Below are 1,153,433 nucleotides of genomic sequence, written 5' to 3'. Positions count from 1 at the left end.
CGATAATGTCATCCCGCTGTGGTTGATGCAACTGGAGATGGTGCTATTTGTAAACTTGTATAATCCCAAGACAGAATCTACCTGATTGACTCCTGTGCTTATGTTTCCCAAACTTAACTTCTCTTTTATTTTCTCTTAAATTGAGGAGGCTTGACCTCTCCAATTTTATTCATTTATTTTATTGGGGGTATAGTTGCTTTCCAAAGTTGTGTTAGTTTCTGCTGAACAATGAAGTCAATCAGCTGTATGTATACATACATATATCCCCTCCCTCCAACCCACATTCATCTCATCCCATAGGGTCACAAAAGGGCACCTAGCTGAGCTTCATGCACTATTTACCAGCTTCCCACTAGCTAACTATTTTACACATGGTAGTGAACATATGTCAATCCCATTCTCCTAGTTCATCCCACCCGACTCCATCCCATCCACAAGTTTGTTCTGTGTGCCTGCGTCTCTATTACTGCCTTGCAAATAGGTTCATCAGTACCATTTTTCTAGATTCTACACACTTCTCTTTGCAGGCTATTAGGACCCAGAAAAGCAGATTTTTGCTTAACTGATTACACTGAATAGTAACTCTGATCTGGTTTGCTTTCACATAGTTAACCTTATGACATTTCACTCCAATTCCACATGGCTGTGCACAGTTGCAGCTTTCTACCCATCCCTAAGCTATGGGCCTCCCAGGTGGCACTAGTGATAAAGAATCCACCTGCCAAAGCAGAGACTTGAGATACGAGTTCAGTCCTTGGGTCAGGAAGATCCCCTGGAGGCAGGCATAGGAACCCACTCCAGCATTCTTGCCTGGAGAATCACACAGACAGAGGAGCCTGGTGGGCTACAGTCCATTGGGTCGCAAAGAGTCAAACATGACTGAAGAGACTTAGCACACACACATACACCCATCCCTAAGCTATAGGACAGTTTCACATTTCTCCTGATAAGGTATTTCTCTAGCAGGCCAAAATACAAAGTTCTGAGGTCCTGAAGATTATCCATTGCCCTGTCTTTTTGAACTAGGTGGGGGTAAGTGGTGGTAGAGCAAATTTTCTGAGTGTTTTCTAAGTAACAGGCAATGAATGAGGCTCAGTGCATGTTTTATCTCATTGAATCCTCACAATTGTGCAAAGAATCTATCATTATATCTATTTTATGATAAAATGATTCCTTTATAAGTTATTTCACTTGCCAAAGATTTTACAGCTAGAGAGAACATGCTTATCAGTAAATGTTAAATATTTATGATGTTATCTCAGGATTCTGAATCTAGAAGCAAGGCTAGGGTTGAACAAACCCACAAAGCAAGAACATCCAAACCCAAGAAGTGTGGTGTGTGTTCTTGTTCTTTGGGATTCTAGGCTGCAAACCCACAGTTCTCTAAATATATACTAGTCTATCTAGTTACTGGGGGAAGAAATTTCTTTTACATGTAATCTAGTATTTCAGAAAGCTTATTTGAGTTTATTTGCCATGAGCCAATTTGTGTTTTTCAGGATTCATGACCTTGTGAGTAATTATTATTGAATTTGACTGTATTAAACATCTTACTGTGTATTCCCATTTTTAACTGTCTGTGTGGTGAATATATATTCCCTGAAGGTCAAATTTCTGTGTGGTCCATGTATTCCCCAATGGTCAGACTTTGGACTTTAACATGGCAGCTATCCCACATAGACCTTTCCAAAAATCAAACAAACATAGAAACAAACAAATAAATCTTATATTTTATTGCACTAACTTCTCAGCAGGCTTTTCCATCTGTTTTTTCATGGGCGCCCTACAAATTCTTGAGAGATAAATAGGAGCTCCCAACCAAAAGACAAAAACCTGCCCTGTCCATTTTAAGCTGCAGTTGAATTACAGTTAGGTTGCCATTTATGCAAAACAAACTTGGCACAGAGTTCTAAACACGTATTTTAAGGGGGAAAAAGCCCTGGGTTTCTAATTTCTAAAAGTTCCCAAACTCTCAATTACTGAATTCATCAGAAATCCCAGATCACCCAGTCATGAAATCATGGCATTGGCATGAGAGAAGCTGGACTGTTGTTTAACTGAATGTGTCTTTTCTACATGCTTTTCTCAAATCAAAACTTGACATGGCTTGATTTTCAAAATCATAATTGGCCTTCCTCAAAGGTCCATCTAGTCAAGGCTACAGTTTTTCCAGTGGTCATGTATAGATGTGAGAGTTGGATTATAAAGAAAGCTGAGCAGAGGAATTGATGCTTTTGAACTCTGGTGTTGGAGAAGACTCTACAGAGTCCCTTGGACTGCAAGGAGATCCAACCAGTTCATCCTAAAGGAAATCAGTCCTGGGTGTTCATTAGAAGGACTGATGTTGAGGTTGAAACTCCAATATTTTGGCCACCTGATGCGAAGAGCTGACTCATTTGAAAAGACCCTGATGCTGGGAAAGGTTGAGGGCAGGAGGAGAAGGGGACAACAGGATGAGATGGTTGAATGGCATCACGGACTCCATGGACATGAGTTTGGGTAAAGTCCGGGAGTTGGTGATGGACAGGGAGGCCTGGTGTGCTGCGGTTCATGGGGTTGCAAAGAGTCAGACATGACTGAGTGACTGAACTGAAGTGAACTGAAACCCAGAGCACTCATCTTCTGATGTGTAGCTTTTTAGCAGTGGAAATAATAGTGCTGGTAATACTTCATTCACTCCAATCATCTCAGTGATTTTTCCATACTTCCACAAGTTACTCAATTGCCTGCTTGATAATCATACTAGTAGTTCTCCAAGTGTGACCCAGGGTTACCTGTGGGTCACTGAGATTCTATTAAAACTATTTTCATAACACTAGTAGTATTAAGGCATTATCTGTCTTTAAATTCTTATTTTCTGAAGAGTGTACAGTGGAGTTTTCTACAGACTCCTATAACACCAATAACAACACAGACTGAATATGGAAGCAGATGCAAGAATCTAGCAGTTTTCTATTAAGGAAGACATTAAAGAGATCAGAAAAATGTAAAATAATTCTGTTTTTATTTTGGAATGTCAATTTTTAAAAATAGGATGTTATTTACATTAACATGATAGAAGTTTATTATTATCATTTTAACAAATTAGAAAAATTTTTTAATTTCTTTAGCTTTAATTTCTTTTTTTTTTTTTTTTTTTTTTTTGGCAGATACAAAATTTATGTAATAGAACTTCATTGTTATATCAAAATAGCTTATTTTTTGACATCTCTATTTTTGTTTCATTTATTTATTTTTTAAATAATTCAGTAAACAATCTTGACATTTTAATTTATTAAATCTTTTTTATATGAGTTAACATAAATTGTACCTGTTTTGTCTAGCATTAGTTTTATTTATTTATTTTTTTTTTTAAGAATATGTTAACTACAAATAAACATAATAAACAAAACAAAAACTCTTCTAAAGAGTGCAAACTGAGACCAAAGAGTTTGAGAACCACTGATTTAGACCAAGGTAAATAGGTTCTTTTTAAGGAAGAAGACAAAAACCTGATATGAGTCTGATTAACCTTTTTTTTTCTTTTTTAAAGAAATCGTATTCATGAAGCAGCCAGAACAATGATATCTGGAAAACCTACTCCTGTCCCCACCCCCACCTTCCAAATACTTCCTCTTGAGATTCTGCAAACTGTTTCACACTTTCCTAAACTCCACCCTTGTAAATATACACATTCCTCACTGCTGGAAGTGATTCCTCACTGTTGAAAGAAAGAAATTTCTTTGCACATATACCCACACCCTTATAAATATAATTCTGTGTTTTCCTCCTATTAGTGTTCTGACCACTCAGCTCTGTGAGTCAAGCGTTCATTGTTAGGACTTGATGGGCACCCTTTCCACATACCACTGGAGAAAAGAAGACAAGATTTGAAGGGGTGAAAATAAAAACAGCGCACGGAGGAAGAGATCTGGAACACTACAAAGTCCTTTCATTTTTGCCATTTTCTCCCGTTTGTCTGTTCACACCAACTGGGGATTTGCAGGAGGGCTGGTTTTCTTTGTGGCCCAACAATAATGGCCTGGTCGCTTCTCTTGCCCTCTCCCAGAACCAGGGAGAAAACAATATAGCATTCTGGTGGTGTCGGGTGGCAGCTAGGAGCTTGCCAGCATGCTTGACACCTGAGTCCTCTAGTGATGGATACAGTGACTCCTCCTTTGGAGGTGGCCAACTAGCTGGTGCCCGGAGACATATGGTGACTTCTCCGCTGCCAAAGAAACCAAGCCCCTGTGCCAGGAACTTAGCCGACCAGTGCTGGCTCCTCGGGCCTGCTTTCCCGGGGGAGGATAAGTGAGCACCCGCCGGCACCGTCGTTTGTTCGGCGTCCAGCAGCCGAACCTCTCTAGGTTCCCGGGTATCACTGTGTCAGGCACACACAAAAGGAGAGAATTCGATCAATCGATAGGAGAGACATGATAGAGAGGGCAGCATCCTTCTCTGATCTCTCTGCTGATAGGAAGTGCAACACAGCGGCGCCCACGTTCTGCTCCAGCAAGTCAGTCCAGGCTCAGGAATGGGGGTGTAAAGCAAAGGACCCGCTGCTCGTGGGGTCAGTAACTTCAAGTTTCATTGCTCTGTGCCATAGCGAGAGATTTAAGCCAGCTGGGCTTGATTTTCCCTTGAGTTCCTGAGGACGCTTGGGATCCCTCCTTTTTTTTTTTTCTTTTCTTTTTCTCTTAAGTTTTCTTTTCAGCAAGAAAAATTAAAATCTGCTTACGGTTTTAAAGAAATCAAACAAGTACAGAAAGTTATAAAGTGACTGAAAATATTCTATATTCCAATACCCAGATTTTATTGTTCTACCCCCTGGTAGCTAAAACTAATAATTCTTTGTATCTAGAAAATAACTGTGTGTGTATGTGCACAAGCACGCATGTGTGTACGTGTGTGTGTCTACAACACTGTGATTAACAGCCAACAGTGCAGTTAGGGCTTGTACAGCCTAGTTTTGAATACCGTTTCCATCACTTGCTAAGACCATGGGTAATTGACTTTGCTTTCTGACTCACAGATGGCATATCCTTTAGAGTTGTTTAAGCATGTAAAGTGCTTAAAATAGCACCTGGCACATAGTCATAATTAAATAAGTGCTGGGCATTATTATTTTTTATTATTGATGTAATGAATATAATTATTATTTATGTAGAACTTCTTTTAAAAATTTACACAAACATACTAAACACAGTAATTTTTAACTTTGCTTTATTTTTTCCTCAAGTGAAATAGCTACAAGATCTTTCCGTGTAAACAAAGATCTGCTTTATTCTTTTTAAATAGCTACATGGCATTTTATTGTATGAATGCACATTTTAAAAATTTAATTAGAGTTCTATTGACTGACATGCTGTTTCCAGGTTGTGTGTGTGTTTTTTGTTTTTTTTTTTACAGACAATGTTTGGAAAATTATTAACGTATCTTGGTAAATTTCTATGAGGGGGATCATATGGTCAGAGAATAAATGCACTTTTTAAATGACTTACTCATTTTTGGCATTTGAAACTTTAATCTATTTGGAATTTATTTTTGATAAACTGTGAGGTAGGGATTCAGTCTTATTTACTTCCAGATTGATGACCAATTATGCAAATTGTATTACAGAAAGCATCCCTTTCTCACTGAATTGAAAGTGTCTTTGTTATGTATTAAATTCTGTATTATGTTTAAAAGCTATATGTTTCACCATTATATAGCATTATAATTTGACATCTGTATACACTACAAATCTCATCACAAATCTACTTACCATCTATCACCATACAATTAACCCCTTCACCTGTTTCACCCACACCCCCAACATTTTCCCTCCCTAATCTGATTTTCTGTAAAGTTTATTTTTATTTTATTTTGTTTGTTTTGAGCTTCAAATTCCATATACGAGTGGAATCATAGAGTATTTATTTGTCTTTTCCCTTCTAACTTATTTCACTTAGCATGATACCTTCAAGGTCTATCCATGTAGTTGCAAAAGGCATCATCTCATTATTTTTTATGGTTGAGTTGTATTCCATTATTGTATATATACCGCATCTTCTTTACCCATTCATCCATCCGTGGACACTTAGGATGATTCCATAGTTTAACTATTGTATGTAATGCTGCAATGAGTATATGGATGCAGGTATCTTTTTCAAATCAGTGTTGTGTTCTTCAGATAAATTTGCAGAAGTGAAATATTAATAGCAATGTCATACAAAGAACTTTCTGGGGAATTTCCATACTGTTTTTCATAGTGGTTTTACCAATTTGCACTCCCACCAACAGTGAATGAGTGTTCCCTTTTCTGTACAACCTCTTCAACATTTTTGTGTCTTTTCAATAATAGCCATCCCAACAAGTATTCAATTCAGTTCAGTTCAGTGAAAAAAAGTTAGACTCTTTGTGACCCCATGAATTGCAGCACGCCAGGCCTCCCTGTCCATCACCAACTCCGAGTTCACTTAGACTCACGTCCATCGAGTCAGTGATGCCATCCAGCCATCTCATCCTCTGTTGTCCCCTTCTCCTCCTGATGATGCAAATCATTGTGGTTCTGGTTTACATTTCCTTAAAAATTAGTGATGATGAATATATAGGTCTATTTTTAATCTTTATTCCTGAACAATATAAATCTATATTGTTCTCAATGATCTGTATTGTTATTCTTATACACGATTCTCATCAGATGGTAGCTATATTTAAAATGTTTATAAGTTATGCTGATATATCTTATGGAAATGCTGGATCAATGCACAACTTTCATTTTGACATACATGACCAGGTCTGGACATTATCAATCAAATTTTAATTATTTTTGTGAATATAGTAGTAGGAAAATATTATCTTGTTTCTTTATTTGAATAACTCAAAAGTAGCCTGAACAAATTTTTACATATTTTATATTTGTGTCTTTGTTTCTATCAGGTTGCTATTTTTCAGATTTACTTTAAGGTGTTTTTTATATTTCAGTAAGTTAGCCTTTATTCAGTAATATGTGTTTTAATATTGTTTTTTTTTAAATTATCTTTTCTATATTTTTATTTTTATTTGAATTTTCATATCTGTATTATACTAGTATTTTATATATTGTTTACTATTTTCCTTGATAAGGTCAGTATTTGGATTTCTGCTTCTAAAGATTAATGGCACTCCAATACACACACACACACATTATAGACACATATTATTGTTGCTGTTCAGTCCCTAAGTTGTGTCTGACCCTTTCTGTCCCCATGGACTATAGTACACCAGGCTCCCTTGTCCTTCACTATCTCCTGGAAACTTGCTAAGATTCATGTCCATTGAGTTGGTGATGCTATCTAAGCATCTCATACTCTGCTGCCCCCTTCTCCTATTGGCTTCAATCTTTCCCAGAATTTGGGTCTTTTCCAGTGGCTGTTTGATGATGACTAATAGTCCAATGACTATTGAAAAAATCACAGCTTTGACTACATGGACCTTTGTTGGCAAAATGACATATGTTTGGACATATATATCTCCCCAAACTACCTTTTCAACTTTTTGTGAATTTATTGTTGTATGCACATATTTTTAAATAACTGAAATTTATTCTGGTATTCTTTTTATCATAGACAGTTTTAATGTAAAAAGATACCTGGCATAACAGTCAAGTTTGGTTTTGGAGAACAAAACGAAGCAGGGAAAAGGCTAACAGAGTTTTGTCAAGAGAACGCTCTGGTCGTAGGAAGCAACCTCTTCCAACTACACAAGAGATGACTTTACACATGGACATCACCAGATGGTCAATACTGAAATCAGATTGATTATATTCTTTGCAGCTGAAGATGGAGAAGCTCTGTATAGTCAGCAAAAACAAGACCTGGAGCTGACTCTGGCTCAGATCATGAGCTCCTTATTGCAAAATCCAGGATTAAATTGAATAAAGGAGGGAAAACCACCAGACCATTCAGGTATGACCTAAACCAAATCCCTTATGATTATACAGTTGAGGTGATGAATAGATTCAAGGGCTTAGATCTGGTAGACAGAGTGCCTGAAGAACTATGGACAGGGGTTCATAATATTGTAGAGGAGGAGGTGACCAAAACCTCCCCAAGAAAAAGAAATCCAAGAAGATAAAGTGGTTGTCTGAGGATATTTTACAATTGAGGAAAGAGGAGAAGCAAAAGCCTTCTCCCAAGAAAAGAAATCAAAAAGAAATCCCCAAGAAAAAGAAATCCAAGAAGATTAAGTGGTTGTCTGAGGAGAATTTACAATTGAGAAAAGAGAAGCAAAAGGCAGGGGAGAAAAGGAAAGATAAACTCAACTGAATGCAGAGTTCTGGAGAACAGCAAGGAGAGATAAGAAAGCCTTCTTAAGTGAACAATGCAAAGAAATAGAGGAAATCAATAGAATAGGAAAGACTAGAGATGGTTCAAGAAAACTGAAGATATCAAGGGAAAATTTCATGCAAGATGGGCATGATAAAGGACAGAAATGGCAAAGACATAACAGAAGCAGAAGAGATTAAGAAGGCATGGCAAAAATATACAGAAGAACAATACAAATAAATAAATATATAAAAGATCTTAATGACCTAGATAACCAGAATGGTGTGGTCACTCACCTACAGCCAGACATCCAGAAGTGTGAAGTCAAATTGGCCTTAGGATGTATTACTACAAACAAAGCTAGTGGAGGTGATGGAATTCCAGCTGAGATATTTCACATCCTAAAAGAAGATTCTGTTAAAGTGCTGCACTCAATATGCCAGCAAATTTGGAAAACTCAGCAGTGGCCACAGGACTAGAAAAGGTCAGTTTTCATTCCAATCCCAAAGAAAGGCAATCCCAAACTACCACACAATTGTGCTTATTTCTCATACTAGCAAGGTAATGCTCAATATCCTTCAAGTTAGGCTTCAGCAGTATGTGAACCAAAAACTTCCAGATGTTCAAGCTGGATTTAGGAAAGGCAGGGGAACCAGAGATCAAGTTGGCAACATGTATTGCATCATAAAGAAAGCAAGGGAATTAAAAAAAAAAAAAATCTACTTCTCCTTCATTGACTATGCCAAAGCCTTTGGCTCTGTGGATCACAACAAACTGTGGAAAATTCTTAAAGAAATGGGAATACCAGACCACCTTTCCTGTCTCCTGAGAAACTTGTATATAAGTTAAGAAGCAACAGTTAGAACCAGACATGGAATAACTGACTGGTTCAAAATTGGGAAAGGAGTATGTCAAAACTATATTGTCACCCTGCTTATTTAACTTCTATCCAGAGTACATCATGTGAAATGCCAGGCTGGATGACTCACAGCTGGAATCAAGATTTCCAGGAGAACTATCAACAACCTCAGATATGCAAATGATACCACTCCAATGGCAGAAAGCGAAGAGGAATGAAAGAATCTCTTGATGAGGGTGAAAGAGAAGAGTGAAAAAGAGGGCTTAAAACTCAATATTCAGAAAACGAAGATCATGGCATCTGGTCCCATTACTTCATGGCAAATAGAAGGGGGGAAAATGGAAAGAGTGACAGATTTTCTTTTCTTGGGCTCCAAGATCACTGCAGACATTGACAGCAGCCATGAAATTAAGATGCTTGCTCCTTGGAATGAAAGCTATGACAAACCTTCTGCTGCTGCTGCTAAGTTGCTTCAGTCGTGTCCGACTCTGTGCGACCCCAGAGACAGCAGCCCACCATGCTCTCCCTGTCCCTGGGATTCTCCACGCAAGAACACTGGAGTGGGTTGCCATTTCCTTCTCCAATGCATGAAAGTGAAAAGTGAAAGTGAAGTCACTCAGTTGTGTCCAACTCCTAGCGACCCCATGGACTGCAGCCTACCAAGCTCCTCCATCCATGGGATTTTCTAGGCAAGAGTACTGGAGTGGGGTGCCATTGCCTTCTCCGATGACAAACCTAGACAATGTATTAAAAAGCAGAGACATCACGTTTCCAACAAGAGTCCATATAGTCAAAGCTAAGGTTCTTCCTGTAGTCATGTGTGGATGTGGGAGTTGGCCCATAAAGAAGGCTGAGCCCTGAAGAAGTGATGCTTTAAAATTGTGGTCTGGGGAAGACTCTTGAGAGTCCCTTGAATTGCAAGGAGATCAAACCAGTCAGTCCTAAAGGAAATCAACTCTGAAAATTCATTGGAAGTATTGATGCTGAAAATGAAGCTCCAATACTTTGGCCACCTATTGTGAAGAGCTAAGTCATTGGAAAAGACCCTGATGCTCAGAAAGATTGAAGGTCAAAGGAGACGTGAGCAACAGAGGACGAGATGGTTAAATAGAGTTTGAGTAAACTCCAGGAGCTGGTGAAGGACAAGAAGACGGGTGCACAGCAGTCCATGGGGTCACAGAGTTGGACTCAACTCAGTGACTAAACAACAACTACATAAAACCTCACAAACCTACTTCACAAGTATTTTGTTTGTTTGATATGTCCAGCCTGTTCTTCACATTATTCATTGACTACTTTTTTAATACTGGTTTAGGATTTCAGAATTATCAAATACTGAAATCCACATGTTTATAAGATCTTCAGTATCAAAATATATTAATTATGACAGCTTCATGATATAATTCATACCTGGTTTGATGCATATTACCTTCTTTCTCTTTTCCGTCATAATTTTAGTAACTGTTCTTACACACTGGATTTTTCCAGATGAAGCTTAATATCATTTTCTTAATTTTCCTAGCAGAAAAAAACACACATCAAACTGTGAGTCATTTAAACAAGTCAGATTGTATAGGTTTGGAATTAAGATTACTGACACGTCTGATAGTTATAAAATATAGCCTGAGCATGTCTCTGATCAGAAACTTTCTAGGACCCCCATCTCACTCAGTGCAAGCCAGAGTTGTACCAAGGGACCAAGGGACCTGATGTGGCTCAGTCCTGGCTTTCTCTCTCAACTCATCTCTGGTTACTTTCTCTCTTACTCCACACCAATCACATGGGCCTGCTTGCTGTATTTAAACACCTGAATCCTCTCTCACTTTAAGGACTTTGCACATGACTTGCATCCTTGCTTCCTTTGGTCACGGCTTTAAATATGCCATCGGTTAGTGAGGCCCTCCCTAATCTTCCGGCCATGCTGTTTGAAAGAACACACTTTTAGGCAAATCTTAGCACTCTATCTCTTTGCCCTGCTTTACATTTCTTTTACAGCACTCATAAGATATCACTTATGTTATATTGCCTGTCTCCCCTCACTATATCCCCCTCCATGAGGTCAGGGACTTTCGTCTATTTTGTTTGTTACTCCCCTAGCCCTAGAACAGTGCTTGCTATGCACCAGGTTCTCAACAAATATTTTTTAAGTGAGTGAATGAATAAAGAATGAATCTTTTCAAAATTCAACATCCCTATCCAAGCCATGATATGGTTTAACACTTGAGTTTTCTTTCAAGTCCCTCACATACACATAATTTACATAAAATATATAATTTCTACTTTTCTATTGTAAAGGAAATGCTTTTTCCAATCTATTTTTAATTGGATAGTTTTTGCACATAGAAAGACTACTGGCCTTTTAAGTTTTAATTTTGTAACTAGCTCCTTATTAAATGATATCATTCTTTCTAATTATTTTCAATTCATTCTCTTGTTTTCTAGATATCAATAGTATATTATGTAAATAATGATAAGTTTTGCATCTGCATTGCAATTATTATATCTGATTTATACATGTTCCTTAATTGCTCTATTATTTACATAAAATGTTTAATACAGTAGTTATAGAGGGCATTCCTGTCTTCATTGTTAATGAGAATGCTTCTCGTATTTCATTCTTAACTTGGTGATGGCTTTTCATTGCATGTATTTACACATATACATATAAAAATACACATATACATGTACACACACAGAATGTCACATGAATATCCATTGAGTTCTACATCAAGACTCCTTTTTTTGCTAGCAATTAATGTTGAATTTTATTTAATTATATTTTGACATATTTGAAATAAATATGCTTTTACCTTTTAACTTATTTATATAGAAAAGTATATGATTTATTCTTAAGAAAAACATATTTGATTATGCAGTATTTTTCTTTCAAGTTGCTGTTTCTTTTTGCCAATTTTTTAAGATTCTTAAATTTACATTTATAAATGAAATTGATCCAGAGAATATATTTTCTCTACCATTTGCTGAGTGTTTGATTTCAAACATATCACTTATCTTTATATTAGATAGTATTGATTTCTAAAGTTGTTTTAATTTCATTTTTTTCTGCATTCTTTCATTGATATAAAAAGACTTTTTCCTTGTTCACTAGTTTTCAGTGGTGTCAACTGGGGTCTTGATATTTCTGATTTTTTCAGTTGCTCTGTAATTATTTGATTCTGATCCTGAATTTGTTTCCTTAGCTTTGAAATTGTATTCTATTGTTTTAATGCTTTGTTCTTTTATTTATTTATTTTTGATGTGGACCATTTGTAAAGTATTTATTAAATTTGTTAAAATATTGCTTCTGTTTTATGTTTTGGTTTTTTGGTAGCCAGGCATGTGGGATGTTAGGTCCCCAACCAGGGATCAAACCCACAGCCCCTTCTTTGGAAGGCAAAACTTTACCCACTGGACCACCAGGGAATTCCCTAATGTTTTGTTCTTGATGTCTTTCTTTTAAAAAATTTTTTTTTCTGTTTAAGTTCTTGAAAGAAATATACTCACTGAAGGGAATTTCCATCTATTTCCTGGCTGGTATCTCTTTACAGAAAGCACAGCAGTATCTGTTTTATGCTTGCTTTTCCTTTCCTCCACACTTACTGCAATGGAATTTTACATCAGTGGTATGTGAAGCTGATTCATGAGTGCCAAATCTTTACATCTCTTCTCAACTCCACATTCAGTGATATCACTTTGGCAGGTTGAATTGACAGTAGTTGGAATATTTACATCATGGCAGTTGGCAAAAGTTACAAATTGCTTATTTTTTTCCCCCAGAAAGCCTATTGTTGAAACATTTACCAACATTATCTTAGTTATCATAAGATAGACATTAATTCCATGTAACCAGTTAGCATCATATTTCTTTTCACCTCATTTACTATGAGTAAGTCTATAACGTCTATTAGATCTTTGTTCTGATAACAGGCAGATGAATTCTTCTGGACATTCTGCCGCCTTTTCTTGGCTTTATCTTTAGAGCTTCAGTTTGGAGATGGGATAGTGTATGTTTTCTTGAACCTTACTTCTTTTCTCCAAGAGCTTGGACAGAATAAGGGAAAGCAGTGCTTTTCTGTCTCAAAGAGGCATTGTGCCTGGTGGCCCGATGGTTCTGCCTCCAACAACTTGGTTAAGGGGTTCACGTCACCTGGCCCGGGGCATTTCTTCATCCTGTTTGGCTACCTTGCAGTACAGAAATCTCTTCTTCCACACCCATTCAGGACAGATCCTTAGGAAGTTATGTAATCTACTCCCTGTGTTCCCTTCCCCAGCTTTATCCACAACTCTAAAGCAGCTGTCCCCTTCCCACTCTGAGCAAATTGTCTTGCCCAGCCTTTTGCTTTTGGATCTCATGTGAGTTTTTGGACTGCTAACAAGGGTTTTCTAATATTTCAGAGCTTTCCCTATTTCTTATCATCTCCTGCCCAAGATCCTTCACAATCTCTTTTGTTTAAGTCTCCCTCAACTGGGAGATATTCATGAAGTTTTATTCTGGATTTTTCCAATCCTTTTTCCCAGACTGACTCTGAGCATCATGATTAAGAGTTACATCAATTTCCAAAATTGATTGTCTGTTTTTCTCTTTCCTCATCCGTAACTTTGCAAGGGTTATGATCTAAAGTTGTGCCTTTTTTTCTGTAAGGTTTTGTGTATGTTTGATGCTGTATACCCACTTAGAGTTCATTGTATTACATTTCAGAAAATACATATCATATGATCTTTTTTCTCTTTTCCATATTTTCTGAAATCTCCTCCTTCTGGCCCCATTTTTTATTACACTTGTCAAGAAAAATAAGATATGGTATTAAAAATGTTATTGGGTATATAATATAGAAGTGGATGAGTATTTTCTTACTATTCTCTATTGACTCAAATAGGACTGATCTGAGTGAAAGAAGAAATGTGGCTTCTGACTAAATGCATACTGACTGGCTTTAGTTCAAAAAAGCCTTTCAAGTGACTATGAAATTCAAGTTGGATTGGGATTTTTCTGTGGAGGAAACAAGAGTTCATTAACAGTGTATGATAGGATATTAGGAATTGCATTCAGTTATTTTATATAACATGAAAAACTACCAATCTGGTATCTACTACCTTTGAAATGCACATATATACATCAAGTGATTTTTTGTCAAAAGTTGTTTTTATTGTTGTTCATTCCCTAAATCCTGTCTGACTCTTTGTGACCACATGGACTGCAGCACGGCAGGCTGCCCTTCACTATCTCCAGGAGTTTACTCAAACTCGTCCATTGAGTTGGTGCCGCTATCCAACCACCTCACCCCTGTCACCGCTTTCTCCTCTTGCCTTCAATCGTTCCTACCATCAGGGTCTTTTCCAATGAGTCAGATCTTCACAACATGTGGCCGAAGTATTGGAGCTTCAGCATCAGTCCTTTCAATGAGTACTCAGGGTTGATTTCCTTTAAAACTGACTAATTTTATCTCCTTGCTATCCAGTGTACTCTTCAGTCTTCCCCAGCACTAGAATGCAAAAGCATCGGTTCTTCAGTGCTCAGCCTTCTTAATGGTCCAACTCTCACATTCATACATGACTACTGGAAAAACAATAGCTTTGTCTATGCAGATTTGTCAGCAAAATGATGTCTCTGCTTTTTAATACGCTGTCTAGGTTTGTCACAGCTTTCTTTCCAAGGAGCAAGTATCTTTTAATTTCATGACTGCAGTGATGAAATCATTAACATCATTAACTGTGAATTAAATCATTCACAGTGATTTTGGAGTGCTATAAAAGAAAATCTGTCACTCTTTCCACTTTTCCCCCTTCTATTTGCCATGAAGTGATGAGACCGGATGTCACGATCTTAGTTTTTGAATATTGAGTTTTAAGTCAGCTTTTACACTCTTCTCTTTCACCCTCAGGAAGAGGCTTTTTAGTTCCTCTTAGCTTTTTGCCATTAGAGTGGCAAAAAAAAAAAAAAAAAATTACCTGCCTATCTGAGGTTATTGATATGACAAAAGCACAATTATGTGTTTACACGATGTAAGTAAACACTTGCGACAGTTTCCCCATTCTGTTTCTCTTGAGCAATTTGCAAATTCTTTGAGGAACAGAAAACCTAAAGATGCTAGTTTCTGTTACTATCAAGGCAAGCAAGACCTGCAAGCATTGCCCTGAATAATCCTTGGTACCTAGTGAAATTGGGCAGATCAAACAAATTGTACAACAACAGAAATTTTGTACTGAACTCTTACACTGGAAGAGAATAAAACAATAAGCAAACAGATTTGAAATTAGTCCTCCAATGCTGAGAAGTGTGGTCAAGATGTGTTGTGACCTTCTACATACCTTATCTGGTTTAATTATCATGAAAACTTTGAGATGTAGATTTTATGATCTCCATTTGACAAGTATGGAATTGGAGGCTCAGAGAAGTGGTGCAACTTACTATAGATCACAGAGGCTAACAAGGGATGGAGGCTAAATTCAGATGGTCTAAATCTGAATACTTTCAGTTGTTGCTTAATGCTTCCCCAAGCAGTCAAGAATACTCCATCCTTGGAAACTGCAATTACTGTCAAGAATGAATTACTTGAGGGCTTCCCTGTTGGCTCAGTATTAAAGAATCTGCCTGCCAAAGTAGGAGTCACTGGTTTGATCCTTGATCTGGGAAGATCTTACATGCCACAGGACAACTAAGCCTGTGCACCGCAACTACTGAGCCTGTGCTCTAGAGCCCAAGAGCCACAACTCCTGAGCCCACGTGCCGCAACTCCTGAAGCCTGAATGCTCTAGAGCTTGCACTCCACAGAGAAGCCACCGCAATGAGAAGCCTGTGCACTGCAACTACAGAGTAGCCCCTGTTTGTGGCATCTAAAAAAAAGCCCACTCAGCTACAAAGACCCAGCGCAGTCAAATTAAGGGGAAAAAAAAGAATGAATTACTTGGGGCTTCCCTGATGGTCTAGTGGTTAATACTCTGAGCTTCTACTGCAGAGGGCATGGATTCAGTCCCTGGTTGTGGGACTAAGATTCTGCATGCTGCGTGGCCAAAAATAAATAAGTAAATAAAGAGTGAAGATTATTTTAAAAAGGAGAGTGAATTACTTAGTTCTTGTCCATGTGGCCATAGAGAGCCAGACCTAAGGCCACTATAGTTGGAACATGTTCTTTAGATGCTATCTGGAAGCTATCAGGAGGATTAAAAGCAGTTAGCAGTTGTCCATTTTAATGACAAAGGACAAGGATGATTGACCTCATAATCTTGTTTTCCTAGACTCACAGAATCTTTACAAAGGCCTCAGAAGACAATGGCACCCCACTTCAGTACTCTTGCCTGGAAAATCCTATGGACAGAGGAGCCTGGTAGGTTGCTAGGAATCAGATACGACTGAGCGACTTCCCTTTTACTTTTCACTTTCATGCATTGGAGAAGGAAATGGCAACCCACTCCAGTGTTCTTGCCTGGAGAATCCCCAGGGATGGGGGAGCCTGGTGGGCTGCCGTCTATGGGGTCGCGACTTAGCAGCAGCAGCAGAACTAACCAAAAGAGAAACTTTGTATCATTTGTCAATGCCAAAACATGCCTACTTCTCTGCCATGCACTTAATGTTATGGAAGTTCCCAGAAGAATCCTATGTGACTATTTAGGTCAAGTGCCAGTCTGAAGAAGTGAGTGTAAAAAGAAAAGAAACAAAATTTTAAAATCCTTTCTTGCGTTATTTTATTGCCAACATGGCTGGAACATAGAAAAAGCAAGAGAGTTCCTAAAAAACATCTACTTCTGTTTATTGACTATACCAAAACCTTTCACTGTGTAGATCACAACAAACTATGGAAAATTCTTCAAGAGATGGGAATACCAGACCACCTGACCTGACTCCTGAGAAATCTGTATGCAGGTCAAGAAGCAACAGTTAGAAATGGACATGGAACAACAGACTGGTTCCAATTTGGGAAAGGAGTACATCAAGGCTGTATATTGTCATCCTGCTTATTTAACTTCTATGCAGAGTACATCATGCAAAATGCCAGGCTAGATGAAGCACAAGCTAGAATCAAGATTGCTGGGAAAAATATCAATAACCTCAGATATGCAAATGACATCACCCTTATGGCAGAAAGTGAAGAAGAACTAAAGAGCCTTTGATGAAAGTAAAACAAGAGAGTGAAAAAGCTGGTTTAAAACTCAACATTCAGAAAACTAAGATCATGGCATCTGGTCCCATCATTTCATGGCAAATAGATGGGGAAACAATGGAAACAGTGACAGACTTTATTCCTTGGGCTCCAAAATCACTGCTGATGGTGACTGCAGCCATGAAATTAAAAGACACTTGCTCCTTGAAAGAAAAGCTATGACCAACCTAGACAGCATATTAAAAAGCAGAGACATTACTTTGCCCACAAAGGTCTGTCTAATCAAAGCAATGGTTTTTCCACTAGTCTTGTATGGATGTGAGAGTTGGACCATAAAGAAAGCTGAGTGCCAAAGAATTGATGCTTTTGAACTGTGGTATTGGAGAAGACTCTTGAGAGTCCCTGGGACTCAAGAACATCAGACCACTCAATCCTAAAGGAAATCAATCCTGAATATGCATTGGAAGGACTGATGCTGAAGCTGAAACTCCCATACTTTGGCCACCTGATGCCAAGAACTGACTCATTGGAAAAGACTCTGATTCAGGGAAAGATTGAAGGCAGGAGGAGAAGGGGAAAACAGAGGATGAGATGGTTGGATGGCATCACCAACTCAATGGACATGAGTCTGAGCAAACTCCAGGAGTTGGTGATTGACAGGGAAGCCTGGGGTGCTGCAGTCCATGGGGTCGCAAAGAATCGGACATGACGGAGCAACTGAACTGAACTGAACTCTCTTCATTAGATATAATTGATCTTATTCATAATATCACTACTTTAAAAAACTGAATTATTCAAATGTTAATCAAGTTAAGGTAATTTTGGTCTATTGGTGCAAAAATAAAAGTTGTGTCCATAACAAATATACGTACACCTACCATTGTGCTTGAAACAAAGGGCACAAGGTAAAAATGAAGTTTCACTGTTCTTCAGGATCACCTCTACATGTAAAAAGTTCTTTAATTTGTTGGAAGTGAATTGACGTTTATCTTGCCTCCTCTCTCAAAGGAGAATGCTCAGTCTGTGACAAGGAGAAACAGAAATATCAGTACTCTCTTTGAGAGTGGGTTGCCATGAAAAGTTGGTTTCCAATAACTTGATTAGAGAAACATGGAAGAAAAGCCAGATGTGGAGTCTTGAATACTTAATGGAGAATTCCACTGCTCCCTCTAGTCAGAGAGCAAGTTTGAGCCAGATTTAAAGCCTGTGGGAGAGAACCAGGGGGTCAAGGCATAGGGAGGTCTGGCCCAAGGAGCCTGGAGGATGATGACAGGATGGAGGAAGTATCTGCACAGAACAGATACACCCTAAAGCAGTCATCACACATTTAGCATCTCTATTTGAGATGATCTCTCATTAAAATACTCAGGCTCTCAGGGGAAGCTCATAGACTCAGGAGTGGTATTACTTTGTTCTAGACCAAGCCTGAACTCTTACTTGAGGGTCATTGCCCATACAAGGGTGTCATCTGTTGCAATGTTTTCATAATTTCCCCCCTATGGAAGACTGACCAGGATAAAATCTAGACGGAAAGGTAATGACCCTGTAGTTAAGGGAACAAGTTAGCTATTCCCTTGCTCATTTGTTGGATATAAACAACTGTATCAGTTATTTCTCTCCACAAACATGCCTTCTGATTGAAATTTTCTAAATTTGTTTTCCCCACAATGTCAGTTTATGAAAAATTCACCTCCAAGTTCATCTACGTAGATTTATAAGACCGTTGAATTTTGAAAAAGAGTAGAACAATGACAACTTTATAGTTCTTGACAACAGGAACTTATTCAGCACAAGTTTATTTTGATGAGGATATTTACTTGTAATGAGTGCTAACTATAAAAGAATAAAAAATTCAGACTCACTTGGGTTTTAAAATGTCGTTAAATACAGGCATTTTCTCTCATTTCCTTTAGGTGAGAAGGAGAGAACTATTTTCCTTTAGGTAAAATAATCGCCACTTGCTTTGACCCAGTTGCAATCTCATAGACCAATCACTGATCAGAAAAACATTTCTGGTTCCCTAAATGCCTAATTCTACTTGATTCCAAAGACTATTACAACCCAAGGCTCTAATAAAATGTGCACAATGGTCAGGTTTTAAGAATATTGAATTCTGACAATTCACTAGCCTCAGTGAAGGAGGCATTAACCTGAAGAAAGTCATTATCTTTCCAGTGAAAATATAATCAATCTCTTTGATCATTGACAGAGCAAATAACCAGATATTGATTTCCAGATTTCAACTTATTTGTGGACAGGCCTGAACTTCATTAGAATATTCTTTTAAGGCTGAAGCCCAGAGGGAAATCTTCTGAAAACAAACAGCAAATAACAAACAAATTAATACAGTCTTTGTAATGATAAGAAAATATACAACAAACTTTTTTTTTTCCCCAAGCCTAAGCAAACAGATACGCAGAAGTGTGGTGAGTTTAGAAGTAACCTTATTCAGACTCATGTTGGTTTGAGGTCCTTGGATGATCCTTAGTATGTACAAAGGAAAAACAGAGAGGAAATAAAACTACAGGAGCTGATTGAAGCAACTTTATTTGAAGTTATTACTATTACAATTCAAGATGTCAAATGCCAAAAGACATAAGTTCAACATAAAGTTCATCGATTATAGAATTGTCCCAAATATTAAGAGAAATTGGCTTCTCTCTAAACGAAGAAACGTGAGGACTGTATAGCTTTTCTTGTTTTGTTTTGTTTTATTTTTCTTTTAAAACATTACTGAGCTATATGCACCATAACTTTGGCTTGTGGAACGGAGAGCCAATGTGATCCTTGTTCTGCCTCGAAATGCTTTTTGGATGACTTCCTAACTCCCTCTTTACTCCTATACATTTGGCATTAATTGTGCTTAAGGATTTGGATCAGGCAGGAACCCAGAAGGGACATTAAGCTGTGTCACTCAATAAAGTGTTCTCTGTTCAGCCTGATGCATGGCCCTCTGGATCTTGGTGGGGTCACTGTTAGAATATCAAGGTCCCTGTGCCCTGGGATAGCAGTAGCATGGGAGAGCCAAAATGGAGGCCTTCAAGTACTGGGCTACATGGGCAAAACTGCAACTCTCTTGATTGGGGAAAAATAACTCCAACTTTAAAATTGGCCTGAGGAACAGCAGATCCCCAGTGCATTCTTCGAAGTGCTTTCCACCTTTAATTTAGATATTTCAAGGGAAATTTAATCCATATGTTTTGGATTCATTTGGACTTAACTCATAAATATGCTTCATCAAGTTCTGCCAAGCTCCATGTTCACCAGAATCAAGTAGTTTCATGGGACAACAGTGCAGATGGAGGAAATTTGATATCCAAGGGTCCATCACCCAAACAAGGGAAAGAAACCCTCTGGTTCAGACCACTATCTATAAATAATCTTAGAGGAGTAATTTACCCTCTAACACTGTCATGGTAAAAGAAACTACTTAAGACTGTATGGGACACGTACAAGAATACATACAATAAATATATGCCCTTTCCCAGAGAAATATCACAACATCTGGTCTTGTCTTTCTGATCATAAGTTCCAGATAAGTTAACAACTCTAAGAAGGAAATAGAGGGTTCCACCTATTTTAGCAGCTTTTTCAGTCCGTGCAGACTCTTCTGTCTTCTCCTTTCTGTCTCTTTCTCTGCCATTGCATAATACTGGGACTCCACCAGGCCACAGGCCGAGAATCCTTTTACCTTCTGTGTAATTCTATTTGGTCACATAATTTTAATCAGTTTTTCTTTGTATTATGAAACATTTTCCCCATTATAAAGTGAAATTATATTAATTTTTAATAGTTTTTTGAGAGAGAGTCATGTCACATGCAGAACTTCCCTGACTACAGATTGAAACTGTGGCCCCAGCATTGGCAGCATGGAGTCAACCAGTGGACTACTGGGGAAGCCCGATATTATATTCTTGAATATGATTTTTTCCAAACCTCTCCCTTTCTCTGAGATGATTTATGCCTTCCTAGGGGGCTGTGCCCTACAGGTTAAGAATCCTCCTGTGTTCACTGCTTGGAATATTGCAGAGGAGAGATGCTCAATGAGAAGAATATTATATGAGAATAATATGATAGTCCCTCCCCTTTCATTTTTCTTAAATATTAAAATGTTATAGATTCAAGATGACCAGCTTCTATGTACTTTTAAACAAAAACCATATTTCAGGGCAATATGTGATTTTAATATTCTCTGTGTTTTAACATCTGGAGTTTTTAAAAATAAAGAAAGGGAATTCATGGCCTATTTACAAATACATTCAAATGTCTTGTACCAATAGCACCTAATACCTTGAAGGATCCCAGGGCATCTAATAACCAAATACATTTCAGGTATTAGAGAAGCCTCAGCAAGGTTGTTATCTTCATATTTTCATATTATAGAAACTGAAAGGGAAAAGAATAGCGCAGGGTGATATGTCAGACGGGATTCCCAGATTCACAGATGAATTCTGAATTCTCAGTTTTCAGTGAGGATGGACAGTCGTGCCATGAAGGACAAAGCCCAGCAGTGCCCAGACAAGTGGGCCCAGATTAATGTTATCATAGGCCACATACCCTAGCATTTCGAGAGTGCACCAACAATTATGATGTCTGTTGATTAGAAAATCTGATGATATAGATGAATAATAATCCTATTGGGCAGTCAGATATTAATGTAAATATTATGTAACTGTCTTTTTAAATGCGTAGCATCTTAGGCCAAATGTCCAAAGATTCTTGACTTATAAAGAACAGTGTGTTATTCCCCTTTCACAGGAAAGGACTCTATACATCTTTTTATATTCAAGATGGAGCAAGACTCACAGGTTTCTAAACAACATAGGATCATTTTCTGCAGGCAGGGCTTTGATTAGATGCTGCTCATTTTCCCACACTGTGTACTTTTCCAGCTGTGAATCTAGTAGTGAACCTTGAATGAGCCTTCATGGAAATTACGCTTTGCCTACAATCCTCAATTCATCCTGGTAGGTGTGGGAATTTGCTGAAGTATAACAAGCTAGTGGTAAAGAACCCACCTGCCAATGAAGGAGACACCAGAGACATGGGTTCAATCCCTGGGTGAGGAAGATTCCCTGGAGGAGGACATTGCAACCCATTCCAGTGTTCTTGCCTGGAGAACCTCATGGACAGAGGAGCCTGCTGGGCTATGGTCCATAGGGTCACAAAGAGTGGGACATGACTGAAATGACTCAGCAGGCACACGTGCAGAAAGCTTTTAGGAAAATTAAAGCAGAGACAAAAGATGAAAAGGAGAAGGGAAACCAAGTAAATAAAGAATGTTAACTGGTTTCTTAGCTGGTGAGAGCCACCAAATCCCTCTCGTGGTTTCAATGCAACACAAACAGATTCACAAGGAAGGAATTGTACTGAGCAGTGGACTAAGGCAGTCTTAGCCTGTGCCGTCAAACCCTGTTCAGAATCTTGGCAAACTTACCTGGGTTACTTCACCAGCCCTATCCAGCGCCTTCTCCACCCACAGCCTCGAGGTACTAAACTGCCTCTGAGCAGCTAACCTCAGCCCCACCTGAAGCCGCACAAAGCAGCCTTCTCCGCATCACCATGTCCCTGGTAAGCCCTTGATACTGCGTCAGTATTATCACAGTTGGCAATCACACACCTGTGTCTTTCAAAGGGCAGTTTCAGCTTCCAAAATTTAATTTTCTCATTTTTGCAACATTTCTGTGAGGTGGGGAGATTGAAAGTATTTCCCTCTAGTTGAATTTTTCACATGTTAAAGGTGATTAGAAGTGGTTTCCCCTCAACCTTGCATGGGTTTCCCTTTTTAATCCTCTGAAATGCCCCAGTAGTAATGAGAGGGATGGAATATCTCCTGCTCCACTGAGACTGAATGTCCCTGGAGAGAGGCTCCTGCTAAGGCCAATTACCATTCTAAACTGGGAGGCACCACATTTGATGGAGGCACCACATTTGATGTCAGCTCTACTTCTTTTTTGAGGCTTACCAAAGAAGAGGGACCTTTGTGGAGAATGGTGGAGGTGGGGAAGGAGTGGCAGAAGGAGAAAGGTCTGAGGAGTTCTTAGCTCAGAAAACACAGGGAAGCTGCACCCTCCTCTCTCAACAAGGAAATAGCACTGTCAATCAGAAAGCACAGTGGGAAAGATTTTATAAAACCTGGGAACCAGTGTAACTTCTTCGGTTTTCAGTCCCTTGTGTTTGTATTAGGATCATCGGTTGAGTCTTTGTCCTGCAGAAGACCCCGTCACCAAGTTGGGAAGATGGGGAGACCATACCCCAGCCCACAGCCCTTTGGTGAGCAATAGCACACCAAGGTTCTCCTCAAACTGGACAACTTCTAAGGGGAATGCTAAGTCAGCTCTGAGCCAGAGAAGCAACTCAGGCTAAAAGCAGACTGAGCTATGGGGTTCTAGAACCCTTAGTTTTACAGCGTGGCTGGTGCAGAGTTGCTATCACACCAAAAGGAGGTAAAAGCCCAGTGGGATGGGGAACATGGAGAAACACCATGGTCAGAAAAAACAAATCATTTCAGTTCGACAGTCCTGGGAGGGTTCAAGCCATTTAAGGTTTATGGCAGACACTTGATGGGTATGTCCATCTGGAATCCATCCTTGTTCTTATGGTAATAGCACCTTTATTTTCCCTGTAGAACCTATCCCCTATTCTCAGCCCACCCTACTCACAGTCTCAATGGAGACAGATACCCTAAGCTTCAGTCAGTTAATGCTACTTGGCCACCGTGATTGGTACATGCTTGAGCATGTGAGCAGTTTGTGATCAAAGAGAGAATTGCTTTAGACTGTGTCAGCTGTTGGCAAAGAAAAACTCTGTTCCCCTTGGACTTCTACCTTGTGAGGCTGAAAGTCTGAAGTTTCAGAGACTAGAGCAAGGCAAAACAGAAGCCTCCTGACATCCTTAGGGTTCCTGAATTGACTCTACTCCCGGACTTTCCAGTTAGGTAATCAGAAATAGTTCCTTTTCTGTTTCAGCTGCGTGCACTTTGGTTTTCCATTACTTGTACCTAGAGATGCTAACTAATACAGAATAGCATCAAGTTTAAAAAAGGGGGGGAGGGGGACTAGTACAAAAGCATAAAATTAAAAAATGAGCAAGCAGATTAATTTAACTAGAGTGAGAGTCCATATTGGAGAATAATGAGAAAACCATATGATCATCTCAATAGATGTTGAAAATGACTTGGACAGACTCCAACACCATATGTGATTTTTTTAAAACAAAAGACAAGTAGAAATGGATGGCTACTTCCTTATCATAATCAGGAACATCTATTTTAAACATCATACTTCGTGATGAAACAGCAAAGTCATCTAATTAAAATTTGCCACAAAATGAGGTAGATAGATAGACCAACAATTTATAGATTTGATATCTTCACAAATTCCTGAAATAATTATTTTTCTTCTTTTGTCCTTGGAACTTGACCAAATGGTTTTAAAGTTCATGGAAGAAAAAGCAGATGAGAATAGCTAAGACTTGCTCTAAAAGATATTAAAATATATTTTAGTGCAACAACAATACAAATGGTATATTACTCATATAAAAATTGACCAATGAATCAATGGAATTGTTCAATAAATGTGGTTTATGAAATTGATGATTTGGCAGGAAATTGATTTTTATTTATTAAATATTTAATATTTAACTGAGCTTGGAATGAGTACAAGCTTTCTGTAGTTAAAAGAAATAGAAAAATAGAAAAGATGAGAAGGTATAGAAAGATATTGCAAAGGAAGTGATTATTAAGTTACCTGGTATATATTTAACATATGGAAAACATAGGAGAAGGCAATGGCACCCCACTCCAGTACTTTTGCCTAGAAAATCCCATGGATGGAGGAGCCTGGTAGGCTGCAGTCCATGGGGTCGCTAGAGTCGGACACGACTGAGCGACTTCACTTTCACTTTTCACTTTCATGCATTGGAGAAGGAAATGGCAGCCCACTCCAGTGTTCTTGCCTGGAGAATCCCAGGGATGGGGAAGCCTGATGGGCTGCCATCTATGGGGTTGCACAGTCGGACACGAATGAAGCGACTTAGCAGCAGCAGCAGCAGCAGGAAAACATAAACATCAAACTCAGGAAAAGAAATTGGCAAATATCTGAAGCTTCATATTTTTCACATATAAACATTTTCCCCTAATTCAGTAAAGAAAATACTTATTTATTAACAGAACCTTAACTAAAGGAGATAAGTTGATCATTCTCAGGGCAAGAGATAAATTGCAAATGATCAACACTGGAAACAGGGACTCCTGCAATCTGCTAATGGGAAAGAAAACTGTTTAAACCTTTCTGAAAAACAGTTAGGTCCTGAATGTTAAGAACTATAAAGAGTTCAGCCTTTTTGACCCAACGATTCTGCTCGAGGATACATACTGAGGATGCAATCAAAAGTCTATACACACCAGTAAGAACAAAATAGTTCAGGGTGCCTTCATGTAAAACAGCCAAAGTAGACCCAACTGAATCAATTTTTAATACATATATCTAAATTTTTTTTTAAAAAATCACAAGGATGTTTTCTAACAATTATTGAAAGTTATATAATTTTGAATATTATAAAGATTATTATTTATTCAATATGAATGGCATAATTTTTATTACTTATGAAAGTTTTCTTCAGATTCCACACATAAGTGGGATCATATGGTATTTGTTTTTCTCTGTCTTATTTACTTAGCATAGTGCCCTTAAGGTCCATAAGTATTGCTGCAAATAGCATTGTTTCATTCTTTTTATGGCTGAGTAATATTCCATCGTGGGTTTCCCTGGTAGCTCAGCTGGTAAAGAATTCGCCTACAAAGTGGGAGACCCCTGTTCAACTCCTGGGTCAGGAAGATCCCCTGGAGAAGGGATAGGCTACCCACTTCAATATTCATGGACTTCCCTGGTGGCTCAGAAAGCAAAGAATCCACCTGCAAAGCGAGAGACCTGGGTTCTATCCCTGGGTTGGGAAGTTCCTTTGGAGGAGGGCGTGGCAGCCATTCCAGTATTCTTGCCTGGAGAATCCCCATGGATAGAGGAGCTAGGTGGGCTACAGTCCATAGGGTCACAAAGAGTCATACATGACTGATGGATTAAGCACGGCACAGAATATTCAATTATATATACATATCACATCTTCTTTATCCATTCATTTGTTGATGGGCACTTAGGTTGTTTCCTTATCTTGGCTATTGAAAATAATGCTGCAGCAAACATAAGGGTGCCTATCTCTTTTCTAATTAGTGTTTTCCTTTTCTTTGGATAAAAACCCAGGAGTGGAATTGCTAGATCTTGTTAGTTCTATTTTTAATTTTTCAAAGAATCTCCATACTGTTTTCCACAGTGGCTGCAACAATTTACATTCCTACCAACAGTACATGAGGCTTTCCTTTTCTCTACATCTTCACCAACACTTGATCCTCTGACTTTATTCATTTTATAGCTGAAAATTTGTACCTTTTTACCAACCTTTCTGTATTTCTACAACCTCCCATCCCTGGTAACTATTTTTCTACTCTCTATTTCTAAGTTTGAATTCTTTGCTATTTGTTTTTAGAATTCACATATAAGTCATGGCGTGCAGTATTTGTCTTTTTCTGTTTGGCTTATTTCACTTAGCATAACGCCCTCAAGTTCTATCTGTATGGCAAATGGCAGGATTTCCTCCCTTCTCATGGCTGAATCCACTCCAGTACTTTTGCCTGGAAAATCCCATGGATGGAGGACCCTGGTAGGCTGCCGTCCATGGGGTCATGAAGAGTCAGACACGATGAGTGACTTCACTTTCACTTTTCACTTTCATGCATTGGAGAAGGAAATGGCAACCCACTCCAATGTTCTTGCCTGGAGAATCCCAGGGACGGGGGAGCCTGGTGGGCTGCTGTCTACGGGGTCACATAGAGTTGGACACGACTGAAGCAACTTAGCAGCAGCAGCAGCAGCATGGCTGAATAATATTCCACTTAATGTATATTCTCTCTCACACAAACATTTCTTTATCCATTCATTAGGTTGTTTTATACTGTGAATATTACTGCAATAACATGGGGATGTAGATATCTATTCAATATCCTTTTTTCACTTCCTTTGGATATATACTCAGATGTAAGATTGAGGGATTATATAGTAATTCTACTTTTAATCTTTTGAGGAATCTCCATACTGTTTTCCCTAATGAATGCCCCAATTTACATTTCCACCAATAGAGCACAGGGTTTCCTTTTCTCAATATCCTTTCCAACACTTTTTCTCTCCTGTCTTTTTTATAATATCCATCCTAACATGTGTGAAGTGATATCTCATTGTGGCTTTGATTTGCATTTCACTGATTATTGATGATGCTGGATGCCTTTTCAAGTAACAGTTGGCCATTTATATGTCTTCATTGAAAAAAAAATGTCTACTCATCTTCTCTGCCCATTTTTAAAATGTGTTTTTAGGAGCTTTTTTTTGCAATGTAATTGAGTTGTATGAGTTCCTTATATATTTTGGATATCAATCTCTTATCAGATATTTGCAAATATCCTCTTCTATTCAATAGGATGTCTTTTCATTTTGTTGGTGGTTTTCTTTGCTGTGCAAATGAACAAACAAGACAGAAAGAGACACATGGATACAGGGAACAAAGATGTTTGTTAGAGGAGAGGGGTGGTGGGAGGATGGACAAAATAGGTGAAGAGGATTAAGAGGTACAAACCCCCAGTTATAAAATAAATAAGTCACAGGGATGTAATGTACACACAGGAAATATAGTTGATAAAAACTTTGTATGATGATGGATAGTGTTGCCCAAAACTCGACCTCTGTGCATCAGTACCAAATGGAAACTTGGAGACAGAGTTTTAGGTGAAGCAGAAAATAATAGCTTTATTGCTTTGCCAGGCAAAGGGGTACACTGCAGGCTCCTGCCCAAAAAAAAAAAAAAAAGTGTATTTTGGAACTCAGGAGGATTTGGTGAGGATTTTTATAGCAATGGTTCAAGGATGAGGGTGCTGAAAAGGATTGGGTTGTGCAAGGAGCCTGAATTCCTTTAATCTAGTATCAGGTGGTCTTTTGAAGAGTTTCTCTGGTTCCTTTCAGTTCAGTCAGTCAGTTCAGTCACTCAGTCATGTCCAACTGTTTGTGAACCCATGGACTGTAGCATGCCAGGCATCCCTGTCCATCACCAACTCTCAGAGCTTGCTCAAACTCACATCCATCAAGTTGGTGATGCCATCCAACCATCTCATCCTCTGTCATCCCTTCTCCTCCTGCTTTCAATCTTTCCTAGCATCAGGGTCTTTTCCAGGGAGTTGGTTCTTCGCATCAGATAGCCAAAGTATTGGAGTTTCAGCTTCAGCATTAGTCCTTCCAATGAATATTCAGGACAGATTTCCTTTAGAATGGACTGGTTAGATCTCTTTGCAGTCCAAGGGACTCTCAAGAGTCTTCTCCAACACCACAGTTCAAAAGCATCAATTCATCGGTGCTCAGCTGTCTTTATAGTCCAACTCTCACATCCATACATGGCTAGTGGAAAAACCATAGCTTGGACTAGATGGATCTTTGTCAGCAAAGTAATCTCTGCTTTTTAATTTGCTGTCTAGGTTGGTCATATCTTTTCTTCCAAAGAGCAAGCGTCTTTTAATTTCATGGCTGCAGTCACCATCTACAGTAAGTTTCTCACTGTTGTAATTGTTTCCCCATCTATTTGCCATGAAATGATAGGACCGGATGCCATGATCTTAGTTTTCTGAATGTTGAGTTTTAAACCAGCTTTTTCACTCTCTTGTTTTACTTTCATCAAAGGCTCTTTAGTTCTTCACTTTCTGCCATAAGGATGATTTCATTTGCATATTTAAGGTTATTGATATTTCTCCCAGCAATCTTGATTCCAGGTTGTGCTTCAACCAGCCCAACATTTCACATGATGTACTCTGCATAGAAGTTAAATAAGCAGGATGACGATATACAGCCTTGATGTATTCCTTTCCCAATTTGGAACCAGTCTGTTGTTCCATGTTCAGTTCTAACTGTTGCTTCTTGACCTGCTTCCAGACTTCTCAGGAGGCAGGTCAGGTGGTCTGATATTCCAATCTCTAGAGAATTTTCCCCAGTTTATTGTGATCCACACAGTCAAAGGCTTTGTGATAATCAATAAAGCAGAAGTAGATGTTTTTCTGGTATTCTCTTGCTTTTTATATGACCCAGCAGATGTTAGTAATTTGATCTCTGGTTCCTCTGCCCTTTCTAAATCCAGCTTGAACAGCTAGAAGTTCTCAGTTCAGGTAGTATTTAAGCCTGGCTTGGAGAATTTTGAGCATTACTTTGCTACTGTATGAGATGAGTGCAATTGTGCAGTACTTTGAACATTTTTGGCATTGCCCTTCTTTGGGATTGGAATGAAAACTGACCTTTTCCAGTCCTGTGGCCACTGTTGAGTTTTACAAATTTACTGGCATACTGAGTACAGCATTTTAACAGCATCATCTTTTAGATTTGAAATAGCTCAACTGGAATTCCATCACCTCCACTAGTTTTGTTCGTAGTAAAGCTTCCTAGGGCCCACTTGACTTCACATTCCAGGATGTCTGGCTCCAGATGAGTGATCACACCACCATCATGGTTATCTGCATCATGAAGATCTTTTTTGTATAGTTCTTCTGTGTGTTCTTGCCTCCTCTTCTTAATATCTTCTGCTTCCGTTAGGTCCATACCATTTCTGTCCTTTATTGTGCCCATCTTTGCATGAAATGTTCCCTTGGTATTTCTAATTTTCTTGAAGAGATCTCTAGTCTTTCCCATTCTATTGTTTTCCTCTATTTCTTTGCACTGATTGCTGAGGAAGGCTTTCTTATCTCTCCTTGCTATTCTTTGGAACTCTGCATTCAAATGAGTATATCTTTCCTTTTCTCCTTTGCCTTTAGCTTCTCTTCTTTCCTCAGCTATTTGTAAGGCCTCAGACAACCATTTTGCCTTTTTCATTTCTTTTTCTTAGGGATAGTCTTGAACACTGTCTCCTGTACAATGTCACGAACCTCCATCCATAGTTCTTTGGGCACTTTGGTTCCTCTAATCTGGAATAAAGGATACTGATATCTTCCATTTTGGGGGGATTTTAGTTCTGTAAAAAGCTCAAAGATATTGTTCTATGTATTACTCGAGACAGAACCCAAAACTGCACCACTGTTTCCTGATTGCTTCTCCATTATTTCTGAATCCCCTCCATTCCCTTCTGTGCCCAGGAACCTCACAGGGTCCTACTCAGTTTCAATCATAACTGTTTTTATTAGAGTGATCATTTCATAATGTATAAAAGTATCAAATCACTATTTCATACACCTGAAATTAATGTAATATTGTATGTTGATCATAGCTCAGTTAAAAATAGTTTAGTTTGATTTTTTTTTTGTTAAAAGAAGGTCAGGAAGGAAAATAAAATGTAAAATTATAGTTGGTCATTTTAGATTGTCTCCTATTAATAGAACAACCTAAAAGTGTCAGAATTTTTCATTTCCTTAATCAAGTCATACTTTGAATATACATAAAATGTGTGAATTTTTATGGAATACCTTTTTGCTTTTAATAAATGGGATTTATTAAACATATAGACAGTTGTATTTTTATATATTTTACTTAATGTTAACCTCAAATCAAAAGCATCTTTTTTAGAGACATAATTTGAGGTAGGATCACCAAGGTCAGTTATTCATGAATTGTCTGTGTGGATTATTCCTGCCACCTGAACTATGAAGGAGGGAGGGAAGGAATCACTCTTCTGCCATATGTCTCCTGATAACCATGCATAGACAATATCTTACAGGGGAGGGAAATGAAAGATTCAAAACGTTGAAATTAAATGTCACTCAATTTTTAATTCTCTCAGAATAAGCAGTACCCTATTGGGTGTTCATTCAGTCAATCTGTGGGTGTATGCTATGCTAACGTTTTAACTCTTCTAAGCCTCAGTTTCACCATCTGTATGATGGGGATTATGTGATACTATCTAAGAGAGTGCCTGCTCACAGCAAGCACTGTGGATGTAAGCTCTGTTGACTCTCACTGGCATCCCTGGCCAGCAGCAATGCCACACTACAGGTCAAAGGAATAGAGGAGCATGGTGCCAACTCTGTGGCTGGGCCCTTGTCCCAGATCTTCTCCTTCTGCCCAGGCTGCATTTCATTTCAGGAGAACATGACCTGGACACACCCAGGGCAGAGGCATCTGTCCAAGTGGCTCTTATGGTTAGAAATGTATTCTTTTGTAGGCCTTGTGAACCATTCACTGATAGCAGGAGTAGGAAAGGAATTCCCACACTTGATGCTCAGGTATTGTCTGTCACTCATACACAAGGCTAGTGCATGTGAGGACAACTCACACCCTGCTTGCCTTTGTCAGTCTTTCTTAATATCCCTGAAGTTTAGAAAAATCTAAACTAAGTTTAGATTTATTTTCCTTTTTCTTTTGTTGTTGTTATCTTAGATCTCTTTTCTCTTTTTTATTAATATTAAATTATCATTAAAGTGATAAAAATACTACTTTTTATTGGAGTATAGTTGCCTTACCATGTTGGGTTAATTTCTGCTATACAGCAAAGTGAATCAACTATATATTTACAAATATCCTCTCTTTTTTGGATTTCCTTCCCATTTAGGTGACCACAGAGTACTGAGTAAAGTTCTTGTGCTATACAGTAGGTTTTCATTAGTTATCTATTTTATACATAATAATCTATATCCGGGACTTCCCAGGTGACTCAGTGGTAAAGAATTTGCCTGCCAAGCAGGAGACATCAGTTCAATCCCTGGGTTGGGAAGACCCCTGGAGATGGAAATGGCAACCACTCCAGTGTTCTTGCCTGGGAAATCCCAATAGACAGAGTAGCCTGGTGGGCTACAGTCCATAGAGTTGTTGGACACGACCTAGTGACTAAACAGAACAGAACAGAGTGTATATATCAATCACAATTTCCCAACTGATCCCTCCCTCCTTTCCCCCTTGGTATCCTTACTTTTGTTCTCTGCATCTATGTCTCTATTTCTGCTTTTCAAATATCACCTATATATTTTTTCTAGATTCCACACAACTGATTAGATTTTAAAGAAAGTTTTTGCCAACAATGTTACCTTATATTCCAGAAATGAAGTGCCAGTATTAAGCTAACTTTTAGGCAGGTGTCATTGCCCATGTTGTGTTAATTTTCCTTCAGGTTCCTTTTTAAGATCTCCAAAAGAGGCACTGTTTTCAAGAAGTCAGAAATAAAACCATTTCTGCTGTTAAAATGCAAATACACAAGGGGGGATCAAAAGACGTACTATACCTTGTCTATTGTTCGTGTCTTCCAAAAGATGATTTCTGAGGGCAGGCTTACTAGGGTGAGGAGTGCTGGTCTCTGGACAAGAGGAATATAGCCCACCACTGGTGAGGGACATGGGGAGAAGACTGCAGACCTTGCCTTTCATTCCCTGTGGCTGCCACAGGCTGCATCTTGCAACACAGGTGTAGCCCCCTCTGCCTGCACCCCCTCTCTGGGGCTCCACCCTTTTCATCTCTGTCTCTTCATGACCCACAGCAAGCCCTAGGGATGTTTGTATGTTCCTCCTCATGACTGAAGACATTTTTTTATTTCCTTCGTAAAAGCTAACACTTTTGGTGCCTGCCCAAGATAGAGTTAAGGAAACAAAATAAAAGCTCCCCTGACCCTTTCATCACATCTGGGTTAGAGGCAAAGTAGAGAAGAGTTTAATGAGTTCCAAATATTGGCAAGTCCCATTATTATAGGCATCTCACTTTCTATTTTCTCTAAAATTTATTTAATCTTTTCCAAACTTACCTGCCTAGGCAATCACCTCATGGCTTGACCTTCTGCCACCATATGGGAGGCTGGGAAAGGGCAGTGACTTCCCAGAGAGGAGGCTGCCCTTCAGCCAAGGTCAGATAATGCTGGTAAGCTGTCCAGGAAAAGGCCATTGCAATCGGTGCTTTTTTGCAAGATACCTGATTTGAACTTTCTCATGTGCCATGAGCGTCTTGATACCAGCACAGTTAGGGGCTGTCAAGTATACCTGTTGGATGGGTAACTTATCCCCTTTTTCAAACTGGGAAACTCTTGGCTACCTGCTGTAAACTAAATACTTCTCTCCTTGGAAACCTCAGAATAGATCTGTGTGATATCAAACACCTATGCTGGGAAAAACAGGAGCAAACAAAGCCATAAGGGACTGCCTTTGAAACAGAGCCTGGGAACCCATCAACCACACTGAGTGTTTGTTTGCTTTGCTTGTTTCCCCAGACTGCGCTCACCTGGAGGCAACAGCCTGCACTTTGTCGTTTTTGGGGATGAGGCGGGGCAAGGGAAAGGAGGCACCTTGGCCAGCTTGTCAAAGCATCCCCAGTGGGAGACTTTAAAAAGTCCCTATCTTAAGTAACCCTCAACTTGCTGTTCCTTTCTCTTGGGGCCCTGCCAAGGGCTGAGGCTGACTCAGCTCAGGCCCAATTCTGCTGTCACTACTTAAACCCAAAGTTCCTGGTTCCCTGGCTTTGGTGGGGAGTTTGCCCACATAGAGACATAGAGGATCGGGACAGAACCTTGGCAGGGACTGGCTTTGTGGTAGGTGTGTCTGAGGCTCTCTTTCCTCTATGAGTACTGATTTCTGGCATCAAAGGGATTAAGGAAGCAACCTCTCTTTTCCAGGAGTGGCCTAGTTGAGGACACATAAATCCTACGTTGCTCAAGCATCAGGGTGGGGAAGAGGATACTGATCAGCATTGATAATGGAATAAGAGGCAGGCCTTTTGAATCTTTCAGATGAGGACAGAGGTACTCCAGTTCTTTTGGTTGGAAGCTACTTCTTATAAGGATGCAGAGGGAAGGGACCATTCTTTTCTTTTTTAATTTTTTTAAAGAATTTATATTTATATTAGATCATAGTTGACTCACAACGTTGTGTTAGTCTCAAGTGTACAGCAAAGTGATTCAGTTATATATTTGTACCTACATGCTAAGTTGCTTCAGTTGTTTCTGACTCTTTGTGACCCTATGGACTGTAGCCCATCAAGCTCCTCTGTCTACAGGATTCTCCAGACAAGAATACTGGAGTGGATTGCCATGCCCTCCTCAAGGGGATCTTCCCAAACCAGGAATCGAACCTACATCTCTTATGTCTCCTGCATTGGCAGGCAGGTTCTTTACCGCTAGTGCCACCTGGGAAGACCTCGGTTCTTTTCCTTTATAGGTTATCACAGAGTATTGAGCAGAGTTTCTTATACTAAACAGTAGGTCCTTGCTGGTTGTCTAATTTATATATAGAAGTATGTATCTGCTAATCCCAAACTCCCAATTTATCCCTCCCCACCCCCTTCCTGTTTGGTAACCATAAGTTTGTTTTCTATGTCTGTGAATCTGTTTCTGCTTTGTAAACAAATTCACTTGTATCTATTTTTTAGCTTCTACATGTAAGGGATAACAGGATATTAATCTTTCTCTGACTGACTTCACTTAGTATGATAATCTCTAAGTCCATCGTGTTGCTGCAAATGGCATTACTTCATTCTTTTTCATGACTGAGTAATGTCCCACTGTATAAATGTCTATCAACAGATAAATGAGTAAAGAAGATGTGGAAAGGGACCTTTCTTTATCAGGATTGAAATGCCGTATAGGACAAAACACAGACCTTGTTGCCTGTGATTTTCTCTACCCCAGGGCTCAGCCACTGGGGTGCTCTGTTGCCTCATTGTCTCTGTGGTCAAGTCCTCAAGTTACTGTGTAGCTTGGGTTCAAACTCCCCAAAGAATGATCTGGTTAGTCATCTTCTAACATAGAGTGCCTTGTTGACCAGGGCTTCTCCTCAATCTGCCAGTTTGCTGACCTCTTTCTAGATGGCTGCCTTTGGCCGCAGTGCCCATCCCTGGCCCACAGCTGTGACCAGCTAATGGGACCACATGGTATGCTTCATTTGTACATGAAGGATTGTCATGGCTCATGGCCTTGGATGGGAGCCATGGGTGTGGCCATTCATATCATATTTTGCCCAGTTCTGCAGGGGCAGCTTTTGAGGTGGGAAGTTAGCGTAAGAGTTATGAGTGAAGGTGGTTGATTCTAAACACTGAATAATTTGTGGCACCAAAAGTTTGATTTTGGTTCTCTTATGTTCACTCAAAAGTAAGATGAGGAGCATTTTTTCCAATTCCAGGGAGAGACTCTTAGCATTTTTGGCATATGGGGAATTTACCTGAGAGCTGTGCTTTACAACTTCAGGAATGTCAGCACCTCAAGAAGAATGTGGCCCATATGAGGGATCAGATGGAGTGAAAATTGGAACCCTAGAGGAGCCAAAGCAGGAGATGACTAGGATACTGAATGGTTGAAACTCAAAGAGAATGGACTGTGAAAGTGAAAGTCACTCAGTCGTGTCCAACTCTTTGCAACCCCAGAGACTGCACAGTCCATGGAATTCTCCAGGCCAGAATACTGGAGTGGGTAGCCTTTCCCTTCTCCAGGGCATCTTCCCAACCCAGGGATCAGACCCAGGTCTCCCGCATTGCAGCTGGATTCTTTACCAGCTGAGCCACAGGGGAAGCCCAAATGGACTGAGAATACATGGACATGGTTTAGTGGTTCATGCCACACCTGCCAGTTTAGGGCTGCAGCCTTTTCCAAAAGGCCCCAGTCAAGTCTTAGGGTCATCACAGGGATTCCATGTGAATGGACTGTGAGAACACAATGGAATCCCTGTAATGATCCTAAGACTTGACTGGGGCATTTTGGAAAAGGCTGCAGCCCTAAACTGGCAGGTGTGACAGGAACAACTAGACCATGTGCTATGATAAAGAAAAGGACCAGGAAAAGTCCTGAGGAAAGGAGTAAAGAAAGAAAAATTAATCGAATTAAGGGTCAGAACCTCAGCTTTGTACTGTGTAAGAATCAGCAGGCAATTCTGAGATTTCATTCAGTCAGGAGTTTAGGAAGAGATCCAAAATAAAGCCCCCCACCAAGAGGAATTACTGTCACTTTTAGAACAGTGAAGAGGCCCAAGTGGTCATATATATATCATGCCAAGTGGGGAGACAATGTACATGAAGTTATAAGAAGGTGCTATCAAGTGAAGGCTTGGGGTTAAAAATGGTGAGAGTTTTAGAGTTGAAATTGGCAGAGAACTCAGATTAAAATTTTGTGTCTTGTCAAGCAAACCAAGTTGCCAGCCCAGCTGAAATCATATTCTATTTCACAAGCAGCTGGCCTGCAATGGTACACTGTAGACATTAACATCTTGATTATAATCACCAAGCCAACCTATCTACCGGGCCATGTGTTTACTTGTAAATATACCTGCAAGAGTCCTTAACTTTAGGTCTTCTGACAATAAAAGAAGAGATTCATTGAAAGTGGAAAAACATATTTTGATATACAAGCCAATGCAATTAATATATATTACAAATAAGTTTCTTTAATGGCACTATTATAAATGTGCCATTTTTCTTCATTTAGGAGCTGTTGGGAGCTCAGGCTGGGGATGGTCTGCTGTCAAGCTCTGCTGACTTTCTTCCACCTATGTGGTGCTTCTCTGAACAAGCAGATCTTTTCTCAAGACCCCGTTTTATTTTGTCATGGCTTTTTCTCACAGTTCCTGTTGATGAAGTTGCCCTAAGTTAATGTTAGAAGAGTCTTCATCAGGCATGGCTAATAATTTTTTGCTTCCTGCCAATCCCATCTGGAAATATTGACAATCTATTCTGCCTGGGGCCCAAGGATTAGCATTCACTCCATTTCCCCTCTAGCTCTTCCTCATTCTGTGTGGTTCCAAATCTGGGTTTCCTGCTTTGTATTCTCTGCCCTGGTGGCCATGGAAGAAGTTAAATTCTCCACCTTGGGTTAGGTTAGATCATCCCTTGATACTACACAGAAACAGGAACTTGATGTACCTTTCTGTGTAATGCTGGCAGGAATCCACTCTATAACTGCCACTCAGGAATTGTTTCTGTTGAGCGGCTTCATGTCACCTTTGGTGAACGTGTTGGTTATTTGAGCCATAAAGAGGTCCAAGCTCTTCTACCCACCCATCCCCCCAATACTATATGTAGTTAGTGAAACGTTCCATACTTCCCATGATTAGGGCTATGGCCACGGACCTCACTCCAACCATCATCCTAACACCTTACACTTGTATACTACTTCACAGTTTTCAAGGACTTTCACGATCTTTACCCTGTTTAATCTGCATGACCTCCTATGACCTATTCATAGTACCTGTTATTACTCTTTCTTCAAAGGAAGATTTTGAAGGTTACATGTCATCCCAAGGTCACGACTTGGCCCAAGGGCACAGGGCTAGTAAGAGGCAGAGCCGAGGAAAAGCAGATCCTCAAGGTGTTCATAACGCTCAAGGGCCCTCCTCTTCCCCAGCATGTGTCCAGCTCCAGAGGGAGCTGCTCTCTGAAAGCTGGGAATGATGCAGCTTGGAGAGCATCTGAAAAACTAATTTACATATGCTAATATTCAATGCTGATCAGTTTCAACATGTCACCCCTCTCAAGGACATAATTTTAATGAGCTTCATTCAGTTATATAACATGAAGGAATATTTTCCCAAATATAAAATTGGAGACATCAGTGAGAATTTGGCCAGGGAGGAGGTATTGGTAGAAAATGGGAGCATTCTGACACCCGTCAAATCACATCATGTCCAGGAATTTGATGAACTCCCTATTCCTCAGGATGTCACCTCACCTGAAAGGTGTTGGTTTACACAGCTGCTAGGAGCTGGAATACAGGCTGTGGGCTACATTTCCAGCCATGCATGGGAGGATCACATAAAACTGAACTCTGCCAATAACTGGATGAACAAGGAAATGAGCCCGCCCCTAGAATTTCTGGAAAGAAACTCAGCATTACCAACACCTTGATTTTAACTCAGTAAGTCTGCAGATATGACTTATAGAACTATAAGATAACACATTTGTGTGTGTATTTGGCTGCGAGGCATGCGGGATCTTAGTTCTTCAACCAGGGACCAAAACCCATGTCCCTCACAGGGAAAGTGTCTTGAATGCACACTTAACTCTTCAGATGTGCATCGGCTCTTCTCGTGCATTTCCCCCAGGGCAGTTTTGCTTGAGGACTCATCACCATTGGTGCTATAAGATCTCTGATGGTGAGAAACAGCCTGACAACCCAGACCTTGGACCCATGGCAAGCATCAAGGGTTAACTGGCTTTGCACGAAGCAAGCCTGGCTCAACCCTGAGAATCTCTTTTTCACATTTGCTGCTTATTCATAACCCAAGCCCATCTGCTGCGCAAGGAACGATCAGCCACTCCTGTTTCAGATGTCAACCGCCCCAGCTGTTTCTCTCTCCCTGTAAACACGAAGGGGAAAGCAATTACCACAATATTAATATTCTGGCCTGATTATATCCATGCAGTGAGCTGAGGACTGATGAAATCCCCTCGGGGCCCACCATCACTTCAGCTCCCCATGGTGCTCACCTCTGCAGTGCAGCCCAGTGCATAACCTCCCAGGAAGGCCCAGGGGAACCTCAGAGCTTCGGCTGTGACCCTGGCCACCTGGAAATGCCAAGGTGAACATGGTATGTAAGGGAAAATTGAGAAGTCACTTGGGTCCTGCAGGGCTTTGAGAGCGAAGTCTACATTAAAGTTAGGTCATGAGGCTTAAAGATGCCCCATGTAGCTCCAGATGACTCGTAGGTCTGCCTCGATAGAGACTCTAAGAGGCATCATTTCTTCCATCAGCATTCTTTGGTTTAAAGTGAATGTCAGACAAAAGCTATCATTGAGAATATGTTCCCCTCTCTGGATTTTCATTACCATCCTGAGACAGCAGGAGCTGGAATGATCTGACTCATCAAGAAAGCTTTCTTCATTTTTCCCCTAAATTTGTATTAGGCATCAGCACATGCTCCCTCAGTTGTAAAAAGGCACCAAAGCACCTCATCTGAGGTACTCTGAGACACAAAATTTAATGTGGACCATTTCCTGCCCTCCTCAGACTGCATGCTGCCTGATCCTGGGGGAAGCACTTTAAAACAGAGATTGAATCAGAATCGGTCTGCCTGGCTTCAGCTCCTGGCTCTGTCACTTTCAGTGCACGTGATCTCAAGGTCCATGACTTGTTTGTGCCTCAGTTTCCTCATTTATGAAAGGAGGATAGCACTTATGAGAGAATTAAAGGAGCTGATGGGCGTGACGTGCTTAAAACAGGCCCTGGCCATGCTAAGTGAAATATTGATGTTGCTATTTTTCTACTCCTCTATCTGAAAGGGATTCCATGTGATGAGGTCTGGGTAGAATACCAGGGAAGGAAAGCCCCTAAGATTTACAGGTACGCTATGCCTCGGACACAGGAATTCAAGAGTTGGAGAGAGGCTGGAGGCCACAGAAAGCTCAAGGAAAAAGTAATGAAGGAATAAGAGTTCTCAATGTGTTCCAAGTTAATAAAGTCACCCAGGGAACAGAAGGTGGTGTGCATGATGGCAGGAAAGGGGTTAGAGTGAGCAGGGGAGTTACATTTGAAACAGATTAGAAAAGGCCCTGAATGATAAACTGAGGCATAGAGAGTAAGACAAAATATCAACAACCTTAGAAATGCAGATGACATCACCCTTATGGCAGAAAGCGAAGAAGAGCTAAAGAGCCTCTTGGTGAAAGTAAAACAGGAGAGTGAAAGAGCTGGCTTAAAATTCAACATTAAGAAAACTATGATCATGGCATCCAGCCCCATCACTTCATGGCAAATAGATGGGGAAACAATAGAAACAATGTCAGACTTTATTGTTTTGGGCTCCAAAATCACTGCAGATGGTGACTACAGCCATGAAAAGATACTTGCTCCTTAGAAGAAAAACTAATGACCAACCTAGGCAGCATATTAAAAAGCAAGAGACATTACTTTGCCAACAAAGATCCTTCTAGTCAAAGCGATGGTTTAAAAAAAACAAAACAAAACAAAAAAAGGGCAATGGTTTTTTCAGTAGTTATGTATGGATGTGAGAGTTGTTCTATAAAGACAGCTGAGCACTGAAGAATTGATGCTTTTGAACTGTGGGGTTGGAGAAGACTCTTGAGAATCCCTTGGACAGCAAGGAGATCAAACCAGGCAATCCTAAAGGAAATCAGTCCTGAATATTCATTGCAAGGACTGATGTTGAAGTTGAAACTCTAATACTTTGGCTACCTGATGAACTGACTCCTTGGAAAAGACCATGATGCTGGGAAAGATTGAAGGCAGGAGGAGAAGGGGAAGACAAAGGATGAGATGGTTGGATGGTATCACCAACTCAATGGACATTAGCTTGAGTAAGCTCCAGGAATTGGTGATGGACAGGGAAGCCTGGCATGCTGCAGTCCATGGGATCACGAAGAGTCAACACAATGAGTGACTCAGTGAACTGAACTGATAAACTGAGAATTGAGGATGTGTTTCTATAAGGAGTGGGAAGCCTTGGTAAGTTTCTAAAAAAAATAACCTAAATACATTCATATTTTTAAAAACCTTAGGAGCAGGCAGTTTGGAAGATTGAAATGGCAAAAAGCATAGGGAGACTCCTGTCAGTAAGTCGAGGCAAAGTTTTGACCCATGGCAACAGAGTGCAGATGAGTGAACTGGGCCATTATCAGAGGGCTGCAGGGGTCAGCGAGAAGTTCAAAGGGAAGTGGAAGTGAGGCTCAGGGTCCAGGCACGTGGGAGGAGGGAGACCCCTCTGCTTGCTTAGGGGACACAGCAGGATGAGGAGCAGTGGGACTTCCCTGGGAGCTGACCCCTGTAAGGGACTCCTGAGGAGCTCAAAGACAGGGAGCAGGGCCTTTCCTTTATCTGTACTTGAACAAGCCATGTCTCCCACCAGCAACAGGGATGAGTCCTGAGATTCCATTCACCTACCATGATGGGAATACCAGACCACCTGATCTGCCTCCTGAGAAACATGTATGCAGGTCAAGAAGAAACAGTTAGAACCAGACATCAAACAATGGACTGGTTCCAAATCAGGAAAGGAGTACATCAAGGCTGTATATTGTCACCCTGCTTATTTAACTTATATGCAGAGTACATCATGGCAAATGTCAGGTTGGATGAAGCACAAGTTGGAATCAAGATTGCTGAAAGAAATATCAATAACCTCAGATATGCAGATGACACCACCGTTATGGCAGAAAGTGAAGAGGAACAAAAGAGCCTCTTGATGAAGGTGAAAGAGGAGAGTGAAAAAGTTGGCTTAAAGCTCAACATTCAGAAAATGAAGATCATGGCATCTGGTCCTATCACTTCATGACAAATAGATGGGGAAACAATGGAAACAGTGACAGACTTTATTCTTTGGGCTCCAAAATCACTGCAGATGATGACTGAAGCCATGAAATTAAAAGATGCTTGCTCCTTGGAAGACCTAGACAGCATATAAAAAAAGCAGAGATATTACTTTGCCAACAAAGGTCCGTCTAGTCAAAGCTTTGGTTTTTCGAGTAGTCATGTATGGATGTGCGAGTTGGACTACAGAGACAGCTGAGCACCAAAGAATTGATGCTTTTGAACTGTGGTGTTGGAGAAGACTCTTGAGAGTCCCTTGGACTGCAAGGAGATCCAACCAGTCCATCCTAAAGGAAATCTGTCCTGATTATTCATTGGAAGGACTGATGCTGAAGCTGAAGCTCCAATACTTTGGCCACTTAATGTGAAGAACTGACTCACTGGAAAAGACCCTGATGCTGGGAAAGACTGAAGGCAGGAGTAGAAATGGATGACCAAGGATAAGATGGTTGGATGGCATCACCAACTCGATGGACATGAGTTTGAACAAGCTCCTGGAGATGGTGAAGGACAGGGAAGCCTGGCGTGCTGCAGTCCTTGGGTTTACAAATTTTCGGACATAACTGAGCAACTGAACAACAACCATGGAGCCAATCAAGCCCTGCCTCCTGGAGGGAGGGGATCTCTAGAGGGAGGGGATCCCAGGAGGCACTTTGTGGGCGAGAAGTTTGCTCAGCTTATTCTATCTCACTGTAAAAGTTCTGCATTTTATAATGGAAAGTCTTATTTCATGAAGCAGATAATTATGGCGTATGTGCACATGTGTATACATCTGTGTGTGTGTGCCTGGGCCCACACATGACATGCACGAGCTAGAATATGTGTGTACGTATGGGCATCAGCTCATATGCATGTATTTGTGCCTTTAAGTTTGGGGAGGCAGTGTACCAGTAAGAAGAGTCAAATTTGCAAGATAAGGTGTCTCAGAAATCTAACTCTGTTTGCAAACACCCCTCACCCATCTTGCTACTCTAAAATCTCTTTCATGGTGACCTGACTCTTCCTAGAAAGAAAACTGAACCATACACACCACAGTGGGAAAAGTCAGTGGATGGACTTGCCCCTCAACTAGACGGTTCTGTGACCTTGTGTGGGTTATATACCGGGCTTCCTCACTTGTTAGTAAGGATAATTGCAAGGATTGTAGAAGTATTGTAAGGATTAAATAATACAAGACAGCAAAGCCTCCCACCTACTGAGTGCAAAGTCAACTGTCACTGTGGCACAATGCTGACAAACTGATACTGCTCACAGTCAGGGGTGGAGTCAGACCTGGCACCTTCCTAGCCTAGTCCATGCTGTATGCTGGTGTAGCCTTGGAGTCCCAGTTCCCCCAGTGTGTGACCTGTACCCCTCTGAGCCTGAGCTTCCCTTCGTGCAAAACGAAGACCGATGCTGATCATGCACCTTCTGAACCGAGTTACTGTGCAGATGAAATGAGCTCGTACGTGTAAAGTGGTGATAATCGTGCTTGGCATCTAATAGGTACCATGACAGTTTAGCTGCTGATACTTCTACAGTAGAGGAAAGGCAGAGACTAGGGAGGGAATGCATCTCTGGTCCTGTCATTGAAGACCAGCTTTTCTGATGACCAGGCCTGAGAACACAGCAGGACCACAGCTATCCCTGGAACTGGCAAGCTATGACTATAGGTTTGGTAGGCTGTCCTTCTAGTGGCATTTCAAAACCTGAACTAAGAACAACTTCCATAGTACTGTGCCAGAAATTCTAGGCTATCTCAAAGTGATGACTTTAAGGAGGTGGCACTTGTTTGTATATGTGTGTTTTAGTCACTTAGTCATGCCTGACTCTTTGCGACCTCATGGACTATAGCCTGCCAGGCTCCTCTGTCCATGGGATTTCCCAGGCAAGAATACTGGAGTGGGTTGCCATGTCCCTCTCCAAAGGATCTTCCAGACTCAGGGCTCGAATGTGGGTCTCCTGCCTTGGAGGTGGGTTCTTTATCGTCTGAGCTACCAGGGAAGCCCTCTTATATCTTTATTAAATACTACATTCCTACCCAGCCACCACTTTTTGAAGGGTTAAGAACAAGCTGAGAAAATGAGGAGAGACCCATGAAGCTAGCCCCAGACCTAAGAGTCACTGCCCACCTGCGAACAAGGGGTGTCCCATTCTGAGAAATCCCAGTGCAAATCAATCAAAACCTAGTAAGCCTGTAAAAAACAGAGCGTAGATTTCTGGGAAAGGAGTGAAGAGAATCAATCATTGGCATTATCAAAGGATCCTTTGCTTCAGGGGGAAAAGAAACCACAAAGAAAAAGAAAAAAAAAAACATGTTAAAAAAATTTAAAAGGATTCTCCACATGGTCTGTTTAAATGGCATCCTTTCTTGGTGAATTTCAACCCTGCTTCAATTTGCAAATATTGAATTTATATAACTCTGAGTAAACCATATGTTCCTGAGGAGAATTAAAAATGTGTAAAGTGAGGTAACCCTGTAGGAATGATATTTGGGAGAAATTAAAACAAACCAGAGCAAAGGAGTGCTTTCCTTTATAAAGAAATCCAGTTATTTCACTCAGAGTGTGTGAGCTTAGACATCAGCTGAAAAACAGCTGCTTCTCAGAGGAGGATGAGCCAAAAGAATGAGGTTGGGAGGAAGTTGAGATGAGAGCTGTTTAGTTCTTTAATGCTCCTGTGTGTGGATAAAAGGGTGAGAAGGAGGGGACTGTCTTTGGCCTGAGCAGTGGCTCCAGCAGTTCTAGAAGCTTCTGCCTCCCTGAATACGATCTGCCCACATGGTGGCTGGAGTGGAGGACCAGGGTCACACACATGGTGCAGTGATACAGAGGGGCCAGTGGGTCAGGCACCTGTGAAGCTGCAGCCATAATACATTCTTCAGAAGCTGCTTTTTGACTTAATACAGCACAATTTTCCATCCCATATGTGCAAAGCATTTCATCCATGAGTATCTTCTTGGCTTCTTTGAGCTTCCTTTCCTTCCAGTAAAAAAAAAAAAAATAAGAAAATAAAAATTCTCAAACTCCAACTCATCACACGCAAATATTTTGCTTCTGACATCCATTCCATTTTCTTCTCAACAACTGGCATATGTTAACCTGTAGAGGTTCAACTGCCCTCCTCTGCTTTTGATTAATGCAAGTTCCCTCTTTCCTGGGTTTGAACCCAATCACATTATACAGGGTACTTTGCTAAGTGTTTTGAGGCGTAACAGGGGATCATGAACAGCTGTCTTAAAGGAGCTTACATTTTAATTTAATGTAATTAACTTTAATTTAATTTCCATGTAACTGCCTGTCTGATTTTCTCAATTTCTACTGTAGATTACCCACTCAAAAAAAAAAAAAAAAAAACCCAAATGCTTCTAGAAACTTGCAAACTGACACTTTAGCTCTTGTGAAGTTGATGTGGGGAATACATGTGTCTATGTGCGCACACAAACACACACACAAAGATACTAAGACATCTAAAATAGCCTCAGATTTTATGTTGTAATCATAAAATTTTTCGCTACGGAATGCTGAGCAGCACTTTCCTTGAAATAGTACTTTTCAGTTAACTGAGTGAATGAATAGGTTGTATCTTTTTTTTTCTAATACTCCCTTCTCCTATTTCTCTGAACACACACCAAGCAAACCCCTAACCACTGTTTTCTGTACCTATGAGCTTGAGTTTTGTGTGTGTGCATTTTTTGTGTCTATGTTTTTTAAGGTTTGCTTGTTTTTTTTTTTTTTAAGATTCCAGAAATAACAGAGATCAAATGATATTTGTCTTTCTCTGTCTGACTTATTTCACTTAGCATAATGTACACCAAGTCCATCCACATTATCACAAATGGCAAGATTTTTTTTTCTTTTTATGGCTGAATAATATTCTATCATATATGTATGTGTGTGTGTGTGTGTATATATATATATATATATATATATATATATATATATATATTACTATGGACAGTGACTGCAGCCCTGAAATTATAAGATGTTTGCTCCTTTGAAGGAAAGCTATGACAAACCTAGACTGAGTATCAAAAAGCAGAGACATCACTTTGCCAACAAAAGTCCATATAATCAAATCCCAGTAGTAGTCATATACGGATGTGTGAGTTGGACCATAAAGAAGGCTGAGTGATAAGAATTGGTGCTTTCAAACTGTGGTGCTAGAGAAGACTCCTGGGGTTTCCCAAGTGGCACTACTGGTAAAGAACCCACCTGCCAAAGCAGGAGACATAAGAGACATGGGTTCTATCCCTGGATTGGGAAGATCCCCTGGAAGAAGGCAGGGCAACCCACTCCAGTATTCTTGCCTGGAAAATCCCAATGGATGGAGGAACCTAGCAGGCTACATTCCATGGGGTTGAAAAGAATCAGAAAGCCCAACTGAAGCAACTTAGCATGCACGCACGGAAAAGGGTGCAGCAGAGAATCGAGATGGTTAGATAGCATCACTGATTCAATGGACATGAATTTGAGCAAAGTCTGGAAGATAGGCTTCTCTGGTGGCTCAGATGGTAAAGCATCTGCCTACAATGTGGGAGACCCGGGTCTGATCCCTGGATTGGAAAGATTCCCTGGAGAAGGAAATGGCAACTCACTCCAGTACTCTTGCCTGGAAAATTCCATGGACAGAGGAGCCTGGTAGGCTACAGTCCAAGGGATCGCAAAAAAGTCAAACACAGCTGAGCGACTTCTCTCGGTGGAAGAAAGTAGAAGACAGAGGTACCTGGCATGCTGCAGTCCAGGGACTCGCAGAGAGTCAGAGACAACTTAATGATTGAAAAACATCAATATATGTATATGTGTATACATACACACACACCATATTTTGTTCATCAGTGGATACTTAGGTTGTTTCTATATCTTAGCTATTGTAAATAACGCTGCAATAAACATGGGAGTGTATATTACCATTTCAACTTAGTGTTTTCATTTTCTTTGGATAAATACCCAAAAGTGGAATTGCTAGACCATATAATAGACCTATTTTCAATTTTTGGAGGCACCTTCATACTGTTTTTGATAATGACTGTCCTGTTTTACATTCTCACCAACAGTACATAATGGTTTCCTTTTCTCTACCTCCTAACCAACATTAGTTAATTCTTGTCTTTTTTATAATACCCATTCTAGACAGTATAAGGTAGCATCTCATTGTGATTTTTGTCGAGCATCTTTTCATGTACCTGTTAGCCTTGTGTATGTCTTCTTTGGAGAAAATATATATTCATATCTTCTGTTTTTTATCGGATTTTTTTTTCATCTTTTTGCTACTGAGTTGTACGAATTCTTTGTATATTGGATATTAGCCCCTTAACATATAAATGATTTGAAAACATTTTCTCCCACTCATTATGCTGCATTTTCATTTTGTTGATGGTTACCTTTGCTGTGCAGAAACTTTTTAGTATGATGTGGCCCACTTATTTATTTTTGCTTTTGTTGCTTTCGCTTCTGGTGTCATAGCCAAGATCTATGTCAGGGTGCTTATTGTCTTTTTTTTCTAGGAATTCTATTATTTTAAGTCTTATATTCAAGTCTTTAATACATTTTGAGTTAATTTTGGAGTATGGTGTAAGATAGTGGTCCCATTTTATTTTTTTGCATGTGACTGTCCAGTTTCTCAAAGACCATTCATTGAAAAGAATTTCTTTTTCCCATTATTACTTGGCTCTTTTGCTGTAAATTCATTGGCCATATATTCATGGGTTTATTTCTGGGCTCTTGTTCTGTTGCATTAATCTATGTGTCTACTGGTGTGGCATCTATGCTAATACCAGTCTATGTTGTAATCATGCTTACTTTCAACAATAACATTTTTTGGAATCTAAAATGAAAGAGCCTTTGACCTAAAGACCATATGTAGCCCAGATGTAACTGACCATGGCACAGATAGTTTCCAAAGGGAGAGATACTGGAGGCAGGAAGAGCAGCAAAGGACACTTGCAGTTGTGCAAGGGTGAAATGACAATGAGCTAAACAAGAAAATGACAGTGGGAAGGAAATGGAGTCAAGATATACTCAAAGGTAAATTTGTGGGACTTGGTAGTTCCCTGGACTGGGGAGAATAAGGATAATTTTGAGTCTCCATTCACTCTCTTTTAATTGACAGAATTGTTAGGAAGATGGTATTGATGTTCATGGAAATACAGAACTCATGGAATGGAACAGGTATAGTATGGAAATAGAATGAAAGAAATGTGGGACAAATTACATTTGAGATTACTTTGAGAATTCCAAGTATACAGATCCAGCTAGTCCTGGTATATGTAGAGGAGTCTGAAACTGAAAGAAGGAATCACTGCTGGAAAGCAAAAGAATGACCAGTTAGAGAAGTGGCTAAAATCATGCCAGTCAAATTCAGAGTGCGTAAGGAGGGAGTGAGTGGACAACTATGCAGACCAGTGTGGGTGCCTGTAAAGACAGGGATTGGTACACAGCCACTAGATTTGGCAAAATGGTGGTTCTCACCAGGTAGGCGCTGCAACCCTTTGGGGAAGCGGGCAGCAGAGGAGGGCTTGAGGGTTGGTAGAAGGCTATTAAGCAAACGGCAGTGACTGTAGCCACACAGATTGTCACAGTAATCCTGGTATTTGTTCTGCAACTGCATGGCCTTTAGTTACAAGGGGATTAGAAAAGCTTGGGAGGTTGTGTAGGGACAAATCCATATGAATTCCTCGGAGGTGCACAGAGTACAGAGCATCATTCTAGCCTCCGGTCTCATCCTAAGTCTCAGTCCAAGCCACATGTACATGGCCAGATACGTGCGCTGCCCCAAGAACATGAAAGAACTCAGATTCTTTTCAACATAAAAAGGTGAGAACTTTAAAGATCAATATACATTAATGATCCTACAAACATCAATGCATTTACAAACCTTTCTTACCACCATTCCTGCCTATTGGGTAGCAGGTGGGTAGATAACTAATGCCAGCATTTTCAGCTGACAGATGATGTAACTGGTCAGATATCTGTTATTTACAGTTAAGAGGCATCACAAGTGATGTTCATAGATGGCAAAACTCCAGAGCCTCATGTGTGTGCAAGGGACTTTTCAGGGATTCAACTCAGTTTCTCTACCAAACTCATTTCCTCTGGATCCTTGAATCCTTTAAAATGTAGACTAACAGTTCTGACATATGACAGAATCATAGAGCAACTCTGTATTTAAATGCATCTCTCTGAATAGGCTGACCTTTATATTCAGAGAGTGTATGGTTAGTTCTTCCTGTAACAGTGGTGATGTCTCTGTGTTGATATACCCACGTGCCCTGGCCGGTTCCCTGGACACGTGGCAGACACTGAGAAAATGTGTCTAGTGGTTCATGGAAGGTGTGCATTTGTGAATCCCTGGCTAGGGTGAGGGATAGATCTACACAGCTGTAGATCGATACTTCAGACTTTCTCTGTAACCCCAGATTCTCTCTCTATACCCTGGTCAGGATGACAGCTTCTGATTAGTTCTCCTCCCACCTGAAACCACGCCTGTGTAAGTCTCCTCCACCGATGACTAGAAGAAAGAAGAAAGTGAAGTCGCTCAGTTGTGTCTGACTGTTTGTGACCCCATGGACCGTAGCCTGCCAGGCTCCTCCGTCCATGGAATTTCCCAGGCAAGAATACTGGAGTGGGTTGCCATTTCCTTCTCCAGGAGATCTTCCCAACCCAGGGATCAAACCCGGGTCTCCTGCACTGCAGGCAGACTCTTTGCCATCTGAGCCACCAGGGAAGCCCACCGATGACTAGCAGTAGTCACCAATTTCTGCCCCTCACAGGAAATATTTAAAAGCTGATAAAGCTACAGGTGACTTAATTGTGTATTTCAGTTACTAATGTTGTCTCTTGACCTTGATTTGTTGAGCTTCGGAAACTTTGCCTACCTTTGCAAGATGACCTCTGAACCCTTCTAGGCAGAGGCCGCTCATCCTAGTGGACAAGAATGTAGCCTCTGGCACCGCACTGCATGGGTTAGCTTCTGAGCTCTGCCACTTTCTGTCTTAGTGCTTCTGGCAATTTGTATAACCTCTCTGTGCCTTGATTTCCCCAGATATAAAGTGGGGCTAAAAATAGAACCTTTCATCTAATTATTATGAAGATGAAATTAGTTAATACTTGTCATGAGGCTGGAAGAGTGTCAAGTGTGTGGCAGACAGTAACGAGATGCACTAGTTACAGAGTTATGATTGCTATTACCTACTGGCTTAAGCGTCTTCCGTTCCCTGTTTCTGACCCCATGGAGTGGCCAGCGGAGGAGCTCTGAGGAGCCTGGGACTGAGCATTAGCTGGCCTCTCTGACATCCCTGACAGGACAACACACCCTTTTAGCCACAGGTTCTCGGGCAACTTTCAGTAAAGACAAATGTTTGCTTGGGGCTCAGAATGGCTCTCCTGACTGAAAGGAGGTACAATGAAGAGAAAACTCAAATCATTCTTTCCCTCAAATTACCTTTTACTGTACAGTGTTTGCTGACCTGTGAGTTTTTAAATTACCATCTCCTGACCCACTCAACTTCCAGAGGAAAAAAATTCAGAGATGTTCTAGAACTGAGCAAGAGTAAGACACATAGCAAGAAGACAATGTCCTTCATTTATGAAACTTTCTTCATTTATGAAACTTTCTTCATTTATGAAACCAGTTTCCTAACCCCTCCAATGACTGGCATTACCCATTCTTCAATGAAACTCTTGATTTATTAAACACCTACTATGTGCCAGGCATTACATTTAGTGCTTTATATGCATCATTCCACTTTATCCTCCTAAACTCCTCCTGGCAGATGTTATCCAGCGAGTTAGAGTGATGGCTAAGAAGACAGGTTCTAGGGCGGGATTTCTCAACCTCAACACTGTTGACATTTAGAGCTGGGTAATTCTTGGTTGAGGGGGTTGGGGGTGGGGATCCTGCACATTGTAGGATGTTAAGCAATATCCCTTACTCAACTCTGTAAATACCAGTAACAACCCTCCCCTGTCCCAGTCGTGACAAACAAAAATGTCTCTACACATTGTCCAAGGTCCCCTGGGGAGTAAATTTACCACTGGTGGAGAATCACTGCTCTAGAGTTTCGGGAAAAGCACAGAGAATTCTAGATCCAACTCTTACAATTGCTATGGCTGTGTGCTAGTTTCCTCATGGGCAAATGTACCCACCACATCATGTGTTTTAAAATTTACTGCAGTAATTTCTGTTGTCATGCTTAGAACGGTGCCTGCCCCATAGGAAGTTTCAATACACCTTAACTACTTTAATAACCAGAAGTTTTACCTTAATTGTATCTATTTTTTAAATAGATTAAGAAACTGAGACCCAGAGAAGTTAAATAACTTGTCACATTCTCAGCTGAGGTGTGGCTGAGCCAGGTTCAAATTCAGACCATCTGCCATCAGAGTCACATGCCCTCAACTCGGCTCTCCTGAGAGGAGAGCTCGGAGTCTGCCAGTTTGTGAACTGTCTAGCCAATGACGTGGGGGTTGAGGTCCTAGTGGGACACAAGCCCTGGAGCCTGGTGACTCTGCCAGCAGCTGGGGCGGCCACAGCGATTCCCTGGCATTTGACATTGTTCGTCGGCATCACAAGTGGTCACTATCAAGGATTACTATTTGCGTATCGATGAGTCACGATATGCCAGATTCATCAGAGCCAGATGTCACAGCTGACCCAGAGGAGGCCCTCAGACAGATCCCACGAGTTTCATGTGCCAGGCCTATATCCATTCATAAAACAGCTCCCTCCATTCCCCAAATTCAAGTCTTGAGAAGAAAAAAATTCAAAGTTGGATGTGTATTTCTAAGACTAGTTGCAATTGATTTCCAAACCTCACCCCCGCCTTACCCCTGACCCTGCAAGTATCTTATACTTTTAATTCTGGGTTAATTGTTCCACAGTTCATAGAAGACAGAGACACATGGTATCCATCATTCAAGCACCGAAAAGGAAAGAGGAATTCAAAGACGTATGTAGGTGAGCATAGGATAATATTATTTTGCTGTTGTAAATGTTAAAGTGACAGAAATAGTTTGTGACCAGAATCAGGCAGTTGTGTCACTAACCCCCACCCGACTTTTTCTTTTCTTTTTTTTTAAAGTTTGGTTGGAACTACTTTCTCAGCAGCACAGCTGAAAAACCCTTAAAAACTCATGCACGCATGCACACCAGTCTCAGGGGTTCGAGGTGTCTGGAGTAAGGATTAGAGAGGTTCAAGTCGGCTCCCCCAGTTAAAATCACAGCTGCACCAAAGATGGTACAGAATATCAGCCCAGGGCTCAGCGAGCTCGTCCGGTTCTCAGGAATGAGAAAATGCAGCTGCGCTGGATCAGACAGAAGGTGCAGGGTCAGGCTTCCTTCTCCCTTCACCACAAAGAGAAGTCAGGGAGATGCCCACCACACCAGGCAGCATCTTGGCAGCACTGGTCGAAATAGCATGCCTGTCATTCACGAGCAATCAGAAGATGGGGATGTATTTAAGAAGACAATATATGCACGAAAAATCAACCCGGCATTTAGTATTTCTCACTTTTCATTTTCACTTTTTGTTTTCCTCCAGGGGCTGAAATTTAATCTCTCTTTTAGCAAACTGGAGCTGACTCCCTCACTTCCTCTGGCTTTTTCTCCCCAGGGCGCTCTCAGCGTCTATTGATACGCTCAGCTGATTAGGAAGCCTGTGCCTTGTCACCAAGGCCTGTTGTCACCAAGGAAATGTGTTGGGGCAGGTGCTTTCTACCCATCACCGCCCCCCTCCCTTCAGCTCCAGCCCTGCTGACCTGCTAATCTTCAGGTTCAGCACTTGTCAGGTGCTGACAGCGAAGGAATCCCTTCACAGAATGCACCCACCCCACGGTGTCCGAGTGTGTGAGTGTATGTGCTTGTGCCTGTGTGTCCCACTCTCCTGCAAGATTCCACTGTTTCCCGTGGGTCCTGCTAGGGCAGGAGTTGAAGTGACGTGGCCTTGTGCAGTAGCTGTTCTATGAAACTCCGGCCAAAGGCTAAGCTTGTCCCTCTTCCGAGGATGTCCCTCCCCCCGCCGCCCCCGACATCCCCCTCCGCCCCAGGAGACACTTCTGGTGAGACAACACAAACATCTCTCACCAGCTGCACCCCCACCCCTCCGCTAGATGACCTACGATACTGGCGAGCGCAGAGTCATGTTTTAATTTCACTCACATCCGGTTAGGCACAAAGATATTTTTTAAGGCTACTTGGTGGGGGGTAAGAATGCATCAGGGGGTCACTCCAAATCCATTCCAAATCAGTCTTGCAGGCCAACCCCACAGAGGGCCAGAAGGAGGAAATGACTCACTCTCTGAGCCCATGGCTCTCTGTAAGCCCTTAGACTCCCTCCCAGCACAGAAAGCCAGAGGCCATTGCTGAGGTTTGGCTGCTACTTGAAATCAAATCCTGCCTCTAGCTGCATCCGTGCCCACCACCTGGCACAGGAAGGCCCTACTCTGGGCCATTCTTGGACTGTATGACCAGTGGACAGAAATAGCTTCCCCAGCCACTCATGGTTCCTGATAACCCTTAGAATGTCTGTTGTTGAAATAAGATAGATTTAGTATTAGTAAATCTATAGCAAATGAAAAGCATGTATTTTCCCCAACACATAATGCTTCAGCTCTATTGTTTTCAAGTAAGTGGGCAGATTAAGTTGAAATTGTATAGATGGAAAATACTCTGATGCTGGGAGGGATTGGGGGCAGGAGGAAAAGGGGACGACAGAGGATGAGATGGCTGGATGGCATCACTGACTCAATGGACGTGAGTCTGAGTGAACTCTGAGAGATGGTGATGGACAGGGAGTCCTGGCATGCTGCGATTCATGGGGTCGCAAACAGTCGGACACGACTGAGCGACTGAACTGAACTGAACTGAATATTAGCCTTTATTGGCCAGAACTAAGATGTCTTTACTCCTCTCTCCAACAATCTGTCCATTCATTTGAAGATACGTTAAGCGCAGGATCTGGGGGACATGGTAAGACCCAGGGCACAGACATGAAGAAGACAGTCCCAGTCGCTGATGGGTGGTAGAGAGAGATGGGCAAGCAAACATGCACAGATATGTTGGCACCATGATCTGGGTCTTCTGAAACACAGGGCAGAGACATAGTGCAGATGGTCAGTGCCACCTGCAGGCATCAGGGAGGTTCCCAAGACTGGATGAGCAGGTGTTTCTGGGCACCTGTGTGAGCAAAGGCAAAGCAGGCAGCAGGAGCCCTTGGAGCTGTCTTGCGCCCCTGCCTTTACTCCTGGGTTTTTTTCTGCCTAGAATCCCCGAACCCAGCATTAAGGAAACTTCTGGCACAGAGTAGGCAGCTACTATAGGCCCACTGAGGAAGTTATGAATAAATTAATGAAAACGAGTAGTTAAAGGAAAGAAGCTGGTAAAGATGCAGTAAATCAAAGAAAGTGGAGGCAACTAAAGATAAGCTCAGTGAACATATGGTGTTCACTGTCCCTGAGTCCTTGTCTATGATGGACATCATCAAGGAGTACAGAAGTTTTCTAGTTGTGTTTAGATGGCAAAAGACTCAGTTCTGCACAGCAGAGTGCTTGATGGGCACTCAAACTGAACCTATTTGCCATTTATCTTTGTGGATTATTTATACGGGAAACTTGACAGTGGGGACTTCCCTGGTGATCCAGTGGTTAAGAATCTGCCTTCCAATGCAGGGGACATGGGTTCCATCCCTCATCCAGGAAGATCCCACATGCCATGGGGCATCTAAACCCATGAACCAAAACTACTGAGGCCATGCACCCTAGAGTGTGTGCTTTGAAACAAGAGAAACCACCCCAATGAGAAGCCCACATACTGCTCCACTCTCTTAACCACAAGAGAAAGCCTGCACACAGCAACAAAGACCCAGTGGAGTCAAAAATGAATAAATAAATTAACTAGCTTAAAAAGCTATTAAAAAATCAGAGACTTGATAGTGAAGAGTAAAATGAATAAACAAATAGATATTAGAGATGAGAATATTTTCTCCATACAGCATCTTTGAATGTACCTGGAGAAAGAATATGAGATAGAATGTCTCCATGTCAGTCACATCTTGTATATGATGACAGAAATAAGAGACATATAGTTCTAGAATGACTGTACTTTTTTCAGTGTGTGTTCGTTTCCCCATTGAACAAATGATTTGGATTGTCTATAAGGTGTTGGGCTCTCTGAGGGTGAGGGGAGATTGACGGAGTTGTGAGGATGAAGGACAATAGGAATGCAGAGAGAAGGATGTGAGGCTTCTGACATGAGCATGGAAGACAGCTCCAGAGGGTGTAAAATTGAGCTGTGCTTGAAAACATGGGATATGCTTACACAGGAAGGAATTGGTAGAGAAATGACAGAGGAAAAAGCAACCTGATAAAAAAGGGCTAGAAATAAAAATTTGAAGGGAGAGATATTACAAGGAAGATTTTAGAGTGTCCAGAATATGCTCTATGCTGAGTGCATTCTGGGCATTTATTCACTGAATGGTCTCTTAATCACATGTGGTGTCAATCAGTAGAAGACTCAGCAGACAGTATGCTCCTATCTTCATACTTTAAGACCTTAAGGAAAAATAAATGACATTTTTAGGAAACAGAGGTTATGAGAGTCATGGCCCAAAAGAGTTTCCTCATTACACATCTATTTGGTCCTAGGTGAAAAGCCTGAACCACTGGTTCATCACAAGGCTGTCCTTCCATCCCTGGACAGGAAGAGTACAGACCAGACCTCCCAACCTCAAAGGACTGCTGTGATTAATAGAGTAAAATATATGATAAAATTAAGTGCAAAACCTAGGAGCCCAGTCTGTACTCAGAGCACAGGAATTGTGGATTGTGGATAGTAAGTGTTAGTCACCCTGTCATATCCGACTCTTTGTGACCCCATAAACTGTAGCCTGACAAGCTTTTCTGTCCATGGATTTCTCCAGGCAAGAATACTGGAGTGGATTGCCACTTCTTTCTCCAGTGGACAATAAAGGAGTGTTTTGAACTTTGTTGGTGCATCTGGTTCACCTGGAGGCTTCTTAAAACAGGTTGAAGACCAACATCCAGAGTTTCTGATTCTATAGGTCTGAAGAGGGCCAGGGCATTGGCATCCTTGGGTGATGCTGCCGGTTCAAGGACCCTCAGTGGACCAATCTGCCTTTCTATGTTATGTCACATGACACACACATTCTGAGCCTTCTTTTCCTCCTTCCAGGGACCTCTCAGCAACTTCAGACTCAGAGTAACAGACTTGATAAACTCATCCAGGGAAAAGTTTTAGACAAGCCATTAATTTACTACCCGTTCCTTAATATATGAGCTTCCCTGGTGGCTCAGATGGTAGAGAATCTGCCTGCAGTGCAAGAGACCCAAGTTCCATTCCTGGGTTGGGAATATCCCCTGGAGAAGGAAATGGCAACTCACTCCAGTATTCTCACCTGGAAAATCCCATGGACAGAGGAGCTTAGCAGGCTACAGACCTTGGAATCACAACAGTAGGACATGACTTAGTGACTAAGCAACCACCACCAGAGTTGGACACTTTCACACTTTCTTTCCTTACTATAAATGAGAAAAATCAAATGGAATTTAGAAATTATTTCAGACACTTTAGATCATGAGAGGGAAAGATTTGGAGGAAGAAAGGGTTGATAATGCTTTTGAAATTATACCCCTCCTATAGGTGGTGACTTTCGACGTCTGAGGATTTCTTGACTAATAAGATAAAGTTAGACTCCTACATAGCAAAAAGGTCACTGCCGTCAATTGGGCCATGAACAGTGCAGAATTCAAGTTCTTTTTTCATCTGTCCTCCTTTCTCCCTCCCCACCCTATTACCTAAGAGAGTGCTTCCCTGAGCACCCAGAAACAGCTTCGACTGACATTTTTGCAATAGACAAAGTATCAGTTATTATGACATTCAACCCAGGATGGACAAGCTGTCACTCATGATAGGTCGAACACATTCCTCAAACTCTGAGGCTTCCCTTGAATGTCTACATATTAAGGTTCAAGAACAGAAAACCCTAACCCCAGTCTGCCACTCGAGGATCGTGAGATTGTCTAGTGGAGGTTTAAAAAAGAAGCAGAGATTTTTCTGGGAAACCACTAGTATTCCAGCAAAAGCCACAGCATAGTGAGCATTTCTGAGTAAAACTGGGAAATACCAGTTATGGAAAGAAAAATGACAGTATGTTGACCATGAAAAGTGAAACTGAAAGCTGCTCAGTCGTGTCCAACTCTTTGTGACCCCATGGACTATACAGTCCATGGAATTCTCCAGGCCAGAATAGCAGAGTGGGTAGCGATTCCCTTCTCCAGGAGATCTTCCCATCCCAGGGATTGAATCCAGGTCTCCAACACTGCAGGCGGATTCTTTACCAGTGGAGCCACCAGGGAAGCCCATGCATGCTGACCACATATGTAAGTAATTTCCTGCCCCCACCCCACCTTCATTAATCTTGTAGCTTAGTTGGTAAAGAAGCTGGCTGCGATGCAGCAGACCCCAGTTCTATTCCTGGATGGGGAAAATCTCCTGGAGAAGGGACAGGCTACCTACTCAGTATTCTTGGGCTTCCCTGGTGGCTCAGTTGGTAAAGAATCTGCCTGCAATGCGGGATACCTGAGTTCAATTCCTAGATTTGGAAAATCCCCTGGAGGAGGGTATGGCAACCCATTCCAGTATCCTTGCCTGGAGAATCTCCATGGACAGAGGAGCCTGAGGGGACTATAGTCCACAGGATTGCAAAGAGTCGGACACGACTGAGCGACTTCACTTCACTTCTTCACCCAACCTTCATCTCCAGTGGAAAATATGTATATCTGTGTGTGGCAGTGTCTCCTTGTGAACACTGGTCAGGAGCCAAGGCAGTTAGGAGAGCCCCACAGAAACACTAGAAACACAGCTTCAACACATCACTGGTTTTAGCATCTGGAGTGACATAGGCACCAATCCTTTATCTCAAGTAGAACAGTTGTGAGGAACTGTCTGCAAGGTACATGTATGTCATTGCTTGCTAGCAAGAGACTGTCCATATTTCCTCCATCATCCTCATTTCCAATGGATCCTGACCTGTGCTCATAGATCTCATTTCCAATGGGTCCTCACTGATGTGTGTTTATGAATATTAGGTAAAGGAACCAGTATTTATTGAGCACATTCTATGTACTAAACTTTGTGTTAGGTACCTTACACATAGTGATTTCTTATTTAATTCTCACTCCAGCCTTGTGAGGAAATGTGTGTCCAATGTTCATAGATGAAGAAACAGAGGCTTAACCAAGGTCCAGCCACCTGCTTAACATTAATGATGTGATAGATAGGATTCAGTCCCGGACCTGCTATAGAAGAATGGCATCCAACCATTGCTTTCAGCCAAAGCCCCGATTTTCCATTTGTTTTTTAAAATTGTGATTAAAATACACATAACATAAAATTTACCATCTCTACCATGTTTAAGTGTCCAGTGGTATTAAATACATTCACGTGGTTGGCAATCAACCTCCAGAACTCTTCCAACTTGCAAAACTGAAACTTTCCTCTCATAAACAACTCCCCATTCTCTCTCCCTGACCCCCTGGCATCCACCATTCTACTCTTTGTCTCTGTGACTTTTGACTACTCTAGGAACTTTTTATAAGTGAAATCACATAATCATTGTCTTTTGTGACAGGCTTATTCCACTTAGTATAATGTCCACAAATTTCATCCACATGTTAACATGTATCAGGATTTCTTTCCTTCTTAATGCTGAATGATGTTCTAGCATATGTACATATTACATTGCATTTATCAATTCATCTATCAATGGGCATTCATGTTTCTTCCTTCTTTTGACTATCATGAATAAAGCTGCTGTAGACATTTAAAAGCAAAACGCTCTTCCAGAGATCCAGATCTAAATGTTTTGGGGATATATATCCAAAAGTGGAATTTCTGGATCATTTGATGATTCTATCTTTAAATTTTTTAAGGAACTAAAGTACTGTTTCTCATAGAGGCTACAACATTTCACATTCTCACAGACAGTGCCGAAGTCTCCAATGTATCCATGTCTTTGACAATGCTTGCTATTTCTAATGGTATGAGGTGTTGTCTTCTAGTGGTTTTGATTTGCATTTCCCTAATAAGTAGTGATGCTAAACATCTTTTCCTATTCTTTGGATAAATGTCTATTCAAATCCATTATCCATTTTATAAATCAAGTTATGTGTTTTTTGTTGTTGTTGTTGTTTCATTGTAGAAGTTATTTATATTAATATATTCTGGATATCAATCCCTTATCAAACATACGATTTGGAAATATTTTCTCTCATTCCATAGGCTATTTTCACTCTGGTGATTGTGTCCTTTGGTGCACAGAAATGTTTAATTTTGATGTTTTTACCTATGTAGTCCATTTTACCTATTTTTTTGTTCCTATTGTGCTTTTTTTGCCTTCTATTTACATTTTTTAATTTTATTTTATTTTTAAACTTTACGATATTGTATTAGTTTTGCCAAATATCGAAATGAATCCGCCGCAGGTTTGTATCCAAGAAATCATTGTCAAATCCAATGTCATACAGCTCTTCCCCTATATTTTATTGCTTTAAGTCTTATGTTTAAGTCTTTGATCCATCTTTCAGTTAGTTTTTACATATGGTATAAAGGGTCCAGCTTCATTCTTTTTCGTGTACCCATCCAATTTTCCCAGCACAAGTTGTTGAAATGCCTGTCCTTTCCTTATTGGATGATCTTGGCATTAATATAGAAAATTATTTGACATATATGCAAAGGTTTATTTCTGGGTCTCTATTCTATTCCACTGGTCAACATATCTGTCTTTATTCCAGTACCACACTATTTTTATCACTGTAACTTTGTAATGAGTTTTGAAGTCAGGAAGTGTGAGACTTCCAATTTTGTCTGAAGTGAAGATTGCTTTGTCTATCGAAAGACCTGTTTTGAAGAGATAATAATGCTGCTGCTGCTAAGTCGTTTCAGTCGTGTCCGACTCTGTGCGACCCCATAGACAGCAGCCCACCAGGCTCCCCCGTCCCTGGGATTCTCCAGGCAAGAACACTGGAGTGGGTTGCCATTTCCTTTTCCAATGTATGAAAGTGAAAAGTGAAAGTGAAGTCGCTCAGTCGTGTCTGACTCTTAGCGACCCCATGGACTGCAGCCTACCAGGCTCCTCCGTCCATGGGATTTTCCAGGCAAGAGTACTGGAGTGGGGTGCCACTGCCTTCTCCGAGAGATAATAATAATGACTGTTAAAAGGACAGAAAAGAAATGGAGTTCTTAAACATATAAACTTTTGGGGTTGCTTAGGAGCAATGAATATAGATGCTGGAACAGTTTTCCAAGCTTTATAAGAATTAAAAATTTGGGGAATTCCTCAGAGTTAGGACTCCAAGCTTCCCTTGCAGAGGGCATGGGTTTGAGTCCTCCTTCATAAGTCAGATCAACTGATTGTGGAATTTGCCCTGTATTGTGCCCTGTCTTATCCCCACCCTCCTAGCCATTAAGGGTCCTGACTGAATCTCCTGTTAGTTGAGCTTCTCTAGATAAAAAGTTGTACTATATTCCCAGCCTCAAAATCAAGAGTCCAAGAGCAGTAGTAGCAAAGGAGAACAGTAGTAAACACAATGAGATTTATGGAAGCTCTGAAGATGATTGAAGTCATGCAAAAAAATGAGTTCCCTCTCAAGTTTTCAGTTTAGTGGCAAAGAGTTAAAGTCTGGCAGAACAAAAACACCAAATTCTGTAGGAAATAGCTCTTTCTGTCCAAGGCATTGTGGCTGGATATGTGGAGAGGAGATGGAAACCTTTTTCCCTTCCTTGAAAAGAAAAATACAGTCAACAAGAAATATGAGAAAAGACAATATTGTTAGTGTATTGGAAGAGAGTGATGAGAGGTCCATGGGAGTCTGGAGACCAGTCGTAATGCCAGAGCTGAGGAAACATGAGCAAAAAGACAAGAACACCAGTGATGAGAATAAAAGAAACCCAGGTGGTGACTACAGAGATGTTTTCAGGGTCCCAAAGCTAGCCCTAAGGATTGTCGTGAGGCACCAGCAGGCTTCTGAAGGCAGTCTGAGGAGAATTGTGGGGGAAGGAACACAGTCCTTCTCCCCTCACTCCTCTCTGTAGCTCACATACCCCGTGAAGCTCTCTTCTTCTCTAGTATTTCCTGGTCATCATCACTGTGGTCTCTCCTTCCAAAATATACTTGTTTTCTAAATGAGCCTTCTCTGTCCAACCCCAACTCCCCATATCTCATTTGTATATGCTAAGTCGCTTCGGTCATGTCTGACTCTTTGACTCTTGCAACCTCATGGACTGTAGCCCACCAAGTTCCTCTGTCCATGGGATTCTGCTGGCAAAAACACTGGAGCAGGTCACCATTTCCTCCTCCAGGGGAATCTTCTCCTGACCCAGGGATCGAACCGGAGTCTCATGTCTCTTATGTCTCCTGTGTTGGCAAACTGGTTCTTTACCACTAGCACCAGCTGGGAAGCCCTGTACCTCAACCCTTAACAAACCCTAGAGTGTGTGCAAAACAACATATAAAAACACACACCACACACACACAGGACTGCCTTGAGACTGGGTCTCACAAGCACCTGCTCCCCAGCTGTCCCTCACTCAGAGCGTGCTGAGAGACTGGCTGTCAATGGCAAACCCCTTGGTAGAGAGGTGGCCTCATGATGCCTTCACTTGGACAAGCCTGAGAGGTGCAGGAGGCTTTGAATTAGAATAGGAGTCTTTGGCAGAGAAAGAGTTGCCAACAGAGAAGTGAGCAAAACAATAGAGGTAAAACAAACAAACAAAAAAAAACATATGCAAAAGAAAGCATGCTTTGTATTCCCTGGCTCTTCCTCACATGGGCCCCATGTGCTATGTTGGTTAATTCTGATATCTGCACTGCAAGGCAAATGCTACCATCTTCAGTTTGTTGATGATGAAACTGAAGAGAAGAGAGAGGAGAGAGTCCCATACACTCTCTTTTATGGAAACTCTGAGGTTGGGTCTCAGCAGTGGAGATCTGACCTCCCCTGATTAATCTGTTCTTCTTCTGTGGGAAGAACCAGCTTTGCCAGCGCTCAGTCTGGTTAATGACATGCAGTCACATTGCACAGTGCTCTGCCACTGTTGAGAGAGGCGACTCCTCACCCTCCTCTTTCTGAAACCTTCACTGATCACAGAAGGGGTGGGTCCACATCGAGTGAGTAAAATGTGCCAGCCTGGTCTATTCAGAGTGGTGTCATTCATATCCCAGGTTTGAATAGGCGTGAGGGTGTATCCTGAGGGGTCCAAGAAAAAAGCCTCACCCAGGCTTTTGGCCAAGGTGTCATTTTTGAAAGCTAACTTCTCACGGTTTGCTGAGACCCTGAAGCATGGTAGAGAGAAAGGAAGAGAAAGGGAAAAGCAACATTCAGGAGGCATCAAAGGGAAGTCTGCAGAGAGTCTCCCTCCAACACACACACACATACACACACACACACACCACATACAATCCTGCAGCATCCCTCTGCTTGCACCCCAGACCAACAGAAGAGGCAGGGACGGAATAGAGACGCCTCTCTTTCCTCTTGTCCCAGCAACAGGCAGGCATCCTGGTGACCTGGGCTGTGTAATTCCCAAAGTCTTCTTCCAGCCTTTCCCTGGACCCCTAGTTCAGGATTTCTCCGGAAGAAAAATGCAAGGATAAGGAGAACTGTCTACCTCCTTTGCAGAGTGTGTGTGTCTTAGAAGACCATCCTTTTCTTTTCCTGTGTTCTGAGTGACCCAACAACATTCTTTCATAGCAACTGCACTTTTATGTGGATTAAGAATTAAATGTTGAAAACACAACAGAAAAAGGAATCTTACTGCAGTTTCCAATATTTGACCTGCCAAGAACCAGCAGCTTCAGGGAAGCTAAATCAATTACTTAAGAAGTTTCCATATTTTCAGCTTTTCTCAAGAAAAGTTGGAGAGAGATTCCAACCTACCTTTCCAAAAAAAAAAGTGCACGCACAGCAGTGAACTGATAACGAAGGCATTTCCACCAATTACGCGTTGGATGGGAGGGCTTGACTAGGGATTTGCCAAGAACACCGAAGTCGACTCCAGAAAGTTTCCTGGGGTTGCAGTAGAAATAGCCATTTTGATTAGTGAACTTTTCCAGGTTGGTTAAGGAGTTTGCAGTCCTCCTGTCAGTAAACTCAATTTTCTGGACTTCAACATTTTGAAGCAAAAAAAGACCTAAAGTTGTGGACTTTATTTTCTTCTTTCTAGAATCTTATTGAAAATGTGTACTGTACTGTGTAATTTTTATTTACTTACTTTTTTTTTTTTTGGCTGTGCTGGATGTCCACTGCAGCATAGCTTCCTCTAGTTGTGGCACGTGGGCTTAGTCACCCCAAGGCATGTGGTATTTCAGTTCCCCGAGCAGGGTTTGAACCCACTTGCCCTGCGGATTGGGAGGCAGATTCTTTTTTTTCTTTTTAATTTGTTTATTTATTTATTTTTTTTTACTTTATAATATTGTATTGGTTCTGCCATACATTGACATGAATACGCCACGGGTGTACACGTGTTCCCCATCCTAAACCCCCTCCCACCTCCCTCCCCATCCCATCCCTCTGGGTCGTCCCAGTGCACCAGCCCCAAGCACCCTGTATCATGCATCAAACCTGGACTGGTGATTCGTTTCACATGTGATAATTTACATGTTTCAATGCCATTCTCCCATATCATCCTACCCTTGCCCTCTCCCACAGAGTCCAAAAGACTGTTCTATACATCTGTGTCTCTTTTGCTGTCTCGCATACAGGGTTATCGTTACCATCTTTCTAAATTGCATATATATGCATTAGTATACTGTATCGGTGTTTTTCTTTCTGGCTTACTTCACTCTGTATAATGGGCTCCAGTTTCATCCACTTCAGATTCTTAACCACTGGACCACCAGGGCAGTCCCTGTATAGTGTCATTTTTAAAAAGCTTTGTTCGACTCAATGCAATTCACCTAATGTTTGTTGAAGGTCAAAGTGTTTCTGGTTTGTTGGCTGCCTAATGTGAAAATTCAGAAATTCAGTGCAGATTCAGGAGCTTGCAATTGAGAGGGGAAAACAGGCTGCAAATAGAGATCTGTGGAGGTATGAAATTCATGCTTCAGGGAAGGGGGCATCTATGTGGGAAAAAAATGAGTCTGCTTCAGAGAGTCAGGACCGACTGGAGAAGAAGGATGAAGATGAAAGCCCATGGCTGGCAGGAGGAAGAAGGCAAGTCTTAGCAAAAAGACTTCATTTATGCTCCCAGTTTTACATACTTCACCTCAATTCATCCATATACTTACTGGTGGGCTTCAGGTCTTACAGAATTAGTCTCTCTATATTACAAGTGAGGAAACTGAGACAACAAGAGTCAAAGTTACTTGTCCAGTATGACAAAATGGTAAACCATGGCTTGGTCAGGCATCCAAGTCACAGTCTGTGAGTTAGATCAAAGTGTGCTCCAAATGGAGGCCAATGGGCTTTGTTCAGGGTTGAGAGTAATGACTGCCAAAGAATTGATGCTTTTGAACTGTGGTGTTGGAGAAGACTCTTGGGAGTCCCTTGGACTGCAAGGAGATCAAATCAGTCAATCCTAAAGGAAACCAGTTCTGAATATTCATTGGAACGACTGATGCTGAAGCTGAAACTCCAATACTTTGGCCACCTGATGTGAAGAGCTGACTCATTTGAAAAGACCCTGATGCTGGGAAAGATTGAAGGTGGCAGGATAAGGGGATGACAGAGGATGAGATGGTTGGATGGCATCACTGACTCGATGGACATGAGTTTGAGCAACCTCCGGGAGTTGGCGATGGACAGGGAGGCCTGGCGTGCTGCAGTCCACAGGGTTGCAAAGAGTCAGACACGACTGAGCTTTTGAACTGAACTGAGAGTAATGATTTATGCTCTGAATATGTCAAGCTCTAGGTACATGTGGGAGTAGATTCGCCGGAAATAAGGTCTGGGATTAGAAGAGAGGTAGGGATAAAAGCTGGGGGCCTGGGAAAATTGGTGACAGTTGGGGTATGTGCAAGAGTAGGGAAATTGTCCAGGACAGGCATGTGGTGAGAAAAGCACTGAAGATAGAACCCTAGGGTAACAGGAAGAGTCAGAGGATAAACAAAGAAAGTGGGGGAGCAGCTGAAATGGTCAAAAGAAAGGCAAAGCCATGGACACCAAGACAAAGGAGAGTCTTAAGGAATGAGCAGGGCCAGTAAATGCCATAAATGCTGCCGAGAGCTTACACCAGAGAAGAGCAGCCATTCAACCTGGCAATTGCAAGTTTGTCAGCTACTTAATTTTTTAAATAAGTTTTAAAAAATATTTATTTATTATTTATTTGTTTGTTTGACTGTGTCAGGTCTTCGTTGTGGCATGTGTGATCTAGTTCTCCGACCAGGGATTGAACCTGCGTCCCCTGCACAGGGAGTGTGGCGTCTTCACTGGACGACCAGGGAAATCCTGAAGACTTTAGAGGCAGGACTTTCAGTAGATTACCAAGGGAGGGAAGATGACAGGTGAGGGCCTGGCAAGAAGGAAAGTGGGGACAAGAAAGCAGCGCTCGTCCAGAAAGTTAACTGTGAAAGCAGGGAGAGAGTTAATGGTCCTTGAACTTTTAAGGGATCCAAGAAAGGAAGGCTCTGCTTTATTTGTGAGTCTGTTTCAAGGGGGAGGATTTTTAAGAAAGTTGGCATGAAGAAGGGAGGATATCAGTAAAGAAAAGATTCTGGATAAGGTAGAGGCAGAAGGTTTAAGACGTAACAGAACCCCAAAGGGAATGCCATAGAAGTCAGTCTTAGATATGAGATGAGGCAAGCAAATGCAAAGGGGCACTCAGGGGCATGGGAGCAGCCCTGCTTTTTGTCCTTCACTTCCTCTGTGAAGTAGATGTTGGGAGTCTGTAAAGAGTCTTATAGGATCCATGAGGCATGAAGCTACAGAAGAAGATGGAAAACCAGCAGAAGGGGACTTACAGGAGTGAAGAAATGTGCTAGGAGGCTGTCAGAGGTAGAAGGGACCTAGGAAGAATAACATCTGGTGTCCTGATAGCAGTGGGGAAGACAGTGAACGCCAACACAGAGAAGTCAGTTCAGCATGGGATGTGCCAGTCAGTATGGGATGCTCCCAGTGAAAATATCAAGTAATTAAGTATATTTTACATTATACCCAGTGTCCTCTGTGGCTGAAGACAGGACTGTACATGCTAAGAAAAGAAAACATTTAAGTAGATAATTTTTTCAAGCACTTTCTATGTGCCCCATACCATGCTAATAGTTATATATGTATATATGTGTACTCAGTCGTGAGCACAGTCATGTCTAACTCTGAGACCCTAAGGACTGTAGCCCACCAGGCTTCTCTGTCCATGAGAATTCTCCAGGCAAGAATACTGGAGTCAGTTGCCATGCCCTACTCCAGGGTATCTTCCCAACCTAGGGACTGACCCCTCATCTCCTACATCTCCTGCACTGCAGGCAAATTTTTACCTGCCGAGCCCTCAGGGAAGCCCATCTATGTATATATGGGCTATTTTCATTTTCTCAATATGAATTGTTGTTGGTATTACCTCCAGTTTACAAATGAGGAAACTGAGAATTAGTTAAGAAACTTGTCTAAGACCATCAAACTAGTTTGTCAGAACCAGATTTAGAATGCAGGTCTGTCTGTCTTATTACAGCATCCTCTCAAATATGTTTTTCCTGGTGTAGACAGATTTCTGACATAAATTGTCCCGAAAGCTTTGATATTTATAAAAACTTTCTAGAAAGAGGCCTTACTATGATTACCCTTCTGATGAGATGGACAGGAGCTCTTCCTCCATCACTTGTTCATTCATCCACTCACTCATTCATTCACTTATTCCATAGACCTGTATTTTTTTGAGCATTATAATGAGCCTGGCAGCAGACAAGTCAGCAAAGATTCCCGTGTGAAGGAGACCCGACTCCTCCCTAAAGGATCTTTTAGCCCCGGAACAAATAGGCACTGACAAGACCTGTACTACTCTGTGCCAGGCAGTGCAAGGGAACACCATGCAGACACCCAGAGGCAGCAAGGGCAAAGGTTTGCTCTTCCTGATGGTCATAAAAGATTCGAAGAGGAAGTAGCTGGATCTAGGAGGTGAATGGGAATTGTGTGGGTTCCCCATGGGGCTGGGGCCGAGAGCAGGGCAGGTGGGGCAGTCCTGGAGGCAAGGCTCAAGGCCATGAACAGTGCAGCGTGTGGAACTACAAAAAGCCCAGGTGGCTAGAGTGAGTTCTGGAGTATCAAGAGGTTGCCTCCTTCCTGATTTTTAATATACCAGGATGCACCTGTGCAATTATTTGAGGGATATATTTATCTATACCAACTATTTAAAAATCATCTAGCTTCCAATTTAAAAATCCACAAAATTGCTGTTTTGATCAGTGGTTATTTTTTCCTGAGACATGAAAATAAAAAATATCCATTGGTGTATCTTACAAATCATCTGTCATATGCATAACAAAGTGTGAACCTCCTTTGAGAGCATAGAAGTGAAAGTCCAGATTGGGGTGTCTTAAACTTTCAGGGCTCAGACAGCATTTGGAGAATAATGGGAACTAGGGAACTTCTCTAGGTAACATCCTCACTTGTGGTATTTTATGTGTTATCTAAGAAAAAGGCAGGGGTCGGGGCACTTCCCTGGCCTTTCAGTGGTTAAGACTGCCTTCCAATGCAGGGAGTGCTGGTTCAATCCCTGATGGGGGAACTAAGATCGCACGTGCCTTACAGCCAAGAAACCAACACATAAAACAGAAGCAATATTGTAACAAATTCAGTAGAGAATTTAAAAAATGGTCCACATCAAAAAAAAAAAATCTTAAAAAAAAAAAAAGAAAGGAGTGGGCAGAGAGGACAGAGGCAGAGTGTCCTGGATGAGAGGACAGGGTACCCTGCTGTAGGTGTAGTCAGGATGCAACGTGAATGATCTTGTTAAATCCTAAAAGAATAAAGGTGAATCCACCTGCTATTCGTCTTATTTGGATCCCAGGATGGTTGCACTCAGAGGTATCATTTCAGAAATCTTGTCATCTTAGCTACAGGAAAACAGCAGCCATAGAGGTCCAGGCCAAATGCAAAATCAGCCTTGGCCTGTGTCTATGGGGACTTCAGCCCTCTGCTGGCTGAAGCAAAGACTGAGCCAACCCAGCAGGCAGCTAGTGGCAAAAAAAGAAAGCAAGTCATCAAGGTGCAGAGACAGGGCCACTGCCCCTAGGCAGAAGCCAGGAAGTAGGGACTTAGCTGGCCGGAGCTGAGAGGTTGGGAGGGGGCTGCTGCCACTACCAACCAGGAGCAGAGCCCTGCTATTCAGACTCTCAGCTCCACTGCTGAGCCTAGAGCCTCATTAAGTGATGCCCTCAGCACCCCAGAGAGAGAGCCAGACAACAAGTGATGTTTGTCTTCCACTGGCAGAACAAGCCCACTCACGGGCCACTCTGCCCCCCTTAAAAAGCGGGAAGAAGAACAGATGGAAGGAAGAAAGAAAAGCAGCAAAGAAGCATGGACGGACAGGCAGAAGAATGTGGCTGCTGCTTTAAATGTGGCACTCTTGAAGTTCCAAACATGGTAACCAAGAGCCCCTGCTACATGTGGAGTGAATGAAAAGGTCAACGAGTCCAGGGGCCCAATTACCCTCCGCCTGGTGCACAGGAAGGCCCAATTAATCCTCATTAGCTCAAATTCGGCGTGGCTCTAAGCACTCCGGCTGGCCAGCTCCACCTCGGGTTGCAGTCCTCGGTCCAAACGCCCCACTGTGAACCTTGTTTTCTCACAAAGTTCACATTTGGCTTTAAAACTCTTGCTGGTTTGACCGCCACCCCACCCCCCCACCACAAAAAAAAGAGCCCATAGCCCAGAGGTAATGAACTTTTCTTTCTAAATCTGTCTCATTTCTCTCTAAAATAAGAATTCTCTCAACTGCACAGATGTGACATGAATTGAGACACGCCTCACTCCCCTCTCCCTTGCACACGTTTACACACTCAGTCTCCTGAGTACAAATAATCTAATTCTGAGTGAAAAGTTTGACCAAGTCAACATAGCTGAATTTAAATGCTTTAAGCAAAATGAATAGTATCACTAAATTGCCTACGCCTCCTGTGTTCTATTAGTTTAACACCTACAATAAGAAGTTGGCAGTCATTAAGCCAAGCAAACAATTCAGTACTAACATCCTGGCGCTGACAGGTCCAGACCTCTGTGGAGGTGGACTCGTCTTATGACAACTTCATCCTTTCATTTGGTGTCATTCCCTGTCCTCCTGCCAGTTTTCTATTCCCTTATCCCTTATCGCCAACCTCCACTTTCACCCCTACCCAATCTCAGTTTTATCTTCCTCAAATCTTGTTCTCAGGTGGGGAGCAGCTCACCCACACAGACCCACCTTAGGCCCACCATGGGTCACATTTCCTCAGGTCTGATCCAGGACCATCTGCCACTGAAACATGCTGTGCTTCTTAACAGTTCAAATCCTGGGTTCCACCCACTGAACCGTAATTTCCAGGAGGGGGAGATTGAAATAAGTGTTTTAAATGTTCCCCAGGTTATTTCTATAGCATATACACATAGACACACACACACACTCACAATCACTAAGATACAGTATTTGGCCTCCCCGGGCTATAGGAGAAGTTTGTAAACCATTGAAGACGTGGATGTTCAAGGACAACACTCTGAGAGTTGATCTCAGCTGGGAGACATGTCTGGGTAATATAAACATGCCTGGATAATAGAGATCCTGCTATGTACGTGAGCTTCTCACGTCCGGTTCTCCACAAAAGACCAACAGAGGAGTGAAGAAGTTCAAGTGGCCATACGTCATCACACAAAGGCCAAAAAAGGCAGCTTGTGTGGTAAGAGTGGGAGGCGGAAGGGACACTGGCAAGGGAGATGTCACAGGAAGGGTGGGGTGGGGGAAAGGTTTGTACTTGTTGATCTGATTTCCTATGATTCCTGAACACGTATTAATAAGATGTCCCCACAGTGGTGGGACTAATGGGGCCTGAGGGTTGAGCATTGAATGTCCAAACCTTTGGACTCTCCTACTTTTCTTTGTGCAATAAGCAATAAGCCACGTAAAATAGAAGCTCAAATCTAGGGCTTCCTCCTTCTCCCACCTCCATTCAGATGCATTCACTCCAGGAGCCTGGAGATGAAGGCCTGAGTCATTTAGAAATTAGGTTCTTCATGAAACAAATCAGTCTGCTGTGGCTTAACCAGATTCTTTTCGTTGTTCAATGATACAGCTGCAGGTAGGCACTGCCACATTTTCAAAGTCCAAGGCTCCTTGTCTTTCTGACCTGCCTTCCTTAGACTGCAGCATCTTCTCTACGGTGATTACACCCTCACCTCCCCTCTGTTTTCCAGGCAGAAAGAGGAAAATGGATGCCTTAAGGAGGAAAGGTGACACTTGCATCAGAAAAACTGCGTTTTCCCTGAATCCCTAGGAATTTCTGCTTCTTACTGATGAGAACTGCCTGCAATGGCTGTCTCGGTTGCAAGGGAATGTGATAAAGGTAGCTTTTATTTTTAAAATCTGGAATGCTGTCTCCTTGAACAACATTGGGATGCTTTCATAAGGAAGAAGAGACCCCGGGATACTGGGTAGGTAAGCAGCAGTGTGTGCCTCGGGCCTAGAGACTTGGCTTATCTAGGGAAGATGATTCTCCTGGGATGTGTGCTTACTTGTCCTCATGGCTGTGACCTGAGTGGCAGGGGTATTAAACTCCTTTCCTCTTTACATAGTCTTCCATCTTTTAACATGTGCCTCAGTCTTCTCTAGTCTAATCTTAGGTTCATTCAGTTTGTTCTTTTGTTGAAAACCTACTTGGTGTCAGCTTAAGGCCTCACCCTGTGGGCATGATGGACTGAAGCTGACTTCTGTTCTCATGGAGCTTACATTGCAACGGAGGGAGGGAGACATAAGGTCAGATGAGAACAACATGGAGAGAGTAGTACCATGGCAAGGGCAGTAAATGATGCAGTGAGTACACACTATATCTCGGGGCATCCAGCCCATGGGAGGTGAGGGAGCTGCTCAGAGGGTAGTAAAGAGGGTGATGGAGACAAGAGGGTGGATTATTCTAGGTGGGCTAGCCAGCATCTTCTAAAGAATGTGGGGGATGAATATTGGCCTTCTGGGACTTTTCAAGATCAGAACATTTGAAATAGAGCCTGTAAAAACAAGGGCAGGCAATCAGAGGAGAGGTAGGCAAGGATCAGATCATGATGACCTTGTCAGGGCAGCCCAGGGATCTGATGAAGGGCTTGAAGCAGAAGTCACAGATGGTCACAGAAGGTCACACTGAAATCACTCTCAATTCTGATAGCCAGTCTGGGGAGGACTGCTATCATTGCCTTTAATCAGTAAGTTCAGATAACTCCATTCTAAATGGTTTTCCTCTTATTTGGTAAAGCAACTGGGTAGAGAACAGGCTACTTTATTTTTCAGTCTTTTATGGTAGGTCCATGTAGACACAGCTTCTAAAATTTGTGAATCAGATAGACCAGATCACACTGCTAGTGTGCCCACTGGCCTGTGACATCTAAGGCCACGTCACTGAGCCATCAAGACTTAGCATAAACTGTTGGCATAGAACCTACTGTTGCACTAAGCATCCTCTCCTGGAAGACATCACTGCAGCACTCTCCCACTCCTCCTTCCTGTCCCCTCACCCCAAACTCCCAAGCCCCTCCCTCAATTCAATAGGCAACTAGCTACTTCAGCCCAGTGAAGACTTACCTTGGAATTAACCCAGCTTCTCTTTTCATCATAAATGCAGGGCCCTAACAGAAACGCTGTGTGATACTCAGAAGTTATAATGTGTAGTTGATCTAGGGTAGAAATTGGGGTGGCATTGAAAACCCTCAGATACTGAATGAAAATTCAAGCAGAAGAGCATCTGGAAACCTACTTTTCTGAATTTCTCAGCAGGAGAAAAAATGAAGGGAGAGAAAAACAAATATTATATATTAACACTTATATGTGGAATCTGTACAAGATGGTACAGGTGAACCTATGTGCAAAAAGGAAATAGACACAGACATAGAGACAAACGTATGGACACTACGGGGGGAAGGGATGGCAGGACGAACTGGGACATTGGGATTAACATATATACGCTACTAACACTCCTTCTCGGGAGCATCAATAAGTCCCCTGCAGAATCTGGAGGTGAGCTCTCCCCTCTGACTTGGGGCTCTTCTGACTAACATGTGACTGGAAAGTCTCAAGGAGACATGATCCCATTGTCTGTGCAAACACGTAGCACTATCCTCCTAAGTATAACATTTTGAGTGAGGTGACTCATGCTCACGTCAGAGTCTTCAGATGACTGGATTTTCAGGTCATCACACAGCATGGAGGCTGGCTGGCTGGCTGAGGAGTCCTCACGAGGGCTCCCATGTCTCTGGGGACGCTGGGGGAGGAGAGGAGGAGGAAAAGCTGATGGAACCAGGCTGCAAACAGTCAGAAAAGCTAACTCTTTGATCCATCATCTGAGAGACATGCCAAAAAATGTTATTTGTGATGTCACTGCATCCTCTAAACATAGCTCTTCTCTGGGGACATATTAAACAGAATACAGGCTAACCCTAAAGGCATGAGTGATAACCCAATTTTATAGGTGAGGAGACCTGGGCTTATAAGAGGTGAAGCGATATTCCTAAAACACCTACCTGGGCTCAGAAAGGTGAAGAACATGTCCAAGTTTCCAACCTGGGCTCAGAGAAGTGAAGGGACAGATCTGAGGTGCCCACCTGGACCCCCAGAAGTGAAGGGACAGTCTCCAGCACCAGCCAGAGCCTGCTGTAGGTGCTTGTCTCCAGAGTTGGAGAACTGAGTGGATTAGATACATTGATTTTCAAATTAGTAACCCAGAGTGGCTAGGGATGACTAATTCTCCAAGGGATCATTTAGTGTTCAATGGAAACAGGAAATCCTAATGCTTTTCTCAGAGGCCTTTCTCATACCTCCTCTGCCTCCTTCATTCCCTGCTAGTTCCCACCACACAACCAGACTCTCAGCCTCAGAAGAACTAAAGCATATCTCCTTTCTCTTGGCTTCTAGATCCACTGCTGTAACATGGGCACCCCCACAATGAATCTAAGGACAGGAGATAGGGTTCGAGCACTGGAGGCCCCACCTGACCACCTCGCAGCCTGTGCTTGTAATCATCCACCAAAGGCTTCCCGAGTGTGGGATTCTACACTAAGCATTTTTCATACAGGATCCTGTCTAATCCCCAAAGCCTTAAGATGAAGAGCCCAACATTACCCCCATTTTGCAGGTCTGCAAAGTGAAGCTTACAGAGGTGAATTGCCTTGCATGGGGCAGGAGTTGTGGCAGCATTGAGATGACAGCTGCTCTGTTCCAGACTCTTGAGCCCCGCTTGATATGATGCTATCTATCTACTCAGCATAAGCAGACCAAGGAGGAATTTCAGTCTTTCATATCACAGACTCTCTGCCATCTTCATGTATGCATGCTAAGTCACTTCAGTCATGTCTGACTCTTTATTACCCTATGGACTGCAGCCCACCAGGCTCCTCTGTCCATGGGGGTGCTCCAGGCCAGAATACTGGAGTGGGTGGCCATGCCCTCCTCCAGGGGATCTTCCCAACCCAGGGACTGAACCCAGGTCTCCCACATTGCAGGTGGATTGTTTATCAAATGAGCTCCCAGGGAAGCCCCTGTGGTCTTCACATGACATTAAAAAAATCAAATATGTCCCTGTTATGTCTATTTCCTTCTACTGTTTTCCCAGTGGGAGCTTGAGTCTTCGCCACTGGAGACAACTGGTTTATATTCCCCAGGAGCCTAGTGACATGTCATGAGTGAGGGTGCTCTTGCCTCCTAACCACAGAGCACAGTATGTATAAAATGCAGGGACAAACTTCCTGTATATTTGTCCCCTCCATTCCAGGCATGCTTCTTATTTTTACCACAGAATGTTATGCATATCCAGGAATTAATGAGTCTACAGAAGGGAATTCCCCCTCCCCCAATATAATATAAGCTTAAAACCTAATCAACCACAAGGCACGGTTAACATTTTTCTGCTCACAAACATGACGGAGCCACCAGGAACAGGAGCACCACAGCGCTGGGCCCATCCTCAGCCCTGCCCTGGGAGAGGTCTTCCTTCCAGAACTGGTTCCTCCACTCATGGAGCTCAAAGCTATCCTTTCCTCCTTTCCCTGGGATTCTTGCCTTAAAACTCCCTGAGAAGTCTATGGAACTTAGGTAACAGCTCAGTATGAGGCCTGGAGATTTTAGGATCCAGCCTTTAAGGTCCTAGGTGGAGGGCCTGAACTTCTTTTTCCAGAATTGCCATTCCAAAAGTAGATGTCTCAGTTAATTATCTCTGTCTTAATTTTGGAAATACTATTGATCTTTTATTTTTAAACACATTTTTGAAGTATACAACCTAAGAGTCAGATAATCAGTATCTGTGAAAGCCAGCATTAGGCAGGTGACTGACGTGGATACGGACTATGTAAGACTCTCTGCTGTGTACAATCAGACTGTGTTTACCTACTGCTAACTGCTACTGCTAAGTCACTTCAGTCGTGTCCGACTCTGTGCGACCCCATAGATGGCAACCCACCAGGCTCCCCCGTCCCTGGGATTCTCCAGGCAAGAACACTGGAGTGGGTTGCCATTTCCTTCTCCAATGCATGAAAGTGAAAAGTGAAAGTGACGTCGCTCAGTCGTGTCCGACTCTTAGCGACCCCATGGACTACAGGCTACCAGGCTCCTCCATCCATGGGATTTTCCAGGCAAGAGTACTGGAGTGGGGTGCCATCGCCTTCTCCGTGTTTACCTAAACACAACCCAAATGATCACTTCTGAAATAACATAACTTCATTTCTTATTCCACTTGTCCTTTACATTCTTGTCATTAGTTTCACTGACAATAAATAGAATTTGCATGTCAAAATCAAGTTGAATGTGACCTTTGGCCTCAGATACCAAAGTTTCCCAGAGCTCCTTGGCTGAAGGGCAATCCCACTTTGGACATTCTTTAGTGCTGCAGAGATGGATCCACAAGACCAAAGCTGTAAACCAGAGGCAGCCAGGGCAGAACCCTGCAGAGGCCTGGCAAGTAATATAAATGTGGACGCCACGTGCACATCGTGAGCAGTGCTGACAAGGAGAGATACGAAGGTCTTTCAACAAGGGCTGATGTGTCGGTGCCACGAGCAGGACCAGCTACATGATATGAAGGGCCCAGGGGCTGATGGAAAGGCAGGGCCTTTGTCAAGAAAGCGCCAATGGAGCACGGAACCAAGCACGGGGCTCTTCTGAGTGTGCAAAGGTGTATGGCCATGTAGGTCAGGGGCCCATGAAACCAGCCCCGGGCAGGAGAGGATGTCAGGCCAAGTTGACAACAGCAGCACAGAGACCTGAGCGTGCTCACTTCTTGAGGCCTTTAAACGAGAGCAAGGCCCAGCAGGGGTGTTGTGGGAGGTGGCCTGTCCTGATGAGGGGTCAAGGTTCAAGGACCCTACTTTCTGCTTCCTTTCCTGGGGTCCACCCCTCCACCACCTCCACCTGCTTCCAGACTTACAGATTCAAACCTGTTCAGAGCTCCTGAGCTCAGCTGCACCTGAGTCCCTGATAACCTGGCCCAGAGCTTTTCCAAAAGCTGCAAGCACACGGGTCGACTCAGGGTAGACACCTAACACATCTTCCTTTCTCACCCTTGCATTCTTTTTTTTTTTTTTATAATTTTTTTTATTTTAATTGGAGGCTAATTACTTTACAAGAAACAGAATGGATGTCTTCCTTCCAACTATATTATTAAATTTTGTCACCTTCTTTAATAACTAATTTTATTTAATTTTTTCTTTATGTTATAATTTGTTACTTGTTTTTCATTTTTAACTTTTTGTACCCTGATTCTATTTTAAACATGCAAAGTAATTAATTACATTTCAAGTAGATTGTACAGACATCCAAGTATACCTAAGATTTAATGAATGTTAGCATTTAACATTGGCTTCCCCAGTGGCTCAGCAGTGAAGAATCCACCTGCAATGCAGGAGCCACAGGAGACATGGTTTTGATCCCCTGGAGCAGGGCATGGCAACCCATTCCAGTATTCTTACCTGGAGAATCCCATGGACAGAGGAGCCTGGTGGGTTACGGTCCTTAGGGTCAAAAAGAGTCAGACATGACTGAAGCAATTTAGCAAGCACACATGCAGTATTTAACATATTTCTTTCAGATCCATTTATTCATTTACAGAAAGAAATGTGGCAGATATGTTTGAAATGCTGCATATACTTCTTTCTCTTTTACACAGAATTCACCGGTCTTAAAGTTTTCATAATCTCCTCATCCATTATTTTATGTTGTGACACTTAAGTAAATATGTAGTATTATTTGTTTTTTCTTTTAAATTTACCAAAATTATATAATACACTTGCAACTTGTTTTTTTATTCCCTCAACATAGATCTATGTTGATATCATTGACCAAGGAATATTCACTTTAACTGCTGTTTAATAAGCTACTATCTTAAGTTTAGTTAGCAGCTTCCCCAGTGGTTCTGCCTGCAATGCAGGAGACGCAGGAGATACAGGTTTGATCTCTGGATCCCTGGATCCCTGGAGGCAAAGGCAACCCACTCCAGTATTCTTGCGAGGAAAATCCCATGGACAGAAGAGCCCGGCCAGCTACAGTTCATGAGGTTACAAGAATCAGACAAGACTGAGCAACTAAGCCGGCAAGCGCACAAGCCCCTATAAGACGGATAATTTGTTCATGCCTCATGTATGAGTCTTTCTGTTTCTTTCTGATCTTTTGTTGTTGTAAACAGGGTGAAGTGAAGGTCTTGCTCTCTGGGTCCTGTGGAAGCAAGTACATTTCTCAAGGATCTGTACCTGGTTGTAGAGTCTGAGCTTGTGCAAGTTGGGATCAGCTTGGTGATATCCAACCCGGGGCTGTTTCAATTTACACCCCACAGTAGATCTGAGAGTCCCCAAACCCCACATCCTCATCTGTGCTTATTATGATGAGACTATTTTTGCCCAACTGGTGTGTGTGAAGAAACTTTTCATTGCTGACTGAATCTCCATTTCCTGTCACTGCTGGGATCAATGTGTATTTCCATATGTTTATTGGTCACTAGGGTTTTCTCTTCTGTTCACCACTTATTTATATCCTTTGTCATTTTTTTTTTAAAGTACATTTTTTTTTTTTATATTACTGTGAGGAAGTTCTTTATATATTCTGAATATGGATTCTTTGTTGGTTGCAAGTATAAGCAAATATCTTTTCCTGGTCTGTGGTTTGCTTTTTCACTTTGAATTGCCTTGTGTTATACAAAAGATTTTAATTTTAATGTCACTAAATTTATCGTTCTTTGTTTTTACCATTTGTGGTTTATGTGTCTTGTTTAAGGAATTCTTTTCTAATTCAAATTTATAAAGATAAAGAATATTTATAAAGAAATTAATGTATTCCCTTTTAAAATTTAACTTTATAATTTTATATTGATTATTAAGTCTTTATCTATAAGCATGTATTTTTTCAAAACTTGTGGTAAAGTTCACACAATAGAAAATTTAACATCTCTCCAATATATTCTTTGAAATATTTAAAAATTTTGCTCTCCATATTTATATCTTTAAAAATCCTTCTGGGATGTAATTTTCTGTATTGCAGAAATAGATAATGTTTCTACTAGGTAAAATGTAATATTTCCGAGGTAGTATTTTTAACATGTATTTTTCAAAATGGAGTTATCTCAGGATTATCTGTTTAACAGCCATTCTGTCTTCACTTACTTGTAAGGCTACTTCTGTCATATATCAAGTGCACACATCTGTATGTTGTCTTTCATTGGTCAACTTGTGTTTCTTCAGTAATACCTTGTTGTTTTAATTGTCATAACTTGATCATAATTATTGATAGCAAATAAGGCAAGCTCATCTTTGTATTGTTAGGATGCTTTGGGCTGCACCGACACTGGCCAAAGAAATGGAGTTTTATAAAATACCATATAATAATGGGGCTTCCCTGATAGCTCAGTTAATAAAGAATCTGCCTGCAATGCAGGAGACCCCAGTTCAATTCCTGAGTCAGGAAGATCCGCTGGAGAAGGGATAGGCTACCCACCAGTACTCTTGGGCTTCCCTTGCAGCTCAGCTGGTAAAGAATCCACCTGCAATGTGGGAAACCTGGATTCCATCCCTGGGTTGGGACGATCCCCTGGAGAAGGGAACAGCTACCCACTCCGGTATTCTGGCCTGGAGAATTCCATGGACTGTTTAGTCCATGGGGTCACAAAGAATCAGACACCACTGAGCAAGTTTCATTTGAGGAGGTTTCTCAGGTGGCTCAGTGGTAAAGAATCCGCCTGCCAACAAGAAAATGCGGGTCCAACCCCTGAGTCAGGAAGATCCCCTGGAGAAGGAAATGGCAACTCATTCCAGTATTCTTGCCTGGGAAATCCCATGGACAGAGGAGCCTAGTGGACTAGAGTCCATGGGATCACAAAGAGTCAGAAACGACTTAGTGACTAAACAAGAGCAACAAATATAATTAATGAGCCTGAAGGCTAGTGCTACTTCCAACCATGACTTTCTCATGTAATCCTGTTCAAAGACAGAATAGGGGGTGGAGGCTTAAAAGGCATCCCTTGATTTTCATTAGAAAAAAATTATCCTTTCCCCAGAGCCCTAATAAGGATTGCTTTTTACATGCCATTGCTCAGCTCTTGGTGATGTTGGGAGCCATCCACCATTGCCTGGCAAAGGGAAACAGGACTGCAAGAATTGGCATATTACTGTGGACTTATCCATCTCTCCTTGTAATTCTGTCGCCCTTTTGACTTCATATATCTTGAGGCTATGGCATTAGATGTTTAAAGATTCAGGATGGTTATCTTCCTGGCAGATTTTTCCTTTTATTCTGATACAACAATGTATTTTATACTTTCTCTTTATTTATTTTCCCTTAATAATTCATTGTTGTCTTAAAGAATATTTTACCTAACATTAATATTAATATGCTGGTTTCTTTTGATTAATGTTTTCCTATATCTCTTTTCTCATCTCTCTACTTTCATCTCTTTTACTTTACATTTCATATATTTCTCTCATATATATCAGAGAGGATGAGCTATGTCATGCTGTGATAATAAATAGTTCTAACATTTCAATAGCTTAAAACAAGGAAGATTTCTCTCTCTCTTTCAAGCTGCAAGTCTCTCAAGGCAGCATGGGGAGCTCTGTTCCAGTTTGTCTCTACCCTGTGGTTTAGAGCAATCACTCTCTGCAGCAGAAGGGGGAAAGTTGATACATCTTGCCCTGAATGTGAAGGTTTCCAACCCTGTGTGGCACACATGACTCCAGCTTATGAGTTACCAGTCATAACCAACTGCTACCTCTCATTCCTAGGGGGCAGGCAGGTGAAATCCACTTTTAGATTTATATTATATCTGGAATTCTGGAATCAATCTCTCTATATTTACATATGTATGTACATAATGTATATGTTTCTATTGGGTTGGCCAAAAAGTTCATTTGGGTTTTTCCATAAGATGTTATGGAAAAATTAGAATGAATTTTATGGCCAATCCAATGTAAATCAATAAAAAATAAAAAATAAATATTTAGTGAATAGCATTAATAACTATCATAACTAGTATTAGAATCATTAAAATAAAATTCAGTGTGAGAGGCTGTATGCATTGATAAGTTTATTTATATGGATACTGTGAATGCTAGTATATGGGCTAATTTATGTTTTCTATTTATTTCCCTTGCCTTTATTTTTTTCTTGTACATTTCCTTTCCTCTCATCTATTGGAATAAAAAAAACTACATATTCTATTTCATTTTCACAAATTTATCTTAAAATTTTAGTAAGTATATTTAATGCAGCAAATTCATATTTTTACTTTTGTCCCAAACATTATAAGGAACTCAAAATACAGTAGTTGTATGGAGCATCTCCCATCCTCTATGGTGTCATTTTCTAGCATTTTAGTTCTATCTGCCTTTTAAATCTCTCTCAAAATAGTTTAAAAAATATTTTTAATAGTCAATACTCTTTCGATTTTCCTCTTGTATTAACAATCATTGCTCGCCACAGCTTTTTGTATCTACTCCTCCCTCCAAGGTTAATTTCTTCTAATTTGACCACACACTTAGGTAGTTACCTCATCAGACACTTTAAAGAAATAACTCCCACTCATTATTTGTCTGAAAATGTCATTTTTGTTTATTAGGGTATAGTTGCCTTACAATACTGTTTTAGTTTCAAAGAAACCATAAACAAGACAAAAGACAACCCTCAGAATGGGAGAAAATATTTGGGAATGAAGCAACTGGCAAGGGATTAACCTCCAAAATATGCTAATAGCTCATGTAGTACAATATATAAAAAAAAATTAAAACCCAATCAAAAAAAGAAAAAATGGGTGGAAGACCTAAACAGCCATTTCTCTAAGGAAGGCATACAGATAGCCAAGAGGGACATTAAAAGATGCTCAACATCACTAGCTATTAGAAAAATAAGAATATCTTTGCTTTGCCTTTTCTCTTGAACAGAAGTTTAGCTACTTGTAGAATCCCACCCTGATAGCTGTTTGCAACAAAAAGGGATCCAGCACTTTGAAGATATTATCCCATGGTCTTCAGATCTTTATTTTTGGTAAGAAGAAGTTCATTTTCAGTCAAATTATCATTCTTTTATTTAAAATATCTTTTTTTTATTTCCTAGCTAATATTAATAATACCTTCTCCTTGTTTTTGGTGTCCCATAACTCCACTGTCATGTCTCTAAGTGAGGATTCTGTTTTAATCTATGGGCTTCCCTGTTAGCTCAGATGGTAAAGAACCAGCCTGCAGTGAGGGAGACCTGGGTTCAATCCCTGGGTAGGCAAGATCCCCTGGAGAAGGGAATTGCAACCCATTCCACTATTCTTGCCTGGAGAATCCCATGCACAGAGGAGCCCAGCAGGCTACCATGTCATGGGGTCTTACCATGTCCATGGAGTCTCAAAGAGTTGAACATGACTAAGTGACTAACATATACGTAGGCTCACTGGGAGTCCTACATCTGAGAACTGACATGCATAACCAATTCTGGAAAATCCTCTGCTGTTATCCTTTTAATATTGCCTCTTTTCACTCTACTTTTCCTTTCTGAAATTTTACTTTGATGCATTTTAGACTGCCTAAATCTATTATGCTTCTTGATTAAATTCTCTTTTACCTTTCAGGTAATTCCAGGTGCTACACTGCAGGTAATTCCCCAGATGTTGTATTTTTGTTTATTGATTCTCCCTTCTACCATGTTTCAGTTCAGTTCAGTTCAGTCGCTCAGTTGTGTCTGACTCTTTGCGACCCCATGAATCGCAGCACGCCAGGCCTCCCTGTCCATCACCAACTCCTGGAGTTCACTCAGACTCACGTCCATCGAGTCAGTGATGCCATCCAGCCATCTCACCCTCTGTCGTCCCCTTCTCCTCCTGTCCTCAATCCCTCCCAGCATCAAAGTGTTTTCCAATGAGTCAACTCTTCGCATGAGTTGTCTAGTGTGATCTTTATCCTTTGAATTTTTAATTTCAATTTTTTCATTTGTAAAAATAAACTAAGTTTAGTTATTTTGTTTAATTAGATTATTCTATTACACAGCATCATGTCTTCCATCATGTTTTACATTTCTTTTAAATAAAATACCTAATAATCATGGATAATCTTGCTTTCTAGCATCTTTCAGATTGCTCTATAACTTCTAGTTCTTGGAGGGAGTGGAGAGATTGAGGGTGCATTATTAACTGTGCCTGTTGACTTTCCTGTGGTGAATAATTATTTATCATATGTGCAATGCTTTTCTTGCAAGTACATCTTAACTTTTTTCAGATAGGCTTTTTTTTTTTGCCAAATGGTGATTTCTCACATAGAAGGTTACTCATTGTTCAATTCTAGCTGTATGTAGACCAAAACTATCACAGATTCATTGTCAACTACAAACAAATGAATATGTTGGATAAACTATAACAACATCACAGTTTTAAAAACCTATCTGAAAGGAAAGAATAAAGGGTCTCTCTTTTATTCTCTGTAAGTCCCTTTAGCTCTGAATCCTTAATGGTTTTGTTTTTCCAAAATACCCAAGCATTTCACCTGTGTGAGAGCTGTGTTCGTCTTAATTTCTGAGCTGAGATTCTGTACCAGCTAGAAGTGTTAATTTGACAATTTGACTGTCACTGCCCATGTGGCAGGCTGGAAACTTGTTTCTTTTTCTGCTCTTCCCTGAGCCCTGGGCAGAGAAAGCGTGGTGCCGCTTTTCAAGTTGCTCCTGGTGGCTTATCTATGAAGGTCTTTCACAGAGTGAGTAACCTTCTAGGGTTCAATGCTAGTCTCAATTCAAGCACCATGCCTCATGGGGTCAAAGTCCACATTTCCTCTAAGAGTCGGACACGACTGAACGACTTCACTTTCACTTTTCACTTTCATGCATTGGAAAAGGAAATGGCAACCCACTCCAGTGTTCTTGCCTGGAGAATCCCAGGGACCGGGGAGCCTTATTGGCTGCCGTCTATGGGGTCGCACAGAGTCGGACACGACTGAAGTGACTTAGCAGCGCTAGCAGCAGGTTTTAGAAACTGCTGTGTTGTTATAAACAGTAATAGTGTTAGTCGCTCAGTTGTGTCTGATTCTTTGCAACCCCATGGACTGTAGCCCACCAGGCTCCTCCATCCATGGAATTCTCCAGGCAAGAATACTGGAATGGGTTGCCATTCCCTTCTCCAGGGGATCTTTCTGACCCAGGGATCCAAACTGAGTCTCCTGCATTGCAGGCGGATTCTTTATCTTCTGAGCCACCAGGATTATCTGGAATTCTTAATTCTTATGTTGCGGCAAAATGTGCAATAGTTAAGTGCTCCACATTGCTAGAACCACTTGGTGTTCTATTTTCTGTGTAAGAAATCACCATTCAGGAAAAAAAAAAAAAATCATCCTATCATTACATTTATAGAAGTTTATTAAAACATTAGATTTTTGTAATGAGTAAAACCTGGAAATACATATGTGAGTGCGTCAGATGGCATCTACACCTCTAGGTAAGAGAAGTGTTCTCCATCACATCAATCACTATTTACTTTTTTGTGTGTCTTAGTCCATGGCCACATTGTTTTAAATCTGTGTTTCGATAACGAAACTCTTCAAAATTAACATATGGAACCACACTTTCGCTAAACTATTTACTTCTCATTTCTTGTTTCCAGGTTTAGTTGAATATTATCCTTCACTTCAGCTACCATACTTTGTAGAAAACGCGTTCTCTTGCAGAGCCAAAGAAATGTAAAACAAAAATGACACACACACATGTCCCCAAAGTATCCATCTGTTCATTCACCCTTCTGGAATTTAGGAATTTTTTCATATACTAGTATGGAGACTTTTCCCCTTTAAGACTCATATCTTTGATATCTTGTGGGACCTGGTAAATCCATAACATAGCCTGAGATAAGTTCCAGGGAGTAAGATAACATTTGTTATTTACAATTCATTCAATCCCCTTGACAATTGAGTGTTATTTTCCCTCTACGAGAAACGTAAAATGAATGAGAATGAAAATTAAGTGCTGGGAGTTGGCAAAATAGGACCTTTATGTTGGTGAATATTGAACACAGGGAGAATGACAAGTGACAGCCAGCTAGGAATTATATTTCATGGGAAGGTACTTTATAGCCAAATATAGACAGAGGGGATTGCTGCTCATTGAAATCCTATTTTCAAATATTTCTTAAGATGGTTAAGAAATATGTTTGTTTTCCTATAGCCAAAGGCCCCCAAAACCCCATAGTACTTGTATTCCTTGCACAGTTCAAGACCAGAACATTTCCCAACAATACCCCCTCAGCCGGAAGCTGTATTTACTGAATCAACCCTAATTACAGCATTAGAGGCTGTGAGGTCAAGAGAAGCAGTCACATCTTTCTCAGAAGAAAAATATGACAGAATAGCATTGAAAGGTGTACATTACCGTACATAAAATAGATGACCAGTGCAAGACTGATGCACAAAGCAGGGTATCCAAAGCCAGTGTGCTGGGACAAGGGAGGTGGGTTCAGGATGGGGGGACACATATATTCCTGTGGCCAATTCATGTTGATGTATGGCAAAAACCAACACAATATTGTAAAGTAATTATCCTCCAATTAAAATAAATAAATTCACCTTTTAAAAATATAAAGAAAGGAAACTATGAGGCTAGAAATTTTGATCTGCTTAATTTGTTTCCCCACCCTAAGTATAGGTGATTTATCCAAGACATACAAATAACGGTGCATTTTTGGTTCTCTATTGTAATCCTAAGAACTACAAAAACAACATTAAGGCAGCTTCTAATATATGAACAGGTTGTATTTCTAAAATGCGTTCATAAATATAGAAGCGAGAATGAAGGAAAACACCAGCTCAAAAACTAGGCAACAATTTAGTCCTTTGACAGTCACATGATAAATCAACCCACAAGGGATCAGAGTCAGCAGAGCAAAGTCACCTTAAGATGGCAGAACTTGGAACTTCCCTGGTGGCCCAAAGCTAAGACTCTGTGCTCCCAGTACACAGGGTCTAAGTTCAATCCCTGGTCAAGGAAATAGATCCCACATGCCACGACTAACAATCCTGCATGCTACAACTAACTAATAAATAAAAATTTTTTTAAAGATGGAAAAACTTGAAGGTTCTAATGTTCTGTGACAAGTGTATGCATGAATGAAATGTAAATTGTTGTGATTTGACAATTTATTGACTGTTTTCATCATAATCTAAGCCTTGATCCAGCAACCTTACAAGTTGTTCTAAATAGATTCTTAACTTACACAAAGGGATCATATTATTGCTGCTGATAGAGAAAAGTAAGAAATAACCAATGTTTTGAGATTTGGGGGGTGGGGCGGGGGGGGGCGCCATGCAGCGAAGCATGTAGGATTTTAGTTCCTTGACCAGGCATTGAACCCACAACCCCTGCATTTGGAAGCATAGAGCCTTAACCACTGAATAACCAGGGAAGTTCCCCCAAACAACCAAAATTCTTCAGTTACAGAATTGTTAATACTTGCTTACAATTATTTGTAATTGTTAATAATTTCAAAATCATGTTATGATATAGTTCACACAATCCAGGGAAATTCATCAGTTAACATCTTTGTTTTTGACCACTTCTTCCAACTTCATTAGGCAGGGTGACTTCTCCAGATGGAAACTTAGGGAGCCCCATGTTTTGCTTTGCTTTAACCATTTCAGCAGGCTTTGCAGGTGGCACTAACGGTAAAGAACCCACCTGCAAATGCAGGAGGCATATAAGGGATGTGAGTTCAGTCCCTGAGTTGAGCAAATCCCCCGGAGGAGAGTGTGGTAACCCTCTCCAGTATTCTTGCCTAGAGAATCTCATGGACAGAGGAGCTTGGCAGGCTATAGTCCATGGGGTTGCAAAGAGTCAGACATGACTGAAGCAACTTAGCACACATGCAAACATTCATTTTAGCAGTTAATTCTCAAATTTTAGAACCTGGTTTTAAGATAAAACTTCTCTAAGTCAGACCCTTTGCAGGCACAATGTCTGGAAGGGTTACTGATTCCTCCTCATTCTCTACTCTGTTCCCTCACTGTTCCCCCATTGTCTTGCTTTGTGAACTGTGGTTTCTGACCTGATCAGGGTTCTTGGGGGTGAGGTAGAAGGGACGGGGGCAGGAAAAGTTTTGACTGGTTCTGTAATGAGAGGAGTCTTGATCTTGAAGTTTGTTTGGAGGCCGAAGCTCTCTTTCTCTGGTTAGCCCTCTGCTAACCTCTCCCAAGCCCCCTACTCCACTGGACTCATTTGAATCCATCTCCCAGGACTTTGTCATGTGTTCCTGCCAACCAGTCACCCTCCTCACAGCAGCCCATCGGACAGGAACTCTGTAAGTCCCTGGGCCCCCAGGAAATCCTCTCAGTCTGCATTTAAGATGGTCTGACCAGCTCTCCCTAACTGTAAGGTCACCTCTGGTCCATAAGAAATATGCACCTTCTTTTGCTCTGAGGGCCGGTAGTCTCAGCCTAGTGCGTCTAGCCCAGCTCCACTTTGAAGTTTTATAAGCACAAGTCAGACATCAGCCTATTGTATCTCCCTGATGGAGGAGAACACATATCAGATCAGTTCTGAGTGGTCCTTGAAGCTTTGCTCTTGTAACCAAGCACTTGATGTGGAATGGAAAGCATCCAGTCCCCATACTGAGATGGGAATTCTCACAGCTCACTAACTGCTCTATTCAGTAAAGTCTTTCTTTCTTTTTTTTTAATCTTTACTTATTTCTTTGGCTGCATCAGTCTTAGTTGTAGCACATGTGATCTTCATTGCAGCGTGTGGGATCTTTCACTGTGGCACATGGGCTTCTCTAGCTGAGGCATGTGGACTCAGGATTCTAGTTATGACTCTCAGGCTTAGTTGCCCTGCAGTATGTGGCCTCTTAGTTCCCTGACCAGGGATCGAATCGTGGTCCCCTGCATTGGAAGGTGGATTCTTAACCACTGGACCCCCAGGGAAGTTCCAGTGAAGTTTTTCTCAAGTTTTTCTCAGTCTTAATTCTTGTCTTTTTATGATGTGAGGGAGGGGCCTCAGGACTATGAAACTCAGTTTTGTAGCATTTCCTTTGAAATCCCCACCATGTGGAATGCCTTAGTTTCCCTTCCCTTGACTTCGCCATGCACTGCATCTCTGTATCTCAGTGGAAACTTCACGCCACACCTGGGGATGTGAGTGGTCCTTATCCAATAACTCCAGCCCTCTTGATAATGTTGGTATAGAAGTTTTGGGAAGACTTTTGTGTATAGAAAAGGAATTCCTGAAGTTAAGTTTGTGAGCAAGATCTTTAGACAACTGAATGCTTTGTCAGGGGGTGGGGGGTGGGGGGGAGCGAAGAATATGATTTCTGCTTGCGAGAGGGAGAAAGCAAACACAGATTGGAAGTAGGGGCGAAAGTGCATGGCTGACTAACATAGCTTAAAGACCAAGATCTCTAAGGAAAAATATGTCTAATATTCAAGTGTAATGGCCTTCACATCCTGAACTTGAAGTCGGCTACGCATCAAAAACTCCTTGTTTGGATGATTTGTTGTTACTATCCAATCAAGGAAAGAGCCTTATTTCCACATTTGGGTCTATGGCCAAAGCAAAATAAAGTAACAGCTGTAAGCTGAAGAGTAGCGAATGGAATTCAGAAGAAGCAGGAAGTTAGAGTCACAGGTGATCATTAGAATGTGAGATCCTGGGAAGTTGCCAAAATCCCAAGAAAAGCAATGAAATGAAGGACCAAGGCATCTTATCTAGATAATAAAGAGCAGAGAGACCCAGTTGACATCTGGCTTACGCATGCAAGTATACATATTAAAATGTCTGGAAGATGTTAACCGTGGTTATTGCAGAATGGTGGGATTATAAAAGATCATTATTTTCTTCTTCATTTTCCCCCACTAATATATGTTTTTTAGATTCTTCTACCATGTTTTTGTAATTAGAAAAAAAGCAAATTGGAGTTTAAAGGGCAAAGAAAAGAAAAGAAAAAATAAGAATCAGAACCAGGTGAGTCAAGGTGACAGGAATCCATGGGCTCTACGTCGGCAAGTCCAACCTCAGTGTAATGACCTATAGGCCATTACACTTTTAAATGGAAAACAGTATATTTCCATTTTGTTTGATACATGCATTGCTCTCTGAGATTAGGTAACAGGCATCCACCCTGATCAAATAATAAAAAATGAAAACAATAATTTTCAAAAATGTATTTCCCTTAAGAGCCAAGAAAGCCAAGGAATAAACATCAAACTGTAGTGACTGCAATAAGGCAAATGTTCCCTTATGGGGCCATTGGATAGCAAAACACCACCTTTCCTAAGACATATCTTGGTGGGTGTTGGGAATATTTTGGCCCCTAAGAACAACACTAGGCATCATGATGGGGCTTATCCTCAGGTTCCATCCTGTCAACTGTTCTTTGATTTTCACAGAATCTTCCTCAAATGTCTAGCATTTCCTCAGTGGTAAGTGGCAGTGGGGGAGGGTCGTTGCTTAGAGGGTGGGTCTTCCAATGATCATGGCAGCTGATAGCCAAGGCTGTAGGTGCTAGTGGATGGAGTTGTTTGCAAAGCTAGTGTCGCTTGTCAACAAGAGTGATTACCAAGTAACCACACTTGGAGAGAAGAGGTACATCTTGCCCAGTGTGAGGAAATGCCATACCTTCCACCTCTATCAGAAATATAGACTTTGGAGGGGACATACCAGTGCCCTGACTCCTTCCAGAAAAGGGTTGTGGGTCGGACAAGTAGGGCACACTAACATGGAGAGCAAAAGAAAGGGAAGAGAGAGAGAGGGCAGGAGGAGAATAGTGAAGAGCTGTCACCAGTTCAGTCTAATAATTAAAAAAAAAAAAAAAGTTGATAGACGTGACACCAGATAACACAGTGGTACAAGCTTGGGCTCTACAGCCTGATTGTTTGAATCTGAGTCATGACCTCACGACTTACTGACCAAGAACACGTTTCTTCAGTTCAGTTCAGTTCAGTCACTCAGTTGTGTCCGACTCTTTGCAACCCCATGAATCGCAGCACGCCAGGCCTCCCTGTCCATCACCAACTCTTGGAGTTCACTCAGACTCATGTCCATCGAGTCAGTGAAGCCATCCAGCCATCTCATCCTCTGTCGTCCCCTTCTCCTCCTGCCCCCAATCCCTCCCAGCATCAGAGTCTTTTCCAATGAGTCAACTCTTCGCATGAGGTGGCCAAAGTATTGGAGTTTCAGCTTTAGCATCATTCCTTCCAAAGAAATCCAACCATCCTTATATGTAAAGTAAGGATCATTGGGAGCCTGTCTCAGAGGTTATTGTGAACATTAAATAAGCTTTCTTGGGTAAAGTGCTTACCACACAATAAATGATTGATAGATGTCAGCTCTAAGGACATGTATTAAGGCTTGTGGCTGGGCTGTCAAGGCCCCCACTCCTTTATCCCCCTTCCTAACTGACTTTCCTTCCTAGGCCCCCCCTTGTTAACAACCAGGCACCAGTCTTCCTACTTCTTGTCTGAGATTGGAGTTCTTGGTTTAATGAAAGTCATCAGATTTTGCCTGTTTCATCAACACTAAGCTGCCAGATCACCCAGACACTTTGCACTGGTCTTCACCAGCCAAGAAGAAGGATAATTATGTAGGCTAAGTTTGTCCTTTAATCCACCCAATAAGCTCGCAAAACATGGTTTAGTATTAGCCTATGACTGAAAAAAGACAGCTTCTTTTCCCTTCTTTCTGAATGTGTGAAAGAAGTCAAAGATTATTTAACATCACTTTCGAATGTAATATTATCCAAATGCAGTTAAAGAATCACTAGTTCCGTAAGAGGTTAGTGCATAATAGATAACATAGGGAAAAAGAAAAATGAAAACAAAACAAATTTCCAGGTCAAAACAGTTTGAGAAATGTTGGATTAAACCAAACGAGATAAATCTATTTATCGTGGGAATTCTCAGACTTTTCTACATGCCTGTGTAGATATCCAGGATTGTATTACAGACTACTGTATTTTCCAAATTAATCTGGGAGAACTTTTAAATAAGAAATCTTTTTTTAATGAGAAATATTTCTGTATTAATATTATTCTGAAGTTCTACTCTACTAACTTTTGGTGAAATTTTTAAATATATTTGATAAACTCTGTACAAAACATTTTGAGATGACATGGAAAAGGGGCAAAATATGATGAAAATAAGTTTCTGTGTAAGTTATTGTTAATAACAGAGTTTGTGATTGGAAAAGTCTAAAAGTAGTGATCCCAGTGAAAACCAGGTGAGAGGTTTCCTGAATCGTGTGTGTGTATGTGTGTGTGTACACGTGTGTCTAAGGACATATCTGTGTGTTTTAAAACAGAAATATAAGAGCTTTTAATTTTTTACATTATTTATTGTTTCAGTCCATGGTCTTAGAGGAGCATGAAGCATGGTATTAAGAATTGTTCTTGAGAAATGACCATGTGGAGGTAAGGAAAGGCAAAAGGAACAGGTGTAAGTTAAATAAATTAGTTTAATGGGGAGACCAGAGTAATCATTTCTTAGTAGACAAAGTGGTTTTTCATGGCTCTGGCAGGAAAACAGCTATAGTAGGGTTTCAGGGCACTTCACTTTAAAAAAATTTTTAACCTTTCAAAAAGTTTGAAACAGTTTTAGTTTTATAGAAAAGTTGTGGAAGTGGTACAGAGAGTCCCCACGTGCCCCAAGCCCAGATTCCACTATTATTATCATCTTGCACTACTATGACACACTTTTCACAACTAATGAACAAGTATTGATACCTTGTTATTAATCAGAGTCCCTAGTGTACTCAAATTCCCTTCCTTTCTATTTAAAACCCTTTTTCCTTTCCCAGGACACCACATTATATTTACTTACAGGTTTCTTTGGGCTCTTCTTGGTCATGACAGTTCCTCAGACTTTGTGTCTGATGACTGACTCTGGCAGCTTTGAGGAGTGTACTCAGGCATTCTGTAGACTATTCCTCAGTGGGGACTGGTGTGATGTTTTTCTCATGAGTAGCTGTGGGTTATGGGTGTGGGGGAGGGAAGCCACACAGATAAATATATTCTCATCACATCATATTTTCAAAGCTGTCAAAGAGATGGTGGCAAAGACTGTATGTTCATCAAAGCCTGTTTCTAAGAATATAGCTAGCCTACATGTTGTAGTCTCCCTTGCAGTTAGTGAGGCCATTAACCTGAGTTCTAGTTCCCAAAATCCCTATTCTGTAACCACAACAAACCTCCCTTGGATTTTCCATATTATTTCCTCATTCCTCGCATGCTGGCCTAATGCAAAGACTTGAGTGGATAGTCTGAGACCCTGGAAAGTGGCAAAACAAGAAGAAAGGATGCTGGGTCTCTGAGTAACCCTGTAGAACACAAACCCAAGTGGCCTCCAGTGCATTGAGATGGGAAGAAAAATTTAACCTTGTCAAGCCATTCAGGTTTGGGGCTTATAAGGAATATAAGTTAACCCTCCCTGAATGAGATGGAGACAATCAAGATAAAACTCTGCTGATCACAAGACTGAGAAGAATCCATTTTTGAGTAAAGCCCTTTTCCCTTTGTCAATCTGGCCAGACAGGCTGTTTTCATAAAGAACCAATTTTATGAGCACCCATTCCTTTTAACAACAAGTGCTCACAGTCTGGAGGAATCCCTAAAATACCAGATCTTTGAAGCCAATCTAACTGAATGCAGACATACAGCTGAGAAGGGGGTCTTTCCTGAGGGCGTCCCTCCTGGCACACCCCAACTCCTACTGCTACACAGAGCCTGGGGACCTTTTGTGTCAAGGGAGGAAGCAGGAAAGAGATTTAGGGGGATATGTGTAAGTGGATTCTTGGGTTAAAATAGACAAATCTGGTAATAAAGTCTCTGTGACTATGTTTCCCACACGGTGGAGAGTTCACACCGGGTCTGCTGTTGTCTCCGGAGTTGATTGTCTGGAAGGCTCCATCAGGATCTGCCCATGGACAGTCTTGTTAGCTCAGCGTGGTTGAATAGAAATGGCTAAATGCCAGTGTCACCTGAAGGATGGGAAACTGAAACATCCATTCATTCCTACCTAGTTCTCCAAAGCTGAGTGATATAAAGAATCACCTGGGGATAACTTAAAAATCTAGAATTTAGGGCTCTGCTTTCAAAGATTCTAACTCATGAGGTCTGGAGTCAGGCCTGGGAATCTACACTTTAAAAACACTACAGGCTCTAATGGTCAGCCAAGTTTGAAAGTGTCTGGTCACAGCCATTTCCAGCAATCTGCACTAATTTATTTTACTGCGTCAATTGCTTAAAACCAGCATGTACACCCGCACACGCACACACCCATCCACACACACACACAAGCGTGCACACGCCATCAACCCATGCAAACTAAAAAACCTCCATTCACGCCACTATCAATTAATCGGTCTTCTTTCTGAGACAAGAGCCTATTATTTGAGCTTCATCTTGAATTTATAGTCCATCTTTTCACTCCTGACTCCTTCAATGACCATCAGACTGTTGCGGAGAAAAAGTCTTCTCAATGTTTAGGATCCACAGCAGTATCTCCTGCCTGTAATTCTCTCTCCTTCATTTAAAAGGCTCTGCCTACAATGATACCTTTTTGTTTTTGTGTTTTTTAAAGCAACAATTCTGGGAATTCCCTGACAGGCCAGTGGTTAGGACTCCATGCTTGTACTGCATCAGGCACTGGTTCAATCCCTGGTGGGGCAACAAAGATCCTGCGAACGGTGAGGCCAAAAATGAAAACAAATTTTTTTAGTTTTATAAAAGCACAATTCTTAGGTATGTTATTGGGAAATGAGTAGATTTTCAGGACACTCCATACAGTGACTAATTGTATGTTTTACACTTTCATTTGGTCTTTCCCAATTTCTCCCACCTGCTCTACGGGTCCTGTGAATTCTGTGTTAGACCTCTAATACCTTATGTCTGCCACCTTCCTCCAACTGCCAGTAAAATCAACCTAATAATTAAACCAGAAAGGGAATTCAGAAAGTTGAGGAACAATTTTCTTAGGGAAGCTGTGTAACTCTGCCTTATTTCCTTTTCCCTTGTTGAAAAAATCATCTCCTTAGTCATCCGTTCAAACTGATTCCTGGGATGAAGGCCAACTTCGGTAGCTTTTCTCTTCAGAGATCATCACCTGCAGCCTGGCAGTCACATCTCCAAGTCCTCTCAGTAGCCTGGAAGAACCTGGAACCCACCGAGAGAGGTGGGGCCTCTTTTACGGTCTTCAGATCCATTTTATTAACGCATTTAATGGTTTTCCAGTGTGGACATCACGTGAGTTGACTGAAAAGTAAAATGCCCTTTCTCACTTCTTAAATTTGACATGAGACTGAGGGGATGGTGATGAATGAATTAATAAAAATATCTAAATTTGATGTTTGTTTTTTGTTTTCAAGTAGCTACTATACATGATGATCGAACTTTTATTGAGTCACCAGAAGTTCTACCAGAATGTTTACCATTCCAAATCAATCCATTCACCACATCCTCCACCCCACCCCAACACACACACACAAATGTACTCATATTTACCACTTACAATTTTTTAAAAAATAATTAGGTTCACATGTAGTTGGAAAAATTCACAGAATGATCCCATGTACTCTTCATCCAGTTTGCCTCAATGTCTTCATTTTATGTAACTATATTTCAGTATTAAAACCAGGAAACTGCATTAGCACAATGTTATTATGTACACTTAAAAAAAAAATCTGCTTCTCTAGGCAAAGCCTCCTTCTCAGAAGCCACTGACTTTCACCAAATCAACATCAAGTCACAACAGCCCTCCTGTGTGAGCCCAGGTTAGTAGATTCAGTCAAATGTTTTGGTTTGTCTTTGAGTTGAATTATTTAAAATTTGGTTCCACAAATTTTACAGATCAGCGATTTGGATATGGTTTGAGGGGGCAGTTTATCACTGCCCATCTGGATCACTCCATCTCAGCTGTGGGGGCTCAAACCTGGCTGTACTTGGCTCAGGCGAGGGCAGCATGAGGGTAGGGTGTGGGGTCTTCTGAAAGCTCCCTTGGCCCCACGCAAGTTCACTGCCTCAACCAAGAAGACTCAGAGAACTGGGAGTTGGACCCCTGAGCTTCTCAGGCACAACTCCCTCTGTGATGTGCTGTCTCCTTAGGTTGCCTCCATCATGGCTGCTTCAAGGAGCGTATACTTCTTACCTATCAGCTCAGAGCTCCCAACACATGTGGGAGAGACTAAGAGAGAGAGAAACAGACACTACAAGCTCTTTATGGCCCAGCCTCAGAAGGCACGTAGCCTCAAGTCCACAATATTTTATTTATCGGGGTAGTTACCGAAAGGCACAGTTTCAAAGACAGTGGATTTAAACCCCACCTTTTGTGGAAAGGTTGCAAAGTTTGGGAAGAGTGTGTGAGACAAGAAATATTGCTGTGAGAGATTAGGAAGATAAACCAGTGGAAAAAAACTGAAGGAATGGTTCTCTTTTTTTTCAAAGCTGCTAAAATACATCATGATGAAAATTTTAGTAAGCAGCCCTTTGAAATTCTGTCAGAATATTTGCACTCCTACATTAGCACACCACCACAGCCACACACACATACACTCGTGAAGTCACACATCTGCACATGTGTACAGACAGACAAAGTTCGATGATTTCAGAGCAGATGGAGACCAAGAAGCCACAGCATTGAGTGTGCTCAGTCCAGACAAATGATATTTATATACACATCCAAATTTGAAGAGAAAATTCATTTCTTTAAGTTTCAAACACTGTGATAGATATACAGCAAAAATAAAAACTTTGATCACCTAGAGGTTTGAGATGGGGGAGGTGGGAGGGAGGTTCAAGAGGGAGGAGACATGTATACTCACAGCTGATTCATGCTGTTGTACAACAGAAACAAACACAATATTGTAAAGCAATTATACTACAATTAAAAAAATAAAAACTTGTCTCAAAGTTCTAAAATAATACATGCATATGTACACCTATGCACCCATAGACATCACTTTTTTCTTTATAAATTACTGTTTTTTATTTCTGTCCTCACCCAAAGCATCCTCTCAGAAGTCAAAGTTGAGTAACTGACTGTCCATGAATCCAGCATCGAGACACTATCATCCCCTGATGGAAGCCCAGACTGGTAGGTTCAGCCAAATTGTTTTTGGTTTTGTCTATGAATGGGATTGTGGATCCCAAGAGGAGGAACTGAAATCATCAAACTAATTTCACATCATGTACTAAGAAGAACACAGTACCACATGAAGGAGCTGAGTGATTAGTTTACCAAGCCGTCCGGCCCTATGTAAATGACCTGTGATAAATGGCTGGTCAGCCAAAGGAGCAGAAATCATGCAGTATTTCCGTAGTTTGAAGTGAAATGCCATTTGTGTTTATCATTGTTCTAAAACAGCACAGTCAATTGCGTGGGACAAAACTTTCTGCAATCACAGAAGTGACTTTTTAGTTAAAAAAAAAAAAATCCCAGTATAAGATGTTATCAGACATTCTTTACTTGGACTACCGATGGTAGCTTGCAGATGGCCTTAGTGTGCTGGCAGCCACATAATTCACACAGATATGTAGAAGCTTTCTGAATGTGGAAATACTTAAACAAGGTCAAGTTCTTTTGCCTTTTATTTAGAATTTTTGTCATAGATCCTGAGAGTCCAAAAGTACACCTATAGCTTGATCAGGATACATTTCCTGATTTTTAATACTTTTGCCTTATTTCATTTTTATTTTAATTTCTCTGGGTATAAGATTAGTGTAATTGAATAGACAATCTTCTTACCTAAAACCTGTATAAATCTTAGCATAACCCTGCCTAGAGAGAATTGAAGTAATCACAATGTAAATGAGGCATTTGGATAGACTCATGCTTCTTACAAGTCATGATTATCTAATGAATTTATCATCAAAGTCCCTGGATTGATGTCATTTATCATTTTTTAAGTACTTGCTACATGCAGGTGCCATGCTGAGAACGTTAGGTTACACTGCCTCTTTGATGATGATAAATTTCAAATAATAATAGCAGCTGTGCATATATTATTATTCCCATTCTACAGGTAAGGAATTCGCAGCTCCTGAAGACTGAAGAGCTTGACCAGGGCCACAGAGTCATGGAACAGGGTCAAACCGCTGCCCTAAGTCAGGCTAATGCCCTCCCCTTTACAGAGACTAAAAAACAACACAGAAAGGTAATAAGGAACTTTTGAGGTGATGGGAAGAAACACGGTGGAGTGTGAGCTCAGCAAGTCTGGACCCTCAAGAGGAGTGTAAGTAAACACTTACGAGTGAGGGAAAGTTCACTGGAGCTAATGCAGGAGGGTCCCTAGGCCCTGGAAAGAGGCTGGTTCCGGGAAATTTCCACACTTGAGAAGCTGGGGAATCATTATTTTTCCAGCTGAATGGCAAATAACTACGGTTCTAACTGTCTTGATTTGGCCTCGCCGGTTATTGGTTGACCTGGGGCTGCACTCAAGAAAGAGACCAGAGTGAAGTATGAAGGAAAACAGGGAAAGAACATAAAACATAATTGATGAAAGGAACTGGGTGTAATGCAGGGAAGAGACAGTAGCTCTGAAGTCACGTTGTAAAGAACAAAACTGGCTGATCTGAGGTTGGAAAGAGCAGAAATTCTCCCACCGATGCAATTCCCAGCGACTCGCATTTGTGTACACAAGTGTACGTCTGTGAGTCTGAGTCTCTGTGGTTGGATATATGTGGGTGGGTCTGGAGCAGTTCCCGTAACCTGTCCAAGTTTAATTGGGACCGGGGGGTGGGACCACTTACTCTGCTTCCTGTCCCACGGGGTTACAATTCACTCACTTTCCTCACCTCTCATTTTATCTTATCTAGTTTGCTCCAGATCCTCTAACACAGTGCTTTTCAAACTTTAACATGCTTATGAATCACATGGGGAAGATTGTGAAAGTGCAGATTCTTCTTTAGTAACCCCAGGGTGAGGTCTAAGTCTCCGTATTTCTCACAAGACCCTGGGGGTTGTGGCAGCCCCCACGGGGGGACCACACTTTGAGTCATGGGGTTCTAAACCATAAAGTTGTCTTAGCACAGGAAAACGAGGATGGTAACTGTCTCAAGAAAACAGCCTTCTCTCTGTCTTCCCACTCTTGCTGGGTCATTACACACTGTTTTCTGTAGGTTCTAATTTGTGGTGAAGGCAGAAGAAAGGATGGACAGTAGGTACCACAGTCCTAGGCTCTTCCCGAGGCTGCTTTCTCTCTATTCTTCTCTCTCTGTCTGAGCCCATCTGGATGGCTGGCTTTCCTTAATCTCCAGAGGGAATTCCTCCCCAACAGCTGCTTCCTCCTCCTGCATCTCAACCAGTGCTCTTACAGAACAGTTAGATTCTAGAGCTTGGAATGGAGCATGAGAAATCAGCTGAGCCCAACCTTCCACCCTCAGCTGGGGGATGTCTAAACCATCCAAAGAGAGAGAGATGCCTATTTTTCACCCCCAAACCACCATCTTTCTTTCTTTTTCCTCTTCTTCATATCCATTCATATTTTCAAACATCAGCATGCACCTGGTTCAGTTGGAGACTCAGTCATCAAGATCACATTTGGATTAATTTGGTTCCAGGTCAAACACTCCAACTTCGCACTTTTGTCCCATGATTTCCTAATGCTCATGAATGACACATCGTTTTATTTTTCCCTTTGTTTTTCTCTTTCAACTAATTTATTTAATGGGTCCAAAATGGGTGATTAGACCATAAAAACATGTGGTATCCTAATTGGATTTTGAAAATGTGTAAACATGGCCCTCCAGTGGCCTTCTATTACCATCTGGACTAAAGAGAAACTTCTGACCATTGATTCCAACTCCCCTCCACCTGCCCCACCTCAGTGCCCCTCTCACGTGTTCTTTCTCTCCAGGGTTTCTCTGCTCCAGTGAAGCTGGGCTTCTGATTTTTCAGAACCCATTTCTCAATTTCTGCCTCAAGGCCTCTGCCTGAACACAGATGAGGAGATAGTTTCTACTTTCCATTCTTGACACCTTTCAGAAGTGTTTTCAGATTTCAGCTCAAGGTTGGTACCTCTAGAAATATTTCCAAAATTAACCCCATCCACTCATTAGTCCTCTGTGATCTCCTAGTCCACTTCAGTGTATTCTGATTGTTTTAGCAAAATTTGTGTTTTCAGTCAGGTCAGTCACTCAGTTGTGTCCGACTCTCTGCGACCCCATAAACTGCAGCATGCCAGGCCTCCCTGTCCATCACCAACTCCTGTAGTTCACCCAAACTCATGTCCATTGAGTCAGTGATACCATCCAACCATCTCATCCTCTGTCATCCCCTTCTCCTCCTGCCCTCAATCTTTCCCAGCATCAGGGTCTTTTCAAATGAGTCAGCCACAAGTATTGGAGTTTCAGCTTCAGCATCAGTCCTAACAATGAACACCCAGGACTGATCTCCTTTAGGATGGACTTGTTGAATCTCCATGCAGTTCAAGGGACTCTCAAGAGTCTTTTCCAACACCACAGTTAAAAAGCATCAATTCTTTGGTGCTCAGCTTTCTTTATAGTCCAACTCTCACATCCATACATGACTACTGGAAAAACCATAGCCTTGACTAGATAAACCTTTGTTGACAAAGCAATGTCTCTGGTTTTTAATATGTTGTCTAGGTTGGTCATAACTTTCCTTCCAAGGAGTTAGCGTCTTTTAATTTCATGGCTGCAATCACCATCTGCAGTGATTTTGGAGCCCCCCAAAATAAAGTCATCCACTGTTTCCACTTTTACTCATGTATATTTATGTAGCTTGTTGAGTCAGTAACAAAAGCTAACTGCAGGCTTCTTATATGCTGGGTTCTAATCCAGGTACTGGGATCATAGTGAACGAACAGGCAAGATTCTTAATATCAAGGAATTTACCTTCAAATTTGCAAAGATGGAGAATGAACTGAAAACAAATAAGTAAACAATAATTTCAGAAGGTGAAAAGTCCTTGCTATTAGGCGCTATAAGGAGATCAGACAGGAAGTCAGCTTACTTTTGATTTGAACTCTCTGAACTTAAAAAAAAAAAAAAAAAAAAAAAAGCCTTTCACATACTGAGCAAACACTGGCAGACACACTTTATTTAGATATACACGTTAAAATTTGTATGTGAATAAAACATGTTGGACTAGGTCTCAAGGGAAGGTTCTTCATGAGGTTATTCAGGCCTGGGGAATGTCACTAAGAAGACTAACCACTGATTTCATTGGTAAGCATACCATAGTTTTCAGTGTAGCCCAGAGTTTCACAAACTTGAATTTCTCATTAGTTTCCCAAACTTTAACTGGATTTATCTGTGGTACTTGTTAATACTCCAGATGATTCTGCTGCAACTGACTTTTTAGGACCACATAATTAAACACTGTGCTATAACAGTTTAATTGATAACTATCAAGACACTGTCTTGCCTGGAGAATCCCAGGGATGGGGAGCCTGGTGGGCTGCCATCTCTGAGGTCGCACAGAGTTGGACACGACTGAAGCGACTTAGCAGCAGCAGCATCAAGACACCTGAGATGGACCGATGGATGGGCAGAAGGATGGAGGAAGAATGGATACACAGATGGCCCAGAGGTCTTTAGGCTCTAAGTTAGTAGCTGAATTCACCGACTTCCCTGGTGGCTCAGATGGTAAAGCATCTGTCTACAATGCGGGAGACCTGGGTTCGATCCCTGGGTGGGGAAGATCCCCTGGAGAAGGAAATGGCAATCCACTCTAGTACTATTACCTGGAAAATCCCATAGACAGAGGAGCCTAGTAGGCTACAGTCTATGAGGCCGCAAAGAGTCGGACACAACTGAACGACTTCACTTACACTTTCACAAGAGAATTCTAAACAAGTGGTATGTGATACAATGTATACTCCATGACTCAATCTTGATCTGTCCTGTGGCTCATTGCCTGTGATCTGGGAAACTGAGCTCAACTCGGTCTCCTTCCTCTAATGTTCATGAAGAAAAAGCTCATTCTTTAAGCCCTACATATAAAAGTTATTTCAAGACTGGTGAAAACAGGCTGTATGAAATATAATCTTTCATTCAATTGTCCCTCACTTACCACAGAACTTGCATTTTTTGGAACCGCATTTCCTCTCATAAAAGTCACTTTTAAGTCATGTCCAATTTTGCCAGTATAACAAGATATTTAATACTATTGGAATCAGAGGTATCTTTCTATTCTGACAAGACCCATAAGACGTCATCATACATGAGGACCAGACACTACCCTTTAGGGTGTCTGAAAAGCAGCAGGATGGTCCCACTGCCATCAAGCACTATCCTACCAGGCCCTCCCTCCCCTGCTAGAGAAGAGAGCTTAGTCAGGGCCATGTGGGAAATTCAGTACCCTGGTACCAGTCTACTCTCAAGGAGCCAAGAAGAATGTGTTTCCTCTTCCAAAACACAGTGAGGGGGCTCCAGAAGAATCATTTGTAATGAGTGGAATACTTGCATTAAAGGGAAGTTGGCATCTCATTCTTTAATTGGAGGTCTTCTGAACTCCCAAAGTTGTCAGACCCTCCCTAGGATGTTTCCCTAGAGGGGTGAATGCCAGAGTTCTTAGAACAGCTTGATGCGTTAGCCCTGAGGTGTGGCAAAGCTTGTAGGAATACGCAACCTGTGACCTTCATTCAGTCTAGAAATTTCTGAAGGTATGAGTATCAGAACTTGGAGGGACTATGATAGAAATATCTGGGAAGGGCAGGACGATCTCTAGCCTACCTAGTTTTCTTCCATGCTTGAATGATGTGAAAGAGGACCCCAGCCTTTCACTGGCTCCACCTATGGGAGCCAGATATTAGTGGAGGAGCTGGATGCTGGAGCCAGGGGATTCCTTCAGGAGCCACCAAGTCAGGGTCTGGGATGTGCACAGAGAACTAATGGCAGATGAGGCTGAATTGGGGAGGGTGGGGAAACTTAAAAATCCCCATAGAACACCTATGGGGAAACACCAAGTAGTAGGTGGAATCAGGAAAAATCAGAAAAAAGTCCAGAGGTACCTCCCTTCCAGAAGCAAGTAGACAGTTAAGGAAGGCTTCTAAAGTCCCCTAGCTCTCCTCCAGGCTCCCAAGTAGTGAGGTCTAGAGGAGGAACAGGACAGCATTGATCCAGAGCCAGATCTTGGCCCCAATCCTCTTTCTAAACAGTCAGAGTCACAGCACTAGCTGTAAATTGGATATGCAATTAAGGGTTTAAATTAAGCCACACTAAGTTTTAATTACCAAATGTGACCAGGAAGTTATGGAATACACCCAAGATTTTGTTAAGGGAGGAGAAAATAGTGGCTTCTACATAGCACAATTGAACATAGAGATTTAAAAAAAAAAAAATACATACAGCTATTTCAGTTTTCTTTGGCTTTTCAGTTGTAGTTCCTTCAAGACCCCATTGTCATAGAGGTTTTTACTGAAAGGAATTTTCATGCTCTCTTGGTCAAATAATCCAAGAATGTTAATTTCCCTTTTCTTTTCCTTACGTTTTGCATAGTTCTGGGATTGCATAATGTAGTTTCACTCATTGATCACCCCATATTAAATCTTTCCTTAAAAGTTCAAAGTCAAGTATTTGGTCATTTGCAAGAGAATCTATCTGGCAATGAAGGCTAGGTCTCCAGAGTGAAGAGATTAGATGACATGCCAAAGCATTGCATCTGGTTCCCGGGGTGACAGCCTAAGGCGTGCACATAGCAGGAAGGATGCTTCAGCCAGACTTAAAGCAGCGCATGAGCCTCCATTCTGAGCACATGCTTGAGTTGACCTCTGTTTATATTTAGTCACTCTTGTATATACGCAGCTTTATTCTGGATTAAGGGGGCCTTCACTTGATGTAAAATACTTTTAGAAAACCCTTTTTCAATGAGGGCAATCTCTAGTGATCAGACCAGATTGCACAGACCAATCGGTAGAATAACAGTAAGTCTGGTTAGTGCACAACTCGAGACAGGAGCCTCCCCGCCTTTATTTTTATGTGATGGCTCTTGCACCAAAATCTATTTTTTTGTCACCAAAGTTAAAATGGAAAAGTAAATACGTTTGAAAATGAAATAGTATTTGTTTTTCTGCTCTTTAAGCCTAAATTATGAATCTCTAAGCCTAATATTTTTCCAGATCAGTAAAATAATTTTTTTTTCCAGGAGCCTTCCTAAGGCCCTTCTTCTTTAAATTTATGGCAACAGTCTAACAAATTAATAAAGATTCATGTTAGAATGGATCCCTTCACTCCAGTGGATGACTATGTAACTTTCAGAAATCATTCCACAATCTTAAAATAGTCATTCTTCAAACAGCCAAGATAATCAATAAATGCCATTCCATGTGATCATTCCTATGACTGCCAAACTATGAAATCTTAAAATCTAGGGGGGAAAAAAATTAAAGAGGAAGAAACGTAAATACCCAGGATAAGACCAGAAATTTGGAAGCAGGAGATTTTCAGTAGGCTGGTCAGATTGTACATCAGTCAGTTCAGTTCAGTCTCTCAGTCGTGTCCGACTCTTTGCAATCCCATGAATCACAGCACTCCAGGCCTCCCTGTCCATCACCGACTCCCGGAGTTCACTCAAACTCATGTCCATCGAGTCGGTGATGCCATCCAGCCATCTCATCCTCTGTCGTCCCCTTCTCCTCCTGCCCCCAATCCCTCCCAGCATCAGGGTCTTTTCCAATGAGTCAACTCTTCGCATGAGGTGGCCAAAGTACTAGTTTCAGCTTCAGCATCAGTCTAAGTCCATTCATATCTGGAAGTCTATTTCATTGACTTAAGCCTAGAATCAAAGACCTACCATCATCCCCTTGAGAATCTGAAACCTGAAACAGGCCTATTTCTTTAAGTACCTTTGCAAAAGTGCTTAATTTTCCATGAGAACTCACTGCCTTGACCTGGCTCCTGGAATTCAAGAAAACGAGTGGAAAGTCCAGTCCAATAAGTGAATGACTTTTAGGAACTTCAAACTTTATTGTTTCTAATGGCAACCCAATGCATTTTCCATTGTAAAAAAAAAGTGGGCAGGGTGGAAAGAGTATTTTGCGCTCAAGTAGCTCTTTCTAAGCAGAGAATGAGAGCGTGCAGCCCTCTTTACCCTGGTGAGAGCCTCACATTCTATATCTTGTTGGTTCAGAGCATCTTTGTTTCGAGTCCAGCCCCTGGTTGAGGGTCAGCTAACGAAAGACAGAATGAGGTTCAAATTCTTTAATTAGTTTTGTCAGTGATTCTCTGTGGTTGGCAATAAAAGAAATACTTTCTGGGAGATCAAGTTCTCACACTGGAACTTTGGATAGGATAAAGCACTTTGAAAGGCCAAGATCATTTTCAGCCCATTGTTCTAGCCTGTCTCTGAACTGGGATTTTTGCTAAAGAGCTTTGCAGCCAAAATTTTTATGTCATCCCCACAATCATGATACCAATAAGAATCTCTCTTTCAGACATTAATGCACAGAGACCTGCCATCTTAGAAGGACTTCATGAAACATTGAGCCAGTTGAGAGAAAAACAATTTTTTGTTTGGGAATGTTGTGAATGAGCAGTCTGGGATACAGATTCCCTAAAATGCTCAGAAGTCAAATCCTCCAAAGCAAGAGTGCTTACAGCAAGATGAGAGCGGCTCATTGAGGATGCTGATACTCGTTTAGAAGTCAATGTTGGAGGAAGAGGAAAAAAGAAAAAAAAAACTTTCAAAGAAGCATCTTTGGAATGACCATGCCCTTTCATAGCAGAAATTTCTATTCTCTAAACTCCATGTAGGTCCTCTACAACTGACCACATACTTTGATACAAAAGCAATAAATAACCTTAAAACTATGTAACTTCATTGATATGGCCATGTCCTGAGATGGAAATTCTTCATATGGCATAGGATAAAAACAGGATTCCAGTTTTATCTCAAAAATGGGACATTGCAAATTCGGGCAAAACCCACAAAGGAGAAGTGACCATGTCTTTCCGGCTTATGGAGCAGCTGGAGCTTGTCTGGAAGGAACCACACCCGCTGCCTCCTCACTGAGTCATCGCCCGCCTCCCTCCTTAGGGAATACCCACTTCACTTCCTGACCGGGAGAAGGTTTCATACAGAGGCACCTCTTCTCTGCCCTCTGGTCTACCCTCTACATGGAGGTATGGGGCAGGGAAAAGGTGTCCAGTTTTAGGGTGATAATTAATTTCATTAATGTCTCTCTTGGGCAATCTGACTTTCCTCTAGAGGCCTCTAGCTAACGTTCACATTACACATTCACTTAAGGGGGAAGTGTTTACTTTCTAAAGGTTACCTCCTTTGAACTTGACTGTCTAGGGGATAAAAGATAATTCCTGGACTGAAAAAAAAAAAGGTACAAATGAACTTTGAAAAGAAGTAGAGTCAATAGAGTTACAGATGTAGAAATAAACTTATAGTTACCAGGGGATATAGAGTGGGAGGAATAAGTTGGGAGATAGGACTGACATATACACCCTTCAGTATATAAAATAGATAAAAAAAAAAAAAAAACTACTGTATGTCACAAGGAACTCTACTCAATACTCTGTAATGACCTGTATGGGAAAAGAATCTAAAAAAGAGTGGATATGTATACGTGTAACTGATTTACTTTGCTGTACAGCAGAAACTAACACAACATTGTAAATCAACTATACTCCAATAGAAAAAAAAAAATTCCTTAGGAATATCATTTCTCTGATTTGAGGCGCCAGATGACTCAAAACCATCTTGGGACCATATCATGCTCACCAAATGAGAAATTCAAACATCAAGGCAGAAAACAAGATCAGAGAGAACACAGAGAACAAACGCATTTGTTTACCACTTTTGGAGAAAATGTTCATCAATTTCTGTTTCTCCCACTGGAGATATGTGTTTTATGGGACCATCAAGGCCAAGTCTGCTGATGTCACACACATCTTGTCATGTGTAAGTCCTATTCCCAGCCTGCCATATCTTGGAGCTTTCTTTCCAGTGGAAGATAGCTCAGCCTCTGTACCCTGTTGCCAAATCGAATCTTGGAGACAGAGTTTTGGGTGAAGTAGAAACGAATTATTATTCATTTTATTATTGAAGTGAAGTGAAAGTCACTCATTCGTGTCAGACTCTGCGGCTCCATGGACTGTAGAATTCCAGGCTCCTCTGTCAGTGGAATTTTTCCAGGCAAGAATACTAGAGCAGGTTGCCATTTCCTCCTCCAGGGAATCTTCCAGACCCAGGGATTGAACCCAGGTCTCTTGAATTGCAGGCAGATTCTTTACCATCTGAGCCACCAGGGAACTCCAATAATATTAACTCTATTTTATTATTAGTTAATATTATTTTTTATAAAAGAATTATTATTATTGCTTTGCCAGGCAAAGAGGGACACAGTGGTCTCCCACTCCCAAAAACTCTGCGTCCCAACCCAGTGGAGTCTGGGGAGGAGTTTTATGGCAAGGTTCAAGGTGGGGTTGCTGATGAGACTAGAGTATATGCAGGGCCTGCCCTCCTTTAATCTCACCTTCTGTAATCTTCCTAGTGAGCTTCTCTAGTTCCTTTAGTCTGGCCTCAGGAGTTCTTCTCTGGTGTGGAGAATGCTGACATCCTCCATTTGTTTGATTTTTTTCCTTAGTTCCCTAACTAGGGATTGAACCCGTGTCCCCTGCACTGGAAGACAGATTCTTTTTTTTTTGGCTGAGTCTTCATTGCTTTTTCAAGAGCTTTCTCTAGTTAAGGTGAGCAGGGGCTACGCTTTGTGGTGGTGCACAGGCTCTAGGCACCCGCACAGGCATCAGGAGTTGCAGCTCTCAGCCTTAGTTACCCCGCAGCATGTGGAATCTTCCTGGACCAGGAATTGAACCCATATCGCCTGCCTTGGCAGGCGGATTCTTAACCACTGTGCCACTGGGGAAGTCCCATTTGTTGGGTTTTTAATTCTGTAAAAGGGCTTAAAGGTCTTGTTATGAGTAACCCTTGAGGTGGAACCAGGACCCTGCCCCTGGGCTGTAGGATTGTTTCTTTGCTGCTCCTCCCAGGACGCTGCATGGTCTTCCCTTCCTGGATTAGCAACTCAGGGAAGGTCATGGAGGCTAAGCAGAAAGGTTCCCCAAGTCCAGGAGCCCCTACTGGGTCCTGCTCAGTTTCAAGATCAAGCACTTGATTTATACTCAGAAGCGCATTGAGATGCAAGTGATTTCTTTTCACAAGGGCAATGCACTACACACATAACTTGTGAAATACTCAACTTCGTAGTGACTTTCTGTGTTATTATCTGGCTCTTAATTCAATACAATGGGCAAACATCCCCAGAGGGCAGGGAAGACGAACTTGCAGCTCACTGATGTGCTCTGACAGCTACCCTCTTCCACGGCCTGTCCGCTGGGCATCTCGTTATATCCGCAATGGTTACTTTCTGAACCTAGTGGTATTTGTGACTTTGCCCATGATGTCACCCGTTACTGATGTCTGCACATCAGGCCAGCCTCTTGGCTGCAACAATTACCTCCCTGTGCCCCAGTTCTGCAGCAGGGTTTGAAGTTTTCGTGCTGGGTCTTTTAAATTATTTCTTCTGCGCACCCTGCTTCAGATTGCTCAAAAAAAAAAAAAAAAAAAAAAAAAATAGCAAAGAACAGTAAGCCTGTCTTAAATTTGCCAAAAGACATTGTCTGGGACTTTTCAGAAGCCACATTCAATTTATGAATAAATGAAATGGATCTTCTCGACCAACCATGACAATAAGCACTGGCCTACATATTCAGAGCCTGAAAGAAGTTGAGGCAATGGGCCTAATGAGAAGCAGTCAGCGAATCTAATGAGAATCAGACAGAAGGCCTAATGAGACATTTAACATGCTCTGCCTCTCCCTCCTCTTTTGTTCAGTTTTCATGGGAATCTGTGTTTGGGGAGTTCAGTTGCACTGGCTACAAGCAGATACATATGGCCCTAGTGGGGTGATCCAGGAAACAATAGAAAGGCATGAAGATGGCCAGGGCTGGGGGGAGGGTGAACTTGGAAAATGTACCCACAGACCATGATAATGTGGCAAGGTGGGAGTTTTGGGGTTTAAAAAATTTTTTTTTCTACTTATATTTTAATTGTATGTATACCTTTTCCAGAACATCATAGAGTCATTGAGCTATTGGTGATGATACAGTAAACAGGCAGAGATTTTAATCTCATTACATCACTGTTTGGAGGGAAACAGAGATAAGAAAAGCATGCAGGGCTGTTTCTGTGGCTGGCTGTCGCCATTCAGAGAGAAATGACTGGAATGCAGGTACTGCACAAAGGAAGATGCCCAGAATAATCTCCTGATGAGGCAACACTCCTTGGAACACTAGATGTTTTCATTTGTTGACCTTGGATGGAATTGGCAGCTCCAGAGATGGCTATCAAATGAGAGGCTGGGCGGGACTGAAGGTGGGGGCAGGAGTGCAGGACTTCTGAGTTACAACTCTGCGGGTCAGTTACCTGTGCTGGCGGCACGTGAAGGAAATAAGGACACATCCATGCCACTGTTTGAAATTTTGTCTGACCTGTGGATTAAACAGTTTTGGAGTGTAGCTTGGCTTTGAAAGAATAGGCAAGATTTCTGTCTCATTATTTAGCTTGCAAGCCCAAGAAATTTGCATTGGCCCTGTTGCCTGTCTATCCCATAACAGTCTCTGTGGATACACACACTCTGTTTTATTTGCTGGCCCAAATATATGCAACTCCATCCCTCTCTCTATCTATTCCCTTACTTACAACAACACTTCTTTTGGTTATCAAGGTGCATCTGGGCCCACCTGCATCTGAAGGTAAGTCCAAGACTTGTTCTTTGGTGGCGCCACCTGGTGACCTCCTATGGAGACACAGTCTCAGCAATCAAATGACAGAATTTAGAGTCCGATTAGCCGGGGTGGGAGGGGGCGGAGCAGATGGGCACCAGCATTTATATACTTCAGGTGCTAGGCTCAGAATTCACATATTTCAGCTTTTTTAAACCTACCAAAATTCTATGGAATAGATCATATTCTCTAAATGCTGTTTTTCCTATGCGCAGGGGACTGTGCTGGATGCTTTATACACCATGCCTTGTTTTTCCTAGTAACAACTTCATGATGTGTGAATTATGTGGTCTTTTGAGTCTAATTCCTTGGCTCTGTAATGGACTCCAGCCCCTACTTGCTGTGTGACTTTGAACAATTTACTTAACCTCTCTGTGCCTATAGTAATAGTACATACATCATAAAGGAAGCACTTGTAAAGTGTTTTTAAAAGTGTCTGACACATATTAAGCACTCAATATATATTAACTAGTACTATTATTAATAATAGCAGCCACAGCTACTCTCAGTGCAACTAAATATTGCTGGACAAAACTCCAGCATCATGACTAATCTCATATATTTCACGTCGATAAATCAGATGGACACTCAGTAGTACCAGGCCACCCTACATGTATTTCTTTTTCATGTTCACTTTTAGATTTGCCCAAACAACTCCTTCCTATCCCTCATACGTTGACATCATGATCACGCCCACCCTTGGTTGATGAGCTTGCCTCATTATTGAGAAAACAATTAGCCAGGAGCTTTTTCATCCCTTCCCAACTGTATATGCTGACCTACCTATTCTCCACCCTCTGTCTCTGATAAGGGTGAAGTTCCCTTTCCCATTAAATGTTAATTGTTTGGATAACACATTTGAATCTCCTGCCCTCTAGTCTCTTCAAAGACTTGGTTCCAGTCTTGCTAAATCGTCACAATTTCCCTTTGTCCTGGATCACTGCCATCAGCATACAAACACCCCTCCAGTTAACACCCATTCTCTGCTCCCCATTGTTCTAGGTAGAATGAAGAAAGAAATAACTCATTCTAGTAAGATCTCTATTTCCACCATACTCTTCAGTCTGCCTTGGTCAAGGTCACCCAAATGAGGCTGTGGGCGGCCTTGCTCTCTCCTGGCTTTACTTCTCTACAGGTTTGATGCATTTTCCCTGAGTTGCTGGGACACCAAGCCTGCTATCTTGTTTCAACTTTCCCTCTACCCGCCTCTCTTGAGGAAACTTTACATGTGAATGGGCTCACCTGAGAGTGCCTTCTTGGCCTACTACTATCTATATCTTTAACTTAGAAAATTCATTCAGATCCATCACCTTAAATATCATCTGCATAAAAGTTGAAAAGAGACCTCCCTGGACTTCTCCTGAAACTCCAGATTCAGATATCTCCTCTTGACTTGTCACTCCCATATGGGAATATACTGGTACCTCAAATTGCCACCACAATAATTTTGATACCATTCTCAAACATGGTTCTTGTCCAGTTGTTGTTGTTGTTTTAATCTGTTTTTTGGTCTTTTTTATTGGTAGGTAGCATAACTGTTGACCAGTTTGTCATGTCAAAAGCATAGGAACCTCTAGGAGGAATTTGGATACCTCTTCTCCTTTCTCAGTCTTGAAAATCTGCTCTGCCTCCATGCTTAGCTCTCTGCATGGACATTTCCCACTGATGATTGCACAACCCCATCATTCCTTATGTGGCCACCAAAATGTGTCTCCTAAACTTTCCTAATCTCACACCACACGTCTACAATCCACTGGCCGCACAGCAGCTGCAGGCGTGCATGAAAATGTAACTCAGAGCACTTTCACCACTTCCCTCCTCAAATCCATCCAATGGCATCCTTTCACATTTTAGCCCAGTTTGCTCACCCTGGCTTTTGAAACACCACATAGCATAACATCTTTAAGAAAAATGATATGAAGTTTTTCCTTAATTCTGAGAGTTCTCCAGTAACTTTCCAATAAACTCGTTTTTTTAAAAGCCTAAGTCAAGCAGAGTTTAAGGTAGCTGCTTACAGTCAAAGGACCATAATTATATAGCATAGGGCTAGAATGGCATTTACTGTCTGGATCTTCATAGGAAAATGTTTGGGATGTGGATAAATTAAGGACCTATCAACCAGATTGCAAACTCCTTCCATCAGAGACCAATCGTGTGTGTATGTGTGAAGTATAATGAGAAATTCATAGGCACACACAGACATAATGATAGTTAAGAATTTGAGCTGCTTTGACTTTGACTTATAATTTCTCCATGAAATCTGACTTCTCCCAAAATTCAAAAACAAAACACTCCCATATTGTCCTAGAGAGGAAAAGAACTGCCAAAGTAAAGGCCTTTACTATGAGATCAGAGGACAAGTTCAACTTATCTACAAGGCACAGTGCTTAGGGCTCTTGATACTTTAAGGAGCCACAAAAGTATTTTACATTTTTTTTTTTTAATCAGAAGAAAAGCATAATATAATGATAATGAATACAACTTGTATTATGTCCAACTTTATACGAAAGCTTCCCTGACGGCTTCCCTGATGGCTTCCCTGGTGGCTCAGCTGGTAAAGAATCCACCTGCAATGTGGGGGACCTGAGTTCGATCCCTGGATTGAGAAGATTCCCCTGGAGAAGGGAATGGCTACCCACTCCAGTATTCTGGCCTGGAAAACTCCATGGACTGTATAGTTGATGGGGTCACAGAGAGTCAGACACAACTGAGCAACTTTCACTTCACTTGTACGAAAGCAGTCATAAACTGCAATTTTTATCATTTTCTGTGGAGGAAGGGGTCACTGAAAACAAAAATGCTGAAAAGGCCCCCATAAAGGTTTTACTACAGCCCTGTTCCTGGAAGCCTTGCTCTCTGCAGGAAAGACTGGAGAAGGAGGCTTTGGGATTTCTGGTCCCACTTGAATTTCACTGATTGGGGAAGGAAGGCCAAATGAAACCCAAATGGAGTGACATAGGGAAGCAAAAATAGCAGCTTTCCACTACATTTATTTTGTTTCTGTTTAACAGACACTTATCTAAAGCTCACTGGACTCAAGGCAGTATTCTAATTGCTTTGCAAGCGCTAAGTCATGTAATCTACTGTCTCCTACGTGAATACCAAGTGAGTATCAAACACCTTCACTTAACCTCTGCTAGGTTACTTCCTTCTCAGGGTGGATGTTCTTCTAGGACCCAAAGGAATGCAGCACAGAATTCTGAACTTGTAACTGCAATTTAGCAGACTTGAAATAGCTGAAAAACAACAAGGAAAAAAAAATTTTAAGTTTAAGTTATAGTGCCAGGGGTTGATATACATGATGTTCATCTTGCTTAACATAAATGAAAGAAAGAAAGGGAGAAAGAGAGAAAGAAGGAGAAAGAGAAAGAAAGAAAGGAGAAAGGAGGGAGGGGCAGAGGGAGAAAGAAGTGTGAGCTGTGAGCAATGACAGAGTGTCCTGTGTCTTTCAGACAGCCCCCTCACCCTTGAAGATGTCTTCCAACCTAACTTAATGAAGGCCAGTCTCCAGGCTTTCCCCAAATATGCAATCCAGTTAAAGGGATGTTGCTTCAGCAGGTCACAGGCAATAAAGCCTATCACCCTGCATTCTGTGGAGGTATGCACATAATGTGTTATAGTTGCTTTGGGTCTATATTTACATGTGCCAGTGCCCATCAGTGCTTAAATTAACTGTTACAAAAACATAAATGTGATCCTTTCGCAGTGTTTTTCTCTCAATGAATTCCTCACATAGTGAAATTTCAAGTTGAAGCATCAGTTGAAGTTGTGCTAAAGAGAGATCACCTGGACTTTTGTGAAATCTGCAATAGACCAGTTTTGCTCTGGCTAAAGAATCTGATGGGAAGAAACTCTCTGTAAACCATCCCATCTCAACTGTGGGTACTCAAAAACCCAGGGGGCTTTCTAGAAGATTCTACCCAGATGAACTAAATCTTCGGAATTGTACCTGGGTATCCGTTTTTTTAAAAGTTCCATAGGTTGTGCTGATACGCAGCCAGAATTTAGAAAAATAAAGCACTGATTCCTATTTTGTAAATAAGTTCATTTGTACTTTTTTTTTTTGTATTCCATATATAAGTGATATCATATGATACTTGTCTTTCTTCCTCTGATTTGCTTTACTCAGTATGGTGATCTCTAAGTCCAACCATATTGCTGCAAATGGCATTATTTAATTTTTTGTGGCTAACTAATATTCCCTTGTGTATGTGTGTGCGTGTGTACCACATCTTCTCTGTCCATTCATCTGTCAGTGGGCATTTAGGTTGCTTCCATGTCCTTGCTTTTGTAAACAGTGTTGCAATGAATATTGGGGTACATGTATATTTTTGAATTATGACTTTTTCCAGGTATATGCCCCCAAACAGAAATAGAGTCATAGACATAGAAAACAAACCTATGGTTACCAAGGGGGAAAAGGGGGAAGAAATAAATTTGGAGGTAGCATTGACATACACTGCTATATACAAAACAGATAGCTAATAAGGACCTACTGTAGGGGCTTCCCTGGTGACTCAGAGGATAAAGCATCTGCCTGCAATGCAGGAGACCCGGGTTCAATCCCTGGGTTGGGAAGATCCCCTGGAGAAGGAAATGGCAACCCACTCCAGTATTCTTGCCTAGAGAATCCCATGGACAGAGGAGCCTGGCAGGCTACAGTCCATGGGGTCGCAAAGAGTCGGACACGACTGAGCGGTCAATGGTAATGGTAATGGTATAACACAGGGGAAAAAAACAGGCAAGAATAAAAAACCCACGGGTTTCATACCAAGTGAGTACTAGGACTACTAACATTTCCAGATTAGAGTCCCAGCCCTTTGAATCTATGGAGCTGTGACCTCTTCCATGTAGCCCTACATTTCTCCATCTTTATTCTGGTATGATTTTTTAATTTAAGATGATTATATACTCAGCTCAATAGTCCTAGTTTCAAAGTCTTTTGGGAATTAATTCCTCAATGAAAATCTTTCTTAGAACTGCAGAAAGGCAACTGTGAGGTCAGGGCTGGATCTCAGGGCAACTAGAAGTCCCCTTGGAGTCTGAATTGAAGGGGTCACACACCAAACACCAGTGACAGCATCACCAGAAGACAGTCTGCACCCTTGCCAGGGCAGGAAATAAAATAAGTCGTGGGATCAGTGCCAAGAAAATGGGCCTGAGCAGAAAGTGAGGATGATCATTTGAGCCCAATAAAGAATTCTCGAGGACCTGCTGTATTTTAGATACTGGGCCAGGCATTGTAGGTACCATCCTACTGTCTAGGAGCTGAGAGTGTAAGGAGGAGATGTCATCAAACAATTTCAAAATTACGCGGGAAGTTATGAGCAGAGTGAGAAAGGATATTTGGCCCAAGGTGATGCCTGTGGGTAGACTTCTAGAACATGCAACCTTGTGTAACCATTGAGAAGTAAATGATGGTGAAGCAAGTTAGGGATGTTCAGGAAGTGGACAAAGCAAGGATCAAGGCAGATCATGATCCAGCAGAGTCAATAAACCGTATACTCTCTGGTGTGATCAAAAATTAGAAAGTTAGGCTCAAAAGGGCAAGGCCAGATGCACATGGTAGATCCACAGTGCAACATGGAGAATGGGGTTGAGTGGGGCTGGGGTTGAGAACATGGTCATAAGCGGATGAGCACAAGACCATGTGATGGGCCAGGTAAGAGATGGTGAGAGCAGGACTGGACCAGGGCTTTAGCAGTGAAGGTTGGTGTGAATGAACAGTTAAGTCCAATCAGCAGGACTGGTCGGATGTGTGGGCTGAGGGGAAAAGTGGGAGAGAGTAAATAACAAGAGTCAGACACTGGGAGAACGTTGCCTTGAGGACATGGATTTTGAAATGGGTGGAGATGGGCAATCTAAGATAAAGGCTCTGAACCACATGAGGGTTAGGGGTGCCAGATTTTAGTGGGGTACCAGCCTTGCGGCTCAGGCTGGCGCAGCCGTGAGTGGTTCCGCTGAATCGGGCATCTGCACTGAGAAAGGCGGAAAGATTGCGCTTGTCTCCTTCACTTTGGTTTGTAGTTTACTCATCGCCCTGACAGTTGGGATTAGTCTTTTCCTAATTCAATTGTTTTTGTAAATCCCCATTCATCTGATGATTGATTACAGGTGGCTGTAAACTAAGAAATGATGGAGCATCGCTTAGCCTCCCTTTGCTCCTTCCCTCAGCAAACCAGAGGCCTGGAAAATCTTGGGGTTGCCTCAGGAAACATAACGCACTTTAAAAGAGGAGCTGGAGGAAGGTAGAACATTTAAATTAACCTCCAGTGGAAACCCCAACCCACTTGTTATGGTCATTCTTGGCACCAGAGGCCTCCCTTTTGGCTCAAATCCAGAAATACAAAAATGGTATAAAGTTTCAGGACAGAAAGTTGGCATGGACCCTGTGGTGATTTCCTTGTCCACTGACTCCCCTGCCTTGGAATTCTGTCTAGACTTGGCTTCAAGGCACATTCCTTCAGCTTTCAGTAGGCAGAGGTGTCTGACTCTTGCAATGTGTACATGATTTAAAAAGAACGAAGGACAGGCTCTCAACAAACCACTGCTTTCTAAAGGTCAAATCTCACTGCTCCAAGTGTGACCGGGAAACGCAAATATATTCCAGATCACACAGCCCACAGGTGCAGCCATGTAGCACTGCAAATTTCATGTGCAGACCGGCGGGGTCCTTTTTTTGAGTCTCCAGATGCACAAGGAATGCTTTATGTACAGGAAGACAGAGGCTATATGGGGACAGCTGGGCTTTGGAGAAAAAAAGTATGGACATGTAGTTAACTCTACCACAAATCCACATGTTCGAGCCACCAACATAGGAGGGAAAAAAGAAGCAGGCAGGGGATTTCATCCACACATTCATTCCAAAAATGTGCAGTGTTTACTATATGTCAGACATTTTCCAAAGATACTTTCCTGCCTGTGACGAAATTGCTTATACTAGAGAAATTTGTTTCTTGCCACTTAGAAATCACTATGTAATTCAGGGAGTTAGAAGATCAGCATACCATTTGCTTCTGATTTATGCCATCACCAGGAAAGTGATTTTATGACTTTTTCTTGTACCTAACTAACCTAGTCACTTCTCCTAAATGCCCTGGAGAGAAACATGCCCTGAAAAGTGGGTGTCGCAAAGGAAGCAGCCTGACTGAAGGAGGTTGGGAAATTTACAACTTGAAGTGTAAGTTCAACTCCCTGTGCCCAGTAAATAATTCCCAGGAGGCTTAGCCATGGAGAGCCACAGGTCTTCAAATTTTCCACAAACAGAAATACAATTGTAAGTGATGCTTACTGTGATGGTGATGATGATGATGATTGAACAGGCTAAAGAAAATATTGAAGGAGGCAAGAAGAATGAGGAAAAAGCACAAGACTAAAACGATAAAGTGAAGGCAGTGTTCATGGACATTGATACCAGGGATATTTATTGGGTATATTTATTGGGTATCTATTATTTTCAGGCCATGCTAGGTGGAGGGAATATAATAGGAAACAAAGAAAGCAGACTTTCATGAAACTTTCACTATGATGATGAAAAAGAGAAAACTGAAGAAAACAAAATAAAATGTAGAATGCCGAGTGCTGTGATGGAGGAGGAGGTAAGAGAAAGGCAATATGTGTCTAGGATGTTAATTTTCTTATTGGATGTTGACGAAAGAAACACCAAAAGATAACATTTTGGCAGATTCTAATGGCTAAAGGGAAGAGCCTTTCTTTGAGCAAAGAGAGCTAATTATTTGACTTTCTCATCGTTTCTTTTCCCAGCTGATTGGGTGTACCCTTCACTTTCACGATACTCAGTTTCATAGGAACATCTTCTGATGGAGGGACCTGGTGGACTGAAGCACGGGGGACATTTACAACCAGTGCCTACTTCTGCACCCTCCTCTGGGCACCTCCCTCATCTGCTCTGTATGGTCCACAGTTTCTGAGCTATTTCTGCTTCTTCCTAATACATCAAGAAACCTATACAGGGCTTGTGCACCAATCTCTTCTAAACAAGGGCATGGGGTTTGTTCATTCAAGTCAAGGAGCTGAAAAGAATAATGGTAGGAAGCTGGCAGGTTTCCAGAGTGGGTGTAACTCTTCAGGAGAATTGGGCCGTGAATACTTTCTTTGTTCTTTTCCCTCCTTACATCGGATTTGGGAGGAGGGGCTGTTTTCATTTTAGTATCAATGATATGGAGGAAATAGGACTCCATTCTCTTATTCGAATGTGCCTTGTTAAAGCAGGTAGATGTCTTTACCTTTAAGCTAAATGCATACTCATACCATTTGGAGTCCGGCCTTGGCTGTCCCTGACTAGCAACCCAACCTTGGCAGCAGGAGTGACTACACCATGTGAAAGATGTAGGCACAGGACAGATGAGCACTTATGCATCTTTCTCTCTGCTTTGTCCTTCCTTGGGTTTACTTAGGTCCCACCTAATAGGATTTTAGAGTCCAGGACATAATTCTATAGTCCAGCAATTGGGTAGCTAAGCTGCCTTAGAACCCTTGTCTCTATAATCCTTTATAATTTCATAATGTTTTGTTTTTCTAAGTTCTCCCTTATATTTTTTTCATTTCTTCTTCATAGTGAGGTTGTTAGAAAGCTTGTGCTATTTGATAATCTCTTTTTTATAGATGAAAACTCTGGTCTCAGGAAGGCTAGGTTGCTAGTTCAAGGACATGAACAGGTCATTTGGAAACTCTGTGTGACATTTAGCTCTTCTGACTCCAAATCTGTTGCTCTTCAATTGCATCTCAAATGTGCGGAATCCTGCGATTGGATTCGGGCCACAGGTGAAATTCTTGCCAATGGGAAACAAGTCCCCTTCTTATCTGCCTTCTACTGAGGAGTGATTTGATCTCCCTGAACTCGTGAGGGAAACTGCAGATGAAGCTGTTTCCCGTGCAGTGAGACGTGAACATCCAATAACGATGAGAAGTGGTGACACCAAGAGCCTTTCACTCCCCACCTCCCCTTGCCAGAAGCCCTCCACCCAGGCCTTGGTCCTGATTCCGCCAGTGCTCTCTGATCCAGGAGCTCAGCCCCAGTGGCAAGGGAGTTTCCAATTAAGCTACAAAGGATAAGCAGAGGTGACGGGCCATCTCCTTGGTCTATCATGGATCAGCTTTGTTCTCTATGCTGTGAGCAAGCAGAGCACATAGAATACTGAACACATCCAGGAGTGCCATGTCATGGGTGGTAGGGAGGGCTTCTAGGCAGTGAAAGTAAGGGTGATGAGATCCAGCTTCATCTGTGACCTAAAACCTAGCTATCCAAGTGGCCCACAAACCAGCAGATCAACATCACCAGGAGGTAGGGGCTAGGAAGGCCAAAACACAGGCCTCATCTGAGACCCCTGGAATTAGAATCTGCATTTTAACAATATCCCCAAACTCTGACTCCTCTTTCTGTCCCCTGTATCCCTCACTTTCTCTCTGTCCCCCTGACTCCTCTTTATTCTTGCTGTCTGGTTGTCTCACAACACCCGCATCTCACAACACTCTTGCTTTGGAATGCACTTGTGGAATTCTTGCAACTTGTGGGTACTGTCTTCCCCCTCTTATAGGTAGACAGCACTTTGCTAAGTAAAACTGCCAATAAGTGTGACTATGCCTGTGCGGCTGGCTCCAGAGCCAAAGCCCTTCCCACGATAACCGGAACTCTTCCATACAAGGCCTCTCTGGTCCACTCTTTCCTGGGATGCCTCTTTAGAACAGATGAAAAGCCGCTGTTGCCCGTCCCATAAAGCCCATAGGAGGAAGCCTTTCTCCAGCAGGTCAGGGCTTTTCCGCTATGGTCACAGAATGACTGAGGGAGCTTCATGCTTCACCACTTTACTCCCCATCCAAAGAAAGCAAAGCCCTTTTGATATCTGCTTGTCTTGGTATCCATTATTGCTTATCGGCCCAAATTGTTTCATTCCCATTATTATACTGATCATGTGGCTGAAGGTAGAAACACAGACAGATTTAAACCAATTAAGGGTAAGTGGCTCTTTCCACCCAATCTCAGGACTCAAGAAGTGGAAGGAAACCCTCCAACCTCAGTCCACACTTCAAACCAGACACTGAAGGTGAAGTGAGAATGTATATTGAGGAGGAAACTTAAAATCTAAAAAATTAAAACTGTGCTAAACAGTTTTATGGACAAGGTCACATATCAACTGGAAAAAAAAATTCAGTTGTAAAACAGGATATTCACATTCTTCTGCTTTTTAAAACTATCTATCTATAAAATAAGGGCATATGAAATAATGCTAAGAATGATAGACTTACGGGAGATTTTTATTTTATTCTTGAGAAATAGAGAAATTCTTTTATAGAGAAAAGCTCAGTCTTTCACTTTTCTCTATAAAAAGCATGTGGAATGAATATTTAAAGCATATTTTTAAATATATATTTATTTCTTTAGTATCATTATTATCCTCAATATCAGTATCTATATTTTTGGGCCTATTTAGTTATATCAGTTCAGTTCAGTTCAGTCACTCAGTCGTATCCAACTCTTTGAAACCCCATGAACCGCAGCACACCAGGCCTCCCTGTCCATCACCAACTCCTGGAGTCCACCTAAACCCATGTCCGTTGAGTCGGTGATGCTATCCAACCATCTCATCCTCTGTTGTCCCCTTCTCTTCCTGCCCTCAGTCTTTCCCATCATCAGGGTCTTTTCAAATGAGTCAGCTCTTTGCATCAGGTGGCCAAAGTATTGGAGTTTCAGCTTCAACATCAGTCCTTCCAATAAACACCCAAGACTGATCTCCTTTAGGATGGACTGGTTGAATCTCCTTGTAGTCCAAGGGACTCTCAAGAGTCTTCTCCAACACCACGGTTCAAAAGCATCAATTCTTCAGGGCTCAGCTTTCTTTATAGTCCAACTCTCACATCCACACATGACTACTGGAAAAACCATAGGCTTGACTAGACAGACCTTTGTTGACAAAGTAATGTCTCTGCTTTTTAATATGCTGTCTAGGTTGGTCATAACTTTCCTTCCAAGGAGGAAGCGTCTTTTAATTTCATGGCTGCAATCATCATCTGCAGTGATTTTGAAGCCCAGAAAAATAAAGTCAGCCACTGTTTCCACTGTTTCCCCATCTGTTTCCCATGAAGTGATGGGACACGACTGAGCAACTGAACTGACTGACTGACTGATGGGACCAGATGCCATGATCTTAGTTTTCTGAATGTTGAGCTTGAAGCCAACTTTTTCACTCCCTTCTTTCACTTTCATCAAGAGACTCTTTTTCTCTTTCTGCCATAAGGGTGGTGTCATATGCGTATCTGAGGTTATTGATATTTCTCCCGGCAATCTTGATTCCAGCTTGTGCTTCTTCCAGCCCAGCATTTCTCATGATGTACTCTGCATATAAGTTAAATAAGCAGGGGGACAATATACAGCCTTGACGTACTCCTTTACCTATTTGGAACCAGTCTGTTGTTCCATGTCCAATTCTAACTGTTGCTTCCTGACCTGCATACAAGTTTCTCAAGAGGCAGGTCAGGTGGTCTGGCAGTTATATAGCATAGTATAAAATTAGTTTGGGGGGTTGCATAATTTTATTTATTATTTTGAGTTTTTAAAAAAATATTTATTGGAATAAAGTTGACTTACAAAGTTGCTATACTTACAAAGTATAGTAAAGTGAATCAGTTATACATACACATACATGCACCCTTTTTTAGATTCTTTTGTGATATAGACCATTGCAGAGTAGAGTTCCCTGTGCTATACAGTAGGTCCTTAGTAGTTATCTACTTTGTATATAGCAGTGTGTATATGTCAATCCTAATCTCCCAATTTATCCCTCCCACGGTTACCGTAAGTTTGTTTTCTACATCTGTGACTCTATGTCTGTTTTGAGACATACATTCAGAGAAAATCATAATTCAAAAGGATACATGCACCGCAATGTTCATTGCAGCACAATTTACCGTGGCCAGGACATGGAAGCAACCTAAAGGTCCATCAACAGAGGAATGAATAAAGAAGATGCAGTACATATATATAATGGAATCTTACACAGTCATAAAAAAGAACAAAATTATTGCTGCTAGGTCCATTTGCAGCAACGTGGATGGACCTAGAGAGTCCATCTGAGTGAAGTATGTTAGACAAAGACAAATATCATATCACTTACACGTGGAATGTGAAAAACAGGGTGCTGCACAAATAAAATCAGTTTTGTTGAAACACCGTTTTGTGATATTATTATCTCAGTAGCTTATTCCCTTCTACAGAAGATCCCGTCAAGGAAAGCACAACTTCTTTTAGCAAAATGAACCCCTAAACCTGGTAGCCCTAAAAGGAGAATCTCCTCAGGGGAAAGGGTAATGAGGCAGTAAGTTCCCCTTCCCTTCCCTGGGACTTGCTCTCACTCTAAGCCCAACCATGTGATCCATGGTGCTCTTGGGCTTTTAATACTTCTGATCATGTTCAAACTAAACAACTTCATAAGGTTGCCTCTTTGCATAGCTGAAAACATGTTGGAAATTTTACAAATAAAATAATTTACCAATGAATGAGAAATTACAAAAAAATGAACAAACCCAAAGCACCGTGATTCTATTACACATACCAGGCTCTTCAGGGAGTAGAGATGGAGCTCACACAAATTAAACCATCTAGAAAAACGGCTGTATCCTGCTCCCTGGATCCACCCCAGCTTTCACCAAGCTTCCTTTTCTGTTTTTTAAGTGTATGATTAAGCTTTCAGTTATAGGAATGGCTTCCACATAAGCCCAGGTGATCAACAAAAGTTTTCATTCTATTTTTATTGGCTTCTCTGTGGGGATAAGTAAATATCATTGTTCCTGCTCTAAGAAGCTTACCATTTCCGGTAGAATATCCAACAAATGCCTGGAATTCATATTGGAGTCCCAAGGAAAAGGTGCAGAAATGTTCTCCATTTGTCACTGGGGTCACAGTTGGATGGTCTATCTCCTAGATCACTGCTTCCTCAAATCATACCTGACTCTTACAAACCAGCTGAAATGGCCTTTCTTCCACGAAGCCTTCTCTGATCTCTTCCTCACAAATCATAGAGTTTCTTTTCTTCTGAATCCCACCAACTCCCCCACCCCTGTTTCATATACAGCATTTGTCTTGGGAGACATTTCATAATTTATTGCTGTGATTCCTCACTGGGTGAAGAATAAGGGAAACACACTCTCTGAGGAGCATAAAATTATAGCAATGAGGATAATAAATGCCCTTTATTGAGAACTTATAGCATGGGTAATATAATAAGTCTTTTCGCAGTATCTTATTTAGTTATAACATCTTCTATGCTTCAAAGTGATTATGTAACTTATCAAAATCATGCAGAGAGAACATCCCCTCTGTTTTAACTATGTTTTAACTCATATCTGTTTGATTTATTCCAAAGGCCCTGCTTTGAATCACCAATGCCTCTGGCTAGTTTCCAAACCCCTCCCAGGCCTCCTCTGCTTCCACCCCATGAGCCTGGACTGTGGCCACCACACCATGTTCACACAATCTTGTCAACCAGTGAGTACCAGGGCTTGGTGGCAGGGGGCTACCTCCTTCTTAGGCACTGAGCTGAAACAACACTGAAAACTACTTTTTGATCCTATTCATCTGCTTCATCCCTCCTGCTGGGTCTATACCCCTGCAGGAAAGAAACTTTTTCATCTGTCTGCCACCTCCCACATACACACCCCTGTGGCGTCTAGAATAATGTCTCATTCCTATTATTTCTGTATGAGTTTTTTGAATAACATTTTTGAGTTAGGGAAAGAACATAGAATAAACAGATTACGTAAGTGAAAATAATGTAAAGTACAAGTGATAACGTTTACCAAGGAAAGAAAGTCTTCCTGGAGGAGGTGATGTTTTTCATTTCTTTTGGCTGGGAAGACCTTGGTTTAGCATAGATGAAGGTGAAAGGCAGTCTAGTTGGAGAAGATTGCATAACAGTCTGATGTAAAACACTTCTCAATGTTGATGAGAAATGACGGTGCTGATAGATTTCCTGTGACCATAGAACAGATGAGCAAGAACGTTTAATTCTGGGAATTTCTGTTTTCCATCCCAAGGATTATTCCGTGGGCCATTATCGTTTCAGTGGATGAAGGTACTTGCTAAAAATAGGTTACTAATGTTTTCCTTAGAGTTACAGCACACGTCAGAAGAGACTAATGACCCAACGCTGTACTGTTTTCTTTTCATTTCAGTCAGCCTCAAACAAATAAACCTGATAAATATTATCAGAGTCACATATGCTCATTAAGGGTTATAGTCAGTGGCTATGTTTGTTTTACTGTGTAATAGATGATGAAACCATGGTGATGAGTGGAGTAAGCTGGGATGGTTTTCATATTTTCCCATCTTAACACTGGAGACTAGCTCATTGTTTTTTTCACTGGCTTCTGTTAGAAATAGAACAGCTTTCTAAAACACTTATTCATTTTGACGTGTCTTAAAGCAGTCCACATCTTCCCATCTCATTCAATGCTACATGATAGATGTTTCAAAGTGGTCCTTAAGTATAGCAATGAATGGGAAATAAGTACTTCCAGGGGGTGAACAGCTAATGTAAAAGTTTCAATTAACAAATAGCATTCTTTCATATCTTATTAATTATCCATAACTGAGTATTCTGTTGCTAACCATTTTATGGATCAGAGGATAAAATTTGACACATGTTATATACAATTTATGTTCTAAAAAGTCAAGATATACTATACTGACCTACTGTCTTTTTTTTTTTTTTTTAAGATTTCAGACCTGTAGAAGAAAATAAGCACACTTATTTCCTACTGAAAATGCTACACATTTTCTTATCAGATCCTTTTGGCTGTTATACTTTAAGAGAAACTATGAAAGACAATGAGTCTTCTCATTCTTCCATAAACCCTTACCAAATGGTAAAATCATACCTGTAATCTGGCTTATAAAGTCTCCTAATCCCCATCTTTTTCTATTTGATTCTGTCAACAGAATGGTCTTTCTAAAATACAATCAGCAGTGGGGTCGGGGAGAAGGGAGGTCCAAGGGACTGGATATATGTATACGTATAGTCATGAAATTAAAAGATGCTTGCTCCTTAGAATAAAAGCTATGACAAAATTAGACAGCATATTAAAAAGCAGAGAGATTACTTTGCCAACAAAGGTCCATATGGTCAAAGCTATGGTTTTTCCAGTAGTCATGTATGGATGTGAGAGTTGGACCATAAAGAAGGCTGAGTGTCAAAGAATTGATGCTTTTGAACTGTGTTATTGGGGAAGACTCTTGAGAGTCCCTTGGACAGCAAAGAGATCAAACTAGTCAATCTTAAAGAAAATCAGTCCTGAATATTCATCTGAAGGACTGATGCTGAAGCTGAAACTCCAATACTTTGGCCACATGATGCTAAGAACAGACTCACTGGAAAAGACCCTGATGCTGGTAAAGATTGAAGGCAGGAGGAGAAGGGACTGGCAGAGGACCAGATGGTTATGTGGCATCACCAACTCAATAGACATGAGTTTGAGCAAGCTCTGGAAGATGGTGAAGGACAGAGAAGCCTGGCATGCTGCAGTCCATGGAGTCGCAAAGAGTCAGACATGACTGAGCGACTGAACAATGACATAACTGATTCACTCCATTGTACAGTAAAAACTAATACAGCATTGTAAAGCAATTACACTCCAATAAAACACAAACACAATCTAATCATATCCCTCTCTGGGTGAAAACATTCAATGGTTTCCTATTAACATAATGCAAGCCCCTTTGCAGGACATATACAACTATTCATGTCATGGCCTCTTTTAGCTCCTTTTAAAATTCTCCTTTCATTCTGTTATTACTCCCCTCCTATATAATTCACAGTCATCCTGTACTTTGTATGTTCTAAAACTTGCAGACTTTTGCCCTTCAGCCTACAAATAACCTCTCACTTAATGTTCAGGGTTCAGTTCAGTTCAGTTCAGTTACTCAGTCATGTCCGACTCTTTGCGACCCCATGAATCACAGCACGCCAGGCCTCCCTGTCCATCACCAACTCCCGGAGTTCACCAGACTCACGTCCATCGAGTCAGTGATGCCATCCAGTCATCTCATCCTCTGTCGTCCCCTTCTCCTTTTGCGCCCAATCCCTCCCAGCATCAGAGTCTTTTCCAATGAGTCAACTCTTCGCATGAGGTGGCCAAAGTACTGGAGTTTCAGCTTTAGCATCATTCCTTCCAAAGAACACCCAGGGCTGATCTTCTTCAGAATGGATGGGTTGGATCTCCTTGCAGTCCAAGAGTCGTCTCCAACACCACAGTTCAGAAGCATCAATTCTTGGCACTCAGCTTTCTTCACAGTCCAACTCTCGCATCCATACATGACCACTGGAAAAACCATAGCCTTGACTAAATGGACCTTTGTTGGCAAAGTAATGTCTCTGCTTTTGAATATGCTATCTAGGTTGGTCATAACTTTTCTTCCAAGGAGTAAGCGTCTTTTAATTTCATGTCTGCAATCACCATCTGCAGTGATTTTGGAGCCCAAAAAGATAAAGTCTGACACTGTTTCCACTGTTTCCCCATCTATTTCCCATGAAGTGATGGGACCAGATGCCATGATCTTAGTTTTCTGAATGTTGAGCTTGAAGCCAACTTTTTCACTCTCTTCTTTCACTTTCATCAAGAAGCTTTTAAGTTCCTCTTCACTTTCTGCCATAAGGGTGGTGTCATCTGCATATCTGAGGTTATTGATATTTCTCCCGGCAATCTTGATTCCAGCTTGTGCTTCTTCCAGCCCAGCATTTCTCATGATGTACTCTGCATATAAGTTCAGGGTTAAATTGTTTTAATTACAACCGCACTCAAGTGCAACTTCTATGATTTGTTTTTTTTTTAATTTACCCCCAAACATCTAGTGATTCCCTTCTCTGTGTTCCTCTACTATACTCTCTAGGCATTCAAAACATGACATTTATATCAGCCTGGGCTTCCCTGGTGGCTCCAGTGTTAAAGAACCTGCCTGCCAATGCAGGAGACACAAGAGACATAGGTTCAACCCCTGGGTTAGGAAGATCCCCTGGAGGAGGGCATGGCAACCCACTCCAGTATTCTTGCCTGGAGAATCCCCATGGACAGAGGAGCCTGGCGGGCTATGGTCCATAGGGTTGCAAAGCATCAGACATGGCTGAAGCAACTTAGCAAGCAGGCATCTTCATTATGTTTTAATGTCTACCTGCTCTCACTCACACCTCCACACCCCTTGCTAAGGAGTTTTTCTGTTTTGTAAGTAAGGGCTCAATACAGATACAATTCCTAGCCCCAAGCCGGTGCTTCATAAATGTCCATTTACAGCACAATTGAATGAATCAGAAACAACCCCTCATAAAGGAAGAATACACCCAAAGTGGATGCCTTTTAATGCCCTGGTGCTAGTTGTAATTTCAAATGGGAGTTCCAAATGAAATCAGGAATATGGCTCTGAACAGTGTCCAAGGAGCTTTAGTGTCTAGATAAAACCACATATGCCCGAGATAGCTTCAGGAGTGGTTACGTAAATAAGAGCTCCCCCCTCACTTTGTCCACATGAAAGTGATGTGGACACTTTCTCCTTTGAAAAAGCCCTTTTGATTCTCTTCTGAGATATATTCATTCAGAAGAATAAAAGGTGATTGGCATATCTCTAACCCTACGGCAGAGATTGTATTTTCTGCAGCCACTTCCACAAGGATTCAGGCCTGTGGTTAATTTCCAAACAGATTCCAGGGATCTGATTTGGGAGGGGAGTACAATCATCCAGGGATGGCTACATAAGGCCAAAGAACATGGTGTCATACTTGATGCTGGTTTCACCAACATCATCCTAATCTGTTCTTCAGTTAAACACTCCATGCCATTTCAAAATGGCAGCCATCAGAATACAGTTATAGAAACATAGAAGGGCATGGATGGAAGGAACCTTGTTAATACCCTTTATTAGCCAAATGAGGATGTACTAGCTCTTACAGAACAAGTTCTATTTGCATAACCAACTTGGGAAACAAAGAAAAATTTCAGGTGAAAATAGTACACAGAGGCAGCAGTGTGTTGGAGTGGACAGGCCACCAGTTCTGCGGTCAGACCATTCTAGGTTCATCCCTTGTCACCTGTCTGGCCATAAGAAACTTACTTAGCCTCTTCAAGGCTCGGTTTTTTCAACTGTATAAAGTGCATGCGTGCTCAGTCATGTCCAACTCTTTCTGAGCTCATGGACTGTAGCCTGCCAGGCTCCTCTGCCCAGTGGAATTTTCCAGGCAAGAATACTGAGTGGGTTGCCATTTCCTATTCCAGGGGATCTTCCGGAACCTAGGGATTGAACCCGCCTCTCTGGCGTCTCCTGCATTGGCAGGCAGAGTCTTTCCAACTGCACCACCTGGGAAAAAGTACATCTTGCTAGATACTTTAGAGGGTTGTGGTAAGGACTAGAGATTCTACAACTGAAGCCTCTAGCTCAGTGCCTGAAAAAAACAGATGTCCTCAATAACTGATGGACTGTTGCAGTGGAAAAGGGGAATATGAATCATATTTGGAGTGGACTTTTGTCATAAAGCTACATAACATCCAAATCTTCTTAGTATTTTGGAGGAACCATGGGGGAGAGGAGGAAGGAGGTTCTAAGGGAAGGTCCCTCCCTGCTGGGGGAAGGGAGGAGTGGACACAGGACACATGATAGAACTCAATCAATCAGAACCTCTGCCTGAGGCTCTGAATCTAGAAGTGACCAGCTACAGGGACACCACCCAGCACCCAACCAGGTTCCTGCCCTGCCCACTTTCTGCAGGAGGATCGGCTGCCCAGGCCCCTTTGGTTCCTGCATGTGCTCTGTGTTTGATGTTTCTGGGAGCTCTCTGAACTTTTCCAGCAAATCCTTCATTTGTTTAGGTTAAATCAACTTGATTTCTATTTCTAAATAGTAAGACTTTCATTATCCCTATAATTCCAATAATAGCAGACCAATTCTTTCCAATCTATTCACCGTCCACCCTTAACACGCTTTGTGTTACCTCGTTTCCTCAATTATAATCACAGTTTAATTTTCTGTGTTTGTGGAGAAAGCTTAGTCTACAAAAATGAGAGACTGGGATTGACATATACACACTACTACATACAAACTAGATAACTAGTAAGGACCTACTGTAGCACAGGGACAGCCAGTTACAGAAGAGATGGTCATCTAGCGCAGGCTTCACTTGGTGCTAAGTAACCAGTGATTTTCCGATGTTTTTAAGTGTGAGGGAAATATATGACAGATGTGTTGGCTCTAGAAACAATAAAAACAGCTCCTTAAATCGCCAAAAAGCAGGGGGGGTTGAGGTGGGGGAGGGTAAGAAGGTAACATAATACAGGATAAATCAGGAGGGAGTGGGCAGGACTGTCTGTTATGATTGAGGGTAGCGAGGGGATGATGTGGTCAGTAGCAGTAAACAAGCTAGAGGGGGCAAAGAAGTCTTGGACCACAAGCATCAGCCAAAGCAAAAAACTGCCCTGAACCCCACCCTGAAGGAAAAAGATATACAACTAGAGGAACTCAGGAGGGATAAAATGCTAACAGAAACTCAAATGGGTAATAACATTAAAGCGCATACAAATAAATTTAATGAAACAAAGGCAGGGAAATAATGACTCAGTATCCTGTGCTGAGTTCCCTGGTGGCAGTGATTCTCAGCATCCAGGGTACATCAGAATGATCTGAAGCTCTAGTTAAAAATGCAGATCCCTGGGCCTCTTGCCCAATTGGAGCTGCTCTGGTGCTTTTTGGGGGCCTGGAATATGCATTTTTTTCTTAAAAAAAAAAGTTTATTGGGGTATAGTTGCTTTACAATGTTGTGTTAGTTTCTACTGTACAGCAAAATGAATCAGCCACACGTATACATATATATACGTGTGTGTGTGTGTGTGTGTGTGTGTGCATGTGCTCAATCAAGATAGGCTTTGCAATCCAATGGACTGTAGCCCTCCAGGCTCCTCTGCCCACCTGATTTTCCAGGCAAGAATACTGGAGTGGGTTGCCATTTCCTTCTCCAGGGGATCTTCCTGACCCAGGGATTGAACTTGTGTCTCCTGTCTCCTCCCCTGACCAGTGGATTCTTTACCACTGAGCCACCTGGGAAGTCCACATATATAAAAATCCCCTCTTTTTGGATTTCCTTTCCATTTAGGTCATCACAGAGCATTGCGTTGGGTTCCCTAAGCTATACAGTAGGTTCTCATTAGTTATGTCTTTTATACATAGTTTTAACAGTGTATGTATGTCAATCCCAATTCTTTATTTCTGTTTGCAAATGTGCTTCTAATGCAGGTAGCATTACTTGCTCCATTGCAGATGAGCCCAATGAGGTTGCTTAATTTCAATAGGTACAATGTCACGCCATATTGTCCTGCGGGGGGGGGAAGGCTGGCTCTGTGTCAGTCTCAAAGGTCAGGATGGCCACCCACCCATGCCCTCACAGACTGCCACGTGAATGGGGTTACCCTCCTGATCCACGTAGATGCTGCTTCTCCAGTGGGCTGGGGAGTGAAGCACCAAACCAAAGAGGTCTTGAGATTTAAGATCTGATGGATTGGCCTTGCTGGGTTTTGAACTTGTTTGGGACCTGTCACCCCTTTCTTCATTCTGATTTCTTCCTTTTGAAATGGGAATGTCTAGCTTTTTCCTGTCCCACCCTGTACTGTGGATGCACAGAATTTGTCTGGTTTCACAGGTTCAGACGGCAGAATTTTGTGTCAATATGAATCATGCCTGGCATCTCACCTGTATCTGGTTTAACTGACATTTAGATGAGACTTTGGATATAAGACTTTGAAGTTGACACTGGAACAAGTTAAGGGGGCTATTGAGGTGGAAACAATGTATTTTGCAGGTGAAAGGGGCTATTTTGAGGGGCTGGGACAGAATATCACAGACTGAATGTTTGTGTCCCCCTAAAATTCACATGTTAAAGCCTTTACCCCAATGCGATGGTGTTTGGAGATAAGGTCTTTCGTAGGCAATTAGGGTTATATGAGGTCATGAGGATAAGGCCCTTGTGATGGAATTAGTGCCCTTGCAAGAAGACATGTTACAGCACGTGTTCTCTCTCTCTCTCTCTTTCTTGTGAGCACACAAAGAGAATGCAGCCACCTATAAGCCAGGAAGAAAACCTTCACCAAACCTGTCCACACTGACACCCTGATCTCAGAACTGTGAGAAATACACTGTTGCTGTTTACCATACATTACTATCCATTTTCTTCTTTTTATATATTTTTTCTTTTTAAAAAAATTTTTATTGGGGTATAGTTGCTTTACAATGTTGTGTTAGTTTCTACTGTACAGCAAAGTGAATCAGCTATTTTTGATAAGGCTGCCCCAGCAGACTAAGACACATACCTAGGAAATGATAAGGTTGGAATTTGAACCAAAAAGTCTGATTGGAGGATTTTTCCCTTGACCAACTACACTACACCTTCAATAGCCCTTTTTGCCAAAAGATCTCCAGGAAGCACACCTGTTCCTTTCTTAAAGTATATTTCTGTCTCCAACTTTTCACTTATACCAAGGGATAGAGATAAATGTGACTTGATTGAAGGTTCCAGGTGCTGGAATTTATTCTTCCTTCTGTCTCTAAGTGGCTAGACAGAAATCCCCCACCTTTCCCCGCATGAGGCAGTGTCGACCAGACACCAAGGGAAGGAGCAACTGAATCTCTCACTACAGGACTCGACCATGTCACCAACACCTATGCTGAAATGAGGTTTCACCAGATGCAGCCTGGCCCCCAAGGGGACCACATGGCTGCTGCGAATCCAGTAGGGTCCACTGATGACGCACACTCCAAGCAGCTCATCAGACCACCGTACTCTGACCTTCTGTGGTCTGCTAAGTATGGAGCACTTGGAGAAAACACAAACACATATTTATGTGTAAGGTAAAGGATCTGCAACAGCATTCCTGGTCTTTAGATTAACAGGTACAATAGACCAGGTTCACAGGTATGTGGCAGCCAGATTTGAATCTTGGTAAGGAGTTGGCATATGGTTATAAGATGGTGTGACTGGAGCCACACTTCTTACAACAGGAAAAAAGGGTCCCAAGGAAAAAAGGGTCCCAAGAATGAACATGGGAAGTGCTGAGGGGGAAACCGAGTCAAGAAGGTGCCCATGCAGATGTGGAGTTTAGCATTTTGTGGAGACAGGGGTGAAGGACCATTATGGAAAATGTGTGGCAGGGTGAGGGGTAATGAAGGAAAGGTGTGTGCCACCAGTCAAGGGGCAGGTGTTTATCATGGGGCCAAATCAGGCAGGTAGCACGGCTTCTGGCAACAAGAGATGTCTGTCACACCATCTTCATGAATCCCAAACTGAGTCGCCTCAGTTTCCTGCTTAAAGCCTCTCAGTCTTGCCTCTACTTGAAGACTGTGACTGGAAAGCCTCTGCCTGCCAGCCACACCTGTCTTGTGTGCGTTTCAAGACCCTCATCCCATGACTTCTCTCCTTCTCTAGCTTCATTCCTTCCACACCCTCTCCCGTTGGTTCCTGGAGGGTGTCTACCCTGCCTCGCAGCCTTGACATATATATAATTTTCTTTCTTCCAGGCTGGACTGCTCCTCCTCTTGACCTTGGTTTAGTCATATCCTTCTGGTCTTACTACAAATACCGCAACCCAACTCTCACTTCTTGCTTCTCTCAGCACTGCAGCCATAAATTCCTCTGCATGGGTGCATGGTAAGATCACACTGCGTGTCACCCACCTAGACTCTGAGGTCCATGAGGATCACATTTTTCCTGGTGTCCCCCTGATGCCCGCAGCACCTTATACATGTCTGGCTCTTAGAAGATGTTCATTGAGTACTTGTTAAGTGAATAAATGAGATGAAAATCTCTGTGGCAAGAGCTGAGCTGCCCCTGTTCATGCCAGGATCCAGCAGTCCCCTGATGCCAGAGTCAAAGGAGCCTGGAGAGTGAGCGCAGCCTGGCTTGCCCCGTGGCCAACCCCTCTGTGACACTCTGGCTGGAGGCAAACAGAAAGGTGTTGCTGCCAATCAGAGTCATGCCTGCATCCACGTGCAGTGGAGGGGTGCACCTGGGGCTGAGGACCAGTCTGCATGCCATGTGCCGCCACGTGCCCTGGCTCAACTGCCTCAGTCTGAAGAGGGATGCTGTCTAGTTTGTCTGCCAAGAGCTGGGAGCCTTTGGTAATTCATACAAAGACACAGTAGGGGCCATCCAGGACCTTGTCAATAATGCAAAGGAGTGCAGACCAGCAAGCCAAGGGACAGGCGCAAGGATATGAAAGAAATTGAGGACATGGATGGCTGAGGTTTAAAGGTTAAGTGGCCAGCTCATTAGGCCACAGAGGCAGCCTCTGTATCACAGAAGCGCATCAGCCAACCCTGAAGCCTCCCACAAAGGCGGGAGTCAGTGGCGCTTTGTCGAGATGCACTGGTCACTTTAACGTGATCTGGCCCTATGTAACTTGGAGGGAAAGCATACACCAAGGGAACCAGAGAGACACGACAAAGGAGAATAACCTTTTCCTAGTTGTTGATCAAAAACAGCATCCCCATTGGGAGGAGTGGCCTCTATGTCTGGTCAGAGTAGCACTTTCATAAATTTGGGTCCTCCTCTGCCCTCCCCTTCAACCCTGAGCATCTTGTCACCACAGCATCCCTTGAGAAACACTGATGCCCTCCTTCCCTCATATTACTCTTCCTGTGGGCACAGCTAGACCTGGGAGAAATGAACACATTCACCTTGTGTTATGAATTTGCAAAGACTCAGAACAACCTTTAAATCATCTACCCCAGGGAAAACTAAGAGGATGGAAGCCTTAGCAGGGACATTGCCAGTCTTTCTGATAGTAGAGCTCAGCCTGGTCCCTCCAACCTCAGAGCTTTATCCCCTGGAAGTCAGATCCATGGTTCCCTTCTGCAGATGGTTCTTGCAATTGTTGTTACCAGTGATGTTGTAACCTGTTCTCTCTTCTCTCGCTCCCAGCAGCAGCCAGAGTATCAACCAGTCAGCCCTTGAAAGAGGAAAGCTGTCCCAGGCGTGAGTCTGCGGCGGGTTGTGTGTGTGTCCAGGCCCCCATCTCGCACTCACTCCATCCTAACAGGGGCAGAAGGTGGAAACATTGCTAGACGGTCTGTTTCTGAGAGGGATCAACCTGCTGCTGAAAGATTTATCGTTGGAGAATGGTGAGGCAGGAGAAGGCCTTTACTTGAACCAAAATTGGTCATTCAGAGTTCATTCTGTAACCTGATCATTTATTTATATTTTATATACCTTCTCCCAAGGAGAAGAGGATGCACGTGGGACCATGACCTCATTGAATGTAGTGTGCTCGACTGACTATCTTACTGGACAGCCTCTTAGAGACTTTTGTGTGTAGCTCCTTGGAAAGTTGCTTTAACCCTTTGGGTTCTGTGTGAGCTCCAGTGAGCCGGGAGACATGAGGTTTTACCTTCTCTATTCACATATGTTACAAACAATGAGACCTGGCTCTTGGTTCCAGCAGACGCCTGTTCTGTACACACACTTATCTCTCCCCAACCATTCCTGAAAGAGGACATGGCTGGTGAGGAGTGTACTGTTCTAGAAATCAGAACACCTTCTCTGTCCACAAAGCTTTAGGCTTGTTAGAGTGTGATTATGCTCCATCGTTATTTCCAGGATATAACTTACTTCACAGGGGAGGTAACAGAGATATAAGGAATAATTTGCCCAAAGTCATTGGCCAGAGCTAGGATGTGCATGTGTTTTGGGGTGCTAAGACTAGAGCTCTGTTCTTCAAGGTCCCTAAAACCATCTCAGGAGGCTAATGAGGGCTGACAAGAGGAAATCTTAGAAGAGTCTGCTTGCCGTTCCCATTCAGCCCCTCAAGGTTAGGTAGACCTCCTGGCTTCCTGATTCAACATGACCTTCCTTCTCTGAAAATAGCCATCAGTTCATTGCATAACTCCTCACCCCCACCAATGAACTGTTCCAACCTGACCCTCAGCCAATTGACCTACATTGGGAAGAAGGCCTCATCCTGGATTGGCTATTTAGACTGGAACAAGGTGACACAGACTTGGGCCTCCGTGGAGTTTATTTAAGGCTGAGAAGGGAATGCCCAGAATCTTTGGTTGATGACTCTCAGAAGCCACTCCTATTTCCCTATCTCTCAGCCTTGTCTGGGATTCTCTGAAAGCTCCCTCTTCTTCCTCGAGATGGTGTAGAATACAGGGGAGGTTGGTTCAGTCAACACACTTCCTCCACCAAGTCCTTCCTCGCCTTCCTCTCAGCCTGGTGTCTAAGGGGAGCTGTACACTGGAGTTCTGGCCAAGGGGGTGAACGCACCACTCCCTGGGCTGGATTACGGGATCCAAAATAAAGAGGCAAAGATGTGCTCTTCCAATTCCTCGCTGACTGGAAAGCAGATGTTATGCATGGAAGGGCTAAAACCATCTGGAAAACATTTTTTAAAAAGGCTACAGAGCTAAAAGATCACTGAATTAGGATATCAGCCCTGGACATCCCACCTTAGACTTTGTAACATAGAGAAAGGAAAATACAACTACTGGCTCACTACCCTGTGAGTTGGGCATTCTGATATTGGCAGACAGAAGAAGCAGCTTCTTGAGCTTAGAACTAATGGGAACTTGACTTCTTTTAAGCCTGTGAAACAGACTTAAATGATCTGAACATCTCAACTTTGGCATGGAGCCCAAGGAAGCCATCTATATACTTTATATTTAAGAAGGAACATACTTTATATTTAAGAAGGATGGTCCTTGAGTTGCTACTTCTAAATTTTCATCCCCTTACAGACTGGAACTCGATAAAAGTATCCCAATCAGCTTCTTTAGGTTATTTGAAAAGAAACATATAGAAAACCTTGGGTGAAGAAGGTTACTGCAAGCATAGAAGAAACATGGAATGATCTGGAAAACTGACCAGACGTTATAGTCAAGAGTCATTGGAAAAGACCCTGATGCTGGGAAAGACTGAGAGCAAGAGGAGAAAGGAGTAGCAGGATAAGATGGCAAGATGACATCACAGACTCAACAGATGTGAGTTTGAGCAAACTCTGGGAAATAGTGAAGGAAAGGTAAGCCTGGTGTGGTACCATCCATGGGGTCACAAAGAGTCAGACATGACCGAGCAACTGAACAGCAACATTCCATTTACTACTCATTCATTCATTTGTGGATTTATTCATCTTGCAGCTAATCTTCTTACTGGCCGCAGATAGTCATGCCAGGTGCATGGATTCATGGTAAATGTGATTTATCTGCTTTCAGAAAACTTTGATGTAGAGATCTCAAGGCAGATGATTCAGCAAGTGCTGCCTATAAAATGTGATGAGCATTTGGATTGTTGGGATCTGCACACATTTCATAGAAAGATGGAAAAATACCTCAGCACAGCTAAGAATAAAAAATCCAAGCCCACATCCTCAGCTTTTTTTTTTTTTTTGGTTCTCCTAGCATTTGTGTTCTCCCAAAAAGCAATCTGAAAAGACGGGTTTTAAATCAGTCAGAGTGAAATGCCAGTCTTGGAAAGTGACTGGATTCCCTCCTGCCCAGTCATGGTGGCTGCTTCTGGAGTGCTTACACAGCTTTGTCTATCTGCTTCAGTTGCCATAACAAAATTCCACAGCCTGTGTGGCTTCAATAACGGAAATGTCTTTTCTCACAGTTCTGAATGCTAGAAGTCCAAGATCAAGGTCCGGCAGGTTAGAGTACTGCTGAGAACTTTGTGACAGATGCTTTTCTGCCGTGGCCTCACATGGCGGAGAGAGAAAAGACTGGTATATCCTCTTCTTCTTATGAAGGCGCCAACCTTGTCAGATTAGGGCCCTGCTGTTTGAACTCATTTAACCTTTGTCACCTCTTCTCAGGCCCTGTTTCCAAATCCAGTCACACTGGGAGTTGGGGCTTTCATGTATGAATATTGTGGGGCTGGGAAACATGAACATTGAGACCATAACAATGACTGAATCTTCCTGCCTGCAGGACACTCCTTACAGACATCACAAAATCAGAAGAAAATTAGGGCCAGTCTTCTTCAAACATGGCTCTTTAGGTACTACAGACTTTTCCTTCAAACATCCTAGTAGAAAAGGATGTGCTTCCCTGGTAGGCGGCAAAATTAAACCACCTGGAGGGCACAGCACTCAGGGTCTCCCCCTGCAGAGCACCCAGCTTATCCATATCAAGCAGATCCCACATCTGGCCAATGGGTATTTCAAAGGATGTGCTCCCAACACCAGGATGCACGTGGAAAAAATGGCGAGCCACTGGTTGGGGTAAGGGGTGTGGATAAAGGAGAGAGGCTCCCGTGGGATAGAAAATATGCCTGGGGATCTACTTGGGTCTTACACATGTAAGTAAAATCCAGGGCTTTCCAGGTGGTTCTCTAACTGAGGTCAGCATCAGAGATTTGCATTCTCATTTAACAGAAGGGTGTGAGTGCTCAGTCGTGTCCTACTCTGCGACACCATCAAATGTAAACCACCAGACTCCTCTGTCCATGGGATTTTCCAGGCAAGAATACTGGAGGGGTTTGCCATTTCCTCCTCCAGGGGATCTTCCTGACCTAGGCATTGAACCCGTGTCTCTTGCACTGCAGGTGGATTCTTTACTGCTGAGCCGTCGGGGCATTGTTTAACAGAAGAGGAAACCCAAAAGAAGTGAATACACCAAAAAGTCTGTGATCAAAGCAGAGTTTCAGGGACTTCTCTGGTGGTCCAGTGGCTAAGTTTTGGACTGCCAGTGCAGGGGACACAGTTTCAATCCTTGGCCTGGGAACTAGGATCCCACATGCTGCAGGGCAACTAAGCCCGTGTCCCACAATCACTGAGTCCATGGGCCACAGGTACTGAGGCCCACATGCCTTAGCACCCGTGCTCCACAAGAGAAGCCGCTGCAGTAAGAGCCTCTGCGCCTCAACCAAAAGCAGCCCCTACTTGCTGCAACTTGAGAAAGCCCTCACATGGCAATGAAGACTCAGCACAGCCATGAATAAATGAATAAATCTATTAAAAAAATTAAAAAGAGCTTCCCAAGCCCCAAACCACTGACTCCTGCCACTACCAGGATGCCTGCCCAAGTCCTAGTCCAGGAGAGGACTTGATCCAAGAACCAATCTCCCCTCCTGATTTAAATCTCTGATGGTTCATTCTTGCGCTTAACAGTGTGAGCTACTGCTCAAGGGTCCTCTCCCAGAGTTTTCCAATATATGAAAGACAACACACCTGGAAAAAAAAAGAGAGCCCTGAGGCTTTCAACATCAAAATTCAGATTGGCATAAGCCAAGAGCCCCAGGGAAGGATAGTAAAAAAGTAAGAATTACATATTTCCACATCTGGTTTCAATGAGACTTATGTCAAATAATTTTATTATTTGACAAAAGCAATCCAAAGAAGTATTTTGTTTTTTCAGGATACCTTGAAATGTCATTAAAATTCACCTACAAGCACAGACACAAAGTACCACCTGTCTGTAGTGTGAGATCAAATGAGAAAACAAGGACCTGGGCCTCCAGAAAAGGAAGAGACATGACCTGCTGTAGGTTGGGAGGTTGGGTGGGGAGGCCAGCGGGAAGCGGAGGCCAGGCTGTTGCTTATCTTAGCATTCCTGTTCCCACCAACCTGAGGCAAGCGATCTGTTTTCAGCTTGACACCAATCAGGAAATGGCTCCGCTAAAATACCCTGTTGGCTCAAATGAGACATATCCCCAGAAAAGCAGAGAACACCACCATGGGCCTGCAAGCTCACATGAGAAATGTCATTCCTGAGCCAGCAAAGGAACAACAATGGTCATTTTCTAGAACATAACTGAGAAAGCAAACCTGCAAGAGGAACTTTCTAGACAGTCATCTAGTAACAGGTACAGAATGTCTACAGCAGTATAAACTCTTTGGTTGGGTAACTCCAGTCCTTTCCATTTATCCTAAAGATATTTTTACATTTTTTTTTTCTTTTTGGCCATATGGTTTGTGGGATTTTAGTTCTCCATCAAAGGATTGAGCCCGGGGCCTTCAGCAGTGAAAGCAACGAGTTAAAAACACTTTGCTCCAGGGAATTCCCTCCTAAAGATATTTTCAAATGTATAGGAAAGGATGGTTATTGTTCAGAGATAGTCCTTCATGGTTCTCTTGTATTCCTACACACCTTGCTGGATATGCCAAGAATGCAGCATCCTATTTCTTTACTCAGGCCATGTCTCAGAATAGTGCTTAAAGCAAGTGACCTTGAAGGATGAGGTAATGTCTTCTCCTGGGACAGAGAGGGCTTGCCTACTGCTTACACAGCAGAAGTAGATTCCCAAAGCCCGATATTCATCAGCCGCAATGCCAACCTACTGCATTCACAGCATCCATCTGGGTCCATGGAATTACTTCTTTTCTTGGCATTCCAGAGGGCCAGTAGAACCAGTGGCATGCTGATGCTTCTGCTGTCTCTGGTGATATAGGTAATAAAGTCCCTTGTCTCTGATCCAGGTGTCTTGTGTCTTCTGCCAGCATCCACAACACAGCAACGGGTTTACTTCTGAGCTGGTAAGTGAGTAAAATCAAGTTCCAAACCTGACACTTAAGACAGCATTGTTTAGTAAAAGCTATGAAACTAAATGATCTCCAAGTAGAAAATGATTAGAGTAATTATGGTATACATGTACCCAAAGAATGGTGCAGGCATTTTAAATGACTTCAGGGTGCATATTGATTGACATGAAAATAATAAAACAGTATATTTTTGAGTGAAAAGAGCACTTGAGAGCATTTGTTGTTGTTGTTGTTGTTCAGTCACTAAGTCGTGTCCATCTCTTTGTGACGCCATGGACTGCAGCATGCCAGGTTCCCCTGTCCTTCACTGTCTCCCAGGGTTTGCTCAGATTCATATCCATTGAATCAGTGATGCCATCCAACCATCTTATCCTCTGCTGCCCCCTTCTCCTTTTGCCTTCAATTTTTCCCAGCACTGGATTCTTTTCCAATGAGTTGGCTCTTTGCATCAAGTGGCCAAAGTATTGGAGCTTCAGCTTCAGCATCAGTCCTTCCAATGAGCATTTAGGGTTGATTTCCTTTAGGATTGACAGGTTTGATCTCCTTGCAGTTCTAGGGACTCTCAAGAGTCTTCTCCAGCACCACAATTTGAAAGCATCAATTCCTCAGCACATTATGCTAAGTGAAATAATCCAGACAGGGAAAAGCAAATGCTGCATGATATCACCTGTATGTGGGTTTTTTTAAAAGTCAAACTCATAGAAACAGACAGTATAAAAGTGGTTGCAGGGGCTAGGAGTTTGCAAGAAATAGAGAGAGGCTGGTAAGACTTGAGCTATAGATGAATAAGGTCTGAGGATATCTGGTGGATATCACTGTATCATGTTCTCACACAAAGAAGGAAGTGATGGGTATGTACATTAACTAGATGAGGGGAGCCCTTGCACAATGTATACATGATTCAAATCACAATGTACATATTAAATATCTTATAATTTTATATGTCAATTATACCTCAATAAAGCTGTAATTTAAAAAGATGATCTGCCACTACTATGAGTTGTACCAGAATTCATCCACAAAGTCTGACAGTTAGCCTTCAGTCTCGCCAACTCATGTCTACATGAATCCTTTTTAAATCTCTCGGATGCCCCCCTTCCAGCTTGTCTCCTGCTTTGGCCTGATCTTGGCCCTCCCCAGCATCTTTCTGGAGATTGCACTCATCTTTAAACTGGTCTCTGTCTTCTTTCCACATCTCTGAACCCATATATAACTCTGCTGCCACATTATTTTTTCTAAAAAAAAAAAAAGCCCACAAATCAGAACATGTCACTCTTCTGCTGCAAATACTTTAGAGCCTCTCAAATACCAGCAAAAGGAAGCACCACCAGCTCCTGCAGTGTCACCAAGCTTCTTTGATGTTGTCCCCCTCAACCAGCCCTCCTGATTTGTTCCTTTTGATTCCTTGCCCTTCTTTATGGAATCCATTACCCTAAACCCATCAGGCAAATGCTTATTTCAAGATTCAGCTCTCCAGGAAGTGTGTCAGAACTGCTTCCTCAGAGTCCAATGCCATCGTAGGCAAATTCATCAAAATACTTACCATCCCGTGCTTTTATCTGAGACTTTCTCCCCTAATAGCTTGTGAGTTCTCTGAGGGCAGAAACCACATTTTATATTTGTATCATCCACATCTAGTCTACACTGGGCACAAAAAGAGTACCTACACGAAAAGGAAAAAAAAAAATACAGTTAAAACTTCAGTGCCTGAGTTCACTCATACTATCAAATCTTTTTTTAAAAATAAATTTTTAAAATTTAGTTATTTGGGGCTATGCTGGATTGTCATTGCTGAGTGGGCTTTTCTCTAGTCGCAGTGTTATGCCTTCTCACTGAGGTGACTTCTCTTGTGGCAGAGCATGGGCTCTAGGGCACAGGATCTTCAGTAATTGCAACACCCAGGCTCTGGAACACAGGCTCAATCATTGTGGCCCACGGGCTTAGTTGCTCAGCAGCATGGGGGATCTTCCCGGATCAGGGATTGAACCTGTGTCTCCTGCATTGGCAAGTGGATTCTTTACCACTGAGCCACCAGGGAAGATCCCACTATCAAATCTTAATTCTGAAAAGTTCTAAATTAAGAACCCACCTGACAGACTCAGTGTGTTGCCATCAATACTTTGTTGCCCAGAAAGGAATGAATCAGTTGATTCTTACCTACAAAGGATCATGCTCCAGAAATACTTGTTTCTGTCTGACACAGAGCAGCACCCCTCTGCCACCATTGGAGAGAGAAAGCCTTTAAGTCCATATCCCTGGGACAAAAGCCATCGGGAATAACTAACCCTGAAACAGCATAACTATGCTTTATAATATTATCTTAGGAACTGGGCATACTAAAGTGCTTTAAGCCTTTTCAGTAATTTATTAATGAAAACAATCAAAGACAAAAATCAGTGTTAACTCAGGCAAATCAAAGCAGATGCAGAAAATAAAGCAAACAAAAACCTTTAAACAGAATGACTGATCCAATAAGATGTGGACCTGAAACTAAGCAACAGGTTTAGATTCTACTGAAGATTTATTACTTGGGATTGGATTCTAAAGGGGTTTCCCTGGTGGCTCAGGTGGTAAAGAATCTATCTGCAATGCAGGAGACCCAGGTTTGATTCCTAAGTAGGGAAGATCCCCTGGAGAATGGAATCTTCTAATGGCAACCTACTCCTGTATTTTTGCATGGAAAATTCTATGGACAGAGGAGCCTGGTGGGCTACTGTCCATGGAGTCCCAAAGAGTTGGACATGACTGAGTGACTAACACTTTGCACTTTTATTTATTTCTTTGGGATGATCCCTTATCTGAAGCAGGGCATTGCATTACAGTGTTTCCCAATAGGTTGTTTTCTGCTTTTTAAGTCTTTTTGTTGCTATGTATTTTTTAAAGTTTTTAATTGAAGAATAATTGCTTTATAGAATTTTGTTATTTTCCGCAAAATATCGACATGAATCAGCCATCGGTATACATATGTTAAAACATTGAGACAGATCCTGTGATAAGACTTGATGAACCATTTCTAGCACAAGGGTTTTTGCCAAGAAAGGCTCTGCAACAGCCTAGTACCAGTGGTATTTACAGGGCTTTCTGTTAAGTCAGGAGCAGAACAAGCCATCTTGACACTGGCATTACCCTTAGCTGGCCTCTCAGCTGGTTAGAGCAGGAAGGAAGACATAACGGGGTGCTGCTGGAAGGGGCTGGGTCTCTAGGGGTCACTCAGGACCCACAGGACCAAAAGCAGGCCACTGGAGAGGCTCACGAGGAGGGCTTTAAACTCCCTTAGGCTTTTCAGGTATTGGCGGCTCTCAAAGTGGGAATCTTCCCATGTACTGCAGCGGGTCTATGGCAGACAGCCCTCCAAGATGGAACAGCAGCAGCCTTCTTGTTACTTGAGGTTTTGCTTCTGAGAACACTTTTGCTCACCTTGCTTTGTATTCCTTCATCCTGATTTATCAAACACTGAATCATGCATCCTCTTGCTACATTTAGCCAGCCCAGCCTTTTGTCTTATGATCAGCACTACTTTTCTTCTTCACAAGCCCTGGAGGACTTTGTTCTGTTACTTGATGTCTCTTTTGGCCTCAGGATCTGCCCGTCACCTCTGAGGTGGTCTCGTCAAGGTTGGAAACTAATAAGTCTTGACTCCACACTGGGTCAGTTCCTCAGCTACCCTGAGCCAGAACCACCAGCCGGATCACACATATGGAAGTAGCATGGTTAACTCACGGTAACTAACTGCCATCCTGGTTTGAGCCCAGCCATGGCAACAGCAGGAGACTGATCTTGAAGCACTTCTCACCACTGACTCGGCAAACTCAGTTTCATTGTTTGATCCAAAGTTATGAGCAGATAAAGAGGATGGATCAGTTTGTGACCTAGTCTATGAGTATTATAAATGGTTTGTTGTAGAAGGATTTATTTCATAAATGTCAGAGATATCTATCTTATCCTATTTCATTCATTCTAGTTGCACAGAAATAGGTAAATAAGACTCAAAGATATGGACAGAAAGAAGAATTTGTTCCAGCCCTTATCATGTCCATTGTTCACAGAATAGTGTGTGTTTGGAAATTTCATTAGGTCATGAGAGAGGGAAAAAAAAATGGGTAGGCTATATAGAAATCTACTGAAATTATTTAAACTGCACCCCACAAATTAGAAATAAGGATCATATTTCTTTTTCTTCATTTGATTTCAGTCTTAGCCTCTATATTAGGGAAGAAATAGTTGGGGAGTGACATTTTATAGTTACTTAGTGTATTTCTAGTTGAGAAATCACTGTTATTTCAAGCAATTCTCATCATTTGGGAAAGGATAGTCAAAGCTGCAAAGCCGGAATTTATACATGTATATCATTGACTTCATTTTGATTGAGGGTGGGATTGTATTAATATGAGATTGGGAAGTGGGGAAGAGGTGATTTTATTTTAATTACGTGGGTGTGAGCAGATCTGGTTATCAGTTTCTTATGAGATGCACTCTGCACTCAGGGGTTCTGTGCTTGTCTTAGTCATTCAGTGGAGATTCTGCAATTCTCTCATTTCTTACACATGAACTTGGTGGCTTACAATAACACTTTGTGATCCAAGCTCAACTTGCTGTTTTCCAGCTGTGACAAGGATAACATCCCCACCCCTGGGAGGCCTGGCAGCACATTTTCCCTGCCAATGAGACTGTGCTCTGACCTGTACAGAAGCAGTGGTTACAGGAAAAAAGAGCACAGGACTTGGCAGTAACAGGAGAGATTGCCCAAGGCATGTCCATTCTTACCCCAACTGGGCAACATGTAGATTGTCTGAGTAACTCCTAAGTTGTGCTCTATAGACACTGAGCTTGGAGAAGCAAGTTTTTGGTCGTGTCCAGGATCATGGGATGGTAAACATCAAACTTTCCAAAAGATGGCAGAAGGGAAGAACTACCAAATCTGCTGGATGCACAAGTTCATCTTTCTGGATTATAGATAAGCAGCTACATTAAACGTCTCTAGACAGACTGAAACAGTTTCTAGAATGGTTTCATATGTTTTCTCTCCATTGTTTCTTTCAGAAACTCTTTCACCAAACCATGGATCTCTTTCCAACATCAGTTCTTTTTAAAGGGTCTAATCTATCTTTAAGAAGTAGAATTGACAAATTCCTGAAACAAATCAAATCACAAAAGTATTTTTGAATTTGTTTTCTGTGTTTTAATGTATATATGTATATATAATACTTTAAAAGATACACCATATACAACTCAATTCATAATTAATTCAATAACCAATAAATATGATTTACAGTGTTGTCATTAGAAATTGGCCAATAGTCATGCTGAGGTGAAACAATCTTTACTTTGAAAATTGCTGAACACTGTTCTACTTTTTAATCATTATTTGATGTACCTCCATCTCTTTCTCAGAGTAATTGATGACAGTAGGACTAAAATTCATGAAGGAAAAAGAGAAAGAAAAAAAGGAAAGATGACAAAAGAATGTAAATACACAGGCTTTATGTACTCATACAGCTACACACATAAAAATTAGGCTTTAAGTCCCAAGGTTGCCAAAGCCAAAAATGGGAGGTACAGCTTTATCATTCCATAAGAAGAAAGGCTGGATGAATCACAAGCTGGAATCAAGATTGCCAGAATAAATATCAATAACCTTAGATATGCAGATAATCAACTTATGCTTTACTGATTACACCAAAGCCTTTGACTGTGTAGATCACAACAAAGTGTGGAAAATTCTTAAAAGAGATGGAAATACCAGACCACCTTACCTGCCTCCTGAAAAATCTGTATGCAGGTCAAGAAGCAACAGTTAGAACCAGACATGGAACAACAGACTGGTTCCAAGTTGGGAAAGTAGTACATTAAGGCTGTATATTGTCACCCTGCTTATTTAACTTATATGCAGAGTACATCATGTGAAATGCCGGGCTGGATGAAGCACAAGCTGGATCAAGATTGCCAGTTGAAATATCAATAACCTCAGATATGCAGATGACACCACCCTTATGGCAGAAAGTGAAGAGGAACTAAAGAGCCTCATGATGAAAGTTAAAGAGGAGAGTGAAAAAGCTGGCTTAAAACTCAACATTCAGAAAGCTAAGATCATGGCATCCAGTCCCATCAGTTCATGGTAAATATATGGGGAAACAAAGGAAACAGTAAGAGACTTTATTTTCTTGGGCTCCAGAATCACTGCAGATGGTGACTGCAGCCATGAAATTAAAAGACACTTGCTCCTTGGAAGAAAAGCTATAACCAACCTAGACAGCTTATTAAAAAGCAGAGACAGTACTTTGCCAACAAAGGTCTGTCTAGTCAAAGCTATGATTTTTCCAGTAGTCATGCATGGATGTGAGAGTTGGACCATTAAGAAGGCTGAGTGCCAAAGACTTAATGCTTTTGAACTGTGGTGTTGGAGAAGACTCTTGAGAGTGCCTTGGACTGCAAGGAGATCAAACCAGTCCATCCTAAAGAAAATCAGTCCTGAATATTCATTGGAAGGACTGATGCTGAAGCTGAAACTCCCATACTTTGCCCACCTGATGCAAAGAACTGACTCATTAGAAAAGACCCTGATGCTGGGAAAGATTGAAGGCAGGAGGAGAAGGGGACGACAGAGGACAAGATGGTTGGATGGCATCACTGACTCAATGAGCATGAGTTTAAGCAAGCTCTAGAAGATGGTGAAGGACAGAGAAGCCTGGCATGCTGCAGTCCATGGGGTTGCAAAGGTTGAACATGACTGAGAGGCTGAACAACAAAGAAAAAATGTACTAGTTCTACAGGGAAGCAAATGTATTTTTCTTGTATTAGTTTCTCAAGGCAATCCCACTGGTAGGGTCTTTCTGGGGAACACTGAGTGATGGGAGCTACAGGGAAAGATGCCACACAGAGTCCCCTTAAAAATCAAGGGCACAGCATTAAAACACAATCCAATTTAGGACATTGTTTAAACTCAAGTGTGAAGCTTTCCGTCTTCCCAACTTTAGTGGAAGCACAAATGGAATGCTTACCCTTTAGACACTCTTGCTGAGACTAGGTCACAGGTAGTTTGCAGGAGCCTTTTCAGTGGGGGCCGTGGAGGACCAGGAGTGTGATGAAGTAGTTGAAAGCAGAATCCTGTTCTAGGCCACAAAAATTTAACCGCCTCAGCCAAGCTGCAGGTGGGCAGCTGTTCCACTCCTCAGCCATGGACTCTCCCACTCCCCGTGGAGTTAGGCCCTAGGGGTAAATATGTACACAACTTCTCACTGGAAGTTATTTCCAGTATATAGAGGATTAAGTATGCACCTTCTGCAATCACAGAAGAGTATATTCTTGGGGCCTATGATTTGGGATCATCTCTGTGGGTTTGTAGAGACTGAGATTGGGGTATCTCTGGGGGACAAAGCATGCTCACCCAGTGCTGCTCACTGTTGATAATATTTTACAATGTGAGCTTTGTCATGTGGGGTGGCTGGGTCCCAAGCAGACGAAGACTAGTGCCTATGATAAAGGGTGACTTTCTCAACCCCTCTCCAGAATCTGTGTCTCAGAGCCTGCCCTCTCACTGGTCAGCACAGTCAACCTAGAAGTCCCTACAAAGATTGGCTATATATCTGATTTTAGGATATAATATAATGTTTAAAATTAAGTTTAAATTTTAGCAAGTTTCTTTCTGTTTCCCTTCATTCACTATTCTTTTGACCTAAATGGAACTTTCTTTTCACCCTCAAAGACCTTCCCAACCAAGAATAATCCATATTCATTCAAATATAGTGAGTCAAATCTTTTTCAATTTCTCGATGGTTCAGTGATAGGAAGCAAATAGGAAAGTTAAAAAGACTTTTCATATCTTCACAATGAGAAATACTACATAGAATATGAAAACCTTGCTCAGAATTCCTAATACTCCTTGTTCAATTTGTCATTCAATGAGCTGGGAGACATCACTTCAAGGTTGCTCTCAGCAAGTCCAGTAAATCTCTCCTGGTGCTACCCTTAGGTGAGTATGTCAGTTTCATGTAACTGTGAACTAAATTTATACTTGACATCTCCTCAAAGGGTCAAAATATTGAACACCATAAAATGCTGTTGGGTTTGACCTCACTTATTTTAAACTGCTAACTTGATAATTTGGAACACCTTCTAGATCACCTGGATGCACATATCCTACCAGAATGAAAAGAACCAGTATACACCAAGGATCACAAAGAACCAGAGGAGCTGAACTAAGCTATCAGTATATGCAAGTAATACCTCCCCATATTTATCCTGTAGAGTGCCATTTAACATTATTAAATTTTGTATGTAAATACATTTGGAAAGGAGTGTTCCATTTAATTTAACACAGCCCTCCTTAAGGAGAACAACACAAACAATTTTCCCCAGCACAAATTGGCTCCAGGTAGGCATGAAAGTATATCCTGCTGTTCAGGTTTCTGGAGACATATTCCAGAGACATATCCCTAAAAAGTGAGAAAAAAAATTGACGTCAAAAAGCTATCTAATTAGAGCCTAATATTGGAGTAGACCATGCATTACTTGCATTTGGAAAAGTAAAAATCAATGAGGAACATCTCCGTCTCATAAATCAGAAGCTGATTTGTGAAAGGACACATTTGTGCTCAGTGGGCTGAGCAGCCTGGTGACAGCCTGTACTTGGGCAGCCAACAATATATTTATGTATATCTGCTAAAAACATCTCTTACTTCTGGGTGCACAAACCAAAATACTTGAAAATGAAACGAGTGTGATCATACATGTGGAAATCATTCAAATAATTAAGAATTAGGTACAATTTGAAATGGTACAACTTAGAATAAGGAACTTGTGGAAAATTCCAGCAAAGGTGCCGTGGAGGCTTAAAGTACAACTTCTTTGGTTGGGTCAGTTTCTTCCTGGCCATTATTAGGAGGGGAGGAAGCTGGAAATACACTTACCTCCAGATGATCCCTCTGGAAACCTGCCTAAAAGAGCGACACGTAGATTTGAAAATAAACAGACTGAGGCTGATTAGGGTAGAAAACTTTCCAGGAGCTGATCTGTGGCATTTCTATCTAACAAGCACACTGAACTCTGCCATGTTCCTTATCAAAAGTCAACCTGGAGCCATTGTGTGATCTGCCCAGGAAGGGCCAAGTCACCCACCTATTTCCCATTGAAGAGCATTCTGTTTTCATGACACCGACGATGGACTTTTCAACTTGGAACTCCTCAGCAGCCATGCAAGTTGCTGCCACCCAGGCAAAACTTGCTGTTTTCTTGAGTTTGTTTGTGTTGCGGTGTGTCTGTGTATATCTGTATGTGTGCACGTGTGTGATATGTCTTTGAAGGGGTCCACGAAGTACAGGCTGGGAATTCTTGAGGAGGAAGCTATTGAACTGGGTGTCATTCAACTTGAAAGATCTGGAGACACCAACTGTCCACTGGAGGAAAGGGGACAGCAAGCCCCCAGCTCAGTTCCATCTTAGGTTTGATGGCATTTGAAGCAAATGTAGAAGAGCCAGGGCTTTCTGAGGCCCCCAGTGCCTCTTCAGCAATAAAATGAGGAAATGAAGATTACCATAGCAGAAGACAAGGCCAAGAAATGGGATGACATAACAAGGGAGAAAAGCAAGGGACAGATGACAAGGTTCTGTAGGAATAATGGAGTCCTCAGTGAGGGAGTCCATGGGAAATTTGTAGACAAAAAAGTTTAGCCTTTGAAAAAAGTCACCTCAGACTTGGTAACCTTTACTCTGGTTTGAAGCCATTTGAAACTTTTCTTTTGTGGGGGTTGGGGAGGGCATTCCACATGGCTTGTCGGATCTCACTTCACCCCAGGGATTGAACACAGGCCACAGCAGTAAAATCCTGAAATCCCAACCACTAGTCCACCAGGGAACTTCTGCAATTCCAGATTTTTCAAGAATTTCTAAATGTTTTTTCACTAGGTAATTGAAAGTGACCTGAGTATGGGGGGTGTGAGGAGAATTCATATTCAGTTACAGTAAACCATGAGGTTGCTATTTCCTCGTACCATCTGACTACATAGTATTTTTCCCTTCTTAAGAAAATGTCCCAATCTTCCAAGAATAAACATTCAACTTCAAAAATCCTTAGGGTAGGTTAGTACTTTTTAGATCTGCCAGCTCAGATGACTTGTCATATTGCCGTTGATATGTATATGACTTGTGAATACTCACTCAAATACATATATGTGTTTGTGAACTGATGCATTAAAGCTCTGGAGGAGAAACAATGTGCTAGTATGGAAGGACAAATATATATATACATACAGAATGAAATGTAATACTGAAAATTTCATTTAAGAAAAAATAAGGAAATTCCTTGGTGGTCCAGTGGTTAGGACTCCATGCTTCCACTGCAGAGGGTACAGGTTTGATCCCTAGACTTGGAACTAAGATCCCACAGGCCATGAAGCATTGCCACCCCCCACCCACCAAATTAAAATAAAATAAAAAAAGAGAAAATATCTAGAGCCATGAGGAAGATTAGAAGAAGAACAAGTGGGAAAAGACACTCCAAATTTCAAGTTGATGCACCATATATTTGCAATATTTCTCTTAAAAAAAATGTTTAGTGCCATTAAAGTTCAGTCCTCTGAATTTCCAACATCTCTTAGATTCATGGACACTTGAAAAGTATTTGCAGTATCTGGAATGCTTGTGTATTGTGCAAGACTTTCTCTGGTTTCAAACATTGTCTGGACCTGGAAGCAAAATGGAGCATCCTTTTGATGGCACTAATGGGATCCTCCTTCCAAATACTGATGCCGTTATGTACAATGACTGCTGCAAGAGTAAATTCATACAGGAACAAAAGACTGACATGAACACAAAATCTACATACCTCAAGTCTCAGCTTCCAAAGAAATGGCCAAGATCACTATGAGAAGCAACCTTGGAAGCAAGGAGTGCAGATGAGGTGCTATGCCCTTTTGTGGGTAGTTGTTTTTTCTACCTCATGAATCTAACAGCTTAGAACCTAGTGGTCATCACTAGTGATTGGGCAATGAAGCATCAAAGGTCTCTGGGGGAGCAGAGTGACTGCCAGATTTGACACCAAATCTGTTTGTGGGGTACATTCCAGTGTGAGTGACATGAATCATAGACTGAGGGAGAAAGTTATCTGCTAAATGTTGCATTAGTGACCCATCTTGCAACTACTTTGGAAGGCGATCATGGGTGGCAATTTTTTTAAAGATATAGCCACATGGGTAATTTCCTATGTAGAAGGAATGGCATGACTATAACAAATAGATAAACTATAAAAATTATTTTCTGTTTGGCATTCAGACTTGTGCAATGTCACAGGACCTCCAAGACATCCAGGGGGTTGCTTTGTAGAAGCAAACCATCCTAAGGGTATGTCTGCAGTTTGCCAAACACAGAATAGCAGAACATTAGTCATTTCTTTGAGGTCTTCAAAATGACAATGGAGGCTTCACTGGCTAAAGGACAAGAGTCTGTCCTGCTGTATACTGGTTAGGATAAAAGTTCACATTCCTGCTGCTGTTCTTTATTCCAGCAAAAATCTGCTGTAGAACATGTTGCTCTACATAAGCAAGAAGACACAGCAGTTATAAACACATGTGCACATACAATCAGAGCCTTAGAATACATAAAACAAAAACTAACATAATGAAAGGGAAGAACATACCACTCATCAATAATGGTTGGAGACTTTGATACAACACTTTCAATAATGGTTAAAACAACTGCAAAGAATAATGAGGATATAGAAGATTTCAAAAGCACTAGAAAGTGACTAGATCTAATACACAACTCTAGATGTCACTCAACATGAGCAGAACACATATTATACTCAAGAGTGCATAGAAAATTCTGTAGGATAGATCATGATAGGCAATAAAAGGAGTCACAGAAAATTTAAAAGGATTGAAATCAAATAAAACATAACATCCCATGCAATGAAATGAAATTAGAAATCAGTAATAGAAATACATTTGAAAAATATATAAATATGTGGACATAAAATAGCAGCATCTTAAACATTCAATGGGGCAAAGAAGACATCACCTGGGAAATTAGAAAATACTTCTGAGATAAATGAAAACAAAAATGCAAAAGTTGTCAAGGATGTAGGCAACCATGTTGGGTCAGAGAAAATTGTGGATTGACAGAAGACATTTATGGTCCCAAAGAAGAATCTTGACTGGTCAGTGCTCACGTCTAGGAAAAGGGCAGACTGAGGAGCCTTTGGACTTTCTTCCTCAAGCTAGAAATTATCACAAATATTTTCTTCCTCTTTTGATTAAGTGCAAGTGGTAAAGAATCTGCCTGGCAGTGCAGGAGACCCAAGACATGTGGGTTTGAACCCTAAGTCGAGAAGATCCCTGGAGAAGGAAATGGCAACCCACTCCAGTATTTCTTGCCTGGAAGATTCCATGGTGAGAGGAGCCTGGTGGGCTACAGCCCATGGCGTAGCAGAGAGTCAGACCAAACTGAGCATGCCCGTGTTCATTTTGCTGCAAAGTAAACTACCCATGGTTATCAAAAAGTTGCTCTCTCTTTCTTAAGATTTTTTTTTATTTTAATTTAGACCACATTTAAAGTCTTCATTGAATTTGTTATAATATTGCTTCTCTTTTTTATTTTTTGGCCGCAAGGCCATGGACTCTTATTTCCCCAACCAGGGATCAAACCCACAACCCCTGCATTGGAAAGTGAAGTTTTAACCACTGGGCCACCAGGGAAGTTCCTCGGCCCTTTTCTTTGGACAACATCAGCAGGTTGAAGGCAAGCAGCATCCATTGTTGAACTTTCTAAGGATTCTCATGATCTTCTTGTCTCATTCAGTCACCCTTTGTCCTGCCCACAGCATGCTTTCCTCACATGTGAGGCCACATCAAAGAAAGAAGCATTTGTCACAGCAGGGAATGTGCCAGGTCCAGACACTTATGAATGAAGAGTGACCAAGACATAGTTCCTTCCCCTGAAAAAAATAGTCTACCAGGTGAGCAGGACACATACATCATTTCAATGCCAAACCGTTTTAAGTTGCTGAACTCTGGAATGCCTAGGATACTGTAGTGTCACATACAAGGACCTTTAACCCAGAAAAAGAGTCAAGAGAAGGCAATTGAAAACCAAGCACCAGAGAAGGGGCTCCTAGGCTGAGCTGTATAGCACAAGTAAGGGACATGGTAAGAAAAACTATGGGAGAAGAGAAAAGCAGGAACGAAAGCAATCGGCCAGCAAGGTGTGTTCAAGGGAATTAGAGGTGAACAGAAGGCGTAGAGGGGCTGGCAGAGGAACTGAGGGCGATGAATTCAAAGACTCAAGGAAAGCCAGACTGTGGAGAGGATTCTGGAAGGATAGAATTTTGTGAGTTTGGTCACAAGGAGTCACTGAGAGGTTTTGCATGAGGAAGTGAGATGGTCAACTAGATCCTTATAGCAGGAATCTGGAAAATAAATCTGGGGGTTCAGCTGGTGGTCAAGAACACTGGGACAAGGAGACCTGCCAATCAGTTATTACAGTATTTATGGCTAAGAGGGAATGAAAAGTGATTTAAGAACCCCTAAGGGTGGGGTTATTTATGAGGTAAAATGAATAGGACTTTTTAAGTGTTTAAATGGAAAATGGAAGAGACGGAGGACACAAAAGGAACTCCTGGGTGAGTGACTGAGTGTATGATGGCCCAAGAAATAACATAGAGAAGGTAGATGGAAGCTGATTTTGAGGGAAATAAGGTTGTGTTGGAATTTCCCAGGGAACATCCCAGTGGACATGACTGGTAACACAGGGATATGAGTGTGGGGCTTGAAGGGAAGTCATAGTTACAAAAATAAATGTGTGAGTCATCTATACCTAAGAGGGGGATAAATAAGGGCATGCAATTCGATGACTCACACAGGAATGAGGAGGAGAAGGGGAAAGAAAAATCTCTGGAAAGCCTCCTCAATGAAGTAGATGGCTCTCCATTCCCCTGGCATCAAACAGAATGTTCAGGGCCACTTTTCTCCCATCATCAGTTTTAGTGGGAATTTTTCATCTGTTCAGAACTCCCCAAGCACCAGATCTTTCTGACAATGCAAACATATTTTTGCATCAATGGTGTAAGAGATTAAAAGCACTAACCTTCCTTGTGACATTTAGACTCTAAGGGACTATAGATTGTCGAGTATTTTAACACCATGGAATGAACCACCAAGAATAAAATGTCAGGTTTAAACAGAGATTATTGAAGCCAAGATGGGCAGCAAGGGGTACATTCCCTCTCCTCTCCATTCTTGCCCCATCCTTTTATTCCAACCATCTTCTTCCAGGATTCTGGTCTCATTCAGTGGGTGCTACCCATTTCACCGTGAAGAATGGCAGCAAGGTCTATCAGTGGGAAGTGTCTCTAACACAAGCAAATTATTCCTGTGCTAATTTGGGTCTCCTCTGGTAAGCACAGCCTTGTTGTTAAAATAAGCTAATACAGTTTCTATATTTTTCTCCTTCTTACTAAATATTTCAGGAGAGTGGGGTTATGTGGCGGATGCTATTATTTTTCATCCAATTTCATTCTCTTCTCTTTAGGCTCATGGTTAAGCAACACTTTCGACTTCACTGGGCAATGATCATCTGACTAGTTTCTCTCCAGTGAAGAGTGCCTGCCACTCCTGCATGCAGACCATCTAGGCTGGGGACAGACTTCTTCTGCCCTGCCCCTTCCCCCTACAGGTAGAGCCTGGGCATGGATGCCACTCAGACCCCACCCTGAAGATGGGGCCTTAGTACTACTATGTGCATATGTTTTTTCCTTCTTTGATGTCTCCATGAACATACTCACTCAGTCCCCAGCAAGAGAAACTAAAATCTTATTTGAGGGTTGAAGTCCACTTCAGGTTTGGGGTTATGAGGTGATGGGCATGCCTCACAGCCACACACCCAACATACACAATCTGATAGGGGAGAAAGAACAGAAAAGCAGAGTGGGTGGGAAACACTTGTAGTCACTACATCATTGCACATATAAACTTTGGTTTTATTCACTCATGTAATTTTGTAACATTGGGACACTATAAGTAACAGTGTTTGCTGAATGAATGATTAAATAAATGAATGAATGTGCAGCTGAACAGAAACAGCAAGTAGTAGAAGGAGGACTTGCTCAGCTAGTCAAGCTGCCCCTGTTCTTTCTGAGAATCATTCTGACCCTTTGCTTTTGTGGCCAATTCTCTGCTCTTTGATAGAATCTTCCTGATCTATTGTCCTCTGTGGCCGTATTTTGGAATGCCATTAATGAAAGTGCCCCCATATTAGCCCACTTTTTTGTTGATATTTCTCAGGTCTGAGGGCTTTCTTAGAAACTAAATATTCATAAACAATGGTTCTAGCTCCTCCTTTAGAAATGTTTTATGTTTTATACAAATAGAACTGTGTAGGCTAGTATTCAAAGTCAGCAATCTTATTGGGTCATTCCTTTAAATTGGAATCCTGTAGAAGAATTTCTTTCTCTTTCTTTCTTTTTTTGTGGCCACACCGGTGATGCAGCATGTGGGACCTTAGTTCTCCAATCAGAGATCGAACCCAAGACGTCTGCCTTGGAAGCGTGGAGTCTTAATCACTGGATCACCAGGGAAGCTCCCTGCTAGAGAATTTCTATCTCTCAGGAAATAGGACAGGTATGCTTTCTACCGCTGAAGTCCTCCTTTAGTGATCATCTTTGCACTGTCCCAGAACAGTTTGAAAGAATGACAAGGGAAGAAGGTTCCTCTGGCACCAGATAGCAACCACACAATATGAGTAATCATCCTCTTTGTTGTGTGGGAAGCATATAACAGGAAGAGCTTGGCAATGATATGAAAACCACTTTGCCCCATATTCTAATAATTCCTGATATGGCTTTTCTACCTTTCTGATTTACTTTGCACTACCTTTTGATCCAGGCAGAGAATAAACTTTACTAACCCCACAAAGATCCAGACTACCCAGTTCTCAACTTCTTTTAACATTTATTTTATGTCCTGGAGTATAGTTGATTAACAATGTTGTGTTAGTTTCAGGTGGACAGCAAGGTGATTCAGTTATACATATACATGTGTTTATTCTTTTTCAAGTTCTTTCCCATATTGGGCCAAGCTCCCAATACAGTAGGACCTTGCATAGAGTACAAGTTACCTGAAAGCCAAGGAGCCTTCTGTTGTGAGAACGAAAGCCCACGCTGAAGCATGGTGAAGTCAGCTGTTTTTGTATATGCTTAATGGCCTGAGTGTGTAGTCTTTCAGAACCCGGGTTACTGCGTCATGTAGTAACAAAGCAATTATATTTTCAATTTGGAAATTTTTCAGAACAATTCTCCCAATTAGCCATCTTGACAGTAAAAGCTACAAGTGTGGCCCCATCCAGCATGGGAAACTGCACTGTATCATCCATGATAGATAGAGTTACTTAGTTCTTGTCTCTTGAACATTGGAGATTGTCAACCGAAACACAATTTTCATTTTAGTTTATCTGCTATTAAGCTGCTCTTTTTGATTCTAGCTAAGTCAACAGTTTCAGCTGCTGAAGTTTTCCCACAGAATAATGTTATAATTAGTTGGATAATTGGAAGTTGTGTTCCTGACCAAGGACTCATCAGCAAATAAATCATAGATATGACCAACAATATGTCATACGAGCAAGATACAACAACCAGAAACCTTCAGAATCATTTGAATTAGTAAAATTATGATCTCAGACACATAAAATGGGCAGGAATTTACAAATAACATAAAATACAGGCCTAATGTGTCATAAATTTGGCCAATCTGAAACTAATAGAAAGATAGCTATTGTAAACATGGAATTAAGACTTTTGTAGGATAATGTATATGGCCTGGGTCTTCTAGGAAACAAAAGCAATCTGTCACAGCAAGTTTAACTGATGCATTCTTTATTCCTCAGTAAATTCTGCTGCTGTAAATATGTCAAATAAAAGCCAATATTGTTTCTTGAAATGCAAGACCTTGTAGAAGACTGTTTAGGACAAAACACCAGCAGATCTTAAATTTAAATTGTTGATATGTCCATCTATCTCCATATAAAATTAGCTGACTCCTGGGGTGCATGAGTGTGTGCATATGCATGTGTACCCTCCCCACACCATCACACAAACACGTACACACACCCTCCCTCCTTCATAATTCCTTTAGCATCCGTCTCTAAACACTGCAATATGAGAAACAACATCAAGAAAGCTCATTTTCATGGCTCCTTTACACTAGCAGTTCTTAGTTAACATGAATTCTCTTGATGTTGACTGTATCTGGACACATTTTTGGTTGGCAAAACTGGATGGTTCTATGGGTGTCCAGTTGGTAGAGACCAGGGACACTGCCAAATATCCCACCACATAAGGGCAGTCCCCTACAACAAGGACTTATCTGGCTCTAAATGTCAGTGTGTCAGTGTAGCCAACATTGAAAGACCCTGCTTTACAAATATTCATACTGTAGAAAACAGGTAGATTCAGCCAGTCAGCTTACTTGGATAATTCATGACCTTCTATCTTATTGTTCAGCAGAAAGTGCCACTCATCAGTAGCCTTCTCACAGTAAACCTGCAAAGAAAGCAGGAAACTTATCTTGTTCATCTTAGTGATCTCAGCTTAGCACATTAAGGTGGTTTAATGAATATTTGTTAAGTAAAGGAGTAAATGGATAGAGAAGAAAGGAAGAATGGGAAAAAAAGGAAGTGGATGGTGTTAGGGCCAAAGTTGGCTTGATTTGGGTGAACTTGCTTCCTTTTCCTTTACTATCTTCCAAAAAATCAGTAGGCACAGGTTAATCTAATATTTATTGTTTACTAATTACTGCCATTATTGGCTTATCATATTTAACTGATTGTTATTAGTCATAAAATATCTGTTATTGACAATCACTATACACTGGTTTTTATTGTTGTTGTTTAGTTGTTAAGTCATGTCTGACTCTTTGAGATCCCATGGACTGTAGCCTGCCAGTCCCCTCTGTGCATGGGATTTCTCAGGCAAGAATACTAGAGTGGATTGCCATTTCCTTCTCCAGGGGATCTTCCTGACCCAGGGATCGAATCCATGTCCAGCACTGGCAGGTGGATTCTTTACCACTGAGCCACCACGAACGCACTGGTTCTTGTAGCAACTCACAAATCGGATTTTTAAATATTACATTGACTTTCAACAGTATTCAAAATTTAGATTATTTTCAAAAGAGCAATAAAAAACCTAGGACTTTGTTCAAGTTCATAGCAAGTTGCTCTGCATTGTTTTCCTTTGTTTGTTAGTTATCTTCTTTGGTCTTCTGGTCTCTCCCCAGCCCTAAGCAATATCTTAGGGCAAAAACATTACTCTGGCTATTTTGCTGGATGTCTACAGGAAAAATGGAAAGTTATGCCTGCCAGCCATGGTCACAGGGAAGGGGCTGGAAAGGGCAGGAAGGCACAATGATATATATTAATAAAGCTTGGGCTTATTTTAACACCTATAATAATTTTTTCTTTCTTCTTTCCCTAAATCAAAATCCTGTGTTAGCGCGGTCTCTGTTACAAGAAAACAACCAAAGGCTAATAAACAAAAGCCTATAAGTTTCTCTGTAAAGGCATTTTAACTTTGTTTGGGGTCTACCATAGTTTCCATGTGTAAAAGCCAATCATAAAATAAAGGCTAAAGTAGTGAATGCATTTTGTGTGCCATCTGCTGTACTGGGTACTGGACCCGGAAAGACAAAGGATCCTTCTTGTGAAGGGAAACATGGATTACCATAAATAATGAAGCACTGATCCACAGTTGGAAGAGCAAATGAGCAAAATTACAAGGTGACAGATACAGCACAGGCTGATCAGATTGGTCAAATTCATCAGAAGAATGCCATTCATCAAACAGAACACTAAAACTCTTGATCAACATTAGGCACACAGATAGACATTCTTACTTCCCATCCCTTCTAAATGCCCTTATATCCCCTCTTAGTTTGCATTCCAACAACACATTAAAAACATGAATCAACTGTCAAGTTCATATCTCATTATAAAAATGGTCCATATTTTTACAGGCATCTATAGGCAGGCAACTCAATGTTAAACCCAACACATGATAAGTTAACTCTTTTTCCGTAGATAGAAAATACCAACCTAAGTTTACAATTCTTGCTATCCTCCCGTTAAAGTTCATTCTTCTCAGACTGGGCGTTTTGCCATCTTTCTCATATTTTGACCTAACATCCATCATCCTTGGTCTTAATCTTCTGTCTACAGCTTGAGATATAGTTCTGGTTAAGCCTATGATTACTTCCTGTCTCAGACACTTCATCTACTCAATGGGCCCTGCACAGGCCTTGGAAGAGCATATTCCATGTTGACTATACACAAAAACCCGGAAACAACAACCAACAAAAATCAAAACACCTTAAATCCAGGCTAATACAGGACCAGACAGAATAGGTTGAAACTTTCCAGCTCTGGAGGCTCCGCCTCTTGTCACCAATTTCCAACAGGGAAACTGAAAAGTGAGTTAGGCCCTTGAAACCTGACTTAAAGAGGCAGTTGGTAAAGTGAGCATGTCGCCGGAAGACATCCTGGGGTGGACCCCGTCTAACCAGGTTGCTGTTTTTAGACTCAGACACGTTGGCTCTAAAAGCCGCCACTCCACTCCATTGGAATTTCATACAGACGAAGTCGCTCTTCTGAAAACCTCCCTGATAAAGGTACTAGATGAGTCCAAACTACCTCATAACCTTGGAGCCAGCCTGTCTGGAAGGTGCCAAAATAACCAGACAAGTGGGCTCATCAAAATCTTTCATGAACTATCTGGAAGCAGGTAAAAAGGAGAAAACAGAATTCCAGATGAGGTTATGCAGAAAGTCAAGCCAGGCAAAGGCAACCGTGTGCCAGAAGACTGGATGCTCAGGATAACTCTCCCCGCTGCACTCCCCTCCCTGGGATCTGGTGGGAGAGATCAGCAGCTCACACCTTTGCTGTCTTCATGTTTCATTGCACCCAGTGACCGGCTCTGACTGTCATAAAATAGAACAACACTCAGCAAGTGCACATTGGCCCACCGCCCATGAGCAGAAGCTGAGTGAACCTGGGGTGACACGCAGCTGCCCTATGGGGTAGTAAGTCAGACAGGCAGGTGGAGGGACACCCTGTTTGTCCAAGTCACACTTGGAAACCAAGCCGAGTGTCCAGTGGCCTTTCTCCCAAGTGATCTATGGCTTTCCAGACCTCAGCCCACCCTTGGCAGAGCTCTGGCCCAGGTGACCCGAGGAGGAACTGTTGATTTTGGAAAAGGCTGAGGCTATATTTCTGCCACAACAAAAGATTGGGTCTCCACTCTCTTTTACTTAATAAAAATTTTATTACTCTGCTTGCAGTATATGTTCATTTTAGAAAAAGCAGCGAGAATAAAGAAAAATTAAAAAATAAGTGACCACCTGGAGATAGTTTTTGGGTATTTTAGGCTATCTCATTCCAAAGATTTTCTTCTGCGTATGATATACCAGTGTATATTCTCCAAAAGTGGAACCATACTATCCAGGGTCATTTTTTTAAAGGAAATTAATACTGGGTGTTCATTGGCAGGACTGATGTTGAAGCTGAAACTCCAATACTTTGGCCACTTGATAAGAAGAGCTGACTCATTTGAAAAGACCCTGATGCTGGGAAAGATTGAGGGCAGGAGGAGAAGGGGACAACAGAGGATGAGATGGTTGAATGGCATCACTGACTCAATGGACACGGGTTTGGGTGGACTCTGGGAGTTGGTGATGAACAGGGAGGCCTGGCGTGCTGCAGTTCATGGGGCCGCAAAGAGTCAGACATGATTGAGGGACTGAACTGAAATAGAACATATCTACAGAAAAGTGTACTCCTCAATAAAATCACTATTTATCTTGTAAATTCTCCCTTCTTTAGTAATTCATTGTGGTTTCTGCAGCTACAAAGAATTCACTGGGTTTTAACAGTCACTTGGTATTTAATTGTAAGGATCTTCCAACATTTACCTAACCAACTTCTGGTCCATATTTTTTAAATGACTTTCCCATTTTTCTATTAGATTGAGGCTGAGTGTGATTTTTTTTTTTCTTATTGATTTATATATGTACCTTACCAAAAAAAAAAGTTACTTTTGAGCATTTTGAAAATATAAAGTAATGAAACTAGACTTCTCTTTACTAGTGTTAGGAATTAAAAGTAAGAATTGACTCTCCCTCCTAAGATAAATCAATTAGCAAACTTTCCTTGCTTTACTCTCACTTGTGGTGAGGATAATGCTAGACTTTTGTCTCAGATTATAGCTGTAAAATGCAGAGTGTCTCAGGTATTGTCCACACACCCTCTCATCTCTACATAATTCAGAGTCAAAGATCCCATCCAGAAATAACACTGTGGTGAAGTGAATGGGCTGTGATGTTAAACAAATCTGGATTCAAGCTCTTTGGGCAAACAATTGTGACATTGGCAATATAATGTGCTTCATCTCAGTTTCAGTTGTTTCAGCTGTGAAATGGGAAGAGTAATAACGCCAACTTCACAGGGTCTTTTGCAAGCATTAGATGAGGCAACACACATAAAAATAATAAAAGCTACATGACAGCTTCATTTAGGCACTCTTTTACAGGCATAACTCCTGACATGGAATGACAACTTAATAAGTGGTGGCTATATTACATTAAGATTATTACACCTGTTCTTCACAGGCTGGAACAATTAGAATGAGAAATTCTGAGCCCAGGGAGGTAAGAGAGAGATTTTAAGCACCACCTGCTATAGAACTTTGCCTCAGTGATGTTGATTTCTCTCTGGGAGTACAACACAGAACACCCTGGAAGGAGACCAGCTCAGGGTGCAGAGATTGCAGTTCTGAGCTGAGAAAGAATCTAATCATCAGGGTTCTCAGGAAGGAGCGCAGAAGCCAGGAAAGTTCACGATCACACATCAGAAAACAGAGTCCCCCTGCCACAAGTCTACACTCACACATGCACACACACACACTCACACTCACACTTAGGTCAAATATTTCTCCTGATGAATAAATCCTTACTTCCAACAAAGAGAATATTTAATAATTGTATTCCTGTTAGAAGTTCTTTTTATAACTGAACTTCCGAATTTACCATTTTAAAGGACTGAAGTTGAAAATGATGAAATTATCACACAGAAAAGGACTCTGATCTATGATTTGAAGCACAGAATGCTCAGTGAAATAAGTTAGGCATAGAAAAACAAATACTGTGTGATCTCATTTCTATGTGGAATATTAAAAAAAAAAAAAAAGCTCATAGAAAATTAGTAGATTGCCAGGGGCTGGGGCATAGGGAGAATGGGGAGAGGTTGGTCAAAGGACAAAAACTTCCAGTTATAGGACAAGTAAGTTTTGGGGATCTGATATGTAGCAAGGTGACTACAGTTAATAATATTTGTATCATATGCTTGGAAGTTTCTAAGAGAGTAGATCTTAAATGTTCTCACCACACAAAAAAAAATTGTAATTACATGAATGGATGGATGTGCTAACTAAACTTAATATGGCAATCATTTCACAATTTATACATGCAACAAGTCAAGTTGTACACCTTAAACTTATATGTCCATTATATCTTAATAAAGCTGGAAAACACCAAAATAAAGCTAACTCATACAGATCTAAAACTTATTTCTACCCTTTTTCTTCCTTTCTGTTATGTTGAGCTTTATTTCTAACACATGGTAGGAAGTTATGTTTAATTAATTTTATTTTGAAATTTTTGTTCTTAGATAGCAATCCATGGGCAGAAAGGACTCTTTTAAAAAATAAAAAAAGCAAAGTCTCATTTTTGCTTTCAAATGAATAAACTTAGACTGAAACTTACCCCTTTCTTGCTAGAAGCCAAAAAAAAAAGCCAACAAACCATAGTATCTAAATATCTGGCCAAGTTCCTAAGAGGAAATATCTGAGCACTTATCTGGCTTTGGAATACAGCATGTAAAATTGTTTTTATTTATGGTCAAAATGTTTAGTACTTCTAAATATGTATAATTTTGTTTTTGTCTTTCTTTTTTGAATAAGATCACTGGAAAAAATAAAATCTTAAAAACTAAACTTAAAAATTAAGTTTAGTGATTCTACTTTTATTCCATTTTATATTAAACAATTATCTATCTACCTATATCATTTAACATTGCTCAATTCTACTTAATTACATTTATTTCATTATAAATTTTAAAACAAAGTTAAAATTTAGTTATGGAGTTTTTTGTTTGTTAGTTTAATAATAACCATTATTATGGGCTTCCGTTAATACCAGTGGCTCAGCTGGTAAAGAAACCGCCTGCAATGTGGGAGATCTGGGTTCGATCCCTGGGTTGGGAAGATCCCCTGGAGAAAGGAAAGGCTACTCTGGTCTGGAGAATTCCATGGACTGTATGGTCCATGGGGTTGCAAAGAGTTGGACACAACTGAGCAACTTTCACTTTCAAGAATTATTAAAGGTTGAAATATAAAATAAAAATACCATCTTCCATTGTTACTCAGGCAAATCTGGCTGAAATGATAAACCTAAAATATTTTAATATATTAATCAAAACAGTATATTAAATAATAAGCATTTAATAATGCTTATTACTAAACAAAAATAATAATCATAACTAAATTTTTGAAATCAACCTTGAATATTCATTGGAAAGACTAATGCTGAAGCTGAAGCTCCAATACTTTGGCCACCTGATACAAAGAGCAGACTCACTAGAAAAGACCCTGATGCTGGGAAAGATTAAAAGCAGGAGGAAAAGGGGATGACAGAAGATGAAATGGTTGGATGGCATCCCTGACTCAATGGACAAGAGTGTGAGCAAACTCTGGGAGATGGTGAAGGATAGGGAAGACAGGCATGCTACAGTCCACGGGTTCGCAAAGAGTCGGACATGACTGAGCGATGGAATAACAATACTAAACCTGGATATCAGTGTTATCCAAGACTAGAATAGGAAGCTAAATATTTGTTTTAAGAAAGGGATTGCTATATACATTTTTTCTTCCAATCTGAAATACCTATCCTGTACCTGAAGACAATAATATATGTCTTCAGCTTCCAAAGAATTTTTTATTGTGGTAGAATACATGTAACATGAAATTGATCATTTTCACTTTTTTCTTTCTTGGCCATGCCATACAGCATGTGGGATCTTATTAATAGTTCCCCAATAAGGAATCTTTCATAAGCCTTTTATCCTTATCCATCAGAGGGCAGACAGAATGAAAACCACAATCACAGAAAACAAATCAAACTGATCACATGGACCACAACCTTGTCTAACTCAATGAAACCATGAGCTACGCCATGTAGGGCCACCCAAGACGGACGGGTCATGGTGGAGAGTTCTGACAAAACGTGGTCCACTGGAGAAGGGAATGGCAAACCACTTCAGTATTCCTGCCTTGAGAACCCAATGAACAGTATGAAAAGGCAAAAAGATAGGACACTGAAAGATGAACTCCCCAAGTCGGCAGGTCCCCAATATGCTACTGGAGATCAGTGGAGAAATAACTCTAGAAAGAATAGAGACAGAACCAAAGCAAAAGCAACACCCAGTTGTGAATGTGACGGGTGATAGAAGTAAAGTCCAATACTGTAAAGAACAATATTGCATAGGAACCTGGAATGTTAGGTCCATGAATCAAGGCAAATTGGAAGTGGTCAAACAGGAGATGGCAAGACTGAACATCAACATTTTAGGAATCAGTGAACTAAAGTGGACTGAAATGGGTGAATTTAACTCAGATGACCATTATATCTATTACTGTGAGCAAGAATCCTTTAGAAGAAATGGAGTAGCCCTGATAGTCAACAAAAGAGTCCACAATGCAGTACTTGGATGCAATCGCAAAAATGACAGAATGCTCTCTGTTTGTTTCCAAGGCAAACCATTCAATGCCACAGTAATCCAAGTCTCTGCCATGGCCAGGAAAGCTGAAGAAACTGAAACTGAAGGCTTCTATGAAGACCTACAAGACCTTTCAGAACTAACACCCAAAAAAAGATGTTTTTTTCATTATAGGGGACTGGAATGCAAAAGTAGGAAGTCAAGAGATATCTGGAGTAACAGGCAAATTTGACCATGGGCTATAAAATGAAGCAGGAAAAAGGCTAATAGAGTTTTGCCAAGAGAACACACTGGTCATAGCAAACACCCTCTTCCAACTACACAAAAGAAGACTCTATACATGGACATCACCAGATGGTCAATACCAAAATCAGATTGATTATATTTTTTGCAGCCAAAGATGGAGATGCTCTATACAGTCAGCAAAAACTAGACTGGGAGCTGACTGTGGCTCAAATCATGAACTCCTTATTGCCAAATTCAGACTTAAATTGAAGAAAGTGGGGAACACCACTAGATCATTCAGGTATGACCTAAATCAAATCCTTTATGATTAAACAGTAGAATTAACAAATAGATTCAAGGGATTAGATCTGACAGAGTGCCTGAGGAACTATGGACAGAGGTTTGTGACATTGTACAGGAGGCAGTGATCAAGATCATCCCCAAGAAAAAGAAATGCAAGAGGGCAAAATGATTGTCTGAGGAGGCCTTACAAATAGATGAGAAAAGAAGAGAAGTGAAAGGCAAAGAAGAAAAGGAAAGATATACCCATTTGAATGCAGAGTTCCAAAGAATAGCAAGGAGAGAAAGCCTTCCTCAGTGATCAATGCGAAGAAATAGAGGAAAACAATAGAATGGGAAAAACTAGAGATCTCGTCAAGAAAATTAGAGATACCAAGGGAACATTTCATGCAAAGATGGGCTCGATAAAGGACAGAACTGGCATAGACCTAACAGAAGCAGAAGATATTAAGAAGAGGTGGCAAGAACACACAGAAGAACTGTACGAAAAAGATCTTCACGACCCAGATAATCATGATGGTGTGATCACTCACCTAGAGCCAGACATCCTGGAATGTGAAGTCAAGTGGGCCTTAGGAAGCATCACTACAAACAAAGCTAGCTAAGGGAGGTGATGGAATTCCAGTTGAGCTCTTTCAAATCCTGAAAGATGATGCTGTGAAAGTGTTGCACTCAATATGCCAGAAAATTGGGAAAACTCAACAGTGGCCACAGGACTGGAAAAGGTCAGTTTTCATTCCAGTCCCAAAGAAAGGCAATGCCAAAGAATGCTCAAAGTACCACACAATTGCACTCATCTCACACACTAGTAAAGTAATGGTCAAAATTTTCCAAGCCAGGCTTTAGCAATACGTGAACCGTGAACTTCCAGATGTTCAAGCTGGTTTTAGAAAAGGCAGAGGAACCAGAGATCAAATTCCCAACATTCACTGGGTCATCGAAAAAGCAAGAGAGTTCCAGAAAAACATCTATTTCTGCTTTATTAACTATGCCAAAGCCTTTGACTGTGTGGATTACAATAAAAAAAAAAAAGGAAATCAATCCTGAATACTGAAACTCCAATACTATGCCCACTTCTTGCGAAGCACTGACTCATTGGAAAAGACCCTGATGCTGGGAAAGATTGAAAGCGGGAGAAGGGGATGACAGAGGATGAGATGGTTGGATGGCATCACTGACCTAATGGGCATGAGTTTGAGTAAGCTCCAGGAGTTGGTGATGGACAGAGAAGTCTGGCATGTGTAGTCCATGGGGTCACAAAGAGTTGGACACGACTGAGTGACTGAACTGAACTGAACCAGGAATCAAACACATGCCTCTTGTGTTGGAAGCACAGTCTTAACCACTGAACTACTAGGGAAATCCCATCATTTTAACCATTTTTAAGTTTAGCGGTATTCACATTGTCGTGCAACCATCACCACAATATCCAAACTTTTTTTATCTTTTCAAACTGAAACATTGTACACTTTAAACAGTAACTCCCCATTCATCCTTCCTCTTTATCCTGGCAAATACCATCTACTTCCTGTTTCTATGAATTTGACTATTGTATGTACCTTGTTCAAGTGGAATCATACAATAGCAGTGTTTTAAGATGCAGTGTGATTATCTTAATTTTAGTGCAGTTAATCAAGCAAATTCTTTGTTTTAAACTATAGGATCAACCCATCTTTGGTGTATATACAAAGACCTCACGGTTTGGCAATGGATTCTAAGCCTTGGTCTGATGGGGACCTGCCTTCATCAGGCAAACACAAAGCCCCTTTATTTACCCTATTTAGTTGAACCCTAAGCAGTCTGACTGGCATTCTGGGTTCTGCCTATATACTTTATGTTTCTGATGTGCAAACTCAGTCGTAAAAAATATCTACAGTACTTGCTTTAAAAGTACTTGCTGCCACTTAACTGTAAACAGACTTGTAATTTGGCTGTAAAAATTCACGACTTGCTGAAAGGAGCTATAATAAAGTCATAATGATTGCTGGTGCAAGCACCATCAGAGAGGCCCTGGATGGTTGGCTGGCCAAGAAGCATGGTATGCCTGCTGGAAGCTGGGTGAATCGTGGGTGACAGACACCCAGTATTGCCCTTAGAGAGGTTCACCTTTCCGGTGATCTTCAATGTCCAAACACATCAAGTGCCCAAGAGTTGATGGTCATTGGCCAGATGGGTCAACATCACCAGCCCTATTGGATGGACAGAGGCTCCCTCCAAGACCCTCAAGTCCTTTGAACAATGCTGATCTTTCTCTTTTTGACAAAGGGATGAGGAGCAACATCTGAAATGGAGATGGAGGCCGTTTCATGCCCCCAAACAGCTCGGGTTGGAAGTCTAGATATCCTTCACTTTGTGTGTGATGAAAGAGCACTTTTCCTTTCTCCAGGGATTGATAAAGGAAGGTTTAGCCAAGAAAGGAGGTTATTTATACTCATTCTGAGGTGGGGGGTGAGGCATACAACCAAAGTATGGGTTGTGTCAGAAGAGACTTGAGGACCAGAGTGACCTGGTCACAGTGGGCCTGTATCTGCCATGGGGAACTGATGTCCAAGAAAGTTCTCACATGGAACATCTGGCTCAACAGACCAGAGTCTGATCAGAGCTACAGTCTCACCAAGACTACCCACCTCTCTTCCTTCCCTGAGAACTATCTCTCTCTCACATTCTGTGAGTCTTTATCCAGGGGACAGTGTGGATTTGGGGTCCCCTGCATGGGGAGCTGTTCTTCAGGTGACCTCGTTCTGACTGAGGCCCAGATAGACTTACTTCTCAACCCAAATACAGCTGCACAGCACTTCAGAGGAGGAGAGTTTGACCAGAGAAAGAAGCCGCCTCACCTTGGCTTTGCCAGGGAGTGGTCCAGGCCCCAGGATGACAGAAAGGACCTTGATTTAGAGTCAGGAGCTCTGAACTTTGGAAAATAATTTTACCTGTCTGGGCTTGGCTCTCCCTTGGTAATATGAGGGGATTATATGCATTTTTCTGAGGTCTTTTCTAGCTCTTATAGTTGATTTTTGAGCCAGAGAAGATCTCTTGGAGCCCCTGGTTTGCTACCCTTTCAGGAAGATGAGGCCAAAGAAGAATAGGACACAGGAATGGGAAGCTCCATTCAGCAAGCCCTTAACTTCCAGGACACGTCAGGGATGACTTCTAAACGGATGCACACCAACTGTTCTGTCTAGGATTCTAAAGCAATTTTAATTCTAAACAGTGTGGCTTGTGGAGATTCACGGAATTAAAGGGTTACACCAACTTGAGACAGAGATTCAGGGGCCAGGCTTGTGTAGAACTACCAATAAGATGAAACAAACAGAAAGGGGAGCTTTGCTGGCCAGAGGGGACCAGAGGATCTTGGTGAGGATGCAGGAGACTCAGAATGAGCCAAGCCATCACCTTCTCCCTCACTAGCCATTTCTCACTAGTGACCTTCCCAGTCATTGGTCACTAAGGTCTCTGGGTGACTTTCCCAATTCTTTGTAACCTAGTTTTGCTTACAATTCAAGTCAGAGCTGGAAGTCATTTGTAATACCTACTCTACAATGTACTGCAAGCTTCCCAAAGCTAAATAGAGTATGAATCACAAGATGAAACACCTAATACAGGAAGGTCAGAGTTAGACACCCTCTTCACTCCAACACACACACACACAACACATACACACACCCTGCCAAATGTATTTATTTCTTTATGCCCAATGGGCCAAATATAATCTCTGGACTTGTTATTATATGTATATTTGCTCTCATTTATCTTATATGTTGAATTGCATATGCTTTTGTAAACCACCTAAAATTCTTTGAGAAAAAATCATGCACAGATCAATCACTTCAGAAATGAAAATCAATGAGGTGCCATTTTTATGATGAAGCCCACCCTCACCCCTCTCAGTGTTTCTGACCCTGTTCTGAGTTCTTTCAGCTCCCTCTAGAAGCACAGCTTCTCTGTTGCCCATCGTTTCAAGCACACAGGTAGTTTCCTGAGAGGACTCCCTGATTTTCCTGGGTGAAACCCCTTGTATGCATTTATTCCATTTTTCTCAGTGTCCATTGGCACACATCCAGCCCAGGCCTGGGCCAGGAATATTCCTTTGATACCAAACAAGGGCTGTTGTTTTAGCCACCTAGCTTTGTAGACTGACCTCTGGAGATTAATAGCAGCAAAGATTAGATTTTTTTCACATCTACTAGGCTCATGGTCATGGTTTAAGTAATAGTCATTGAGTGACTAAGTGAGTGTTTTTGAAGAAGGTGGTGCTGAGTGACAGACACTAGCACCAGTTTAGGGAGCCTGCTTCACAAAGGCCACGTTCTCCCCAGAGAAAACAGTGTTCTTTGCAAGGTCCTGGGCCACCAAGGGACTCATTAAGTATGGGAATTCCCAGCTTCCCTCAGGGCCTGATGCAGAAGGCCCTTGCTGGGTTCAGCAGTCTGCAGAGTTTGCAAGCCACCTGCCTGATTCTAAGCCAGGTTTTCCCAGCAACACTGGTGAAGGATAAAGAGAAGCCTGGAACATCCTACCCTCCCAGGAAGATGACATCTCCACCCCAAGCCCGATGCCCTCAGAGCTGAGTAGGAGGCAGGTGCTCTAACCAACTCTATGACCATTACCCAGATGAGCTTGGGTCCCTCAATTCCTCTTCACAGTTTTTAGATGAACAAAGCAGCTGTCCACATTCATCCCCAGCAGGGCACACATATAACCAGACATGGAGAACAATTTACTGAATAATTTCTTCATGAAACCCCCAATCTTTCCTTTACTGTGAAAACACATTACTGAAACCTGGGAAAGATGAAAATACAAACTAGCATTACTTGCTCTAATTTCAGATAGGATACTAACCAAATGCACGCTCAATAGCCTTGTACACCTGATGTTTGCAGGATCCAAATTCCGTCTGCAAATCGCTAAGAGTGGGTAGCAGAGGCTGAGGCTTTGGTGACTGATGGATATGGGTCATCCCCATATTAACACAGACTACCCTTGTTCTTACTTCAGGAATCTTGACAAGTTCACCTCTCAGGAGCCTTGATTTTCTCACCTGCCAAATGGTAAAAATAAAGGCAACCCTCTTGGCAGGAGACAGGAGATACAACCCCAGTATAAGAAAGAAAGGTGATGGGTACCAAGAAAGAAATGCAAATATGTGATGAGCTTTCCCATGGGCTCGGGGCCGTGAAGTCCGGCCCCCTGACTATTGTGTGTATTTCTGTCCTCAGGTGCTTGAACGGATGCCTGGCAAGGAAGGGACTCAGGCAGATGACACTGGCTTAGAACCTCCCATGGGCCACACCCCAGGCTCAGTGTTTCATGGGCACAATCTCACTCATCACACAACTAGCTCACCGTACAGATGAGAAGTGAAATATGTCCTGCCATATCAGTAAACAAGGCTATCACAGTCATCAGCAATTGTAGCCACTGAGCTGGTGAGCCCTGAGGGCACTCAGGAGGGAAAAAATACCTGCCATCTAGCAGCCATCAGACTGCAGCCACTCCCCATGGTGAGCCCTGAGGAAACTCAGGATGTGAGAACACAGGATGCTAGCAGCAGCTAACCAAAATACATATCAAAGGAATGATTTCAGTGAGCCCAGATTCTGGTTATATTCCCATACACAGAAAACTGCTAAATTCCTTTACTTGGGATACTTTACTTGGGATACTTTTCTTTAATTAACAATAATCTTTGGAAGTTCAGACTACATCCCCTACTAAATTTCTAAATAACCTCCTACTCCCCTCATCTCCTTAGAGCAGTTCTCTCAGTGTTACTTGAGATATTGCCTCCTAGGCTTGAAGTCCTAAAAATTACATAATTCTCAACTTTTTCATTGTGAATATTTTTTAAGTCTACACAGACAAGGACACATAAAGAAGCCTAGTAATTTGTCCAACCTGGTGGATCGTGGCCGTGAACTCAGAATTCAAAGTGTGAACTACTGATTTGCACATGGGCAGAGAGGGGCCTGAAAAAAAGAATAAGTCTGGGAGCTTGGAGATGGCTTCACAGATACCATGGTACATGCCCTGGGCCTTGTAGGACAGAAAGATTTGAGATGAGCAGAAAAAGCGGAAGAAATTTAAGGAGATGCACAAGCCAAGTTTGTAGACCTAGAAAGCACAGACTGTCCTGTGTGGGCTCTTTCCTCCTCGTGGAGGCCCAGCAGCAGCTCCCATGTGACAGAGGCTGTGGTCCTCAGGCTTCCTGTATCCCCAGCCCTGGAGGGCAGCTTCAGGCCCTGCCCCTCTGTAGTGGAAGTTCCTCTTTGACTCTCTGCTCTTTGTTTTCAGAATCAAGCTTCATTTCTGCTTTGGGGCAGAACAATGTATAATGAAGGTGCACACAGCCAGGCTCAGGGACGGGGTGGCAGGTTAAAGACTCAATTTCCTGGCTTCTCCACTTTGCGTCACCCTGTTTAATGACATTTCAACATTGAGAGGGTTTCTGTTTTGTTTTTTTTTTTCCCCTCCCTCTTTAAATTAAATGTACAGTAGGTGTTTTGTGTTTAATTTCCTTAAGAAAAAAGTGTATTGTGGGGGTGAAATGTTAAAAAAAAAAAAAAAAGGAGCAGGGAATTGTGGAAGTTTATAAAAACCATGTTCTGTGCTCCAGGGACTGAGGTTACCTCTTTGGAGCCTGTTCATTCTCTCGGGAACACTCAGAATGGAGTCTTAAAGAGTTTTGTTTGTTGTTGCATTTTCTGCCTTCATTTTTTTCTCTCCTTTTCGGTCTGTGCGTGAGTTACCTCCCGAGTCGATTGTCTTTTTATGTGCTTCTCCGAGGTGTGCTGTGACACAATAGCCCCAAGCCAGCAGGCTTTGGAGCCACTTCTGTTCCATCACGTCATTACCTTCACAGGGTGTATTTATAGCAGCCAAGGTGCCAAAACAGGGGTGGAGGGGCTGGAGGGCCTGCCTCCAGGACTGGTAGGGAGGGCCCCGCACAGAACCCTTATCCTGTCCATCAGGCTGGGAGGGCACCAGTCTGTCTGCAGAGGGAAGGGCAACGTGATACAATATCCAGTTCTCCTGCCCAGCCCCTCGGGGCCTGGGGTGGTGTCAGAGTAACTAGGACGTCACTGCTGGGGAGGAGCAGAAGGGGGACCAAGTGGAGGGGCAGGGCCCAGGAAAGCCACCCCACTTTTACTGATTCTTTGTGGGAGTTCTGAATATGAGTTTGAAGAAAGCTTTTTTTTTTTTTTTTCCTTTTAAATTGGGGTATAGTAGCTTTTCAATGTTGTCTTAGCTTCTGCTGTGCAACAGTGTGGATCAGCCATATGTATACATATGTCTCCTCCCTCTTGTCCCTCCCTCCCATCGCACCCATCTAAGTCATCACAGAGCACCAAGCTGAGCTTCCTGTGCTATATAGAAGCTTCCCGTTAGCTATCTATTTTACACATGTAGCATGGCAGTACACATACCTCTTCTTCACTTACCTAAAAGGTTTGTCCCTAATCTATGGGAGCTCTCCTCTCATAACACATGAACCATCTCGGGGTCTCTTAGGGCCAAGTTTGCTCTCTGGCCCTTCCCATACTTGAACTCCTCCAGGCTTTGTCCCTTAGTGAAGGCTCTTGGTGACCCACTGCAATGTTTCACATGGGATTTCTGTTTCTAGGAGACACAAGACACTCTCACCAGTGACTAGAGTGATCATTGGACAACCTGACTTTGATCTAAACTGGGTAAAGCATATCCGTGGCTCACTCACTTCCTAGAAGGTCAAGACCAATCAGATTCAAAACAGACCCAAAGGCCTGCACTCTCTGAGTTGCTCACCTCTCCAGCAACTCTCCTGCCTCCCCATCACCCCTCATATGGCAACCTTTATTGACTCAGTGATTGATAACTATATACTGAACAATTCTCATGACATGCCAAGCATGCTGTCTGTGCTTAATGAGAAATGAAAAAATGCCTGCCCTCATGGAACTGGGCTTCCACAGGAGAGAAGGGGTAGAAATGCAACCACACAAATTTTACAGTTGGCAGGTATTTCACAGAAGGCAAGCTCAGGGAGAAAAGCTGGGCCACTTTGTACAGGTTGTAAGATTAGGACTCTGGGCAGGTAACCTGACAGGGAGCAGAGACCTGACAGGTGAGCAGCTAGGACAGGGTCTGAGGAGTGGTGTTCTGGGGGCCTAGAAGCAGGAGATGAAGCCAGAGAGGTAGGTAGGGTCAGAGCCAGGGTGACAGTTAGGATTTTGTCTGATTGTAAAAGGAAACTATGGGAGATTTTGCGTTCGAACTGTGGTGCTGGAGAAGATGCTTGAGAATCCCTTGGATAGCAAGGAGATCAATCCAGTCAATCTTAAAGGAAATCAACCCTGAATATTCATTGGAAGGACTGATGCTGAAGCTGGACCTCCAATACTTTGGCCACCTGATGCAAAGAGCCGACTCATTGGGAAAGACCCTGACTCTGGGAAAGACTAAGGGCAAGAGGAGAAGGGGGCAGCAGAGGATGAGATGGTTGGATGGCATCATCGACTCAATGAACATTAATTTGAGCAAACTGGGAGATAGTGAAGGACAGGGAAGCCTGGTATGCCACAGACCATGGGGTTGCAAAAAGTCAGACACAACTTAGTGACTGAACAACAACGGAAGCTTTGGAAACAAGTGGAGAGTATGACCTAATTGTCATTTTTTAGGGATACCCTCCTCCCCGCACCCAGATGCTGTGTGGATTGTGGTGATAGAGGAGGATGGGGGAGGGGCTCTCTAGTCCCAGTCCCAGGTCTGTATACCCAGGGGAAGGAACTGCCATCTCCCAGGAGGTGACATGGGAAGGTCCTTCAGAGCCCACCTTTCTTCCTACCTCTGCCCACTGGTGATTTTGGAAGAGAGGAGCTTGGGCTCAGAAATGAATGGGAAGTAAGAATGAGAAGACAGACCTTTTCTGAAGTTTTGCTGAGAAAAAGCCCAGTGAACTAAAACAATGGCCAGCAGGCAAACACAGAGTCAAAGGAGGTCCATTCACTTATTTCATGGTTGCAGGAGATGTTGGTGATGGTGGGATTAACCATGTGAAATGCGGGCTTCCACAGCAAGGGGTCTGAATCTATGAGCAGAGTTCACTTCCCACCCCCAGGGAGTGTGAGGAGGGGGATGTGAGGCCTGGCCATCACTCTGTTTCTGCTTCTGTGGACAGTGAAGGCTCATAGTCAGATAGCGTGAGGACCTCTGAGGGACCCCTTTGTTGGGATGAGGGTGTTTAGAGATGAGACATGAGGCATGAACACTCCACGGCCCATTTCCCAGCCCTCTCCCCTCAGTGGCCCCACAGAGGACACAGACCTCAAGTCTGAAACTAGCTGTCCTCCTAGGGAGCTCTGCAGACCATGTGCTTCCAAACCACCAAGCCCAGCCAGAAGCCACAGGTCAATGTCCCCTGCTTTCCAGAAGTCCCCCTGGGAGCCATGGCAGCCGGTCAACCCACCTATAGGTCAGGCAGGGCCCACATCCTCGCCCGCGGGGCTCTGTACTGGCAGCCAGGCCTGTGGACCTGCCTCAGGGCACAGCTTAACTCCCGATTCCCCCCGGCTCCATCCGTCACAGTCAAGCTCCAGCGCATCTGCGTTTTCCTGGAGCCTTTGTGCCAAAATAAAATCAGTCAAATACAACACAATCATGCAGCATCAGGCCACAGGCTGTTTGTCTCAGCCTAACTGACTCTGACAGCTCTGGGAGGAAAGCAGCAGAGCGTCCCTTAGAGCAGCGCCGAGGCTCAGGGTCTAGGAGCAGAGGGCCACCACCCTGCCCCAGCTGGACACACACACAGGCTGGCTACCCAGGCTCTGCTCCAGCTTCCTCCAGGTACCTTTCCCCATTTCAACCTCCCCAACCCTGGCAGTGAGCAGGCCCGGTGGTGCTGGCAGTACCTTCTCCCCTCCGAGGTCTGAGAATGCACAGGTCACCCCATCCATCCATCCATCGGGTCCCTGCTTGGATGCCCCTGGCTGCCATCCTCAAAGGGGACCTGGCCTTCAACATTCTGTGATTGGCTTTTCAGAAAACCTGTCCCTGCTTTAAAGCACAAGGCTGAGAATGCCATTCATTATTGCTTCCTATGAAAATCAAGCTTTTCTGGATTGTCCAAAAACACTGCTGCAACCCTCGCATGGGGCCTCTCTCTGCTTTGCAGTTCAGTCTTCATGGAAAGCCACGTCCGTCTCTTCCTGGAGTCTCTCAGTCCACACTGGGGGCAGAGTAGGGGAAGATGGCTGCCGTGGGCCAGTACACACGGGTTTAGGAGAGGGGAAGCCCCGGTCAAGTCCAGCTCTGCCACGTCAGGGATCAAATAAGATGTTTGGCACCAAATGCTTGTGCCATGCTTGCCACACTGAGCCTTTAGGGCACCTGGCCCAGGGAGCTGACCTAGCATGCGGCCCCTCCCACTTCTGGGTACCACACTCTGCTGCTTTTCATCAAAACTCTCTGGCTACTTCTTTCCAGTGTCCTTTGCCTCCTCCTCTGAAACACAAAATGTTGGAGGTCCTAGGAGTTAGTCCTGTCACTTTTCTCTCCCTGTGGAAGCTCAGCCTTCCTACTTTTGTGTCTCCAGCACACAGGCTCACGAGACACCAAAAGGTCGTGGATAAACAAATGCCGCCTTGAAACTCTGTTGGAATGTCTCAAAAGCAGAACTCATGATTCTCCTGCCAAAGCAGATCCTCACGCCTGTATATTCCACTTCAGTCAGTTATAATCCTCACAGCCTAATGGCTACAGCTGGAAACTTCACAGATTGTCTTGACTCGCTGTTTTCGCTGCTCTTCTAATCCATTACTGAACTCTGTGGTTCTATACCTAAAATAAATTTGAATCTAGACTCCACATCCTGCCCCCATAACCCCGCCCCAACACCCCTCCCAGCAATTGGGCTGATCACCACCTCTAGTTCCAACCATCGTATTACCTTCCCAGCAGGTTTCTAGCTTCTGGTTCTGTTTCCACCCCAGTCATCTTCCAAATACATGGGGTCTTTCCAACACAAAAGTCAGATCATATCATTCAGTCCCCTGATCACTTCCTCATTTTGCATGGAATTCATTTCAAAATACTCTCCAGGACTCGTGATACTCCATAGCATCCAACCTTTTCTTTGCCCTTGAACTTCACCCCTAAACCACTCTTCCCACCACTGATTATGCCTGACCTCCCTTGGTCCTTTTTCCTACCTCAAGGTCACAATTCAAGCCTACCTCTGCTCAAAGCTATCACATACTGTCTTAGCTGTTGCATTATTTTGCCTCATTTACAAGCATGCCTATCTCTCCCATGTCCTTTAAGACTCATCTTCACATATCCTAGGCTCCAAGGCATATGATACACTGACATTTTTTGGACACTGCACTGTTAATAGGGTGGTTTCTTATTGTGCTTCCGTAAAGTCTTTTAAAAGGAAAAAAAGAAAAGGTGATGGTCCTTCCACACCAGTATTAACATTTTGTGGTAATGAGGAAAAGTTGGGAAATTGATATCTAAATGTTCCCAACACCGACATTAGTTTAAGTTCTCATCCACACCCTTGGCTGAGGTGGGCCACACCAAGACTAGTCAGCCTGCCCTTTGGAGCCCATTCATTAGAGAAGGGAAGTGTTTATGTAGCCTCGTCGCGGGAATGATATAATGATTGCCTTCCCTCCCAGAAGCTCTCACCCTGTCTCAGGAAGACGTCAGGGGTCAGCACCAGGCCAGGCTCTGGGCTGATGAGTCACCCTGGGAGAAGGCCAATCATCACAGGAGGAAGCCTGGCTCCAGGGGATTGAAGAAAGGAAATGGTACCTTTCCCTTGGAGGACTGAGGTTGAATCTGACCTCAGTGTGATGGCATGGAAAACCACCTGGCCTTGTCTGGCTGGGGATCCAGGAAGGGAAATAGGAATCCCCAGAGAGGAAGACTCAAATACAAGTGTTTAGACAGGGTTCTTAGGAAACCTTCACTGCCAGGTCTCCAAGGAGCTCAGGTGAGACAGGTGTGGGAATATTGATCCTTATTTTTTTGCCATGTGTAGGTATGGTTCCATGAAAAAAAGCAGGCAGAAGTGGTGGAAAAGCATATTTTGGAGAAGACTGTAGAGGAGTGAGTCCAACAAACTTCGGTTCTTCTCCAAGCCAGTATATCTGCTATGGCACCCTTGAAGTACCATTGAATCATGTGGTAAAAAATCTAGAGCTTACTCATATTACTGCCTCTTCTTCCACTATCACCATCACCACCACCTCAACACCATCATCACCACCTCCAACCCCACCAGTACAACCATCGTTACCACTAGCTACCCCGTGTTGTGGTGTGTTGTGCATTCAGTCCCTTCAGTTGTGTCTGACTCTCTGTGATCCCATGGACTATAGTCCACCAGGCTCCTCTGTCTATGGGATTTTCTAGGCAAGAACATTGGAGTGGGTTGCCAAGCCCTCCTCTAGGAGATCTTCCTGGCCCAGGGATTGAACCCGAGTCTCCTACACTGCAGGAGGATTCTTTACCACTGAGCCACCAGGGAAGCCCAGCTACCCTATAATGCAACTGAATGATTTGGCTGCTGGACACTCAGGTTGATTTCCTCGTGTGACTTGGACAAACATCGTGTCCCTCCACTTGCCCTTCTGACTTACTACCCCGCAGGTTGGCTGTGTGTCACCTGTTTTTGTTTTTACTTTTTATTTTTTTCACTAAGGTTACAAGAGAGGTGAAGTGAAAGAAAACTCAGTCTGATTTGATGAGCCATAATCATAGTATTCCTCTTTCTGGTACACAGAACTTTTCTGTGACGGAAGTTCCTGGAAACTGAACAGATCGGAGACTGTGTCTGTGGTTGTGTGCGTGTCCTGCTTCCCAAGTAGGGTGCCGGATCAGTAGGACCCTCCCTGGCGTAGGCAAGTGAGGTTTGTCTGTACCTTCAGACTGAGGATGAGCTATTGACATATCAACTGCTTTATAGGAAAACATACAGGAAATTAAGCAGTACTTTGTATTACGATCCCCTTGTGGATCAGATGGTAAAGCATCTGCCCGCAATGCAGGAGACCTAGGTTCAATCACTGAGTCAGGAAGATCCTCTGGAGAAGGGAATGGCTACCCACTCCAGTATTCTTGCCTGGAGAATCCCATGGAAAGAGGAGCCTGGGAGGCTACAGTCCATGGGGTCTCGCAGTTGGACACAACTCTGCAACTAACACTTTCACTCTTCAAGCATTTTGAAACACTGAAACAAGTAAAGTACATCTGGGAAGCCCCATCCTTAACTTCTAGAAGGTCAGTCTTAGACTGTTCATCATAATTATTGCAATTAACTTTTAAGAATACCTTACTCTGTCCTAAGTATTTATACCATCATCTCACTTAAACCTCATGACAATCCTATGAGGTAAACATACATATTATTTCTCTTTTATAGACAAAACTGACACAGAGAGGTTAAGAAACTTTTCTAAGATCACACAGAATATATGTCAGAACAAAGATGTGCCCTTAAGGCAGCTGGAACTTCAGGGCTTATGTGATTAACTTCCATGTGAATGTTACCTACGGGCTTCTTAGGTAGCTCAGTGGTAAAGAATCTGTTTGCCAAAGCAGGGGACACAGGGTCAATCCTTGGGTTGGAAAGATCCCCTGGAAAAGGAAATGGCTACCCATTCCAGTATTCTTACCTGAAAAATTCCATGGGTAGAGGAGGCTGGTGGGCTACAGTCCATGGGGCCGCAAGGAGTCAGAATAAACAACAATAAACAAATGAATAAACAAACAAATAAACAACAAACAATGTTACCTATGGATCAAATAAAAGAAACTGATTCAGTGGAACTGCTGCTCCCACATCCTCAAGGTCCTCAAGTCACACATGGGGTTGATTCGAGGAATAAAAAGCAGCTGAGTGATTGGGTCCAAAGTCCCAAACCACCAAGGCACACTGCTTTGATTCCAAATACACATGGGAAAGGTCTTCACCTCTTGCATCTCATGAGCTGGATGGATACATAATTAACAAGCCTGTGCTATTAACAAGCAAACATAAAACTCCAGTTGGGGACGCCAAGTTCTGATTGCCTTGGTGTAATCTCTTGCTTGCTTGCAGTTAGACAGGACAGCTGAGCCATGAGAAGAGACTTGGAGAGTGAACCGTGAAGATATTTTCACTGGGCACTCTGTTGTCAGAGCTGAGGGCTAGGCAGTAAAAAATCTCTGCTAAGCGGAGAAAATCAAATGATCCACATAACCTAGGAGAGTGGAAAACAGCCAGGGACACGTGGCCCTAAACTGTGGGGAATCTTTCTAAGAAATAGATGAGGGCAAATGAGTGCTTCTAGTATAAATGAAATAAGATGAAACTGGTTTTACTTGCTAAAGTACTAATTCTGATAACTCCTTTTTCTCCTCGTTAAAATTAGACCAAGAAATCAGTGACTTTATTGTTCTGTTTATGCAGCTAAATGGATACAACTTTCAAAAAGGTCAATGTTCCCTTGTAACATCTTTATTACCTTTAAATTAATGTTAACTCAAATTCATTGGGAAGTAGATTTTGGTGTGACCATCCCTCTAAAAGCCTTATTGTTTGTTCTAATACTGAGCACATCTATGTTCTTCTTCTGTTAATGGCACTGGAGATCTTGAGAGCTCACACACACACACACACACCCCCTTGATGTGTGCTACAAATAATAGATATTCTACATTGATCATTGGGTATTGCCTTCCATAGGAAAAAAGAGGATCAATTTGAACTGGAGGAAGTGCCTTGGAGTTAAGATGGTCCTCTCTATAACACAACCATAAAGAAATCCCATCCACTGATGATAGATACAGGGTCCCCTACTCCACAGAACAAGTGGGTCTTTTTGACTACTTTGGATTAGGAGTAAACAGAATTTTATGTAAAATTGTTTCTATTAACCAGACTTTAAGAACTTAAAGTTTAGTGTTTGCCATTTCATAATCTTCATAAATTAATGAGTTCTACTTCCCCACAATTTCAACCTGATGGATCATCCCCTGATGCCTGGAGGGTAACAGGAGAACTTCCTATTGGTGGCAGGTCTAGTCAGCTGCTTTAATCTCTACAAGGATGTTTCATAGCTCCAAGATGTTGTCCAAAAGAAAGCTTGGAATCAAGCAAAGGTGTGAGAAAAATAACTTTTCTCAGAGATTTACACAATAATTAAGAGCCAACATTGGTTTACTTGGCAAATCAAGTGATTCACTTTCTCTGTTGGCTTTTGCATGTACATTTTTTCTATATTAGCTCTTAAATGTTGTCTTAGATTAGGACACTTCCCAAGGCTTGCCGATTCGGTTTTTCCTGCTGCTCCTTCTGCAGTCAGTTTTCCCTGAAGTGACAGCAAGGACCTCAGAATAAACACAATCCTTTAAACAACAAGGTTTCATCTCAGTTTTCTCCAGAACCACCCTATGTGGGAGAAGCCAGTGTCAACTTCCACATGGAAAAGGATGTCTGGAAAAGACGTCTGAGGTTATCTTCCAGCCTGTTGCTTTACTTGGCATGACTGGAGTCATTGCAACTCTCATGTTGAAAAAGGGTCCAACAGTATCCTCTTTCATGTTAGGACACAGGGCCACCTGCACGTCCAAGCAAGAGAAGGAGCATTTGAAGGCAATAAAGTCGGCTGTCATTCAGGTGAGCCAGTCTCCTAAGCACCATAAACAGGTGCCTGAGTCACCAGAGAGGAGGCAGTGGCTTCAGCTGGAGAGGGCTGTTCACTCAACTCTCCGTAAATCATTGTGTGCACAAGAGAATAGCCTTTCTATTCAGGTAATGAAATGGAGCATCAGTGTGGAGGAAGGGAATTCTTCCCACTTTGAAGGAGATCAGAGCAGCCCATCAGGGAGTTCAGAGAATATAGCAGAACTGTGTTCTTCAGGAGTGATTCTTGTAGGTTATGGTTTCAGAACAGCCAAGCCGTTGGGTGATAGGTCATGAGAAGAGGTTAATGATGGATGCTGCCATGTTTCTAAGAACACTGGAGAGCCTGTTATTCCATAAACCACAGGAGTAGTTGCAGGACCCTTTAGAAGAAACTAAAGATCCCATAGTGAATGATGAGGGGAAGAAAAATGGATAAGTTATATTTGTTATGCTTTTTAATCCCAGTTTTATATCTTACATACTTGTACAACTTGACATAAAAATCATTCTGCATGACTTCTAAGAACTGAAGGCTTGAAGGTCATTCTCCCTTGAGTCAACATGAGGCTGTTGCCCAAAGGTACTGTCCATGGCTTCATCAAAATCCAGTCTCCTCCAGAGCAGGAGAATCTAGCCGGCTACCTTTGTGCCATCACAACAGAACCTCTATCAGCTGGACTTCTTTGTTTTGTCATGAAACATTGGTTCAGCACAGGTCGAAGAATCATAAGCCTTTAGAGCTAGAAGGTACCCTAGAGATCCTGGCTCAATGATTTCTAAATTGCTTTCAAAAAAAAAAAAATCAGATGAAATTCTACTTACACTTGGAAATATAAAATAAATATAGAAGCTATAATTCAAAATGGAAGCTTGATCATAACTTTTTAAAAATTCTTATCTAATAACAATGGATTTAATTAAGGGGAAAAAATCACCATTTTACAGTCACCAATGAAGCAATGAATTTGGCAATAATTGGAAATGGATGCTGAAAATGTAAGAGGGAAGGTTGATGGGGAACTTTTCAACAGAAGGATCAGGCTGACACCAACTGAGCCATTGGTCAAATTAACCCTTAGTACAAGTGGTTATTAACTGTATTGTGGCTTCAGAGGTAGTGTGACAGGAAGTAGGTATGTAAATTAGGAAACAGAAGACAATCATTTTAAATGAAGGAAAAACTTTTGGTGAACAGTCTTAGAGATTTGAAACAAAATGACATCCAGAAAACAAGAAGAGGTTTCAATGAAAAAGGGAAAATCAGAGACATAGAAAGTACTGTTAGAAATTAAAATTCCATTCTAACCCTCACTCTGTCCAATCCAAGCAAAGAAGAAAAGATAAAGGAAGATAATGCAGGCTTTACCAGAAAAAAAAAAAAAGAGAAAGAGAGAGAAATAGGATACTCTCCCTCACTGGGAAGGTGAAGGAAGTATAGGGACACACAGAAAAAGAGGAATAAAACTAAACAAATAGAGAGGGGTGGAATAGCCATTTATCTGGGAGAACGAAGGACACCAGAGCTTTGTTTAGATCTTCGGCGTTTCCATCACATCTGGTTTGTCACCATGCATTTTCAGAATATACGGCATACACATGTGTAGAAACAATTTAACATGATGAGCATACTGTAGAAATGTTAAATCAAACAAAAGTCAGTATCATAAAAAGTGAATCCTCGAGTATCTAATAACTCAACCAGGCTTTTATTTCCAGACTCCAAAATCTCCAAGTCTAGCCTCTATGTTAACTGTCAGCACTTGGTGTAGAAAGGTTAAGTTTCAAAAAAAAACCGTAAAATTCTCTTACAGTGAAGCCAATTCCCTAGAAAATTTTCTACGATCTTAGTTTTTAAAGTTTGCCATTTTTGGATGAGAGTTATGCTTGAAATTTTTGTAAAAAGAAAAAGGTTATATATTGAGGAAAACTTTACTCACACCACCACCCCCCACCATGGAGTACACATTCGTGCCTGCAGTATATTATTGAAAATCCACAGAACGTGTAAAAATTGCGTCCACACAGGCTTTGTCTAAAAATGCTTATCAAAATGTTAGAACCCTTTTGGTAATGTTTGGAGAGATAACATCCGATAATGAACCTTGAGACTGCATGTGATTTCCAGTCAACATTTGCACACATGGATATGACACAAAAGATATTTTCCGGAAGTTTTGTTTAATTGTTTATTTAAACAATTTTTATTTAAACAATAAACAATTTAAACAATGTTTATTTAAGGGGCTAGTGCACTGGGACGACCAAGAGGGATGGTATGAGGAGGGGGGACGGAGGAGGGTTCAGGATGGGGAACACATGTATACCTGTGGTGGATTCATTTTGATATTTGGCAAAACTAATACAATTATGTAAAGTTTAAAAATAAAATAAAATTAAAAAAAAAAACATTTTATCTAAAGATTCTTTCAAGTTTTGATGACAAGCCATAACACAAGAGAAACTTCGTTCATCTGAGACCATCCTCTGGCCAAAAGAGGCTTCAAGATGGTTAAAGTGATTAATAACACAAAAGAAAGATATTCTTTGAAAAAAAATCACAAGTAGCCCTTGATTTTAAATGTTTTGGAACTCCATCCAGGGTCTAATTAAAAGGAGTGGGTGGGGTGGGGAGGGGGGAAGAACATGTAATATATTGAAGAAGAGAAAGGTTTTGTATGTTTGAATTCTGGGAAAGGGTACTGTCCAAAAAGGAATGGCTGACCCCGGGGAAGTTAGAAGGCTGATGATGTGGAATATTGGAACAGCTCCAGGCTGCACAGGCCCCTCCAGGAGTGGCACAGACAGTGTCTATTCACAGTGGGGACCTGAGTGCTGAGTGCAGCATTTGTCAAGAGTGGCAGCCTTGGGAGGGATGCATGTTCACAAATTCATCCCTCCCAATGATTCAATAACCCAACCCAAAGGACTTGACCGTCCCAGCAAATGAACTCCACCTTCTGCAGGCCTGAGACACGCTATGTGGAGTTTGCAGAGGAACCTCTGATTTATGGTGGTGAAGCTTTCCTTCCTTCTCAAATAGAGCTCCAGGCTGCTGGGAGGAAAGAAGCCAAATAAAACACTTTCTGTATGCAGACTTCTAAGTCACAGGTGGCATTGGGTGCTTCGTTATGTCTTCAACTTGGTACAGACACATGATCTCTTTCCCTTTAATGTGTTAAAAAAGACTTCCTAGAAATTCAAACATGCCCAGTCTTTACATTTTTCCTTTTTTTTCTTTTTCCCCTGTGGAATAAATTGACAGACAGCTTGACTCTAGCATAATGTTTAAGAGAGTGGGTTCCTGAGTACGAATGACAGCTCCAATGCAAAAATGCTCCATGACTTTTGGAAATTTGCTTCAGGAATCTAATTCTCAGTTTCCTCCCCCGAGAAATGGGGATGAAGGTCGTACCAACCTTAAAGAATTACTATGAGGATTAACTGAGAAAAACTTCATCAAGTTTAAAAATTCCCCTGCCCAGAGGTATTATGGCTGCAAACAACGGAAATAGTAACTCAAACTGGCTAAAACAATAACTAAATGTGTGTTTCATATAGGCTGGAATCCAGAAGAGCAGGCTTCCAGCACAGAATGATTGACAACTTGATGGATTGTCAAAAACCTAGGTTCTTTCCCTCTGCCGTATGCTATTCTTGGCATTGGTTCATCCCAAAGCTGCTTCCTCTCCTGGTCACATTTTGGCTTCCTATGGCAACCAGGACTACATTATTTCTTGTTCATATTCAGTAAGAAAGGATGAGGTTAACCTTCCAGAAGCTTCCAGTAGATTTCTCTCATCCCATTAATGAGAACTGCATCACAAGTCCACCCTAAAATTATCCTTGTAAGAATAGGGTCACCATGAATGGAATAAAGTGATCTTTGGAGGGGAAATGGATGTAGGGAAAGATCATTTAAATACCCAGTAAAGTGTACCTCCTGCTAGCATTATTGTCCACATTATGTTGCCCCTATAGGAAATTTTTCCAAAGATGCAACTGGTTGTTACATCAGTGGTCTTGAAGTGGCAAATGGATTTTATTTTTTGTGTCACTTCAGGTTTATTTCCAGTGGTTGTCTAAAGCAGTGCTTCAGAAAGATTCTGGGACTTCACCTATGCCAGGAAAGGGAAGTAAAAGTCAGTTATAGGAATCAGCCAAGGGTGCAAGCTATGGCTTCATCAATGCCAAGGGTAGAACTGAACAGCTGGGCATGTCCGTTTGCACTCTTCCTCTGTGCCACTTTTTAGCCTTTAGAACACATAGAACTATGTTTTCAAGCCTTTCAGACTAAAACCAGGAGTGCATCTGTACCACTGAAGAATGAGTTTGACAGAATAGCTGGTCTTCCAGATTTCTGAGAGCGCGAGCTTTCTCTACAGACCAATTCAACTACTACTTACTGAACACTAATTCATCTTGCTATTTTGCACCAGAATCCAAAAGAGGTACAAGACACAAACTCTGTCCTTAAGAAACGTCCAGTCTCTCTTGGGAAAGAAAGCATGCGGACAGTCAAGTGTTAAACAGTAGAAGAAGGCAGCCTAGAATTTAGGGTCCCAGGAGACTGCTAGAGCCATTTTAATTGGCCATGACTAAACTGACCAGGGAGAGTCCCATAATTAACTGCAGTGCCATTTTGCAAATTGGCATACGGGCTCAGCCTCAGTCTGTAATAGGGACTGGTACTTTCCACAGAGCAGGCAGACAGATGGCCTCAGAGTTTTTCAGACTTTGTGTCAATGTCTCCCATGCACTAACTGTAACCACAACCATGACTTTGTATAAATACATCTTCTTCCCGAGAAGGTTGAATCTTGAAGCTTGAGGAGGTAGTAAGTTTCTAGAGCTCTGAAAGTGTGGCTGTGGTTTTTCAAGGCTCCATCTTCCAACAAGCCCTCAGGATTGACAGCTTGAATATGATTGATCTAATTTAATAGCTCTGTACCCTTGGCCCTAGAGAATATATTATATAGAGAATATATTGAAGATTCCAAATTCTTACAATTGCCCATTCCAATGCTGTGTGTTTATAACCTATTTGGAGCAGGTAAGTCTGATAAAAATGTACAGAATAATTATAACAATAACATTGATTCATGCATATGCCCTAAGTCGCTTCAGTCGTGTCTGACTCTTGTGCAGCCCTATGGACTGTAACCTGTCAGGCTCTTCTGTCCATGGGATTCTCCAGGCAAGAATACTGGACTGGGTTGCCGTGCTCTCCTCCAGGGAATCTTCTTGACCCAGGGATCAAACCCAGGACTCTGATGTATCCTGCATTGACAGGTGCGTTCTTTACCACTAGCCCCACCTGGGAAGCCCCAACATTGACACATCAACAGACAATGGATTCTGAGCACGAGATAGACAAGGGACATGCTCTAAAATAAGGGAAATGCATTTCTGATTTACAAAGAATTCATAATCTAGTAAAGCTGATAGGACTTAGATGTATGGCACAATATGTATGAAGTAATGTATAAGATGACCATCTCTGGTCCAGCCCCTCATTGACTCACAGCTGCACTGGAACCACTCCTTCTATAATTCCATGTGTTCTATTGCATCCATCAGGGCCATCTTTCCAAAGTACAGCAGTAAGTCAGTCACTTCCTTGCTGAAATATTTATGTGGCACCCAGTGCCCACCAAAAAATTACCCTCTTTACCTTCAAGTACCCTCTAAAATCTGTCCCTCTCTAGTCTTCCCATCTGTTTCCAATAGAGCAGCCCTCTTTCACTAAATCTGTTTACTCAAGAGCTCTGTTTCCAAATTGGTCATGGCTGTCCTGCCTCCCCAGCTTGCTCACCTGTGCCTGTAATACTCTTCCTGCCTCTGCTTATTTAAATCTCATTCTTCTTTGAAGAGGAATGTGTGTTTCCTACATAATTACTTTCCTAAACACACCAGATTACAGAGATCATTCCCTCCCCTGAACTCCAATACCACTGGCATTTCTTACGTAGCACAGTGAGTAAATCTGCATAAATTTTATATAAAGGTCTTGCCTCCCCATCATTTTCTTAGAGTCTTTATTGAATTTGTTACTATATTGTTTCTGTTTTATGTTTTTTTTTTGGCCATGAGGCATGTCAGTTCTTAGCTCCCTGACTGGGGATCGAACCTGCACCCCCTGCATTGGAAGGTGAAGTCTTAACCACTGGACCACGTGGGAAGTCCCTTGTCTTCCCATCTCGATTTCCAGTTCCTGGATGTTGAGCACCTTATTCCAATTCTATCTGTCTAAAACTTAACAAACGCATCTAAAATGATCTTCAGCAATGCAGTTGATGGAAAAATAAAGCCAGTCATTGACTATGGAGCAAAGGAGTAATCAGATACAATCAGAATGGACTAGAATGAATTTTAAAAAGGCTTACTAGGCAGGTGACTTTTTAAACTGGGTTTGGAGGAAAGTACAGGAATGGCAGAAGGGCTAGCAAGAAGGGTGTGGGTTAAAATGGAGACGGTAGACATGAGAAGTAATGGGTGGATCTGGAACCTGACCATGTTCTGATAGTTGAATAAAATCAACAGATTGGTACGGAAGTCTGGTGGCTAAATGCCCTTCCCTTTGCATATCTTCTAGGTGTAACTTGTTTAGGTCCATGGAGTTGACAATTAGGGCCAAGGAAAAGTCATCATCTAGACTTAAATTCTATCTTATGACCTTTAAATGTGCTTCTTCCATTTAATTCTTTGAAATATTATTTCCTTGGGTGAGGTAACTTTTTTCCAATGGGAAGCTCATTGGTGAGTTGTTTGGCCCTCATTTTTACCTTGTCAGAACAATTGGGCAGAATTGCAAATGTAGATTAATGTTTTAAACAAGTACTTACCCTGGTTTTCATGTCCTCAGGTCCCCTTCAAAAACTCCACATTATAGCAAAGATTCTATGATATTCATATCTGTAGGTTTTCAGGGATACTGGGGTGTGTGCTGATTAAGAGATCAGCTGGGTTCTGCTGAGGCTGCAATTGAGATCCAATCTCCTAGCTCTGACCTTAGACCCTTCCCATGCTGGACACTTCAGCCTCAATCACACCTCAACTCTTCCCAGAGTAAACCATCTACTGGGTCCATCCAGCAAAGAATTAGGAAGATGTGCCAAGTGATGTGTGGATTATCCCATTTTTTATTTGTTAACTTTGCTGACTTCTACTGCTCTACAGTTCTGGATCACCAGATACCCAAAGGGGCTACTCTTAATTCCTCATTTAAAGTGTCTTCTCTTCTTTAAACATTATTGTTCAAACCTGTCCATTAGTTTTGTCTATATATATGGCATTCTCTGAGCATCCATAGTATGACCCTAAATAAAAGAATCATTGAATTAAAGAACCTGAAATCTCATAAGGATCTCAGAAATCATTTCATCAAAGCCCCATACTCTTCCGAGTTAACTATGGCCCAGGAGGGGAATGTGGCCTGGCAATTGGTATCTGAATGTGTTATAGTTCTCTGATACTATTAAGAACTAAGATTTTTTTCCCTGCAATTTGATTTGTCTCCTTAATGTAGCTGCTATTGTGAAGAACAACTGAGCTCTCTCCATTAATGAAAATGTTTTGTATCCCTCCACTTTATTTTTATTTTTGGCTTCACTGAGTCTTCGTTGTGGTATACAGGCTTTCTCTAGTTGTGGTGAGCAGGCTCAGCTGCCCTGTGGCATGTGGGATCTTAGTTCCCAGACCATGGATCAAACCCGTGTACCCTGCATTGGAAGGTAGATTCTTAACCACTGGGCTGTTAGGAAACTTCTAGCTCCCTCTACTTTAGAAACACACTTAGTGCAAGAAGTCAAAATAAGGATTTCACATTTCCATTAAAAAAAAAAAAAAAAGATAAAGACTACACGTGTAGGTTTTACCTGCAGATCATATTATAGCTCGGTGAACCCACTTCCCTCCTCCCTAAAAATTACATAATGTAAAAAAAAAAAAAATAAAACTTTTTAAAAGGACACAGAGGTGATGAGTCAGGTACCTGCTCATCTGTCAAGGATCAGCTTCCTCTAGAACTTTTCTCAACAGCATTGCTATGGGTATTTTAGACTGTTCTTTGTTGGGAACTGTCCTGTGCTCATGTTTATCGCCACCCTGGCCTCTACTCTTTCCCTCACCAGAAGCACATGGTCCCCCTTGCTGCCCCTGTTCAGTTCAGTTCACTCCCTCAGTAGTGTCCAACTCTTTGTGACCTCATGTTCTGTCGCATGCCAGGCCTCCCTGTCCATCACCAACTCCCAGAGTTTACTCAGACTCGTGTCCATTGAGTTGGTGAAGCCATCAAATCATCTCATACTCTGTCATCTCCTTCTCCTCCTGCCCTCAATCTTTCCCAGATCAGGGTCTTTTTAAATGAGTCAGTTTGTCACATCAGGTGGCCAAAGGATTGGAATTCAGCTTCAGTATCAGTCCTTCCAATGAATATTCAGGACTGATTTCCTTGAGGATGGACTGGCTGGATCTCCTTGCAGTCCAAGGGACTCTCAAGAGTCTTCTCCAACACCACAGTTCAAAAGCATCAATTCTTCTGTGCTCAGCTTTCTTTATAGTCCAACTCTCATATCCATATGTGACTACTGGAAAAACCATAGCTTTGACTAGATGGACCTTTGTCGGCAAGTAACGTCTCTGCTTTTTAATATGCTGTCTCAGTTCAGTTCAGTCGCTCAGTCATGTCTGACTCTTTGTGACCCCATGAACTGCAGCACACCAGGCCTCCCTGTCCATCACCAACTCCCAGAGTCCACCCAAACCCATGTCCATTGAGTCAGTGATGCCATTCAACCATCTCATCCTCTGTCATCCCCTTCTCCTCCTCTGTCCTCCCCTTCTCCTGCCTTCAATCTTTCTTTCCCAGCATAAGGGTCTTTTCCAATGAGTCAGCTCTTCGCATAAGGTCACCAAAGGATTGGAGTTTCAGCTTCAACATCAGTCTTTCCAATGAACACCCAGGACTGATCTCCTTCAGAATGGACTGGTTGGATCTCCTTGCAGTCCAAGGGACTCTCAAGAGTCTTCTCCAACACCACAGTTCAAAAGCATCAATTCTTCTGTGCTCAGCTTTCTTTATAGTCCATCTCTCACATCCATACATGATTACTGGAAAAACCATAGCCTTGACTAGATAAACCTTGGTTGACAAAGCAATGTATCTGCTTTTTAATATGCTGTCTAGGTTGGTCATAAATTTCCTTCTAAGGAATAAGCATCTTTTAATTTCATGGCTGCAATCACCATCTTCAGTGATTTTGGAGCCCAGAAAAATAAAGCCAGCCACTATTTCCACTGTTTCCCCATCTATTTGCCATGAAGTGATGGGACCAGATGACATCATCTTAGTTTTCTGAATGTTGAATTTTAAGCCAATTTTTCCACTCTCCTCCTTCACTTTCATCAAGAGGTTCTTTAGTTCTTCTTCACTTTCTCCCATAAGGGTGGTGTCATCTGCATATCTGAGGTTATTTATATTTCTCCTGGCAATCTTGATTCCAGCTTGTGCTTCATCCAGTCCAGCATTTCTCATGATGTACTCTGCATATAAGTTAAATAAGTAGGGTGACAATATACAGCCTTGACATACTCATTTTCCTGTCTGGAACCAGTCTGTTGTTCCATGTCCAGATATAACTTTTGCTTCCTGATCTGCATACAGATTTCTCAAGAGGCAGGTCAGGTGCTCTGGTATTCCTGTCTTTTTCAGAATTTTTCACAGCTTTTTGTGATGCACACAGTCAAAGGCTTTGGAATAGTCAATGAAACAGAAATAGATGTTTTTCTGGAACTCTCTTGCTTTTTCAATGATCCAACAGATGTTGGCAATTTGATCTCTGGTTCCTCTGCCTTTTCTAAAACCAGCTTGAACATCTGCAAGTTCAAGGTTCACTGTTGAAGCCTGGCTTGAAAATTTTTGAGCATTACTTTGTGAGCTTGTGAGATGAGTGCAATTGTGCAGTAGTTTGACCATTCTTTGGTATTGCCTTTCTTTGGGATTAGAATGAAAACTGACATTTTCCAGTCCTGTGGCCACTGCTGAGTTTTCCACATTTGTGGGCATATTGAGTGTAGCACTTTTAGCATCATCTTTTAGGATCTGAAATAGCTCCACTAGAATTCCATCACCTCCACTAGCTTTGTTCATAGTGATGCTTCCTAATGCCCACTTGACTTTGCATTCCAGGATGTGTGGCTCTAGGTGAGTGATCATACCATCATGATTATCTGGGTTATGATGATCTTTTTTGTATAGTTCTTCTGTGTATTCTTGCCACCTCTTCTTTTAACTTCTGCTTCTGTTAGGTCCATACCATTTCTGTCCTTTATTGTGCCCATCTTTGCATGAAGTCTTCCCTTGGTTTCTCTAATTTTCTTGAAGAGATCTCTAGTCTTTCCCATTCTATTGTTTTCCTCTATTTCTTTGCATTGATCACTGAGGAAGGCTTTCTTATCTCTCCTTGCTATTCTTTGGAACTCTGCATTCAAGTGGATATATCTTTCCTTTTCTCCTTTGCCTTTCATTTCTCTTATTTTCACAGCTATTTGTAAGGCCTCCTCAGACAACCATTTTGCATTTCTTTTTCTTGCAGATGGTCTTGATCCCTGTCTTCCATACAATGTCAGGAACCTCTGTCCATAGTTGTTCAGGTAGTCTGTTTATCAGATCTAATCCATTGAATCTATTTCTCACTTCTACCGTATAATCAGAAGGGATTTGATTTAGGTCATACCTGAATGGTCTAGTGGTTTTCTGCACTTTCTTCAATTTAAGTCTGAATTTGGCAATAAGGAGTTGATGATTTGAGCAACAATCAGTACCCTGGCTTGTTTTTGCTGACTGTATAGAGCTTTCCCATCTTTGGCTGCAAAAAATAAAATCAATCTGATTTCCGTATTGACCATCTGGTGATGTCCACGTGTAGAGTCTTCTCTTGTGTTGTTGGAAAAGGATGTTTATTATGACCAGTGCGTTCTCTTGGCAAAACTCTATTAACCTTTGCTAATATGTCTCTGGATGTTGCCAAATGTCCCTTCTGGGAAAGACTTCTCCCATCCTTCTTGAGAACCACTGGGTCTAGAACATCCTGTGAATGCAGAGATTACTCTGAGGAGATCTTTGAGAAGTTTCTTATCAGTATTTTTGTTCCACAGGCTCCCACCCACCAACTCTGACATCACTGCCATCATTTCCACCCTAGACTCCTACACAGAGGCCAACACACAGCAAGCAACTCCATTCCTTTCTCTTCATAATGCCTCCACGCAGGGCTGCATCACACTTAACAGTGGGTGTGACTGATGAAAATCACAACGTTGAGGTTGAAAGTCACCTATTGAAAATGACTTTTTGCCATAATATAATGGGGAAATATATTTGTGATCTATTGCTGTGTCATGAATTGCTTCAAAATAAAGCTAACTTAATCCATTAAACATAAAGCTAAAATATCAAAAATGTATTATTTCACACAGTTTCCGAGGGTCAGGAGTCTGGGTAAGCTGCACAGTTCTGAGAGGTCAATAAGCTGTTGGCTAGGGCTACAGTCATTGCCAGGCAGTCCTGAGGCTGGAGAATCTGCTTCTGAAGTCACTTGTGTGATTCTTAGATTCACATCCTCATTGGTTGTTGGCCAGAGCTTTAGTTCTTTGTCATGTGGGCTCCTATGTAGCAATGTCTCATTCCATGGCAATTGGCTTTCCCCAGAGTGAGTGGCAGAGAGACAGAGACAGAGAAAACAGACTCTTTAGTTTTTTTATAACTTAATGTGGGAAGTGATGTACCAGCCACTCTGCTCTATGCTGTTGTGTCCACAGACCAACTTTGGGAAGGAAGACCATAAAGGTGTTAGGCAGGGGTGAGGCTCATGGGGGTGCCAGTTTAGAGGCTGCCTACCCTGGAAACCCCTCAATAACGCAAACTTTTCCTGAACTTAATCTCTTTCCAGATTGAGAACATGATAATTTCTGATTCCTAGTGTCCTCAATTTCATTACAGTGGGAAGGAATTTGCATCTGGTCAGTGCTGTCCCTGGGCACTAAGTTGTCCAGTGGAACCTGTTCCATTTCTTAGGTGACAATAGGAGGCCAGGTCATTACAGAAGAATTTTCAACAAAAGCAGATTTTTGACTGGCATTTTTCAATTGGAAAAAATAATAAGCCACAGCACATATCATTCACTATTTCAGTCAGCCAAGATGCTGTGAGCTCTTTATCAAACTATATTTAATATTGAACTTCTTTTTAAAGTTAGACCTTTGTTGATAATGAACCATCTTACAACAGTGGAATAAAACAATCTTAGTTTATGTGGGTAAGAAATAGGGGTAAGTCTCAGCTGGGTCATTCTGCTCCACTGCGCAGGGGCTGGTGTCACTTAGTCATACTCACAAGGTTGCAGGGGTGGGTTAGAGACTCAGGAAGATTCACTCACATGTCTAGTGTTTTTGTGCTTCTCCAACTGGCTCCTCTCTCTCTCTCTGAAGATAGTAGGCATGAAATATCACAGGATTCCTCCATGGATACCAGTCAGATGTCTTCCACGATGGTTAATTTCCAAAAGCAAAAGAAGATGCTAAGCTTCTTCAAGGCTTGGCATTGAATTGGCACTGTATCACATCTACCCCTTTCTGTTGGTTCAAGTGAGTCACTTTTGAAAAGCTATCTCATGTCAAACCCTCTTTGTGCTTAAAATCTTTGGCCTAATGTCTTTGACCTCTAGACTCAGCCTTAAAGGACTCATGTGATCAGGTCAGCCCCACCCAAATACTAATCTTCCTATTTTAAGTGTTAATTTTCCTATCTTAAGATTGAAAGGGAAAAGTGAAAGTGAGTTGCTCAGTCTTTTGGACTCTTTGCAACCCTGTGGACTGTAGCTCTCCAGGCTTCTCTGTCAATGAGATTCTCCAGGCAAGAATACTGGAGTGGGTTGCCATTTCCTTCTCCAGGGAATTTTCCTGACCCAGGGATTGAACCTAGGTCTCCTGCATTGCAGATTCTTTACCACCTGAGCCATCAAGGAATTTCTTCCTGTCTTAAAGTCACCTGATTTTGGACCTTAATTACAGCTGCAAAATCCTTCCATAGCAGTACTTAGATTAGTGTTTGATTGAATAACTAGGAGAAAGTGAGTGGTACATGAAGGGCTGGAAATCTTGGGGACTACAGAATTCTGCCTACCAATGTGAGACAACTGGTAGAATTTTTTGTATATTAACTGATAATATTGTATCAATGTTAATTTTCTGGCTTAGGTAATTGTACATTGGTTATGCAAAATGTCAACATTCATGGAAACTAGTATATGGGAATTCTAAAGTATTATTTTAATGATGTTTGTAAATATAAAATTATTTAAAATAAAAAGCTTAAAAAAAAAAAAAAAAAAGCAAGATACCAGACCAGTACAGGTTCCAGGAGAAGGAAAACAAAGTGCATCTCTTGATGGAGAGACAGGCATGTGTATAATGGGTGGGAGGTACTGATGGTGGCCATCTTTGAAAACCATTTATCACAGGCTCTATGAGTTTAAAAAAATGAATGTAATCAGTTCATCTCTCATCGAACATGTAATCTGGTGAGTGAGAGAATGTCTATTGGACTAATATTTACGGTGTCTCCTACTGAGTAGGCATCATGGTAATCACAGGAGATGCAAGCGTGACTAAGATACCCACAATATTATAGTTTAATGGGAGACAGCAATGGGTGACCAGTAATTACAACTCAGGGTGTGATAAGTGTTATGGCCAGATAAATACAGAGGACTGAGATAGCAAATGAGATGTAGAGATCACTTCCAATTGTGGAGATCAGAAAATGCATTGTCCATGGGTTAACAGACAAACACCAAGTATTCTCCCTTCCACTCCAATACTTTGAAATTGCTCCCACAAATTGAAAAAAGTGTTCTGTATGGTTTACTACTGTATTTTCTATTTGAGGGGCTTTCATGTTTCATTGAATTTACCTATAGAGTAGATTTTTACACGACTATTTTCCTACTAATAAAAATTGCAACTCCTGCTAGAGTCATATATATTACCCTAGATATCTGTTATACTTCTTTTCTCTCTCCAAGGAGTAGCTGAAATTTCCCTGGAAATGAGTGTCCCTCATTTCCTGACGTTGTTCAGTATCTCTGATAAGCCAGCATTTGTTTCCACTGGATGTCTTTCTCTCTCCATGTCTCGATTTCAGCAGTGTGCTGGTTGTTCTCTAGGACACTAAACGGTGCCTCCCTAAGTGGTTAAGCCCAAGTGTTCAGCCTCTCTCATTTTTCCCAGCTGTGGTCTTTGGGAGAGCTACTTTTAACCTATTTCATCAGCAATCTTATGGCCCCATTCAACCTTTAAAAAGAATTACAAATGGTAAGCTGTATCTATAAATTCATACACAGAAAAATCTTTTGGAGTGGGGTGAGCATTTTAAGGTCCTCTTTGGTAGAAGTATATGTTCTTAGGACATTTAACAGTTGAAAAACTGTGCTATTTCCCTGAGGTGGCAGCCTGAAGAGACTTTCCTGAGGGTTTTGCTGACAGTGTTTGAGTTAAGCTGATCCTCTTATGAATCCTGTTGTTTCTAGAGCATTTGCAAAGGTTGAAATGAATGGATTACGGTCTTTCTGCTCCTGACATGTCTTGCCCTTTATCCTTCTGAACATCCCAAAGTGTCCTAGGGTGCATGAGTTCTAGGGACATGATCTGAAGGTAGTGTCTGTGATAATGAAGGTGGGGGTGTCACTCACACTGGTGGAGCAGAGGACCTGAGTGTGTCCACTGTGACACGCTCAGTGACACACGGTGTGAGTGTGTCATTGTGACATGAAGTGTGTGTGTATCCATTGCTACTCTCGTCAGGCAGTAGCCTTAAGGCTTTCCTAGGCACATCGTGTTAGTACACACATATTGATTAGGACAGTGCTTTATTTATTAATTTATTTTTCCCTTTTGATCATGCTGTGAGGTATGCGGGATTTTACTTAGTCTCCTAATCGTGGATCGAACCTGTGCTCCCTACAGTGGAAGCATGGAGTCTAAACCACTGGACGACCAGGGAAGTCCCAGGACAGCGCTTTATACATAAGACTTTAACAGACACTGTTGCTGGTGTTATTATTATTATAAAGCATCAAATCTAACCCCAGTCATAAAACTCATGAGAAGATCTGCCACCATTGTTGAACTATATCTATTATGCATCCTGAAAGGAAGGGAGAGGGAATATAATAAGAGCTCTTATTTCATGGGATGAGTAGAGAAAATCTACTTCCACTGTGCTCAGGAAATGAAAGATACTAAGTCTGACTACCAGCAGAATCTTCTTCCTCCCCCAGCCAGGCCTGTTCTAGCTCTGACTGTTCATTCTCCCAAGTTCAAAAAACCTTCCCCCAGAGATGTACCCACACAGAGGCTCACCAAGCTACTCATTCCACCTCATGTCACCCGGGTCATACGAGTATAGCTACACAAAAAGGAAGAGTTTCGATCACGTCATCTCTGCGGGCTTTTGTCGGTGACTTCAGCTAAGTGAGTCACTTATCAGGGCCTGAGCACCGCCTCTGCTCGCGTGCTGGGCCCATACCCTTCCACTTAGGTTTTCACTCAAAGCAACGTTGGAGAACCAAACACATGTTCGGGATTCAGAAGATGGGAAACAGAGGCACAGACATAGAAAACAAAGGGGAAGCAGTGGTGGGATGAATTGGGAGATTAGGATTGACATATATACACTATTGATACTATGTCTAAAATAGATAACTAATGAAAACCTACTGTATAGCACAGGGAACTCTACTCAGTGCTCTGTGGTGACCTAAATGGGAAGGAAATTCGACAAAGAGGGGATATATGTATACATAAAGCTGGTTCACTCAGCTGTACAGCAGAAACTAACACAACATTGTAAAGCAACTGTACTCCAGTGAATTAAAAAAAAAAAAAAGATGGGAAACATGGGCCCAGAAAAGGAAATTCTACTAACTGGATATTTCTAACTCTGTCGTATTTTTCCATCTGCACAGTTGAGCAAATCAGGCTGAGAAGATTCAGGGTCCTGTTCACTGGACACTTCTTCCAGAGGTGACCTGTAGATCATTGTATTTCTGTTCTGCCTCCTCATCTGTGTCAATGCCATTTGCAAGCGTGTTTGGCTATCTATAACAATACTGGAAATAGTTTATTTTCTATCCCCTGAAATAGTAAATCTTTAACAGTCCTTCTAAAATGGGTGCTATGATTTTCTTGACCCTCTGCAAAGAAAGAACATACGGATGTTCATTTGTAGTATATTTCAAAGCTTCAGTCAAGAACAGCTAGGAAATTCTTTGTAAAATCTAAAAGCATAAATCCAAATCTATTGGGACGAATATGTGTTGCCATGTCTCCTACCAAGAGATGCTTTGGAATTCCAAATTTTTCTTTAGCGTTCTCCAAGAGGTAAAGGGGTAGAAAGAAAGATATTTCCCTGTGGTCATTTAACATTAGTTTCTCTCCTCTCAGCATCTCGGCTGTGTGTTCTGAAGCTGAGTGTCTTGCTTCACGGGTGGAGCATTTGTGCGTAAGTTCTGGGCCAGAGGAAAGGATGCAGATGTAGACGAGCAGCAGGAAGTACTCCTCCAACCTCTGTGGTCAGGAGACAAAGAAACCAGTGTGAACTGAACAGACTGACATGGGGTTCATTTGCAAAGAAAGGGATGGGGAGAGAAAAGACCTGATGTGTCTGAATGTTTTTCATCTTCTTGAAAGGAGAAAGCAAAGGGAGTTGTGAGGGTCTTTGTGTTCTGTTGACAGATGGCAAAACCAAGGCAGAGGAGAAGGCACTACTCTTCTTTTTACTCTGTTACTTATTTATTTGGCTTCCCGTGGACTTCGTTGCATGCAAGATCTTTAGTCACAGTCTTTGGGATCTAGCTCTCTGGCCAGGGATTGAACCTGGGCCCCCTATATTGGGAGCACAAAATCTCAGCCACTGGACCATCAGGGATGTCCCAATGTACCACTCTTCTGGAGGCCATTTGACTGCAGTTACTAAGAGCAAAATACTAATCTCCTATGAAGGCTGGTAGCCTTGACTTCTCCAAGAAAAAGCAAGAAACACAGGGCCAGGCCAAGTGCTGGAACAAAACTATCGACCGTCAAGCCCTCCCTCCCCTTTCTCTGATGGAAGGTCCATCACAACACCAAGACCTCACTGTCACAGAGTCTAGTCTCTGCTCTCTATTCCACTTTATTGGTGCCTTTTCTTAGCAGTGAGGGCGTGTGACAGGTAAGCCTGAAGGCTCTGCTCCAGCCTGGGATGACACCTGGAACACCCCTTCATTTCTTTCCCTGAGTTTTGAGGGAGAAAAAGAGGCAGCCAGTTATTTAGGGCTCACCCCACCCAGAGATTAAGCCAAAATTGCATGTGAAGCTGAAGTCATGGCCGGAATTACTACTAGTTAGCTTCCAGATCACTGAGCAAGTCGTATTTTTCTTGAGGTCAGTGGCAGCTTTTGGAGTCCACACCTACACAACATGGACAAAAAGAGGAGGAAGAAAGGAAAGGAGATAAAAGGAGAGGGAGGAAATAAACATGGCCACAGAGAAAGGATGGGGGAGAAAATGAAAAGTCAAAAAGGAAGTAGGGATAAAAAAGAGAAAGAAGAAAAAAATGGAACTACAGGGAGGTGTCAATTAGTCACTTTGCAAGACAGTGATTTTCCTGTTGCTTTAGACTTTTAAACTAAGGAAGAACAGCCTCTGTATTTGTGTTCTATTGGTGCTATAACAATATATCACAAATGCCGTGGCTTAAAACAAAACAAATTCATTACCTTACAGTTCTGGAGATCGGAAGTCCAAAATGAGTCCAAAATGGGTCTCACTGGGCTAAAGTCAAGCAAGACTACATTCTTTCCAGGGGCTCTAAGGGAGAGTCCAATTTTCCTGCATTCTTCATCTTCTAGAAAATGCCTACAGCCCTCATTCATTTTCATTTTCAAATCCCGCAATAATCGGGAAAGTCTTTCTCACATCCCATCACTCTGACACTGTCTCTTCCACACTTAAAGGCCTGGTGATTATGTTGGGCCCCCCAGGGCAATCCAGGATAAACTCCTTATTCTAAGGTCAGCTGATCAGCAATCATAATTCCCTTTTGCCATGGAATGTAACATATCCACGGGTTCTGTGGATTAGGACATGGGCTTCTTTGATGAGCCATTATCCTGCCCACCACAGCCTCTTATTAAAAAAAAAAGAAAAAAAAAGATACAAATTAACTTATTTACTAAACAGAAACAGACACACAGTCTTAGAGAACAAATTTATGGTTACCAGGAGTGGAGAGTGGCTGGGAGGGATAGATTGGGAGTTTGGGATTGACATGTGCACACTGCTATATTTAAAATAGATACTTACGGACGCATAGGAGGCAATGAACTGAAAGAGTAGCATTGACATATATCCACTACCGTGTGTAAAACAGATAGCAGGCAGGAAGCCGCTGTATAACACAGAGAGCTCAGCTCAGTGTTCTGTGAAGACCTAGAGGGATGGAATGGGAGTAGGGGTGGGAGGGACACTCAAGAGGGAGGGCATATATATATACATATGGTGCTTCATGTTGTTGTACAGCAGAAACTAACACAACTTTGTAAAGCAGTTATATTCCAATAAAAAACTAGTAAGACTAGCAAAAGCTAGGTTCTCAGAAGCAGTTCAGAACCAGCTTCATTCTTTTCAGCTCAGTATCACTCCCAAATATACAATAAAAAGTCATTGCTATAAAAATAAATAAATGTTTTGTTGTTGTTGTTTTCTCCAACAGATGTTTGAAATAGAATTATGAACCTTTTCCCCCCAAACTTTCTCATCCTCTTTAGCAAAATAATGATCGTACTCCAAAATGGAGAGGGAGAAGAAATGAGCTTGACAGTCTCTCCTTCTAAGGCTCATTGATACTACTCTCAAAATGAATAGCCACTTTTCCCGGCACATTGTGTCTGAAGAAACTCAAGAATTTAGGGACTCATGGCAGTGGATATTCTCCCCCAAAGAGAAGTGAATGCAAGAAGAATCTCTTAATCTTGGAGGATGTGTTTGAAAACAAATAGCCCGGGGTCAGGGAATGGAGGTTGAGGAACGTGCCTTTTTTCCCACCTGTCTCCTTTGCCATATGAGCCATCAGAGCAGACGCAGATGATCTGACCAATCTGCTCAGTTCTGGTGATGTTCTTTCTCAGTGCCTGTTGGTCCAGGACCTGGAGAACGTTTCCTGTTCGTGAAGGTAGCCTTGAGCCAGTCGGGAGAGTAACAAGCAACACTCACACCCATAAAAGTAGACAACACACCAATATCATGGGACCAAAGAGTTGGTGGTAAGACATCAAATTCAGGTGAAATAGAGACTAGTGGGTGTGAATTTCCCTGAAAAAGGCAGAAAACAGGGGTGTTGAAGTCTTATGCAAAAGCACCCCCTCTGTGGGGTTACCTAGGTTATAGCCTAACGAGCTAGGAACTAGTAGTATGAAATAGCCTGTGTGAAACCTCCTTTGCCGTAGTTTTTTTTTTTTTTTTTAATCTTGATTGTGCTTCTAACTCCTAGTAGATGGATTGAACATGGAAAGAACACCAAGTAACCAGAGGAGTCCCACAAAACAATGCTCATTTCTCTTCTTCTGGGGAAACCTTCAGCATATGAGACTGCAAGTTGGAAAATAAGCTCTATTAACCAGAAAACCATGGCAGCAGGAAGTTTAAGCAAAAAAATCAAGGAAAGGAAATTTAGTTGCTCGTGGATACTCTCTCAATTCCATAATGATTAAACCTGGGAGTTGCTAAGAAATTTGAAGAACAACTTCAGACATCAGCCTGTCAGAAGCCAGGCCTTGACACACAGAGAACTGGGAGAATATGGTAATGTATCAATATGTACAGCTTTGGAGATGTACAATACATCCTGATAGTTAAAACAACACATTGTCTATAGGCATAACTTGATCTGGGACATGTTACAAATTTCAGCAAACACAATGTTTCTTCCAGGACTAATTCTCTACCTAAATTTGAGATATATTCTAAATTATTTCTCTCACTAAATCAGTAGAGTAAATAATATCTGTTGAGTGATGAACAGGTTCAAAGTTCTTCTGGATCATTTTGAGTTGTGTAGGCAGAAATCTGAACAGCTACATACACATTTACACTGGAGATAGTCTCCAATGGTGACTCTGCTGTGGACCAAGACTACATTTTTGTTTGATTTTAAGGTTTCTGAGGCATTTTGTGACCCTCTCTGAATGATCAATGTCCTGCTACATATGATGACCCAGATCTTTAGGATTACTGCTTAGGAACCAAGTAATTTGCATTTCAAGACATCAACTTGGATCACTGGGGGAATAATGGTGGAGAAACATCTTTCAGGATATGTGGTTTTGCCAAATCTCTGTCATCCAGCCTTTTACCATTTTCATTACTAATTGTATATACATGGAGGAATTTCATTTAGATGTCTGGCCTGAAGTGAACGTCTCCAAATATCTATCTACGAATTAGCCATTGGGGGAAAAGTACTGCAGAAGGTATCAAATTACCCTTGCATGATGGAATTCTAACTAGTAGGATAACAGCAGGAGTTCTTCAGAACAAGATGTCCACAAAGAGGAAAGCAGAGAAGACAATAACTGTTTCTAGAATTAGTAGGCATTATTCTATAAAATCCCATAAGGGTTTGTAAGCAGACAAATGTCCTAGTTATCTGGAATTCTTAATTCTAGAAACACACTGAGGCTTACAGCATGGATAAATGGCTCAAATCCTTCCAATGAAAAAGAACACAATAAGAAAACTAGCTCTAAATCACAATTTGAAAAATGAACATCTGTAATTTAACTTTCAGTGACCATTTGGCATGTAATGACATGGCTTTAAGATATATGTGCCTAACAGAGAGAATTGTCATCATATCAGGATATAGATCACACGTCATCTAATTCCTTGGTCTGTACCCAGGCTTGAGTGACTGGCAATCTGAGTGACAATTCATCTTGGAACATAGATGCAAATCAGTTACCACCTTCTGGACACAAATGTTTCTATACTTCTAATTCACTGACAAATACTTAAATGCAAATACTTAATACTAAGACATGCTATATTCTTCTACTCAGTGGATACTCAGAATATAAAGAAATATTTTCCTTTCATTTTCCTATTTGTCATTATTTCGACATTATTTGGGGCTTCCCAGGTGGTACAGTTGGTAAAGAATCTGCTTGCCAATGCGGGATACATAAGGGATGTTAATTCAATCCCTATGTCAGAAAGATCCCCTGGAGAATCCACTCCAGTTTTCTTGCCTGGAAAATCCCATGGACAGAGGAGCCTGGTGGGCTACTGTCCACGGGGTTGCAAAGAGTAGGATATGACTGAGCATACACACACAGACATTATTTAATACCTAGATACTCATCTGACATTCATTTAAAAATGTGTTGCATTTGCACTTGGCTCAAAATAAGGTACTAATAAAAGAACCACTCTTCACTCAGGTATCATGCAGATACCTACACATCCCAAAATTCATTGATGGGGGTGATTTTCTGCATGTCTCAGGAAATAGTCAAAGAAACACAACATAAAGCAAATATTTACCCCCACAGGGGAGAATGAAGTTCAGTTTTATAAGGGACATTAACAAATTCCATGGTTTAAATTACAGATTAACAAAGGGTTCATGAGCTCAAATTAAGTTATTCTGTTTAAAATCAATCACCGAGACTGTCATTCTGCTTATTGCTTTGACTTCCTAACAGGTTTAAATGAGGACTTTATGTGCAAGTAAAGAACATCAAGAGATCTGCTCTTTTTCAGACCTGCGTGGGCTGGAGGGGCAAACGTTTAGGCTATTAATGTAATTAGAATGAGGAATGCATTTTTCCAGAAAAAAAAAATCTTCACCCAAAAAAAAAAAAATCTGCAATTAATCTATTATCTGGGGGAAAACAGTGAGGAATGAAAGGTGGGGTACATTTAGAAAGCACTAGATTCACTGATACCAGAGCAATTCTGGAGACGCCAGGCAGGAAATCTGGAATTCCTCTAACTCTTCAGTGGCAGGCACCAGATTTGGGGAGAAGGGTCCAGAAAGGCTGTTTTGTCTTCGCTAGCAAAATGTATTCAGATGTGGTTTTGCAGAAAAGCATTTTTCCTTTGTCACTCAACCTCATGTTGGGTCACCACTCCAGTGCTGAGCAGCTCCCTGATGGCCCTGTCATCGTATCGGAGGACCTCCTTCAGGATGTGCGTCGTGTGCTGCCCGAGAAGGGGAGGCGGCCTGGCCTCTGACATCTTGAACTTACTGTATCTCACAGCTGGGCCTGTCAGAGCGGGAGGAAAGCAGGAAGCCTGTTAATGACTAACCCTCGGAAATTCATTACCCAAGCAGCCTGGGGTGTTTGCAATGAATGCCAAGAATATCACTGCCCGTTACACCCTTGCAGATGGACCATCGTTTCGGAAAGAAATGTATTTGCACATGTGGCTTCCCTTGACTTTGCTTTAGACAACTGTGCAGTGGTCATCCACCATGCTGGGGGCTGCATGGATGTGCCTGGTGTGTGCCAGGCCCGTTGCAAAGACTTGCAGGGGTAAGTCACTCAGCTGAACTGACTTTCTGGGTCCCAGAGAACAGTGACACAGGTACATAGTGTCTCTCTGGAAATCTGACCCCAGGTGAAGGTAACCCAAGTGTTTACCACTCAGCATCCAGTGTAACGTTCCAAGATTTAGTTCGACAGACTGCAGATCAACTAGACCTCACCCAGAGTCTGGGTGAAGCATTTAGGTGGTAGAAGAGGTTACGGGTGCAAGCTTCTTTGTCAGAGAGACTTCTGTTTGGGTATCAGCTCTTTCACTTTCAAGAAGAGCTATCTTGGACAAATTATATAACTTCTCTGAGCTTCGTGTTCCACAACTAAACCGGGTATGATGTTTACCATACATTCTTGATGAAAGGGTTTACATGATGTAATGAACAGAAAGCACAAAGTAAGCATCCCCAAATCCACATAATGCACAAAACCTGCCAGCCACTATGATGACAAAAGCCACCCCATCACCTTGTCTGACAGTTGCAGTGCAGTGGGAAATGGATATGTACTCTCAGCTCTTTGCTGAGCACTGAGCCACCACAAACAGGATAACTAAAGCAAGGATTTCAACAACTGCTGGGAATGGATTTTATCATCCTCATTCATTTTTTTCCCCAAACTTTTTGGCTCCACCATGCAGCATGTGGGATCTTAGTTCCCTGACCAGGGATCGAACTCATGCCCTCTGCAGTGGGAGCTTAGAGACTTAACCACTGGACTACCAGGGAAGGCCTTCATCCTAACTCTTCACATAATGACACTAAAGTCCAAAATGCTAAGGTTTTGTTCAAGGTCATATACTTCACCAGTGGCTCAGCTGGTAAAGAACCAGCTTGCCAATACAGGAAATGCAAGAGATGGTGTTTGATCCCTGGGTCAAGAAGATCCCCTGGAGAAGGAAATGGCAACCTGCTCCAATATTCTTGCCTGGAAAATTCCATGGACAGAGGAGCCTCATGGACTACAGTTCATGACATCACAAAGAAGTGGACACAACTGATCACAGCATGCACACATGCACACATAACTAATAACTAAGAGCAACAAGATGCAAATCCTCATCCACCTGAACCATCTCACACTGAAGGCCATGTACTTTCCAGAACCTTAGCAGCCTCATCTTCTCACTCTTTCATGCACAGGCTTGATGGACACTGAGGAACATACTGTTTCAACAGATTTTACCTTTGCTGCCTCATTCAATAAATGATATTTATGTTGGCTGTCCTTTACATCTCACTTGATGAGCCTTCAGGAAAACAAATTAGAGAGTCACAGGAAGACTACAGAACAGTACGTTTCCATCTCATAAAGATTTTCCCAGTCTCCTCTGGATTTGGGAGCCCATAGGAAGAACAGATAAAACCCAAGTACATGTGGGTAACATAATGTCAGTCCATAAAGCAGAAATGTGCCTTAGGATCTAGGAGAATTCCATTCAGAAAAGATAATGGCGAGGAAGCCATTTGTTGATGGAGAGAGGACACAGACCTCCTAAAACTGTCAAGTGGCACATTTGGGTCACACATACCATCCACACCAGATAAACGGCAATTTCCAACTGATGTCCAAAGCTTTCCTTCTCTGAAGCTCAGGGAAATTCTTTTTTCTTTTTTTCTCCTCATCAGATCAGATCAGATCAGTTGCTCAGTCGTGTCCCAACTCTTTGCGACCCCATACCAGGCCTCCCTGTCCAACACCAACTCCCAGAGTTCACTGAGACTCATGTCCATTGAGTCAGTGATGCCATCCAGCCGTCTCATCCTCTGTCATCCCCTTCTCCTCCTGCCCTCAATCCCTCCCAGCATCAGAGTCTTTTCCAATGAGTCAACTCTTTGCATGAGGTGGCCAAAGTACTGGAGTTTCAGCTTGAGCATCATTCCTTCCAAAGAAATCCCAGGGCTGATCTCCTTCAGAATGGACTGGTTGGATCTCCGTGCAGTCCAAGGGACTCTCAAGAGTCTTCTCCAACACCACAGTTCAAAAGCATCAATTCTTCGGTGCTCAGCCTTCTTCACAGTCCAACTCTCACATCCATACATGACCACAGGAAAAACCATAGCCTTGACTAGACAAACCTTTGTTGGCAAAGTAATGTCTCTGCTTTTGAATATGCTATCTAGGTTGGTCATAACTTTCCTTCCAAGGAGTAAGCGTCTTTTAATTTCATGGCTGCAGTCACCATCTGCAGTGATTTTGGAGCCCAGAAAAATAAAGTCTGACACTGTTTCCACTGTTTCCCCATCTATTTCCCATGAAGTGATGGGACCGGATGCCATGATCTTCGTTTTCTGAATGTTGAGCTTTAAGCCAACTTTTTCACTCTCCACTTTCACTTTCATCAAGAGGCTTTTGAGTTCCTCTTCACTTTCTGCCATAAGGGTAGTGTCATCTGCGTATCTGAGGTTATTGATATTTCTCCCGGCAATCTTGATTCCAGCTTGTGTTTCTTCCAGTCCAGCGTTTCTCATGATGTACTCTGCATATAAGTTAAATAAACAGGGTGACAATATACAGCCTTGATGGACTCCTTTTCCTATTTGGAACCAATCTGTTGTTCCATGTCCAGTTCTAACTGTTCTTCCTGATCTGCATACAAATTTCTCAAGAGGCAGGTTACTTTCAAATGCTCCAGTGCATAACTGTTTTCTTTCATGGGTTGGTCCCTTTTCAAGAAAGAACCATACACATTGGGAGGTGGTGTCACCTATGCTTCTGAGAAAGCTGATAATCCAGTGTTTTAGGGATGTGTGCGATTTTGACATTAACAATAGTTTTCATCTAAAATTTGTCTTTCAAAAGGACTCTGCCAAAAAATACAGGCTGAAGTCAAAGTCACGTGGCTTTTTTCCTAACCAGGAGAAGGCAATGGCACCCCACTCCAGTACTCCTACCTGGAAAATCCCATGGGCGGAGGAGCCTGATAGGCTTCAGTCTATGGGGTCTCGAAGAGTTGGATACGACTGAGCGACTTCACTTTCACTTTTCACTTTCATGCATTGGAGAAGGAAATGGCAACCCACTCCAGTGTTCTTGCCTGGAGAATCCCAGGGACGGGGGAGCCTGGTGGGCTGCCGTCTATGGGGTCGCACAGAGTCGGACACGGCTGAAGCTACTTAGCAGCAGCAGCAGCAAATGACCTGAAGTAAAACAATCAACTGAGAAATAGTCATTTGACTCTTGAAGAATCTGGGATAAAGCAGGGTTACCATTTATCACTACTGCTCCCCGTGGCAGGAGCATTAGCAGTGGTAACTACCGTTTCCTAAGAACCTGGGCTGTGCTGGCCACTGTGCCAAAGGCCACACATCACTTCCTATAAACCCTCATGGCAATCCTGTATGGATACTGATGGAGATTTAAGGTAAAAGGGTTAAAGGTAGGATCCAGGTTAGGACATGAGAAAACTTGCCAAACATCACACAGCTAGGAAGTATCCATTTCCAAGTCCAGGTATGTTAGGTTCAGGAACTTGGACTTAGTTTTAAAAAAAAGAATTAATTGAGGTGACATTCACATAAGATCCACTATTTTCAAGTGAACTGTTCCATGACATTTGTAATGCTGTGCAACCACCACCTCTATCTAATTCCAAAATATTTCCATCGCTCCCACTAAAACCCTCATCCTTTAAGCAGTTTCTCTCAGTTCTCCCCTTTCCACATCCCCTGGCAACCTCTAACTTCTTTCTGTCTCTATGGATTATTCTGGATATTCCATATCAATGAAACCTATAATATGTGGCCTTTACTGTCTGCATCTTTCACTTATTATGTTTTTGAGACTCATCTACTTTGGAGTATTGTGCTATTGGCACCTAGAACTTGGATTTTTACCTCCCAGCAAGGATGCTATGAGGGAATTTTTCAGGTCCAGCCATAGGAAATGGCAGATCAACTTGTGTCCATTACTTGTGTCACTCCTATCCTTCCCTGGGAGCTTCCAGATCCACACTGAACACTATGCTGCCAGTTTAGGATGAAGGGCATGTAACACCTTGCACAAAAATATCTTAAAGAATTTAGGTTGGTGGGATGGTATTACTTGGTAATTTTTAGACTTGCTAGGATAAAGACACCTGGAGGATATGATATATTTGGAAAGCTTAGGCTTCTTTAAACAAATATATGTTACTAAGTAAGCCATATCGCAGTTGACGAAATTGTATATACTTTTCCATATGCCCCTTCAGAAACCAGGTATTTTGCATATGATTGATTTTAGAAAGATTCTGAAGCTGAGATTTGTCCATGTAATAATATCAAAGTGTGGTATAGTTACCTGAATTGTACTGGCAGTTTTCAAATTGCAATTTCTTAAAAATTCCTTAAACACAGTAGCACCCCTTTATCTGCGGAGGATACTTTCCAAGACCCCACTTGGATCCTTAAAACCACAGATGATGCTGAACCCTATGTATAGTGTTTTTTCTTATCCATATATCCCTATGACAAAGTTTATTTCATAAATGAAGCACAGTAAGTGAACCACTATAACTACTACTAACACAGAACATGACATGACAACAATATACTGTAATAAGGTCTCTTCCAAAATATCTTACTATGAATATTTGATGTCTTTTCCAACTTAACTAAGCATCTATGATGCACTGTGGTCTTAACTTTTGTGGACTGAAGTGTCACAGCAAAACTATTAAGAATTTCTTTTTCCTTCACAGTTTCACAGATAGAAGATTTGCTCTTACTATAGGTTTCAGCAGCCTCAGCACACAGTTAATTCTTCTTTCCTTAATAAGCTGAGAACTTTCACCTTCTCACTCAAAAGACGTCTTTACAACTTCTCTCTGGCATACCTACATGGCCAGCATCACTACTCTTGTGCTTTGGTGTCATTACAAGGTAAAAGAAGAGTCACTTTGACACTGACGGACAATCCATCTGATAAACTAGATGGCTACTAAGTGCCTAACGAATGAATACGCTGGACAAAGAGGCAATCCAAGAGACAGAGGGGATGACAGGAGATTTCATCACTCTTCTCAGAACAGCACACAACTGAAAATGTATAAATTATTTATTTCTAGAATTTTCTAATATTTTCAGACCATGGTTGACCACATGTAACTGAAACCTTGGAAAGTGAACCCATGGATAAGGGGGACGGGGGGCTGCTGTTTTGCTTGGCCATGTAGTTTATGAAAAAACAAAAATTTACAGCCCCTTAAAATATACATCTCTATGTGAAACAGGACAAATAAAGTGATATATTCAGATCCCAAAGAAAGCGAAATTTCCCTGAGTCAATTGAAATCTGTTCTTTCAACCCTGTGCAATGATCCTATATACCTGGGACATTCCTCAGTCTAGGCTCTGCACAAAATATATTCTTCAAATGTATTTGTTTCAAGAAGTAGAACATGTTTGACATAATTATTTATATCTAAGGTCCAGAAAGAATGAATAATCTGATTTTCTGTTTAAAAAAAAGATGAGCAGATAAGTCACATGTTCTTAAATTACTTTTTGGCAAAGCAACGTCTACATTCGCATATGCTTTCAAACACTTGAAAGCTGTGTGATCCTGAGAATTCTTAAAAGTTCCTGAGTCTCAGTCCATAGATTTCTAAAATGAGGTTGGCAATACCTATGCAGGATTGGTTTGAACATTTGGGGAATATAATGTGGGTAATACTCAACATCAGTAATAATCAGAGTATGGAGAGGATGAGATACAACTTTGTTTACAAAACTAGTGAATCTTATAGCTATCACAGTATATGTTTAAGAAGTCTGTGACCAGAGGGAGTGGAAAATGGTACAATCCTTCTGGATGGAAAATTTTCAACTTGATATCAAGAGTTTTAAGTATTCACATACTTGAATGGAGAAATCCTGCTTTAATAAAAAAATTTTTTCCTCTATGGATGTAATCAAGAACGTCGACAAATGTGATAGGCAAGGGTCTATACAAATTTCTAAATCTAATATTCAATACCCCTTTTTGTGTGGGATTTTGTATTTAAAAGAAAAGAAAGAAAGAAACTTTTTCATCTGTTCTTAGCTTCCAAAGTGTACCTTATTAGGAGCAGGTGTTTAGCAATCATTCTCTCATGTACTATCCTCATAGGTCTATCCCAAACTCCTTCCTTCCAGATAAAGAGGTCAAATAGTTGTAATATTGATAAAATTAGGAAAATATGCTCCAAACTTGGGCACGTGTGCATGCTAAGTCACTTCAGTAGTGTCTGACTCTGTGTGACCCTATGAACTTCAGCCTGCCAGGCTCCTCTGTCCATGGGATTCTCCAGGCAAGAATACTGGAGTAAGTAGGTTGCCATTTCCTTTTGCGCTGGTCAAATAAATTACAGTACATCTAAATGATGGTAAATGACCATAATTTCAAGTGGTGTATTTTGGGACTTTGAATATATATATTGCCTTCACTCTCCCCTGATAAACCACTGAAGTAAAGGTATAGAAGTTAAGCAAACAAACATAAAATTTTATATGAGTGAAAAGGATGGGAGGGAGCATCACTATTGTATGAGATATTTCAACAAATTTAAGAATGACACCAATGGGATCATGTCGATGGGCAAAGAGGTCAAGAAAGCTGAAGCACAGGATATTCTACAAGGACACTGACAGGAAGTGGATGCCAACTGGTCCATTTCACCTTCCCAAGAGTCTTTTTAGACTCTTTAAATTTTTTTTAATTTATTTATTTTTTTAAATTTTTGACCACACTATAGGCAGCTGTGGGATCTTAGTTCCTCAATCAGGGACCAAACCGAAACTCTTGGCAGTGAAAGCGCCAAGTCTTAACCACTTGACAGCCATCGAATTTCCAAGCCTCTTTTCTTAAAAATCAATGGTTAACAGAGAGACAGATCTTAGAATAGAAGTAGGAAAAAAGCTGAAAGATCAAATGTTGCAATATATACTGCTCTCACTAATTTCTACTAAAAACTAGAAGAAGGTAAAGTTCGCTTTCAAATTTCTAAATGGGAATGATGTTAAACCTAGAATTGTGTGTGTGTGCATGCTAAGCTACTTCAGTTATGTCTACCTCTTTGCGAACTGTAGCCCGCCAGGCTCCTCTGCCAATGAGATTCTCCAGGAGAGAATACTGGAGTGGGTTGCCATGCCCTCCTCCAGGGGATCTTCCTGACCCAGGGATTAAACCAGTGTCTCTTAGTCTCCTGGATTGGCAGGCGGGTTCTCTACCATGAGAGCCACTTGGGAAGCCCCAAACCTAGAATTGTATACCTAGTCAAATGGTTAATCAAATATGAAGGTATTTTCAAACTGCCAAAGATTAAGTTTACTATCTATGTTTCTTCTTCTTCTTCTTTTTAAATATTTATTTTATTTATCTATTTGGCTGTGCTGAGTCTTACTTGCAGCACATGGGCTTAGTTGTTCCGTGGCATGTTGCCCTTAGTTTCCAGACCAGAGATTGAACCCACATCCCCTGCATTGGAAGGCAAAGTTTTAACCACTGGATCACCAGGGAAGTCCCAAAGCTGAGCTATTAATATTAAAACAAAAGCTATTAACATTAAAAGAAAGAAGACTCCAGGCAGTGAGAACAGGCTTGATGTCTAAGAACTGAAAAAAGTTGCAGTGTGGTTAGAATATTATCTGGTAATTTCTAGATGAAATTGGAAAAAGAGGCACAGGGATTTACAGGCTATGGTAGTAAAGTGAATCTTATTCTGAGTTCACTGGGAAGCCACTGGGGCTTTAAGCAGAGCAGTGACAAGACTTCAGTATTCCCGTAGCTGGGCAGAGAAAGCACTAAAATGAGCTTGGAGGCTGTTCTGGGGATATTGGAGGAGATGGCGGTGGCCTACACTAGGGTGGTGCCTACAGAATTTGAAAAAAGTGAATGTATTTGAGAGCTTTTCTCCTGATAGAATGAGAGGGCTTGCTGATGAAGTGCAAGACCCAAGGTAGCTGGGGAGGGAGAAAGATCAAAGGAAAACTTCTGTTTCTGAATTGAATAACTGGTGGGCCATTTACCTGATGAGAAAGGCTGAATGGATTCATGGACAAAGCTGGTTAGAAGCAGAAGTCAAATTCATTTTTTCATTCCTTCCCACCACCCCCCCCCCTTTTTTTTTTGGCTGCCCACTGAGGCATGTGTGATCTTAGTTCCCTGAGCAGGGATTGAACCTGCACCTGCTGCATTGGAAGGCAGAGTCTTAACCACTGGACCAGGCAGCCAGGGAAGTCTCAGAAGTCAAATTTGTTTTTGAAAATGCTGTTTGAGATGCCAATGAGATATCCAAGGAGAGAAGCCTTTAGCTATACAAGTCCATTTCCTACTCCAGGGGAATCTTCCTGACCAGGGATAGAACCTGCTTTGCCTGCATCTCCTGCATTACAGGAGGGTTCTTTACTCACTTAGCCAGGAGGGAAGTGCATTGAAAATGCTGTTTGAGATGCCAATGAGGTATCCAAGGAGAGAAGCCTTTAGCTATGCAAGTCTGGAATTCAGGGAATAATTTGGGCCAGGATATGTAAATTTAGAGGTCATTTCCTTCTAAGTGTCTTCATTTCAAAGCAATATATTTCCAAGGCAGTTGTATTCATTCCAACCTCTCTGATGCTGAGAGTTTCAATCAGTTGTTTAGGCAGGCTTTTCTACTATCTAAGTTCTATATCAAAAATCTATTGCATCAAAATGTTTTATGTCCAAAGGAAACAAATAAAATGAATGAAAAATTAACCTGTATAGTTCATAAGTTTGGAGATAAATGCATTTCTTGCAATGAGGAATTCTTGGCCTTAAACAGTCACATCTCCATTGACCTGAGAGTAGGAATTAGGGCAGTTGTACTTTTAAAAGAAATGTGGACTCTGTGCCCCACAGAAAGAGGCAGAGAATGAAATGCAGAGCTCTCTGAGACTGGGTCAAAGCCATGTAGGGATTAATGAAGGTGTGGATGTTTTTCCTCTGCATTTATAAAGGCAATCAAACTGAAAAAATGCTCAGGAAAAATGCACACTGCAGCAGTCTCCAGAACATCAGTGGTACCAAACCTGGAACCCCAAGTGCTGTCCTTGTGAGGAGCCTACTTACTCTAATAATTGGAGGTCAAAGCCCTTACCAGGAAGGGGACTGGATGGCACAGCTTATGGGTTAGACCCACCTCTCCATGAGGACTGTGTGTGAACCGCCCTTGGTCCTCATGGACAGTATATCTGATTCTAGGAAAGTGACAATGCCTTTGACCTCAACTTCTGCCCCTTCCTGGGAGGCTGAACCGATAAACCAGCCAGAGGCTGAGAAAATGCAGAGTTAGAAGAGGAGGAATCTGCCCCAGGTTCTAGTCATACATGATGACATCTGACATCCACAGCCTCTACTCAGTGAGAACTTTCTGTATGCCAGGCCTGGGGCTATATTTGTTATCTACATGGTATCCTCACAATAACCTTAGATAGGGTTTTTTGGTTGTGTTTTTTTTTTTTTTTTTGCATTTATTACTGCCTTTTATCCTTATATCACAGAAAAGGCACATGGAGCTCAGAGAGGTTATGAAATGTGTAAAGGGCACACAGCAGACACACTTACAGCTGTGCTGACTTCATAATCATTGTTTTCGAGGAGTGACACAGTAGGGAGGTTAAGAGTGAGGCTAGGGAGCCAGAGGGTCTAGGTTGACATCCTTGTTCTGTCATGAACTGAGTTAGTCTCCTTGGGTAATTCATCATCTGTGCCTCAATGCTTCTCTGTGAAATGGGGGTGATAATGGTCCCTACCATCTACAGTTGTGAGGATTTTAAAGCTTCTTAGAACAGGATCAGGCACACAGTAAGCCCTCAGCACACACCACCTGCTGCTGTTACCTCTCCTTCTATGCTGCAGTGCTGACCTCAGCACCCCAGATTCCTCAGCTAGGGGCCTTGTCTCCAGTTCATTTCAGTCCCAAATGTCCCAGGACATGAACAGGTGAACTTCATTTCAGATTCATGACAGCAAGCTGGGGACAAAAGTTTTAACTTCTAAAACTCTTTAACAATCAAGGATAAGATTATTTAAAGGAAAAGGGAGGAACTCTTTTTTTTTTAAAAAAAAAGTTCTATTCTTCATTTTAATTAAGGAGAGTTTTGTTTTCAAATACTAATTCTTTTTGTAATTTTTATTTTATATTGGAGTATAGTTGATTAACAATGTTATGTTAGGTTCAGGTGTACAACAAAGTGAATTAGTCACACATGTACACGTAGCTATTCTTTTTCAAATTCATTTCCCATTTAGGTTATTATAGAACACTGAGCAGAGTTCCCTGTGCTATACGGAAGGAAACTTTTTTTAAGCACATGGGACATAATAAGCACTTTTCAAATAAATAGGTAGGGAGACAAATATGTTTTCCTTTTCCTACAGATAGCAAAAGGGAGGCTAAGGGAGTCTGAACGATTACCAAGTCACCAGATAAGTACATACTCACTATATCCGACAGCATCATAATGTACACCAGAAACTAACTTTTTACTAGATATGTTAAAAGGAACTTTGGAAACATGAGACTTATTTACTTACTCAACAAACACTTCCTATTGCCAAACACTGTCATATGTGCTTTGCACATTTGATTCATTCAGTCCTTAGGATACGGTCAGAAGGTCATGGTCCCCATTTGTAAAATGGGGAAAACCGAGCGACACAGCAGGGAAGTCACTGAGCTAAATGGGTCGCAGAGCTAAAAGGAGCCAGGATTTAAAGCCAGAGAGACTTGCTCCAAATTCTGAACCTTTGCCAACGGGCCATGCTGTTTCCCAGTAAAAAGAAAAAAGCAAAAAAGAGAATTATCTAAGTTGAAAAATAAACTCACGGGTCTTGGAGTGGAACATGCCAAGGACAGTTTCAGATTTCATCTTCTGACAGTCTATGCCCTCTGTCTTTCTAGATCACAGTGCTATCAGATTTCTTATGCAATATGCACTCCTTACTACCTCATCTTTTCACACGAATTTGTCATAGACCGCCTATTTCCTTGTAGGAGGTCCTGGAAACATAGCCCCATGAATATATTCTGATTCCTCATGTTTCTGAGCCAGGCAGTGCTCTCCAAATCTTTCTTCCCTACCCGGCCAGAAAGGAATGAAGCCTTCACTGTGTTCTCTGCGGAAAGTTATCTGGTTGAAGGCACAGGGAAGGCCCAGTTCCTGGTGTGCCAGAAAATTCCTCCAGCTAGCCCTGTGTCGTGTTTTCCATCTGTGGTTTGAGGCCCTTCAGTAATAAGACCCTGACTATTTCATCTCATCTCCTCTTAGAAACCATCCACGACTCTGAGGCTAAAAACGGAATCTACCCATTCCATGCAAACATCACAAGCTACTTTAACTACACACAGCATTCGAGCTACATTTCTACAATCCAGACCAACTTAATAATGTAAACAGTTGCAGGAAACAGAGGTAGCCAAAAACATGTGGGAAACCATAATGAATATTCAAGTAATGGGAACATAATATCACATCATCATGAGGGAAGGGACTTCAACATTCCTTTTTTTTTTTTTTCCAGAACTCAATGCACCTCACATCTCCATGATGTATTTCTAAAGCAATGAAACAACATATTGCTCAACTTCACAGCAAACTGGCCAAGGATCAACACTAAGGGTTAAATTCATTAACAAAGCTGGCCAGTCCAATCATGATGGAAGCAAGAATGAATACAATTAAAACTAAATGTGTAGGTCTTTTCATCTGCTGTGCTTTTTAAATGTCTGATATGGGTGTCAACTTTTTTAAAAAATCAAGAATACTTAAAAGCAAACATCTGTTTTATAATATATGAAATGCTATATCAAAAGTTTTTATTTTGACTTCTTTGGCCCATTGCTAAGATACATGCTGTAGATATCATTTAATCTTCAAGGCTTACTAGTGCAATAAGAAGCCAAATTTCATTTTTCTGAAAATAATGATAGCTCCAGTACCAAGTTATTTCACAATTTCCCCTCCACTGCTTGAACTCATCATCATAACAATAACAATATTTTTTATATGGCGCCTCTCAGCATAGCATCCAAGGCGCCAAATGGAACCATACAGTTAGAACACATTAAACCCATTAGATGTGAGATAAAAACAGATAAAGCCATTTCAACTAGCATGGAATGGTGGAAAAAGGCCATGGAGAATAAAAATGGCTCTGGATATCTTGAACAGAAGGACTCAATCGATGACACTGCTTATGCGGTCAGGCATCCCAGAAACTCCAGGCAACACGTGGTGTGTACCACCAGCTGGACGAGTCACCCGTCTTACCCAGAGATCAGAGGCACCATGGATCACTACTGCTGTAACAGAATTTATTTTGGGACTCTATAAAGATAACTAAAGTCCCGCTACCTATGAAGTAAGATTATGTTTTCAACTGTCTGTGGTTCTGTGGTTGTCATCAATGTTCAGATGTCCAGCTTCCTTGTTCTAGGACCATGATAGTGTGAGATGTCCTGATCTCTTTGATGCTGAGTGAGGTCATGTGTTGGCCAACAAACTGTGAATAGGAGGGATATGTATGCCCCACCTCCAGGTCAGAACACTCAGTTGCTGACATAAGACCACCCGGGTCTCTCTGGTATAACAGCTCGGCAATATGTGAGATAATGACTGCCCGCCAGCCCTTGCGAACCATGATGAACATGGTGTATTAGCAGGGAATCCACTTGAATTACTTTAAACTGGTGTTATTCAGGAATTGTCACTACACTATATGACAGTTATATATGACATAGCCTATGGAGACTGATTCTATGTCTCAATTCTAATACAGAGACTTATTTGCCTGGACCAGAGCAGAGATTCATACATCTAGTCCCTCAGCACTCCTTTCAAAAGTATTCAGTTCAGATTTTCCAAATACTTCTAAATTCTCATTTTGTGTGCAGTCAATTTTGACCAGTGAAATGATGAGAACAGCTATTATTTATTGAGTACTCACATGTGTTAGGCATTTGGTGGAATGCTTTTCATATATTACCTTGTTTGATAGACTGAATGACTTTAAAAAGTAGGATGCTTATTATACCATTTTATCAACAAAGGAAAGTGGGGTTAAGTAACGTTATCAAAATGACACAGCCAGTCAACTAAAGAATTCTGTTAGAATTTAGGCTGGCTAAATACAAAGTGCATGCTCGTTAACACTAGGATATATTTCCTCTCTGCATAATGTGGGAGAAAATCTGTTCTCATATCAGTGGCTGAATAAATACCATTCTTTGGCAGATGGTGTTATAAAGCAGTACTGTATTATAAATACTTATATATTTCATGATTGCTAATCCATTAAGGCATTTATCTTTCATTTGAAAAAGAAACAGGGTAACTTGTATTTGATTTATCTGTCTTGTTCCAACCCACTGAAATGTCATAGTAGATTATCCATTTCCTGCTGGAAAAAATATATGGCCCATAAGGAAATGCTATTCATATTCATTAGCAAACACGCCATCTCCCCTCAAAGTGAGCTACCCAAACTTTAAGCTAAGGTCTCAGAAAAACATCAGGCTTGAAGAAACTCCCCCCGGAATGATTTTTTCCAACATTTGTGTTTGCTTCTAATTATTTTCAACACTTCTGAAAACGCTAGGAAGGGTGAAGAAACACCTTGCTGACAATGTGCTCTTTGCCAAAATAATCAATCCTCCAGCTTCTCTCGCCTTCTAAAATTCTAATATTCAATACAAGCTTTTTGGGCACATGCCCAAGATTTTGTTTGGTTCGACTTCACCATGGAAAACAAAATTGGTTCAGCTGAAGTCTGTAGCCAGAACATTTTAAGCTTCATAGACCTTCAAAGTGGTGACCTTCTCCTCACCTCCCCTGCTTCTGCGCTCCATTAAGGAAAATACCGGAAGAAGTTTCCAGGCAGAGCAGCCAGATTGCATTTCGGTTCAATTTTGAGAGGAGGAACTGAACAGAGCTCAAGCAGGTGGTTATTTGTGGCTCTTCCCTCAAATGAGCTTTGAAAAGTTCTTCTGTAAACCTTGGAAAGTCTTGTAATTTAATAAAAATTGCTTGCGCTTTTTAACCTTTTATCTTAAAGGAATCAGTCATATCAACAATATTCTTGTCTTATCCAAGTCTCTGAGAGCACACAAATCACAATCACAGTCCAAGCAAATAGTGGATCAAGAAAATTACGTCCTCAAATCTGCTGCTGAGAAAACAGGTTGCTCAGGATTCATTGCAAGACTTGATCTGAGCTTTTCTGATTCACTTTCCCTCTGTAGTCCAGATGGGAAGATTTTAGGCGAAGGTCCTTTCCCTCAGTGTCCCTATTTCCATTTTGGTATCACCAGCCTCTCAGGTGGCTCAGTGGTAAAGATCCCGCCTGCCAATGCAGGAGACATGGGTTCATACCCTGGGTCGGGAAGATGCCCTGGAGAAGGGAATGTGTTCTTGCCTGAGAAGTCCCCTGGACAGAGGAGCCTGGTGGGCTACAGCCCATGAGGTCACAAAGAATGGGACACAACTTAGTGACTAACAACAGCCACCCAATAACAACATCCCAATCCTCAGTCTTACCTTTGAGACATTGCTACACCAGCGATCTTGTCTCTGAACTATCCCTCACACCTCTCCACACTTTTGATCTTTTCTGCCACCTCCTTGGTCCAAAGCATTCTGAAATAGAAGGACCACTTGTCCAATCTTTCCCCCTAGATGTTCCCTCTAGGCACCCTGCACTCATTCTGCCCTGGACTGGATGCTGTGTGGGTCCTTGTGCCCACCTAGAATGCATATCGGTTTGGTGACCCTGAAACCCACATTATTCTGAAAATTCTGTTCAGGGTAACTTGATGCTGAGCTTTCCTTCTGTTTTTCACAGTGCAAAGGAACATCTCTATTCTCTGACTCTCTATAACATTTGATTTATTTCTCCTTTATAGTTTATCTCCGTGTCTAATAGTGTTGCCTCTTGGGATCCTTTTTGAGACCAGAATCAATATTTTGCTCAACTTCAACTCCACACTGCACCTACCACACTAATTGTTCAATAAATAGCTACTAGAAGTATTAGACAAAAAAAAAAAAAAAAACCAAACAACAACCAACAACCTAATATGGCTTAGATGGTAAAGAATCTGCCTGCAAAGCAGGAGACCTGGGTTCGATCCCTGGGTCAGAAAGATCCCCTGGAGAAGGGAGTGGCAACCCATTCCAGTATTCTTGCCTGGAGAATTCCATAGACTGAGGAGCCTGATGGGCTATATAGTCCATGGGGTTGCAAAGAGTCAGACACAACTGAATGACTAATACAACAACTCAAGTTGCAAGTATAAAAGAATATGATACAGCAGGAAGTATTAGACAACAAAAAAAAGACCTAATATATTCTTAGATTAGAAAACAAGAATACTAGAAACATGAAATACAGAATGAAGGAGACATGCAAATTAATATATTTTGCCATAGATATCCAAATGGAGTCATCTTGATGCTCCTCTTCCACTGACATCCCATGTCCAACCCATCAACAAATCCTTTTGGTTCTACCCTCAAAATACATACAGAATCCAACACTTTTTACAACCAGCTTAACCTTGGCTACCATCACATCTTGCTTGGATTTCTGTGAGGGCTCCTATCAGCTCTCCCTGCCTGCATAGCTTCCCTGCAATATATTCTCAAACAAGGCAGCTGGAGTCACCCTTTAAAAACATGATTCAGATCAGGCCACTTCTCTGCTCAAAATTCTTCAAAGCTATACCTTTGTAATTTTTGATGGCTCAGAATTTTGTTGAAGGATAGCCACCTCCAGCTCCCTAATAGCAAAAAAAATATTTTCATACTGCTTTTTAATCTCAAAAGGAATAATGAATCCAATTGACTTTTTCATTTCTGCATCACCTATTTCCTTGTAAGCACTTTGGATACACATCAGACTTTAGGACTTGTCTACTTGTGTACCATTTCAAGGGAACTTTGGTGTACAAACATAAAAAAAAAGAAAGAAAGAAAAACTCTACACTCTGCAAAACTTCCCCTCTTTGACTATTGACAATGGGCTGTTAGATTCCTAATAATCCACTAACCTTCGCACTATGAGGTTACCCCTGTGACATCTCCTCCTGCCCTCCTCCCCTTATTTACTCTGCTCCACTGCACTGGTTTTCTTACCCAGGCAGGCTCATCCTTAGGGGACTTCACGCCAGCTCTTCCTTCCGCCTGGAACATTCTTCTTTCTGATATTTACAGAGATCATTTCCTCAAATCCTTCAAGTCTTTCTCAGTGAAGTCCACCCTAAGCACCTTTAACATCTTAACCTGCCATTCTGACCTTGCCACTTCCAGTTCCTCTTACTCTGTTCAACTTTCTCTTTCTTCCGTTGTACTTATCAAATATGTCTACCATTCTTTCACTCCCTCTGCTAGAATGTAAGCTTCACAGAGGCAGGGAGCTGCGTCTGTTTTCCTCAACAAATATTTGTTGAATATGAATGTGTGTATAAATCAGTGATATAGTGTAACAAGGCTTTGAACTCAGTTCTCAAGTTTCTAAAAGAACGAAACTCAAAGTGTTCATACACTCAGACCTCAACACTCTAGAAAAATAAATCTTGTCAAATGGAGCCAAAAGCAAGTTGAAGCAGTATTGTTGACTATGAAACCAACTTGCACTTATGCTCCTCATGAGGACAAACACCTGCAATGTTCTGCAGATGAAAAATTCCAGGAGCTGTGTGTCAGTTTTTAGTACAGAGACTCATAGAGCACGTGAAAACAGGTGTTCAGGAGTATTTTTAAGCTCAATGAGGGCAGGAATCATATCTGTTTTGTTTGCACTTCCTTGTTTAGTTGCTTCAGTTGTGTTGGGGTCCATGAACCCCTTGGACTGTAGCCCACCAAGCTCCTCTGTCCATGGGATTTCCTAGGCAAGAATCCTGGAGTGGGTTACCATTTCCTTCTCCAGGGGATCTTCCCAATCCGGGGACTAAACCTACATCTCCTTCATCAGCAGGCAGTTTCTTTACCACTGAGCCACCAGGGAAGCCCCTTAATGCTCAAAATATATTTGTTACATGAAAATAGGATGGAAGAGAAAGGATTTCTATTATTTTCAGAAATAAATAAAGCAATAAAAAGTAATTTTGTTGTTCACACAAAGGAAGGTTTTACTACCTGGATATTGGTACCATGATGCCAAATTTTACCTTACTTTAATTTGTTTAGAAGTTAATTTTTCATTATGACAATATTATGTGGGACTCTATGAACAGTGTAAAATAGTTCAGAAAACATGGTCAGATGTTAAAAAATTGTTTCTTGTTCCTCTTTGGAAGGACGTCTTTTGGATTTTTAATGACTACTTTTCTATTTGGAAAACAAGTCTTGGTTATTTATATGAGACTATAATTTTTACAAAGGCACATTAATTTAATTTTGTTTTCCATGTTTCTCTTTGCTAGTGGGTGTTGCGAATTTCACATAATAATAGCACAGCTCTATTGTGGTGTACAAAGACTTTCCTATTGATTGTTTCCCCTTTCCCACATTCTCCTTATTAGCTCTTTAGATTTCTACTTACAAAATGTCATGCTGACTCTCAGAAATGAAATCTCTGGTTATGTTTTCCTAGAATCTTCTGAATTACTTAAAAGTATTTAATACACATAGAAAAAAGGAATAACTACTGAATATCTGAAATGTTGTTTTGGCTTTTTATAGTGTCATTGTAAATGTGAAGACAGTTATTTTACCTTTTTAAATATTTATTTATTTATTTGGCTGTGTCAGGCCTTAGTTACAGCATGTAGGATCTTTCATTGCAATGCACTGACTCCCTAGTGGTGGCATGAAGGCTCTCTAGTTGCTCCATGGCATGAGGGATTTTATTTCCTGGACCAGGGATAGAACCTATGTCCCCTGCATTGCAAGGTGGATTCTTAACTACTGGACCACCAGGCAAGTCCCATACTATTTTATATATTAATTAAATACACAAGTAATATTCTTTCCCCTCCTGGAACTCTTTGCAATTTCCAAGAACACAAACTTGGTTCTCTTCTTCCACTAAGGGTGGGATTGGCTAATGTCTGTGAAATATGTTAGGATATCCTCAGTAGCTTTAGCATCATTCCTTCCAAAGAAATCCCAGGGCTGATCTGCTTCAGAATGGACTGGTTGGATCTCCTTGAAGTCCAAGGGACTCTCAAGAGTCTTCTCCAACACCACAGTTCAAAAGCATCAATTCTTCGGCGCTCAGCCTTCTTCACAGTCCAACTCTCACATCCATACATGACCACAGGAAAAACCATAGCCTTGACTAGATGGACCTTTGTTGGCAAAGTAATGTCTCTGCTTTTGAATATGCTATCTAGGTTGGTCATAACTTTCCTTCCAAGGAGTAAGCGTCTTTTAATTTCATGGCTGTAGTCACCATCTGCAGTGATTTTGGAGCCCAAAAAAATAGTCTGATATTGTTTCCACTGTTTCCCCATCTATTTCCCATGAAGTGATGGGACCGGATGCCATGATCTTCGTCTTCTGAATGTTGAGCTTTAAGCCAACTTTTTCATTCTCCACTTTCACTTTCATTAAGAGGCTTTTGAGTTCCTCTTCACTTTCTGCCATAAGGGTGGTGTCATCTGCATATCTGAGGTTATTGATATTTCTCCCGGCAATCTTGATTCCAGCTTGTGCTTCTTCCAGCCCAGTGTTTCTCATTGGAAAAGACTCTGATGCTGGGAGGAATTGGGGGCAGGAGGAGAAGGGGACGACAGAGGATGAGATGGCTGGATGGCATCATTGATTCGATGGAAGTGAGTCTGAGCGAACTCTGGGAGTTGGTGATGGACAGGGAGGCCTGGTGTGCTGCGATTCATGGGGTCGCAAAGAGTCGGACACGACTGAGCGACTGAACTGAACTCAACTAAACTGATCCTCAGTAGATGCTGAATGAGAAGACGTTCTTATCACATTGGAACTTCATTAATTTTGCCTGAGTAACAATCCACCTTAAGTAAATGAAAAATATGAAACATATCAGTTCTTACAAATAAATTAAACTAGGCCAGAGATGTCTTGTAAATCTATAGTAAAAGTACCTTAATAATACACACAAGTGGATTATAATTAGTAAATCGATTCTTCGCCACAAAAAGAACTTCTTCTGTGTGTCAGTGTTTTTATTTTTAGGAGCAGTTGAAAACATTTCCTGTGTAATCATAATTAAGCCAACAATTCATTCATGGATTTTATTTTTTTAAGAAAGCACAAAGATAAACCTCAAAATGATCATCTAAATATCTCAGTGGCCATAGATCCCAATTAATGAGAAACAGATTTAAAACATTACTGTTCTTAAGTCTCTAAGTTCACAAGGTCCATAAAACCAGACCCGGTCCCAGATAATGAGTTGTAGATTATTATGAGTAAGAAAGTCCTTGCTGAGTGGGGATATAGAGATAATTTATCTTCTGTATCCTTTAAAAAAGTAAGAAATACTCCAATGAAAAGGTTCCTATACATGACCCTTGACTCCCATGAAAGAAAAAGTCTAAGGAATAATAAGTATAAGAGTCCTTCCTGGATTAAAATTTCTCTGAACATTTTTATACTTTAAAATTACACTAAGAGGTATAAAACTGTTTATGTAAGGAGAGACTCCTTTTCTTCACTAGAAAAGGATCGAGTGGTTGATACTCTACGTAAGGAATGTTACAGAGTTGAAAACATGCAAATACATAATACATATTTTAAAGATAACCATAATTCTGTTTTCTATGAAACAGAACATTCAGGAAACATTGAAGTGGCCACCCTAAGACTTCCCTGGTGGTCCAATGGCTTAAGACTCTATGTGCCCAATGCAAGAGGCCTGGGTTTGATTCCTGGTCAGGGAACTAGATCCCACACATCACAACTAAGATCTGATGCAGCCAAATAAATAAACAAATTTTTTAAAAATAAATGAATAAAGTGAGTCTGATTGCCCAGCCCAGTGGTATGACAGTGAACGTGCAGCAAACCCCACAGACCATGTTTGAGAAAGTTCTGGGCATCCTTTTGGGCAAAATCCAGGAGAAAGAAACATCTCCAAATCCCTGTTTTCTTTAGAAAGAAGAGGTATGCTTGTTTACTCCATCCTTGTTGGTCAGAGCCATTTTGTCAAAGACAAGACAGATGCCTCCTGACATAAAGGTCTTCCTATGTCAATTTTCCAGCTTGACAAGTCACAGTGCATATTGCTGGGCCTGGCCTTATACCTACTACATCAGAATCTTTGGAAATAGGGCTTGCTATCTAAATTTGAATAAGCATTAAACTTGAATCACTAAATTGGAAAAGTCTTACTACTTCCTGGCTACTTGCCTGGATTTGGGCAAATTACTTAACCACTTTTAGCATCAGTGCCCTCATCCATAACATTGAGAATGATAATAGTATCTAGTTCAAAAGTTAGTTTGGAAAATTAAATGAGAAAATGTTTGCCAAGCATTTAACACAAGACCTGGCAATAATTAACCCTTGCAAAGTGTTAGTTCTTCTAATTTGTCTTGTAATTAACATTGCAGGGTCTGAGGTGCAGGGGCAATGAGAATTGAGCTTCTGCTTCATGATGGCCAACAGGGATTCAAACTCATGTTTAGGATCTAGTCTGAAATCTAGTACAAAAAAACTTTCTGAAGGGAGATTGTTTATTTTACCCTTAAGGAAATGGACAGTGAAAACTTAGAAACTCATTACATAAAAAACAATACCTTAGATTTCCATTTCTATCACTTTCCTCCCAAGTCTTTCCTCTGGCAACTAAAATCTCTGGACATAAGGCAACAAAAAGTACAGAGAAATTCTGATCAGTGGAAACAAGCAGATGACTGCCAAGACCTTGAGACTTGAAGAACAACACCAAGGAGATTCTTCTGGTTTCCCTTATAGCCTCCTATGCATTCTGGACAGGACACTACAGATGCCATCAGTCCCAAACCACTAACAAACACAGACAAAAGAAAAGCCAAGAAAAAGTCTATTCCTCCTAGCCAAAAGACTAGGAAAAGGGTGGCCTGCTGCTGCTGCTCCTGCTAAGTTGCTTCAGTCGTGTCCGACTCTGCGCAACCCCATAGACAGCAGCCCACTAGGCTCCTCTGTCCCTGGGATTCTCCAAGCAAGAATACTGGAGTGTGTTGCCATTTCCTTCTCCAATGCATGAAAGTGAAAAGTGAAAGTGAAGTCGCTCAGTCATGCCTGACTCTTAGCAACCCCATGGACTGCAGCCTACCAGGCTCCTCCGTCCATGGGATTATCCAGGCAGGAGTACTGGAGTGGTTTGCCATTGCCTTCTCTGAAAGTGTGGCCTAATAAAACCTAAATATTGTTGTCAATATCAGAAGTATTCTGGCCAACAGCAATGACAGAGACCCTTCTGTTACCCTGTCTTGTGGTACCGCCATGCTTGGGGCCAGGCTGAGAACTGATCTCTCCTACCACCTTCACCCCAATGCCACAGAAGCAGGCAGTGGCTCTCTGATTTTCCAGCTGTGTAATGTCTCCAAGATCAAGGGTGAACAGATCTATTATTCCTCACTCAGTGGGACAGATGACAATCTAATTTCTCTGCCAGGATAGTGTCATGGAAATCTGGAAGTAAGCTGAGTGGGGTCAGAGAACCCAGTGGGAGCCTGACCATACACACTAACTTGGCCTTCATGCTACACCTCAACAGAAGGATAGCCTGCTTAAGAAAGAGAAGATTGAATAGGAAGCAAAAATCTCATGATATAATGTTCAAAATGTCCTGGATACAATCAAAAACCTTGCATTATAATGACAACCAGTGAAATCATAACTTGAATGAAAGAAGGTAACCACCAGCTGCTAATGACAAGATAAACTAGCTGTTGAAATTATCAGACAAGGATCATAAAATAGACATCATAAAAGTGCTTTATGAATAGTCATGGATTCTCTTAAAACAAATGAAAAATACAAAACTCAGCACAAGTAGAAATCTTTGAAGAGAACCCAATGCCGATTGTAGAACTGGAAGATATAATAATCAAAATAAAAACTTACTGATGGGCTCAACAGCAGAGTGGAGTTCAGAGGACGGAGTCAGTGAACTGGAAACCAGATCAATAGAATTTATCAATCTAACAACAGACAGAGAATGTATTTGACAAAAAAAAAATGAAGAGACAATAAAGACAATAATAAAAGAGTTAACATTTCTATCACTGAAGTCTCAGAAGAGAGGGAAAGTGTGGAACTTTTTGAAAAAGTATTTGAACAAATAATGGACAAAACTTTCCAAATTTGGTGAAAGATACAAATTTATAGCTGTAAGAATTTGAACAAACTCCAAATAGGACAAACTCATAGAAACTCATGCCAAGACAAATCATAATTAAACTTCTGAAAACAAAAGGCAAAGGAAAAATCTTGAAAGCAATCAGAAAAAAAAAAAAAAAAAGCAGATTACCTACAAGGGGAAAACAATTAGAAAGACAGGGGATGTATCATCAGAAACCATGGAGGACAGGAGAAAGTGGTGCTTTTAAAAATTACTGAAAGAAAAGAACTGTCAACTGGGGATTCTATATCTGGCCAAAAAAAAAAAAAAATAGCCTTTAGAAATGAAGGGAAAATCAAGACACTCTCAAATGAAGGAAAGCTTAAAAAAAATGTTAATAACAAACCTATTCTTTAAAAATGATTAAAGGAAATTACTTTAACAGAAAGGAAATAATAATGAAAGAGGATTTCAAGCTTCAAAAAGGAAAACTATCAGAATGAGTAAAAATAGGGATAAATTCACAGTCACCAACTTATTATGGAGTAACTTATGATTTTTCAACTTTACAATGGTGTTAAAGTGAAACATATTAAGTTAAACTGTACTGTGAATTTTGATCTTTTTCATGGCTAGAAATACATGATACAACACTCATTTGTGACGCTGGGTAGTGGCAGCAAGTCACAGCTCCTAGTCAATCACACAATCGTGAAGGTGAGCAATCAAGATACATACAATCATTCTGTAGCCATACAACCATTCTGTTTTTCACTTTCAGTACAGTATTTCATAAATTATATGAAATATTCAACCTTCAGTATAAAGTAAGTATTATGATAAATGACTCTGCCCAACTATAGGCTAATTTAAGTGTTCTGGGTGTGTTTAAGGTAGGTTAAATGTATTAAACATATTTTCAAGTTATGATATTTTCAGTTTATGATGAGTTTATTGAGAAGTAACCCTGTCATAAGTCAAGGAAGATCTGTAATGGACTATCATACTTGTCATGAGTTCTAAAAATTGTATTTGATGATTGAAGCAAAATTATAACACCTAAGCATCTGATGTGGTGCTCAAGGTATGTAGGGAAAATTATATGCATGGATCAGTAAAAGAACCTAAGTGGAGTTAAGGTCTCTATATTTCACTTGAACTGGACAAATGTCAATACCAGTAGACTGTCATAAGTTATGCATGTGTATACACACACACACACACACACACATATATACATAACATAATAACCAAAGCAACCAGTTTAAAAATTCTAAACAAAAATATACACTCTAAATCAATGAAAGTGGAATTCTGAAAATGTTTCAATAACTCACAGAAAGGCAAGAGAAGACAAACAGCAAAAACAGGAAAAATTCTTAAGCGATATCACTTCCCAATTACTGAAATGTAGATAATCTGAACTTGCCAATTAAAAGACAGAGATTGGCAGAAAGCATTAAAAGTAGTTGACTATTAGAAACTCATTTCAAATTTAATAGCAGAAGTTGAAAGTAAAAATTTGTAAAAATATATAGCATGCAAATACTCCTTTACCAAAATCATGTACTTACTGATCTTCTCCTCTGCCTCTTTGGAGCATTTTCTCAGAACTATTTGAGGAGCTGTCTCCCAGGCTGCAGTCTTCATTTTGCCCCAGATAAAACTTAACTTGCAATTCTTATGTTGTGCATTTTTTTAAATCAACAGTAAAGATGTGTCAACTCTCCTTAAACTGATACATGTCTTACGCAATTGCTATCAAAATCCAAGAAAGACATCTTTTTTATAAACACAGTCAACTTTTATAAGGAAAAGTAAAATATCTAGAATAGCTAAAATAATTATGAAAAAGAATGAAGTGAGAAGAACCTATCTATTCTTAAGTACTACAAATAGCTGTAATAATGAAGACAGTGTGGTGTTAGTGGACAGATAGAAACACAAGTCAATGGAAAAAGAGAATCCAGAAATAGATCCATATAAATATGACCAATCGATGTTTGAAAAGGGTGAAAAATCAATTAAATAGGAAAAAGAAAGCCTTTTCAACAAATAATTCTAGAGTAACTGGCCATTTTAGGCAGCCTAACCTCAACCTAAGTCCCACACTCTATAAAAAAATTAAGACACATCACAGAAATAAATGTAAATAATGTAAATAACTACAAAGCTCAAAATAAACACTTGTAAAAAAATTGCTTGAAGCTAAGACTAGGTGAATAGTTCTTCAACTTGACATCAAAAGCAAAATCCATAAAAGGAAAAACAAATAAATTGGACCTCATCATTTTTTTTTCTGTAAAAGACTATGTTAAGAGGATGAAGAGACAAATGATGGACTTGAAGAACATAGTCGAGACTCAAATATTGACAAAGTCAAAAACAAGAAATATCAAACAATTCAATCAGAAAATGAGCAAAACTGAAACAGACATTTCACAGAACAAAACACACAGGTGGCTAATAAGCACATGCAAAGATGTTCAATATAACCAGCTATCATGGAGATGTAAATTAAAACTGCATCTCAATGACTAAAAGAAAGAACAGTGATAGCACCAAATCCTGGTGATGATGCAACAACAAAAAAAAATTGAATCATTCATACACTGCTGGCTGAAATGTAAAGTGTTACAATCACTCTGGAAAAAAGTATGACAGTTTCTTTCAAAACTATATACACTTTACCATATGATCTAGCTATTGTACTATCATACTCCTGTACGTTTATCCCGGAAAAATTACAATTGATGTTCACCCAGGAATCTGTTTGCAAATGTTCAACACAGCTTTATTTGCAATAGCAAAAGCTGGAAACAACCCAAATATCCTTCAACAGGTGAAGAGTTAAACTTTGTCACATTCATATCATGGACTACTATTCAGCAATAAAATCAACTTGGATGGATCTCAAGGAATTTATGCTGAGCAAAAAAAAAAAAAAAAGTGAAAATCCAAAAGTTACATACTGTATACCTCCATTTATAGAACATTCTTGAAAAGGCAAACTTATATAGATGGAGAACTATTAGTGGTTGAGAAGGATTATAGAAGTGAAGAGGGTGGAGAGTAGTAATACCTGTAAGGAGTAGCATGAGGGATCCTGGTGATGAAGCTGTTCTTTGGGGCATGGTTGTGTTAGCACGAATCTACATGTGTGATAAATCTGCATAGAATTGAATACATGCACACACTAACGAGTCGTGTAAACTAGTGAAATCTGAATAAGATCAGTGAATTCTACCAGTGTTAGTTTCCTGTCTATGATTTTGCACTATAGTTATGTAAGGTGTTACTATTGAGGGAAACTGGGTGAAGAAATTATTTCTTGCAATTTCATATAAATAGAATATTATCTCAAAATAAAAACTTTTTTAAAAGCTATAAAGAGACCTCCCTGGTGGTCCAGGGAGTCCTCCTTGCAGTGCAATGCACGGATTTGATTCCTGGTTAGGAAATGAAAATCCTACATCCCACAGAGCAACTAAGCCCGAGTGTCATGACCAAAAAAAGAGTCTGTACACTGCAGCAAAAGACCCCATGTGCCACAACTAAGATTTGACATGACCAAAATAAATAAATAAATAAAATAAAAATAAAAGGGAAGCCAAAAAAAAGCAATAACTTACATTTGATTAGTGATTTTCATTTTTTTTAACTAATCATTTCCTAATAACATCTCATCTGAAGAAAAGGAAAATACAAGTGATTTTTTTTCCCAATAAAAGATATTTAACATTTCTCTAACTTAACTGGATGAATCATGAAATTGGGGCATAGAGAAATAATTTTTCTGGACTAGAAGGCTAATAATAGATTAATGAAGATTTACATCAAACCAAGAATAAACTTTGCTTTGAACCCAAAAAGATGTTTATCTTTTTGAAAATTTTGAAACCAAATGAGAATATACAATACAACTATCAAATATGCTCTTCCGCCAAGTCATTGGCAAGCCTTGGGGGACTGCCTACCATGTCATACAAATCTGTTCACTCCCGGTTGGGGGCAATTAATGCAGGTCCTTTTTTGGAAACACTGTTTCTAGAGCTCTGGCAGGAGAATGTGGGTGCTGTCAGAAGGAAAGTACTAAAAGAACTTAATTTCTACAATCAATATTTCAACATGCAAGAAATGGGGGAATGTGTTTTGAAGCAGAAGATAAAACGAAACTTGAGGAACTTAGGAAATATCCAGAAGTAATCTACAAAATAATATTCCACATTTAGTAGTCTGAAAATTAGATATTAATTATATTACACATTTGCTTTTAAATTTCTCAGTGAATCTGGAAGAGACAAAGGACCAAATCCTAAAGCTGTTAGCAAGGAGAAATGGAAGAAAAGGACAATATTTTAACAAATACTGCCCAGAATCATAACCAGCAGCTCCATGTGGGTATTTAAATTAAATTTAAAATAAAATAAAATTAAACTCCAGTTGCCTATTGGAATGGCAAATTTCTAGGGCTCAGTGGTTACATGTGGCTGGTGGCTAACACACTGGGCAGTACACTAAACATTTTCATCTTCTCAATAAATTACCAGGCAGTCACAATTTAGACTATTAAAGAAAATACTACAAAGTTCCAATTTTTAAAAAAGACACCATTTTATAAAATTACACCCCCAAAAGCATATACATAACTTCCTAGAAGAGAAAGATTAGAAAGGACCCTAATACAATACCATGTCAAAACACCTGTCATATACTTAAATCTTTCTGGTTGTTCAGTTTATATTCCAACATGTTTTTCTATAGTAAATAATTATTATTTTATTCTTTCTTCTTTAAATTAAAAGAAACATTCGTATCCTTTAAAATTATTCTAGGGCTTTAAATCTTTCATCATCCTGGCTCTTCACTGCCGGATTCCAACCTGAATTCATTCGGCTGAATCTTCTGGTGGCTCAGTTGGTAAAGAATCTGCCTGCAATGCAGAAGACTGGGGTTCCAGCTCTGGGTTGGGAAGATCACCTGGAGAAGGAAGTGGCAACCTTCTCCAGTATTCTTGCCTGGGAAAATCCATGGACAAAGAAACCTGGCGGGCTACAGTCCATGGGGATCCCAAGATTCAGATACAACCTAGCAACTAAACCATCACCACGAATCAGATACTTTATATCAAAATCAAATACATGTTTTAGATGCTCAGAATATAAAAGACCTGTCTTTTTCCTTATTCTAGATACTATACCTTTATTTTTACAGATGAAAATCATATGGCACCTTTTACCATCAATCAGTTTGGGCTTCCCTGATGGCTCAGCTGGTAAAGCATCTGCCTGCAATGCAGAAGACGTGGGTTCAATCCCTGGGTTGGGAAGATCGCCTGGAGAAGGGATTGGCTACCAGCAATCAATGCAAAGAAACAGAGGAAAACAACAGAATGGGAAAGACTAGAGATCTCTTCAAGAAAATTAGAGAAACCAAGGGAACATTTCATGCAAAGGTGGGCTCGATAAAGGACAGAAATGGTATGGACCTAACAGAAGCAGAAGATATTAAGAAGAGGTGGCAAGAATACACAGAACTGTACAAAAAAGATCTTCATGATCCAGATAATCACAATGGTGTGATCACTGACCTACAGCCACACATCCTGGAATGTGAAGTCAAGTGGGCCTTAGAAAGCATCACTACAAACAAAGCTAGTAGAGGTGATGGCATTCCAGTTGAGCTATTTCAAATCCTGAAAGATGATGCTGTGAAAGCGCTGCACTCAATATGCCGGCAAATTTGGAAAACTCAGCAGTGGCCACAGGACTGGAAAAGATCAATTTTCATTCCAATCTCAAAGAAAGGCAATGCCAAAGAATGCTCAAACTACCACACAATTGCACTCTTCTCACATGCTAGTAAAGTAATGCTCAAAATTCTCCAGACCAGGCTTCAGCAATACGTGAACCGTGAACTTCCTGATGTTCAAGCTGGTTTTAGAAAAGGCAGAGGAACCAGAGATCAAATTGCCAACATCCGCTGGATCATGGAAAAAGCAAGAGTTCCAGAAAAACATCCATTTCTGCTTTATTGACTATGCCAAAGCCTTTGACTGTGTGGATCACAATCAACTGTGGAAAATTCTGGAAGAGATGAGAATACCAGACCACCTGACCTGCCTCTTGAGAAATCTGTTTTCAGGTCAGGAAGCAACAGTTAGAACTGGACATGGAACAACAGACTGGTTCCAAATAGGAAAAGGAGTATGTCAAGGCTGTATATTGTCACTCTGCTTATTTAACTTCTACGCAGAGTACATCATGAGAAACGCTGGGCTGGATGAAGCACAAGCTGGAATCAAGATTGCCGGGAGAAATATCAATAACCTCAGATACGCAGATGACACCACCCTTATGGCAGAAAGTGAAGAGGAACTCAAAAGCCTCTTGATGAAAGTGAAAGTGGAGAGTGAAAAAGTTGGCTTAAAGCTCAACATTCAGAAAACAAAGATCATGGCATCCGGTCCCATCACTTCATGGGAAATAGATGGGGAAACAGTGGAAACAGTGTCAGACCATTTTTGGGGGCTCCAAAATCACTGCATATGATGATTGCAGCCGTGAAATTAAAAGACGCTTACTCCTTGGAAGGAAAGTTATGACAACCTAGATAGCATATTCAAAAGCAGAGACATTACTTTGCCAACGAAGGTCCGTCTAGTCAAGGCTATGGTTTTTCCTGTGGTCATGTATGGATGTGAGAGTTGGACTGTGAAGAAAGCTGAGTGCTGAAGAATTGATGCTTTTGAACTGTGGTGTTGGAGAAGACTCTTGAGAGTCCCTTGGACTTCAAGGAGATCCAACCAGTCCATTCTGAAGGAGATCAGCCCTGGGATTTCTTTGGAAGAAATGATGCTAAAGCTGAAACTCCAGTACTTTGGCCACCTCATGAGAAAAGTTGACTCATTGGAAAAGACTTTGATGCTGGGAGGGATTGGGGGCAGGAGGAGAAAGGGACTACAGAGGATGAGATGGCTGGATAGCATCACTGACTTGATGGACGTGAGTCTGAGTGAACTCCGGGAGTTGGTGATGTACAGGGATGCCTAGCGTGCTGCGATTCATGGGGTCACAAAGAGTTTGACACAACTGAGTGGCTGAACTGAACTGAACCAGTATTCTGGCCTGGAGAATTCCATGGACTGTATAGTCCATGAGTTCGCAAAGAGTCAGGCAAGACTGAGTGACTTTCACACACACACACATCATCAGTTTATTTGCAATGAGTTTTTAGTCAAAGAAAACCCTGCAATAGGGTTAATATGGCCACTGCTTTAGCTAACTGAAACTTTTTGGTATTCTAATTCTAATAACATCCCCATGAAGTGGACCACATGCATGCTTTTAATACTTAAGGTAGCTAATCAATTAATGTCATTGGTTTTGTAACAGATGCAAATGTATGGCCTCCTACATCTTTCCTGGCATGACTGATAAAAATGTTGACAACAGGTACCAATGATAGATACATCCTTGGAAAACTGTCACCATCACCCACCCCCAAGCCAGAATACTGGAGTGGGTAGCCTTTCCCTTCTCCAGGCAATTTTCCCAACCCAGGAATCGAACCCAAGTCTCCCGTGTTGCAGGCAGATTCCTTACCAGCTGAGCCACAAGTGAAGCTTAATGTAAGATGAATAGGGAGGCTTTTACAGCCCAAAAGACACCTGATCAACCCTGGGTAACAAAGGATGCACTCAGAGTCTTGGCACTTCATGGTGGGCATTTTATGTTCCAAAAATTTCGAGAATAATTTCTATCAATTTCTACTGATTTTCAAACATTAATAAAGGTGAGGTCCTGCTTAACTGAATTCTAAGGAGTTCAATATTTGCCACAGTTCTCCACAAACTCATCTCTTGGAGAAAACTATCTGAATTGGCTTTGGCAGAGAATTTAGTATTTTAAATTCTACCTTCACCAGTGTCCAGCTGGGACGTTTTAGAATCAACCCTCTTATGGACTCATTCGATCTAGAAACAAATAGGGGAAAACTTGTAGCAGCTGATCTCAAAGTCGGTGACTGTACAGTAATGATGGAGCCTGTACCAAGCTCTTGAAAGGCAAGGTTCTAGAGAAACATTGCAGGACACTGTTATTTTTAACATCTCTTCAATGTGAAAATGGTTTGTGTCCACAACTTCAATTTCAAAAGAGCATAATGCAGTGTGGGACTTTAAAACAGAAGGCTAAGTAACTAATAAGTTTATGAACACATGTTGAAAGGGCAAAGCTCTAACTAGGTTGACTTCTCATACAGAGAATAGTCATTTTTAAAAGAAGTCAATCAGGTCAACGTTCACTTTCCACACAGAACTTCGCATCACAAACTAGGAGAGAAATAATTCCACAGGTAGGAAAAAAAATGCTTTCCAAATAGGAAACTTCCTTGAATTGTGTGTCTTGCTATATGTCCAGAGTCTTGAAATACAAACTATTTCAATTTAACATTTCTATATTTGGAGTTTGAATAAAGATTTGTTCTTCCTCCAAGAATCTGCAACTAAAATATGATCTATTTGATAATTATTTGGAGAATTAAAAACAAAAAGGACTATGTGTTAGATTCTCCTCTAGCAGGAAAAAAGAGGGAAAATGCACTGCTGGAAACGTGGATTCTGATAAAAGGAGACCAGGCAGCCAACAGAGCACAGTGTTGCATGATCTGAAGCAGCTGCAAACAGATATGGAGGACCAGGGGCAGGAGCGGCTGGAAATGGAGATGGTCTGAAACAAAATGTGTGTCACGGCCAAAACCTTCCTCATCAGATAATTCTCTATTACTAGGAGTGCTAAAAAAAATAGTGAATGGATGCAAGTTTGCAAATGTCCCTCCCTTAGATGTTTCATGACAGAACACCTAAGAATATCGGAGTACAGTAAGTCCCCTACATATAAACCTTCAAGTTGCAAACTTTCAAAGATGCAAACGTGTGCTCACCTGTCGAGTCACATGCTAGTTCACATGCACGCATCCTCTACAAGTGGCTGTGCCTTTGTGTACTTCACTGCATAGTACGCATAGCATGCATTTCAGCACTGCAGAACAGAACTGCAGGGCTTTTATTTCAAGCCCACGGTGTCCAGAAACAAGTGTAAAAGCAGTGGTGATGTAACTAGAACGTTACACTTCAAGGTACTGTACTGTAATATTAAAAATGTTTTCTTTATTTTTGTGTGTTTTTTTAATGTATTATATAAACCTATTATAATATAGTACTATATAACGGGGGCTTCCCACGTGGTGCTAATGGTAAATAACCTACCTGCCAATGCAGTAGATGTAAGAGACATGGGATTGATCGCTCGATCAGAAAGATCCCCTGGAGGAGGAAATGGCTATCCATGCCAGTATTCTTGCCTAGAAAATTCCACGGACAGAGGAGCCTGCCAGGCTACAGTTCATGGGCCTCAAAGAGTCAGACACAACTGAGCAGCTAAGCACACTGTTTAGCCTATTGTGTTCGTTGGGTACCTAGGCTAACTTTGTCAGACTTACAAACAAGTCGGACTTATGAACGTGCTCTTGGAATGGAACTTGTTTGTAAGTGGAGGACTTACTGTATTGGAGACCATGTGGCCTGTTGTGTCATACCAGATGTGACACTAAGATAGTATTGAATGGGATAGAAAGTGTTTTCACATACATATCAAAAGAAAAGATGCTCACAATGACCCTGTAGAAAGGGATGATTCGTTTTCCCACTTAACATAAAAGGAAAGTAAGGGTCTGAGAGGCTATGTGTTGCCTAGAGTCCTCAATTAAGGAAGCAGAGCAATGACCAGGATCTTCGGATTACTGTTCTGAGGACTTTTTATGACTCTGCATCACCACCCATCTCATCAGAATTCTCCAGAGATGTTAGGGCACACACAGGGAACAGCCCCACATCAGTATGTGCTGCCCATGTGGTGGGCACCTCCCTACTCACTGTTCACATTCTGCCTCAGGTCACCATACCACCTCACAGAAAAGCACTCAACGTGCCCTGGCCCCGAAATTGGAGCCACTACTCTACACAGGTGCTAAGCGCAGCCTACCAACCCACCAGAGGAGCCTGCTCTGGGAAGCTTCCTTTGCTCTCGGAGCCCTTTACTTCCCCCTGGCCACTTCAAATGCCCAGACCTTCCACCCCCCGAAGCCAACAGACAAGCAGCCATTGTTGAATTCCAGCTGGGCTAGGGGGCAGCGGTAAGGAGAATCTCACCCAGAGACAGGAGCACGAGCTGAATGATATGCAGAGAAGCATGCTTGGTGTCCCCATTTGGAACTCAAAAGCCTATTTCCCCACAGAACTGACGTGACGGATGCTAACAGGCTAACGAGCTTCAATAATTCCAATAAATGATTGGACGTTTACATTACACAGAGTTCATGGATGACCCCAAGACCCTATCCATCATTGATAACATTGTTTCCATGGGGAAATGTGTTTCGAGTTTCACATGACTACTCCTCCAAAGAAGTTCTAGCAAATAAACCCATTTGCAAGTCGGGCACCGTCTGTCTTCCAGCACTGGCTGTTCTCCTACTTGTTCCCCTCGACCTAACCTGTTCTCATGTCCAACTCCTGGGTGGCCCACGGAAACTATTGCTCCTTTGAGGCCACAGCAGGCGTAAGCAATGAGTAGAAGGTGAAAGTTCTGGGGAGAGATCTCAGTGGCAGGCGGAGGGGTTGAGGAAAGGGGAGAAGAGAGAGCTGGACGCTTTCACAAGACAGCGACCATCGACTGGCCAGCCTGGGATGTCGACAGGATGCGGGGAGGGCCTTTTATGGGAATTCAAAGGGAACTTTTCGGCAAGTAGGATGGATGTCATTAAGAAAGCACAGGCTGTGGATGAGGCAGGCCCTGGGTATGTTCTGTCACTGAGAATGGTCACTTGAAGCTAAATATTTAACCTCTCAGGAGGTTCAGTTTTCTCATCTCTAAAATGGAGATAATGTTTGTTTCTCAGAATACTCGTGAAGATCATAACAACTTTGTAAATGTGACCAGTGCAAACCCTGGCAGCAGACAGCAGACATGTTGCTTCTTCTCACTTTCCTCTTTTGAGAGAGGCAGTGTGATATGGGGGAAGATTAGAGTGAAAAGGAAAGGGTTTGAATTCTGATTGTGGCATTGGCACCATGAAAGCCCATGGACACCCTCTGAGCATCAGTCCTTTGTCCTGCTTGGGTAGGACTTGCTTAGATAGAGCTATGGTGGCTAGGAAGTGAGTTAATGAACATGTGGACGACTGCCACCAGCTTGTGCTTGAGCAGTAGTATTAATTCAATATTACAAGAACTGTGTGTTGAACTATGGGCCAGACAGTGCTCTAGAAAAATGACTCCAGGCAAGGGGAAAGAAAGCCACAACCTGTTATGTTGGATGGGTGGTTTGGTAAGTTTCTTTGAATAGATAAGATTTGAGCAGAGACCTGAGTGGAGAGTGAGAGAGAGATAAAAAGAAGGAGAGAGAGCCATAAAAATATCTAGGTAAAGGGACTTCCCTGAGGCCCCAGTGGTTAAGACTCCATGCTTCCAATTCTGGGGACAAGGGTTCAATCCCTTGTTGAGGAACTAAGATCCTACATGCCATGCGATGCAGTCAAGAAAGAAAAAAAAGGAAAAAATTAGATTTTTTAAAACTCTAGGTAAAGAGGTATCCAGGCAGAGGTATCCAGCAAGCTATAGCCCCTTGGACATGCATGGGCCTGTTTGAGAAACAGCAAGAAGATTACCATTCCCTCCTCCAGGGGATCTTCTCTACCCAGGGACTGAATCTGTGTCTCATGCATCTCCTGCCTTGGCAGGTGGATTCTTTACCAATAGTGTCACCTGGAAAGTCCAAGGAATGGGTAAATGAAATGTGGTACATATATACACTGGAATACTACTCAGCCATTAAAAATGATGAAATAATGCCATTTGGAGCAATATAGATGGAACACAGAGTCAGACACGACTGAAGTGACTTAGCAGCAGCAGATGGACCTAGAGAATGTCATACTGAATGAATTAAACAGACAGAGAATGAGAAATACCAAATGACATCCCTTTTATGTGGAATCTATAAAGAAATTATACAAATGAGCTTACTTAAAAACAGAGACTCAGACAGAAAATGAACTTATGGTTGCTGGGAGGACAGGATACTTAAGGAGTTTGGGATGGTCATGTACACTCTACTATATTCGAAGTGGATAACCAGCAAGGACTTACCGTATAACACATGGAACTCTGCTCAATGTTATGTGGCAGCCTAGATGGGAGAAGGGTTTAGTGGAGAATGGATACATGTATATGTATGGCTGAGTCCCTTCGTTGTTCACTTGAAATTATCACAACATTGTTAATTGGCTATACCCCAATACAAAATTAAAAGTTAACAAAAAAAATCCAAAAAAAAAATAGAGAGAGAAACAGCTAGAAGGGCTCAGAAGGTCATGGTGACTGTGGAGGAGGGAGAGGGAAAAGATGGGCATTGGAGGCCCTGGTGGCCCAGGGATGTATACTCTGCAGACACAGAAATGACTCTACTTAGTTCTCATCACAAGGGAGCCCTGGGAAGGTTTCAAAGAAGCCATCTGAAGACAAGATGGTGTGGCCTAGAACTGGAAGGTGATGACCGTCAATGGACAAGGTCAGAGATTGCGGTGCTGGAGCAGGGTGGAAGCAGCAGCCCCAGATGTGCTCTGGGTTGAATGTGGATTTTAAAATTAGAGCCAGTAAGACTTGCTAATGAGTTGATTTTGAGAGTGACAGAAAGAAGACAGAATTAAATAGTTGTTTTCACTCTAAAGGTGATGCTATTTACTGTGATGGGGAGACGTAGTTTGGGAGATTGGTGTCCTATTTTAAGCAGGTTGGGTTTGATGTACCCTTTGGGGATCTCTGTGGGGAGCTAACTCAGGCCCTGGAGTGTGGGGAATAGCCCAAGTCTGGAATAGAGGCTGTGGAGGCCTCAGCTGGTTGGTGGTCTGACAGGCAGGGATCAGATAAGGTTGTCAGGATTGGAAATAGAGAAAAGGGAAGAGGACTGAGCCACCCAGGGGCACCATTAAAGGTCTGGGGAGAACACACTTCATCAGTGGATATCAGCAGAAGGGACCCTTTATAACTAAAGGTCTGCATGTTTATTTTGGTTATTGCTTTTGTTTTCTTATTTCAACCAAGAAAAAAAAATTATGAAGCATTTCAAACACACTGAATACCAAAAATACAATGACTGACACTACACCCCAATTTGTAATTTGTCAACGTTGTGCCACTTTGCTCTTTGTGTGTGTGTCTGCTCAGTTGTGTCCAACTCTGCAACCCCATGGACTGTAGCCCCCCAGGGTCCTCTGTCCATTGGATTCTCCAGGCAAGAATACTGGAGTGGGCTGCCATTTCCTCCTCAGGGGATCTTCCCAACCTAGGGATTGAACTCTTATCTCTCAAGTCTCCTGCATTGGCAGGTGGTTTACCACTGTGCCATCTGGGAAGCCCATTGCTATATTCATTTCACATACAGCAAAATTCAGGGTTCCCTCCAGCCCAACCCCTTCCTTTCCTTTCCAGAGGCTTCAGTGAGCCAATGAGTTTGGCAGATGAAAAGTTCTCAGCAATGAAGGTTAGGTACAGTGATGCTGGTGGAGGGTGACTTGGTTGTTACCCTTATAATGATACTGATGTGTATCCTTCTCATGTGTTTTCTAGCTTTTATTACCTAAATATATCTTCATGACAAGGTACAGTACAGTTTGGTGTAGGTTTTGAAATGAACATAAGTGGTGGATTTTTGCACTGTATTCTTTGGTCCCTGGATTTTTTCACTTAATATTGTGTTCTTGAAATGTCTTTTTTGTTTGTGCATTACAGCATGACAGATCTTAGTTCCCAGACTAGGAGTCAAACCCATGCCTGTTGCAATGGAAGCACAGAATCTTAACCACTGGGCCACAGGAAAGTCCCAAGACTACTAAATCTGAGTAGCAGTCTACTAAGTCACACACATTAAATACACATTAAATCTGAGTCAGACACAGGAAATAAGAGCAAGAAGAGGAAGAAACAAACTGCAGAGAGCAACGTGAGGGAGGTTTGGAAATCCTGATGTATGCACCTGCTCCTGGCACCTCTGTCCATCTCTTCATCCTTTTCGTCTCTCCTCAACTATTTCAGGGGAAGGGGATCTCACTCAATGCTGAAAACATATTAAATGCTAGTTTCACAGGCACTCAAGCCAGCAAGGAACATTAAAGACCACATGGTCCATAATCCTCACCCCACTCCACTGCTTGAGCCCCAACAACGAGACATACAGTGGATGAAGGAGTCTTCACCCCAAGCAGTTTCTAGCTCTTGGGCAGCTTCATTTTATTCATGAATTGATGAACACACTCACTTTTACCAGCAAAGTAAACCTGAACATAGATGCTCTCCTTTGTGGTTACCGCTATTTTCCTGTTCTCTCATATTCCAATTATCTGTTTTATTTTTGATTTCAGAATTCTAACAGAAACAAGGAATGTTTGGATTTCAGCTCCAAAGAGATGCGTGGATGAGACAGAGGCCACATTCCACCTAAGGATCCAGGCATGAATTTCCAAGCGGCCATTTGACCCCTGTCATCATGGAGTTTAAGCTGGAGGACAGGACAGGTTTCCAAGACCTTGCTGTCAGCGTGTGTTGAAATGGCAATCTCCGTGTTGGGGGGATCAAAGCCACACTGAGAGACAGTAGGCCCCTCTGTGGCTGGATGGTACTGATGGTGTCAGGGAGTTCTGTTGCTGTTGCTCTTGCGAAGTTGAAGCTCTTGTGGCTTTTTCCCTTTGGTGATCTCAGCTTAGAACCCAAGGAGAGTTCGATGGTAAAGACTCCCTTGAGGGTGGTCAAGGGCCTTGCAGTTCAAGTCTACTGGGCACAGTGAGGAGGAAGGGTCAGGCCTGAAGTTTCAGGCTTGGAAACACCCTGGTGGAGGACTGACCCTTGGGTCAGTATCAGGCCCAAGCTCCCTCTGTCCAAACTTATTAGAAGTGAGAGTTTTTCACATTACAGTTGACTAGACAAGAAGCTGGGGGCCACCAATCAGAATCAGGTTGAAGCTGGTGAGCAGAGAATCAGCACTTTGACCTCTAAATGTGGGCAGCTCCATGGGCCCCTTGCTTCTGATTGTCTCAGCCTCTTTGCTCCCTCCCTCTTCCCCAAGCCACTTAAGACTTCTACGTGTTTCCTGAGGTTCCAATCTTACTGTTTTAATTTTAAAAATTTATTTATTTTTAATTGAAGGATAATTGCTTGACAATATTGGTTTGCTTTCTTGAGGCTCCAGTCTTAAAACAACAGGTGCCTGTCTCCAGTGGGATCTTCCCACAGCAGAGTGTCTCAGAGCTGAGAAGCACCTTCCTCCTACGCACCTTATCACCTTCGGTCCTCTTCCATTCGCTCTTGTGGGTTTCATCTGACCTTGCGCTGACTTAGTTCCAGAATCTGTGTCTTTGTGTTTTTCTTTCCTATGCTTTTCTTTCCCTCCCCAGTGCTCCTGTTTACTGTGGCCCAAGCTCATGGAGCTTCTTCCTTTGTATGAAGCGGGAGTTCCTTTAAGCCACTTGTTGTGTTTTATAATTATGTATGACACAAAGATGTGTCCAAAAGAAAAATAAGAAAACTAAGATAGGACAGTCTAGTGGATTTGGGTTGGGGTGTGAAGGAAAGCAAACTTCCATCCCACTTTTCCAAACCTAAAACATATTTCTTTTCTTGGCCACATTCTCAGTCCCTCACCACTGAGATGTGCCTTAAGGGATAGGCAAAGAAAGACTCCTTCCTGCTCAGCACGTACTTCAGACTTAAAAGAAATACCCTTCCCTTGTCTGGTGATACACTTGTTGCCAGCAGTGCAAAGTCAGGGCACCCAAGAGGCAAACTCTCTAGAAACCTGGGGATGATTCTTCTGAAGATGGACGCCCTGTGAGTGATTCAAAAACAACCCAAGTTGAACCAACTGCATTCCCCACATACTGTTCAAAGGATAATTCTTTCTTGAGCTGTGTGATTTCTGAAAACCGTTTCTCTGGCCCACAGCAGGCCCAGGCTTTGGTTGTGAGGCCCAGAGGTCTAACTTCTTCACCCAAGGCTTGCAAAATGTTTATAGCAAACTCAAATACCTTCCATAGATTACTCTGATTCTCTGTCTGATTTCTCCGCCAGCTGTTCTCTGCCTGATTCATTGTGCAGATTTCTTCCTGGTGTAGTGGATATTCCCTAGTTACCTACGCGTAATACTAGGTCTTACAGGTGTAGAGCGTGTTTGTAATGCTTGTTCATACACTCCTAGGGAAAAAAAATCATAAAATACAATCTTATGTGTAATTTTCCTGACTACTAAGTGCTTTGCCCTAAACTGTAAAAAAGTGTATCAGTTGAAGGATGCCAGGAATGACTTCACCTTGTGTCGTGGACCTGTTATAAATTATATTCATTTTCAAATTAATTTCAAAGCCAGCTGCTATTGTTGCTAAAAGTAATCTTTGGTGGTATGCTTTAGCAACTACCATTTCAAACTTAGAGACAGTTAGTTGAGCAATCTGAGGATTTGCGAATACACAGCATTTGGATTACTTACTATGGTTTTACATTTTGAGCACAAGTTTCCTTCTTAATTATGTGGTTCAGAGCACTTAATAAATGAACTTTTATGGAAAAGAAGGAAATACATATACAAAATATTGGAACTTGTGAGTAGTTTATTTTTCCTTATTATTTCTACCACACTCAATGATTTATCTCTACAGCAATGCTTAAATTGAAAGGCTGGTCTCTCTGCCATGGGAGTTTGCTGTAAGAACTAACTGGCAACATAAGTACCCCTGTAGTCCTAATCCAAGGAGACAGCTCCTTCAGACTGGAAGAGTATCTGTTCTGACCATCAGATAGCTAGGAAGGACAATCTGATAGGACTGAAGGACTATCTGGGGTACCATCCTAGCTTACTCAATGAGCTGAGTCAACGCTGACAGTCAGAGCTGGGAGGAGATATCTCCTTCAAAGTAAACACACATTAAATTTCACACCCCATTTTCCTTTATTCATGGGATGTAATTGGCATGATGAATATATGTAACATGAAAGAAACAAAGAGGGAGGGAGGAAAGGAGGGAAGAGAAAGAAAGATGGGAGGAGGCAAGAAAGAAAAGAAGAAGGAATCTTCAGCTTATGTTATTCACTTCAAATTAGGTTTCCTCAAATCTGAAACTTTAAAAATATTTTTTTCACTCAAGGTGTAGAGATATTTAAATAATAAGTATATAGATTCAAACTCTTCTGCTGCTCCTGCTAAGTCACTTCAGTCCTGTCTGACTCTGTGCGACCCCATAAATGGCAGCCCACCAGGCTCCCCCATCACTGGGACTCTCCAGGCAAGAACACTGGAGTGGGTTGCCATTTCCTTCTCCAGTGCATGAAAGTGAAAAGTGAAAGTGAAGTCGCTCAGTCGTGTCCAACTCTCAGCGACCCCATGGACTGCAGCCCACCAGGCTCCTCCATCCATGGGATTGTCCAGGCAAGAGTACTGGAGTGGGGTACCATTGCCTTCTCCCCAAACTCTTCTAAGTAATCCTAAAAACAAAGCAGTCAGTCCATGACTCTTATCACTACCCATTTTAGCTTGATTAAGAAGGAAATGGCAACCCACTCCAGTATTCTTGCCTGGAGAATTCCATGGATAGAGGAGCCTGGTGGGCTACAATCCATGGGGTCACAAAGAGTCAGACACGACTGAACATGCACACACATGCATGAGCATGTGCACACACACACACAAATAGGTTCACAAGTTAGAGACAATGCCGTATGTTCACCAAAATAATGTATTTTCCTCCTGGACATAAAGAAGACTACATTCCTCAGTTTCTTTTGCATTTAACTTTGGGCCATGAGTCTGAATTCTATCCAATGGGACACAGCTGAGGGTTTTGTACGCCCATTTCCAGACTTGGCTACCACCCTTCCTCCTCTCTGCTCATTTTGCAGTAACCTGAGACTACCTATTGAAGATGGAGGCATTACAAGGTACGAAGAGCCTGGATTCCTGAAAGACTGCATATGATGATGTCCTTTTCCCTCATGATTACACTGGACCTTAACAGGGGCAAACAAGAAATAATTCAAGATGAGGAGTTGTTTGTTATCGTGGCTAGCATCATTACCCAACTGATGCATACCATATTCCATCATCTATGTTCTCTGTGTTGCTTATTCCATCCTCTCCCATAGTCGTCATTTTAAGATTAAAAAAAAAATAGTAAAATTACTTCATCCACACAAGTGCTTCTCCCTACCTGAAGGTTTTCCTCTTTCCTTTTCCTTAGTCCTTACCTCTAAACACACACACACACACACACACACACTTTTCAGTTTTGAATTGGCAATCAGGTTTGTCAGCAAAGACTCCTTGGGCTTTAAGAACATCAATCAGCTTCATAGCTATAGGCAAAGTTCTTTCCTTAGGGAATATTGTTTTAAAGCAAGGAATATATTTTGCTTTCTTCAGTCAGAGCAAAGTTAAAGATGTAGTTAACAACTTGTTATGACCCTGAATACGGGAGAAATGTTCTATCTACAGCTCACTGTCATTTGCTCTTTCTAGTTTCCACTTCCCCAGAACTGTTGATTAATTTCACAATTATCCAATGGTCACTACTGGATAGTGAAGTCTTTTAGGAAAGGAATCAATGTTTATTCCCCTTTTATCCTCAGTGAAAATGTGAAAAGTGAAAGTGTTAGTTGCTCAGTCATGTCCAACTCTTTGCAACCGCATGGACTATAGCCCACCAGGCTCCTCTGTCTATGGAATTCTCCAGACAAAAATTCTGGAGTGGGTAGCCATTTCCTTCTCCAGCAGATCTTCCTGACCCAGGGAAGGAAGCCAGATTTCCTGCATTGGAAGCAGATTCTTTACTCTCTGAGCCACCTACTATATGCTCAATAAATGATGGTTATTATTTAGTGATCAGATTATAAAGAAACAAATCAGTTTGAAGTCTATCAGGAGGAACTGAGACAACTTCATGGGACTAGGACAGCTGTCTGGCTCTTCTCATACTTCAGAGTTATTTGAATCCCAGATCTGAAACTTAAAGGAAATGAAAATTTAAATATAAATACCACTTTTTTTGGCTGCATGGCATGCAGGATGTTAGTTCCCTGACCAGGGATTAAACCCATACCCTCTGCGGTGGATGCATGGAGTCCTAACCACTGGACTGTCAGGGAAGTCCCTCAATATCACTTTTTAATTCACCTTCAAATAACTCTCTTTCTTTTCCTCTCCTTTCAAAAGAAAGAGAAGGAGGAGGAAGAAGATAAGGAGAAAGACAAAGAGAAGAAGGAAGAAGAGGAGGAAAAGAAAGAAAAGGAGGAAACTTCTAAGAAGCTCATATTCTTCTCCAAGCAGAAAATGGAGGTCTCAAACGCTCACAAAATCTACCACTTTCAACTCACATTTATAGTCAGCACTGCAATAGAGCTAGGTGGAGGAAATGAAAAACTACGGCAGTAGAAACTGCGTTTGCTGAGTACAAATGCAAAAGTCCAGTTTCCACCTTCATTCTCCAGTGTTATGCTTTTGAAATCCCCGTAGTAGGAAATCCACTTGAAATATGTTTGCCTTTGAATCTATTTTTAAATGAAAAAAATCTTAGTGCTTCTGGTATATGTATGTACTACAGACAGTCTTAACCTAAGACATTAAGAGAGGAGCCTGGGGGCAATTTATCAATGACAGAGCCCAACACCAGAAGAGAAACTGTAATGGCTTTTTAACAAAGGTTCTATTTTTAAGACCTAATTGACTTATCCACAGGGACTATTTCTGGTATTAAAATTTTTAAAAAGAGATGGTTCCAAGAAATTCAGACAGGATGTATGGTAAAAAATCATCACTAAGGTGATACAACAACAGTAAATACTTATTGATGCAAAATAAGAAGCTCTGGACTACCTGGGGACTTGCCTGCTGTAGTAATGAGTTATGAGAGATATCACAACCAAGGCCTGCTTTTGTTTTTCTTCTTGCAGCCAGAGTAATAAGCACAACCCTGAGAGTCGTCAGAACATCCTCAGGGATTCATAAGGTGTCCCTTGGGGATATTTGGTCAAATTCCTGCCTACAGATTCTTCAGTTTCCTATTTCTCTTCTTTTCCTATTCCCTTTAGTCTTTCTGGCTGCCCACTGGCATGGTATTTCTCCATTCTCTCACTTTTATTTCAGTCCTTCTCCATATCACTCTTAGAATTTCTCCACACCCAGTAATATCTGGCTGCCCACTGGGGCCTGTAAATATGGATCAAGTGAACAATGGTGCTTTGTCAGATTCCCTTCCAGCTCTTTAGGGACCCAGTCTATCAATCATTTCCTCCTCTACGTGTGGACCCTTTACTTCTCTCTATTTTTCCTATTACAAGTATTTTTATCTTAAAAGACAATCTTGTCGTGGAAGCAAATGGTCTGTTAGCTCTGGTGCTGTATCTTCGTACCTTCCTTCCCACAAATACTGGTCCATATTAACTCCTCAATCTACTAAAATCCAAAATCTGGCTTCTGTCTCCACAATTCTATTGAAATGGAATGACAGACCATTCCATTGGGCTCATGGTAGACTAATATTTTCACATTACCAATGTCCATGATACTAAAGAAGAGGACTTAAAACAGGAAGTATCTTTCAGATCCGTGAACTTTTGTGGAAGAAAGCAATTCTTAGTGGCTCTTTATGAAGATGTAGGCACATACATATTACCTTGCCTACTGGCTACAGATAACCTCAGAGGGTCAGGGTATACAAATGACCCAAAGACTACCAATTTATAGACTAAGAGGTCCCTCTCTAAATAGAAACATGGGGTTAACCAGCCCAATTGGATTCTGTCCTTGAAAGCATGGTCTAGAAATGGCAATATGGCAGTGAAGCAAAAGCATACAGATCTCTATAGAGAACCAAGGATTTGGCAGACTAAAGAGAGATCACAGAGCGCCTCCTATACAGAGGGGTCATGGGACAGCCTCTCTGTTCCCATAGTTCCTTCAGGAGGCCACAAGATATCCCAAATGCATGAATTTTGTTGTATCTTGAATGAACTTCTAGTTTCTGAACTGTATTCATACTCTATAAAGCCTGATTTTGCTATAGTTTCTATTCTCCACAAACCTGATTACATAACTAGGGTTCTTATCTACTTTATTTTCTGAGTATGTAGTTACAACAAAGCCATTATTACTTCATGAAACATGAACAGACATAGTCTTTGGTAGCAAAAAGCCCAAATAAGTAAATGGAGACACCCAGCAGACATTATCTTATATCTGTGGTATTTGACTCTGTTGATCACTACCTCATTCTAGAAGTTCTTTTTCTCTTAGCTTATATGATACAATTCTTCTTGGTATTCGAATTATATAGTTCTGTTTTTTCTTTCTTCACTATCTCTACTTCTTTCATTTCAACCCTTAAAAATGGTTATTCCTCACACATGTTGTGATCTACTTTTATCAAATCTATAGACTATCTCTCTAAAGAAGTACACACATCATTCAGCCTTAAAAAAGGAGGACATAATGCCATTTGTATGGATGGACCTAGAGATAATCATACTAAATGAAGTAAGTCAGATAGAGAAAGACAAATACCATATGATGTCACTTATATGTGGGATTGAAAATACGACACAAATGAACTTATTTACAAGACAGAAATAAACTCAAGTAGAAAACAAATTTATGCTTACCAAAGGGTTAGCTGAAGGAGAGGAGATAAATTAGATGTTTGGGATTATCATACACACACTACTATATACAAAATAGATAAACAACAAGGACCTACTGTACAGCACAGGGAACTATATTTAATTACTTGTAATGATCTATAATGGAAATGAACCTGAAAAACAAATATATATGTATATATATTCACACACATATGTGTGTATGTATAACTAAATCACTTTGCTGTACACTTGAAACTAGCACAACAATGTAAATTATAGTTCAATTAAAAAAGATTAAGTAAAACTTGAAAAAAAGAGGGCATACATACACATTCATGGCTTCAGCCTCCATTTAAACCCAAATGACAGTGGTTTGCTGGACAACTTATTTTCATGGCATATCACACAGATCTTCAAATTTTGCATGGAGAAAACCAAACCCACGATGATTTTGCACAAAATAGCTAGTTGTCTTGTATTCCTTCCATTAACAAATGATATCATTGTTATCCTAAGAGCCCTAGCCACTAACACAATTCCAAATACAGGCTCTTTACATTCAGTTACTCGGTGTGTTAATTTCTTTTCATAGATCTTTACCCTTGCCCTCCTCCATTGCTACCTTATTCCAGTTCTCCTCCCCTGAACCCCCTGGGATCAAGGTTTCTCTTTTGTGTTCCCATTGTGCCTTCTTTAAAAGATACCTTCCACAGCATCTAACTGCAACCCTGACAGTTGCTGGCTTTCTCATCTGCCTCTATTAAGAATGCAAGTTCCTTGTAGGTAGAAATCTAGGTTTAGTTACATTTGTATGTCTACCATCTAATACAATGAGGGCTTCCCTCATAGCTCAGTTGGTAAAGAATCTGCCTATAACACAGGAGACCCCAGTTTGATTCCTGGGTCAGGAAGATTCACTGGAGAAGGGATAGGCTACCCACACCAGTATTTTTGGGCTTCCCTTATGGCTCAGCTGGTAAAGAATCTGCCTGTAATAAGGGAGACATGGGTTCAATCCCTGGGTTGGGAAGATCCCCTGGAGAAGGAAAAAGTTACCCACTTCAGTATTCTGACCTGGAGAATTCCATACACTGTATAGTCCATGGGGCCACAAAGAACTGGACATGACTGAGCAACCTTCACTTTCACCTAGCACAATGCCAATAAACTACAGTTCAGTTCAGTTTAGTACAGTCACTCAGTCCTGTCCCACTCTTTGCAACGCCATGGACTGCAGCATGCCAGGCCTCCCTGTCTATCACCAAATCCCAGAGGTTACTCAAACTCATGTCCATTGAATCAGAGATGCCATCCAACCATCTCATCCTCTGTCATCCCCTTCTCCTCTCACCTTCAATCTTCCCCAGCATCAGGGTCTTTTCAAATGAGTCAGTTCTTTGAATCAGGTGGCCAAAGTATTGGAGTTTTAGCTTCAGTATCAGTCCTTCCAACGAATATTCAGAATTGATTTCCTTTAGAATAGACTGGTTGGATCTCCTTGCAGTCCAAGGGACTCTCAAGAGTCTTCTCCAACACCACAGTTCAAAAGTATCAATTCTTCGGCACTTAGATTTCTTTATAGTCCAACTCTCACATCCATACAAGACTACTGAAAAAAAAAATCATAACTTGGACTAGACGGATCTTTGTTGGCAAAGTAATGTCTCTACTTTTTAATATGCTGTCTAGATTGACCATAGCTTTCCTTGCATGGAGCAACTGTCTTTTAATTTTATGGCTACAGTGACCATTTGCAGTGATTTTGGAGCCCAAGAAAATAAAATCTCTCAGTTTCCATTGTTTCCCCATCTATTTGCCATGAAGTGATGTGACCAGATGCCATGATCTTTGTTTTTTGAACACTAAGTTTTAAGCCATCTTTTTCACTCTCCTCTTTCACTTTCATAAAGAGGCTCCTCAGTTCTTCTTCTCTTTCTGCCATAAGGGTGGTGTCATCTGGGTATCTGAGGTTACTGATATTTCTCCCGGCAATCTTGATTCTAGCTTGTGCTTCATCCAACCTGGCATTTCACATGATGTACTCTGAATATAAGTTAAATAAGCAGGGTGACGATATGCAGCCTTGATATATTCCTTTCCCGATTTGGAACTAATCTGTTGTTCCATGTCCAGTTCTAACTGTTGCTTCTTGACCTGCATACAGATTTCTCAGGAGACAGGTCAGGTGGTCTGGTATTCCCATCTCTTTAAGAATTTTCCACAGTTTGTTGGTACATATTAATGGTTTTTGAGTAGATAATAAACAAATGAATAAACAAATGAAAAGTCGGAGTTGCCTGCATTCTGCACAAAAACTTCCCAACTTCTAATTGCATCAAAATCCACTCAACAAAAATAAAAACAGCTCACTCAAGTACACCTGGGAAGTGTAATATTGAACAGAGGAGTTGGTCTGTTGACTGAAAAAAAAAAAGGCACAGCCTAAAAGTTGAGAATTCTGTTTTATTTGGTGGGCTTCCTGAGGACTTTGAGCCTGTGAGGCAGCCTCCAGGACTGCTCTGAGGGGTTACTCTGGAGGACCCAGGATATATGGGAGGTTTTGAAACAAAGCCCAGGTAGTCAGAACATCACACAATTACTATTACAGATAAACAGGTATCTCAAGGAATTTAGTGCTTTTCTATGTATGGGAAGATGCAAGTCTGGGATCACTGAAATCATTCCTTTGACGTTAACCTTAACTATCTAGAGCCAGTATTCTGTCCCTTCCCATTCTGTGTCCCCTCAGAGCCATCGCTGTGGGTGGCTTAGTGACTGAGGGCTTGTATGGTAGATAACACATTTCATCTGCAGTTCATAATCTCCAAACCTCTTTCAAAAGAGCCTCTCTTCACAAAAGATGATACAGCCAAACATTTCTCTCTGACTCCAGTCTCACCTTTTCTCAGACTCCTTCTTTGACTTGTTTGGAAACCCCTACCAATTCATTGGAAAAGACCCTGATGCTGGGAAAGATTGAAAGCAGAAGGAGAAGAGGGCAACAGAGAATGAGATGGTTGGATGGCATCACTGATTCAATGGATATGAACTTGGGCTAACTCCGGGAGATGGTGAGGGACAGAGAGGTCTGGCATGCTGTGGTCCATGGGGTCACGGAAAGTCAGACACAACTTGGTGACTGAACAACAACAAAAACAACCAAACAAGGCCTGGCTGTGAGAGCAATGGCCATAGCTAATGCAGTAAGTAGAGCTGTGATGCCCTCGCTCATCAAGGTTCTGTTCCTTCCATATGCAGGGAGGACCTTTACTTTTGCACTCAGTGGATTTGCTGAGGAATGGCCTTAACAACCTCCTTAGCCTTAAAATTTGACCTGTTGTTTTCATGGGCCATTGGTTCAAAAGGAAGGATTTGTGAAAGAGCTCATGAAACCAAATATTGGTATAATGTCTCTTTACCTGAGTTAAAACTAGATTCTGTTGATGGTGGGAAATTCAGCTACCTTTTTTAGAGTGTGTGTGTGTCTGTGTGTATGCATCTATGTCTATGTGTATGTGTGAGAGAGACACCAAAAGAGAGAGGAAAAAAAAAAAAAAAGAAAGAGAGAAAGAAATGATGAAAAGAATGGAGAGAGAGAGAGAACACCTGTATACACATAAATGTACTTGTATGTGTAGAATAAAATATAGTGTCACTACAGCCCTTTTGATTTGCCCACCCTAATGCAATAGGTTATTAGCATATATGGTAGAGAATAATAGGTTTATATAAAATTATATATGGAAAACTATAGGTGGGAAAAATAATATGAGCTGAAATTTATTTAGCCCTTGCAATACTCAGGCACTGTTAAGAACTTTACAAGGATTATTTTTAAAAATCTGTATAAGATCCTTGCTTAAAGATAAGAATACCTAGGCTTTGATGTAATGGAGTCACTTAGCAAAGTATGAGATTTAAAATAAAGTGGATTCATCATCTTCAAATCATGTTTCACCATCTACAATGTACTGCTGATCAAATTTACCTTATCAAGTCCAACTTTCTAAGTTCCCAAATAGCAAAACTGAGGTCCAAAGGTGTGAAGCAGCTTGCCCAAGGTCATATAGTTGGTCAGGAACAGAGTCAGGATTAGGCATGAACTACCTAGGAGCAGCTTGCCTTCCCACTGAGATATGCAATTCCTGAAGACAGATATCAGTGAATAAGAAAGAAAAATCTGGGAGGTGAGCAAAATACAGTCATATGCTTTCCTCTTCTGCCTAACTTAGGGATGGCTTGCATTCTGTTTCCTATAAAATCTCCAAGAGACAACAATTATATTCGTAAAGGAAAACAGTCTGTTTGAATGACACATACAAGAGAAATTTTTACATAAAAGCAGGAAATTGGGCCACTTACAGCCTCTTAAAGATCAAAAGGCCCTTACAAAAATGTTCTTCCTCACCACCAACTTCTTATCCCAAAACACAGCTGACTGACTTCCTTATTAGGCTTGGACAATGGAAGGGCAAAAAATTTAAACCAACTAGGCTTTGTGAAACTGCAGAAGAGTAAGACTTGGGGAATGGAGGCAATGTCCCCAGGGAGCATGGCTGGAAGTAGACAGTTTGGGCAGTGAGGGAGGAGACAGTGCCCAAGCATGTGGATGCATCTGTATTCAGATGTGGCTGAATACAATCCTTGCACATCTAAGGCTTCCTAGCTTTTCAGATGGCCCCTCCCACTTGTCAAGAGGCCCAGGCTTCTGTCACTGGCTATCTGATGCCCTCCATCTGCAGATGAGGCTGGAGGCCAGTCTTTAAGAAATGGTTGTTGTTGTCCAGTCACTCAGTCATGCCCGACTCTTTGTGACTGCATGGACTGCAGCATGCCAGGATTACCTGTCCTTCACTATCACCCAGAGTTTGCTCAAACTCATATCCATTGAGTTAATGATGCCATCCAACCACCTCACCCTCTTTAAGAAAAGAGTCCTTCAAATGCTACCAGGAATTAAGTGGTTCTCCTGGGTTTGAAATCCACTGCTAAGCGTACTCCAGTGCTTCCCCTTGCTGGCAAACAGGGTAAGGACAAGGTGACCCAAGGACATGTTCCATATAGGTATTATGGCCCTTCTATCAAAACTCAAGCTGCCCCTTAAGTTAGCCTCTTCATGATACTGAGCTTCTGTCTGGCTGACCAGCTTCCTTCTATAGACCCCTTCTCAATGGCTATCATCCTTTCCTAAATCTCAGCTCACTGACTAAGTTTTAGTTTCATGACCTAGTCCTTGGGTAGTCTGCTTATTTCTGCTGAGAAAATGAATAATTTCCTCCAGACTCTACCTGCCTTGACATCATTCTTTCCAGAGTCCTCCTTTACAGTGGTCTTAATTTATTGAAAATCTACCATGTTAGGCCTCACATTAAGATTTACTATTTACAACATTAAGCATCAAATAATATACTTTTGTTCTTTGAAAATGCAAACAGAATGGCCTATGGGTTGTCAATGATTCTCTCTAATTTGTGAGATTCTAAACTGAGTTACTGCAACTAAACTCCCATGACTTCTACTACTCCCATTACTAATTAGCATTCTTTGGGCGATGGGCATTGTGCTAAGTGCTTTATAGGCATGATCTCACTTAACCTTTATAACTTTAAGAGGTTGGTAGTAGATGTCCCTCTTATTTCCATTTGATAGACCAGGAAACTGACATATAGAAAGTTCAAGTGGGTCTTCACAGAGAATAGGTTAGGATTTTTCTGAGCTATTCATCATCTTATCCCTTAAGGCAGCTGGGCCAGATTCTCAGGCCTCTGCCTCAAGCAGCCCCATTCATTTACTCCAGTGTTTTTATCCCAGCATTTGTACAAATAGTATCATTTTAAAATGTATTCCATGACATTAAAAATGTTGTGAAGTCCTAGCTTAAGCAACCTGGTTAAGTGGTAGAGCCAATCTGAATTCAAATCTGTGGGAGTTAGAACATGAGCTCAAGACCAACATTCATAATTTAGTCCTAGCAAAACAAACAAAAGAAGGCAGATTAACAAAACCAGGAGTATATAATACCCCTGGGATGGATATAAGAAAGCAAGATTAATCATAATCACCATAGTTTCAATAATTCTGTAAAATTGAAAGAAAAGACTGACAAAGGCCAGAAAAGACAGGAAAATGAGGTTGGAGAGGGAGGTTACGATGATAATGGTTGAAAAGAGAAGGCTAAACCTGTCATGAATAGAATCTCAGTGCTCAAAGAGTTTCTCAGAGGAAATTATTTTCAACATTCACAGAAGCATGGACAGAGTAAAATAGATTTAAAACAGGGTAGACTTTGGGGTGAATATCAGTAAGTCTTGACCACAAGTCTGATGAAACCCTGAAACCGACTCTTCAGGACCACCTGGAATCCTCTGAGAACAAAACCCTGTCGTCTGTAGGGTTTTGACATCCTTCTTCTTAAAAGCTGAAATTGAGCCCAAAATCTCTAGCCCTAGGTACTTGTAAACTTGAAGTTACTTTAAGCTTTTAGTTTTATTTTATAGATAAAAGATCTCATTAAACCTAACGGTTTTTGCTAGGATACTTGATATTTTTGAGGATTTGGAGGTATATATACCCATTGTTTCTCAGAAGGTTCCCCAGGTGCTTTCCATGATGCATGCACTGTCTCAAGGAGCCTTCGCTCACTGCTCTACACTTCTGGAATTCGTCTCTGAGTCTCCTTAGATGACATTTCACACAGACACACACACACACACATACACTATGATTTCAGACGAAGTCAGACCAACACCCTCATTTTACACTACTACAACAGCTTGATAATACACATGGAACCATTTAATATGTTCAAAAGCAAAGCACTAGCACTTTTATATTAAAAACAACCCCAAAGGAATATGTGCTCTTTTCACAAGGCCATAAAACAAATGACAACTGCCATTAAGTCAACTGCACAGAAAAACTATTGACTCCTGATAGTGGAGGCATTAACAGTTTCCTAGACTGGATTCACATTTGCAGGATACCAAAGTGATTGCACGCCAAATGGTTTCCAAGAACTTGAAGTTTGTAAGAAAATCTTCGAGAAGGCTCAAACCAGTTTCAGTGTCTTTGTCATACCCTCATGGTCACAGGAACTTGCATATACCCCCTCTCTGCGTAAAAACAAGTCACATTGCTTTAAGGTGTGGTCAGCTTGGGTCGAAGTGGAGAATCCCAAACATACTTTGGCTTCCAGAGAGGAAACCAGAAAATGTTTTTTTTTTTTTCCCCCAACTAAACCCAAGAAAGAAAAATGTTCATGTCTGTTTTGATGAATGAGTTATTTAGAAGCAGTGAGTTCATGTCTTCTGACGTCCAGAAATTGGTGAAGGCCCATATAAATAGTAATCAATGCCTTTTTGGCTTTGTGCGCCTACCCAAACAATATATTACATGCAGCCAGCTGTATTCTACCCATTGACACACCAGGATGAGTTCCACTGTGGCCAGTGAAAAGTACAAGAGAATTTCTGAGGGGCAGAGTCCAGCTGGGAAGCTATACACGAGGATCCACAGACTGACAGGGTTTGAGCCCAGAACTTAGCACAATGGGTTGGATGCATGTACCTTTAAAGAAAATGTCATTTTTCTTTGCTGTCTATTAACTAGCATGCTTCATGCAGGCATGGGAAAACTGATCCAGGAGCCAGTGAACCCTAAAACTGTCCAACTGTCTGAAGTCATACTATAAAAAGACAGAGTCATTTTACTTCTGATGTGTGCTTTCGTGTAGACATATTGAAGCTGACCACAAATAAAAGTGAAAACAGATCCAGAATAAGTACAGCAAACAATGGAAAACAAATGAATCCTGGAGTTCAGATAAAAAAATTCATTTGGTATGCCCCCATATTTTGCCTTTTTTCCCCTAAAACAGTTTTCTTAACATTTCTAGCATTATTAATGGAATTAAATTATTCCACATGGGTGCAGAATCAGTTCCTTGCTGCCAACATTTGTTTTCTGCACTCAAGCTGGGAGAAACACTGCACTTGCATGACAAAGGCACTGATCTTTTATTATGGCAATTTAGGACTTGGTGTTTACCCATGGAAAGCTGGGCATCATTCAGAACATATAAATGACAAGGACTTTGTTCCTGAATACCTTATCATGTTTTCTAACAGATGCTTTCACTTAAGATATTCAGTCCTTGAATCATCCACAATGTTGATTTCACAAAGTGTGTTTTTTTTTTGTCTGAGAAGGGCAACTGCCCAGACAGTGATATTCTTAAGATGAATAAGGTAGACAATCCTGCTCTTACCCCTCATAAATAAGAAATAGATACAAGGAAAGGTGCAGAATCACCTGAATTCCTTCTCTTAAAGTTCACATTATCTAAGAAATACTTATTAAGGGTCTTTTATGTTCCATGTACTTTTCTAGATGCTAGAAAGATAGCTGCTGCTGCTAAGTCACTTCAGTCATGTCCGACTCTGTGAAACCCCATGGACTTTGTCCACGGGATTCTCTAGGCAAGAGTACTGGAGTGGGTTGCCATTTTCTTCTCCAGAGAAAGATAGCAAGTAATTAAAAATCATCAAGTGTCTGCTCTCATGGAGTCTGCATTATATTTGGCATGGAGAAAAAAACAAATACATCAATACTTGATTGTTCAATTCAACATTTGCTTAAATTTTTGCTCAGCACCTCTTTTCTAATCTTAAGTCCAATGTTATATTTCTGCACAAGGTGTGTACTGCTGCCAAAATGTGTAACCTTTTTGAAGCAAGATGAGGTCTAAGGTGCCTTTCTTTCCCAGACAATCATCAATTCCTAAATGATTATCATCAGCAAATTTGAAACAATGAATAAAATACTACTGTCTCAAAATCTCATATACCATTTAATCACTCTACTACATGGATTTTTCACATGGAAAGTGAATATATTTCACACAGTGAAGTTGATCTTTCTAAATGACTAGGTATAAAAAGTCATAGAAATCACTCTTTTCTTCATCTTCCAAAAACAAATGTAATCAGCGTATGACCCTTCTCTCTATGGATTGTAATAGTATGCTTTATACTCTCGAATAAAATTAGTATTTAACAAACATCAAATGCTTTGCTGTACACCTGAAACTAACACAACACTGTAAATCAACTATGCTTTAATAATTTTTTTAAATATCAAATGCAATAGCATGAATATACTAAAAATGGCTTTCAATATACCACATGATTTTCTTTAGAACCACTGCTTGATTTCTTTAGGCCACCTAAAATCCATCTCTATTTGCATGATTATATTATGTATGTGACAATCTTAACATCTGGCAAAAATTCATAATAAGTGTCTACTATTTTTAAAAGTTCAAAAATATTATTTTGGAAGATATTCTTATTTCCTGCTTGAGGATGGAATAGGAAGATACAACATTAAGGAAGAGGGGACCACAGGAAATATAATGATTTCATTAAGATTTAAGTGAAAATGTGTCTTTCTGAGGCATATGGCAGGTAGTTAAAGACACAGGCTTTGGAGTCAGAAAAAATTGGCTTGATTCCTGCTATACTAGTTGCATAATTTTAAGCAGTTGAAAGTCTCTAAGACCAATCTTCCAATGGATAAAATGAGAATATTTTCTGTTATAGAATCATTGTGAGGATAAAATGGAACAATACCAAGGAAGGACTTACAGCAATATTTGGCATGTCTATAACTACTTTATATGTACTTGCTTTTTGTTACTACTACCGTGATTATAATTATAATTGTTTCATTTTCCTATTATATGTCAGAAGACCGAGTAGAGAATCTTGCTTAACCTTGACCACAAGCAGCAAGAAGAGAAAGGAAAAGAATGAAGTGTAACAGAAAAGTTTTGCCTTCCAAAAAAAAAAAAAAATTACCATTGAAAATATAAAACTGACATTTTTAATTCTATTTCATTGTGATCAACAGCCTGGACTAAACATATTTTTTAAAGAAACATGAACCAATTTCTACTTTCCCAGAATCAGGGAGTGCAAGTTCACGTGTTTAAATGGAAAGCCATTAGTAATCTTTTATGTTCATTCAAATTTCTTATTGTAGCAAACACAAAATGGAACAAAAAAGTAAATAAAATCCAGTCATTTATATAATTTTTGGTACAAAATGGGCTAAACTCTGAATAAGAAATAGGGGAAATGATTACACTGAATACCCTACTTTGAGCTCCAAATTTGCAAGAAGCTGGCTCTTCAATACTGTGCCTCCTAGACCACCTAGCCATGAAAGCATGTGCTACTCAAGGGATGCCAGGGAGGCTCAGTGATTTTTTTGGTGGCTATTTTAAATGAGTCTGATGAAATGTACAGCTTATGTATATCCACACTTGACAGGACTTGGGTCATCCTCTTGATTCCCCAATGGGTCTCAGAAAGGAAGTGCTACTGCTTGCTCCTTGGAATCACTAGGACATATTGGGGGAAGGTTTTACACCACTTTAAAGATGACAGTAGGAAACTTGGAAGGATTTTATAGTCTGAACAGAAAACCTGATCCTTGATGAAGAAAAGGGGGACTTGAATAGACAGTAAACATAGAGTCAGAAATAGAAAGAGCTTTTGGGGTTTTAAAATGCTATTTTGGTGATGATCAAATTGAAAAGGCAGAAAGGAGACAATCTGAAAGTGAGTAATGGGGTGTGTGTGTGTGTATGGGAGAGAGAGAGAATGAGTGCTGACACCACTGAGGAAATTTCCACAGGGGACAGAAAAAAATTCATTCATCTATTCCCTACAACACTGCCTCTCATAGCGTATCTTCAAGTCATTTGTCTGGTCTAGTTTGAAATGACTAAGTGATGGGGCTTCCAAAATGTTCCCAGAGAGACTATTCCACAGTCTACAAAATTTCACTGTTTCCTCTTATTTAGCTTAATTTTTCTCCACTTCAATTCTTTGTTTCTATTCAAGGGGTCAGGCAGAGTGGCAGGAGTAAGCTTGTTCTTTAAATTCATGTTGTAGGAAATAGTTTCTGTTTTCTTTTCACTTTAATGATTGGGTTTCTCTGAGACTGTGCCTACATTTGCTAGAAGGGATACAAGACTTTTGCTTGTTCAAATGAGCTGTATTGGCTCATGTGTGAGGTCAAGTCCTTAGCGAGGTCAAGTCCTTATCAAGTTCAACTGTGAGGGCATTTTTCATTACATCTATCCTGGATCACAGGGGCTTAAAGAAATCTGATAAACTATATGGTACATAACATCCTTGGAGTTATTTTTTTCCCCCCAATTCCTATGTCCTGAAAAGGAATGGCAACCCAGTCCTGTATTCTTGCCTGGAGAATTCCATGGACAGAGAAGCCTGGTGGGCTTACAATCCATGGGGTTGCAAAGAGTCGGACATGACTGAAGTGCCTTAGAACATTCCCATGTCCAGAGCATATACAATAAAAAAGATTTTAAAGTTCAGCCCAATTTGAAATGTCCATAAGCTTTCATTTCTAAACTTACTTCCTGAGAGGAGCACACTGCCCTCTGCTGTCCCTCCCAGAAGAAGGGGCAATCTCTGCAGAAAAAAGTCTTCATTCTCATGGTTAAGATCTTAGACTATCTTACTATTGTCAACTTCTCCAAACCCCTTCTTCACTGTCCAAGAAAAACCTGCCTAGGAAGATGAATCTGTGTTCTATAGAGTTTCTTATCTAGGACACTCCAACAAGTCATGGGAGATGTTTAGGATGAAATTTAATTTCTTTCCATCCTCCTTGAATTAAACCAAGCCTGTGAGTACAAGGCACAGGTCTCAAATGAAATATATCTCAAACACCCTCAAGATGCTCTGAATTGTTTGAGAGTGCTTACATTAATGCAGATGACTCCAGGATCCAAGACATGCTGAATAAGAAACTTCTGCAAGTGGGGGCAAAATTAATAAATTTGTTTATGCATGTCCAAGTACAAGGACTGATGTGTATGCATGCCCAAGTATGAGGACCAAATGTTTAAATCTTTTTGACTCCATCAAGGAGAGTGTTTAGAAATTTTTGATATTTGTGCACTTCCTTAGATGTGTTGTCTTCCCCTTTTCACCTGTTTATACTCACAACATAAACATCCTCCATGCGGACAGAGGTCTGGTTCATCTGAAATGCATATGACCAGCACCTTGGGACTGCTCTAGATAAGGTAGCAGGGGAGTCCAGAACACAAAGCCAGCTGCCACTCATTGAACCTGAAGCCAGCTTCTACTTACAGGCTATGTTACCTTAGCCAAGCTGTTTAACTACCTCTGTCTCGGTTTCCTCATCTCTTAGGTTGTAGTAATAATGGCATCTACCTCAGGGCTAGTGTAGAGACTATATGATTCACTTAATCAATATTTGTAAAGGGCTTAAAATCATGTTTTAAATACAGTAAAGAATGTTCTATAACTGCAGATTCTGTAAATTTAGGACACTATAGTCTCAACTTCTGTACATAGTATGGCACCCTCTGTATACCTTGTACACATTCTTGGGTAGGAAATAAAGAAATAGAGAAAATTAGACCTAGGGTGAGCAGAGGCAGAAAAAGGAGAAACCTTGGTCTCTGTGGAATCCAGCAGGAACAGCAAAGATCTTACAAAGCCATGAGTGTAATGTCCCCAGACCACAGACACCCTCAGACAAAGCCACCCCTACTGATCAGGACAGGGGACATTAGCAAGAGGTTGTCAGGGAACTCAGCCCCACCATTATGTAAAGGAAAGGAGCAAGTCCTGCTTTTTGGCTGGATAGGCAAGAATGAATCACTCATGACAGTGATTCTTGAATGTTAGAAATTAAAACCAATATTTTCCTGGAGCACCATGTCATTTTCTGGGGCCACAGTGACTACAGCCACCTTCACACATGTGCTAAGAAAGAATGTTCCTTGAGACAAAAAGATTCTGAATAAAATCTTGCTGATTTTCAGGAAGAGAGCCCTTTCTAAATTTGTCACCTGGCTTTGTCTCTGACAGGTTTGTGGTGGTAATCACTTTTTCGCAGCGGGTACTCAGTATTCTGCTTGTTTCACAAACTACCTTTACCACATTTCCCAGGCTAGTGCCAAGGGTAAAGCTTCTCCATGCCAGGTTTTCTGAAAAATTAATAAATCTACTGCCATAATCCTTACTGCTTCAACTGACAAATGTAATAAACGACAGGATACAAAGCCCAGGTTTCCTAATGGGATTGCTTTCCTTTTTTTTTCTTTTTTGGTTTTTGACAAGTTTTACAGAGTAGCACTTCTGAGATGTGGTCAAGTGCTATAAACCTAATCCTTTGCAATTTCCTCCTTAGCTCAAATAACCTAAATATTTTATGAATGGTAAAGGGTTTCACATGTCAACCATCAGCCAACCCACCCTTGTCTATCCCTTTCCCCTATCTTTTCTTCTGGTTGTTTGGATAATTTTCTTTAAGAAAACATGCTTCTGTCAATATTTCAAACAAAGCTCACAGGATATTTTTCATACCCTTTTTTTAGAAGTTTTCAAAAGTAGTGTGCTATTCCTAAGCATATCTATCAAAATATGGCAATAGCCTTGATGCTAGTTAAGATGAAAACATTTTGGTGTGAGTGTGAGGATAAGTCAGAGGACCAGTTCTAGGAGATCCAGAGGGCCTTATGGTGCACAAAGAGAAGGTCGGAGTTCTCCTTACTCCCTGCATGGGAGAGGCAGTTCTGGCAATCTTTTAGGATTTTGGAGATATGATTGAAGATTTGTTTGGGTCTAGGATCCACTATATGCTCATAGGAGTCCCTTTGTCCAAGGTGGCTATGGGTTTCTTCAGCCCACAGTCTTGGCCTCTAGTGGAGCAAAGCCACTCCACTAGAGTGGACACTCTGACATCCACAGAGTTAACGGTCATCTTCCTACAGCAAAGATCTGCAGAGATTTGCAAGATTTGCTAGGTACTTTGTAATAAAGAATGGTAAGCTATTACCCATATATGAACCTAATAGCGTGGGGGTAGATTTCATTTAACAATTTTTTTTTTTTAAACAAAAGAAAGTAGCATCATTTGCTAGTAAGTGCTAACTACGGCAGGCAGGATTTGAGGAACTCAGACATTTTACCTCCTTGGATCTACACGTGATAATTATGATAATTCTGTGAGATAGTTTTCATTTCTCTCACTTTAAGGTAAGAATTAGGGTGCCCAGAGAGATTAAGTAGCATTCACAAGGCATGTAGGATAAAGAGAAAATAAATGATGAGATTATAACCTTATAGCATTAGAGGAAATAATGTATTTTTGTCTAAAATCCAAGACACCAAAACACTTTGAAAAGTTACCCCTTAGTACTAGGAGATAATATTTGCTAACACGGATTAAGATTCATTTCTTATTTTGATTAAAGCTTTGTCAGCAAGCAGTGAATTCTGCCTTTACCTTTTATTATGGTTAACTTAATTTTTTTTCCTATATCTTCTCAGTATCTTAATATTCCACCTTAGCATTCCTAAATAGATTGTTTTCTTTTATTTATTCATTTGTAGAGATCTCAAAATATTTTGCTAAAGGAGGACACCACATAAAAACAACAGAATTTGTATCAAAGGAGCCAGAGTCATTCCCTGTAATTCATTAATATCAGCAAATCTTTCATTCAACATATGCATTTATTGATCCAAGCTTTATGCAAAGAACTTGGGATAAAAGATAAATAAAACATGGGATTCTTGTCCACTGACTCAAGAAAGTCACTGGATAGAGAGGAAGACATAATAGCATGTTATTATTACAACACAATTTGATAAGCACGAGGAAGTATAATGGGTATAAGGCAGCATGGAGAATCTGTGTGCCTGGGGATTCCACCAAAGTTGCTGATGCTTGTATTTTGAAGTAGGGACTCTGAGCAGATGAAATAACATGAAATCAGACATCTGTACAATAATAGCAAATATGTCTGAAGGGCTAATGCGTGCAGCAAGAGTTTGAGAGTGGGGCAAGACAGGCAGGGAGAATGGGTGGGGTCTCGCTTATGAAATCTTTGCATTCCAGGCTATAGGATTTGAATTCTGATCAGTAGGTAAAGGGTATACAGAGGACCAGTCTAATACTGAGAGGTGGAGGATCCTAAAAGTACTTCCCATTTACTTGCATCACCTCTTCTAAGCAAAGCAACCCCTGGCCATTTCTTCTGGGATCCATGCTTTTTATCACGCAATGCTGGAAGCTTAAAAACAATAAACTGGGCTGGGAATCAGCACCTAACCCAAGCAGTGGACATGAGAAAGTCTATTAGCTTACCAGGTAGATAGGATGGGAAATTTAGGGATACAGTTGAAGGGATAAATTTGAGAGGTGTATAGGACTTGGAACTGAGGATCCTGTTGACCAGATGGATGTAGGGCATGAGGGTGAAGAAGCAGCTTAGTGATTGATGCAGCCAGTAATTCAGAGAATAAATATAAAAAGAGGAAAAGACTTCAGAGGATAGATAACCAGCGTAATCTGAGAGATCCTGAGTTAGGAAACTGAAATAACTGAGTTGTGTATTATGAAGAGAGTGGTCATATTTTCCAAATGAAAAATTGGTTTATTAGAACTTGCCCAGGAGTCAGGGCTTTTTTTTTGTGATGAGAAAATAGGTATACATTTCAACTTGGGCTCTTATGATAACCCACTGCTGTGTATTTTAAATACTGATAAGCAAAGGTCAGCTTTATAGTTTACAAAATCAGTTCATGTTGTGTTATTTCATAAAACTAACCTAAAATGCATAAAATTAAATTGTGTATCACCTACTCTGTTCTCTATCCTATCAGACATAGGAAAAGTTATGATAGGACTTAAGGGAGACCCCCTCAGTTTGACCTACAAATTGAAGAAACTTAGTTATGACCAGTAGAAAATGCTTTTTCAGAAATGTCCTGATTCACTTATGATTTTGCTCCTATCTCAGTCCACCCTGGATCTATCCTGACTTGCTCTTTGGAGGTTCAGCTTCCAGGAAGGCCTGAGCTCATCCCCAGGGACTGGTCACAGGCTCATCCATTGCTGCCATCCTTTATCTTAGTACCTACTTCATGCTCAAACTCCAGAGAGTTTCTAGTTGGCTCCAGACTTTCATTGGTTCACTGGTTTTGTTTCACTGTATAAAGTCAAACCCTTTCTCCCAGATGGCAAAGATATAAAAAAACATATAACGTGTAGTCACACCTGATGTAGGAGGTCAATACAGCTTTGTGATGAAGACCAGGGCTGTGGTGTCAGAAAAACGATTGCATTCAAATCTTCAATCTGCATTTATGGTATAAAATTTTGAACATGTTACTCTAGCTTGTTAGCTCTCTCAGCATCATTTATGAAATAGGACAGAATCCGTCTCTCAGCTTTTGAGGAAAAATACAATAATACAATGAATGATACATGCCCAGTGCTTAACTTGGAACCTAACAGAGAATAAAAGTTCAATATTTCTTTCTGTCTTCTTCTTTTGTTTTCTCATTATTATGAATTATTATTATGGAAGCATATCCAGAATATGCTTCCTGTTAATGCAGAAATCTACCAAGTTTCCACATTACAAAATGCCTTCTCAGAAATACTGATGTCATCCTTACCTTTCAGTTAGAAGTTCTCTCCTTAAAATATCTAGAATGCTCTCATTCCATTGGAATATCTTTTATATATCCCCTTGTTTTCATGGGTTTGTGACTAACTGGGACACTAACCAATGGATTCCAAACCCAATACTCAACCCTCATTGTCCTATTTCAATGCCATTAGACATCATTTAGTATTTACTGGACTCAAGTCATCGTCTTTTTTTTTCCCTGAAAGGTATTTTTGGTACACAGACAAACAGAGAAAAGGAAATTCTGAAAGGAAAGAACTTTGAGGTCTAAAATCCAAAGAGGTTATTATAAACAACTGAGAGTGTTAAAAAAAAAAAAAAAAAGAAGAAGAAGAAACATTTAAAAGAGGACGAAAAATTACCTCGACAAGACTCTTTTCATTTCTACTGCTTCAAGTAAAAGATCACATATTCAAAGTGTTCCTATTAATTTTCATAGGCTGCACTCACTCAGAATGCTCGACCATTTCATTTCATAATGTTTTGGCACAAAAATGTAAATAATATTGCACTTCACCTTCCCTAGTTCCCACAGTCCATTTTCTGGGTAATAGAAGGAAGGCTATACTAACAGTCAAGAAAGAAACTGTGCACATTCTACTGGTTGAAATCCAAAAGCAGTTTTTAAAAAAGTTTTCTGTCACAACTTGTTCTTGGGAGTTTGTTTCCTGCCAACTAAAAACTATGATTTTTCAGAAAGCAGAAACTCTCTTAAAAATCAGACAAGATGACAATGTCTCCTCACTGATTTGAATGGAAATACTACGGAAATAACGATTTTCTACTTCAGATCAAGATCTTGAACCCCGCTTTTCTACTTCAGATTTTATTTTCCTTAAAGAACTTCTGGAGCATGACTGTTGAGCTGGTTTTGGGAGACAAGCCAATGTTTCTTTCACTTAGTGAAAGAAGACAGGCTCTAAAAGCATTTCAGTTTGAGGATGGGGCACTACTGGAAATTGTTTCACAAGTAGCTACTTACAGAATGTTCCACTGTCATAAGAAAGAGGAAGGGAGAGTTAGAAAAACTGGGTTCTGATCTTGGTTCTGCTATCAACTACTTCTTGGGTCCTATGGAGGTCATTTTCACTTCAGGCCAGCTTTCCTCAAGTGGCTCAGGAAGTACATCCATTCTATGAATTACCCTATTCTCAAAGAGGCACAAGCATATTACATGCCACACAATTTCTACACCAAGGAAATCTGTGATTCTGCTTAATTCAGTGTTTCTCAAGCTTATTTGACCATATAACTACAAATTCATGTTCTATAGAACTCACTTTGGAAAGTATTATTGTAGGTATATATTTGGGCTTCCCTGCAGGCTCAGTGGTAAAGAATACGCCTGCCAATGCAGGATTGTGGGTTCAATCTCTGGGTTAGGAAGATTCCCTGGAAAAGGAAATGGCAATCCACTTCAGTATTCTCGCTTGGGAAATCCCATGGACAGAGAAGGTTGACAGGCTACAGTCCATTGAGTCACAAAAGAGTCAAGCACAACTTAGTGACTAAATAACAAGGTATATATTTACTCGTCAGTTAAAAAAATAACAACAATAATAAGGGTACTGGAAAAGATATACAGACATACCTCTTTTTATTGCTCTCTGCTCTGCTGCACTTTGAAGATAATGCATTTTTCAGAAATGGAAGTTTATGGTAACCCTGCATTGTCAGATAATGGGTTGCAATTTTTAGCAATAAAGTATTTTTAATTAAACTATTTATAGTTTTTTAAATATAATGCTTTTGCACTTTTAATAGGCTACTGTACAGTGTAAACATAATTTTAACACATACTAATAAACAAAAAAATCCATATGACTTAATTTACTGTGAGATTTGCTTTATTGGAGGGGTCTGGAACTGAACCTGCAGTATCTCCAATGTATGCCCATATATTAAGATTGCTGTAAACTTCTGTATTTCTTGAATGTCTGTAGCACACAGTTGGAGAATGAAAAAAAAGGTTTTAATTAAATTTTAAGAAGAACATGGAACTTCTGTTTATGGAAACAAGATGGATTAACTATCATGTAAAACCATCTCGATAAAAGATATTTTTGGCTGTCTTTTAAAAATAGTTTACACGTGTGGCTGAGTTTGTGTGTGTGTGATCATTCATGTCCAACTCCTTGCAACCCCATGGACTGTAGCCCACCAAGGTCTTCTGTCCATGGGATTTCCCAGGTAAGACTACTGGAGTGGGTAGCCATTCCCTTCTCCAGGATATCTTCCTGAATCAGAGATCAAACCTGGGTCTCACTGCATTGCAGGCAGATTCTTTACTGCCTGAGCCACCAGGGAAGCCCATGGTTGAGTTTACAAGAAAGTAAAAGAAATCCTTTGGCGGGGGAGGGGGACCCAACAAACAGGGAAAATCATAAAAAGTAAATTCGGAAGCCAGCTGCTGCCCCAAGAACATTTACCAATGCTTACTGACCTACAGTTGTGGTAACTCAGTAAATCTGATTATTGTTTTTTAAAAATCAGTAAAAAGAAGCACATTTGAATATCATACAAAGATAGAGTTTAAGGTGGTCATTCCCAAACATGGCTATACAGCAAAACCATCCAGGAAGTGTTTTTTAAAATGTGGCTAGCTGTACTGTACCTGAGATGCTGAATCAGAATCCCATGTACAGGAAGCATACTTTCAACAAACTCTCTACATGATCTTTATACAGACAGGTTTGAAAATCGCTGGTCTAAGGGAATTCCATCTAGACCCAGCCTTGTGCTTCAAAGACCCAGAAAAAGACCCAGATTCCATCCACCTGGTTCTTATCTCTCCATCCCAAGAAAGCAGATACACTCAAAATAAAACTTCCTATACTGAAAGAGACCCCAGGCTGCCACTCCTTAATGTATATAGCTGTCACACAGAGCACAGATATTCATGTTTTCATAATTGAAAACTATGTGTGCATGCTCAGTTGCTTCATGGTGTCCAAGTCTTTGCAACCCTATGGACTATATATAGCCTACCAGGCTCCTCTCATTGCAGGCAGATTTCTTTACCACCCAGCTAGTGAGGAAGCCTATAGCCAACTACATGGAAACATAATTACAAGAAGAGGATTTATCAATTTGCATCAGTAACCACAGTCACACTGACCAAATTGCTATTGCTAAGTCACTTCAGTCGTGTCCGACTGTGTGTGACCCCATAGACTGCAGCCCACCAGGCTTCCCTGTCCCTGGGATTCTCCAGGCAAGAACACTGGAGTGGGTTGCCATTTCCTTCTCCAATGCATGAAAGTGAAAAGTGAAAGTGAAGTCGCTCAGTCATGTCCGACCCTCAGCGACCCCATGGACTGCAGCCTTCCAGGCTCCTCTGTCCATGGGATTTATCAGGCAAGAGTACTGACCAAATGGCTGCCTTAAATCCAGTACATTCTATCAGCATACTTTCTTTGGGTGAATTGACAGGTTGCCGGTGAATTGACAGGTTGCCAGTAAATATGGAATTGGAACAAGAGGAGTTGGGTCAGTTGAAGATTCTTCTTGGAGCATTCTTCTCACTGAAGGGATGGTTTTCAATATAAACTCATAATATACAAGTCTAGTGACAATGACCAGTGTTGAGCACAAGGTCATTGGCCTCAGAGCCTCCTGACAATGAGGTTGACAGATGTGGACAGGATTGGAACAGGCACAGATGATACTGCCTCTGTAAAATTCTTTAGCTAACCACTCTTGCCCTGTTTCAGATGAAAACTTCTTTAATATACATTCAGTTTGGTTCAGTTCAGTCGCTCAGTCTTGTATGACTCTTTGCGACCCCATGAATCACAGCACACCAGGACTCCCCGTCCATCACCAACTCCCGGAGTTCACTCAGACTCACGTCCATCGAGTCAGTGATGCCATCCAGCCATCTCATCCTCTGTTGTCCCCTTCTCCTCCTGCCCCCAATCCCTCCCAGCATCAGGGTCATTCCCAGTGAGTCAACTCTTCGCATGAGGTGGCCAAAGTATTGGAGTTTCAGCTTTAGCATCAGTCCTTCCAATGAACACCCAGGACTGATCTCCTTTAGGATGGACTGGTTGGATCTCCTTGCAGTCCAAGGGACTCTCAAGAGTCTTCTCCAACACCAGAGTTCAAAAGCATCAATTGTTTGGTGCTCAGCTTTCTTCACAGTCCAACTCTCACATCCATACATTACTCCTTTCTATTCTAAGGCACGAGCACATGTTCATATTTCTAGTCGTGATGTGTCTTAAGATAGATATATAGATTTAATATGACTTAAAAAATTAAATCAATACCATTTTGGCCACCTGATAGGAACTCTTTCTTCCATTATATTTGCAAAATTTCTGTGGTAATACCTCATATTTACCCATCTTAGGTCAACACTTAGCCAATCAAGTGTGGCCAGAGGGGCAGGATCAGTTTGGTTTTTTTCAATCTCCAAGTGTGTGGGAGGAATTTTCCCAGAAAAACGAGAGATTAGAACAACAAAAGAGGTAAGTAATATAGAAGAATGTAAGGCCAATTAGGTGCTGTATTCATAGTATTTCTTATTAATTTCAAAGGGAGTAGCTGTCAGAAACAAACCAATTTATTAAAGTAGCATGTTTATAAGAGCAGGGTGGCAGCTAGGTGAGATCTTAAATGTATTTTTAGATTGTTTTAACAGTAAGAATTTGGATAGAGGTAAGATAAAATGTAAATCCAGGAATAATATTTCCATTTTTTATGCTTTCCTGCCTTTATTAAACATTGGCCTTGACTGCAAAAAATTGCCAACATTCTACTGTTTGTTTATATGGGACCTATGGAAACAGTATTAAGAAATTTATTCCTTCAAACCACCATCTTGTTCTTAAAATTCTAACGTGCAACATTATGGTTATTCTTTCGAGCGTACCAAGTTGACCCAGTTAGCAAGCCTTACAGACCGCTGATCACTAAAGTAAATCCAGTCTCTATATTTATGACATGAAACATCTAGCACGAAATGTTAGTTCTTGGAAGCTCAGATCAGTTAGAATATGGTTAAGCAAACTAGTGAGTAAAAACATTCTTTGATTTGTAATTATTTTGTTTCCATCTTTAAGCAAAATACTTTACTTATAGACAGTAAAGAGTTACACAAATAGTTTACAGTAATGGTTATTTGATGAAGACAAACTTATGCTACACTGATTTTAATCCAGTGGTCTTACCTTTATCATAACAACTTTTATTTTCTTAATTGAAAAGGAAAAGGATACATTTTATGTAAACAGCAAATGCATTTTCTGTCAAATATAATTAATGTCTTATAAATAAAGTTTATGAATTTTGTAAGAGAAAAGATTTTTGTTTGGCTTTTGAATGATCTTTGCAAAATAGCTTTCTCTGCTCTTTTGACATCTGTTAGCTCCTCCATATCCTGGAAGCATTAAGTATATTAGGCTTTCAGCTGGAAACAAATAAGAACAAATCTTAGCCACCTCATTTTATAAATCCTTTCAATCATTTGTAATATCCTTTGACTAGCAAATAAAAGGACAGCATCAAATAAGCAGTTTAACTCATTGCTTACAGATGGATGTCATGACCATCAGTCATTGTCTAAGGACAGAATAGAATACTCTATCTAAAATAGATCACATTCAAATATTTATTCAGCACCCTATAAGTTAAAGAGTGTTCCTAAAAAAATCACCAATAACATCTCAAATTTATATTTTTCCAAGGTAAAGCGATCAGAGTCGTGCACATAAGTAAAGACGCAATGACATAATATTCTTCAATTCTTTCATTATTGCATTGAATTTATTTATAATTTTCTTTGTCTGAAAATAATTTAGACTATCTGTTCTTATATTTTATTATCCACTGGAATTGTTCTTTAAATCTGAATCAGAACTTCAGAGAAAAGATATTTTAATAAAATTCTCCACTTTATATGTTGGCTTTCTATTAAGCATTTAGTTTTTTATACTAGTATATACCTAAAAATCACCCAACAGTAATGAAAATTCAGTGATGGAGAAGCCATTCGTAGTACATTAATACATATATACATACAGATAAATCCTATTCGAAGACAGTCTGTGGGATCAACCATTTCTGATCTTGAATTTTACCTCTGGCATTTAGTAATCAAAGGAACTTGAACACTTGCCTAACCTTTCTGAGCCTTGTTCTTTGTTGTTGTTTTGTTACCAAGTCATGTCCAACTCTTTTGTGACCCCATGGACTATATAGCCTGCCAGGCTCTTCTCTCCATGGGAATTCCCAGGCAAGAATACTGGGAGGGTTGCCATTTCCTTCTTCAGAGGATCTTCTTGACCCAGGGATTGAACCTGCATCTCCTGCATTAGCAGGCAGATTCTTTACCACTGAGCCACCAGGGAAGCCCAGCCTTGTTCTTGACTCATTTGTTAAATTTGGAAACTACATTTACCACATTGAGTTTTATGGTGATTAGATGAGCTGATCAGTATAAAACCTAGTGCAGTGCTTTGAAAGAAAAGGTACACGATAAAAATTAGTTTCTATTTATATATTTTAATCAATAGAATTATAATATAAAATAGACTTTTTTTCTCTTTAGAATTCTCTATTTTGGGCAGCTTCTTAAGACACTGGGCTTCCCTGGTGGCTCAACTGGTAAAGAATCCATCTGCAATGTGGGAGACCTGGGTTCGATCCCTGGGTTGGGAAGATCCCCTGGAGAAGGGAAAAGCTACCCATTCCAGTATTCTGGCCTTGAAAACTCCATGGACTAGTCTATGGAGTTGCAAAGAGTTGGACACGACTGAGCAACTTTCATTTCACTCACTTTAAGACACAATTACTAAACACAAAACCTAACTCAACTTCCAATCTGGGCTTTTCTGACACCACCCTATTATGGGTGTGGGCTTTGGAAAGGGTCTCATTTCAGTTGGGTAAGGCAGAACTTTAGAGCCCTCCTCTGTCTTTGCTGACCGGTGAGGGTGGGACTACAGGTGTGTGTGTGTGTGTGTGTGTGTGCACGCACAGTGTTTGAATGAAGTACAGAGATTATTATCGAAAAGTCTAAAATATCTTCTGTCATTCTAATCTGCAACTTTTCAGTTCTTCGGTATGAGAAAATAGGTATTTCTTGGGGCTTTTTTTTTTTTTAAGTCTCAGAAGTTTTAGGTTGCCAGCTTCTTCAACACCCAGTTGAGGATATATGAGGCAAACTGAAATCCCAGGAAACTCACTGCTGTGTCCATCCTTGGGTCCCTAGATCCCTAGCTACTTTCCGCCCTTGAGTCTGCTTATGTTATCTCTAATATTCACTTTTCTCTGAGATTGTGGCCCCTCAATCCAGATCACCTTAAGTATCTCTAAACTCAAACCCAGTAAAGCTGGTGAAAGCTCTAAGCCATCACTTGCTGGTGGACCTCAATGTTGTTCAATTGCTAAACTGTGTCTGACTCTTCCTGACCCCATGGATTACAGCAAGCCAGGCTTCCCTTTCCTGCACTATCTCCCAGAGTCTGCTCAAACTCATGTCCATTGAGTCAGTGATGTCATCTAATCATCTTATCCTCTGTTGCTCCCTTCTCCTTTCACCTCCACTCCTTCCCAGCATCAGGGTCTTTTACAGCAAGTTGGCTCTTCGAATCAGGTGGTCAAAGTATTGCAGTATCAGCTTCAGCATTAGTCCTTCTAATGAATATTCAGGGTTGATTTCCTTTAGGATTGACTGGTTGGATCTCCTTGCAGTCCAAGGGACTCTCAAAAGTCTTCTCCAACACCACAGTTCAAAAGCATCAATGCCCTATTCTGTGCATTAAAAATACTATTGTTCTTAGGTGAGGAAAGTGAAGGAGTACATAGAGCTCTCAGTTTAATACGTTCTCCTTCCCTTTGGGATGCTGACCCTTGAAATCCTAGTTTTCTTCGTAGTTCCTCGGTACTTCAGATAGATTTTTTTTAATTAACAAAAGATTTTTCATTGTTTTTAATTATTCAATGTAGGGCTGGGAAGCTACAAGCTAGTCTTCTCATTACCAGAAACGGAACTCAGGTATCTCCAAAGGGTATATATAGCAATGTACCTGATATTTTCTTTCTTTGTTCACACCTGTCCTGGGCTTATAGATTATTACTGATGGTGAAGGCCACGATCAGGACAGATTCTATTTGGAAAATTTACTGAGAAATTAATAAGATGTTTACTATTGGGTTAGTAGGTATTTCTTATGGCTGACATTCAGCTTGTGTGCACTGGTACACCCATACTGGCTACTAAAATCTCAATATATTAATTACTTAATAATTGCCACTCTCTATACTCTATGCCATCCTTGAGATCCCACTGAAATTTCTAATGATCCAGGTCAGGATGTACCTTCAACACTACTGCTCCAATGTCAAGGACCAGCATCCCACCATTTTTGGTGAGGGTCCAGGCTTAGCTGTTGTTAAGTATCTTAAATACCATTCCTGTGTCCACGAGCCATGTATATTTCAGATTGTTTTTTTCTCTTATTATAGGAATTAATTCTATTTTCCTCTTGGTTATTTTCACACAGAATTGTTTGGCATGGCTTTTTCATTTATTTGAATAATATGCAACAATATAATTGCCAAAATATTCAGAATTGTTTCTGAAAATGAACTCTTTTTATTTCTAGTCTATGAATATATTTTAATAACCAATATAATTGCCAGATTAAGCCAAATAACTTCTGATAAGGCCAACCTCACAGCTGAGACAATATTTTTTTTCTTGTTAATCAAAAATGTTATGCTGAACACATGAAAATAAGAATACTCTATAACATGTCTTTCAGACAATAATCATTGCAAATTCATGAATAGCTGCCATCTTTATGTTTCTGTAATTCACTGTAATTACTTACTTCTCGAACTGTGCTCTCGGCACATTATTGTCATTATGCTTCTGAGATAATGTGCTCAAGTTTCACAAGAACGTATGAGAATTCTGTATTGTGTTTCCTACTAGCCTTAATCAATATTCCACTTATTAACTTTCTATAGGGCAAATCAAGCCATTCATTATGCTAAATTGTTTTTCTTTTAACTAAAATGCAAGCAGAAGCCTAAGTAATGATTTTGCTAAATTGTAACGCAATGGCAAAATCTCTGCTCCCTCTTATTTTTCTCACTGAAATTGACCAATTTAGGAGGCTATTACATGCAATTTTTTAATGCCTTAACTTTTTAAAAATTAATTTTTATTGGAGTATACTTCCTTTACAATGTTGATGGTCTAATTTGCAAAGCAGAGATAGAGACACAGATGTAGAGAACAAACGTATGGATACCAAGGAGAAAAGGAGGGTGTAGGATGGACTGGGATTGACATATGACACTATCGATACTAAATATAAAACAGATAACTAATGAGAACCACCTGTATAGCACTGGGGAACTCTACTCAGTGCTCTGGGGTGACCTAAATGGAAAGGGAATCCAAAAAAGAGGGGATTTATGTAAACATATAGCTGATTTGCTTTGTTGTACAGTAGAATCTAGTGCAACTTTTTATTTTTCTTCATATGTGACTTTGGAAATGGTGCTGTGCACTTTAAGTAAGACACAAAATGTTTATAAGTGTACCACTAGTGCCCAGCTATTGTGTAAAAAGTCTTGGAGGCTCTTCTTGCATCTACCTCAAGTTCCTGGTTACTAATTGGGTGCAAAGAAATCTCAATATCAAATTTATCCTAACTAGAACTAAACTTCTTTGCAACTGACAATCTGAAGCTAGTGTAAGGACTGGGTTACTAGCTATAGGAGGACTACTACCTTGTCAGAATTCATATCATTGAGCTAACTTAGTCATGCTTCCTATCTTTAAAGAACTAGTGAAAAATAGGTAGTCAGACTAAGTTAATCCGAGGACAGCCCTCTTGTCCATGGACAAAGCAGCAGTTTACATTTCCTTACAGACAAAACAGTTCATATCAATTCTGTACACATTCTGGCTCACTTTGAGAGGCAGTTTTCAGTTGATAAAATGTATGTAGAAAAATGAAAAATTTATCAGTTATCAGTATGGTGATGGCAAGGTCACCAGACTAAAACCATCTAGCTGTTGGCCTTGATTAGAATGTGAATGTTCTCTTCTAATTGGTCTCTGCAAGAATACTTTGCTACCAAGATGTAATATGCAATATTACCTTGCCTTTATAGGTCATATAGATAGACATATGTTAATATTATTGATTTCTGACAGTAAGTAAAGTCTCATTTTATTTTTGTTTTTTAACTAATTTTTTGTTTTTGCTTTACAGTAGAGACTTATATAGAGTGAAGTAAAACAGAAAGAGAAAAACAAATATCGTATATTAACTCATATATATGGAATCTGGAAAAATGGTATAAATGATCTTATTTGCAAAACAGAAATAGAGACACAGATGTAGAGAACAAATGTATGGACACCACAGGGGAAAGGGTGGGTGGGATGAATTGGAAGTTTATTTGAGGAAATGGAGGCTCAGCATAATTAGTGACTGGCTCAAGGGAATCAAACGCATAAGTAGGAAAGCCAGATTCTAACTCCTAGTTCAGTGCCCTTTCTATCTGACCATAGTTTAAGACCTGCATATATTCTAATCAAGTCCAATAATGCCATGACAAATAATTAACAAGGAAATTTTAAGTCATGTTAGCATTATATTCATAACGGGTTTAAACTTTTTTTTCCTCAGTCCTTTTTACAGAAAAGGTGAACTAGACAGAGGTCAAAGAAGGGGCACCCTCTGGCCCAAGCGATCAGGAATTCCCAGGGTATTAATAAGGGATTAGTCTATGAGAGTTCCTCCCCAAAGCAAGTGAATCTGGTCCTCTGAATTTAATCTTCAGTATTGTAGGATTTTAATGATATAAAAGTGTTAGAAAATAGCTGTGACAAGAGGATGACCTAAGCAGCTCTGAATGGTCCACTTGAAACACTGAAAATGAGAATGACAAGAATGCTCTTAGCTCTGTCTCAGGGGGATCAGCAGAGGAGCTTAAGTCTCAGATAACTACAAAGATATGCCGATGAGTGGAACAGAAATAATCTTTCACAAGCTTCTGAGATCACTCATCTCCCACGACTGCTCTACACTGCTGCTGCTGCTGCTGCTAAGTCGCTTCAGTCGTGTCGGACTCTCTGCGACCCCATAGACGGCAGCCTACCAGGCTTCCCGTCCCTGGGATTCTCCAGGCAAGAACACTGGAGTGGGTTGCCATTTCCTTCTCCAATGCATGAAAGTGAAAAGTGAAAGTGAAGTCACTCAGTTGTGTCCGACTCTTAGCTCCCACCAGGCTCCTCTGTCCATGGGATTTTCCAGGCAAGAGTACTGGAGTGGGGTGCCATTGCCTTCTCTGTGCTCTAAACCACCTGATTCTATTTGTTTGAAAATAAGGCTCAAGCCATCCTGCCAATATCAACTTGCATACTAGGCTTTATTTATTTACTTCATTGTTTTGTGCCACAGTGGCATTAAGGGATCTTAGTTCCCTGACCAGGGACTGAACTTGCCCTCCCTCCAGCAGAAGTGCAGAATCGTAACCAGAGGACCACCAGGGAAGTCCCTTGTCGTGCTAGGTTTTTAGACTAAGAAGGTTCTAAAGAAATGGATAGATATATCTAGGCATTGTCAAAGGCCTTTCCCACTCAACAATTTAATACATATTCATTTAGTGACCACAGATTGAGTCACACTCCCATGGCTCAGCACTGAGGCATCAAAAATAATTCAGATAACACTGCCCTTTACAAGCTTAGACTCTAACTGGCTTTTTGGTGCAAATTAGTTTTATATGATTTTAAAAGGCATGACTTAATTTTCTCAGGACCCAAAACCTCCTGGGTGAGTAAATCATAGTGATCCAGGTAAGATAATTGAGAAAACTGAGAAGTTCAGAGGTACAAGCAAATCTAGCATCCCAGTCTAAATATACCAACATTCAGTCATATCTACCTCAACATCAGTACATTTTCTCAATAATTGAGCGAGGGCCATTTCTGCTAGAGGCCTTCAGAGATTAGCACTGGACTGAGACTCTCCCACACAGAGCTGGAGTCTTACTCCCCCTCCTGGGCAACCCCTACTGCCTCTTTCCTGCCTTAAAGTTAACATGGACCAATTAGTTTTGCTCATTAGTTTCAGAGGAAATTGACTGAACCTGTCTGAAAAGTTTCCTTCCTCAATATTAAAGAAAAACAAAGGAGAAATAAGAATATTAAACATCCAAAACTTTTATTCTTACCAAGTTCCTTGGAAAATATTTTATTTTTCATTTTTTTGTTTTTATTTATTTTCAGCTTTCTCTCTTTCTTTTTTTAAACTGAAGTACAGTTGATATACGCAGGCAAGCTAATTAGGAAAAGCTTTCTGACCCTGTTAAAGCCAGCTGGCCTATAGGGCCTGAAAGTTCTGTCTCCTTCTATGTGGGATTCCCCAAAAAGTGGAGACTGCAAGACCACAAGGAGTAAAACATGTCCCCTTCCTAGCACCAGCTGGCCTCCACAAGACAAGCTTCAGAATGTTGTCACTATGCAGAGTTTTAATAAAAGTCCCAATTTCCACTTCAGTTTCTGGCTGGAAGTCTAACTAATCAGTGATACCATGATCAAGATGAAATATCCTTAGGGCAGAATCAACCAAACCCCAATATCCTACCACAACCCTGTAACCACATAGCACTCATACAGGAAGAACTACACGTGGGAAGTTGTCCCCTCACGCATTCCTATTCACCGTTTCCCTTTCCCACAAAGGCATGATAGGGAAGGAAAAGGCAATTGGGTGTCAGAAAGATTAAAGGAGTATAGTGAACATTCCTGAGGTTTTGGGTATCCTACAGTAAAGCATCTGTCTACAATGCGGGAGACCCGGGATCGATCCCTGGGTCGGGAAGATCCCCTGGAGAAGGAAATGGCAATCCACTCCAGTACTCTTGCTTGGAAAATCCCATGGACAGAGGAGCCTTGTAGGCTACAGTCCATGGGGTCGCAAAGAGTCAGACACGACTGAACGACTTCACTTCACTTCACTTCACTTCACTTCACTTCAGGCTACTAGGATAAACAGAATCTTCATCATGAAATAACTGTATTCTTCCAGTCTCCTGTTGCTTTTGCTCAACAAGAACATGGCAATTTCATGAGATGGATTTAATCAGGAAAGGGTCAAAGCATGAGACCCACCGCACTGCTTTAAACCTTAACAACAATGAAATTTCTTTCTGGATTCTCCTTCTTATTTTCAGGAACAATGAATTTGTGTGCCAATCCACATACATGTTTCCCTTGAACTTTTCTAGACCTTTTCTAGTCCCTTAGCTTGAAATTAAAGGCAATGATCAAAATTTGGAGGCTCTAGAAGCAGTGCTGATAAAGATTTTGTTTGAAACCTTTGATTAGGAAAATAAGGAAACCTCAAAATCTCATGTATTTACTACCTGTCTTCTTCACAGACCACAGACAATAACCAAATAAGCTAGTGATGATACCTGGAAATTTTGCATATTCTTATCACACTGGACAGTCTGAAAGTGAAAAGAAAGGAAACAAAGTAAAAACATTTACATCGGCAATAAAAGTAGGAGAAAAGTAAAGAAGTAGCAGTTATTGATCAATCAGTGAAGCACATTTAAAAAACATGGATATAAAAAAATTAAAATAAGGATATCAAGGATACACTAGAACTATGTAAAACCCTGATAATGTTTATTGAGAAAAAATAATATTTTAAACTTTCTAGGAAAAACAATGTTCTATTTATCTATACTGTACTTCTAAAAGATAAGGTATATGCCTTTTTATCTTGTTTTCATGGAAATATTTTTATAAATATGAAAAATATTATAATATTGATAATATTTAGAAAAAATGCTAAATAAAATTGAGAAGTTAAAAATTATCCATAATCTTGCTACCAATAAAGAATTGTTATCCTTAACATCATAACATTATTATTATTAATATTTTGATGTATTTTCTTCTGGACATTTTTGGGGAGGAGGCATGCATAAACCTATATCAATTGTGCAAAAGCTTGAACATTACATAACAATCTAAAAATTGAGTTTTTGACAAATAAGCTCTAATGTCTTCATAGGAAAGAGGATAAAAATAAAGTGATAAACTTCCATCCAATTTTGAAAAGTCAGCTAAGGAAGCTGTCTTGCCTGAGAAGCTGGTGGAGTTGCTAATTCAATGGTAGGAAAACAATTGTTAACCCATTATTGTAAGTTTCACTTGACCCACATTACTCCTGAAATTTTAAAGAATTCCATTCATTCTCAGAAAACATTTATTTTTTTGTTTCGGTCTGAACGTAAGTAACTACTGGTATGCCAAAGCCTCAACGCATGCTGTAACTTTACACTCCATTATAATATATATTTGTATATATCCACACACAAATATGTGTGTACCAATGTGTGTATGAGTATGTGTGTTATATGTACATGTAATACATCTATGTACATGTAGTAGGTATACATGTCTAGGTATACGGCGGTGTATGTGTGTGTGTATACCTTGTACTAGAACATTTGCCAGAGTTTGTTTCTTAGTCCTTAATCATCCCTAATGCTGAAGAAGGGCAGAAGCATTTTTTTCTTAGCCTGAAATTTCAGTTGTTACGTAAGTATTATTATGATAACATGGCTATCATTTTATTCTGGAGGCAAGGTTATCAATTCTGGTGACGTCCATTTAATTCCAAGGGAATGTAAAATGGAAATGTATTGTTGGAAGCCCAAGGCTAAGAATATGCAGATAATCAGAAAGCCTTGAGAATATCTTGGTATATATAAACAACACTGCTACATTATGTGCATAACTAAAGAGAAACAGCTAGCTGATAGGAACTTCAAGGAGGAGACTATAACTATACACAGAGAAGGAAACTGACATGAGCTCCTTCAAAACCCCATGTGACACCAAAAATAAGTAACAAAGTCTTCAACATGAGGAACTCAATGCCCCAAGAATGCAGAAAGATAAAATCAGTGACATTGTACTTATTTTCTTCTTTTGGTGCACTTCATCCTTGGAAATATATCCCTTCTTCCATTTTGAAGATTTATAATGTAATTCTTTATGCTTTAATGAACTTCAAGCTGGCCCCTAAAACTGTTTCCTCAAAATGTTTAAAACTCTTCCACATTGGTGTTTTTAAATTTTTTAAAGACAGAAAAAATTTTAAAAAGAAAAGAAAAAACCCACCCTAGGAACTCCAAGTCCTGCCAATTTTTCCTTCCTGCCAAGTCCTATTAGTATAAATGAAGGGTTTATTTTAAGAAATGCCTGATAAATTACTCTACACAATCAGTAATGAGGGTACTGTCAGCAAAAGAGAATCATTTCCAAAATTGACTTGGCATTAAGGAGCTAGAGCCTTCTAAGCTCAAACTGGGTTATGTGGCCCCAGCCTTTGTGGATTCCATAAATCTCTCCCTTCTTCTCAGACAGAGGAGTTCGCTGATATGTGTAATTGCCGAGGTTTCTCTGTGTCAGCTTATGGTTTCTGAAAACTGAAACAAAACATGATCATTTTCAAACTTTCCTGGTCAACAGTTTCTACCACACTTCAGAGTTTCTTTTCTTCTTGAGCTTTGCCCCAGAGAAAAATATGAGAAACTTTAGGTTTTTATAGTAAAATTAAAAATACAGGCCAGGATGAAACAGAAAACAGCATGATGTGAAAAGGAAAAGGTCAGAGTTTCATATTTCCTTCCTTTTATTTTTTTAAACATTTTATTTTACATTGGAGTATAGTTGATCGTGGCGTGCTGCGATTCATGGGGTCGCAAAGAGTCGGACACGACTGAGCGACTGATCTGATCTGATCTGATCTGATAATCGATCGACAATGTTGTGATAGTTTCAGGTAGACAGCAGACAGACTCAGCCATACATGCACATGTACTCACTCTGCCCCCACATTTCTTTTAGGCTATAAAGGTTCACTAGGTGCCCTGTTCATATCCCATGTAACTTTGGAGAAATACAATCATGGTGATGTAGAGATTACAAGTCACTACTCAAACATCAGAGCAAAGAAGGGCCAAAAAGGACCACTTCTGGAAAAAAAGAAGAAAGAAAAATGCATAATTTAAAGATCCTGTGGATAACAAGAACCACAAAAGTTACAATTCCACGTGGAAGATGACACTCATCCTCCTAGTTTGTCCATAATTCCCCCACAGAAGTATGCTTCTCTTTACTCCTCCATCATGTGAAACCTATTGTATTTTTATTAATGAAAATCCTGAACTGAGAGCTCAGGAAAAAGAGACATGCAGTGGTTTCCTCTATCCCTAAACACTGATGGAAAACCCCCTTGTCTTAAAGTTTTATTTTTCTAAACGGAGAAATAGGTGGATGTTCTTTTTGATTAATTGTGGCAGCAAACCCCTACAAAGCTGCTGGAAGATGAAGAGTTTAAAGTTTGGAGTCTGTTATCTGTAAAACTTTTGTGTGCTCTTTAGAGAAATAGCATTATAAAAGTTAATGTGCAAATAAAATAAACAAATACCTCCAGGCCTTGCCCACCCATGAGCAGTGCAGACTGGTTCCCCTCAGTTTTCCCTGGCCCACTTATAAATCCCCCAGTGATGGGCTTCCAGTACTTTTGCTGTTAGACTATTTTCCAGCCACCAACTAAAAGACTTCCACTTACTCTCAGCAGCATCTGTATAATGTTTGCGGTGACCCTGCATCAAAATCTTGTTAGGCCTCCAAGTAGGAGACCAAAGTGTTTCACACAATTTATACTACTCATATTTTGTATTTAATATGTTTAAACACTAGGATTGGAGTTCAGCGTTTGATTCAATGCAGTCTGTACACAAGCTGACTAAATTACAGATGAACAGAAAAGATGCTGCATGCTTCCTCCCCTCTTACAGGGAGAGGAAAGATACCAGCTCTTCTCAGGAAGTATTTACAAGTTCCAAGCATTCTTAGCATCATGAATAAGCAAACTTCACAAAGGTCCTTAGAGGTCATTGAGAGGAATGGATTTCCATTTTGCAGATGAGAAAATTGAGACGCGGAAAGAGGTTGGGCAACTTTTTTCAAAGGCAAGGATAGAAACAGAGACAGACAAGCAGGAACACCCGACAGGATCTCAGACCCCTGAGCCATCCTGCCTGATCTGTTTCTCCAAGGGTGCTGTTCACAGTGATACTTAACCTCTTCTTCTCAAGATGGGGGTGGGAGTGTTGGTCAATGTACATGTTAACATTTCTTAGGAGGCTGGAAGGAGGCCAAAGGGGCTGGATAAATGGTCTCTAATCATGGCTTGACTTGTACTTGGTAAAAGCCATCCAGAAAATAACAATGGAGTGGAAAATCTCCTCCTTATCCAAGACTCTCAGCCCCACATTACCTACCACAGAAGTACATTTCTACACAAAAAATTACTTCACAGCTCTTAGGTCTGATCCCTAGCTACTATTAACATCATATGTCATTAATTTCAAAGGTCAGGGTAAGAAAAACATAAGCTTGGTACCAAGCAGGTGTACAATCTTAACTAATATTCCTTGCCTCCATGCACAGCCTCCATGTCTACGATCCACTCTGATTCTGTAGAGTCCTTTCTTTGTGGTCTTTGCTTCCCTTTGGGTGACAGAGAGAAATCCTAGATCATTAAGTTATGATATAAGCCAATGGTGATACTTAGAGGAAAAATGAGTGCTTCTGAAATCATTCTATCTCAGAGGAAAAAATAGTGAAGATGGATGCAAATTTCCCATGGTCTCAATTTCTACACACAACTTGAAATTCTCTGGAGCCAATTTTGGAAGTGGATCCTGCACTGCTACACTCTTTCCCAGGCAAATCCAGCTTATTCTTACAATTCTAATTCCAGGCTTGATCACTGTATCCTCATACCTATAAGGGCGGTGGGAAAACAGGTCTAAAGAAGAGACTGCCAAGGCAGCCACGATGTATACAATCTGATTCTGCAACCTCTGGCCATAGCTGATTAAACCAAGAAAGCCCTGACTCAAGGGCACCTAACCTCTGGGTCTCCGTCTGTCTGACATTATGATTAATGGATTGACTTGGAAAGATAAGCAGCGCCTAAATCCTCTCTGTGGACTCAAGAAGTGGGGAGTTAAGCCACTGAGCTAGTTAGCGGGGGCTTGCAGCTAACAAGGAGTGGTAGGCAGAGCTGGGGTACCCAGAGTAAGTCAAACACCTGCTGGATTTATGAGCAGGGAGTGACTACGGATCCACAGAGGAAGCCAGGTGGGAAGGGAGAGGAGAGTGAGGCAGTGCGGGATAGTTCAGAGAGACCGAGATGCCAGGGCAGTGACGCTGAGCTTCTGTCCGTGCTGAAGCTGGTCATTCAGCTTCTCCCACGCACGAACTTTCAATAAATCCTGCTTCCCGTGAGGCAACTTAAGTGCACGTCTGTTTCTTGTAACCCAAAGAGCCTTGAGAAGAACAAAGGCCCCCAAGGAAATGATTAAAGACCTTCTGGGATAGTCCAACTAGTGCATCCAGCACCATGCACACACACAACTCTCTCCAGACCCCTGGCAATGTCAGGACTCCTGGAGGAGGGCACCCCCTAGTGCAGCTTCTGGTCACTTAGCATACTGCAAGCCACTTGATTCTTCCTCTCAAGTTAACATCAAGCATCACTAAAACTGGGCTTCCCTGTTAGGTCAGCTGGTAACGGATCTGCCCGCAATGTGGAAGATCTGGGTTTGACCCCTGGGTTGGGAAGATCCCTTAGAGGAGGGCATGGCAATCCACTCTAGTATTCTTGCCTGGAGAATCCCCGAGGATTTTAGCCTAGTGGGCTACAGTCCATGGGTTCGCAGAGTCGGATACAACTGAGCAACTAGGCACAGCACAGCACACATCACTAAAATATGTCACTCATATTTAGATTAAAAGATGACAAAAACAAAATTAAACAGAAAAAAAAGATGACAAAAACAAAACCAACCAATACAAAAAGAAACCCCACCAAGGGAACACAGGGAACACCAATAGGGATATAGCTATTCAGTTTGGATCTGATGTCTTTTTACTCTAACCCTTAACAAAATATTACCTTACCACTTCCTAAAGAGTTATCCTGAGGTTCATGGAAAAAGATAACAGTGTCCCATCTGAGGCTACCTCCATATGTGCCTATGTGCCTTTTGTTCAAGCTAAGGAGAAAAAAAAAATGTAGGAGCTATCCTAAGAGACTAATATCTGGGTCCAGGCACAAGGATATGAGCTCTGCCAGTGTTTGGTGAACATGAATCCAGGCAACCTCTCCAGATGAAGTGTTACAAAAAGCCACCTACAGTGGAAAAGCGAATTCTCTCATCATTGCCTCTGCTAGTGAGATTTTTTTTTTTTAACACAAAACTTCATTTCTTTACAAAGTAGTTTCCATAGATGAGATCCTCATTACAGAATCTGTAAGAATTTTAGGATCTTCTCTATAGGTTCCACTCTACTACACTATACTACAAAGTGTCTTTTCATTAGGGTTGCAGAGTGCTCCCTGAGGATAAATAATTTATGTTTGTTTGGTGTTTATTACACAGGGCGTTGTTTCATGAATGACAAATTGATTTTATCCTGCATGCCCCTTCCAAATGAAGGTTTGAACTTTTTATCAAGAAAGGTTCTTTAAAGTCAAATGACCCGTATGCTTGGTAAGAAAGAACCCAGGGTCGATCAGCAATGTCTGGCACAGGCATGGGATGAAAAAGAGACAGCCGACTAGGGACTGGTCAGCTTTAGTTTACACCTTTAGTATATCGGCAAGTGTTTGATTTAGCACATTGCATTTTTGAGCTAAGTGCAAAACTTTTCTGCTTCAAATATCCCTTCCAGAGAGAAGTGCTAACATTCGAAATTAAAATAATACACAGAAAATAACACTGATATAAAATGTTGCCTCTAAGTTCTAAAAAAGTAACAGTAACTAGTTAACAACTGAAAATTCCAGAAGAATATTAAAACTCAAACCCAGGTAGTAAGGTTTTTCGCATGATTTGGAAGGTCCACATGCCAGTTAAAGAGAAATAATCATAAAAATGAGAAAAATAAAAAGTAATGATGTAATAAACTTGGGCTTAAGTCCTAAAAAAACACAAAAATTCTTTCACACTAAGGTGAAGCTCTCCCTTCAAAATATGTGTGCTCCCCCCGTCTTTTTTCCTTATTTTGATAATTGAGAAACTGAGGCATAGTGAAAAAGAAAAACCAATTCAAAGGCCCCATTGTGAATCAGTAGCAGATTCTAAGCACAGAATATGACTCGATTTGGAGCTGACTTGTTCTAGCTCACAGACACCTGGATGACTCTCACAGCACAGGATGAAGGCTACCGCTGGGCACCTCCTTGCAAACTGCAGTGTGGCTCGGCAGGAGACTGGCAAAGGTTCACGATGGGCAGACCGCAGGTGAGAGGTCAGGAGATTAGCTGACACTGAAGGACAATATATCTCAACCGAATAGTCTTTTAAACAGAAACTTTACAAACAGGAAAAAAAGCGCAATAACAGTTCCACAACCTGAACCATTTCTGAAAGTCTCATCTGTGTTCAAAGCATGTATCAAGGACTTCCCTGGCGGTCCAGTGGTTAAGACTCCGTGCTTCCAATGCAGGAGGCGCAGTTTCTATCCCTGGTCGGGGAGCTAAAATCCCACATCTCCCATGGCCAAAGAATTAATAAATACACAAAAGTTTTAAAAATATGTATCCTGCACCCCCCCGACATTATATGATGACTTGCTTCTATGATGCTACTTCTTTAAAAGAATTGGGAAGACTGTACCTATATTGATTTATTTATATTTTCATGAGAAGGGATGAAGTACAGAAATAATCCACTCACTTTACACTTAAGCTAGACAGTTTAATATTTTGGGCTTGCTCTCTAAAAGAATAAAGTGCATCCATCTAAAATCAGACCAGATTCTCTCCACTGGAGAAGGAAAGCAAAAAGGGGATACAGTGCAGTGACTGTAGAATCAGACTCACATCACTTGGAACACGGGACCTGCATCTCACCTGCTTTGTGACCTTAAAGACATCCTTAATCTGAATCCTGGTTTCCAAATCCCTAAAGCAAAGGAATGAGTATCCACCTTGCGAGATGGAAGAGTATTTTTAAATAGTGTATGTTAGGCACCTGATCCAGGGTCTGACAGAGATAACTCAATGCATAGTAACTATTAGCATATAGTTTACCTTCTAGTGGGCTTCCCAGGCACACTAGTAGTAAAGAACCTGCCTAGCAATGCAGGAGATGTAAGAGACACAGGTTTGATCCCTGGGTCAGGAAGATCCCCTGGAGCAGGGCATGGCAACCCGCTCCAGTATTCTTGCCTAGAGAATCCAATGGACAGAGGAGCCTGGTAGGCTACAGTCCATAGGGTTGCAAAGAGTCGGACACAACTGAAGTGACTTAGCATGTATACCTCTTAGTTAACTGAGAATGCTCTGGATGTTTGCTTTTCTGGAAGACAAACTGGAGACATCATGTCCTGCCAAAGACCTCAGGTATAGTCAGTGGTTGAGTCCAGAAATAAAATACATCTATTGTGGGTCAGCGTATGTAACTGGACCAAGGACACTCACTAAGAGCAGAGCTCATTAGAATGTGCTGGCCCTTAAGACCACCTCCTTTCGCTACAAGTTACATTAATGGTTACAGATGGTAAAGTAGGGCTGTTTTCAAAACCTTCAGAGGTATTGAGGTAACTCTAATGGCTCTCAAATAAATCTGGTTTGTTTTTTTTTTTTAATTTGTTTGTTTTTGCTATCTCTTCTGTGCAGAAACAAACCCCAGTAATACCACAGTTGAAATTGCATGGTATGGTAAGCAGTTACCAAAAATAAGTATCAAATATTACTGTGAAATATGCATTTTCCAAAAACAAGCATTTTATCCGTTTAAAGGGTTTTACTGTTGATTTGCAATTAAAAAGAAGTGACCCATTTCATTTAACTTTTTCCTCCCTTCTTTCTTGAATATTACTAGTGGGAAAACACTTAATGACCATGAAAATTCAAGATACTTTAGATCTTGAAGATCAGGATAAATCTATGGTATTCTTTTTTTTTTTTTTTGCCAAAGTACTTTAGTCATTATATTTCACAGTTGCAGTATTTGGGGTAGCTTGAAAGTATGAAATTTGTGGGAAAAACCAACATAAAATGAAAACCCAGAAGTCTATTCAAGGTTTTACAATCTGTATTTAAATTCCATCAGCAGCAGAAGTAATTTTGTCAGGAAATGTAATTGCATTTGGGCAAGACAGAGTGTCTTAACCTACAGGTTCTATGTGAGCATCTAAAAATCCAAAATACAGCAAACATCCACATGATCAGTGGCTGTCTCTCGATCTCTAAGATGAGAAAATGACAACTCCCTGAAACATTGATAACTGGGAACCTTTTAGGATTAATGTTTAACATCTATTCCTAAAGAACAACAAATATATGTGTACATATATTATTATACTATATATATGTATATAGTATAATAATCTACATAATATTTGTGAATCATTTTACCTAACTTCATATAATACTTTAATATATAAAATATATAATAATAATAGGTTGCTATAACTTATTGAGCTCTCTTTTAAATAAATTAGAGCAAATCTTTCAGTTTTTATTTCGCCTATTATTTTGAAGGCATTATTTTGGCAATAAGAATGCTTGGTCTTTCAGTAGATAAGTTCTTAAAATTACTTTGTAGAATTGCTTATCTTCCCTGTGACTTGTAGAAGGATTGTTTTGTAACCTTTGATAAAACAGAAGGAAAACTGATTTCCAAAACTCTGGAATAATTACAAGCATTAACAATTTTGGTGAGTCTTAAATTAGGGGGAAAAAAAAGAAGTGTAACAAAAGAAAGAGTCAGTTTCCCAGATGAATTAGGCAGTATTGGGAAATCCTAAAATCTAATGCAGTGCATTTGCCCTCACTAAAAGTTGTTCAACACATTTCTGTACAAAACAGATTTATAGCATCCATTTTCACTCTGATTTCCTGTTTCTCTGTCCATTCACTAAGCAAGTATGTGAAAGCCTCAATGGCTATGTGGAGTGTTTTAAGAGTTGACCTAGGAAGTGAGCACCCCTTGGGGAGTAGTTTGATTGGTTAATACTAGTTCTGAGCCCGGTATGTGAAGCTTTATGACCACACAGCTTCAGGAATGAATTACTTGACCTCAACTTTCTCCATAGGGGTGCACACCTCAATTTTCTACACTCATTTTCAAATGGAATTACAAAAACACTTTACTTATCTAGAGGTCAACTATTCTACAAACCCAACTACTTGGAAAACATGCAAAAAGCAAGCAAAAAATTATCTGTGCAGCCAAAAGTGATGTTCATAAAAACCCATAGATTTTCCCCATCAGAGATGCTGATCATTTAGAGCAAGTTTACCTTAATTTTATTAACAATTCTGATCATTATACTGATGTTGTTTTTGAACCTCTAGCAGATAAAAATAAATAGTTCATAAGGGCAAAGGGGGTTTCCCAGGTGGCTCTAGTGGTAAAGAACCTGCCTGCCAATGTAGGAGATGTAAAAGATGAGGGTTCTATCCCTGGGTTGGGGAGATTACCTGCAGGAGGAAATGGCACCCCATTCCAGTGTTCTTACCTGGAGAATTCTATGGACAGAGGAGCCTGGCAGGCTACAGTCCATAGCACTGCACAGAATTGGACATGACTGAAGCGACTTAGCATGTATGCATGCATGCACAAAGGCAAAAGAGGGAGCATTTGAAGCAATAAAGTAAGAACAATATGCTATAAAAAAAAAGACACTAATTCAAAGATTACATAAAAAGGACACACAATCTCCTATGTCTCATAAGTCCATGAAGACATCACTAACTTAAAAAAGAGAATTAGCATTCTTAATGATTATAAAAACAGAAAAGGTTTTGTTTCATTCCAACCATATTAATTAAGAAAGCCAAAAAGCATTTAAGTCAATTTATAAAATTTCATCAAATAAGACAAACACTTCAAAAGGATTATCAAAAATGATAAGCTCTGGTGATTCACCTATATCTATAGATTGACTCAAAAATATACACAAAATATTCACTTCTGTAGAATAACTCATTCCTTCGGGGGGGAGAAAAGATTTTTAAAGGCCAAAAGCTAAATTAACTACAGTAGATTGAATGACTGAATTTGAGAAAGCATATCTATCCAGTGCTGGATGATCTAACAGTAATTTAAAGAAATGATTTTTGTGAACTCAAACATGGGAATCTTAAAAAAAAAAGAAAAGAAGTACATTTTCCTCCAAGAATAAAGGCTTTTATCTATAAACCATAGGAACTTGAAACAATCTGCAAGGTTTGAGAATGGGCTGATATTCAGCAGGTGGTAACAGGAAAATTGGAACCACAGCCAGAAACCAAGCTTTCAAGAAGACTAAGGTGCCCTCTTTCGTAGACTTATATGCATTTGGTGTGCAAAGTGGGGAAGAAGGGAGAAGTGAATGCATCCTGCTGAGGATGAAGGAGCATGCTGTATACGGCAGACTTCAGGGAAGTAGTCGAACACTACTAATAATTATACTGGGACAACAGGCATAGACTGAGACAGTCCTGGGTGAACTAGAACATACAGTCACACTACTTTTAAGGAGCAAGTTGAAAAATACTCTGCTAATTAATTTTTCTTTAACAATTCTTGAGGTAGAGGATGCCACCAGCTAATTCAGGAAAGAATCCCATAGAATATCCTCCAGAAATGGTTTCCCTGATTCTTATTGTCAGTAATTCATTTCCTTAGTTAACCTCAGGTGACAGCTCCTGTAACACATTACCATTTTTAATAAAAGACAAATTCTGCCCCCCTTGATTATAAGTTTTTAAGAGGAAGTATCAAGTATTTTTATTATTATTGTTGTTACATTAATTTTCAAGTCTTGTGTATTTTATTCCTTTAGTAGATGATAAATATCTGTTAATGACCACCACAGTGTCCTTAAGAAAAAAAGACCTACACATTGAAAACAATAATGACATTTTTATTGTCCCATCCAATCTTAAATTAATCTTACTAGGGTCAAACTAGTTGCTTAAACTAAAAGAATGCTATAGGAGTCTGGATTTTCCACACTATAGTACTTATTTTTCTAATATTTGTAGTACCATGGCACTGTTAAAACACATTTCATAAAAGAGGCATATCAGAACAAAAATGGCTAGAAACAAAACTATGTATTTTTTATTACTCAGTAAATTTATTAGTTTACTTCTTAACTGTATAGTGTTATAATTACTTACATACTTCAGTCGCATTAATACAGATTAGTGTCCACATGCAATCTGCTGCATTTTAATGGATTAAACTGACATAAACATCCCTTGGTCACAGTTTTTTCTAAATTTCTAAATTTTCTATCTTTACAGGGAAAATTGAAGTGAGAATGTGAAGGAAATCTAAGTACAGTAGCATTCCTTTATCCGTGGGGGATGAGTTCTAAGAACCCAGTGGATGCCTGAAACCTTGGATAGTACCAAATCCTGTGTATACTAGGTTTTTTCTATGCATACATACCTATGATAAAGTTTAATTTATAAACTGGGCACAATAAGAGATTACCAACAATAATAAAATAGAGTATTATGATATACTGTAATAAAAGTTATGTGAATGTTTTCTCTCTCAAAATATTTTATTGTGCCAATTTAGTAACTTTTCCACCTTAACTAAGCACTTACCATCCACTGCAGCCATGACTTTTGCAGTCTGAGAGACGACAGGAAAACTAGCACAAATTTATTCTTCTACCTTCACAATTTCATGGATAAAACATTCATTCTTACTGTAGATCTCAGCAACCTCAACAAACTTTTCTTATTAATGCCAGAACTTTCAACTTTTTACTTAACAGAAGCATGTTAGAGCTTATCTTTGGCATATCCTAATTGTCAGCAGCACTACTTTTGTGTTTTGGGGCCATTATTAAGTCAAAACAAGGATCACCTGAGCACAAGCACTATCATGCAAGACAGTGGATCCGATCACAAAGACGGCTTCCAAGTATAGGGCAGGATACGCTGGACAAAGGGGCAAGTCACATCCCAGGTGGGATGGAGCAGGATGGAACGAGATTTCATCATGCCACTCAAAATAGCACACAATTTAAAATTTATGAATTGTTTATTTCTAGACTTTCGTATTTAGCATTTTCGTACTTCAGTTGACTGCCGGTAACTAAAACTGTGCAAAATGAAACCACAGATAAAGGAGGATTCTTGTATGTCTTTTCATACACAGAATTTTAACTTTTAGAACCATAAAACATGCACATACACACACAACTACACAGGCTATATATTTGGATGTATACTGTATTAATTGCCTAGGAATTGCCTAGAAACGAAACTATTTTAACAGCACAAAATACAGTACAGCTGACATTAAAATATCTCCTCAAATCTCAAAATTTCTGAAAACTTTTGAGTTAACTTATCTATTCATTCAATATAAATAAATTTTTACAGCTACTTTGCTAGGCAATACAGTGATAAAAACAGAGTTCCTGCCTCAAACGGTTCACATTCCCGAGTGAGAGAGAGCCAGGGTAATAAAGGCATTTGACAGAGTTAGGTAAGGTATTCACAGGATGTCTGGGAGCACAAAGCAGGGACAGCTATCACAGTCGAGGTTAGGAATGTCTTCCCAGAACAGAAACATTATAATTTGAATTTCAAGTGATAGTGTGATGGATATGGCTCATTGTCCATTAATTCTTCCACAGAATTAATAACATCTGATATTTAGTAAAGCCAATGCCACCCCTCACTGCAAGATGAAAACTACATAACCCAGCCTCTTTTCAAGTGACTAAGTACTTGTTAATATATGTGAGCAGAGGTATAATTTGATACATTTCAGGAACCTTCCCCTAGAAGATAAACTGAGATGTGTTCCTTTTCCTGTTTGTGCTTCCCTCCATTTTTCTGTCTGGAACACAGATGTGATGGCTGGAGCTCTAAACACTATCTTGTACTATGAAGACAAAGACATACTCCAGGGGAGGCAGAGCAATGAGCTGGAAGAAACCTGATTTCCTGTGGACATCCCAGAGATGATATACCACACCAGTGCCAAACTGTCGACTTCTGAATTGTCACAGGAAAGAGAATTAAACTTCTATTTAAGAACTTTGTTATTTGGGGTCTCTGATACAGCTAAACATAATCCTGATTCAGTTGAGTAGAAGTTATCCACGAAAGACAGAAAATAAAGGCTGTTCACTCCAGAGGAAACAACACATGCAAAATAATAGAGGCAAAGTAGAACGGTGCTTTAAGGAAACTTGCTAAGTTCAGCATGACAGGGGTTCAGGAAGGAAGTAGATGGGCAAGTAGCAGGCTTGATCAGCATGCTAAGAAGTTTGGATTTAATTACACAAGCAGAAGGGCTTCCTTGGTGGCTCAGCAGTAAAGAATCCACTGGCAATGCTGGAGACGCAGGTTTGATCCCAGGGTCGGGAAGATCCCTGGAGGAGGGAATGGCTACTCACTCCAGTATTCTTGCTTAGAGAACCCCATGGACAGAGGAGCCTGGTGGGCTACAGTCCATAAGGGTCACAAAGAGTCAGGCATGACTGAAGGGACTTAGCATGCAGACATGCATACATAAAAATCATTCCAAAACATATGTAAATTAAAAAGGAAAAATTCCATTATAAAGGAGCAACTTTATATAAGGCTCAATCCAAGAATCTACAACTGGTATTGGGGGAAGGGAGTGGACAACTATATTTCTTTCATTGACTTATTCATTTTGGGCCTTGCCTAGCTTGTTTAGGCTTCAAACAAAATTCCAGACAAAGTCCAGAGAAAGGTTTAGTTTCCTGTTGCCACTGTAACAAATGATCTCAAAGTTAGTGACTTAAAACAACCCAAATTTATTCTATTACATTTCTGGAGGTCAGAAGTCTGAAATGAGCCTCACCAGAATAAAGCTGACTCTTTCCTGAAGCCAAGTTTCAGCTTTTGCTCAAGTTACGAAGAGTAGTTTCTGTCTTCTCCCTGGGGGCTTTGTTCTGTCCTTAAAACCATTTTGACAAACTTGTCTTCACAGAATATGGGAAAAATCAATGATTCCATCTTGTTCTTGCCTTCTTCTTTCTTATGCCAGGATCTGAGTTCTGTTTCTGAATACCAACCCTGTGACTGAGGCCTTGCCAAGCAGAAGGATGTACATGGGATCCACTGCATACTCGTTGTTAGGGTTCTGTGATGTTCCTTGAACCTACCATTTCTATTTGCATTTTCCGTCAGGTCCCCTTGCCATCTCTAGGTAAATGTTGTTGTTGTTTAGTCACTAAGTCATATCCTACTCTTTTGCAATGCTATAGCCCACCAGGTTCCTCTGCCGCAGGATTTGGGGCTCTCAAGATATGGCTTCCCTGAGGGCTCAGATGGTAAAGAATTCCCTGGTGGCTCAGATGGTAAAGAATCTGCCCTCAGTGCAGGAGACCTGGGTTCGATTCCTGGGTCAAGAAGATCCCCTGGAGAAGGGAATGGCTACCCGCTCTGATACTCTTGCTGAGAGAATTCCATGGACAGAGGAGCCTGGTGGGTTGCAGTCCATGGGGTCGCAAAGAGAAGGATATGACTGATCAACTAACACAAACACAGACCGTAGTCCACCAGGTTCCTCTGTCCATAGGATTTCCCAGGCAAGAACACTGAAGTGGACTGCCATTTCCTCCTCCACGGGATCTTCCCAACCCAGGGACTGACCCCGCGTCTCCTGCATTGGCAGGCAGATTCTTAACCGCTGAGTCACACTGTATTTACCAGTCATCATGCCCCTCTTGATGGGTTGGCATCCTCTCCATAGCCCATGCACAGGCTGTGCCCTGCCATTCCTCTGATCCACACCCATGTGTGACGGGTCAAGTCCAGGTTCTTACGTCATTGGGATGCCCCATTCCGCTAAGGCAACCAATCCTGCTAGTCTGCTCAGTAGTTTGATGTAAGATCCAGGGATCAATGAAAGATCTTTTGGACTAATGGCATTTTTAAAATACACCATTAAGATAGTTTTGGGGGTGCTAAGGTTTATGAATAGCATAGTTTTCTTTTTCTTATCATACAATTTACATTCTATAGATATAGCTTGTGTGTATGGAAGTATATAAGGAGGGCTTTTTTTCCAAGTACAATTAATACTATACTTTTTATTATGAGTTCTATGAAGAGACCATCTATGTTATTAAAAAGAAAAAAGTTAGGTTAATCTCTACTAAACTGTTTTTAGTCTTACAGTTTAGGTAAATTTTTCTCTTTGTGAAATACAGACTTGAAGTCTTAAGTCACTGAAACATTTTCAAAAGCATTTAATAAGTAAATAAGGCAGATAAAACATATTCAAACAATTCTCACTTAGAAGTAGAGATATTGCTAATTGTATTATAGAATCATCATAACTAAAATAATGTTTCCCTTAAGTATGGAATCCAGTTCTCAGCCTATACTACTTTATTCAGTCTCTTGCCTCCAGCCAATATCACTGAATTTCCCCCAGCACAAAGTAGACCTCACATATATAAAAATAATAACTGACATTTGTGTAATACTTAAAATATTTTACAAAACATTTTAAAATGGGTCGCATAAATGCTCACACACTTCAAATTGGATATATAAGCCATAAATATAGGATTGGACTACTTATGTTAATAAAAATATGTATATGTATTTTTGTACATCCGCTCAAAATATATGTATCTGCTAAAGTCTAAAACTGACAGATTTTCCAGGCAGAGAAAGAAAAATATCATATGATATTACTTATATATGGAGTCTAAGAAAATGATACAAAGGAATTTATTTACAAAATAGAAACAGACTCACAGACTTTGAAACTAACTATGGCTACCAAACGGAAAAGGTGGAAGGAAGAAAAAGCTAGGAGGTTGGGATTAACATATACACTGCTATATACGTAATATAATCAGCAAGGACCTATTGTATAGTTTGGGAAACTTTATTCAATATTCTGCAATAACCTATATGGGAAAAGTTATACATATGTATATGTATAACGAACTCACTCTGCTGTATACCTGAAACTAACACAACATTATAAATCAAATATACTCCAATATAAAATTTAAAAAATTTAAAAAAAATTTTTCAAGATATAAAAAAGCTGACATACTTTCAAATAATCCAGCAGTCTTAACAGAGTGTTGTAGAATAAAAAAGTATATTTCAAAGGCTTAATTCTCACTAACATACTGAGATTGACATTCTTATTAGAAAACAAAAATAAATTGACATTAGAATTTGCAGGAACGTAGATTTGGGTGGGGGAAGCAACAGGCGTAATACCTATGATATAAAAACACACAAGTGAATTTTGTTGTAACACCAGGATTGGCACCAGGATTTGTCTATGGACAGTATAGATTGCTTTTTAGACTTTTTTTGAGGGGAGGGGAGCAGGTCATGGTTTCAACCACATTTTAGATGTCAACCATATATTCCATTGCAAAAATAAAAAATGGTGTTATAACAGAGTTCCACATGTTTAAGTAGAAGAGCATTGAAATAAACTTTTTTCTTTCTCCCACCTCATGGGAAAGTTTAAATGTTGACATTTCCTTTCATATATGTGAAGTATTTAATAAGCGCAAAGAAGAGTGGTCCAAAGAAAATACATGGCTGAAAACTTAGAGGGTGATGCTTGATATTCAAGAAAAGCACCGGAAGAAGCTGAGTTGTCAGAGCATTTCCCTGTGTACAAGAGAAGCTGCATTGGTTGACAGAAGTGGAAGATTTAAATCTTATCAGAAACTGTTCAAATATATGCACTTATTCTATTTTTTCACCAAAAATTCCAGTTGTTCCCTCTTTATTTGCCTTCCTTTAGTTTTCTTTGTTATTATCCCCATATTCCTTTAAATAAAGACAGTGGAAGCTAATGATAAAGAGAAGTCAAATTTGCTTTTTCTATCAATTCAGAAGCTTCTGATTCTAAAGTTCATTTTTTCTTTAGTCTCAAGTGTTTAAATGAATGATGTGAAGGCCTAAAAGTAAGTTGGTTACTTTTTATTTCAAGGGAAACACACAGTTTTGGGGTTTCTTTTTTTTACAAAAACATCCTGCCCTCAAAAGCATCTGGATCCCAGGCAGAGGGTTTGGGGAATGACTGAATGCAAAGAGCCCAAGAATTATCTTCAAGAATGTTTGGTTCAGTGTTTTGTTGTTGTTGTTTTAGTGAAAAGAATCCAGTGTCATAGAAAATATCTTGTTATTTCAACTAGAATAACTACCTTTGGTTTGGAGTTCTTATAGCTTTAAGACTAATGTGTTTTAAATAACACCTTTTTTTTTTTTTGGCCTTACTAGATAATTTCACAATTCAAGATGTAGGAAAATAGACCAGGAAGAATATTGCTTGTCATTCAGTGCAAATGAAGAGGCATTCATTATTAAAACTGGTTGGATCTCCAATGCCAAATATGGAGTAAGCTGTCATACTTTCTGAAGACTCAGAGATCCTACTGCTATCTGCAGGCAAAAAAAGACTGAGAAACACCTTGGTGCCATTTTGATTATAATTTGAGCTACCATGAGAACAAAGAACTTCTAAAATTCAAATGATATATTTACAAAACAGAAATGGAGTCATACACATAGAAAACACATTTATGTTTACCAAGGGGGAATGGGAAAAGGGATAAATTGTGAGAATAATTGTGAGAATGACATATAAACACACTACTGTATATAAAATATATAGATAACTAATAAGGAATGAGGTTCCTGACATTGTACACCTGACAGGGATCAAAACCATCTCCATGGAAAAGAAATGCAAGAAAGCAAAATGGCTCTCTGGGGAGGCCTTACAAATAGCTGGGAAAAGAAGAGAAGCTAAAAGCAAAGGAGAAAAGGAAAGATATAAGCATCTGAATGCAGAGTCAGAAAAAATAGAAATAAGAGATAAGAAAGCCTTCTTCAGCGATCAATGCAAAGAAATAGAGGAAAAGAACAGAATGGGAAAGACTAGAGATCTCTTCAAGAAAATTAGAGATACCAAGGGAACACTTCATGCAAAGATGGGCTCAATGAAGGACAGAAATGGTATGGACCTAACAGAAGCAGAAGATATTAAGAAGAGGTGGCAAGAATACACAGAAGAACTGTACAAAAAAGATCTTCATGACCCAGATAATCACGATGGTGTGATCACTGACCTAGAGCCAGACATCCTGGAATGTGAAGTCAAGTGGGCCTTAGAAAGCATCACTACGAACAAAGCTAGTGGAAGTGATAGAATTCCAGTTGAGCTCTTTCAAATCCTGAAAGATGATGCTGTGAAAGTGCTGCACTCAATATGCCAGCAAATTTGGAAAACTCAGCAGTGGCCACAGGACTGGAAAAGGTCAGTTTCCATTCCAATCCCAAAGAAAGGCAATGCCAAAGAATGCTCAAACTACTGCACAATTGCACTCATCTCACGTGCTAGTAAAGTAATGCTCAAAATTCTCCAAGCCAGGCTTCAGCAATACGTGAACCATGAACTTCCTGATGTTCAAGCTGGTTTTAGAAAAGGCAGAGGAACCAGAGATCAAATTGCCAACATCCGCTGGATCTTAGAAAAAGCAAGAGTTCCAGAAAAACATCCATTTCTGCTTTATTGACTATGCCAAAGCCTTTGACTGTGTGGATCACAATAAACTGTGGAAAATTCTGAAAGAGATGGGAATACCAGACCACCTGACCTGCCTCTTGAGAAATCTGTATGCAGGTCAGGAAGCAACAGTTAGAACTGGACATGGAACAACAGACTGGTTCCAAATAGGAAAAGGAGTGCGTCACGGCTGTATATTGTCACCCTGTTTATTTAACTTCTATGTAGAGTACCTCATGAGAAACGCTGGGCTAGAAGAACCACAAGCTGGAATCAAGATTGCTGGGAGAAATATCAATAACCTCAGATATGCAGATGACACCACCCTTATGGCAGAAAGTGAAGAGGAACTAAAAAGCCTCTTGATGAAAGTGAAAGTGGAGAGTGAAAAAGTTGGCTTAAAGCTCAACATTCAGAAAACGAAGATCATGGCATCCGGTCCCATCACTTCATGGGAAATAGATGGAGAAACAGTGGAAACAGTGTCAGACTTTATTTTGGGGGGGCTCCAAAATCACTGCAGACGGTGACTGCAGCCATGAAATTAAAAGACGCTTACTCCTTGGAAGGAAAGTTATGACCAACCTAGATAGCATATTCAAAAGCAGAGACATTACTTTGCCAACAAAGCTCCGTCTAGTCAAGGCTATGGTTTTTCCTGTGGTCATGTATGGATGTGAGAGTTGGACTGAGAAGAAGGCTGAGCGCCAAAGAATTGATGCTTTTGAACTGTGGTGTTGGAGAAGACTCTTGAGAGTCCCTTGGACTGCAAGGAGATCCAACCAGTCCATTCTGAAGGAAATCAGCCCTGGGTGTTCTTTGGAAGGAATGATGCTAAAGCTGAAACTCCAGTACTTTGGCCACCTCATGAGAAGAGTTGACTCATTGGAAAAGACTCTGATGCTGGGAGGGATTGAGGGCAGGAGGAAAAGGGGATGAGATGGCTGGATGGCATCACCGACTCGATGGACATGAGTTTGAGTGAACTTGGGGAGATGGTGATGCACAGGGAGGCCTGGCGTGCTGTGATTCATGGGGTCGCAAAGAGTCGGACACGACTGAGCAACTGAACTGAACTGAACTGAATAAGGACCTAATGTATAGCACAGGGAACTCTTCTCAATGTTCTGTAATGATCTACATGGGAAAAGAATCTTAATAGGACTGCACATAAGTATATGTATAATTGATTCACTTTACTGTACAGCTGGCACTAGTGATAAAGAGCCTGCCTGTCAAAGCAAGAGAGGCAAAAGATGCGGTTTGATCTCTGGGTTGGAAAGATCCCCTGGAGAAGGGAATGACAACCCACTCCAGTGTTCTTGCCTGGAAAATCCCAAGGACAGGAGTCTGGTGGGCTACAGTCCAGGGGGTCACAAAGAGTCAGACATGACTGACACAACTTAGCACACAGCACACTGTACACCTGAAACTAACAGCATTGTAAATTAACTACACTCCAATAGTAACTTAAAAACAAATAAAATTGGAACAATAGAGAAAGATGAGCCTGCAGCACCACCAAGGAGAAGTTCTCTCCTCTCAAAGAGCATGCTGCCACAGCCTGCAGTCTGCTCTGGAGAGGTGGGCAAGAGTCCGGGCAGTAGCCATGCTCCTGTCCATGAAACTGGCAGCTCGCCTTGGACTCCAGGCCACAGGGGAAGGAAATAGGCCTGGGGTTGCCTCCACGGGAAGCACTCACGGGGTAGATGCCTTAACAGATTCAATTCAGTGAAACGCCTCCAATTAAATTTCATTTAAAAATACAATATTCAGGATTATATTGTTTTGCTTTTAAAGCCTACTCCACCCTACTCTCTTGAATGATTCCAGAAGAATTGTTTAGGTAACTTACTTTTTTAAAACCTTCCTGTCAGACCTGGTTTTTCCATCAGGCCTAATACACCATTTATATTTTTTTAAGAAAAGAAGAAAGCATTATAAAGATAGCCAAACAAGATGATATATATCATCTCTGCTAAGGTCCTGCTATGGAACTGAATTCCTTAGGTTTGAAATGCGTTCCATGAATGCAAAAGACATAAGCAGTCAGTCCTGATGGCTAAAAAAGGAGAATGAGGTAACAGTAACACTGATGGCTGTTTGTCTCAAATGTCCTATAAATAGGAATGTGAAATTAATTTTTTTTTCAGCCTACATTCTATTGAAGGAAAATACTCTTGTAGTAAGCTGAGGTGAGGTGTTTAATAGAGAAAAAATAACATCTGAATTGTCATTTCCATGCTTGTAATTTCGGAACTTCTTAACTGAAACAAACAGGATACCAAGGTGCATATTTCCTGTAAAACTCCTGAGTGCAGAATGACTCTTTGGTGGGGGGAGCAGATAAATCTACTGGATTTATCTCCCCCTGCTGTATGTGTGCTGCAGGACAGTTGGAAGAGGGCTTACACGAGGCCTGCTATTGTAACAGCTGGTGGCTTTGGCATTTTCATATAAACATGCAAGCCGAAGAGAAATTTCTCCTTTCTAATTGGCCCCGTTTCCCCTTTCCTGGGACATTCCACAATGCCACCAACAATGAAGTGCTCAGAAAGGAGGAATCATTTCTGTTTATGTGAAAATAGATCTAAACTCTGCAAGGCAAGGGAAGAAATAACAAAAAAGCTTCAAAGACAACACAGAGAAGTTATAATCAAATCTGGATGCTGTTTCTGAGATCTGACGGAGCTCCTCCATACACCAGCTCTGCATGTGTGGGAGCTAGGACCAACTACCTTCCAGCCCTGTCTGCTCCATTCCCTGCATAGCCCCGGCCAAGCTGCTTGCTGAAGCTGAGCCACGGCCCTGCCTGGGTTAAGCATGGATAATGCTCCTGTGACTACCTGCTCTCAAACAGAAGCAAACTGTCTCATTCTCAGAGGTGCTTCCTATATACTAAGCCATTGGTCTTAAGTTTATAAAAGTGATGATGAAAAATGCCTTCAGGAGGCAGCATAGCATCGCAATAAGAGGGCATGGATTTTTGAGTCACTCACAGTTGAATGCAAACTCACTGCCACTTACTGGTTGTGTGACCTCGGTCATGTTATTTAATTTCTCTGAGGCTCAGTTTGCTCATCTGTAAAATGGGGATACCAACATCTCTCTGAGTGGCAATAGAAAGATTAGAATCTGTTATATGAAAAGCACTTAAATGCAGAGTCAAAAGTGTTAGCAAGTTTCATCACCTGCTCTTGATGGTAACTATCCTTATTACTCACTGGAAAAGACCCTGATGCTGGGAAAGATTGACGGCAGAAGAAGACGACAGAGGAGGAAATGGTTGCATGGCATCACTGACTCAATGGACATGAGTTTGAGCAAACTCCAGGGGATAGTGAAGGACAGGGAAGCCTGGCATGCTGCACTCCATGGGGTTGAAGTGAGTTGGACACGACTTAGCAACAGAACAACAATCCTTATTACATTTTACATCACAAAGTGTATCTCCACACACAGTGTAACATAATGCATAGATTTTCTGTGATTCTAACCAGCAAGGATAGTGCTATAATTCAGTTTAAGGGAAAACACGTGTAGAGTCTTGAAGCAATCCTAAATGTTGTGACCAGTTCACAACATCCTGGAGCAAATTAAATATTGTGCTCTATTCTTCGATTTCTGCTTCTAAGAAACATGAAAATGTGTGCATCCTTTTTAAAGGAAAAAAAAAAGTTTGGTTGACACCAGGATATAGGAAAGAAAAGTTTCATCCTGAATCTTTACCCAAATAACTCCACTGACTTCCCTTTGATGGCAGTCAAATCATCCTTAGTGGTAAATACTGTTTCCCTAATAGACTTCAAATCCAGCTTTCCTTTTGGTGCTTAAAGCCTGTTTCTTCTCATTTGCCACATTAGGCAATTAATTGGGTATTTATAGGCAGCTATCATATACCCCGCTGTCATCGCTACTCAGTCATACATCTTAAATTCTCCACATCTTGTACTTAAACCCTACCCTTAATCACCTCATCATCTTTGTCACATTTTAAAATTTTCCTTCCACTTAATCAACTCCATTTTCTAAGTGAGAGTATGAACCATTGTGCAGGATTCTACTAATGTAGCTTTCCTGAGGCTCAATGAAGAGAAAGTATTTTCTTCTTAAGCAATTTCCTTAGATCCCAGGATAGTTTCTGCTTCTAGTGCAAGAGCATCACCGTGGGAGCTGTTCTTGATCTGCACTTTGGTGTTGCCCTCAATCCATTTCCATTATTAATGCCTTGGAAAGAGGTGCTCATGAGTGGGAGCTGAGCCAACTTGGAGTAAAGCACTCCCTCCCCAAATACAGCCACTGGCCCACCCAGACACCCACACTCCTGGTGGATTCTCTCCTGCCCAGTGTTCATAGGTGTTCAGATCTCACAGGGAAAAGAAACCCCTCCCGATATTCCTCACGCCTTCCTTGGTCCCTTGAGCTAAGAAACAAGAAAAATTCGTATCCTCAGAAGATGGGCAGCTTTCTATTTTGGCCGTCTCACCCTTTGTTAGTGTCAACTAGCTAATTTTTCTAGTGAATGACCATTACAATTTGTTTCATGTGGCTCCAAGGTACACATGTTCTCAGTGTGGTGACCCACAACATGCTTTTCCATGGGATCTTAATAAGAGTTCTGGAAAGAAAAGGGCTCCATTGTCAAATAAGTTAGGGAAACTTGACATCTCCCTCTTAAAGACTCAAAGCTATCTTAGAATGTTAATGCATCCGAGAAATGTCTAAGTAAAGAAAATCCATAGACCTTTTTTTAAGGCAGCTTCCCAAACTTGTTGGGACAAAAGTCATTTCTTGGTGAGACATCTATGAAGACTTCAAGAAAGTAGTTTCTGCAGAGTGTATTTTGGAAATGCTGCACCATATTGTGGTTTTTCTCTCATTTTCCCTAAACAAGCTGTTACGTTCTTGTCTATGATCTCTGAATCACTGTTTTCACCTGAGTGATCTGTCTAGCACAATGCTGTTTTTGGAGGATGCGCTCACATGGCTGTGGTATCTACTGACTCTGCAGACAACATATTTATCCAAGAGCTCCAAAGCTGGAAGATAAAGGGGCTGGTTTGGCCCAACACACAACTGGCAGTGAGAGTCCCAAGATTTCCGTATTGCCACTGTGACTCACCTGATTGCTCACTGCCAAATGCCTCATTAGACAAGCTCCTTGTCAGTCAGCACTTGGCACAGAGTAGATGGTAGAGAAATGTTTGTTCAGCAAAAGTTGAACAAATCAAAAAACAAATCAAAAAAATGATTTGTTTTACTCTCTCTTTAGAGAATATGCATGATTCTTCCAATGTTCCATGTTTGAAAAATAACTAATCGTGTGGCTTGTTTTATTTTCCCCCAAGAGTCATGGCTACTGTAGATACTGCTCCACTTACTCCCACTCACTGAGCCCTTGGCATGTGTTATTATTTAATTATCGTAAGTGAAGAAGTGCTTGATCTTCATATTACAGAGAAGACAGATGTTATTGAGACAGATTAGGAAGTGTCTAGTATCTCCAACCATTTCTTGTAGAGCTGGGTTTGTACTCAGATTCCCCTGATGAAGCCCAAACACACTCCACTCTATACCACACATGTACAACACATGCAAATGGGAAAAAAGCCTAGAAGTTAGCTAATTTTTTCTAGCAATCCTGTATTTTATTGCAATAATATATGTAACATGAAGTGTATCATTTCCACCTTTTTTCATATGTGTGCAATTCTGTGGCATTAAGTACATTCACACTATTGTAACCATCACCACCATCCATCCCCAGAACTTTCCCATCTTCACCAACCAAGACTCTTTATCCATTAAACCCTAATTTTCCATTCCTCCCCACCTAGTCCTGGGCAACCACCTTTCTCCTTTCTGTCTCTATGAACTTAACTACTCTAAGTCCCTCATATAAGTGGAATCATACAGAATTTGTCACTATTTTTTTTTTTTGGCCTCACCGTGTGGCATGGGGGATCTTGGTTCCCCAAGCAGGGATTGAACCTGTGCTCCATGCAGTGGAAGCATGGAGTCTTATCCACTGGACCATCAGGTGGTGGTGCGGGGGTAGTCACTAAGTTGTGTCTGACTCTTGAGACCCTGCGGACTGTTGCCTGCCAGGCTCCTCTGTCCATACTGGAGTAGGTTGCCATTTCCTTCTCCAGTGGATCTTCCTGACCCAGGGATTGAACCCCAGTTTCCTGCATTGCAGGCAGAACCACCAGGGAAGTCCCTAATTTTTAAATTCTTGCTCTGGCCATAGTATCAACCACTCACTTGAAAACAAATCATGGTAACATTCTTATATCAACACAACACTGTTTGCAGGTTAATTAAAGTTGCTCAAAGGGAATTGGCTTGAACTTGGAAACAAAACCAGCTGCCAGTCAGGAAGAAGAAATTTGCCCATGTAGCAAGGACAGATCACTGCAAAGATGAAAAATCTGGGTAAGTCAAGGTGGCAGCTTAGCACCGTGGGTCTTTTGATAACTGAAATGTGCATATATTTCCCAAACATTTCTCTTTTTCTCCCCCTTTCAAACTGCTTTTCTGTTAATGTGTGAAAATAGCACAACTTGAGGGAAATGTAATCCACATGTTTTGGTGCATTTACACTTATATGCTCTTGAGAATACTGAAATGGCCTAACAATGTATTTGCTAGTGGACCTTTTTTCATAGAAACATAATAATAGACTAAAAAACAAACTTAATCCCTAAAGGAGGGAAGCTCAATCTAAGTTTAAATTACTGAAATTTAAACATTCTTAAATACATTTCCAAGCTCATCTTTAAATGAAACTTGTAAAATATATTAATCAGTCTTTAGACTAGAGACTAAAGTTGTAAGATAAAAAAATTCAATAACTGGTTCAACTTTCTTTTTTGGCTCAACTTTAGGAGACAGTAGGAAATGGGAAAAAAGAGGACAGATTTCAGACATATTCAGACCTGGATTCCAATTGGTGCTGTAACACTTAGTAAATCTCAATTTTCTCATCCCATAAAATGGACATAATAATGTATGGCTCACAGAATTTTTCTAGAGCTTAAATAAATCATATGCATAAACAACTCATCTATATAGTACATATAGACAAGGCATACATTCCTCTGTTTCAAATTTGAATGGTCCACATGCAATGATGTTATTAAAATCTATTCACAAAAGGCATTTATATGCACCAATGTAAATTATATTTTTCTTTTAAACTAAAAGAATGCAAAGATCAATCCCATGAAAGTAAGAAAAGGCACTAAAAGGTGAAGTCAGTTACTTAAGGTCACATATTAACTTGAAGGCCCATCAACAAAGAGAAAGCAGTTCATTACAAGTTTATGGGATGTAAACTGTTGAGGATATTTTTTAAATCTATGTAGGGTTGTATTTCTCTTTCTGTGGCTAAAGCATCTTGGTGCTTTTATTTTACCATATACTCTTCTGAAATATCCCCAGATGTCTTGTACTTTTTCTTAATTTTTAAGTTAATTAAAACTAGGGTTTGTTTTTTTTTTTTGCTTCATTGTTTGAAAAACATGATTTCTAGCAATAAGCTGGAATATAGAGTTCATACGAACAGTTTCAACAGACACAGGGTTCTGAGGAGGTCTAACAGGTCAGCCACTCAGAGCGTTATACAGCCACCGTGACTTACATGATGTTCTGATGAAGGACAAGTTGGAAAGCACTTCAAGGTCCCTCATGCTTCCTCCTCTAGGCAGTGCCCTAATCTCAGTCAAAGGATGAGCCCAGGGACACAGTGATGGCCATGCCATGCCAGATAAAGATATGACTGCTGGGAGATAGGGTTCCATAAAAGTCAGTACACAGTTAACACAGAAGACAGCCTTCACTTCTGCTGAAAAGGAGACAAGCAATGAACCTCACAGACCCAGTTCAATGCCAAATAAATCCATAAAGTTGGAAGGTGATGGCGTAAGTGGGATATTGCAAATGACCCATTGGTTAGGTTTAATTATCTGAAGGGTTTATCTAAGGTGTTTGTTTTTTATTTTGATGTGGACCACTTTTAAAGTGTTTATTGAATTTGTTACAATATTGCTTCTATGTTTTGTTTTTTTGGGCACAAGGCACGTGGGATCTTAGCTCTGGACCAGGAATTGAATTTGCATCCCCTCCATTGGGAGGCAAAAGTCTTAACCACCAGGACCTCCAGGCAAGTCCCCTGAAAGTTCTTATTTAACCCTTTCACTACCATTTCTTTGCCTCCACCAACACTTCTTATTAGTATTTACAGTACAGTGTATGCCTAGTCAAAATTCAACTATAATCTTTTTAAATCAAAAGGTGGTTTACTCTACTGATATTTATTTTTTATGTTTAAGTCTTCTTAACAGAATTAATCTTGACATCTTAAGGAAATGGATTTAAGGAGAACAATTTTCCCATGGCATTCAGCCCAACTGCCATCTTTTCATGGACCATAGAGTTTCTACCTGGCAATGCTGCAGGAGCACCAAGCCTTTCCTCTTTCAGAGAAGACTAAAGTCACCTTCTTCAGTTGGGAATAAACCTGGCAATGAGGTCAAGCAACTTCTCTACCCTGAAGCCCACTTGGAGGCAAAGTTAATGTCACTTCTTAATTATCCAAGTTAACTCCACAACATGGAAGTCCAAACTGAAAGATAATTTCAAGCCTTGTGCATTTAGTTATTACTTAGTGTCTGATTTTACTCCTCCAACCAATGTACACGCGTCACATACATGTCCTGTGCTTAGTCGTTCAGTTGTGCCTGACTCTTAGCGACTCCATGGACTGCAGCCCACAAGGGTCCTCTGTCCATGGGACTTCCCATGCAAGAATACTGGGGTGGGTAGCCATTCCCTTCTCCAGGGTATCTTCCCAATCCATGGACGGAAGCCAGGTCTCCTGCATTGCAGGTGGATTCTTTACCATCTCAGTCACCAGGGAAGCCCAATTCGCATGCCTCAATTCAGTTCAGTTGAGTTGCTCAGTCCTGGCTGACTCTTTGAGACTCATGACTAATTATATTTAATTAATTTATTCTTGAAAGATCTATCATAAATTCAGTATTTAAATTTGATCCAGAAAAAGACTTCTCTGAGTACCCAATGAAAGTTGAAAGTAGCAATTACAGCAAGGACTCAAGAATTGACCCCTGAAAATGTCTGTTCCAACTTTCAAGACAAAGATACCAAAACTTGCTGTACTATCAGTGAAACTTCCACTTTCCCTGTGGTTTTTGATTTATGCCTTTATTTTGCTTTAATTTCTAGATTTGTTTCAACATTCAGTGGTCGACTCAGGTGATGTCAAATACACCTCTAACCTCAAGGATCATTCCATACAGTGACACTTGAGAAAACACCCCAATGTAGAAGTCCAATTAAGTAGGTATCTGGGAAAATTCTTTAGCCATATTTGGAAATATGAATTTCTAATAGTGAAAATAACTGTGCACCCCAGAACTTCATTGATAACTTAGGACTAATTTGTAACATGAATTTCTGGTCCTTTAGACAGATTCACTTATCTTAGTGTCGGGGTTGATGAGGATGGTTGGAGAGTAACAACTGAGATCTTGGCCACTTTCCCGGTTCTGAATAACAGGAACGTAAATTCCCTGAGCATGAAAGTCCAGCTCTCACGAAATATTTCTTCCTCACAGCATAGATAAGCATCGTTGATGGAGATCCCTAAGTTATATCAGCGACAGTAACTTGGCTCTTAGGGCTTCTCCAGTTCCTGATGGAAAGACATTCCTGGGGATGCTATTTCCTCCTCCTGTTTCCTCCCTGCTCTCGTAGGAAGGAAAGTCACTCTAGCTATTCATTTTTCACTGAATGGTAATAATGTCTAAGACCTTGCCTCACTGTATCAGGCCTTCCAGAGAAGGCTGCAGGCACTCAACGTCAAATCATCTGAGAATACGCTGATTTATTTAGCTCTCAGGGCATTGCCATGGGTTAAGAGTTTAATCAAGTTAAAACTAATTGAGGGCTTTGGGAAGTACCATGGCTAGTCTATTTGAAAACCCACTTCCCTGCCAGCTTTCTCTCATTCTGTTAACACACTGTAGAACCTTCTTCTCATCTTTGTCCTCTTTTTTACAGCTTAGCCCTGGTCCCCGAAGGAGTATGTTCTTTCTAGAAGATAGATTATACACTATACACAATGTGAAAACTTTACATACTCTTCCTGTTGTCATCTAAAAGATTTTCCTACCTGGAAGAAATAACTTACCTCACCTTTCACTCTCAGATTGGTTTTACTTAGGATTCCTTATAAGGACCAACATATTTAAACTTTATGGAGGAATATAAGCTGAAACTTTTGTTCCTCTTTGTCTTTTTCCCTAGTAAGATTTGTGACAACTTTTCCCCACGGCTGTTACCCATTATAGTAATTTAACTAAACTTTGAGGATTTGTGATTTCTGAAACATCATCTAATTTTCTATGTAAAGGGAAGATAGAAAGCTAGAAGTAAGTTTTTAAAAAGCAAGCTGAAGCCTTGTATAGCACAGAAGAGGAAGATTTGTAACTGGCAAGATACTAGGTGGTCACTCCAATTAATATATGTACTTCAAACTGGAAACAAACTAAAGACGTAAAATAAATCTCTTTCAGGTAGCTGGCATAGGTAGCCAATCAGTTCGTAAAAAACGCATACTGCTTTAAATTGTCAAAAGTCATTTCAGTTATTTTTCATCTAATAGTTGTTTATCCTAATCATCATCCAGAAAACATCTGTTAAGTACTACCTTGGTATAAAGGGTGTTGGTTAGAGTTAAAACAGTGTCTTTGCCCTTCAGGAGCTTACAAAATAAAGATGTTTCAGATCATCACTTATTAAAAAAAAAAGTCTTGCAAAACATTCAGAAATACAGTATATTAGATCATCAAATAAAGAAGTACATTCACATTCTAAAAAAGTAGCCATAAAATCCAAATGTCAATACTCCGATAATTTGGTTTGAGCTACATTAATTCATAACTCCAAGAGATGGTGAAGGACAGGGAAGTCTGGGGTTCTGCAGTCCATGGAGTCACAGAGAGTCGACACGACTTAGTGACTAAACAACAACAACATTAATTCATAGCAATGACTGTTCTTCTTGCACCCAACGCCCACGAGCTAAAAACTGTTGCAGTTTCCAAATATGAATATTAAAATACTATGAGGGAAAAAAAGTTAAGAAAATTTTATTTAAAAGAACTTGAAGCTGCTTTCTGAAAACAGATCAGGGGACCAGCAGACAAAGGTAAATCAATTTAAAATCATTTTGTAGGATAGAACACTGGTGCCTTCTCACAACCTTGACACACTCACCACTCAAATACTTCCCAGAAGTGCTATTAGAATCAAATAACGACCACGTACATTCACCAGGAGGTATCGGGAACAAGTTATGGTGAGAAACTTTAGAGTTACGCGTCAAATTGTATTTCAGTGACATCCTTTGAAGTTTGGAACTCAGCGCCAAGGCTGTTTTGGCACCTACACAGTACATGGAAGGACAATGTGTTCCTTTTTGGCTAAAAGGCCAGTAGCCAGTGGTAATCACAAGATGAAAATGGAGAATGTGCTCAGTGGAAAGTGGCACTCCTTCTGTATGTGATAACTAATGTAAGATCTTCCCACTAAAGTCACAAATAAGATGATGTTTATATGATGGCCTTTTACTGAGGAAATGTGGTATGAAATTTAATGTCCTTTTTTTCATTTCACTAATTAACAAATGAAATTTTTTTCAATTTCAAAGCTTAAAATTCAGGATATTAGAAGTTTTACAAAAAATTTTGGTGGTCTAGTGGTTGAGACTCCTTGCTTCCACTGCATGGGGCACAGGTTCAATCTTTGGTCAGGGAACTAAGATCCCAGATACCACGCAGTGTGGTCAAAACTTTTAAAAAAAGAAAAAAAAATTTCCATGAAGTTAGAACCATTTTAGAAATCACACCTAAAAGCAGTCAATGAGAGCATCTGCCAAAAATAGGTTTGAGATTCTTCCCAAGCTTTTCCTCCAGGTCTCTCCCACCCTGCCGCCGCCACTACCCCACCCCCACCCTGCCTCCACGCACGGCTCAGGTGGTTGAGATCTGAGACCTCAGCCTAGATCTCCTTTACATTTTGACTTGTCTCTAATGTGATCATTACCTCCTCTTGAGGTCTTATTGTCCTGGCCTCTGGCTACCTCTCCAGGGTCCCCTCTATTCCAGCCCTGTTTCAGTTCCTCCAGCACCTCGCTCAGCATCTCCACACCCCTCCCTCAGCCCACAGCAGTTTGGCCCAGCTGGCAACTGGTCATCAGTCAGATGTCTGTCTACATTCCACTCTCAGGGACAGCTTTCCTCACCTGCACTCTAGGCGAGGTCCCTCTCATCTGAGCTTTCAGATTATTCTGCTGTTGCCTCTGGTTCTCCGTGGAAATGCCTGTCTCATTTTTCTCAATTTATTATTAAAAAACAAAGAATCCCTGGCAAACTGTAAGTTCCATGAGTGACTGGGCCTGTCCTGGGTACAACCTTACTACCAGAATATCATAGAGTGTGTGGAACGTGGTAGGCTTAGTGACTTGAGCTATGTGTGTGAATGTGGGTGTGTTTAAGGTTTTATCACTCAACCAGGGTACCTTAGTTAATTGTGAGCAAATTAGTAACTTGTGCCCAATGTGATGACATGTCTGTCACTAAACTAATGGTGAGCTAAAACTAACGACACTCCACTCACTGGGGACTCGCAGAACACTGGATGACTCACGTTGGGCAAAGAGAGACATGATGCATTTTCTCATCTCTACTCCAATTAATAATCAGTTTTTTCCTCTACTTTTATCTGTAAAATAGACTATAAAGGTCAAATGAGATAGTAGTTTAACAAACAATGTATGGAAAAAGAACACAAGTATTAGCAAAACTACAACTCACATTTACTGATAGTTCATGAGCATTAACTAGTTAGCAAGCTTTAACTCTGACATGCATATACACAAATTAAATTTCCTAATTGTTTACTAGAGATTGGAGGTAGTGGGAAATGATATGAAAAGATAGCATGTTACAATAGATATAAATTAATAAAGGAGACAGTTTGGACTATACTACTTGGTTTATTTTAATATGGATAATGCTTACAAATATTGGAACAATGTATTCAGTGCCGACAATAATTATTTAAGCAGCAAAAAGAAATTTTGAAGAGGTAAATAATTTCCCATCCCTGTAAGTTCCCAACATTGGCGGACTAGTAGTTTTAAGGTTTTACTCAATTAGCGTCTCCTATAGAGGACCTATAGGAGACCTATATTAGACCTACAGATTCTAATATGAGAATCTGAGGGAATGTTGTGGATTATACCTCTCTTTAAAAGGTGCCATAAATATTATTCTCCAAGAAACAAGTTTCTAGTAATGACTAAGACAGACAATCCTTCAAGCAAATAAGTGCAACGTATAGAAAATTCAGTACTGTTCACAAGAGGTTCACTAATAACAAAGGACATATAAATAAATAGTTTTAATTATGATTGTCACTGTAAGTATAAAGATGCAGATATATATGTGAAACTGTAGAGCTACATTTAATGAATTAAAAAATGTGTCTCCACTGGCTAACTAGAAAACAGTGGAGCATAAAATCATTTTTAACTCTACTCACATTACCTGTTTTGGTAATGTGGCATTGAGGCATTATGGGAAAATCTGAGCTATTTCTATGGCATTCATGAGGTCTCCAATGAGGACATCCCTTACAAAGAAATGCAGAACTATCATTGATAAATAAAATCAATGAAAATAACAACCCATAGAAAAAAATTTAATTGTTTACTGATACATTCTCTTTGCATTTAATATCTCTTGTCCTATCTGAGTAGCCTCCCACTGAGACACACTGAATAGTAACTTTTTATCTGATGTCTGTGAGTGGAATTGCCTCTTCCCTTCATGGGGGTCCAGATGTGCTTCTCTCAAAAGACACTCAGATACTAATTCCAAAAATAGTCTAAACACATGCATTCCACCTCAAATCTGGGACCTCTTTTGTTGATAATTCTACAGAGAGAATATAAGGTTAGTCAATAAGATAGACATAGCAAAAAGATGCCTAGGTCCTATCAAAATTAAAGAAAAATAAAATTCTCCAAAAGGAGATTTAAAAGAGATTGCTGTACATCTGAGAATTTTATCAGCACATAATATACGCTCAATTATATAAATGAATAAGTAATTTTCTTAGCTTTTATCAACATGCTGTTTTTTTCACTACTTTTCTATAGCCCATAGCTTGTGTGTGATAGGTGGTGGTGGTGGAGTTGGCTATGAATATAGTGAATATAGTGGAAGTTATAATAATGTAGATGGTTAAGTTTAATAGTGTTATAGTGGGGTTATATGGTAGTACTGCTGTTATCCAGCCCATGTGAGCGATTGATGAGTAGGCTATAATTTTTCGAAGTTGTGTCTGATTTAGTCCTCGTGTTGGTGGTTTAGTTGCTAAGTCATGTCTGACTCTTGCGACCCCACAGACAGTAGCCTGCCAGGCTCCTCTGTCCATGGGATTTCCCAGGCAAGAATACTGTAGTGGGTTGCCATTTCCATCTCCAGAGAATCTTCCTGACCCAGCAATCTAACCCACATCCCCTGCATTGCAGGCGTATTCTTTACCACTGAGCCACCAGGGAAGTCCCATACCCAATAGCATTTCCCTGTTAATATGTGATCTCAATCTCTGATATACTTATACCTACTCTCTATCTTACTTACCTCCCTTAATTCAATATAATGTTCTGTATACTCTTGAATATCAGAATTTCCTCCAATATGCTTTATTCATCATACTTCCCTCCTCTCATTCTTTTCGTTTGGCCAATGGCCATGTCTAATCTGTTCTGAGACATTTTTATCCAGCTGCTCCCAAATCTTATAATTAGATTATACCCCAAAACAACTTAATAATAGCAGTTATTCAACAAATGAGATCTGATACCTATAGAAGTAAACACTTAGGCCATTTGACTGAGGTGACTGAGGGACTTGAGAAATACTCAAATTTCAAGTAAGGCAAACAGGATATAGTTTCAGGAAAACAATAACCAAAGTTATATTCTAACTAATTTTATCATTCTCTGTTAGAATTAAAGAAAAAATAAGGAATGATTTGTGCATAGTTTGGAAAGAAAGGGACTCAGTGGACAAGTACATGGAGGGGCTTTCCAGCAGTGGCCAGAACAGATACAGCAGATCTGAGGAGTAGTAATTTCATGATTACTAGAGAATTATGGTCTGTGGGGGCTGATGAGTTGATTGCAAGCTGTTGCTACAATTTGAATACTCTGAGAGTTAGGCCTGAGGCTTCCGGCTACTGGAAAAACACTCCCTGGACCTGAAAAACTTGTCCATTTACCTTAAGGCCAAAATGTCTTCAGTGAGTCTGTTGGGTATAAGTCAACTTCTACAAATTCAATATATTCTGGACTTACTGAAAGCATTTGGTTTTTTGATCTCAACAAAGCTAAGATCCATACACTAAACCATAGTATGGGAAAAAAAAAAAAAAAATGCCCTGGCCTTGCTTGGACACCGCCTCTATGGTGACTGGCTTGCTTTCTCATTCTCATATGAGCCAAGTACAATTTGATAATATTTTCCACATCTATCGCCATCTATTTGTTGGCAGTGATATACGACACTTACGTGAGTCCATGATTCCACAGAATGGAGTTACGTAACACAAGCACTTTTTGTCACCCAGACAATCAGAGTGAAGACACAAGCCTATAGCCTTAGCAAACATGCTTGTGGGTATGATTCTAGGATTCCCCTTTTATCAAAAATAAAAAATCTGGATAATGTCTTTACAAGCTGTTTGGAGGCTTATAAGTTACATACAGATATCAGCACACGGAATAAATTTATGAAGAAAGGAGTTAAGAAAAATAAAGATTTTCAAACCTGGGACTGATATTTTCCCCACAGTTGGATGCTTCATCTCCATAATGAGGTCATTGTGTAACACCTAAAATGTAAAAAAAGAGAGAAAAATAACTTACAAAGTAAATTTATCTTCAATCTCAAGGGATGTGGAAAGATACCTATTCAATCCATTGAAAAAATGATTACAAAACAGAGATTTTTGAAATATTAATTTGAAAGTATTTGAGGTTAAAATGTTTTCGTTTTATATTAAACCAAGTGAAGCCAAAAAGAATTAGAAGACTCAAGGGCTAGCCAACTTCATTTTTATAGTCTTCTTAGTCTTAAAAATGTTATTTGCTCTTAAATACAGGGTGTGATTCCCCCCTTTCATCTATTTTTGATCCTCTATATATTAAAGCTCAGCCTATTCCTCCATGACCTCAAGCAGGATTGGACCAAGGTCAACTGCAGAAAGACAGAATATGAGAGGACCCAGGACCTGAAACAGAGGAGCCTACTGTAGTACATATGTGCTCCTAGAAATTTCTTCAGTGGAAGGTGTGGGCAGTCAGTCCAGTTTGAAAGGTGAACCAGAATATCCAGGAGGCCCAGGGACTACATAAAGTGGACAAATCAAAGCCACTGTGACAAGCCATGAGCAGAGCCAGCTGATAGGGAGCCCAGGTTAGAGTAGACCCTAGTCAGAGGCCTGAGCAGGAGACTGAAACCAAAGATGTTCTCAGTGGTCACAAGACCTTACTGATAAGACCAGGTTTTATAACTAGGACAAACTGAGAAAACTAGGGCAACTGAGAAAAAAAGCCAGAAACCCCATCCTGGAGGACTGATTCATTCTCATGCACTGGACCAAGATAGGTATTTGGTGTCTCATCAAGAAAGTGGGTCTTCCCAGATGGCACTAGTAGTAAAGCACCCATCTGTCAATGCAGGAGACATAAGAGAAGCAGGGTCAACCCCTGGGTAGGGAAAATCCCCTGGAGGAGGGCATGGCAATCAACTCCAGTATTCTTAACTAGAGAATCCCAAGGACAGAGCCTGGTGGACTACAGTTCATAGGGTTGCAAAGAGTCAGACATGACTGAAGCGACTTAGCACAGCACACATCCAGGAAACAAAGTAGACTTGACCTCAGGGTTAAGAGTCAAGGCAGTTACTAGGACAGGGGTGTTCTATCAGAGCCCAACCAGCAGAAAGGTGGCTTGATGCTGAATCATTTGGCTACTCCCCTTCATGGATCACAGCCTATTGTGGCGAAGGGACTTGCATAATTCAATGAAGCTATGAGCCATGCCCTGCAGGATCATCCAAGACAGACAGGTCAGATCATAGCGAAGAGTTCTGACAAAACCTGGTCCACTGGAGGAGGAAATTGCAAGTATTCTTGCCACAAGAACCCTATGAACAGTATGAAAAGGCAGAAAGATATGACACCAGAAGATGACTCCCCTGGGTTGGAAGGTATCCAATATGCTACTGGGGAATAGCAAAAGGCAATTACATATAGTTCCAGAAAGAATGAAGCAGCTGGACCAAAGTGGAAATAACACTCAGTTGTGGAAGTGTCTGTGGTGAAAGTAAGGTTCAGTGCTGTAAAGAGCAGTATTGCATAGGAACCTGGAATGTTAGGTCCACAAATCAAGGTAAATTGGACATAGTCAAGTAGGAGATGGCAAGATTGAACATCAGCAACTTAGGAATCAGTGAACTAAAATGGACATAAATGGGCTACTTTAATTCAGATGACAGTTATATCTACTACTGTGGTCAAGAATTACTTAGAAGAAATGGAGTAGCCCTCATAGTCAACAAAAGTCTGAAATGCAGTACTCAGGCACAGTCTCAAAAATGACAGAATGATCTCAGTTTGTTTCCAAGGCAAACCATTCAGCATCACAGTAATCCAAGTTTATACCCCAACCACTGATGCCAAAGAAGCTGAAGTTGACTGGTTTCATGAAGGCCTACAACACCTTCTAGAACTAACAGCAAAATTAAAAAAAAAAAAAAAGATATCTTTTTCATCATAGGGGATTGGAATGCAGAAGAAGGAAGTCAAGAGATACCCTGAATAATATGCAAGTTTGGCTTTGGAGTACAAAATGAAGCAGGGCAAAGGCTCACAGTTTTAGCAAACACCCTTTCCCAACAATCCAAGAAATGACTCTACACATGGATATCACCAGATGGTCAAAACCAAAATCAGGTTGATTATGTCCTTTACACCAAAGATGGAAAAGCTCTAAACAGTTAGCAAAAACAAGAGCTGGAGCTGACCATGACTCAGATCATCAGCTCCTTATTGGAAAATTCAGGTTTAAATTTAAGGAAATAGGGAAAACCACTAAGCCATTCAGGTATGACCTAGATCAAATCTATTATGATTATACAGTGAAGGAGACAAATAGATTCAAGGGATTAGATCTGCTAGACAGTGTCTGAAGAACTATGGACAGAAGTTCATAACATTGTACAAGAGGCAGTGACCAAAACCATCCCAAAGAAGAAAGAATGCAAGAAGACAAAGTGGTTTTCTGAAGAGTCTTCACAAATAGCTGAGGGATGAAGAAAGTGAAAGGTAAAGGAGAAAGGGCAAGATATACTCAAAGTAGAGTTCAAGGGAATAGCAAAGAGAGACAAAGCCTTCTTGAATGAAGAATGTGGAAAAAACAGAATGGAAAAGACTAGAGAGCTCTTCAAGAAAAGTGGAGCTATCAAGGGAACATTTCATGCAAGGATGGGCATGATAAAGGACAGGAATGGAAAGGACCTGGCAGAAGAGAAGAGATAAAGAAGAGGTGGCAAGAAAACACAAAAGAAATATACCAAAAAGTCTCAATGACCCAAATAACAACGATGGTGTGGTCAACTCAGAGCCATTCTGGAGGGTAAAGTAAACTGGGTCTTAGGAAGCATTACTACAAACAAAGCTAGTGAAGGTGACAGAATTCCAGTTGAGCTATTTCAAACCCTAAAAGATGCTATAAAAGCACTACATTCAATATGGCAGCAAATTTTGAAAAACATCAGTGGCTACAGGACTGGAAAAGGTCAGTTTTCCAATCTCAAAGAAGGGCAATGCCAAAGAACGTTCAGACTACCAGGTAATTAAATTCATTTCGCATTCTAGCAAGATTCTGCTCAAAATCCTTCAAGCTTGGCTTCAGCAGTACTTGAACCAAAAATTCCAGATGTGCAAGTTGAGTTTAGAAAGGCAGAGGAACCAGAAATCAAATTGCCAATATTCACTGGATCATGGAGAAAGCAAGGGAATTCCAGAAAAACATCTAATTCTGCTTCATTGACTACGATCTTCCAGATGTTCAAGCTGGTTTTAGAAAAGGCAGAGGAACCAGAGATCAAATTGCCAACATCCGCTGGATTATCAAAAAAGCAAGAGAGTTCCAGAAAAAACATCTATTTCTGTTTTATTGACTATGCCAAAGCATTTGACTGTGTGGATCACAATCAACTGTGGAAAATTCTGAAAGAGATGGGAATACCAGACCACCTGACCTGCCTCTTGAGAAACCTATATGCAGGTCAGGAAGCAACAGTTAGAACTGGATATGGAACAACAGACTAGTATCAAATAGGAAAAGGAGTACGTCAAGGCTGTATATTGTCACCCTGCTTATTTAACTTCTATGCAGAGTACCTCATGAGAAACGCTGGGCTGGAAGAAGCACCAGCTGAAATCAAGATTGCCGGGAGAAATATCAATAACCTCAGATATGCAGATGACATCACCCTTATGGCAGAAAGTGAAGAGGAACTAAAGACCCTCTTGATGAAAGTGAAAGTGGAGAGTGAAAACGTTGGCTTAAAGCTCAACATTCAGAAAACGAGGATCATGGCATCTGGTCCCATCACTTCATGGGAAATAGATGGGGAAACAGTGGAAACAGTGTCAGACTTTATCTTTTTGCGTTCCAAAATCACTACAGATGGTGACTGCAGCCATGAAATTAAAAGACGCTTACTCCTTGGAAGGAAAGTTATGACCAACCTAGATAGAATATTCAAAAGCAGAGACATTACTTTGCCAACAAAGGTCCGTCTAGTCAAGGCTATGGTTTTTCCAGTGGTCATCTATGGATGTAAGAGTTGGACTGTGAAGAAGGCTGAGCACCGAAGAATTGATGCTTTTGAACTGTGGTGTTGGAGAAGACTCTTGAGAGTCCCTTGGACTGCAAGGAGATCCACCCAGTCCATTCTAAAGGAGATCTGCCCTGGGTGTTCTTTGGAAGGAATGATGCTAAAGCTGAAACTCCAATGCTTGGCCACCTCATGCGAAGAACTGACTCATTGGAAAAGACTCTGATGCTGGGAGGGATCGGGGGCAGGAGGAAAAGGGGATGACAGAGGATGAGATGGCTAGATGGCATCACTGACTCTATGGACATGAGTTTGAGTGAACTCCGGGAGATGGTGATGGACAGGGAGGCCTGGCGTGCTGCGATTCATGGGGTTGCAAAGAGTCGGACATGACTGAGCAACTGAACTGAACTGAAAGCCTTTGACTCTGTGGATCACAACAAACATGGAAAATTCTTAAAGAGATAGAATGCCAGACTACCTCACCTGTCTCCTAAGAAACCTGTATGCAGGTCAAGAAGCAACAGTTAGAACTTTACATGGAACAATGGACTGTTTCAAAAGTGGGAAAGGAGGAAGAGAAGTCTGTATATTGCCACCCTGCTTACTTAACTTACAGGCAGAGTACAGCATGTGAAACACTGGGCTGGATGAATCACAAACTGGAATCAAGATTGCCAGGAGAAATATCAACAACCTCAGATATGCAGATGATATTACTCTAACGGCAGAAAATGAAGAGGAACTAAAGAGAATCTCAATCAGTGTGAAAGAGAAGAGTGAAAAAACTGGCTTTAAACTTAAAATTAGAAAAACCTAATGTCAAGGCATCCACTCACATCATTTGATGGCAATTAGAAGGGGGAAAAGTGGAAGCAGTGACAAATTTTATTTTCTTGGGCTCCAAAATTACTGTAGATGGTGACTGCAGGCATGAATTTAACTGACACTTGCTCCTTGGCAGAAAAGCTATGACAAACCTTTACAGTGTATTAAAATTCAGAGACATTACTTTGATGACAAAGGACCATACAGTCAAAGCTATCATTTTTCCAGTACATATATAGATGTGAGAGTTGGACCATAAAGAAGACTGAGTGCTGAAGAATTGATGCTTTCAAATTGTGGTGCTAAAGAAGACTTTTGAGAGTCCCTTGGATAGCATGGAGATCAAACCAGTCAATCCTAAAGGAAATGAACTCTGAATATTCATTGGAAGGACTGATGCTGAAGCTAAATTTCCAATACTTTGGCCACCTGATGTGAAGAGCCAACTCACTTGAAAAGGCCCTGATGCTGGGAAAGATTGAAGTCAGGAGGAGAAGGGAACAACAGAAGATGAGATGGTTAGATAGCCAATGAGATGGTTAGATAACCAATTCAATGGACATGAATTTGAGTGAGCTCTGGGAGACAGTGGAGTACAGAGGAGCCTGTCATGCTGCAGTCCATGGAATTGCAAAGAGTCAGACACAACTTAGCGACTGAACAAAAACAATCACACTTGGCTACTAAAACAGAGCTACTTAAATCCTTGGCACAGAGAGGCTGTCATTTTTCCCCCTGAGTGGGCAGGAAAACAAAAGCTGCCAGAGATCAAGTGTCCTCCAGTTGTGGGTAGAAGATGTGATGAGGGCATGGAACTAGATTCTAGAACACAAAAGTTGAATTATATAATTAATTAACTCTTGTTGAGGAAACATATTGTGTCATACACAAATGAAAATGCTACGAAGTTGTTTTTGTAAGTTAGGTCTTTACCAGTTGGCGGCAGCCTGTGTATACTGCATCAAAGAACCCCCAAATTCAGTTTATTATTGCTATCACTGCATCTTATTGAGACACATATGGGTGAATTACATACGGAGTGCTGTCTTCACCTGCACTGTCTACCAGGAGCAGAGCTTCTCTTGTGCTATTCTGTACTTGGATCTAAAGGGCAGATGCTTTGAACTGTGGTGCTGGAGAAGACTCTCGAGAGCCCCTTGGACTGCAAGTAGATCAAACTAGTCAATCCTAAAAGAAATCAATCATGACTATTCATTATAAGGACTGATGCTGAAGCTCCAATACTTTGGCCACCTGATGCAAAGAGCCAACTCATTAGAAAAGACCCTGATGTTGGGGAAGATTGAGGTCAGGGAGGAGAAAGGGACGACAGAGGACAAGATGGTTGGATGGCATCACTGACTCAATGGACATTGAGTCTGAGCAAGCTCCAGGAGATGGTGAAGGATAGGGAAGCCTGGCATGCTGCAGTCCCTGGGATCGCAGAGTCAGACACGACTCGGCAACTGAATGACAACAACAAAAAGGGCAGAAGTATTGCAGTGGCCCAGTGAACTTATGGACCACAATTTCACACTAATATCCTAAAGAGTAGTAGTTGTAATAGTTCTACAGCATTTTGAGCTTCAGGTTAAAGCAAGATTTGCATATCCCTATCTTTATTATGGACTATCTTTCCACAGAGCAAAAAAGCATGAAATAAATAAACTAATAAAAATGTTTTCTGGGACTCCCCTGGTGGTCCAGTGGTTAAGAATCCACCTTCCAATGCAGGAGACTCAGGTTCAATCCCTGGTTGGGGAACTAAGATCCCACATACTTAGAGGCAACCAAGCCTGAGTGCCACAACTAGAGAAGCCCACTCACTGCAATAAGCCCTTGCGCTACACACTTCAACTAGAGAAGCTGCGCGCTGCAACTGGAGAGAAGCCCCCACGCCCTGGGACTAGAGAAAGCCCTGTAATGCAACAAAGCCCCAACAAAGCCAAAAAAGAGTTTTCTCACTTGGAAAACTCAGGGAGAGAGGACAAATTTCCTTAGTTTTATCCGTTTTCAGTGAGCTTACTGGTTGCATTATGGAATAAGCTATCAAGAAGACAACCTCCTGGGTGACTTTTTAAGGTGAGAACTATAACCCTTCTGTGGCTAAATATTCTGGCTTCCAGTGTTTTCTTTGGGAATGGTTGCCACTTTGGTAATGATGCTTTTTAAATGACCATGTCAAACCTCCTCATTAAGGGTGAAGCCAATGCCAGAAGGAGATCCTTTCTAGGAATGCCTTGCCTTTCTTTTGGCATCACCAGCTTTGCAGCCGAGAGCTGGCCAGAGAAAATTCTTGCCAGTGTTAGAACTGTGCTATAATTTCATTCTGGTGAGGCTCATTCTCAGCACCCGCCCAGCACAGCCTCCTCCTTTGTGGGGGTGGGGGCTAAATGCCAACTCGAGGTGCTAAATCTCAGTTCTACTGAGGACAGGAACAAAAATACCATGCTAAATTTCACTTGAAACAATTATCTGCACACTGAATCATTCTTCTCTTCTCGTATCTCTGTTGCCCTCCTGACTACCTCTTTGTAATAATACTGCAGTGCTACTCACAAAAGACAAAAGTGAGTGTTCTTAGCTAAATATAACTTAACTGATAGTGTTAAAATTAATTAACGCTGAATTTTAATCATGTAGCAAACGTGAAGTATCAAACGTGAAAGGGTAGCTGGTAAAGGTCAAGGGACAGATGTCAAAGTTTTGCAAAGCAGAAGCTAGCAGCTGACTGAAGTTTTGCATGAAAGCAGCTTAGGGAGTCTACTCCTTTTAGTTCTTCCCCCACTGATGCCTATATGTGACATTCCCAATATGAAAATTTCTTATCGAACTGGATCAATTCCTTTGCATTGAAAATTGTTCGATTTAAAGCAGAAATACAAATTCTTCTTACGTTTGCAAAGCAAGATAATTCCATTTCTAATTTGCTGGAGTGTTTGTACAATTATGAGGTAAATGGGCTACTCCAAGCCCCCATTTTCAGAAAGAATTGACTTATTCCCCTGCTTGGTGGCCACCTACCTATAAAATGTGAAATCAGAGGTCCAGCGAATTCCATCGACTTGCTTTGTGAATCAGGTCAGGTAATCTCAGAACAACTGAGCCTGGCAGTGCCATCCCTAGAAACTCTGCCTGCTGACTCTGAATGTTAGGAAACTCTCCAGCCTTGTTTGTGAGGCGAGTCCTGCTCTGTTCAATAACATATTTGAGAACCTCAGGATCCAGGCAGCCTGTCTGGATTTTAACAGAACTCTCTGCTGCTGCACTTTAGACTTAGGTCCCAGTAAACTTCACCAGAAATGCAGGAACTGCCACTTGCTACCATTTGTATAACATTTCTTTTGTAATCCTTACTAAATATCTCCTTTTCCTTCTCTCATCCAAAGGCAGCACCCTGATCTCTATTATCTTAACCAAGAAATTCAAATGTAAAGTGTTTTCTTTTCTGACCACTAACAACGTAATGGGAGCCTCAGCCTTAGGGAACTTCAACTGTCATTTTCCTTGAAGGAAATTTCATGCCTGGAACCTCAGTCTGGCCACTCAGGATATTCTTTGTTGCATAATGAGTTATTTTAAACTAAGGTGAAGGACCTTCCTGAGAATTCTGATGTGTACTTTGTCCTTCCTTTAACTTATTTTATCTTCCTTCAATCCTTCATGGTTTGGTAGCTCTTCAAAATTGAATTTCTTCTTTGAAATTTCAAAAGCCTCTTCTTGATAAGAATAGAATTGTAGACAGTGCACCAATCTCTCTCGCAAAGTATCAGGCCTATTTAAAATAAGGTCTCTCATTCTTCCTCAAGAGTTTTACAGATTGACAGCCTAATGATAGAGTCAAATGGTAATGTATTAATGATGGGGGGAAAGAGTAAAATGTATACCTTAAAGCCATGTGGGAAATAAAAGTTTAAGTAATAAAGTCTTTTAATAAAGTCCTATAGTAGGAAGGGCAGAAAAAAGTCTATAATATAGTACTAGCAAGGAAAAAATAGGGGGAAAAAACCATAACACAAAAATCAATATCCACTATATAAGCAGTGTGGAGAAGGGAATGGCAACTCACTCTGGTATTCTTGCCTAGAGAATGCCATGAAAAGAGGAGCCTAGAAGGCTACAGTCCATGGAATCACAACAGCTGGACACGAATGAGTGACCCTGACACATACACATATAAGCAGTGAAAATCTCTAGGAAAAGCAAGGGATCTGAGTCAAGAGTAGAATTAGCAAGCCATATACAAATAAAAAGAGAGAGATAGAGTATTGTTATTAACTGATGAACACAAAGTTCAGTTCAGTTGCTCAGTCGTGTCCGACTCTTTGCAACCCCATGGACTGCAGTATGGCAGGCCTCCCTGTCCATCACCAACTCCCGGAGTTTACCCAAACTTATGTCCATTGAGTTGGTGATGCCATCCAACCATCTCATCCTCTATCATCCCCTTCTCTTCCCACCTTCAATCTTTCCCAGCATCAGGGTCTTTTCAAATGAGTCCATTCTTCACATCAGGTGGCCAAAGTATTGGAGTTTCAGCTTCAGCATTAGCCCTTCCAATGAATATTCAAGACTGATTTCCTTTAGGATGGAGTGGTTGGATCTCTTTGCAGTTCAAGGGACTCTCAAGAGTCTTCTTCAACACCACAGTTCAAAAGCATCAAAGGATGGACACAAAGGATATGTGTAAAAGACCTTATCAAAAATCAATGTAATACCATCAATGACATTAACAAAGATGCCCAAAAGAGAAACAATCTATCCATTCATGAAAGAGCTGAGAGTAAAAGGATTAATGAACTGGCATTCAAAGTGCCTATATTTAGAAGGTAGGCAAAAAGAGACCTAAGCCAATTTTTTACAACACAGTTTCCATTCCATAATGAAGGAGTAATATCCAATGAGCAAAAGTAAGTAACTGTGTATATCTTGGAAGGAAAGGAAAAGATGTAGGTCAAGGAGGTCAGTGAAAGTCACAGAACAAAGATGATATTGAAATAAAGCATAAGGTTAATTACAATGATACATATAACAACAGCAGCTTTTGCTCAACAAAACTCAAGGGTCAGACATTGTGTCAGGAACTAAAGAGTTACCTCCATTTAATCCTCCTAGTGAGAGGATTAATTAACTAGATAAGAATTGCTATTGCCTGCATTTCTACTAATACCATGATGAAAGCCTAAAGTGGTTAAACAAAACACTCCCAAGATTTTATAAATTAATAAGTATCTGACTTTGGATTATAATGTAGGTATGTCTGACCCTAAACTGACTCCATCAGTTGGAGACTTACTAAAAGAAAAAGTAGAAAAGCATCATTTGATTTATCATTAAAATAACTAGCTGATGTGGTCAATTCTGTAAAATAAATTAGTCAATTTATTGGGTGAGGGGGAATCATTCAAATGGATTGCCTGACACCATGCAGCCCAATTAATGAATACACTGAATTGCTCCCTTCTAGGTATCCAAGGATATTCTGGCTCCCATAGAGACAAAGGTTGTGGAAAGAGGAAGCATTGTGGTCTGGGCCTGGCTGAGATTTTGAGGGAGATCACTAACCAAACTGATGACACAAACCACAGCCTTGTCTAGCTCAATGAAACTATGAGCCATACCGTGTAGGGCCCCCCAAGACAGACGGGTCATGGCAGAGAGTTCTGACAAAATGTGGTCCACTGGAGAAGCAAATGGCGAACCACTTCAGTATTCTTGCCTTGAGAACCCCATGAACAGTGTGAAAAGGCAAAAAGGTATGACACTGAAAGATGAACTTCCTCCCCAGGTTGGTAGGTGCTCAATATGCTACTGGAGAAGACTGGAGAAATAACTCCATAAAGAATGAAGAGATGGAATCAAAGCAAAAACACACCCCATTGTGGATGTGACAGGTGATAGAAGTAAACTCTGATGCTGTGAGAGCAATATTGCATAGGAACCAGGAATGTTAGGTCCATGAATCAAGGCAAATTGGAAGTGATCAAACAGGAGATGCCAAGAGTGAATGAACACCAACATTTTAGGAATCAGTGAACTAAAATGGACTGGAATGAGTGAATTTAACTCAGATGACCATTATATCTACTACTGCAGGCAAGAATCCCTTAGAAGAAATAGAGTAGCCATAATAGTCAACAAAAGACTCTGAAATGCAGTATTTGGATGCAATTTCAAAAGTGACAGAATTATCTCTGTTCATTTCCAAGACAAACCATTCAATATCACAGTAATCTAAGTCTATGCCCTGACCAGTAATGCTGAAGAAGCTGAAGTTGAATGGTTCTATGAAGACCTACAAGACCTTCTAGAACTAACACCCCAAAAGATGTCCTTTTCATTATAGGGGACAGGAATGCAAAAGTAGGAAGTCAAGAGCTATCTGGAGTAACGGGCAAATTTGGCCTTGGAGTACAAAACAAAGCTGGTCAAAGGTTAGCAGAGTTTTGCCAAGAGAATGCACTGGTCATAGCAAACACCCTCTTCCAAAAACATAAGAGAAGACTCTACATATGGACATCACCAGATGGTCAATACTGAAATCGGATGGATTATATTCTTTGCAGCCAAAGATGGAGAAGTTCTATACAGTCAGCAAAAACAAGACCAGGAGCTGACTGTGGCTCAGATCATGAACTCCTTATTTCCAAATTCAGACTTAAATTGAAGAAAGTAGGGAAGACCCCTAGACTATTCAGGTATGACCAATATCAAATCCCTTACAATTATACAGTGAAAGTGACAAATAGATACAAGGGATTAGATATGACAGACAGAGTGCCTGAAGAACTATGGATGGAGGTTAGAGACATTGTACAGAAGGCAGTGATCAAGACCATCTGCAAGAAAAAGAAATGCAAAAAGACAAAATGGTTGTCTGAGTAGGCCTTAAAAATAGCTGAGAAAAGAAGATAAGCTAAAGGCAAAGGAGAAAAGGAAAGATATACCCATTTCAATGCAGAGTTCCAAAGAATAGCAAGGGGAGATGAGAAAGCCTTCCTCAGCTATCTGTGCAAAGAAACAGAGGAAAACAATAGAATGGGAAAAACTAGAGATCTCTTCAAGAAAATCAGAGATAGCAAGAGAACATTTCATGCAAAGATGGGCTCGATAAAGGACAGAAATGGTATGGAGCTAACAGAAGCAGAAGATATTAAGAAGAGGTGTCAAGAATACACAGAAGAACTATACAAAAAAGATTTTCATGACCCAGATAACCACGATGCTGTGATCACTCACCTAGAGCCAGACATCCTGGAATGCGAAGTCAAGTGCGCCTTAAAAAGTATCACTATGAACAAAGCTAGTGGAGGTGATGGAATTGCAGTTGAGCTATTTCAAATCCTAAAAGAATGCTGTGAAAGTGATGCACTCAATATGCCAGCAAATTTGGAAAACTCAGTAGTGGCCACAGGACTGGAAAAGGTCAGTTTTCATTCCAATCCCAAAGAAAGACAATGCCAAAGAATGTTCAAACTACCACAAATTACACTCATCTCACACGCTAGCAATGTAATTCTCAAAATTCTCCAAGCCAGGCTTCAACAGTATGTGAACCGTGAACTTCCAGATATTGGAGCTGGATTTAGAAAAAGCAGAGGAACCAGAGATTAAATTGCCAAAATCCACCAGATCCTCAAAAAAGCCAGAGAGTTCCAGAAAAACATCTACTTCTGCTTTATTGACTACACCAAAGCCTTTGACTGTGTGGATCACAACAAACTGTGGAAAATTCTGAAAGAGATGTGAATACCAGACCACCTGACCTACCTCCTAAGAAATCTGTATGCAGGTCAAGAAGCAACAGTTAGAACTGGACATGGAACAACAGACTGGTTCCAAATAGGAAAAGGAGTATGCCAAGGCTGCATATTGTCACCCTGTTTATTTAACTTATATGCAGAGTACATCATGTGAAATGCCGGGCTAGATGAAGCACAAGCTGGAATCAAGATTGCTGGGAAAAATATCAATAACCTCAGATGTTCAGATGACACCATCCTTATGGCAGAAAGCGAAGAAGAACTAAAGAGCCTCTTGATGAAAGTGAAAGAGGAGAGTGAAAAAGTTGGCTTAAAAGTCAACATTCAGAAAACTAAGATCATGGCACCCGGTTCCATCACTTCTTTCAAATAGATGGGGAAACAAAGGAACAGTCAGAGATTTTTGATTTTTTTTTTTTTTTTGGAGGGGAGCTCCAAAATCACTGCAGATGGCAACTGCAGCCATGACATTAAAAGGCTCTTGCTCCTTGGAAGAAAAGCTATGACCAACATATACAGTATATTAAAAAGCAGAGACATTACTTTACCCACAAAGCTAGAGCTGAAGAATTGATGCTTTTGAACTGTGGTGTTGGAAAAGACTCTTGAGAGTCCCTTGGACTGCAAGGAGATCCAACCTGTCATTCCTAAAGGAAATCAGTTCTGAATATTCATTAGAAGGACTGATGCTGAAGCTGAAACTTCAGTATTTTTCCACCTGATGCAAAGAACCAACTGATTGGAAAGATCCTGATGCTGAGAAAGATTGAAGGTAGGAGGAGAAAGGGATGACAGAGGATGAGATGGTTAGATGGCATCACCACCTCGAAGGACATGAGTTTGAGTAGGCTTCAGGAGTTGGTGATGGACAGGAAGCCTGGTGTGTTAAAGTCCATGGGGTCACAAAGAGTCAGACACGATTGAGCGACTGAACTTAACTGATCTAGAGGGTGATCTTGGGCAAGGCACTTAAGTACTCTGAAGCTCAGAACCCTCAGCAGTCAAAACAGGACAACGACATTTGTTTCTCAGGAGTTTGTGAGGATTAAGTGAGTTAAAAAATGCAAAGCAGTGAGCATGTTGTCTTGGACAGAGTAAGCTCAGAATGAAGTGAAGTGAAGTGAAAATCGCTTAGACATGTCCAACTGTTTGTGACTCCATGGACTATACAGTCCATGGAATTCTCCAGGCCAGAATACTGCTAGCCTTTCCCTTCTCCAGGGGATTTTCCCAACCCAGGGATTGAACCAAGGTCTCTCACATTGCAGGCAGATTCTTTACCAGCTAAGCCACAAGGGAAGCCCAAGCTCAGAATAAATGGCATCTGTTTTTCATTATCAATAGACTAGGTTCAAACTCTAGTTCCATTAAGGACCAGCTCACTGCAGATGGTGACTGCAGCCATGAAATTAAAAGACACTTACTCCTTGGAAGGAAAGTTATGACCAACCTAGATACCATATTAAAAAGCAGAGACATTACTTTGCCAACAAAAGTCTGTCTAGTCAAGGCTATGGTTTTTCCTGTGGTCATGTATGGATGTGAGAGTTGGACTGTGAAGAAGGCTGAGCACTGAAGAATTGATGCTTTTGAACTGTGGTGTTGGAGAAGACTCTTGAGAGTCCCTTGGACTGCAAGGAGATCCAACCAGTCCATTCTGAAGATCAGCCCTGGGATTTCTTTGGAAGGAATGATGCTAAAGCTGAAACTCCAGTCCTTTGGCCACCTCATGTGAAGAGTTGACTCATTGGCAAAGACTCTGATGCTGGGAGGGATTGGGGGCAGGAGGAGAAGGGGATGACAGAGGATGAGATGGCTGGATGGCATCACTGACTCGATGGACGTGAGTCTGAGTGAACTCCGGGAGTTGGTGATGGACAGGGAGGCCTGGCGTGCTGCAATTGGTGGGGTCACAAAGAGTCGGACACGACTGAGCGACTGAACTGAACTGACTGATGTGGCTCTGAGGCACATTTGTTCATGCAACAAATGTTAAATGTATTAATGGTAATGAGTAATAATAAGTATTAAGTGCCTACTAATGTTCTGTGATTTGTTAAGTGCTAAGGGAAAACTGGGTCACAGGAAAAAAATAAAGTCCTTGCCCTCAAGAAGCATGTGTATATGTGCTCAGTCCTGTCCAACTCTGCGACTTCATGGACCGTAGCCCACCAGGCTCCTCTGTCCATGGAATTTTCCAGGCAAGAATACTGGAGTGAGTTGCACTGGTCTCTTATTATTACACAATATCTGTTCATTTTTCTGCTACATTTTCAGTACTTTGAACATTATCTGGCACTATCTGGTAGATGTTCAACAGTATTTATAGGCTTCGTTGAGTTAAATATATTAGTTATTAATATTTGCTTATTTAAGTAGTAAGTGGCTCCTTTTGGTTTCATTTTTGTATGGGTAGGGGAGATGGAGGGAGTACTCTTGTTTGAAGCTTTTAATAAATCCCTAAAGTTCTCTTGACCAAAATATACTCATTTTTAAGAATGTAATTATCAAGTTCCATTGTTCTGTTGTAATTCCCTCAGTTTCCTGAAGTTTTCCAGGTGATCTTGAAACTTTCCTAGATATTGCACATTCCAGAGGCCATGCTGAGAAGCTCTGCAAGGATCATAGCCATTAACCATGGAAAAAACCCGAAAAGGGTAACTCTAGGAATTCAGCAAAACAATAGGCATCACATTTACATGTAAAGTGAATCTAGCCACACTTGAAGAAAATAATCATAACATTCTTGAGAAAACCTTAGAAAACCATTTCCAATATTTTTAATATTGAATATTTTTAATATTCACATAGGAAGTTTAAAAAAAGCACTGGAATAATCTCATTTATTGTACTGTACATTTTATCAGTGTAGTCTTTACTCTGGCTCAATAAAAAATATTTGAAAAGTTACATAACTGAAAGCATAACTTAAAATTAACAAGCCAAAAGTTAATTCAACTGTTCCTGAAAACCATGACCACAAAAAAGAGCAAAGATAACATATAAATTCATAAAAACTTGACATGTAATTGCCTAACTTTACTTGCACAACGGAAATCAGATTTAAATGCTGACATTGTTTTTCTTATTTCCTTTGAAACAATTACTGTAACCTAACTTTTTTCTGGTGCTAACAATGCATGTGACACAGACCTTCCCCTCTTTTCTCTAATTAAAAATATTAATATTAATCATCCAAAGAGGTATTATAATATATATCATAGTTTGAGTTCTAATCAAATGACCACCCATGCACCCAGCTTAAGAAACAAAACATTAACAAAATGTTTAAAGTCCTAAGTTTGCCCCAATCCCTCCCTTCTCCATCCCCAAATAATCATTTCCCTGAATTTTTTTATCATTTCCTTTTTTTAAAAAATCTGTACTCCATATTCACATATCTCTTAACAATTTAGTCTTTGCTTTCACCTATTTATATCAGTGAAGTCATGAGTCTGCATCCTTCCTGACTTGCTTTTTCTCTCAGCATTATTAGTGATATTCATCTAATTTTGAAGCTTGTGGCCATGGCCCAATTGTGATGATTCATGTAAAGTATGCCATTACATAAACTTATCATAATTTATTAATTCATTCTACTCTTTTGTTGTTTCCAGTTATTTCACCATGATAAGTAATGCTGCTCTTAACCCATCTCTTCATGCAACATACATTTCAGCTTATTTTTCTAAATGATTTATCAACCATTCTCACCAGCAGTGAATATTATTTTCAGTTGCTTTATATCCTTAGCAAAACTTGATGTCCTCAGAGTTTTTAGATTTTCCCAATCTAATCCCTGTGTGATGTTATCTTGTTGAGGCTTTAGATTTTATTTCCTTGATTGAGTTATCAATCAGTTCAGTTCAGTTTAGTCTCTCAGTCCTGTCCAACTCTTTGTGACCCCATGGACTGCAGCATGCCAGGCCTCCCTGTCCATCACCAACTCCCAGAGCCTACTCAAACTCATGTTCACTGAGTCGGTGATGCCATCCAACCATCTCATCCTCTGTCGCCCCTTCTCCTTCCAGCTTCAATCTTTCCCAGTATTAGGGTCTTTTCAAACTGAATCAGTTCTTCACATCAGGTGGCCAAAGTATTGGAGTTTCAGCTTCAGCATCAGTTTTTCCAATGAATATTCAGGACTCATTTCCTTTAGGATGGACTGGTTTGATCTCCTTGCAGTCCAAGGAACTCTCAAGAGTCTTTTCCAGCACCACAGTTCAAACATATTAATTCTTCAGTGCTCAGCTCTCTTTATAGTCCAACTTTCACATCCATACAAGATTACTGAAAAAAATCATAGCTTGGACTAGATGGATCTTTGTTGGTAAAGTAATGTCTCTGCTTTTTAATATGCTGCCAAGATTGACCATAGCTTTCTTTCCAAGGATCAAGCGTCTTTTAATTTCAGGCTGCAGTCACCATCTGCAGTGATTTTGCAGCCCAAGAAAATAAAATATTTCACTGTTTCCATTGTTTCCCCATCTATTTCCCATGAAGTGATGGGACCAGATGCCATGATCTTCGTTTTTTGAATGCTGAGTTTAAAGATATCTTTTTCACTCTCCTCTTTCACTTTCAACAAGAGGCTGTTCAATTCCTCTTTGCTTTCTGCCATAAGGGTGGTGTCCTCTGGGTATCTGAGGTTACTGATATTCTCCCAGCATCTTGATTCCAGCTTGTGCTTCATCCAACCCAGCATTTCATATGATGTACTCTGAATATAAGTTAAATAAGCAGGGTGACAATATGTAGCCTTGACATACTCCTTTCCCGGTTTGGAACTAGTCTGTTGTTCCATGTCCAGTTCTAACTGGACCTGCATACTTGCTTCTGGACTTGCTTCTTGACCTGCATACAGATTTCTCAGGAGGCAGGTCAGGTGGTCTTGTATTCACATCTCTTTCAGAATTTTCCAGTTTGTGGTGATCCACACAGTCAAAGGCTTTGGTGTAGTCAATAAAGCAGAAGTAGATGTTTTCCTGGAACTCTGGCTTTTTCGATAATCCGCCAGATGTTGGCAATTTGATCTCTGGTTCCTCTGCCTTTTTTAAAACCAGCTTGAACATCTGGAAGTTCACAGTTTACGTATTGTTGAAGTATGGCTTAGAGAATTTTGAGCATTACTTTACTAGTGTGTGAGATGAGTGCAATTGTGTGGTAGTTTGAGCATTCTTTGGCATTGCCTTTCTTTGGGATTGGAATGAAAACTGACCTTTTTCAGTCCTATGGCCACTGCTGAGTCTTTCAAATGTGCAGGCATATTGAGTGCAGCACTTTCACAGCATCATCTTCTCAGATTTGAAATAGCTCAACTGGAATTCCATCACCTCCACTAGCTGTGTTCCTAGTGATGTGTCCTATTACCAATAAGGTTGAGTATACTTCCTCTGCTCAGTAGGTATTTATATGTCTTCAGTGAAATGCTTGTTCAAGTGATTTGCATGTTTTCTATTGGCTTAATTATTTTTTCTCATTGATTCATAGAGTTATTTATATATTCTGGCTTTAAGTCCTTCATTGGAACATAAATTGAAAATATTATGGTTTTATTTTTTCACTCACTTGCTAATAAAGAAATAAAAGGGGACTTATATGAATGGGGAAGCATATTATGTTCTTGGATAGGAAGAATCAACATTGTAAAGATGTCAGTTCTCAAATTTATCTTTGAGGAGGTTCAATGTAACTCTTACTAAAATCCTAGCAAAGTTGTTTGAATCTATAAAAAGCTTATTCTAAAATTTATTTGGAAAGACAAAAGCCCCAGAAGGACTTAAATAAGAATTAAGTGAAAGGGAATCAGTCTATATGACATAAAGTTATACCAATAATTGCTCTATAGTACATCACTGCTAAGAGAGTATGGTATTGGCAGAGGGATAAATACATAAATTGACAAAATAGAGAGCTCAAGACATATATCCATACAGATGTTCCCAAATAATATCTGGCAAAGGTGTAAATGCAGTGGAAGAAGGCTAGACTCAACAAATTATATTGGAGCAACTGGGAAAAAGGGGAAAAAAAAGAATCACAACCTAAGTCTCATCTCATAACTCAAACACAAATTAACTCAAAATGGATCATGGACTTCAATACATAATTTAAAACTATAAAATCTTAGAAATAAATATTTGACATTGCTCTAAAAAGGATCACCTTAAAGGGATGAAAAAGCTAAGACTAGGAGAAATACTTGCAAGCAATATATCTGACAAAGAAACTAGTATCTCATTTATATAAAAAGAACTCTTGCAACTTAACAGTAAAAAAAAAAAAAATCTAATTAGAAGATAGGTCAAAAGACATGCACAGACATTTCATTGAAAAAGATATACTGATGGCAAAGCACATGAAAAGTTGTTACATCATTAGCCATTAGGGAGATGCAAATTAAAAGCACAAGGAAACATTACTAAGTATCTACCAGAATGGCTACAACTCTTAAAGTGACATCAAATATTAGCAAGGGCTTCCCAGGTGGCACAGTGGTAAAGAATCCACCTGCCAATGACAGAGATGCATGAGACGTGGGTTCAGTCCCTGGGTGGGGAAGATCCCCCAGAGGAGGAAGTAGCAGCTAACTCACTACAGTATTTTTGTCTGGAAAATCCCATGGACAGAGAAACTTGGCGGGCTACAGTCCATGGGATCACAAACAGTTGGACATGACTGAGTGACTGAGAACACATGGACTCAAATATTGGTAAAGAGAAATTGGATCACTCATAGATTTCTGATGAGAAAGTAAAATGGTACAGTGATTGCAGAAAACAGCTTGGGAGTTTTTAAAGAAGTAAATGTGCAGCTGCATATGACCCAGTAGTTGCATGCCTGAGCATTTATTCTTGATAAAGTAAAAGTTATGTTCATACAAAAGCCTGCACCTCAATGTTCATAGAGCTTTATTTGTAGCCCCAAACTGGAAACACCACAGATATCCTTCAAACAGTCAATTATTAAGCCAACTGTGCTACATCTATATTAGAAAATACTCCTAGGCAATTAAAAGGAACTGACAATTGATTCATACAACAACCTGTATGAATCTTCAGGGAATTAGGCTCAGTGAAAAAGGCAAGCCCCCAAAGGTTATGTTTATATATGTAACCTATAGAATATGTTACATGTGCTCAGTCACTCAAAGCCCACCAAGTTCCTTTGTCCATGGAATTTCTCAAGCTAGATTGCAGTGGGTTGCCATTTCTTCCTCCAGGGGGATCTCTACGACCCAGGGATCGAACACACGTCTCTTGTGTCTCCTGCTTGTCAGGTTTATTCTTTACCACTGAGACACCTTGGAAGCACAATATGTTACATGGCATTCTTGAAATGATAAAATTCTAGAAATAGAGAACAGATTAGTGGAGGAGGAAAGATGGGAGTGGAGGAGAGGAAGGTGGTGTGGCTTTAAAATGAAAACAAGAGGGATTCTTGTGATGGAACTGTTCTGTATCTTGACTGTGTCAATGTTAATATCCTGGTTGGGACGTTCTAAGACAGCTTTGCAAGATGTTACTCTTCTAGAACTAGGGTAAAATGTTCATAAGATCTCTCTGTAGTACTTTTTACAACTGCATGAGAACCTACAATTATCACAAAATAAAAAGTTTTGTTTTCAGATGTTTTAAATTTGGATTTTCCTTAGTTTGACTTCTTTGGAAAAACTGGAATTTAATTTCCTGTATAATGTGAAAGGGAATTCGATATCATTTTTCCCTTAGAACAATGTTTAAACAGTCCTTTTCCTCATGACTCTGAAATACTAACCCTGTTGTAGATCATTTCTGTGCATGTTGGGCTCTTGGTTCTTTCCTAAGGGTCTGTCTGTTTACCCTACTGCCTATCCCACACTGACTGCATAACATCTCATTTGTTAATGTCCTTGCCCCACCTTGCCCCATGATTTGTCTTCAGGGTTTCCTAGCCTTTTAGTCTTCTTTATAAATTTGAAAGTTAGCCTATTGAATTTCAGGAAAACCCTATTAGGCAGAAATAATATTCTTACAATATTACCTTGCTGCTGCTGCTGCTAAGTCGCTTCAGTTGTGTCCGACTCTGTGCGACCCCATGGTAGCCTGCAGCCTACCAGGCTTCTCTGTCCGTGGGATTCTCCAGGCACGAACACTGGAGTGGGTTGCCATTTGCTTCTCCATTGCATGAAAGTGGAAAGTGAAAGTGAAGTCGCTCAGTCATGTCCGACTCTTCGCGACCCCATGAACTGCAGCCTACCAGGCTCCTCCATCCATGGGATTTTCCAGGCAACAATACTGGAGTGGGGTGCCATTGCCTTCTCCCCAATATTACCTTAGTTCCCATTAAACATTTATTTTAATAATTTCCATTTTATTGTCATTTTTTAGTATTTTTATAAAACTGTTTATAAAGTGTAAGCATTTTTTATACAAGATTTGCACATTTTCATTAGATTTATCCCTAACAAAAACAGTCCATTTTACTTAATATGGTAGAATGAATCTTCTTTTTCATTAAAACTTTTCTATTTCTAGCATATAAAAATGAAATTAACTTTAAAATTTTTATTTTATAACTGAAAAATACTTTTATTAGTAACTCAAGTCATATCATTTCTGAGTAATTATAGGTGCATTTTCCTTTCTAATTCTTAAAACTTTGGTTTGGCTTTCTTATATTGCAAACAAAAATCCCATTTTGCTTTTTTTGAGATTGAGACTGATTCCCCACATTCAATTTTCCCCCACATTTACTTGTTTGGCAGATATACATCTATACTTTCACTATTCTTTTCCTTTAGAAATTTTAACATTCATATTTAATTGAACAAAATAGAAATTTAATCAATATCTATCCATTTATCCTCATGTCCATTTACATGCCAGATGTTCTCAAACTTTCTCAGTTCCTATTATGTGTCTCACTACTTTTTTCACAGTGCTTTTAGGCAAAAAATAAAGAATAATTTGCTTAAGTGATTATGTCAAAACAACTTAACACACATTTGTATCCAAAAAACTTAGTAGCCATTTGACAATCAGATGAGATCAGTCGCTCAGTCGTGTCCGACTCTTTGCGACCCCATCAATCGCAGCACGCCAGGCCTCCCTGTCCATCACCAACCTCGGGAGTTCACTCAGACTCACGTCCATCGAGTCAGTGATGCCATCCAGCCATCTCATCCTCTGTCGTCCCTTCTCCTCCTGCCCCCAATCCCTCCCAGCATCAGAGTCTTTTCCAATGAGTCAACTCTTCACATGAGGTGGCCAAAGGACTGGAGTTTCAGCTTTAGCATCATTCCTTCCAAAGAAATCCCAGGGCTGATCTCCTTCAGAATGGACTGGGTGGATCTCCTTGAAGTCCAAGGGACTCTCAAGAGTCTTCTCCAACACCGCAGTTCAAAAGCATCAATTCTTCGGCGCTTAGCCTTCTTCACAGTCCAACTCTCACATCCATACATGACCACGGGAAAAACCATAGCCTTGACTAGACGAACCTTTGTTGGCAAAGTAATGTCTCTGCTTTTGAATATGCTATCTAGGTTGGTCATAACCTTCCTTCCAAGGAGTAAGCATCTTTTAATTTCATGGCTGCAGTCACCATCTGTAGTGATTTTGGAGCCCAAAAAAATAAAGTCTGGCACTGTTTCTGCTGTTTCCCCATCTATTTCCCATGAAGTGGTGGGACCGGATGCCATGATCTTCGTTTTCTGAATGTTGAGCTTTAAGCCAACTTTTTCACTCTCCTCTTTCACTTTCATCAAGAGGCTTTTGAGTTCCTCTTCACTTTCTGCCATAAGGGTGGTGTCATCTGCATATCTGAGGTTATTGATATTTCTCCCGGCAATCTTGATTCCAGTTTGTGTTTCTTCTAGTCCAGCATTTCTTATGATGTACTCTGCATGTAAGTTAAATAAACAGGGTGACAATATACAGCCTTGACGAACTCCTTTTCCTATTTAGAACCAGTCTGTTATTCCATGTCCAGTTCTAACTGTTGCTTCCGACCTGCATACGAATTTCTCAACAGGCAGATCAGGTGGTCTGGTATTCCTATCTCTTTCAGAATTTTCCACAGTTTATTGTGATCCACACAGTCAAAGGCTTTGGCATAGTCAATAAAGCAGAAATAGATGTTTTTCTGGAACTCTCTTGCTTTTTCTAAGATCCAGCAGATGTTGGCAATTTGATCTCTGGTTCCTCTGCCTTTTCTAAAACCAGCTTGAACATCAGGAAGTTCACAGTTCATATATTGCTGAAGCCTGGCTTGGAGAATTTTGAGCATTACTTTACTAGTGTGGAAAGGAAAAATGATTTTATTTCCTTCTCCAATAACTCAATTACTTTCTTATAGCATATCATGTACTTGTTAGGCATAGCACAACTTCTCAGATCTCAGAATAAAACTGAGTATTATCATTTTCTTGTTTCATATTGATTTTTATCTTGGGTTATTTTTTTTTCACAGAAACATTTATTCAAAATCGAGTTTCAAAAAAAAAATAATAATGTAATCAAAAGGAACAGTACAATTCAAAGCTGAAACCATGAACTGCTCTGAGCTAACAGTCCATGCTGTGTCCAATAGATGCTGCTGTATCTCTTAGAAAATGTCAACATCTTCTGGTGCCTCAGTGCATTCCCTAGATGCCATGGGTGTCTCAGTATACAGATTGGGAATAATAACTATATGCTATTGTCATTCAATATTTTGGTTCTATCTCTTTTTTCATTAAAAATTAGACATTATTAACATTGTTTTCAAAGTCAATGTTTTTAGATTCCTTCATGCCTACCAGAATTTTGCCTTTTTTTTTTTTAAATTATAGGACTTCCTTCCATGGTTGCATTTCCTCTTCATGTAGGATATTTATTAGAATTTCCATAGTTATCTATTCATAGTAAATTCCCTTGGTTTTTATCTTCATATAAGTTATCTTATTTTGCCCTCATTCTGAAAGATAGCTGTATGGTACTGGTTACACATTTCTAAGCTGACAGTTACTTTCTGTTGGCATGCTGATGATATTATTTCACAGCCATGTGCTTTTCACTGTTGTTTTAGGAAGTCATCAATTGGTCTAATTGCCATTCCTTTATATGTACAGATTTTCCTCCACTTATGACACAGTTACGTCCTGATAAAGTCATCATAAGTTGAAAGTGCATTTAATACACCTAACCTGCCAATCATCATAGCTGAACCTAACCTACTTTAAACTTGCTCAGAACACTTATGTCAGCCTACAGTTGGGCAAAATCATCTAATGTGATGCCTATTTTATAATACAGTGTTGAATATGTCATGTAAATTATTGAACTCCGAAAGTGACTGTCTATGTACAGAGAGGTTATAAATGTATCTGTTGCTTACCCTCATGACCATGTGGCTGACTGGGAGCTGCATTTGCTGATGCTGCCCTAGCATCATGAGAGAGTCTACTGCATATTGCTGGTCCAGGAACAATTCGAAGTATGTTTTCCATTGAATACCTATCACTTTCACATCATCATAAATTGAAAAATATTAAGTCAAACCATAATAAGCTGAGCACAAGTCTGGTTTTATTCCCTCTCTCTGGCTGATTGAAAAATCTTCTCTATGTTTTTGCTTTTCTATCATCATTCTAGGTCTCAACTGATTTTTTATTTAATCTCATTTTTATGTAACCAATTTTATATTAACTTCATGAATCTGAGGAATTAGGTCTTCAAAAGCCCTGGAAAATCCTCAACCATAATCAAATACTGCCTCTAGCTATATATTCTCTGTCTTTCCCTGGAAGACCAGGTAGATATATATTAGCTAGATATCAGATGTGATCATTCTATACCTCTCTGCCTCTCTTACACTTGCTCTCTTTGTCTCTCTGGGCTGGAGTTCTAATTATCTCATTCATATGTAGTGTACCAGATCATGAATTCTCTCTTATTCTATGTCTAATCAACTGTTAAATTTGTCTGTTGTACAGTTGTACTTTATCCAGAGATGATTTGCATTTGCTTCATCCAAGTGACACACCAGCAAAACAGGACTATATTACATTAACCTTCATGCTTGTAGATTTCAGTTTAGTTCAGTTGCTCAGTCGTGTCTGACTCTTTGCTACCCCATGGACTGCAGCATGCCAGGCTTCCCTGTCCATCACCAACTCCCGGAGCTTGCTCAAACTCATGTCCATCGAGGTGGTGATGCCATCTCATCCTCTGTCATCCCATTCTCCTACTGCCTTCAATCTTTCCCAGCATCAGAGTCTTTTCAAATGAGTCAGTTCTTCGCATCAGGGTGGCCAAAGTATTGTAGCTTCAGCTTCAGCATCAGTCCTTCCAATGAATATTCAGGACTGATTTCCTTTAGGTTTGACTGGTTTGATCTCTTTGCAGTCCAAGGAACTCTCAAGCATCTTCTCCAACACCACAGTTCAAAAGCATCAATTCTTCAGTGCTCAGCTTTCTTTATAGTCCAAATTTCACATCCATACATGACTAATGGAAAAACCACAAATTTGACTAAATGGACCTTTGTTGGCAAAGTAATGTCTCTGCTTTTTAATATGCTGTATAGGTTGGTCATAGCTTTTCTTTCAAGGAGCAAGTGTCTTTTAATTTCATGGCTGCAGTCACCATCTGCAGTCATTTTGGAGCCCAAGAAAATAAAATCTCTCACTGTTTCCATTGTTTCCCCATCTATTTCCCATGAAGTGATGGGACCAGATGCCATGATCTTCGTTTTTTGAATGCTGAGTTTTAAGCCATCTTTTTAACTCTCCTCTTCACTTTCATCAAGAGGCTCTTCAGTTCCTCTGCTTTCTGCCATAAGGGTGGTGCCATCTGGGTATCTGAGGTTACTGATATTTCTCGCAGCATCTTGATTCCAGTTTGTGCTTCATCCAACCCAGCATTTCACATGATGTACTCTGAATATAAGCCAAATAAGCAGGGTGACATTATGCAGCCTTGATGTACTCCTTTCCCGATTTGGAACTAGTCTGTTGTTCCATATTCAGTTCTAATGTTGCTTCTTGACCTGCATACAGATTTCTCAGGAGGCAGGTCAGGTGGTCTGGTACTCTCATGTCTTTCAGAATTTTCCATAGTTTGTTGTGATCCACACAATCAAAGGCTTAGGCATAGTCAATAAAGCAGAAATAGATGTTTCTCTGGAACTCTCTTGCTTTTTTGATGATCCGGCAGATGCTGGCAATTTGATCTCTGCTTCCTCTGCCTTTTCTAAATCCAGCCTGAACATCTGGAAGCTCTTGGTTCATGTACCATTGAAGCCTGGCTTGGAGAATTTTGAGCATTACATTGCTAGCGTGTGATGAGTGCAATTGTGCGGTAGTTTGAACAGTCTTTGGCATTCTTATTGATTTAGAAGTCTTATAATGGAATTAATTTCTGCCTTATCTGCATGATGGTAGGTATGTGGCTAAGATATCTCATGAGAGAATTTTTTTCTTTCTCTCCTTCAGAAGCCAAAGTCAAAGCCAAAATCCCTACTGTTTCAGTCTTCAGTACAGATTTTAAATTTACTTTTTGTATGTTTTGCTTTTTACCTAGTTCACCCATGGAAAATGCTAGCCTTTAGATGTTCAAGTTTTATTCTGAAGTTGAACCTTCCACCTAGTGTGTGATTCAGGATTTCTGTCCCATACCCATTTCTCTTGGCCCAAGGAGTTAAAGTTCTAAGCCCCTAGGTATTAGCCAGAGTACAGTTTCATGCATCCATGTTTTCTAGCAACTTCTGTACCAGTAGGCTTTCTCTGCTCACATGGTCCCCCATATTGACAGAAACAAAGGTCCTTACAGTATTATCATGTCCTCTTCTAAGCTATACTTTTCAGGCTTAATTTGGTACTCCAAACTTTCCCAATATTAATTATCCCAGGAATAGGAAAATTAGCAACTACTACTAAAGGCAAGATTTTATTTTCTTGGGCTTCAAAAATGACTGCAGACAGTGACTGCAGCAATGAAATTAAAAGATGCTTGCCCCTTTGAAAAAAGGTTATGACAAACCTAGACAGCATATTAAGAGGCAGAGACATTGCTTTGCCAACAAAGGTCCACGTAGTCAAAACTATGATTTTTCCAGTAGTTGTGTACAGATGTGAGTTGGGCCATAAAGAAGGCTGAGCAATGAAGAATTGATGCTTTTGAACTGTGGTGCTGGAGAAGACTCTTTAGAGTCCCTTGGACTGCAAGGAGATCAAACCAGTCAATCCTTAAGGAAATCAACCCTGAATATTCATTGGAAGGACTGATGTTGAAGCTTAAGCTCTAATACTTTGGCCACCTGATACGAAGAGCCAACTTGTTGGAAGAGACTCTGATGCCAGAAAAGATTGAGGGAAAGAGGAGATGGGGTGACAGAAGATGAGATGTTTGGATGGCATCACCAACTCAATGGACATGAATTTGAGCAAACTTCAGGAGATAGTGATGGACAGGGAAACCTGATGTGCTGCAATCTATGGGGTTGCAAAGAGATAGACACAACTTAGTGACTGAACAACAAGGAGAAAATATAATAGAATCCAGTGAAATATAAAGGTGATTTATGAATTTTAAAGTCAGAATATTAGAAGTCCAGACTTAATATCTTTAATTCAATCATCCTTGGCATTGGGACCATTATTGAAATTATTCCAGAATCAGTTGCTACAAACTTTGGTGAAAGCTGAGACAGTATTCTTTTCTCTCCAGCACAGCAGCTTGCAAAGCCATGTGGAAGGAACCATTCCAAGAAGTGGTCGGTAGGATGCTTGTGTTTGCTGTCTTCACTTAGAAAAAACCAAATCATTCCCTCATTTTTAGGAATTATCCAACTGTCCCCTGGGGAAACTGAGTTTTGATTAGTCTAAGAACAGGTCAGGAGGTTGTGATTGTCTCATCTTTCTTACTGGATTTAGTTGTCTGCTCCCCTGATGCTCTGGAGATTCTAAGGCAAAGCCCAGGTGTCCAATCGAAGATGTATAACGCCATCTACTTTATTTAATGAAATAATTCTTGATCCTATTCAGTGTCATAGAAGTAAACACTTTTCTTACTCACGTCCATTTGTTGTTCAAGAAATCATCACTTCAGTGTGAATCACTGCCAACCAGTCTCCTCTTTCAGGGAACAATCGAACAAAAGCAGTGAGAAAGAAAAAAGTCAGTTGGATGAAAATAGAGCATGACCATAAAAAATCATGTGGGCTCTGTGAGAGGGCAGAGTTTTCTAAGTGATGTGTCAAAATTAGACAGTCTAACCAGCACAAATGTAAAGAAAGGAGGGAGATGAGTGTGAGGTGAGCACTGCCCACCACACATGGGGCAATTTGCATGCCCTGTCTCATTTTATCCATACAAAAGTCGAGTGCCATAGGTGTTATTATCTCATAAATATCTCATAGATGAAGAAGCAGACTTAGGGAGCTAAAATCACTTGACTAAGATCACAAATAGAGGGAAAAAGTGGCAGATCCTTCTCTCGGATGACAGAGCCTACACTCTATCACAGTATGCTGTCTCTTTATTCTAGTGTTCCTGACCTGAGTTCAGCACAGACACACGGGGAAAGAGTACTGGGGACACCACATAGTCCAAATGATTCAGAAATTTGTCATTTCTTCTGTTGGCTTGAGTGCTGCCTAGAAGCTTGGGTATGGCAAGATGCAAGTAATAGTTTATTGAGGGCTTTGTTTCTCCCTCCTTGATGGCAATGTGCTGTAAACTCAACTTGGGAGCAAACAACCGTAAGACATCTCCTTATTTGGAGTTGTAAAGCTTTCCCTTCATACATCCACAGGAATATGAAGGCCAGCAGGTTATAACAAAGCACCAGCATCTGCTTCCCTAACCATGTCTTCTTTAATAAAGTCATGCATGCCAAATATGTTTAAGACTGGTTATCGCTCTTGACACAGTATGATAGACGTTTAACCAGGAAAGATTTTCAGCATCCGGAAACCACAGAGGAAATGATGTGGGCACACACGATATCTAAACAGCTGCAAAGCAGAACACCCGTTGATAAATGTAATTATTCAGTCCTCTGCCTGAATGAGAAAGCAAGAGCATATGTTTACTTTATGGCAGCCATTCCAGAGAACCAGAGCCACCCAAGTGGCAAGCAAGTGACAGTCCTTGCCCCAGAGAGATCAGGGACATTGCAATATCACCTCTTCCTTCCACATGGCTCATCACTCACACAATCCACTCAGGTTCAGAAAACGACCATTACGATAACTGGGATATTTCTAAAAAAGGAAGCACTAAGGTGGCCATTGTAAAATTCATTAAATTTTGTGCTTGCATTTTACATTTTGGTTTGGTTTCCACAGGAACTTGTATTGGTGGGGAAATATCTTGCTTGCAGGCAGATGTGTGTGCTCCAGGGCAAGCGATAAGGAAAACTATTTTAGGAAGGAGCCTGGATGATGAGGGGTTGGGGAGATGATATGGATCAGTGTGAGCAGGGTCACTGATAACTTTGTAGTTAACTGATCTTTTGGATACACTAAGATTTTATTGGTCATAAAGGGCTGAGTCATATATACATACATATAATTTTGGCTTGAATTAGCTAGAGCATGGGGTATGACCAATAGGGATGGTCAGACACAGAAACTAAAACAGAAGAGACATGGACTTGTTTGAGAGTTAGGCCTAAGCCCCTTTCAGATACATTTGTTTTCCCAGCTGACTTTCTGCATCCAGTGACTCATAATTTCAATCACATGTTATCAAAATGCCTTACAGGCACATTTTTCAGCCTAGATATTCATAGCACTGTCGTATCTCAATGGAGCAGCAAGAAACGTAGTTCTTGTCTCTGGTTTGCTTAACTTAGTTGATTACCACTGGAGTATAATTGCTTTACAATGTTGTGTTAGTTTCTGCTGCACAATAATGCAAATCAGCTATGTATATGCATATACCCCTTCCCTCTTGAGCTTCCTCCCACCTCCTCCCAATTCCACCTCTCTAGGTCATCACAGAGCACCAAGCTTTGCCATTTTCAATAATCTGGTAGAAAGTTAAAACCAAATCCTTTTTCCACATCAATTTTTTCTTTCTTCTATTTCAGTGATTTGTTTGCTCCAATTGGCTTCCTAGATGGTGCTACTGGTAAAGAACCTGCCTGCCAATGTAGGAGACTTAAGACATACAGGTTTGATCCCTGGATGGGGAAAATCTCCTGGAGAAGGAAATGGCAACCCACTCCAGTAATCTTTCCTGGAGAATCCAATGAGCAGAGGAGTCCAGTGCTCTATGGTCCATAGGATCGCAGAGTCGAACACGACTGAAGTGACTTCGCACAGGTACAGGCTGATACTTTATGGGTGATGTGCACCATATAAACAAAGATGCATGTTATCCTCACTATTTGGGTTCATTTGTAGGATTCAATTATTTGCTGGTAACTCCTAAATATTGACTTTCTCAAGTTTTTCCTTAATGGATGAAGGCATGATTTGAGATGATTATATAAGATATTTATCCCTGGTGGTTCAAATGATAAAGAATCTGTCTGCAATGTGGGACACATAGGTTTGATCCCTGAGTCAGGAAGATCCCCTGTAGAAGGGATGGCTAACCACTCCAGTATTTGCGCCTGGAGAATTCTATGGACAGAGTAGCCTGGTGAGCTACAGTTAATGGGGTCGCAAAGAGTTGGACACGACTAAGGGACTAACACTTTCACTTTCATGAAGTCTTAGACAGCTTTTGGTACACAGTTCAGTTCAGTTCAGTTCAGTCACTCAGTTGTGTCCGACTCTTTGTGACCCCATGAATCGCAGCACGCCAGGCCTCCCTGTCCCTCACCAACTCCCAGAGTTCACTCAGACTCATGTCCATTGAGTCAGTGATGCCATCCAGCCATCTCATCCTCTGTTGTCCCCTTCTCCTCCTGCCCCCAATCCCTCCCAGCATCAGAGTCTTTTCCAATGAGTCAACTCTTTGCATGAGGTGGCCAAAGTACCTGAGTTTCAGCTTTACCATCATTCCTTCCAAAGAAATCCCAGGGCTGATCTCCTTCAGAATGGACACAGTAAGCATTAAATATCCCAGGGATGGGGGAGCCTGGTGGGCTGCCATCTATGGGGTCGCACAGAGTCGGACATGACTGAAGCAACTTAGCAGCAGCAGCAGCAAGCATTAAATATATTTGGCTGTAATTATTATTATTGTTATCATTTTGTTATGTAAAGTCTTCTTCTTTTTTTTTTTTACAAACCCTTGTGTCGAGCGTTCAATAGATCACAGAGAGGGAGCTGCTCGGCTAACTACAAAGCAAAGCTTTCTTAATGAAGATGTCTCTCTTGTGTAACAAACCCATGAATTGCATCTATAGAACAGCATTCTAGTGAGGCAGCTATATTCTGAGGTGTTAGATTTTACTTACATAAGGTTATATATATATATATATATTAAAAGAAGTTGTAAAGCCCCCTTTTCTCCCCATAGGTGAGAACTTAAGGGAACTCCTCTTTTCTTTAAGCACCATTTAGCCCTAAACAAATATACTTAATTGAGAAAAGCCATGGCAGTTAAACATAGTCAAGCAGTAAGACACTATGTGCCCAAAGCAACAATGAAAAACCATATTTTATTTGCAACCTTTGTAAATATGTATATTCTTAAACAGCTTCCCTGATAGCTCAGTTGGTAAAGAATCTGCCTGCAATGCAGGAGACCCCAGTTCAATTCCTGGGTTGGGAAGATCCACTGGAGAAGAGATAGGCTACCCACTCCAGTATTCTTGGGTTTCCCTTGTGGCTCAGCTGGTGAAGAATCTGACTGCAATGTGGGAGACCTGAGTCTGATCCCTGGGTTGGGAAGATCCCCTAGAGAAGGGAAAGGCCACCCACTGCAGGATTCTGGCCTGGAGAAATCCATGGACTCCATAGTCTACGGGGTTGCAAAGAGTCAGACACAACTGAGCAATTTTCACTTCACTACAGTCTTAAACAAGGAGGTACCTTTCAAGGGTGAAAGAAGACACACAATTTTCACCTGGAAGGTAAAGATCTAAATGTATATTTTTTTGAGAAGGATTTAGTCAGTATTTATATATATACTTTTTGAAGACAAAAATGTACCATTTGACCAAATAATCCTAGTTCTGTGCTTCTGTTCTAAAGAAACAGTTTCACTTTATTTATTTATTTATTTTTGGCTGTGCTGGGTCTTCACTGCTGCATGGGCTTTTCTCTAGTTGTGGCAAGTGGGGCTACTCTAGCTGTGGTACTCAGGCTCTCATTGCATTGGTTTCTCTTTTTGTGGAACATGGGCTCAGTGGCATGCAGACTTCACTAGCTGCAGCTCCCAAGCTCTAGAGCAGAGGCGCAACAGTTGTGGTGCACAAGCTTAGTTGCTCCATAGCATGTGGGATTTTCTTGGACCAGGATTAAAACTCATGTCTCCTGCATTGGTAGACAGTCTTTACCACCAAGCCACAAGGAAAGCCCAAGAAACAGTTTTTTTAAAAAAAGGAAAAAGCCTTATCCACATACAAAAATGTTCACCTCACCACATTTGTAGTATTATCAAATTGGTAATAACCTAAATCTTCAAATATAGAATAATAAATAATAATACAAATATATGCGGAGCTGTTAAAATTATGTTAACAAAATTATTTAATGTAACAGGAAAGTTAAAACTGCAGGATACAAATTTCTATGAATAAGAGAGCCCTGAATATTAAAGGAAAATAAACAATGAAAGGAATTACACTTGACTGATTTTGTACATAAGTGTCTAGAACCACAACATTCCTAGGGTATGCAAAATCCTCTGACTATTGTAAATAAATATTTCACCCTTATGATTCATGCAGAGCTAGAGAAAAAGATTAGATTAAATTTATAGTGACATTAGTGCTTCCCTGGTGGCTCAGATGAAAATGAATCTGCCTGCAATGCAGGAGACCCAGGTTCAGTCCCTGGGTTGGGAAGATCTCCTGGAGAAGGATATGGCAACCCACTCTAGTATACTTGCCTGGAGAATCTCATAGAAGGAGGAGTCTGGCAGGCTATGGTCCACGGGGTTGCAAAGAGTCAGATACAACTGAGTTACTAATACACACACACACACACACACACACACACACCCCTGCATGGAAGAATATGGTTTTTCTTACTGAACCCCAGCACAGCTATCAGACATGAAGGGCATAACTGAATGTTTTCAATGGAACAGTCTACATTTGTCAAAGTATAAGTGCAGGATGAAAAAGACCTCTAAAGGCCATGGGGACTCAACTAAATGAAAAATGCTTATGAAAGAGAATGGTCCAGTGGGCCAGATTCTGTTCCTGAAGATGAAGAAGGTTGTCTGCAAAGTAGTTTCCAAAATGTTGCAGCTTTATATCCACTGAGACTTTGCATTCTGGGAACTAGCTTTTGGATTCACAAATGAATTCATATCTCTTGGATAAGCTAAAGAATAACTTCCAGGGGACAACAATAATAAATTTCCTACTAAAGAAATCATGACACATCTTTGTAGATAGCATGGAAAAGTATACTTGAAAAAGGCAAAATAGAAAATCTCAAAGGTCATGAAGTCCTTATATGGAGAGAAAGTTACTGCCTTAGCTAACAGTGAGTGAAGGAGTCACTAACAATAACATGATACCATCCTACTAATATATTATTCAGTATTTGACAGCCCACAGGGTCCTCACCTGTTTCTCCAAACACAATATACGCAGTCAGTGCAGCCTTTCAATCACACACAGTGCTCTGTCTCAAGAGCCTTGCTTAAGTGCCTCATTCATCTTTCACCTGCCATGCAAGTGTTGCACCTTGTTTATATATCATTCTTTGTTTTCTTAGTGCACAGGCTTTTGGCTGCAAGCACAAACCCCTCCCCTGATGATCAAACTTGTTTCTTGCATGGAAATGCCTATTCCAAGCAGCACCTGTGTATCCCATTATAGTGTGCACCATCACAGAGGTGAGGAACCAACCCAATGACAAGATCCTCCAGAACACAGAGCCTAAGCTTCTTTCTATGCATTTTTTTAATTTTAATTTTAATTTTTTTTTGCCATACCATGCAGCACATGGGATCTCAGTTCCCTGATCAGGTATCGAACCTGCAACCCCACATCACTCGACCATAAGGAAAGTGTCATGGAGCCTCAGCTTCTCTTTTATCCTGTTCTCAAGGTAGTCTCACTCCATGAACATATTATGCTGGTATAAGATGTTGACCTTTAAGACATCTAAGAAAAAGTTTAGCAACTGAGGCATGAAGCTTAGTACATATTAGGTAACAATTGCCAGTATTTAATGACTGCTTATTGTGTACCATATGGATTATTTCCTTTCACTGTTGATTAGCCCCATTTTACAAACAAAGAAACTGAGATGCAGAGTCTATGTAATATGTGAAGCCACCCAGTCATTTTAAATGGAGGAGCTAGGATATGAATTGAGACCAGAGTGCCAGAGCCAAAGCAGCCAAAGCTGCCAACAGTTCAACATTATCTTCTACCTGTTGCCTTCCTGACCATAAGGTTACCCATTATACTTATATCTATTACGTGTATGTGCATGCATGCTCAGTCACTAAGTCGTGTCTGACTCTTTGTGACCCGATGGACTGACTGTAGCCCACCATGGTCCTCTGTCCATGGAATTCTCTAGGGAAGAATACTGGAGTGGGTTGCCATTCCCTTCACCAGGGGATCTTCCTGACCCAGGGATCGAACCAGAATCTCCTACACTGGCCGGCAGATTCTTTACCACTAAGTCACCAGGGACCCTGTATTACTATAGAGTTACCTATCATTTTTTACCAAGAGTTGCCTCGCTATGAAGTCCTAAACTCCCCTTACTCCCTCTGGCAAGTTCCTTGTCTAAGAAAACTTATCCTCACAAATCAAGGCTGTCAAAGGGTTTGAGGCAGTAGAAATGGGAGAAAATCCAATTTCTCCGTGGAAGAAGTCTGGAACTTCCATCATGAGCACAACAATTCTGAGAACTGGAGACCTGGATTAAGTCTGCTGAGAAACTGGATTGTAGGTAGGTATAAACAATTAATTACAGAATTCAAGAGGTTATCTCTAGGAGGACATATAAGCCAAGTGCAAGGAGACAAAGTTCTGATAAATTCCAAGAGTTAAAAGAGAGAAAGAAACAAATGGAAAGGTTTGGAAAGGCTGTGGGAAAGGACAGGTCTCTACTGTCCAGCATTTTCCATGATTCTTAGTGTATCACGGGGGCCATGTACTTAATAGGTAGGGTTTTGTCTAGAAGAGAATACTTTTACAACAAAACATCTAAGAGATTCACTCTTAATTATTCTCATCACAAAAAATGAAATGGTAATTATGTGATTTTTAGAGATGTTATCTACAATGGAAATCAGAGCATAATATATAAAAGCATCAAATCCACATGTTGCACACCTTACATAAAAGTTATATGTCAAGTATATTTCAATTAAGAATTAAAATTAAATTTAAAAATAAGATCATTTTTTAAAAAAGGAAAGAAAAAAGTGAGCAGTCAGGAATTCAAAACTCAATTGTTTATAATTAAACAATTAATAATAGGTAAGAATTCTAAGCTGTCCCTTTCTACCAGGGCAGAAAACGCACTGTAACATTTAGATATTAGGATTCTAAAAAGAGAGTTTTAGATAATACATATCTGTAAAAGAATACTCTTTATTCTTTAGATTACCCATTCATTCACTCATCCATTCACTCCTTCATTTATTTAAGCTGACGTGTTCTCTTGGTCAATGCTTCAAAACCTAGCATGCATAAAATCCCCTGGAGAGCTGGGTTAGAAAATTCTTATTTCCAAGACTGCCCTCTTAACAAGCTCCCAGGTGGTGCTGATGCTGCCAGAATACACCTTGAGTAGCAAGACTCTATACAACTGCATGAGAAGACCACCGGATGCACGCATCCTGGGAGGGGAAACAAGACCAAGCTGCAGTGACCAGTGGGAAACTGGACCTGGAAGGAGCCCAGAATAGCTCCCACCTGAGAAGGCCCTGCTCTGGTCAACCATTTCTCTCAACCACTTTGTGTCCTTCTAGAGTTTTAACAGGGCTATAAAAATGGGCTCCTGGCAAATGCAGTCAAAGGCCCCGTTTATGATGGCAAAATAGATGTTTAAAAGGATTTTCCTTTGGTTTCCTCAAACCTTAAATAAAATTAGTTTATTCATGTTTTATCTGTTTCCAATTTGTGTTTTTTGTAAATAAAGATATAGAGTTGATTCCAATAGAAGTTTGGCTTTCATGCATATGAAAGAAACATACATATGTTTGATATGTATAAATTTATATATATATATATAAACATATACATATATATATATGCTGTATAACATGTCAAATGCACAATAAACATAAATATTACACATATAATACATATTCAAATTGCACTGTACTGACTTCAGAGGAGAGATTAATAAACCATTTGCTGTACTTGGATTTCAGAGTCCAGGCCCTTGCATTCAGCCAACTCCAGATCTTATTTTTTTACACTTTTTTTTAAATTAATTTTTAATAGGGTGTATTTGCTTTACAATGTTCTATTAGTTTCCACTGTACAGTAAAGTGAATCAGCTATATGTATACATATACACCCTCTCTTTTGGATTTCCTTCCTATTTAGGTCACTGCAGAGACTGAGTGGAGTTCCCTGAGCCATGCAGAGGGTTTTCATTAGTTACCTATTTTATACGTAGTATCAGTTCTTCTTCTTAATAGGATAAAGGGAGGACCAAGTATACCACATGTGTATGCTAAGTTGCTTCAGCTTTGTCTCACTCTTTGCAACCCTATGGACTGTAGCCCACCAGGTTCCTCTGTCCATGGGATTCTCTAGGCAAGAATACTGGAGTAGGTTCTCCAGGTGACAAGTACACCAGATAGGTACAAATAGGATCAGATGTGGCAACAGTCAATTGTGTTAGGCCCTCCCACTTGCTAGCACTCCTACATGAACAAATCCTCTTTGTATGTTTTGTTTCCTCAGGTTAAGAAAGTAACATAGGAAATCATGTGTTCATTTTTTTGCCTCAACTGAGAGTTTAGTCTAGTACTCAAGAGATCTCATCCTAGGCCCTTGCCCTTGGAATAAATACATTTACATTTTCTTCACATGGTGTCCGGTCTTTTTCTTATCTTAATTTTGTTCTGTATCCCATGTGTTTTGTTACAAACTGCCTTGAATCCTCTAAGGAAATAGACAGGAAATACATAAATATGGATGCATTTGTTGATTCACCAACAGCTGCCAAGTGTCTATAAAGAGATAGTACTGAGAATGAAGCAGGTGACGGTTTTCTATCTTGAAAATGCAAAGAGCAAATAGACAATTGCAATGTGTAGTGGTTAAGGGCTCAATATCTTCAATCTGTGCCTTAAGTAACGGGGTGTAGTATATAAGGTTAGCAACTCTGTTTCCTGGAAAGTCAGGTTTTGTTTTGTTTTGTTTTTTTTCCCAAAAAAAAGTTATTTCTAAAAAAACTAAGCTAGGTAGAGATTTCCTGTGGTTTTGTAATTTAACTGAAAATAAAAATCAGAGACTCCCCTAATGGTTCATTGGTTAAGAATCCACCTGGAGTGGACACAAGTTTGATCCTGGGTCCAGGAACTAGGATGCCACATGCCATGAGGCAACTAAGCCCATGTACCTCAACTACTGAGCCTGCACTCTAGAGCACATGCCACCCAAGAGAAACCACTTCAATGAAAATCCCATGCACTGCTACTAGAGAAAGCCTCTGTGCAGCAACAAAGACCCAGTGAAGCCAAAAATAAACACAAACACATACACAAATGAAAGTCAAAATCAGAAGTAGGAGTCTATGACCAGGAATTAGTATCAGAAACTGTCTCTGTCAAATCAAAGCCAACCTCATCCTCTTTCAGAGAACTGTGACTTCAAGGAAACAAGACATTCCAGAGGGCAAATGATCATCTGCCCAATGATCAGTTGAGATAGCTGTGTTTTTTGTATGCTTCTGCAAATATTGCTAGAAGCAAAAGTAAAAGAAACAGCAGCTCCCATGCCAGCTGGGGAAAGGAGAGACCGCAAGATTCCAGCCCATCTATCTCCTGCTAAATTTGGAGATCTTGTACCCAAGTGCTACCTGAGCACTCAACATCCAGATTCATGGAAATATACCTGATAGGCTTATGAAGTGGTGTGACCCCCATTTTTCTCATAGTACTTCAGGAGCATTTTATTATGTTAGTTAGCTATTAGTTTCAATAGTCCTTAAAACTTTATAGAAATGTATTGATTCCTTCCATGTTCAAACCAAAAGAAAATCTCTCTTACACATGCATGATGTTTAACAATGTATCAGCCATCTCTTACGTATGTGCCCCTGATGTGTCTTTACCAACTCATATTTCCTAGTAATGTGTTTCTAAACCTACCGATTTGTTTATTTATATCCCATATCCTTCTAGGATGTTCAAACCCTTAAGAGCACAACTTGTAAAAGATAAAATTTGGCTATCCCCCCTTCAAAATCTACCCTTGGACAAGATTTACATTATAAGATAATTTAGTGGTACTTCTTCTCTTATTGTCTATAACCTCTCTAATGTCAGGCTATACTCAAATACCAGGAACTCAGCAGACTTCAATTTTGGTAAAAATCAAAATTATCGTCCATAAAAAGAAAATCAGTTACTATATTATTGGTCCAAAGGAACACAATCAAACAAATATAGACTTTCACATGTGAGCTTTTAGGCCAAGCATCTTTTAGAAACACCTACTTTTCTCTGTCTTCATTAGAATGGTAGATCAGAGGGCACCAGTTTTATAAAGTGTACAAAACTATTAAAATGCATATTCTTATGATTTTTGTAGTTTCTTTTCTGAGCCAAGAAATTTAAAAATGTTGACTTTCTAGGAAAGAGGATTAAATTATCTGTTTGGTCTGTTTGCACTGAGTTTCCCAAGTGATAGATGTAAAGTACCTTTCGGGGATTTGTGATTTGTTTTAGGTCAGCTTGAGGAGGGTTTTAAAATGCTAAGAGGATTTGAGGTTGTTTTGTTTTGCTTTGTATGTTGAGTGCCAACCTAATCACAGCTGGTTTAACAAGGCTAACCTAATCACCACTGGTTTAAGTAAAGTTAACAAAAGTCCCTCAGGAACAGACACTAGCTCTCTGTGTCTGCACTCATCTGCCATAAATCTTACACATTTGATTCCCACTTGTTCTCCGGTACCTTGTCCTCATGCCCAGCCCATGAATTCTAGTGGAACGAAAACCTCATGAAGGCTTGGATTCGATTTTTCCTTAACTTCCATTTGTCTCATTCATTGGATGAAGGAATGAATGGATAAATCATGAATCATCATTCATTGACTGTCAATTCAGGAAGAAGCAATTCTAGATGGTTAGATATTAAATGTGATATCGTGAGCCGAGGTATCTTTCCTCTAATGCCACTTGCTGAAATGAAGCCATCATCAGGGTTTATGTACAAAATAAAGGGTTAGATCCATCTAAATATAATTTACTTTCACCGTGTAGTTAATTCCTTATAAGTAGAAACTCTTGCCTTGGTAGGACACTTGCACATAGCCTGCATTCCAGACTCATCAGATAAAGAAGGGGTGAAAGCTGTGTGTACAGGGTTGTGGGGAACAGAAAACTCTCTGGTCCTTTGCCACCACTCCAGCCCAGGACCTCCTCAGCATCCATATTCCAACTGATCAGATTCAAGGGAGCACCCTCTCTGATCCTGCCTCCAGAAGGTTCTGTTTAGAGGACTACAGGCATCATAAGAAAATGTAGATTCATCAGGATCCTCAGGGCCACTATATCTGGAGTGGAGAAACATGTGGTTTTAGAATGATCAGTCCTATCTCTGTCAATATGATTCCAAAACAACCAGTAGAGAAGTGAAAATTTTATTTTCATGCAACTGGTTTGACTGTTTGTTGGAATTGACTATATTTGGTCTAAAGCTGACTGCTTTCTCATTGAATGAGCCAAAATTCCCAAGGAGCATTTACATGAGCTGTGTCATCACAGCATGGGAATGGCTGAGCAATGCACCAAGGTCTGTTTTCACTTGATTATATGTGTATTTATTATACAAAAATAGAGCAAAAATATGATTCTGCCAAGAGACTCTCCTACATTATAGTATGAAAGTGAGCTAGAATTTCTTTAAGTTGAAAAGCTGCATTCTTGTTTTGTTTTCACAGCTCTCAGCCTTCTTTGTTTAATTTTTTCCTCCAATTGGTGTTATTCATCATGGTTAATATTTAGGAGAATTTACTGGTAGCAAAATGTGCTTGTTGGTAACCCAAAAAGAGGAAGTCCTCTACTCTGTCGATCTGTGATGGATGGAATCGTTCAGATAAAATAAAAACTGACTGGGAAAATGGCCCCAAACACAGGCCAGCTTTCTTCGTATTTAAATGGATGGTTTCTTGGTCATAGGCTTCTACAAGGCATGCTTTCATCCTGGAACAGAATTATATATACAGTCCTTCTCTCATGAAAGGGCAGTCTTGACATGCTTCCAACTCCAGAAGTCTCATTGGGAATCATATTTTCTACTTCAAGCTACACAAAGCAAAATTTTCCAAACCTTCCACCCCTTCACAGATTGTACATATATGCAGAAACAGTCATAGAAGAAACTTGATCCCCACTGTAGCAACTGAAAACCAGAAGACACTCCTCCAAGGCAAAGAATGTCCAGGTTATAGGAACGGAATGAAGCCGCTGAAGAAAATGGTCAATTATGGAATGTTCTGTGTGTAAGTATGTCCATTAATTAAGGAATGAACTGAAATTACTAATGGACTTTATAATGGCCACCAACCAGCTGCCAGTTGGCTGTAGCTTGGTGACAGATGGTAGTGACTGATCTGGACTAGATCTGACCTAGAGATAGTCTATCATTTATTAAATTGCAGTCCCAAATAAAATTCCCTGCATTGTAGCATTTCACCATTATGTCTCACAGTGAGATGCACTGATAGCATCCTTTATCTGCCATCCCTGGTGCAGACAGCAAACTATTCAAATGGCCTCCATGTAACACTCAGTAAAGAAAGTCCATAATACCTCTCAAGAGAGGGAAGGAAAAAATGCAGCTTGAATGAGTGCCACTTGAGTGAGGCATAGATTAAATGAAAGCACAGCTCTGTGCTAATCTGGTTTGTTAGCCCCAAACACTGAGATTTACTCCTCAATTTTCTTTTTTTTTTAAATCAAGAGGTTCTCATTTACACAGCAACTGACAGGTAGTGACTGCTTAGGTCCTGCTTTAACCCATCAACACATCCTTAGAGTGAAGAAAGCTGTTGCAGACTGGCTCCAGAACCTGTCTATTTAGGATTCTTGCAGGAACAGTCACTCAAGTGGGTACATCAAAAGCCCCAGTTACTGTCACCAGACTCATTGTTGGAGTATTTGGAAAAATGAACCTTATCTGTGCTTTTGGTAGCTTGAATTCATAAAGACTAGGGGAGGGGGATTCTATTGTTATAAATCCAGGTAGAACCTAAGAAGACATAAAGAAGATATGGGTCTGTTTTAAAATCTTTCATGTAACATGTCATTGAGCTTCTTTTGTGTTGTCAAACACTATGTATTTGTTCTATTTCAAAAGTGATAGGTAAAAGATGAGCTTTAATATAAGATATATGCAGTCAGCAAGCAAAAATGTAATATAGGTAAGTGTATTTGGTTACATTAAGGCTATGTTTTACTTGTTTCAAAGAAAGTAAACACTACTATTAACAAAGTTCATATTTAACTCATTACCCTAATTTTTATCTTAAAAAGAATCTTGTTTAGCTGGAAGGAGCCTGAGTAATAAATACTGTAGTCTCTGCTTTTCACACGTGTCCACTGAAAGGTCCCAAATACTAGACAGGAATAAACAGGGACCCCTCAAAGATTTGGACGAAAAGCCTACAGAGGCCTGACTGTGGATAAAATTTCTTTGTAGTCTCACACTGTACCCTAAAACTGTATTCAAGTTTTGCATCTGACTCTGCAGTATATCCATTTCTCTATGGATTAAAAAAATAATATTTAACATTACCCCAGTATATAAAATCAATACTTGGAGCAGTTGTGATATTTTTATCCTATATCTTTGTGAACCCCTGCCATATCCCCTTGACCCTCTGGATTTTTTTGTGCCAGACTCGGGCAATTACAATCCAATCCAAGTTGCTCAGTTAGGAGAGAATACACAGTCCCCAAGAATTTGTGACTTAACCAAATCATATGACCAAAACCACATGCAATTAAGTGACTTGCCTAAGGTCACATACAGTAGGAGAGAGACTGGAATCTGGATTCATGACCAGCACACCAGCACTGCATGTGCCTTGCATGGTAACTGAAGGCTGCCTCAGACGTTTCACCTGAGCTTGCATGTCCTTGCACTAAAACTCCCTGCCTCCCTATTTCAGCAGTTGACTATCTCTTGCCTTATCCTGCTCATCAGGTTTTCTTATTCATCCCAGTCCTTCTGTGTTCACCCAATTTTCAACCTCATTCTGCTTTTGAGTTTTCTATTGTAGACTTTGGTAACTCTGCCTGACCTGGGTTTTCACTCTGCTGTTCTCAAGTTAGTGGCTGGTAGAGGTCCCAAACATCTCAAGACCCCTTGATGTATGGCTCTCCAGGGCTGACTCCAGTTGGTATGTTACCAAAGGGTCCAAAGAGGGAAGAACAAGGGGAACCAAAATCTCCCAAGGGAGATTACAAATGCAGAAACTGACTGGATGTCAACACCAGACAGCTAGAGCGCAGGAGAGTTCATGATGACCATTGTGATGATCATCATCCCTGGTAGCTCAGTTGGTAAAGAATCTGTCTTCAATGCAGGAGGCCCCAGTTCAATTCCTGGGTAGGGAAGATCCACGAGGAGGGATAGCCTACATACTCTAGTATTCTTGGGTTTCTCTTATGGCTCAGCTGGTAAAGAATCCATCTGCAATGAGGGAGACCTGGGTTCGATCCCTGGGTTGGGAAGAGCCCCTGCAGATGGGAGAGGCTACCCATTCTAATATTCTGGCCTAGAGAATTCCATGGACTGTTTAGTCCATGGGGTCACAAAGAGTCAGACAAGACTGAGCAACTTTCACAATCATGATCATGATGATGGGCAAACAGCATGGAATAGACTGGGATATAGATGACTGGAGAACAGAAAAGGGAAAGAATGACCAGACAACTTCAGGAAAAACAGCATGAGCAAAGGCCCACATGCCAGAGAGCAGAGTATAGCCAGTGCCCTGATGGAAACTCTGTGTGGTAGAAGGTAGAATGGGATGGGCTGGTGAGGGAAGGTGAGCTTAGAAGACTGGCAAGTGCCAGATCATGAATGGCTTTGTAAGTTGTGTTAGGGAAATTGGACTTTATCCTAAGGGTGATGAAAGATATTGAAAGTTTTAAATTAAACATGCAGTAGCATAATGAAATTTGCATTTTAGGAATGCTGCCTAGAAATTCTCCAAATCAACCTTAAAAGCTGAAGGAATCATATTCAATCACCTTTTCAAAGTGGTCTCTTTGAAATCTGTTTCTTAAATTTTTATATTATATAGTCTTTGAGAAGAAGGTTATAAATAAATATTTTTGTAGTCTCTAATATTATAAGAACTTGTTCCCAGAGTTTGTGGCAATAGTGTGGACACTGGCTCAAATACAAGTATGTGGAATCCATTTCAATAAGTATTATTTAAAATATTCCAAATTCTTTCACCAAAAAAAAAAAAGCCACTGCAGAATCACTTAAAAATGTTTATGTATATACCTAAATCTCCAAATGGCTGATAGCAATTTTAAATGGAAGACCAAAAGCTATAATATTATTAACCAGCCAGAAAGCCTAGCAGTTCATTTATCAGAGAAAAAAAGTGTATAAATGCTTGACAGATGAAGGCTATAGCCATAATGTTATGACTTTTTTTGAATTACATTATATAGACAAAAGCATGCCGACCCATCGGCCTCAAGTTACTGCTCTGTTACCTATGGTAACAGTTAGATATTTTCCTCGTTACTTAATAATACCAGATCACAAATAAGTATCGTAACATAAAAAACAGATGTTAAAATGTGACACTTGAGGTCAGGTTACACTGAATACTTGTTAATTTTTAAGTGCCTGGTTACTTCCCAAGAATTTTTGTTTTCTCAAATTTTTCACAAGATTTTGTTGGATTTGGTTGCAGAGGTTAGAGTCTTAAACATCCATAAGACAGAAATAGGAACTTGACTTGCTATTAATCAAAGTAGCAATAAAACAGGGAGAAACTAGTTTTTATGCTAGAATACTCACTACTTTGCACACAATACAATTTTATACAAATGACCACAGTCAAGGACATAGCTTATATTTTTATTTTGATAATTTTCATTTGTATTCTTCCCTAATATTTCAAATAATTTTTAAAATCTATTAAAGACATGACTCTCATTTGAAATACAAAATAATTTTTTTCATTATTGTACAGATTATATGTTTTTTAATTAAAATATATAAATAAAAAGAGAAAAATAGAGTTGTCATTATGGTACCAAACTCAGTAACTCCCTCAAATATCACTCTAGTTTTAGGTTTTTTTCTCTGTGTGTATATATATATATGTGTGTGTATGTATATATATATGTGTGTGTATATATATATATACACTTTTTTTCTTGGAGAAATGGAATAAAAAAGTTGAAGATCTTTCTATGCCGATTAATCTTCATCTTTAGCATCATTTTTAATGACTACAACAGTGCTCTGGTGTAGATACACTATAGTTTGTTTAACTAATCACTGATTTCTGAACACAAATCATTTCAAGGTTTTGGTTTTATAAATATTATGGCAATGAACAAATATGTAGCTTAATCTTTTACACATTCTTGATTATTTCCTCAGCATAAATTTCAAGAAGTAAAATCTGTGGGTCAAAAGGATGCATGTTTTAAAATCTTTGGTACATAAGTACAATATTGCAGCCAGAAAGATTGTACTAAGTTATCTTCCCACTAGAGGTGAGTAGATGACATTTTTCTGTCATGTTGTTTTCATCTAGCTTTCTGTCATACTTGTTGATTCAAAGAGGTACATTTTTACATCCTTAAAAATAAGTCACTTTTTACAGCTGATTGCATACCACACTTGTTATTTTTGTTTTTAATTTTTCCTTTCTAGAGATACTTATAGTGTTGCATCATATTATCAATGTCTTAAGTGCCACAAAATTTAGTATTTGCCTTTATATGTGTGACTATGATTCCCTGGTGGCTCAGACAGTAAAGCATCTGCCTACAATACGGGAGACCTGGGTTCAATCCCTGGGTTGGGAAGATCCCCTGGAGAAGGAAATGGCAACCTACTCCAGTACTCTTGCCTGGAGAATCCCATGGATGGAAGAGCCTGATGGGCTACAGTCCATGGGGTCGCAAAGAGTCAGACACGACTGAGCGACTTCAATTCACTTCATGATTAATAGATACACAGTTTTTATATAATCTAATAGTGTCTACTTTAGCTGCCATGCTCATGCTTTCTCCAATTTATGTAGCAGTCTCCTGTGTTTCCTCCTATTATTATATTTTGCATTTAAATCTTTAATAAACTTGCAAATTACTTTTTCAGAAATGAATTAGTCAATTTTGCTAATATTTATTAACTAAATCATTTTTGCTCATATATCACTGAGCTTATTCTGACTGTTAATAATTCTATTATTTCAGTGTTTCAAACACAAGAACCACTTAATAGACTGTCATTGGTTGATTAATGAAATTTATAGAAATAATATGTAGAAGTTGCTCTAGGTTAAGGTTTTAAAGTCACAGGTTAGGGCTTCTGGAGGGATTCTGCCTTGACTGGTGAAAAACCAATCTACCATCTTGCCTCCCTGATTTTCCACTGCTTCAGTCATTAATATTAGATCAGGAGGGGCGGCGGTGAGGAGATACTGCTCATCCAAGGTAAGGAGCAGCGGCTGCGCTTTGCTGGAGCAGCCATGAAGAGATACCCCAAGCCCAAGGTAAGAGAAACCCAAGTAAGACGGTAGGTGTTGCAAGAGGGCATCAGAGGGCAGGCACACTGAAACCATAATCACAGAAAACTAGTCAATCTCATCACACTAGGACCACAGCTTGTCTAACTCGATGAAACTAAGCCATGCCCTGTGAGGCCACCCAAGACGGGTGGGTCATGGTGGAGAAGTCTGACAGAATCTGGTCCACTGAAAGAGGAACTCCTCAGGTTGGTAGGTGCCCAATATGCTACTGGAGATCACTGGAGAAATAATTCCAGAAAGAATGAAGGGATGGAGCCAAAGCAAAAACAATACCCAGTTGTGGATGTGACTGGCGATAGAAGCAAGGTCCAATGCTGTAAAGAGCAATATTGCATGGGAATCTGGAATATTAGGTCCATGAATCAAGGCAAATTAGAAGTGGTCAAACAGGAGATGGCAAGAGTGAACATCGACATTCTAGGAATCAACGACCTAAAATGGACTGGAATGGGTGAATTTAATTCAGATGACCATTATATCTACTACTGTGGGCAGGAACACCCTAGAAGAAATGGAGTAGACGTCCTGGTCAACAAGAGTCTGAAATGCAGTACTTTTGATGCAATCTCAAAAACGACAGAATGATCTCTGTTCGTTTCCAAGGCAAACCATTCAACATCACAGTAATCCAAGTCCATGCCCCAACCAGTAACGCTGAAGAAGCTGAAGTTGAACGTTTCTATGAAGACCTACAAGACCTTTTAGAACTAACACCCCAAAAAGATGTCCTTTTCATTATAGGGGACTGTAATGCAAAAGTAGGAAGTCAAGAAAAGCCTGGGGTAACAGGCAAATTTGACCTTGGAATACGGAATGAAGCAGGGCAAAGGCTAATAGAGTTTTGCCAGGAGAATGCACTGGTCATAGCAAACACCCTCTTCCAAAAAGAGAAGAGAAGACTCTACACATGGACATCACCAGATGGTCAACAACAAAATCAGGTTGATTATATTCCTTGCAGCCAAAACTGGAGATGCTCTATACAGTCAGCAAAAACAAGACTGGGAGCTGACTGTGGCTCAGATCATGAACTCCTTATTGCCAAATTCAGACTTAAATTGAAGATAGTAGGGAAAACCACTAGACTATTCAGGAATGACCTAAATCAAATCCCTTATGATTATACAGTGGAAGTGAGAAATAGATTTAAGGGACTAGATCTGATAGAGTGCCTGATGAACTATGAATGGAGGTTCGTGACATTGTAGAGGAGACAGGGATTAAGACCATCCCCATGGAAAAGAAATGCAAAAAGACAAAATGGTTGTCTCAGGAGGCCTTACAAATAGCCGTGAAAAGAAGAGAAGCGAAAAGCAAAGGAGAAAAGGAAAGATATAAGCATCTGAATGCAGAGTCCCAAAGAACAGCAAGAAGAGATAAAGCCTTCCTCAGTGATCAATGCAAAGAAATAGAGGAAAACAACAGAATGAGAAAGACTAGAGATTTCTTCAAGAAAATTAGAGATGCCAAGGGAACATTTCATACAAAGATAGGCACAATAAAGGACAGAAATGGTATGGACCTAACAGAAGCAGAAGATATTAAGAAGAGATGGCAAGAATACACAGAAGAACTGTAAAAAAAAGATCTTCACGACCCAGATCATCACAATGGTGTAATCACTCACCTAGAGCCAGACATCCTGGAATGTGAAGTCAAGTAGGCCTTAGAAAGCATCACTATGAACAAAGCTAGTAGAGGTGATGGAATTCCAGTTGAGCTATTTCAAATCCTGAAAGATGATGCTGTGAAAATGCTGCACTCAATATGCCAGCAAATTTGGAAAACTCAGCAGTGGCCACAGGACTGGAAAAGGTCAGTTTTCACTCCAATCCCAAAGAAACGCAATGCCAAAGAATGCTCAAACTACCACACAATTGTACTCATCTCACAAGCTAGTAAAATAATGCTCAAAATTCTCCAAGCCAGGCTTCAGCAATACGTGAACCGTAAACTTCCAGATATTCAAGCTGGTTTTAGAAAAGGCAGAGGAACCAGAGATCAAATTGCCAACATCTGCTGGATCATGGAAAAAGTTCCAGAAAAACATCTATTTCTACTTTATTGACTATGCCAAAGCCTTTGACTGTGTGGATCACAATAAACTGTGGAAAATTCTGAAAGAGATGGGAATACCAGACCACCTGATCTGCCTCTTGAGAAACCTATATGCAGGTCAGGAAGCAACAGTTAGAACAGGACATGGAACAACAGACTGCTTCCAAATAGGAAAAGGAGTATGTCAAGGCTGTATATTGTCACCCTGCTTATTTATTTAACTTCTATGCAGAGTACATCATGAGAAACGCTGGCCTGGAAGAAGCACAAGCTGGAATCAAGATTGCTGGGAGAAATATCAATAACCTCAGATATGCAGATGACACCACCCTTCTGGCAGAAAGTGAAGAGGAACTAAAAAGCCTCTTGATGAAAGTGAAAGAGGAGAGTGAAAAAGTTGGCTTAAAGCTCAACATTCAGAAAACTAAGACCATGGCATCTGGTCCAATCACTTCATGACAACTAGATGGGGAAACAGTGGAAACAGTGTCAGACTTTATTTTTCTGGGCTCCAAAATCACTGCAGATGGTGATTGCAGCCATGAAATTAAAAGATGCTTACTCCTTGGGAGGAAAGTTATGACCAACCTAGATAGCATATTCAAAAGCAGAGACATTACTTTGCCAACAAAGGTCCGTCTAGTCAAGGCTATGGTTTTTCCAATGGTCATGTATGGATGTGAGAGTTGGACTGTGAAGAAAGCTGAGCACCGAAGAATTGATGCTTTTGAACTGTGGTGTTGGAGAAGACTCTTGAGAGTCCCTTGGACTGAAAGGAGAACCAACCAGTCCATTCTAAAGGAGATCGGTCCTGGATGTTCTTTAGAAGGACTGATGCTAAAGCTGAAACTCCAATACTTTGGCCACCTCATGCAAAGAGTTGACTCATTGGAAAAGACTCTGATGCTGGGAGGGATTGGGGGCAGGAGGAGAAGGGGACGACAGAGGATGAGATGGCTGGATGGCATCACCGACTCGATGGACAAGAGTTTTAGTGAACTCCAGGTGATGGTGATGGACAGGGAGGCCTGGCGTGCTGCAAATCACGGGTTCGCAAAGAGTCGGACACGACTGAGAGACTGAACTGAACTGAACTGAATATTACATTACATAATATATAATAGGACCCAGAAAACTGAGAACTAGTGTTCCTCCTTGTTGGTGTCCATTCTTCTGGCCCATTGGAATCAGGGAGAGGGGCTTACTGTGCCAGGCTGGAAAGTCTCTAACTTTCAGTCCTCAACAAAAGTCCACATCAATGTATTGAGCACCCACCAGGGCGACATGCTGAAGTCAGAACACACCCCTCAGCCCACTCAGCAGGCACATTCACAAATTCATCTTTTATAATGCCTGTATCCAAGCAGGGCACTCAATGAGCAGTTGCCCTTGATAAGCAGCTCCAGAATGGAGGCAGGAGGGCATGAAGAAGTATCAGAAGATTCAGAGAAATCTGAAGATATAGAGGTGGGGATATGAGAGCTGGGAATAGCTTGATATGTAGATATGTATCAACGGGCTGTTTGGTTGGGGGAACTGCAAGCAGACCTGTGGGCTTGGGCACTGAAATGACAGTGAGGGTTAGAGTTAGGGTTGTCTGGTGAAACTGAGAAAGAATCATAAAGAAGATATAGTGAAGAGGTAAAGTGACGACTTGACAACTGATTGAATACCGAGAGGTAGGGACATGGAGAAGTCTGGGCAGATTATCCATTTAGTACCTTGTACGTTTGAGAACATGCTTGTACCTATCCACTGAGATAGAAAACACAGGAGGAGGAGCAAAGATAAACTTGGTTTTAGACATGTTGAGTTTAAGCTGCTGTAAGTGGATATATCCTAGTATATATGTCCAGCTCACAGTTGGGTATCTAGAGCTCAGGACAGAGTCAATCACATTCAGCTGTAAATTACTTTATCTCACCTGCTTTCCTAGTGAGACCATCTTCAAGAAATAAGAATTGAACTTTCAAAACAAAAAATGACCTACTCTATAGGACTACCAAGCAGGAACCAGAGGTCACTCAGTCGTGTCCGACTCTTTGTGACCCCATGGACTGTAGCCTACCGGGTTCCTCCATCCATGAGATTTTCCAGGCAAGAATACTGGAGTGGGTCACCATTTCCTTCTCCAGAAGATCTTCCCAACCCAGGGATTGAACCCAGGTCTTCCGCATGGTAGGCAGACACTTTACCGTCTGAGCCACCAGGGAAGTCTTTATAGGACTACAGTGAGAGTTTATTTATTTATTTATTGCCACATCACGTGACATGTGGGATCTTAACTCCCCAACCAGGATTAGAACATGAACTCCCTACATTAAAAGCATAGAGTCTTCACCACTGGGCTGCCAAGGAAGTTGCATGAATTGAGCTTTTTTGTGTCTTTGTTTTGTGAGAAATAAGGAGAGTTCAAGGGTGGAGTTGACATTGGGTTCCCAAAAGGCAGGAGTGGGGAAGTCAGAAAATACGAGAAGGGGCTTTAAGAAGGCAGCAAAAGTCGCTCAAGTGTTCTTTGCAACTGTGCAAATTAGGTCATAGATGCAAAATTTCCCCATCTCACCCCTCATATCATCACCTCTGTTGTGTTTGCTGCGGTGGCCATAAACTACTCATTCTCTGCTGTACAACTGAAATGAATAAATGCTCAAGAATGACCTATTTGTACTAGGTTAGTCTGTTTGAAAAACAAAAGAGAGCTTTTAAAAAAATACTGATTCAATAGTATTAAAAGTGTGACTTTCATAATCCAAGTCATATCCCTGCAATTCTTTTTTGAGACAAACTCAGCTCCTGACAGGTGGAAGGAGGAGCCATCTTCACAGCTCAGTAGGTGTAGAGACTTTGATTTGTGACCCGATTTCTGGAATATGATATAACTCCTCTGTGAATTTGATCTTTTCTCCCATTAAACCAGAGTCAGAAGTAACACTATCCAGGGTGGGAGTTTCGATTGATAAATTGCCTTCATGAAAGGAGGAAAGGATGGATGGGAGCTGTGCAAGTATTAAGTATTTCACATATATATTATTTTTATAGATTATCCTGTGTAGTCTGACTTGTAAAAATTCAAAGAGTTCCTAGCTTCCTCCAGGGTGCAACCATCAGCTTTAAACAGGTCCAGACTTAAATTTGCTTCTGAGAACAAGTGTTGTGTTAATATCACTTAATTGATAACAGCCAATGTGAACCCTATTATTTACGACCTATGAATTATTAAATAGTTTCATTAAATAATGGAGAAGAACTTTAAAAAGAAAAACAAAAGAAAGCCACACAGGCACATGGTTTTCATTTGGGGAGTCAGGGCTGGAGAGAGGCTCAGCTCTGAGGTCGACTTCATGGCTTTGGGCAAAACTGGGAGATTAAACAGAAACTACAGCAGAACTATGGTGCTTGGTTTTTAGAGACACTTAACTTGCTCTATGACGAATCTCAGGAAATCATTTGACTCTTTGGAGTAGGAGGAGAGTGAGTAGTTGTATTTCTTTTTTGTTTTGTTTTCAATGTTAGCTAAATAGCATCACTATGGGAAGTGAAATAAAGTTTAAAATAGTTTTTAGTTTAATAACTTTGGCTAGTTTTCTACTGGCAAAAGGGAGGTAGATGCCAAATTACACCCCCTTATGTGGTCAAAATGCCTCCCTCCCAAAAAAGGAAAGAGACTATGAAGGAAAATACAAAACTTGACATGAGAGGGCTGAGAGAGCCAGGGGTTGGAGAAGGTGAGCCACTGGAATTTGAAAGAATAAGTGATTGAAAGGATAATTCAAATAGTTCTGTACTCAACTGATACTTCCCAAGAAAAGACTCAAACTGACCACCTCTGGATACCAAGCTCCAGAGCAGGAGTCACACGTGCTACAGGATATTAAAACAAAATGTCTTCCACCTCTGTCCTGGTTAGGCCAAACAAAGGTTAAACACAAAATAACAGGTTGCTGTGGTTCTAGACTACCTTTGCAGAACTTGCAGGGAGGTAGCAAAAACTGGCTTTGCAACTCTTAACTCAGTATCCACCTATGAAATGGCAAATGATCACATTTATTATAGTAACACTGTCTGATCATGTAAAAATCTTCCTTCACTCAAGCTTAATACAAGAAGCTTAAATAAGACAACTGAGAAAAGAGGAAAGGTTTATCATACCTCTTGGGTTCAGAGGCTGGGACTAAGGAAATACTAACATTAGGCCAGGTGCAGGGGAGGCACTGTCTGAGCTGAGGGACCTGAGGTCTGATTTGCTGGGTGGGAGACACTCAGAGTAAATTCATAAAAGCACATCAGGAGAGGATAGCTTTGAGTATAATGGGTTAGAGTGGCTAGCACATGGGCTTTCCTGCCTCTTACTAGCTGTGTAATCAAGCCTTATAATATCCTCTCTTCTCATAGTGCTATTATGAGAGGTAAAGGAGATAATGTGTACACAGTGGCATTAAGCACATGGGAGATTTATTTTTTAAATAAATGAATGAAAAATTCATTATAAAAGAGTGTAGCTTTGAGCTGTCTCCAAGTCCAGAAGGTCTACACCAGATCACCCAACACCAGTCAAGTGAGGCTTTTTCTGTCCTACTCTCTCCTTGGGTTCTTGTCCTGGCAGGAATAAGGGTCAAGGCATAAAAGACAGGTGACAAATTGCAACTGAAGCCAGTCATGTACCCCTCTTCTGTCCTCCACTGCAGCAGACTTCTGGATTTTTTTTTCAATGATTTTTTTTTTTTTGGCCACACAGAATGTGGGATCTTAGTTCCCCCACCACGGATCAAAACAGCATTCCCTAAATCCCTGCACTGGTAGTGTGGCATCCTCAGCTGGAGCACCAGGGAAGTCCTACCAGCAGACTTCTGAATCCCAAGCCAGGGCTTGGGAAATATAGGAGCTATCATTTTAAAATAAGTTCAGAGATTTTATGATTCCACTGTAATTGACATAGAAATTACATTTTAGATGAATCTTGTGACTGAAAGTGATATGAGAGACTTTTGTTGTCATATCACTGGAAAAAGGTGATGGGATCTTCCCAAGATCCAATGGCAGGAAAACCCAAGGATTTAAAGAAAAAGATGTGATGTCTGCTCTTAAGTTTAACTCTAGGGAAATGTGAAGCCTGCAAATGCCAACCGCTCCACTGGGGATCTGCCTCCTCAGGTTGGTCACTCCATCTTGTGAATGAGGCACATTTGGAGGGTGAATGTTGAAATTCTGATTCAGTGAAAGACATGACCAGCAGTGCTCAGGTTTCCAAATGATGGAGACACAGCTTGGTGAGGGGGTTGAATAGACAAAGAGGAATGGGCATGGAGATGTTCAATACAGACTTGCAAACTCATGGCTCAATTATAAGATTTCACAACAAAAATCCTGATTTTGAGATTGTATTGTAAACGCACACAGCCTGAGTTTGAGTTACCCCTAGAAGAGGAGGTTCACCCACCCACCCTTGTTCACCACAGAGGGCTCCAGTGTGAGCTTCCTCCACCCTTCCACCTTCCCTGACCAGTGGCCCCTGACTGGCCCTCCTCGGTGCTTGATACTGCTGTACTCTGAGTTAGAAGTGTCACCAAACTTGTTAAATGGTGATCCTAACTTGAGTGAGCATCAACTAACCCATGCAACCACAAGCTACTTCTGAACTCCCTTTCACTAGCAGGAACTCATCTAAAACTTTGAGGGCTGCATTCTGCCCTCCAAATATAGAGAAGCTATAGGCAAAGCTTAAATTTATTTTAGGTGGCATCTTTGCCAATAAAAATTCTTAAGGGAAATGTTCTTAAATTAAGGTCTCAGGGGAAAAGAGAATCAAATGATGATAAAACCTCTGATAAGGACGAGGGCTGAATTTTCAATAAATTGATGATGATTGTCTAGTTTCTCTACTCAAATAAAAGGATCTGGCTTTAGCATCTTTTTCCCCCTGGACTAGGTCTAACTATGACTAGAAAGTTTTTGTTACCTCTTTGTCTTCAAGCATGATTTTAGAAATCTTTCCTAATCTCTCTCTCCATCTCTCTCTCCATGTCTCTGTCTCTTTCTCTCACACACACAGAGGCACATCCTTAAAACCATCCTTCTTATGGAGATCTATAGAAAGGAGGATGGAGGAGGGATGGGGTAGAAGGAAACCTCCAAAGATAAGGACTCTGGAATAAAACATTAAAGCCTTATCCCCTTCAGTGCCTCTTACTAATCTATTAATATAAAATAGAGTATGGGACTGTATCTTACTCTCTGTATAAACTGTGAAATGGATCACAAGTAATTTGTCCTTAAGATCTGTAGAAGAAAAATTTTCGAATAACTTATTTCTATGTAAATAAACAAAAGCAAATTTAAGATTATCTATGTAGCAACATATTTCCATTTGCCATTCTACCACACTTTGCCGAATGAGAAATAGGTGGCCCACCATACAGCTACCATTTAGAGAGTGTTTTATAACCCAGGGAACGTTGGGAGTTTTAGTGAGAAGTAAAACTTTTGAAGGCAGGAACAAATATCTAAAAATTCTTTTATAAGTTTGCTGAACATGGTATAGTGGATGTATACCCCATACCCCTGCCCCTTCTTCCAGAAAATTTCAGTAATGATCCTATGACTTCCAGTGCCTTTTGAAGTATGATTTGTGTTTCTTTCATCTGTGATGATTTCAAGGAAATCTTCAATATGATACATTCTCAAAGCTGTTCCCTCATCCCTGACTTGTATCAGCAAAACCTGGGAACTTCTAAAAATAAAGCTTTGAGCTCCACCTCAGATCTGTAAGAAATTCTGGGAATGAAGTCCAGCAATATGTATGTTAAGTAGTCTTTCAAGTGATTTCGATGTATGCTGACATTGAAAACTACTACTGTAACCTGTAGCACTTCGCCATTACGGAGGAACCATCTGTAGTAGAAGCTGTTGGTGTCCATTGAACAGAGCTGCTCGGCCAGCCAGGGCACCCATCCTTTGACTCCTTTCAGTAATAAAGCTGAGGGTTTACCCCCATGACCTTTTCCAGGGACCTATTAGTGACTGACAGAATAAGGAGAGATAGCTGGAAAACCATCCACCCACCAACCTCCACCCCACCCCACGTTGAGGTCAGCTCTGTTATATTTCATGAAACAACTCCCTGCTTCTTCTTCTTGTGTGGATATTGTGAAGATCCGGGAAGATTTACCAAGGCCAAGTCCTATTCTCTAAACCCACAATGTAAGGAATAATTTATTTCCATCTCATTTTATTCAAAGTACATAAATATTAGTAAGCAATTTCATGAAAAAAGACATTTGATATCATCTGTGCTAAAAATTCAAAATTTCTACTTCAGTTTTTGCTTCTAATAAAATCTACTCTTTGCTAAAATTCTGCTGTCAGTAAGTTTTTAAGGGCATGGAAAAAAGATTTCACTTACAATTTATAACCCAGCAAGTTTTAACATAGGAAGTCAATTCTTTCGAAAGGAACAAAAACCCACCAGAGCTTACTTAGAAACAATATTTAAGGCTTACATCCGTGGAGATTTCTAATACTTCTTTTCTAAGTGGAATTCAATTTTCCCATTTGTAAGTATCCTGGTGTTGGTGGTTGCAGAGTATGTGCCTGTGGTCAGGTGGTTTAGGGAAAATGAGAAGAATAAAGGCGCTGGTTTTAAAATTAAACCTGAATCTCTCACATGCCTTAAGGATCGTGTCCAAAAAGAAATTGCTTTCCTTGGGACCAAAGGTACTATCTCACATTCAAATGCAAAGCGCCAGAAGCTTATTTATACCTTCTCCATGATTTGTTTCCCAGATTTAGCTTTCTACAAGCACTTCCTTCAGGAAAACACACACTTTTCCTTTCTTGAAGCCCAATTTCCTGTAGGAGTGCCTCTTTAGGAAATGAACATCACAGCATCATTCCTGGATTTTATAGTCACAACTCAGAAGCAAAACACTCCTATGCACATAAACAAAACACCTCCCAAAACAAAATGAGAATGAAGCAGAGAAGAAAGGAAAGAAATTCTCTTCTTTTCCCAAATTGCCTCTCTTTTATTTTATTTTTTTTTAATAAAGAGGATCTATTGCAGTAGTTTCATAGCTCATGCTGGGGTTTCAGATCTTCATTTATTTTTTTCAACTGCAAGTCTTTTTTATTACAGCCACTTTTAAAAATTGGAGTATAATTGCTTTACAATACTGTGCTAGTTTCTGCTGTACAACAGTGTGAGTCAGCTACATGTATGCCTATATACGCTCCTTCTTGAGCCTCCCTCCCACGCCCACCCCCATTCCAGCCCTCTAGGTCATCACAGAGCACCAAACTGAGCTCCCTGTGCTATACAGCAGGTTCCCACTAGCTATCTAGTTTCCACATGGTATTGTATAAATGTCAGTGCTGCTCTCTCAGTTCAGCCCACCCTCCCCTTCCCTTGCTGTGTCTATATGCCCATTCTCTAGGTCTCTTTCTTTATTTCTGCCCTGGAAATAGGTTCACCTGTACCTTTTTTCTAGATTCTATATAAATGTGTTAATATATGATATCTTTCTCTTTCTGACTTACTTCACTGTATACTAATCATTTAAGGCAGATTTTTTTCTTTAGTGTGAGATAGATTCATGTAATCTGAGTTAGTATTAGAGGTTTAAAGAAGCTCTGCCGCTGCTGCTGCTGCGTCGCTTCAGTTGTGTCCGACTCTGTGCGACCCCATAGACAGCAGCCCACCAGGCTCCCCCTTCCCTATAATTCTCCAGGCAAGAACACTGGAGTGGGTTGCCATTTCCTTCTCCAATGTGTGAAAGTGAAAATGAAAGTGAAGTCTCTCAGTCGTGTTCAACTCGTAGTGACCCCACGGACTGCAGCCTACCAGGCTCCTCTGTCCACGGGATTTTCTAGGCAAGAAGCTCTACTTGGGCAATTATAGAATACTTAGGGCTACTCCTGGGACAAATGCTGGTGTTTTCCAAGGTGAAGGTGGACGATGAGGGTGAGTAGTTTTCTAGTTGCCAGAGTTGTGTGAAAACCCACAGTCTTTGTAAGGACTTCTTTAAGGAATAGGACTTCTCATCTGACCCAAGTGGGGCTGTAAACACAAAAGGGAGAAGAGGGGGCAGGAGGGTCACACAGCTTAGCTTTCTGAACACAAAGCTTTCATACAAAGCTATCTCGTATACCCTTGACAATATTGTGGTTTCCTCCAAATTAAGCTTATCAAGGTCCCAAGAGACAGCTGCCCACTGGAGGTAGGCAGCTTACAGCAAGGCTAATTTTTTCGTAAGCCAGAGTAGTCTCTATTGCTTAGTCATGTCTGACTCTTTGTGACCCCATGGTCTGTAGACCACAAGGCTCCTCTGTCGATGGAATTTTCCAGGCAAGAATACTGCAGTGGGTTGCCTTTTTCTACTGCAGGGGATCTTCCTGACCCAGGGATGGAATCCATATCTCTTGCATCACCTTCTGCATTAGCAGGTGGATTCTTTACCACTGTGCCACCTGGAAAGCTGCTGAATGGATACTGCTACTAATAGAAGAAGCTACTGCCATGAGAACATCATCCAGGGAGGAAAGAACATGTTTCTGCTTTTAACTTCCATAGACTGAATGCTTGTGTTCTTCTAGATTCATATGTCAAAACCTAATTCCCAAGGGAATGGTATTTAAAGGTGGGGCCTTTGGAAGATGATTAGCTCATGAGGGCAGAGCCCTTAGGAATGGAATTAGTGTCCTTAAAAAAGAGGGCCTATAGAGTTCCCTCTCCCCTTTTGCTCTTTGAGGACATGGTGGAATCATGGTAATCTATGAACCAAGAAGTGGACCCTCACCACACACTGAATCTCTTGGTACCTTGATCTTGGACTTTCTAGCTTCCAGAACTATGAGAAAAAATTTCTGTTATTTATAAGATACCCAGTTCATATTTTTGTTACAACAGCCTAAATGAACTAAGACATTGATCATCAACTTCAAGCTCAAATCTTACAATGACCATATTTCCCTCAATTCTAGGACTCTATTATACTGACCTTTTAAGAAGGAATAGGAAACACCATCATGATTAAAGACAATACTGATACATATATAAATAAAAATATATGTCATAAATAAAGGAAATGTTATATTATTAGAAATGATAATGATCACAAAAACACTAGACTATGTTGAGGCCCTCCTAGGCTATATATTTAAAGTCAATGAAAGAACAAATAAACAAATAGGACTACATCAAACTAAAAAGCTTCTGCACGTAAAGGGAACCATCAACAAAATGAAAAGGCAATCTATACAATGGGAGAAAGTATTTGCAAATCGTGTATCTGATAAGAGGTTAACATCCAAAAGTATATAAAGAGCCCATACAACTCAATAGCAAAACAGAATTTAATTAAAAGATAAGCACAAGATCTGAATAGATAATTTTTCAAAGAAGACATACAGATGGCCAACAGGTACTTGAAAAGACACTCAACATCACTAGTCACCAGGGAAATGCAAATCAAAACCACAGTAAGATATCACTTCATACCTCTTAAAATAGCTATTATCAAAAAAGATAAGAAATAACGAGTGTTGGCAAGGATGTGTAGAAAAGGGAACCCTTGTACACTGTTGGTGAGAATGTAAATTGGTGCAGCCACTATGGAAAACAGTATGAAAGTTCCTTAAAATTTTAAAAATAGAACTACCATATGATCCAGCAATTTCATTTCTGGGCATTTATCCAAAGAAAATGAAAACTAACTTGAAAGGATATGTGCACCCCCAAGTTTGTTGTAGTATTATTTACAATAGCCAAGACATGGAAACAACTTAAGTGTCCATTGATGGATAAATGGATAAAGAAATTGTGGTATATATGTACAATGGAATACATGGAACACTGTGTTAATCACTCAGTTGTGTCTGACTGCTTGCAACCCGATGGACAGTAGCCTACCAGGCTCCTCTGTCCATGGAATTCTCCAGGCAAGAATACTGGAGTGGGTTGCCATTTCCTCCTCAAGGGAATCTTCCCAACCCAAGGATTGAACCTGGGTCTCCTGCATTGCAGTCAGATTCATTACCATCTGAGCCACTAGGGAAGCACCAATAGAATATTCAGTTCAGTTCAGTCGCTCAGTCGTGTCCGATTCTTTGCAACCCCATGAATTGCAGCACGCCAGGCCTCCCTGTCCATCACCAACTCCCGGAGTTCACTCAAATTCACATCCATCGAGTTGGTGATGCCATCCAGCCATCTCATTCTCTGTCGTCCCCTTCTCCTCCTGCCCCCAATTCCTCCCAGCATCAGAGTCTTTTCCAATGAGTCAACTCTTCGCATGAGGTGGCCAAAGTATTGGAGTTTCAGCTTTAGCATCATTCCTTCCAAAGAACACCCAGGACCAATCTCCTTTAGAATGGACTGGATGGATTTCCTTGCAATCCAAGGGACTCTCAAGAGTCCTCTCCAACACCACAGTTCAAAAGCATCAATTCTTCAGCGCTCAGCTTTCTTCAGAGTCCAACTCTCACATCCATACATTACTACTGGGAAAACCATAGCCTTTACTAGATGGACCTTTGTTGGCAAAGTAATGTCTCTGCTTTTTAATATGCTGTCTAGGTTGGTCATAACTTTCCTTCCAAGGAGTAAGCGTCTTCTAATTTCATGGCTGCAATCATCATATGCAGTGATTTTGGAGCCCAGAAAAATAAAGTCTGACACTGTTTCCCCGTCTATTTGCCATGAAGTGATGGGACCGGATGCCATGATCTTCGTTTTCTGAATGTTGAGCTTTAAGCCAACGTTTTCACTCTCCTCTTTCACTTTCATCAAGAGGCTCTTTAGTTTCCCTTCACTTTCTGCCATAGGGTGATGTCATCTGCATATCTGAGGTTATTGATATTTCTCCTGGAAATCTTGATTCCAGCTGGTGCTTCTTCCAGTCCAGCATTTCTCATGATGTACTCTGCATAGAAGTTAAATAAGCAGGGTGACAATGTACAGCCTTGACGTACTCCTTTTCCTATTTGGAACCAGTCTGTTGTTCCATATCCAGTTCTAACTGTTGCTTCCTGACCTGCATATAGGTTTCTCAAGAGGCAGGTCAGGTGGTCTGGTATTCCCATCTCTTGAAGAATTTTCCACAGTTTATTGTGATCCACATAGTCAAAGGCTTTGGCATAGTCAATAAAGCAGAAATAGATGTTTTTCTGGGACTGGAATATTATTTGGCTATAAAAAAGGAAATTCTGCTATTTGTGACAAAATGAGTGGACTTTGAGTATACTATGCTAAGTGTAAGAAGTCAGACAAGACAAATACCATAAGACCTCTCTTACGTGTGGAATCTTAAAAACCAAACAAAAACAAGCTCATAGGTACAGAGAACAGACTGGTGGTTGCTAGAGGTGGTGGTGGGCTGGGAAGAATGGCTAAAGGGAGTCGAAAGTTATAAAGTAAATAAATCATGGGGATGTAATATACAGCATGGTGACTATAGCTAACTGTACTGCGTATTTGGCAGTTTCTAAGAGAGTAAATCTGAAAAGCTTTCATCATAGTGAATGTTAGTCGCTCAGTCATGTCCAACTTTTTGCATTCCCATGGACTATAGCCTGTCAGGCTTCTCTGTCCATGGGATTCTCCAGGCAAGACTACTGGAATGGGTTGCCATTACCTTCTCGAGGGGATCTTCCTGACCCAGAGTTGAAACTGAGTCTTCAACATTGCAGGCAGATTCTTTAGCATCTGAGCCACCAGGGCAGATGTTAACAAGACTTACGATGGTGATCATCTCACAATATATACAATTATCAAATCATTGTGGTGTATACCTAAAACTAATACAATGTTTTATACCATTTGTATTCAATAAAAAAGAATAAAATTAATTACATGTAAATAAATAAAATATATTGCCTCAATTAATCTTATAAAAATTATAACCCTGAAGCAGAGACTATTTTTCTCATTTTACAGATGAGAAAGCTGAAGAAAAATTAAGGAAATTTTTAAAGTGATGAAACTTTGAGTTTTGTGACTCTTAACTCATGACCACTCCCTTCTGAGTTTCTGAGATGTGCTGCCCTGAAAAGGAGGTACTAGTAAGTGCAGCAGGTGGTCCGAGCCGTCCAGGCTGCTTCAAAGAGACTTACAAGTAAATTCAATGAAATAGAAGGCACTAATTTCACAACAGTACAGTTAGATCGTCCAAGACCCTGATGTAAGCTCTGTTATTTCTGATGGCATAAAAATCAAATCCCACTTTTGCCATGACCCAAATTTTAGAAGGTAAGGCAGTAAATTGGAAGAACAACTGCCCTAACCTCTGAAAGATCTGGCGTTTGTCATCGTGCATACTAGAATGTAAGGGTGAAATTTCTAATTAGTGTCAAATGATGATTTGGTTAAAATAAATCATTCTGAGAAAATTAGAAATTAGAAAATAGATTCCCTACTTCTCAATAACACCAAAATACATTCCAGATGAAGCAAAACATTTTGAATAAAAATGAAAGCGTAAAAAGCTTTGTGATGATGGAATAGTTCTGTATCTTGATTGCAGAGATTGCTACATGAATGTACATATGTGATAAATGGCATCGAATTATGCACACACACTGTTCCACTTCCTGATTCTGATAGTGAGCTATAATTTTGTAAAATGTAACCATTAGGGGAAGCTAGATAAATGGTGAACAGGAGTGCTCTATACTATTTTTGAAACTTCCTGTGAAACTTTAATTATCTCAAAATAAAAATTAAAAGTAAACATAAAAGATACAGAATAAGGTAAACTTGAGTAGCTAAACTTCATGTGGGCAAGGATGAATTCATTTTGAATTCATAAATTTTACCATGTAAAAATTGGTAATTTCTGAATGTCCAAAAACTCAAACTTGAAAGGCAAATATTCAGATATTTTCTCCATAACTGACAAATGAGGGTTTAAAAGTATCAACTTAATATCAATTATACAGTGGCTAAAAGTGTGGGCTTTGAAGCCAGACTGCTTTGGTTAAAATCATTACTCTATCACTTGATAGCTGTGTGACTTCAGGAAAGTTACTTCCACTGAACTTTAACTTCACCATTTGTGAAATAGATATAATCCTACTGTTATCCTCCATGAGATGTTGCTGAGGGTTAAATGAATTAATACAATATAAAGTCCTCAGGATAGTATCTGGAACACAGTAACACATGAAGTACTAGCTGACTTAGTTGTTGCTATAATGGTTACAATTCAAAACAAAAGAGAAAGAGAGAAAAAAAAAAGACAAATCCTTTTTTTAGATAAATCCTTTCAAGCTATTGCTAGTTAGGATCTGGCTGGGTAAACGCATTCTGAATAGGCCCGGAAGTATTGTCCTAATATAATGATATCTTCATGCTGAGTCAGACCTGGACATTTATCATGAGAGCTTATGATCTGTTAAGTGACCTGTCCCCTTTGGTCGCCTGAGAGCTGGAACCTTTTTCACTTCAGTGTGTCTTCCTGCATGGTTATACATCCACTTCTCTTCCAGTGCTGTGCTTCTAGTCCACTGTAATTAAGTATCACAAGAGGATAATTGTAAGAGGCCCCTTGTATCAGTAAGCAGTGTTATCAACTCCATATCCCCAAACATTACCTCTGTTAACCCTCACAGTGTCCCTGTCAATAGATACTGCTATCACCATTTAGAGAAAAGATGGTACTCAGAGAAGTCACTGACTTGCCCAAGATCACACAGCCAGCAAGTAGTAACACTTAATCTCAAAACCAGTTGTTCTTGGGAATTCCATGGTGGTCTGGTGGTTAGGATTCTGCACTTTAACTGCCAAGGGCCATGGTTCAATCCCTGGTGGGAGAACTAAGCCATGAAGCATGGCCAAAAACAAAACAAGCAAGCAAGCAAACAAACATAAACCAGTTCTTCTGCATCAAAAGCCTGAAAATGTCCAGAATTGGTGGAAAACCCTCTAGTCCACTTTGTAAACACTGTATCTAAACAAAGATGATTCATAAGGATCTACAGGGCCCACGCTTTTCTAGCATGGGCTTTTAGACAACCTGTTGACTTATGATAGGTTTTACTTTTTTCTTCTTGGTTCTTATCAGTGCTCCAGAAAGTAGTACATGCTATATAAGTCTTGCCTGGACAAGTCAGCTGCTCCTATACTTGGGTCACACTCTATGTGGGAACACATGTTGTTTTCTATGCTCTTAAAAAGGCATTGGCACCCCACTCCAGTACTCTCGCCTGGAAAATCCCATGGACGGAGGAGCCTGGTAGGCTGCAGTCCAGGGGGTCACGAAGAGTCAGACACGACTGAGAGACTTCACTTTCACTTTTCACTTTCATGATTGGAGAAGGAAATGGCAACCCACTCTAGTGTTCTTGCCTGGAGAATCCCAGGGATGGCAGAGCCTGGTGGGCTGCCATCTATGGGTCTCACAGAGTCGAACATGACTGAAGCGACTTAGCAGCAGCAGCAGCAAGATGTTTTAGAGTTCTGTCTCCCCAGATAGACTGGAGGTTCAGAGAATACAGGGACCAGGTGTTGACATTATCTGATACCCCCTCAAAACCATTAGTACCATCACCTATAACTTCAGATCATTGGCCCCCAAATCTGGTACAATGCTTGAAAAAGATGATCGATGTTTTTGTTTGAGAAGCTCTTGAATATATGAATGACCACCTGAGATTATGATTATACAAGTCTGAGTATCAGCCTCATACGAAGAAAGAGGAAGAGTATTTGCTTTATTGCCAGCTCTTGGAGTCAAGAACAAAAGTTTCATAAAATCACTCATTAGTGTGATCTTGAGCAAGTGGATAAACTTTACTGGCTCTCTTTTTCTATAACATAAAATGAATCTATCAATTTTTAGGAAATCTATAAAATGGTACTGCCATTCCTTCCAATCGCCAAAGAAATTTGAGTATCTGTAGAAAGGGAGAAGAGGGCTCAAAAAACACCTTCTGAGGGAATGCTATGGACCAATGGAGAACTTCACCTGTGCTGAGCTCTCCAGGGCAAAATTATTTGAAAAGCCATTTCAATTGGATCCAGGAAACAACCACCAATCATAGAGAAGACAGGCCAACACAGGTATACATATACATATCCTGTCTCTTTCTCTCTCCTGCTCCCTCCTTCCCCACCACCCCACCTACTTTTTTTCTCTCTCTCTCTCTCACACACACACACGTACACAGAGTATATATATTTCTCTTGTTATAAAACTTGAAGTGGATATCAGTTAGAGGCAGATATACTTTCTGCTCTACATTCTACCAGTAAACAAGCCTTTTCCAAATGTAAATTTCTAAGCCCAGGTGAAACAAAGCCAGCTATTTGGAAAGCATCAGCTACTTCCTCCCTAGTTCTGAGGAGCTGGGGGGATGTGAGAGGTGGCCATCTACCAAATCAGCCATCTCTTACAGTAAACAAGGAATTGGTATGTCAACATGTCGGATTCAATGGACATAGTTTGAGCAAACCCTGGGAAATGATGAAGGACAGGGAAGCCTGGCGTGCTGCAGTCCATGGGGTTGCAAAGGGTCGGACTCAACTGAGCAACAACAGTGTGAACGATAAAGGCAGGATTGGCCCCAGACAGCTGGATGCATATGAAAGAAACGGTTTCAGCAAGCTCAGACACTTGCATCTTCCCATATAGAAGATTGCTAAATCTCTTCATGTGAAATAGATTTAGTTTTTTCTTAATTAACAATAATCTTTTCATATTCAGATTACCTGCCCCTTGCTACAGACTTGTATATAGCCTGGTTCCTCCCCTACATTCTTTGAGTCAGCTCTCTAGGGGTCACCTGAGATACTGTCTCCCAGCTCGAGTCCTAACATTGCCACCGAATAAAACCTACTCTCAACTTGTAGATTGTGTATATTTTTTGTTGTTGTTGTTGACACTTGGTATTAAAATAGTGGGGACAGGAATGGTAGAATGGTTATGTGCACAGAACAGAACCAATCTTAGTCAAAATCTTCTTGCACAGCATGTGGGCTGATTTAAGAGTAGCATGGTTTTTGACTGTAAAAAGGATTCCATGTTTGGCTCTGGTTTATAGGTGAGTGCTCCACAGGATGAGAAAGCAGCCCAGAAAAATGCACTTCAGGGATCTTTCATCCAGCTGGAAATCCCTCACTGGCACTCACAGGGTATTAATAAGAACACCTTACCCCACAGTTCTCTCAATCCTGAAAGCATGGAGCAGACTCAATTTGATAAATTACTATGAAACTGAAAGTAGCTTTACAGTAGGTTGACCCTTAAAGTAGAAGGTTAAAGTGAGGTGGACTCAGTGCCTTTAAAATACACATAAATCTACTGTACCAATACCACATGCTCCAGACAACACTGCTGCTCACACAGGGGAGGAAAAGGTAGATGAATGCCCAGTGACCAAGAAGCTGAGAAAAGGTAATTTGAGGCTCTTAGAGGTAATGAATAATGATTTCACTTGGTTTTCTTGACTTTGATGTTTTTACAGAAAATGTTGCAGGAAAATGTATTTTCCACTGGATTATTTTCCTTCTCTGAAACAGTGCCAAGTTTCTTTCACATTAGAAAAAAATATCTCAACAGAATTAAAGGTTAGAAATTTGATTTTAAATTTCTCCTAACTTGTTCTAACAGTCTGCCTGCCATCCAGTACACAGTAAGATGAAAAAGAGACTTATGCAGTCACTGACAAGTATCTCTTTATTGCCACCTAGGTAATCAGAGGAAGACCTGGCTGCCCTGAGTCCTGCAGAGTCCCCAGGCTTTTGGAGGTGGTAATACTTTGGCCACCTGATGCGAAGAACTGACTCATTTGAAAAGACCCTGATGTTGGGAAAGATTGAAAGCGGGAGGAGAAGGGGATGACAGAGGAGGAGATGGTTGGATGGCATCACCGACTCAATGGACATGAGTTTGAGTAAACTCCGGGAGTTGGTGATGGACAGGAAGGCCTGGCCTGCTGCAGTCCATGGGGTCACAAAGCATCAGATACAACTGAGCGGCTGAACTGAACTGAACTGAGGGTTATCTGGGGAGATTAGTCCTTGGCTGTGTTTATAGAAAGTGCTGATGACAGAGAGAGTGGCATTCTGTGATAAGGTAACCTAAGTGGATCTCATGATAATTTTTGCTTTTCTTCTGCATGTCTACTGCTTTACCTTGGCAAGCTGTGTCAGTTAATGGTCAGAACCATGGCCCAGAGGTACACAAGGGGCTCTGAGCCTGAGGCTGACTTTCTAGAACACGTCTCCCACTAACTCACTGTTTGGCTTCAGGCTACACATAAACTCTTTTACAAGTCAATTTTCTCTGCTGCAAGGTAGGGGGATGCCCCCACTTACTTCCTTCAGAGTAAGCTTCCTTACTCCACAGAGCTTCTCAGTGGAGATTTAACAAATCGAGGTGGCAGAGCATGTTACATGTTTAGAATTGCTCTAAAGCCTCACAACAGTTGAAAATAAACAGCCACTAAATGCAGTTTATGACATTAAATGTGTTAGAAAAGAAATCTGGAAATTCACCTTCTACCAGTGCTGTCATGGCTTGTGGACTTTGAACAGTTCCCTTGATTGCTATGTATTTCTCTATTTCCCTAAATAAATTCTGTAATTTTTCCAGATGATCATCAAAAACAGCAGGTAGCAGCTCCTCTCTGAAAAGTGCAGTGTTCGTCTTCGGAGCAGCCTGCCTGCCTGGCTGAAGCAGCTTGTGCCCTCAGGCTGCCCGGCACTGTGCACAGTCGCCCACACCTTTGAACCCTGCAGTGAGCAGTGGGTGAGCTCAGCTTTTAGAAGTGGCTGGAATCGTTGAGATAGGGGTGCTCTGCCACACTTACTTCCTAGGACAAATTCAGCCAAAGCCACATTAAAAGGTGGTTGTTTAATGTTGGCAGGACTTCTCAGGAGGTATCAAATGAGGGTGCGTGGGTTGGGGAGTGGGCAACTGTGTCACAAAAGTGAAGAAGCCAAACGAATGTTTCCTGTCCTCATATTAAAAAAAAAAAAAGAAAATCTCCAAGGGAAGCAGAATCTGGCCTCAGAAGCCTGGGGCTTTCCTGAAGAAACTATAAAAGAAAAGAATGATAAAAACAACCATGCTTTTAGCAGGACTGCTACCAATCAAACCAAAGAGGAGGAAGAGGTTTCCCCCAAATCCCAACCCTTACTTATAATTTTCAGACTGGGTCTGCTACCGGAAGCTCTTTAGAAGGAATGTGAGGTTCGGTTTGGTATCTGGGATGCTTCTTTTCCTTAATAAGTGACTAGAGTGATATCTGGTCTTAGGCTCCCACTACAGATCCATTTAAGAAGCTACGTAAGAATCAACGACTTCTTTTTGCATCACACACCTCCTAGAGACTCTAACGAAATGTCCTGCCTGCTCAGCAAGTCTCCTTTGCTATCTGAATTGAGGAAAAGGTGACTTCCCTGCCAGTCCAGTGGTTAAGATTCTTCACTTTCAATGCAGGGGGTATGAGTCCAGTCCCTGTCAGGGAACGAAGATCCCACATGTCACATGGCCAAAAAAGGGAAGAATTGAGGAAAAGAATTGATTCAAACAGGGGCTATAACTTAGACATAAAACCATAAATATAGGCAATGAATACATTTCTTTCATTTGATTTCTAGGACCAGGGGAAGTCCTGGAGCATTTCCTCTGAGATCTGTCCATTTTCAGTCACAACAAAAATATGAATAATTGATTTGAAGCAGAACAACTGGAAAACTGTCCAGAATACTGAGAGTGATCTGCTTATTTCCTTCAACACTGCAATTTACTCAAACACTAGTCTGTTGGGAAGGTTTCCTGTGATGAATACCCTGATTAGATTCAAAGCTTAGTTTCCCATTTTAAGATCACTTAACTCCTACAAGATTCCATTCAAGTAAGGCTGGAAAAAACCCATTGGTTAAGAAAAAGTCAAATTCTCTTGAATGCTTTAAGAGGCTCCAGCCCTCAGATGGGACTGGATACGTGAGTGCAGGCCAACTTATATACGTACACTGTGTAAGTTAAAATGTAGTGTGAAAGGCAATCTTTCAAGAGGTTCCAAGCACCTTCAGAATCCCAGGAATTGTATTTGACTCACAGAATTTAGAATCATCCACCCACAGTGTCACCTTCTTCCTCGTCCTTATTCCACCCTTCCCTGTAAATCAAGAGATACATGCAGCTGTCTACAGCAATCACAGAGATTTTTCTAATAAAGCAAATCCCAGCAAAAAAGAAAGGAAAAAACTCAGGAAGGCTCTCAGAATTTAGTGGTTCATGGGATAAATCAAATAGCCTGGGTTCCAATTCTGATTCTGCTAAACAATGAAGAGCAGGTAATTCAGTTAAATTCAATCCAGTTGCTCAGTTGTGTCCAACTCTTTGCTACCCCATGGACTGCAGCACGCCAGGCCTCCTTGACCATCACCAACTCCTGATGGTTACTCAAACTCATATCCATTGAGTTGGTGATGCCATCCAACCATCTCATCCTCTTTTGTCCCCTTTTCCTCCCACCTTCAGTCTTTCCCAGCATCAGGGTCTTTTCAAATGAGTCAGTTCTTTGCATCAAGAAGAGCGTGTAAGCACTCAATATATTGATATTTTTAGTTCTATAAGATTAAGCGACATATTTGGATTTCATAACAAACCTCCGAGTGAGAAGGGAAGTCTTTGTCATCCCTATCTGAGAGATGAGCAAGCCACCTCTGGGGTCTGGATAACTTACCTAAGGTCCTTTTTCTAGATAGGCGAGCTATTTTCACACGTAGCCTTCTTGTTTGGTGTCCTTCCTGTGTGACCTGAGCTCCCTGTCTCCCCAGGTCACTATTTCTCTCACCAGCACACACAAACCTACTCACTCAACACCCTCCCCCCGCAGAAGCTGGTCTCACTACACCATGCACGGCCATCTCAGTTATCTGTGTACTTCCCTTGTGTTGTTAACGGTTGGACAAGGGGCCTGTGAGGCCCATCTTGGATGGTCAGAGGCTATGGTACCACATTTTGTATGTAGCAATGTACTCCGTAAATATTTGACAAATTGAACCAAATTTAACCAATCTGATAAAACTTCAAAAGAAGTAAATTTTGTGTATTCCCTATCCAGTAACCTCTTGCTTTCAACCTTCACTCATGTCCATCAAAACCTACTCTCAGATCTTTCCAACACATAAAAATACTGTACGATTGAGAACTTAAAATGCTGTACATCATATAGATAATGAACTTGAATCTAAATGGCTCTCTTAACTTCAGGCATAGGCTGAAAGCCTGGGATAACTTGAGAGTATCAGGCCAAAAATCACATTGAGAATACAGTGGCACTTTAGCCTGTCCCTAAATCAGGCATCTACAGTCACCCACCTTGGTTTTCTTCATCTATTAGTTGAAAACTATGAGTCATAAACTATTGGAAGCATTTTTAACTCACCAATTATTTGGATAGTAAAATGTAATGTTTCAACACTGAATGCTAAGGCTGATCTTAGCCACCAATTAGATAAAACTGACTTTGAAATCAAAGTACAAGTCCAAGCAACAAAGGGCTATTTAAGAGTTGATACCCTGAAATGTTTAACTTAAAGCATCTGTGAATGTTCCACGCAAATCACAGGGTGTAATTGCTTCTTCCTCTTTGATGCGGACCATGTGAGCAGGCCTAGCCCTGAAGGAGGCAGCATCCTCAGCTCCTCCCTAGTCCTGAACTTGGGACAGTTAGAGATGGGCATGCCAAGGCATCTGTATTCCATCTCAGAAGATTCCCAAGACTTGGATCAAGGCAAGCCCAGCCTCTAGCCTCAGCCTTTTCAGTTTACACTTTGAGTTGATCTCTTCCGCTCTTTGATCTGTTCTCCACTTAAAAGAGATCTGGTCTGTTCATCTCCTCTTGCCTCCTTCTCCCTGGCCCCTCTAATAGTTTCGGTTCTGGCCTTCTGAGCCTGCCACTCTCACCTGAGAGGACCACCTTTCCCTCCCCAAAGGCTGCTAAGCACAGGAACCCCAGACACAGCCATGCTGACTGCTGGCAGGCTTCTCACATCTCTCTCTCCATCTCAGAATGTGCTCAGGCTCACCTTGCCTCCAATACCCACCCCAGTAACTCCTACTCCTTCAAGACTCAGTTCACACAACCTGGAAGTCTTTATGAGTCTTCCAGGCTGAGCTGGAATCTCTCCCTCTCTGTTTTCCAGAAATTCTGGACATGCGCCAAGCACAGCATTTATGACACAGACTAGTACTTGCTTCAAACTTCTCTACCTTGTGTTCTCAGAAATCCTGAAAGCGTCAGACATGTTGTAAGAACCAAGGAAAAAACTCATTGGCTGATTCATCAAATGAATTGACAGCAACAAGGTGCAGTCAAGCCACCACCTGGGACCACTGACAAGAAATGGCTGAAAGGTCTTTGAGATATTCCTGTTCCTCAGTGACTAACACAGTGTCTGGTGCACAGTATCTGTTAGTTAAATGAAACTGAACCACATAATTCTCGCCTTGACCAATCTTATTCATTTGACCATCATTATTGATCATATGCTGACAAAGGTCCATCTAGTCAAAGCTATAGTTTTTCCAGTAGTCATGTACAGATGTGAGAGTTGGACCATTAAGAAGGCTGAGCACCGAAGAACTGATGCTTTCAAACTGTGGTGCTGGAGAAGAATCTTAGGCATCCCTTAAACATCAAGGAGGTCAAACCAGTCAATCCTAAAGAAAATCAACCCTGAGTATTCATTGGAAGGACTGATGCTGAAACTGAAGCTCCAATACTTTGGCCACCTGATGTGAAGGGCCAACTCACTGGAAAAGACCCCAATGCTGGGAAACATTGAGGGCAGGAGGAAAAGGGGGCAAGAGGATGAGATGGTTGGATGGCATCACCAAATCAATGTACATGAATCTGAGCAAGCTTTGGGAGATAGTGAAGGACAGGGAAGCCTGGCATGCTGCAGTCCATGGGGTCTCAAAGAGTTGGACATAACTTAGTGACTGAACAACAAGAGTTGATCATTTACTACCTACCTGCTAGGTGCTATGGAAGCAACAGCCAGGTAAGCCAAGGTTCTAGAGGAATAATAGATTCATAAACAGAGAAGTTATAGAGTTGGAAATGAAATGCAAGTGCTCTTTGTAGGGGAAATAAAGGCAGATTTAGCTCCAGAAATGAGTTTTGAAGCAGATCTTAAATGATGAGTTCATAAATATACATTTTTCTGTGCCTCTTAGCTGTGCATGTGTGTGTCTGAGTGTATATATTTTGAATATCTGCTACTATCCACAAAGTACCCTGGTATGAATATTTATGCAAATGTTAATTACACGCTACAATCTGAAACTCCCTTTCATTACTTTCCGCCAACACAACGTCCTTCAGCATGTCTAACATTTTAGCTGTTCTTGGGATGACAGTTGTTTTACATTCCACAGACCCTGGTTCACCATCCCTGATCTGCTTCCTCTCATGAGCCCTGTTAATCTCTCATGTTTATTATAATTGTTTCAGCTGCAGTCATTGTAGACAGCAGTGTTTTCTCCCATAGTAATAAATATTCACATATTTACAAAGTATAAAGAAAATGAAGAGTTAATGTTGTCAGGAGCAAATGAAACATGACATTAGATTGATTAGCATTCTCACACCTTCTTAGAGGCTCAACTGCTTCAGAGAAGAGGTTAAAACATGGAGTTTGGAGGTTCTGATAAAGACTACAGGATGGGAAGAAAAATAAGAGCTATAATTGACTTTGTATGTCATTTCTACTTCACAATAGCACATGGGTAAGAAGCCTTCCCACATTAATTTATCCTTTAGAGACTGGGATGGTCCACTTACTCCAAACATAAGATATAGTCTGAGCAGGGATAACCTGAGTCTTCCTAGGAAATGAGGGGTTGCCTGCAATGGGGCCCCCTAGTTTGAACTCAGACCCATACCTCTGACTTCAGACCTTCACTCAAAGGTACCTACTGGCTCAGAGACTATGATGACACAAGTGTAAGTTTCTGTTTCTGTGATTCCTGTCTGATGGTATGTGACGATTAATGCAGAATGCATTTATGAGTACTTGGAAATACTGCAGTGATGTGGATGAACCTAGAGTCTATTATACAGAGTAAAGTAAGCCAGAAAGAAAAAAGCTAATATCATATATTAACACTTATATGTGGAATCTAGAAAAATGGTATAGATGAACCTATTTTCAGGGCAGAAATAGACACAGACATAGAAAATGGACATGCCGACATGGTGAGGGAAGGGGAGGGTGGGACAAATTGAGAGAGTAACACTGATATATACACTACTGCTGCTGCTGCTGCTGCTTCTGCTGCTAAGTCGCTTCAGTCATGTCTGACTCTGTGCGACCCCATAGACAGTAGCCCACGAGGTTCCCCCACCTCTGGGATTCTCCAGGCAAGAACACTGGAGTGGGTTGCCATTTCCTTCTCCAATGCATGAAAAGTGAAAAGTGAAAGTGAAGATGCTCAGTCACGTCCAACTCTTAGCGACCCCATGGACTGCAGTCTACCAGGCTCCCTGTCCACGGGATTTTCCAGGCAAGAGCACTGGAGTGGGGTGCCATTGTCTTCTCCGGATATATATATATATATATACACTACCATGTGTAAAATAGATAACTAGTGAGAATCTGCCGTATAACACAGGAAGCTCTGTGATGACCTAGAGGGCGGGATGGGGGGGTGTGTGGGAGGGAGGCCTAAGAAGGAGGGGATATATGTGTATATACAGCTGATCCATGCTGTTATACAGCAGAAACTAACACAACATGGTAAAGCAATTACACGCCAATAAAAAATATTGAGTTTTTTTTAAAAGAGTGTTTTGAAATATTAACAGATATGTGTTGAATGTGGTACATGCAGGTGTGCACACATAGTGTACTAAGTAGAAGTGCATTAGACATATGATATTAGAAAAAAAATAATATTGTTTGATGGAATAGCAGTAGAATAGCGTAGTAGATAAATATTTTGTACTCAGAAAAGATTTCTAGTCCTAAATCTGCCACTTACTAGCAAGGTGACCTTGGGAAATCTACTCAACCTCTCCAGGCCTTAGTTTCATCAGCTCCTTAATGCAGTGCTTGCTGTTGTTGTACAGTCATTAGGTCATATCTGACTCTTTGAGACCCTAAGGACTGCAGCACGCTAGGCTTCCCTGTCCTTCATTGTCTCCCAGAGATTGCTAAAATTCATGTCCATTGAGTCAGTGATGCTATCTAACCGTCTCTGGGGGCAATTCTGTGGGGGTCATTTGAGGACAAATGGCAACTTCAACCCTCTTCAGTAATACCTTGTAGGTACTCATCTTAAGATCAGTGTTGATCATAATCTTTACTGAAACCAAGACTTAGATCAGAAAACACAAAGGTCATCAGCATGACCAGGTGGCTCACTAGTGGTGGACTCTCTAACCCCCCAAAATTTCTCTAGGCATAAGATCCAGATTCTTCCTGCTTTTTCTTGAGATATGGTGTTAATTTTATCTTGGGAAGTGCAGCACCATTTCCCACACAGTGATATCTTCTAAAGAGAAGAAATCTTGCCACTGATGCCAAGAATTGTTTTATGTATTCTTTGGTTTGTTTGTTTAACAAGACCAAAGAGAAGAAATTCACATATTTCTCACTGACTTAACCAAGGAAAAAGTTCTAGTTAGGGACCAGCAAGAACAATGTGGAAATTGTTCACTTACAATGTGAATCATTTTCAGACAATTCCCAGAAAATCTGGGATAAGTTAGGTGAAAAAGAGATAGATGACAGTATGTGGAAAACTTTATTTATGAATGTTAATAAAATTTCTATTGCAAAGGAAATACTAGAGACAAAACTGAAAAGCCCTACATTGAGAATGAAGCTTATTCCAGCCTGACTCTGAGATGCAAGCAAGCCAAAGACCGATTCATTAAGTGCCAAGCTCAAAAGAGGGATGGCAGGTTAGAGCCAGAGCTGGAGAAGTTCCCCTCCTCAGGGTTTTGCCAAGAGCCTGATCGCACACTTTGCAAACCATGATAGATATGTCAGAGCAGCCCTGACACCCTCACTGAACTTTCCCCATGTCAGCTCTTTATAGCATGGAAACAAGTTGGTAGGTTTTGGACGAAAGGCAGTCTTCTTCATTCACACTCAAGGTCTCTGACAGAAACTTTCAAAAAAAAAAAAAAAAAAAAGGCAGCCTGTTAAATTCTAGATCTTAATGCTTACAACATCTGGGGATCCCTTTTGAGGGCAAAGGCTAATACAACCAGAATGGAATTGAACTTATATGAATATGCACCCCCAAAAAAATCCAGATGTGTTGATTATACAATGGATATTTACACCTCTAAGGGAATGTTTCCCAAAAGTATGGTAAGAACATGGAGGGATGATGTTTTTGTGAGGGTTTGATACGCTGACTTCTATTTTCCACAGGTTGAAATGAAATCATTTTAAAACAGTAACTGAAAGAAGTACAACTCTTCAATTTGCCAGGTCATGAAAAGAGCAAATATTTTAACTGTCTTCATGTAAACGAGATTTGTGAAGAACTGAAAATCAGTTAAAGTGGCTGTAAAGTTAAAGGAAGATGAAGGCTTCAAAAGTCGAATATTGAGGAATACGCTGAACATCGGATTTGAATTAAAAAAAAAAAAACTAGGCTTCTCTAAGTGGCTAATATTTTTTGTTTTGTTTTTGTGTGGATCATTTTGAAAGTCTTTACTGAATTTGTTACAATATTGCTCCCTTTATGTTTTGTTTGTTTGTTTTGTTTTTTTGGCCATGAAGCATATGGGCTCTTGGCTCCCTGACCAGGGATGGAACCCAGAACACCTGCTTTGGAAGGCCAACTCTCAACCACTAGCCCACCAGGAAGTCTCTAGCTAGCTAAACTTTATTTCAAGATTATATCTTCTAGCAAATGTCCCCAAATGCTCTAACCTCCCTGATAACCAATGAGTATGACCGCTATAGTCCAAAATCCAAGCTCTGATACTTGTGCAACTCTGCGAAACTTATTTCACCTCTTAATGATAGCTCCCTAATATGGCCATGATTTTAAAAAATTAAACGGCGGCACCTGGATGCTTGGGGCTGGTGTACTGGGACGACCCAGAGGGATGGTATGGGGAGGGAGGAGGGAGGAGGGTTCAGGATGGGGAACACATGTATACCTGTGGTGGATTCATTTTGATATTTGGCAAAACCAATACAATATTGTAAAGTTTAAAAATAAAATAAAATTTAAAAAATGAAAAAAAAAATTAAATGGCAGAATGCATGCCAAGCATTTTGAAAGAGCAACACCTGATATATTTCAAGAGTTACATCAATTCTAGTCCTTATTATCTAATTTCATCTTCACATAGACCTCATGAGTAGTATCCATCACTCTCATCTCACAGATGAGGAAGGTGAGGATTTGATAAGTAAATTAAGCTGCTCAAGATCAGACAGCTCTTAAGTAGTAGAGTCAGTTCTTGAAAATTTTCTCCCAAAGCTCAAGCTCATAAGTAGTCACTCTATAATGTATTTGGGAAAACAAATATGAAGAAAAGGGTTGGTCTTGCCTACTAAAGGAAATAATATTTGCTAGGGTAGAGATTGGGAAAAGAGTATGTCAAGGCTATAAATCAGGAAAGGAATACATCAAGGCTGTATATTGTCACGTTGCTTATTTAACTTTTATGCAGAGTACATCATGCGAAATGCCAGGCTGGATGAAGCACAAGCTGGAATCAAGTTTGCCAGGAGAAACATCAGTAACTTCAGATATGCAGATGATACCACCCTTATGGCAGAAATCAAAGAACTAAAGAGCCTCTTGATGAAAATGGAAGAAGAGAGTGAAAAAGTTGGCTTAAAACCCAACATCCAGAAAACTAAGATCATGGCATCTGGTCCCATCACTTCATGGCAAATAGATGGGGAAACAATGGAAACAGTGAGAAGTTTTATTTTGTGGGACTCCAAAACCACTGCAGATGGTGACTGCAGCCATGAAATTAAAGATGAAATTAAAGCTTTTCTTGGAAGAAAAGCTATGACCAACTTCAGTTCAGTCACTCAGTCATGTCCGACTCTTTGTGACCCCATGAATTGCAGCACCTCAGGCCTCCCTGTCCATCACTAACCCCGGAGTTCACTCAAACTCATGTCCATCAAGTCGGTGATGCCATCCAGCCATCTCATCCTCTGTCGTCCCCTTCTCCTCCTGTCCCTAATCCTTCCCAGCATCAGAGTCTTTTCCAATGAGTCAACTCTGCACATGAAGTGGCCAAAGTATTGGAGTTTCAGCTTTAGCATCAGTCCTTCCAAAGAACATCCAGGACTGATCTCCTTTAGAATGAACTGGTTGGATCTCCTTGCAGTCCAAGGGACTCTCAAGAGTCTTCTCCAACACCACAGTTCAAAAGCATCAATTCTTCGGTGCTCAGCTTTCTTCACAGTCCAACTCTCACATCCATACATGACCACTGGAAACACCATAGCCTTGACTAGATGGACCTTTGTTGGCAAAGTAATGTCTCTGCTTTTGAATATGCTATCTAGATTCGTCATAACTTTCCTTCCAAGGAGTAAACATCTTTTAATTTCATGGCTTCACTCACCATCTGCAGTGATTTTGGAGCCCAGAAAAATAGTCTGCCACTGTTTCCCCATCTATTTGCCATGAAGTGATGGGACCAGATGCCATGATCTTCATTTTCTGAATGTTGAGCTTTAAGCCAACTTTTTCACTCTCCTCTTTCACTTTCATCAAGAGGCTTTTTAGTTCCTCTTCACTTTCTGCCATAAGGGTGGTGTCATCTGCATATCTGAGGTTATTGATATAGAGGTCTGACAGAATGTGGTCCACTGGAAAAGGGAATGGCAAACCACTTCAGTATTCTTGCCTTAAGAACCCCATGATGCCAGGAGAAATATCAATCAATGACCAACCTAGACAGCATATTAAAAAGCAGAGACATTACTTTACCAACAAAGGTCTGTCTAGTCAAAACTATGCTTTTTCCAGCAGTCATGTATGGATGTGAGAGTTGCACTATAAAGGAAGTTGAACACTGAAGAATTGATGCTTTTGAACTGTAGTGCTGGAGAAGACTCTTGAGAATCCCTTGGACTGTAAGGAGATCCAACCTGTCCATCCTAAAGGAAATCTGTCCTGAATAAACTTTGGAAGGACTGATGCTGCAGCTGAAACTCCAATACTCTGGGCACCTGATGCAAAGAACTGACTCATTGGAAAAGACCCTGATGCTGGGAAAGATTGAAGGTGGGAGGAGAAAGGGACGACAGAAGATGAGATGGTTGGATGGCATCACCAACTCGATGGACATGAGTTTGAGTAGGCTCCAGGAGTTGGTGATGGACAGGGAAGCCTGGCATGCTGCAGTCCATGGGGTCACAAAGAGTCAGACACGACTAAGCAACTGAACTGAACTGAGGGTAGAGATTAGGATCGTTCTTAGTTCAGGAAGGAGCTCTCCATAATCCTCCAGGAGTATCTACACCTTTCCTCTCTCCAAAGCCCTAATAATAAGAGTGAAAAGGTGTGCTTATAAAGATGAACCATCTCAAAACTCCTTTTCCCTCAGTTTAACGAGGTCATTTCTTAACACTTAGCATATAGCATGAATATCTGAACACCATCCTCCGCCCCTTCCCCAACAAACATCCCTCACCACAATTAAGTCTGTTGTTGGTAGAATTCTGCCAACTGATTCAATTTTGGCTGACTTCTGGGTGAAGGCTACAAGACCTACCATGCTCTAGCAGATTTTTTTTTTTAATTCTTAACCATGGGACCACCAGAAAAGCCCCCCTCTAGCAGAATTTTTAAATGAAGGTTTGTGTTGGTGAGTGAGTTCTGTTTGTACCTGCCCTACTTCTGCAACCTTCTCTCCTATACCACTGTCCCTTCCCCACCTCCACTCTCTGCCCTGACACCACCCCCAGTACAGCTCTGTGAGTTTTTCTTGGGTTAAGGAAAATGTCCATTGTGGTGGCACATTCACATCATTAACAAACTGTTCAGCTCCATATCTCTCTTCCAGTTTCCCCTCAGTGAAGGCTTCCATTCTCAGTACACATTAAAAGAGACTTTGTTCATTTTCAGAGACTGCATCATGGAAGTTCATAAATTAGGAGCTTCAAGTTTTCAAATTTTTTGTTTTTGCAGTTCTTACTTCCTAGACCTGAAATACCATCTTTTTACTACTTCATCTTCCACCTGTTTGCTTTCTTAACCTGGCAAGCTTCTACCCCTGCTCTAAGAGGAAGACAAATGTTGTGCCTTCACTATAGTTTTCTTAGACCACATGATCATCTGTGTCAACTGCAAGGAAAATCGCTACCTTCTTTGTGTTCTTCAATTTCTCTTAATTCTATAGCCATTTAACACACCATTTCATAACCTTCCAATGTTTGGCACCTCGTGTAGTCTTGAGATATAATATACACTCAAAAGGGTTTATTGAAAAAGACCATTAAAGTGTGACTAAGGTAGATTGAGATAGAGTGACATAGTGGAAACAGTATAATTTTTTGACACCAGAGAGATGTAGGTTCTCCCATTTCCTGGCTATGTAATGGCAAGACAACTATGAACCTCTGTTTCTTCATCTATGAAACAGAGTATTGTTTTGAGAATTAGAAAAGAAAAAGATATAAACATTTTTGCTGCATGGTGCACACTTAACAAATTTTTGTGCCTCTCTTGACTTTTACACACATTTTCTTCTTTTCATATTCCCACTCCCATTCCCTGCCCTACACCATTTCTTCATAGAAAAGAGGAATGTGCTTGTTGAAAGTTTGGAGAAAGGGGAATTATAATAGCATATTATAGAAGAGTCCCTCTAAGCAGAGTCTAAAAGATGGAAAGATCCGTTTGACATGGATACCATACCACAAGCCTGGTATCTTAGGATGGCCCTAGTATGAAGATGAATGTAGTATTCTTAAGCCAATGGACTTTAATGATTTCTGGCCCCATTGACAAAATCAAAGTCATCATCTTATGGAGTAGACATAGCAAGATATCTTGGTTTGGCACTCCATTGAATGTTTAATGCATCCAACATGGTTTTTCTGACTCCACATTCACCAGAAATCTGGACCTGCCTTCTGGGGAGAATTATGGATCATGCTGACCTTGACTCTTTCCAGACCCTGTGGCTATATTTCACAATCAGAAAACAGCATGGCTTCTGATTATGATATGGCTGTGAGGAGGAAACCTCTGGTCCTATGTCAATCCTAGAGACAAAAAAAAAGTCTTTCACATAAATTAATCACTTTTCTGGAATCTACCACAGTCTCACACACAATATATCTTAGCATGAGACAATACTGATTGACCTTAAACACAAAAATGACTTCTTGCATGTTCAAGGAGAGTACAGATCACTCTAGGACTACATTAAGCTTTGTTTTATTTCCCCTGTTCCTATGAACTCCATCTGTATTCTTTGACATCCTTAGTTCTCCAACAGTAGACAGCCTGAATCTCTGTTTTTCCTAGATCGTCATATTCTGCCCTCAAGAAGAAAAGTTGGAAAGCCAAATTCAAAAGACCCAAGTATATTTGGTCTTTATGGACTCTGCCATTGAAGGAGAAATAGACCTTATCAGTGACTTTAGGTCACAATTTTTAGGTCCTCCTAAAGATTCCAGCTTAAATGTTTATATGAATGAATCTCTCTTACTAGTTCATTAATGTGACTTATGCAAGACCTATGAAAATGTAGCTTTTCAACAATTAATATATAAAACCTAATGACCATGAGGATAAGTCACACTTAAGAAAGATAATTTTTGATTTATAGAGGATATATAAAGGTGACTGAGTAGAAAGTCTAAAACATTTCCTTGTTCTAAACCCTTTTTTGAACAGAAGTCAACTCATGTCACAAAAATGTTCTTGTTCATACACATAACGATACTGTAAATACAAGTTTTAAAAAGAGCTTTAAGGCAACAGTCGCAGACAACCAAGTTGTAACCATTATATTTACCATGTTGGCCTAAGGCCCAAGCTCCACATGTTTTTTGCATTTTTTTTTGACTTAACAATAAAAGTTCAAATATGAAGCTTTTGTTGCTATTCCAAATGCATAAGAGAACAAATTCATTTACCTAAACACAAATTTGAAACTCTTTGGAGTATGGTGCCCATATGCACCAATCCTTAGAAAATAAAAAGCCAAATATTAATTTCCCTTTCTGTTGGAACACTTGAGGTTTCTGACATGAGGAACTGATCCTATTAAGTGGTAATTTACAGTGGCTACTTATTGCCTAAATGTGGAAAATCCACAGGGTAAATCACGGGAATTAAGGAAGAGAATACCCAGAGTAAAATAATATGCACAGCTAATCCTCATTATTCATTCTTTACCATTCTCCCCCATCCAATTCCCCACCTACTTCTTCACCTTCCAATCTATCCATCCAACTTCCCAACTACTCGATTAAATAAGAAATGCCCAGTGAAGTCTGCCACAAGAATGTGAGTTGCACAAACAGACTCCTATTTGTAAGAAATGAGCCGTCTGCCAAGATCTCACCTCATTCATACCAGGATTCAAAGAAAGTTCCCTGCCTTTGCTATATGATGCCCTTCACATGGTGAGAAGGAAGGAGCTATGGATCAAGGGAAATGTTTGTCTTTATGAAAGTCAGCAGGTCAGTAGCAGAAAGGCTCCATCTGAAATCTGAGAAGACAGCTATTCCACTTAAGTTTGTTAAAGTATCTCATTAGGCAATCACGCATAATAATATTCTTTATCCTTTGAGAGTTACATTCTAAACAAACTATGCTGCTCTCTCTTTGCTTGGAAATATATGATTTTTAAAAAAATCAAATGTAAAAAATAAAATACTGCCTTTGCATTATTTTCATTTTCCCCAGAACTTGGACTCATCAATCGCCATTAATTGGATAGTTCAATCTTCTCTAGAACAAATGAGATATCTGCTCCAACAAAGGCTTCTTTTTAATTACTTAATAGGCTTAAAATGAGTAAACATAGATGGAAAAATGCAGAGCAGTAGAAATTGGAACAAATATTGATCTGTGGCTTTCTGAACAAGTCCTGCTTATGATAAGTTTTCAAAGAAATACCAAATTGGGTCTTTATCTTATGGAATTATGTAAGTTTCTTCCTTTTCTTTATTCATTTGGCAAACTATGCACTCAGGCCTAACAGTCCTACAAGCTAGCCTTTAAATAAATCTATTCCATTTCAGAATTTCATAGTGAAACTTCAGAATGTTTACTCCCTCCAAAGTTTCTTTAAAATATTAATAGAGAATTAAAATACTTAATCTCATCCACAAATATGCTATTTTATTTCTATCTTATAGATCATTATACAATATAATATATATTATATATGTTAATTATTTATATATAAATTGTTTTTAACTCAAAAATAATAAAATTTCTTTATAGGAGATTTGGAAAATACATAAATTTTTTTAAAAAGAGAGAAAAATTACTAGTAATCTCTTTCCCAAACACAAAGAATGTTAACATTTGAGTATTTTTCCTTACACACATTTTTTTTTTTTTTTGCATATTGATTTTACTATAATTGTGGTCAAAATGTGCTAGCAATTTTGTATCTTATTATCTCTTCTTAAATATTGTATAATTTAATAGTTTGATAATCATCTTATTATTTAATACAATTTCTGAGGGAGCTGGAAGCTATTTAATTTTTTTTTTATTATTAATGATATCTTGGAGACAAAAATAATTTCAAGACAAAAGCACCATAGCAACTATTCTAGTGATTGGGAACAATATGTGTTTTTTTATTTATTGGGACAAATCAGAACTCAGAAGTAAAATGGTCAGTAGGCCTTAGAGCATTTCACTTTAGATGACAAGCAGATCCAGCTAAAATTTTGGTTAAAAAAAATAAAAGACTAGGGAGGAGGGTTCAGGATGGGGAACACATGTATACCTGTGGCGGATTCATTTTGATATTTGGCAAAACTAATACAATTATGTAAAGTTTAAAAATAAAATAAAATAAAAAAAAAAAAAAACTAAAGTAACTTGCCCAATGTCACAAGCTACAAGGTTGTAAGGCCAGTTTCACAAATTTTCAATTCAGATCCAAGGCCCATACTTCTAAATCTCTACAACATACTGTCGCAAAATGAAAGTAAAGACAAAATCAAGCAAAAAAGAAAACGGAAAAAACGGAAACAGGAAACAAGAGAGCAGAAGAAAAAGTGTAAATCAACTATAACACATTTACTCAGTTTACTCATTGCATCCATTAAAAAACAAAAGAAAAGAAAACATACCCCCCAAAAAACATGTACTCTCTCATTCAATGAAGAAGAAAATATGGGCTCAATAGATTCAATTGATGAGGTATAAAAATGAATTGTAAAGCTAAAAGACAAAGATGGAAAGCAGGCGGGGAAGCTAAAACAATCTATCTAGAAAAGAAGAACCGTGATGATGAAACTATCAAAGGAATACTATAAGAAAGCTTCTAAATTGAATTAGTTCATGAATATTCAACTAGCATAATGAATGATAAAGTATCACTAACAAGACAACCTACTGAACAGGAGAAAACACTTGCAAATGATACAATTCAGTTCAGTTCAGTTCAGTGGCTCAATCATGTCCGAATCTTTGCGACCCCATGAACTGCAGCACACCAGGCCTCCCTGTCCATCACCAACTCCAAGAGTTCACCCAAACTCATGTGCATTGAGTCGGTGATGCCCTCCAGCCATCTGATCCTCTGTCGTCCCCTTCTCCTCCTTCCCCCAATTCCTCCCAGCATCAGAGTCTTTTCCAATGAGTCAGCTCTTCACATGAGGTGGGCAAAGTATTGGAGTTTCAGCTTTAGCATCAGTCCTTCCAAAGAACACCCAGGACTGATCTCCTTTAAAATGGACTGGTCTCCTTGCGATTTATAAGGGGTTAATATACAAAATATATAAACAGCTCCTTTAATTCATTATCAAAGAAAAAAATAACTTGATTTAAAAATGAGCCGAAGACACGAATAGACATTTTTCCAAAGAAGATATACAAGTGGCCAACAGGCACATGAAAAGATACTCAACATTGCTAATCATCAAAGAAATGCAAATCAAAACCACAATGAGATATACCTCATACTTGTCAGAATGCTGCTGCTGCGTCACTTTAGTCATGTCCGACTCTGTGCGACCCCATAGACGGCAGCCCACTAGGCTCCTCTGTCCCTGGGATTCTCTAGGCAAGAACACTGGAGTGGGTTGCCATTTTCTTCTCCATTGCATGAAAGTGAAAAGTGAAAGTGAAGTTGCTCAGTCGTGTCCGACTCCTAGCGACCCCAGGAACTGCAGCCTACCAGGCTTCTCCATCCATGGGATTTTCTAGGCAAAAGTACTGGATTGGGGTGCCATTGCCTTCTCTGTTGTCAGAATGGCTATTATCCAAATGTCAGCAAATAACAAATGTTGGAGAGGATGTGGAGAAAAGGGGACTCTAGTACACTATAGTTGGGAATGTAAACTGGTGTAGCCACTATGGAAAACAGTTTAGAGTTTCCTCAGAAAACTAAAGACAATGATCATATGATCTAGCAATTCCACTTCTGAGTATATAGCTGAAGAAGATAAAAACATTAACTCAAAAACATATATGTATCCTTTATCATTCATTATGCTACTTAGATATTCATGAACTCATTCAAGCTGGAACGCATGTATCAGTTCAGTTCTGTCGCTCAGTCATGTCTGATTCTTTGCGACCCCATGGACTGCAGCAAGGCAGGCCTCCCTGTCCATCACCAACTCCAAGAGTTTACTCAAATTCATCTCCATTGAATTGGTGATGCCATCCAACCATCTCATCCTCTATCGTCCCCTTCTCTTCCCACCTTCAATCTTTCCCAGCATCAGGGTCTTTTCAAATGAGTCAGCTCTTCACATCAGGTGGCTAAAGTATTAGTTTCAACTTCAACATCAGTCCTTTCAATGAATATTCAGGACTGATTTCCTTTAGGATGGACTGATTGGATCTCCTTGCAGTCCAAGGGACTCTCAAGAGTCTTCTCCAACACCACAGTTCAAAAGCATCAATTCTTTGGTGCTCAGCTTTCTTTATAGTCCAACTCTCACATCCATACATGACTATTGGAAAAACCATAGCTTTGACTAGATGGACCTTTTTTGGTAAAGTAATGTCTCTGCTTTTTAATATGCTATCTAGGTTGGTCGTAACTTCCCTTCCAAGGAGTAAGCATCTTTTAATTTCATGGCTGGAGTCACCATCTGCAGTAATTTTGGAGCCCCAAAAAAAGTCTGCCACTGTTTCTACTGTTTCCATATATCACTGCAGCATTATTTATAATAGCCAAAATACAGAAGCAACCTAAGTGTCCATCAACAAGTAACTGGATTAAGAAGATGTGGTACATATACAATGGAATATTACTCAGTCATAAAAAAATATGAAATTCTGCCTTTGGCAACAATGTGGATGGACATGGAGAGTTAGTGAATTAAGTCAGAGAGAGAAAATACTCTGTTATCCATTTTTGTGGAACTTAAAAAGTGAAACAAACGAATATACATATTTAACAAAACAGAAACAGACTTACAGATATAGAGAACAAACTAGTAAAAGAGGGATGAACAGAGGGGCAGATAGGGGTGTGGGATGAAGAGATACAAATTACTATGTATAAAATAGATAAGAAACAGGGCTCTATTGCATAACATGGGGAAATACAGCCATTGTTTTATAATAATGTTAAGTGGAATATAATTTATAAAAATTCTGAATCACTGTGCTATATACCTGAAACTAATATAATATTGTAAATCAACTATACGTCAACTAAAATAAATAAATGATTAAAGCATTGAAAAAAACATAGGAATGCATATATCTTTTTATATCTTCTTTCATTTTCTTTAAATATATACCCAGAAGTAAAATTGTTGGATCATATAGTAGTGCTATTTTTAAAGGAGCTTCAATACTGTTTTCCATAGTAGCTTCACCTATTTACATTCCAACAACAGCGTACAAGGGTTTCCTTTTCTCCACATCCTTGCCAACACTAGTTATCTCTTGTATTCTTGATGATAGGCATTCTAAGGGGTTGGTGGGGGAGTGATATTTCATCATGGTTTGATTTACAGTTCCCTGATGATTAGTGATATTGAGCATCTTTTCATTCCCTCATAGCTCAGATGGTAAAGAATCCGCCCGGAATCCAGGAGACTCCGGTTCAATTGCTAGGTCAGGAATATCCACTAGAGAAGGGATAGGCTGCCCACTCCAGTGTTCTTGGGCTTACCTTGTGACTCAGCTGGTAAAGAATCCGCCTGCAGTGAGGGAGACCTGGGTTCGATCCCTGGGTTGGGAAGATCCCCTGGAAAAGGGAAAGACTACCCACTCCAGTATTGTTGCCTGGAGAATTCCATGGACTATACAGTCCATGGGGTCACAAAGAGTCGGACACAACTGAGCGACTTTCACTTTCACTTTCCTAACCAGAACATCAAAACCTTTGGAATTTACAGAGAATAACAGGGAAATAGCTTTTATTAAAATTGCCAATAACTGAAAAAGTCCAGGATTTTTATCAAGCAGAAAAGTCATCTAGAGTATATTTTTGAATAATAAACTATAAAGCAAGGAAGGTAAACTGAAAAACTACAAAATGAAAAAGAATCCTGTTTCCATTCCTGACATATTACAAACTCTTAAGATCTATTGAAACAATAGCAATAATAGAAATAGAACTGATCCTTTTGATTTTCACACTACATATTGACTTTTAATTTCCAAATCCTTTCCTTTTAGAAACATCAAAAAACTAGAATGAAATAATATTAATATAATTTAGGTCTACATTTCACAAAATTAACAAGGAATAAAAATATTTCAAGCTAGATAAAAACAAACAAAAATGCTTAACTTTTCCCTTCCTCCTCCCAGGGAGAGTAAAGGGATTTTTCCCCCTCAGTTTTCTATGTAACTTCTTCAAGGTCTCCAGTACGTAGGGTGTACTATAGAGAGGGATGAGGGTGTTTTGAGGTTCACGTCTCAGAAGTCTTCAGTTATCTTTGTTAGTAGAAAGATGAACACACAAAGTTTTGCTTTAAAAAGATGCAAGAACTTTCCTAATGTAAATATGAATGTTACCTCATTTTGAATGGATCATAGTAGTAAACTGGATGTAGTACTTCATCCCATTAGTCATGACTATCTCTAGAGCCTCACTTACTGGAATACGACTTGAGTACAAGACCGTCATTCCCAACTAAAATGACCTTGGCTACCCTGCCATGTATCCCAGATTTGGATCTGGGAACGATGGCCACCATAACCAAAGACCGCATATCAGATATCAAAACACCCTCCAGATCAGGAGTTTACCTATGTTAAATATGGAATTTTTTCCCTATAAAATCTCATGAAACAACATCCTTTGTTGGAGGTGGGGAATATAATTACCTTTGACAATAGTATGTAGCCTGGAACTTTCAAAGCAATATTGTTATGCGTGTTTTTTTTTTTTTTTCTTTTACTTTTTCTGTGAATGTGCAATCCTTTCTTAAACATTTGGTCTACATATGGATAGGCTTGTGCTTTTAAATGGCCTAATGAGCCTCAGACAGACCTTTAAGTAACACTCATGAATGAGCCAAAGAGAGAGACTCAGATGCTAACATTTACTGTACTAAGAATTTTTTTTTTTTCTGTTTGCTGATCTTTCTCCCTTTTAAAAAGTTAACACTTTTTGAACATAATACATCCTGAATCTTTTGCAGGTGTTAAACAGCTGACTCTAATTTTTTAAAGAACCAAATCCATCTACTATCAAACCTAAAAAAATTATCTCTATTTACTTAGGTTATTTTAACAGTAAATCCTTCCTCTCTATTTTGACCTAAGAAAACGATTGCATTTCTCTGTAAAAATAAACTTTCCATGAAGATTAAGACACGAGCTCATGTGGACTTACTCCTTAAAAAGCCGAAAGGTCCAAAATGTGACATTACATTTTCATTTTACTAACCTTTTAATTTAGGATGGAGGGGCACATATTAGTGATACTGGCTTAAAAATGAAATAATATATCTTTCTATAATGGCACAAAATGCTAAGTGGCTTTAAGTTAAGGCATTGTCTAGACTGCTATGAAATCCCCAACATGGGAGAATACTGTCATGCGTAAGAAGGAATCAATCACAGGGTAGCAAATGAGATTTGCAAAAAGGAGGGAAAAATTAAATTTTAATTCATGATGAGTTTGAGCTTGGACTCAGGACTCTATCTTGACATCTGGGGGTTTTATCATAAATTTTTCAATGCTATTATTATTATATTAGCTGGTTATCTTCTACTTCCTATGCCAAAGTGTTCTCTGGCTTCAGTCACCCAAATAAGGGCAGTTAACTATACCAAAATCAATTGTATGTCTATATACTGACAATGAACATTTTGATACCAAGATTTAAAATATGGTACCATTTACAACTTCTCAAAGATAAAAATGCAATACTTAAGTGTAAATCTAACAAAGCATGGATAGGACTTGTATGCTAAAACTACAAATCACTGATGAAGGAATTCAAAGAAGATTTAACTAGATGGAGAGACACATCATGTCCATGGATTGGAAGACGCAACATAGAAAAGATGCCACTTATCTCAATATTGATATAAAGTCAACAATTTGTATTTGTGGGTTTGCAGGGCCAGTTGTACTGTGCCATCTTGTAAAAGGGATTCAAACATCCTTGGATTCTGATGTCTGCAAGGGGTCCTAAAACAAATCCCTCACAGATATTGAGGATGACTGAATAGGCTTAATGCAATTCTTATCAAAATCCCAGCAAGATAGAGACAAACGTCTCCTAAATTTTAAGTTGAAAGGTATAGACTAGCTAAAGCAGTTTTGAAAAAGAATAATACAGTGAGGGGAATTAGTCTACTCAATTTCAAGACTTATGTGGCTTACAGTAATCAAGGCATGTGAGATTGGAAGGGGGACAACATACACCGATGGAACAGAAGAAAGAATCCAGAAATAGACCCCCACAAATATGCCCAATTAATTTTTGATGAAGGTACAAAATCACTTCATAGAAGGAAGATGGGCCTTTTCAGCAAATGGTTCTGGAGAAATTGGACATCCACAGGCAAAGACACAAAGCAAACAAAAATATACCTACCTTATACAGCAATTTAACTCAGAATGTTTCATAGATTTAAATGTAAAATATAAAACTATAAGACTTTTACAAAGCATCAAAATTAAGAACTTTGCAAAGTACCCATGTTAAAAAGGGTAAAAAATAGGCTATAGGATGGGAGAAAATGTTTGAAATCCACATAACTGACAAAGGACTAGTATTCCTACTAACAAGCAAACAACAACAACAAAACCTAAATACCGTAGTAAAAGAAATCTTATTAGAATATGGGCAAAAGACATGAACAAATATTTCATCTAAGATGATATGCAAATAACATGGAAAAATTTAGCTCCTACAACTCAAAAACCAAAATTTGAATAGCTCAATAACCAAATAATAGGCAAGAGACTTGAAAAGACATTTCTCCAAAGAAGACACACAGATGTCAACACTCATATGAAAGATGCTCAACGTCACTAATAAGTTCAGCTCAGTTCAGTCGCTCAGTTGTGTCCGACTCTTGGCGACCCCATGAATTGCAGCATGCCAGGCCTCCCTGTCTGGCACCAACTCTTGGAGTTCACCCAAACTCACGTCCATGGAGTTGGTGATGCCATCCAGCCATCTCATCCTCTGTCATCCCCTTTTCCTCCTGCCTCCAATCCCTCCCAACATTAGAGTCTTTTCCAATGAGTCAACTCTTCACATGAGGTGGCCAAAATATTGAGTTTCAGTTTTAGCATCAGTCCTTCCAAAGAACACCCAGGACTGATCTCCTTTAGAATGGACTGGTTGGATCTCCTTGCAATCCAAGGGATTCTCAGGAGTCTTCTCCAACACCACAGTTCAAAAGCATCAATTCTTCAGCGCTCAGCTTTCTTCACATCACAAAGTCCAACTTTCACATCCATATATGACCACTGGAAAAACCATAGCCTTGACTAGACAGACCTTTGTTGAAAGAGGAGAGTGAAAAAGTTGTCTTCAAGCTCAACATTAAGAAAACTAAGATCATGGCATCTGGTCCCATCACTTCATGGGAAATAGATGGGGAAACAGTGGAAACAGTGTCAGACTTTACTTTTTGGGGCTCCAAAATCACTGCAGATGGTGATTGCAGCCATGAAATTAAAAGATGCTTACTCCTTGGAAGGAAAGTTATGACCAACCTAGATAGCATATTCAAAAGCAGAGACATTAATTTGCCAACTAATAAGTTGGGAAATGCAAATCAAACCCACAATCAGGTATCACCTCATATCCAGTAGAATGGCTATTATTTTTTAAAAAATTAAATAGCTAGTTTTAGTAAGAATCTGAAGAAATTAGATCCCTCATGCACTGTTGGTGGGAATGTAAAATGGTGTAACAGTTATGGAAAAGAGTATGGAAGTGCCTTAAAATATTAAAAATAGAATATTATCCAGCAATCCCACTTCTGGGTATATATTCAAAATAACTGAAAACAGTTATTTCAATCAGATATTTAAAAACACAGATTCATTGCAGTATTAGTAACAATAGTCTTTGAAACAAAATTACCTGTGATTTGGAGCAAATTTTATGTTTCAATGCCAAAAATTGTATGAATTGTGATTTTATTAATCCTATTGGAGATAAATAATTCCTCTTTCAATTTTGCAGGGCTTCCCTGAGTGGCTCAGACGGTAAAGCGTTTTTCTGCAATGCAGGCAACCCGGGTTCGATCCCTTGTTTGGGAAGATCCCCTGGAGAAAGAAATGGCAGCCCACTCCAGTATTCTTGCCTGGAAAATCCCATGGACGGCAGAGTCTGGTAGGCTACCGTTCATGGGATCGCAAAGAGTCAGACACGACTGAGCGACTTCATGCTCACGTTCAATTTTGCAAGGAGTTTTTGCTACCTTAGACGATACTATACATATCTTTCTAGGTATCTCTTCTGCTTCCCAAACTCATTTCCTGCCAAGGTTACTTAAAACAATAAACAACCACAACAGTAACAACAATGAAAATCAGTCACAGATTTTAAACATTCAGAAGTTCTACCAAAATCAGTTTGGAAAGGAAGTGTAGTTTAAAGTTAAACTATACTATCAAGGGAAGAGATGTAAAAGGCTAAAATTTGAGTCTGTTCTTTCTCTTTTTGAAAGAACCAATTTGTTACTAAAGTACTAAATGCTATTTCTTCCTAGGAGTATATTTTCTATTAGGAGTGAATGTGTGAAATGGAAACTCTGACCACAAGAGATAATCTGTGAAAACTTCATTTACCTTGTCCAGCAAGCTCCCTGTTGCTTAATCTGTCACTTCTCTTCCAAGAATTACAGCGGCTTGGTGCCACTTAGCGGAGAAGGCAATGGCACCCCACTCCAGTACTCTTGCCTAGAAAATCCCATGGATGGAGGAGCCTGGTAGGCTGCAGTCCATGGGGTCGCTAGAGTCCGACACGACTGAGTGACTTCACTTTCACTTTTCACTTTCATGCATCGGAGAAGGAAATGGCAACCCACTCCAGTGTTCTTGCCTGGAGAATCCCAGGGACAGGGGAGCCTGGTGGGCTGCCGTCTATGGGGTCGCACAGAGTCGGACACGACTGAAGTGACTTAGCAGCAGCAGCAGTGCCACTTAGGGCTTCCTGAGTAGCTCCCCTGGTAAAGAATCTGCCTGCAAAGCAAGAGACCCCGGTTCAATTCCTGGGCCCGGAAGTTCCCCTCGAGAAGGGATAGGCTGCCCACTGCAGTATTCCCGGACTTCACTCGTGGCTCAGATGCTAAAGAATCTGCGCGCAATGCGGGAGACCTGGGTTTGATCCCTGGGTTGGGAAGATTCCCCTGGAGGAGGGCATGGCAACCCACTCCAGTATTCTTGCCTGGAGAATCCCCAGGGACAGAGGAGCCTGACAGGCTCTAGTCCATGGACTCACAAAAAGCCAGACTCAACTGAGTGATTAAGCCACACACAGCACAGTGTGAACTAAGGCAGAAGGAGACGTGCTTTGAAGGACAGACAGGGCCTTTTGGTTCAAAATAGTGTCATATTCACATTTCATGATGTGACCTTCCTAACTCAAATACTCATGAGGATATAAGAAAAGACAAGCAGTTATGAAAATCAAAAATAACAGTGAACCACTGAACAGCCACAGAAATGTCCATCAACCACAGAAGAAGCTGGATGGAGACCCAAAATTGTGGCCTCTGTGGACATGCTTTAACTTCTGAAAGAGAATAGCTTTTTCCAATGGGAAATTAAAAATCAAGTTTAAAAATAAACAAGGAAAAATTTTGTTTACATGACTAGTTTAAAAACAGATTAAGGGAGATCCAGGTTAATTTTTTTGGGGGGAAAGGCAGTTGATATAGGGATGGTCTTCAAAATACCAAACAGTATTAGAATCCGTATTGGTGATAGTAAGACAAATAGAAAATCATATCAATGACTTATTAGACAATGAAGAGATGGTCTCTCACCCACAGAGTAGAGAATAGGAATGGGGTGCTAAATATTAAGAAAATAAATTTTGATTGAATCTGGTCTACTCAGAGAGTTAAGGAAGGTGATAGAGGACATGAATTAGGCTGGCATAACTATAAAGTTGAAAGGGAATCTATTCTGTTCAATAATTATATTTAATTATATATTTATATATAGAATATTCTCTTGTATCATGACAATGTTTCATAACATATGTATAAAATACACATTGACTACATACACATACATTCTCATGTGTTGCAAAGTTGGTGTATTTTCATGGAGAATGAGTAGTTAAACATACAGGTTTAGTTAGGCCAGGCCCCTGGGTTCTTTGCTGTATCTGTGACGCTAGTAGAGTGTTGTCTGTAATTATACGTGTGGGTAGCACACAGTGTGGGCTCCCCAGGTGGCACAGGGGTAAAGAATCTGCCTGATAAGGCACAAGACGCAAGAGACATGGTTTCGACCACTTGATTTGGGAAGATCCCCTGGAGGAGGACATGGCAACCCATTCCAGTATTCTTGCCTGGAGAATCTCATGGATAGAGCTGTCTGGTGGGCTATAGTCCATAGTGTCTCAAAGAGTCAGCATGACTGAAACCACTTAGTGCAGCACAGAGTTGATTTACAATGGTATGCGTGTCTACTGTATAGCAAAGTGAATTAGCTGCATGTATAAACATGTCCCCTCTTTTTTCAGTTTCCTTCCCATTTAGGTCACCACAGACCACTGAGTAGAGTTTCATGTGCTACACAGTAGGTTCTCATTAGTATTCTATTTTATACATAGTAATGTAGGAGTACACAAGCCTTTTTTTTTTTTTTTTAGGAATGAATGACTTCAACTTTTCCTGAACAACTGGAAGCACAGTGGTGAACATGATTTATATAATACGTTCAAGCCAAGAGAGACACAAACCAATGAGGACTGAAATTTGTAGAAGCACAAAGTGTTTCAGAAGTGATGTCTAAGATGAAAAGTCAGCGAGAGTTCAGACCAGAAGAGTCAGAAAAAGTGCTCCAGGCAGAGGAGGGCACTGGCTGCAAAAGTCTGGGCCTGACAAAGCATAGGTAAGTGGGAGAAATCCAATATGGATAGGATATTGAATGCACAGTAAAAGGAGATTTAAAAAAAAGAGGTGTCAAAATAGGGAGCAATGCTGAGAGTAGAGGCCAGGGTGCAAGGAAAAGGTGAGTGAATTCAGGAATGCAGGCTTGTCCTGTCAAAGAATTTTGACTTAATTTCTTGAAGTGACAATGTGTAAACATGAACAAGTATAGACTTGAGAAAGACATCTGTGGCTGCAGTCAGATTGGAGGAGAGCCAGAGAGACCGGTGAGGAGGTGGAGTCCAGTCATATCAGAGAAGGAGACAACAGTGAGAAATATTCATACTATAGACTTAACTGTAACGGAAACATTAGAAGGCATTAGGGCACAATGATGTGAGCAAAGTCTGCAGCCACACGATGCTGGGCTTATTTTGTCAGCATCCTCAGCTTTCTCATTTGGCAAAAGGACTGTTAAAGAGCTCTGAAGATTGAATAAAATAACACATACAATGTGCTTTAAAACTTAGTATAGGATTGATAAATGGTTACTATTATATTTCTAATATTTCTTATTTTATTATAGAACAAAAAGTGAAATATGTTTCATGAGCTCTTATGCCTGCCAATTTTTATTTCTCATTTATGACTTCTTTCATCTTTGTTTTGAGAGGTTTGCCAATTTTATTAATCTCTTAAAGAACCAGTTCTTGGGCTTCCGTGGTGGTTCACTGGTAAAGAATCTGCCTGCCAATGCAGGAGACATGGATTCCATCCTTGGACCAGGAGGATCCTGTATGCTGTGGAGCAATCAAGCCCATACTCTAGAGCTTGGTAACTGCAACGGCTGAACCCACGCACCACAGCTTCTGAAGCCTGTGCACCCTAGAGCCTGTGCTCCACAACGAGAGAAGCCACAGCAATGAGAAGACTGCACACCACAGCTAGAGAATAGCCCCACCCACTGCAACTAGAGAAAAGCCAAACAAGCACTGAAGACCCAGGACAGCCAAATAACAAATAAATAAATAATAAAAATGCAGTCCTTTAAAAAAAAAAGAGCCAGCTCTTTGTTTCAATGATTTTTCTCTATTGACTTTTCTATTTTTAATTTCATTGATTTCTGTTCTTATCTTTATTAATTCCTTTCTTTTGTATCTCTTTTATTTTGCTTTTTCCTAGCTGCTTGAGTTGGGAGCTTAGCTTATTGTTGAAAGACTTTCATGCTTTCTGATGTTTGCATTTGGTGCTAAAAATTTCCCTCTCGGTGATGCTTTAGCTTCATCCTGCAAATCTTGACACATTGCATTTTAATTTTCATTGTATTCAGTTTTTTGCTTTTTACCTTTCTTGAGATTTCCTCATTTATCCATGGATTATTTACTTATTTACAAGTGTGCTGTTTAGCCTTCCAGACTTGGGAGAGTTTATTTTTTTCCTGCTATTGATTTCTACTTTAACTCCATTGTGGTCAGAGGGTACACTCTATGACTTCAATTCTTTTAAATTTGTTAAGGTTTCCCTTGTGGTCCAGGGAATAGTTTATTTTGGTATATGTTCTGTGAGCACTTGGAAAAAATAGGTATTCTGCTATTGTTGGAAGTCAGTAACATCCTACTGGTGATGGTGCTATTGAGTTTTCTATTTCCTTGCAGATTTTCTGTCCAGTTGTTTTACTGGTTACTAAGAAAGGAGTGTTGGGATCTCCAACTGTAGGGTAATTTTAAATTACCCACTTAAAATTTTCTATCTCTTCTTAATGTATATACCCTTTTCTCATTATATAATACCCTATCTGAAGTTTTGCTCTGAAGTTGACTTTATTTGTATGTTAATATAGTCACTCTTGCCATCTTTTGATTAATGTTTTCAAAATACCTTTTTCCATCTTTTAAATTTCAATCTACCACTTTTATTATATTTGAAGTGAGTTTCTTATAGTCATATTTTTAATCCACTCTGCTAATCTTTATTTTTTAATTGGTTTATTTTAACCATTTACCTTGGCTGCTCTGGTGACTCAGTTGGTAAAGAATTTGACTGCAATGCAGGAGACCCAGGTTCAATCCCTGGGTCAGGAAGATCCCCTGGAGTAGGAAATAGAAACCCACTCCAGTATTTTGGCCTGGAGAATTCCATGGACAGAGAAGCCTGGCAGATACAGTCCATGGAGTTGCAAAGAGTCGGACACAACTGAGCAACTAACACTTCATTATCAACCATTTACCTATAATGTAGGTTTTTGTTTTTTTTTTTAATTTTAGGACTTGAGTCTACCATTTTATTTGTGTTTCCTGTTTTTCTCTTTTTTCCTGCCTTTGTGTGTTACTTGTATATATTTTTAAAAATTCTATTTTAGTTTAGATATAGTGCTTTTTATTGTATCTCTTTGTATAGCTTAGTTGTAGTGTTTCTGAACTGCATCTCCTTATACAGGCTTTTCAGTGGTTCCACTAGACATTATTTATATGTGTTTTTAACTGTCCATAGGTATTGTCATTTTGCCAGTTTAAAACCTAACTACCCTTTGCATCTCTTTATCCATTCTTGTTTATCATTGCTTTAAATAGTTCTCTACATGCATTTAGAACTACATCAGACAGTCTGAATTTTTACTTTAACATTCAAACATAATTTAGAAAATTCAAGAGATGTCTAGTATATTTACCCATATTTTTACTTACCATGTTCTGTCTTCCTTCCTTATGTTCCAAGATCCCTCCTCTACCCCAACTTTCATTTTTATTTACAGAATTTCCTTTAGCCATTATTTGAGGGTAGGTCTGTCAGTGACAAATTCTCTTAGATTTTTTTCATCTGTCTGTCTTTCTTTTCCTTCATTCCAGAAGGATTTATAGGCAGTTCTGGGAAGACAATTCTTTTATTTCAGCAACTGAAAATTATTATGCCAATTCTTTCTTGACTTCTATGATAACTGACGAGAAATATTCTGACATTTGAATTGTTTTTTTCTCTGTAGGTAAGGTGTCATTTTTAATGGTTGCTTTAAAGATTTTTTTTATGTCTTTAGTTTTCCAAAAGTTTTCAGAATTATGATGTGTTTTGGCATGGAATTCTTTGGGGTTTTTTTGTTTTTTTTTTTTAGATCTGCTCAACTTCTTAAATCCTTATATTTATGTCTCTTGTCAAATTTGGGAAGTTTTTAGTTATTAATTCTTCCAGTACTTTTTCAGCCCCACCCTTTTTACTCTGTCCTTTCAGGATGCCAATAACAGGAGTATTAAATCCCACAGGTCCCTGAGGCTCTGTTCCTTTTTTCCCCAGCCTACTTTCTTTGTTGTCCATATGAGGTGATTTCTATCATTCTACCTTAATATTTATTGATTTTTTTTTTCTCTCTCCCCTCCACTCTGTTGTTGAATCCAACTATTGAGTTTTTATAAATTTTTTAAAATTATTTTTGGTTCCAAAATGTCCATTGGATTCTTTTTTATATCTTCTCTGTCTTTACTCAGAGTTTCCATTTCTTTGCTTAGACTTTCTATTGTTTTCATTTGTTTCAAGCACTTCCTAATAATAGCTAGTTCAAGCATTTTAATTACGGCTGCTTTAAAATATTTGTCAGATAATTCCAGCATCTCTGTCATCTCAGTTTTGGCATCTACTGATTTGATATATCCCTAGTTCTTGGTATGATGAGCAATTGAAACCTGCACAATTTGAGTATTATGTTATGAAATTCTGGATCTTATTTAAACCTTCTGTGTTAACTGGCTTTATTTACTTTGTTTTAGCAGAGCCCCTTCCTCCCTCCCTCCCTCTCTTTCTCCCTTCCTTCCTTCTGCCCTTTCTTCCTTCTTTCATTCCTTCCTTTCTTCTTTTCTATTTACTGTATTTAGTGCCACATGGAATATTAAAATGGACTGAATTAAGTCCATGAATTTCACATAATCCTCTCCCATTCTGTAAAAGCCCAGCAGTTTGGAGGGGTATAGACTCACCTTTAGCTTCTGAGATTAGCCTCCTTTAGCCTAAGCCATTTTCAGTTGCCTTTCGCCATCATCAGCATTAATGATTTGAGGATGGGCACATAAGCCAGGCTTAAACTCTTCAGTGCATAGTGACCCTCAGTCCTTAACTACAGTTCACTAGCAATGTTATATGTTGGCCCAGTCACTAAAGCAAAGCACCCTCCCTCTTCTCTGAAGGTAACTAAGGAAGAGTGCAGTCACAATTGCTGCCAGCAGCAGCTCTGTGACCTTGAAGAAAGTCATCAGAGGACAAAACAAACATATGGAGAACATAGATTCAAAGTCCAAGCTCTGATTCACCACACCCAGGGTCCACACTATGCAGGATTTTCAGTTACTTGAGTCAATAAATCAGTAGTTCTCATCCTTGGCTTTCCATCATATTCCTCCGGGAAGCATACTGATACCTGGGACCCATCCCATTTAAGTGTTCTGAGCTAAGCCCCTGGCGTTTGTATTTTTTAAAAGCTCCCCAGATGACTCTAACACTCCTTCAAGGCTGAGAACCACTGCAATCAATCCTCTTTATTGTTGACTGAGTTAGGTTTTCCCTTACTTACTCTTAAAAGCATTCTAACTCCATCTTTCCAAAGTTTAAATGCATAAAAAGTCACTTGATGATTTTGTTAAAATGCAGATTCTGATTCATGGCTCTACAGTGAGTACGAGTTTGCTAGGGCTACTATAACAAAGGACAGCAAGTTGAGTGGCTTTAAAAAAATGTATTCAAATTCTGGTATCTAGAAGTTAAAAATCAAAGTGTTGGCAAGGATGGTTCCTTCTAAGGTCTCTGAGGGAAAGATCTGTTCCAGATTGCTCTACTTGAGGCTTGTAGTTGGCATCATCCCTCTATGCGTGTCTCTCCAGATCCAAATCTCTCCCCTTATTAGGACACCAGTTAAATTAGGATCTACCTCAATCTACCAAATGAGGTATCATTTGGACTTGATTACTTCTGTAAAGACCCTATTCCAAATAAGGTCACAGTCCAAAGTTCTGGGGGTTAGGACTTCATGCATGAATTTTGGTGAGACACAACGGTAATCCAAAATGGGTAGGGATTGATAATTTGCATTTCTAACAAACCTCCAAGTGATATCCGTCCTGCTGGCCCATGGATTACACTTTGAATATTTTCTTTGAATATTTGAACTTTTCTGGTATGTTTCTTCTGCTGAAGACTGAGCAGAATTGAAGCCCTCCTGTTCCAAGATGAATGGCCTTGCACCTACCTGAGGTACAACCAGCTGGTGGACAGAATGCTAAAAAGGGATTACTGGTCACAGTTGTGGTATGGATCAATTTCAGAACACATGTACAAGAAACCACCCCACTCACAGAGGACCTTCCCTAGGACAGACTAGTTGGAGGGAGTAACCAAGTGTGTAAGTAACCAAACACTTATAAATTCATTACACCAAGAGGAGAGAAATAATTTTCTGTTGATGGTTTTAAAAACAATACTTTTATATTACTTTTTTTTAGAAATTTTAAAAATATTTATATATCACATAAATAAGTAAAAAGATGCTATTTTAAAAATAATTATCCTTAATTAAAAATTAAACAAACAAAAGCAGTAACAGTGACCAGTTCCATGTCTTTATGACATAGGGCCCCGATTCTTTGCTATAGTACTGGAGATACACTGGTACACTAACGATTTGCCAGTTTGGGGACATGATGATGAGATTTTAATTTTGTCACTTAAAGTACTAGGATCTTCCTGTTACCTATATATGGAAACCAAGACTACAGCTCATTTGAGACTTTTGGTCATAAATTTGAAGTGATTCCAGTCAGTGATGTATGTTTTTTTTTCTAGCAATATTCAGTTTCAGGTGGGACATAGGTAGACATTTGGGATTTTTACCAGTTGACTACAAAAAAATGAGAGAGGACTAAGAACATAAGGTCACAGGAAATGTCATACTGCTGGGCAAAGGACCCCCAGACAGCAGGCAGAGAAGTGCAGGTACAAGGAACATGGTAACATGATGAGCAGCTGGAAAGATACCCAGCAGAGGTGTGTCTGCTTAATGGAAGAGTTCTTATAAAGGCAGAATTGAGTGAGTGAGTTAGAAACACAGGAGATGATGGTCATGCTGGGTTGTTTCAGGAAATCGAGTTTTCTGAAATGGCACAACCTCTAGGATGTCACTGTTGCCAACAGGCAGTTGTAGAGATCATGGAAGTCAAAGAGGTCACAGAACACAGAACCTTGGGTGTTGTTTGAATTATCTGCTTGGATGTAGAAATTGCTAGAAGTAAAAGGGAAAGTGGTCATGACTGAGACAGTGAGCCAAATTCTGACTTCTTCAGTAGATAAGAGTGGTAGATAATTCAGTAGATAAGGAGGCCAACAAATGACAACAGGAAACAACGAGGGTATCAAAGTCTGATAACAGGCGTGTCAAAGACAGAACAAGGAAAGAAAAGTCAGAAGCAGAAAAGAGATAAAAGTGAAACCTACCTGGACTTCTAGCCCTGATATATGTGGAGGAGGCAGAAATCAGAGTTCTCATTAGAGAGCTCAGTGTGCTCAGGGGACATCCATGTTGGATTATAGTTAGAGCAAGAAAGTGAAGGAACTTTTCCAAGAAAAGGTGGAGGCTGTAGGGAAGTTAAGGATGAGAGATCATGATGAGGAGTCTGGAGAGTGAGGGAGCAGGGTATGGCAAGTGGGACATGATGGAGACAGTTACAGAGCAGCAGGTGCAGTGGGAAGTGGGGAGTTCTCAAGGAGACTGAGGACTTGAGGGCTGATGGGCTCAGACCTGGATGTGTGCACTCAGTGATAGGCAAGCTGAGGAGGCCCTGTGGTTGCTAGAAACTAAAGCCCAGGAAATATCATCCAATATCTGCAGGGAGGCGCTCACTCCGAGAGTACTTGGCTGTGTCTACTCATGTGTGTCCCACTCCTGTGCCATCTTCAATTTGTGAATGCTGTCCTGTGACAAAACTGATTAGCTGTCTAGCCAAGGTTCATACTCTCCTTTCTTATTGCAAAATGAGAAACAGCTTCCCAACCTGGGACTATGTTTCCCATCCACCTCCCCTCACACCCAGCCTGTGGAATTCATGAAAGCATAAATTAGGTATGACTAAGTTTTTGCCAATGAAATGTAACAGGAATGATGTATGTCACTCTGGGCCGGACCCCAAAATCCTTCTTTCCCATGCCTTCAGTCTCATCCCTTCCACTGGATGGATAGAAAGGTGAGGGTGACCCTGCAGACTCATGTTAAATGTGGCAGAGCCTTTCTCAGCCTGAAGGACTATACACAGCAACACTTCCAGTCAGGAGACTTTATGTGAAAACTATATATCATTATTGGAGGGTTTATTTATTACAGCAGCTAATGATACTTTTGGGCTTTCCTAGTAGCTCAGACGGTAAAGCATCTGCCTGCAATGCAGGAGACCAGGGTTCAATCCCTGGGTCAGGAAGATCCCCTGGAGAAGGAAATGGCAACCCATGCCAGTATCCCTGCCTGGAAATTCCCATGGACAGAGGAGCCTGGTGGGCTACAGTCCACGGGGTCACCAAGAGTTGGACACTACTGAGCGACTAACGCACAATGGTACTTTAACCACTATATATCTATCACGGGTCTTATAACTGAACACAGAGACCTCTTCAAAATCTTACTAAGATGTAGAGTCCTTACTGTGCACCAACAATGACCCTACGTCCCTTCCCAAGCTCATGGGAGGAGAGGACTAAGAAGACGTGAGAGGTGAGTGTTGGCTTCATGAGTAGCACGGGGTATCTAGGGAGGAGAGAGAGGTGTCCACCTCACCCAAAGCCAAGAGAGAAAATGATAAATATGGGAGGGGACGGACGTGTGAATTAATTCAGTGGTGGGAATCCTTCCACAATGCATGCATATAGTAAATCATCACATTGTACACTTTAAATATATTAAAATTTTTTGTCACTTATACCTCATTAAAGCTGAAAATAAAGAAAAGAAATCTGTCTCTGCTCTTCCTCCTTCCTGACCCCAATAGATAAGGATCTAAGTCTAGGAGAGGACGGGAAGAAAGTAAGTCTGAGCCAGGTAAAGCACATCCCTCTCCACTCTAAAGGAGACATCTAGGCTTTGGTGGGAGAAAGAGAAGGCTTTAAATTGAGTATGGGGTTAGACCAACATTTTAAAAAACTGGAAATGTTTGGAGTCATTCCAACAGGATGTTAAGAGATGGAAAACCAGGAGAGCAGTCCAATATAACAGTTGGTAAAAATCAAAACAATTTTCTTTTTCCATCTCAATGAGTTGAAACTCTTCAGTATAGAGGTGATCCCATCATATAATCATTCTGACTTGTAACTCTGCAGGGGTTAATAACAGAAATGCCATGTAGAAGGAATACGTAGAAATGAACAGGTTAACTGAAAACTTGATACATACTAACAGAGGAACAATGTGTTTGATTGCCATTTGGGGCTTTGAAGTTTTTAATAGTGTTTGTGTAGTAGGTCATTAGATTTGGTGTCAACAGACCAAGGATCTCAGCTCTATCACTTAAGAGCCACAGGAGCTTCACAAGTCACATATCTTTTTTAATCTTAGGTCCTTCCTCTGTAAAATGGGGATTAAAAAATTTACTTCATGAGATTATTAGATGAGATTACTAATTACTAATCAAAATGTATCACTGAACACTTGATATAGAATATGCTCTCCTGAAAGACATTTAAAGCAGAATCTGATAACTAGAATTTTATGTAAATGGTGTGTACGTGTGTGTGTGTGTGTTCAGTCATGTCTGACTCTTTGTGACCCCATGGACTGTAACTTACCAGGCTCCTCTGTTCATTGACTTCTTCAGGCAAGAATACTGGAGTGGGTTGCCATGCCCTCTCCAGGGGATCTTTCCAACCCAGGGATTGAACCTGCATCTCTTATGTCTCCTGCCTGGGCAGGCAGATCCTTTTCTTTACCACTGTGCCACCTGGGAACCCAATATAAATGGAAAGCTAGTTTTGATTCTGATCTTGTTGTTATTGTCAAATATAGCACAGATATGATACTGACATATTACTGCCATGACCAAATTGTTCCTGCACTGACAACAATAAAAGAAATGATCCCTTCCTGACTCATCAAAGGGGAAAAATAGTATCACACACACACACACAGAGTCTATAATAGTTATATGTATATAACTATCTTCATGGAAATTTGATTTATAGCTTTAAAGAAAAAAAAAAATAGCCTTAAAACCATGTAACCCCTAATGTATCCTTTCCCTAAAGCCATAAACACACCTCTGGTTATCCCGTCCAACAAAAATATACCACAGCAGGTGGAGTCACAAAAAAGTAAGTGGTTTCAAATCTTTTCATTCATTTGAGTCTATTCCCTCAACAAAAACTTCAAACTGCAGGTGCATTCAGCATACTTCTGCAATGACAAGAGCAGTGTATCTTTGTAACCGGGGCTTCACCTAATGATGTGTGAACTAAATGTTAACTGCAGCAAAATGACTCCAAGCCAAGAAAGCCCCAGCCGAGGGTCTGGCCTGGAAGAGGGGCTAAGCCATGGGAACACACCAGAGTGGGACTGGATCTTTGGTCTTTGGGAGATCATCAGTCCTTCCTTCCCTTTGGGTTCTAATGTTTCGAGGGCAGTGTGTGAATTGAAATGGAATTTTCAGTTTGTAGACATTCCTCACTTTAGGGTCCAAATTTTATTTCAGTCTGGAAATGAGCATCTAAATAGTCTGAGAGAGGAGAGGGTTTTAAGAAAGGTCAAACCAGTCAAAGTGAAACACCAATTATTGGAGGAAAGTGGTCTCACATCTGGAATAGGTTATATGTGGAACAGAAGGAAGAGTTTTCTTAGGACAGTGAGTTCAATTATATTTTTAAAACAAGAAAGAATAATAACCTAGGAATCCCAGCTCATCTCACATGCAAACAAATCCCCTCGAGCTAGTGAAGATATTTGTTTCTCATTTCAACTAGAATCATTAGTACTCTATCCATGAGGCTGCTACCAGTTGTTGATTGACTACGGTAAATTTTCAAATGTCCCTTTGAGGTGCATATTTTGTTTGGGAGTTTTTGTGTATTAAGGTCAAATTTAGGTGCTCAAATATCAACATCGTTTCTCTTTTAGAAAAGAAAAGCTGCTGTAAGAAGAAGCATGGTTTTGGCATCAGACTGACCTAGATTTTAATTTACTAGTTGTGTGACTTTGGGAATGTTACTTAATCTTTCTTTATCTTTTCCTTATCTGGGAAATGGGAATAATTCCTATCTTGAAGAGATCTGTGTTCTGGTTATTATATTAAATCATATAACATATGTAAAACACCTAATGATTATGAGACTACATGGCTATAAAAGTTATTCCACAAATATACCTTTCTTGGCTCTCCCTTTCTCTCTTCCTTCTATCCTTCATTAACTATTTTTCTAAAAGCAATACAGTTTTGGCAAACACAATGAGACAGGAGGCTCCATGTACCCTACAACTTAAACCGTCAGTAGCATAGCACAAGAGTATACAAGAAATGAAACATACGCATGGATTGAAAAATATTTTCCTTTGGATATCTCAGAAAAGTTGATCACTCTAGTTAAAGGCATTTCATGAAATGTATCTCCTGACATGTGTTTTTATTACTGTAGTAAATCATACCGTTACACTTTCTCCACTGCCTCTCCCCAACCCTGCCAAAAACTGTCAAGATTGGCATATCATAATCATTTTGATTCACCATAATCATTTTGATTCACCGAAATCAAGACAATCACAGGGTCCTGGGGTTAAAGTACATCTTGGAACTGCCTTTGTAATCCATCTCTTTCTTTCTAACATTTGGGGTTTTAGCAATGGACAAGTCTGCAAAGGAATACTTTGCTCAGTGTGTAGGACAGAATTCTGCTTTGCAATGAAGAAGTGTATCTAAGAGTGATGCTGAAGTGGAATGTTTAACTCCTGAGGAGTGGGTTATGACCTTTCCACTGAAGCTCAGCCAGAACACTTATATCACATTAACACCAGTGAATGGAAAAGAGAAGGGGTGAGGATAAAATCAGATTGGCGAAGGCATTGTGGCACGGGCCTTTTTTCTTGCCTTTCTCTTAAGTTTTACTGAGGTTGATAGTAAATACATTTCATGAGACTAATAGTAATGTGAATCCCTTCTATTTTTCCTGAGTGCAGTCCAGGTGTAGGAGCCATGAGGATGAGCTGGGGAGAGAGAGTGGCCCAGTGCTATCGCTGGGACCGAGATCAGGGCATCGTGTCAAGATGATTTCAAAACACCAAATACTACAGACCCAAAGGGGCAGAAGAATGCATCTGAATTACCAAAAGACAAGAGAGTTGTGTGTCCACATTTTTAAACTCCTAAGGACAGTTCTCAGGCACTTAGATAAGGTCTTTGTGTGTGTGATGCGCAGAGTGCAGGATGAGATGGAGTCGATACTTAAATGACATGCGAGAGAAGGGAGCTGCTTGATGTGGTTGAGCATTTGCTCTCGTTACACTCTGTTCTGTTTATAAACATTCCAGCTATGTGAATAATAAAGAGCCAAGCCCAAGCCTTTGTCATCCCTCCATGATCTTTCTGGTACTGAAGGAGCTCCGGAGGAGGTGTTGAGTTTTTGTGTGCGAAAGCTTGTCAAGGGCACATCAAAATGTAATAACGAAATCAACTACCAGACAGATTGGACGGCAGATTTTGGCAGCTAACAAGGAGGTTTCTCGTTATAGGACGTGCAAGCTTGTGGGCTGTACTGCAATTAGAAATGAATTTTTTTCTTTGCCTGAGCTCTTCATATACTTTTCATCCTCATAAGTGACAACAGCAAAAGACTACTTCTCACTCCTTAATGAACTCTATCCATTTCCCTGTGGCTGAAGTGACTGGTAGCTTAACATCAAATTTTAAAAAATTAAATCAGGGCTCTTTGGTGTTTATGAGATGTAGCTACTTCAAGGAAAAGTCAGGGATATATGACTTAAAAGTAATTTCCTTGAATTTTTTTTTCTGTGGGTGCAAAATATCCTTTTGGTACTTTTTGTAATTGTTGTTGTTGTGGTTTTAACCATATGTCTCCAGTAGGAAAGCAAGATCTTTGTTTCTTAACAGCTGATGTGTACTTGCTACTGTGTCACACAGGAGTCCATAATACTGTTGGTGACAACAAAATCATTTCCACAGAAACTAATTATAGCATTCTGAAAGGGAAAAATAACATTACTTTCCTGCCACTTAATAGTCGGATTTCATATGAAATAACCAAGTGAACCAGGTCAACTTTTTTTTAGAGGTTAAAAGTGAGACACCCAAAGAGGTGAAGAGTTTGCTCAAAGATTTACAGCCTATCTGGGCAAATGTTAGAAATCCATACAACTGATCAGGTGAGTCCCAGGTTATTCTGGTTGTTGAAACCATAAACAATCCAGGAAGGGAGTGGAATATGGACTGAAGGAGTGGGGAAGGAGATAAGGGATTGAATCTAGCCTCTTACATACACTCAAGGAATGTCCATTCAGGAGTTAGTTACCATCTGAAGCCATTGATGCCAATAGGAAGGCTGATAGTAGCCAACTGTCATAGAGAGGAGGTAGTGGGCAATAAAGTCACAATGCAGTTTATGAGTTGTTTTTACATCATAAGAGGTTTCCGTTTTAGTCAAAAATAAGGGACTTCCCTGGTGGGCCAGTGGTTAAAACTCTGTGCTTCCAGTGCAGGGGGCATGGGTTTGATCCCTGCTCAGGGAACTAAGATCCCAGGTACTATGTGGTGTGGTCAAATAAATATAAATACACCTTAAAAATAAATAAGTAAATACCATCCATCCATTTAAACAACAATAACAAAACCTCAAGAATTGGATTATGAATCCTTAAGAGATAGGAAGAACTAGAGAACTAGCCCCCATATGTATCACTCCTTTCATTTTACTAGGAAAGTGAAGGTGAAAGTCAGTTGCATCCAACTCTTTGCAACCCCATAGACTGTACAGTCCATGTAATTCTCCAGGCCAGAATACTGGAGTCGGTAGCCATTCCCTTCTCCAGGGGATCTTCCCAACCCAGGGATTAAACCCAGGTCTCCCACACTGGAGGTGGATCTGCATCACCAGGGAGAGCAAGAGGAAATTTACTTACATATCCAAGAGTTTTTTGAATCAGCAATTATTTTTTAAAGCTTTTAATATGTACTGGACACTGTACCAATTTCTGGGATTACAGAGGTACCTAGAAACCTCCTCTGCCCAGCCATGGGGTACTGAAACCAACTCATGCACAAAGATGAAATTATCAAGTCTCCTCTTTAGGCAGCTGGAGCTGAGTCTTGAACAAGCATTTTTAAGACAGACTTGAATGAAAGGAAATAATAAGCAAGGGAATACCACCAATCAAGGCATACAGGGTTGGAGTAGTGTGAGGAGTGAGGCTGGAGACTTGGGCAGACATGAGATTCTGAAGCAGATCAAATGTTCCATATTAAGGAGTTTGGACAGAAAGAACACTGAGGAACTTTAAGAAGGAGATGACATGATCTATGCCTTTTGTAAAGAGCTTTAGGCAGCACAGTAGCAAACAGATTGAAAAGGCTAGCATTATATCAATACATACTTTTCTTTCAAAACAATGTTTGGTAACAGCCACTAGTGCAATCTCCCTAACTTCTTTCCATGGAAACACACAAAAAAAGTAAAAATACAACTAAAATCAATATTAAGAGACAATCTAAATCTAAGAAAATTGGCAATAATTAAATGATAGTCGAGCTAGAGTGAGATACATATATATCCCTAACATCTCCCCCAAATTTTATCACAGCCAGAGACTGAAAATCAGAAAGCCATGGTAGTAAACATAGTAGGAGAAGGTCTAGAGGTAGAACAGTAAATTTCAGAACATGGGTATAGACACAACTCCGGGATCACAAATGCTACAGAATTTCCTGTATTTAATCAATTCTTAAAACCAGAGGAAGAAGGCAGTTCAGTTCAATTCAGTTGCTCAGTTGTGTCTGACTCTTTGTGACCCTGAGGACTGCAACAAGCCAGGCTTCCCTATCACCAACTCCCAGAGCCTGCTCAAACTCAAGTCCATCGAGTCGGTGATGTCATCCAACCATCTCATTGTCTGTCATCCCCTTCTCCTCCTGCCTTCAATCTTTCCCCGCATCAGGGTCTTTTCAAATTAGTCAGGTGGCCAAAGTATTGGAGTTTCAGCTTCAACATCAGTCCTTCCAATAAATATTCAGGTCTGATTTCCTTTAGGATGGACTGATTTGACTCCTTGCAGTCCAAGGGACTCTCAAGAGCCTTATCTAACACCACGGTTTCAAAGCATCAATTCTTCAGCACCAAGATTTCTTTATAGTCCAACTCTCACATCTACACTACTGGAAAAACCATAGCTTTGTCTACATGGACCTTTGTTGGCAAAGTAATGTCTCTGCTTTTTAATATGCTGTCTAGGTTGGTCATAGCTTTTCTTCAAACAAGTGTCTTTTAATTTCATGGCTGCAGTCATCATCTGCAGTGATTTTGGAGCCCCCCAAAAATAAAATATCTCACAGTTTCCACTGTTTCCCCATCTATTTGCCATGAAGTGATGGGACCAGATGCCATGATCTTAGTTTTCTGAATGTTGAGTTTTAAGCCAACTTTTTCACTCTCCTCTTCCATTTTCATCAAGAGGCTTTTTAGTTCTTCCTCACTTTCTGCCATAAGGGTGGTGTCATCTGCATATCTGAGGTTATTGATATTTCTCTCAAATTGACTGTGTGGATCACAACAAATTGTGGAAAATTCTTCAAGAGATGGGAATACCAGATGACCTAACCTGCTTTCTGAGAAATCTGTATGCAGGTCAAGAAGCAACAGTTAGAACTGGACATGGAACAATAGACTGGTTCCAAATCGGGAAAGGAGTACATCAAGGCTATACATTGTCACCCTGCTTATTTAACTTTTTTGCAGAGTGCATCATACGAAATCCCAGGCTGGACGAAGCACAAGCTGGAATCAAGATTGCCGGGAAGAAGGCAGAGAACAAGCCAATTGTTCCATAGAATAGAGGGTACATTATAATTTTTAAGCCTGTTATCAAATGGTAGACAAATACATAAACTTACCCTTTATGTGCACAACTAAGAAAGCAATTCAGTCTCACAGTATATAAAGGAAATTCTAGTGTCTTGTTGACTGAAAAAATACTGAGTCAGGACACTTGTTTGAAAATAAGTAAGAGGAAAACCAATATGGAGAAAATAGTTTGCAGAAAAAAATAGTATCCAGGAGATAAAGAAGGATAAAATGCTTTGTAACATCTATTTCAGGACTTAGAAGAAATTTCAAGAAGATGTTTGATTTCCTCAATGAAAGATAAGAAGACAACCATGAATGGGCAGAAATAATCTTACGGAAACAACTGGCTGAAGTGAAAAGACAAAAGGACAAACTTAAAAGGGTAACAATAAAAATGAAAAAAAAATTACAATGACACTAAAATCACATTATTAAAATTAAATTTCCATTGAAGGTAGTAGGGCAGAAGCAATGACACAAAAACTCAAATCAATTATGTGGCAGTGGGCATTAAAGTTTTCTTAGAACAACAATTAAAAAAGCAAGCAGAAAGAAGAAAGGGGAAGCTACAGATTATTAAAATTATAAAGCCAAGTTGAGGCTGAAAGGCATTCCTAAAAAAAAGGGTGAAATAGAAGAAAAGTAATGGCAGAGGTAACAGAATAATACCTCCAAGGTTAGATTACAAAAAGATTTGACTTCTTCCTTGGGCACTCATGTTTTCTCCTTCCCCAAGGACTCCTGCTTTCATTTTGTGACCTTTCCACTTGAGAGGACCACTGGCAAGGAACTGAGAGAGGTCACCAGCCAAGAGTCCACAAGAAACTGAGACTCTCAATCCAACAGTTTATGAGTAAAGCAAATGTAACCACAAATCTTGCCCTCCAGTAGTCTTCAGTTTAGAATGCAGCCCTGACATTGCCTATAGACTTGTGGAGGTCCTTGAGCTAGAGACACCAGTCAAACCTTGCTCAGATTCCTGACACAAGAACTGAAATAAGAAATGTTTTTAGTTTTAATTCATATAGTGTTGGGGTAATTTGCTATGCAGCAGTAGATAACCAATATATAACATTAGTACTGAGAAAAGAACAAGGAGATAGAAAGTAAATGTGTGACTGATCACTTGGTTCCCCGAAATTCCTTAGTTTTAAGTAACTGAAAATTAGTCTTGCTCTTGAGACATGAGTCACCTCTGATCTGAGCAAACATTTAATATAAGCCCATCAGGTCTCTGATCATGGGCTACACGGACTTAGAAATCAGCTAATCAATCAACATTGATGAACACATCGATCAACCTATCTTTGATACTAAAATAAAATGTACAATAAGATCTTAAAATAGAAGATATAATTAATGTAGAACTTCACAATCTAAGTCTAATCTGCTGCTGCTGCTGCTGCTAAGTCGCTTCAGTCGTGTCTAACTCTGTGTGACCCCATAGACGGCAGCCCACCAGGCTCCCCCGTCCCTGGGATTCTCCAGGCAAGAACACTGGAGTGGGTTGCCATTTCCTTCTCCAATGCATGAAAGTGAAAAGTGAAAGTGAAGTCATTCAGTCACGTCCGACTCTTCGCGACCCCATGGACTGCAGCCTACCAGGTTCCTCCGTCCATGGGATTTTCTAGGCAAGAGTACTGGAGTGGGGTGCCATCGCCTTCTCTGATGTCTAATCTAGGTCTAAACCTAATTAGGTCTAAAACCCCAGAATTTATTGGAAGGTCTGATAGTACTGTGGTAGAGAACATGGCTCTAGGAATAGAAGACTCTGGAGTGATGGCTCCAGGAAGGATACCTAGTAACCTTGGGAAATGCCATACTCTCTCAACTCTTCAGTCTCATCACCTGTAAAGAACAGAGATGCTATTACATGTAAATACTAGTACTATAGTACGGTACTTAACCAATAAATGTGAGATATTATCAATATTTTAAGGGCTAACAATGGAAAAGAGAGAAAAAGTAAATTTGCTCAACTCCTAATCTCAAGCATTTGTTGTTGTTCAGTTGTTAAGTTGTGTCTGACTCTGTGACCCAAGGGACTGCAGCACTCCAGGCTTCCCTGTCCTGCACTATCTCCCAGAGTTTGCTCAGATTTGTGTCCATTGAGTCAGTGATGCTATCTGACCATTTCATCCTTTGTCGCCCCCTTCTCCTCTTGCCTTCAATATTTCCCAACATCAGGGTCTTTTCCATTGAGATGGCTCTTTGCATCAGGTGGCCAAAGTATTAAAGTTTCAACTTCAGCATAGGTCTTTCCAATGAATATTTCTTTGCATCCCCATGTAGTGCCAGCCCACCAGGCTCCTCTGTCTATGAGATTTTCTAGGCAAGAATACTTGAGTGGGTTGCCATTTTCCCCTCCAGGATATCTTCCCAACCTAGGGATTGAACCTGCATCTCCTGTGTCTTCTGCATCAGCAGGCAGATTCTTTACCACTGAGCCATCTGGGAAGCCCTATCTTAACTCTAGTCTGTCTCTAAAGATCTTATTTCCAAAAGAGGTCACATTCACAGTTACTGGGGGATAGGACTTCAAGATACCTTTTAGGGGACACTGTGCAACCCCAAGAAGCTATATACTATTTACAAAAGGCACATCTAAAATCAATTAGAAACAATTAAAACATGTGACAATAAGGGGACAGTCAAATGAGAATATATCCACATAATGAAATGTATAAAACCTACTAAACATGCAAATGTTTTCTCCCATTCTGTGGGTCGTTTTATTTGCAAAACAGAAACAGACCAGAGACTTAGAGAATGAACTTGTGAATACAAGGGGGTATGGGGGAGGGGGAGGGATAGTTAGGGAGTTTGAGATACACATATACACTGCTGCTGCTAAGTCACTTCAGTCGTGTCCAACTCTGTGCGGCCCCATAGACGGCAGCCCACCAGGCTCCTCCGTCCCTGGGATTCTCCAGGCAAGAACACTGGAGTGGGTTGCCATTTCCTTCTCCAATGCATGAAAGTGAAAAGTGAAAGTGAAGTTGCTTAGTCATGTCCAACTGTTCTCGACCCCATGGACTGCAGCCCACCAGGCTCCTCCGTCCATGGGATTTTCCAGGCAAGAGTACTGGAGTGGGTTGCCATTGCCTTCTCCAACACATACACACACTGCTATATTTAAAATGGATAACCAGCAAGGACTTACTGTGTAGCACGGGGAATTCTGCTCAATTTTATGTAAAAACCAAAATTGGAAAAAGAATTTAAAAAGAATAGATGCTGCAGCTGCCACTGCTAAGTCGCTTCAGTCGTGTCCGACTCTGTGTGACATAATGTTATATGTATAACTGAATCACTTTGTTGTACATCCCAAACCAACACAACATGTTGGTTCTTGACTGAATCAACCATGTTGTTCAGTTGCTAAGTCGTGTCTGACTCTTTGTGACGCTATGGACTGTAGCCCACCAGATTCTTCTGTGTATGGGATTTCCTAAGCAAGAATTCTGGAGTGGGTTGCCATTCCCTTCTCCAGGGGATCATCCCAACCCAGGGATTCAACCCGCATCTCCTGCACTGGCAGATGGATTCTTTACCACCAAGCCACCATACTCCAATATAAAATAAAACATCAACTGTACTCCAATATAAAATTTAGAAATGTACTAAAAATCAGATTATGGAAGAATAATGTGTGAGAAAATGTTAGTGATATAAAGGATACTAAAATACAAATAAGGAGTTAAGTAAAAAGATATAATAACTTCAAAAGTTATTATATATACACATAAAAAGATCTTAGAGGAAATACACAAAAATATTAACAGTAATTAACACTGGTTGGTAGGATGGCAGGGAAATTTTATCTTCATAATTTGCTATATTTTCAATATTTTCTTATAGTTAAGAGTAATTTTTTCAGACTTTCATAATGTTTTTCTTTTTAACAGGAAAAGTAAAGTATATTTTTCATACCCCTCTTCAGATAGTTGTGGATAATCTTGTGTATTTTTTGAAGGAATTTAATTAACTCCCAGGATTGTATGGGATGTGAGGTGCTTGTATATTTACATGGAATGTTAAGATCACACACCAAATAACCTAGAGTTACAGTAGAAAATGGTACTTTGGGGAAGTATGAACTTGGTCAAATAAACTAACCTCTGTGTTTCAGAGTTCTAATCTGTAAACTGAAAATATAATATGACATTATTTGGGACATCAGAACATCATTTTAGCAAAGGTTTTGCTAGTGTATTCAACGAAAATGACAGGTCAGTTGCTTTCTATCTACAGTTTGGTCAACAGTTTTGTCAGGTGTATCTGATAGTATTAGTAGGAATAAAAGTGGGGGTAGTCATATTGTACCATCTTATAATTCTACATGTGGATTCTCATTGAGTGTGTTTCCCTAAAATGCAGTAGGATGACTTCACTGATACCCAAGGCACAGAGGTCCTACAGTGACTGGATAGTTCCTCCTGCCCCTCCCCTGCCAAACACACAGATTAAGTCATATACATTTCCCAGTATTATTTAATATTCTTCAAGCGCCTTGATCTTATGATTTAAGGTTAAGACTTTTGGCTTCTTGTCCAGCCCCTAGTGAAATGGGCCACAGAAGGTGCTTGGAAGCCCTGATATTACCCGTTCCATCTGTTCCTGCCTTGCCCTGTCACATGGCAGGTACTGAAGGCCCGTGGCCTTCAGGTGCACTCAGCCCCACCTGTCCTCTGATCCTTGAGCAGTGTGTGCAGAGCACTCCCCTCCCCCAACCCCAAGGGCAGGTCAGACTGGCGATTGCCTACTGCACTAGCTTTCCTTTCAGAGATATTCAGTTTCTGAGTCAGCATCACCTTCTTCCTCACCCTGACCCACAGCGGGTTAAATAACTCAGTCATGTAACAAATATTCTTCAACTTCAAGGACCTGTACCAGATATTGAACACAATAGCACCTGCCCACCTGGAGCTTAGTGAATGAAAGCGCTAAACGAATACAGAGTCATGCTTTGTGATTTAACAGCAGGAAGGAATAATAGGGTGCAAAGAAGGAGAAAAACAGAAAAAGGTGACCCAGTTAGATTTGGGAAGATGGAAGGCCTCTTGGAAGAAGTGACAATGTGTTTTTAAAAACTCAGTGATAAAAGGAAGAGGCCAGGTGAAGTGTGTTGGGGGAGAGATGAGTGGATACTGGGTTAGGGTTCTGAATGGGAAAGGAACAGACAAGTTCAAATACTAGAAATGAAACGAGGCAAAGGAATGGCAGAGGCTTCATCCTGGAGCTGCAAATTTCACACCAGACAGCACAGTTCTCTGACAGCTTGCAACTGGCAGGCACATCTGCTCATGATGGAACAGAGAAAGGGATCCTGAGATGAAAGTGTCAGGCATGTCTGAGCATGGAACACTGTAGTTCAGCCAATTGCTCTGGTCAACCAGGACTAAATCCCTGCTTTCTGGTGGAGACCATGATCCACCTACAGCAGTTCACCAGGCTGGGAATTAAACTGAACTGTGAGGCAACGTGAGGAAAAGCCAGGTACCAGGACAGAAGAGTGCAATCAGCAATGAGATCGGCTCATAAAGCCAGTGTGTAATCATTGTGCACCAACTGCAGGCACAGCCCAGAATAAGAGAGGTGGTAAGAAGGGAAGAGGCATATAGTAGAGCAGGTTCTTAATCTAGTCACGGAAGCCACTGCTATAACAGGTCAAGAGACTGGGGCGGGGGAAGATGTCCCCTATACTGGGGAAATCTAGAATCAGTAGCCAAGGAATAAAGACTGAGTTGGGCTTCCCAGGTGGCGCAGTGGTAAAGAATCTACCTGACAGTGCAGGAGATGCAGGAGTCACGGGTTCAATCCCTGGGTTAGGAAGATCCCCTGGAGAAGGAAATGATAACCCACTCCAGTATTCTTGCCTGGAAAATTGGACGGAGGAGCCTGAAGGGCTACAGTCCGTGCGGTCCCAAAGTGTTGGATACAACTGAGCACATACATACATGCATAAGGACTGAGTTTGTTACATTTTCTGCAAGAAAACTCCTCCCTCTCTATCACCCCAGCAGTTTCAGAGAAATGGATACAGGGGCACATCAGGATCAATCCATCAACCTCATTACCAGTAAAGCTGGATCGGAAACTGTGGCTGGTACCTAAGGTCACAACCAGGCACCCGACTTCCCCACACCCATCCCAAACTGCAGGTTTCACCCCAAGGCAGAGGCACAGCCTGCCCTTTTCAGTTGCCCCAAGTGACAAAGAACAAACCTAGCTAATAGCAGACTGGGCTGACAGCAAGAAAACCCAGGGGGCCTGAGCCACACAAAGTCAGTGACTCTCCCCCCGCCCCAATTAGGCAGCCAAATAAGCCCCCCTTTCCTCTGGGAGGGGCCTGGAAGGAAGGCTGAAAGTTCCCTCCTCTCCCAGTATTTCCAGCAGGACAGATGTTTCTATTTTATGGCTCTCAGTAGATATGCTTGGAAAAGGAAGAAAATTATTCTCCTTGTATTATACGGCATTTACTGTCAGGTTGTACATTGTGATATTTAGAGGAAAAATTCTAATTCCTCAATGAGTTAGCAGTAGGCCTAAAGGTCATTTGGCCCAGGAGTCTTCGTTTTTTTTTTTTTTTTTTATTTCAGTTGCGGAATGCTTTTTTCAAATATAAAACACAAAAAATAGAGCTACTTTGGCTGAAAAGTAAGAGGTGTGGAAAGCACAGGCTGAACCCATGAGGACATTCCATCCCTCCTCAGCAGCCACTCCAAGATAACTCAGAGGAACCCTAGGACTTCATACTATAGTTTCTAAACCTCTGAAATGGTCTACTGTGTGGGAAATGCTAACTAGAGAAGTTATGTGACTGCCCAAAATTGTGCAGTTGAGTCAATGGTGGAGATGGGGCTAGTAGAATCCACTATGGCATCCTTCATCACCATAAGGGCTTGAAAACAACACAGAGACTTATGACTCGCCTGAAAGGTATCTTTCTGAGTTCTGGTCTCACTTCTTGTTCTACTACCAGGCACCCCATCTAGTAATGTCCATTGGTCTTAGCAGAAGCTGTACTTAGCAGAGGGTTCACAATGAATGCTGCCATTGCTGCTGACAGAGATCCTTATCAAAGGGTAAATAATTATCAATAGGATGATTCAACGGGAGGAAAAAGCACAAATAGAGCTTCCGAGGTGACCTCCAACCCTATAGTTTGAATGTGTCTTTCTGTCTGTCTCTCCTTTCCAGAAGGGAGCATTCAACAAAGAAAACAGATGTTTGTCACAATAGGGAGCTGCTGGTCCCCACTATAACCTTGGACTTCCATGAGAAAGGGGTGGTGTGGGGGTATTTCTAATTCAGAAGGATAAAAACTGTATGGCTAACAAAGGTAGAATTAGTTGAATCATAAAATAAAGTGAAATGAAAACACTGAATCATATGTTTTTATAAATCATAAATGGCTAAACATTGGCTCTTCTATGTATTTCAAACTCTATTTCACTGGCCTGATCCCCAAGCAACTTGGACCTTCCAGTATTCCAGGTAGTGGACTCTGGCCCGTGTTCATCCCTGGTTCTATTAATACTTCTTAACTTAGGGCCAGACCAGAAACAACAGTGTGGCCTTTGATGTTAAGCTGCGTGCGTTTCACCAAGGACACCTGTGTGCCAGAGGCATTATCTCATGCCCTCCTGCTCCCCAACAATGGTTCCTGTTCATTCTCCTCCTTCCCCCAACCCTCAGTTCAAACCCACACAGCTACATCATACAGAGACCACCAACTGATTTCATACTGACCACTAAATGCTTACAATACAGAACAACTTTCACTACTGTCAGAGGTCACAGGAAAGCCAGAGTTGGTATCTCTGCATTTGATCACTTACCCTTCCCAAGAACATTGTCTAAAGTACGTAAAAACATGTCTATTTCTATCATCCCCTCTTAATTATATCCAGGATATAATCCCTGCAAAGTACCTGCAGTTTAAAAAGCCACTCAGTGAACGTCATGGGAAATCATATCATCACATGTTGGCAAGCCAGAATATCACTATTACTAAACTCACTTTACAAAACAAAGTGGGAGTGAAATCCAGGGGAAGGAAAATTTGAACATCAAACAGAATTGATGGGCTTATCATTGTTGCACTATATTACAGGGTGACCTCTGCAGACTGGAAATTGGGTTACATCAACAAACCTTTCACTTTAAAGTGTGAGATGAAAGAGGGCCTCCCCTCACATTTTGCAGTATTATTGGCTCAGGTTTAAAGAAAGTATGCAGCCAGGTACCCAGGTCACATTTCAATTTGTGATATTGACATGGATGTGAAAACCCAAGCCTTTGAAACTGAGCCTTTCATATGTCTAACAAAAACCTGAAATGCACTTTGCTGCAAAGACCTGAAGAAGGGAGAAGGTAAGATGATAAAGCGGAAACCTTTACACATGAAACTTTTCTGAATTCTCCTGCCATGGGCCGTATCAGGTCTGCTAATGTGGAGCTTAGTTCGGATAATTGACATTGGTTTGTTTGGTTTTCCTTGATATCAAGGCTTACCTGCCTTGTAAAGATTCTAAAAAGTCAGTGATGTGTTGCCAAAGTAGGGAAAATTATTTAACAGAATCAGCCCTCCTTAAGATCAATTCAGTGATAGCCCCAAGTGCCACCCCATGCAATAGTACAATCTTGTCATTTACTTTTTAGCTAGCCTGGTTTCTCTATTGCCTCAACAAACACCCAAGCAATTACTTTTTAGCTAGCCTGGTTTCTCTATTGCCTCAACAAACACCCAAGCAAGCAGTGAAGGGCTCATATATTAGATACGAGCTTCACTAACCCTCTGCCAGTGATTTCTGTAATTTTTTCTACAATATTCCAAAAGGAAAACGTCTTTGCCTTGTACTTAAAAGTTTTTAGTAGTATTGTATTTTTTAACCTAGAGGCTAACAGATATCAAGCTATATAGCTCATACTCTGGTCTAATCAATCAGATCAGATCAGTCACTCAGTCGTGTCCGACTCTTTGCGACCCTATGAATCGAAGCACGCCAGGCCTCCCTGTCCATCACCAACTCCCGGAGTTCACTCAGACTCACATCCATCGAGTCAGTGATGCCATCCAGCCATCTCATCCTCTGTCGTCCCCTTCTCTTGCCCCCAATCCCTCCCAGCATCAGAGTCTTTTCCAATGAGTCAACTCTTCGCATGAGGTGGCCAAAGTACTGGAGTTTCAGCTTTAGCATCATTCCTTCCAAAGAAATCCCAGGGCTGATCTCCTTCAGAATGGACTGGTTGGATCTCCTTGCAGTCCAAGGGACTCTCAAGAGTCTTTCCAACACCACAGTTCAAAAGCATCAATTCTTCGGTGCTCAGCCTTCTTCACAGTCCAACTCTCACATCCATACATGACCACAGGAAAAACCATAGCCTTGACTAGACGAACCTTTGTTGGCAAAGTAATGTCTCTGCTTTTGAAAATGCTATCTAGGTTGGTCATAACTTTCCTTCCAAGGAGTAAGCATCTTTTAATTTCATGGCTGCAGTCACCATCTGTAGTGATTTTGGAGCCTAGAAAAATAAAGTCTGACACTGTTTCCCCATCTATTTCCCATGAAGTGATGGGACCGGATGCCATGATCTTCGTTTTCGGAATGTTGAGCTTTACGCCAACTTTTTCACTCTCCACTTTCACTTTCATCAAGAGGCTTTTTAGTTCCTCTTCACTTTCTGCCGTAAGGGTAGTGTCATCTGCATAGGTAGATATATAGGAAACAGAGGAACTACAAACAGAGAATATCTTAACTTCCCATAAATCATTTTAAACAAGATCTTAAATTCTGCCCAGTCATGACCTTCAGATTAAGGTATATGAAGAGTTAAGAATTATATCACAAAAAGCATTTGAACTCCTTGTAAACAAGGATGAAAGGGGATCGGCTAATACATGATGATGCAAAACAACAGCAAAACACAAAAACGCCCAAATATGTTTAAAACTTTGAAAACATCTCCAGCCCCAGGTCCTTCCTTGGCTTCCAGCCAGGCCCTGGTCCCCTTTACCAGGAACAGAACTCCAGGTCGCATTACTCTTCCTACTTCTTCATAGTCTGCTTCATTTGGCAAAGGACCTAAACCTAACCACAACAGTTAAAAATAAAGGCTTACATTCTACTATAAAATATACAAATCATGAAATGTATACAACTAACAAAAACATTCTCAGTACTACTTGATGAGAGGAATTTTGTGTGGGTTTTTTTTTTTTTTTAGTTCAGCATTCCAGTAATGTGAAACCACTGTTTAAGGTAGAAAATCATTTTTCAATCTCAGGAAACATCGTTACTAGCTGCCAAAAGTCGATCCATATAATAAGGACTATTTGCTAATGCTGAACACCTGCATTTTTATACCTAGCCTCTCAGGACAGCTGTAGCTGAGTCTTTGGGTCTACTGATACAGCAGCCAAGCAAAAACACAAAACTGTAGATAAGAATGCTTGCTGAATTAACCATGTACGCATCTCCACTAAGTCTGGTATATTTATTGGTGAACTCTGATAGTCATTAAATACAATAAAGAACATACAAAATACGTCCGGGATAAGGATCCCAGCTGCTAGAAGCTTACATCTTGAGGTGGTAGGATACACAAATCAAAACATACTAAAGGTATAAACATATATCATGCTTATGGAAGCCATGTGTAAATATTTATTTCACTTCCCATGGTTAGCTTTAGCTCTTCTGGTCTCACTGTTTGATTTTCTGACTTACTAGGTTTAATGGAAAAAGACATCCACCGGAAGTTGGAAGGAAGGATTCATTAAGAAGGTCCAAGCATTGCTTTAAATTCTCCTGAATTGAAGTCTTTTTAGCAAGCATCTTAAGGAGAGTTTATACATTCTCACATACTTGTTTAAACACAGTGTTGAATCGTTATAGCTTTTTCACTGCAGTGGTCCCTTATAACCAATCAAGCAAGAATCAGAGAAAGAGGATTTTCATATTATTATTACAAATAATAAAAATACCTACTAAGAGCCAGAAATGGAATAAAGTCCTTTATAACCCTTGTCTTTAATTCTTACAGCATCTATATCAGGCAACTTCTTTTGTCAACAGTTAGCACTGACATTTTGCCAGGTATTGCACTGGAGATGGTGCAGTTAGGAGAATAGATGTGGTCCTGACCTCACAGTGTACAATCTAGTCAGGAAGATACATATAAAAAGAGTATGAGAAATGGAATATTTCTTGCCATATCAGTAAACAAAGACAGTTACAGTCATCAGCAATTGCAGGCACCACTAATGGTGAACTGGTGAGCCCTGAGGGCACTCAGGAAGGAAAGAATACCTGCCATCTAGCAGCCTAACATCATACACATCATACACAGCTAACATCATACACAGCCTAACATATCATTGTCACCTTTAATAAACTAAGGAAGTGAAAAAAAAAAGGTGTCGGACTGCAGCCACCCACTATGGTGAGCCCTAAGGAAATTCAGAATTTGAAAACACAGAATTCTGGCCCCAGATAATGGAGGTTCATATCAAAGGAATGATTCCAGTGAGCTCAGACTCCTGCATCTTCCCACACATAGAAAAGAACTAAATTCCTTAACTTGGGATATATGATTCTCTTTAATTAACAATATTTTGATGTTCAGACTACCTGCCATTTGTTGCAAAATGGCCCTCTCCTCACCTCCTCAGAGCAGTTTTCTCAGGGTTACTTGAGACATTGTGTCCTGTGTTTGAAGTACTAAAAATTTCTGCCGAATAAGAGATAACTCTCAACTTTAAGGTTGCAAATATTTTTTAAGTTGACAAGTACTATCAAGTGAAATTGGGGTTATTACTGAGCAACTGAGTATGCTAGGGAATGCAAGCTAGATTCAGACAAATGGTACAAATTCTGAAGATGGCATCAGAAGATGCAGAAAAAATAGTTTCTGAGTAATCACATTCATCCCCAAAACTTTAAGTCAGCCCACTGTTCACTCAATTCAATCTTTATATCTTGATATTTATTTTTAAAATATTTTTTAAATTTTATTTTTGGTTTATTCCCTAGTAGTGGCAATTGAGGGCTAGTTGTGGTGCACATGTCCTATCTTTATCTCAAAAGCAAGTCATTACTCCCTTTTCCTTCACCCATGTTTATCTCCATGTTTGACATGTTTATCTCCATCACGTTCCCCAATGTTCTTTTACACCCCAGGCACTGCATCCCTACTCCATCCTCTTCCTAATGTGTGCCCCATTTCCCCTTCTCCTTTACTGATCTCTAGAAGACCTTTGCACAGTAGGATTGAACAACTCCTCAAGGCAGAAAGGTCAAATTCACATAATTCTCTGACACTAGGTCCTTTTCTCACTCGAAGCAGAAAAGAACTGCTTTTCTGGAAGCAGTCAAGTGAAGCTTTCATCACATTGGGACATGTATGTGCTTACGTATTTTGGTCTTGAGGTTTTTCAAAAGCAGGCACCAGCAAAGTGCCAAAATTAACACAAAGTGCCAAATTAACCAGAATTTTCTGATACACACATGACTGATGATCAAATAAGAGTGATTCAGTCATAGCTTCTCTTACTCTCTTCCACCAACGGTATTTCAGAATCCAAGTGTGAGTCATATTGCTCAAGGGAAAACCTTGAATCTGCTTTAATTTTTAAAATAAATCACTCTACAATTTCATTTAACTTTTTGTTGTTCAATCACTAAGTTCTGTCCAACTCTTTGCAACACCGTAGACTGAGCATGCCAACCTTTCCTGTCCTTCATTATCTCCCAGAGTTTGCTCAAATTTATGTTCATTGAGTTGGTGATGCTATCTAACCATCTCAACTTCTGTCACCCTCTTCTCCTTTTGCCATCAATCTTTCCCAGCATTGGGGTCTTTTCCAATGAGTCAGCTCTTTCCATCACATGGCCAAAGCATTGGAGCTTCAGCATCAGTCCTTTCAGTGAATATTCAGGGTGATTTCCTTTAGGATCGGTCTCCTTGGTATCCAAGAGACTTGCAAGAGTCTTCTCCAGCAACACAATTCAAAAGCATCAGTTCTTCAGTGCTCAACCTTCTTTACGTTCCAACTCTCAAATTCTTACATGACTACTGGGAAAACCATAGCTTTGACTAGATGGACCTTTGTTGGCAAAGTGATGTCTCTGCTTTTTAAATGCTGTCTAGGTTTGTCATAGCTTTCCTTCCAAGGAGCAAGTGTCTTTTAACTTCGTGGCTCCAGTCATCATCCATAGTGATTTTGGAGCTTAAGAAAATAAAATAAAATCTTATCACGGCTTCTACTCTGTCCCCTTCCATTTGCCATGAACTGATGGGACTGGATGCCATGATCTTAGTTTTTTGAAGGCTTTTTTAATGTTAATTTTTAAGTCAACTTTTTCACTTTCCTCTTTCACCCTCATCGAAAGGCTCTTTATTATCTCTTTGCTTTCTGCCATTAGAGTGGTATCATCTGAGGTTTTTGATATTTCTCCCAGAAGTCTTGATTCCAGCTTGTGATTCACATCATGTACACTGCATCTAAATTAAACAAACAGGGTGACAATATACAGGGTCGTACTTCTTTTCCTATTTTCAACCAATTAGTTGTTCCATGTACAGTTTTAACTGTTGCTTCTTGACTCCCATACAAGTTTCTCAGGAGACAGGCAAGATGGTCTGGTATCACCATCTCTTTACGAACAATTCACAGTTGTAATCTACAGAGTCAAAGGCTTCCATGTAGTCAATAAAGCAGAAGTAGATATTTTTCTGGAATTCCTTTGATTTCTCTACGATCCAAAGAAGGACGGAGATTTGATCTCTGGTTCCTCTGTCTTTTCTAAACTCAGCTTATATATCTGTAAGTTCTCAGTTCACATACTGCTGAAGTCTAGCGTGAAGGATTTTGAGCATTACTTTACTAGCATGTGAAATGAGCACAACTGTCTGGGAGTTTGAACATTCTTTGGCACTGCCCTTCTTTGGGATTGAAATGAAAACTGACTTTTTCCAGTTCTGTGGCTAGTGCTGAGTTTTCCAAATTTGTTGACATATTGGGTGCAGCACTTTCACAGCATCATCTTTTAGGATTTGAAATAGTTCAGCTGGAATTCCATCACCTCCACTAGCTTTGTTTGTAGTCATGCTTCCTAAGGCCCACTTGAATTCATACTTCAGAATGTCTGGCTCTAGGTGAATGACCACACCATTGTGGTTATCTGGGTCATTAAGATCTTTTATGTATAGTTCTCTATATTCTTGCCACCACTTAATATCGTCTGCCTCTGTTAGATCCTTACCATTTCTGTCCCTTATTGTGCCAATCCCTGCATGAAATGTTCCCTTGATATCTCAGTTTTCTGAAAGATATCTTACTCTTTCCCATTTTATTGTTTTCCTCCTCTTATTTGCACTGTTCATTGAAAAAGGCCTTCTTATCTCTCCTTGCTATTCTCTGGAACTCTGCATTTACTTGGGTATGTCTTTCCCTTTCCCTCTTGCTTTTAGCTTCTCTTCTTTCCTCAGCTATTTGCAAAGCCTCCTCAGAAAACCACTTTGCCTTCTTGCATTTCATTTTCTTTGGGATTGTTTTGGTCATTGCCTCCTATGCAACGTTATGAACCTTTGCCCATAGTTTTTCAGGCACTCTGTCTACCAGATCTAATCCCTTGAATCTATTTGTCACCTCCAATGTATAATCATAAGGGATTTGATTTAGGTCATATATAAATGGCCTAGTGGTTTTCCCTAGTATCTTCAATTTAAGTCTGATTTTTGCAATAAGGAACTGATGGGCTAGGCCACAGTCATCTCCAGGTCCTGTTTTTGCTGTATAGTACTTCTCCTTGGAAGAGCAGAAGGCAATTACTAATATCTCCAGAAAGAATGAAGCAGCTGGACCAAAGTGGAAACAATGCTCAGTTGTGGATATGTCTGGTTGTGAAAGTAAAGTCCAATGCTGTAAAGAAAAACATTGCATAGGAATCTGGAACGTCAGGTCCATGTGATGGCAAGAATGAACATCTACATCTTAGCAATCAGTGAATAAAAATGGCTGGGAATGGGTAAATTTAATTCAGATGACTATATTATCAACTACTGTGGGCAAGAATCCCTTGGAAGAAATGGAGTAGCCCTCATACTCAACAAGAGAGTCCAATATGCAGTACTTGGATGCAGTCTCAAAAACGACAGAATGTTCTCAGTCCGTTTTCAAGGCAAACCATTCAACATCACAGTAAAGTCTATGGCCCAACCACTGATGCTGAAGAAGCTGAAGTTGACCAATTCTAGAAGATCTTCTAGAATTTACACCAAAAAAAAGCATCCTTTTCATCATAGGGGATTGGAATGCAAACAAGGAAATCAAGAGATACTTGGAGTAACAGGTAAGTTTGGCCTTAGAGTACAAAATGAAGCAGGGGAAAGGCTAACAGAGTTTTGTTAAGAGAACACATTGGTCATAGCAAACATCCTCTTTCAGCAATACAAGAGATGACTCTACACATGGACATCACCAGATGATCAATACCAAAAGTAGGTTGATTATATTTTTTACCTAACTAGTAGTTAACAATTATCTATGCTTATAAACCACCTTACATCTAACGCATCGTGTTTACAAACCTGCTACCAAAAACTACTGCAAGATGTTTGAAGACAAGGGCTACTTACCTTGCCTCCTAAAGGCAACTGACTCTTATTTTTAATGAAATTTACTATTTGATAGAGGTAAATTACTGAAATAGGGACCAACTTGAGCTTTTGCTGTGGCACATTATTATTTTTTTTAATTTTATTTTATTTTTAAACTTTACATAATTGTATTAGTTTTGCCAAATATCAAAATGAATCCACTCCAGGTATACATGTGTTCCCCATCCTGAACCCTCCTCCCTCCTCCCTCCTCATACCATCCCTCTGGGTCGTCCCAGTGCACTAGCCCCAAGCATCCAGTATCATGTATGAAACGAGATGCCAGTCCAGGTTCAATGCACGATACTGTGGCACATTATTTGAAAGTATGAGTAGGTTTGATAATATGTAATGGATATGTGCAAGTATTTACTCCACATCATTTTCTGAAAAATTCAAGCAGAATCACCACAGGTAACAATGTTATCAAATACTTCCAAACATTCCCAAAAAGTCAGAAGGAGAAACACCATGATACTAAGCCCCAAGTAGGAAGTATCTTTCATGCTGTTAGCATAAGTTAGCAGGGAAATGTTACCACTGTTGTAAAACTAAGAAATCACAGGGGTAAATGGATTAGAACATTTGTTGGGGTCCTCAAACAGTGGCAAAACAGGAAGAAACCAAGCTCTGGCATTCCTAATAAAGGACCATCACACTGAAATGGGGACAACCACTTTTCTAAGGTTAGTGAGCCACGGGCTACAGTAGTTTACTAACTAAGGTCTGACATTAAAGATTTAACAACAAATATACCAAAATTTCTATTTCTGGGAATGGCCCAGAGTCTGGAACCACATAAAATTATCCCAGGGCTGAGTATCCCCCATTCACTATTAAACACTTATTTTTCTATTACCTTTCAGAGATGCTGGTTCCTATGGCTCAGCCACACTTTTTCATACCAGATACTAAATTCAAATGTTTCACTGAAGGTGCCAGATGTGACAAGACTATAAAGGTTCTGGGCCTGCCGCTCAATAGGTGGTCAGTCTTAACACAGTTCTCACTGAGTCCCAGTGCAACTGTGTGAGTCATGGAGGCTATTTGGCTTTTCCTGCTCTTGATGAATAGAAAGAGGAAACTGGGTTTAGAAGTTAAAAATATCCATTATAACTTCCCTTTTAGTGACTTTTCTCTGGAGTGAAACAAAATTTCATTCATCAAATATAAATGGAAATGTGTGCTTCATCAGGCATCCTTACATGTAATAAGTAGCTCCCCTGTTGGGTTGCTCACCAAATAAAATTGGAAATAGCTTGTTTCAAACTTTGCTGGATCTTATAGGCCAGTGCTAACAAGTCAGCACTCCTTTCATTATCAATATCTGCCTTTGTGAAATCCCTGACAGGACAAGGAGGAGTTAGAAGTGCACATCCTTCATGAATACTTTGGAGGCAAGCATGTAGCCATAAAATATGGATATTTAGAATACATTAGGACCAAAAGTCAGGCACTGATTAATTAGAATGAGTGCAGACTATATTATTGTGGTGGTAAAATATATATAATGTAAGATTGACCCTTTTAACCATTTTAAGTGTATAATTCAGTGGCATTAAGTACAGTCACAGTTTTGTGTAACCATCACTATTATCAATTCCAGAACTTTTTCAGCACCTCCCAAAGAAACTCTGTAGCCATTAAACAAAAACTCCTCTTTCTCCCCCACCCCAACCCCTAGTAATGTCTACTTTATTTTATGCCTCTATGAATTTGCCTACTCTATTTACTTCATATAAGGACTATAGGGTTTTAACATCTGTAATTATTCCATACTCCTACTCATCAAAAGGTGAGTCTAATTTCTCTTCTCTTGAATATGAGTCTGTCTTAGTGACTCACTTCCAAATAATAAAATGAGTTTAAAATGGCCTTGAGAAAACTATAATTCAAAAAGATTCAAGCACCCAACTGTTCACAGCAGCTCTATGTACAATAGCCAGGACATAGAAGCAACCTAAAAGTCCAGTGACAGAGGAATGGATAAAGAAGATGTGGTACATACATACAATTGAATGCTACTCAGCCATTAAAAAGGAACAAAACTGGGTCATTTGTAGAGACCTGGATGGACCTAGAGACTGTTATACAGACTCAAGTCAGAAAGAGAAAAAAAAAAATTGCATATTAACATATATATGTGGAATCTGAAGAAACTGGTATGCTGCTACTGCTAAGTCGCTTCAGTCGTGTCCGACTCTGTGCGACCCCATAGACGGCAGCCCACCAGGCCCCGCCGTCCCTGGGATTCTCCAGGCAAGAACTCTGGAGTGGGTTGCCATTTCCTCCTCCAATGCATGAAAGTGAAAAGTGAAAGTGAAGTCGCTCAGTCGTGTTTGACTCTTAGCGACCCCATGGACTGCAGCCTACCAGGCTCCTCCGTCCATGGGATTTTTCCAGGCAAGAGTACTGGAGTGGGTTGCCATTGCCACCTCTGAGAAACTAGTATAAATGATCTTATTTACAAAGCAGAAACAGAGACACAGACATAGAGAACAAATGCATGGATACCAAGGAGGAAAGGGGAAGTGGGATAAATTGGGATATTGGGATTGACATATATACACTACCAATATTAAGTATAAAATAGATGGGCTTCCCTGGAGGCTCATATGGTAAAGAATCTCCCTGCAGTGCTGGAGACACAGGTTTGATCCCTGGGTCGGGAAGATTCCCTGGAAAAGGGAGTAGCTACCCTCTCTAATATTCTTGCCTGGAGAATCCCATGAACAAAGGGGCCTGGTGGGCTACAGTCCATGAGGTTGCAAACAGTCAGACATGACTGAGTAAGTACGCACACACACACACACACACACACACATAAAATAGATAACTAATGAGAACCTACTATATAGCACAGGGGACTCTGCTCAATGCTCTGTGGTGATAAAAACGGGAAGGAAATCCAAAAGTGAGGGTATATATGTATATGTGTAACTGATTCACTTTGCTGTACAATAGAAACTAATGCAACGTTGAAAAGCAACTATATCCCAATAAAAATTAATTTTAAAAAGGTATCATTATCCTGGCTGGAGGTGCAGATGACCTCAACATATACACTGACAACAGACTCCAAATAAACACTTGTATGCCTGTCAGTTCATTCAGAGCAAACTTTAACATGTTCAAAAACATTGAGCTGAGTCTGTCTATTTCAGCGTAGGCCTGCCTTTCTGCAAAGATGTCAGATTCTGCAAATCGGATGTATCATGTATAGAAAGTTTATTATTTTTAAAAAGGAGAGATTCTCTTTTAATCCTTAATATTAAGATTAAATAGATTTGATAGAAAAAGTAAAACTTTTCAAAAGGATGCAAATTTCGATTTTTTTAAAATACGTCTTTACAGGAACTTTACAGAGACAAAGTTACTGAGTACCTTTTCCAGGTAATTCAAAGAATGTGTAAGGCACTCATAATTCTTCCTCTAGCTAATTTTATAATATTTTTAATATAGTTGTTTTATAATATGTGAAGAAACCTGTGTAAATCTGTCTCTCTCTGATTCTCTTTCCGTCTCTCTTTCATGGTTTTTGAAGATATTCTCCTAGAGATACTTTAAAAAATTCCCTTGACTGAAGAAAGTTCCCATGACAATGCAGTCTGTATCCAGACTTACAAAATATACAGGTTACTAACAGTTACTTTAGTGAAATTTAGAAATACTATTGCTCTTAAATTCCAAGAGAACTCATAAAATAGTCATTGTTGTTAAATATTTTTAAGTGAGAGATTCTAAACCTCTTTTATGAAGAGGCAAAGAAACAAGTTATTTTTTCAAAAATTTGTATGTGACATAAAGTTAACACTAAATGTTTTTTGAATTAATTAATATGATTTTACAGAAACTGTGTGCAAGAACCTATATAACTTAATATTTTTCTTCTTGCTTAGGCAGAGGAGGGTAAGAAAGTCAGAAGAAAGGAATTGGTGGCATGGCTCCACATTTCTTTTTCATTTCTGTCCAGTTTCTTTCATGCTGAGGGAGGAAGACTAGGAAGTGAGAAGTGAACTGCAAAGGACAAATGATTGAACAGCAACACCAGTGGCAATCACAGGACAGTTAGCAGAGCACTCAGAGGTAGAAGACTCAGCAGAGAAAGTTTGGCACCTACTCACCGGAAGCTTTATGCCATCTCCCTGCACCCCAAGAAAAAAGAACATAATTCTTCTCTAGCAAAAGGCAAGCAAAGGAGTGTATCAATGCTTCACTAACAGACATTTTACTAAAGAAGACATTCAAATGGCCAAGAAGTACATGAAATGAACTCAGCATCGTTAATCACTGCTGCTGCTGCTAAGTCGCTTCAGTCGTGTCCAACTCTGTGCGACCCCATAGATGGCAGCCCACCAGGCTCCGCAGTCCCTGGGATTCTCCAGGCAAGAACGCTGGCATGGGTTGCCATTTCCTTCTACAATGCATAAAAGTGAAAAGTGAAAATGAAGTCGCTCAGTTGTGTCCGACTCCTAGCGACCCCATGGACTGCAGCCCACCAGGCCCCTCTGTCCATGGGATTTGCCAGGCACAAGGGAGATGCAAATCAACCACAATGAGATATCACCCCACGCCGGTCAGAATGGCCACTATCAGAGAAAGCAAACAAAGACTAAAACAAGAGAAAAATAAATGCTGGCAAAAATGTGGAGAAAAGAGAACCCTTGTGCACTGCTAGTGGGAACGTAAATTGGTACAGCCACTATCAAAAACAGTATGGAGTTTCCACAGAAAATTAAAACTATAACTACCATATCATCTGGCAATTCCACTTTGGGTGTATATCCAAAAGTAACAAAATCACTATCCCAAAGATATCTGCATCTCCACATTCATTGCAGTATTATTTACGACAGCCAAGACATGGACACCACCTGAGCCCACCAATGAAACAATGAATAAAGAAACTGTGAATACTATCCATTCACAAAAAGTAAGAAGTTCTACCATTTGTGACAACGTAGATGGACCTTGAGAACATTATGCTAAGTGAAATAAATCAGACAGAGAAAGATAAACACTGTGATCCCACTTATATGTGGAATTTAAAAAACAAAAGAGATCAGAGTTGTGGCTGTCATTAAGCGGAAGGTGGTGGGTGGGTGAATAGGGTGAAGGTGGCCAAAGGTACAAATGTCCATCGAAAAGAGTACATGTTTGAATGTTGCTAAGATCTTAGTCTTCCCTGGTGGCTCAGATGGTAAAGAATCCGCCTGCAATGCGGGAGACCTGGTTTCGATAGCTGGGTTGGGAAGATCCCATGGAGGAGGACATGGCAACCCACCCCAGTATTCTTGCCTGGCGAATCCCCATGGACAAAGGAGCCTGGCGGGCTACAGTCTATGGTGTCACAAAGAGTCTGACATGACTGAGTGACTAAGCATAGCACAAGATATTAATTGTTCTTATCACAAAGAAAAAATTATATTTATGTGAGGTGATAGATGTTAACTAAACTTGTGGCAATCATTTCACTATATAAACTGGGGAAAACTCAAGGAAAAAAAGTTCAAATCCATGTGGCAATAAGGCAGACCTCTATTTACCTATAAAAAAAGAGAGCCCTGTCCATGAGCAAGGGGATCTCAACTCTCTGGTCACACTCTATCCAGGGTTTTGAGATGGGACAGGACTTAGGTCTTAGAAATGACGAAAAGCTATAGGAAGCATCTCATCCAAGAAATCCATGGTATTACCTTCCTAATTACAAAAAGAGTAAAACCGAATCACTTCATCCTTCACACAGTTACGCAGATCCAATTCAGGCCATGGATCCTATCACAAAAAGGGCTCTTTTGCCCACATGTAGGCCAACTGCTGATCTGGTTCTTTGATGAGTAAAAACAACCTCTTGAATGTTCAGTCTGAATGTTCAGTCTGTAAAATTAAATCACAACAGCTGGTGACAAGGACAAATGTCCCATGGTAATCTGAACTTTCTTCCAGAATGCAAATTATGTTCAAAATCCATAACGTGAATAAACAGACAAAGTTAGAAAGAAAAGGTGTTATTAAATATAAATCAGGAGTGCCTGTTGAAGGCTATATGGTTTCCTGTTACATATAAATAGTGCTGAGAGAAACAGAGAATCAACCAGAGAAAAGCTACACGATATACCTATGTTCCCATACAGTGCTCATGATAGCAAATACTGTTTCCTGTTTTCATACTGTGGTTCTTTTCTACCATCCTGGACCATGGGGTTATGAAGATCAGAGGCAGTGGAGTGAAATAAAATAACTCTGGACTCTGCAGTCAGACAGATTTGGGTATGAATGTCAAGTTAACCACTTACTAGATAACCTAGGTCAAATTACACAACCACTCTGAACCTCAGTTTTCTAATCTATAAAAGAGAGATATTAATGACTGTCTCATAGGTATTTCATATGAAACAAATGAGATTTTCCCTCTCTCTCTGACACACACACCCACATGCACCCACATATCCACACACACACACCCCAAACAGTTAATCAACTCCCATTTTGTTAGCTCAGAATCTTATGTGTACTGTATTATGTAAATTCTTAAATATTTTTTACATATTTACCTTCTCTACTAAACTGAGGGTTCTTTGGGGACAGAGCATATATCTCATTATCTTTCTGTCAAGAGGTTTCAGAAAAGTTTTAGCATAGAGTAGGCAGTCAAAAAATAAAATTTGTTTTTGACTTTGATTTTCTTACATTCCCTGTGTTCATGTCACAAGAGCCCTCTCCTCCATTTAAGATAGGAAATGAGAACAAGAGAAAGACATCAACTAAGCCCCAACATTGTGCAATTGTGCACATGCAAGATCCTTTCACCACAAATGATGTTACAATAAGAGATCTGCTATTTCTAGTTTCTACTTATCCTTGTTTTGTGGTTATGCCTTCCTTCCTAAGAAATAGCATCCTGGTTCTCAGATACTGAGTGAGCCACTGTGAACAGAGAATAGGTGTTCTATCATGTGAACTGAAGAAACAAGAGATAATGAGGAAAAAATTCTCCTCCCCCATTTCCTGAGATCCAGCATGGAGCAAGACAAGGGGTTTCCTTCTTCAGCATGACCTGACACATAGCTGGCATCAGAGAACTCCAGGTTTGGGCTAAGGCCACTGGAGGAGCAAAGGGGAAGAACGGGTGAAGTGAAGGGGTGCAGGCAGAGCAGTTTTCCTTACAGCACAGAGAAGGGGTAGAAGTAGTACTAGGAAGTAGACTGAACTAACTAACTGAGGGGGAGGTAAGGGCCGATCTGTGCCTAAGTGTAGGTTTAAATGGAGAACCGGAAGCCAGAAGTCAGGGGGGTATAGGAAGGCTACCCCTGACATCTGTCTCCTCTGAAGTGCTGGGATTTTATTTCCCTCACTGAAATGTGCCTCAAATATTTAGAGATGGTTTGTCTCAACTCTGTAGCTTCTCATTCTAACTCTGTAGTTCACAAAATGGAGCTCCACTTATGGATTGACATCTTTTAAAGGGTCATAAATATTTTCCTCTTGATATTTTGCATGTAATGTCACATTATATTTGCATAAAATATATAATCCAGATTCACAAGGTTGATATCTCATGATATGTACATAATCTGATAGATGAGGCAGTCTTTAACTCTGATCACCAATGCTAAACAATTTCCAGTTTATTTTCAAATAAAGTTGATTCCCCACTCAGTTTACTACAGACTATGTGACTGCGGACAACACAGTCAAGGTCAAGGTCAATGACAACCCTCTGAAGGTCCTTCAAAACTTACCCCCTTCTCCTGCCACACTCCCATCCCTTAGTCCAGCAACACACGATTCCTGGAGGTCCCCCAAATCATATTCATAGCTGTAGTTTCAGAGTCCCTATACCTCTGGACAAATTGAGTCTACCTGCAAGGCTATCCTCAAAGGTCTTCCTCTGAGCACCCTAAGAACCCTCAGGAAGGCAAGAACAGAGAACCTTCTCTCTGCCTTGGTTTATCACTTACCCTCTATAGGAGGGACTCTCTGATTACAAATGATTGGGTGAATTATTTCAATCTCACACGTCCTGAAGTGTGGCCCACAGGTTCCTTCTTTCTGGATAAATACATAGTTCACTGATTTAAACCACATAAACTGTGCTCAGTAAGCATTAGGTTGTACTTGACTGGACTCACACAGAGATAAAGAAGACCTAATTCCTGATCTTACTGAGATCATCATTTAGCTGAAGATGAGAAAACAGAGGAGCAAATGGGGGCAAGTACTATGGTAGAGAAAAGCCAAGGGTGCTGAGAAATGACAGGGAAGGAACAAGCCCCGAGCACAGAGGTCAGGAGGAAAGGGGGGATTGGCTCTGGAGCAGTATCTTCAGGGTGAGGACCCCTGGGGCAGAAGGAGCAGGGGGTGGCAACGCCTGGGGCACAGATGAGAACACGTGCTCTGAGACCAGATGTTTTTCCATGAGAACATAGCACAGGTGGTAAAAGGAGCAAGATGAGGGTTTTCAGTTTTGTTCTGAAAAACTGAACTCCATTCCATGTAGAACTGGAGATTATCGGGGGTTGTTAGAAGTGGAGAGACCTCTTAGGATGCTGTTGTTATAAAACATGTGAGAAATGAGGAAAGCCTGAATGAAGCAGTGACAGTGAGGAAAGGAGGGTGGATTCAAGGAAACTGTTTTTAAAGTTTCCTCTGGGGATTTCCCTGCAGTCCAGTAGTTAGGACTCAGTGCTTTCACTGACATGGTTCTGGGTTCAATCCCTGGTTCCTGGTCAGGTAACTAAGATCATGTAAGCCACGCAGTGTGGCCAAAGAACAACAACAACAACAACAAAAAGGTCATAATAGTTCTCTCTTTCTCTCTCTCTTTTTTTTTTTTTTGGATGCACAGCATGTGGGATTCTAGTTCCCTGGCCAGGAATTGAACCTGTGCCTCTTATAGTAGAAGTACAGAACCTTAATCACTGGACCACCAGGGAAGTCTCCTCTCTGCATAACTTAACGACAGGTTGAACACGGGGCCAAGTTAAGGGGGACTCTTTGTTTTTGACCTAAATACTTGTTACTATTGAGCTAGAGAAAGAAGGGCAGATTCAGGGGATGAGAGAGGGAAAGATGATGAGTTTAGTTTGGGACATGTTTGAGGTCTTGTGGAGCAACCAAGGAAGAATTTCCTGATGACACATGACTATACATATCTGGCATGTAGTAGGGACTATTGGACTGAAGACTAGAAGACTGGAAATGTTGGCATGTATGTGGCTGCTGAGTGTTGTTTAGAAGCAAAAGAAGGATACATAGAATAAGAAGTAGGTAGTATACATTATGACTATGATGGAAATCTATTACAAGATAATCAGAAGCAGGAATCCTAAACTTTGACTTGCTGCCTTTTTCCCAAGCTCTACTCTTTACCTTTAAACTCCTAGTATGAATTCCTCAAGGAAAGGCAAGCTTAAGGATCAAGAACCAGGCTAACGTGTACTTTTTCTCACTGTAACCCTCTACCACTGTGCCTTCACCAATGTAGAAAGCCCTTGGGTGAGCAAGACTGGACCATCCATGCTCTAAAATCAGAGGCAGATGCAAAGGATGTACAACACATACAGTAAGCTAGTAGGCTGCTCAGGCCATTTGCCCTACACTGAAACACAGGTCATCTGACCACTCTGGTAACAAGGAAAACTGTGTCAAAGGAAAGGCAGACTGAGGCCAACAAGAGGACAAAGCAAGGGGTTTTGCAATGGCCTAGAATAGAGACTTCAGAGGAAGCAATGGCACCCCACTCCAGCACTCTTGCCTGGAAAATCCCATGGATGGAGGAGCCTGGTGGGCTGCAGTCCATGGGGTTGCTAAGAGTCGGACACGACTGAGCGACTTCATTTTCACTTTTCACTTTCATGCGTTGGAGAAGGAAATGGCAACCCACTCCAGTGTTCTTGCCTGGAGAATCCCAGGGACAGGGAGCCTGGTGGGCTTCTGTCTATGGGGTCGCACAGAGTTGGACACGACTGAAGCGACTTAGCAGCAGCAGCAAAATAGAGACTGTTTAATCCAGACACCAAGGTAGTCACAGGACTAAGGTACTTCCCCAGCAATAATGACTCCAAACCCATATTGTTCCCAGTTTCATGGGAGGAAGAGAGGGATTGACTCAGAGTAATAATCAGGAGATAGATAGAGAGTGAGAGAATCCCCTGCACCTGGTTCTAATAAATGTCACTGCCCTTGATCCCACTTAATCATCCCTCTTCCATGGGGATGAAGTTAGGAGTCAGAAGTTACTAAGACTTTCCAAGAGCTCCCATTGAACCCAAAAGGCCAAACAAAGGACCTTGATAAATATCTAAATTTTAGGGACAAAACAAAGGAACTTTTAAGGAGGTGTCTGAAAAAGAAGGAAAGGTAGAAGAGAGAGCACATTTCTAGAAATGATCAAAGGGTAGAATTTAGAAAGGACAAGCAGTTAAGAGTGTAAAATGCAATTGTACATGACAACCGGGGGATCATAAGTGGCCTCAGTGACAATGGTTTTCAGTGGAGTAAAGGACCAGAAACCTCTGACAGTGGCATGTAGGAAGGCACATGATTCTTATATACGCAAAACCTGCATGGGTTAGAGCCTGAACTGAGAATTTCAATTTTACATGACAGCTAGCCACCAGTCCTTGGAACTGGCTAATGGCCAAGTTATAACGGAATTCTCAGCTAAGTTAGAGGGTACCTCGATAACAGAGTCTTTGCTTAGTTAGTGCCCAGATGGCTCACTTGAGTTTCTGACCACCAGATGGTGAAGTATCACAAGAGTGTTCTAGTTTTTGATGAGCTGTGAACCTAGACGTTCTCCTTTCCTGCTCACCATTTGGACAAATGTGGGTTAGTGTTTCTTTCAGAGCTGTAGATGAATAAACTTTTTTATCCTAAGCTTCCTTCTAAACAAAGATGAGAAGATAAAAGAAGGCTTTATGGGACACCAAACTCAACATATTCAAAACTGAACATGCACACACATGCACCAGCAAAGAGACAGAAAGAGACAGAGAAAGAACAAATTACACCATCTGGTATTAGATTAAAATAAAATACCTACACTAAAGTTATACTAGTATTAATTTTGTTGAATGATTGGAGTCCTTGATTCAAGTCCCAGCTGTGCCACTGACCAGCTACAGATCTTGGGCAAGTCACTTACTCTCTTAGTTTCAGCTTCCTTTTTGTTGAAATGGGCTGATAATAATGACACCTAACTCATAGAATTGTAAGAATTCAGTATAAGAACATATACACATAGTATGACTCCTGGTGCAAAGTAAAGGCTCAATAAATGTTATCTACTGTAATTACTATGGGCTTCCCAGGTGGCTCAGTGGGCAAAGAAACCATCTGCAATGCAGGAGATGCAGGTGTGATCCCTGGGTTGGGAAGATCCCCTGAAGGAGGGCATGGCACCCTACTCTAGTATTCTTGCCTGGAGAATCCCATGGACAGAGGAGCCTGGTGGGTTATAGGCCACAGGGTTGCAAAGAGTCAGGTACTACTGAAGCGACTGAGCGTGCACACACTAATTATTATGGAACTTCAGAATCTGGCTGGGCCTCCAGTGGATCATTATGGACCTCCATACTAATTATAGAATATGTACTATTCAAGATCATTCGCATTCACAGAACACATATAACATAAACACCTATACATATGCATATACATATGTGCCTCCAAAAAGGCAGTCTCCACATTATAAAGAGCCTCAATCTAAAAATATATTGATAAGAATGTTCTTTGATCCTAGAAATGTTTTCCTCCTCACAGAAACATGGACTATAATAAAAATATTCACAGAATTCTAGGACCCAAATTAACTTTATAAATGATGATACTTAGGAAAATTTAATATAGTGAAGTGATGCTTCAGGGGAATGAGTGGATGCTGAGAATATACTGGTCCAAGATCTATTCTAGCTCCCTCCTATTTAGCTAGAGGCTGGAGAGTTGAAACTTATGAGGGGGAGGGGTAACCCAAGACACTCTTGTAATTCGGGTTCCAGGCAAGACTTAGTTCTTAGTTTCCACCAATAAGATGAACTTAACAGAAAAATTTTATTTTGAATACAATGGGGAGAGAAGCAGAATCCAGAGCATCCCACTTTCTATGTGGCTCCTGAATTTGGTTGTTCCTGGCTCCGTGTGCTTTCCTTTGGTTCTTCCTGGCTCACTGTTGCTTTCCTGAGGGCTGAGGGCAGCAGCAGAAACAGCCTTCTGGGAGCAATGGCTTCCTTTTTATTGGCTTCTGACAGAGGGATGGTGGCTTCTTTGACTGAGTACAGCAGACGGGCTCTGGAAGCTTGTGTCTAGGTCAGCCTTCTAGTCAAGCTCTTCCAACAGTTTTGAAGCACCTAGACCCCTAAATGAAATCTGTATCCACAGATGTAGAATCTAGAAAAATGGTACAGATGAACCTATTGCAGGGCAGGAATAGAGAGGCAGATGTAGAGAATGGACAGGTAGACATGGGAGGGTGGCGAATTGGGAGAAGGGAGCTGACATATGTGCAGTGCCATGTGTAAAACAGCTAGCTAGTGGGAACCTGCTGTATACTGCAGGGAGTTCAGCTCAGTGGTCCGTGGTGACCTAGGTGAGTGGGATGGGCAGGGGGAGGAGGTGGGAGAGAGGCCCAAGAGGGAGGGGATATATGTATACACATAGCTGATTCACTTCATTGTACAGCAGAAACTGACACATTATAAAGCAACTACAGCCCAATTTTTTAAAAAGTTCTTCATCTACTTAAACTAGATGTTTCTGTCTTCAATGGAACCCTCCTTGAACAAGAGAGATGAGCAACGCAAATACAGCTTTGGACCAGGGTTCAGGCACTGTTCATGCAAATCAGACTTGCTGAGATCCCTGCATTAGAATTACCTGTGCTGATTCCCATTGCTGAACCCTCTTCACTTAAGAACCAATAGAAATCAAGGATATTTGCATAAAAAAACACACATGGGGTTGGGGTGAAGGAATGGAGGAAAAGGTGGAAGAACAGAGATATTCCAGAGATAGAAAAAGAGGTAGTTGTGTGCATTGTGTGTTAGTTTCTCAGTCATGTCTGACTCTCTGCAGCCCCATGGACTGTAGCCTGCCAGGGTCCTCTGTCCATAGGATTTTCCTGGTAAGAACACTGGAGTGGGTTGCCGTTTCCTCCTCCAGGGGATCTTCCCAACCCAAGAACTGAACACAGGTTTCCCACACTGCAAACATATTCTTTACTGTCTGAGCCACCAAAGAAGCTCAGTTGTATGTACTGGTTGCCTGTAATGTAGCTATTTGAAAGATAGATACTACCTGTAATGGAAATATTCAAGAAGCCACTTTGGAAAAGCCAAGCTTTTTGGATTCTACCCCAAATTAACTCAATCAGAACCTATGTGAGGTGACATCTAGGAACCTGGCAACAGTGATGAGTGAGGTTTAAGAATCAATACCATATCACAAGCATGCTTAAACAGAGTCAAAGTTTTTGCAATATTCACTTTCAGAAATAATTGAGAACCTGGAAGGAGAAAGATCACTTTATCTCAGACACATATTTCATTTTAGCTTAGAGTTACTGATGTTAGAAGGAGTAGGACTGGCTGTCAGGTGACATCTCCCCATTCAAGGTGACAGGAACCCTAGTGTGTGCTGGACAGCCTGAGGGCTGTGGATGTCTCACCTGATAGGAATCACTGACTTAAGGAGAAATTAAACAGCATCCTCTGATGATTCAATCCTCTCTGCCTGGTCAGTGGTTCTAAGCACCATGGTAATGTTTTGCATTTATGGTTATTGAGGTAAGATATTTTCCAAGTCGTTGAATTGGTGCTAACCACCTAGCTTCACTCTGCTGAGCACTGACTTTGAATTGGCCCATTTAAACAACAAAGCATAGTAAATGTGGATATATAATCACTCAATATAGTCAACACTGATAACATAAAAATCCAAAATCTAAAAGTCAGCAAACTGCTATATTCAAATGAATACAAGCTACATGTTTTCCCTTTGTGGATGTTAGAACTATGCTCAATCCTTCAAACATTTCAAGAGCTGACCTGCCACCAAACCCCACAGAGGACTTCACCACCTGGAGCTTGAAGTCATCTCCACTTTCTTGTCTATATGCTTTTCAATCATCATTAAAAGCAGGAGCTGGATAACAGGCTTCTTCCTCTTGGCATTTAGAAAGACCTCTGTTTCCATTTCCTTTTTAAAATATATAAATAAATATTTATTTCATTAAAGTACTCCCCAATTTTTTTCCAACTCGAAATGGGCCTTCCTAAGTATGATTTTTTTTAAATTTATTGGAGTATAATTGATTTACAATGTTGTGTTAGTTTCAGGTGTATAATAAAGTGACTCAGTTATACATATACCTGAATCCAGTCTTTCTGATATTATTTTCCCCTGTAGGTCACTACAGAGTGTTGAGTAGAATTCCCTGTGCTATCCAGTAGGTCCAAGCAACAATACACCAAAAACTGGACAAGCTAGAAGAAGTGAACAAATTCCTAGAACGTTACAAAGTTCTAAGACTGAACTAGGAAGAAATAGAAAATATGAACAGATCAATCACAAGTATTGAAACTGAAGCTGTGATTTAAGAACTTCCAAAAAACAGAAGTCCAGGATTAGATGGTTTCACAGGCAAATTCTATCAAATACTTAGAGAAGAGCTAACACCTATCCTTCCTAAACTATTCCAAAAAAATTGCAGAGGAAGGAACATTCTCAAGTTCATTATGCAAGGCTGCTATCACCCTGATACCAAAACCTCACAAAAATATCACAGAAAAAAGAAAATTACAAGCCAGTATCACTGATGAACACAGACACTAAAATCCTCAACAAAATACTAGCAAACAAAATCCAACAACACATGAAAATATACCATGATCAAATGGGACTTATTCCAGGGATGCAAAGATTCTTCAATATACATATATCAAACAATGTGATACACTATATTAACAAACTGAAGAATAAAAACCATATGATCATATCTTTTCTTCTTATAAGAAAAACGTATGTCAAATCTAAGGAAAACTGGAAAAGTAGAAATACTCATCATATTACCTTCCTCCCATTTCCAGTGTTGAAACCATTTGCTATTTTGAACAAATACTAAGAAAATAGGCTGATGGGATAATTTCAACTAGTAATATAAAGGGAAAGAAACTGATATGTTTTGAGCTTTTTCTGAATGCCATGCACTATGGTAGGGAATTGTACATATCACACAGAACAGAATCTAAGGGAAGACCAACAACTTGCCAGGGGACACACGAGATGTCAAATCAGGATTAGGGCCATGCCTCTCTGGACCCTTTTCCCACAAACTTGCTGATTATTGTTTAAAGAAAAAAGAAAAGAATGTTTACTTAGCACACTTCATTTAGAAATACAGATATCCAGGTTCATCCACATATCTATAAATGACTCAATTTCGTTCCTTTTTATAGCTAAGTAATATTCCACTGAAAATATATACCAACCTTCTTTATCCATTCCTCTGTTGATGGATATTTAGGTTGCTTCTATGTCCTGACTACTATAAATAGTGCTGCAATGAATATTGGGGTGCATGTATCTTTTTGAATTATGCACCCAGAGACTGTCATACAGAGTGAAGTAAGTCCACAAGAGAAAAATAAATATTGTATATTAATGTATATATGTGAGACCTGGGAAGATTGTATGCTGCTGCTGCTGCTGCTAAGTTGCTTCAGTCGTGTCCGACTCTGTGTGACCCCATGGACTGCAGCCTACCAGGCTCGTCCATCCATGGGATTTTCCAGGCAAGAGTACTGGAGTGGGGTGCCATTGACTTCTCCGGGGAAGATGGTATTGATGATCTTATTTGCAAAGCAGAATTGGAGACACAGACACAGAGAATAAACATATGGACACCAGGGGGCAAAGGAGGGTGGGATAAATTGGGAGATTGGGATTGACATATATACACTACTATGTATAAGATAAATAATTAATGAGAACCTACTATATTAGGTTTCCTACTGTATTAGGAAACTACTTGGTTTTCTGTGATGACCTCAATGGGAAGAAAATCCAAGACAGAGGGAATATATATATAGCTGATTAACTTTGTTGTATAGTAGAAACTAACACAACATTGTTAAACAACTATACTGCAACAAAAATTAATTTTAAAAATACAAGAAAAAAGAATACAGATATCCAAATACACAGTTAACATGACTTGCAAATTAGCTCTGTTCTTTTTTTTTTAATTTACTTATTTTTAATTGGAGGATAATTGCTTTATAATATTGTATTGGTTTCTCCCATACATCAACACGAATCAGCCACAGATATACATATGTTTCCTTCCTCTTAAACCTCCCTCCCAACCTCCCACCCCGTCTCACCCCATCCCACCCCTCCTCACCCCATCCCACCCCTCCTCACCTCATCCCACCCCTCCTCACCCCATCCCACCCCTCTAGGTTGTCACAGAGCACCAGTTTGAACTCCTGAGTCATACAGCAAATTCCCACTGGCTATCTATTTTACATACGGTAGTGTATATGTTTCCATGCCACCCTCTCAATTAATCTCACCCTCTCCTTCCCCCACTGTGTCCACAAGCCTGTTCTCTACGTCTGTGTCTCCATTCAGTTCAGTTTAGTCACTCAGTCATGTCCAATTCTCTGTGACTCCATGGACTGCAGCATGCCAGGCTTCCTTGTACATCACCAGCTTCTGGAACTTGCTCAAACTCATGTCCATCAAGTTAGTGATGCCATCCAATCATCTCATCTCATCTCATCCTCTGTCGTCCCGTTCTCCTGCCTTCAATCTTTACCAGCATCAGAGTCTTTTCCAATGAGTCAGTTCTTCGCATCAGGTGCCCAAAGTATTGGAGCTTCAGCTTCAGCATCAGTCCTTCCAATGAATATTCAGGACTGATTTCCTTGAGGATTGACTGGTTTGATCTCCTTGCAGCCCAAGGGACTCTCAAGAGTCTTCTCCAACACCACAGTTCAAAAGCATCAATTCTTCAGTGCTCAGGCTTCTTAATGGTCCAACTCTCACATCTGTACATGACTTCTGGAAAAACCATAGATGGACCTTTGTTGGCAAAGTAATATCTCTGCTTTTTAAAATGTTGTCTAGGTTGGTTGTAGCTTTTCTTCCAAGGAGCAAGTGTCTTTTCATTTCATGGCTGCAGTCACCATCTGCAGAGATTTTGGAGCCCAAGAAAATAAAGCCTATCACTATTTCCATTGTTTCCCCATCTATTTGCCATGAAGTGATGGGACTGGACCTAACTAGATGCCATGATCATAGTGTTTTGAAAGTTGAGTTTTAAGCCAGCTCCATTGCTGTCTTAAATGTCTCCATTGCTGCCTTAAATGTCTCCATTGCTGCCTCCATTGCCTCCAATGTCTTCATTTCTGCCTTGCAAATAGGTTCATCAGTATCTGTTCTTTACTGAATACTGGGGGAAAAGAACATATTCCCAGAAGGGAGCTGAAAATAGTTGCATCCCTCAAATTTTATGAGTGTCTTGGGAGGCAAGAAAATGACACAGAACCTAAAGAACTACCCCAATGGAGTAAGGATGCCAGAAAATGGACCGGAACATTTAGGAAGAGAAGTATTCTTTTGACCACTATGTTGAGTGACACAGGGTTGCAGAGAAGAGTCTGAAAGTGTCAGAGCTGGGTCCAAGTAGGCCCCCATGCTTTTAATTCTGTGCCCTTTGGACAAGTTGCTTTACTTCTTTTATTATTTAAAAAAAAGAAGATATTAACATGTACATTACAGAATGTGGACTTTCTTTTATAATTATTTTTTATAGGAGCATAGTTGGTTTACAGTGTCACATTAGCTTCTGCTGTACAGCAGAGTGAATCAGTTATACATACACCTAATATCCACTACCTTTTAGATTCTTTTCCCATATAGGCCATTAAAGAATACAGAGTAGAATTCCCTGTGCTATAGAGTAGGTCCTTGGGGCTTCCCCGATGAGTCAGTGGTAAAGAATCTGCCTGCAATACAGGAGCCATAGAAGATGTGGGGTTGATTCCTGGGTCAGGAAGACATGGCAACCTACTCCAGTATTCTTGCCTGGAGAATCCCATGGACAGAGGAGCTTGGTGAGCTGCCATCCATAGGGTGAGAAAGTGTTGGACACACCCGAAGTGACTCAGCACGTATATGTCAGTCCCGAGCTCCCAATTTATCCCTCACTTCTTTCCCCCTTGGAAACTGTAAGTTTGTTTTTTATACCTATGACTCTTCTCCTGTTTTGGAAATAAGTTCAATTCAAAAAAAAAAAGTGAAGTACTCAGTAAAAGGTGTTTCATCACTCTTAACAGTAAATGTTCATAAAAAAAGACAAATTGTTTACCTATGCTTTACATATGCCCCTGACACTTCTTCAACATGGATAAAAGTTAGCCTCTGGTTTGGACCTGCTATTCAGCCTGGTTCTGTCCAGTAGAGCTATACTGTGTTCAGGTGTGTCTGACTTACAACACAGAACCTAACCTACTCCACTAACTGGAGGGAATTCGTTGCAAGAGCTTGTAGCAGAGTTCCTCCTGGAGAGAAAACTGTCTCTGTTTAGAAGAATACCCTAATAAGTTATTTGGGTAGAAAAGGTGAGATCCTGGGAGACATAGTTAAGAAGCAGGCAGCAAACACAGCCTTAGATGAACAGCTGAGGGATTCTGAATGGAGGGATGATGAGAAGGAAGGGAGGAGGGGAGATGGGAGAGGAGAAGGAGCTGAGAGCGAGAGAGATCTGTGGTGGTAAAGGAATGCAGTCAAGAGGAACTTCCTGGTGGCGAAGTGGCTTAATAATGTTTAAGAACAAGGAGGCCTCCTATTCTTCTTAAGCATTTTACTGGGATATAAAAACTCTCCTGCTTCCTACAGGAAGCACCATTCCATAGGAATGGTGCCATGTGGGAATGAACAGGAATGACTTGGGGATGCTAGTTAAGAAAAAAGGATTGAGTTCTCCTTCAGTGTCAGCATGGAGAAGACAGAACAAGACAGCTGGGGGAGATAAGATGAGGGAGGTCAAGAGTTTACCAGGAAAAACCATCCATGAGAATCAGGTCGAGGTTTGGCAGAAATCTGGGGGATGGCATTGGAACCTTCCAGGAGATATGAAACGGGGGATTGAGACCATTTTAGTTAAATCTCAAAGGACAGGGTGACCTCAGAGACAAGGGTGACCTCAGCTAACATCTGAGTCACATTAGCATTTCCAGATCAGGAGGAGGAAGAGATAAGAAAGCACAATGATAAGTGGGATTCTAGACAGCAGTGATTTTCACAGCTTGTTTGTATTTTACGGAGACACTTTTCCTTCAGATGAAATATTATTTGGAAGTCCAGTGTGAAAACAAAGAAAAAATGATCTGTTCACCTTGATGGTGTGTGTGTGTGCATGCATGTGGTGTGTGTGTGTGAAAAAGACAGAGAAGAAAGTGTGGAGAGACAGAGCCATCTCCACTTGCTTCCTCCTCTCTCTACTTCATGCTCACATATACAGCAGTTCTTCTTGTGGTTGGGGTCTAACCATCATGGTTTTAAAACCACATATAATATAAAGGTACATCTGGCTATTTTTAAAAGAAGAAGCACATTAGGTAAGCACATAGGTCTCAACTCATTGCCTTGACTCCCTGTGTGGGTCTACACAAATAACCTTACCAGTCTTGTTCTTCATCTCAAGACTGGGTATGTAAAAGACCTCCCAGGATGATAATTAAATGCATAATTATACATAAAGTATTCTAAAAAGTGCTTAGCCCATTACTGGTACTGTAATAGTATTCCTTTGCATAGGAATAATAAGCAGATAGTTTATTAAGCAATTTCCAGGTTGGCAATTACCCAAAAGAGATCTTGGTGGAGAGAGGGGAGGATGCTCCACAGCAAAAGGAAGCTACTTGGGAGACATTACAGGAGTGCAGAGTTCTGAGGCAGGCTCAGACCAAGGGGAGAGTGAGGGAGGTTCCAAGGGGAAGGAAGGTTCTCCATCCCAGAAGAGTTGCCACCAACACCACTCCAAGCCAGAGGGTGTCTGACTTACAACACACAACCTAAGTTACTCCACAAACTGGCCAATTTAAGTCTATTGGATTGGTTTACTATGAACCATAGGCTGACTCTTCTGAGCATGTCAAAGGACTTTTAATTACCATTAGCAGAAACAAACTGACTAAAATTTAAAAACCCAGTGTTCAGTGGGACATGGTACCTTGAGACTGAAGGCAGAACAAAATATCAGTAAGAAAAAATATTTATGGCTCTACTGCTCCAGCCTCTTCTAAAATTAGGAAATGGCAATTATCAGGAATTTAAAAGTTCCTTACCAAACATAATTTTCTTCTATGCCACCCCACCAAATTTTTGATTATGTACTGGGATGTGTGTGTGTGTGTGTGTGTGTGTGTGTGTATGCACTCCCAAAACTTAAAAGACACATATTATCTGAGTAAATAATCTAACAAAGTCCAAAAGCTGAAATAGTGCATATTTTCTACCAAAAAAAAAATTCTTGGAATTGTATTGCTTTTAATAAAATTTATTAACTTAATCATTTTCTATAAAAGGAGATGTTAAAAAGTAGAGGGAGTATAAAAATGATTTGTGCTGGCTCATAAAACAATAAATTGTACTTTGTAGAATGCAAAAAATGAGAGAGAAATTTAACTCTCTTCTGTTTACAGTAGCCATGTGAAGTCCAGGGCAGAATCCATGTCTGAACAATTCATACTGCCTGGGCAATTTGATTCTATTGAGTATGTGTTTGGGGACAAAGTTTTGAATGCTGGGGAGGGCTAAGATAGAATAGAACTGCTGTGTTTTTGGAAAGAAAAGCAAGAAAGTACTACCAAGACTTGGGAAAAAAGACTTGTGCTGTCCCTGGCGTGGGGAGGTGGGCAAGTGGAGAAAGAGAGTTAAAAGCCTGAAGGATAATGAAGTGTAGCCTTCCCTTGTGGAACCAAGGAGTGGTTCCATATGTCTTTATTGGCAGGGGGATTTCTAGAAAATCCTGTTATCAAGCATCAGAGACTTTGGACAGAGATCAAATGAATTGCCCAAGGTCACACACTGTGTCAGGGCAGACCCAGAGTTAGAACTCACAGCCCTCAAGTTTCCAATCTATTGCTTGGCTCTCTCAACCACAAATGTTTGTCAAGGAAAAAAGTCTCCCTAGAGTTGAGGCAACACAGCTGGAAAATATTAACCCCAAAGTTTAAAACAGACAGGATTTCACTGGATCACAGATCCATAACCTCCTTTGGTGGATACACGGGGGAAGCTAGAGGGCAAGGGGATGGGTGGTGGTGGGGGGAGGCGGGGTACGGCTGAGAAAACAAGGAAGCGGGAGAAGAAGTGAACGACAGAGGATGAGATGGTTGGATGGCATCACCGACTCAATGGACATGAATTTGAGTAAACTCGGGAGTTGGTGATGGACAGAGAGGCCTGGCGTGCTACAGTCCATGGGGTCACAAAGAGTCGGACATGACTGAGTGACTGAACTGACTGACTGACTGAAAGAAGATGATCAGATCATCCCACATCAGCAAACCATCACCCTTCAAACACACACACATCACTGGTTGACAAAATTGAAAATACTTATCTGAGAGAAGAATCACTGCTTCAGAATAAGTCATTGGTGTGTCTGTAGGAGTGTGTGTGTGTGTGTATGTGTGTGTGTGTTTTCCTTAAACCCAGAAAAGAGCCTATTTAATCAATAATTAGTTCTGATTTTAGAAGATGAAAACAAACAAATCGAAATAAAATATGAGAATAATAAAGTCTAAAACCATTGGAAAAAAGTACTTTTCACCATCTGGATGATTTCCTTGTATCCTTGGCCTCTAGATGCAAAGTCTTGGGTTTGCATCCTTTCTCAGCCATTAACTCCACTGGGAATTTGATTAAAGTTATGGTCCTCTCCCAGGGAATCATTTTTGGATCCATACTCATAAGTTTAATATCAATAACCAGCCAACAAGAACCTACTGTATAGCACAGGGAACTCTGTGCAATGCTATGTGGCAGCAGGCCATGGGGTCACAAAGAGCTGGACACGAATGAGCAACTGAGCTGAATTGAACGGAACTGATGTGGCAGCCTGGATGGGAGGGGAGTTGGAGGGAGAATGGATACATAGGTATGCGTGGCTGAGTCCCTTTGCAGTTCACGTTAAACTATCACAGCATTATTAATCGGCTATAGCCCAACAAAGATAAAAAGTTTAAGAAAAAATTTCAGGAGTTCAAAGATTCCACAAGTCAAAGAGCCCCCATATGAGAAACCCTGTTGTAAGAGGCTTTGCAGTGCTCAAAGGAAGATGTGCATGGCATTGACTGGCCCACTGGTTTCCAAAAACCTGTCTGTAAGCCAGCTGCCTCGTGATCACTTGGGTCACCTGTGAAAAATACAGATATCTGAATATCTTCCAGAGCCTCCTGAATCTGGTTTTGGGGTGGGGGGGCGGTTACAGGGGTGGAGCAGGTGCCCAGGAACCAGTACTCTAACAAATGTTCCAGGTGATTCTGATACACAGACCTGAGAACCACGCTTTGGACAGCTGCTAAATGATGCTGCTAATGACTTGGAAACTGAATGAAATAAAGGTAACAAAAGTTGGAAGAGGAGGGTGTAAGAATAGTAATCATATTTTCCAATCCTAATTTAGGACCTATGGTCTAACAATGGCAAAAATATTTGAAACCCGGCCCATCCTAGGAAATCTGAGACATATGGTCATCATGATATAAGATGAAAAATGTCTGAGAAATCACTGCTTTAAAGATAAGATGACCAGATGGTCTACATTAAGACAGAAAGTTCCGTCATTTGATTTCATATCCTGCATCTCTGATTTTCCCTTGCCTGTTACCTTCTTCTCAAGCTAGTGAAGCACCGTCTTACTTTTATCACCAGATTTCTCCAACTGCTCCATGTGTCAGGAAACCTTACTCTAGCCCCATCTGATCAGCCTCAGGGCTGACTCACAGGTCAAGACCAGCCTCCCGTGGTGACCTCCTTTGCTGTATAAGCAAAAGCCTCAGAGATTTAACCTAGTTCCTTCTCCTTAGGTAGGTACTTCCACCCAATCATCCCTTGACGCCCTGTCCTCTCAAGAGAGGAGCAAAAGAGTAAATAACAGTTAACTCTGTGCCTCACATCAGTTCATTTTAATCACTGATTGTTACAAGGAGGAAGTCAGGAAAAGTGAAAAGCACAAACATGGAAAACTCCCTAGTTTACAGTTATCTTCCTATTGTATTCACCGGGCTCTAATTGCTGACTTCTTTGTGTATCTTCAATTTCTTGCTTCCCATTTATTTCTCAACCTGCCATAATAATAAATATTATAATTATGTAATATATAATATCTTATATAAATAAATATAATAAAAATATCTTAGAAGATAGAGTACATAAAAACACAAGATAAATTGTCAGTGCATACTTTGCTATTGTTGTTTAGTCACTAAGTCATGTCCGACTCTTTTGCGACCCCATGGACTGTAGCCCACCAGGTTCTTCTGTCCATGGGATCTCCCAGACAAGAATGCTGGAAGATTGGGCTGCCGTTTCCTTCTTCAGGGGATATTTCCAACCCAGGGATCAAACCCACATCTCCCACATTGGCAGGTGTTTTCTTTACCACTGGGCATAGTTATAGAATTGTTTTTCTCCCTGTTTCAGAAGCAGCAAAAGGAAATGGACTGAAAAATACAAAACATACTCCTCACTATACTCATTATGGTGGTTTGCCATATGGTATATACTGAAAATAGATGCTGACTTAAACCAAAGAAGTTTAAAGACTAATAAGAGAAAGCGCTCACTATGATTATGCTCACTTAAAATGGACGTTTCTGCCAGTGTTTTATAACCTTATTCCTCTTGCTACTTAGCTAACAGTGAGCAAAGGAGTTCTGTAAATTAACATAAACAATCTATTTGAGTTTGAAGTGATTATTTTATCATTATTATAGCCATTTATTGGTTGGCCAAAATATTCATTCCAGTTTTTCCATAAGATGTTACCAAAATACCCAAATGAACTTTTTGGCCAACTCAATACTATGCTAAATATTGTAATCTAAGCTATCTCATGTAATTTTTTTTTTCAAAAAGTTTGTCAAGTAGGTAGTTTGTCAAGCTTCCCACATTTTACAGAAACAGAAAATGAGACCCAGATAGGTTAAGTATGTTGAGCAAAGTCACACAAATTAAGTGTGCTCAAACCAGTGTTGTGTTGGTAAATGTTAACCAACCAGCTCTTTGGGGTCAAGGGAAGAATCTGGTTTGAAAATTTTGCTGATTCCCATGGTATAAATATTCCCATCAAGGTATTTCAAGCTGCCAAGGTGATGTCACTGAGCCCAGAGTTGGGAAAAGATGCATGTGGGTTCCATCTTGTCAGCTACAACTTCACCTCATCACACTATGGCTTAAATCCAGACCAGCCTCGTTCAAAAAGTGCTAGAGTCATCCATTGCCTCACTCCTGTGATCATACATGATTTTGGAAATTGGACACTGGCCATGTCTCTATCCTGGCAGTATTAAACAATGTGTAGAAGATTTCATTCATTGAAAAGGTAAAATATAGAAGAAAGCCACCAAATTATCCATTGTTACTGCAGAAAGTCAGAATCAAAAGTGAAAACTCTGTGGACAGATTTGAAAGCTGAACTGGAAGTAGTAGAGCAAAGAAGTGAAGTTAAGTGAAAGTCACTCAGTCATGTTCAACTCTTTGCAACTCCATGGACTATACAGTCCATGAAATTCTCCAAGCCAGAATACTGGAGTGGGTAGCCATTCCCTTCTCCAGGGGAATCTTCCCAAACCAGGAATCAAACCCAGGTCTCCCTGGGTTCTGCACTACAGGTGGATTCTTTACCATCTGAGCCACAAGGAAAGCAGTATAGCAAACAAACATCATATAAAGTATGATAAGTCTCCTAATGGGAAATATCAGCATTCTTTGTATTTTTTTCTAAATCAAATGTTATAATCCAATAGAGAAAAATCATACTACGCAGTCCTCAACTGTAACACCCAGGGGTTTTTTGTTTGTTTTTGTTTTTTACCATATTGTCCTAAAATCATTCACATGGCTTTTACTGGTTACTTTCGAAAATACCCTAAGATTCATCTTCTAGGGCAAAAGTTAAAATAAATCCAGTCAGTGTCTACAGTCTTTGTCTGAAAGTGAAAGTGTTAGTCACTCAGTTGTGTCCGACTCTTTGCGACCCCACAGATTGAAGCCCACCAGGCTCCTCTGTCCATGGATTCTCCAGGCAAGAATACTGGAGTGGGCTGCCATTCCCTTCTCCAGGGGATCTTCCCCACCCAGGAATCGAACCTGAGTATCTTATATTTCCTTCATTGCACACAGATTCTTTACCTGCTGAGTCACTGGGGAGCCCAATCTCTGCCTAACTCACAACAATTAATACTAACTAAGAGAAAGGAAAAAGTATATCTACATTTTGAAAAATGAGTCTGAGTCATCATGAAGTGACTTTACTCAAGTGAAAAGAGAGATAGATGAAAAGGCAAATCTCCAACATGTACAGTAAGTTCCCTACATATGAATGAGTTCCATTCCAAGAGCATGTTTGTAAGTCCAACTTGTTTCTAAGTTCAACAAAGTTGGCCTAGGTATCCAACCAACACAATCGACTACATAGTACTGTATTGTAACATATTTATAATGCTTTTCACACAAATAATACACAAAAAACAAACACATTAAAAAACACACAAATACATAAAAAAAAAAAAACAAAAAAAGGGCAATTTTTTAATCTTATAGTACAGTATCTTGAAAAATATAGTAGTACAGTACAACAGCTGGCATACAGGGGCTGGCATGAAGTGTACAGACAAGAAGAGTTACTGACTGGAGGAAAAATAGGAGGTGGAAGATGGTAGAGCTGAAGGATCATCAGCAATAGGAGATGGAGGGCATGCTGCAATTTCACTCACACCTGATGTTAATGGAATGAATGTTCCCATCTTTGAAAAGCTCGAAACCTGAAGGTTCGTATTCAGGGGATGCAGTGTACTTTAAAACTAATCATTACCCTGGTGATACATCATAAATGAATTTGAGAAAAGGGAATTTTTAAAAGGCTTTGCTTGGCTGACAAAATCTATGAGATAAAAGGTAAGAATTACTTTGATTATAAAACTAAAATTTTCATTCTATATTAGATTCTAAAAACCATATTATGAAAATATGTACTCTTATTATATGTTAAAAATTTCAAAACAAAAATCATAAACCTGATAGAAAGACCACTTATGAATGTATAAAGATTGGCAAACACAGAAACAATAAATCATAAAATTGTCAGAAATTATTTCTGTTGAGATTTTAACATAAAATGTTTAAGTACTCTGAGTGAAGAAAAATAAGGAAAATTAAGTTGGAAATGTGAAAAACAGAATTTACTTTGTTAACTGTCAGGAAAGTTCTTTCCTTTGAAATATATTGGCCTACTATAAGATGAAAGAAATCAATACAAATATTAAATATTAAAGAATTAATAGACAAGACAGAAGGGGTTATGACTAATAATTTAGCCATTACAATAATTTAATTAGTAGTAGTTCTATTGAAATGAGAATGCAAGAAGACCCAGCAGGATCTTTGACATATGGGTTCTTATAGAAGCAAACGTGCCCATGGGCCTTTATAAATGACACAATTTCATCTCTGAAGGGATAGGTGGAAGGCATCCCAAAGAGTGACCTCATCAATGTGGAATTTCCACAGTATCCCTGGCCAGGATGAGAGGGGGCAGGGACTTGGGGGAAGTGGGAGGAGACTTGTGTCTACCCCAACAGCAGCCCTGATAAAAAACCTGTCATCTCTGGAACACATTCTAACATCAAGCACAAATTATGGGAGTGTCCATCTCTGTTTAGTGAGAATCTATCAGTTCAGAATGCTAGTCTTAATTATGCCCCATAGAGGACAGAAGAAAAGCAATGAAAAGAGTATAAGATTCAGAAACAGAAAAATCAGATTCAAATTCTGATGTCATCACCATCAGCAAGGTTAGGTCAAACCATTTAGATGCTGCGCCTTGGTTTCCTCACAGTGATAAAAATAGCTACCTAGAAAGATGATGACAATCAAATGAGATAGTTATGAAAACTACTTTATCAACTGTAAGTTGCTGTGTAAATGATAGATCATGTGAATTCCAACATTACTTCTTACTATTTCCATCTATTTGACAGTCCCTAAATTATTTGAAAATAACTACCAAATACCACCAAGGATATGCAATGGAAAACAATTTCATATACAAATCAGAATGTATCAAAATATGCTACCAGCCTAGCTGCCACCTCTTGAGTGTTCCAGTTTGTTAATGATGACAAAGTCATTTATTTGGTCTTGTACAATTCTAAGACAGAAGTATGCCTACCATTTGAGTGATACACATGGTTACAATGGAGGTCTGGTTACATCCTGATATATTTTGGCAGTTAAAGCGTTTTCTGTTGGGTAGAGTGGAGTGTGAGAGAAAGAGTCAGGTATGGTTTTAAGATTTCTGACCTGAGCAACTGGGAACACAGAGTTGTCACTTAACAAAGATGAGGAAGAAAGACTGAATAGAGCAAGTCTAGTCTTTAACTTTGAGAAGTTAGACAACAACAAAGTGATGCTAAGTAGTACTCCAACAAAATAGGAATGAAAAGACCACGAAAGGAAGAGAAAATGGTATATAATGTCGAAGCCAGTTCAAGTGTTCCTTGAAAATAATTCTTGAGATGTTAGCTTGGCAACAGCTCTAGCAAAAAACTGGTCAAAATTAAAACAGGAAATCAGTGGAAATCTCCAAGAACAATGCCTTCTAGAAAAAAAGAATTAAACAGGTTACAAGAAATACACATTTAAAGTAAGGAGCAGCATTATAAAATGTAGAAATTTTTTTTTCTCTAAAGTATATAAAAGGCAACTAAAACCGGGAAGAAAAATATGATCTGAAATAGTCTGATGGAGTCAATATGAAAAACCTGAAGTAAGACATGATTTTGAACAAATGGTATAATGTAAGAAATAATCATTTATTTGGCATTTTTGAATGGCACAGAGGGGATGTCAGTGAAACCAACAAGAACACACATACAATCATAGTTCTCCACTGAAAAATATGTAGTAATTGATTTTCAATATTTAGAATCAATTTACAGGCAAAGATCTAAAGGTTATGAAATTTCTGAGATGTTTTGACTTAAAGTCTTCTGAGATTTTAAAGCTTAACTCTTTAATATAGTACCACTAAGTTTTTTTATACATGGTATTCTTAGGAAGGATCTACAATTAATTTTTTAAGTAGTCATTTCTTTTTTTCCTTGAAGAGCTAGTCAGTTAATAATTTCTTAAAAAAAAAAAAAGAAATCTAAGCAGTTAAATTTATATCTGAATTTTACTGGACATCTGAGCTCTTTTGCCAAGAGAATCAAAACTTCTTTAAAAAATATGTCAAAAGCATACATTTTCAGGGGCAAACTTCAGATAGTACAAAGGTATAAAGCTTCAAGCTTGATAGAAACCTTGGACGAGATCTTATTCAAAGCCCAGGACGAGATGACCTCTCAGAGCTTTCATCTAACCTTGATCATCTAAGAGTTTTCATTACTACCTACATGACAAAGGTGTTCTAGACCTTAAAATGGTGTTCATCCATCTTTTAAAGACAGAAATCCAGTCTTTAGGAATGATTCCTTCAAAATAGTAAGAAGCAGAGGTAATGCCTTTGGAATTTTTTTTCAAATATTAAGCAAGAAGTTTTTAAAAAGTTGAAAAATAAAGTCTGAGTTTAAAAAAAAAAAAGACATAATAATCATTTGCCTTGTAGTATGGTATGAAAAAAGTCATAACTATTCCTGACCTTTAGTCCACCTAAAGATAGGCTTTTCATACTTTACTATCTGGGTTCACTTATATAAAAATGGAAAAATTTTGCCATGATAACCAACATTAATCAAATAAAAATGTGTTGTTCCCAAGTCCACACCATTCAGAATGGAATGTCACCTGAAGCTTTCAGCTCCTCCAAGGTGAAAGGTGGAAAGGGGGAGGGGCACGCCCCACTTCTACTGAAAACCTATGCTCAAGGAGCATAAGAGCCCTCAGCTCATTACTACCTTCGTGGCCTTAGCTCTTTCTATTAATTGCACAGTGACAGTCTACCACATGTTTGAAATGGATTATTTTATTCCTGAAATATTTTTCTTCTTTTCTGAGGATGACTAAGTTTGTATTCCTATTCCATTATTTATCAGCTTTTAGATCTTGCCCATGTCACTTGAATTTTAGTCTTGATTTTCTCAAAACTAGTTTATCATATCTAATTTTTAGATTTCTTTAAAGAATAAAGAAGATAGCATATGTAACTATATAAATGTAGGCATTTAATAAACATCAATTGCATTCTGAAATCATATATTTTTGACATTTTAGACTGTAATCCTGAAATCAAAAGTATACAAAATACATTAACAGTACAAGAAATTGCTCTGGTTTCCAAGAGTTAATTAAGGGCATCAATTAAACTCTAATGATATTAAACAGTTTAAATGGTCTGGATGACTTTCAACAGAGCAAATTCTCCAACAACAATTATTTGCTTCACTGTCTGTGCAGAGAAGGGCCTTACTCTTTAAATGTAAAAGCGTGTCACATACAATCAATAGAACAAAGCATAAGTGGGGAGGAAGGCTTGACTTTTTATAATAAAATTTGTATTAGGCCTTATTATTATACACAGCCATCTAAAAGTTATATTTTCTCCCAAATGATCTTTACTTGTTATCTAAAACAAAGAGCTACAGAAAACTGGAACTTCCCTGGCAGTCCAGTCGTTAAGACTCAGCTTCCACTGCAAGGGACACGGATTTGATCCCTGGTTGGGGAACTAAGATCCCACGTGCCATGCAAACAAAACAAAAAAAAAAAAAAAAAAGAAAGAAAGAAAATTTCTTGAGCCAAATAAAAGTGAAAATATATCAACTTAAATATTTTTTTAAAAGGAACTATAAAACACCATAGAACCCCATTTTCATGCTCTAAGAAACCTAAGAGGTCACATATTCTGTCCAACATCTTCTTTGAACATCTTCTCATCAGAAGTCAAAGCACAAGCAGATGAAGTTCATTCCACAAATATGTGCTGAGTACATGCTCTGTTTCAGGCAGGGTGTCCATCTAGGTCTGAACTTAACAAGGTCACTGAGACCTTCTGATTTCATGTCCAGTATTTTTCTAGCATACTCATATCTTGACAGCAAAGATAAATTTATTCTCACCTTAGAATTAAAGGACACAAATTCAAACACCACAATAAATCATTCTGCTTACTATGCTAGGATTGAAAGATTCTAGGAAAATGATTCTCTGGGTAGATAAAGATGTCCAGAAATATCTTGTCTTAATCTCTATTAGAAAAAAATTATCAGTAATTTATTAATCTATATTGTTCTGCCTTGCATGTGTAAAAAGAAGGAGAAGGAAGAGACAGAAGAGGAGGAAGCATGGGTGGGGAAGGGAGGAAGGGAACATCTTTGAGGCTTGAGAAGTTTATAGCACCTTCAGCAACCTGACTGAAGATAGGGATATCAACTGTTAGATTAGATTTGTGATAGATGCAGAATTCAGTATAGAATTAGAGCATGTTTTTTTTAAATTAATTCTATTTTTTTCTCTTTTTGTCATTTTCCTCTTTTTCTTAAGTTCAATACAGAGGAAAAACAGTCTAATAAGTTTTGAATTTAAGATTTTCTTTTTAATAAGATGTGGGATGATATTTATTTAATCTTTGAAAAATAACAGCACAATTACCATGAAGTTGTGGCACTTTTTTCTTATTTTCCTCTATGAAAATGACTACTGTATAAATTGTGTCTCAAAGCATGCCTTCAAACAGTAACTTAAGATGCTGCAAGAAAGAAGGATGCCAGTCCAATAAACACAGCTTATGATCATCTCCTCTTGGACACTGACATGTTCATTTGGGTTACTAATGGCTCTCCAAAGTCCAGCAAAAGAGCAATTGTGGTTATGTTGCATATGTCAGTGTTTCCTAAACTAATATAAAACAGTGAAGGTTTTTAACAGAGCAAATATTAATATCCTCTAAACTGCCATCATACAAAACGGACTGAGGAAGTAGGCTGTAGTCACGTGGAAACTTGTCTTCTTGAATGTTGAACTCAACAAAATGAAGGGAAAACAAGAAAAATAAAGCAATGTCCCTTAAAGTCAACTGGATAATGGAATGGGTTTTGAAACAAACACTGCCTTGTTTTTACTTATGGTTTTGTTTATCTCTTTCCTTCCTTCCCAGGGTTATTCCCTGAAGGAAACTATAGGCTTTCAGAGAGCATCGACTGTAAAAATCCTAGGCATATGAATAAGCATAGATAAGATATTCAAAACCCAAGAGAAATAAGTCAAAATTAATTAAATCAAGACTATAATCCATAGCATTCACTATGTGCTATTTAGAAATACTGGGTACATGATAATACTGGGAGAGAACAGCAACTGTGCATGTCAGCTGTTGCAAGAAGCCTACATCACTTGGCTTATCTTCCAAGAACAAAAGAATCACAAAAGAAGGAATGGAGGAGAACAAGATGGAGGAGGAGTAGGTGGATGTGGGCTACATCTCTCTCCACAGATACATCAGGAATACACCTTCAGACACAGAAGTGCATGCAAAACACCAGTGAGACTGGACAGGGGTACCTGACCAATGGAAAAGAATATATAGAACCATGTAAAATTCGGTAGGATGAAGGAACTAGGGGGAAAAACAGAAGTGTTAGTAGGACTGGACCTGCCTTCACCAGGTCGGGGAACTGAAGCAGGGGTCTGATCACCACACAGGGGCAACTGTCTGAGTCAGAGAAACATTTAAGGCTGAGAGTGAAATAGCTGATCTGTGACAACCTAAATGGAATGAGAATCAAACAGTCCTTGCCACAGCCATACGTATCCCAGTCAGGAACGCTGGTTTCCTGGAAGGCACAGCGGGTGGGAGCTGGAGCTTAGGAATTGTGCAGCAATCCTAAGGCAAGGGCTGCTGTTGACTGCAGAAAGATGGACTGAGGGGATGTGAAGGAGGAGATCATGTTGAGAAATGCCAGTGGAGGAAAGCCAGGCAGCCACAGAAGCAAGGTGATACTGCTGAGTAACGTGCAGGGGGTGGGGCCATCACCATAGCCTCTCTCTCCCAACACACCAGCATCGGCAGCTGAGCAATAGAGAGGCTGGCCCATCAAACGACTAAGGCACTGAACTACAGAGCAGGACCCTACCCAGGGTGCCCCTTTAAGTGCCTGACCGCCGATCTACAGAGTAGGACCCCAACCAGCGGGGTCCTTTTATGGGTCTGATGCATGGAGCAACAGAGAAGGACCCCAGACAAGGGAGCCCTCTAATTGACTGAACTGGTGGAGCTATGGAGAAAGACTGGCCAGAGGCCTTCTGATTACCAGCTACAAGAGGCCAGAAAAAAGACTCTGATAGGACCATAACTCCTGCAGCCGAGGCAGTCCCTGTCCCTCCACACTTGGCACCACCAGGGTCCCTGCAAGCCAAGCAGCTGTGCCACCTTCACGCTCAACTCTCACTCAGGCAGAGCTGCCACGGGCAAAAAAAAGTCTTGCATCTAGGCATGTAGGGTTGCTTTGGTGGTGTTCAACTCTTTCCGACCCTGTAGACTGTGGCCTGCCAGGCTTCTCTGTCAGAGACGGGGTTCTCCAGGCAAGAATACTGAAGCATATTGGCCAATACTGGTTGCCATACCCTTCTAGAGAACTATATTTCCTGCTGTCTTAGCCACCAACCCCTCTGAGTATCTGGTGTTGCTAGAACCCCTGCAACCCAAGCAAGCAGCCGTACCACCTCCACACCTGGCCCTCACAGGGGCAAACCCAAACCCTCCAGGGCAGCCTCAGTAGCTAAACCCCAGTGGACGAACCACATGTAGAGGTGGAAATAGAACCACAATTGAAACCCAGGGGCAGTGTGGCTAAGGAAGAAGACCCAAAACCTTCCCACCAGCTGTACAAGCTGTAGATTAAATCCACATAATCAACTACACAGATCCGTGTTTATGGAATATATAATAGACCATTGAAAGCTCCCACAAAAGAAAGCACACTAGCTCTGATAGCTGTGGACATTGGAGGCAAGAACACACAGGAATAGAACCAGATTAGAATCTGAGCTGCCCCCACAGCAGGTCCAGAGGTCAGCACAGTGTTGGAGGGCATCCTAGGGAGGTGAGGTGGACTGTGGACTGTGACTCTCAGCAAGAGAAAGGACTCTGACAGTAGTGACTCAAGAAAAACATGTATTATTCTTATTTTTTGACTTGTTCTATAGATTCTTTTGAACTTTTTTCTTTTTTTTTCTTCCTCTTTTCCCCCTCAGTTGTAGTTGTCAATTTTATTGGCACTAAGAAATCTAATTAAGCTTTGAGCTTTCTTTTTTTCTCTCATTCACATTTTTTATTGTTGTCTTAAACCTCTGTCTCTACGTTGGGCTTTTGCAGTCCTGTGGAGTTTCTTTTTTTTTTTTCCTCTTTTTCTTTATTTTTATTTTTTTTTTTAAACCTATTATTCTTTTTTCTACATTTATTCCTTTGTTTGCCTTTCCTACCATTCTTTTCCCCTTGTAGTTAATCTTCAATGTATAGAAATTTTCTTTATCTACCTCTGTTTAACTTTGCATATCTATTCTTTCTCTCTTTCCTTTCTCTCCTTTCCTCTCAACATATTTGTTAGTTTTATTTTCATTGCTTTATTCCCCACTTGGCACCTTGGTTTAGTTTTGTTTTCCAATTTGCGCTTTAATTAGTTTTCTTCTGGTAGATATAATTTTTGGTTTCCTTTGTTTGCCTGGTCAGTCTATTGTACTTTATTTTTGTTGGACTGTTTTGATTTTGATTATGGGTGTATATGTATATGTGTATATGCAGTCACACTTTCTATTGTTCTTATAAACCTCTGACTCTACGTTGGGCTTTTGCAGTTCTGTGGAGTTTTCCTTTTTATTTTTTCTTTCTTCTTCCATTTTTTTTTCTCTTTTTTATATTTTTTAAACCTATTGTTTTTTTATACATTTATTCCTTTGTTTACCTTTCCTACTGTTCTTTTCCCCATGCAGTTAATCTTTAATGTATATAAATTTTCTTCATCTACCTCTATTTAACTTTGCATATCTATTCTTTCTTTTATTTCTTTCCTTTCCTTTCAACATATTTGTTAGTTTTGTTTTCATTGCTTTATTCCCCACTTGGCACCTTGCTTTAGTTTTGTTTTCCAGTTTGTGCTTAAGTTACTTTTGTTCTTAACTGGTAAATACAATTTTTTATTTCCTTTGTCCACTGGATCAATCTACTGTACTTTATTTTTGTTGAACTGTTTTCACTTTGTTCAATGGTGTATATATATATGTGTGTGTGTGTGTGTGTATTCCATTATTTTAATTATTATTTGCCTGATTTTGTGACTGCCATTTGTCTGGGGTTCATCTTTGGTTTCTCATTTTTGGATATCTGTTTTAATCTCACTTAATGCCATAACAAACCACTTGTGGAAACTTTTGTTCCTGACCAGAGATCAAGCCCTGAGCCTTTGGAGTAGGAGCACTGACTCCAACACCCTAGACTACCAGAGAACTAACCCTAAGCAGTATCAAATAGTGAGAACACACACACAGGAAACAACTTGAATACAAGACCCAGCATCACCCAACCACCAGTAGCACCCTGTGCAGGACGCCTCACCTAAACAACAAACAAAACAAAAATACAAACTGTATCATCAGCAGACAGGATTACCACCTCACTCATCCTTCCCCATAAGAGGAAAAACAAACAAATACTCAGCACAAATCTCACCCTATATGAAGCTCACACAAACCACTGGACCAATCTTAGGAGGGAAGAAACCAAAAGGAGGGAAGAACTCAATCTTCTTCAAGGAAAGAATTCAATTTTCCTTGAAACCTGGAAAAAGGAGACCTCAAACATAATAACTTAAAAAAAAATAATGACAAGGCAGAGAAAAACTGCACAAATGAAGGAACAAGCTAGAAACACAGAAGTATAAATAAATGAAGAGGAAATAGGCAAACTATCTGAAAAATAATTCAGAATAATGATAGTAAAGATGGCAGAAACCTTGAAAACAAAATGGAGAAAATGTAAGAATCAATTAACAAAGATCTAGAAGAATTAAAGAATAAACACACATAGACAAACAACACAATTACTGAAATTAAAAATACTCTAGAAGGAATCAATAGCAGAATATCTGAAGCAGAAGAACGAATCAGTGAGCTGGAAGATAAAATGGTGGAAATAACTTCTGAAAAGCAGTATAAAGTAAAAAAATGAAAAGAGCTGAGGACAGTCTCAGAGACTTCTGAGACCATATCAAATGCACCAACATTAGAATTATAGGGGTCCCAGAAGAAGAAGAGGAAAAGAAAGGGTATGAGAAAATTTTTGAAGAGATTATAGTTGAAAATTTCCCCAACATGGAAAAGGAAATAGGCATTGAAGTCCAAGAGGCACAATGAGTCCCATACAAGATAAATCCAAGAAGAAACACACCAAGACACATACTAATCAAACTAAGAAAGACTAAACACAAAGAAAGAATATTAAAAGCAGCAAGGGAGAAGCAACAAGTACCATACAAGGGAGACCCCATATGCTTAACAGCTGATCTTTCAGCAGAAACTCTGCATGTCAAAAGGGAATGGCAGGATATATTTAAAATACTGAAAAGGAAAAATCTAAAACCAAGATTACTGTACCCAGAAAGGATCTCATTCAAATTGATGGAGAAATAAAAAGCTTTTCAGACAAGCAAAAGTTAAGAGAATTCACAACCACCAAACCAGCTTTACAACAAATGTTAAAGGGACTTATATAGTCAAGAAATACAACAGAAGAAAAAAATATCCATAAAAATCAACCCCAAACAATTAAGAAAATGGCAATAGAAACATATATCAATAATCACTTTAAATATAAATGGATTAAATGCTCCAACCAAAAGACACAGACTGGCTGAATGGATACAAAAACAAGACCCATATATATGCTGTCTACAAGAAACCCACTTCAGACCTCAAAAAACATATAGACTGAAAGTGAGAGGATCGAAAAATATATCCCATGCAAATGGGAAGCAAAAGAAAGCTGGAGTAGCAATCCTCATATCAGACAAAACAGACCTTAAAATAAAGAAGATTACAAGAGACAAGGAAGGACACTACATAATGATCAAGGGATTAACCTGAGAAGAAAACGTAACAATTGTAAATACCTATGCATCCAACATAGGAGCACCTCAATACATGAGACAAACACTAACAGACATAAAAGGAGAAATTGGCAGTAACACAATAATAGTAGGAGACTTTAACACCTTACTTACACCAATGGACACAGCATCAAAACAAAAAATTAATAAGGAAATTCAAGTCTTAAATAATACATTAGATGAGATGGATCTCATTGATATTGTTAGGACATTCCATCCAAGTGCAGAAGAATACACCTTCTTCTCAAGTGCACATGGAACATTCTCCAGAATGGACCACATCTTGGGTCACAAATCAAACCTCAGTAAATTTAAGGAAATTTAAATTGTGTCAAGCATCTTCTCTGACCACAATGCTATGAGACTAGATATCAATTACAAGAAAAAAGGTGTAAAAAACACAAACACATGGAGATTAAACAACACATTTCTAAATAACCAACAGGTTATTCAAGAAATTAAAAGGGAAATCGAAAAAATTCTAGAAACAAATGACAATGAAAACACGACAACTCAAAACCTATGGGTTGCAGCAAAAGCAGTTCTAAGAGGGAAGTTTATAGCAATACAATCCTATCTCAAGAACAAGAAAAACATCAAATAGACAACCTAACTTTACATGTAGAGTAATTGGAAAAAGAAGAAGAACAATAACAACAAAAAACAAAACCCAAAATTAGTAGATGGAAAGAAATCATAAAGATCCAAGCAGAAATAAATGAATAAGAAAAAAAAAAAAAGAATAGTAAAGATTAATCAAACTAAAAGCTGGTTCTTTGAGAAAATAAACAAAATAGACAAATGTTTAGCCAGACTCATCAAGGGAAAAAGAGAGAAGAATCAAATCAACAAATTAGAAATGAAAAAGGAGAGTTTACAACAGATAATGCAGAAATACAAAGGATTACAAGAGACTATTATCCTGAAAGATGATGCTGTGAAAGTGCTGCACTCAATATGCCAGCAAATTTGGAAAACTCAGCAGTGGCCACAGGACTGGAAAAGGGCAGTTTTCATTCCAATCCCAAAGAAAGGCACTGCCAAAGAATGCTCAAACTACCGCACAATTGCACTCATCTCACACGCTAGTAAAGTAATGCTCAAAATTCTCCAAGCCAGGCTTCAGCAGTACGTGAACCGTGAACTTCTTGATGTTCAAGCTGGTTTTAGAAAAGGCAGAGGAACCAGAGATCAAATTGCCAACATCCGCTGGATCATAGAAAAAGCAAGAGAGTTCCGGAAAAACATCTATTTCTGCTTTATTGACTATGCCAAAGCCTTTGACTATATGGATCACAATAAACTGTGGAAAATTCTGAAAGAGATGGGAATACCAGACCACCTGATCTGCCTCTTGAGAAATTCGTATGCAGGTCAGGAAGCAACAGTTAGAACTGGACATGGAACAACAGACTGGTTCCAAATAGGAAAAGGAGTTCATCAAGGCTGTAAATTGTCACCCTGTTTATTTAACTTATATGCAGAGTACATCATGAGAAATGCTGGACTGGAAGAAACACAAACTGGAATCAAGATTGCTGGGAGAAATATCAATAACCTCAGATATGTAGATGACACCACCCTTATGGCAGAAAGTGAAGAGGAACTCAAAAGCCTCTTGATGAAAGTGAAAGTGGAGAGTGAAAAAGTTGGCTTAAAGCTCAACATTCAGAAAACAAAGATCACGGCATCCGGTCCCACCACTTCATGGGAAATAGATGGGGAAACAGTGGAAACAGTGGCAGACATTTTTTTTCTGGGCTCCAAAATCACTGCAGATGGTGACTGCAGCCATGAAATTAAAAGACGCTTACTCCTTGGAAGGAAAGTTATGACCAACCTAGATAGCATATTCAAAAGCAGAGACATTACTTTGCCAACAAAGGTTCGTCTAGTCAAGGCTACGGTTTTTCCTGTGGTCATGTATGGATGTGAGAGTTGGACTGTGAAGAAGGCTGAGTGCCGAAGAATTGATGCTTTTGACCTGTGGTGTTGGAGAAGACTCTTGAGAGTCCCTTGGACTGCAAGGAGATCCAACCAGTCTATTCTGAAGGAGATCAGCCCTGGGATTTCTTTGGAAGGAATGATGCTAAAGCTGAAACTCCAGTCCTTTGGCCACCTCATGCGAAGAGTTGACTCATTGGAAAAGACTCTGATGCTGGGAGGGATTGGGGGCAGGAGGAGAAGGGGACGACAGAGGATGAGATGGCTGGATGGCATCACTGACTCAATGGACGTGAGTCTGAGTGAACTCCAGGAGTTGGAGATAGACAGGGAGGCCTGGCGTGCTGCAATTCATGGGGTCGCAAAGAGTCAGACACGACTGAGCGACTGATCTGATCTGAATTGAAGCTATGATAAAAAATCTCCCAAAAAACAAAAGCCCAGGACCAGATGGCTTCACAGGAGAATTCTATCAAACACTTAGAGAAGAGATAATGCCTATTTTTCTAAAACTCTTTCAAAAAAAATTGCAGAGGAAAGAATACTTCCAAACACATTCTATGAGGCCACCATCACCCTAATACCAAAACAAGACAAAGACAACACAAAACAGAAAACTACAGGCCAATATCACTGATGGACATAGATGCAAAACTCCTCAACAAAATTTTAGCTAACAGAATTCAGCAACACATCAAAAAGCTCATACACCATGATCAAGTTGGGCTTATTCCAGGAATGCAGGATTTTTCAATATATGCAAATCAATCAATGTGATACACCTTATTAATAAATTGAAAGATAAAAATCATATGATAATTTCAAGAGATGAAGAAAAAGCCTTTGACAAAATTCAGCATGCACTTATGATTAAAACTCTTCAAAAAATGGGCATAGAAGAAACCTTCCTCAATATAGTAAATGCCATATATGATAAGCCTACATCAAACCATTCTCAATGGTGAAAAACTGAAAGCATTGCCCCTAAGATCAGGAACAAGACAAGAGTGTCCACTTTCACCACTATTATTCAACAGAGTTCTGGAAGTCCTAGCTACAGCAATCAGAGAAGAAAGAGAAAGAAAAGGAATCTAGATTGGAAAAGAAGTAAGACTCTCAGTGTTTGCAGATGACATGATACTGTACATAGAAAAACCCTAAAGATAGTATCAGAAAATTACTAGAGCTAGTCAGTTTCCTAATTAAGGAAAGTTTCAGGATACAAAATCAATACACAGAAATCACTTGCATTTCTATATACTAACAATGAAAAATCAGAAAGAGAAATTAAGGAATCAATCCCATTCACCATTCCAACAAAAATAATTAAATATCTAGGAATAAATCTACCTAAGGAGACAAAGAACTGTACAGAGAAAAGTGTAAGACACTAATGAAATAAATCAAAGACGACATAAACAGATGGAGAGATATTCCATGTTCCTGGGTAGGAAGAACCAATATTATGAAAATGACTATAGTACCAAATGCAATCTACATATTTAATGCAATCCCTATCAAATTACCAATGGCATTTTTCACAGAACTAGAACAAAACATTTCACAATTCATATGGAAACACAAAAGACCCCAAATAACCAAACCAGTCTTGAGAAAGAAAAATGGAGCTGGAGGAATCAACCTTCCTGACTTCAGATTATACTACAAAGCTATAGTCAGCAAGACAGAATGGTACTGGCACAAAAACAGAAATATAGACCAATGAAACAAGAGAGAAAGCCCATAAATAAACCCATGCACCTATGGGTACCTTATTTTTTACAAAGGAGGCAAGAATATACAATGTGGCAAAGACAGCCTCTTCAATAAATGGTGCTGGGAAAACTGGACAACTACATGTAAAAGAATGAAATTAGAACACTTCCTAACACCATACACAAAGATAAAATGGATTAAAGACATAAATGTAACATCAGAAACTATAAAACTCTTCAAGGAAAACACAGGCAGAACACTCGATGACATAAATCAAAGCAAGATCCTCTATGACCCACCTCCTAGAGTAATGGAAATAAAAACAAAAGTAAACAAGTGGGACCTGATTAAACTTAAAAGCTTTTGCACAGCAAAGGAAACTATAAACAAGGTAAAAAGACAACCTTCAGAATGGAAGAAAATGATAGTAAGTGAAACAACTGACAAAGGATTAATTTCCAAAATATACAAGCAGCTTATATAACTCAATGCCAGAAAAACAAACAACCCAATCAAAAAGTGAGAAAAAGACTTGAACAGACATTTCTCCAAAGAAGACATATAGATGGCTAACAAACACATGAAAAGATGCTCAACATCACTCATTATTAGAGAAATGCAAATCAAACTACAATGAGATATCACCTCACACCAGTCAGAATGACCCTCATGAAAAAGTCTACAAACAATAAATGGTGGAGAAAAGGGAATGCTCCTGCATTGTTGGTGGGAATGTAAATCGATACAGCCACTATGGAAGACGGTATGGAGATTCCTTAAAAAGCTAGGAATAAAACCACCGTATGACCCAGGAATCCCACTCCTAGGCATATACTCTGAGGAAACCAAAATTGAAAGAGACTCGTGTATCCTGTTGTTCATTGCATCACTATTTACAATAGCTAGAACATGGAAGCAACCTAGATGTCCATCAACAGATGAATGGATAAAGAAATTGTGGTACATATCCACAATGGAATATTACTCAGCCATAAAAAGGAACACATTTGAGTCAGTTCTAATGAGGAGGATAAACCTAGAACATATTGTACAGAGTGAAGTGAGTCAGAAAGAGAAAGATAAATACCATATTCTAATGCACATATACGGAATCTAGAAAAATAGTAATGAAGAATTTATTTACAGGGCAACAATGGAGAAACAGACATAGAGAATAGACTTATGGACATGGGGAGAGGGGAGGAGAGGGTGAGATGTATGAAAAGAGTAACATGGAAACTTACATTACCACATGTAAAATAGATAGCCAATGGAAATTTGCTGTACAGCTCAGGAAACTCAAACAGGGGCTCTGTATCAACCTAGAGGGGTGGGATGGGGAGGGATATAGGAGGGAGTTTCAAAAGGGAGGGGATTAAGGTATACCTATGGCTGATTCATGTTGAGGTTTGACATAAAACAGAAAAATTCTATAAAGCAATTATCCTTCAATAAAAAATAAATAAATTTTTAAAAAGAAGGGATATATGTATACATATAGCTAATTCCCTTTGCTGTACACTAAAAACTTACACAGCATTATAAATGCTCCAATAAAAATGAATTTTTAAAAAAAAAGAGCCAGAAATGAGAAAGAGATAATGCCAAGATGTCATTATGTGTGCAGGCTCTTTTTTAAATTGATTTTTATAGGAGTATAACTATTTACAATGTTGTGTTGGTTCTGCTGTACAACAAAGTTAATCAGTTTCACACATATCCATGCTTTTTGAGATTCTTTTTCTATATAGTTCATTACAAACTACTGAGTTCCCTGTGTTATACAGCAGGTCCTTATTAGTTATCTATTTTATACATAGTAATGTGTATATGTTAATCCCAATCTCCCAATTTACTGCTCCCTCCTTATCCTCTTTTAACTATAAGTTTGTTTTCTGTGTCTGCAAGTCTATTTCTTTTTTTGGTAAATAAGTCCATTTGTATTTTTTTTTTTTTTTTTTAGATTTCACATATAAGTGATATCATATATTTGTCTTTCTCTAACTTACTTTACTCACTATGACCATTTCACTCAGTAATCCAATATCTAGGTGTGCTCTTTGTCACTGTGTTAATCGTCATTGGGTGTGCTCTTTGTCACTCTCTCTCTTCTCCATCTACCCCAGGTCTAGAAAATAGTCATGATGAAGCTAAGCGAACTCTTGATAGGAATAAACTGCCTAAACACTATTTATAAGGGCCCCAAATAAACATAGCAAACATTCTGGCATTTTCAACTGATGCCCCTAGTCTCTACTCCAGCTAGTGTTCCCCCTAAACCCCTGTGATAATAGCCCACACTCTGACTTTCAATGTAAGACAATCATACTCATAGACTTTCAGAGAATCTGGTATAGCTTCTAGAAGTATTCACTGAATTTGGCCCCCAAGATTTAATCTGTGACTCTAAATTTCAAAGTATACTTGTGAATTATAAACATAATTTTATTTATAATATTCATAATAATATAAGTTAATCTTATTTGAATGCTACCATATGCCCAGCACTATACAAATAGCTTTATATAGGTTTTTCCCCTTTAATCTTCATAACAACCCAATATATAATAGATAATCATCTCCATTGTATGAAGAGAAACCCAAAGCAGAGAGAATTTAGGTAAATTTTCCAAGATTGCACAGCTATCAAGGGACAGGGATGGTGTGCCAATCTAGGCAGGCTAACTCCAAATCGTTTCCTCTAAACCCTGATACTAAACTTCTTCTCATGAGTAAACCAAAAACCTCAATTATTGGGAAATGGAGCAAGTAAAAGCAAAGAAATAATTCATAAAGGTCCTGATTTTTCTTGCTTGTGTGGTACATGAATATGTGCTCTGGAACATGACTGTCTCAGTTCAAAGCCCTGCTCTGCCTCTAAACAGTTATGTGCCTGTGAGCAAGCATTTAACCGCAGTAAAGTCTCAGTCTCCTCGCCTGTAACATATGGATGATAACTAGCCTTTACAGAACACTATGCCTTCCATGTACTTTGCATGTATCTGTTCAGTTCAGTCACTCAGTCATGTCTGACTCTTTGTGACCGCATGAACCGCAGCACGCCAGGCCTCCCTGTCCATCACCAACTGCCAGAATCTACCCAAACCCATGTCCATTGAATCAGTGATGCCATCCAACCATCTCATCCTCTGTCGTCCCCTTCTCCTCCTGCCCTCAATCCTTCCCAGCATCAGGGTCTTTTCAAATGAGTCATCTCTTCACATCAGGTGGCCAAAGTATTGGAGTTTCAGCTTCAACATCAGTCCTTCCAATGAACACCCAGGACTGATCTGCTTTAGGATGGACTGGATGGATCTCCTTGAAGTCCAAGGGACTCTCAAGAGTCTTCTCCAACACCATATATGGATATATTTAATTCTATGAATTAGTAACTGAGTGACTGAACAACAACAAAGTAACTGTTATTATCCTTGTTGTTGTTGTAATTGTTGTTGTTGAGTCGCTAAGTTGTGTCTGACTCTTTGTGACCCCATGGACTGCAGCATGCCAGGCTTCTCTATCCTTTACCATCTCCCTGAGTTTGCTCAAACTTATGTTCATTGAGTCAGTGATGCCATCCAACCATTTTATCCTCTGTCACCCCCTTCTCCTCCTGCCCTCAATTTTTCCCAGCATTAGGTTCTTTTCCAGTGAGTCAGCTCTTCATCTCAGTGGCCAAAGTGTTGGAGCTTCAGCTTCAATCCTAAAGGAAATCAAACCTGAATATTCATTGGAAGGACTGATGCTGAAGCTGAAGTCCAATACTTTGGCCACTTAATGAAAAGACCTGATAGATTACAAAAGACCCTGGGAAAGATTGAAGGCAGAAGGAGAAGTGGGTGACAGAGGACGAGATGTTTAGATAGCATCACCAACTCAATGGACAAGAGTTTGAGCAAGCTCTGGGAGATGGTGAAGGACATGGAAGCCTGGAGTGCTGCAGTCCAAGGAGTGGTGAAGAGTCGGACACAACTGAGTGACTGAACAACAACAATGTTTAATCTCCTTGCAGTCCAAGGAACTCTCAAGAGTCTTCTCCAGCACCACAATTCAAAAGCATCAATTCTTCAGCACTCAGTCTTCTTTATGGTCCAACTCTCTCATCTGTATATGACTACTGGAAAAATCATAGTGTTGACTAAATGGACCTTGGTGGCCAAGTGATGTCTCTGCTTTTTAATACACTAAGTTTGTCACAGCTTTTCTTCCAAAGAGTAAGTGTCTTTTAATTTTATGGCTGCAGGCACCCTCCACAGTGATTTTGGAGCCCAAGAAAATAAAATCTGTCACTCTTTCCACTTTTTCCCCATTTATTTGCCATGAAGTTGTTATCCTTAATGATACTTAAGTAATAGTAGAACTAAATGTTTTAATGCATGTAAAACATGTGTGTGTTTTTTTTGGGGGTCCTTTTCTTTTTTCCAGATAAGGCTTTACTGGAGCTTGTGGTACAGCACTAGGCAGTGAAACAAGTAACAGATTCCCTTGTTTGCTCCATGGGGTGAGGAAGCCAGCTCCTTATATGATTTGAGACTAGGGGAGGGTCCAGTTGTCAGGCCATTGGAGAAGTGCTTAACACATGTAAAGAACTCTGAATGATGACTGACAGGCCATAATCAATAAATGTTAGTCATCAGATATATCACCACATACACTGAAACTTCATAACACATTTTTATAATCATAACCATCATCATAACAGTCTCATTGGGAGGCTGCACCAAATCAGGGGGTAATCTAGCTTCCAACAATGCTTTAGTACAGTAGAAATTTATAAAATAATGACAATAAAAAATGACTAAGAAGGTGGCTCTATGACAGTGGTTAAAGAACAGCTGTGCATACAAGCTGCCCAGGTCGGAAGATCAGCTTTGTTGCTCAGTGGCTGTAATCTTGGACGAATGGCTTAACCTATCTGTGTCTGTTTGCTGCTGCTGCTGCTGCTGCTGCTAAGGTGTTTCAGTCATGTCCAACTCTGTGCAACCCCATAGACGGCAGCCCACCAGGCTCCCCTGTCCCTGAGATTCTCCAGGCAAGAACACTGGAGTGGGTTGCCATTTCCTTCTCCAATACACGAAAGTGAAAAAATAAAGTGAAGTCACTCAGTCGTGTCTGACTCCTAGCGACCCCATGGACTGTAGCTCACCAGGCCCCTCCATCCATGGGATTTTCCAGGCAAGAGTACTGGAGTGGGGTGCCATTGCCTTCTCCGCTGTGTCTGTTTATTCACCTGTAAAGTGAAGACTGCCCTTAAAGAGTTACAAAATGAGGATAATAATAATATTTGCTTTCTAGGATTATGAAGTTCAAATAAGATAATATATAATAATAATAATACATAAGATAATATATATAACATCTTTATTAAAAAGTTTGGCAGATACTGAAAATACAGTTACCGAGCAGTAATAATAGTAGTGCTACTGCGTAACTCAGTATATCTTGTGACTGTTTTCCTCACAGGATTATTGCCCCAAGAGACTCAATGGAGCACATATGACATAGGGATAGCATTTGATTTAAAATAAAACCAACACACTGCATGAAGATCCAATAACTCTATTTCCTGAAGTTTGAAAAAGACATCAAAGACAAAGACATCTTTCAATCACATCTCACCATCAGTGATCTAAAATGGAAAACTTCCTAGAGTATTATCCTTAATAAGTCATTACTAACTACCATGAGACAGCAAAAGGATATAAGTGGCATACTAAAGACAATTGAATCTACTGATAAATTATGGTAACTTGAATGAGAGAATAACTATTTACAGATTCACAGTCTAATAGCTTTTACATTTTTAATGTTGGAAAAGGAATACCTCAAAGCATATGGTTATTCTGGAGTTTCATTACTAAATCTGATATATCTTGATTAAATATAAAAGTAGGAGAGAGAGAAAATGCACAGCAAGTATACATGAAGGTGTCTGTGTGCAGTTAACAGTGGGACATCAAAGCCTTGTGGAGAACCAATCTTGCTCAGGGGAAATGTCAAAAAGGCATGTCCTTCCCCTAAATCTACTTCTTTCCACACCCTTCCCACTTCTGGATCGGGCAGGAGTGTCGATCCAGACGGAAACTCTGACAGGTACTCAGTTGCTTTGAGAATTACCATAATTAATCTTAAACTGACATGGAGCAACACAGAGGCTCATGATGGAATTTGAAGCCATAAGCACGAATAAATTCCCTTGGCACAGGTGGAGCCACACATAATACACTGTTACAGGACTGTTGTCCAAACTAGCACTTGATTCTAAGGGCAGTTCAGAAATTGTGGGGATCTGCTGGTCTCTCCTAAGAATACCCCATTTACAAACACTCAGTTTGGGGATTGCCTAAAAAATTGCATTTTCCAAGAGAGAGCAGATGAAATGTATATTGACCCAGGTTTTTCTTACCCATTAATAGTCAAATGTCTGGCTCATTTGGGAACTTGGTCTCTTCTAACAAAAAGTTTAACTAGAATTATTTATTTATTATATGAATACTCCCCCTTACTCAATAAACTTTATGAAATCACTAATAAAAGACACATTTAAAAATCAGGGCCAAGAAAAATGAGAGACCAGCTAAAATATCACAAGGTGAGACTATAGCTGGATGATAGATTCAGTTTTAAGCTTCCTGATGGTCAATGCAAGGAGAGAAAAAGTCTCTGAGAATTAAGTTAAAGGCACTGCAGATAAACAGCCCAATTTAAATGATTATTCCAAAATCACAAGTCAGACTATTTCAGCAAATGTGCATCTACTTAAGACTCCCAGATGGATGCTACATTGTTTCCTTCACACACATCTTTTTCAGAGCATCATCCTGCTGCCCTCATATAGAAAGACCTCTAGATTACACAGAAGGATGGTCTCTGCAGACAATATTTCAGTTCTTAAAATAGGTCAGTGTTCTTATTTTAAACTGAGGACATAGATTATTACCAAGTAATGGCTACTATAATGCCAATGATGAACTCTTACTTTGCGAAAAATGAAACAAAAAACAAACAAAACCAAAAACTCCCTATTCTGTAAAAGCAGACTTATCAAGATTTCAGAAAGAGATCAATTCTCGTTAGCCCAATGTATTTGCATAGCAAAAATTCAGCAAATTTGTTGAATCAAACTAGGTCCAGTTCTTCAGGTATCAGGTATATTATTATATAAGCCACATCTGTTGCTTTCATGTTATTTATTAATAGTTTTAAGTGCAATTTTAAAAGTATTCATATTTATATAAAGTATATAAAAGAACAAAATCATTATAACACGTATTTTGTAAGGAAGAAGGAAAAGAATTTAACATGGAGTGCGAAACTACCCTGCATCCCATTCTGGTCTATGATACTTATATACATTATCTAATTTAACCTCCACAATACAGGCATACCTTGGAGACTTTATGGGTTCAATTCCAGAACACTACAATAAAGTGAATATTGCAATAAAGTGATTTACAAATCTTTTTGTTTCTCAATGCACAAAAAATTATGTTTTCACTATACTGTAGTCTATTTGTTTTCCTGGTGGCTCAGTGGTAAAGAATCCCCCTGCCAAGCAGGAGATGGGAGTTTGATCCCTGGAGAAGGAAATGGCAGCCCACTCCAGAATTCTTACCTGAGAAATCCCACGGATAGAGGAGCCTGGCAGGCAACAGTCCTTAGGGTCACAAAGAGTAGGACGCAACTTAGCGACTGAGCATGCACGCACATTCATGTAGTCTATTCAATATGCAATAGTATTGTGTCTTTTAAAATGTGCATAGCTTAATTTTAAAATACTTTATTGATAAAAAAAAAAGCTAACCATCATCTGAGCCTTTAATGAGTCATAATCTTTTTGCTGGTGGAGGGTCTTGCTTTGATGTTGATGGCAGATGGAACAGGTGGTTGTTGAAAGAGGTGGTTGGGGTGCCTGTGGCAACTTCTTAAAATGACAGAACAGTGAAGTTGGGCCCATCAGCTGACTCTTCATTTCATGAAAGATTTCTCTGTACATGCAATGCTGTTTGATACTAGCTTACTCACAGAGAACTACTTTCAAAATTGGAACCAATCCTCTAAAACCCTGCCTCTGCCTTATCAACTAAGTTGATACAATATTCTAAATCCCTAATTGTCATTTCAGCTTCCCACGTGGCCAAGGCAGGACACACAAAAGATGCAGGTTCAATCCCTGTGTAAGAAAGATCCCCTAGAGTAGGAAATGGTGACCTGCTCCAGTATTCTTGCCTGGAAAATTCCATGGACAGGGGAGCCTGGAGGCCTACAGTCTGTGGGGCTGCAAAGAGTCATACATGACTAAGTGCATGCACACAATTATCATTTAAACCATCTTCACAACATGCTCATCTGGCGTAGATTCCATCTCAAGAAACTGCTTTCTTTGCTCATCCATAAGAAGCAACTCTTCATCCACTGAAATTTTATCATGAGATCACAGGAATTCATATGCATCTTCAGGCTTCACTTCTAATTCTAGTTCTTTTGCTATTTCCACCACATTTGCAGTTACATCATCCAGTAAAGTCCTGAACTCCTCAAAGTCGTCCATGAAGGTTGGAATCAACTTCTTCCAAACCTGTTAATGTTAATATTTTGACCTTTTCCATGAGTCATCAATGTTCTTACTGGCAGGTAGAACGGTGAATCCTTTTCAGCATGTTTTCAATTGACTTTGCTTGGATCCATCAGAGGAATCACTCTCTATGGAAGCTACTGCCTAATGAAATGTATTCCTTAAATAATAATAATAAGACTTGAAAGTTGAAATTACTCTATGGTTCATAGTTTGGTTATTGTGTGTTAAAGTAGGCATGAAAACAACAATAATCTCATTGTCCATCTCCATCACAGCTCTTGAGTGACCAGACACGTTATCAGTAAGCAGTAATATTTTGAAATGAATCTTCTTTTTCTAAACCATAGGTCTCAACAGAGGGCTTAAAATATTCAATAAAACATGTCATAAACAAATGAGCTGTCATCCAGGGTTTACTGTTCCATTTATACAGCAGAGTGTAGATTTAGCATAATTCTTAAGGACCTTAGGATTTTCAGATGGTAAATAAGCATTGGCTTCAAATTAAAGTCACTAGCTGCATTAGCCCTTAAAAGAGTCAGCCTGTCCTTTGAAGCTTTGAAGCCAGTCATTGACTTCTCCGATCTAGCCATGAAAGTCCTAGATGGCATCTTCTTCCAATGATAAAACATTTTTTTCTACATTGAAAATCCGTTGTTTAGTATGGCCACTTTCATTGGTTATCTCAGGTAGATCTTCTGGATAACTTGCTATAGTTTCTACATCTGTATTTGCTGCTTCACCTTGCATTTTTATGTTATGGACACAGTTGCTTTCCTTCAACCTAATGAACCAACCTCTGCAGCTTCAAACTTTTCTACTGCAGCTTCCTCACCTCTCTTAGCTTTCACAAAGTTGAGGGGAGTTGGACCTTGCTCTGGATTAGACTTTGGGTTAAGGGAATGTTGTGGCTGGTTTGATCAACTATCTGTGCTTAATTGGGCTTCCCTTGTAGCTCAGGGGGTAAAGAATTCACCTGCAATGCAGGAGACCCTGGTTTGATTCCTGAGTCAGGAAGATCTGCTGGAGAAGGGATAGCTACCCACTCCAGTATTCTTGAGTTTCCCTGGTGGCTCAGTCAGACAGTAAAGAATCTGCCTGCAATGGGTGGAGACCTGGGTTCCATCCCTGGGTTGGGAAGATCCCCTGGAGGAGAGCACAGCAACCCACTCCAGTATTCTTGTCTTGAGAACCCCCATGGACAGAGGAGCCTGACAGGTTACAGTCCATGGGGTCACAACTTTCAGCCTATCTAAGCTTTCAATGTGCCTTCCTCACTAAGCTTAATCATTTCTAGTTGTTGATTTAAAATGAGAGACATGAAACTCTTCTATTGAACATCTGAACACCTAGTGGTCACTGTAGGTTAATTGACCTAATTTCAACATTTTTGTGTTCTTGGGAACAGAGAGACCAGAGAAGAGGGAGAGTGACAGAGTACTGGCCAATTTGGTGAAGTAGCCAAAACACACACATTTATCAATTAAGTTCACCATCCTATATGGGTGCTATTCCTGGCACACAGGAACAGTTATAACAGTCACAACAAAGATCACTGATCAAGGACCACCACAACAAATATAATAATACTATAAAGGTTTGAAATATTGTGAGAATCATCAAAATGTGACACAGCAACACTAAGAGAACAAATGCTGTTGGAAAATTGGTGCCAGTAGAATTGTTCAATATACAGTTGCTTCAAACTCGCCTGCAATGCAGGAGACATAAGAGATGCAGTTTTAATCCACGGGTCAGGAAGATCCCCTGGAGAAGGGCATGGCAACCCACTTCAGTATTCTTGCCTGGAGAATCCCATGGGCAGAGGAGCCTGGCGGGCTACAGTCCATAGGGTCGCAAAGAGTTGGACATGACTGAAGTGACTTAGCATGCACAAGTTGCCATAAATCTTCAATTTGTGAAGAACACAATATCCTGAAGCACAACAGAGTCTAGTGCAATGAAAGGAGATGTGCCTATAAGTCAATCATGTAGACACTATCATCATAATTTTTTAACAAATAAGGAAACCAACGCTCAGAGATAACTTAATCAAGATCACAGAGTCAGAAAGAGAAAATGACCCCATGTATGAGTAATTGTAAAGCTCATCTTATTCCTAGCGTTCTCAGAAGAGCTCTCATATAGCAGAGCACATGATGGTAGGCCAATTTTCTAAGGGAGGAAACCAAAAATCAAAGAGTCAAAATGCTTTTCTAGTGTATACTAGAGCCAGAACTTGAATTTAGAGTTTTCTACCACATTACAGTTGATACTACCTAAAAAGAAAAATTTGTAATAGTGTTTCCACTGATAGAAAATCTGTGATATTCCAGAGACCGAGCTTAAGTTAATAAAAATAATATGTTTTCTTCCTTTTCTTTCTTTTTTTTTAACCTTTTTGGCTCATTGGTAAATGGATTTTGTAAGTTTATTTTATTTGTAAATTCAACTATTGTCCTAAAAGTACAAAGGGATATAATTGAGATAAACTAAAAACACAATAAATGAACTAAAAATATATCATTTTCACAAGGGAAACCACAGTTTTCTAGGCTGCATTCCCTAGAGCTAGAGAATATACTTCTAATGAGCTTTCAGTAATCACACAAATTGAAAACCTAACCCTGTAATGCCTGATAGTGATCTAAACTACTTAGCTATGTTTTGCATTATACCACAAAACAGTGGTTTGTTCATGAAATGTAACAAAATATCATGTGTTACTCATACTTTGGCCTTAGGCTTACATGTGTTGAAACCATAATCCCCAACGTATTTCAGAATATGTTTGGACAGCCCAAGTTACTCTATGAAAATGACCCAAAAGGAAAACCCTATTCCATTAAAAACACAAATTGCTAAGAGTTAAATGTTTAAGTATTGCCTAGAGTGTATAAAGAAGACTTAAAATACAGTGCTCAATTTCCCCACTTAAAAAAAAGATTTTAAAGGAATATTCAGAAACCATACAGGAAAGTTGTAAATTAGCTATATCCTCATCTACTTCATATATGTTGCATTATGTAATATGGAAGAAACGAGATACTATATCCCAACAAAGAACAGCTTGAGACCAAGAGCTTCAGATTTAGAGAGAAAGGGGTCATGCTGTCTGCTAAATATGGAAGACTTGTCAAGGCAATATCAAGAATTAACATTAGACATGACAGTTTGAGATTCTGAAGTCAAGATACCTGAAGCCCATCTTGAGAATGTTTGTGGATATTATTTAGGCTGTATATTCTCTAAGAACAGTGCTGTTGTGTTAAGAATGTGAATGATGGGATCAGACAGAAACTATTGGGTTGGCCAAAAATTTCATTCAGGTATGTTTCCATAACATCTTTAATTTATTTTTAATTCGAGGATAATTGTCTTACAATGTTGTGTTGGTTTGTTGGTTTCCTACAATGTATGGTTTCTGCCATACAACAGCATAATCAGCCATAAGTATACATATGTCCCCTCCCTCTTGGACCTCCTTCCCATCCCCCACCCCATCACATCCCACGCCTCTACGTTGTCACAGAGTACTGAGCTGAGCTCCCTGCATTATACAACAACTTCTCAATAGCCATTTATTTTACATATGATAATGTATATGTGTCAATGCTACTCTCAATTCCTCCCACCTTCTCCTTCCCCCACTGTGTCCACAAGTCTGTTCTCTATGTCTCTCTATTCTTACCCTGAAAACAGGTTCATTGGTACCATTTTTTTAGTTTCCAAATATATGTGCTTAGTATATGATATTTGTTCTTCTCTTTCTGACTTACTTCACTCTCTATAACAGGCTCTTGGTTGGCTCACCTCAGTAGAACTGACTCAAATTCATTACTTTTTCCGTAACATTTCATGATATATTTGAATCCCAGTTCTGTAATTCACAAGGTCTATGACCTTAAGAAAATAACTTCAGCCCTCTGAGCCTTAATTTTCTCATTTCTTACATATGCAGTACTCAAATACTACTCACTTTCTTGGCAGGATTGGGAGGATTAAAAGAGATGCCATATGTAAAATACTTAGCAAATTTCTTAGCAGCGAGTGAGCAGCAAGTTTTAGTTACTACTACTACTATGATTATTATTGATATCTAGTGAGTAATCCTTATGTTCCCTATGTTCTTCGGAGAAGGCAATGGCACCCCACTACAGTACTCTTGCTTGGAAAATCCCATGGATGGAGGAGCCTGGTAGGCTGCAGTCCATGGGGTTGCTAAGAGTTGGGCATGACTGAGCAACTTCACTTTCACTTTTCACTTTCATGCATTGGAGAAGGAAATGGCAACCCACTCCAGTGTTCTTGCCTGGAGAATCCCAGGGATGGGGAGCCTGGTGGGCTTCTGTCTATGGGGTCGCACAGAGTCGGACATGACTGAAGCGACTTAGCAGCAGCAGTGAGTAATCCTTATGTTCTTAGGTACCTATCACAATGCCCCAAAATATAAAGGAATCGATAGTGTTCACTAACTAAACTTAGTTTTATGGCTAACAGTTTGAAATTTTACACTACTCCACGTAATTACAAAGCAAACTTTTAAAACACCATTATTCAAACTCAGAAATACTGGGTTAGTCATCATATAAGACTGGGAAATCTAAGTTAAACAAAATCAGTACTTTCTTTCCTGCAGAACTCCTCTGACCCTTTAATGTGACAATGTGAGTTATGAATCCCCTAAAGAGGCATAAGATACAGCCTGCAGTGCTTCTTAAATTTACTGGACAGTTTCCTCATCTATAAAACAGAAGATTTTACAGCATAATCCCTAAATTCCTCCCTCCTCATTAAGAGATTAAAATTTTAGGCATTTTTTTAGAACTAGTTATGCCTATGAATACAGATTTTAAAATGAAGGGATGGGGGAGGAGCCAAGATGGCGGAGGAGTAGGACGGGGAGAACACTTTCTCCCCCACAAATTCATCAAAAGAGCATTTAAACGTCGAGTAAATTCCACAAAACAACTTCTGAATGCCGGCAGAGGACATCAGGCACCCAGAAAAGCAACCCAACTCTTCGAAAGGAGGTAGGAAAAAATATTAAAAACAAACAAAAAAAAGAGACAAAGAGGGAGGGACGGAGTTCCGTCCCGGGAAGGAATCTTAAGAGAAGTTTCCAAACATCGGAAACCTTCTCACTGCGAATCTGTGCCGAGCTTTGGAAGCACAGAGGGCAACATAACAGGGAGAAAAAAATAAATAAACAATTTAAAACTCGCAGATTGCAAGCCCTACGGTAACTCCCCAGCAGAGAAGCAGCGCAGCGCCTGCATCCGCCATTAGCAAACCGGGGCTGGGCAGGGAGGGAGGCGCGGCGTGGGCTGCATCGCTGAGAGTAAGAATCTGGCCTGAACACCCTGAGCACTATCTGAGCGAAATAATTTGGGCTAGCAAACCAGACTGTGGGATATCTACCACGAAAAGCCAGCCCTAACCTAAGACACCGCCAGGCCAGCGCGCGGAACAAAGGACTGAACAGAGATAGCGGCTGCAGACCTTCCCCCCTCTGGTGACAGGCAGCCAGAGCGGAAGGGGGCAATCGCAGCCCCAGAGAGACATTATCTATAAAATTGTAAGCAGGCTTCTTTGCTAACTAAAACTTCTTGGGGTCTGGACGGTCAACATCTGCCTGAGAAGGTGCGCGGTTTTACATCCAGATAACCGAGTGGCGGGAGGCGATAAGTCGCAGCATTGGCGCTCGCCTGGGAAGACAAATTGGCGCTCGGACCTGGGAAGAGCACAAAACGCAGGCCCAACTGAGTCTGCGCCTCTGAGGACTACCCGAGTGCCTGAACCTGAGCGGCTTGGACCTGGGAGGTGCATGCAGCCCAGGGCCAGCCTCGGATTGTTCCCGGCGGAACAACCTAGAGTCCGAGCAGTGTGGACAGGAGGCTACATGCGCCGTGGCGGGGGCAGACCCAGGGTGGCTGAGGCACTGCGAGCCACGCCAGTGTTATTTGTTTGCAGCATCCCTCCCCCTCCATCCCCACAGCGCGACTGAACAAGTAAGCCTAAAAAAAAAAAAAAAAAAAAGTGTCCTCCACCGTGCCCTTTGAGTCAGGGCAGAAACCAGATACTGAAGAGACTAGCAAACGGAAGAAGATATAACAGAGGGAAACGCCTTGGAAGCTACAGGCAATAGATCAAAACCCTGTGGTTACTACGGACTACATAGGAAGGGGCCTATAGACCTTGAGAAATATAAATCTGACCAAGGAACTAGCCAAAATGAACTGAACCCACAACACCCACAAAAAAAAACCCAAAAAAGTCCTAGATATATTTTTATTATTTTTACGATCATTCTTTCTTTTTTTTTTTTTTTAAAAAAAAAAAAAAAAATTTTTAAGTCCTCTATTGTTCCTTTAATTTTCACTTTTATAACCTATTACTTTGCAAAAAAAAAAAAAAAAAGACCCTATTTTTTCTTCTTCAGCAAACTTCATATATATATATTTTATAATTTTTGACCTTGTTTTTTTTTTTTTGTTTTTTTTTTTTTTCTTCTTTTCTTTAACATTGTATTTTTGAAATTCCAAACTCTACTCTAGATTTTTAATTTTCACTTTTTTTGGTATATGTTATCAATTTTGTACCTATAGATTTTTTTATATAATTTCTGTGACTTTTTTTTTTTTTTTTTTTTCTTCTTCTCTGTTTCTTTCTCTTCATCTTTTATATAACATTGTATATCTGAAATTCCAAACTTTACTCTAGATTTTTAATTTATGCTTTTTGGTATTTGATATCAATTTTGTACCTGTATTTTCTTTATAATTTTTGTGACATTGTTCGTATTTGTTTGTTTGTTTTCTCTCTTTATTTTTCTTCTTCTTTTTTTTTTTTTTTAACATTGTATTTTTGAAATTCCAAACTCTACTCTAGATTTTTAATTTTTGCTTTCTGGTATTAGTTATCAATTTTGTACCTGTACTTTCTTTATAATTTTCGCGACCTTGTTTGTTTTTGTTTGTTCGTTTTTTCTCTCTTTCTTTTCCTTCTTCTTTTCTTTAACATCGTATTTTTGAAATTCCAAACTCTACTCTAGATTTTTAATTTTCGCTTTCTGGTATTAGTTATCAATTTTGTACCTGTACTTTCTTTATAATTTTCGCGACCTTGTTTGTTTTTGTTTGTTCGTTCTTTCTCTCTTTCTTTTCCTTCTTCTTTTCTTTAACATCGTATTTTTGAAATTCCAAACTCTACTCTAGATTTTTAATTTTTGCTTTTATGTATTTGTTACCAATTTTGTACCTTTAAGGACCCAATCTTCAGGACCCATTTTTCACTAGGGAGTGAGATTACTGGCTTGACTGCTCTCTCTCCCTTTGGACCCTCCTTTTTCTCCACCAGGTCGCCTGTGTCTCCTCCCTAACCCCTCTCTACTCTACCCAACTCTGTGAATTTCTGTGTGTTCCAGATGGTGGAGAACACTTAGGGAACTGATTACTGGCTGGATCTGTCTCCCTCCTTTTCATTCCCCCCTTTTATCCTTCTGGCCACCTCTGTTACCTTCCTCCTCCTTCTCTTCTCTGTATAACCCGTGAACATCTCTGAGTGGTCCAGTTGGAGTGCACATAAGGAAGTGACTACTGGCTAGCCCCTCTCTCCACTATTGATTCACCTCATCTCATTTGGGTCACCTCTAACTCCCTCCTCCCTCTTCTCTTCTCCATGTAACCCTGTGAACCTCTCTGAGTGACCCTCACTGTAGAGAAACTTATCATCTTTAATGTAGATGTTTTATCAATGGTGCTGTATAGAAGGAGAAGTTTTGAAACTACTGTAAAAATAAGACCGATAATCGGAAGCAGGAGACTTAAGTCCAAACCCTGACTCCAGGGAACTCCTGACTCCAAGGAACATTCATTGACAGGAGCTCATCAAATGCCTCCATACCGACACTGAAACCAAGCACCACACAAGGGCCAATAAGTTCCAGGGCAAGACATACCAAGCAAATTCTCCAGCAACAAAGGAACACAGCCCTGAGCTTCAAGATACAGGCTGCCCAAAGTCACCCCAAAACTATAGACATCTCATAACTCATTACTGGACATTTCATTGCACTCCAGAGAGAAGAAATACAGCTCCACCCACCAGAACACCGACACAAGCTTCCCTAACCAAGAAACCTTGACAAGCCACCTGTACAAACCCACACACAGTGAGGAAACGCCATAATAAAGAGAACTCCACAAACTGCCAGAATACAGAAAGGACACCCCAAACTCAGCAATTTAAACAAGATGAAGAGACAGAGGAATACTCAGCAGATAAAGGAACAGGATAAATGCCCACCAAACCAAACAAAAAGAGGAAGAGATAGGAATCTACCTGATAAAGAATTCCGAATAATGATAGTGAAATTGATCCAAAATCTTGAAACTAAAATGGAATCACAGATAAATAGCCTGGAGACAAGGGTTGAGAAGATGCAAGAAAGGTTTAACAAGGACCTAGAAGAAATAAAAAGAGTCAATATATAATGAATAATGCAATAAGTGAAATTAAAAACACTCTGGAGGCAACAAATAGTAGAATAACAGAGGCAGAAGACAGGATTAGTGAATTAGAAGATAGAATGGTAGAAATAAATGAATCAGAGAGGATAAAAGAAAAACGAATTAAAAGAAATGAGGACAATCTCAGAGACCTCCAGGACAATATTAAACGCTACAACATTGAATCATAGGGTTCCAGAAGAAGAAGACAAAAAGAAAGACCATGAGAAAATACTTGATTAGATAATAGTTGAAAACTTCCCTAAACTGGGGAAGGAAATAATCACCCAAGTCCAAGAAAACCAGAGAGTCCCAAACAGGATAAACCCAAGGAGAAACACCCCAAGACACATATTAATCAAATTAACAAAGATCAAACACAAAGAACAAATATTAAAAGCAGCAAGGGAAAAACAACAAATAACACACAAGGGAATTCCCATAAGGCTAACAGCTGATCTTTCAATAGAAACTCTTCAAGCCAGGAGGGAATGGCAAGACATACTTAAAATGATGAAAGAAAATAACCTACAGCCCAGATTATTGTACCCAGCAAGGATCTCATTCAAGTATGAAGGAGAAATCAAAAGCTTTTCAGACAAGCAAAAGCTGAGAGAATTCTACACCACCAAACCAGCTCTCCAACAAATACTAAAGGATATTCTCTAGACAGGAAACACAAAAATGGTGTATAAACTCAGAACCCAAAACAATAAAGTAAATGGCAGCAGGAACATACTTATCAGTAATTACCTTAAATGTAAATGGGTTGAATACCCCAACCAAAAGACAAAGACTGGCTGAATGGATACAAAAACAAGACCCCTACATATGTTGTCTACAAGAGACCCACCTCAAAACAGGGGACACATACAGACTGAAAGTGAAGGGCTGGAAAAAGATTTTCCATGCAAATAGGGACCAAAAGAAAGCAGGAGTAGCAATACTCATATCAGATAAAATAGACTTTAAAACAAAGGCTGTGAAAAGAGACAAAGAAGGTCACTACATAATGATCAAAGGATCAATCCAAGAAGAAGATATAACAATTATAAATATATATGCACCCAACACAGGAGCACCACAGTACGTAAGACAAATGCTAACAAGTATGAAAGGAGAAATTAACAATAACACAATAATAGTGGGAGACTTTAATACCCCACTTACAAACTAGATCAACTAAACAGAAAATTAACAAGGAAACACAAACTTTAAACGATACAATAGACCAGTTAGACCTAATTGATATCTACAGGACATTTCATCCCAAAACAATGAATTTCACCTTTTTCTCAAGCGCACATGGAACCTTCTCCAGGATAGATCACATCCTGGGCCATAAAGCTAGCCTTGGTAAATTCAAAAAAATAGAAATCATTCCAAGCATCTTTTCTGACCACAATGCAATAAGATTAGATCTCAATTACAGGAGAAAAACTATTAAAAATTCCAACATATGGAGGCTGAACAACACGCTGCTGAATAACCAACAAATCACAGAAGAAATCAAAAAAAGAAATCAAAATTTGCATAGAAACGAATGAAAATGAAAATACAACAACCCAAAACCTGTGGGACACGGTAAAAGCAGTCCTAAGGGAAAGTTCATAGCAATACAGGCACACCTCAAGAAACAAGAAAAAAGTCAAATAAATAACCTAACTCTACACCTAAAGCAACTAGAAAAGGAAGAAATGAAGAACCCCAGGGTTAGTAGAAGGAAAGAAATCTTAAAAATTAGAGCAGAAATAAATGCAAAAGAAACAAAAGAGACCATAGCAAAAATCAACAAAACCAAAAGCTGGTTCTTTGAAAGGATAAATAAAATTGACAAACCATTAGCCAGACTCATCAAGAAACAAAGGGAGAAAAATCAAATCAACAAAATTAGAAACGAAAATGGAGAGATCACAACAGACAACACACAAATACAAAGGATCATAAGAGACTACTATCAACAATTATATGCCAATAAAATGGACAACGTGGAAGAAATGGACAAATTCTTAGAAAAGTACAACTTTCCAAAACTGGACCAGGAAGAAATAGAAAATCTTAACAGACCCATCACAAGCATGGAAATTGAAACTGTAATCAAAAATCTTCCAGCAAACAAAAGCCCAGTCCCAGACGGCTTCACAGCTGAATTCTACCAAAAATTTAGAGAAGAGCTAACACCTATCCTGCTCAAACTCTTCCAGAAAATTGCAGAGGAAGGTAAACTTCCAAACTCATTCTATGAGGCCACCATCACCCTAATACCAAAACCTGACAAAGATCCCACAAAAAAAGAAAACTACAGGCCAATATCACTGATGAACATAGATGCAAAAATCCTTAACAAAATTCTAGCAATCCAAATCCAACAACACATTAAAAAGACCATACACCATGACCAAGTGGGCTTTATCCCAGGGATGCAAGGATTCTTCAATATCCGCAAATCAATCAATGTAATACACCACATTAACAAATTGAAAAATAAAAACCATATGATTATCTCAATAGATGCAGAGAAAGCCTTTGACAAAATTCAACATCCATTTATGATAAAAACTCTCCAGAAAGCAGGAATAGAAGGAACATACCTCAACATAATAAAAGCTATATATGACAAACCCACTGCAAACATTATCCTCAATGGTGAAAAATTGAAAGCATTTCCTCTAAAGTCAGGAACAAGACAAGGGTGCCCACTTTCACCATTACTATTCAACATAGTTTTGGAAGTTTTGGCCACAGCAATCAGAGCAGAAAAGAAATAAAAGGAATCCAAATTGGAAAAGAAGAAGTAAAACTCTCACTATTTGCAGATGACATGATCCTCTACATAGAAAACCTAAAGACTCCACCAGAAAATTACTAGAAATAATCAATGACTACAGTAAAGTTGCAGGATATAAAATCAACACACAGAAATCCCTGGCATTCCTATACACTAATAATGAGAAAACAGAAAGAGAAATTAAGGAAACAATTCCATTCACCATTGCAACGGAAAGAATAAAATACTTAGGAATATATCTACCTAAAGAAACTAAAGACCTATATATAGAAAACTATAAAACACTGGTGAAAGAAATCAAAGAGGACACTAATAGATGGAGAAATATACCATGTTCATGGATTGGAAGAATCAATATAGTGAAAATGAGTATACTACCCAAAGCAATTTATAGATTCAACGCAATCCCTATCAAGCTACCAACAGTATTCTTCACAGAGCTAGAACAAATAATTTCACAATTTGTATGGAAATACAAAAAAAACCTCGAATAGCCAAAGCGATCTTGAGAAAGAAGAATGGAACTGGAGGAATCAACCTACCTGACTTCAGGCTCTACTACAAAGCCACAGTTATCAAGACAGTATGGTACTGGCACAAAGACAGAAATATTGATCAATGGAATAAAATAGAAAGCCCAGAGATAAATCCACGCACATATGGACACCTTATCTTCGACAAAGGAGGCAAGAATATACAATGGATTAAAGACAATCTCTTTAACAAGTGGTGCTGGGAAATCTGGTCAACCACTTGTAAAAAGAATGAAACTGGACCACTTTCTAACACCATACACAAAAATAAACTCAAAATGGATTAAAGATCTAAGCGTAAGACCAGAAACTATAAAACTCCTAGAGGAGAACATAGGCAAAACACTCTCTGACATACATCACAGCAGGATCCTCTATGACCCACCTCCCAGAATATTGGAAATAAAAGCAAAAATAAACAAATGGGACCTAATTAACCTTAAAAGATTCTGCACATCAAAGGAAACTATTAGCAAGGTGAAAAGACAGCCTTCAGAATGGGAGAAAATAATAGCAAATGAAGCAACTGACAAACAACTCATCTCAAAAATATACAAGCAACTCCTACAGCTCAACTCCAGAAAAATAAACGACCCAATCAAAAAATGGGCCAAAGAACTAAATAGACATTTCTCCAAAAAAGACATACAGATGGCTAACAAACACATGAAAAGATGCTCAACATCACTCATTATCAGAGAAATGCAAATCAAAACCACTATGAGGTACCATTTCACACCAGTCAGAATGGCTGCGATCAAAAAGTCTACAAATAATAAATGCTGGAGAGGGTGTGGAGAAAAGGAACCCTCTTACACTGTTGGTGGGAATGCAAACTAGTACAGCCACTATGGAGAACAGTGTGGAGATTCCTTAAAAAACTGGAAATAGAACTGCCTTATGATCCAGCAACCCCACTGCTGGGCATACACACTGAGAAGCCAGAAGGGAAAGAGACACGTGTACCCCAATGTTCATCATAGCACTGTTTATAATAGCCAGGACATGGAAGCAACCTAGATGTCCATCAGCAGATGAATGGATAAGAAAGCTGTGGTACATATACACAATGGAGTATTACTCAGCCATTAAAAGAATACATTTGAATCAGTTCTAATGAGGTGGATGAAACTGGAGCCTATTATACAGAGTGAAGTAAGCCAGAAGAAAAACATAAATACAGTATACTAACGCACATATATGGAATTTAGAAAGATGGTAACAATAACCCGGTGTACGAGACAGCAAAAGAGACACTGATGTATAGAACAGTCTTATGGACTCTGTGGGGAGAGGGAGAGGGTGGGAAGATTTGGGAGAATGGCAATGAAACATGTAAAATATCATGTAGGAAACGAGTTGCCAGTCCAGGTTCGATGCATGATGCTGGATGCTTGGGGCTGGTGCACTGGGGACGGCCCAGAGGGATGGTATGGGGAGAGGAGGAGGAGGAGGGTTCGGGATGGGGAACACATGTATACCTGTGGCGGATTCATTTTGATATTTGCAAAACTAATACAATTATGTAAAGTTTAAAAATAAAATAAAATTGGAAGAATAAAAAATAAATTAAAAAAAATAAAAATACAATATTAAAAAAAAAAAAATCACAAAAATTAAAATAAAATAAAATAAAATAAAATAAAATGAAGGGACTTCCTGGTGGTCCAGTGGCTAAGATTCCACATTCCTCACGCAGGGGGCCGGGTTCAATCCTGGTCAGGGAACTGAACACCACATGACACAACTAAGACCTGGTTCAGGCAAATAAATAAAAATAAATAAATATTTATTAAATAAAAAATAGATCCATTGATTTTTAGAAAATAAATGTTGATTCCCTCAAGATCATAAGAAATTAGATCTTTTTCCATTTTCCCATCCCAAAGGCCACCCAAAATGAACCCAATCTTCTTTTAAATGGAAATGCACAATGTGAACCCAATCTTTGACACTTTATCACATTTATAGCTTAATCAAGGCTTAACCTGTATAGACCACGTTCATGCAGAGTTCATTTTTAAGTCATTTCTGATTTAATGATTTTTTGAAAACATACATTGACATAAATCCAAGATGCTAAAGCTAATGAACTCCACAAAGAAGACTCAAGACTCTATCATGTAGAAGTACATTAAAAAACTAAAATAAAAACTTATTTCTGAATAGGTTTCTCATTAAGAGCCAAAACCCACATCCTTGACAACATTTGATATTTTAAAAGGAGGTATTAAAATAGTCACCTTACTCTACTAAGTAAAATAGAATATGAAATGTTCCAAGTTTGCTTCTATCCCCCTGTCTCTATAAAGACTCTTCATGGCATTCTCACTGGTACCTCAGACTCAAGCTGGTGCGTGCCAAATCTTCCCCATTAGACATTGCCTCTCTTTGAGCTCAAAACCCATCTTTCCATACCCATATACAGTGGGTATCCTTACATACAGTCATCTCAAATTCAAAGTGAAATTCATGGCTGTGAGTCATTTTCTGCTCACCCTGGTATCACTGTTGAATCTACTAGTCAAGCCTTTTTCCTTTCATCCATCTTTTTCATTCTCTATAGCCAATGGGTTTCCACCATCAGTTTTCCAATTAATCCCTTCCCCTGGATCTCCACCCTCATTCCTTTCTCTTTTCTACTGCAACAATTTGTTAAATAGCCTCATGTTGGTATTTTGACATTCCTTTACCCCTTATCCATTTTCTACTGTCTGGAGATATTTCTAAACTGAAGGGTAAGGACTTCCCTGGTTCAGTGGTTAAGAGTTCTCCTGCCACAAAGACAGAAATATAGATCAATGTAACAAAATACAAAGCCCAGAGATAAACCCACACACCTATGGACACCTTATCTTTGACAAAGGAGGCATGGATATACAATGGAGAAAAGACAGTCTCTTTAACAAGTGGTGCTGGGAAAACTGGTTAACCACTTGTAAAAGAATGAAACTAGAACACTTTCTAACACCATACACAAAAATAAACTCAAAATGGATTAATGATCTAAACATACGACCAGAAACTATAAAACTCCTAGAGGAGAACATAGGAAAAACACTGTCCGACATAAATCACAGCAGGATCCTCTATGACCCACCTCCCAGAATATTGGAAATAAAAGCAAAAATAAGCAAATGGGACCTAATTAAAATTAAAAGCTTCTGCACAACAAAGGAAATTTCTAAGCAAGGTGAAAATACAGCCTTCAGAATGGGAGAAAATAATGGCAAATGAAGCAACTGACAAAGAACTAGTCTCAAAAATATACAAGCAACTCCTACAGCTCAATTCCAGAAAAATAAATGACCCAATCAAAAAATGGGCCAAAGAACTAAACAGACATTTCTCCAAAGAAGACGTACAGATGACTAACAAACACATGAAAAGATGCTCAACATCACTCATTACCAGAGAAATGCAAATCAAAACCACAATGAGGTACCATTTCACAGCAGGCAGAATGGCTGCGATCCAAAAGTCTACAAGCAATAAATGCTGGAGAAGATGTGGAGAAAAGGGTACCCTTTTACACTGTTGGTGGGAATGCAAACTAGTATAGCCACTATGGAGAACAGTGTGGAGATTCCTTAAAAAACTGGAAATAGAACTGCTATACGACCCAGCAATCCCATTGCTGGGCATACACACCGAGGAAACCAGAATTGAAAGAGACACGTGTACCCCAATCTTCATTGCAGCATTGTTTATAATAGCCAGGACATGGAAGCAAGCTAGATGTCCATCAGCAGATGAATGGATAAGAAAGCTGTGGTACATATACACAATGGAGTATTACTCAGCCATTAAAAAGAATACATTTGAATCAGTTCTAATGAGGTGGATGAAACTGGAGCCTATTATATAGAGTGAAGTAAGCCAGGAAGAAAAACACCAGTACAGTGTACTAATGCACATATATGGAATTTAGAAAGATGGTAACGATAACCCTGTGTCTGAGACAGCAAAAGAGACACAGATACATAGAACAGAATTTTGGACTCTGTGGGAGAGGGAGAGGGTGGGATGGTTTGGGAGAATGGCATTGAAACATGTAAATATCATATATGAAACAAATCGCCAGTCCAGGTTCAATGCAGGATACAGGATGCTCAGGGCTGGTGCACTGGGATGACCCAGAGGGATGGTACAGGGAGGTATGTGGGAAGGGGGGTTCAGGATGGGGAACACATTGTATACCCATGGCAGATTCATGTTGATGTATGGCAAAACCAATACAATTAAAAATAATAATAATAATAATTCTCCTGCCAATGCAGGGGACACAGCTTCAGTCTCTGACAGGGAAACTAAGATCCCACATGTTTTGGGGCAACTAAGCCCACACTCCCCAAAGAAAGATCCTATGTGATGCAAATAAGACCCAGTGCAGCCAAAAATGAATAAAAATTTTAAATAGAGAGCAGTCATTATAATCTCCCGGTTACAGTGCTCCCATGACTTCCCACCTCCAGCTGAATAAAATCCAATCTGCTTAGCATGTTGGTGAAGGCCCTTCATAAGCTGGCTCAAAACTACCACTCTAGGCTTGCTCCACTCTACACTTAATGGACTTCAGCCTCTCAACAGGCTCTGCTTTCTTGAGTCACACACAGGAACACTCCTTCACTCTCAGTTCAATTCAGTCACTCAGTCGTGTCCGACTCTATGACCCCATAAATCGCAGCACGCCAGGCCTCCCTGTCCAACACCAACTCCTGGAGTTCACTGAGACTCTCGTCCATCGAGTCAGTGATGCCATCCAGCCATCTCATCCTCTGTCGTCCCCTTCTCCTCCTGTCCCCAATCCCTCCCAGCATCAGAGTCTTTTCCAATGAGTCAACTCTTCGTATGAGGTGGCCAAAGGACTGGAGTTTCAGCTTCAGCATCATTCCCTCCAAAGAAATCCCAGGGCTGATCTCCTTCAAAATGGACTGGTTGGATCTCCTTGCAGTCCAAAGGACTCTCAAGAGTCTTCTCCAACACCATAGTTCAAAAGCATCAATTCTTTGTCGCTCAGCCTTCTTCACAGTCCAACTCTCACATCCATACATGACCACAGGAAAAACCATAGCCTTAACTAGACGGACCTTTGTTGGCAAAGTAATGTCTCTGCTTTTCAATATGCTATCTAGGTTGGTCATAACTTTCCTTCCAAGGAGTAAGCGTCTTTTAATTTCATGGCTGCAGTCGCCATCTGCAAAAATAAAGTCTGACACTGTTTCCACTGTTTCCCCATCTATTTCCCATGAAGTGATGGGACAGATGCCATGATCTTCGTTTTCTGAATGTTGAGCTTTAAGCCAACTTTTTCACTCTCCACTTTCACTTTCATCAAGAGGCTTTTTAGTTCCTCTTCACTTTCTCCCATAAGGGTGGTGTCATCTGCATATCTGAGGTTATTGATATTTCTCCTGGCAATCTTGATTCCAGCTTGTGCTTCTTCCAGTCCAGCATTTCTCATGATGTACTGTGCATAAAAGTTAAATAAGCAGGGTGACAATATACAGCCTTGACATACTCCTTTTCCTATTTGGAAGAAGTCTGTTGTTCCATGTCCAGTTCTAACTGTTGCTTCCTGACCTGCATACAAATTTGTCAAGAGGAAGATCAGGTGGTATTCCCATCTCTTTCAGAATTTTCCACAGTTTATTGTGATCCACATAGTCAAGGGCTTTGGCATAGTCAATAAAGCAGAAATAGATGTTTTTCTGGAATTCTCTTCCTTTTTCCATGATCCAGCGGATGTTGGCAATTTGATCTCTGGTTCCTCTGCCTTTTCTAAAACCAGCTTGAACATCAGGAAGTTCACAGTTCACATATTGCTGAAACCTGTCTTGGAGAATTTTGAGCATTACTTTACTAGCATGTGAGATGAGTGCAATTGTGTGGTAGTTTGAGCATTCTTTGGCATTGCCTTTCTTTGGGATTGGAATGAAAACTGCCCTTTTCCAGTCCTGTAGCCACTGCTGAGTTTTCCAAATTTGCTGGCATATTGAGTGCAACACTTTCACAGCATCATCTTTCAGGATATGGAATAGCTCAACTGGATTCCATCACCTCCACTAGCTTTGTTTGTAGTGATGGTTTCTAAGGCCCACTTGACTTCACATTCCAGGATGTCTGGCTCTAGATCAGTGATTACACCATCATGATTATCTGGGTCGTGAAGATCTTTTTTGTACAGTTCTTCTGAGTATTCTTGCCACCTCTTCTTAATATCTTCTGCTTCTGTTAGGTCCATACCATTTCTGTCCTTTATCGAGCTCATCTTTGCATGAAATATTCCCTTGGTATCTCTAATTTTCTTGAAAAGGTCTCTAGTCTTTCCCATTCTGTTGTTTTCCTCTATTTCTTTGCATTCATTGCTGAAGAAGGCTTTCTTATCTCTTCTTGCTATTCTTTGGAACTCTGCATTCAGATGCTTATATCTTTCCTTTTCTCCTTTGCTTTTTGCTTCTCTTCTTTTCACAGCTATTTGTAAGGCCTCCCCAGACAGCCATTTTGCTTTTTTGCATTTCTTTTCCATGGGGATGGTCTTGATCCCTGTCTCCTGTACAATGTCACGAACCTCCATCCATAGTTCATCAGGCACTCTATCTATCAGATCTAGTCCCTTAAGTCTATTTCTTACTTCCACTGTATAATCATAAGGGATTTGATTTAGGTCATACCTCAATGGTCTAGTGGTTTTCCCTACTTTCTTCAATTTAAGTCTGAATTTGGCAATAAGGAGTTCATGATCTGAGCCACAACCAGCTCCTGATCTTGTTTTTGTTGACTGTATAGAGCCTCTCCATCTTTGGCTGCAAAGAATATAATCAGTCTGATTTCGGTGTTGACCATCTGGTGATGTTCATGTGTAGAGTCTTCTCTTGTGTTGTTGGAAGAGGGTGTTTGCTATGACCAGTGCATTTTCTTGGCAAAACTCTATTAGTCTTTCCTCCTTCACTCTACCCCCTACTATCTGCTGTTGACCACTTTGCCCGACAGGCAAACACACAAACATCTCTCAGTATTTACTTTTCTATCCTATGAAGTATATCTTAGCTTCTCTACCTTTATAGCGTTGTTATCCCAACCTCAGTGCTTTCCAAAGAACTTGTCCCTTTTCTTATTAATATTAATGCTCTTTTTCCTCGATTTTTGACTGTGCTGCATGGCATGCAGGGTTTTACCCTGATCAGGGATTGAACCCTGTGCCACCTACAGTGGGGGTTCAGTCCTATCCGCTGGACTGCCAGGGAAGTCCCATTAATGTCCTTTTATATAATGTCTCTCTCTGGACTGAGCTGCTCAATTATCCAAACGTCTCTTTCATCCTCCATCGCCTAGTGCCCTGACAACCCTGCACGGTGCCTGGTATATATAATGTTTGTTGAATCACACAAAAAAATGAGTAAGCACGTAAAATTCAAAAGAAGTTTTAAGCCCTGAAATTGAAATATTAATATTTAAAAAAAACTAGGCTACACATAGGGAAAGTGTTCAAATACGTCAAAAATCTTCTAAGGCAGAGAAAGGAAACAGGTGGGTATGGAGTTGACTCGGGTGGAACGTAAAATGAGTTCTTGTTCGTTTTTTCAGATCAGACATGAAATTATGCTCAACAACCTAACTCTCTGTATTCATGACCATCATCTTGCACCAGCATAGTGTCGCTCCTGAGAAGAAAATCTGCCCCTGAAAACGCATTTCAAAAGCTTGAAATGCGTTAATGTGGTGGCTGCAGGTGTTGCTCGGCCCAGCAGAGGGCGCATAGCCCCCAACACCGAGTAAGGCGGGTCAAGGAAGCCCGCGGGGCGGGGGTGAAGTTGTTCAAGGAACCATAGCCTCCAAATCCAGGTCAACGCACTGACCTCCTGTCCTCGCCTGCTCCCCGGCACTCTGTTCTATTCTTCCCACTCACAATGAGGTGTTAGTGAACTTCCAGATCTCAAGCACACCAGTTTTGCAGCAAATGGGAAGAGGGCAAAGGGGAGGCTGTTCACTGAGGGGTGTGATAATTTCTTGGAAAAGGAAAGTTTAACTCCCTCCTACTGAGCATCATGGCTTACAGAAAGCATCCCAAACTGGTTCTGTCTTACAATCTGATTCCTTTCCTTTGAAAGTGCATAGGGGATTCAGAATGCCCCTCCCTCAACTGGAAGGAAAATGATTTTCTGCCCTTAATGATTTAGCATAGATATTTTAGGCTTCAAAAGGGTTACACTAAGGTCATCAAGCTATTAAAAGGATGAATGGGGGTAAACTCCTTCCCTTGAATATATATTTACATTTTATGAGGGATAACTAGTAGAAGAGGAGGGGAACAATATGCCATCCTCTCACATTCTAAAGACAGATGCTTCTAGTGTCCAACTTCAGAGTAAGGGCCAGTGATCTGGGAAGACAAACTGAAAATTAATAATAAACCAGATTCAAGTCACTCTCAAGGAACCCACAACCATCCCCACTGTGCTTTGTTTGAGGAGAACAGAGTAACATCACAGTCCTTATGGGGAGCTTGTTTGTCTGCTATTAACCCCAATACCTGTTGAGAGGAGGCAGATAGAAAAAGCTACTTGTTAACACCCAGAAAAGGCACACAGAGTATTGTCTTATCCCTTCAAAATACACCTCAGGCAGAGAGGAGACATCTTCGTGGAATCTCGTCCCTGCATTGAGGAGGCCCTGTTCTCTCCTGTGCAAGGGTCTAGGAAGCAGAATGGGGACTGACTGACAGAAGGCTGTGGGTGCTTCCAGCTGCCTGGAGAAGAGAGTAGAGAGCTGGGGAGTGGTGAAGGACCACCATTTGTACAGACTGAAAGTCCTAGAACCGTCTAAACTCAGAAGAAAACCTCAAGTGAACCAGCTTGCAATCCTACTTTTCAGTATAAAAGCCTAGTGTAACTCACTGTAAATCATGCTAAGCAGTGTGATTTTATCTTGATGTCTTAAGCCATTGAAGAATTTCAAACAGGAAGTGACATGATTAGGTTTGCACATTGGGATGATCACGCTAGAAACAGCAGACAATGGAGCCAGCTTATATATATCAAATATGAAATGTTAAATCAGATGTCATGCTTATTAATTAGCACAAGGCATAGCAAGACCATGAGTTGAATTTTGAAAAACAGGACATACTAAACGAGACTGGGATGTTTCTTCCATTTCTAGCCTACTTATCTTGCCCTAGACCCAAGTTCCCCTGCCTTGCACAGGCCTAAGGGCCATCATTTATACAGACTGCAAGTCCTAGAACCATCTAAACTCAGAATAAAATCTCAAGGGAACTGACTTGCAATCCTACTTTTCAATATAGAAATATCATTTGTTATACAGGAGCTTAATTTTAATCTCACAAATATTTTTGGCTTTGCTCATTGTTGAAACCATCACACAAGATTCTGCTAGGAATTCTGAGATGAATAAAATGCAATCTCTGTCTTCTAGAAACTCATAGACTATTTCAAATCAAGTAAAAAAGAAAACACTTTTTTTCTAATGAGTTATCTTGGGCAAATAAAAATACTAAGAAAATTACTTTTTTAATTATGTATTTGGGTGGTGGAGTGGTAAAGAATCTGCTTGCCAATGCAGGAGACCTAAGTGATGTGGGTTCTATCCCTGGGGTGGGAAGATCCCCTAAAGGAGAAAATGGCAACCCACTCCAGTATTCTTGCCTGGGAAATTCCGTGGACAGAGTCACAACTGAGAGGTGGACACAACTGAGTGACTAATACTTTTACACTTTCTGAGTAAATATATACCCATAGCTTAAGGGTAGACCTATAAGTTGACCTGCGATTATCTAAAGGTGAACCCATGCTTAAAATCCTCAGTATTGTGGTATGAAGAGGTCTATGAAATAAATAAACATTTTTAGTTCCAGTGCAAAATTGAAATAGTTTGTTTATAAAAGGCTGAAGGAAGTATTTCTAATTTAATATGCTAGATGTTTTAAATGAAAACTTTTGGGCAAAGGGCAATTCTGGATTTTTAAATACACTTTGAATTTGGACATTTGAATGTTTAGATCTTATTTTGCAGAATATTTTACAGACTTGGGCTTTCTTCAGCAGAGGGGCTGCCATTCAATACTGGAAGGGAAAAGAGTGAGGTTACTGTGATCCTCCACATCATGGAATTTTGTGTTAATGAACCACAATGTGAAGCCAAGGTTTTGTGTGGTTAACATCATTATTTCCATAACAGACTCAAACCCTGCAGAAAAATGCTTCGAAGCAGTATAATTTTGTCACTCAGAAATCCACTGCACTAACACCACAGAGATTTGTGGTGAAGACATACATACTCGGTGGTTACAGTCCACAAGGGCAGCCTGGTGTCCACAGGTCCACAGTTTCTCCCTGTGGTTCCTGATCTAATGAGTTAGGAGCTTCAGTCAGCACAACATAGAAGATAAACTTGAATAACAAGGAAATTTTAGAGTGTACCTCCAGTAGTAACACACTACATATTTCCAGTTTCTGCAATTATTACCCGGAAAGCTATTTGGTTCTTTTCATATCATCCAAGGTCAGGATCCTTCATATGGGCTTGGATTTGTTTGTTTCTCTACTATCATGAGTAGTTCTGAATTTCATGTAAATATGTCACCTAAAAAACACAGCCCCTTTCTCCTCTTCTATACTAGAATTGGCTTCAGATTCATAGAATGTCATGTATGTTGCTATACTAAAATGACAGTGATACATGCTGCTTCAACCAAGAAATACTGGAACAGAGTATTGAACATAAGTCCTAAAAAATGTACTTAAATACTATGAATACCAAACTAAAGATGGATTTCTTTTTTTCAGGTCAAGACAGCACTTTATTCAACCTTTTAAACTGTCTTTAATCAGAGAATTTTGAGCTCCATCCTCATTCCATGGGCATAGCTTTAAACACATGAACACTTATTTAATTGAACCTAATCCACAAAACTTAGGAAGAAAAACATCTCTACCTTGATTCTTTAGAAATTTTGAATGTGTATGTCTCTTGACAAAGAAAAGAAAAGTGAACGTATTTACAAAACAGAAACAGACTCACAGACGTAGAAAACAAAATTACCAAAGGAAAAGTGCTGCGGCTGCTGCTGAGTCGCCTCAGTCGTGTCCGACTCTGCGCGACCCCATAGACGGCAGCCCACCAGGCTCCGCCGTCCCTGGGATTCTCCAGGCAAGAACACTGGAGTGGGTTGCCATTTCCTTCTCCAATGCATGAAAGTGAAAAGTGAAAGGGAAGGGGAGTGTGAGGGAAGAATAAATTAGGAGTTTGACGATAGCAGATACAAACTACTGTATATAAAATAGATAAACAACAAAGTCCTAATAGCACAGGGGACTATATTTAATATCCTGTACTGGAGTTTCAGCTTTAGCATAAGTCCTTCCAATGAACACCCAGGACTGATCTCCTTTAGGATGGACTGGTTGGATCTCCTTGCAGTCCAAGGGACTCTCAAGAGTCTTCTCCAACACCACAGTTCAAAAGCATCAATTCTTCAGCACTCAGCTTTCTTCACAGTCCAACTCTCACATCCATACATGACCACAGGAAAAACCATAGCCTTGACTAGATGGACTTTTGTTGGCAAAGTAATGTCTCTGCTTTTCAATATGCTATCTAGGTTGGTCATAACTTTCCTTCCAAGGAGTAAGCGTCTTTTAATTTCATGGCTGCAATCATCATATGCAGTGATTTTGGAGCCCCCAAAAATAAAGTCTGACACTGTTTCCACTGTTTCCCCATCTATTTCCCATGAAGTGATGGGACCAGATGCCATGATCTTGGTTTTCTGAATGTTGAGCTTTAAGCCAACTTTTTCACTCTCCTCTTTCACTTTCATCAAGAGGCTTTTTAGTTCCTCTTCACTTTCTGCCATAAGGGTGGTGTCGTCTGCATATGTGAGGTTATTGATATTTCTCCTGGCAAACTTGATTCCAGCTTGTACTTCTTCCAGCCCAGCGTTTCTCATGATGTACTCTGCATAGAAGTTAAATAAGCAGGGTGATAATATACAGCCTTGATGTACTCCTTTTCCTATTTGGAACCAGTCTGTTGTTCCATGTCCACTTCTAACTGTTGCTTCCTGACCTGCATATTGGTTCTCAACAGGCAGGTCAGGTGGTCTGGTATTCCCGTCTCTTAAAGAAGTTTCCACAGTTTATTGTGATCCACACAGTCAAAGGCTTTGGCATAGTCAATAAAGCAGAAATAGTTGTTTTTCTGAAACTCTCTTGCTTTTTCCATGATCCAGCAGATGTTGGCAATTTGATCTCTGAGTGTTCATTGGAAGGACTGAGGCTAAAGCTGAAACTCCAATACTTTGGCCACCTCATGCAAAGAGTTGACTCATTGGAAAAGACTCTGATGCTAGGAGGGATTGGGGGCAGGAGGAGAAGGGGACGACGGAGGATGAGATGGCTGGATGGCATCACCGATTCAATGGACATGAGTTTGAGTGAACTCCGGGATTGGTGATGGACAGGGAGGCCTGGCGTGCCGCGATTCAGGGAGTTGCAAAGAGTCGGACACGACTGAGCAACTGAACTGAACTGAATAAACCATAATGGAAAAGAATACAAAAAAGAATATATATATATATATAAGAATCACTTTGCTGTATATCAGAAACTAAAACAACATTATAAATCAACTATACTTCAGTTTAAAAGAAAAGAAAGAAACAAAAAGGACTGCTTAAGAGTGGGACTCTAGAAATCTGGAATTATACTAGTGAACAGAGATATTTTAATCTATTATGTATTATATACAAGCTGGTAAGCTTAGGGAAACTTGACTTTAGAAATGAAAAACAATTGGGTTTTAAGTTTGTTTCTAGAAGGGACAAGACAATCTTGAAATAAAAAATCAGATGGAGAGTTTGGGGGAAGAGAAAGAAGACTTGCAATCAATAAGATTACATGTATTACTTAGAATCATGCTTATACAGGAAATCTTGTAAAACAAACCCATCTGGCAGGGAACTGAGCCTTCTGAGGGGACTAGCTTTGGTGCTGAAGTTAATATGACCCCCAAAGCAAAAGCAAGTAAACCACTGCAATTTGGTGTAAACAGCATAGCTATCATCTAACCTCCCACGCTTCATTTCCTCAACTTTAAATAAAGACATTCCTAAATCTCCAATTTATAGTCAACAATCTAATTTCCTAATTAATGAGAATGCACAAGCTACCCACAAACTTCTCAGAAAATTCCCCTGACGCTGTGGCATCCTGTAACAAGAATAACAAGGGGTGGCAGGCAAATCTTAAGCACCAGCTTCTGAGGCTTCCCTGAAAGTACTGGTTTCAACCTCCTTTTCTTGCATCTGACCACAAACCAGGGCAGCTTCCTGTGGCATCTGAAATGGGGAGCAGGAAACAGAGAGAGCATTTTGTCCAGAAGGAAGTGAGGAGGAAGGTGAGCCAGTTAGGTGTCTCTTACGATTCCATCTCTATAGCCACCATCATGTTTAGAATTGTGGTTGGGAAAGGATACAATCTTAGAGATAATAGAGATGATGATCTCTTTAGAAATCACCACTCCTTTGCTAATATTTTGAAAGTCCAATATGCTCCCTCCCTCCATCTCAGCTTAAAGGAAATAGTTTCAGTTCTATTGGGTTGGCCAAAAAGTTCATTTAGGCTTTTCTGCAACTATCTTATGGAGTGGAAAAACTCAAACAAATTTTTTGGCCAACCCAATGGAAGTCATGGATCACATGTGAAAGGTTTGGAAACTGGTACCCTATATGCAATGATGCTGGGTTTGGCATGGTGGTTGACATCTACTGGACAAAGTTACCATGTTACCTCACTTTTTTTTTTTACCATCTTCTTTTCCAAATAATATCCATATGTATTTCTTACTTTCTGCACATCCCAATAAGCTCCTTTCCAAATAGATGTCTCATCAGATTCCCACTTGCTCTGGCCACTCTGGGTTCGCTATTTCCCTAACACTTTCATGTCTATAAGGACAGCCCCAAAACACTGATCAGAGATTTATTCATGAGATTTATCATTTTTTCCTATATACAATTGTATTGAGCATTTTGTTTCTAACTTTTTAAAATTTTTATTAACTTTGTCATAATATAAACATAATTATGATATAATTTAATAAATGTAAGTAAAATTTCCCTTTAGTTAATCTGCCATTTTACTTGTTGGATGATATTTAATAATGATTTCTTTTGTTTGTGCATATTTATGAGATGAGGAAGAACTTTGTATATCATCATTGGTGAGCTTTAACCAGAATTAGAATTTTAAAACTGAGGACTAAAATATTCTTTACAAATCCTGTCATTCAGTAAGTGAAGAACCGAAAGCCTAAAGCCACACTGTGCATAAGGTATTAGTACCTGAAGTACAGCTAGTCCAAACTGAGATGTGTCTCAGGCTTAAAATACACGTTGAAAAGCATCAGAGCCACTAATGGTGACGTCTGCTTTGGCCACTGAGGAGAGAAATGTACCTGGGAGTAAAAGTGGAGCAGCTTGTCAGACTCAGAAGCCATTCTCGGAGCAGTGTCTGCCAGAGTAATTGTAACCAAGCCGGATCCTGTGGAGACCTCCACCAAGATAATGATTAACTTCTCTGTTTTAACCGTTATTCCTTCTCTTGCTCAAAACTTGTTCTCCTCAGGATGGAGGAGTACCAAAAAATGAGAGGAATTGTAACCAAGCAGGACCTTGTGAGGCCTTTCCAGGACAGGCCATCCCTCATATCTGCTTTAGCTCCTCTTTGAAGTACCTAGATACTAGTATTTAATGTAAATTTTCCTATCATTTTGCAGACGTGCAAACCCTGAAACGAATGGAAGTACTACCTGATGACTAAGAGCACACAGCCCCAGGCCTCCTGGAGCCCAAGGACTGATAATGTTAGTACAGGGACAGGACCCTGATGCCTGTTAACCTGTGACACCACCCTGCTGCCTCACCATCAGCCAGAGAATTGCACACAAGCCCATAACACATCCTGCAAATCATCTTCCCTCACCTGCCCTTTAAAAAGGCATTCCAGAAACCCTTCGATGAGCAAGAGGCTTTTCAGGGCATGAGCCACCTTTTCTCCTTTCATGGTCCTGCAATAATAAACATTTCTCTGCTCCAAACTCAAAAAACTCATCTTAGATGACATAAATCTACGGTATCAATACAGTTAAGTAGTGTAAATGTATTTGCTCTTCCTCATGTATTTTATTTTCTCTAGCTTACTTTATTTTAAAATACAGTATATAATAGGTATAATATAAAAAATATATGTTAATCAGCTAGTTTGTTATTAGTAAGGCTTCCATTCAACAAAAGGCCATTAGTAGTTAAATTTTGGGTGGCGGGATCAAAAGTTACAGGTAGATTTTGGACCTCATGGGATATTGACACCCCTAACACTCATGTAGTTCAAGGTCAACTGTGAGTTCTGTGGTTCAACTACCCTGTCACATTGCTACACTTTGAGAAACAGCTAAGGATATAAGTATGAATTTAAATAGCTGATATCTTGACATTTAGCACTATTTAGACCTATGCAGAGATCTGGACCAGCAAGGGTAGTTTCACTCTAGTGGACAAAAAACCACCTGTCTGTGAGAAACCATGGCAGAGAGAGAGAAAAGGCAGTCGTGGACTGGTAAGACTTCAGTATTTTTTTCTAAGCTTTTTGGATAAAATAAAGAACAGAATTTTGGAGGACTAATTGATGGAGAAGAGAGATGATTATTCTTATCCCAAAGATTAATTGGAAAAATAAGGAAAGTATTTTCATCAGTTAGGATAAGCTAGATTATGCTACAGTCAGTTCAGTCACTCAGTCATGCCTGACTCTTTGCAACCCCATGGACTGCAGCATGCCAGGCTTCCCTGTCCATCACCAACTCTCAGAGCTTACTGAAACTAAGTCCATCGAGTCGGTGATGCCATCCAAACATTTTATCCTCTGTTTTCCCCTTCTCCTCCTGCCTTCAATCTTTCCCATCATCAGGGAACAGAAACAATGGCTTAAAACAACCAAGATTCATTTCTTCCCCAAGCCAAATGACAACTTTGGGTCCATAGTGGACTCTGCTCTGTTTAATCACTCAGGAACTCAAGTTGACAGAGAAGCATCATCTCAAGCATTTACCAGTCCACTGTGCCAAAGAGAATGAGTACTCTGTAGGGTCTCTGACTGGATATTAAATGCTTTGTCCTAAGAATGACATACCCTCTGTTCACATTTTGCCCAGATCAAGTCACATGGTCCCATTCCCACTATAAGAAAGCCAGGAAGTACAGTTCTATCATGTTACCAGGAGGCAGGAAGCTGAGAATATTTGGTAAACAGCACTGCTGACTACCACATGACCTTATTTGCACACCAAGCTTATAAAGTAGATCACACTTGTTATAATAAATTGAATTATATCTGACTGAAACAGATCTGATGAAAAACAGTTTTTTACTGAAACAAGTCTGATAAAGGTTGATTAGAATCACAAAAAGATATGAGATATTTCCTCACATTCTACCTACCTGCTGTTTAACTTAAAACAGTCTCAAAGGTCATGTGCTTCAGTTTTTCTATCCAGAAATGGGTGGCATTAATTCATCCAATTATCAAATATTCATTTAACATCCATTAGATATAGGCACTTGGCCACAGTGGTAATATAGAAATTAAAAGGAAAAACTGCATGATCCTTGACCTCATGAATTTTATAACATATTTATCACTAGCGATAAAAAAGGGATTCTGAATAATGGAACATGGTAATATAGGTATGGATAAACATCATGTGAAAATTACTAAGACTTTCACTAATCTGTTCAATGCACTGGTATATGAGCCCCTAAATTAGGGAGGCAATGGAGAAGGTAACTGATAGAGAAGGCAAGGAAGAGGAGAACTAAATGAACACTTTAATACCTAAATATAATAGACTGAGAAAAGATCTCACCCATCCTTGAATACTGGACCTCAATCAGGCAATGAAATATATGTTCAAGTATTAAAAAACAGGTAAAATTGAAGCTGTCAGCATAGAGTCCATTCACAGAAGTGAAGACTTATGTTTTCTTAACTAGCTGATAGGACCTTAAAACATTCTCCTTTGACTTCCTAAGTATTTGACTTAGAATACTTTGTACATATTTAAATAATCCAATTTCTTAAACAACTATGAAAACTTACATTGGCAGCTACAACATGCAACATGACCAAAATGCTCTCTATACATTCACAAAAGCAGTTGGAGATCTTTGTCTGTGCCTCTGTGGCCCTTTTAACATCAGTAAGATATCAATGTGGCTTCCAAGGATGTGGTAGACTCACAATGCCTATGGTAGTTTTATTTTTTAGCTATTTTTATTGGAAAGTGTGATTAAACTATTAAAAATACAAAGGATCCCTTTAAAGCTATGAAGGAAATGTGCAAAAACCCATGAAAAGGATAAGAAATGATTTCTAAATTGAACAGTTTGTTTTATTAACAATAACAAGTAAGTCACATAGTTCGTAAGTCCTCCCAGATGAGACATCTGTGGGATTCTCTGGTCTGAAAAAGAACTCCACCTTATAAACATGTCAGCCATGTTGTGAATAAAAGGAAGATTTCACACTACATGTGAATGTGACTCTTAGCCCTGAAACATGTCCAGGATTTAGTGTTATTTTAAGCTGTTTTTTCTTCCAAGTATGTGTCCTATTAAGGATATTTTCCCATCAACTTTAGGCAGAGGAAAGGTACCAGTAACTGCTTTTGTTGAATATAAATTGTTTAATCTAGTAAATTTAAGATCATAGGTTATCAACCATTGAAACAAAGTCAGATCCTACCCAGCCCACAAGTATAAACAGTCACAGGTATAAGTAGGTATAAATATTAAAATGTTTCAAACTTTGTTAGTATTCTTGCCTGGAAAATTCCATGGATGGAAGATCCTGATAGGCTACAGTCCATGGGGTTGCAAAGAATTGGACATGACTGAGCAACTTCACTCACTCACTTGTGTTAGTAAAGACTGTCTCTATATCTTGGCTTCCACATTTCATGCTTAATAAGTTGTGGTAGCTGAGTGATTCAGAAGAGAGTGGTGATACAGCTGTAGCTCGTTCAACATTTTCAACATTAAGTTGAAATTTTATTGTATTCTTCTTTTTATGGCAAAAAGAAAAAGTAGAGGGTGTATCTAGCAGCCCACTGAGCTACACAGCATGGAGTTGCTGAAAGTTTCCAAAGTTTCTCTTTTTCCATGTCCCTGTCTGGGAAGTTCTGTGAGGACTTGTCCTCTGCCTTTTTTTTTTTTCCCTTAATTTCTATTGGACTATAGTTGGCTTACAATGTTGTGTTAGTTTCAGGTGTACAGCAAAGTGAATCAGTTAGGCATATACATATATCCACTCTTTTTAAGATTCTTTCCCCATGTAGGTCATTACAGAGTACTAACAGTTCAATGGCACCCCACTCCAGTCCTCTTGCCTGGAAAACCCCATGGGTGGAGGAGCCTGGTGGGCTACAGTCCATGGGGTCGCTAAGAGTCAGACACGACTGAGCGACTTAACTTTCACTTTCCACTTTCATGCATTGGAGAAGGAAATGGCAACCCACTCCAGTGTTCTTGCCTAGAGGGTCCCAGGGATGGGGGAGCCTGGTGGGCTGCCATCTATGGGGCCGCACAGAGTCGGACACGACTGAAGCGACTTAGCAGCAGCAGCAGCAGCAAGAGTTCTCTGTGCTATACAGTAAGTCCTTATCAGTTATCTATTTTACACATAGTAGGGTGCATATGGAGGGCTTCCCAGGTGGTGCTAGTAGTAAAGAACCTGCCTGCCAATCCAGGAAACTTAAGAGACTCAGGATCTTCCCTGTCAGGAAGATCCCCTACAGGAGGGCATGGCAATCCACTCCAGTATTCTTGCCTGGAGAATCCCATGGACAGAGGAGCCTGGTGGGCTATAGTCCATAGGGTCGCAAAGAATTGGACATGGCTGAAGCGACTTAGCATAGCACAGCGCAGGACAATACAGTCTGTGTATGTCTTCTGCCTCTTAAACATTGTCGATCTTACCAGTCTCAACTTGCTCATTAACTACTCCCCTCTTTGTACAAAGTGCTTTTCAAGGCTCACAGCCTCTACTCCACTTACTTCTCTGCTCAAGGCATTAATAGATCATAATACTATATTTTTTGTGACTCTATGGACTGTAGAACCCATGGACAATGGAACCTAGTGGGCTAGGGTCCACCGGGTCACAAAGAGTCAGATACAAGTGAAGTGACTTAGCATGCACAGCACAATAATACATTCTAGCAGAAATTAAAGAAGCATAATACATTTCCTGAAGCTTCCACGGATGGAAAATGGGAATGGAAAGAATGCAGCTTTTAGCATCACATGGTTCATTACCTCAAAACATGACCTAAGCCAAATAACTTCACCTTTTTTAGGCACCCATTTGCATCAACTATAATATGGAAACTAACAGTTTCATCAGAGAGTTGAGGCAGATAATATATGTTTAAAAGCACCTGTCTAGTTCATTGTAAGTCTTAAAATTATGGGTTTCTTTCTCAGAATAGTAAGTATATGAGAACACGTTTTTTTCCCTTATATCTGATAAAAAAAAATTCCTTCCTTTATTTCATTATCAGTGCCAGTGCCAATGGTTTCTCTAAAGCAAAAATGATTCCATAATGAGACAGAAAAAGAAGGCTGTCAATAAACTACTCCTAGGAGAAAAGATACTTTAAAAATGTGATCTTGGGTGGGATGAATTGAGAAATTGGGACTCACATATATACACTATTGATGATACCATGTATAAAATAAATAACTAATGGAATCTAGCATAGGGAACTCTATTCAATGCTCTGTGGTGACCTAAATGGAAAATAAGTCCAAAAAAAGCGGGGTGGATATCTGTATACCTTGCCGTACAGTAGAAATTAACACAACATTGTAAAGCAACTATACTCCAATAAAATTTTTTTTTAAATATGTGATCTTCATTCTAAACCTAGCAGGGTAACCTGGGGAGTGGTTGAGGTGAACTTGGGGAAGCCCAAGCCCATGAGACTTTGGGTTCCTGATCCTACTTTAACCAACACAGCTGTACTTCATTCTATTTTATACTGGTCATGTGTAAACATTGGATTTAGGAGATGCACCAATGATGGCCAACGTAAGATTTTCTTGTTGGTACCACAGAGGACCTGACCATAATCCTGTGAAGAGAGAAGGGGTTTCCCAGAAGGGGACAGTTGTTCTCTGTATGAATAAGCCTGGAAAAGTTTCAGAGTAGGACAAGTAAATCTGGGGCCAAAGTTTTGGCCCAGATTCCCAGCCTGGAGGCCTGAGTGGTTTTGGTGGTGAAGAGCAAGCTACCTGTGCTATGTGGGGGAGGCTGAGAGAGGTCGGCAGCCGGTCTGAAAAGCGTCTGTGCTGTATATGGATTTGTGTTACTACTGAGAGTTATTTTCCTGTGCTGTGTTCTCCCTTTGTCATCTCCAAATCTTTCATATGTCTCGTACAAGTGACAGCGTAAGCGCTGATGATCTGGGGTGATTTAGTTAAGGATTTGTGACTACATTTGGAGAAAAGCAGTACAATGAACTTCTTTGAAAACTAAAGCATGGAGTAGTCATTATCACTGGGAGAAGACATCTAGCCAGCATGTTCTCCCGAGGCAACCATTTGGTGACTTGAAAAGTCTGAGCTAGACAAAGAGAAAACTAAAGGGGATAAATAAAAAATGTTGCCGAGAAACAGTCTTGAGGATACACACACACAAACACACACATTTAAATAATGCTCCAAGATTACTGAACAGAGTGACAAGTCACAATGACACCAAATACTGATTTGGTATCAGTTCAAAAGCAATTTCATTTCTATCATTTTAATTAGATCACTCTCTGAAACTTTGTTATATGTAGATGTTGATATTAAATTATATATTTATTTGTAGTGCAAGAGAATTATTTCCTAAATAGCAAAAATGTCAGACATCAATTTTCTCTGCAAATGTATGCATTGTACTACTCAGGATTCTAGGAAAAAGTGGCAAATAAATGACAGAAAGATAAAATCAAGTAGAATATAGTAACATTTGTTCAGTGCTTTAAGGCCAGCACTGAACATATTCATATTCATCACTTCAGATTCCACATTAGTAAACGCAGTCTACTCTTGAGAAACAAACTTATGGTCGCCAAAGGAGAAAGGTGGAGAAAAGGACAAATTGGGGGTTTGGGACTGGCATATACACAGTACTATATTTAAAATAAATAACCAACAAGGGTCTACTGTATAACACAGGGAACTTGGCTCAATATTCTGTAACACCCTAAATGGGAAAAGAAGTTGAAAAAGAATAGATATAGGTATATGTAAACGGAATCACTTTGCTATACACCTGAAACTAACACAGCACAGCTAATCAATTATACTCCAGTATAAAGTAAAAAAAAAATTTAAACTATTTATATGTTAACAAAAATAAATTAAATTTAAAAAGTATTTATCCAAAAAAGTAAATGCAGTCTATTAAAAAAAATTATACATCCTGTAATTTATGTTTTCCCTAATAAGACTATTTTAAGATTAACTAGGATTATTTATGTATGATTATACATGATGCTAATAAGGCTTGAACCTGGAGAAATGCTAAAGGCAGAACACCAAGATAAATGCTTAAATCATAATCATTCATTAATCTTGTTTATAGCTCTTTATTAAGATTAATCACTGAGCATTACAAATGTGACCATGGGAAAGTTATAAAACTACTCTGTATGTTGCCTCTTCAGTTGTAAAACAGAGATAACCCCTTATCTACTCATAGACAACAGAGCAGCATGTAAAATATTTTGACATCCACTCTGCCTAAAAATTAGATGTATCTAGGATTTTATGAACACACAACAAAACGAGTGAAGACAAAGTCACGTAAGCCTTTTAGATGATTAATTGTGTGACAGTTTTCTTGGAAATATTAAAGAAGAACATTAGTATATGCAAAAAGATATCCATTGTATTACTGTCTTATACAAATGGTTTTATTATACAAACAAGAATTACATTATGCATTGGGAAATTTTAAAGTAAGTTTTCAAAAGGGCCCATGACTTCATATGGTAGTTATTTTTCACTTAAAAGGAAAATGGCGTAAATTATATGACATCTTACCATTCGGGTCTAATTAAAATATATCTTCCTCTTTCACCTCCACCCTCTTTCCCATGCTGATGGCAAATAAACACCAAGTTGAATAAACATGTACTATGTCAACTCATGTCAAATACAAATTTAACTGCTTTAGACAAACAGACACACACACACACACACACATTTAAGAGTCTTCAATTCCTACATCATTTTTCTGTTATATGCGGTTGTATGTGTATATATACATATCATAAATATGAAGATATGTTTAGACACAAAAAATTTAGAATTATTTATTTTTTCAAAATAGCCTGAGAATAACCAACCATATTCCCACCTGCCTTTGTGAAAATAAACTTGGAACTACTTGTAAGCCTTTCTTTTTCAGTCAACTTTACTGAAGTGTTTTTACATATAGGAAAATTTACCATGTACAAGTCACAATTCTGTGAGTTTTGACAAATGCAGAATCATGTAATCAACACTGCAATCAAAGTATAGAATATTTTCATCACCTGCCCCCAAATTCTCTTGTTTAGCTGTAGTCATTTCCTGCCCTTCACCACCAGCTCATGACAGCCACTGATCTGCCTTCTGTCCCTATAAAATTTACCTTTTTAGAACGTCATATAAATAGAATCATACAGTATGCAGCCTTTACATCTGGTTTCTTTTGCTTAGTATTATTCATTTGAGATTCATTCATACTGTTACATTTATTTCTAGTTCTGTTACTTGTTATATTGCTTAGCAGTATCCCATTGATTGCATGTATTCCATCGTTTACCCATTAAGCAGATGAAGGGACATTTGGGCAATTTTCTACTTTTAAGTTTTTCTTAACATGTCAGAGAATGAGACAATATAGTATGTTAAGAGCCTAAGTTTTTAACCTAGACAGACTTTAGTACAAATCTCATGTCTGCCATATATTAATTTGTATCCTTGGTCAAATTATATTTTCTGAGTCATAATATTGTGAAGATTAAATTAACAGGTGACTTGTTGGGCTTCTCTGATAGCTCAGTTGGTAAAGAATCTGCCTGCAATGCAGAAGACTTGGGTTCAATCCATGGGTTAGGAAGATCTCCTAGAGAAGGGATAGGCTACCTACCCTAGTATTCTAGCCTGGAGAATTCCATGGACTGTATAGTCTATGGGGTCACAAAGAGTCAGACACAACTGAGCAACTTTCACTTTCACTGTAGTATAATAAGTGGTAGCTATTATTGCTACTATGATCTCTGGTTCTCAAACTCTGCTTTATTTCAGGTCTTCAAACTTTATTTCACATCCCAAACATAACATCTTTAATCACCTCAGAGCTCCTGCTGTATCACTTCACTTAAAATATACCTCTCCTTCTCTCTGTTTCCCATCTGTATGATCCAAGTGCATCTTCCTTCATGAGAACTTTCCCAATTCACAGTTCACACTTACCATTCCATTCTCCACATTCCTGTAGCATGCATTATTCAGTCTGGTAGCCACTCCACACACTACAGCTTTTTTTAAATCTTAAATTATGGTTAAATTTTTTTTTTTTTACTTTTTATTTTATATTGGGGTATAGTCGATTAACAATGCTGAGATAATCTTAGGTGAACAGAGAAGGAATTCAGCCATACACATACATGTATGCATCCTCCCCCAAACTCCCCTCCTTTCCAAACTCCCCTCTTTTCCACATAACATTGAGCAGAGTTCCATGTGCTATACAGTAGGTCCTTGCTGGTTATCCATTTTAAACATAGCAGTGTGTACATGTCCTTCCCAAACTCCCTATCTCTTCCCCCCATCCTTCCTCTGGCAACCATATGTTCATTCTCTAAGTCTGTGAGTCTCTCTCTGTTTTGTAAGTTCATTTGTATCATTTCTTTTTAAATTCCACATATCAGGGATGTCACATGATATTTCTCTAGTTTTTTATATTTAAATCCAGCTCCTTAGTCACAGTAGCCATATTTCAAGTGCTTAACAGAAAAATGCAGTAAATGCCTGCTATACTGGACAATGAGGAAAAGGAATATTTCAATCCTCACATAAATTTCTATTGGACAACACTACTCAACATTTAAAACTATATGGTTCCATTTAGAACTAGCTTATATGATACAGTTGTATTCTCAGTTTTTCTGTGCACATATTCCACAGAAAACTAGTTAGCAGTCATTGAGCATCTAGCCTATGCAAGACACTGCCAAGGACTGAGGATCTGAAGACCTGCCTTGCAAGAGCTTACCATAATACTAACATTAGGCAACAATGAGTCATCTTTCAGGTGATCCTGAGCCACCTGGACAACAAATGCTAAAGGAATTTAAAAGAAGAAATGATTACCAAGGTCTGGCTGGCTGGTAGAGATGTGGACCATTGAAAGTTCAGGACATACATGAAAAGGAATAGTCCAGGAAGATAGAAGAGTGAGCAGAGCCCTATCTTGTATTATTTCATATTCTTTCCAGAGCATGAAGCACAGTGCTAGATATAGAGAAACACAACTAACACATTGAGATGAGGAAGACTCAAATGATTAGGAGCAGGAATATATTCAGCTAGTCAAGTTACTGAGGGTAACACATGATGGACAGTCATGTGATAAGGATTCAAAAAATAGAGGCTCAGAGCAGATCAAACTAAGGGCAGATTGGCAAAGGTAGGTAAAAAGCAAATCCAGAGGCAGGGGCTAAGGAGCTAAAGTCAAGTTGAGTTGAAAGAAATGAATAGAGAATAGGCAAGAAAAGTGATACTGAGACAAACTCAGGCTCAAGGAGGAAGGCCATGCCCAAAGGTTAGCACAATGCAGCCAGAGATAACTTATCACCAGAAAGAAGAAAGGATGACAGAGAAGGTGCCATATAAGAGGCCAGACTGGGAAATGCAGCCAATTTGGAAATGCAGTTCCAACTATCTTTTATCTCTGATGGTTCCACATGGGATGGATTGTCTTCCTGCCTCAAATGCTTAAATGATATATGGAAGTCATATAAATCTTTTGGATAGGCTGTGCTTATTGGCTGAAGGCAAGATAGCTGAAGTCTACATTAATGTTTTAAAAATAAGCATAAAGGTAAAAATCTGCAAAAAGTGTACTGAAACGTAAGGTAAAAAGTAACATGCTTAGGTTAATTGGCTTACTGCAAGGCCCTGACTGCCTTAATAGTGTTCCTCCACTTTTCCATTTCCTTCAGTTCAGTTCAGTTCATATCAGTCGCTCAGTCGTGTCCGACTCTTTGTGACACCATGAATTGCAGCACGCCAGGCTGCCTTGTCCATCACCAACTCCCAGAGTTCACTCAAACTCATGTTCATCAAGTTGGTGATTCCATCCAGCCATCTCATCCTCTGTCGTCCCCCCTTCTCCTCCTGCCCCCAATCGCTCCCAGCATCAGAGTCTTTTCAAATGAGTCAACTCTTTGCATGAGGTGGCCAAAGTACTGGAGTTTCAGCTTTAGCATCAGTCCTTCCAAAGAATACGCAGGACTGATCTCCTTTAGAATGGACTGGTTGGATCTCTTTGCAGTCCAAGGGAATCTCAAGAGTCTTCTCCAACACCACAGTTCAAAAGCATTGATTCTTCAGCACTCAGCTTTCTTCACAGTCCAATTCTCACATCCATACATGACCACAGGAAAAACCATAGCCTTGACTAGACGGACTTTTGTTGGCAAAGTAATGTCTCTGCTTTTCAATATGCTATCTAGGTTGGTCATAAATTTCCTTCCAAGGAGTAAGTGTCTTTTAATTTCATAGCTGCAATCACCATCTGCAGTGATTTTGGAGCCCCCGAAAAATAAAGTTTGACACCGTTTCCACTGTTTCCCCATCTACTTCCCATGAAGTGATGGGACCGGATGCCATGATCTTCGTTGTATGAATTTTGAGCTTTAAGCCAACTTTTTCATCATCCTCTTTCACTTTCATCAAGAGGCTTTTGAGATCCTCTTTACTTTCTGCCATAAGGGTGGTGTCATCTGCATATCTGAGGTTATTGATATTTCTCCCGGCAATCTTGATTCCAGCTTGTGCTTCTTCCAGCCCAGTGTTTCTCATGATGTACTGTGCATAAAAGTTAAATAAGCAGGGTGACAATTTACAGCCTTGACGAACTCCTTTTCCTATTTGGAACCAGCCTGTTGTTCCATGTCCAGTTCTAACTGTTGCTTCCTGATCTGCATACAGGTTTCTCAAGAGGCAGGTCAGGTGGTCTGGTATTCCCATCTCTTTCAGAATTTTCCACAGTTTATTGTGATCCACATAGTCAAAGGCTTTGGCATAGTCAATAAAGCAGAAATAGATGCTTTTCTGGAACTCTCTTCCTTTTTCCATGATCCAGTGGATGTTGGCAATTTGATCTCTGGTTCCTCTGCCTTTTCTAAAACCAGCTTGAACATCAGGAAGTTCACGGTTCACATATTGCTGAAGCCTGGCTTGGAGAATTTTGAGCATTACTTTACTAGTGTGTGAGATGAGTGAAATTGTGCGGTAGTTTGAGACTTCTTTGGCATTGCCTTTCTTTGGGATTGGAATGAAAACTGACTTTTCTAGTCCTGTGGCCACTGCTAAGTTTCCCAAATTTGCTGGCATATTGAGTGCAGCACTTTCACAGCATCATCTTTCAGGACTTGAAATAGCTCAACTGGAATTTCATCACCTCCACTAGCTTTGTTCGTAGTGATGCTTTCTAAGGCCCACTTAACTTCCCATTCCAGGATGTCTGGCTCTAGGTGAGCAATCGTGCCATCGTGATTATCTGGGTCGTGAAGCTGTTTTTTGTACAGTTCTTCTGTATATTCTTGCCACCTCTTCTTAATATCTTCTGCTTCTGTTAGGTCCATACCATTTCTGTCTTTTATCGAGTCCATCTTTGCATGAAATGTTCCCTTGGTATCTCTAATTTTCTTGAAGAGATCTCTAGTCTTTCCCATTCTGTTGTTTTCCTCTATTTCTTTGCAATGATCGCTGAGGAAGGATTTCTTATCTCTCCTTGTTATTCTTTGGAACTCTGCATTCAGATGCTTATATCTTTCCTTTTCTCCTTTGCTTTTCACTTCTTTTCTTTTCACAGCTATTTGTAAGGCCTTAGTTGGGCTTATATTTGGCTTGAGTGACCTGCTCAAGGAGTTGATTACAGAGACAAGGTTTCAATTGCTGGCTGTCGGATTCTATCACATGTGTTTTGCCAAACAATTGAGAGTCACAAAGTGGAGTTCTTCCTGGCTTTGTCTAAAGTTAAAGGAGTACCAGAGGAAATGTAAACTTTTAAATGTCTAAAACTTGGATAAGAAATTAAATGTGTTTTTAAAGGAAAAGGCAATAAAACACAACAACAAAACTAGGCAGCGAGCACAGTCAGTTCTGAATGACCCTGAACACTGTATGTCTTGAGAATCAATCCACATACTGTATCACCCACTCCTCAGGCACAAGGCCATGACTCCCTGTCTGAAACCACAATGCTTGTGGAATCTTAAGAAGTTCTAGAATAACCATACTTGGTCCAAGTCAGCAGAGGACAGGAAGCTCATTAAGAATTCCCCAATTCTTAATCTACAGCTAAGAGAAGCTACCTGCAACATTGAGACTTGCCTGAATCCAATCACATTGATTCAGGGAGGATTCTGGCAACTGCTTAGAGGCTAATTTGAAAGGCAAACCATCAAAGTCAGCTTAAATGTTTTGAGAGGATTAAGCCACAGTATTATCATTTGCTATGTACTTGGCATTAGAAGACCCTGGTTTTCAAATTTCTCACTTAGGAATACCAGCAGTCCTTCCTAAGAGAGAGAAGAATACTACGTTATCCAAGGAAGCCAGAGTCACTGCTGTTATATCAGACAGAGATCTATAGTGGCATGAGAAATGTATCCAGCATAAAGGACATGCCACAGACTCGACTCATGGTACTGTAAGTAGACCACCAGATTTAGATCAAAATCCATATTCAGATCCTATATCAATCACTTCTTAGCTGAATGACCTTAGTATAATCCCTTAATTTCTCCTGTCATCAGTTTATTCATCTGTAAAATGGAGTAACATATTCCTTAGCTTTGGTGGGTTTTGTGACAAGTAAGATTGTCATCAAAGCTGGGAAAACACTTTGTAATCTGTAGATTGCTATGCACACGGGAGCCATTATCTGGTCTTTTTCCCTAAAATACTGTTCCTTGGAACTCACTTAGCCTGGGGTTTTCCAACTACACTTCTAAAAGAATATTTTTGGAGCTACTCAAATGAAGACTTACAAAATATGAGTATCTGTTTTCTGCTTCTTTTTTCTCTGATCCAAGGAACTTGCTTCCTTTCACAGATTTAGCTCTTTATGTCATTAACTAAATTTAAATCATGCCTAAAGACTTACTTGTTTGGCAGCACAGTTTCATATCCTGTTTGGTTTAATTTTTAAAATTCTTTTGTAAAGCACTCCAAGATGTTTGCATGAAGATCACTCAACAAACGGAAGCCTCTCTTGAATACACACACAAGGACACACCCACATCGATGGGAAGAAACATAATACAGATTTTTGTTAACGTGGTGAAACAAGTCTACAGAAAACAGTTCCTAAAATTACATTTGCTGCAACACTGTATGGCCATTTCTTGGCTGAAATATCCTTAACTCCCTCAAAGCCAAGTGGGAAGGCTAATGTGATCTTCCAGAACCCAAGTCCACCAAGTCATATAGAGAGAAGATTTAAGGGTGCAGGTCAACATAGACATAGTATTTTCCATGAAGCAGGCATCCTGGCAAGAGAATATTCCCTAGTGTTTCACCATTTATCAAGAGACTAACCATCAGGCCCTGAACTGTGTTACATAAGCACAATACCCTTATTGTTAGCAGCTGTTCATTGGTCAGGATTGCACAACTGACCAGGTGCATGGCAGGATGGAGTTTTTGTCTTAATCCAAAGATTCGGAGTAGATGGGCTTGTTCAATGATGGTAAAACATTGGTTCCAAGCCATCAGGATTATTATAGCCTTTTAGGTACTTTGCCAATTTACACATATGTGGTAGAAATTAAAGCATGCTGCAGATACAAAAAGAGCCATTGGTTTAATTTAGAAACATTCTTTTTGATTTTGTATATTTAAGAACTGATTTTAAGCTTAATTGTCTGAAAGTTTAAGTAAAATCATTGATTCAGTATCACTAAAGGTCATTAGACAATTCCAGAGATGATATATTTTGAATTATCAATGGCAAGGAAGTTTGGTTTTTAAATGATTACTTTAAGATAAATATACAATACTAAAATGTATTTATTATAAGAATTAGAGAAAGATCTACTCATGTAGGACAGAATAGTTTTAGAGCCCAAGAAAAATCTATCTCCTTCTGTTGTCAAGAAAAAAATTCTTTTTATTTTTTTAAAATTTATTTATTTTTAATTGAAGGATAATTGCTTTACAATTTTGGGTTGGTTTCTGCCATACATCAACATGAATCAGCCATAGGTACACATATGTCCCCTCCCTCAAGAACCTCCCTCCCACTTCCCACCTCAGCCCACCCCTCTAGGTTGTCACAGAGCACCAGTTTGAGCTCCCTGATAATACAGCAAATTCCCACTGGCTATTTTACATATTCTTTTACTTTAAATTAACTATAAAAGTTCAAACTTTTATATTGTCTTAAGACAGAAATTTTCAGGCTATTTTTTTCACCTTTTTTTTTCTTGACTTGGCTGAGTATTTCAAAGTATATCTTTCTTCACTGACATACCTTCTCATTTAATGAATCTGTTTTCAAAAGTTTCAGATAACCGTTAACCATTATTTGAGGATAATATGTTATAAAGCAAATTATCAGGCTGCCAATTTTTGTATTCAAAAAATGGTATTTTCCTAATAAGTTAGTGTTTTTTTTTTTTTACTGGTTTAGTTTTTCAGTAAGTCATATCTATATATGAAATAGAGCTGTAAGTTGGTCCAGGTACTATGGAAAACAGTATGGAGGTTCCTCAGAAAACTAAAAATAGAATTACCATATCATTCAGCAATCCCACTCCTGAGCGTATATCTGGACAAAACCATAATTCAAAAAGATACATGCACCCCTATGCTCATAGCAACACAATTCACAATAGTCAAGACATGGAAACAACCTAAATGTCCACCGACAATGAATGGATAATGAACATGTGGTACATATGTATACACAATGGAATACGACTCAACCATAAAAAAGAATGAAATAACGCCATTTGCACCAATATGGACGCAACTCGAAATGATCATACTCAGTGAAATAAGTCAGAAAGAGAAAGACAAATACCTTGTAATATCACTTATGGTGGTGGTAGTTTAGTCACTAAGTTAGTTGTGTCCAACTCTTGCAATCCCATGGACCATAGCCACAAGGCTCCTCTGTCCATAGGATTTCCCAGGCAAAAATACTGGAGTGGGTTGCCATTTGCTTCTCCATGATATCACTTGTATATGGAACCTAAAATATGATACAAATGAATCTATCTACAAAACTAAAACAGATTTACAGACATAGAGAACAGACTTGCGGCTGCCAAGGGGGAAGGGCACAGGCAAAGGAAGGATTGGGAGTTTGGGGTTACCAGATGCAAACTATTACATATAGAGGGCTTCCCTAGTAGCTCAGACTGTAAATAATCTGCCTGCAATGCAGGAGACTCAGGTTTGCTCCCTGGATCAGGAAGATCCCCTGGAGGAGGACATGGCAATCCACTCTAGTATTCTTGCCAGGGAATCCCATGGACAGAGGAGTCTGGCAGGCTACAGTCCCTGGGTCACAAAGAGTCAGACAGGATTTAATGACTAAGCACACACACATTACATATAGACTGGATAAACAGCAAGGTACTACTGTATAGCTCAGAGAACTAGATTCAATATCCTAGAATAAACCATAATGGAGAAGAATATGAAAAAGTACCTATATGTGTGTATAATTGAGTCACTTTGCTTTACAGCAGAATTTAACACATTGTAAATAAACTACACTTCAATAAAAAATAAGATAGAGCTAACCTAAGGTTCTTTATGGGGGAAAAATGACAACATCTAGGAAAGATTAATAATGTCAGAATAATTACTGTTACAGAAAATGCCACATATTGGCAACATTAAATCACTGTTCTCCTAACCTTTCTGGATAGAGAGCTAATATATACTGTGCATGTGCTATGTGACAGGCATAGGACTAACAGTGTGCCCAACGCAAGAGCTATTTACTATCAGTCTCTCAATATAGAGATGTGGAAACTCAGGCAAAAGGGTTAGAGAAAGTTGGAGTAACCTAACTCCAGAGCATTTGGTCTTACCCAGTCACCTAATTTTGTGTGTGAAGCAATAACTGGCAGGAGAAGACCAGGCCTTCAATAAAAGGCTTTGCTGTAAGCAGTACAAATGAATTCTATACCAACATTTGGCCAGAGTGGATCTTTCAGTTCAATTCAGCCACTCAGTTGTGTCTGATTCTTTGAAGCCCCATGGACTGCAGTGCACCAGGCCTCCCTGTCCATCACCAACTCCCGGAGCTTACTCAAATTCATGTCCATTGAGTCGGTGATGCCGTCCAACCATCTCATCCACTGTCGTCCCTTTCTCTTCCCACCTTCAAACTTTCCCAGCAACAGGGTCTTTTCAAATGAGTCAGTTCTTCACATAAGGTGGCCAAAGTATTGGAATTTCAGCTTCAGCATCAGCCCTTCCAATAAATATTCAGGACTGATCTCGTTTAGGATGGACTGGTTGGATCTCCTTGCAGTCCAAGGGACTCTCAAAAATCCTCTCCAACACCACAGTTTAAAAGCATCAATTCTTCAGTGCTCAGCTTTCTTTATAGTCCAACTCTCACATCCATACTTGACTACTGGAAAAACCATAGCTTTGACTAGACAGGCTTTTGTTGGCAGAGTAATGTCTCTGCTTTTTAATATGCTGTCTAGGTTGGTCATAGCTTTTCTTCAAGGAGTAAGTGTCTTTTAATTCATGGCTGCAGTCACTATCTGCAGTGATTTGGGAGCCCCCCCAAATAAAGTCTGTCACTGTTTCCATTGTTTCCCCATCTTCTTGCCATGAAGTGATGAGACCAGATGCCATGATCTTTGTTTTTTGAATATTGAATTTTAAACCAAGTTTTTCACTCTCCTCTTTCACTTTCATCAAGAGGCTCTTTAGTTCTTCTTCACTTTCTGCTATAAGGGTGGTGTCATCTGCATATCTGAGGTTATTGATATTTCTCCTGGCAATCTTGATTCCAGCTTGTGCTTCATCCAGCCTAGCATTTTGCATGATGTACTCTGCATATAAGTAAAATAATCTGGGTAACAATGTACAGCCTTGATGTACTCCTTTCACAATTTGGAACCAGTCTGCTGTTCCATGTCCAGTTCTAACTGTTGCTTCTTGACCTGCATATAGATTTCTCAGGAGGATCTTTAGGACAGATGAAAAACTGGTATCCCCCAAAAAGAGGACTATCAAATACTCAAACTATGAATTATGTTTGCAGCACCTTTATTAATGAAAAACACTCTTAAGACCCTGTGACTTGATTATATTGTTTAGTGGCAGATAGTAACTCAATTTTAGTTCTAGTTATGAACTGTAATAATGGAATTCAAATACAATGTGTTGAGAGAGACTAAAACCATTACACACTTTGTTAATATGTCCTCAATCAAGAAATAACTTTTAGATTCTATCAGTGAAGTATATATTTCATGATCCTGCCAGTTGTGGCTGTTTTGACAAGGATGATTCCGTTTTCAGACCAGATTATAGGTGAAAGTTTATAGTCTGTGATGATCTATTTTCCATGTAAGGAAGATAGGGATGTTTTTATGTTTGCTTATTGGTTCTGTAAGCAATCTCAATAAAGTCAGTGAAGAGTGACTTTTCCCTTTTATGCTTATAAAGAACAGTGTATGTTTGTCCATGATTGGAATTTACAGTAAGTTCCATGAGAGAGTGCATGTGTGTTCTTGTTTAATACTTTCAGTACCAAAATATAAAGAGGAAAGATTATGTTTCCTGAAATTTTCCCAGATTAGACATGCAGGAGGAGGAACATTCACTTCTGTGCCTTACGATTTCTTGTCTTTAGTTTCCTGGACTGGTCTTTACAAACACAGAGGTGATCTAGGGCACTTCAAGATTCTCTCTGCTTACTTTCCAGGTGGATATTTCCTTTCCCTGCTGTAAATGGCAGACTGAGCAGAACCTCTCTAAATCAGGTCCTATTTTTATTACATCTTGCAGAAATCATTCAAATATTCTAGCCTGTGGGAGTTCTTGTTTCTTATTTCCTGTGCACATACAGTCTTTACCCGATATTCATCAGGAAAAAGATTATACACACACATATACATACTTCATTTGGGAGGCAGGGTATTACAATGTGGGATAAAATCACAATTTTGAAACAAAAATAAAGTATTCCCCTTTATTTAGGCTTCCTCCACAATCACCATATTTTAGGAGAAAATGTGGGATCCTAGTTCCCCAAACAGGGATGGAGCCCACACTGCCTGCCTTGGAAGCATGGAGTCTTGACCACTGGACCACCAGGGAAGTCCCAGAAAAGTTAATTTCTATATACTTTCTCCAAGAATCCAATAAAACTGAAACAAGTTACTGTCCATTTTCCTCTCCTAGATTCGAAAGTAAAACATGAAGTATAAGAGTTTTGCAGATTTTCTGGACTCTGAAATATAAAGTATCCTGCAGATGGCTAACTCTCTAGGCTAAAATGTCACTTAGCTGTCCCATCCCCCATTTAAATTATATCCCCACATCAGTCTCTCCTACTACCTTTATCAATCAAGTAAGGCCATACCTGTAATTATGAAGTTTTTAATGCCCTGTCTCCTCCACTAATTGTAAACTTAAAAAAAAAAAGTTTAACCATTATATACTCAGTGCCCATCATAGTACTTGGCACATAATAAACATATATTAAATTCATGATTAAATAAACAGCAAAATTAACAACAGGTGTTTTTTGTTTTAATGAAGCTAGTTAAAGAAAAGAGAACCAAACTAATTGCACTATTCTATGCTAGTGCAAGTACATTTTCACACAAATCTACAATTACAAATTCATTAAGAAATGTGCCTTCCTCCTGACCCATCACATTTGAATGCCTTGCTTTTTTTTGCTTTGTGGAATCACAGTGAGCTGATTTCTTACTTAAGCTCTAAACTAAGTGCAAGGCAGGTGTGGATATACCACCTAGGATGTTTTGGGATTCCAGCCTGGCCTTTAACAGTGACTTGGGTATTTACACAACAATTTAAAAGACAATATAATGAGGTAGATGTTATACCTGGAGAAACTACAAGTGTTACAGTATTTTCACTAAAGCATTAATATTTTAAATGCTTTTTTTTGGTGTTTTTTTTTTTTTTTTTTGGCTACACCATGTTGGGATCTTAGCTCCCTGACCAGGGATTTAATCCATGGCCCCTGTAGTGGAAGTGCAGAGTCTTAACTACTGGACCCCAGGGAAGTTGCTAGAGGACTATATTTTTAAGTAGAAAGGCACTACCTCTGGCAAACCAAGAGTTTGTCATCTCATTTATACAGACAAACCAACAGACTATATACACTAAATATTGAAAAATATATCTTGTTCACACTCAGGTTTCAATCAACTAACAAATTTCTCTCTATAAGTTTATATTACAAAACCAAAGCTCTAGACGAAGATTTTCTAATAGCTTAATGATTAAAGAAATAAATCCACATAAGCTAGTCAAAGTTGAGATTATGGAAACAATAACTATGACAGAGTAAGTTACTGCTCTATTTAAGTTATATATAAAAGTTACCCTCTTATCTTGACCCAGATAGTGAATTCTCTGAGGAGGAAAGATAGGGTGAAGAAACACTGACTTCACCTAATCCCCAAGCCATCTTGTTCCAGTACAGGCAGAATCAAGATCAGCAAAAAGTGCCTACTTGCCTTGGCCTTGTGTTTGCTAAAGCCTGTTAGACTTTGCACACGGATCATCATTTGGCCTGCAATGCCCTAGTCTGGATCTCCCAGCTGAGCTTTTCCTTCATTGTAATTTCTACTGTCAAGATTTAGCCACTGTCTCTTGACTAAACCCTCTAGAATCTAGACACTCCATGTGCCAAGGCACCCCCACACCATTTATGTCTGTTTCCATAAAAATGGATGAGTGTACACTTGTTTATGTGTCTACTCTGTGTGTGTTCTTGGGCTCTTTCATATGTCTGTCTGGCTGAATTGAGGGACTACAGAGTACTTCCTGCAGGCCAACCACAGCAGGAAGATTCAGCTCTGGTCTTGGACCACCAGGAGGATCCCACTGAGGACCTGCTGTGTGGGGGAGGACGCCGCACTGTCTCAGGGTTCCTTGGTAGCACTATGCAGCAAGGGAAGACTGAAGAAATTGCAGAGCCCTGAAACCACAGCTCAGACTGTTATAAGGCAGGGTTGAAATGTCATTTCAGTTTCTATAAATCACTGAGTCTATTTAACCATGTAAATGTGTCGCTGATAACTACAATGAAAAGAAGAGATGCCAGATAACTACAATGAAGAGATGCCACTGACATCTTTATGTCATAAAAATTTCCTTTTTAACTACTTTACTTTTCTGAGGTTTTAACAGAATAGAATAAAATGTTAGGGGGGAAAAAAGTAGTTCACTAGACTGTGAGCTTAATGAAGACAGAGAACACTACTTTTGGCAGAGGGAAGGGTATCTGTTGCTATTCTACAGTTATTCATTATTATACAATCCCTGGGTCCTAACACAGTGCTTGGCACATGAAAAGTATAAATTAATATTGATCAAGTGCTTACAAGCTCTAGAATCCATTCTGAGATCTCAGGCAAAGTGATAAACAAGACAAAACTTTGCTTTCATTAAGCTTATATTCTGTTTGGTGGTAAAAAGCACAAAACAAACAGAGAAATAAATCAAGAATAAACTATCAGAAAGTAATATGTCCTATTAGAAAGTGTTAGAGCAGCTAATTTAGTTTGAATGGATAGGACGGATCTTTTCTCCTAAATAACACCCATGAGAAAACATCACAGTACTTCTCAACTTTTCCACCCATGAAAATCATTTGAGTAGTTAAGGAATCAGAGACTGATTTCACTGGGCTTAGGTGGTGGAGCCTGGGCGCTGGGATTGCTTAAATGTTCCCAGCCAACTCAATGCTTGCCTGGTGGATCAGATGGTAAAGAATCTGCTTGTAATGTGGGAGACCCATGTTCGATTTCTGGGTCAGGAAGATTCCCTGGAGGAGGAAAGGGCAAACCACTCAGATATTCTTGCCTGGGAAATCCTATGGACAGAGGACTCTGGTGGACTACAGAGTCCTTGGAGTCCTTGGAGTCACAAAGTCGGACACAACTGAGCAACTAACACACAGTAAGCCGACTCTTAATGGTTAGCCACAAAGGAGAAGCACTGAAGAGGGAAGTACATTCCAGCAAAGAAATAGCTAGTACAAAAGCTTTCCCATAGGAGTTAGACTTGTGGTCAGAGCAATGATTAATAAACCCGTGATCTGATCACACAGGTGACAGCCTTGTCTAACTCAATGAAACTAAGCCATGACATGAGGGGCCACCCAAGACGGACGGGTCATGGTGGAGAGGTCTGACACAATGTGGTCCACTGGAGAAGGGAATAGCAAACCACTTCAGTATTCTTGCCTTGAGAACCCCATGGACAGTATGAAAAGGCAAAATGATAGGATACTGAAAAAGGAACTCCCTGGCTCTGTAGGTGCCCAATACGCTACTGGAGATCAATGGAGAAATAACTCCAGAAAGAATGAAGCGATGGAGCCAAAGCAAAAACAATACCCAGTTGTGGATGTGACTGGTGATAGAAGCAAGGTCAGATGCTGTAAAGAGAAATACTGCATAGGAACCTGGAATGTCAGGTCTATGAATCAAGGCAAATTGGAAGTGGTCAAACAGGAGATGGCAAGAGTGAACGCCGATATTCTAGGAATCAGCAAACTAAAATGGACTGGAATGGGTGAATTTAACTCAGATGACCATTATATCTACTACTGTGGGAAGGAATCCCTTAGAAGAAATGGAGTAGCCATCATGGTCAACAAAAGAGTCCGAAATGCAGTATTTGGATGCAATCTCAAAAATGACAGAATGATCTCTGTTCATTTCCAAGGCAAACCATTCAATATCATGGTAATCCAAGCCTATGACCCAACTAGTAATGCTGAAGAAGCTGAAGTTGAACGGTTCTATGAAGGCCTATAAGACCTTTTAGAACTAACACCCAAAAAAGATGGATGTCCTTTTCATTATACGGGACTGGAATGCATAAGTAGGAAGTCAAGAAACACCTGGAGTAACAGGCAAATTTGGCCTTCGAATATGGAATGAAGCAGGGCAAAGGTTAATAGTTTTGCCAAGAGAACACATTGGTCATAACAAACACTCTCTTCCAACAACACAAGAGAAGACTCTACACATGGACATCACCAGATGGTCAACATCAAAATCAGATTGATTATATTCTTTGCAGCCAAAGATGGAGAGGCTCTATACAGTCAACAAAAACAAGACCAGGAGTGGACTGTGGCTCAGATCATGAACTCCTTATTGCCAGATTGAACTTAAATTGAAGAAAGTAGGGAAAACCACTAGACCATTCAGGTATGACCTAAATCAAATCCCTTATGATTATACAGTGGAAGTGAGAAAAAGATTTAAGGGACTAGATCTGATAGAGCGTCTGATGAACTATGGACAGAGGTTCGTGACATTGTACAGGAGACAGGGATCAAGACCATCCCCATGGAAAAGAAATGCAGAAAAGCAAAATGGCTGTCTGAGGAGGCCTTACAAATAGCTGTGAAAAGAAAAGAAGTGAAAAGCAAAGGAGAAAAGGAAAGATATAAACATCTGAATGCAGAGTTCCAAAGAAGAGCAAGGAGAGATAAGAAAGCCTTCCTCAGCGATCAATGCAAAAAAATAGAGGAAAACAACAGAATGGGAAAGACTAGAGATCTCTTCAAGAAAATTAGAAGCTTTTAAGTTTAATTATGTCTCATTTGTTTATTTTTGCTTTTATTTCCAATATCCTGGGAGGTGGGTCATAGAGAATCCTGCTGTGATGTATGTCGGAGAGTGTTTTGCCTATGTTCTCCTCTAGGAGTTTTATAGTTTCTGGTCTTAAACGTTTAGATCTTTAATCCATTTTGAGTTTATTTTTGTGTATGGTGTTAGAAAGTGTTCTAGTTTCATTCTTTACAAGTGGTTGACCAATTTCCCAGCACCACTTGTTAAAAAGACTGTCTTTAATCCATTGTATATTCTTGCCTCCTTTGTCAAAGATAAGGTGTCCATATGTGCGTGGATTTATCTCTGGGCTTTCTATTTTGTTTCATTGATCTATATTTCTGTCTTTGTGCCAGTACCATACTGTCTTGATGACTGTGGCTTTGTAGTAGAGCCTGAAGTCAGGCAGGTTGATTCCTCCAGTTCCATTCTTCTTTCTCAAGATTGCTTTGGCTATTAGAGGTTTTCTGTATTTCCATACAAATTGTGAAATTATTTATTCTAGCTCTGTGAAGAATACTGTTGGTAGCTTGATAGGGATTGCATTGAATCTATAAATTGCTTTGGGTAGTACACTCATTTTCACTATATTGATTTTTCCAATCCATGAACATGGTATATTTCTCCATCTATTAGTGTCCTCTTTGATTTCTTTCACCAGTGTTTTATAGTTTTCTATATATAGGTCTTTAGTTTCTTTATGTAGATATATTCCTAAGTATTTTATTCTTTTCATTGCAATGGTGAATGGAATTGTTTCCTTAATTTCTCTTTCTATTTTCTCATTATTAGTGTATAGGAATGCAAGATTTTTCTGTGTGTTGATTTTATATCCTGCAACTTTACTATATTCATTGATTAGTTCTAGTAATTTTCTGGTGGAGTCTTTAGGGTTTTCTATGTAGAGGATCATATCATCCTTCAGAATGGGAGAAAATAATGGCAAATGAAGCAACTGACAAACAACTGATCTCAAAAATATACAAGCAACTCCTACAGCTCAATTCCAGAAAAATAAATGACCCAATAAAAAAATGGGCCAAAGAGCTAAATAGACATTTCTCCAAAGAAGACATACAGATGGCTAACAAACACATGAAAAGATGCTCAACATCACTCATTATCAGAGAAATGCAAATCAAAACCACAATGAGGTACCATTTCACACCAGTCAGAATGGCTGCTATCCAAACGTCTACAAGCAATAAATGCTGGAGAGGGTGTGGAGAAAAGGAAACTCTCTTACACTGTTGGTGGGAATGCAAACTAGTACAGCCACTATGGAGAACAGTGTGGAGATTCCTTAAAAAACTGGAAATAGAACTGCCATATGAACCAGCAATCCCACTGCTGGGCATACACACTGAGGAAACCAGAAGGGAAAGAGATACGTGTACCCCAATCTTCATCGCAGCACTGTTTATAATAGCCAGGACATGGAAGCAACCTAGATGTCCATCAGCAGATGAATGGATAAGAAAGCTGTGGTACATATACACAATGGAGTATTACTCAGCCATTAAAAAGAATACATTTGAATCAGTTCTAATGAGGTGGATGAAACTGGAGCCTATTATGTAGAGTGAAGTAAGCCAGAAAGAAAAACACCAATACAGTATACTAACGCATATATATGGAATTTAGAAAGATGGTAACAATAACCCTGTATACAAGACAGCAAAAGAGACACTGATGTATAGAACAGTCTTGTGGACTCTATGGGAGAGGGAGAGGGCGAGGGTGGGATGATTTGGGAGAATGGCATTGAAACATGTATAATCTCATATATGAAACGAGTCGCCAGTCCAGGTTCGATGCACAATACTGGATGCTTGCGGCTGTTTCACTGGGACGACCCAGAGGGATGGTATGGGGAGGGAGGAGGGTTCAGGATGGGGAACACATGTATACCTGTGGCAGATTCATTTTGATATATTGCAAAACCAATACAATATTGTAAAGTTAAAAAAGAAAATAAAAGAAAAGAAAAAAGAAAACTAGAGATACCAAGGGAATATTTCATGCAAAGATGGACTTGATAAAGGACAGAAATGATATGGACCTAACAAAAGCAGAAGATATTAAGAAGAGGTGGCAAGAATACACAGAAGAACTGTACAAAAAAGAGCTTCACAGCTCAGATAATCACGATGGTGTGATCGCTCACCTAGAGCCAGACATCCTAGAATGTGAAGTCAGGTGGGCCTTAGAAAGCATCACTACAAACAAAGCTAGTGGAGGTGATGGAATTCCAGTACAGCTATTTCAAATCCTAAAACATGATGCTGTGAAAGTGCTGCACTCAATATGTCAGCAAATTTGGAAAACTCAGCAGTGGCCACAGGACTAGAAAAGTCAGTTTTCATTCCAATCCCAAAGAAAGGAAATGCCAAAGAATGCTCAAACTACCACATAATAGCACTCATCTCACACACTAGTAAAGTAATGCTCAAAATTCTCCAAGCCAGGCTTCAGCAGTATGTGAACCATGAACTTTCAGATGTTCAAGCTAGTTTTAGAAAAGGCAGAGGAATCAGAGATCAAATTGCCAACATCCACTGGATCATGGAAAAAGGAAGAGAGTTCCGGAAAAACATCTATTTCTGCTTTATTGACTATGCCAAAGCCTTTGACTATGTGGATCACAGTAAACTGTGGAAAATTCTTCAAGACATGGGAATACCAGACCACCTGACCTGCCTCTTCAGAAAGCTGTATGCAGGTCAGGAAGCAACAGTTAGAACTGGACATGGAACAACAGACTGGTTCCAAATAGGGAAAGGAGTATGTCAAGGCTGTAAATTGTCATCCTGCTTATTTAACTTATATGCAGAGTACATCATGAGAAACACTGGGCTGGAAGAAGCACAAGCTGGAATCAAGATTGCCGGGAGAGTTATCAGTAATCTTAGATATGCAGATGACACCACCCTTATGGCAGAAAGTGAAGAGAAACTAAAGAGCCTCTTGATGACAGTGAAAGAGGAGAGTGAAAAAGTTGTCTTAAAGCTCAACATTCAGAAAACTAAGATCATGGCCTCTGGTCTCTTCACTTCATGGCAAATAGATGGAGAAACAGTGGAAACAGTGGCAGACTTTATTTTGGAGAGGCTCTGAAAACACTGCTGATGGTGACTGCAGCCATGAAATTAAGACATTTACTTCTTGGAAGGAAAGTTATGACCAACCTAGACAGTATATTAAAAAGCAGAGACATTACTTTGCCAACAAAGGTCCGTCTAGTCAAGGCTGTGGTTTTTCCAGTAGTCATGTATGGATGTGAGAGTCAGACTATAAAGAAAGCTGAGCACTAAAGAATTGATGTTTTTGAACTGTGGTGTTGAGAAGACTTTTGAGAGTCCATTGGACTGCAAGGAGATCCAACAAGTCCTTCCTAAACGAGATCAGTCCTCGGTGTTCATTGGAAGGACTGATACTGAACTGAAACTCCAATATTTTGGCCACCTGATGTGAAGTACTTACTCATTTGAAAAGACCCTGATGCTAGGAAAGATTGAAGGCAGAAGCAGAAGGGGATGACACAAGATGAGATGGTTGGATGAGATCACCGACTCAATGGATATGAGTTTGAGTAATCTCTGGGAGTTGGTAATGGACAGAGAGGCCTGGCATGCTGCAGTCCACGGAGTCACAAAGAGTCGAACATGACTGAGAGAATCAACTGGACTGAACTGAACTCTTCAGAGGAGTATATCAAAATAGTGTCTCAATAGATCGGTTGACCAGAAAACAATCCAAATTTACTCGATATACACTTCCTCCTCCTACAAATTTTTCCCCCCTCAGGAAAATATAACATTTTTAAGAGAAAAACAAGCAATGAAAATGTCCCAGATATTAGAACTAACATTCTGAAATGTTTCTACTCAATCTTCTTTCCTCTCTCCTTCATTCAGAGTAGATGTGCATGAGTTTGGAAAGCCCTCCCAGCTTTATTCTCTCACAGGTGTTTCCTCTGCTAGAAACCTCGTAAATTCAATCTTATTTTGGTGTCTGCTTCTCTGGGGACCCAGCAATACAACTGGTCTGAGAAATATAAACATCTGAACCAATGCCCTAGTAATGATTCTCAAAATTTGATGGTCTTGACAACTGTAGTTATAAACAGAATGTAGACTGCTAGGCCCCACCCAAGACATTTTGACATTGAATTTGTCTGTCCAATAAGTTTCCCAGTGATCTTGATCCTACTGGGGTCACACTTTGAGAATCACTAGACTGAGTTTCACTCTCCTTGGCCCCAGGGCAATGAGATGATCAGGGAGCTCACCAACCATATTTCCAAATGTGATTGTATGGTTTCCAAACTAGGTCTGGAAGAAATCTGATGTTTCAGAATCTGCTATAAAAGGAAAGATGAAGCTTAGGAGGGCAGGGTCTACCTTCTCCCCTGCATCAACCAAACCAGCTCTTAAAATCAGTTTTCTGTATTGATATTTCATTTAACAAAAGAGTAAAAGGATGAGAAATATATTTGAAAACAATGGCTCTAAGTAAACTCAGCCTAGCCTTTGCATTTAAAATGATGAAAACACTGACATCTCCCTCCTCCTGGTCTAGCTGACTACCTGGACAACACTCCCCAGTAGCTATTTTGAACAGCTTCCTCCTACAAAGCACAAGCTAGAATCAAGATTGCCAGGAGAAATATCAATAACCTCAGACATGCAGATGACACCACCCTTATGGCAGAAAGTGAAGAAGAACTAAAGGGCCTCTTGATGAAAATGAAAGAGGAGAGTGAAAAAGTTGGCTTAAACCTCAGCATTCAAAAAACTAAGATCATGGCATCCAGCCCCATCACTTCATGGCAAATAGATGGGGAAACAATGGAAACAGAGACTTTATTTTGGGGGCTTCAAAATCACTGCAGATGGTGACTGGAGCCATGAAATTAAAAGAAGCTTGCTCTTTGGAAGAAAAGCTATGACCAACCTAGACAGCATATTAAAAAGCAGAGACATTACTTTGCCAACAAAGGTCCGTCTAGTCAAAGCTATGGTTTTTCCATTAGTCATGTATGGATGTGAGAGTTGGACTATAAAGAAAGTTGAGCATTGAAGAATTGATGCTTTCAAACTGTGGTGTTGCAAAAGACTTTTGAGAGTCTCTTGGACTGCAAGGAGATCAAACCAGTCAATCTTAAAGGAGAGTCCTGAATATTTATTGGAAGGACTGATGCTGAAGCTGAAGCTCCAATACTTTGGGCACCTGCTGCAAAGAACTGACTCTTTGGAAAAGAACCTGATGCTGGGAAAGATTAAAGGCAGGAGGAGAAAAGGACAACAGAGGATGAGACGGTTGGATGGTATCACTGACTCAATGAATATGAGTTTGAGCAGACTCCAGGAGTTGTTGATGGACAGGGAGGCCTGGCATGCTGCAGTCCATGGGGTTGCAAAGAGTCGGACAAGACTGAGCAACAAACTGAACTGATAACCTCATTCCAACATTAGCATTCTAGGTCTGCAATAATACTCAGACCTCTAAGGGCCTTCTGAGTTTCCTGATCCGCATGTTTTCTGCTCTCAATGGATTGGAAGTAGCTATCTCAAAAGCTTTTAATCATATCTGAGAAGCATTTTCCTCTGGTGAGGGCATACCCCTTTTTCTAACTTCTTTCTCTCTTGCCTTTTCAAAACCTGCCACTCTTATTTGACAGCTGCAAGACAGAAGACAAAATAGAGTTAATAACCAAAAGCTGCAAAGCTGCTAACATTCAATCTTCAAACTACTGCTCTACCAACAGATGAACACTTTTCATTAATTTCACTTTCTTAAAAACACATTCCTTTTCTGCCATTAGAGCTGCATTGCTCAAAAAGCTAGATGAACTTCATGATCCTTATTTTTTATCTTTTTGCAAATAAAAGGGCCCATCTCTTACTGTTCAGTACTAACACAAAATGCCCAATCCAAGCAACAGCGAATTATAAAAGCTGATTATTCAGCAATACTGTCTAATTTTCACAACCAAAGACAAGCATTACACATGACATAACTATTCAGGTACACATGATTCAATCTGAAGAAACCTAAGAGATTTTTATTTTTTTGAAAAACTTTATTTAAAAAGGAGTAGCTTCCTGGGTGCTAAATCTTTTTTTTTTTAATCAATTTATTTTTTTAATTGAAAGATAATTGCTTTATAGAATTTTATTGGTTTGAAAACAGATAAAGAGATTTTTTATTTCTCTTCCGCTTTACCATTCTATATAGGCCCACTTAAAGAACTGATAGGATGTCTGAGATTAAAAGAAGGGGATAAATGGAGTTGAAGTATATGTTTGATATTAATTAGAAATTCTGACAAATAATTTCGTGGAAAGAAGCAACTAGACAACTTCTTGTTTTGAACTAGCTAGTAAATCAAATGTCATCCATCCTCTTTTCTCTGTGATTCTTGGATAATTAAGAGCTATCTTCCAGGGGTTAGAATATGGAACTCATCCCCATTTTAAAAATAATGATGGTAAGAAGTTAACTAAGATAAGTTATAAACAGAAATAAAAGGCAACAATAACAAAAACTGAAGGAGACTTAGTCCAATTCTTTCAACAGTATAACAGTTTAAACATTTTTTACATCGGTGGCCGTGAATTTGAACAAAACATGTGAGGCACACAATCCAAAGAATTATTCTTAAACTTCTGAAATTTCTCCCAACTCCTCCCCCCACCACAACTACCAACCACTTCCCTATATTGTTGAAGTATAAGACATACCGAAAACAAAAATGCTTAATGAGATAAGGATGAATATAATGGGGGTTGGGGGATCTTGAATATTGATTCCAGTGATTTGGTTTCAATTTCAGATTCAGCCACTTAATAAACCTCGGGCAAGACATGGACTCTGTGTTTCAGTTTCTTTGTCTGTCCATAGAGTAGGACAACCTAATTCCCCAAGACTGTTGTGAGGATTCAGTGGCAAGGTGTCTACAAGAGCAATTCTAGGAGTTATTTGTAATACTAGGTGCTCAATCAGTTCAGTTCAGTTCAGTCGCTCAATCATGTCCAACTCTTTGTGACCCCATGAATCGCAGCACGCCAGGCCTCCTATCCATCACCAGCTCCCGGAGTTCACTCAGACTCACGTCCATCAAGCTCAATAAGTGCCAGTTAATTGAAAGTAAAAACTGATTCACCCATAATCTGTGGGGAGATTGAACTAATAGAATCTCTTTCAAGGTGCCATACTTGTTCAGAAACATAATTAGGAATAAAAGTTAAAGGGGTTTTAAATTATTCAGAAGTTCATCCAATAATTTTATTTTCTATATTACAGAACTAAGGATAAAGAAAAATTAATGAATGAATAAATAAACATAACACAATGTAAAGAGTGCTCATAGCCACAAATGTACAAAGAGTTGCTAGGGTGTAGATAGAGGACAAGCTGCTGGGGGAGAGGGGAGGTTCACCTGTCTAGAGAAGGGTTTACTTGGCACAGAGACTCACAGAGGATTTGAGCCTTGGTTTTCAGTGTGAGTTCATCAGACAGATGGGGTAAGAGGAGTGGGGGGGCGGGGGGTGGGGGCGGGGGTGGTGGTGGGGAGCAGTGAGTATACCACATAGAAATCATATGTTCACATAACATGATTTCAGAATTATATAATTTCATAAATTCACCATGAAAAACAAGAAGGAAGTCTCATATGTGGATAACACATGCCCATTTATAACATGCAATTTTAAGTGGAGAAAAGTAAGAAAAATTAGAATTATAAACCTCTCAGATCACACTCTCCAGGGAAAAAAGCACCAGGAATTCAATGGCCTGGTTCTAGTCAAGCCCTACCAGCTATTACCTATGTGATCTGGAGTAAATCTCTTCAAATTCTGAGCCTCAGGGCTCTCATCTCTGAAAACCAAGGGTTGGCTTAACAGATCATGAAAGTTATCTGTCATCTCTATAAACCCTAGGATACAATGAAAATTGAAGCTCCGTTTTTACATACCTATTAATAAAAGCAGATCAGTAAAACATTTAGCTCTTATTTAAAAAAAAAAAACACTATTTTGAAAACTCACTTTACAGTACAGAAAAATTATATATACATAAATTTTATGTGTGTGTGTTACAGCTTATTACTTAGGGGGGAAATAGACTGGATTAAGTCACACCTGGTTAAGGTGGAAGGGGTGGAAGGGGTGGGTGAGAGAGGGAAGGAAAGGAATTTGAAATGTCTGCAGAGCTCATTAGTGCCCTGATACCAAATGATTCAAGGACATCTTTGGCTTTGATTCAAACAATTGTTCTGTTCCGAGTAACATGAAGACAATCTAAAGATCCACAGCTGGACTCTGGAAAAACTTGTATGATTTTTCTGTAATAAAAGTAACAAATTTGCTGTGTAGGTTGCATGACACAGGATCATTTCAGAATGAATCCTGTCAAAGCCCTGGGCCCAGAGGACCTGCTTTTATGCAATTTTGGTAAAAGATATGATTTGTTTTTAAGTTGCTCTGGTATTAAGAAAGGCTGAGCAAGCAGTTTTGAGAGGTCACAGCTCAAGTTAAAATAAAGAAAGTGAACATTTGTGCTCACACATTGAGATGCATTTTTGTGAGTGTAATCTCCCTCAGTCCAGGGGTTTCTCAGCCAATTCTCCAAACAATGCATATCTCAAGATGAATCACTTATCCACATGGTTTAAATTTTGTCTCCTCTTGTTTCACAGAAGTCTGATGCCACAACGGATGCTGCTAATGACACCTTTGATTTAGAAATAAGGGGACATGCCAGGTCTTTCTCAGACATACCCTTTGTTCTTCATTAATCACAGCATCACTGAAATCTAAAGCCGTTAGGGACCTCACACATCATCAATATTCTTAAGAAAGAGTTAATAGTTTAAACACTACAGTAATATAATGAGAATAAAATCATAAATTTCTTCCAGAAGTGTTAAGGTTTTTTTTTCCCAGATGCCTTTTTTCCACTGCTACTCTTTAAAGATAATCCCCATTAAGTTTAAGCACAGATTCATTCAATAAATAATTTCCACTACTTCCTTGTGATCTTCAAGGATTGTAGTAACACAAATGTATCTGTGATCCTTACAAGCCCTTCACCCCAAATCCTCATCTTCCCTTCACTGACCCCTACAAAACTCTTCAGAATCATCTGACCACTGATGGATGAATGGACCCCAAACCATCTGAGAGCCAGAGATCTCCAAATATTTCTAGGAATGAATTTACTTATTTTCAAATATAGACTATAAACCTTATGGATTTTTCCCTTGGGTTGACAAAAGAAATATTTTTGCTGCTGTCCAACCAATAAATTTTCTGTACCCCTGACACACACCTGAATTTTTAGAGGCAATCTTCTAAACTAAAATTTACACACACAGTGTAAATTTTCGGAAGCTTTCCTCCTGAAAAGCCAATTTCTCATACACCTTGTAACAAACACTGACCACATCCTAACCAAAGCTAAGTACTGTGTAATGCTAAGCAGACCTGGGCCTGCAGGAAATAAGATGCCACATTCAGGACAGCTGTCAGCACTTGTCCAGCACCTGGCCTTCCACTCATCTCTCCCCTGCAATTAGCCAGGAGGGAGGTTTGGAGGTAAGTGGACAACTTCTAATCCCCAAATAAGAAAGAATGTCACTTGATGGCTGTTTTGCAAATACCTTGCTGAGGTTGACCACCGTCTGACTATTTTATTTCTACCTGAGTGTTGCTTACTAACTCTTTTCTCCTAAGACAGTTGAAGACCATCTTACACATTCCTATATAATCCCAGAGCATTCTAGAGTACCACAAATTCACACTTTATTTTTAAGAAACGGGCCTGACAACAGCTTTTCTGAAGACAGAAAAGCAGCTAGATGATGACTTCTGGGGCGGTTAGCAAAGGCTCAAATCCAGATTCAAGCCAGTGGATTTTATTCACTTACGCATTCATTCAATAAACATCTTTCTGATCATCTGATTTGCCCAAAGTACTGTGGCACGTGCAGCAGTTGATATCAGAATAGAAGAAACAGCTTCTCCCCTCAGTTAATAGCTGTGTGTCCATGTACAACTGGACACTCCTGTGTGCAGCAAGTTTAGAGTACAGATTTTTGGAATAGAAAAATACATACATGCATTTAGAAAATGCAGAAATCATTAGGCATGGAGCTCAAAACTGTAATTTTCACTTGAATTCACATTTTCATACAATGTATTTTATACTCAGCAGAAGAAAAGTGTAATAGATGATTTATAATTAAATATTGATCCTCTTTTAGACAAGGATCCTCAACACTTTTTTTAGTTTCTTTTAGTAAATATTAATGCATTGAGAGTACAATTATTTAAAGACATAGTTAACACTTCAAGATAGTTAAGACGTGGCATGCTTAACTATGGAAAGCACAACAAATGTAATTAATTTTTAAAGATCATTTAGAAAACCACTGTAAATCAAATTACTGACTAAAAGGGCACTGATGTGATGTTTTGGTCTCTAGCCAGCTTTTATACAGGAGGAAACTGAGGTCCAGAAGGAAATGGGTCTGTGTATAAAAATGTATAGAGTTTGCCCAGAGGAGACAGCTTATACTCCAAATTCATAGTTTGTTTGTTTTTTTACCCTTAAATTCAACATAATTCTAATTAGTCTGGTTATCTGATTCTTCAACCAACAGAAAGCATATTAGAAAGAAAAGAAGATCAAGTTACCAGAATCAGAGCAATAACTGCTGCCAAGTCAAAGAAGGAACAACAATTGAAGAAAGACAAGGAAATGACGTCAGAACATCACAAAATAAAGACATCACACACATCACAAAATGTACAGCAGGCTCGTGACATCAAATTAAGGACAATAGCTACACGCACATTAAGAGCCTCTCATGTTTATTACTTTATCACTTTCAGTCTCTTGTTTCATTCTCCCCGTCCTTCACTAAGTTCCAATCATTTTGCAAACTTGCCAGGGTCTTTCCCACCCAAGGGCTTCACTCATGCTGTTCTCTCTGCTTAGAAATCTTTTGCCCCATTATTCACATGGTTACATCTTTTTTCCTAAAGCCTGAATTTATACAAGAACTGTCACAGAAAATATTTGTTGAATAAATAGATGAAAAAATAAGTATCAATCTTCTTAACCCCGTGTTTTTCAGAAAAAAACTATCTTTCATATGTTCCATTTAAAAACAGTGAACTAAATACACTATTCCACCAAAAATGTTTGCAATGAATCAGTCTTACAAATAAAAGCAGTAGCAACTCTGGGTAACTAGGAAAATTCTTATTTTATGAAATGTAATATAATCACCACTGAGCCACTATAGTAAGCCCCCTACATACAAATGAGCTCTACTCTGAGAGTGGGTTCAAGTCCAATTTGTTTATGTCTCAAAGTTAGCCGAGGTATCCAAATAACACAATCAGCTATATAGTACTGTACTATAACAGGTTTATAATACTTTACACACAAATAATACATAAAGAACACACAAACAAAAAATTTTTAATTAACCTTACAATATAGTACCTTGAAAAGTACAGTAGTACAGTACAACAGCTGGCATACAGGGGCTGGAATTGAGTGAAGAGGCAAGAAGAGTTACTGACTGGAGGAAGACGAGGTGGGAAATGATATTGCTGAAGGATCATCAACAACTGGAGATGGAGAGCAAGCTGCAATTTCACTCAAATATGATGTTGATGGCATGTACATTCGCATCTTTGAAAGTTTGCAATTGCGACTTGGATGTTTGTATGTAGAAGACTTACTGTATTCCAGTGGAGCCATTTCTCTTAAGACCTACACTTTCCTTACTATACAAGCCAGGTTTGGTAACAGTGTAGTGATGAAGCTTTCATCTTTATGAGGGCAAGCTACATGTCATCAACTCTGGATATCATACTTCACATTTCAGTTGGAGAATAACTACATACATTTCTGCCTATTAATTTTTCCAAATAATTCAATGAAAAACAATATTAACCTTATCATTTAGGTTGTGATTAAAAGTTTACTAAGATTAAAAGTGAAGTGAAAAACTTTTTAATGCCACTTTCTGTTCGGAATAGATCACAGGTCAAAAGGATCAGATGGTCTGATTGTTTTTAATAATATAACTCTAAACTATCAATGAATTAATTCAAGGTTTACTTTTCAATGATCCTTTCACATTCAGATAATTGAGGTCTTACAAGAGATTCAAACCCACATTTGTATCTTCTCAGTGACCTGTCAGTCCAAGTTGCTCAGTTCAAAAGTGTAAGGAAGATTCTTCCCTGCCCCAGCTGTGCCAATTCAACCCAGAATGGGAAACATCAAGTTCTGACACCCTTACAGGCAACCAAGATTTTGTGATGGAAATGAAGCTGACAGTTCTGTCAGAGATGTGAGAATCCAAATCAGATCCAGCTCATTCCTGCAGAGATGTGCTGGCTCTAAGGAGCCAGAGATAATAAAAGCAAGTTTAGTGGGTAAAATGAACAAGTGTAAGTCAAAGACACATGGGAAGAGATATTGAGCCAAAGGCTGATTTTTCACACGTAACTGATCAGGCGAATGGTGACTTTGCCAAAGGTTCTTCAACCACTGGAGGAAAATGAGGATAGGTATCCCTTTAGGATTCTATTGACTTCCTGGTGGCTCAGATGGTAAAGCATCTGCCTACAATGCAGGAGACCTGGGTCCGATCCCTGAGTCGGGAAGATCCTCTGGAGAAGGAAATGGCAACCGACTCCAGTATTCTTGCCTGGAAAATCCCATGGACGGAGGAGCCTAGTAGGTTAGTCCATGGGGTCACATAGAGTCAGACATGACTGAGCGACTTCACTTTCACTTTCACTTTAGGATTCTGCAGCTCCTTTCAGTGTAAACTTCCTGCCCTCTATGTGTCATCTCCCTTACTTGGCATTTCAGGTAATGGAGTTACATGTCCCTGGTACTATAAATGTTCCACGATGATTTTCAGGATCCAAAGTCCTATTCCTTCCATACATTAAACACTCGATTTTTTAAAATCATCTTGGCCAATACGTATATTCCCTTCAATCTTTTAAACATCCTTCAAAATAGTTGCTATTATTTATGTTGTGCAGATAAGAACTAAGGATCATAGAGAAAAGTTAACTTACTCAAGATCACACAGCTAGTAAGTCACAGAGCCAGGATTTAAACCCACATCCTTCAGAATTAGACTACTATCTTCCCTTCTACTGTTGCTGATAGAATTCCCTCACTGAGGAATTTAAGGGTTTTCTGCCAAACGAAGACAATTTCATTTTAGAAAATGTAAACGAAAGAAAATCTCCATATATGTATATAAAACACTTTTGTAATCCTTTTCTTTTTAATATTTATTTATTTACTTGGCTGTGTCAGGTCTTTAGTTGCTATATGCAGGACCTTTAGTTGTGGAATTTAGGATCTAGTTCCCTGACCAGGCATGGAACCTGAGCCCCCTGCATTAGGAGCACAGAGTCTTAGCCACTGGCCCACCAGGAAGTCCCAAGAGATTTTTAAGGTAGAGAGAATACTTTCTAAGAAACTTTATAGATTTCTAGTTTGGGGTTTTGCATTTGCTTTTGCCCCTGGTCTAGAGGTATTTGTGCATGTGTGTATGTGTGTATAAGACTGATAAGATAAATATTATTTACTGATAGATAAGTAGTCTTATTACCTGTATGCTTACTTTGTACCCAGATGACTAATTTAAAAATGAAGAAATGTGGTCCAACATCACAAAATAGTCATTTCATTAACTTTCCACTAAATTAAATGCTTGTTTGTCCATTATATCCAGAGAGATGTGAGCTTTCTGCCTAGTGAAAAAGAATAAATGCAGATTTTAAGGTCCTGCCTCACCACGTAGCCGCTCTCAGAGACTGCGTCATCATCATTTGCGATGTGGGAATCTCTAAAACATCTACTTCAGAAGGTTATATTCAGGCTCAGATGAAATCATTTGTGTGAAGACTTTTGGTAAATGACAAAGTCCAATAGGCCCTCATATGAGAAAGTGTCTTATCTAGTTCAAAACCTATCTTTTGAAACTATCCTAAGAGATTCCTCTTAGCAAAAGTCTCTGTACCTTCAAAAGGTTGTATTGCTGCTGAATTTTATATTTCTTTTAATATTTTCAATTTGGGGATATCTTTTTCCCCAGGAGTTATCACAATTCTAATTTGAAGATGCATAATTTGGAGAAGCCTACTTGCAGTTGTGGTGGCTTCCACGCTACTGCTCAAGGGTGAGAAGCTACCTTGTGATATACAGTAAATCTGCTACGTAGGAACCTTCAAGTTGAGAACTGTCAAAGATGTGAGCATGCGTTGTATGTCCAATCATGTAAGTCACTTCATGCGTCTGGAGTTTTCTGTAAAAGTTGGGTACCTAGGCTAACTTTGTTGGATCTAGGAATAAACTGGACTTACGAACTTGCTCTCAGAATGGAACTCACTCATATGCAGGAAGGCTTTACTGTATTAGAATGTTGGCCAAGAAGGAAGACAGTGCAAGAATAACTTTGAAAGCAAGACAGATAAACTGGATTCATGTTCCCTGAGTTGCTTCCTTCAAGGTTCTCATATTAAGATCAGTTGGACAAAAGGCAGAAGGACTAAGAGGAGGAAGTATGATATCCATATTTAAATGCTCAGAGTGAGAGAGGAAAACCCTATTCATGTTGCATTAATATTTTCAGTAACTGTTCAGATAATATCTAGGCCTGTAATGATTACAGTGTGGTTAGGAAATGAGCAGTAATGAACAGTGTTGAATCATTTCATCTTCTAAGAAAGAAATCAAGAACAAAGTCTAATGATTATCCCCAGCAAGTAAAATATTGCAGACCACAAAACGGTTTGCCATTCTAATCCATTTCAAGCATAAACAAACACATACTTGCATGTATACACACATACCCCTACACGGAAACCATCGTCAAAAGCTGAAAGAGTTAATTTAGGCCTTGGAGACAACTTGCTTTAAGCACTGGTTCAAAAGCTCTTAAATAGCAGAAAAATCAATACACTTTTATCAGACTTCAGTGTTTATAGAAGCAATACAAAACAGGATTTTGTTAAATGTATATATTACGCCAGATCAAACTGTAAGTTAAAACATCTGTGTCCAAGTTAATCTCAGATACAGCATGGAGATTATTTGAATTGTGTGTTTCCTTTTGTGACCTTTTAAGATGTGGCTTTTGGGGGGGACAGATGGGGAATAATTTTCTTAAGCTTTTAGTTGCCTGCAACCATGCCAATAGTTGAATATAACAGCAATATTTTTTTAAGTTACCCAGATGAATAACAAAAAAAGAAAGAAAACCCCTTTAGTAATTTCAAAATAGTGTTGTATAGGGAATCTTAAAAAATAAATTATAGACACATAAATATAGGTATGTGCATCTAAGATTGCTATAGGCTATCCATGACATAAAATTTTCAATTAAAACCATTTTTATGAGCAATAATCACATTCTGAAAGGCATACACAACTTACTTGTGGATTATACTACTTCCCTGATGAAACAAACCTTGAAACACAGGCAAGTACAACGTGCTAAGTTTAACATGCACCGATGTTTTTAACACAATAAAGTCTTATGGAAAATGTCTTGTAGAAAGTCCTTAGTTCTTGTTTGGAGGAGACAAGAAAACAGGAACTGAAGTTGATGGAAGCTTTCTTTTTTTAGATCTGTTTTTAAGGGATCAGACATCTGTAAATCAAATCCAGTTTGATTGAAACAATAAATTTGATTCGATTCTGAAATTTCATTTCAAAAGTGTAAGAGAGAAATTCATGGGACCCCTCAAAGTAAATGACAAGCCTGGTCTCTGAAATATGTCAGGAACACATTAGCACCATGTAAAAATAACAACAGAGCTGAACCAAAGTCACAATGGCCAAATATCTTAAAAACAGGGCTCCAGGAAAGGAACTTCACGGATCTAATATTAGTTGTGTCTTCGGTAAGTAACAGAGACTTCTTATGATTAAATTCCCTGAACAGATAACTTATGGTATAGTAATGCTATTCCTTGTTTATTTGGACAAAAGATACAAACTGAAGATTAAGAAGACTGGATTGTAAATGATCCAAGGGAAGCAGAGTCATTGAACAATCTAAAAATTGATCGAATATATATTATCCCCAGGCTCTTTTAGGTGCTAATAATACAGGGAACAAAATAAAATGCCTGACTTTATGGAGTTTACATTTATATGCTAGCAAAGAGAAAAGCCACACTCAGTATAAATATGTATAATGCCAGCTGATGATGAGTGCTATGAAAATAATGAAGCAAGAAAAGGGAACAGAGAATTAAGGAGTAACACCACATCAAATAAAGCCTTTCTGTTGAGGTGACATTTGAGCAGAGTCCTGAATAAAATAAGGGAATAAGCCCCATGGATATCTCCAGAAAGAGCATTCTAAACAGAAAGAACAGCAAACGCAAGATTCCTAAACATGAGCTTGCTTAGTTGGCTTGAAGAACATCAAGCAGGTCAATGGGGCTGGAGCAGATGCTGGACAGAGGCATGAAATAAGATGAGAGAAGTAACCTGGGGGAGTTCATGTTCAACCTTGGAAACTCTGCTGATTGCAGTGGGGGAGGATCTGAGCAGAGCAGGGGTGTGATGATCCTTGCAAAGACTAGGGCAAGTCACCTCAGCTTCCACCTAAAGCAAAGCCAGTACAGGACTCAAAGAGTGCCTCAAATATAACAGATGTTCAATAAAGATCTGCTGAATGAAAGAAAAAATGAACCAACATAAGATATGAACCAATATAAGATATGATGGTGATGGCCTATGCCCCAATAAAAACTTTTCCACCATTAGACCTTTATTCCTTTAATCAAAACCACATTCCCTTTTTACATTGCAGCATCCACCTAAACAACATCACAATTTAGTCACTTTGAGTCATCAATGTGTTTTGTGAACTAATTCACTAACAGATTCCGCCCAATGTGACTATGAGCAGAGACTAGGTATTGAAAGTGTCTGGATAAAAAAGATCTGAGGGACAAGAACTGTGTATTAGAATTTTAAGAGTGGATGACTAAAATAAAGATTTGGGAGAATACTGCTAAAAGGGGATGTGGGAAGATGATAACAATGAACTATGACTGTTCTTCAACCGCTTTCAAAGCAGCCCTGAAAATATTCCCTGCTTACATCTACAACATATATCCAGTGTTCATCCTACTTCTGCAAAATCCAGTTTTTTCTAGTTGAAGGGCTTGGTCATCCATTCTGGGTCACCATTCTTCCTAGGGAACAGGAAATTAGGCATGGCTTAACTTCTAAGAGAACACAGTCAGCAAGTGCTTTTTATCTAGACCAGAATAAAATTGGGCCTTTTGGAAGTTGGAAAATTATCTTCCTTGTCAGTAGATGAAAAGTCTTGTCTGAATTAATAAATATGTCTCTTGGAGTGTCTGGTTCACTAGCAGAAAGGAAAATTAACCTTTAGGGATATCTGAGTCAATCGATCCTTGGGTACAGAAAGTTAGCCCCAGTCCCTCCTATAGGAGGCCATCCTATAGGAGCCCAGGGCTTAGAAATATTAAGCCTTTTTCACATCATGCAATTATCTTCATTCTCAAGATGCCAACTGGTAGTCTAAGGAAAAGGACATAACTCTAACAAGAAAAGATACTGAGATTTTGATTCATAACTTAAGATGAGTAAATGAAATAAATTGAAATGAATTCTCATATAAAACAATTTCAAGTATGATCCCTTCTCCTACCATACATATTTTTAAAGTGGCATATTTATATATACATACTGTGTATACACTTACACTACTTAACCACTCACCCTACTTATGTAATAATTGATTCCTTGGCTTGTTTCATAAAGGAGTGACCATGCAGTAGACATTTGTTACTGCTTTTAAGTGTCATTCATAGCAAAGAATAGGATCTATGTCTCATAGGCAAATATTCTGATTCATTACATAGATTAGCCTTGGGTTCAATGAGTTTCTTTGTAAAAATCTGTGATATAGATTGACTGCCATTGCCAGAGTGGAAATGTGGTACACCCTATTATCTGTATCAATTCTCTAGGTCAGTGGCCAACAAACTGCAGTCCTTACATCAAATCCAGCTACTGCCTGCTTTTGTTAAGAAAATTTTATTGGAATCCATCATATCCATTCATTTTTACTGTCTATAGATGCTACGTTCTACTACAGCAAAGTTAATTTGCAACAGAATAACTGAAATAGAGACCGTACTGCCTGCAAAGCCTAAAATATTTATAATCTGGCTGACTCTTTACAGAAAAAATTTGCTGACCATATCCCCCTTCCAATCTAATTTGCAGAGAAAAACATGTATGTGTCAAACTACCTCTTCTACTTTTCTGTTGGCTCAAATTGGTTTTGAATTGTCATAATACGAGTTTCCAAACCAATGAGTCCACGTTAAATTATTAATGGTTTAGGAACACACCACAGTTTTGTTTTGTTTTGCATTTTGCTTTATTTACCCTTAGTTGCAAGGTGTCTTCAAGGTATTATAGGTATGAGAAACAGTAGGTAACTACAGCTTAATGGAAATAGTCCTGATCTGAGGAATAATTGAGAAAAGCCTATTAAGTGTAGCCAGATTTCTATTATGAATTTTTGAGTACTGATACCACCAAGTTTATCTCTTTAGCGTCGTAGAAAGACTACTTTTTATTTGATCTAATTACCTGCCAGCAGCTGTCCACAACTCTGTTTTTCATGTTCTAAAATAATTTTCAATGTTTTAGTTGTCAGAATTGATTTCATGATTCCACTTAGGATATAAAAAAGCACAAGAGGTCCTTACCCTCATAAGGAGAAAAAGCCAAAAAAGTTTACAATGATTTTTCTTGAGCACATCTTAGAGCTGAAGTATCAAGACAACCAGAACCAATTTCCAAAGAATTGAAAAGCCCTTCTGAGGAGAAATGAGTCAAAGAAACTATTTTTCCTTTGGCAAAGCAGAGGAAGATGAGGTGAGTGACAGCAGTTAGGAAGAAAACAGCTAAAATTTTAACAAATCTTTATGTGAGCACAGGATGGAAGCCACAGATAAGGACAAGAGCTCCTTCAGTGCCATGTGGATAATGCAAGTGGCGGCAAGCATTAAATCCCACCCACTTTCCTGGACCCATCTCTCATAGAAAGTATTGGGTTGGCCAAAAATTTCTTTTGGGCTTTTCTGTAATATTAGAAAACTCGAAAGAAAGTTTTGGCCAATCCAATAAAAGCCTTAACCCATCAAGAAAAGGGGAGGAAATGCTTGGTTTATCTATCAGAACCAAGGAAAAAACACACTTCCAATACAATCCACTATAACCTTCAATTCATCGTGTCCAAGCCAGACCTCATTTACTTTCTCTCAAATCTCTACTATGTTCCCTAACAACAAATGATGCTACTACCCATTCAATTAGCACACCACAGACTTTGGGATTCACTGGGACTCTCTCGGCCTTCATTCTTTACAGTTAAATTGGTTCTTCTTCCTAAGTCTCTCTCAGACCTAAAAAGGACAGCCTGTTAATTCCCACTGTTATGATTCTGCTTCCCAGGTGGCATAGTTGGTAAAGAATCTGCCTGCCAATGCAGGAGATGCAAGAGACACAGATTTCAGGATCCTTTTCAAGACTGTTAAAATAGCTCCTTGGGACTTCCCTGGCAGTCCAATGGTTATGACTCTGCACTTCTAATGCAGGGGGCACAGGTTTGATCCCTGGTCAAGGAACTAAGATCCCATATGCCATATGGCCAACAAATAAGAAATTAAAAAATAATAAAAGTTGAGATTAAAAATAGCTTAACTAATACTGGTGTCTTCAGTGTCCTCACATTCTGCTCACACAACACTGCTTAATTTCTGTCCCTTCTTGAAATTTTTTTAGCCTTCTGTATCCTACAAGATGAAGTTCAAGGTCCTCAGCAGGGCAGAAAACATCCATCTACTTTACCAAATACATTTTCCTCAGCGCCCATCCTAAGCACCCTGCCTAGCCACACAGAATGAATTACCATCACACTGACATCCTGCAGCCTTTAAACCTCAGTGCCTTATATGGGTCAGTCGCTCATCCTGGAATGTTCTTTCCTGCTTTTCCAACCTGATAACCTTACATTCACCTTTTAAGTTTAAGCACCTATTCCTCTTTGAACTCTTCCCTGAACCCCTCCCCCCAACTATAGTGTGGTAACCGTTATCTCCTCAGCTAAGCTATGATGTTCACAGAGCAGAACCTTTCATGCCATCGTGTCTTATTTCTGTCAGTAACTTTAGCTCCTTGCACAATTACTGGCATATAGTAGATGTTCACTGTTCACTACCAAATCTAAGTTGACTGAACAGTAAGCCTAAAGTGAAGACAGACACACGACAACTCTTTCCACATCTCACTTTCAATAAATGAGTAACTGTTAATGATTAGTACTATCAATGAGAGGAAATTCAGTTCTCTAATATCAGATGAAATATATTCTTCTGTTTCTACTCAGATGTTCTGAAGAAGATTTTAGGAAAAGGGAACTGAACTTTCTCTTTGCATTTAGAGAAGAGAATACCCTCATAAAGGCTTTTATAGATGCTTTTTGCCACTCCAGCCTTTGGCAAAATAAATGTGCTTCATCATGGTGTCATGGCATTACTAGAATTCTGTAGCAAGCTACACTTACTTAGGCAAAAAGGCTTGTAACTAGGTCTTACCCATTTGAGAGTAATTTCTGCAGAAAATGTGTTCAATGATAGCATTCCTCACTGAGTCCAAATAGTGGCAATGCTTTAAAGAAAGGACAATGTGGTGATAATCACCATTTAATTTCAAGTGTTGCATGTTTGTTTCAACAAATTTCAAAACATTTCCCAAGGGATTTTAAAGAAAGTCACCAAGTATGTTTAACAAAACAACATATGGAATGCTAATTTTGTTGTGATGCTATACTCTAATACAGCAAGAAACAGATTTTTCGTAAAATCAGCAGATTTGCAAACACTAATTAAGAAACATTGAAAACTATCAAGGTCAATTTAAAACTCCATTTGAAAACAAATATTCCTCATCTTGTGAGTTCTAGTAATTTCCCACTAGGGATTTCACTGCACATCAACAAACTTCCACTGTGCAAGCTCTTCAATGAAGGTGAATAAATATAAGGTTTACTTCGAATTGTCAATACAAAGTGAGCTTTGGAGAGCTGGGTGGAAATAACTAATTTGTCTCTCTCAGTATAATCTCTAATCAGGAATCTAAGATCCTTGGGGTATAGGATTTCCACTTAACTTAAGATATATCACTCCTAAGAGACTTTCCAGGAGTTCTGTGCCTGCCAGAAGGGAGGATGCTCTGATACTGTTAACTCTTTGTGAGAATGATTCTCTGCCTCCTGTGAAAAGACCAAGAAAACCTAAGAAACCAGTTTTACAACTTATACTTAGATGCTGCCCTTTCCCATGTGGCCATTCTTTTTCCTGTCTCTCTGTTCAGTGGCCATGTCATTGTTTGTAAGGTCCTCCACCCAAAAAGTGGGGGAAATGTATACATAAATACACACAGCCTGTGTGTGTGTGTGTGTGCGTGTACCCTCTCCAAATGCTCACATTTTAGCCAGTGGGTATTGACTAAGTGTTCACATGGTCAGTCTAGCTATACCTACCACTCATGTCTTGCCACTGTTGACTCCATATACAAGGGATGGGCAGATATATTATATTCACACACTACAAGAACAGATCCACCAGTAACATCAACATGTTTTTAACAGTGTAATTTATACCAAACTGCCCTTTCACCTAAGAACCCTAGACCAACAACAGTAGAAAAGGTGGTGTGAATCTAAGTAGCAAATATAATATGACATGTCCAAGGCCTAAAATGTTTTGTATTAAACAATTTGACAGATTATTGTTCTGTCTCTTTCATACCTTATCTTGTTCCAGAAAGGAATTAAAGGAGTTTTGTGTGAAATAAATGTGAGACTGGCTGAAGTTTGGAAAGCTGCTATATGGAATTTGTTCTTTTACCCCCATCATATTCTTTTTAAAGAAATTTGATGTAAAATGTCGTATGTTTGAATGAGTCAGTCCTCTGTCCCCCAGATCCCTCAACACTGCACCGCTCAAATGAATGAGAGGCAAAGGCAAAAATAGGTCAGAATAAACGTTATGGAGACTTGTCAAATGTAAACTGGTTTTCTTGAGGAACACTATCTCACACACAAATGCACCTTCTCTCCTTCCTTTCTTTCATTTCACTTCACTGTGCTTAGTTGCTCAGTCATGTCCGACTCTTTGACCCCAAGGACTGAAGTCTGCCAGGCTCCTCTGTCGATGGAGATTCTCCAGGCAAGAATACTGGAGTGGGTTGCCATGTCCTCCTCCAGGCTATGGGGTGGGAAGGACCATCTTAACCAATGAGTAATTTAATTTATTCTTGTGCGATTTAATTATTCTTACATCTAGGGCTTTTGACTGTAGATACAGAAAGCACAGCAACTAAGACACAGACATTGGAAGTTTTAAAACACTATTTATTGCTAAGTCTAAAACACTCAAACACCACAGCCTAGTGATTGCCAAATCTAAATTAGAGTTTGTGGGCTTTTTTAAAGTTTCTCTTCAGGGGAACATTTCAGCTCTGTGGAGAGGTGTGTGATACATAAGAAGATGGAGTATCTGGCTGGAGACCAATTTGCCTATGAGCCCAAACCAACTGGACCCATATGGATAGCTTTTATAAAATCATAAACGGTAAAGCTGAAAAAAACTCTAGGCGCGGACTGCTTTATGGCATCAATAATTAAACCGGACTCACTGCACTCATGGGGTTATTGCAAATTCTGACTAAACCTAAAGAATTTTCCAATAATCTAATTATTCCCTTATTTATTCATGTTTATCCACAGTGATCTTTTGTTTGTCTGCTTTTAATTGAATGTTTAAAACTTTACAGCTCTTCAGAAACTTTGTTTAAAGGCTCATAGACAACTTACACGGACTTCTTTCATGAGAAAGGAAAGAAACATTAGTGTGACAGATATCAAAGTCCCAGAGACAGAACAGGAACAGCAAACTGGAAGGCAAGAGTTAATGCATTTTTTTTTCACTCTGGTAAAATAGATAGAACATGAGATTTACCATTTTAGCCACTTCTAAGTATACAGCTGCATTAAATAGATGCACAATGTTGTATAAACATCACCACTATATATTTCTAAAAGTTTTTTTTCTAATACTCTAAACAGAAACTTTATATCCATTAAACACTATTCCCCACCTCCCCTTCCCCTCCTAACCTCTATTCTACTTTCTGTCTCTGAATTTGCCTATCCTAGGTACCTCATAAGTGGAATGATACAATATTTGCCCTTTGGTGTCTGACATTTCATTGAGCATAGTGTTTCCAAAGTTCATTCATGCTGTAGCGTGTATTACAATTTCATTCCCTTTTATGGCTGAATAATCTATCATATACAACCTTTTGTTCATACCTTCATCTGTTCATGGACCCTTGGTTGTTTCCACTTTGTGGTTATTGTGAATAATGCTGCTATCCTCATTGGTGTGCAAATATCTGTCTGAGTGTTTTCAATTCCTTGGGATATATAATTAGGAGAGGGATTATTGGAGCAGATGATAATTCTATGTTTGGCTTTTTGAAAAAACTGCTATGTTTTCTTCAGTAGCTGTACCATTTTATATTTCACCACTTAGCATGAGAGTTCCAATTTCTTCACATGTTCACCAAGTTGTTATTTTCTATTTTATTTGTTTATTTCTTTGTTAATAATAGCCATCCTGATGGATATGAAGTGGCATTTCATAGTGGGTTTGATTTCAGTTCGGTTCAGTTCAGTTGCTCAGTCATGTCAGACTCTGCAACCCCATGAACTGCAGCACACCAGGCCTCCCTGTCCATCACCAACTCCCAAAGTTTACTCAGACTTATGTCTTTTGAGACGATGATGCCATCCAACCATCTCATCCTCTGTCGTCCCCTTCTCCTCCTGCCCTCAATCTTTCCCAGCACCAGGGTATTTTCAAATGAGTCAGTTCTTCACATCAGGTGGCCAAAGTATTGGAGTTTCAGCTTCAACATCAGTCCTTCTAATGAGTATTCAGGACTGATTTCCTTTAGGATGGACTGGTTGGATCTCCTTGAAGTCCAAGGGACTCTCAAGAGTCTTCTTGAGACCACATTTCAAAAGCATCAATTCTTCAGTGCTCAGCTTTCTTTATAGTCCAACTCTCACATCCATACATGACGACCGGAAAAACCATAGCCTTGACTAGACAGACCTCTGTTGACAAAGTAATGTCTCTGCTTTTGAATATGCTATCTAGGTTGGTCATAACTCTTTCCAAGGAGTAAGTGTCTTTTAATTTCATGACTGCAATCACCATCTGCAGTGATTTTGGAGCCCCCTAAAATAAAGTCAGCCACTGTTTCCACTGTTTCCCCATCTATTTGCCATGAATTGATGGGACCGGATGCCATGATCTTAGTTTTCTGAATGTTGAGCTTTAAGCCAAATTTTTCACTCTCCTCTTTCACTTGCATCAAGAAGGTCTTTAGTTCCTCTTCACTTTCTGCCATAAGGGTGGTGTCATCTGCATATCTAAGTTTATTGATATTCCTCCTGGCAATCTTGATTCCAGCTTGTGCTTCATCCAGCCCAGAGTTTCTCATGACATACTCTGCATATAAGTTAAATAAGCAGGGTGACAATATACAGGTTTGATTTACTTTTCTCTAATGTATAATAATGTGGAGTATTTTTTCATCTGTTTTTTGATGATTTGTATTATCTTCTTCAGAGAAATGTGTATTCAAGTCCTTCATCCATTTTTTTAATTCAGTTGTTTTTCTGTGGTTGAATTGTAGGAGTTCTTTATGTATTTGGGATATTAATCCTTTATCAGATATATGATTTTCAAATATATTCTCCAGTTCTACAGGTTGTCTGTCACTTGATAGTACTTTTTGATGTATAAGTTTTTCATTTCAATGAAATCCATTTTATCTATTTTTTCTTCTGTTGCCTATGCTGTTGGTATCATAACCAAGGTATTGCTGTCAAATTCAAAGTCATGAAGGTTTCCCCCTATGTTTTCTTCTAAGAGTTTTATACTCTGTCATAACATTAATTTTTTGATCCATTTTGAATTAATTTTATAAGGCATTAGGTAAGGGCCCAACTTAATGCTTTTGCATGTGGATATCCAGAACTTCTGTTGAAAAGATTGTCCTTTCTCTGTTGAATGGTCTTGGCACACTTGTCACCTGATCACATATGTGAGGGTTTATTTCTTGGCTCTCTATTCTATTCCATTGGTGCCAATACCACACTGTTTTGATTACTATAGTTTGGTAGTGAATTTTGAGATTGGGAAGTGTGAATTCTCCAAATTTGTTCTTTTTAAGATTAGTATGGATATTCAAAGTCACTTTAGGATGGGTTTTCTATTTCTGGAAAAAAAAATTGCCAATAGGATTTTGATAGGGATAACATTGAATCTGTAGATCACTTTGGGTAGTATTGTTATCTTAACAATATTGTCTTCCTGTCAATGAACACAGTATGTCTTTCCACTTATTTATGTTTTCTTTACTTTCTTTCAAAATATTCTTTATTTAATTTGTTTTTTTGCTGCTGCTGCTGCTAAGTTGCTTCAGTCGTGTCCGACTCTGTGTGACCCCATAGACGGCAGCCTATCAGGCTCCCCTGTCCCTGGGATTCTCCAGGCAAGAACACTGAAGTGGGTTGCCATTTCCTTCTCCAATGCAGGTAAGTGAAAAGTGAAAGTGAAGTCGCTCGGTCGTGTCCGGCTCTTAGTAACCCCATGGACTGCAGCCTACCAGGCTCCTCGGTCCATGGGATTTTCCAGGCAAGAGTACTGGAGTGGGGTGCCATTGCCTTCTCCGTAATTTGTCTTTTACAAACACTTAATTAACATTTACTCTAAGCTGGGAAACACTCTAAGTGCTTTACAAACATTCATTTATTTAATCCTCATAACAACCTGATGTACCATTTTAATTCCACTTTATGGATAAAGAAACTGAAGTACAAAGAGGCCAAATAACTTGCCCAAGCTCTCAGAGCCAGTAAGTGGTAGAACTCTGACTTAAACCTGGCAGTCTGGCTCCAGGGTTCATGCTTCTAACTATGACAATCTACATCTTTTCTAGCACTCATTCATTCAACAAGCAGTTACACAACACCTTCCAAGTGATTTATTAAGAAAGTGCTCTCAGGAGAAATCCACTAAGGGAGTAAGAAAAGCAGGACAGGGAAGAAGAAGAAGTCAAACACAGGTTTGATTTCAAATGAGGCCCCTGCCTCAGCCCAATCTTGTGAGTGCTGTGGAGCACCCAAGGAAGGGGAGCTGGGCTGTCATATTGTTCCATCAGTCACTTAACTGCAGGTCACTCTGCTGAGGATGTAAACTTCAGACAATTCCAGCTCTCCACATGTCTGAGCGAAATGGCCCTAGTAGTTCAAGTTTGGTCCTCTGAAGAAAGTTACAAGTTCACATTGGTAGGATCAAAGTGTACTGGAGGATGGATACACAGAAGTAATAAAGTGAATTCCAAGGGAATCTGGGTAGGGTACCAACAAAACCTTGGCCTTCAAAGAGTTTATATGTTGGTAGCAAAGCCAAGACATGCACCCTTTATATAGAATTGGCAGTGGTAAGTACTATAAGAGGGAAAATAAATTGCTAAGAAATTGGAGAGAACAGACCGTAAAACAACTGTTCCATGGGCATGCCCTGACTAAGGCAATCATAAAAGATCACTGAAGAGGTTGCATTTGACCTGGGAATCTGAGAAGAGAATTACAAGAATTACAAGATTTGGGAAAATCCTACAAGATCAATCACAATACATGTAAAGCCACACAGAGATATGAAGGTACAGAGCACTTTAACAATCAGATAGTGCTCAGAAATCATGTACTTTCAAATATAATCCATTCTCAAAACAATGTTAGAAATGCAAAATCTCCGGTCCTACCCCAGAAATATTTTATCAGAAAGGGATGAAGTCCATCGGTCTTTTTATTTAATGATCTTTTTCATGTGGACCATTTTTTAAAAATTTTTATTGAATTTGTTACAGTATTGCTTCTGTTTTATGCTTTGTTTTTTGGCCATGAAGTATGTGGGATATTAGGACTAGGCCAGCTCCAGGGGCTCATGAATATCCATTCTACTTCAGAAAATGATACGCTAATAGCTTATGCCAAAGGGAGGAGTATAGGCAGCACCACCAAAATTTGAAGTCATCTATCAAATATCATTTAGGAGACCAGGTCATTCCTATAGACATGAGGAAGTGATTCATTTGAAGTGACCATAATTATGTAATATATAAAAATATATGCTTTATGAAAGAAGAGCACAGTCTAGTGGGATAGGACATACAGAAAGAAGTCATGGAAATATAATTTGGGCGGGGGGGTGGTCAAGATGAGGAACCATTAGGCCTGAGAGTGAAATGAACAAACACTAAGCTTTTAGCTAAGTGTATCTGGAAGGCAGGCAAAATGAATTAAAGAAATCCTGGAAGAAGGAAAATCCCTTAGGAGGCTCAGAAGCAGAACTATGGGAAGGTGGGAAAGTATGTGAGAAACTGAAAAACATTTGGCAAAGGAAAGGACACAGTTTTCTGCAGACTGCAGTTATCAATAAATGTGATACATCTCTTCTACAAAAGTCTGATTTTTTTTATCTGAAATAGAAAATTCAGTTTTACTCTTAAAACAATGGTCATTAAAATCATCCACACAGCAAAACACAGTAATAGAGAGGTTGTAACCCTACAAATGCTGATTAACTCTCATATTTATCATAGAAGAGTTCCAAAACATGGACAAGCTAAATGATTCCAGGTGTCTTTAAGATAAATACATGTAATCACACTTCTAGCTCAAACCTACAAATACACTCATTCCCTCACAAAGTTGGCATGTTATAAATGAATGAAAATGCTATTTGATATGCCACCAGACTCTTCAGATCTGTTGTTAGAGTAAGTTTAGAGAAATCATTCACCCTCAGAGTTAGCCATGGGCTTCCTTTGTAGCTCAGCTGGTAAAGAATCTGCTTGCAATGTGGCAGACCCTGGTTCTTGACCCGGTTTAATTCCTGGGTCAGGAAGATCCCCTGCAGAAGGATAGGCTACCCATTCCAAAATTCTTGGATTTCCCTGGTAGCTCAGATCATAAAGAATCTGCCTGCAGTGCAGAAGACCTGGGTTCAATCCCTGGGTTGGAAAGATCTCCTAGAGGAGAACATGGCAACCCACTCTGGTATTCTTGCCTGGAGAATCTCCATGAACAGAAGAGCCTTGCAGGCTACAGTCCATGGGGTCACAAAGAGCCAGACAGGACTAAGCACAGCACAGCAGCAGACTTAGACATGGTTTTCTTGTTGGTTCATCATAAAAAAGTTAACAACTGCATAGTTTTAGCCTTTAATAATAACAGTGAGTATTTACTGAGTACTTACTATGTGCCAGGCTCTATGCTCTTTACACGCCTTACCTAATTTATTGCTGAAGCACAGAAAATTGAATGCATCGCCCAAGGTTACACGGCTTTTGGGCTTCCCAGGTGGCGCAGTGGTAAAGAGTCCTCCTGCCAATAAAAGAAGATGCAGGAAATGCAGTTTTGATCCCTGGGTCAGGAAGATCCCCTGGAGGAGGAAATGGCAACCAACTCTAGTATTCTTACCTGGGAAATCTCATAGACAGAGGAACCTGGCAGGCTACAGTTCATGGGGTTACAAAGGGTCAGACACAACTGAGCGACCGAACACACACACACACACACACACATACACACACAGCTCTTACATAGAAGAGTCAGGATTCAAACCCACATCTGCTTGACACCAGAGCCAGAGTTCAAAACATTACATCCTTTATACATGATCTCTTTTATTTTAATCTTTCTAAAAGACCCTTTACGATAGTCATTATTATCACCATTTTACAGGTTAGGAAGGTGAGACCCAAAGAAGTCAAGTGTCAAGTTCAACAAGAGTCCACCAGGAAGGTCTAGCCAGAGTTATCTACTCCAAGCACCTTCCTGGGATGGGAATTACTCTGATTGGAGGCATATTCAGTATTTCTAAAACATATCAACATTTTCTGAGAAAGAAAGTAGAACATTTGAAACAGCATAGCTGAGAGCCCTGAAGATGGATGTGCACACACTCAGATAACACGGCAACTGAATAAAGGTAATGGGGGTGGGGGAGGAATCTACACTTTAGCGCTCCACCACCATGAATGGTGCATAGCAGTCTGTGTAAATATAAATAGCTATATGTCTACACATACAAAGGTAAATATATAGATACCTATTTTCAGAAAACAATGAGAAGTCACACGGACAAGCTGTGATTTCTGAAAATCCATTGAGGGATTATCATTTATTATCATAAAACAATTATCTTGATAAAGAAAACATTAAGCATATACAATGGCATTCACCAAGGGCTGTAACATTTGACTTTGACTTTCCTGGTCTTTTTCTCTAAAAGAAAACACCAATATAGAGAACAATCATATAAATTTTTCTAACTAAATAAAAATCTTTTGTGTTATCTGAATGTTATTCTCTAAGAGAATCATTGCTCTTAGTGAATTCCTGCTGCTGCTGCTGCTGCTGCTAAGTCGCTTCAGTCATATCCGACTCTGTGCGACTCCAGAGACAGCAGCCCACAAGGCTCCCCCGTCCCTGGGATTCTCCAGGCAAGAACACTGGAGTGGGTTGCCATTTCCTTCTCCAATGCATGAAAGTGAAAAGTGAAAGTGAAGTCGCTCAGTCATGTCCGACTCCTAGCGACCCAATGGACTGCAGCCTACCAAGCTCCTCCATCCATGGGATTTTCCAGGCAAGAGTACTGGAGTGGGGTGCCATTGCCTTCTCCGTAGTGAATTCCTAGTTATTCCCTAACTCGAGGCCATACCGACAAATTCATATTTCCCTTTCTTTCTTTAAGGCACTAATACTCATTTCTGAAGAGAGTATAATATGACCAAAGTAAACTCAGAACACCACAACGTATTCTTTAAAGTCTGGAATGCAAGTCCAAAGTTATTACCCATCCAATTACTTCCATAAACTATGTTGCCATTCTGAACATTGTTTGTCAATATTATTTTGAACAAAATGCATTCTGGAAGTAAATTATCTCTGCTTGCCAACACAGAGATCATTCATCCTTACTCCCAGAAAAGCCAGAACCCTCTCAAACCCTGAATATGTACAGAATGACAGACATGAGCTCAGGCAGGTACCAAGTCTGTAATCACAGCCACAGCTTCATATAAACAGAAATCAGTCTTTCCCAAGTCCTGTGATTAGGTCAGGAAATCTCAAATCCCTGAACTAATTGATTAATATGACAATGTGGTGGTGGGGGATGGGAACGGTTCAGCATAATAAAGGCTGTACTTAAGCATAATTTGCCCTTTTCCTTCCCTGCCTATGGGAAAAGCATAATGGAAGACATTACCCAGATAGTAGCCTCTGTGTTTGGGCAAAGTTCTAGGTTATCATTTATGAATCCTGCTTGGACTTTGATCTCAGTTATGCTGACAAAGAAAATGAGTGGAGCAAGTCAGACAAACCCTTCAATGCCTGGTAATTGTGCCAGATGAACACGGCGTTGAACTGTTTCATCTGCCCTGGCAGGACAGCGCCAGGCCCCACCATGTGATCAATCTAGTATAAGCCCAGGTGTGGGGACCAGGCTCCAGGCTAGCCTAGCGCAGCCCTAGCTGTGAACCGATGTAAGCATCAGGGAACTTATGAGAAAGCATACAACCTGAATGTCAGTCAGGAAATGGTTACAAATTAGAAAAAGAAAGAGGAATTCAGGACAGAGGGGCCTCATATGCCACAGTAATAAAAGTAACTTCCTCTCTTCCCTCATTTCAGAACCACACAGTAGAATTCTCTCCATATGAAATTCCTTACAAGTCACATGCTCCACTAAACCACGGCCTGTCCCCTTCAATGGACTCACAGGATAGTCACACAGAAACAGATGTTACTGCTTTGCTCTCATGCTGTGAAGGGAAAGTGTAGCTGAGACATGGGGAAAAGCCAATCTATGACCTCTCCAGAACAATTCTCAAGCACCTCAAAGATGCCTTTGTCCTCTGGATAATCTGCACTCTAAAAGTTTGATAAAGCTCTCCAAGAGCCTGAAGCTCAAGTTTAATGATTCCAATAAAGTATTTATCTGAGCTGAAAGTGGCCTCTCACAGCTGGCAGACCAGGAGGTGACGCTGACCTACTAAATAGCAGTCTTTCTATCATTCTCAGACCGGCTAACTGAGCACCACCACAGTGCAGCATCTTCCTGGGCTGGCTCATAATTATTCTCTCTCTTATGTGTGTTCTCAAGATTATCTGTATGTGCCTATATTATGGCATTCATCCTGTTCTATTGTAATCACCCGTATTTACGTTTGTGCTTCCAAGTAGACGATTACCTCTTTTATTATATATATATATATATTTTTTTTTTTGGGGGCCATGCCACATGGCATATGGGATGGGATCTTAGCTCCTGGACCAGGTATCAAACCCACACCTGCTGCAGTGGAAGCATGGAATTTTCACCACTATTTTGCCAGGGAAATCCCCAGACTGTTATTTCTTGTGGATAGAAAGTATGTCTTCTACTGCCTCAAATCCACAGAACCTAGCACATACAGTATCCCATTCATGAATGTTCAGTGAATGAATGAACATATATCAGTCTGAATTGTCAGTATTTATTATGACCTGGCACAACATACATTTATTTCTCTTTCTGTCTGTATTAGATTGTATCCTTCCTTGTGATTTAACTAAACCATTTTTTCTATTTACAAACCTTGTGAGAGAGAGCTTAAATATGTTTTAAAGTTATACGTGAGTATTGGTTACATATGTTTATAGAGATGATAGGATTCCTGGTAGCATTCAGCCTGGAAGTCAATTCTTTCCCTCCCAAGAGAAGGGATATTTAGAGAAAAAATAAATAGGAAATTCAGCAGAAACTGTGGGGAATGGGAGAGCAAGAAAGATGTAACCTATAAAAACAAAAGTGGCCCAAGCAGATAATCAGGAGGGGTCCCAGGAGTGCATATCAACCAGAGAGCATGCCCATTTGAAGGCAGAGGGCCCGAGACAGCAGAGTGGGGGCCTTCAGGGAACTAGTCACTGCAAAGACAAGGACGCTGCAGCCTGAAAGAATAGAGCAGGCTGCCATGGAAGGAAAAAAGTGCACGAGAGGCAATAAAAGGAAACAGGCCAAATGAGTAAAAGAGAAAGCCGGAGGCAGGGAAATGCTTCAGTGAGACATCCTAGGCAGATCAGGAGAACTCTAGTCACATAGTAAATAGGTCCTGAGGAAAAAAGGTGAAATGTATGGGAACCTGGCAAAATGTCTAGCCATTTGACAGGATAGCAGAAGAGCCCATGAGGGTAACAGGAAAAGGGAAAAGAGCTGTAACTCTGGTGGCAGTAGTTCTTTAACAGAGAGAACTTGCTGAGTGAAATGAAACTGGGGACCAAAGAGAAGTATGTTAGTATATATGTATTTTTTTTAATGTTCAAATAGTCACTTTCGCAAATTTAATGTTTTCTCCAGAGGGAAAGGTTACGTGGTTCTCGGATGAATCTTTATTGGTTGTAAGTCTCGGGATATTGTTATAACAAATGCCTCACTGTGAGGGCAACAATAGCCATCCTCCACTCAGGCAGGAAGAAATAGTTCTTGACTGGATCTGCCTCCTCCTCCTTCCATAGCGTGGAATGGAGCAGTTTGTTCCCCAAAGCAAATGCAACCTCATAAAAGACTAGTGATTGAACAGAAGATGAAATCCAGGCTGTTACAGATCAGGAAAACTTAGTATCACTAGCTATAACTAGATCCCCTGGCACAGGGTATGGCAACCGACTCCAGCATTCTTGCCTGGAGAATCCCCATGGACAGAGGAGACTGGCAGGCTACAGGGTTGCATGAGTCAGACATGACTGAGTGACTAAGCACAGAACAGATATACCTACAGTACAAATCCTCCCATCTTATAGAAAGAGATGCAACCAACATCAGGAGAGAAGATATAAGACACTGATATTCCATAAAAGTACTGGATGACCCAAAGTCACAGACACAATCCAGGACAGTTTAAATTCAATTAAAGTGTCTCTTCATCAGACAATAGAGCTACTGTTATAAATACAAATTTTTTCCAGTTTTACTGAGAAATAATAGACATATATTACTGCATAATTAAGATATACAACATGGTTTATATTTACATCTATTTACATGATTTACATCTATTGTGAAATGATTGCCACAATAGATTTAGTAAACATCCACCATCTCATATAGGTACAGTAAGAAGAAAAAATTCTTCCTTGTGACAAGAACTTTTAGGATATACTCTCTTCACAACTTTCTTATATATCATTAAGAAATGCTAACTATAGTCATCAAGTTGTACATTACATCTCTAGTACTTATTTATCTTATAACTGTTAAGTTTGTACCTTTAACCAATGCTCCCTCCCTCTTGCTTTGCCTCTGGTAACTGCAAATCTGATCTGTTTTTAAGTGAGTTTGGTGTCACTGTTTTTTTCTAGGTTCCACATATAAATAAGATCATATAGTATTTATCTCTGTTTGACTTACTTCATTTATCATAATGCCTTCAAGATCCATCCATGTCACAAATGGTAGGAGTTCTTTATTTCTATGGCTGAGTATAGATGGAGAGACAGATAATCTGAACTCCTTTATCCATTTAACCATCAATGGACACTTACATTGTCTCCATGCTTTGGCTATTGTAAATAATGCTTCTATGAACATGGGGGTGCATATATACACTTAAGTTTGTATTTTTGCTTCCTATGTATATATTCCCATAAGTGGAACTGCCACATCATATGGTAGTTCTATTTTTAATTTTTTAAGGAAACCCCATGCTGTTTCTCAAAGTGGCTGTACCAATTTACAATCCTACCAATAGTGGACAAGGGTTCCTTTTTCTCCACATTCACACCAGCATTTGTTATCTCTTGTGTTTTTGAGGATGACCATTCTAACAGGTGTGAATTCATATCTCATTGTGGTTTTAAGCTGCATTTCCCTAATGAGTAGTGATTCTGAGCATCTTTTCATGTACCTGTTGGCCATTCATATGTATTCTCTGAAAAAATGTCTATTCAGGTCCTATTTAATTAGATTATTTTTTGCTATTGAGTTGCATGAGTTCTTTATTTTGGATAGTGCGTGCTAAGTCACTTCAGTTGTGACTGACTCTTTGTGACTTTATGGACTGTAGACCATCAGGCTTCTCTGTCCAAGGGAATTTCCCCTTACCAAATATGTTGGCAAATATTTTTCCCATTCTGTAGGTTGTCTTTTCAACTTATGATTATGGGTAGCCATCCTAAACGATTACTTGGAAAGACTCTCAATTGTTCTCTCACCTCAAGTGTCTAGTTCTTGCGATCTATCTTCTGTGACAAATTCAGAGTAATTATCCTAAGAGATAAAACCAATTGTGCCATCCTCTACTTAAAACCCTCTCCTCACTCCCTGCCAATACCCAATAGAATGAATTCTGAGCTATTCAGGATGGCACAGAACATTTCTCAAAATCAGACTGCAAGCTACTTTTTCAGTTTTATCTTCTACCGCTTTCTTCCTCCCTCATCCATTTCTTTTTACACCAAAGTAGACTTTTCAACATTCCAGGAATAAATAGGTATTTTCAGATATTCATACTGCCCCTTCATCCTATCCCCACAGTTATAATGCTGCAGAATACATCATGAGAAATGCTGGGCTGGATGAAGCACAAGCTGGAATCAAGATTACTGGGAGAAATATCATGCAGATGACACCACCCTTATGGCAGAAAGTGGAGAAGAACTAAAGAGCCTCTTGATGAAAGTGAAAGAGGATAGTGAAAAAGTTGGCTTAAAGCTCAACATTCAGAAAACTAAGATCACGGCTTCCGATCCCATCACTTCTTGGCAAATAGATGGGAAACAGTGGCTGACTTTATTTTCCTGGGCTCCAAAATCACTGCAGATGGTGATTGCAGCCATGAAATTAAAAAGACGCTTACTCCTTGGAAGGGAAGTTATGACCAACCTAGACAGCATATTAAAAAGCAGAGACATTACTTTGTCAACAAAGGTTCGTCTAGTCAAGGCTATGGTTTCTCCAGTGGTCATGTATGGATATGAGAGTTGGACTATAAAGAAAGCTGAGTGTCAAAGAATTGATGCTTTTTAACTATGGTGTTGGAGAAGACTCTTGAGAGTCCCTTGGACTGCAAGGAGATCCAACAAGTCCATCCTAAAGGAGATCAGTCCTGCGTGTTCATTGGTAGGACTGATGTTGAAGCTGAAACTCCAATACTTTGGCCACCTGATGCTAAGAGCTGACTCAATGGAAAAGACCCTGATGCTGGGAAAGATTGAGGGCAGGAGGAGAAGGGGATGACAGAGGATAAGATGGTTGGATGGCATCACTGACTCGATGGACATGGGTTTGGGTGGACTCTGGGAGTTGGTGATGGACAGAGAGGCCTGGTGTGCTGCAATTCATGGGGTCCAAAGAGTCGGACATGACTGAGAAACTGAACCGAACTGAACTGAGACAGCTCACACACCAAAACCCTACCTTTCAAGGGCCTGCTTAAATGTCTTTTACTCAGTTTTCTTAGTCACAATAATTGTTCTTGCCTATATCTTTGAATTCTCTGACAGAGAATGAAATGGTTAGATGGCATCACCGACTCGATGGACATGAGTTTGAGCAAGCTCCGGGAGTTGGTGATGGATAAGGAAGCCTGGCATCCTGCTGTCCATGAGATTGCAAAGAGTCGAACATGACTGAGTGACTGAACTGAACTGATATCTTTGAATCACATTATGTTAATATTTAATTACATCACCATAGGAAACTGACTTACTAGAAAGTTGTGTGTGTCTAAATTTCCAACTGGATTATAAACTCTTTAGGCAGAAATACACTGATGATAACCTTTACATTTTTCTCCTAAATTAGTTTCAGCCAGATGCTTACATTTCTTTAATGTTTGCTCTACTTTCATACTCAATTTAAATTTAGCAATCATTCCAAGTCTTATTAGGCTGCATCCTTAGTTGTTGCAAAAAAAGAGTTACAGTTTTAGAGTGCAATGTTTTCTTTCCACAATTAATTAATCAAGCCTGCAGAAAGTCTAGAACAGGCCAGTATCAAGTAAAAGCCAAAACAATAGAGAGACAGGGAATATCATATTTACAAAGGGCAGAATTTATGTCATTAATTAAAAGGAACAATTTCCTCACAGAATGTCATACCAGGCCAAACAAAAGAGTGCCTCCCAAATTTTATATCTATCATATATGATCTGGATTGTAGCTATATGTTTACATGACAGAAATAGTGTCTCTTATGTTTCATGCCACTTTCCAACATAACCATTGCAATAATCTACACAAAGGAAGTGTTCAAAAACATGTGTCAACTGATAGAAAGATTGAGGATCTACTATTTAAATTGTCTGGTGATCATCAAATTTTCAAAGCTAATAGAAACTATACAAGATAATTTCTTTAGGTTTTAGACTATTGAACTGAAAGTAGTCAACAACCCACAATAAATTTACTAACAACTCAAATCAACTACTATATATTTGCTTATACATATATACACAAACCTCAGTCCATAGTTCATCAGGCACTCTATCAGATCTAGGCCCTTAAATCTATTTCTCACTTCCACTGTATAATCATAAGGGATTTGATTTAGGTCATACCTGAATGGTCTAGTGGTTTTCCTTACTTTCTTCAATTTAAGTCTGAATTTAGCAATAAGGAGTTTATGATCTGAGCCACAGTCAGCTCCTGGTCTTGTTTTTGCTGACTGTATAGAGCTTCTCCATCTTTGGCTGCAAAGAATGTATCAATCTGATTTCGGTGTTGACCATCTGGTGATGTCCATGTGTAGAGTCTTCCCTTGTGTTGTTGGAAGAGGGTGTTTTCTATGACCAGTGCATTCTCTTGGCAAAACTCTATTAGCCTTTGCCCTGCTTCATTCTGTACTCCAAGGCCAAATTTGCCTGTTACTCCAGGTGTTTCTTGACTTCCTACTTTTGCATTCCAGTCCCCTATAATGAAAAGGACATCTTTTTTGGGTGTTAGTTCTAAAAGGTTTTGTAGGTCTTCATAGAACCATCCAACTTCAGCTTCTTCAGCATTACTGGTTGGGGCATAGACTTGGATTCCTATGATATTGAATGGTTTGCCTTGGAAACGAACAGAGATCATTCTGTCGTTTTTGAGATTCCATCCAAGTACTGCATTTAGTACTCTTTTATTGACCATGATGGCTACTCCATTTCTTCTGAGGGATTCCTTCCCGCAATAGTAGATACAATGGTCATCTGAGTGAAATTGTTGGTGATGGACAGGGAGGCCTGGCATGCTGCGATTCACGGGGTCGCAAAGAGTCAGACATGACTGAGCAGCTGAACTGAACTGAACTGAACTGATTTACACAAAAATATAAAATGTAATCCTTCCCCTCAAGTTGCTGACAGCTAACTCGGAGAATTAAAATTCACATATGTGAAAAAGAAAAGAATTCAATACAACACAAAACTGAGATCACTAAATTATATTTGTTTTAGAAAGGTGCAGAAATCATAACTAGGATCAGAAGATGAAAATAAGGCAAAATAGTTTAGAGTTAATGTGATAAAGAAAATAAAAATTCACCTGTAAGAGTTATTTTTCCTAAAAGAATTACTACCCACGTTTGCAAAGCTGCATGTTCAAAGTTTTATCTCAGCATAAAATGGAAATAATCTTGACATCCAGGACTGAATTAGCTAACAAATTATCAGACATCCATAAAACATATAGAATAAACTCTTAAGCAACTCAGCGTTGGGCTGCTACCCACCCATAGTGGGAACTCCACATATAACAACATTATAATCGGCCCTCCATACTTGGGGTTCCACATCCACAGGTTCAACCAGCTATGGATTGTGTAGTACCACAGTACATATTTATTAAAAAAAACTTTACACATGTTGACTTGTGTAGTTCAAACCTGTTATTCAAGAGCCAACTGTATTATGAAAGGATTTTAAATAATCCTTTTCAGTATGCCAGGCAAGAATACTGGAGTGGGTTGCCATTTCCTTCTCCAGGGATCTTCCCCACCCAGGGATCGAACCCGGGTCTCCCGCATTGTAGGCAGATGCTTTTACCATCTGAGCCACCAGGGAAGCCATATATGTGAATGGAAAATGATAATATATCAGAAGGAGCATTATGTATAATATTTTGTAAAATTAATTATATACATCAAAGCCTAAAAAGCTATAAAAGAGGTTTCCTCTGATCCCTGAGCTAAGGAAAATATTTATTTCCTCCTTTTATTTATCTTTATTATCTGCATGTTTATGGTAAACATGTATTTCTTTTATAATAAGAAAAACAAACAGTAATGGGGTTTCCTAGTACCTTGGAGCAATCTGGCATTCAAAGTAAGCATTCCCTCCTCTTTCTGTGTCCAAGAGAAGATCTAGTAAGATTAAGCCCATGAAAGAGTTTTGAAATGAATAAAGTGCTCTACTAAAAAGAAAAAAAAAGAAGAAGATATAACTTTTTAACTTCTTAAGGAAGGTATTTTAGTTTACTTTATGTATTGATGTGACTGGACCACGTAGTGCTCAAATATTTGTTCAAACATTAATCTGAACATGCCTGTGAGGAGGTTTTTGGATGATACTAACATTTGAATCCAAAGAGTGAATAAAACAGATTGCTCTCCAAAATGTAGGTGAGCCTCATCCAATCAGCTGAGACCTGAATAAAACAAAAAGGATAAGTAGGTGGGAAGTTCTTCTGCCTGACAGTCTGAGCTGAGACACTGGTCTTCTCTTGCCCTCAGATTAGACTTAAACTGTTGTCTCTCCTGATTCTCAGTCCTTCAGACTCAGGCTGGAACTACATGATTGGCTTTCGTTGATCTCCAGCTGGCCAACTGCAGCTCTTGGGATGTCTCAGCCTCCATAATCATGTGAACCAATTTCTTATTTTATTGATGTGTTTATTTATATCTATTTACCTATCTCCTACCGTTTCTATTTTTCTGGAGAATCCTGAATAAAGCAGAGAAGGAATCCTTACTCCTAAAATATCTTTAAAGAAGTTAATCTTACAGTTGTGTGCAAGATGGACTAGAGTTGGGAAAGTCCAGAGGCTAAGAATTCAGCTGAAAAGATGCTGTAGAAAGTGGGCAAAAATGATGAGAGGATGAAAGATGGCTGGGAATGAAGCCAATGGAAAAGGGAAGCTTCTGGTGTTCAGAGAACCAATAGGACTGAGTTCTAATTCTAGCTGGCCCTAGAGTAAGTCAATCACTTCCCTTCTCTAAGCCTCTGACTCTTCATGTATAAAATGATTTGTTTAGACCAGAAATCCTCCAGGGTCCTTTTCTGTTCTATAAATCTAAGATTCTATTATGATAGGAAACAATATTTAGATGCTTTTATTCAAACCATGAATACACTGGCTTAATTTTGTTCTTATACTATATTGAATATTCCATTGGTGCTCAATAAATAATACATTAAGCAAGCTCTTTTGGACATCATGGTTTAATGGAAAGGCCTAGAAATGCCCTGCCTTTTGGCAAAGTCTTTGCAATATCAATTACTTTATTAACTTTGCAAACATATAATGGAAAAATAGGCACATTACTTTGAAATAGGCCTGTTTTAATCCAATCCTCTTTCTTAATCATGGAAAAAGCCAATTTATAAGAATAAAACATTCCATATCTGATAATTTATTTATAATGAAACATTAAGTCACTTCAGGACTTGATGAAATTTGAAGTTATCGTGCAGGGCTTCCAGCAGACCAGACAGCGATACCAGTTTGATATATGTGCATTCCCTTCCCACAGGTATACTAGACTTAATGGTCTTCCAGATCTGAGTCTAAGTCTAGGAAGAAAAAACCTTACCTTTACTCCAAATAGAAATCTCCCATCAAAGCTGAGAAGCACTTGAATACTATATCTAAAGATTAACTCCCTCAGATGTTCAAATCCATGTGATCCACATTATATATGAATGTGGATCTCTTTTATAGATCTTCATGGTTAAGCCCATCTGATCAAATTCAACCATCTTACAAACAAATCACAAGGCCACAAAAGATGTAATAAACACATAGAGAGTGCACTGCCTCACCCACATTCACCAACACCATCTTCCTGAGAATAATACAGTTCTCTGGGTAATTCCTGAGTCAGAAGTTTAAATGCACACACCCATGATTCTCCAGTGACTAGCATATTACTTAGTTATTCTCTGTCTGCCTGGAAAATCAACAGAAAAAAAAGAAAGAAGAAAAAAAGGACAGCACACTAAATCTCTTTTCATCCTGTTGTCTGATCTCTTAGAACCTGGACACATGTACCATCTCTTACTTTCATAAAATCCTTTTCCTTCCTTTGCCTTGGGTTCTTTTTTTTTTTCAACTCAACCTGGATCTAACAGCATTTAATGTCCTGAAGCTTTCAGGTAAGGCCATATTTTACATCATATTTTATTTCTGGTCTTGGCAGTAAATGTGGAATTAGCTATTAAATCCGGATTTCTCATCTAGTCAACTCCAGGAAAAAGTACAATAGAGAAAGGAGAAAGAGCCAGAGACCCTGACCAACAGGAACTATATTAAACCAGAAGAAAGGTTTTCCACTTGTGATCCAATAGAAAAGAAAAAAGAAAGGCTCAACATTTCCATCATCGAATGAGAACTTCTTCCAGTGGAGGGGCTCTGTGGTGAACCTTTCCCTGACTTTTCTCCAGGAATACTGAATATGTCATGACTCCTTTCAACTCTGCCTCCTCATTCCATGCTATTAATTGAGGTTTATGAGCTCCAACCTATTATTTCTAAAGAGGGAAAAAAGGAGGATTCCTTCCAAAACTATCTGGTTCTCCATCCCCACCTGCCTTCATTTATAAAACAAGCCATCTAAATCTCTCTGGCTATTTTTCCACCGGCTTGTTTATAATGTGGTAATGATTATGCTAATTCCAGCTGGGAATACATCGATGTGGACCTGCTGTGTGAGTCTGTGAAGTGGGGCAGGGCTTTATAAGTGCATGAGGAGAACAATTCCATAAAATTATAGTACATATGTAGCCCTCTCTCCATATTTACTAGTTTGTTGTAAGCTCCTTCTCAAATGGGAAATAGACCATGTTTCCTTTGCAGAGGGATAGTTATTGAATAACGAAGACCATGTGTTCTGCTACATCTTATTTGTCTGAGCACTCTGCAGCAATTTTCTAAACCAAATTAATAACAGTATACTAAACTTATTTCCCCAGTGAAAACTTCTGGCTACTAACAGTGTCAGTATATGCACCTCACTGTCCCCAAGAGCACAGGTAATCATTCTGCAACCACGTCCATGATGCATCTCAGCGATGCATGCTGCTTATGGTATGTGAGGGGAAACGACACCCTCTAATGAAATGATATTGTTTATAAAAGCAATAGAGTATTACATCACTTTCCCTACAAAGAGAAGAGAATGTGAAATTTCACAAAAGACAGATAGCTATTTAATGCATAACTTGTCACCATGGTCAGCCTCAGCATAATAAAATGCACATGGAAAAATTCCTCACAGCAAGCCCCTTGCATAGCAGATTCTTGCTTCATCTGGGTTCAAGGGTGTGTATGTCTCCGAAGAAAATGATATTTCTCCTTTGCTCACTCACACACACACACACTTGCTGCACAATAAGCTTCAAATAGCATTTCGGAGATGTCTGCTGGATGCTGAGCACACAGAGGCAAGAGGCTGGTAGTGAGCCTCCTCTGTGATTAGAGAAAAAGCAACTATCTCCTTCCTGCAGATCAAGGAAACGCACATCCACATGACACCTAAACACTGGAGAACCCAGTGTATGTAAGAACTGCTCTCTCTATTTTTACCCCTGAGAGCCAAGTAAATTGCAAGCAAACACAATGTAATTCTGGTAGCAAACCAATCACAAAAGGGATTTACATTTTTTTTTTTTTACAACTTTATGCCAAATGACACTACTTCCTTACCCAGTATGATTTTTGCCACACCAGAGTAAAGGCATTTTTCTGCACCCATACTTGGAAGCAAATAGAATCCTGTTGTCTCAACAAAACTTTCAATGAATGTTGCCAGTGACGGAGGTTTTGTAACATCCTTACATTTCAAATAGAGTGCTTTTGGTCCCAACCCAATATATAGGCATATATGCTTATTATTACAATTCACTCTATAAAATCCCGACTGGGGGGATTTTAGTTCCATTTATACATCACAACTCAAACATTCTATTCATTCCACAGCATGTTCTCTCTCTCCAACTAAAAATTCTTTCTGCTTTTCTGATGTAAATGTAAAATATTAATTATAATTCACACATGAGAAATATTTCTAACAGAATCAGAAATAGTAAGAGTTAATGGTTTAGTCCAGCAGATAAACTTTTGCAGGTTTCCATCTGAAAGTCATAACATAACCTTTTATTCTGTGTGTCATTGGTACAGAAGGTTTTTCAAGGCAGAGTTCTTCAAACTGCAAGATGTTAAACAGATGTACTGCAGAGTCTTCCAGGTCCAAACTATGAAGGGTCTGTTTTCAGTCTGTGTGTTGAGTCCTTCATTTGTTTTATTCCTTTATCAAGATCTTCATGTTTGGGTATTTCTTCTCTTAAAATTATGTTGCTGTTACAGTTTCTTAAGCTGCATATTTGTTTAGAACCAGATTTTAAACCATACTCTTTTTGAACTAAATAAGAAATATTCATTTAAATTTTGCTATTTAAAGGCATGTGTTAGCAGGAAAAATCTCTGCTTCTTATAGCAGGTGCTGTAAGCCCAATCCCAGATGTTGTGATGTGTAAATAGCCACTGAAGAATTTGAGAAATGGGTAGAGATGCGAGAAAGAGGAAGGCATAAATAAAAAACAGACATTTTTGAAACCTCAGGTCATATGGCCTATCACTAAAAGTCCTTTCTAAACATTTCAACTTTTGTTTTCCATTGGTGGGCTTCTATACTTAATGGTTTCTCATGTTGCAAATATTACTTTCCAAAATGTGGGAATAGGCATAGTCATGAACCTGGCTATTCATTTCCAAGGAACCAAATTCTATCCCCATATTGACCAGAATGAGATGTGCTACATTCCAGCTCAATAAGCTAAGGCACAGAAGCCTATCTTATAGATGTGGCCATTTCTCCGATCTTAAACCAGATTGAAGTTTGGAGTTTAACAGTAACAAGGCAGCATGATAAATGGGGTTCTCTGGAGCTTAAACCTCAGTCTTTGTAGTTGAAAGGCCAGTTTTGCCCCTTTTGTTCTTACCCACTTGTTACTTGAAGGGATTTCAGAATGTATAGCTCTAACAGGGTTAAAAGGGTGCTTATAAATGTTTTCTCCTTATTTAGTTTGATGTTGGCAGCGCCCCTCCATCATTTCAATGAGAGACACATGAGCAGAAAGGCCTTTATAACATAGGCAGGGCTTTATAATATGGGCAGCTTCCTTCTCGAATATCCTTTTGCTATCATACTAATCAGTAGTAAGGGATAATTAAAGCCATACATAACACAGGGCCAAGCTTTGACTACTTTAACCACTTCACTACCCAACCCCTCTGCATATACACTGACAGAAAAATACAGAGCATGGCCTTGAAAGGGAATCTAGCATGGAGGTTAAGAGCACAGATTTTGGAGTCAAATATACCTGGCTTTTCATCATGACCAGCACTTAGAGGATGTGTGGCTAGAAAGTTACTCTTTAGGCCATGGTTTCCTGTCTGTAAAGAGGATGATGATAATGATGGTTATGAGTAGATTACAGATGTGATAGAATTATTGTGAGGATTAATAGGAAAGGTACATAAATGACTCAGCCAACAGCCTGACAGTACTAAATGTTAGCTATTATTTTATTGCAGCATCTATACCATATATTCCAACTGAAGTGAATACCTCTCTCCTCACTGAACCCTTACCCCTGCCGCTGTATTACCAAGCATTTGCAGATCCTGATCCTTTTCTTTGGAAGGCCCTCTTCATATATCTCTGTATGTACCACCTATACCAGCATGCCATCCTTTGTGTTCTCTGTCCAAATTTACCCAACCTTTGAGACACAGATCAAATGCCATTTCCTCATGAAATATTTCCTGAACTCTTCAAGTTGTGAACTTTTACTTCCTTGAATCCCCAAGGTTTTTATTTTTCCTACTGTAGAGAGTTGAACATTCTACTTGTTTACTCTCACAGACTATCCTCATTGGTTCGTGGATAGTACTTGTGTTATATTTATTTTCCCTTTTATTCCCAATCCTCATTCCTAGACTCCTTCTCCCATAGGAAAACTTTCTAATATGCATTTATATCCTTTTATTCATAATTATTCTTGGAAAATATGTATTAGTTTTATGCACACACATTAATTTACTTAAATGAACACTGTGATAGATGTCAGTCTGCTTCTTTTATTTCTCCATGGTCTTTTGTGATCCTTCTGTGCATTGCTTACATTTTACCTAAAGTTTTGGTTTGGTTTTCTTGGCTGCATCAAGTCTCAGTGGTGACATGTTGGATCTTTCATCATGGCCCACAGGCTCTTCCTTGAGGCTCACAGGGATATTAGTTCCCTGACAAGGAATTAAATCCACATCCCCTGCATTGGAAGGTGGATTCTTAACCATTGGACCAATGCATAAGTCCCTTACCTACACATTTAACATTGAATTCCTGGCCACCAGAAATGAGTATCTTCATACATTCCCCCTCATGGACCTGTTTGGGAATTCTTCTTGGGATATATGCCAAAGAGCAGAATCACAGGATCACAGGAATAAAGAGCAGAATCACAGGATCACAGGAATAAGTAAGCCTATTGACCAAATAATGGCAAATCATTCTCCAAAAGGTCTTCACTGGCAGGAATCTCAACAGAGGTGCATGTTGGCCTCTATATTCCACATCTGTGTCAACACATGGCTCTATCCAGCCAAGTCTTGCTACTTTACTCAGTGTAAACTGATATCTCATCATTGTTTCACTTGCATCTCTCTACTTACTAATGCACTGACTCTTCATGGTTCTGTTTTACTTTGGCCTTTGGCTTATATAGCCCCAAAATTTTTCATCTGAAATGCTTCTCTTTTCTCTTCACCCTCTGCAGAATTACAAATTACTCTAAGGTAGAGGCATATTTATTTTTCTCATTTTTGCACTCACTACAAAGCCTACTATAGTACCTGAAGAAAGACATAAAATATTAATATATAAATAAAAATAAACTAAAAGCATGAGAGTATGTGTGGACAGTGACAGAGAAAAATGATTGCTTTGAAATCTAAAATAAGTGAGATAAGGTTCATCCTCTGATTTCTAAAACCACGATTTCCCTTGGCCAGCTGAACTAAAAATGACAGCACCATTCACTACCTCAAACTCCACATTGAAGGTTAGGAAGAAGTTGCTAATGTGCTGATTCTAAAGTAGAGATTTTACTGTGACATCTACAAACAGTCCCCCTTGATCAGATGCACAAGTAAATTTCTTCACTACTCACTTTAAGGACCTAATGGGCATTATGCTGGCAGCTTCATCTTGGGAAACCCCAAAGCCCTGCTCTTATACACAGATACAAAAAGTGGTAAAGAAAATTCTACTTCTTGCCAACATTAATTTTCCCTAGAGGGTAGATGGGTATTTACCTAGTAGCCTATGCAAATAGCTATACTTTCTGTAACTTTCCTGATAAAGGCAGAGCAACAGTGGTCTCACACTTAATTATGTGTGAGAACATCATGAACACTTGCTTGATTAATATCATGAAAGTTGCCAAGTCACACAGTGTGATGATCAAGAACAAGGTCTTTGGAGTCAAACTGACATGGTTAGAATTCTGACTCTGTCACATACAGCTCTGTTACTTTTTATTTCTTCTGCCATCAGTTTTCGCATCTGCAAAATATGAACAATGAGACTGGCTTTATAGGACTATTGTATCACTAATAACCAAATGAAACAATGGTATGGTACTTGATAAATGGTAGCGATTTTATTATGCCTGTCCTTTCCCCAACCTATTCCACATTATCAAGGTGAAACAATAGATAGAAGTATGCTACTAAAATGTGAATTAAGTCTTAGAAAGAAATGATATATGATTAAGTGAGAGGTTTTCCTTGCAAAATTGAATTTTATTTGCTATAGTGGGGAAAATACATTATTTTAAGAAAGAAAGATTTGGTTTTATTTTGAGTTCCAGCTATACCACTTCAATGCTGTGTGAGCTTAAGCAAGTACCTTGGCCTCAAACCAGTATGCAGACTGCTGTCAATAGGGATAATACTATGTAATCCTCAGACACACTGTAAAAATGTGACATGATAATAAATGGGAGAGTACTTTGGAACCTGCAAAAGAGCATGCATAAAATATGTTCAATATCACTGGTTTCCAAAGTCTGACAGCACCTTAGTTATTACTGGCATTTAGTTGGTGCTCAAAACAATAATCTACTCCATGATTCAAAATGTCAGAAGCATTTTTCTAGGGATTAAGTAATGTTGGTAAGAAATTTTTATTTCACTTTATATGCCCAACTTTCATTTAGTATTTTGGAAATCAGAAGATTCTATACAACATTTGAGACGAAATGAAAGAAACCATCATTTCCCTAACTCTATAAGCATTAACAAGAGAAATGTGTCTCTTTAGTAGAAGAATTTTGCTTCTCTAGAACAACTGTTTATTTTAATCCTATGAAAATCCTAATACTTATATAAGCAATTTAGTTTCCTTCTTTGTGCTGCCTGCTAGAAATCTCAGAATGAAACCGGAGGTCACTTCTGAATGTGCTAGACTACGCAGCATTTCATATTTTGTGTTTTACCTCTTCTCAGACCTATTTTACTATTCTAACACATATTCTTCTTTGCCCAGATTGTCCTACTGGCTGCTTTATCTTCTTGAGCGAGAAAGTCGAAAATAAATAAACAGAATAATCTCAATGCCTAGGGAGAAGTTAGTCTGAACTTCACTTTAGAGCCTTCTAAAGAAGAGCCATCTTTTATCTGTGCATCTTGCTCCTGTCCTTGGACAGCACCAAAGCATCTCAATCAATCTTTCTTCATCTGTATACCCACTAATACAGAGACAGGGCTCTTATGTATTTAGACTTTGCTCAAGAAAATGTCCCTGGTGAAATCTGAATGCTTACTTTTTATCATTCCTTTGTGTCATCAGCACCCAGACTTAATCTTTGCTTTGGTTTGTGTTGAGAAGTATTTCTTGAAAACATTACCCAGCTTATTAGCTTTTGTATTCTAATCTTTAAAATTCTGAACTAAAGCCAAACATACCTTGCCTACATGTGGTGCTTATATAACAATGGTTCTTATTCTGTTTTACAGAGCATCAAACTCTGACTAGAAACTTAAAGGGCAGAATGCCCTGCTGTCAAAAAAAGAAAGAAAGGGGAAAAAAATAAAAGAAAAAAGCAAACAAAAAAACTTGGTGACCATAACTGTAACCTTATCTGGTTATTTTAAGAGGGTGGAAAGAGAATATTTTGATGGTGAAAATCGAGTCATAAGCCTTCATTTTCTATAGTAGGCTATGCACAAACTTTAAACTTTTTATATTGTTTTATATCTTTCATACCAGACCATTTATCTGGTAATCAGTAATAACCCTAATACTTTCATCCTTCAAACTGTTTTCAAACATAGTTTCAAAATCCAAGCATTAAAAATTAATACTAAATGGATGAATATGTTCATTACCTTGACTGTGGTGATGGTTTCCTATGTCAAAAATGTCAATGCTTAATGATGCAAAAATAATAATAGTTATCACTGCCATTAATCATAGTAATAAATTTGAACTACCAAAATACAACATGATGTGCTTCACCTTGGAGGTATTTTCTTACTTGACTTAATATAAGAGCAACATCAATAATAAAATTAAATTGACCGACTACAGATGAATGCCACTAAGGTTGTAAAGTTAAATAAAGTAAAGGAAACAGTATGTTTTGTAGGTATCTCAGTCATTAGTCTAAAAACAGAAAAAAAGAAATTCAAACATATGCAATAGGCCACATTAAATGACTCATAATGATTAATCCCATAAAATATATAAATTGTTTTCTAAGCTTCCCCAAATATAAATCTCCTTGCTCATAGTGGAGTTAGTCTAAAATTACCCTTATGCTACTGTGTTCTGACTTTTTAAAAAGTCTCAAGAAAATTAAATTTGCACTATCTAATAGTTTCCTATTTATATTAAACATTATTATAAAAAGTGTTTAATGGTCCTATGGATTGTACTAAATTCAGAATCTTCAAAATCTCTGTTAAGAGGCCAGTACATTTGAATGTTAAGGAGAACCCATAATGAAGGATTTATAATGCTTTATCTATTCAGGGCTGTATAACCATAAAAATTATTTCTCAAACACATAAATTTAGGCTACATCCACATCTAAGATCTAATGTACATTTGTTTTCTATTGTTTACTCATTCTAAACACCAGAGTTGCACATGGTGTATATTCAGAATTATAATGAAATAATTGGTGACTACTTGGTTTAATAAAGGTAAAGCTTTCATAATTAATCTATTAATTAAAGCCTTAAAAGTACTCAGCTGATTAGCATTATAGACTTTATAGTTTTATCCCAAATTTTAATAAAAATATACAGAATAGGATGTTTTGTTTTATAATGATAAGGCAAATATTTCTCATCATATTCAGTGGCTAGATTTGATAGGGAATGTAGTTTTGCTGCACCTGGGGCTCAGGAGTCTGCCACACTACTTTGGCAAAAGAACATTTTTATTCTCAAAGGGAATACAGGCTCATAGGTACTGCTGGAGTAAAGAGGTTCCTTCCTCAGACTTCTCTGGTGGTCCAGTGGTTAAGACTTCACCTTCCACTGCAGGGGGTGTGGGTTCAATCCCTGGTGGGAGAACTAAGATCCCACATGCTGCAGGGTGAGGCTGAAAATATTAAAAATTTTAAAAGGAGGCTCCTTTCTCAAACATGTAGTAAAACAAAGACCCTGACGATATTATTTGAACCCCTTAATGCAGCCATTCTTGAAACCAGGAGTGACTCCAACATATTGCAATAGTATGAATCTATAGCTTCATTTTTTTTTTGTCTTGACTTTAAATTGGGTTTTGGTCACTAACAACTGAAAGAGTGTGAATGCTTTTTTTTTTTTTTTTTTGATTTTTGTGGTTTATTTTATATTGTTCTGTCAGATATCATTTAGTGAATAACTTACCTTTTTAGAATCTTCTGACTTTACTTGAAAACTGTATCATCTTAAATGCATAAAGTAAAGCTTGTTCAGTTGCTAAGTCATGTCCAACTCTCTGTGACCCCAAGAACTACAGCATGCCAGGCTTTCCTCTCCTTCACTCTCTCCCGGAGTTTGCTCAAATTCATGGCCATTGTGTTGATGATAGTAAAGCTAACCAGGTACATAAAAGGGTCTAAGAAACTCTCCTTTAAGAAAAATTATCAACTTCTCTCTTTTCCCCAGGCTGAGAAAAATGTCTCTACTCTCAGCTCCCAGAGCAGCATCCACATAGTAACTAGTAATTTGTGTGCTCAGTGACTAAGTCATGTCCAACTCTGCAACCCCATTGATTACAGCCCACCAGGCTTCCCTGTCCATGGGATTTTCCAGGCAAGAATACTGATGTGGGTTGCCATTTCCTTCTCCAGGGGATCTTCCTGACCCAGGGGACCAGGACCAGGTCTTTCATATCTGTATCCCCACAGCCTAACCAAATATTTAACATGTAGCATGGCTTTAGGAAATGCTTATTAAAGTAATGGATCTCAGTATCACACAGCTAACTACTTGCTTGGCCTTAGTTAGTGAGCTCCCATCCAATTCTAAGAGTAGCCATTCCAAAACTTCCCATCCTCACATCCCTCATGATTGCCTTGCTTCTAAGCTGATCATTCACAAATAATTTTGCCTACTACTTTATTGAGAAAATGAACAAAGAAGGAATTCCCTCTACTTTCTGTCCCTTCACCTTTAATCCACCATGCTCCTCTCCCACTTCTTCCTGACAGTCTCAGAGCATGAGATACCCTTTCTTATAGGTTTTTCCCATTTCTGTCATGTTCAAGCTCTTACTCGATTTGTTATACTCCTTTTTCTAGACTATGAAACCTCTTCTTCCTCATAGTTAGTTCAGTTCAGTTCAGTCGCTCAGAGGAACTAAAGTGGGTGAAAAAGGAGAGTGAAAAAGCTGGTGGGAAATTCAACATTCAAAAAAAAACTAAGATCATGGCATCTAGTCCCATCACTTCATGGCAAATAGAAGCCACTTTCCAAAAAGTGGCAACAGTGACAGATTTTATTTTCTTGAGCTCAAAAATCACTGTGGATAGTGACTTCAGCTGTGAAATTCAAAGATGCTTGCTCCTCGGAAGGAAAGCATGAGTGAAAGTCGCTCAGTCGTGTCCGACTCTTTGCGACCCCATGGACTGTATAGTCCATGGAATTCTCCAGGCCAGAATACTGGAGTGGGTAGCCTTTCCCTTCTCCAGGGGATCTTCCCAACCCAGGGATCGAACCCAGGTCTCCCGCATTGCAGGCAGATTCTTTACCAGCTGAGCCACAAGGGAAGCCCAAGAATACTGGAGTGGGTAGCCTATCCATTTCTCCACTGACTCTTCCTGGTCCAGGAATCGAATCAGGGTCTCCTGCATTGCAAGCGGATTTTTACCAACTGAGCTATGAGGGAATCCCTTGGAAGGAAAGCTATGACAAATCTAGAGAGCATATTTAAAAGCAAAGACATCACTGTTGACAAAGGTCCGTATACTCAAAGCTACGGCTTTTCCTGGAAAATCCCAAGGACAGGGGAGCCTGGCAGGCTACCGTCCATAGTGTCACACAGAGTTGGACATGACTGAGAGGCTAAGCATAGCATACGGTTTTTACAGCAGTCACATACTGATGTGAGAGTTGGATCATAAAGAAGACTGAGCACCAAAGAATTGATGCTTTCAAATTGTGGTGCTGGAGAACACTCTGGAGAGTCCTTTGGGCTGCAAGAAGATCAAACCAGTCAATCCTAAAGGAAATCAACCCTGAATATTCATTGGAAGAACTGATGCTGAAGCTAAAGCTCCAATACTCTGGCCACATGATGTGAAGAGCCGATTCATTAGAAAAGCCCCTGATGCTGGGAAAGATTGACGGCAAAAGGAAAAAGGGGCAGCAGAGGATTAGATGGTTAGAAAGCATCATCAATTCAACAAACATGAGTTTGAGGAAACTCTGGGAGATAGTGAAAGACAAAGGAGCCTGGTGTGCTGCAGTCCATGGGGTCACAAAGAGTCAGACATGACTTAGTGACTGAACAACAACAACAACAACAAAGTTATAAGAACTCTTTCTAAAGAGATTGAACATAGAATCATAGAATTTTCTTACCCTCAAACAGTAGAAGTGATTCTTCAGCTAAATTTCAAAACAAATTTTTTAAAAGAGTATAAAATATATCAAAGAATATTTTCTGAATGCATAAAAATCAATAAAACTATCTCAGAGAGGATAAAATTCTGGATTTTTCATTTATATATTTTTTCTGTAGCTTTCATAGATAAGTTTTCAAAGAAGAATATTGATATTTAATTACTGTTCTAAAAAACTTAGATTAGATGCAATACTATTAAATTTACATTTTGAGGCCAATAATTTGTGCAAAGTGAAAGAAGCTTCAGAGGCACTCTTTAAAAAGAATAAATACTTAAAAGAACAACTGAGGATGTAGAAAACTTTTAGATTATGCAAACATGATTCCCAGATTTGAATTTTATTGTTCAATGTACTATTAATCAATTTTTTTATGGTTGAATCACTTTCTACACTCTGGCTCTTCATTTAATACAGACTTCATAATGATGCTCCTTGCATTTCATAACTATTAAACTATATTACTTCAGCACCTACAGTTATTTAGTAACTCACATTCTATTTTGAATTACCCCAAAACATTTTTGGAATGGAAGGAAGGGTTTATCAGGAGGCTTAGTAGCCTATCATGAATTTTAAAAAGCAGAAATTGTTAACCTTAACCAACCAAACTGCACTTAAAGACCACAATTTTCTCATTTACATGAGCAGATAGACTAATGACGTAGTATTGATTTAATTTCATTATAATTAAAATACATGTTTAAAATTCACATGTTAAACATTCACATGAAAGCTTTACTGTTCTGGAACTTAATGCTGATACTATTGTTTGGATGACTTGACGGAATCAGTAGGTCACCTTAACATTAAAAAAAAAAATTGTCAAATGTTAATATGAAATGTCTTTTAAAATCTCTTGCACGCTTACTTAAGATGAACTTTGGATAATTCAACACTACAGATTAAAAGTAATCTGAGGCCACCCACAAACACATAAATATACACACAGACTCTCACATTCAGTTTGTGGTGCCACACTTAAAATATTTATTTTTTTTCATGCTTTATTGGATCTCTTTAAGAATATAAGGAGGGAATTCCCTGGTGGTCCAATGGGTAGGGGTCCATACTTTCACAGCCAATGGTCCGGGTTCCATCCCTGGTCAGGGAACCAAGATTTGACAAGTCACATGGCACAGCCAACAAATTTTTAAAAAACAGAAAAGAATATAAGAAATCCTACAGGTTCCCTTCCTCCATTCCAGATAAAGTACACAGACCCATACACCTGGCTAAAGTCTAACATGGACCTCTCCTAAGGAGAGAAAGCCCTCAGTTAACCAATTTTCCCTTAAAAAAAAGACATTTTTTCCATCTGTGGTTCCCAAAGGAACATAAGACATGGCTAAATTTTGTTTTAAGAGTTCTAAAATAAATTCTTTTATGCTTCTGCTGTTGTAAAGTTACTCTAAGGCATTAAATCATCCAGTAGTGTTGGATCCTTATTACTGAACAAATTAAGCAATGATTTTGACCAATCTCATATAAAAATCCACACGAGGCCACCCTTCCAGTCTGACCCACTCCTTAGGCCTGTTCCCTCATCTATTTGGTCTCTCCTCCCAGGCTTCTGGACAAGTGGGCATTCAGAAAGACTAAACTAAATACTGTTCCATGCTTGTGGTAGAAACACATTTTTAAAATATCTAATGTTCAAATAAATAAATAAAATATCTCATGTTCAATACAAACTATAAGGATATAAATGTAGAGGCGGATAGGGACTTCCCACCTGTTATAAGAGCAAGAACTATTACTATTATTAAAACATTTTTGAGTAGTTACCTAAATAACATTGTTCACAACCACAATGTAATTCTAATTCAATAGTTGTGTGTGCTTAATTGTTCAGTTGTGTCCAACTCTCGGTGACCCCTGGCATGACCTTAGCCCACCAGGCTCCTCTGTCCATGGGGATTCTCCAGGCAAGAATACTGGAGTGGATTGCCATGTCATCCTCCAGGGGATCTTCCTGACCCAGGTCTCCCACATTGCAGGCGGATTCTTTGCCGTATGGTCTGAGCCACCAGGGAAGCCCAAGAATACTGGAGTGGGTAGCCTATCCCTTCTCCAAGGGATCTTCCTGACCCAGGAATCGAACTAGGTCTCCCGTGTTGCAGGTGGATTCTTTACTAGCTGAACTACCAGGAAAGCCTCAATTCAATATTTGCTCACATTTTCTGACTGATCATATTTTATGACTAATTGTATTATTAAAACAAAAGTGGCCACTAAGAAACAAGTCCAATAACTCCTCTACGGCGGTAGTGAGAAAAACACTAGATTTGCAGTCAGGAGATATAACTCTGCTGCTTACTGTGTGGCCATAAGCAAGATGTTTAAGCTCCCCAAGTCTGTTTCCTCATCTTTAAAACAGGCATGACACCACCCACCCAACAGAGTTCTTGTGAGGTTAAAATCAGATAGCTTACAATCTGGCTGCCACCCCACTTTTCAATACTTGTATCTCACCACTTTCTCAACATGAGTCTCATGTTCTGGTCACATCAAAGTCTTTGAGGTTCTATAATGGTGAAGAAAGCTGAGCACCGAAGAATTGATGCCTTTGAACTGTGGTGTTGGAGAAGACTCTTGAGAGTCCCTTGGACTGCAAGGAGATCCAACCAGTCCATTCTGAAGGAGATCAGCCCTGGGATTTCATTGGAAGGAATGATGCTGAAGCTGAAACTCCAGTACTTTGGCCACCTGATGCGAAGAGTTGACTCATTGGAAAAGACTCTGATGCTGGGAGAGATTGGGGACAGGAGGAGAAGGGGACGACAGAGGATGAGATGGGTGGATGGCATCACTGACTCGATGGATGTGAGTCTGAGTGAACTCCAGGAGTTGGTGATGGACAGGGAGGCCTGGTGTGCTGCGATTCATGGGGTCGCAAAGAGTCAGACACGACTGAGCGACTGAACTGAACTGAACTGAATGGTGTCACATTCACCCTTCCCCTTTGTTTTGAATGCCTTCTTTGTCTATTTGGATAATACAGACTAACACTCAGGAAATCCTTCCCTGAATACCTCCAAGTGAAATCAGCTCCTTCTCTAGTCTCCAAGAACAACCTATACAAATCTTTATCCTAACGGTTACCTGTTTATTGGTCCAATTGACTGACTACACTATACCCTGCTTGAATTGCTAAACTATGCCTTCCATCTCATCATGTGTACCTAACCTAGCACATGTAACCCATGGAAAAAAAAAAAAAATACTGGATGTTGATTAAATGAATGCATGACATAATACAAAAGCATTGAACTTAAGCTATTTGTGATATAGTAGGAATTCAGTTTATGTTAGCTGAATTTGATATTTAAACCCTTAGAGATGATGGATCCCATGGTTCACCATGATATCACTTCATTTTTGTGATTTAAACTTCTGAACAAAAATCACCAGTGGTTCTAAGATATATTTTATAAAGAAAATGAAAAATATCATCAAATGAATCCTGCATATGGTTAGCACACTCTGTTAAGAATATTTTATCTTGTTTGTATTAAGTTAGCATTAAGGACTTTCAGCTTACAAACCTATGAAACAGGCAAATTGATATATAAGAGTTCAATATACCACAAAGTTAAATTGTAAGCATGCTTTTATCAAGTTTCAGTGTGGTCACTGAATTCGATTGCTTAGCAGTAGTGTTTGAAGGGTTATATATACTTCCTGCCTTGGTCAGCTTGATTCTTTATTAAAACAATTGTATCTTCATGCCAAAAAATATATACTATATTTTGAACACCAATAAAGGCATAGGAAGAAAACTGATTCCAAATAGTCATCTTCTGCAGCTAAAAGTTACAGAACTACTCCCAACTTGCTATGCTATAATTAGAACTGTTCAAAAGGAATGAAATATAGCAAGAAAGCAAGAAACAAATAAACCTTTAGAGTGAATCACAGTACTTCGAGGCATAAACAAATATATCATTGAGGTTCTTGAATTAAGGAAATAGTTGACCAAAGAGGCAGACTACAGGCAGATGATTATGTGGGCAGAAATATGCAGGATAGGATTTAAAGGAAAGAAATTGAAGTCAGGTGAGCAATTAGGTTAAAAATCTCCAGACACTAGAACTCTAGGGGCATGTGGTCCACACTGAAGCTGAACAAACTGCGTATATTTTGCCCCATTTCTAGTTGGAAAACCCAACTTTTCATGTACTTTAGAACACAGAAAGATTATTTTAATTAATACTTTCTGTAGTAGGGATGAAATTTACATTCTTCAACTCACTTTAATTTCTATCTCTGATTGTATTTTCTTTATAAGCCTCATTTTTACTGATGGCAAAACAAACAAAAGGTTTTTTTTTAATAACTTGACAAAAGAAAAACTTTCCTCTTCCTTCTTCCCAAGATGATATTGTCTGTATGAAGAGGAGCAACCAGTTCTTTCTGGCTTCTGTTGAGATGTCCTGCATTCTGCCTAGTCCACGGGGAATTGTCTGCTATTGACACAGATTTCTCTGGCCCACTATTGTGGTATCAGTTTGGCACCCACTGTTGATGACCATGGAGTTTGCCATTGTGCCTGGTGGTGAGGTCTCCACATTCTGCACTGTGCTTTTTGGTCCACTGATCCTCCTGGAAGTGGGATAATGGAGTAGGAACAGGGACGAAGAAGCCTTCAGTTTTCTCTCTGCTGCACTAAGCAGATGCAGGACCCCACCCCACATACCTTCAGCCCTTCCTATCAGCCATTGATCCTCTACCATTCCAACATCATGTTGTACATTTTGCTATGACAGAGATCCTGCAATCTCCAGGGTTTTCCCAAGTGACTGGGAGCATCAACTTTCAATGTTCTTCAATTCAGACAAATCTATTAATATTTTGCTTCTCCCTCTCACTTTCAAGATCTCACCTGAAGGGGGTAGGATGAAGAAGGGAAGATATTCCATCAGCTTTCTGGACCTTATTCCCTTTCAATGACTCTCTCCCCCCACCCCCAACCATGTTGTGGGAACTTCCCATATGTTCTGAGCTGTGTTGTGTTCTGACCCAGGCTCTGTTCAATGATATCCACTCCAATTTTTATTTATAAGAAAATCATAACATACATCTTTTATTTCTTTCTCAAAAAAGAATGCCTTTTCAAACAAAAAGTACTTACTTCAAGATTATCATCTTACTATCAGTTCAGTTCAGTTCAGTCGCTCAGTCGTGTCTGACTCTTTGCGACCCCATGAGTCGCAACACGCCAGGCCTCCCTGTCCATCACAAACTCCTAGAGTTCACTCAGACTCACGTCCATCGAGTCAGTGACGCCATCCACCCATCTCATCCTCTGTCGTCCCCTTCTCCTCCTGCCCCCAATCCCTCCCAGCATCAGAGTCTTTTCCAATGAGTCAACTCTTCGCATCAGGTGGCCAAAGTACTGGAGTTTCAGCATCTTATTATAGACATGATCAATTCTATTTGAAAGTCCAAAGGCAAATGATGACTCTCTTGCTTTCAGCCAGGTCAATCTCTTCCCCCAAAAGTAATGGATATTATTGACTTAATGAGTCAGAAGATTCAAAGAACAAACAGAAATTTGGTATTATAGGTAATCTAGATACATTATTTTAATATCTCCAAAATATCTTCAATGTGCATCTCAAGTCTAAATATCCAGTTCAGAGGAATTACTTTAGGTGAAGTTATATTTAACTTGAGCCAGTCTTAAGTTTCAATATAATTTAAAAATCATCCTTTTTTGTACAAAGTTTTCATTCATCAGAGAAAAGAGTACAAGAGTAAAAATCACAGGTCCTTTCTCACTAAGCAAAAGAATCCAAAATCTACTGGCCTAAAAGAATTTCCTGTTGTTAAAATATGGAGAAATTACTGTAATGGAATGCATTTTCTCATATGTAGAAATATAACCCATGACCAAAATATCACTAATTTACTTTTCATAAACGTGGGCCTGATTTTATAATATTTAAGTCACTTTAAGTCTGAACCATTCCTAGATGATATTCCAAGTAGCAATTTACACTGAAGTTGTCATAATCTTCTCTCTTTGGGGGAAATAGTTGATCAAACTAAAGAAGTCCACTTAAGGTCAGTAATAAAAGCTAAGACTGATTGTGCCTATTATATGCCAGAAACTGTTTTAAGGGCCTTATGTGTATTATTTCATCTCTTTCAAGGTAAGTATACTAATTATCTTATTTTACAAATGAAGAAATAGATGCATAAAAGGCTTCATAGTTTTCTCAACTTTGCTAAATGAATAAATACTCACCTCTAGTCTTTACATCTAACCACTATTCTGTGCTGCTTCACAGGTCAAGACGGTACTGAATTTAAGATGTAAAACTGAAAGAACTAGGCACAACAGACTCTGCTCTTTTTGCAAGGGTAAAAGAAGGGACTGAGATTCCATATTTAGAGTTTCCATGCAAAATAACCCCTAAACCATATGTTTCAAATGACCCAATCATTGGCTCTTTCATTCCTGATCATTTGACATTTTTAAGCATGAATCATCTAATGAAAAAATTACAGGGCTTTCTTTTGAACACATTGTTTATTTGTCACCAAGAGATCTCAGATACACTTTAAACAAATTCCTGCTATAAAGGAAAGACTACATACCCTCATGAATGGCATAATCCAAAAAAAGAAATTATTTAAAACAGCTCTAACACCTTTTCTAAATTTCCTACATTGTGAAATGACAGCAGTGTCTCCCTTTCAACACTGCCTTCTAGTCAATGTAAAAAGAAATAAACCATCCCCACATGCTCATATTTGGTGTTTACTTTTCCATCAGTCATCTAAAATGGGACGCAGGAAAAGGGATGTGTCTGTCTCTGTTAGAGAGAGGAGAAAAGTGAAGGGAAGAAAATCTAACGAAACAAGAGAGTTGCCAGATTTGGAACTGATTGAAAGAGTTTTGTGTCACCAAACATTTTTCAAAGACCTATCAATCTGCAACTCTTTTTATAAACCAACCTGTAATGACTGGTGTTTCCACACATTTTCTTCACACACAGTTGCTTCTGCATTTGGCAGTGCCTTTGATTTGAAAAGAATTTCAAACTTTAGATGATCACACAGAACCTTTTTGGCATCATGGAAAAGAATATTTAGATCATAAAGACTTAAAAGAATGTAAGCTAGAGTTCCAAGTAGTTTAAACTTTCATTACAGAAATGCTGAAAGCCACATTGCTGGGCTTACAAGTATGTTTATAAGTGATGCCATTTGTAACTCTGACTAATTAAATGAGAATTAAAAGGGATGAGAAAAAAAGCACAGATTAAAATTAATATTAAATGAAAAAAATAAATTCTACAATATTTCACAGACCGAACATCCTCAGCATGTTCTTATTCACATCTTCTGGCATCAAGGGAAAAACCACCTTGGAAAAACCAACAAATCCTTAAAATAACAGAAAAGTGCCAGCACTAACAGTTGTATACTTAGTAATCCCTGGGAAAATTCAAAGAAAGTGGAGTAATGAAATTTGTCACCTGCTGACTGGTTTCTGCTGCTCAGAAAACAAAAAGCACAGCAGACTGGAGTTCAGGATGTACAGCCAGAAGAGTATGGAATTCCTAACTGCAAAGAAACTGACGCCATTACAAATCCACACCTCATTCCCCATTCCAGCCCCCAAAACCACTGGTTCTCAAAAATTCAGTCCCCAGCCAGCACCATCAACATCATCTGGGAACATGTCAGGCCCCACCTTAGACTAACCAAATCAAAAACTCTGGGGAGGAGGCCCAGTAACCTGTGTTTTAATAAACTGTGGCGATTATCTTAAAGTACACTAAAGTTTGAGACCACTGCCTTAAACATCACAACTTGATCAGTAAAAAGGAGAGATGCCCTTCTTTGGTCTGCGACTCCTAAGAGTAAAAAAAAAAAAAAAAAAAAGAATAATTATTGGGAGCTTACTATGAGCAAAGTACTCTTCATGACACATTACTTGTATTTACTCATTTAATCTTTATGCAACCCTGTAATTACTATGCCCATGCAACTCATTAGATAGACAGGCACAGTGAAACTAAGTTACTGAGAAAAGACAGGGCTATTATGAGAAGAATGAATTTCTTGAATGTACATTCACCAACAGCAACAGAAGTATAAACACTAGGAGGCCTGAAAAGAAAATTTTTATGTACCTTTAAAGCAACTTTTACTGGTAACAATCTTCATAAAATTTTGCAATTTCTCTTGATAGATGAACAGGTCGAGGTCTAATTTTTTCATGAATCAACTCCTTGAAAAGATTCCAGTCTGATATCCTTCATTATGGTCCAGAATGGGAACTGGACTGAGTCCAGCTAGCCAGATGCACTGAATAGTTTGGTCACAAGTAAAATGGAAGATATTGCAACCAGATTGTCCTCAGGTCTGACCAGCACAAAGTTCAAACACCATCTTTTACATCCCTCCTCTCATCCTCTCAGCCTTATCTAATCAATGGATATTCTCAGTTTCAGTGGACAGGAAATATATAAAGGAGCTCAAGATATAAAACAATTGTGTCTAAGTGTTAAAATGACAGCTAAAGTCAGGAAGTAAACAGCTGCCTCTTTTTTATTTCCTTATTTACTTCTATATTACCTCTTCCAGCAACCCAGGCTTGAAACTTTGCATGTCGCCTTTGAGCACTCCTCTTTCTTCACTGTCTCATCCAAGAAATCACTAAAACGTAACGTTATTTTGTTCAGACTCTTCTATATGTCACTGTCTTTCCATTCCAGCTTCCCCAACTTTATCTCAGACCCTCATCATCTCATCCTAGATTACCACAATGTTCTCATAATCTTTCTCCCTTATATTTATTATGGAGACCACTGTCAAATAAAGCTGCTTTTATCATGATGCTTCCTTGCTCAGAACACATAAGAAATACTCCACTGCTAACAGAATAAAGTCTAAACTCTTTAAACATAAATATAAACATCTTCACAGCCTGACTCCAGCTTTATCTCCAACTGTTTCCTTATGTGAATCCTAAACTCAAATCACAGTTGTATGGTCCCTGTCTCGAAAATACGTCATGAGTATTCCAGCAACTCTTCTCCAGCCCCAGCTTTGGACAAAAGATAAAAGATAGAAAATGCCAAAGTGAAAACAGGCATTAAAGCAGAGAATATAGTCTATTTACTAGGCAGGATTTAATTTAGATCAATGCTTCCAATTTGATTATTCTGTTATATGATATTTAGAAATACTAGGAGACTGGCGTGAAATGGTACCTCATAGTGGTTTTGATTTGCATTTCTCTGATAATGAGTGATGTTGAGCATCTTTTCATGTGTTTGTTAGCCATCTGTATGTCTTCTTTGGAGAAATGTCTATTTAGTCCTTTGGCCCATTTTTTGATTGGGTCTTTTATTTTTCTGGAGTTGAGCTGTAGGAGTTGCTTGTATATTTTTGAGATTGGGGCATACACACTGAGGAAACCAGAAGGGAAAGAGACACGTGTACCCCAATGTTCATCGCAGCACTGTTTATAATAGCCAGGACATGGAAGCAACCTAGATGCCATCAGCAGATGAATGGATAAGAAAGCTGTGGTACATACACACAATGGAGTATTACTCAGTCATTAAAAAGAATACATTTGAATCAGTTCTAATGAGATGGATGAAACTGGAACCTATTATACAGAGTGAAGTAAGCCAGAAAGAAAAACACCAATACAGTATACTAACGCATATATATGGAATTTAGAAAGATGGTAACAATAACCCTGTGTACGAGACAGCAAAAGAGACACGGATGTATAGATCAGTCTTATGGACTCTGTGGGAGAGGGAGAGGGTGGGGAGATTTGGGAGAATGGCACTGAAACATGTATAATATCATGTATGAAACGAGTCGCCAATCCAGGTTCGATGCACTATACTAGATGCTTGGGGCTGGTGCACTGAGACGACCCAGAGGGAGGGTATGGGGAGGGAGGAGGGAGGAGGGTTCAGGATGGGGAACACAGGTATACCTGTGGTGGATTCATTTCGATATTTGGCAAAACTAATACAATATTGTAAAGTTTAAAAATAAAATAAAATTTAAAACTTTTGAAAAAAAATAAATCTTACTTGAAAGCTCAAAAAAAAAAAAAAAAGAAATACTAGGAGAAAATGCATGTGTCTAAGACTTCAATATAAAAAATAAAACTTTAACATAGGTCTTTGGTTAATCTATATAATAGCATTTGGATTAAATATTAAGCAAGTGCTATTCCAGATGCCAAAGATAAACACCTTTATAAAGGAAGAGAGCTTCAGATCCTGAGCTCCTAGAAGCACAAAACTTTAACATAGGTCTTTGGTTAATCTATATAATAGCATTTGGATTAAATATTAAGCAAGTGCTATTCCAGATGCCAAAGATAAACACCTTTATAAAGGAAGAGAGCTTCAGATCCTGAGCTCCTAGAAGCACTCGCCTTTCTTTCTCCATAAAACTGCTAGAGCCACAGATCCTAAGATTTGACCAAATTCACTGCTGAAGGAATAGAAATTCCTTTTGTCCTTGAAAAATAATTCTCCAACTACCAAAAACATTCAACTGAGTCCTTCAAATACAACTACTAAAACACTAACTAGAATCCCAAACATTTAAAGAAAACCAACAGAGTGATAAAAATGTTTCAAACAGATCTAATCTCTAAAAAATAAATCTCTTTAACAAGTGGTGCTGGGAAAACCGGTCAACCACTTGTAAAAGAATGAAACTAGAACACTTTCTAACACCATACACAAAAATAAACTCAAAATGGATTAAAGATCTAAACGTTAAGACCAGAAACTATAAAACCCCTAGAGGAGAACATAGGAAAAACACTGTTGGACATAAATCATGGCAGGATCCTCTATGACCCACCTCCCAGAATATTGAAAATAAAAGCAAAAATAAACAAATGGGACCTAATTAAAATTAAAAGCTTCTGCACAACAAAGGAAACTCTAAGCAAGGTGAAAAGACAGCCTTCAGAATGGGAGAAAATAATAGCAAACGTAGCAACTGACAAAGAATTAATCTCAAAAATATACAAGCAACTCCTGCAGCTCAATTCCAGAAAAATAAACGACCCAATAAAAAAATGGGCCAAAGAGCTAAATAGACATTTCTCCAAAGAAGACATACAGATGGCTAACAAACACATGAAAAGATGCTCAACATCACTCATTATCAGAGAAATGCAAGTCAAAACCACAATGAGGTACCATTTCACGCCAGTCAGAATGACTGCGATCCAAAAGTCTACAAGCAATAAATGCTGGAGAGGGTGTGGAGAAAAGGGAACCCTCTTACACTGTTGGTGGGAATGCAAACTAGTACAGCCACTATGGAGAACAGTGTGGAGATTCCTTAAAAAACTGGAAATAGAAGTGCCTTATGATCCAGCAATCCCACTGCTGGGCATACACACTGAGGAAACCAGAATTGAAAGAGACACGTGTACCCCAATGTTCATCGTAGCACTGTTTATAATAGCCAGGACATGGAAGCAACCTAGATGTCCATCAGCAGATGAATGGATAAGAAAGCTGTGGTACATATACACAATGGAGTATTACTCAGCCATTAAAAAGAATACATTTGAATCAGTTCTAATGAGTTGGATGGAACTGGAGCCTATTAAACAGAGTGAAGTAAGCCAGAAAGAAAAACACCAATACAGTATGCTGCTGCTGCTAAGTCACTTCAGTCGTGTCTGACTCTGTGCGACCCCATAGACGGCAGCCCACCAAGCTCCCCCGTCCCTGGGATTCTCCAGGCAAGAACACTGGAGTGGGTTGCCATTTCCTTCTCCAATCCAATACAGTATACTAACGCATATATATGGAATTTAGAAAGATGGTAACGATAACCCTGTATGTGAGATAGCAAAAGAGACACAGATGTATAGAACAGTCTTTTGAACTCTGTGGGAGAGGGAGAGGGTGGGATGATTTGGGAGAATGGTATTGAAACATGTATAATATCATATAAGAAATGAATCACCAGTCCAGGTTCAATGTATGATATAGGATGCTCGGGGCTGGTGCACTGGGATGACCCAGAGGGATGGTACAGGGAGGGAGGTGGGAGGGGGGTTCAGGATTGGGAACACGTGTACACACATGGCGGATTCATGTTGCTGTATGGCAAAACCAATACAATATTGAAAAGTAATTAGCCTCCAATTAAAATAAATAAATTTAAATTAAAAAAAATAATGAAGAAGGTGATACTTGTTTTTAATACAATTATGTAAAGTTTAAAAAGAAAATAAAATTTAAAAAAAAGAATTTCTGAAATAGAAAGAACTTTTAAAAGTACTATAATTACAAGCAATGACACTAAAGGAAACATTGCATTCTTAAAAAAAAAAAAAAAACTCTTCAGAAGCAGGAATAGAAAGAAGAGGAAGAAAAGGACCAAAGGAAATAATGAGAATTTTTAGAAATTAAAAGCATTGTGACCGAAATAAAACAAATTGATAGATGAGTAAAAGTAAGATAGATATGGATAGGGATAAAGATTCAGTTAGTGATCTGGAATATCATAAGAATTCTTCCAGAGCATAGTAAAAAGGACAAAAAGTAGGTTTTAGCAAATATATTAAATATAAGAACAAGATATAAGGAATCAGCATATAGTGTAAGAAACAATATTAGCATTCTTCACCAACAATCTAATGTCCAGTGAAATATTTAGAAAATTATTAAAATTAATGAGTTTAGTAATCTAGATGGAGACAATATATAAAATCAGCAGCTATCTTATATGCTAGCACAAATTAGAAGATGAAACCCATAAAGATTCCATTCAGAATTCAAATACTCATATGATAACTAAAAGTAATGATAAAGTAAATAAATAAAACATACATGTAGGGAAACTGTCAGTCTTACTAAGGAATATCAGTTCAGTTCAGTTCAGTCGCTCAGTCGTGTCCGACTCTTTGCGACCCCATGAATCGCAGCATGCCAGGCCTCCCTGTCCATCACCAATCCTGGAGTTTACCCAAACTCATGTCCATCGAGTCAGTGATGCCATCCAGCCATCTCATCCTCTGTCATCCCCTTCTCCTCCTGCCCCCAATCCCTCCCAGCATCAGAGTCTTTTCCAATGAGTCAACTCTTCACATCAGGTGGCCAAAGTACTGGAGTTTTAGCTTTAGCATCATTCCCTCCAAAGAAATCCCAGGGCTGATCTCCTTCAGAATGGACTGGTTGGATTTCCTTGCAGTCCAAGGGACTCTCAAGAGTCTTCTCCAACACCACAGTTCAAAAGCATCAATTCTTTGGTGCTCAGCCTTCTTCACAGTCCAACTCTCACATCCATAGATGACCACTGGAAAAACCATAGCCTTGACCAGACGGACCTTTGTTGGCAAAGTAATGTCTCTGCTTTTAAACATGCTATCTAGGTTGGTCATAACTTTTCTTCCAATGAGTAAGCATCTTTTAATTTCATGGCTGCAGTCACCATCTGCAGTGATTTTGGAGCCCCAAAAAATTAAGTCTGACACTGTTTCCACTGTTTCCCCATCTATTTCCCATGAAGTGATGGGACCGGATGCCATGATCTTAGTTTTCTGAATGTTGAGCTTGAAGCCAACTTTCTCAGTCTCCTCTTTCACTTTCATCAAGAGGCTCTTTAGTTCCTCTTCACTTTCTGCCATAGGGCTGGTGTCATCTGCATATCTGAGGTTATTGATATTTCTCCCAGAAATCTTGATTCCAGCTTGTGTTTCTTCCAGCCCAGCATTTCTCATGATGTACTCTGCATATAAGTTAAATAAGCAAGATGACAATATACAGCCTTGACGTACTCCTTTTCCTATTATATTCCTAAGGAATATAATAAGGCTTAAATCTGAGAGAAACACCATGCTGCACCATGCTGCTGGATGGGAAGATTTAATATTGTAAAAGTGTAAATTTGTCCCCAAATTAATCTATAAATTAAAGAAAGTCTCTCATGTCATTCTAAATTCTACATAAAATAGATTGAGATAAGAAAGAACATTTTTTAAAAAGAAAAATTGACCTAAATACTATGCAAGTATGGTAATTAAAAGCCAGCAAGAAACTAATCCAGATATGTATATACTGAACAGTAAACAGAATTAAAAACCCAGAAAAATATCTATGTCTATGTGAAATTTGTCATAATAAGGGTAATATTTCAAACCAGCAAGAAAAGGAAGACTACAACTATAAATGGCACTGGGATATTTGGTTTTTCACTTGAATGAAAAACAAAACAAAAAAACTAAGTTATATTTTGATCTCACAATGTAGACAAAAATTCTTAATGTAATAAAGAGCTAGAGATGAAGCTATAAAAATGTCAAAGAAAAAACAAATATGACTATTTTAATAACTTTGAGACGAAAGATCTTCTTAAACAAAGACAAGAAAAAACTGACTTATATGAGTACATTAAAAACCAAAATGTTCTGTTTGCCAATCAACAAAAAAAAGTATAAATAAAATTATAAGGCAAGCAACACTAGTGGAAAATTTTACTGTTTATAAATAGAAAATGGGTTAAAATCCATAATGAAGTGAAGTGAAATGAAAGTTGTTCAGTAAGTCGTTCAGTCATGTCTGACTCTTTGTGATCCCATGGACTATATGGTCCATGGAATCCTCTAGGCCAGAAAACTGGAGTGGGTAGCTGTTCCCTTCTCCAGGGGATCTTCCCACCCTGGGATCAAACCCAGGTCTCCCGCATTGTAGGCAGATTCGTTACCAGCAGAGAAGACCAAGAACACTGGAATGGGTAGCCTATCCCTTCTCCAGGGGATCTTCCTGACCCAGGAATCCAACTGGGGTCTCCTCATTGCAGGTGGATTCTTTACCAGCTGAGCTATCAGGGAGGCCCTCAAATCCATAATATACAAGCATTAAAATTAAAATCCAATCAAAAAATAGGCAAAGATTTTAGCAGTTAAAACAAACACACATTAAATAATTCTCCTTCTTATTTTCACTCTAGAAAATGAAAGTGTTAGTGCCAGTGTTTATAAAATGCAAATGCCACCTCTTTTTGCCGAGCAGATTAGTGAAAGCTGCAAAGGCTGATAATATCTAGTACTGGTGATGCTAAGGGAAAACAAGTACCACAATTCAGTTTTGATTGGTGTGTAAATAAGCACAGCCTTTTGAGAAACATTTTGGTGGTTCTACTAAAATTTAAATCAAGCTTATCAACTCAGCCAGAAATAATGCTTCAAAGAATTTATTCAAGAAATACCCAAGTAAGCCAAGATAAATATGAACATGTTCATTGTCTTACTATGTGTTATCAGTCAATATTTCAAGTCAGACAAATACCATCTAAATAAATCTGCATTCCCATATCCCAATGTGCAATCTTTGAAAATAATAGATATTTAAATAATTAATAAAACATTATCATAATATATAAGTAATAATTAATTAATGATTATACAACAATTAAAAGCCATTCTCTAAAAATAAGAATTGCTGACCACAGCATTGCCTACAACTGCACAAGACCCTTAGCCACTGCATAATAAATATTTACATGGAAAATTTTTGTCCCTACTTTTAGGTCCAAAATACAACGTACTGTGTCCACTGAGTCAATAATATTTGTTCTGTACTATGGCAACCCACTCCAGTACTCTTGCCTTGAAAATCCCATGGACGGAGGAGCTTGGTGCAGGCTACTATCCATGGGGTCGCAAAGAGTTGGGCACGACTGAGAGACTTCAAATAGACCAGCACAGCAGGCAGAATAATAAACCCTCAAAGATGTCTGCATCCTAATCCCCAGAACCTGTGAATGTGTTATTTCACACAGCAAAGGACTTTCCAAGTGAGATAAGGTCAAGGAGATTAACCTGGATAATCTGGGTATGATCACAAGGGTCCTTATAAGAGGAAAAAGGGAGGCAAGAATCAAAGTGATATAGTATGAGGAAACCCAACTGACCATTTCTAGCTTTAAAGATATAAGGAAGTCATGAGAAGTATGGGCAGTTATAGAAACTGGAAAAAGGAAGGAAATGAATTCTCCTCTAGAGCCCCCAACTGATTTTAGCCCAGTAAGACCTATTTCAGACTTCACACCTCCAGGATTATAAGAAAATATATTTGTATTATTTTAACCCATTATGTGAAAATTTGTTTTAGCAATAATAGAAAACTAATACAATCAGACACTGTATTGTATTAAAAAAAAAAATCTAAGATATCTTTTTGTCTTTGAAATCACAGTTCTTCCAGTGGAGGAAATAGACACAAATTATAATTCTTAAGATAGACATTAAATGTCAAGGTGTAAGATTTTCTGCTTCCTTTAAATTATGTTAAATTTCATTATATCTGCTGATAGTCTCATGTTAGAAATCTGTAGATGTTCCAGATGTCTGTGTGTTAAATAAAATTGATTTTGGAGGTTTGATATTATTGACTGAAAGAAATAAAAATCGCAACTTTGTTCTCAGTATCTCAGTCATTGCTATTAGAACATTCTTCATGTCTTTCTGAATTCTATAGATAATGTTATAAATGACTTATTATTAAAAGAAGGATAAAAGGGACATTTACTTCAATATTTCATTGTCAGCGTCACTTAACAGTTTGGCAGACATTAATTATGACACATTATTGAGTATTTATGCATAAAATGGTTTATGTAAAAGATTTTGAATCCTGAATTTTTTAGAAATTAACTGAAATGTTTGTGTCAGTTGAAGTTTCTTACTGGGATTTAATAAATAAACAACATGGGAATTTACTATGAAGGAAGAGAATTGCTGGCATTGTAGAACCTTACAATAGTAGTGTGAACCCCTAGGCAGCAGAGACAGAAAATGACTTGTAAATATGCAAATAAGAAGAACGTTGGCTTGTAATTTGGAGGTTATTCCTACATTGCCTATAGTAAAAGTGAAAGTGTTAGTTTCTCAGTCTTGTCTGACTCTAAGTGACCCCATGGACTGTCGTCCGCCAGGCTCCTCTGTCCATGGAATTCTACAGCAAGAATACTGGCGTGGGTAACCATTCCCTTCGCCAAGGGCTCTTCCTGACCCAGGGATCGAACCCTGGTCTCCTGCATTGCAGGCAGATTCTTTACTGGCTGAGCTACCAGGAAAACCCACAATGCCTATATGTTGGCCTAAGTAATCAACCAAAACTAAGAGAGAATAGGACAGCTAGTCTAGATATTCCCTTGATGGAAAATGTCAAATATTTATGAGATGTTTTGCTTCATGGTACATTTAATATATATACAAAGTTTTTTCCAAGTTAAATTGTTTTTAGAAAACTTTTAGTATCAATCAGGGTGGAATTGGGGGACAGAAACCATACCATTTCTCTTTTCAGGGACAATCTAATTACAACAATTCTCCAATGAAGTTGTTAGCTGGGAAACTGAGGAGATAAAAAGGGAACTCAAAGGTGTTTCAAAGGTAGCAACTACAGGAAGCAGTTACCACTCCTAGGAGCAGGGGAAGCAATAGTTAGAGACAGTTAGAATTATCAAACTTAGAACCCTAGAGGAAGGGGCCCTGAAGCTAAAACTCAGATTTCTGAGAAGTGTTGGTGAAATACAGCTGATTTACCTGTGACTAGACAATTAATTTTGAAGTTAGTTCTTCAAATGTTGGGAAAACTGCAAGCTTGATTCCGCTGCTGCCACATAAGAAGAACTGCCATTGTCACAGGAAAGGAGTGCTGTTGGGGTGATGATCATGGAAGCCACAAATGAACTGGAGTCCATGGGAAGAAAGCAGAGAAAAACATGAAAGAGAAACACTTTCCCTCCACTTCCTACCTTGCTGACTCCCTCTCATGTCTCCTCTCAGATTGAAACAAGAAGTCAGGTGGCAAAGTAGAAATATGGTTTAGCATCCCAACCCCAGCCTCACCAAGTATAATATAGAAGGGAGGATATTCAGCTGAGAAACAACTTAGTAACTTGTCTACCTGTTTGGCAGCTCCCATCCATGTGTACCCTTCCATAAAAAACAACAACAACACAACTCAGTATTTCCACTTAACAAGCTGCAACTATTCTTAGTGCAAATAAAGACATCGTCTCACCAAACAGTAGAGACAAAAATCTCCAAAGTCATGGTATGCATCCCTGTGCTGCATTATTTCCCAAATTTAGTCAGTCCCATTGAATTTTCTGTTACCTAGCAGTAAACGGAAAATAATCTCTCAAAAGCTGTAAATTAAGAAAGAGGAGATATAAGAAAGTTAACATATACAAATATATATGTATATTCATACAAACATGAACAAGAGGAAAAATATATATAGCTGCTACAGTCTTTATGTGACTGGTCACAAGCCTGTCACTAATGGATCTAACTTCCTTCTGTCACTATCTATTGGACCTGGGACTACTAAGAGACTCGCAAAAGAATGCCCCGAGCTTCAGACATGGTTTTCCTGCCCCCATTACGTAGTTATTATTTAGTCACTAAGTCGTGTCTGACTCTTTTGTGACCCTCTGGACTGTAGCCCTCCAGGCTCCTCTGTCCATGAGATTTCCCAGGCAAGAATAATGGAGGGGGTTGACATTTCTTTCTTCCAGGGATCTTCCAGAGTCAAGGATCAAACCAGTGTCTCCTAGGTCTCCTGCATTGGCAGATGGATTCTTTACCATTGAGCCACCAGGGGAGCCTGTTGTGTAATATTAACCCTATTTTCCCTTGGTAATCAGGGTCAATTACCAGCCAGCAGTAACAGCCTTGGTTCAGTGAAGCCTGTTGTTTCAGTGGCATTCAGAGAATCCCCATATAGTCAAGCGGCAATCTCATCTTCCAGTCAATGAATTATTATGCATCACCTGGTAGAGGTATTCTTTCCTTAGGAAACAAGATCACCAAACTAGCAGAGCTTACAGTTGGAGAGAAAGAAGAAAATATTCTGATAATGTAGATTATTAGATATTATAGTAATTTATAGTGATATCTACTTACAGAACTGCATGGATTATTAAAAGATATGTGAACTCACTCAGCAACAGTGAGTAGTACACAGGAGGCCCTCAACAAACTCCCAGCTGGCACTAGTGGTAAAGAATGTGTCTGCCAGTTCAGGAGACACGAGAGATGCAAGTTTGATCCCTGGGTCGGGAAGATCCCCTGGAGCAGCAAATGACAACCTGCTCCAGTATTTTTGCCTGGGAAATTCTATGGACAAAGGAGCCTGGCGGGCTATAGTCCACGGGGTCACAAAGAGTTGGACACCACTGAGCACTAGGGAGGACTAGTAATGACAATAGTGAAAGTGAAAGTCACTCAGTCATGTCCAATTCTTTGCAACCCCATGTATATACAGTCCATGGCGTTCTCTAGGCCAGAATACTGGACTAGATAGCCTTTCCCTTCTCTGGGGATCTTCCCAACCCAGGGATTGAACCAGGTCTCCCACATTGCAGGAGGATTCTTTACCATCTGAGCCACATGGGAAGGAATGACAATAGTGGCAACTTTAATAAGAACTTACATTTATTGGGCCTTCAGTCAGTCACTCAATCATGTCCGACTCTTTGCAACCCCATGAACTGCAGCACGCCAGGCCTACTTGTCCATCACCAACTCGCGGAGTCCACCCAAACCCATGTCCATTGAGTTGGTGATGCCAGCCAACCATCTCATCCTCTGTCGTCCCCTTCTCCTACTGCCCTCAATCTTTCCCAGCATCAGGGTCTTTTCAAATGAGTCAGCTCTTTGCATCAGGTGGACAAAGTATGTACCAAATACTGGACTCAGCAATATTTACGTTATCTCATTTAATCATCACAACAACCTTTCAATTGCCAATATTATAGTCACCATTTTACAAAGGAGGAAACCAAGGTTTAGAGAAGAGTGACTTGTTCAAGATGACGTAACTAGTGACAGAGACAACCGAAATGGCTCCGATTCCAAAAGCCATGTGCTTGATTAGTAAGGAAAGAGAAAGGAGAAAGGGAGGGAGGGTGAAAGGGAGGAAAGGAGGGTGAAAACAAGGGAAGGAAGTCCTTGAAATTAAATTGTTTAATTGCTCAGTTAATAATGCAATACTTTAGAACTTAAAGACTCTGTAACAATAAATTCATGTGGATCCCCTCCCATTTAATTGTAGACAAGTGAAAAGACATCACTGCTTCTATTTTGACCACTCCCAGTTTTACTTTTATTTTTCATAATCTAGTACTAATTTTCACTAGTATTCTTCAGGACATGATGACTTAACACCACTGAACTGTAAACTTAAAAATGGTTAAGGTGTTAGATTTCATGTTATGTGTATGTTACAATTAAAATTAAAATTGAGAAATCAGAAAAAAAAATCCTTCAGCTATTTTTGCAACAAAATTGTTTACTACCTCTGGGTTGAAATCTTGCTATAAAACCAAAATAGTGGCAATTATACCTGCCAATCTGAAGGATAACTATAAGCAAATGTGTCCCTTTTATACTTTTTTTAAAATTTTAATTAATTTTTATTGTAATATAATTGCTTTATAATGTTGTGTTAGTTTCTGTTGTAGAGCAAAGTGAATCAGCCATATGTATACATATATCTCCTGTGTTGTGGATTTCTTTCCCATTTAGGTCACCACAGAGCACTGAGTAGAGGTCCCTGTGCTACACAGTAGATTCTCATTAGTTATCTGTTTTGTACATAGTACCCATAGTGTATATATGTCAATCTCAATCTCCTAATTCATCCCACCCCTGTCCTTTCCCCCTTGTTGTTCAATTTTATACTTTTCCATCCTTTCTCCTGCCACCTGAATTGTAGCAGTAACACCTCCTTCAGTGACTCTGCAGTGGCACAGGAGTGAACTGCCAACTTCTAAGGGCAAAACAAGACCCTTGATTCAATTTGTTTTACCTGGGCTGCTTTTGTTCACACACAAGAATTACCACAGAAGTGAGAGCACAGACAGGGTGGCAAGTCCCTCATCTCGAATCTGGTTTGTCCAGACCAAGAATTTGTTCTGTTCTCCTCCCTACTGACCAAATGACTTGAAAGAGTGCTAGTTGCTTAAATTTTGTAGCCTTTTCTTAAAAATATAATGGTCTATATTTTATCAAATTCCTTTCCTAACCATTATTTCACTTGATCTCATGATAACCTTGGGAGATCAATATTATTGTCATTTCACACACGTATAACAAAGCTGAGGTATACAGGGTTAAAGCTACTCAAGATTGTAGGACAGAAACCCAGATTTTCTCACCCAAATTTCTTTCAAACCATGAAAGCTCCTAAAAAGTTTAACTTTAATTGACACCAGAATTTCTTCAACCTGTCTCATTTCTAGTCCTTCTAATTATATTCAACACTATATACTGACAATTATAGGCATTTTAGTGTTGTAAGAATATTGTGGGTCTTTTTAGAATTGTCTTTATTCCACACATCTAGGAAACTTGCTATTAGTATCCTCTAAATAGGAATTGAGTGACAATCTTTATTAGGACTTTTCTGTTTCTTCTACCACAATAAAAACTTCCACAGTACCTCCTTTTAATTATTCTTTATATCTATTGTTTATTTCCAAACTTTAAAATCAAAAGGCTTTTCAAAAAATTAGTCTAATTCTAAAGCATCATATTCACATACTATCGGTAACTCTGTCATTTATTTAGCACGTGGAATGAATGAGCAGTTGAATGAGTTTTTCAACAAAGTTGAACTTTGTTGGACATCTTTGCAAATCATCATAGTTCTGCACTAGAGTTTCATCAAATTCACACTGCCTTTGTCTTGGCAATGGAAGGCTCCCCTACTGAAGGAAAATTCATTTGTATTATTAAGCAAAAATAAACTTTGTTTGTTATTATAAGCTAATGAAACTTACCAATAGCTTGTCTTATCATTTATGATTATCACCCCCATTACAACACTTTTTATTATAAATTCTGCTTTTCTAACAATTTATTTCAGAGACTTAATTCAGACATATGCTGTCAGGATTTTTGCAACATTTTCTTACTTTCAGCTCAAAGAATTTTTTTGTATCTGCTGTACATATGCATCTTATGACATCTCCTACACAGCGTCATTTTATTTTTGTCTTTGTTTATTCTATTTATTTGCTTGCTTAAATTATTTATTTTAAGTATTTATTTTATTCATTTTTTTGTTTATTTAAATTATCTACTCTGAAATAATTAGCTCTTCTAATACCAACACTTTACACACCCATGGTACAACTATCAAACCTAAGAAAATAATATTAAGATCCCCTGGAGAAGGAAATGACAACCCACTCCAATATTCTAGCCTGGGAAATTCCATGGACAGAGGAGTCTGATAGGCTACAACCCATGGGGTCATAAAAGAGTCAGACACAGCTTAGTGACTAAATAACAAAATGAAATGAACTATAGACTTTATTCAGATTTCACTAGCTTTTCCACCAATGTCCTTTCCTATGCTAGAATCCAATTCCAAATGACTGACTTACTATTAATCACTACTACTTATTCTTTATTATTAGTGATCTGATGTTGCTCAGACTACGGAGTTGAAGTATGTCTTTGAGTTTTCTCTGCTTTAAGGTTATTACTCCTTCTATTGTAGTTGTTTCCCAGGTGGAACAAGAGGTAAAGAATCCACCTGCCAATGCAGGAGCCACAGGAGACATAGGTTCAATCCCTGGGTTGGGAAGATCCCTTGCAGAAGGAAATGGCAATCCATTCCAGTATTTCTTGCCTGGAGAATCCCATGGACAGAGGGGCCTAGTGGGCCACAGTCCATGTGGTCACAAACAATAGGACATGACTGAAGCAAATGAACCCAGATCTCCCACATTGCAGGCAGATGCTTTACCATCTGAGCCTTGGGGAAGCTAAAAATGAACACACACATATTAGCGAATATTTTTGGGGGGGAGAATGGTGATATATTGCACATATTATGCTTTTCCATAACATTTACCCACTAACTTAAACACTCACTGGTGGATTTTTCTTACAGCAATCTTACAGTGATGTTCTAATGGTTCTTTCTATTTCCTTCATTCTTTCTACATTTATTAACAAAAATACATCTGTAAAGAAGACTTGTCCTTTAACTTCCATTTATTTATTTTATCACCTATTATGCCAATATGAAAAAAAAGATATTTATTTTATTATTTTAGTTGTAATTCAAATAATTCTGATGGTTTTTTTTATTGTCATTTGAATCATTTGTTTTTTAATTTGTTCTAAATTTGGCCACTGGGAATTCTTTCAGCTTAGTTCCTACATCTTTTCAATGTCCCCATACTTTTTTTTCTTTTATTGTTTAGTATTTCCTTATTTTCTGGCATCACCAAATGTCCAAGTTTATCTTGGATTTTTCTACTCAACCTTGGAATCAACTACTACTCCAATAAGCTCTGATACTTTTTAATGGACAATGATATTTAAAAAGCAAGACCTGGAGGCAAAATATGTTCATGACTACTGGGGATTCACTGCTTCTCGGACATCATGTGTATACATATGAACCAAGTCATGTATATATATATATATACACACACACACACAAACATACATACATATATATATATGTACTTCTGTGTCTCTGTTTATATTGAGAACACAAGGGTTAATAGTGGTATTTTCAATCTAGCATCACACGGTTCATTCTATTATTCTTTCTATGATAGGTGATAAATTCTTTTACAACATAGAAAATAAAAAGATGGCTTTCATTATCTACGATATATTCACATATGTTTTCAACCCTAATATACATGTAAAGTAGTTGCAGAATTTCTAACCTATGCCCATTTGAAAAATAAATCTATCAGTTACATAGCGTACATTTGTAGGCATGTTGTAATTTTTGTCTCTATCTTTACAGTAGCAAGTCAAAACATTGTTTCCCAAAGTTGCTTAGCTCAGCTCCTTTCCTCCCTGTCTCTTTCGGGGTAGTTATGTCATTCATTTGTCATACTCTAGATTGCACCTTGGGTTTTCTTGACATGCTGGTTGACTTTTTTGGGACACACATACTCTTTACAGTATAGAGTTGCATGGATTTTGAAGCATAAAGTCCTATATTGACCACCACAGATCAGATCAGTTGCTCAGTCGAGTCAGACTCTTTGTGACCCCATGAATCACAGCACGCCAGGCTTCCCTGTCCATCACCAACTCCCGGAGTTCACTGAGACTCATGTCAATTGAGTCAGTGATGCCATCCAGCCATCTCATCCTCTGTCGTCCCCTACTCCTCTTGCCCCTAATCCCTCCAAGCATCAGAGTCTTTTCCAGTGAGTCAACTCTTTGCATGAGGTGCCCAAAGTACTGGAGTTTCAGCTTTAGCATCATTCCTTCCAAAGAAATCCCAGGGCTGATCTCCTTCAGAATGGACTGGTTGGATCTCCTTGCAGTCCAAGGGACTCTCAAGAGTCTTCTCCAACACCACAGTTCAAAAGCATCAATTCGTTGGCCCTCAGCCTTCTTCACAGTCCAACTCTCACATCCATAGATGACCACAGGAAAAACCATAGCCTTGACTAGACGGACCTTTGTTGGCAAAATAATGTCTCTGCTTTTGAATATGCTATCTAGGTTGGTCATAACTTTCCTTCCAAGGAGTAAGCGTCTTTTAATTTCATGGCTGCAGTCACCATCTGCAGTGATTTTGGAGCCCAGAAAAAAAAAGTCTGCCACTGTTTCCACTGTTTCCCCATCTATTTCCCATGAAGTGATGGGACCGGATGCCATGATCTTCGTTTTCTGAAAGTTGAGCTTTAAGCCAACTTTTTCACTCTCCTCTTTCACTTTCATCAACAGGCTTTTCAGTTCCTCTTCACTGTCTGCCATAAGGGTGGTGTCATCTGCATATCTGAGGTTATTGATATTTCTCCCGGCAATCTTGATTCCAGCTTGTGCTTCTTCCAGCCCAGCGTTTCTCATGATGTACTCTGAATAGAAGTTAAATAAGCAGGGTGACAATATACAGCCTTGACGAACTCCTTTTCCTATTTGGAACCAGTCTGTTGTTCCATGTCCAGTTTTAACTCTTGCTTCCTGACCTGCATACAAGTTTCTCAAGAGGCAGGTCAGGTGGTCTGGTATTCCCATCTCTTTCAGGATTTTCCACAGTTTATTGTGATCCACACAGTCAAAGGCTTTGGCATAGTCAATAAAGCAGAAATAGATATTTTTTTGGATCTCTCTTGCTTTCTCGATGATCCAGCGGATGTTGGCAATTTGATCTCAGGTTCCTCTGCCTTTTCTAAAACCAGCTTGAACATCTGGAAGTTCACAGTTCATGTATTGCTGAAGCCTGGCTTGGAGAATTTTGAGCATTGCTTTACTAGCGTGTGAGATGAGTGCAATTGTGCGGTAGTTTGAACATTCTTTGGCATTGCCTTTCTTTGGGATTGGAATGAAAACTGACCTTTTCCAGTCCTGTGGCCGCTGCTGAATTTCCAAATTTGCTGACATATTGAGTGCAGCACTTTCACAGCATTATGTTTTAGGATTTGAAATAGCTCAACTGGAATTCCATCACTTCCACTAGCTTTGTTCGTAGTGATGCTTTCTAGGGCTCACTTGACTTCACATTCCAGGATGTCTGGCTTTAGGTGAGTGATCACACCATCATGATTATCTTGTTCATGAAGGTCTTTTTTGTACAGTTCTTCTGTGTATTCTTGCCACCTCTTCTTAATATCTCCTGCTTCTGTTAGGTCCATACCATTTCTGTCCCTTATCAAGCCCATCTTTGCATGAAATGTTCCCTTGGAATCTCTAATTTTCTTGAAAAGGTCTCTAGTCTTTCCCATTCTGTTCTTTTCCTCTATTTCTTTGCATGATTTTTGAGGAAGGCTTTCTTATCTCTTCTTGCTATTCTTTGGAACTCTGCATTCAGATGCTTATATCTTTCCTTTTCTCCTTTGCTTTTCGCTTCTCTTCTTTTCACAGCTATTTGTAAGGCCTCCCCAGACAGCCATTTTGCTTTTTTACACATCTTTTCCATGGGGATGGTCTTGATCCCTGTCTCCTGTACAATGTCACGAACCTCCATCCATAGTCATCAGGCACTCTATCAGATCTAGTCCCTTAAATCTATTTCTCACTTCCACTGTATAATCATAAGGGATTTGATTTAGGTCATACCTGAATGGTCTAGTGGTTTTCCCTACTTTCTTCAATTTAAGTCTGAATTTGGCAATAAGCAGCTCATGATCTGAGCCACAGTCAGCTCCTGGTCTTGTTTTTGTTGACTGTATAGAGCTTCTCCATCTTTGGCTGCAAAGAATATAATCAGTCTGATTTCGGTGTTGACCAGCTGGTCATGTCCATGTGTAGAGTCTTCTCTTGTGTTGTTGGAAGAGGGTGTTTGCTATGACTAGTGTGTTCTCTTGGCAAAACTCTATTAGCCTTTTGCCCTGCTTCATTCTATATTCGAAGGCCAAATTTGCCTGTTACTCCAGGTGTTTCTTGACTTCCTACTTTTGCATTCCAGTCCCCCATAATGAAAAGAACATCTTTTTTGTGTGTTAGTTCTAAAAGGTCTTTTAGGTCTTCATAGAACTGTTCAACTTTAGCTTCTTCAGCGTTACTGGTTGGGGCATAGACGTGGATTCCTGTGATACTGAATGATTTGCCTTGGAAACGAACAGAGATCATTCTGTCATTTTGAGATTGCATCCAAGTACTGCATTTCAAACTCTTCTGTTGACCATTATGGCTACTCCATTTCTTCTAAGGGATTCCTGCCTGCATTAGTAGATATAATGGTCATCTGAGTTAAATTCACCCATTCCAGTCCATTTTAGTTCGCCGATTCCTAGAATGTTGACATGCACTCTTGCCATCTCCTGTTTGACCACTTCCAATTTGCCTTGATTCATGCACCTAACATTCCAGGTTCCTATGCGATATTCCTCTTTCAGCATCGGACCTTGCTTCTATCACCAGTCACATCCACAACTGGGTATTGTTTTTGCTTTGGCTCCATCCCTTCATTCTTTCTGAAGTTATTTCTCCACTGATCTCCAGTAGCATATTGGGCACCTGCTGACCTGGGGAGTTCCTCTTTCAGTGTCCCATCATTCTCCCTTTTATACTGTTCATGGGGGTTTCAAGGCAAGAATACTGAAGAAATCTCAGTAAGAACAGACAAGTTCTTTGGCACTTGAACCACAGCTCCAGCAACTCCCATCTCTTAGTGGCTCCTGAGATCAGGAGAAGTTCTAATCTTCATGGTTGCATCCAAGACCATGGGGTTCCTTACCCACACACCCAGCTCCCAACCAAGGGCTAAGGTGTCTCTTCAGAAAATGCATGCTGAGACTTTGTTGGTGGGCCAGTAGTTAAGATTCCATGCTCCCAATACAGGGGGCACAGCTCAATCCCTGGTCACAGAACTGACATCCCACAGGCCATAGCCAGTTTAAAAAAAAATTAGAAAATGCATGCCCACAGCATTTCTCACCCCCTACTCCACCCCCTCGTTCAGTAGTACAGAGTCTCTAGTTCAGACAAGAACTTTATAGAGGTCCAGCACTGTCTTCTTTCACTCAGCAAAGATCCATAGAACAGAGACTCTATCCCAAGTATCACAAGCCAAGGATATTTAGATCCTAGTTACTCTTTTCACAGCTTGATCATAGGACAGAGTTTCCATACTGGGAAAGGCAAACAAAGAAGAACAGAAGTTACCACTGTCAACTACAAATTGGCACTTACCAAGAGCATTGCCAACGACTGAACAACAAAGGCATTTGCCACCTGCCTCTACAGAGATTGAACCCCATCCTGCTATAGCTGTTGACCTTCAGCAACCCCTGAGGGAGTTCAGGGTGGAGTGAGGCACTCTGTGCTCCAGGGAATCTGGTGGGACAGATTTTTAGATAGTTGGATGTTTTTAGGAACAGATTTTATGATCTCAATCCTTGCATCTCCTCATATCTAGAGAAGCACTAAATCCCTTCATGGAGACATCAGATCCTCAAGACTGACAAAAACCTTTTTGTAAAATGAGTGCTTCATGGTATTGAACTCCCCCTTCACCAAAACCTTATACATTGACTTTCCCCCACTGCTGCTTTGGAGCAGTCTCTCAGAGCTATCTGAGATGCTGCACCCTAGGCAGCAATCCTCATTTTGCCCCAGATAAAATTTAACTCACACCTCTCAAGCTGTATATATTTTTTAGTTGACATTACTCCCCTCCCAGGATCCTGTTCACAAAGCAGGGTATCACTCTGAGAGAAGTGGCCACTGTCTCTGCCTCCAACTTCAGAGCAGTGCCTCAGAGATTTCATCCAAAGAGAGAAGACAATAATAAAAGAAAGTTCAGGGCTCTCCCAAAGGAACTGACTATATTTGGAAAGAGCATGGGGAAGTTCATGACTAAGGATGCTCTCAAATTAATAGAGATTTGCTGGTAGGCTAACACAAGGCTAAAAAGAAAAAAAAAAAAAGTAAACTCACAGTTTACTTACCAGTGAGGACCAGGAAAAAAGAAAGCTAAGTAGACCCACCCCCAGGATCAGAACAACACACAAAGACTGGACTCAAAAACTATCCCAGAAAAAGGGGATCAGTTTAGTTCTATCAGACCTTGGAGCTATTTATGCTCAAGGGCACTGCTAAAAACAAAACAGAAACAAGCTAGAAATTAATGGAGCTTAACAGGAGAAGGCAATGGCACCCACTCCAGTACTCTTGCCTGGCAAATCCCATGGACAGAGGAGCCTGGTAGGCTGCAGTCCATGGGGTAGCTAAGGGTCGGACATGACTGAGAGACTTCACTTTCACTTTTCACTTTCATGCATTGGAGAAGGAAATGGCAACCCACTCCAGTGTTCTTGCCTGGAGAATCCCAGGGACAGAGGAGCCTGGTGGGCTGCCGTCTATGGGGTTTCACAGAGTCGGACACGACTGAAGTGACTTAGCAGCAGTAGCAGCAGCAACAGTAGAATAGGGATGTGATATCAACAGAGGCGGACAATTTTGAAGAGCTAAGGGAAAGACAAGAACTTCCTGAGTGGCTCAGATGGTAAAGAATCTGCCTACAATGCAAGAGACCCAGGCTTGATCCCTGGGTTGGGAAGATCCACTGGAAAAAGGGAATGGCAACCCACTCCAGTATTCTTGCCTGGAGAATTCCATGGACAGAGGAGTCTGATGAATTACAGTCCATGGGGTCGCTAAGAGTTGAACACAACTGAGTGACTAACACACACACACAAGCAGAGACAAAGACAGCTCTGCTAAAACCACTGTAATCTCACGGTGACTCTACACATATCTGAGGCTATACCTTCTGGGGGCGAGAAAGATCTCAATATTGAGAAAGATCTCAATAAATCAGTCCACAAAAGGCATTAAACAAATACACAAAATAACAAGAAGCATTGAAAACGAAAATGTCTAGTTTTTAACAAAAATGATGAGACATACTAAGAAACATGAAAATGTGATTCATACACAAGAAAATGACCAGGTAACAGAATCTGCTTGTGAGGGTACCCAATTGTCAGACTTAATAGATAAAGACTTCAAAATAGCCTCATAAGGATATTGAGAAAACTAAAGGAAACCATCCTTAATGAATTACAGGAAAAAATGATGAAAATGTCTTGGAAAATAGGGAATATCAATAAAGAGAAAAATTATTTTAAAAGGATTAAAATAAAATATTCACTAGAGGGGCTAAAAAAAGTAAATTTGAACTGGGAGAAAAAAAGAATCAGCAAACTTGAAGATAGATTGTTAGAAATTATGCAATCTGAGAAACAAAGTTTAAAAATAATTTTTTTAAAAGCAAAAAGTGTGATACTATTAAGTTCACCAACTTAGGCATAATGAGAGTATCAGCAGAGAGTAGAGAAAATAACAAGCACAAAAATATTTAAATAATGGCTGCTGCTGCTAAGTCACTTCAGTTGTGTCCGACTCTGCTACCCCATAGACAGCAGCCCACCAGGCTTCCCCGTCCCTGGGATTCTCCAGGCAAGAACACTGGAGTGGGTTGCCATTTCCTTCTCCAATGCATGAAAGTGAAAAGTGAAAGTGAAGTTGCTCAGTCGTGTCTGACTCTGTGGGACCCCCAGACTGCTGCCTACCAGGCTCCTCCGTCCATGGGATTTTCCAGGCAAGAGTACTGGAGTGGGGTGCCATTGCCTTCTCCAAATAATGGCTAAAATTCCCCAAATTTGACAAAAGCATTAGTCTACACACCCAGGAAGCTCAAAGAGTTCTATGTAGAATAAATGTAAAGAGATCCACCCCAGACACATCCTAAACAAAATATTGAAAGCCAAAAATAAACAAAAACTGTTGAAACTGGGAGAAAACAAACTGAAACACAAAGGAAATACCAATAAGACTGGCAGCTGACTTATCACCAGAAACAACCATATGCTAGAAGGCAGTGGATGCTATACTGAAAGTTTTAAAAAATTTTTAAAGAAAAAAACCATGACTCAAGAATTTTGCATACAGAAAAATTATCTTTAAGAAGTGCATATGAATTGAAGATATTCTCAGATAAACAAAAACTGAGAGAATGTCTTGCTAACACGCCTGCTTTATAATACATATTAAAAGTTCTTTAAGCCCATATGAAAAAAACAAAGAGCACCAGTAAAGACAAATGTGAAAATATAAAAGACATAACAAATATATACTTATTTCTTCTCTTAACTAATTCAAAACATTATACCCATACATATGTGAAGGCAACTCATGAATTTTTAGCTCATTACATGAGGCCAATATTACTGTGAAACTAACACCAGGCAAGACATAACAGGAAAACTACACACAAATAACTCTTAAGAATATAGACAAAACAAATTCTCAACAAAATACTAGCAAACCAAACACACAGCAACACATAAAAAGGATTATATACCATGACTAAGTATAAGTTTGGCTTGAAAGCTGAAAAATCAATTTATGTGATACAATATATCAATAAAAAATGATCAACTGAACAGACACAGAAAACCAATACCTCCTTATGATAAAAGTATTCAACAACAAATTCAAAGTAACTGCCTCATCCTGATAAAAAGGCATCTATGAGACCACAGCAAATGTCATACTAACGGTGAAACACTGAATGCTTTGTCCCTCAGATCAGATCAGCAGACAAGGATGTCCGCTCTTGCTACTCTATCCAACACTGTACTGGATGTTCCATCTATGGAATTCTGGCAAAAATTGAGAAGGAAGCCACTCACATTAGATAGGAAGATGGCATGATCTTGTGTATATAAAAATCCCAAAGACCCCCCCACCATCCTTCCAAATAGAAATGCTATTAAAACTGATAAATGAGTTCAGTAAGACTGAAGGATACAAATTAATGTATAAAAAGTGCATTTTATTTCAATGGGATAGTAATTAATAATATAAAGAAAAATTAACAAACTAATTTCCATTTACCAATTCCATTCCACATCATCAATAAGAATAAAATACTCAGGTAAAATTTAACAAAAAATACAAAACTTGTACAATAAAAACTAAAAAGTATTTTTGAAATAAAGAAGACTAAATGTAAAGACATATTGTCATGAATCAGAAGATTTAATATTAGTAAATGGCAATACTGCCAAACTGATCTGCAAATTCAATACAATTACTTTCTCAATCCCAACTGACTTAGCAGAAACTGGCAAGTTATTCCTAAAATTCATATGAAAATGCAAAAGACCTGGAAAGACAAAAAATTTTTGAAAAATAAAAAGATAGTTGGAGTACTCACACTTCTTCATTTCAAAACAATGACAAAACTACAGTTCAATACAGTATGGTAATGGCAAAAGGATAGATATATAGACCAATGGAACAGAAACAAACCCTCATATTTACTGTGAAATAATTTTCAATAAAGATGCCAGAAAATTCAATGAGAGAAAGAATAATCTTTCAACAATTTGTGCTTTACCACTGGTTATCCATATGCATAGGAAAAGAGTTAGACTCCTATCTCACCCTATATACAAAATTCAACTCAAAATAGATCAGAGAATTAAATATAAAAGGTACATATAAAACTGTTAGAAGAAAATATAATCATATACTTTTAGGTCCTTGAATTAGGCAACAGTTTCTTGGATACGACACCAAAAATAGATAAATGAAACTTCACCCAAATTAAAAGTATTTGTCCTTCAAAGAACACCATTAAGAAAGTAAAAAGACAATTGACAGAATGGAAGAAAATATTTTTAATTCATATATTTGATTAAGAACTTAGATCTAAAGAACTCTTAGAACTCAATAATAATAGACAGATTAACCAATTCCCAAAATGGGCAAAATATTTGGATAGACATTTATCCAAAGTAGATATACAAATGGCCAATAATCATTTTAGAATATTTTCAGTATCATAATCTTTAATGAGATACAAATCAAAACTACAATGAGATACTACTTTATACCCAGTAATATGGCTATAAATAGAAAAAAGAAAGAACGGAAGAGAGGAAGGAAGGAAGACAGGAAGGGGGAAGGGAAAAAAGAAGAGAGCTTGGGAAGCAGGGAGAGGGGCAAGAAAAGAAAGTAGAAATAAATAAGGAAAGATAGATAATAAGTGTTGTCAAGGATGTGGAGAAATTGGAATGTTCATACATCGCTTGTGGGATTATGAAAAAGGGCAGTCACTTTGGAAAAAAGCTTACCCATTCTTCGAAAAGCCAAACATAGAATTACCATATGATCCAGAAGTTCCATTATCCAATAGATATAAAAATATATACCTTCACAAACTTATATATGAATTTGCAATAAAAGCACTATTCATAATAGCCAAATGTGGATATAATCCAAATGACCTTCAATTGATGAATGGATAAGTAAAATGTAGTATATCTATTCAACGGAATACTATTCAGCCATATAAAGCAATGAAACACTGAAACACAGTACAACATGGAGGAACCCTGAAAACTTCATGCTGAGTAAAAACACCACTCACAAAAGGACACAGCAAGTGATTCCATTTACATGAAACATACAGAATATAACAATCCATAGAAACAGAAAATAAAATAAATTAGTGGTTACTAGGGGCTAGGGGAGGGAAAAACAGGGAGTGAACACTAATGTTTCTGCTAAGGATTACAACAATGCTCTCAAATTAGTGGTGATGGTTGCACAATTCTGTGAATGGGCTAAAAAATGAAGGAGTATATACTTTAAAAGAGTAATTTTATAGTATGTGAACAATATCTCAATAAAGCTGTCATTTTTTCAAAGTCACATACTGTAGTATGATTCCATTTATATAACACTATTGAAATGAAAAAATCATAGTGACAGAAGACAAATTAGGAATGAGGCAGCGGTAGATGTGACTATAAAGGGGCAGCTTAACAGAGATCTTGGTGGTTATGGAACAGTTCAATGTCTTGAATGTGTTTGTGGTTACATAACTCTACACATTTGTGTATTAAAATGGCATAGAACTATACACATACACTGTACTAAAGTCAGACTCCTGACCTTGTCATTGTACTATAATTATGCAAAATGCAATCTTGGGAGAAACTAAGTTAGAGGTCCATAGAACTTCTCTGAAACTTCTTTGCAGCTCCCTATGAATCTAACTATTTAAAAATAAAAAGTGAGAAAAAAATTTAACTCCAATTATCTTTAAATCTCATCTTAATCAACAATATCCTAATTATTAACACAGCTCCCTATGAGTTTCTTAATACCCTAAAATTATACCCTAACAAATAGATATAACATATTACAGACTTTGAGGCAAATATGTTTTTCACAGCAAACAAATAACAAGGTACTCATGTTTATTAGTTTTGTATTTGTTTGGAATCAACCAAATACTGCTATTCATTCTCTTCAGTGTTTAGCATACCGCTTTGTACACAGTGGGTACTCATGAAATATCTGATTATGAATGAATTCTGAATCTTTAGGTCTCAGACAACAAACTGAGCTCCATTTCAATACTGAAAAGTCTAGTCTAAGGTAGTATCAATACCGTTTAGGGAATCTTTTTTTCATATTTAAAGATTGCATTTCTTAGAGTAGTTTTAGGCTTATAGTAAAATTGAGAGGAAAATAGAGTTCCCATATACCCCAGCCCTCACACATGCATTCTCTTCCCCTTTAGCAACATTTGCCACCAGAGTCACACTGCTACAACTGAAGAAGTGACAATGACACATCAACGTCTTACCTAAGTCATCTTCCTGTCCAAAGTCCAAGTTTCTCAGACTCTGAAAAAATATTTCTTATCTAATTGTACTTCTACTACAGTTTGCATAAAGATACTTCTTTGAGCTCTATGCTATGCAATCACCACTATTTCTAGTTTAAATAAACAGTTGTACTCATAAACCTTTGGGGGATAAAAGCAACTTTTTCAATGACATGATGCCATTGTATGTGTTGTGTCAGAAGACCCCAGAGTTCAGAACAGCATCATGCTTAGCTTGTGTCTGCCCACTCATATGGGTGTCCCCACAGAGTCAGATCCTGGCTTTCCCTACTTTAGTTACAATTTAAGGATAAGTAATATGGACCTCCACGGGATTAGGACTTGAATTTTATCCTGGAGAAAGCTCTTTAAAACTGGTTTCACAATCCAAGATGGCCAGGAGTAGGGTTTACAATGGCACATGTGAGTTCGGCTGCAGTTCAATAAACACTATTCCCCAACATGCCGACACATATCTATACATTAAAGTATCTGATTTCCTGTAGTTATTCACAGTGCTCATTCATGTGCCATCAGTTCAGTTCAGTCACTCAGTCATGTCTGATTCTTTGCAACCCCATGGACTGCAGCATGCCAGGCTTCCCTGTCCATCACCAACATCCAGAGGTTGCTAAAACTCACATCCATCGAGTCAGTGATGCCAGCCAACCATCTCATCCTCTGTCGTCCCCTTCTCCTCCTGCCTTCAATCTTTCCCAGCATCAGGGTCTTTTCCAGTGAGTCAGTTCTTCACATCAGTATTGGAGTTTCAGCTTCAGCACCAGTTTTTCCAATGACTATTCAGGACTGATTTCCTTTAGGATTGAATGGTTTGATCTCCTTGCACTCCAAGATACTCTCAAGAGTCTTCTCTAAACCACAGTTCAAAGCATCAATTCTTTGGCGCTCGGCTTTCTTTATAGTCCAACTCTAACATCCATATGTGACTGCTGTAAAAACCATAGCAAGTCATCACATGCCATATATAGCTTGATTAATACCAGAATTTGAGTTTATGAGAGGTTCACTCTCAGATTTCTGGCTGACAAAGTATAAAGCAAAGAATGAATAGGTATAATGATTAAGTTCTCGATAACTCTTACAATGCATGTTTTTTGATAGGATGGGTCAAATACAGCTTGGACCTTAGGACTTGTATTTCCTACAATGAATCTTTACCATGGGACTAATAGACACTCAGTTCAGTTCAGTTCAGTCGGTCAGTCGTGTCCGACTCTTTGCGACCCCATGAATCGCAGCATGCCAGGCCTCCCTATCCATCATCACCTCCCAGAGTTCACCCAAACTTATGTCCATCGAGTCAGTGATGTCATCCAGCCATCTCATCCTCTGTCATCCCCTTCTCCTCTTGCCCCCAATCCCTCCCAGCGTCAGAGTCTTTTCCAATGAGTCAACTCTTCGCATGAGGTGGCCAAAGTACTGGAGTTTCAGCTTTAGCATCATTCCTTCCAAAGAAATCCCAGGGCTGATCTCCTTCAGAAAGGACTGGTTGGATCTCCTTGCAGTCCAAGGGACTCTCAAGAGTCTTCTCCAACACCACAGTTCAAAAGCATCAATTCTTCAGCGCTCAGCCTTCTTCACAGTCCAACTCTCACATCCATACATGACTACTGGAAAAACCATAGCCTTGACTAGATGAACCTTTGTTGACAAAGTAATGTCTCTGCTTTTGAATATGCTATCTAGGTTGGTCATAACTTTCCTTCCAAGGAGTAAGCGTCTTTTAATTTCATGGCTGCAGTCACCATCTGCAGTGATTTTGGAGCCCAGAAAAAAAAAGTCTGCCACTGTTTCCACTGTTTCCCCATCTATTTGCCATGAAGTGATGGGACCAGATGCCATGATCTTAGTTTTCTGGATGTTGAGCTTTAAGCCATATACAGGTGTACACAGGCATACTTGCATCCTGCGTTCTCCTAGGCTTCATAGCTACCCGAGATCATCAGAATACATTGCTGTTGGTATGAGTACATCTACTGCACTTCCAGTAGCTGGCATCAGACCACAAGTTCTGACAAAAAATTTGGATACAGATCAAACTTATCAGCATGGCATACCATATTCCATGAAATGACTCTTGGGTTCTCCATCTTCACCTCCTACTGTATCTCATCCACAATCTATAGTCCAGCCATTACACACCACCTGACCTTCTCACATCTCCCCAGGCATTTTCATGCCTCCCATTTCTTTGCTTGTTGTTGTTGTTGTTATTTGGTCAGTCAGTCACATTCAACTCTGGGACCCCATAGACTTCAACATGCCAGGCTTCCCTGTCCTTCATCAACTCTCAGAGTTTGCTCAAACTCATGTGCATTGAGTCAGTGATGCCTGTCCTCTGCTGTCCCCTTCTCCTCCTGCCTTCAATCTTTCCCAGCATCAGGTCTTTTTCAGTGAGTTGGCACTTTGCATCAGGTGGCCAAAGTATTGGAGTTTCAGCTTCAGCATCAATCCTTCCAATGAATATTCAAGGTTGATTTCCTTTAGGATTGACTGGTTTGATGTCCTTGCAGTCCAAGGAACTCTCAAGAGTCTTCTCCAACACCACAGTTTAAAAGCATCACTTTCTTGGCTTGGTTGCTACTTTTGCCTGACGTTCCTTCCCTTCCACTATGGCATTTTCCAGAAAACACCTGATCATCTTAAGAAACTAATCAATAAAAAAGTGCCCTCATTTTAAATACTTTATAGGCACTATCTTATCTCATTGATTTTTTTAAATTAATGAGGTCAAAATCATTAAAACCTCTATTTTACAGAAGAGGAAACAAAGGCATATGAAGGTCAAGAAATGCTCAGAGTCATCCAGTGAGTAAGTGGCAGAGCCCAGATAAAAGTCAGGTTTGTCCCAATTAGAAAGACCGTGTTCATAACTACAAAATTATCTCCTCTCCAAACCATTTTGTGATTCTATAGTAGAATCTTTGATGAATTTTCTAAATATTCAGATATCCTTAACTCCATACTGACCTCTATTATCAGATATCATGTTTCTAGAGCTCCTGGATCTAGATTTTGGAAGAATTCTCTGTGTGACTCTAATATACAACCTGTTTGAGAACCACTGTCTGATGACATAAAAGGGCTTACAACAACTATTGACACTTAGTGTACTACTAAGAAATTGGATAGCTTCTGAAATGAATTTTGAAAATTTAACCATTTTTCATAAAAGTTAAATGAGACATATCTATTTTGCAAAAATGAGAATCTGTGGAGAAGTATTTCCAAGAGTAACTGCATTCTGGTAACATTTTAATTACATTTTATAAATTAGCAAAAATCTGTTTTCTAAAGAAAAATGAATTTAAATTAGCTTTCATTTAAATTCTTGACAAGGGATCAACTACAGTTGTGTGGAAAAGATCTGAAAATTTGATTGAGTGTGTGGCTGTCTCAGAGTCCTCAGGCATCAGAAATAAAATCTCAACTAAAATGCAGAAATATCAATAATAGTTCAGGCTTCATACTACTCAGGATCTCATGTCCCTGGAACAGCAAAGAAAGACATAATCAATTTGAAATATGAGAAAACAAATGAAATGGCATGTAAGAGTCCTCTGATATTTTGCTAAGTGTTTTTAAGTGATGGAAACCTGAGAACCAATAACATTTGAAATTTTATTATGCAGGTTCTATAGGGCACACCTGAAGCAACAGAGCATGCATACACGCACAGAGCACTTTTGCCACTTCATGCTTTAGTTACCTTAATGCAAGGCTCTTTGCCTTTGTATTTATGTAATGTGAGGTATTTGAAATAAAATTTCTGGGTTTCTTACTTTTTATTTTGAAGGACAAAACAGTTGCAAAGCACAGTTTTCAAATATTCATCACCCAGCTTTTGCTATTAACATCTTATCTACCCAGAATAAGATTATCAAAACCAAAAAATTAAAATTGATACAATGTCACTAACTTAACTAGAGACTTGGAAATTTGACAAGTGTCATGCTAATGTGCTTTTCTCCAGAACAGGATCCTGTCTAGGATTCCACATTGCAAATAACTGTCATAATCTCCAATCTTAGTCTTTGTCTTGCATAATCTTGACATTTTTGAAAAACACTGGTCAGGCAATTTATAGAATTTCTCAATTTGAGTTGGTCATATATTTTCCCATGATTAGATTCAAGTTATACATTTGGGGCAAGAAAGTGATTATGCCTCATAACAAAAGATTCACAATGCTGTCAGATCTTATTACTGGTGATACTAACTTGAATCACTTGGTTAAGCTGATGTCAGTAAGAGTTCCCCACTGTGAAGTCAAAAGTTTTGCCTTTGTAACAGAGAGGGTAAAGAGATACATTGTGATTATACAGATATCCTCTTTTTTGTCATAATTTTAGTATGTTTACCTAAAGATAATTTTCAATTTCCTTCATTCCTTTACGTTTATTCATTGAAATTCTACAATCGAAAGAGCTCTTTCCATTCCTCTACACTCACTGATTGATTCAACTATTTATTTATATTAGTATGGAGTCATGGATACTGACTTTATCCTATGGATTATAATCCATTACTATAATTATATTTATTTTGTTACTCAAATTGCCCTAATGTGGCTATTGGGAACTCTTTGAAGTTGCCACCTTTGTACTTTTGCCATGTTCCCATCATTTTGTGGGCACTTCTTCACTTCCTGGCACTACACAAGATGTTGCAGTCTTATATTGTATTTGCCAAGAAAAATTAGATGAATGATTTAGTACTGCTCAGAAACAAGAAAATAGACTCTTTTTATTTATTTATTTTTGTTCAGTCCCCCTGACCATTGCAGGCTCTGATATCTTTCTCCTCTTTCTGAGAATTTTGTTTTCCTTCATATTCCAAAACACTGCATTTGCCAGAGAATGCTAGATAAGTGCTAGGTAATTGTCAAATGACCAACATAGAAAACTGACATTTAAGGAAAGTCGTTTAAGGACAACCTAACCACTCGTTCCCATAGGTCAGAAGACTTTCTTTCTTTCCTTTTAACAGGAAACCCTTTCTTTAATTAGAAAAAAAAAAAAAGTAAACAAATCCCTAACATTGTATTAGTCTAAATACATTCATATAAATGTTTGAACCTACAACATTTACTTGCCTGACAATCAGTATAGAAGTTGGAGTATATTGTAGTTCCATTTATTTATTAATCTCTTCATTCATTTCTATATTTTGGTTTGATTAGACATTTCCTGAAAATTCTAATTTGCATGAAAAAGTAGCTGCAAAGTATATGAACTTTTTGAGTACTACAAATTAACAACTATGTTAAGATTCTTTCAAAGAAAAATGATCTGGAAACTGTTTTTTAAAATATTAAGAAATACTTGCTTTTAAAGTGAAATATTTAGGTTTCAGATACTATGAAGCAGTAAGTATACGCTACACTGCCTCCTCTTGAATGTAGCTATAAAACCTGGACAGAATGAGTGGAGGAGCTCTTAGAGGACCCAAAGTCAACAGCAGCAGATGGATAGGGAAGAATAGAATTCAAATACCATCATACAAGTGGTAAATTTCTCAGTTTTTTAGTGTTGCATCCCCCAGAAACAAAATGAGCACTTAGATGCTGCTATAGATAAATGTTTGTGCACTCCCTACCAAATTCATACTTTGAACTCTAGTCCCTCAGTGGGACAGTATTTGGAGAGGGAGTCCTGGGGAGGAGATTAAGTCAAGAGAATGGAGCCCTCAGGAGTGGGATTAACATCCATATCAAAGAGACCTCAGGGAGGCTGCTGGGGTGCTGGTAATTATTTCTTCATGGTGTTTGCACATATTGTCACCTATAGTGAAAGATCATCAATTCTTATTAAAAATAATAACAAATGATAAAAGAGACTTCAGGGAGCTCCCTTGTCACCCCTTCCACCACGAGAAGATCAAGTGAAAAAAATGACTATGAAACAAAAAGTGGGTTCTAATCACATACAGTTTGAGCTTCCCTAGTGTCTCAGATGGTAAAGAAACCTCCTGCAATGAGGAAGACCTGGGTTCAATCCCTGGGTTGGGAAGACTCCCTGGAGGAGGGCATTTCAACTCACTCCAGTATTCTTGCCTGTAGAATCCCCATGGACAGAGGCGCCTGGAGGGCTATAGTCCATGGGGTCACAAGGAGTCGGACACAACTGAACGGCTAAGCACAATCAGATACTGACTATGCTGGTGCCTTGATCTTGGACTCCCCAGCTCACAGAAATGGGACAAATAAATTTCTGTTGTTTATTTATAACCCCATCAATGATGTTTTTGTTATAGCAGCTCAAACGAACACAGGTGCAAAGAAAGAAAGCTCCAGGAGAAGCCTATTGTTTTAGTTCAAGGAATAATAGGAAAAGAGAACGTATAACTCAGAGAGTATGGAAATCTGGTTTCTGCTTTCTTTTATCCATTCCTCTGTCCCAGCTTTCAGCCAAGGCTTAGGTGACAAGTGGTAGCAGCAACTTTGACTAGAAGAGGCAATGATGGCAGCCAGCTAAAGCCAAAATTTGAAGAAAGGGGAACATTCCTTTAAGTCTGATGAAACTAAAGTTTCAAAAAAAGTGGAGTCAAATCCACTGCTCTTTTTCTCTCTCTGTCCTGCTGCTACCTGGTCCCAAAGACAAGTGCAGTTACGGAAGTACGCAGGAGAACACGGTAACTACAGTCACAGCATTCTGGCCACAAGACCAGAAAGAGGTTCCCTACTGGAAGTTACCAAGGAGATCATAAGAGAGAAACTTGGGAATATGACTGCATAAGGTTGTTTATGAAATCTTGGGCATACATATGCATGCGTCAAATTCAACAAACCACATTTTGAGAACTGAACTAACAGATACAACACCACCCAGATCTAGGTGGTGCATACACAGCACAGATTTGGATACCTCTGCAAAAGTCTGGAAAACTAAAGTGACATTAGAACCACAACCCACAGAAAGTTAGGCAGAACTTGTAGCCTGAGTCCCATCACCTTGAAACCACCAAGTGTGATATTTTGACTAATAAGACATATTAATATATATTTGGTCATCTGAAATACATATTTAGTTATATATATTTCTCTCTCACAGTTCCCCAAACCTTTGGAATTTCCTGAGCAATAAAAGCAATGGGAGAATCTTTTGCCATATTTGGTCTCTCATCCTCAGTTCCTGAAAGAGTTATGAAGGTGAAATAGGTATCTTGTTATTCATAACAAGCCCCTTTTCACCACATCTGAGTTTATGTTAATGAGGTGACTTTTAGGAAACACCTAAAGATGAGTTCTAAGTGCCAGGGGAACCAAACATTAAATAGAAGGCTGGAACTTTTGCTCTACTTCCTGATTTCCGAGGAGGGGAGAAGGGCTGGAGGTTGACTCAATTACCAACAGTCAATTATTTTATCAATCATGCTTTGTAATGAAATCACCATAAAACCCCAAAGGAAAGGGGTTCAGATAGCTTCCAGGTTGGGTAACCAGAATGCTTCCATGTGACACCACACCAGTCCTCAAACTCTACCAGGACAGAAGATCCTTCATTTAGGACTTTATTCTATGCATCTTTCATCTCATTGTTGATTTATATCCTTTAATATCCTTTGTAATACAACAGTAATGTAGTGTGTAAACAAATTTCTTGAGTTCTGTGAGACACCCAAACAAATTAAACAAACCCAACCATTCACCACAGTGCAGTCTGATCCATTAACACAGAACAGCAGAAGTCTCACTGGCATGAGAGTTCAAACAACTTTTGACCAAACACTGACTGGGTATTAAGCTACTCTGACCCAGGGGCAATGTCTAGGAAGCTATCACACTCGTCCCTAGAAGCCTGAGCAATTGCTTCTGAGAAAGCAAAACCAGTCCCAGAGAGAGTCCCCAAGTGACTAGTCCCTGGCTAAAAGTAGGGCAAAATAATGTAAACTCTCTGAACTCATAACAGCCTCTAAGCCATACACACAAACAAGTGTAAAGGATAAAAACCTAACTGGCTGAGAACAATCTTTGACCACTAACTGGATTATGTCTACCCAAGAGCGAGCACTAGGTAAAAGACAAAACAAGTAGAACCAATCCGAGCTGGAACGTTAGGAGCTGTGCAAAAAAGACTTCACAATATCAATGCAGTCAAATCATGTTGTTTGACCTCAGTTCAGTCACTCAGTCACGTCCGACTCTTTGTGACCCCATAGACGGCAGCACGCCAGGCTTCCCTGTCCTTCACCATCTCCCAGAGCTTTCTCAAACTCATTCCATTGAGTTGATGATGCCAGCCAATGATCTCATCCTGTCATCCCCTTCTCCTGCCTTCAATCTTTCCCAGCATCAGAATCTTTTCAAATGAGTCAGTTCTTCACATCAGGTGGCCAAAATATTGGAGCTTCAGCTTCAGCATCAGTCCTTCCAATGACATTCAGGATTAATTTCCTTTAGGATAGACTGATTGGATCTTCTTGCAGTCCAAGGGACTCTCAAGAGTCTTCTCCACACCACAGTTCAAAAGCATCAATTCTTTGGCACTCAGCTTTCTTTTTTTTTAATATTCTTTTTTTTATTTTTATTTTTTATTTTTTAACTTTACAATACGGTGTTGGTTTTTCCTTATGGTCCAGTTCTCACATCATACATGACTACTAGAAACACCAGAGCTTTGACTAGATGGACCCTTGATGGCAAAGCAATCTCTCTGCTTTTTAATATGCTCTAAGTTGGTCAGAGCTTTTCTTCCAATAAGCAAGTGTCTTGTAATTTCATGGCTGCAGTCACCATCTGCAGTGATTTTGGAGCCCAAGAACATAAAGTCTTGTCACTGTTTCCATTGTTTCCTCATCTATTTTCCATGAAGTGATAGGAGCAGATGCCACGATCTTTGCTTTTTGAATACTGAGTTTTAAGCAAGTTTTCTCACTCTCCTCTTTCACTTTTATCAAGAGATTCTTTAGTTCCTATTCACTTTCTGCCATAAGGGTGGTGTCATCTGTATATCTGAGGTTATTGATATTTCTTGGCAATCTTGATTCCAGCTTGTGCTTCATCCAGTCCAACGTTTCACATGATGTTGTTTGACCCAGTAAGCAACAAACAAAGCAACAACTGGGGTAGGGGGATCTAAATTACAAAACATGCAAATAAACAGTAAAGTGCATCCCATACACAGAAAGAAAGAGCTGGCAATAGAAACTGCCTTTGAAGAGGCCCAGACAGTGGACTTAGCAGAAAAAAACTTCAAAGCAGCTATTATAAATATGTTTGAAGTACAAAAGGAAAGCATGCTTAAAGAATTATAGGAAGATGTGAGGATGATGACTCATCAAAGAGACAATATCAATAAAGAGAAATATTCAAATTATTAAAAGGAACCAAATGGAAATTCTTAAGTTGAAAAGTGCAATAACTGAAATGAAAAATTCACTCAAGGGACTCAATTATATATTTGAATTTTCAGAAGAAAGAATCAACAAACTTAGAGATAGACTAATAGGAATTATTCAATCTGAATTTCAGAAAGAAAAACAAATTAAGAAAACTGAACAAAATCTCAGACAAATGTGAAACACTATTTAATGATGAACATACACATAACTGGAGTACCAGAAGAAGAAAAAGATGAAGAATATCAAAGAAATAATGGCTTAAAACTTTACAAATTTTATGGAAAACATTAATCTACACATCCAAGAAGCTCAATGAATTCTAACTGGGATAAATGTAAAGAGATCGATACACACCCAGACACAGCATACTCATAAAGTTCAAAGACAAGGAGAAAATTCTGAAAAGAGCAAAAGAAAAATGACATCACATAAAGCAATCCCAAGAAGATTAACACATAGCATCTCATCAGACACCATGGGAATCAGAAGGCAGTGAAACAACATACTCAAAGTGCTGAAAGTAAAGACTGTCAAACAAGAATATTGTATCCAGCAAAACTACCTTTCACAAATGAAGGCAAACTAAAGATAAACTCAGGTAAACAAAAGCTAAGAGAATATCTTGGTACATAATACACTATAATGAATACCAAAGAAAATTCTTTAGGCTGAAACTACATGATACTATACAGCACTATGAACTCACACACAGACACACATAGAGAATACCAGTAAGATAATCACTTAGCCATTTATAAAAAGCAGTATAACTGCATATTTCTCCTCCTTTAATCTTTTGACATATTTAAAATGATATTGCAATAAACTATATGTAAATAAGTATATTGTTGACCTATAGGATACAGAAATATATTTGACAAAATAGTACAAAGGAGGTGAATAAGGGCAAAGAAAAAATCTCTGTTGGAATAAGGAAAGGACATCAAATCCAACTCAAGTCTATAACTCAAATCCGTAAGAAGAAAACAAAATAGCATAAATAAAATTAATATTAATATTAAAAATTCCCACTCCAGAACTCTTGCCTGGAAAATCCCATAGACGGAGGAGCCTGGTAGGCTGCAGTCCATGGGGTCGCTAAGAGTCGGACACGACTGAGCGACTTCACTTTCACTTTTCACTTTCCTGCATTGGAGAAGGAAATGGCAACCCACTCCAGTGTTCTTGCCTGGAGAATCCCAGGGACAGGGGAGCCTAGTGGGCTGCCGTCTCTGGGGTCGCACAGAGTTGGACACGACTGAAGCGACTTAGCAGCAGCAGCAGCATGCAGAAGATAAAAATACTTATTTTATAGGGGTGTTATCCAATACTTTGGCCACCTCATGCGAAGGGTTGACTCATTGGAAAAGACTCTGATGCTGGGAGGGATTGGGGACAGGAGGAGAAGGGGACGACAGAGGATGAGATGGTTGGATGGCATCACCGACTCGATGGACATGAGTTTGAGTGAACTCCGGGAGTTGGTGATGGACAGGGAGGCCTGGCGTGCTGCGATTTATGGGGTCGCAAAGAGTCCGACACGACTGAGCAACTGAACTGAACTGAACTGATGACAGTGAATGGGACTAATGCTTATATGGCACTGAAAATACTGAAGTCCAATTTCTTTTTACATGTTTTTCCATGATGTGTGTGTATGTGTATGTGTGTTATGTGAAAAACACCTTGTAAAGAAAAATGACAATGTCTACTTTGTTGGCCCAAAAGACAAAGATTAAAGTACTTCTTTCTTTTTTTCAAGCTGTAAGGAAGCATTAACTATCATCTAAGAACAGCAAAGGGTTTTATGTTATTCAGAAACTAATGGAACTACTCTATTTGTTCTTTTATTAGGCCCCAGTAACAGTAATTGAGAAAAATTAATTCTTTGATTCAAGAAAAACTTATTAAGCACCTACTAGGCAATATCCTGGGCTCTGGAGATCTGATTTTATTAAGAAGACATGATTACTGTCCTTGATACAGAGAAGTCTATTAAAGAAATTCTCTCCCATTTCAGAACAATGAAAAAATAAAATGTAATCATGCAAAAAATAAATAAATAAAAATAAAAATTCTATAAATATAGACTATTGTTGTCTGATTGTCTGTTCAGTCACCCAGTTGTGTCTGACTCTTTGGACCCCATGGACTGCAGCCTGCCATGCTTCTCTGTCCCTCATCATCTCCCAAAGTTAGCCCAAGTTCATGTCCATTGCATCGGTGATGCCATCCAGCCATCTCATCCTTTTACATCCTTCTTCTCCTTCTGCCCTCAATTTTTCTCAGCATGAGGGACTGTTCCACTGAGTCAGCTGTTTACATCAGACGACCAAAATACTGGAGCTTCAGGTTCAGCATCAGTCCTTCCAACAAGTATTCACAGGTGATTTTCCCTTAAAATTGACTGGTTTGATCTCCTTGCTATCCATGGGACTCTCAGGAGTCTTCTCCAGCACCACAGTCTGAAGGCATCAATTCTTCAGCACTCCACTTCTTTATACAGTCCAGCGCTCACAACCATACGTGACCATTGGGAAGACCATAGACTTGACTATACGGACTGCTTTTCAAGACACTGTTTAAGTTTGTCATAGCCTTCCTGCCAAGAAGCAAATGTCTTCTGATTTCATGGCTACAGTCACCATCCACAGTGATTTTAGAGCCCAAGAAGAGGAAATCTGTCACTACTTCCACATTTTCCCCTTCTATTTGCCATGAAGTAATGGGGCCAGATGCCATGATTTGGTGCTTCCCTGGCTCAGACGGTAAAGAATTCGCCTGCAATTCAGAAGACCTAGGTTCAATCCCTATTTCTATCTATCTATCTATCTATCTATCTATCCCCAGACTATCTCCTGGAGGAGGGCATGGCAACCCACACAGTATTCTTGCCTGGAGAATCCCCATGACAGAGGAGCCTGGAGGGCTACAGTCATGGGTTGCAAAGAGTTAGACACGACTGATTGACTAAGCACACACACAGTCATGATCTTGGTATTTTTAACATTTAGTTTTAAGCCAGCTCTTTCACTCTCCTCCTTCACGCTCATCAAGAGGCTCTTTAGTGCCTCTTCACTTCCTGCCATTAGAGTGGTTCAGTTCAGTTCAGTCACTCAGTCGTGTCCAACTCTTTGTGACCCCATAAACTGCAGCACGCCAGTCTCCCCCATCCATCACCAATTCTCGGAGTTTACTCAAACTCATGTCCATTGAGTCAGTGATGTAATCTAACTTCTAACCATCTCATCCTCTGTCTTCCCCTTCTTCTCCTGCCTTCAATCTTTCCCAGCACCAGGGCCTTTTCCAATGAGTCAGTTCTTCACATCAGGTGGCCAAAGTATTGGAGTTTCAGCTTCAGTATCAGTCCTTCCAATGAATATTCAGGACTGAATATTCACACACACAATACAAATAATATGTCTGAATTTGTTCATCATCTGAAATGTGTCATATACACTCAAAGATGAACATAAATTCTACTTTTTCATCTCTTGTCTACTAAGAATTATATCCAGACAAACTGTTTTACCTCAGATCTTCATCAACTGCTTTCCAGTTACAGGGAGCATTGTATGTACATATTTCCCAGCAGTATTAGAAACAAGGATATAGTTTTGCTTGATTTGTATAACCCTCTCAGGGCTATGCAACTAATGAATGTCATTCAAAAAGCAATCTTTGGAATACATCAGCGGTGCATGTGTGTATGTGTGTTCATGTGTGCTCATGCATGCCTGTGTGTGTAAGGTAGAAAGGGCTTGAAGAATAGCTCTGTATTTTGGGGAGCTTCTGACACTTACTATACGAATATTGAAGGATTTTTCCCCCAGATGCTCAGATATTTTGCCAAAATGTGCTAAAACAAAATCACTTAGAGACTATGAGCTAACCTAGAGATTAATAAAGCCTCCAACTTCACAGGCTTCCACAAATAATGATATGAAAACAACAGATAATTTTTAAGTGATCAAATATTTCAAGACTTCACTCTGTTTGTTTCTATGACATATTTATCCCATATGAAAGATTGGCTAAAGGAGTTGTAATGGCCTTCTGGGACAGGAAGAATAAGGTTTCTGTAGAAAATGTTAAATTAATTTTGATGGTGATGCAAAGTTAAGGAAGGGTTGTTAAGGGCTGGCTTGCTGCCACAGGGTGGGGTTTTGTTTTGGTATCCTTTTAGGGCCTGCAGGTGTTTGGCACCAGTTAAAATCAGGGCCAGCTGTGATATTTCAGTTCTGATATTCCCTCCCAATAGTTCTCAGAAGTGATGCTTTAGGGTGATGTCTTACACCTGATGTCTTCAACTTGTGTGGTACAAATATGAAGACTCTTTTAAATAACACCAGTTTTGCGACACCCTTTGCCCTTTCTTTCCCACTCACAGGTCATGGCATCAAGGAGAAATAAAAATATTCATCAGAGGTTCAATTATTCATAATATATATATTTTAATTGAGCAGTTCATTCAAAAATGGCCATATACTAGAATCACCAAATATACGGTCTTGAGCAAAATAGAAACAGCAGGATAACAAATTCTCCTTTGATTCTCATAGTAGATAATAATGCTTTTAAATCCTCTCAGTGGCGAGATCCATACCTGTTTTTGCAGGAATTTGAATAGTCTCTATTAAAAGCTACATTTTCTTTTAAGTTTATTTGGGTTGGAAAACCTCAAACCACAATGTAGTTCATGCACATGTCCCCAAGGGCATGTTAAATAGGACCATACTGAGGCCATCTAGTAACCCAAGGGCATGTTAAATAGGACCATACTGAGGCCATCTAGTAAGATTTTTAAGCTTTTTAAGAATTCTTTTAATGTACTGCACAATTTTGGCCTGAGTAAAAGAAGGTATTTTAAGAAAGCACTTGGAAACATGACTATTAAAATCTATATGCAGTTAATCTATATTATACTTCTATAATGCATAGTTTTCCTCAGATAATGTATCTCTGAGGGAGAAAAAAACAATAAAACTCCCACTAAAAGGGTTTTGGATCAAAACTTCTCAGAGCTATCAGTAAATGCAGACCAAAACCCCCTGTAGTATTCTTGATTGACTTAACAGTGGATGCCTGCAGGATCATTTTAACTGTGCAAAGGACTGCAGCATATAATCAGAGGATAAAAGGTAGACAACCTTGCATCTATCCAAGGAAAAAATCATTTGTAGTTTCAATTGAGTCAAATGGCAAGTTTTCTTAGAGCATGAGACTATGAAGACATTATTTTGGTTAGGAATAATTTCAACCATCAAGTAAACTTGTCTACCATGTTCAAACCAGAGATGAAATATAAATGGTCCACTTGATAAGTAGGTTCACAAAAAATTCTCTCCTGCTCTTTGATGCTTCTATTTTTTTTTGTTTTTGGTTAGACATACCCCTTTTCACTTCATCAAAGTTTCACTTCCTGCGCCATGTTCCAGGCCTTGTACTTCACCCAAATCAATTTTCAGTTGTACTAGCAGCTGTGCTGGCCAGGCGCACATGGAGAGCTGGGCCCCGGGCGCCAGTGGCGCAGTCCCACATCCGAACAGAAGTGGCCAGTTCCATGTACCGGGGGCCAAGAAACTCCACAGCTCATCAGGGGAAAAACAAGGGAGGACACCTTGAACGGAAATCATACTTTTATAGAAAATGGAAAACAAAAAGATTTTCAGTAATCAGAAAAATGATGGGCTGAGCACTTCTTGGCACAAAGTTTGCGGATGCATTTCCTTAAAAGGATATTAGTTAGAGCTTGATGTCAAGCTGATGATCCCCATCCTCACAGCTACACTGGATTTGCCTTTATCCACTACATGATGATAAGTAAAAGATATCTTTTAGTAAAATATAACTGTGAAGGGCACCATAACCAGAGCTATTACTTTTTACTGAACATTTACCATTTAACAATCCCTACTATGTGACTTTGATAAACATTATCCCATTTAACTTTACAGTATAGAGAAAAGGTTCTATTTCATTACTTTAGCGTTGAGGAAACTGAAGCCTAGAAATCTTATAAAACTTCTCAACACTTCTGATTCCATGGTCTTGGCTATTGTATTATGCTTAGTCCCTGGAGTTTCAAAGGCTTCTCAGCCAGCTCCACATATAAGAGTCAGTCAGTGCCACACAGCGGGGATAGTAGCCACTTGATTATTTGGAAACCTATACTTTACAAAGTTAACCAACTCACTCATCCCCTGATTCATGCATCAGTGAAATTTTACTGGGTATTTGCTGCTTAAGTCAACTTATAATTTATTTTTCAGAAAGCAAAAGAATTACTAAATTCATGCTAAATCCCTAGCATCTGGTACATAGTAAATGTTGAATACAATAAAAAGGTTTGTTAAATGAACTTTCAGAGTATTTCTCTTTTAGATATTATCTTAAGGCATGTTTTCTTTAATAATTTATTTTATCAAAATTTTTAAAATTTATTTATTTATTTTAATTAGAGACTAATTACTTTACAATATTGTAGCGGTTTTTGCCATACATTGATATGAATCAGCCATGGGTGTACATGTGTTCCCCATCCTGAACGCCTCCCTCCCACCTTCCTCCCCATCCCATCCCTCAGGATCATTCCAGTGCACTAGCCCTGAGCACCCTGTCTCATGCATTGAACCTGGACTGGCGATCCATTTCACATATGGTAATAAACATGTTTCAACGCTATTCTCTCAAATCATCCCACCCTCACCTTCTTCGACAGAGTCCAAAAGTCTGTTCTTTATATCTGTGTCTCTTTTGCTGTCTCCCATATTGGGTCATCATTACCATCTTTCTAAATTCCATATATATGCATTAATGTACTGTCTTGGTATTTTTCTTTCTGACTTACTTCACTCTGTATAATAGGCTCCAGTTTCCTCCACCTCATTAGAACTGATTCAAATGCATTCTTTTTAATAGCTGAGTAATAGTCCATTGTGTATATGTACCACAGCTTTCCTATCCATTTGTCTGCTGACGGACATCTAAGTTGCTTCCATGTCCTGGCTATTGTAAACAGTACTGCGATGAACATTGCGGTACATGTGTCTCTTTCCATTCTGGTTTCCTCAGTGTGTATGCCCAGCATTGGGATTGCTGGGTCATATGGCAGTTCTATTTCCAGTTTTTTAAGGAATCTCCACACTGTTCTCCATAGTGGCTATCCTAGTTTGCATTCCTACCATCAGTCACTCATTATCAGAGAAATGCAAATCAAAACCACAATGAGGTACCATCTCATGCCAGTCAGAATGGCTGCAATCCAAAGTCTACAAGCAATAAATGCTGGAGAGGGTACGGACAAAACTTACACTGTTGGTGGGGATTCAAACTAGTACAGCCACTACGGAGAACAGTATGGAGATTCCTTAAAAAACTGGATATACAAAAATTTTTTAACTCCCTGTTTTTTTCATCTTCTACAGTCCTATCAAAATACCTAATGATAGAGAATCCTTCTAAAATAGCCGAACACTTCCAGGCATGGGAAAAGAGATACCTTTATTTCTTGTGCCAAGCAGTCCTACATACAATTGTCATAGTAATCTTCGCTCATATTTAAAATGTATTAATACTACACTGTTCTCTTGTCTTTCTAAAACTCCAGATACTTTTATACACAGATTTTGGTATTTAAATTCCAAAGAAGAATGAAATCATGTATAAAAGAAACCAACTCTATTCTTGCAACTAGAGTATGACTGTCAATAACCATAACTGTATGATTAAGAACTTTTCATGCTAGGACTGTAACAATTAGAATTTGGTTTTGGTGGATAAGAAGGTATTTTTCAGAGACTTTTGAGGGAGCAGAAAAAATTGGTATCCTGGCTTAGGATATATTATATTCTCCATTTGAAATTTTGTTTCAGTGCTAAAAATAAGCCACAGACCAATGTTACAAATTTCCTGTAGGTCCAAAGGAGTTCCGATCCAAAATTGAAAGTAATTAAACTGATCTACAAGGGAAAATTGAGAATGAAAATCCTATTTACCCAAAATTCAATTTGAGCCAGCCCACAAAGTGAACAGTTTTAAGTGTGGGACCTTAGATCCTTGTTTATCAAAGCCTAAAAAATAAGTAGTCATTGAATATATCTAACAATTTTTAAAATAACATTCCTGCTTTGGAGCCTTTATTCCTAATGAAACACAGGGGGAGCCAACAGAAATGCTGATGGAAGAACTCTCAGGAATCATCTCTACAGAAATGTACCCTTAAATTGAGTTACACAGGAAGCCCTACACACCTCAGTTCTACTTGTAAGCAGGGGAATAATGGTAAAACCCACCCATTCCTCTACAACAGCTTAAAGCCAAAGCTTGGCCTCATTCAAACTTATGAAGTGAGATAACTGCCCCTCTGGTCTGTTATATTCAGGGCATATACACTGCTACCTCATCACAAGGAATCACTGGCATTCACCACCAATGTAGTGTAGTGGGGACCCCTTAACAAAGACTCAGTCCGTATCAGGAGGACTCCCTTTCCTCCAATTCTTATTGACCATTCTTTCACTAGGAAAAAAGCCTTTCCATAATCACCATCTTGGCCAAAAAAATAGCACAGCAGAATTCCTGCATTAATCATCTTTGTTTTTTTTTCCTCCAGTAAATACTGAAATCATTGATTTGAATACATTTCAATTTTCCTTTAAACAGATATTTGTGTAAGACAAAGGTACCAAAGTTAGTTAGGTCAGTTTTTTCCCTTAAAAGGTGTATTCCATTTTCAGCAACTTATTTCAAAGAAAAATCTACCATTATAAGAATGAAAAAAATGAAGAGAAATACTATAATTTTGAAATGTTGCAAGCTGACAAGATACATGAATAATCACAGTGAAAGTTTCCAGAAAAAGGGAGCTCCTCTACATTATGGGATTAATATGTGACTTTGAGCAATGGTAAATTGCTTGCAGTGAGGCTGATTGAATAACATCAAAACTTATTATTCTGACCTTATCTCAAAATAATCATTTGAACAGTGTTATAGAAGAAATATTTTTTCAGATGATCCCAATTTCTGAAACTCAAGGAGTCTGTAAACAATGTACAGCATGAATCTCTATTCAATTTTATTTCTTCTTCATGAATATTGCACATTATTCAAAGCATATAGATGTCTCTAATCAGCAAAATTAATGATGACTTCTCTGTCCATTTTAAAATAGCCATATGGTGAGAGGGGGACTGTGACTCTGAAAATTACGCATTTCTTACTCTTACTTCTTCCTGCAGAGAATGATCTCTGAGTGCCTGATCCCAACTCTCAATTGTTTTTATTCCATTTTTCAGGAAAAAACAAATGCCCTGACCTTGAAAATGTCATGTAGTGACTGCTGGAGAAATATGTTAGATCCAATTGATATAAAGGTATAATTGTAGACAGCCAGTTCCAAATTCTGATTATTTTTTATTTCAGATGCATAATTTAACCTAGAGTAAAAAATCATGTGATATGACTTTTCAAGACCAATGGCTAATGTACATTTATATGAATCAGTCTGGATAGAAAAAAAAGAGGTAAATTCTTGTGTTCTTAACCAAAACATACTAAAAATTTCAAAAAACAAACCTGGGGTTCTGCAAACACATTCCTCATGTTGTTAATCGGGCCATACGGGACGCCACTTCCTTCAAAGAGCTGTAACCACTTGCTGGTCATTTCTTCTTTAAACCTAGGAACAGATTGAAAAACAGATGCACCTTTATACTTAAAGAACACAACCTTTTTTCTCATATAGCCCTCTTTGAAAGCAACTGATAATGACAAAAATATGTTTCTTTAACTTTCCTTGTGCCTAGTTTTGACAGAATGTTGCCAACATGAAACAACTTGAGTTGCCCTGCAAGCTATAAGAACAGTCACTCAGGTCCCCTTGTTTAAAAACCCACCATAGAGTTGAAATTCCTCCTACTTCTTCCTCTATGAACTTTTTGACAGAGAGTCCCTCAGAGAAGAAAGATTAGGTATAAAATGAGCTTTTGTATTAGCCGAGCTTCAAATGTGGTATTGAGCACTTGATGAATTTAATAATGATAATATAATGTTACTACAGTTTTGAGCATAATGTCATTTACAAAGTGGTTTTTTAGATCTCAGGAATAGTATATGAAGTTAAGATAGACACAGATATGCTAAATTATTCCTCAAAACAAAAAATAAACCAGTGAATCTGTTTTAAAAGAAAGCTATATGTTTTATCTACCTTATAGTTAAGGCACATCAGAATTAATAGGCACAACCACTGGCCTAAAAAAAAAAACAAAAAAAAACCTTAACTATTTAGTTACTTGCACTGTGGCTTACTGATCAGAACAAATGGAGACATGCAAAGACTAGTATCTAAATTCATCCAAGCCCTTTACCTCTGTTTGTTTCTACTATAACTTAGAATTGGACTTCTCAGACACAAAAACTTATCTGATGTCCTTTTTCCTCTAATAGGTCTTAAGGGAAGGGGACCTACTTCATTAATGAAATATATTGTCTTTTGGTTTTCTGTTAAGACAGTGAATATGGGAAAAAAACTTGGATCCTCAAAGACAACTCAACACTCATAGTTCATAATATATGAAGAATTTTAGAACTGTTAGCTGTTAAAATAGTAAACTTTTTTTAGTTAAGTAATAATATAGGTTAAAAGGGATTTTTTTAAAGAGTTAGCTGTAGTGAATTATTAGCAGCACATATTGAAGTATTAAAGTATTAATGCTTCATCAATATGGAAGAACTACTGGAAATGTGGAAATATTTAATATTAATGGGCTTCTATTGAGCTCTTTTAGACATAGCTAGAGTTAATCTCAGAGCAGTAGATTCTATGGGAATTTGTCAAAGAAATTGATTTCTTCCACTATTTAAAAAAAGGATAAATACAGTATCAATATTTTAACCATACGTCTTTTATTGCCATCTAACAGATAAAAAGAAAAAGATGGAATTAATGTAGTCTCTGAAAGACAAAATATGAACAATTGTGTTCAATCATAAATTTTTATATAAGGATCTAATAAAATTTTTTAATGAAGGTAGGAGTACATTTCACTAGGAATGTAATTAATCCTATTTATATATCCACTTGTTTTACAACCATCTAAGGAGTTCCTACTATACGCCAGGCATTGATTGTTGTTGTTGTTGTTTTAGTCACTAAATCTGACTCTTTGTTGGACTTTTGTGACCCCGTGGACTGTAGCCCACCAGGCTCCTCTGTCCATGGGTTTTCCCAGGCAAGAATACTGGAGTGGGCTGCCATTTTCTTCTCCAGGGGATCTTCTGACCTAGGTATCAAACCTGCACTTGTCTCCTGCACTTGCAGGCAGATTCTTACCACTGAGCCACATGGAAAGCCCAGGCATTTATTACTGCCTCCAAAAATATTGCCTTCCTTTTCTTCTCCATTATGATAAAGACGTTTCACTACACACATTAATTATGGCCCAATAATGTTAACTATCCCTATTTAATATATAATAAAATTTCTCACTTCTAAGTACTGAAAGATATCCTGTCACGGGAACACTACAACGCAAGATTAAATGTCTTGAATTAGTGGATTCTTCACATCCGTGTTTTCTGCTCAATGACTGTTAAAGTCATCTCCTGGCCAAGATTTCCTAAGATAGATAGATAGATAGACATCACCAAAATGATATATGTTGAAAGAATAGAAGTGGTACTTTGAACCTGGAACCTTTCCAATCAGGGTATCAATTATTTAAGTGTTAATAAACAGAGTGTTACAATGGTTAGTATGGTACATTTTCAAGACAAATGAATTTATCACCATTGAACTCACCCAAGTGGCCTGAAAGATATGCACAGAAAATGCATGTCAATATCTAAACAAACCCGTAGCTGCAGACTTGCCAACAAAAACTCAGGGGAATATTTGAAGTTTTAGTATTTATATAAGCTTTTCACCACTGAGCAAAAGAGAGGGATTTATTTCATGTTATGGAAAACATCGGATGCACTCTGGATGTGAGGTTGGAGAGAAATGCAGCGTCTGGAGCTGAAGTGTGACCACTGTTTGTGTATTTGCGTGGGTGTGGGCGTGGACGTGTTCACAAAAGCCTTAAACTCAATCAGTCAGAGACCAAACATCACTGCATTCCACTGCTCCCAGAGGACATACCCATCATTTTCTTCTGAAAATCTATCTCTTGATCTAAATCTGATGTAGAATCCTTTCCTTTATCTATGCAAAAAAAAAAAAAAAAAAACCTGTAAACACATGTTTTTTTGAACCACAAAAATTTTGCTAAAAAAAAATGGAAAGAGCTGATTTAAATCACTCAGGGCAACACAATCCCGAGCTAAGACAAGAAGGGTGTCCTTGGATCTGGCCCTGAAGCTAGGGGCCTCCTCTGGGAAGTTATCTGGAGACTCATAAAACAATTCAGACTTAATTGTGAACTTAATAAACCAACCCATATATTTAATTCTACATTTCTGTTGAATTCACTTGACGCCAAATGGTTACTGTTAATCAGATTACACCATTTAAGAAGACTTGAGTTTAAATTTCTTAACATCAAAATTTAACCTATAAAACAAACCCGAATTCTTCTCTTTAGAGACTGGACTAAAGTTGCAGCCAAATTCAAGACCACAGAGCAACTAGTAAGAGATCCATGCCACGAAGGTAAGATTTGGAAATAATCAATAAATTATTATTAATAATTGTTATAACAAATGGTGATTATTTCATTAATTAATATTTAATTATTACTCATTAAGGAAATTATTAATAAATGCTGGTCATTAATTGTTTGATCTATATCTTATCGATTTTATCCTCACAAGCACATTATAAGGTAAGTATTACTCTCCTTTGATCAAAAGGAAACTCAGATTCAGAAAAATTAACCTGTTCAAATTCATATAGCTTCCCCCCTCCCAATGTTTTGGAGATATAACTAACAAATAAAAATCACATATATTTGATTTGTATAATAGTTTGTATAATAGGATTTTTTAAGGAGAACAATGTGATGATTTTAAAATACGTATACATTACGAAATGATTACCAAAATCAAGTCAATCAATGGATCCATCACCTCACAGTTATCATTTCTATGTATGTGGTTAGAACACTTATTTGTTTTGAGCATTTGATATAGTATTATTACCTATAATAACCATATTGTATATTAGAGCTCAGAATTTTTCACCTTTTAGCTGACAGTTTATTCCCTTTGACCAGTATCTCCTCATTTCCCCCACACCATATCCCCTGGCAACCAGCATTCTACACTCTGGTTCTATGGGTTCAACTTTTTTTAGATTCCACATATAAGTGAGTGAGATCACATAGTATCTGTATTCCTGTGTCTGGCTTATTTCACTTAGCACTAAGATGCTTCTTCACTTTCATCCAATATGCCTCAAGGCAAATCTCTTTACATGAATACTCATTCATTCCTATGCTTTTCACAGGTTTGTTGTGTGCCAGTCATGGGGATTACAACAATAAAATAGAAAGTCATTGTATCCAGAGACCACATTGTCTAATGGAGAACACAGTTATAAAAATTTATGAATTACAGTGCAGGATGCTGAGACAAAAATATGAATGAATAACTTCCAGCTGAAGCACCAAAGAGGGAGACCTGCACAGGGCCTGGGGGAGTCACAAAGGGTTCAAAAATGAGGTGACACTTGAGCCAGGTGTTGAAGGATGAGTTAGAATTTTCCATGTGAAAGATGGGAATAAGAATCTTCAGGCAGAAAGATCAAGGTGTACAAAGACCCAGTCTGGAAAGAATCTGAAATCTCCTGTATCTTGAGTAGCTGAAGATGAAATGGAAAAGGGAGGTTAGAACCAAAGTATGAGGCACGTCATGAGCTCTGCTAAGGATATTGCATTTACACGGGCAAAGAGGAACCCAGAGAGGTCTTTCATTAGGGGACTGACAAAATCAACATTGATACTGAGAACAGAAGGAGACCGATGAGTTTAGAGAAAAAGAAACTTGACGGAGGCCCCATGCTGTCTACCCCTGATGCTCCTTAAATCTACCTCCTCATCAGTATCCTCCATATTATTGTCAACCAGAAGCAAGTTTTCAATTGGAAAAATAAGTTTTCCAGACATTCTTACACCTTTTTGTTACTATGCTATTTATCTGCTTCCAATCTATCATCACTGCTTGAGCCTCTGAAGTCTGACTTGGTCATCAACACCTTTTGTTACCCAGTCTCCAAGGGTCGACAGTGACCACTTGACAGACCCAATATTCTTTCCACAGTCCTCATCCTGCTTGCTTTCTGTGCAGTATCTGATGCTGTGGATCTATCCTGTATTTAACTCCTATGATACAATACCTTTTTGGATTATTAATAGCTCTTTGGCCATTTCTGTTTCTTTTATTAATTCTTTCACTTTTTCCTTCTAGTCCCAATAGTCTTCATTTTCTTTTATGCACTTAAGGAATCTTGTTATTGCTATGCAGATGATATCCAAATTCATATTTCTAGTCCTGATCTTGCTTCAGTTCTCCTTTTCTGGTTACCACAGAATATTTCCACTCAGCTGCAGTATTACCCCTATAAACACAACTTGCCCATGGATGATTCAACCTCCATTTTCCCCATAAACCTAATATTCCACTTTGCCTGAACTCAAACCCTTGGCTAAATCTGGAACTTTGTCTTCTCATCATTTCTTATAATTTATATATAGTTATACTGAAGAATCAACTTTTCAAAAGTTGACCTTTTTCCTCTATTCCCACTATTACTATCACTATCCAGGCCTTTGATTCATAACACATGGTCTATGGCAATAATTGATTAAAAACTTACTGCCTCCAGGGACTTCCCTGGTGGTTTAGTAGTTAAGAATCTGCCTTCCAGTGCAGGAGACACAGGTTCAATCCTTGGTAGGGGAACTAAGATCCTAAATGCCGCAGGGCTACTGAGCCTACGCACCACAACTAAAGAGTCTGTGCACCACAACTAGAGAAGCCTAAGCACTGCAATGAGAAGCCTGCACATTGCAACTAGAGAGAAGATCCCATGTGCCACAGTGAAAAGCTCATGTACCTCAAGGAAGAGGCAATACAGCCAATTAATTAATTAATTAAACAATAAAACTTACTGCCTCCAATTTCCTCCTTTCCATAAATCACAAATTTTAGATGTCTCAAATCCATCCAACTGCTTTCTTCCCCAAGATCATTACCTCCTTGCATACCAGAAAACCAGACTGCTTCTTGACTGTTATAGCCCCATCACTTAAAATATAGTTGGCACTCAACATTTGCTGAATGAATGAATATATGACTCTTTGGGAATAATAAGAGTTTGTTTATTTGCCTAGTGCACAGCAAGCCAAACACTGAGACAATGAGGTTTGCAGCAGAGAAAGGGCTTCTTCCGAAAGTACCCAAGACAGGAGACAGGGGAAAAGTCTCAGATCTGTCTCCCTGAAGGCCAAGGGGCTGGGGATATTTAAGGGATAAAAACTGAGGCATGGGGAGCAGCATGCTGCTGCTGCTAAGTCACTTCAGTCGTGTCCGACTCTGTGCGACCCCATAGACGGCAGCCCACCAGGCTCCCCTGTCCCTGGATTCTCCAGGCAAGAACACTGGAGTGGGTTGCCATTGCCTTCTCCAATGCATGAAAGTGAAAAGTGAAAGTGAAGTCGCTCAGTCATGTCCGACTCTTAGTGACCCCATGGACTGCAGCCCACCAGGCTCCTCCGTCCATGGGATTTTCCAGGCAAGTGTACTGGAGTGGGGTGCCATTTTGCCTTCTCTGGGGAGAGCATGGGGAAAGGTAATTGCAGATACGAAAAAAGGAAGGTGGTTGTTGTTCTGAGCAGATGCAACCAAGCCACAGGCTTCTTTGTCAGAGACGTGCTCAGAGAATAGCAGCACTAGCCTGCTATGAGGGTGGAGATTCTGGCCCTCAGACATCAAAAGGTCACAGAGCCGATATCTGCACATACCCAGAGAGAGGATCAGAGGTCTTAACTCATCTCAGTGATCTCAAGCTGGAAGTGGACACAGCCGACTCCAAGTTCCTAAAAAACAACTCGGGCAAACATCCTATTGCTCCGGTTATGTGACTCTTGGAGGACATGGAAACTTTTATAAAAAACAATCAAAGCAAGGCTAACCAGTAAGGGCAGGTCACAATTCACCATTTATCTAGGGTTAACTGACAACTACCCAAGGTTTCACCTCAGTCACATTAGCTTGTAATGTTTCGATTTAGGGACTTTCTATGTTATCCAGAGAACCACAAGATTCAAATGTAAGATATGAACATATTAGAATATGGCTTTATGTTACAAAAGCATTCTTTAATTCACACAATGATTTCTTCATATAATTGGAAATATGAATCAACTTACTAAAAATTTTGTATCTTTATGCATAAGTAGAAATGTATACCTGTCTTTTTGCTATACTATCTCTATGATAGAATCATGGACTTACCAACTACAGACTTCTGAAAATAAATTTAGATATTTATACATATGAAACCTAAAATCCATTAATCTTTTACATTTTCACATATTAGTTCCATCCCCTTACACACACACACACATACACACACACAAAATTGGTGGATTTTCCTCTTAGACCATGAAGGTGGCTCTCCAGAATAGTGGAAAGCTCTCTTAGCACACCACCTTCTTGATACACAGATGACTAGACCCAGAAAACTGTGCTTTTAAATTCAAAATAGTTTGGGGGAAAACCTAAAAAGCTAAATAAATATCTTGCAGAGACAACAAAAACATCGGAGAATTACAAAATGCGTTATTTTGTAAGCCGGTGAAAACTGAATACAAAACTTTACAAAGAGCTTCCCCGGTGGCACTGCTGGTAAAGAACCCACCTGCCAATGCAACAGACATAAGAGACAAGGGTTTGGATCCCTGGGTCGGGAAGATTCCCTGGAGGAGGACATGGCAACCCACTCCAGTATTCTTATCTGGTGCATGTGCCTGGTGCCACGTGCAGAGGAGCCTGGAGGACCATAGGGTCACAGAGAGTCAGACACGACTGAAGAGACCCAGCATGCATGCACCAAGCATCCATATAACATAAAAGTTTTTGAATGAGTTTATCTGAATATTATAGCAAAGCTTCCCAAACATGTTTTTAAATTATGGTTGTTTCTGAAGTATTCTTCTCCAAGTACTATTTTCCTCAATGTCCTTTTTTGGGGGGAAGGAGGTGCCACACCGTGTGGCATACAGGATCTTAGTTCCCAACCAGGAATCAAACTCAGGCTCCCTGCAGTGGAAACACAGAGTCCTAACCACTGGACCACCAAGGAATACCCCACAACATCACCAAACATTTTTAAAAGGAAATTTAGGAGTATTATCGACTAGAGTTAGTTTTTAAATTATTAAATTTAGTTTTTGTATTTTACTATTGTGAAATATTTCAAATATGCCCAAAAGTACAGGAGTAGAAAAGTATAGAAAATAACCACAAAAAAAAGAATAGAAAATAAAATAACATAAATATTTATGTGCCCTTACCCACTCACATTTTTAATAACATCTTAGCATATTTGCTTCATATTTTTAAGAAACAAAATCTTACAAACACAAAGCCCCTTTTGTACCTCTCCTTGACTTTATTCCCCTTTTTATTCACATCAGAAGTAACCACCATCCTAGATCTTGTGCATCTCTCTGTTCATGTTACTGCACTCATATTACATATGTGTGTGTATATTTGAACAAATCCACCACAGGCATTATAAACTATCATGTTGTGTATTTTTAACCTGTATACTGCAACTTGATTGAACATTTTAATTTCAAGATCTATACATGTGTGTGCATATAGACTTGGCTCATTCATTTTATCCACTGGGCACCTGCCTATACAAATATTCCACAATTTATCTTTTTTCATATTAATGATCCATTGTATCCAGTTTATCACTATTGTACACAATGCTTCAATAGAACCTTACACATTTCTCTGTTCTTATGGGATGGATTACCTACAATGTATACACAGAGATAGAACTGCTGAGTCATAAAGTAGGCACAAGAAATGCTGAGTCATAAAGTAGGCACATTGTCAGCTGCCTGAGATTTTACTGAATTGCTCTTCAATGTGGTTGATGTCAATTTCTGCTTCTACCATATTCTCACCAATTTTTGTTACTGTCAGATGCAACTTTTGCCAATCACATAGAGGTAGAATGGAATCTCACGGTTACTTTAAGTTGTATTTTTTCCCAACTGGAGAAACTAAGCATCTTTTCATAGACTTTTTTTTTTCTTTTGGTTCTTTCCTCTTCATATCCTTTGTCCTTTTTCAGTCGAACTGCTTTTCTTTCCTTATTGACTTACATGAATATTTGCATAGTCTACATACGAATCTTTTACTAGTTACACTCATTGCAAATTTCTTCTCCTAAACTGTAGCTTGTCTTTTGGCTTCTCAGTATTTATTTTTTCACATAGAAACTATTAACTTTAACATGGACAAATCATAATTCTTGTCATTCAAGGTTTTTGCTTTCTATGTTGGTTTAAGAAGTACTATTTAGCTCATAAATTTGTCATAAGGAATTAGAAGAATTAATACTTTGAAGGTATTCAGAACACTGTAATGGTACAAGTGCTACATAATTGTTAAATAAATAAAACTATACTAACATTTCTGGGAGGCAAACTGTTGGCAGGAAGAAGAGGAAACTAGAATAGATATTATAGGAACAAAAATGTGGTACAGGGCTACAGTCCATAAATGTATTGCCTATAGGAAATACCTCTTTGGACAGATCTGAGTAAACCCAAACCAAACCAGTGGGATTCCATAAGAACCAGGCTGGAGTCTGCAATGCAGTAACTATAAACAGGCCTGTGACACTTCTATAACCCACAGAGAAACAGCTGGAATTTGTTGGTTGCGTTTCTACCGTAAACAGAATCACAGATTTAATATTTCCTGTAATTTCCTTAGACCTTATTTCCTCTTAGGAATTTATCTCTACATATTACTGATAAATTATGGTTTAAGATCTTTTTTTTTTTGTCCTGCTAGCATTCACTAACTCTCTGTCTGCATGTCAATCCACAAGCCACACAAAAGATGGGGAAAGCATCCATCCAGGGACTCCTATTACTGCCTTCTAGTGGAGGGTCATGATGGAATTTTCATAGACCTTGCTCCTAAATACATCAGGTCACTTACTAAGCTGCTCAGGCACTACGTCTTACAAGTCAGATTAATTATTGCCTCATTAATAATTCCTATCCATACTAATGATCACAGTTCCAAAATATGTTCTGCTTCACACAAATTTTAAGTAAAGAGTAAGTCATATATTGAAAAGCAGAGACATTACTTTGCCAACAAAGGTCAGTCTAGTCAAGGCTATTGTTTTTCCTGTGGTCATGTATGGATGTGAGAGTTGGACTGTGAAGAAGCTGAGCACCAAAGAATTGATGCTTTTGAACTGTGGTGTTGGAGAAGACTCTTGAGAGTCCCTTGGACTGAAAGGAGATCCAACCAGTCCATTCTGAAGGAGATCAGCCCTGGGATTTCTTTGGAAGGAATGATGCTAAAGCTGAAACTCCAGTACTTTGGCCACCTCATGCGAAGAGTTGACTCATTGGAAAAGACTCTGATGCTGGGAGGGGTTGGGGGCAGGAGTAGAAGGGGACGACAGAGGATGAGATGGCTGGATGGTATCACTGACTCGATGGACGTGAGTCTGAGTGAACTCTGGGAGTTGGTGATGGACCGGAGGCCTGGCGTGCTACAATTCGTGGGGTCGAAAAGAGTCGGACACGACTGAGTGACTGAACTGAACTGAAGTCATATATTATAATGGTTTGGACAGACAAGCATTGCTGTGACTGTCCCTACAGCCTCAGCAGCATCATTGCAAACATGATATGGGAAAGCTGCCCACGTTGCCAGTGTCCAGTTGTTCACACCAGGGTGGCTGATATCAAAAAATAAGCCTCTTAAATCAAGATCTCTTTGTAAAAAGCTACTAATAAAGCAATATATAATTGTTGTAGAAAATATATAAATGTTAATAGGCACAAAAGAAGAAACAAAATCAACTATAACCTTATTATACAGAAATAATGTGAAAAGGAGTATGTCAAGGCTGTATATTGTCACCTTGCTTATTTAACTTATATGCAGAGTACATGATGAGAAACGCTGGGCTGGAAGAAGCACAAGCTGGAATCAAGATTGCCAGGAGAAGTATCAATAACCTCAGATATGCAGATGACACCACCCTTATGGCAGAAAGTGAAGAAGAACTAAAAAGCCTCTTAATGAAAGTGAAAGAGGAGAGTGAAAAAGTTGGCTTAAAGCTCAACATCCAGAAAACTAAGATCATGGCATCTGGTCCCATCACTTCATGGCAAATAGATGGGGAAACAGTGGAAACAGTGGCAGACTTTATTTTTGGGGGCTCCAAAATCACTGCAGATGGTGACTGCAGCCATGAAATTAAAAGACGCTTACTCCTTGGAAGAAAAGTTACGACCAACCTAGATAGCATATTCAAAAGCAGAGACATTACTTTGCCAACAAAGGTCCGTCTGGTCAAGGCTATGGTTTTCCAGTAGTCATGTATGGATGTGAGAGTTGGACTGTGAAGAAAGCTGAGCACCGAAGAATTGACGCTTTTGAACTGTGGTGTTGGAGAAGACTCTTGAGAGTCCCTTGGAATGCAAGGAGATCTAACCAGTCCATTCTAAAGGAGATCACTCCTGGGTGTTCATTGGAAGGACTTATGCTGAAGCTGAAACTCCAATACTTTGGCCATCTCATACAAAGAATTGACTCATTGGAAAAGACTCTGATGCTGGGAGGGACTGGGGGCAGGAGGAGAAGGGGACAACAAAGGATGAGATAGCTGGATGGCATCACTGACTCGATGGACATGAGTTTGAGTAAACTCTGGGAATTGGTGATGGACAGGGAGGCCTGGCATGCTGTGATTCATGGGGTCACAAAGAGTCGGACATGACTGAACGACTGAACTGAACTGAACTGAACTGAATGTTGATTTATGCATATCATTTAGCATTTTATATGAATATATTTTAAAAAATTTTAAGGGATCACAATTTTTCCCCTTTTTACTTTTTTAAACTACACATAACATAAAATTTACCATCTTAACCATATTAAGTGTACAGTTCAGTGACATTAAATACATTCACATTTTTGTGGGGCCATCACAGCCATCTGTCCCCAAAATTCTTTTCGTCTTGAAAAACTGAAACTCTATACCTATTAAATTATGAATCCCCATTCCTCCCGCTCTCCTAATCTCCTGGCAACAATTACTATACTTTTGGTCTCTACCATTTTGACTGGGCTATGTACCTCTTATAAGTGGAATCATACAGTATTTGCCTTATAATGTCTTCAGGATTCATTCACATTGTAGCATATTTCCTTCCTTTTCAAGACTGTATAAAAATTACAAAACATTGCTGAAAGAAATTAGACACAAATAAATGGAAACATCCCATGTTCATGGATTCAAAGACTTAATATTGTTAAAATGTCAATTACTCAAAGTAACCTACAGATTCAATGCAATCCCTAGTAAAATCCCAGCAATGTTTTTTGCAGAAATAGAAAACCCAGCATAAAATTCATATGCAATCTCAAGAGACCCTAAATAGCCAATTTTAATGTGTTTTTTTTTTCATTTTTATCTGTTTTATAGGCATATCTCTATGGCATGTTTTCACTGCCTATAGAAATATTTTTCTTCTTATTCCATTTTTTAATCTTATAATAACATTGCATAGAATCTGATCTCAGTACTTTTCTCAACTTTTTTTAAGGTAAAATAAGTTTTTCTGAACTTTGAGAAGGCGACTTAGCTCAAATAGCTTCTAATGTCATAGAACTCTCTCCTAGGTTTGTATGTGTTCGTGTGTGTGTGAAAGAAATATGTGGTAGTTTGCTTTCCCAAATTTCCTCGCTCTATTCTCCTCTGTCACTTTTACTTCTGTCTTCTTTGTCTTCATCTCTCTTATCCATAGTTAGTGTGAGTCACTCAGTCATGTCCAACTCTGTAGCCCACCAGGCTCCTCTGTCCATGGAATTCTCCAGGCAAGAATACTGGAGCGGGTTGCAATTCCTTTCTTCAGGGGGTCTTCTTGACCAAGGGATCAAACCTGTGACTCCTGCATTGCAGGTGGTTTCTTTACAGTCTGAGCCACCAGGGAAGCCCCTCTCTTATCCATATCCTGCTCATTTTCCTGTTTCAAAACCCTGTTTTTAATACGTCTACACTGAATTTAATTTAAACTTATTAAACAAAGGAAATTTTCAAATGAAGTATGAAAATCTATTGCTTCAAAAATCTACCCATTTTCTCATCTGGTTTCTTCCATGAATAGCCTTAGGAAAAGGAACATTATTTTTACTATACATAATACACTAACATGACAATGACATAAAGAAAAAGTTATCGGCTATAAAATGGATCTCAGAGGTGGGATGAGTTTTACTGGCAATTTCCTCCAACTCTTAAAACCCAGAAAAGTGGTCATTTAACCTGATTTGGCAGGTATACAGTAGAGAAGATGGTTAGCCAGGGAGGACAGTATTTTCAGAAGCAACTCACCTCACATTTGGAAATCTCTTAATAAGAATTCCAGTGTTCCAATCTTTCTGTTATTTCTCATTCTTCCTAGTTCCACTCACACTAATCTACTTTCCCTGATTCTAAGATTCTTTCCAGGTGAGAACTAGTCCCATAAATTTTAAAGCAAATGTCCAGATACATCCTAGAATTTGCCCCTGGAAACTTCTACCTATTGATCCTTGGCAAATCCTGGGGAGCCTCATGCAATGTTCTTCCCAATAACAGTCCTTCAATATTTTAAAAGAACAGATATGCTTTTCCAGAAAGTCTTCTTATATAAGCTATATACATCTACATCCTTTACCTATCCTCAGTATGGTATATGTAAAGAACTTAAGCAATCCATAGTCCACACATCAACAAGAGAACTATTTCATTCAAAGGGGAAAGATGAAAATAAGTAAACAGAGGGAAGCATGCTCAATCCCCTTAAAATTTAAGAAATATAAGCTAAAATATTTTAGGTATCATTAGCTACTCTAAGAAGCAGCAAAAATTAATGGTTATACACTACTGTGGTATTATAAATTAATTCAAATTTTCTTGAAAACAACTGGTTAAGAAATAATAAAAACTATAAATCTGTTCATTCAGTTTGAATGACTCCATTTGTACAGTAATAACCAAATCAAAGACTTCCAAAGCAGCAAAACATTTTATATATCTTAAATGTCTAGAGAATTGCAAAATACCTTCATATACTGCAGAATATTTATATAACAGATTAGCACATGAGCAATTTAAAGTAAATATATAGCCAATACACACTAAGCACTTTATACAATATACACAAAAAAACTTAAGCAAATGCAAAAACAGAACTCACAATTATATGTGCATATAATTATATCTAATTGTGTATATACATTAACAAAACTGCTGAAACAATTTGGCAAGATATAAATAGAACTAAATGTTCATCATATTCTTTTTCAAGATTTTCAAACCCTTACCAACAATAACAACAACAAAAAGAAACAAGCAGATTTGATTAAAGCCTTTTCATGGCTTCATAGAGCATATGGTGATCTCCACTAACTTTAAGTACTATAGGACAGGAAGTGAGTCTGCCTTACTCTCTGTTGTAGCTTTTTACCAGAACAGAGTCTGACATTTGATAGTTGACATTTATATGACATATATTTTGTGCCAGACACTGTTTTAAGCACTTAACATAGATTACACATTTAATACAACAATCCTACACCATAAATACTATCATTGTTCCCATCTGATAGATGAGGAGCCTGAAGCACAGAGAGGTTTTAGTGACTTGCCAAGATCATACCATTAGTAAGAATTAGAGCCAGGATTAGAACACAAATACTATGAACTCCAAAATCCAAGCTCTTCCCATCTTCCTCCAACACTCTATCACCTTAATAAATAAGGAAGTGAGTAATGAAAGGTGACTGAATGTACACCTATCTGGATGAATGGATGGATGGATTGATACATCAATGGGTAAATGAGTTATTTTCAACCCATTTAAAACAGAGAGTTAAATGACTCTTTTGGAACCTGGGAAAGGAAACTTATATATTGAGTACCTTCTTCACTTTGGCATGTGCTAGGTGCTTCCGTAACTTAACTCACTAAATCATAGTAATGACTTTGTAAGGATGCATGATTGTTGCCCATTTTTTAATATGAGGAAACTGGATTTGGTTCATTTGATGTTGAATCTTGGAAAAGTAACCCTGGGACTCAAAATGTTGCTTGGAAGAATGGGAGCTCCATATATATTTGTTGAATGAAGGACTTTAAAGTACATTTTTTTTTAATACTTACAGGAGGAAGTTATGAGTATTAGATAACCAGTATAGTTTTCCTAGAGGAAAATCATCCCAAGCCAAGCTCATTTTCTTTTTTGATTGGGTTCTAAACAGTGTTGTGAGGGAAATAAAATGGGCAAAGTATTCCTGGATTTCAAAAAAGCTTCCAACAATGTCATTCAAAATATCTTTCTGGATAAGATGGAGAAAATAGCAGATCACATAATGAAATAATTGTGTGAATTGGAAGCCAGTAAAGATATGACAAAAAAGTTCAGTTTCAATCATGGGGAGTAAATGTAGTTACTCTTGTTGAATTTAAATGAGGGCCCAGAGGATGTCATTGATCAGATTTGTGGATAATTAGATACTATCATTATCAGATTTGTGGAAACTTGTAATGACAGTAATCAAGTTGGTTTAAATGGAGCCAATTTTATTTTAAACAAAATTCTTAAAAATTTATAAAAGTCCTAAAATAATAAATGCACAAAGAGAAACAAGGTTTAGTAGCAACCAAGATTTTTTAAAGGTTTTTCTGTGGTTACTTAATATAGGTCAATAGGACACGCTGCCAAATAAGACTGAACACTTAGACTTCATCAATAGAACTCTATTACTCAAAAAAATTAACTACCATCTCACTAACTGCTACCTGGACAGATTACTAAGATGAAACACAAGCTGGAATCAAGATTGCCAGGAGAAATATCAATAATCTCAGATATGCAGACACCACCCTTATGGCAGAAAGTGAAGAAGAACTAAAGGTCCTCTTGATGAAATTGAAAGAGGTAAGTGAAAAAGTTGATGTAAAACTCAACATTCAGTAAACTAAAATCATGGCATCCAGTCCTATCACTTCATGACAAATAGATGGGGAATCAATGGAAACACTGAGAGATTTTTTTTTTAGGGGCTCCAAAATCACTGCAGCAGGTGATAGCAGCCATGAAATTAAAAGACGCTTGCTCCTTGGAAGAAGAGTTATGACCAACCTAGACAGCATATTAAAAAGCAGAGACATTACTTTGCCAACAAAAGTCCATCTAGTCAAAGCTATGGTTTTTCTAGTAGTCACGTATGGATGTGAGAGTTGGACTGTGAAGAAGGCTGAGCGTCAACGAATTGATGCTTTTGAACTGTGGTGTTGGAGAAGACTCTTGAGAATCCCTTGGACTGCAAGGAGATCCAACCAGTTAATCCTGAAGGAAATCAGTCCTGAATCTTCATTGAAAGGACTGATGCTAAAGCTGAAACTCCAAAACGTTTGGAGTTCTTCGCCTCCTAATGCGAAGAACGGACACATTGGAAAAGATCCTGATACTGGGAAAGCCTGAAGGCAGGAGGAGAAGGGGATGACAGAGGAGGAGATGGTTGGATGGCATCACTGATGCAATGGACATGAGTTTGAGTAGTCTCCGGGAGTTGGTGATAGATAGGGAAGCTTGGCGTGCTGCAGTCCATGGGGTCACAAAGAGTTGGACATGACTGAGTGACTGAACTGAACTGAATATTTAACAAGTGTTTGCCATATGCCAGGCAACTGCTGCGGGCCCTACCTACATTTGCTCATTTAAGTCTCTCAACAATTACAGAGGTAAGGATTATTATTAACCCCAATTTACAAATGAAAAAAAAAAAAGAAACATGAAAGCCACAAATTTGCCTAATATCTCACAACTAATAGGATGGAGCAGGTACTGAAAGATAAGAAGTCTAATTGGTGCATCAACTTATCTTAACCATGATTCTATTCAGTCTTTCTTACCCTCTGACAACAACATTTGCAGAGGCTGTAGACACCCACTCAACATGCCCTTAACCAACATGAGTTCTAAAGCAGCTAAGGACAGTTCCAGCCTGCTGATAGCTGCCTACCCCAAATGCTTGTACCTCTTCTTCACATGTGGGCTTTTCCAACACCATGGAAGAAAGCAAAGAGGAATTAAGAGTCTCTTGATGAAGGTGTAGTAAAGTCTCCTGATGAAGGTGTAAGAGGAGAGTGAAAAAGCTGGCTTAAAACTCAACATTCCAAAAATGAAGATCATGGCATCTGGTCCCATCACTTCATGACAAATAGATGGGGAAACAATGGAAACAGTGACAGCCTTTATTTTCTTGGGCTCCAAAATCACCGTGGATGGTGACTGCAGCCATGAAATTAAGAGATATTTGTTCCTTGGAAGAAAAGCTATGACCAACCTAGACAGTGTATTAAAAAGCAGAGACACTACTTTGCCAACAGAGGTCCATATAGTCAAAGCTATGGTTTTTCCACTAGTCACCAATGGATGTGGAAGCTGGACAGTAAAAAAGGCTGAGTGCCAAAGAACTGATGTCTTCAAACTGTCGTACTGGAAAAGGCTCTTTAGAGTCCCTTGGACAGCAAGGAGATTAAACCAGTCAATCCTAAAAGAAATCAACACTGAATATTCACCAGAAGAACTGATGCTGAAGCTGAAGCTCCAATGCTTTGGCCACCTGATGCAAAGAGCCAACTCATTGGAAAAGACCCTGATGCTGGAAAAGACTGAAGGCAGGAGGAGAAGGGGACAACAGAGGATGAGATGGTTGGATGGCATCACCAATGCAATGGACATAAATTTGAGCAAACTCTGGATATGGTGAAGCACAGGGAAGCCTGGCATGCTACAGTTTATGAGGTCACAGAGTTGGACATAACTGAGCAAGTGAACACCACCACCACCACCATGTGAGTTTGCTGGGCTGCACTGTCCTCTGCCTCACTTTCCTCCTTAGTGATTGTGTTTCTTGAGATCATTTCCCTAACAAATTACTTGTACCCAAGTCCCTGGATTACGGTCTGATTTTAGGGAAAGAGTGAAAATCAACATTTTAGGAACCAGCGAGATAAAATGGACTGGAATGGGTAAATTTAACTCAGATGAGCATTATATGTACTACTGTGGGCAAGAATCCCTTAGAAGAGATGGAGTAACCCTCATAGTCAACAAGAGTCCAAAATGCAGTACTTGGGTGCAACCTCAAAAAAAACACACAATGTTCTCTGTTCATTTCCAAGGCAAACCATTCAATATCACAGTAATCCAAGTTTATGCCACAACCAATAAAGCAAAAGAAACTGAAGTTGAACAGTTCTGTGAAGATCTACAAGATCTTCTAGAACTAATGCCAAAAAAAGATGTCCTTTTAATTATAGGGGACTGGAATGCAAAAGTAGTAAGTCAAGAGATACCCGGAGTAACAGGAAACTTTGGCCTTGTAGTACAAAATGAAGCAGGGCAAAAGCTAACAGTTTTGCCAAGAGAATGTACTGGTCTTAACAAACACCCTCTTCCAACAACACAAGAGAAGACTCTACACATGGACATCACCAGATGGTCAATACCAAAATCAGACTGATGATATTCTTTGTAGCCAGAGATGGAGAAGCTCTATACAGTCAGCAAAAACAAGACTGGGAGTTGACTATGGCTCAGATCATGAACTCCTTATTGCCAAATTCAGACTTAAATTGAAGAAAGTAGGGAAAATCACTAGACCATTCAGGTATGACTTAAATCAAATCCCTTACAATTATACAGTAGAAGTGACAAATAGATTCAAGGGATTAGATCTGATAGACAGAGTGCTTGAAAACTATGAATGGAGGTTCCTGACACTCACTGTACAGGAGGCAGTGATCAAGACCATTCCCAAGAAAAAGAAATGCAAAAGGCAAAGTGGTTGTCTGAGGAGGCCTTAGAAATAGCTGTGAAAAGAAGAGAAGTGAAAGGCAAAAGAAAAATTTCAATGCAGAGTTCCAAAGACTAGCAAGGAGAGATAAGAAAGCCTTCCTCAGTGATCAATGCAAAGAAATAAAGGAAAACAACAGAATGGGAAAGACTAGAGATCTCTTCAAGAAAATCAGTGATACCAAGGGGATATTTCATGCAAAGATGGGCACAATAAAGGACAGAAATGGAAGGACCTAACAGAAGCAGAAGATATTAAGAAGAGGTGGTAAGAATACACAGAAGAACTATACAAAAAAGATCTTCATGATCCACATAAGCACGATGGTGTGACACTCACCTAGAGCCAAACATCCTGGAAATCAAGTGGGCCTTAGGAAATACCATCAAGAACAAAGCTAGTGGACATGATGAAATTTCAGTTGAGCTACTACAAATCCTAAAGATGATGCCGTGAAAGTGCTGCACTCAATATGTCAGCAAATTTGGAAAACTCAGCAATGGCCACAGGACTGGAAAAGGTCAGTTTTCATTCCAATCCCAAAGAAAGGTGATGCCAAAGAATGTTCAAACTACTGCACAATTGCACTCATCTCACACTCTAGTAAAGTAATGCTCAATATTCTCCAAGACAGGCTTCAACAGGACATGAACTGTGAACTTCCAGATGTCCAAGCTGGATTTAGAAAAGACAGACAAACCAGAGATCAAATTGCCGACATTCACTGGATCATCGAAAAAGAAAGAGAGTTTCAGAAAAACAACTATTTCTGCTTTATTGACTACGCCAATGCCCTTACTGTATAGATCACAACTGTGGAAAATTCTTCAAGAGATGGGAATACCAGACCACCTGACCTGCCTCTTGAGAAATCTTATGCAGGTCAGGAAGCAACAGTTAGAACTAGACATGGAACAACAGACTGGTTCCAAATAGGAAAAGGAGTACGTCGAGGCTGTATATTGTCACTCTGCTTATTTAACTTCTATGGAGTATACCATGTGAAATGTCAGCTGGATGAAGCACAAACTGGAATGAAGATTCCTGGGAGAAATATCAATAACTTCACATATGCAGATGACACCACCCTTATGGCAGAATTTGAAGAAGAACTAAAGAACCTCTTGAAGAAAGTGAAAGAGGAGAGTGAAAAAGTTGGCTTAAAGCTCAATATTCAGAAAACTAAGATTACGGCATCCAGTCCCATTGTTTCATGGCAAATAGATGGGGAAACAAAGGAAACAGTGACAGATTTTATTTTTCAGATTCCAAAATCACTGCAGATGGTGAGGGCAGCCATGAAATTAAAAGATGCTTGCTCCTTGGAAGAAAAGCTATGACCAACCTAGACAGCATATTAAAAAGTAGAGGCATTACTTTGCCAACAAAGGTACAGCTAGTCAAAGCTGTGGTTTTTCCAGTAGTAGTGTATGGAAGTGACAGTTGGACTATAAAGAAAGCTGAGCACCGAAGAACTGATGCTTTTGAACTGTGGTACTGAAGACTCTTGAGAGTCCCTTGGACTGCAAGAAGATCAAACCAGTCTATCCTAAAGGAAATCAGTCCTGAATCTTCATTGAAAGGACTGATGCTAAAGCTGAAACTCAAAGCGTTTGGAGTTCTTTGGCCACCTGATGAGAAGAACGGACACATTGGAAAGATCCTGATCCTGGGAAAGCCTGAAGGCAGGAGGAGAAGGGGATGACAGAGGAGGAGATGGTTGGATGGCATCACTGATGCAATGGACATGAGTTTGAGTAGTCTCCGGGAGTTGGTGATAGATAGGGAAGCTTGGCGTGCTGCAGTCCATGGGGTCACAAAGAGTTGGACATGACTGAGTGACTGAACTGAACTGAATATTTAACAAGTGTTTGCCATATGCCAGGCAACTGCTATGGGCCCTACCTACATTTGCTCATTTAAGTCTCTCAACAATTACAGAGGTAAGGATTATTATTAACCCCAATTTACAAATGAAAAAAAAAAAGAAACATGAAAGCCACAAATTTGCCTAATATCTCACAACTAATAGGATGGAGCAGGTACTGAAAGATAAGAAGTCTAATTGGTGCATCAACTTATCTTAACCATGATTCTATTCAGTCTTTCTTACCCTCTGACAACAACATTTGCAGAGGCTGTAGACACCCACTCAACATGCCCTTAACCAACATGAGTTCTAAAGCAGCTAAGGACAGTTCCAGCCTGCTGATAGCTGCCTACCCCAAATGCTTGTACCTCTTCTTCACATGTGGGCTTTTCCAACACCATGGAAGAAAGCAAAGAGGAATTAAGAGTCTCTTGATGAAGGTGTAGTAAAGTCTCCTGATGAAGGTGTAAGAGGAGAGTGAAAAAGCTGGCTTAAAACTCAACATTCCAAAAATGAAGATCATGGCATCTGGTCCCATCACTTCATGACAAATAGATGGGGAAACAATGGAAACAGTGACAGCCTTTATTTTCTTGGGCTCCAAAATCACCGTGGATGGTGACTGCAGCCATGAAATTAAGAGATATTTGTTCCTTGGAAGAAAAGCTATGACCAACCTAGACAGTGTATTAAAAAGCAGAGACACTACTTTGCCAACAGAGGTCCATATAGTCAAAGCTATGGTTTTTCCACTAGTCACCAATGGATGTGGAAGCTGGACAGTAAAAAAGGCTGAGTGCCAAAGAACTGATGTCTTCAAACTGTCGTACTGGAAAAGGCTCTTTAGAGTCCCTTGGACAGCAAGGAGATTAAACCAGTCAATCCTAAAAGAAATCAACACTGAATATTCACCAGAAGAACTGATGCTGAAGCTGAAGCTCCAATGCTTTGGCCACCTGATGCAAAGAGCCAACTCATTGGAAAAGACCCTGATGCTGGAAAAGACTGAAGGCAGGAGGAGAAGGGGACAACAGAGGATGAGATGGTTGGATGGCATCACCAATGCAATGGACATAAATTTGAGCAAACTCTGGATATGGTGAAGCACAGGGAAGCCTGGCATGCTACAGTTTATGAGGTCACAGAGTTGGACATAACTGAGCAAGTGAACACCACCACCACCACCATGTGAGTTTGCTGGGCTGCACTGTCCTCTGCCTCACTTTCCTCCTTAGTGATTGTGTTTCTTGAGATCATTTCCCTAACAAATTACTTGTACCCAAGTCCCTGGATTACGGTCTGATTTTAGGGAAAGAGTGAAAATCAACATTTTAGGAACCAGCGAGATAAAATGGACTGGAATGGGTAAATTTAACTCAGATGAGCATTATATGTACTACTGTGGGCAAGAATCCCTTAGAAGAGATGGAGTAACCCTCATAGTCAACAAGAGTCCAAAATGCAGTACTTGGGTGCAACCTCAAAAAAAAAAACACACAATGTTCTCTGTTCATTTCCAAGGCAAACCATTCAATATCACAGTAATCCAAGTTTATGCCACAACCAATAAAGCAAAAGAAACTGAAGTTGAACAGTTCTGTGAAGATCTACAAGATCTTCTAGAACTAATGCCAAAAAGATGTCCTTTTAATTATAGGGGACTGGAATGCAAAAGTAGTAAGTCAAGAGATACCCGAGTAACAGGAAACTTTGGCCTTGTAGTACAAAATGAAGCAGGGCAAAAGCTAACAGTTTTGCCAAGAGAATGTACTGGTCTTAACAAACACCCTCTTCCAACAACACAAGAGAAGACTCTACACATGGACATCACCAGATGGTCAATACCAAAATCAGACTGATGATATTCTTTGTAGCCAGAGATGGAGAAGCTCTATACAGTCAGCAAAAACAAGACTGGGAGTTGACTATGGCTCAGATCATGAACTCCTTATTGCCAAATTCAGACTTAAATTGAAGAAAGTAGGGAAAATCACTAGACCATTCAGGTATGACTTAAATCAAATCCCTTACAATTATACAGTAGAAGTGACAAATAGATTCAAGGGATTAGATCTGATAGACAGAGTGCTTGAAAACTATGAATGGAGGTTCCTGACACTCACTGTACAGGAGGCAGTGATCAAGACCATTCCCAAGAAAAAGAAATGCAAAAAGGCAAAGTGGTTGTCTGAGGAGGCCTTAGAAATAGCTGTGAAAAGAAGAGAAGTGAAAGGCAAAAGAAAAATTTCAATGCAGAGTTCCAAAGACTAGCAAGGAGAGATAAGAAAGCCTTCCTCAGTGATCAATGCAAAGAAATAAAGGAAAACAACAGAATGGGAAAGACTAGAGATCTCTTCAAGAAAATCAGTGATACCAAGGGGATATTTCATGCAAAGATGGGCACAATAAAGGACAGAAATGGAAGGACCTAACAGAAGCAGAAGATATTAAGAAGAGGTGGTAAGAATACACAGAAGAACTATACAAAAAAGATCTTCATGATCCACATAAGCACGATGGTGTGACACTCACCTAGAGCCAAACATCCTGGAAATCAAGTGGGCCTTAGGAAATACCATCAAGAACAAAGCTAGTGGACATGATGAAATTTCAGTTGAGCTACTACAAATCCTAAAGATGATGCCGTGAAAGTGCTGCACTCAATATGTCAGCAAATTTGGAAAACTCAGCAATGGCCACAGGACTGGAAAAGGTCAGTTTTCATTCCAATCCCAAAGAAAGGTGATGCCAAAGAATGTTCAAACTACTGCACAATTGCACTCATCTCACACTCTAGTAAAGTAATGCTCAATATTCTCCAAGACAGGCTTCAACAGGACATGAACTGTGAACTTCCAGATGTCCAAGCTGGATTTAGAAAAGACAGACAAACCAGAGATCAAATTGCCGACATTCACTGGATCATCGAAAAAGAAAGAGAGTTTCAGAAAAACAACTATTTCTGCTTTATTGACTACGCCAATGCCCTTACTGTATAGATCACAACTGTGGAAAATTCTTCAAGAGATGGGAATACCAGACCACCTGACCTGCCTCTTGAGAAATCTTATGCAGGTCAGGAAGCAACAGTTAGAACTAGACATGGAACAACAGACTGGTTCCAAATAGGAAAAGGAGTACGTCGAGGCTGTATATTGTCACTCTGCTTATTTAACTTCTATGCGGAGTATACCATGTGAAATGTCAGCTGGATGAAGCACAAACTGGAATGAAGATTCCTGGGAGAAATATCAATAACTTCACATATGCAGATGACACCACCCTTATGGCAGAATTTGAAGAAGAACTAAAGAACCTCTTGAAGAAAGTGAAAGAGGAGAGTGAAAAAGTTGGCTTAAAGCTCAATATTCAGAAAACTAAGATTACGGCATCCAGTCCCATTGTTTCATGGCAAATAGATGGGGAAACAAAGGAAACAGTGACAGATTTTATTTTTCAGATTCCAAAATCACTGCAGATGGTGAGGGCAGCCATGAAATTAAAAGATGCTTGCTCCTTGGAAGAAAAGCTATGACCAACCTAGACAGCATATTAAAAAGTAGAGGCATTACTTTGCCAACAAAGGTACAGCTAGTCAAAGCTGTGGTTTTTCCAGTAGTAGTGTATGGAAGTGACAGTTGGACTATAAAGAAAGCTGAGCACCGAAGAACTGATGCTTTTGAACTGTGGTACTGAAGACTCTTGAGAGTCCCTTGGACTGCAAGAAGATCAAACCAGTCTATCCTAAAGGAAATCAGTTCTGAATATTCATTGAAAGGACTGATGCTGAAGCTGAATCTCCAATACTTTGGCCACCTGATGAGAAGAACTGACTCATTGGAAAGATCCTGATCCTGGGAAAGATGGAAGGCGGGAGGCGAAGGGGATGACAGAGGATGAGATGGTTGGATGGCATCACCAACTCAATGGACATGAGTTTGAGCAAGCTCCAGGAGTTGGTGATGGACAGGAATGCCTGGCGTGCTATAGTCCATGGGGCCACAAAGAGTTGGACATGACTGAGCCACTGAACTGAACTGAATCTGAACCTAAGATACAACTTAGGTTGAATAAGTGGTTAGTGAATCCTCTAACTTTAAGTATTAATTTAATTGCTTTACAAATTTAAACGGTTTGTATTTTATTTTAAAGCATACCATAGATATCTCTGGCATTAATAATATATTCCTTGTTCTATGTTATGAGCTATACTGGAGCATGACATGAAGGAAAAGAAAAGGTGCTGGCATGACTTTCCTCTAGGCCACAAACCAAACCTAAATGTAGATGAGAAAGAAAAGAAAGGGAAAATAACAAAATATTGGAAGAGGAATATGAAGGAGAGGAATTTTGAATTTAACCATTATAACTCAAGTAAAATTTAGGTCTTATTCACCCCATCACTCACGCATAGACTTCCCAATGCCAAGTTATAAATCTGGCTCATTCTCAAGAATGTTTCTGAGAGGGAAATTCTTTAATTTATTTTGTTTTTCGATATACTCACAGAAAGTTATTGACAGCTAGAAATGTATGAAATGTTCCCTTGGTATCTCTAATTTTCTTGAAGAGATCTCTAGTCTTTCCCATTCTCTTGTTTTCCTCTATTTCTTTGCATTGATCGCTGAGGAAGGCTTTCTTATCTCTCCTTGCTAGTCTTTGGAACTCTGCATTCAAATGGGTATATCTTTCCTTTTCTCCTTTGCTTTCCGCTTCTGTTCTTTTCACAGCTATCTGTAAGGCTTTTGTTACTAAATTTGGATATCATACTCGTAGTCTTCTAATATGAAGAGTGTTTTCAGGAGGTGATGAAAAGTGCCATTGATAAGTCAGTAATGCTAGGGTGCTGCTATCTTAGAGAATGAACAATTTAGACTTAGAAACTCTTTGAAAATGGGAAAAACAAAGGCTACTTAAGGAGGTATCCTAAATGCAATCTTTTTAGCAGTCTTATTACACTGGAAAATAGTATTTTGATAAGCAAATGTCACATTCAACTGCTAGTATTGCATGAGAAAAATGAGGTAACCAATTGTACTGCTCTTCATCCTGTTCATAGCACCAGCTGTATTGCTGTTCACACTGTCCACACTGTTCGTTGAACCCAGGGTAGGCAAGGTGCAAGCTTAGAGGCCAGAAGATGCAAGGAGCCATAGGAAATGCAGACACATTTGTTCTTTTCAGGCTGGCACAGCAGCTGTAGCAGTAGACATAACATAGCACAACGCAACCACACACAGCTTCTCTCCTGGCTCACACAGCAGCCATAGCAATATTCACGCTATATTCTCCCTTCTCGTGGCTGACCCAAAGGACACTGCCCTGCGGCAGCAGTAATTCCTGCCGCTTTATGGATGGAGCTCATACAGGCATACTGCACACAACCCATGACCAAGGAAGTACCTTGTGTAGCACATGCACAGTGCTATAAGTGATCTCAGCTGTTACATAAACCTCAAGATAGGCATGTGCAGTGCTATAAATGATCTCAGCTGTTACAAAGTCATTATTTACCAAATGTGGGGCAAAAGAACCTAAACACATCATCTTGGCTAATTTGCTCTCTCCCCATACCAATTATCATATTATTGACATTTCTCAAATGCACAGCCCTTGTATGTACATGTTGCTTTAAGACGCTTTATATGGTTACAATTAAAATAAGTATGTAAGTTTTCTTGAACAATACAGTAAACAACTTCAAAAGGCATGCGTAAATTGTTAGTAGATTCTGCTACTTAAGGCAGAAGTCATTGGTAGACTGTGCTTTATCAAAACATTCTCTTTCCCACTGAAAAATGAAAAGTTTTGTAGCACACAAACAAAATACATGGTCCTTTTTCTTCTTACCAAGTTTATACTTTCCATCTCCATAAGTAAAAGCAAGGAAAATATACAACTTTTTCAAAGAATGTATAAAGGAGAAACCTACAACTGAAAAAAGTAAAATGTATAAGACATTATAAAAATTTATTAATTTATCCACAATAACATAAAAGCTGAAAAAGTATCAGAAATACCTTTAATTTTGATATCACACAAAATGAAATTAAGAACAGAAACTGATTGACAGGAAGAATTTCATTAAATAGCATAAACTTCTTACATTTCATTTGACCTCTACAGGTCTGTGCTATTCTTGGTCCTTAATGACTTAAAGCTTATAATAAAATCACTGGTATGTCTACCAACTAGGTCAATTTGTTACAATATTGCTTCTATTTTATGTTTTAGTGTTTTGACCACAAGACATGTGGGATCTTAGCTCCCTGACCAGGCATTGAACCTGTACTCCCTGAATTGGAAGGTGAAGTCTTAACCACTGGACCATCAGAGAAATCCTTATTTGTATATATTTAATTGCTGCTGCTGCTGCTGCTAAGTCGCATCAGTCATGTCCGACTCTGTGCAACCCCATAGACGGCAGCCCACCAGGCTCCCCCGTCCCTGGATTCTCCAGGCAAGAACATTGGAGTGGGTTGCCATTTCCTTCTCCAATGTATGAAAGTGAAATGTGAAAGTGAAGTTGCTCAGCCGTGTCTGACTCTTCGCATGGACTGCAGCCTACCAGGCTCCTCCATCCATGGGATTTTCCAGGCAAGAATACTAGAGTAGGGCCAAATACTTTTTATATATTAATTTCACATGAGGATTTCAGCTTTTATGAATTATTTCTTCAAGTTAAACTATTGTAGGCTTTTTACTGATCTGTCTATATTCCTTGTAAAATAACTACCATTATCTGCAGTTATTATTGGAAACTTTTCCCCTACTTTGTTTTTTTTTTTAATTTATTTATAGTGTTTTAACACTTAGAGTTGTTCTAATATATATTAGTGATTATCCTCTCCAGTAACTTTTTAATAATCTATCTAATAAACCTATTCTCAACATAAATTTTAGACTGTATTAAATTCCAAAACTAACCCTCTTGAAATGGTATTTGGAATTTTGTTCAACTATTAGTAATGGGGAAAACTGATAAATTTACAATATTTAGTCTTCCTAGGCAAGAAAATTTTTTTTTCAGGTAAATATCATATATCTCATTACTATTTTTTCCAGGTGTTTTGTATTTTATGTTGCTGCTGTTGACCATATAAGGAATCTCTCCTTCATTACATCTTTGGATTAAATAGGAAAGTACTATTTTCTATACATTGACTTTGTTTTTCATTACATGGTTAACTCTGCTAGTTGTAAATTTTCCTTAAAAATATTATTCCTTCAATACAACAGAAATATAGATCAATGGAACCAAATAGAAAGCCCAGAGATAAATTCACGCACCTATGGAAACCCTATCTTTGACAAAGGAGGCAAAAATATATAACGGAAAAAAGACAATCTCTTTAACAAGTGGTGCTGGGAAAATTGGTCAACCACCTGTAAAAGAACGAAACTAGAACACTTCATAACACCATTCACAAAGATAAACTCAAAATGGATTAAAGATCTAAATGTAAGACCAGAAACTATAAAATTCCTAGAGAAAAACATAGGCAAAACACTCTCTGACATAAACCACAGCAAGATCCTCTATGACCCACCTCCTAGAGTAATGGAAATAAAAGCAAAAATAAACAAATGGGACCTAATTATACTTAAAAGCTTTTGCACAACAAAGGGAACTGTAAGCAAGGTGAAAAGACAGTCTTCAGAATGGGAGAAAATAATAGGAAATGAAGCAACTGACCAAGAATTAATCTCAAAAATATAAAAGCAGCTCATGCAGCTCAATACCAGAAAAATAAACGACCCAATCCAAAAATGGGCCAAAGAACTAAACAGACATTTCTCCAAAGAAAACATACAGATGGCTAACAAAGATATGAAAACATGCTCAACTTCACTCATTATCAGAGAAATGCAAATCAAAACCACAGTGAGGTACCATCTCATGCCGGTCAGAATGGCTGCTATCCAAAAGTCTACAAGCAATAAATGTTGGAGAGGGTGTGGAGAAAAGGGAACCCTCTTACACTGTTGGTGGGAATGCAAACTAGTACAGCCACTATGGAGAACAGTGTGGTGATTCCTTAAAAAACTGGAAATAGAACTGCCATACGACTCGGCAATCCCACTGCTGGGCATACACACTGAGGAAACCAGAATTGAAAGAGATGTGTGTACCCCAATGTTCATCGCAGCACTGTTTACAATAGCCAGGACATGGAAACAACCTAGATGTCCATCAGCAGACAAATGGATAAGAAAGCTGTGGTACATATACACAATGGAATATTACTCAGCTATTAAAAAGAATGCATTTGAATCAGTTCTAATGAGGAGGATGAAACTGGAGCCTATTATACAGAGTAAAGTAAGTCAGAAAGAAAAACATCAATACAGTATATTAATGCATATATATGGAATTTAGAAAGATGGTAGCGACAACCCTATATGCAAGACAGTAAAAGAGACACAGATATAATGAACAGACTTTTGGACTCTGTGGGAGAAGGCGAGGGTGGGATGATTTGAGACAATGGCATTGAAACATATATATTACCATGTGTGAAATAGATGACCAGTCCAAGTTCGATGCCTGAAACAGGGCACTCAAAGCCGATTCACTGGGACAGCCCAGAGGGATGGGATGGGGAGGAAGGTGGGAGGGGGGTTTGGGATGGGGAACACATGTACACCTGTGGCTGATTCATGTCAGTGTATGATAAAAATCACCACGATATTATAAAGTAATTAACCTCCAATTAAAATAAATTAATTAATTTAAAAATTATTCATTTAATATAATATGCAGTACTATTTTTAATACTTTCTTCATAAATCCTTTTAGTAAACAACCTATAGTTAGTAGTACATATTCAGAGACCAGCTTTAATTTTCTCCCAATTTCCAACTCTTTGTCTAAATTTAGTATTTACCAAACCCTGGATAAAATCTGGAAAGGTCCCACAGCCTTTCCAATCTGTCTTAGGTAATTAACACATAATTCTTTTGTTCCAGTATTAAAATAAACCATCCAGCCCAAGAAATACGTACTTTCCACTCTAGTGTAATACAATAGTAAAATTTAGAACTCCTACACAAGTTCAAGTCCTAAATTTTCTAACTTTAATACCCAAGATAAGCTCTACTTAATTGTAGGGTAGTGTAATGTAGTGTGTATTCTTTCAACATAAAATTATATCTGATACCATTTTAGTACCTATTTCTCTAAATTAGATTAGATTATCTGATTTCCCAAGCTGTATTGCAAGGTACACTAGGATCACTTGATGTGTTAATAGGAATTGGAATTAGTGGAGTAAGAAGGTGAAAGAAACTTTTCTTGGCCACATAAGTTTGGAAATCACTGCTTGCTACATTTCTCCAAAGAGATTCATAATACACATTAATAAATTATTTGTCTTCAGCTTGAATGTGAACTGGCCTCATGACTCATTTTTGAATAATTAAATGTGATGGAAGAGACACTGTACAAGTTCTAGAGCCAACACCTCAAGAGGCCTTGTTGCTTCTGCTTTTGCCTTTTTAACTAGTGTTTAAAGATCACCATGTAGGAAAGAAAGCCTCTCTAGCTTGACAGGTTAAAAAGATGAGGACGAGATCCAAGTCCCTCCTTCCAGCCAGCAGCCAACCCCAATCAGTCAAATGAGTGAGGCCATCCTAGTCTTTCTAGCCCAGATAACCATCTAACTGAAAACAACCACATAAATGGGCTCCTCCAAGTCCAGCAGCACCACCCAGTCAACTCTCAGAATTGCAATAATAATAATAATAAATCACTGATGTTTCAAAACAAGGGCTTGAAAACGATGACCAACGGAGCACATTTAGTCCACCTCTTCTTGTACAACCCTTGAGCTAAAAATGAATACCTTACAGAACTAGGAAAAGAAGGACAAACTGAGCCCAAAGTTAGAAGAAGAAAGAAAACAATAAAGGTTTGAACAGAAATAAATGAAGGAGAATAGAAATAAGGAAATTAATCTCACATATAATAGAATCAAAAACAATAAAATATTTAGGAATAAATTGGCATGAAGAGGAGAAAGATCTCCACTATGAAAATTACAAGGTACTGATGAAAGAAAATAATAAAAACACAAATAAAAAAGTATTTCATGTTCATGGATTAGAAGAATTAATATTGTTAAAATGTCAATACCATCAAAAGCCATCTATAAATTCAACTCAAATTCTATCAACACCCCAATGACATGTTGTTACAGAAGTAGAAAAACACTGAAATTTATATGAAACCACAAAAGACCCTGAGTAGCCAAAGAAACCCCGAGAAACAGCAAAACAGGAGGTATCACACTTCTTGATTTCAAGCAATGCTATAAAGCTGTAGTCATCAAAACAATTTGGTACTGGCATTAAAAACAGACCAGTGGAACAGAATGGAGAGCCCAGAAATACACCCGAGTGTATATGGTCAATTAATACTTCAAAGCCGAGCTAAGAATACTCAATGAAAAAGAGAGTTTTAAATAAATGTAACTGGATATTCACATGTAAAGGAATGAAAGTGTGCCTGTATCTTACACCACTCACAAATATTAGTTTAAATGAATTAAATACTTAAATGTAAGATCTGAAACCATGAAAGTTCAAGATGAAAACACAGAGAAATAAAGCTCCTTGACATTGGTGCTGGCAATGATTTTTTGGATATGACACCTAAACTACAAGAAACAATACTGAAATAAACAAGTGGGACTGTATCGAAGTGCTTCTGCACAATGAAAGAAACCATCAACAAAATGAAAAGACAACCTGTGGAATGGGAAAAAAATTTGCAAACTATATACATGAAAATGGGTTAATATTCAAAATATATAAATAATTCATTAAATAGCAAAATCCAAATAACCCAATTTAAAAAAATAGGCAAAGGGCCTGAGTAGATATGTCTCTAAAGAATTCATACAGATGGCCAAAAGACACATGAAAAGATACTTAACATCACTAGTCACCAAGAAAATGCAAATTAAAGCCACAATAAGACATTAACTTATGCTTGTTAGAATGGCATCATCAAAAACAAAGAAATGACAAATGCTGTCATAGCTGTGAAGAAAAGGGAACTCTTTTGGACTGTTGGTGGGCTTGTAAATTGGTAAGCACTATGGAAAATGCTATGGAGGATCCTCAAGAAGTTAAAAATAGAACTATCACATAATCCAGCAATTCCATGTCTGGGGATTCATCCAAAGGAAATGAACACACTAACTTGAGAAGATATTTACATCCCAATGTGCACAGCAGCATTATCTGCTATAGCCAATGCATGGAAACAAACGTCCACAAATAGATAAATGGATAAAGAAATTGTAGTAAATATAGACAATGGAATATTATTCAAACATAAAAAGTGAGCAAGTCTTATGCTAAGTGAAATAAGTTGGACAGAGAAAGACAAATACTGTATGATCTCACTTGGATGTAGTACTTAAAAAAAAAAAAAACTCAGAAAAAAAGACCAGACTTGTGGTAAACAGAAGCAAAGAGTAAAAGGAAGGGAAACTAGAAGAAGGTGTTCAAAAGGTATAAACTTCCAGCTATAAAATAAATAAATACTAGGGATGTAATATGTTACATGTTGACTATAGCTAATGCTGCTATATGATATGGAGGAAAATTGTTGAGAGTAAATTCTTTGTTCTCAATAAAAAATGGATACATTTAAAATGATTGAAAAGAATCAAAAGAATAATATCTCATAATGCATGAAAAACGTATGAAATTCAATTTTCAATGTCCATAGATAAAGTTGTTTTGGAATACAGTCACATTCATTCATTAAAGTATTCTCTACGGTTGCCATCTCACTGCAATAGTAAAGTAACTATGATATAGACGACAAAGTCCACAGAGTCTAAAGTATTTTCTATCTAACTCCATAGAAAAAGTTTTCAGATACATTTTAAAACAGCAAATTTTAGGATGGTTTGCTCTACCATAATAGTTAAATATGATTTTAAAATTTTCATCCCATGTTAAATCTTTTTGCTTACATGCTGTGTTTTACCTATTGAAATTTGGTATTAATTTTTAGAATATTTCATTATGGTTAGTTTTTGAACTAACTTTCTTGAAGTTTACTATTAATAATGTCTTCTTTGTAACCTAGTCTGTAATCAGTGTTTATAAATGCTGCATAGATAGACACTAAAAACGAATATATGTTCTCTGTTAGCAGGCTGTGCAATGTGACCTATGTCTACTATTCCACCTCATGAATATACTAAATAAATCTTTTTATTTTTCTATTTTATAAAATGTACTTTAAATTATTACAAAATGATTATGTTTCTCACAATTTCTGTTTTTAATAGTTCTAAATGTCTATATTTTAGAACATATTTCTATATTTTAATGTGTTTAAAAATAGCTTGGAACCACCAATTACTCTTATTTTCCAAATACAGTATATTATCAGTGACCACCAAAAAGGGCCAATCCCAGAGCCACAAAGATCCAGGCCAGCATTCTGATTTTCCTTTTTTGTTTCCCTTCATTAAATTGAACAGAGTACTGAGACTTAAATAAACTCAGACATTCCAATGTCTGGATTTTTCCTTTTCCAAAGTTAGCAAATGAGAAAAGAAAAACAATTCACAATAGAGGGAAGAAAAATCATTAAGAAAAACACAAATTTATATAAACTGAAAGATTAAAAGTTGTGTGTGTGTGTGTTTGTATGTGTGCACGCGTGCGCCTGGTTGGGGGGTGCAGAATGTTCACTGAGTTTCTTTTCCTAGCCAAGATTATTCTAAACACAAAATTCCTAGTTATAAAAAAATAGAAACGATTGCCCTGTGAGTACTATGGAAAAGGCATTGATAATCAATATATTCCAATTTGAGCCTCACCAGTGAGCCGTGTGATATTGGGAAAAACATATTAAACTAGAACTAAGGTAGGTCTAGTCTGGCTTTGGAAGAAGTGAGCAGCTTGCCAAAACTACCGTGGATGTCCAGGTGAAGACGGCCAGGAGCAGCTGGTCACTAGGGAATGTTCCAGGATGCTGAACAGCTGGTGGAAATCAGAGCTCAGCAGGCATGTCAGCTGTCAGCACTGGGAAGGAGGTGGAGTCAGCTCTTCCTAGAAACATCAGTTGGTGTAAGATCAAAGGACCGAGGAAGGCCTATGCTGCAAAGCTGAAGGTAAGAAGAGATAAGCATAGGACCCAAGTTGGGGGGCAAAGTTATTGCAGAACAGAACTCAGTCTGAGCCAAAGGCAGGCAGGAAATTGGGCAGGGAAGGAATGAGTCTGGGAGTCTGAGTGTCAGGAGACCGAGTCAAACTCCAGATTCTCCATCCAATTCAAAAGTCAAGAGCAAAAGAAGGTCAGCCAACAAAGTCTGGAGAGCTGTGCCTACATCCTTCTAAAAGGAAAGCCTTTCAAGCTTTGTGGAATCTCCCACCAGATTTCAAGGGGTCTCTGGTCATGATGCTGTTAAATTCCAAGTTCTTACACATAGGAAGGGGTTAAGTTCTATGCTATCCCAAGTTCTATCCAGCTCTCCAAGTGTTTAGGATTCTAACATTCTATAAATCTAAAAATATACATTAAGTTCCAATGGAGAGATGAGGGTATTAAATGTTTTATCCAGGGAAACAGAGTTTACTGGATACTCTCCCTCCACCATCATCCACCCGCCCTGCACATACATATAAATATCCCACCCCTACCACCTAATTCTTTCTACTAAAATGCAGTGTGGAATGGTTTATAGCCCTCCTGGAAAAAAGGAGGAGGAAAGTAGGAGTGGGATGACATTCCATTCCACCCTGACTCACTTAAAGACATCATTTGATTCTCAGTCACAAAGAATTCTCTTAACAGGGTGGAAAGAGCCCCGGTCACGAGGAGCTTGTTTGGAGTTGCAGTGGGTCCTTTTGCATTCTGTAAGCCAAAAGGATGCATTCCAGGACTGGGTTTCTTTCATTCTTTCTCCCTCCAGGCTGATTTTATAGTAACAACACATAGCCACTTAAATCTATTTCCAAATAACCAACATTCAGAAAATGTACCACATAAAATATAGACATTTTACAAGAGACCATCTATTAGCTGATAATGGCAGAGCTGCCATGGAATGCATAAGAAAACAAATGTGACCCTCAGCAAACGTCAGATCCATTTATCCAAATCAGCCCTCTGCAGTGCAAGCCAGATAAACCTTCAATGATACAATTTGAAGCTTTATGCAAGGTTGCGGGGGAGGTTACAATAAACTAAAAATGTAGGTTGAGGATATATATAAATCACATAAAATTCAGCATCATAAGATACTATTAGAAGTCAGGGAGTGGGGAAAAGGCTGGCAGAAGAGATTTTAAAGTGGGATCACATGGGAAAGAGAATATTAAACCAACATAAAAGTTTCCGTGGGAGAAAACAATAAGTTTCTCTATGTTGTATTAAAAACATGTAGACATGGGAGAGTCAAAGATTGCCAGGTTTAGAAAGGGGAGGAATTAATCAGGGTTAAAAGAGACTTCAGAACCTCCCAGCCCTGGCAAAAGTGTCAGTGAGGAAACTTAATCTCTGAGGTCCCCGACTGCTCTCAGCCTTCATTCTGCTTTTCACCCACCTTAGGCATCCAGGGCTTTGGTGAATTCTCCACTTTTCCCATATTAAAATCTAGTCTGAAGAAAAGGCCTGGGAAATTTTATTAACTCTAAGGAATAAGACTTTATGCTTTAACTCCTCCTGTGCTGTTTGAAGCTTCAGAGTGAACCAAATTTTAAGTCCCTCAAATCTATAATTGTAGAATTTCTGAAACCAGCAAACTATGTATAAGGAACAGTTATATTCCATGGAATAAAGGTTCCTTCTAGCTCTTCTAAATTATATCATGTAGGCAGCCACTGATAAAACCCTTCCTGTTCTTTAAGCAAACCACTGTTCAATGAAGCCTTCCTGCAAAAAGGTAAAACCCACCTAGGAAGGTGATACATGATATCTCCCTATTATTTAATGGTAAAAGAGTCCAAATTGGAGGAGGAGCCAAGATGGCGGAGGAGTAGGACGGGGAGAACACTTTCTCCCCCACAAATTCATCAAAAGAGCATTTAAACGTCGAGTAAATTCCACAAAACAACTTCTGAATGCCGGCAGAGGACATCAGGCACCCAGAAAAGCAACCCAACTCTTCGAAAGGAGGTAGGAAAAAATATAAAAGACAAAAAAAAAGAGACAAAAGAGGGAGGGATGGAGTTCCGTCCCGGGAAGGGAGTCTTAAAAAGAGAGAAATTTCCAAACACCAGGAAACCTTCTCACTGCCGAATCTGTGCTGAGCTTTGGAAGCACAGAGGGCAACATAACAGGGAGAAAAAATAAACAATTAAAACTCGCAGATTGCGAGCCCTACAGTAACTCCCCCAGCAGAGAAGCAGCGCAGACGCCTGCATCCGCCATTAGCAAGCGGGGGCTGGGCGGGGAGGCGCGGCGCCGGCTGCATCGCTTAGAGTAAAAATCTGGCCTGAATACCCTGAGCGCTATCTGAGCGAAATAATTTGGGCTAGCAAACCAGACTGTGGGATATCTACCACGCGAAAAGCCAGCCCCAACCTAAGACACCGCCAGGCCCGCGCATGGAACAAAGGACTGAACAGAGATAGCCGGCGGCAGACCTTCCCCCTCCGGTGACAGGCAGCCAGAGCCGGAAGGGGGCAATCGCAGCCCCAGAGAGACATTATCTATAAAACTGTAAGCAGGCTTCTTTGCTAACTAAAACTTCTTGGGGGTCTGGACGGTCAACATCTGCCTGACAAGGTGCGCCGGTTTTACACCCAGATAACCAAGTGGCAGGGAGGCGATAAGTCGCAGCATTGGCGTTCACCAAACACCTCATCACCTGAGCTGCTCGAACCTGGGAAGAGCACAAAATGCAGGCCCAACTGAGTCTGCGCCTCTGAGGACTACCCTAGTGCCTGAACCTGAGCGGCTTGGACCTGGGAGGTGCATGCAGCCCAGGGCCGGCCTCGGATTGTTCCCGGCTGAACAACCTAGAGCCCGAGCAGTGTGGGCAGGGAGGCTACATGCGCCGTGAGCGGGGTCAGACCCAGTGTGGCTGAGGCACTGCGAGCGCACGCCAGTGTTATTTGTTTGCAGCATCACTCCCTCCCTCCCTCCCCACAGCGCGACTGAACAAGTGAGCCCCCCCCCGCAAAAAAAAAAAAGTTTCCCACACCGTCCCCTTTGTGTCAGCGCGGAAGCCAGACACTGAAGAGACCAGCAAACAGAAGAAGTTATAACAGAGGGAAACGCCTTGGAAGCTACAGGCAATAGATTAAAACCCCATGGTTACTATGGATTACGTAGGAAGGGGCCTATAGATCTTGAGAAATATAAGTCGGACCAAGGAACTAGCCAAAAATGAACTGAACCCACAATACAACAAAACCAGAGAAAGTCCTAGATATAGTTTTACTATTTTTAAGATCATTCTTTCTTTTTTTTTTAAAAAAAAAAAAAATTTTTAAGTCCTCTATTGTTCCTTTAATTTTCACTTTTATTACCTATTACTTTGCAAAAAAAAAACCCTATTTTTTTCTTCTTCAGCAAACTTCATATATATATATATTTTATAATTTTTTGACCTTTTTTTTCTTCTTCTTCTTTTCTTTAACATCGTATTTTTGAAATTCCAAACTCTACTCTAGATTTTTAATTTTTGCTTTTATGTATTTGTTACCAATTTTGTACCTTTAAGAACCCAATCTTCAGGACCCATTTTTCACTAGGGAGTGAGATTACTGGCTTGACTGCTCTCTCTCCCTGTGGACTCTCCTTTTTCTCCACCAGGTCGCCTGTGTCTCCTCCCTAACCCCTCTCTACTCTACCCAACTCTGTGAGATTATGTGTATTCCAGACGGTGGAGAACACTTAGGGAACTGATTACTGGCTGGATCTGTCTCCCTCCTTTTCATTCCCCCCTTTTATCCCTCTGGCCACCTCTGTCTCCTTCCTCCTTCTTCTCTTCTCTGTATAACTCCGTGAACATCTCTGAGTGGTCCAGTTGTGGAGTGCACATAAGGAAGTGACTACTGGCTACCCCACTCTCTCCACTATTGATTCCACCTCATCTCATTTGGGTCACCTCTAACTCCCTCCTCCCTCTTCTCTTCTCCATGTAAAGCTGTGAACTTCTCTGAGTGACCCTCACAGTAGAGAAACTTTTCATCTTTAACGCAGATGTTTTATCAATGGTGCTGTATAGAAGGAGAAGTTTTGAAACTACTGTAAAAATAAGACCAATAACTGGAAGCAGGAGGCTTAAGTCCAAACCCTGACTCCAGGGAACTCCTGACTCCAAGGAACATTAATTGACAGGAGCTCATCAAACGCCTCCATACCGACACTGAAACCAAGCACCACACAAGGGCCAACAAGTTCCAGGGCAAGACATTCCAAGCAAATTCTCCAGAAACAAAGGAGCACAGCCCTGAGCTTCAAGATACAAGCTGCCCAAAGTCACCCCAAAACCACAGACATCTCATAACTCATTACTGGACATTTCATTGCACTCCAGAGAGAAGAAATACAGCTCCACCCACCAGAACACCGACACAAGCTTCCCTAACCAGGAAACCTTGACAAGCCACCTGTACAAACCCACACACAGCGAGGAAAAGCCACAATAAAGAGAACTCCACAAACTGCCAGAATACAGAAAGGACACCCCAAACTCAGCAATTTAAACAAGATGAAGAGACAGAGGAATACCCAGAAGATAAAGGAACAGGATAAATGCCCACCAAACCAAACAAAAGAGGAAGAGATAGGGAATCTACCTGATAAAGAATTCCGAATAATGATAGTGAAATTGATCCAAAATCTTGAAATTAAAATAGAATCACAGATAAATAGCCTGGAGACAAGGATTGAGAAGATGCAAGAAAGGTTTAACAAGGACCTAGAAGAAATAAAAAAGAGTCAATATATATTGAATAATGCAATAAATGAAATTAAAAACACTCTGGAGGCAACAAATAGTAGAATAACAGAGGCAGAAGATAGGATTAGTGAATTAGAAGATAGAATGGTAGAAATAAATGAATCAGAGGATAAAAGAAAAACGAATTAAAAGAAATGAGGACAATCTCAGAGACCTCCAGGACAATATTAAACGCTACAACATTCGAATCATAGGGGTTCCAGAAGAAGAAGACAAAAAGAAAGACCATGAGAAAATACTTGATTAGATAATAGTTGAAAACTTCCCTAAACTGGGGAAGGAAATAATCACCCAAGTCCAAGAAAACCAGAGAGTCCCAAACAGGATAAACCCAAGGAGAAACACCCCAAGACACATATTAATCAAATTAACAAAGATCAAACACAAAGAACAAATATTAAAAGCAGCAAGGGAAAAACAACAAATAACACACAAGGGAATTCCCATAAGGATAACAGCTGATCTTTCAATAGAAACTCTTCAAGCCAGGAGGGAATGGCAAGACATACTTAAAATGATGAAAGAAAATAACCTACAGCCCAGATTATTGTACCCAGCAAGGATTTCATTCAAGTATGAAGGAGAAATCAAAAGCTTTTCAGACAAGCAAAAGCTGAGAGAATTCTGCACCACCAAACCAGCTCTCCAACAAATACTAAAGGATATTCTCTAGACAGGAAACACAAAAACGGTGTATAAGTTCGAACCCAAAACAATAAAGTAAATGGCAACGGGATCATACTTATCAGTAATTACCTTAAACATAAATGGGTTGAATGCCCCAACCAAAAGACAAAGATTGGCTGAATGGATACAAAAACAAGACCCCTACATATGTTGTCTACAAGAGACCCACCTCAAAACAGGGGACACATACAGACTGAAAGTGAAGGGCTGGAAAAAGATTTTCCATGCAAATAGGAACCAAAAGAAAGCAGGAGTAGCAATACTCATATCAGATAAAATAGACTTTAAAACAAAGGCTGTGAAAAGAGACAAAGAAGGTCACTACATAATGATCAAAGGATCAATCCAAGAAGAAGATATAACAATTATAAATATATATGCACCCAACACGGGAGCACCGCAGTATGTAAGACAAATGCTAACAAGTATGAAAGGAGAAATTAACAATAACACAATAATAGTGGGAGACTTTAATACCCCACTCACACCTATGGATAGATCAACTAAACAGAAAGTTAACAAGGAAACACAAACTTTAAATGATACAATAGTTAGACCTAATTGATATCTATAGGACATTTCATCCCAAAACAATGAATTTCACCTTTTTCTCAAGCGCACATGGAACCTTCTCCAGGATAGATCACATCCTGGGCCATAAAGCTAGCCTTGGTAAATTCAAAAAAATAGAAATCATTCCAAGCATCTTTTCTGACCACAATGCAGTAAGATTAGATCTCAATTACAAGAGAAAAACTATTAAAAATTCCAACATATGGAGGCTGAACAACACGCTGCTGAATAACCAACAAATCACAGAAGAAATCAAAATTTGTATAGAAACGAATGAAAATGAAAACACAACAACCCAAAACCTATGGGACACGGTAAAAGCAGTCCTAAGGGGAAAATTCATAGCAATACAGGCACACCTCAAGAAACAAGAAAAAAGTCAAATAAATAACCTAACTCTACACCTAAAGCAACTAGAAAAGGAAGAAATGAAGAACCCCCAGGTTAGTAGAAGGAAAGAAATCTTAAAAATTAGAGCAGAAATAAATGCAAAAGAAACAAAAGAGACCATAGCAAAAATCAACAAAACCAAAAGCTGGTTCTTTGAAAGGATAAATAAAATTGACAAACCATTAGACAGACTCATCAAGAAACAAAGGGAGAAAAATCAAATCAATAAAATTAGAAATGAAAATGGAGAGATCACAACAGACAACACACAAATACAAAGGATCATAAGAGACTACTATCAACAATTATATGCCAATAAAATGGACAACGTGGAAGAAATGGATAAATTCTTAGAAAAGTACAACTTTCCAAAACTGGACCAGGAAGAAAGAGAAAATCTTAACAGACCCTTCACAAGCACGGAAATTGAAACTGTAATCAAAAATCTTCCAGCAAACAAAAGCCCAGGTCCAGACGGCTTCACAGCTGAATTCTACCAAAAATTTAGAGAAGAGCTAACACCTATCCTGCTCAAACTCTTCCAGAAAATTGCATAGGAAGGTAAACTTCCAAACTCATTCTATGAGGCCACCATCACCCTAATACCAAAACCTGACAAAGATCCCACAAAAAAAGAAAACTACAGGCCAATATCACTGATGAACATAGATGCAAAAATCCTTAACAAAATTCTAGCAATCAGAATCCAACAACACATTAAAAAGATCATACACCATAACCAAGTGGTCTTTATCCCAGGGATGCAAGGATTCTTCAATATCCGCAAATCAATCAATGTAATACACCACATTAACAAATTGAAAAATAAAAACCATATGATTATCTCAATAGATGCAGAGAAAGCCTTTGACAAAATTCAACACCCATTTATGATAAAAACTCTCCAGAAAGCAGGAATAGAAGGAACATACCTCAACATAATAAAGCTATATATGACAAACCCACAGCAAACATTATCCTCAGTGGTGAAAAATTGAAAGCATTTCCTCTAAAGTCAGGAACAAGACAAGGGTGCCCACTTTCACCATTACTATTCAACATAGTTTTGGAAGTTTTGGCCACAGCAATCAGAGCAGAAAAAGAAATAAAAGGAATCCAAATTGGAAAAGAAGAAGTAAAACTCTCACTGTTTGCAGATGACATGATCCTCTACATAGAAAACCCTAAAGACTCCACCAGAAAATTACTAGAAGTAATCAATGACTATAGTAAAGTTGCAGGATATAAAATCAACACACAGAAATCCCTTGCATTCCTATACACTAATAATGAGAAAACAGAAAGAGAAATTAAGGAAACAATTCCATTCACCATTGCGAAGGAAAGAATAAAATACTTAGGAATATATCTACCTAAAGAAACTAAAGACCTATATATAGAAAACTATAAAATACTGGTGAAAGAAATCAAAGAGGACACTAATAGATGGAGAAATATACCATGTTCATGGATTGGAAGAATCAATACAGTGAAAATGAGTATACTACCCAAAGCAATTTACAGATTCAATGCAATCCCTATCAAGCTACCAACAGTATTCTTCACAGAGCTAGAACAAATAATTTCACAATTCGTATGGAAATACAAAAAACCTCGAATAGCCAAAGCAATCTTGAGAAAGAAGAATGGAACTGGAGGAATCAACCTACCTGACTTCAGGCTCTACTACAAAGCCACAGTTATCAAGACAGTATGGTACTGGCACAAAGACAGAAATATAGATGAATGGAACAAAATAGAAAGCCCAGAGATAAATCCACGCACATATGGACACCTTATCTTTGACAAAGGAGGCAAGAATATACAATGGATTAAAGACAATCTCTTTAACAAGTGGTGCTGGGAAATCTGGTCAACCACTTGTAAAAGAATGAAACTAGAACACTTTCTAACACCATACACAAAAATAAACTCAAAATTGATTAAAGATCTAAACATAAGACCAGAAACTATAAAACTCCTAGAGGAGAACATAGGCAAAACACTCTCTGACATTCATCACAGCAGGATCCTCTATGACCCACCTCCCAGAATATTGGAAATAAAAGCAAAAATAAACAAATGGGACCTAATTAACCTTAAAAGCTTCTGCACATCAAAGGAAACTATCAGCAAGGTGAAAAGACAGCCTTCAGAATGGGAGAAAATAATAGCAAATGAAGCAACTGACAAACAACTCATCTCAAAAATATACAAGCAACTCCTACAGCTCAACTCCAGAAAAATAAATGACCCAATCAAAAAATGGGCCAAAGAACTAAATAGACATTTCTCCAAAGAAGACATACAGATGGCTAACAAACACATGAAAAGATGCTCAACATCACTCATTATCAGAGAAATGCAAATCAAGACCACTATGAGGTACCATTTCACAACAGTCAGAATGGCTGCGATCCAAAAGTCTACAAATAATAAATGTTGGAGAGGGTGTGGAGAAAAGGGAACCCTCTTACACTGTTGGTGGGAATGCAAACTAGTACAGCCACTATGGAGAACAGTGTGGAGATTCCTTAAAAAATTGGAAATAGAACTGCCTTATGATCCAGCAATCCCACTGCTGGGCATACACACTGAGGAAACCAGAAGGGAAAGAGACACGTGTACCCCAATGTTCATCGCAGCACTGTTTATAATAGCCAGGACATGGAAGCAACCTAGATGTCCATCAGCAGATGAATGGATAAGAAAGCAGTGGTACATATACACAATGGAGTATTACTCAGCCATTAAAAAGAATTCATTTGAATCAGTTCTAATGAGGTGGATGAAACTGGAGCCTATTATACAGAGTGAAGTAAGCCAGAAAGAAAAACACCAATACAGTATACTAACGCATATATATGGAATTTAGAAAGATGATAACAATAACCCTGTGTATGAGACAGCAAAAGAGACACTGATGTATGGAACAGTCTTATGGACTCTGTGGGAGAGGGAGAGGGTAGGAAGATTTTGGAGAATGGTATTGAAACGTAAAATATCATGTATGAAACAAGATGCCAGTCCAGGTTCGATGCACGATACTGGATGCTTGGGGCTGGTGCACTGGGACGACCCAGAGGGATGGTATGTGGAGGGAGGAGGGAGGAGGGTTCAGGATGGGGAGCACATGTATACCTGTGATGGATTCATTTTTATATTTGGCAAAACTAATACAATTATGTAAAGTTTAAAAATAAAGTAAAATTTTAAAAAAAAGAAGAAAGAAAGAAAAAAAAAAGAATCCAAATTGTGAAAGACAGGATAAGGACAGGAAGATAGGGCCATGGAAGGCAGGTAGAAGGGAGGACTGAAATAAGGATTTAAGACAGGGGTAGGGGAAGAGGCAAGAGATAAAAATATGTGGTGGTTTTATTTTTTTTACTAGAAATTAAAATTAAGGATACTTGAGCTTTCCTGATGGCTCAGACCAGGCACCAGGAAATTCTTTATTGCAGGCAGTAAAGAATCTACCTGCAATGCGGGAGACCTGGGTTCAATCCCTGGGTTGGGAAGATCCCCTGGAGAAGGGCATGGCAACTCACTCCAGTATTCTGGCCTGGAGGATTCCCATGGATAGAGGAGCCTGGAGGGCTACAGACCATGGGGTAGCAAAGAGTCAGACATGACTGAGCAACTAAGCACAAGAACAATACGTTATTTAACAGAAGGTAAAGTCAACAGCTTTCAGGAAAGCCAGAGATACCCATTAAAACTTTGAAAAACTTAACCATAAAAATGACACAGGAAAACTCATGGATACATTTTATTTCAGAGTTCAAAGCCCCTGACTGAAGCTCTTCATAGAGGCTGTTAACACAGCATAGCAACTGAGAAACACACTAAAGTGTTTCATTATTTATGAAGGTACAACCACAAATGTGTGGAATAATTTAAGTGGAATGTTCACAAGTTCCAAATTCACTGCCTACACTGAAACATAGTATTTCTTGAAAGGGAATAGTATATGAGCTATTAAGGCCCACCTTGGGTTTGAAAAAAAGAAAAAAGAAACTGTTATTAAGATCATTGTACAAAATTAAATGTATTCCTGAATCTTGTGAGCTATTTTTAATTTTTTTAAGTTGAACAGAAATAATTTATTTAGCTGCAACAGGGTCATACAGGCCAAGTAGACTGTCATGCTTTATTTCTGTTAAAATTAAATCAAATCAGTACAATAACACTAGTTATACTAATCAGAATCTGATTGGCAGTTAAAAGAAACTTTATTAAATGAAAATTGTGAAAGGTAATTCATATAATAATTATAGTTTGGAAGGGAAAAATCTCTCAAAACATGGCATCTATGAATTAAAAAAAAGATATAGGAGAACTCTGATGGCAAAAAATTAGGATCTTATGATTCTTAAGGATTGAGATTCTCCTACAATACACTGAACACTGTCATATGCCGAGGGTCGTGCTGGCAGCTTTCATGCCTGTTCTGTTTTTTAATTCTCACCATGATGTAGGTATTGTTAGACACACTGTACACAAGAGAACCTGATGCTCAGAGCAATCCGAGGATTTGCTCAAGTCCACAGTCAGTGGAAGACTCTGGTTTTCAGGTCTTTTGACATTCTGTGATCATAACACAGTCCTCCTAGATGCGTTTAGAAAAAGTTGTCATTTCTAGCTACCACTGCTCTCCTCTTTTTACTTTACCTGACATTGGGTCTTTTTCCTTTAGCTGCTTTGCCAAATTTGGATGGCTTTGCCTGCCCCTTATTAATTCATGTGTTCACTAACTCAAAGAACACCTAGTGTCAGGAACCTAAATATGCACTAGAAATAAAAATTTTTAAAATGACATAGTCTCTTATGATGTATCAATGTAGGTGAATCAGTTATAACAACTGTACCATTCTGGTGAGGAATGTTAATAGTGGAGAGGCTGGGGGGAGGCAGGAAACAGGATAGCAGAGGGTATATGGGAACTCTTTGGGCCTCCCTCTCAGTTTTGCTATAACCAATAGAAGCAGAAGATATTAAGAAGAGATGGCAAGAATACACAGAAGAACTGTACAAAAAAGATCTTCACGACCCAGATAATCACGATGGTGTGATCACCGACCTAGAGCCAGACATCCTGGAATGTGAAGAAGTCAAGTGGGCCTTAGAAAGCATCACTACGAACAAAGCTAGTGGAAGTGATGGAATTCCAGTTGAGCTATTCCAAATCCTGAAAGATGATGCTGTGAAAGTGCTGCACTCAATATGCCAGCAAATTTGGAAAACTCAGCAGTGGCCACAGGACTGGAAAAGGTCAGTTTTCATTCCAATCCCAAAGAAAGGCAATGCCAAAGAATGCTCAAACTACTGCACAATTGCACTCATCTCACATGCTAGTAAAGTAATGCTCAAAATTCTCCAAGCCAGGCTTCAGCAATATGTGAACCATGAACTTGCTGATGTTCAAGTTGGTTTTAGGAAAGGCACAGGAACCAGAGATCAAATTGCCAACATCCACTGGATCATGGAAAAAGCAAAGAGAGTTCCAGAAAAGCATCTATTTCTGCTTTATTGGCTATGCCAAAGCCTTTGACTGTGTGGATCACAATAAACTGTGGAAAATTCTGAAAGAGATGGGAATACCAGACCACCTGATTTGCCTCTTGAGAAATTTGTATGCAGGTCAGAAAGCAACAGTTAGAACTGGACATGGAACAACAGACTGGTTCCAAATAGGAAAAGGAGTTCGTCAAGGCTGTATATTGTCACCCTGTTTATTTAACTTCTATGCAGAGTACATCATAAGAAACGCTGGACTGGAAGAAACACAAGCTGGAATCAAGATTGCTGGGAGAAATATCAATAACCTCAGATATGCAGATGACACCACCCTTATGGCAGAAAGTGAAGAGGAACTAAAAAGCCTCTTGATGAAAGTGAAAGTGGAGAGTGAAAAAGTTGGCTTAAAGCTCAACATTCAGAAAACGAAGATCATGGCAGCCGGTCCCATCACTTCATGGGAAATAGATGGGGAAACAGTGGAAACAGTGTCAAACTTTATTTTTCTGGGCTCCACAATCACTGTAGATGGTGATTGCAGCCATGAAATTAAAAGATGCTTACTCGTTGGAAGGGAAAGTTATGACCAACCTAGATAGCATATTCAAAAGCAGAGACATTACTTTGCCAACAAAGGTTCGTCTAGTCAAGGCTATGGTTTTTCCAGTGGTCATGTATGGATGTGAGAGTTGGACTGTGAAGAAGGCTGAGCGCCAACGAATTGATGCTTTTGAACTGTGGAGTTGGAGAAGACTCTTGAGAGTCCCTTGGACTGCAAGGAGATCCAACCAGTCCATTCTGAAGGAGATCAGCCCTGGGATTTCTTTGGAAGGAATGATGCTAAAGCTGAAACTCCAGTACTTTGGCCATGTCATGCAAAGAGATGACTCATTGGAAAAGACTCTGATGCTGGGAGGGATTGGGGGCAAAAGGAGAAGGGGACGACAGAGGATGAGATGGCTCGATGGCATCACTGACTCGATGGACGTGAGTCTCAGTGAACTCTGGGAGTTGGTGATGGACAGGGAGGCCTGGCGTGCTGCGATTCATGGGGTCACAAAGAGTCGGATACAACTGAGCGACTGATCTGTTCTGATCTGATCTGAAAGCTGCTCTAACAGAGAAGCCAGTGGCACCCCACTCTAGTACTCTTGCCTGGAAAATCCCATGGACAGAGGAGCCTGGTAGGCTGCAGTCCATGGGGTCGCTAAGAGCTGGACACGATGCAGCGACTTCACTTTCACTTTTCACTTCATGCATTGGAGAAGGAAATGGCAACCCACTCCAGTGTTCTTGCCTGGGGAATCCCAGGGACGGGGGAGCCTGGTGGGCTGCCGCCTATGGGGTTGCGCAGAGTCGGACACGACTGAAGCGACTTAGCAGCAGCAGCAGCAACAAAGCTGCTCTTAAAAAAAAAAAAAAATCTTTGAAAATCAAAAGCTAGTCTCTGCCTTAAGAAATTTACTGTTTTGTCAAGGAGGACGATGAATGACAGTTGAGTGTAATAGATGCTTTCACATAGCAACATAGGAGGAGCCACTTAAAACAGACAAATGACAGAAAAAGCTCCCAAAATTTGTGCTCATTTTAAAGGACAAAGGAACTTCATCATTTTAGTGAAAAGCGACGAGCATATGTGAAGACACAGCAGATTAAAAGACCAGGCTAAATTATAAGATGGTCTAGGCAAAAGTGGGAGTTGCAATTACATATGTTAAGATAAATAGTTTAAACTATCCTCAAAGCTGTGGGGACTCCATGAAAGATCTAGTCAGGGCAGTGAAATGACCAAATTTGCCTAAAGGAGCCAAGATGTCAGGTTTTAAAAATTAACATTATATTTAGGCATCTTTGAAGTCACAAGCCCTCCATCAACAGCCCCCAAAATGTTCCAGGTCCAACTCTCCAATATTCTGAACAAGTCTATTAAAAATGACCTGACATCAAATTTAAAGAGATGAAGCTCTTTGATAAGTTCTGGATTCAGTACAACAAATATTTGTTTAGTACCTCTGTTTAGAAGGCTCTGAAAGAAGGCATTTAATTTCATGATATATTAATATATAAAAGTCTAAAAATAAGTAGATATTCAATTACTTGACTTAAAACTCAGATCATTCTAAACCGAAAATAATGATTTATTTTACTGAAGGAATTGCCACAGTACTTTAAAAATAAAAGGTAATTTATCTGACACTGTCATTTTATTTATGACAACCTAGGACAACCAACATTTTAGGACTGCCTTCACCAGGACTGTACTGATATACACTTCCTTAATATTTGTGGCATTTTTCAAAAAGCAATTTAAAAGTTGTTATCAGTTTTTCTCCAAGCTACTTTCTTTTCTTCTCCTATGATTAATTTTTTTCTCTGTATAAAATTACATTCAGTTTGATATTTCCTCTTTTGAACTATCTTTTTTCTTTACCTGCCTATTTCTGTTTGTCCTTTAAGACTCATTTCAGGTGACACTGCCTACAGGAAGCCTTCCCTGACTTGCCCAAATTGAGGGAACGGCCCCTTCTCTGAGCCCCTAGCACCCTGGGTGTATGTGCACAGTGGCACTTCACTCGCACTACTTAGTTCATTGCTTTATTTGTTTGTTTTCCTACTTAGACCAAGGGCCCACCACTTCTATCATCTCTGCATCTACAGGACAAGGGCATATAGTCGGTGGCCGCTAGAAATGAAGAGAGGAAGGGGGAGGAATAAAGGGAATTGTATTTCTATTTTCCCCTTCGTTTCTCCTTCCCTTCGTCTTCATTTCATGTCTTCCTACTGTTTCTCCCCAACTACTAATACATCATCTTTATCCTTCTCTTCTTAGCATCAATACACATCGTGATTTTCAGTCTCTCCTGCAAGGTCTGAACTATTGCAAAAATTCTGGTCCTGCATGTGGGTGGCCCAGGACGAGGAGTCTGTTGCTCTTTAGCTTTGCAAAGAAGGGGTTTGTTGTAACAGGCCCTGGATGAGTCTCCATTATATCTCTTCTTTTGTATTTTAGCTGGGGACTGACTTTTAACATGCTTAATGGCAACCCACTCCAGTGTTCTTGCCTGGAGAATCCCAGGGACGGCGGAGCCTGGTGGACTGCATAGTCCAGTCTATGGGGTCACATAGAATTGGACACGACTGAAGCAACTTAGCAGCAGCAGCAGCATCTCGTTTTTGGTCTTAGCAGCTGGGTAAACAGACTTTCTGCAACACCCTGGATAAAATGGCAAGCTCAAGGGGAAAGCCTTCCACCTTCAAATTAAAAAAAAAAAAAGTGCTAGTGGCGACAGTTGAGGAATAGTAACACCTGAGAGCACTTGAGGGGGATTGTGTGTGTGCTGGCTGTGGAAAACCCAGCTGATGACAAAAACATGCAGCTGCCTTCCTGAACGGGCCGGACCATGCTCAGAGAGTAACATCAAACTGAATTTAGCAAGAATAACAGAAAAGTGAGGTAAGTGACTGACATTTCTGGTAGGCACTTTCTAAAGAATTTATGAATTTCAGAGAACTCAAAGAGAATCACCAGATTCTAAAACATTTAAATGAACGTTTGCCATAGGCAGGAAAGTTAATTTGGGAAATTACTCAGGAAATTAATAGAAACTTGGTAAAAATGCTTTGGACGGAAGATTTTGAAACCCATGAGGGGAACTTCATGTGTATTTAGGAGAGCAGGTGCTTCTGTTTCCACTTTTAGATATCAAGTCAGATGAAAGGGGTAAGAAGTTTTTTGTTTTTTTCTTTTTTTAATAAACACTGTGAGTCCATCATAGTAGAGTTTTTTAAGTTGCCTAAAGTGCAAATTCTGGAGAAGGCAATGGCAACCCACTTCAGTACTCTTGCCTGGCAAATCCCATGGACAGAGGAGCATGGTAGGCTGCAGTCCATGGGGTCGCTAAGAGTCGGACACGACTGAGTGACTTCACTTTCACTTTTCACTTTCATGCATTGGAGAAGGAAATGGCAACCCACTCCAGTGTTCTTGCCTGGAAAATCCCAGGGACGGGGAAGCCTGGTGGGCTTCCATCTATGGGGTCGCACAGAGTCAGACACGACTGAAGCGACTTAGCAGCAGTAGCAGCGGCAAAATGCAAATTCACTCTAACAAATCCCTCTACATTTTTATATGTTTTGGAGATTTTCTAAAACAGAAACACAGGCAGAAAAAAGTGTCTATGAGCATCAAGGGAAAGTTTTATGATTCAATATTTAATAGCAGACAAGAAAAAGCGTGGCATTTCACATGGCAACGTAGCTAATGTTACCAAAAAAAAAAAAATGCTCTTCTATAGAAATGATAGGAAAACCACACATATAAAACTTGTAGCATGTGTACTATAACATACTCAAAAAAAAGGACAATAAATAATTAATAATTAACAGGCTGTAGCTGTAATACTTTTATGAAGCAAAATTTACAAAAAGCTTACATGAGAAATATGAACAACTAACTTCTGAGGCATACCAAAACAAATGTTTTTATGGAAGAGGCCCTACAAGTCTTATAGAAAGTCTGCAAGGTTTATTCTAATGAAAATCCAGGAATATAGGAATTTTTATGTTGGTTTTTTAATGCCACTTTCCTAGGGCTCAAAACAGTCACTGGCATATAGTAGGTAGTCAATAAATGGGCTAAATAGATGAGTAAGAGAATGAACAATGAGGAAGCATGTTCCACTGAAACTCTTGAGCCCCTCAAGTCTCTTAATGTGATGAAGAATGTTTTGCTGACTCTAAGTTGCTCGAAAACTTTGAACTCTACCAGCTAGAGTATTCTCTTCAGGACATCTCTTCAGAGTCGTGAAAATAGGTGAAGGTGGTCAAAAGGTACAAACTTCCAGTTACAAGATGAATAGCTCCTGAGGATATAATATACAGCATGGTGACTCTGGGCTTCCCTGGTGGCTCAGCAGTAAAGAATCTGCCTGCAATGCAGGAGACCTGGGTTCTATCCCTGGATCAGGAAGATTCCCTGGGGAAGGAAATGCCAACCCACTCCAGTATTCTTGCCAGGGAAATCCCATGGACAGACCACAAAGAGTCAGACGTGACTTAGCTACTAAACAACAATGGTGACTATAGGTAATAATACTGTATTGTATGTGATGGTTGCTAAGAGAGCAGATCTTAAAAGTTCTCATCACAAGGGAAAAAAAAGATTTGTAACTCTGATATGATAGATGTTAACTAAAACTTATTATCGTCATCATTTCAGAATATATACACATATCAAACCATTATCAGTATGCCTTAAACTAATACAACATTATATATCAATTATATCTCAATAAAATTGGACAGAAAAAGATCTACCATTAGTTTAGACAGAAAATAGAAGTTGTTGATAAGCTAACTCATTTTATGGTCAAATACTTTCCTTTGTTTCTCAAGTTTAAGGAACTCCTTCATCATAAAGTCTATTGGAACTTTTACAGCATGATGTTCCTGCCATCCCCCACCCCCACTCTCTCTCTGAACTCACTTCTCTATACTATTCTTTATACTGAGAAAAAGTAGAAAGGAAAGGTCATGTCAGATTGTGGAAGGCCATAATGTCAGACCAAAACAGCCAGATTTAATCCTCTAATTAATATACAGCCACTAATATTTTGAATATTAGAAAAACATAAAATCATGAAAATGAGATATTTTTAACGTTCACAGAGACTTCTGAAAGCCAGGGCTTCCCTGGTGGCTCAGCTGGTAAAGAATCTGACTGTAGCACAGTAGATTCAAGCCCTGGGTCAGGAAGATCCCATGGAGGAAAAAATGGCAATCCACTCCAGTATTCTCACCTGGAGAATTCCATGGACAGAGAAGCCTGTCAGGCTAGAGTCCCTGGAGTTTCAAAGAGTTGGACATGACTGAGCAACTAACACATACTTATGAAAGCCCAGTAATTAATGGTACTAATGAACCCATGGATATTTGTTCAGAAAAACAAATGAAAAAGTTATCAAAGGGACTAAACCAATATGCTAATCTTCCCTGGTCATTACTATTTGATCCACCATGGAGAAGACGATACTTGAGAAGAAAGTGAAGAACTGCATCCCACAAAGTACCACCAAAATACATCCATACAGCAAATGAAGAGGGCAGGGACTCTGGCCCCCAGGCAACCAAGGGCCTTGCAGTGGTAGTCTGTGTTTTAACTGCAGGCTGTATGATGATGGGACCCGCCTCGATCAAGTTTCCTCTCTTAAGACTACCCTTTAGCCTGTTCTTTACAAGTGTGATTCCTAAAGTCTGAATAAAGACACAAGAACCTATGGGATCTAAAATGCTGAAACTCCCACTTCTGGGTATATAAGAGTAGAAAGAAGAAGGTGTCAGGTTATTTAATTCACCCCAAAGAGAGAAATTAGAAATTAAACTGTTACAGATGATGTTAAAAGTCTGTACAAAGCAGAATTCTATAACAGAATTTAGCAAAGAATACAAGTTTTAGGACATAGGAAACCAATAATTTTGTGGTTCTTGAAGTTATAAAAGTGCTGACAATTCAGAAACAAGAGGACACTTGCATCTGCCTAGGTTTTGTATTTTTCTTGGGTCCACTCTTCTCACAGCATGGATATGATTTGTTTAGACTATCAAAGAGCTTTTGATAAGGTTCTCACAAGTGTCTATTATTGAAACTTGGTAACCGTTGTGTGAAAGGAAAAAGTCGTCGTATTAATGAATTAAAAACTGCATGACAGGCAAAGAGGCAAAAAGCAGAGCTAAATGGCCGATTCTTATTGGGTGAAAGGTTAATGACTGAGGGCTCTCTGACTTTGCAGTAGAATCTGAGTTTTATTTAACTAATGACCAAAGAAGGGGAGCCCAATTCTCATTCCCCTCTTCTATGCATATCAGTCCCACACACAGAGGCCCCATTGATTGAAGAAGGAGATACAGGCAGTGTAGAGAAGTGCTTAAAATCCAGGAAAGACCAAGTAAGTAATGCTGACTCGTGTAGAAATCCCTAAATAAGGGAACAGAAATAAATAAATAAATAAATTAGAAGTGTTTTTCTAAGAAGTTTTGTTTGTTTGTGTGTTTATTTTAATATTTTTTGATGTGGACTATTTTTAAAGTCTTTACTGAATTTGTTACAGTATTGCTTCTATTTTATGTTTTAGTTTTTGATCACAAGGCATTTGGGATCTTAGCTCCCTGAACAGGAATCAAACCTGCAGTCCCTGCATTGGAAGGTGAAGTCTTAATCACTGGATTGCCAGGCAAGTCCCCTTGTTTGTCTTTCTATTTTTTAAGTAGGTCCTGGTTGATTATTACAAAGTATTGGCTATATTCCCCATGTTGTTCAATACATCCGTGTAGCCTATCTTGCACTCAATAGGCTATACCTCCCAGTCCCCAACTCCTATACTGCCCCTCCCCCACATCCTCACTGGTAATCATTAGTTTGTTCTATATATCTGTGAGCCTAAGAGGTTTGATATATCTATGCTACATGGAAACACAAGGGCCTTTTTTAAAAGACAAGACATGGTATCTGAACAAAAGTTCTTAGCTTACTGGTGTGATGAGAGCAAACATTCCACACTGAAGAACAGTACATACGGGTATTTAGATCCACAAAAACCACATTCTGTTCCTTTAGATTCAGAAGTTTAGATGTAAACAAAAGTGAAACTGATAGGAAAGAGTATGAATTATTAACTTCTTCTGGGGCAAACAAAAGCATAACCTGACATGAATGAAATAATTTAGAAATCAAATACTCTAACTGATTAGCACTAATCCTTTATGATCCATAACTTGATTTGCCATTTTAAAAACATCATCATGACAAACTACACAGGAGAGGCTCAGAAAAGCCAACAAACTCTTGACCTAACCTCCCTTGTCTCAGTTTCCTTATCTGTAAAGTAAGAATGATAGAACTTCTCTCACAGGATTATTATAAGGTTTAAATTAGCTTATATAGAGAGAGCATTTCATATAGTAAATGTAAAAAATGATGTTGAATTATTATTGTTCCTATTTATGATCAACTAAAGCCAAACACATACCATAAAGAAGCAACTTAATTCAAGTTATTGTGACTTTCTTATTCATATCATTGTTATGATACAGTACTTTATAAGACATGTAAAATGCTTTCAGACAAAGTAAAACATAGCTTTAAAACATATTTCCACTAACCAATTCTGTGAAATGAAAGATACTTTTAAGTTAATCTAAGTAAGCTGAAGAGAACACCAAAAAATACCGGATAAACGCTAATAACATATTAATTCTTAAATGTACAGAGTAGAGCCAAGCTTACCGTGTTGATAATATTTTAATAAGTTCTTTCCTATTCTGTACCCGAAGGTGGTTAGTTCTATACTTGGAATCATTGATCAGTTCAGGCAAATTCAAGATCTAAAAGGGAAAAATAATTTTAAAGTGTAACTCACAAAATTTTTGTGTACCTGCCTCTGGGTACTAGAGTTCAGGGCCTACCACTCCACCCCCAAGACCATTCCTTGCTAGGCTTTATACCTCTTAACATGGATATATATATACAGAAGGATTATGCAATTAGGATGGGTCATACTGGTGATTGGGTTTGTCATCTTTAAGAAGTTTTTAACTACATTTAAGCAGGTATCTACATATAGGAACACAGGAAAAGTTCTCAGACCTTCATAATATCTTGTACCTATTTATGAGAAGATAGGAAAGGAGTTATTAGATTCTCACAGTAAGTCTTGTCTAGAGGAAACTGGGCTATGGGTACAAAATTGGGTAAAACAGACCTAATTCTAAGAACAAATATCATAAGTGCATGTCTACACTTACATCAAGCCCATAATCAACATATATCTTGTAGGTACATCCCCTTATTTGTTCCACATGTAAATAAAATAATATTATCTGTCCCAGTAGTCCTATCCAGGATGTTGTACAAGGTGCTAAAATCAAGGGGAGGCAAACACACTGACCTCAAATGCTCACCATTAAAACAATGTCAAATTAAAAGATATTCTTCCTATAGAATTGTCACTATTTTTCTTTAATATGACTCCCTGAAGGAATAACAAATAGAAATGCTTTCATATACTTCCTCTTTTGCTCCTCCTCAATAAAGAGAAAATCTATCTTGTAAGTCTCAGTGGACATCTTGCAATTTTAACAAGACCGTAATGAAAGTACCAAGTGGATTTGGAATGGAAAAGAAGTTTTAAAAAGAATGTGTGGAGGCAGTGTTTGGCAATTGTGTTGGAAAGTCAGAAGGAGCATTTACGGGCTGGGGCAGGCCATGTGGCCTACAGAAAGTTTCACTACCTCTATTAATGTATTTGGTTTAAATATAAACACTTAATGGTTTCATTTGTTTCCCACAGTTTAAATAAAATCAAGCCATTAATCATCTTAACAAAGGAGAGAGAAGTGAAGAAGATTCCCTGAAGGAAAGAGAACATCTCAACAGTACAATTTCTCTTTCACATGTTCCACTTATTTATTTCCTTGAGGAATAATAAAGACAGCATTACTCTCCTGGATTTTAAAAAGTGACGCTACATACAGTGCCCTTTCTAAAAATCTCCCTGTCACCACACCTGATCCCAGAATTGGCCTCAAGGCTTATCCAGGAATTGAGACCCACCCTCTTCTGCTATGGAGAAGGCAGTGGCGACCCACTCCAGTACTCTTGCCTGGAAAGTCCCATGGATGGAGGAGCCTGGTAGGCTGCAGTCCATGGGGTTGCGAAGAGTCAGGCATGACTGAGCGACTTCACTTTCACGCATTGGAGAAGGAAATGGCAACCCACTCCAGTGTTCTTGCCTGGAGAATCCCAGGGACATGGGAGCCTGGTGGGCTGCCGTCTATGGGGTTGCACAGAGTTGGACATGACTGAAGCAACTTAGCAGCAGCAGCTCTTCTGCTAAGAGTGAATAAGTCATTTCAAGAAAAAGCAAGTGTCTTCACTAGCCCTCATGTTAAATTTATAAATGTGGTCTCACTCAGAATATACTGTAAGTGTCATAAAAAACTATTCAGTGTTTGCCCTCAATGGTAACTGGGATGCATTCATGTATCCTTCTTAAAATTTGACTTATTAGACTTCCTTTCTCTTTGATAGTTGATGGTAAATAGTGGGTAAAGTAATGATCCTTCTGTCCCACTTTGCTAGCATTCAGAACTTTCTAGAGACTGCTTCAAGTGCTGTAGTCATAACTGTGCTTTAGGAACTTGAAATAGAATGCTGCCTACGACAAAATGAAATAATGCAAGTGAAAGTACTTGACACAGTAAGCATTAAATAAATGTGAACTACTCCAAGTAGGTACTGTTTCTCCCCAAAGAAATAATAAACCATGTGTTTGTTCAAAAAAGAAGGATGAGGGCTTTTCTGGTGGTCCAGTGGTGAAAGTTCTGTGCTTCCAAGGCAGGGGCTGTGGGTTCAATCCCTGTTTGGGGAACTAACATTCCACATGCCACATGTATGAGCAAAAATAAATTTTTTTAAATACAATTTAAAAAAATTTTTTTGAAAAGAAGGATGGGAAAAATGGGGGAAGGTAGGGGAGGTTATCTACTTAACTTTCGTTTCTCAAAGATATCCCCATTAGATATAGAATTCTGTATTGACAGCTCTTTCCTTTCAGCTCTTTAAACATGCTGTGCAACTTCTCTCTAGGTTCTGACAAGAAATTTGTCAAGACAAGAAATCTGACAAGAGTTTCTGACAAGAAATCTGCAATCAATCTAGTCGCGTTCCCCCAAAGGTAATAGGTCAGTTTCTCTAGGTGCTTTCAAATGTTTCTTCTTTAGTTTTCAGCAGTAATATTTTTATGTGCTTGGGCATGGATTTATGTGGATTTCTCTTATTTGGAACTTGCTGAAATTATTAAATCTGTAGGTTTCTATCAATCACTAAATTTTGGAAGTTTCCATTAATTGTTTTTTCAACTATTTTTTCAATATGTTTTTTTCTTCTCTCCTCCTGGGACTACAATGACATAAATGTTAGACTTTTTTGTTATTGTCCCACAGGTCCTGGAAATGTGTTCTTTCTTGCATTTTGGGGAAGGAACTTTTTTCCTCTCTGTTGTTCAGACTGAATAATTTCTTTTGGGTTGACCAGGAAGTTTGTTCAGGTTTCGGGTATGGAAAAACCTGAATGAACTTTTTGGTCAACCTAATATTTATCCTTCTTTAAGTCCCTGACTGTCTCCTCTGTTCCCTCCATTGTGCTACTGCGCTCATTTAGTGAAGTGTTTGTTCTTGTGTTTGGTGGTTTTATTTTTCAGTTCTAAGATGTCCACTTGGTTCTTCTTCTTATCTTCTATTTCTGTGCCAGACATTTCTACTTTTCTAAATATTTATTTCAATAGTGTCTGTAATGCTTATTGGAGTATTTTTATAAATGCTGCTTTAAAATTTTCATGACTGCATCCCCACATCTGTGTCATCTTGGAAATGCCATTGTCTTTTCTCATGCAGGTTCTGGTTCTTCATAATCTGAGTAATCTGGAGTTTAATCCTGGATATTTTGAATATTATGTTATAAGCCTCTGGGTCTTGTTTAAATCCTAAAGAAAACATTTGTTTTGTTGTTTTTAGCAAGAAGTTCTCCTGGTCAGATCCAGACCACAAGTCCCAACTTACCTTCTACTTGCTTTGGTTTTAGTGTTAGTTCAGTTTTCAAAGCCTTTGCAGTGCTTTTGAATCAGTTCCACCTGTGACCCACTAAATGCTCATGCTGCCACCTGAGAAGCTGTCTATTTGTTAACACAGTTCTCAACATCTCTGGTGTCCTGATTAAGATCAGATCAATACATATGCAACTCAGCGGTGAGCACAGGAGTTCACAACTTCACAGATCACTTTCTAAAGCTTTTCCACCTTGGCAACCTTTTTTCAGTTCCCCAGGGCTTCCCTCTAGTTACCCTACTCCTCAGCATAGTTCCAGGGCAGAGGCCAATCAGTGGGAGGACAGAGGAAAAATGCATCAAGGATTCACCTCTGTCTTTTGGAATCACAGCCCAGCAATAAATAGGAAAGGTCCCCTTCCTCAGAGTTCTGGCTCCTGCTCATCTGTTGCTGCCACTACAGGACTGCTTGGAGGCTGGGGTGTGAGGAAATGAGGAAGAGGGAAAAAATGTCTCCCTGACATTAGAGCTCACTTTCATGCTTGTTGCACCAGGAATAAGGGCATCTCCTGGAAGTCAGCTCTGTTCCCCCGTTCCCACATCCAGATTTCAGGCTGTGTTCATGTAAACGAATAATCAGAGGGAAAACTGGTAAAACCTACTGCCAGTTTAGAGCTATTTCAAAATTCTGGTGTTCTTTACTAATTTTCCTGCTACTGATTACTTTTCAAAGTCCTCGTATAGATATTCCATGCATTCTGTACAGGTTTTATCACTGTGTCAAGTGAATGAGACAGGGAGAAATGTGCTAACTCCATTTCACCCGCAACCAGAATCTGCATACTAATTACGTCATACTAGAAAGGTCATTTATTAAGTTTATACTTTGAGCAAGGGACTGTACTGTCTTACTTACCTAATCTCTTCTAGAACCCCAAAAGTTATATACTAGTACAGTTACATGTAATAATCTTCATTGAATCATGAGGACACAGATGCTTAGCAAAAATGACCTTGCCAGACATCACCTGACTGGTTTCAAGACTCACAGAATGCCCTAGAATTATAATATCCTCAGACCACCTGCTAAAAAATCAACTATAGTGCTTATTAAAATTCAAGTTTCCTGCACCCCACCTCACATACTTTGTCAAAATCTCTGGGGAAGGGGCTCAAGGAGATTTCCTATGCATGCAAAAGATGAAAACCAATGATTATTGCCTCCAACAAAAGAAACCTTCAGTCTATGTGACTTTTAAAGGGATGTCAGTGTATTTCAAATAGGAATACCCATTAGTGTTGGCATCAATCAGCTTAAAATAGCTTACATATGCTCACATTCCCTGCTCTTCTGTATCACGTTAAGGGACATAAAATAGGATTTGTTATAAGCCAAGGTTCACTTTATATACAGGAAATTTTCTGAACCCCAATCCCCTGAACCCAAGGCTCTTACTCCCCTCTAATCCCTGACAATAACAGCATTCTAATAGGACCCTCCCCAAGAAGTATTAACCAACCAGTATATCAAATTCTCTTTTCAAAAGAGATCTGGCATAAGTAAATTCTCATTTGTTGCAAACAATATTGCCACATTTCTCCCCAGGAGGTAGAGCTGCCCTATCTTTCATGGTGAACCTTACTTGGTAAAAGAATAATTTTGATAGGGATCAAAATTGTCATCACATTGTATCCTCATATTCTATAAGGCCAGACTGAATTTTAACACCCTCAGTAATAAAAAGAGTTGAATTAAAAAAAAAAAAAAAACTTAGAAAAACTCACTTAGTATAAATGCGATGGGGGAGAATCTTGAATCAAACAAAGAAAGGTGATTTTTTGTTTCCCTTAACAGAAAAGGTTTTTAGGACAAGTTTACATGTAAGGATATAATTATGAAGGTGAAAAAGTCAATCAGATTTCAATGTTTGCTCAAGATCCCTAGTAAATGATGTAGATAACATAAAAATGCTGTACACATAAAACTTTTCTTCTGAGGATCTCAAAGAGTTTTATAGACGCTGCCTTAATGGCTCATAACAGGGATTACCATTCCTACTCACATATGGTAAAAACAAGGTCAAGTATGCCATTCTCCAAGGCCCTCTCTGCTATTCTCTTTTTTAAAAAATGTGTCATAACACACCATAACAATAAGTCATATTTTAGTACTAAAACTTATGGTAAATATTCTGCTTTGAAATAAAAATCTTCTTCCAAAAAAAAAGTTCTTATGGATATTTATGAGGAAGTTCAAAAGTTTCAAACTGATCAGCAGTAATGAATCAAAAATAAAAAGAATTCAGTGCAGTTATTTTCAACAGTGAAGAATATGTCAACCAGTAATTTCTACCCCCTCCCCATCCTGATTCTGGAGAGAGAAAACTCCAAAACATATGGCCCAGGAAAAAAATCTGTCCTCGTTTATAGTGATGAACTGGCTTTTACATCTCTGCAGCCAGAGTACGCAAATGACTTCACAGGCAACAGCTTCCGTATGTTTTATATTTTTAACATTGACCGTTCATAACAAAGGTTCTTTGATCCCAGATCAAATGTTTGAATCAATTTTCTCTACACTTACTCAGAGTCACCATTATAAAAGCTCTCCTCTTTCCCACCTCCAACCCTTCCTGCAATAGGAACTATCCATTTGTCACCTTCTCTGTGATACTTCCCACCCCTTTGCTGTGGTTTTTAGCTGTGCTCATTAACCCCTCATATGAAAGAGGCACAGCAATAAATAATTTTATACATAATAAGTTAACTGCAATAAATAAGACTCCTCTAAGGAATTCACAGCCATCCTTAATAAAACTAAAAGCTCACAGTAGTATGGTTAGTACAAAAACAAAACAAAACAAAACAAAACTTTGCCAACCAGAAAAAAAATCCTCAATAGGTAAGGCCTTTCCCTACATGTAAGAAAAATTAAAATTTACATATATTTTTTTTTAACTAGATTATTGCCTGGGATTAGAACTCTAAAAAATGAACTGAAAACTAAAGCCTTAAATAAAAACAAAAAACCAGAGATTGGATAAATAGTAAAAACATCAAATAAAAACATTAAGCAATACTAAAAATTGAGAATATTTTCAACTTTACTGATTCCAAGACCTTTATTTAGATCTTATGTAGGAGCAACATTTTTAACATGACAATTGCTAAAAAGTTAAAACATGAATTTTGTAGACAGGTACTTATTAAACAAAGGCTACTTTGAAGAACAAATTTTCTAGTGGTAAATACATTTGTAGACCAATTATATTCGGGGCTAATTATATCTTGTGGAGATTAAAACAGAAAAAGAAAGAAGAGAAAAAAATCCTGGTATTAAAAAGTCCTTTTTCCTTCCATATCCTAGCTATCATAAATAATGCTGCAATGAACATAGGAATGCATGTATCTTTTCAAGTTAGTGTTGTCATTTTCTTCAGATATATACCTATAAGTGAAATTGCTGCATCATATGGTAATTCTATTTTTAAATATTTTCCATAGGGGCAATACCAATTTACAATCCCATCCACAGTGCACAAGGGTTCCCTTCTCTCCACATCCTTACCAACATTTGTTTTTTCTTGTTTTGTTTTTTTTTTTTTTTTTTTTTTTTATAATAGCCATTCTGGACAAGTGTGAGGTAAGATCTCGTGGTTTTAATTGGCATTTCCCTGATGAGTCAAGATACTGAACATCTTTTTTTTTTTTTTTTTTTTAACTTACTGCTACTGGTTTATTACAAAGGCCAAGCAGAAGAGATGCACAGAGGTAGGAGAGTGCAGAGCTTCCATGCTCTCCCACCCTCCCGCCACCTTGCTGTCTTCACCAGAAGCTCTCTGAATCTTATAGTTCAAGGGTTTACACACAGCTCAATCTCCAGTCCTCTCTCCTCTTACTGGAGGTTGGTAGGTGGGGCTGAAAGTTCCAACCCTCTGATCAGTTGGTCTTTCTGGTGACCAACCTATCCTGAGACTATCTAGGGGCCCCATCCTAAGTTACCTCAACAGAATAAACTCAGATGTGACTGAACGGGGCTTATTATGAAAAACAAGGGACACTTTCAAAACTCAGGAATTTTTTAGAAATTCTGTGTAAGGAATTGGGGACAACAGATAAACATTTTTGTGTTTTACCACTTCATAGAAGTAGAAATAAAAAAGAAAAACCCACTTTTATCCTGGCATACATGCAAGCATGCTCGGTTGTGTCCCACTCTTTGTGGCCCCATGGACTGTAGCCCGCCAGGCTGCTATGTCCATGGAATTTTCCAGGCAAGAATACTAGAGTGGTTGCCATTTCCTACTCCAGAGGATCTTTCCAACCCAGGGATCAAACCCTGTCTCCTGCACTGGCAGGTAAATCCTTTACCACTAAGCCATATAGTCTGTATTAGCACTATGGAATAATTACAGGCTTTTTGTGAATTTTGAGTACTATGTTTATATTAGTATTGCAAACATTTTATGTTAATATTTATATTGAAAAACCTTATCACTATTGCATTATGAGTATCACTCAGATCTCATTTTGAGGTTATTTCTTCAAAAGAGACTTTCCCCTGACAATCCAGTCACTATTTTAACACAGTAGTCTATTTTAATTCTCTGCATGGCACTTAACCATGGATCATTTTGGAGTTTTATTTATTGTCTCTCTCCCACTGAGCATCTGTATATGCACCTATTAGCCATCTATATGCCTTCTTTGGAAAACGGTCTATTAAGAACTTCTGCCCATTTTTTAATTAGATTATGTGATATTTTTTCCTATTGAGTTATATAAATTCTTACCTATTTTGGATATTAACCTCTTATCAGATATATGATTTACAAATATTTTCTCCCATTCAGTAGGTTGCATTTTCATTTCATTAATGATTTCCCTTGCTGTACAGAATCTCTTTATGTTGATATAGTTCCACTTTTTTATTTGTGTTTTGTTGCCTTTGCTGGGTTTCACTGATCTTTTCTATTGTCTTCTTACTCTATTTCTGCTCTGCTTTTGTTCTTCCCTTCCTTCTACAAATTTTGGGCTTTGCTTATTCTTCTTCTAGTTCCTTGAGTTGTAAATATAGGTTATTTCTTCAAGTTTTTTCTTATTTCTTGAGGTAGCCATTTATCACCATGAACTTCCCTCTTAGAACTGCTTTCGCTGCACTCTATAAGTTTTGGTATGTTGTATTTCCATTTTCATTTGTCTCACGGTATTTTTTATAACTTGAGGTATTTATTTTGGGCTTTCAGGTGGCGCTAGTGGTAAAGAACCTGCCTGCCAACGTAGGAGACGCAAGAGACACGCATTCAATCCCTGGGTGGGGAAGATTCCCTGCAGGAGGAAATGGCAACCCGCTCCAGTATTCTTGGAGAATCCCATGAACAGAGGAGCCTGGCAGGCTACATACAGTCCATAGGGTCACAAAGGGTTGGACATGACTGAAGTGTATTAGCATGTATTTATTTTTGGCTGTGCTGGGTCTTTGTTGCTGCATGAGCTTTTCTCTAGTTGTGATGACTGGGGGCTACTCTCCAGTTGCAGAGTGCAGGCTTCTCATTGCAGTGGCTTCTCCTGTTGCAGAGCATGGGCTCTAGGGCATGCAGCCTTCAGCAGCTGCTGCACATGAGCTCAGTAGTTGTGGCTCCTGGGCCCTAAAACACAGGCTCAATAGTTATGACACACAGGCTTAGTTGCTCCACAGCATGTGGGATCTTCCTGAATCAGGGATTGAACTGTGTCTCCTGCATTGGAAGGCAGATTCTTTACCACTGAGCCACCAAGGAAGCCCTCAAGGGTTTTTTGTTTTTTTGGTTTTTTTTTCTCTTTTTATTTCTTCATTGATACCAGTCATTTTTATAGTAGCATGTTGTTTAATCTCCACATATCTGTGATTTTCCACTTGTCTTCTTATAATTGGTTTCTAGTTTCATAGTACTGTGGTCAGAAAAGATACCTAGTATGATTTGAATATTTTTAAATGTATTAAGACTTGTTTTGTAACCTAACATATGATTTATTCTGAAGTATGTTCCATGGGCACTTGAGAAAGAATGTGTATTCTATTGCTTTTGGATAGACTGTTCTCTATAAATCTGTTTAGTCAATCTGGTCTAATTTAAGACCAGTGTTTCCTTACTGATTATCTGTCTGGATGATCTGTCCTTTGAGGTAAGCAGAGTAGTAAAGTCCCCTATTACTACTGTATTGCTGTCTGGTTCTCCCTTTAGGTCTGTAAATATTTGCTTTATATATTTAGGTGTTCCCATGTGGCCTGGAGAATTCCATGGACTGTATAGGGGTTGCAAAGAGCTGGACACAACTGAGCAACTTCCACCTTCACTTTTTTCATGTTGGGTGCATAAGTATACAAATATTACATACTCTTGTTGGATTGATCCCTTTATCAGTATGCAATGCCCTTCTTTGTCTCTCATCACAGTTTTTGTTTCAAAGTCTCTTTTGTTGGATATAAGTATTGCTACCAAAGCTTTGTTCTGGCTTCTATTTGCGCTAAATATCTTTTTTACATCCCTCCACTTTCAGTCTGTGTATGTCCTTATACCTGAAGTGAGACTCTTGCAGGCCTTTATTTTTAATCAACTTATTTAGTCCATGTCTTTTGATGGTAAACTTAGTCCATTTACATTTAAAGTAATTATTGATAGGTATGTACTTATTGCCATTTTGTTAATTGTTTTCTGGTTGTTTCCTAGTTCTTCTGTTCCTTTCTTCTTCTCAGGAAAAAAAAAAAAATCCTGGTGTTAAAAAACCCTTTTAAAAGTCTTTTTTTCCCTTTTTGTTTGCACTGGTAGGTCAGGTTTTAACATAATTTAAGCTACTATGATTCTTCACTTAAAAATAGTCATATACCTCAATTTTACAAAAAAAAAAAAAAAAAACAGAGTGTTAAGTTGGACTCTGTTCATAACATTGTAAACATAAAAAGGGCATGCTTTAAGGTGCTAACACAGGGAGTCTTGAGTTCAGTATAGATTTAGCAACACTCCTCTAGGCAAAATTGAATTTTCTGGCTTTGCGCAAAATGAATTGTTGTATATATTATCTACCCATTCCAAATAGTCCAAATATTACAGATTACCTTGCACACAGCTGCAAACTGTTGGTTATTTCCTGCTCCAACTACAAGATATCCATCCTTGGTTTTAAAAGCCTAAAATAAATAAATACATACATAAATATATAATTTTACATATTGAGAATACCACAAAAATAGCTTTAATTACTCAAAATGTATATATAAACCTTGTTCTAAAGTAATATTAATTAAATCAATATCAACTAATTAGTATATTTTTCTATTATATTTGTATAGCTGTTATTTGAGGTTCTCAAAGCAATTCCTGTCTCATCCACCAATTGTTATAACATTGGAGGAGGGAGGAAAAATGAGTAACTTAGAATAGTAAAGAAAATACTGGAGGTTTATTATAATTCATAATATTAAATTCTATATTCATTATAGTTTGGATTAATGTTGGATATTCCCAGTTTTGTGTTTTATTTCCAATTTTTCGTGTAGGGCAAAGAAAATGATATAGCACATTGTTTTCTACAAAGTCTAAGAAGAATAGATGGTAAAAAGGAAGGAAATGAGGGAAAGGAGGAGAAAAGAAAGGAGAATGGGGTGGAAGGAAGACGAGTAATGGAGCTATAGTTTGTCTTCGAAAATCTGAGATACAAACTTTTGGGTAATTTTCACTTCCTAGTAAGTGAAAAATGACACATTTAGATCACTGGACCCCATGTGGCTTTATGTACCTGAGAAAGTCTTTTCCTTTTAAGAGACATGTTCATTTGGGAAGCCAGATATATGTAAATAATTGATACTTCTCATAGTTCAAGCCCCTGTTAAGTACTTATCAGAACTCACTTCTACACACCTGATCACAGTGATGATCAGGGGAACCGAACTTTACCCTCAGAAGGCCTTATTCCCATTTTCTTTGAGTAAATGAGTTTCTTTAGTTTCCTTTCTTTCTATGTAAAAATTGCTCTGCATCTTCACCTACTTTTTCTTCACTTATGCCCACCTCTGGGAAAGATAACATCTGTCTTTCCTGTCAGGGCTTATTCCTAGGCTAATGACCTGAGTACTACCTGTACTCACTCACATCCTTCAGAACCCTGCTCAGTCATCTTTTATGTCTTCATTTCCACTGTATCTTTTTCTTCTGCCTACATAGAAGCTCATGCTAATACTAAAAATATTAGAAACAATATAAAATTTGTACCAGTCTTGACATACCTCTCAAGCTTTCTTGAAATTGTTCCCTTCCTCCATCTCTAAATAATATAAAAATGCCACTTCTTCACCAACCACCACATTCCAATGCCCTTTGTCATCAGGATTCCTATCCTATCACTGAAACAATTCTTTCTTATACCACTGTATTAGTTGGTACCATCCCCTCCTTCAGGAAACAGTCTCATCTCTAGGCTCTGTCTGCATTATCTCTAATCTCTCTGATGTTTTTCACATGCCCCCTTTACAGGATTACCTTCTATACTCAACATTACTTAAACATCATCATTACTTAAGTATCTGTATTACTTGTTTCTTACAGTAGCCACTAGCCACACGTAAGTATTAAATTTAAATAAACTAAAATTAAATCAGCCAGTCACAAAAGAATACAAATTGTGATTCCACTTACAGGAAATGACCAAAATCAGCAAATCCATGGAGACTAGAAAGATTAGTGGATGTCTGGGGCTGAAGAAGTTTGGGAAATGTGGAAAGTGACTACACAAGTAACAGCTTTCTTATTTGGGCAATGAAAATATTCTAAAATTGATTATGGTAAAGGCTGTACAACTCTATGAATGTACTAAAAACCAGTGAGTTGTGCAGTTTCAGTGAGTGAATTTTAGTGTATGTGTATTATATGTCAATAAAGCTGTTTTTAATAAAAATTAATAGTTTACTTCTACCAACATTCTAGCTAAACATCAAGCATTCAATAGCCACGTGTGGCTAGTGGCTACCACAGGAGACAGTCCAGATAGAGAACGTTTCTATCATAACAGAAAGTTCTGTTGCACAGTATAAGTAGATTGGAGTTAGTAGACTGTATTTTTTTTTCTTTTATTCTTCCTACTTCATGGTATCTGAAGAATATGAGGCAATTAATAAATGGTTATAAAATGTTAATAAATCACTCAGATGATTGCTTCCATATAATAGGGTTGTGGCTAAAAGGGATCTCGGAACACTATAATCGAGTTTTTTTCTGTTTACATTTTTGCTTGATTTGTAAATCAATGCCACCAAGATATTACATGAACTATTTTAAATGTTTATATTCCCTTATCCACCAGGCAAAAGCAAAATTAGTGCCATACCTAATGCATTAGTGTTTCTTAAATTACAGAAAGAAGTCTGCAACAGAGCTATGAGTGGAGGACAAGGATTTTGAGCAGAGATGTCTCAACAAACCGTTCATAATTATGAAGTTATACAGGTTGTTTGTTTGCCTGCTTTTTTTATGAGGGAAAAGTGAGTTGGGAAGTAGATAAGTAATATGAAGTAACAATGTGTATTAACAAGTATAATGGGAAGTAAGGTTTCCAAAATTTTGGATCAGTGACATGTTCAAGTTTACATATTATAGGAGAGGGTTCATTTTCTTTCAGTTAATAAAGAAATGGCTGTTTCTTCATTAATTCTGAACCATAACATGAAATATATTTTTACCAATACATATATTTTTAATTTTAAGCAGTGATAACTAGTTAATAATCACTGGAAAGTAAATACCAAGTAACAGCTCAGCTGTGTATGCATGCTTGCCTGCTAAGTCTCTTCAGTCATGTCCAACTCTTTGCAACACCACGGACTGTAGCCTGCCAGGCTCCTCTGTCCATGGGATTCTCCAGACAAGAATACTGGAGAAGGTTGCCATGCTCTCCTCCAGGGGATCTTCCCAACCCAGGGATCAAACCCATGTCTCATGTCTCCCTCATTGGCAGGTGGGTTCTTTAGCACTAATGCCACCTGGGAAGCCCTAGCAGCTCAGTCACCAGGATATAATTAGACTAAGGCTCACCAAGTAGATTTATTAGGATGAAGATTGGGAAATGAGTACATCAAGGCTGTATATTGGCAACTTGCTTATTTAACTTCGAGCATCATGTGAAATCCCAGGCTGGATGAATCACAAGCTGGAATCAAGACTGCCAGGAGAAACATCAACAACCTCAGATATGCAAATGATACCACTCTAAAGATGAAAAGGTAAGAAGAACCAAAGAGCCTTTTGATGAGGATTAAAAAAGAGAGTAAAAAAGCTGGCTTATAACTCAACATTCAAAATCCTAAGATCATGGCATCCAGTCCATCACTTTATGGCAAATAGATGGGGTAAAGTGGAAGCAGTGAAATTTTTTATTTTCTTGGGCCCCAAAACCACCACATATGGTGACTGCAGTCATGAAATTTTAAAAAACGCTTGCTCCTTGGAAGAAAAGTTATGACAAAAGTAGACAGCTTAATAAAAAGCAGAGACATCACTTTGCCTACAAAGATCCATACACTCAAAAGCATAGCTTTGACTATACAGATGTGAGAGTTGGACCATAAAGAAGGCTGAGCACTGAAGAATTATTGCTTTCAAATTGTGGGGCTGGTGAAGACTCTTGAGAGTCCTTTGGACAGCAAGGAGATCAAACCAGTCAGTCCTAAAAGAAATCAGTCCTGAATATTCATTGGAAGGACTGATGCTGAAGCTAAGGCTACAACACTTTGGTCACCTAATGCAAACAGCTGACTCATTGGAAAAGATCCTGATGCTGGGAAGATTGAAGGTAGGAGAAGAAGAGAGCAACAGAGGATGAGATGGTTGGATGGCATCACCAACTCAATGCACATGAGTTTGAGCAAACTCTGGGGGATAGTAAAGGACAGGGAAGTCTGGCATGCTGCAGTCTATGGGGTTGCAAAGAAGTAGGACATGACTTAGTGACTGAACAACAACAGCAAGAAGATTATCAATTCTTTAAATAATTATTTGTCCCATGTTATTATTGCTACAGTATTTAATAAATATATTTTAAATAAGAACTTTCAGAAGAATATCTTTTGCTGTAAAATGAATGTTTTCTGGAGAAGGAAATGGCAACCCAATCCAGTATCCTCCTCAAATTTAGTTGTTGAAATCCTAACTCCCCAATGTTGGTATTAGTAATAAGAACACAGCCATTTCTGAAACAGGAAGCAGGCCCTCACAAGACATCTAATATGCCAGCATCTTGATCTTGGATTTCCTAGCCTTGAGAATTATAGTTAAGAAATGCCTGCTGTTTCAGCCACCCTGTCTATGGTATTCTGTTATAGTATCCCAAATGGACTAAGAAATTGGTACTGAGAAGTGGGATACTGCTGTAACAAATATCTAAAAATGGTGACGATGGGGGGAAGTTATGAATAGGGCATATGAGAGGTGTCAGTGGATAAGAAATCCTGATTAAGTCAAGGACTGGCCATAATGTGGTGAGTAGTTGAATGCAAGGTGGAAGACAGGAGACTACGGATAATCAAAATATAAAATGCTTCAGTCAGTGATTACTGGAGCAAAGAAGTTTCAGTGTGAGGTTAGAGTCACAGTGTGAGGTGCATAAAATAATCTCTGATAAAAGGTAAGGACTCAATAAATATCATTATTATTAAATAGCTACTAATAATGCTGGTTGGCATATAAAAAGAACCCCCTGTACATTCTAAGCCTTTGGATCTTGATTTCTGGACTCTTATCTACTTTGCAAACTCTCTCTTCATCCCCTTGGTTGCCTCACTCCCTATACCAGGCAAGATAAATGACCACATACTATGTACACACACCTCCAGCAGATTTTCCACCACAGGAACTAAATAAGAGCAGCAGACTGCGCTGCAAACATTCATGGCTGGGATGTTTCTCTTGTAAAGAATTGAAGCCTCAAACTACCGTATTGATGTGTCAGTATTCTCTCCAATCTAAAAAAGGTACATACAGTTAGTGGTGTGTCTACTTCAAAAACAAGAACACAAACTTCAAACCCTCCTGGAGCTACTTAAGTTTTCACAAGCTTTTCTTCCCGAAAAGGTAACCATTGCAAAATGACTTCATCGTCCACTGGAAAAAGACATTCCATGGAGTTGAACTCATTGCCATGAGAATGTTTTCTGGAATGTCAAGCAGTTACTGACTTTGGGTCTGTGCTAGTACACTGTGACAAATATAGAGCACTATTTCCTACCGCTAACAGTTCAGCTCACCTTATGGCACTGGAGCTGGCTGAGCCAGATGCAAGGAGGCCTCAAATGCTTACAGCTCAAGAACAATGTCCTATGGGATGGAACTCTGCAACAAGTGATAAAGGAGGCCAGAAGCCCCTAATTTCACCTATTACCTATTTGTCTACACATTTTTTTCATGGGAAATAAGCCATTTTGAACACACTCATTTCTACATTGTCTTGAATTCTAGAACCACTTTGAAAGCAATACTACATACTGATTTCCTGCAACCCCAGATCCAGGTCAGGATTTTCCAATTCCATAGGAAGTCTGAATGTTCCTTGAGGTCCTTCAAATCAATTAAATCCTATTTTAAATAAAATAAATTTAGGATTTTCACTCAGTTTCTGATACTAGATATGGAGTCAGGGGCAAGAAAGGAAATGGAAACTGTCATGATTTTTATCTTCACAAATTATCGGTAGATATTATTTTTCTTAGAAGTCCTTTATAGGGAAAGCTTGCTGTTCTTCAGGAAGGCACCCATCATGTATCCTGGACATAATGTACAATGACATGGTGTTATTTTTCCTGGAAGCTATGCATGAGAAACTGATGATTCTGAATCACCTGTGTTATAAAGAATCTCAAGCTAGATTGTTTGGACTAAGCTGCCAAAAGCACCTCCTATTTAATGGAAAGTGGCAAAAAATTCTGGACAAGAATCCATATTGATTTTTCAGGAACACTTCAAGGTAAAAAATTCCTTGACTATGTTGAGCCTTTTTCAAGTACTCTTTGTTTTACCCCAAACATGTTACAACAAATAAAGTTTTGTACTAGTTATGTACCATCCATGAAAATACCGTATCTATCAATGAGCCTACACTTATCTAAGACATGTTAAAAGTCTTATCATAGACTAGAACTTTATTCAGGCTGTCATTATGACATTTCACCTTCAAGCAAAAAAATAAACTAGAGCAGAATATTAACTAAACCTCAATAAGAATATTATTGTAAAGTAGATAACAGTAGATTATCAAAAAGGTTTTCCAAACATACTTTAATTTCATCATATCTCAAGATTTATCAATGACAAAACAGGGCACACAGAAGGTTGGCATTACTGGAAAGACCGATATTAGACCTGCCCACTAGACCTGAAGAGACACTAGGGTATAGATCTAGTTAACAGTGGAATTTCAGCCTAGGATATAGAAAGTTTGGATAAGCATGGCTGAGGGAAACATTCAGCCAGATGAAGTATGGGGGTATAGGTAGGAAATGGAGTAAGACATTTGGACAAATTCTTGAAACAGAGGATGAGGTGGTTGGATGGCATCACAACTTGATGGACCTGAGTTTGAGGAAGCTCCAGGAGTTGATGATGGACAGGAAAGCTGGTGTGCTGCAGTCCATGGGGTTGCAAAGAGTCGGACACTACTAGAAACTGAACTGAACTGAATTCTTGGAAGTCCTTCAGTAGGTAGTCAGTTCCTAAGATTTATAGGCAGAGGCTGCATTTATGGGAATGAGGCTCAGAGACTTGCCTCCAAATTCCCACATGACAAGTTGTGAAAGCAAGTCACAGGGTAGAAGGATAGCACCCTGTTAGTTAACTAGATAAAATCCTCAGAGAATACAGGCAAAAGCAGAAGCCCAAGCCTTTGAACAAAGACACATGAAGCAATGACCGTGACCTCTAAGTGAGCATAGGAGTCTGGCTGGCAGATAAGAACTTAGAACCTGCTGCAGTTACCCCACACACCAAGGACAACATCTGGCATAACAAGAGCTAAACACATTTTGTCAAATCAAGGCTGATGCACTGATTGTCATAATGAGTGATGTAAGAAATACTGTATGATATCGCTTATATGTGGAATCTAAAAAGAAATGATACAAATGAATGTACTAATGAAACAGAAACAGACTCAAGGACTTAGAACAAACATGTTACTGGAAGAGAGGAGTTAGGAGGAGTGGATAGTTAAGAGAGTTTGTGACTGACATGTACCCAGTGCAATATTTAAAATGGATAACCAACAAAGACCTACTGTATTGCATGGGGAACTCAGCTCAATGTTATGTAACAACTTAAATGGGAAAAGAATTTGAAAAGAATAGATATATGTATATGTATAATTAAATCACTTTACTGCCCACCTGAAACTATAACAACATTGTTAATCAACTATACTCTGATAAAAAACAAAGTTTCTAAAAAAGGCTGATGTATTATGTTGGATCAGAGGAAAGTAAGCAATTCAACAAATACTAGAAGCTACACAGAAGGCTTTCTGGCAAAACTGGGAAGCATGAGGTAAGAAAGATGAGAAAGTGTCAGTGACCCAAAAATGAGAACTCTTTTTCACTATATTGATTCTTCTGATCATAAACACAGTATATTTCTCCATCTATTTGTGTCCTCTTTGATTTCTTTCACCAGTGTTTTATAGTTCTGTATATATAGGTCTTTTGTTTCTTTAGGTAGATATATTCCTAAGTATTTTATTCTTTTTGTTGCAATGGTGAACGGAATTATTTCCTTAATTTCTCTTTCTGTTTCCTCATTGTTAGTGTATAGGAATGCAACGGATTTCTCTGTGTTGATTTTATATCCTGCAACTTTACTATATTCATTAATTAGCTCTAGTAATTTTCTGGTGGAGTCTTTAGGGTTTTCTATGTATAAGACCATGTCATCTGCAAACAGTGAGAATTTTCTACCCAAAGCAATATATAGATTCAATGCAATCCCTATCAAGCTACCAAAGGTATTTTTCACAGAACTAGAACAAACAATTTCACAATTTGTATGGAAATACAAAAACCTCAAATAGCCAAAGCAGTCTTGACAAAGAAGAATGGAACTGGAGGAATCAACCTGCCTGACTTCAGCCTCTACTACAAAGCCACAGTCATCAAGACAGTATGGTACTGGCACAAAGACAGAAATGTAGATCAATGGAGCAAAATAGAAACCCCAGAGATAAATCCATGCACCTATGGACATCTTATCTTCGACAAAGGAGGCAAGAATATACAATGGAGAAAAGACAATCTTTTTAACAAGTCATGCTGGGAAAACTGGTCAATGACTTGTAAAAAAAATGAAACTAGAAGACTTTCTAACACCATACACAAAAGTAAATTCAAAATGGATTAAAGATCTAAACATAAGGCTAGAAACTATAAAACTCCTAGAGGAAACAATAGGCAAAACACTCTCTGACATCAATCACAGCAGGATCCTCTATGACCCATCTCTCAGAATATTGGAAATAAAAGCAAAAATAAACAAATGGGACCTAATTAAACTTAAAACCTTTTGCACAACAAAGGAAACTATAAGCAAGGTGAAAAGACAGCCTCCAGAATGGGAGAAAATAATAGCAAACGCAGCAACTGACAAAGAATTAATCTCAAAAATATACAAGCAACTCCTGCAGCTCAATTCCAGAAAAATAAACGACCCAATAAAAAAATGGGCCAAAGAACTAAACAGACATTTCTCCAAAGAAGACGTACAGATGGCTAACAAACACATGAAAAGATGCTCAACATCACTCATTATCAGAGAAATGCAAATCAAAACCACAATGAGGTACCATTTCACACCAGTCAGAATGACTGCGATCCAAAAGTCTACAAGCAACAAATGCTGGAGAGGGTGTGGATAAAAGGGAACCCTCTTACACTGTTACTGGGAATACAAACTAGTACAGCCACTATGGAGAACAGTGTGGAGATTCCTTAAAAAACTGGAAATAGAACTGCCATATGACCCAGCAATCCCACTACTGGGCATACACACTGAGGAAACCAGAGTTGAAAGAGACACATGTACCCCAATGTTCATTGCAGCACTGTTTACAATAGCTAGGACATGGAAGCAACCTAGATGTCCATCAGCAGATGAATGGATAAGAAAGCTGTGGTACATATACACAATGGAATATTACTCATCCATTAAAAAGAATACATTTGAATCAGTTCTAATGAGGAGGATGAAACTGGAGCCTATTATACAGAGTGAAGTAAGCCAGAAAGGAAAACACCAATACAGTATACTAACGCATGTTTTTGGAATTTAGAAAGATGGTAACGATAACCCTGTATGCGAGACAGCAAAAGAGACACAGATGTATAGAACAGTCTTTTGGACTCTGTGGGAGAGGGCGAGGGTGTGATGGTTTGGGAAAATGGCATTGAAACATGTATATTATCATATGTGAAACAGATCGCCAGTCCAGGTTCAATGCATGATACAGGGTTCTCGGGGCTGGTGCACTGGGATGACCCAGAGGGATGGGATGGGGCGGGAGGTGGGAGGGGGGTTCAGGATGGGGAACACATGTACACCCGTGGTGGATTCATGTCAATGTATGACAAAACCAATACAATATTGTAAAGTAATTAGCCTCCAAAAAAATAAATAAATAAATAAAGTGGGGGGGGGGATGAGAACTCACTGAGAATGGCAAACATACTAAGAATTGATTCCCAAAACAAACTTCCTTCTTCACAGTTTACTGCCTAAATTTATGGGTGAAGATAAGTTTAAGGAGAGATGGAGAATATAACTCCAATAATTACATATATATCCTGTAGTTGGAACAATGAAAGGTTTAGTCCTACTAATTAATTACTTACTCATTTTACTATGGTCAAAATTTAGCCTATTCACAAGACAGTCCTTCCATTGCCAGGTCCATTTATTTGTCTGAAAGATGTCTTCCTTTATCTCCTTAATGCTCAAAGCCAAGGGTTTCTTAACCCACTGTGGTATTTGGAGGCAAGGAAGTTGTTGTCCTGTAGGATGATGCAGAGAAATCTCCCAGCATCTCTCCATAGGGCAGGACCATTCAGGATTTACTCACACTTCTACTTTCTCCAACCATCAAATTATCGTCATCACCCTAATCTGGTACCTATGGCAGATGTTGCTATGTAACTCTGGCACTCTGTCTTTAAACATATAGGATCAGCCTTATTATTCTTTTCAGCAAATACCCCAGATAGCTACTACCTAATAGTTGAACATTAACTGCAAGTAACATTTATTTTCCATCCAAGTATAAAATGAGTTCTAGAATCTAAAGAATACAGATTCTCAAAACATCTTTGGGCTTGGCTCAAAGATTATGGGAAGAACTAATGGCTACTCAATTTATTCAGTGAAGAGTAAGCACTTATGATAAGGCCCAGCTGACTCACAGGAGCAAGTGATATGTAGTTCTCATGGGATAAGCAAGTATCTAAAACAAGTCAACTGCAGGGCCAGAAAAAGTTTTAGGGAAGGTTCCATCTTATGTATTTACAGACTTCTCTAAGGCAAGTGATGGAAAAGGTGGTAGGCTGCAAGGGGCTGGTAAGACCCTGGTGAGCTGATTACCTTCCAGGGTCTGAACCCATTCTTTAAAGGACTCCTTCCTTCTCCTGGATGATCAGGACCTAGGAGCCTAACTCGGGCATCTATCATGCCTGTGAGATTAAGGTAGAGACCAGAATGATGAATTGCTACTATACAGTAAGAAATAACTATATCAGAGGCTGGAATCCTTGAAGAATAAATGATCAATGAATTCTCTCCCTGGGAAACTAAAAATCAGAAGGCAAAAATCAGAACTGAGCATGGATTAATTGCTTCTTATCTCAAGTCCTCATGAATCTGGAAATAAAGTGAAGCCTGAATCTTTCATCTTTCCATCGACAGATGGAAAGGTCAGTAGACACTGTCTGCATGTGGATATAAGAAGCAGGGGAAATGAGCCTTAGCCTTCAGCAGAGAGAGTCATGCTGAATTGCAAGAGAATTGAAGTCTCAATACTTCAACTATTTCCATTGCATAACATACTCAGAAGAAAAAAAAAAATGCACTCCGAATATTATTCTGCACATTCTTGTTTCAGTCATTGGTGACCCAAAAGAGTTGGGTTCACTCACATGGGCACATACACCACAACTGAGATCACGGGAGCATTATGCAAGGTTCTTTTGCATCAGAATTTAAACCAATGAGGAAGTTGTCCCTTCCAAAGTAATCTAACACAAGAGCCATTAGGAACATTCTTCCAAAACAACCTGAAAAAAATCTCAGTAGCCCTTCCCGTAGGTCAACAGATGAAGAAAGCAATAATTCTTTTCTCAACTCCATAACCACATAAGAAAAGATACTTGATATTTCTATGACCTCTGCCAACAGGTCATATTAGCTAGAAGGTCAAGGGTAACAGGAGATTCTATTTTATTTTAGAGTTTATTTCTCTGTTTGAATAATTAATTTATTTTAGTTCCTCTGGGATTCATACTCTGCAAATAAAGGTGGGAGCTAGTTAAGAATTTCTAGGCATAATTGAATATGCTGTAAATAATTTATTACTGCCTATGTTCTCAAACACTAAAATTCTTCATCCCAGTGACATTAAATATGTTTAATTTCCACTCCACCTCAAACCCTCCTGAAGAAGTAGCACCATACATGGTGTGACTGACTGTTCCTCGTCCCTAGTTGACTAGAATTATGCAGATATCACTCACAAGCCAGCCAATAGATTCACCAAGCAGGAATCAATTACATCAGCTTAAAAATTCAAAAGCCACGTGGAAGTGCAGCTGGAATAACCATATCAGGCTTAAGTTAAGTAAGAAAGCCTCAGAAAGACTAAAACGTAGACAAAAGACTAGACTAGTCATTACTTTCCCAACAAAGGTTTGTCTAGTCAAAGCTATGGTTTTTCCAGTAGTCGTGTACGGATATGAGAGTTGGACTATAAAGAAGGCTGAGCACTGAAGAATTGATGCTTTTGAACTGTGGTGTTGGAGAAGACTCTTGAGAGTCCCTTGGACTGCAAGGAGATCCAACCAGTGCATCCTGAAGGAAATCAGTCCTGAACATTCACTGGAAGGACTGATGCTGAAGCTGAAACTCCAGAACTGACTCACTAGAAAAGACCCTGATGCTGAAAAAGATTGAAGGCAAGAGGACAAATGGACAATAGAGGATGAGATGGTTGGATGGCATCACTGACTCGATGGACATGAGTTTGAGTAAACTCCAGGAGTTGGTGATGGACAGGGAAGCCTGGCGTGCTGCCGTCCATGCGATCGCAAAGAGTCAGACCTAACTGAGTGACTGAACTGATACAAAAGAAACAGACAGGGCCCAAGTAACTGCCATGTGCCTGATGGCATGCATCTTGATTCTCATAAAATGACACTACACTTGTGTTTCTGCAAAATTTCTGTAGCTTTAGAACAGCCTCCTCTTACCACCCCCATCCTTTTTTTTTTCTTTTTTTTTCCTTTATTTTTAATTGAAGGATAATTGTTTTACAATATTGTGCTGGTTGCTGCCATACATCAACATGAATCAGCCATGGGTATACATACGTGCCCTCCCTCTTGAATCTCCCACCCCTCTAGGTTGTCACAGAGCCCTGGTTTGAGCTCCCTGAGTCATACAGCAAATTCTCACTGGCTATCAATTTTTTGTATGAAAGTGTATATGTTTCCATGCTACTCTCTCCATTCATCCCACCCACTCCTTCACCCCACCCCCATGTCCACAAGTCTGTTCTCTGTGTCTGCATCTCCATTTCTGCCCTGCAAATAGGTTCTTCAGTATTATCTTTCCAGATTTCAGACACGACTGAGCGACTGATCTGATCTGATATACATTAATAAATAATATGTTTTTCTCTTTATGACTTACTTCAATCTGTATAATAGGCTCTAGGGACATCCACATCATTAGAACTGATTCAAATGCACTCCTTTTTATGGCTCAGTGATATTCCTTTTATATATGTACCACAGCTTCTTTATCCATTACCTCTCCATGGACATACAGGTTGCTTTCATGTCCTAGGTATTGTAAATACTGCTGCAATGAACAGTGGAGTACATGTGTGTTTTTCAATTACGGTTCTCTCAGGGTATATGCCCAATAGTGGAATTGTTGGGTCATATGTAAGACCAGAAACTAAATAAAACTCTTAGAGGAAAACAAAGGCAGAACATGCTATAACATAAATCACAGCAAGATCCTTTATGACCCACCTCCTAGAGTATTGGATATATACAATATTTTCTATTTTATATATCCAATATTTTATATTGGATATAAAAACAGAAATAAACAAGTACAAGCTAATTAAACTTAAAAGCTTTTGCATAGCCAAGGAAACTATAAGCAAGGTGAAAAAACAACCCTCAAGATGGGAAAAGATTATAGCAAATGAAACAACTGACAAAAGATTAATTTCCAAAATATAAAAACAGCTCATACAACTCAATACCAGAAAAACAAAAAACCCAATCAATAAATGGGCAGAAGACCTAAACAGGCATTTTTCCAAAAAAGACATACAGGCAGCTAATAAACACATGAAAAGATGCTCAACATCGCTCATTATTAGAGAAATGCAAATCAAAACTACAATGAGATATATCACCTCACACCAGTTAGAATAACCATCATCAAAACACCATCCCTGTTTATCAGTTAGTTTGACTGCATTTCTACTCTATAGAACCAAAAAGATTTAATCCTAGATCTTTTAAACTGTGCTATATGATGCAAGTTCAGGGTCAGTATATGACTAGAGTTTTCTTGCATAGTGGAGTTTGAGGGAAACAGTGAACAAGAATGCCCAGTCCAGGGATTTCCCTGGAGGTCCAGTGGTTGGGAGTTCACCTTCCAATGCAGGGGGTTCAGGTTCAATCCCTGATTAGGGACCTAAGATTCCACATGCCCTGGAGGCCAAAAAATCAAAACATAAAACAGAAGCAATATTGTAACAAATTCAATAAAGACTTTAAAAAAAAAAATGAAGGCTGGGTCTATATCTTGTAGACTTATAATCTATTTGCTTTGCACAGGGCCTGACATATTAGGAGGACCTTAAGAGTCGGACATGACTGAGCAACTGAACTGAACTGATACTTATTTGAAAAAAATTTTTTCTTAAAACTGAAGATTTTAAGCCAGCATTTCCCAAATTAGTTTCACAAAACCCTCCATACTATGGAGTATGTTAATAACAATCTTCCCTCTCTTTTTCTCTCTCTGCACGACACACACAAAACTTCTCTGCATTCAAATAAGTTTGGGAAATGAAAGTTCAACAGCTTTTTTATCCTACTTTTCAAAATCCTTAAAGTACTAGAATATTTATGAAACTCCAAAAGGGACCTGGAATTAAAAAAAAAAAAAAGTTTCCCAAATTAGTTTGATGATGAAATATTTTTTGGTAAGAATACCAATTAATTCCTCACAGAAGACTGTTCCACAGAAAAGTTTGAAGAAAGCAGGGCAAACTGATTGACCTATATAGGAGCAAGAACCCTGCTGACATCCAGAAGAATCTATAGAGTGTGATCTTTCATTTTCTTCAGTGTTAGTATCACTAACACTGCTTTATTAACTGCTTTATTTGAAACCTGATTTAATATTATCCCCTCAAAAATAAACTATGTTTTGCAATTTTATACAAGGCTCTAAATTAAAGTTTTGACTAAACACCAAGAGAATGCCAATTTATTTTACCTTAATCTATATTTTCCATCTAACAAAGCTCTATTTTTTTTAAATATGATAGCTAATCAAACCAGTCCATCCTAAAGGAAATCAGTCCTGAATATTCATTGGAAGGACTGATGCTGAAGCTGAAACTCCAATACTTTGGCCACCTGATGCGAAGAATTGACTCACTAGAAAAGATCCTGATGCTGGGAAAGATTGAAGGCAGGAGGAGAAGGGGATGGCAGAGTATGAGATGGTTGGATGGCATCACCGACTCAATGGACATGAGTTTGAGTAAACTCCAGGAGTTGGTGATGGACAGGGAAGCCTGGCGTGCTGCAGTCCGTGGGGTTGCAAAGAGTCGGACACAATTGAGTGACTGAACTGAACTGAATCTTTAGATAGGGTGTTTTTTTAAAAAAAAAGATCAAGAAATCTTATTTATCAGTTGCTCTGAGCAAAGAATGACATTTGCAAAGACCAAATAATTTAAGTTCTTCAGGAACTTCTCTCTACACACTGTTAAATTAATAATCAGTTTTTAATTACCTAACTGTATATGACAAACTATTTTGCTCTCAGATAGTTGTCCCTCTCTGTTTCCATTCCCTACCATTCATTCATTTCTCCCTTTTATGCCTGGATGACTCCCATTCAGCACTTCATGAAAACTACTCTCAAATGACATCTTAATCACAATATTTTTTTCTCAAAGTCTTTACTTTTTAAAAAATTTTTACATTTTTGCCATACTGTTCAGCATGCAGGATCCTAGTTGCACAAAATGTTCCCCAACCAGGAATGGAACCAGAGTCCCCTGGAGTGGAAGCACAGAGTCTTAACCACTGGACCCTACGGAAGTCCCCTCAAAGTCCTCACTTTTGTTTGATCTCCTTGCCTCGCCCCCAACCACATACTCCTGTTTTACCCTGGAGAGAAATTATACAGTCTTATTTCCTTCCAATCCCAATTCCTCTTACTCTGTGGGATTCCTGTGCCTTTCTCCTCAGTCACCCTCTCCTTCTTCTCCTTCAACTCTGTGACCTAACTCACTCCCAGATATTCAACCATGACTTCTACAGGAATCCTCTCTGTAACACTGACCCACTTCCAAACTTGTCCTGCTGCTGCTAAGTCGCTTCAGTCATGTCCGACTCTGTGCGACCCCAGAGACGGCAGCCCACCAGGCTCCCATGTTCTTGGGATTCTCCAGGCAAGAACACTGGAGTGGGTTGCCATTTCCTTCTCCAATGCATGAAAGTGAAAAGTGAAAGTGAAGTCGCTCAGTCATGTCCGACTCCTAGCGACCCCATGGACTGCAGCCTACCAGGCTCCTCCATCCAAGGGATTTTCCAGGCAAGAGTACTGGAATGGGGTGCCATTGCCTTCTCCAAAACTCGTCCTAAATTTTTCAAAGTTGGTAACACCATCATAAAGTTGGAAAACATAAAAGGCTACTCTATCAGTTAAAGTGTAAATAAGAAAGATCTATTTCATGAGAAAAGATAGGAGAAAAAAAGACTTTTCTGAATAATGTGAACCATGGTTTTTCCCTGCTGCTGCTGCTAAGTCACCTCAGTCATGTCCGACTCTGTGCAACCACATAGATGGCAGCCCACCAGGCTCCTCTGTCCCTGGGATTCTCCAGGCAAGAACACTGGAGTGGGTTGCCATTTTCTTCTCCAATGCATGAAAGTAAAAAGTGAAAGTGAAGTTGCTCAGTCATGTCCGACTCTTAGTGACCCCATGGATCTACTGGGCCCCTCCATCCATGGAATTCTCCAGGCAAGAATACTGGAGTGGGTTGCCATTTACTTCTCCCAGTTTTTCCCTAAAGCAGTTCAAATCTATGGGTAGGGTCTGAATAGCAAAAGCCAAAAAATCACCCCTGCTTTCCATTAGGTCCCTTAGGATGCTATGCAAGAAGTAAATACAAACCCAACTTAGAAGGACTTCCTCAAGTTAAATTGAAAGGGATTTACACTGAGCTAGTCCAATTATCTTTGAGTCTACAATCCAACATACACAATATACAAGAAAATAAGGGATTTACACTGAGCTAGTCCAATTATCTTTGAGTCTACAATCCAACATACACAATATACAAGAAAATAAGTTTCCATGAGCAGAAGTTGGCAGAAACAATAAAGACCAGAATCAGAATCACAAAATATTCAACTAATGGTGTTTCTAGATAAAAAATATAAAATAACCATGGCTAAAATAAGTTTTGAATGAGGGATAGATTCAAACGTGAAAAAAAGTATAACTTACTCTCAAAAAAGGGTACACCTTTTAAAGACCAAGGTATAGTTTTTAAAAGTAAAAATGTTATTAAAATTCAAAACTCAATGAACAGATTATGGGCTCCCCGGCTGGTGCTAGTGGTAAAGAATCTACTTGCCAATGCTGGAAAAGTAAGAGACATGGGTTCAATCCCTGGGTCAGAAAGATCTCCTGGAGGAGGAGATGGCAACCTACTCCGGTTTTCTTGCCAGAGAATCTCAGGGACAAAGGCTATAGTCCATATGGTTACAAAGAGTCAGACACAACTAAGGCAACTTTGTATGCACAGGCAGGTTACAGAGCTTATCTGAAATCTGAAAGGAGAATTGTTGCCTGGAATAGAGGTTTTTAAAAACTAGTTAGAATTAAGCGTATAGAGAAGAGATCAAAAATATAAAAGTGATAGCAAGAGACAAGGAGGTTAAAATTAAAACATCCAAATGGAGTTATAGGTACAAAGAATAGAGAAAATGTGGGAAAAGCTATATATGAAAAAATAATGTCTGAGAAATATCCAGAATTAATTCTGTAAGCTCAATGGATCACAAATGTGATAAATAAGAAGAAATTTACATCTAAATAAACCAGAATAAAACTGAAGGATATCAAAAAAAAAAAAAGTAAGGATATTAAAATCATCCAAGAGGTTATCTGTCATTTTTAACAATGTCATTTATGCTGGTAGCAGAAACCTCTAGAGCAATAATAGAAGTCAGGGGATAGTGCTAAGATACAGAAACTATGTCAACATAGGATTTCATACCTAACTGAAATATTCTTAAAGAATAATCTTGAAATAATGTCATTTTTAGACTAATAAACTCAGACAGTTTATCACCACCAGATCCTCACCAAAGCAATTTATTTAAAAATATGCTTTATAAAGAAGAAAACTAAAACCTAGAAAGAATGAGATACAAAAGGGAATAGTGAGACAAAAAAATATATATGCATGAATCTAAAACACTATTATAAAACACTATTAATATATATGAGTGAGTCTGACACACTGTTATTTATTAATTATAAAGCACTATTATTAATAATAATAATTAATAAAGCAGTGTTAGGGATGAATCACTAAGATCTCATTAGGTGGGATGTCAGATGACATCAACAAGATGGCAGAATAGGAAGCCCCAGACCCTCTTCCCCCAACAACAATGTATAGACCAATTCCCCTTGTAAGAAATCCAGAAAATGGTTAAGAGGCTCCTGAATCCCAGGTCCCCAGGTGAGTGTGAAACCAGCCACATCAAAGCCAATAAGAAAATTTGTGCCACTCATTTTCTACACCCCTCCCCCCATTGCATCATTATTGGGAAAAATCTCCCAGCTGCTGGCTTCCTGCTGCTGCTGCTGCTGCTGCTAAGTCGCTTCAGTCATGTTCGACTCTGTGCGACCCCATAGACGGCAGCCCACCAGGCTCCCCTGTCCCTGGGATTCTCCAGGCAAGAACACTGGAGTGGGTTGCCATTTCCTTCTCCAATGCATGAAAGTGAAAAGTGAAAGTGAAGTCACTCAGTCATGTCCGACTCTTAGCGACCTCATGGACTGCAGCCTACCAGCCTCCTCCATCCATGGGATTTTCCAGGCAAAAGTATTAGAGTGGGGTGCCATTGCCTTCCTGCCAGAGAGCAAAAAAGAAGACCAAAATGTACATCCAATGTGTAGGATTTTCAAGAGGCTGCCTAAGGGACAAGGTTTCCATCTCACTTGTCTCAGAGATACAGTATACAGTATCAGGATACAGTATACTCTGAGGGACGCTGAGGGAAAAAAAGAGAGAGAGAGAGAAAGCTGGGTGATGTGCTATTTGGGTTAGCCAAAAAGTTTGTTCTGGTTTTTCAACAAGATGTTACAGAAAAACCTGAATGAACTTTTTGGTTAACCCAATACTATTCCACAAGATCCACAGGACAGCAAGCAGAAGTCCCTGTCTATTCATTCCAGTTTTTGGATCATCTCTGTGTCTGATTCAGTTGATTATTTTTTATCTTTCTTATCAGTTATTTTTTCCAGCTTTTTCACATATCTACAAATGTATCCACTAAACATTATAAAGCTTACATTTCAAAAGCTCTGGATTATGTTAATTTCCTATAAAATTCTGCAATGTTTCTGTTGAGTTTTGACAGGCACGCTGAATTACTTGAAAGCTCGCCTTGATCTCATCAAGAATCGGCTTTGTTAAGGTTGGTCTATTTCAGTACTGTCCTTACTCCTAGACTTGGGTCCTTATTCAGAGGGTGTGCTTTTTCCAGGTTCCCAAGACAATAATAAAATCAGTGACAAGGCCGCTTTTAGCAGACCATATTATAATTTATAAAGAATTTCATAGATTTTATTTTTTCAAATAGGTACTCTTATGAAGAAAATCAAAAGAACATTCAGCACATGCCACAAAACATCCAAAAGTTAATAAGTTATTGTTTGTCCCAGAATATTTATTCAAGCCACCAACATTCATTCATTCAGTACCTGTCTAACATTCACCTATCATAACTTCTGAATACTATATTAGGCATGGGGAGACAAATATGAATAATATACTCTCAAAAGTCCAACATAAAAGCTTATGATCTTGTGGATAAAGGGAGAAACGAGAGGGCTAATAGAACTGAAACGTCTTCTGTCTTTCGGGAGTTCAAATTATTAAATGGTCTTATTGACACGTGGAGCAGCATTCTAAAACCAAAATGTGAATAAAGCCATAGGCACTCATCGTATCAATTAAAAATTGATTTTGGAACAGCAAAGACAAAAACAACAACAATAAAAAAAAGTCTTTAGAAAATGCCATAGCTAAAAGAAGATGTTTACTAACCATGAGTAAGTTTTAAAGTAGCTAATAACAATAGATACTAACCAGGAGGGAAGGCCACCAATGATCTTTGAATCTAGTCAGGACAGTCAGTGAAATTTGTCTTATACTCTGAATATCCTGCGTCTGAGATGTACCCGGCTCACTTGCAAACACAGGAAAGCACAATATTCCCTATGCTGCATTCCTTAAAAATACTAAATACCCACCTTGTTGTCCTGCTCGGGGAATCTGTTTCTGCCTCAATTTCTCTACTAAGTATCCATTTTATCTTTCAGACTAGAATATTATCCTAAATTGAGAGTGACTTTGATAGGACTCTGAGAACCTACTAACCTAGTAAGTTTTCTAAGCACTTTTGCAAGGGATAGAATTTTCTCCCTGTAACAGATATCACGCTTCAAAGAGCCTGATCACTTGGGATTTTAGTGAAGACTACTCTTTACTGTTTACTACTCACTTTCATCAAGAGGCTCTTTAGTTCTTCTTCACTTTCTGCCATAAGGGTGTTGTCATCTGCATATCTGAGGTTATTAATATTTCTCCCAGCAATCTTGATTCCAGCTTGTGCTTATTCCAGCCCAGCATTTCTCATGATGCACTCTGCATATTAGTTAAATAAGCAGGGTGACAATATTCAGCCTTGATGTACTCCTTTTCTTATTTGGAACCAGTCTGTTGTTCCATGTCCAGTTCTAACTGTTGCTTCCTGACCTGCATATAGGTTTCTCAAGAGGGAGGTCAGGTGGCTTGGTATTCCCATCTCCTTCAGAATTTTACACAGTTTATTGTGATCCACATAGTCAAAGGCTTTGGCATAGTCAATAAAGCAGAAATAGATGTTTTTCTGAAACTCTTTTGCTTTGTCAATGATCCAGCGGATGTTGGCAATTTGATCTCTGGTTCCTCTGCCTTTTCTAAAACCAGCTTGAACATCTGGAATTTCACAGTTCATGTATTGCTGAAGCCTGGCTTGGAGAATTTTGAGCATTACTTTACTAGCCTGTGAGATGAGTGCAGTTGTGTGGTAGTTTGAGCATTCTTTGGCATTGCCTTTCTTGGGACTGGAATGAAAACTGCCCTTTTCCAGTCCTGTGGCCCACTGCTGAATTTTCCAAATTTGCTGACATATTGAGTGCAGCACTTTCACAGCATCATGTTTTAGGATTTGAAATAGCTCAACTGGAATTCCATCACCTCCACTAACTTTGTTCGTAGTGATGCTTCCTAAGGCCCACTTAACTTCACATTCCAGGATGTCTGGCTCTAGGTGAGTCTGAGTGATCACATCACTGTGATTATCTGGGTCATGAAGATCTTTTTTGTACAGTTCTTCTGTGTATTCTTGTCACCTCTTCTTAATGTCTTCTGCTTCTCTTAGGTCCATACCATTTCTGTCCTTTATTAAGCCCATCTTTGCATGAAATGTTCCCTTGGTTTCTCTAATTTTCTTGAAGAAATCTCTAGTCTTTCCCATTCTATTGTTTTCCTCTATTTCTTTGCACTGATTGCTGAGGAAGGCTTTCTTATCTCTCCTTGCTATTCTTTATAACTCTACATTCAAATGGGTATATCTTTCCTTTTCTCCTTTGCTTTTCGCTTCTCTTCTTTTCACAGCCCACTGCTGAGATATTTACCTGATGCTTACCTTTGTGGTTCAACCTGACATCCTTAGATAATACTGCATGCTACATGTGTGCTAAGTCACTTGAGCAGTGTCCGAGTCTTTGTGACCTCATGGATATAGCCCGCCAGGCTTCTCTGACCATGGAATTTTCCAGGCAAGAATGCTGGAGTGGGTTGCCATGCCCTCCTCCAGGGGATCCTCCCAACTCCAGGATCAAACCCATCTATCTTATGTTTCCTGCATTGGCAGGTGTTTTCTTTACCACTAGTACCACATGGAAAGCCCTTAGATAATATTTGTTTGTTTGCTAAGTTGCTTCAGTCGTGTCCGACTCTGCGTGACCCCATAGACGGCAGCCCACCAGGCTACCCCGTCCCTGGGACTCTCCAGGCAAGAACACTGGAGTGGGTTGCCACTTCTTTCTCCAATGCATTAAAGTGAAAAGTGAAAGTGAAGTCGCTCAGTTGTGTCCGACTCTTAGCGACCCCATGGACTGCAGCCTACCAGGCTCCTCCATCCATGGGATTTTCCAGGCAAGAGTACTGGAGTGGGGTGCCATTGCCTTCTCCAGATAATATTACCTGACCATAACTGAGATCATAAGATGCCTTAGAATGTATGGGTCAGCCTCTGCCACCAGATAAGGGTCCCCAGCACCAGCCTTATCCAATCTTTTCTTTCAGCTATATGCTGAATGTCATACACATATGCGGACTACACTTTGTAGGGCCCCAGTACCACCACTCCTAAATAATAAAAGCTTAAATTCTGTCCTGATCCAGTGTCATTTCTCACCCCTGAATGTTGTCTTTGATACAAGAGACCAGAATTCTGCTACTAACTTACTATATGGCCTTAGGCAATCACTTCAACTTGTCAGGTCATAGATCCCTGACAAACAAATTTAGGGTGTTAGACTGATCCCTTCCAGCTATTAAATTCTGTGATTTTAAGATCAAACACGAAATCCTGATAGGAGGATTACAATAAAACAGTGAAAAATAAAGAAAATGGTCTGGTCGAGAAGATTTTGCTTATTTTATTATGAGTGTTTGGGACTAGCTTATATATGTTTACATGCACTTCGAGACATTTAAAACAAGAAAATTTTATAAGGTAAGAAACAAGAAAGCCCTCACACACAAGATATTTAAAATGTGGCTCCAGAGTTCACAACACCCTCATCATGTATAAATAGAACATAGCATTTACAACCACTTTCTCTGCAATATATTTCTTTTGGCTGAGAGGTAATGTCAACTACATGAATTCTGGAGAACACTAACCTTTGTTCTTTATGTTCCTGAGTAAAGTAATGCTACTTTGTTAAGACATAGTGTCCTTAGGCACTCAATCTGATTATGTGTGGGTTTTTTTTTTTTTTTGGTAAATAATTATAATGGCCTCATTCATCAGGCACTCAGTATTGGGTCTGACTCTTTGCATGGTAATTTACATTCATAATATTCTTTCAACAAGCCTGCAAAATATGTATGACTATTCCCACTTTACTTATAAGAAAAATCAAGTCTCAGAGAGTAAACAGCTTTGCTGAACACAAATAAGAAACCAAGACAAGAACCCAAGATTATTTGGCTCTGCTTTGCCACTCTTCTCAAACTAACTTAAATCTTCTTGCTATTTAAATAATAATAATAGTAAAATTTATTGAATTCTTATTATGTAATGACTCTTGTAAGCCTCCCAGCAACCTTTTTAGCTAGATACTACTATTATATTATCTCCATTTTACCAGGATGAAAGCTGAAGCATAGATAGGTAATCTGTCAACAGGTACACAGCTTCAAAACATCAATGCTCTCAACCCCCTTCTTGAAAATTGCCTACAATGTGGTAGAAGCTCTAGGTCTAGAGGAAAAGTACTCATTTCTTCTCAAGATTCACAAATTGATAGGTAAGATGATTAGATCGACAAGACATTTATTATAGTCTCAAATCACAAAATTCTTCCATATTTACTACTGTTCCACACATCTACACCTCTATCAAGTGTGTATAAAAAGAAATTACCTTACAGGCTTGCAGATGTTCCCACACTCCTATCGCCTTGATTCCCTTCTCTATGAAAACTACATAGGCAAGTTTCTCTGACTATGCCATGAGGACAAGGAGGAAGAGATGGATGATAACTATTTTTAATGTGTGTTTGACTTTTTATTGACGTATAGTTGATATACAATGTTTCAGGTATACAATAAAGTGATTCATACATATATGAAAGTGAAAGTCACTCAGTCATGTCTGACTCTTTATACCCCGTGGACTATACAGTCCATGGAATTCTCTGGGCCAGAATACTGGAGTGGGTAGCCTTTCCCTTCTCCAGGGGATCTTCCCAACCCAGGAATCAAACTCAGGTCTCCCACGTTGCAGGTAGATTCTTTACCAGCTGAGCCACAAGGGATACACACACATATATATTGTTTTGTTGTTCAATCATTCAGTCATGTCCGACTCTTTGTGACCCCATGGACTGCAGCATCGCAGGTTCCTTGTTCTTCTCCATCTTCCAGAGTTTGCTCGAACTCATGTCCATTGAGTCGGTGATGCCATCCAACCATCTTGTCCTCTGTTGTCCCCTTCTCCTCCAGCCTTCAATTTTTCCCAGGATCAGGGTCTTTTCCAATGAGTCGGTTTTTGCATCAGGTGGCCAAAGTACTAGAGCTTCAGCTTCAGCATCAGTCCTTCCAATGAATATTCAGGGTTGATTTCCTTTAGGTTTGACTGGTTTGATCTCCTTGCAGTTCAAGGGACTCTCAAGAGTCTTCTCCAACACCACAGTTCAAAAGCATTAATTCTTCAGCACTCAGCATTCTTTATGATCCAACTCTCACATCTGTACATGACTACTGGAAAAACCATAGATTTGACTATACAGACTTTTGTTGGCAAAGTACTGTCTCTGTTTTTTAATACACTGTCTAGGTTTGTTATAGCTTTTCTTCCAAGGAGCAAGCATCTTTTAATTTCATAGCTGCAGTCACCATCCACAGTGATTTTGGAGCCCAAGAAAATAAAGTCTGTCACTGTTTCCATTGTTGCTCCATTTGCCATGAAATGATGGGACCAGATGCCATGATCTTCGTTTTTTGAATGTTGAGTTTTAAGCTGGCTTTTTCACTGTTCTCTAAAATAATGATACAAATGAATGTTTTTACAAAACAGAAATAGACATAAAGAATAAATTTATAGTTACAAAAGGGGAAAGGGTGAGAGGGTTAAATTTGGATTTGGGATTAACATTTCACACTACTATATATAAAATATATGAACAACAAGGACTTACTATATAACACAGAGAACTTTATTCAATATCTTGTAATAAACTTAATGGAAAAGAACATGAAAAAGAACATATACATATATATATATGTATATATAAGTGATATCATGATATTTTTCTCTATCTGACTTACTTCACTTAGTAAGTAATAATAACTTCTAGGTCCATCTGTCTTGCTTCAAATAACATTATTTCATTCTTTTTTATGGCTTAGTAATATTCCATTGTATATGTACACAACATCTTTATTCATTCGTCTATTGATGGACATTTAGGTTACTTTCATGTCTTGGCTATTATAAACAGTGGTGCTATGAACATTGGGGTGCATATATCTTTTCAAATTAGAGCCACATACCCAGGAGTAGGGTTGCTGGATCATATGGTAACTCTATTTTAGCTTTTTAAGAAATTTCCATACTATTCTCCATAGCGTCTGCTGTTATTTGTTCAGTTGCTCAGTCTTGTCCAACTGTTTGTGACCCCATGGACTGCAGCACGCCAGGCTTCCCTGTCCTTCACCATATCCCAGAGTTTGCTCAAACGCATGTCCATTGAGTTGGTGATGCCATCCAACCATCTGGTCCTCTGCCGTCACCTTCTCCTCCTGCCTTCAATCTTTCCCAGCATCAGGGTCTTTTCCAGTGAGTCAGCTCTTCACATCAGACGGCCAAAGTATTGGAGCTTCAGCTTCAGCATCAATTTACATTTCCATAAGCAGTAAGGCTACCTTTCAATGATGATATCTTTTAAATTATTTCATGCTCAGTTATTTCTACCATTTGACACACTATCCCACCATGGCAGAGTACATTTTCAAATTTAATCAGAAAAATGATCTGTAAGGGATAGTGTTATTGATCACCTAAGACTTATTTTTCTTATTGAAGACATTATAAATAGTATGGTACCAGTCCAAGGAGAGACGCATAACAAATATTTTGTCAAAGAAATGAGATAAACTTCAAAATAGGGAGCAGAAATAATATATGGCCAGTTGTAAAATATGTTTTAAATATCATAAAATTTATGATAAACCTTAATTCCAAATAAACTGCTTGATGTTGTAAACATACACTGTGCTAGAGTGTTTAAATATATATACAAAGAATCAAATTCTCCATTGCAACATTAATTTTCCATTACCTTTTCAATAGTATCCTATGAAAACATACACATATAGAAGATGGATACTTTATGATAGCAACACATTGGAGCCAGTGTAATAAGGTTTATGTCAGTGTTTCCATTTAAGCTACTTTTTTTCAGTAGGTTAATGACTGAACTATAAAAATGCAGTTAAATGAAATCTGGCATATGTGTTCTTAGTAACATTTTAAAAAGTGAAAAAAACAGCAACTGTTGACCATTTAGAAGAAGTTTTTAATATTTTTTTTCAATTATTCTGAGGAGAAGGCACTGTAAAGTTCAAGCAAAGCTTTTAGCAGATTTATAAACATATTTTGAAAGTTTGTTTTTAAATAAATTTAGTCCTATTTTTTCTACAAAATAACCTGTGATTTTAGGCACTTTAACATGTACTTTTTTACCAGATATGACATGCATCAGCAGTGACATTAATATTTTTCTACAGTCACTAATCACAATATTTGGGAGTCTAAGTATTCCTAGATGGGTAACATGAAAACGAGTAATAATGAAATTGAATATAAAATGATACTCCATTTACGATTTTATCTGGATTAACTATTGACAGAGTTGGAAATATTGCCAAGCCTCAAAGACATATCAGTTAAGGTGTCAGCTCTGTTGCTTGCTATTTTGTACCACCCAGGCAAGGTATCTAACTTCTTGGTGTCTCAGGCATCCCATTTTTAAAATGATAATAATAGTATCTATCTCATAGGATCCATTCATTAAAAAAATTGAGTACCTAGTGGTGCAAACAGCTATATACTAGACTTCATAGAACCTGCTTTATTCAAACACAATTTAAAATCTTCTTAAATCATGGGAAGTTCTCAAAATAAGTACTAGTGATTCTTAATGATTATATGATTTAGAGAGGATGTTTGTTTCACTCTGGTTAGTTCTTTAAGATGGCAGGATGAAGAGCAATGAACCATCTTAAATCTCATTGATTATTTGGCTGTTACAGAATGTCTTCCTAGCATAAATGAGATGTTAGCAAATCTACCCAAAGCATCTGATGTTTAATATTTGCTGAACATCTACTTTATTTAAGAACAGGGCCAAAAATCATATTCAGTATAGACTGACTGGAGTATCTTGAAGAGATAACAATCACAAGTATGGGATTTTGAAAAGAATGAATTCTAGAGAAAGGAAAAAAATATGCTAATACAATACACAAGATGGCCAGGAATATGTTTGTCACAAGGGTTCAAAGAGCGTGGAAAGTAAGTCTGAATAAGAAACCAAAGTCCAAACTGTGAAAAGCCCAAGGAAGTGTTATATGTGATCAATGAAAGGTGTGTTGACAGTTTTTCCCAAGGTTTAAATTGTTACATGAGGTAATACATATGGTAACTTTTAGCATGGGGCCTGCCACATACTAACTACTAAAAAAATACCAGCAAATAAATAATTTATTTATTAAAATTTTAATTACACACCATTCTTAATACTAACAAAACACTGTCACATGAACCACACAACATATTTCTACTGCTCCTACTTGCCCTTATCATATTGTGTGTATATTGTATATTTAAGACTAAGTTAGATGCTTTTGAATACATTTTAACTGTATTCACTGACATCTAGGAATCAAACGAAAACATACAAAGAGTTCTTAGTTCCTCAGATCACCTAGACTTGGTCTTGATAAAGGAACAAATAACACAAGTGGTAGGTATTAGAATTCAAATATTAGACACTAGATCACCAAAACCTGGTCGAGATTTTAATATCTAAGGAAAAGACCGGGGCAAGACTAAAGGCCCAAGCCTAGAAGAAAAAGCCCTTTTCTAACAACTATTCAGAAAGACCTGCCATATTCTGTGAATTAGTTGCAATTCAGAGCTAGTACACAGTCTTAGGGATGGCGGCATGCCTTGGGGAATTCTCAAAGAAGCATTTCCTGACCTCCTTAGAAAGCAGAGTCATATCTACTGTTTGGCCCAGCACTAAGTCTCCAGTGCCCAGCAGACAGTAGGTAATCAGTAAATATTTGTTGAAGGACAGATGACAAAGCATATCAGCAGGCACAAGGCATTAGGGTCAATCATCCTTCCAGACTGGAGGCAGAGGAATGGTGAGCCTGAATTCCGGTAAAGTGTCCAAGCAGCTGATCTGGTCAAGATCGATAAAGGAAATACTGAAGCTACAGTCAGAAAAAAAAAATGGCTTTGATCCTTTAACAGCTTCCAGGTTCAGGAAGCTGGGTTTTAATGAATAAACTTTACAGAGCTTGTGTAACTCATGAGCAGGAGAGAGACCTGATCAAACCTCTTCTTTGAGGTTCAAGAGAGTATATACTGGAGTGGGGTAACTGGAAAGAGGAAAGGGTGTGCTTGTATAATGGTCCAGGCAAGTGAAAATAAGATAACAAAGTAGGGTTGTGTCCATGAAAGTGGTGATGCAAATCACAGCAGCACAAACAGCCAGTAAAAGAATTTCCCCGACTGTACTTAGAGAATTCAGATGAAACATACAGACATGATCCTTTTTTTTTTTTTTTCAATTTAACTGGAGTATAGCTGATTTCCAATGTTGTGTGTTTCAGGTATACAGCATAGTGATTCAGTTATATAAGTACATGAATTCATTATTTTTCAGATTATTTTCCCATATATGTTATTACAGGATAGTGAGTAGAGCTCCCTGTGCTATACAGTAGGTCCCTCTTGGTTATCTATTTTATATATGGTAGTGTGTGTGTGTGTGTGTGTGTGTGTGTGTGTGCACACGCACATGTGTATGTGTGTATACTAATCCCAAGCTAATTTATCCCTCTCCTAGAATGCATTTCAATTGACTTATCTGTTCTCAACTGGGAAAGTGAAACACTGACCTTAGATTCAAAATCAGTTACTCTGGGCATCTGTCTGTCTTAATTGCCTTTTTTTTTTTTAATGTTTTTATCCATCTAGTCAAGGCTATGGTTTTTCCTGTGGTCATGTATGGATGTAAGAGTTGGACTGTGAAGAAAGCTAAGCACCGAAGAATTGATGCTTTTGAACTATGGTGTTGGAGAAGACTCTTGAGAGTCCCTTGGACTGCAAGGAGATCCAATCAGTCCATTCTGAAGGAGATCAGCCCTGGGTGTTCTTTGGAAGGAATGATGCTAAAGCTGAAACTCCAGTACTTTGGCCACCTCATGCAAAGAGTTGACTCATTGGAAAAGACTTTGATGTTGGGAGGGATTGGGGGCAGGAGGAAAAGGGGACGACAGAGGATGAGATGGCTGGATGGCATCACCGACTCAATGGACGTGAGTTTGTGTGAACCCCGGGAGATGGTAATGGACAGGGAGGCCTGGTGTGCTGCGATTCATGGGGTCGCAGAGTCGGACAAGACTGAGCGACTGAACTGAACTGAACTGAACTGAATTGTGGTAAAAGTCACATAATATAAAACATACTATTTTAACAATATTTAACTGTGCATTAAGTACATTCACATTACTGTACAACACTCACCATCATCTATCTCCTGAATTTCTCACCTTCCTAAACTGAAACTCTGTCCCCATTAAACACTAAGTCCCATTCCTCCCTCTCCCACTCCCGCCTGACCCCTGGCATCCACCAATGAACTTTATAAATCTATGAATTTGTTTACTCTAGTAGACTTGCATAAGTGGGATCAAACAGTATTTTTATGCACCTAAAGTATATATTGGATTGTACTTTTAAGGTTAACGTAATGGATGTCCTACAGAGTGCACCTTCTTTTCTTTCCCTGTGCTCTACAGTAGGTTTTCACTATTTATCTATTTTATACATAGCAATGTATGTAAGATGTAATCTTTGGAAAAAGCAGTTGACATAATCTGTTGACTTTTATTCCTTCATTTTTCATCTCAAGAAACCTCAAGAAAGGTCTCAAGAAACCTTCATCACAGTTAGGAGCAGCAATTCACCCCATCTAGTTACCTACCCTGGAGAAAGCAATGGCACCCCACTCCAGTACTCTTGCCTGGAAAATCCCATGGATAGAGGAGCCTGGTAGGCTGCAGTCCATGGGGTCGCTAGGAGTTGGACATGACTGAACGACTTCACTTTCACTTTTCACTTTCATGCATTGGAGAAGGAAATGGCAACCCACTCCAGTGTTCTTGCCTGGAGAATCCCAGGGACAAGGGAGCCTGGTGGGCTGCTGTCTCTGGGGTCACACAGAGTCAGACACGACTGAAGCGACTTAGCAGCAGCAGCAGTTACCCACCCACACAACTTCACAGAACACTATTATTTGTCAACAGAATACCCTTTCCCTACCCTCTTGATTTATTAACTCTTTCTCATGTTTCAAAATTCATCTCAGCATCTGATTTCCCTAAAGTTCTTTGATCTCCCTGCAGACCATATATGCCCATAGCAGCCTTCTACAACTTTATCATGGTACCTGTGCTGTGCTGAGCCGCTGAATATGTCCAATTCATTGAGACCCTACGGACTGTAGCCCTCCAGGCTCCTCTGTCCATGGGGATTCTCCAGGCAAAAATACTGGAGTGGGTTGCCATGCCCTCCTCTAGGGGACCTTCCCAACCCAAGAATCAAACTGGGGTCTCCTGCATTATAGGAAGATTCTTTACCTTCTGAGCCACCAGAAAAGCCCAGGAATACTGGAACAGGTAGCCTATCCCTTCTCCAGGGGAATGTCCCTACCCAGGAATCAAACTGTGGTCTCCTGCGTTGCAGGCTGATTCTTTACCTTCTGAGCCACCAGGGAAGCCCATGCTGCAAGAAGTATATGGAACAATAACTGGAAACTGATTAATGAAGCCACTGGCATGGAAATGGTATTAAATAATACAGCTCTTTCATTAACTCTTTTTGCACACTGCAGATTAAACAATGAAGCAGACCAGGCTACTCGTCCGAGATGACCACCAAAGACAATGAGTAGACAGATCTAAGATCTCAGTCCCTCAACTCCTCTCCTTCCCCATATGCCTCTTGGCAGCAGACCTCAACAGTGGCTCCAGACTGTAAATTGACAAGGAGACATCCAAGCTCTTGAATCAATTCCTCCTTTCCTCCTACAGATATCAGAAAAGGAAAAATGTGAAGTGAGAGCTACCCAAAATACAAACTGAACTTAGTATATCTTTGAGGCCAGAAAAAAATCAGGGGAAAGTAGATCTTTACTGACTAAAAATTATAACTCTCCTCACTTCTCTTTAAATTCAGGCCAAAATTATATTTTCCCTTTCTGTAATAAATCAGGGGATTCATGAGTATATTGGGGATTCTGTCTATAGGCTTAGAGTTGGCTAGCAATATACAAAAGTGGATAATTAGGTAAACAAAAAAAAAATTAAATTCCTGCTATCAGATCTCTCTTTGCATTAGTTTTTAGTACCTTTGTCATCAGCCAAAGAAATTCAATCAACAAAATCCATGAAGAACTATCCATTTATGATATCCATTTGCAATAGTAAACATGAACTTTGCCTTCTGTTCCATGTAACAGGAACTCACTGCTCCATAAATGAACACATTCCTTTATGATTCTGCTGCATCTTATTACACCAAAAAACTTAGTTAACATACTTTACACTGATATTCTTCTTTAAAATTACATCTCTCGTCATAATAACTTCCAAATATGTTTCTAGCACTCTACTGTAGGCAGGGAGCAAGACAAAGAATAAAGCATTATTTCAAGACCCTGGTGAATATTAAAATTCTGGTTAGAAAAGTATTACACTTTATGGGTTCCAATGCATAATAAGGCATTGTAATTTCTTTTCACTACCTCAGGGTTAAGTTATCCAACACTCAGAGAGCAAATGTAAAAATGTCCCTTCCTCTGTTTCACAAATGAGAAAATGAAAAAAGATGATGCTTTTCATTTAAAGAACTTCTTGGTTATTGACAGATAATATTTAATAATGCTGTCACTGCCTAACCAGATCACAGCTCACTTACTACAATCTGCTTGCTTATAACCCCTGTCCCTTAAGTGTCCTAGTCCTCTAGGACATGGTCCCCCTCTTAACCATAGTTGGGGGGAGTTAGAAAGTGACACTTGACCAGAACAGATCATCCAGAGGCCAGCCAGTGGCCTATGCCTGACCAAAACTTTCAACTGTTCCAATCTCATTAGTCTTCCAAACACATCATATTAGGAAAAGAAGAGAATGGACCACTTAAGAAGCTAGTAGTAAAAATATGCAATAAAAGTGAGTCAGGAACATGGCAAGGCAATAATACATGCACTCCAAAATAAGAATGGAGCTAAAACAATATTGAGTGGCTGGTAACATTCAAATGACTTTTGGGGAAAAGTACAAGAGCAATTCAATGGTGGAATAATAGTAGCTCATTTAGCAAAGGTACAACTAGATATCCATAGGTCAAAAAATAGAAAGAAAGAAACTCACACTTTATATAAAAATTAACTCAAAATGGATCACAGACTAAAATATAAAAACAAAACTTATAAAAAATAGCAGAACATAAACCTTTCAGATCTAGGACTTGGCACCAAAATTAGAATCTATAAAATATTGATAAAATTACCTCAAAATTAAAAGCTTTTGCTTTAAGAAAGACCCTGCTTAAAGAATAAAAAGGCATATTGGAAAAAAAAAAAGAAAAAAAGGCAAACTAAAAAGTATGAGAAAACATTTGCAAACTACATATCTAGCAAAGGCTTAGTATGCAGCATATATAAAGAACTCTCAAAAGTCAACAATAAAAAAGAAAAAAAAAAGTTAATTCACACAATCCAACAAGAAAATGAGCAAAGGACATTACAGGAGATCTACATATGGCAAACAAACATATGAAAAGATGACCAACATCATTAGTGACTACAGAAGTGATAATTAAAACCACAATGAGTTATCTATCAGAAAAGCTAAAATTTTTAAATTGATGCTAACACCAAACGCTGGGAAGAAGGCAGGGATTCTAGGTCACTCATACCATTGTTTGTAGGAAAGTAAAATGATACAGTCACTCTGGAAAATAGTTTGGCCATTTCTTACAAAACCAGGCATACCATTACAAAACAACCTAACAACTGAACTTCTGGATATTTACCCCTAAGAAACAACACTCAAGTTCACAAAGAAATCTGTACAAATGCTTCTTATCAGCTTTACTGATAATAGCCAAAAACTAGAAGCAACACAAATGTCCTTCAATGGGTGAATGGTTTAAAAAGAATTGTGGTGTACTCACTCCATGGAATACTACTCAGAAATAAAAAGGAATAAAGTATAGATAGGTACAGGAACTTGAATCAATCACTAAGATATTATGTATAATGAAAAAGGCAATTCTGGAAGCTACATACTATATGATTCTATTTACATAAAATTCTTATAACACAGCATTGTAAAGCAATAATATTCCACACAAAAGCAAAAATTTTTTTAAATAAAATTATTGAAATGACAAAATGAAGATTAAAAAGTAAATATCATAATAGATATTTAGTCAAATATCTATTCAAAGTATCATTTAGTCAAAATGATATTTAGTCATATATTTTATACCCAGAAAATTCAAAAGACCCTAAAAATAAAGCTACTACAACTCAGGTTAATTTGATAAGGTGACTAGATATGCTACACACAGAACCAACATTTTATACCAAACAAGCACCATTCAGATATTAAAACAAAAAAAAAACTTCTATTCACAAAAGGAAAAAAACCTATGTAGTTACAAATTTTACTCTTAAGTACAAAAGATTTGAACTAATAGGTAGGCAAATGATATCCTTAGAAAGATTTTATTATACTATAATAAAATCTATAAAATCAAATACTATAAAAGTATACACTTTGAAAACAATCTGTTTGAATTAAAATAATTTTAAATTAGGTTGAATGTTTTGATATTCATATGGAAAATAAATGTATAAGAAGAGAAAAAATATGAAAATAGTTATATGCTCAGGACTTACTTAACCATCTATTCAAACTTACTAAAACATCATCTTAATTAAACAAAAAATACACAAATAATTTAGTGTAATGAAAGAGAGTCAGTAGTAGTTTCCAATATATATAAGAAGCTGATTAACACAGAATTTTATTCAGTTTAAAAAAAAACCTATTCAAAATGTTGTCAAACTATCTATTTGTAAGCAAATTAAGTTGGACATTAGTTCTCATCATATAGAGAAACATATTTCATATGGACTAAAGGTAGAATTGTAGAAATAAAAATAGAATAAAATTTAGGAAAATAAATGTTAGGGAGACCTTTTAATCAGGGCCTTTTTAATCAAAGGTAGAAAACTCAAAAAGTCTAGAAGAAAAATCAGACACACTTGACTGTATAAAAAATAAAAACATAGTTAAAGATGAAAAATGGATTGGAAAAATATTATTCACTGAAGAGGTTTTACATATTGATAAAGAAAATATAGGGGCTAATAAAAAGTATATGCATAGTAAAAGAAAATATCCAAGAAACATATAAAAAGAGAGTCAAACTCAGCAAGTGTGAGAGGGCTATTAAAATAGCATTTCTTGGAATATTACTCAGCCTTTAAAAAGAATGAAATAATGCAATTTGCAGCAATATGGGTGGAACCAGAGATTGTCATACTGAGTGAAGTAAGTCAGACAGAGAAGGAGAAATATTGTATGACATCCCTTAAATGTGAAATCTAAAAAGAAATCATACAAATGAGCTTACTTACAAAACAGAAAGAGATTCAAAGACTTAGACAACAAACTTATGGTTGCTAGGGGGAAGAATGGGGGAAAGGGATAGTTGGGGAATTTGGAATGGACATGTACACACTGATAAATTTAAAATGGATATAGTGGGAATTTGCTGTACATAGGACATAGGAAGCTTAAACACAGTGCTCTGTGACAACCTAGAGAGGTGGGATGGGAATCAGCCATGGGATGGGGTAGCTGGGACGTTCAAGAGGCAGAGGACATATGTATATTTATAGTTGATTTATGTTGATGTATGGCAGAAACCAACACAGTTGTAAACCAATTATTTGCAGTTAAAAAAAATTTTTTTAATGGATAACCAACAAGGATAACCAACTGTATACCACAAGAAACTCTGCTCAATGTGGAAGCCTAGTTGGAGGCGAGTTTGGGAGAGAATGGATACATGTATACATATGACTAAATCCCATGGCTGTTCACCTGGAATAGTTACAACACTGTTCAATTCAGTTGAGTTCAGTTCAGTCGCTCAATCGTGTCCGACTCTTTGCGACCCCGTGAATCGCAGCACGCCAGGCCTCCCTGTCCATCACCAACTCCCGGAGTTCACTCAGACTCACGTCCATCGAGTCAGTGATGCCATCCAGCCATCTCATCCTCTGCGGTCCCCTTCTCCTCCTGCCCCCAATCCCTCCCAGCATCAGAGTCTTTTCTAATAAGTCAGCTCTTCGCATGAGGTGGCCAAAGTACTGGAGTTTCAGCTTCAGCATCATTCCCTCCAAAGAAATTCCAGGGCTGATCTTCTGTTAGTTATGGCAATTCTGAAGCTTCCCTCATAGTTCACTTGGTAAAGAATCCACCTGCAATCCAGGAGACCCCAGTTCAATTCCTCAGTCAGGAAGATCCCCTGGAGAAGGGATAAGCTACCCACTCCAGTATTCTTGAAATTCCCTTCTGGCTCAGCTGGTAAAGAATCTGCCTGCAATGCCAGAAGACTGGGTTCAGTCCCTGGTCTAGGAACAATCCCACAGAGAAGGGAAAGGCTACCCACTCCAGTTTTCCAGCCTGGAGAATTCATGGACTGTATAGTCCACGGGGTCACAAAGAGTCATACACGACTCAGTGACTCTCACGTTCACATTTCATTTTCACATCCTGTAGATATAATAGCTACAGTTTATTCACATATAAAAGAATGTTTATGGCAGCATTTATTATAGTGGCAAAAAATGAAACAATATACTATCCATGGACAGGGAGATAAATCAGGTTACATCCAAACCATGAATTATTATTCAATGATTAAAAAGAATGTATTTGAAAGAGAAATTTCCATAATGTACCAAATCAGTATAAATATATTTTATTACATTTATCAATATAATAAAGAAAATTAAATTTGTTGCTGTGATTTACATCTATTTGATTATTAATGACATTGAATGTCTCTTTCATGTTCTTAGCTATTTGTACTTTCTTCTTTAAGAACTGTCTTTTGAAGATATTAAGAAGAGGTGGCAAGAATATACAGAAGAACTGTACAAAAAAGATCTTGACAACCCAGATAATCATGATGGTGTGATCACTCACCTAGAGCCAGACATCCTGGAATGTGAAGTCAGGTGGACCTTAGGAAGCATCACTACAAACAAAGCTAGTGGAGGTGATGGAATTCCAGTTGAGCTATTTCAAATCCTAAAACATGATGCTGTGAAAGTGCTGCACTCAATATGTCAGCAAATTTGGAAAACTCAGCAGTGGCCACAGGACTGGAAATGGTCAGTTTTCATTCCAATCCCTAAGAAAGGCAATGCCAAAAAATTCTCAAACTACTGCACAATTGCACATATCTCACACACTAGCAAACTACTTCTCAAAATTCTACAAGCCGGGCTTCAACAATTCGTAAACTGTGAACTTCCAGATGTTCAAGCTGGTTTTAGAAAAGGCAGAGGAACCAGAGATCAAATTGCCAACATCCGCTGGATCATGGAAAAAGCAAGAGAGTTCCAGAAAAACATCTATTTCTGCTTTATTGACTATGCCAAAGCCTTTGACTATGTGGATCACAATAAACTGTGGAAAATTCTTTAAAAGATGGGAATGCCAGACCACCTGACCTGCTTCTTGAGAAATCTGTATGCAAGTCAGGAAGCAACAGTTAGAACTGGATATGGAACAACAGACTGGTTCCAAACAGGAAAAGGAGTACGTCAAGGCTGAATATTGTCACCCTGCTTATTTAACTTATATGCAGAGTACATCATGAGAAATCCTGAGCTGGATGAAGCACAAGCTGGAATCAAGACTGCCAGGAGAAATAATAACCTCAGATATGCAGATGACACCACCCTTATGGCAGAAAGTGAAGAAGAACTAAAGAGCCTCTTGATGAAAGTGAAAGAGAAGAGTGAAAATGTTGGCTTAAAGCTCAACATTCAGAAAACTAAATCCCATCAATTCATGGCAAATAGATGGAGAAACAGGGGAAACAGTCGCAGACTTTATTTTTGGGGGCTCCAAATCACTGCAGATGGTGACTTCAGCCATGATATAAAAAGACGCTTATTCCTTGGAAGAAAAGTTATGAACAACATAGACAGGATATTAAAAAGCAGAGATATTACTTTGCCAACAAAAGTCTGTCTACTCAAGGCTATGGTTTTTCCAGTGGTCATGTATGGATGTGAGAGTTGGACTATAACGAAAGCTCAGTGCCAAAGAATTGATGCTTTTGAACTGTGGTGTTGGAGAAGACTCTTGAGAGTCCCTTGGACTGCAGCGAGATCCAACCAGTCCATCCTAAAGGAAATCAGTCCTGAATACTCATTGGAAGGACTGATGTTGGAGCTGAAACTCCAATACTTTGGCCACCTGATGCAAAGAACTGACTCATTTGAGAAGACCCTGATGCTGGGAAAGATTGAGGGCAGGAGGAGAAGGGGACGACAGAGAATGAAATGGTTGGATGGCATCACCAACTCAATGGACATGAGTTTGAGTAAACTCTGGCAGTTGGTGATGGACAGGGAGGCCTGTCATGCCCCAGTCCATGGGGTCGCAAAGAGTCAGACAAGACTGAGCGACTGAATTGAACTCAACTTTGAAGTGAAAGTGAAAGCCACTCAGTCGTGTCTGACTCTTTGTGATCCCATGGGCTAAACGGTCCATGGAATTCTCTAGACCAGAATACTGGAGTAGGTATCCTTTCCCTTCTCCAGGGGATTTTCCCAACAAAGGGATCGAACCCAGGTTTCCGGCATTACAGGCAGATTCTTTACCAGCTGAGCCACAAGGGAAGCCCAAAACTGTCTTTTAATGTTGTGCGGTTTTCTATTAGAATTTTCACATTTTTCTTATTAATTTGCAAAAATTCTTCATACATAAGGATTCGTGCTTTGACAATCAAATCATGTTATAAATATTTTTATTTGCCATAAATAGTGTATATGGAGCGAGCTTCCTCATATACTGATGTTATACATTTTTAAATAGTTAAATCTATCAGTAATTTAATTTGCCCCTGTATTGGACTTAAAATGTACACTGCTACCCAAAGTGTACATAAATATTTTACCATATTTTTTCAAGTAATAATAGTTTTATAATTTTTTACATGTAAATCTTTAATCCATCTGGAGTTTATTTTGGTAGATGAAATGAGTTAGGAACCTGACTCTCCCATTGAAGTAGGGGATTTGCCTGAAACAGCAGGCAGGAGCTACAGGAAGGAGGTCTGACAGAGCCAAACAGTATTTCTGAGGGGAAGCCAGGGGGTAAAGAAACTGGTTACAGTAAGCTCATCCACAGCAGAGCAGTTTCCCCATGAACAGAGAATAAACCATGCAGAGGAAACTTTCTGGCTTTAGGTGTCCCATTCCTCCAACTTCTTCCAAACTGCTGGGTCACTGATATAAATTTACCCTACCCACCATTCAACCACAGCTTTTAGAAAAGGATCCTAACATCTTAAAAGAATATTAAAAAAAACCAAAAAGCTATTTACTGCCAAATACAAGATCAGAATAAATTTTTTTCATTTAAGAATGTATAATTATAAAAAAGAATATACAATAATAAAGATGAAATGATACCCATAAAGATATTATATCCTACATAGGGAAATAAATACAGCATGTAAGAGGTAAAGAGAATATTTTAATGTTACTATGGCAAGAAACATAAGTAAATTTTAGACAACATTAATCTATGTTCTCTAAGAAATTAAATAAAACACTTTGCACTCTCTGAACAAAATGGGTAAAGATGAACTAAGATAAAAAAATTACACTAAAAAAAAGATAATTGATGGACTCACTAAAATAATGTAGGGAGGAAATAAAGAATGACAATAGAATTTAAAATTGCACTAAAATTTATAACTGTCAGACCCTAAACTGCAGAAAATCTAGTAAGTCATGCAAAAGACAAACTTATAAACCTAGCCAAGATCAAAGAAGAAAAGGATAAAAGTATTAAAATGGTCAAAATGATACAAGTATGGAATATATAATATACAGATAATATATTTTATTAAAGAAGAAATCTAAACAAATGATATGAAATTATCTAATACTGTATGAAAAGCTTCCCTTAAAATAAGTTATTTTTATTTTTTAATCTTATGTTGGAAGAATGATGAAAGAACAAGCATCAGCTAATTTTACAAAATAATACTCTGATCAGTAACAAGAATTTTGCCTTGATCAGCACATTAGGCCGCTAAATGATTTTAGTTCCTACTTAAACTTTGTCTTCTTAACAAGATAAAACAGACAACAAATAAGAATTAAGCACTTTATTACTAATCAAACTTAGGAGGAAAAAATGTCAGTAGGAAAGGGGTGGTTTCTGATGTGACAGCCGTGAGGACTCTGGACACCTAGCAAAGTCTCTGGTCTAATGGACAAGATTTTGTGGGCTGAGAACACTATAAAGGAATGACCAGACATGAAACCCTTCTGATGCCCTCTGTCTTCCACTTTTGCACAAGAAATCATTTATATCATATTAGAAAAAGACAAGGTTTCAAAATACAAAAAGGAAAAGGAACAGAAGAAAAGATTTTCATAAATCAAATCACGTTTGTTAGTACAAAATATATCAAAATATGCAAATAAGTGTTCAAAGGGAAAAAATACATTTTAAAAGACAAATCTAAATTAAAATTTAGATAATAATGTAAAGAACTGACTCATTTTTAAAAGACCCTGATGCTGGGGAAGATTGAAGGCAGGAGGAGAAGGGGATGACAGAGGATGAAATGGTTGGATGTCATCACCGACACAATGGACATGAGTTTGAGTGAACTCCGAGAGTTGGTGATGGACAGGGAGGCCTGGCGTGCTGCAGCCCATGGGGTCACAAAGAGTCGGACACAACTGAGCGACTGAACTGAACTAACTAAAATTGAAATTATTCCCAAAATTTTGAAATAAGAATAATAACAATACCAGCAAATACTTGTATAGTGCTTAGTACGCTCTGAAGTGAAAGTAGCTCAGTCATGTCCAGCTCTTTGCAACCCCATGGACTATACAGTCCATGGAATTCTCTAGGCCAGAATACTGGAGTGGGTAGCCTTTCCCTTCTCCAGGGGATCGTCCCAACCCAGTGATTGAACCCCAGTCTCTGGCATTGCAGGCAGATTCTTTACCAGCTGAGCCACAAGGGAAGCCCAAGAATACTGAAGTGGGTAGCCTGATCCCTTCTCCATCAGATTTTCCCGACCCCGGAATCAAACCCAAGTGTCCTGCATTGCAGGTGGACTCTTTACCAACTGAGCTATCAGGGAAGCCTAGTATGCTCTAGGCACTACCAAAGGCATTTTATATTGTTATTCATTTAAATCCTCAAAACATCCCCATTTTATAGATTACAAAACTGAGGCATAAATCAGTTAATCAACTTGCCTATAAAAGTGTATTAAGTGCCACCATCATGATCAAGCCCAGCCCATACATGGTATCTGAACATGTAAGTTTGATTAGGCTGCCTCTCAGACAGGGGTGATACACTCTCTTAGCACTTGAAGATCTATCATGTTTATCTGTTGTCTTCATTTTTGGACAAAGATGCACCAGACAAATAAAATAATGTCAGGGAAACAAAAAATATTAAAGAATTCAGGAAAAAAAATATTAAATTGAGTTAAAAAGAATAATTTAAAAAAGAAAAAGAAAAAATTGGAGAATATCATTATATAGCCCAAGAAATGAATTAGAATTAACTAGAAATAATGAAGCATTTTGGTGACATTGCCACTTATGAGCCATATATAACATAAGGAGTTACCATTGGGGAAACATAATGGGAAATGATCCCATATACCACAGCTCCCAAAACATGTTAAACATCTAGAAATAGATGAGAAATAAAGTGTATGATCTCTATGAAGAAATCCACAAAACTTAGCTCAGGGATATAAGATTTGACTAGTATCATTTATCTATTTGGTGTCATTTACCTGGATAAAAAGACTCAATTATGGTTAACAGGTAAATGCTAACCAATTAATTTTTATATTTAAAGCAATGCCAATCAAAATCTGAAAGGATATTTTTAACTTGAGGTGTTTTTTTTGTAGACAATTGTTTTTAACTTTTTATTTTGTATTGGGATATAGCCGATTACGGAGAAGGCAATGGCACCCCACTCCAGTACTCTTGCCTGGAAAATCTCATGGACGGAGGAGCCTGGTAGGCTGCAGTCCATGGGGTCGCTAAGAGTCGGACACGACTGAGCGACTTCACTTTCACTTTTCACTTTTCACTTTCATGCCTTGGAGAAGGAAATGGCAACCCACTCCAGTGTTCTTGCCTGGAGAATCCCAGGGACAGGGGAGCCTGGTGGGCTGCCATCTTTGGGGTCGCACAGAGTCGGACACGACTGAAGCAACTTAGCAGCAGCATAGCCGATTAACAACATTGTGATAGTTTGAACAGGTGAACTCAGTCATACATATTTAACTTGATATTTTTGAATCAAAAATTTCTCTTACATAACACAGATAATAGACAAGAAAATATTGAAAGAGAAGAATGTTAGAGAGCTTATAAAAATCGAAGTCAAAACTTGTTATACAGGCTTCCCACGTAGCTTAGCAGAGGAGACAGGGGTTCGACCCCTGTGTCAGGTAGCTGCCCCAAAGGAGGCCATGGCAACCCACTCAATATTCTGGTCTGGAGAATCCTATGGACTGAGGACCCTGGCAGGCTACAGTTCACAGTGCCACAAGAGTTGGACACAACTGAAGCAATTGAGCACCAAACTTGTTTCATAGCTAAAATAATGGTAACAGAATGTAGCTGAGGGGACAAGAGACAACAGAACAGAATATAAAATCCAAAGCCATCTGAACCTGTGTGTATATATTTATAAAATAAGTTCATATCATTGAGGGAATATTAATAAGTAGTTATAATTTAATGGTATAATTATTTGAAGGACCTACCCAAAATAGGGTACTTATATAGTAAAACTTCAAATAATTTTTATTTTATTTCCTTTCAGTTTGTTTTGTCTTTCCTCAGGCTTGTGGTATTTTCCTGATCTCCAAATGCCCAACACTAAGGATGTTTTATTGTTACTAAAACTCAACATTCAGAAAACGAAGATCATGGCATCCGGTCCCATCACTTCATGGGAAACAGATGGGGAAACAGTGGAAACAGTGGCAGACTTTATTTTTGGGGGCTCCAAAATCACTGCAGATGGTGACTGAAGCCATGAAATTAAAAGATGCTTACTCCTTGGAAGGAAAGTTATGACCAACCTAGATAGCATATTGAAAAGCAGAGACATTACTTTGCCAACAAAGGTCCATCTAGTCAAGGCTATGGTTTTTCCTGTGGTCATGTATGGATGTGAGAGTTGGACTGTGAAGAAAGCTGAGCGCTGAAGAATTGATACTTTTGAACTGTGGTGTTGGAGAAGACTCTTGTGAGTCCCTTGGACTGCAAGGGGAGCCAACCAGTCCATTCTAAAGGAGATCAGCCCTGGGATTTCTTTGGAAGGAATGATGCTAAAGCTGAAACTCCAGTACTTTGGCCACCTCACGCGAAGAGTTGACTCATTGGAAAAGACTCTGATGATGGGAGGGATTGGGGGCAGGAGGAAAAAGGGACGACAGAGGATGAGATGGCTGGATGGCATCACCGACTCGATGGATGTGAGTTTGAGTGAACTCCGGGAGTTGGTGATGGACAGGGAGGCCTGGCGTGCTGCGATTTGTGGGGTCGCAAAGAGTCGGACAGGACTGAGTGACTGAACTGAACTGAACTGAACTGTGGTATTTTCCTGATCTCCAAATGCCCAACACTGAGAATGTTTTATTGTTATAATTAGAAAAAGTTCAAAAATGTTATTTTAATGATGTGGGTTCAATTAAAGTTGTAATTAGAAAAAAAAAAACGATATCTCATTTCAATTCTACAAACTTGAGATTCCTTTTACAGCAAAAGGAAACTGAGAAAAAAATTGCTTTTGTAACAAACTATAACCTAGTAAACTATAGAGGTGAAAGAAAAGAGGGTGAAAAAATCATATTAAAGATTTGGGTTCTGCCTTGCAAGAAGAGAACTTGGTAAAAGTATACAGTGGGGAAATCAGTCAGAAAGATGTTATTCAAAGTTACCTTTCACAGGTAGCAAAGGAAGGCATCCTAAGAGGGACAGGACTAATCATAGAAATTCAGCCTTCTCTGTTTATATAAGCCTGTTTCTAGTATGGTTTCTAGAGCAAAAATATTCAAATAAAAGTGACTAGTTTTCTAAATGACTACTAATTTAGATGATCATCTCTAGAAAAATCACTAGAGAAAATACTGTCAATAATAGCTCCAACATCTATGATATACAGAATTTGCAAGTACATGCATTATACACTGATAAACAGGAGCATATGTCACTTAAAAGAAGTGAGTAGTAAAATTATTTAAAAATAACTGTATTTAAAAGAAATTGAAAAAGGCAAAATGGTTGTCTGAGGAAGCCTTACAAATAGCTGAGAAAAGAAGAGACGCTAAAGGCAAAGGACAAAAAGAAAGACGAGCAAGGAGAGATAAGAAAGCCTTCCTCAGTGATCAATGCAAAGAAATAGAGGAAAACAATAGAATAGGAAAGACTAGAGATCTCTTCAAGAAAATTAGAGATACCAAGGGTACATTTCATGCAAAGATGGGCTCGATAAAGGACAGAAATGGTATGGACCTACCTAACAGAAGTAGAAGATAATAAGAAGAGGTGGCAAGAATACACAGAAGAACTATACAAAAAAGATCTTCATGACCCAGATAACCACAATGGTGTGATCACTCACCTAGAGCCAGACATCCTGGAGTGTGAAGTCAAGCGAGCCTTAGGAAGCATCACTATGAACAAAGCTAGTGGAGGTGATGGAATCCCAGTTGAGGTATTTCAAAATTCTATGATGCTGTGAAAGTGCTGCACTCAATATGCCAGCAAATTGGGAAAACTCAGCAGTGACCACAGGACTGGAAAGTGTCAGTTTTCATTCCAGTCCCAAAGAAAGGCAATGCCAAAGAACGTTCAAACTATCACACAATTGCACTCATCTCACACACTAGCAAGTAATGCTCAAAATTCTCCAAATTAGGCTTCAACAGTATGTGAACCATGAACTTCCAGATGTTCAAGCTGGACTTAGAAAAGACAGAGGAACCAGAGATCAAGTTGCCAACATCTACTGGATCATAGCAAAAGCAAGAGAATTCCAGAAAAACAGCTACTTTTGCCTCATTGACTACTCCAAAGTCTTTGACTGTATGGATCACAACAAACAGTGGAAAATTCTTAAAGAGAAAGGAATATGAGACCACCTTACCTTCCTCCTGAGAAAACTGTATGAAGGTCAAGAAGCAACAGTTAGAACCCGACATGGAACAATGGACTGGTTCCAAATTGGGAAAGGAGTATGTCTAGTCTGTATATTATAACCATGCTTATTTAACTTATATGCAGAGTACATCATATGAAATGCTGGGCTGGATGAAGCATAAGCTGGAATCAAGATTGCTGGAAGAAATATCAAGAACCTCAGATATGCAGATGATACCACCCTTATGGCAGAAAGTGAAGAGGAACTAAAGAGCCTCTTGATGTTAAAGTGAAAGAGGAGAGTGAAAAAGCTGGCTTAAAACTCAACATTCAGAAAACTAAGATCATGGCATCTGGTCCCATCGCTTCATGGCAAATAGATGGAGAAACAATGGAAACAGTGACAGACTTTATTTTCTTGGGCTCCAAAATCACTGCAGATGGTGCAGCCATGAAATTAAAAGATGCTTGTTCCTTGGAAGAAAAGCTATGACCAACCTAGACAACATATTAAAAAGCAGAGACATTACTTTGCCAACAAAGGTCCGTATGGTCAAAGCTATGTTTTTTCCCACAGTCATGTATGGATGTAAGAATTGGACCATAAGGAAGGCTAAGCACCAAAGAATTGATGCTTTTGAACTGTGGTATTGGAGAAGACTCCTGAGAGTCCTTTGGACTGCAAGAGATGAAACCAGACAATCCTAAAGGAAATCAGTCCTGAATATTCACTGGAAGGACTGATGCTGAAGTTTCAGTACTTTGGCCACCTGATGCAAAGAACTGATTCATTAGAAAAAATACTGATGCTGGGAAAGATTGAAGGCAGGAGGAGAAGGGGACAACAGAGGATGAGACGGTTGGATGGCATCACCGACTCGATGGACATGAGTTTGAGCAGGCTCCAGGAGTTGGTGATGGACATGGAAGCCTGGCATGCTTCAGTCCACGGGATTACAAATAGTCATACATGACTGAGTGACTGAACTGAACTGTATTTAAAAGAAATTGTAAAGGGAAAGTTACTTTCAAATCACAGGACTGCTCTAGAAATATTGTTTTAAAAGAAAGACATTACCTTTAATTTACCTCTTAAATTATTTTTTACATAATGACCACCAAAATATGACAGAAAAGTACATTTGGCATGAATGACTTTAAAAAGCTTCCTGGCATCGAAATCAACAAACCATTGGTATCCTTCCAAGGAAAATAGGTAAAACAGGACTAAAGAAAACATCTGAACTCAGGGGTATGTTAGTAAGTTAATGGTAATAGAAAACTATCCCAGTCTCACTAGGGAATTAATCAGATGACTCTTATTTCAGAGAAAGTGCCCTCTTTCAAGGTAATACAGACTAGTTCGGAAGAAATTATAAATGAAAATGTTCTTCTAGTCTCTGTTGCCAATTCTTCTGTGTGCACTGAGAAATAAACTGGGGATGGGGGAGGAGGAGGAGTGAAAAAAAAGAGTATTCTTATTTATCTGTATTCCTTTAAAAGCCTTCTAAAAGCTCAGACCTACCAAATTCTTTTGCTAAAGACTGCCAAAATTGAATGAGGAAAGATCAAAATATGTCAATGTTTTTCATTTTTTAATACTTAGAGACTGAGATCAATATAACTTTTTAATTCTTTTTTTTTTTTTTTTGGCATGATCTTCTTAAGTTCTGAAGTTGTTTCTATCCTTTTATGACTTAAATTGAACCACTTTTAAAATACATATCAGAAAATAAATAATGACATTTATTTTGTTTTTTAATTTTTGCCATGGTTTCAGGACACACAAAATTTTATATCTTCATCAACTTAAAAGACATATGATTAAAAGAATCGTTTACCTTAATTGCAGATATTACACTGACAAATAGTTTCTGACTTTTATTGTTTTAATAAAACAAAATAACTGGAATACTTTTTAAACTTTAAAAGCCACTTCATCCAGCTCTTGAAATAGCTACATTTATTATATTTTTACTCAGAGCCAAGTAAGTCAGGAAAAAATTTGACTTGAATCAACAAAGAGATGTTGACAACAAAATGTTATTTTATGACAATAAGGTAAATTGTAAGTACTTTTCTATAAGCTTTTGCATTTGAATCCTCATTTTCATTCATATTTTCTGTCTTCTTGTCATCTTTTAAAAGAAGCTGTTAAAGCTCCTTTTGTTCTTTCCGTTTTTCAAAAAAATTTAAGTTTTTATTTTTGTGAGGTAGACTTTATTTCAACATTTGTTTTAAACCAAGAACCTAGACTATCACTACATTTCCAAGTTTTCTGTCCATATGTATAATTTAAAGCTCAGCAAAAATAGCAAATGAAAAAGAGAGGGATCCTTTGTTTCTACTCTCCAGCCAAATGATCATTGTAAAAATTCAGAATTCTCTGTCATTGAATATGAATGAGTACCTAAAAATCAGTACATTTTGCTATATTATTTACTGTTTAAAAAAGTTTTCAAAAGACTAGGACATATTTTTGGCATATTTACCTCTGAGTTACATTTTTATGACCAAGTTACAATATTCTGAATAAAAGATATTTGTATAAATTAACTCAGAATTGAACATACCCTAATCAGATTAGTGCTCTAGTGAACCTAAATAAACCACTTTACTTTACTAATGCCATCACAATTAAAATTTGCTAGGAGAGCATAACAGGATTTCATAAATTATAAAAGATAGTTTCTGATTGTTAAAATTTTATAAATTTTATAAAATTTTATAAAATATTTCCTAGAACCTGACACATCAGTATTATAAGAGGAGAAGTAAAAGTGCTCTGTAATACTTAAAACATTACGTATCCAAATCCTAATTTTAAAGCAGGAAACATATTATCTTAATGGCAATGAAAAAGGAAAAGATATTTCTTCTTTATAGAAATGGAGAAACCCTGAGGTCCAAATTCATATAACACATCTCCTATCATCCTTATATCATTTTAGAACCAGTGTAAGACCCTGAAAGTGCTGTGTGTACCTAGGGATGCAGTCACTGCATCTTCACAGTTGGGACTCTCTTACTCCTTACCACTCTGTGACTAGGTATCACAGACTGATGCCATAGCCTTGTCTAAACAGCCCAGGAGGAGACCCTTCTATTTCAGATCTTCTGTTGCTGGGGACGGGGAGTGAGGGGTTCTGATCTCCTGGGGACAGCTCTAATCTCTTTGACTTCCTACACAGATTATAGGAAGGGAATGAGGTTTAGTTTGGGGTTTTAGGAGATAAAGAGGCTTAGAAATTAAACTACATAGCCCAGCTCAGCACATCAGAGAGCTTTGCTGTGATGTTTTAGACTCAAGCCCAGCCAATCTATAAAGATACCAGAATTAGGAATAGGTTCCACTTAGTCCCCACACTGCTCAGGAACATTCATCTGTCAGCAGGACAGATCTGGCAGAGCATGGGATAAGCTGAAGAGCCTCTGTGTAGAAAGTATTTTTCTCCCCAAGAAGCTATATTATCAAGACACCAGCACATTAGAATCTCCTTTACATGCAAAGATAGAGCTGCAAATGCAACTAGAGGCCTCTCCCAAAGGAATGTCTTCTTTAGACCAAGGAGGACAAACAACAACAAAGGTCACTACCTAGGTATCCACTCCTGTACAAGGTGCCAAGAGCCGTGCCTGGCTCCTAAAGAGTCAGACCAACGTGACTTTCCCTCTTTTACTTAGACTCACTGAATAAGAGCTCTGTAAGTAACTTCATTGACTCTAATTCTTCCTTTCTTGGATAAGAAAACTCAATTCTGGTGAAGTTCAGCAACTTGACCAAGGTTATTGAGTCAGAGGTAGAGCTTCCTGGGACTCAGGCAGGGGCTCACCGGCCGCACAGAGCAGTGATCCTTTGTCAGTCTCAGCTCCGAAGTGACCTGGAGTCATGCACTTGGCATTGGGCATGAATGAAGCCAGTGCAGCTCCTCTCCTGATCCCTGCCTTATCTCCTTTTCATGTGTTGCTAAAACCTGAAAAAGACAACTCACAAAAGAGAAATAAGTAGCCAAGACCAGTATGCATAATTCCCATCTAGATTGATTACCCTTCATCAGTCAGAAAGCTAGTCAAAAATAATCTCCAGGAGCAGATGCTGCTTCCAAAATTAATCTTTAAACAGATTAAAAGGGCATGCTTACACTGCAAACTCAACCTGTTTGCCATATAGACAAAGAAAACATGAAAACATGCTTCACGTCAAACTGCGTCAAATGAGTTCCATTCCCCTATGAAGAAACTGAGTAGAAATAACTTATGAATCATCTAAGCACATCAAAACCAGAGGCCAGAGCAAGACTCAAATAGAGATTAAACATTTTAGCCACTTTGAGCTGTGTTCAGGACATAATGATCTGTTTGGTTTGTTTATACATTGATCCTGAATTTTAGAATGGCTCCTCCATTTTTATGACTGTGTAACTTTTCCCTTTTTGCCCAACATACTAACAGTTTGAAATACAGTTAATGTTCCCTTTTTGCAAATGCTGTTACTCTGTCCCTTTAGGTTTGCAGTACCTCTGGCAAAAGTCAATGTTCTTGAAAGTGTTATCACTGTTTTTAATACAATGAGATAAATAAATTGTACCATATCCAAATACGTGGTGGATAAAACACTATTCAGTTTCATTCAGTATGACAAGTCTTGTCTTATTCATTAGTGAATGAGACTTGTGTGGGACTCTATTTATTCACAGAAGGATTTTTATGTTATTTGGCTTATTTACTTCCTTATTTTGATGCCAGTTCAGCAGCAAATGCACTTGCATTTTTGTGTAAAACCTAATAAAATATGGAAAATAACAGTAAAAAGACAACTGTTCTGTTTAACATACAGTTTACAGTCATCTACTTCCCAAAGGAAAAAAAAAAGAAAGTGGAAAAATACATGTAAGAATGAACGTAGGTTAAGAGGAATTAGGTTACAGTTTAAAATGTAAAAAGCAAACAGATATAGAGACCAGATAATATCTCTATACATACAGTCATACCTCTAACGTCTAGGAATTGAAGTGAAATGCAAAGTGAATTTTCCGGTGAAAAGTCTCGGTGTTCCCACCTAAATCCATGGACGGCTTCACTAAAACCACACATAAATCGGCAAGTTGGCAGTATTCAGTCTGGAGACGATGAGGCTTAGGCTGTTTGGAGACTGAACTCCCTCTCACCCTAAGGAGGGTGGATCCCACCAGATCAGGATGAAGCAATAAAATAAAACTTTTTAAAAGCTTAGACAACAGAGATGTACCAGGGAGAAACAGGGGGTAAGGGATAAATTGGGAGATTAGGATTGACATATACACACTACTATATATAAAATGGATAACTAATAAGAACCTAGTGTACAGCATAGGGAACTCTACTCAGTATTCTGTAATGACCTATATGGTAACAGAATTTTTAAAACAGCAGATATATGTATATGTATAATTGACTCGCTTTCCTGTACAGCAGAAACTAACACAACATTGTAAATCAACTATACTTCAATAAAAATTAATAAGCAAAAAAACCAAAAAGCTTAGAAGACAGAGACAAATAGACATTTTACATCCAGAACCATTTAAAGTAGCTCTTCATGAAATGTGTATATGGATTCCCAATGCAATGAATTCATGCCAAATATAGAAAAGCTAGATACATTTGCAAAAGAGGATTTTTAGGAGAAAACAGAAAGAAAGTAGATGTTAATATCTAGAAAACACAGAAAAATTTCACTGTCTTTGTATTAGTATATTCTCACTGGCCTTATTTTTCTACCTTATCATCAGTTTTACTCCAGGGAAGTTTATTAAAAGAAAAAAGTAAGTCAGAAAGAGAAAAACAAATATATGTTAAGTTGTATATGTGGAATCTAGAAGAACGGTACAGATGGACTTTTTTCAGGACAGGAACAGAGATGCAGACACAGAGAACAGATGTGTAGACACAGGTGGAGGGAGAGGGGAGTGGGATGAATTGGGAGACTGGGATTGACATATATACACTGCCATGTGTAAAATAGTGGAAACCTGCTGAAGGTCACAGGGAGATCAGCTCAGTGCTCTGTGATGACCTAGATGGGTAGGATGGAAGGAGGCGTCTAAGAGGGGGGGTTATATGTATACATACGGCTGATTCACTTCATTGTACTGCAGAGACTAACACAACATGGTAAAGCAATTATATTCCAATAAAGAAGAATAAAGAAAAGTCTGCTTCTCATAACAAAAGTTGCTGGCCTTAATTGAAGCAGTTGGTTTCCAGGCCATAGTGAGTCAGAAAGCACAATAAGAGCTAGCTTCTTGATTTACTAGGTCAGTCCTGAACTGAGCTCTCTCTTCACTTATCCTAAAAACAAAAAACAGATTATACCAAATCATCTCTAATGGCTCAACCAGCTCAAAAGAAAGACTGAGGCAGAATCACAGAAAGCTTCATAGCACAGGCTCTAGACCCAGCCTTCCTAACCACGAGACCTTGGGTAAGATGTTAATTTCCACATGCTTCAGCTTCTTTATTTGAAGAAAAAAAAGGGTGGGATAATAAAATTTTTTTCATACCATGAGTGTAAGGAGCAAAGAGGATAATCCACATGAAACATTTAAAATAGTACTTAGTACATAGAAAATGCTCAATTAATATTAGCTATTATTGTTATGAGTGCTTACTAAAATGTATTTTTATGAAGCAATTTGGAATATTTGATTAAAAAAAAAAAAAAAAAGCTGTTGCAACCAAAAATGTTAAAGGGAGCAACTTGGAACATTTTTGAAAAAGCAGCAGAAAGAACAGGTTCATGGTTAAGGAGTGAGGCACCCTCACTAAATTAGAGTACTCTAACAGTTGGGGTAGGCTTGTCCCTAGGGATACTATTCTATCCAAATACTATATATTCACCAAGTTGCTTTCTGGTCTTGATTTATAGCTCTTGTTATTTCTTGTCTTAAGTAAACTTCCCTTCTAGGAAGAAGGATTTGCTATTTTAGGATATTAAACTAGTTTCTAGCTAAAATCAGAATTGAGTCACCGTCAGTCCACTTTCCCAAGGGCTTAATCACTCCTTAGATTAACTGAATGGCCAACTCCCAGACTGCAAGATTGGGAGAACAAACCCCAGAGAATAAAGAATCCTTAACCTACCTTTCCAGAACAAGTTTAATTGACCATTCATTCTTTGCTCGGGCCCTAACCATATCCTGCTTAAGTTAACAGCTTCTCACATTCCATTACACTTCAATGTTTCCTTGTCTGGTCCTCACTGCCCACCACTTCCATTTTACAGAGTTGTAGAGCTCCCAGACGGAGAAGGCAATGGCACCCCACTCCAGTACTCTTGCCTGGAAAATCCCATGGATGGAGGAGCCTGGTAGGCTGCAGTCCATGGGGTCGCTAAGAGTCAGACACGACTGAGCGACTTCACTTTCACTTTTCACTTTCATGCATTGGAGAAGGAAATGGCAACCCACTCCAGTGTTCTTGCCTGGAGAATCCCAGGGACGGGGGAGCCTGGTGGGCTGCCGTCTATGGGGTCGCAAAGAGTCGGACACGACTGAAGTAACGCAGCAGCAGCAGCAGAGCTCCCAGAAAGGAGAACCCTCATCTAGATCATCTCATGGTCTAGCCCTCTTGCTACGTAGTGCATAGCAGACTCTAAAAATGTTGAAGTAAATTGAGCAAGATACTAGTGTATCCTATACTGATATATAATGATTTCTTAGATTAAGAGCAATAAAAGTCCAAGTAGGTTTTTTGACCAGCTGGTAATGAGGAAACAAAAAAATCTCCTTTTTATGATCAGACATTGTAATTTTATAAAATCTTTCTAAGGATACTGGCTAGTCCAGAAGGGAAAAAAATCAGCCAGTTATCTTCCCTTAATTTCAGAATTTAAGAAAAATAATTCAAGATTGACAAGAGCAAATCATGGTTAAAGATTAACATTAAGATGAAGGGTGTAGAACAAGAATACTTTAGCAACTTCAAATGGATGAATTAGGTTGTTGTTTTCTTTCTTTTTTTTTTTTTTTGCCATGCCACACAGCTTGTGGGATCTAGTTCCCCAATGAGGGATGGAACCCAGGCCCTAGAGTTGACAGTGCCAAATCCTAACTACTGGTGTGTATGTGTGTCAGTCACTCAGTTGTGTCTGATCTTTGTGATCCCATGGATTGTAGCCTGCCAGACTCCTCTGTCCATGGAATTCTCCAGGCAAAAATACTGGAGTGGTTTGCTATTCCCTTCTCCAGGGGATCTTCCTGACCCAGGGATCGGGCCCAGGTCTCCTGCACTACAGGCGGATTCTTTACCTGAGTCAGGTAAAGGACTGCCAGGGAATTCCCTGGGCTGCTTTTCTGATGCGTCTCTGAATTGGAGAGTTCCATTTGGCTCTGTTCAAACCCATCCAACTACCTCTTCACCCCAGCACTGCCCTGGGGTACAGGTTCATACCTTTCATCTCTGGGGATTGAGTTGGTATGTGGTATGAGAGCAAAGGACACTGAAAAGTGAGTTGCCACTTAGGCAAGTAGAGTAGGAAGTAAGCAAAATATGGAGGCACAGAAATGTATCATATGGGGACTTCGCTGGTGCTCCATTGGTTAAGACTCTGACCTTCCAATACAAGAAGCATGGATTCCATCTCTGGTCAGAGGACTACAATCCCTCATGTCATGCAGTGTGGCCAAAAGTCTATTAAAAAAACAACAATAAAAAATGCATCACATGACACCAGCTGAAAGTCAGCATGCTGGCAGGAGGTTAAGTCCTCATCAAATGCCAATTTGAAGAGCAATTCATGCAAAGTCCTTGTCACAGCCAACACATTAATAAATTCTGTTCAGATACTCAAATTGGCTCCCAACAGATTTCCATGAGAATGGGTGCTGGCCAGCCTCTAGATACAAACTCTGCTCCTGTTTTTGACCCCTCATTTAGAGCTCTATCTCCTCATTCCACCCGTCTCCATTTCTCCCACCAACTCAGGGAATCTTATCTACTCTTAGTGATGAGAAATCTTGTTCTAGCTTCCATTCTTCTTTTTGCAGCAACAGTACCTCAATTTTTTCAGGGGAACCAATCTTTTCCCAATGTCAATTCATGCACTTGGGTAAAACTGATTCTATTCCTTGAGAATTAAAGCAAGATCATGAATTAAAATAAGTTTACCTTCCTACACAAACTCTTTTCAAAAAAATAGAGGAAGAGGCACTATTTCCCAACTAATTTTATGAGGTCAACTTTACCCTGATACCAAAACCAGATAAATATATTATGTGAAATATGTAAACAACCAATATCACTCAAGAACATGGACATCAAAATTAATCACACACATTAAATTCAGAAACTTATAAAACATATCCAATACATCATGACCTTATAGTGTTTATGCCAGGAATGAAAGTAAAGTTCACTAATGTAATTCACCATATGAATAGAATAAAGAACAAAATCCACATAATATCTTCACTAATGCACAAAAAAATCATTTACAAAAATTCAACACCAAATCATGATTTTCGAAAAAATTCTCAGCAATAGAAGGGGACATCCTCAATCTGATAGAGGAAATCTACAAAAAAACTTACAGCTAACACCATACTTTATGGTGAGACATTAAACTGTTTTTCTCAGTCATCAGGAAAATGCTGGGATACCTGCTCTTTCTATTCAGCATTGTCCTAGAGGACCTTGTCAGTGCAGCAAGTCAAGAAAAAGAAACTACTCACATACAGACTGGAATGCAGAAAGTAAAATAAGTTAATGTGCTTACTTATGTTTGGAAATGGACATGTGAGCCATACCAGGTCAATGAGGTCCAACTGATTTTGCGCGTACCTCTCTTTCAGCTGTGCTGTCTTTTACTGAGGTGAAGAGACCCTGAAACTTCTGAAGCCCACGATACAGTATAAGAATAGAACTACCCCATGAAGTGCAAGGCCTAAAAAGGATCCTAGGGATGTTGAAGCCATGAATCAAGCTGGTCTGAGAGCAGCTCTATCACTGGGCTATTCTGTTATGTGAAATAATAAATTCTCTTTTTGGCTTAAGCCAATGTGAGTTATCACCTAAGAGCCCTAATTTTTCTCGTATCTTCTTTCATACCTTAAATCCCTTCAGGGGGTGGACTTTTGAATTCTCTTTCTGCTTTGTTTTTTCTTTCCTGAAAGTTGACTGTAAATCTAAGAAAATAGTATATATAAATATTATCCTGACACTTGTGTGATAAATAAATGTAATTGGTAAAAAAAAAAATTAGATCACAACCAGTCCTCTGTAAACTTCTTCACCAATGTAAAAGAGTGACAGTGTAGATTCATCAGTTATACTGCTTCTAGCTTCACTTTCCATATTGCAATAGCAGTGGAATGACAACTGGACATGGCAACTTGTGCAATGTAGACATATAAAACATGTGTTTTATTTACACTGATTATGGTCAAATTCATCAAGAAATATGAGAAGCATGCAGAACAGTACATATTACATTTCAAGCATGCAAGCTCAAAATAATTACTTTTATCTACAACTCAAGGTTATCTCTTTATAAGTCCATTCCTTGTTCATTGCACAAATTCTTCCTGGACCCCTCCAAAAATCCTTCTCCAAAATGATACTAACTAAACTACATTTTTCCCACTGTGATTACACTATGCTTATTTTATCTATGATTGAAGGCAAAAAGAGAAGGGGGGCAGCAGAGAATAAGATGGTTAGATAACATCACCAACTCAATGGACATGAATTTGAGCAAACTCCAAGAGATAGGGGAGGACAGAGGAGTGTGCCATAGTCTATGGGGTTGCAGAGTCAGACAAGGCTTAGTGACTGAACAATGACTCTCATTATAAAACTACAAATGTGAAGACTGAACTTCATAATTGAGGTAATGTATTCTTTGCTAAGACCTTAACTCTACTTGATCAGACTGTCTTAGGATGGACTAGTTCAAAGGAAGACCCTATTTGTTACATGATCTGAGAAAGCACAAATGAGGGAGAAATAAAAGTAAGACTGGGAAGGGAGAAAAGCAAATAAATAATATGTCACTGAACAGGTTATTGCTGTGGCCAACTGAGACTCAATCCCACCAGGGACTTTCTGACAAATCACATACAGTATACCTCAGCATTACCGTACTGAGGAACCAAGAAGGTGGAATATTTAACCACTGACTGTCATCCCTCACTGTTGAGGGCTGCCCACAGGCTCCTAAACTCCCTGCTATTTCTTGTAAGTTAAGCAAACATCTTAAGTTGCCTTGTGTAAGTTGAGCAAATGTCTATGTCATGGAAGTAACGCCTGAGGCAAAAATTCAGACACACAGATGCTTGATGTGGGAAGCTGTCAGTGATGACACAGAACTCAGGAGTAGATGGAAGAATGGGATGTCAACAGCATCAGTTAACAGTCCAAGTGGGCTTTTAAGAGACTTCATCCTTGTGACCACAAAAATCCAACATACTCTATCTCCTCCTCCTTTTATCTTGTCGACTTCTCTACAGTCTCTACACATCTCTTCATTCACCTACTTAACATATTATATTTCTACTGCTAACTCACATACAATTTCCTTATTAAATAGGATATATTCCCCTTTGATCAATATTCTCCAAAATTAAAAGAAACTACTTGGTCTAAGCTGTCCCTTTTTTAACCTGTCTACCTTTAGTCCTTGCAAGAAATCTTCTTGAGGAAATAGGAGCTCTAGCTTTCAAGAGTTTCAAGAATAAAGAAGACATAGTCCCTGCTCTCCAGCTGCCTTGCAAAGGAAAGAAGTCAAGGTCACAAATAACTAAAACATAAGGCAGAATGAGCTAAGTGCCATAAGAGAGGTACATACAAAGTGCTTTGAGGGCTCAACGGAGATAAATATCATATTCAGTTGGCAGGATCAGGAAGGATATGTGAATGAGGGGGCTTGTGAGCTGAGCTCTGAAGGATGGATGGGATTTTGTCAGTGAAAGGTGGCTATGGGGCTTTCTAAATATAGAGAACATTATAAGCAAAGTTCCAACCACAGAAAAATGCATGCTCCTTTGAGAAACAGTCTGGTTTTGGCTGAAACATAATGTATACATCACAGAAGTGTACCGAGAGATATGGCTGGAAAAGTCTACTCTGCATGTATTTTTAACCCTTTCAGGAATCTATCATCAGAGCTTTTAACTCCTAAAAGTGGCATGACATTAATACTTCTGGTGGTAAGGTCTATCAGCTGCATAGTGTCTTTTCATACCAGGTTACAGTTCCTATTTTAAAATTTCTACAAGGTCAAACTTGTTGAAAGGGAATGTAGGAAGTCACAAAAGGATCATTCCCTTATGGTCATATAAGGATAGCACTAAAGTTTAAGAGACTATGATCTTTTTCATCTTTGTCCAAATACTGCTTAAAGGACAAAGTGATATAGCTTGTATTTTACAAAAGTGGTGAAATGAGGTAATAAAAAAAAGATGAATAAAATAAGTCAGTGTTTAATGTTCTCCTCAACAGGTGCCTAAATCTACACATATACATGAGTTTAAAAGGAAATTAGCCAAAGTAAATAACGTGGGAAATCAATGTTAAACACATTTATATGCATGTGGTTTTTCTCCACATCCTGAGGGAATTAATGTTTCAGAGTTGCTACAGTTCCATTATTAATCTTATTCTTACCAGAGTCAAATGGGAAGTAAATCTGTTTAAGTACAATAACTGAAGCTAAAGGGAAATTATTTCTTTCTTACATAATGAATACTTTGGTTCAGCTTGAGAATTCTTGTAAACAGTCCTAACAGTTGCTTTGTCAACCCATAAACACACGTCTAAGTCTAGCTCTTTATGAACACACAATAGCCTAGGTTAATCTACATCACAATAACAATTCGTACTTTTCATAGCACACTGCTGCTGCTGCTGCTGCTGCGAAGTCACTTCAGTCGTGTCCGACTCTGTGCGACCCCATAGACGGAAGCCCACCAGGCTCCCCTGTCTCTGGGATTCCCCAGGCAAGAACACTGGAGTGGGTTGCCATTTCCTTCTTCAATGCAATGAAAGTGAAAAGTGAAAGTGAAGTCGCTCAGTCGTCATAGCACACTACCATATATTTAATCTTTAGAATAATTCTGGGAAGAAAATTGGTCTCAAAAACGTGATGCTCATTTTGATTAAAAAAGCAAGGTTTAAAAAAAGTTAATTGGTTTCCTCACATCCAAGTTGTAATATGGTGGGTTGAGTCCCACTTTAATATTCTTTCCAACTTACCTGAGTTTTAGAAGCAAGTATTTGCTAAGTAATTCATTTTTCTAATCTGTGCAATGTAAAAATGGTAGGGGTCACTTCTTTTAGTAATGGGCTCATTGTGAATGTATGAGCTAGTTTTTAGTTGTTTACTATTCTTTCATGGTTTCCATGACTTTTCTCCCACAAAGCTAAGCTAAGATGACCTCTTAGACAGTCTTGGTTGTAATTCTCTAATGTCTCAAAAAAGTCCTCATTAGAGGCTGTTGAATAAATTCAAGATGTTTCTTAGAAAAGTTTGGTCCTGCCTCTAAGAACCACAATTTTGCTGTTCTGTATGAAGACAGATTCTCTGTATATGTGCTAGAATATAAATTAAACCCTTCCTTTTAATAACAGAATGTCAACTTTCCACTTGTGTCTATAAGACCTAAAACCATTCTATCTGAATTGTTAAACAATTCAGAACACCTGGATGACAGCTTCTTAGCACAGAGTTCTCCTTAAATGCTCTCTAACCTCCATTAAAAGGTCACTGAAACAACTAGAGGGATGAAGAGGCTGCCCTGTTTCCTGAGCTGAGTGGGAATGAGACAGTACAGGCTAGAGCAGATTAATGATTTTCAAACTTGAAGCTGCAAATCATTTACTTTAGAATCTTATTAAAATGTGGATTCTGCCTCAGCAGAACTCACTCCAGGCTCAGAATTCTGCATTTCTAACTCCCTTTGAGGAATTGGTTGGTTCAGGACCTACACTCTCAGCAGCAAAGGTCTAACGTGGGGATCTGCAAACTGCAACCTACACCTATATGACCCAAGAGCTAATGTTCTTCACATTTTTTTTAATTTTGGGGGAAAAAATAAAAAGAAAAATAATCTTCCATGACATGTGAAAAAGATGTGGAGTTCACATTTCAGCATCCACAAATAAAGTTTTATTGGTACATACCCATGCTCTAATTATGTATTATCTAGGCTCCTGTTTTTGACTTATGACAGAGATGAGTCGTTCTAATAGAGACAGTATAGCCCACAAAGCCTAAAATATTTCCCATGTCACCCTTTATGAAAACATTATCTGACCATTGGTCTAGAGAAGTGGTTCTTAACTCTGGCTGTACAGTCAAATCACCCAAGAGCTTTAAAAAATATTTATGACTTTCTACCACATGAAATCAGCAATTTAAAAGCTCACAGGGTAACCTTGGCATCATTTTTTAAAAGCTCTCCAAGTGTCTCCTATAAGCAGTCATGTTTGAAAACCACCAGTCTGAAGGAAATATCCTGTCTACCTGCCTCTCAGCACCTATAGAAAAAGTCACCAAAGTCGAAGTTTAAAGTCTAAATCCTCAACTAGTCCCAGCTTCTTCCTGCCCAATCCCTATGAACTAAGATACAGTCCCTAGCACAATTCCTTGGAGATTTTTTAAATTAATTTTTATTCGAGCATAGTTGCCTTACAATGTTGTTAGTTTCTACTGTACAGCAAAGTGAGTCACCTCACTTTGTGAGGTGGATACAAATCCCTCTTTTTTGGATTTCCTCCCCATTTAGGTCACCATAGTGCATTGAGTAGACTTCCCTGAATTATACAGTAGGTTCTCATTAGTTATCTAGTTTATACATAGTGTCAATAGAGTATATATGTCAATCCCAATCTACCAGTTCATCCCACCCATCCCCTAGACTCCCTGCCCCGAGAGTCAATTGGTTTCTTGTCTACGTCTATGTCCCTATTTCTGTTTTGCAAATAAGATCATCTATATCATATTTTTAGATTCCACACGTATGCATTAATATATGATATTTGTTCTTCTTTTTCTGATTGCACTCTGTATGACAGTCCATCCACATCTCTGCAAATGGCACAATTTCATTCCTTTTTATGACTAATTTCCATTGTGTATATGGACCACATCTTCTTTATCCATCCCTCTGTTGATGGACTCTTCAGGGATTTTTAATTACTCTTAACTTCAGCACTTCAAAGCTAGTAAGAACCTTGACTACTCTCTTCATTGCTCATCACATTTATTTGCCTCCTTCCTCCTCTGCATGGCTGAAACCAGCAGCAGTGTTATCACTGGACTGTTTAATACAAGTGACCTACACTGTGTAATACAAGTGATCTATTACAAGTATACTCATCATGATTCCTTTCTTTCTGTAAAGGAATGACTCTGTAAATTCATGTATGTCCATGTCTCTTTGGGGCCTAAGGCCTCTCTGGGACCTGCACAGTGGCCATAACTTCTCCTGTATCTTCAACCTCCCCTCTCAGTGGCCTCTTTTCCCACATCCTTCTGCTGCTGCTAAGTCGCTTCAGTCGTGTCCGACTCTGTGCGACACCATAGACAGCAGCCCACCAGGCTCCACCGTCCCTGGGATTCTCCAGGCAAGAACACTAGAGTTGCCATTTTCTTCTCCAATGCATGAAAGTGAAAAGTGAAAGTGAAGTCACTCAGTCGTGTCCGACCCTCGGCGACCCCATGGACTGCAGCCTTCCAGGCTCCTCTGTCCATAGGATTTTCCAGGGAAGAGTACTGGAGTGGGGTGCCATTGCCTTCTCTGTCCCACATCCTAGAAGAATGATAATTCTATTGCCACCCCCTCAGTTCAGTCAGTTAAGTCACTCAGTCATGTCCAGCTCTTTGTGAACCCATGAACCACGGACAGGCACACCAGGCCTCCCTGTCCATCACCATTTGCTGGAGTCTACGCAAACCCATGTCCTTTGACAGGCCACCCCCTCAACACACACACAAACACACAAATACTCACCTTTAGCTACTACTCAATCTTTTCCCTTTATCAACCAAAATACTTGAAAGAGAATTCCTTACCTGCCATCTCAATTCCAAGCCTAACATTTACTTTCAAACCCAATGGATCATGGTTTCTGTCAACAGCATTCTACTAGATCTATTCTTGCAAAAATCAAGTTATCCATGTGGCTTAATTTAGTGGACATTTTTTGACCCTTATCTCATGGGGTCACAAAAAGTTGGACACATTTGAGCAACTGAACAACAACAGCACCACAACTCGTTTATCATTTTCCCGAAATGCTCTGTGTCTCTGATACTACATACTGTTGGTTCACTCTGTCTCTGATTACCTTTGTTCTATCTCCTTAGTAGGCTCCCTTTCTTCACCCAACCCAGGGAGCCCAGTGGTCCATATATAGCCCACTATGCTCACTTGCACCATGATTTCAGTCACTCTGAAAGTTGCACCTACCACAAAAGGCTTATGATTCCTAAGCCTGACTCCACCTCAAATCCCTGCAGAAAGAATATCAGATTCATATCATCAGTTTCTACTGATAATCACCACTTTGGGCTTCCCTGGTAGCTCAGCTGAAGACTGCAGAAGACTCCAGTTCAATTACTGGGTCAGGAAGATCCCCTGGAGAAAGGATATAGTACCCACTCCAGCATTCTTGGGCTTCCCTTGTGGCTCAGCTGGTAAAGAATCCGCCTGCAATTCGAGAGACCTGGGTTTGAATCCTGGGTTGGGAAGATCCCCTGGAGGAGGGCATGGCAACCTACTCCAGTATTCTTGCCTGGAGAATCCCCATGGACAGAGGAACCTGGCAGGCTACAGTCCATGGGGTCACAAAGAGTTGGATATAACTGAGTGACTAAGCACAGCTCACCATCACCACTGACTGTACCAAACCCAATGTGCCCTCAAACTAAACTCATTTTATTCTCCGCCTGCCCCTCTTTCTGTATTTCTCTTAGCTGCTGACTCTACAATCTACTCAGTTATATAGGCTGAAAATCTGATACTTACTGCCTACCCCTCCATCTCCTCATCACCCAGAGCTAAGCATCATTAGATCCTGCAAATTTATTTAACTACACTTAGATGGGTTCCCTACTATCATGGACCTAAAGTCTTCATCTTTCACATGGAAGACTGAAACTGGCCCCCTTACCACCAGTTTTGTCTCCAAAAACCATCTCCTTACTTATTCAAAAGGGATTTATCTTCAGCACGAATATAATTATGTAAGTTATATGGCTGAAACCTATATGATACTGTCTCCATCATATAAAACCATGCTTAAGCTCTTCAACATAGAGTCTCCAAAATCTGGATCTTAACACTATGGCATCATGCCCATCACACTTAGTACTCTTAGTACACTGCAAATAACAGCAATAGAATCCCCTATTTGCAGAACCCTCTATGCCGCACAGGAGCGGCGGCTGTGTGGTGCAGGAGCAGCTGAGAGGAGCTACCCCACGTCCAAGGTCAGAAGCGGTGGCCAAGAGGCATTCCCCCACGTCCAACGTCAGGAGCAGAAGCTGTGAGGATATATCCCACGTCCAAGATAAGGAGCAGCGGTTGCACTTTGCTGGAGCAGCTATGAAGAGATACCCCACATTCAAGGTAAGAGAAACCCAAGTAAGATGGTAGACACATAGAGAGGGCATCAGAGAGCAGAGAGACTGAAACCACAATCACAGACAACAAGCCAGTCTGATCACATGGACCACAGCCTTATCTAACTCAATGAAACTAAGCCATGCCGTGTGGGCTCACCCAAAATGCATGGGTCATGGTGGAGAGGTCTGACAGAATGCAGTCCACTGGAGAAGGGAATGGCAAACCACATCAGTATTCTTGCCTTGAGAACCCCATGCTGCTGCTGCTGCTGCTAAGTCATGTCAGTTGTTTCCGACTCTGTGTGACCCCATACATGGCAGCCCACAAGGCTCCTCTGTCCATGGGATTTTCCAGGAAAGAGTACTGGAGTGGGTTGCCATTGCCTTCTCTGAGAACCCCATGAACAATATGAAAAGGCAAAAAGATAGGACACTGAAAGATGAACTCACCAGGTTGGTAGGTGCCCAATAAGCTACTGGAGATCACTGGAGAAATAACTCCAGAAAGAATGAAGGGATGGAGCCAAAGCAAAAACAACACCCAGTTGTGGATGTGACTGGTGATAAAAGCAAGGTCCAATGCTATAAGAACAATATTGCATAGGAAACTGGAATGTTAGATCCATGAATCAAGGAAAATTGGAAGTGGTCAAACAGGAGATGGTAAGGGTAAATGTCGACATTCTGCTGCTGGGCTGCTAAGTCGCTTCAGTCGTGTCTGTGCAACCCCATAGACTCGACATTCTAGGAATCAGCAAACTAAAATGGACTGGAATGGGTGAATTTAACTCAGATGACCATTATATCTACTACTGTGTGCGGGAATCCCTTAGAAGAAATGGAGTAGCCATCATAGTCAACAAGAGTCTGAAATATAGTACTTGGATGCAATCTCAAAAGTGACAGAATCTCTGTTCATTTCCAAGGCAAACCATTCAATATCACGGTAATCAAAGTCTATGCCCCAACCAATAATGCTGAAGAAGCTGAAGTTGAATGGTTCTATGAAGACCTACAAGACCTTTTAGAACTAACACCCAAAAAAGATGTCCTTTTCTTCATAGGGGACTGGAATGCAAAAGCAGGAAGTCAAGAAACAACCGGGAGTAACAGGCAAATTTGGTCTTGGAGGACAGAATGAAGCAGGGCAAAGGCTAATAGAGTTTTGCCAGGAGAATGCACTGTTCAGACAAAACACCCTCTTCCAACAACACAAGAGAAGACTCTACACATGGACATCACCAGATGGCCAACACCAAAATCAGATTGATGATATTCTTTGCAGCCAAAGATGGAGAAGCTCTATACAGTCAGCAAAAACAAGACCAGGAGCTGACTGTGGCTCAGATCACGAACTCCTTATTGCCAAATTCAGAATGAAATTGAAGAAAGTGGAGAAAACCACTCATTCAGACCATTCAGATATGACCTAAATCAAATCCATTATGATTATACAGTGGAAGTGAGAAATGGATTTAAGGGACTAGATCTGACAGATAGAGTGCCTAATGAACTATGGATGGACATTGTACAAGAGACAGGGATCAAAACCATCTCCAAGAAAAAGAAATGCAAAAAGGCAAAATGGCTGTCTGAGGAGGCCTTACAATAGCTGTGAAAAGAAGAGAAGTGCAAAGCAAAGGAGAAAAGGAAAGATATAAGCATCTGAATGCAGAGTTCCAAAGAATAGCAAGGAGAGATAGAAACCTTCCTCAGCAATCAATGCAAAGAAATAGAGGAAAACAAGACTAGAGATATCTTAATGAAAATTAGAGATACCAAGGGAATATTTCATGCAAAGATGGGCTCAATAAAGGACAGAAATGTTAGGGACTTAACAGAAGAAGATATTAAGAAGAGGTGGAAAGAAAATACAGAAGAACTATACAAAAAAGATCTTCATGACCCAGATAATCACGATGGGGTGATCACTCACCTAGAGCCAGACATCCTAGAATGTGAAGTCAAGTGGGCCTTAGGAAGCATCACTACAAACAAAGCTAGTGGAGGTAATGGAATTCTAGCTGAGCTATTTCAAATCCTAAAAGATGATGCTGTGAAAGTGCTGCACTCAATATGTCACCAAATTTGGAAAACTCAGCAGTGGCCACAGGACTGGAAAGGTCAGTTTTCATCCCAATCCCTAAGAAAGGCAGTGCCAAAGAATGCTCAAACTACTGCACAATTGTGATCATCTCACACGCTAGTAAAGTAATGCTCAAAATTGTCCAAGCCAAGTTTCAGCAATATGTGAATTGTGAAGTTCTAGATGTTCATGCTCGTTTTAGAAAAGGCAAAGAACCAGAGATCAAATTGCCAACATCCGCTGGATCATTGAAAAAGCAGAGGGTTCCAGAAAAACACCTATTTCTGCTTTATTGACTATGCCAAATCTTTGACTGTGTGGATCACAATAAACTGTGGAAAATTCTGAAAGAGATGGGAATACCAGACCACCTGATCTACCTCTTGAGAAACCTGTATGCAGATCAGGAAGCAACACTTAGAACTGGACATAGAACAACAGATTGGTTCCAAATAGGAAAAGGAATACGTCAAGACTGAATATTGTCACTCTGCTTATTTAACTTATATCCAGAGTATATCATGAGAAATGCTGGGCTGGATGAAGCACAAGCTGGAATCAAGATTGCCAGGACAAATATCAATAACCTTAGATATGCAGATGACACCACCTTTATGGCAGAAAGTAAAGAAGAACTAAAGAGCCTCTTGATGAAAGTGAAAGAGGAGAGGAAAAAAGTTGGCTTAAAGCTCAACATTCAGAAAACTAAAATCATGGCATCAGGTCCCATCACTTCATGGCAACTAGATGGGGAAATAGTGGAAACCGTGGCTGACTTTATTTTCTTGGGCTCCAAAATCACTGCAGATGGTGATTGCAGCCATGAAATTAAAAGACGCTTACTCCTTGGAAGGAAAGTTATGAGCAACCTAGACAGCATATTAAAAAGCAGAGATATTACTTTGTCAACAAAGGTCCATCTAGTCAAGGCTATGGTTTTCCCAGTAGTCATGTAAGGATATGAGAGTTGGACTATAAAGAAATCTGAGTGCCAAAGAATTGATGCTTTTGAACTGTGGTGTTGAAGAAGACTCTTGAAAGTCCTTTGGACTGCAAGGAGATCCAACCAGTCCATTCTGAAGGAGATCAGTCCTGGGTGTTCATTGGAAGGACTGATGCTGAAGCTGAAGCTCCAAACTTTGGCCACCGGATGCGAAGAGTTGACTCATTTGAAAAGACCCTAATGGTGGGAAAGATTGAGGGCAGGAGTAGAAGGGAACAACAGAGGATGAGATGGTTGGATGGCATCACCACCTCAATGGACATAGGTTGGTGATGGACAGGGAGGCCTGGCGAGCTGCGGTTCATGGGGTCGCGAAGATTCGGACATGACTGAACCACTGAACTGAACTGAACTACCTGGAATTCATTTCTCTTCTCTCCTACACTCCTTACCCCCTTCACAAACACTTTTAGCTGATTCATACACTTAAATACTCAAGTCTTCCAGGTTTGACTAAGTGGCCACAATAACCTGTGCATGTCTATATTTTTCATAGCATAATGCAGTAGCTATGAGAACTGGGTAGTGACAGTGATCTGGATTCAAACCACTGCTCCATCATTTGCCAACATTCGTACCTGAGAAAATCATATAACTTCTTTAACACCTTATTTCGTCATGTGTAAAATATTCACCTTACTGCTTTGTCATTAAGAATTAGTGAGATAAAATCCTTAGGATATAAACTTGCACAAAGTAAGAACCCAATAAACTAGAATTTTAGTTGTTTTATCAATGTTCTTTGTTGATTTTAAAGTCAGAATATGAAACTATGATGTATGTGTTCAGTAATTCTACCAAAGTCTTACTTTTGCAAAAGAATATTTGCAAAATATTTTGATATTTTGTTAATTTAAGTTAGTCTTATTCCTTACAAATATCTCTTCCTTATAAAAGGAAATAATCCTGACACATATTAAAACAATAAAAACAAGGTAAGTCTGGCAATGACTTGCCAGTGAAAAGATAGGGGAGTAGTATTTCTCACAATAAATGAACTCTAAACATTGTAAAATTCTTACTTGGTAAAAACACAAATATTAGGAACTATGGATGCCTTTTTTCTGGGGAAAAAATGACTCCTCTTACTAAATTATTATGAGTTATCCACACATGAAATAGATTCTGCTTTTAATTTACTTCGGAGCATGATACTGTGAAAATATAAAATGTGAAGTTCTAGAAAAACATCTGTTAATTTTAAAAATGTTAAAATGTTCTGAATTTTGTTTTTCCAGTGATTTGTGTTAAAACAGAGTTCAATTGCAAAACCAAATTTTTTTCATTATATCATAAGCCTGTTCATTACCCTAAGGAAAATAAAATGCAATCTATTACCAAAGTGCCCACCTGCCTGCTTCACTAAATAATGCCTGTAATTACCATATATTTTACAGGAGTTTGTGTAAGGTGAACCCAACAAATGTATTCCAGGTGTGGACTCTGTATTCAACAAGCAACCAGATTCATTTTTATTTCAGTCTTTCTGTAATTTTGATTAGATTTCTACTTCATTTTTCTACTTTCAATCAAAAGCAGTGTGCAGGCATGGAGGGCACAAAATTCAGCACAATACTGACTGAGACTTTTACAATAAGATAAGCCCAAACCCCTCTCTGCTCTACATTTGGGAAGAGGAATCTCTTACTATGTGTGCATGTGTGAAGTCGCTTCAGCCTATCTGATTTTTTGTGACCCCATGGACTGTAGCACGCCCAATTCTTCTGTCCATGGGATTCTCCAGGCAAGAATCCTGGAGTGGATTGCCATGCCCTTCTCGAGAGGATTGTCCTGACTCAGGAATTGAACCTGCAACTCTTACATCTCCTGCATTGACAGGCAGGTTCTTTACCACTAGCACCACCTGGGGAAGCCCTCTTCTTTCTGTACCTGCTACCAATTCCAATTCATCAACTGACATGCTGTATTTCCTTAGGCAATTAAAACAACAACACTCTTTAAGTCTCATATTTCTCTGCTTTGAAATGGGGATGATAATATCTATCACAGAAAGGTTTAGGAGAGCATAAATGAGAATGCACAAAGATGTATCGATAGTGCCTGGACACATTATCATGATCCCCTTACAAAGCACTTTTGCAAGCAGCGTTCTAGGCACTGTGCATACATTAATTCCTCTAATCCTTTAACAGCCCCATGTGATATAGTCCTATTATCATGCTCCTGGAGAAGAGAAGAAGCCATCTGTAAATCATAGTTCTGATGATTTCACAAGACAACAGGACCAAATAAACAGGGATTAGCACAAACCACTCCCGGGGGTTCAGTTAGGAAAATAAAACCTAATGCCCTACAACATCCACTGCATGGAATGAATTAACTTCCCTTCTATCAAACTGAACTTCCCTTGTGGCTCAGCTGGTAAAGAATCTACCTGCAATACGGGAGACCTGGGTTCGATCCCTGGGTCGGGAAGATCCCCTGGAGAAGGGAAAGGCTACCCACCCCAGTATTCTGGCCTGGAGAGTTCCATGAACTGTATAGTCCATGAAGTCATGAAGAGTCGGACACGACTGAGTGATTTTCACATTTCTATCAAACTGGAAAATACTATCCATGGGAGAATTGAGAAAAGTAGTAGCTCAAATAGTTTTTTGTGTTCTGTTGCTTAGTTGAGGAACTAAGAAAAAAAGCAGTACAACCCTTTACCCTGTCAAATTATTCCCTGCCTTTGCCTCAGTGTTACCACTAGCCATGTATCCTATTTGCCCAAATTAAAGACCTCTGATTTCCTGTGGGAAAAGAAATCAGAACCTCAGAAGTAGGGTGGGAACATTTATTTTGAAGGAAATGTGATGAAATGTGATGAAAAATCTGTTTAGGGTCATGGTAAGATATTTTGTTGATGTGTTGTTGTTGTTCAGTCACTCAGCTGTATTCGACTCTTTGCAACCCCATGGACTGCAGCATGCCAGGATTCCCTGGCCTTCACAATTCCTGGAGCCTGCTCAAATTCATGCCCATTGAGTCGGTAATGCCATCCAACCATCTGTTCTCTGTCCTTCCCTTCTTCTCCTGCCTTCAATCTTTCCCAGCATCAGGGTCTTTTCTACTGAGTTAGCTCTTTGCATCAGGTGGCCAAAGTATTTGAGGTTCAGCTTCATCATCAGTCCTTCCAGTGAATATTCAGGGTTGATTTTCTTTAGGATTGACTGGTTGGATCTTCTTGTTGTCCAAAGGGGCTTTCGAATCACAGTTCAAAAGCATCAATTCTTTGGCACTCAGCCTTCTTTATGGTCCAGCTTTCACATCCATGTATGACTACTGGAAAAACCATAGCTTTGACCAGACGGACATTTGTCAGCAAAGTAACGTCTCTGCTTTTTAATATGCTGTCTAGGTTGGTCATAGCTTTTCTTCCAAGGAGCAAGCATCTTAATTTCATGGCTGCAGTCATCATCTGCAGTGATTTTGGAGCTCAAGAAAATTAAGTCTGTCACTGTTTTCATTGTTTCCCCATCTATTTGCCATAAAGTAATGAGACTGGATGCCATGATCTTAGTTTTCTGAATATTGAGTTTTAAGCCAACTTTTTCACTCTCCTCTTTCACTTTCATCAAGAGGCTCTTTAGTTCCTCTATGCCTTCTGCCATAAGGGTGGTGTCATCTGCATATCTGAGGTTATTGATATTTCTCCCAGCAATCTTGATTCCAGCTATGCTTCATCTAGCCTGGCATTTTGCATGATTTACTCTGCATATCAATTAAAGAAGGAGAGTGACAATATACAGCCTTGATGTACTCCTTTCCCAATTTGGAACCAGTCTATTGTTTCATGTCTGGTTCTAACTGTTGCTTCTTGAACTTCATACAGGTTTCTCAGGGGGCAGGTAAGGTTGAGATGTTAATTAGCTTTTTTGATTTTGCTGCTAACCCAAGAGGGAAACAACACTGAGTGGTTTGTATTTTCTGTTTCTCCTTGCACTCCACCCCTACCTTCTAAGAAGATGGCCAGGGCTCCTTCACTCCCTTGCCACAGGGAAGGCTGCAAGGCTAAACCAGAAGTGGCCAGAAGAGAACCTCTCTTCCTGACCAGAGTTTTCCAAGTCTTAGGCTATGGAGGAAACATAAGAGAAGTCACTGAGTTTGGTGTGAGACTAGAGGATGAAGGTGCAGACAGGTGTACAGAGCTGCCAGAGGAAGAAAATGATTGCCCCCAGCTTAAGGGAGCATTGAGCTCTGTGGAACCTCCAGAAAAAGAGACCCACAGCTTCCCTCTTGCAGACTTCAGGAGGTTTTGTCTCCACAGAAAACAACAGCCAAGTGGTCCTACAAGCAAGGCACTGTTCAGGGCACTTGAGCCAACCTAGGCCCCCACATACTAGGTAACATGATCCGCCCAACACAGTCAGATTTCAAGGGGCTGGCTGGGAAGATAAAAGTAGATCTATTATGGGGCTAACTAAAGGGGCTTTGGAAAGTCAGGAGAAGCTTCCTTCAGTGTCATAATGCGTGAGAATCATGGATGCTAAAAACACTGCAATGTAGAGGACAGTCCTGCACCACAAAAACTGTTCTACTCAGATGCCCCACATCCTGTCAGCAAAAACCAGTACATGATGGGCATCAGAGAGGAACCTAATTGGACTGAAAGCAGAACACAATACCAAGGAGTGGCTATATTTTTTTAAAGGGACTTCCCTGGCAGTTCAGTGATTAAGACTCTATACTCCCATGTAGGGTGTGCAGGTTCAATTCCTGGTTAGGGAACTAAGATCCCACATTCCACAAGGTGCAGATAAAAAATAAATTAATTAACTTAAAGCATAAAATAAAAAAGCAAGGATTGCCCTCAAACACTGTTCTGTGTAACACCCCCATGATCTTGCCCCTACAACTTTGTGAATAAGAGAGGGACTCCCTTTAAGACCGAGGCTGAACTCCCTTCAAGAGATGGGATGGAAGTTCAGAGATGGATTTAGGTTGATTGAAAAAAGAAAAAAAGAAGTAACATGGCCTTTTTACACACTGGGGCTTATTCAGTAGATGGATATGTCCTATATATGTTTCGTTTTTAAGAATACAGTGTCAGGGGCTTTCTGAAAGCATAATAGGATCCCGCTCATCCTGTCTCCTGCAGGAATGTGCACTCCTGAAGACGCATTGCGTTTTGTACTGTTAACGGCTCTGAACGTGACTCTCCAGACTGCATCTGTGTCCTAGTGCAGTGAAGAAATATCCAAGCCATCCTTCTGTCCCTAAGAGAACACCCATATTTCTTTATTCTGAATTTTTTATGAAAATGGCAGCAGTAATTATATTTTTAATTTTTTATTTTTAAACTATTTTATTTATAATCAAGAAAATATGGTTAAGCATCTGTATACACATCCGTCCCACCTCATAATTGTTACATGTCAGGAGAAGATTTGCAAGAAAGGACTTTGGCAATGCTATATAAAGTGACACAAAATATTACTTCAGGAGAAATGTCCACACATCACCTTAAAAGTGAAGTAAACAGCCACATGCATCTTTTAAAAAATAGAAAGAGATGTGAAGCATTTTCAATTTTTGTAGAAAAATTAGTTGGAGGAAAGGAATAAAACATCACTTACGTAGCACCTACTCTGAAAGTGAAGAAAACCTTTACAGGATGTAATTAATCTTGACACCTGTTTGTTAAAAAGAAAGAAGCGGCAACATGATCCCTTTTGGGAGAAGCAGCACAAATTCAGATCACTTGCCTCAGGCAGTGATTGGTGGAGATGGGGTTAAAGTCCTACATGAAGACTAAGACACCTGTTATATCCTAGTCTCTTACAAGCACTATGCCATTTTAAAAGCTATCACTCATTGAAAAGTATGTACAAGGAACTATGCTTTAAATACTCTTCTTACTTAAATCTTGCTACAACCCAATGAGGTGGATGTAATTTTCCTCATTGTACAATTGAAGAAACTAAGAGCAGTGGTATCAAGAAGCTTATATAAGAGCACCCAGCAAATAAGTACTGACTGAATTCCAACAAGGACTGCTGTTGGACTCAAAGCCCATGCTTCCAGTCATGAGACCTCTTTTTCTCTGTATCCCCTTACACACAGTGAAGAGATGGTATGCATTTCAGAATTAATATGGATCATTCCTGGTAGCCATCAAGGACTCTGGCAGTGACAAAGTATGAACTGATAGGACTATTTCCAATTCACTTGAAATGTTATGATCATGGAAAGGAATCCTGGCTTTATCTTCCATGCTACTCATACTCCTCCCCTATCATTAATATTAACATTAATCTTACCTTATTTTAAGGTATTACTTTTTTAACATGTCTTTCCTGCCAGACTATAAGACTCTTGAGAACAGAAAAAGGGTCTATCTTCATTTACCACTAATCTCAACACCTCAGCACAATGCCTGGCACATAGTGCTGCTGCTGCTAAGTTGCTTCAGTCGTGTCGGACTCTGTGCGACCCCATAGACAGCAGCCCATCAGGCCCCGCTGTCCCCGGGATTCTCCAGGCAATAACACTGGAGTGGGTTGCCATTTCCTTCTCCAATGCATGAAAGTGAAAAGTGAAAGTGAAGTCTCTCAGTCGTGTCCAACTCTTAGCGACCCCGTGGACTGCAGCCTACCAGGCTCCTCCGCCCATGGAATTTTCCAGGCAAGAGTACTGGAGTGGGTTGCCATTGCCTTCTCTGCTGGCACGTAGTAGGCTCTCAATAAAACTTGGTTGAAGGAACGATTGAAGGGGCCATGGCAGCCTTATGAGCTACGGGAAGAACGGCAAACAGGTGGCACCTGGCTAAGTAACACTTCATTGTCAACTGCTGGATCATGATTACTTGTAGAGAACCTACGGTCAAAGGAAATCAAGCAGGAGCAGAGAGCAATAGTAGGTAAAGCCCCACTGCCCTACAAAGCCTTTGCAAATTCTTCCCCAATGGTTATCCCCCCAACCAAGGCACGAAATTCTCACACTTGACTTTCTCCATGTTTTGAACACCACACTTACTCCCATCTCTAGGATGCACATATTTATCTTTGTGTCACCAGCACACCATAAAGCACCTACACATTCAACCTCTCTCTATCTTCTACCCAATGCACTTAGCATTGACCTATGGCCACTATGAGTTTATGCTCCTTTTTATAATGGCTTTCCTGTATCCATAGTATTTATCCACAATCAAGCTGCAACTCTTATTCCAAACTTATTTCCCACTATCCCTCTCTCCACCCATTTTGGTGTCATGTAAAGAGAACAACCTGCTGATGCCCTGACAACTTTCTTGCCTTTGCTCACACAGTACATTTTGCACCAGATGCCCTTCATTTTCACACTTGAGTTCAGTTCAATTATCTTGTCTACCAGGAAGTCTTCACAAATTCATTGGAAATGGACATAACCCTTTCCTCGTCTCAATTCCCTCATTTGATCTATAGTTTTTTGACAGACACAACTTGACTCTGTAAATTCAGTTGTTTTATATTCCCAACTAGACGATAAGCTCCCTAAAGGCAAAGCCCACACATCATTTACTTCTTTATCTTCTACATCAGACAGTGCAGGGCCTTCTACATAGTGTCTGCTTTATAAGTTAAGTGAATGAATGAATGAATAAAAAAGTGAAAAGAATTTTTTATTTGATTATTCTTATTCTTGAATCTGGCTTAATGAAAATTGCATTACTCATCCATACATCATAAATCCTGATTCAGTTTTTCTCATAAGCTAGCTATGAAATTCAGGCAAGTTACTCCATGGGTTCAAGTTTCCTCATCTGAAAAAAAGATGAACTACAGCTGATCTCTCAGGTCATTACAGAAATGTAAAAACATGACATAGTATAAAATATGTGGGTAATTCCAGAAAGAGGAAACACAATTCCCCTTACCTATGTCTAGTAACTTTCAGTCTTTCTTCAGAGCTCAACTCATCATCACTTTCACAGCAAAATTTCCCTGATGACCAGGGCTACATCAAATCCCTCCACATAATGTTCTTACGGCACCATAAACCTCCACTTTGCAGGATTTACCGTACTTATTTTTGTTTCTTTGTTTATTTAAAGTCTATTCCTACTTATCCCATGTATATTCAATAAAATGAATGAATGCGTGTAATCTTAGAATATATGGCTTTACAAAGCAAAACTATTTTTTTTCAGCAGCTCTCTTTGTAGTTAAGTAATCACATATGTTTCAGCATTTAAATATTTTCTAAAGATGATGGACAAAGCTGGGTGATCACAACTTCAAAGAGGTAAAACAGTTCTCAAGAACCTAGGTGTCATTTCAATCAGTTTATATGTTCAAAGAATATTGTCTCTGATAGACTTATTTTTTGGCCATGCCAAGCAGCACGTGGAATTCTTAGTTTCCTGACCAGGGATTGAACCCACATCCCCTGCATTGGGAGTTCAGTCTTAACCACTGAACCACGAGGGAAATTCCTCTGACAGACTTATTTCTAAATATGAAATCTCTTTTATTTAAGCTCATTCTTATTTTTATTTGTACTTTTTTTCTCCATTCTAAAGAAATTTATCTATTAAACAACTCATCACATGTGTTTTCTTGGATCATTAGTTAGGTAAAAATATCTATTTAGAGATTCTTTCTATGATGTAGAAAGTAAACATCTTAGTATGAGCAGGAAAAACAAGAATGTTTCTTTGTAAACAGACATAATTTAGTATTTGATTTTTTTAATTAACAAACAAATTTAAAAGGTTTAATAATTAATATCAATGACATATGTCATCTTTTATTATTGCAAATATTCAATGTGAATAATAAAAAAAGTCTAAAAGTTATCTTAATGATAGAACTAATCCAAGCAGTAGGAAATAAAATCTGAAATGCTTCATTTGACATAAAGTTTTCAAACTTACTGGTTTCTTTTTCTTTGTCCTATGAATACTCTTAAATTTATACAAATATGTTTGATTTAATAAGCTAAAACTTTTTATAACTGTCTAAGTCCACATAAACCATTATAGTTAGCACTATAATTATGAGTTAAAGGTATGATCTTAGATGCAAAGCCAAAGCTCTCTATCTTCTTTCATGTGCTCCTTTCTGTACACTTGGGGAGTATTCCTTTCCATAAAAAGGAGAAACTGACTGAAGCTGGTGACCCATGACCTCTTCCAATCCAATAAAGGAGAGTGCCAAATCCTTGAAAGTGATGGTCTCTCACGGGATGACACAGTATAAGCTAAGCTCACTTCCACCTTAAAATAGCTTTTCACTTTTTTAATCACATGTATAAACATGTGAAGGGTAAACCTACAGGCAATAAAATTCAACTTCTGACAACATAATTCTGAAATCCACTAGATCCTGCAGGATTCTGAAAAAAACATATTCATTCTATCCAAAAAGCCACCTCATCCTGAAACAGGATACATAGAGACACAAGAAAAAAAAAAAACAAAAAAACACTAAAGATCAGTGCTTACTTTTTCAAATATCTTAGGTGTTTTCTGAAAAATAAAAATAGCAATATTACATAAGAATAGATGCACTATTAAATAATTATCACACTCAAGAAATTTTTCAAGTTATATATAGACATCCTTCCCACCTTGATGGTAGGAACTGTAATTATACCAGTTCTGTGTAATCAGCAACACTTGGCATAATGTATTATAAGTTCATAAACTCCTTCTAAAATAACTGTCCAATGAAACAAATATAAAATACATATAGAGCACAAATGATTGACATGAAAAAGACCTGACATTTTTCCAGATGTAGTTATTTGGTTTGATAGGATTGTTGTGTGTCCACTTGCTTCTGACTTTTAATGATTAGAATTTTTAGTATAGTGGGAGAGATGGGGGTGGACGATATGACATGTACTTTTCAATATATTCCTTATCAAAGTATTAAATTTTACTACATCCATACTAGCTAGGATGGGTCTAGAATGTCTCCTGAGACATAGAAACAATCTCATCCACATTGATTTGGAAATTACTGAATTTTGTATTTTTTCTGAACAACCAGTCAACAAACGTAGGTTTTCTTACTTTTTTTACAAAAGCAAAAATGGCAAAGTTTTACAGACCATTTTTAAAACAATTGGAGCTTTGAAAAAGCTTTAAAGGTTTCATAATCATATTTTAATATTTTACCAATGTGAACAAAAGATCAAAGTATTATAAGACCTGGGGGAAAAAGTCTAAATAATACAACTCTCTTATCCCTGCGTAAATGAGCTAAAAATGCAATTCAGTTCAGTTCAGTTCAGTTCAGTCGCTCAGTCGTGTCCGACTCTTCGAGACCCCGTGAATCGCAGCACGCCAGGCCTACCTGTCCATCACAAACTCCCGGAGTTCACTCAGACTCATGTCCATCGAGTCAGTGATGCCATCCAGCCATCTCATACTCTGTTGTCCCCTTCTCCTCCTGCCCCCAATCCCTCCCAGCATCAGAGTCTTTTCTAATGAGTCAACTCTTCGCATGAGGTGGCCAAAGTACTGGAGTTTCAGCTTCAGCATCATTCCCTCCAAAGAAATCCCAGAGCTGATCTCCTTCAGAATGGACTGGTTGGATCTCCTTGCAGTCCAAGGGACTCTCAAGAGTCTTCTCCAACACCACAGTTCAAAAGCATCAATTCTTCGGTGCTCAGCCTTCTTCACAGTCCAACTCTCACATCCACACATGACCACAGGAAAAACCATAGCCTTGATTAGATGGACCTTTGTTGGCAAAGTAATGTCTCTGCTTTTCAATATGCTATCTAGGTTGGTCATAACTTTCCTTCCAAGGACTAAGCATCTTTTAATTTCATGGCTTCAGTCACCATCTGCAGTGATTTTGGAGCCCCCCAAAATAAAGTCTGACACTGTTTCCACTGTTTCCCCATCTATTTCCCATGAAGTGATGGGACCAGACGCCATGATCTTTGTTTTCTGAATGTTGAGCTTTAAGCCAACTTTTTCACTCTCCACTTTCACTTTCATCAAGAGGCTTTTTAGTTCCTGTTCACTCTCTGCCATAAAGGTGGTGTCATCTGCATATCTGAGGTTATTGATATTTCTCCCGGCAATCTTGATTCCAGCTTGTGTTTCTTCCAGTCCAGCGTTTCTCATGATGTACTCTGCATAGAAGTTAAATAAACAGGGTGATAATATACAGCCTTGATGTAATCCTTTTCCTATTTGGAACCAGTCTATTGTTCCATGTCCAGTTCTAAGTGTTGCTTCCTGACCTGCATACAGGTTTCTCAAGAGGCAGGTCAGGTGGTCTGGTATTCCCATCTCTTTCAGAATTTTCCACAGTTTATTGTGATCCACACAGTCAAAGGCTTTGGCATAGTCAATAAAGCAGAAATAGATGTTTTTCTGGAACTCTCTTGCTTTTTCCATGATCCAGCAGATGTTGGCAATTTGATCTCAGGTTCCTCTGCCTTTTCTAAAACCAGCTTGAACATCAGGAAGTTCACGGTTCATGTATTGCTGAAGCCTGGCTTGGAGAATTTTGAGCATGACTTTACTAGCGTGTGAGATGAGTGCAATTATGCGGTAGTTTGAGCATTCTTTGGCATTGCCTTTCTTTGGGACTGGAATGAAAACTGTCCTTTTCCAGTCCTGTGACCACTGCTGAGTTTCCCAAATTTGCTGACTTATTGAGTGCAGCACTTTCACAGCATCATCTTTCAGGATTTGAATAGCTCAACTGGAATTCCATCACCTCCACTAGCTTTGTTCGTAGTGATGCTTTCTAAGGCCCACTTGACTTCACATTCCAGGATGTCTGGCTCTAGGTCAGTGATCACACCATCGTGATTATCTGGGTCGTGAAGATCTTTTTTGTACAGTTCTTCTGTGTATTTTTGCCACCTCTTCTTAATATCTTCTGCTTCTGTTCGGTCCATACCATTTCTGTCCTTTATCGAGCCCATCTTTTCATGAAATGTCCCCTTGGTATCTCTCATTTTCCTGAAGTGCTCTCTAGTCTTTCCCATTCTGTATTATCAAAAGTTTCTACTATTACCACTACTATCACTACTACTATTCTAGCCAGCCACATTCAAGTGCACAGAGACCTATAGCTTAAAACTATCATAAAAATCAAATTGACTCTTTTAGAACCAAAGATTCAATGAACTAAAAGAAGTAAAAGAAAGTGGATTCTATCTCTCATTCTTCTCAATGCATTCTACCATACTCTACCTATTGTGAATAGATATTAATACATCTTTTTGCAGATAGCATTGTTTCATTAGCACAAACTAAGTGTGATCACAGTAAGCAACTGGCCTTACTATTGCAAGCCAGAAAAGAAAGGCTACATACTGATTTCCCCAAAGCCAAAATTCTCATTTTATGGACATTTACTATTTATTTTAAAGTAAATAATTCTATGTCATTTTAGGAGAAAACAGTAAAAAGAAAGATGTGAGGTCATAAAACCTCTACCCTTCCAAACCTAATAAAATAAATACAAAAAGGAAAGAGTTAAAAAAGAGGGAGAAAATGAAGTTGTAGACACAAAGTTTTGTATAATATTGAAATTGTGTGCTCAGTCACTCAGTCATGTTTGACTCTTTGCAACCCCATGGACTGTTGCCTATCAGGCTCCTCTGTCCATGAATTTTCCAGGCAAAAATACTGCAGTGGGTTGCCATTTCCTTTTCCAGGGAATCTACCCCACCCAGGGACTGAACCCACGTCTCCTGTGTCTCCTGCATTGCCAGGTGGATTCTTTACCTCTGTGTCACCTGGGAACCCCAATATTGAAATTAAGTTAGTATTAACATGAAGTAAAATTTTAAATTAATTTTTATTGGAGTATATAGTTGCTTTACAATATTGTGTTAGCTTCTACTGTACAGCAAAATGAATCTCATATGTGTATTAATACATATATCCCCTCCCTTTCGAATTTCCTTCCCATTCAGGTCACTACAGTGCATTAAACAGAGTAATATGAACTAGATTTTTATAAGTTAAAATATTAATTGCAGTCCCCAGGATAACCACCTAAAAAATAACTCAAAAGAATATAACTTTTTTTTAAGGAATTAAAATGGCACACTAGAAAATACTTATTTAATAAAAGCCATATGTTTAGAAAATACTCTTCAACCTAATTGTTCAAATTCAGACTTTTAAAAAATACTGTACTTATCATGCCATACTCATCTGCAGGCTGAATTCAGTTCACAGACCACTCATTCGGTTTGAGATATCCCTGGTTCTGCACATCTAGATTTTGCCTTTCCTTTAAGGCTTTCAAGTACTACTTCTCCCATTAAAATTGTGATGATCTCCTCAATGTGGATTAATAATACTTTGCCTCTGTCTCCACTTGATGGAAAGATAAGAATATGGAACCAGAAGCTCTGGGATAAGTCCATTTGTTCATCTATGATTTAAGGAAATTAATATATCTGGACCTTAGTGTCATCTATAAAATGAAGATAACACCTACTTCACAAGGTCATTTTGAATGTTGACTCAGAAAATACAACTAAAAAGAATTATATGAATATTAATTCAGACTATAAGTGTTGATTTTCCTAATCCTCATTCCAGAAAGTGGCTCTTGCTCATGAGCTAAATTAATATTCCTATCTCAGTCCTTTGTATGAGCACTTGCCCAGCAAAGTGCCTAACAACACTTTATTAATATTTTGCCTTATGAGTTTATATATCCCTAAGTATGGTGCAGTGTAACTTGGTTGCTTCACTAAGAATTCCAAGTCTTACTTCACAAAAAAAAAAAAAAAAAAATACATATATATATATATATATAAAAGTCAAAAAATCTTTATATTTGACAAGATAGAGAAGAGGTCCTAGTTATATATGCCAATAAACTGCAGACATAAAACGATTTATATAAGTATCTTTCACCTACTTGTATGAACTCCTTATGATAATTAATTGAACTTGGAAATACTTTTTATCTACAGAATGTGTGAAACATCCTCATAGATTTCTATTACTCCTGTCATTGAGTCATTTCTATTAAAAACTGAGTTGTCAAAACCCCTGAAAATATACTTTCCAAAAGTAACGTGCCACAAACAGAATGAGTCAAAGACAAATCACCTGCTTATCTCTGCTCTTATTTACAAAAATAAACTGGCACTCAACTTCCAAAATCAAGGACAATCAGAAATACGCACATATAGACAAAAGTAAGTCCTCAGTATCTTCCAAATTTGAATTGAAGGACTTTCTTGTATTATATCCCTTCTTTAGGAATACACTCTCCTGCTGAAAATTCTCATATATCAAAATGAGTATCCTCAAATTATGAGGGCATTATTAACTTAAAAGTAATTTTTAAATCTCATAATTCTCTTCAGGATAAAATCTATAAAGCTTTAGGATTATTTTTCACAGATCTAAATTTACTATAAATTTTATTCTATTATAACAAAGTGGAAAACTATAGAATTAAATATCTGTATTTCTAGAATCTTCAATTTCTCCACACAAAGTAAAAGAAGAAAAAAATCTTTCTAATTTTAAATCACATCATCTAGGAATTTATAGTATCACAGTTTTATTCCTTTGGATTTGACTGTTACTAATTTTCATTTATGAATTATCTGAAATTATTTATTAATAGCAGTAATTATTACTATGATACACAGTCAAGTCACATGATATGTTGTTTACATGCAGTATAAACCTTGATTCCTAGATTTTGCTCCTGCAAACTAATAATCCTCTGTGTGTACATATTTATGCTACGACTTCTTTTGTGACAATCGATGTGGATTTGAGATTATGAATTCTTAGAGCACAGTATATCTAGATTACTTGCATTGAAAATGTTAAGGTTATTTGATCAAGTACATATCTGTTTCTCACCATCACATTTGTTCCTGGGTTTTAGCCAAATATTAACTTTTCTTGTAAATAAGAGTTTTTCATAGAATAGTCCCTTCTCTTAGACAGCATTCTCTGTGACCTTTAGGTATTTCTTTAAAGGTTTATATAGATGTATGGTTTATTTGTCCAAATAATATTACAGATTTTTCCAAAATATTAAAAAATTAATTCTATTAAGAACTAAAATAACACTAAAATGGTGTTTTCCAGATGAGAAATATATATGTACCAGGAAAACAGAAGAAGTAAAACTATGGAGGATATCCCTATACAAAAGTTAAATAATGCACAAAGATACATGTGCATGTATAGCTTATTCATATTACTGTACAGCAGAAACTAACACAACATTGTAAAGCAACTATACTCCAACAAAAATGTTTTTTAAAAAAGAGCTCACAAGAAAAAAGTGCTTAAGACAAGCCATGGCAGAATTTTAAAAGTCAGATTAATGCACTTAGTGTGGAAATAAGAGAAAAATACAAAAAGAGTTCATCATTCAGCATGTTTCAACAGCCAGTTTTACTCATCAATTGCAAAGTGCTTTCTGAACATTAATTAATTAAAGATGTAGTGTCTAAAATGTGCAGGATGTTTTGTAATGGCCTCGATTGTCTTCAAAATTTCAGATGACTAAGGGAGACACCTGACAGATGATGTTACAAAGAATGTCTCCACGTGAATTTGTCAGCGCTTTAACTCTTATTTCATTATGGGACTTGTAAGAAAACAGGAAGAGCATCAGAAAAATAAAACCCCAAAATAAAACTGTAAATAAAAACCTCAAGTCAGTAAGACCACGTCAAAAATATAAACACAGCCTCAGGTCTTATTTGAAGGATATGTTGCATAATCTTGATTTTTTTAAAAAAAGCACATTGTACTTCTTAATTATACTAATTTTAACATACATATATACACATCCTCAAGCAAATAATTGTTTCCTGTTTACTTAAAAGAGTTATGAAGAATTTCCTGTGAACATGATTTTTAAATTAGGGAGGAGAAGATCAGAAGATTTTCTTCTTATACCTCAGGAAATAAAATGGACTTTTTAAAATAATCTTTTCAAATATCAGCACAATATTGAATGCTCTCTCTAAGCAGTGACAAGTAAAATGCTAAGGAAACAATACCAACAGCCTTTAATGACTGAAAACATCTTTTTAAAAATATTAAATTTAATGAATCTCTGGTACATAGCTGAGATTTCTCTATAACATTTTTAAACAATGTTTAAAATGGCAAGTTCCCAAAGCCATTCATTTAGCTGGAGTAGAGAAAACAAAATGTAACAAATTTGTCTTCTCTATATTTTAAATAACTCTTAGAAAGTTAAAGTATAGGGGAAATCATGCTTTGCCTTATCTGACTTCACAGCTGCATTCCTTAAAATCCATTACTGATTTTCTTTTGTGCAGTAACCTTTCCAACTCTCCCCTCACCTGGCTTCACCACTATCTATGTGCTAACCAGCTGCAGGAGAAATCAAAATAACAAATCAAATAAAGCACTGAATGCAAAGCTTTAATACAGAAAGAGAGAGAGTTCCTGTCTCTTCCTATGTATTTAACTTCTGTAGTCAATGAAAGTAACCAATCAACATTTACTGAGCAGTTATGATTTGCAGCAATAAACCCTGTTCAAGTAATAAAAAGAAAGTGACAGTCAGGAAGACATGGAGAGAATGCAAATTGAATAAGTCACAGCTGAGAACTGGTCAAATGGAATCTTCTTTTCTGGTTAATTTTTTCTAGATGTTCTTAATAATGGAAATAATTAGCAGAAAATAAAAGTCCATGGTCTTTTGAGTTGGGACTGTTTAGTTTCGGGCCATTTGTTCCACTAGTCCCTGAGCAAATCATGGAACTTCTCTGAACATCAGTTTCTCACCCTGTAAAGTAACAATAATACATCTTGCACAATGTGACTGAGAGTTCATTAAGATGAATGTTTAACACACTATGTGCAGTAAATTAACACTAAGCTTGTTATTGTTAGTTTAAAGCATGTAGAGCTCACATTTTTTACATGAGTGCAAATTGTAGCTGAGGTACTGTATAAAAATATTTTTCTTATTAAAAACTAATATACTTAAATTATTGAAATATTTAGAAAATCTCAAGAAGCTAAAAGAAGAGAAATGAAAATTATCCTAAATCTTAAAACTGAGCTGAGCACAGTTAACACCTAGGTGCCTCTACACTGTGTACTTCTCTGGCTCTCTCTCTCCATCTCTATCACACTGTTTCCATTTTTTCCACTCCTCTCCCACCTCCTTCTTCTCCTTCTCCCCTTTCTCCTCGCTCCTCCTCCTCCTCCTCCTTTTTCTTTCTTCCTTCATTTCTTTTTTCTTTCTTTCTCAGTGTTCCCTTCACTCCCACCCTAAGCATAGTGAAAAGAACCTCTGCAGGTGATGATCCCTTGGTGTCGCTCTTCCTGCAGCCTCTGCTATACATAAAGCAATCACTTTCATATACAGAGACCCAGCAATTATCTCTCATGGAGGGAAACACTTCTGATCCTCCAGGTTGAGTAAAGTTTGGGGAATATGTGCACAGAGAGGAGCACCTCTCATGATCCCGCAAATCTCCCCTGAAGACTCATTCCGCCCTCAGGGATTTCTCACAATTATCAGCACTACAGATTCCAGGGGCATCACTCTGTACACAGTTTTGCAACTTGCTTTATGTGTTTCAATATGGACATGCTTTTTAAAGTTAGCACTGAAATGCAAAAAGAATTAAGCATGAATTTACATTAAATAAGAAAGCAAGATATGCAAAGAAAATAGCATTCCCAAAAGCAGAGAGGCCGGAGGGAAGATGGTATTTTCAAGACATTAAATTTGTCCTATATGGCTCCTCTGCTACAGAGAAGGGGTTACGGAAAAAGGGAGCCTAGAAAGGAGGAAAGGGCAGGTAGTAGAAGAACTCATCTGCCATGCTGAGGCTTTTAGATCTCATAACCTGTTGGTTAGGGGCATGAACTCTGGCACCAAATTGAGCTGAGTTCTAGTTCCAGGTACATCACTAACTGGACTTTGGGAAAATCACTTAACTTCCTTAAGTTTTGGTTTACCATATTTGTAAAACAGGGATGATAGCATGTGTAAAAGAATTTCATCACTGTACAGTCAATTCTTATTTGCAGTAAGTTATATTCTATAAAGTTGCAGCGAGCACTAAATTACAAAATAACTGTTCTCCTGGGTGAAATACAGGGCTAGATTCCTAAGAGCTTCTGGTCACAATATTTTTATCACTACAGTGATACATAGCCTTGTTTTATGTGCATTTCTGTTTAAAGACACCTTATTTAAAATGCATTACCAATTCATTAGTATTGAACTCACAGTCAACAGCACTATCAGTCATGCATGAACGAAGCTTATCTAACACATGTATTTTCTCTGTTAAGTCACAAGCTTCTTGTACTTTGGAACACAGTAACACCACACAGCACTTTAGCACTATACTTGGGGTCCTTGTTTTTAAACAGCAAAGTCACGAGAAAGAACACAAATGTGAAAACCACAATAATAAATAGACCACTGGACGAACACTAGGTTACATATGAGAGCTAACACAAGAAGGGAGAGCATCACTGGGTTTGTCCTCAGCTGGGAACGTGCCTGACAGGTGGCAAGTCTTCTTCTGCTCTGTGCACAAGTGACCATGAAAGCAAGAAAGTGTTGACTGAGGAATTACAAACACATTTTAGCAAGTAGGCAAATTCACAGTATAGAGTCCATGAATAATGAGGGTTGGCTGCATACAGAAACACTAAGAAATATTCCATAAATATTTATCTTATCTGTCAGAAGGAAATGCTGAAGCCTTCTGAGCTGGATAGTGACACTCATATTTTTGGTATAGAAGGAAAACTTTGAGGAACCAGAGGAGGCAGAGAACAGCTAAGGGCAGGAGAGAAGAGAGAGATTTCACAGAATTTCAGTGGTACAATCAATACCTGGTAAGGATAGGGGAAGTGGAGGAAGAGAATTCAAGACTGACCACAATGTTTCTGGTTGGGGCAACTCAGCAAACAAAGTAAAAAAAATTCAGAGAAAGAACCAAAAGGAAACTGGGTCTTTAAAACTGATCCTTCCCTGACTTTTGCAAAAACTATTATTATTTTCTTCTTCCCTTTCTACCTACCTCTTCTAGGTACCCTTTTCTAATTAAGCTGAAGGGAAAGAAGGCAAGTGTGATGGGACAGCTTTCTACTATTCAGCTCTGCTGTGCCTGTGAGAATCAACCCCAGAAGTTGATCAGAAGATCAGTTGATCAAAAGATCAGAAGCTCCATTCCCACTAATGGGCAGAGTTGGATATTTGCAGACTGCTCTAAATTCAGGATGCAAGGTGCCCAGGGTGTGTTACCTTCCCTGCTCCCAGTTTAGCTGCAGTATCCTGTGTTTGAATAATGTCATGTGTTGCAGGAACCACGTGTCCCTGAACTGAATTTCTGTCACCTGTCCAAAATATCACAGTCCAGCGCCCCACTGGGACATATAGCCTGGCCATGAACCATCTTAAAGCAGCCATCAAGCTGAAATACTACTAGATATCTCCAGTTTCTTTTGTCCTTTCAACAAACTTCACCAGTTCCCAACATGAATAACTCACACAATTCACAGGAGCCTAGGGGTCTATTGCAAAGAACTGACTCATTAGAAAAGTCCCTGGTGCTGGGAAATACTGAGGGCTGGAGAAGGAGGCGGCGACAAAGGATGAGATAGTTGGATAGCATCAACTCAATGGACATGAGTTTGAGCAAACTCCGGGAGATAGTGATGGACAGGGAAGCCTGGCATGCTGCAGCCCATGAGGTCACAAAGAGTCAGACACAACTGAGTAATTGAACAATAGCAAGGGTCTATTGCAACTGATCCTTGAAGTCATAATCCTTAGGGCCACTTGAATCCCTGCTGACCTCCATCCAATACTCCTCCTCCATCTACTGCCACTTCCTGCCCACTATAATTGGACAGATATTAAACTCAGATTGGATTTAACTTTTCTATCTCTCTTAAATAATATGATGGAAGCTGATGTCTGTCCATCCCCCTTCTTAGAAACCAGAACTGCTGCAGAATCATTTCTTGGAACAGCCCTACCTCATCTCAACTTCCTTCTCTCTGTGGCTGATTGTAGCATTCCATGAGTGGCCAGATGAAAATGTATATAAAATAGTAAGACAGTTCAGGCCAAACTGTTGCAGTATGGACATATGAAGTCAGGACTAGAATAGACTGACAGTGTAAAATAGGGAAGAAGTGATAGAGAGATTGTTACATGTGTAAATGGGAGTTAGTTTCTTCAGGAAGCACTCAACTGAGAAGCTGTTTTCTTTCCACAAAAGCCAAAGAAATATAATAGTCTGTTTGTTACCGAAATGCAAGTTCGTGTGCCTGACACAGAGTGAGGCCAAATAATACCAAAGTGTCAGAGTTTGGAGCAGAGAAAGGTTTATTGAGGGTCATGCAAGCAGACAGGTGACTCATGCCTTAAAAACCTCGAACTCCTTGAAAGCTTTAGGCAAAGCCCTTTTCTAGAAAAGGTGAGGGACGGGCATGGTGAGTTGTTGCACACTTCTTCGTACTTGATGTCAGGTCACGGTCAGGTAATGATGTTCATATAAATCTCCACCAAACAAATGCTACTCTCTGTTCTGACAAGAAAGGGCAAGGTCCCCAAGCTCACTTCCACCCTCTGAGATCCAGGTTCTGGCTAAGAGGAGACAGATCTCAGTTGGTGGCTCCTTCAGAGCCAGGTTTCCAGACCCTGCCCAGCTGTCATCACTGAGGGAGCCAATTGCCCAGGACCCATCTAGCCCTCAGTCTCCTCAGGCTGCCCAAACAGCTGGGGCCAAGTCCTTTAGACTGTGACTTAGCCTGGTTGTCCCTTCCATTAGGTCGCAGGGGTAGGGATAGGGTAGAGTTTCACCATCACCTCAAGGCCTGGGCCCAGTCAGTGGACAGCCTTGTTGAGGGCTCTGGAGCTCTGCAGGACACAGCCCCCAGCCTATTCCCTGGGCCCCTCCCTCAGCTCACCCACTGGTCCAAGGCCAGATGAGCTGGAGGACCCCAGGTAGAAGGCCGGGATCCAACTCTTACCTTACTCTCAGCCTGACAACCGCCATTCCACCAACCATCGGTTGAATCTCCCTACTAACGGTTGCTCACTGACAGTTGGCTGCTTGTAGGCGGGGCCCACTGCAGCTCTGACCAATGGCTAAGCAGGACCATTAACCGCTGTTCATTGACAGTTGGTTGCTTGGGGGAGGGGCTCACTGAAGTGCCAACAAATGGTCGAGGAGGACCAGTAACGGTCCTGTAGTAAACACTGCCTGGTAACAGAGGTGTGGAGTGGGGTTTAATGGGTCACAGCAACAGCATCCTCACCAAGGTCTGCACTCAACCATGCTCTGTTACACACTCTCTCCTCACCCTCCACCCCATCTCCAAAACAAAGAGGGAAAACAGTTACAAAAAGCATTTTGCCAAGTTTTCCAAAGAATTGGTTCCCAAATACCACTCTGCAGTGCAGTGTTAATATTACTGAATATGAACTACCTGGAGAACTCATTAAGAATACAGACACTCAGGCCCCAACCAAAAGTTCTAATTCAGTAAGCCTAAAACCCAGGAATTTTCATTTTGAAAAGGTCTCCAGATGATTTTGAAAATCAGCCAAATTGGAAAAATAGACTTCAATTCTGTGGTTGCCTAGTTTTGAGTAGTGGTAATCGATACTAGCTTCAGCTATTGATACGTGGCCAGTGAAGAGAAGGTCTGAACTTGAGGCAACTGCAGATAATCATCATATTGGTCCCAGTATAAGATAAACATTCCAATCAGATAGAACAAGAAAGAATATGGAATTCAGAACACAACCAATCAAGGACAGTGGGTCCATTTGCTTACTCATTCATTTATTTTTTTCAAGAAAATATGTGCTAAGAACCCACTGTATACCAGACTCTACTATATGTGGGGGATACAAGAATAAACAAAACAGGTCCAGCTCTTGTTCTTGTTAATTTATAATCTATTGACACAGATCGTGAACATGAAACAAATAATCTCAAAAATAAACACATAAATATAGACTGAACTTGTACAATGGAAGATTTGACTCAGTAGGGAAGGGCAGGAAGCATGGAATTGAGGTCAGGGAAGACTTCCTGAGGAGGTGACAGTACAGTCTGAAGGGCAAGTAGGAGTTTACTGGATGAAGAGAGGCAGCAGAGTGTGTTCCAGGGAGGTGAGAAAAAGGCAGGAACAAAGGCTTAGAGGCTGAAAGAAATTTATCTAAAGTGCAATAAGGAGGAAGAGAATAATGGGAGATAAAGATGGGCAAGGAAGCAAAGATAGGTCATGCAAGACAGGAAAGCCAAGTTCAAGAACAGGTCTTTGATGCTTGGGATGCACGAAAGGAAGAAGGGAGATGAGAACCTGCAGTATTCTGAGAGGTAATGGACCAGAGGGCAGCAGCAGTGATGGAGGTAAGTGAACATAAGAGGGGAGATTTGAGAGGTATTAAAGTGAAAGAGGAGAGTGAAAAAGTTGGCTTAAAGCTCAACATTCAGAAAACGAAGATCATGGCATCTGGTCCCATCACTTCATGAGAAATAGATGAGGAAACAGTAGAAACAGTGTCAGACTTTATTTTTCTGGGCTCCAAAATCACTGCAGATGGTGACTGCAGCCATGAAATTAAAAGATGATTACTCCTTGGAAGGAAAGTTATGACCAACCTAGATAGCATATTCAAAAGCAGAGACATTACTTTGCCAACAAAGGTCTGTCTAGTCAAGGCTATGGTTTTTCCAGTGATCATGTATGGATGTGAGAGTTGGACTATGAAGAAAGCTGAGTGCCGAAGAATTGATGCTTTTGAACTGTGGTGTTGGAGAAGACTCTTAAGAGTCCCTTGGACTGCAAGGAGACCCAACCAGTCCATTCTAAAGGAGATCAGCCCTGGGTGTTCTTTGGAAGGAATGATGCTAAAGCTGAAACTCCAATACTTTGGCCACCTCATGCGAAGAGTTGACTCATTGGAAAAGACTCTGATGCTGGGAGGGATTGAGGGCAGGAGGAGAAGGGGACGACAGAGGATGAGATGGCTGGATGGCATCACTGACTCAATGGACATGAGTCTGAGTGAACTCTGGGAGTTGGTGATGGACAGGGAGGCCTGGCATGCTGCAGTTCACGGGGTCGCAAAGAGTCGGACACGACTGAGCAACTGAACTGAACTGAACTGAACTGAAGGAGAAATATCTTTGCCTTACTTAAATTTACATTATTAATTTCCATTATATTTATTTTGATTCTTACCTACTATTAACGGCAAATGATGCTGGTTCTCACTGTATGGAAGTAAAATAACATTTTTAAATGTAATTCTTTAAATATTTAATTAATTTATTTATTTGGCTGCACCAGGTCTTAGTTGCCACGTGTGGGATCTCAGTTCCCCGAACAGGGATCAAGCCCCCTGCACTAGGAGCAAGGTCTTAGCACTAGAGAACAAAATAAAATTTTTAAAAAGAGTGGTGAGTTTTTTTATGTTATTTAGTGGGTTTATTTACTATTAGTAATGGAGAAGGCAATGGCACCCCACTCCAGTACTCTTGCCTGGAAAATCCCATGGACGGAGGAGCCTGGTAGGCTGCAGTCCATGGGGGCGCTAAGAGTCAGACACGACTGAGCAACTTCACTTTCACTTTTCCCTTTCATGCATTGGAGAAGGAAATGGCAACCCACTCCAGTGTTCTTGCCTGGAGAATCCCAGGGACGGGGAAGCCTAGGGGGCTGCCGTCTATGGGGTTGCACAGAGTCGGACACGACTGAAGCGACTTAGCAGCAGCAGTAGCAGTTACTATTAGTAAATATCTTAGTGCCAGAGTTGTTTTAATAGACTAGGGTTTTTTTACATTTTTGCTTCGTATTTTTTAAAACTGAAACTGTTTTCATATACTATTAGACTAAATTATATTTTACAAATAGAATGACTAAAAGCAAATTCTCATCCTACCACACAAGTCAAAATTACAATTTTTTCTGGAATTAGGTAGTACTGATAATTATATAACCTTGTGAATACACTAAAAACTACTGAATTATACATTTTTAAAGAATGGATTTTATGGCATATGAATTTTATATAAATTTTTTTAAACTACATTGTTGCTTCCAGGCTCAAGTTTCTACTTTCAGCATTTCTCCTATGTTTAATATGATCACTGTTAATACTAATAGCTATATGCTATACACTCTACTACAGCCACTATACTATAATAAAGATAAATATATTTATGGATGGAGAGAGAGAGCAGATACATATATCAATACCTTTCCCAAGCTACCTTCTCTGGCATGCAAATTTAGTACCAGAATCTTTAACCATAGCAGTCATTTTCATCCTTATACATCCCAGGAGGAGCACTTTAGTTGGTAGCGATGGAGACTTTGGAGATCTATGATGATTGGTTGGTTGGTTGGTTCCTGAACTTCTGTTATCTGAAACAAGCATACATGATGCAGGTAGATCTGACGTGCCTGGAGAGCAGTTTCCTTGAACTCCATGGCAGCCCAGCTGTCTTAACTTTCCTCTTTGGCCTGATCCTTAAATGTTGTGGTCTTCCATATTCTTTACTGGGATCTCTTCTCTCTCTAAGCCAATGTCAACCTATAGCAATTCAGTCAGAATTTCTGGTGGTGGTTCTTAAGCATTAGGATTTTTTTTTAATGTCTCCAAATTCTAATGTGCAGTTGGGAAATAAAATTATGCTCTTCATCCCACCACCCCCTCAATAATCTCATTCACTTAGTTATTTTAATTATCATCCTTATTCCAATAACTCACAAATCTGTATCTCTAGTTCCCACCACCTTCAGGAGCCAGAGATAAAACAACCACTAAACCACAAGATAAACTTTTATTTAACTGACACAAAATTTTAAAATATGTTAAAGTTTAAATCATTTCTTCCTAGATTTTTCTAATTTTCTTTCTCTTTTTTGAGGAGTGAAGAACCTGTGCTTTGTTCATATCGCAAAAAACTGATAATACTGCCTCCTGAGAAATGGAACATATGTAAGCACGTCTTTTCTAAACTACAGACACTGGGTGTTTGTGGGGGGGGCCTCAATTTAAAGGTCTCAAAAGCACTAAAGAAAAAAAAATATATATATATATATATGCCTGCTAAAGAATTCATCATTTCCCCATGTACCCAGACTAAATCTGCTCTTCCTCTCACTAAATGGCCCTAACACCCACCCAGTGGCTAAATTAAAAAAACTGGGGAATTATGATTTAATTTTCCATCTTTCACATCCTCATCCTCATGATTGGCTAAGTAACATCAATTCTAACCGTTAAAGAGATCATAAATCTGTTTACTTGCTCTTCATCCCCATGGCCACCATGTTCTCTTGCCTGGAGTACCATGGCAGCCTCTTAACTGGTCTCCTTGCCCACAAATCCTTACTTGGTCTGCACTACCAAAACTATATTTCTAAACACAAATGTTTTGTGTGTACTTAAAATCTTTCAGAGGCTCCTTCCTGCCCTGAGGATAGTGTTTGCATTTGGTTTACAAGGCCCTTACAAGCCGCTCCAGATGCTTTCACTGCTCCCTCTGTGGCTGGTCCAATCCCCTCATCATCCCTTTATCTCACTTTAACAGAAATTTCTTTCTTTGGAAAAATATTCTCTAGTCTCCCAAACCAGGTGTCCCTTCCGTTCATGGCCATATCACCACGCACTTACTCTACTTAGTGCATCAATCACTAACTTGACTATTCCCCGCTACGACTGAGTGCCTCAGGAGCAGAGACAATTCTTCATGATTGCCCATGCTTGCCACATGTAAGTGTTCAGTATTTGTTGAAATAAACAATGAATGATGAATGAATAATAGCCCTTGTAGTCCTCACAAATCTCATTAACGAAACTTGCTTTAACCCTCTTTAAGCAAAGTTAGGATACAAGAAAAATAGTTGTTAAAAAGAAATCTTGCACACACATGCACAGCAGACCCATGGTCTACCCTGTGGATATGAAAGGGCTGGAGTTCATTTCAGCCAACATTTGTAAGTAGTTACTGTTCACTCTGTCCATAATGAACTTGGATTATGCAGTGTCAACAGTCACCTAGTCATCTTAAATTAAGAAATATTAAAGTATGAAATTTGTCTCTTAATATAAATAGCAGCCACTATTACCATCCTCCAAGCACTGCGCTCAGCAGTTGACACGTATTGTCTCATTTAATCTCCACAATCAAGCTCTCAAACAGATCATATTACAACTGCTCAGAGGAAGAAACCAAGGCTAGGGAAGGGTAAGCACAGACTACAATAGTACAGTTAGGATGTGAAAAAGCCAGTATCCCACCTTTACAGCAGAAAAATAAACCGAACACAAAACTTATACTTAATATTGCCATGTCACATCCAATCTTGCCCTAATAAGTGACAGAATACAAGGTTAAGGCTGCTGGACTGAGAAATGCCTTCAAGTCAATAAAATGGTGCATATTCATGGAACACAGCCCATGCCAAAGAGGATACTTAAAATCTTACCAAGTTCTTTATCTGAGTGCAGCCTAAATGAGTTCGAAAATGTACTACAAAATGTACCTCTGCTTAACAATCGTATGTCCCACTGTCCCTGGAGCAAACCAGGGAGCTTGTCAGGTGGCTCACCAGTAAAGAATCAGTCTGCAATGTCAAAGACACACAGGAGATGGGTGTTCAATCACTGGGCCAGGAAGATCCCCTGGAGGAGGAAATGGCAACCCTCTTCAGGATTTTTGCCTGGAAAATCCCATCGACAAAGGAGCCTGGCGGGCTACAGTCCACAGGGTCACAAAGAGTCAGACACAACTGAAGCAACTTAGCATGCACGCACGCAGATACAAACCAGATTCTTGGAAGTATATATTCATTGGGGAGGGGGAACTTTAGTTAAATAGTCTAGCATATTAAAATAACTAAAATGCACTGAGTTCACCCTTCTGAAAAATGCAATAGCTACTAGCTTCTTGGCTTAAAAATCTTGCCTTATCAAAAACTTTTTCATTTTTTTCTGCACAACTTTTTTAAAGAATTTAATTCCTCCCTCACGCCTGAATTAACCAAAATAATATGCTCTTCAGTTATTATTACATAAATTAGTAACCTAACCAAAATGATCCCCAGCTACTAAACACTTCATGCTCCTCGGGGCTGGCCTCTCTATTTTAACATCTCTAAGATTAAACAATTCATTTTAATCTCACTATCTTTAGATAAGATATACAGTAATCACTGATTAATTTCACTCATCTAATAGACCTTCATAGGCTTATTATAGGCCAGAAATTGTCTATCATGTACTTACTAAAAAAAAATACTTACTGAGCAACTACGTGCTGGGGATTTGATGGTAAACAATATAACCAGGGTTTCTGAACTTTATTTGCCCATTCTTAAGGCAGGACCTAAATGTCTGTATTTTTCAGTGTCTCTGAGATACTACTGGGTTGGCCAAAAAGTTCATTTGAGTTTTTCCATAAGCTGTTATGGAACTTTTTGGCCAATGCAATACTAATTACCACCCAATACAGGAGACGTAGGAGATGCAGGTTAGATCCCTTGGTCAGAAAGATTCCCTGGAGATGGGAATGGCAACTCACTCTTGTATTCTTGCCTGGAGAATCCCATGGATAAAGGAGCCTGGCAGGCTACACTCCATGGGGTTGCAAAGAGTTGGACATGACTGAGCAACTGAGAATCATACTAATTACCATAGATCATACACAATAGCCTGAAAGCCAAATCCAACTGCTGCCCATTATCATATGACCACAAAGAAGCATTATCTTTACATATTAAACAGTTTTTAACATCAAAAGAAAAATAACATTTCATAATAGATGAAAATTATATGAAATTCAAATTTCAGTATATATACATGAAGTTTTTTTAGAACACAGACAAGCTCATCTGATTACATCTATGTCTGCTTTTGCACTACAAAAGTTTGGTGGTTTTCTAAGTGTCCATCAACAGATGAATGGATAAAGAAGATGTGGTATGTGTGTATATATATATATAAAATGTATATAATGGAATGCTATTCACCCATGAAAAAGAATGAAACAATGCCATTTGCAGCAAATGGATGGACCTAGAAATTGTCATACTAAGTGAAGTCAGTCAAAGACAAATACCATGTGATATCACTTATATGTGGAATCTAAAATATGATACAAATCTACTTATTTACAAAACAGAAATAGATTCACAATCATAGGAAACAAACTTACGGTTACCAAAGAGGAAAGGGTGTGAAGAAGGATAAATTAGGAGTCTGGGATTATAGATGCAAACTACTATGTCTAAAAATAAATGATATGGTCCTACTGTATAGCAGAGGGAAATATATTTGATAACTTGTAATAAGCCATAATGGAAAAGAATTTATATATATACATATATATATAAAGACTATATTGATATTGCTGATATTTGGATATATACATATATCTGAATCACTTTGCTGTTCCCCAGAAACTAACACAACGTTGTAAATCAACTATACTTCAATAAAAATATAAAAAATTTTAAAAAAGTTTATTGGTGTGATAGAGGCCACACTCTCACTGCTTTGCACACCTGTTTGGTGTACTATGAATCACAGTGGCTCAGTCATAATGGCATTTCAAATGTCATGTGAATTACCTTACCATGATCTTTTTTATTACCAGTGGATACCCATCATGCTAAAATAAGAAGAGAAGTGTGCCAAACTTTCAGAACACACTGGAAGATGGACCTTGTTGTTACTGAATTAGATGACAAAGCACTTTGTATATCAATGATACTATATCTGGGCTAAAAGAATATACTTAATTCCAGATTAAGCACTCATCACAGTATTCCCAACTCACAGGAAATTCAATGGTCAGAAAATATTACAAAATGAAAACAGACTATCTCATCACAGAATTTCTTCACAGATATAAAAAAAAAAAAAAAAATGAAAATGAGCCTGCAACCAAAGTGAGGTTGTAAGTGGTTCATTTGTTAGCTAAGCAAGGAAAGTCATTTACCAATGCTAACTTAATTAAGTTGTGTTTGATTGCAGCAACTGAAGCAATGTGTCCAGAGAAAATAAACTTGTGTAGGACTATGTATTAGTCTTGGTAAGAACAATAAAGACATTGGGAACAGTATCAATATAGTCAATTCAAAAATGAGGCTAATTATTTTGAGTGGTTTTCCTTGGTTTTAATGAGTTGACAGATGTCATGGATACTACCCAGTTGCTCAGCATACCAAGAGTCAATGTCGATTTTGAAGTGACTGAAGAATTAGCCTGTAGAGGCTGCGTGAAACCACTACAAACAAGAATATCCACATGAGTAGGAAAAAGTAATAATCCAATACAACTTAAGTGGAATCTGCTAAAATATGTAACTACTTAGGGTGGTTAAAAATTACATGCGGAGCAAAGAGACTTGGTTGAAAAAAAATAAAGAGCTTGTAAAAATGCAAGATTATTCATTTTATTATTTATCAGGAGGAACACTGAGGAAAATATTTGAATTTTATCATGTGGATGTTAATAGTAGTAGTTAATAGTGATCTTCATTTGCTCTAGTGGCTTAACCATTGTTAGTCCCATGAAGTTTTCTCAGAAAATATAAGCTGAATATCCTGACTCATTCCACCACACAAAAGTTTTATGGATTAACAGTGTAAAGTTTTACTATGATTTTTTTTTTTAACTCAGAGTCCAAAACAAGTCTTTTCTGAAAAAAAAAAAAAAAACCCCACCCCCAATCACTAACACTGAACACTGAATAGCTTTGGAAATCAGCTTTTCTTATGAATTTGAGAATGTTTTTCAATGAATTCTACTTAAATTTCCATGACAAAACAGCACATACATGCCAAAATTTTATAACAATAAAGTCATTTCAACAACAACTAATGTCTGAATCACAAATGATGTCAGGCTATTTTACATACTTCCCATGCTCACAAAGGTTAAAATAAAAAGTAGGATTTCATTCCCACATAGATGGAGAGAATATATATTTTGTGAGCTCAAACTATAGCAATGTTTTTCAAAATTCAATGCAAGTGAAAAGGAAATTTCCAAATTTCAAAATTCTTTTAACTGGGTGCAATTAAGGAGCTTCCCACCTAACTTTCTATTATAAGTAATTAATCTGAAATATAATGACATGTAAAAGGAAAATAATCAGGATAAAAATCTAGTAAATTCTATAAATGCCTTCTAGGCTATGAACATGCTCAATTAAAATCAGATACTTTTGGACTGATGCTACTATTTGGCAGTATCATACCAGGAAAGACTGAAGGCAGGAGAAGGGGACAACAGAGGATGAGATGGTTGGATGGCATCACCGACTCAATGAACATGAGTCTGAGCAAGTTCCGGGAGTTGGCGATGGACAGGGAAGCCTGGTGTGCTGCAGTCCATGGGTTTGCAAAGAATCGGACATGACTGAGCAACTGAACTGAACTATTGGATGAAAAGACATTTTCAAAGATGAAATATATAAATTCTTATTACAGATCAGCATTAAGAGATAAATATTTGCAGTCAATTCTGATGATGGGAAACCATAACTTTGCACCCCAATTAAGTGAAATTTTATCCTCCTTCAAAATACTTCCATTCTTCTCATTAGCAAATCTATATTACCAAAAAATTGCTTTGCAATTATTTTTATTTTAATTTAATCAATCAAAATTTTGTGGAAATGTGTTTTTTCTCTTATCAAATAAGTACTTATATAGTATCTTCAACTTTGCCTTCTGACCTCCAAAGCCTAAATTTTCCCCTTCTCAAAAAAAGGGAAACAACCCTTGCTCGAAAGAGTTGATGGTAAAATGGGGCATCTCACAATCTCTAAGAAGTAGGAATGGTTTATGTTTTCCAAGGGAAAATAGGTTACAAAAATGTAAATTAAAAAATTGTCACACCCTCTCCAGCATTTATTATTCCACACTGTTGGTGGGAATGCAAATTAGTGCAGCCACTATGGAGAACAGTGTGGAGATTCCTTAAAAAACTGGAAATAGAACTGCCTTATGATCCAGCAATCCCACTGCTGGGCATACACACTGAGGAAACCAGAAGGGAAAGAGACACGTGTACCCCAATGTTCATCGCAGCACTGTTTATAATAGCCAGGACATGGAAGCAACCTAGATGTCCATCAGCAGATGAATGGATAAGAAAGCTGTGGTACATATACACAATGGAGTATTACTCAGCCATTAAAAAGAATACATTTGAATCAGTTCTAATGAGGTGGATGAAACTGGAGACTATTATACAGAGTGAAGTAAGCCAGAAGGAAAAACATAAATACAGTATACTAATGCATGTATATGGAATTTAGAAAGATGGTAACGATAACCCTGTGTGCGAGACAGCAAAAGAGACACTGATGTATAGAACAGTCTTATGGACTCTGTGGGAGAGGGTGGGAAGATTTGGGAGAATGTCATTGAAACATGTGAAATGTCATGTATGAAACGAGATGCCAGTCCAGGTTCAGTGCACGATGCTGGATGCTTGGGGCTGGTGCGCTGGGAAGGCCCAGGGGATGGTATGGGGAGGTTGGGAGGAGGAGGGTTCAGGATGGGAGCATGTGATTTTTTTTAAAAATATTTAATAAACTTAATAAAAAAAAAAAATAAATAAATAAATAAATAAAAAAAGAAAATATAAACAGGCAGTGAAAGCTCACCACACATTGGATTAAATCACCTGTAATTTGAAAGAAAAAGTCAAGATTTTTAAAAAATTCTGAATGTGACACAAAGATAATTTAAGATATAGGGGGAAAGTTAAGATATAAAACTCTATTTAGGATGCCTGGAGAAATGTAAGATTTGATGACCGTAGAACAAGAGTTATTTTGTGATAAATGAATATAAGGAAAATACGAGCTCTGGGAAGTTATAAGTGATAAAATTAACAGAGCAATTGGGAGGGTAAAGTTAGGAAAATCTCAAAATTAAAAACTTTAGAAATAAAAGGAAATATGAGAAAAAACTTTAAAATCTTAGAGAACTTATCTATGATGTTTGATATCCTTTAAGTAGGAGGTCTAGAAGGATAGAACAGAGATACCAGAAGGGAGGAAACTTAAAAATAGAAGTAAACATTTCCAGTGATAATGATAAATAAAAGCTTTTAAATTAAATTGCTTAGCAAGCATCAGTGAGATTTTTAAAAAAGCTTAAATCTGTCTGTGCTTTTTTAAACAATAAGAATTAAAGAATATCATAAAAAGCTTCCAGGCAGAAAAAATAAGTCTTGTACGATAAGACAACAGAAGTTTGATTTCTCTCCTTCCCCAAAAAAAAAAAAAAAATTGTCACAGATTATAATAGCCAGGACATGCAAGCAATCTAAATGTCCATCAACAGAGGAATGAATAAGGAAGATGTGGCATATATATACAATGGAATATTACTTAGCCATAAAAATGAAAGACACTGTGTCATGCAGAGATGTAGATGGGCCCAGAGACTGTCATATAGTGCAGTAAGTCAGAAAGAGAAAAACAAATATCTCATATCAATGCATATATATGGAAAATCTATAAAAATGATACAGATGAACCTATTTGCAAAGCAAAAATAAAGACACAGAGAACAAACATACAGACACCAAAGGAGAAAAGGGGAGTGGGATGAATTGGGAGATTGGGATTGACATATATACACTGCTATTTATAAAACAGACAACTAATGATAACAGACTGTGTAGCACAGGGAATTCTACTCAGTGCTCTACGGTGACCTAAATGGGAAGGAAATCCAAAAAGAGAGGGTGTGTGTGTGTGTGTGTGTGTGTGTCTATATATATATATATATACCTGATACACTTTGCTGTACAACAGAAACTAACACAACATTGAAAAGTGACTATACTCCAATAAAAATGAAAAACTCTTAAGTATAACCTTGTCTAAAAGGGGAACAAGAGACAATATACCTCCTATGAGTCTCACCAAAAGCTTCCATTCTGACATAGATTATGACTCTAGGAAAGATAAAGAAAGACCCCATTAAGAGAGTTCAACAGGGCTGACAGCCTCCACAAAGACCAGGATCCCACTCAAAGCTGAAAATCCAGGGATTCCAAGAAACAAAGAGAAGGTAAGCAGAATCTAGAGGCCTGGAAATTAGGGTCCTCCCCATTTACATGGCACCATGCTTAATCTCCTGGATTTATATGCAACTCCATGGAGAGGGCAGGCACCAAAATAGTGAGTGAAATACAATTTACCAAATGCAGTAAAGGTTCACAGTCAAATCTGGGTTAACATAAAAAAAATTACATACATATTTTTGGACAAGAGTTATATCTGCTACCTGATATGGCCAATTTCATAACTATATGATGATTGAATGGAATAAATTATGTAAAGTATTTAACCAAGCACCCATCACCCATCACCGACTTGACAGACATGAGTTGAGCAAGCTCCAGGAGTTGGTGATGGACAGGGAAGCCTGGCATGCTGCAGTCCATGGGGTCGCAAAAAGTCGGACATGACTGAGCAACTGAACTGAATTGAGTAGAGCACAATGCAAAGTGTCTACAAAAGCACGTTGTGATGTATATATTTCGTAATTATCTCTTTTGCTGTTGATGATATAGCAACCATTTGCAAAATATTCCAGATAACTCTATAGTTCTGAAGCAGAAGTCTAATCTTTTTCTCACTTCTGATTTCTGATCCCTTTCTCACTTTCTCGTTTCAGCTTAATTCATACTGCCCTTTGTACAGAAGAAGGGAAAAGATATGGGCCTGCCTTACTGAGAGCCAAACAGCCCAAAGACTCCATTTTAGGAAACTTCATTGCTCTGTAAAAAATACCCACCAAACTAGAAAAGTGATTCCAGGAGTTAGCTGGAGGAAAAACTATTATTCAGGTTTTCAGGTTTTGGGTATATTTTGGCAAAAATTGACTAGACAAAATTAAGATGAGACCTCTGAGGCCAAAGCTTTATACCAGCTCTACCCTATCTTTTAGAACTAACACCCAGAAAAGATGTCCTTTTCATTATAGGGGACTGGAATGCAAAAGTAGGAAGTCAAGAAACACCTGGAGTAACAGGCAACTTTGGCCTTGGAATACGGAATGAAGCAGGGCAAAGACTAATAGAGTTTTGCCAAGAAAATGCACTGGTCATAGCAAACACCCTCTGCCAGCAACACAAGAGAAGACTCTACACATGGACATCACCAGATGGTCAACACCAAAATCAGAATGATTATATTCTTTGCAGACAAAGATGGAGGAGCTCTATACAGTCAACAAAAACAAGACCAGGAGCTGACTGTGGCTCAGATCATGGACTCCTTATTACCAAATTCAGACTTAAATTGAAGAAAGTAGAGAAAACCACTAGACCATTCAGGTATGACCTAAATCAAATCCCTTATGATTATACAGTGGAAGTGAGAAATAGATTTAAGGCCCTAGATCTGATAGATAGACTGCCTGATGAACTATGGAATGAGGTTCGTGACATTGTACAGGAGACAGGGATCAAGACCATCCCCATGGAAAAGAAATGCAAAAAAGCAAAATGGCTATTTGGGGAAGCCTTACAAATAGCTGTGAAAAGAAGAGAAGCAAAAAACAAAGGAGAAAAGGAAAGATATAAACATCTGAATGCAGAGTTCCAAAGAATAGCAAGGAGAGATAAGAAAGCCTTCCTCAGCAATCAATGCAAAGAAATAGAGGAACACAACAGAACGGGAAAGACTAGAGATCTCTTCAAGAAAATTAGAGATACCAAGGGGACATTTCATGCAAAGATGGGCTCAATAAAGGACAGAAGTGGTATGGACCTAACAGAAGCAGAAGATATTAAGAAGAGGTGGCAAGAATACACAGAAAAACTATACAAAAACATCTTCACGACCCTTCACTGTCCCTTCACTGTGGCAAGAATACACAGAAAAACTATACAAAAACATCTTCACGACCCTTCACTGACCCTTCACTGTCAGATAATCATGACAGTGTGATCACTCATCTAGAGTCAGACGTCCTAGAATGTGAAGTCAAGTGGGCCTTAGAAAGCATCACTACGAACAAAGCTAGTGGAAATGATGGAATTCCTGTTGAGCTATTTCAAATCCTGAAAGATGATGCTGTGAAAGTGCTGCACTCAATATGCCAGCAAATTTGGAAAACCCAGCAGTGGCCACAGGACTGGAAAAGGACAGTTTTCATTCCAATCCCAAAGAAAGGCAATGCCAAAGAATGCTCAAACTACCGCATAATTGCACTCATCTCAAGTGCTAGTAAAGTAATGCTCAAAATTCTCCAAGCCACGCTTCAGCAATACGTGAACCGTGAACTTCCTGATGTTCAAGCTGGTTTTAGAAAAGGCAGAGGAACCTGAGATCAAATTGCCAACATCCGCTGGGTCTTCGAAAAAGCAAGAGACTTCCAGAAAAACATCTATTTCTGCTTTGTTGACTATGCCAAAGCCTTTGACTGTGTGGATCACAATAAACTCTGGAAAATTCTGAAAGAGATGGGAATACGAGACCACCTGACCGGCCTCTTGAGAAACCTATATGCAGGTCAGGAAGCAACAGTTAGAACTGGACGTGGAACAACAGACTGGTTCCAAATAGGAAAAGGAGTACGTCAAGGCTGAATATTGTCACCTCGCTTATTTAACTTCTATGCAGAGTACATCACGAGAAATGCTGGGCTGGAAGAAGCACAAGCTGGAATCAAGATTGCCGGGAGAAATATCAATAACCTCAGATATGCAGATGACACCACCCTTATGGCAGAAAGTGAAGAGGAACTAAAAAGCCTCTTGATAAAAGTGAAAGTGGAGAGTGAAAAAGTTGGCTTAAAGCTCAACATTCAGAAAACGAAGATCATGGCATCTGGTCCTATCACTCCATGGGAAATAGATGTGGAAACAGTGGAAACAGTGTCAGACTTTATTTTGGGGGGCTCCAAAATCACTGCAGATGGTGACTGAAGCCATGAAATTAAAAGACACTTACTCCTTGGAAGGAAAGTTATGACCAACCTAGATAGCATATTCAAAAGCAGAGACATTACTTTGCCAACAAAAGTCCGTCTAGTCAAGGCTATGGTTTTTCCAGTGGTCATGTATGGATGTGAGAGTTGGACTGTGAAGAAGGCTGAGCGCCGAAGAATTGATGCTTTTGAACTGTGGTGTTGGAGAAGACTTTTGAGAGTCCCTTGGACTGCAAGGAGATCCAACCAGTCCATTCTAAAGGAGATCGGCCCTGGGATTTCTTTGGAGGGAATGATGCTGAGGCTGAAACTCCAGTACTTTGGCCACCTCATGGGAAGAGTTGACTCATTGGAAAATACTCTGATGCTGCGAGGGATTGGGGGCAGGAGGAGAAGGGGACGACAGAGTATGAGATGGCTGGATGGCATCACTGACTCGATGGACGTGAGTCTGTCTGGGTGAACTCCGGGAGTTGGTGATGGACAGGGAGGCCTGGCGTGCTGCGATTCATGGGGTTGCGAAGAGTCGGACACGACTGAGCGACTGAACTGAGCTGACCCTATTCCCAACCACTAACAGAATGGGTCATGTGCAGGGGACTTCCCTGGTGGTCCAGTGGCTGAGACTCCGTGCTCCCAATACAGGGTGTGGGGATCCATCCCTGGTCAGGGAACTAGATCCTACATGATGTGACTAAAGATCCCACGGGCCACAACTGAAAAAAAAAATCCTGCATGCCGCAACAAAGATAGACCCCAAGGGCTGCAACTAAGACCTGGTGGAGCCAAATAAATAAATATTTTAAAAGATATATGGGATTTCCCAGGTGGTGCTAGTGGTAAAGAATGTGCCTGACAATGCAGAAGACTTAAGAGATGGGGGTTCAGTCCTTGGGTTGGAAAGATCCCCTGGAGGAGGGCATGGCAACCACTCCAGTATTCTTATCTGGAGAATCTCATGGACAGAGGAGCCTGGCGGGCTACAGTCAATTATCTGTTTTTTTTTTTTTTTTCCTAATTTTATTTTATTTTTAAACTTTACATAATTGTATTAGTTTTGCCAAATATCAAAATGAATCTGTTGCACAGAGATAGACATGACTAAGCAACTTAGCACACAATCACAAAAGATATATACAAGGATATAATGTAATGCAAGGATAAAAGTATTCATGAAATTGATAACACCAGATTTAGGATGGTTTTCATCCCTCTCCCAGCAAATGAAACAGAATGAAAGGTCGCTTGGCTGCACTCTTCCATCCATGCCTCGTACACAAGATTTAGATCAAATTCCACTTCCTATGGGGAGCCTTTTCTGACTCCTCTGGTTACTTGCTCTTCTGGGCTTCCACAGTTCTGTATACAAACCACAATTAAAACACTGATCACATAATTATTTGTATATCAAAATCTTGTCTTCCCCACTGTGGCTCCTTAAATGAAATCTAAAAGACCCAACTTAAAGAATTTCAATTAAAGTCAGCAAATACCTCATTGGAGCCAAGTACCTCATGTCTAATCCTTGGCTTAATGCTATGTTGCTAAACACAGTATATGGTTCCTGTCTTCAAAAATATTACATTTACAAAAAAGAAGGAGAAAAAAGACAAAACAATATATATAAAACTATTGATATGAGAGAACTATGCAATCAGTCAAATGCTTAATTGGGTCATGAAGGAAGTGGAATCCAAGCTGGAACTCTAAGAAAGGAAAAGATCCATGGGGAACATGGAGTGATGCTGACTGGGTCTTTGCAGACACTTTACAACAAGGGTCAGCCAACTTTTTCTGTAAAGGGCTCATTGTAAATATTTTCAGCTTTGTGGGCCATAGTCTCTGCCCAGACTCTTCTGTTGTCAATAGCAGATGCAAAGAATACATAACCAAATGAGCATGACTAAGATTCAATAAAACTTCACTTATGAACACTAAAATTTAAGCTTCATATAATTTTCATGCATTACAAAATATTATTCTTCATTTGATTTCTCTTACCCCTTTTCAAAATGTAAAAGCTATTCTCACCTCACATGCCACAAAAGAATCAGACACCTAAGGGATTTGGCCCATAGTACGTGATTTGCCCTAGCAGCTACAATACAGAAAATGAAATAAATCAGCCTGAGAGTGGGATACATATTAAAAACTGGTAATGAATGCTAAACAAGGGGAGCTCAAGATAGGTCTGCATAGTAAGGGCCTTCTAAATATCCATGTAAAATAAACACACTAATAAGTAATGCAAACAGAAATATCAATGAGACAAAGTTTTATGAATTCATATGCATGGAAACACATCCCAAGCTGGCAATTTAAATTTATAATTTCCCAAGTTTTAGGAAGAAAGAAAATAAAATGCCATCATTGAACCAGAGTGTACCTCACCCAAGGAGCTACCATAGCTGCCATGGGGCTAATACACTGGGTATCCACCACTTGGTCACCTGGCCCTGGGATTTGCATGGAAGGTGGGAAGGAAAAGGAGATAAGACTTCCTACTAATAGAAATGTTTAGGGAAGGAAGGGGCCAGAGGTGGTGGGGAGGAAAAAAAAAAAAAAAATTTCAAGTTGGAGGATCAGTCCAACAGATTCCACTCTTTTGATAAAGTTTGTGAAATGTCAACTACATAGGTGTCTATGTTCCCTTTTCCTTTTTTCAGACAGAGTCCATGTCTGAAACCCTGGCATAGCTTCAAAAGGGTTGGTTTCTGATTCCCTGGCTTTGTAAAGTTCTGGATTCAAGTCCTAAGTCTGTCTAATTTACTCTGTGAGTGGGGTTGGCACATTCTGTGATATGGCATGCTGGTAATTAGTATAGATGAATAAAATAACATGAATTAATAGTAATGTACATCATGCAAGTAATTATAGTAGCTGTAAGTTAATGAGACAATATTCATTTCTAACAGCTATAACAATAATCATCTTAGGGACTGAACAGATGAATTAGGATCAAATTTTGAGATAAATCTGAGAGTGACAGTGGATGTAGATAAATACACTGGAGTATAACCATGGATCTTACTTCTTAACTTAGCCTTGAGACTTATCAAATACATATATAAGTAAATAAATATTATTTACTTATTTATAAATAATCAAGAAAGCAAAGATGTTTATCAACAGTACTTACTTCACATAGAAAGTTTCCTATATGTCACACATATTTCAATATTTGAAATTTGCTAGGAGAGTAGACCTTAAAAGTTCTCATCACAGGAAAAAAATTTTTGTAACTATATGAGGTGATCGATACTAACTAAACTTAATGTGGTGACCATTTCACAATATATACATATATCAAAATTATGTTTTACACTGGAAACTAATACAGTGTTTTATGTCAATTAAAGTGAAAGTGGTGGTCACTCAGTCATGTCGAATTCTTCGTGACCGCATGGACTGTAGCCTACCAGGCTCCTCTGTCCATAGGGATTCTCCAGGCAAGAATACTGGAATGGGTTATCATTCCCTTCTCCAGGGGATCTTTCCAACCCAGGGATAGAACCCGGGTCTCCTGCATTGTGGGCAGATTCTTTATCATCTGAGCCACCCAGGAAGTCCCTACATGTCAATAAAATACAAATGTGAGAAAAATAAAACAAAAACAAGATATTTAAGACTAGATTCTTTCAAGGTTTAGGAAGAGTATTAAAATCTTGGAACCTTCTATTGACTTCCAGTATGCTTGGATTGGAAAGTGTTGATATGGGTGACAAGTCTCTCAGGAATTTTTTTAAAGACTCTCAAAAATGGAAAAAATGGAATACAAGTACTCCCCACACTCTGTAAAGAGCCTACCCTTAAGTTAAACATCTAGTAACTATGAACTAAACAGAGGTGTGTACTTTCATGTGTACAGAACTTTATGACTGAGTACCCTGCTAACAGAAGCTCAGAGTTCACAAATCAGCAATTCACCCCCATTTGCTTTCCTGAGAAATGATTTCACCTTATATTCCTCCATAAAATAAAAGGTTTTGTCTGCATGATCTCTCAAGTCCCCTTTCTTCTCTGTTACTCTGTTGCCTATAAATCACAAGAAAGGTAGCTTTCAGCTAAGAATAAAGTCTTAGTGACAATCAGAGCTGTGCAAAAATGAAATTGTCTCCCTTGTAAGAAGTAAGCTACTCGTTGCTGAGTTAGAAAGAAATTAGATCAGCATCTTCCTACACCTGGTAAGAGCTTGAATAATTTGTTCCAGTCAGGAGAGCCTAATTTCATCACGTCCCTCTGATACTACTTTCAAAGATTGCCATGGACCACCTTACTAGGCAATTTCACATACATTTAATTTGGTCCTCATAACAATCCTTTGAAGACTAAGTCAGGATTTAACACCAGGTCTTTCTCATACCTCTCTTCGAGATATAAAAAAAAAAACCTGAAAGAATGCACAGGCACAATGGTTTTGCTTCACGTGGGCCTTTGGTTTCTGAACTTTTTGAAATTCAATGGTCTATTCAGAAGGATGCAACTACAATGCCTCTAAATTCCTTTCCTGGTCCCTAAATGAAAGCAGGTTTCTAAATAATTCAGAGCCCACAATTTTACACACTTGGTCTGATTTCTTTTTCCCTAAATGGGTAGTACTTCTTGCAGTACTGAGCCTTCCTGCTACTTTCCCATCCACTTAAACTATCTTTCAAAAGCTTATTCCTGTTGATTCCTAATTTCACTAGCCAAAAAAGCTTAGTCCCGCACCTTAGGAAACTTCATAGTGTACTTACTCTTTTAGGTTATCTATGTTGAATAAAAAGGACCAGTAGAAATTTCTGGAACGGCCTCGCTGTTTACACATCTTCATCAACAGCAGGCTCATACACCCTACTTTTTGTTTCCTTTATTAATACCTATGTGTGATAAAATGTTCCTCCTAATACCATGGTAACACAATTCAGAATAGCTTTCTTGTGAAACTTTGTCACTGATTCCTTAAAAGTCTAGACAAATTACATTTGCTTTCTTTTTTTTTTCCTGGTGCTTATTTACCTCTTTAGACAATCCACCCTGTCCCAGAAGAAAACAGGCTATTTTCCTCCATTCACTATACTAAGTAATCAACCATCCTACCACTTTTGAAGTCCACCCATATGAATTGAGACTCACTGATAGATTGTAGGGTGCCCTCGTTAGAATGGAAGCCAGAATGGAATTCACTCACACTAAAGAGTAAGTGCAGTGAGTTGTTTTGCGTTTTGGTCAATTTATTCCCTTGAGTTTCTTTAGACTCTTCTAATGGATGACAGAATGTTTCAGCAATTTACTTATATCCAGCATGTCAATCAAGTAGAACATCATGTTCCCCAACCACTATTTGATCTAATACTACATCTCTCACCTCTTTGCTTCAAAAGACATGATGACAGAGGAAATATCTATGTTTCAACAAAGAGCAAAGCAAAGAGTTCATTGAGCCTCTAGATCTCCTTTCTTCCTTGTGAGCACGTCTTTTGCACCCTGATCATCAAGCAGTCCCGTTGAGTTTCCAAGTGACATTCTGCCTTTCATGTATAAAAAGCTTTTATTTCTGGATTGCAGTCCTTTTGTGCTGTTTCTTTAATTCCTTTATAGTCTGACTGACTTCTTATTTACACCTGACCTGTCACACTTTGAGGCTTTCCCTATTCTCACTTGAATAATCTTTTGCCTACTTTTTCCCCTTATATTTGCTTCTTTTACTTTATGAGACGGATGCCAAAGTTTTTGTAGGAGTTCCTAATCTCTGTTATGTGACATATTTTCCTGCCTTTCCATGAACGTGTTTAAAGCAGTTCCAGGGTTCCTACAAGTTACAAACTTTTTAAAATATTACTTTCAGTTTTAACTTCATGCACACATTGATCTGATCAGAGTTCCATTTTCTAAAACTGAATAACAATGTGATGGAATTTTGTTTCTTTCACTCCCTTTAGAAGATTGAGTGTAACTGAGTTGTGAGCATTATTACAATAGTCACAGATAACTTCCTGCACCAATCCCTGTCTAGTCCTAGGCCCAAATTCAGTATAAGTCCATTCTATCCTTAATTCTAAAAACTTCAAACCCTGTGAAGCAGACATTTGTGTGAGATCTGCCAGCCTCAGGATGTGATTTCCCTCCTAATTACTATTTGGTCTAGATTTTTTGTGTTATTGATAGAATTTCAATAGCCTAACCCTATTCAGCTGGTCTTCAGTGGGAAAACAGGGATGAATCTCAAGAGGTCTGAGAAGCTCCCAAAATTATAGGCAAAATCATGCATGTATATGGGTACATGGACTTTTCTAAGAAAGGATTCCAAGCTTTCGTCAGCCTCTCAAAGTAATTATGAGCCAAAAGAAAGAAAGAAAAAATAAAATACTTCAGAGCCACTAGTCCATAGCGTCCCTAAATTTAATCTTATTAGTGAGCATGAATTTCTCATCCACAGAGAATTTATTTGTCCAGAATCCGTTTATACATTTTTGTTTACTGTTTTTATTATACTCATTCTGTTTTCATCATTTTATATGTAAAATGTAATAATCTCAACAGCTCATCCATCCTTAAGATTTCCATGTGTGTGCACAGTCGCTCAGTCATGTCTGACTTTTTGCGATGCTGTGGACTGTAGCCCGCCAGGCTTCTCTGTCCATGGGATTCTCCAGGCAAGAATACTGGAATGAGTTGCCATGCCCTCCCCCAGGGGATCCTCCCAACCCAGGGATCGAATCCAAGTCTCCCACGTTGCAGGCAGATTCTTTACTGTCTGAGCTACCAGGGAAGCTTCCTAAAGTTGTGGTACCAGTTTTCACTAGTGTCTACATTTTATCTTTCTATTAAGCCTATGAAAAGAAAATGGAATTGGGATCCTTGCATGCATGCATGCTAAGTTGCTTCAGTCATGTCCAACTCTTCGTGACCCTATGGACTGTAACCTGCCAGGCTCCTCTGTCCATGGGATTCTACAGGCAAACTACTGAAGTGGGTTGCCGTGCCCTCCTCCAGGGGATCTTCCCAACCCAGGGGCAGGTGGGTTCTTTACCACTAGTGCCACCTGTGAAGCCCTAGAGTCTACATGCATTTAAATACTTGGGGCTTTGCTTTTTTATAAAGACTGTTAATTTTCTGTGTATACACATGGAGAATTTTGCCATCCACACCTTCACCCAGTACTCCACAGAATCCCCTTCTCACTTTCCTCCTCCTTCCACCCACCACCACGGTCGCCCTCCCAGTCTGTGTCAGATTGGGTCTCATGCTTCCTCGGCACTTATCAACTTTCTCCCAATTTTTCGGTTAAACCGTAAACTGCCGCTTAACAGATTCACTATACACAGAGCTCATTTTCTGGCCCCCCACATTAACACAACACCTCAATGCACCATTATATTTGCTGAACAAACCTCAGATTATTTGGCAATCTACACAGTAACACCATTATAAGTTTTGTTCCCTAACCACCCTCCCCTTCGCCAGCTTCTTTGAACTGGGACTGACCTTACTGATTTGACTCCTTGCAATTGAAACAAGAATTACATGGTAAGGAAAAAAGAACAATCCATACCCCTTTTAAGGTTTTTTTGGAGAGCCTTTCAAACAATTATCAAAAATATATATATATATATATATATATATATAGTGTGTAAAAACAAAAAATAATTCCAATGCAGACTCCAAAAGTCTAGCAAAAAACCCTTAATTAATTGTTTAATATGTTATATCCTCTTCTATGTGAGGCAGCACACTAATACAATTGCTATTACACCAAAATCTCCATTGTTCTTCATCAACAGAATATCGTCATGTCAAATCATAAGGTAACTTATATTGAAACTGCAAAGATTCCTACAAGGGTGCTTTCAGGATAAAAGATCTCTTGAAACTTCTTCACAGTAGCTTTCTGATGCTGCTGCTAACTAGGTGATGTTCCAGGGACCCCTGAGATAGAAGTTGCTGCTACTCAAAGCCTAGGGGTCCTCTCCGAATCAAAAAGGTCATTCCAAAGCAGTAAAGATTATAAAGAACAAGCGATCCAGAACTTATACTGCAAAAATTCATTTGAGATTTCAGTTTTGCATCTCCAAGTTTGTTTCTCTTGAGAAATAGGTGAATAAGACCCTGGGCCAGCCTGTGATATGGCTGTACCAAACATACTAACCATGCTAACTAGTCTCCATTCTGCTGAACTTGACCACCACTGTATGACACTCTGGGGAATTTTCCCTGAGGATTTCAGTGTGGGTTGTAAAGAGAACTTCTCTCCTTGCTGCAATGCTAGGATCAATAGCCTCCCTACCACTGGGCATTGAACTGATCTGCTCACTGGCCACCCATCTACACACACACACAAACACACACACACACACTTGCCAGGTAGAGGGAAATGACAGCTCTTTGACTTGGAGCTGTCATCTGGTGGAGGAAAAGTGTAGGAACAAGGGCTCCTGCCACAGTTGGTGGACTGTATTTTAACAACTGAAAGATAAGGACAAGAGCTAGAGGAGTAGGAATAATAACTGGGATAATATATACCTATGGTGTATGTGCAATGGCACCCCACTCCAGTACTCTTGCCTGGAAAATCCCCTGGATGGAGGAGCCTGGTGGGCTGCAGTCCATGGGGTCGCCAAGAGTCGGACACAACTGAGCGACTTCACTTTCACTTTTCACTTTCATGCATTGGAGAAGGAAATGGCAACCCACTCCAGTGTTCTTGCCTGGAGAACCCCAGGGACAGGGGAGCCTGGTGGGCTGCCATCTGTGGGGTCGCACAGAGTCGGACACGACTGAAGTGACTTAGCAGCATGGTGTATGATCTGCTGAACACACAGCATGTGTCTGATTCTAGGCTACATACTTTATCTGTACTGTCTGCTTAAATCATCACCACCACTCATGAGACAGGGAAGATTACAAATGAAGAAACTGAGGCTTGGTGAAATGAAGCAATTTGCCCAAGGTCTGTCTGAATCCAAGGCCCATGCTTTCAAATAATACATCAAAAATATGCTGCTATCTCTGGTAGCATCTGCAACTTCAGCAGCAACAGTTAAAAAGGAAATTTAACAGTGATGGGGATGGTGGTGTAAAATCCCATCAACTGCAGAAGTAGAAATTTAGACCCTGGCTAGGGATGGAAAATGAGCCTTTTAGGCTTGTTTTCCATAATTTAGATATCATTTTTAAAAATGAAACTGATTCTTGGTAACATTCTTAAAAAGTTAATTCTGCACTGGGTCATCAGGAATCACATAATAACAAAACATTGCAAAAGGACTCTAAGAGTCAAAGTAAATACTATGGCCACCTTAATTATTTTGAACAAAAGGAAGTTATATTTAAGCTATAACCATGTTGTTTTCACATCAATATTTGCTCGGCTGAAATCAAATTAAACATTTTTTTTACTCATTTAGTGATATTATAGATTATAAATGCCCCTCCCACACACCAAGAAGAGGAAGTACACACAAAAACACAAAACACACCGAAGTCCACACAAACACACACACACACACACACACACACACACACACACCTGCTACTCTACTACTTGTCTGCTACCCTTGTTAACTGAAACAGATAAAACACACACACATCAGACTCAAAGGGAGAAGAATTTTGCAAGGGTTGATTTATTTCAAGAAGTAACTTTTCTCAAACTGGGCATCCAGCAAAAAATTGGATCCTCTAAAGCGTAGTCCTTAGCCCTTTCACCCCTCATTCCTAATATTCGGACCTAACCAGCTGTTAACAGGACCTGTCCCAGGGGCCTCATATGTCTCTGAAATACAGGTTCTCCCTCTAGATCTTACTATACCTGTAAATGTCCTTTATATTCATCTTCATGACTGAAACTAACACCCTCCAAGATTATACTTGGGACACTTCTTTCTAAGCAGAAGTAGATTTCTTTGTAAAACCACCGCTGAGATACTCCCAAGAATTCGAAAAGGTCTGCCCTTCCTCCAACAATCACACAGAGGTGGATGATAATTTCAGAATACAGCCTTGCTTTCTTTCTGCTCTCAATCATTTCTACAGAGATCAAACCTGTCCATTTAGTCTGTGTCACTGTGTTGAGCAGGCCAAGATGCTGTTCTCTAAGTGAACCAGTCAGTCAGAGCAGCTGGCAGAATAGGCTATGCTAAGGTTATATAATGACAGCACTCACCCAAGCAACAGGAGGCTTAAAGGAAGGAAAAATGGAAGGCATGAGTGCTAATTCCACAAAATGAAAATCATTCCTAGGAATCTCTCTCCAGGACTGTGAACCAGCAAGAAGAGTCGTTTTACCTTACATAATCAACATGTGTATCAGTAGCTCTATGGATGGGGAGGAAATCACCTAATAACATGTTCATATTCACAGATTCTTCCAAGTTCCCACTTTGCAGGGAGGGTGGAGGGGGCCTTCCCATTACCAGGTTACAAGAATGACATCTAGTGGACTCATAGTGCAATGACCAAAAGAATTTCTCATACACTTGAGAGCTGACTTCTTAAAATCTAACATGAAAATACATCACCTGGAGATCTTCTTAAAGCTCAGATTCTAGTTCAGTAGAATAAACAAGAATCTAACATTTCTAACAAGCTTCCAGGTAATTCCGATGCCACTGCTCCATGAAGTGACAAAGACCTGGCATTTCACACCTGCTTTCAAACGTAAGAAAGAGAAGAGGCAAGTCACACCGAAAATACTTTCCCAGTTAAAATTAGGAGAATGAAGACTAGGATTGACATATACACACTAATATCACTTCATGGGAAATGGATGGGGAAACAGTGGAAACAGTGCCAGACTTTATTTTTCTGGGCTCCAAAATCACTGCAGATGGTGACTGCAGCCATGAAATTAAAAGACGTTTACTCCTTGGAAGGAAAGTTATGACCAACCTAGATAGCATATTCAAAAGCAGAGACATTACTTTGCCAACAAAGGTCCGTCTAGTCAAGGCTATTGTTTTTCCAGTGGTCATGTATGGATGTGAGAGTTGGACTGTGAAGAAGGCTGAGCGCCAACGAATTGATGCTTTTGAACTGTGGTGTTGGAGAAGACTCTTGAGAGTCCCTTGGACTGCAAGGACATCCAACCAGTCCATTCTGAAGGAGATCAGCCCTGGGATTTCTTTGGAAGGAATGATGCTAAAGCTGAAACTCCAGTACTTTGGCCACCTCATGCAAAGAGTTGACTCATTGGAAAAAACTGATCCTGGGAGGGATTGGGGGCAAGAGGAGAAGGGGACGACAGAGGATGAGATGGCTGGATGGCATCACTGACTCGATGGACGTGAGTCTCAGTGAACTCCAGGAGTTGGTGATGGACAGGGAGGCCTGGCGTGCTTCGACTCATGGGATTGCAAAGAGTCGGACACAACCGAGTGACTGATCTCATCTGATCTGATCTGATGATCTCATCTGATCTGATCTGATGTATAAAGTGGACTTCCCAAGTGAATCAATGGATAAAGAATCCACCTACAGTGCAGGATACATAGGAAATGCAGGTTCAATCCCTGGGTTGGGAAGATTCCCTGGAGGAGGGCATGGCAACCCACTCCAGTATTCTTGCCTGGAGAATCTCATGGGTAGAGGAAATTGGCATGCTGCCGTGCACAGGGTCGCAAAGAGTCAGACACAACTGAAGTGACTGAGCACGAGCATGTATAAAATAACCAATAAGGACCTGCTGTATAGCACAGGGGACTTTACTCAGCGCTCTGTAATGGCCTATATGGGAAAAGAATCTAAAAAAGAGTGCATGTGTGTATATGTATAACTGATTCACTTTACTATATACCTAAAACTAACACAACATAAATCAACCATAACCCGGTAAAAAAAAAACCTTTAATAATAATAAAATAAAATTAGGTCAAATAAATTATTAACATAATTTTTGAAAAACCTAAGATCATGGCATCTGATCCCATCACTTCATGGGAAATAGATGGGGAAACAGTGGAAACAGTGGCAGACTTTATTTTGGGGCTCCAAAATCACTGCAGATGATGACTGCAGCCATGAAATTAAAAGACACTTGCTCCTTGGAAGAAAAGCTATGACCAACCTAGATAGCATATTCAAAAGCAGAGACATTACTTTGCCAACAAAGGTCCGTCTACTCAAGACTATGGTTTTTCCAGTGGTCATGTATGGATGTGAGAGTTGGACTGTGAAGAAAGCTGAGCACCGAAGAATTGATGCTTTTGAACTGTGGTGTTGGAGAAGACTCTTGAGAGTCCCTTGGACTGCAAGGAGATCCAACCAGTCCATTCTAAAGGAAATCAGTCCTGGGTGTCCATTGGAAGGACTGATGCTAAAGCTGAAACTCCAATACTTTGGCCACCTCATGTGAAGAGTTGACTCATTGGAAAAGACCCTGATGCTGGGAGGGATTGGGGGCAGGAGGAGAAGGGGACAACAGGGGATGAGATGGCTGGACGGCATCACCGACTCAATGGGCATGAGTTTGAGTGAACTCCGGGAGTTAGTGATGGACAGGGAGGCCTGGCGTGCTGCGATTCATGAGGTTGCAAAGAGTAGGAATATGACTGAGCGACTGAACTGAACTGAACTGAGCCTCACTCAGCTTGCACACATAACAACTCCTCTGTGAGCAGAGTCCCTGCAGCAGAACCCCTTCCCCTAAATGCCAGAAACAGAACTAGGAGGGGAAAGAGCATACTTCACAGCCACATTTATATATGTGGACATGATGTGCTCGAGTCTCCAACATACGCTCACTTCAGAACTTAATATCATATAGCTTTTCTTTCACTGTATGCTTTTGGGCCCAATACTGAGTTATATTATAAGAGTAATTTGTACCACATCAGAACACAGTTCTTTCCCCCCAAGTAAACTGCACTTGAGCAGGGAGCCATCAGAGTATTGTATCAGTGCTAAGCACACCTACTCAGGATTTCAACAGCATTTGCCCTGGACATCCCCCGGTCCAGCTGTTTCTGGAATCCAGTTTCACATGATTTACCCGAGCCAAAGAGCCTTGCTTTTCAACCACTAACTCATATCCGACTCCTTGTGACCCCATGGACTGCAGCCCACCAAGCTTCCCTGCCCTTCATGGACATGAGTTTGCCCTTGCTCAAACTCATGTCCATTGAATCAGTGATGCTATCTAACCATCTCATCCTCTGCTGCCCCAATCTCCTCTTGCCCTCATTCCTTCCCAGCACCAGGTTCTTTTCCAATGAATCAGCTGTTTGCATCAGGTGGCCAAATTATTGGAGCTTCAGCATCAGTCCTTCCAATGAAAATTCAGGGTTGATTTCCTTTAGGACTGACTGGTTTGATCTCCTTACTGTCCAAGGGAATCTCAAGAGTCTTCTCCAGCACCACAACTTGAAAGCAAAGAGCCTTGACCTCTGCACAGAGACACCGGGCTAGACTCTCAGCTGGGAGGTAACGTGTGTGGTCCTCCACAGAGGGGCTCTGCGAGGCCTCATACAAACTCCTGCCAAAACCTCCATCTCAGCTGGATTAGACCCTTTACTGATTCTAGGAACCACCAACAAGAAGGAAACACACACAGAGATGTGTAAAAAACCCACTTTTTGGTCCTGTGGGACCTTCAGTACAGGTCGACTGTTCCATGACAAATAATCATTGTTAAGTGATGGACCCTGTTTTTCAAATAAACAAAAAGTGGAGCTGCTCTGATTGAAATGGGGTTGGAGCACTTGGAGATCTGCCTACCTGGCTTCTGCCCTACCCCTTGCCCCTTCTCTCCTCCCCACGTTCACTTCTTCCCACCCCAATTCCTGCCAAAGCCTCCAAAACTCACAGAAATACCACTTGAAAACCAGAAACCATAAGCCTCACAATAGCTAAGGCCCTCTCAAGCTCCTCTACTGCTCAAGGACAGTACTGTTCCCATGACATAGATGGAGCAGGAGATGGCTGTTCCACTATAACTTGATTTTAAATCTACTACAAATTTAGCATAGGCAATCAGAGGATTTCTTTTAAAGATGTACAACCTGATTTCCCAAATGAAATTTGCTATTAAGGCATAATTAAGGATTCTGGTAAGGAGTAAACAACAGAATTATTGATACCTCTTCAATTGCTCTTGGCAGTCCTAAAGGGGAAATTACGTAGAAGAAAATGTCACATAATTCTTCCTTAAAAGTGGGATGAAGATAGACAATGAAACTACACATATCAGTTGAAGTAAGTAGCATCACATCATCTGCCTATATATCAGCTAGAGAAGGAAATGGCAACCCACTCCAGTGTGCTTGCCTGGAGAATCCCATGGACAGAGGGACTTGGCAGGCTACAGTCCACAGGGTCACAAAAGTCGGACACGACTTAGTGACTAACCACCTACCTTGGTTTGAATCCCAGCTACACACTTACGTGTTACCTTGAGCAAGTTACCTAACCTCTCAGGCCTCAGTTTCTTCATCTGACAGTGAGGATGGTAGCTATATCTAATCCACAGTGCTGCTGTGAGGATAGAATTAATATACGTAAAGTACTGATACTTAATAACAGACACAGCAATCATTTAATAAATGTTACTGATGGTGATGACACTGATTATTATAATACAATATTATTTAGTCAATAATATTATTACTTAGCTGAATATTCAAAATGGCATTTGATTATTTAGCCAATCATTTTAGCCAAATTTGATAAGCATAAGGCAACATACAGTCCCATTAATTCTGCACGTATATTGAGAAGAATATTGAGATTGCAACAGAAACTGGTAAGATTCTAAATGAATTTCAGATTTATTCCATGTGAAACAATGCCTTTCCTTGTGCCTCTTTTTACTTTTATTGTTGTTGTTCAGCCATTAAGTTGTGTCCGACTCTTTGGGAACGCATGGACTGCAGCATGCCAGGTTCCTCTGTACTCCACTGTCTCCTGTGGTTTGCTCAAATTCATGTCCATCAAGTCAGTAATGCTATCTAACTATCTCATCCTCTGCTGCCCCCTTCTTCTTTTGTCTTCAATCTTTCCCAACATCAGGGTCTTTTCCGATGAGTCAGCTCTTCACATCAGGTAGCCAAAGTATCAGAGCTTCAGCTTCAGCATCAGTCCTTCCAATGAATATTCAGGGTTGATTTCCTTTAGGATTGACTGGTTTGATCTTCTTGCAATCCAAGGGACTCTCAAGAGTCTTCTCCAGCACCACAATTCAAACGCATTAACTCTTCAGTGCTCAGCCTTCTTTATGGTCCAACTTTCTATTTTACCTCTTAGTGAAATGTATTAAAGAGACCATATTTATCAGTTAAAGGCAATACTGATTTTTAAAAATGACAATAGTTTTTGAACAGTCATATACATGTTTATTATTTGTGCAACATGCTCTCCTTAAACATCATATTGCCTAATTTATTAATGTTTTAAATTTAGGGATTTTATTTTAAATTAGAGAAAGGTGAAGATTTTCTAAGGAGAACCTGAAAGGGTGGCAGCCATATTGCTGGTAGCTGAAATGTCTGCCCTAATTTTATCTTCCTGTTGGACTGCCCAGTTACTAATGTTCTTAAGACTGTGGCAGAATCCTAGCCAAGTGGTTTCAAAGTAACTAAGATCTTCAAATAAATGATTTTGTTTTGTTTTAAAAAGAATCCCAGATTCATAAGGATTAATACAAAAATAAAATTTAAGGCAAATAATCAAAAGTTACCTGCAGAAAACCTTTAGAACAAAAGGGATAGGGGAAATTCAGACAATTCGTACCTTAAATTAAAAAGAAAAAAAAAAAAAAAACACTTTTGAATATTCTAACTTGTCAGTGCTAAGTTCCAAAAGTTTGCAGAAACCTCTGAAACATAACCTATTTGCTATCACTTGCACCTCTGTTCCCAATAAAAAATCTTACAGCATTTTTTACTGGGTAGAGATTATCAAAGTTCACTGTAATCTTAAGGTTACAAGAACAAATATTCAGAATATTCTGTCATTCTCTCACTTTTTAAAACAGGAGAAATCTCCACAATTTTTGCTTCTCAAAGAGGTAGGTATGTATCTTTTATAGAAATAGGCTCCCTTGTGGGCTCCTCAGAGATTACTTTTGAAAATCATTTTTGTCATGTTTTTGTCATGTTTCATTTCATTACTCTGTACCCCACAGACGGCAGCCCACCAGGCTGCGTCCCTGAGATTCTCCAGGCTGAACACTAGTGGGTTGCCATTTCCTTCTCCAATGCTTGAAAGTGAAAAGTGAGAGTGAAGTCGCTCAGTCGTGTCCAACTCTTGGTGACCCCATGGACTGCAGCCCACCAGGCTCCCCCGTCCCTGAGATTCTCCAGGCAGGAACACTGGAGTGGGTTGCCATTTCCTTCTCCAATGCTTGAAAGTGAAAAGTGAGAGTGAAGTCGCTCAGTTGTGTCCAACTCTTGGTGACCCCATGGACTGCAGCCCACCAGGCTCCTCTGTCCATGGGATTTTCCAGGCAAGAGTACTGGAGTGGGTGCCATTGCCTTCTCCATCATTCAGTATGAATTTATACTAAATCTTAATTAACTAAACACTTCAGTAAGCTAGAAGCCCTATTCCCTTTGACATTTGAGTGGTGGTGCTATATATGATTCTCTTCAAACTTCCTTTCTTTCAATAATGCTATATTTGGGCAATGGCTCGATACCACAGTTTCTAAAAAAGACCTGAGGATAGCTTTTTTTTAACAGAAAAGTACCACAGAACATCGTCCTCCTTTTTATTTTCAAAAGAAAAAAAAAAGAAGAAGAAGAAATTAAAGTGGAAATTCCATTAAGAAAGTAAATAAGCTATGTATGTTTATTTACTCTGCCCCTAAGCTGTCATGGGTCATATTCATAGGGAACTATTTCATAGTTTCCTAGAAACTGTTTTACAAAGGTATAATTATCATTTCACCAACAGAAATAGTAACAGGCCATCCTTTCATCAAATACTTATTAGAGTCAAGTACCACACAAAACTCTGAGCATGCAGTATATCTCATTTAAACACATCAGTGAAAATGGAAACAACTATCACCCTCACCTTTTTTGCATAGGAGCTGCTAACACCAGGGATATAAAAGACTTGTCCAAGATTTCACAGACATTAAGTGGCAAAGTCAAATTAGGAGCCCATGTCTATCTGACTCCAAAGCTCAAATCCTCTCATCTGCACTTGCTATATTGCCTCTGAGTTCTCTGAAATCAAGTGCCTGGTTCTTCCTTATTTGGAAGGCTTCCTGAACTATTAATAAAACAGTATTCCATAGGGGGCTCAAGAAACTACGGTTTATTTATCAGGAGTCATTTGAAAGTATGAATGAAAACACAGTAGATGGGAGCCTACAACTGGCACATATTCAGAGATGCCCAGCCTACAACTGGCACATAGCTCAGAGGCACATGGCTAAGAATTCAAATATCCTTCTATAGCCAGGTCACTAATTAGATTTGAGACCCTCTAAACTCATAATAAACAGGGTGTTTGTCAAAGAGGGGCTTCACAGATGGCTGAAGTGGTAAAGAATCTGCCTGCGACTGAGGCTGAACCTGAGATGTGGGTTCAACCCCTGGGTCAGTTGGGAAGATCCCCTAGAGAAGGAAATGGCAACCCACTCCAGTATTCTTGCCTGGAGAATTCCATGGACAGAGGAGCCTGGTGGACTATAGTCCATGGGGTCACAAAGAGTCAAACACGACTGAGCATGCTCACATGCACCTTGTCACAGAAACGATAGAAACAGCTCAGAAGAATTCTATCTGCAGAAGAACCTAAGACAGGTAGCCACACTGTGAGGAGCATCAAAAGAACCACAGTTTGGATACAGTGAGAAAGGAAACAAGTTTTGAAAACTGAAAATCATAGTTCCAACCCAGGCCCTTTGACTTTCCCAGCTACAGCTTTATCTCTCTAAATGTCCATTTCATCCATGTAAAATGAGAAAGAAAAAAATGCATATATATATATCCCAGTTACATGGTATGTGTTCAGTGAAAGCCAGCATGATTATTATTACTGTCATTATCAATCTATCAATTAAATAAGATACACATTACAATCATATGCTTGCTTCAATTGTACTTTCAAACTTCAGTGAATGAATGTTTTAGTGCAACTATGGTACAAAAAAAATCATACAAGAAGAAACAGATATGTGTCATTCACATTTTGGCTTTTTAAAAACTCTTAAACATGGGTTAAAAAAAAAAAGATTCCCAAGGTTATCTAATCTGCTATGATTTAACATCATTTTGACATTTTTCTAAGGAATGATAGTAAAGTGCTGCATCTCTTCAAACTTGGAATTTACTGCCTAAGTTTCTGCTTATGTCAAATTAAATATACAGTATAATGTCCCTACCAGAAATAACACAGCACTGCTTCTTGCTCTACTCCTTGGTTGAGTGAGCTCATACTGAAGAAAGGGAGACATGATTTTATTTAATTATCTGAATAACTGTTTTCTTCACTCTCATGAATTGGAAGTTTTGGGGGGCTATATTTAAAAGAAATCACTATGTGAATTAACAGGTCATTTAACAGGAAAAATTCTCTTTGAAGGCCCTACATTTGAAACGTTCAGGATAAAGAGTAAGACTCTTCTTATGAATGAACTATCCAGAAAGTCAGCTTCCCCTAGCTAGTCCACAGCACCCAGACTCCTGAGGTTTGAGGGTGCTGTAAGAGCTCTTTACCTGTGAGGCACAAATAGCACTACAGAACACAAGCTGCAGTGCTTCCTTCCAGTGGAAACCACCCAACACTGTTGAAGAGCAGTGTGATATAATTAAGAGAAAGAAGAAATATGGAGGTAAAGGGAGTAAGACATGCCCTGGAGTTCGAGGATTAGGGTTTAGGGGAAGGTGGTGTCCAAGGCCAGGTTTTTTTTTAAGGTAAAGGATGTAATCATATATTTATCTACTGATGGATAACACAGGGAATGGAAGATTTCAAGTGCACAAGCAATGCCTTTCAGTTCAATTCCGTTCAGTCACTCAGTCATGTCTGACTCTTTGTGACCCATGAATGGCAGCACACCAGGCCTCCCTGTCTATCACCAACTCCCTGAGTTAACTCAAACTCATGTCCGTCGAGTCAGTGATGCCTTCAAGCCGTCTCATCCTCTGTCGTCCGCTTCTCCTCCTGCCCCCATCCCTTCCAGCATCAGGGTCTTTTCCAATAAGTCAACTCTGCACATGAGGTGGCCAAAGAATTGAGATTCAGCTTTAGCATCACTCCTTCCAATGAACACCCAGGACTGATCTCCTTTAGGATGGACTGGTTGGATCTCCTTGCAGTCCAAGGGACTTTCAAGAGTCTTCTCCAACACCACAGTTCAAAAGCATCAATTCTTCGGTGCTCAGCTTTCTTCACAGTTCAACTATCACATCCATACATGACCACTGGAAAAACTATAGCCTTGACTAGACAGACATTTGTTGGCAAAGTAATGCCTCTGTTTTTTAATATGCTGTCTACACTGATCATAACTTTCCTTCCAAGAAGTAAGCATGTTTTAATTTCATGGCTGCAATCATCAGCTGCAGTGACTTTGGAGCCCAAAAAAATAAAGTCTGACACTATTTCCACTTTTTCCCATCTATTTCCCATGAAGTGATGGGACCAGATGCCATGATCTTCATTTTCTGAATGTTTACCTTTTTCACTCTCCTCTTTCACTTTCATCAAGAGGCTTTTTAGATCCTCTTCACTTTCTGCCATAAGGGTGGTGTCATCTGCATATATGAGGTTATTGATATTTCTCCCAGTGATCTTAATTTCAGCTTTTGCTTCTTCCAGCCCAGCATTTCTCATGATGTACTCTGCACAGAAGTTAAATAAGCAGGGTGAAAATATCCAGCCTTGATGTACTCCTTTTCCTATTTGGAACCAGTCTATTGTTCCATGTCCACTTCTAACTGTTGCTTCCTGACCTGCATACAGGTTTCTCAAGAGGCTGGTCAGGTGGTCTGATATTCCTATCTCTTTCAGAATTTTCCAGAGTTTATTGTGATCCACATAGTCAAAGGCTTTGGCATAGTCAACAAAGCAGAAATAGATGTTTTTCTGGAACTCTCTTGCTTTTTTGATGACCCAGCAGATGTTGGCAATTGGATCTCTGGTTCCTCTGCCTTTTCTAAAACCAGCTTGAACATCAGGAAGCTCATGGTTCACTTATTGCTGAAGCCTGGCTTGGAGAATTTTGAGCATTACTTTACTAGCGTGTGAGATGAGTACAATTGTAAGGTGGTTTGAGCATTCTTTGCATTGCCTTTCTTTGGGATTGGAATGAAAACTGACCTTTTTCAGTCCTGTCGCCACTGCTGAGTTTTCCAAATTTGCTGACTTATTGAGTGCAGCACTTTCCCAGCATCATCTTTCAGGATTTGAAATAGCTCAACTGGAATTCCATCACCTCCACCAGCTTTGTTCATAGTGATGCTTTCTAAGGCCCACTTGACTTCACATTCCAGGATGTCTGGCTCTAGGTCAGTGATCACACCATCGTGATTATCTTTGTCATGAAGATCTTTTTTGTACAGTTCTTCTGTGTATTCTTGCCACCTCTTCTTAATATCTTCTGCTTCTCTTAGGTCCATACCATTTCTGTCCTTTATCGAGCCCATCTTTGCATGAAATGTTCCTTTGGTATCTCTAATTTTCTCAAAGAGATCTCTAGTCTTTCCCATTCTGTTGTTTTCCTCTCTTTCTTTGCATTGATCACTGAGGAAGGTTTTCTTATCTCTCCTTGCTATTCTTTGGAACTCTGCATTCAGATGTTTATATCTTTCCTTTTCTCCTTTGCTTTTCGCTTCTCTTCTTTTCACAATTTGTGAGGCCTCCTCAGACAGCCATTTTGCTTTTTTGCATTTCTTTTCCATGGGGATGGTCTTGATCCCTACCTGCTGTACAATGTCACAAACCTCCATCCATAGTTCATCAGGCACTCTGTCTATCAGATCTAGTCCCTTAAATCTATTTCCCACTCCCACTGTATAATCATAAGGGATTTGGTTTAGGTCATACCTGAATGGTCTAGTGGTTTTCCCTACTTTCTTCAAGGTAAGTGTGAATTTAGCAATAGGGAGTTCATGATCTGAGCCACAGTCAGCTCCCGGTCTTGTTTTTGCTGACTGTTTAGAGCTTCTCCATCTTTGGCTACAAAGAATATAATCAATCTGATTTTGGTGTTGACAACCTGGGGATGTCCATGTGTAGAGTCTTTCTTGTGTTGTCAGAAGAGGGTGTTTTCTATGACCAGTGAGTTCTCTTGGCAAAACTCTATTAGCCTTTGCTATGCTTCATTCCGTACTCCAAGGCCAAATTTGCCTGTTACTCCAGGTGTTTCTTGACTTCCTACTTTTGCATTCCAGTCCCCTAAAATGAAAAGGACATCTTTTTTGGGAGATGCCTCCCAATGCCTTTAGGGAACTAAAACATGAAAAGGGGGTTCATCCACTGTGATAGGAGGCAATGATGTCTTGAGAACAAAAAGGAGGCAATTCTCTTCTGGTCACATCAATTTTTAGTGTCATATGAGACAAAGTCTTTGGCTAAGGATGAGGAGAGAAGAGGAAAATGTCAAGAGAGAGGTGTGAAATAGTCACCTCCGAGAGAGACGATAAATATGTAGGTGAATATAGCTAGATTGCTAAGACAGAGAGATAGCCATGAATTAAGAGTGAGAACATAACATGGTAGTTATGTTTTTTCCAGCCATATTCACCACTTCAGCACAGGCCCAGAATAGATGGACTATTATATCCAATTAGCATTGGGATTTGCCAGCAGAATATAAATGAGATGGTGTAGTCATCAATAATAGCCAAGTCTAGATCTACAATCTTATCATTGTGATGGGCAACATCAACATTGCTTGGATACTGAATCACCATCTTAACAGGACTTCCAAATGATTCGTGTTCACCTTTAAGAGAAATAAATGTCTGGGATCCATGCAAATCAACAGGTAAAGATCATTAAGAGCAACAGGAGGCTATGAGAAGCCAGGCTGTTGCTTTGGTTTGCTACGTGGATCCTAGACCACCAAGACCGATGACAGAAGAAATGACTGGGTCAAAGGTGAACAGAGCCATTTCAGAGTCATTGTCCAGGTGATAACAGATGGCCTGGAAGGCTCAGAGTCCTGGTAATGACGGAGGCAAATGTGTAAGGAACAACAGAATCATTCTGGCAGTCTTGTAAGAGAAGGATCTTGTGGCTGTGGTCTCATTCTCCAGGTTGGTTTCTTGGGCAGTTTATACTGATCGTGGAGGCAACAGTGTAGCTGAAAGAACACATGTAATTCGGTGAGCTCCCTCAAGTCCTGCAGCAGGTAATATGGACTGGGGGAGAGGGAGTCTTCTCGGGAATACAGAGATGGCTCAGTATACTTCTATTAGAGGTGAGAGTCCTAATGGAGATTGTATAACTTTCATCCATAAAAGAACTCCATTTTTTTTCAAAATATTCAGTATAATCTCCTAGGCTTTTAGTGTACTTGTGAATGGATCTTCTATAATACTGGAGAGGATAATTATAGTTAGTGGAGATCAGTATGGATCATGAGCCCAGAAAATAGAGGAGAACGTGCAAACAGAGGCTCCCAGGATATTGAAGAGCTCTGGGAGACAGTTTGGGATATATATGTGCTATTAAATTAAGGGATTATCATGGTAGTCCCTTGGACTGAAAGCAGATAAAACCAGTCAGTCCTAAAGGAAATCAGTCCTGAATGTTCATTGGAAGGACTGATGCTGAAGCTGAGGCTCCAAAACTTTAGCCACCTGACATGTAGAGCCGATTCATTAGAAAAGACCCTGATGTTGGGAAAGACTGAAGGCAGGAGACGAAGGGAACGAGAGAGGATTAGATGGTTGGATGGCATAGTGATTCAACGGACATGAGTCTGAGCAAGCTCTGGGAGATGGTGAAGGACAAGGAAGTCTGGCGTGCTGCAGTCCATCAGGTCACAAAGAGTCCGACACAACTTAGTGACTGAACAACAACAACAATCATGGTAGTCATATATCAAAAGAGGAGTGGACCCATTGATAACTGTGTTGTTGTTTAGTCGCTGAGTGTGTGACTCTTTGTGACCGCATGGACTGTAGCCCGCCAGGCTCTGTCCATGGAATTTCCAGGTAACAATATTAGAGAAGGTTGCCATCTCCTTCTCCAGAGGATCTTCCCCGCCCAGGGACTGAACCTGTGTCTCCCGCATTGGCAGGTGGATTCTTTACCACTGAGCCACCTGGGAAACTTTGTTTAATCTACTCATAGTCAACAAAAAGTGAAAGTCGCTCAGTTGTGTCCTACTCTTCATGACCCCATGGACTATCCAGTCCATGGAATTATCCAGGCCAGAATACTGGAGTGGGAGGCCTTTGCCTTCTCCAGGGGATCTTGCCAACCCAGGGACCAAACCCAGGTCTCCCACATTGCAGGCAGATTCTTTACCAAGTGAGCTACCAAGGAAGCCCCATTTTCTACAAGGTGGCAGACAAAAAACAGGGAGGAAAGAGCTCAAGTGGATGATCAATCTAAGGCATCAAGAACTACATGTATACAAAATAATACACAAATCAAAGAGCATTACTTCTCAAAAATTTCTATTTCGCTCATTTGAGGTCCCTGATGCCACAGATGGGGTTCAATCAAAAGTGAGGGGAATGAAGTGGATGCGTAAACTATTCCTGAGACCATCAGCATCTTCCATTATAGACTTTCAGCTCAAAACTCAGACAACACAAATGAGATACAAAGCTGCAATTATTATAGAAAACTGAATCATAATTACCCTGTAATTCACCCATAAAAATATTTCCCAAATCTATTTTAAAAATTGAAAACAGACCAGTTTCTACAAGCATATCAAGGATCCATCTTGGTAGGCTAGTTTCATTCAAGCTAAATTTGCATTTATTCCTTAATCACAGTGTTGAACTCATTCTCCACCAAGAGGAAACAAATTAATTCTGGGCTTCTGAGGAAAGACTAGTCAATCTTCTCTTATTTCTTATAGATTATAAAGCTGCAATCAACTGATCAAATAAGCACAGTATCCCATTTTATGTGACTGGGACAATTCAAGAAGGAAAAGTACATGTTCTGTCTTCCAAGAATAGAAATACACACACACACACACACACACAGTCTCCCATATCTCTTACCTATAATAATAAAAGCCAAGAATTCTAAATTTTTTTTTCACCTCAAAGTGAAATAATTGAGAAGCACACCAAAGAACCAGAGCTCTGAATATAAACACCCAGGAGGGATACTGAGGTGTACATTAAGCATTTGTTAAAGACATTCTAACTTTTAAAATAAGCAAAAAATAGACTATACACCTTAAACTTGAATATGGTGAACACCTCCTTATATCCTCTGATATGAAATTTTACTGGAAAACCTTGCAACTCAAAGATACTTTTTCCATATGTATCAAAAACTGCAGCCTGAATGCCCATCATTTGAAATGAATTACCCTGGTTTCCAACACTGTCCTCTGTTAAGAGGCTGAAGACGAGTTTTTGTTTTTATTTTTGAAAGATCATGGTTTCTTCACATATTCATTCACACTAGCCAAAGTCAAGAATTTCTGAGGACAAGTTTAGACACTTAATAAAGAACAGCAGTTCCTGAACCATCTGCTTTGCTCAAAAACTGAAGATCTGTCACCCGCAAATATTCGTCTTTCTCCATGCCTGTGAGAATATTACTGTCAGCTGGGGTAGGTAACATTTGGTTTTTAATTGACATGACAAACAGGCCAGGCTTTATAAAATGGCTATAATCAGTGCCTCTTTTTGGTGAAAAACAAAAGCAAACCATCATATGAATCCAAAAGTCACTCACTTTCAGCAAGTTCTTTTGATCCATTTAAGTGTCCTGTTACTAATCTGCTGATGAAGAAATGTGCAAAACACAGAATTTGAAGTGAACAACAGAACCTTATTAGAGTCAAAGATATATGACAGAATACACTGGAAGTTTGTTTTTTTTTTTTTTAAGAGGGAATCATTTCTCAAACTCATGTCATACAAAACTGCAGATTCCAGTAGCCTGATCCTATATTGTTGTCTTCTTACCTGGTAAGGAACAATACTGCCATGAGCTGTGCCCCACCTTTGTGCTTCCTTTTGGCCAATAAGATAATTAGCAGCTACCTGGGTCAAACATGCCACCTACCAGAAAGAAAAAAAGAAGAAGAAGACGCTTGTTTATTTCCACTCATAAATAAAAGGTCATAATAGGAAGATTCTCAATTGATTTCACTTCATGTCATTGTAAAAGGAAAAAAAGAGAAAGAGAAAACTGTTCTGCTTGGTTAGAAAATATGCAGGCAACCACACTTTCATCACACAAAGAAAAACAGAGCAGTATTACATTACTGCGTGAGACTAAGTCCTGAGTAACGGTCAATTGAGAAATATAAATACAGAAACACCCGCTCCTGAAAAGATCATCTGAAGGCAGAAGTTGACCCAGTGGATGGAACCCTGGTCCAGCCTTTAGCATCAAAGTCATTGCAAAATACATCAGCAACTAGTATATTACTTTACCCTTTTTCTTTCCATCAAGATGACACACAAAGAGCCTATATCGTCATTGAGCAAATGAACTGATCAGGTGCCACATTCCTCTAAACTTCTCATAACATGAAAAAATAATAAACAACCTCTACTTTGTTAAGTCAGTTCGGTCAAGCTTTCTGTTCCTTTTGCCCAAAGCATTGTTCCTGGCACAGAGGATCAAGATTATTTAACTTTTTAAATTAATTAACTAATCGTTCTCAAATAAAAATTACTAGACTTCTTTCAAAATGACCCTAAGCCCATATCCTCATTATAATACTTGTTTCAGCTTTCAAGAACTACAGATCTATTAAAGGGTCATCAAAACTGTAGGGTCAACCTCTGACTCTTGCAGTATTTCATATACAGAAAATGAAAACCTGTAATTATTGAAGACCAGGAGCTGACTGTGGCTCAGATCATGAACTCCTTATTGCCAGATTCAGACTTAAATTGAAGAAAGTAGGGAAAACCATTAGACCATTCAGGTATGACCTAAATCAAATCCCTTATGATTATACAGTGGAAGTGAGAAATAGATTTAAGGGACTAGATAGCAGTGGCACCCCACTCCAGTACTCTTGCCTGGAAAATCCCATGGGCGGAGGAGCCTGGTAGGCTGCAGTCCATGGGATCGTGAATAGTCGGACATGAATGAGAGACTTCACTTTCACTTTTCACTTTCACGCATTGGAGAAGGAAATGGCCACCCACTCCATGTTCTTGCCTGGAGAATCCCAGGGATGGCAGAGCCTGGTGGGCTGCCGTCTATGGGGTCGCACAGAGTTGGACACGACTAAAGCGACTTAGCAGCAGCAGCAGCAGATCTGATAGACTGCCTGATGAACTATGGATGGAGGTTCATGACATTGTACAGGAGACAGGGATCAAAACCATCCCCATGGAAAAAAAAATGCAAAAAAGCAAAATGGTTGTCTGGGGAGGCCTTACAAATAGCTGAGAAAAGAAGAGAAGCAAAAAGCAAAGGAGAAAAGGAAAGATATAAACATCTGAATGCAGAGTTCCAAAGAATAGCAAGAAGAGATAAGAAAGCCTTCCTCAGCGATCAATGCAAAGAAATAGAGGAAAACAACAGAATGGAAAAGACTAGAGATCTCTTCGAGAAAATTAGAGATACCAAGGGAACATTTCATGCAAAGATGGGCTTGATAAAGGACAGAAACGGTATGGACCTAACAGAAGCAGAAGATACTAAGAAGAGGTGACAAGAATACACAGAAAAACTGTACAAAAAAGATCTTCATGACAAAGATAATCACCATGGTGTGATCACTGACCTAGAGCCAGACATCCTGGAATGTGAAGTTAAGTGGGCCTTAGAGAGCATCACTACGAACAAAGCTGGTGGAGGTGATGGAATTCCAGTGGAGCTATTTCAAATCCTGAAAGATGATGCTGTGAAAGTGCTGCACTCAATAAGTCAGCAAATTTGGAAAACTCAGCAGTGGCCACAGGACTGGGAAAGGTCAGTTTTCATTCCAATCCCAAAGAACAGCAATGCAAAGAATGTTCAAACTACCACACAATTGCATTCATCTCACACGCTAGTAAAGTAATGCTCAAAATTCTCCAAGCCACGCTTCAGCAATACGTGAACCGTGAACTTCCTGATGTTCAAGCTGGTTTTAGAAAAGGCAGAGGAACCTGAGATCAAATTGCCAACATCCGCTGGGTCATCGAAAAAGCAAGAGACTTCCAGAAAAACATCTATTTCTGCTTTGTTGACTATGCCAAAGCCTTTGACTGTGTGGATCACAATAAACTCTGGAAAATTCTGAAAGAGATGGGAATACCAGACCACCTGACCAGCCTCTTAAGAAACCTATATGCAGGTCAGGAAGCAACATTAGAACTGGACGTGGAACAACAGACTGGTTCCAAATAGGAAAAGGAGTACGTCAAGGCTGAATATTGTCACCTCACTTATTTAACTTCTATGCAGAGTACATCATGAGAAATGCTGGGCTGGAAGAAGCACAAGCTGGAATCAAGATCACTGAGAGAAATACCAATAACTTCAGATATGCAGATGACACCATCCTTATGGCAAAAAGTGAAGAGGAACTAAAAAGCCTCTTGATGAAAGTGAAAGAGGATGGTGAAAAAGTTGACTTAAAGCTCAACATTCAGAAAACGAAGATCATGGCATCTGGTCCCATCACTTCATGGGAAATAGATGGGGAAACAGTGGAAACAGTGTCAGACTTTATTTTGGGGGGCTCCAAAATCACTGCAGATAGTGACTGAAGCCATGAAATTAAAAGACACTTACTCCTTGGAAGGAAAGTTATGACCAACCTATATAGCATATTAAAAAACAGAGGCATTACTTTGCCATCAAAGGTCCGTCTAGTCAAGGCTATGGTTTTTCCTGTGGTCATGTATGGATGTTAGAGTTGGACTGTGAAGAAAGCTGAGTGCCAAAGAATTGATGCTTTTGAACTGTGGTGTTGGAGAAGACTCTTGAGAGTCCCTTGGACTGCAAGGAGATCCAACCCATCCATTCTAAAGGAGATCAGTCCTGGGTGTTCTTTGGCAGGAATGATGCTAAAGCTGAAACTCCAGTACTTTGGCCACCTCATGCGAAGAGTTGACTCATTGGAAAAGACTCTGATGCTGGGAGGGATTGGGGGCAGGAGGAGAAAGGGACAACAGAGGATGAGATGGCTGGATGGCATCACTGACTCCATGGACGTGAGTCTGTCTGGGTGAACTCCGGGAGTTGGTGATGGACAGGGAGGCCTGGTGTGCTGCAATTCATGGGGTTGCAAAGAGTCGGACACGACTGAGCAACTGAACTGAACTGAACTGAATTATTGAATTCCATATGAGGATAATGACTTGATTCAGTGATCTGCCACACAGGGCTTATGTTCCAATGATTATCCATGGCTTCAAGGGCCCAGAACTATGGAAAGGAGGTGACCAAATAACAACTTTCCATAGTTTGCAGGACAAAAAGCTTCTGGCCTAATAGCACCATCATGATTTGCATAGGCTGGCTTTTCTTATTCTATTATCATCAGATGTGATAAGGAATCTACCAAGCCAACGAAAGAGACAACCCAAATTGAGACTGGCTTGTGGAGCAACTCAAGGGGTGGTTTTTTTCAGGGCTTGGTTCTACAACCTGTCCTTGCCCTCTACCTGGCTTGGGAGCTGTGTGTCCTACAAGAGTTATAAATGGAGCTCAGCCTGGATGAATCTCCTTGCAACAGCAGCAGTCATTCTCCTTTACTTTACTTTTTTCTTGGGATTTACACTCACTTTTATGTTCATTTACTGCTCTGCTGAAATTGGAACTGCCTTGTGGCAGCTGGTTTGGCTGTACTGCCCAGGTGGCAAAACTAATAAACTTTGAGTCATCCACTTCTGGACCTCCATCTGGTCTTGGGCATTTGAACCATGGAGCATTCCAGAGCTGCCTGGGGCTGCCTGGTGCTAATCACCATTTCACAGATCACTTCTGTGTCTTTCAAAATGGAAAATCAAATCAACATTTTGTAGTAAAAAATGTACTGGATGGGAAGTCCAGATTCATGGTTCCTAATTTCTGTCAACTCTAGGTATATAATTTAACCTCATTGACCTTTAGACACTTTCTCTATAAAATATTGGGCATTTGACCTAAACTAATTAGTTTCAAAACTTTTTTTATTTAAAAAAAGGGTATAATTCCTGTATCAAACTAAATAATGTATAAATAATACATAAGCAGCTAATACCCTGCCATGGACTGGCTGTAATACAGGCGACCTTACAATGCCACCCTAGGAAATGTGAACATAGAACACAATTTGCAAATTAGTAAATGGTCTAAATTTGTTCTCAAGGTCTATACCTCTGGCTATATTATATTTCTTAACAATGTAGCAGAAGAAAAGATAGCAGGGATGCAACAGAAGTCATTTTCCCATGAAGGCTCTTCCTGAAACTGGGGACAGTTTCTCAAGTTTGAAGTTTTACCGTAAGAAAGGTGCCTCTTTGATAATAGCTATGTTGGGGAGTGGAGGTGCTGTTCCTTTCAAAACGTCTAGTGAAAGTCACTCTCTAAGGAGCTCAGGTGCTACTGAAGGTCAAGAATGCACATTAATAAAGGTGATGCCCTGCAAGCAAAAAGTCCCATGGGGCTTGCTAGTTTCACTTTTCTAATTCAAAGTCAAGTGATAATCAATAGACCAACAACAGAGAGGACTGCATCAACTTGTGGGCTTACTGGATGGTCACAGGTTTTTGTTTGTTATTGCTGTTGTTGTTATTTTTAATTGGAGGATAATTGCTTTACAATGTTGTGTTAGGTTCTGCTATTCAACCACGCGAATCAGCTGTAAGTATACGCATATCCCCTTCCTCTTGAGCCTCCCTCCCATCCACCCCCATCCCACTCATTTAGGTCATCACAGAGCACCCAGCTGAGCTCCCCGTGCTACACAGCATCTCCCATTTGTACATGACAGTGTACAAATGTTAGTGCTACTTTCCCAATTCATCCCACCCTCTCCTTCCCCTGCTGTGTGCACAAGTCCACTCTCTACGTCTGCCTCTCTATTCCTGATCAGAAAATAGGTTCATCAGTACTGTTGGTCACAGGTTAATGTGAAGCTCTTAGATTGTTCTGAGACAGTTGCCAGGGATAACCATGGGCTGGATGCCAGGCTAGAGGTCAGCCTAGCTTCCTCATTTCTTGCCTTACTACCTCATTCTTTCTTCTCAATTTTGACTTCTGTGTTTGTTTTTGACAACTGTAGAGTGAGCTTGAATGAAGGGTCAGACTTCATCTCACAGACTGTTTCCAAGTGGAAGATCATATCCATTTTCTCCACACAACGATAGCTCATAAAAACAAGAAGCAATTTCAAAACTAGCAGGTTCCCACCAGGGAGGAAGGTTAAATAAGATTTTACACAAGCTGCCATCAAAAAACAAAGTATGATTTGTCAGTGACAACTCAGAGGTGAAGTCTGGGTGGGGGGGTGGAATTCTATTTTAAAAACAGAGCAACAGGGCTAAACTTAGCAACCCAATGTTTAAAAGGGGCATTCCAGATCTGAAAGTAATCTACTATTTACAAAGACATATTTTAAAGCAGGAGAAAGGGGAGAGAGTCAACAGCTATGACGTGATTATGTATGAAAAAATCAGAGGCTTCCTGGCAATTAATGACAAATTTTCCACAGATCAAAAGAATACAGGATGTGACTTTTAGGTTAATAACTACATACTGTATACCCATTCTAAATATTGCATTAGATCATTATTTTCATCCCCTAAACTTAGGCTCATTATTTCATCATGTGGATGCCATATAATTTACTCAGAATGTTGCCTTTATATGGTTTCATCTAAACAAAACAGCCAACTTTGGCTTAATAATAATCATTCTGACAATAAAATTATTATTTTAGATAAAATAATGGGTCCTGATATTCTTTGCATTTAACCAGAAAACTAATGGGGTGGTCAATGTGGATTTCAAAGGACACAGCCCCAGAAGGTTTGAGAAAGAATATGTCCATTCCCCAAAGCAGCCCCATGATGTCCATCACTTCGTTTTACTTCTACCAAAATGAAGATAAAATGCAACAATATAATCTTTCATCTCCAAAAGGACAACCAAACATCACAAGTAAAAGAGGAAAAACAAGATTAGAATCGTACCCCCACTGCATCAAAAGGGATAATTTTTTCCTTTCTGCTGGTACCAAGCTCACTCTGTTAATTGCATGGCAGGCCAATAAGTCTACAGATGATGTGTTGAGACAAGGAACTCAAACTCTATTAGGAAAGCCGGAGAATTGAGAACATGGCAGACTAATTTCTCAAAATAAGCACCTTATTGAGGTCTGGATGCCCATTTCTTTTATATAAGAGGGTGAGGAAATAAAGTTAAAAGGTCATTTATCTTGCAAAATAGGAGGAAATGTGTTCATTTCTTCTTTTCTGCAGCCATTCATAGGTAGGCAGGGAGAAGGAAATGGCAACCCACTTCAGTATTCTTGCCTGGAAAATTCCATGGACAGAAGGAGCCTGGCGATCTACAGTCCATGGGGTCGCAAAAGTGTGGGACATGACCCAGCAACTAAACAACAACAAAGAGATTGCCTCCCTGTGAGCTGAACAAAGCCATTTTAGTTTAACATTCAGGCAGAGGTGCAGGGTCCCCTGAGGCAGGCAATTACGTGGGATGATAATAACAAAAGCAATGAAAAGCAATGGTTAAAGTCAAAGAAACAGATCCAATATGGAGTCAAAATTGACTCTTCCCTGTTACACTGCTTCCTTGCATATATTCTGGCCTCTGACTAAGCTAGACTACAAACCAATCATGCACCACTTCTGCATCTACCGAAATCTGCATTCACTCTTCAAAGTCCATTTCAACAACACCATTTCATTAAGTTCCCACGTGCTGCATGCATGCTAAGACGCTTCAGTCATGTCTGATTCTTTTTAACCCTATGGACTATAGCCCGCCAGGCTCCTCAGTCCGTGGGATTCTCTGGGCAAGGATACTGGAGTGGGTTGCCATGCCCTCTTCCACGGGCTCTTTCTGACTCAGGAATTCAGGAGATCTCTTACATCCCCTGCGTCGGCAGGCGAGTTCTTTACCACTAGTGCCACCTGGAAAGTCCTAAGTTCCCACATCACCCAAGTGCCACCTGGAAAGCCCTAAGCTCCCACATCACCCAAGCCAAAAAAGAAAGCCTCTGAGCAAATACAACACCTTAATTTGCCTGACTCCTGATGTGCTTTCATAGTCTGCCACATATTACAATTAAAACTATGAGATGATAAAGCTAGATATTCCTAAATCAGTAGTCCCTAAACCTAGCGGTGCATCACAATCACCTGGGGAATTCCACAACTCCAGCCAGACTTAAAGAACCAAAATGGAGCCTGGAAGAAAAGATTCAACCAACATATCATTAACTGTACACATATCTGAGATCCAAAGCTTTAAGAAACTCTAATCAAACCTCTGTATATTATAGATAGATAAAGGAACAGAGAAGGTAAATAATTTATCGGAGGTCACGTAGGTAAGTGGTAGAACTTTTCTCCAATGATAACATCCTTCTCCATACTACAACATTATTAATCACTTCTTTTAAATTGGAAACTATTTCAGAGTAAGAATTATGTATTATAAACCTTTTGTATGTACTCATAGCACCTAAAATAGAACTTGAACACTAATATTTTTAAAGCATGAATGAAAACAATAATTACTGTTTATTTATTCAATACATACTGAGTGTTGGTTTGTGTGAGTCATTATGCTAGGTACTGGTTATACATAAGGAAATGAAAAAGACCTTGTCCTGCCCTCTTTGGACTTAAGAATAATGAAGAAGACAACTAAACAAACAGTCATAGGAACTGCCGTGGGGAGAGAAAATGGAGGAGAACTTTAAAAACAAATAAAATAACATGAGAAAGCCCTAAGGTAGGAAAGAGACTGGCATACAGGAAGAAAACAAAAACTGAAGGTGACCACTATAACCAAAGCATGAAAAGAAAGAGAAAAGGAATGAAATTGAAGAGGTTTAGAGAAGCCAGACAATGCCAGTCCTTGCAGATCAGGGTAAGGAGTTGTTATTTCCACATCTTTCAGACGATCATTTTAAAATCACAAATCATATCATGCCATTCCTCTTCTTAAAACTCATCAGGCTTCCCACTACATTTGTAATTAAACCCAAAGAATGACATGAAAAAAAGGAAAGAAAGGGGACCAGTTAATGCAGGGGTCTAACATGAGTTGCTGATAGTTCAGACCAGGTTGGTAGCAATGGAAATGAAAACAGTGAATTTAAGACATGTTTTAGGATCTGAAGGGACAGAACATGTGAAAAAGTATATGGGAAGGGGATAGCAGATAGAATGGTAAGGTAGGAGCCAGCTGTAACTCCCAGATTTCTGGCTGAATATCTGGGTAGGCTCTGAAGGCGTTCACAGAAATAAGGAAGTTGGACAGATGAACAAATTGAAGGCAAAGAAAATAAGAGTCTGTCTTTAAATATGTTTAATTGGAGATTCCTGTGAGACAATCACTCGGGCTGGAATCACCAGCACATAGATAGTATTTAAAGTCATACCCCCCATATATGTAAACGTTTAACTGATTCACTTTGCTGTACAGTAGAAACCGATACAACATTGCAATGGCAACCCACGACAGTTTTCTTGCCTGTGGAATCCCATGGATAGAGGAGCCTGACAGGCTACAATCCACCGGGTCATATAGAGTTGGATATGACTGAGTGGCTAAAACAACAAATACTTTAATAAAAATTAATAAAAGTAAATTAAAGTCATCCCCCAAGAGTATAAAATATAGAGAAAAACTTAGAGAAGAAATCATAAATAAAATAAAACAAAAGAAGACAAGCCTCCATATCAAAAGAACCCTTCCTCTAATCACAGGTATAGTCAAAGATGTGGGTATAAACTACTAGCTACAGTTGAAACACCACCAAATCAGAGATAGGTTTAATAAACTATGACATCCATATGTGATGGAACACAAAGTAGGAACTTAAAATGATGAAACAGAAGGATACAGCACCATGTAAGAAAATGTTCACAAAATTTTTAAACTATTTTAGAAGAGTTTTAGATTTATAGAAAAAATACCAAGATAGCAGAAGAGTTTCGATATACAACACACTCAGCTCCCCTGTTATTAACGTCTCTGGAGCTGGAACATGGTAAGTAAAAGAGGCAATAGTGGAAGGTGAGGTCAGGGAGGTATGCCAGGGTCAGATCATAAGGGTCCTTACAGGCCTGGTAAGGATCTGCAGTAGTATTCTAAGGGTTATGGGAAGCCATTGATTTATAGAATTAGATAATCTGGTTCTTACATGGAGTATACAGAGGCAATCAGTGAAACCAAATGATCTCACATGAGGTAGGTATCACAATGTCCATTTTTACAGCTCAGAAAACTAAGCCTAGGGAGCTTAAATATGTTGTCTAGATGTCACAGCTGGTGAAGAGCAAAACTACAACTCACACTCAAATTCCCTAGTCTCTAAGCCATCCCTATACCACCACCTCCTCTCTGTTTAACCTCTCTGCTCCCAGCCCCTCCCACTCTAGCAGGCCTTAGTGTTACAGCTCTGTCCTGCATATATATCCTTGGTTTCACATTTAATATTCTCTGCTGCTGCTAAGTCACTTCAGTCGTGTCCGACTCTGTGCGACCCCATAGACGGCAGCCCACCAGGCTCCCCCGTCCATGGGATTCTCCAGGCAAGAACACTGGAGTGGGTTGCCATTTCCTTCTCCAAGGCATGAAAGTGAAAAGTGAAAGTGAAGTCACTCAGTCGCGTCCGACTCTTCGAGACCCCATGGACTGCAGCCTACCAAGCTCCTCTGTCCATGGAATTTTCCAGGCAAGAGTACTGGAGTGGGGTGCCATCGCCTTCTCCAATATTCCCTGCAAAGCCCCCCAAATCGCTGGAGTAGACTAGAAGCCCCACAATCACTCTGCTGTCCTCTGCATTTGCTAAGGTTGCACATCCTTAACTGAATCGATTAATTCTCTTCATGTTCTTCTGCTCAGCCTTACTCATTAACTAACTGTAAAAGTTAGTTAATGGGAGAAATATGTTAAAAGAGAAATTAAGAAGCTAACATTCATGGAGAACACATTATTCAGGAAGAAAACTTCTTCCAAAAAAGCCCTCATCAGAAAGAGATCCTGACATCGCTCTTTTTCATCCTAATGCCGTTCTCTTATATGACAAACTTTCTACACAATTTAACCCGCTTTGCTTTGTCCCTCATATTTTAAAGAAGACTAATTTCTTCAGGACCACTAAGGACCAAGGAGGAAAAACATTTGGAAGTAGAGAAAGTATTTTGACTATCTCAGGTTGAAAGAAGAAAAAGAATTCTACTTATTCATGCTACATTTATCATTTTACATTTCTAGTATTTATTCATGATAAAAGCTAATACTTATTGAACACTAATTGTGCACTGTTCTAATCATTTTATATGAAATACTTCTTTTAATCCTCACAGCAACGATATAAGTGAGATGTTTTGTTTGGTTTTTTATTTATTTTTGGCCACGCCAAGTGGCTTACAGGATCTCATTTCCCCGACCAAGGATTGAACCCAAGTCATGAAGATGAAAGCCTGGAATCCTAACCATTAGGCCACCAGGGAACTCTTACGTGTGAGATGTTCTGATGAACCCATTTTACGAATGAGAAAACTGAAGCATGGAGTAGGTTAATAATCTTCCCTAGTTTGTGTACTTAATAAACACATAAGCCAGGACCTGAACTCAACTGCTCTGGATTCTGGCATTCTATACTAAATTACATACAGAATCAGGCTCCTTAAGATTTCTGAGAGGCCTTGATCTTAAAAAGTTTTATCTTACTGTTTTACCTGTCTAAAAAAAAAAAAAAAAAAACAAAACAGTGATTAAACATCCTTTTCAATTAAGTAAACATCTACAGCTAAGTCTAAATTTTATTATAGAATACTTGAAGTAGTACTCATTCTAAGTTTTCTGCCCTGCTGAAACTATGTCTTGACTTCTATTCCAATGTAATTAGAAATAAACTTCAACCTATAAACATTTTACCTGTAAACACCAAAAACCAGTGGAGCTGTTATATAAATTTTAAATCTCTACTTTTATTTACTTAGCAAAGAAAAACACATTATCATATCCTTCTCTTCATGGCAACTATTTAACTTAATGAAAGGAACACACACATTTCACATTTCTCTGAATTATCACTAACGATAGTTAAATCATATTGATGTTTACTTTATATTCTGAACTCAAAAGAAAAACATATTTGCATTATACTCAGAATAATTTTGCCAATCCATCTGAATGAAAATCAGACATATGAGGAAACTGGATATTGAGTGCCAGAAGGTAAGACCAGACAGCAAAGAGAGGCAGAATTTCAAAAGCCTGTTTAGGATAATACATCAAACATATTTCTTACCATGAACCACTGACCCAGTCAATCATTTGACTCAAAAAGTGGTTATGAACCTCTAAAAAAATGTGAAGAGTAAGTGAAAATGTAGAAAAGTAACATTTAGTGACATGATTTACGTATTTATCCCTGTGATGGCACGTCTTCAGTTTCAAACATCTTCTTCAAACATGAGTCGACATTTTAAATGACTTAGTTCTTTAAAATATGTCTGTCTTTAGAATAAAATAATACATTATTCTGAAACACTAGTTTTTGAAAGAAGTTCTAAGAATGAAATTACTTTTGATTTTTGCTTCCTTCAGGCTTGTAGCAAATATCTAACAAGCACTTACTACATGCAAACCACTTTCAGGTTCAGTGGAAGACCCCAAAGTCAATTAAAAAGTTTCATCTCTCAAGAAGGTTAAAAACTATAATTCACAAGAGAAATAATCTGTTCTACAGGAGACTTTATTTTTAAAATATCAAGTAGGGATAAAAGGTGATGTTTGAGCTGACCCTTCAACAATTTAGCTATGCAAACATGAGGAAAAGGACCTTCCATATGAAAGAAATACTGTGAGCAAAGTCACAGCCTAGATAGAAAAGTACTGGGATTTTTTAATTAATTAATTAATGGAAATAAAAAATGAAACAAGGTATTAAATTTGATTACCAGGAAATCACAAATGCTTATTAAGACGCAGTATCAATAAAGCAGTGGGTGGGGGGGGAAGCCAGATTAAAAAGGGTTAAGGAATGAACGAAAAGAATGTGGAAGGTGAAAGAATATTTTCGAAGCTTGCATAAAGGGTGAAGGAGACTCAATCGTAGCTCAAGCAGGTGAGCAGGAAGACAGAGGTTTTATTTTTGAAGATGGGGGAAAACCCTGCAATTCATTCAAATATGCAAGAAAAAAATAATTGGAGGTGTGAAGTCTTAAGCAAGATGTAAGAGGACAAGAAAGAAAATACAAGTTAAGGGATTATGGTTTAAAAATCCCATCTCTCAGTGAAGTCTTCCCTAACTCATTCAGAAGAGGTCATTTCCCCTCTATCTCTGTCCATTAGTAGCATGGAAGGTTGTGGAAGGAAAGAACTTGTCCAATTTGTTCAGTGCTCTCTCCCTAGGAGCAGGAACATCATCTGAGACATACTATAGACACTCAGTCATTAATAGTTTAATCGGGAAATAAAGGAAGTTTTCCTCTAATTTGGGAGGAGAATCTTAATGAAGAAGAAGAAATCTTTAAGTGAAAAAGAAGAAAGTTGGATGCAACCTCCCCAGAGAAGCAGGACAATAGCAGGCATCTTCTTAGGATGAGGAGAACAGGCTGATGTTTGCTGCTTCCCTAAATCCTGCCTCTGCATACTAAAGTCACACAGAGCACACATGCATGCGTGCATGCGTGCCTGCTCAGAACTTTCAGTCATTCTGACTCTTTGCAACCCTATTTACCATTCATCAAGTGGATAAACACAGAGGCTGTTAGATAGCAATCTCAAGGCCTGAGGCCTCATGTTCAGGGTGAGGAAAGCCACAAAGGTGGCATAGTAACAACAATGGAGGCTTCAGAGGTCAAGACCTTATTGAGCTAAAAATGAGTATATGATTATGCAAAAGATCCATGGATGAGTAGAGACACAAAATAACTTCTCCCTTAAGTCAGAATCGACCTAGGAATGGGTATAGGGTGAGTTTGTAATAAGGGGATGGGGGTGGAGCCAGTAAGTTCTAAGAGGAACGCTGCTGCTGCTGCTGCTGCTAAGTCGCATCAGTCGTGTCCGACTCTGTGCGACCCCAGAGACGGCAGCCCACCAGGCTCCCCCGTCCCTGGGATTCTCCAGGCAAGAACACTGGAGCGGGTTGCCATTTCCTCCTCCAATGCGTGGAAGTGAAAAGTGAAAGTGAAGTCGCTCAGTCGTGTCCGACCCTTAGTGACCCCATGGACTGCAGCCTACCAGGCTCCTCTAGGCAGTTCAGTTCAGAGGTTAAAATGTTGAAGAAAGGTTGACTCCTACTGACCCTGGACATATCCTTCATTGTTCCCTGGAGCCCAAGAGCTTTCCTCTACAGAATGTGGTGTCTTATTTTGGGAAGAGCTCCACACACTTTATTTAGTTGTGTTAGTTCAGGGTACCTTCTCCAGCTGGGCCTCCCAGGTGGCACAGTGGTAAAGAATCTGCCTGCCAATGCAGGAGATGCAAGAGAAACAGGTTCAATTCTTGGGTTGGGAAGATCCCCTGAAGGAAGAAATGGCAACCCACTCCAGTATTCTTGCCAGAAAACTTCCATGGATAGAGGGGCCTGGCAGGCTACAATCCATGGGATCTCAAAGAGTCAGACATGACTGAGCACACATACTCCCCTTCTCCAATTTTCTATTTTGTCACTTTTTTCCTCTAGTTCTGATAACCTCTGCTTTTATGTCCTAATAATCTTTTGTCCCTGGAACCTGGAGGGTATTCAGTTCAGTTCAGTCGCTCAGTCATGTCCGACTCTTTGCGACCCTATGAAGCACAGCATGCCAGGCCTCCCTGTCCACCACCAACTCCCGGAGTTCACTCAAACTCACATCCATCGAGTAGGTGATGCCATCCAGCCATCTCATCCTCTGTCGTCCCCTTTTCCTCCTGCCCCCAATCCCTCCCAGCATCAGAGTCTTTTCCATTGAGTCAACTCTTCTCATGAGGTGGCCAAAATACTGGAGTTTCAGCTTTAGCATCATTCCTTCCAAAGAACACCCAGGACTGATCTCCTTTAGAATGGACTGGTTGGATCTCCTTGCAGTCCAAGGGTCTCACAAGAGTCTTCTCCAACACCACAGTTCAAAAGCATCAATTCCTCAGTGCTCAGCTTTCTTCACAGTCCAACTCTCACATCCATCCATGGCCACTGGAAAAACCATAGCCTTGACTAGACGGACCTTTGTTGTCAAAGTAATGTCTCTGCTTTTGAATATGCTATCTAGGTTGGTCATAACTTTCCTTCCAAGGAGTAAGAATCTTTTAATTTCATGGCTGCAATCACTATCTGCAGTGATTTTGGAGCCCAGAAAAATAAAGTCAGCCACTGTTTCCACTGGTAACCACTAATTTGTTCTCTACATATCTGTATGTTTCTTTTTTGTTAAATGCACTAGTTTTTTCTTAGATTCCACATATAAGTAATAACATATAGTGTTTCCTTTCTCTGTCTGACTTATTTCACTAAGCCTAATACCCTCCATTTCTTTGCATTGATCGCTAAGGAAGGCTTTCTTATCTCTTCTTGCTATTCTTTGGAACTCTGCATTCAGATGCTTATATCTTTTCTTTTCTCCTTTGCTTTTCGCTTCTCTTCTTTTCACAGCTATTTGTAAGGCCTCCCCAGACAGCCATTTTGCTTTTTTGTAAAAAAAATAAGTTCCTCTTAGAACTTATTGGCTCCCCCCCAATACAAACTCCCCCTCCCCCCCCATTACAAACTCACCCTATACCCATTCCTAGGTCAATTCACTTCATGGGAAATAGATGGGAAACAGTGGAAACAGTGTTAGACTTCATCTTTCTGGGCTCCAAAATCACTGCAGATGGTGACTGCAGCCATGAAATTAAAAGACGCTTACTCCTTGGAAGGAAAGTTATGACCAACCTAGATAGCATATTCAAAAGCAGAGACATTACTTTGCCGACAAAGGTCCGTCTAGTCAAGGCTATGGTTTTTCCAGTGGTCATGGATGGATGTAGAGTTGGACTGTGAAGAAAGCTGAGCACTGAGGAATTGATGCTTTTGAACTGTGGTGTTGGAGAAGACTCTTGAGAGTCCCTTGGACTGCAAGGAGACCCAACTAGTCCATCCTAATGGAGATCAGTCCTGGGTGTTCATTGGAAGGACTGATGTTGAAGCTGAAACTCCAATACCTTGGCCACCTGATGCAAATAGCTGACTCATTTTAAAAGCCCCTGATGCTGGGAAAGATTGAGGGCAGGAGGAGAAGGGGACGACAGAGGATGAGACAGTTGGATGGCATCGCCGACTCGATGGACGTGGGTTTGGGTGGACTCCCGGAGTTGGTGATGGACAGGGAAGCCTGGCAGTGCTGCAGTTCATGGGGTCGCTAAGAGTAGAACACGACTGAGTGACTGAACTGAACTGAATGAGGAGAGGGAAAGGGTGACAGGCAAGATAAGTGTGGAGATAAAGAAGAACAAACTACTAAATACAAAATAAATAAGCTACAGGATATAGTATACAGCAATATTTTATGATAACTATAAATGGAATATAATCTATAAAAATTTTGAATCACTAAGCTATACACCTGAAACTAATATTGTAAATAAACTACACCTCAATTTTTTTAAAAGCCTTCCTCATCTCAATTTTAAAAGACAAACCTTTTGCATTTTCTTCTAAATAGAGATTTTTCTCATATCCAGCAAATGCAAAGGACTACATACCCTTGGGACTATACTTACTTTTATATCCTGATTTTTACACTTAACAAGAATTTTCTCATATTTTTATATACTCCCTAGAACTTAATTTTAAAAGTAAACAAAAAAAGGAAATGAGCCATTAAAGGCAGTATCAGTAGAGGAAGGGGAGAAGACAGTGAAATGCAAAGGGTTAAGAAAATTAGGATAGGAAGCAAAACCTCAAATACAAATAATACGTTGTTTGGCAATGAAAAAAAGGAAAGAGATGAACAATAGCTGGAATGCATAGCCAAATCACCAAAAATGGTGTCAAATGAAGACTGTTTATGATGCCACCTTTTCTGGGGTATATTGACTTTTATAGAAAATTAATCAAGGATCAAAAGCCTTGGCACTAAAGAATGAATCTCTCTTGGTGGAATTTCAGGCATTTTCCAAAGTTCATGGGAGAAAGATTTTATAATCAAGGGAGGCATTTTCCTAGAAACTTTAAGTCACAGAACTACATAAAACAACCCTGAATATAACAACAGCTTATAAACCAAGTGCCGGCATGAGAACAAAATTAACTAACTTATAAACTCTGCCTACATCTGATCATTCTAAGTGACTAAAATCCAAGCCTGTAAAGGTGAATGTGGTGATGATTTCTGTCTGGCCATGTCATATTACATTGCTTTCCTGAGCTCCTGTGGAATGGTTCCCAGAATAACAGGGGAGGGGGGTACTCTCTAGAATGCAGTACATAATTAAGTTCTTTACTGGTGACTCGTCTGAAAGTGACCTCATGGGAGTTCTGGGGAAAGGCGCAAAGCCAGGTGTGGATTAGGACAAGAAATCATGTCAGTGATCAGATGACTCAGCAGGTAAAATATGTATTATGTCACTGCACTTCAAGCAAAAAATTCAGGCAATGAATACAGGTACACAGTGCCAAAGACTGCCATGTTCATTAACAAAACCAACTCAGTGATGAAAAAACAACTCTAAGAATAGCCAAATAAAGAAAACACATTCTAGGCTTTATATACTAATTCTGTTTTATTTGAAAGGTTGTATTTATATTGTATTTTTTCATCCAGCAAATATTTATTGAGTGATTACTTTGTTTAGGCAGTGTGCAAGGTGCTGGGAATATATTGGTGAAAAGAGATGGATTCTCTGCCTTCATGGAACAGGGTCTAGTGAGAAGACACACGGTGAACACACTTTCCAGTGATGCGAGGCGTTTAGGGGCGGCAATGTGATTGGAAACAGGCCTAGGGGACTTAGCTCAAAGTGGAGTTTGCATGACAAGCACATACTTTTCACACTTTCTCGCCCCCTCCTCCCACCAACACACACAAATGTTTTGGCAAATATAACAGTCATCTTTACTAATTTGGGAGTCACTTCACAGGAACAGAAACAATGAGAATATTTCACTATATTTACACAAACACTTGGCCAATTTCTCCACTGTTCTAATACATCTCACCAGAGAGTAAAATCAAGTCAACTGATTTCAGAACCTCACTAGTTTATGTCACAGTCAGAACTTATCAACGATGCGCCACATGGCACAGGCTGGATGGCTTTTAAGATCTAAGCTGCAAATTGTAGACGAGTTTGGGCTTTTCAACATCACCTCTAAAAGACCTCAAAGATATACCGACAGAAGCAGCCTTTGATGACATACTGTATCATGTATCCATATTCTCATATGTCCCTAATTCAGCACATTTGCATATGATCTGCATTCTAACATATCCACAAATATGTTTTTATATGCTAGAAGACTGTAATATGATAGAGCCCTTAAGGAGTCACTCTGCTTTGTTGTGTCAATTCTCATATTCATCAGACAGTGATCATTCTACTAGCCACATCCTCCACCTACTCCTTAACCACAATTGGAGGGCTAGACAGTTGTGAAGAGGGCATACTCTTGGATCTTTTTGACATCCTCAGCAGTCTGGTAGAAAGAAATTTGGATCTTGAGTCAACAGGCCTGAGTCTCAGTCTCAGCTTAGCCCCTTACTGCAAAGCTCTCAGTCAAGTTTGCGAGACATCACTAACCTCCTCGTAGCCCTGTTTGTGACTTCAGAACAATATTGTGAGAGTGCTTTGAATACACTCAAAGGCAGGAATAATGAAAATTATTTAAAGAAACATATTATCCATGAAAATATAGGCTAAACAGCAAACTTGGGGTTTTATGACAATTTAGTAATTTCAATTAATTAATGTTTTTCATAGTTTACTGATATAAATAATATATCTAGGAAAAGCTTCTCCCACAAATGGCAAACCAGGTCAGTCAGCTTTAGAAATTCCAAGTATATTTATTGTTTTTATTAATCAAAGAAGAATTTCTAAACTGCAAATTTTTTACCTTTCTACAAATTTTAAACACACATGAAAACTCTATTGGTTTAGAACACCAAAAAAGCATCTGTGGTTTGACTCTAGAGTAGCAAAATTTCTGACACGCTGAGGGGGCTTTAATGTAGATGTCACGCCAGTGTATGCTCCTCGGTTTTTGTCTCATCATTTCTAATAAGATTTCTAAGACAAGTATTATCAGTTTACCTCCAGAGTTTGTAGGTTGGCAGTTCAATGAGCATGATTCATTGCATTAATGTGTTTTGCTTGGTTTACATAGTATTGGGTTGGCTGAAAAGTTCATTTGGGAACTTTTAGGCCAACCCAATATTTCAAAAATTGAAAGTTGTATATAAAAATTCAGATTTCTTACTTCAAAAAAATGCAAATTTGGCTACTCTGGGCTAGCTGTGTGATAGAGAAGGCTTATCCTGGCTCATGAGAGCCATCTTTCAAACCTGCTCAGTAATGATCACATTAGAGACTTCAAATGAGCTATGTAGGAATATTTACACTATTAAAATTGGCAAATTCTATAGATCACAGCTTTTTTTAATTTTTCTAGTTGGAGTATAACTGCTTTACAGTGTTGTGTTTCTGCTGTACAACAATGTGAATCAGGTATAAGTATACATATATCTTCTCTCTTAAGGCCCTGCTACCCACCACCCACGTGCCACACACCCCCCACCTCCCCCCGCTAAAATCCCATCCCTCTAGGTCATCACAGAGCTGAGAAATCCGGTTAAACATTACAAGCACACTCTATACTTGGGACCACAATCTCACATGACAGCAACTGGCTGGACTGAGTAGTGATTATGCCCTCAGATAGGAGGTGGGCTCTTTAGTCCATATCTACCACTATTCCTTATTGTCTTTTGTTTGGCTTAGTTCACTTATTTTAATTATCTTGCTGGCATATTTCAGCATTTGATTTTGCAACTCTTGGTTTACAGTCATACTCTTCTCAAAAAAAAAAACAAAAAAAACTCTTAGGATAGCAAAGAAAAAAAGCCAAGCCACTGTGCTCGCTTGATAATTAAAAACAAAGAGCAGGCATAAATTGAACACTGTTGAACAAACTGAAATACCGTCTTTAGGTTCCTTTTATTCCCTTTTCTAATCATTGTGTTATTTAAGTAAAAAAGAACACTAACAGATTTCAAGTCATAAATTGAGCAGTTAGCAAAATGAATATTTTTAAAAGATAAGAATATTATTTAATTGCATATTCTCAAGAAACAAAATATGAAAAACTGAGAATTTTTATTTCTAGAGGTAAAAATCATCATTGTCAAAAGTATGAAGGCTTTTTGATCTGTCTGAAGACCTTATATGGATATTTGACGGAAATCTTGAAAACCTGGGCAGAAAAAATCTTACACAAGACAAACCACTGATTAAATGACTCTATCAATAAGAATGTCTGAACACGAAACCAGATATAATAGCGGTCAAGAAAATTCCCTTTCATGTCACATTACGTGGGTTCATACACAGATGACTGTTGCTTAGCCTGCCCTAATATGTAGGTCTGTGCTTCCAAAGACAATAATTGCTTTCATTATCACTCCCTTCCCTTGGGGCATAAGTATGACAGTCCTACCCGCTCGAAGAAAAGCATTTTCTCAAAACCACTTTCCAAGGTCTCAAAAACAAAAATAAAAGACAAAATTAGGGAAAGAACACAGACCAATGGAAGTTCCTGAAACAGTTCCCATCAACAGCTTTTGTATTTCTGGACGGTCTCCTAACAGTAATCACCACCAGGAGAAAGGGGCAATGTGAGCATTTGTCAGGAGTCTCTGTCTCAACACACTGCCTCTAAAATTCTCTTTCCTCTCCTATCTACCACTAAATTTGTTTTCAGTCTCAGACCCAGACCTACTTTAGCTTGCTTACTGATTTTGCCTTTTTTTCAAAATGCTCAAAATGAACAAGTGTTTGGCCTTCTATGCTAGCCCCCAAATTATAATAAGATCATTTTTATAGCAGCAAGAAAACAAGGAAATTAAATAAATAGAAAAAACAGAAAGAAGGATGGGAGAGAGGGAGAAAGGAAAGAAAAGAAAAACTAAAAGGACATAAAGCATGTTTCGAGGCAACATCAGAGAAAGGAATGAAGTTTCTAAAAAAGAGAACGAGGAAAGCAACTGTCCCAAGTCCTTTTAGATTGCTCTTCATATAAATTTTGGGGTAGAATCCAAATACTGTTACTATTGATCCTCTTGATAAAAATTTGCCTCCATACACTCTGATACACATGAGACATTCAAGAGTGAACACAGGAAAGTTAAGGAAATGATCCAAATAAAGTCAAGAAGAGTTTGTGGTAGTACCAAAAAAAAAAAAAAACAAAGGAAAACAACAGCAAAAAGAACAAGAGTTTTACCTTCATTTAGTAAAGCACCAGCTGCATTGACTTATGTCGAGCTTTGTTTCAGTGTATTAATTTTTACCAATTTAAAGCTAAAAGCCTCTACTTCATTTACCTCACAAAAAACTGAGTTCTTTTGTGAGAACTGAAATTTTCAGGTTTGTAATACAGTTGACTAGCAAAGAAGTAAATTTCCCGGACTTATAACAAGCTATATCAGTTCTTCTCCTAGTCTAAAGCAGCAGCCAGCATCCTAGAGCCTTACTCCCACATTTAGGCTCAATGGTAAAAGAATCCATCCTGCAATGCAGGAGATGCGGGAGATGCAGGTTCGATCCTTGGGTTGGGAAAATCCCCTGAAGGAGGAAATAGCAACCCACTGCAGTATTCTTGCCTGGAAAATCTCACGAACAGAGAAGACTGGCAGCCCACAATCCATAGGGTTGCAAAGAGTTGGACACAACTGAGTGACTGAAAACACAATATAATGTCATCGGTGGGGCTTCCTAGGTGGCTCAGTGGGTAAAGAATCTGCCAACAATGCAGGAGACACAGGAGATGCAGTTTCGATCCCTGGGTCAGGAAGATTCCCTAGAGGAGGGCATGGCAACCCACTCCAGTATTCTTGCTAGAAGAATCCCATGGACAGAGGAGCCCAACAGGCTACACAGTCCAAGGAATCACAAAGAGTTAAACACCAACTGAAGCGACTGAACGTGCACTCACAATGTCATCAGTACTTTTATCTTAATTTTGGTTGAAGCACTTTAACATGCACATTCCTTCCACTTAGAATCTGAAAAAGAATGAATATGTGCATAGGTATGACTGAATCACTTGCTGTACACCTGAAACTAACACAACATTGTAAATCAACTGTATTGTAATGTAAAATAAAAATTAAATTAAAAACATCAAGAAAAGCAGTAGCTAAGTAAGACCTTTATTTTTTAATGTTTACGTTCTAAATAACTGCAAGAGGTCATCAAAAGTAAAGACTTTGGGCAAAAAAAAAATCATTCCTGAGGCAACCAATACACTTCTCTGTCAGTATATAAAGGGTTAAGGGATGTAGTATTGATAAAAAGTAAGAGTGTACTGAAGAGACTGGACTTCCCAGGTGGCTCTTGTGGTACTGAACCCACCTGCCAATGCAGGAGATGTAAGAGACTCGGATTCAATCCCTGGGTCGGGAAGATCCCCTGGAGGAGGGCATGGCAATCCACTCCAGTATTCTTGCCTGAAGAACCCCATGGACAGAGAAGCCTGGAGGGCTACAGTCCATAGGGTCACCCAGGGTCAGACATGACTGAAGTGACTTAGCATGCACGGAGACAATGGTAATAATAATAATAAAAGCTAACACTTATTAGTGCTGACTATGTAGTGAGGACTGCTGTCAACACTGTATATATATAAACACATTTTAATCTCCATAGCAATTCAGGAGGCAAACATTGCTGTTGTCCCCATTTAATGAAGAAGGGAACTAAGGCGAGACCCTGTTTTAAGACTTGCTCAAAGACCTCAGCTACTTAGTGGCATACTGAGGACTTAAACCCAGGAGTCTGGCTCAAGCCTATGTTCCTAACCACCACTCCAGAGGCCTGAAAAGGAAGGTTACCAAATGGAAAGAAATTAATTCAACAATAAGGTTAAAATTAAGTTTTAAAAAAATTGAGGTTCTATCTTATAGAGAAACATATATATTTTGCATGCAGATTAAAATGTCCTACCTAATAAACACAATATAAATTTTAATGTGTACTTGGCAACAGATAACAAATACAATTACAAACATTAGGATGAATATAAAAAGCCTTCTTCAGAAAGACATGAGGACAATATTTGAACCACCCAAGACGTCCTGCTTTTAGTGCATCTCACGAGCCCATAGTGCCATCCAGTGACAGGAGAGGTGAACCACGTGTGTATCCTCTTCTGCAAGTTTTCATTATCTTTTCTATAACAAATACAGAATTTTCACATAAAAAAGCAAACTTAGATTAGTAATAATCTTTAATTTTTACTATAACTTTTCCCAAATTACCCTTACATTTAAATGTCCTCTCCATTATTTCTTAATGAAACATATGACTTAGAAAAGATAATCCCAAACTATTAACTTGAGGGTAAGAAAGCTTGCTTGCTGAAAATTTAGTATTTCATTTTCCCCAAACAATCATTCAAAATGTTTCGTGAATACCATTTAAATCACCCAGTGAGGACATAACATTGGCGCCATATAGGGTACTTCAGTGTTTCCTAATATAATCTTTCAGTTAGTGGAGCTTGGAGTTCAGAAGTAGCCAGTATTGTTGTTCAGTCGCTCAGTTGTGTCCGACTCTTTGCAACCCCATGAATTGCAACATGCCAGGCTTCTCTGTCCATCACTATCTCCAAGTTTCCTCAAATTCATGTCCATTGAGTCAGTGATGCCATCCACCCAAGTTATTGGCAAGTATTATTCATAATACCAAAATAAACTGGAAAATTCTGAAAGAGATGGGCATACCAGACCACCTGACCTGCCTATTGAGAAACCTATATGCAGGTCAGGAGGCAACAGTTAGAACTGGACATGGAACAACAGACTGGTTCCAAATAGGAAAAGGAGTACGTCAAGGCTGTATATTGCACTCTGCTTATTTAACTTATATGCAGAGTACATCATGAGAAATACTGGGCTGGAAGAAGCACAAGCTGGAATCAAGATTGCCAGGAGAAATATCAATAACCTCAGATATGCAGATGACACCACGGTTATGGCAGAAAGTGAAGAGGAACTAAAGAGCCTCTTGATGAAAGTGAGAGAAGAGTGAAAAAGTTGGCTTAAAGCTCAACATTCAGAAAATGAAGATCATGGCATCTGGTCCCATCACTTCATGGGAAGTAGATGGGAAACAGTGGAAACAGTGTCAAACTTTATTTTTTGGAGCTCCAAAATCACTGCAGATGGTGACTGCAGCCATGAAATTAAAAGATGGTTGCTCCTTGGAAGGAAAGTTATGACCAACCTAGATAGCATACTGAAAAGCAGAGACATTACTTTGACAACAAAGGTCCGTCCAGTCAAGGCTATGGTTTTTCCTGTGGTCATGTATGGATGTGAGAGTTGGACTGTGAAGAAGGCTGAGCACCAAAGAACTGATGCTTTTGAACTGTGGTGTTGGAGAAGACTCTTGAGAGTCCCTTGGACTGCAAGGACATCCAACCAGTCCATTCTGAAGGAGATCAGCCCTGGGATTTCTTTGGAAGGAATGATGCTAAAGCTGAAACTCCAGTACTTTGGCCACCTCATGCGAAGAGTTGACTCATTGGAAAAGACTCTGATGCTGGGAGGGATTGGGGACAGGAGGAAAAGGGGACGACAGAGGATGAGATAGCTGGATGGCATCGCCGACTCGATGGACCTGAGTTTGAGTGAACTCCAGGAGTTGGTGATGGACAGGGAGGCCTGATGTGCTGTGATTCATGGGGTCGCAAAGAGTCGGACACGACTGAGAGACTGAACTGAACTGAACTGACTCATACTACTGTCTAAACGTTTTAATTACTTCTTTTTGCAAATTGATGCTTTTTTGTGTGTGTGCTCCCTGAATGCTTTCCTTCATTATATTTATCTTTTGAAATACTGACTTTCATTCTGTTGATATTTTGAGTCTTTTGATATTTGCTCTTTCTCTTCTTTTATGGAATAGTAAACACAGCTCAATTAATTTTTAGCTGTTCCTCTATTACAAGAATTTAGTTATAAATTTTCCTGTAAAGCCTGGTTTGGTTGCATTGCACAAGTTTTATTTCTGTAAATAGCTTCATTGAGGTATATTTTACATACGGAATTTTCCCATTTCAAGGGTAAAGATTTTTGGTAAATGTACCAAAATGAGCCATTATGACCAGTTTTAGAATATTTTCTTCATTCTAACAGGTACCTTTGTGATCATTTACAGTTAATTTGCATTCCCACTGGCCAGGCAATCATTAATCTACTTCTGTCTTCATAAATTTGCCTTTTTTAGGCATCTCCTAGAAGGCAATGGCACCCCATTCCAGTACTCTTGCCTGGAAAATCCCATGGATGGAGGAGCTTGGTAGGCTGCAGTCCATGGGGTTGCTAAGAGTCAGACACGACTGAGCGACTTCACTTTCACTTTTCACTTTCATGCATTAGAGAAGGAAATGGCAACCCACTCCAGTGTTCTTGCCTGGAGAATCCCAGGGATGGGGGAGCCTGGTGGGCTGCCATCTATGGGGTCGCACAGAGTCGGACACGACTGAAGCGACTTAGCAGTAGCAGCAGCAGCAGCAGAAATGAAATATGTGAAGTGTCTCAAGTCTGGCTTCTTTCATTAACATGTTTTGAAGTTCATCCATGTTGTATGTTTCAGTTCACTTCTTTTTTATTAGTGGTGGTTTACCACTCTATAACATTTTTGTCTATCCACTGAGCAGTTAAAAGACATTTAGAATGTTTCTAGTTTGGGGCTATAATTAATGAACATTTGCGTGCATGTTTTGGTGTGAACATGTATTTTTCTCTTGGGAAGAAATGAACGGATGGAGTTGCTGGGGCATAGTTAATTTACTTTTACAAAGTTGTCAAGTTTTCTAAAGTGTCTGCACCTTTGTACATTAATTGATATCAATGTATGAGGGCTCCAATTTCTCCATATTCTCACCAATATTTGTTATTTGTGAATAAATTAGGAAGTCTTAATTACACTTTTTCTGATGAGTGTGAAGTGATATCTCAATTGTTTTTATCCCTAATGACTAATGATGTTGATCTTTTCACGTACTTATTAGCTATTTGTGTATCTTCTTTAGTGAAATGTCTATTCACATCTTCTGCCCATGTTCTAACTGGGTTATCTTACTGAATGATTAGAGTTCTTTTAAAATCTGGATACAAGTCCCTTATTAGATATGTGATGCAATCTTCTAGTCTATCTTTTTTCATTTAATTCTGTCCTTTGAAGCACGAAAGCTTTGAATTCTAATGAGGTCCAGTTTGTCAACTTAAAAATTTGATGTACCATTCTTCTGGTATTATTTACAAAATCTTGACCTAACCCACAGTCTCAAAGGAGTTCTGTGTTTTCTTCTTAAAGTTGTTTGATACATTTTTACTGAATTTTTGTGTATGATGGGAGGTAAGCACCTCAGTTCACCCTTTTACACATGGACATCACTTTCCCAACACCATTTATTGAACAATTCTTCCCTTAATGAATTGCCTCGCTACTTTTTGTTGACTATAAATATAAGGATTTATTTCTGGACTCTCAATTCTGTTCAGTGGGTAGCCAGAGAGGAGGTCTGAAAACACCTGCTCCAAATAGCAAAGGAAATTGCAGGCAGATCCCTGACCAGCAGTACCTGCACTATGGAACCTCCAAAAAGAGACAGATGCAGCAATGAGGCACAGGTGGAGAAGGAAAGTGGGCGTGAGAGGAGGGAAGCCAAGCAAGCACAATGTCTACATTATGAAAACTGATTTCTTAAGTCTAGTTTTCATCCCAAACCATATTATGTTGATTATACCATTAAGACAAAATAATTATATATAAAAAAAGTCTCATCAGTGAGTTGTTTGTTGTCGCTGCTGTTTGTATGGGGGGTGTTGTTTTTTGTTTTTACCAGACTCTATTTTTTGGAGTAGTCTTGGGTTCACAGGAATATTGAGCAGAGGGTACAGAGATTTCCCATGTATGTCCTACCCCACATTATACACAGCCTCCCCAACTAAAGATTCCCCTACCAGAGTAGTGCATTTGTTACAACTGATGAACCTACACTGACACATCAAATAAGTTCTTCTATTTTTTTCTGAAATATTCACCAAACATTGAATCATAGTTATTGCTAAGGAGTGGAATGACCAAAAAAGTTTTAGTTCAAAGTTATACATTTGTGTATCTTTGGCATTTTCTCCCCCAGACATGCATTTCTTTTGTTAAAAGTATAGAAAAGTCCTGTGCTCCACTCAACTATAATCATCAGGAAGAAACAATGAACAATAAGATGTTTGTCTCTATTTATATATTTCAATCGTGTGATTGATATTTTTACACAAAGAAAACACAGCTTTTGCTTAAATTAATAAATACCTTCACAGAACTACTTAAAATCTAATTGTTTTGTAAAGTATATTTTCCAATTAGCAGCTAAGCCAACTTTTAAATTCTTTCATTTTTAAAATGCCATGATTAACAACATGTCTGTGGGAGTAAGCATGATTAAAAAGACAAATATGTTAACTCTGATCACCAGTATGTGAGAAATGGAGTCTTGAGGTTCACGTCTGTGGCCCTTTGAAACATCCCTCTTCTGCAGCTGTTTCCCTTCAAAGGTTCAGGATGGGGAGTTCACACAGTCTTAGGGACTGCAAGTCCACCGTCAAACCAGCTGCTGATCTGCAGTTAGTCCATATCATCATTGTTAAAGCTGTGCTCAATGGGCCATAAAGTCATTTAAAGCTATAAGGTTCTTTCTAAACCATTCTTTGCTCTGTTGGTTTCCTGACAAGCTAAAGGCCCCTTGAGAGTTCACAGAACTAAAACTTCAAGTACAGTGACATCCATAACCAAACCCACAGGAACCAGCCAGGAAAGTTGCTTCAAATATGACTTGAGTCTTGAAAAAAAACTTGGGGGGAACTTTAATGCCATTTAACTTTAAGAGTATCAAGATGATATGTGACAGAGATACAGGTTTACTCTAAAACACACCTTCTTTTCAAATGTGACCCACGGGTTCTACTACATCAGAGTCACCTGGGATGCTGCTTCAAACTGTCAGGCTCTTGAATCCTGCCCCAGATCGCTGGATCTGAACAACTGAATGTGAGATCCAGAAATCTGTTCTTTTACAAAGCTCCCTGGACACTTACACACCTATTAGAATTGCCAAAAAACAGAACACAGACAATTCCAATTGCTGGTGATCATGTGGAACAACAGGAACTCTCATTCATTGCTGGCTGGAATATAAAACGGTACAGTCATTTGGAAGACAGTTCAGTGGTTTCTTACAATACTAAATAGAATCTTACCACATGATCTGGCAATTGCACTACTGGTATTTACCCAAAAGAAGTTGAAAACTAGGCCATTCAAAAACCTACACATGGATATTTATAGTAGCTTTTTTTTCATAGTTGTGAAAACTTGGTACATACAGGCAATGGAATATTATACAGCACTAAAAAGCAAAGCATTATCAAGTCATGAAAAGACATGGAGGAAATTTAAATGCATATCAATAAGTGAAAGAAGCCAATTTTAAAAGGCTACATATTGTATGATTCTAATTATGTGACATTCTGGAAAAGGCAAAACTTTGGAGACAATAAAAAGATCACTGATTGCCAGAGTGGGGAGACAGGAAATTAACTGATAAGCACAGAGAATTTTTAGGGCATTGAAAATATTCTGCATGATTCTATAATGATGGGTATATGTCATTACATTTTTATGCAAACCCATAGAAGGCACTACACAAGGAGTGAACCCTAAGGTAAACTACGGGCTTTACCCTAAGGTAAACTATGGGGGATTAAGATGTGTCAGTGTAGGTTAACTCTTGGTTTAAAATAAGTACCATTCTGGTGAATGATGTTGATACACTCTGGTGGATGTAGGCTCTTCACGTGTGGGGCAGGGGATATATGACAAATCTCTGTACATTCCTCTCAATGCTGTTGTAAACCTAAAACTGCTCTAAAAAATATGTTTAAAAAAAAGCTGCCTGGTGACTTTCCTATACCGTAAGTTTGGATTTCATTTTATGGAACAGCAATTCTCAGACTCATCTGCACACTAGCATGACCTGGAGAGCTTTTTAAAATCCCAGTGCCCAGGCCATGCCTCATACTAATTAAACCAGAATCTCTTAGGGTGGACAAAGGCAGTAGTTTTTGAAACTTTCCAGATGATTCCAATGTACAGCCAAGTCGAAGCATCAGTGTTATAAACTAAAGCCTCAACATGCAGCTTGGTGCTGGTGGTGGTTTAGTCACTGAGTTGTGTCTGACTCTTGTGACCCCATGGACTGTAGCTTGCCAGGCTTCTCTGTCTGTGGCATTTTCAAATTCAGTCTTTATGAGTGTCAAACACTACTCAAGTTGAAATTTTTAACAAGAATAAGAACAACAACACCAAAAATGTTTAATACCCTGTTAGTTATTGTGGCAACAAAAAAGACTTCATATGCTGCCATAAAAAATAATGTTAAGTATGAGTTAAACACAGAAAAGTCCTCATTACCAATATGAAACAGATGAAAAAGAGGAGGAAGTTTTTCAATAATTAATGTGAGTCAAACAAGGATGCTTATTAAGTCCAGGCTTCATTGACAGAAAACTTATGCTCTAAATATTACAAATCAGTTTTATTACATAATATGATGGAGGCAGTGACCAATATTGTGCAACTATTTCATACTATTACAAATCAATCTGCAACAATTTAAGGATATTTAGAAGATATGAAGGAGATTTTCAATAAGGTATCAATGTCAGAGAAATAAAATGATTCAGCAAGCTACTTTCTCAAGTCAAGGCCTTCTGTAGTTAAAAGACTGAACGATGCACTTTGTTTTCCCTCAGTGGCTTATAAGAGAGTAACATATCTTAGTACAGTGGACTTGAAACTACAGTTACAGAATTTTAAAAGCATGTATTTACTCAAAGAATTACAAATTTCAGACTCAAACTGCACTTATAGAGTGAACAAAAGGCCAAAGGAGAATGTACTCATTTAACTATTGCAGCCTGGCTTGAGGTCAATAGAATCAAAAATATAAAAGAATTACAGAGCAATTTAGTGGAAAGGAAGTCATCATTTCAGAAAAGAGTCAATGGTTTACATGTTTTCAAACCATGCTTTGTTTCTGCAGCTTCCTTGAGATAAAACCTCAGAATGTATCTGTTTGATCACCCACCCTGTAAGTGTGGTTCAGCTTCAGGAGGAATGGATTGAACCAAAAACAAACTATCCCACCAAGAAGAAGAGTATTCTTGTAATTTTAGAGATAAATATATGGATTCTAGAGCAACACCAAAATTTCTGGCAGTTGTCCCTCAGCAATGTTTAATCCTCTGCCCCTATGAAAATCCACCAAAAAACTAAAATTGCTGAATTAATCATTGATGTAAAACTTGAATCAGAATTAATATAGCCCCTCATTCATATAGAACTCAAGATTTTTTTAATATTAACTAAAATTTATATATAAAACCATAACTTTCTGTAGCCACATCTACCTGCTAAAGCGGTGAACTGGTTTCCTATTGCTACTGTTACAAATGACCCCAAGCAACATTCCACCACTTACTGCCATTGTCAGATCTTAAACTACTAACTCTGATCTTTCTGCCTCCCTCTTATTAAAAAAACCTTGTAATTACATTGGGCCAAGGGAGATAATCCAAGATAATCTCCCCATCTCAAAACTCATTTTTTTAAGATTTTTTTTTTTTAATGTGGACCATTCTTAAAGTCTTGATTAAATTTGTTACAATATTGTTTCTGCTTTATGTTTTGGTTTTTTGGCCTCAAGGCATATGGGATCTTAGTTCCCAAACCACCCCCTGCATTGGAAGGCAAAGTCTTAACCACTGGAACACCAAGGAAGTGCCTCAAAAGTCTTAACTTAATCATATCTATGATGTTCCTTTAACCATGTAAGGTAACATAATCACAGGTCCCAGGGATAAGGACATGGGCATCTTTCTTGGCCATCGTTTGGTCTACCACAGGTAATAATAGGGAAAGAGTAGAAAGTGGACAAAGGTTATGGTTAAATACCACTTTTTACTGTCAAACAAGTGGGAAAGGAATAAAGGAAATACTGGACTCTCTATGCATGTTCCCATTCTTCTGCATTCTGAGACTGTTCTGGCCATTGCAATAGCCATTAACTAACTATATGTGGCTATTAAGCCTTTGATGAGGATATTTCAAATTAAGATGAGCCATAAGTATAAAGTACATTTCAAATGTGAAAGACAGTACAGAAAAAAATGTAAACTATCTTCTCATTAGTTTTATATCAATTTTCCATTTTGAAATAAAAAATTGGGGGCCTATTAAATGAAATATGTAATTTAAATTAATTACATTTGTTTTTACTTTCTTTTATGTGGTCATTGGCTTCCCAGGTGGCACAGTGGTAAAGAATCCACTTGCCACTGCAGGAGACGCAGAAGATTTGGGTTTGATTTCTGGGTCAGGAAGATCCCTGAGTAAGAAATGGCAACCCACTCCAGTATTCTTGCCTGGGAAATCCCATGGATAGAGGAGGCTGACAGGCTACAAAGAGTCACAAAGAGTTAGACATGACAGCGACTGAGCATGCGTGCACGTGTGTGTTCGATCACACACACACATACACACACATAATGTGGCCATTAGAAAAACTTAAATTACATATGTAGGGAGGTAGCACTTGAGACTGTTAATTTTATGTGTCAACTTCTCTGGGCTGAAGTCCTAACCCTAGCACCTCAGAAAGTGGCCAGATTTGGACATAAGGTTTTTTAAGATGTAACTAAGTTTAAATGAGGTCACTTGGATGTATCCTAATCCAAAATGACTGATGTCTTTATAAGAAGAGAAAATCTGGACACAGACATACATGTGCAGAAGGAAAATGATGTGAAAACACAGGGAATGATAGCCATCGACAAGCTAAGGAGAAAGGCCTGGAATAGATCCTCCCCTCACGGCCCTCAGAAGAAATTAATCCTGACAACACCTTGACCATAGAGTTCAATCCTCCAGAACTGTGAGAAAACAAATACTTGGTTGCTTAAGACACCAGTCTATGGCACTTTGTTACGGCAGCCCTAGCAAATAATACATCATGAAAAGGGTAACCAAAAACAGACTGAGTATATAAGAACATCAGACAAATAGACTTTGAGACAAAAATTGTTACTAGAGGCAAAACAAACTGCATTGTAGAATGATAAAATGCTCAATTTAGCAATAAGACATAACAATTATAAACATACATTTATTAATGAGAGCCTCCAAAACATGAAGCAAAAACTGATAAAACTGAAGGAAGCAAAAGACAATCAGACAGTAACAGAGACTTAAAAATACCACTTTCAATAATAGATATTAATATAACAACTAGGCAGAAAATCAACACAGAAATAGAAGACCTGAAATGCAAAAATGCAGATCAAAACCACTTCACACCCATCTCAAAAGCTAAAGTAAAAATTATGGAGAATGGTGAGTGTTGACAGGAATGTGGAAAAACTATAAACCTCATAAATTGCTGGTGAGAATACAAAAATAATACAGCTGTTTCGGAAAAAAAAAAAAAACTTAATAGCCCCTCAAGTGTTACACGAAACTTTCCCATGTATACCAATTAGACCTGACAAACATCTATACAACACTCCATAACAACAGCAGAATACACATTCTTCTCAAACACACATGAAACGTGTTCTGTGCATGCATGTAGGCTCAGTCGTGTCCGGCTTTCCAACCCTATGAACTATAACCTGCCAGTTTCCTCTGTCCCTAGGGTTTCCCAGGCAAGAATACTGGAGTGGGTTGCCATTTCCTCCTCCAGGAGATCTTCCTGACCCAAGGATTGAACGTATGTCTCTTGTGTCTCCTGCATTGGCAGGCGGATTTTTTGCCACTGAGCCACAGAACATCTTCCAAGATAAACCAAAAAACAAGCCTCAGCAAATTTAAAAGGCTTAAAACTCCATAATGAATGTTCTCCAACTACAATGGAATGAAGCAAGAAATCGGTAACAGAAAGGTATTTGGGAAACTTACAAACAGGTGGAAATTAAACAAAACATTCTTAAAAACTAACAAATCAAAGAAGAAATCTCAAAGGAAATTAGAAAGTAACTTGAGATGACTAAAAGCAAAACACGACACACCATAACTTATGATATGAAGCTAAAACAGTTCTTAGAGGGAAATTTATAACTGAAAACACCTATATTAAAAAAGAGAAAGACTTCAAATCAATAACCTAACATTCTGCCTTAAGACACCTCAAAAAGAAAAGCAAACTAAACCCAAAAGTAGTGAAAGGAAGAAACTACTAAAGATAAAAGTAAAATTAATGAAATATAGAATATAGGAAACCAGTAGAGAAAACCAATGAAATCCAAAGTTGGTTTACTGAAAAGATCAACAAAATTAACAAACCTTAAACTAGACTGACCAAGAAAAAAGAAAGAAGACTCAAGTTATTAAAATCATGAATAAAAGAGGGAATATTTGTACTTAATTTATAGGAAAAAAGTATTATATAAGACTACTATTAATAATTATTTGCCAATAAATTAAATAAGCTAAATGAAATAGAAAAATTCTACAATGAATCAAATTATTGACACTGACTAAATAATAAATAGAAAAACTGAATAGACATACAATACCCAGATTAACAGTCATAAAATTTATCCCAAAAAAGAAGCAGTTCAGGCTTTTTTACCTTCACTGATGAGTTCTAACAAACAATTAAATAAAAAGTACCAATTCTTCACAAATTCTTCCAAAACCTAGAAGAGGAGAAAACAACTCATTCTATGAAATATCACCCTGATACTTAAAACTGGTAAAAAACAAAACAAAAAAAAAATCACAGTAAAAAGAAAACTACAGGGCAATTCTCCTTTTTGAATATAGACCTTAAAATCCTTAGCAACATACTAGCAAACTAAATATAGCAACTATACCAAGATTCACACAACAAGATCAACTGAGATTTTCCCCCAGGAATGCAAAATTGATTCAATAAATAAAAATCAATGTCAGTTGCTAATCAATCAATAATCAAATAACATATTAACAGGATAGGTGATACAAACCAGTTAATGATCTCAATAGTCACAGAAATAGCATTTGCCAAAATCCAACACTCTTTCATGATAAAAATATTCAGCAAACAAAAAATAAAAGAAATTTCCTCAATCTGATAAAGAGCATCAGTGTAAAAAGCCACAACTAATAGCATACTGGTGAAAAACTGGATTTTTGGCCCTGAAATCATGAAAAGAAAAGAATGTCTATTCTTGGCACTTCTATTCAACATTGTACTGGTGTTCTTTCTACTTAGGGCAATAAGCAAGAAAAGGAAATAAAAGGCATCTATATCAGAAGAAGTAAAACTACCTGTATTAATAGATGACATGACTTTATATACAGAAAATCTTATTATCCACTAAAATAACTGTTAGAACTAAAAACACAAGCCCAGCAAGACTTCCCTGGTGGCTCAGATGGTAAAGAATCCACCTACAATGCAGGAGATACGGGTTTGATCCCTGAGTTGGGATAATCCCCTTGAGGAGGAAATGGCAACCCACTCCAGTATTCTTGCCTAAAGAATTTCATGGACTAAGGAGCTTGGCGAGCTATACAGTTCATGGGGTTACAAAGAGTCAGATATGACTTAGGGACTAACACACAGCAACATTGCAAGATACAAGATCAATGTACAATCCTTATGGTAAGTTCTACTGCTCAGTGCTAACCATATTACTTACCAAAATTGCTCTCCCAAAAGATAGGCCAAGATTTCTTATATTTGTATACCTCTCTTAAAAGCTAAAATATATTCCCCAGTCAACTTATTCATCGTAACATTTCCAGGAATAATAGCATGCTTGGCACTAAGAACTCAATAAACATTTAAGTAAATAAATAAATGAATGAATGAATACTGGGTGGGCCTTATACTCTTAAGGAGAGTAGAAGTATAGCACAGTCTCTGTGCAGATTGAGTTCAGGTCCCAACTCTGCTATTTATTTGTCTGTGTGACACAAGGCAAGTTACAATGCTCTTCTATGTTTCTGCTATCTCTTCAGTAAAATAGGGATAACAGAACTATTGGGGAAATAAATTAGTTAATATATACAATGTACTTAGAACAACATTTAGCATAAAGTAAATATAAGTTTTATTATGTTTTTAATTCAACTTTGGAAAACATAAACAGTCTATACAATACACCGTCTACTCCAAAGTCAGCAAGTGTATAGCACTTCTCACAATGTTGCACCTTATATTATTATGTTAAGAATCACAGCACTCCTTTTCCAGAACCTGTCTTGACCTTCTCAATACCAGTCTCCAGTAAGCCCAAATAGGAGAAAAAATTTAACACTGTTTGCAATGCTGTGTTGATTTCACTGTCATTCTACAAAAACAGCACCAGAACGCAACATTTGCTCTACAGGCTTGATCTAGTATCCTGCCAATAAATTCTCTCCCCACAAGAATGAACAGTCTGTTACTGACTTCCAACTTCTAATGGGCCTACTAACCACAGAATATTGGATTATTATTTAGATTAGATGTCACCTCCCATTTATTTAGATGACTATTTAGCCAGATTTAGTGTTAATGTCAACTTCTAAGGGATGTCTTTCATTGGGCGATTTGTCGCTGAAGAACTGATGCTTTTGAACTGTGGTATTGGAGAAGACTCGAGAGTCCCTTGGACTGCAAGGAGATCCAACCAGTCCATTCTGAAGGAGATCAGCCCTGGGATTTCTTTGGAAGGAATGATGCTAAAGCTGAAACTCCAGTACTTTGGCCACCTCATGAGAAGAGTTGACTCAATGGAAAAGATTCTGATGCTGGGAGGGATTAGGGGCAGGAGGAAAAGGGGACGATAGAGGATGAGATGGCTGGATGGCATCACTGACTCAATGGACGTGAGTCTGAGTGAACTCCGGGAGTTGGTGATGGACAGGGAGGCCTGGCGAGCTGCAATTCATGGGGTCGCAAAGAGTGAGACATGACTGAGTGACTGAACTGAACTGAGGACGTGCCAAGTTTTGTCCTGTTTCAGGCTTTTGTATTAATTGTTCCCTCCATCTGGAATAACCTTGCCCTGGCTAACAGAACTGTCCCTGTTATCTTTATCAAACTGTTTATTTCCTCATGCAAATTTATGACTTATCACTTGTTTATTGTCTATATATCCAACTACAATGTAAATTTCATGGGGGCAGGAAACTGGCTGGTTTATTTATCACTTATATAATTTGGCATAAGAAAAAAGTGTGGATAAATGGAAAGATGAATAATGGATGGATGAATTTGTTACTTCAGATTCAACTTAATTTCTTAGTACCTAAAATGAGTAAAGACCAAAATTATAACGTTTAAAGTGAAAATATATTTAGTATACAGTATTTACCATAATAGAAAAGTAAACTAAGCATTTTAGAAGATTTTTCTATAAAAATGGTTGAAATCAAAACAGTTTTCTTTTTGCTCTCAGTTATCTAGAAAATAAAAATAACCAGAAAATCAAAATTTCTAAGCACTTTAGCTAATCAGCTGCTGGTAATTGCTGGTATATAACAACTCTAGGCTACAAAAAAAAATTGAAAAAAGCATTTGTCCTTATACCTCATATACATATTCTGTGAAGAACCAAAGTGATTTTCCTAGAAATTAAATGTTTTATCTATTAGCTGCAATGATGACATAAGACTTGGGATCAAATAGCTATGTTCCACCAGGAACCAGTTGGACCATAACTCAGAGCAGGTAAAGAGCCACCATCAATGAGACAATACAGAAGGATGTAATACTATATTTTAGTCTACCAGTATAAAATTTTCTGACCCTAGAAACCACAAAGATGAAGGTGGAATTGATTAACTTCACAACAAAAACAAATTGTTCTAACTCTAGTAAGAGAATAGAACTGATTCTAAGATTGGGAAGCTTACATTTAGGAACAATCGATTAGGTTCACTATTCTACAAGATCCTGCAAAGACAAAATTTAAATTCAGGGAATATTTGTCAAGACCAATGACTCTTTCTCCTATTTCTTTTATATTTTTATCTTAACTATCTTGCTAATTTTCAGAACATTTTGAAAGCACCAAATTGTTTTAAAGTATCTAATGGGAGAATTAAATTACATCACAATGAAATCTGTCTTCCTGTTTTATTCTTTTCTCCTTTGAGACATTCTCCCAATTACCAATCAGCACAAGTTAAAAGCCCTGGTTTCCCTCACTATGGCCCACGTCATATAAAAATATGACATGTCCATGAATATAAGTAAATTTCATCTGTACAAAATCAGAGCATCCTCAACTATACACTTGCATCTTGCCTAAACTTCTTTTAAAAAAAAATAGTGAACGATGTTCTTTAATGCAGTCAACTTGCATTTAATTGAACCAATAGTAAAAAATAATAACATAAAATAATTATATAAAATTCTTCGTAGTTTCCTTTGGAAGTCATCTGATTTCTCATTTTTTGGTGTGTCTTTACCTTCTTACTTACTCATCCTAATATTAGTTAAATGTTCATATTCATTTATCCCCTAAATATAAACTCAGAGAGAAATGGGAACTCTTAGCAAGTTACAGAACAGAAATTAGATGGGGATTAAAAATTGGCCACAAGAATCAAGGAGACACAAGAGATGCAGTTTCATCCCTGGGTTGGGAAGATCCCATGGAGGAGGGCATGGCAACCCACTCCAGTATTCTTGCCTGCAGAATCCCATGGACAGAGGAGCATGGCAGGCTATGGTCCATGGGGTTGCAAAGAGTCAGACACGACTGAAGTGACTGAGTGCACACACATGAACAGCCAAGGATTGGCAAGCTGGCAAAAGCCTTCAAGGCAGGAATGCATTAGGCTTCTTGGGGAGATTCAAGCGCAAACCTGTAGTGCCCAAACACTTGAACTTTGTGATAATATACTTTTTTTTTTCTCTCTCTCTCTCTCCCGACTCCAGTCTCTCAAATTCTTTGGTCACAGACTGCTGCTTCTCCATCTTTCCATCCTCTATTCACCCTTCAGCATAATCTCAACTTTCAGCTTCCACTTCCTTCCTGGATGCAGGATAGTCTCTCTTCACAGATTTGGCACATTTTAGGCTGTTCTCAAGGAAATTCTTCCAGAGCTGACTTATTAATTAGGTACAAATTGCCAACATCTGTTGGATCATAGAAAAAACACAGGAGTTTCAGAAAAACGTCTATTTCTGCTTTACTGACTATGCCAAAGCCTTTGACTGTGTGGATCACAACAAACTGGAAAATTCTTAAAGAGATAGGAATATCAGATCACTTTACCTGCCTCCTGAGAAATCTGTATGCAGGTCAAGAAACAACAGTTAGAACTGGACATGGAACAACAGACTGGTTCCAAATCGGGAAAAGAGTACGTCAAGGCTGTACATTATCACCCTGTTTGTTTAACTAATATGCAGAGTACATTAAGAGAAACGCTGGACTGGATGAAGTACAAGATGGAATCAAGATCACCGGGAAAAATATCAGTAACCTCAGATACATAGATGGCAACCCACTCCAGTACTCTTGCCTAGAAAATTTCAAGGATGGAGGAGCCTGGTGGGCTATAGTCCATGCAGTCACAAAGAGTAAGACATGATTGAGCGACTTCATGACCTTTATGGCAGAAAGCGAAGACTAAAGAGCCTCTTGATGAAAGTGAAAGAGGAGAGTCAAAAAGCTGACTTAAAAGTCAACATTCAGAAAACTAAGATCATGGCATCTGGTCCCATCACTTCATGGGAAATAGACAGGGAAACAGTGGAAACAGAGAGAGACTTTATTTTGGGGGCTCCAAAATCACTGCAGATGGTGACTGCAGCCATGAAATTAAAAGACCCTTGCTCCTTGGAAGAAAAGCTATGACCAACCTAGACAGCGTATTAAAAAGCAGAGACATTACTTTGCCAACAAAGGTCCATCTAGTCAAAGCTATGGTTTTTCCAGAAGCCATGTATGAAAGTAAGAGTTGGACTATAAAGAAAGCTGAGTGCTGAAGAATTGATACTTTTGAACTGTGGTGTTGGAGAAGACTCTTGAGAGTCCCTTAGACTGCAAGGAGATCCAACCAGTCCATCCTAAAGGAAATGAGTCCTGGGTGTTCATTGGAAGGACTTATGTTGAAGCTGAAACTCCAATACTTCGGCCACTTGATGCAAAGAACTGACTCATTTGAAAAGACCCTGATGCTGGGAAAGATTGAAGGCAGGAGGAAAAGGGGATGACAGACGATGAGATGGTTGGATGGCATCACTGACTCAACGGACATGACTTTGAGTAAATTCCAGGGGTTGGCGATGGACAGGGAAGCCTGGCATGCTGCAGTCCATGGGGTCACAAAGAGTCAGACACGACTGAGCAACTGAACGGAACTAAACTGATAGTGCCTAAGACCAACAATGCTTTAGGGGTACACATAAATGCTTTAATTTTAATTTTTTTTTAAATCAGAAGAAAAAATGGACATAATAACTAATTACATTCAACTGGACATGGAAAAACAGACTGGTTCCAAAAAGGAAAAGGAGTACGTCAAGGATGTATATTGTCACCCTGCTTATTTCACTTCTATGCAGAGTACATCATGAGAAACGCTGGGCTGGAAGAAGCACAAGCTGGAATCAAGATTGCCGGGAGAAATATCAATAACCTCAGATATGCAGATGACACCACCCTTATGGCAGAAAGTGAAGAGGAACTAAAAAGCTTCTTGATGAAAGTGAAAGAGGAGAGTGAAAAAGGTGGCTTAAAGCTCAACATTCAGAAAACTAAGATCATGGCATCTGGTCCCATCACTTCATGGCAAATAGATGGGGAAACAGTGGAAACAGTGTCAGACCTTATTTTGGGGGGCTCCAAAATCACTGCAGATGGTGATTGCAGCCATGAAATTAAAAGACGCTTACTCCTTGGAAGAAAAGTTATGACCAACCTAGATAGCATATTCAAAAGCAGAGACATTACTTTGTCAACAAAAGTCCATCTAGTCAAGGCTATGGTTTTTCCAGTGGTCATGTATGGATGTGAGAGTTGGACTGTGAAGAAAGCTGAGCGCCAAAGAATTGATGCTTTTGAACTGTGGTGTTGGAGAAGACTCTTGAGAGTCCCTTGGACTGCAAGGACATCCAACCAGTCCATTCTAAAGGAGATCAGCCCTGGGTGTTCTTTGGAAGGAATGATGCTAAGGCTGAAACTCCAGTACTTTGGCCACCTCATGCAAAGAGTTGACTCATTGGAAAAGACTCTGATGCTGGGAGGGGACAGGAGGAGAAGGGGACGACAGAGGATGATGAGATGGCTGGATGGCATCACCGACTCGATGGATGTGAGTTTGAGTGAACTCTGGGAGATGGTGATGGACAGGGAGGCCTGGCGTGCTGCAATTCATGGGGTCGCAAAGAGTTGGACATGACTGAGCGACTGAACTGAACTGAACTGAACTTACACCAGTGCAATTATAAATATATAATTCAAATATGTTTATGGAAGAAAGGATGCATAAAGGCAAAATTTTCTTGGGCCCACAGAAGTCATAATAGTCCTTGAATTCTTCTGCGTCAGCACAACCCTACATCCTCCTCCATCAGAACTTGTCCATTCCAGCAAAAGAGACACTGATGTATAGATCAGTCTTATGGACTCTGTGGGAGAGGGAGAGGGTGGGGAGATTTCGGAGAATGGCAGTGAAACATGTATAATATCATGTATGAAATGAGATGCCGGTCCAGGTTCGATGCACGATACTGGATGCTTGGGGCTGGTGCACTGGGACGACCCAGAGGGAGGGTATGGGGAGGGAGGAGGGAGGAGGGTTCAGGATGGGGAACACAGGTATACCTGTGGTGGATTCATTTCGATATTTGGCAAAACTAATACAATATTGTAAAGTTTAAAAAAAAAAAAAAAAAGAACTGGTCCATTCTACCTGGATAGGTAATACCCAGACCAGAGGTGACTATAGATTATTTATTCCAAACATGATTTATGGTGATAGTTGCATAACTCACTAAATCTACTAAAAACTATTAAATGGTCACCCTTAATATAGGATGAATTTTATGATATGTAAAATATACCTCAATAAAAAAATTTAAAGATATAGATTAAATAGGAAAAGTAGAAATACAAGTGTATCTAGAGGTACAAAAAGATGAATTTCAGATTATTATGCTTGCTTGAATTCAAAAGTTTATCCATAAAAATGTGCTGCAATAAGGAGAGTTAAAATTTTATCTATCTTAAATATGAACATCTTAAAAGATGATGCTGTTAAAGTACTGCACTCAGTATGTCAGCAAATTTGGAAAACTCAGCAGTGACCACAGGACTGGAAAAGGCCAGTTTTTATTCCAGTACCAAAGAAAGGTAATGCCAAAGCATGTTCAAACTACCACATAATTGCGCTCATTTCACATGCTAACAAAGTAATGCTCAAAAGTCTCCAAGTCAGGCTTCAGCAGAACATGAACCAAGAATTTCCAGATGTACAAGCTAGATTTAGAAAAGGCAGAGGAACTAGAGATCAAATTGCCAACATCTGTTGGATCACAGAAAAAGCAAGGGAATTTCAAAAAGCATCTATTTCTGCTTCATTGACTAAACTATAGCCTTTGACTGTGTGGTTCAAAACAAACCATGGAAATTTTTCAGAGATGGGAATACCATACCACCTTATCTGCCTCCTGAAAAACTTGTATGCAGGACAACAAGCAACAGTTAGAATCAGACATCGAACAATGGACTGGTTCCACATTGGGAAAGGAGTACGTCAAGGCTGTATGTTGTCACCCTGCTTATTTAACTTATATGTAGAGTACATCAGTTGAAATGCCGAGCTGGATAAATCACAAGCTGGATAAATCACAAGCTGCCAGAAAAAATATCAACAATCTCATATATGCAGATGATAGCACTCTAATGGCAGAAATGAAGAGGAAATAAAGAGCCTCTTGATGAGGGTAAAACAGGAGAGTGAAACAGCTGGCTTAAAACTCAACATTCAAAAAACTAAGACCATGGCATCTTGTCCCATCTCTTTATGGCAAATAGATCAGGAAAAAGTGGGAATAGTGGAAGGTTTTATTTTCTTGGGCTCCAAAATCACTGCGAATGGTGACGGCAGCCACGAGATTAAAAGATTCTTGCTCCTTGGAAGAAAAGCTATGATAAGCCTAGACAGTGTATTCAAAGGCAGAGACATCACTTTTCCAACAAAGGTCCATATAGTCAAAGCTACAGTTTTTCCAGTCACCATGTACGGATGTGAGAGCTGGACCAAGAAGAAAGCTGAGCACTGAAGAACTGATAATTTCAAATTATGGTGCTGGAAAAGTCTTGAGAGTCTCTTTGACAGCAAGGAGATTAAACTAGTCAATCCTAAAGGAAATCAACCCTGAATATTCATTGGAAGGGCTGATGCTGGAACTGAACCTCCAACACTGTGGCCATCTGATCGAGGAGCTAACTCATTGGAAAAGACCCTGATACTGGGAAAGATTGAAGGCAAGAGGAGAAGGGGGCAACAGGAATGAGATGGTTAGATGGCATCACTGATTCAATGGACATGAGTTTGAGCAAACTCTGGGAGATAGTGAAGGACAAGGAAGGCTGGAGTGCTGTGGTCCATGGGGTCACAAAGAGTCGGACACGACTTAGTGAATGAACAACAGAATATGAACAATATACAAACAAGGATGAAAAAGTGAATCAAAAATGCCACAACATTCTATATGTGAAAATAATTACAGAAGTTTGGTGATAAAAAAAAACTCATTGTAGTAGTAATTAGGGGAGCCTGGTTGCAATTAAGTACAGGAAGGATATTAAAACTTCCAAAAGATATTTCTCTAAGCCACAACAGAAGAATAAGAGCAACAGAATAATTGGAACCACATCCAAACCCACTTCCTTGTTATTTACCAATATCATCTAAAGAATACTGTCTAGATGCTGGCATTAGACAATCTTCAGTTGACAACTTTAAATCACATTAAAACTAAAAAAAAAAAATCAAAGAATTTTATGACATGGGTTAAAAGTTTATAGCCTTGAAACTACAAAAAAATTTGTGCCCACTACAAACCACATCCCGGCAACTGTCATGTCTCTGCAGTGAAATGGTTTTGTTGTGGTTGAGGCAATCATCTCTGAGTTAATTATTAGCTACTATTCAAATCAAGTGTAATTTGTCTATTGTACATTAGATCACTTTTAAGAGAAGGGTACAAAATTTCATTTTTAGCAACTGATATTGAATGTTATAATCATTCATTTGTCATCCTATGTAATGCAATCAAAATGAGTAGAAAACTATGTTTTTTATGACTGCATGAAATGGCAGTCATTTTTCAGGCAGCTGAAATTAAGTTCAAATGTTATCTGCTTAATGACAGTGAACATTTATATAAAAAGAGAAAATGAATACTTTTTTTAAAATGTACTTTCCTGCTATGTTATTTTGAAAAGTATCTAGAACTAGCACTTCCCATTTACATAAAGCAGATTTTAATCATTTTGTGGTTTGGTTTGGGGATCTAAAACAAATCAATGTTATCTTAAATTGAAAGACTAAGTGAAGTTAGTCAAGATTTCTCTATTATGAAAAGATATAATAATTATGATAAAATAATGTCAATAGCCATCTTTTTAATCTCAGCATATTTTTAACACTGGAAATACTTTTTCAATAGCCTAATAAAATTAATATTACTCATCAGCAGAATACTTTCGTATATACAAAGAATTTTTCATATTCTTTTTTGCACTAGAACCTCAAAACAACCCAGTATGTTAGCATGGTGAATAGTTTTTGATGAGCTGCCCATCATCCTACTCTTGCATTCCAGTCCCCTATAATGAAAAGGACATCTTTTTTGGATGTTAGTTCTAAAAGGTCTTGTAGGTCTTCATAGAACTGTTCAGCTTCAACTTCTTCAGCTTTACTGGTTGGGCATAGGCTTGGATCACCGTGATATTGAATGGTTTGCCTTGGAAATGAATAGAGATCATTCTGTCATTTTTGAAATTGCATCCAAGTACTGCATTTTGAACTCTTTTGTTGACCATGATGGCTACTTCATTTCTTTTATAGGATTCCTGTCCACAGTAGTAGATATAATGATCATCTGAGTTAAATTCATCAATTCCAGTCCATTTTAGTTCGCTGATTCCTGGAATATCGACATTCACTCTTGCCATCTCCTGTTTGATCACTTCCAATTTGCCTTGATTCATGGACCTAACATTCCAGGTTTCTATGCAATATTGCTTTTACAGCATCGGACCTTACTTCTATCACCGGTCACATCCACAACTGGGTATTGTTTTTGCTTTGGCTCCATCCCTTCATTCTTTCTGGAGTTATTTCTCCACTGATCTCCGGTAGCATACTGAGCACCTACCAACCTGGGGAGTTTCTCTTTCAGTATCCTATCATTTTGCCTTTACATACTGTTCACGGGGTTAGAAAACTAAGATCATGGCATCTGGTCCCATCACTTCATGGCAAATAGATGGGGAAGCAGTGGAAACAGTGTCAGACCTTATTTTGGGGGGCTCCAAAATCACTGCAGATGGTGACTACAGCCATGAAATTAAAAGATGCTTACTCTTTGGAAGGAAAGTTATGACCAACCTAGATAGCATATTCAAAAGTAGAGACATTACTTTGCCAACAAAGGTCTGTCTAGTCAAGGCTATGGTTTTTCCAGTGGTCATGTATGGATGTAAGAGTTGGACTGTGAAGAAAGCTGAGTGCCGAAGAATTGATGCTTTTGAACTGTGGTGTTGGAGAAGACTCTTGAGAGTCCCTTGGACTGCAAGGAAATCCAACCAGTCCATTCTGAAGGAGATCAGCCCTGGGATTTCTTTGGAAGGAATGATGCTGTGGCTGAAACTGCAGTACTTTGGCCACCTCATGCGAAGAGTCGACTCATTGGAAAAGACTCTGATGCTGGGAGGGATTGGGGACAGGAGAAGGGGACAACATAGGATGAGATGGCTGGATGGCATCACCGACTCGATGCACATGAGTTTGGGTGAACTCCGGGAGTTGATGATGGACAGGGAGGCCTGGCGTGCTGCGATTCATGGCGTCACAAAGAGTCGGACATGACTGAGCGACTGAACTGAACTGCCAGTCATCCTTTTCCTCTTCCTCTGGCCAAAAAATAACCCCACTATTCTTTAAGGAAATCACCTCTCTCCAGTCACAGCAGTATAGTTTGGGTGGAGTTAACCCCATCCATTGTACCAGAAATGGCTTAAGCCAATTAGTATTCTTTATCTTTCGGTCTCATTAATTGGTTCAGGAATAGTCACTTAACTCAGTCACTTAATGGTCACTGTCTTGTGTTCTAGGACTTCTAGGCAAGGGCACTTCTTTTTTGTTCCATGGGAACTAATGAAAGATTCTGAAACTTTCCTGAGTAGTACAGTGGAAGGATGTAAGATCTGGAAACAGAACTGCTAACAACTTTTTTTTAAAAGATATGGACCATTTTTAAAGTTTTTATTGAACTTGTTACAATGGTGCTTCTGTTTTATGTTTTGCTTTTTTGGCCATGAGACACGTGGAATCTTAGCTCCCTGAACAAGGTCAACCTGCACCCCCTACATGCTAAGGCAAGGTCTTAACCACTGAACCACCAGGGAAGTCCTGACAACTGCTAACAACTTAAGTGCCACACAATGAAAGATGGAGAAAAAGGGAGGGAAAAGGAGAAAGGCTGAGAGCACAGAATGAAAGCAGGAAAGTGAAGAAAGACAAGAAAAAAACAGAGAAAAGAGATCCCTAAGTCAGAAGAAGCCCTTATCAGAAGAAAAGAGAGAGTCCAGAGCCAAAGAATTAGGGTAGAGGCACAGCATCCAAAAAAAGAGAGCTTAGGCTGTAGTGGGTTCAGAGAATGAACAGGCTCTTATCACCCACTGCACAACACTTCAGGAAGGCTTCCGCATAAATTATTACCTGCATGTCACCACCTTCAGAAACTCTCTGATACTGCTCACAGCTCAGAGGTTATTCTGAAGTGGCAACAGCAGCAAGGATTCAAGCAAACATGGTCATTGGTTGAAAAGACCTAACAGAATTTACAGAGAGATAAACAGAAGTCTTAAAAGTTAAAATCCAAATTCTGAAGCATGACATATAAGGTCCAGCCACATTCTATAACCCTGTCAGGGCACCACAGCAAACTATCTATACCTCCAACTTTTCCATCCAACTTGGTTGCCTCTTCTAGTAAACCCTGAACAGCAGCATTGCCTTCCACTCCAACCTTTGGAGCACAGAGCCTGGGACACAGTGACTGTTCAGTGAACTACAGCTGAAACAAAAAAATCCCATCATCCCATGACTCTAAATGCTATTTTTCTCAAGATTCTCATATCTCAACAAAAGCACTTATCTGTAACATTAAATTCCATGACAGTTTTCACTCACAGATCTAAACATGATTAGATATTGATCCAGAAGGGCCTACTTGGTTGCACTGTCTTACTGCAGCTCTTGGCAGGCTTTGGGGAAGTAGGGGCAGTCTCACTATTTGTTTCCTTACTACTGAGTGTTCTTCTGCTTCCCCTGCCTCTTACTCAATTTGCCTTCTCTTTAGCTTCACCAAAGGAAAACTGAAGCTTGCCTGTCTCTCAATGCCAAAGCTTTTCCTTCATTAAGCAGGGACAAGAGAACCAGTCAGGATGTCAGAAACCAGAGGTCTTGCTGTGACTCAGCTGCTCAAACAGGTCAACCTCTCTTAGCCTCAGTTTTCTTGTAAGTGAAATGAAAATAGAAATTCCTCATCTACCTCTCTCCCTCAAATGATGATTATGAGGGTTAAATAAAATAGTATGTGTGCAAGTGCAAAGCCCTAGAATAAGGCATAATAGATTTTTATCATTAAAGGGTAGTCAATGACATTGGCCAAGTTATGAAAACAAAATAAGTGTCCATCAATGAATCTCACTTATATCTGGAATCTAAATTTTTTTTTATTTTTATTAAAAAAATCAAGTTCATATATATATATATAAATATATATATAGATGGTTGAAGTGAGGGACAGGGGTGTGCAAAATGGGTGAAGGCAGTCAAAAGGCATAAACTTGCAATAATAAAATTTAAAAGTTAAGGAGACATAAAGTACATCATGGTGACTCTATATTGCACATTTGAAAGTTGCTAAAAGAGTATATCTTAAAAGCTATCACAAGAAAAATATATTTGTAACTTTATATAGTGATGGAAGCTAACTAGGCTTATTATGACGACCTTTTCACAATATATACAAATACCAGATCATCATGTTTACACTGCAACTAATATAATGTTCTATGTCAATTATTAAAAGAGATCTAATGAGTCTTAAATACACTAGTGATTTTAGCAACCTTTGACTGGGTTACCTGTAACATAATAGGCTAAATCACTGCTACTGTGTTCACCAAAAGCAAATCATTTCATCATTAGTTGTTTATCAAGTTCTTATCCTAAGTCAATCGTTCACTACTTTTTTCAAATTTTCCCTAGCAAATCTAAGGGATATAAGGCATATCCACTGGTAACAGTGGTTCTCTGACTTATCTCCAAAGATTGGTAGACCTGCTATTTGACAAATACTTGGGCTTTGAAAAGGCTACAGACATAAATAAAAATGAACATTATTCCTGCACACATGGAACTTACAGCCTCAGGGAGCAACGCAAACAACAGATTTAGACACACACTCTAAGTATGCGTGAGTCTGTACTTAGTGTACTCTCGCTTTGAAACAGCCCCACCTGTGACTTCACCCACCTTCATTCCCACCCCCAGGGAAGCACACACCTCCAGATTGTGAATCACTGTGTTAGGTGTCAGAAGAGAATTAAACTCTATAATACTCTACAAGAAATTTTTTTCCCAGGTTAAGAATTGATATACTATAAGAAAAGCAGTCCAGGTAGAGATCAGGAGACCTAAGTAGAACCTCAAATACAGAACGAGCTGCTTAATTTGTGAGTACTGAGGCAAAATGAAAAATGTAGGGCCTCTCATTCAAAAACTATTACAGATAGAACAGTCTTATGGACTCTGTGGGAGAGGGAGAGGGTGGGAAGATTTGGGAGAATGGCATTGAAACATGTAAAATATCATGTATGAAACGAGCTGCCAGTCCAGGTTCGATGCATGATACTGGATGCTTGGGGCTAGTGCACTGGGATGACCCAGAGGGATGGTATGGGGTGTGAGGAGGGAGGAGGGTTCAGGATGGGGAACACATGTATACCTGTGGCGGATTCATTTTGATATTTGGCAAAACTAATACAATTATGTAAAGTTTAAAAATAAAATAAAATTAAAAAAAATAAAAAAAACAAAAACTATTACAGATAGCTAGTGGGAAGCTGCTGTATAGCACAGGGAGCTCAGCTCAGTGTTCTGTGATGACCTAAGTTGGGGGCTGGTGGGAGGCTCAAGAGGGAGAGGATATGTGTGTGTATATATATATACACACATATATAGCTGATTCATTGTATAGCAGAAACTAACACAACATTATGAAGCAATTATATTCCAATTTTTAAAATTATTAAGAATTTCAAGGCAGTGACAGCAGAGCATTTAAACTAAGCCCAGTGCCTTCTGTGACTGCATAAGTCACAAACCCATGAAACCTTCATGGATTCCATATTTACTGGGTGTGCAATTTTTATGTAGTGACTTAACCTATTTCAGGTTCCTTGCAGCTATAAAATTAAGGGAGGGAAGAAAAGACTTTCAACTTCACTCCATACCTAACCTCTGCCTCTCTGCTAAGGAGATAGATCATTCATTTGGAGAGAGTTCTTTCACTCTTTTATATAACCATTAAAACTCTGACTGTAACTCAAAGCTAGTAATGAAAACCCATTAATAGTATTTATCTTCAACCATACTAATGTTTCTTGCCTCTATATACCACCTTAATTTTGTCTAAAAGAAAACAAAAAGTCTCCAAAGGAGAGTTCCAAGTTTACTATTTTCCCATGAATGCCATTTAAATCTGAAATTCCCAACTGAGGTTTCTATGAAGTATTTTTTCCCTTACTAAAATGTCTCCTTGAACAAATTAGATATTTTCTTTTTTTCCTCTCCCTGAAAAATTATTCAGAAGCAACCTTCACATACAGTACAACATCTAGGTCTCATCCAGTGAAAAGTAGGCAAAATGTCAATTTGAGAGTGAGTTCAATAATCCTTTTATTCTACCTGCTTAGCGCTTAGCGCTTGGCATAACATAACTGACAGCAATACAGACCAAGTGTTTTTAATCTGGAGCTTATGGAAAGAATTTTGGGAAGTAATTAACTTGAATGGAAAAAAATATATACCTTTATTTTCATTAACCTCTAAATTAAATTTAGCATTTTATTCCATTATGAACGTAAGCAACAAACCACAGGAGTATGTTGTTGTTGTTCAATTGCTCAGTCATGTCCAACTCTTCGTGACCCCATGGACTGCAGCACGCCAGGCTTTCCTGTCCTTCACCATCTCCCAGAGCTTGCTCCAACTCATGTCCATTGAGTCAGTGATGCCATCCAACCAACTTATCCTCTGTCATCCCTTTCTCCTCCTGCCTTCACTCTTTCCCAGCATCAGGGTGTTTTCTAATGGGTCAGGTCTTCATATCCGGTGGCCAAAGTGTTGGAGCTTCAGCTTCAGCATCAGTCCTTCCAATGAATAGTCAGGATTGATTTCCTTTAGGATTAACTAGTTTGATCTCCTTGCAATGCAAGGGACTCTCAGGGGTCTTTTCCAACACCACAATTCAAAAGCATCAATTCTTTGGCGCTCAACCTTCTTTAGGGTCCAACTTTCACATCCATACATGACAACTGGAAAAACCACAGCTTTGAATATATGAACCTTTGTTGGTAAATTTAGCATTTTGTTCCATTATGAACACGGGCAACAAACCACAGGAGTATGAGCAGTGCCTAAGTATGACTTGATTACCAGTAAATACTAAGCACATTTTCTTATCATATTATAGTTACTTCAGTCACTACTTTAAAATTGCAATGGTTATTGAATCCTCTAATAGATAATTCTATTTTAATGTATTAATGAAAAATCATACGTACTATTATAACACAATTTGGCTTTTACATTGAAAGAACTGCAGTTCAATATAATTGGCTTCCTTTGTAATTCTAAATATCTCATTCTATGCATTCAAAAACATAATTCTGAGGAAAGGTCTATAGACTTCACCAGACTACCCAAATGGTCTATGGCACAAAAAAGATGACAACTGCATTTCTGTCTCAAAAATAGTAACAGACCTAATAAAAACAGTCTTTAGAATTCTGGTTCCACAGCAATATTCACATTAAAACAAAATTTTTGTGGTCCACTGATTTTAATATTACAACATCAAGGACACAAAAACAGAACAGCTTTTGCTGTTGTTGGGTTTTTTTTTGGGGAGGAGGAGCAGTTCCTCTTGTTTTGTTTTTTGTTTTTGCACATGACCACAGGATTTAATATGAAAACATATAACACAGATATAGGTTTTTCCTCCATTATCTGAAATGTTATTTGGATTGGTACCTGGGATGACAGTAGGTTACAATCAATGAACAGTCCTTTTCCGGTTTTATATCTTTGTATCAATCCAGTCATAATGGCTCCGTAGGCATAAAGGCCAGTGGCAAGATCAGTCATGGCCACTCCTGGACGAACTGGATCTCCATCCTGATTTGAGGGTTGGGTGAAGGAAAACACAAATTGAAAATTAAAACCATCATATAAATTCACAAATATTCTAAGGTCAAATAAAAGAAAGAATTGTATATCATGTGCACATACACACAAAAGAAATACAACAAACTGCTATTGTGGATATCTGTTGGTGGCAAGAATGTATTTATATTTACTATATATTTATCATATTTCTCAACCCACCCACCCCCTACCAACCAAACTAAACAAAACCAAATGAAATAAAAGCTTCCCACTGTAAAATATATTAAGAGGGAACTTCAGACATGTTTTTGAAAATATTTTATTGCATTTGGTTTTGTTTAGTTTGGTTGGTAGAGGGTGGGTTCAGAAATATGATAAATATACTGTAAATATATTACTTATAATTTCAAAGAGTCAAGCAATCAAAAGGCACAGGAGAAGCAGAAGCAGCTTCTAGACATTGAGAGAAGCCCTCACAATGACAAAATATTTAAGTAAAGTTTTAATACTAATTAACATCTTCAATTTATGTCAGTCTTAGTTGACAATCCAATCCTTGACCTTGAATCAGAATCCTTGAATTCTGATATGTAAAGATATCAGAATAGTACCAGGCAAAAGACACTTGCTCTGTAGAAGAAAAGCTATGATAATCATGAAAGTGAAAGTCGCTCAGCTGTGTCCGACTCTTTGCTACCCCATGGTTTATACAGTCCAGGGAATTCGCCAGGCCAGAATACTGGAGTGGATAGTTATTCCCCTCTCCAGGGGATCTTCCCAACACAGGGATCAAACCCAGGTCTCCTGAATTGCAGGTGGATTCTTTACCAGCTGAGCCAACAGGGAAGCCCTAGGGAGCACATTAAAAAGCAGACACTACTTTGACAACAAAGGTCCATCTAGTCAAAGCTATGGCTTTTCCAGTAGTCATGTATGGGTGTGAGAAAAGTGAAAGTAAAAATGGCTCAGTCGTATCCGACCCTTTGCTACCCTATGGACTATTCAGTCCACGGATGTAAGTGCTGAACAATAAAGAAGACTGAACGCCAAAAAATTAATGCTCTTGAGCTGTGGTGTTGGAGAAGACCCTTGAAAGTCCCTTGGACTGCAAGGAGATCCAACCAGTCAATCCTAAAGGAAATCAACCCTGACTATTCATTGGAAGGACTGATGCTGAATCTCCAGTACTTTGACCACCTGATGCAAAGACCTGACCCATCAGAAAGGACCCTGATGCTGGGAAAGATTGAAGGCAGGAGGAGAAGGGGATGACAGAGGATGAGATGGTTGGATGGCATCACTGACTCAATGGACAGGAGTTTGAGCAAACACCGGGAGATGGTGAAGGACAGGGAAGCCTAGCATGCTGCAGTCCATGGGTTCGCAAAGAGTTGGACATGACTGAGTGACTGAACAAGGCAAACAAAAAGTATCCATAAAAATTAGCTATCAAATTTTTTATCAACATTATTATTAATCATTATTGAGTCAGTTTCTATTTTTTACTACCTTGAATTATGCTAAGTCTTTCATTGCACATAATGCCTATAAAACCTACATTTCACAGTTCACCTGGTTGACATATTAATTCATTCACCTCCTTATTCATTAATTCCAGCTGTTGTTCAGTCATTTTCAGAAGCTAATTTTTCCTTTTCTGAAATCTATACACAAACTATGCTAATCATCTTACAATACAGCTGAATAGGTCAAAAGCAAGTAAGTGAGACCCACTCCAGTATTCTTGCTTGGGAAATCCCATGGACAGAGGAGCCTGATGGACTACAGTGTATGGGGTTGCAAGAGTCAGACACAACTTAGTGAATAAACAATTTTTTCCCCCTGCTTGTCAACACAATTTCAAGGAAGATAGTGCTACAAAAACTGGAAATTTCTGGGAATCTTCTATTATTACTGGCAAAACTTTTAATGGCATGAATCCATAAATTTAAAATTAATACCATCATTTGGATTTAAGACTTTAATATATTAAAAGTGAGAGGCGAGTTCAAACTTAAGTTTATAGACATCACCTGCTTTCTCACTATAATATTAATATAATCACATTTTCTCTGCCATACTTTTCAGACAAATAGGGACAAATAAGATAATAAATCCTTTATATTATATTTTAAATTTCCTGAAAAGCAGAGACTATACCTAATATTCTAAAAACATCATTACATTATCCAGCATAATAGTGAGATGTTTGACTATTAAATAAACATTGTCATCCATATATTAGAAACAAAATTGCCACTGCTGAAAAACGACAATTTCTGCCACGTGAAATACTAATTTAAAGAGGCTTGCTCTCTGTGAAGAAGACCTAGGGTGGTGGGATGGAGGGGAGGGAGGTTCAAGTAGGAGGGGATATATGTATACATACAGCTGATTCACATTGTTGTCCAGCAGAAACTAAAACAACATTGTAAAGCAATTATAATCCAATTTTTTTTAAAAGAGTTTTGTTTTCAGGTAAAGAAACTTGCTGACACTTTTTAGATTCAAAGATATGAATAGGCTGAAAATAAAAGCATGGGAATGAATATATCATGCAAACAGCACACATAAGAATGTTGGAGTGACTATATGAATATCAGACTAAATAGGCTTAAAAGAAACAAAAAGAAAGCTACCAGAGAAAAACAGAGAGATTTTATAACAAAAAAAGAATCAATGCACGAGGAAGTATAACAAAAGCATACAGGCACCCAAAAATTGAACCACCAAAATACCAAAAGCAAAAGTGACAGGTCGGAAGAGAGAAATAAACCCTGCAGGAACACTAGTAGGGATGTCAAACCTGAAACGTGAATAGTGGACAATGCAACTAGACAGAGGATTAGAAAGAGAAATAAAAAGTTTAAACAACACTATAAACCAAGTATATCTAACAGATATAAAATGCACATTCCCAAGTGCACATGGAACATTCTCTAGGACAGACCATATCCTAGACCATCAGACAAGCTGAAATAAATTTTAAGTGAGTGACTTCATACAAAATATGTTCTCAGATCACAATGAAATGAATTTCGAGTAAATAACATGCATATTGGAGAAACTCAAAACTATGTGGACAGTAAACAGTGTACTCCCAAAACACCAGTAACAGAGGGAATCATATAATTAGAAAATACTTCAAGATAATAAAAATAAAGGCACAACATACCAGTATTTATGGATGCAGCTAAAGCAGTATTTGAAGGTAATTTAGAATTGTAAATACCAATTTAAAAAAGAAGAAGAATTGTAAATACCAACTTAAAAAAGAAGAAAGATCTCAAATCAGTTACCTAGTTTTCTACTTTAAGATATCAGAAAAAGAAGAGCAAACTGAACTAAAGCAAGCAAAAGGAAGGAAATAATACACATTAGAACAAAACTAATGAAATGCAGAATAGAATCCCAACAGAGAAAATCAACAAAATGAACAGTTGGCTCTTTGAAAAGATCAGTAAGACTGATGAACTTTTAGCTGAATCATCCAAGAAAAAAGGAGACTATTCAAATTACTAACATCAGGAATGAAAGTTGGACATCACTAACAACTTGCATAAATAAAAAGTATTATATGGAAATAAAATGAAGAATTATACACTGACAATTTTGATAACCTAGATGAAATGGACAAACTCCTAAAAAGATACAAACTACTGAAACTGACTAAAGAATAAATAGAAAAAAAGGAAATCAATCCTGAATATTCACTGGAAGGACTGATGCTGAAGCTGCAGCCCCAATACTTTGGCCACCTGATGTGAAGAGCCAACTCATAGGAAAAGATCCTGATGCTGGGAAAAACTGAAGGCAAAAGGAGAATGAGGCAGCAGTGGATGAGATGGTTAGATAGTATCACTGACTCAATGGACATGAATCTGAGCAAACTCAGGGATATGGTGAAGGACAGGGAAGCCTGGGATGTTTGCAGTCAACAGGGTCGCAAAGAGGTGGACACAACTTAGCGACTGAACTACAACAGTCAAGATAAACATAAGATAAAACCCTTCATGATAAAATATTCAACACCAACACACTAGGAATAGAAGAAGATTCTTCAAGCCCTTAAAGGGTAAATGTGAAGAAAAGTTAAAATCATAGTTAAAGGTGAAAGACCGAATGTTTTTCCTCATTAGGAACAAGACAAGGATGTCTGCTCTCATCACTTCAATTAAACATTATGCTGTAGGTTTTAACCAGTGCAGTTAGGGAAGAAAAAAAAGACTGGAAATAAAGAAATGAAACTAACTTTATTTGCAGGTGACATACTTATTTATACAGAAAATACAAAGGAAGCCACTAAGAAAATTCTTAGAACAAATAAGTGAGTTTAGAAAGTTTGCAAGATATAAGGCACCATAGAGAAATTAATATTTTTTCTACACAGTAAAGAATAAATAAACCAAAAATGAAATTAATAAGCAATTTCATTTACAATAGCATCAAGAAAACTAAAATATGAATACATTTAACAAAAAAAATACAAACATATTCTGAAAGCTACAAAATATGGTTGAAAGAAATTAAAGAAGATCTAAATAAATGGAAAGACACCTCACTGTCATGTTTCAAAAGATTCAAATTTTTTAATATTGCAATACTTCTCAAATTGATCTACAGATTTAGTGCAATTTCACCTATCAAAATCCTAGGTGTCTTAGAAAGTAATTAATATGGAAATTTCAGGGACAAAGAATAGCCAAAACAATCTAGAAAAAGAACAAAGTTGGAGGACACATACTTCCCATTTTAAAACTTACTACAAAGCTATTGTAAACAAGACCGCGTGGATAGCCCAGGTAGAAACACAGACAATGGAAATTCTCACCTTCAGTTTTGACAAGCATACCAAGTATAATTCAGAAACGGTCCTCAAAAAGTGCTTAAAAGAATGAAGTTGGACTCCCTCCTCACACTACATATAAAGTGAAAGCTGCTCAGTCGTGTCCAGCTCTTTGCGACCCCATGAACTATACAGCCCATGGAATTCTCCAGGCCAGAATACTAGAGTGGGTAGCCTTTCCCTTCTCCAGGGGATCTTGCCAACCCAGGGATCGAACCCAGGTCTCCTGCAGTGCAGGCGGATTCTTTACCAACTGAGCTATTAGGAAAGCCCCACTATATATAAAATTAATTCTAAATGGACAATAGACTTAAACATATAGGCTAAAACTATTTTTTAAAAAAGAATATAGGAGTAAATCCTCACGATCTTCAATTTGGCACTGATTTTTTAGATATATTTGGTTCCACTGGTAAAGAATCCGCCTGCAATGCGGGAGACCTGGGTTTGATCGCTGGGTTGGAAGATCCCCTGGAGAAGGAAATGGCAACCCACTCCAGTATTCTTGCCTGGAAAATCCCATGGACAGAGAATCTTGGCGGGCTACAGTCCACGGGGTCGCAAAGAGTTAGACACGACTGAGCGACTAACACACACACAAAAAGACATATGTTCCCCCAAGAAACGTGCACAAATTTTCATAGCAGCATTATTCACAGTAACCTAAGAGTGGGAATAACCCAAATATCCATCAACTGAAAAATGTATAAATAAAGTGTGGTATAGCTATATGATAGGATATTTTAGGCAATAAAAAGAAATGAAGAACTAATACATACTACAACATGGAAGAATTTTGAAAACATTAAGCTAAGAAAAAGAAAACAGTCACAAAATGTCACACATTATATATCATTTTTATGAAACATCCATAATAGGCAAATCCATAGAGAGAAAAAGTAGAACCTGGGGCTGAGAGCAAGACGGAATAGGGAGTACTGTTAATGGGCCTAGAGTTTCTTCTGGGGATGATAAAAATGTCCTAAAATTGATTGCACAACTCTGTGAATATACTAGAAAACATTGGATTGCACACTTTAAATGGATAAATTGTATGGTACATGAATTATGTCTCCATAAAGCTGTTTCATTGTTTAAATATTAATACCATCATGATGCTGGTAATTAAAACAGAAAAATAAACATAAACAAAAATAAAATTAATTTTAAAAATCTTTTTAAAGGCCTGCTAAAGAACTAGTCTCTTGTATTGAAGAAAAAGAGGGCATCAGAGGATGAGACGGCTGCATGGCATCACCGATGCAATGGACATGAACTTGGACAAACATCGGGAGATGGTGAGGGACAGGGAGCCCTGGTGTGCTACAGTCCATGGGGTCACAAGAAGTCAGACACGACTGGGCAACTGAACAACAACAACAAAAGAACATATATTTAGTGGAACTCTAGAAGTTATATTTCATGCAAGGCTGTTTCAATTCATTTCAGTCGCTCAGTCATGTCCGACTCTTTGCGACCCCATGAATCGCAGCACGCCAGGCCTCCCTGTCCATCACCATCTCCCAGAGTTCACTCAAACTCACGTCCATCGAGTCGGTGATGCCATCCAGCCATCTCATCCTCTGTCGTCCCCTTCTCCTCCTGCCCCCAATCCCTCCCAGCATCAGAGTCTTTTCCAATGAGTCAACTCTTCTCATGAGGTGGCCAAAGTACTGGAGTTTCAGCTTCAGCATCATTCCTTCCAAAGAACACCCAGGACTGATCTCCTTTAGAATGGACTGGTTGGATCTCCTTGCAGTCCAAGGGACTCTCAAGAGTCTTCTCCAACACCACAGTTCAAATGCATCAATTCTTCAGTGCTCAGCTTTCTTCACAGTCCAACTCTCTCATCCATACATGACCACTGGAAAAACCATAGCCTTGACTAGACGGGCCTTTGTTGGCAAAGTAATGTCTCTGCTTTTCAATATGCTATCTAGGTTGGTCATAACCTTTCTTCCAAGGAGCAACCGTCTTAATTTCACGGCTGCAGTCACCATCTGCAGTGATTTTGGAGCCCAGAAAAATAAAGTCAGCCACTGTTTCCACTGTTTCCCCATCTATTTCCCATGAAGTGATGGGACTGGATGCCATGATCTTTGTTTTCTGAATGTTGAGCTTTAAGCCAACTTTTTCACTCTCCACTTTCACTTTCATCAAGAGGCTTTTGAGTTCCTCTTCACTTTCTGCCATAAGGGTGGTGTCATTTGCATATCTGATTTGGTAACAATAATTAAAGAGGACATACCTGTTCGTATTCTAGTATAATTCAGAGATGACTATGCTCATACACTGGAAATCCTTCATAATCACATTCCTGTCATCTAAGAATTGTCAGCATGCCAGAGGAATAAGGAAGTAAAAATAAATCACCATTTAGCAGGCAGGAAACCCCACAGAGAACCACACTGCGGCTGTCAAATGACTAAGTATTCCCAGGTGCAATCAGGCAGAATCAGAGAAGGGGCTGTGTATACGCTTGAAATGGAGCTCTATATCTGGAGCCCCATTGAAACCCTAATGCTGTGACAGTGCAAGCCAGTGCATCTCTTCTCCTCAAGTCTAAGAAAAATGGAGTGGTACTTTGGCCACCTGATGCAAAGAGCTGACTCACTGGAAAACACCCTATGCTGGGGAAGATTGAGGACAGGAGGAGAAGGGGGCAACAGAGAATGAGATGTTTGTATGGCATCACTGACTCAATAAACTATGAATTTGAGCAAACTCTGAGAGATATGAAGGACAGGAAGCCTATAGTGCTGCAGTTCCTGGGGTCACAAAGAGTCAGACACGATTTAGTGATTGAACAATTTTTTATGTCAATGGGTATAGGAATTCATCCCTCACAATCCTTAATAAATGTATTTGAGGATAAATGGGTAATTCAGGCACAGCCAGTTACTACATGGGTTGTATATGCATCAAAATATTTTGTCTATATATTTTGTCTTGTATCTATAGACACAAGTCTATTTAACTTGTGTGCTTTTTAATATAAAAAGTAGAAATACAACATAAAAAAATGGGTCATCACTGACCTTGTTAAGCAATATGTCCTAGAATCTCATTATAATTTGTTGGAAGAAGTGGGTTTAAACTGATATGTAGACTTCTGGAAATCAAGCAATATTTTTATTTTACTAAATTTTAACTCTAATAATCAACAGTAGAATGATTTTTTTCATGGTCACTTAGGAACTGCTTTGTATATTAAGTTAATGTAGCCTTTGTAAGAACAATTTGTGATGATTTTCCTAAATAGCTAAAACGAGTATGCCTATCATCAACAAAGGTACAAGAAGAAGATTCTACTTAAGAGTTAAGACATACAGTTATAGTTAGAGGACAAAGTACAATATAAAAAATATTAAGAGTCCTCCCAGTTACTCACTTTACATATTCATTTGTGTATTTCTCCATTCTCACTGTTTCAATGTTATTTTCTTTTGCCAACTCATACCACATGTATTAAAAACTCATTATAAGTAAAACCTGAACATTAGTGGAAAAATTAGGTAGATCTGAATGAAATGTGCAGTTAATAGTATCATTGTTATTGTTGTTATTTGGTCACTAAGTTGTGGCCAACTCTTTTGCCACCCCACAGATTGAACTCTGCCAGGCTCCTCTGTCCATGGGATTTCCCAGCAAGAACACTGGAGTGGGTTGCCATTTCCCTCCCAAAGAGATTTTCCCCACCCAGGGATTGAACTGTGAGGAGTCCGTCAAGGCTGTCACCCTGCTTATTTAATTTACATGCAGAATGAATGCATGTGTGCTCAGTCATTTCAGTCGTGTTCAACTTTATGCAACCCCATGGGCTGTAGGCCACCGGTCTCCTCTGCCCACGGGATTCTCCAGGCAAGAATACTGGAGTGAGTTGCCATGCCCTCTTCCAGGGGATCTTTCTGACCCAGGGATTGAACTTGCATCTCTATGTCTCCAGTATTGGCAGGTGCGTTCTTTATCACTAGTGCCACCTGGGAAGCCTCTATATGCAGAGTACATCATGTGAAATGCTGGGCTGGAAGACTCACAAACTAGAATCAAGATTGCCAGGAGAAATATCAACAACCTCAGATATGCAGATGATACGACTTTAATGGCAGAAAGTGAAGAGGAACTAAAGAGTCTCTTGATGAGGGTGGAAGAGGAGAGTGAAAATGCTGGCTTAAAAATCAACATTCAAAAAACAAAGATCATGGCATCTAGTCCTATCACTTCACAGCAAATAGATGGGGAAACTATAGAAAGTGACAGATTTCATTTTCTTGGGCTCCAAAATTACTGCGGATGTTGACTGCAGACAGAAAATTAACAGGCTTGCTCCTTGGAAGAAAGCAATGACAAACCTACATAGTGTATTAAAATCCAGAGATATCACTTTGCCAATAAAGGTTCTTTTAGTCAAAGCTCTAGTTTTTCCATCAGTCAAAGCTCTAGTAGTCATGTATGGATGTGACAGCTGGACCATAAAGAAAGCTGAGCACCAAAGAACTGATGTTTCGAACTGTGGTGCTGGAGAAGACTCTTGAGAGTCCCTTGGACAGCAAGGAGATCAAACCAGTCGATCCTTAATGAAATCAACCCTGAATATTCATTAGAAGGACTGATGCTGAAGCTGAAGCTTCAGTACTTTGGCCACCTGATGCAAACAGCCAACTCACTGGAAAAGACTTTGATGCTGGGAAAGATTCAGGGCCAGGGGAGATGGGGGGCAACAGAGGATGAGTTGGTTAGATGGCACCAGTGACTCAGTGAACATGAATTTGAGCAAGCTCAGGGAGATAGTGAAGGAAAGGGAAGCCTAGCATGCCGCAGTTCATGGGGCTGCAAAGAGTTGGACACAACTGAGCAACTGAACAACATCTACTATATTAGCAGGTGCATTCTTTACTGCTGAGCCACCAGGGAAACCCTAATAGTATCATACCACTGTTAATTTTTAGTTTTGATCATTGTATTGGGTTGGCAAAAATGTTTGTTCAGATTTTTCCATAAAACGGTACAGAAAACCTGAACAAACTTTTTTGGCCAACCCAATACTATGATTTTGTAAAGCATTAACATTAGAGGAAACCAGATGAAGGGTATAGGAACTTTCTGTACTATGCTTGCAACTTTTCTCTAAGTATAAAATTGCCTTTAAATTTTAAACTTGAAACATAAAATCTGAATTATTTCTTTAAAAAATAAAATTTGACAGTTTCAAAATGGCAGAAATGTTTGTGGTTTTTACTGATAAAATTTTAGAAAATTATTCAGTCTAGAGAAGAAGGCAGTAAAAAAAACTATTCACCTGTAAAGGTGTTCATTTGTTTCCTTTACAGCACAATCTCTTTAATTAAAAAATTAAGAATATAAAAAAGATTATTTCCCAGATACAATTTAAGAGTGTTGAACATTTTGTATTTCCCCATATCTATCCTCACTACTTTCAGAGTTTGCCAAATGAAATAGATTTTTTAAAGGAAAGAAAGGAGAGAAGGGAAAAGGAAAAATGATGTTTTTCTAAGTTACTTGTTAAAACTTTGGTTAAAAAGTGCATAAGAAACTCTAAATCAGTGCTGGCAGATAGTTAATAAACAGGCATAAATTTGAAAGGTCACCAAGCATTTTTCTCCTTAGTCTATTACTCAACCTAATTACTTCATAAAACAAAAACATTAAAACTTCTTAAAAGAAGTTGGTTTCATTTCCAAAATAAAAAGTTATTCTTAAATACATCCATGTCTCTATGTCATATTTTTTATTTCACAATGAGTCATTCATTATACAAATGCAACCTACAGAAAATTTTGTTGTTACTCTGGGGCACATGAGTTTTTTCAATGATCTATTTTCTGAAATATGAATTTGACCATTTACTAACTGCATAAGCTTTGGGAAGTTCTGAGCCTTTGTTAGTTTTTTCTCAATTATAAAATGTTGGTAATAAAATATACTTCATCAATTGGCATGAAAATTAAAGAAAAGTTGTATAAAAAAGCACTTTATGAGTATAAAAGACTGTATAAATGTGACTTTTTAAAGAAACTTGGGGTGGTGATAGAAGACCCTCCAGAAAGATTTGAAATGGCTCAGGGGAGAGAGACAATATGGGAACCTCAATCAAGATAGAGGAAAGAGGGAATGTATGTATTCAAAAGATCCTTAGAAATTTGAATTCACAGACTTTGATTACTGACTGGTAAAGGAGGGATTAAAATTAAGTCAATTTGGGGAAAAATCAACAGGAAATTAAGTTTCTTAATATGATGGTAATATTTTGATTATGAAAGCAACTGTAAGTATGACTTGCAGCCCTAGTTAGGAAAAGAATCTTTAAGTAGAAATAGAGCAGTACAGAGAACATAAAATGGTATATTCAGGTCACACAAGGGTTTTAATGAATAGGAAGAACACGGTCACCACGGTCCCTGCCTTCACACTTCATGAGTACAGAGTCTGGAACTACAGTGTCTGAACCTCCTGTTCCAAATAAGTAATCTACTCGAACCATTCATCGATGCTAAAAAAAAAAAAAAAATGCTTATAATGACAATCGCAAGTCTTCACAGAGTAACACTTCCTCTACATGAAGAAAATTCTGTTTAATGGCTGAAACATGAAACTCAAAGCTGTAGATTTACCTGTAAGCACCTTCACTTTTTCACCTATAAATGGGCATTAAAAAAATCTATCACCTGTGTGACTTAGTGACTGAGTCCTCCAACCAAAATCACCTCTTCTTAGAATTTGAAAAGATTCTATAGTTAATTCCTCTTATCAGTGGAGGCAGAGAAGCAGCAAAGCATACAGGTGTTAAAAGATCAGCCTCTGCTACTTATTGGCAAAGAGATCCCTGGCGAGACAAAGAAAAGAGAGTTAGCATTGTAATGCACTACAGCAACAAGAGCAAGTTTTTAGATGTTCCACCTAGAGCCTGGAACATTTTTATTAATCACATCCTAAAAGGTTCAAAGTTCTAATCTATCTCTCACTCACACTTCCTTCTCAACACCAACAAAGCACAGGTCAGAAGCCAAAAACATAATAAAGTGGGATGCCAGGAGGAGGGAAGTAAAGAAAGATTTAAGACTCTTTTCTAAGAGTCCATTCTCCTGATTCACTTGCACATCAGGCAACTTATGGGAAAATGTAACAAACTGACTTGTGCCATTCTCTGGATTCCATGTGGATGCTTGCTTACCTAACACTAAGAATTTCTTCCTAATAATAAAGCTTTCTGCCCTTCCAAATTTTAAAGGTAACAACTTAGAGATATCAGCCTTACAGAATGCAACATCCTATACTACACTTTAAAATCAGTGTCTAACTAACTTTTTGCACAACCCTTAGGAGGAAGCAATCCTTGTTACAGATGAGAAACTAAGGAACAGCTAGGTTAAGTAAATAGTATAAGATGTAATAAGCATTTAGAAGCTACATTGGGAGGAGACTCCAAATCAGCTGACCCTCAATCCACTGCCTCCAGCACATTACTGGATTCAACTGCCTTTTCTTAAGCCTTCATGACCAGGTTTGGATTCTTAACTATTTTGTATTTAGTAAGCCAGTAATAAACTACCTTCAGGTCTCCTGTATGTTCATAATGTCATGTACGTACAACTTTTCAAAGTGCCTGAACATATGTGGTTACATTTAACTCTCAGTGATAATTCTGTAAGTACCGATCAGTGCTATCAGTGCTTCCCTGATAGCTCAGTTGGTAAAGAATCCGCCTGCAATGCAGGAGACGCCAGTTTGATTCTTGGGTCAGGAAGGTCCGCTGGAGAATGGATAGGCTACCCACTTCAGTATTCTTGGGCTTCCTTTGTGGCTCAGCTAGTAAAGAATCTGCCTGCAATGCAGGAGACCTGGGTTCGATCCCTGGGTTGGGAAGATCCCCTGGAGAAGGGACAGGCTACCCACTCCAGTATTCTGACCTGGAGAATTCCATGGACCGTATAGTCCATGGGGTCGCAAAGACTTGGGTGTGAATGAGTGACTTTTACTTTCACAAGAACCAACAGTATCCCCATTTTAGTGGATAAATTAACTTGTCAAAGTCATAGAGACCAAAAGATACAACTAGAACTAGAACTCAGGAATCCTGACCCCAAAGCTTCTGTTCTTTTCACTACCATCTTGCCTCCATATATTATCCTAATTCCAATGTTCATCATCACTCCTCTTCAGACAATCCCTAGAAAGCAAAATTTTTTATTTGTTTATATTTCTTGTCCATTCTGCACAGCATGGGGGGATCTTAGTTCCCTAACCAGGGATCAAATCTGCACCCCTTGCATTGGAAATGCAGAGTCTCAACCACTAGACCACCAGGAAAGTCCAAAAGCAAAATTTTTAAATGCGTGAGTTGGTTTGTCATTTGTACTACATTGTTAGTAAGAAATAATCAGTTCTGATGTAGGAGAGTTTGTTCTACAAAATGTAAGTGAGTGGCAAGTAATTGAATGCATCTACAGAGAAACATACTTTAACCACTCTGGAAAATGTAAACCAAAACTTCTTCAAAGAATAACTAGAAGAATCCATTCACTGAGAGCCTGCTAAATTAAAAAGTAGACAAAACTACAAATTTTCAAAGATACGTTAACACACAAAACACCCTATTTTTTTGTCTAGTGATTAAATACCATCTAAATCATTCTGAGTTGGCTCCCACAGTGAGATGCCCAAAATATCATCCGGCCTGGCTGTCCTCTTGAGTTTAAACAGGGTTAGACTGAGAGAAAATGGAATGGATGGTTGGGGAATTGGGATATTTTAAGGAATGGCCTAAGAAACAATTTGAAAAGTAATTTTGCTTCATGTTGTTCTTCAAGAAAAAGTTTCCCAGTTATAGTTTCTGCACTATAGCTTCTGAGCTAATGGATCAGAGAAACAAATCTAAACGAAACATCAATGACTCTAATTTCTGAGATGAAACATCTTTCACATCCACTAAGATCAGCATATAAACAATCCTATATTTAACAGGCCCCCTCTGAAGTCAATCTTATATAACTCAGTCAAGAGTTATCTATATCTGGAATGATTTAGGTAAGTCATACCTAGAAGAAACAAAACAGAGGAACTCGTGAGGACTTTCTCTACCCTATAAGTTTACCTATTTCATTTAATTTTCATTTCTTATCAATAAATGATGTCTCAAAGAACTACACTATGGACTTTGTTTTTTTTTTTTTTTTTAGTGTGTTATATATATTTTTTTAACCTTACAATATTGTATTGGTTTTGCCACATATCAACATGAATCTGCCACAGGTATACACGTGTTCCCCATTCTGTACCCTCCTCCCTCCTCCCTCCCCCATTACTATGGACTTTGAATGAAATTATTTGTGATGAAAAATCTGTCCACACGAGAACTATAGGTTATCCAATACAATTCTTCCTGAACCCTCCAAGATAAACTGGTTACAAATATTTTATGCAGTTGTGATAACCACATGCATGGAGTTGCCAGAATAAGCCACATAAACCCAACAGATAATCTGGTTTAAAAAATTATTTTAGCCTTATTGAGTTATGACAAAAATTAGATAGAACCAGTGGCTTATTAAGACCAGCCTTTGAACATGATAACAAACCATCAGCATGCAGAACACTTAACATTCTGCTGTCTATGGCAGTGTATTCATTTAATCTACATGGATTATCAAGTCATTAAAATACACATTTGAAAAGGTAGGAATAGGGTGCTCCCCTGGTGTTTAAAACTTCACCTTCCAGTGCAGGGCGTGCAAGTTCGATCCCTGATCTGGAAGTTAAGATCTCACATGCCTTGTGGACAAAAAACCAAAACATAAGGCAGAAGCATTATTGTAACAAATTATATAAAGATTTTCAAAATGATTCACATCAAAAAAAAATCTTTTAAAAAAAGGTGGGTTAGTGCACTGGGACGACCCAGACGGATGGTATGGGGAGGTAGGAGGGAGGAGGGTTCAGGATGGGGAACACATGTATACCTGTGGTGGATTCATTTCAATATATGGCAAAACCAATACAATATTATAAAGTTAAAAAATAAAAATAAAATTAAAAAAAAGGTGGGAATAAATAGTGAAAGCATCCTTTTTTATTTGCTCTGAATTGCTATCTAATGTATCAAGAGATAGCTGTTCTGTTTCATTCACTCTGGTTCTATCTTTGATAATTAGTTTCAGACACTAAAATTATGTCCATACTGAGATCATAAAATTTAATCCATAACCAATTTTTGCAAAGTCAAGAAAAGAGTGATTAAAGCTACAAAAGTCCACTGATTTCTCCACAAAGTGGAAGGATTATTCCTAAATCCTACCTGCTCTTTGTAGCATGTTGAGAGACTGTGACAGATTGCATTTTCCAGAGATGGCTGTAATATCTCCCATTCCACACGTCCCTTTTAGTATCTTGAAACTGCCTACTCCAGCAACAGAAGGAGTCTAATTTCTTTCTCCTTGAATCTGGGTGGTCTTGTGACATGCTTGTAATCAATAAAATTTTGCATAAGGGTTACAGTATGACTTTCACAACTGTGTCATAGAACATGTATATCAGTGACTTTGCCTTTTTTACCAGAACACTTGTGTTGGTAGAGCCTTAAGCCCAATATAAACAGTCTGACTGCTCTGAGGTCACCTACTGTTAGGAAACCCAAAGTAACCCAAGCACAGAGACCACATGGAAAAGCCCTGAGATTACATGGAGAGATGACTGGCAGCCCCAAGCTGCCCCAGAGCCGTTGCTTGCAAAACTCCAAGAACCACCCAGCTGAGCCCTCCCCAAACTCCTGACCCATGGAAGCTGTGAAAGTTAATAAAATGATTGCCCTTGTTTTAAGTCATTAAGTTTCAAGGTGACTTGTTACATAATAATTGTTAGCAGAACAGAGATCAAGGCTACCAAACAATCAAGAAAATTGGCATACAATGTAGAAAGAATGCCTGGGAAACAAAAGGACATAAACAGAAGTTTGAGTTTCCATATTTGGGTTAATAGTTCTTGTCCCAGTTTTAAGTGTTCCAAGATCCCTCTGAAACTATATGCAAAAATTCTGTATGTTAATTTTCTAGAAAAGGTTCAATAACCTTCATCACATTCTCAGAGAAATCTATGAACCTTTTAAAACATATTTAAAATTTATTTATAATTTTGGAGAAGAGTTTGCAAGTAGTTTGGATGACTGAAGCAAAGAATGAATGTGAGGGCATGATAAGAAATGAAGCTGGACCACAACCAAAGACAAATTATGGAGGCCTGATATCACACATGTAGCAAGGTTAGGTTTATTTATTTGTTTCCCTTACTAGGATAGGGAGTAATTTAAAGCTTTCCAGAAAAAAACGCCAAGCTCAGTTGTAGTGAATACAAATTAAAATAATCACTGGCATCACTGTGTAGATTAAACGGGAGTAATAATCATAAAGTTTGAGATCTAAAGCAGGGAATCAAGCTGGAAATTACTGCAATTCTTCATGAAAAAGATCAGGGACCAAACTAAGTCAACAGCAGTAGGAATAAAATGACAGAACAAATAGTCACAGAGTTAAAACACACAACCAATCAGACTTAGTACATGTTTGGACAGAAGTTTAAGCTTCTGGGTTTGGGTTAGTACTTCAATTAAGATAAAATAAAGGGAAAGAGAAGTTTGATGAATTGTTTGCTTATTCAGTTTAAGTAATATATTCAATCAAGAGTTGAATATGCAAACCTAAAACCCAAAGGAAAAAGATCTGGGTGGAAGATACAAATTTGACACCCAAACATTATATATGGTAGTTGAAACCATGGTAGGTTTGAGACATTATCTAGGAAGAACATATTGAACACTAATAGAAACATAATGTGAGCAAATAAAAATTACATATGTAATTTTCAAAATTTTATTAGCCACACTAAAGAAATAAAAGGAAATCAGTATAATTAACTTTAATAATGTATTTCATTTAACTGAATATATCTGAAATACTATCATTTCCAAATGCAATCCATTTTTTAAATTACTAATGAGAAATTTTACAAGGTTTTGTTGATATGTCTTTGAAATGTACTTTTTACACTTAATAGCACATCTCAATTCAAACTCACCACATTTCAAATGCTTAACAGTCCCATGTGGCTGATGACTGCAGTATTAGAGAGTATAAAAGAGTGAAAAGAATAGATGAGGCCAAAGTACAGAATTCTGGGTGCAATCATTTCAAAAGGAGGCTGAGGAAGAGGAGGCCGTGAAGAAAATTGAGGAGAGAACAGACATGTGGGAGGAAAACCAGGAAAGATTGATATCATGGGAGACAAGGAGGAAAAAGAACATTAAGGAGGGGTAGGTAGCCAACACCTGTCTTCTGTCACTAACGTGAAATAAGAAAAGTGAAGTAAGTCAGACGCAGGAAGACAAATAAATGATATTGCTTACATGTGGAATCTGAAAGAAGACTCACAGATTTAGAGAATGAATTTATGGTTACCAGCAGGGAGGAGAGGGAGAATAGACTGGGAGCTTGGGATTGACATGTACACACTACTATATTTAAAATAGATAACTGGGACTTTCCTTGTGATCCAGTGGTTGGGACTTTGCCTTCCAATTCAGGGGTTGCATTGTAACACTGCTTATTTAACTTATATGCAGAGTACATCATGAGAAACGCCGGGCTGGATAAAGCACAAGCTGCAATCAAGACTGCCACGAGAAAATATCAATAACCTCAGATATGCAGATGACACCACCCTTATGGCAGAAAGTGAAGAAGAACTAAAGAGCCTCTTGATGAAAGTGAAAGAGGAGAGTGAAAAAGTTGGCTTAAAGCTCAACATTCAGAAAATCAAGATCATGGCATCTGATCCCATCACTTCATGAGAAATAGATGGGAAAACCGTGGAAACAGTGGCAGACTTTATTCTTTTGGGCTCCAAAATCACTGCAGATGGTGATTGCAGTCATGAAATTAAAATATGCTTACTCCTTGGAAGAAAAGTTATGATCAACATAGGCAGCATATTAAAAAGCAGAGACATTACTTTGTCAACAAAGGTCTGTATAGTCAAGGCTATAGTTTTTCCATTAGTCATGTATGGATGTGAGAGTTGGACTATAAGGAAAGCTGAGCACCAAAGAATTGATGGTTTTGAACTGTGGTGTTGGAGAAGACTCTTGAGAGTCCCTTGGGCTGCAAGGAGATCCAACCAGTCCATCCTAAAGGAGATCAGTCCTGGGTGCTCATTGGAAGGACTGATGTTGAAGCTGAAACTCCAATACTTTGGCCACTTGATGCAAAGCGTTGACTCATTTGAAAAGACCCTGATGCTGTCAAAGACTGAAGGTGGGAGAAGGGGACGACAGAGGATGAAATGATTGGATGGCATCACCGACTCAATGGACAGGAGTTTGAATAAACTCCAGGTGTTGGTAATAGACAGGGAGGCCTGGCGTGCTGCAGTCCATGGGGTCACAAAGAGTCGGACACGACTGAGCAACTGAACTGAACTGAACTCAGGGGGTGCAGGTTCAATCCCTGGTTGGGAAGCTGGGATCCCACAAGCCTCATAGCCAAAAAAAAACAAAACATAAAACACAGGCAATGTTGCAGCAAATTCAATAGAGACTTTTAAAATGGTCCACATCAAAAAACAAAAAATCTTTAAAAAAATAAATTAAATATAATAGACAGGGACTTCCCTGATGGTCGAGTGGCTAAGACTCCACACTCCCAGTGCAGGGGGCCCAGGTTTGATTCCTGGGCAAGGAACTAGATCCCACATGCTGCAACTAAGTCTTCACATGCTGCAACTAAGACCCAGTACAACCAGATAAATAAATAAATAGTTAAATATTCTTTAAAAATAGATAACCAAGAAAAACTAACTGTAAATTCATATTATATATATATATATATATATATATATATACACACACACACACACACACACATATATATGCATGCTGTGCCACTTCAGTTGTGTCCAACTCTTTATGACCCTATGTACTGTAGCCTGCCAGGCTCCTCTGTCCATGGGATTCACCAGGCAAGAATACTGGAGGGGGTTGCCATGCCTTCCTACAGGGGATCTTCCCGACCCAGGGATTGAACCAACACTCTTATGTCTCCCGCACTGGCAGGCAGGTTCTTTACCACTAGTGCCACGTGGGAAGACTCTCTCTCTATATAGATAGATAGATAGATATACACATACACAAAAAAATAAAAGTATCCACTGTAGTTTTGAATTAAGAGGTCACTGGATAAGGGGAACCCTCTTATACTATTGGTGGGAATGCATACTAGGACAGCCACTATGGAGAACAGTGTGGAGATTTCTTAAAAAAAAATGAAAATCAAACTGCCATATGACCTAGCAATCGCACTGCTGGGCATTCACACCAAGGAAACCAGACATGAAACAGACATGTGTATCCCATGTACCCCAAACAACGCAGCACTGTTTACAACAGCTAGGACATGGAAGCAACCTAGGTGTCTATCAGCAGAAGAATGGATTAGAAAGTTGTGGTACATATATACAGTGGAATATTATTCACCTATTAAAAAGAACGCATTTGAATCAGTTCTAATGAGGTGGATGAAACTGGAGCCTATTATACAAAGTGAAGTAAGTCAGAAAGAAAAACACCAATACAGTATATTAACACATATATATGGAATTTAGAAAGATGGGGATGACGACCCTACATGTGACACAGCAAAAGAGACACAGATATAAAGAACAGACTTTTGGACTCTGTGGGAGAAGGTGAGGGTGGGATGATTTGAGAGAATAGCATTGAAACATGTATATTACCATATGTGAAATAGATGGCCAATGCAAGTTTGATGCATGAAGCGGGGCACTCAAAGCTGGTGCACTGGGAATACCCAGAGGGATGGGGTAGGGAGGGAGGTAGGAGGGGGGTTCAGGATGGGGGACACATGTACACCTGTGGCTGATTCATGTCAATGTATGGCAAAAGCCACAACAATATTATAAAGTAATTAGCCTCCAATTAAAATAAATCAATTAATTTTTTTAAAAAAAGAGGTCACTGGTAATCTTCCCAAGTACAATTTCATTGGTGAGGTGCCTATGGAGGCCAGAATTCAACAGATTGAGGAAAGAAACAGAAATAGTATCTCTCGTTACTTAAACGAGTGATTCCGAAACGTAGTGGATCATCAGAACCACTCAGAAGGCTTTCTAAGAATAAAAATATACAAGTAACACCACCTCAGGTTTCTGTTTCATTGGGTCTAAGACATGGGAATATATGTATTAGAGTTCTCCAAGCAATTCTAAAGATTTCAAGTATACAGAAAAATAAGAATCAGTAGACCCAAATCTGAAAATCCTTAATTCAATCAGGCTGTGTAAATCTTGTAGAATTGCATCTCATAGAACTGTAATGAAAAGTTTCTCAACATTTCTTACCCCTCAGGACAGGAATTATGACCTACTAGCATAAATATAAGCTTTATTACAAGTTCAAAGTTCTTTTCCCGTGACTATGACTGTAGGCCATAGACTGTAGTATTTATTATTTTTGCACTTGCTTATCCTCAATATATGGGTTTCCCCGGTGGCTCAGATGGAAAAGAATCTGCCTGCAATGCAGGAGATGTGGATTCAATCCCTGAGTCAGGAAGATCCTCTGGAGAGGGGAAAGGCTACCCACTTTAGTATTCTTGCCTGGAAAATTCCATGGACAGAGTAGTCTGGAGGGCTACAGTCCATGGGTTTGCAAAGAGTTGGACACGACTGAGCAACTAACACTTTTCACTTTCAAATTCTCAATATATAAAAGGAATGTCTAAAGATGACTAAAAGTACATTTGACTCTACTTAAAGGCATTCTTTTACACAGACTTATTAATCCTTGTAATATTTCAGAGCTCTTCATGCTTAATGTTCAGATGTCTTCTCTTTGACTATGCAGTTAAAGACAGAAATTAAACTTTTTTTTTCTCAAAAGTCAATGTGGAAACTATTCTTCAGTTACAACTAAACAGGGTTATGGTTCTACACTGCCAGTCCAGGGGGTAACATGAGTGAGAAGAAGGTGCTTCAGAACAAAAACTGACTGAGCTAAGCTTATTTTCCTTTATTTCCTCAAAGCTGCATGTTGCCATTTAGGGATCTCTTTATGTTCCTCCTTTATAGGCAGTTCAGTTCAGTTCAGTTGCTCAGTCATTTCCGACTCTTTGTGACCCCATGGACTGCAGCACTCCAGGCCTCCCTGTCCATCACCAACTCCAAGAGATTACTCAACCTCATGTCCATTGAGCCAGTGATGTCATCCAACCATCTCATCCTCTGTTGTCACCTTCTCCTCCCTCCCTCAATCTTTCCCAGCATCAGACTCTTCTCAAATCGGTCAGTTCTTCACATCAGGTGGCCAAAATACTGGAGTTTCAGCTTCAGCATCAATCCTTCCAATGAACACTCAGGACTGATTCCTTTACGATGGTATGGTTGAATGTCCTTGCAGTCCAAGGGACTCTCAAGAGTCTTCTCCAACACCTCAGTTCAAAAGCATCAATTCTTCAGTACTCAGCATTCTTTACAGTCCAACTCTCACATTCATACATGACCACTGGAAACACCATAGCTGTGACTAAATGGACATTTGTTGCCAAAATAATGTCTCTGCTTTTTAATATGCTGTCTAGGTTGGTCATAATTATTCTTCCAAGGAGCAAGCGTCTTTTACTTTCATGGCTGCAGTCACCATCTGCAGTGATTTTGGAGCCCAAAAAAATAGTGTCTCACTGTTTCTATTGTTTCCCCATCTATTTCCCATGAAGTGATAAGACCAGATGCCACACTCTTAGTTTTTTGAATGTTGAGTTTTAAGCCATCTTTTTCACTCTCCTCTTTCACTTTCATCAAGAGGCTTTTTAGTTCTTCACTTTCTGCCATAAGGGTGGTGTCATCTGCATATCTGAGGTTATTGATATTTCTCATGGCAATCTTGATTCCAGCTTGTGCTTCCTCCAGCCCTGCATTTCTCATGATGTACTCTGCATATAAATTAAATAACCAGGGTTACAATATACAGCCTTGACACATTCCATTTCCGATTTGGAAACATTCTGTTGTTCCATGTCCAACTCTAACTGTTTCTTCCTGACCTGTATACAAATTTCTCAGGAGGCAGGTCAAGTGGTCTGGTATTCCTGTTTCTTGAAGAATTTTCCACAGTCTCTTGTGATCCACACAGTCAAAGGCTTTGGCATAGTCAATAAAGCAGAAGTAGATGTTTTTCTGGAACTCTCTTGCTTTTTCGATGATCCAATGGATGTTTGCACTTTGACCTCTGGTTCCTCTGCCTTTTCTAAAACCAGCTTGGACATCTGGAAGTTCACGGTTCACATACTATTGAAGCTTGGCTTGGAGAATTTTGAGCATTACTTTACTAGTGTGTGAGATGAGTGTAATTGTGCAGTAGTTTGAACATTCTTTGGCATTGCCTTTCTTTGGGATTGGAATGAAAACTGACCTTTTCCAGTCCTGTGGCCACTGCTGAGTTTTCCAAATTTGCTGGCATATTGAGTGCAGCACTTTCACAGCATCATCTTTCAGGATTTGAAATAGCTCAACTGGAATTCCATCACCTCCACTAGCTTTGTTCATAGTGATGTTTCCTAAGGCCCACTTGACTTCGCATTCCATGATGTCTGGCTCTAAGTGAGTGATCAGATCATCATGATTATCTGGGTCGTGAAGATCTTTTTTGTACGGTTCTTCTGTGTATTCTTGCCACCTCTTCTTAATATCTTCTGCTTCTGTTAGGTCCATACTATCTCTGCCCTTTATCGAGCCCATCTTTGCATGAAATGTTCCTTGGTATCTCTAATTTTCTTGAAGAGATCTCTAGTCTTTCCTATTCTATTGTTTTCCTCTATTTCTTTGCATTGATCACTGAGGAAGGCTTTCTTATCTCTCCTTGCTATTCTTTGGAACTCTGCATTCAGATGCTTCTATCTTTCCTTTTCTCTTTTGCCTTTCACTTCTCTTCTTTTCACAGCTATTTGTAAGGCCTCTGCAGACAACCACTTTGCCTTTTTGCATTTCTTTTTCTTGGGGATGGTCTTGATCCCTGCCTCCTGTACAATGTCATGAACCTCCATCCATAGTTCTTCAGGCACTCGGTCTATCAGATCTAATCCCTTTAATCTATTTCTCACTTCCACTGTATAATGGTAAGGGATTTGATTTAGGTCATACCTGAATGGTCTAGCGGTTTTCCCTACTTTCTTTAAGTCTGAATTTGGCAAAAAGAAGTTCATGATCTGAGCCACAGTCAGCTCATAGTCACTTTACCCTAATTTTACTTAGATAAAAATGCTTGAGTGCAGAGTATTCACTGTGATTTGTCATGCAGTCCAATCTCCTAGGAAAGATACTAACTCAGAATTTAAGCTCCCAATAACTTGCCATCAAAATTCTCTATAATACAAATAGTCATTCAAGACACTTTGCATCTTTCTTTTTACTATGTAAATATTACAGTATGAATCAAACACTATATCCTTGACTACCCAATCTTTCCTACAAAAGAACTTTAGAAAAAGAAAGAAAAAAATTCTACTGTATTAGTTTCCAAAGTAAACAGTACATAAAGACCCCAAAAGCTGAAAAATTCTCAAAGGATCATTTGGTCCAACTTCCTGCCTTTAGGCAGGAAAATTACTAAGTCATCCAGGAAGATGCTTATCCCTCTCTCCTTAAAAATCTCCAGAGGAAACAGAGCAGTTGTTGAGTATCTGATACATGCCAGGCATGCACCAGACAGGGAAAAGGAGGTAGCATTATTTCCCAGGTGTTTGCCTACATATTATCTCATTGAATCTGAGTACCTTTTCCAGGATGTGTGTTAGTACTCTCATTTTTACAAATGAAAAAAAATAGGCTCAGAAGTGTTAAATGGAACTAGGATTTCAAGCCAGGAGAAGATCTTTCCATTCCACCATGCTAATAGAAACTGCATAACCAGTTTGCTTACACATGACAATGTTCAATACCCTAATGGTCATAAAGCTCTTCATTCAGCTAACTAAAATGTCTTCTCTGATATGAGCTCATTTTCTCTTATTCCTTGTTCTGTAAATAATAATTATTCCACATCCTCCAAAATATCAATAGCTGAAAACAGTACTCAAATCATTTATTTGCCTTATCTATGGCAAACAAATCCAGCTCTCCACACATTCTCCCTGAACAATTATTTTTCACTCCTGAGATAATTTTGGCCATTCTTTTTAGGATTTTCTCTGATTATAAAACTTTTTCAAAGCATGATGACTCAAAATGAACACAATGCTCTCAAAAGTAACCACTTACAAAGATTTAAAAATCTTTCTTAAGATTCAGAAAGCAAAAACATTAGGAAGAAACTTGTTTTATATGCTTTTTAATCATGTCAAGTAGAGGGGTTTTCCAAGTATTTTCACCACATTTTTCCAGTCACAACCCAAAAGTTCTCTATTCATATTTTTTGAGTATGAGGCTTGTATGAAGTGCTCTACTTGATAGAAAAGACTCCTTTTTCATTCAAGTATATCCCTTCAGTTCAGTTCAGTCGCTCAGTCGTGTCCGACTCTTTGTGACCCCATGAACCGCAGCACACCAGGCCTCCCTGTCCATCACCAACTCCCAGAGTTTACCCAAACTCATGTCCGTTGAGTCAGTAATGCCATCTAACCATCTCATCCTCTGTCGTCCCCTTCTCCTCCTGCCTTTAATCTTTCCCAACACCAGGGTCTTTTCAAATGAGTCAGCTCTTTACATCAGGTGGCCAAAGTACTGGAGTTTCAGCTTCAACATCAGTCCTTCCAATGAACACCCAGGACTGATCTCCTTTAGGATGGACTGGTTGGATCTCCTTGCAGTCCAAGGGACTCTCAAGAGTCTTCTCCAACACCACAGTTCAAAAGCATCAATTCTTCGGTGCTCAGCTTCCTTTATAATCCAACTCTCACATCCATATGTGGCCACTGGAAAAACCATAGCCTTGACTAGATGGACTTTTGTTGACAAAGTAATGTCTCTGCTTTTTAATATGCTATCTAGCTTGGTCATAAGTTTCCTTCCAAGGAGTAAGCGTCTTTTAATTTCATGGCTGCAATCACCATCTGCAGTGATTTTGGAGCCCCCAAAAATAAAGTCTGACACTGTTTCCACGGTTTCCCCATCTATTTCCCATGGAGTGATGGGACCAGATGCCATGATGCCATGATCTTAGTTTTCTGAATGTTGAGCTTTAAGCCAACTTTTTCACTCTCCACTTTCACTTTCATCAAGAGGCTCTTTAGTTCTTCTTCACTTTCTGCCATAAGGGTGGTGTCATCTGCATATCTGAGGTTATTGATATTTCTCCTGGCAATCTTGATTCCAGCTTGTGCCTCATCCAGCCCAGCATTTCTCATGATGTACTCTGCATATAAGTTAAATAAGCAGGGTGACAATATCCCTTAAAGGACTCCAACCAGAATGCCATGGTTGTTGCTACACGTATCAACCTCTTACTATCAAACTGAAGTTGAATCTTTAAAGATTCCAAATTCATATATAACAAATAATCAATAAGCACCAACTCTGTAGTGATCTGTGTTATACCCTAGGAATACAAAAAAATATCAATAAGCAGCAACCAAACCAAATCAAACCAAAAGAATAAATCAATAAGTACCAAGTCTGTATTATCTGTGTTATACTCCAGGGATACAAAAGTAAGCATCTCAAAGACACTCTCCCTGAATTAAGGCACTTACATTCTAAAGTCAGACAGACAGACAGATATACAATTAGCAACAGAATGAAAATTACATAGGACCATCAAGAAAGAGGCTAAGAGTAAGTATCTTCCAGCTGAGAAAATCTGAAAGAAGCAAATATGCATGGACAATATTTCAAAACAATGATCCCAATCTATACTCCCTTTCTGTGTTGGTATTCACACATACATAAATGTCCTTTTTGTCCTACAACATTTAAATAAACTGTTTATATTTATTTTTCTCTTTCTAGTTTTTTAAAAATAAAGTTTTTTTTCACATTTCTCTGGAATGTTTCCAATTTGTTGACATTTCTATGGCATCTTTGGTGCTTATAAACCAACTCAGTATTATAGTTCCAAGCATACCAGTGCTATATATAGATGAGCTATAATAATCTTCTTGCTCTGCCATGTGAAACAAGAAGGGTCCCAGTTCAACACGATACTGACAATATCAAGAGAATTGACAGAAAGAAACAAGTTGATTAAATAAAATGTTAAACAAAAATAATTTACTCCTATTTTGATTGCATTTACTGGACAGTTTTAAAAGATAGGAATAATAACAGCCTCTATAACAAGGACTATTGACCATTAAGAATCCTTACTCCCAACCAGACATAAGTGCTGAGCTTCCTTACCCTGATAAAGGGAAGACACCTGCCTCCTCATTCCTTAGTCCCTGTAATCCCAACAAGAAATCTTCTAGATGAGAAAATCTTCTCAGACTGTCATGATCAAAAGAAAACATCAGAGGAAAATGAGACTGCAAAAAAGAAAAAATGCACAAACCTATAGATTGTAAACAGATAATTCAGCCTGGTATTTTTTAACTGTTTCATGGAGTCAAGCAAAAATAAATTGCTTCTTACCTAATCCTCCCTCTATTGTTCTTTTCAATTTGTAGATGAATTCAAACTGAAGGACATGTCTATTGCTATTCTGTTTCAGACTTTAAAGTAACAGTTGATTTTTATCATATGAAAGCTCATCAATCACTAAACATAAATGTGTTAAATTTCTGAAGAACTTTCTAGAAAAAAAGAGAAGATAAATTTTTCCAGGTCATCTGAATTACAAAAACACAGACAGAGATAGAGAATAAAACTGACATCTTAAATAATATGAGATTACATGACCCCTTACAGAATAAAGAAATTTTTAGCAAACACTAGATAATTCAGAATAAGATATAATACTTCTAAAATGAATGCTTTCTCTAAAAGAAAAAAAATTTTTTTAAATAGGGGAGGTTTCGCCTCTCACAAGAAATATAGGTTATTTCTTGAAAAATTGGTATTGTTAGTATGGGGGCAGAAAGACATGTGTGTGAAATCTCTTACTAGAACACTGCTTTAGAAAAAAAAAGTTTTAGAGAAATTTGAGGATTTTTGCATTCTTATATAAATTTCACAGAGAAATTTCTTTCTCTGGATTTCCTTCCATTTGGGGGCCAAATGTGAGAAAAGCAAAGTAGAATTACACTGTGATATAAGTTCTATGGAATAATAGCTGAACATTCAAATAAGCTTCAATAATAACTATCAGCAGTATTAATATCAGTCACTGGAATTGAGTTTCTTTTCCATTTTGGAAAACTGGTACATTTTTGGAAAATAGGCAGTATTAATAAAGTTAAATATACACCTAACCTGTAACCCATCTGTTCCACTATGAGGTATATATACCCAAGGGAAATAAGTGTGTATTCAAAATAGACAAAAACTGGAAACAGCTCAAATATTCATTTTCAGAACAATGGATACACTGTGGTATAGTCATACAACAGAATGTTACACCATCACTGATACACACAACAATCTAACGAACCTCAAAAAATCTGTGTTGGACAAGATAAGCCAGACACTAAAACGCATATACTACAGGATTCTATCTGCACAAGTCCAAAATAGGTAAAACTAGTCTACACCAGTAGAAGTCAAAATAGTGTTTACCTCTAGGAGGAGGTGGTATTGTTTGGGAAGAGGTATGAGGGAACTCTCTGGAGTGATAGAAATATGCTGTATCTTGAACTGGGTGGTATTTATCCTGGTGTATATATTTGTAAAACATCACTGAACCATACCTTTAAGATTTTTCATTTTGTTATATGTAAGGTATACTTCACTTTTTATGAGATTTAAAAACCATTAAAGATGGGCTACTACTTGGCCACAAAAAGAATGAAAAGCCATTTGCAGCAATATGGATGGACCCAGAGATTATTGTATTAAGACAGAGGAAGACAAATGTCATATGATATCACCTATATATGGAATCTTAAAAAAAATGATACAAATGAACTTATTTACAAAACAGAAATAGACTCAAAGACATAGAAAACAAACTTATGGTTATGAAAGAAGATAACTGGGGGAAGATAAATTAGGAGATTGGAATAAACATACACACACTAATATATATATAATAGGTAAACAAGTTACTATTATAGTACAGGGAACTATATTCAATATCTTGTAATAACCTATAATGGAAAAGAATCCAAAAATTATATATATATATATACAGCTCAGACAGTAAAGAATTCACCTGCAAGGCAGGAGACCCAGGTCCAATCCCTGGGTTGGGAAGATCCCCTGGAGAAGGAAATAGCAACCCATTCCAGTAGTCTTGCCTGGAGAATTTCATGGCAGAGAACCCTGGTGGGCTACAATCCATGGGGTCAAAAAGAGTCGGACATGACTGAGTGACTAACACTTTCTTTCATTTGTCACTTTACTATACAGCTGAAATTAACACAACATTGTAAATTAACTATACTTCAATTTTTTAAAATGGTAAAATTTTAAACGACTGAGCAAGTGCTTTTACACCTAGAGAGTATTATTCTAAATGAAAAAAGTCAGATAGAGAAAGACAAATACTGTAGGACTTCACTCAATTGTGAAAACTAAAAAACAAAACAAATGAAGGAACATAGTTAAACAGAAACAAGAGTTATAAGGAACAAACAAGTTGATTGCCAGAGAGAAGGAGGCTGGGTAGAGGAGAGAAATAGATGAGGAAGATTAAGAGGTACAAACTTCGAGTTACAAAATAAATGAGTCATAGGTATGAAGTGTACCATGTGGGGAATATAGTTAATAATTATATAATACTGCTGTTTTGTAACAGATAACAACTAGATTTAACAAGGGGATTATTTTGAAATGTATACAAATACTGATTCTTTATGGTGCGCCCCAGAAACTAACATAGTGTTGTAAGTCAATCATACTTCAAAAACAAAGTCATAGAAAAAGAGATCACATTGTAGACACCAGAGACAGCGGGTGTGAATAGTGGGAGCTGGATGAAGGCAGTCTAAAGGTAGAAACTTTCAGTTATAAGATACATATGTACTAGGGATGTAACATACAACATGATAGAGATAATTAACACTGTTGTACCATATATACGAATGTTGTTAAGACAATAAATCCTAAGAGTACTCATACCACAGGAAAAAAAAATTTTCTATTTCTTTAATGCTGTATCTGTATGAGACAATAGTTCACTAAATCTATTGTGGTCATCATTTCATCATATATTTAAGTCAAATCATTATGCTGTACACCTTAGAGTTAAACACTGCTATATGTTAATTCGGAGAAGGCAATGGCACCCCACTCCAGTACTCTTTCTTGGAGAATACCATGGACGGAGGAGCCTGGTAGGCTGCAGTCCATGGGGTCACTAAGAGTCGGACACAACTGAGGGACTTCACTTTCACTTTTTACTTTCATGCATTGGAGAAGGAAATGGCAACCCACTCCAGTGTTCTTGCCTGGAGAATCCCAGGGACGGGGGAGCCTGGTGGGCTGCCGTCTATGGGGTCACGCAGAGTCGTACACGACTAAAGTGACTTAGCAGTAGCAGTAGCAGCAGTATGTCAATTATATCTGCAAAACCTGGGAGAAAATTTGAGAAAGTACACTATCAACTGTGTATTTTAAAAGATGGGAGACTACTGTGTTTGTTTTTGAATGGAACACCTCTGAAAGCGTGCAAAAGAAAAGTGATAGCATTGATTCTCTCCAAGGAGAAGCAGGGGAATTAAGGACAGAGGGAAGGAGATTTACATTGTAGACTCAGATACAGGGTGACAAAGACAAGTCACAGTGCTACATAATGTTCCACTTGAAAGTGAAGGTGTTAGTAACACAGTCATGCCCGACTGTTTGCGACCCCATGGACTGTAGCCTGCCAGGCTCCTCTGTCCATGGAATTCTCTAGGCAACAATACTGGAGTGGGTAGACATACCTTCTCCAGGGGATCCTCCCAGCTTAATTTTATGTAATTTTCTTTCATTTTTTAACTTTTCCATGAGTATATGTCTAATCTGGTCAACCAAACTGTTACTTATAGGGTAACATTAAATTATTTCTGGTATCTAAAACAACACTACAAACAGATGGTCAATACATCTTTTTCATTGATTGATATAATTCTTGATGTTTAAATGTATCATAATATATAGGTGAATTATTACTTAGAAAATGTATTGTGTGAAAGTTACTCAGTCATGTTCGACTCTTTGTGACCCCATGGACTGCCAGGGGTCCTCTGTCCATGGAATTCTCCAGGCCAGAATACTGGAGTGGGTAGCCATTCCCTTCTCCAGGGCATCTTTCCAACCCAGGGATCAAACCCATGTCTCCTGCAGGCGGATTCTTTACCGTCTAAGCCACCAGGGAACATGTACTACCTATGTCTTTAGTATTTTTACTCAGTGTGTTCACACTTTTTCCTTTTTTTTACTTTATTTAATGGCATGTTTAGTTTTCCCCAGGAGTCCATTTTCTTTGATCGAACTATCCACATTTTGGTCATCTATATACTTTAGAGGAACTTCCCAACCCATCATCACGGAGAAGAGTGTTATACAGTCAAATAATTCTTTCACATCAGAATCAATGCATATAACAATCAGACACAACTACACCCAAGGCGTTAAGTAACATAGTTGAAAATAAACAACCATTTACAATATTCCAGAGGGAAGAAGAAACCCTCCACTATGTATATAGGTCAAAGCAAAGTCGTTGTTTTTCAGTCGCTCTGCTGCTGGTGCTGCTAAGTCGCTTCAGTCGTGTCCGACTCTGTGCGACCCCAGAGACGGCAGCCCACCAGGCTCTGCCATCCCTGGGATTCTCCAGGCAAGAACGCTGGAGTGGGTTGCCATTTCCTTCTCCAATGCATGAAAGTGAAAAGTGAAAGTGAAGTCGCTCAGTCGTGTCAGACTTTAGCGACCACATGGACTGCAGCCTACCAGGCTCCTCCGTCCATGGAATTTTCTAGGCAAAAGTACTGGAGTAGGGTGCCATTGCCTTCTCCAGTTATGTCCAACTCTTTGTGACCCCAGGGAGTATAGCACACCAGGCTCCTCTGTCCCCTTGGACATCCGCAGACTAGTCTAGTCAGCCATTCTATTTCACACAGGAATATTCCAAGGTCACACAAAAGTGCCTTTACTAAGCTTGAGTAATATAATGCATATGGAAAATGTGTTCACCACTTGATCTATTGCTTCTTGCTAATAAGACTGTTATTTCCCATGGGGCCATATTGACATTTAGCATCAAGCACATTCAACACTTCCATTTTTAAAGGCATTCACTTTCCATGGTTTCTTTCTAAAATTGACTCATGTTTAAGCCTATGGGGTCAGCGAAGAGGAAAAATTCTTTGGAATAAATGGGGGGAAATTATGACTATTCTAAAGAAAGATACTTACCTCAGGTCCTGTGATATGCATTAGACCAGAAACAGCAGAGGCAACAGCATCGTAACCAGCTCGCTGAGACAGTGGACCTGTCTGACCATACCCTAAGACAACAAGAATAGATATATATTCAGCACCACCCAGGGAGAGCAATACTATAATGTGTGCTGTGCTGTCACTTCAGTCGTGTCCAACTCTGTACGATCCTATGGACTGTAGCCCGCCAGGGTCCTCTGTTCATGGGATTCTCCAGGCAAGAATACTGGAGTGGGTTGCAATGCCCTCCTCCAGGGGACCTTGCCAAACCAGGGATCAAACACGCATCTCTTATGTCCCCTGCATTGGCAGGCAAGTTGTTTACCACTAGCGCCACCTGGAAGTCCAATAGTATAACAGCGTGTTAAAAGCATTTGTATCCAGAAATTCTGCAGCATTTTGTTGTATTAAACCTACACCATCCTTTGAAAGTGAAAGTGAAGTCACTCAGTCATGTCTGACTCTTTGTAACCCCATGGACTATAGCCTACCAGGCTCCTCCGTCTATGGGATTTTCCAGGCAAGAATACTGGAGTGGATTGCCATTTCCTTCTCCAGATCTTCCTGACCCAGGGATTGAACCCGGGTCTCCTGCACTGTAGACAGACGCTTTACCGTCTGAGCCACCAGGGAAGTTCCTTTGAAGGAGGCAGTAAAAATTTAATTATGGTGTTACACCACAAACGTTGCAAACTTGTAACTTGTGGGCCAGATTCTCCATGTATGAATGTTTTATCTGGACTTAAGAGTGTTTTGAAAAGTTTTTACTTAGTTTCCAACGTTTAAAGATCAGGAAATAGCACATAAAATAGGCTTTACCTGAAAAAAAAAAAAAAACAGAACATACGCTCAAACCTAGGCTCACATCCTCACATGGCAATAACCAATAAGCCACGTTCTTCCCTTTGCATAGGGCATAAATTCTCCAATTTGCCCCAATTTCCACCCCTCCTTAATCCTTTATGGTTTAGTCTGATTCAGTCATTAACCAATAGGTATTTGCTGCTGCTGCTGCTAAGTCACTTCAGTCGTGTCCGACTCTGTGCAACCCCATAGACGGCAGCCCACTAGGCTCCCCCATCCCCGGGATTCTCCAGGCAAGAACACTGGAGTAGGTTGCCATTTCCTTCTCCGATGCACGATAGTAAAAAGTGAAAGTGAAGTCACTCAGTCGTGTCCGACCCTCAGCGATTCCATGGACTGCAGCCTACCAGGCTCCTCCATCCATGGGATTTTCCAGGCAGGAGTACTGGAGTGGGGTGCCACCGCCTTCTGCAAGAATACTAAAGTGGGTAGCCTTTCCCTTCTCCAGGGGATCTTCCCGACACAGGGATCGAACCCAGGTCTCTCACACTGCAGGCAGATTCTTTACTGTCTGAGCCACTGCTTGTAATGTGGGAGACCTGGGTTCTATCCCTGGATTAGGAAGATCCCCTGGAGGTGGGTTTCCATGCCCTGAAATTTGAACAAAAAGAGAATTAATATATCTCCTGACAGTGCTTTTTAGGATTACAAACAGAAGGGAAAGCTATCACCTTTTCTTTGCCATCAGCAAAAATTAGAAGAACAGAAACATGTTTTATCCTGCTCTCCTCCGTCCTAGGCTTACCGTTGGATAATATGAGGAGCTACATGAATCTGTCTCCAAATTCCATATATTTTGCTTGCTCCTCCAGCAACCTGGAACACTCTCCCTCTATTTCATTCTATATATCTACATACCTCACATCCTCCAACCCTAAACTGGAATGTGTCCTTACCAGAGAGGTCTTCTCTGGAGAACTTTTATGAGAGATCACTCTTACTTCTCACTCTTAATCCCCCTTTCATGAATGTATTTGACTTTATACCTCTCATCACCACAAGATACATAATAAAGTTTATTTATTTTCTGTATCCTCCCTACTCAAAGGTAAGCTCAAGAGATTTTTTTTTCAATTTAATTCACTGCAGTATTGCCAACATCTAGAATAGAATTCAGTAATGGTTACCAAATGAATAAATGAATGAATATTGGTTACAAAAAAAAGTTATCTTTTAAGAAAGAAACAAATTAATTACTACAGAAACTAAAGAGGCTTTTTCCTCTGTTTTGTTTTGGACTAAAATGATGACGTAGAAGGCATTTTCCTCCTTCCGTGCACAGAGTGGATGTACAGCTCCACACAGAGCACTTCCCTCTGAGAGGAATTTGGGAATTGAGAAACTAGAGAAATTGACTAGAATGACTCCTACACATTGGGTAACACAGAAAAGATCCATAAAGGCTGAGACAGTCTCACCATTAACCTTGCTCCAGGCGCAGCACCATACGATTAGGCAGAAACTCCAAACTCCCAGCGTCTCCCTAAGGAACAAACAGTACAGGCGGCACAGCAAGTGTCCCGGCTTTTAAGGCTCCTCCCTGAGGAACGGTCCCCTAAAACTCCTATCTCTGACAGCCAGAATTCATGAGTCCTACGGGACTATGGCAAACAAAGAAGCTAATTACAGGCTCATGAACATTAACCACAGCTATCCCCCACAGGTCTCAAGACTGGAGGAGCAGCAAAAATGGCCATCTCCCAGTCCTCCCCCAGAAAGGCTTTAACTGGATACTCTACAAGCTGCTGCCTAAGGATCCTGACACTAATTGAAATCTAAATGACCCTACCTAATTGACATCTAACTGAAACCTGAAGGAATCAGTGGGCACTTGCCCACCTTCTCTATGCAGCTCACTCCCACAATAAAATCAGGTCACCATCATCTCTCTAGAAGGAGTTTTTAGAGAGATGGGGCACATGTCTTGTGCCCCAACTTTTGCAGATACTGCCTGGGAGATGGGCCCCCATATCACCTGGTTCCGACTACCAACAGTGCCTGCAGTTAATAAGTCAAACTGGATTATGGCAAAGAAATAAGCAGATTTTTAATGGGCTCAGGAATACCCTCCCCCCAACACACACACACAGCTATCTACCCAGATTCAGTGCAAAGCAAGAAGACAAATATACCAATCTCCCAGTTTCTCCCCAGAAACTGCTTGACAGCATACATTCCCAGCTGTTGCCTGAGGGTCTGGCTTCTAATCTGCCTGTATCTAGGCCTCACAACAGTCTTTCCCTTTGGAACATTGACGGGTCTTCACATACCCTAAACTACTAAAAGGCATGAAATAAAAAGACAGTGGCTTGGATAATCACAAAGGTTTGTGAGGCAACCACGAATCCAGGCTGGGTTAATACACAGGATTTATCTCCTATGCAAGACTAATCTGCCAAGACTGAGAGAGGTGCTGTTTTAGCTAATGCATGAAAACCAATACAAGCATTCAAGGAAAATGAAGAAACATGGGAATATGTTCCAAACAAGAGAACAAGTAAAGTCTCCAAAAACCAATCTTAATGAAACAGACAAAAGTCATTTATCTCACAAAGAGTTCAACATAATGCTCAGAAGGATGCTCACAGAGGTCAGGAAAGCAGTGCATAAGCAAAGAAAGATTTTTCAACAGAGATTAATGATATTATAAAGTACCAAACAGATAGTATAGAGATAAAGAATAAAATAACTATACTGAAAAATTCGATAGAAAGGACCAACAGCAGACCAGATCAAATGATAATATCAGTGAATTAGGAGACAGAGCAGTGGAATACAACCAAGCAATGAAGCAAAAAGAAAAAAAAAAAAAAGACTAAAAAAGAAGTGAAGATAGCTTAAGAGATTTATAAGGCACTGAAAATGGGTCAATATACACATTATAAAAATCCTAGAAGGGGAGTCAGTTCAGTCATGCAGTCATGTCTGACTCTTTTTGACCCCACAGACTGCAGCACGCCAGGCCTCCCTGTCCATCACCAACTCCCAGAGCTTGCTCAAACTCCTGTCCATCAAGTCGGTGATGCTATCCAACCATCTCATCCTCTGTCGTCCCTTAGAAGAAGAGGAGGGCTTTATCAAAGAAAAATGTAGAAAGGGAGGGCTTTATTCAAAGAAATAATAGGAAAGATTGAGGGTAAGACGAGAAGGCGGAGACAGAGGATGAGATGGTTGGATGGCATCACTAACTCAATGGACATGAGTTTGAGCAAACTGTGGGAGATAGTGAAGGACACGGAAGCCTGAGTGCTGCAGTTCATGGGGTCACAAAGAGTCGGACACGACTTAGCAACTCAGCAACAATGACTGAACACTTCCCTAACCTTTGCGGGGGGTGGGGGGGCACAAAACATCCAAATCTAGGCAGTCCAGGGAGTACCAAGTATAACTAAATTGTCAAAAGTTGAAGACAAAGAACCATAAAAACAACAACAGAAAAGCAACCTGGTACTTACAAGGGAACCCTCATAAGATTATCAGTGGATTCTACCTTGCAGGTCAGAAGGCAGTGGGATGAGATATTCAAAGTACTGAAAGAAAAAAAAAGGATTGCCAAACAAGAATACTCAATAAAAGTCCTTCAGACATGAAGAGAGATAAAGAATTTCCAGATAAATAAAAGCTGAAGGAATTTATCACCACTAGACTGTTCTTACAAGGTATGTTAAAGGGATTTCTTCAATTTGAAACAAAAGGATGCTAAGTAGCAACATTAAAACATGAAAGTCTAAAACTCACTGATAAAAGTAAATATATGGTTAAATTCAGAATGCTGTAATATTATAATAATGGTGAGTAAATCACTTATAACTGGTATAAAGATTAAAACTAAAAGTATTAAGCCCACCTATAACTACAAGAATTTGTTAATGATACATAAGATTTAAAAAGATGTAAATCGTGACATCAAAACATTAAGTGCTGGAGAAGAGTGAAAATGTAAAACCTTTTTATACATTTGAAGTCAAGTTGCTATCAGCTTAAAATAGATTATTATAGCTTTCAGATGTTTTATGTAAGCCTCATGGTAACACAATGCAAAATTCCATTGTAGGTACACAAAAGAGTAATCTAAGCATATAACTACAGAAAATCATCAAATCACAAAGGAAGGAAACAAGAGTGAAAGAAAGGAACAAAGAAATTATAAAACAACCAGAAAACAATTAACAAAATGGTAATGGTAAGGCCATTGTTGTTGGTTAGTCGCTAAACTGTGTCTGACTCTTTTGCAACCCCATGGACTATAGCCTGCCTGGCTCCTCTGTCTCTGGTATTTCCCAGGCAAGAATACTGGAGTGGATTGCCATTTCCTTCTCCAAGGAATCTTTGCAACCCAGAGATCAAACCTGCATTTCCTGCATTGAAGGCAGATTCTTTACCTCTGAGCCACCAGGGCTTCCCAATGGAAGCTATAACTATCAAAAATTACTTTAAATGTACATGGGATAAATTTTGCAGTCAAAAAACACAAGAGTGGCTGAATGGATAAAATGAACAAAACTCAACTATATGCTGCTTACAATACAGCTTTACACAGACTGAAAGTGAAGGCATGGGAAAAGGCACTCTATGCAAATAAAAATCAGAAGAAAGTAACGTATCTACAGTTATCAGCTAAGGTAGGCTAAAGGACAAAGACAAGAGAAAAAAAGGTTATTTTATAGTGACAGAGGGTCAGTCCAACAAGAGGATATAATATATGTAAATATTTATGCACCCAACATACAAGCACCTAGACATTTAAAGCAAATATTAATAGACCTGAAGGGAGAAATAGACAGCAAAGAAATGCAAAAAGATAAAATGGTTGTCTGAGGAGGCCTTACAAATAGCTGAGAAAAGAAGAGAAGCAAAAAGCAAAGGAGAAAAGGAAAGATATACCCATCTGAACGCAGAGTTCCAGAGAATAGCAAGAAGAGACAAGAAAGCTTTTTTAAGTGAACAATGCAAAGAAATAGAGGAAAACAGTACAATGGGAAAGATCAGATATCTCTTCAAGAAAATTAGAGATATCAAGGGAACTTTTCATGCAAAGATAGGCACAATAAAGGACAGAAATGGTATGGACTTAACAGAAGCAAAAGATATTAAGAAGAGGTGGAAAGAATACACAGAACTATACAAAAAAGATCTTAAAGACCCAGATAATCATGATAGTATGATCACTCACATAGAGCCAGACATCCTGGAATGTGAAGTCAAGTGGGCCTTAGGAAGCATCACTACAAACAAAGCTAGTGGAGGTGATGGAATTCCAGTTGAGCTATTGAAAATCCTAAAATATGATGCTGCGAAAGTACTGCACTCAATATGCCAGCAAATTTGGAAAACTCAGCAGTGGCCACAGGACTGAAAAGTCAGTTTTCATTTCAATCCCAAAGAAAGGCAATGCCAAAGAATGTTCAAACTACTGCACAATTGCATTCATTTCACATGCTAGCAAGGTGATGCTCAAAATCCTTCAAGCTAGGCTTCAATAGTATATGAACTGAGAAATTCCAGATGTACAAGCTGGATTTAGAAAAGACAGAGAAACCAGAAATTAAATTGTCAACATCTGTTGGGTCATAGAACAAGCTAGAGAATTCCAAAAAACATCTACTGCTCCATTGACTACACTAAAGCTTTTAACTGTGTAGATCACAACAAACTGTGGAAAATTCTGAAAGAGATGGGAATACCAGACCAACTTACCTGCCTCTTGAGAAATCTGTATGCAGGTCAAGAAGCAACAATTAGAACCAGACACGGAACAACGGACTGGTTCCAAATTGGGAAAGAAGTACATCAAGGCTGTACACTGTCACCCTTCTTATTTAATTTATACGCAGAGTACATCATGAAAAACGCCAGGCTGATGAAGTACAAGCTGGAATCAAGATTGTGGGGGGAAATATCTACAACATCAGACATGCGGATGATACCACCCTTATGACAGTAAGTGAGGAGGAACTGAAGAGCCTCTTGATGAGGGTGAAAAAGGAGAGTGAAAACCTGGCTTAAAACTCAATATTCAAAAAACGAATATCATGATATCTGGTCCCATCACTTCATGGCAAATAGATGAGGAAAAAATGGAAACAGGGACAGACTTTATTTTCTTGTGCTCCAAAATCACTGTGGACAGTGACTCCAGCCATGAAATTAAAAGACACTTGCTGCTTGGAAAAAAAGCAATGACAAACCTAGACAGCATATTAAAAAGCAGAGACATTACTTTGCCTACAAAAGTCCATCTAGTCAAAGCTGTGGTTTTTCCAGTAGTCACGTATGGAGGTGAGAGCTGGACAACAAAAAAGGCTGAGTGCCAAAGAACTGATGCCTTCAAACTGTGGTGCTGGAGAAGACGCTTGAGAGTCCCTTGGACGGCAAGGAGATCAAACAAGTAAATCCAAAAGGAAATCAGTCCCAAATATTCACTGGAAGGACTCATGCTGAAACTGAAGTTCCAATACTTTGGCCACCTGATGTGAAGAGTGACTCGTTGGAAAAGACCCGGATGCTGGGAAAGACTGAAGGCAGAAGGAGAAGGCGATGACAGAGGACAAGATGGTGGACAGCATCACAGACTCAGTGCACATGAGTTTGAGCAAACTCTGAGAGATGGTGAACGACAGGGAAGCCTGATGTGCTGCAATCCCTGGGATCGCAGAGTTGGACATGACTGAGCCATTGAACAACAACAGTAACAGTGCGTGACGCGTGCTAAGTCGCTTCAGTCGTGTCTGACTCTTTGCAACCCCAAGGACTGTCGCCCACCAGGCTCCTCTGTCCATGGGATTCTCAAGCCAAGAATACTGGAATGGGTTGCTATGTCCTCTTCCAGGGGATCTTCCTGACCCAGGGAGAGAACTGGTGTCTCAGGTCTCCTGCATTGGCAAGCAGGTTCTTTGCCACTAGCACCACCCGGGAAGCCCCACAGTAACAGTGGGGTACTTTACTGCACCACTTTCAACAGTAGCTTAATCATCTAAACAGAAAATACTCAACTTAAACTACATATTAAACCTAATGGAATTTACAGACATTTACATCATTTTCATCCATCAGCAGTAAAATACACATTTTTCTCAAGCACACAGGGAAATTTCTCAGAATAAATCATATGTAGGCAACAAAACAAGGCTTAAACTTTAAGAAGACAGAAGTCATATAAAACATATTTTCTGACCACAGTGACAGAAAACTAGAAATCAATTACAAGAAGAAAAATAGAAAATTCACAAATAGATATAGATTAAACCTATTACCCGGAGAAGGCAATGGCACCCCACTCCAGTACTCTTGCCTGGAAAATCCCATGGACAGAGGAGCCTGGAAGGCTGCAGTCTGTGGGGTCGCTAAGAGTCGGACAAGACTGAGAGACTTCACTTTCATGCATTGGAGAAGGAAATGGCAACCCACTCCAGTGTTCTTGCCTGGAGAATCCCAGGGACTGGGGAGCCTGGTAGGCTGCCGTCTATGGGGTCACACAGAGTCGGACACAACTGAAGCGACTCAGCAGCAGCAGCAGCAAACCTATTACCACACAATGTGTCAAAGAATAAATCAAAACATAAATCAAAAAATTCTCTGAGACAAAAAAAATAATGGAAATACAACCTACCAAAATTTTGGGATGCAGCAAACACAGTTCTAAAGGTAAAGTTCACCTGGTAAATTCCTACATAAAGAAACAAGAATGGTCTCAAAGAGAAACAAGAATGATCTCAAATAAACAACCTAACTTCAAACATCAAGTAACCAGAAAAACAGTATCAAATGAAGCTCTAAGTTAGAAGATGGAAGAAAATATCAACGAACAGTGAAGAAATAAATCTAAGAGGGACTAAAAGAGACAATAGAAAAGATCAGTAAAACTAAGAGCTGGTTCTTTGAAAAGATAAATAAAATTGACAAACTTTTAGACTCACCAAAAAAAATAGAGTAAGAATTCAAATAAATAAAATCAGAAAGGAGAGAGGAGATGTCACAGCTGACACCACAGAAATGCAAAGAGTCATAAGAGACTACTATGGAAAGGTGTATACCAACAAATTGGACAACCTAGGAGAAAAGGATAGATTTCTAGAAACTTCAGGACTGAATCATGAAGAAACAGAAAATCTGAATAGACCAATTACTGGTAAGGAGATGAAATCAGTAAACCAAACCCTCCCAACAAACAAATATCCAAGACCAGAGGTTTCAATGGTGAATTCTACCAAACGTTTAAAGAACTGATAGTCCAGGGCAGCTAGTTGACAGCTGTAAAGGGCATCCTAAACCAGACCTGGACACAGTGGTTTTCCAACCACCAGCATCCCCAGCATAAAGCAGGCCTCCAGGAGCAGAGAGAAGCTCCACGTAAGGCAGGAACACTCTGTGCTGGTGAACCACCTGTTCTCTCAGCAGGAAGTCAAGAGAAGGAATTGATTTCAGTCCACTCTGGGTAGGGAGTATCAGCAGCCAGGAACCCCAGTGCCTCAAATGGGACAAAAAGAAGGCTCTCATCATCAGCACAACTCTAAATGAAGTCTTCTAAATAAGGCCTGCAGGAAAACATGCTCAGAGAAACAGTTTGCTAAGTAAAAGGCACCATAATACTTGCCTTGTGATACAAATTCTCTTGTTCAGCTTACAACAAGGAGGAGGCACAAATATCCTAATTACTTTAAATTACAACTTCCAGACATTTCTATTAAAGAGAAATATAAATAGTTACTCTCACAGAAGCAGCATGGCATAGTGAATAAGAGGATGAGTTCCAGGACTGAAAAAAGTCTGGATTCCAACCAAGGCTCTGCGAAGTACTGAATCCTCAACAATTCATGTAATCCCCCTGAGTTTCAGTTTCCACAGTATTCGCACTTATCTCATAGAAATATTGTGCAAGTGTACATGCTAAGTCGCTTCAGTCATATCTGACTCTCTGTGACCCCATGGACTGTAGCCCACCAGGCGCCCCTGTCCATGGGATTCTCCAGGTAAGAATACTAGAGTGGGCTGCCATGCTCTCCTCCTGGGAATCTTCCCAACTCAGGGATCGAACCCACATTTCTTACATCTCCTGCATTGGCAGGCAGGTTCTTTACCACTAGCGCCCCTGGGAAGCCCCCAAAGATATAATTATGAGGGTTCAATTTGATAAAACATCAGAAGCAAAGTACATTTTACATTGATAGCTAAATGTATTTAGTTAATAAATATGCATTGATTAATATAGTAATAATATAGTAGTTTTCCCTTTCCACAAGATATTCAGAATAACAAGAACTGCCTTGAGGTATGTTGAAATGATGAGAATAAATATTCTAGGCATTGCAATTTTGTTGTTTAAGAACCCATTAAACTCGAAAGTTTATGTACTTGGAAACTAGCACGTGGCCATTTTAGAAAAGAAACTTGACAATAACAAAATATATTTTTGTTGTAATGAGTCAAAACTTATTCTACCTTTCACCTTATACTTGCCTTAAGTACTTAAATACTGACAACTAGTAACATCAACAAATACTTATGACAATAAATAAAAAATTTTACCACAGGAAACTGATATTATCAAAATGGCATTTTGCAAAGATTACTCTGTGGGCAATGTGAAGATTGAATTATTAATTAATAATTTAACAAAGCTGAAAAAATGGTAAGCATGGGATCCAGATAGTTCTTTTTAAATTTTATTTTTAGCTCTACAATTCCAAAAACGATCCTGATCAAATCCAAAATAAAGAGGACAAATTTAAGCATGTTACTTATATTTTATATTCAAGTACAGGAGGTAAGGAAAACTAAGGCAATTACGAAAAATCAGAGAGGAACATCTTTTCCTCTGCTGTTTACTCCCCAGAGCCCTTACTCACTTACCTTCATTTTATGGAGCAATGGCGCCATCTTGTGGCTCTTACGAACACTGACTATAAAGCAAAATGAACTTTCAGACATGAGTAAAATTGCAAGGGAAGGGAACTAGAGGGAAAAGATTTCCTTCCTATCTTTTAATGTTTGCCCTGAATACTCATTTTTCTTCTTAGTCGTGCCTTAACTTTTTGTTTCCTTCTTCTCCTTAACCAAAATAGGAGTATGTTTAAAGTCAGTATCATTCCAGCAGCTATAAAAACTCCAAAAACAGGTTGCTTACTTGAAAAAACAGAAGCAATAAAATATTCTACAATAAATAAGGGAATCCTTTAAAATGTGTACAAATGTCTAGACTTCCTTTCTTTGCCCATTTTCTGGTGTGTAAATTATTTCTGAATTAAAAGATTATACACTCGATGTATTTTATTTTTAAAAAAATATTTATTTTCTTATCTGTGCACTGAAACACTGAAAAGGCCTAGAAGCAAAGACTAACCCAGTAGCAAAGAGCATCCCTAGTATCTAGACTGTGGTCTCTAAATGCCATTTTCCACTAAAAGAAATTAAGATTCTCGGGGAAATGGTTGATTCCAAGACAGGGCAGGAAAAGTACAAAGTTCACCTATAATATCTTATTATGTTGTTGTTTAGTCACTAACTCATGTCTAACTCTTCTGAGACCACGTGGACTGTAGCCCACCTGGCTCCTCTATCCATGGGATTTCCCAGGCAAGAATACTGGAGTAGCCTACCATTTCCTCCTTCAGGGGATCTTCCCAATCCAGGGATTGAACCTGTATCTTCTGCACTGGCAGTCTGTGCCACCAGGGAAGCCCATATCTTATTATATTAGAAATCAAAGAAGTTATCAGACTACTACTCATGTCAAAAGTATGCACAAGCCAACTTAAAAAGGCCCCCACTGACCAAAGATGAGATCATTTTGAGAATCAATAAGGATAAGAGCTGCAGTGGACTGAAACGCATCAAATATGTTAAATTCTGTGAGTTCATAATGATATTTTTTTAATCATCAGTCACCCTTGGAAGATTCTAAGGCATAAATTCATTATTATGATAATTGGTAAATAGAATTTACAGCCATCCTGCCTTTACTTAGTGATCTCTATCTCAGGATAATCAAACAGTTGATGAGGGGAACATTATTTTTATGAAAGTACTCCAATCAATATACAAAGAAGGAACAGCAGGATTAGGATATCATCCTTTTGTAACTCCCAAGGGGCTTTCCCTGTGGCAAAATGGTAAAGAATCTGCCTATAGGAGACTCAAGAGACGCAGGTTCCATCCTTGGGTTGGGAAGATCCCCTGGTGTAGGAAATGGCAACCTACTCCAGTATTCTTGCCTGGGAAATTCCATGGACAGACAAGCCTGGTGGGCTACAGTCCATGGAGTCACAAAGAGTCAGACACACACACAATAGACCTAGGCAATCATCACCAGTGGCTGCTGATACCACAAAAAAGAGCCAGGGCCAACCCATATGTGCCTCCGAGTGGAACTACACATCACCTTCTACGACATATTGCAATCCAAAAAAAAAAACCCAAAATGTGAGCAAACCTATAGATATGTCAATTTGGAAATAACAAGAAAAATTAAACAACATAGGAGTGCAATCAGCAAAATTCAATCTACCAACAGAAAAAAATAAACTGGATTTTTTAAAACAAACAAACGGTAAGAAACAAGAGACTGAGAAAGAACTATAAATTAAAGGAGATGTAGGGGACATATCAATGAACCGCAATGGTTAGACTTTTATTTGTATCCCAATTCAAATTAACAAACAGTAAAACAGAGAGACAGAACTGGGAAAACCTGAACACCAGTTGAATATCTTGGTGTCATTAAGTAATTATAGTTAGTTAGCATTAGTCACTCAGTCATGTCCGACTCTTTGTGACCCCATGGACTGTAGTCACCAGGCCCCTCTGTTTGTGGGATTATCCAGGCAAGTATACTGGAGTAGGTTGCCATTCCTTTCTCTAGGGGATCTTTCCAACCCAGGGATTGAACCCAGGTCTCCCACACTGTAGGCAGATTCTTTACTGTCTGAACCACCAGGGAAGCCCATTAAGTAATTATAGGGTTGGTTTAATTTACATGTGATGACATTGGGTGTTTATGCTTTAAAAGCAGTCCTTTTATTTTAGGCATGTTTTGAAATATTTAGAAATAAAATAATTTAACATCTGAGATTTGCTTTTAAGTGATCAGGGGAAGAGAGAATAGGTAGGATTGTAGACAAAATAAGATTGGCTGTGACTTGATCACTATTAACCCGGTTAATATGCACTTCAAGAGCCATTATAATAGTTTCTCTACTTTTACGTAACTTTAAGATTTTCCACAATAAAATGCCAAAAAGAAATAAGTTTAAGAATTACATGCAAATTTCATTTCATAAAAGTACACCAAGGTATATTAGAGTTGAATGAAACGGGCAAAAACTCTTGCTTTATAGATAAGAAAACTGAAGTTCTGAGAGGTTAAGTGACTTATCTAAAGTCATAAAGCCAACCAACGGCACACAAGAATTAACACTCAGATTTTCAGTTTCCCCATCAGGTTGTTTTTTTTTTTTAATTTTATTAACTTTTTAATTGAAGGATAAATGCTTTACAGAATTTTGTTGCTTTCTGTCAAACCTCAACATGAATCAGCCATAGGTATACATATATCCTCTCCCTTTTGAACTCCGTCCCATCTCCCTTCCCATCCCACCCCTCTAGGTTGATAGAGCCCCTGTTTGAGTTTCCTGAGCCACACAGCAAATTCCCACAGCCTATCCATTTTATATATGGTAATGTAAGTTTCCATGTTACTCTCTCCATACATCTCACCCTCTCCTCCCCTCTCCGCATGTCCATAAGTTTATTCTCTATGTCTGTTTCTCCATTGCTGCTCTGCAAATAAATTCTTCAGTACCATTTTTCCAGATTCCGTATATATGTGTTAGTATGCAATATTTACTATCTGGAAAGGGAACGGCAAACCACTTCACTATTATTGCCTTAAGAACTCCAAGAACAGTATGAAAAGGTGAAAAGATATGACACTGAAAGATGAACTCCCCAGGTTGGTAGGTGCCTAATATGCTATTGGAGATTAGTGGAGAAATAACTCCAGAAAGAATGAAGAGACGAAACCAAAGCAAAAAAAACACCCAGTTGTGGATGTGATGGGTGATAGAAGTCAAATCTGATACTGTAAAGAACAAGATTGCATAGGAACCTGGAATGTTAGGTCCATGAATCAAGGCAAAGAGGAAATGGTCAAACAGGAGATGGCAAGAGTGAACATCAACATTTTAGGAATCCACAAACTAAAATGGACTGGAATGGGTGAATTTAACTCAGATGCCATTATATCTACTACTGTGGGCAAGAATACCTTAGAAGAACTGGAGTAGCCATCATAGTCAACAAGAGTCCGAACTGCAGTACTTGGATGCAATCTCAAAAACAACAGAATGATCTCTGTTCGTTTCCAAGGCAAACCATTCAGTATCACAGCAATCCAAGTCTATGCCCCGACCAGTAATGATGAAGAAACTGAAGTTGAACGATTCTATGAAGACCTACAAGACCTTCTAGAACTAACACCCAACAAAAGATATTCTCTTCATTATAGGGGACAGAAATGCAAGAGTAGGAAGTCAAGAAATACCTGGAGTAACAGGTAACTTTGGCCTTGGACCACAGAATGAAGCAGGGTAAAGGCTAATACAGTTTTACCAAGAGAACGCACTGGTCATAGCAAACACCCTCTTCCAACAATACAAGAGAAGACTCTACACATGGACATCACCAGATGGTCAACACCAAAATCAGATTGATTATATTCTTTGCAGCCAAAGATGGAGAAGCTCTATACAGTCAGCAAAAACTAGACCGGGAGCTGACTGTGACACAGATCATAAACTCCCTATTGCCAAATTCAGAATTAACTTGAAGAAAGTAGGGAAAACCACCAGACCATTCAGGTATGACCTAAATCAAATCCCTTACCATTATACAGTAGAAGTGAGAAATAGATTCAAGGGATAAGATCTGATAGACAGAGTGTCTGAAGAACTATGCACAGAAGTTTCTGACATTGTACAGGAGACAGGGATCAAGACCACCCCAAGAAAAAGAAATGCAAAAAAGGCAAAATGGTTGTCTGAGGACGCCTTACAAATAGCTGTGAAAAGAGAAGTGAAAGGCAAAGGAGAAAAGGAAAGATATATCCATTTGAATGCAGAGTTCCAAAGAATAGCAAGGAGAGTTAAGAACGCCTTCCTCAGCAATTAATGCAAAGTAATAGAGGGAAATAATAGAATGGGAAAGAGTAGATTTCTCCAGGAAAATTAGAGATACCAAGGGAACATTTCATGCAAAGATGAGCACATTAAAGGACAGAAATGGTATGGACCTAAGAGAAGCAGAAGATATTAAGAAGAGGTGGCAAGAATACACAGAACTATACAAAAAGATCTTCACAACCCAGATAATCACGATGGTGTGATCCTCACCTAGAGCCAGACATCCTCGAATGTGAAGTCAAATGGGCCTTAGGAAGCATCACTATGAACAAAGCTAGTAAAGGTGATGGAATTCCAGTTGAACTATCAAATCCTAAAAGATGATGCTGTGAAAGTGCTGCACTCAATATGCCAGAAAATTTGGAAAGCTCAGCAGTGGCCACAGGACTGGAAAAGGTCAGTTTTCATTTCAATCCCAAAGAAAGGCAATGCCAAAGAATGCTCAAAGTACTGCACAATTGCACTCATCTTTCATCCTAGTAAAGTAATGCTCAAAATTCTACAAGCCAGGCTTCAACAGTACCTGAACCGTGAACTTCCAGATGTCCAAGCTGGATTTAGAACAGGCAGAAGAACTAGAGATCAAATTGCCAACATCCGCTGGATCATCGAAAAAGGAAGAGAGTTCCAGAAAAACATCTACTTCTGCTTTATTGACTATGCCAAAGACTTTCACTGTGTAGACCACAACAAACTCTGGAAAATTCTTAAAGAGATGGGAATATCAGACCACCTGACCTGCCACTTGAGAAATCTGTATGCAGGTCAGGAAGCAACAGTTAGAACTGGACATGGAACAACAGACTGGTTCCTAATCGGGAAAGGAGTACATCAAGGCTGTATATTGTCACCCCGCTTATTTAACTTATATGCAGAGTACATCATGAGAAATGCAGGGCTGGAGGAAGCACAAGCTGGAATCAAGATTGCTGGGAGAAATATTAATAACCTCAGATATGCAGATGACACCACCGTTATGGCAGAATGCAAAGAAGAACTGAAGAGTTTCTTGATGAAAGTGAAAGAGGAGAGTGAAAAGTTGACTTAAAACTCAGCATTCAGAAAACTAACATCATTGCATCCAGTCCCATCACTTCATGGTAAATAGATGGGGAAACATTGACAGGCTTTATTTTGGGGGGGCTCCAAAATCAGCACAGATGGTGACTACAGCCAAGAAATTAAAAGACGCTGGCTCCTTGGAAGAAAAGTTATGACCAACCTAGACAGCATATTACAAAGGAGAGACATTACTTTGCCAACAAAGGTCCGTCTAGTCAAACCTATGGTTTTCCCAGTAGTCATGTATGGATGTAAGAGTCGGACTACAAAGAAAGCTGAGCACCAAAAAGTTGATGCTTTTGAACTGTTTGTTGAAGACTCTTGAGAGTCCCTTGGACTGCACGGATATCCAACCAGTCCATCCTAAAGGAGATCAGTCCTGAGTATTCATTGGAAGGACTGATGTTGAAGCTGAAACTCCAATACTTTGGCCACCTGATGCAAAGAGCTGACTCATTAGAAAAGACCATGATGCTGGGAAAGATTGAATGCAGGAGGAAAAGGCGATGACAAAGGATAAGATGGTTGGATGGCATCACCGACTCAATGGACATGAGTTCAAGTAAACTCCAGGAGTTGGCAATGGACAGGGAGGCCTGGCGTGCTACAGTCCATGGGGTCACAGAGATTCAGACACGAAAGAGCGACTGACTGAACTGAACTGATATGATATTTATCTTTTCTCTCTGACCTACCTCACTCTGTATAATAGCCTTAGGTTCATTCCCCTCATTAGATCTGATTCAAATGCATTCCTTTTTATGACTGAGTAATATTCCATTGTGCATGTGTACCACAACTTTTTTATCCCTTCATCTGTCGATGGACACCTAGTTTGTTTCCATGTTCTCGCTATGACCCAAGCAGCTGCACCACCTCCACACCTGCCCCATTGGGTTTTCTTTCATCTAAACAAGATGTCTGAAGACTCTAGTTAGCCACTTTCTAAATTCAACTTCATAGGATTGATTCAGAAAAAACTCCAGAGCCAGTCTCAATGTTTTTGTTTTTGTTTATTAGTTTCTGTGCTTTGCTTTTTGGACATCTTCCTTGTCATACATTTTTCCTCCACTGTGAGAATTAAATGAGGCATTTAGTAAATGGGCCAAAGTTTTATATTCTTATGGATTTCACTCAACTTTTCTCAGTTCAGGTCAGTCGCTCAGTCATGTCTGACTCTTTGCAACCCCATGAATCGAAGCACGCCAGGCCTCCCTGTCCATCACCAACTCCCGGAGTTCACTCAGACTCACGTCCATCGAGTCAGTGATGCCTACTGGCATTTAAAAAAAAAAAATCTTCCTATTAATTTGAAAGATTTCCCATTATTATACCTTCCACTTAATAGAGTTTGTCCTTCTGTCACATGCATAACAATTTAGATTCTCCACGGTTACACCATTTTGGTGGATTTTTTTTCTTTTTCCCTTAGGTTATGATACAGAATTTTTGACTATAAGATATGTACCTTTCTACATGCAAGATTACAAAACTAACCTCAGCTGGATTCTACTGAGATTCCTGTAAATCTCAATAGAGCAAGAGACTTCCCTGCAAATACGCCAACCAATCAAGACTAATACTTAACCAAGGACTCCATAAAGCAACAGTGGTAATTTAGGGTGGTGACAATAATAATAATAATAGTTAACATGTATAGAATACTTGCTATGTTCCAGGAATTGTGCTGGTACTTTGTATGTGTCATCTGATTTAAGTCTTTGAAGAATTACATGAGGTAAATTGTATTATCCTATTTGAATTACTACCTAGAAAAATGAGGTTTTGAGAGATTAAGTACCTTACCCAAGGTCACAGAGGTACTCGCTATGATTTTATAGGTATTGAAATCTTGACACTTGTTACTATGTAACCACTTTTACAAAATATTTCCATGAGTATTAACAGCTCATACATTTTCAAAGACCAAAAATTCGATTAATACAGTTTGTTACCTCAATTTCAGATAACCTATGAAATTTAGATCCCTTAATGTCTACCACTGAGAGGCAGCAAAATTGGTTGATTAATTGTATAGCAACTAAAACATCTGAAATACTAATAAGTATATGTTCCTAGTCAGAAAAGGCAAATAAATTTGTAAATTAAGCAGCATTACTATAATGCAGGAAAAAAAGCACACTAAGCAAAAAAGTTTTTACTGATGATAGTGATAGCCGTCTTTACTACAGAATTACCACTTTTATGATAGTCAATTTGATGATACTCATATATATAAATATATTTTGATGATTGCTTCTTATACATAGATTTCATTTTCCCCAACTAGTTAATATAACACTAAGCAGACAGTAGAAACTTAATAAACACTCACTTGACTGATACATATTTTTGTATTTTATATTATTTCATGCATGCCTATGATATTCTTCACATAAACCATCAAAACCAATGTTTTTTATAAGACAGACAAGGGTTAGGGGTAACTGGGTGTCAAGATACTATATTGCCTACAATATAGAGTATGTTTTTAATGGAAAAGAAGTAAAAGGTCTTCAAACTTTCATCATCCAAATAAAGTCTACAACTGCAAAAGCTTTGATGATCATGCAAATACAATCTGTTAAAAGTGACTTTAACTACACCCACAATCATGTAAGTCATAAACACACACACACACACACACACACACACAGATTATCCTAAATCTCAGAAGACTTATTCAAATAGGGAGGGGAAAAAACTATTAAGAATCACTGATATAATGAAAATAAATTGCAGAATCTGTCCTCAGATTAAGAATTCGAATATATTTTCATGGAATCTATTCAAAAGAAACTACCAAGAGTTATATCTATATCCCAAGACTCAATATTTGTATAAGAGGAAGGCAGCTCACGTTCTGACAGATGCCCCATAAAATTACTAAAGAATAAAGAGAATTATCGTTTTTATATACTTTTCATTTTTAGGAGAAAAATCAAATTTTAAATGACTGAAACATAAAACATGAGTATATAAAACATGAGGAGAAAAGAAAATAAAAGCCCAGCCAGGCTCTCATATAAACCAATTCCCTATAGCTAGATTCCCACACTCCAAATAGCAGCACTACGTCAGCCTGAGAAGGGACATTTTAGGCAAAGAACACAAAAACGTCCAGTACTGACCTCTTTACAGAGACTAAACATCAACTCAAATCAAACCCAGATAAACGGATAACTCAAGTGAGTAACAAATTAACAAGAATCACCTTTAGCCTTGTTCCACTGCCAAGAGAAAAGTACTCAGTTAAATACAGTCCACATCTTTATTTCATAGAGATCAATGAAACAAACAAAAAAATAAAAGGAATCCAAGTAAAAAAGATATCAAACAAAACCCAGTTATCTTTGAACTCCCCAAAGTTGGGAACAATTAAAGTCTTCCCAAAAAGGCAGACTTGTGATTAAGCAATGCTTCCTGAGTGAGCAAATACACATAGTTAACACCAAGGCCAAAAGCAAAGAAATAAATAACATGAAGTCAGGAAAAAATAGTATAACATGTAACGACGCTAGTTAAAATAATCACTTGCAGAATAAACTAATGGGTTTTAAAAGTTTGCAATTATGACCAAAATCCAGTGCTCAGATCTTGGTTCTTAAATATCATTCTCCACTCAATGGAACCAGGGCTCCTTGGAAAAACAGTTAAAATCGGCCTGTGGGCACGGGTAGTGCAGGTGCCGTGGGGGCGCGGAGGAGGGTTGGGGGGGTTGATGGCAGGGGGAGAACGTGAACAAATGTTGATTATCTTGTGCTAAAAATTAAGAAAGTGCTCAAAGGGTGACGAGGACATATAAAAAAATATACAGGAGATATTTTGAAACTGTTCCCACCAGCCAAATATGGATAGTTCAGTTCAGTTGCTCAGTCATGTCCGACTGTTTGCAACCCCATGAAGCACAGCACGCCAGGCCTCCCTGTCCATCACCAACTCCCGGAGTTCACCCAGACTCACGTCCATCGAGTCAGTGATACCATCCAGCCATCTCATCCTCTGTCGTCCCCTTCTCCTCCTGCCCCTAATCCCTCCCAGCATCAGAGTCTTTTCCAATGAGTCAACTCTTCGCATGAGGTGGCCAAAGCACTGGAGTTTCAGCTTTAGCCACATTCCTTCCAAAGAAATCCCAGGGCCGATCTCCTTCAGAATGGACTGGCTGGATCTCCTTGCAGTCCAAGGGACTCTCAAGAGTCTTCTCCAACACCACAGTTCAAAAGCATCAATTCTTCGGCACTCAGCCTTCTTCACAGTCCAACTCTCACATCCATACATGACCACAGGAAAAACCATAGCCTTGACTAGACAAACCTTTCTTGGCAAAGTAATGTCTCTGCTTTTGAATATGCTATCTAGGTTGGTCATAACTTTCCTTCCAAGGAGTAAGCGTCTTTTAATTTCATGGCTGAAGTCACCATCTGCAGTGATTTTGGAGCCCAGAAAAATAAAGTCTGACACTGTTTCCACTGTTTCCCCATCTATTCCCCATGAAGTGATGGGACCGGATGCCATGATCTTTGTTTTCTGAATGTTGAGCTTTAAGCCAACTTTTTCACTCTCCACTTTCACTTTCATTAAGAGGCTTTTTAGTTCCTCTTCACTTTCTGCCATAAGGGTGGTGTCATCTGCATATCTGAGGTTATTGATATTTCTCCCAGCAATCTTGATTCCAGTTTGTGTTTCTTCCAGTCCAGTGTTTCTCATGATGTACTCTGCATATAAGTTAAATAAGCAGGGTGACAATATACAGGCTCGACGTACTCCTTTTCCTATTTGGAACCAGCCTGTTGTTCCATGTCCAGTTCTAACTGTTGCTTCCTGACCTGCATACAAATTTCTCAAGAGGCAGATCAGGTGGTCTGGTATTCCCATCTCTTGAAGAATTTTCCACAGTTTATTGTGATCCACACAGTCAAAGGCTTTGGCATAGTCAATAAAGCAGAAATAGATGTTTTTCTGGAACTCTCTTGCTTTTTCCATGATCCAGCGGATGTTGGCAATTTGATCTCTGGTTCCTCTGCCTTTTCTAAAACCAGCTTGAACATCAGGAAGTTCACGATTCACATATTGCTGAAGCCTGGCTTGGAGAATTTTGAGCATTACTTTACTAGCATGTGAGATGAGTGCAATTGTGCGGTAGTGTGAACATTCTTTGGCATTGCCTTTCTTTGGGATTGGAATGAAAACTGACCTTTTCCAGTCCTGTGGCCACTGCTGAGTTTTCCAAATTTGCTGGCATATTGAGTGCAGCACTTTCACAGCATCATCTTTTAGGATTTGAAATAGCTCAACTGGAATTTCATCACCTCCACTAGCTTTGTTCATAGTGAGGCTTTCTAAGGTCCACTTGACTTCACATTCCAGGATGTCTGGCTCTAGGTCAGTGATCACACCATCGGGATTATCTGGGTCGTGAAGATCTTTTTTGTACAGTTCTTCTGTGTATTCTTGCCATCTCTTCTAAATATCTTCGGCTTCTGTTAAGTCCATACAATTTCTGTCCTTTATCTTTGCACGAAATGTTCCCTTGGTAGCTCTAATTTTCTTGAAGAGATCTCTAGTCTTTCTCATTCTGTTGTTTTCCTCTATTTCCTTGCATTGATCACTGAAGAAGGCTTTCTTACGTCTTCTTGCTATTCTTTGGAACTCTGCATTCAGATGCTTATATCTTTCCTTTTCTCCTTTGCTTTTCGCCTCTCTTCTTTTCACAGCTATTTGTAAGGCCTCCCCAGACAGCCATTTTGCTTTTTTGCATTTCTTTTCCATGGGGATGGTCTTGATCCCTGTCTCCTGTACAATGTCACGAACCTCATTCCACAGTTCATCAGGCACTCTATCTATCAGATCTAGGCCCTTAAATCTATTTCTCACTTCCACTGTATAATCATAAGGGATTTGATTTAGGTCATACCTGTATGGTCTAGTAATTTGAACATAAAAAAATAAATCATGATAATAAAGGACTGTAACTGATTGAATAAAATATGAATTTAAGAGTCCACATTGATACAAATCAGTAAAGGAAATGGAGAGCTACCTTCATAGTAAAAAGCCATAAATGTAAATAATAAATGTAAAGAAATTCATAAATATAAAGAAATGATGGAATTAGAAAATCACTATTTAACAACATCCTAACAATAGTAAGCTCAGGCAAGAATCATCAATGTGTGATAAAAACAGTGGATGATAGGCTAGGCAAATGAGAATATTTACACAGTCTCAAAGTATAGCACCCCACCACCACCACCCCTCACCAACAACATATTCCTTTTTTGTGACATGACAATCGGATACAAAGCAGAGTAGTTTGGGTTTTCGTGACAAGACAATCAGATACAATGCAGAGTAGTTTCGGTTTTCTTTTGCTATTAAGGACATTATTGAAACAACTGACAAATTATCAATAAGGTCTGTGAATTATATAATAATATTGCTTCAATGTTAATTTCCTGATTTGGGTTAATTGTACTCTGGTTACATAATAGAATTACGTGTTTGTAAAATGCAAATTGAAAAATGCGGGGGTAAAGAGACATCACCTGCCTGTCTTATTTTTATATGGTTCATAAAAAATGTAAGTAGATTAGACAGATGATACAGATTATAGAAAGATGACAGGAAGGTAGGTGGATGGATACATAGAAACACAGATAGATACACAGAGGCAGAAAGAAGGATGAAGCAAAATTGTATATCCACAACCATAGAATAATTGACTATAGTAATAAGTTCTAAGAGGAACCTGAAAACCATTCGGCTTGCCCCCATATTTGAGAAAAGAAGAGGAAGAGGAGGAGGAAGAAGCAGCAGCAGCAAAGAAGGACAGCCAACCCTTCCTCAATATTTCATAAATGCCAATCGATTCACATACATTATCTCATTTAATCCTTACAATAGACACTGGAATTTGCAGATGAGGTGGCTGCACCTGGGAGGCTCAGTAACTTATCCAAAGTCGTCTAAGTTGCAAATGGCAGGGCCGGTATTTCAGCTGGTCTATAGGGGAAAATGCTCCTTCCTCCTCTCTGCCCTGTCTGAATCTCAGCAGTTCCACCTTTATCTGTGTTGGGCCACTAGGTAAGATATTTGAAGAAAAGGCTTGATAATCTTTGAACACTAGATTACACTATTATCCTTCACCATGTTCCTGGCCACACTGACAGCAGCACTTAAGACACAAGACTAAGGTTATAAAGAGGTCAGGAAAGCTAATTAAAGTTGCTTACCAACTAGTGCCTTAACATTCAACTTGAGGAATGAAAAGAACACTCACCACTGTGCTCAAATCCAAAGTAGGAACCTGGAGAGTCATTTCATTTTTAATAATTTTTGTAACTAAAAGTAAAGAAGTATAACACAGTATTCCACTAATACTGATGTGATAAATATCTACTATGTGGCAACAGTACTTTCAAGAAAATCAGTAGCACTTGGGAAAAATCATCAATGTCCAATAGGAACAGAATCCAAATCTCTGTAGCTTCTCCATTTGCTCAGCACAGTTTCTAATGCCTCCATGGTTGGCCAGAATTAGAGGGGTGTGAGGAGAAGAGGTCTGTTCAGCAAGAAAGCTCTCACTTAATTGGTCCCATCATGGTGAGCTATTTTTGTCCCTCTCTGGGCCTGGCAGAGGTTGAAACTCTTCTTGTCACATGGGGGACTTTACTGGGTTCTTCAAAGACCTCCCCTATCCGATCAGTGGGGATTGCTTTACATTTGAATCTATCTTTTTTCCAGGTGATCACTTGTGAGTCCTTCCTCTGCCCCAGGTGTCGTCAGCACCATCAGCTTCCTTCTGCCTCCTGGACAGGATCTTAAACAACCAAACACTGTTTTCCTCTTGCTTACCCTGTTCCACAGGACAGCAGTGACTTTCCAAACTACAGTCCTCCACACATCCACTGGCTCTCTAAATATCTCAGGCATGAATCACATATAAATCCACTTATCTACCAAGCTCTTGGGAACAAATTCTCTGACTTGAGATTATAAATTGTATAGAACTATTTCTTTTGAAACTATAAATGTCTGATAAAAATTATTAATTTAAAAATGACTATGGAAGGACTTCCCCAGTGGTCCAGTGGTTTGCCTTCTGATGCAGGGAGGTGCGGGTTTGATCCCTGGTCAGGGAGCTAAGATTTCACATGCCTTGCAACCAAAAAACAAAACATAAAAACAGAAGTGATATTATAACAAATTCAAAGTAAGTCAAAAAGAGAAAAATAAATATCATAAATTAACACATATATATGGAATCTAGAAAAATGGTACTGATGAAACTATTTGCAGGTCAGGAATAGAGATGCAGATATACAAAATAGACTTTGGACACAGCAGGGAAAGGTGAGGGTGGGAAGAATTGAGAGAGTAGCAATGAAACATACATATTACCATATGTAAAATGGATAGATAATTGGAAGTTGCTGTCTAGCACAAGGGGCTCAACGCAGAACTCTGTGACAACCTAGAGTGGGGGATGGAATGGGGAGTGGGGGTCTAGGTTCAAGAGGAAGGGGATATATATATATTTATGGCTGATCTTGATGTTGTCAAATTGCTAGCATCCAGAGATCAAATGGCCAACATCCGTTAGATCATAGAAAAAGCAAAAGAATTCCAGAAAAACATCTACTTCTACTTTATTGACTACACCAAAGCCTTTGACTGTGTGGATCACAGCAAACTGTGGAAAATTCTGAAAGAGATGGGAATACGAGACCAGCTTACCTGCCTCTTGAGAAATCTGTATGCAGGTCAAGAAGCAACAATTAGAACCAGACATGGAACAACGGACTGATTCAAAATTGGGAAAGGAGTACGTCAAGGCTGTATATTGTCCCGTGTTTATTTAACTTACATACAGAGTACATCACGCAAAATGCAGGGCTGGATGAAGCATAAGCCGGAATCAAGATTGCCGGGAGAAATATCAATAACCTCAAATATGCAGATGACACCACCCTTATGGCAGAAAGTGAAAAGGAACTAAAGAGCCTCTTGATGAAAGTGAAAGAAGAGAGTGAAAAAGTTGACATAAAGCTCAACATTCAAAAAACGAAGAACATGGCATCTGGTCCCATCATTTCATGGCAAATAGATAGGGAAACAAAGGAAACAGTAACAGACTTTATTTTGTTGGGCTCTAAAATCACTGCAGATGGTGACTGTAGCCATGAAATTAAAAGACACTTACTCCTTGGAAGAAAAGCTATGACAAACCCAGACAGCATATTAAAAAGCAGAGACATTACTTTGTCAACAAAGGTCTGTCTAGTCAAAGCTATGGTTTTTCCAGTAGTCATGGATGGATGTGAGGGCTGGACCATAAAGAAGACTGAGCTCCAAAGAATTGATGCTTTTGAATTGTGGTGTTGGAGAAGACTCTTGAGAGTCCCTGGCACTGCAAGGAGATCCAACCAATCAATACTAAAAGAAATCAGTCCTGAATATTCATTGGAAGGACTGATGCTAAAGCTGAAGCTCCAATACTTTGGCCACCTGATGTAAAGATTTGACTCATTAGAAAATACCCTGATTTGGGGAAAGATTGAAGGCAGGAGGGGAAGGGGATGACAGAGGTTGAGATGGTTGGATGGCATCACCGACTCAATGGACATGAGTTTAAGCAAGCTCCAGGAGATGGTGAAGGACAGGGAAGCCTGGCATGCTGCAGTCCATGGGGTTGAAAAGAATAGGACATGACTGAGCGACTGAACGAAATAACATGAGATGCTATTGCAGAAATAGTAACTGTTGCAGCCCTATATTAAATGGGCTTAAAGTGATTTGACTCAGAAGTGATTAAAGACTGAGATTTTGTCATCTCCACATGCAACTTAGATTAAGCAGCATGCTCCTCCATCATCACTCAGGGACTATCACTTGGCCTGATGATCTGATAGCCTGAAAGTACTTGGTAACAGACTTACCACAAAGTCATGAACCAACACTAAGTTTCCTCCTGATATACTCAAGTTCCAAAGCCAACTATATGTTTTTAATTAACACTAACTTCACACCAGATGTAAATAAATATCTGGAACACTCTGGAGATATCATTAGAGCCAGATGAAATAGCAGGGAATATATCAAAAGTGGTTCTTCTAACTTCTGTGTTAACATGAGAGCAGACAGCCATGGCAGTATGCTTTCTCTCAATATTCCATCAAAATACCTATGAAGAGATAAAATAAATATCAAAACTGGAGGGAAAAATGGGAAGGGGGGACCTTTAAAGGGAAGATAACATCACATACCTTCTTTAGTGGAGAATTTCCACTAAAAGCATCATTGATGCATAGGGTTTAGAAGCACATTCCTGAATAACAAATCATATGTGTCCCTCTTCTAAACCAGAATCATACAGGCCAACTTCAAATGTATAAGAAAAAAAGGGTTTGTTTTTTTCCATATATTCCATTTTTCAGTCGCTAAGTTGTGTCCCACTCATTGCAACCTCATGGAATGAAGCACACCAGGCTTTCCTGTCCTTCATGATCTCCCAGAGTTTGTTCAGACTTATGTCTATTGAGTTGGTGATGCCATCTAACCATTCTCAGTGGCCCCTGTCTCCTCATGCCCTCAATCTTTCCCAGAATCAGTGTCTTATCCAACGAGTCAGCTCTTCACATCACATGGCCAAAGTACTGGAGCCTCAGTTTCAGCATCAGCCCTTCCAGTGAATATTCAGGGTTGATTTCCTTTAGGATTGACTGGTTTAATCTCCATGCTGTCCAAAAGACTCTCATGAGTCTTCTCCAGGACCACAATTTGAAAGCATCAATTTTTCAGAGCTCAGCCTTCTTTATGTTCCAACTCTCACAACTGTACATGACTACCAGAAAAACCATAGCTTTGCCTATACGGACCTTTGTCAGCAAAGTGACATCTCTGCTTTTTAATATGATGTCTAGGTTTGTCAGAATTTTCCACAGTTTATTGTGATCCACACAGTCAAAGGCTTTGGCATAGTCAATAAAGTAGAAATAGATGTTTTTCTGGAACTCTCTTGCTTTTTCCATGATCCAGTGGATGTTGGCAATTTGACCTTTGGTTCCTCTGCCTTTTCTGAAACCAGCTTGAACATCTGGAAGTTGATAGTTCACATATCGCTGAAGCCTGGCTTGGAGAATTTTAAGAATGACTTTACTAGCATGAGAGATGAGTGCAATTATGCGGTAGTTTGAACATTTTTTGGCATTGCCTTTCTTTGGGATTGGAATGAAAACTGACCTTTTCCAGTCCTGTGGCCACTGCCGAGTTTTCCAAATTTGCTAGCATATTGAATGCAGCACTTTCACAGCATCATCTCTTAGGATTTGAAATAGCTCAACTGGAATTCCATCACCTCTACTAGCTTTGTTCATAGTGATGCTTCCTAAGGCCCACCTGACTTCACATTCCAGGATGTCTGGCTCTAGGTGAGTGATCACACCATTATGATTATCTGGGTCGTGAAGATCTTTTTACAGTTCTTCTGTGTATTCTTGCCACCTCTTCTTAATATCTTCGGCTTCTGTTAAGTCCATACAATTTTTGTCCTTTATTGAGCCCATCCTTGCATGAGATGTTCCCTTGGTATCTCTAATTTTCTTGAAGAGATCTCTAGTCTTTCCCATTCTGTTGTTTTCCTCTATTTATTTGCATTAATTGCTGAGGAAGGCTTTATTATCTCTCCTTGCTATTCTTTGGAACTCTGCATTCAAATGGGTATACCTTTCCTTTTCTCCTTTGCTTTTCACTTCCCTTATTTTCACAGCTATTTGTAAGGCTTCCTCAGACAGCCATTTTGCTTTTTTGCATTTCTTTTTCTTGGGGGTGGTCTTTATTCCTGTCTCCTGTACAGTGTTACTAACCTCCATCCATAGTTCATCAGGCACTCTGTCTATCAGATCTAGTCCCTTAAATCTATTTCTCACTTTCACTGTATAGTCATAAGGGATTTGACTTAGGTCATATCTGAATGGCCTAGTGGTGTTCTCCACTTTCTTCAATTTCAGTCTGAATTTGGCAATAAGGAATTCATGATCTGTGCCACAGTCAGCTCCCAGTCTTGTTTTTGCTGACTGTATAGAGCTTCTCCACCTTTGGCTGTAAAGAAGATAATCAATCTGATTTCATAATCAATCTGTGTCGACCATCTGGTGAGGCCATATGTGATGGGAATACCAGACCACCTGACTTGCCTCTTGAGAAACCTGTATGTAGGTCAGGAAGCAACAATTGGAACTGGACATGGAACAACAGACTGGTTCCAAATAGGAAAAAGAGCACATCAAGGCTCTATATTGTCACCCTGCTTATTTAACTTGTATGCAGAGTACATCATGAGAAATGCTAGGCTAGAGTAAGCACAAGCAGGAATCAAGATTGCCATGAGAAATATCAATAACCTCAGATACGCAGATGACACCACCCTTATGGCAGAAAGTGAAAAAGAACTAAAGAGACTCTTGATGAAAGTGAAAAAGGAGAGTGAAAAAGTTGGCTTAAACCTCAACATTCAGAAAACAAAGATCATGGCATCTGGTCCCATCACTTCATGGCAAATAGATGGGGAAACAGTGGCTGACTTTATTTTTCTGGGCTCCAAAATCACTGCAGATGGTGATTGTAGCCATGAAATTAAAAGACGCTTACTCCTTGGAAGGAAAGTTATGACCAATCCAGATAGCATATTCAAAAGCAGAGACATTACTTTGTCAACAAAGGTCTGTCTAGTCAAGGCTATGGTTTTTCCAGTGGCCATGTATAGATGTGAGAGTTGGACTATAAAGAAAGCTGAGCGCCGAAGAATTGATGCTTTTGAACTGTGGTGTTGGAGAAGACTCTTGAGAGTCCCTTGGACTTCAAGGAGATCCAACCAGTCCACCGTAAAGGAGATCAGTCCTGGGTATTCATTGGAAGGACTGATGTTGAACCTGAAACTCCAATACTTTGGCCACCTGATGCAAAGAGCTGACTTATTGGAAAAGACCGTGATGCTGGAAGAGATTGAGGGCAGGAGGAGAAGGGGATGACAGAGGATAAGATGGTCAGATGGCATCACCAACCAATGGACATGGGTTTGGGTGGACTCTGGGAGTTGGTGATGGACAGGGAGGCCAGGCGTGCTGTGGTTCATGGGGTCACAAAGAGTCCGACACGACTGAGCAACTGAACTGAACTGAACTAGTTTTGTCATAGCTTTTCTTCCAAGGTGTAAGTGTCTTCTAATTTCATGGCTAGTCACTATCCACAGTGATTTTGGAGCCCAAGAAAATAAAATCTGCCACTGTTTCCATTGTTTCCCCATCTATTTGCCATGAAGTGATGGGACCAGACGCTATGATCTTCTTTTTTTGAATGCTGAGTTTAAGTCAGTTTTTTCAGCTCTCCTTTTTCATTCTCCTCAAGAGGCTCTTTAGTTTTCCTCTTCGCTTTCTGCCATTAGGGTAACATCATCTGCTTATCTGAGGTTGTTGATATTTCTCCTGGCAATCTTGATTCCAGCTTGGGATTCATCCAGCCCAGCATTTACCTTGTACTCTGCATAAGTAAGTAAGCAGGGTGATAATATACAGTCATGATGTACTGTTTTTCCAAGTTTTGAACCAGTGTGTTGTTCCATGCCCAGTTCTAACTGTTGCTTCTTGACCTGCTTACAGGTTTTCAGGAGGCAGGTGAGATGGTCTGTACTCCCATCTCTTGAATCTTTCCGTCAGTTGTGATCCACACAGTGAAAAGCTTTAACACAGTCAATGAAGCAGAAGCAGATGTTTTTCTGGAATTCCCTTGCTTTCTCTATGATCCAACAGACGTATTCTAGCCTCCTCTTCTTAATCTCTTCTGCTTATGTTAGGTCCTGGAGAAGGCAATGGCAACCCACTCCAGTACTCTTGCCTAGAAAATCCCATGGGTGGAGGAGCCTGGTAGGCTGCAGTCCATGGGGTCACTAAGAGTCGGACACGACTGAGTGACTTCACTTTCACTTTTCACTTTGCTGCATTGGAGAAGGAAATGGCAACCCACTCCAGTGTTCTTGCCTGGAGAATCCCAGGGATGGGGGAGCCTGGTGGGCGGCCGTTTAGGGGGTCGCACAGAGTCAGACATCTGGTCCCATCACTTTATAGCAAATAGATGGGGAAATGTGGAAACAGTGTCAGACTTTATTTTTGGGGTCTCCAAAATCACTGCAGATGGTGATTGCAGCCATGAAATTAAAAGACGCTTACTCCTTGGAAGGAAAGTTATGACCAACCTAGACAGCATATTCAAAAGTAGAGACATTACTTTGCCAACAAAGGTCCATCTAGTCCAGGCTATGGTTTTTCCAGTGGTCATGTATGGATGTGAGAGTTGGACTGTGAAGAAAGCTGAACGCCGAAGAATTGATGCTTTTGAACTGTGGTGTTGGAGAAGATTCTTGAGAGTCTCTTGGACTTCAAGGAGATCCAACCAGTCCATTCTGAAGGAGATCAGCCCTGGGGTTTCTTTCGAAAGAATGATGCTAAAGCTGAAACTCCAGTACTTTGGCCACCTCATGCGAAGAGTTGATTCATTGGAAAAGACGCTGATGCTGGGAGGGATTGGGGGCAGGAGGAAAAGGGGACGACAGAGGATGAGATGGCTGGATGGCATCACCGACTTGATGGACGTGTGTTTGAGTGAACTCCGGAAGTTGGTGATGGACAGGGAGGCCTGGCATGCTGCTATTCATGGGGTCGCAAAGAGTCAGACAGAACTGAGCGACTGAACTGAACTGAACTGAACAGAGTCGGACGTGACTAAAGTGATTTAGCAGCAGCAGCAGCATGTTAGGTCCATATCGTTTCTGTCCTTTATTGTGCCCAGCTTTGCATGAAATGTTCCCTTGGTGTTCCAATTTTCTTGAAAGATCTCTAGTCTTTTCCATTCAATTTTTTCCCTCTGTTTCTTTGCATTATTTTATGCATTATTTCTATGCATTATTTCATTTAAGTTTTTTAATCATGATAAAGTACACATAACATAAAAGTTACCAGTTTAACCATTTTTCAGTGTGTGGTACAGTGGCATCCACATTGTTGTGTAACTATCACTACTATTCATTTCTAAAACTTTTTCATCTTCCTAAACTGATGATCTGCATCCATTAAACAGTAAGTCCCCATTTTCCCTTCTGCCAAGCCCCTAACAATCATCATCTACTTTCTTTCTCTATGAATTTGACTACTCTAGGAACCTCATGTAAGTGGACAGTATTTGTCCTCTTCTGACTGGCTTATTTCACTTAGCATAACATCTTCAAGGTTCTTCTATGTTGTAGCATTTGTCAAAATGTCCTTGCTTTTTAAGGCTAAGTAATATCCCAATGAATATATACCACATTTTATTTATCCATTCATCCACTGAGGGACACAGGTTGTGTCCTTTTGACACTTTTGACTATTTTTGAATAATGCCACTAAGAACATGATGCAAATATCTGTTCAAGTACCTGCTTTATATTCTTTTGGATACATAACCAAAAATGGAATCACTAGATTACACAGTAATTCTATGTTTAATTTTTTGAGAAACATCCAACGTGGCTTACACCATTTTACATCACCACTAACAGTGCACAAGGGTTCCCCTTTCTCCACATCCTTACCAACAGTGTTAGTAGTGACAGTAGTCCTCCCAGTGGGTGTGAGATGGTGTCTCATTGTGGTTTTGATTTGTATTTCCCTAATAATTAGCAATGCTGAGTATCTTTTCGTGTGCTCATTGGCAATGTGTATATTCTCTCTGTAGAAATGTCTATTCACATCCTTGACTCATTTTTTAATCAGACTGTCAGACGGTCTTTCTTATAACCAAATATTTACAAATTTTTTTTTAAACTTTGGTATTTTTATGAATTTTATGTCATTTGTAAAACAGATTCACTGATTCCACAATCTGATATTCTATTAATATCAACATCCCTTATCTTTCAGGGTACATGACTGTTACTTAATCAATATACTTTGACTTTTGTGAAGTTAATCTGGTTCAAATAAGGGCTGAAAGTTGTAGTATTGCACTAATGCTGGCTCAGAAGGCCGTGCAAAGAATGAAAAAAAATCATTAGCATTCATGAAATAAATGCTCTCTAAATTTTATCTAACATTCATTTTTTTCATCCTTTTAAGTATAACATTTCTTCCTATCTAGCATTGCTTGTTTAATTTGTGGGTTTATATCCCAGACCTATTACCATAAAGGGAAACAATTTAGTTCTGATGACAGGATTTCGAGATTGTGGCTAAGTCTTGGCATGTTTATCTGGCATGATCTATGAAGCATTTGATCTATGAAGTTTTTTTTTTTTAATAACTGCTGCTTTGATACTAACAGTGTCATCGTCTTCCCTTCTTTCTGTTGGTCTTTGGCCTCAAGTGGTTCTTTAAACTGGGAAGCAATAGATCCATGCATTAGAAATCAGAGAGCAAAGGTAAAACTAAGTGATCCTAGATTTATACCATATTTCTAGGTCCAGGCTATCTCTTTGCTTTTGGAATTTTAAACCATTGAGAAAAAAGTTCAAGTTCCTTTTCAAATCATGGATTTCTCTTTTATCAATCAACTGTTCAAGGAAAATGGAAGTGTCTGAGAACTGGAGAAGCTCAAACACATATTTATATATATAAAACTGTCATGAGATGGTGCTCACTGCACATCCCTAATTACACCCAGCAGAAAACTTTTAAGAAGAGTGATTTTGTCTCTTTAGCATAATGGGGTATCATTTTATCTATGTTCTAGTTCAGTAGATTTTCTTAATCCCAAGGTTTCACAAAGAATTCTCAAGGAAAATTATCATAATGTTCCCTATACCCAGTAACAATTCAGTATCAGCTTTAAGTTGGTATTTGCTATTGGGAAAAGATATTTATTTAGACCTAACGAATATGGGAATGATTGACTTTTTCATTTGGGTCTAAATAATTTAAAATACATATAAAATTAGTCCAAACACTCTTAGCTTACTGAATAGTATCTTTTCATACTTAAAAATTTTGAAGACAGATATCTAGGGTTTTTTCCTACTTAGTGTTATTTTTACTACTTGAAAAACATATTTATTCAACAAACTTTGAGTTAAAGAATGTTCAAACAGAACTCTCTTGCTTCAGTTTAGTTAAGGCTTCAAATCCAAAAAGAATGCCATAAGTTCCAGAACACCAACACAGGTCAAGCTAAAAGACTATGAAACCAGTTTTGCCATTCTTAGTTTATCATCCACTTTAGGGTATGTGAGGAAAAGGTGAAAAGGTAATAAGACCTTTAGCAAGAATTTCCTTAGAAAGAGTTGTCAGTCATACATATGACCAACAGGCACATGAAAAGATGCTCAACATCACTAATTATTTTAAAAATGCAAATCAAAACTACAATGAGGTATCACCTCACCAGTCAGAATGGCCATCACTAAAAAACCTGCAAATAACAAATGCTAGAAAGGGTGTGGAGAAAAGGGAACCCTTCTATGCTGTTGATGGAAATGTAAATTGGTACAGTCAATTAGGAGAACAGTATGGAGAGTCCTCAAAAAAACTAAAAATAGAATTGCCATGTGAGGAGCCTGGTAGGCTGCAGTCCATGGGGTCACTAAGAGTTGGACATGACTGAGCGACTCCACTTTCACTTTTCACTTTCATGCACTGGAGAAGGAAATGGCAACCCACTCCAGTGTTCTTGCCTGGAGAATCCCAGGGAACGGGGAAGCCTGGTGGGCTTCCGTCTATGGGGTTGCACAGAGTCGGACACGACTGAAGTGACTTAGCGGCAGTAGTAGGTGGACCTAGAGATTATCATACTAAATGAAGTAAGCCAGAAAGAGAGAGACAAATACCATATGATATCACTTATATGTGGAATCTAAAATATGACACAAATGCACATATCTGAAAAACAGACTCACATGAGAATAGACTGTGGTTGCTACGGCAGAGAGAGTAAGGGAGAAAAGGATTGGGAGTTTGGGATTAGCAGATGCAAACTCATATACAGAATGGATAAACAACAAAGTCCTACCATACAACACTGGGAACTATACTCAAAATCTTGTACTAACTTATAATGGAGAAGAATCTGAATATGTATACCAATCATATATATTTAATCAAATCACTCTGCTGTACACCTAAAACTAACAACATCATAAACCAATTATACTTCAATTTAAAAATTAAAAAAGGAATTCTACCATGAGGGCTGCCTATAGGAAAAAGTGACCTGAACAGGTAGACTCTATATACAGAAGACCACAAGAAGTCAAGGACTGAAGAGAAGCCTACAAAGCTCCCCACAGAACAAAGAGCCACCAACTGAGCTTCAGGTTCACAGTAGGCCCCCAATGCAGGGTTCAACTACCCCCACCAAGCACCAGTTCTTTCGTACCCATTAACCTACTCTTCCCTACGGAAGCTTGACAATGAAAGAATCACAAACAGCAGCTAGAAACAGGGAAAAGAAGAATTATGGATGAATGAAGAAACTGACTATGCTCTTCCAACAAACACACGCGCATGCACAACACACACACATACACACACACACACACACACTTCAGGTTTCCAGGAAGTCAGGCCCAACTTGGGGAAAGGGAAAAGTCATAAGTCTGAAGTTTTGATTTTAGATTGGACTGGACCTTTTAATACTTGAAGTAAAATAACCAGAAAAAAATCTGTAGGACTTTCCTGGATTTTGGCCATGAGCAAGGAAAATGAGTTAGAAGTGCAGGTTTACAGAGGTAGGGAGGGAAAGAATAAAGTTTCCGCTTACATGCCACTGAGTCCAACTTGTATGACACATCTGTTACATGTGTAAGGCTAGAAAGAAGTATTTAAAGATAAAAAGGTTACGCCCTTAGAGGATACAGTGAAGGCATAAAGTCACTTTCTGGAGTCTGTCCATGTCTACAGACAAAATATTATCTCAGTCCCTAACTTTATAGGCTGTATTTTGAAATCTTGTATTTATGTGCTAAGTTTCTCTTCCCCTGCAGAGATGGTGTCATTGTTTGTTTAAACAATGAGTTTGGTATGAAATGGTAAATATCTTAAACCACACTTTTGCTAGGGATCACTGACTATAAAGTTGGACAGATGATCACAACACTCTAAATTCTGGGGGAAAAAATATGTCCTGTTAGAAGGGGAACAGCAGAGACACTCATAATTTAGACCAGTAGTTTCCAATTACTTTGACTATGAGGACTCCTTTTAATGTCATCTCTGTATTGTTTCTTCAATCTAGAAAGATGCTTCATGAACTCAACTGGACTATTATTTTTAGAGGTTAAAAAAACTTGCCCACTGTTACTCCATCAAACTTAGTTCTGATTTTGTCTCTTCTTTCCTTATTTCATTTCTTCCTCCCTACCTCCTTCCTTTCCTTCTTCCTTCTCATCTTTTCTCCTTCTCTATTTTTGTCCTCCATCCCTGTTTTCCTCCCTTTCCTTCTTGTTTTTCTCCCCTTCAAAACCTTTATGGGTTTAGAGTGCAGGCAGACTTCTAATTATTCTTTTTTTAAAGACATGGCTATGTGGTGAATATGTAGAAAAAGAGGAGAATATACATAGACACACAGACTAATTCACTCCATAAGACTCTAAGAGCAGCAGTGTTTTGTTTTGTATTATCGTTGCCATGATATGAATGTTGGATGCAGTTGCTAGATGATTTGCCATATCCATTTGGGCTCATCATTCTCTGTTATTGATTCTGAAACACCATGGGAGCCTTTAGTAATCTAAAGAAAATTTTATCTTAATCGTTACTCTCTCAAACATAAACATTATTTCAAGACCAATGTTTATAATAAAGTTCTTCCATGAGTCCATCAGTATTTGATTCCTACCTCTTTTGAAGATGATTTTTGATGGAATTTGAATCATATCCCTCTACTGTGGAAACCCCTTCCAGTCTGCTTGGCACTTGCACACCTCTATGCAGTACCTTCTCAAGCATGCTGTTCCCCATTATTTGTATTCTAGGCACATTGGCTTTCTCTCAGGCCTTTAAAGATAGCTAGATCTTTTCTATCTCTGCACATGGTATTCTCTCTGCCTGAATCGTTCATCCCCTGGCTCTTTGCATAGCTGGCTCCTTCTCATACTTTAAGTCTATTAAATGTTACCTCCCCAAAGAGGCTTTCCTTGACCTTCTCATTTACTTATGCACCCCCTACTCTATTAATTTCCACCACAGTACCCTGTTTGAGTCTTTCATAATAGCATAATTGGATGGTACATATACTGCCTTTTTCACTTGTTTATGAAGTGTCTCTGACACGAGGCTGTAAGCTCCTTAAAGGCATGAACCACACCTGCATTGTTTGCCCTGTACACTCTACAGAAATCCATGGAAACTCAAGAAATATATATGAAGCGGTGGGGGTGGGGAGGAGACAAAGGAAATGAATGAGAAAGGAAGGGAGGGAGGGAATTATTTGGGCATTTCTGAATCATTGGGTATTGCTATTTCAAATATAAAAAGGTATAAAATAACATAATAAGTACTTATGCACTGCCAGTTGGTTTATTTGACAAATATGGTTGAAGTCCTATGCGCATCCCTTCCCTGTGCCCCATCTCTCCCTCCCCCAGGGGTAATCATTCTCTTAAACAATTTTCATTACCATGCATATCTTTATACTTCTAATCACATATGAGTAAAGTACCAAGAAAGATATATTTTATATGATTTTAACTGTATATGAATAACATTATTCTGTATATCATGAGTTGCAACTTGTTTTCAAAAATCAAAAAAGTACCTTGCAAAAAACTTTTCTTAAAAGAAAATTGAAAATTTTATTTAAAGGGTATATACAATGTTACTACTACAAAATTAGTCTAGTCAATAACATAATGTAATGTTTATCCTTTTAGAAAGAAACAGCAGTGAAGTTAACATGAAGAAAAAATAAATACTTTAAAATGTGGTAGAGAGCATTCTTATTGCTAAATTTGTGTAACTAATGCTCAGAAGATACAAAGGAAAGAAGGTAAACTCAAGATTAAATTGCCCAGCCTTCAGAATGGGAGAAAATAATAGCAAATGAAGCAATTGACAAAGAATTAATCTCAAAAATATACAAGCAACTCCTGTGGCTCAATTCCAGAAAAATAAACGACCCAATCAAAAAATGGGCCAAAGAACTAAACAGACATTTCTCCAAAGAAGACATACAGATGGCTAACAAACACATGAAAAGATGCACAACATCACTCATTATCAGAGAAATGCAAATCAAAACCACAATGAGGTACCATTTCACGCCAGTCAGAATGGCTGCGATCCAAAAGTCTACAAGCAATAAACAATGGAGAGGGTGTGGAGAAAAGGGAACCCTCTTACACTGTTGGTAAGAATGCAAACTAGTACACCCACTATGGAGAACAGTGTGGAGATTCCTTAAAAAACTGGAAATAGAACTGCCATATGACCCAGCAATCCCACTGCTGGGCATACACACTGAGGAAACCAGAATTGAAAGAGACACATGTACCCCAGTGTTCATCGCAGCACTGTTTATAATAGCCAGGATATGGAAGCAACCTAGATGTCCATCAGCAGATGAATGGATAAGAAAGCTGTGGTACATATACACAATGGAGTATTAGTCAGCCATTAAAAAGAATACATTTGAATCAGTTCTAATGAGGTGGATGAAACTAGAGCCTATTATATAGAGTGATGTAAGCCAGAAAGAAAAACACCAATACAGTATACTATCACATATATATGGAATTTAGAAAGATGGTAACGATAACCCTGTATGCAAGACAGGAAAAAGAGACACAGATGTATAGAACAGTCTTTTGGACTCTGTGGGAGAGGGCGAGGGTGGGATGATTTGGGAGAATGGCATTGAAACATGTATAATATCATATGTGAAACAAATCGCCAGTCCAGGTTCAATGCATGATACAGGATGCTCGGGGCTGGTGCACTGGGATGACCCAGAGGGATGGGAGGGAGGTGGGAGGGGGTTCAGGATGAGGAACACGTGTACACACATGGCAGATTCATGTTGATGTATGGCAAAACCAATACAATATTGTAAAGTAATTAGCCTCCAATTAAAATAAATAAATTTATATTAAAAAAATACACTTCAAAAAAAAAAGAAACAGAAAAGTCTCAAGCAATTTAAACTTACACCTAAAAAAATTAGAAAAAGAACAAATGAATCCCAAAGTTCATAGAAGGAAGATCAGAGAGGATAAATGAAATAAAGACCAAAAAGACAATTAAAAAAGATCAGTGAAACTAAAAGCTGGTTCTTTGAAAAGATAAACAAAATTTGCAAACTGTTAGCTGACTCACTAAGAAGAATAGAAGGTTCTATTGAATAAAATCAGAATATTGCAATAATCTTGCAATAACTTTATATGATGTCAGATGGTTACTAGACTTATTGTGGTGATCAATTTCATAATGTAAAAATACAAAACCACTATGTTGCACACTTGGAAGTAATATAAACTGTATGTCAGCTACATTTCAATTTAAAAATTAAAAGAAAAATATATTTTCACAATACTAAAAAAAAATAAATTGCAAAGGAAAATATCATTATACTTATAAACGTATAGAGAAGTGGAGAACGGTCACCTTGGAAAAAAATACTTCTGAAAATATACAGATATGTCCTTTCAGTGATTCTCTACCCAGTTGTACACAGGCAACACTACAGTTTTCTCAAAAAGGGATTTCTGCTGAATTATAGCTTTTTAAACACTGCCCCCTAATGTTCACATGCAGCTTCTTCTGAAATGTTAAGAGGACCATGCTAATAAAAATAATCAGGTCCTTCCTCCCCTGTGATCAGTCCAGCATTTTTGTCCTGCAGACCAGATTTCACAGACTGAGGCAGTCTCAACCACACAACTGTCAGAATGCATTACAGTAAATCTCCCGGCCATTCTAAGATTACTCTCATCAGTAAGAAGGCCAACATGTGAGTGAGAACAGATTATTTGTGCTTGGAAAGCACTGACAAGACATCAATACTGCTGGGAAACATCAGGCAAGTCCAGGATCCCAATAATAACATGTGCAACTTTAGACTGATCTAATCAGTCTTATTAAAAAATAAAAAACAAACATTTATTACCAAGAATATCAAACTTCTAAAAAAAAGAGAGAGAAATGGCCCTTGCTTTATATACACACAAACTCATGACTCACAAAGGAGGGTTGCTTCCAAAAGAATCTGTTGAAATTTCAACTCCCTGATGAGCAGATTTGTTCATGACTTCCACCAGTGCAAATATGATCAACAACACATGAAAGAGAATAACAAAAATATATAATCTCAAGTAGAGCTGCTCAGTGTCTTGTAGTCACAAAGTCCATGTCATCACTTAACAATGATGTGTGTCTAAACAGAAAAAGCATAGAAGCACTTAACCCTAAGTCAAGGAGCCTGAGTTTTAAACCCATTTTCCGTTAAATAGCTGTGTGACCTTAGGTCCCTTAGGTATTCTGGATCTGTTTCCTTATCAGGAAATAAAAGAGAATGAGCTATGTGAATGTTTTTCTACTGACTGTCAGGAGATGGGGAGAGGATTATAGAATCAGGAGAGCTGCTTTTTCAGACCACACCTGCCTCTCCACACCACCCCTTCACACCCCATCCCTGTTAGCAAAAAGCATGATACTCCCATTCTCCCCTTAGCTGAGAACCACTAAACTGTATCAGGCTTCCCAGTGGCTCAACAATAAAGAACCCGTCTGTAGTGCAGGAGCCACAGGAGACACGGTTCAATCCCTGGGTTGGGAAGACCCCTGAAGGAGGAAATGGCAACCCACTCCAGTATTCTTGCCTGGAAAATCCCATGGACAGAGGAACTTGGTGGGCTATACAGCACATGGGGTCGCAAAGAGTCAGACATGACTGAAGTGACTTAGCACGCACTGGATTATATCATCTATCTCCAAGGCCCTTTACCACACTAAAATGTTAATACAGGATCTGAGAACTGGAAGAAAATCGAGAAATTCCCCAGTCACAAAACCAAGCCCAGAAGAACTTTTGATTCTAACCATAGTTAGATACAGCTGTGAAACTTTGGGGAGGTGTGAGGCTTTCCAAAGGGATTAACATTTTATTTAGCTGGGTGATGTGATGAAATATTTTATTATTCTCAATCTTCACCCTTCCCAGATTCCAGGCCCTTTTCAATGTGACTTTGTAGTTCCTGTCACTGGAATAGTACACTGAACCACCTGTTGGTGTTAGGTTTGGCCAGATGACTTGCCTTGATCAAAGGAATATTAGCAGGAGTGACATGAGCAGAGAGAGGCCTTAAATGTGCTTGTGAGATTTTGTTCTCTTGTGCTCTTTCCCCATGAGGAGAACTTGCACTTGGTAGCCACTCGTGTAAGGAGTCTAAGACATGTGCGGAGCAGACCTGCAACTTGGAACCCAACCTAACAAGTCTAGATGAACTGAATTCCAGCCAACCCACATTCACAAGAAGGAGAAATAAACACTTACTGTCATGTGAGATTTTGCATTTGGTAGTTATGCAGAATTTTTACAGCAGTAGGGTAATTCGGATAATAGTTCACCTATTTAATATTTTAGACCTCAACCTGTCCATTGTATTGTGAGAGTCTAAGGAAAAATCTCACCCTGTCACTCATATAAGTATTGATATACAAAAAACAAAAGTGTGATTACACGTCTATATAATAGTACATCTATATAATAGTACATCTGAAAAAGAGTCAGATGTAGTGGCAAAGATCTGCTATGAACAGAACCTATCCCTAGTGCTGAGTCAGAAGAGAAGTTAATGGCACCGGGCTGTTCATCCTATCTAAAATAACAATCAGCCAAATGTTGCAATTATGTTTATTTTATATAAAAATACCACCACATAAGATAATTTACCATGAAAAGCACACTTCATACTGAAGTAATATGTCCTAGTCAAAGTATTATATCAATTAACCGAATGAAGAGAAATAGGGGTATTTCGGTTATTATAATTTTACAAGTAATAAATATTTTTAAAATAACATTTTTGCAGCTTTTACAGTGAAACAAGATTTTCAGATAGGTATTAATTTTAAGATAAATTTACTGAAATATAAGAAGTAAAGTTTGCTTGGTTCTTTTTTTAAATATGTTTTTAATATACTAGTTTCCTTTGATAGCTCAGTTGGTAAAAAATCCGCCTGCAATGCAGAAGACCCCAGTTCGATTCCTGGGTTGGGAAGATCCGCTGGAGACGGGATAGGCTAGCCATTTCAGTATTTTGGGGTTTCTCTTGTGGCTCAGCTGGTAAAGCATCTGCCTGCAATGCAGGAGACCTGGGTTCAATCCCTGGGTTGGGAAGATCCCCTGGAGAAAGGAAAGGCTACCCATTCCAGTATTCTGGCCTGGAAAATTCCACGGACTGTATAGTCTCCAGTGTCACAAAGAGTCGGCCACAACTGAGAGACTTTCACTTTCACTTTTCTGTCTTAGGAAATAATCTAAGGCATAGTGACCTAACAGCAACTGAATATTTACTTCATGGTGTAGACCCTGTATGTGTGTGCTCAGTCACTCAGTCTTGTCTGACTCTTTGCAACACTACAGTCTGTAGCCCACCAGGCTCCTCTGTCCATGGGATTTTCCAGGCAAGAATACTGGAGTGGGTTGCCATTTCCTCCTCCGGGGTTAGACTCTTTAGGTACTTTAAATTAATGATCATTATATAGTGCTATGGACAAATTATATAAGAAATAACAGACTAGGCCAACAATGCCCTAAGCCCAGGCTATCCTCTGAAAGTGTCCTTGGAAAATGTAAACATAACTTTTACCACTTACCCTGAAAAGTGGTACTCTAAAAAAATTGCAACTATTAAAAACTCTTCAGTCAAGTTACGATTATTCATTCATTGATTTAAGAAACTCCCCACCATGTGCTCTGCACTGTGTGTGGAACTGAGAATAGAACAAGAGCCGACAGGGACTTCCCTGATGGTCCAATGGCTAAGACTCTGCGCTCCCAGTGTAGGGGGCCCAGGCTGGATCTCTGGTCATGGAACTAGATCCCACATATCTCAGCTATGATCCTGCATGCCACAACAGAGATCGAAGACCCTGCAAGCCACAAGTAAGACCTGGTGTAGTCAAATAAATAAATATTTTTTTTAATAAAAGAAAAGAACAAAAGCCTGCAGGATAGTGGATGAGACAGACAAGAAAAGTGGCAAATACAAAATATGATCAACAACAGTCAACCCAACCTTCAGGGATCAAGAAAAAATGTCTGCACAGAAGCAAGGACAACCAAGGTGAGATCTAAAGGGCAAAGAGAGAGTCACTGGGTGTGGCAGAGGATCAGGGTTTCAAGCAATGGAAACATCGTATGTAAATGTTTTGCCATGAGGGCGAGCATGGTGAATCTAGAAGATGCAAGTAATTCAGGTTCATATATTCTTTATGCTTTATGTTTTATGTTTTTCTGCCTAAACCATCTATGAAAATAAATGCTTTCCTCCCTTTACCTCTGGAGGTTCTCCTCCTACCTCATTGAAAATTCCTTCACAACCTCCTTCACTGTCTCATCATTATCTCCTAAACATCTACTACTTGGAATGCATCAGGCTCACACACTCACACTCTCCTTTTTCTGTCTACACTCACTCTATAAATGATCAAACACAGGTTTCAAATACGATGTATTTGTTCATAACTATAAAATTTTACATCTCCTGACAATTCGATCCAAGCAATTACCCTACATCTCCTCTTAGATACCTATAGCGATCTCAAGCTAGACTCTTGACATTCCAAATCCAAACTCTTGACATTCTCCCCACCAAAACATCTTTCCGCAGTCTCATTCAACTCTGTAAACAGCAATTTTTCTGATTGCTCAGGCCAAAACCTTAGAGTCATCTTTAACTCCAGTCTTTCTCTGATGCATCCCATCCATCTGAGAACCTTATCTACTTTTCTCAAAAACCTTCAGAATTCTATCACTTTTCAACTAGCTCGCTATCACCCTAATTCCTAATTCAAGTCCCCATCATCTTTAGTCTGGACTATTTCAATAGTTTCATAACTATTCTTCCACTTCTACCCTGCACTCAACAATCTATTCTCAACATAGTAGCTAGAGTGATCCTTTTAAAAATACATCAGATTGTACCATTCCTCTGCTTAAAACTCTCTATTATCTTACAAACTCACTCAAAGTAAAAGCCTAATTCTTTAAGAGCAGTCCACAAGTCTTTACTAGCCACCGTGTCTCTTATTTTCTTTCTGTTACATTTTCCTTCATTTACTGTTTCGGCCCTCCTTGCAGGCCCTCAAATATGCCCAATGCAGTCTCAGCTCAGGTCCTTTGCACTTGCTGGTCCCTTTGCCTGAAACCCTCACTGCCAACATCTATATGATTCACTCCTTTATTTCATTCAAGTCTCTGCTTAAATGTTCCCATTATCAATGAAGCCTTGTCTCACCTCCCAGTATAAAACAGACTATCCTTCCCTCATCTCCCTTGTCCTATTTGTCTCTAGACTCAACTACAAAAAAAACAAAACACAAAAGAGAATCTGTTTACTTATTTAATATCTCCCTAACCTAGAATGTAAATCTGCTGTAGAGCATGAATATGTGTTACTCACTGCTGTATCTCGGAACCTTAGAATACTGCCTGGGGGATCACAGACTTGCAGTAAATATATTTGGTGGATGAATTAATAAAAGCTGAAAATATTATCAATTATTCTCATAAATGCTATCACTATAACTTTATATTTTAAGAATAATTTTTAATACTATATCCCTAATTAATAGTTAAGTGCTTATAAACTATGTAAAGATAACTAATTCAATATTTTTCCCTTTAGCCTAAAGACATAAACACACACACACAGTTCACCACCAAGAGCTGAACAATGTAGAATACTTTATAGCACTCTTTTCCTTTACTTGGCTTAGTACCTTTGAATATATTGAAATGATATGTTGAGTTCCTATGCTATCTTAGAGCCAATGAATATTTCACCTGTAATTCTACATATGAGTTAATAATAGTACTCTGTTGGTATTTGCCAAATTTCTATAGAAAAATTTCCTGTAAAGAATCTGCCTGCAATGCAGGAGACCAGGGTTCGATCCCTGGGTCTAGAAGATTCCCTGGAGAAGGGAATGGCAACCCACTCCAGTATTCTTGCTTAGAAAACCCCATGGACAGAGGGGCCTGGTGGGTTGTCCATGGGGTTGCAAAGAGTCAGACACAACTGAGCAACTAACACTTTCACAGGCAGACAAATTCACAGAAGAAATACAAACAGCCAGTAAATATATGAAAATTGTTCATTTGCATTAATGTTCTTTAATGATTAATTTTCAACAACCTAAAATGGCTTGGCAGGGAAGGAGAGCAGAACCACTTTGAGAAAACCAGTGCTAGTGAGAGGTTTCTTATGTACAGAAAGACACAGAACCTGGAAAAGCTCCTCACTGACAAGGGTGTGGGGTGGAAATACCTGTGATGGAACAGTAGACAATGTGAGGTGCAATCTTGTCTATATCTTCATAGCCCAGCCCCATCGCAGACAGTTTGCCAGGGACATAGTTCTCTACAAATACATCACAAACAGCCGCAAGCTGAAGGAAGAAATGAAGACAAGTCAGACTTAAGGGACTCCCTAACTTTCAACAAATCCCCACATGAATTCTGATTTCAGTAAACACAATTATCCTCACTTTCTAAAAGCTCAGAAAAATCACAGGAAAAGTAGAATTACAAGGTGTAATTAGATAGACGTGAAGGCTCTAATCAACTACTTGAGGTATGACTGTCAATTAAACAATGGCTATTAAAATGTTCAGTTAATACCATAGTGTTAAGTGGATTCTGCTTACATTAAATGTAAGAAATATCTAGGCTGTGTGGTCTGTCCAAGTATATTCTCAGAAATTTAAAAAATTAGACTATAAGGACATAAAATACATGAAAAATATCTTTTAACTCCTTTAAAACTAAACACGTCTTTACAACCCTATCCTTATTCTTATCCTTACTTATCCTTATATTACATGATACATTACATCATTACAACATGTACATATTGGCACCTAACACTTGTAAACTCTTGTCAATTGCTTTCACACTTTCCAGATGCTTCCTTCCCAAAGAGTTTTAAATGTATTTAATGAATGACTAAAAAAAAAAATGCTAAACTATAACTCAGTAAATCAATAACTGTCAGAAACAAGACCCCAATTTTGAATCCCAGATTACTAATATATGAAATAGAGGAAAACAAACCACTGAAACCTTAAACTTCTTTTCAAAATCTCAATTGTGACTACGTATCTTCTGAAAATATCACAAAAAATTGTACGAGGTCATATAGAAAAATTCATGACATAATTCTTAACCATATCCAAGTGCCTAATAACTATTCAACAATTTTTTAATTGCCATGTAACATAGATACATTCTCACACACACAAACTAATGAAATAGAATAAGTCTGGGCCAGGGTAGACAAACTTTTTTCCATAAAATATCAAACAACAAATACTTTAGCCTTTCCAGGCCACATACATTCCCTGTCACATATTTATTTTTCTTTAATGATCTTTAACAATGTAAAATTCATGCTTAGTCCATGGGCTATGCAAAACAAGTCGGACTTGGTCCACAGTCTGCCAACCTCTGCTCTAGATGGAAAATAACTGAATTTACATAAACTTTAGATGGAAACGTAAATAAATGGAGTGCCTATTTGTTATGTTGTCAACAAATTTGGAGTGGATACATGGAACTATTTGACTTAACAAAACTTAGGGAGAGGGGATCTTAGGAGGCATCTCAGGGAAATAAGCTGTCATCCTCCAGATCTCCTGAAACAGAGGTACTGGAGATCCAAGTGACCACCTGTCAGAAAAGGAATGATAAATACATTAAGATACAGGACAGAGAAGAACAGATTCCAGGTATGCACTCCAAATCTCAAGCCATACAGACATCCTTTCCAAATTTCAGGTGCCAATTAACTTTTGAGATGCTTCTCACATGGGCAGTATGTTCCAGAGACAGCCCAAGTTGAGATGTGTTTATTTACTGTTAATGATTCTAACAATTCTACCAAGTATTGCTTGGGAAATGTGGGGGGAGAGTGGGTGTTAGTGTAAATAAAACACAAGGCTACAGTTACACTTCAATTTGTTCCACATACTGTTCTGAGTTTCTGTCTACTACTTACAAAGCTCTCCTGTGGGCGCTAAAGAAAACAAATGACATCAAATACACCTAGGCTTCTATACCAGTCATCTCCTGGCTGCAGAACTTGAATGGCACATATTAACAGTATAGTAGGCGATGGCACCCCACTCCAGTACTCTTGCCTGGAAAATCCCATGGATGGAGGAGCCTGGTAGGCTGCAGTCCATGGGGTCACTAAGAGTCGGACACGACTGAGCAACTTCACTTTGACTTTTCACTTTCATGCATTGGAGAAGGAAATGGCAACCCACTCCATGTTCTTGCCTGGAGAATCCCAGGGATGGGGGAGCCTGGTGGGCTGCTGTCTATGGGGTCACACAGAGTCAAACACAACTGAAGTGACTTAGCCTTAGCCGTACAGTACCTTATGCAAATTACATTTGATAAATTATTTTTAATTTTAAAAACTCTGTGTGTTCCTCAAAAAGTTAAACACTGAATTACCATATGACCCAAAGATGCCATTCCTAGGTAAATACCACAAATATTTGAAAGCAGGGACTTGAACAGGTACTTATATCCAAATGTCCATTGCAGCATTATTCACAATAGCCAAAAGGTGGAAACAACCTAAGTAGTTATCAATAGACAAATGTTCCCATCCATAAAGTTGAATATTTTTCAGTCATACAGAGGAACAAAGTTCTAATACATGTTACAACATGGATGAAACTTGAAAACATTATGCTAAGTAAAATTAACCAGACACAAAAGTACACATATTGTATGATTTCACTTACATGAAATATCTAAAATAGGCAAGTTCATAAAGACAGAAAGTAAATTAGAGGTTATCAGAAGCTGAGGGAGACGGGAGTGAAAAATTATTGTTTAATGGATACAGAGTTTGTTTGGGGTAATGAAACATATGGGAAATACATAACAGTGACGGTTATACTACATTATGAATGTAATCAGTGCTACTGAATTGTGTGGTACAAATGGTTAAACCACATTTTTATGTTATATATGTTATACCACAATAAAAATTATTTTTGTAGGGCATTTGTATTTTTAGATTTAAAGTTTTGTAAGGTATTTGTATTTTTAGATTTCTATAGGATCATAAGTTATATTTCAAATCACATAAAATAGTCAGATGAATCACAAATTCATCTGAATTTGGTGAATTCAGATGATTCATCAACTTTCAACTTGATTTGATCAATTTTCAATAAGACAAGAAAATAAATGTAATGAATAAGCTATGCTAATAGAAAAGTATTCAGAATGGATAAAGTAAACAAAAAACATTTTAAAAACCAATATACATAATATTATGTTTATCGGGAGAAATGAGCATACAAGGACATAAAGAGATTTTATATTATATGCTAAAATAGTGATCTTTTGCCCATGAACAGACATTACTTGTGTAACAATAGAAAAAAAAATTAAGCTAAAAAGAGCTGTGCTCTAAAAAGAGTCAGTAGTCTGACTCTATAAAGTTATAAGAAAAATACAGAAAAGTTGAGTTTAGGAGCTAAAGAGTTCTACTGATAAAGATGCCCAGTAACTTTTTAAAAAATGTTTATTTATTTATTTGGTTGTGCCAGATCTTAGTTACAGCACATGGGAACTTCTGTCTGCAACCTGTGGGCTTTTTGAGTTGTGGCATCCAAACTCTTAGTTGTGGCATGTGGGATCTCGTTCCCTAAGTAGGCCCCCCTGCACTGGGAGTGGAGAATCTTAGCCACTGGGCCACCAGGGGAGTCCCCCAGTAGCTTTTATTATTACGCAAGATTTCAATACGTATGCATTTGATATTTAATGGTAAAATATCCCTGGAAAAGTACATAGCACATAAGTTATTCTTTTCTCCATTTTATAAACATTTCTTTTAAATAAATGTATACTAGCTATTCAGAGAAGGCAATGGCACCCCAATCCAGTACTCTTGCCTGGAAAATCCCATGGATGGAGGAGCCTGGTGGGCTGCAGCCCATGGGGTCGCTAGGAGTCGGATACAACTGAGCGACTTTACTTTCACTTTTCACTTTCATGCATTGGAGAAGGAAATGGCAACCCACTCCAGTGTTCTTGCCTGGAGAATCCCAGGGATGGGGGAGCCTGGTGGGCTGCCGTCTATGGGGTCGCACAGAGTCGGTCACAACTGAAGCGACTTAGCAGCAGCAGCAGCATACTAGCTATTTTCTAGATACTGATTCTTGGTGAGTCTGCCATATGACATATTCTCCTTCTCTCTCTGTTTTGAGAGAACTCATTTCAAGAACAGGTATGTTCCCTAAAGTATTAGCTAAGGCATTTGTTAAAATTCTAAACAGTGCAGTGCTGAAATTAGACACATCAGAAATCACCCTGAGTTTTATGGATCTCCACACTGTCTACAAGGTTTATACAAGTCAACTGCTTCAGTGGAGACCAAACATTTATCACATTTCCCTGATGTAAGAATTTATTACAAAATAAAGTGAGAGGGAAAAACAACTTAGTCCTAGTTTTACTGGTGATCACCTCTTCCTCACTGAGGTGTTCACAAATCAACTAATAATCTATTCTAGATTTTGCCCACAATAAAAAAAAAAAAAAGCACAATTTTGCATGTTGGAGAAGCCATCATCCTTTTCATTTCTTCTGGGAAAAAAAAAATCTTCTTTCCACTCACATTAAAAAAAATTAAAATCAATTGAAATACCAGATACTTAATTCTGAGTTGTTTTCATTAGATATCATTTAGGAACACATTGGAGGAACAAGACAAGGAATAAAGGGGAATAATGATAATAATTTAACTACATTTATCTGTTTAAAAAAACCATAAATTTTAAATGTACGTCCAAGGATGTTCTTACTCATACGAGATGTATTCTACAAACACACACTCTATCCCTGAGCTCTACCCCCAGGAGATATCTTCTGAAGGATTTAAAGGCAAAGTTTCATGATGTCTTCTACTTACTTTGAAATGTAAATCAAAACTACAGTGAGGTATCACCTCACACCAGTCAGAATGGCCATCACCAAAAAAAGCTACAAACAATAAATGCTGGAAAGGATGTGGAGAAAAGAGAACCCTCTCACACTGTTGGTGAAAATGTAACCTGATATAGTATGGAGATTCCTTTAAAAAACTAAGAATAAAACTACCATATGACCCAGCAATCCCACTACTGGGCATATACCCTGAGAAAATCATAATTGAGAAAGACACATGTACCCCAATGTTCACTGCAGCATTATTTACATAGACAAGACTTGGGAGCAACCTAGATGTCCATCAACAGATGAATGAAAAAAGAAGTTTGGTACATATATACAATGGTATATTACTCAGCCATAAAAAGGAATGAATTGATGAATGAATATATCAGTTCTAGTGAGGTGGATGAACCTAAAGCCTGTTATGCAGAGTGAAATAAGTCAGAAAGAGAAAAACAAATACTGAATAAAAATTCCATAATGAATATATATGGAATCTAGAAAAATGGTACTGATGAACCTGTTTGCAGGGCAGGAGTAGAGACAGAGATGGAGAGTAGACTTGTGGACAGAGTCCACAAGGAGAAGGAGAGGATGGGATGACTTGAAAGAGTAGTGCTGAAACACATACATTACCATATGTAAAACATATACATTACCATATGTAAAACATATGGTAATGTTTTACATATGAGAGCTAGTGGGAAGTTGCTGTATAACACAGGGAACTCAACTCGGTGCTCTATGACAACTTAGAGAGGTGGGATGGAGGTGGGAGGGAGGTTCGAGAGGGAGGAGACATATGTATACTCAGCTGATTCATGTTGCTGCATGGCAGAAACCAACACAACATTATAAAGCAATTGCTTGTGGTGTTTGTTCAGTCCATAAGACATATCTGACCCTTTGCAACCCCATGGACTAGACCACACCAGGCCTCCCTGTCCCTCACTATCCCCCAGAGTTTGCACAAGTTCATGTCCATTGAGCTGGTGATGCTATCCAACCATCTCTTCCTCAATTATCCTCCAATTAAAAATAAATAATTTTAAAAGGAATTTGGATTAAAGAGGAGAGAAAAATAATAAAAGCTGTCATTCACCGATGGAAAACAAATTTTAAGAATTCATTGTACTATTCCTGCAACTTTTCTGTATGTTTGAATTTTTCCTGATAAGATTTTGGGGGAAAATAAGACCCATGACACTGCTCTACTGGCCATGATTCATACTCACAACACAGATATAAAACTTATGAATGGTATAACTAGCTGAAAGCAATAGATTTAAGACCCAAGAAAATCTATTTAAGTTTAATTACTTGAAATGTACTTCATTGTTATCAATCAGATCTGAAGAGAAACCCTGCCCATAAAGTTACAATTTAAACCTATCACAGTATGCTGGAAGACATAGGCAGTATCCAAAGAGAGTAAGAAAGACACCTCAGCAAATTCTTTTCTTTTGGTTAGAATCATACATGTAGGCCTAAAATACTCTAATGTACACTGATGTCTTGAGAGCAAGAGCTATGAATTCCATCTAACACTTTAGATGGAAAAAGCACATCTAACACTTTAGATGAATAACTTTAATGAACTTGTAAAGTATTTTTTAAATCAAGTCTGAAATATTCACAATTCAGGATAAAATATCAGAACATTCTCTCAGTAAGTCACTTCAGTCACTCAGTCGTGTCCAACTCTTTGCAACCTGATGGACTGCAGCACACCAGGCTTCCATGTCCATTAGAATCTCCTGGAGTTTGCTCAAACTCATGCCCACTGAGACAGTGATGCCATCCAACCATCTCATCCTCTGTCGTCCACTTCCCCTCCTGCCTTCGATCTTTCTCAGCATCAGGATCTTTCCCAATGAGTCTGCTCTTTGCATCAGGTGCCCAAAGTTTTGGAGTTTCAGCTTCAGCATCAGTCCTTCCAATGAATATTCAGGACTGATTTCCTTTAGGATTGACAGGTTTGATCTCCCTGCAGTCTAAGGGACTCTCAAGAGACTTCTCCAACACCTCAGTTCAAAACCATCAATTCTTCCATGCTTTCTTCATAGTCCAACTCTCACATCCATACATGACTACTCAAAACACCATAGCTTTGACTAGACGGACCTTTGTTGGCAAAGTAATGTCTCTGCTTTTTAATATGCTGTCTAGGTTGGTCGTAGCTTTTCTTCCAAAGAGCATCTTTTAATTTCATGGCTACAGTCACCATCTGCAGTGATTTTGGAGCCCCCAAAATAAAGTCTTTCACTGTTTCCATTGTTTCCCCATCTATTTGCCAAGATGTGATGGGACCAGATGCCATGATCTTAGTTTTCTGAATGTTGAGTTTTAACCCAATATTTTCACTCTCCTCTTTCACTTTCATCAAGAGGCTCTTTAGTTCTCCTTCACTCTCTGCCATAGGGTGGTGTCATCTGTGTATCTGAGGTTATTGATATTTCTCCCGGCAATCTTGATTCCAGCTTGTGCATCATCCAGCCCGCAATTTCACAGGATGTACTCGGAATATAAGTTAAGTAAGCAGGGTGACGATATACAGCCTTAACAGACTCCTTTCCCAGTTTGTAACCAGTCTGTTGTTCTATGTCCAGTTCTAACTGTTGCTTATTGACCTGCATACAGATCTCAGGAGGCAGGTAGGGTGAGCTGATATTTCCATATCTTTAAGAATTTTCCACAGTTTATTGGAATCCACACAGTCAAAGGCTTTGGCATAGTCAATAAAACAGAAGTAGATGTTTTTCTGGAACTCTCTTGCTTTTTTGATGATCCAATGGATGTTGGCAATTTGATCTCTGGTTCCTCTGCCTTTTCTAAATCCAGCTTGAACACCCGGAAGTTCACAATTCAAGTACTGTTAAAGCCTGACTTGGAGAATTTTGAGCATTACTTTACTAGCGTGTGAGATGAGTGCAATTGTGAGATAGTTTGAGCATTCTTTGGCATTGCCCTTTTTTGTGATCGCAATGAAAAGCTAATGCTTAATGAGAGCTAACTATGCAGGCACCCTTCTATACATTTTATACATATTCATTCAATTCTAACAACCCTAAGAAGTGGGTTGGAGAAGGCAATGGCACCCCACTCCAGTACTCTTGCCTGGAAAATCCCATGGACGGAGGAGCCTGGTAGGCTGAAGACCATGGGGTCGCGAAGAGTCGGACACGACTGAGAGACTTCACTTTCACTTTTTCCTTTCATGCATTGGAGAAGGAAATGGCAACCCACTCCAGTGTTCTTGCCTGGAGAATCCCAGGGACAGGGGAGCCTGGTGGGCCACCGTCTATGGGGTTGCACAGAGTCGGACACGACTGAAGCGACTTAGCAGCAAGAAGTGGGTATTATTGGACTTCTCTGGCGGACCAGTGATTAAGACTCTGCGCTTCCACTGCTTGGGTCACAGGTTTGATCCGTGGTCAGGGAACTAAGACCCCACATGGCACTCATCCCTACATATATAAAATAAAAACCTTTTAAAAAGTAGTTATTATTATTGCCCTCATTTTACAAATAAGGCAACTGATACATAAAGAAGTTAAGTAACCTGTTGAAGTCACATGGCTAGAAATCAAAGAAGGCAGGATTTAAATTCTAGAAGAGAACACTAAGATATGCCCCTAACCACTGTGCTTCCCTGTCCCCTCAAGGAAAGATGCCAAGATCAGGTCTGGACACATTAACCATCTGAATAAATGTTAGAAAAAGACTGGGCTCTACAGTGATGTAGACCCAGGGTTCAAATTTCAGCTCTTCCCTTTATCAGTTCTGTGATCTTTAGACAATCATTCAAGCCCCTTGAGACCCATTTTGCCTCTTGTGAAAATGAGGCTATAATATGTCATTTTCAAAGCAAATTATGAAGATTTAAGAAAATAATATTAGCAAAGTGCCCAGGCCTAAAATCTGATGCAAAGGAGGCACTCAGTCAATAGACAACAGCACCATAACTAAACACTCTGACACCATGGAGATGTCATACACAATATACCAGAAAGTATAAAGCAAGTCATACTTACTGTAAAAGCAGTTAAACTGTTGAACTGCAAGGAGATCAAACCAATCAATCCTAAAGGAAATCAGTCCTGAATATTCATTGGAAGGACTGAGGCTGAAGCTGAAACTTCAATACTTTAGCTACCTGATGGGAAAAGCCAACTAGTTAGAAAGTTGGCTAAGAAGGCAGGAGGAGAAGGAGACGACAGAGGATGAGATGGTTGGATGGCATCACCGACTCAATGTATATGAGTTTGAGCAAGCTCCAGGAGATGAAGGACAGGGAAGCCTGGCATGCTGCTGTCCATGGGTTTGCAAAGAGTCCAACACAACTGAGTGACTGAACAGCAACAAACTCTTCAAAGACATCTAGAGCAAAATTTCAGACTGCCAACAAAATCATGTTTTAAACACTTTTACTCTGATATTCAAATCCCTAATTACAACCCAGGGGGTAAGATGCCTTCTACAGAGCATACTGTACCTCTTTGACGATTTTCACCCCTTTTGGATCCTTGATATTAACAGCTATACTCTAAAAATTAAAAATAAGCATATTAAAATAATATCATAAAGATGTTTCTTTATGATAAAGAAAAATTACTGACAGTTCACTAAGAGAGCCATTCATATCATCAATTCTCTTCTTAAAGTAAATGTATTTTCCTCAGAAAGAAACATTTAAATCATTTTTACTGATTTTATTTGCAATTTGGATGTTAAAATGATAGCAAGGATTACAGTAAAATAATTTCAAATAATGATCCCAAATATAAATAATAAGCAATCTCCAAAAGAATAACAAACATAAAAGAATCAAGTGATTTCTCTCCTTAATAAAATTATTTCCATTCAAAATCATTATAAATTCTCACAATATGTTTTAAGTTAGTAGAAAAGGAAAATAAAGAGGTCTACTGTTTCTATTTGGTAACTGGCAAATGAATAGAATAAAACCTCACTTCTTGAAAATATTACTTATATCCACAAAAAAAAAAGGGTAGAAATAAACGAGCCACAATGCTATCAAAAGTTTTGTTACTACAAGACGATTATAGAAAGAAAGCAAAAAGGGGGTAATATTCTTACTTTTTTATTTCGGTTAACACTGAGAAAATAAGTACTTTCTGTCCCCACAAAAGGTGGACCCCAAGTTCGTGTATCATCACCAGCTCCTGAAAATAACAGCATGAGCTATTTTAACCTTGGAACATCACGAGACATTTCAAACCAACAAATTTACTCATTCACACGTTCACAGATGACTACTAAGATCAGCTTAGTTCAGTGGAATTAGCAACCTAAAGGAGCCATGGGAGCTTGTTAGAACTGCCCAAATTCTTTCCCTGTTCATGTAAATCACTCCCATAATTTCTTTCACTAAAACCCAACCCTGAAAGTAAAAATCCAGAACAGAATATCCAAATGCCTTAAGATACATAAACAGCAAGTTTGAAGGGAAAAAATTACTCTCCTTGTTTGATTCAACAAACAAGTCAGCTCTTTCAGTGTTTTTGGCATTAAATGTGCAAACAAAGTGTTAGGTCTGTAAAGGATTTTTGTTATATATAATTTAAATCAGAAAAATGATAAGTAAGTCTTTATAAAGTGGTATTTGAGGCTAGGTATAAAATAATGATAAATAAATCTATTTTTTAAAATCCTGCAGTAATAAATCAGAAAAAGCAAAATAAGCAACTGAGTAGCAAATGTAAATAATTTAAAATACTAGCTTAGAATAAAATTTCAAGGTCTTGCTTCAAAGTAAAATGTTTAAAACCATCAAAAATAGGGTATTTTCTTTGAGACATCTACGTCAAATGACCTGAAAAGTACTTATGTTTGATTCAAAGACAACACTATAGAGTTACAGAAAAAAGTTTTCTTTGCACAAAAAGCAAACAATGTAGATGGAACAGAGAAGGTGAATTAACAATTAATAGGCACAAATTGTATCACTTAAATTTAAAAATGTATAAGTTCAATTAAATATAGATACTAGAAACTAATCACTACCTAAGTATTACTAGCCCCTCCAATAAGAGATAATTTGTGAGTATGGGCTAAAGTTTAAATTCTAATCTCATTTAAATGATATTGTTAATTTATTGGGCCATTAAACTTTACCCACTGAAACTGATAAAGAAAAACAGACACAGCCTTTTAGAAAACAAAACAGATGCTAAACAATAGACTCCTTGATTTAAAAAGAAAAACAAAAAGGAAAAAAACCTCACAAGAGAAGGGGAGAGAACAAGAGGAAATAAGAAGCATTAGTTCTCACGGGGGATGAACTGGAAACAACACAAAGCAATAAATGCTAAGTATCAAACTGAACACATGTTCAAAACATCAGGGGGAAAAACAAAGTGCAAGAATCCACAAAAACAACCTCCCAGGAATAGACCAGTTAGAGTCTTCATGGAAAATGTATGTGTGAATATGAATCTCCAAGACCAGCCAGGACCTCCCAGAGTCAGGAGACAGTCCAGCCACTTCTATTTTTCTGAAGGTCTCAATACATTAAAAAAAAAAATTTTTAAGGAAGCAACATCAAGATAAGGTTTAAATTAGCTTATTTTAAATGATCACATTCATCTCTGATCACATTCATCTCTCGGGTGGAGATAATGTCAGAAATCTAAATTGGAGGCCCACATGGCTTTCCTGGGGGGCTTCCCCAGTGGCTCATCAGTTAAAAAAATCTGCCTGCAATGGAGGAGATGCAGGTTTGATCCCTAAGTCAGGAAGATACCCTGTAGGAGGGCACAGCAACCCACTCCAGTATTTCTGTCTGGACAATCTCATGGATAGAGGAGTCTGGCGGTCTATATAGTCCAAGGGGTTGCACAGAGTCAAATACAACTGAAGCAATCAAGCATGCACGTACACATGGTTTCCCTACCGGACCTGTCCCTAGTTTATGCTGTTGGTGGTGGTGGTGGTGGTGGTGTTTAGTTGCTAAGTCTTATCCAACTCTTTTGCAAGCCCATGGACTCCAGCCCATCAGGATCCTCTGTTCATGGGATTTCCCAGGCAAGAATACTGAAGTAAGTTACCATTTCCTTCTCCAGGGGATCTTCCCAACCCAGGGATCAAACCCACATCTCCTGCATGTGGTAGACTCTTTACCACTGAGACACCAGGGAAGCCCATCCCTAGTATATAATCTCTAGTATACAAACCAGGGTTTAAGAGAAGCAGAAAGTGAGTGCTAATGGCACATGAAAGGTTAAAGGTCACAAGCTTGTAAAACTAGCAATTTGAGAAACATGTTTTATTTGACCCACACACTATTTAAAGTTTTTAACTATCTGCCATGATTTCAAAATCCAGAAGCAGTATATAAAAATTCAGACTTCTTTTTTTAAATGATATTTGAAAATATTCATTCATTCAGAAAAGATTTATTGGGTGCCTACTAGGTCACAAGCACCACTGTCTGCAGAGCAGACACAGGGCATCATCCTACTTCATTCATTTAGGTTACCTGCCTGGCCCTGTCAGCACACAGTTTACACTCACCAACAAACTCAAAAAAAAGGAGAAAAAAACATACTTAAGCTTGATATGTTCTTTGATTACTCAAGTAAGAACAATCTAAGTCCCAAGTCAGAAAACTACAGCCAAATTTAATTCAGAAACTAGAGAAAGTGGAAGTGTGAAAATGCTAGTTGCTCAGTTGTGTCTGACTCTTTGTGACCCCATGGACTGTAGCCTGCCTGGTTCCTCTGTCCATGGAATTCTCCATGCAAGAACACTGGAGTGGGTAGCCATTCCCTCATCCAGGGGATCTTCCCAACTCAGGGATCGAACCCAGATCTGCACTGCAGGCAGATTCTTTACTGTCTAAGCCACCAACCAAATTTAATTTAAGTGGAGAAGTGGACACTAAAAAAGACTAACTCTCTACTAAAATTTGAAAATACTGCCAAATCACTTTACCCTCATGTCTGTTGAATAATTATCTCAGAAAAACAAAATATATGAACATTAAAATGTGCTGAGCAGAAGGGTTAAAGGAAAGAGAGAAATTAGTTAGGAAAAGAGCAATGAACACCTGCTAGGAAAAAAGTTTGATGCCTAGTGTGTAGCTATGGGACTTAATAAAGTTCTAAATAAGGAAAGGGTCCCCTGGGGTGGAAAGGGAAAAAATAACAAAGGAGAAACAGGTCTAAGCAAATAGGGAAGAGTGATTTCTAAAATTCATAAAAATACAGTCATTCCTTCATTATCCTCGAGGGTTCCAGCACCAACGAGGACTCCAAAATTGGCGGATGCTCAAGTCCTACAACTGGCCCTCTATACCCACAGGTACAGTACCCCCAATTCTACCAAACACAGATCATTAAAGTTCACAAGTCCACAGACTCAACCAACAAGACACAAAGGGCCAACTGTACAAATATTTAACCTAGAGACCAAGGGAAATAGCAAGAGAAATTAGATTGACTGTTCTGCCTGTAAATGGAAGACCCCATGGCTGAAATTAGAAAGTATGTGGCATTGAAACTGGGCAGCAATGCGGTAATTAGAAGTTTTGTGGTAACTGTTAAACAAAGAAAGAAAAAAACATGTTCAGCTAGAAAGTGAACGTTATTCAGCATGTATCCAGCAATGACCAAAAGCAATAAATATCACGGACTGGATAAACGAAGCACTATTTCTGGAAAGCAGGATTTACCAGGCTCTTCTATCACCTGGAGCCTGACAAAGGCAGGGTCAGAAAAATGTAATATAAAATATGTAATATTCCTCATGCTGATCACAGAATCTTCTGCTAACTGCTTGGGCCTCCTAAGAAGATTTAGCAGAAAGTTGAATCTTCCAGATCAGGTATTCAACTTTATAATATTTAATCACTTACAGTGAATTCATATGTTGACGTAATTGCAATCTAGTCTCTTATGGGTCTGATAGAAACATGCACAGTATTCAAGAAGGCTGGACCATTTTCATTGATTTGGGAATTCTGTTCCAAATCCATGAGCATCAGAATTTTTTTTTTTTTTGCCATGGTACATGGCATATGGGATGTGGAATCTTAGTTCCTGGATCAGGGATCAAACCAGTGCCCCCTTCAGTAGAAGCACAGAATTCTGACTATCAGACCACCAGGGAAGTTCCAGCATCAGATCTTGAAAGATAAATAATAATGCTGATTTTTGAAACCTTCCAAAACAAGCTGTTTATGAGACGATGCAGAGAACGTGGACTCCTGGTTTAAGTGCTTATTAGAGAGAAAGGGAACATGATATGACACTTTTCTGAGTAGCTTCATCAACAGCAACATGAATTAAACATCAAAGAGTTGAGAAGGCACCAAATAAGAGTGAGAATTATGCACCCAGTATAGGTTTACTTGGTGGACAAAGGGAAGAGAAGAAAGGATAGTTGTCAGATGAAAAACATAAAAGTAAAGAATTCATCTTAGCTTCAGTGTTTTTTCTTCAAAATATTTAAAAGTATGAAATGGGAAAATGTTTCTTTTATTAGAAATAGAAAATAATGACTTAGGTTGGGGTATTTGGGTTCCTTTTGGAAGGACTTTGATTCCTTTTCTTCCTCCTTCTTCTACAACCTATTTCTCCCCTCTTCCCTTCCCCTGGTCCCTGGCTCCCTTTCATCCCGCAGTGAGGGAAGTGGCCAGGCTCACTCTAACCTCAGTGTCAGCAGCAATTCTTGTGTGGGCTCAAGAGGACCAGGATCAGAGATGAATGTCCCAACACTCCTTACTAGCTGTGTGACCGTGGACAAATCCCTTCATCTCTCTGGGTCTCTGTGTCCTTATTTATAATCTAGGAATAATAGCAGGTGACAGGTTGTTGGAAAGATTGAATAAATTAATATAGGCAAAGTGCTTAGAACAGTGCCCGGCACTAAATGTCATTAGCATTGCTGTTATCATATTGCATGTCAGTTTACCAGTGTGCTTAGTCACTCAGTCATGTCCAACTCTTTGTGACCCCATGTGCTGTAACCCACCAGGCTCCTCTGTCCATGGGGATGCTCCAGGCAAGAATACTGGGGTGGGTTGCCATGTCCTCCTCCTGCGGATCTTTGCAACCCAGGGATCAAACCCAGGTCTCCCACATTGCAAACGGATTCTTAACCGTCTGAGCCAGCAGGGAAGCCCCAGTGTTTCTAATAGAGGCTTACAGAAACTAGCTTAGGGCTCAACCCTTGGCATGTAAAGAGTAGAAAGAGATCTAACTTTAGTATAGGTTCAGAGGAAAATAAAGAATGGAGAAGAAAAATAATCATTTCATTTCTATTCTTTCCTCGTCCCACATACAGGTACATGGATATTTAAAGAACTATTAAAAATATTTATTAGCTTGTTTCTTTTTTTTTTTTTTGACACTCAAACACATCTTTTTATTATATACTAAATTTAAAAATACAAATCTTATTAAAAATGCTTATGAAACATCGTATACATAAGTACTGTCAAATACTATCAGATTATGACATTATGTACACTTGCTAAGGTTAATTAGAAACAGAACAACATTCATAACTTTGCTGATAATGAATTTCAGAAGTCAATATTTTAATTAACATTTGGCAACTTTGAAGTAGTGATCTGCACAGGAAGATGTCTGCAGAGGTAAAACAGTGAGAAAACAAACGGAAAAATGCAGATATTCCTGCCCTAAGTGTTATTAAGTAGATCTCTTCTTCATCCTCTTAAGTCTCAATATAACAGAAATTAAAGTGCATAAGACCACCAGGAATACCTGATTCAGTTGTACCCTAATACATACTACAGCCAATTGTGCTGCCATACTGAGGGCTTCGATCTCTGTACTGTTCCTGAGGTTTTAGAAGTTAATTTTGAAGGTGACTAGGGGAAGAGAGGCCAATACTTTTTAAATTGCACAAAGTGGCCTTAAAGTGTAGAAACACCAAAGATAAAAATATTAATTTGGGAATAGATTCAAGGAGATCATCCCTGTCTATTTTGCCCTAGAAATAAAATTAGGATATGAACCTAGTTTTACCTCTGGAAAATGCTTACTAAAAATCTGTTTCAAAAGATCAGACATGTACAGCAAGTACCACAATACTGTCAGTTACTGTCCACCCACTTACATACTGTATCATAAATACCAGACATCAATACCTGCCCTCCAAAGATTCACAAGAAACACAGGAAGAAGCATGTTATTACTTGACACTAATTTTGCTAATCAACATAAAGTATGATCTGTAAAAATAGGTTGTTTATTAGCTTGTTTCTATGTTTTAAAGAGAACAGTTTTACCTGGTCTTTCCACTTTTATAACTTCTGCTCCAAGATCTCCTAAATTCATAGTAGCAAAAGGTCCCGCCAGTACTCTACAATGTTAACAGTGATAAATAAATTCATTACCATCTTTAAGATTTTTATATTTATTTGTTTCTTAATGGTCCATCAACACAGACAAGCTCATATATATTAGTAAGAATTAAAACTGTTATAAAAGTGAATTGGCCATATGTATCAAGAGCTTTAAAAAGTATATTCCCTTTGATGCAATAATTCTACTTCCATAATTCTACCCTAAAGAAGAAACTGAAAGATTTTCTAAGGCCAAGATTTACATACAAGGAGTCTACTTTATACTAGAAAAACACTGGGGGATGACTAAGTAATTATGTGACAACTATATAATAAAATATTATCGTATATTTTTGTTGAATTTTGAATGACATGGGAAAAACAGCCAAAATATAACATAATGCGTAAAATGTGAATAAACCTATAATTTCAATATGGTTTCATTTTTTTAAAGTATACATAGATACGCAGATTAGAAAGAAATGTGTAAATATTATGTGGATTGTCCTTAGAATAATGAAATTATAGGAAATTTGTCTTTCCAAAATGTCAATGATAAGCTTACAAGCACCTTCTTATAATCCAAGAAACAAATGCTTTTTTAGAGAAGGGGAAAACTCAATCACCAAAACATAGATAAACCAATACACACCTCGTTAGATCCAGAATCTTTACACCCTCCAGTGGTTTCACATTGTCAGTATCTGGCAAAACAGAGAAAATACTTGAAGATAATTGATTACTAATTTTAGGAAGGAATAATGCATAATTTGGCTACCTGATGCAAAGAGCTGACTCATTTGAAAAGACCCTGATGCTGGGAAAGATTGAGGGCAGGAGGAGAAGGGAATGACAGAGGATAAGATGGTTGGATGGCATCACCGATTCAATGGACATAAGTTTGGGTGGGCTCCGGGTGTTGGTGTTGGACAGGGAGGCCTGGCGTGCTCCAGCTCACAGGGTCACAAAGGGTCAGACACGACTGAGCGACTGAACTGAACTGAATGCAGAATTCTTCATATTCTGAAAGTACTCTCTATTACTACCAAATAAATAAATATATTTTCCTTCAGATTACTAAAGGGAACTGTGTATAACACAGAACCCTTGACCAATCCAATTTATGAATCTGTAAAAATTTTAAAGCCTCTAACACCAGATTATTCCCCATTTAATAAAGTCCAAAGCTACACGTAAAATCATTTGCCTAATGAAAAATAAAAAGTTGGAGGAGAGAGGGTCAGAGAGGCTGAGCACAGGATTTTTAGGACACTGAAAATACTCTGTATGATACCATAATGATGGATACATGTCATTACACATTTTCCAAACTCACAAATAGAACTTTCCATCACCTGAAAGTTTCCACCTGCCCTTTGCAAACTACCTTTCCCTCCATTCCCAGCCTCAGGCAACCACTGATCTGCTTTCTGTCACTACAGTTTAATCAGCATTTTCTAAAATATTAACTAAAATAATATAGCATACACCCTTTTTTGTGTGGCTTCTTCCATTCAGCATAATGATATTGAGACTCATCCATGTTGTTGAATTTGTATAAGTACTATCCTGTTCATGGATATACATTTTTCTTTATTCTTTCTAACCTACTGAGTAGGCTCGTTTTAGGTTCCAGTGGATCAAGCTGCTATGAACATGCATGTACAAGTCTTTGTTGGACATGTTTTCATTTGACGAAATACCTAGTGGAATGGCTGGGTAATATGGTAAGGTTATGCTTAACGTTCTAAGAAACTGCCAAACAGATTTCCAAAGTGACTGTACAGCAGTACATGTGAGTTCTAGAAGCTCCACATCCTCGAAACACTAAGTATTGTTAACCTTTTTTAAATTTATTTATTTGGCTGCATTGGGTCTCAGTTGCAGCACATAGGCTCTTCAATCTTCCTTGCAGCATGCAGGATCTAGTTCCCTGACCAGGAATCAAACCGGTCTCTTGCATTGGGACCTGAGTCTTACCCACTGGACTACCAGAGAAGTCCCTTGTTAACCTTTTTAATGTTACCCATTCTAATGGGTATATGATGTTTCTCTGAGGCTTCAGTTTGCATTCCTTTGATGATTAATGCTATTCAAAATCTCTTCATGTAACAATAGGCCATTTATGTATCTTCTACTGTGAATTGTCTCACTGTTTTTTAAATACTGAAGCAAAATATTCAAAACAATGCAAAAATCCACCAACATGTGAAATGTTAAATAAGCACTGGCACATCCATATAAAAAAATACCATGCCGATGTTAAGAAAAAATGAGACAGATCTACATACCCTGACATATACAGTCGACCAAGATATATTCCTAAGTTAAAAAATAAATCAGGGACTTGCCTGGTGGTCCAGTGGTTGAGAATTCACCTTGCAATGCAGGGGAACCAGGTTCAATTCCTGATCAGGGAACTAAGATCCTACATGCTGCAAAGCAACTGTGCCACAACTAGACACTCCCAGTGCCACAGCCAAATAAATAAATAATTTTAAAAATTCAAGCTGTAGAATAGAATGTGTAATATGAGCCTATGTTTGTAAACATACATAATAATATTAATAATAATGTTGGTACCTGGAGCATTCATAATGTTCTACTCTTGGCTAAGTCTTGGGGTAAGAATTTATGGAACACTTTCACTAGCTAAGTTACTTATTTCTGTAATTTTGCTTAATCCTTAAATCAGGGGAAAAAAGAAAAAGTGAAAACATGAAGAACAAATTGAGAGAGAAACAAGATATTTTAGACAAAGTAAAACATAGAAAAAGATCTTAAATATGAGAAGATATTTTGATATCATTAGGAATGAACTGACAAGCAATTATTGTCCATAAGACTCCAAAAATATGAGTCTTCTGTACTCATCTCTTTGGGAGCCCCTGTTTTACTTCAAATGATACAGGAAATATATTTAGAGATCTCTTCAATTCATAAATCTCTTCTCATCATAAATCTATAAAGAGAAGTCTATATTTCACTACCAAGGTCAACTCACAACCGTAATAAATTAGTAAAATTTTATTTAATGATGCAAAAACTTTTAAATGAATTCATTTAACATCAGCCAATAGCATTTTACTTTTATGATCTGCGAAGATAACCAAAAAGGACTTCTAAAGCATATTTAAAGTGAAAGTGAAGTCGCTCAGTCGTGTCCGATTCTTTGCGACCCCATGGACTGTAGCCCACCAAGCTCCTCCATCCATGGAATTTTCTAGGCAAGAGTACTAGAATGGGTTGCCATTTCCTTCTCCAGGGGATATTCCCGACTCGGGGATTGAACCCGGGTCTCCCGCATTGCAGGCAGACGCTTTACCGTCTGAGCCACCAGGGAATCCCCTAAAGCATATTTAAGTCATAATCAATTAATGAGTTTTAAACAGGTAAGAGCATAAACCTTAGAGACTGAATTTAATTCTCTGCTTCACTATTTACTATCCTAATGACCTTGACCAAGGTAAACATTTCTCTGTTTCAATTTCCTCATTTGAAACACCTACATCATAGAGTTTGCAAAGATTAAGTGAAATGTTATATGGGGGCTTCCCAGTGGTGTCAGTGGTGAAGAACCCGCCTGCCAATGCAGGAGACATAAGAGACTTGGGTTTGATATCTGGGTTGGGAAGATCTCCTGGAGGAGGGCATGGCAACCTTGCGGTATTCTTGCCTGGAGAATCTCATGGACAGAAGGGCCTGGCAGGCTATAGTCCATGGGGACGCAAAGAGTCAGATATGACTGAACCGACTTAGCACACAGGCACACACAAAGTACACTTCCTGCTGCTGCTGCTGCTGCTAAGTCGCTTCAGTCCGACTCTGTGCGACCCCATAGACAGCAGCCCACTAGGCCCCTCTGTCCCTGGGATTCTCCAAGCAAGAATACTGGAGTGGGTTGCCATTTCCTTCTCCTGGCATATAGTAAATGCTCACTAATACCAACAATTGTTGTTATCATCATCATCACCAATGTAATATACAGTCCCAATACCTATTAAGTAAATAATCCAGATTTGAAAGCAATCACATGACTCATGATTAAGGAACAGAAAATAATATTATTCTCAATATTCTATACTTTAAAAAGATATCTACAGCCATATTTTGTTTCCTTATGAAAGACCAGAATAGACTGATTTCAGGGTGAAAAACAGTTGAAAAGAGCATCCTTTATAACGTAATTTGTTGAGATATAGTGAGCAGCTTGTATATCGCTCTATCTTATTTGGCCTCTAGGATGGAAAGCTATTATGTTGATATAGCTGAGTAACCATGCAAAGAAATATAATTATAGTGAAGCTGCCATCAAATTTATGCTTGCCAGAGTTGCTTCTAGGACTCCTCTGGTATTTGGCCCTAGGTTTCCATGACACAAATAAATTTGAACACCAGTGTGGATATAATTGACAGATGCCCACACAAGTGGCTCATTTGTGTGGCAGCAACCATGACATCCCTCTCCCACTGTACTAGCCAACTACTGAGACATTAAACAAAAAAGTCAAGTCCTAAAACAAACTGATCGAATATCACTATCAAATACAACATGTGATATACATCAGAAGGCTTTCTTGATTTGATATTTTTACAGAGAACTTAATTACCAGAACTTAGGAGTGAGCCAGTAGATGGATATCTCTTCCAAGCTTTATTTAGAAAAGTTAGCAGGATATTTTCTTTCTAGCACAGGTTGAGTCTTGAAGGAATTCTCTGTTCCTAATAGTATAATTTGGCAGGAAATTTTAGGGGTTCAGAGTACTTGGAAAATCAGAATCCACTGGAAAACATTCCAGGGAAACTAAAATTTTTGAGTGGTAAAAAGATAGTGTGGAAGTGACACTCAAGTTATGAGACATTTAGAGACAATTCGGTTCAGCGGTAAAGTCTACACCTGCAGTGCAGGAGCCGCAGGAGACATGGGTTCGATTCCTGGGTTGGGAAGACTCCCTGGAGGAGGAAATGGCAACCCACTCCAGTATTTTTGCTTGGAAAATGCTATGGACAGAGGAGCCTGGCAGGCTACCATCCATGGGGTCACAAAGAGTCAGACACAACTAAGTGACTAAGCACACAGAAAACAATAGAAAGATGGGTAAGAACGTATAATCGTTTATAATTCATGCTTCATTGACACTCAGTTTCTTCAGAACTGCCCTTCCCTTGCAAGGACTTGGCTATTACTGTGGGATTTGCAATCAAAGAGGTTTTAAAATGGCTGGATGCTACTATTTTAATGAAAACTTGAAGAAAAAATGCAAAAAGACTAGAAATAAAGGGCTACCAAATGATAGGTAAAGCATTACACAACCAAAGTACCAATGGGTGCTAATCCCTAATCCCTCTGCTCTTCTCACTTCCCAGTTTCTCTTGCAATTAGATTGGGGCCAAATGCCTGGGGTCTGGCCAATCACACATAAACAGAAGCAATATAAGCTTAATTCCAGCCCTAATCCTTAAAAACATCCCATTAGGTCCTCCAGGCTTCTATGGTCCTACTGCAGTGACTGTGAGCTAATTTGTACCACAGCCCCATCTAGCCTTTCCTAACCAATGAAGAAATGAGGCATGGGCAGAAGAAAAATGGTAGTCTCCTCTAAGCGAATGCAGAGCGTCCAAGCCAACCAGTTAGAGTTCCATTTCAGGGGTAAGTTGCTTCACTGCTAGCAGCAGTCATCAAACGGAGATACGTTAAGACTTTCGTAAGAAATCAATGAATCATTTTAAAGAAATCAATTTCCAGATCTTAAGCTTCCATACATATTTTTCCCCAAAACTGATCAAAGAAGACCTACAAATAAGCCTTCTTTCATGACAAGGCTTCTTACACTGGGTAAAAGGAAAGCATATTCCTCACACATTACAGATCTTACCCTCACCTTAGTTCTTACTATAAAATTTATTTGTGATAAACAAATTTTTTAATATGAACTTAGTATATGCAATGCGTTGCTAATCAAAAGTCATTTAGGAGAAAGACCACTAGTGTAGACTGGAACATTGAAGGGTAGAAAACAGTACCAACTTAGAGACTTTATAAGTAATCAATTTATAGTTATAGGATTCACAACCAAAAGTCAGGAAGCCAGAGAAAAAAGCTTCAGGGTTGAGGCCTCTTTAATGAGCCTGAAGAGAATAACTCAGGGATAACAAGTGGCTGAACCAGGAACTCATGGAGCAAATGACAGTTGTAAACTACAGAATATGAATGCCCACAAACCCATGAGACCCCTGAAACTTCACCATGTAGGTGATGAGGCTTTCTTCCAGAAGAAGACCAACCAAAGGGAAGCCCTTCGTGCGAATCAGGGAAAGTCATCCATTCCAGGGGACAACCAGCAAAACACCATCATAGGTACTTGAAGGGCATTCTAATTATCACAGAAAAGAAGAAAATGTGCGAGTGCGAGATGTGGGAGGGTGGGAACCGGGGGCAGTGTTAGATGGTGAATGTGATGAGCCTATTTTAAACACAAAAAGGGAACGGAACCCTATTTTACAGACCAACTGCAAATAAAACAGGAGGAACAGATGGAAAGGGAAGGGACAGCCTGGGAGAAGTGAGTAGACAGATACATATGTCAGAAAAAAATGTTTATGATTTGATTTGTTTTCAACAGCTTCCAATAGGTCATTCTGAAGAGAAGGAGATGTCTAGAAGAACTTAGGATACTTGCTGTGAAGTGCTATGGAACCCCTCCCAGGGATGTCTCTTTAAGTAGTAAAGATAAAAATGATTCTCTAAGCCTTTTAGAGTTTGGCGGGGTTCAGATCAGATCAGATCAGATCAGTTGCTCAGTCGTGTCCGACTCTTTGCAACCCCATGAAGCGCAGCACGCCAGGCCTCCCTGTCCATCACCAACTCCTGGAGTTCACTCAGACTCATGTCCATCAAGTCAGTGATGCCATCCAGCCATCTCATCCTCTGTCGTCCCCTTCTCCTCTTGCCCCCAAACCCTCCCAGCATCAAAGTCTTTTCCAATGAGTCAACTCTTCGCATGAGGTGGCCAAAGCACTGGAGTTTCAGCTTTAGCATCATTCCTTCCAAAGAAATCCCAGGGCTGATCTCCTTCAGAATGGACTGGTTGGATCTCCTTGCAGTCCAAGGGACTCTCAAGAGTCTTCTCCAACACCACAGTTAAAAGCATCAATTCTTCAGTGCTCAGCCTTCTTCACAGTCCAACTCTCACATCCATACATGACCACAGGGAAAACCATAGCCTTGACTAGACAAACCTTTGTTGGCAAAGTAATGTCTCTGCTTTTGAATATGCTATCTAGGTTGGTCATAACTTTCCTTCCAAGGAGTAATCATCTTTTAATTTCATGGCTGCAATCATCATCTGCAGTGATTTTGGAGCCCAGAAAAATAAAGTCTGACACTGTTTCCACTGTTTCCCCATCTATTTCCCATGAAGTGATGGGACCAGATGCCATGATCTTCGTTTTCTGAATGTTGAGCTTGAAGCCAACTTTTTCACTCTCCACTTTCACTTTCATCAAGAGGCTTTTTAGTTCCTCTTCACTTTCTGCCATAAGGGTGGTGTCATCTGCATATCTGAGGTTATTGATATTTCTCCCAGCAATCTTGATTCCAGCTTGTGTTTCTTCCAGTCCAGCGTTTCTCATGATGTACTCTGCGTAGAAGTTAAATAAACAGGGTGACAATATACAGCCTCGACATACTCCTTTTCTATTTGGAACCAGTCTGCTGTTCCATGTCCAGTTCTAACTGTTGCTTCCTGACCTGCATACAAATTTCTCAAGAGGCAGATCAGGTGGTCTGGTATTCCCATCTCTTGAAGAATTGTCCACAGTTTATTGTGATCCACACAGTCAAAGGCTTTGGCATAGTCAATAAAGTAGAAATAGATGTTTTTCTGGAACTCTCTTGCTTTTTCCATGATCCAGCGGATGTTGGCAATTTGATCTCTGTTTCCTCTGCCTTTTCTAAAACCAGCTTGAACATCAGGAAGTTCATGATTCACATATTGCTGAAGCCTGGCTTGGAGAATTTTGAGCATTACTTTACTAGCGTGTGAGATGAGTGCAATTGTACGGTAGTTTGAGCATTCTTTGGCATTGCCTTTCTTTGGGATTGGAATGAAAACTGACCTTTTCCAGTCCTGTGGCCACTGCTGAGTTTTCCAAATTTGCTGGCATATTGAGTGCAGCACTTTCACAGCATCATCTTTCAGGATTTGGAATAGCTCAACTGGAATTCTATCACCTCCACTAGCTTTGTTCGTAGTGATGCTTTCTAAGGCCCACTTGACTTCACATTCCAGGATGTCTGGCTCTAGGTCAGTGATCACACCATTGGGATTATCTGGGTCATGAAGATCTTTTTTGTACAGTTCTTCTGAGTATTCTTGCCACCTCTTCTTAATATCTTCTGCTTCTGTTAGGTCCATACCATTTCTGTCCTTTATCGAGCCCATGTTTGCCTGAAATGTTCCTTTGGTATCTCTGATTTTCTTGAAGAGATCTCTAGTCTTTCCCATTCTGTTGTTTTCCTCTATTTCTTTGCATTGATTGCTGAAGACGGCTTTCTTATCTCTTCTTGCTATTCTTTGGAACTCTGCATTCAGATGTTTATATCTTTCCTTTTCTCCTTTGCTTTTCGCTTCTCTTCTTTTCACAGCTATTTGTAAGGCGCTTTGTCCACAGCCTTGTCTAACTAAATGAAACTAAGCCATGCCCATGGGGCAAACCCAAGATGGGTTGATGGAGAGATCTGACAAAATGTGGTCCACTGGAGAAGGGAATGGCAAACCACTTCAGTATTCTTGCCTTGAGAACCCCATAAACAGTATGAAAAGGCAAAATGATAGGATACTGAAAGAGAAACTCCCCAGGTCAGTAGGTGCCCAATATGCTACTGGAGATAAGTGGAGAAATAACTCCAGAAAGAATGAAGGGATGGAGGCAAAGCAAAAGCAATACCCAGCTGTGGATGTGACTGGTGATAGAAGCAAGGTCCGATGCTGTAAAGAGCAATATTGCATAGGAAACTGGAATGTCAGGTCCATGAATCAAGGCAAATTGGAAGTGGTCAAACAAGAGACAGCAAGAGTGAATGTCGACATTCTAGGAATCAGCGAACTGAAATGGACTGGAATGGGTGAATTTAACTCAGATGACCATTATATCTACTACTGCGGACAGGAATCCCTCAGAAGAAATGGAGTAGCCATCATGGTCAACAAAAGAGTCCAAAATGCAGTACTTGGATGCAATCTCAAAAATGACAGAATGATCTCTGTTTGTTTCCAAGGCAAACCATTCAATATCACAGGAATCCACGTCTATACCCCAACCAGTAACGCTGAAGAAGCTGAAGTTGAACGGTTCTATGAAGACCTACAAGACCTTTTAGAACTAACACCCAAAAAAATGTCCTTTTCATTATAGGGGACCAGAATGCAAAAGTAGGAAGTCAAGAAACACCTGGCATAACAGGCAAATTTGGCCTTGGAATACGGAATGAAGCAGGGCAAAGACTAATAGAGTTTGCCAAGAAAATGCACTGGTCATAACAAACACCCTCTTCCAACAACACAAGAGAAGACTCTATACGTGGACATCACCAGATGGTCAACACCGAAATCATATTGATTATATTCTTTGCAGCCAAAGATGGAGAAGCTCTATACAGTCAGCAAAAACAAGACCAGGAGCTGACTGTGGCTCAGACCATGAACTCCTTATTGCCAAATTCAGACTTAAATTGAAGAAAGTAGGGAAAATCACTAGACCATTCAGGTATGACCTAAATCAAATCCCTTATGATTATACAGTGGAAGTGAGAAATAGATTTAAGGGCCTAGATCTGATAGATAGAGTGCCTGATGAGCTATGGAATGAGGTTCGTGACATTGTACAGGAGACAGGGATCAAGACTATCCCCATGGAATGGAAATTGGGGGGGTTAAGAAGGCACAATGAGGAGCATGTTTCCAAGGACAGAGGCAGGTCTTAAGGTGGCCTAGCTATGTTCTTGTTGTAAATTCATTCAAACTTTTCATACATACTATCAAACTGTCCACCAGAAAAGCAGCACCAATATATACCAGCATCAGCCGTGGAAAACAATGTTCTCCACTAGCTCCCATAACCCACAACGGCTTAGTTTTGGGAGCTTTTTGTTTACTTGTTTGTTGTAAATTCAACAGTTAAAAATTTGCACATTACTACCATTTTAATTTTCATTTACTTAGTGACAAGAAATTACACTGCTTTTCATACTTTCTCTTTTTTTTTATCTTCTCCTGTAAATAATGTTTTCTTCTTGTTGGCCCATATGTCTACGGGCACATTTATCTTTTCCTTATTGATCTGTATGGGTTCTTCATGTAGTAAGAATATTAACCTTTTATGAGTACAAAACACAAAGATACAAATTCTAGTGACATTAAAATTTTATTCACTCTTTTAAAACAAAAAATTGTATCTGGAAAAGAATAATTACATTCTTTAACATTTTTCTTCATGTCAAAGTATTCTGTCAACAATTTTATTATATTCAATAAAAACTTTCATAAGTGACTTAATGCATTAACACGTATTACACATGGGTGAATATTAATCAAAAAGAAATACACATGTATAAAACATTTCACCTGTGCTTGACTACTATGGACAATGGAAACATGCTTAGAACTGAAAAGATCATTAACAGTAGTTTGGCTCTCAGAGACAAGAACAAGTTGCTTCCAACACCTGCTTAATCAATGAGAACATTACATAAGTGATAGTTAAGTGATCTACTGTGTTCAATGCAGACCTCATCCTATTAATGAATGAGCTAATCATATCCTAGAGATGCATTTACTTTTCTACTCTTGACAGTCTTTAACATGCAACAGCTAAACAGCTAACAAGAGAAGAGGAAAACAGAGATAATCTGAAAGGCCTCAGGGAATACTATGGTAGCTTATGCTCTAAGTATATCACAGTAGCTCCACTCCACCCCCCATCCATGGGTTCCTCAACTACAGATTCAACCAATGGTGGATTGAAAATATTGGGGAAAAAATTCCCAAGAGCAAAGCTTGAATATGCCTCCCACGACTATTTACAGAGCAGTTACATTGTATTTACAACTATTTACATATTATTTACATTGTATTCGGTATTATAAAGTACACACAGAACATGTGGTTATATGCAAACACCAAACCATTTTATATAGTAAGGAACTTGAGCGTCCTTGGATTTTGGTATCCAAGGGGGTGGAATCCTGGAATCAATCCTCTGCAGATTCCGAGAGATACCAGAACAAACATTTCCAGGACTAGCTTCAGGAGCACATATACTAAAATCGGAACAAACATTTCTAACATAGAAACTATTAAATACACTCCTAAGAAGTGCTTTCATTAAAAATACATGGTCTTTAATACCCATACTTATTCAAAACCGTGGTTTCTGAAGCAGAGATCAGAGTTATTATTTCTTACATCAAGAAATGCACCATTTTCTCCCCAATTAATAAGTTGCAGGAGTCATAATGAGAGCTGGTGGACTTCACCTGCACGTCCAAGGACTGAACCCAAGGAAAGGTCCCCCAAATTATAAACCAATCAGTTTGTATGAGACAGCTGCTCGCACTGCACCTTCCCGCAAAAAAGCAGAGACAGCTAATGGCCCTAAAGTAAGCAAATTCTCCTCAGGAAGAAAGGGGGATGGTCCCTGGGCTGACTCTCTGGAATGTAAATAAATGTCTCCAGGGGGAAAGATAAACTTCACTGGGTTAACAATCTCAATCTTGGGAAAGTATCCAAGGCTCTGAGTTTTATACCCCTATGAAATATAAACATAAATTTCCTGGAAGCTCTCTACCATTTCAGTCATCTTTTAACTTCCAAGGCTTGGCCTTTAACCCAAGTTCTAGTTTTCTTAGCGTAGAAAGCCCTGACCATGCAGAAACATGAAAATATTCACTCCTTGGTAATAAGTAGTAAAAACTAACCAAAGTATTTACGTTTTCAGCACTCATTAATACCTGATGCCTACCAAACATATTGGGTTTCAAATCCTTTCTGGAGAGCCCTAGAAATTCCTCAGAGGTGCCAGAAGTGTCTTTTCAAGGAGGCAGATAAAGGAGGAAACAGAGTGAGCAGCTCTGGGAATCCCAATTCCTCCTTCAAACACGAAGCCATATGCTCTCAAAAAGGCTCTACCAAAAAAAAATTGTTTTTAATCTACTGAAAAAAAGAAACACTAAAAAAAACTTTGGTAACCCCAATAAAGATTCTCTGTCTTGGAGAAGGCAATGGCAACCCACTCCAGTCTTATAGAAACGGACAAGTTCCCATTTTCACTTACACTTAAATTTACACTTAAATCTGTGATACTCTTACTTGCATTAATATAAAACGTGTAAAACATGCATCATCAGAAAGTTAGCCAATTATTTTGGAGATCCCCATATACTTCATAGGTACTGAGAAAGTTCCTTAACGCTTTGCTTGTTGATGTCCTCTGAGTACAATGTCACTTGAAGACATCACCTAGCCATTAATAGTGTCTTCAATAAATGCACTATCCTATTTGGGATCCTGTTTTCTAAAGGTGGTCCTCCCTAAACAGTTCTACAATTCTCTTTTTGTCAGAACAATACTCGTGTTACTCACACAAATGTTAAAGTGCCCTTTTCTCCTCACAGGATTCCGACTTCATTCATGGAGCAGCCACCATACTCTTACATACATCATCCCACTTCACTTTTCTATTTCCAGGTAATACAACATAAAACTTCCTACATTTCTCTCCCCGAACTCACCACCACATAAACAAATTGAAATATGCGTCTTGGGACCTCAGACCCATCAGCTCAGGCTGTCAGATTGCAATCCCCAGGTTAACACCTGTGAAGACTCTAGCTACATTTACAAATGTTCACAATTAAAGTTATATCTACTAATCTCTAAATGTCTAAAAAAGATATGCCATGAAGTACATATTATGAAGCCATAAAGATGTTAAGTTAAACACTTTGACCTTTAAATTGGTCAAAAATGATGTACTTTAAGGACAGGAGCCAACCAAAAATGTACAGATTAATACTGGTAAAGATATAAGACTGCTGTAATCCCCACCTTTTTAGGGACTCTTTAATACCCCCCACCCCCAGTGTCTATGCTGAGAGCTTTGTACTTTCCTCCTTTCTGATAAATCCTATTTGCTTGCTACCATGAGAGTCTGCATGTTCGTGGATTCCATTCTTCAACTCCGTGAACAAGAAGTTAGATTCCCCTTTCAGTCACTTAATTTCTCTTGGACAATCTTTCTCATCTGTAAAAAGGCAAATTGCCTATACTCAGAAGTGATTCAAGTGGAATCTTCAGTTTTCATACAATTAAGAATGTGCTCTCCCTCACTCCTCCTATATATTAATACCTGAAAACATAACGGAGAGCACAATGTCATACATAATCTACTCGTCAAAAATTTCACACTTTATTTCTTGTTTCTGATACAAGTTCATATGTGTGGAAGATAACAAGATATCGCTACAGGGAAGAACATTCCAGAAGTACAAGCCAAGTAAAAAGACAACTTACAGTACTTCACTCAATTCAACAAATCATTTGCTAATTATTTAACTATTAACAAAGGTAATTTAGTCCCTGCCACCCTCATTTCTCTGCGCCCTCCCACCAAGAGGTAGACTGGTGACCTACCTCTTGATGACATTAAAGGTCATTACAAGTGAGATTCACTAACCCACTCATGTGGGTTATGATGTGACCCACTCATTCATTCAATAAATATCTGAGAGCCCAATTACCAGGCATTAAACTATGTCCAGGAAGGTGAATTTCCGGACAGGACAGTGAAAGAAAGAAGTCGCTCAGTCTTGTCCGACTCTTTGCAACCCCATGGACTGTAGCCTACCAGGCTCCTCCGTCCATGGGATTTTCCAGACAAGAGTACTGGAATGGGTTGCTATTTCCTTCTCCACGGAGTCTTCCTGACCCAGGGATCAAACCCGGGTCTCGGCATTATAGGCAGACGCTTTACCATCTGAGCCACCAGGGAAGTCACTAGGATAGAGGTATGTTTAAAGAGGGTACTCTGGGAGGATCCTCAGGCCTTAACTGCATCACAAAGCCTCAACGTGATTACCCTGCCTTGATTGATTCTACAACTTGTGTCTAAAGGAGAAATCTGAAGAACCAAATTCTCTCAAACAATGGCAAAAAAACTGCGTGTTTCTCCATTCATCAAGGATAGAAGCTAAGAAAACAACACATTCTTCAGCTTGCCACATGCCACAGAATATGTCAAACGGAAGGTGAGGAGTGGAAGCTGCAAGAATGTTCATAGGCTGAAAGGCACAGATCCACGCTACCCATTAGGCTATGATTAAATGAGTCCTAAAATTCTCTAAGATTCTTTTTCCTACAAGCTGATTTCAAGGCTCACCGTAGACTTTCATCCCCAAATTCGAAGGGAGTCAAGATAGTTTCAGAAAACTGCAATAAATCCAAATTTCATCTTCTAAATAAAATTCTGAGCCAGGTCTTCGGTTCAAAGGTGTGTTTATACCTTAGGGGTCATTTCTTGAATGATCACATTTTTCTTTATAACCAAAGGTCTGTGAAATGGCCATTATTTTAAGAGCTCTGGACAAATGTTCGTTTTGAAAATCAGGATCTCTGCTTCCTAATCACCTCCCTTACCCGACTTCATTTAACAAGAACAAGGAACGGAATAAAGTTCGGCATCTGCGAACAGTCTCACCCCCGAGTTATTTAAAGATGCAGTCTGAAATCCTTTCTGAAATGCAGCTGGTTGCAGGGGTGGGGGGTAGGGGGTACATTTTTCAAGTTATTTAAACATGGGAGACGAGGAGGGATGAGTAAGGGAGAAAGGCGAGTCCGCCCGGTAGGCCCGCGCGGGGCCCGGACCGGAACCCGGACGTCGGGCAGGGTGACCACCCGGCGATCGCGGAGCCAGGGCGCTGGGGAGACGCGAAAGGTCAGAGGGCGGGCGACCGGGTCAGCGGATACTACAGGAAGCGCACCGCTCTGCTCAGATTGCCGCCTGAGTGGGAAGGCTGGGACTGGGGTCTCTTTCGCCACCTGGACCGAGTTTCGGAGGGTACCTGACTGCGGGCGGCCGGTCCACAGCCCCGTCCCGCCGCCCCGGCGGGAGAAAAGGCCGGTTCTCCGCAGAGCGGCGACCCTCGCCAGCGACGCCAGCATTGCGCGCCGCTCACAAATCCTGGCTCCCCGAGTGGAGAACTCCGCGCTCGCGCGGCCACTGGGGGCGCCCGCGGACAACTCAGCCCTCTCCCGGCTCAGCCCTCTCCCGGCACCAGGTGGGAGGGGCCGGGCTCGGCCCGGCTGAGCTCCCTTAACCACCCACCCAGCTCTGGGCAGGCGTCTAGTCGGTGGGTCAGTCCCAACCAAAGCCCGCGAGACTTCAAAGGCCATTGCTGGGGCTTCCCCGGTGTTTGGCCTTTCCTTTATCCATTTTCCGCCTCCTTCCTTCACTTAACTCAATCTGTATCCAATTCGATAACGTACTTATCCTGCCGCCCTAGAGGAACCTTTGTGAGCCCGGAACCAATGTGCTATATAATGCTGGAGGACGGAGGAGTGTTTTGGTGAAGGACCGCCAAGTATAAGAGAAGGGTTGCTCGCGACAGTTCCGGCAGGAGAACGCGCCAGTGAGATCCTTGTCGTCGTCCGCTGAGATGCAGCGACAGAATTTTCGACCCCCGACTCCTCCTTACCCCGGCCCGGGTGTAGGAGGTTGGGGGAACGGGAGCAGCTTCCGGGGTACCCCGAGCGGAGGCGGACCGCGGCCGCCATCCCCGCGGGACGGGTACGGGAGTCCACACCACACGCCGCCGTACGGGCCCCGATCTAGGCCCTACGGGAGCGGCCTTTCTCCGCGACACGGCGGCAACTTCCCTGGGGGCCGGTTCGGGTCTCCGTCCCCTGGCGGCTACCCTGGCAACTACTCCAAGTCCCCCGCGGGGTCCCAGCAGCAATTCGGCTACTCCCCAGGGCAGCAGCAGACCCACCCCCAGGTAATAATAGCCAGCGTTTGCCGAGCTCTTACTGTATGGCAGGCATGGTACTCCCTTTACGTGGATTATTTTGACTCCTCTATGAGGTGGGATACTGTCGTTAGCCCTGTGTTGCCGATGAATAAACTGAGGCTCAGAGAAGTGTAGCTTTCTTTGTAATGCTCTACAAAGTGGCAGAGCCCGACTTGTTTCTGGAGCCCTCCTGCTTTTTCACCAGTACCGTGCCGCTTGTGCACAGGAGGATTCCCTAATTCCCTCTCCTTTGTCAGGGGCATGGCCTGTTGGTAGCAGTAGACTATGCCGAGTCCCCGCTCTCCGAGGGGGAAAAACAGCGAATGAATCCCTAGCGTAGAGCTCATCTGTCTTGAGTTATAGGCTAGTGCCATATCCCTACTGTTGGCACCTTTTTCTTTTCTTTTTCCACTTTTTTTTACCTTGGTTTTCCGAATACAACTGGCTTCTGCTCCAAGTCTTTGTAGTGTTTCTAGGATTCTGTGGTTTACAACTTAAATGTGCTTAGTAGTTTTCCAACTTTATGCTAAACCAAAACACCTCTTTGAGTGTGGAGCTAATGAGATGGGAAGGTTTAGAAATTTTGAAGCTGTAGGGTAAAAGAATTTCACCTCCAGAAATTTGCCTCCAGAAAAAATAGAGAAATAACTGAGAGAAAACTACAATTCTTATTTCATCATCAGCTTTTCATTTGGCAAAGTTAACACATTAGAAATCCAAAAGAATTTGAACTGACAGTGGGCATAAAATTATTAAGTATACCAAATTGGTTTACTTTTTAAAAACACTAGATTAAAAGAAGCATGGACTTTGAAATTGAACATAACTGGGTTCAAGACATAATTTTTAACTAGCAGTGTGACCCCCACTAGCCGCTAAAGAAAAAGTTCCACTCTTACCTCTGCTAAATGTCTTTAACTAATGATTTTTTTCCTAAAGGGTTCTCCAAGGACATCTACACCATTTGGATCAGGGCGTGGTAGAGAAAAGAGAATGTCTAATGAGTTGGAGAGTTATTTCAAGCCTTCAATGCTTGAAGACCCTTGGGCTGGCCTAGAACCAGTATCTGTAGTGGATATAAGCCAACAATACAGCAATACCCAAACATTCGCAGGCAAAAAAGGAAGATACTTTTGTTAACATTTCTGAAATTCAACTGGACGCTTCATGTGTCAGGAACATCTTGGACAAAACTTTTACTTGTAATTAAATTGAAACCTAACATGGTGACTTTGGGTAATTAGTTGTGTGTTTCATCATATCAAGTATTTTTGGTATTACAGAAGACATCTGGTAGGATAATTTGCAATATTTAGCTCTCTGGAAGTGCCTACCACAATTTAGAAGATTAACATTTTCCAAATGCTTAACATTCTTGGTTATATAATGGACATTTGCCTTTTAATGTTTTTTCCAGTGTTTTAAAATAAAGCAGTTTGTCTTTCTAGCTATATTGTGCTTTTGTCATATGCTAAAAAAGAATTATTAAAATAATGCTTTGTAATCACATAGTTAGAATTCATAAGAATATATTTTGGATACTGCTTTTGAAAATAGATAGACCATACTTTGTGCTGTAGACAGGTCTATATATTTGTTCATAGGGAAAAGGGGGTAAAGGAAGAGAATAAAAAAAATTTCTATTCATATTATAACCATTGTTCTGTGTCCATATTTTATGAAATGCTTTTGTAAAAATGCATTGAAACTTGGTAGAAAGTTAGAGAAACCCACTTACTCTTAAATTTAAAACTATTTCTAGCCTTTATACTCATTTAACTGAAAAAGGCAAGGATGGACCTATTTCTTGCATAGCTAAAGAATTCTGCGTCTGAATTTCTCTACTCCATATCTCCCAGTATTGTGGAATTATTTTCTCTTGAGTCTAGGAAGATGGCTATCAGCAGTCTCAAATCACTTCCATTGTGAAGAGAATATTTCCCAACTCTCGTCAATCCCAGTGAAGACAGATTGGTCATGCTTGGTCTTTTTTTGTAGTCTTGATCCAATAACTATGATCAAGGCAGCGTAGCATAATAAATTTGAACATGGACCCATCCCTAGAATGAGGCAGGGTCCCATGATCTTAGACCCACTAGGCCTACCGGGACTAAAGAAAGGTTTTCCAAAGGACGGAATGCTGTGTACCTATGCCTGTGGTAATGAGAAAAATATAAAGGGATTTTCATTTTCCCCAACTATTTAAACAAAACTAAGTCTTAGAACATTCAAGCTTTTTAGGTATTTTGGGGTCAATATAAGATGAAAGTATAGCTCATTAAAATTTTGTTTAAACATTCCCAGAAAGAAACTTCTAAAAGGGAAATGGTCACACCAGTTATTTGAGCCATAACCAGTTCTATTTGTATGTTAGGTCTTTGACAAAGGCAAAACAGAAAATAAGGGAAGGATTTAGATTAATAAAAGCTTCATGAGACTCAGGACTACTACTGTTACTATATTCTAATACTATTACTATACTGAAAGATGAAGAATAGAGAAATTCAGAGGCAGGCTAGTTAGGTGAGTTATTTAACTTCTCTGTGCCTCAATTTTCTTATGTGTAAAATGAAAAAATTAACAGTACCCATGTCATAGAGGTGTTGTGTTTGAGGATTAAGTGGGTTTATATGCGTGAAGACTTAGGCCAGAGCCTGGCACATAGTAAGCACTCTAAATGGCAGCTGTGACTTTCTCACTCACCCCTATATCCTCAGCTCTGAGGATGATGCCTGGAAGATAGTAGCTGCTTAATAAATATTTGGCGAATGGATGCTGACATTCTGATTACAACTACTATATTGCTCTGCCTTTATCTGCTGTATACAAAGAAGATAGTAATTTTCCCCCCAATATTCTAAAGGGAATGTCCTACTTTTCTTAACGTCTTTCTAGATGATTTGAGGTCATGATGTGTGATGAAAATTAGAGCAAGTAGAATACTTTTATTGAACTTTGTAGGTAAGAAAATCTCTAAGAAATGGGATTTAGAAATAATTATTAGGCCATTGCTTAGAGATCACTGGATTATTGACCCAAAAAAAGTCCGATGTTTTATGTTAATATATATTAGCATATTTGTAAGACATTCAAATTATAATTTTCTAATGGCTTATGTACATTTTTACTAGCTTATAAGTGTGATCTTAAACAACTAAATGTAGAATTTATTTTTTGCCAAGTTACCAACATCTGCTTCCAGATATCTGACCTTTCTGATTTTAAAAGAAACATTGTTGTCCTCGGTAAATGTAAATTGCTTTTTTGCTCTGGTTATTAGTGTACATAGTTATCAAAGGTCTTTAAACATTGATATTGATTTGTTTATGTTACTAGCCTATTTTGTTTAGCTGAGTGAAGAAATTGATCATTCTTTTAAATGAAAAATGACTTTTAATCGTTTCAGAATGCACATTTTTACCTCTGTAGAAATGTTAAATAACTTTTTTAGGGAAATTTATAGTTAAGCATGCTTCTTAAATATTCATATAGTTGAAGAACAGAAGTATAATCTATAGCTGGGTCTTAAAGACAGAGATACCTTTAAGGGATTCAGATCCAGATCCTCAGATCCCAAATGTACTCTTTGTTAAAATGATGTGTTTAAAAACATTTCTGTCATCAGTGGATGATGCTAGTTCTCTATTTTCCCTTCTGCCTTTTCATAATTACCCTTCTCCCACTTGACAAAAGATACCTATGGCAGCTTTTGTTTTTCAAAAATGATACCAACAATATTTCAGGTCCCTGAGACTCCTAGAACCTTTCTGTACCTCATCAAGATGTAAAGTTATGTCCCTGGCCTTTCAACTTGAGCAGACTGTTCTGACTGCCCAAGGAAATATAGTGAAAGTTAATTTACTTTCATTATGGGTGAAGTGTGGTCTTAGAAATCAGTTATATTGGCCGATGTGGGGATACAAAGATAGAGCTATGACAGTTTTGGTTTAATGACCTTGCCTTTCCTTTTTTGTCTACTGACTATTCAAAAAAGGATTTTTCCTTGGTGTGAATCATGTGAAAGTAAAACAAAGAGAGCATGAACATAACATGAAGAGAAAGGCACCTTATTTTTAGGAAACAAATGATAAAGTTGCTTGCCTTATCTATCTGTCTAATCTATTCAATATTGGTATAAAAGCATGATGTGTTTTGGTGAATCTGCTGTCAGGCAAACTGTCTTTTCCCCACTTTCAATAATGATAAAGAGCCTGATGAATATGTCTCAGACCTGTCTTAATAATATAATTTGCATGATTTCAAGGAGAAGTTAAAATTTCCATGTTTATTTCTGATATATTAACCTTAGATCTTCAAGTTAAAACATCTTGTTTCAGAGGTAAGTTTGTGGTTTTTATATTTACTAGAGCATTTTTCAGATTCTTTCAAAAAACATTATTATCCTTTGCCAGTTCATTATTAGATTCTGTAAATCCATATTAATTTCTTACGTGGCCCAAGCCAGCTACTTACTGTCTTTGAGACATTTCTCTCTTTTTTTTTTTCATTTCTACTTTGTGTTTACATTTAAATTAACTGAAACATATTGTGGATTTTACCCTAACTAAAACATTGTAGTCATAAGTATGTGTTGTATAAACCCTGAACTTAGTAGTGACCCAACATCTTTGCTGATTTGCTCTTAATTTTTATTCTAACATTCATCTAAGAAACTGTTATTACATGATTATATATAATCCCTTATGTACCACTTAGTAAAAATACTGCCAACTAAACTATAATATGCTATTGATTATAGGTTGCATCTCAATTTCAGAGATGTTAAAATGTGCATCTTAGTTTGATAAAACACCTTAAACAATACTTTAAAAAGCAGAACATCTATTCATGTATAGGTGTAAATGTTTTACAAAACAGTCTAGGAAAGTTCATGAAAAAAAAAAAAAAAAAGTTCATGTAACATTAGAAATCCAGCTTTACTTAATTAGGATTAATTCTTCTCAGATATTTATATTCTGTTCTAATTCTGTAAAAGGCATACTTTTCAAATGTAAAATCATGCTTCTAACCTATGTAGAGTTATCCTCAATAAATATTTGCAATTTCCAGTTTTATGGGGATATTTATGCTCTAGATTGTCTTAATTTTAAGCTCCATAAGCAAGATGATGCTCAGTGAATAAGTGATGTCTTGGTAAAGACATCTTGATGTCTTAAGTTTCCAAGGAATTGAGAAAGAAAATGGCCTGAGCAGCAAAAGACTTCAGTGAGGGTGGTTCTTCAGTTGTTTTCAACAAAATTGAAAAAAGCTTAATCAGATTATCAATTAAAGATAATTAAAAATAATCTGATGATCAATTTATTATTTCTGGCATATAACTGAAAAAGTGACATCACTATAACAAAATTTTGTCCCTTTTCACTTTCAGCATTTTTATCTATAGTTTAAAAATAGTAATATAATTGTCTCATTCTAGCATTAGTAATATTTATGGTGTCTTTATTTATTGTTTGAATAGTAATGATAATCCAGATAACAGTCTTCAAACTTGAAGGTTTATAGCCGTTTGAAATAGATTTTTTAAATTTCAATATATTTTTCACACATTTTTGAGAAACAGGTGTATGACAGGATATCAGTAAAGGACTTCTAAACATTACACTTTCATTACAATGAGATAAAAGTTACGTGGGGAAATAAAATAGAAACATGAATTGGGAATAAGGTAGTGTAAAATTTCCTACTATGTTAAGGAGTGTTTTTAGATAGCAAATTACTATGACAATTAGCTTAAAAAGTCAGTGTTACTGAATTGACTTTCTTTGCAAGATTTTGAAACTTAAAAATGTTGTTTTTATGTTAAAGTATAAAAGGGTACATCACTTCTCAAAATTACTTTAGAAAATATATGACTAAAAAATTTAAAGCTCTCAAATCATCAGAAGAGGGAGAAAGAGGAATATGGTAAACCATAAATCTAAGAGATGTCAGGGAAGGAGGAAAAGAAGTAAATGACAAGAGTAAATCCAGCTGTTCCAATAATAACACTGAATCTTAAAAAAGTAAAATCTTTTCAAAGGCATATTTTCAGATAAGATTAGAGATAATGTAATCTATTTGCTGGTTAAGGAAAGATACATCTAAAAAAACTATAAAAAGATTCAAATCACAGAGGGGATTTTAGCACACCTCTACATGGTCCATAGGGTTGCAGAGAGTCGGACACAACTGAACCAACTAAGCACGCACCGGACATGGATATAACAAGCAGATATAGGATTTGCAGGGAGAAAAAAACCTGGTATATAAAATAGAAATTATATGTAATATATACATGTTTTTTCAAGTACTTAACAAATTTTTTATAAATGTTCCAAATCACAGAGTCTTTGCACATTTCAAGGATTTGATGGATTATATTTCCTGACCGAAAGTGTTCAGTAAATTTAAAAACAAAAATATCCTCCCTCAAAAAATTAGTAAAACAGAAGACAAAATTATGGAGAATGTCAGCAAAAACAAACCTATTCATTGGATTAACTGAAGTCTATAGAAATTGATGAAAAGGAATTTCCCTGGTGGCCTGTTGGCTAGAATTCTAGGCTTTCACTGCCATGGCCTGGGCTCAATTCCTGGTTGGGGAACTGAGAACCTTCAAGCTGCATTGTGCACCAAAAAAAAAAAAAAATAGTATTGATGAAAAAAAGCAAACATATAAATATTAAGCTTTGCTGTAACATCAGGAATTATGCTTGAAAAAGGACTACAGTAGGGAAACAATAGTGATGGAATCACCTAGAAGAATAGTGAAATGAATCATCAGTTGCATCATCCTTCTGATTTCTTTGCATTGCCTTACTAAATCCTACATCACCTGTCAAGAGGGTAAAAGAGGTCTAGAGACACAATCTCTGTCAGCGTTTACTAAGCTTTTACTTGGGGACAATTAGGAACTTGGCATTTTTCATTTTTCATCCATAATGGTAAGGAAAAGAAAATTAAGGGCTTCCCAGGTAGTGCTAGTGGTAACGAACCTGCCTGCCAGTGCAGGAGACACAAGGGATGCAGGTTTGATCCCTGGGTTGGGAAGATCCTCTGGAGAAGGAAATGGCAACCCACTCCAGTAATGTTGCCTGGAAAATCCCATGGACAGTCCATGGGGTCACAAAGAGTCAGACACAACTGAAGCGACTTAGCCACAGCAGCAGGAACTTAGCATTTTTCTTTTTTCATCCATAATGGCAAGGGAAAAAAAACTGGTTTTTCATGATTATTAAATGAATCAGCACTCTGGACTCTTAAAAGCAAACTCAGACTATAAATTTTCATATGACAATATCCTAGAAAATTTTTCTCACGCTCAAGAATCAATGAATGAACAATACTTCTAAGGACAAAAGAAATAAGATGCTCTCATTTACTCAGTTATCCAGAAGGAAAGACGTCGTCATCACTGTACTTTGTGACAAGAACATCTTTTATGCTTATTACTCAAAATTGTAGGTAGACAAATACTGAAGGCAGATGTATATTCATAATTTATTGAAAGGCAATAAATGATGTAAAAGTGAAAAATCAGTTGGAGTCACTATTCTAATTGCTGTTTATAAATCTGAAAGTGAAAGTGTTTTGCAATTATGAGGCAAAAAAAAAGATGATCCTTTTCTTTACAGAAACATGACATTAAAGTTCTTAAATGTATTGCATTATGAAGACGCAAATGTGAAAAGAACAAGAAGTGTTAATAAACACTAGTGTGAAATACATTAGAGATGTATTTAAACTCTGGAGTCAGGGTTCATAAAATGAATATAGTCTAGGTTCATGACAGTGGATGAACACATATTTATGTTCATGTGATTGATGCTACCCATCTTGAAAATTAAATAGTCTCAAAACCACAAAAATAATAAAATTTTGGGTTTCCTATGTTTACATTATTATTAAGATGTCTAATAACATTGTTAGTAACTCCTTATTCTCTACATTTTTGCCAAATAACTTAAAAATGTTTTTAAAAATGAAAAGGATCATTGGACCCAGATAACAAATGATGACCAGTTTTTTCTGGTATACTGATGATTAACTGAAGAAATCATACTTCTTCAGAACCAATAAAGGCATTAAAAGTCACCCAAAGATGACTAACTTTACACCAAAGTATTTGAAAGCATAGGTGAAATGTATATTTTACAAGGATACATCATTAATATTGACTCGAAAAGGAATAGAAACTCAGAATAAACCAATAACCATTAGAGATACCAAGCTGATAATCATGAGTATTCTCCCCACAAATGATATCAGACTTACTGAGCCTTCAGAGAATACTTAACTCCTATACTATAAAAACTTTAGTTAAAAAAAGTATCCAATACACGTATAGTATTAACTGATCTCAAACCAGGCCAAGGACAATATAAATGGAAATTATAGATCATTTCACTTAATGGACATTGCTGCTCAATTCAACAGTTGCTCACAAACCAAAAAACAACTAATAGGGTGTATCTCAGGGTTGCAGTGATGGCTCAACATCTAAAAATTTGTTTCTATAATATACCTTATTAATTGCTTAAAGGAAAAAATCTATACTAGTAACTCAGTGGAAAAAGAAAATGCATTGTTTAGGCCTTCCCTGGTAGTCCAATGGTTAAGAATTTGCCTGCCAGCGCAGGGGACACAGGTTCAATCCTTGGTCCAGGAAGTTTCCACATGCCTTGGGGCAACTAAGCCTGTACACCCACAACTACTGAGACCACACTTTAGAGTCCATGAGCTGCAACTACTAAAGCCCTGCTCTACAACAAGAGAAGTCATCGAAATGAGAAGCCCACTCACCACGAGAGCGCAGCAATTAAGATCCAGCACAGCCCCCCCAAGAAAATTTGTATCAAGTATGAAAGAACAAAAGAGATGACACTGATCTTATTTGCAGATAATGTTACTGTCTGTGTATAACTCCATGGTTTAGTCAGTAAGTCTTCCAACTCTTGGGACCCCATGGACTGTCCTGTCCATGGGATTCTTCAGGCAAGAATACTGGACTGGGTTGCCATACTCCAAGGGAGGCAAATTTTTTGAAACTATTTTTCTGGACCCAAGAACAATATACAATTACAGCATTCCTACAAATCAGAAAATGCAATAATATGCCCCACACTCCATACAGCAAGCTGCCGTCAATCTAGGTTGGAAGAGAAGAAGACCACAGAAGATTACAAAACATTTGGGAAGAATTCCTTTAAAAGCATGACTAAATGGAGAGGTAGATACTCATGCATGGAAGGATACAGTATTGTACATATGTCATTCTCCCTAAATTAATCTATAAATTCACCTCCAGTCGAATCTCAAAATAATTTTGTTGTACCCTGCAAAATGATTCCAGTGTTTAAATGGAAGAGGAAAATGTTGAGGTTCGTCATAAAAATGTTGAAAAATGTAAGCAGGCTTGCTCTACCAGATAAAGAAACTTGTAAAACTAATGACTGATAGGTGTACTCTGAGAGTAAAGAAACCAAAGAAACAAAAATAGAGAACTCAGAAACAAATCCACACACATATAAAAACTTGATACTTGGTTGACACAAATCAGTGGGGGAAAGGACAGATAATAAGTAGTAATAGGTCAATTTTTTGTGATTATGAAAATTACAAACCCCAATTAATGTAGCTGAAACTTGTCTAAGTCAGAAGATAATATAATGAGAAAGCTCGCTGTAAGACTGTCAGAAGTACTTGAGAAATGCAAATATGTTTATAGAGTTGTTGTTTTTTTTAAGGTCAGAGAATACATAGCAGTTACCAAAAAATCTAGGTTAAATATACTTTAAGTGTTTACTCAGAAGGACAAAGACTATTCCTATAACATTCTTAGATTTGTATTTAATATTGTTCTCCAAGTATTGTTAACTATCAACATTAGAGTATAGAAAAGAAAACTCTAATTTGTGCATAAAACTTATGTTTATTTACTTAGCATTGTGATAGTAGATTGGATTTGCTCATGAACTTTGTATAATAACCTGCTGGCCATGACCTCGTTTTTATACTTAAATCCAACAATGTATTAAAAGAATTATATACCATGAACAAGTGGGACTTCAGGTGTGCAAGGCTAGGTCAATATTGAAAAATCAATTAAGATAGTCCATCATATCAACAGACTAAAAAAGAAAGAAAAAATTATATTATCAATAAATGTAGGAAAAGAATTTGACAAAATCCAGCACCCGTTTATGATTAAAACTCTCAGCAAACTAGGAACAGACCTTCTTTAACTTGGTAACATCTACAAAAACCTACAGCTAATATCATACTAAATGGTGAGAAACTAAATGCATTTCCACCAAGATCAGGAACAAGGCAAGGATGTCCCCTCTTAGCACTGCTTTTCACATCTTAAGACATCTTTCACATATATAAAGCGGGGGAGGGATAATGATTATAGATTGAGAAGGAAGAAATATTTTCAGATGACATGCGTATCTACATAGAAAATCACCAAAAACAAAACAAAAAACCCAGAAGCAGGATTAAGCAGTTACAGTTATAGCAGTTTCAGTATACAAAGTTAATATACAAAGTCAATTGCTTTCTTATATGCCAGTGATGAACAATTTAAATTTGAAACTTAAAACCCAATACCAAACAAAAACAATAAAAAAAAAAAACCTTAGGTATAAATCTTAAAACATCCACAACATGTATACAAGGACAACTAATAAACTGGTGAAAGCAATTTTTTAAAAAATAAATGGAAATATTCCATGTACATGGATAGAAGACTCAATATTGTCAACATATCAGTTCCTCCCTACTTGCTTTGTAGATTCAACACAATTTCAATTAAAACTGCAGAAAGTTATTTTATGGATATTGACAAATTTATTCTAAAGTTTAATTGTAAAGACAGAAGACCCAAAATAGCTGATATAGCATCGAGAAGAACATAGTGGCATGACTGACACAGCCAGCCCTTGACTTATTATAAAGCTTCAGTAACCAAGATGATGTGGTAATGGTGAAGGAATAAGCAGCTAGTCAATGGAACAGAAAACAGAGACCAGAAATAGACCCCACAAATATAGTCAATTGATCTTTGACAAAGGATCAAGGCAATTCGATGGAGAAAGGATAGTCTTCAACAAATGGTGTTGGAACGGGACAACTGGGAATCCACATTTAAAAAAAGTGAATCTGGACATAGACCTTACACCTTTCACAAACTAAACTCAAAATGAATAATAAACTAAATGTAAAACACAAACCTATAAAGAAGATACATAGAAAATTTAGGTGATCTTCAGTTTAGCCATGACTTTTTTAGATACATAGCTAAACACATGATCCATAAAAGAAAAAAAAGTTGGACTTCATTAAAACTGAAAATGTCTGCTATCCAAAAGATGTTGAATGAAAAGATAAGCCACAAGTGGGGAGTAAATATTTGCAAAACAATGAAATACTGCTGTTAAAATAATTAAATCCAATGGCAAAATCCAAAACACTGACGACACCAAATGCTGGCTGGATGTGGAGCAACATGAACTGTCATTGCTAGTGGGAATGCAAGATGGTAGAGCCAAGTTGGAAGACAGTTGGCAATTGAGAAAACTAAACATACCCTTAGCAAACAGTCCAGCAATTCAATGAGTCGAAAACATGTCCACACAAAAACTAGCACACCAATGTTTACAACAGCTTTATTCACAAAGTCCTTCAGTAGGTAAACGGATAAACACACGGGTACATCCACACAATGGATTGTTATTTGGCAATAAAATGAAACTTACCAAGTCACAAAAAGTCATGGAAGGCCCTTGAAAGTATAACAGTGAAAGAAGCCAATCTGAAAAGGCTGCATACTATATAATGCCAACATGTGACAGTCTGGAAAAGGCAAAACTAGGGAGACAGTAAAAAGAACAGATGGCCAGGAGTTGGGAGAGGTGGATTAAGTGGAAGGAGGAATGAACATGTGGAGCATGGGATTTTTAGGCCCTTGAAACTATCCTGTTACCCTGAAACTATCCTGTTACTGTAATGGTGGTTACATGTTATACATATGCCCAGACCCATAGAATGGATAACGCAAAGAATCTACTCTGATTTTAGTTAATAATGAGTTAGTAATGGTTCATCAATTGTAATAAATGTACCAGTAATGCAAGATTTCAATAATAGAGGAAACTGGAAGTGGGAGGGAGATGAGAGGGTGTGGGGGAACTCTGTATTTCCTGCTCATTTTTCTGTAAACACAAACTCAATAAAATCTGTTGATTTTTAAAGATGTTTTACTCCGGCTTCTGTGTGGAAAACAGACTAGAAGACTGACAGACTGAAATGATTCCCAACAAGCATTTAGTAAACTCCTGAAATAGTCGGGGCTAGAGATAGCCCTGATAGCAGAGCTGGATGGAAATGCACGGTTCCGGGCGTAAGAACTGAGATTATTAATCTCACCATTTGTCACTGTGTAATGTGTGTTAGTCGCTCAGTCATGTCCGACTCTTTGTGACTCCACAGACTGTAGCCCGCCAGGCTTCTCTGTCCATGGAATTCTCCAGGCAAGAATACTGGAGTGGATTGCCATTCCCTTCTCCAGAGGAACTTCCCAACCCAGGAATTGAGCCCTGGTCTCCTGCATCACAGGCAGATTCTTTTGTCTCTGTGTAAAGGGAAATGTAATTCTTTTTCTCTAGTTCCTTATGTGTATGATCTGTGTTAAATATTTGTATCAATGTATGCCAGTGCCACAAATTGAACTGTCACTATAATCCTTTCTATTTACTTTTAAGTATACATTTATAAAAATTCTTCAATACAAGTCATTTTAAAATAGTAAATAAATTGGTCCTCAACTTTACACATCACCTTCCATTTGGAAAGGTTAGAAAAAAATTTTTCAATGCCCTGACTCCCTTGCACCCACAGAGTTCTGAATATAAATTAAGGGTTGCGAGTTAGAGGCACTTGCTTAAGATTTAGGAAACAAAAGTGAATCAGAGGCCATCTTCAGTTGGCTCTGGTTGTCACCAGGGGTTAAGGAAGGCTGCAGTTTTCCTGAGATTCCAGTTTTCATTTGCCAGGTTCCTAAGGATCCTCAGCTCCTTGTTCTAATCTCCCTGGTTCCTAGGTGCAGCTTCCCTTGTCTTCCTGTTGTCTAGTTGCTGTTGCTGTTGGTGGTGTCTCACGAGTTCTAGCCTGGCCTTAGATAATGTATCCTCCTAGTGGACTACTTACTGTATTTTCAGAGAGCATTCCAGGAGGCCCAACTTAGATCCTGCTCCTTCAGGTTGTCCAATGTTTTTTTTTTTTTTCCCTGGGTTTGTTTTTGTTTTGGCCACATTGCAGGGCATGCAGAACTTCCCAGGGATTAAGCCTGCACCCCCTGCAATGGAAGTACAGTCTTCTGAACCAGTAGGGAAGTCCCCTGATGGTTTTATAAAAACTTAAGTGTATTAAACCCTTCGCACTTATAATTACAGTGAATTTTGTTTTATGCCTTTAATCCTGATTGGTTAAATGTATAATCCATAGAGATTTTAAAAGTATAATTTAGCTGTTACCTGGAAATGCCTCTGTTTTTGGAATGAGAAATAGGAAGAAAAAAACAGAGGGATGTCCTATGAGGGTGAGGTTGTTAGGTTGTTAGGGCTTCCCTTGTGGCTCAGCTGGTAAAGAATCTACTTGCTACGCGTGAGACCTGGGTTTGATCCCTGGGTTGGGAAGATCTGCTGGAGAAGGGAAAGGCTATCCACTCCAGTATTCTGGCCTGGAGAATTTCATGAACTGTATGGTCGATGGGGTCACAAAGAGTCGGACACGACTGAGCGACTTTCACTTTGACTTTGATAGCTCAGTTGGTAAAGAATCCACCTGCAATGCAGGGGACCCCAGTTCGAATCCTGGGTCAGGAAGATCCCCTGGAGAAGGGATAGGCTACCCACTCCAGTATTGTGGCCTGGAGAATTCCATGGACTATGTAGTCCTTGGGGTCACAAAGAGTTGGACACGACTCAGCAACTTTCACACACTTCATTACATCACTGTACAACATTAGTGAATGTTTGGGCCACATACACTAACCAAATGCTGCTAGGTCACTAACTTTGCGACACTTAAGAAATAGAGTAATATAAATAAATAACAAAATAACTAACATCAAAGCCTCTAGCTTATGAGGCTAGAATAATAGAAGACTTCAAGGAAACTGTTAAGAGTTCTATTTTTTTTTCTTTTTTTTAGGTGAGCACATTGTCTGGGATAAATGCATTTTGTTGGGTTTTATGACTCCAGCCTTCAAATTTCATTTCCTTTTTTTAAACTTTATAATTAGGGTTAACTTTCATCATAAAGTATCAACATGTTTTTGGTTTTACCAGGTGACTCTTACACATATATGTAATTTGATAATGCAGAAGCAGCACTGAGATAAATATTGCATATTACCTTTCCCTTTAGTCTTTAAAATTGTTATTAATCCTTTGAAAGTCATAATCCCTAATCCCTCAAGATTCAGCTACCAGAGAGAAGGGGCAAGAGGAGGAAACACTGCTCTTGCCATCTTTTTCCTAGCTCTTGTTACATGTGAAAGCAGCTGAGAAATCAGTCACTTTTTAAGGGTGTACTAACTTAATGCCCAGTAGAGAAGTGCAGTGTTGCCAGATTTTCCCATTTTTTAAACAACTTGTAACTGGCAGAAATCTGGACTTTTTTACACAAACCCTCTCAGTTTTAAACTAATTTTTTTAATGTTTAAGCACTGAGTCAAACAAAACTACCTATAAGCTGAATTCCAACCCTGGATCACCAGTTCATTCGAACCTTCGTTCTGAGTGATTAACAGGAAAATGTACACATTTTCAGTAATGCTTTTTATATACTTGTTAGACCAGGGATCTTTGTGGGGGGAGGGGGGAGGGGAGGGAAGAGTTATTTTTTAAATTGGGATTATAATCAATTGAGTAACTGTCATAAATATTCCCATAATATGTAGATATAAAGGAATTCTCATTGTTGGTTAACATTCTACATATTAGGGCCATTTTGAAATTCAACAGTTTATTGGGAATGAGTGATTGTGAATTTTTTTTTTATTAACACCATGACATGAGCCTATAGAATAAGGGATGAGATTCCTGTAGAAGGATATGCTTGTATTACAAATCTTGAATTTAAAGCAGTGACAGATTTCTCCTCAGACCTTGGCACACAGAGGAAAGACTATGTGAGAACAAAGCAAGAATGCTATCTTGGCAGCTCTAGCAAATAAAGGAATGAAATACTGAAAATTTGAGTAGAGCAGAGAAAAAGTATTACATGATCATGTGAAGAAACAAGAGAATGAGAAGAACTAGAGAATTATGCTGTACTTTATCAAAGATACCCTTGATTTTAAGATACCCCATTATTTTCAGTAACACTAAAAAAGGGAAAACCTACCAATTAAAGTATGACATACCCTAGTGGCATATATAAGATATCCTCATTTCACAGATATTATGAAAATGTTATGTTTTTAGAACTGGTGAACCATTTAATTGCAGTGTAATTGCTGGGTAGCCTTAAGGGCCCACATGAGGTTAGTATGAAGTAAAGTGAAACTACTCATCATGGTTGAGGCTTTTTCTAGCAGTGTCCAGCTGCATAGGTGCAGACATAGAATGGATTTAAACATTGTTTGTGGAGACTGAGTTTGAACAGAGTTTTGGCTTTTTCATGTGAATACAGGAAAGCAAGAGGGTGACAAGGCAGTTGAAGATGTGTATTAGTGAGTGAGTGATTTTAGTAAGAAAGGCAGTTGGAGGCAGAGTAGTAGAGGAAGTGGGCTGCAAACTTGTGGGAGGGGTTCGTTCGAAGAGTAGTATGAATAGAGTGCTTGAATTGAGACTTGTAGGGGTAACATTACTGGTAGCCATAAGGTCGAGAGAATGACTAGGACAGGAGTAGCTGAGATGAGGGGGAAGTTAAGATCAACAGAGAAATGGCAGAGAAGGCTAAGATTTGAAGGATCATCCACATGGATATCGAAATCAAGATAGAAATGAGTGACAATAAAACATTAAAATCTTCAAAGAATGGGTGAGGTAACAAGGGTAGGTAGGGTATGGTGGGGAGGGTGGAAGGGGAAGAACAACTCAGAGGTCAGTAACTGCAGCTAGGAGGCAAGAGTGGAGCAGTCTGATGACACGAGCATCAAAGCTCCATAGTTTTAAGAAGCAAAGTGAAAATGAAAAATGAGCATCAAAAAGGACACTTAATTAAACTTGAAGCCCAGTAGTTCAAGGGAGAAAAAACAGCCATCACTTGAGAAGGCTACAGGGCAATCAGTCCCCCCAGGGAAGAGCTGGATTTCAATCAAGCAAGAAGGCTGAGGGAACCCACTCCACTGAGGATGGGATTCCAGGCTCAAAGGTGTTTGCCTTTCAGCATCCAGTGTTGGTGGTGAGGGCCCAGTCTGATTCTGCTGCTTTTGCAAACCTATTTTCTCAATATAAGTAAATGTGAAGTTCTAATAAAATTTAAAATTCTGAGATATTACTTTGATGTATTTCAAGTATGACTCATCATACACTGTGCTTTGCATTCCGTGGACTTTTAATTGAAGATTCATGTCTTTTTTAACTCTGGAATATTTTTTTCTATTTCTCTCCATTTTCCCTATTCTCTACTTTTGGAACTGCTACCAGATGAATAGTGGGATATCTAGATTTAGTCTCCATTTCTCAATTTTCCTTTTAAACTTTGGTAGAGAATTTTAAAGTAGGTTATTTTCAACTCACTCAGTTGATATTCCAGCTCACTAATTTGATCTTCAGCTGTGGATACTCTATTTTACAGCCCATACATTTTGTTTATGATCATGTTTTTAACATCCAAGAACACTGATTCTTATTTTTGTCAGCCTTTTTAAAAAACAATTAAATACAGGTGACTCTCCAACACTGCTTCAATCCTGGTCTAAGGTAGTCATGGTAATTCATCTTTTGAGCAATCTTTTGATAAGAGACAGTCTATAACAACTGTTAAAAACTCCTGAAGTTCTCCATTCAAGGAATAGGTTTATGTCTTTTAAATGCTTTAAGCTGAGAAGAAAAGTCTGTATACACTACAAATCAACAGAAGCTTCAAAATACAAATTTCTAACAAAGGGAAAAAAACAGTTTCAGCAAAAGATTAAAAACAATGACAGCAAGGTAGCATTAAAAAAAAAAAAAAGGTCAAGCAGACCAATTAACTAGACCTAGTAGCATTCAAAATGTTTTAAAAGCTTGAATAAATGGAATAAAGTTTAAGTAGTTATGAACATGTATGTGTTGAATATACAGTGCTGAATATAGCACTGAACATATAAAGCAAAAAGCATTAGACATATAAGGAAAATACATTATAGCAGTATAAGAATTTATTTTACATTTCTCAATCTTTGAGAAATAAGATGTTAAGAATCTCACCAGTGTTTAATGATATTCTTATGTGACAAACTGTACCAAATGACATACTTTCTAAAGAAATATTTACAATATTTGCTTACTTAGCAGGCTAAAAAGATATCCTTAATAAACTCCCCAATGCAGACTACATATACTGACTAATATTAGAAAATATGTTAACAAAAAAAAAACATATCCAATGACCTGGAAATTGAAATGCACTATTCAGAATAATCCTTGGATCAAAAAAGCAATCACATTTGCAGCCATCAAATATTAAGAAAACAATGAAAACACAATATTCTTAACCTATGGGATGGAAGTAAAGAAATAATCAGGGAATTTGTACAATTAAAATGTGTTTTTTTTTTTTTTTTTGAGAATTGGAAGGAAGACAAATGGTCAATTATTCAACTGAAGAGAGTAATAAATAAGGGAATTAGAAAGGAATCAAAGTCACAATGCTAAAATAAATGAGAAGGTAAATGATTAGATTTTTATTCCCTGGTGCTGAGAGGACAGAAGTGGAATGGGGCAAATCCTAACTAGTCTAAAAAAGAAAGAGAAAAAACAAAGGAAATGGAATAATAGACAATGTTTTTAAAACACTGAGATTATTAAGTGCAACTATATGCTAAAAGAATTTTAAATATAAGATGGACTATATGATGAATTCCAGAAAAAAGAAAATTACCAACGTTTACCCAAGAAATAGAACCCTGAAAAGATGAAGGACACATGAGGAAATAGAGATACAGTGAAAGAATTGCCTTCAAGAAAAAAGTCAGGTGTTTCTGGATATAAAATAGCATCAACTTAAAAAAAAAATCAGTTTCAGGATACATAAACCATTCTAAATCAAAAAACATGAGTTTCTATTTTATTCTGTAACACTATCAAAACCTGTTAATTAAAACCAGACCTGCCTCTCAAAAGTACAGGGTTAGTCAACAGAAGGCAACGGCACCCCACTCTAGTACTCTTGCCTGGAAAATCCCAGGGACGGGGGAGCCTCGTGGGTTGCTGTCTATGGGGTCGCACAGAGTCGTACACGACTGAAGCGACTTCTGCTGTAGCAGCAGAAGTCAACAGAAAACAGCAGTATTTCTAATGAATGGCTCAGTATTAGATTTTACTAAGTGGTGCCTGTCATAGGAGAAAATACTTTACAATGAAAAAGCATTGGGGAAAAAAATGAACATCTGATCCTGATAAATGGGTTTCATAAATATTAACATTTTATTTCTAATCTATAGTTTATACATGAGTAAAATACTAAAAATTATACATTCATAAAATCAGAAATAAGAATGCCCATTAACATTCAGTCAACTAGAAAAAATTAATGTGGACAGTTGTTTTCTTTTTTTAATGACAGCTTTCCTGTATAAGCAGGTGGCTTCCCAGGTAGCGCTAGTGGTAAAGAATCTGCCTGCCAACGCAAGAGATGCAGGTTTGATTCCTCGGCTGGGAAGAGCTCCTGGAGCAGGAAATGGCAACTTCCTTCAGTATCCCTGCCTGGAAAATTTCATGGATGGAGAAGCCTTGCAGGCTAACAGTCCATGGGGCTGCAAAGAGTCAGACATGACTGAGCAGAGCACATACAAGCAGACTAGCTTAAAATACATTATTCATAACAATATGAAGAGCCCATTTCTAGAAGCAATAACAAATTTTGGAAACTCAGAAAACCAACATGTCAGAACCATAGTAAACTTTCAGAAATTTGAGGAACATGCGAAAAGCAAACAAACAAAAACCCTCGTTTAAACAACTGATACGTTTCTAGTTAAAATCCTAAAAGGATGCCTGATAAAAGGGAGTCAAGTGATTCCAAAAGTAAGAAAAAATTCGGCAGAAATAGACAAGAAAGCTTTGGGAAAAGGGACAATTCAATGATCTTCTGTCTCAAAACAAGTACTATTTCCTGCTATATAGGTGCTACACACAGTTTATGAAGAAAAAATACAAAGGTACTTCTACCAGAAAAGATAGATCAGGGGTGGAACATAACTGAAAGCTCAGAAACAGACCCAAATAAGACACATGATATTTTAAAACTAGGGATAGGATGAAACTGTTTAACAAATGCTGTTGGCATAATTAGTACAGCCATTCAGATAAAGTTGGACCCTTTACCTCACAAGATATAACAATTTAACAAGAACAGTTTAGAATTAAGTGTAAAAGCAGAAAGCCAGAGAGTAAAATAAAATTGTGTAAAAAGTAAAATAACCTTGGACTAGGATAAACTTTTCTAAGAAACCAAAAGGAAAAGATGAATAGACTTGACTACATATAATTAATAAATTTTTCTTTATCAAAATACACCACACAGTATTTTTAAGGTTACAGTTTACAAAAGGCTACCCTCTTTATATAAAAAGCTCTTCCAAGCTACAGGGAGAAATGCCTAATAACTAAACATATAAATAGTTAATAAGAGACACCTGGCTAGCATGAATTTGAATTTCACTAGTAATCAAAGAAATACAAATGAAAATGACTTCTTACCTGTCAAACTGGTAATGATTCAAAATTTTTAAGTACCCAGCATAGCTAAGTGAAAAAGGAAAGTAATAGGAATGTAAAACTTGCGAACCTTTCCTGAGGGCAATGTGGACCTAGCAGAAGTTCAGATGTGTACAATTCACACCAGCAACTCCAAGGAAATTACGTATATTTGTATCCTTCTACTTAGGTAGATTTTCCCTCACACTGTTATTTGTAACAGAAAAGTTAGAAATATTTTGTGTCTAGCAATGAGGAATTGTTAAGTTATGGTTATTCTATAAAGGAGTAATATATAATCACTAAAAAGAGAGTAGACTTGAATTACTGACAAAGATGGATTTTCACGAAATATTAAATGAAAACTAATTACAAAGCTATGGAAAGTATAATCCCATTGTTTTAAAAGATATCCATCAAAGGCAAAATATTAATAGTGGTTATCTCTGTATATGTTCCTACATTTTTGAATATGTAAATATATAAGGAAAAAAAATAAGGGTTCCAGGTTTAAAGTGTTGTCTGTAAAACATTACACAACGGTTATAACAAATGGTATATTCCTCACATCAGATAAGCTTATTTCTGAGTCTATTCTGTATATGAGGCAAGAAGAAAACAAGGATAAAAGTAGCCTGGATTTTTAGGGCAGTTTATTTACAGACTATCAAATACAGTCTTTTTTCTTTTGTTAAACAAATGGCTTATATTAAACACATTGGATTTAGGAGTTACGAGACTTGCAAAAAAACCACACCTTGACAACAAATTAATTGTGAAAAAAATATAAAGTGATTCACTACAGAGCCTCATTTTCAATGTGGCGTTTTCAATTAGAAAATTCTTTTTTAATGGGATATTTGATATGGTAAAAGGAATAAAACCCACAAAATGTTCTTCTACATAATTCAAAGAACAAGTTCTTTCCAATATGATCAAAATTTTGTTTTCCCCACCTTCAACTGGATCCCCTGACAGCTTTTTTCTTAATAGCTCTTATTTTTAATTACACTAGAAACAGTTTAAGAATTACAAACTTGAAAGAATTTAAAAGCAATGTTTGCAGGCCTGCTGATACCAATCTTCCTCCTACAAACAGAAAATAAGTTTAAAGATTCAGTCTTACTATCTAATTGTTAGGTAACTATTGTCTTAAAAAAGAAAATGAGGAACCTCCCTTCTAAAGACTATCGATATATGAAAAAAACTGTCTCTAGAAGCTCCTAAGTTTTCTAAAATTTTATTTGCCTATTTTTTGAGGCTTTTTTTAAGTTGACTTTTTAAAGTCATCTGTTAAACTAGTTATTCAGTATTTTAAATTATTTTATCAAAAGTATTTTAACAGTTAATTTTCTCATTAAGAAGCATTTACTACAGAATTTAGATATAGCTAAGAACAACCCTGGTAATCCATCTAAGTCTCATTTTTCTTAGCTGTAAAGAGATGGACCAGATTTTAGACTTTGGGGACATCCTATTCAGACTTTTAAAATATCAAAATCATTAACCCAGGGAATCACTGAATCTTTATTCAAATCTCGTATTTCAGCTTTACCTAAAAAGAAAGGCAGGGGCCAGGTAAGGGAGCCTAGGGAGAAAAATAATCTAAAATTGGATTAAGTTCATACCAAATACAAAAAAACCTTAACTCAGAAATACCAGATTAGTTTGGAAGCATTTAGGCCATTTATCTTCTACTTTTCTTAAGAAATCTTGATACTTCTTACCAACTGAGCTGCAAACTAGTCAGATCCGATTTAAATTTTGCTTTTATCACTGAATTTCCAATTGTTCTATTTTGCCAGAACTTTGTATCTATTTAAATTTGACTTCAAAATTTGACAGACACATTTTTCTTACTATCACTTATGTGTAATTTAGATACAGCTGAAGAGCTGCAAATACTACTTCGCTTTTTAAATATTCCTGCTCACTATCAGTGCACTGGAAGTATTATTTAAAGCCTTTGATGTTGATTGATGTACCCCAAGTACTAGAATAGTACCTGGCACTTGGTAGGCACTGAATATTACCCAGAGTTGAGCTCTGAATCATAGCTAAAGCCCTATCCTAATTCACATTCCACAAACTATTAATCAATAAACCCTTAAAACATGAGTCTTTTAAAAGTTCATGGATGACTGGGACTCTCCAAAAAAAAAAAATGGATTGAAGACTTGGGAAACATACTGAGTTACATGCAGAAAAAGCTGCTGTATCAAGAAATACATAAGGGAATTTCACATGGGAAATAATATTTTCTTTTAGTAGGTCAATTTTTTGTATTTTTATTTCATTTGCAATCTGACTTACCTGTTTCTTCCCAAAAATATTTTATGCTCCTTCAATTTCACTCAAGAATACTGATTACTGCAGTTATAACACACAGAATTATTGATTTCATAGCCCTGTTCTTTTCATTAATCCAAATTTACTGAAGTATTAGATGATACTGAAGAAGGCATTAAGAGTTTTACTACCATATTTCATCAATTTTAAGAAGCCTTCTTCCATATAACAACATCTCTGAACTTGGGAAGTATCTTAGCCTTGAGTTGTGTTTAATTGGCAACATTTTTCCTAAGTAGTGTATCTCACAATCAGTGCTGTCTTAGGGTAGTATCAGGAGCTGTAGTTCAAATTTTCAACCTCAAGCAACAATTTCCTTGTCCTCCCAGCCACTTTCCCAATATAAATATATAACTGAAATGTTAGGAAAAACTATCCAAACACAATTCAATTTTATATAAAATATTTAATTTTTAAAACACAGGCTATTCATGTCACATAAATATCTTCAATTTTAGGTTAGCTGCTATGGTCAGCAGAATTATCAAGTGTGACTATTAAGAATAACTTAGATACTGTCACTTATAGGAAAGTCTAAAGCTCTAAGACTCACCATATTAAAATTTCAGATACTTGAATACTGTAGCTATTTTGCTAAATTTCAAAATATTTCTTCACTTCCTGCAATGTAGTTTTAGTATAAGTTGTTAGTATTCAATATTCAAATAAAAGCATAATTATTTTCTTTCATTCATTTCTTTCTCAACAACAAAAAAATTCCATCAAAAGATAAAATGGTCAACTGACATGAACTCATTTTATAGCAGTAAAATGGTAAATTATTCACTTTACAAACTATAATGCTTTCCATATACTGTTTGCAATGAACGTTCACAAGTCAGATAGAGGGCACAAGATTAAAAGACTGACTTTAGAACTGGAGCAATATTCATTCAATAACAGTTGTTCCAATTTAAGATTCCAATCAAAAAATAAGTTACCAGGAGAATGATTAAAAAACAAAATGGTTAATTGGCATTTAGTGCTAATGGAAACACTGGTTATTTACCTTTGGTTCCTTTCTAGGATTACTATAATGGTACATGTGTTTGAGTGTGCACAAAAGAACTTGACACCATTACAGTTTAAATAAGGGTTAGTCCATCATTCTAAAATGAACTAAAATACAGTTACTCTAGGTATGGCAGATGTTGTAGTAAACCTTACAGAAAGTGAGAGAGAGAATAAGAGGGTTTTTTGCACTACTTTTTCTTTTCACTTTAATAAATTCAATCTAGGCAATGTTTCTAGTTAGCCGGTAAAGTGAACAGAGTTAACTTTGTGTTAGATGGCAATTATATAATTTAAAAAGTGGTGTTTGCCACCCCTCCCCCCATGAACTTTAACTGAATTATGCAAATTCTGTTATTAAGCCTTGTTTCTTTGCTATTGCCCTCCAATTACCCATGACAAAAGGAAATAGGGACAATGTGGCAGCCTGAAAGAAAACGATACTCTAAAATGCTCATTTAGCTATTACTCTCCACCATTTAAATGACAAAACTTTTTAGAACTTTTTCTCAGAAGTTAACAGAAGGTGCTGATGGGAGCTGGACTTTTATTCTCTGCTCTCACTCCCCTGTCAAGAGAAGGTGGTGTTGGAAGGTAACAGAGCCCAAAGAAAAGGAGAAAGTGTGACAGGGAGAGGGAATGGACCTAACAGGAACTGAACAGGCAGCCCCTGGACACTTGAGAGCCCTCTGCCTCTTCAATACATTGATTCCCTTTAGAAGACAAATGGGTGTAAAGGTTAACTACTTTTTCAGACCTTAAGCTTACCTGTTAAGGCACTTACTTACCCTCCCCACCCCACCCATATTTTTCATATAAAACCCACTATTTCGTTTGAATGCATTTTGCTAGGCTATGATAATCTGCAAAATAAAACAAAAATAACATTGACCATTTTTTTTATATAAAACTGTTGCATCAAGAGAAAGGTTGTGTTTTATTTTCTGAAATGAGCACAAAGTACACCTTTCACAATAACACTGAAAGCAGGTGCAAAGACTGACAGTGACCTTTGACTAAAGGTAGCTTTGTAAAAAGAAAAATACCAAATAAATCAGTGCCCTTTCTGATTGTTGTAAAACTGGAGGGGGGAGGGGCCGGGTGGTTGTTACATAAAAGTTGGTCCAAACTTACAAAAAAGCACAAATGTGCATAGTTCAGAAGATCTGCAAGAGGGCCATAAAAGACTTTTATGTCCCTAAGATTAGCATCCACTTAAAACTGCAAGAATACAAAATAAAATTGTTAACTAGAATTTGTGAAGATGTACAATCAATAGATCTAGGTTTTAGAACAGCATGAATTTAAGCAAAGGTTTTTTTTTTTGTCTTTTTTTTAACTATTGTATGCAAGACCCTTTTCCACATAAAAATAAAGCTGTTGTTGAATTAATATTATTCAAGTCTCTTGGATTGCTGCTTTAAATTGCAGCTAGAAAAGTCTTTCCAGATAAAAATGATGTGCCTGAGGAAAAACAGATACTCAGTATGGTAACCCTCTGCCTCGACCTCTGCCAGCTGATGTGCTAATGTGTCCCCTGTATCCTTGTGAATACCCAGGTCCTTGGGCAGGAGAAGTCCAGGTCTGTCCATGCATGAGGCCATGGCCACCTGGGGTTTCCTGTAAGGTACCACCATAGTTATAGTTGTGCATCTTTGCTGGCAAAGGATGAGTACTCTCTGGCCCTGTGGAAGGGTCACTGCTGTTTGCCAGCACTGCAATGGGGCCATGGCTATATTCAAATCTATGGTCCTTGTCTCCACTAAACAACATGGGACCTGTATTGAGGTAAATGTCTCCGTATCCAGCTACCGAACTGGGAAATGACTCGGAAAAGGCAGAAGGCTGAGGTGGACCACCAGAATGAGATGAAGTAGTACTGTAGTTATCCAAGGACTGAATATCTGAGTTTCCCATGAAGCTACGTCGTTCCAATGGTGGAGCAGAGGCGCTTCCGAGACCGTCATTGCTAACATAAGGAGCAGAAGAGAAAGAAGAGGATCCAAAATTGTCCTTGTAGTCTGAAGAAGGTACATAAGTATCTCCTGCTTGGTAATCAATACCACTTTCTCTTTTGGGGTCATCCTGGGGCTGATGCTGAGCAAGGAGCTGTAACAGGGCTGCTTTCACTCCGGCATGAGGGTCAGTTAACGAAGAACTAGTGGTGGGTACATGCTGGTTTTCTGTCCGGTAATCTAGATCTTCTTCAGTGACTGGTGGTGGTTCCGGAGGTTCAGGAGGTCGCTGATCAGGAGGCAGAATACGAGGCCGGTCCGGTTCTGGTGTGAGCTCCAATAGCCTCATATCTTGGTGCTGAATCAGGTCATCTTGCCCTAAGTGAAACAAAGCAAAAAAGAGAGTTGGAAGTTACCATGGAAAACAAAATTTTCAAAATACTCAGTGTTCCCTAAATGGCATAAGAAGTTCCATCCGTAGCAAAAAAAACAACCAACCAACCAAAAACTCAAACAAAAACCACCCAAAAGTCAAATGAAAAATTAAAAGGTATATGTAAGTACTAATATTCATTTGAGTTTATGGTGACAGAAAAATTTTATTGTATTTGATTTTTTAAAGTCATCTCAAATGTACCTATCTATGGCTTAAACAAAAGCTACTATATATGTAAAGTTTCTGCTTTGGTCAATCATCCAGTTATAAATGGAGTAAAAGATTACTTTTTTAGCATAGATTACATGAGAAACATCTACAGCATTATTATGAGTTCTACTTACTGCCCACAGACAATTAAAGAATCAATTCCTAGGAGTATACAGACTAAGAAACCAACCTATAACCAGTAACCTGAGTATTTTCAGGACATCAGCTAGCAAAGCTAAACAATACACATTACAGATAATCAGCAGCAGCAAGAAAAGAGCGTGAGAGCAGCCGGGTCCGCGGTCTGCTATCTGCACACTCACCCGACGCCGGCGTGGCAGGCTCTGGAGGCGGCCGGAGCTGTAATGGTGCTTCATGACCCGACCCATTTTCCCTCTCTTCCAGCAGCACGTCTTTCTGCTTTGACTGCTGAGCCTTTATTAACTGAGTCAACAGAACCGCAAATGCGCTCTGCACAGCCGCCTGGGCCGCATCAGGCTCCACTTTAGGCTGCATGTTCTGAGAAGGCTGAATTCCTCCCAATGGTTTCGAAGACTCCTGTTGTGGTGTTGATGGATCTGTCTGTTTTTCACCTGTTGCCAAAATTCCAGCAGGAAGGTTTATTTTATTTAGCTGCTGCTGAGTCTCAGAGTTTACCTTAATGTTCAACACTTGGACAAAATCAGCCATATTAACACTTGTTTTAGACTGTAGTAGGTTTAGCAGAATTGCCAATTCACTGTGGTTTAACTGCTGTCCAGGGCCTGTTTTTACTAAAACAAAATTTGTATTGGTTAGAATTGCCATAATTCACAGCTCCCCCTCCCAACAAAATGCCTCTGTATCACCATTTTAAAATGTACATGTGTGGGACAGTGTTTAAGAAATACTGTGAAAAGGGAATCTTATTCTAGTTCAATTTCATGTACATTTAAGATGTTCAGTGCACATAAGTTAAAACAAAAAAGAAAAAGAACTGCAGCCCATTTTGAATAAATTATCTTTAAGGGTAAATACTTCAAACGGAAAATCAAGACCAGCATTAGAAGCCCATACTATAGACATGACCAGGAAATCGCACCTGTGGATGGGCACTGGTGATGATGACAGCTACAATTTCAGGTTACTCTCTGAGCATATCCTTTATTCCTCACAACAACCGTATAAGGCATGCTTAATTACTGGCCCCACTTTTAAAAAAAAAAACAAAAAGCAAAACTGAAGAAGAAACTGGCATCCAGAGAGACTGAATAACTTGCTTAAGGTCACAAACTCTGTAAGTGGCAGAAATGAGATTTGAACCCAGATATTATGATTCCAGAGTCTGAACTTTTAACCATTTTCTATACTGCTCATCTAAAATAATGCTTCTTTTTTAAGAACCTAACCTTATCTTTGCAGTAAATTCAAACTGGATTTTATAGACTGTCTGATATAATGTCTTTTATTCAAATTGCCTTTATTTAAAGTTAAGCCCTCTGGGTAAATTAGGAACTTCTACAGAAGCATGCGTATCATGTACATATATATGTGTGTGCTTAGTCACTCAGTCGTGTCCAACTTTTTGCAACCCTTTGGACTGTTGCCCACTGGGTTCCTCTGTCCATAGGATTTTTCAGGCAAGAATACTGGAGTGAGTTGCCACTTCTGACTCCAGGGGATGTTCCCTACCTAGGGATCAAACCCATATCTCCTGTGTCTCCTGCATTGCAGGCAGATTCTTTACCCACTGAGACATCGGGGAAGCCCATTTACATATACCATGGCATTAATTCATCACCTATAAAACAGGTTGTCTTTCTTTTTCTAATTTTCTATTTAGACTTGTGATGGTTTATACAGGCTCTTATGCAAACTTACCTGAGTCATAATAACACGAAGGCCCTGTACATAATACTATATACATTAAGTGATAATACAGATACTGATAAGCAATTTCTATAACCACAGATGACAGACTAATAGAATTCTAAGATGAAAATGTGATGATTAATTCTATTTTTAATATATTCTCTTTACATATTTTAGTCTCCATGTGAGCTCAGAGTACCCTTTAACTATGGTGTCTCATCTACAGAAGGGACATTTTTAGTTCATGACACTTACTGATGATGTAAAAAAATGGAGCTAAGAAGATTCATTCATATTTCAAAAAAAAATAGAATAACAGTGACAGTTTGAATAGAGAAGAAAGAAAAATGAAATTCTACCATTAACAGAGTTGTAAACATGTAGAGCTAAGAAATAATACAAAATGAGCCCAAATTTCATTTTTAATCAGCTAAAATAGAGTGCAGTAACTCTCTTCTATTCCACTAGGCTGCCAGTGGAATAAGGACATGAGTTCCATGAAGAGAAGTAGAAATACAGACCTGGTATTTTTCTTAAGGAATATAACAACTGTTACCTGGGACAAGTGACCACCATCCAAATTACTTATAATCATCTCAAAGCTTTTTTTAGAAGTAGATGGTATATAAAACAAGTGACACAAACACAAACCAAGAAAACTTCTGTTGCTTCTCTTTTGTCTTTCTCCAAGTTTTACTATTTTAAACATGAAGAGAAATGATATTGAACTTGATATAGATAGCCCTCACTTTGTATAACAAAGGTGTTTTCTCCTAAGCTACGAATATCAAGTATTTCCATGTACAAGGGGAATTCACTATTTCAAGAAACTCTGAAGAATACTTCTGAAAAACAACTAATTATTTTTCATTTTTAAAGTAACATCAACACTTTATATGTAATCTGACCAAGGTCAAGTCTAGCTTGTGGATTACATGAGAAAGTATTAAAGGTAATCTTCCTCAAGCTTTCTCAGCTAGTCTACTCTATATTTATACTTAACCACCAAAAGTTCAATCTGATCCACAGATCTGTTTTAATCAACTAACTCATAGGTCAATATTTACTCATATCTTAATAAGTTTAGGGCTATTTTTCATGTTTAATAAAACACCACACACAACACATTTATTTCTTATATCTGTCTTCATAAAAAAAGTTAAAGTGAAAGTTTTCTGGATGCTTGAGGCAAAATGAGGGAGTGGATTCTATTTTTTTTTAATTGTTAACTAAGAGAGAGAAAAAACACTTCTAACAACACTGAAGAGATTGGTTTCTCATAAAAAAGCTTACTCTTGTAACAGATTGAATCAGAGGAAAAAATTTAAGTTTCCTCAAAATACCCTTCTTTATCATACTTCAAATCATTTTGGACACAATGTCAGATTCCAGTGTTTGAGATTCTGTAATAGAGTGGGAAATATTTTAAAAGTGACCTGAGAACATTATAAATAGTATGAAAGAGCTTTGAGTATGATTTCTGGCTGTTTTCTTGTATCTTTCGTCCTCCTCCTTAGACGCATCCACAGACACTGAATGCGGAGCCTCAAAAAGCAGTGTTAGTAAAAGATCTACTGACTCTCGCGTCAAGGGAAAAAGCAGAGAAATCTGACCAATCACTAATTATATGTAATTTGATACAGTTTATAAATTAATCTTACCCTGAGAGTGCTTAATATTATGTTGCTATAGCAGTGAAACATCTGTACTAGCACAATCAAATAATAAGGAATGTCAAATTCAGTGCTCAACTTTTAGCCACAAGAGCTTTAACACTACAGCAATACAGTTAACGGCAACCACAAAACAATGTGAAGCGAACCAACCCATGAAGTACTACTGACCAGGTGCTGCATTCGAGTTGCCCTGAGGTTTCAGCTGTGAAGACGGCAGCACACTCTGAGGCGTGCTAGTTCTGCTGTCATCCATGCCCAGAGACAAGTCCTTTCTGGGGGCTTTAACTGTGGAAACATCATCAGTCATGCCCATCTGCTTCTGTCGTCTTCGCTTTTTACTCCATAACTCATGACAGTCTTGCCATAATGGAAGGCTGGGGGGAAAAAGTATTAAATTGTTTGTCAATGGCATCTCTTAACAACAACAAAATGCTAATACTTAGCGTTTGCTAATATACAGCAAATATATAGTGAAATGCCAATATACATCACCAAAGCTGCCACCCCCACTCCCCTCCAAGTTTTCTTGGAAGATTTCTCACACAGGTCTTATAAACTCCTCCAACACAAATCATTCACGTGTCTGTATAGGTTTCACCTATACAGACAAACTGTTTTTCTGTGGCTTCTGTACAATCAATGAATAATAACTTATTAAAACTATGAATGAAGAGTAAATGTTCATAAAAGTAGGTTACTATTATCTTTGGTGCAATCTTTTAAAGCCAATTCTCACACTGTACATCATACACTGAATAGGACATGAAAAAAAGGTGAAAAATATGCCACTTGCAGAAAATAGACACAGAATTAAAAAGTAGCAGAGGCTAGGACATAACGTTTGTGAAAAACTTTCTAGTACAAGCTTTTTACTTTTTGATATCCTCTTATTTGCTTCTATAATCAAATGCTCTAGAATTAAACTGATGCTAAAGAGGAGTTTCAAAAACAGATTGTAATCCAGGCTTATCACTTATACTTATCATTGAGAGTTTTGAATAACTAGCAATTATCAAAGTTATCCACAATTCTGAAACAATTTTTTTGTGTAATTTCACAGAATTCACAACACTGAAGAATAACTTTTGCTTAAAAAAGACATAAATATTTGATTTATAAATATTTTCTTCTTACCCTAATAAAAAATCCAATGGGAAGTTACTATGATATCTGTTTTAAAGATAAGAAAATTGAGGCTTGGAAAGGTTAATAAACTTGCCCAGAATATCTATAAATTCCCTTAAGCAGCCCCAACCTAGTCTTCAACCTGGATATGTTAACCTCTAGGGATACAATAATATTTTCTGATGGAGTATACCTGAAATTGTTCTAAAAGTTCCATATTCATGTGTCCGCTTTCCTAAAACTGATCTTTGAGAAGGGCCTGCATGTTCAGAAAGTTCTTTCACACGTCCTCTTTCACAGTTTTATCTCATGTTATAAAATAAAGGCATATGCAACAATATTGTCGAATCTTAGCAATATAATATTGTTTAAAAAAAAGTCATTCCCAAAAGATTACAAACAGCATGACACTTTCATAAAATTAAAAGCAACTAAAATTGTAAAATATAACTTTTTATGAGTACATTTAGATGGCAACAAAAAGTATATACAAAAGAAAACAGGGATGATGGTTACCTCCAGTGGAGGAAGGCAAGGGGGATAGGTCATGGGCGGAGAGGATACGATATGAGTAAAGTAAGTTATTGTCAAGGTTCGAGCTTTTATTCAGTAAGTTCATGGCTGCTTATTAACATCATTTAAAATAACTAAGTGACTAAAAGAATAAAAGAGAGCCATGCATGGACCAATGATGAGTGACACAAGAATTATGATTAAACCAAATCTATGCACCTGAGGTCCAAAAACAAAACAAAGGCATACCTCTCAGTCATCTTACTATGATGCATTGCCTCAGCGTGTAAAAACCTCCTGGAGTAACAAACAAAGGGACAATTTGAAATATTGATATTGGGAAGCTTTAAGGCATCATAAACCTGCCAAAGACTTTGCTTTCTGTATTTGTGTGTGTGTGTGTGTGTCTGTATGTATGTGTATTGTAAGGTATGTAACCTTAGCCACTGTTGGGGTTATTCTGAATTCAGACATACTGCAGTACTGTCCTAAGGAGGCTAGAGTGATTTTATTTTTTCCATGCTGATGTTCAGAGAATGCATTGCTCTTGTGGGAGAGTCCCATAAGAATAAAGCAAAGAAACCCACTAAAAAGGGATTTTGTTCCCTTCCACAATTTAACGGTAAGAGATTTGTTATGGATGATCTCAACACTCGGAAAGATAAACATTACCCAACAAATAGTAATAGGTTAGTGATGCTATTACATGTACTGGGAATGTTTCCCGGACAACCTAATTTTTAATGTGCTCTTTTCTGAATGTTCAAATACAGGTTCAGGTACTTACTTACTGTGTCTCATAGGCAAGTAACTTGACCTCTGTGCCTCACTTTCCTTATCTTTAAAAACGGAGTTAACAAAACAATCTACCTTGTGGAGTAGAAGTAAATGTATGTTAACATATGTGAGCACCTAGACAGTGCCTTTCACACAGCAAGCATTATATTCATGTTTCATCATTCAGAAAGGTAGTTTCAAAGTATTTTGTATTTAATTATATCACAAAATATTTATTCCATTTACAGTTGATCATATTTATCTTATGAATTGTTTAAAGCCTTTTACTTGCTTTTAAGGAAAAATAAAATTATAGACTAGCTGCTAGCCTAATCCACTTTTTAGCAAAGTGCACTATTTCATTAAATACATTAAAAAAGTTTGACAGGATATCTAGTAAAATTAATGACATTTATTTTTAATACCATACTCATTTGATTATTCCTAAAAAGCTGTTAACAAGAGTTTAATACATACGCTATTTCCCAAAGGAATACCAATGCCTTTCTTTATAGTTCTCACCTTCACATTTTACAATTTTAACTACCATTACCATAAGAAAATAATAAAGAGATACGTTATACTATTTATATAGCCTTTTATTTAAATATTAGATCAATATCATAATTTCAACCTGACTGCTTTAGTGATTGATGTACCTAACAAAGATAAATCCCATAATTTATTACTGGTTGAATAGAATGTTCACCAAAATGTGTACTAACATGTTTATTTTTAATGGAAAAATATAGTCCAGTGTGTTCTGATAAAAATCAAATCAATTTAGGTTATGTGTTTGATAGTATGAACAGTTTCCTATTAGGTTATGTGGCAAATATTTTCCATAAATCAAATGGGATGCACCTACAGTTTCAACAATTCTGACAAAAGCATATATTTTTAATATGTAATAAGAAATACAATTTAACAAAAGTATTAATTGGTTAAGTAGCACTAAAATTACATGTTGACTTCCTAAGTGCAAATAAAAAGTAAAAAGTATAAGAAGTCATGTAATAAATATTGGTAAAGTTCTTTGGCTTATTCTTTCAAAATTTGAAAAAAATAAATGATTAATGACTGGTTAAGCAATCTTTTGCAAGTCATGTGGTTTCTAATTCTTTGCTGTCAAGAAAATTAGAGAAAGAATCTTGAATTGACATCTGAAAGATCATTAAAATAATTGTTGATGACAGAGCACTGTGATCTTGGGGACGTAATATGTAAGAAGTTCAAAAAACTCAGTGATTTAACTATGACAAAACTCCATCCGGTCTCAAATGCTTATTTTAAAAGGGTACTTACAAAATTTTTAAAATTACCATTAATGTGCAACTACATCTCATTCTAGAATATGTAACATTAATAAATAGATACGCAAATCACTTGAAAAAAATCTCAACTCTATTTCATTAAGGTTGCATCTCTGATAAAATGTACTGTTAGTTTATTTTCTTTTAACTAAAATATGCACTGCTGATTAAGAAGAAAGTGCTTCGTAGTCAGAGGAAATTTTTAAAAATTCCCACTCATATATATATACTTGTTTTAAAGAAGTACAACAGGGTCATCAATAAAATATTTTCAAGCATAAATATATGCTACATTAAAAACCTGCAGAAGCAATGTAAGTTCATACACACAAAAACCCAATGATGTCCAATTGTTGAAAAGTCTGTTCATACATTTCTAAGTGAATATTGATTAATATCAAATGTAAGGTATTTTGATTCCACTAGATACATTTACAAGATAACTACTGTATTTAAAAGTGTCTACAATTACACACTGAAAGTTGTATCTTTTGTACCTTGATTTTAAAAGTTTAGATGGCAGTTTAAAATGTGCTCAATCCAGTTTTACCAGAATTTTTTTGTGTGGACCACTTAAACCAAGATATCAATTTAGTACTACCAATAATGGGAGAAAAATTACATTACATTCCTCTTGATGTGATACAGCAGGAAATACATATCATCACCCTAAGTAGTATTCTTGCTAAAAAAAAAACCAAAAATATACTCCAATTACTGGTTACACTAGTTCTGATCATGAGGAAGTAATTAAATCCAGACTGTAGAATGCTTTACAAAATAGCTAGCTTATCAAAAATGTCAATGTCATAAAAGTCTTCCCTGGAGACTGAAGAGACATGACAACTAAATGAAATGTGTGAGCTTGGAATAAATTCTTCACCCAAATAACCAAACCAAAACAAAACAAACAAAAAACAGAGTATAAAGGCAATTATTGGGCCAACTAGAGAAATTTGAATATAAAATCTATTAGATATTTAAATGTTAAATTTCCTCTGTTTCATAATGATATTGTAGTTATACAGAATAAAGTCCTAATTCTTATACATAACATGGTGAATGTGAAATGTCATTTCCACAATAATCAAATAGTTCAGGAAAAAAGATAGTGATAAATATGTCCAAATATCAGTTGTGTTGAATCTAGATGAAGGATATATGAATGCTCATTGTATTATTCTATTTTTCTGTATAGAGTTGAAAATTTTCAAAATCAGAAGTTAAAAGGGGTACTAAAGCCAAAATTTCAAGACAGCTGACATATACTATAAAAAAAAAAAAATCCATGAAACAATTCAACAGTGAGTGATTCAGGTTCCTCAGCGTGTCAGATGATGGATCCTTTCTGCCTTTCAAAACATCTCACAAAGGCTATTTATATACAGTTCAATAAAAAACAAAGCCAAGTATGATGGATCTCACAGAACTGTAGTAAGACCAGTTTCATTAATTAAGTGGAAGAGTCAGGATTTGAACTCCAAAGCCCATGTTTGTTCACTCACAATATGCTAACTGTTATTACATGGACACACTTTGTTATTATAGGAACAGGTTTGCTTTTATGACACTCATCATCATTTTCAAAATTACTAACAAAATCTCTACAAACTTCCCATGTTCTATCAAGGAGAATGAAATGGACTGCTTTATCCCCTTCCCCAAATCAATCCTAGAGAAATTACAGGAACCACAAAGGAGTGAAAGAGTCAAGAACTCAGCCACTCTGACTCCCAAACTCTATGCATTTCCTGCCTCCCAACCCCACCACAGACAGTGAACTCATTCTATACAGGCTTTTGATACTAATATTCTTTCACTCAGTGGTAAGAATTTTCTATTGTATAGTCCGCTAAGGAGTATTTCAGAACCTCTTTTTGTTACAGAACTAACTCAAATTTGATAGCTGGCTTCACCCTTTACTAGATTTGTATTCTTGGGCAAGTTTCTTAACCTCTCTGAACCTGTTTGCATCTCTGTAAAATGGTGATAATAATACCCACTTCCTAAGATTATAAAGATTAATGTACTACATGAGAAATGCTTAGCATAGCACTCAGGATTTTAGCTACAGCAAGTAATATTGATAGAAGCAGTACTACAATAGCAGCAGCAGTGACTTTTTTTTAAGAGTTGAACTATATTAATAAAAATAGCTACAGGAAAGCTGCTTTTGCTGGTCTGATGTTTACCTGAACATTTGATGTGCAAATTATATGTACTACTGCTATCCTATTTATTCTTTTTCTTTTGACTTAACTAACCACATAATAGCTTGATAGTTCCATACAGATATTATTAAAATTGTCCACATTTTGCATATGGTAAAAAGTTACTTACTCTGGTGGAGGCATTTTTGAGGGTTCCACATCCCGTAGGAACTCACACTGAAGAGCCTGCTCTGCAGTGCAGCGCTTACTAGGATCCAAGGCGAGCATGTAATCAAATAAGTCTAGTGCGGCTGCAGGAATACTGGCATGAGAGGATTACAAAAGTCATGCGAGTTCTTTTGACTCAAGTTTAATGTTTCTGTAGGAGCTTAAAACACTAGCATTTTGTAACACATTTGCAACAGTTTATTCCAATAAGTTACAAATCTTCCTTTGAAGTAATGCTTATTTTTTACATAATTTTGTAAGTATTATCCTAAATAATTTGAAAACTGGCAAACAAGAGCATATTTATTACCCTATGGGCAATTTGCTGTTTTAACATTAACTAAAAACTGAACAGAATAGTTTCCTACAACAAAATAAAAAGCTGAATTCAAGTATCTTGAAAATGGTTTCATTAAAATTTTAAATGATATTGTTAAACTTCTCTCAGGTAAACACTAAATCAAACACACAACCCAAATAACTGATTTCATAAAGATGGTGAAATGCTTACTTGCATGTAGCAAAGGGACATTCAAAATTAAATGATATAGTAGAATTGTGATAGGTCTACCTTAGGTCAACAGAGGCTAGAATTACATTTAGAATTCTAAAGAAGTAACTTTGTAAAAAAATCAATGCAATATGGATGTTTAAGCATCCCCTTCTTACAAAACAAATTCTTCTCTTAACTTTCGACGATATTGCTTCTTTGGTTTCATGGTGTTGAAATACGGTAGTTTGATTACATCAGGCCACACTGCAGGACATGGACTCCCACATATACGGCTAAACAACACATAAAAAGAAGTACATCAATATAAACTACATCGAGAAAATAATACATACAAATGCTATACAAAACAACTCCTTTTTAAATATACAAAAGCTGAAGTTCTGATATAATGTATAAAAGTTTCATTAAATATTTTCGTCATCCCAAATAAACTGTTTAAAGAATTTCTTTTCAGTGAATGCTTTTAACACTCTATAAACATTCCAATTTCTAGAAAGAAAACCTTCATATTTGCAAAATCAAATCTTAAAGACACAGGTAATATTCAAAATATGTTGAGCATATTTTTAACCAAAATTTTAAATTTTTATACCAACTGAGGAACTAGAGTTTAGTATATGTATCCTCTGGTTTTGCAGGTACCTATCATTACCACTTCTCATTAATATAATGAAGCTTGCAATAACCGCAGAAAAGATTTCCTACACTGAAGACACTAACTAAACTGTATAGACTGCTGCTGAATTTGATCAACTAGAGAACACTAAAAGTCACATTCCTGAAACATGTTCTTCAATTTCAGTAGCACCTCTGATTTCAAGGTATTTAGAACTTTTAACTGCTTTACTCTCTGTATCTTGAAATCCCTCACTATTCTTATAGTAAGTCCTTCATAAACTAAAGAAATGCTGTTAACAGATAACTCTAGCTGGTAAACATTTTAAAATGCTTTGGTAGTTATGTGCTTAACTCAAGTATACTGAATCTCAAGAATAAATGTGTATCTTATATAAAATTACCAGCTGACCTTCATATACAAAAAGAAAAGGTCCATGCATCACTGACTTAAAAGTAAAAATATTCTACACATAAATACATGTACTAAGGTACAGAAGCAAGTGACAACTAAAGTTGCCATTCTTCAGCAGACCTTAAGATACTACATTAGAAACATTTATACCAGATGATGAGAGCATTTTTAAAGCTGTGTCACTGAAACTGCATTTTGTTTCAATACAGTTTATGATTTTTGTAAATCCAAGCTTTTAAGATCTTACTCTTCAATATGCCTATCTCTTCTTCCTTTCAACCTCATTCTCACAACCTCCTCAAAAGGAGAGAAGGCCAAACTCAGGAGCATGGTTCTCTATGATCGGGTCCCAAACTGTCTTCCTCATTCTCATCTTTCAACTCATCTCTCCACAGGCCAACCACTCCTCCATGTCTTTGTTCATACTCCTTCTTCCTAGATTCTACCTAGCTGAATCCTTTTCATTCCTGAAGATGCACATCAAAAGTAATCTATTTACAATGTTTTCTGTATCCTCGCTGCCCAGAATAGTCACTTTCTACATGCTCCTGATATCTTTTTATTTCTATTTATTTTAAAAGTAATCTGTTTATTTTCTGTATCCTCGCTGTCCAGAATAGTCACTTTCTACATGCTCCTGATTTCTTTTGACCCTATTTCATCCTGCTTTACATGTTAGTTGTTTACATGACTTTATCTTACTAAATTATGGTAAGAGAATCACTCTTGCACTTTCATATATTACATAAATATAAATAATCAATCCCTTGCAGATTGATCTGCACCGTAATAGAATTATAAAGTACACTGGAATAAAGAAAATGAAAGATACTTTAAACTACAGAAATATAAGAAAATGTACTTGAGTTAGAGAAGAGATACAGACTTTTGCCTACAACTCAAAGGATAAGTAAACAATAAACAGGAAAGGGAATAAGAGAAATATGTTACTGGCAAAGGTTAATGCACAGGCAAAGTCATGACAATAGCAAAGTATAACATTCGGGAGGCAGATCAACGAAAGTGGTATAGGTGGAGTTTGGGGCTACAGAGGTTTATTTGGAAACACAGACAGGGGTCACACAACAGTCTTATGAGGCAGCCTGCCTAACTACAATGAAGACAGACTTTGAAAACAAACTTTAGACCTAAACGCTATCTGTGTGATATTGGTGAAACTGTGCTGCTTAGAATCTGTTGCTCTTTTGTAAAATGGAGATTCATTTTATTTCAGAGCTGTGAAAGTAAATGATCTAGTATCTGGCTCATTAATAGCCTTATAATAGAAATCAGCTTCATTATCTCATACCTAAAGACTTCTATTTTATATATTCTGGGAAGATAGTTGACTGGGAAAGTTATCTAACTGGGAGCAGCATACAGGATGGAATACACATTCTAAGATAGGGAAAAATTTTAGAAATTAGGAAAGTAGACATGACAGCAACTGATAACTGCATTTTAGCAAAATCAGTGTCTGATAATCAATTAGCTATCCCTAAATCATTTCTGAAGACATTCTGAAATTCATCATATGCTAAATCCCTAAATATCTGAGATCTGTTATGGGAATCTATTTTGATCTGATTTATCTATTCTGATGTCAATATCACATGAAAGCTTTACATTTTTCTTAAGACAAACCCCCCTATGTACTCATTCCTCTAATTATCCTTTTCAGGATTTCCATACAGATGAATTGTAGAATCAATACCGTCACATTTCAAAAGAGAATCCTGTTGGGATTCAACACAGCTGCTCTGGATTAAAGAACTGTGATGTTTACAAAGCTTAATGTTTCAATTTTTATATTTCCTTTGGTTTTATACATGCATATCTCATTTTATTACACTTTACATTTTTTTATTTAAACAAATTTCAAGTTTGTGATAAGCTTGTGTCAGCAAGTCTACTGACACCATTTTTCCAACAGCATTTACTCACTTCATGTCTCTGCAATCACATTCTGGTAATTCTCACAGTATCTCAAATCCTCCTTCACAAGAAGTTCACAACTTGCTCAAGGCTCAAACGATGGTAGGCACTTTTAGCAATATAGTATTTTAAAATTAGGGCATATATACATAATACTATTGCATATCTAACAGACTATAGTGCAAATATAACTTCATATGCCTTGGGAAACCAAATAATCTGTGAGTCACTTTATTTTGATACTCACTTTATCGTGATAGTCTATAACCAAACCTGCAATAGCTCCAAAGTTTACTTGTATAAAGTTTTTCAATTAGATCTTGTGTTTCTTTTTATGGGGTTTAGTGTCATTTTTTGAATTTGTTCCTATCCCTATTATATTTCCTAAGCAATAATTAGAAGAGTTTTGTTAAAGGAAATGGTCAAAATGTGGCAAAAATTTTTTTAGAATGCCATCTGAGATCCTACGGTTCCTAATAGTTTTTTTAAATAGTTGTTTATTTGAGGCTTTCCAGGTCTATTATCATCACCTATAATCTGAATACATCTGTTATTTTTTCAAATATGTATTCTTCTTTATCATTATGATATGCTACATTATGTGGTAATTTCCAAAAAATGTTAAAATGCTAATGATGCTACACAATATTTGGTAATTTTTTGGTTTCTAATTTTAATGAGAGTACGTTATTGTTTACCAGTGGGAAGAATGAGAACTTCTGGTTTGAGAAATACAACACATGGTAAAGATAGTAACAGACAGATACAAATTCACACATACCTCCTGCTAAGCATTAATTTATTCCTTTTTACTTTGGGTTTAATTGTTGTGACTTTCAAATTTCAAAAGAATGCTTCTTTAGTTCTATCAGTTTGATTTTTAGAAACTCTACTGTAGCCATCATCTGCATTTTTTGACTTGGGTTACTAATACCATGAATTATATTAAGAGATCTTCTAATACCTAGTCATCCATACATTCAAAGGAACTTCCCTGGTGGCTCAGATGGTAAAAGCATCTGCCTACAATGCGGGAGACTTGGGTTTGATCACTGGGTTGGGAAGATCCCCTGGAGAAGGAAATGGCAGCCTATTCCAGTATTGTCGCCTGGAAAATCCCGTGGACAGAGGAGCCTGGCAGGCTGCAGTCCATGGGTCGCAAAGAGTCAGACACGACTGAGCAACTTCACTTTCACTTTCAATCAAAGTACAAGTTTTTAGCGTAATGCTGTATTCTACTTTTTAATTGGTCTACACCAGCAGTTTGCAAAAATGGGGTTCCCTAGACCCTTCAGGTGTCTGGTAGATCAAAGATACTTTTAAAACATTATTTACACTTTTCAATGTGCTGACTTTGCACTGATAGTATTAAGCCAATGGTATAAAACACTGGCACTTTAGCATGACTTGAGCCAGAGATGCCAGACTATTAGAAGTACATACTCATCAATACCACTTGATGGGGTGGGGAGGGTTGTCACTCAAGAATGCACTTGTTGAAGCAGGAAAAATTATTGTTATTAAATCCTTACACGTGAGTATGTATCTTATTAATATTCTTAGTAATGAAAGAGAAGATACTCATAAAGCACTTCTGCTGCACAAAAAAGTGACGATCTCTTAAGAAGCACTTGTACAATAATTTGAGTTGCAACCTGCTGCTTTTCTCATGAGCCACCATTTTTACCTACAAAAAGAACTATCAAACTATGGTCACTGACTTGGGTATCTGCCAGACATTTTCTTATACAGGAATGAAGTCAGCTTGTTACTTCAAGGAAGACAACTGCAGTGTTGTCAATTATAAAATTCAAGTTTTCAGGAGAAAAGTCAAGAATACTGAAAGACTTACGTCTGCACTGTAAACTTAAAAGCTTCAAAATAAATACCTAAAGGCTTTTCTAATGAGGTTAGTGTCATAACAAGAACTATAAAATGAAATGTTACATTTAGAAGATCTGCTCAATTCAGTGATCCAATATAGATTAAGTGACCCACACATAATGTTACAAAATCATCACGGGTAAAAGACCTATTCAGAGTGTAAGATACACCAATCTGTGGTTACAGACTGAATATTGCAAATAACCTGCTTAAAAAAAAAACTGCCACTCACTGCAATTTCAAGGAAGAATGAATATGCACACTTATTTGAAAAGACTACTGAAAACATCATATCACAGATGTTTATCCATATGTTTATTAAGCCAAACATGCAAAATTTATAAAAATGTAAAAACAATCTTATTCATTTCACCATTTATCTTAGTTTGGAAAAATATAAACTTTTTACAATTAAAATATTATGCTAACATATTGTTTTAAAAAGAATTAATAAATATTTTTAATTCTCAGTTTTAAATTTCAATACATTCCATCAACATAAACAAGCTCCTGGGATTTTTCACAATGTCTAACAGTGTAAAGAAGTTCTGAGACCAAAAAGATTAAGAAGTACAAGTCTACAGAATTCTTTATGCTACTGATTTATAAAAGTACACATGCTTCACTTTTTAAAATATGCAAATGTTCCCTCATTTCCAATATTCTGGAACAACCAAAGCCTATGCCTTTAAAGTTTTAAAAATTTTACCTGTGTGACCTGAGGCTTTGTGTATGTGTAGGGCAGGAGAGAGGGTAGATCCTTTTCATTCCAAATCTACTTTCTTCCATGATTAGTTTTTTATTCCCTAAGCAATATACATTGTGTGATATAAGGTTCTTTCACTGGCTGCCAGAACACCTAAGAGTTAAAAGTGTGACTCTCATGTAGAAACATTTTTGCCCTCGTTTATCCCTTTTTTGTCCCCACCTATGTTTTTCACTCTCTTTGCCATTACTTTTCAATTCAAGCCACTTATCACAGAATTTTTGTAATCTGCCTAAAACATTTTCTGGAATCAGGTGAAGTACAAATAACTTGACCACTACAGTGTAAAGCTTTTTAAGACAGATTCTGATTAGTATTACTATCCTTAATACATTTATATGTATTTGTTCAATGCAGACCCCAGAACTCATCATTCCTGAGGCTTCAGACTGGGGAAACATTCCAACATTACTGCAAGTAAGATAAGGGGACGAGTATGTATTAGCAAACTTACATTTATTTAATTTTTATAATCCTAAGCATATTTGTCCTGTTTTACTTGTGAAGAAAGAAACTTACAGATTATGGAACTTACCCTAAGTCACAAGAGCAGGAAGTAGCTGAGATGGCATTAGCACCAAGGATTGCATCATTCCAAAGCCCACCCCTTTCAATATATTCTGCTGCCTTCTTCAAATCAAGGAGACATGTCTCTTTTACCAGAAATGCCCCCTTTTCTTCATGTTTTAAAAATAATTAATGCTATAAAATCAAACTTGAAGCATTCTTTTTCATAATATAAATATTTGATATCTTACCAAAACCTAAAGACATTTTGAAATACATAAAGTAGAAAATAGTCCCCTCCCTAACCCCCTCACAAGCCCATGTTCAGATTAACAGATCCAGACTCTTCTGATATGTTTAATTTGTCTCCTGTATATGGGATCAAACCAATCACAGTTTCTGTAAAATTTATCTTCTCATGTGACAATGTTGCATCTCCATGTCAGGATCTCCAGATCTACTACCTCCTTTTTAATAACTGTAAAGTATGCCACTAACGGAATGAACTTTCTGTTTCCCATTAATTGACCTAACATGTTCACAAGATAATCCAAACACACTCATGTCTGAAGATCATGACTTTTCTGTTGACTCAGATCTCTACTCAAATGATACCTCATGAAATTTTCTCTGGTACCATATACACTACCTTCTATTGCTTTCTACCCCCTTACACTTATCACCACCTGATACATTTTATTCTTTGTTTTCTTTCTGTCTCCCCCAACAAGAAAGCAGAAAAGGATGTGTGCCAGTTACTAGGCACTGGAGATACAATCCCCACCTCTGCTGTATCCTCAGTACCTAGTAACTGGTACATAATCAGCACTCAATAAATACTGTTGAATTAACTCCTTGATTTGAAATGTCCTCTGTATTATATTTTAAGGTCCATATGAACTTTCTTTACTTCTGAATTTACCATATAATTCCACTGATTCATCTATGGTATCTTGTGCCAGCACAAAATACTTTTAGTTACTAAAATTTGGTTTTAACATATGATATGCCAAATTGTCCCTCTTTTTAAAAAAATTTTCCTGGTTACTTTCAGGTTCATCCCTCCAGATAAAATCAATCAGTATTCAAAAAACATCCTCTGAAATTCTCATTAGGACTATAATGACTACTAGAGGATGAACCGCCATCTTAAAAAAAAAAAAAGGAAAGCTTCCTAGCCAAAAATAAGATATCCCTCTCCAACACTTACTCAAATCTTCTTTAACATTGTAGGTGAAACTGGTTAATATTTGTAAATAATCTTTAAAAGCTATTTCTTTTAAGCTATTTCTTTCAGAATATATGTATTAGTATATATACCTCTACTGAGTTCACTTTTCTAATACTACCAGTTAACTTATCAGTGCCTCTAAAACACTCTTAAAATAATAATACCACAAGTTAACTTTTTCTAATTCTTATCTTTGCTTCTAGTATTTTACCACTAAACATGATTTATTCAATTTGTGATACATACTTTTATCACAGTAAAGAAATATGCCTCTATACTTAATTAGGAGTTTATAATTTCAGCAAATGTCTATTCAACAGCTATTAAGATAAACACACTATTTTTTGTCTGTTAAAATGATGAATTATAATAAAGGAATACCTAAAGATAAAACATTCTTGTATTTTTAGGATGACCCTACTTGACTCTGTAATTTTTAATAAAACATTAGATACCACAGGCTAATCAGTTCTTTTAGAATTTTTATATTAATGTCCTGTAGAAATTACTCAGACTTTCTTCATTAATTTTTGGTGTTTGTGTCATAGTAACTAAAAGCTCCAGGAAGTTTTATTTCCCACATAGTATAGAGAATGAATAGCTTCTAAGACAAAACTACTTAGATTCAAATCTCAATTTTGCCACTTGCTAGTTTAGTTGTATGACTTTGAACAAATTCTTCACCTCTATAAAGTTCAGTTTTCTTAATTATAAAGACAAGACACAACTGAAGTAATTCAGGTGAATTCTTAGAACAATATTTGCATCATGTATAAACTAAATAAATAGCAACATCATTGATAGAAGCCTAGTATGCAATCCAATTAGGAACAATATTTGGCTAATAGAAAAAAATGGGTTAGAAGAAATCACTACCAAAAGAAAAAGAAAGGTACACAGATACATGATTTAAAGATTTTATTTTAACTAAAAACATATAAATGTATATTTCCCAATGTTCTGACACAGAGCCATGGCCTTCTCTTTTAAGAAAGGATTCACTGAATGGGGTTCTACATTAGCTTTCTTGCACAAACCACAGCCATAACATATCATCAAGAATTCTAAGCCATCTGATTATTGAATTATTCTAAATTTGTAAGACTTTTCTTTCTTACAGTACCCTGCACATACCTAAATAATTTAATAGCAATGTTGTTAAGTCTTTGCAAAGCACATCTGTCCATAATTGAACAACATATGTACAATAATAGAATATTTGTATACAAAACTGGAAACAACTCCCTCTTGATCATTGTACTCTTCAACTGCTGGAATAAATACATAGTCTTAAGAAGAGAGTGTTAAGCTACTAACTGCAAATATTCAGTGCGCTATGTTATCAAGCTAGTAGTATTTACAGATGGAATGGAGAGCACTAATGAGTCCACTAAGTCTGCTAAAGGGAAAACTGATAGTATATGGGTATTTTTGTGTCTCATACTAATCTTTCCTAAAAATTCTCAGCCATATTTTCAAACACTCATCCAAATCTTACAAGTTGCGAATTAATATTACTATAAATAAGAAAACCAAAGCTGTTTTTTTTTTAATTTATTTAAAATATTAGATGAAGAGAAAGATGACTACCCTATGACCAAGGTCCTACAATAGGCTTCAAATAATGAAGACATATGCTAGTGAGTACATGAATGTATTTCAGTGTGTGCATACATATACAGATACATATAAACATGTATGCATATACGTATATAAAAGAGTATTTCTTTCTAATATCCCCAAACATTAACTCTTCCATATGCCACACTCTGAAAAACAGAATCTACCATTCATTCTCTCCTCCTTCATATTTACTCCTCCTTCCCAGTCTTATTTTTAGGGCCTCGAACATGTTAATTTAATCACAAAACATTTATGGACTTTAAGATCCTTAATTTTACTAGAACAATCATCAGAGTGCCTGTAACATAGTCTCTCCTCCTTTCAGCACTCACTTATCTTTAAATAGAAACGTGATGTTTGCCTAGAAACATAAGCCTGAAAATTTTTTAATTTCCTACAGATATTACAATCACAAGCTTACCTTATTAATTCTAGTTGTGCAAGCTCCTGATTTGCTTGAAATATAGGTTTTTTAGTGAAGAGTTCACCAAGGATACATCTAACAGGAAAAAACAACCATGATTATCAAAAGGTATGATTTCACTTAATTATCAAAAGTTTCAAATTAATTATTCAGGAAATCTATCTTACCCACAGCTCCACACATCGATAGCTGGTGTATACCTTTCTTCTCCCAGCAGCAGTTCAGGTGGACGGTACCACAAAGTGATGACTTTGTTTGTATATGGCCGACTAAAAAACAGAGAAAGCACTCTTTAGACTTAATATGTGTTAGAATAAGAGAAATTCTCTTTGTTGGTGCTGCTGTTTACTCATTAAGTTGTGTCCAGCTCTTGCAACCCCATGGACTGGAGACGGCCAGGCTCCTCTGTCCATGGAATTCTCCAAGCAAGAATACTGGAGTTGCCATTTCCTTCTCCAGGGAATCTTCTCAGTCTCTTCCCAAGGATCGAGCCTGCAATTCCTACATTAACAGGTGGATTCTTTACCACTGGACCACCAGGGAAGCCCCTGAAATTCTCTTAAGAAATATTATTTGGCCAATCAAAACCATCCTACAATCCTAACTAAAACCATTTTCATCTGCCTGCATACATGCTATGACATCTAACATAGGATCATAAAATAGATCCAAAAGCAATGTAATTAACTGAAAAATTCAGTCAAGTATTAAAAAAAAAAGGCACCTTGTTTTAACTGTAATATGGTCAAAGAAAGATCTATATATCAACATAACTGTTGGCAGATTGATCTTCATCAAATCTGGCAAATTACTAATGTGTGGCAAGATACAGTTCAAACTGTAACCACCTAACAAAAGTTTTCAACTGGGCATACTTTCCATTGACAATATTTTATTTATTTTAACCCATTTTGGTATGTGAATAGAAAGTACAGACAGGTAAACTGTAGTTGAGTTCAGTTCAGTCGGTCAGTCGTGTCCAACTCTTTATGATCACACCGACTACAGCACACCAAGCTTCCCTGTCCATCACCAACTCCTGGAGTTTGCTCAAACCCATGTCCATTGAGTCGGTGATGCCATCCAACCATTTCATCCTCTGTCGTCCCCTTCTCCTCCTGCCTTCAATCTTTCCCAGCATCAGGGTCTTTTCCAATAAGTCAGTACTTTACATCAAGTGGCCAGAGTACTGGAGTTTCAGCTTCGGCATCAGTCCTTGCAATGAATATTCAGGACTGATTTCCTTTAGGATAGACTGGTTGGATCTCCTTGCAGTCCAAGTGACTCTCAAGAGCCATTCTCCAACACCACAATTCAAAAGCATCAATTCTTCAGCACTCAGCTTTGTTTATGATCCAACTCATACATCCATACATGACTACTAGAAAAACCATAGCTTTGACTGGGTGGACCATTATTGGCAAAGCATTTATAATATGCTGTCTAGGTTTCTCAGATTTTCTACCAAGGAACAAGTGTCTTTTAAAATTTCATGGCTGCAGTCACCATCTGCAGTGATTTTGGAGCCCAAGAAAACAAAGTCTCTCACTGCATCCATTGTTTCCCCATCTATTTGCCATGAAGTGATGGCACCAGATACCGTGATCTTAGTTTTTTGAATATGGAGTTTAAAGCCAACTTTTTCACTCTTTCGCTTTCATCAAGAGGCTCTTTAGTTCATCTTCGCTTTCTGCCATAAGAGCAGTGTCATCTACGTATCTGAGGTTATTGATATTTCTCCCAGCAATCTTGATTCCAGCTTGTTGCTTCATCCAGGCCAGCATTTCACATGATGTACTCTGCATATAATTTAAATAAAACAGGGGACATATACATCCTTGATGTAATTCTTTCTCAGTTCACAACCAGTCTGTTGTTCCATGTCCGGTTCTAACTGGTGCTTCTTGACCTGCATACAGATTTCTCAGGAGGTAGGTCAGGTGGTCTGGTATTCCCACCTCTTTAAGAATTTTCCATAGTTTGTTGGATCCACACAGTCAAAGGCTTTGGCATAGTCAAATAAAGCAGTAGTAGATGTTTTTCTGGAACTCTCTTGCTTTTTCTATGATCCAATGGATATTGGCAATTTGATCTCTGGTTCCTCTGCCTTTTCTAAATCCAGTTTGAACATCTGGAAGTTACGGTTCATGTACTGTTGAAGCCTGGCTTGGAGAATTTTGAGCATTACTTCACTAGTGTGTGAAATGAGCGTCATTGTGCAGTAGTTTGAACATTCTTTGGCACTGCCCTTCTTTGGGATTGGAATGAAAACTGACCTTTTCCAGTCCTGCAGCCACTGCTGAGTTTTCCAAATTTGCTGGCATATTGAGTGCAGCACTTTCATGGCATCATCTTTTAGTATTTGAAATAGCTCAACTGGAATTCCATCACCCCCACTAGCTTTGTTCGTAGTGATGCTTCCTAAGGCCCACTTGACTTCACATTCCAGGATATCTGGTTCTAGGTGAGTGATCACACCATCGTGGTTATCTGGGTCATTTCTGTGTATTCCTGCCACCTGTTCTTAATCTCTTCTGCTTCTGTTAGGTCCATACAATTTCTGTCCTCTACTGTGCTCATCTTTGCAAGAAATGTTCCCTTGGGATCTCTAATTTTCTTGAAGAGATATCTAGTCTTTCCCATTCTATTGTTTTCCTTTATTTCTTTGCACTGATCACTGAGGAAGGCTTTCTTATCTGTCCTTGCTATTCTTTGGAACTCTGCATTCAGATGGGTATATCTTTCCTTTTCTCTTTTGCCTTTAGCATCTCTTCTTTTCACAGCTATTTGTAAGGCCTCTTCAGACAACCGTTTTGCCATTTTGCATTTCTTTTTTGGGGGGATGATCTTGATCACTGTTCTCCTGTACAATGTCATGAACCTCCAGTTCTTCAGGCTCTCTGTCTATCAAATCTAATCCCTTGAATCTATCTGTCACTTCCACTGTATAATGGTAAGGGATTTGATTTAGATTATACCTGAATGGTCTAATGGTTTTCCCTACTTTCTTCAATTTATGTATGAATTTGGCAATAAGGAGTTCATGATCTCAGCTACAGTCAGCTCCTCGTCTTGTTTTTGCTGACTGTACAGAGCTTCTCCATCTTCAGCTGCAAAGAATATAATCAATCTGATTTCAGTATTGACAATCTGCTGATGTCCATGTGTAGAGTCGTCTCTTGTATTGTTGGTAAGGGGTGTTCTCCTATGACCAGTGTGTTCTCTTGGCAAAACTCTGTTAGCCTTTGCTCTGTTTCATTTTGTACTCCAAGGCTAAACCTGCCTGTTAACTCCAGGTATCTCTTGACTTCCTACTTTTGCATTCCAGTCCCCTATGATGAAAAAAACATCTTTTTTGGGTGTTAGTTCTAGAAGGTCTTGTAGGTCTTCAAAAACTGTTCAACTTCAGCTTATTCGGCATTAGTGGTTGGAGCATACACTTGGATTACTGTGACACTGAATGGCTTGCTTTGGAAATGAAGAGACATCATTCTGTCATTTTTGAGACTGCACCCAAGTACTGCATTTCAGACTCTTGTTGACTATGAGGGCTACTCCATTTATTCTAAGGGATGCTTGACCACAGTAGTAGATATAATGGTTATCTGAATTAAATTTGCCCACTCCAGTCCATTTTAGTTCATGATTCCTAAAATGTAGATGTTCACTCTTGCCATCTCCTGTTTGACCACTTCCCAATTTACCTTGATTCATGGACCTAATGTTCCAGGGTTCCTATGCAATATTGCTCTTTACAGCATCGGACTTTACTTCCATCACCAGTCACATCCACAAATGGGTGTTGTTTTTGCTTTGGCTCTACTTCTTCATTCTTTCTAGAGTCATTTCTCTACTCTTCTCCCGTAGCTTACTGGGCACCTACTGACCTGGGGCTCTTCATCTTTCAGTGTAATATCTTTTTGCCTTTTCATACTGTTCATGGGGTTCTCAAGGCAAGAATACTGAAGTGGTTTGCTATTGCCTTCACCAGTGAACCACATTTTGTGAGAAGTCTCTTGCTATGACCCATCCGTCTTGGGTGGCCCTACACAGCATGGCACATAGTTTCATTGAGTTAGACAAGGCTATGGTCCATAAGATCAGTTTGGTCAGTTTTCTGTGATTTTGATTTTCATTGTCTGCCCTCTGATGGATAAGGATAAGAGGCTTATGGAAGCTTCCTGATGGGAGAGACTGACTGCAGGGGAAACTGAGTCTTGTTCTGATGCCTGGGACCATACTCAGTAAATATTTAATCCAATTTTCTGTTGATAGGCGGGGCTGTGTTCTCTCTCCAAATCAGGTTTATTCTGTAAAGAACCACTGGCAATAGGTGAGAGACTTTATCATCTTCTAACAATGAACACATATATATGTGTCTTCATACACATACACATATATCATATACATCTTTAGATCAATTCTAAACTTCTCTTTCTTTCCAGATAGCCTCCAAATCACAAGAACACAAAAGCTATATCAGGAAATTCCCCAGAACGGCTGTATTCCAAGCCAGGCCACCTGAGGTTGGCTTAAACTTGGACCAGTTTGGGAAAGGATAAAAAGGAGCATATAATTTACAAAGCAATTCCCTCTTGCCATCTTGTAGGTCTGAAGTTCCAAGCAGCCTGCTTCCACACAGCCAAATTTCTCCAAATAATTTAAACATTTATACTATAAGGCATTGATCTAGACATCACAGCATTACCACAGTTAGGACTATAAAGCCAGGAAAACAGAATACTTGACCTTGTGAAAACAGAGAAGATAGTCTGTTTTCAACAGCCAACAAGCATTAGATTTTTCTAACATTACTAAATTATCTTCCTTAGTGATTTTTGCTTGTTTTTACTAGCATCACTTCGTATAATAAGGAAGTCTCTTAAACTCTAGATATTCTAATTAAGCTGGATTTAACCATTTAAAAATATGTTCACCTCTTGATGTCCTACCTCCTTTTAAATTTGAAGTGCCTTCCCATTTTACTCGCACTCAAACCTATACCTCCTTTAAAACACAGTGAAAGATCCGTCTCCATAAGGTCTAATCTCGTTTTAACAAGAGACTTATTCTTAAAGAGAGATTCATTTTCATATTCTTAAACTTACACCATACTTACCATTGTATTGAACTATTTTGTTTTCTCTATGTTCCAAGAAAGTCGAAAGGCCTCAGAGAGCATTCTTTATTATGAACCCCACAAACTAAGCCCAGAACGGTGCTGGACATAGGGAAGACCTTTTAATGTATATGGCCCCAACTTTAGGTGACATACAAGAATTAGCTGGTGGCAGAGGGGAGGCAAAGTATTAGAAAAATATGATAAGTAGTTTTCTAAAACATTTCAAGGGTCTGTGAGCATATGAAACCTGTGGTCTTGTTATTAAGGTACAACTAGTCTCAAGAAAAATGTTTAATTAAAATGGCCAAGTAAATAGTTAACCTTTAATCTTTTCATGTTTAGAAATGTTTTTATATTTAAAAAAATAAAAGGGTGAAATATGTGGAAAGATTATACAAATTAAGGTTAGTAAAGTTCATATTTAAATGAAAGATTATTTTACATAGTTTAAAAAGAAACAATAGATCCAAAATGGGTCTGTTACTTGTGTAAACCCCACACCAGCAAACCAAGACTTAATATCTAACCTAATTGCAGGTTCAAGCCATCCCAGAAACTTCATCTTAATCAATCAGTCTGGAATTTCCTGGTCAGCACTAGTGAGGTAATCTGTCACATAGACAACCCCACCATCCCTTAAAGGAAAACAACCTTGCTACAACCAATCTGCTTTCTGCTAGTATAACTTCCTTGTCCCTACCCCCTCTGCCTTTAAAAATCTTCCATTTTGTATAGATCTTTGGAGCTCCTTTCTACTTGCTAGATGGGATGCTGCCTGATTCATCAAGTGCTTAATAAGCCAACTAGATCTTCAAATTTACTCAGTTGAATTTTGCTTTTTAACAATACTATATAACAAGTTCTAGGCAACATTCAGAAACAGTCATCTTTAGCAGTTAAAATTAGAGTAGTTCACTTTTTTATTAACTCATCAAAATCAGAAGTGAAAATATTTATTTTCACTTGAAAAATATTTACATACTCAAAAATGATTAACAGAGACTAGTGGAATATACTTCCAGGTACATAGCAAAAGAATTTAATGTATACTAATTAGCAGCTTTTCCAAATATATCCAAATATTTAGTTGCTGTCAAAAGAAAAATTACAACTATGTAAATACTGGAAACATTTAACTGTAATATCTGACATAGAAAGTTCAATTTTAAAACACTAGTATAATCTATATTGTGAAAATTCTTTCTTCATGAAGTAAATATTGAAACTGATGTATACATTTTATAAAACAAAGTACCATCCGCATTTCTCTTTACATTCAATTAAGTATCAACAGAACAGAGATCAAAGGTTATCAGTAGTAGATTCCAACACTGCCCTTAAGACTGGGGACCTCAGGGGCCTTTTGATGTGGTTATGGTCTTCCCGACCCTACTGCCCCACAAGCGTCACTGTACTTCTAACAGAGCCAAGTACTGCTCTAACGGTGTATCCCCAGGCTGGCAGGCAGCTCGGTCTTCTGTCTGGTCTAAACAGGTAAAAGCTAAGGCAGATGATCAGAGCAAGATTTTAGGCCCTTGATGTGTTTAGAGATCCTGGATAATCCAAGTAAATTTCACAAACCATAGTTGATAACTTTGTTAAAGATACTCTTAAAAAATGAAAAAAGAAATCGCATAAAGGGAAATAACTAAATAAGCTCTAAAATACTTCACTTTTCCAACAATAAAGTCTACACTTAATTCTTTTAGAGCATAACTTATATGAGGAAAACATGGAAAGAGTTCAGCTAAGTAAATTCACTGTATGACCAAATGTCATGTATCCTTCAGAATCTACTACATAAACACTTACCAAAATTACAAAAGAAATCTGGGACCTATTTCTAATACTAACCCTGCTTCTAAAGTCAAAAACCCAGGAGTCCTCTTTGATTCTCTTTTCCGTCAAATCTCATATCTAATGTATCAACAACTCTGTCAACTCTACAACCGAATAGATCCTAAATCCAACCATTTCCCACAATTTCAAGGAAATCTCAGTCACTGCTCACTTTGAGTATGAGCCACTATTATCTTTTCTCTGGTACTCCTACAACAGTCTCTTAACTAGTTTCCCTGCCTCCATTTCTAGCCTTCTTCCCCCATTTTTATGGTTTTTAAGCATAAAACCAGGTCATATCAGTCAGCTGCTTAAACTGTCCAGTGATTTTCCACGGTAATTAAATAAAATTTAAACTTTATCTCCAGTGATAAGACTGTAACCTGGAGTACCTGTTACACTGGGAAACATCTTGGCCCCTTAACTTTGCAAGTCTGTTTCCAGGCCTTGCAGGTGCTGAGTTCCTTCTATTTGGAATGTTATCTGCCTAGATCTTCATTACGTTATTCTCTTCTCATCCCTCTGGTCTTAGCTCATTTTTACTTCACAAAGACTTCTATCCTACTATTTTAGCTAAAATTACCCTAGCACCCCCCACCCACCGCCACCCGCCATGCTCACAATGACCCTTCAGAAACTATTTTATTTGCTTTTTAGTATTTAGTACTTTAAATTCTTTCTTCTACCCAATAGGTTCGTGGTCTACCTTCTTTCATGATCGTGTAAATGAGACCAGGGACTTGGTCAATCTTTTATATCTCTTAATACGCAGCCAACAGGTATTACCTGGGTCAGTGTTTGGCATATAGTAAGTACTTATTAATATTCTTAATCAACTGACTTATGCCATAACTATCAATATATAACAATAAACACAATCTTTTCTTCATGCCCTTTTCCCATTCCCTTCTAATTTTATCCCACTTTCCTCCTTTTGATATTTTCTTAGAAAAATAAATTTCTGTATCATAAGATTGCTACAGAAAAATATAAGTAATTTTTTTTCCAATTGCTGTCATCTTAGGATCACTTGCACATTATAACACATGCAAATTTAGAAGTCCTATAAATACCTATGTCTTAACATAAAAGGAAATTTATTATCTTGTAAACCTGCTTCCCATTTCCTGTCTCAGCAAACAGCATCACAGTTTATGGCAGAGACTACAAAGCTGTTTCCTAAAATCTGTTCTTCCTTTCTTTGACGGGAGCTGCCCACCTACACTACATCTCTCATCCTCACTGCAGTTAAGTATGGCCTTGTGCCCAAGTTCTTGCCAAAGGAAAGTGAACACAGGTACCATTTCTAGCTTGGCTCACAACACCACTCCTTTCTCTTTTCTAGCTTCAAGCTGACAGACATGGTGACCGACTTGGAAGGCATGTGAAGAAAGACAGCAAATCTTCCAATCTGGATCCTTAAATGACTGTGTGAAGCAGAGTCAACATTTCCTCTAATAATATGGTAAATTATTCTCAATTTTGCATCAAGGTAAAGTAACAACTATTCCAGATTATTGAGTGAGAAATACAAACTTTTTATTCTTTAAGCCACTGAATTCTGAGGTTCTCTTTGTTATAAATTTAGTTTACCCTAATTAATAAGTCATTTATTCAGTTCCTTAAGCAGAAATCTTACCATAGGGGTAAAGGCAGGAATATGTCTACCAACATGTCAACCATCAAATTCTAACAATTCTGTATCTTATGATGAAATTCATCTCCATCTTTACAACAGCTATGCCCATTGCCTAGTTTAGCTATGATTATCCTACCGAGGTTTATTCAATAGCTTTATAACTGATTGCCCTTGCTTACAGGCTTACAAGGTCAATTTACTTTCCAAAGTACAGCCAAAGTGATAATATAAAATAAAATGCTGATGTTTACACCTTCAATACCCACTGCTGTCTCCAGGAGAATATCCACATGAGACCTATAAAATTACTTGGTTCTTGCTCTGACTACACTTGACTATCATTTCCCTGAGAAGGCTGAGCAAATGCTTATTTCTAGAACTAGGAGACAGAGCCAGGGAGAGAAGAGAACTGGCAAAAGAACTTTAAAAAAGACAGGGATGTTTTAATTATGTTTTAAATGTTTTAATAAACATTGAAGTAAGTTTTTAAATATATTTTTAAAGTTAATACTCTCCCTCCCTCTGGGTCGTCCCAGTGCACCAGCCCCAAGCATCCGTGCATCAAACCTGGACTGGCGACTCGTTTCATACATGATATTATACATGTTTCAATGGGTAGGGGAGGGAGGAGGGAGGAGGGTTCAGGATGGGGAACGCGGGTATACCTGTGGCGGATTCATTTCAATATTTGGCAAAACTAATACAATATTGTAAAGTTTAAAAATAAAATAAAATTAAAAAAATAAATAAAGTTAATACTGACCAGAGACAACAAAAATGACTTTTTATTAAAGTCAAAGAAAAACTTATGATAATTTACACAAAACTTTCACAAAATTGTGTCATGCCTCAGTTTTATCTTAGTGCTTAATGAGGAAAAAGCAAACACAGAGAAAGTATGCAGACAGGACTCTAATATAAAAGAAAACTCAAAGGTAGATGGAATTAGCAGTGAATAAGACCAATCTTGAATTACCCAATGTAATAATCATTTATAGTGTTATCAAGAGAATATTTCATTATATGATTAGGATACTGTGTTTACAAATGTAAAAACAAAAGTATAAGACACTGAAACTGTTTTGAAACTAGGACATTTAAATTCCAAGAAAGCTAAAATACTGAGGTAATAATGAAAATAGATCATCCAAAGTTAGACAAATAAATGAAAATCCAGAGTCCTCAAAACTAAACATTTAGAACTTGGTCTACTGGTTTGGCTACTCACAGTCAACATCCTAAAGATGGTTTTGTTTAGATCACAAAGAGAAAACACAAACTGAAGTGACACCATACATCTGACGATTTTTTTTTGCTTCATGGACTAAAAAAATTGTGGTATTGACATGTCTACCCAGTCTTTTCACACACACACAGAAAAAAACAAATTCACCCCTACTAAAAAAGAAACAACATTGAAAAATATACAGTGAGGTTCTTAGTATTACAGAATAAACTAATACTTAAAACAATCCTAAAAATAAAAAAAAGAATTTTTTCATTCCAATTTATTCCCACAATTAAATTCCAAGCAATAAATTCCATATCCTAGCAGACAGACACACATAAAACCCCTCAGACATTAAATTAGAAAACAAAGAACAGTAACTCTAACAAGCTGTTACTCTCAGATGGCTAGAAACTAACTTTGTAAAAATCCAGAAATAATGGTCTCAACATTGAATATTCTGATTTTCAACTTCTACTGAGTATCTTCTGCAAATAAGTCTCATTAACAGTTTTTGGGGAAAAAAAGCAGACACTATTTCTTTAGTCCACTAGGGAAGTGACACCACCACCAGTTATTTTTCAAAGCTTCTACTTTAATGTGGCTAATTAGATAATAAATTGTAAAGTCATCAGACTTATAAATAATTTTCATGGTAAATTGCAGGTAATTTTAAATATCTGATGCTATCAAAATATTGTTAGATAGACAAGGTGATTTAAGGGAGATTCAGAAATGGAAGTATCACACAACTTGCTGGAAGACTAAATGAGTATATTTTATTTGGCAAAAATAAAATATAATATTTGAAGGGCCAACAACTAATCTTAATATAATTAATACAACATATTCAAGGATCAGAATTAATCAAGCAGTTACCATGAATATGTTTTATGTTTTAAGGCATATAAAACACAAAAGTTTAAAATAATGATACCTATCTTTAAATAATTACAACTTTAGCTCTAGTGAAAAGACAAGAACAGAAAATGACCAGCCCTAAGGAGGCAATTAATTCTGAACATAATTTCATCTAGAACCTGGACAAGCAGTAACAGGTGGCTCTCCCATTCATACCCTACATAGGTTTGGGAAAATTTAGTTTTGGCTTTAACGGCAATCTTATGAAAAGCCTCTAGATGGCAATATTGCCTTCAAATGTTTAAAAATCTTTTATTCATGTTAACTTTCAGAACCAAGAAATAATACATGTTTTTCAATAAACTATAAATATCTTAGATATTTGAAATCCTTTATCTTAAAAGTTGAGAATAATGAAATACAGAGAGATTAACTGACTTGTTCAATATTCCACAACTGGTAAAACAGCAATGCCAGGCCTAGAGCCAAAGTTTCCTAATTTAGGCCTAAGGATTTTGAGTTCTTAGCATTAAAGAAGTAAATGTTCTAAGCTATAGTTTCTTCTCTAAAAGTGAAATTAATTTCAACTTCTATACAAACTGTATTTTTTTCTTCATATGAGTCAATCACATAAAGAGAAAAAGAAACCCCACTACTTAGAAAAGCACTGGGGCCAAGACCTAGTAAAATAAACACTCAGAAAGAGGGTTTATCATTGTGGCTGAAAGTCCTGGGAAAAGTTGGACCTAAACAAGCTACTAAAAAACTGAACGGATATGAGAAAATGGGGCAAAAGCTCCCATTCTCAAGTTCTTTTTTCCCCCCCAAGGCCAAATAAGGCAAAGCATTAATACTGATGTTCAAAATGAGAAAATGATTCTTCAACTTTAAAGGAATTGTTTTCCCCCCAGTGGTTCACCTTTTTTCTATTGTAGCACACAGGACATTAGAGATTCATATTGGTCACCCTCTACTTCATGTTCAATTCCTACACACTAGCTGTAGCTCTGTCCAGTTTTTCTCACTCAAAAAAAGACATACCAAATCAAATTACAGTGATAAGCTGAAATTTGCTCTATTTTAAAGCAAAAAAAACCTAGGATAATTTCTTGAATACTTCATTCTATCTGTAATAGCTAATTATACTCAGAAAGTTTTTCAAAGTTATCTTAATATTTAGATCGGGATATTATGGTTTCTTTCTGGTTCTAATAACAAAGAAATATGGATGAAAATCATTTGCTGTGTATTTCAAGAAATATCTAGAGAATTTGGGATAATACAGTGAATCTGCTAAAGGCAGTGAAATTCAGTATTATTAAAATTTACTAGAATAATATGTTTAAAGTCATCCCATTAAGTTAAGCCTACTTCTTTACTGATTTTAAAGAAATCAGAATTATTTGAATCTGAAAAAAGTAATTTTTTAAAACTATATAACCCTGAAGGATAGGATATCTGCTTGTAAAACAAAATGATACACCAAGTTTTTAACTTGCAAATTTGAATAGGCAGAAAATTTCAGTATACATTACCTGAAAATGCAAAGTTATGGGATTTTAAATTCTCAATTCAGCAAGACAATGAGGACCAAGCCTCAGTTAACACGCCAAACCCCTGACACTTCACTGAAACCCTACATTCCATTAAAAAAAAAATTCAGTGGGAGAGTGGATTCAGACATAAAATTTGGCTCTACAGGTTTTCTGAAACATACTTATTCCAATGTAGACAAATATCTGCATAAAAAGAATCATCAGATGGAAAATGGTAATTTAGCTGTTCTCCATCTCCACTGAAACCTAATATGAAAACAAGAGGAATAGGATTTATAGTCAAAGTATGAGACATATACTTTTATTAAGAAAGGATAACAAAACTACTATGAAATCTCAGTGAACCAGCTATGCAAGTGAAGTTTTGGATTAAGTACACTTATGAACCTATATATTTTTTTTCTTCAAATTCTATCAAGAGGCATTATTATATATGATGGAAAGAATAAATAAGTGGAAGTTGGAAACTTCAAGCTACATACTCTAGATGATATTAACAAATACTTTTGAATATTTCAAGTCACTCAATCCTTTCTGGGTCTGTTTTCTCAAATGGAAATGAAGCTGTTAAGCTCTAGAACAACTGAAGCAAACAAGCAAAAGCATACAACCTTTCCTTTAAATATTAATTAGGTAAAACAAATAAAGGCAGAAAAGCTAGGGCTAAAGTACATATAGGGGACTGGAACACTGTCTTTTACAACCTGTCCATACCATGGTCTGAGGTTAAAAAGAACTCTAATGTATCCCAAACATACCATTTAAAAACCTCTAAATTCTAAAAATAATTTTCAGAGTTATGTCACAGGCACTACAAGATTAAAATATAAACCAATTTTTAATTCTAAAAAAGTACTTTTAAAAAGAATTTGTTTTTCAAGTAAGCAGAAACTGGCAAACATTCAGTGAACATAAATACTTATTGTTAGGAATTCCAAATTAACTGACACTTTACTATATCTAATTATGATTACACTAAGTAAATTACAGAATTGTCATAAACAATTTACATATATATAACATATATCAATATAAAGAAACAACACTGTCTGACAAGAAAGGAATGGGCTAAACTGGAGATAATAAACCCAGTTAAATGCATAGTTTATCTACATAAGCTGCACTATTTCAGAAAAATATTTTATTTTGAAATTCCGTATTATTCTTCTGAGAATAATCCTTGTAAGACAAGTCATATTTCAGTACCATCATCCCTTGGAGCTAAATGGGATACAAATCCCAACCTTAGCCAGAGACTCCACACAAAGAAGTAGGTTGTTTAAGTAAAAGGTTCTAAGGAATTTAACAGACACAACTAGAGATATAACTATTGTTAAAAAAATGTTTAAGGAAATTCAAAATAATAACTAAAACAAAAAATAAGCTTAAACATGTAGCATAAACAGCATTTACTAAGGTTTTTCATTAAACACAAAATTACAAACATCTTAATGTCTAGATACACATTAGAAATTTAAGCATTAATTCTTTTTAAAAAATTCCTAAGCTCATTTAAGAAACTTTTAAAAGAAAATTATATTTACCTCGAGATATTAAAAATCTTTTATTTTTACATTGATTTAATGTACAAATTCTTATAAATAGTCAACCCAACATGATATAAAACTTCATTATTTTATGTATTTAACCATGAAAAGAAAATTCCCCTTTTGTTAAAAAAATATCAATAAGGTATTCTTAATATAGCTTCTAAACTGTTCACTAATGTCTACAATATTCATTTGAAAACATTCTTACCTTTCTTCTGAGCTATACAATCGAGCAAGTCCAAAATCTGCAAGCTTTATCTGTCCTCTGATGGAAGTAAGATAAAATCAACAAAAAGTATTAGTTTATTCTGAATTGATGGTACACATTCTCTTCTATTTCTAAAACTACTTAGTAACTTTGATTACATTGCAGTACCCAAGGCTCTATAGGAAAAAGCAAACAGATAAGCTCACAACAATATAAGGCAAAAAAAATCAGTACTTTTCTTTGAATAATTTCAGCTACTATTATATCAGTACTATTATTATATATATTATTACACATAAAAGTACTAATATAAGAAGTTTCTCAGTATTATCCAGTTCCTATTTAGAAAAGTACACTTCAATGAAAATTAACAAAGTGAAGCAACTTGTATTACTTTAGTAATAATACAGATTACCTGTTAAATTCCAGCCAAAAATGCACAAAACCAAATCATATCATTTTAAATTTATGTTCAATTTTCCAATTCTTAAGAGTGACTAGGTGCTCTACAGAATACTTCCTATTAACTAAAATCAGGATCAGGCATGCCTCACTTTAACAAACATTAGCAATTACAATAGAATTATCAGAGTTCAGCTTATGCTACCAGTAAAATATTTAACATAAACTTTGACTATATATGTAGGTACATACATACATGTATATAAACACTTCAAAAATAGTTCACTTAAAAACTGTGATGACTTTTTAAAAAAATCCAAATTAAGAAAGATTCTAAAATCCATTTTTAATCTAGAACTAAAATCATATTGTTAGAAGAACCATTCATATCATTTGGAAGACTATCACACAAGAAGGTCAACTAAGTATTGGGAGCTGGGAGGTGCTTATAATGCTCAGTAGTCTTTCCTTCCCTTTCTCTCCTCCACTGAGGTATGACAGTTGTTCTTCAGCAACAACAACAAAAGGAGGGGTTAAATAGTTTTCCCCAGTTCACTTTAACTAGTATATCGTTTATGGATACTAGTATATAGATTCAAACTACTCTGTGGATTCAAACTCAGGCCTTTATGACTCCTAAATCCCTATAAGGTTAAAAAGAGTCTAAAGTTCTTCAGAGGTTTGATCCACTTTAATTCTATTAAATTGCTTAGATTGAGGAGATGGAATTTCAACAAGTCAACAAAGTTTATCCTACATACATTACAAACTATTACTGGAAGTTAATTAATTGAAGTATATTTAACACAACTTCAGATGTAGTCCAAACTGTAATACTGATTATGTTAAAAATATTTTAAGCAATAAAAAACTAATTTTTAAATTTCATCAAGGTAGATAATATATAAGATTCATTTTAAAAATATATGTCAAACTTTTATCATACCTATTGTTTAGAAGAATATTTGAACATTTAATATCTCGATGCAAAAAGTTCTTCTTATGACAATAATCCAGACCTTCCATGAGCTGTCTCATAAATGACTTTATGTGATTTTCATTAAAATGAACCAAGCCTGATTCCAACAGTCCCATCAGATCATGGTCCATATATTCAAACACCAAATAAAATGCACCTAAGAACAAGAATAATTAATACATTGAAGATTTTATTCTTATAACTTTACTACAGGTTCAAAATTTAAAAAAAAAAAAGTGCTGGGGAGAAAACTAATCCTTTAAAAGAACTGATACTTTTGTCATTTAATAATGTTTACTCTCTTCTCTCTGAATCTAGTATCAATAACATCCAAAGGAAATATCTAACCAACTTTCTTCCCCTAAAGAAAATTGCTATGATATAAAATCAACACGGCTAATTTTCACACTGCATAGTTTCTGGGTATGATTAATATAAAATAAATTCTTAGCTGTTTTACTTACTGAACAAACCGTTTCTTGGCAAAAGCTGAAAAAAATTAGTATAGTTCATCAAAGAAAATTTAAAGATGTTACAAGGGTTACTTTTAATTAAAAAATTAGTCTGGGTCCAGTTGGGCTTTATATGTCTTCTAGTAAGTCTTCAATAAATGCAAAATTTAATTCTTTTATGCAGCTCCAGAGTATGTGAAAGCATACAAATTACAGCTTAATTTTATAAAATCAACGTATTAATCCTACTGCTAAAACATACAACAGCACATAGCACACACACACGATACAAATGATAAATTCAAAATTCTTAAACGCAACTTGCGGAAACTGAGTCCAAAGCTATTGTCTATACATATCTAACTCAAGCAGTTTAATTTACCAATTCAAGACTGAAAAAGCTAATAAAATTCCATACATCTATCTTTCAAAGTAAAAAAGCTATCAATACACCAAAAAGACATCGGAAGAAAGTTCACAATCAGTTCCTGATGAAAAACAGAGCAAAGGGGATTGCCTGGCAGTCCAGTGGTCAGAACAAAGCAATTTCACAGCAGGGCCTAGGTTTAATCCGTGCTCTGGGGATCCTGCAAGTCAGGTGGCAAGGCAAAAAAACAAAAATAAAAAAACAACTAGAGCAAAGACTTCATAGTAACCTTCCATTAGGATATTTTCTTAAAAGTTTATAATGGTATTTCCCTGAAACAAACAATTACTGTCATATTTAACAGTAAAATGCAAGTGTTCCACACAAGACTAGAATGTTCATTATTACTAACTGTTCTACAACTTACTAAGTAAAATTAAAAACAAATATTGAAAGTGAAAAAAACAAGATTACTGGTAGGAGAGATGACAATCTCCACAGATTCAAAAGAATTTTTAAAAAAGAAAAAGATACATTAGAAACAGTGTACAAAAAAGGTTAGGCCAGGGGCTTCCCTTGCGGCTCACCTGCTAAAGAATCTGCCTGCAATGCAGGAGACCTGGGTGCGATCCCTGGGTTGGGAAGATCCCATGGAGAAGGGAAAGCCTACCCACTCCAGTATTCTGCCCTGGAGAATTCCATGGACTATATATAGTCTATGAGGTTGCAGAGAGTCGGACAGGACTGAATGACTTTCACACAAAAAAAGACTTCTTACATGCCAGCAACAATTAGAACTTAAAATTAGAAACAATTAGAAAATAAAATTAAAATGACTCCACAACAGAAGAACAAATACTAAAATTGACACATGGACATCACCAGATGGTCAACACCAAAAAAAAATTATCTTCTTTGCAGCCAAAGATGGAGAAGCTCTATACAGTCAGCAAAAGAAAGACCAGGAGCTGGCTGTGGCTCAGATCATGAAGTCTTTATTGCCAAATTCAGACTAAAATTGATGAAATCAGGGAAAACCACTAGACCATTCAGGTATGATATAAATCAAATCCCTTATGACTATACAGTGAAGTGAGAAATGGATTTAAGGGACTAGATCTGATAGACACAGTGCCTGATGAACTACAGATGGAGATTTATGACACCGTACAGGAGACAAGAATCAAGACCATCCCCAAGAAAAAGAAATGCAAAAAAGCAAAATGGCTGTCTGAGGCCTTACAAATAGCTGTGAAAAGGAGAGAAGCAAAAAGCAAAAGAGAAAAGGAAAGATATAAGCATCTGAATGCAGAGTTCCAAAGAATAGCAAGGAGAGATAAGAAAACCATCCTCAGCAATCAATGCAAAGAAATAGAAGAAAACAATAGAATGGGAAGGACTAGAGATCTCTTCAAGAAAATTAGAGATACCAAGGGAACATTTATTGCAAAGATGGGCACAATGAAGGACAGAAATTGTATGTACCTAACAGAAGCAGAAGATATTTAGATGGCAAGAATACACAGAAGAACTGTACAAAAAAGATCTTCATGACACAGATGATCATGATGGTGTGATCACCCACCTAGAGCCAGACATCCTGGAATGTGAAGTCAAGTGGGCCTTCGGAAGCATTACTACGAACAAAGCTACTGGAGGTGATAGAATTCCAGTTGAGCTATTTCAAATCCTAAAAGGTGATGCTGTACAAGTGTTGCACTCACTATGTCAGCAAATTTGGAAAACTCAGCAGTGGCCACAGGACTGGAAAAGGTCAGTTTTCATTCCAATCCCAAAGAAGGTTAATGCCAAAGAATGTTCAAACTACCACACAATTGCACTTATCTCACATGCTAATAAAGTAATGCTCAATATTCTCCAAGCCAGGCTTTAACAGTATGTGAACCATGAACTTCCAGATGTTCAAGCTGGTTTTTGAAAAGGCAGAGGAACCAGAGATCAAATTGCCAACATCCGTTGCATCATCGAAAAAGCAAAAGAGTTCCAGAAAAACATCTACTTCTGTTTTATTGACTATGCCAAAGCCTTTGACTGTGTGGATCACAACAAACTGAGGAAAATTCTTAAAGAGATGGGAATACCAGTCCGCCTGAGCTCTTGAGAAATCTGTATGCAGGTTAGGAAGGAACAGTTAGAACTGGACATGGAACAACAAATGGACTGATTCCCAATAGGGAAAGGGGTACGTCAAGGCTGTATACTGTCACCCTGCTTATTTAACTTAATGCCAAGTACATCATGGGAAATGCTGGGCTGGATGAAGCACAAGCTGGAATCAAAAGATTGCTGGGGGAAACATCAATAAACTCAGATATGCAGATGACACCACCCTTATGGGAGAAAGCGAAGAAAAACTAAAGAGCCTCTTGATGAAAGTGAAAGAGGAAAGTGAAAAAGTTGACCTAAAATTCAACATTCAGAAAACTAAGATCATGGCATCTGGTCTCATCACTTCATGACAAATAGATGGGGAAACAGTGGAAACAGTGACACGCTTTATTTTGGGGGGCTCCTGCAGATGGGGACCGCAGCCATGAAATTAAAAGACGCTTGCTCCTTGGAAGGAAAGTTATGACCAACCAAGACAGCATATTAGAAAGCAGAGACACTACTTTGCCAACAAAGGTCCATCTAGTCAAACCTATGGTTTTTCCAGTAGTCATGTATGGATGTGAGCGTTGGACTGTGAAGAAGGCTGAGCACAGAAGAATTGATGCTTTTGAACTGTGGTGCTGGAGAAGACTCTTGAGAGTCCCTTGGACTGCAAGGAAATCAGTCCTGAATATTCACTGGAAGGACTGATGTTGAAGCTGAAACTACAATACTTTGGCCACTTGATGCCAAGAGCTGACTCATTTGAAAAGACCCTGATGCTGGGAAAGATTGAAGGCGGGAGGAGAATGGGACAACAGAGGATGAGATGGTTGGATGGCATCACTGACTCAATGGATATGAGTATGAGTAAACTCCAGGCATTGGTGATGGACAGTCCATGGGGTCACAGAGAGTCAGACACGAACGAGCGACTGAACTGAACTGAACCAACAAAAGACCAGGACAACAATAGAAAATGAAAAATTAATGAACTGTCAATATGCAGATGCCTATGTATTTAATCTATTAATAAAAATACACAAATCATATACCACTTTTAACTAAGAGGAAAATATTTCCAAAGGAAATCAACACAGTATTAACAAAGGTATGACGTAAACATACACTGTTATATGCTGCCAGTAGTAAACTGGCATATTTACAAAATATAACTTGACAAAGGCACCCAAAGCTTTAAAAATCCTGTACCCTTTAACATAGCAAGGGCTTTTATAGATATTTAGCACAAAGAAATAAAGACATAAAAGATTTTTCTATAAGCATGTTCACTAAAAGTAATAATACCTAAAAACACTAAGCAAAAAAGAAAAACATGGTATATCTATACCATACCATGCACTCTGAAAAATATTGCAGAAGTATGTTGCTGATATGGAAATATACTGATGATACTGAGTTAAAGTAGATTATCAAAGATTACGCAGCTGATACCTCTATCTCACTATCTTTGATGGTATTAAGTAACACAGTTAATTATACAAAGAGTATCCACAGTTGAACAGCCCAATACAGTGACTACTAGCTACATATGGCTACTGCTTACTTGAAATGTGGATGTTCTAAATGTCCCTGAAATGTAAAACATACACTGATTTCAAAAACTCACTACAAGTAAAAAAATTAATATGTTGATAATTTGTTAAATTGTTTCCAAATGAAATAATTTATTGATATACTAAGTTAAATAAAAATATTATTAAAACTAACAGTTTTAAAAAATAAGTCTAACAGATTGTGTTAAGTTAAAACATAATGTCTTGCGTTCTATTTATACTTGTCCAACTCTTTGTGACCCCCTGGACTGTTGGCTGCCAGGCTCCTCTGTCCATGGGAATTCTGCAGGCAAGAACACTAGAGTGGGTTGCCATGTCCTCCTCCAGGGGATCTTCCCAACCCAGGGATTGAACCCAGGTCTCCTGCATTGCAGGCAGATTCTTTACCGTCTCAGACACCAGGGAAGCCCGTACTGAATTAGAGTAAGAACTGAAACATGAGCGCTAAAACTATCCCCACATGTAGATGACATGAACTTTTGTTCTCTGAAAAGACATACACATTCAATATAAAAAAATTATTAAAAACTTTTTGGATCATTTGCCCTATGAAGCCAGCCTCCAGGCTGTCAAATAATCAACTAACACTTGTGAAAGGTCCACACTAACAACTGAGACCTTCCCTCAACAGTGAATTACAATTTGCCAGCCACGTGAGAGAGCCAACCTGGAATAGATTCTCCAACCTTGGTTACACCTTCTAGTGATGATGCCCCAGTCAACATTTCACTGCAATTTTATGAAAGAATTCAAGTCAAAACTGACTAGCTATGGTTCCCAAATTCCTGCCCACAGAAACTGCAAAAAAAAAGTTTCCAGCATCACTTTTGAAGTACAGATGCCAAAGATGTGAACTTACATCTAATCATCTATCATCTATAGCTAACTTCCATTTACAGGATTAGAAGAATAAGCTCAGTCAGTTCAGTCACTCACTCATGTCTAACCCTTTGCGATTGCATGGACTGCAGCACGCCGGGCTTCCCTGTCTCTCACCAACTCCTGGAGCTTGCTCAAACTCATGTCCATCGAGTTGGAGATGCCATCCAACCATCTCAACCTCTGTCATCCCCTTCTTCTTCTGCCTTCAATCTTTCCCAGCATATGGGTCTTCTCCAATGAGTCAGTTCTTCATATCAAGTGACCCAAGTATTGGAGCTTCAGCATCAGTCCTTCCAATGAATATTCAGAATTGATTTCCTTATGATTAACTGGTTAGATCTCCTTGCAGTCCAAGGGACTCTCAAGAGTCTTCTCCAACACCACAGTTCAAAGGCATCAATTCTTCAGTGCTCAGCTTGTCTTTATGGTCCAACTCACATCCACACATGACCACTGGAAAAACTACAGCCTTGACTAGACAGACCTTTGTTGGCAAGGTAATATCTCTGCTTTTTAATATGCTGTCTAGGTTGGTCATATATTTTCTTCCAAGGAGCAAGCGTCTTTTAATTTCATGGCTACAGTCCCCATCTGCAGTGATTTTGCAGCCCAAGAAAATAAAGTCTCTCATTGTTTCCATTGTTTCTCCATCTATTTGCCATGAAGTCATGGGACCGGAAGCCATGATCTTAGTTTTTTGAATGTGGAGTTTTAAGCCAGCTTTTTCACTCTCCTCTTTTATTTTCATCAAGAGGCTCTATAGTTCTTCTTCGCTTTCTGCCATAAGGGTGGTGTCATCTGCCTATCTGAGGTTACTGATGTTTCTCATGGCAATCTTGATTCTACCTTTTTGCTTCATCCAGCCAGGCATTTCGCATGATGGACTCTACGTGTAAGTTAAATAAACTTGTGACAGTATACAGCATTGACCTACTCCTTTCCCAATTTGCAACCAGTCTTTTGTTGCATGTCTGGTTATAACTGGTGCTACTTGACCTGCATACAGATTTCTCAGGAGGTAGGTAAGGTGGCCTGGAGTTCCCATCTCTTTAAGAATTTTCCACAGTATGTTGTGATCCACAGTCAAAGCCTTTGGTGTAGTCAGTAAAGTAGATTTTTATTCTGGAACTCTCTTGCTTTTTCGATGATCCAGCGGACGTTGGCAATTTGATCTCTGGTTCCCCTGCCTTTTCTAAATCCAGCTTGAGCATCTGAAAGTTCTTGGTTCACTTATTGTTGAAGCCTGGCCTAGAGAATTTTGAGCATTACTTTGTTGGCATGTGAGATGAGTGCAATTGTGTGGTAGTTTGAACATTCTTTGGCACTCCCTTCTTTGGGACTGGAACGAAAACAGACCTTTTCCAGTCCTGTGGCCACTGCTGAGTTTTCCAAATTTGCTGGCATATTGCGTGCAGCACTTTCACAGCATCATCTTTTAGGATCTTCAATGACTCAGCTGGAATTCCATCACCTCCACTAGCTCTGTTTGTAGTGATGCTTCTTAAGGCCCACTTGACTTCACATTCCAGCATGTCTGGCTCTGGTGAGTGAGCAAACCATTGTTGATATCTGGGTCATGTAGATCTTTTTCGTATAGTTCTTCTGTGTATTCTTACCACCTCTTCTTAATCTCTTCTGCTTCTGTTAGGTCCATACCATTTCTGTCCTTTACTACCATGAAAGACAGCATCTGTCAAACCCAAAACATGGTCTATTCTTCAATCAATGTTCGATGCTCAGTCATGTCCAACTCTTTGTGACCCCATGGACTATAGCCCACAGGTTCCTCTGTCCATGGAATTCTCCAGGCAAGAATACTGGTGTGTGTTATCATTTCCTCCTCCAGGGGATCTTCCCAACCCAGGGATCGAACTGCAATCTCCTGCATTGTGGGCAGATTCTTTACTGTCTGAGTCACCAGGGAAGCAATAAGTAGAGCAAAAATTTTAAAAGGCAAGAGTAGATACTATAGATCACAAGAGACTTATGATAATATTAACCACACAGTGTGCAGATCTCTTGCTTGCATCCAGATTCAATGAAAGCCAATTATGAAAAATATTTTTTGAGACAACTAGGTAAATTTAAATATGGATTGCTCAATAAAACAAGATTAGCAAAATGTGATAACTGCTAAATGTAAGGCATGGAGACAGTGGGATTCATCATACTACTTTGTCTACTTTTAATTATGTTTGAGCATTTCAGTAATACTGAATTTTTTAAATGTCTGAAAAAAACTAAATAAATGAAAAACATAGGAGACATTCAAGTTATCTTGAATTAAGGGATATATTTGTTGTTCTCATATTTTTATTTTTCTTTTATCAAGGTTGCATATTTACATAGTTTTAGGCAATGTTTTCAAACTGTGTGTCATGAAATCAATTTAGTAGGTCATGACCTACATTTCAAAAAGCTTTTTTCTCTTGCTTGATATTTTTTCTTATTTTGTATTTAAACATAAAATCGCATGTAATAATATTTTTATATAGCATGCCAAGTAAAATTTCATTTTGGTAGGAATTTATATACATACATATGCTTAGAAAAATGTCCAATATCAAAATTCTAAGAGCAGTTTATCTCTGTGAGCAGATGGGTGATTTTTACTTTCTTCTTATGCTGCCATTTTCTGACTTTTCTATAAGGAATACAAATAATAAGTTTTAAATATATTAACAACTGGGCCTAGAATACAAATTTATAAGGAATAAGCAAATAACCCAAATGAAAGAAATGGCAATATCACAAATAAAGATGCACTCAGGAATCTGAAATGGCAGACAAAGATGCTTCAGACCTCACTCTAATTGGGAAAGTACTAATCAAAAAAACAACAAGAAACCATTTTTACCTATCAGGCTGACAATATTTAGTGATATCCAAATGAAAGGAAATTCATACACTGCTACAATTTTTTGACAAAGTAGGCTAACGAAAGAAAATATCATTTGACCTGGATATCACACTTTTGGAAGTAAACTAAGGAAATGACATAAACAGCATGCAAGGATACATGTATAAACACATTTCTAGCAGTACTGTTAGTAATGGGAAAAGAGGGGTAAACTGAGTGCCCATCAAGAAGAATGGTTAAATCAGCCCAGTTTATGCATACCATGCCATATTATGCAGCTAGAAAAAGAAAGCTTTATCACCTTGAGATATGTTATATTCTTTAGTAAGATAAGTAAAATATAGAATAAATAAAAGCAATCATCACAGGGGGCTTATGGTTTCCAATCCAGCAGTCAGGAGTTCGGAAGTTCCCACACCCATCCTCATAGCAAATAGAAAAACAAACTAAAAATGAACAGTTGTTAGATTATCAGAGAATTGGGGTCACAGAGCAAACCACTGCCCCCAAAATTGGTGACAGAGATAGGCAGATACAGAGAATCATCAATTCAGCAAAGCTCAGAAGTAGAAAACACCACAACAACCATTACCAGCATAGGAAAGCCTAAATTGTGATTGAAAAATTGCTGAAGACTCAGCATGAACAAATTTAAGTTAAAACTCCAGGGGTTCCAGTCTTAGGGAAGCCTCCCACCACTTTTGTGAATTTCATCACCAGGAACCCTACCAGGTTATCTATCACACTGAAAAGCAAGTTGTTCTTCCAGGAAAGTGAGGGGGAAAACAGTCATGATGAAATAGCCCTAAAGCATTCTGTTCTTGAACAAGGTCTGTCCTCAAGAGAAACTGTTTTACCAGAGTCTAACCAACTGGGCTTCAGTAAGAGCCTCATCAGCCTAGCAAAAAGGAAATATCCAATTCCAGAACACTCTAGTCTTTGACTTAGGGTAAAGAAACACTACACTCCAGTTCCTTTTAGCATTCCTGTCTCACTTAAGAGGGAACAGAAACAAGAAAACAGGTAAACATGTCTTGAGGATAGAGACTCTCTAAAAAACTAAGGCCAAATCATAGGACTACAGAACACTTCCCTTCCCCCTATAACTTACCATCATATGTAAGAACAGGGTACTACAAAATAACTATGCATCTCAGACCTTATTTAAGAAGAAGTCTCCAAGGAAACCAAAAGACAACAGGGAAGGAAATTTTAGCCTCTGATACAGCTTCAGCAAACAGCAAACACCAAACACAACCTAACTGCTAGCCAGATAAATATAAAACCTTACACTGAAAGTAAATTTATCTCATTTTCTTTTACTAAATATATTATATATGCCTTTCAACAGAAAATTACAAGGCATGCTAAAACACAGTCTGAATATGGAAAACCAAGCATAATTGAATTATCACACCAAGAATTTTTAAGTAACAGTGATTAATATTCTAAGGGCTCTTACGGAAAAAATAAACAACATGCAAGATGGGTACTGTAAGCAGAAAAATGGAAATTTCTAAGAAACAACCAAAATGAAATGATGGAAATAAAAAATACTGTAAGAGAAACAAAGAATGGCTTTGTTGGGTTCATCAGTAAACCAGATTTAAACAAGCAAAGAATCAGTGAGCTTGAAGATATGTCAAAAGGAACTTCCAAAGGCTGAAATGCCAAGGAAAACAAGAAAGTGAAAAAGAAAGTCCAAAAAAACGTGGAACAATAACAACATAGATGTAAATAGGAATGCCAGAAACAAATAAGAGAATGAGGAAAAAAGGAAGGAGGAAGGGGATGGGGGAAGGACAGAAAAAAACCTAAAACTAATAATGATTGAAATTTCCTCAAATGATAAATATCCAACCACAAATCCAGGAAACTTAAATATAAAGGAGGATAGATAACAAAACATCTACACCTAGGTCTATCACATGCAACCTGCGGAGAATCAAAGACAAAAAGAAAACCTTGATAGAAGCCAGGTTAAAAAAAAAAAAAAACTTACCTATACAGTAGGAAAGATAAAATGCATATTGGATTTCTCCTCAGAAGCTATACAAGCAAGAAGACAGTGAAATGAACTATTTATAAAGTGTTGAATGAAAAAAACTGACCAACTTAAATGAAGGTAGAATAAAATATTTTCCTTATTATTCACTGACCAAACAGTCTTTCTGTTTAAAGCAATAATAGCAAAAATGAGTTGAGTGATTACAGCTTGTAGATAAGTAAAATGAATAACAATAATGTTATAAGGGATAGGAGGGAGGAAATGGGAATCCTCTGTTAGGAGGTACCTAAAGATCCTCTGGAAGAGGGCATGGCAACCCAATCCAGTATTCATGCCCGGAACATCTCATGGACAGAGGAACCTAGTGGACTAGGTCCACAGGGTCACAAAGACTGTCGGACACAATTGAAGCACGAACTCATGCATACAACCTAAAGTAGTATAATGTTATTTTAAAGAGAACTTGGACCAATTGTAAATGTACATTGCAAACACAAGCTCAACTAAAAAAAAATTTTTTAAGGATTTATATGCTCAGAAAAGAGAAGAAACAGAGTCATATAAAAAGACAAAGACAAGAGAAGGCAGAAAAAGAAAAGAAGAAAAACAAGCAAGGGTAACTAATGGAAAACAAAACAAATTACAGTCGATAATAATTCAGATACATCAACAAGTACTTTAAATGCCAATGGTCTAAAATATACCAATTAGCAGAGCAGAATGTTGTACTGAATTTTTAAAAAGGCCCAACCCAATTGTATGTTGTCTACAAAAAAAAATCCACTTTAAATATAAAGACCGACAGAGTAATACTAAGCAAAAGAAAGCAGGAGAAACTATATTAAACTTCAGATAGAGCTGAGTTAAGAGCAAAAGAAGTCAAGAGGAATAAAGTGGAGAATTACATAAGGAATGCTCATTACATAAAGGAATCAATTCTCCAAAACATGTGTATAATGTGTATAATCCTAAAACAGTGTCAAAACTCTCCAATGCAGTTGGACACTTCAAGACCCCTCTAAGATTAACTGGCAAATTCAATAGAAAGAAATTAGTAAGAACATATTTGAACACCACTATCAGTCAGCTGGATCTAATTTATGTCTGTATAATACTTCAAAAACAGCAGAATAAATACATCTTCTCAATTCCCCATGAAACATTCACCAAGACAGACCCAGTCACACACATAAAATACACTTAAGCAAATTTAAAAGAATAGAAATCATACAAAGTATGCTATCAGACCACAATGGAATTAAACTAGAAATCAGTAACAGAAAGATAGCTGGAAAACTGCAAAATACATTAAAAAAATTTTTTTCTAAATAACAGGTGGGTTAAAGCAGAAATCTAAAAATTAATTTTTAAATATTTTGAAGTAAATAAAACACACTTTACCAAAACACTTGGGATACAGCAAAGCTATCGCTTAGGGCAAAATTATAGCATGGAATATATGTATATTTTTTATTGATTTTAGATGTTCTTTTCTAAAATCAATTACCTCTGCATCCACCCAAGGAACTAGAAAAAGAGCTAAGTAAGCAGAAGAGAAATAATAAAAATTGGAACAGAAATCAATGATATTGAAAATAGGAAATCAATACAAAAAGAAAAATCAGTGAAACTGAAAACTGATCCTCTGAAAAGAACAATATAATTGGTAAGGCTCTAACCAGGTTAACTAAGGGAAAAAAGAGAAAAAGTACAAATTATTAATATTAGAAATGAAAGAAGAGACACATCACTATTGCTCCCTCAAACATTAAAAGCATAGCAAAGGAATATATGAACAACTCTATGACCACAAATTGTATATTCTAGATGACATGAACCAACTAGGAAGACACAACCTACCAAAACTTACACAGTGAGAAACAGATCATCTTAATAGGCTCAAATCTATTACAGAAAATGAATCAATAATTAATAGCCTTTCAAAACAGAAAGCATAGACCCAAACAGCTTGACTGGGAATTTCACCAAACATTTAAGAAAGACATTGTATCAGTTCTCTAAAATCTCTTCCAGAAAATACAAGAAGAACTAAGAAATACTACTTCCAAACTTATTCCAAAAGGCCAGCATTACTCTAATACCAAAACTAGACACGTGATCTTCAACAACAGAGCAAAGGCATTTTGGTGGAAAAACAGAGTCTTCAACAAAGGCTGCTTAACAAGTGGACATAGACATGGCAAGAACAAAAAAGAAAAAAAGAATCTAGATACAGACCTTAAACACTTCACAAAAATTAACTCAAGACACATCATAGACCTAAGGGCAAAATGCAAAACTAAAAAACTCCTGCTGCTGCTAAGTCACTTCAGTCGTGTCTGACTCTGAAACCCCAAAGACAACAGCCCACCAGGCTCCTCTGTCCACAGGATTCTCTAGGCAAGAATACTGGAGTGGGTTGCCATTTCCTTCTCACAAAAAACTCCTGGAAGATAACAAAACAGAAAACCCCTGACAATGACACCAAAATTGCAACCAGGGAAAAAGAAATGGGGTTCTTGTGAAGGAAGCTGGACTTGATTAAAATTGAAAACTTCAGCTCTGCAAAAGACAATCAGGAGAATAAAAAGACAAGCCAGACTGGGGAAGATCTTTTTAAAATGTATCTGATAAGGTCTGGTATACAACACATGTGCTTTCCTGGTGGCTCAAACGGTAAAGAATCTGCCTGCAATGTGGGAGACCTAGGTTCACCCCTGGGCTAGGAAAAATCCCCTAGAGGAGGGTATGGCAACACTTGCCTAGAGAATCCTCATGGACAGAGGAGCCTGGTGGGCTATACAGTTCATGGGGTTGCAAAGAGTCTGACACAACCAAGTGACTAAGCACAGCACAGCACAACACATATGACATATACAAAGAAGCATAAAAACTCAATAATAAGAAAATAACAGTAGCAATGAGAGACAAGAAGCCCTTCTTAAGTGAACAACACAAAGAAATAGAGGAAAACAACAGAATGGGAAAGAGACCTCTTCAAGAAAATCAGAGGTAACAAGGGAAAATTTCATGCAAAGATAAACACAATGAAGCACAGAAACGGCAAAGACCTAACAGAAGCAGAAGATGCTAAAAACAGGTGGCAAGAATACATAGAAGAACTATACAAAAAAGGTCTTAATGACCCGGAGTTAACCACAAAGGTGTGGTTACTCACCTAGAGCCAGACATCTTGAAGTGTGAAGTCAAATGGGCCTTAGGAAGCAAAACAAAGCTAGTGGAGGTGATGGAATTCCAGCGGAAGTATTTCAAAGCCTAAAAGACGAGGCTGTTAAAGTGCCGCACTCAATGTGTCAGCAAATTTGGAAAACTCAGCGCAGCCACAGGTTTGGAAAAGGTCAGTTTTCATTTCACTCCCAAAGAATGGCAATGCCAAAGAATGTACAAACTACTATACAGTTGTACTCATTTCACATGCTAGCAAGGTGATGCTCAAAATCCTTCAAGTTAGGCTTCAACAAGTTAGGCTTCAGAAGTACCTGAATCAATAACTTCTAAATGTACAAGCTGGGTTTAGAAAAGCCAGAGGAACCAAAGATCAAATTGCCATAATCAGTTGGATCACAGAGAAAGCAAGGGAACTCCAGAAAAACGTCTACTTATGCCTCAATAACTACGAAAAAGCCTTTGACTGTGTGGATCACAACAAACTACGGAAAATTTTTAGAGAGGGGAATACCAGACCATCTTACCTGTCTCCTGAGAAAGCTGTATGCAAGACAAGAAGCAAGAGTTAGAATCTAACGGCAGAAAGCAAAGAGGAACTAAAGAAGTCTCTTGATGCGGATCAAAGAGGAGAATGAAAAAACTGGCTTAAAACTCAACATTCAAAAAACAAAGATCATGGTATCCAATCCCATCACTTCATGGCAAATAGATGGAGAAAAGCGGGAACAGTCACAGACTAGATTTTCTTGCTCCACAATCACTGTGGATGGGGACTACAGCCAGGAAATTAAAAGACGCTTGCTCTTTGCAAGAAAAGCTATGACAAACTTAAACAGTATATTAAAAAGAGACATCAGTTTGCTGAAAAAGGTCGGATAGTGAAAGCTATGGTTTTTCTAGTAGTCACGTATGGATGTGAGAGTTGGATCATAAAGAAGGCTGAGCGCCGAAGAACTGATGCTTTACAACTGTGGTGCTAGAGAAGACCCTTGAGAGTCCCTTGGACAGCAAGGAAATCAAACCAGTTGATCCTAAAGGAATTCAATCCTGAATATTCATTGGAAGGAGTGATGCTGAAGCTCCAATAATTTGGCCACCTGATGTAAAGAGCTGACTCACTGGAAAAGACCCTGATGCTGGGAAAGACTGAGCGCAGGAGAAGAGGATGACCGAGGATGACCGAGGATGACCGAGGATGAGATGGTTAGATAGCATCACCAATTCAATGGACATGAATTTTAACAAACTCCAGGAGACAATGAAAGACAGGGAAGCCTGGGGTGCTGAAGTTCATGGCATCACAAAAAATCAGACACAACTTAGGGACTGAACAACAAGAAAACAAAAAGCCTAATTTAAAAATGAGTGAAAGATCTGAAGATACTTCACCAAAGAAAAGACACAGATTGCAAATAAGTACACGAATATCATCATGTTTCAACAGAGAAAGGCAAATTAAAACAACAATGTCATACATACTTAGAATGACAAAAATCTGTAACACTGACAATGCCAAATGCTGGTGAGGACATGGAGCAACAAACTCACTCACTGCTTGTGGAAATGCAAACACATCCATTTTTGAAGACAATTTGGAAATTTCTTACAAAAGCAAACATACTCTTACATACAATCCAGTAACTTCACTCCGTGATATCCACCCAAAGAGGTTTAAAATTGTTATTTACATAGAAACTTTCACATGAATGTTTATAGCTGCTTTATTCCTAATTGTAAAAACTTGGAAGCAACCAAGATGTCTCTTAGTAGGTGAATGGGTAAATAAATACATCCACACAACAGAACACTGATCAGCACTAAAAACAAATGAGGTATAAAGCTATGAAAATTCATGCAGCAAACTTAAATCTCTATTACTAAGTGAAAGAAGCCAATCTGTAAAGGCTACATACTATGTATTTCCAACCTTGATGATATTCTGAAAGAGGTAAAAAAAAAAATGCAGACATTAAAAAAAATAAAAACCAAGTGTTTGCTAGGGATAGTGGTGGAGGTGGGCAATGAAAGGTGGGCACTGGGATTTTTAAGACAGTGAAAGTATTGTGTGTGTGTGTGTGTGTGTGTGTGTGTGTTGCGCGCGCGCGCATGTGCGCCTGTTAGATTCTCTGTGGGGCTTTCTATGCCTTTGTCTTTACCTCTTTGTGTCCCTTTCTGTGGCTCTATCAAACTGTTTTTGTTGAATTCTGTGTCTCTGCTTGACTGTCTGCCTGGCTCTCTCTCAGTTTATATACTTAAATATAGTTTTTATTATTTAAATATAGTTTTTCTTATTATTTCTATTTCCATTTCTATGCATAGACAGAGGTCTTGAAGATATATAACAGGCTATTAACTCTGAGCTGGGCAAAGTAGCAAGAGAAGGGAAATTAGTTTTTCTTTATATATATTATTTCAATGATTGTAAAAAAACTCATGTTTCTACTTCTTACAGAAGAACTTCATTTTCAAAAGAAAAATATTAAAGAATTTACAGTTAACAGTCCTTAAAATACAAAATTTCTAAATTTAGTAAAAGTTGATGGCATTCTACAATTATAGTTAAAGCAATAAAATGCAATGAAAGCACCCTAGGGGGAATAAATTATAGTGTTACTTGCAGTTCTGATCACCTTCATTGAGTAAAAAGTAGAGTCATCATTTTTCACTGTAATTAGATTGAATCCCTTAAATGTCTACTTCTCCAAAAGGTCCAGAACAACACTTGACAGAAGACAACTCAAGCATGTGAGGCCTGGGAATCACAACTGGAAAACCAGTGGAAGCCCTCCCATCAACCTCCATCAACCTCAGAACAGCCCTGTGCTACTGGGGCATTCTAGGACCACAAGTTATTGAAGAGGGACCTCCTTAATCCAAACCTCTCATCCAAGTTTCAGTCAAACTTGGACTACTTCTACAATTCAAAGTACAATGATTTGATCAAAAAAGGTAATTTGTCAATCTCCTAAACATTCTATTTTGTTTTGGGTATGGAGCAAAACGGCTTTCAAAATCCTATGGCAAGGTTCCCCCTCTCCACTTCTCTGTGCTGGCTCTATCCTCAGACCACATACTATCTCAAGGTGATTGCTACAGTAATAGCCCCTTCCTGCTCTCAGGTGCACAGGTTACAGGTAAGAGACCTCACTCAACGTACATGCAGGTGTTGCAGTGAAAGTTGCTCAGTCACGTCCAACTCTTATGGATTATACAGTCCAGGGCATTCTCTAGGCCAGGAGACTGGAGAGGGTAGCTGTTCCTTTCTCCAGGAGATCTTCCCAACCCAGGGATCAAACCCTGGTCTCCCACATTGCAGGCAGATTCTTTACCAGCTGAGCCACAAGGGAAGCCCAAGAATACTGCAGTGAATAGTCTATCCCTTCTCCAGTGGATCTTCCCAACCCAGGAATCGAACCAGGGTGTCCTGCATTGCAGGCGGATTCTTTACAACATGGAACCTTAGGAAAAGTCTCAAATCCATGGACAGAAAGACTGTAAGGCCCAAAGCTAGCCAAACCTGAGTGACATGTATCTAGGGAGCCAGAAGTGAAGTCAGCTCCACAGTTTCATGGACAAAGAAGAGATAAAAGCTGGAACCTCAAAAACAAACAAAAAAGCTCAAGGCTACTATAGGAAGTAAATTAAGTAGGAAGTAGGGTAAATTGGTTGGGATTGGAGGCAGGAGGAAAAGGGGACGACAAAGGATGAGATGGCTGGATGGCATCGCTGACTCGATGGACGTGAGTCTCAGTGAACTCCGGGGGTTGGTGATGGACAGGGAGGCCTGGCATGCTGTGATTCATGGGGTCGCAAAGAGTCGGACACAACTGAGCGACTGATCTGATCTGAGGGTAAATTGGTAGGAGATGCCAAAATATGTCCAATACAGTAATAACCTACTCCAAAGAAGGGCCAGTATCAAGCTACATTCATGAAAGTTGAGAGCTTATCAACCTATATTAAATCTAGAAAATAATGTACAAATCCAATTCACTTTCAAGAAACTCATGTAAAGCCATAAACAAATAACAAAAAAAATTTGTAAAGTACAAAATTTATTCAATTCCTGTTACCCCAAGTTATCTGTAAAAATAGACAAATCTTATGAGTATATAACAGTTGTTAGAAAATCCCATTATACACTAAAATGACCTAAAATCCCCAAATCGGAAATTTGGTAACTGAGAACCCCAGAGTGAAATGAACTTAAGCCTTATAAACAAGCCCAGTGACGGAAGATGAGTCAGTAAACAATTATTACATTCACTAAAATAAAACATTAAAGTCACAGCATTAAAAAAAGAGGATACTGGAATTTCCTAGTGGTAAGTTCTGCCCGTTGGATAAGAATCCGCCCACCAATACAGGGGGACATGGGTTCAATCCCTGGTCTGAGAAGATTTCACAAGGCACAGGGCAACTAAGCCTGTACACCACAACCACTGGAGCCCACGTGCCTAGAGCCTGTGCTATGCAATAAGAGAAGACACTGCAATGAGAAGCCCGCGCACAACAGAGCCCTCTCACTACAACTATAAAAAGCCTGCACGCAGCAGACTCAGCACAATCAAAAAATTTAAAAAAAAAAGGATATCAATGCAACTTGCCACATTCTATATTAAAAATGGTCTATAACTCCATTATCTTTATTACTCAGTATGTTTGGCTGCCAGTTCCCACCTGTCCTAGACAGACTACTAATTTAAATGGAAAAAAAGGACAAAAGGACAAAACCAGTGCGTAACCTTTACATTGCTTACCAGAACAGATTATTTCTCAATCTTCTTATGTTACACTCTAGTGTGTATCTTTGGATTTCACATAAAGCCAATGAACTGACTCTGTATAACTTCGCTATCTCCTCTCCAAGTAAGCTCCTGAGTTCTGAAAGTGGTACTTTTCTTAGTTTCTTTCCTTTTTATGATATTCTAAGTTTGGGCATATTTTATGTTAAGTAGTTTCTTGGCAAACCTCCTGCTGGTGACTGGTTTACAGATGTGCAGGCACAAGTACATCTCCAAAGAGCCATGGGAAACCAGGATGCCTCTCCAGCTACGAACAACTGCCTCTCCAAGCCACACTACAGTGAAAATGAAACAGACAGTATGGGTAGTGAAACCAGGGTCTTTGATGACATCCTGAAGCCACTGAATCAACTTACCCTAAACCCTGCTCAACCTCTGGACCTCTTCTTATGAAAGTTAAGAGATTTCCACACAGTTTAAGGCATTCCAACTGCATTTTCTGTTACTCTGCTGAAATCACTCTAACACAAGTGAGATGGCTAATTCTACGTGTAAACTCAGCTATACTATAGTACCCAGACCCATACCCAGTATGCTTGCTCAAAACCAGTTTAGATGTCATTGTGTACAGGTATTTTAGATTTAATTAACTTTTCTATCAGTAGACTTTGAGGACAGACTTCATATGAAATCTTAAGAGAACGGACTGCAGTCCCTTAAAGAAGAAAGAATTCTGTTCCAGACCACCTTTGAACTCAAGACTGCAACAACAACTCCTGCCAGAATTTCCAGCTTGCCAAAAGGCCTTACAAATGACAGACCTGCTGGCCTCTACAATCATGTGACCCAATTCCTTAAAATCAATCTTTCTTTCTCTCTCTCTCTCTCTCTATATATATATGTACTAAAGGTTTTATTTCTTGAAGCAATAAGCTCAACAGTTTTCCTTATATTTATTACATTTAAAGAACAAAGTTGTTTTTTTAAATAGATTTGATATTATTAGTTAATAATAATAAACTGCATATATTCAGAAGGTAAAATTTAAGTAGTTTTCACACAGGTATTATACACTTGTGAAACTTTGGCTACAATTAAGATAATGAATATATCTATCACTCCCACAGGTTTCCCAGTACTCCCAGAATACATTTTTAAAACAAAAATTGGATTAAACTTCCTTTGTGAACTTTCTCCAGTTCATAATATAGAGGGCAAACAATTTTCCTCATTATCATTTAATTTTTACATAATTTAAAGAGCTATACGGTATTTCACAGTAATAATACACCCTAGTTCTGTTTAAGAATCCTTCATTGTTAGATAACTGTTTCTAACATTTTGCTACTATAAGCAATGCCACGAAGAACAGTTTCACAGCTTTATCTATATAAAGTCATGATTACTTCCTTATATGCTTCTTTTGAAAAAATAATTCATTTATTGGTTACACTGGGTCTTCCTTGCTGTACACAGGCTTTCTCTAGCTGCACTGAGCGGGGTCTACTCTTCGTGCGTTGCATGGGCTTCTCATTGTGGTGGCTTCTCTTGTTGCGGAGCACAGGCTCTAATGCACACGGACTTCAGTAGGTGCAGCACATGGACTAAAGTAGTTGTGGCTCATAGGCGCAAGAGGGCTGGCTTGGTAGTTGTGGCACAGGGGCCTAGTTGTTCCAAGGCGTGTGGAATCCTCACAGACCAGGGACTGAACCTGGGGCCCCTGCACTGGTAGGCAGATTCCTATCCACTGTACCACCAGGCAAGTCCCCTTATATGGTTCTAAAACTAGAATAGCTGATTTATAGGACACATTATCTTTTAAGAAATAATTATTATAATATCAACATCCAATATTTACACATCATTTAGTATGTGTCATACACTCTACCCTTAACTACGCTCTGAAAGTTATACCAATTTTCACTCTCAAGCATCACATAAACATACCCATCTATGATTCTATCAATAAGTTTTTAAAAATCCCTGCCCTTCCCCAAATGAAGCCCAATGTAATTCCAGTCAAATCTCTATACTGGTAAGTTTTCACACCTCATCTCCACCTAAATGCATAAAAATACATAAGACCTTCTTGTAAGGGGGAAAGGAGAAGAAACCTTTATTTACAGAAATTAAAAGGTAATATAAGGTTGCAATAATTGCAACAATGTGGTATGGTAGCAGAACATGCAAAAGGGTCAATAAATAAGGAGAGCACAGAACATAAGGGAACTTGGTTAAAGATAGCAGAACAAAATAAAATAAAAATGATTTAAATATCTAAAAATTTGAAACTAAAACAGAAGTTGAAAAAAACTTCAGAAAAACATTCTCATAATTTTCTAGAAGACTATGCATAAGACAAATCACTTTCCCTCAAAAAGCCCCAAACTGACAGAATGACCATATATAAAATATAAATTAACAAAGAATATAGAAAAAGTTAAAGGCAAACAACAGAATGGGAAAAATTAACTATGATATATGAAACATGTGAAGCATCAACATCTATATTTTAATAAATCTCCCCAGATGGTAAGAAAATGTCAAAGGAACAAGCAATTCACAGAAGAAATGGCAAAAAAAACATGAAAAAAATATTTAACCTCACGAGTAACAAAAAACTATTATTTTCTCTTGTGAGTTGGACAAAAAATGTAAAATCAATAATGAACTGTGACTCATTAAACAAGGCATTCACACAAAATTATAATGAATATGTAAATTGGTATAAGCTTTCTTATATGTTAATTTGGCTGTAATTAGTAACATTAAAAAGCTGTATCATTTAACCTAACAATTCCACTTTTAAGAATGTATCTATAAAAAGACTCAAGAATTATACATAGATTTACATTTAACGGTGTTTGATAAAGCATTACTAAAAGAAGCTAAAAACCAATAGTCTCAATGCCTATTTACAGAGGAAAGTCTAATAAAATATATCCAAATTACAAAACTACAGGGAAAAAATGGCTTATGATATAGAAAAAAATGTCTATTTCACAGAATATTGATTATGTCAACTTAATGATTAAATAAGGTGTATACTTATTCACACAGACAAAAATGCCTGCCAAGAAACTAAAATGAGGGAGCCAGTTGGCGTCTCTTTGCTGTGCTGTCCTGTGCTAGCCACTCAATTATGTCTGACTCTAACTCCACGGACTGTAGCCCACCAGGCTCCTCTGTCCATGGGATTCTCCAAGCAAGAACACTGTAGTGGGTTGCCATGCCCTCCTCCATGGTATTTTCCCAACCAGGCGATCAAACCCAGGTTTCCCACGTATCGCAGGTGGATTCTTTACCGTCTGAGCCACCAGGAAAGCCTTTATTGTTGGCCAGATGTCAGAGCATCTATGTCTATGTCTCTATTCTACTCATTTATGTTCTTTATTTCTACATTTCCAGGGCTTTAATTCACCAGATATGTTATTTTTTTATAATTCTATATAGAATCAGGTGAGAGAAGTTCACCAGTTTTTGACAGGTAAAAAATATGTTGTACTTAAATTATGTTTCCTTTATGTATGTGTGTGCTCAGTGGCTCAGTCATATCTGACTCGTCAACCCCATGGAGTGTAGTCTGCCAAGACTCTCTGTCCATGGGCTTTTACAGGCAACAATACTGGAGAGAGTTGCCATTTCCTATTCCAGGGGATCTTCCCAACCCTGGGATCAAACCCATGTCTCCTACATTGGCAGCTAAATATTTTTGCTAATACTTACTAGAAATTATTGGGGTTTTGTTCCTGGTTTATGTCTTCTTCTAGTAAACCTTTTTTTGAGTTATAAAGGAAAACTGCCTATATGTTAAAAAGAACATTGATGCTGCAGATATTTCTTTTAAACACAAGATACATCTCTAAAGATATGACATACGGCATAGTACCTTCCAAATTCTAACAAATGACTTTCAACAAAATTCTGCACACAAATGAAAAGAAATAAGAAATCTGAAAGTCTTAAGTAGTAATTGCATGATTAGCAACTATTATATTAAGTCTCTTCTATAACATTCACTTTAAGAGTGACATACTAGTATGGAGGATGACACTACAGTAAGCATAAAAAATGGTAAACTACTACAGAGGTGAAAATACTTCACATATTATCTCATTTAAGCTTCACAATTACTCAACAAGTATTATCTCCTTGTAACACAGAGGCTCAAGAGACACTAAATAATTTGCCCATTATCACACACCTACTAATGGCAAGAGTAAAACAATCCCTCAGCCTGAGTGTCCCATCCCCTTTTCATCATGAAGCAAAATGGGTTATTTGCTTTCTCAGAGAGGGCTCAAAAACCACAGAGCAATCTAACAGCTGTCTTTTAGTTCACTCCCTTTCCCTTTCCCCACCACAGAATTTAACTGCAGACTTCTTTCAGCTTACTGACACCCATAGCAGTCTATGGCTTCTGCAACTGGCATCTGTCCTACTGCCTGCTACTGAGTTTTACCCTTTCGACTTCCTTTTGGCTGCTTGGGTTTGATCCAACCAAAGAACTCTGGGGCTCGCTTCCCAGGTGGTGCTAGTGGTAAAGAACCCATTTGCCAGTGCAGGAGACTTAAGAGACACAGGTTCGATCCCTGGGTCAGGAAGATTCCCTGGAAAAGGAAATGGTAACCCACTTCAGTAATCTTGCCTGGAGAATCTCATGGGCAGAGGAGCCTGGTGAGCTACCGTCCATGGGATCGCAAAAAGTCAGACACGAATGAAGTGACTTCGCACAAAAAATTCATTTTTTAACTTCTGGTGGTTAACCAGTCAATCACAGCTGATCAGATGTGACAAATTTTTTACTCTTCTTAACAACTTTTGCTGTTAATAGAGACTGTTTTTAAGCTTTCAGGAAAGTTTCTTTACTTCAACTTCTGGGTCAGCACCATTCCTGATATCTGATCTCCACATAGTCAAATTTCACTAAAGACTAACACTAAAATATTCATTTCTCCCAAACACCTACCCTCTGTGCTTGGTTATAAACAATTATTGTATTATTAATCTATTTCTGCCCTCACAATCAACCACCAAGCTATGATAACAGCAAACTTTACTGTGTGCTTACTATGTGCAAATGTCTAGGTTTAGCCCTTCACACAGTTTGTCTCATTTGATACAACAAACCTATGAGTTAGGTATTGTTATATCATTTTCCAGGTGAGGAAAACAGAGAGGACATAATAGTGCAAGAAGCACAGATTCCAACTATGCTCTCAACCATTACACATAGTTCCCATTACTATTACCTTATAACATCTGCATCAAAATAACCTATTTCTTGTTCAGCTATTCAGGAAATACCAGCAGGGAAACGGAATCCCCACACCCCTTCCACGTCCACCTTACCCTTTACCTACTTTCCTACAGATTCCTTTTAAACTACTGACAATCCTCTTGCCATACATCACCTCCTAATGGGCACCTACACATTCTAATCTATGTACGTTACCTCTAAATTTCAACACATGAGGCTAACTCTTTATTTCCTGTAACTCAAAGAAGGAAGTCATTACTAGTTAAGATTTCGATTTCTTTCCTTTAAAAGCACTATTTGTGTTTTATTGATGTAATAACTAAAAGCATCTTCCTATAACTTTTACTGATCATGCAAAATTCACAATCCTGAAAGGTTCATTTAGTTATTCTGAAACAGAAAACAATACAGTATTTGTTTCATAAATATTTTTCTCAATTCAACTCAACAAATACTAAGCAATAACATAAGAAAAACACCGTGAACAACAAAACCAGATCGCAGGATACTTTCCGTATAAATCACTAAAAAGATGAACAGTCAAGATGGCCATCATTAAAAAGTTTACAAATAATAAATGCTGGAGAAGGTGCGGAGAAAAGCAAACCCTTCTCCACTGTTGCTGGGAATGAAACTGATGCAACCACTCTGGAGGAAGGGGCCAGAGGTAGTATTGATCATCAATGGCCAGTAAGTTAATAATCAATTTTGGCTATGTAATGAAGCCTGCATAAAAACAAAACAACAACAACAACCAAAAAAACGGGGGCCAAGGGTTTTCAAGAGTTTTCCCCTTTAGGGAAGCAGTATGCCTCCCTGTGTACCATGCCAGACCCTAAGCTTCACAAAGACAGAAACTCCCCCTTTTGGACCCTCACCATATGTATCTGTTCATCTGATTGTTGATTCGTATCGCTTACTGTCAAGTTGTAATAAATTTGTAATCCAATGAATAAATGAAGTTTCCTGAGTTCTTTGAGCTGTTATACCAAGTTAAATGAACCCAAGGAGGGGGTTGTGGAAACTTCTGATTTATAGCTGGTTGGTCAGAAGTGCTGGTAACAACCTGGGATTGTGACCAGCATCTGAAGTAGAGTGCAGTTTTGCGGGACTGAGCCCTACACCTTTGGAATCTGCTTCTAACTTCTAGTAGACAGTGTCAGAATTGAGACACCACACCAGCAGGGTGCTTTAAGACCCTACACACACACACACACACACACACACACACACACACACACTGGGTCCCACAACCCTTTCACAAAGGTTACTCAGATTTATCACTGCCCTGCTTTTTTCTCCCCTTTGAGGAATGTGTCCATTTCCTCTAAGTTGTTGAAATTATGAATATAAAGTTGTCATAATTCCTGTATCATTTTAACATCTGTAGGGTTGGAAGTGATATTCCCACTTTTGAAGTGATATTCCCACTTTCGAACAATCACATATTGGTTTTATTCTACAATGTGAGAGACCTGGGTTCAATCCCTGGGTTGGGAAGATTCCCTGGAGAAGGAAATGGCAACCCATTCCAGTACTCTTGCCTTGAAAATCCCATGGACGGAGGAGCTTGGTCCAGGCTACTATCCATGGGGTCACAAAGAGTCAGGCACGACTGAGCGACTTCACTTTCACTTTCACTTTCACTTTCAATCTATTACCATATTTGTTTTCTATTTCACTGATTTCCACTCTTGATTTTCTTGTTTTTATTTACTTGGAGATTAATTTGTTCTTTTTCTAGATTCCTAAGATTGCAGTTTAGATCACTGTGATATGGATCATATACAAACAAGACTGGCCATGAGTTGATAATTGGTAAAGGTGGGCCATGGGTACATGGAGTGTTATTTCATTATACTATTTTTAAATTTATGCATAGATTTGATATTTTACATTATACTTTTTAAATAAAACAAATAAACCTTTTTCTGAAAAAAAATCAATGTTGGAATTTTCATTAGAGTTGCCCTGAATTTGCAGACTACCTTGGGTAGTATTACTACCTTACAACTATTAAGTCTTCTAATCCATAAACACAAATATCTGTAATTTATTGGTGTCCTTAACCTCCTGCCTTGTAATTTTGAGTGTAAAACATTTTCATTTCCTTGACTAATTTATTCCTGTTATTCTTTATGATGCTATTGTAAATAGAATTGTTTTCTACATTTTTTAATTCATATTTTTCACTGTTAAGAGTATAGAAATGCAACTGATTTTTGGATGTTGATTTTGTTCCCTGCTACTTTGCTGCATTCATTAATTCTAACTGTGTGCATGTGTGTGTGAAACAGAGTTTTCTACACATAAAATCATGTTATCTATAAAAAGACATAATTTTATTTCTTATTTTCCTATTTGGGCATCTATTCTTTTTCTTGCTCTGGAAATTCTATCACCATGCTGAACAGAAGCATCAAAAGCAGGTACAGGTATATCCCATTTTTAGAAAGTTCATTTTACACCACTTTGCTTTTTATAGAAGACCTACATTAGTATCTGTTTTCACTAACTGTAAGAGGAGTTTTACTGTTACCAAAAAAGGTAAAAAGCAAAAATAGCATTCAGTATTGATTTTACACTGATCCATTACAGAGGCAGAATGCACTCTGAGCAATGAGAGTGGCACTACCAAGCTCCTTCCCTCGCAACTATACTCACAGTCTTAGCATCAGGCTGCCATAGCTGTACTTTATCTCAATTTATTTTTTGATTTTATTAGCAAGATGTGTCCTAAAGTAATTGTTTCTTCCCTTTACACCATTCACTTACAGAAGGCTTCACAAGATCCCTCAGTTTTCAGATAGCATGGGGAAACTATAGTCTTGTCTTCTACGTGATTTTAGAAAAGCTTTCAGTCTTTCATCACTAAGCATCATGTTAGCTGTGGAATTTTCATATATGCTCTTTAATATGTTGACACAGTTTCCTTCTATTCCTAGTTTGTTGACTGTTTCTATTATATAAAAGTGCATTAAATGGCCAAATGTTTTTTCTCTTTTTGAGAAATAGAGACTAAGAGACTAAGACAAATTTTTAGTCTCGATTATGATGATTTTTTTTCCCCTTTATTGTAATAATATATTACATTGATTTTAATACACTGAATCATTTTTGCAACCCAAGAATAAATCTCACTTGATCATAGTGTATAATCCTTCCAAAACATTGCTGAATTTAGTCTGTTGAATATTCATCAGAAGTATTATTCTACAGTTTTCTTGTAGTCTTTGCCGAGCTTTGGTAACAGAGTAATGCTAGGCTTAGAGAATGAGTTTGAAGTATTTCTCCTGTTAAATTTTTTGGAAGAGTCTGGATAGGATTAGTGTTAATTTGTCATTAAATTTTTGACAGAAATCATCAGCAAGACCATCTGGACCTGGGCATTTTTTGTTGAAAATTTTTTTATGTGTTGTGAAATATGAACAAAATCTGTACTTAGTTAATAATACTGTATCACATGTTAATTTCCTGGGTTTTTTTTTTTTTTTTTTCAGCAACATGGTATCTCTTTATATTCTCAGAATTGGGTTAGAAGTTTCAAGCCTCATTCAAATTTTTTATTTAAAGATAACTAACATAATAAACTTCCTAGATTTTTAACAGCAATATTAAATGCCGAAATATATGGAATTGTATCAAAGTTCGAGTGAATATAAATTATAAATCTAGCAAACTATTCATACTAACTCAAACAAGTGGTATCAAAATGTCATAAATATTTTGGCTAGGCAAAAATTCCTCAGTTTTCTGAAACATATATTATACATACTATTTATATACATATATATTTATGCAAAATCTTTTATACTTTCTTGATAAAGGGTTGAGAAAGAACATCAAAAAAAAGAGAGACAGAGAACCTGGAAAACAAAAACTAAATGAAATGGGAACACTGAATATGAAATACAAAAAGTGAAACAAACTAGATAAAAGTAAAGTCATACAGTCCAATTCTTCTTAAACATGGCTGCTCATTAGAAACACATCTGGAACCTTGGAGAAAGAAGCAATACTTGGGCATTTGTATTTTCCAAAATTTTCCAAGATAATCCTGATATGCATCTGGATTTTTAGAAGTGATTACAGGTTTTTCTATTAAATGCTAGTTTCAGTGATAAAGAATTCAATGATTTTCTGTTGACCAATCATAACACAATGGTACTAAGCGAATAGTTACATAATCAAAGAAAAGATTTTATCAATTTTCACAATCAATAGCCAGGCAAAAATCAAAAGATAATTATAATTGCAAGCCATAATGGAAACATGACTAACCTAACAAGAGAAAATAATTACATACAATTTAAGGGGTTATGTAGAGTGATGTGGTAAGTGGAAGTGCATACATGCACGTTTTCATCCACACAGCCAATCTAGGTCTTTTGATTGGTACACTGAATCCATTTACATTTAAGGTAATGATCAATATTTATCATCCTATTACCATTTTCTTAATTGTTTTGGGGTTATTTTCTGTAGGTCTTCTCCTTCTCTTGTGTTTCTTGGCTAGAGGAGTTCCTTTAGCATTTGTTGTATATAGCTGGTTCGGTAGTGTTGCTCTCCTAACTTTTGCTTGTCTGGAAAGCTTTTGATTTCTCCATCAAATCTGAACTACAGCCTTGCTAGGTAGAGTATTCTTGTTGTAGGTTCTTCCCTTTCATCACCTTAAACACATCATGCCATTCCCTTCTGGTCTGTAGAGTTTCCGGTGAGAAATCAGTTGGTAACAGTATGGAAGGTCCCTTGTATGTTACTTTTTGTTTTTCCCTTGTTGGTTTTAATATTTTATCTTTGTCTTTAATTTTTGTCAGTTTGATTACAATCTGTCTCATTGTGCTCCTCCTTGGATTTATCCTGCCTGGGACACTCAGCACTTCCTGGACATGATTGTCTATTTCCTTTCCCATGATAGGGTAGTTTTCAGCTATTATCTCTTAAAATATTTTCTTGGGTCCTCTCTCTCTCTTCTCCTTCTGGCACCCCAATAATGCAAATGTTGTCCCAAAGGTCTCTTAAGCTATCTTCATTTTTTTTCATTTTTTCTAAATTCTGTTCTGTGGTAGTGATTTCCATCATTCTTCTTCCAGGTTGCTTATGTGTTCTTCTGCCTCAGTTATTCGGCTATTGATTCCTTCTAGTGTAACGTTCATCTCTGTTTGTTTGTTCTTTAGTTCTTCTAGGTCTTTGGTAAACATATCTTGCATGTTCTCCATTCTGGGTCATCTTCACTACCATTATTCTGAATTCTTTTTCTACAATGCTGCCTATCTCCACTTCATTTAGTTGTTTTTCTGGAGTTTTACCTTGTCCCTTCATCTGGGACATAACTCTCTGCTTTTTCATCCTAATTAACTTTCTGTAATGTGGTTTTCGTACTAGCAGTTATGGGAACGTGGTTCCTCTTGCTTCTGTTTAACAGGAGATGAGGCTAACAGGCTTGTGTAAGCTTCCTGATAGGAGAGACTAAATGGGAAAAACTGGGTCTTGCTCTGGTCGGCAGAGCCTTGATCAATAAAGCTTTAATCCAATTATCTGCATATGGGTGGGGTTTCCCTCCTTCTCTGTTAGTTGTTTGGCCTGAGGTGACCCAGCCCTGGGCTCTATGGTAGGGTTAATGGCAAACTCCAAGAGGAATTACTTCACAGGGCACCTTCCAGGACTGCTGCTTCCAGTGCCCCCATCCCCACAGCAAGCCACTGCTGAACCACACCTCTACATGAGACCCTCCAACACTAGCAGGTAGGTCTGGGTTCAGTCTCCTGAAGGGTCACTGCTCCTTTCCCCTGGGTCTTGGTGTACACAAGATTTTGTCTGTGCCTTCCAAGAGTGGAGCTTCTGTTTCCCCCATCCTGTGGAAGATCTATCTGTAATCAAATCCCACTGGTCTTCAAGCTCAGATTCCCAGCTGGATCCCCAGGCTGGGAAGCTTGACATGGGGCTCTGAACCTTCACAACAATGAGATAAGTTCTTTGGTATTACTGTTCTCCAGTTTGTAGCTTGCTCATCCAGCAGGTATGGGATTTGATTTTATCATTATTGTGCCCCTCCTACCATCTTATTGTAGCTTCTTCTTTGTCTCTGGACCCGGGGTATCTTTTCTTGCTGGGTTCCAGTGTCCTCCTGTTGATGGCTGTTCAACACCTAGTTGTCACTGAACCGGAAGTCTAGAGATTTTTTTTTTAGTACAGATGCATCTCTTTAATAGTTATATGTCTATTTAGATTTTCTATTTCCTCATGATTCTTGGTAGGTTCTGAGCTTTTATGAATGAGTGCATTTCATCTAAGTTACCCAATTTGTTAGTGTAAGTACTTCAATCCTTTTAATGGCAGAGTAATACTCAACTGTATAAATATAACAGACTTTGCTTATCATCAACTGATTCACATTTGGGTTCTTTACACTTCGGAGCTACTGTGAATTATCCTGCTATGAACATCGGTATACAAGTTTTTGTGTAGACCCTGTTTTTATTTCTACTGGATATATCCTTAGGAGTAGAAGCTGTTCTGGGTCACATATAATAATCTGAGGAAATTCCAGGCTGCTTCTCAAAGGAGTCCACTGTACTATTTAGAGTCCACCAATAATGTACGAGTCTTCTGATTTTTCCACATCTCCCCCTACACTTGTTATTACTTATCCTTTTAATTATGGTCAACTGATAGTGTGAATAAGGTGGTATCTCATTGTGGTTCTGATCAGTATTTCCCTAATGACTATGATCTGGAACATCTCTTCATGTGCTTATAGGCTATTTGCATATCTTCTTCAGAGAAATGTCCACCGAAATCCTTTGCATTTAGTTCTAAGAGTTCTTTATATAGTCTAGATACAAGCCTCTTATCAGATATATGATTTATATATTTCTCCCATTGTGAGTTCTCTTTTCACTTTTCCAATGGGTCCACCAAAGGAAAAAAGTTTTAAATTTTCATCGAGTCCAATAAATTATTTTTTTCCTTTGGTTTCTCCTTTTAGTGCCGGAACTAAGGTGGCTTTGGCCAATCCAAGGCCATGAAGTTTACTCCTAGATTTCCTTCGAACAGTTTTATATGGTTTTAGCTCTTATATTTAGGTTCCTGATCCATTTTCCGTTAATTACTGTGTATACTGTGAGAAAGGGGTCCAATTTCATTCTTTTACATGTGGATAGACACCCACTTGACCCAGCACTAATTGCTAAAAAAACTTATTTTTTTCCATAGACTTGTCCTGGTATCTTCATAAAAAAAATCAACTGACCATAACTAAGAGGGTCTGTTTCTAGACTCTCAATTGTATTTCACTGATCTCTATATTTATCTTAAAGCCAGTACCACACAGTCCTGATCATTCTAGTTTTGTAGTAATATTTGAGATCACTTTGTAGGAGCCCTCCAATTTTGTTTTTTAATTTTTTTTTTTTGCTTTACTAGTTCACATTTTGAATTTTCATATGAATCTTATGATCAACATGTCAGTTTCTGTAAGGAAGCCAGCTGGGATTCTGAAAGAGACTGAATAGAATACGTACATCAAACTGGGGAGTATTATGAATCTGATCCAATGTCTTGCATTGATTTAGGTCTTAATATTTTTTCAATGATATTTTGCAGTTTTCAGGGTACTGCTGCTGCTGCTAAGTCACTTCAGTCGTATCCGACTCTGTGCAACCCCATAGATGGCAGCCCACCAGGCTCCCCTGAGCCTGGGATTCTCCAGGCAAGAACACTGGAGTGGGTTGCCATTTCCTTCTCCAATGCATGAAAGTGAAAAGTGAAAGTGAAGTTGCTCAGCCATATCTGACTCTTAGCAACCGCATGGACTGCAGCCTACCAGGCTCCTCCATCCATGGGATTTTCCAGGCAAGAGTACTGGAGTGGGGTGCCATTGCCTTATCCGTTTCAGGGTTCAGTTCAGTCACTCAGTCGTGTCCGACTCTTTGCGACCCATGAATCGCAGCACGCCAGGCCTCCCTGTCCATCACCAACTCCTGGAGTTCACTCAGACTCATGTCCATAGAGTCAGTGATGCCATCCAGCCATCTCATCCTCTGTCGTCCCTTTCTCCGGCTACCCCAATCCCTCCCAGCATCAGAGTCTTTTCCAATGAGTCAACTCTTCTCATGAGGTGGCCAAAGTACTGGAGTTTCAGCTTTAGCATCACTCCTTCCAAAGAACACCCAGGGCTGATCTCCTTCAGAATGGACTGGTTGGATCTCCCTGCAGTCCAAAGGACTCTCAAGAGTCTTTTCCAACACCACAGTTCAAAAGCATCAATTCTTCGGCACTCAACCTTCTTCACAGTCCAACTCTCACATCCATACATGACCACTGGAAAAACCATAGCCTTGACTAGACGAAGCTTTGTTGGCAAAGTAATGTCTCTGCTTTTCAATATGCTGTCTAGGTTGGTCATAACTTTTCTTCCAAGGAGTAAGCGTCTTTTAATTTCATGGCTGCAGTCACCATCTGCAGTGATTCTGGAGCCCAAAAAAATAGTCTGACACTATTTCCACTGTTTCCCCATCTATTTCCCATGAAGTGATGGGACCAGATGCCATGATCTTCATTTTCTGAATGCTGAGTTTTAAGCCAACTTTTTCACTCTCCTCTTGTGATCACTCACCTAGAGCCAGACATCCTGGAATGTGAAGTCAAGCGGGTCTTAGAAAGCATCACTACGAACAAAGCTAGTGGAGGTGATGGAATTCCAGTTGAGCTATTTCAAATCCTAAAAGATGATGCTGTGAAAGTGCTACACTCAATATGCCAGCAAATTTGGAAAACTCAGCAGTGGCCACAGGACTGGAAAAGGTCAGTTTTCATTCCAATCCCAAAGAAAGGCAATGCCAAAGAATGCTCAAACTACCGCACAATTGCACTCATCTCACACGCTAGTAAAGTAATGCTCAAAATTCTCCAAGGCAGGCTTCAGCAATACGTGAACTGTGAACTTCCAGATGTTCAAGCTGGTTTTAGAAAAGGCAGAGGAACCAGAGACCAAATTGCCAACATCCACTGGATCATGGAAAAAGCAAGAGAGTTCCAGAAAAACATCTATTTCTGCTTTATTGACTATGCCAAAGTCTTTGACTGTGTGGATCACAATAAACTGTGGAAAATTCTGAAAGAGATGGGAATACCAGACCACCTGACCTGTCTCTTGAGAAATCTGTATGCAGGTCAGGAAGCAACAGTTAGAACTGGACATGGAACAACAGACTGGTTCCAAATAGGAAAAGGAGTACATCAAGGCTGTATATCGTCACCCTGCCTATTTAACTTCTATGCAGAGTACATCATGAGAAACGCTGGACTGGAAGAAGCACAAGCCGGAATCAAGATTGCCAGGAGAAATACCAATAACCTCAGATATGCAGATGACACCACCCTTATGGCAGAAAGTTTCAGGGTACAAAGGCTTACAATTTTTTAGTCAATTTACTCCTAGATATTTCATTCTTTTTAATGCTAATGTAAGTTTTCTTAATTTCACTTTAGACAGTTCACTACTAGTGTAAAGAAAAACAGATTTCTGTATATTGATCTTCTGCCACCTTGCTGACTGCATTTATTAGTTCTAACAGATTTTTAGTGGATTACACAGAATATTCTGTACTGTGTATACATGCAAACACACACACACACACAAACTGATTAGAGTTGGTTTTACTTCCTCCTTTCCAAATGGTTACTTTGTGTTTCATTTTTTTACCTAATTGCCTTGGTAATGTTGAATAGAAGTGGCAAGAGCAGACCTCCTTATCTTTCACAGATGCCCTTTAACAAGTGGAGGCAGTTCCCTTTTTTTCCTATTCTGTTCTATTGCTGCCCTACTTTTCACAGCGTATATGGACACAAACTGTCTGGAAAACAATGTGGTTATGTGTCAAGAAATTTCAAAAGTTCAAATCCTTTGACCTAGTAATCCCATTTCTATAATGAAGTTAAGGGAATAATCAGATGCAAATAAGTTTTATTCAAAAAGGCATATGGACTCACTGACTGCTAGAATTATACGTGCTTATTATACAGAATCTTTTATCACTCATTACTTCATTTCTCATCAAATCTATAATTCAGAACTTGTTAGGACTTTTTCTAGCAGATAAATTTCTGTTTGGTTAAAGGTATATGAAAAGCTACAATAACTACTAGAATTATCCAATATAACTCTTCAGTATAGGAAACTGTAGTTGAAATGCCTGCAAGAAATAAAATGTGGAACAATGGAGGAATGAAATATGGTCTATCCAAGTGACACTATTCCAATAAAAAAGCAAGTTATTAATGACAGAAGCAGAACTTCAGTTTGGGAATAAATAATCACATGTATAGAGAAAAGAGATATTAAGAAAATTACAGAAAATTTCATTAGTGATAATATCTGGGTCATTTTATTCTTTATGTGTTATTTCCCAAATTTAAACCAGTAAACACCACTTTTTTAATCAAATAAAGTCTAGTATTTTTCTTTCTCCTCCTCTGCCTCACTTTAAAAAGTTGCTGTTGTTGTTCAGTCCCTAAGTTGTGTCCAACTTTGCAACACCATGGATTGCATGCAGCACCCCATTCTTCCCTGTCCACTACTCCTGGAGTTTGCTCAAACTCATGCCCATTAAGTCGATGATGCCATCCAATCTTCTCATCCTCTGTCGTCCCCTTTTCCTTGTGCCTTCAACCTCTCCCAGCATCAGGGTCTTCTCCAATGAGTCAACCCTTTGCATGAGGTGGCCAAAGTATTAGAGCTGCAGCATCAGGCCTTCCAATGAGTATTCAAGGTTGATTTCCTTTAGGACTGACTGGTTTGATCTCCTTGCAGTCCAAGGGATTCTCAAAAGTATACTCCAGCATCACAGTTCAAAAGCATCAATTCTTCAGCACCCAGCCTTCTTTATGGTCCAACTCACATCCATACACAGCTACTGGAAAAACCATAGCTTTCACTATACAGACCTTTGTCAGCAAACTGTTATCTCTGCTTTTTAATATGCTATTTAGGTTTGTCATAGCTTTTCTTCTAAGTAGCAAGAATCTTTTAATTTCGTGGCTGCAGTCACCCTCCATAGTGATTTTGGGAACCCAAAAAATAAAGTCTGTCACAGTTTCCATTTTTTCCACATCTATTTGCCATGAAGTGATGGGGCTAGATGCCATGATCTTAGTTTTTTGAATGCTGAGTTTTAAGCCAGCTTGTTCACTCTCCTCTTTCACCTTCATCCAGAAACTCTTTAGTTCCTCTTTACTTTCTGTCATTAGAGTGGCATCATCTGCATATCTGAGATTGTTATTTCTTCTGACAATCTTGATTCCAGCTTGAGTTATCCAGCTCAGCATTTCTCATGATATACTCTGCCTCACTCAAAAAAAGTTACTAATTCTAAACAGTAGTAGTGCTACACAAAAAGAGGGTATAAGATCTTAAAACTCTGCATCCCTGGTCTAGATACCTTAATTGGAAATTTCACATAAAATATCAGATACAGATAAACATCTGAGACAAGTTTTATCTTTTATATGACAAAATTAATACCATACTACAGGCAGTCCTCCAATGTAAGAGACACAGGAGATGCAGGTTCAATCTCTTGGGTTGCAAAGATTGCCTGGAGTAGGAAATAGCAACCCACTCCAGTATGCTTGCCTGGAAAATCCCATGGACAGAATGGCCTGGTGCGCTAAACTCTACAGGGTCACAAAGAGTCAGACACTACTGAGCACATACACAGCAGCATATAAAAAATTTAAACTTACAAATGACTTTCAATCCTGCATCAATAACCTGCTAGACACTGCACCATCACATGAAAATTGTATTTTTAATACAACAACCAGTTTATTACTTTTTTAAGTTGGGAAAAAAGAAGACATAGTATAGAGATGGTACGTGCAGACTCTTTAACAAAGTTTCTCCTGCTTATTAGATAAGATTCCACAGCCTGTATTTAAATTCTTTCACTTCTCTTGAAAACTCACCACCTACAACTGAAATTTTAACGATTACAAATTAACAGAGGAAAATTTCTAGGCAGAAATAAGCTTGTCATTCATGTATCAGTTTGATCTAGTTCTAGCAAGCACTGATCTGTCTGGTTCCCAGAAGCTCAGTTGATTCACAGACCAGATGTTTTTCTTTCCCTTGTATATCTCAAGCACTGTTCATTAGAACTTACTGATTTGATGGAAATATTCTATAGTCAGGAAGATGCACTGGAGAAGGGATAGGCTATCCACTCCAGTATTCTTGGGCTTCCCTTGTGGCTCAGCTGGTAAATAATCTGCCTGCAATGTGGGAGACCTCAGTTCGATCCCTGGGTTGGGAAGATCCCCTGGAGAAGGGAAAGGCTACCCACTCCAATATTCTGGCCTGGAGAATTCCATGGACTGTGAGTCCATGGGGTCACAAAGAGTCAGACACGACTGAGTGACTTTCACTTTCTTTCAACCTATAGCTTCACCATCCAAATTGCAGCCAGTAGTCACATACAACTATAGAGCACTTGAAATGTCGCTAATGTAACCAAGGAACTCAACTTTTAATTTTATTTAACTTTAATTAGTTTAAATTCAAATAACCACATTGCCTAATGGATCCTGTATTGGTCAGCCCAAGTCTTGAACTGGCACAGTGTGTGGAATGAAAAAAATGACCAAATCAATCAATAATCAATAATTCTCTCATCACAAAACCAATGAAATATCAGCATGTGTGCATGCTCAGTCATTTCAGTTCTGTCTGACTCTTTGTGACCCTATGGACTGTAACCCAGCAGGCTCCTCTGTCCATAGATTATGATCCACACAGTCAAAGGTTTTAGTGTAGTCAATGAAGTAGAAACAGATGTTTTTCTGGAATTCTCTTGCTTTTCCTGTGATCCAAAGGACATTCGCAATTTGATCTCTGGTTCCTCTGCCTTTTCTAAATGGAGCTTGTAAATATGTTAAGTTCTCCATTCATGTACTATTAAAGCCTAACTTGAAGGATTTTGAGCATTACCTTACTGACATGTGAAATGAGTGTAACTGCACAGTCGGTAATTTGAATGTTCTTTGGCATTACCATTCTTTGGTACTTGAATGACAATGATCTCTCCAGTCCTGTGGCCATTGCTGAATCTTCCAAATTTGCTGGCATATTGAGTGCAGGACTTTGACAGTATCATCTTTTAGGATTTGAAACAGCTCAGCTGGAATTCCATCACCTCCACTAGCTTTGTTCATAGCAATGCTTCCTAAGGCCCACTTGACTTCACACTCCAGGTGACATTTTGCCATAAGCATTACTAAACTGTTTTCTTGATCTTCAGGAAAACTCCAAATTAAAAAATTACTCAATTCTCTCATTAAACAAATACTAGTATTAACTGTAATATAGCTAACAATTTACACAAAGTAATTTTAATACTGGTTTGTTTATCCAGGATATTATGTTAATTTTAAACATGAAAATACTATTTTGCTATATTGATACTATTATTTCAGTCTTTGTTTTTAACCTGAATACTAAATATTTACATTTTGATATGGAGAGCAAATCTTGGGCTTCCCTTCGGTGGCTCAGACGGTAAAGAATCTGCCTGCAATGTGGGAGACCTGGGTTCGACCCCTGGGTTGGGACGATCCCCAGGAGGAAGGCATGGCAACCCAAACCAGTATTCTTGCCTGGAGAATCTCCATGGACAGAGTAGCCTGTCGGGCTACAGTCCATGGGTCGCAGAGAATCAGACACAACTGAACGACCAAGCACAGCACGTGGAGATCAATAACTGAAGTTTTTACTTTATACTTCATATAACTGTAAAACAAAAAGTCTCCTCTAATCAGAGAATTATAAACTGCATTAAAAATTTTAATTGAACATTATTAAATTCATTCAGAAAGTATTCTGTAAATTCATAATCCTCAGTTGAAAGAAGAAAATAACAAAGCAAAGCTTTTGCTGCAACATAATTCATAGCTTAGTTGACGTTATGAACAGGGAAGCATGCACACAAGAGTACTAAAATTGAAACAAGTAATTGCATCCCACCACAGAAACTAAAGATCTAGAGGTACAGGAAATGTTTTCTTATACCTCACATTAAAAATAAAAAGACTATAAAGGACAAAAAGTTCAAAGATTCCCTCAAAAATAATTAAAAAGAAACGGAATTGCTTAAAGATGAAAAAAGAATTAGGAAAAAAATTCAGAATTAGTCTCTCCTGCATTCCTTCAGTTAATTCAGAAAAAGCTCCTTTAGCCTCTCTGTGATCCTGCACAAAAATATACAGTGAAACCACTTAATGTTGTTTTCTTAAGGACACTGTGGTGGAAAGTGGGAAGACCAGCCATGTATAGTTCAGTCGTTCAGCTGTGTCCAACATTTTGCAACCCAATGGATTGTAGCACGCCAGGCTTCCCTGTCCATCACCAACTCCTGGAGCCTTCTCAAACTCATGTCCATTGAGTCGGTGATGCCATCCAACCATCTCATCCTCTGTCATCCCCTTCTCCTCCCGCCTTCAATCTTTCCCAGCATCAGGGTCTTTTCTAATGAGTCAGCTCTTTGCATCAGGTGGCCAAAGCACTAGAGCTTCAGTTTCAACATCAGTCCTTCCAAAGAATACCTGGACTGATTTCCTTTAGGATGCACTGGTTTGATCTTCTTGCAGTCCAAAGGACTCTCAAGAGTTCAATATCACAGTTTAAAAGCATCAATTCTTCCGCACTCAGCTTTCTTTATGGTCCAACTCTCAACATCCATACATGGCTACTGGAAAAATCATAGCTTTGACTAAATGGACCTTTGTCTGCAAAATAATGTCTCTGCTTTTAAATATGACGTCTAGGTTGGTCATAGCTTTTCTTCCAAGGAACCAGCATCTTTTAATTTCATGGCTGCAGTCACCATCTGCAATGATTTTGGAGCCCAAGAAAATGTCGCTGTTTCCATTGTTTCCCCAAGTATCTGCCATGAAGTGATGGGACTGGATGTCAGAATCTTTAATTTTTTGAATGTTGAGCTTTAAGCCAGCTTTTTCATGCTCCCCTTTCATTTTCATCAAGAGGCTCTTTAGCTACTCTTTGCTTTCTATCATAAGGCCAGGTAAGGCCTCACTAAACAACACTCAGGTAGAGACCTAGAGAATGAGAAACTAGCCTTCAAACCGTGTGTGTGTGTTGGGGTCGGAGAGGTATTTGCCAGTGTAAAGAAAGGCTGCAGGGCAAAGAAGTACACTGGCCTATCTGACCAAACAAGCAATGTGACTTGAGTTTGGTGAGCAATCAGAAAAACTGATTTGGGCTGGGTTTGGGAAAATAAACAAGGATGTGATCCACAGATCAGAAAAAATATGAAGTCCAGGATACGTTACAGGAAAAGTACTATATTAACTTGGCTATAGTACAAGATTAATAAAAAACAAAATTTGTCAACACCCTCACTCATAAAATCTTAATTCTCACTACATAGTAAGAGAAATATTTCCCTTTAAAGGGTGAAGAAATAACAGGCTCAGAAGGGCTAAAGACCTTATTAAAAAGCTAAGTCTCTAATCTCAGACATTCCAACCAAAGTCAAACAGGTCTCCTTTCTACTACACTGTAAGAAATAATGAAAACTAACATGAAAAAGGCAATCTGGGTTGAAAGTCAGGCTAAGAAATTAGCTTTATTATGGGGAAAAAACTAATGAAAGTGATGTCAATTAAAAAGATGATTCTGATGATCTCCATAAGAAATACAGACTACTTTCAAACATAGGTTCCTTCCTAAGAAATGGTTACTATATATAACATCAATCATTTTTATACTTTGGTCCCTAGAAGAATAAGATAGTGGATGTGTATAGCTGTGGACGGGAGGAGGCTAAGAATCATGCTCAATCAGAACATACCTACTTTAACCTATTTTTTTGAAAACGAATTCTACTCTTTAAAAACCATTTATCAGGGTGTCAATCTTGGTTTCAAAATCTTACTCTGAAGATCTAAAACCTATTGGAGGGAGAGCATTTCTTTTACCCATCATATATCCTGTAATAACTACTTTTTAACTACTTCAAAAAGCACGCTAGTGTCTTTTCAGCTCTTTTTGCTAAAAGTCAACCATATACTACTATAGTTTATCAAAAAGCAATTTCAGGTTAAAATTTTTGCCTCCACACTTTTAGAAATAATATATATGCCTGCCATAAACTTTACTTGTAAGTTGAGGCATTTTAACATTAAAATTGTAAGGTAAATATAGTCTAACACTGCTACTATAAACTGCTTCTCAATCACTAAAAAATAAAGACTAAAAATTATATAGCATAGATATAGATATGCTAGATAGCATATTAAAAAGCAGAGATATTACTTCGCCAACAAAGGTCCATCTAGTCAAGGCTATGGTTTTTCCAGTGGTCATGTATGGTTGTGAGAGCTGGACTGTGAAGAAAGCTGAGCGCCAAAGAACAGATGCTTTTGAACTATGGTGTTGGAGAAGACTCTTGAGAGCCCCCTGGACTGCAAGGAGATCCAACCAGTCCGTCCTAAAGGAGATCAGTCCTGGGTGTTCATTGGAAGGACTGATGCTGAGGCTGAAACTCCAGTACTTTGGCCACCTCATGCAAAGAGTTGACTCATTGGAAAAGACCCTGATGCCGGGAGGGATTGGGGGCAGGAGGAGAAGTGGATGACAGAGGATGAGATGGCTGGATGGCATCACTGACTCGATTCACTTGAGTTTGGGTGAACTCCGGGAGTTGGTGATGGACAGGGAGGCCTGGCGTGCTGCAATTCATGGGGTCGCAAAGAGTCGGACACGACTAAGTGACTGAACTAACTAAAAATTATATATTGAGCCCCCTCCAAAGCAAATATTACTAGTGAATGCTTTACGTGTAATACTGGTACTAAGTATGCTTTGACATTTACTTAGGTGACTCAAAAACCAGTAAGGTAATACATGTAAAATAATTCAACACAGCTATTTTTAAAATAGAGTTTGACAACCAAACTGAAAAATGGCAGAAGACATAAATAGACATTTCTCCAAAGAAGACATATAGGTGGCCAACAGTCACATGAAAAGATGCTCAACATCACTAATTACTAGAGAAGAGCAAACCAAAACTACCGTGAGGTACCTACCTCATACCAGTTCAAATTGACCAGCATTAAAAAGTCTACAAATAACCTGCTAGAGAGGGTGTGGAGGAAAAGGTTGTCCTGCACTGTTGGTGGGAATATAAGTTGGTGCAGACACTATGGAAGATAGTATGGAGGTTCCTCAGAAAAGTAAAATAGAGTTACCCTATGATCCAGCAATCTGATTCCTGGGTATATATCCAGACAAAACTACAATTCAGAAAGATACGTGCACCCCAATGTTTACAGCAGCACTATTTACAACAGCCAAGACATGGAAACAACACAAATGTCCACTGACAGATGAACAGAAAAGAAGATGTGGTATATATACATACCACTCAGACACAGAAAAGAATGAAATAATGCCATTTACAGCAACATGGATGGACCTAGAGATGATCATACTAAGTGAAGTCATACAAAGACAAATATCATATGCTATCATTTACATGTAGATCTAAAATGTGACACAGTGAACTTACCTACAGAACAAAACAGACTCACAGACATAGAAAACAGACTTGTGGTTGCCAAGAAGGAGGGGAGATGGGGGACAGAAAGATTGGGAATTTGGGATTATCAGATGCAAACTATTATAAATACAATGGATAAAAACAAGGTCCTACTATATATCACAAGGAACTATAGTCAATATTCTGTTTATCATCACATGAAATTCATATCAGAATATGGAAAAGAACATATATAAATGTAAAACTGAATCACTTGTCTATACAGCACAAATTATTACAACACTGTAAATCAACTATAATTCAATGAAATAAATTTTTAGAAAAAAATTTAATAAGTTTGATATTAAGGCAATGGTTTTACTGTACCTAATAAATACTTAAATAATCAATACCAAAATATATAAATTAGCAACATCATGAATACAGAGCTGATTATATAAATATGCACACATACCTTTATCCTTCTTAAAGTCCAAAGCATCTTCTTTATCGGTCACTATTTCCTTCATATTGATAATACTCTGGTGGGTAAGCTGCCGGAGAATTTTAATTTCTCGAATTGCTGTAATAGGAAACCCTTCCTTTTCATTATCCAGGCGCACTTTTTTTAAGGCTACCATTTCTCCTATTAGAAAAGTAAATAAAATCAGGTTACCAACTAACAAAACCAAATAACATTTTAAACTTTTATTTTTTTCTTTTTGGCTGCGCCGGGCAGTTCATGGGAATCTTAGTTCCCCAACCAAGTATCAAACCTATGCCCCTGCAGAGGAAGCTTGGAGTCTTAACCACTGGACCACCAGGGAATCCCCCTATTTTTAATTCATAATTTCAGTTCCTACCTCTTGAAATTACAACCCACAAAATATATTTTGGTTTCCAATATACCAAATTATAAATTTATGGTTCAAAAAGTCTCTGGTTAAATAAATTATGGGGTATTTATCAAACTACAGAATACTATATAACTGTTAAAAAGGATACAGTAGGTCCAAATGTATTGTTATTTTATGATAAGATGCATAAATGAAAAAAAGCAAGATAATGAGGGTTGATACATTACACTGCCATTTTTTTTTTTTTAATGAAGAGGGAACACTAAATATACACCTAATTTGCTTATACATATATAAAATCTCTCTAAACAGATGCAAAAACTCTGGACATTAAACAGATAAGAAGATATGCTCATATATATTAACTTGTCCAAAGATGCACAGTTATCTAGTACTGAAACTGGGACTCAAAATCTGGTTTAGCTGTCTCCAAACTATGTGCTCTTCCCTCAACACTAAATGATTTCATAATTTACATACAACTAAGTTTTGTAACAGATAATCTAAGTATTGAAGTGTTAGTCACTCAGTCATGTCCGACTCTTTGCAACCACACAGACTGTAGCCCGCCAGGCTCCTCTGTCCATGGGATTCTCCAGGCAAGAATACCAGAGTGGGCAGCCATTTCTTTTGCCAGGGGATCTTCCCAATAAGGACTGAATCCCAGGTCTCCCACTTGCAAGTGGATTCTTTACTATCTGAGCTACCAAAAAAGCCTGGTGTGTGTACTGAAACACACACACAGAAATCCTATTTTAAGAGAAAATTCACTATAACAAGTTTGTTCATTCCACTTCTTTGTAGGAAAAAAGAAGAATTCAGTACTTATAAATTTTCCAAAGGAAGGACATTTTTACTTTTAATCATTAAAACTTAGTTGATTCTTTTAAACAGAACTCTAAAATACAGTATGATTCCTTGCTTTATAATTCAATTTCTTTTGATAATGCAGAATCATCTTTATAAACATTACTTTATTGCTGCATGCTATAACTGACTTCAAAGTTTCTATGCATAAGGTAGTCTCCCTTATACTAAGTGGCCTCAAACATCTATACTATTTTATATATTGGTTTATATCAACAAGGAACTATAAAAATTAAATACTGGTTCTAAGCACTATTTATTAGTAAAATATATGATGACCTCTAATATAATTACTTTTTCCTCTGCTCCAAGACTTTTAAAACTTTCTCTCAGGTGACTCATTACAATCTGAAAGACTACACTGCTAAATCTGGCCCCAAATAAAGGATAATTTCTACAGAAAAATAACTTGGGGGCCAAAATATAGGTGTCACATAAGTCTTAATAGAACAAAATTTACTAATTAAGGTCAAGGTACTTTCCATCTGATTATTAACAACATAAAATTTTACTGAACAAAAAAATCTAAATCCCCCCATATTACACAACATAAATACTAAAAAAAAAAATTTTTTAACATATATATGTGTACACCTTGTTACCTGAACTCATATCTTAACGTTAGTCTATATATAAAATGAAACCAAAAACAAGATGAAACAAGAGCATGATAAATTCAAGTTTAACTTTTTCCTGAAACTTCCTCAAGTTATACATTAGAAGAGAAACATGAATTAAGTACATTCCATAGACCCAAAGATCCAAAATACTTGGCATTCTTACCAGTGTCTTTATCCCTGGCCTTGTAAACTTGTCCATAGGTGCCTTCTCCAATAATTCCGATGATATCAAATTTATCCACGCAGCGTTTTCCCCAGTCAATATCTTTCTCTTTGATTTCACCAAAGCGAGGCCCACATATTCTATCAAATATAGTTCTGAAGTTTTTATATACAATCAAGCAAACTGAATAAACTATTTAATACGCAGTATCCACCCTCCACCCAATTTTAAATCTTTTATTTCCCCTCACCTTTGTATATTAGTGATCATCTAAGACAAGTAACACTATGAGTTGGTACTATAAATCTTCATGAAAGTCAAGTTATTATTTCTGCATACTGACTTTCCTTCTGTAGACTAACAGAATAGGAAAGAGAAGTAAAGTGTTTATGAAGGACTTTCAGAAATACAATGTAATTTTTCAGTGAGTGGACCAAAGCAACACCAGTCCAAAGAGTCAAAGCTCTCTAATCAACCACCAGAGTGTTTTCTTTTTCCTTCACTGACAACAAATCTATACGTACTTGCTTTCAAAAGTCAAGTTTAAAAATCCGAAAATTACCACAGATCTAACTATAAAGCATATTAACATATAAAGCATATTGAGACTTATGGCTCAATAAAACTATCTTAAAAACAGAAGCACCAGAAAGACTTCAGTCAAGAGAATATAGAAATATTAATATAATCATCCCTTAGGAATCCACACTTTTTAAAAAGTGTGCATTATGTATACAACAAATATTTGACGCTCATCAAGAAGATATGTAACTCTGTAGTATTTTAATATTCTGGCAGGTAATAGTATTTAAGTAATTAAGCTACAATACTCAAGGACAGACTATTTTAAAAGTTTTCTAGCTTTCTACTCTACACTAGAAAATCACTTCATATTCTTATACTAGACACTACCTGAAACAGCAATTCTAAAATCAGATCTAACTCAAAGGCTTACTCACACTTTTCTTTGGTTAAGTTAAAAAAAAAAAAAAAAGGAATCGTTCTCTTCTCCTTAACTGATGAACAGGTTACAAGGGAAAGAGTTATCTCTAGGCACTTACTTGAAGCTAATTTAGGATACAGATTTCAAACCTTCTTCCACTCCACCTCTTGCAAAATGAAGAATATATTAGTTATGGGAGCAAATGGAGCTAAAAGGAAAGGAAAACATAGCAGCTCGCCCATTTCTAATTTTGTTTGGGCTCACTGAATGCTGACTTCCACCTTGCCCAATTTCAATATTTCTGTCATTTAAATATATTAATTATAGAAGTTTTCTTCAACACATATAATATCCCAAGAAATCAATACATTACAAACTGAGAAAAAATTGTGGTTTTATTAGTCACTTTAAGTAAGAACTCAGGCAATTATGAAAAAAATTTCCAAAGCTCCAATAAAATTTATTCATATACTTAAGCTGAAAAAATACACTTTTTTAAAGTCTTAATTTTATATTTTATAATTTTTTTTCTGATGATAATCATCTCTGGCCAATTTAAGAGCAGGTAGAAAGCAAGCACATACTTAGGCCTCCTTTTATTATGTAACTGTGTTGCTGTTTTCTTTTCCTCTGGACTCTTTGAGAGATCATCTCCTCCTGGTAGCTCAGGGGGCAGTGGTAAATCAGCAAGTAGACATCGCAGTTTCTTTTCTACTTCTTTTTTAACCGCTTTTACTGAAATATTTCCTCGCAAGCTAAAAAGGAATCATGAATAAACACAGAGTTTATTTCACTGAGAAATAAAAATACATTTATGAAATATGCAATGGCAAAAGACTAGTTTACTTTCCAGCTATATTCAACTGCAAAATACAAAATTTAGGAATAAAAATGATACAGAATTATATTTTAAAAAAATGGAAAACTAAGAAAAATATGGAATTCAGTTACTAATAATGTATGAATATTGGTTCATTAATTGTAACAAATGTACCATACTAAAAACACTGTTAGTTGTTAATAATGAAACCGAGTGCAAGGTATATGGTAACCCTCTGTAATATCACTGTAAATTTTTGTAAATACTAAAACTGTTCTTTAAAAATGTTTCTTTTTTAATGATACAGAATTACTATAAAACTATAAAACTTAAAGCCAAGCAGTCATGCTTTACAGGAAAATTCATTAGTTTTAAAGCATTTGGTTTGATTCTGGTAGAGAGAGAAAAAGCCATTTTGTTGTAAGAAATAAACCACATGCTATTATTTATCTTGCCTATTTAAATAACCCCAGGGAACTAATTTAGGGCTTCCCAGGTAGGTCAGTAGAAAAGAATCCACCTGCCAATGCAGAAGATGCAAGAGACCTAGGTTTGATCCATGGGTCAGGAAGATGCCCTGGAATAGTAAATGGCAACCCACTCCAGTATTCCTGCCTGGAAAATTCCATACACAAAGGAACCTGGGGCTACAGCCCACAGGGTGGCAAAGAGTCACACAGGCCTGAGCACGCACACAAAGAACTGATTTAGCTTCATTCCTTTTCCGAATAAATTTTTCTTGAATTGGACAACGATTCTTTTTTTTAAAGTTTTTTTAAGATTCTAGTTTATCAGAATTACAGTTGAAAATTAAGCTCAGTTTTATACTTTTTATGAATATATTAAGGGCTCTGATTTTTTTAAGTATATGTTAACCTGGTAATTATTTTAAACCTCCCAGACATTACAAATATAACACATTGGAATAGAATCTTAAAATGATAATAAAATTTGGACTTCACATACTTCCATTTTATATATAGAATTTTATTTATTTATTTTTGGTTGTGCTGGGTCTTTGTTGCTGCATGCAGTTTTCTCTACTTGCGGCAAGCGGAGGCTACCCTGTTGTTGCGGTCCACAGGCTTCTCATTGCAGTGGCTTCTCTGATTGCAGAGCACAGACTCTAAGGTGCTCAGGCTCGGTAGCTGCAGCTCCCAGGCATAGAGCACAGGCTCCATGTTGTGGCACGCAGGCTCAGCGGCTCTGTAGCATGCAGGAGTTTCCCTATCAGCGATTGAACACTGTCTCCTGCACTGGCAGGTGGATTCTTTACCACCGAGCCAGTAGAGAAGCCTTACTTCATATACTTTCATGACAGTTATAAGTCCCAGAATTTAAAAAATCTAGTGAAACTAAACTGCTGTAGTCAGAAATGACTACTGATGTTAACAACTTGTCATTTTACTTAATTATCACTTCTCCTACTTACGTTGAACATTAATATTATTGTACAATAAGTATATGGATCTTTTAATACCATCTGATAAAAACTATCAATAAAATTATGACTTTTCTTCACAACACCAAGTTACTTACTAGAAGGTAATCTCTAATAGGGAAAAAAAGCTCAAAAGGAAATTGGATTGCAGTTTTATTTCTATAGTAATGGTGTCATGCAACCTACTTTTCAATTTTAATGTCCCACCATTTAACAAATATTCACTGTACATGTCCATGTGCTAGGTGTTACATAAAACACTACAGTTTAACAAGAGAAAAAAATTCACAAAAACATTAAGATTCAGTTCTTCTCAGAAAGCAGCTTTCAGTCTTTTGGAAGACATCAGTAAGCAGCAGGATACAGTACTACACACACTGATTTCCAGAGTAATATAGGAAAGGGTAGCCAACTCAAGACTGAAAGACAGTAAAAGCTTTTTTCTAGAAAAAGTATCACTTGAACTGTCTGAAAATAAATCTATTTAAAATAATTTATTTAGAGAACTGTAGTCTCTAACTCATAATTAGACTTTAGTCAAAAATTCGCTTGTACAAAAACAACATGAGGGAGGAGAGTAGAAGTCTTATTTTACTTACAATTTAGCATGTAAAAGACTGCCTATATTCAAATACATCATTATATGAACTATTAAATTCAGCAAGGCTCCAAGACTTAAGAGAAATGAAATATTACTTCCCAAGAATAACACTATATAATTTAAAATATATTAGCACTGAATACTTGCAATAACCAAATAGGATATGTAATGATTTTTTTTTTGTTTCCATATACTACAGTAACAAAAAACAATAAAATGCCTTAACAAGAAATGTATAAGATCAAGAGAAGAAAATTAAAACATGATTGATAAACATAAAACTAGACAAGAATGAAGAAAGCAATGATGTTTTCATATGGGAAGTTCCAATTCTGTACAGCTGTCAATCTCCAAATTAATCACTGCATTTAATCAAGTCCCAAACAAAAAATCAAGCAAGAGAAATCAAATGATTTAAAATTTATCTAAGAATAAAGGAAAAAATACCAACACTGGGCCCAAATTCATTCACAGCAGCATTGAAGTTGAGGCTGAAGGGTTGGGTTGTTCACTAAGCAGTCATTTACTCCATCCCTTCACTTTTACATTACCTGCCCATGTCTAATTTTTATATATGGCACCAGAAATCAGTGAGATAGAGTATTCAATAAATGATGTTAGCAACAACTGATCTATTAGTCCACAAGGTGGTGGACGAGAGTGGACAATCAGACCATGTCTTTCTCCCACGTATAATAAACAGAAACAAATACCTGTGAGATGTGAATCAACCTTTAAAAACTTTTTAAACCTGTAAGTTTTAATGGAAAAACGACAGATCCAAATACATTCAAAATGGAAAACATTCACACAGCCAAAACAAGTTAAGTCTCAAAGACAAGCAACACACTCTGACAGGCACAGATCAAGATCCTAACATAAGGGGTACCTATAAATCAATTAAAAAAATAATAATAATCTTAAGGAAAAGTCAGCATAAGACCTGAACAAGCAATTCACTGGAAAAAATAAATAGCCAACAAATGTTCAGAAAGATGCTATATCTCAATAATCAGAAAAAGGCAAAATTAATCACATATTTTAAAGATTTTCAATATTTCAAAATTGGCAATATTTAGTGATACTGAAAACATTTTATATATTTGGCTACATAAATTGACACACAATCCTACTAAGACACAATTTGGTAGTTTCTATCAAATCTTTAAATGTGGATATTTGACCACATAACTATCCACATAAATTACTCATGTGTACATAAAATATTAATGTATAAGGAGTGTTTAATAGAAAACAATTATAAATCTAAATATCCATTAATCAACAGCAGAATAATTAATAAGAAAGTCATGCATCCACTTCCATGTGTTGGAATACTGAATCTACCTCTACCAACATAGAAAGATCTCCAATACATTAAATTTCAAAAGAAGAGAGGAAGAATATTATTATAACTGGTATGATCCTCATTTTTTAAAAAAGATGATTAGATGTATACATATAGTTAACAGTCCATCTTATGATTTCAGAGAGAAATAGATTCCAGGGCTGGGAGAGAAAGTTCAAAGTGAGTTTTTTTTGGATGGGAAGCAAGACTGCACTCCAAAATAAAAGGGGTCATATCAAAAGGACAAAGAAGTTGGCTTAAAGGAGCTCCCACTCGCCAAATTTCAGACAATCATATTTGGAACAACAAAAAGAAGAGTGGCTGTAACTGGTGTTAAATCAATCTTTGGCCACATATGTCAGTAGTAGTACTCAAGAGTCTTAAAAAAGTTCTATATCCTTGAAACATACAAAAACATTCAAAGCAAAAAAGAGCAGAGACACAATAAAAAAAGAAGACAGCAAAGAAGGAGAGTCAAAAAAAATTTTAATGACCAAGTATGGAATGTGCCACCATCTTATTAAAAACAGATGCACAAAGAATACCCTTCTTAATAAGCAGTCACCACCTGGGCACATATCCTGAATTCTTACCAGTAAAATTTACCCCTATAGCACATATGAAGAGTAAAGTAGAGAATACCTAGTCTCACTGGTCCAGAATCACTAGATTCTCAGCAACAGGCTTATTTTCTTACTGATGAAGTGACTCAGTTCTGGACTCATGCCCCTCTGTGCTGGGCAACTTATTCCAGGACTCATCAAAACTATAAATCATTACTGTTATGTCCCTTCAGTGTTCCTAACAAAAACAGTCAAACCTGCAAATATCACAGTTAGAAAGTAGTATAACTAGATAACACCTGATTAAACTGGATGGGGTCCCTTCAGCAACATTTCTGATTGTACTAAAAATACAAAAGGGCATGAAATTATAATTTATTTTTGTTTAAATTACAAAATTTTCATAAAGCTAGCCAAAGTGAGTGCTTGAAAGACCTGCCCACATGGCATTTTTATCAACTTGTTTTCAAATTCCCTAAAGATGCCAGCTAGAAAAATTGCCCATAGAGTTGTTTTTTTAACAAAAAGGGGAGTAGGAGTTATAATTTCTTCATAAAAATAAAAATGAAAAAGGTCAAGTCAATAGGCAAATCACAAGCAGCATCAAGTTTCCATCCGAGCACAAGTTGAGAAACATTCCTAGAACTGCGTTTACATTTAGTCATTCTTACCTTCATCCTCTTTAAACTGTTTCAAAATAAAGTACTAGCTACACCCCCAACAACAGAAATTTATAAATAATTTAAAGGAAAGCATTAATACATTATGACATTTCTGTAACATGTAATTAATCTCTAGTTGCAAAAAATTAAGTCAATAAAAAACTAAAAAATCATATATTCATAAAGGGACCTTTATAAGGTCAGTGAAAACACTTAGAAATAAACAAGATAATATGATATTATCACCCAGGACAGATTCTATTATAAAATGTCCTGTCTCTGATAACATCAAAGAATATCAGCCAAAGAAAATACTGACATTTCTAATTTCCAAACTCAAGCTGAAACATATATTATATCCCATGACAATGGCAATTTTTACCTGGAATTCTTAGCATAAGCTATAATTTTTTCATCCTATAAGCAATGTGCTTCATTTTAAGTTGTATACCATAAAGAAAACTAATTCACTTACTAAACAGTCTTTCATAAAGTTTCTTGAGGGAGGGGTCAAATAATCTGTCATTTCAAACTGAGATTTCTGTTTCTTTAACCAGTCACAACAAACTTTTTTGCACTTACCTATCGGCATCTTTATCTTCAGGCAGCATGGGAGGCAAAGGTAAGGGTGGTAAGGTAGAGGTCACTAAAGCCACATGTTGCTCCTTCTCCTTGGCTCCTATGCTTGGTGTAAGTGGTTTCGTTTTCTCTTTAAGAGATACTGGTTCCTCCTTTGTAGCAGCAGATTTACTCTCCTTTCCAACTACAACTGCTTTCTTGGTGGCTTTATCTACAATCAAATTATTATCCACTTTTGTTACCTGAAGAGGTGGCTTTGTTTTTGCCTTGTCATTTTTTAAAGTTCCACCGCTTGAGGGAGAAGGTGCATGCTCAGTTTTAAGTTTCTTCACATCCTTCACATGGTTGGTTTGTGATGCACTGGCACCAGTTTCTGTGTTCCCCTTGGTAGGTGTAGAAGTGCTGGCAGCTTTGGCAGCTTTGGCAGCAGCCTCAGCAGCCTTGGCTGCTTCTGCGGCCTTAGCGGCCTCTGCAGCGCGTGCTGCCTCTGCAGCTCGTGCTTTCTTATTCTTGTTCAATTCAGCTGCCAGGCTACTCTTCAGAGTTAGTGTGCTAGGAGAAATGCTAGAATGACGACTTCTGGATCTAGACAATCTATGCCTGCTACGGGATCTTGAATGCCTAGATGAATATGGGCTTCTGCTTCGTGATTTGGCAGACCGTCTGGTGGAAAATAATTAAGATTTAGTCAGTAATTCAGAAAAGTTCAATTTGCAATATACAAAACTGCTAACTTGAGCCTGTAAATTAAACAGAAAGTATTTAATTTCAAAATCACAATACAGTTTTTGTGAGAGAATTTTTAAAAAAATAAAAAGTGCTTTTAAGTAAAATATCATCTAGTGGCTATACATTTCCTGAAAACAGAGTGAATGCTTGATTCTGGTCTGATCTACTAATGCTCAAAGGTAAAGCTGGATGAAAGCTGGATGAGAAGAAATACAGTAAGAATTAGGAGCAAAAAATATGAAAATACAATCACTGCTGTCTCAAGAAAATAGAAGCAGTCACTAAGGATACATCAATGGTAGACGTGGGAGAGTGAAGTCTGACCAGTCTTTCACCAGGGAGATAATTTCTGCATCTCAAAAGCAGTTCATCCATAAGTTCAGAAGCAAGCAGTGCTCTGTCTACACCAAGAATGAAAAGAGTGAAACCTCTCATTTGACAGTAAGTAAAAAAAGTCTAAATCCTGGGAACTACTGAACAATGACTGTTCACTTCTCATAAATCATTGAAGTAAAGAAAAAGTCGCTCCATCGTATCCAACTCTTTGCGACACCATGGACTATACGGACCATGGAATTCTGCAGGCCACAACACTGGAATAGGTAGCCTTTCCCTTCTCCAGGGGTTCTTCCCAACCTAGGGATCAAACCCAGGTCTTCCACATTGCAGTCGGATTCTTTACCAACTGAACCACAGGGAAGCCCAAGAAACTGGAGTGAGTAGCATATCCCTTCTCCAGCAGATCTTCCCAACCCAGGAATCGAACCAGGGGTCTCCTGCATTGCAGGTGGATTCTTTAAAACTGAGCTAACAGGGAAGCCCCCAAAATCACTGGGAAACACAAATACTAATGTGTATTCAAAAGTATGGTGGCAATCAAACTTCTTATGAAACAAATGCAGCACGGCAACGAGAGAAATAAAGCTGAGCTTTTCAAATTCACACCTTATCAAAACTTCTAAAAAATACAAGACCAAGGCACTACTGCAGTACCTTGTTACGGCTCACTTAATGACCACATCAACCCCAGTAAAGTATCTGCAGTTTAGAGATAAGAAATTGAATCTAAAAGTTTACCTTAAGTCAGTCCCCCTCTGATTAGTAGTTGTCCTGGTTATTATCTTACTGCCATTACCCCATCCCTCCAATATTCCTCTGCCCCACTCTGCGCCGAAAGGAAGCAGACCTGAACAGCACCTCCTCAGTTCCAGTGCTGTCCATCACTGGCAGAGAAAAGCTGGATTACTTCTTTCCAATTCCCTCCTTCTTACTGGTCATATTTTCTGACAGACGCTGTGTCCCTTTATCACCCATGGCTCCTGTCAGGTACCCACTTCTTCACAGCTCTCACTAGGCTCTAATGACTCTATGCCTTCCTTGCCCTTTCAAGCTTCCCTCTGTAACCAGTGAAAACACATCCTTTGTCATTTTCGTACTCCATCCCTATCCCTGTTCTCCTCCTGAACCATCTGAGCTGGATTCAGTCATCTTCTAGAACCCAACTGCATGCCAGGTATTAAAACCAGACCTTTTGATTCTGAACTAGGTAAAGTCACATTCAACACATTAACACACTACTGCTCAACATTCAGAAAACTAAGATCATGGCATCCGGTCCCATAACTTCAGGGCAAATAGATGTGGAAACAGTGGCTGACTTTATTTTGGGGGGCTCCAAAATCACTGCGGATGGTGATTACAGCCATGAAATTAAAAGACGCTTACTCCTTGGAAGGAAAGTTATGACCAACCTAGAATGCATATTAAAAAGCAGAGACATTACTTTGTCAACAAAGGTCCATATAGTCAAAGCTATGCTTTTTCCACTAGTCATGTATGGATGTGAGAGTTGGACCATAAAGAAAGCTGAGCACCGAAGAATTGATGCTTTTGAACTGTGGTGCTGGAAAAGACTCTTGAGAGTCCCTTGGACTGCAATGAGATCCAACCAGTCCATCCTAAAGGAGATCAGTCCTGGGTGTTCATTGGAAGGGCTGATGTTGAAGCTGAAACTCCAATACTTTGGCCACCTGATGCGAAGAGCTGACTCATTTGAAAAGACCCTGATGCTGGGAAAGATTGAGGGCGGGAGGAGAAGGGGACGACAGAGGATGAGATGGTTGGTTGGCATCACTGACTCAATGGACATGGGTTTGGGTGGACTCTGGGAGTTGGTGATGGACAGGGAGGCCTGGCGTGCTGCAGTTCATGGGGTTGCAAAGAGTCGGACATGACTGAGTGACTGAACTGAACTGATGGAGACAGTTCTTACTGAAATCAAAATATTGGGATTCAGTAAAAAAAGGCAAAGAAACTCCTAAGAACCTATAATTAAAATGGGAAGAGAAAAGGAAAAACTGGAAATTTTTGTTTATAACTGGCATTCATGTTATTATATAATATATAATATATATTATGAATACATTTTACAATTCTAGTATGAAGACAAATAATGGTTAGATTTAGGATAAACTCAATACAAATTCAACTTCTCCCTCGTTCTTTCAGAAACATTTTAAAATGTACAGAGGGCCAATTAGTGTTCAGTGCTGAGCTAGTGTTTCAAACTCTATACTTTGAGGTAAAAGGGAATATTGGTTTAGAAAACACTTTAACAGTTATGGTTAAATACTCATATACATCAATCATTAAAATCATAAATGAGCTTATAACTATTTATGGAAATGAGGGAAATGTTTGGTTAAATATAAACTAATAAGCTGGTTATAAACTATCTCAGATAACTTTAATATAAGAGCCAAAAGTGTCATATTATGAAACATGCAGCCACACTTTTAATTTCCTCTGCCTTCAGAATCTTGGACCTCAAAGTAAGTCTGCTATGCCATGATTCTATGCCCTCATCAGATACTGAGCAGAAGAAGAAAGGCACACAGCAGGAGACAGCAGAGAAACTGTCATCTCATCAGAGGTAATAGCACAGAACTTTTCTTAAATTAACTTTCCTATACTTGTTGTCAGTTCCATATAGATAGAAATTATACGTAAGGACGGAGGTTCGTGACATTGTACAGGGGACAGGTCAAGATCATCCCCATGGAAAACAAATGCAAAAAAGCAAAATGGCTGTCTGAGAAGGCCTCACAAATAGCTGTGAAAAGAAGAGAAGCGAAAAGCAAAGGAGAAAAGGAAAGATATATGCATCTGAATGCAGAGTTCCAAAGAACAGCAAGGAGAGATAAGAAAGCCTTCCTCAGCGATCAATGCAAAGAAATAGAGGAAAACAACACAATGGAAGGACTAGAGATCTCTTCACAAAATTAGAGATACCAAGGGAACATTTCATGCAAAGATGGGCTCGATAAAGGACAGAAATGGTATGGACCTAACAGAAGCAGAAGATATTAAGAAGAAGTGGCAAGAATACTCAGAAGAACTGTACAAAACAGATCTTCACGACCCAGATAATCACGATAGTGTGATCAGTGACCTAGAGCCAGACATCCTGGAATGTGAAGTCAGGTGGGCCTTAGAAAGCATCACTACAAACAAAGCTAATGGAGGTGATGGAATTCCAGTTGAGCTATTTCAAATCCTAAAAGATGATGCTGTGAAAGTGCTGCACTCAATATGCCAGCAAATTTGGAAAACTCAGCAGTGGCCACAGGACTGGAAAAGATCACTTTTCATTCCAATCCCAAAAAAAGGCAATGCCAAAGAACCCTCAAACTACCACACAATTGCACTCATCTCACAGGCTAGTAAAGTAATGCTCAAAATTCTCCAAGCCAGGCTTCAGCAATATATGAACTGTGAACTTCCAGATGTTCAAGCTGGTTTCAGAAAAGGCAGAGGAACCAAAGATCTAATTGCCAACATCCGCTGGATCATGGAAAAAGCAAGAGAGTTCCAGAAAACATCTATTTCTACTTTATTGACTATGACAAAGCCTTTGACTGTGTGGATCATAATAAACTATTGAAAATTCTGAAACAGATGGGAATACCAGACCACCTGACCTGCCTCTTGAGAAACCTATATGCAGGTCAGGAAGCAACACTTAGAACTGGACATGGAACAACAGACTGGTTCCAAATCAGAAAAGGAGTATGTCAAGGCTGTATATTGTCACCCTGCTTATTTAACTTATATGCAGAGTACATCATGAGAAATGCTGGACTAGAAGAAACACAAGCTGGAATCAAGACTGCCGGGAGAAATATCATAACCTCAGATATGCAGATGACACCACCCTTATGGCAGAAAGTGAAGAGGAACTAAACAGCCTCGTGATGAAAGTCAAAGAGGAGACTGAAAAAGTTGGCTTAAAGCTCAACATTCAGAAAACGAAGATCATGGCATCCGGTCCCATCACTTCATGGGAAATAGATGGGGAAACAGTGGAAACAGTGTCAGACTTTTATTTTGGGGGGCTCCAAAATCACTGCAGATGGTGACTGCAGCCATGAAATTAAAAGACGCTTACTCCTTGGAAGGAAAGTTATGACCAACCTAGAATGCATATTAAAAAGCAGAGACATTACTTTGTCAACAAAGGTCCGTCTAGTCAAGGTTAAGATTTTTCCAGTGGTCATGTATGGATGTGAGAGTTGGACTATAAAGAAAGCTGAGCACCGAAGAATTGATGCTTTTGAACTGTGGTGTTGGAAAAGACTCTTGAGAGTCCCTTGGACTGCAAGGAGATCCAACCAGTCCATCCTAAAGGAGATCAGTCCTGGGTGTTCATTGGAAGGGCTGATGTTGAAGCTGAAACTCCAATACTTTGGCCACCTCATGCAAAGAGTTGACTCATTGGAAAAGACCCTGATGCCGGGAGGAGTTGGGGGCAGGAGGAGAAGGGGACGACAGAGGATGAGATGGCTGGATGGCCATCACTGACTCTATGGACATGAGTCTGAGTGAACTCCGGAGCTGGTGATGGACATGGAGGCCTGGCGTGCTGCAACTCATGGGGTCACAAAGAGTCGGACATGACTGAGCAACTGAACTGAAATGAACGGAACTGAAACTTTACTTAAGAAAACAAAGATAAAACCCCAACACAAGTAACTCCTCTAGCATATCGATTAGTCTCTTCTGCCAAGAATCTGTATAATGAAATTATCGGAAAGACAAAAAATGTTTGATTTATAAAAATCGTATTTCAGAAAAGACGTTTTTATGGTATTGGATCTCTGTACCAAATGAAGTTCTTCTAGACACACTCTCCTTTCTTATCCAATTCTATATTGCTTCAAAGTTTTCTTAACTTTTGCAATTTTCTATCCTAGTAAATTTGTATCCTCTAAGATGTTTCATATTTGGTAATAAGTATCAATTATGTATTTACTGTTTATGTGCATGCATGCTAAGTCTCTTCAATTGTGTCTGACCTTTTGCAATCCCATGGACTATAGCCCACCAGGCACCTCTGTCCATGGGATTCTCCAGACAAGAATACTGGAGTGGGTTGCCATGCCCTCCTCCAGGGGATTTCCTGACCCAGGGATGGAACCTTCGTCTCCTGCACTGCAGGCAAATTCTTTATCACTGAACCACCGAGGGAAATCCTCACCGTTTATAACAACACATTTGGGGAATCTAAAATTAAATAAAAACACAAAACTCAAGTTTAGGTCTTTTTTTTTTTTTTACTGATGATCTAATACTTCAGTCAAAGTAAAGAGGCTGAGAGAGAAGTGGCTCAATATAAAGTGGATCGAATTAGAGAAGTAAGATGATATAATGAATTATATCATGTTACAAAAAGAACTTAAATGGATGATAGCAATTCCATGTTTTACAAATATGGTTTTTCTTTTTAAAAATGGTTTTTCTAATTTTTTGCACTGTAAAATTTACAGTGAACACATATTACCTGTTTCTTGTTTGCTTTTAATGTTTTATAAGAGCTTACAGAATCTCTTTAGGCTTCCCAAATTCATACAACACAAAGCAGAACTAGGATTAAAAAAAAAAAAACCAACTGGTTAGTGCTCACTGTTAACTAGATTAGAGTTTCTTAAAGAGCATGGTGTACTGCTCACTTCACTATGTCACCCAATCTTTCCAAGACTCTAGGTCTTCTGAAATTGTATGTAATTAGCAAAGAATGATTCTTAAAAACTTTTACCGTAATAATATGAAATCCCTCATTACATATAATACAGAACAGCAGTATCCAAAAGAACTTTCTGGGATGGTGGAAATGGTCTAGACATTTGATGTCTATTAGAGTAGTAACTATTCACAATATTGAAAGTGAAAGTCACTCAGTCGTGTCGGATTCTTTGTGACCCCATGGAATAGTTCATGGACTTCTCCAAGCCAGAATACTGGAGTGGGTTGTTCCCTTCTCCCAGGGATCTTCCCAACCCAGGGATCAAACCCAGGTCTCCCGCATTGCAGGGGGATTCTTTCCCAGCTGGCTGAGCCACCAGGGAAGCCCAAGAATACTGGAGTGGGTAGCCCACCCCTTCTCCAGCAGATCTTTCTGACCCAGGAATTGAACCGGCATCTCCTGAATTACAGGCAGATTCTTTACCAGCTAAGCTACCAGGGAAGAACCCATTCACAATATTATTTTGGCCTAATTTTACATGCTAGTAGCTTATTTTACATGCTAGTAGCTATGTCCATTCAAAAACTTGTCTCTAAGCCCCCTAAAAAGGTATGAAATGCTTCCCATGCAAGAATGGTTCAACATATACGTGAATAAATGTGATACATCACATTAATAAAATAAAGGATAAAAATCATGTGTTTGATAAAACTCAACATCCCTTTATTATAAAAATTAAACATTATGGTTACTGGGTGAAAGGGAGGAGAGACAGATAAATTGGGAGACTGGGATTCACACATACATGCTATTATATATAAAATACATAACAAATAAGGACTATATAGCACAGAAAACTCTACTTAATATTCTACAATAACCTACATGAGAAAAGAATGGAAAAAGAGTAGATACACATATATGTATAACTAACTGATTTTGTTGTACAGCAGAGAGTAACACAGCAGTGTAAATCAACTATACTCCAGTAAAAACTTTTAAAAATAAAAACTAAACAGACTGGACACAGAGGGACATACCTCAACACAATAAAGGCCATACATGACAACCCACAAATAACATTATACTCAACAGTGAAAAGCTGAAAACTTTTCCTCTAAGATCAGGAACAAAATAAAGATACCCATTCGTACCACTTTCAACCAACATAGTATTGGAAGTCCTAGTCCGAGCAACTGGGCAAGAAAAAGAAATAAAAGGCATCAAAATAAGAAAGGAAAAACTGTCTTGTTTGCAGAAAACGTGATCTTATAGACAGAAAAACCTTTAAAGACCCCACCAAAAACCTGTCAGAATATTCAGTTCAGGAAAGGTGCAGGATCCCATCATGGATCACTGCCTTGTGGTGGTGAAGGGGCTTGCATAACTCAATGAAGCAATGAGCCATGCCATGCAAGGTAGACAGGTCACAGTGAGAGACCTAACAAAACTTGATCCACTGTAGAAGGGAATGGCAAACCACTCCAGTATTCTTGCCATGAGAACTCCATAAACAGTATAAAAAGGCACAAAGGTATGACACCAAAAGATGAACCATGCCCCCCACCCAGGTTGGAAGGTGTCCAACATGCTACTGGGGAAGAGTGGAGGACAATTACTAATTGCTCCAGAAAGAATGAAGCGGCTGGGTGAAAGTACAAATGATCCTCAGTTGTGAATGTGTCTGGTGGTGAAAGTAAAATCCGATGCTGTAAAGAACAATACTGCATAGGAACCTTGAAGGTTAGGTCGATGAATCAAGATAAATTGGACGTGGTCAAGCAGGAAATGGCAAGAATAAACACTGATATACCATCACCAATTCAATGGAGATGAACTTGGGCAAACTCCAGGAAATAGTGAGGGACAGGGAGCCCTAATGTGCTGCAGTCCATGGGGTTGCAAAGAGTTGGACACGACTTAGTGACTAAACAGCAACAACGAAGTTGCAGGATACAAAATCAGTATTAAAAAAAAAAAATCAGTTGTCCTTCTACACACTAACAATGAACTATTAGAAAAACTAAGTAAGAAAACAATCCCTTTTAAATAGCATCAAAAAGAATGAACCAATCAGGAATAAATTTAACCAAGGAGATGAAAGAAATTGAAAAAGAAATAAATGGAAACATCTGTGCTCATGGACTGGAAGAATTATTAAATCATCCATACTCCTCAAAGTAGTCTACAAATTCAATGCAACCCCCATTAAAATTCCAATGGCATTTTTCACAAAAATTGGGAAAAAAATACTAAAATTCATATGGAACCACAAAAGACCCTGAATAGCACAAACATTCTTGAAAAAGAAGAACAGAGCTGGAGACATCAACTTTCTGATTTCAAACTATATTACAAAGTTACAGTAATCAAAATAATTGATTACTGTATTGGTAATTGTATTGACATAAGAACAGAGATTCAGACTAACAGTACAAAATGGAGAGTCCAGAAATAAACCCTTGCATATATATGGCCAATTGATTTTCTACAAAGGAGTCAAGAATACACAACAAAGAAAGAATGATCTCTTCAATAAATGGTGTGGGAAAACTAAATGACCATATGCAAAAAAATAACACTGGACCTTTATTTTATACCACACACAAAAATCAACTCAAAACGGATAGAGACTTGAAGATAAGATCTGAAACCATAAAATTCCTAGAAGAAAAATAGAGGGTAAACTCCTTGATATTGGTCTTGGCAATGGTTTATCAAAAGCAAAAACAAACACATGGGACTACATCAAAATTATGCATAGCGTAACTTATGTATAACAATCTTACATTTCTTATGCACAACAAAAGTTATGCATAGCAAAGGAAACCACCAAAAAACAAAAAGTCAACCTATACAGCATGGGAAAAAATGTTCTTGATAAGGGGTTTATATACAAAATACATAAGGAACTCATACAACTCAGAGAGCAAAAAAAATCAAATAACCCAATTTAAAAGTGGGCAAAACAGACTTCCTGGCAGTCCAGTGGTTAAGTCTCCATGCTTCCATAGCAGGGAGTGCAGACTTGATCCCTGGTCAGGGAACTAAGATCCCACATGCCACTCTGTGCAGCCGAATAATTAATTATAAAAAGCATTTATTTAAAAAAATGTGGGCAAAGGACTTGAAGAGATTTTGCAACACATCCAAATGGCTAACAGGTACCTGAAAAGGTGCTTAGTATCACTAATCATCAAGAAAACACAATTCAAAACCACAATGAGAAGGTATCACACATCTGCTTGAATGTCTACAATCAGAAAGGTGCAAAACACTGAATGCTGGTGAGAATGTAGAGAAAAGGGAACCTCAGTACACTGACGGTAGGAATGCAAACTGATACAACCACCACAGAAATCATATGGAAGCACATCTAGAAGTCAAAAATACAACTACCAGCAATCCACTTCTGTGTATATTCAAAGGAAATGAAATTACTACCTCAAGAGGTATCTGTACAGACATACCCAAAGCACCACAAAAAGCAAATTTACAATAAAGCAAGTCACACAAATGTTTTGGTTTCCCAGTGCATATAAAAGCTATGTTATACTATACTGTTGTCTATTAAGTGTGCAATAGCATTATTTCTAAAACAAATACATACCTCAATTTTAAAAACTACTGTTGTTGGTACCTCAACATAATAAAGGCCACGTACAACAAACCCAAGCAAACATTCTTCTCAATGGTGAAAAACTGAAACCATTCCCTCTAAGATGAGGAACAACACAAGGGTGGCCACTCTCTCCACTATTATTCAACAGTTTTGGAAGGACTACCCAAGCAATTACAGGAGAAAAAGAAATAAAAGGCATCCAGGTTGGAAAAGAAGTAAAACTCTCACTGTCTGCAGATAACACGATACTATACATAGAAAGCCCTAAAGATACCACCAGAAAATTACTAAGAGCTAATCAATGAATTTAGTAAAGGTAGAGGACACAAAACTAATACACAGAAATCCCTTGCATTCCTATATGCTAACAACGAAAAAGCAAAAAGAGAAATTAAGGAAACAATCCCATTCACTACTGCAAACAAAAAGGATAAAATACCTAAGAATAAACCTATGTAAGGAGACAAAAGACCTGTATGCAAAAAACGGTAAGACACTGATGATAAAAGAAATCAAAGATGACAAAAACAAACGGAGGGACATACCATGTTCTTGAATTGGAAGAATCAACATTGTGAAAATGACTACCCAAAGCAATCTACAAATTCAATGCAATCCCTATAAAATTACCAATGGCATTTCCATAGAAATAGAACAAAAGATTTTTACAATTTGTATGGAAACACAAAAGACCCTGAATAGCCAAAGCAGTTTTGACAAAGAAAAACAACCGTCCTGACTTCACACCATACTACAAAGCTACAGTCATCAAGACAGTATGGTACTGGCACAAAAACAGAAATACAGATCAATGTAACAAGAAAGCAAGCCCAGAGATAAACCAACATATCTATGGGCACCTTATCCTTGACAAAGGAGGCAGGAATATACAATGGAGAAAAAAACAATGGAGCTCTTCAGTAAGTGGTGCTAGGAAAACTGGACAGCTATGTGTAAAAACATGAAATTAGAACACTTCCTAACACCATACACAAAAATAAATTCAAAATGGATTAAAGACCTAAATGTAAGGCCAGAAACTATAAAACTCGAAGAGGAAAACATAGGCAGAACACTCTTTGGCATAAATCACAGCAAGGTCCTCTGACCCACCTTCTATAGAAATGGAAACAGAAACAAAAACAAACAAGGCCTAACTAAACTTCGGAGCTTTTTGCACAGCAAAGGAAACTAAACACGATGAAAAGACAACTCTCAGAATGGGAGAAAAACTGCAAATGAAACAATTAACAAAGGATTAATCTCCAAATTATGCATGTGACTCATGCAACTCAGTATCAGGAAAACAACCCAATGAAGAAACGAGGAGAAGACCTCAACAGACATTTCTCCAAGACAACATACAAGTGGCCAATAAACACAAGAAAAAATCCTCAACATTGCTAATTATTAGAGAAATGTAAATCAAAACTACAATGAGGAGTCACCTCACAAATCTACAAACAATATATTCTGGAGAGGATGTGGAGAAAAGGGAACCCTCCTGCACTGCTGGTGGAAAAGTAAAATGATACAGCCACCATGGAGAAGAGCATGGAGATTCCTTAAAATTATGAAACTACTATGTGACCCAGCAATCCCACTACTGGGCATGTACCCTGAAAAAAACACAATTCAAAAAGACACATGCACCCCCAATGTTTACTGCAGCACTACTTACAAGAGCCAGGACACGGAAGCAACCTAGATGTCCGCTGACGGGTGAATGGACAAAGCTGTGGTACATATCTACAATGGAATGTTACTGGGCCATGACAAGGAACAACTGTGAGTCAGCTGAACTGAGGTGGATGAACCTAAAGCCTGTTATACAGAGTGAAGTTAAGACAGAAAGAGAAAAACAAATATTGTATATTAACAGATACATATGGAATCTGGAAAAATGGTATTGATGAACCTATTCGCAGGGTAGGAATAGAGACACAGACATAGAAAATAGACGTGTGGACACAGCAAGGGAAGGAGAGGGGGAGATGAACTGAGAGAAAGGCACTGAAGCACTGACATATATGCACTACCACACACGAAACAGACAGCTGGTGGGAAGCTGCTGCGTAACACAGGGAGCTCAGCCCACAGCTCCGTGATGACCTAGCGGGGTGGGACGGGGGCAGAGGTAAAGTTCAAGAGGGAAAAGATGGCAATTATCCTCCAGTTAAAAATAAATAATATTTTTAAAAAGAATGCTGCTGGGAAAACGGCACCAATAGACTTACTCAATACAGGGGTGCCACAAACTTTCAGTTCAGTTTGTATACAAAAAAAACACAAAGAGCCTACAAAGCACAATAAAACAAAATACTCCTATACGCCCGGGTTCACTGCAGTGCTATTCATAGCAGCCAAGATACTAAGTGAAACAACCTAAGTGTTCATGAGCAAATGAACAGATAAGGAAAATGGGGGCATGTGTTTAATATGATGTAGCCTTAAAAAAAAAAAAGACAGAAATTCTGCCATTTGTGACAACACTGATGAATCTGGAGGATGTTATGCTACTTCTGGAGGAAGTAAGCCAGAGAAAGACAAATACTGCATGATATTACTTATCACAAGGAGTTGGACATGACTTAGCGACTAAACAACAAGTAAAAATTAAAAAGGTAAAAAAAGGTAAATATGCGAAGTCATGAATGTGTGGAAAGCCTCTCACTACGCATACATATATCAAAACCATCACTGTTGATACCTTGAATATAATTTTATGTTTATTTGTCAATTATACCTCAATAAAACGGGGCGGGGGTGGGGGAGGACACTTCCCAAAATGAAGAAAAGCACTATATAAACATAATGTGGCATTATTTTTTAAAAAACCAGTCTCTCTCACTCACCCCTTTGGTCACTCAGTCAAAACTCTAAACTCTAAATATTCCTATAAAATTTGCCATGCATTTTATTGTAACAGCGCTATTAACTTTAATAGTACCATTAAATAGTACTATAAAATAGCAGCTGCTTAAATTTATCTCCTTGTTTCAAAACTAATCCATATCTAACCCATACTTACATGCAAAATGAACACCATTCTATAAAATCTGCTGTCGTTCTCTATTTTTAATTTCACCACACTCCTCCACCCACTTACCCAGCTTAAAAGCCTTCCCAGTTTTCTGTTGCCCATTTCACATGCCATTAGTTGCCTGATTTTATGATTCTAACTCAACATTCCCACACATTCACAATTCCCTGCATGTTGCCTACTGCTGCTGTAACAAATTAATCCACAAATTTAGTGGCTTAAACAACACAAATGATTTATCTTACAGTTTCCGGAAGTCCAAAATGTCTCATTGGGCTAAAATCAACATGTCACCAGGGCTTTGCTCTTTCTACAGTCTCTTGGGAATATCTGTTTCCTTGCCTTTTCCAGCTTCTAACGGCCGCCCATTCCTTGGTTCATGGTCCCACATCACCTGACCTCTGCTTTCATCATCACATTTCCTCTCTCTCTCTGTTTCTATCATCACATGGTCTTTTCTGACTCTGACTTTCCTGCTTCCTTTTACAAAGATCCTTGTGTTTACCCAGGATCTATTACCAGAATAATCTATCTCAAAATTCCTACTTTAATCTACAAAATTCCTTTTGTCACATAAAGTAATGTACCACAAATTCACATGGACATCTTTTGTCTGTGTTTGTGTTAGTTGCTCAGTCGTGTCCGACTCTTTGTGACCCCATGGACTGTAGCTCACCAGTCTCCTCTGTCCATGGAATTCCCCAGGCAATACTGGAGTGGGTTGCCATCCCCTTCTCCAGGGGATCTTCCCAACCCAGGGATGGAACCTGGGTCTCCTGCATTGCAGGCAGATTCTTTACCATCTGAGCCACCAGGGAAGTCTGAGCTCCCAGGACATCTTCCTTTTCTACTCTGAAAGCCACTGTTCTATTTCAGAACTCATTACCTCTCCTGACTTCCTCAAATCTAGTCTCTCCTTGTCCCAACTATTTGTACAGATACCATAACCAAACTATTAATAATTCTCACTTTTCAGTGATTATAACAGGTCTCAGACTCACTCACTTCCCTTCTCTTTTTAGTAACTATTCCAAACCTTCACACCTTTTTAAGCTCACAACCATTCTCGAACTCTTTTTTTTTAAGCTACTTTACTTCTATTGCACAGAAAAAACAAATTAAGGTTACCAAGCATGTTTCCTACCTGTAAACCTAATTTGAATCCCATCCACCTTATATTCCACCTGATTTCAGAGCAGGTGTTCCTCTTTCTATTAAGGCTGCTGCTGCTGCTGCTAAGTCGCTTCAGTTGTGTCCGACTCTGTGCGACCCCATAGACGGCAGCCCACCAGGCTCCCCCGTCCCTGGGATTCTCCAGGCAAGAACACTGGAGTGGGTTGCCATTTCCTTCTCCAATGCAGGAAAGTGAAAAGTGAAAGTGAAGTCGCTCAGTCGTGTCCGACTCTTAGTGACCCCATGGACTGCATGCAGCCTACCAGGCTCCTCCGCCCAGGGGATTTTCCAGGCAAGAGGACTGGAGTGGGGTGCCATTGCCTTCTCCATCTATTAAGGCTAACTCACTATAATACTACCAATCCCATATTCTCTAAATATTACTTCAAAGAGTATGGCCCATAACCAAAAGCAGCAGCATCCTGATCCGGGGAGCTTATCAGAAATGCTGTATCTCAGACTCCAACCCAGACCTTCCAATTCAGAATCTACATTTCAACAAAATTCCCATTACAGTTTGAGATGCACTACGCTAGGCTCCTCCATTACTTGTGACTTCAACCCTTTGCTGTCTATTCACTATCTCCTCTCAGGAAATAAAAAACTCATGACTCTCTGATCTTTAAAAACAGACAAGAAAAAATAACCAAACAATAGTACCTTGATATTGTATCTTTATCTCTCCTTCCAATTATAGCCAAATTCTAATCTGCCCCATATACTCAAGTCACTATAATCTGACCTATATATCCTCATTGAAACTACTGAGGTGACCAATGACCTACTTCTGGAGGAAAAATAAAGGGAAAAAGAAAGAAAAATGTCAACATCTATGATGACAACACTGACTACACCCTTTAAAAAAAACTTCCAACCACTTTTAATAACTTTTTTTTTTCCTGATTGTTTTTTGGCTTCTATGGTTGTCTCTCGATGCTCCTTAAGGTTCCTCTTCAGTTACCTATTCTCCGATGATTATTTAATTTATATTTATATATGGCTTCCCTTGTGGCTTAGCTGATAAAGAATCCACCTGCAATGTGGGAGACCTGGGTTTGATCCCTGGATTGAGAAGATCCCCGGGAGAAGGGAACGGCTACCCACTCCAGTATTCTGGCCTGGAGAATTTAGTCCATGGGGTTGCAAAGAGTCGGACAAACTGCATGATTTTCCCTATTCACTATGTAAGGCTTATATCATCATCTAAATGTTGATCACTCCCCAAGTCATCCTTTGCCCCTCCCAATTATCCTATATGCACCTCTGACACAATACAGCTGAAACTATTAGCCTACCTCTCCAAATCCACCCCCTTTCCCCTTAAATATACTCTATCCTCATGCAATGCTTTCCACTGAAGTAGCAGAAATCTGGAAGTCATTCCATATTCCACCTGATCCTTTCCTCCCTTCTCCCACAGCCAACTGATTTTCAAGTCCTGCCAATTCTACATCTTAAGCAGGTCTCCAATTTTCCAGGCTGTCTATTCCCTTAGCTACTATTTCACATGAAGAGGTCCTACATCATCTTTTACTTGGTCCAGCATAATAGTCTTACAGGTTCCCTACCTCACATCTCTACCTTTTCTAATGTACTGTTCACGCTGCCACCTGAATCTTTCAGTTTCTCTCTGACAAAACTCTTCACAGCCTTGTACTGCACACAAAACCTCATCCAGCCATCCCAAAACACATAAAGTGCCAGGTCTAGAATGTTTCTTCATATACCTCTCTATCAATTTTATCTGCTACAAAAAGGGATACTTTATGTCCAAGCACTAATATCTACCTCTATGAAGCCTTCCCTTATTATGCCAGGAAGTTGGCATAGTTCCTTGAAATATGATTCTGCAACACTTTATTCACATTTCATTAAAATTATAATAATTAATCTGTCTTCTCCAACTAAACTGAGATCACTGAATTTTCATAGCCCTAACCAGCACAGACCTGGCAAAGGCAGATGCTCAATAAATATTTACTGGTAGTGTTCCTATTGAATGGAATTCACTTTCCTTAACCTAGTATTAAAATGTTGCATAATCTGTCTGGTCCTAACCTTTCCTTCTGAATTTGCCTAAGGCTCCATGCCTTTACTCCCACAGGTTGACCTACTGAGATTATTCTCTTCCCCTCCATCTTCTACTGAAACCATACCCATCTTTCCAGGGCTAGTTCAAGAGTCCTTTGTTCATCATAAAGCCAACTCCAAGAAAACAGAAAGCTCTCCCTTCTTTGAGTCCCTATACCACCTTATTTGCATCCTTAAGATCTCCATCATTCTCAACATTGTATTTCAGATATTACTATATTACTACTAGACTACATCCTCTTTTAAGGAGCAAACACCAAATGTAATTCATTTCAGTGTCCCTCCATAGCCCTCAGCAAAACACACAGGTAGTGGCCTTTTATTAAATAAACAAGCACACCATACCTTTATAGGCATTTTTCGTTTGACTTGCTCTTTATATTAACCAAGGCACAGAGAAAGCAGATGGAAGATGAAGAGGGTTCAGAAGTTTAGAGGCCAGGATCTATAAAAAGGTAGAGTCAATACTCAAGAGCAAGTCTTCCAGTTCAAAGGCAGGCATTATTTACTGCTACGACACCATACTACATCTTTCTCCTCCATTTATTGTGTATATGTCTTTATGGGTCCAGCCACACAAGCCTCTTTCCCAAGCCTTCAAAAGGTCACACTTTGCAACCTAATGTCCATCAACAGATGAACTGATGAAGTAGATAAGATATCTACAACAGATTACTCAGCCATAAAAAAGAATGAAATGTCATCTGCAGCAACATGGATGGACCTAGAGATGATCATACTAATAAGTCAGAAAGAGAAAGACAAATACCATATGATATCACTTATATGTGGAATCTAAAAAGAAACGATACAAATTAACTTATTTACAAAACAGACCCACAGACACTAAAAACAAACTTATGATTACCAAAGGAAAAAAGGAGGGGAGGGGATAAATTGGGAGTTCAGGATTAACAGATACACACTACTATATTTAAAACAGATAAACAGTAGGGACCTAGTGCATATCACAGGGAACTATCTTCAATATCTTATAATAAGCTATAATGGAAAAGAATCTGAAAAAGAATAGTTATATGTGATACAGATGTATGAGTCATTTTACTGCACACCTGAAATTAACATATGGTAAATAAACTGTACTTAATTTTTTTCTAATATGAAGAAAGAAAGGCCATGCTTCTTGACTTGATACCTTAAAATATTATTTTTTATCTTCCTTGGATGCTTAGATCATCACATAACTGACTCTTGTCATCTGCTGCTGCTGCTAAGCCACTTCAGTCGTGTCCGACTCTGTGCAACCCCATAGACGGCAGCCTTCAAGGCTCCTCCGTCCCTGGGATTCTCCTGGTAAGAACACTGGAGTGGGCTGCCATTTCCTTCTCCGATGCATGAAAATGAAAAGTGAAGTCGCTCAGTCGTGTCTGACTCTTCGAGACCCCATGGACTGCAGCCCACCAGGCTCCTCCATCCACAGGATGTTCCAGGCAAGAGTACTGGAGTGGGGTGCCATTGCTTAGGTCTCCATTTAACTGTCAACTTCATAGTGAGGCTTTCCCTCATCAGAAAGATAAATTAGTACATATACAGCCCTCTCCTCAACCAATGTCTCGTTTACTACTATAGCCCCAATGCCCAAATCTATGTCTGGCATATAGTAAGAGATCAAAAGATATTTACTGAATTAATGAATAAAAGTTAAGAACAAGTCATCTACTTCTCTGTCTGCAAATATTAATACTAAAGAATGCTTTGGTTAACAGATATCCAGCTAGTCAACTAATGGGCATTGGTCCACTGATAAAATTCTACTTTAAGATTTAGGAGACAGAATCACATTTAGTTACTTACTTTATTCAGGTAAACACTCAGATGAATTTATTCTTTATTAACAACCAAATATTTTGCATTAATTACCCCATGGGGATTTAGTGAACAAAACTACTTTTTTTAATGTAAAAACTGTTTGTTCCTTCTTTTTAATAACTAGATGGTCTTCTTAATTAGAAAATTAATTCAGTCACAGAAGAAATACAAATGGTCCCTTAAAAAATTTAAATGCTCTCTCCTCTCTGGTAACCAGAAAAAAGCAAAATAAAACGTTGGTAATAAATTTACATCCATCAGGATGGCAAAAAGAGAAATTCTGAAAATATCAAGTAGTCACAAGAATACAAAGAAACAGTCACTCACATAAATTATCAGAGAAAATACAAAATTGCTAACTAAAACTTTTTTTTAAAGGCAATTTGGTAGTATCTATCAAATGCTTTGGAAGTGTAATTCCACTTTTAAGAACATATGCTACAAAAACATTTCCAAATGTGTCAAAAGTTATCCCTAGCATATACTTTAAAGGATTATTCATAAATCAAAAATAACGAAAAAAATAGCTTAGTGTCCAACAGTTGATGGTTAAATAAAGCTGATAAATTTCATTGTAGAATTCTATGTAGTTTTGGAAACATCTTCACATAATACTGTTTAAAAACCAGTAAAGAACATTTATGGCTTAAAAACATCTTCAATGTTTATGAATACTTATGTTTATATGGAAGCATATATGCAAAGAAAGGATGTACACCAATCTATTTACATTGTTATATATTTGGAAGGAAATGGAAATGAAAAGGACATAAAGGGTAGCTTTCACATCTTGCTATACCTCCGTACAATTTTCAAGTATTACATATGCAAATACCAAAAAGAGTGTAGGTTAAAAAAAGTCACACCACTTCACTGTAGAAAACTGAAAATTACAGAAAAATTTAAGGATAAACACCAACAGAAAAGTTTAAAGATGAACACTACCAGTAATTACTACCAACCAAAATGTGTTTTACATTGTTTTTTACATTGTCACTTTCCTCAATAAAAACGAAAGAAGCTGTACCATTTACTCCAGTACACCAACTGCTTAACTTTACAGACTGAAATTCAGAAAATTATGTGTGCTTAAGCAACAGTTAGAACTGGACATGGAACAACAGACTGGCTCCAAACAGGAAAAGGAGTACATCAAGGCTGTATATTGTCACCCTGCTTATTTAACTTATATGCACAGTACATCATGAGAAATGCTGGGCTGGAAGAAGCACAAGCTGGAATCAAGATTGCCGGGAGAAATATCAATAACCTCAGATATGCAGATGACACCACCATTATGGCAGAAAGTGAAGAGGAACTTAAAAAGCCTCTTGATGAAAGTGAAAGAGAAGAGTGAAAAAGTTGGCTTAAAGCTCAACATTCAGAAAACTAAGATCATAGTATCTGGTCCCATCACTTCATGGGAAATAGATGGAGGAACAGTGGAAATAGTGGCTGAGTTTTTTTTTTTTTTTTTGGGGGGGGGGGCGGGGGCGGCACTCCAAAATCACTGTAGATGGTGATTGCAGCCATGAAATTAAAAGACACTTACTCCTTGGAAGGAAAGTTATGACCAACCTAGATAGCACATTCAAAAGCAGAGACATTACTTTGCCAACAAAGGTCCATCTAGTCAAGGCTATGGTTTTTCCAGTGGTCATGTATGGATGTGAGAGTTGGACTATAAAGAAAGCTGAGCGCTGAAGAATTGATGCTTTTGAACTGTGGTGTTGGAGAAGACTCTCGAGAGTCCCTTGGACTGCAAGGAGATCCAATCAGTCCATTCTGAAGGAGATCAGCCCTGGGATTTCTTGGGAAGGAATGATGCTAAAGCTGAAACTCCAGTCCTTTGGCCACCTCATGCGAAGGGTTGACTCATTGGAAAAGACTCTGATGCTGGGAGGGATTGGGGGCAGGAGGAGAAAGGGACGACAGAGGATGAGATGGCTGGATGACATCACCGACTCGATGGACATGGGTTTGGGTAGACTCCGGGAGTTTGTGATGGACAGGGAGACCTGGCGTGCTGCGATTCATGGGGTCACAAAGAGTTGGACACGACTGAGCGACTGAATTGAACTGAACTGAATGTATAGCAAAGGGAACTACACTCAATACTCTATGATAAATCATAATGAAAATATGAAAAAGCATATATACATATAAATCAAGTCACTCTGCTGTACAGCAAAAATTAACATGGCATTGCAAATCAACTATACTTCAGTAAAAGTTATTTACATTTACAAAAAAAATTAACTTACAAAATCAATTCCCATTACAACAGCTTTAAAAGAAAAATCTAGGAATAAATTTGGCAAAAAAAAGGTGCAAGGATTGTACCTAAAAACTTAAAACACCATTGAAAATATTAAGGAAAATCTAAATAAATGGAAGGACATTCCATGTTCAGGTATTAGTTGACTTAACATTATTAGCTGACTTAACATTATTAGCTGACTTAACATTATTAAGAATATTGGTAATATTCCCAAACTAATCTTCAAATTCAATGCAATTCCTATGAAAATCCTTAACTTTCTTTTTTGTACAGATTGACAAGCTGATCGATTCTAAAATCCATGTGGAAATGCAAAGGATCTCTCCACCACCCTCCCCCACTCCCCAAAAAACACAATCATACTTTCTGATTTCAAAAATTACTGCAAAGTTAGGATAATCCAGAGAAGGCAATAGCACCCCGCTCCAGTACTCTTGCCTGGAAAATCCCATGGATGGAGGAGCCTGGTGGGCTGCGGTCCATGGGGTCATTAAGAGTCAGACACGACTGAGCAACTTCACTTTCACTTTTCACTGTCCTGCATTGGAGAAGGAAATGGCAACCCACTCCAGTGTTCTTGCCTGGAGAATCCCAGGGACGGGGGAGCCTGGTGGGCTGCCATCTATGGGGCTGCACAGAGTCGGACATGACTGAGGCGACTTAGCAGCAGTAGCAGAATAATCCAGAGTGTGCTGTACTGGCACAAGGATGGACATGTAAATCAATGGAATGGAACTGAGATTCCAGAAAAGTAACTCAAATTAGATCAAAGACCAACATATAAGAACTGAAAGTATAAAAACCCTTTGAAGAAAATATAGGAGAAAATTTTGTGACTTTCAATTAGGAAATGCCTTCTTAGATATGACACCAAAGCACAAGCAACAAAAGGAAAAATTAACTAGACTTCATCAAAATTTAAAACTTTTTGTGTTTAACAGACATCAGCAAAGTGATACAAATAGACATCAGCAAAGTGATACAAAGGGAGAAAATATTTGCAAATCACATATCTGTGCCATAAATTATTTAACTGCTCCCCTACTCAGAGTACTTAGGTTGTTCCAGTTTTTATTATGCAGGAATTATTTGTTTTGTGAATATACTAAAGACCACTGACTGCACCATTTAAAACCAGCATAAACTGTACAATTACTTTAAAACTAGAAAAATTAGAAAAAATAAGTAATACTGAAATGCTTCATATTTTAAAAGTATATCTTCTTTCCTTATGTTCCTAACACAATACTAAAAGTTTAAAAAAAAAAAAAAAGGTAGAAAACACATGGCTGACTTGCTGATTTGTTCAGGCAAACAAGTTCTCATCCACTGAGCATAACCCTGTCTTCATGTTTCACTGAATCATGTCTTCAAATATATTTTTGAAGAAAGAAAAAAGAAAGACAGGAGAACAGCATACAACAGGCTTGATACTTGACTTGCACAAAGGCACATAATTTTGATTAGTCTAGCTCTCTGCTGCTGCTGCTGCTGCTGCTGCTAAGTCGCTTCAGTCGTGTCCGACTCTTTGCGACCCCATAGACGGCAGCCCACCAGGCTCCACCATCCCTGGGATTCTCCAGGCAAGAACACTGGAGTGGGTTGCCATTTCCTTCTCCAATGCAGGAAAGTGAAAAGTGAAAGTGAAGTTGCTCAGTCGTCTCCGACTCTAGCGACCCCATGGACTGCCGCCCACCAGGCTCCTCCATCCATGGGATTTTCCAAGCAAAAGTACTGGAGTGGGGTGCCATTGCCTTCTCCAAGTCTAGCTCTAGTCATGAAGAATTTATTTCAAGGCCAATATTAGACCCTGTTAATAGCAAAATGTATTAACAGTTTTATATACAAGCAATTTCATCCTCTTGTCAACCCCTTCTCCTTCTGCCCTCAGTTTTTCCCAGCATCAGGTCTCAATGAGGATGAGATGGTTGGATGGCATCATCAACTCAAGTTTGGTGATGAGTTTCAGCAAACTCTGTGAGAAGGTGAAGGACAGGCAAGTCTGGCATGCTGCAGCCCATGGGGTCTCAAAGTCAGACACAACTGAGCAACTGAACACCAACAATACAAGCAATGGATAAAGACAGGAATACTCCCAAATTAATCTCTGGATTCAATGCAATCCCTATGAAATTTTATTCAATTCTGAAATGCTAGATATTTTATAATTCAAATCAATCTAAAATTATTTGTCAAGTATCTATCACCTATAGATACACACAGGTGACAAATGCTTAAGAGACACTAAGATTAAAAAAGAAGTTCATGGAACTTAAAATCCAGTGGCTGAAGTAAAAACAATTATGAAAATTCTCATCAAACTACATGAGCTAGAAATGAAATAGGTACCTGGGGGGAGAAAAGTATATACGGAATTCTATACCTAGCAAAAATACCTTTTGCAATGGAGACTTTTTCAAACAGATAAAACAGCAGACCTACATTAAAAGAAATGTTCAAAACCATCTCTCTGGCTACAGAAAAATATCATATTAAAATTTGGGTCTATACAAAGGAAAGAGAAATGTTTGAAAAGGTCTATATAAGGGCTTCTCTGGTGGCTCAGTGGTAAAGACTCTGCCTGCCAAGGCATGAGAATGCATTGAACACAGGTCCAATCTCTAATCTGGGAGGATCCCACATGCCACAGAGCAGCTAATAAGCCCATGTGCTACAACTACTGAGCCTATGCTCTAGAGCCTGGGAGCCACAAGAAGAGAGGCCACTGCAATGAGAAGCCCACACACCACAACTAGAGAGAAGCCCCTGTTCATCTCAACTAGAGAAAAACCTACACAGCAATGAAGACGTAGCACAGCCAAAGATAAAATAAACGAGAAATTTTTTAAAAAGAAAGGTATATATAAAGTAGCTAAGTATCTTTTCTCATTTTACATTTCATGTCTACTTATAACATAAGTTATACACATGTAGAAATAAAACATGACAAGAACAGTGCAAAAGACAAGAAGAAAATGGAGATATGCTCCTGTAATGTTATACTATACATGAAAGTAGACTGTGACAAATTAAAAATATATATTACAAAGCCAAGGGTATATATATTCAATCTCATAATGATCTATAATGAAAAAGATTTATTTATATATATATATATATATATAAATAACTGAATCACTTTGCTATACACTAGAAACTAACACAACACGGTAAATCAACTATATTTCAATTAAAAAAGAAAAACTCGAGGAGAAAACCTGTGAACATGAGTTAGGCAGTTTGAGTGCAGGATAGGAAGACAAAGAACAGAAATCATAAAAGAAAAAAACTGTCAAGTGGGATTCCATGAAAATTAAGAACTTCTGCTCTTTGAAATTACTGTTAAGAAAAGGTGAGCCACAGACTGGCTCATCTTTACAAGATACGTTATCTGATAAAGAGTTTGTACCCAGGATATGCACAGAACTCATAGAACTCAATAAGATAAGCAATTCAATTCACAAAGAATATGGACAAAACATTTTAAGATACTTCACAGAAGACAGGAAGAGCAACTAGAAAGAAGCTCAACATTACTAGTCATTATGGAAACTGTAAATAAAACCACAATGATATACCACTATGTATCAACTAGAACAGCTAAAATCAAAGACAAAAGCTGAAGTCTCAGTAAGAATGCAAAGTACCTGGAATGCTCAAACATGGCCAACTAGAATGCAAAATGGTACAGCCATTCTGGAAAACAGACTGGCATTTTCTTATAAAGTCAAACATTCATTTAACCATACAACACAACAATCCCACCCCTAATTTGTTCATCAAAAAAAAAAAAGTATATTCAAATGTTCACAGCAGCTTTGTTCACAACAGCCCCAAACTGGAAACAATTCAATGGTTTATCAACTGGGTAGCAGGATAAGCAAACTGTGGTATATTCGTAAGTGGAATATTACTCAGCAATAAAAAGGAACAGACCACTAGAATATACAATAACATCAGTGAATCTCAAAAGCATGCTAAGTAAAAGACAGACATCAAAAATTACATACCATATAATTCCATTTATATGACATCAAGAAAGGTAAAACTGATGTGACAGAAAGTAAATTAGTGGTTGCCAAGGACCACAGGTAGAAGCAGACAATGGACCGCAAAGAGGCATAGGGAATTTTCTGAGGCAACAGGAATGTTCCAGTTATCATGATTGTGATGACTGTTACACAGGTGTGTGTATATATATATATTTGCCAAAATCCATTTAACTATACACTTAAAACTGGTGAATTATACTACATGTAAAGTTATACTTCAATAAAACTGAATTTTAAAAAATGAATAAATAAAACATGTCCAATATACCTGGGGTTAGGTGGGAGAATTCTATTTAATGTAAGCCTGGTTGTACACATAAAAGTGATCTCAGAGAAAAAAGCATTAAGACAAAGCACTTTGGGATGAGATTAACGAAGGCTTCATAGAGAAGATGACACCCAAACTGTGGTTGAAAGAATGGACAAGCAGGACTGGCCAATGAAAGTTATGACATAAACCAAGGTATAGGAGCTTACAACTCCATATTTTTAAAATAGTAAGGAGTCCAGTTTGTATTGTCATCAGCATATACAGTGAGAAATAAGGCTATTTTGGATCTGTCTACAATGGAGAATCTTAAATACCCAATTCAAGGATTTGACTCTGTAAACATGTTTTACAGATAAATGACAGATTCAAAGTAGCATTTTAAGATTAATTTGAATGCAGAAAACAGGAGGGACTCAAAAATGTAAAGCCCAAAAGCAAGCAGAATCAACAATAGGGACATGAGCTAAAGAGTTCCAAACTAAGTAAGAGCACACTAAAGATCATTACTTCTCAAGTGGCTTCCCAGGTAGCTCAATGGGTAAAGAATTCATCTGCAATGCAGGAGACACGGGCAGATTCAGGTTCAATCCCCAGGTCGGTAAGATCCCCTGGAGAAGGACATAGCAACCCACTCCAGTATTGTTGCCTAGAGAATCCCATGGACAGAGGAGACTGGCAGGGGACAGCCCATAGGGTCAAAGAGGTAGACACAACTGAGGTGACTGAGCACACGACACAAAGACCATTACAGAAGAACCAATTAGAACAAGCAATTCATCAGAACTCGGGAAGGAGAGGAGTTAAGTATTATTAAGGTTTTCCCACTGGATGTTTGAGAGAAACTAATGCCACTTAAAACATGTATGCACACACAAATCCAAAACTTGTTAAAACTAAAAGCTATATAAAGAAGGTTAAAAGACTCACAAAAATATTAGTACCATAAAAAACACTTAGAATCTAATACAAAGAGCTCTTATAAATTAGAAGAACAACAAAATAATGAATCAAGAAATTAGAACATTCAATATATGAATGAAAATAAAGGCATCCTTACTAGATATTAAAGAAACACAAAAAAAAAAAAAAAAATAGTGGGACATCTGACAATTCCAAGTGATGGTGATACCAAAGAAACAGGCACTCTCACATCATTGGGAAATATAAATTGATAAGTCTTCTAAAGGTCAATATGATAGTGTATCAAGCTTATAAGCCTATAAATTGACCCCAGCAATTTTATTCCTAGGAAATCCAATCTAGGAGAGATTATGAACAAATGTACACAAAAATTTTGTGATGCATCCATGATCATAGGGAAAAAAACAAAAAACTAAGAATCTAGCAAAATGGACTTGGACAAACAAGTTACAATATATTCATATAACAATACTAGAAGTCAATATAAAAAATACATATGGAGTACAGGTTACAAAATAGAATTATAGTATGTTATGTAAAATCTTATGTCCTTGCAAATATATGCACAGAAGTCTAGTAGCATGTTCATCAAAATGTCATAGGGTGATCTCAGGTAAGTGGATTCAAAGGGACTTTTAATCTCTTATACTTCTCTGTACTACCAAAATGTCTACATAAGCCTCTATTATTCTTTGAGGATATATAAAAAATAATGAAGAGCAATATCAGAAAAAGAAATGACTCCAAGAGAAGTGAAATAATTAATTAAAAGGTGGACAAAGTTTGAAGTGTCAAATAAAATACCTCAGTGAAAGTTTCCCTATGCAATGAAAATGCAGAAACAGAAAAGGGGAGGCATGTGGCCCGTTAACTACTTTCAGTTTTCAGTTCCTCTCACTACCTTTTTCATTTCCATTTATGTAAATTCCAATTTTTAGCCTAGACTTTGATCCTCTAACTTACATTTATTTTCCAAATACATTAAGAACACTAGATTCCATAATTTGCATGTGTGGAAATTCATGGAACAAAAATCACTGTGAATAATACCTCTGATTTTTCTAGCTTTTTCTATGATCCAACAGATGTTGGCAATTTGATTTCTGATTCCTCTGCCTTTTCTAAATCCAGCTTCTACATCTGGAAGTTCTTGCTCAGTTCATATACTGTTGAAGCCTACCTTGAAGGATTTTGAGCAATACTTTGCTAGCGTGTGACATGAGTGCAACTGTGCACTAGTTTGAACATTCTTTGGCACTGCCTTCTTTCGGACTGGAATGAAAACTGACCTTTTCCAGAAGAGGTTATATTAAAGAGCTTCTGGATGAAGGTGAAAGAAGAGAGTGATAAAGCTGGCTTAAAACTCAACATTCAAAAAATGAAGATCATGGCATCTGGTCCCATCACTTCGTGGCAAACAGATAGGGGAAACAATGGAAACAGTGACAGACTTTATTTTCTTGGGCTCCAAAATCACTATGGACAGTGACTGCAGCCATGAAATTAAGACACTTGCTCCTTAAAAGAAGAATAGTGACAAACCTAGACAGCATATTAAAAAGCAGAGACATTACTTTGCCAACAAAGGTCCATCTAGTCAAAGCTATGGTTTGTCCAGTAATCATGTACAGATGTGAGAGATGGACAATAAAAAAGACTGAATGCTGAAGAACTGATGCCTTTGAACTGTGATGCTGGAGAAGACTATTGAGAGTCCTTTGGACTGCAAGGAGATCAAACCAGTCAATCCTAAAGGAAATCAGTCCTGAATATTCATTGGAAGGACTGATGCTGAAGCTCCAATACTTGACCACCTGATGTGAAGAGCCAACGCATTGGAAAAGACCCTGTTGCTGGGAAAGATTGAAGGCAGGTGGAGACGGGAACGACAGAGGATGAGATGGCTGGATGACATCACAGATTCAATGGATATGAGTTTGAGCAAACTCCAGTACATGGTGAAGGACAGGTAAGCATGGTGTGCTGCAGTCCATGGGAGGTAGCAAAGAAATGGACATGACTGAGCAACTAAACAAGAGCTGATTTTTCTAGCAAATACTTTTGCTTCCAACATCCAGTTTAAAGTTTACAAATATCTACATATGAAACAAAGTCAACCAAAAACAAAAATCACAGCAAAAACTTAAGTGATATTCATAGAAAGCATACAGAATAAAAAATGTAAATGACCTTAAATATTAATATTTAGCAACATTAATTTTCAACTGTTTTTCAGAAATAGCTATTAATTTTTCAGAGTTAGGTAATGAAAATTTGACATCAAGTCTATTTAGAAAATGTTCACCAAGAAAAACAGATCATTATTGGATCACACAACAGAGTGCAAATATAAACACTAAGTCTGAACTTATTCTTTTGTCGGGGTCGGGCGGGGGGGGTGGGGGGGGCGATGGTTAGGGGAGGGCCCACATACACCCTGGCATGTAAAATCTTAGTTCCCCAACCAGGGATCTGAACACTGGCCCCAAGCACAGAATCCTATACACTGAACTGCCAGGGAAGTCCCTGAATTCATTCTATTCACATTAAAAGTGACTCCCAGTATCCTTGACTCATTCCAATAAAGTAGAAGCTAAAAGAGGGAGGTTCTTATATTCTTCACTTGAAAATCAAAACAATTACTTCCCCCATCCTGGAGTATATGTGAACCAAAACAGTAGGTAAGTTTAGAGATACAAATGGCATCTGTGCAAAAGTTGATTTGCATTAATCTGTGGAGAAAAATATTTAAATTAATTCAACCACTAATAAATACACTTTGGAATTTGTCTTCTAAGAGCTTGCAATCTAGTAGGGAAATGTAGTCAGACAAACAATTAAATTTTTAAGAGCTCTACATTAAAGCTACAGCAAAGTGCTATAAGGATATTAAAAAAAGGAATTAACTTTTTCTGGATGAATGGAGAAAGGTCTCAGGATGGTGGAATTTGAGCTGGATTTTGAGCTGCAGAAGTGGAGGCAGAGAAGAGAAAGGGATTTCAAGCTAAAGGAACAGCAAAAGTAAAAATGTAGAGAAATAGAAATGCCTCTAAAAGTAGAACTCTGATAGAACAGGGCTAGATAATAAAAGGCCTTAACTGACAATGCACTAGAAAATGTGGACTTAAATTAATGGAAGTGACACAACCTAACCAAAATTTTCAGAAAACTCTCCTGGATAAAGAATGAACTGGGAAGAAAAGAATGGATGAACAGGGAAGAAAAGAATAAAAGGAAGTCTGATCACAAATGAAGGCCTGAACTAAGGCAATAATATCAGTGTTAAAACAAAAATGTGATACAGAATGAGTAGACAGAAATGTCAGGTAAGGTCTGGCCAGAGAAGTAGCAAAACACAAGGCCATCTTGGGAATGAAAGGAGTGATTACAGGTTTAGAGATTTAAGACAGTTCACCTAAATTTCCATCCCTTCTGAGTGTTTCTGTATTTATTCAACTAGCCTATCTTTTTAACACTTTTGAAAAGCATTTTAAGAACTCAATTCATCTATGGATATTCATGACATTTCTAATAAGTACATATCAAATCAGTATTTTATGAGTAATAGTGTTTTAAAAATTCTGGAATGTCTTCATTTATTTTTGAGCACTAGTTTTTAGGACAAAACACTAAATAATCCACAACAGAGGTACCCTACAACATATGCAAGTGAATACCAGTAAATTCATTTAAATGTATGCCTGTCTTTAGATCCTCAGGGTCTCATTATTCCACAATCGGGGCTTCTGCTGCTGCTTGGTGGAAGAGAACTTCCACAGGTTCAGAAAAGGTATCAATTACATATAGCAATTTATTGTACTGATTCAAACTGGTCTGACTTGAGTGACTTCAGACCAAGACATGCCATTGCAAAACAACCGTCAATAACTAAGTATTACTAGTGCCTCCAAGAAATGTTTTTAGCCTCCTATTCATAAAACCTACAATTTAAAAGACAAAATGACCTGAAAGGACCTTTAGAAGAATCTGGGTTTTTTTGAAATTTTTTTTTAAATCCTCAAAATGCTGCGGAGATGGTCAGAAAACAGAAATTAACACACAAGTAACCAAACAGGGTAAATTTTAGCAAAACAGATCACCAAGTGAGGTAGATGGTCAGCTCCCCTGAGCCCCGTATAAACTGTCAAGAGTTTATACTTAAGGATCAGCTCAGCATTTGAATCCAAGCTGACCTTGGAACAAATCACTTAACTTTTTAGAGGTTCCATTTCCCAGTCTATCAACAAGAATGTTCCAACCACAGCATGGGTTTTGGAGGTAAATGTATGTTAAATATCTGTCAATGCCTGGCACTCAGTAAAACCTAAATATCAGTACCACTCTCTCATTCTACACAGCCCCTCTCTTCAGTTCACTTGCACATTTATTGTAAGGCCAATCAGCAGAATTATGTGACTTCTCACACCCCAAGAGTCAACTAGCAAAGAAAATATGGTAACCTGGTTATAAAGGAGAAAAAGAAAGGACTTTATGAAAAGCATGAGCAGCAGGGGGCTAAAGATTCAGACGGAGGCAAAGAGCAGGTTGTCGATGGAAGTAGAAGTCATAAAGTAGAAGTCAATGGAATAGAGGATTTATTCTAGGAATACAGAGAAAAACTTTCATTCCATGGTTTCCATATCATTTTAAAGGCGCATGCATTTCCTTAAAATATCTACACTGAGAATTCATTAATACATAAGCTCCAAGAGTGCTACAAAATATCACTCTGCTATTTCCTATAGCAAAATACACAGTTGCTATTAAACTCTCTTAAGTACCCAGGCCCACAGCATTTCATATGCTCAGTAAACTCCATCATCCCTTCCTGTCCCCATTCAACAATTAATAAGTCTACTGGTGCCAGATATTACGCTGAGCACTAGGAACACAACGGTAGGCAAGACGGGCTAATTGCCTTCATGGAGCTCACAATCCAACAGTCTATTCATTAAACAATGTGGGCCATCTACCATAATTACTTAAAACTTTCTGCATTAACGTGGACAAGAGAGATCAATTAGTTGTTCCAAAACAGTAATAACACATTTGCTATATTTAAAAATCAAGCTTTTCAATTAACTATTTTAACTATATATTGAGTCCTATTTTCAAGTAGGACATTTGACAAACTAGGCATAATACAACGTGAAATCTAAAAACTGTATGAAAAATTAGGTTTTTGACCCAGAAAAAAAAAGACTCAGAAAACACAAATGTCTATATTTTGAAGAGGCAGCATACATGTTTGCTCTGAACCATTCCAAAAAGCTAAACTCAAAGCAGTGAGCAGAAGTTTTGTGGAGGCAGATTTCTGGTTTCAATATGAAAAATTCCAGCAATTCAAGCTATTCTATAAATATTCTACAATGTTATATTTCTGTAATAGTCTATAATATTTCTATACTTTACAAATTTTTTCCATTTAAAAATATCAGTTTTATTGAGATGTAATTTAAATACAGTAAAATTTACCAATTTTAAATACACATACACAAAACACAAATTTTTCATTTAATCCTTGAAATAACCCAAAAAAACAAGTATTTCCCTGTTAAAGTTTAGGAAATGGAATCTCCCAGGGACTTGCTAAGAAACTGGGCAAACCAGGAGTAGAAGCTCCAGGCTATCGCAAAGTAATATAACATCTTCCCACCTCTAGATGTATACATGCACACAGTCAAAAGGCTGGCTGTCAGGAATGTTGGCCAATATATTCTAAAGCTTCTTCCAAATCCAACCATTTATAAACATGGGTGATCAGTACAGACACCATGCAAAGATTCTGTATGAATGATCCTCTAGAATGCCAGGCTCATAAGGGGAAGGACCTTGTCTTTCTTCACTGCTATATTTCAGTCCCTAAAACAGTTATCTGGCATATAATACATGCTCAATAAATACTTGCTAAATATAAAATAACACCCCTAACCACACATAACGCTGCTCTGTAATAAATACAAAATACACAGCACTATTAGATAATAAAGAACCTTACTGAAGTACCTAGCAACTAAAAAGTCTGATAAACACAAAATTCATTCTTAAACCTGCATCATACACTTAATATCTATCTAAAGCACTGAAACTTAGACCTAATCAGTCAAAAACAAATTTACCTGCAAAAAATATAAACATTTTGGCAAACCTAACATATTTCATTTAAAGTAAAATATAAACTCTTACAAGATATAGAAGCTAGATATGGTGAAATTGAGTGTTCAATCTTGATATTCTCTGCTTAACACATCAACTAGCACTATAAGTGTGCCGCAACCCTGCAAGAATGAAGAGATTTATACAGCTGTTTTGGTTTAAAGGCAAACACATCTCTACTGGAATCACATCTTTACAAACACTAGGCTGACGCTTCAAGAAGATCTAATTTTACAGGTACACATATTGTAGTCAACATAACCACGCTCAGCAGCTGCTTGGCATTACTGAAAAGACCAATAGAAAAAAAAAAAAAACCGACATTTTCCGATACCCTAAACTATAAAGCCTAGAATTCCTACACATCTAAAGGGTATTTAAGAACATGAAATATCCTCAAAAGTTACTTCCAATTTATTTTGCTTAACAGATATAAATTTATATCAAGGCACACACTTTTTTTGGAGAATAGTATTATATAACAGGTAAGGCATAACAGCTGCATAAAAAAATTACTTCAATTTCACTAGATCAAATTATACTTTTCAAAGATACTTAAACAAAAATCCTGATACTTAAAGGTCCAGTTAACTGTAACGTAAATAATTTAAATAGCAGATAGCGTAATAGTGTAAGAAACGTTCAGTACTAAGTCATTCACTCGGTCGCTATACTGGACCACAGCAACTACACTGTATTTAAATGACGTTATCAGCAACTGAGTGTCACACAAACAATGAAACCACAATCTCGCCATTTTTTTCTAAAACCAGGACTGGAAGGTCAGGTGAAAAAACTATTCCACACAAGAATATAAAATAAGTATCTTCGAATTTATAACCATGAGCTTTCACTTCAGCTGTTTCACATACTGAAACAACGATCTTTACAGAAAGGCTGCTTCTCCCATCGCTGTACTCCTCATATGCAACATATGCAATCCACACCTAACTTTGACATCAGCACCTGGTGCCGACTCTCCTTTACAATATTTACTCCCTAAGCCGTGACCCAGTCCTACGTCTCCAGCAATGAAACCTCTTCTGAGAGCTTTCAAATTATGACAAATCCAACCACCTTTCAGTTTACCCAAAGCAATTGGGCTGGAAAAACCTAAGAGCAGTTTAGAGAAATCTGTTAATATATTAATGCAACAAGTTTAAAACTTTGAACTCTTCCCCACCCTTCCTTTCCAGAGCGAGGAGAGAGTCTGCTGGACCTGTCGCTTTGTCCCCTCCAAATCCCCCCACCAGGGGTCCCGGGCGCGCGAAAGCGCCCCTCCCCACCGGAAGCCCCGATCGAGGTGGGGTTTTTCGCCCCGCCCGCGGACCCGAATTTTGCGGAGTCTCATCACCTCCAGCCCAGCCTCCAGGCTCCGGCCGGCCCAGCCCATGACGGACGCTCGGGACGCGGAACTCACCTGATTACGGGGCTGTAGGGGCTCCGGGAGCGGCGCCAGCTGCTGCTGCTGTAGGGGCTAGGGGACACGTCGCCGCCGCGCTCGTAGGAGCTGTGGCGGCTGTAGCTGGGGGAGCGGCGGCGGCTGTAGGGGCTCGGGGAGCGGGCCAGCCGCCGCGAGTAGGGGCTGCTGCCACCTCCCGCCGGACTGGGAGACTTGCGGTTCCGCAGGCTCTGCGAGGCCCGGTGAGACACCGGGCTGTCGTCCCGGCCTCCCAGCGGACTCAGGGACCGCTGCCGCCGCCTGTAGGCCTTGGGCTCGGTCTTGTCCTCCCGGTAGGCCTTGGGCGGCTCCTTATAGGCCGAAGGCGGTTCTTTGGACGATTTAGTCCGGCTTCGATGGGCCTTCGGGTCTCGGTCCTTGCGGCTGCTGCTGCTGCTGGACGTGGCCGAGGCGCTTTTCCGCCGGCCGCCGCTGCTGCTGCTGCTACCGCTCTTGCCGGCCTCGGCCCGCTCCTCGCCGCCGTGGCCGTGGCGGCTGCGGGACTTGGAGGCCTCGCCGCCACCGCGCTGCCCGTCCCGCCGCCGGTGCTCGCGGTGGCGATCCTTGCTGCGGCCGCTGCTGCTGCGGCGGTCCCGGCGGGGCCTGCGCTCCGACCCTTCCCCGCGACGCTGGGTGCCGGAGGAGGAGGCCGGACTCCCGCCGCTGCCCCCCGTTCCCCCGGCAGCCGTCGCCGCCGTTGCCGCGCTGGCCCCCCCCAGCAGCAGCCCCTGCTCGGACTGGGAGCTTACATCCTCGTACTCCACCAGCGGGGTCACACCCCCGCCGCTACTAGCACCGCCACCGCCGTCCTGCTGCGGCTGGGGCAGCGAGAAGACCCGACGCTTCTCCGCCTCCTGCCCGGCGCGGGGCCCGCGGCGCCGCTTCTGCCGCCCTCCTGCGCGCCTCTTGCCTCTCGCCAGCCGCTTGACCTCCAGAGGGGGACCCGGGCTGAAGCAAGAGGAGGAGGCCGCGGCGGCGGCGGCTGCGGCGGCGGCCGTGCCGGGAGCAGCCAGGAAGAGCAGAGGCGGCGGGGGCGGCGGCGGTTGCAGGAGCTGCGGCTGCAGGAGCGGCAACAGCAGCGGCGGCTGCTGAGGGGACAGGAATCGCCTCCGTTTGCGGCGTTCCTCCAACTTCTTCTCCGCCCAGCTCAAGCCCCCGCCTCCCCCCAGCGCCGTGTCCGAGCTGCTCGGCATCGCCTAGAGCCCGCCGCAGAGCGCGGCGCGGGTGCGGCCTCCTCCGGGTCAGATCCTGGCCATCTCCCCCGCCGGAAACGGGAACGGCTGCAGCGGCGGCGGCGGAGGGACACCGAGCACCAGGGCCGTCCGGGAGAAGCGCCACGATAATCCGGATCGGGACTTGGGTCCCTGGGTTCCAGGTCACAGTGGGGTACGTAGCGGCCTCCGGGCCCGAGGGCAGCAGGAATCCGGGCGGAAGAGCTCCCGATCGCTCTCGTCGTCCTAGCTTCAGCCGCAAAAACACCAGATGCGCCGGGCGCTGACCTGCGGGGGAGTCCGGAGTCCTCCAAGTGCCCCCCAGGGGTGGGGGAGCGGCCTCGGCTGCGCTCTCGGCTCCGGCAGCGCAACGCGGAAGTACCACCTTCGTCGCCGCTTCACTTCATCGCGCCCTGACGTTGGGTGCGAGTTCAGGGGAGGGGAGTGGGCGAGACAACAACACGCCTCCGCCGCCTCCTCCTCCTTCTCAGCGTCGACGTCGTCCTCCTGTAGTGGCGGCGACACACGGCGGGCGCCTCGGAAGTGGCCTGGGCCTGACAACAACTCCCGGCCTAAGGCCTCGCGCACTCTGCTGCCCGCAGGGACGGGCGGCGGGGCGGGGCGGGGCGAGGCGGGGGCGACCCGGCTGCGGCTCACGGTTGGGGCAGCGAGTGTGCGGGGTTGGGCGGGGGGCTGTTTCCGGGGAGATGGGGGCGGGGGGGGGCGTTTCTGAGTCTGTGCCGGTGGGTAGGGGCCCTGACTTTCTTCTTCCTCCGCCGCCGCGAGCAGAGGTGGCGGTGCTGCCCTTTTCCTCCGCTCCCCCCCTCCACGAGGAGGCTCCTGGAGTGCGCGGCCGGCCCGGCTCGCTCCTCCCCTTCCCTCTCCGCTCTTCGTCAGGAGGAGGGAGGACGACGGGACTTGCTGGTTGGGCCCTAACCTCCGCAACCCCTCCTTCTAGCCTCGCTCTTTCGGCCTTTCCCCTCGGCCCTGACGCAAGGCCGGGAGCGCGCACGTACGTCGCGCTCGAGAAAGCCGAAGGTGAGTGGTGTCAGGGGCAAAGGAGGCGGGAACAAAGTTACCGCGCACGGACGTGCTCGCTTCCGCCAAGAGGCTGGCTCCGGGCCGGAAGTGGCGTAACGTAGAGAGACAGCTTCACTTCCGGTGAGGGTGGGAGTGTGTGTGGAGAAGGGTTAAAGAAAGAAGATTCCTGTGCCGCCTACTGCTGTCGCTGGAGAAGCGCAGTAATGGCACGTCGGTCGTGCCTGTTGCTTGCATCCAGCGCGTACTGCCGGCTCCGGATCACCGCAGGCGCCGTACCGCCTGCTTGTTGAAAGGTCATGGCGAGAGCGAGAATCTGAAGATTCAGGAATACGCCTTTAATGGCTTTTTGGGCAGGGTAGTCACCCCGTAGTCTACCCTCAGACAAGCTCGGGAGTTGGAACGCTGCGACAAGGGAAGAGAGGGCGCCCTGCAAAAGAGGGTGGAGGTGGCATTAGCTTAAACTATGTCATGTACGCCCAAGTTCCAGGCCCCGTCTTAACCTAAAAACAGTTGTAAATCAGAGTGTGGAATTTTAATAGTGCTGAAGATAAAAAAACAAATACGAGGAATAACGAAATGTCAAGAGGGTCTCAGAATTATTACCAACGGCCTTGAAGTCAAAACACTCAACTGCTCAAATGAGAGTTGTCATCTTGTCTCTACACCCTGTTTCATCTTAACTATCTAAATCTGTGGGTCTGCAAAACATAACTATTTAGTGATCTCAGGTCTCATTGCATTACCAGCCTTGTTCTTCAGTTACGGCCTGGGCACTTAAGATAATGAGATTAAAACTTAAATGACTTACTGTTTGGGGTTTTTTTTTAATTGGAGTATACAGTTGATTCACACTGTTGTGATAGTTTCTGGTGTATAGCAAAGTGAATCCTGTATACATATATCCATTTTTAAGAATTCTTTTTCCTCACAGGTGTTTACAGAGTATTGAGTAGAGTTCCCTGTGCTGTATCTTACTGGCTTTTATTATGGTTGCAAAGAAAAGCTGAGTACTGCGTTGTGGCCACATGTAGTCACCCCTTCTCAAGTTTATTTGTTCAGTCCTTCAGTTTGTTCTTGGTTCTTGAACACTTGATATCCGGCTTTCATTCATGCTTTAGTGTAAATAATTTTAATTGATTTGACATCTCCTAACACTGTATCTGCGGAGAAGGCAATGGCACCCCACTCCAGTACTCTTGCCTGGAAAATCCCGTGGACGGAGGAACCTGGTGGGCTGCAGTCCATGGGATCGCTAAGAGTCGGACACGACTGAGCGACTTCACTTTCACTTTTCACTTTGATGCATTGGAGAAGGAAATGGCAACCCACTCCAGTGTTCTTGCCTGGAGAATCCCAGGGACGGTGGAGCCTGGTGGGCTGCCGTCTATGGGGTCGCACAGAGTCGGACACGACTGAATCGACTTAGCAGCAGCAGCAGCAGCAGAAGCAGCAACACTGTATCTGAGTCTAGACTGATCTAAGATAAAATCAGACTTAACCTAAAAGAAAGTACAAAAGGTGTTTGCTGAAGGGTAGGTAATCTTGAAATCGGTTCATTTCCCAAGAGACCACACAGTAGGACCTACCATGCAGCCAGAAGGATGTGGTAAGTACATTGGGCAACTGAATAGTAAGGAGCAAGGCGCCTAAAAACATTTCTCTGTGGCAGTATTGCTGAATGAATTTCCTGAAGCCTAAACTAGTTAGCAAGCAGCTTTTTCCAAAAACTAGGACCAGCCTGCACTATCATCCTACTTTGAAAGCCCTGGAATAATAGAAATAGGAGAGCAAAACAGGTTTATCTAGCAGTTCCTCATATGCAACAAATTTCATGTAAGAATATCATCTTCTATTCTATACTTGCAAAGAAAACTTGTTCCATAGAAAATGACTAGCTTCCAATCTAGGTTGCAAACAGAAAACATGTACTAAAATATTTTTAGTAGTATTCTGCCACCCTGTATGTTTCTGCGAAGATTCCATCTTGGGCAGGGGTGGGGGTGAGGGGAAATGGGGAGAAGACTAAGAAGTGAAGCACTTTGGGCTCCCCAAAGAGAGTTACTCTCATGCTTTGAAATGCTAATGATTAACAGGGTTCAAACTCCCAAAAAATGAGAAAGACCTTTAAATTACAAGTCATATGTTTCTACAGTCTTTTCTAATGACCTTCATTGTGAAGAGACTTGCAATTGCCACCTGAGACTATATTTTAGCCTTTTACTGTTTGTGTGTTATGTCAGTTATGTTATGGTTTTTAAAAGAGAAAAGGAGGTGGTAAGTTTTTTTGTGTGTTTTCTTTGTTTACCTAATAGCTCATATCATACCATATCAACTGTTCTTAAAGTGTGGCCTGAAGCTAAAACTTTTTCAGTGAATCATGCAATCAAAACTATGTTCATAATAAGACATGGTTTGTCTTTATTATTCTCATTTTTTCACAAATCCACCATGGAGTTTTCCAGAGGCAACGTGACATGTGATGATACCATCATTCTGATGGCTAATGGAATGTGTGTCATATATTTTCTAGAATGTCCTTAAGTATTAGGTTTCTGAAATGTGTGAACATTTGAAATATCTGCCCAACTCAGTGAAACAATATTTTCCAAATGAATAATGGATGATGTTACAAAATCACGAGTTAAAGATTCATTCAAAGTGCAGAACAGACTGATGAGCTTTAATGTAAAGGTATAAAAAGTTAATTGATATGATTTCAGATCTCAATTTATAATAAACCTTTAAGGAACTACTGTGGAGTTTTGGTGTAGTATCAAAGAATAACCATAATTATCTAGAAAAACTATTAAAATACGCCCTCACTTTTCCAACAGTGTATCTTATTTATACTCTTCTACCATCAGATCAGATCAGTCGCTCAGTTGTGTCCGACTCTTTGCAACCCCATGAAGCGCAGCACGCCAGGCCTCCCTGTCCATCACCAACTCCCGGAGTTCACTCAGACTCACGTCCATCGAGTCAGTGATGCCATCCAGCCATCCCATCCTCTGTCGTCCCCTTCTCCTCCTACCCCCCAGCATCAGAGTCTTTTCCAATGAGTCAACTCCTCGCATGAGGTGGCCAAAGTACTGGAGTTTCAGCTTTAGCATCATTCCTTCCAAAGAAATCCCAGGGCTGATCTCCTTCAGAATGGGCTCGTTGCATCTCCTTGCAGTCCAAGGGACTCTCAAGAGTCTTCTCCAACACCACAGTTCAAAAGCATCAATTCTTCGGCGCTCAGCCTTCTTCACAGTCCAACTCTCACATCCATACATGACCACAGGAAAAACCATAGCTTTGACTGGATGAACCTTTGTTGGCAAAGTAATGTCTCTGCTTTTGAATGTGCTATCTAGGTTGGTCATAACTTTCCTTCCAAGGAGTAAGCGTCTTTTAATTTCATGGCTGCAGTCACCATCTGTAGTAATTTTGGAGCCCAGAAAAATAAAGTCTGACACTGTTTCCACTGTTTCCCCATCTATTTCCCATGAAGTGATGGGACCGGATGCCATGATCTTCGTTTTCTGAATGTTGAGCTTGAAGCCAACTTTTTCACTCTCCACTTTCACTTTCATCAAGAGGCTTTTTAGTTCCTCTTCACTTTCTGCCATAAGGGTGGTGTCATCTGCATATCTGAGGTTATTGATATTTCTCCCGGCAATCTTGATTCCAGCTTGTGTTTCTTCCAGTCCAGCGTTTCTCATGATGTACTCTGCATAGAAGTTAAATAAACAGGGTGACAATATACAGCCTTGACAAACTCCTTTTCCAATTTGGAACCAGTCTGTTGTTCCATGTCCAGTTCTAAGTGTTGCTTCCTGACCTGCATACAAATTTCTCAAGAGGCAGATCAGGTGGTCTGATATTCCTATCTCTTTCAGAATTTTCCACAGTTTATTGTGATCCACACAGTCAAAGGCTTTGGCATAGTCAATAAAGCAGAAATAGATGTTTTTCTGGAACTCTCTTGCTTTTTCCATGATCCAGCGGATGTTGGCAATTTGATCTCTGGTTCCTCTGCCTTTTCTAAAACCAGCTTGAACATCAGGAAGTTCACGGTTCACGTATTGCTGAAGCCTGGCTTGGAGAATTTTGAGCATTACTAGCGTGTGAGATGAGTGCAATTGTGCGGTAGTTTGAGCATTCTTTGGCATTGCCTTTCTTTGGGATTGGAATGAAAACTGACCTCTTCCAGTCCTGTGGCCACTGCTGACTTTTCCAAATTTGCTGGCATATTGAGTGCAGCACTTTCACAGCATCATCTTTTAGGATTTGAAATAGCTCAAGTGGAATTCCATCACCTCCACTAGCTTTGTTCTTAGTGATGCTTTCTAAGGCCCGCTTGACTTCACATTCCAGGATGTCTGGCTCTAGGTCAGTGATCACACCATCGTGATTATCTGGGTCGTGAAGATCTTTTTTGTACAATTCTTCTGTGTATTCTTGCCATCTCTTCTTAATATCTTCTGCTTCTGTTAGGTCCATACCATTTCTGTCCTTTATCGAGCTCATCTTTGCATGAAATGTTCCTTTCGTATCTCTGATTTTCTTGAAAAGATCCCTAGTCTTTCCCATTCTGTTGTTTTCCTCTATTTCTTTGCATTGATCGCTGAAGAAGGCTTTCTTATCTCTTCTTGCTAATCTTTGGAACTCTGCATTCAGATGTTTATATCTTTCCTTTTCTCCTTTGCTTTTCGCTTCTCTTCTTTTCACAGCTATTTGTAAGGCCTCCCCAGACAGCCATTTTGCTTTTTTGCATTTCTTTTCTATGGGAATGGTCTACCATAACATAATGCAACAAATTCAACTCTATTAAACCAGTCAAAAAAGAGATCTGTAGAAAGGTAAAACATGAACCCTCTACCAGTTTTTCTTTTATAAAGATAGTTTCTTTCATTTAAATATGTTAGTTGTTTTAATATATGATGAAATTATCTTAAATGAAAAAAATAATTTTTGGCCACGTGGAGTGGCTTGAGGGATCCTAGTTCTTTGATCAAGGATCCAGTCCAGGCCCTTGACAGTGAAAGTGTGGAGTCCTAAGCACTGTACTGCCAGGGAATTCCCTAAATGAATATTTTTAAATTGCCTCCATTTTTATTTCTAATATCAATAGATATAACTCATATAAATCAAAGCTTTTTTGTGGTGCTCAAAAAATTTTTTAAGTGTAAAGGGATCTTCAGATCAAAACCTTTGAGAAATGTTACACAAAATCATTAAAATTCCAGTTCTTCCATTCATGCTTCTGTGGTACAAACAGTTCACAGACAGGTCATGCACTGTAATTCCAGAATCTTCCTTATAACTAAGAATTTCTGCAGTGTCTTTCAACATTGCTCCTCCTTTAGAGAGGTTGGATGTTTAATTTTCAATTGGGTTTTTCTAAGTCTTGAAAACTTAACCTCTCTTTATTTCAGCCCACTATCCTTTATCATAAAAGAAGAATATCAAGCTTAGTATTGTTAGAGAAAAGCAAAGCCAAAACAATAAAACTTTTCAATTCAATAGTAAAATCAAATATTGGCTAGTATCTCCTGAATACTTACTGTGTGTCAGGCTTTGTGCTAAGTGCTTTATGTTTATTTTCTCATTTAATTCTCTCAACTGCGTCTAAAGGGCTTCCCAAGTGGCACAGTGGTAAAGAATCCACCTGCCAATGCAAGAGACTTGGGTTCAGTCCCTTGGCAGGGAAGATCCCATGCAGTAGGAAATGGCAGTCAGCTCCAGTATTCTTGCCTGGAAAATTGCGTGGACAGAGAAGATTGGCAGGCTACAGTCCATGGGGTCTCAAAGAATCCGACACAACTAAGCAACTGAGCATGCACGCTCACACCTGCATTTAAAAATAGGATGACCATAGTCCTCAGCCCGCCTGGTGTGGTCCTTGTTTGTGCCACTTGTACAAGCATAATTATTAATACTATCGCCCTTCCATTATGGGGCTGCCCTGGTGGCTCAGATGGTAAAGCGTCTGCCTGCAATGTGGGAGAACAGGGTTCAGTCCCTGGGTCAGGAAGATCCTCTGGAGAAGGAAATGGCAACCCACTCCAGTACTCTTGTCTGGAAAATTCCATGGATGGAGGAGCCTGGTAGGCTACAGTCAACTTCACTCACTCCAGAATATAAATTTTTCAAGTTTGAACATAAATTATCTGATCACCTTTCCCATAAAAAGTACTATCAACAGTTTACAAATTAGGAAAACAAGGCATAGAGAGATTGAGTGTCTTGCCCAAAGTATACTGCTAGTTAATGTGGATCTGGGATCCTAAAGAATAATGAGCTGTTCCACAATGATATCAGTGCTCCTGAGATTTTTGTTGATCCCAACTATAGTAATATATTCGAGAATAAAAGAAAATAACACATAAAATCTTATGATAAAATTTTAAGTTCAGTTTCAGTAGTAAAACACTAATGTGATACATGTGTTCTTCCCACCCTCATCTTTTACACAGTTCACAGGCCCACACTTTGCAGAAAAGCAGTGCTGCTTTTGTGTGTGTGTGTGTGCGCGTGTGTGTTGGAGGTGGTAGGGGAGCAGTTCTTGCTGATTCAATAAAGCTGAAGGATACCTATTTATAAAACAGGAATGGTGGGTGAAACTAAGAGGCCTTCCTGATAGGGATTCTCCCTGATCATAAGGAAAGAACACTAGTTTTGATGGCTGTATAAGTGTGCCTGGCTTAAAACTACATCTCCCAGCACTTCTTGCAGATGAAGGACGTGACCATACTATACAGTCTTGGCCGATGAAATCTAAGTGGAAGTTGTTGGATGAGATTTCTGAGAATACTTTCTTAAAATGGAAAGCCGATTTAGCTGATCTTGCCTTTTATTTTGCTTTACAACTGGATCTCAAATGCAATTCTAGAGCTTGAGCAACCATCTTGTAACTACAAAGGAACAAGCACATGTTAAGGATGGCTGGGCTAAGGAAAGAGAGAAAGACCTGCCTCTCTGAGGACATTGTCATTTCAGTTCAGTTGCTCAATTGTGTCCAACTCATTGCAACCCTATGGACTACAATACAACAGGCTTCCCTGTCCATCACCAGCTCTCAGAGCTTACTCTAACTCACGTCCATTGAGTCGGTGATGCCATCCAACCATCTCATCCTCTGTCGTCCCCTTCTCCTCCTGCCCTCAATTTTTGCCAGCATCAGGGTTTTTTTCAATGAGTTAGTTCTTTGCATGAGGTGGCCACAATATTGCAGCTTCAGCATCAGTCCTTCCAATGAATATTGAGAATTGATTTCCTTATGATTGACTGGTTTGATCTCCTTGCAGTCCAGGGACTCTCAAGAGTCTCCAACACCACAATTCAAAAGCATCACTTCTTTGGTGCTCATTTTTCCTTATGGTCCAATTCTTACATCCATACATGACTACTGGAAAAACATAGCTTTGACTAAATGGACCTTTGTTGGCAAAGTAATATCTCTGCTTTTTAATATGCTGTCTAGGTTTGTCATAGCTTTTCTTCCAAGGAGCAAGTGTCTTTTAATTTTATGGCTGCAGTCACCATCTGCAGTGATTTTGGAGCCCAAGAAAATAAAGTCTCACCGTTTCCACTGTTTCCCCATCTATTTGCCGTGAAGTGATGGGACTGGATGCCGTGATCTTAGTTTTCGGAATGTTGAGTTTTAAGCCAACTTTTTCACTCTCCTCTTTCACTTTCGTCAAGAGGCTCTTGTTCCTCTTTGCTTTCTGCCATAAGGGTGGTGTCATCTGCATATCTGAGGTTATTGATATTTGTCCTGGCAATCTTGATTCCAGGTTGTGCTTCATCCAGCCTGGCATTTCACATGATGTACTCTGCATATAAGTTAAATAAGCAGGGTGACAATATTCAGCCTTGACGTATTCCTTTTCCTATTTGGAACCAGTCTGTTGTTCCATGTCCAGTTCTAACTGTTGCTTCTTGACCTGCATACAGATTTCTCAGGAGGCAGGTCAGGTGGTCTGGTATTCCCATCTCGAAAAATTTGGCGTAGTTTGTTGTGATCCACACAGTCAAAGGCTTTGGCATAGTCAATAAAGCAGAAGTAGATGGTTTTTATGGAACTCTCTTGCTTTTTCAATGATCCAACAGATGTTGGCAATTTGATCTCTGGTTCCTCTGCCTTTTCTAAATCCAGCTTGAACATCTGGAAATTCACAGTTCACATACTGTTGAAACCTGGCTTAGAGAATTTTGAGCATTATTTTGCTAGCGTCTGAGATGAGTGCAATTGTGCAGTAGTTTGAGCATTCTTTGTCTTTGCCTTTCTTTGGGATTGGAATGAAAACTGACCTTTTCCAGTCCTGTGGCCACTGCTGAGTTTTCCAAATTTGCTGACATAGTGAGTGCGGCACTTTCACAGCATCATCTTTTAGGATTTGAAATAGCTCCACTGGAATTCCATCACCTACACTAACTTTCTTCATAGTGATGCTTCCTAAGACCCACTTGAGTTCACATTCCAGGATGTCTGGCTCTAAGTGAATGATCACACCATGGTGCTTATCTGGATCAGGAAGATCTTTTTTGTATAATTCTGTGTATTTTTGCCACCTCTTAGTATCTTCTGCTTCTCTTAGGTCCATACCATTTCTGTCTTTAACTGAGCCTGTCTTTGCATGAAATGTTCCTTGGTATCTCTAATTTTCTTGAAGAGATCTCTGGTCTTTCCCATTCTATTGTTTTCCTTATTTCTTTGCATTGGTCACTGAGGAAGACTTTCTTATCTCTCCTTGCTAGTCTTTGGAACTCTGCGTTCAAATGGGTATATCTTTTTTTCCTTTGCCTTTAGTGTCTCTTCTTTTCTCAGGTATTTTTAAGGCCTCCGCAGACAACCATTTTGCCCTTTTGCATTTCTTTTTCTTGGGGATGGTCTTGATCACTGCCTACAGTACAATGTCATGAACCTCCATCCATAGTTCTTCAGGCACTCTATCAGATCTAATCCCTTGAATCTGTTTGTCACTTCCACTGTATAATCGTAAGAGATTTGATTTAGGTCATACTGAATGGTCTAGTGGTTTTCCCTACTTTATTCAATTTAAGTCTGAATTTGGCAATAAGGAGTTCATGATCTGAGTCACCATCAGCTCCTGGTCTTGTTTTTGCTGACTGTGTATAGTTTCTCCATCTTTGGATGCAAAGAATATAATCAATCTGATTTTGGTATTGACCATCTGGTGATGTCCATGTGTAGAGTCTTCTCCTGTGTTGTTGAAAGAGAGTGTTTACTATGACCAGTGCATTCTCTTGGCAAAATTCTATTAGCCTTTCACCTGCTTCATTTTGTACTGCAAGGCCAAAGTTGCCTGTTCTCCAGGTATCTCTTGACTTCCTACTTTTGGATCTGCCAAGTAAACCCTGGACCAATAAAGACATAAAACTGGTATTATGATTATGCCACTATTTTTTCCAGTTTCATTACAGATAAACTAAATTCCTAAATATTACAAGGGCTTCTCTGGTGGCTCAGATCATAAGGAATCTGGCTGCAGTGCAGGAGACCCCAGTTTGATCCCTGGGTCACAACGATGCCCTTGAGAAGGTAATGGCAAGCCACTCCAGTATTCTTGCCTGGAGAATTCCATGGACAGAGGAGCCTGGTAGGCTACAGTCCATGGGGTCGCACAGAGTCAGACACAACTGAGCACACACACATAAATATTACAATGTACCCCATGCTCCCATTCCACTTCAATGATGAGTATCATTAATGACAGCATTCTTTCCTGCTAATCCTAAACATAGCCTCAGAATCCATCTCAACATAAGTGTCTAAAACCCACATCACCAGCAGCTCAGGCTTGAGAAACATATGGGCCAAGTGTGCTTCTGCAACCAAGTGTGGTTCACCAGAAAGCCAAATAATCATGCACTGCTTATTCCAAATGAGAGGATTTTGAGGCTACCGTGTCTCCTTTCTTTGAGAGGCCAGCATCCTTTTCTCTGGTCCCAGTGCCAGATTTTTGGCACCCCAGACTATGGGGACCCTCACTTGACTATGCTGAACCCTTCAGTCTCTTTCTGTGAGGGTAAAGCTTTTCCTTCATGTCTATCACCATTCTGGGCTTTCCCATACCTTCAAATTGAGGTGCCTTCCCAGGAATGGAAGTCAAAGGAAAAGAAAGAGTTAGGGGGACACTTTGGAGTCTCTACCAGGGTTTTGGGGATTAAGTTCTCATTCACTCTGAAAGGAACTGGCAACACAGAGGGTGTGGGGACAGGGAGTTTGGGGGAACTGGAGGGAAGGTGAAGGTCAGTGATGCTCCTGATTATAATCCCCACATCATTCATCACTTTGTTTTTAAATAAAGCATGGGACATAGACATACACAAAGCAATATATACCAGAATAAATGAAAATATTAGTCCTTAACCACAGGACTTCCCTTGTGGTCCAGTGGTTAAGACCTCCTGCTTCTACTGCAGGGGGCACAGGTTTCATCCATGGTCGGGAACTAAGATCCTGCTGCATGCTGTGTGGCAAAGCCAAAAAAATTCTACAAAAGAAAGAAAAGAAAATACAACACGAAATTTGCAATAAAACTTAAGGTCAATTTCACTAGTGAAACTGATGCAATGTGTCACTCCTGAGCTCATCTTTCTGACAGTTTCGGAAGCCTATAACCTCTGAATCAGAAATGATACCAGTAATGAAATTATTTTTCATGCTTGTTCTGAGGCAATTTTTCCTATTTGTAGCATTGCTTGGTCAAAAAATTCAGGATTCACAACCTGACACAAAACTACACATGTTAGTTATGGTGTATTAGTTATGCCTTAGTTATAGAGACAGATGAATACGTTGAATTATGTCGAGATTTAGAGTATATATAATTTACTGAAATCAATATTTTGTTAATGTTTAATTTCACAAGAATACTTATGTACTCTTCAGTTCAGTTCAGTTCAGTTGCTAAGTCATGTCCAACTCTTTGTGACCCCATGAATTGCAGCACTCCAGGCCTCCCTGTCCATCACCAACTCCCGGAGTTCACTCAAACTCCCGTCCATCGAGTCGGTGATCCCATCCAACCATCTCATCCTCTGTCGTCCCCTTCTCCTCCTGCCCCCAATCCCTCCAAGCATCAGAGTCTTTTCCAGTGAGTCAACTCTTTGCATGAGGTGGCCAAAGTATTGGAGTTTCAGCTTCAGCATCAGTCCTTCCAAAGAACACCCAGGACTGATCTTCTTTAGAATGGACTGGTTGCATCTCCTTGCAGTCCAAGGGACTCTCAAGAGTCTTCTCCAACACCACAGTTCAAAAGCATCAATTCTTCAGCGCTCAGCTTTCTTTATAGTCCAACTCTCACATCCATACATGACCACAGGAAAAACCATAGCCTTGACTAGATGGACCTTTTTGGCAAAGTAATGTCTCTGCTTTTGAATATGCTATCTAGGTTGGTCATAACTTTCCTTCCAAGGAGTAAGCGTCTTTTAATTTCATGGCTGCAGTCACCGTCTGCAGTGATTTTGGAGCCTGTCTGACACTGTTTCCACGGTTTCCCCATCTATTTCCCATAAAGTGATGGGACCAGATGCCATGATCTTCGTTTTCTGAATGCTGAACTTGAAGCCAACTTTTTCACTCTCCACTTTCACTTTCATCAAGAAGCTTTTTAGTTCCTCTTCACTTTCTGCCATAAGGGTGGTGTCATCTGCATATCTGAGGTTATTGATATTTCTCCCGGCAATCTTGATTCCAGCTTGTGCTTCCAGCCCGGCGTTTCTCATGATGTACTCTGCATAGAAGTTAAATAAGCAGGGTGACAATATACAGCCTTGACATACTCCTTTTCCTATTTGGAACCTGTCTGTTGTTCCATGTCCAGCTCTAACTGTTGCTTCCTGACCTGCATATAGGTTTCTCAAGAGGCAGGTGAGGTGGTCTGGTATTCCCATCTCTTTCAGAATTTTCCACAGTTTATTGTGATCCACACAGTCAAAAGCTTTGGCATAGTCAATAAAGCAGAAATAGAGGTTTTTCTGGAACTCTCTTGCTTTTTCGATGATCCAGTGGATGTTGGCAATTTGGTCTCTGGTTCCTCTGCCTTTTCTAAAACCAGCTTGAACATCTGAAAGTTCACAGTTCACGTATTGCTGAAGTCTGGCTTAGAGAATTTTGAGCATTACTTTACTAGCGTGTGAGATGAGTGCAATTGTGCAGTAGTTTGAGCATTCTTTGGCATTGCCTTTCTTTAGGAGATAGATATTCAGGAATAATTGGAAGTATGACTACAGAACAATACTTTAAATTTCTAATTACATCTACTAAGACTTGACAGAGAAAGCATAAACAAGTAAACCATTTATGTAGTGTTCAAAGTTCTCATTAGTAAGGTCATTATAGCCTTAAAATACGCTATTGGTGATACAGATCAAAGGAAATAACTTCTACTAGAACTTTTTAACTGACCACATGAATCTTATTTTGTGTTCATAGTACTGCAATAAAATTATTAGAATCTAGTAAAATTATTAGGATCAATTGATTCATCCTTTTATTTATGATCAGATGATTTTCAACAAGGGTGCCAAGACAATTTGATGGGGAAGAATAGTCCATTCAACAAATGGTTATGATGAAGGAGATTATTGTTGATTGATGAAAACAACCGTTCAGCCCCCTCCCCATTTCCCTTTTCCCCATTATCAGAATATAAATAATAGCAAAGAAAAAAAATGGTGCTTGAACAACTTGATAGCCACATGCAAAAGAATGAAGCTGACCCCAACCTCATGCAATGTACAGAAATTAGCTCAGAATGGATCAGGGGCCTAATATAAGAGCTAAAATAAAAAACTCTGAGAAGTAAACATAGTGTTAGTCATAGTGTTAGTCACTCAGTCATGCCAGACTCTTTGCGACCTCATGGACTGCAGCCCACCAGGCTCCTCTGTCCATGAGATTTTCCAGGCAAGGATACTGGAGTGGGTTTCCATTTCCTTCTCCAGGGGATCTTCCCAACCCGGGGATCGAACCCAGGTCACCTGCACTGCAGGCAGATTCTTTACCGAGTGAGCTACAAGGGACGCCCCTATATTTCTTTGAGCCCCTTTTTTTGGAGGGGGGCAAGACTACTGGAGTGGGTTGCCATTCCCTTCTCCAGGAGATCTTTCCAACCCAGGAATTGAACCCGGGTCTCCCGCACTGTAGGCAGACGCTTTACCGTCTGAGCCACCAGGGAAGTAAACATAGGAATAAATATTTGCAACCTTGGGTTACACAAAACCTCAGATGAGACATCAAAAGCACAATTGACAAAAGGAAAAATAGATGAATTGGACTCATCAAAATTAAAAAGCTTGTGTTGTTTCGAATGGCACCATCAAGAAAATAAAAAAGACAGCACATATATCTTCACAAATTATTTATACAGTAAGGGATTTGTATGTAGGATATATAAAGAACTTCTGCAACTCAATAATGGAAAGATAAATAGCCCAATTTTAAAATGGTTAAAGGATCTGAATAGATATTTCTCAAAAGAAGACATACAAATGGCCACAAAAGAAAGTTGAAATAATGCTCAATAACATTTAGCCATTAAGGAGATTTGGGCTTTTCCAGGTGGCTCAGTGGTAAAGAATCTGCCTGCTAGGAAGGCGATGAGGGTTCTATCCCTGGGTCAGGAAGATCCCCCGGAGAAGAACATGGCAACCCAATCCAGTATTCTTGCCTGGGAAATCCCATGAACAGAGAAGACTGGCGGGCTACAGTTTGTGGGGTCACAAAGAGTTGGACACAACTTAGCATCTAAACAACAACAACAAAAATTAAGGAAATTTATATTAAAAAACACAATGAGATACCGCTTTAAAACACCAGGATGGGCACTCTTTCCTCCCTGCTTCCAAGAAAAGAAGGAACAATGGTCGTGCCAGAAAGGGCCGAGGCTACAAGCAGCCTTTCACTGCACTAACTGTGCCCGATGTGTGCCTGAAGATAGGCCAGTAAGAAGTTAGCCATTCAGAACATCTTAGAGGCCACTACTGTCAGGGACACTTCTGAAGCGAGTGTTTTCAATGCCTATGTGCTTTCCAAGTTGTATGTGAAACTACATTACTGTGTGAGTTGTGCCATTCACAGTAAGGTAGTTAGGAATCCTTCTGGGGAAGCCAGAAAGGACTGCACACCTCCACCTCAATTTAGACCTGCGGGTGCTGCCCCATGCCCTCCACCAAAACCCTTGTAAAGAGGCAAGTCCTTAAAGACTGAAGAAATACTGTTCTCTGAAAAGACAATAAAATGGAAAATATACTATGAAGAAAACAAAACAGGGTGGCTATAATCAATAGACAAGTTTTGGAAAACAGCACCAGACTGCAATATACTGAGACTTCTGCTTAAAACTCTTCAGTTGCTTGCAACTGCATCCCAACTGCGTCTAGGAAAAAGTGCTAACACCATCAGAGGTTCACATTACTCTGAATGATTCGAGTCCCACTTATAGTTCCAGACTTATCCGCTCAGACTCTGCACTTTAGTCATCTGGAGCTTCTTTTCAGTTCTTTGAAAGTCCTGTTCATCTCTCAATGCTGGGCCTTCACACGGGCTGGTCGCACTATATGAAGCACTTACCCCCGCCCCCCCAATTCCTACCTCTCAACTAGGTCTAATTTTTACATTTTCAAACCTAAATTTACATAGTCAAATATCATTTGAACTTTCCTCTGACACCCCCCACCACTACCATCACTAAAGTTGGAATAAATTTTCCTTTTTTATATTCCCAATGAATAATGTCCTTCTTCATCAAGCATGTACTACAGTCTTCTCTTTCTTGGCCTGTATCCTTCAATAGACTGTAGGTTGGAGCACAATAGAAACAATGTCTCATCATCATATCAAGCCTCCCACAATATTTGGTACCTGCAAATTTCTTAATGGATAGTGGGAAAATTAATGAATAGATTTTTTTTTTAAAGATCTTTTGATGTGGACCATTTTAAACTCTTTATTGAATTTGTTACAACATTGCTTCTCTTTTATGTTTGTTTGTTGGTTTTTGTTTTTTTTTTTTTTTGGCCCCTGAGGCATGTAGGATCTTAGCTCCCTGGATCAGGGATCACACCCACACCTCCTGTCATTGGAAGATGAAGTCTTAACCCCTGGACCACCACAGAAATCCCTAAAGAATGGATTGATTTTGCTGATTCATCAATTAAAATACTTCTGTTGAAAGTAACAGCTACTATAACAATCTTAAAGGAATTTATTGGAAGGGTAAAAAGGGCTCATGAATTGACAAGAAGTTGTAATACCAGTCTTGAAAAATGGGTAAAGAGCTGGGTAACTCCAGCAGCCAAGAAGGTGGAAAATGTTAGCAATGAATAGCCCAGTAACTGAAAGGGACAGAGTCACCTTATTTAATACGACCCTGTTGCTGCCTCTTTAGGATTCCATCTCAAATTCTCTTGGAGATAATTTCCCCACTGCTGGGAATTGGCCCTTCATCTCTGTGTCACTTGATCAATATTTACATTTCTGGAAAAGCGATCATTGGCTAATGATCATGTGCCATGCCCTGGCTGCTGAAGATGAGGAATATCAGGTCAGGGCCTGTCACACGTCCAGAGAGGGAATGAGGGCATGCCTTTCACTAGGACAGTAGGGAATTCCCTCACACAGGAAGAAGGGTTGGATACAGTGAAGCCAAGAAAGTACAGCTGTCTGCTACAGCTGTCTAGAACTAAAGCAAAATATGTGTTTCCACACAGAATAGTTTGTTTTGGTGCCATGTGTGTATTTAGGGCCTCTAGAGTGGCTTAGAAAGTAATAAAAACACATGAATTGAGTGTGATGTTTTTAGAGAAACATAATCTTTATCCTGTAGTCAAGTGGAATATTCAGTAATTCAGATATGGTTATGTGAGAAGTTTTACTTAATGAAGTGCTCAGTTAAGGATAGAAAAAGAAATTACAAAATAAACATTTAAAACATCAACTGAAAAGCACTTAAAGTACTTTCAGTTGCACCAGGCAAAAGTTATACAGGGCTCCCATCTCAATTACAGCACAGAATTCTGCCTTTCTGTGAAAATAGCAATCGACCTAGAAATCCAAAAGGCTTTGAAAATCAATCAATAAATTTTTAAATGTCTGTAGGAGTCTTGGGGAAACCTTGTGGTAATTAATGTTTGTCAAGAATGCAACAGGAATTCTGGGTCATAGAGACAAGATGAAGGGTTTTTCTCAGATACAGAAGAAATAAACCATCGAAGAAAAAAAATGTCCAGTGTAAAACCTCAAAAAACAGGAGTGAAAAAGAAATATGCATCCACAGAAAATCCTGCACATCAATGTTTATACAGCTTTATTCATAATTCTCAAAATTTGGAAGCAACCAAGATGCTTTTCAGTAAGTAAGTGGATTAACAGTGATACATACTGACAATGGACTATTACTCAGCAATAAAAAGGAATTGAATTACCAAGTCACACACACACACAAACATGGAGGAAACTTAGGTATGTATTGCAAAGTGAAATAAGTCAATTTGAAAAGGCTCACAATACTTATTTCAACTGTATGACATTCTGGAAAAGGCAAAACCAGAAAGAGTAAAAAGATTAGGGGTTCAGAGCAAGGGAGGGATTCATAAGTGGAGCAAAAAGATATTTTTAAGGCAGTGAAATTTGTTTTATATGATATTGTAAAGGTAGATACCTATCATTATACATTGGTCAAAATCCATATAATATATATATATATATGTATATATAATATATATGTATAACAAGAAGAGTAAACCCTAATATAAACTTTAGTTGGATTTTAGTTAATAAAAATGTATCCATATTGGCTCATTAATTGTAACATGTACTGCACTAATATAAGATGTTAATAGAAGAAACTGGGCATGAGGTATATATGAGAACTTTAAGCTCAAGTTTCCTACAACTGCTTTTTATTTATTTTTTAAAAGTATATTAATTTTTTCAAGACTGATGCATGTACAATTATAATTTTGAAATACTATAAACTTCTTAGCTGGATTTATCATCAATTCAGTTCAGTTCAGTTGCTCAGTCGTGTCCGACTCTTTGCGACCCCACGATTCGCAGCATGCCAGGTCTCCCTGTCCATCACCAACTCCCGGAGTTCACTCAGACTCACGTCCATCAAGTCAGTGATGCCATCCAGCCATCTCATCCTCTGTCATCCCCTTCTCCTCCTGCCCCCAATCCCTCCCAGCATCAGTCTTTTCCAATAAGTCAACTCTTCACATGAGGTGGCCAAAGTACTAGAGTTTCAGCTTTAGCATCAGTCCTTCCAATGAACACCCAGGGCTGATCTCCTTTAGGATGGACTGGTTGGATCTCCTTGCAGTCCAAGGTACTCTCAAGAGTCTTCTCCAACACCACAGTTCAAAAACATCAATTCTTCGGCGCTCAGCCTTCTTCACAGTCCAACTCTCACATCCATACATGACCACAGGAAAAACCATAGCCTACGTCCAAGGAGCGGTGGCTTCGCGGGCACAGGAGGGCCTAGAGGAGCTATCCCACATTGAAGGTCAGGAAGGGCGGCGGTGAGAAGATACCCCTCGTCCAAGGTAAGGAGCAGCGGCTGCGCTTTGCTGGAGCAGCCGTGGAGAGATACCCCACGCCCAAGGTAAGAGAAACCCAAGTAAGACGATAGGTGTTACAAGAGGGCATTTATCATAGTATCTACCAAATTAATAAAGACTGGTATTTTCTTCACAAGTGGTAGGTGAAATACTCACTAAGGAATAAAATGAAGTAGATGGACATAAATACACAAGTAACTATTCACTGACTATACATTAGCCAGCCTCCAAGATGATCCCCAATGATCTTCATCTCCTTTTATTGTTGTTTTAAGCCCGTAAATTTCGTAGTATTCTTTATGCAGTAATAGACAATGGATACACTGACTTTCAATGAGGATTCAATCAATGGATGCACATCAAGAAGTAAAAGTCTTGAGGATAAATGAACAACTTTGGATTTACAGGACTTTGGAGAGGTTTTGACTTAGGTATAGGAAGTTTACAGAAGGGAGGAATCGTTCTGTAATGATTTCAAGGTCTATAGGGAATCAACCACTCCTGCCCACTCCCTGAAACACAAAACACATAAATGTTGGCAGCTAGCTGGGTGGGTGGTGGTGTAATAATATATATATATATATATATATATATATAACACATATATAGTATATTATATATTATACTACATATAATATATAAGTATATTATATAATAGTATATTGTAAAAAATAGTATATCGTATATTTATATTACATATAGTAACAAATGTATAACATATATTAAGCACCATACAAAATAAAACAAAAACAACTTTTTTGCAAAAACACAAGTTACCTCCTACCTCTTTGAAATCAGTCTCTACCTTCACCAGCCCAGGCAACTAGCTATAAATTAATTTTCATGTTGTAGAATTTCTGATGAATTGAATCATACTTAGGGTATGTGGTTTTCTCTTGCTTAGCATAATGTTTTTGAGATTCATCAAGTTGTAGCTCGTATCAGTAATTCATTTCCTTTTCTTGCTGAGCAGTACTCCATTGTATGGATATACAACATGCCACCTGTGGTTGGACATTCCAGTTGTTTGCAGTTTGGGACTACTGTGAATAAGACTTGGGCTTCCTTGATGGCTCAGAGGTTAAAGCGTCTGCCTGAAATGCAGGAGACCTGGGTTTGATCTCTGGATTGGGAAGATCCCTTGGAGAAGGAAATGGCAACCCACTCCAGTATTCTTGTCTGGAGAATCCCATGGACAGAGGGGCCTGGTGGGCTACAGTCCAGGGGGTCACAAAGAGTCGGACACAATTGAGCAACTTCACTCACTTGATGAATAAGACTGCTATAAGGCTCTTGAACAAGTCTTTCCTGGTGACTCAAACTGTAAATAGTCTGCCTGCAGTGTGGGAGATCTGGGTTCAACCCCTGGGTTGGGAAGATCCCCTGGAGAAGGAAACAGCAACCCACTCCAGTATTGTTGCCTGGAGAATTCCATGGACGGAGGAGCCTGGCAAGCTACAGTCCATGGTGTCTCAAAGAGTCGGACATGACTGAGCAACTAACACACACACATATAAGGTTCATGTGGCCACCACTAAAGTATCATACAAAATAGTGTTGCTGTCCTAAAAAGATCCCCTCTGCTTCACTCTATTCAACAATTTCTTGCTCCCCTTAAACTTCTGGCAACTGCTACAGTTTTACTTTTCCAGATTATAATTGAAATTATACAGTATTTAGTCTTTTCAGACAGGCATTTCTCACTTAGCAATGTGTATTTAAAATTGATCTGCGTCTTTTCATGGCTCAATAGCTCTTTTCTGTTTTTCACTGAAAAGTATCCCACTGCACAGATGTACCACAGTTTCGTTGTCCTTTCACCTATTGAAGGATATCTTGGTTGTTCCCAGTTTGGGTTGATTATGAACAAAGCTGATGATACAGTCATTTGTGTGCAGGTTTCTATGTAGACATAAAATTTCAGTTCAGTTGGGTAAATACTTGGGAGTGCAACTGCTGAATCATATGCTAAGATTATGTTTAGACTATTTTTAACTTTGTAAGAAACTGCCACAGTGTACCATCTTCCATTCCCATTGGTAATAAATGAGAGTTCCTATTCTCTGCATCCTCTCCAGCAACACATCCGACAATAGATATGTAGTGGTATCTCATTGTTTTATTTATGTATCTATTTATCTTTGGCTATGCTGGGTCTTCATTGCTGTGCGGGCTTTTCTCTTGTCGTGACAAGCAGGGGCTTACTCTCTAGTTGCGGTGCTCAGGCTTCACGTTGCAGTGGATACCTTGTTGTACAGCATGGGTTCCAGGTGCTCAGCAGCACAGGGGCTCAGGAGTTATGGCTCCAGGGCTCCAGAGTTCAGGCTCAATAGTTGTGGCGCACGGGCCTAGCTGTTCTGTGGCATGTGGGATCTTCCCGGATCAGGGATTTTCAAACCCATGTCTCCTGCACTGACAGATTCTTTACTGCTGAGCCACTAAGGAAGCCCTCATTGAGGTTTTAATTTGAAGTTCCCTAATGACAAATGCTATGGAGCATTTTTCATATGCTTATTTGATATGTGTGTATCTTCTTTGATGTCTTCTTTTTATATCTGTTCCTGTTATTTTAAATTTATGCTATCTCTTTTCACTTTTGTATCTGTTTAGCTAGTAGCTTGTCATTTTTTTTTCATCTTTTACAGAGTTAACTTTTAGCTTTTCATTTATGTTTCTCCACTTTCTATTTCACTGACTTCTACTTTTATCTTTACTAGGTCTTTCCTCCAGCTTACTTTGAGTTTAATTTACTCTTTACTAGCTTCTTAAAGACAAAGCAAGATTATTGATTTTAGATCTTATTTTTTTTCTTCACAGAATTTTAAAAATTGAAGAATAGTTGGTATACAATGTTGTGTTAGTTTCAGGTGTACAACAAAGCGGTTCAGTTATTCACTATCTTTTTTTAAAAAAATGTACAGATTATGCAGGTAATTAGGCTCTGATCATATATCTTTTGGGCTTCCCAGCTGGTGCAGGGGTAAAGAATCCACTTGAGAAGCAGGAGACCTGGGTTTGATCCCTGGGTTGGGAAGATCCCCTGGAGAAGGAAACAGCAACCCACTTTAGTATTCTTGCCTGGGAAATCCCATGGACCGAGGAGCCTGGCAGGTCTACAGTCCATGGAGTCGCAAAAGGTCAGACATGACTTAGCGACTAAACAACAATATGTATGTTTTGATTACTAGCTTCTGATTTAATTCCATTGTGGTCAAATAACATGCTCACTATGATTTCCATATAAATTTATCCAATCTTATCTTGTGGTTCAATATATGGCCTATTCTACTGATTAGTCAGCTTCTGTTGAGTTCAGTTCAGTTGCTCAGTTGTGTCCGACTCTCTGCAACCCCATGAATTGCAGCACGCCAGGCCTCCCTGTCCATCACCAACTCCCAGAGTTCACTCAAACTCACGTACATCGAGTCGGTGATGCCTTCCAGCCATCTCATCCTCTGTCACCCCCTTCTCCTCCTGCCCCCAATCCCTCCCGGCATCAGTCTTTTCCAATGAGTCAACTCTTCGCATGAGGTGGCCAAAGGACTGGAGTTTCAGCTTTAGCATCATTCCTTCCAAAGAAATCCCAGGGCTGATCTCCTTCAGAATGGACTGGTTGGATCTCCTTGCAGTCCAAGGGACTCTCAAGAGTCTTCTCCAACACCACAGTTCAAAAGCATCAATTCTTCAGCGCTCAGCTTTCTTCACAGTCCAACTTTCACATCAATACATGACTACTGGAAAAACCACAGCCTAAGCTTAAAAAATATGTATTCTTCTGTTGTTGAGGATAGTGTTCTTTAATAAGAAAAAAGTGTTCTATGAGTGACAACAGGTCAGTTAAATTTTCTTATAGTTCTACATTCTTACATATCTGCTACTTAATCTATCAGTTACTGAGCTGAGTGAAATCTACTGCAATTGTGGGTTTTTCATTTCTTTTTTAATTCTACCAACTTTTGCTTCATGTATTTTGAAATGCTGTTTTTAATTGCATACACACTGAGAAATTATATCTTCCTGATGAGTTTAACCCCCACTCTTTTTTGTCATACTGAGTTTTTCTCCTGGCTAGTGAGGTTGTATTTTCACCTTCTCTTGTCTAGTAATTTTGACTAGAAGTTGAGTTTTTGAATGTTATTATTTTTTTAATTTATTTATTTATGTGGCTATACTGGATCTTAGTTGCAGCATGGGGGATCTAGTTCCCTGGCCAGGTATCAAGCTGGGGCTCATTGCATTGGGAGCACAGAGTCTTAGCCGCAAGACCACCAGGGAAGTCCCTTGAATATTTGGAATTTTTGTCTCATTTAATGAGTATTAAATTTGCTTGTCAGGCAATTAAGTTACTTGGGAATCAGCTTGATCATGTCAAGACCTACTTGTAAGCTTTGTTAAGGTAGATTTAAAGTAACTTTTATTGTAATGCTTATTTAAACCCAAGTAATAAGGCATAACACTTTTGGTTCTCTATTGAATGCCCCAGGTTTTTTTTTTTTAATATGTTTTCTTCACTCTAGTTAGTAGGAGATCAATTGTCTC

General features: G+C 39.1%; 3 protein-coding genes and 1 pseudogene across 9 annotated transcripts; 2 read left to right on the top strand and 2 right to left on the bottom strand.

Annotated features, from left to right (window-relative positions):
- Positions 1-195,707: 195,707 nt before the first annotated feature.
- Positions 195,708-983,337, bottom strand: SUGCT (succinyl-CoA:glutarate-CoA transferase). 4 transcript variants are annotated; one of them, XM_005888147.2, is made up of 14 exons: positions 983,204-983,337; positions 968,738-968,789; positions 968,029-968,102; positions 961,851-961,936; positions 961,246-961,296; positions 952,063-952,183; positions 907,432-907,523; positions 875,946-876,089; positions 825,914-826,009; positions 699,925-699,996; positions 689,513-689,610; positions 635,695-635,797; positions 309,070-309,133; positions 195,708-199,730 (listed from the first exon to the last, which is right to left on the bottom strand). In XM_005888147.2, the coding sequence occupies exons 1-14, from the start codon at positions 983,301-983,303 to the stop codon at positions 199,567-199,569; spliced, it is 1,317 nt and encodes a 438-aa protein (XP_005888209.1). In that variant the 5' UTR covers positions 983,304-983,337; the 3' UTR covers positions 195,708-199,566. The 4 variants fall into 4 exon arrangements, with proteins under 4 accessions (XP_005888209.1, XP_070225446.1, XP_070225448.1 ...); XM_070369346.1 differs by lacking the exon at positions 195,708-199,730 and adding an exon at positions 218,769-218,955; XM_070369345.1 differs by lacking the exon at positions 825,914-826,009.
- On the top strand, positions 982,949-985,803 carry MPLKIP (M-phase specific PLK1 interacting protein). The gene is made up of 2 exons (XM_005888148.2): positions 982,949-984,136; positions 985,088-985,803. Exons 1-2 carry the CDS (start codon positions 983,798-983,800, stop codon positions 985,286-985,288), a joined length of 540 nt encoding a protein of 179 aa, XP_005888210.1. The 5' UTR covers positions 982,949-983,797; the 3' UTR covers positions 985,289-985,803.
- A 22,091-nt stretch (positions 985,804-1,007,894) lies between these two features.
- CDK13 (cyclin dependent kinase 13) lies at positions 1,007,895-1,130,404 on the bottom strand. 4 transcript variants are annotated; one of them, XM_070369341.1, is made up of 15 exons: positions 1,129,039-1,130,404; positions 1,095,431-1,096,090; positions 1,089,998-1,090,168; positions 1,088,471-1,088,610; positions 1,086,439-1,086,609; positions 1,044,921-1,045,110; positions 1,043,573-1,043,629; positions 1,029,737-1,029,838; positions 1,029,567-1,029,644; positions 1,020,325-1,020,441; positions 1,019,618-1,019,749; positions 1,015,437-1,015,484; positions 1,013,718-1,013,923; positions 1,010,346-1,010,795; positions 1,007,895-1,009,754 (listed from the first exon to the last, which is right to left on the bottom strand). In XM_070369341.1, the coding sequence occupies exons 1-15, from the start codon at positions 1,130,250-1,130,252 to the stop codon at positions 1,008,904-1,008,906; spliced, it is 4,587 nt and encodes a 1,528-aa protein (XP_070225442.1). In that variant the 5' UTR covers positions 1,130,253-1,130,404; the 3' UTR covers positions 1,007,895-1,008,903. The 4 variants fall into 4 exon arrangements, with proteins under 4 accessions (XP_070225442.1, XP_070225444.1, XP_070225443.1 ...); XM_070369343.1 differs by having other exon boundaries at positions 1,010,346-1,010,615; XM_070369342.1 differs by lacking the exon at positions 1,015,437-1,015,484.
- A 3,523-nt stretch (positions 1,130,405-1,133,927) lies between these two features.
- LOC102280169 (small ribosomal subunit protein eS26 pseudogene) lies at positions 1,133,928-1,145,696 on the top strand (annotated as a pseudogene).
- Positions 1,145,697-1,153,433: the final 7,737 nt, after the last annotated feature.

Source organism: Bos mutus, chromosome 4 (genome assembly GCF_027580195.1).
Source record: "Bos mutus isolate GX-2022 chromosome 4, NWIPB_WYAK_1.1, whole genome shotgun sequence".
Lineage (NCBI taxonomy): Eukaryota > Metazoa > Chordata > Mammalia > Artiodactyla > Bovidae > Bos > Bos mutus.
Note: the sequence above shows the minus strand (reverse complement) of the source record. Positions and strands in the feature narration are given on the sequence as shown.

Bases quoted from the DNA above. Each gene is read 5' to 3' on its own strand.
- SUGCT (XM_005888147.2), bottom strand. From the start codon at position 983,303: ATGCTGGCGTCGCTGGCGAGGGTCGCCGCTCTGCGGAGAACCGGCCTT. The intron at 961,937-968,028 runs GTAAAACTGTTC...TGTTATTTTCAG, and splicing joins TATAAAAGTGGAAAGACCAG to GAGCTGGTGATGATACACGA. The intron at 199,731-309,069 runs GTTTGAAAATCT...CCGCTCTGACAG, and splicing joins GGGGAAAATATCAGTCCCAG to GCCCAGCTGTGAGATACAGT.
- MPLKIP (XM_005888148.2), top strand. From the start codon at position 983,798: ATGCAGCGACAGAATTTTCGACCCCCGACTCCTCCTTACCCCGGCCCG. The intron at 984,137-985,087 runs GTAATAATAGCC...TTTTTCCTAAAG, and splicing joins AGCAGCAGACCCACCCCCAG to GGTTCTCCAAGGACATCTAC.
- CDK13 (XM_070369341.1), bottom strand. From the start codon at position 1,130,252: ATGCCGAGCAGCTCGGACACGGCGCTGGGGGGAGGCGGGGGCTTGAGC. The intron at 1,096,091-1,129,038 runs GTGAGTTCCGCG...ATTTTCCACCAG, and splicing joins CCCTACAGCCCCGTAATCAG to ACGGTCTGCCAAATCACGAA. The intron at 1,090,169-1,095,430 runs GTAAGTGCAAAA...ATTCCTTTTTAG, and splicing joins GAAGATAAAGATGCCGATAG to CTTGCGAGGAAATATTTCAG.